At 41.2% G+C, this 912,500-nt stretch overlaps 6 protein-coding genes and 1 long non-coding RNA gene across 14 annotated transcripts in view; 4 read left to right on the forward strand and 3 right to left on the reverse strand.

The window, feature by feature from the left end:
* Positions 1 to 183,431, reverse strand: part of LOC139763309 (sodium/hydrogen exchanger 2-like) — a 378,447-nt gene extending 195,016 nt beyond the window's left edge. The window contains exons 1-11 of the mRNA XM_071689332.1: positions 183,080 to 183,431; positions 164,883 to 164,975; positions 164,506 to 164,703; positions 136,734 to 136,833; positions 135,772 to 135,858; positions 113,251 to 113,332; positions 82,800 to 82,827; positions 59,097 to 59,151; positions 50,038 to 50,168; positions 19,224 to 19,406; positions 16,535 to 16,781 (exon numbers count right to left, since the gene is read on the reverse strand). Of these exons, the coding sequence (XP_071545433.1) occupies positions 16,535 to 16,781; positions 19,224 to 19,406; positions 50,038 to 50,168; positions 59,097 to 59,151; positions 82,800 to 82,827; positions 113,251 to 113,332; positions 135,772 to 135,858; positions 136,734 to 136,833; positions 164,506 to 164,703; positions 164,883 to 164,964 (1,193 nt within the window). The 5' untranslated portion in view covers positions 164,965 to 164,975; positions 183,080 to 183,431. The remainder of the gene's footprint in view (positions 1 to 16,534; positions 16,782 to 19,223; positions 19,407 to 50,037; positions 50,169 to 59,096; positions 59,152 to 82,799; positions 82,828 to 113,250; positions 113,333 to 135,771; positions 135,859 to 136,733; positions 136,834 to 164,505; positions 164,704 to 164,882; positions 164,976 to 183,079) is intronic.
* Positions 183,432 to 207,549: 24,118 nt separating this feature from the next.
* On the forward strand, positions 207,550 to 694,020 carry LOC139763141 (uncharacterized). Of its 2 annotated transcripts, XM_071688843.1 has the most exons (14): positions 207,550 to 207,820; positions 223,430 to 223,581; positions 236,679 to 236,737; positions 294,636 to 294,779; positions 346,156 to 346,382; positions 410,533 to 410,655; positions 459,064 to 466,083; positions 481,445 to 481,568; positions 520,284 to 520,482; positions 541,569 to 541,767; positions 570,744 to 570,917; positions 611,262 to 611,495; positions 651,180 to 651,251; positions 693,560 to 694,020. In XM_071688843.1, the coding sequence occupies exons 2-14, from the start codon at positions 223,468 to 223,470 to the stop codon at positions 693,637 to 693,639; spliced, it is 8,769 nt and encodes a 2,922-aa protein (XP_071544944.1). In that variant the 5' UTR covers positions 207,550 to 207,820; positions 223,430 to 223,467; the 3' UTR covers positions 693,640 to 694,020. The 2 variants fall into 2 exon arrangements, with proteins under 2 accessions (XP_071544944.1, XP_071544945.1); XM_071688844.1 differs by lacking the exon at positions 651,180 to 651,251 and having other exon boundaries at positions 693,560 to 693,771.
* LOC139763140 (uncharacterized) lies at positions 379,831 to 410,046 on the reverse strand. 3 transcript variants are annotated; one of them, XR_011716040.1, is made up of 3 exons: positions 408,318 to 410,046; positions 392,981 to 393,236; positions 379,831 to 380,481 (listed from the first exon to the last, which is right to left on the reverse strand). XR_011716040.1 is itself a non-coding variant. In XM_071688842.1 (2 exons), exons 1-2 carry the CDS (start codon positions 409,791 to 409,793, stop codon positions 380,176 to 380,178), a joined length of 1,782 nt encoding a protein of 593 aa, XP_071544943.1. In that variant the 5' UTR covers positions 409,794 to 410,046; the 3' UTR covers positions 379,831 to 380,175. The 3 variants fall into 3 exon arrangements, 1 of the variants encoding a protein (XP_071544943.1); XR_011716041.1 differs by lacking the exon at positions 392,981 to 393,236 and adding an exon at positions 395,444 to 395,575 and having other exon boundaries at positions 380,351 to 380,481; XM_071688842.1 differs by lacking the exon at positions 392,981 to 393,236.
* Positions 694,021 to 723,868: 29,848 nt separating the features above from the next.
* On the reverse strand, positions 723,869 to 745,248 carry LOC139763355 (uncharacterized). 2 transcript variants are annotated; one of them, XR_011716100.1, is made up of 3 exons: positions 745,127 to 745,248; positions 726,173 to 726,423; positions 723,869 to 726,002 (listed from the first exon to the last, which is right to left on the reverse strand). It is a non-coding gene; the product is annotated as an uncharacterized lncRNA (long non-coding RNA). The 2 variants fall into 2 exon arrangements; XR_011716101.1 differs by lacking the exon at positions 745,127 to 745,248 and adding an exon at positions 726,939 to 727,030.
* Positions 745,249 to 759,425: 14,177 nt separating this feature from the next.
* On the forward strand, positions 759,426 to 830,254 carry LOC139763142 (uncharacterized). 2 transcript variants are annotated; one of them, XM_071688845.1, is made up of 6 exons: positions 759,426 to 759,551; positions 775,475 to 775,665; positions 777,234 to 777,344; positions 810,115 to 810,258; positions 810,631 to 810,743; positions 828,863 to 830,254. In XM_071688845.1, exons 2-6 carry the CDS (start codon positions 775,579 to 775,581, stop codon positions 829,650 to 829,652), a joined length of 1,245 nt encoding a protein of 414 aa, XP_071544946.1. In that variant the 5' UTR covers positions 759,426 to 759,551; positions 775,475 to 775,578; the 3' UTR covers positions 829,653 to 830,254. The 2 variants fall into 2 exon arrangements, with proteins under 2 accessions (XP_071544946.1, XP_071544947.1); XM_071688846.1 differs by lacking the exons at positions 759,426 to 759,551; positions 775,475 to 775,665 and adding an exon at positions 791,525 to 791,584.
* A 12,105-nt stretch (positions 830,255 to 842,359) lies between these two features.
* Positions 842,360 to 855,177, forward strand: Glyat (Glycine N-acyltransferase). 3 transcript variants are annotated; one of them, XM_071688847.1, is made up of 7 exons: positions 842,537 to 842,626; positions 845,458 to 845,501; positions 847,532 to 847,706; positions 850,152 to 850,262; positions 852,912 to 853,055; positions 853,499 to 853,611; positions 853,775 to 855,176. In XM_071688847.1, the coding sequence occupies exons 3-7, from the start codon at positions 847,614 to 847,616 to the stop codon at positions 854,382 to 854,384; spliced, it is 1,071 nt and encodes a 356-aa protein (XP_071544948.1). In that variant the 5' UTR covers positions 842,537 to 842,626; positions 845,458 to 845,501; positions 847,532 to 847,613; the 3' UTR covers positions 854,385 to 855,176. The 3 variants fall into 3 exon arrangements, with proteins under 3 accessions (XP_071544950.1, XP_071544949.1, XP_071544948.1); XM_071688849.1 differs by lacking the exon at positions 850,152 to 850,262 and having other exon boundaries at positions 842,360 to 842,626; positions 853,775 to 855,177; XM_071688848.1 differs by lacking the exon at positions 845,458 to 845,501 and having other exon boundaries at positions 842,533 to 842,626.
* Positions 855,178 to 870,423: 15,246 nt separating this feature from the next.
* LOC139763311 (probable glutamate receptor) overlaps positions 870,424 to 912,500 on the forward strand; it is a 152,854-nt gene continuing 110,777 nt past the window's right edge. The window contains exons 1-2 of the mRNA XM_071689333.1: positions 870,424 to 870,567; positions 871,537 to 871,616. Coding sequence (XP_071545434.1) covers positions 870,424 to 870,567; positions 871,537 to 871,616 — 224 coding nt within the window. The remainder of the gene's footprint in view (positions 870,568 to 871,536; positions 871,617 to 912,500) is intronic.

Raw genomic sequence — 912,500 nt, forward strand, 5'->3', positions numbered from 1 at the left:
ATGTTAAATCTACTTCTCTTCTGAACAGCTTTGTATAGCTTTGTATAGGATTACTGCTTTCACATCTTGAGTGGTTCTAGCTCTGCATCCTTAATTGACAGAGCTGAGTCAAAAGTGGTCTGACTTATAAATTGTCCCAGGAGGGTTGAGATATTAGAGCACAGCCTGAGTTGCTTTGGTGTTATGGAGTTTTGGAGTGAGGGGTGAGTATGCAGTCTGTGAGGAATGAGAGGGCCTGCAAAATGAATCAGTTGTTGTTTTCCGCTGATAGAGCATGTGGCTCATTCAAGTGAGAAACTGCAGAAGTTGGTGACTGAGTTTGGAAAAGTGTAAGATAGGAGAAAGTTGCGAGCAACTGTGAATAAAAGCAGGGTTATTTTGCTCAGCTGGGTTGAGGGATAAGTTAATTGGGATGTAGGTGTGAATGGAGAAAAATTGGAGGAAGTGAAGTGCTTTAGAGATCAGGGAGTGGACTTGGCAGCAAATGGAATCATTGAAGTGAAAGTGAGTCATGGGGTGGGGGAAAGGGCGAAGATTTTGGGAGCGATGAAGAATGTGTGGAAGAGCAAAAGTTATCTCAGAGTAAAAATGGGTATGTTTGAAGATTATTAGTTCCAATATCATATGGTTGCAAGGCATGAGCTATTGATAAGATTGTATGGTGGAGGGTGGAGGTGTTGGAAAGGAAATGTTTGAGGGCAATATTTGGTGAAGTGGTATAATAAAGCAAGTAATGAAAGGGTAAGAGAGATGTGTGGTAATAAGAAAGAGTGGTTGAAAGAGCAGAAGAGGGTGTTGAAATAGTTTGCACATAAGGAGAGACTGAGGAAAGGTTGACAAATAGGATATATGTCAGAGGTAGAAGGAACAAGTAGAAGTGGGAGACAAACTTGGAGGTGAAAGGATGGTGTGGAAAAGATTTCATGCGATCAGGACCTGAACATGCAGGAGGGAAAAAGGCATGCAAGGAATAGAGTGAATTGGAACGATGTGGAATATTGGGTTCGACATGCTGTCAATGGACTGACCAAGGGCATGTGAAACTTTAAGGCCACATTCGTTCACACTCAGTCTCTAGCTGTCATGTATAATGCACCGAATCCACAGCTCCCTTTCCACATCCAGGCCCAACAAAACTTTCCATGGTTTACCCCAGACGCTTAACATGCCCTGGTTCAATCCATTGACAGCATGTCAACCTCGGTATACCATATAGTTCCAATTCACTCTATTCTTTGCATGAAATTCACCCTCCTGCATGTTCAGGCCCCGATCATTCAAAATCTTTTTCACTCCATCTTTCCACCTCCAATTTCGTCTCCCACTTCTCCTCGTTCCCTCTACCTCTGACACATATATCCTCTATGTCAATCATTCCTCACTCATTCTCTCCATGTGACCAAACCACTTCAACACACCATCTTCTGCTCCCTCAACCACACTCTTTTTATTACCACACAGCTCTCTTACCCTTTCATTACTTGACCGATCAAACCACCTCACACCACATATTGTCCTCAAACATCTCATTTCCAGCACATCCACCCTCCTCCGCACAACTCTATCTATAGCCCATACCTCGCAAACATATAACATTGTTGGAACCACTATTCCTTCAAACATACCCATTTTTGCTTTCCGAGATAATGTTCTCGACTTCCACACATTCTTCAACGCTCCCAGAACTTTCGCCTCCTCCCCCACCCTATGATTCACTTCCACTTCCATGGTTCCATCCGCTCTCAAATCCACTCCCAGATATCTAAAACATTTTACTTCCTCCAGTTTTTCTCCAATCAAACTTACCTCCCAATTGACTTGTCCATCAATCCTACAGTACCTAATAACCTTGCTCTTATTCACATTTAATCTCAGCTTTCTTCTTTCACACACTTTACGAAACTCCATCACCAGCTTCTACAGTTTCTCACATGAATCAGCCACCAGCGCTGTATCATCACCGAACAACAACTGACTCATTTCCCAAGCTCTCTCATCCACAATAGACTGCATACTTGCCCCTTCTAACAAAACTCTTGCATTCACCTCCCTAACAACCCCATCCATAAACAAATTAAACAGCCATGGAGACATCACACACTCCTGCCACAAACCTACATTCACTGAGACCCAATCACTTTCCTCTCTTCCTACACGTACACATGCCTTACATCCTTGATAGAAACTTTTCACTACTTCTAGCAACTTGCCTCCCACACCATATATTCTTAATACCTTCCACAGAGCATCCCTATCAACTCTATCATATGCCTTCTCCAGATCCATAAATGCTACATACAAATCCATTTGCTTTTCTAAGTATTTCTCACATACATTCTTCAAAGCAAACACCTGATCCACACATCCTCTACCACTTCTGAAACCACACTGCTCTTCCCCAATCTGATGCTCTGTACATGCCTTCACCCTCTCAATCAATACCCTCCCATATAATTCACCAGGAATACTCAACAAACTTATACCTCTGTAATTTGAGCACTCACTTTTATCCCCTTTGCTTTAGTACATTCTGCTAATCCTCAAGCACCTCACCATGAGTCATACATACATTAAATAACCTTACCAACCAGTCAATAATACAGTCACTCCCCTTTTTAACAAATTCCACTGCAATACCATCCAAACCCGCTGCCTTGCCGCCTTTCATCTTCCGCAAAGCTTTTACTACCTCTTCTCTTTTTACCAAATAATCTTCCCTAACCCTCTCACTTTGCACACCACCTCGACCAAAACACCCTATATCTGCCACTCTATCATCAAACACATTCAACAAACCTTCAAAATACTCACTCCATCTCCTTCTCACATCACCGCTACGTGTTATCACCTCCCCACTTGCCCCCTTCACTGAAGTTCCCTTGTCTTACGCACTTTATTTACCTCCTTCCAAAACATCTTTTTATTCTCCCTAAAATTTGATGATACTCTCTAACCCCAACTCTCATTTGCCCTCTTTTTCACCTCTTGCACCTTTCTCTTGACCTCCTGCCTCTTTCTTTCATACATCTCCCACGCATTTCCATTATTTTCCTGCAAAAATCATCCAAATGCCTCTCTCTTCTCTTTCACTAATAATCTTACTTCTTCATCCCACCACTCACTACCCTTTCTAATCTGCCCACCTCCCACACTTCTCATGCCACAAGAATCTATTGCACAAGCCACCACTGCTTCCCTAAATATTTCCCATTCCTCCCCCACTCCCCTTACCTCCTTTGTTCTCACCTTTTTCCATTCTGTACTCAGTCTCTCCTGGTACTTCCACACACAAGTCTCCTACCCAAGTTCACTTACTCTCACCACTCTTTTCACCCCAACACTCTCTCTTCTTTTCTGAAAACCTCTACAAATCTTTGCCTTAGCCTCCACAAGATAATGATCAGACATCCCTCCAGTTGCACCTCTCAGCACATTAACATCCAAAAGTCTCTCTTTCGCACGCCTATCAATTAACACGTAATCCAATAACGCTCTCTGGCCATCTCTCCTACTTACATATGTATACTTACGAATATCTCTCTTTTTAAACCAGGTATTCCCAATCACCAGTCCTTTTTCAGCACATAAATCTACAAGCTCTTCACCATTTTCATTTACAACACTGAACACCCCATGTATACCAATTATTCCCTCAACTGCCACATTACTCACCTTTGCATTCAAATCACCCATCACTATAACCCGGTCTCGTGCATTAAAACTACTAACACACTCACTCAGGTGCTCCCAAAACACTTGCCTCTCATGATCATTCTTCTCATGCGCAGGTGCACAGGCACCAACAATCACCCATCTCTCTCCATCAACTTTCAGTTTTACCCATATCAATCGAGAGTTTACTTTCCTACACTCTATCACATACTCCCACCACTCCTGTTTCAGGAGTAATGCTACTCCTTCCCTTGCACTTGTCCTCTCACTAACTGCTGACTTTACTGACAAGACATTCCCAAACTACTCTTCCCCTTTACCCTTGAGCTTTGTTTCACTCAGAGCTAAAACATCTAAGTTCCTTTCCTCAAACTTACTACCTATCTCTCCTTTTTTCTCATCTTGGTTACATCCACAAACATTTAGACACCGCAATCTGAGCCTTCGAGGAATATGAGCACTCCCCGAGTGACTCCTTCTTCTGTTTCCCCTTTTAGAAAGTTAAAATATGGTTGAAATATATATTATTTATTCATTTATTTTGCTTTGTCGCTGTCTCCCGTGTTTGCGAGGTAGCACAAGGAAACAGACGAAAGAAATGGTCCAACCCACCACCATATACATGTATATACATACACGTCCACACACGCAAAATATACATACCTCTACATCTCAATGTACACATATATATACACACACAGACAAATACATATATACCCATGCACACAATTCACACTGTCTGCCTTTATTCATTCCCATCGCCACCTCGCCACACATGGAATACCATCCCCCTCCCCCCTCATGTGTGCGAGGTAGCACTAGGAAAAGACAACAAAGGCCTCATTCGCTCACACTCAGTCTCTAGCTGTCATGCAATAATGCCCAAAACCACAGCTCCCTTTTCACATCCAGGCCCCACACAACTTTCCATGGTTTACCCCAGATGCTTCACATGCCCTGATTCAATCCATTGACAGCACGTCAACCCCAGTATACCACATCGATCCAATTCACTCTATTCCTTGCCCTCCTTTCACCCTTCTGCATGTTCAGGCCCCGATCACACAAAATCTTTTTCACTCCATCTTTCCACCTCCAATTTGGTCTCCCACTTCTCCTCGTTCCCTCCACCTCCGACACATATATCCTCTTGGTCAATCTTTCCTCACTCATTCTCTCCATGTGCCCAAACCATTTCAAAACACCCTCTTCTCCTCTCTCAACCACGCTCTTTTTATTTCCACACATCTCTCTTACCCTTACATTACTTACTCGATCAAACCACCTCACACCACACATTGTCCTCAAACATCTCATTTCCAGCACATCCACCCTCCTGCGCACAACTCTATCCATAGCCCATGTCTCGCAACCATACAACATTGTTGGAACCACTATTCCTTCAAACATACCCATTTTTGCTTTCCGAGATAATGTTCTCGACTTCCACACATTCTTCAAGGCTCCCAGGATTTTCGCCCCCTCACCCACCCTATGATTCACTTCCGCTTCCATGGTTCCATCCGCTGACAGATCCACTCCCAGATATCTAAAACACTTTACTTCCTCCAGTTTTTCTCCATTCAAACTTACCTCCCAATTGACTTGACCCTCAACCCTACTGTACCTAATAACCTTGCTCTTATTCACATTTACTCTTAACTTTCTTTTTTCACACACTTTACCACACTCAGTCACCAGTTTCTGCAGTTTCTCACATGAATCAGCCACCAGCGCTGTATCATCAGCGAACAACAACTGACTCACTTCCCAAGCTCTCTCATCCACAACAGACTTCATACTTGCCCCTCTTTCCAAAATTCTTGCATTCACCTCCCTAAGAACCCCATCCATAAACAAATTAAACAACCATGGAGACATCACACACCCCTGCCGCAAACCTACATTCACTGAGAACCAATCACTTTCCTCTCTTCCTACACGTACACATGCCTTACATCCTCGATAAAAACTTTTCACTGCTTCTAACAACTTGCCTCCCACACCATATATTCTTAATACCTTCCACAGAGCATCTCTATCAACTCTATCATATGCCTTCTCCAGATCCATAAATGCTACATACAAATCCATTTGCTTTTCTAAGTATTTCTCACATACATTCTTCAAAGCAAACACCTGAGAAAAGAAGAGAACAAATGGGAGTGAAGGTGAGAGGAGTAGATAGTGGTATTGTTGACAGGCAAGGAAGAGGACACCACCCAACTCTTCAGTGTTACAAACATCGATTCGGTATATCTCAAGACCCCCTCATCGGCATGAAGCACTTTCCATCCTGAAGACCCTGAACTCATACTCCAAAAATTGTCCTGCACTCACCTCACACAGACATATACACAACATCAAAACACTCCACGACCCAATGGTTGTGCCTGAGGTGGACATGGCAGGTTTTCTTGGTGCTGTGGGAGCTTCATAGAAGTGGTTCCTGAGGCAGGTAGGCGAGTTAAAGAGTTTTTACCAAAACAAAGTTTGTGGGAGGAAGAGGGTGGAGGGTGAGTAGGTCCTGGTGAAGGTAGGTCTTTCAGGATATGTAGTTTTGTCATGGTTTTGGTTTCTATATAAACAGGGTGAGAAGGGAGATGAATACAAAAGTCTTAAGGTGAGGGTAAGTCTTTAGTACACGTGGAAGTAAGATGTACAAGGAAGGTGAATCATATATATATATTTTTTTTTTTTTTTTTTTATACTTTGTCGCTGTCTCCCGCGTTTGCGAGGTAGCGCAAGGAAACAGACGAAAGAAAATGGCCCAACCCCCCCCCCATACACATGTACATACACACGTCCACACACGCAAATATACATACCTACACAGCTTTCCATGGTTTACCCCAGACGCTTCACATGCCTTGATTCACTCCACTGACAGCACGTCAACCCCTGTATACCACATCGCTCCAATTCACTCTATTCCTTGCCCTCCTTACACCCTCCTGCATGTTCAGGCCCCGATCACACAAAATCTTTTTCACTTCATCTTTCCACCTCCAATTTGGTCTCCCTCTTCTCCTCGTTCCCTCCACCTCCGACACATATATCCTCTTGGTCAATCTTTCCTCACTCATTCTCTCCATGTGCCCAAACCATTTCAAAACACCCTCTTCTGCTCTCTCAACCACGCTCTTTTTATTTCCACACATCTCTCTTACCCTTACGTTACTTACTCGATCAAACCACCTCACACCACACATTGTCCTCAAACATCTCATTTCCAGCATATCCATCCTCCTGCGCACAACTCTATCCATAGCCCACGCCTCGCAACCATACAACATTGTTGGAACCACTATTCCTTCAAACATACCCATTTTTGCTTTCCGAGATAATGTTCTCGACTTCCACACATTTTTCAAGGCTCCCAAAATTTTCGCCCCCTCTCCCACCCTATGATCCACTTCCGCTTCCATGGTTCCATCCGCTGACAGATCCACTCCCAGATATCTAAAACACTTCACTTCCTCCAGTTTTTCTCCATTCAAACTCACCTCCCAATTGACTTGACCCTCAACCCTACTGTACCTAATAACCTTGCTCTTATTCACATTTACTCTTAACTTTCTTCTTCCACACACTTTACCAAACTCAGTCACCAGCTTCTGCAGTTTCTCACATGAATCAGCCACCAGCGCTGTATCATCAGCGAACAACAACTGACTCACTTCCCAAGCTCTCTCATCCCCAACAGACTTCATACTTGCCCCTCTTTCCAGGACTCTTGCATTTACCTCCCTAACCACACCATCCATAAACAAATTAAACAACCATGGAGACATCACACACCCCTGCCGCAAACCTACATTCACTGAGAACCAATCACTTTCCTCTCTTCCTACACGTACACATGCCTTACATCCTCGATAAAAACTTTTCACTGCTTCTAACAACTCGCCTCCCACACCATATATTCTTAATACCTTCCACAGAGCATCTCTATCAACTCTATCATATGCCTTCTCCAGATCCATAAATGCTACATACAAATCCATTTGCTTTTCTAAGTATTTCTCACATACATTCTTCAAAGCAAACACCTGATCCACACATCCTCTACCACTTCTGAAACCGCACTGCTCTTCCCCAATCTGATGCTCTGTACATGCCTTCACCCTCTCAATCAATACCCTCCCATATAATTTACCAGGAATACTCAACAAACTTATATATATATATATATATATATATATATATATATATATATATATATATATATATATATATATATATTTTTTTTTTGCTTTGTCGCTGTCTCCCGCATTTGCGAGGTAGCGCAAGGAAACAGACGAAAGAAATGGCCCAACCCACCCCCATACACATGTATATACATACGTCAACACACGCAAATATACACACCTACACAGCTTTCCATGGTTTACCCCAGACGCTTCACATGCCCTGATTCAATCCACTGACAGCACGTCAACCCCGGTATACCACATCGCTCCAATGTGGCAGTTGAGGGAATAATTGGTATACATGGAGCGTTCAGTGTTGTAAATGGAAATGGTGAAGAGCTTGTAGTTTTATGTGCTGAAAAAGGATTGGTGATTGGGAATACCTGGTTTAAAAAGCGAGATATACATAAGTATACGTATGAAAGTAGGAGAGATGGCTAGAGAGCATTACTGGATTACATGTTAATTGATAGACGCACGAAAGAGAGACTTTTGGATGTTAATGTGCTGAGAGGTGCAACTGGAGGGATGTCTGATCATTATCTTGTGGAGGCAAAGGTGAAGATTTCTAGAGGTTTTCAGAAAAGAAGAGAGAATGTTGGGGTGAAGAGAGTGGTGAGAGTAAGTGACCTTGGGAAGGAGACTTGTGTGAGGAAGTACCAGGAGAGACTGAGTACAGAATGGAAAAAGATGAGAACAAAGGAGGTAAGGGGAGTGCAGGAGGAATGGGATGTATTTAGGGAATCAGTGATGGATTGCGCAAAAGATGCTTGTGGCATGAGAAGCGTGGGAGGTGGGTTGATTAGAAAAGGTAGTGAGTGGTGGGATGAAGAAGTAAGATTATTAGTGAAAGAGAAGAGAGAGGCATTTGAACGATTTTTGCAGGGAAAAAATGCAAATGAGTGGGAGAGGTATAAAAGAAAGAGGCAGGAGGTCAAGAGAAAAGTGCAAGAGGTGAAAAAGAGGGCAAATGAGAGTTGGGGTGAGAGAGTATCATTAAATTTCAGGGAGAATAAAAAGATGTTTTGGAAGGAGGTAAATAAAGTGTGTAAGACAAGGGAGCAAATGGGAACTTCAGTGAAGGGCGCTAATGGGGAGGTGATAACAAGTAGTGGTGATGTGAGAAGGAGATGGAGTGAGTATTTTGAAGGTTTGTTGAATGTGTTTGATGATAGAGTGGCAGATATAAGGTGTTTTGGTCGAGGTGGTGTGCAAAGTGAGAGGGGTAGGGAAAATGATTTGGTAATTAGAGAAGAGGTAGTAAAAGCTTTATGGAAGATGAAAGCCGGCAAAGCAGCAGGTTTGGATGGTATTGCAGTGGAATCTATTAAAAAAGGGGGTGACTGTATTGTTGACTGGTTGGTAAGGTTATTTAATGTATGTATGATTCATGGTGAGGTGCCTGAGGATTGGCGGAATGCGTGCATAGTGCCATTGTACAAAGGCAAAGGGGATAAGAGTGAGTGCTCAAATTACAGAAGTATAAGTTTGTTGAGTATTCCTGGTAAATTATATGGGAGGGTATTGATTGAGAGGGTGAAGGCATGTACAGAGCATCAGATTGGGGAAGAGCAGTGTGGTTTCAGAAGTGGTAGAGGATGTGTGGATCAGGTGTTTGCTTTGAAGAATATATGTGAGAAATTCTTAGAAAAACAAATGGATTTGTATGTAGCATTTATGGATCTGGAGAAGGCATATGATAGAGTTGATAGAGATGCTCTGCGGAAGGTATTAAGAATATATGGTGTGGGAGGCAAGTTGTTAGAAGCAGTGAAAAGTTTTTATCGAGGATGTAAGGCATGTGTACGTGTAGGAAGAGAGGAAAGTGATTGGTTCTCAGTGAATGTAGGTTTGTGGCACGGGTGTGTGATGTCTCCATGGTTGTTTAATTTGTTTATGGATGGGGTTGTTAGGGAGGTGAATGCAAGAGTTTTGGAAAGAGGGGCAAGTATGAAGTCTGTTGGGGATGAGAGAGCTTGGGAAGTGAGTCAGTTGTTGTTCGCTGATGATACAGCACTGGTGGCTGATTCATGTGAGAAACTGCAGAAGCTGGTGACTGAGTTTGGTAAAGTGTGTGAAAGAAGAAAGTTAAGAGTAAATGTGAATAAGAGCAAGGTTATTAGGTACAGTAGGGTTGAGGGTCAAGTCAATTGGGAGGTAAGTTTGAATGGAGAAAAACTGGAGGAAGTAAAGTGTTTTAGATATCTGGGAGTGGATCTGGCAGCGGATGGAACCATGGAAGCGGAGGTGGATCATAGGGTGGGGGAGGGGGCGAAAATTCTGGGTGCCTTGAAGAATGTGTGGAAGTCGAGAACATTATCTCGGAAAGCAAAAATGGGTATGTTTGAAGGAATAGTGGTTCCAAGAATGTTGTATGGTTGTGAGGCGTGGGCTATGGATAGAGTTGTGTGCAGGAGGGTGGATGTGCTGGAAATGAGATGTTGGAGGACAATGTGTGGTGTGAGGTGGTTTGTTTGAGTAAGTAACGTAAGGGTAAGAGAGATGTGTGGAAATAAAAAGAGCGTGGTTGAGAGAGCAGAAGAGGGTGTTTTGAAATGGTTTGGGCACATGGAGAGAATGAGTGAGGAAAGATTGACCAAGAGGATATATGTGTTGGAGGTGGAGGGAACGAGGAGAAGTGGGAGACCAAATTGGAGGTGGAAAGATGGAGTGAAAAAGATTTTGTGTGATCAGGGCCTGAACATGCAGGAGGGTGAAAGGACGGCAAAGAATAGAGTGAATTGGGTCGATGTGGTATACCGGGGTTGACGTGCTGTCAGTGGATTGAATCAGGGCATGTGAAGCGTCTGGGGTAAACCATGGAAAGCTGTGTAGGTATGTATATACAAGTGTATGGGGGTGGGTTGGGCCATTTCTTTCGTCTGTTTCCTAGCCCTACCTCGCAAACGCGGGAGAGAGCGACAAAGAAATATATATATATATATATATATATATATATATATATATATATATATATATATTTTTTTTTTTTTTCATACTTTGTCGCTGTCTCCCGCGTTTGCGAGGTAGCGCAAGGAAACAGACGAAAGAAATGGCCCAACCCCCCCCCATACACATGTATATACATACGTCCACACACGCAACTATACATACCTACACAGCTTTCCATGGTTTACCCCAGACGCTTCACATGCCCTGGTTCAACCCACTGACAGCACGTCAACCTCGGTATACCACATCGATCCAATTCACTCTATTCCTTGCCATCCTTTCACCCTCCTCCATGTTCAGGCTCCGATCAATCAAAATCTTTTTCACTCCATCTTTCCACCTCCAATTTGGTCTCCCACTTCTCGTTCCCTCCACCTCCGACACATATATCCTCTTGGTCAATCTTCCCTCACTCTTTCTCTCCATGTGCCCAAACCATTTCAAAACACCCTCTTCTGCTCTCTCAACCACGCTCTTTTTATTTCCACACATCTCTCTTACCCTTATGTTACTTACTCGATCAAACCACCTCACACCACACATTGTCCTCAAACATCTCATTTCCAGCACATCCATCCTCCTGTGCACAACTCTATCCATAGCCCACGCCTCGCAACCATACAACATTGTTGGAACCACTATTCCTTCAAACATACCCATTTTTGCTTTCCGAGATAATGTTCTCGACTTCCACACATTCTTCAAGGCTCCCAGGATTTTCGCCCCCTCCCCCACCCTATGATCCACTTCCGCTTCCATGGTTCCATCCGCTGCCAGATCTACTCCCAGATATCTAAAACACTTTACTTCCTCCAGTTTTTGTCCATTCAAACTTACCTGTCAATTGACTTGACCCTCAACCCTACTGTACCTAATAACCTTGCTCTTATTCACATTTACTTTCAACTTTCTTCTTTCACACACTTTACCAAACTCAGTCACCAGCTTCTGCAGTTTCTTACATGAATCAGCCACCAGCGTTGTATCATCAGCGAACAACAACTGACTCACTTCCCAAGCTCTCTCATCCACAACAGACTTCATACTTGCCCCTCTTTCCAAAACTCTTGCATTTACCTCCCTAACAACCCCATCCATAAACAAATTAAACAACCATGGAGACATCACACACCCCTGCCGCAAATCTACATTCACTGAGAACCAATCACTTTCCTCTCTTCCTACACATACACATGCCTTACATCCTCGATAAAAACTTTTCACTGCTTCTAACAACTTGCCTCCCACACCATATATTCTTAATACCTTCCACAGAGCATCTCTATCAACTCTATCATAAGCCTTCTCCAGATCCATAAATGCTACATACAAATCCATTTGTTTTTCTAAGTATTTCTCACATACATTCTTCAAAGCAAACACCTGATCCACACATCCTCTACCACTTCTGAAACCACACTGCTCTTCCCCAATCTGATGCTCTGTACATGCCTTCACCCTCTCAATCAATACCCTCCCATATAATTTACCAGGAATACTCAACAAACTTATACCTCTGTAATTTGAGCACTCACTCTTATCCCCTTTGCCTTTGTACAATGGCACTATGCACGCATTCCGCCAATCCTCAGGCACCTCACCATGAGTCATACATACATTAAATAACCATACCAACCAGTCAATAATACAGTCACCCCCTTTTTAATAAATTCCACTGCAATACCATCCAAACCTGCTGCCTTGCCAGCTTTCATCTTCCGCAAAGCTTTTACTACCTCTTCTCTGTTTACCAAATCATTTTCCCTAACCCTCTCACTTTGCACACCACCTCGACCAAAACACCCTATATCTGCCACTCTATCATCAAACACATTCAACAAACCTTCAAAATACTCACTCCATCTCCTTCTCACATCACCACTACTTGTTATCACCTCCCCATTTGCGTCCTTCACTGAAGTTCCCATTTGCTCCCTTGTCTTACGCACTTTATTTACCTCCTTCCAGAACATCTTTTTATTCATATATATACATATATGAATATATATGTGTTTGTGAATGGATGTACCTTTTTTCATCTACATCCTAACACAGGGAACAGCAATCAAGTACTGAAAAAATTTCATACTTGATCTCCATTTCCCAAACCAACCAGGTAGCACCAGGAACGAAAAATGGCCACATCCACTCACTTGCATACTCTGTCATGTGTGATGCACAAAACCATAGGTCCTTATCCAGAACCAGACCCCGACATACCTTTCCAAGGTTTACCACAGATGCTTCACATGCTCTGGTTGAGTCCACTGACAGCACATCAACCCCAGTATACCTTGTTTCAATTCACTCTGTCCCATGCATGCCTTTCATCCTCCTGCATGTTGAGGTCCCAATTACTCAAGATCTTTTTCACTCCATCTTTCCATCTCTAATTTCGTTCCCCATTCTCCTTGTTCCCTCTATTTCATCACACATTCCCTCTATATCTCCAACACATTTCAGCACATCCTCTTCTGCTGTCTTAACCACACTCTTTTCATTACCACACATTCTCTTATCTTTTCATTACTTACTTCATCAAAACGACTTGCACCACAGACTGTCTTCAAACATTTCACTTCCAACATCTCCAACCTCCTCTGCAGCCTAATCTACAGTCTATGCCTTACATCCATACAATATTGTTGGGACTATTATTCCTTCAAACATACCCATTTCTGCACTCTCAGATAACGTTCTCTCTTTCCATTTATTCTTCAGCACTCCCAGGACCTTTGCATATTAGAGAAGCCCTTACCAAATGGGTTGAATAACAAGCAAAGTTCCACAGGGATTGGCTCTGAGTATATTACTCTTATTGATCTATATCAATGACTTGCCGGAAGGTATGGAATCCTACCTAAATGTATTTGCGGATGATGTTAAGGTCATGAGGAAAGTGATGAATTATGAGGATTACATCAGCTTACAAGGGAACCTAAACAAACTCCAAGGTTCGTCTGAAATGTGGTTGATGAAATTCAGCCTGAGGAAATGTAAAGTAATGAGGATGGGATATCACATAAGATGGCCTCAACATGATTATTACCCAGCAAGAAATTAGTTTTAGGATTCTGTGTATGAGAAGAAACTGGGAGTAAACATCATCCCTAACCTGTCACCAGAGTCCCATATTAGGAGAATAGTTACTGACACAAACTGGCAAATATCAGAATACTTATCAATCCAACCATATCTATGATGCCTTCAGGAACTCCTTTGAGGGACAGCCATGGCAAAAGAGTCTCCATAACTAAAGAATTACAATACTGCTTATTAGCCTTTAGTGCCTCAACCTTAACAGGCCACTGGCAGAGGAAAACTCTAGTGCAATGTTTTCAGAGACTCCTACCTAATGTTCCTACACACTTCTTCTACCTAATATGTCTACCTGATGTGCCAGCCTGCTATTTCTAGCTAATGCTCCTACCTCATGTTCCTACTTACTTCTATCTATTGTTCCTACCATTTTGCCAAAAGGCAGGACTAGTGCACATTGCTCACCACAGGAAAATCTAGTTACAAGAATAAACAAAGAGAGTTAAGCATTTTCAAGTGTTGTGTGCGACAGGAAGATATTATATGTTTGAGGACAGAATGCCAGAATTCCACATGCGGGTAAGGCAGAAGGAAAAGACACCTACCTGGGCCAGATGACTGCAATATGACAACCAGTGAAGGGCTAGCTCACTATGTAGCACTAGGCAGGTAGCCCCGGTAACACATCTCCCTGGTTGGAGGTTGCCTACCAACTAATGCCAACTAATATCAGAATAGCTTTCAAATACTGAGCAAGCTATTCATATCCTACTGAAGGCCAAATCTAGAATATGCTTCTCAGGTTTGGTCACCACACCTAGAGAAGCACAAAGAGCTTACAGCAATAGCCCAGAGAGAGGGGAAACAAATATGGCACCAGCATTAAGAGAATGAAGCTACAGAGAATGGCTGTAGGCTTTAAATTTACCTACCTTGGAAATACGCCCATTTTTGCCCTCCCAAATAACATTCTCTCTCTCTCTCTCTCTCTCCACACATACTTCAAAGCTCCCTCACCAACCATATGACTCGCACTGCCATGGTTCCATCTACTACCATGTCCACTCCTTGGTGTATAAAGCACTCCTATACATCCAAATTTCTCCATTCAAAGTCACACCCCAACTAACCTGTCCCCACACCCTGCTAAACCCAAAAACCTCAGTTTTGTTTACAATTACTCTCAATGTTCTCCATTTACATACTTCCCCAAACTTAGAAACCAACTTCTACAATTTCTCACTCAAATCTGCCATCAGTTTTGCATCATAATCAAACAACAAATGACTCATTCCCCAGATCCCCTTATCACCTACAAACTTAACCCTCTCTCCAAAACCTTTGCATTTACCTCCCTCACTGCCCCATCCAAAAGCACGTTAAACAACCATGCTGACATCACACATCCCTGCCACAAACAACCTTCACCTGGAATAGCTTGCCCTCCCTTCTAAACACTCGCATACATACCTTACACTGGTAATAAAAACTTTTCAATGCATCCATTTATTTGTAAAACCTTTCACAGGGCATCTCTATCAACCCCATCATAATCTTTTCCAGATCAATAAATGCTACATACAAATCTCTTTTGTTTCTCTAAGTATTTCTCATGTGTGTCTTTTGAAGTGAACACCTGATCCATACATCCTCTACCATCCCTGAAACCACACTGTCCCTGTCCCTCCCTAAGGTAATGCTCTGCACATGCCTTCATCCTCTCAATCACAATTCTTCCATACAACTTAGCAGGTATGCTTAAGAAACATATACCTTCATTGTTAAAAGAACTCCTTCATCCCCCTTGCCTTTATACAATGGCACTATACATATACTCTGCCAATCCTCAGGCACCTCACCATAATCCAAACATAAACTGAAAATCCAAGCTCACCAATCAGCAACACAGTGATTTCTGAGAGTCTTGGAGATAGGGGCAAGTGTGCAGTCTGTGTAGGATGGGAGGGCCTGGAAAGAGTCAGTTGTTTATTGACAAGACAGTACTGGTTGCAGATTTGAGTGAGAAACTGCAGAGGTTGCATGTGAAAAGAAGTTGAGAGTAAATGTGAATAAAAGTAAGGTTCTTAGGTTTAGTAGAATTGAAAGACAGTTAGTTGGGGTGTGACTTTGAAAGGAAAAAATTGTAGGAAGTGAGGTGTTTCTGATACCTGGGAGTGGGCATGGCAACAAATGGAACCATGGAAGCAGATGTGAGTCACAGGGTGGGTGAGAGGACAAGGGCTCTGGCAGTGCTGAAGAATGTGTGAAAAGAAAAAAAACAATACCTGGGAAGGCAAAAACGGTCATGTTTGAAGGTATAGGACTGCCAACAATATCAAATGAATGCAAGGAATGGGCTATAAATACAGGTGTCCAAAGGAGGGTGGATGTGTTGTAAATGAAATGTTCTAGGACAATATGGGGTGTGAAGTGATTTGACTAAGTATTAAAAAGGTAAGAGAGGAGTGGCATTAAAAAGTATAGTTGAAAAAGCTGAAGAGGGTGTGCTCAAATGGTCTGGATATATGGAGATAATGAGGGATGGGAGGTTGACAAAAAGGATATATGTGTAGTCCACCAATCTTTCCCTCTTGTTTTGGACTGACCCATTCTCATAGTACTCTATGAGGTTACCTACAGGACCACCTTTCCTTAAAATCATGCTGTCTCTCACTTACAAAATTTTACCAATGTAGAAAGTCATCCACTTGCTTTCAAATAATTCTTCCAGAACCTTACAAACAACTGAGAATGGTCTGTACTTCTGCACCTGTTCCCAATCTCCTTTCTTATCCAAAGGTATGAGATTTGCCCTTTTCCATACCATTAGCACTTTAACTCTCCCGAGTAATATCATGAACTGCAACTCAAGTGGTTCACCCAGCATATCTGCACACATCTTTAGCACATACAGTGAATTCTTTTCTGGACCATGAGCCTTGTATGGGTCATGTCCTTTTAATATTCTGTTAATTTCTTTTCTAGATATCTCTATAATTTTCAAAAATATTGGGGCTATAGTGTCTTTCTCTGGAAAAACACTTTTGAACTTGTTATTCATTTCATTGCATTTCCTTACATCATCCTCAATGGCTCTTCACTCTGAATCCCTTGGGCTAATTGGCTGCTCAGTAATCGACAACTGACTCCTGATGAATTTTTGAAAGTTTTGGATTTTCACCTGCCTTGTCCATAATATTCTCGTAAAGTTTTTTCTCTCTCTCCTCTCTTATCCTGCTATACTTGTTCCATACTCTCCAATACCTTGAAAATGCTGGCTGACTGGAGTGCTAATTACATCTTCATCCCTGCACATCTTGAAACTCCTTTGCTTTAAAACAAATTCTATCAAATAATTCCTTCTTTCTTACCTTTCCTTTTTTTATTTGAAGCTTGAAGTACCCATGCCTTTACTCTTCATCGTTAATTTCACTGAACCTATTACCACAATGCCTTGGTTTCCCTGCTACTAAATTCTGTTTCCCAATCAATGTTACCATTGAAATTATTGAGGTTTAAGTAGTTTCCATTTTTATCTCTTCCTTATTTCCTGCCATAACTCTATTTCAATGTTCTCTTTCACCACATAATCATACCTGAGCATTATATGATCACTTTCCTACTAGTGTATCATATCTAATATTTTCAATATCCATGCAGGTATGTGTGAAGATGAGATCTAGCAATAATCATGTAGCAGTCCCTCTCATCCTAGTATGCTCATTGACATGCTGGTACAGGGAATTTTCCTGAATACACTCTAAAAACTTTTTTACCCCTGACTCCCTATCACCAAAAAAATCCAAATTCCCCATCTAATTCTTTATAACTGAAATCCCCCATTATCAGTGTTTTACCTACTCTCAGAAGTGAAAGTTTTACTGCTTCATGTACCATGCTAATTGTTCTTTCATTGTCATCACTGTATATTTGTTCCAGATTGTTACTATCATTACTATTCCTATCATGAATTGTCCAAATAAGCCATCTTCCACTATTTCTTGAAACTTCAGGCTTTTTTCATTGACAGGGTTAAGTGACCAAAACTCATGCAACTCTTTTGGGACCACTTTACCTTCAAACTTACCCATCTTTGCCCAAACAGATAGATCTCTCCTGCCACACACTCCTCAATGCAACTAAGATCTTAGCCACCCATTCACTATTAAGTCCCTCCAAGATAACTAAAGCACTCCACTTCCTCCAGGTCCTCTCCATTCAAATTCACATTCAAACCATTCTGTCTTATCCTCCTTGTGCACTTCATCACCTCGCTTTTTTATATTCACTCTCAACTTCCTCTTTTAATACATTCTCCCATACTCTGTCACCAGATTCTGGTGTTTCTCCTTAGCATCTGCCACCATAGCCATGTCACCTAAAAAGAGTAACTGATTCACCTTCTATCATCCCCTCCTTAAGTCCAAATGCATTACAAATATATCAAGCAATCAGCTCAAAACTTACAAAAAGTCAAGTGTATTTAATAAACTGTTTATAAAGTATAACAGCTCCTAATTCACTCTAAGAAGACAAAGTAAGTCAGGAATAAGTCTGCATAGCTGTGTGAGGAAATGTGAAAATTTTTTCATCATTTATCATACTTGCTAACACAGCTATCTATCTGTCCATATACATCCCTAATGCTGGTTCCTTTTGGGAACTCCGTCAATGGGTGGCCTGGCAAATGAGTCTGTATAACTGGTAAACCCCAATGCCACTTCTTAGCCTTTAGTGCTTCATCCTCAGTAGGCTACCGGTAGAGGGCAACTCTAGCACAGTACTTTCAGACGCCCCCTACCTAATGTTCCTACTGACTCCTGGTATTTTATGCATTTAACTAATGTTTCTGCTTAATGTTCCAACCTTCTAATCCTACCTGATGCTCCCACCTAAAGTTCCAAACCTACTGCTTCTACCTAATGCTCCCATCTATTGTTCCAACCCAATACTTCTATCTTTTACTCTTACCATTTTGCCAAAAGTAGAGCAAGTGCATGGTGTTCAACACAGGAAAATCTAGTAATAAAGGAGTTGTGAGAATTAAGTGCTGCCAAGTGCTAATTGTAACAAGGATATACAGTATGTCTGTGGACAGAATGCCAACAGTCCACATGTGGATGAGGCTGAAAGAAAAGATAGTTACTTGGGTCAGAGGGGTACAACTTGACAGCCAACGAAGTGCTGGCTCACTATGCACCTGCCACTAACCCTCCCAATACTCAGGTGGCTACCTACCAAAAACTACCAACCAAAATACAATCATTTTGTTATAAGAGATATCTGTATTCACTATATACATAAGTATAAGACAATTAGTTACAGTAAAGAAAATATGAACTACAAAGTGAATCAAAAAACACTAACCTTTGACATATGATGTAAACTTAGTGATAAAAGCTGTGATACAGCCAAAGAAGATGCCAATTGTAATACCTCCAAGTACAACAACAACAAAGGCAGCAATAGCAAGAGCATAATGAACTACTTCAATATGCTTCATAGATATAAAAGCTTGCATTTTATTGTACACTACAACTGCCACACCATCTGCAAAGTGAATCACATAAGTTTTATATTTTCATCAAAGTCATACATTATGATTGATGGTAAACTAAAATCAATTATAGCAACTAAGGTAAAATTTTCACCTTAGATACCTAAACAAAAATAATCATATGAAAAAATAAGGTAACCCTCTCTGAAAACAGTTCTAATTTCTATTTCCCAAGTTTTCAAGTTTATTGATTTTTTTTTTTTTTTTTTTTTTTTGCTTTGTCGCTGTCCCCCGTGTTTGCGAGGTAGCGCAAGGAAACAGATGAAAGAAATGGCCCAATCCACCCCCATATACATGTATATACATACGTCTACACACGCAAATATACATACCTACACAGCTTTCCATGGTTTACCCCAGACGCTTCACATGCCCTGATTCAATCCACTGACAGCACGTCAACCCCGGTATACCACATCGATCCAATTCACTCTATTCCTTGCCCTCCTTTCACCCTCCTGCATGTTCAGGCCCCGATCACACAAAATATTTTTCACTCCATCTTTCCACCTCCAATTTGGTCTCCCACTTCTCCTCGTTCCCTCCACCTCCGACACATATATCCTCTTGGTTAATCTTTCCTCACTCATTCTCTCCATGTGCCCAAACCATTTCAAAACACCCTCTTCTGCTCTCTCAACCACGCTCTTTTTATTTCCACACATCTCTCTTACCCTTACGTTACTTACTCGATCAAACCACCTCACACCACACATTGTCCTCAAACATCTCATTTCCAGCACATCCATCCTCCTGCGCACAACTCTATCCATAGCCCACGCCTCGCAACCATACAACATTGTTGGAACCACTATTCCTTCAAACATACCCATTTTTGCTTTCCGAGATAATGTTCTCGACTTCCACACATTCTTCAAGGCTCCCAGAATTTTCGCCCCCTCCCCCACCCTATGATCCACTTCCGCTTCCATGGTTCCATCCTACATAAAACAAGAAAACTGAAATTTCCACATGTCCTTTATGAAAATTTAGAAAAACTTTTAAGAACCTAATAAGACTTCTGGGCAAGAATAATCTAGCTCAGATATCAACAGATACTCTTACATTCATTTCAGCTTTAAATGAACTTCTGGGGGAAAAAATGGAGCAAGTAATTTACCTATAATTGTTGGTCATCTACAGACAATATCTGGAAATGTCAGAATTCAATGACGAGGCAAGGCATGCTAATACATATATGCATAATCAATGATTAGACATGTATATGCCAACTGTGAGCACACCATCTAGCTTTAGTCACCTCTAAAGCAAATGGTGTCAGTTAGTCCGGCATTAATCATTAATGAGCAGTTGATCTTCCATGGGCAAACCACAACAAACAGCCTCCTAACTCTACCCTACAAGCCATCCTGTGTAATTTATTACACGAGTGTAAAATATTACACAGGATACAGAGTCATATGTTAATAAACACTCACTAATTGTGCCTATAAAGCTACCACTGAGATTTCTTGACAAATTTAATTTTAAGTTCTCCCTGTATGTTGTAAATACAAGTTTTCTCTTTTTATCCTACAGCCTAACTTACCAAATCAATTTGAAAAAGCAATGTAAAAAAAAGAAATGGTGAAACAACTATTTTTTCTATCACAGAAAAATCTGTTCATGCCAGGCAGAGTGCACAAACTAAAACCATGTGAGGGCTCACTACCTTACAGCGGTGGATTTTATCTCCTTATAGCTAAGAAACACAGGTTCAGTGACACTTTGGGGGTCCTCAGCAAGGATCTTAAAAGTGTAACTTGTGATCCTTTCTGGGACAAGAAAAACCAGGGGGACAGTTTGCATGATGGCGAACAACAATCACAAAATCTTCAGCAGTACTGTTACGTAAACTACAACCCTGCAGTTTACCCAAATACAAATTAAACCATACTGATAATCAGTACAAAGGCAAAGGGGATAAGAGTGAGTGCTCAAATTACAGAGGTATAAGTTTGTTGAGTATTCCTGGCAAATTATATGGGAGGGTATTGATTGAGAGGGTGAAGGCATGTACAGAGCATCAGATTGGGGAAGAGCAGTGTGGTTTCAGAGGTGGTAGAGGATGTGTGGATCAGGTCTTTGCTTTGAAGAATGTATGTGAGAAATACTTAGAAAAGCAAATGGATTTGTATGTAGCATTTATGGATCTGGAGAAGGCATATGATAGAGTTGATAGAGACGCTCTGTGGAAGGTATTAAGAATATATGGTGTGGGAGGAAAGTTGTTAGAAGCAGTGAAAAGTTTTTATCGAGGATGTAAGGCATGTGTACGTGTAGGAAGAGAGGAAAGTGATTGGTTCTCAGTGAATGTAGGTTTGCGGCAGGGGTGTGTGATGTCTCCATGGTTGTTTAATTTGTTTATGGATGGGGTTGTTAGGGAGGTGAATGCAAGAGTTTTGGAAAGAGGGGCAAGTATGAAGTCTGTTGGGGATGAGAGAGCTTGGGAAGTGAGTCAGTTGTTGTTCGCTGATGATACAGCACTGGTGGCTGATTCATGTGAGAAACTGCAGAAGCTGGTGACTGAGTTTGGTAAAGTGTGTGAAAGAAGAAAGTTAAGAGTAAATGTGAATAAGAGCAAGGTTATTAGGTACAGTAGGGTTGAGGGTCAATTCAATTGGGAGGTGAGTTTGAATGGAGAAAAACTGGAGGAAGTGAAGTGTTTTAGATATCTGGGAGTGGATCTGGCAGCGGATGGAACCATGGAAGCGGAAGTGGATCATAGGGTGGGGGAGGGGGCGAAAATTCTGGGAGCCTTGAAGAATGTGTGGAAGTCGAGAACATTATCTCGGAAAGCAAAAATGGGTATGTTTGAAGGAATAGTGGTTCCAACAATGTTGTATGGTTGCGAGGCGTGGACTATGGATAGAGTTGTGTGCAGGAGGATGGATGTGCTGGAAATGAGATGTTTGAGGACAATGTGTGGTGTGAGGTGGTTTGATCGAGTAAGTAACGTAAGGGTAAGAGAGATGTGTGGAAATAAAAAGAGCGTGGTTGAGAGAGCAGAAGAGGGTGTTTTGAAATGGTTTGGTCACATGGAGAGAATGAGTGAGGAAAGATTGACCAAGAGGATATATGTGTCGGAGGTGGAGGGAACGAGGAGAAGAGGGAGACCAAATTGGAGGTGGAAAGATGGAGTGAAAAAGATTTTGTGTGATCGGGGCCTGAACATGCAGGAGGGTGAAAGGAGGGCAAAGAATAGAGTGAATTGGAGCGATGTGGTATACCGGGGTTGACGTGCTGTCAGTGGATTGAATCAAGGCATGTGTATGGGGGTGGGTTGGGCCATTTCTTTCGTCTGTTTCCTTGCGCTACCTCGCAAACGCGGGAGACAGCGAAAAAAAAAAAAAAAAAAAAAGGGTCATATAAATGAAGCTAAGAGATTACTTAATGAAAGTGCTGTGTTGTGTGAGGTGGGTTGATTGTGTCAAGAATGACTATAAGAAAGAGATGTGGGACTAAACACAGTCTCACTTAGAGAGCTGATCAGGGTGTGCTGAACTGGTTTGGAAATATGGAAAGAATAAGCAAAGAAAGATAGAATAAGAGGATCCACAGGTCAGAATTGGATGGAGGAAGGGGAGGGGGAAGCTAGGAGATGGAAGGATGTAGTGAAGGGGGCTTGAACATTCAGAAGGGTGGAAGGATTGTGTGGGATAGAGTGAATTGGATATATTGGTATATTGGGGTGCAGCATGCCATCTGTGGGCTGAACTAGGGCATTTGAAGTGATCGAGGTGAACTAAGGATTGGTCTGTGGAGTTTTAATACATCAGACATGACAGCTAGAGAATGGATGTTTGCAAATGGAGCCATTGTTCCTTTGTTTGTTCTTGATTCTAGCTCACTAAGGTGGGAGAAGCAGTTAGATTTAGACAGAATACTGATCAGTATGAAATAAATTGAATCACAATTTCAAGTAGAAACCCTCCTGATTTTAGAATCAGCTTGTGTTTGAAATAAAAACTTGTCCCAACATAAAATTTACTACTTAAGTATACCTGCATCTCAGTACTGTCATTCCCTAACCATAGATCACACCCTCACTTTTTAAGTTTATTGATATCTATATTTATTATACTTTGTCACTGTCTCCCGTGTTAGTGAGGTAGCACAAGGAAACAGACGAAAAAAAGGACCAACCCACTCAAATACAAATGGACATACATATACATCCTCACACAGCTCATATACATACCTATACATCTCAACGTAAACATATATATACACACACACACATATACATATATACACATGACAGAAGGTCAAGAGAAAGGTGCAAGAGGTGAAAAAAAGGGCAAATGAGAGTTGGGGTGAGAGAGTATCATTAAATTTTAGGGAGAATAAAAAGATGTTCTGGAAGGAGGAAAATAAAGTGCGTAAGACAAGGGAGCAAATGGGAACTTCAGTGAAGGGCGCAAATGGGGAGGTGATAACAAGTAGTGGTGATGTGAGAAGGAGATGGAGTGAGTATTTTGAAGGTTTGTTGAATGTGTTTGATGATAGAGTGGCAGATATAGGGTGTTTTGGTCGAGGTGGTGTGCAAAGTGAGAGGGTTAGGGAAAATGATTTGGTAAACAGAGAAGAGGTAGTGAAAGCTTTGCGGAAGATGAAAGCCGGCAAGGCAGCAGGTTTGGATGGTATTGCAGTGGAATTTATAAAAAAAAGGGGGTGACTGTAATGTTGACTGGTTGGTAAGGTTATTTAATGTATGTATGACTCATGGTGAGGTGCCTGAGGATTGGCGGAATGCGTGCATAGTGCCATTGTACAAAGGCAAAGGGGATAAGAGTGAGTGCTCAAATTACAGAGGTATAAGTTTGTTGAGTATTCCTGGTAAATTATATGGGAGGGTATTGATTGAGAGGGTGAAGGCATGTACAGAGCATCAGATTGGGGAAGAGCAGTGTGGTTTCAGAAGTGGTAGAGGATGTGTGGATCAGGTGTTTGCTTTGAAGAATGTATGTGAGAAATACTTAGAAAAGCAAATGGATTTGTATGTAGCATTTATGGATCTGGAGAAGGCATATGATAGAGTTGATAGAGATGCTCTGTGGAAGGTATTAAGAATATATGGTGTGGGAGGCAAGTTGTTAGAAGCAGTGAAAAGTTTTTATCGAGGATGTAAGGCATGTGTACGTGTAGGAAGAGAGGAAAGTGATTGGTTCTCAGTGAATGTAGGTTTGCGGAAGGGGTGTGTGATGTCTCCATGGTTGTTTAATTTGTTTATGGATGGGGTTGTTAGGGAGGTAAATGCAAGAGTTTTGGAAAGAGGGGCAAGTATGAAGTCTGTTGGGGATGAGAGACCTTGGGAAGTGAGTCAGTTGTTGTTCGCTGATGATACAGCGCTGGTGGCTGATTCATGTGAGAAACTGCAGAAGCTGGTGACTGAGTTTGGTAAAGTGTGTGAAAGAAGAAAGTTAAGAGTAAATGTGAATAAGAGCAAGGTTATTAGGTACAGTAGGGTTGAGGGTCAAGTCAATTGGGAGGTGAGTTTGAATGGAGAAAAACTGGAGGAAGTGAAGTGTTTTAGATATCTGGGAGTGGATCTGGGAGCGGATGGAACCATGGAAGCGGAAGTGGATCATAGAGTGGGGGAGGGGGCGAAAATTCTGGGGGCCTTGAAGAATGTGTGGAAGTTGAGAACATTACCTCGGAAAGCAAAAATGGGTATGTTTGAAGGAATAGTGGTTCCAACAATGTTGTATGGTTGCGAGGCGTGGGCTATGGATAGAGTTGTGCGCAGGAGGATGGATGTGCTGGATATGAGATGTTTGAGGACAATGTGTGGTGTGAGGTGGTTCGATCGAGTGAGTAACGTAAGGGTAAGAGAGATGTGTGGAAAAAAAAAGAGCGTGGTTGAGAGAGCAGAAGAGGGTGTTTTGAAGTGGTTTGGGCACATGGAGAGGATGAGTGAGGAAAGATTGACCAAGAGGATATATGTGTCGGAGGTGGAGGGAGCAAGGAGAATAGGGAGACCAAATTGGAGGTGGAAAGATGGAGTGAAAAAGATTTTGTGTGATCGGGGCCTGAACATGCAGGAGGGTGAAAGGAGGGCAAGGAATAGAGTGAATTGGAGCGATGTGGTATACCGGGGTTGACGTGCTGTCAGTGGATTGAATCAAGGCATGTGAAGCGTCTGGGGTAAACTATGGAAAGCTGTGTAGGTATGTATATTTGCGTGTGTGGACGTATGTATATACATGTGTATGGGGGGGGGTTGGGCCATTTCTTTCGTCTGTTTCCTTGCGCTACCTCGCAAACGCGGGAGACAGCGACAAAGTAAAAAAAAAAAAAAAAAAAAAAAAAAAAAAAAAAAAAAAAAAAAACATAATTCAAAGTCTATCCTTATTCATTCCCGTCGTCACGAACCACACATGAAATAACATCCCCCTCCCCTGCATGTGCGCGAGATGGCGCTAGGAAAATACAACAAAGGCCCCATTCATTCACAGTCAGTCTCTAGCAGTTGTGTAATAATGCACTGAAACCACAGCTCCCTTTCCACATCCAGGCCCCACAGAACTTTCCATGGTTTACCACAGACGCTTCACTTGCCCTGGTTCAATCCATTGACAGCACGTTTACCCCAATATACCACATCGTTCCAATTCACTCTAATCCTTTCATGCCTTTCACCCTCCTGCATGTTCAGGCCCTGATCACTCAAAATCTTTTTCGCTCTATCTTTCCATCTCCAATTTTGTCTCCCACTTCTCCTCATTCCCTCTACCTCTGACACATATATCCTCTTGGTCAATCTTTCCTCACTCATTCTCTCCATGTGACCATACCACTTCAAAAAATCCTCTTCTGCTCTCTCTCAACCACGCTCTTTTTATTACCACACATCTCTCTTACCTTTTCATTACTTAATCGATCAAACCACCTCACACCATATATTGTCCTCAAACATCTCATTTCCAGCACATCCACCCTCCTCCGCACAACTCTATCTATAGCCCACACCTCACAACCATATAACATTGTTGGAACCACTATTCCTTCAAACATACCCATTTTTCCTTTCCAATATAACGTTCTCGACTTCCACACATTCTTCAAGGCTCCCAGAATTTTCGCCCCCTCCCCCACCCTATGATTCACTTCCACTTCCATGGATCCATCTGCTGCCAAATCCACTCCCAGATATCTAAAACACTTCACTTCCTCCAGTTTTTCTCCATTTAAACTTACCTTCCAATTGACTTGTCCCTCAACCCTACTGTACCTAATAACTTTGCTCTTATTCACATATACTCTCAGCTTTCTTCTTTCAAACACTTTACCAAACTCAGTCACCAGCTTCTGCAGTTTCTCACACGAATCAGCCACCAACACTGTATCATCAGAAAACAACAACTGACTCACTTTCCAAGCTCTCTCATCCATAACAGACTGTTTACCTGCCCCTCTTTCCAAAACTTTTGCATTTACCTCCCTAACAACCCCATCCATAAACAAATTAAATAACCATGGAGACATCACACACCCCTGCCACAAACCAACATTGACTGAAAACCAATCACTTTCCTCTCTTCCTACATGTACACATGCCTTACATCCTCGATAAAAACTTTTCACTGCTTCTAACAACTTGCCTCCCACACCATATATTCTTAATACCTTCCACAGAGCATCTCTATCAACTCTATCATATGCCTTCTCCAGATCCATAAATGCTACATACAAATCCATTTGCTTTTCTAAGTATTTCTCACATACATTCTTCAAAGCAAACACCTGATCCACACATCCTCTACCACTTCTGAAACCACACTGCTCTTCCCCATTCTAATGCTCTGTACATGACTTCACCCTCTCAATCAATACCCTCCCATATAATTTACCAGGAATACTCAACAAACTTATACCTCTGTAATTTGAGCACTCACTCTTATCCCCTTTGCCTTTATACAATAGCACTATGCAATTCTGCCAATCCTCAGGCACCTCACCATGAGTCATACATACATTAAATAATCTTACCAACCAGTCAACAATACAGTCACCCCATTTTTTAATAAATTCCACTGCAATACCATCCAAACTTGCTGCCTTGCCGGCTTTCATCTTCCGCAAAGCTTTTACTACCTCTTCTCTGTTTACCAAATCATTCTCACTAACCCTCTCACTTTGCACACCACCTCGACCAAAACAACCTATATCTGCCACTCTATCATCAAACACATTCAACAAACCTTGAAAATACTCACTCACTCCATCTCCTTCTCACATCACCACTACTTGTTATCACCTCCCCATTAGCCCCTTCACTGATGTTCCCATTTCTTCCCTTGTCTTACACACTTTATTTACCTCCTTCCAAAACATCCTTTCATTCTCCCTAAAATTTAATGATACTCTCTCACCCGAACTCTCAATTCCCCTCTTTTTCACCTCTTGCACCTTTCTCTTGACCTCCTGCCTCTTTCTTTTATACATCACCTTTCTCTTGACCTCCTGCCTCTTTCTTTTATACATCTCCCACTCATTTGCATTTTTCCCTGCAAAAATTGTCCAAATGCCTCTCTCTTCTCTTTCACTGATAATCTTACTTCTTCATCCCACCACTCACTACCCTTTCTAATCAACCCACCTCCCATGCCTCTCAGGCCACAAGCATCTTTTGCGGAAACCATCACTGCTTCCCTAAATACATCCCATTCCTCCTCCACTCCCCTTACCTCCTTTCTTCTCACGGTTTTCCATTCTGAACTCAGTCTCTCCTGGTACTTTCTCACACAAGTCTCCTTCCCAAACTCACTTACTCTCACCACTCTCTTCACCACAACATTCTCTCTTCCTTTCTGAAAACCACTACGAATCTTCACTTTCGCCTCCACAAGATAATGATCAGACATCCCTCCAGTTGCACCTCTCAGCACATTAACATCCAAAAGTCTCTCTTTCGCGCACCTGTCAATTAACACGTAATCCAATAACGCTCTCTGGCCATCTCTCCTACTTACATATGTATACTTATGTATATCTCGCCTTTTAAACCAGGTATTCCCAATCACCAGTTCCTTTTTCAGCACATAAATCTATAAGCTCTTCACCATTTCCATTTACAACACTGAACACTCCATGTATACCAATTATTCCCTCAACTGCTACATTACTCACCTTTGCATTCAAATCACCCATCACTATAACCCGGTCTTGTGCATCAAAACCACTAACACACTCATTCAGCTGCTCCCAAAACGCTTGCCTCTGGTTATCTTTCTTCTCATGTCCAGGTGCATATGCACCAATAATCACCCATCTCTCTCCATCAACTTTCAGTTTTACCCATATCAATCTAAAATTTACTTTCTTACACTCTATCATATAATCCCACAACTCCTGTTTCAGGAGTAGTGCTACTCCTTCCCTTGCTCTTGTCCTCTCACTAACCCCTGACTTTACTCCAGAGACATTCCCAAACAACTCTTCCCATTTACCCTTGAGCTTCGTTTCACTCAGAGCCAAAACATCGAGGTTCCTTTCCTCAAACATACTATCTATCTCTCCTTTTTTCTCATCTTGTTTAACTCCACACACATTTAGACACCCCATTCTGAGCCTTCGAGGAAGATGAGCACTCCCCGCATGACTCCTTCTTCTGTTTCCCCTTTTAGAAAATTAAAATACAAGGAGGGGAGGGTTTCTGGCGTCCCGCTCCTGTTCCCTTTAGTCGCCTTCTACGACAAGTGAGGAATGTGTGGGAAGTATTCTTTCTCCCCTATCCCCAGGATATATATACATTGAGAGGGTGAAGGCATGTACAGAGCATCAGATTGGGGAAGAGCAGTGTGGTTTCAGAAGTGGTAGAGGATGTGTGGATCAGGTGTTTGCTTTGAAGAATGTATGTGAGAAATACTTAGAAAAGCAAATGGATTTGTATGTAGCATTTATGGATCTGGAGAAGGCATATGATAGAGTTGATAGAGATGCTCTGTGGAAGGTATTAAGAATATATGGTGTGGGAGGCAAGTTGTTAGAAGCAGTGAAAAGTTTTTATCGAGGATGTAAGGCATGTGTACGTGTAGGAAGAGAGGAAAGTGATTGGTTCTCAGTGAATGTAGGTTTGCGGCAGGGGTGTGTGATGTCTCCATGGTTGTTTAATTTGTTTATGGGTGGGGTTGTTAGGGAGGTGAATGCAAGACTTTTGGAAAGAGGGGCAAGTATGAAGTCTGTTGTGGATGAGAGAGCTTGGGAAGTGAGTCAATTGTTGTTCGCTGAAGATACAGCGCTGGTGGCTGATTCATGTGAGAAACTGTAGAAGCTGGTGACTGAGTTTGGTAAAGTGTGTGAAAGAAGAAAATTAAGAGTAAATGTGAATAGGTGCAAGGTTATTAGGTACAGTAGGGTTGAGGGTCAAGTCAATTGGGAGGTAAGTTTGAATGGAGAAAAACTGGAGGAAGTAAAGTGTTTTAGATATCTGGGAGTGGATCTGGCAGCGGATGGAACCATGGAAGCGGAAGTGGATCATAGGGTGGGGGAGGGGGCGAAAAACCTGGGAGCCTTGAAGAATATGTGGAAGTTGAGAACATTATCTCGGAAAGCAAAAATGGGTATGTTTGAAGGAATAGTGGTTCCAACAATTTTTTATGGTTACGAGGCATGGGCTATGGATAGAGTTGTGCGCAGGAGGATGGATGTGCTGGAAATGAGATGTTTGAGGACAATGTGTGGTGTGAGGTGGTTTGATCGAGTAAGTAACGTAAGGGTAAGAGAGATGTGTAGAAATTAAAGGAGCGTGGTTGAGAGAGCAGAAGAGGGTGTTTTGAAATGGTTTGGGCACGTGGAGAGAATGAGTGAGGAAAGATTGACCAAGAGGATATATGTGTCGGAGGTGGAGGGAACGAGGAGAAGTGGGAGACCAAATTGGAGGTGGAAAGATGGAGTGAAAAAGATTTTGTGAGATCGGGGCCTGAACATGCAGGAGGGTGAAAGGAGGGCAAGGAATAGAGTGAATTGGATCGATGTGGTATACTGAGGATGACGTGCTGTCAGTGGATTGAATCAGGGCATGTGAAGCGTCTGGGGTAAACCATGGAAAGCTGTGTAGGTATGTATATTTGCGTGTGTGGACGTATGTATATACATGTGTATGGGGGTGGCTTGGGCCATTTCTTTCGTCTGTTTGTTTGCGCTACCTCGCAAACGCGGGAAACAGCGACAAAGCAAAAAAAATTATATATATATATATATATATATATATATATATATATATATATTTTTTCTTTTCTTTCATACTATTCGCCATTTACCGCATTAGCGAGGTAGCGTTAAGAACAGATGACTGGGCCTTAGAGGGAATATCCTCACCTGGCCCCCTTCTCTGTTCCTTCTTTGGAAAATTAAAAAAAAAGACGAGAGGGGAGGATTTCCAGCCACCCGCTCCCTCCCCTTTTAGTCGCCTTCTACGACACGCAGGGAATACGTGGGAAGTATTCTTTCTCCCCTATCCCCAGGGATATATATATATATATATATATATATATATATATATATATATATATATATATATATATATTTTTTTTTTTTTATACTTTGTCGCTGTCTCCCGCGTTTGCGAGGTAGCGCAAGGAAACAGACGAAAGAAATGGCCCAACCCCCCCCACCATACACATGTCTATACATACGTCCACACACGCAAATATACATACCTACACAGCTTTCCATGGTTTACCCTAGACGCTTCACATGCCTTGATTCAACCCACTGACAGCACGTCACCCCCGGTATACCACATCGCTCCAATTCACTCTATTCCTTGCCCTCCTTTCACCCTCCTGCATGTTCAGGCCCCGATCACACAAAATCTTTTTCACTCCATCTTTCCACCTCCAATTTGGTCTCCCTCTTCTCCTCGTTCCCTCCACCTCCAACATATATATCCTCTTGGCCAATCTTTCCTCACTCATTCTCTCCATGCGCCCAAACCATTTCAAAACACACTCTTCTGCTCTTTCAACCACGCTCTTTTTATTTCCACACATCTCTCTTACCCTTACGTTACTCACTCGATCAAACCACCTCACACCACACATTGTCCTCAAACATCTCATTTCCAGCACATCCATCCTCCTGCACACAACTCTATCCATAGCCCACGCCTCGCAACCATACAACATTGTTGGAACCACTATTCCTTCAAACATACCCATTTTTGCTTTCCGAGATAATGTTCTCGACTTCCACACATTCTTCAAGGCTCCCAGAATTTTCGCCCCCTCCCCCACCCTATGATCCACCTCCGCTTCCATGGTTCCATCCGCTGCCAGATCCACTCCCAGATATCTAAAACACTTCACTTCCCCCAGTTTTTCTCCATTCGAACTCACCTCCCAATTGACTTGACCCTCAACCCTACTGTACCTAATAACCTTGCTCTTATTCACATTTACTCTTAACTTTCTTCTTTCACACACTTTACCAAACTCAGTCACCAGCTTCTGCAGTTTCTCACATGAATCAGCCACCAGCGCTGTATCATCAGCGAACAACAACTGACTCACTTCCCAAGCTCTCTCATCCCCAACAGACTTCATACTTGCCCCTCTTTCCAAAACTCTTGCATTCACCTCCCTAACAACCCCATCCATAAACAAATTAAACAACCATGGAGACATCACACACCCCTGCCGCAAACCTACATTCACTGAGAACCAATCACTTTCCTCTCTTCCTACACGTACACATGGAAAGCTGTGTAAGTATGTATATTTGCAGGTGTGGACATATGTATATACATGTGTATGGCGGTGGGTTGGGCCATTTCTTTCATCTGTTTCCTTGCGCTACCTCGCAAACGTGGGAGACAGCGACAAAACAAAAAAAAAAAAAAAAAAAAATATATATATATATATTCTTTTTTTTTTTTTTTTATACTTTGTCGCTGTCTCCCGCGTTTGCGAGGTAGCGCAAGGAAACAGACGAAAGAAATGGCCCAACCCCCCCCCCATACACATGTACATACACACGTCCACACACGCAAATATACATACCTACACAGCTTTCCATGGTTTACCCCAGACGCTTCACATGCCTTGATTCACTCCACTGACAGCACGTCAACCCCTGTATACCACATCGCTCCAATTCACTCTATTCCTTGCCCTCCTTACACCCTCCTGCATGTTCAGGCCCCGATCACACAAAATATTTTTCACTCCATCTTTCCACCTCCAATTTGGTCTCCCTCTTCTCCTCGTTCCCTCCACCTCCGACACATATATCCTCTTGGTCAATCTTTCCTCACTCATTCTCTCCATGTGACCAAACCATTTCAAAACACCCTCTTCTGCTCTCTCAACCACGCTCTTTTTATTTCCACACATCTCTCTTACCCTTACGTTACTTACTCGATCAAACCACCTCACACCACACATTGTCCTCAAACATCTCATTTCCAGCACATCCATCCTCCTGCGCACAACTCTATCCATAGCCCACGCCTCGCAACCATACAACATTGTTGGAACCACTATTCCTTCAAACATACCCATTTTTGCTTTCCGAGATACTGTTCTCGACTTCCACACATTTTTCAAGGCTCCCAAAATTTTCGCCCCCTCCCCCACCCTATGATCCACTTCCGCTTCCATGGTTCCATCCGCTGACAGATCCACTCCCAGATATCTAAAACACTTCACTTCCTCCAGTTTTTCTCCATTCAAACTCACCTCCCAATTGACTTGACCCTCAACCCTACTGTACCTAATAACCTTGCTCTTATTCACATTTACTCTTAACTTTCTTCTTCCACACACTTTACCAAACTCAGTCACCAGCTTCTGCAGTTTCTCACATGAATCAGCCACCAGCGCTGTATCATCAGCGAACAACAACTGACTCACTTCCCAAGCTCTCTCATCCCCAACAGACTTCATACTTGCCCCTCTTTCCAAAACTCTTGCATTTACCTCCCTAACAACCCCATCCATAAACAAATTAAACAACCATGGAGACATCACACACCCCTGCCGCAAACCTACATTCACTGAGAACCAATCACTTTCCTCTCTTCCTACACGTACACATGCCTTACATCCTCGATAAAAACTTTTCACTGCTTCTAACAACTTGCCTCCCACACCATATATTCTTAATACCTTCCACAGAGCATCTCTATCAACTCTATCATATGCCTTCTCCAGATCCATAAATGCTACATACAAATCCATTTGCTTTTCTAAGTATTTCTCACATACATTCTTCAAAGCAAACACCTGATCCACACATCCTCTACCACTTCTGAAACCGCACTGCTCTTCCCCAATCTGATGCTCTGTACATGCCTTCACCCTCTCAATCAATACCCTCCCATATAATTTACCAGGAATACTCAACAAACTTATACCTCTGTAATTTGAGCACTCACTCTTATCCCCTTTGCCTTTGTACAATGGCACTATGCACGCATTCCGCCAATCCTCAGGCACCTCACCATGAGTCATACATACATTAAATAACCTTACCAACCAGTCAACAATACAGTCACCCCCTTTTTTAATAAATTCCACTGCAATACCATCCAAACCTGCTGCCTTGCCGGCTTTCATCTTCCGCAAAGCTTTTACTACCTCTTCTCTGTTTACCAAATCATTTTCCCTAACCCTCTCACTTTGCACACCACCTCGACCAAAACACCCTATATCTGCCACTCTGTCATCAGACACATTCAACAAACCTTCAAAATACTCATTCCATCTCCTTCTCACATCACCACTACTTGTTATCACCTCCCCATTTACGCCCTTCACTGAAGTTCCCATTTGCTCCCTTGTCTTACGCACCCTATTTACCTCCTTCCAGAACATCTTTTTATTCTCCCTAAAATTTACTGATAGTCTCTCACCCCAACTCTCATTTGCCCTTTTTTTCACCTCTTGCACCTTTCTCTTGACCTCCTGTCTCTTTCTTTTATACTTCTCCCACTCAATTGCATTTTTTCCCTGCAAAAATCGTCCAAATGCCTCTCTCTTCTCTTTCACTAATACTCTTACTTCTTCATCCCACCACTCACTACCCTTTCTAAACAGCCCACCTCCCACTCTTCTCATGCCACAAGCATCTTTTGCGCAATCCATCACTGATTCCCTAAATACATCCCATTCCTCCCCCACTCCCCTTACTTCCATTGTTCTCACCTTTTTCCATTCTGTACACAGTCTCTCCTGGTACTTCCCCACACAGGTCTCCTTCCCAAGCTCACTTACTCTCACCACCTTCTTCACCGCAACATTCACTCCTCTTTTCTGAAAACCCATACTAATCTTCACCTTAGCCTCCACAAGATAATGATCAGACATCCCTCCAGTTGCACCTCTCAGCACATTAACATCCAAAAGTCTCTCTTTCGCACGCCTGTCAAATAACACGTAATCCAATAACGCTCTCTGGCCATCTCTCCTACTTACATAAGTATACTTATGTATATCTCGCTTTTTAAACCAGGTATTCCCAATCATCAGTCCTTTTTCAGCACATAAATCTACAAGCTCTTCACCATTTCCATTTACAACACTGAACACCCCATGCATACCAATTATTCCCTCAACTGCCACATTACTCACCTTTGCATTCAAATCACCCATCACTATAACCCGGTCTCGTGCATCAAAACCGCTAACACACTCATTCAGCTGCTCCCAAAACACTTGCCTCTCATGATCTTTCTTCTCATGCCCAGGTGCATATGCACCAATAATCACCCACCTCTCTCCATCAACTTTCAATTTTACCCATATTAATCGAGAATTTACTTTCTTACATTCTATCACATACTCCCACAACTCCTGTTTCAGGAGTATTGCTACTCCTTCCCTTGCTCTTGTCCTCTCACTAACCCCTGACTTCACTCCCCAGACATTTCCAAACCACTCTTCCCCTTTACCCTTGAGCTTCGTTTCACTCAGAGCCAAAACATCCAGGTTCCTTTCCTCAAACATACTACCTATCTCTCCTTTTTTCACATCTTGGTTACATCCACACACATTTAGGCACCCCACTCTGAGCCTTCGAGGAGGATGATCACTCCCCGCGTGACTCCTTCTTCTGTTTCCCATTTTAGAAAGTTAATACAAGGAGGGGAGGATTTCCGGCCCCCCCGCTCCCGTCCCCTCTAGTCGCTTTCTACGACATATATATATATATATTTATATATATATATATATATATATATATATATATATATATATATATATATATATATATATATATATATATATATTATATTTATTTATTTATTATACTTTGTCGCTGTCTCCCGCGTTTGCGAGGTAGCGCAAGGAAACAGACGAAAGAAATGGCCCAACCCCCCCCCCATACACATGTATATACATACGTCCACACACGCAAATATACATTCCTACACATCTTTCCATGGTTTACCCCAGATGCTTCACATGCCTTGATTCAATCCACTGACAACACATCAACCCCGGTATACCACATCGCTCCAATTCACTCTATTCCTTGCCCTCCTTTCACCCTCCTGCATGTTCAGGCCCCGATCACACAAAATCTTTTTCACTCCATCTTTCCACCTCCAATTTGGTCTCCCTCTTCTCCTCGTTCCCTCCACCTCCGACACATATATCCTCTTGGTCAATCTTTCCTCACTCATTCTCTCCATGTGCCCAAACCACTTCAAAACACCCTCTTCTGCTCTCTCAACCATGCTCTTTTTATTTCCACACATCTCTCTTACCCTTACGTTACTCACTCGATCAAACCACCTCACACCACACATTGTCCTCAAACATCTCATTTCCAGCACATCCATCCTCCTACGCAAAACTCTATCCATAGCCCACGCCTCACAACCATACAACATTGTTGGAACCACTATTCCTTCAAACATACCCATTTTTGCTTTCCGAGATAATGTTCTCGACTTCCACACATTCTTCAAGGCCCCCAGAATTTTCGCCCCCTCCCCCACCCTATGATCCACTTCCGCTTCCATGGTTCCATCCGCTGCCAGATCCACTCCCAGATATCTAAAACACTTCACTTCCTCCAGTTTTTCTCCATTCAAACTCACCTCCCAATTGACTTGACCCTCAACCCTACTGTACCTAATAACCTTGCTCTTATTCACATTTACTCTTAACTTTCTTCTTCCACACACTTTACCAAACTCAGTCACCAGCTTCTGCAGTTTCTCACATGAATCAGCCACCAGCGCTGTATCATCAGCGAACAACAACTGACTCACTTCCCAAGCTCTCTCATCCCCAACAGACTTCATACTTGCCCCTCTTTCCAAAACTCTTGCATTTACCTCCCTAACAACCCCATCCATAAACAAATTAAACAACCATGGAGACATCACACACCCCTGCCGCAAACCTACATTCACTGAGAACCAATCACTTTCCTCTCTTCCTACACGTACACATGCCTTACATCCTCGATAAAAACTTTTCACTGCTTCTAACAACTTTCCTCCTACACCATATATTCTTAATACCTTCCACAGAGCATCTCTATCAACTCTATCATATGCCTTCTCAAGATCCATAAATGCTACATACAAATCCATTTCCTTTTCTATATATATATATATATATATATATATATATATATATATATATATATATATATATATATATATATATAAATATATATATATATATATATTGAGTATTCCTGGTAAATTATATGGGAGGGTATTGATTGAGAGGGTGAAGGCATGTACAGAGCATCAGATTGGGGAAGAGCAGTGTGGTTTCACAAGTGGTAGAGGATGTGTGGTGTTTGCTTTGAAGAATGAATGTGAGAAATACTTAGAAAAGCAAATGGATTTGTATGTCCCATTTATGGATCTGGAGAATGCATATGATAGAGCTGATAGAGATGCTTTGTGGAAGGTATTAAGAATATATGGTGTGGGAGGCAAGTTGTTAGAAGCAGTGAAAAGTTTTTATCGAGGATGTAAGGCATGTGTACGTGTAGGAAGAGAGGAAAGTGATTGGTTCTCAGTGAATGAAGGTTTGTGGCAGGGGTGTGTGATGTCTCCATGGTTGTTTAATTTGTTTATGGATGGGGTTGTTGGGGAGGTGAATGCAAGACTTTTGGAAAGAGGGGCATGTATGAAGTCTGTTGTGGATGAGAGAGCTTGGGAAGTGAGTCAGTTGTTGTTCGCTGATGATACAGCGCTGGTGGCTGATTCATGTGAGAAACTGCAGAAGCTGGTGACTGAGTTTGGTAAAGTGTGTGAAAGAAGAAAGTTAAGAGTAAATGTGAATAAGAGCAAGGTTATTAGGTACAGTAGGGTTGAGGTTCAAGTCAATTGGGAGGTGAGTTTGAATGGAGAAAAACTGGAGGAAGTGAAGTGTTTTAGATATCTGGGAGTGGATCTGGCAGCGGATGGAACCATGGAAGCGGAAGTGGATCATAGGGTGGGGGAGGGGGCAAAAATTTTGGGAGCCTTGAAGAATGTGTGGAAGTCAAGAACATTATCTCGGAAAGCAAAAATAGGTATGTTTGAAGGAATAGTGGTTCCAACAATGTTGTATGGTTGCGAGGCGTGGGCTATGGATAGAGTTGTGTGCATGAGGATGGATGTGCTGGAAATGAGATGTTTTGAGGACAATGTGTGGTGTGAGGTGGTTTGATCGAGTGAGTAACGTAAGGGTAAGAGAGATGTGTGGAAATAAAAAGAGCATGGTTGAGAGAGCAGAAGAGGGTATTTTGAAAGGGTTTGGGCACATGGAGAGAATGAGTGAGGAAAGATTGACCAAGAGGATATATGTGTCGGAGGTGGAGGGAACGAGGAGAAGTGGGAGACCAAATTGGAGGTGGAAAGATGGAGTGAAAAAGATTTTGTGTGATCGGGGCCTGAACATGCAGGAGGGTGAAAAGAGGGCAAGGAATAGAGTGAATTGGAGCGATGTGGTATACCGGGGTTGACATGCTGTCAGTGGATTGAATCAAGGCATGTGAAGAGTCTGGGGTAAACCATGGAAAGATGTGTAGGTATGTATATTTGCGTGTGTGGACGTATGTATATACATGTGTATGGGGGTGGGTTGGGCCATTTCTTTCGTCTGTTTCCTTGCGCTACCTCGCAAAAGCGGGAAACAGCGACAAAGCACAAAAAAAATATATATATATATATATATATATATATATATATATATATATATATTTGTTGAGTATTCCTGGTAAATTATATGGGAGGGTATTGATTGAGAGGGTGAAGGCATGTACAGAGCATCAGATTGGGGAAGAGCAGTGTGGTTTCAGAAGTGGTAGACGATGTGTGGATCAGGTGTTTGCTTTGAAGAATGTATGTGAGAAATACTTAGAAAAGCAAATGGATTTGTATGTAGCATTTATGGATCTAGAGAAGGCATATGATAGAGTTGATAGAGATGCTCTGTGGAAGGTATTAAGAATATATGGTGTGGGAGGAAAGTTGTTAGAAGCAGTGAAAAGTTTTTATCGAGGATGTAAGGCATGTGTACGTGTAGGAAGAGAGGAAAGTGATTGGTTCTCAGTAAATGTAGGTTTGCGGCAGGGGTGTGTGATGTCTCCATGGTTGTTTAATTTGTTTATGGATGGGGTTGTTAGGGAGGTAAATGCAAGAGTTTTGGAAAGAGGGGCAAGTATGAAGTCTGTTGGGGATGAGAGAGCTTGGGAAGTGAGTCAGTTGTTGTTCGCTGATGATACAGCGCTGGTGGCTGATTCATGTGAGAAACTGCAGAAGCTGGTGACTGAGTTTGGTAAAGTGTGTGAAAGAAGAAAGTTAAGAGTAAATGTGAATAAGAGCACGGTTATTAGGTACAGTAGGGTTGAGGGTCAAGTCAATTGGGAGGTGAGTTTGAATGGAGAAAAACTGGAGGAAGTGAAGTGTTTTAGATATCTGGGAGTGGATCTGTCAGCGGATGGAACCATGGAAGCGGAAGTGGATCATAGGGTGGGGGAGGGGGCGAAATTTCTGTGGGCCTTGAAGAATGTGTGGAAGTCGAGAACATTATCTCGGAAAGCAAAAATGGGTATGTTTGAAGGAATAGTGGTTCCAACAATGTTGTATGGTTGCGAGGCGTGGGCTATGGATAGAGTTGTGCGCAGGAGGATGGATGTGCTGGAAATGAGATGTTTGAGGACAATGTGTGGTGTGAGGTGGTTTGATCGAGTGAGTAACGTAAGGGTAAGAGAGATGTGTGGAAATAAAAAGAGCGTGGTTGAGAGAGCAGAGAGGGTGTTTTGAAATGGTTTGGGCACATGGAGAGAATGAGTGAGGAGAGATTGACCAAGAGGATATATGTGTCGGAGGTGGAGGGAACGAGGAGAAGAGGGAGACCAAATTGGAGGTGGAAAGATGGAGTGAAAAAGATTTTGTGTGATCGGGGCCTGAACATGCAGGAGGGTGAAAGGAGGGCAAGAAATAGAGTGAATTGGAGTCATGTGGTATACAGGGGTTGACGTGCTGTCAGTGGATTGAAGCAAGGCATGTGAAGCGTCTGGGGTAAACCATGGAAAGCTGTGTAGGTATGTATATTTGCGTGTGTGGACGTGTGTATGTACATGTGTATGGGGGGGGGTTGGGCCATTTCTTTCGTCTGTTTCCTTGCGCTACCTCGCAAACGCGGGAGACAGCGACAAAGTATAAAAAAAAAAAAAAAAAAAAAAAAAAAAAAAAAAAAAAAACCTTGTCCCCCATTTCTGTCAGAGGTAACGTCACACTTAACATTTTAGTACTCTGTCATCTCTCCTCTGACCTTGAATACCATATGCAGACATCTGGGCATAAAATTGGCAAGGTTCCTGAAGTATTCTAGCTCCACATTTTGGGTCCATAGGGTCTTGATCTGAATGATGCAAAGTACTGATGAGGTGTAAAGGAAGCAACTGTCTCATCATGCACTCTGATTGTCCAGTGCACCTAGAAATTTCATGTGTAACCACATTTCCTTGCCTTCAGGCAAGAATGTGGTCTTTCTCCTGCTTAGAAAGGTAAAAGCACAAGTAGAAGAAATAAGCTCCGAGAAAGAAATTTCAAGAATGAAGAGGCAACCATGAAGAGTAAGGAAAGAACATCCTTCCCTCGAGTTAGAGTGAGGCAGGTTGCTGGTGAACACGCGGTTAAAAACACTAGTTTCAGGGACTAAATGTAACTGATTTCACCATGAGAGTGTCATATGCTTGTACTCAATAATAAAACTTAGCCACATACTTTTGAAAATATAATTATGGTCAGACAATGCTTTTTTGCAGATGCTGTATTGATTTTTTTGTATTCGTTCTCAGTTTCAGTGATGTAGCACCAGGGACAGACAAAGAAAAGGCCTCATTCCATCATATGTACTACTAGTTGTCGTGTGCAATACACAGAAACCACGGATGTCTATCCACAACCAAGCCCCACAGACTTTTCCATCGTTTAACCTGGCTGCTTCATATACCTTAGTTTAATCCAATGACAGCATGTCTTACCCTCTATACAACATTATTTCAATTCACACTCTCCTGTGCATGCCTTTCACCATCCTGCATGTTCAGGGCCTGATCATTAGAAAAAAAAATTCACTCCATCCTTCCATTTCCAGTTTGGTCTACCCCTTCTTTTCCCCTTCATTTCTCCTCATTCATCCAGTCCATTTGTTCAAACCATTTCAGCATACCCTTTTTACCTCTTTCAACCATACTCTTCTCGTTATGACACCTCTCTCTTACACATATATTACCACTCAATCAAACCACCTCACACCACATACTGTCCTCAACCATTTCATTTCCAAGACATCCACCCTTCACAGCATATTCTCATCTGTAGCCTATACTTTCAAACATATCCACTTTTGCTCAACTAGACATCACTTGCTTTCCTCACATTCCTCAGTGCACCCACAACCTTTGCCCTCTCACCCAATCTATGACTCATCTCCACTGAGATGGTTCCATTCGCTGCCATGCCTACTTCCAAGTATCTTAAACCAATATCCCAAAATTTTCTCCATACTTGCACATCAACTAACCTCTCCCTTTGCACTGTTAAACCTAATAACCTTGCTTTTATTCAAATTTACACTCAACTTCCTCCTTTCACACACACTCCTAAAATCAGACACCAACTTCCGCAGTTTCTCACGTAAACCTACCAACAGTGCTGTGTCACCAGCAAGCAAAAACTGACTTACTTCCCAGGCCCCCACTAACCCCCTCCCCCCCCCAAACATACTCCATACTTGTCCCTGTTTTCAAGACCCTTTTACTGCAGCCAGACTGCAGATAATATACACAGGGACAAGATATGAGTATTGTAAAGTAAGGAGAAGAGGAGCAGCCTCTAGAGAGATCTTGAAAAAAGCACTGTATATAAAGCAAAAGACAATCCAAAACTTTTACACAAGTTCATCAGGAGCAAACTTTTTGTGCATCTACCTTTCTAACCACCCTATTCATACACAAATGTAAAGCCATGGTAAAATCACACAGCCCTGCTGTTCTTTCAAAGAATTTGTGTTTTTGTTCTCCCAATCTTCTTCCATGTGAATGATATCCCCAATTATCAGTACTTTACCATCTCATAGGAAGGGATGCTTTGTTGCTCCTTTCGCCACCCATATTGTTCCTTCATTATTTTCTATATACACCTGTTTCGAATTGTTACAATTCTTTGGATAATTGTATGTTCTAAGTATTATCATACACTTCCTACCAACAGTAATCTTTCCTATTATGCACTGCCTGATGGCACAAGATACTTATATTTCCAGGGAATTTAGTGCAATCCCTTATCATGAGGGATAATACCCCTCCATTACTTTCTCCATCTCTTCTTGCTATTATGCCCCCTCTGGACAAACTAGGTTAGAGCCAAGTCCATTTGTGAGTTTAGTCTCCACCACTCACAGTCTGGATTGCAATCTCATAAACAGCACCTAAATTCTAGCTCCTTTCCATTTGCCACCAGGCTGTCTGGTGTACAGAGCACTTCAGCCTAAGGCATATATACAATAAGACCACTAATAACCAAACATGATAAAGTAACTGATGATGACAAGGAAATGGCTTTCATACTACATAAGTTCTTCAATGCCATATATACAACTGAAGAGGAATCATGTATGCTGCACTCACCAAAATGTGTTTGAGGGTCTGAAGACAAAAAGTTAAAGGAAACAGAAATTAAGAGTTTTGAACTACTACAATACTCAGACCAATTAAACCTGAACAACTGACTGGCCTAAATAACCTAACTTGAAGATTTCTAGAGGACAGTCACTTTATATTTCCCATACCAAAAACATCAAACAAATTAACAGAAGGTAAGGTACCTGTTGACATGAAAAGGAGATCTTTCTTTTCTTTCATACATATTTGCCATTTCCCGCATTAGCGAGGAAGCGTTAAGAACAGAGGACTGAGCCTTAGAGGTAATATCCTCACTTAGCCCCCTTCTCTGTTCATTCTTTTAGAAAATTAAAAATGGGAGGGGAGGATTTCCAGCCCCCCACTCCCTCCCCTTTTAGTCACCTTCTGCAACACATAGGGAATACATGGGAAGTGTTCTTTCTCCTCTATCCCCAGGGATATGAAAAGGAGAAATGTGCCTTAAATTACAGCTCAATTAACCTCATTAGTTTTACACAAAACAATGGAAAAATATAATAAGAAAAAATGGTGCCATTTCTAAAAGATCACTGAACAATACCAGAATAACAGCATGGCTTCCACAACAAAATATTTTATCCAACAAATCTGCAAAAATTTTTCAATGTTATACATGGCAGCAAGGACCTAAAAGCACCATCTGATGTTAAAACTTTAACTTTTAAAAGGCATTCAAAGAAGTAATGCACAAGAGATGGCCATGTAATTGGAAATCATCTGGAGGGGACGACAAACATTAAGCATGGATTAGTAAAAGACTCATCGACAAAAAGCAATTATTTATCTATTTATTTATTTATCTATTTATTTATTTTCCTTTGTCGCTGTCTCCCACGTTAGCGAGGCAGCACAAGGAAACAGACGAAAGAATGGCCCAACCCACCCACATACACATGTATATACATACACGTCCACACACACAAATATACATACCTATACATCTCAATGTACACATATATATACACACACAGACATATACATATATACACATGTACATAATTCATAGTCTGCCTTTATTTGTTCCCATCGCCACCTCGCCACACATGGAATAACAACCCCCTCCCCCCTCATGTGTGCGGGGTAGCGCTAGGAAAAGACACCAAAGGCCCCATTCGTTCACACTCAGTCTCCAGCTGTCAGGCAATAATGCACCAAAACCACAGCTCCCTTTCCACATCCAGGCCCCACACAACTCTCCATGGTTTACCCCAGATGCTTCACATGCCCTGGTTCAATCCATTGACAGCACGTCAACCCCGGTATACCACATCGTTCCAATTCACTCTATTCCTTGCACGCCTTTCATCCTCCTGCATGTTCAGGCCCCAATCACTCAAAATCTTTTTCACTCCATCTTTCCACCTAAAATTTGGTCTCCCACTTCTCCTCGTTCCCTCCACCTCCGACACATATATCCTCTTTCTCAATCTTTCCTCACTCATTCTCTCCATGTGCCCAAACCATTTCAAAACACCCTCTTCTGCTCTCTCAACCACACTCTTTTTATTTCCACACATCTCTCTTACCCTTACATTACTTACTCGATCAAACCACCTCACACCACATATTGTCCTCAAACATCTCATTTCCAGCACATCCACCCTCCTGCGCACAACTCTATCCATAGCCCACGCCTCGCAACCATATAACATTGTTGGAATCACTATTCCTTCAAACATAGCCATTTTTGCTTTCCGAGATAATGTTCTCGACTTCCAAACATTCTTCAAGGCTCCCAGAATTTTCGCCCCCTCCCACACCCTATGATTCACTTCCGCTTCCATGGTTCCATCCGCTGCCAGATCCACTCCCAGATATCTAAAACACTTTACTTCCTCCAGTTTTTCTCCATTCAAACTTACCTCCCAATTGACTTGACCCTCAACCCTACTGTACCTCATAACCTTGCTCTTATTCACATTTACTCTTAACTTTCTTCTTTCACACACTTTACCAAACTCAGTCACCAGCTTCTGCAGTTTCTTACATGAATCAGCCACCAGTGCTGCATCATCAGCGAACAACAACTGACTCACTTCCCAAGCTCTCTCACCCACAACAGACTGCATACTTGCCCCTCTTTCCAAAACCCTTGCATTCACCTCCCTAGCAACCCTATCCATAAACAAATTAAACAACCACAGAGACATCGCACACCCCTGCCGCAACCCTACATTCACTGAGAACCAATCACTTTCCTCTCTTCCTACACTTACACATGCTTTACATCCTCGATAAAAACTTTTCACTGCTTCTAACAACTTGCCTCCCACACCATATATTCTTAATACCTTCCACAGAGTATCTCTATCAACTCTATCATATGCCTTCTCCAGATCCATAAATGCTACATACAAATCCATTTGTTTTTCTAAGTATTTCTCACATACATTCTTCAAAGCAAACACCTGATCCACACATCCTCTACCACTTCTGAAACCACACTGCTCTTCCCCAATCTCATGCTCTGTATATGCCTTCATCCTCTCAATCAATACCCTCCCATATAATTTACCAGGAATACTCAACAAACTTATACCTCTGTAATTTGAGCACTCACTCTTATCCCCTTTGCCTTTGTACAATGGCACTATGCAAGCATTCCGCCAATCCTCAGGCACCTCACCATGAATCATACATACATTAAATAACCTTACCAACCAGTCAACAATACAGTCACCCCCTTTTTTAATAAATTCCACTGCAATACCATCCAAACCTGCTGCCTTGCTGGCTTTCATCTTCCGTAAAGCTTTTACTACCTCTTCTCTATTTACCAAATCATTTTCCCTAACCCTCTCACTTTGCACACCACCTCAACCAAAACATCCTATATCTGCCACTTTATCATCAAACACATTCAACAAACCTCAAAATACTCACTCCATCTCCTTCTCACATCACCACTACTTGTTATCACCTCCCCATTCGCCCCCTTCACTGAAGTTCCCATTTGCTCCCTTGTCTTACGCACTTTATTTACCTCCTTCCAGAACATCTTTTTATTCTCCCTAAAATTTAATGATACTCTCTCACCCCAACTCTCATTTGCCCTCTTTTTCACCTCTTGCACCTTTCTCTTGACCTCCTGCCTCTTTCTTTTATACCTCTCCCACTCATTTGCATTTTTTCCCTGCAAAAATCGTCCAAATGCCTCTCTCTTCTCTTTCACTAATAATCTTACTTCTTCATCTCACCACTCACTACCTTTTCTAATCAACCCACCTCCCACGTTTCTCATGCCACAAGCATCTTTTGCGCAAGCCATCACTGCTTCCCTAAATACATCCCATTCCTCCCCCACTCCCCTTACCTCCTTTGTTCTCACCTTTTTCCATTCTGTACTCAGTCTCTCCTGGTACTTCCTCACACAAGTCTCCTTCCCAAGCTCACTTACTCTCACCACTCTCTTCACCCCAACATTCTCTCTTCTTTTCTGAAAACCCCCACAAATCTTCACCTTCGCCTCCACAAGATAACGATCAGACATCCCTCCAGTTGCACCTCTCAGCACATTAACATCCAAAAGTCTCTCTTTCGTGCGTCTATCAATTAACACATAATCCAATAACGCTCTCCGGCCATCTCTCCTACTTACATACGTATACTTATGTATATCTCGCTTTTTAAAGCAGGTATTCCCAATCACCAGTCCTTTTTCAGCACATAAATCTACAAGCTCTTCACCATTTCCATTTACAACACTGAACACTCCATGTATACCAATGATTCCCTCAACTGCCACATTACTCACCTTTGCATTCAAATCACCCTTCACTATAACCCGGTCTTGTGCATCAAAACCACTAACACACTCATTCAGCTGCTCCCAAAACACTTGCCTCTCATGATCTTTCTTCTCATGCCCAGGTGCATATGCACCAATAATCACCCATCTCTCTCCGTCAACTTTCAGTTTTACCCATATCAATCTAGAATTTACTTTCTTACACTCTATCACATACTCCCACAACTCCTGATTCAGGAGTAGTGCTACTCTTTTCCTTGCTCTTGTCCTCTCACTAACCCCTGACTTTACTTCCACGACATTCCCAAACCACTCTTCCCCTTTACCCTTAAGCTTCGTTTCACTCAGAGCCAAAACATCCAGGTTCCTTTCCTCAAACATACTACCTATCTCTCTTTTTTTCTCATCTTGGTTACATCCACACACATTCAGACACCCCAATCTGAGCCTTTGAGGAGGATGAGCACTCCTCGCGTGACTCCTCCTTCTGTTTCCCCTTTTAGAAAGTTAAAATACAAGGAGGGGAAGGTTTCTGGCCCCCCTCTCCCGTCCCCTTTAGTCGCCTTCTACGACACGTGAGGAATGCGTGGGAAGTATTCTTTCTCCCCTATCCCTAGGGATAAAGCAATATGTAGTTGAAAGTGGCCAGACCGGCTCAACATAACAGCACACTGGTCTTTGGCCCTAATCTTTTCATAACATACATTAGTGATCAAGAACTGGGTCTCACAGATGATGCAAAACTAGGAGGTAGAGCTGTGAACAGTGGTTAGACAAATGGCAGATGAAATGCAATGTAAACAAATGTAAATTATGCACTTTGGAAGTAAAAATGAGAAATATGACTATCTAATATTTGGAAACTTTCCAGAGTACATGAAATGAAAGATCTTAAGGGTTGTTATTAGTGACAATTTGAAGTATACTAAGCAGTCTTTAGCAGCAGGTAAAAAATAAAACCTAATGGTTCATTTCATTGATATGATTACCAACTACCAACCACCAGAAAGAATTATGACCCTTTTAATGTTCAAGTAAGACAACTACAATATGTAATCTAATTCTGTTCTCAAGATGTAAGAAAGATGATGAAAGCTGGAAAAAGTACAAAGACTGGTGACAACACTAATTCAATCTATTATCATCTTTTCTCTTAAGAAACACAAACTTCACAGTGACGTAATACACATCTTTAAAATTACGAATATGATGATGTAAATCACAAAGATCTATTCAAAATGCAAGAAAATACAGTTACCAGAATAAATGGAATAAAAGCACAGCTAAAAGAAGTGATAATGACATGAGAAAAAGTATATTTGATAAAGATGCGTTGAACACTTACAATCAAATGTTGTAAATGCCAACACTATCAATACATTCAAAATCCAGTTTGACAAATTGGGGAGGAAAATTGCAAACATACCCATAAATTCCTTTTTCCCATTCCACACTCTTAAAATATTCTGAAGTGTAGCAAGGGTGGGAAAGAGGATGAAGATTTTATTATTCTATGGTAGCATTTTCCATTTACTCTATCATTCTAAATTCCATGCAGGCTTAATTCATCAGTGCATGGTCCTTCTATTTTTTCCTGCCATTTGTTCCTAGTGGGTATGAAGAGATCCTTTTTAAAAGAACAGATAGGTATGGATTCAAGTCCAAACAGTTAACAGAGAAATGGGTTAACAAGCCCTCTGCTGTCTGCTTCTCTTACATACTCCTATTTAGCAAGGAGAAAACACTGAACACTTACCACTCATTTGCCCTACACTCTTCCAAAAGACTCACAAACAACATCACCTCCTTTTAAGGCCTTAGATCTGCCCCAGTGGACATGGCCAGCTTCAAGGGCACTATAGGAACCTCATAAAAATAGAAGGGACTCTTTAGACAGGAAGTAATTAAGTATACTGTGAGGAGGGTATACATCGCTGGTCATATACTGAGTATATATCACTGGTCATACACATTACTGTACTATGAAAAAGATTTATATCACAGGTCATATAATGTGAAGGTATTATTACTCATCATAGTAAAGAATGCATACATTACTAGTCATAATGAAGGTATATATCAATGGTCATAATGAATTCTTTTTATTAGTCACAGTGGAGAAGGCATATATCACTGGTCATAATGAAAGTATACATCACTGGTCACAGTGAAGAAAGTATATAACACTGGTCTTAATGAAAAGGGCATATGTTACTGGTCATGCATTAGGGTTGAGGGACAAGTTAATTGGGATGTAAGTTTGCGTGGAGAAAAATCGGAGGAAGTGAAGCGTTTCAGATATCTGGAATCGGAATTGGCAGCAAATGAAACCATGGAAGCAGAAGTAAGTCATGGTGCAGGGAAGGGGGTGAAGGTTTTGGGGTGATGAAGAATGTGTGGTAGGAGAGAATGCTCTCTCCGAGCAAAAAATGGGTATGTTTGAAGGAATAGTAGTTCCAACAATATTATATGGTTGCAAGGCATGGGCTATAGATAGGGTTGTACAGAGGAGGGTAGATGTGTTGGAAATGAAATGTTCGAGGACATGATGGGGTGTGAGGTGGTTTGATCAAGCAAGTAATGAAAGGGTAAGAGAGATGTGTGGAAATAAAGAGAGCGTGGTTGAGAGAGCAGAAGAGGGTGTGTTAAAATGGTTTGGACATATGGAGAGAACTGAAAGAGGAAAGATTGACAAAGAGGATATATGTGTCAGAGGTGGAGGGATCAAGAAGAAGCAGGAGACCAAATTGAAGGTGGAAGGATGGAGTGAAAAAGATTTTGAATGATTGGGGTCTGAACATACAGGAGGGTGAGAGGCATGCAAGAAATAAAGTGAATTGGAATGATGTGGTATATCGGGGTCGACATGCTGTCAATGGACTGAACCAGGGCATGTGAAACGTCTGGGGTCAACCATGGAAAGGTCTGTGGGGCCTAGATATGGAGAGGGAGCTTCAATTTCGGTGCATTACACATGACAGCTAGAGATTGAGTGTGAGCAAACATGGCCATTCTTGTCTGTTTTCCTGGCGCTGCCTTGCTGAAGCAGGGGGTAGCAATGCTGTTTCCTGTGGGACTGGGGTAGCACCAGGAATGGATGAAGGCAAGCAAGTATGAATATGTACATGCGTACATCAGTATATGTCTATGTATGTATAGACATATATGTTGATATGCATATGTGCGAGTATGGGCATTTATGTATATATATATATATTCTTTTTCTTTCATACTATTCGCCATTTCCCGCATTAGCGAGGTTGCGTTAAGAACAGAGGACTGGACCTTTGAGGGAATATCCTCACCTGGCCCCCTTCTCTGTCCCTTCTTTTGGAAAATTAAAAAAAAACGAGAGGGGAGGATTTCCAGCCCCCCGCTCCCTTCCCTTTTAGTCGCCTTCTACGACACGCAGGGAATACGTGGGAAGTATTCTTTCTCCCCTATCCCCAGGGATAATATATATATGTGTGTGTGTTTATGTGGGTGGTTGGGCCATTCTTTGTCGGTTTCCTGATGCTACCTCACTGACCTGGGAGGCAGCGACCAATAATTAAATATCAATAGCATTAGAACAAGATGAAATCCCTATCTCATCCTCCAGATCCAAATCTGGAAAGATAAGTAGAAATTTAACATAAAAAATACCTTACAAAAATTAGATATTTTTGTAACATCAGGTATCTTATTGTTTTAAAAATGAGGTCACTTAAGTCCATCATTATATACATAAAGCACAAACCAAACCTTACCATTGAAAAGTGACTCGCCACAAATGAGAAAGTAGAGGTCTTTATTGATATCAATGTCCTGAAAAATGGCCAACACTGCCACTGGGTCCACAGCAGAGATAAGGGAAGAGAAGACCAGACTTTCTGAAATTCTATGAGGTAAATCATATCAGCACACAGAGACAATATCAAAATATGAAAACACTGCAAATGTAACTGGAAAAAAAATCATCATATATATAATATGTCTCTCATGCATTGTGTAATTTATGAAACAAATAAATTACTCACTTATGGGAAAGATATCATATGTCTAGCATGATGGTAAAGTCTAAGAATTCTAATGATATGATCTATCACCTCAATTATCCTATCCTGTGATATACAGAGTGGAGATGTACAACTTTTGATTGCTGTTACTGTGTTTAATGAAATTTTCGCTTTGTCTATTTTGGGGATTTTTTCCTCAGCCAGTAAATAACCAAAGGGCCAAAGATGCTGTCTTAGGAATAAAATAGGCCTGCATGAGGAATGGGGGTATTTTGGGAATTGGTGCTTGCAAGTGTAAGAGATGAGTGTGGCACCCATAAGGTGGGACATAGGCAGAAGGGGTAGTGAGTGGAGGAATGACAAAATAACACTGTTAGTGAAAGAGAAAAGAGGTATATGGAAAGGGATACAAATGATTGGAAGGCGTGCAAGGGTTCAAAAAGAAGTGCAGCAGTTAGTGTTTTTGACCATGATACACTTAAGGGCCACCCAGGGGTGAGCATATTGGTTCAAATCTTGGTTGCTACAATCAGTTCACAGTCATACAGCTGGCCATACACCAACAGACGTTGGGGTATTATTTCATTATACTTAACTGCTGTTTCTTGCATCAGCAAGGTAGTGCAAGAAAACAGACGAAGAATGGCCCATCCACTCATTTTTTTTTTTTTTTTTTTTTTTTTTTTATACTTTGTCGCTGTCTCCCGCGTTTGCGAGGTAGCGCAAGGAAACAGACGAAAGAAATGGCCCAACCCCCCCCCCCATACACATGTACATACACACGTCCACACACGCAAATATACATACCTACACAGCTTTCCATGGTTTACCCCAGACGCTTCACATGCCTTGATTCAATCCACTGACAGCACGTCAACCCCTGTATACCACATCGCTCCAATTCACTCTATTCCTTGCCCTCCTTTCACCCTCCTGCATGTTCAGGCCCCGATCACACAAAATCTTTTTCACTCCATCTTTCCACCTCCAATTTGGTCTCCCTCTTCTCCTCGTTCCCTCCACCTCCGACACATATATCCTCTTGGTCAATCTTTCCTCACTCATTCTCTCCATGTGCCCAAACCATTTCAAAACACCCTCTTCTGCTCTCTCAACCACGCTCTTTTTATTTCCACACATCTCTCTTACCCTTACGTTACTTACTCGATCAAACCACCTCACACCACACATTTTCCTCAAACATCTCATTTCCAGCACATCCATCCTCCTGCGCACATCTCTATCCATAGCCCACGCCTCGCAACCATACAACATTGTTGGAACCACTATTCCTTCAAACATACCCATTTTTGCTTTCCGAGATAATGTTCTCGACTTCCACACATTTTTCAAGGCTCCCAAAATTTTCGCCCCCTCCCCCACCCTATGATCCACTTCCGCTTCCATGGTTCCATCCGCTGACAGATCCACTCCCAGATATCTAAAACACTTCACTTCCTCCAGTTTTTCTCCATTCAAACTCACCTCCCAATTAACTTGACCCTCACCCCTACTGTACCTAATAACCTTGCTCTTATTCACATTTACTCTAACTTTCTTCTTCCACACACTTTACCAAACTCAGTCACCAGCTTCTGCAGTTTCTCACATGAATCAGCCACCAGCGCTGTATCATCAGCGAACAACAACTGACTCACTTCCCAAGCTCTCTCATCCCCAACAGACTTCATACTTGCCCCTCTTTCCAAAACTCTTGCATTTACCTCCCTAACAACCCCATCCATAAACAAATTAAGCAACCATGGAGACATCACACACCCCTGCCGCAAACCTACATTCACTGAGAACCAATCACTTTCCTCTCTTCCTACAAAATAACACTGTTAGTGAAAGAGAAAAGAGGTATATGGAAAGGGATACAAATGATTGGAAGGCGTGCAAGGGTTCAAAAAGAGGTGCAGCAGTTAGTGTTTTTGACCATGATACACTTAAGGGCCACCCAGGGGTGAGCATATTGGTTCAAATCTTGGTTGCTACAATCAGTTCACAGTCATACAGCTGGCCATACACCAACAGACGGGGTATTATTTCATTATACTTAACTGCTGTTTCTTGCATCAGCAAGGTAGCGCAAGAAAACAGACGAAGAATGGCCCATCCACTCATATACACACATATATACATAAATGCAAATACACGCATATATACATATCAACATATATACATACACATATATATAAATATGCATATACAGACATGTATACATATGTACATTTCATGTATACATATATACATTTCATGTATACATGCATATACATACACAGACATATATACACATGTACATTTTCATACTTGCTTGCCTTCATCTACTCCCGTTGCCACCCCGCCACACAAGCCCCCCCCCTCAAGCAAGGCAGCACCAAGAAAAGACAAAAAGGCCATATTCGTTCACACTCAGTCTCTAGGTGTCAAGTGTATTCCACCGAAACCACAGCTCCCTTCAAACATCCAGGCCCCACAGACCTTTCCATGGTTTACCCCAGATGCTTCACATGCCCTGGTCCAATCCAATGACAGCACATCAACACCAGTATACCACATTGTTCCAATTCACACTATTCCTTGCACTCCTTTCATCCTCCTGTATGTTCAAGCCCGACCGCTCAAAACCTTCTTCACTCCATCCTTCCACCTCCAATTTGGTCTCCCACTTCTCCTTGTTCCCTCCACCTCTGACTCATATATCCTCTTTATCAACCTATCTTCACTCATTCTCTCGATATGTCCAAACATCTCAACACAACCTCTTCTGATCTCTCAACCCCACTCTATTTATTACCACACATCTCACTCACCCTTTCACTACTTACGCACTCAAACCACCACACACCACACAACCCTATCTTTTTTCTTTTTTTTTTTTTTTTTTTTTTATACTTTGTCGCTGTCTCCCTATCTATAGCCCACATATTCCCCCCATGTCGTAGAAAGCAACTAAAGGGGGCAGAAGCAGAGGGCTAGAAACCTCCCTTCCTTGTATTTAAATTTCTAAAAGGGGCTGTAAACAGAAGGAGTCATGCAGGGAGTGCTCATCCTTCTCAAAAGCTCACATTGGGGTGTCTAAATGTGTGTGGATGTAACCAAGGTGAGAAAAAAGGAGAGAGAGATACTATGCTTCAGGAAAGGAACCTGGATGTTTTGGTTCTGGGTGAAACGAAGCTCAAAGGTAAAGGGGAAGAGTGGTTTGAGAATGTCATGGGAGTAAAGTCAGAGGTTGGTGAGATGACAAGAGCAAAGGAAGGAGGAGCACTACTCCTGAAACAGGAGTTGTTGGAATATGTGTTAGAGTGTAAGAAAGTAAACTCTAGATTGATATGGGTAAAACTGAAAGTGGATGAAGAGAGATGGGTGATCATTGGTGCCAATGAACCTGGTCATGAAAAGAAAGATCATGAGAGGCAAGTGTTTTAGGAGCAGTTGAGTGAGTGTGTTAGCAGTTTTGATGCACAGACCAGGTTATAGTGAAGGGTGATTTGAATGCAAAGGTGAGTAATGAGGCAGCTGAGGGTATAATTGGTGTACATGGTCGTTCAGTGTTGTAAATGGATATGGTGAAAAGCTTATGGATTTGTGTGCTGAAAAACGTACTGGTGATTGGGCAATCCTGGTTTAAAAAGAGACATTTACGTAAGGATACATATGTGAGAAACAGAGATGGCCAGAAAGTATTATTGGATCACGTGTTAATTGATAGGCGCGTGAAAGAGAGACTTTTGAATGTTAATGTGTTGAGAAGGGAAGCTAGAGGGATGTCTGATCACTATCTTGTGAAAGCTAAAGAGAACTTCTGTACAGGTTTTCAGAAAAGAAGAGAGAATGTTGGGGAGAAGAGAGTAATGAGGGTAACGAAGCTCGAAAAGGAGACTTGAGTGAGGAAGCACCAGGAGAGATTAAGTGCAGAAAGGGAAAAGGTGAGAGCAAATGACATAAAGGGAGTGTGGAAGGAATGGGAAGCAGTGATGGCTTGCACAAAAGATGCCTATGGCATGAGAAAAGTGGGAGGTGGGCAGATTAGAAAGGGTAGTGAGTGGTGGGATGAAGAAGTAAGATTGTTAGTGAAAAAGAAGAAAGAGGCATTTGGACAATTTTTGCATGGAAGTAGTGCAGATAACTGGGAGATACATAAAAGAAAGGGGCAGGAGGACAAGAGAAAGGTACAACAGGTGAAAAAGAGGGCAAACGAGAGCTGGGGTGAGAGAATATCATTAAATTTTACGGAGAATAAAAACATGTTTTGGAAGGAGATAAATAAAGAGTGCAAGACAAGAGAAAAAATGAGAAAATCAGTGAAGGTGGCAAATGAGGAGGTAATAACAAACAGTGATGAAGAAAGAAGGAGACTGAGTGAGTACTTTGAAGATTTGCATAAGACAAGGGAATAAATGGGAACTTCAGTGAAAGGGGCTAATGGGGAGGTGATAACAAGTAGTGGTGATGTGAGAAGGAGATGGAGTGAGTATTTTGAAGGTTTGTTAAATGTGTTTGATGATAGAGTGGCAGATATAGGGTGTTTTGGTCGAGGTGGTGTGCAAAGTGAGAGGGTTAGGGAAAATGATTTGGTAAACAGAGAAGAGGTAGTAAAAGCATTGCTGAAGATGAAAGCCAGCAAGGCAGCGGGTTTGGATGGTATTGCAGTGGAATTTATTGAAAAAGGGGGTGACTGTATTGTTGACTGGTTGGTAAGGTTATTTAATGTATGTATGATTCATGGTGAGGTGCCTGAGGATTGGCGGAATGCTTGCATAGTGCCATTGTACAAAGGCAAAGGGGATAAGAGTGAGTGCTCAAATTACAGAGGTATAAGTTTGTTGAGTATTCCTGGTAAATTATATGGGAGGGTATTGATTGAGAGGGTGAAGGCATGTACAGAGCATCAGATTGTGGAAGAGCAGTGTGGTTTCAGAGGTGGTAGAGGATGTGTGGATCAGGTGTTTGCTTTGAAGAATGTATGTGAGAAATACTTAGAAAAGCAAAGGGATTTGTATGTAGCATTTATGGATCTGGAGAAGGCATATGATAGAGTTGATAGAGCTGCTCTGTGGAAGGTATTAAGAATATATGGTGTGGGAGGCAAGTTGTTAGAAGCAGTGAAAAGTTTATATCGAGAATGTAAGGCATGTGTACGTGTAGGAAGAGAGAAAAGTGATTGGTTCTCAGTAAATGTAGGTTTGCGGCAGGGGTGTGTGATGTCTCCATGGTTGTTTAATTTGTTTATGGATGGGGTTGTTAGGGAGGTGAATGCAAGAGTTTTGGAAAGAGGGGCAAGTATGCAGTCTGTTGTGCATGAGAGAGCTTGGGAAGTGAGTCAGTTGTTGTTCGCTGATGATACAGCGCTGGTGGCTGATTCATGTGAGAAACTGCCGAAGCTTGTGACTGAGTTTGGTAAAGTGTGTGAAAGAAGAAAGTTGAGAGTAAATGTGAATAAGAGCAAGGTTATTAGGTACAGTAGGGTTGAGGGTCAAGTCAATTGGGATGTAAGTTTAAATGGAGAAAAACTGGAGGAAGTGAAGTGTTTTAGATATCTGGGAGTGGATTTGGCAACGGATGGAACCATGGAAGCGGAAGTGAATCATAGGGTGGATGAGGGGGCGAAAATTCTGGGAGCCTTGAAGAATGTTTGGAAGTCGAGAACATTATCTCGGAAAGCAAAAATGGCTATGTTTGAAGGAATAATGGTTCCAACAATGTTGTATGGTTGTGAGGCATGGGCTATGGATAGAGTTGTGCACAGGAGGGTGGATGTGCTGGAAATGAGATGTTTGAGGACAATATGTGGTGTGAGGTGGTTTGATCGATTAAGTAATAATAGGGTAAGAGAGATGTGTGGTAAAAAAAAGAGTGTGGTTGAGAGAGCAGAAGAGGGTGTTTTGAAATGGTTTGGTCTCATGGAGAGAATGAGTGAGGAAAGACTGACCAAGAGGATATATGTATCAGAGGTGGAGGGAACGAGGAGAAGTGGGAGACCAAAATGGAGATGGAAAGATGGAGAGAAAAAGATTTTGAGTGATCGGGGTCTGAACATGCAGGAGGGTGAAAGGCGTGCAAGGAATAGAGTGAATTGGAACGATGTGGTATACCGGGGTCGACATGCTGTCAATGGATTGAACCAGGGCATGTGAAGCGTCTGGGGTAAACCATGGAAAGTTCTGTGGGGCCTGGATGTGGAAAGGGAGCTGTGGTTTCGGTGCATTATTACATGACAGCTAGAGACTGAGTGTGAACGAATGGGGCCTTTGTTGTCTTTCCTAGCGCTACCTCGCACACATGAGGGGGAGGGGGTTGTTACTCCATGTGTGGTGAGGTGGCGATGGGAATGAATAAAGGCAGACAGTATGAATTATGTACATGTGTATATATGTATATGTCTGTGTGTGTATATATATGTATATGTTGACATGTATAGGTATGTATATTTGTGTGTGGACGCGTATGTATATACATTTGCATATGGGTGGGTTGGGCCATTCTTTCGTCCGTTTCCTTGCGCTACCGCGCTAACACGGGAGACAGCAACAAAGCAAAATATGATAATATAATATAAGAATATATGATGTGGGAGGCAAGTTGTTAGAAGCAGTGAAAAGATTTTATCGAGGATGTACGGCATGTGTACGAGTAGGAAGAGAGGAAAATGATTGGTTCTAAGTGAATGTCGGGTTGCGGCAGGGTTGTGTGATGTCTCCATGGTTGTTTAATTTGTTTATGGATGGGGTTGTTAGGGAGGTGAATGCAAGAGTTTTAGAAAGAGGGGCACGTGTGCAGTCTGTTGTGGATGAGAGAGCTTGGGAAGTGAGTCAGTTGTTGTTCGTTGATGATACAGTGCTGGTGGCTGATTCATGTGAGAAACTGCAGAAACTGGTGATTGAGTTCGGTAAAGTGTGTGAAAGAAGAAAGCTGAGAGTAAATGTGAATAAGAGCAAGGTTATTAGGTACAGTAGGGTTGAGGGACAAGTCAATTGGGAGGTAAGTTTGAATGTAGAAAAACTGTAGGAAGTAAAGTGTTTTAGATATCTGGGAGTGGATTTGGCTGGGAGGTAAATTTGAATGGAGAAAAACTGGAGGAAGTAAAGTGTTTTAGATATCTGGGAGTGGATTTGGCAGTGGATGGAACCATGGAAGTGGAAGTGAGTCACAGGGTGGGGGAGGGGGCAAAAGTGCTGGGAGCGTTGAAAAATGTGTGGAAGGCGAAAACATTATCTCGGAAAGCAAAAATGGGTATGTTTGAAGGAATATTGGTTCTAACAATAGTATATGGTTGCGAGGCGTGGGCTATAGATAGAGTTGAGCAGAGGAGAGTGGATGTGTTGGAAATGAGATGATTGAGGACAATATGTGGTGTGACATGGTTTGATCAAGTAAGTAATAAAAGGGCAAGAGAGATGCGTGGTAATAAAAAGAGTGTGGTTGAGAGAGCAGAAGAGGGTGTTTTGAAATGGTTTGGTCACATGGAGAGAATGAGTGAGGAAAGATTGACCAAGAGGATATATGTGTCAGAGGTGGAGGGAACTAGGAGAAGTGGGAGACCAAACTGGAGGTGGAAAGATGGAGTGAAAATGATTTTGAGTGATTGGGGTCTGAACATGCAGGAGGGTGAAAGGCAGGCAATGAATAGAGTGAATTGGAAGGATGTGGTATACCGGAGTCGATGTGCTGTCAATGGATTGAACCAGGGCATGTGAAGCATCTGGGGTAAACCATGGAAAGTTTTGTGGGGACTGGATGTGGAAAGGAAGCTGTGGTTTCGGTGCATTATACATGACAGCTAGAGACTGTGAATGAATGTGGCCTTTGTTGTCTTTTCCTAGCGCTGCCTCGCATGCATGCGCGGGGGAGGGAGTTGTCATTTCATGTGTGGCGGGGTGGCGATGGGAATGAATAAAGGCAGCACGTATGAATTATGTACAGGTGTATATATGTCTGTGTATGTACATGTATATGTTGAAATGTATAGGTATGCATATGTGCGTGTGTGGATGTGTATGTATATACATGTGTTGGAAAGGATCACAATTTTGCACGTGATCAAGATATTCCTGAGTCCACGGGGGAAAATGAAACCCGATAAGTTCCAAAGTGCACTTTCGTGTAATAATCGCATCATCAGGGGAGACACAAGAGAGAAATATAAGTCAGTTGATATACATTGAAGAGACGAAGCTAGCTTCGTATCTTCGAAATATAACTGACTGTTATATTTCTCTCTTGTGTCTCCCCTGATGATGCGATTATTACACGAAAGTGCACTTGGGAACGTATCGTGTTTCATTTTCCCCATGGACTCATAGGAATATACATGTGTATATGGGTGGGTTGGGCCTTTCTTTTGTCTGTTTCCTTGCCCTACCTCACTAACGCAGGAGACAGCATCAAACGTATAATAGAATAGAACAATAAGAGGACATAAGAAAGTATTCCAGAGAATTATGAGAAAGTATCCAAGAGAATTATTAGGAAAGATAAGAAATATTATTTCATAATATTATAGTAGTAGATGAATAGAATAAGCTTCCTAATGAAATTCTTAATGATGACAGTACATATAAGTTTAAAATATTGTAATAAAATGTTCCACAGACGGGACACCCTTAAGTGTACATCTCCCTCCTCATACTGTACACATTATCTAAAATAGATAGGTACCATATACATGACTGTACCACAAACCTCTGTATTTCATATGTGTTTACACAAAATCACTGTTCATACACCCACATTTCCTGTATGAAACACACTGGTCTATCTAGAACTCTGATACAAACATACTCCTATACACTCAAGTTAAAACTCACGTGAAAGTAATGTTGCCCATAGCACCAGCAGTTGCTATGCCATACAGTGCAGGACCTGCAAATTGAACCTAAATTATTTTTTTAGTTAATAGTTACTTATGAAAACCAACTAACCATACTATTGTTAGTAAACATGCTATTCTTTGGTAACATGTTTTACTAAGCCTTGAAATCAAATAGACGTAATCTGATATTGTTTTTTTTTTGCCACTGTCTCCCGCGCTTGCGAGGTAGCGCAAGGAAACAGACGAAAGAAATGGCCCAACCCACCCCCATACACATGTATATACATACGTCCACACACGCAAATATACATACCTACACAGCTTTCCATGGTTTACCCCAGACGCTTCACATGCCCTGATTCAATCCACTGACAGCACGTCAACCCCGGTATACCACATCGCTCCAATTCACTCTATTCCTTGCCCTCCTTTCACCCTCCTGCATGTTCAGGCCCCGATCACACAAAATCTTCTTCACTCCATCTTTCCACCTCCAATTTGGTCTCCCTCTTCTCCTCGTTCCCTCCACCTCCGACACATATATCCTCTTGGTCAATCTTTCCTCACTCATTCTCTCCATGTGCCCAAACCATTTCAAAACACCCTCTTCTGCTCTCTCAACCACGCTCTTTTTATTTCCACACATCTCTCTTACCCTTACGTTACTTACTCGATCAAACCACCTCACACCACACATTGTCCTCAAACATCTCATTTCCAGCACATCCATCCTCCTGCGCACCACTCTATCCATAGCCCACGCCTCGCAACCATACAACATTGTTGGAACCACTATTCCTTCAAACATACCCATTTTTGCTTTCCGAGATAATGTTCTCGACTTCCACACATTCTTCAAGGCTCCCAGAATTTTCGCCCCCTCCCCCACCCTATGATCCACTTCCGCTTCCATGGTTCCATCCGCTGCCAGATCCACTCCCAGATATCTAAAACACTTCACTTCCTCCAGTTTTTCTCCATTCAAACTCACCTCCCAATTGACTTGACCCTCACCCCTACTGTACCTAATAACCTTGCTCTTATTCACATTTACTCTTAACTTTCTTCTTTCACACACTTTACCAAACTCAGTCACCAGCTTCTGCAGTTTCTCACATGAATCAGCCACCAGCGCTGTATCATCAGCGAACAACAACTGACTCACTTCCCAAGCTCTCTCCTCCCCAACAGATAATATGACACTAAATAATTCCAAAAAAAATATTTAAAACTCTTTTGCTGTGAAAAAAACATATTTTTTGTTCATACATGTTTGCCATAGCAAACACGTATCAAGGTGGGAGTCAGATTTAACATCCACTAAAGACAAATAAAGGACCTCAATTGCTCACATCCATTCTCAAGCTGTCATATATAATGAACTGAAATGACTCCTATCCACAACCTGGCTCCACAATCATTTCTGTAGTTTCTGTGGCTACTTCATATGTCTTGCTTAAATATTACGAAAAAAAATAATCATCACTAATAGATATATATTCAAACTCTTCACTCAACCTGCTCTGGAGTGCAAGGAAATACATATGGTTATACAAAGATAAGTTTCTATATGTTTGAAAGGACAGGACACATCAAATAAAGTAGTGCTCTAAAACCTAATATGAAGGTCTGTATGGTAAGCTTCCTTTCTACGGGCAAAAGAATATCTATCTATCTATTTTTTTTTTTTGCTTTGTCGCTGTCTCCCGCGTTTGCGAGGTAGTGCAAGGAAACAGACGAAAGAAATGGCCCAACCCACCCCCATACACATGTATATACATACGTCCACACACGCAAATATACATACCTATCTATCTATATACCTATATATTTGATGTCTGTTCCCTTTGGGAACTCCTATCAAGGCCACAGTAAAAGTCTCTCCCTATCCCTGTTCTTACATGCCTCCCTCGCATACATCATTCCATGCATTCTTCCACAATTTCTATCCCTCCAATATTCTTCCACTCTATTTGATGATGTCACAGATGGTTCTCCTCTCACTTCAACCCCCTTAATTGCACTATACAACCCCTTTAATTGCACTATCATAAACTCTCCTTGTAAACTCCCAGTTTTACATTCTTTCCAAATGCCCAAACCACCTTAAACTATTGCGTTTCACCCATTCTACCACTCCACAATTCCTTTCCTTTACATTCCTTGCCATACCAAATTGCTCATACACCCCTTCATTTCTTTCTTCATTCCAACTAATCATGCCATATGCTCCTCTCAAACAGCTCATTTCCACAGCCTTGAGTTCTTTACCTGTGACTCATTCCATGTCAATGTTTCAGCTGCATAGGTCAGGGTTGGGAGGACTATGTTGTCCCTTAATCCTCTCTTCACTTCCATACTTACACCTCTACCCTTCATCATTCTATTAAGGGACTCTTCTACCCTGTACTGCTCTGTCCCTTATCTCTCCTTCCATATCATCAAACTTACCCAAGATTGTTCCTAAATATTTAAATTCTCTCACCTCCTTCAAAGTTTCTACACCCATATCCAAAACACAATTTAGTACATTTCTTCTTTCACTATACAGGGTTTTGTAAAATCTATAATTTCACTCTGTTTCCTTTCAAACACCATTACTCTACTTTTACTTGCATTTACCTTCAATCTCTTCTGTTTACACAAATCATGAAAAACATTTTCAACCTTCTGCAACTCCTCTTAACTCTCAGCAAACAACACAGAATCATCCACAAACAGGATTGCTACTAGCCATCATATCTCATCACTACACTCCATCTCAGCACCCACTTTCCCTAGTTTTGCTTTCATCTCTCTTGTCTCTCCATCCACATATATATTAAAAAGGCATGGCAACATCACACAGCCCTGTCTAACACCTATCTGTATATCAAAATTTTTGCTCAACTCTCCATTTACTCTTACATTTTGCTCAACTCTTCATCTACTCTTACACATGCATTTGCTCCTCTATCAAAGGCTTTCACACCATCCAACAGCTGTCCCCCTACCCCATATATCCTTAACACGTATCCCATAAAGTATTCCACTTGACTCTGTCATGCGCTTTCTTCAGATCCATAAAAGCTACATACAACTTCTTACCTTTCGCTAAATACTTTTCCAGTCATCTTTACTACAAAAATTTGATCCATACATTCCTTGCCTTTCCTAGAACACCCTTGTTCCTCTTATTCTGCATGCAGTCACTTCCATCACCATCAATCAACATTCTTGCATACACTTTTCCTGGTATACTTAACAGATTTATTCCCTTATAATTTGGTAAACACAGAAGAGGTAGTGAAAGATTTGCGGAAGATGAAAGCTGGCAAGGCAGTGGGTTTGGATGGTATTGCAGTGGAATTTATTAAAAAAGGGGGTGACTGTATTGTTCACTGGTTGGTGAGGATATTCAATGTATGTATGGCTCATGGTGAAGTGCCTGAGGATTAGCAGAATGCATGCATAATGCTATTGTACAAAGGCAAAGGGGATAAAGGCGAGTGTTCAAATTCAGAGGTATAAATTTGTTGAGTATTCCTGGGAAACTATAGAGGAGGGTGTTTACTGACAGGGTGAAGGCATGTATAGAACATCAGATTGGGGAAAAGCAGCAAGAAATGCTAAGAAAAACAAATGGATTTGTATGTAGCATCTATGGATCTGAAGAAGGAATATGATAGAGTTGATAGAGATGCTCTGAGGAAGGTATTAAGAGTATATGGTGTGGTAGACAAGTTGCTAAAAGCAGTGAAAAGTTTTTATCGAGGATGTAAGGCATGTGTAAAAGTAGGAAGAGAGGAAATTGATTGGTTACCAATGAATGTCAGTTTGTGGCAGGGGTGTGTGATGTCTCCATGGTTGTTTAATTTGTTTATGGATGGGGTTGTTAGGGAGGTGAATGCAAGAGTTTCGGAAAGAGGGGCAAGTATGCAGTCTGATGTGGATGAGAGAGCTTGGGAAGTGAGTCAGTTGTTGTTCACTGATGATACAGTGCTGGTGGCTGATTCGAGTGAGAAACTACAGAAGCTGGTGACTGAGTTTGGTAAAGTGTGTGAAAGAAGAAAGCTGAGAGTAAATGTGAATAAGAGCAAGGTTATTAGGTACAGTAGGGTTGAGGGGCAAGTCAATTGGGTGGTAAGTTTGAATGGAGAAAAACTGGAGGAACTGCAGTGTTTTAGATATCTGGGAGTGGATTTGGCAACAGATGGAACCATGGAAGCGGAAGTGAGTCACAGGGTGGGGAGGGGGCGAAAATTCTGGAAGCATTGAAAAATGTGTGGAGGGCGAGAACATTATCTCAGAAAGCAAAAATAGGTATGTTTAAGGGAACAGTGGTTCCAACAATGTTATATGGTTTCGAGGCATGGGCTATAGATAGAGTTGTGCGGAGGAGGGTGGATGTGTTAGAAATGAGGTTTGAGGACAATATGTGGAGTGAGGTGGTTTGATCGAGAAAGTAATGAAAGGGTAAGAGAGATGTGTGGTAATAAAAAGAGTGGTTGAGAGAGCAGAAGAGGGTGTTTTGAAATGGTTTGGTCACATGGAGAGAAAGAGTGAGGAAAGATTGACAAAGAGAATATATGTGTCAGAGGTGGAGGGAACGAGGAGAAGTTGGAGACCAAATTGGAGGTGGGAAGATGGAGTGAAAAAGATTTTGAGTGACTGGGGCCTGAACATGCAGGAGGGTGAAAGGTGTGCAAGGAATAGAGTGAATTGGAATGATGTAGTATACTGGGATCGACATGCTGTCAATGGATTGAACCAGGGAATGTTAAGTGTCTGGGATAAACCATGGAATGTTTTGTGGAGCCTGGATGTGGAAAGGGAGATGTGGTTTCGGTGCATTATACATGACAGATAGAGACTGTGAATGAATGTGACCTTTGTTGTCTTTTCCTAGCGCTACCTCGCGCACGTGTGGGGGGAGGGGGTTGTCATTTCATGTGTGGTGGGGTGGCAACAGGAATGAATGAAGGTAGCAAGTATGAATATACATGTGTATGTGGGTGGGTTGGGCCAGTCTTTCATCTGTTTCCTTGCGCTACCTCACTAAGGCGGGAGACAGCGACAAAGTATAATGAATAAATAAATAACATAAATAATTGCTACATACATCCTTAGCATCTTTTCCAATGAATAAAATAATAATATCTTCCATTCAATCCTTAGGCACAACCTTCTGTTTCCATACTAAATCACACATAAGATGCATCCACTCTATCACACTTTCTCCTCCATACTTCAGCATTTCATCCATAATCCCATCCACTCGAGGTGACTTTCCTATCTTCAGCCTTATTACTGCCCTTCTTACCTCCCTCTGCTACAGGATGCTACTTTTGTATCCTCTTCCTTCCCTTCTCCATTCCCATGCATGTAACAACTGCTGCCTCCTCTTTTCCCACATTCATCAGTTCTTCAAAATACTCTTTCCATCCTCCTTTCAGTCCCTCCTTTTGATTTGGCAACACCCCTTCCTTACTTCTCATATTAATATTTCCAGTGTTTCATTCACCTCTTTCCTTTTTCATCTTCTTCCAGTATGATTTCTTATTTTCCCTAAACTTTTCACTGAAAATTTCTTCCAAAATCAGCATCTACTCTTTCTTTGCTTTCGTCTATCAGCTTCTTAGCATTCAGCTTACACATCTTACATTCTTCCCCACTCCTGTGCGAAACATCCACTGGTACATCCCCTTCAAGCAATCTACCATATGCCTTTTCCTTCTCTTCCAAAGCATTTCTAATCTCTTTCATCCACCATGCATTTCCCTTTTTATTCCTATATCTCACAATCTCATATCAAATTACTAATTCTAAAATCATTAATAGCTCACTGGTAAACAAAGATTTTGTTCCATGGAAAAAACATGTTTCTTGTGTATTTCTACAAAATGAATCCTGATATGTTTTCAGAATTCCTCTATCACCCATAGTTTTTTGTTCCACCATACTTGCATATCATTCCAGACAGTATATAGTACCAGTGCTCTACAAAGCATTTGAAACAAAAAGTTTAACACAGCTATTTTCATAGTTTGTGAAGTGCATGAGCTTTCTGAAAGCATAAGGCTAGATAAATGAGTCACCAGGGGCCTGCAGAAAAACAACTGGAAATGTTGTGACATTCAAACAGTGCCTACTTCTCAGTAGCATTTCTCTGTCAGTTGCAGGCTAGAACTCAATGTGTAAACAGTCTTTTCCACTCTGTTGACAGACTATGTTTTTGTGCATTCAAGTGTTGTGCTGATACCCCATCCACCATTACAATGCAGAGAAACTGTGTAAACAGTCCAAATTCTTTGTGCTAAATCTGCAGTGAAATGACATTCATATCACAAAGATGGAATTTCACACCCATCATTAAAAAATGCTATGAGCATTAATTCAGTTTAAAGTGGGTGACCAGGATAAAAGATGGCCCCCATATTTGTTGTGTCACAGGAAAAAGATTCATGACATATGCCTTCTGCCATTCCTATGGCTTGGAGAGAACCCAAAGATCATGCTTCTGATTGCTACTTCTGCCTGACAAATATAAATGGTATAACATCAAAATCCAAACATACTGTCAAATATCCTAATTTACCATCTGCTATGAGGCCAGTACCTCACAGACAGGAATTACTTGTGCCAAAGCCTCCAAGAAACAAGACACTGGGTGACGATGAGTCTGGTGATGAGAAAGTAGACCCAGTAAAGGACAATATGGATCCAACATTGGAAGCAAGCTGTTCTTCAAGCGAAACACATTTGTCAAGATCTTAATGATCTCATCCGCAATTCAAATTTGCCTAAGAAGCAAGTCAAACTTTTGGGTTCCAAGTTTAAGGCTGGAAACTTCTCCAGAATTAAATTAAAGTTTGTTTTTATGATGATAACCATGTCATTTTCAAAAAAAAAAATTCACCCTTAAAGATGGTCTGGTCTTTTGCAATGAAGTTTGTTCTGTTATGGAGGCACTTGGCCAAGAATATAGCACAGATGAGTGGTGCTTGTTCACTGACTCATCTAAAGTAAGCTTGAAAGCTGTTGTACTCCACAAATGAAATAAGTTCCCTTCTGTTCCTCTGGCTCACACAGCATGAAGGAATCATATTATAATGTGAAGCTTCTTTTGGAAAAAATTATGTATGGGACCTTTAAGTGAAATTCATGTGGTGACCTATAGGTTGTGGCACTTTAACTTGGAGTGCAACTTGGTTACAGAAAGTTCTGTAGTTTCCTCTGTGAGTGGGACAGCCAGGTCAAGAAAAATCATTATGAAAAGAAAGTGTGGCCAAAATGAACATCACTGACTCCACTGTAGAAAAATGTCATCAATCCTCCTCTTGCTGATCCTGAGAAAATTTATCTGCCTCCCTTGCATATTAAGCTCAGGTTGATGAAGAACTTCAAAGGTATGGGTAAAACTGCCATGGATTCACAGATTTGAGCATTATTGGATTACGTGTTAATTGACAGGCGTGCGAAAGAGAGACTTTTGGATGTTAATGTGCTGAGAGGTGTAACTGGAGGGATGTCTGATCATTATCTTGTGGAGGCGAAGGTGAAGATTTGTATGGGTTTTCAGAAAAGAAGAGAGAATGTTGGGGTGAAGAGGGTGGTGAGAGTAAGTGAGCTTGGGAAGGAGACTTGTGTCAGGAGTACCAGGAGAGACTGAGTATAGAATGGAAAAAGGTGAGAACAAAGGAGGTAAAGGGAGTGGAGGAGGAATGAGATGTATTTAGGGAAGCAGTGGTGGATTGCGCAAAAGATGCTTGTGGCATGAGAAGCATGGGAGGTGGGTTGATTAGAAAGGGTAGTGAGTGTTGGGATGAAGAAGTAAGATTATTAGTGAAAGAGAAGAGAGAGGCATTTGGATGATTTTTGCAGGGAAAAAATGCGACTGAGTGGGAGATGTATAAATGAAAGAGACAGGAGGTCAAGAGAAAGGTGCAAGAGGTGAAAAAGAGGGCAAATGAGAGTTGGGGTGAGAGAGTATCATTAAACTTTAGGGAGAATAAAAAGATGATCTGGAAGGAGGTAAATAAAAAGCGTACGACAAGGGAGCAAATGGGAACATCAGTGAAGGGCGCTAATGGGGAGGTGATAACAAGTAGTGGTGATGTGAGAAGGAGATGGAGTGAGTATTTTGAAGGTTTGTTGAATGTGTTTGATGATAGAGTGGCAGATGTAGGGTGTTTTGGTCGAGGTGGTGTGCAAAGTGAGAGGGTTAGGGAAAATGATTTGGTAAACAGAGAAGAGGTAGTAAAAGCCTTGCTGAAGATGAAAGCCGGCAAGGCAGCAGGTTTGGATGGTATTGCAGTGGAATTTATTAAAAAAGGGGGTGACTGTATTGTTGACTGGTTGGTAAGGTTATTTAAAGTATGTATGATTCATGGTGAGGTGCCTGAGGATTGGCGGAATGCTTGCATAGTGCCATTGTACAAAGGCAAAGGGGATAAAAGTGAGTGCTCAAATTACAGAGGTATAAGTTTGTTGAGTATTCCTGGTAAATTATATGGGAGGGTATTGATTGAGAGGGTGAAGGCATGTACAGAGCATCAGATTGGGGAAGAGCAGTGTGGTTTCAGAAGTGGTAGAGGATGTGTGGATCAGGTGTTTGCTTTGAAAAATGTATGTGAGAAATACTTAGAAAAGCAAATGGATTTGTCTGTAGCATTTATGGATCTGGAGAAGGCATATGATAGAGTTGATAGAGATGCTCTGTAGAAGGTACTAAGAATATATGGTGTGGGAGGCAAGTTGTTAGAAGCAGTGAAAAATTTTTATTAAGGATGTAAGGCATGTGTACATGTAGGAAGCGAAGAAAGTGATTGGTTCTCAGTGAATGTAGGTTTGCGGCAGGGGTGTGTGATGTCTCCATGGTTGCTTAATTTGTTTATGGATGGGGTTGTTAGGGAGGTGAATGCAAGAGTTTTGGAAAGAGGGGCAAGTATGCAGTCTGTTGGGGATGAGAGAGCTTGGGAAGTGAGTCAGTTGTTGTTCGCTGATGATACAGCGCTGGTGGCTGATTCATGTGAGAAACTGCAGAAGCTGGTGACTGAGTTTGGTAAAGTGTGTGAAAGAAGAAAGTTAAGAGTAAATGTGAATAAGAGCAAGGTTATTAGGTACAGTAGGGTTGAGGGTCAAGTCAATTAAGAGGTAAGTTTGAATGGAGAAAAACTGGAGGAAGTAAAGTGTTTTAGATATCTGAGAAGGGATCTGGCAGCGGATGGAACCATGGAAGCAGAAGTGAATCATAGGGTGGGGGAGGGGGCGAAAATCCTGGGAGCCTTGAGGAATGTGTGGAAGTCGAAAACATTATCTCCGAAACCAAAAATGGCTTTGCTTGAAGGAATAGTGGTTCCAACAATGTTGTATGGTTGCGAGGCGTGGGCTATGGATAGAGTTTTGTGCAGGAGGGTGGATGTAATGGAAATGAGATGTCTGAGGACAATGTGTGGTGTGAGGTGGTTTGATCGAGTAAGTAATGTAAGGGTAAGAGAGATGTGTGGAAATAAAAAGAGTGTGGTTGAGAGAGCAGAAGAGGGTGTTTTGAAATGGTTTGGGCACATGGAGAGAATGAGTGAGGAAAGATTGACCAAGAGGATATATGTGTCAGAGGTGGAGGGAACGAGGAGAAGTGGGAGACCAAATTGGAGGTGGAAAGATGGAGTGAAAAAGATTTTGAGTGATCGTGGCCTGAACATGCAGGAGGGTGAAAGGCGGGCAAGGAATAGAGTGAATTGGATCGATGTGGTATACCGGGGTCGACGTGCTGTCAATGGATTGAATCAGGGCATGTGAAGCGTCTGGGGTAAACCATGGAAAGTTCTGTGGGGCCTGGATGTGGAAAGGGAGCTGTGGTTTCGGGCATTATTGCATGACAGCTGGAGACTGAGTGTGAGCGAATGGGGCCTTTGTTGTCTTTTCCTGGCGCTGCCTCGCGCACATAAGGGGGAGAGGGGGATGTTATTCCATGAGTGGCGGGGTGGCGATGGGGGTGAGTAGGGGCAGACAGTGTGAATTGTGTGCATGTGTGTATATGTGTGTGTCTGTGTGTGTATATATGTGTGTATGTTGGGATGTGTGGGTGTGTATGTTTGCGTGTGTGGACGTGTGAGTGTGTGCATGTGTGTGGGGGTGGGTTGAGCCATTTCTTTCGTCTGTTTCCTTGCGCTACCTCACAGGCGTGGGAGACAGCGACAAAGAAAAATAAAAAAAAAATAATATAAATTTCCCAGAATCAGTGATGCAAAAATTGAGGGCATTTTTGTAGGATCACAGATCAGGGAATTGCTTTGAGATGAAAAGTTCAATGAAGAGCTGAATGAAGTTAAAAAGAAAACGGCATGGCTGTCATTTAAGAGAACTTGCAAAAATTTTGGGGGGAGTCCCAGATCAGAAAACTACTGTAATGTTGTAAAAGATCTACAGACTTCATATAAAGCACTGAATTGCAATGAGACCAAAAAATTCACTCTTTGGACTCGCACTTAAGACATCCTGAAAATCTTGGGGGCAGTCAGATGAGCATGGGGAAAGATTTCACCAGGAAGTTTTGGACATAAAAAAGCAGCACTACAAGCAGACTACTGCTAGATACTAAGGAGAGATGTTACTGAGGCTAAATATAGCCAAGAATTGTACATTTCTACAATCTAGAGGTAAGTTTTCAAGTGTAATACCTGCCTTATTTATGATTAATATACTTACTGTAAAATTCAATTGCTCTACCACTTAAAAACTATGCCAGATAGAAAAAAATCTAAAACAAGATTCAAATTCAGCGTAAAAAGCACTATAAGGTCCACCTATCTTGGTCTGCGAGACAAAAAAAAGTAAAATTTTGTCTATCATTGTAACTTGTAGTCTGGCAGATTGTAATCGCTAATCAGACTGTTGTTCTTCAAGTTCAAAAATGTTTGTTATAGCAATGATATCAACATGTTCACTGTTTACCAAACAATGAAATTCAGCTACTTTGTTTTAAATGGATCTTATACTCATATATAATAAGTCCATTCAATTTCTTCAAGTAATATCTGTGGGGGACTGGTGGCTGGTGATCTGATGACCAGCTATTATAAGATTGGGGTGTGACGAACCCCCATGGCCTGCACCCCTATTGTCACTGTCTGGTGGTGGGGAGGGGACTCTATCTGACCTCCCTTGTGTGACATGTAACATGACCCAACCAGACCTCAACTCCCCATTTGCTATGGTCAACACACCAACCTCTACCAGGCCTCAACAACCAGCGAATCTCCTATAATTATGGAGAATTCTTCTTTGCTCTTTTCATGTAGTTCACTGAGTCCTGCAAACTGATTGCTCATGAGTATGGCAGAAAGGAATGGGAAGGGGGAAGTGGTCCCATGAGGAAGGAGGAGGGTAACAGTTGGATGGATGATTAAGGTGTGATGTAAACTTGGAGGAGGTTATGGAATTTGGGTGGGTAAGGGCCTTAGTGGAGGGGCGGGACTCGGAGGTAGGGTGAGGGTGAGAGAGTTTAGGAGGGGGAGAGGGACGGTAGCAGGATGGGGAGGCTGGGGGGTAAGGTTAACATGATGAGGTATATGAGGGCATGTGGGACACAGGCTGTGAGGGGAGGGTACCAGCAGGGGTGGATTTACATGAGTTTACGTGAGAAAGACAGACAACAGGAGGCCTGATTGGTCCATGACTGGGAAGTCTGAAAAAAAAAAGAAAGAGAATAAGATATAACCTGAAAAACAAAAAAATAATTCTGCTCAGTGGTTTCTTGAGCTATCATTGACTCCCCGCTGCTGCACATTAGCCTTCTAGTGTCCCCATTACTGCTGTTGTGTATACGTTTATTTCTGGAATTTTTCTCACAGTATACCTGAATTTATACAATATTTGTCAAAACAACTTCTGAGTGTATTCATAGTTTTAGGATTCACTACATCTGACTAACTTATTCCAGTGCTCAACACACCCACAGGAAAAGAAGCTTTTTCCTATGAGCATACTACATCCTTTAGCTTTGAGTTTTACTCCATTTGTCCTAGTGACCACATTTTCTTGTATTTTGAGAAGATGCTTGTACTTTACTTTATTGCACCTGTTTAGAATTTTGAACAATACGATTAAGTCGCTATGAAGTCTATGTTTTTTAAGGGAGAAGAGATCCAATCATTTCAACCTCTCTTCATATGCCAGACTTCTATGGGATGGGATAAATTTTGTCACACATCTTTGTAGTTGCTCTAATTTTTCCTCATCTATTTTTATAGTTTGGATACCAAAACTGGACTCCATAATCAAGGTGTGGTCTTACTAGAAAATCATAAAGTGTGAGAACTGTTTCTAGTGTCTTGTAATCTATGTTCCTGGCTATAAAACCTAATATTTGGCTGTCTTTTTTTACTTGCTGCTTAACAATGTTCAGTGTATTTCAAATTATTGCTAATGACAACTCCAAGGTCCTTTTCTTCATTCACTCTAGTCAAGAGATTTTCCGAAGTTTATAGTTGTAATGTATATTCTTATCACCAAAGTGCATAACTTTACACTTGTCTACATTAAACTTCATTTGCCATCTGTCTGACCACTCTGCTAGTAAATTCAGATTTCTTTGAACCATTTTGCAGTCCCACCCATCTACAGCTCTACCTCCTAATTTAGTAATGTCAGCAAATTTGGATATCTTAGATATGAGATCGAGTTCTAAGTCAGTAATGTATATAATGAAAAGAATTCAGCCATTGACTGACCACTGTGGCACCAATGATTACATCTAGCCAATCTGAAGCTTTGCCATTTAATACTATACGCTGCGTTCTCCCAGAAAGCCAGACTCTCATCCATACACAGAGTTCTTCACTAATTCTGTTTGCTTTGAGTTTATGTAAAAGTCTTTTGAGAGGTACTTTATTGAAAGCCTTTTGGAAATCTGATAATAATCATTAAAAAATTCCAGCAAATTCGTAAGGCAGGCTCTTCTGTAGTGGAAATCAAGTTAGTTGCACAATATTATTTTGTGTTCTAGAAACATGACGATTCTATTTTTTTCCATCATTTTAACTAACACTGATGAAAGGCTAATTGGGCAGTAGTTCAAGGCACACTTTTTGTCTCCTTTTTTATATATGGGAGTAAGATTTGCTAGTTTCCAGCCATCTGGCACCTGACAAGCTGATAGAGATTTGTTGAATATTTTTGTCATGGGGTATATCAGCTCTCTCCTGACCTCCTCTAAAAATCTTGGAGCTGAGTTATCCAGGCTGTTGGATTTGTTAAGGTTTAATTGGTCCAGGAATTTAAGTATTTCAGAGCTCTTTATTTCTCTAACCTTCAACTGTTCTTCATCAGATCCTTGAAATGTTTTAATTCATTGCGGTATTCGAGATGTTTCTTCAATTGTGAATATGGAGTTGGGGCAGAAAGTGAGCACTGAACAGGTGTCAAATACTAGGTTGTGCAGGGAGGGTGCAAGTGAGGGAGGGGCAGAAGATGGCAGGGGGAAGGAGGTCCTGGGGTGGAGTGGTGAGGATAAGGTCATGGTGCACCATTTTCAAACGCTGTATCTTGTCATTTCAAATTAAATCTTATGCAGTCAAGGCCTGGAATGCTGCCTTAAGTTCACTTAAATCACTTTGTTTAAACTTCTCTTCCAGATTATAAGGAAGAGAGAGAGTTACATAAATCCAGAGACCACCCTCCACTCCCTCCGGCACATGCTGAAAGATCTTGTATGAAAGTCATAAAGTTGAATAAACATTAATATTTCATGTTTCCCTGCACTTTTTGTTATAAGGACAATAGTAAGGAAAAACTTGAACTCCAGCCTCTTGACTTACCAAGCCTATATTATTCCTGATATTGAAGAATGGTACAATAGTAGCTGACATGAATTATTCAATGTTGGTATGTTACTGCAGCATGGCCAGGGAGAGATCAGTGGTAGAGAAGGTATCATGATATACCACTGTGTTATGATGACTGATAAGATGAATTATTCAATAACAGAGAGAGAAAATCGATGATTAAGCTTAAAGATATTAATAGCATCGCTCTGAACATTTTCTGGGAGCTTATTCCAAACATCAATAATGTCGTTGGTAAAGAAATATTTTGTACAGTCCAAATTAACTCAGTTAAGTCCATTTCCTCTCATTGGCAATGCTGGCTCTACTGAAAAGAAATTTTCAATTTTGAGTTTGTTGAATCCTTTGAGTGATTTAAAATATTCTACCAACTGATCCCAAAGGTGCATCTTGCTTGGGAAGAGCAAGTTTAACTCTCATAGTCTCTCATATGGTTTGTTATGCAATGACAAAATCAATCCAGTTGCTCTTTGCTGCACTGCTTCCAATGCAAGTATATCCTTGCTTAAGTGGGGGACTCAAAACTGCACTGCATATTCAAAGTGTGGTCTAACTAGACTTGGGTACAGTTACAATATCACATCCTTGCTTTTGCACGTAAAGTTTCTGTTGATAAACCCTAACATCCCATATGCCTTCTTGGCAGCTTCATTACAATGCTGGAGGAATCTGAAGTTACTGGAGATAGTGACCCCTAGATCTCTAACGCTAGGGGTATCCTTTATCTTGTGGCCCATCAGTCCATAATGAAAATTTTTTATGTTTCCTACTTGTAACAGCTGACAATTACTGACAATGAATGGCATTTGCCCTTTCTAGACCATTCAACAATTTTATCTAGATCCTCTTGTACTGTTAGCCTGTCTTCTTCAGTAAATATGGCACTGCCACTCCCAATCTTTGCGTCATCTGCAACATTAAGTTATCAAGCCCTAAGTCAATATCATTAGTATAAATGATGAAACGTATAGGACTAAGTACAGACCCCTGGTGAATCCCACTAATAACAGGTGACCATGGTGATGATTCACCATTCACTACAACTCTATGCTTCCTATCATGTAACCAGGCTTTCATCCAATTTCCAATGCAATCTGTAATCCCCAAGGTCTGAACTTTATGTATCAATTTAATGAATAGGACTTTGTTGAATGCTTTCTGGGAATCCTGAAGTATATCTATTGCTTTCTGGAAGTCTAGAAATATAACTTCTATTGCTTTTGTCTTGTGGTGGGTAATGAATGATTCAAGATTAAATTCATGGAGGTCTGCAAAGCATGATCTGCACCTCTTACAACCATGCTGTGTATTACTGATCAGACTGTACTGTTCTAGGAAGGCTACGATTTTATATCCAATAATTGACTCCATAAGTTTACATATAATTGAAGTGAGGCTATTGGGATGGTAAATGCCTGACAATTTGCGGCTCCCCTTTTTGTATATGGGAGTAACATCCTGGAGAGATTTACCAAAAATATGAGTTCATGGTCTGGCAATTTCTTGTTTAATGTTCTTAATTACCTGTGGATAGAAACAATCAGGAACTGGGATTTTACTAGTCTTCAATTCATTTATCTGTATTAGTACTTCTCTAAATGTGACTGGTACTGTTTCCTGATGATGGCACTGGTGGAAGATTCAAGTGAGAAAATGCAGAAGATGGTGCCTGAGTTTGGGAGAGGAAGTGTGAAAGAAGAAAGATGAGAGTATACATGGCTAAAAGTAAAGTGATTAGGAAGAGCTGTGAAAAGAAACAGGTTCTTTGGAGTATGAATCTGAAAGGAGAGAACTTGGAGGAAGTGGTGTTTTTACATACCTAAGAGAGGGTAAGCCAATGAATGAAATTATGGGTGCTGAAGTGAGCCACAGGGTGAGAGAGAGCAAAGGTTTGGGTGCAATGAGGAATGTGTGGAGAGGTCACTGTCTTTAAGAGCAAAGAAATAAATGTTCAATGTTGTAATAGTCTTGAAAATACTGGACAGATATAACGTGTGGACCTTTCAGAAAAATGTAATGTTGGCAATCAAATGTTTATGGAAAATGCATTGTGCAAGAGGGGTTGATTGAATATGAAATCATAGGGTAAGAAAAAGGTGTGATAGTAAGAGAAGTATGTATGCAATAGCTGAAGAGAGTGTACTAAAATGGTTTGGATTTCTGGTGAAGATGACTGAGGAAATGATGACTAAGTGGGTATGTGCGTTAGACATGGAAGGATCATGGAAAGGGGGGGGGAACTAAAGAGGTGGAAGAATAGCATTAACGATGCTTTGAAGACTTGGAACTTGAACATGCACGAGGGTGCAAGGCATGTAAGGGAAAGAGTGAATTGAAGCAATGTGGCTTACAGGGGACAAGGTATCATTAATGGGTTGAACCACAGCATATGAAGTGGTTGGGGGAAATCACAGAAAGGTCCCTGGGGTGTGACTGTGGATAGGGGGAAATCTTGTTTTGGTGCAAATTGCTGCTGGAGAGTATATGTGAGCAAATGAGGCCATTTCTTAGTCTGTTCCTGGTGCTACCTCACCAACATGGGAAACTAAGAGAGTGCATCAAAATACTAATTTCCTACCCAAAAAGTCCCTTTTGTCTTTATGAAACACCCAAAGTGCACAGAAAACTAGCCACATTCATCAAACAGGTCCATAGGTCATAAAGCATAGTGATGTTGTGTCTCAATGTTGGGAAAATGTGGGGCATCTAAGCAATAAATTTAGTGTTTCCATTATGGTTGTTGCTTCACGGGCATAATGGGTCCTTGGATATGTTGAACAGGTGTTTGGGGTAATGAGGGAATGGCTGATGACCACAGTGTAATAGAAAAGTGTGATTCATATTTGTCTGGAGAGTGTGGTTTCAGATGGATGTATTTCTGGTGGGATGGAACTTATTAAGATTCTAAGGCTGAGTTGAAAGCGCAGTTGTTTACTAGCTGTTGGATAATTTCAGTGTGTGTGTTTGTTTGTGTTATGTACACTAAAGGTGGAGGGATCTGTGAGCAGAGAAGAATTGAAGTGTGATGCAGGGGTAGGCTTTTCTTTTCATATGGGCCATAAGTAGTTAGTTATGGAGTGGCTGATGTTGGATCATATTGGGATAATCTCTTTTTCATCGATAAGTATTTGTGGAAGTTAAGCAGTAAGTGATTGTTCAGACATATGAATGCTGAAATGATCCAACTACCAGCAAACAGCTGCCCTTCCAAATCATTTTTGATAAAAATTTAAAGGTAACAGTTGGTATGCAGCCAGTGACCAACGAGATATATTACCAGTACTACCTGCCAGGGTATCAGGAGGGTTAATGATGGCTGCACAGTGATCCAGCACTTCTGTGGTAGTGAAAGTGCACTCCTCTGACCCAGGTAGATGTCTTAACTTTCTGCCTCATCCACATGTGGACCACTGGCATTCCATCCACAAACACATAATCTTTACTTTTCACACATAACATTCCTTCAGTGAACACTATGTGCAAGCCCTACCTTTTGGCAAAATGGTAGGAGCAATAGGTAGTAGTGTTAGTGGTAAGCAGGAATACTGGATAGAAATAATTGGTAGAAACATTTTAGGAGTGAGCATTAGGCAGAAGAATTCATTATTATTTCATTATTATTTTGCTTTGTCGCTGTCTCCCACGTTTGCGAGGTAGCGCAAGGAAACAGACGAGAGAAATGGCCCAACCCACCCCCATACACAATGTATATACATACATGTCCACACACGCAAATATACATACCCATACATCTCAATGTATACATATATATACACACACAGACACATACATATATACACATGCACACACTTCACACTGCCTTTATTCATTCCCATCGCCACCTTGCCACACATGGAATAACATCCCCCTCCCTCCTCATGTGTGCGAGGTAGCGCTAGGAAAAGACAACAAAGGCCCCATTCGTTCACACTCAGTCTCTAGCTGTCATGTATAATGCCCGAAACCACAGCTCCCTTTCCACATTCAGGCCCCACACAACTTTCCATGGTTTACCCCAGACGCTTCACATGCCCTGATTCAATCCACTGACAGCAGGTCTACCCCGGTATACCACATCGATCCAATTCACTCTATTCCTTGCCCGCCTTTCACCCTCCTGCATGTTCAGGCCACGATCACTCAAAATCTTTTTCACTCCATCTTTCCACCTCCAATTTGGTCTCCCACTTCTCCTCGTTCCCTCCACCTCCGACACATATATCCTCTTGATCAATCTTTCCTTACTGATTCTCTCCATGTGCCCAAACCATTTCAAAACACCCTCTTCTTCTCTCTCAACCACGCTCTTTTTATTTCCACACATCTCTCTTACCCTTACATTACTTACTCAATCAAACCATCTCACACCACATATTGTCCTCAAACATCTCATTTCCAGCACATCCACCCTCATGCACACAACTCTATCCATAGCCCACGCCTCGCAACCATACAACATTGTTGGAACCACTATTCCTTCAAGCAAAGCCATTTATGCTTTCGGAGATAATGTTCTTGACTTCCACACATTCTTCAAGGCTCCCAGGATTTTCGCCCCCTCCCCCACCCTATGATTCACTTCCGCTTCCATGGTTCCAGCCGCTGCCAGATCCACTCCCAGATATCTAAAACACTTTACTTCCTCCAGTTTTTCTCCATTCAAACTTACCTCCCAATTGACTTGACCCTCAACCCTACTGTACCTAATAACCTTGCTCTTATTCACATTTACTCTTAACTTTCTTCTTTCACACACTTTACCAAACTCAGTCACCAGCTTCAGCAGTTTCTCACATGAATCAGCCACCAGCGCTGTATCATCAGCAAACAACAACTGACTCACTTCCCAAGCTCTCTCATCCACAACAGACTTCATACTTGCCCCTCTTTCCAAAACTCTTGCATTCATCTCCCTAACAACTCCATCCATAAACAAATTAAACAACCATGGAGACAGTGATTGGTTCACTGAAAACCAATCACTTTCCTCTCTTCCTACAAGTACACATGCCTTACATCCTTAATAAAAACTTTTGACTGCTTCTAACAACTTGCCTCCCACACCATATATTCTTAGTACCTTCCACAGAGCATCTCTATCAACTCTATCATATACCTTCTCCAGATCCATAAATGCTACATACAAATCCATTTGCTTTTCTAAGTATTTCTCACATACATTCTTCAAAGCAAACACCTGATCCACACATTCTCTACCACTTCTGAAACCACACTGCTCTTCCCCAATCTGATGTTCTGTACATGCCTTCACCCTCTCAATCAATACCCTCCCATATAATTTCCTAGGAATACTCAACAAACTTATACCTCTGTAATTTGAGCACTCACTCTTATCCCCTTTGCCTTTGTACAATGGCACTATGCATGCATTCTGCCAATCCTCAGGCACCTCACCATGAATCATACATACATTAAATAACCTTACCAACTAGTCAACAATACAGTCACCCCCTTTTTTAATAAATTCCACTGCAATACCATCCAAACCTGCTGCCTTGCCGGCTTTCATCTTAACAAACCACTGGCAGAGAGCAACTGTAGCTTAGAGTTTTCAGAGGCTCCACCAAATATTTGAACCTACTTCTTCTTAGGCAGAAGAAGTAGGTTCAAATATTTGGTGGAGCCTCTGGAAACTCTAAGCTACAGCTGCTCTCTGCCAGTGGTTTGTTAAGAGTGAGGAACTACAGGTAAAGATGTGGCACTGGAGTGCACCAGATATCGAGGCTCTTCTACCGTGGCCACCCACTTCCAGGAGTTCCCAAAGGGGACAGGCATCAGAGAAATAGATAGATAGATAGATAGATAGATAGATAGACAGACAGTATTTGTGACAGCTATGTAGCCTTTTCAGAGTGTTCTATTTTTTGTGGTTTGCATCTTTGTTACACTTGCTTTTTAGAGAGTGGAAGACCAGGTGGGTTAGGCATAGAGCGGAGCAACTGAATTGTTAGTGCAGGATGCTAAAGGGTACTTTTACTCAGCAAAACCTGGTGCCAGTCAGGGTTCTTTGGCATTTACCTTGTGTTTTGTTTTTGTGGTGATGATACTGATGCAAGGAGTGCATGTCATCTGTGTGTTGTATGTGATGCTTACAATGACTGGTATCTTGTTCAGTGAAGGATGTGAGCATTATCTGTGTCAGTCTGCATCAAAAAGGTGATTGAAGATTTCTCTGGAGATGATGACAGTCTAATCTGAGGAAGTCACTGTGCTGCATTGATTGTTGTTACTACTGTGGTATCAGGGTGTTGTTATGTGATTGTGAGGTCATCTGATAAAAGTACCCGGAGGTTGTGGAGGAAGAGATTGTAGAGGGTTGGAGAGAAAAACTCCTCTTTAAGGAATTCTATTGTGGAGTTTACAGGTTTTAAAGGTGGAGACATCTTGAGTGACTGGTGACTGGCAAACCACTTTCTGTTGTTGTCGAGTAGGGTGTTCAGTATCTTATGTGAAGGATGTATCAGGAGGATAGTCCTGATATCTCTGTTGATGTCTATTACCACAAGTACTATGCAGGTCAAGGGTTGTGGTTAGTTGAAGCCATCTAGGATATGTTGTGTGGGGTCAGTGAGTAGAGTGGTGTCGAAGTTGAATCTGGAGCCATGTTTTGTGGGGGAGAGTTGAACAGTTTGCTTGATTCTGTTGTGAATCAGTTTTTCACAGAGCTTGGGTGATAGGTAGTAGTGATACAGGACAGTAAGAGGAGGGGGATTTGGGTGGTTTGAAGGGCTTTAGAACTGGTTTTATGTGAGGAACTTTCCAGATTTTAGGGATATTGTTGTGGAACCAGGAGCAATTGAAGATTTCTGTAAATGTTTGGATTGCAATTGGGCCCAAAATATTTTGTGAAAATTCACTGTCAAAGCCTATTGCAAGAATGTTCTATATAAAGTTTTAACTGCATTTCTTTTACAAGAGGGAATGAAGAGTGGGTGGGCAAGTGTTTCTGGATGGATATAGCATAGGTTTTTAATGACTTTCCTGTCTATGGGTCAGGTTGATTTATGGCTGATTTTTCAGTAGTGTCTCAAGAGTATGTGTGTGCATGTGTGTTCTTTGGGAGAATGGTTGTCATTGGAATGGGTCAGAAATGCTTAAAGAGCAGGGCAAGTTTTTGCAGTAAGTGTGGATCTTCTTTACAATGCTGCGAGTCTTGTGGTTTACTGTGTTGAGAAAGGAGCGCCAGTCTGTAGCTTGCCTGTCAGTGATTAAACTGTAATGGTGTTATTCAGAGTTCAGATTTGTTCTCTGATTTCTAATGAAGGTAAGTGGTTCTTCCTGAACTGTCTTTTTTTTTTGTCTTATGAGGCATGTCACTTGGAGGGAGAAGTTTGGGTTATGTGGTATGTGGTAATTGGTGGCAGACAGGCACAAACCTGTGAGGTACAACATTACCATCTCCAAAACTTTATATCATAATGAATTGAGAAAAGAAAGAGGGGCAAGTATGAAGTCTGTTGGGGATGAGAGAGCTTGGGAAGTGAGTCAGTTGTTGTTCACTGATGATACAGCGCTGGTGGCTGATTCATGTGAGAAACTGCTGAAGCTGGTGACTGAGTTTGGAAAAGTGTGTGGAAGAAGAAAGTTAAGAGTAAATGTGAATAAGAGCAAGGTTATTAGGTACAGTAGGGTTGAGGGTCAAGTCAATTGGGAGGTGAGTTTGAATGGAGAAAAACTGGAGGAAGTGAAGTGTTTTAGATATCTGGGAGTGGATCTGGCAGCGGATGGAACCATGGAAGCGGAAGTAGATCATAGGGTGGGGGAGGGGGCGAAAATCCTGGGGGCCTTGAAGAATGTGTGGAAGTCGAGAACATTATCTCGCAAAGCAAAAATGGGTATGTTTGAAGGAATAGTGGTTCCAACAATGTTGTATGGTTGCGAGGTGTGGGCTATGGATAGAGTTGTGCGCAGGAGGATGTATGTGCTGGAAATGAGATGTTTGAGGAAAATGTGTGGTGTGAGGTGGTTTGATCGAGTGAGTAACGTAAGGGTAAGAGAGATGTGTGGAAATAAAAAGAGCGTGGTTGAGAGAGCAGAAGAGAGTGTTTTGAAGTGGTTTGGGCACATGGAGAGGATGAGTGAGGAAAGATTGACCAAGAGGATATATGTGTCGGAGGTGGAGGGAACAAGGAGAAGAGGGAGACCAAATTGGAGGTGGAAAGATGGAGTGAAAAAGATTTTGTGTGATCGGGGCCTGAACATGCAGGAGGGTGAAAGGAGGGCAAGGAATAGAGTGAATTGGAGCGATGTGGTATACCGGGGTTGACATGCTGTCGGTGGATTGAATCAGGGCATGTGAAGCGTCTGGGGTAAACCATGGAAAGCTGTGTAGGTATGTATATTTGCGTGTGTGGACCTATGTATATACATGTGTATGGGGGGGGGGGGGTTGGGCCATTTCTTTCGTCTGTTTCCTTGCGCTACCTCGCAAACGCGGGAGACAGCGACAAAGTATAATAAAAAAAAAAATATATATATATATATATATATATATATATATATATATATGATGATACAGCGCTGGTGGCTGATTCATGTGAGAAACTGCTGAAGCTGGTGACTGAGTTTGGTAAAGTGTGTGGAAGAAGAAAGTTAAGAGTAAATGTGAATAAGAGCAAGGTTATTAGGTACAGTAGGGTTGAGGGTCAAGTCAATTGGGAGGTGAGTTTGAATGGAGAAAAACTGGAGGAAGTGAAGTGTTTTAGATATCTGGGAGTGGATCTGGCAGCGGATGGAACCATGGAAGCGGAAGTGGATCATAGGGTGGGGGAGGGGGCGAAAATCCTGGGGGCCTTGAAGAATGTGTGGAAGTCGAGAACATTATCTCGGAAAGCAAAAATGGGTATGTTTGAAGGAATAGTGGTTCCAACAATGTTGTATGGTTGCGAGGCGTGGGCTATGGATAGAGTTGTGCGCAGGAGGATGGATGTGCTGGAAATGAAATGTTTGAGGACAATGTGTGGTGTGAGGTGGTTTGATCGAGTAAGTAACGTAAGGGTAAGAGAGATGTGTGGAAATAAAAAGAGCGTGGTTGAGAGAGCAGAAGAGGGTGTTTTGAAGTGGTTTGGGCACATGGAGAGGATGAGTGAGGAAAGATTGACCAAGAGGATATATGTGTCGGAGGTGGAGGGAGCAAGGAGAAGAGGGAGACCAAATTGGAGGTGGAAAGATGGAGTGAAAAAGATTTTGTGTGATCGGGGCCTGAACATGCAGGAGGGTGAAAGGAGGGCAAGGAATAGAGTGAATTGGAGCGATGTGGTATACCGGGGTTGACGTGCTGTCAGTGGATTGAATCAAGGCATGTGAAGCGTCTGGGGTAAACCATGGAAAGCTGTGTAGGTATGTATATTTGCGTGTGTGGACGTATGTATATACATGTGTATGGGGGGGGTTGGGCCATTTCTTTCATCTGTTTCCTTGCGCTACCTCGCAAACGCGGGAGACAGCGACAAAGTATAAAAAAAAAAAAAATATATATATATATATATATATATATATATATATATATATATATATATATATATATGTATGTGTGTATACATACATATATATATATATATATTATCCCTGGGGATAGGGGAGAAAGAATACTTCCCACGTATTCCCTGCGTGTCGTAGAAGGCGACTAAAAGGGGAGGGAGCGGGGGGCTGGAAATCCTCCCCTCACATTATTTTTTTTTTAATTTTCCAAAAGAAGGAACAGAGAAGGGGGCCAGGTGAGGATATTCCCTTAGGGGCCCAGTTCTCTGTTCTCAACGCTACCTCGCTAATGCGGGAAATGGCGAATAGTTTGAAAGAAAAAAGAATTGAGAAAACAGGAAAGATCAAATACTATTTCCAGAAACACTCACCTATTGTGAAGATGTTGAACAATGTCCCCTGTAAAGAAAAAAAAATTGAATAGTGTATGTAAGTGAACCTGAAGAAAAATGTCAACACACTATAATCAACTAAACATAAGTGTTTATATTACAAACCCCACTTTATGTGCCACAGTAAGCTGTGCTATTTAAAAGAGTGTCGGGATCCAGGCAGTGTAACCACATACCATGGTTAAGTAAGATGAATTTAAAATAAGCAGAGAAAATACAGTAAAACATCTGTCTACCTATCTTCATTATAAATTCCAGCCCTGTAAGAGCCTTCCTATTTATAATCATCATCAATTCCATTTAAGTGAAATAGGCAATATCAATTTCATATAAATTTCCAAAAATTACAAACAACAAGGTATACTTATGCTTCAGTGCTACCCAGCATAATGTCTAAACCTGTATCATAGAATACTACAGAAGCATGATGCATCAGTTTGTGTTATAGGGCACTACTGGAGCATGTTACATGAACCTGTATTATAAAATACCACTGAAGCATGATGCCTCAGTCTGTATCAGAGATTACTACTGAAGCATGATGCCTCAATCTGTATGAGAAAATACTATTGAAACATGATGCCTCAATCTGTATTAGAGAATACTAGTGAAGCTTGATGCTTCAATCTGCATTACAGGGCAGTACTGGAGCACGAGGCCTAAACCTGTCTAACAAAACATGACTGATGCATGATATCTAAACTGCTGTAGTATGATGTGTAAACCTGCGTTAGAATTTACTACAAGATGATGCATGGTGTAAACCTGTACGTCAGAGTGCTACTACAGGATGATGCACAAACCTATACGTTAAGGGTACTACTACAGCATAATGCTAACAACTACATGTTAAAGCACTTCTTGAGCATGATGCCTAAACTTGCATGTTAAAGTACTCCTGGGCTATGATGGCTTGACCTACATGTTGAGTACTACTGGAGGATGATGCCTAAACTTGTATGTTAGAGTGTTACTGGAGCATGATGTCTAAACTGTATGTTGGAGTACTACAGGAAAAAATGCCTTAACTTGTATGTTTGAGTACTACTGTAGCATGATGCCTTAATTTGTTTGCTTGAGTATTACCGGGGCATGATGCCAGAACCTGTATATATGTTACAACACTGCTACAGTATTCCTAAACTTGTATGTTTGAGTACTATTGGATCATGATGCTTAAACATGTATAATAGATAAGAGTGGAGCATGATGCCTTAACCAGTAAATCAGAGAATAACTGAGGACTGATACCTGAACCTCTACAAATCTTTACATTTGCCTCTACAAGATACTGATAAGACATCCCTCCAGTTCTCCCTCTCAGCACATCAACATCCAAAAGTCTCTCTCACGCGCTTATCAATTAACACATGATCCAATAAGACTCTCTGGCCATCTCTCCTACTTATATACATATACTTATGTACGTATATATCTCATTTTAAATCAGGTATTCCTCATCACCAGTACTTTTTCAGCACACAAATCTACAAGCTCTTCACCATTTCCATTTCCAACACTGAACACCCTTTGTCCACCAATTATACCCTCAACTGCCATATTACTCACCTTGGCATTCAAATCATCCATCACTATAACCCAGTCTCGTGCATCAAAGCTACTAACACACTCACTCAGCTGCTCCCAAAACACTTGCCTCTCAAGATCATTCTTTTCATGACCAGATACATAGGCACCAATAATCGCCCATCTCTCTCCATCCACTTTCAGTTTTACCCATATCAATCTAGAGTTTACTTTCTTACACTCTATCATATACTACCACAACTCCTGCTTCAGGAGTAGTGCTACTCCTTCCTTTCCTCTTGTCCTCTCACCAACCCCTGACTTTACTCCTAAGGTTTTAAGAAAGAGGACAGAATGTTAGGGTGAAGAGAGTTGTGAGAGTAAGTGAGCTTGGAAAGGAGACCTGTGTAAGGAAAAATCAGAAGAGATTGAGTGCAGAATGGAAAAAGATGAGAGCAAATGATGTAAGGGGAGTGGGGAAGGACTGGGATGTATTTAAGGAAACAGTGATGACTTGCGCAAAAAATGCTTGTGGCATGAGAAAGGTGGGAAGTGTGAGATAAGAAAGAGTAGTATGTGGTGGAATGAAGAACAAAGATTGTTTGTGAAAGAGAAGAGAGAGGCATTTGGATGATACTTGCAAGGATATAGTGTGAATGACTGGGAGATGTATAAAAGAAGGAGGCAGGAGGTCAAGAGAAATGTGCAAAAGGTGAAAAAGAGGGCAAATGAGAGATGGGGTGAGAGAGTATTATAAAATTTTAGGGAGAAAAAAAGATGTTTTGGAAGGAGGTAAATAAAGTGCATAAGACAAGAGAACAAATGGGAACATCGGTGAAGGGGGCTAATGGGGAGGTAATAACAAGTAGTGATGAAGTGAGAAGGAGATGGAGTGAGTATTTTGAAGGTTTGTTGAATGTGTTTGATAAGAGTGCCAGATATAGGGTGTTTTGGTCGAGGTGGTGTGCGAGGTGAGAGGGTTAGGGAGAATGGTTTGGTAAACAGAGAAGAGGTAATGAAAGCTTTATGAAAAATCAAAGCCAGCAAGGCAGCAGGTATGGATGGCATTGCAGTGGACTTTATAAAAATGGGGGTGACTGTGCTGTTGACTGGTTGGTAAGGACATTTAGCGTATGTATAGTTCATGGTGAAGTGCCCGAAGATTGGAAGAATCCATGCATAGTGCCACTGTACAAAGGCAAAGGAGATAGAGGTGAGTGTTCAAATTACAGAAGTATAAGTTTGTTGAGTATTCCTGGGAAATTATACGGGAGGGTATTGATTGAGAGGGTAAAGGCAGATTGGGGAAGAGCAGTGTGGTTTCAGAAGTGGTAAAGGATGTGTAGATCAGGTGTTTGCTTTGAAGAATGTTTATTATATTTATCATACTTTGTCGCTGACCCCTGCGTTAGCAAGGTAGCGCAAGGACACAGATGAAAGAAAGGCCCAACCCACCCAAATACACATGTATATGCATACACGTCCACACACGCACATATACATACCTATACATCTCAACGTATACATATATATACACACAGACATATAAATATATTCACATGTACATAATTCATACTTGTGGCCCTTATTCACAGCCATTGCCACCCTGCCACACATGAAATAACAACCCTCTCCCCCCATATGTGCACAAGGTAGCACTAGGAAAAGTCAACAAAGGCCACATTCGTTTACACTCAGTCTCTAGCTGTCATGTATAATGCACCGAAACCACAGTTCCTTTTCCACAACCAGGCCCCACAAAACTTTCCATCGTTTACCCCAGATGCGTCATATGCCCTGATTCAATCCATTGACAGCACGTCGACCCCGGTATACCACATCGTTCCAATTCACTCTATTCCTTGCACCCCTTTCACCCTCCTGCATGTTCAGGCCCACGTCACTCAGAATTTTTTTCACTCCATCTTTCCACCTCCAATTTGGTCTCCTACTTCTCCTCATTCCCTCCACCTATCACACATATACCCTCTTTGTCATCTTTCCACACTCATTCTCTCCATGTGACCAAACCTTTTCAAAACACCCTCTTCTGCTCTCTCAACTACACTTTTTATTACCACACATCTCTCTTACCCTTCCATTACTTAATCAAACCACCCCACACCTCATATTGTCCTCAAACATCTCATTTCCATAGGGGACAGGGGAGAAAGAATACTTCCCACGCATTCCTCACGTGTCGTAATAGGCGACTAAAGGGGACAGGAATGGGGGGCTAGAAACCCTCCCCTCCTTGTATTTTAATTTTCTAAAAGGGGAAACAGAAGAAGGAGTCACGCGGGGAGTGCCCATCCTCTTCGAAGGGTCAGATTGGGGTGTCTAAATGTGTGAGGATGTAACCAAGATGAGAAAAAAGGAGAGATAGGAAGTATTTTTGAGAAAAGGAACCTGGATGTTTTGGCTCTGAGTGAAACGAAGCTCAAGGGTAAAGGGGAAGAGTGGTTTGGGAATGTCTTGGAAGTAAAGTCAGGGGTTAGTGAGAGAACAAGAGCAAGGGAAGAAGTAGCACTACTCCTGAAACAGGAGTGGTGGGAGTATGTGATAGAGTGTAAGAAAGTAAACTCTAGATTGATATGGGTAAAACTGAAAGTGGATGGAGAGAGATGGGTGATTATTGGTGCATATGCACCTGGGAATGAGAAGAAAGATCATGAGAGGCAAGTGTTTTGGGAGCAGCTGAATGAGTGTGTTAGTAGTGTTGATGCACAAGACTGGGTTATAGTGATGGGTGATTTGAATGCAAAGTTAAGTAATGTGGCAGTTGAGGGAATAATTGGTGTGCATGGGGTGTTCAGTGTTGTAAATGGAAATGGTGAAGAGCTTGTAGAATTATGTGCTGAAAAAGGACTTGTGATTGGGAATACCTGGTTTAAAAAGAGAGGTATACACAAGTATACGTATGCAAGTAAGAGAGATGCCCAGAGAGCGTTATTAGATTGTGATAATTGATAGGCGCGCAAAAGAGAGACTTTTGGATGTTAATGTGCTGAGGTGCAACTGGAGGGATGTCTGATCATTATCTTGCAGAGGCGAAAGTGAAGATTTGTAGAGATTTACACAAAAGAAGAGAGTATGTTGGGGTGAAGAGAGTGGTGAGAGTAAGTGAGCTTTGGAAGGAGACTTGTGTGAGGAAGTAGCAGGTGAGACTGAGTACAGAATGGAAAAAGGTGAGAACAAAAGACATAAGGGGAGTGGGGGAGAAATGGAATGTGCGTGGGAGGTGGGGAGATTAGAAAGGGTAGTGTGTGGTGAGATGAAGAAGTAAGATTATTAGTGAAAGAGAAGAGAGAGGCATTTTGACAAGTTGGGAAATAGTGCAAATGACTGGGAGATGTATAAAAGAAAGAGGCAGGAGGTCAAGAGAAAGGTGCATGAGGTGAAAAAGAGGGCAAATGAGAGTTGGGGTGAGAGAGTATCATTAAATTTTAGGGAGAATAAAAAAGGGGGTGACTGTATTGTTGACTGGTTGGTAAGGTTATTTAATGTATGTATGATTCATGGTGAGGTGCCTGAGGACTGGCGGAATGCGTGCATAGTGCCATTGTACAAAGGCAAAGGGGATAAGAGTGAGTGCTCAAATTACAGAGGTATAAGTTTGTTCAGTATTCCTGGTAAATTATATGGGAGGGTATTGATTGAGAGGGTGAAGGCATGTACAGAGCATCAGATTGGGGAAGAGCAGTGTGGTTTCAGAAGTGGTAGAGGATGTGTGGATCAGGTCTTTGCTTTGAAGAATGTATGTGAGAAATACTTAGAAAAGCAAATGGATTTGTATGTAGCATTTATGGATCTGGAGAAGGCATGTGATAGAGTTGATAGAGATGCTCTGTGGAAGGCATTAAGAATATATGGTGTGGGAGGCAAGTTGTTAGAAGCAGTGAAAAGTTTTTATCGAGGATGTAAGGCATGTGTACATGTAGGAAGAGAGGAAAGTGATTGGTTCTCAGTGAATGTAGGTTTGCGGCAGGGTGTGTGATGTCTCCATGGTTGTTTAATTTGTTTATGGATGGGGTTGTTAGGGAGGTGAGTGCAAGAGTTTTGGAAAGAGGGGCAAGTATGAAGTCTGTTGTGGATGAGAGCTTGGGAAGTGAGTCAGTTGTTGTTCGCTGATGATACAGCTCTGATGGCTGATTCATGTGAGAAACTGCAGAAGCTGGTGACTGAGTTTGGTAAAGTGTGTGAAAGAAGAAAGTTAAGAGTAAATGTGAATAAGAGCAAGGTTATTAGGTACAGTAGGGTTGAGGGTCAAGTCAATTGGGAGGTAAGTTTGAATGGAGAAAAACTGGAGGAAGTAAAGTGTTTTAGATATCTGGGAGTGGATCTGGCAGCGGCTGGAACCATGGAAGTGGAAGTGAGTCAGAGGGTGGGGGAGGGGGTGATGGTTCTGGGAGCATTGAGGAATGTGTGGAAGGCTAGAACGTTATCTAGGAGAGCAAAATTGGGCATGTTTGAAGGAATAGTGGTTCCAACAATGTTATATGGTTGCAAGGCATGGGCTATAGATGTGGTTGTGTGGAGGAGGAAGGATGTGTTGGAAATGAAATGTCTGAGGACAATATGTGGTGTGAGGTGGTTTGATCGAGTTAGTAATGAAAGGGTAAGAGAGAGATGTGTTTTCTATAAAGAGTGTGGTTGAGAGAGCAGAAAAGGGTGTTTTGAAATGGTTTGGTCACATGGAGAGAATGAGTGAGGAAAGATTGGCAAAGAGGATATATGTGTCAGAGGTGGAGGGAACGAGGAGAAGTGGGAGACCAAATTGGAGGTAGAAGGATGGAGTGAAAAAGATTTTTGAGCGATCCGGGCCTGAACATACAGGGGGGTGAAAGACGTTTTAAGAATAAAGTGAATTGGAACAATGTGGTATACCAGGATCGACGTTCTGTCAATGGATTGAACCAAACCATGTGAAGCGTCTGGGGTAAACCATGATAAGTTTTGTGTGGCCTGGACGTGGAGAGGGAGCCGTGGTTTTGGTGCATTACACATGACAGCTAGAGAATGAGGGTGAACGAATGTGGCCTTTGTTGTCTTTTCCTAGTGCTACCTCGCATGCGTATGGGGGATTTGGGGGTGCCATTTCATGTGTGGCAGGGTGGCGACAGGAACAGATGATGGCAGCAAGTATGAATATGTAAATGTGTATATATGTATATGTCTGTGTATGTATATGTGCATGTGTGGATGTGTATTTATATACATGTGTATGTGGGTGGGTTGGGCCTTTCTTTCTTCTGTTTCCTTGCGCTACCTCACTAACGCAGGAGACAGCGACAGAGTATAAAAAATAAGTAAATAGTCTGTGTATGTATAAGTATGTATACATTGAAATGTTATTATACTTTGTCGCTGTCTCCTGCATTAGCAAGGTAGCACAAGGAAACAGACGAAAGAAAGGCCCAACCAACCCACACACATGTATATAAATACAAGTCCACACACGCACATACACATACCTATACATTTCAATAGGTACATATATATACACACACAGACATATACATATATGCACATGTACATAATACATACTTGCGGCCTTTATTCTTTCCCACTGCCACCCCGCCACACATGAAATGACAACCCCCTCCACATGCATGCATGCGAGGTAGCACTAGGAAAAGACAACAAAGGACACATTCGTTCACACACAGTCTCTAGCTGACATGTATAATGCACTGAAACCACAGCTCCCTTTCCACATCCAGGCCCCCACAAAACATTCCATGGGTTACCCCAGACGCTTCACATGCCCTGGTTCAATCCACTGACAGCACGTCAACCCCGGTATACCACATCGTTCCAATTCACACTATTCCTTGCACGCTTTTCACCCTCCTGCCTGTTCAGTCCCCAATCGCTCAAAATCTTTTTCACCCCATCTTTCCACCTCCAATATTGTCTCCCATACTTCTCCACGTTCCCTCTACCTCTGACACATATATCCTCTTTGTCAATCTTTCCTCACTCATTCTCTCCATGTAACCAAACCATTTCAAAACACCCTTTTCTGCTCTCTCAACCATACTCTTTTTATTACCACACATCTCTCTTACCTTTTGATTACTTACTCAATCAAACCACCTCACACCACCTTAAACATCCCATTTCCAACACATCCACTCTCCTCCACACAACTCTATCTAAAGCCCACACTTTGCAACCATATAACATTGTTGGAACCACTATTCCTTCAAACATACCCATTTTTGCTTTCTGACATAATGTTCTCGCCTTCCACACATTCTTCAACGCTCCCAGAACATTCGCCCCCTCCCTCACCCTGTGACTCACTTCTGCTTCCATGGTTCCATCTGCTGCCAAATCCACTCCAAGATATCTAAAACACTTCACTTCCTCCAGTTTTCTCCATTAAAACTTACCTCCCAATTGACTTGTCCCTCAACCCTGCTGTACCTAATAACCTTGCTCTTATTCACATTTACTCTCAGCTTTCTTCTTTCACACACTTTACCAAACTCAGTCACCGGCTTCTGCAGTTTCTCACATGAATCAGCCATCAGAGCCGTATCATCAGCAAACAACAACTGACTCACTTCCCAAGCTCTCTCATCCACAACAGACTGCATACTTGCACCTCTTTTTCCAAAACTCTTGCATTCACCTCCCTAACAACCCCCATCCATAAACTAATTAAACAACCATGGAGACATCACGCACCCCTGCTGAAAACCGACATTCACTGAGAACCAATCACTTTCCTCTCTTCCTACTTGTACACATGCCTTACATCCTCAATAAAAACTTTTCACTGCTTTTAACAACTTGCCTCCCACACCATATATTCTTAATACCTTCAACAGAGCATCTCTATCAACTCATTTGCCTTCTCCAGATCCATAAATGCTACATACAAATCCATTTGATTTTCTAAATATTTCTCAAATACATTCTTCAAAGCAAACACCTGATCCACACATCCTCTACCACTTCTGAATCCACACTGCTCTTCCCCAGTCTGATGCTCTGTACATGCCTTCACCCTCTCAATCCATACACTCCCATATAATTTACCAGGAAAACTCAACAAAGTTAAACCTCAATAATTTGAGCACTCACCTTTATCCCCTTTGCCTTTGAACAATGGCACTATGCATGCATTTTGCCAGTAATCAGGCATCTCACCATGAGTCATACATACATTAAATATCCTTACCAACCAGTCAACAGCACAGTCACCCCTTTTTTTTAATAAATTCCACTACAATACCATTCAAACCTGCTGCCTTGCCAGCTTTCATCTTCCACAAAGCTTTTACTACTTCTTCTCTGTTTACCAAATCATTCTCCCTAACCTGCTCACTTCGCACACCACCTCAACCAAAACACCCTATATCTGCCACTCTATCATCAAACACATTCAACAAACCTTCAAAAAAAGCACTCCATCTCCTTCTCACATCACCACTACTTGTTATCACCTCCCCATTAGCCCCTTCACCAATGTTCCCATTTGTTGTCTCGTCTTATACACTTTATTTACCTCCTTCCAAAACATATTTTTATTCTCTCCAAAATTTAATGATACTCTCTCACCCCAACTCTCATTTGCCCTCTTTTTCACCTCTTGCACCTTTCTCTTAACTTCCTGCCTTTTCTTTTATACATATCCCAGTCATTTGCACTATTTCCCTGCAAAACTTGTCAAAATGCCTCTCTCTTCTCTTTCACTAATAATCTTACTTCTTCATCCAACCACTCACAAACCTTTTTAATCTGCCCATCTCCTATGCTTCTCATGTCACAAGCACCTTTAGCGCAAGCCATCACTGCTTCCCTAAATACATACCATTCCTCCCCCACCCCCCTTACATTCTTTGCTCTCACCTTTTTCCATTCAGCACTCAATCTCTCCTGGTACTTCCTCACACAAGTCCCCTTCCCAAGCTCACTTACTCCCACCACTCTCTTCACACCAACATTCTCTCTTCTTTTCTGAAAACCTCTACAAATCTTCACCTTTGCCTCCTTAAGATAATGATCAGACATCCCTCCAGTTGTACCTCTCAGCACATTAATATCCAAAAGTCTCTCTTTCGCACGCCTATCAATTAACACATAATCCAATAATGTTCTCTGGCCACCTCTCCTACTTACATACATATACTTATGTATATCTCTCTTTTTAAGCCAGGTATTCCCAATCACCAGTCCTTTTTCAGCACATAAATGTACAAGCTCTTCACCATTTCCATTTACAACACCAATTATTCCCTCAACTGCCACATTACTTAGCTTTCCATTCAAATCACCCATCACTATAACCTGGTCTCGTGCATCAAAACTACCCACACACTCACTCAGCTGCTTCCAAAACATTTGCCTCTCATGATCTTTCTTCTCATGCCCAGGTGCATACGCACCAATAATCACCCATCTCTCTCCATCCACTTTCAGTTTTACCCATATCAATCCAGAGTTTACTTTCTTACACTATTATATACTCCTACCATTCCTGTTTCAGTAGTGCTACTCCTTCCCTTGCTCTTGTCCTCTCACCAACCCCTGACTTTACTCCCAAAACATTTCAAAACCACTCTTCCCCTTTACCCTTGAGCTTTCTTTCACTCAGAGCCAAAACATCCAGGTTCCTTTCCTCAAACATACTACCTATCTCTCCTTTTTTCTCATCTTGGTTACATCCACACACATTTGGACACCCCAATCTGAGCCTTTGAGGAGGATGAGCACTCCCTGCATGACTCCTGTTTCCCCTTTTAGAAAGTTTAAATACAAGGAGGGGAGGGTTTCTAGCCCCCCATTCCTGTCCCCTTTAGTTGCCTTCTACGACACGTGAGGAATGTGTGGGAAGGTTTCGGCATTTGAGGAAAGGAGCCTGGATAGTTTTCAGAAAAGAAGAGAGAATGTTGGTGTGAAGAGAGTGGTGGGAGTTAAGTGAGCTTGGGAAGGCGACTTGTGTGAGGAAGTACCAGGAGAGATTGAGTGCTGAATGGAAAAAAGTGAGAGCAAAGAATGTAAGGGGAGTGGGGGAGGAATGGGATGTATTTAGGGAAGCAGTGATGGCTTACGCTAAAGATGTTTGTGACATGAGAAGCATGGGAGATGGGCAGATTAAAAAGGTTTGTGAGTGGTGGGATGAAGAAGTAAGATTATTAGTGAAAGAGAAGAGAGAGGCATTTTGACAAGTTTTGCAGGGAAATAGTGCAAATGACTGGGATATGTATAAAAGAAAAGGCAGGAAGTCAAGAGAATGGTGCAAGAGGTGAAAAAGAGGGCAAATAAGAGTTGGGGTGAGAGAGTATCATTAAATTTTGGAGAGAATAAAAATATGTTTTGGAAGGAGGTAAATAAAGTGTATAAGACGAGACAACAAATGGGAACATTGGTGAAGGGGCTAATGGGGAGGTGATAACAAGTAGTGGTGATGTGAGAAGGAGATGGAGTGCTTATTTTGAAGGTTTGTTGAATGTGGTAGATGATAGAGTGGCAGATATAGGGTGTTTTGGTTGAGGTGGTGTGCGAAGTGAGAAGGTTAGGGAGAATGATTTGGTAAACAGAGAAGAGGTAGTAAAAGCTTTGTGGAAGATGAAAGCTGGCAAGGCAGCGGGTTTCAATGGTATTGCAGTGGAATTTATTAAAAAAAGGGGTGACTGTGCTGTTGACTGGTTGGTAAGGATATTTAATGTATGCATGACTCATGGTGAGATGCCTGATTATTGGCAAAATGCATGCATAGTGCCACTGTTCAAAGGCAAAGGGGATAAAGGTGAGAGCTCAAATTATTGAGGTATAAGTTTGCTGAGTATTCCTGGTAAATAATATGGGAGGGTATTGCTTGAGAGGGTGAAGGCATGTACAGAGCATCAGATTGGGGAAGAGCAGTGTGGATTCAGAAGTGGTAGAGGATGTGTGGATCAGGTGTTTGCTTTGAAGAATGTATTTGAGAAATATCTAGAAAAGCAAATGGATTTGTATGTAGCATTTATGGATCTGGAGAAGGCAAATGATAGAGTTGATAGAGATGCTCTGTGGAAGGTATTAAGAATATATGGTGTGAGAGGCAAGTTGTTAGAAGCAGTGAAAAGTTTTTATCGAGGACATAAGGCATGTGTACAAGTAGGAAGAGAGGAAAGTGATTGGTTCTCAGAGAATGTCGGTTTTCAGCAGGGGTGCGTGATGTCTCCATGGTTGTTTAATTAGTCTATGGATGGGGTTGTTAGGGAGGTGAATGCAAGAGTTTTGGAAAGAGGGGCAAGTATGCAGTCTGTTGTGGATGAGAGAGCTTGGGAAGTGAGTCAATTGTTGTTCGCTGATGATACAGCTCTGATGGCTGATTCATGTGAGAAACTGCAGAAGCAGGTGACTGAGTTTGGTAAAGTGTGTGAAAGAAGAAAGCTGAGAGTAAATGTGAATAAGAGCAAGGTTATTAGGTACAGCAGGGTTGAGGGACAAGTCAATTGGGAGGTAAGTTTTAATGGAGAAAACTGGAGGAAGTGAAGTGTTTTAGATATCTTGGAGTGGATTTGGCAGCAGATGGAACCATGGAAGCGGAAGTGAGTCACAGGGTGAGGGAGGGGGCGAATGTTCTGGGAGTGTTGAAGAATGTGTGGAGGGTGAGAACATTATATCAGAAAGCAAAAATGGGTATGTTTGAAGGAATAGTGGTCCCAACAATGTTATATGGTTGCAAAGCGTGGGCTATAGAGTTGTGTGGAGGAGAGAGGATGTGTTGGAAATGGGATGTTTGAGGTGGTGTGAGGTGGTTTGATCGAGTAAGTAATCAAAGGGTAAGAGAGATGTGTGGTAATAAAAAGAGTGTGGTTGAGAGAGCGGAAAAGGGTGTTTTGAAATGGTTTGGTCACATGGAGAGAATGAGTGAGGAAAGATTGACAAAGAGGATATATGTGTCAGAGGTAGAGGGAACGTGGAGAAGTGGGAGACCAAATTGGAGGTGGAAAGATGGGGTGAAAAAGATTTTGAGCGACTGGGGACTGAACATGCAGGAGGGTGAAAAGCGTGCAAGGAATAGTGTGAATTGGAACGATGTGGTATACCGGGGTTGACGTGCTGTCAATGGATTGAACCAGGGCATGTGAAGCGTCTGGGGTAACCCATGGAATGTTTTGTGGGGGGCCTGGATGTGGAAAGGGAGCTGTGGTTTCAGTGCATTATACATGACAGCTAGAGATTAAGTGTGAACGAATGTGTCCTTTGTTGTCTTTTCCTAGCGCTACCTCGCATGCATGCATGTGGAGGGGGTTGTCATTTCATGTGTGGCGAGGTGGCAATGGGAAAGAATAAAGGCTGCAAGTATGTATTATGTACATGTGTATATGTGTATATGTCTGAGTGTGTATATATATGTATCTATTGAAATGTATAGGTATGTATATGTGCGTGTGTGGACGTGTATGTATATACATGTGTATGTGGGTTGGTTGGGCCTTTCTTTCGTCTGTTTCCTTGTGCTACCTTGCTAACACAGGAGACAGCGATAAAGTATAATAACATTGATAATAATATAATAACATTTCAATGTATGCATACATATACATACACAGACTATTTACTTATTTTTTATACTCTGTCACTGTCTCTTGCGTCAGTGAGGTAGCGCAAGGAAACAGAAGAAAGAAAGGCCCAACCCACCCACATGCACATGTATATACATACACATCCACACATGCACATATACATACACAGACATATAAATATATACACATTTACATATTCATACTTGCTGCCATCATCCGTTCCTGTCGCCACCCTGCCACACATGAAATGGCACCCCCAAATCCCCCATACGCATGCGAGGTAGCACTAGGAAAAGACAACAAAGGCCACATTCATTCACCCTCATTCTCTAGCTGTCATGTGTAATGCACCAAAACCACGGCTCCCTCTCCACGTCCAGGCCACACAAAACTTATCATGGTTTACCCCAGACGCTTCACATGGTTTGGTTCAATCCATTGACAGAACGTCGATCCTGGTATACCACATTGTTCCAATTCACTTTATTCTTAAAACGTCTTTCACCCCCCTGTATGTTCAGGCCCCGATCGCTCAAAAATCTTTTTCACTCCATCCTTCCACCTCCAATTTGGTCTCCCACTTCTCCTCATTCCCTCCACCTCTGACACATATATCCTCTTTGCCAATCTTTCCTCACTCATTCTCTCTATGTGACCAAACCATTTCAATACACCCTTTCCTGCTCTCTCAACCACACTCTTTTTAGTAAAACACATCTCTCTCTTACCCTTTCATTACTAACTTGATCAAACCACCTTACACCACATATTGTCCTCAAACATTTCATTTCCAACACATCCACCCTCCTCCACACAACCACATGTATGGCCCATGCCTTGCAACCATATAACATTGTTGGAACCACTATTCCTTCAAACATGCCCAATTTTGCTCTCCTAGATAACATTCTAGCCTTCCACACATTCTTGAATGCTCCCAGAACCTTCACCCCCTCCCCCACCCTCTGACTCACTTCCACTTCCATGGTTCCATCTGCTGCCAAATCCACTCCCAGATATCTAAAACACTTCACTTCCCCCAGTTTTTCTCCATTCAAACTTATCTCCCAGTTGACTAGTCCCTCAACCTTACTGAACCTAATCACCTTGCTCTTATTCACTTTACCAAACTCAGTCACCAACTTCCGCGGTTTCTCACCCAAATCAGGCACCAGTGCTGTATCATCAGCGAACAACAACTGACTTATTTCCCAAGCCCTCTCATCCCCAACAGACTGCATACTTGTCCCTCTCTTCAAAACTCTTGCATTCACCTCCCTAACAACCCCATCCATATACAAATTAAACAACCATGGAGACATTACACACCCCTGCCGCAAACCGACATTCACTGGTAACCAATCACTTTTCTCTCTTCCTACTTATACACATGCCTTACATCCTTGATAAAACTTTTCCCTGCTTCTAGCAAATCGCCTTCCACACATATACTCTTAATACCTTCCACAGAGCATCTCTATCAACTCTATCATGTGCCTTCTCCAGATCCATAAATGCTGCATACAAATCCATCTGTTTTTCTAAGTATTTCTTACATACATTCTTCAAAGCAAACGCCTGAACCACACATCCTCTACCACTTCTGAAACCACACTGCTCTCCCCCAGTCTGATGCTCTGTACATGCCTTCATCCTCTCAATCAATACACTGCGGGTGTTGAGACACCTTGAAGTAATCGTTATCTCACTTATGAATACTGATCTTGCTAAGTAATGCAACAAGGTAGCAAACCCCTGAAACATTTGCCTATGCTGCTAATAATGATATAAAATTTAGTTTCAGACTCTGGAGTCGGGGACAATGTACATAAGGTAAAGCTCATCGGTGACCTTATAATCTGAGGTCAGGTGGAGGAATTTTGCATGAGGAACCCTTCACACCGTAAGTGATTTTGCTTTCCAGATGCCAGCACAGATGATATTGCCAATGCTGCAGAAGCCGTCTGGGGAGGTGTTAATGACAATACGCTTGTTATTTGTTATGCTGGCACTAATGAAGTACTGAAGGAGAGGAAGAGGAGTTGTTGAGAAAATATCACCAGTTTAAAAGGTATGGTATGGACAGGAAAGAGTAAAAATGATTGGGGAAGAGGAAAAGAGGGATGTGCAATTCTGCTATCACCAAGGGTAGAGGGATGGTGTTCTAGAACATGGATGGAACAGATCAAGAATAGTTTGGGTGAAAGAAAAGGTTAGGATAATAAAATATTCACGGGTATGTGTATACCCACCTGTGATATGAAGACTGTACAAGATAAGGATGAAGTGAAGCTTTTCTGGAGTAATTTGAATGACTGTATAAATAGTTTTGCGAATGAGAGAAACATGGTCATATTGAGTGATATGAATGCGAGTGGGATGTGTTGCAATTGGTGAGAGAGCTGTTAAATGGTAAGTACCACAAGTAAATGAGAATGGAAGCTATCTTGTGGATACTTGTGCTGAGAAGGGGTTTCTTCCACTCAAACACCTTTTTTTCAGAAAGAGATTGTCCACAGATATACATGGATGAGGAATGATGGAAGAGAAGAACAAAAGGCTTTGATTGACTATGTGGCAGTGGATGAAAGATCGGGAAAGGCTCTGCTGGATGCTAGAGTTATGAGAGGATTCTTTGGAGACTTTGACCATTTCACGGTTCTTGTAGGAATGAGGATCAGGAAGAAGTGGAGGTATGGCATAAAGAAAAAATGGAGAGGTAAAAGTGCTGGCAAGCAAGAAGATGAATCAGGAAAAATACAGGGAGGAGTATGAACGGGGGGTAACGGAAAGCTTAGATGGAAGTGCAGTGAGAGTAGGAATGCAGTCATGTGTGAATGAGGTGTTTAAAATGTTTACAGAAATACTAGTAAAGGTTGTAGAATCTGTAGTTGGATACAGGAAGTGAGATACATGAATAAAAAGGGTAATGCATGGTGGACAGAGGAGATTAGAAATGCTACGGAAGAGAAAAAAAAGGTATATGGTAGGATGCTCAATAGGAATGTACCAGTGGAAGTTCAGCAAAGGAGGAGGGAATACAAAATATGTTAACAGAATGTTACGAAACTGATAGAGGAAAGCAAAGAAAGAGTATATGAAGATTTTGGAAAATAGTTAAGTCAATGATGAAGCGACAGACTTTCAAATCAGGAAAAATGCATGGCCTCAAAATCAACTCCAGTGGTTACATATGTAATATAAAAGAATGTAGGCAAAAAGGAATAATGGCTCTCATCAAGCAGTAAAGGCCTTGAAATATGCCAATAAACATAAAAACGTATCTCGTCAAAGCCTTACTCCTGTACTGGAGTATCCATCTATACCTGCTCACACACTCAGCAATACACAACTTAAGTCTCTCCAGAAAATTCAAAACAAAACACTGAGATTTGCCACTAATCAAAGATACCCTTACACTCTAAACACAGAACAAATTCATGAAATAACTTGAACACAAACCTTCAACATTAAAATGTAAGACAAGGATTTTACAAGAAGAGAGTATGATAGTACAATTAAGAGGATTGGTGTGAGAGGAAGACCACTAGTGGCAAGGGAAAACTGAGTGGAAGAGCAGAGTACTAAAGGGAGAGCAATGGAGGAAGAATATGTGGAATGGTATATGTGAGGGATACTGTAAGGATAGGGGATAGGTGGAGACTCTTTTGCCATAGCAACCCCCTTGATGGGAGTTTCCAGGGGGAACGAGCATCAGATATACAGTAAACCACTGATTTAATAGACTAATCAGGGGGAAGGGGTGTCCATTAATGCTGAAATACCATTAAATCAAATGTAACCTGTTTTTGTGCCACATTTAAGATCACACATCTTTTCTGAACTCCTCTATGACAGTAGGGTTTATTGTGTGGTACAATAGTTGGGCAGCAGGCACCCAGCAACATGGGAACACTTGCTGACCTGTAGAAGGCAGGAGTCAGACTGAGATAGAGGTGATGCCACCCCTCTCCTATGAAAGGATACATCTTTATAATGAAGTGAGGATCGACTACCTGCTTTCATTGCTTCTCTTACTATTACTTGAAGCCTTGCACCTCTTACAATCACTTGAAGCCATTTAGAACTGTAAGGACTGCAAAACTATTCAAGAGAGACACAATTCTGAAATAACAGAAATACTCTGACCACAACCTGACTGATGATAGCTTGAGACAGACAGAAACAAAGAGCCTAGCCCATGCTAGCAAAAACAAGTGCAATATGAAATGCACATGGTGTGGCATATGGGATTTTTGAATTTTTGAAACAATTATTGATTAATGTAATGTATAATTATCATCTGTCCACTATTAAATCTGAAATCAGTTACATCGAGGGTTTACTGTATAAATAGATATTGATATTGCTTCATAATGAAGCTCAGGTAGTGGAGCAATGACAAAAGCAGGTCCTTGTTGTCTATAAAAGTGGCACATAAGTAAATCAGAGACAAATGACCAATATGAGAGATTTAATTACATAAACTTGTACACAGAAACTAAGAGTCTTACACATCAAAGCAATCTTCAGTCTGAAGCATATATTGCTGAAAATTGAAAAATAAATTCATAAGAAAAAGAAATTCACAAGAGTTTCATAGTTATGTTAAAAGCAAGAGAGTCATTACCCAATCAACTGGGCCATCAATTAAAAAATGGCAACCTGATTCAAGACATGAAGCCATGAAAAAAAAAGAAATATCGCAGCAGTATTTGCAACTGAAGATACAACTTGGGTCCAGAATCCAACACCAATGCTATGAGAGGGGAAAGTGTGCTGCAACATGCTGAAATAAAAGATGAAGATATACTATCAACATTAAATGGAATGAGAGTAAATAAAAAAGCATGTCCATAGGCAATGAAAGAGGCAAAAATGAGAGTTAACTCCTTGGCTACTCTTTTCAATAGGTTACTTGTTACAGGAAATGATCCAAAGGAATGGAAATTTGCCAGTGTAACCCTGATATTCATTACATAGGTAACATTGTCCAATCAGCTTAATGTCCATGGATGTAAATTAATGAAACCATCTTCAGGATAAGACTGTACACCATGTAGAGGACCACTACATATACGATTCTGTGTGGTTTTTGACAAAATCACTCATGTCTGACAAATTGGCTTGATTTATTTTGTGAAATTATCAACAAATATAAATATCCCTGGGGATAGGGGAGAAAGAATTCTTCCCACGTATTCCCTGCGTGTCGTAGAAGGCGACTAAAAGGGAAGGGAGCGGGGGGCTGGAAATCCTCCCCTCTCGTTTTTCATTTTCCAAAAGAAGGAAGAGAGAAGGCGACCAAGTGAGGATGTTCCCTCAAAGGCCCAGTCCTCTGTTCTTAACGCTACCTCGCTAATGCGGGAAATAGCGAATAGTATGAAAAAAAAAATAAATAAATAAATGACAAAAATAAAGCAGCTGATGTCCTCTATTTAGATTTTCAGAAAGCAATCAATAAAGTTCCACAACTAAGGTTACTAACAAAGGTTGAGTAGCATGCTATATATATGAAGATGTCCTTCGATGGTTAGGAAACTGGCTGACTGGCTATAAGCAAAGAGTAATGATAAATGGTCAAGCCTCTGAATGGTTAGATATAATAAATGTGTTGGAAATGAAATGTATGAGGAGAATATGTAGTGAGAGGTGATTTGATCAAGTATGTAATGAAAGAGTAAGAGAGATGTGTGGTAATAAAGTGTAGATTACATGAATTTACATGAGAAAGACAAACAACAGTATGTTATGTTGGTAATCACTGAGTTTGATGACATTTCCTTATAAACCATCAGAAAATTGACAGAGAGAGATGTTGTACTTGGTCAGTTGATAAATTGTCTAAAGTTTGGGTGGAATAATGATGTTAACCCACAGTTAGTAGAGTATGCATATGCGGAAGCTAATTTGAGCTTGCTAATGATGTTATTTTGTATCAGAATAAGGTGCTAGTCCCAGTTGACCTGTGTTGCAAGATACTTAAGCATTTACATGTTGGTCATAATGGCATTAATGTTTTGAAGAAGAGGCAAGGAAATGGGTGTGGTGATCAAAGATGGATCAAGATATTACAGAAATAACATAATGCTGTGATATTTATTTCAAAAATGTTAATGCACCAGGTCCTCTTGGAAATAAGTATTTTCTTGTGATTGTGGATTCATTTACAAAATTTTTGAATGTTTATATAACAATTCCATGATCTCTACTGTTACCATTGACTTACTAAAAAAATATTTCTATAAGTTTGGATTGCCAGATGTGATGGTGTACCAAGAGAGGCAGCAGTTTGTCAATAAGAATGTTATCTAACATGTAACCCTTCTTATAATGGACTGGCAGAAAGAGCAGTCTGAACCTCAAAAGAAGGGTTAAAGAAATTTTGTCATGGCAGTTTAAATACCAGAATCTGTAGGTTTTTGTATAATCAGAGGAAGACTGTCCACTCTATAAATGGTAAGACACAGGCTGAACTGATGTTTAACAGACTTTTGAGTCAGTCAAGCATGAGCCACAGAAAAAGAAAATATTAGCTTAGTTGAGTAATAGTGCTTTATGTGATGAAAGTAAACTCTACCAGGTAGGTGATGCAGTATTTCTGAAGAACTATGGAAAAGGACAATCTTGGGTTAAAAGGGATATCACTGAAGTGTTAGGACCAAGTAATTATAAGGTTTGTGTGTGAGATTTTCAAAATATAGCATGGAAGAGGCATGTAGATCAAATCATGTAAGGATTTCTACTTTCTCATGTCCAATATGCTTCCGAGGATGTGTATTCCAATAGTCTACCAAACAAAAGTTGCAGTTTTCCTGCAAAAGATGGTGATACAGGTTCAGGGGTAATCCTGAGGATGGTTAGTTCAGGCAATGAAGCTTGAGGAGAAAATGGTTTCCATTATAATGGCGAAGCAATGCATGTCAATGATGAAACCAAATCTCATGCAAATGTTTCTTTCCCTCAGGCAACAGTATCGAGACCATTCATTAAATTAGTTAAGCCCCCTGATAGACATAACATCTGAAATATGTCTTTGAGTCCTTTATTATTTGATGAACTGTCATTCATGTTTATAAGAATATTATCATTATTAGCACAAGGAAACAGACAAAAGAATGGCCCAATCCACCTACATACACAAGTACATACATACACGTCCACACACGCACATATACATACCGATACATCTCAACGTATACATATATATATATATATATATATATATATATATATATATATATATATACATATACACACACACACACATATACATATTTACACATGTACATAATTAACACCGTCTGCCATTATTCATTTCCATCTCCACCCGTCACACATGGAATAACAACCCCCTCCCCCCGCATGTGCGCCAGGTAGCGCTAGGAAAAGACAACAAAGGCCACATTCGTTCACACTCAGTCTCTAGCTGTCATATATAATGCACCGAAAACACAGCTCCCTTTCCACATCCAGGCCCCACAAAACTTTCCATGGTTTACCCCAGACGCTTCACATGCCCTGGTTCAATCCACTGACAGCACATCGACCCAGGTATACCACATCGTTCCAATTCACTCTATTCCTTGCACGCCTATCACCCTCCTGCATGTTCAGGCCCCAATCACTCAAAATCTTTTCCACTCCATCTTTCCACCTCCAATTTGGTCTCCCACTTCTCATTCCCTCCACCTCTGACACATATATCCTCTTGGTCAATCTTTACTCACTCATTCTCTCCATGTGACAAAACCATTTCAAAACACACTTTTCTGCTCTCTCAACCACACTCTTTTTATTACCACACAAGTCTCTTACCCTATTATTACTTACTTGATCAAACTACCTCACACCACATATTGTCCTCAAAAATCTCATTTCCAGCACATCCGCCCTCCTCCGCAAAACTCTATCCATAGCCCATGCCTCGCAACCATATAACTTTTGTTGGAACCACTATTCCTTCAAACATACCCATTTTTGCTTTCCGAGATGATGTTCTCGACTTCCACACATTCTTCAACACTCCCAGGACTTTCGCCCCCTCCCCCACCCTATGATTCACTTCCGCTTCCATGGTTCCATCCTCTGCCAAATCTACTCCAAGATATCTAAAACACTTCACTTCCTCCAGTTATTCTCCATTCAAACTTACCTCCCAATTGACTTGACCCTCAACCCTACTGTACCTAATAACCTTGCTCTTATTCACATTTACTCTCAGCTTTCTTCTTTCACACACTTTACCAAACTCAGTCGCCAGTTTCTACAGTTTCTCGCATAAATCAGCCACCAGCGCTGTATCATCAGCATACAACAACTGACTCACTTCCCAAGCTCTCTCATCCACAACAGACTGCATACTTGCCACTCTTTCCAAAACTCTTGCATTCACCTCCCTACCAACCACATCCATAAACAAATTAAACAACCATGGAGACATCACACACCCCTGCCGCAAACCTACATTCATTGAGAACCAATCACTTTCCTCTCTTCCTACATGTACACATGCCTTACATCCTCGATAAAAACTCTTCACTGCTTCTAACAACTTGCCTCCCACACCATATATTCTTAATACCTTCCACAGAGCATCTCTATCAACTCTATCATATGCTTTCTCCAGATCCATAAATGCTACATACAAATCCATTTGCTTTTCTAAGTATTTCTCACATACATTCTTCAAAGCAAACACCTGATCCACACATCCTCTACCACTTCTGAAGCCACACATGTGCGCAAGGTAGCACTAGGAAAAGACAACAAAGGCCACATTCGTTCACATTCAGTCTCTAGCTGTCATGTATAATGCACCAAAACCACAGATCCCTTTCCACATCCAGGCCCCACAGAACTTTCCATGGTTTACCCCAGATGCTTCACATGCCTTGGTTCAATCCACTGACAGCACATCAACCCCGGTATACCACATCGTCCCAATTCACTCTATTCCTTGCACGCCTTTCACCCTCCTGCATGTTTAGGCCCCGATCGCTCAAAATCTTTTTCACTCCATCTTTCCACCTCCAATTTGGTCTCCCACTTGTCGTGCCCTCCACCTCTGACACATATATATCCTCTTTGTCAATCTTTCCTCACTCATTCTCTCCATATGACAAAACCATTTCAAAACACCCCCTTCTGCTCTCTCAACCACACTCTTTTTACCACCACACATCTCTCTTACCCTTTCATTACTTAATCGATCAAACCACCTCACACCACATATTGTCCTCAAACATGTCATTTCCAGCACATCCACCCTCCTCCGCACAACACTATCTATAACCCACGCCTCACAACCATATATCATTGTTGGAGCTACTATTCCTTCAAACACCCATTTTTGCTTTCCAAGATAACGTTCTTGACTTCCACTCATTCTTCAACGCTCCCAAAACTTTCGCCCCCTCCCCCACCCTATGATTCACTTCCACTTCCATGGTACCACATATTGTCCTCAAACATCTCATTTCCAGCACATCCACCCTCCTCCGCAAAACTCTATCCATAGCCCACACCTTGCAACCATATAACATTGTTCAAACCACTATTCCTTCAAACATACCCATTTTTGCTTTCCGAGATAATGTTCTCGACTTCCACACATTCTTCAACACTCCCAGAACTTTCGCCCCCTCCCCCACACTATGATTCACTTCCGCTTCCATGGTTCCATCCGCTGCCAAATCAACTCCAAGATATCTAAAACACTTCACTTCCTCCAGTTTTTCTCCATTCAAACTTATCTCCCAATTGACTTGACCCTCAACACTACTGTACCTAATAACCTTGCTCTTATTCACATTTACTCTCAGCTTTCTTCTTTCACACACTTTACCAAACTCAGTCACCAGCTTCTGCAGTTTCTCACATGAATCAGCCAACAGCGCTGTATCATCAGCATACAACAACTGACTCACCTCCCAAGCTCTCTCATCAACAACAGACTGCATACTTGCCCCTCTTTCCAAAACTCTTGCATTCACCTCCCTAACAACCCCATCCATAAACATTTTAAACAACCATGGAGACATTACACACCTCTGCTGCAAACCTACATTCACTGAGAACCAATCACTTTCCTCTCTTCCTACATGTACACATGCCTTACATCCTCGATAAAAACTTTTCACTGCTTCTAACAACTTGCCTCCCACACCATATATTCTTAATACCTTCCACAGAGCATCTCTATCAACTCTATCATATGCCTTCTCCAGATCCATAAATGCTACATACAAATCCATTTGCTTTTCTAAGTACTTCTCACATACATTCTTCAAAGCAAACACCTGATCCACACATCCTCTACCACTTCTGAAACCACACATGTGCGTGAGGTAGCGCTAGGGAAAAAAACAAAGGCCACATTGGTTCACATTCAGTCTCTAGCTGTCATGTATAATGCACCGAAATCACAGATCCCTTTCCACATCCACATCCACATCCACACAACTTTCCATGGTTTACCCCAGACGCTTCACATGCCCTGGTTCAATCCATTAACATCACGTCAACCCCGGTATACCACATTGTTCCAATTCACACTATTCCTTGCACGCCTTTCACCCTCCTGCACGTTCAGGCCTCTATCACTCAAAATCTTTTTCACTCCATCTTTCCACCTAAAATTTGGTCTCCCACTTTTCCTCGTTTCCTCCACCTCTGACACACATATCCTCTTTGTCAATCTTTCCTCACTCATTCTCTCCATGTGACAAAACCATTTCAAAACACCCTTTTCTGCTCTCTCAACCACACCCTTTTTACCACCACACATCTCTCTTACCTTTCATTACTTACTCGATCAAACCACCTCACACCACATATTGTCCTCAAACATCTCATTTCCAGCACATCCATCCTCCTCCGCACAACACTATCTATAACCCACGCCTCACAACCATATATCATTGTTGGAGCCACTATTCCTTCAAACACCCATTTTTGCTTTTCAAGATAACGTTCACGACTTCCACACATTCTTCAACGCTCCCAAAACTTTCGCCCCCTCCCCCACCCTATGATTCACTTCCGCTTCCACGGTGCCACATATTGTCCTCAAACATCTCATTTCCAGCACATCCACCCTCCTGCACACAACTCTATCCATAGCCCACGCCTTGCAACCATATAACATTGTTCAAACTACTATTCCTTCAAACATACCCATTTTTGCTTTCCAAGATAATGTTCTAGGCTTCCACACATTCTTCAAAACCTTCCAGAACTTTCGCCCCCTCCCCCACTGTATGATTCACTTCCGCTTCCATGGTTCCATCCGCTGCCAAATCTACTCCCAGATATCTAAAACATTTCACTTACTCCAGTTTTTCTCCATTCAAACTTATCTCCCAATTGACTTGACCCTCAACCCTACTGTACCTAATAACCTTGCTCTTGTTCACATTTACTCTCAGCTTTCTTCTTTCACATGCTTTACCAAACTCAGTCACCAGCTTCTGCAGTTTCTCACATGAATCAGCCAACAGCACTGTATCATCAGTGAACAACAACTGACTCACTTCCCAAGCTCTCTCATCCACAACAGACTGCATACTTGCCCCTCTTTCCAAAACTCATGCATTCACCTCCCTAACAACCCCATCCATAAACAAATTAAACAACCATGGACACATCACACATCCCTACCGAAAACCTACATTCACTGAGAACCAATCACTTTCTTCTCTTCCTACACGTACACATGCCTTACATCCTCGATAAAAACTTTTCACTGCTTCTAACAACTTGCCTCCCCCACCATATATTCTTAATACCTTCCACAGAGCATCTCTATCAACTCTATCATATGCCTTCTCCAGATCCATAAATGCTACATACAAATCCATTTGCTTTTCTAAGTATTTCTCACATACATTCTTCATAGCAAACACCTGATCCACACATTCTCTACCACTTCTGAAACCACACTGCTCTTTCCCAATCTGATGCTCTGTACATGCCTTCACCCTCTCAATCAATACCCTCCCATATAATTTCCATGGAATACTCAACAAACCTATACCTCTGTAAGTTGAGCACTCACTCTTATCCCCTTTGCCTACGTACAATGGCACTATGCAAGCATTCCGCAAATCCTCAGGCACCTCACCATGAGTCATACATACATTAAATAACCTTACCAACCACTCAACAATACAGTCATCCCCTTTTTTAATAGATTCCACTGCAATACCATCCAAACCCGCTGCCTTGCCGGCTTTCATCTTTTGCAAAGCTTTTACTACCTCTTCTCTGTTTACCAAATCATTTTCCCTAATCCTCTCACTTTGCATACCACCTCAACCAAAACACCCTATATCTGCCACTCTATCATCAAACACATTCAACAAACCTTCAAAATACTCTCTCAATCTCCTCACATCACCGCTACTTGTTATCATCTCCCCATTAGCACACTTCACTGATGTTTCCATTTGTTCCCTAGTCTTACGCACTTTATTTACCTCCTTCCGAAACATCTTTTTATTCTTCCTAAAATTTAATGATACTCTCTCATCCCAACTCTCATTTGCCCTCTTTTTCACCTCATTAACCTTTCTCTTGACCTCCTGCCTCTTTCTTTTATACATCTCCCACTCATTTGCATTATTTCCCTGCAAAAATCATCCATGTGCCTTTCTCGTCTCTTTCACTAATAATCTTACTTCTTCATCCCACAACTCACTACCCTTTCTAATATGCCCACCTCCCACGCTTCTCATGCCACAAGCATCTTTGGCGCAAGCCATCACTGCCTCCCTAAATACATCCCATTCCTCCTCCACTCCCCTTACCTCCTTTGTTCTCACCTTTTTCCATTCTGTACTCAGTCTCTCCTGGTACTTCCTCACACAAGTCTCCTTCCCAAGCTCGCTTACTCTCACCACTCTTTTCACCCCAACATTCTTCTTTTCTGAAAACCTCTACAAATCTGGTGACTGAGTTTGATAAAGTGTGTGAAAGAAGAATGGTGACTGAGTTTGGTAAAGTGTGTGAAAGAAGAAAGCTGAGAGTAAATGTGAATGAGAGCAAACTTATTAGGTATGGTAGGGTTCAAGGACAAGTCAATTGGGAGCTAAGTTTGAATGGAGAAAAACTGGAGGAAGTGAAGTGTTTTAGATATCTGGGAGTGGATTTGGCAGCAGATGGAACCATGAAGTGGAAGTGAGTCACAGGATGAGGCAGGGGGTGAAAGTTCTGTGAGTGTTGAAAAATGTTTGGAAGGCAAAACATTATCTCGGAAAGCAAAAATGGGTATGTTTGAAGGAATAATGATTCCAACAATATTATATGGTTGCAAGGCCCGGGCTATGGATAGAATTGTGCAGAGGAGGGTGGATGTGTTGGAAATGAGATGTTTGAGGACAATATGTGGTGTGAGGTGGTTTGATCAAGTAAGTAATGAAAGAGTAAGAGAGATGTGCTGTAATAAAAAGAGTGTGGTTGAGATAGCAGAAGAGGGAGTTTTGATATGGTTTGGTCACATGGAGAGAATGAGTGAGGAAAGATTGACAAAGAGGATATATGTGTCAGAGGTGGAGGGCACGACAAGTGGGAGACCAAATTGGATGTGGAAAGATGGAGTGAAAATGATTTTGAGCGATCGGGGCCTAAACATGCAGGAGGGTGAAAGGCGTGCAAGAAATAGAGTGAATTGGAATGATGTGGTATACCGGGGTCAACATGCTGTCAATGGATTGAACCAGGGCATGTGAAGCATCTGGGGTAAACCATGGAAAGTTTTGTGGAGCCTGGATGTGGAAAGGGAGCTGTGGTTTCGGTGAATTATACACGACAGCTAGAGACTGAATTTGAATGAATATGGCCTTCTTTGTTGTCTTTTCCTATTGCAACCTTGCACACATGGGGGGGGGGGATCATTTCACATGTGGCGGGGTGGCGACAGGAATGAATAAAGGCAGCAAGTATGAATTATGTACATCCGTACATATGTGTATGTATTATTTTTTTATTTTTTATTATTTTGCTTTGTCACTGTCTCCCGCGTTTGCAAGGTAGCGCAAGGAAACAGACGAAAGAAATGGACCAACCCACCCCCATACACATGTATATCCACACACGTCCACACACGCAAATATACATGCCTATACATCTCAATGTACACATATATATTACACACACAGACACATACATATATACCCATGCACACAATTCACACTGTCTGCCTTTATTCATTCCCATCGCCACCTCACCACACAGGGAATACCATCCCCCTCCCCCCTCATGTGTGCGAGGTAGCGCTAGGAAAAGACAACAAAGGCCTCATTCGTTCACACTCAGTCCCTAGCTGTCATGCAATAATGCCCAAAACCACAGCTCCCTTTCCACATCCAGGCCCCACACAGCTTTCCATGGTTTCCCCAGACACTTCACATGCCCTGATTCAATCCACTGACAGCCCGTCAACCCCGGTATACCACATCGATCCAATTCACTCTATTCCTTGCCCGCCTTTCACCCTCCTGCATGTTCAGGCCCCAATCACTCAAAATCTTTTTCACTCCATCTTTCCACCTCCAATTTCGTCTCCCACTTCTCCTCGTTCCCTCCACCTCTGACACATATATCCTCTTGGTCAATCTTTCCTCACTCATTCTCTCCATGTGCCCAAACCATTTCAAAACACCCTCTTCTGCTCTCTCAACCACGCTCTTTTTATTTCCACACATCCCTCTTACCCTTACATTACTTCCTTGATCAAACCACCTCACACCACACATTGTCCTTAAACATCTCATTTCCAGCACATCCACCCTGCTACGCACAACTCTATCCATAGCCCACGCCTCGCAGCCATACAACATTGTTGGAACCACTATTCCTTCAAACATACCCATTTTTGCTTTCAAAGATAATGTTCTCGACTTCCACACATTCTTCAAGGCTCCCAGGATTTTCGCCCCCTCCCCCACCCTATGATTCACTTCCGCTTCCATGGTTCCAGCCGCTGCCAGATCCAATCCCAGATATCTAAAAGACTTTACTTCCTCCAGTTTTTCTCCATTCAAACTTACCTCCCAACTGACTTGACCCTCAACCCTACTGTACCTAATAACCTTGCTCTTATTCACATTTACTCTTAACTTTCTTCTTTCACACACTTTACCAAACTCAGTCACCAGCTTCTGCAGTTTCTCACCTGAATCAGCCACCAATGCTGTATCATCAGCGAACAACAACTGACTCACTTCCCAAGCTCTCTCATCCACAACAGACTTCATTTTTGCCCCTCTTTCCAAAACTCTTGCATTCACCTCCCTAACAACCCCATCCATAAACAAATTAAACAACCATTGAGACATCACACACCCCTGCCGCAAATCTACATTCACTGAGAACCAATCACTTTCCTCTCTTCCTACACGTACACATTCCTTACATCCTCGATAAAAACTTTTCACTGCTTCTAACAACTTGCCACCCACACCATATATTCTTAATACCTTCCACAGAGCATCTCTATCAACTCTATCATGTGCCTTCTCCAGATCCATAAATGCTACATACAAATCCATTTGCTTTTCTAAGTATTTCTCACATACATTCTTCAAAGCAAACACCTGATCCACACATCCTCTACCACTTCTGAAACCACACTGCTCTTCCCTAATCTGATGCTCTGTACATGCCTTCACCCTCTCAATCAATACCCTCCCATATAATTTACCAGGAATACTCAACAAACTTATACCTCTGTAATTTGAGCACTCACTCTTATCCCCTTTGCCTTTGTACAATAGCACTATGCACACATTCCTCCAATCCTCAGGCACCTCACCATGAGTCATACATACATTAAATAACCTTACCAACCAGTCAATAATACAGTCACCCCCTTTTTTAATAAATTCCACTGCAATACCATCCAAACCTGCTGCCTTGCCGGCTTTCATCTTCCGCAAAGCTTTTACTACCTCTTCTCTGTTTTCCAAATCATCTTCCCCAACCCTCTCACTTTGCACACCACCTCGACCAAGACACCCTATATCTGCCACTCTATCATCAAACACATTCAACAAATCTTCAAAATACTCACCCCAACTCCTTCTCACATCACCACTACTTGTTATCACCTCCCCATTAGCGCCCTTCACTGAAGTTCCCATTTACTCCCTTGTCTTACGCACTTTATTTACCTCCTTCCAGAACATCTTTTTATTCTCCCTAAAATTTAATGATACTCTCTCACCTCAACTCTCATTTGCCCTCTTTTTCACCTCTTGCACCTTTCTCTTGACCTCCTGTCTCTTCTTTTATACATCTCCCACTCAATTGCATTTTTTCCCAGCAGAAATCGTCCAAATGCCTCTCTCTTCTCTTTCACTACGTGTATGTATATATATATGTATACGTTGAAATGTATAGGTATGTATATGTGCGTGTGTGGATGTGTATGTATATACATGTGTATGTGGGTGGGTTGGGCCATTCTTTCATCTGTTTCCTTGCACTACCTTGCTAACGTGGGAGACAGCGACAAAGTATAATAAATAACGAATACATACACAGACATATACATATATACACAAGTACATATTCATACTTGCTGCCTTCATCCATTCACGTTGCCATCCCACCACAAATGAAACAGCACGCACACAAACACACACACACACACCCAAGACAGCGCAAGGAAAAGACAAAAAAAATGGGCCATATTCGTTCACACTCAGTCTCTAGCTGTCATGTGTAATGCACCAAAACCAAAGCTCCCTTTCTGCATCCAGGCCCTACAAAACTTTCCATGGTTTACCCCAGATGCTTCACATGCCCTTGTTCAATCTATTGACAGCACATCGAACCCAGTATACGACATCTCTCTCATTCACTCTATTCCTAGCATGTCTTTCACCCTACACAGACATATACATATATAAACATGTACATATTCATACTTGCCTGCCTTCATCCATTCCTGTCGCTAACCCGCCATACGGGAAACAGCATCCCTCCCTTCAGCAAGGGTATATACTCAATATAATATTATCATGAAACCCTGTTGAAGGATTGAATACTCCACTGTAATTATCTTTTGTCTACTGTTCCTGTACTTGAGTTATCTATGTTTTTGAAGAAGAATTTACACAAGCATAATGGTGGGTGGACCAGAATATGTATTCATTTATAACCTTGGAACACACCTAAGTTACAACAATCTCCTTCCTTATACTACCTTACTTGTTTCACATGTTATACCCTATTCCTACCAGAAGTAAATTTCTTTTTATACCCTGGAACTAAATATCTTCAAGAGATAATTTTTCTTTTACTCTAACACAAAAGCATACATTTAGAAGGAAATATTTCGAATATGTGAATCCAAAAGAAACACTTACAATGAAAGCGAAGGCTAATATTGTGCCCAGGTTGCAGCGGAAAATTCTGTCATGAAGCGAGTATGCTGACTCTAACACAATGCTGTGGAATAAACAAAGATAGAATAATGTACATCAAAATAAAAGCCCCTGAAGGAAAAGCTAAGGAAAGGAGAGAGGAAGGATTGAATATGAAGTGAGAGTACCTAACTACATGTATGTCTGAAGAGATTTTGCCATTAGGCAGAGAAAATGCATTATCCTCACCATGTTTTGTCTTTACTAACATTGTTATTCTCTACAGCCATGCACATTGCATAACTGTCTATCTCAGGTTCATTTGCTAATGTTTTCATACATATGCCTAACAATCTTTTAAAGGGTGCTGTAATCATACATTTGTTCATCAAAAAATGAGTTTATCAATTTTTCTTGCAGGAGTTTAGAACATGTAATTACTCTCGTGTTCTAAACTTTTAGGACCAACCATATTTTCTTCCCTTCCCTAACTCTGTTGCCATTTATGTATCTTTTAACTCTTCTTTCTATTGACTAATACATTCACCACTTGCTATATGGTGGATTAGGCACTATCTTAAATTTATATTTTTCATTACATATACTTCTATTTCATTTTTCAATGCTTGATCACTTTTCCCACATTAGTAAGATAGTGCCAGGAACAGAAGGCCACATGGGCTCACATCCATTTTCTAGCTGTTACGGGTAATGCACCGAAACCACTGCTTCTAATCCACAAACAGGCCCTTGGTTCAGTCTACTGACAGCATGTCGACCCAGTATACCAAAAGCATTTCAATTCATTCTATCCCGTGCACACCTCTCATCTTCTATATGTTCAGGCCCCGATCATTCAAAATCATTTTCACTCCATCTTTCCATCTCCAATCTGGTCTCCCCATTCTCCTTGTTCCCTTCACTTCTGACACATATATCTTCTTTGTCAACCTTTCCTCACTCATTCTCTCCATATGTCCAAACCATTTCAACACACCCTCTTCTGCTCTCTCAACCACATCCTTTTTATTACCACACATCTCTCTTACCCTTTCATTACTTACTCGCTAAAACCACATAATGTTCTCAAACATTTTATTTCCAAGACTTCCACCCTTCTCGACACAGCCTTATCTATAGCCCATGCATCACAACCATATAATATCACTGGGACTACTATACCTACAAAGATAGATAAAGAGATAGATGTTTGTCAACCTAAAATTACATTTGGGATTAAATGTTTAAATATTGAAACATGATCCATTCTAATACATTTACATAAGAACAGAACCATTCACAAAAAATCACTATAGGCATGCCTTAGTCACAATGACATCAATAAAAACATGAATAAATTATTAAACATATCTCTATCCCTAGAAATAAGGGAGAAAGAATAATTCCCACAAATTCCCAGCTTGTCATAACAAGTGACTAAAGGGGGCAGGAAACTCTCCCATTCTTGTATTTCAATTTCTAAAGGAGGAAACAGAAGGTGCCAAGCGGAGATTAGTCATCCTCCTCATAGGCTCAGACTTGGGTGTCTAAATGAGTGTGGATGTAAACAAGATGAGAAGAAAGGAGAGACAGGTAGTATGCTTGAGGAAAGAAACCTGGATGTTCTGGCTCTGAGTGAAATAAAGATCATGGGTAAATGGGAAGAATGCTTTGGAAATGTCTTGGGAGTAAATCTAGGGGTTGGTGAGAAGGCAAGAGCTGAGGAAGGAGTAGCACTACTCCTGAAGCAGGAGTCCTGGGAGTGTGTGATAGAATGTAAGGAAGTAAATTATAGATTGATCTTGGTAAAACTGAAAGTGGATAGAGAGAGATGGGTGATTATTGGTGCTTATCCACCATGTCATGAGAAGTAATAACTTGATAGGCAAATTTTTTCGGAGCAGATGAATGAGTGTCAAGAATGTTGATGCATGAGACCAGGTATTAGTGATGGGTGATTTAAATGTGAAGATGAGTAATATGGCAGCTTAGGGTATAACTGGTGTACATGGGGTATTCAGTGTTGTGAATGGAAATTATGAAGAGCTTCTGAATTTGTGTGCTGAAAAAAGACTTGTGACAGAGAAAAACTTGGTTTAAAAAGAGAGATATACATAAGTATGCATATGTGAATATTAGAAGACATGGTCAAAGGGCATTATTAAGTTATGTGTTAATTGACAGGTGGGTAAAAGAGAGTCTTTTGGATGTTAATGTGCTGAGAAGGACAGCTGGTGGGATGTCTGATCACTATCTTGTGGAGGGTAAAAGGTAAAGATTTGTAGATTTTAAGAAAAGAAGAGAGAATATCAGGGAGAAGAGAGTTGCGAAGTGAGCTTGGAAAGGCCACATGATTGAGGAAATGCAAGGAGATATTGAATGCAGAATGGCAAATGATGTGAGGGGAAAGGGTGAGGAATGGGATGAATTTAGGGAAGCAGTGATGGCATGTGCAAGAGATGCATGTGGCATGAAAAAGCTAGAGGTGGGCAAATTAGAAAGGGTAGTGAGTGGTGGGATGAAGAAGTAAAGTTGTTACTAAAAGAGAAGAGAGAGGCATTTGGATAATGCTGGCAAAGAAGGAGTGCAAATGATTGGGAGATGTATAAGAGAAAGACAGGAGGAAAAGAAGGTGCAAGGGTTGAAAAGGAGGGCAAATTTGAGTTGGGGTAAGAGAGTATCATTAGATTAAGGGAGGATAAAAAGATATTTTGGAAGGAGGTAAATAATGTGCAAAAGACAAGAGAACAAATAGAAACATCTGTGAAGGGGGCAAAAGGGAAAGCAATAACAGGTAGAGGAAATTAGGAGATAGAGTGAATATGTTGAAGTATTGTTGAATGTGTTTGATGATAAAGCAACAGCTGTTAGGAGTTTTGGTTGGGGTGGTGAGCAAAGTGAGAGAGTCAGGGAAAGTGGTTTAGTGAAGATAGAAGGCAGTGGCAGTGGTTGGTATTGCAGAGGAATTCATTAAGGAAGGGGGAGACAGTGTTGTTGATTAATTGGTAAGGATATTCAATGTATGTATGGATCATGATGAAGTACCAGAGGATTGGCAGAACGCATGTATAGGCTACTGTACAAAGGCAAAGGGACTAAAGGTGAGTGTTCAAACTACAGAGGCATATGTTTATTGAGTATTTCTGGAAAACTGTAAGGGAGGGTGGAAGACACATATAAAGCAACAGATTTGGAAGGAGCAGTGTGGTTTTAAAAGTGGTAGAGTATGTGTGGATCAGGTATTTACTTTGAAGAATATATTTGAAAAATAGTTGATGGGAAAAAAGAATACTTCCCACAAAATCCCTGTATATCACAGAGGCGACTAAAGGGAGAAAGTGGGGGGCTGGAAATCCTCCACTCCCATTTTAAACTTTTCCAAAGCAAAGGAACAAAGAAAGGAGCCAAGTGAGATATTCCCTCTAAGGCTAAGTCCTCTGTTCTCAACGCTGCCTTGCTAATGTGGGAAATCGTGGATATGTATGGAAAAAATCAGAAAAAGATGGATTTGTATGTAGCAATTATGAATCTAAAGAAAGCATATGAATGAGGTGGTTAGGGAGGAAAATGGAAGAGTTTTGGAGAAAGGGACAAATATGTACTCAGTTGGGGATGAGAGGCCTAGGACATGAGTCAATTGTTGCTTGTTGATGATACAACAATGGTGGCTGATTTAAGTAATAAACTGCAAAAGTTGGTGACAGAGTTAGGAAAAGTGTGTGAAAGTAGAATATTCAGAGTAAATCTGAATACAAGCAAGGTTATTAGGTTCAGTAGGATTAAAGGACAAGTTAGTTATGATGTAAGTTTGAATAGAGAAAAATTGGAGGAAGTGAAGTATTCTAGTTTTCTGGGAGTGGACTTGGTAGCAAATGGAACCATGAAAGTGGAAGAGACTCATAGGATGGGGGTGGTGAAAAAGACTCTGGGATTAAGGAAGAATATATGGAAAGAGAAAGTTATCTCAGAGCAAAAAATGGTGTTTCAAGGAATAGTAGTTCCATAAATATCATATGGTTGCGAGGTATGGGTTATAGATAGGGTTGTACAGGGAAGGGTGGATGTTTAGGATGAAGTGAAAAAGATATTGATCGATCGGGGCTCAAACATACAAAGGGGTGAAATTCTGCGCAAGAAATAGAGTGAACTGTAACGATGTGGTATACCAGGGTCGACATGCTGTCAATGGACTAAACCATACCATGTGAAACGTCTAAGGTAAACCATGGAAAGGCCTCTGGGGCCTGGATGTGATTAAATAGCTGTGGTTTCATTGCATTAAACATTACAGCTAGAGACTATGTTTGAAAAATGTGGCCTTTTTCGTCTGTTTTCCTGGCACTGCCTCACTGAAACAGGGGGTAGTGATGTTGTTTCACATGGGGCAGGATAGCGCTGGGAATGGATGAAAACAAGTATGAATACATGCATGTGTATATATGTATATATCTGTATGTGTGTGTGTGTGTGTGTGTGTGTGTGTGTGTGTGTGTGTGTGTGTGTGTGTGTGTATATTATTATTATTATACTTTGTCACTGTCTCCCGCGTTAGTGAGGTAGTGCAAGGAAACAGGTGAAAGAATGGACCATCCCACCCACATACATATGTATATACATAAACGCCTAAACATGCACATATACATACCTATACATTTCAACGTATAAATACATATACATACACAAACATATACATATATACACATGTACATATTCGCATAAGCTGCCTTCATCCATTCCCACCGCCACCTCGCCACACATGAAATGACACCCCACCCTTCCACCCACAAACATGCAAGGTAGCACTAGGAAAGAACAAAATCCACATTCATTCACACTCAGGCTCTAGCTGTCATGTGTAATGCATCGAAACCAAAGCTCCCTTTCCACATATAGGCCCCACAAAACTTTCCATGACTTACCCCAGACGCTTCACATGCCCTGGTTCAATCCATTGACAGCACATAGACCCCAGTATACCATATTGTTCCAATTCACTCTATTCCTTGCAGAACTTTCACCCTCCCATTCATTCAGGCCCCGATCGCTCAAAATCTTTTTCACTTCATCCTTCCATCTCCAAATTTGTTTCCCACTTCTTATTCCCCCAACCTCTGACACATATATCCTCTTTGTTAATCTTTCCTCACTCATTCTCTCCATGTGAACAAACCATTTCAATACACCCTCTTCTACTCTCTCAACCACACATATATCTCTTTTTCCAACATTCCTCCTTATTTCATTACTTACCGATAAACCATTTAAAACACTCTTCTGCTCCTCACACTCTTTTATTTCCACACATCTCTCTTACCCTTATCTACTTACTCTCAACAAACCACCTCACACCACAATTGTCCTCAACATCTCATTTCCACACATCCATCCTCCTCCACAACTCTATCCTATCCCATGCCTCGACAACCATACAACATTGTTAAACTACATTCCTTCAAACTTACCCATTTTGCTTTCGGATAATGTTCTCGACTTCTCACACATTTTCCCAAAGCTCCATCCACAAACTTTCCCCCACCATCCCCCCTCATCTAGTATCTCCACTTCTTCCTTCCATGTTCCTATCCGCTACAAATCCACTCCAGATATCTAAAACACTTCACTTCCTCCAAATTTTCTCACCATTCAAACTCACCTCCCAATTACTGCTCAGCCCTATACCAATAACCCTTATCACTTTACTCTAACTTCTTCTTCACCACTTCCAAATCCGTCCCAGCTTCTGCATTTTCCTGACGCCACACTGTATCACACAACCACGATCTTCCAAACTATCCAGACCCTCCTTATCCATATCCAATAAAAATGCTAACTACATTCATGAACCTCATTTCCTTTTATTAAGTATTTCCTCACTTTCCACCAAAATCTTCAAGCAAAACACCCTATGCTTCCCAACAAATCTCAATCATTCCAAGTTCTGAAACCAGCACACTACTACTTCCCCAATTTTGATGCTCTTACTGATGCCTATCCTCACCCTCTCAATCAATACCCTCCCATATAGTTTCCCAGGAATACTCATTAAACTTATACCTCTGTAATTTAAACACTCACCTTTATCCCCTTTGCCTTTGTACAATGGCAATATGCATGCATTTCACAAATCCTCAGGCACTTCACCATGAGCCATACATACACTGAATATCCTCACCAACCAGTCAACAACACAGTCACCCCCTTTTTTAATAAGTTCCACTGCAATACCATCCAAACCTGCTGCCTTGCCAACTTTCATCTTCTGCAAAGCTTTCCCTACCTCTTCTCTGTTTACCAAATCATTCTCCCTAACCCTCTCACTTCACACACCACCTCGACCAAAACACCCTATACCTGCCACTCTATCATCTAACACATTCAGCAAACCTTCATAGTACTCACTCCATCTTCTCACATCACCACTACTTCTTATTACCTCCCCATTAGCACCCTTCACTGATGTTCCCATTTGCTCTCTTGTCTTACGCACTTTATTTACCTCCTTCCAAAACATCTTTTTATCCTCCCTAAAATTTAATGATACTCTCTCAACCCAACTCTCATTTGCCCTCTTTTTCACCTCTTGCACCTTTTTCTTGACCTCCTGTCTCTTTCTTTTATACATCTCCCACTCATTTGCACTATTGCCCTCCAAAACTCGTCCAAATGCCTCTCTCTTCTCCTTCACTAATAATCTTATTTTTTCATCCCACCACTCACTACCCTTTCTAATCTGCCCACCTCCCAGCCTTCTCATGCCACAAGCATCTTTTGCGCAAGCCATCACTGCTTCCCTAAATACATCCCATTCCTCACCTACTCCCCTTACGTCCTTTCCTCTCACCTCTTTCCATTCTGCATTCAGTCTCTCCTGGTACTTCCTCACACCAGTCTCCTTCCCAAACTCACTCTCAGCACTCTCTTCACCCTAACATTCTCTCTTCTTTTCTAAAAACCTCTACAAATCTTCACCTTTGCCTCGACAAGATAATAATCAGACATCCCTCCAGTTGCACCTCTCAGCACATTAACATCCAAAAGTCTCTCTTTCACGTGCCTATCAACATGGAATTCAATAATGCTCTCTGGCCATCTCTTCTCCTTACAAACGAACACTTATGTATATCTCTCTTTTTAAACCCGGTATTCCCAATCACCAGTCCTTTTTCAGCACATAAATCTACAAGCTCTTCACCATTTCCATTTACAAAACTGAACACCCCGTATACATCAATTATTCCCACAACTGTCACATTACTCACCTTTGCATTCAAATCACCCATTACTATAACCCAGTCTTGTGCATCAAAGCTGCTAACACATTCACTCAGCTGCTCCCTTAAGCATTTACCTCTCATAATCTTTCTTCTCATGCCCAGGTGCATAGGCACCAATAATCACCCATCTCACTACATCCACTTTCAGTTTTATTCATATCAATCTAGAGTTTACTTTCTTACACTCTATCACATACTCCCATCACTACTGCTTCAGGAGTAGTGCTACTCCTTCCTTTGCTCTTGTCCTCTCACCAAACCCTGACCTTACTCTGAAAACTTTCCCAAACCACTCTTCCCCTTTACCCTTGAGCTTCATTTCATTCACAGCCAAAACATCCAGGTTCCTTTCCTCAAACATACTACCTATCTCTCCTTTTCTCTCATCTTGGTTACATCCAAACACATTTAGACACCCCAATCTGAGCCTTCGAGGAAGATGAGCACTCCTAGCAAGACTCCTTCTTCTGTTTCCCCTTTTAGAAAGTTAAAATACAAGGAGGGAGGTTTTCTAGCCCCCCGCTACTATCCCATTTAGTCGCCTTCTTCAACACGCAGGGAATGCGTGGGAAGTATTCTTTCTCCCCTATCCCCAGCGATAATATATATTTTATTTCTTATTTTCTTTTCATACTATTCGCTATTTCCCGCGATAGCGAGGTAGCGTTAAGAACAGAGGACTGGGCCTTTGAGGGAATATCCTCATCTGGACCTCTCCTCTGTTCCTTCTTTTGGAGAAAAAAAAAAAAAAAAAAAAAAAAAAAAAATGAGAGGGGAGGATTTCCAGCCCCCCGCTCCCATATTTTATTTATCTTTATCTATTTTACTTTGTCGCTGTCTCCGGCGTTAAAGAGGTAGCGCAAGGAAACAGACAAAAGAAAGGCCCAACCCACCCACATTACACATGTATATACATACACGTCCACACACGCACATATGCATACCTATACATTTCAATGTATACATATATATATACACATACACAGACATATACATATATACACATGTACATAATTCATACTTGCTACCATTATTCATTCCCGTTGCGACCCCGCCACACATGAATTGACATCCCCCTCCATCCCTGTGTGCAAAATAGCGCTAGGAAAAGACAACAAAGGTTACATTCGTTCACACTCTGTCTCTAGCTGTCGTGTATAATGCACCAAAACCACAGATCCCTCTACACATCCAAGCCCAACAAAACTTTCCATGGTTTACCCAAGAAGCTTTACATGCCCTGGTTCAACCCATTGACAGCACGTCAACCCTGGTATACCACATCGTTCCAATTCACTCTATTCCTTGCACACCTTTCACCCCCTGCATGTTCAGGCCCCGATCACTCAAAATCTTTTTCACTCCATTGTTCCATGTCCAATTTGGTCTCCCACTTCTCATCGTTCCCTCCACCTCTGACATATATATCTTCTTTGTCAATCATTCACCACTCATTCTCTCCATGTGACCAAACAATTTCAATTTACCCTCTTCAGATCTCTCAACCAAACTCTCTTACCCTTTCATTACTTACTTGATCAAACCACCTCACACCACATACTGTCCTCAAACATCTCATTTCAAACACATTAACCCTCCTCTGCAAAACCCTATCTATACCCCATGCCTTGCAACCATATAACATAGTTGGAACCATTATTCCTTCAAATATACCCATTTTTGCTTTCTGAGATAATGTTCTCACCTTCCACACATTCTTCAATGCTCCCAAAACTTTCGCCCCCTCCCCCACCCTATAACTCACTTCTGCTTCCATGGTTCCATCTGCTACCTAATCCACTCTCAAATATCTAAAACACTTCACATCCTCCAGTTTTTCTCCATTCATACTTAACCTCCCAACTGACTTGTCCCTCAGCCCTACTGTACCTAATAACCTTGCTCTTATTCACATTTACTCTCAGCATTCTGCTTTCACACACTTTACCAAATTCAGTCACCTGCTTCTGCAATTCTGAAGAATAAGATGTTTTGGAAGGAGGGACATAAAGTGCATATGACAAGAGAACAAATGAGAACATCAGTGAAAGGGTGTAATGGGGAGGTAATAACAAGTAGTGGTCATGTGAGGAGATGGAGTGAGTATTCTGAAGATTTCTTAACTGTGTTTGATGAGAGAGTGGCAAATATAGGGTGTTTTGGTCGAGGTGGTGTGCAAAGTGAGAGGGTTAAGGAGAATAATTTGGTAAACACAGAAGAAGTAGTGAAAGCTTTGCGGAAGATGAAAGCCAGTAAGGCAGCGGGTTTGGATGGTATTACAGTGGAATTTATTAAAAAATGGGGTGACTGGGTTGTTGACTGGTTGGTAAGGATATTTAATGTATGTATGGCTCAGGGCGAGGTGCCTGAGGATTGGCGGAATGTATCCATAGTGCCATTCTAAAAAAAGGCAAAGGGGATAAAGTTGAGTATTCAAATTACAAAGGTATAAGTTTGTTGAGTATTCTTGGGAAATTATTGAGGAGGTTATTGATTGACAGGGTGAAGGCATGTACAGAGCATCAGACAGGGGAAGAGCAGTGTTGTTAAAGGAAGAGATAAAGGATGTGTGGATCAGGTGTTTGCTCTGAAGAATGTGAGAAATACTTAGAAAAGCAAATGGTGTTATATGTAGCATTTATGGATCTGGAGAAGGCATATGATAGAGTTGATAGAGATGCTCTGTGGAAGGTGTTAAGAATAATGGTGTAGGTGGAAAGTTCCTAGAAGCACTGAAAAGTTTTTATTGAGGTTGTAAGGCATGTGTACGAGTAAGAAGAGAGTAGAGTGATTGGTCATCAGTAAATGTCGGCTTGCGGCAGGGGTGCGTGATGTCTCCTTGGCTGTTTAATTTGTTAATGGATGGGGTTGTTAGGAAGGCTAACGCATTGTCTCTCCTGGTACTTCCTCAAACAAGTCTCCTTCCCAAGCTCACTTACTCTCACCACTCTCTTCACCCCAACATTCTCTCTTCTTTTATGAAAACCTCTACAAATCTTCACCTTCACCTCCACAAGATAATGATCAGACATCCCTCCACTTGCACCTCTCAGCACATTAACATCCAAAAGTCCCTCTTTCACGTGCCTATCAATTAACACGTAATCCAATAACGCTCTCTGTCCATCTCTCCTACTTACATACATTTTTTTTTTTTTTTTTGTCGCTGTCTCCCGCGTTTGCGAGGTAGCGCAAGGAAACAGACGAAAGAAATGGCCCAACCCACCCCCATACACATGTATATACATACGTCCACACACGCAAATATACATACCTACACAGCTTTCCATGGTTTACCGCAGACGCTTCGCATGCCCTGATTCAATCCACTGAAAGCACGTCAACCCCGGTATACCACATCGATCCAATTCACTCTATTCCTTGCCCCCCTTTCACCCTCCTGCATGTTCAGGCCCCGATCACTCAAAATCTTTTTCACTCCATCTTTCCACCTCCAATTTGGTCTCCCACTTCTCCTCGTTCCTTCCACCTCCGACACATATATCCTCTTGGTCAATCTTTCCTCACTCATTCTCTCCATGTGCCCAAACCATTTCAAAACACCCTCTTCTGCTCTCTCAACCACGCTCTTTTTATTTCCACACATCTCTCTTACCCTTACGTTACTTACTCGATCAAACCACCTCACACCACACATTGTCCTCCAACATCTCATTTCCAGCACATCCATCCTCCTACGCACAACTCTATCCATAGCCCACGCCTCGCAACCATACAGCATTGTTGGAACCACTATTCCTTCAAACATACCCATTTTTGCTTTGCGAGATAATGTCCTCGACTTCCACACATTCTTACATACATATACCTATGTATATCTCTCTTTTTAAACCAGGTATTCCCAATCACCACTCCTTTTTCAGCACATGAATCTACAAGCTCTTCACCATTTCCATTTACAACACTGAACACCCCATGTATACCAAATTATTCCCTCAACTACCACATTACTCACCTTTGCATTCAAATCACCCATCACTATAACCCGGTCACGTGCATCAAAACCACTAACACACTCATTCATGTGCTCCCAAAACAATTGCCTCTCATAATCTTTCTTCTCATTCCCAGGTGCATATGCACCAATAATCACCCATCTCTCTCCATCAACTTTCAGTTTTACCCAAATCAATCTAGAGTTTACTTTCTTACACTCTATAACATACTCCCACCACTACTGTTTCAGGAGTAGTGCTACACCTTCATTTGCTCTTGTCCTCTCACTAAACCCTGACTTTACTCCCAGGACATTCCCAAACCACTATTCCCCTTTACCCTTGAGCTTCGTTTCATTCAGAGCCAAAACATCCAGGTTCCTTTCCTCAAACATACTACCTATCTCTCCTTTTTTCTCATCTTGGTTACATCCACACACATTTAGACACCCCAATCTGAGCCGTCGAGGAGGATGAGCACTCCCCACATGACTCCTTCTGTTTCCCCTTTAAGAAATTTAAAATACAAGGAGGGGAGTGTTTCTAGCCCCCTGCTCCCGTCCCCTTTAGTCGCCTTCTATGACATGTGAGGAATGCGTGGAAAGTATTCTTTCTCCCCTATCCCCTATATATATATATATATATATATATTTTTTTTTTTTGCTTTGTCGCTGTCTCCCGCGTTTGCGAGGTAGCGCAAGGAAACAGACGAAAGAAATGGCCCAACCCACCCCCATACACATGTATATACATACGTCCACACACGCAAATATACATACCTACACAGCTTTCCATGGTTTACCCCAGACGCTTCACATGCCCTGATTCAATCCACTGACAGCATGTCAACCCCGATATACCACATCGATCCAATTCACTCTATTCCTTGCCCTCCTTTCACCCTCCTGCATGTTCAGGCCCCTATATATATATATATATATATATATATATATATATATATATATATATATATATATATATATATATATATATTTTTTTTTTTTATACTTTGTCGCTGTCTCCCGCGTTTGCGAGGTAGCGCAAGGAAACAGACGAAAGAAATGGCCCAACCCCCCCCCATACACATGTATATACATACGTCCACACACGCAAATATACATACCTACACAGCTTTCCATGGTTTACCCCAGACGCTTCACATGCCTTGATTCAATCCACTGACAGCACGTCAACCCCAGTATACCACATTGCTCCAATTCACTCTATTCCTTGCCCTCCTTTCACCCTCCTGCATGTTCAGGCCCCGATCACACAAAATCTTTTTCACTCCATCTTTCCACCTCCAATTTGGTCTCCCTCTTCTCCTCGTTCCCTCCACCTCCGACACATATATCCTCTTGGTCAATCTTTCCTCACTCATTCTCTCCATGTGCCCAAACCACTTCAAAACACCCTCTTCTGCTCTCTCAACCACGCTCTTTTTATTTCCACACATCTCTCTTACCCTTACGTTACTCACTCGATCAAACCACCTCACACCACACATTGTCCTCAAACATCTCATTTCCAGCACATCCATCCTCCTGCGCACAACTCTATCCATAGCCCATGCCTCGCAACCATACAACATTGTTGGAGCCACTATTCCTTCAAACATACCCATTTTTGCTTTCCAAGATAATGTTCTCGACTTCCACACATTCTTCAAGGCCCCCAGAATTTTCGCCCCCTCCCCCACCCTATGATCCACTTCCGCTTCCATGGTTCCATCCGCTGCCAGATCCACTCGCAGATATCTAAAACACTTCACTTCCTCCAGTTTTTCTCCATTCAAACTCACCTCCCAATTGACTTGACCCTCAACCCTACTGTACCTAATAACCTTGCTCTTATTCACATTTACTCTTAACTTTCTTCTTCCACACACTTTACCAAACTCAGTCACCAGCTTCTGCAGTTTCTCACATGAATCAGCCACCAGCGCTGTATCATCAGCGAACAACAACTGACTCACTTCCCAAGCTCTCTCATCCCCAACAGACTTCATACTTGCCCCTCTTTCCAAAACTCTTGCATTTACCTCCCTAACAACCCCATCCATAAACAAATTAAACAACCATGGAGACATCACACACCCCTGCCGCAAACCTACATTCACTGAGAACCAATCACTTTCCTCTCTTCCTACACGTACACATGCCTTACATCCTCGATAAAAACTTTTCACTGCTTCTAACAACTTGCCTCCCACACCATATATTCTTAGTAACTTCCACAGAGCATCTCTATCAACTCTATCATATGCCTTCTCCAGATCCATAAATGCTACATACAAATCCATTTGCTTTTCTAAGTATTTCTCACATACATTCTTCAAAGAAAACACCTGATCCACACATCCTCTACCACTTCTGAAACCACACTGCTCTTCCCCAATCTGATGCTCTGTACATGCCTTCACCCTCTCAATCAATACCCTCCCATATAACTTACCAGGAATACTCAACAAACTTATACCTCTGTAATTTGAGCACTCACTCTTATCCCCTTTGCCTTTGTACAATGGCAATATGCAAGCATTCCGCCAATCCTCAGGCACCTCACCATGAATCATACATACATTAAATAACCTTACCAACCAGTCAACAATACAGTCACCCCCTTTTTTTATTTAATTCCATTGCAATACCATCTAAACCTGCTGCCTTGCCGGCTTTCATCTTCCGCAAAGCTTTTACTACCTCTTCTCTGTTTACCAAATCATTTTCCCTAACCCTCTCACTTTGCACACTACCTCGACCAAAACACCCTATATCTGCCACTCTATCATCAAACACATTCAACAAACCTTCAAAATACTCACTCCATCTCCTTCTCACATCACCACTACTTGTTATAACCTCCCCATTAGCCCCCTTCACTGAAGTTCCCATTTGCTCCCTTGTTTTACACACTTTATTTACCTCCTTCCAGAACATCTTTTTATTCTCCCTAAACTTTAGTGATACTCTCTCACCCCAACTCTCATTGGCCCTCTTTTTCACCTCTTGCACCTTTCTCTTGACCTCCTGTCTCTTTCTTTTAGATTTTTTTTTTCTTTTTGCTTTGTCGCTGTCTCCTGCGTTTGCGAGGTAGCGCAAGGAAACAGACGAAAGAAATGGCCCAACCCACCCCCATACACATGTATATACATACGTCCACACACGCAAATATACATACCTACACAGCTTTCCATGGTTTACCCCAGACGCTTCACATGCCTTGATTCAATCCACTGACAGCACATCAACCCCGGTATACCACATCGCTCCAATTCACTCTATTCCTTGCCCTCCTTTCACCCTCCTGCATGTTCAGGCCCCGATCACACAAAATCTTTTTCACTCCATCTTTCCACCTCCAATTTGGTCTCCCTCTTCTCCTCGTTCCCTCCACCTCCGACACATATATCCTCTTGGTCAATCTTTCCTCACTCATTCTCTCCATGTGACCAAACCATTTCAAAACACCCTCTTCTGCTCTCTCAACCACGCTCTTTTTATTTCCACACATCTCTCTTACCCTTACGTTACTTACTCGATCAAACCACCTCACACCACACATTGTCCTCAAACATCTCATTTCCAGCACATCCATCCTCCTGCGCACAACTCTATCCATAGTCCACGCCTCGCAACCATAAAACATTGTTGGAACCACTATTCCTTCAAACCTACCCATTTTTGCTTTCCGAGATAATGTTCTCGACTTCCACACATTCTTCAAGGCTCCCAGAATTTTCGCCCCCTCCCCCACCCTATGATCCACTTCCGCTTCCATGTTTCCATCCGCTGCCAGATCCACTCCCAGATATCTAAAACACTTCACTTCCTCCAGTTTTTCTCCATTCAAACTCACCTCCCAATTGAATTGACCCTCAACCCTACTGTACCTAATAACCTTGCTCTTATTCACATTTACTCTTAACTTTCTTCTTTCACACACTTTACCAAACTCAGTCACCAGCTTCTGCAGTTTCTCACATGAATCAGCCACCAGCGCTGTATCATCAGCGAACAACAACTGACTCACTTCCCAAGCTCTCTCATCCCCAACAGACTTCATACTTGCCCCTCTTTCCAAAACTCTTGCATTCACCTCCCTAACAACCCCATCCATAAACAAATTAAACAACCATGGAGACATCACACAACCCTGCCGCAAACCTACATTCACTGAGAACCAATCACTTTCCTCTCTTCCTACACGTACACATGCCTTACATCCTCGATAAAAACTTTTCACTGCTTCTAACAACTTGCCTCCCACACCATATATTCTTAATACCTTCCACAGAGCATCTCTATCAACTCTATCATATGCCTTCTCCAGATCCATAAACGCTACATACAAATCCATTTGCTTTTCTAAGTATTTCTCACATACATTCTTCAAAGCAAACACCTGATCCACACATCCTCTACCACTTCTGAAACCACACTGCTCTTCCCCAATCTGATGCTCTGTACATGCCTTCACCCTCTCAATCAATACCCTCCCATACAATTTGCCAGGAATACTCAACAAACTTATACCTCTGTAATTTGAGCACTCACTCTTATCCCCTTTGCCTTTGTACAATGGCACTATGCACGCATTCCGCCAATCCTCAGGCACCTCACCATGAGTCATACATACATTAAATAACCTTACCAACCAGTCAACTATACAGTCACCCCCTTTTTTAATAGATTCCACTGCAATACCATCCAAACCTGCTGCCTTGCCGGCTTTCATCTTTCGCAAAGCTTTTAACTACCTCTTCTCTGTTTACCAAATCATTTTCCCTAACCCTCGCACTTTCCACACCACATCGACCAAAACACCCTATATCTGCCACTCTATCATCAAACACATTCAACAAACCTTCAAAATACTCACTCCATCTCCTTCTCACATCACCACTACTTGTTATCACCTTCCCATTTGCGCCCTTCACTGAAGTTCCCATTTGCTCCCTTCTCTTACGCACTTTATTTACCTCCTTCCAGAACATCTTTTTATTCTCCCTAAAATTTAATGATACTCTCTCACCCCAACTCTCATTTGCCCTTTTTTTCACCTCTTGCACCTTTCTCTTGACCTCCTGTCTCTTTCTTTTATATGTCTCCCACTCAATTTCATTTTTTCCCTGCAAAAATCATCCAAATGCCTCTCTCTTCTCTTTCACTAATACTCTTACTTCTTCATCCCACCACTCACTACCCTTTCTAATCAACCCACCTCCCACTCTTCTCATGCCACAAGCATCTTTTGCGCAAGCCATCACTGATTCCCTAAATACATCCCATTCCTCCCCCACTCCCCTTACTTCCATTGTTCTCACCTTTTTCCATTCTGTACTCAGTCTCTCCTGGTACTTCCTCACACAAGTCTCCTTCCCAAGCTCACTTACTCTCACCACCCTCTTCACCCCAACATTCACTCTTCTTTTCTGGAAACCCATACAAATCTTCACCTTAGCCTCCACAAGATAATGATCAGACATCCCTCCAGTTGCACCTCTCAGCACATTAACATCCAAAAGTCTCTCTTTCGCGCGCCTGTCAATTAACACGTAATCCAATAACGCTCTCTGGCCATCTCTCTTACTTACATAAGTATACTTATGTATATCTCGCTTTTTAAACCAGGTATTCCCAATCATCAGTCCTTTTTCAGCACATAAATCTACAAGCTCTTCACCATTTCCATTTACAACACTGAACACCCCATGTATACCAATTATTCCCTCAACTGCCACATTACTCACCTCTGCATTCAAATCACCCATCACTATAACCCGGTCTCGTGCATCAAAACCACTAACACATTCATTCAGCTGCTCCCAAAACACTTGCCTCTCATGATCTTTCTTCTCATGCCCAGGTGCATATGCACCAATAATCACCCATCTCTCTCCATCAACTTTCAGTTTTACCCATATTAATCGAGAATTTACTTTCTTACATTCTATCACATACTTCCACAACTCCTGTTTCAGGAGTACTGCTACTCCTTCCCTTGCTCTTGTCCTCTCACTAACCCCTGACTTTACTCCCAAGACATTCCCAAACCACTCTTCTCCTTTACCCTTGAGCTTCGTTTCACTCAGAGCCAAAACATCCAGGTTCCTTTCCTCAAACATACTACCTATCTCTCCTTTTTTCACATCTTGGTTACATCCACACACATTTAGGCACCCCAATCTGAGCCTTCGAGGAGGATGAGCACTCCCCGCGTGACTCCTTCTTCTGTTTCCCATTTTAGAAAGTTAAAAAAATACAAGGAGGGGAGGATTTCTGGCCCCCCGCTCCCGTCCCCCTTTTATATATCTCCCACAAAATTGCATTTTTTCCCTGCAAAAATTGTCCGAATGCCTCTCTCTTCTCTTTCACTAATAATCTTACTTCTTCATCCCACCACTCACTACCCTTTCTAATCAGCCCACCTCCCACGCTTCTCATGCCACAAGCATCTTTTGCGCAAGCCATCACTGCTTCCCTAAATACATCCCATTCCTCTCCCAATCCCCTTACCTCCTTTGTTCTCACCTTTTTCCATTCTGTACTCAGTCTCTCCTGGTACTTCCTTAGACAAGTCTCCTTCCCAAGCTCACTTACTCTCACCACCCTCTTCACCCCAACATTCTCTCTTCTTTTCTGAAAACCCATAAAAATCTTCACTTTCACCTCCACAAGATAATGATCAGACATCCCTCCAGTTGCACCTCTCAGCACATTAACATCCAAAAGTCTCTCTTTCGCGCCCCTGTCAATTAACACATAATCCAATAACGCTCTCTGGCCACCTCTCCTACTTACATACATATATACATTTACATATATACATATATATATATTTATTTCTATTTTGCTTTGTTGCTGTCTCCCGCGTTTGCAAAGTAGCGCAAGGAAACAGACGAAAGAAATGGCCCAACCCACCACCATACACATGTATATACATACACATCCACACATGCAAATATACATACCTATATATCTCAATGTACACATATATATATACACACAGACACATACATATATACCCATGCACACAATTCACACTCTCTGCCTTTATTCATTCCCATCGCCACCTCGCCACACATGGAATACCATCCCCCTCCCCCCTCATCTGTGTGAGGTAGGGCTAGGAAAAGACAACAAAGGCCACATTCGTTCACACTCAGTCTCTAGCTGTCATGCAATAATGCCCGAAACCACAGCTCCCTTTCCACATCCAGGCCCCACACAACTTTCCATGGTTTACCCCAGACGCTTCACATGCCCTGATTCAATCCACTGACAGCATGTCAACCCCGGTATACCACATCAATCCAATTCACTCTATTCCTTGCCCGCCTTTCACCCTCCTGCATGTTCAGGCCCCGATCACCCAAAATCTTTTTCACTCCATCTTTCCACCTCTAATTTGGTCTCCCACTTCTCCTCGTTCCCTCCACCTCCGACACATACATCCTCTTGGTCAATCTTTCCTCACTCATTCTCTCCATGTGCCCAAACCATTTCAAAACACCCTCTTCTGCTCTCTCAACCACGCTCTTTTTATTTCCACACATCTCTCTTACCCTTACATTACTTACCCGATCAAGCCACCTCACACCACACACTGTCCTCAAACATCTCATTTCCAGCACATCCACCCTCCTGCGCACAACTCTATCCATAGCCCACGCCTCACAACCATACAACATTGTTGGAACCACTATTCCTTCAAACCTACCCATTTTTGCTTTCCGAGATACTGTTCTCGACTTCCACACATTCTTCAAGGCTCCCAGGATTTTCGCCCCCTCCCCCAACCTATGATTCACTTCCGCTTCCATGGTTCCATCCGCTGCCAGATCCACTCCCAGATATCTAAAACACTTTACTTCCTCCAGTTTTTCTCTATTCAAACTTACCTCCCAATTGACTTGACCCTCAACCCTACTGTACCTAATAACCTTGCTCTTATTCACAATTACTCTTAACTTTCTTCTTTCACACACTTTACCAAACTCAGTCACCAGCTTCTGTAGTTTCTCACATGAATCAGCCACCAGCGCTGTATCGTCAGCGAACAACAACTGACTCACTTCCCAAGCTCTCTCATCCCCAACAGACTTCATACTTGCCCCTCTTTCCAAAACTCTTGCATTCACCTCCCTAACAACACCATCCATAAACAAATTAAACAACCATGGAGACAACACACACCCCTGCCGCAAACCTACATTCACTGAGAATCAATCACTTTCCTCTCTTCCTACACGTACACATGCCTTACATCCTCAATAAAAACTTTTCACTACTTCTAACAACTTGCCTCCCACACCATATATTCTTAATACCTTCCACAGAGCATCTCTATCAACTCTATCATATGCCTTCTCCAGATCCATAAATGCTACATACAAATCCATTTGCTTTTCTAAGTATTTCTCACATACATTCTTCAAAGCAAACACCTGATCCACACATCCTCTACCACTTCTGAAACCACACTGCTCTTCCCCAATCTCATGCTCTGTACATGCCTTCACCCTCTCAATCAATACCCTCCCATATAATTTACCAGGAATACTCAACAAACTTATACCTCTGTAATTTGAGCACTCACTCTTATCCCCTTTGCCTTTGTACAATGGCTCTATGCACGCATTCCGCCAATCCTCAGGCACCTCACCATGAGTCATACATACATTAAATAACCTTACCAACCAGTAAACAATACAGTCACCCCCTTTTTTAATAGATTCCACTGCAATACCATCCAAACCTGCTGCCTTGCCGGCTTTCATCTTCCGCAAAGCTTTTACTACCTCTTCTCTGTTTACCAAATCATTTTCCCTAACCCTCTCACTTTGCACACCACCTCGACCAAAACACCCTATATCTGCCACTCTATCATCAAACACATTCGACAAACCTTCAAAATACTCACTCCATCTCCTTCTTACATCACCACTACTTGTTATCACCTCCCCATTTGCGCCCTTCACTGAAGTTCCCATTTGCTCCCTTGTCTTATGCACTTTTATTTACCTCCTTCCAGAACATCTTTTTATTCTCCCTAAAATTTAATGATACTCTCTCACCCCAACTCTCATTTGCCCTCTTTTTCACCTATTGCACCTTTCTCTTGACCTCCTGTCTCTTTCTTTTATACATCTCCCACTCATTTGCATTTTTCCCTGCAAAAATCATCCAACTGCCTCTCTCTTCTCTTTCACTAATAATCTTACTTCTTCATCCCACCACTCACTACCCTTTCTAATCAGCCCACCTCCCACGCTTCTCATGCCACAAGCATCTTTTGTGCAATCCATCATTGATTCCCTAAATACATCCCATTCCTCCCCCACTCCCCTTACTTCCATTGTTCTCACATTTTTCTATTCTGTACTCAGTCTCTCCTGGTACTTCCTCACACAAGTCTCCTTCCAAAGCTCACTTACTCTCACCACCCTCTTCACCCCAACATTCACTCTTCTTTTCTGAAAACCCATACAAATCTTCACCTTAGCCTCCACAAGATAATGATCAGACATCCCTCCAGTTGCACCTCTCAGCACATTAACATCCAAAAGTCTCTCTTTTGCGCGCCTGTCAGTTAACACGTAATCCAATAACGCTCTCTGGCCATCTCTCCTACTTACATACGTATACTTATGTATATCTCGCTTTTTAAACCAGGTATTCCCAATCACCAGTCCTTTTTCAGCACATAAATCTACAAGCTCTTCACCATTTCCATTTACAACACTGAACACCCCATGTATACCAATTATTCCCTCAACTGCCACATTACTCACCTTTGCATTCAAATCACCCATCACTATAACCCGGTCTCGTGCATCAAAACCACTAACATACTCATTCAGCTGCTCCCAAAACACTTGCCTCTCATGATCTTTCTTCTCATGCCCAGGTGCATATGCACCAATAATCACCCATCTCTCTCCATCAACTTTCAGTTTTACCCATATTAATCGAGAATTTACTTTCTTACATTCTATCACATACTCCCACAACTCCTGTTTCAGGAGTACTGCTACTCCTTCCCTTGCTCTTGTCCTCTCACTAACCCCTGACTTTACTCCCAAGACATTCCCAAACCACTCTTCTCCTTTCCCCTTGAGCTTTGTTTCACTCTGAGCCAAAACATCCAGGTTCCTTTCCTCAAACATACTACCTATCTCTCCTTTTTTCACATCTTGGTTACATCCACACACATTGTGTGTATGTTGGTGATGGGCCATTCTCATCGTATGGGGGGGGGGGGGGTTGGGCCATTTCTTTCGTCTGTTTCCTTGCGCTACCTCGCAAACGCGGGAGACAGCGACAAAGTATTAAAAAAAAAAAAAAAAAAAAAAAAAAAAAAAAAAAAAATCCTGAACTTAAATGTAAACTCATTTTTTCATACTTGGCAGCCATTTCCCGTGTTAATGAGGCAGCATCAGGAACAGGAACAGACAAAGAAAGGCTGCATCTGCTCACATCCATTCTCTTGCTGTCACTGAAACTACAACCCCCCTATCAACAAGCAGGCTCCAAACACCTTTTTTTCATGGTTTACAATGAATGCTTCACGTGCCCTAGTTTATCCCAGTGACAATAAATCATCTCCAGTAAACCGCATCGTTCCAATTCACGCCTTTCCTCCTTCAGCATGGTTCAAGCCTCTACCTCTCAAAATCTTGTACACTCTATCATTCCATGTCCAATTCATTCTCCACTTTCTCCTCACTCCCTCCACTTCTGCCTCATATATCCTCTTTGTCAACCTTTTACCACCCATTCCCTTCAAGCGTCCAAACCATTTCAGCACACCCTCTTCCGGTCTCTCAACTACACTCTTTTCCTTAACACATCTCCCTTTTACCCATACTTAATCAAACCACTTCACACCACAAATTGTCCAAAAGCATTTCATTTCCAACACATCCATCCTTCTCCACACAGCCATATCTAGAGCCCTTGCCTCATATCTATAAAATATTGTTGAGACTACTGTAACTTCAAACTCATCCATTACTGCCCTCCAAGATAACTATATTTCCACACATTCTTCAGGGCTCCCAAACCGTTCACCCCCCTTACCCAACCATGCCTCACTTCCCCTTCCATAGTTCCATTCACCAGGTTTCTTACATCAAAACTGCCAATACAATACTCCTACTTCAGGAGTAGTGCTAATCCTTCCTCAGCTTTATTCATAAGACATTTCCAAACTATAATTTAACTTTAACCTTTTAACATCAAAAGTTACAATTACATGGGGCAATCCTCTCAAAAGCATGAGTTACTTACGGAGGCAGAAGGACGAAAAAGAATGTAAATGAACTGAACTGTGGTAGTTTCACCGCATAATGGCATGGTGTTGATTCGTTCTTGTTACTGGCAAGGAAAAAATCTTAATGAATATCAATAGTTTCATATCATTTTCTTTCAATACTTTGTAGATACTTTTATTCTACTTAATATGTAATAAATACACTACAAAGATACACCTGTTAACTTGCCCCTCCTACTTAAGCTACCTGTATAATATACACCCTAACTGATATACTTCATTTAATCATTATTGGTGAATAAACGGGCTGACTACTTCCAAATAAAGATAATCCTGTATAATATTAAGCTGAGAGAAGATAAGGAAAGGGAAGCTACTTTATTTAGTGTAGATGAAGTAAAATGCCTAAATGTCATTATTTCTGATCAAGTATATGTACATGAAATCCATATGGATATCTACTATTCATAATCACATAGATAAATTTTTAAAGATCCTGTTTGTCCTAATAGGAATGCAGACTGCATAGTTAAAAGAGTAATGCCCACAACTACGTTTATTAAAGCTTTTTAATATCTAAATTAAGAAAGTTATAGTTATACTTCAACAAAGTTATGAGTAATCAAAAGTCTTGTTTATACAATATCAATTAAGATAAATCAGCATTTGTATAAGTCACACCCAGAATAGCAAACAGCAAGCTACCATGAATCATGTTAATCGCAGCCCATTCCCATATACCTACCTAAAAGCGAGAAATTCATAAACTGTCACTTTCACTTTATTCTATCTATTCTTATAGACCACTGGAATGGTTGCAATACTTTCATTCTAACATACATTAAAATCCTTCCCTCATATAAAGAATAAAAGAATATGAAAGCCTTTAACATCACTATCATGAAAGTATAGAAAAGATTGCAATCCCCTTTAGTTATAGGAAAGACTGCCATTTCCTTTAGGATATACTAATACTTACTGTGCAGTGAAATACATAATGACACCCAAAGCAGCCCCTAGGATGACTAGAACACACGATTCTGGCACCAACCTTGACAGCTTATCTTTGAAATGGAAGGCTGTAAAGAGAAGCAACTCAGTGAATGGCTTTCCTTTGCAAACAATCCTTAACTACTTACAAAACATTTGAGATTCTGAGTACTCAACACTGTTCTTACATTTTAGCAAATATTTTGTTCTTCCCACCAGCAAATACTCTGTTCTTTTCACTAAGAGATACAATGTTCCTTGGCCCTCAAGTGAATCAGAAACTGTTCAACCTTCAACACTTAACATTAACCTAATAGTCAGAAACAAAAGCATAATTCAGTCACATTATCCTAAATTGAAACTTTAAACAGGAGAAAATCATATAAAATTCATGATTATATTAGCCTACATTTGATATCTAAACAGGACACAAGAATAATTCATGATCATGATTTGGTAAACAAAGAAGAGGTAGTGAAAGCTTTACAGAAGATGAAAGCTGGCAAGACAGCGGGTTTGGATGGTATTGAAGTGGAATTTATTAAAAAAGGGGGTGACTGTTGTTGACTGGTTGGTGAGGATATTCAGTGTATGTATGGCTCATGGTGAAGTGCCTGAGGATTGGCAGAATGCTTGCATAGTGCCATTGTACAAAGGCAAAGGGGATAAGAGTGAGTGCTCAAATTACAGAGGTATAAGTTTGTTGAGTATTCCTGGTAAATCATATGGGAGGGTATTGATTGAGAGGGTGAAGGTATGTACAGAGCATCAGATTGGGGAAGAGCAGTGCGGTTTCAGAAGTGGTAGAGGATGTGTGGATCAGGTGTTTGCTTTGAAGAATGAATGTGAGAAATACTTGGAAAAGGAAAGGGATGTGTATGTAGCATTTATGGATCTGGAGAAGGCATATGATAGAGTTGATAGAGATGATCTGTGGAAGGTATTAAGAATATATGGTGTGGGAGGCAAGTTGTTAGAAGCAGTGAAAAGTTTTTATCGAGGATGTAAGGCATGTGTATGTGTAGGAAGAGAGGAAAGTGATTGGTTCTCAGTGAATGTAGGTATGCGGCAGGGGTGTGTGATGTGTCCATGGTTGTTTAATTTGTTTATGGATGAGGTTGTTAGGGAGGTGAATGCAAGAGTTTTGGAAAGAGGGGCAAGTATGCAGTCTGTTGGGGATGAGAGAGCTTGGGAAGTGAGTCAGTTGTTGTTCGCTGATGATACAGCACTGGTGGCTGATTCATGTGAGAAACTGCAGAAGCTGGTGACTGAGTTTGGTAAAGTGTGTGAAAGAAGAAAGTTGAGAGTAAATGTGAATAAGAGCATTAGGTACAGTAGGGTTGAGGGTCAAGTCAATTGGGAGGTAAGTTTGAATGGAGAAAACTGGAGGAAGTAAAGTGTTTTAGATATCTGGGAGTAGATCTGGCAGCGGATGGAACCATGGAAGCAGAAGTGAATCATAGGGTCGGGGAGGGGGTGAAAATTCTGGGAGCCTTGAAGAATGTGTGGAAGTCGAGAACATTATCTCGGAAAGCAAAAATGGGTACGTTTGAAGGAATAGTGGTTCCTACAATGTTGTATGGTTGTGAGGCATGGGCTATGGATAGAGTTGTGCGCAGGAGGGTGGACGTGCTGGAAATGAGATGTTTGAGGACAATATGTGGTGTGAGGTGGTTTGATCGAGTAAGTAATGTAAGGGTAAGAGAGATGTGTGGAAATAAAAAAAGTGGTTGAGAGAGCAGAAGAGGGTGTCAATTTGAGGCGGTTTGGTTACATGGAGAGAATAAGTGAGGAAAGATTGACCAAGAGGATATATGTGTCAGAGGTGGAGGAAACGAGGAGAAGTGGGAGACCAAATTGGAGGTGGAAAGATGGAGTGAAAAAGATTTTGAGTGATCGGGGCCTGAGCATGCACGAGGGTGAAAGGCATGCAAGGAATAGAGTGAATTGGAACAATGTGGTATACCGGGGTCGACGTGCTGTCAATGCAATGAACCAGGGCATGTGAAGCGTCTGGGGTAGACCATGGAATGTTGTGTGGGGCCTGGATGTGGAAAGGGAGCTGTGTTTCAGTGCATTATTACATGACAACTAGAGACTGAGTGTGAACGAATGGGGCCTTTGTTGTCTTTTCCTAGCGCTACTTCGCACACGAGGGGGAGGGGGTTGTTATTCCATGTGTGGCGAGGTAGCGATGGGAATAAATAAAGGCAGACAGTATGAATTATGTACATGTGTATATATGTATATGTCTGTGTGTGTATATATATATGTGTACATTGAGATGTATAGGTATGTATATTTGCATGTGTGGACGTGTATGTATATACATGTGTATGTGGGTGGGTTGGGCCATTCTTTCGTCTGTTTCCTTGCTAATGCGGGAGACAGCGACAAAGCAAAATAATAAAAAAAAAAAAATTAACCTATGTACATGCCTTGACCCTCGCAATCAATACCCTCCCATATAATTTCCCAGGAATACTCAACAAACTTATACCTCTGTAATCTGAACACTCACCTTTATCCCCTTTACCTTTGCTCAAAGGCAATATACATGCATTCCACCAATCCTCAGGCACTTCACCAAGAGCCATACATACACTGAATATCCCACCAACCAGTCAACAACACAGTCACCCCCTTTTTTAATAAATTCCACTGCAATACCATCCAAACCCGCTGTCTTGCCAGCTTTCATCTTCCGCAAAGCTTTCACTACCTCTTCTCTGTTTACCATATCATTCTCTCTGACCATCTCACTTCGCACACCACCTCGACCAAAATACCCTATATCTGCCACTCTATCATCACACACATTCTACAAACCTTCAAAATACTTACTCCATCTCCCTCTCACTTCACAACTACTTGTTATTCCCTCACCATTTGCCACCTTCACTGATGTTCCCATTGTTCTCTTGATTGAGGAGGAGCAGTGTGGTCTCAGAAGTGGTAAAGGATGTGTGAATCAGGTGTTTGCTTTGAAAAATGTATGTGAGAAGTACTTAGAAAAGCACATGGATTTCTATGTAGCGTTTATGGATCTGGAGATGGAATATGATAGAGTTGATAGAGATGCTCTGTGGAAGGTATTATGAGTATATGGTGTGGGAGGTAGATTGCTGAAAGCAGTTAAAAGTTTTTATCAAGGATGTAAGGCATATGTACGAGTAAGAAGAGAGGAAAGTGAGTGGTTACCAGTGAATGTTGGTTTGCAGCAGAGATGCTTGATGTCTCTATGGTTGTTTAATTTGTTTATGGATGGGGTTGTTAGGGAGGTGAATTCAAGTTTTGGAGAGAGGGGCAAGTATGCAGTCTGTTGGGGATGAGAGGGTTTGGGAAGTGAGTCAGCTATTGTTTACTGATGATACAGTGCTGGTGGCTGATTCAGGTGAGAAACTGCAGAAGTTGGTGACTGAGTTTGATAAAGTGTGTGAAAAAAGAAAGCTGAGAGTAAATGTGAATAACAGCAAAGTTATTAGGTTCAGTAGGGTTGAGGGACAGGTCAATTGGAAGGTAAGTTTGAATGGAGAAAACCTGGGGGAAGTGAAGTGTTTCAGATATCTGGGAGTGGATTTGGCAGCAGATGGAACCATGGAAGCAGAAGTAAGTCACAAGGTGGGGGAGGGGGCAAAGGTTCTGGGAGCATTGAAAAATGTGTGGAAGGCAAGAACATTATCTCGGAAAGCAAAAATGAGTATATTTGAAGGAATAGTGGTTCCAACAATATCATATGGTTGCGAGGCGTGGGCTACAGATAGCGTTGTGCGAAAGAGGGTGAGTGTGTTGGAAATGAGATGTTTGAGAACAATATGTGGTGTGAGGTGGTTTGATCAAGTAAGAAATGAAAGGGTGAGAGAGATGTCTGGTAACAAAAAGAGTGTGGTTGAGAGGGCAGAAGACGGTGTATTGAAATGGTTTGGTCACATGGAGAGAATGAGTGAGGAAAGATTGACAAAGAGGGTATATGTGTCAGAGGTGGAGGGAACGAGGAGAAGTGGGAGACCCAATTGGAGGTGGAAGGATGGAGTGAAAAAAATTTTTGAGCGATTGGGGCCCGAACATGCAGGAGGGTGAAAGGCGTGCAAGGAATAGAGTGAATTGGAACGATGTGGTTATATCAGGGTCGACATGCTGTCAATGGATTGAACCAGGGCATGAATATGTACATGTGTATATATGTACATGTCTGTGTATGTATATGTCTTTCTCCTCATGCCCAGGAGCATAGGCACCAATAATCACCCATCTCTCTCCATCAACTTTCAGCTTTACCCATATCAATCTAGAGTTTACTTTCTTACACTCTCTCACATACTCCCACCACTCCTGTTTCAGTAGTAGTGCTACTCCTTCCCTTGCTCTTGTCCTCTCACAAACCCCTGACTTTACTCCCAAGACATTCCCAAACCACTCATCCCCTATACCCTTGAGCTTCGTTTCACTCAGAGCCAAAACATCCAGGTTCCTTCCCTCAAACATACTACCTATCTCTCCTTATTTCTCATCTTGGCTACATCCACACACATTCAGACACCCCAATCTGAGCCTTCGAGGAGGATGAGCACTCCTTGCGTGACTCCTTCTTCTGTTTCCCCTTCTAGAAAGTTAAAATACAAGGAGGGGAGGGTTTCTAGCCCCCCACTCCTGGAAGTGTTTTGGGAGCAACTGAGTGAGTGTGTTAGTAGTTTTGATGCACGAGACCAGGTTATAGTGATCGGTGATTTGAATGCAAAGGTGAATAATGTGGCAGTTGAGGAAATAATTGGTGTATATGGGGTGTTCAGTGTTGTAAATGGAAATGGTGAGGAGATTGTAGATTTATGTGCTGAAAAAGGACTGGTGATTGGGAATACCTGGTTTAAAAACAGAGATATACATAAGTATATGTATATAAGTAGGAGAGGTAGCCAGAGAGCGTTATTGGATTACATGTTAATTGATAAGCGCGCGAAAGAGAGACTTTTGGATGTTAATGTGCTGAGAGGTGCAACTGGAGGGATGTCTGATCATTATCTTGTGGAGGCGAAAGTGAAGATTTGTAGAGGTTTTCAGAAAAGAAGAGAGAATGTTGGGGTGAAGAGAGTGGTGAGAGTAAGTGAGTTTGGGAAGGAGACTGGTGTGAGGAAGTACCAGGAGAGACTGAGTACAGAATGGAAAAAGGTGAGAACAAAGGACGTAAGAGGAATGGGGGAGGAATGGGATGTATTTAGGGAAGCAGTGATGGCTTGTGCATAAGATGGCTTGTGGCATGAGAAGCGTGGGAGGTGGGCAGATCTGAAAGGGTAGCGATAGGTGGGATGAAGAAGTAAGACTGTTAGTGAAAGAGAAGAGAGAGGTATTTGGACGATATTTGCTAGGAAATAATGCACATGACTGGGAGATGTATAAAAGAAAGAGTCAGGAGATCAAGAGAAAGGTGCAAGAGGTGAAAAAGAGGGCAAATGAGAGTTGGGGTGAGAGAGTATCATTAAATTTCAGGAAGAATAAATAGATGTTTTGGAAGGAGGTAAATAAAGTGCGTAAGACAAGGAACAAATGGGAACTTCAGTGAAGGGGGCAAATGGGGAGGTGATAACAAGTAGTGGTGATGTGAGAAGGAGATGGAGTGAGTATTTTGAAGGTCTGTTGAATGTGTTTGATGATAGAGTGGCAGATATAGGGTGTTTTGGTCGAGGTGGTGTGCAAAGTGAGAGGGTTAGGGACAATGATTTGGTAAACAGAGATGAGGTAGTAAAAGCTTTATGGATGATGAAAGCCAGCAAGGCAGCAGGTTTGGATGGTATTGCAGTGGAATTTATCAAAAAAGGGGGTGACTGTATTGTTGACCAGTTGGTTAGATTATTTAATGTATGTATGACTCATGGTGAGGTGCCTGAGGATTGGCGGAATGCTTGCATAGTGCCATTATACAAAGGCAAAGGGGATAAAAGTGAGTGCTCAAATCACAGAGTTATAAGTTTGAGTATTCCTAGGAAATTATATGGGAGGGTATTGATTGAGAGGGTGAATGCATGTACAGAGCATCAGGTTGGGGAAGAGCAGTGTGGTTTCAGAAGTGGTAGAGGATGTGTGGATCAGGTGTTTGCTTTGATGAATGTATGAAAGAAATACTTATAAAAGCAAATGGATTTGTATGTCGCCTTTTTGGACCTAGAGAAGGCATATGATAGAGTTGATAGAGATGCTCTGCGGAAGGTATTACGAATATATGGTGTGGGAGGCAAGTTGTTAGAAGCAGTGAAAAGTTTTTATCAAGGATGTAAGGCATGTGTACGTGTAGGAAGAGAGGAAAGTGATTGGTTCTCAGTGAATGTTGGTTTGCTGTAGGGGTGCGTGATGTCTCCATGGTTGCTTAATTTGTTTATGGATGGGGTTGTTAGGGAGGTGAATGCAAGAGTTCTGGAAAGAGGGGCAAGTATGATGCAGTCTGTTGTGCATGAGAGAGCTTGGGAAGTGAGTCAGTTGTTCACTGATGATACAGCACTGGTGGCTGATTCATGTGAGAAACTGCAGAAGCTGATGACTGAGTTTGGTAAAGTGTGTGAAAGAGGAAAGCTGAGAGTAAATGTGAATATAAGAGCAAGGTTATCAGGTACAGTTGGGTTGAGGGACAAGTCAATTGGGAGGTAAGTTTGAATGGAGAAAAACTGGGGGAAGTGAAGTTTTTTAGATATCTTGGAGTGGATTTGGCAGTGGATGGAACCAAGGAGGCGGAAGTGAATCACAGGGTGGGGGAGGGGGCGAAAGTTCTGGGAGCGTTGAAGAATGTGTAGAAGTTGAGAACATTATCTTGGAAAGCAAAAATGGGTATGTTTGAAGGAATAGTGGTTCCAACAATGATGTAAGGTTGCGAGGCATGGGCTATAGATAGAGTTGTGCAGAGGAGGGTGGATGTGCTGGAAACGAGATGTTTGAGGACAATATGTGGTGTGAGGTGGTTTGATCGAGTAAGTAATGAAAGGGTACGAGAGATAGGTGGTGGTAAAAAGAGTGTGGTTGAGCGAGCAGAAGAGGGTGTTTTGAAATGGTTTGGTCACATGGAGAGAATTAGTGAGGAAAGATTGAGAAAGAGGATATATGTGTCAGAGGTGGAGGGAACAAGGAGAAGTGGGGGACCAAATTGGAGGTGGAAAGATGCAGTGAAAAAGATTTTGAATGATCGGGGCCTGAACATGCAGGAGGGTGAAAGGCGTGCAAGGAATAGAGTGAATTTGAACGATTTGGCATACCAGGGTCGACATGCTGTCAATGGATTGATCCAGGGCATGTGAAGCATTTGGGGTAAACCATGGAAAGTTCTGTGGGACCCGGATGTGGAAAGGGAGCTGTGGTTTCGGTGCATTATACATGACAGCTAGAGACTCTGAGAACGAATGTGGCCTTTGTTGTATTTTCCTAGTGCTACCCAGCGCACATGCGGGGGGGAGGGGATTGGTATTTCATTATGTGACGGGGTGGCGACAGGAATGAATAAGGGCAGACAGTATGAATTATGTACATGTGTATATATGTATATGTCTGAGTGTGTATATATATATGTATACATTGAGATGTATAGGTACGTATATGTGTGTGTGTGGATGTGTATGCATATACATGTGTATGTGGGTGGGTTGGGCCATTCTTTCGTCTGATTCCTTGCACTACCTCACCGACACAGGAGATAGCGACAAAGTATAATAAATAAAAAACAATGTATATGCATCTTATGTTGAAATTTATAGGTATGTATATGCGTGTGTGGGCGTGTATGTATATACAAGTGTGTGGGTGGGTTGGGCCATTCTTTCGTCTGTTTCCTTGCGCTACCTCGCTAATGCGGGAGACAGCGACAAAGTATAATAAAGAAATAAATAAACTAACCTATATTGGATCTCTAAACAGGAGACAAAAGCATAATTCATGGTTCTGTTAACCTATATTTGAACTCTAAAAACAGTTTTTCAAAAATAGATTCCACTTCGATTACTCTTAAAAGGACCATTCTTTCCTTTCAATATAGATGTGTTTCTGAAACAAGCACTCCATCCTCTATGCATTCATAACCTTTTTCATTTAAAACTCTATAATATAAATTACTGGTATTCCATCTTATCCATCCCAGACATGAGCTTCAAAAAAAAAAGGTGTGTATGTGTGTGTGTGTGTGTGTGTGTGTGTGTGTGTGTGTGTGTGAGTGTGTGTGTGTGTGTGTGTGTGTGTGTGTGTGTGTGTGTGTGTGTGTGTGTGTGTGTGTGTGTGTGAACTGCCATGAAAATAACATGAAAATAGTGATAAAAATGTCAATGGCCTCGTAAAGCAAGCAGAACTCTATTCCACCTGCATCACACACTGAAAAGACTATTAGGTGACATATGACGTTTTGGTTAGTCTAGGTTTCTTGAACTTGAATTAATGTTTATTCTGGAAAAAAGAAGTTGCAGTAAAAAAAACATACTTCTTTCTCATTACTGTTTGCTGTTTCCTGCATTAGTGAGGTAGTGCCATGAGAGAAGAAATGGCCACATTTGCTCACATCCATTTTCTAAGTGTCATGTGTACTGTACCAAAACCATAACCCCAGAGGCCTTACTGTGGTTTTCACAGCTGCTTCACATGCCCAGGTGGTCTACTGACAGCACGTCATCTCTTGCAGAACACATCACTCTTGTTCACTCCATCCCATACAAGCCTTACAACCTTCTGCTTGCTTGGGCCCCAATCACTTAAAACCTTGTTCAATCCTTCCTCCCATCTCCAATTCAGTCTCCCCTTTCTCTTTGTCCCCTCCACTTCTTGTACATATATTCTCTTTGCCAACCTCATTCTCTCCTTAAGTCCAAAACATTCTATCTCATTCTCTTCAACCCTCTTAATATCCTTAATATCACACGTCTCTCCTACTCTATCATTTCTACCATGATCAACCCTTCTCACATCTCATGCCATATTCAAACATCTAATTTCCAAAATATTTACCCTCTTCTGAGCATTCTAATTTATAGACCATGCCTCAAGATCATACAACAAATTGGGACCACTATACCTAAAATGTCCCCATCTTCACCCTACCAATGATCTTCAGTGCTCCCAGGACCTTCAACACCACACTCAACTGATGACTGTCTTTAGCCCCCATGGTTCCATTTACCACCATGTCCACAATTAGGTACTTAAAACACCTATTTCCTCTAAGTTTTAATCATTCAATCTCTCATGCCAAATAACCTATTCCTTTGCTATGCTAAACTTAATAACCTTGCTTTTATTCACATCTACTTTCAAATTTCTCTTTTAACACACTTTCTCAAAATCAGACACCAGCTTATGCAGTTTTTTACTCAAATCTGCCACCAGTGCTGTCATTAAGAATCAACTTACTCACCTCCTCACCCCATCTCCCTCAACCCTAATAGACTGCATTCTCCACACTCACCATTCCATCTATTAACAGATTAGATAGCCATGGTCAAACCACACACCCCTGCTGTAGACCCAACTTCACCTGAAACCATTCACTTCTTTTCCTACTCACACATATGCCTTACTCTATAAATAAAACACACCATGTATTTGTAATGCCCAAAAAGAATCTCTGGTTAAATTGATGAGAACTGCTATTGACGTTTGTGTAAATAAATTATACATTTCCTTTTTTCCATAGCCAGAGGTTGAACCATTATGTGACATTCATTTTTTTCATTCATTTCAAGCTAGAAGTTACAGTTTTCTAAATTGTTTCTTACATTTTTCATATGTATATATGTGTGTGTTTGTGTGTGTGTATATGTGCATATGTGTGTGTATGTGTGTGTATGTGTGTATGTATATATATATGTATATTATCCCTGGGGATAGGGGTGAAAGAATACTTCCCACGTATTCCTCGCGTGTTGTAGAAAGCGACTAGAGGGGACGGAAGCGGGGGGCCAGAAATCCTCCCCTCCTTGTATTAACTTTCTAAAATGGGAAACAGAAGAAGGAGTCACGCGGGGAGTGCTCATCCTCCTCGAAGGCTCAGAGTGGGGTGCCTAAATGTGTGTGGATGTAACCAAGATGTGAAAAAAGGAGAGATAGGTAGTATGTTTGAGGAAAGGAACCTGGATGTTTTGGCTCTGAGTGAAACGAAGCTCAAGGGTAAAGGGGAAGAGTGGTTTGGGAATGTCTGGGGAGTAAAGTCAGGGGTTAGTGAGAGGACAAGAGCAAGGGAAGGAGAAGCAATACTCCTGAAACAGGAGTTGTGGGAGTATGTGAAGGAGTGTAAGAAAGTAAATTCTCGATTAATATGGGTAAAACTGAAAGTTGATGGAGAGAGGTGGGTGATTATTGGTGCTTATGCACCTGGGCATGAGAAGAAAGATCAAGAGAGGCAAGTGTTTTGGGAGCAGCTGAATGAGTGTGTTAGTGGTTTTGATGCACGAGACCGGGTTATAGTGATGGGTGATTTGAATGCAAAGGTGAGTAATGTGGCAGTTGAGGGAATAATTGGTATACATGGGGTGTTCAGTGTTGTAAATGGAAATGGTGAAGAGCTTGTAGATTTATGTGCTGAAAAAGGACTGATGATTGGGAATACCTGGTTTAAAAAGCGAGATATACATAAGTATACTTATGTAAGTAGGAGAGATGGCCAGAGAGCGTTATTGGATTACGTGTTAATTGACAGGCGTGCGAAAGAGAGACTTTTGGATGTTAATGTGCTGAGAGGTGCAACTGGAGGGATGTCTGATCATTATCTTGTGGAGGCTAAGGTGAAGATTTGTATGGGTTTTCAGAAAAGAAGAGTGAATGTTGGGGTGAAGAGGGTGGTGAGAGTAAGTGAGCTTGAGAAGGAGACCTGTGTGAGGAAGTACCAGGAGAGACTGAGTACAGAATGGAAAAAGGTGAGAACAATGGAAGTAAGGGGAGTGGGGGAGGAATGGGATGTATTTAGGGAATCAGTGATGGATTGCGCAAAAGATGCTTGTGGCATGAGAAGAGTGGGAGGTGGGTTGATTAGAAAGGGTAGTGAGTGGTGGGATGAAGAAGTAAGAGTATTAGTGAAAGAGAAGAGAGAGGCATTTGGACGATTTTTGCAGAGAAAAAATGCAATTGAGTGAGAGATGTATAAAAGAAAGAGACAGGAGGTCAAGAGAAAGGTGCAAGAGGTGAAAAAAAGGGCAAATGAGAGTTGAGGTGAGAGAGTATCATTAAATTTTAGGGAAAATAAAAAGATGTTCTGGAAGGAGGTAAATAAAGTGCATAAGACAAGGGAGCAAATGGGAACTTCAGTGAAGGGCGCAAATGGGGAGGTGATAACAAGTAGTGGTGATGTGAGGAGAGAGTATTTCGAAGGTTTGTTGAATGTGTTTGATGATAGAGTGGCAGATATAGGGTGTTTTGGTCGAGGTGGTGTGCAAAGTGAGAGTGTTAGGGAAAATGATTTGGTAAACAGAGAAGAGGTAGTGAAAGCTTTGCGGAAGATGAAAGCCGGCAAGGCAGCAGGTTTCGATGGTACTGCAGTGGAATTTATTAAAAAAGGGGGTGACTGTATTGTTGACTGGTTGGTAAGGTTATTTAATGTATGTATGACTCATGGTGAGGTGCCTGAGGATTGGCGGAATGCGTGCATAGTGCCATTGTACAAAGGCAAAGGGGATAAGAGTGAGTGCTCAAATTACAGAGGTATAAGTTTGTTGAGTATTCCTGGTAAATTATATGGGAGGGTATTGATTGAGAGGGTGAAGGCATGTACAGAGCATCAGATTGGGGAAGAGCAGTGTGGTTTCAGAAGTGGTAGAGGATGTGTGGATCAGGTGTTTGCTTTGAAGAATGTATGTGAGAAATACTTAGAAAAGCAAATGGATTTGTATGTAGCATTTATGGATCTGGAGAAGGCATATGATAGAGTTGATAGAGATGCTCTGTGGAAGGTATTAAGAATATACGGTGTGGGAGGAAAGTTGTTAGAAGCAGTGAAAAGTTTTTATCGAGGATGTAAGGCATGTGTACGTGTAGGAAGAGAGGAAAGTGATTGGTTCTCAGTGAATGTAGGTTTGCGGCAGGGGTGTGTGATGTCTCCATGGTTGTTTAATTTGTTTATGGATGGGGTTGTTAGGGAGGTAAATGCAAGAGTTTTGGAAAGAGGGGCAAGTATGAAGTCTGTTGGGGATGAGAGAGCTTGGGAAGTGAGTCAGTTGTTGTTCGCTGATGACACAGCGCTGGTGGCTGATTCATGTGAGAAACTGCAGAAGCTGGTGACTGAGTTTGGTAAAGTGTGTGGAAGAAGAAAGTTAAGAGTAAATGTGAATAAGAGCAAGGTTATTAGGTACAGTAGGATTGAGGGTCAAGTCAATTGGGAGGTGAGTTTGAATGGAGAAAAACTGGAGGAAGTGAAGTGTTTTAGATATCTGGGAGTGGATCTGGCAGCGGATGGAACCATGGAAGCGGAAGTGGATCATAGGGTGGGGGAGGGGGAGAAAATTCTGGGAGCCTTGAAGAATGTGTGGAAGTCGAGAACATTATCTCGGAAAGCAAAAATGGGTATGTTTGAAGGAATAGTGGTTCCAACAATGTTGTATGGTTGCGAGGCGTGGGCTATGGATAGAGTTGTGCGCAGGAGGATGGATGTGCTGGAAATGAGATGTTTGAGGACAATGTGTGGTGTGAGGTGGTTTGATCGAGTGAGTAACGTAAGGGTAAGAGAGATGTGTGGAAATAAAAAGAGTGTGGTTGAGAGAGCAGAAGATGGTGTTTTGAAATGGTTTGGGCACATGGAGAGAATGAGTGAGGAAAGATTGACCAAGAGGATATATGTGTCGGAGGTGGAGGGAACGAGGAGAAGAGGGAGACCAAATTGGAGGTGGAAAGATGGAGTGAAAAAGATTTTGTGTGATCGGGGCCTGAACATGCAGGAGGGTGAAAGGAGGGCAAGGAATAGAGTGAATTGGAGCGATGTGGTATACCGGGGTTGACGTGCTGTCAGTGGATTGAATCAAGGCATGTGAAGCGTCTGGGGTAAACCATGGAAAGCTGTGTAGGTATGTATATTTGCGTGTGTGGACGTATGTATATACATGTGTAGGGGAGGGGTTGGGCCATTTCTTTCGTCTGTTTCCTTGCGCTACCTCGCAAACGCGGGAGACAGCGATAAAGTATAATAAAATAAATAAATAAAAATAAAAAGAATCTCTATCAGATGTATCATATGCTTTCACCAGATTCATAAAAGCCACATATAAATCCTTCTTTCTCTAAGTACTTCTCACACATATTCTTCAAAGCAAACACCTGAGTGACTTATCTTCTTTTACTCCTAAAATCAACTGTTCCTCCCCAATCTGATGCTTTAAGTTTGCCATCATCCTCTCAATCAAGTCTCCCACACAACTTTGGTTCACACAATAAACTTATCCCTCTGTAATTCAAACACTGACCTTTGTTCCACTTGAATTTATACAAAGGCAATAAAATAGTGTCACAGTACAGCACAGTTCGATATAAAGATTTCAATAAAGCATGGGATGTGCACCTATATTACATCCATTTTTCAACTGTAACACAAGCTGTCACAATATAATGCAAGGCCAGCTGGTTGCATGCTACAGGGTGCAGATGTAGCACATGCCACACTACCCAACATATCAGTTCTTTGCTAGCATTCAAAGATTAAGAATGCATCATTTGCCAATTGCATATTTCTACAATTCTGACCTCTTCAACCAGTCATCACTATGCCTAAGCAACTAGTAAATACTCCCTCTATTAGTGAACCTGTTCGAGATACTAAATGAACTCAAGCCTGGGTCTTGCTCTTCATCAGCTGCTTGCTATTATGGTGTTCATGAGAGTAAATCTGCACCATAAAATAGAAATGCAGATCTATCAGGAAAGCCTTTTCTCAACTATTCATTTTGAAGATGGCAATGCATCTCAGGATGCTGACATATCAGAAGATGAAGGATCTTCTTCCACTTAATCCTTTAACTTCCACTAAAAGTTCTCCCTACCCCGCCAAATACCGGACATTTCAAGATTAACGAGAAGTATTTTTCTTCTTAAAATATGGAAGATTATTCTAACAGAATGCAGAAAACAAATATACAAGTAAGTTTGGCTCAGGTCCAAGTAATATTACAGGAATAATTATTACATACTCATCTAGTACATTATGCTACACAGCCACAACTGACACTGCTAGATATGCACTTGCCACAAAGTAAACATTACTTTTTAGCTGTTTTGTGTGACTTTACATGAAATTCGTTGCTAATTACACTTACTTATTGCACACTTAGTTTTTTGTATTATGAATCATACAAAACTATCTGGTGACTGAGTTTGGTAAAGTGTGTGGAAGAAGAAAGTTAAGAGTAAATGTGAATAAGAGCAAGGTTATTAGGCACAGTAGGGTTGAGGGTCAAGTCAATTGGGAGGTGAGTTTGAATGGAGAAAAACTGGAGGAAGTGAAGTGTTTTAGATATCTGGGAGTGGATCTGGCAGCGGATGGAACCATGGAAGCGGAAGTGGATCATAGGGTGGGGGAGGGGGCGAAAATTCTGGGAGCCTTGAAGAATGTGTGGAAGTCGAGAACATTATCTCGGAAAGCAAAAATGGGTATGTTTGAAGGAATAGTGGTTCCAACAATGTTGTATGGTTGCGAGGCGTGGGCTATGGATAGAGTTGTGTGCAGGAGGATAGATGTGCTGGAAATGAGATGTTTGAGGACAATGTGTGGTGTGAGGTGGTTTGATCGAGTAAGTAACGTAAGGGTAAGAGAGATGTGTGGAAATAAAAAGAGCGTGGTTGAGAGAGCAGAAGATGGTGTTTTGAAATGGTTTGGGCACATGGAGAGAATGAGTGAGGAAAGACTGACCAAGAGGATATATGTGTCGGAGGTGGAGGGAACGAGGAGAAGAGGGAGACCAAATTGGAGGTGGAAAGATGGAGTGAAAAAGATTTTGTGTGATCGGGGCCTGAACATGCAGGAGGGTGAAAGGAGGGCAAGGAATAGAGTGAATTGGAGCGATGTGGTATACCGGGGTTGACGTGCTGTCAGTGGATTGAATCAAGGCATGTGAAGCGTCTGGGGTAAACCATGGAAAGCTGTGTAGGTATGTATATTTGCGTGTGTGGACGTATGTATATACATGTGTATGGGGGTGGGTTGGGCCATTTCTTTCGTCTGTTTCCTTGCGCTACCTCGCAAACGCGGGAGACAGCGAAAAAAAAAAAAAAAAAACTATGTAATACTTTTTGAGAAGATTATGTGAATGTGGTTGGCATCAGCTAAGGAGGGTCAACAAGGGTATGTTGGCCTACCAACAGCCACAAAGGTGATTTTTTTTGTCTTTTCTATTTGTTTTGCCTCAAATCTTCTCCATTTTAGCTTATCATGCTTCCCAGAAAAAATCAATATTTTTTAGTCTGAAGAGGTAGCACTATTGCTGAAGCAGGAGTTGTGGAAATGTGAGAAAGAATGTAAGGAAATGAGTTCCACACTGATGTGGGTAAAAAGGAAAGTGGATTGTGAAAGAAAGGTGAGTATTAGAGGTTATACACCTGACCATGAGAAGGAAGATGACGAGAGGAAAGTGGTTTGGGAGCAGCGGAGTGTATGTATCAGCAAGAGATCATCAGGTATTAGCTATGGATGAGTTAAATGTGAGTGAGTATCATGGCAGTTAAGGGTATGACTGAGGGACACAGGCTTTTGAGGAGGTGAAGAGGAAAATGCATGCAAGAATGTTGACTGATAGCATGACGGAAGTGACTGAATGCAGAATAAGTGAGGAATAAGGGGGTTTAGAAAAAGCAGGGATGTAAAGAGCAGGTTTTTGTGGTGAGTGATTGTGGAAAAATGTCTGGCAAAAGGTAAGAAGCTGTATGTGGCTTTTATGGATCTGGAGAAAGTGTATGACTGAGTTGAGTGCAATGCTTTATGGGATGTGGTAAGGATATATGGGGTTGGAAGACAACTGCTAGATTTACAAAAGCCTTCCATAGAGAAGCAAATGCATGTGGAAGAGTGGGTAGAATTGAATGAAAGTTTTGGCATACATATGGGTGTGAGGCTGGGTTGTTAGATGTCACCATGGCTTTTCAACATCTATATGGATCGAGTGATAAGAAAAGTGAAAACAAAATTAAGGAAAGGAGACGCAGAGATAAAGTGTTGTGGTGAAGTATGGTGGCTAGTGAAGCATGTTTGTGGATGATCCTGTGTTGTTTGCTGAGAGTTAAGAGCAGTTGCAGAAGGCTGAAAGTGTGTTTCATGATGTGTGTAAGCATGTGCAATTGAAGGTAAATGCATGTAAAAGTAAAATTATAGTGTTTGAAAGGGTATGGAGTGAAAGTGTAGATGCTGCAAAACCCTATAGGGTGAAAAAAGTTTTCTACTGTGTTACAGATAAGGGGGAAGAAAGACTGAAAGAGGCAAGAGAATGTAAGTATTCAGGAGTTATCTTGGTTAAGTTTGGGGAAATGGGAGGAGAGATAAGGTGAGAGAGCAGTACAAAGTAGAAGAGTCACTGGATCCCTTAATATAATAATGAAGGGTAGAGATGTAAGTATGGAAGTGAAGAAAGGATTAAGGGTCAGCAAAGTCCTCCTAGCCCTGACCTGTGCAGCGAAAATATGAACAGAGGTCAAGAATCCAGACTTTAGAAATGAGCTATTTGAGAGGAGTATGTGGTATGAATAGCTGGAATGAAGAAAGAAATGAAGTGGTGTAAGAGAGATAACATATAGCAGGGAATGCAAAGGGAATGAACTGTGGACTGGTAAGGTGGGTGAAAAATAATAATTTGAGGTTGTTTAGTCACATGGAAAGAATACACGATGGAGAGTTCATAAAGAGAGTATATGAGAGAGCAATTAAGGGGTTGATGAGAGAAGACCATCTATGACATGGTGAAATATATAGGAAGAATACTGGAGGGAAAGAAATGATGGAAGAATGCATGGAATGGTGTATGCAAGGGAAGCACGTAAGGACAGTTATAAATGGAGATTCTTTTACCATGGCCACCCCCTTGATGGGAGTTCCCAAAGAGAATGGGCATCTGACATACTAAAAGAGAGATAGAGTGGGAAAGAGGTCTGATAATAACAGTGTGGTGAAGAGAGCTGAAGAGAAAGTGCTAAAATGGTTTGGACACACAAAGAAATTGAGTGAGATGTTGACAAAGAAGATATATGTCAGAAAAGGAGGGGAAAAGGAGATAGGGATACCAAACTGGAGATGGAAGGATAGGATGAAAGACTCTGAGTACTTAAGGTCTTAATATGCAAAAGGGTGAAAGACATGCACAGAACTAGGTGAAGTGGATCAATGTGGTATATAAGGGGAGACTTGCCATCAATGAACTGAACCAAGGAATATGATGCAGTTGGGGGATAACATGTAAAGATCTATGGGGCCTGGCTGAGGATAGGAGATTGTGGTTTCCTCGCAATATACACCACAGCTAGAGAATGGATGTGACTGACTGAGGCTTCTTTTTCATATGTTCCTCGTGACTGCTATTTGTTTGTTACTGGGACAGAGTTTTACACTCATGTTCTTCCATATCTTAACCTTGTGTATATATACCATGTCTTTATGCCAATGTATGTATGCACACACACACATGCTCACACCTTAGCTCATGCCAGGTACCCATTTTATCGACCAGCCCATAGGGAAAGAACATTGTGGAGCATGAACTGGCTGCTGCTACAAGGATTCAAACCTAAGTAAGTTTGATCCCATGCGGCCTATGCATGCACGACATTCAGTAATGCTAACTGTTATACAAAAATGTTCAAACCCCACTAACTACAAGACACAGGTCTGTACTTTACTGATGCAAGAAATGGTCAGTGAATATGAAACAAGTTCATTTTGAAAAGAAAAAAAATTAGCAGCAGTTAGCATTCCTGACCGTGAAGCATTCATGGGACACCCAGGGTTGAGTACACAGCTTCAAATCCTAGTTGCAGCAGTCAGTCCATGGCAAAAACAGCTGTTCATAAAACCTTAGGGGTTGTTCAATAAAATGGGTACCTGGCTCATGTTAGTGAAAGAGAAGACAGTGGCATTTGGATGGTTTTTCCTGGGAAGTAGTGCAAATGACTGGGAGATGTATAAAAGAAGGTGGCAGGAGGTCAACAGAAAGGTGCAAGAGGTGAAAAAGAGGGCAAATGACAGTTCAGGTGAGAGAGAATCATTAAATTCTAAGGAGAATAATAAGATGCTTTGGAAGGAGGTAAATAAAGTGTGCAAGACAAGAGAACAAATGGGAACATCAGTGATGGGGCAAATAGGGAGGTAATAACAAGTAGTGACAAAGTGAGAAGGAGATGCAGTGAGTATCTTGAAGGTTTGTTGAATGTGTTTGATGACAGAGTGGAAGATATAGAGCGTTTTGGTTGGGGTGGTGGGCGAAGTGAGAGGGTCAGGGAGAATGACTTGGTAAACAGAAAAGAGGTAGTAGAAGCTTTGCAGAAGATTAAAGCTGAAAAGGCAGTGGGTTTGGATGGTATTTCAGTGGAATTAATTATAAAAAGGTGGTGACTGTGTTGTTGACTGGTTGGTAAGGATATTCAAAGTATGTATGGATCATGGTGAAGTGCCTAAGGATTGGCGGAATGCATGCATAGTGCCATTGTACAAAGGCAAAGGGGATAAATTTGATTGTTCAAATTACAAAGGAATAAGTTCACTGAGTATTTCTGGGAAAATATATGGGAGGGTATTCATTAAGAGGGTAAAAGCATGTACAGAGCATCAGATTGGAGAAGAGCAGTGTGGTTTCAGAAGTGGTAGAGGATGTGTGGATCAGGTGTTTGCTTTGAGGAATGTATGTGAGAAATACTTAGAAAAACAGATGGATTTCTATGCAGCATTTATGGGTCTTGAGAGGGCATATATATGATAGGGTTGATACAGATACTTTGTGGAATGCTTTAAGAGTATATGGTGAGGGAGGTACGTTGCTGTAAGCAGTGAAAGGTTTTTACCACAAGATGTAAGGCATAAGTACGAGAAGGAAGAGAGGAAAGTGATAAGTTCCCAGTGAATGTCAGTTTGCAACAGGGGTGCATGATATCTCCAAGGTTGTTTAATTTGTTTATGGGTGGGGTGGCTAGGGAGGTACTGCAAGAGTTTTCAAGAGAGGGGCAAGTACACAGTCTGTTCTGGATGAGAGGGCTTCGGTAGTGAGTCAGTTGTTTTTCGTTGATGATACAGCGCTATTGGCTGATTAGGGTGAGAAACTACAGAAGTTGGTAACAGTTTGATAAAGTGTGTGAAAGAAGAAAGTTGAGAGTAAATGTGAATAACAGCAAGGTTATTAGTAGGGTTGAAGGACAAGTTAATTGGGAGGTAACTTTGAATGGAGAAAAATTGAAGGAAGTGAAGTGTTTTAGATATCTGGAAGTGGATTTAGCAGCAGGTGGAACCATGGAAGCGGAAGTGAATCAAAGGGTTCTGGGAGTATCGAAGAAAGTGTGGAAGGCGAGAACGTTATCTGGAAGAGCAAAAATGGGTATGTTTGAAGGAATAGTGATTAGAACAATGTTATAAGGCTGCGAGGCATGGGCTATGATATGCATGAAGACAATATGTGGTGGGAGGTGATTTGATCGAGTAAGTAATGAAAGGGTAAGAGCTATGTGTGGTAATAAAAAGAGTATGGTTGAGAGAGGAGAAGAGGGTGTGTTGAAATGGTTTGGACACAAGGAAAGAATGAGTGAGGAAAGATTAACAAAAAGGATATATGTGTCAGAGGTGGAGGGAACAAGGAGAAGTGGGAGACCAAATTGGAGGAGGAAGGACAGTGAAAAATAGTTTGAGCAATTGGGGCCTGAACATACAGGAGGGTGAAAGGCATGCAAGGAATAAAGTGAATTGGAACGATGTGGTATAACGGGGTGGACGTGCTGTCAATGGATTGAACCAGGGCATATGAAGCATCTGGGGTAAACCATGGAAAGGTGTGTGGATTTGGAAAGGGAGCAATGGTTTCAGTGCATTACACGATAGTTAGAGACTGAATGTGAACGAATGTGGCCTTTTTGTCTGTTCTTGGCGTTGCCTCGCTTGGGGGGGCTATTTTGTGTGTGGTGGGGTGGTGATAGGAATGGATGAAGGCAGCGAGTATGGATATGCACATGTGTGTATATACGTATATACATATTCATCTATTTATTCATTTATTATACTTTGTCACTGTCTCCCGCATTAGCGAGGTAGCGCAAGGAAACAGACAAAACAATGGACATACCCAACCACATACACATGTATATACATACACGTCCACACACGCACATATACATACCTATACATCTCAACGTATACATATATATATACACACACAGACATATACATATATACACATGTACATAATTCATACTGTCTGCCCTTATTCATTCCCGTCGCCACCCTGCCACACATGAAATGACAACCCCTCCCCCCTCATGTGTGCAAGGCAGAGCTAGTAAAAAGACAACAAAAGCCACATTCGTTCACACTCAGTCTCTAGCTGTCATATATAATGCACCGAAACCACAGCTCCCTTTCCACACCCAGGCACCACAAAACTTTCCATGGTTTACCCCAGACACTTCACATGCCCTCGTTCAATCCATTGACAGCACATCGACCCCGGTATACCAAATCATTCCAATTCACTCTATTCCTTGCACGCCTTTCACCCTCCTGCATGTTCAGGTCCCGATCACTCAAAATCTTTTTCACTCCATCTTTCCACATCCAATTTGGTCTCCCACATCTCCTCGTTCCCTCCAACTCTGACACATATATCCTCTATGTCAATTTTTCCTCACTCCTTCTCTCCATGTGACCAAACCATTTCAAAACACCCTCTTCTACTCTCTCAACCACACTCTTACCCTTTCATTACTTACTCGATCAAATCACCTCACACCACATATTGTCCTCAAACATCTCATTTCCAGCACATCCACCCTACTCTGCACAACAAATCTATAGCCCACGCCTCGCAACCATATAACATTGTTGGAACCATTATTCCTTCAAACATACCCATTTTTGCTTTCCTAGATAACGTTCTCGATTTCCACACATTTTTCAACACTCCTAGAAATTTCACCCCATCCCCCACCCTATGATTCACTTCCGCTTCCATGGTTCCATCCACTGCCAAATCCACTCCCAGATATCTAAAACACTCCACTTCCTCCAGTTTTTCTCCATTAAAACTTACCTCCTAATTGCCTTGTCCCTCAACCCTACTGTACCTAATAACCTTCTTCTTATTCACACTTACTCTCAGCTTACTTCTTTCACACACTTTACCAAACTCAGTCACCAGCTTCTGCAGTTTCTCACCCGAATCAGCCACTAGTGCTGTATTATCAGCGAACAACAAATGACTCACTTCCCAAGCTCTCTCATCCACAACAAACTGCATATTTGCCCCTCTTTCCAAAACTCTTGTATTCACCTCCCTAACTACCCCATCCATAAACAAATTAAACAACCATGGTGCCATCACGCACCCCTGCCGCAAACCAACATTCACTGAGAACCAATCATTTTCCTCTCTTCCTACACGTACGCATGCCCTCCATCCTCGATAAAAACTTTTCACTGCTTCTAACAACTTGCCTTCCACAACATATATTCTTAATACCTTCCACAGAGCATCTCTGTCAACTCTATCATATGCCTTCTCCAGATCCATAAATGCTACATATAAATCCATTTGCTTTTCTAAGTATTTCTCACATACATTCTTCAATGCAAACACCTGATCCACACATCCTCTACCACTTCTGAAACCACAATGCTCTTCCCCAATCTGATGCTCTGTACATGCCTTCCCCCTCTTCAGGAGTAGCATTACTCCTGAAACAGGAGTGATGGGAGTATGTGATAGAGTGTAAGAAAGTAAACTCTATATTGATATGGGTAAAACTGAAAAAGGATGGAGAGAGATGGGTGATTCCTGGTGCATATGCACCTGGGCATGAGAAGAAAGATCTTGAGAGGCAAGCGTTTTGGGAGCAGATGAGTGAGTGTGTTAGTAGTTTTGATGCACAAGACCGGGTTATAGTGATGGGTGATTTGAATGCAAAGGTGAGCAATGTGGCAGTTTAGGGAATAATTGGTGCACATGGGATGTTCAGTGTTGTAAATGGAAATGGTGAAGAGCTTGTAGATTCACTTGCTGAAAAAGGACTGGTGATTGGTAATTCCTGGTTTAAAAAGAGAGATATACATAAGTATACGTATGTAAGTAGGGGAGATTGCCAGAGAGCATTATTGGATTACGTGTTAGTTGATAGGCGCGCGAAAGAGAGACTTTTGGATGTTAATGTGCTGAGAGGTGCAACTGGAGGAATGTCTGATCATTATCTGGTGGAGGCAAACGTGAAGATTTGTAGAGGTTTTCAAAAAAGAAGAGAGAATGTTCGGGTGCAAAGAGTAGTGAGAGTAAATGAGATTGGGAAAGAGACTTGTGTGAGGAAGTACCAGGAGAGACTGAGTGCAGAATGGAAAAAGGTGAGAACTAAGGACATAAGGGGAGTGGGGGAGGAATGGGATGTATTTAGGGAAGCAGTGATGGCTTGTGCAAAAGATGCTTGTGGCATGAGAAGCATGAGAGGTGGGCAGATTAGAAAGGGGAGTGAGTGGTGGGATGAAGAAGTAAGATTATTAGTGAAAGAGAAGAGAGAGGCTTTTGGACGATTTTTTCAGGGAAATAATGCAAATGAGTGGGAGATGTATAAAAGAAAGAGGCAGGAGTTCAAGAGAAAGGTGAAAGGGGTGAAAAAGAGGGAAAATGAGAGTTGGAGTGAGAGAGTATCATCAAATTTTAGGGAGAATAAAAAGACGTTTTGGAAGGAGGTAAATAAAGTGCATAAGATAAGGGAACAAATGGGAACTTCAGCGAAGGAGGCTAATGGGGAGGCAATAACAAGTAGTGGTGATGTGAGGAGATGGAGTGAGTATTTTGAAGATTTGTTGAATGTGTTTGATGATAGAGTGGCTGATATAGGGTGTTTTGGTCGAGGTGGGGTGCAAAGTGAAAGGGTTAGGGAAAATGATTTGGTAAACAGAGAAGAGGTAGTAAAAGCTTTGTGGAAGATGAAAGCCGGCAAGGCAGCAGGTTTGGATGGTATTGCATTAGAATCTATTAAAAAAAGGGGGTGACTGTATTGTAGACTGGTTGGTAAGGTTACCTAATGTATGTATGTCTCATGGTGAGGTGCCAGAGGATTGGCAAAATGTTTGTATAATGCCATTATACAATGGCAAAGGGGATAAAAGTGAGTTCTCAAATTACAGAGGTATAAGTTTGTTGAGTATTCCTGGTAAATTATATGGGAGGGTACTGATTGAGAGGGTGAAGGCATGTACAGAGCATCAGATTGGGGAAGAGCAGTGTGGTTTCAGAAGTGGTAGAGGATGTGTGGATCAGGTGTTTGCTTTGAAAAAATGTATGTGAGAAATACTTAGAAAAGCAAATGGATTTGTATGTAGCATTTATGGATCTGGAGAAGGCATATGATAGAGTTGACAGAGATGCTCTGTGGAAGGTATTAAGAATGTATGGTGTGGGAGGCAAGTTGTTAGAAGCAGTGAAAAGTTTTTATCAAGGATGTATGGCATGTGTACATGTAGGAAGAGAGGAAAGTGATTGGTTCTCAGTGAATGTAGGTTTGCGGCAGGGGTGTGTGATGTCTCCATGGTTGTTCAATTTGTTTATGGATGGGGTTGTCTGGGAGGTGAATGCAAGAGTTTTGGAAAGAGGGGCAAGTATGCAGTCTGTTGTGGATGAGAGAGCTTGGGAAGTGAGTCAGTTGTTCTTCGCTGATGATACAGCGCTAGTGGCTGATTCGTGTGAGAAACTGCAGAAGCTGGTGACTGAGTTTAGTAAAGTGTGTGAAAGAAGTAAGCTGAGAGTAAATGTGAATAAGAGCAAGGTTATTAGGTACAGTAGGGTTAAGGGACAAGTCAAATGGGAGGTAAGTTTGAATGGAGAAAAACTGGAGAAAGTGAAGTGTTTTAGATATCCGGGAGTGGATTTGGCAGAGGATGGAACCATGGAAGCGGAAGTGAATCACAGGGTGGGGCAGGGGGCGAAAGTTCTGGGAGCATTGAAGAATGTGTGGAAGTCAAGAACTTTATCTCGGAAAGCAAAAATGGGTATGTTTGAAGGAATAGTAGTTCCAACAATGTTATATGGTTGCGAGGCTTGGGCTATGGATAGAGTTGTGCGCAGGAGGGTGGATGTGCTGGAAATGAGATGTTTGAGGACAATACGTGGTGTGAGATGGTTTGATCGAGTAATAATAAGGTAAGAAAGATGTGTAGTGATAAAAAGAGTGTGGTTGAGAGAGCAGAAGAGGGTGTTTTGAAATGGTTTGGTCACATGGAGAGAATGAGTGAGCAAAGATTGACAAAGAGGATATATGTGTCAGAGGTGGAGGGAACGAGGAGAAGTGGGAGACCAAATTGGAGGTGGAAAGATGGAGTGAAAAAGATTTTGAGCGATCGCAGCCTGAACATGCAGGAGGGTGAAAGGCATGCAAGGAATAGTGTGAATTGGAATGATGTGGTATACCAGGATCGATGTGCTGTCAATGGATTGAACCAGGGCATGTGAAGCAAATGGGGTAATCCATGGAAAGTTCTGTGGGGCCTGGATGTGGAAAAGAAGCTGTGGTTTTGGTGCATTATTACATGGCAGCTAGAAACTGAATGTGAATGAATGTGGCCTTTGTTGTCTTTTCCTAGCACTACCTCACGCACATGAGGGGGGAGGGGGTTGTTATTTCATGTGTGGCAGGGTGGCGATGGTAATCTATAAAGGCAGACAGTATGAATTATGTACATGTGTATATATGTATATGTCTGTGTGTATATATATGTATACGTTGAGATGTATAGGTATGTATATTTGCAGACAGTGTGAATTGTGTGCATGGGTATATATGTATGTGTCTGTGTGTGTTATATATATGTGTACATTGAGATGTATAGGCATGTATATTTGCGTGTGTGGACGTGTATGTATATACATGTGTATGTGGGTGGGTTGGGCCATTTCTTTCGTCTGTTTCCTTGCGCTACCTCGCTAACAGAAGACTGAGCCTTTGAGGGATTATCCTCCCTTGGCCCCCATCTCTTTCCCTTCTTTTAGAAAATTAAAAAACGAAAGAGGGGGATTTCCAGCCCCCCACTCCCTCCCCATTTAATCGCCTTCTACAACACACATGGGAAGTATTCTTTCTCCCCTATCTCTAGGGATAATATATAAATATATATATTTTTTCTATTATTATAATTTGTCGGTGTCTCCCACGTTAGTGAGGTAGCGCAAGGAAACAGACGAATGGCCCAACCCACCCACATACACATGTATATACATAAACGCCCACAAACGCACATATACATACCTATACATCTCAACGTATACATAGGCATATACATATATACACGTACATATTCATACATACTGCCCTCATACATTCCCACCGCCACCCTGCCATATATGAAATGGCACCCCCCTTCCCCCGCATGCATGCTAGGTAGCACTAGGAAAAGACAAGAAAGGCCACATTTGTTCACAGGTTTCTTTCTGTCATGCATAATGCACCAAAATTATAGCTCCTTCCAGGCCCCACAAAACTTTCCTGGTTTACCCCAGACGCTACCTGTGAAAAACCTTTCACCCTCTTGTACGTTCAGGCCCTGATCGCTCAAAGTCTTTTTCACTTCATCCTCCAGTTTCCAATTTGGTCTCCCGCTTCTCTTGTTTTACACATTATCTACTTCCTTCCAAAAACATCTTTTCATTCTCCCTAAAGTTTAATGACACTCCCTCACCCTAACTCTCATTGCCCTCTTTTTCACCTCTTGCAATTTTCTCTTGACTTCCTACCACTTTCTTTTATACATGTCCCAGTGATTTGCACTACTTCCCTGCAAGTATTGTCCAAATGCCTCTCTTTTCTGTTTCGCTAACAACTTTACTTCTTCATCCCACCACTCACTAACATATCTAATCTGCCCACCTCCCACCTTTCTCATGCCACATGCATCTTTTGCGCGAGTAGGGAGGTAATAGCAGATAGTGATGAAGTGAGAAGATGGAGTAAATATTTTGAAGGTTTACTGAATGTGTGTGATGAAAGAGTGGCAGATATAGGGTCTTCTGATCAGGATGGTGTGTGAAGTAAGAGGGTCAGGGAGAATGGTTTCGTATACAGAGAAGAGGTAGTGAAAGCTTTGCGGAAGATAAAATCTGGTAAGGTTCAGATTTGGATGGTATTGCAGTAAAATTTATTAAAAAAGGTAATGACTGTGTTGTTGATTAGTTGGTAAGGATAATCAATGTATGTATAGATCATGGTGAAGTGCCTGAGGACTGGGAGAATGTATGCATAGTGCCATTGTACAAAGGCAAAGGGGATAAAGGTGAATGTTCAAATTACAGAGGTATAAGCTTGTCAAGTATTCCTCGGAAATCATATTGGGGGGTACTGACTGAGAAGGGGAAGGCATGTACAGAGCATCAGATTTGGGAGGAGCAGTGTGGTTTCAGAAGTGGTAGAAGCTGTGTAGATCAGGTGTTTGCTTTGAAGAATGTATGCAAGAAATACTTTGAAAAACAGATGGATTTGTATGTAGCATTTATGGATCTGGAGAAGGCATATGACAGGGTTGATAGAGATGCTTTGTGGAAGGTCTTCAGAGTATGTGGTGTGGGAGGTAAGATGCTAAAAGCAGTGAAAAGTTATTACCAAGGATGTAAGGCATGTGTACGAGCAGGAAGAGAGGAGAGTGATTGGTTTCCAGTAAATGTTGATCTGTGGCAGGGGTGTGTGATGTCCCCATAGTTGTTTAATTCATTTATGGATGGGGTAGTTAGGGAGGTAAATGCAAGAGTTTTGGAGTGAGGGCCGAGTATGCAGTCTGTTGTGGATAAGAGGGTTTGGGAAGTGAGTCAGTTGTTGTTTGCCGATGATACAGCTCTAGTGGCTGATTTGAGCGAGAAACTGCAGAAGTTGGTGACTGAGTTTGGAAAAGTTGCGAGTAAATGTGAATAAGAGCAAGGTTAATAGGTGCAGTAGGGTTGAGAGACAAGTTAATTGGAATGTAAGTTTGAATGGAGAAAAATTGGAGGAAAAGAAGTGTTTTAGATATCCGGGAGTGGACTAAGCAGCGGATGGATCCATGGAAGCGGAAGTGAGTCATAGGGTGGAGGAGGGGACAAAGTTTCTGGGAGCAATGAAGAATGTGCAGAAGAATTTGCAGAAGGAGAGAACATTACCTCAAAGAGCAAAAATGGATATGTCTGAAGGAATAGTAGTTCCAACAATGTTATATGGTTGCAAGGCATGGGCTAAAGATAATGTTGTACAGAGAAGGGTGGATGTGTTGGAAATGAAATGTTTGAGGATAATATGAGGTGTGAGGTGGTTTGATCGAGTACATAATGAAAGGGTAAGGGTGATGTGAGGAAATAAAAAGTGTAGTTGAGAGAGCAGAAGAGGTTGTGTTGAAATGGTTTGGACATATGGAGAGAATGAGTGAGGAAACATTTACAAAGAGAATATATGTGTCAGAGATGAAGGGAACAGGAGAAGCGGGAGACCAAATTGGAGGTGGAAGGACAGAGTGAAAAAGATTTTGAGCGACTGGTTTCCTGAACTGCTGTGGCCATCCCCTTGAGGAAGTTCCAAACAGAATGGGCATAAGAGGGTAAACAAATTTCAGAATCATGATAAAATGTGTATTTTCACACTCTGCAGAGACTTACCGATTTTAGATAACATTGCAAAGATGACAAAAATAACTATGGTGAGGAAGATGCCCACTTCTTGCCACTTGAAAGCCACTAAATAGATCTCATCATCACTGTTAGAGTTGCATGAATCGTTGCCTATGGCTGAAGCTCTCTCTGATGCCATTTCTGTTTTGCCATCTACTGTCAAGGCTGCTGTTCTACTACTGCCTACTGAATATAGTAAACATCCAACAATAATGTATAATAATGTATAATAAGCTACCATAATCACCAGCATCTTAACAATATATTGCAAGACATTACTTCTGATTATGAAATGTCTGGAAAAAAAACTCTCTACAAAGTCAAATGCAAGTGGATACAATAAAGTAAAAGATTATAAGACTGACTCCTAGTGTTGATGTTAAGTGCTTCAGACCAGGAGCCTCCAAACACCCAGATGCCCACAACCACATACACCAATTCTTGCATTGCCTCAGCTCCTGAAATTTGTACAATATTGAAATAATTAACAGGTTGATCAATCTTCATTATCACTACAGTATACCTTAATACAGGGTTAAAATGGTTTTAAAACATTTGGTAAAATATGGAATGCATAGAATCATACTTGCAAAGGAACAAAAAATAATTAGGTTTAGTTTTTGTGTAACATGTGATAAGGAAGTACTTCTATTCCAGTACAAGACTGGTCGCACTGGGTATTCCTTAAGTAATTTTTTGAATACTGGTAGCCTCATTATCAGTATTCTTTCTATCTACACAAGCATTTTAGAAAATGATGAACTGTGTGGGCATTTTTTTATGAGTGTGTTTCACAGAAACCTGGTTAACACTGGAAAACACTAGATCATCTGGGCACACCTGATGGAATTTGTTATAAGAGGTAACAACCTGAATTAGGTAAAAAAATAACTGGGCAGTTTATGCTTGTTTGCATACTTACTCCCTTCCTTCCTACCCTGGGAGTCCCTTCTATGTTTATGAGGTTCCTGAAGCTGGCCTCATCCATTGGTCCCAACCATAGGTCACAAGGTGTTAAGATGTTGTGTGTGCAAAGCAATTCAGCAGTGAGTGCTCAGTGTCTCCGTTCTGGAAGCTGAATCAGGGCATGAAAGGTCTTGGCATATGTTGGAACAAAGTTGGTAGTGTACAGATGGAAGATGTGAAGAGCATTAACAGGACAGAATGACTTATTTTAGTCTCAGAAATACAGCTTCTGATGGGTATATGTCTGATGGGTTGAGATAAGAGTGAGCTGGGTGTGTGGCATTTTAGAGCTTGTCTAGTTATTTCAATGTGCATGTGTTTTTCAGTGTAGTGTTATATTTGCTGAGGGATCTGTAAGCAGAGGTGACAAGTGTGAGGCAGGGGTAAGTTCTTTATTTCCACTTAAAGATTGTTGGCTTGGATGGGAGGGCTCTAGTGCTGTTGCACAAGAATGCCAAACAAATCATGATGTGGGACTGGACTGAGAAACTATTTCATTATGTAAGTGTTGAGCATTTCTTGTTAAGCAGCCAGTGATTGTTCTAAATGCATTATTTGGTGTGGTTTGCATCTTTGTTATATTTGCTTTTAAGAGGGTGGAAACTAGGCAGGGGATGTATAGTTTAAAGTGCAGTGGATAAGTTGTTTCTAGAGAATTAAAGGAATCATTTTCTAGTCCAAATCTGGCTCCAGTTAGTGTTCTGTTGGTATTTACTTTGTGTGTGGCTTTTATGTTGATGTTATTGGTGTTGGGAGCAAATGTCATGCTTGTATCATACGTGACGCAAGGGTGTGAACTGAATTCATGTCTGCCTAGGGCTAAAAGAGTGGCTGAAGACTTCTATGGAGATGCAGACATTCTCTATTGGGTGAGACATTGTTCAACTGTATAATGTTACATGTCTGAAGTTCCTAATATGGTGTTAGGGTGTTGCTATGTGATTATGGGATTGTTTGTATAAAAAAAAAAGACTTTCAAGATAATGTTTGCTAATTGTAACGTGAGGTTGTGTAGAAAGAGGCTGAAGAGGATCAGAGAAAAAAGTGCTTCTTGGGAAACTCTACTGCAGAGTTTAAGCATTTTAGAAGTGAAGCCATTATGAGTGCTTTCCACCATAACAGCCAGCTATGAAACTGGTCAAAAGTCTTTTTGTCAATGTTGTGAAGGGTGGTGTTAAGTAACTTTTGCACATGTCGGGAAACAGTGTCAAATGCTTTAATGAAGTCTACTGCCACTAGTACTGTGCATTAGGAAGGATCTGGTTGGTTGAAGGCATCTATGGTGTGTCTGACGTCAATGTGTGGCATGGTGGTGAAGTGGTTGAGTCTGAAGTCATGTTGTGTGGGTGAAAGGTGGATGTTTACTTTTTGTTGTGATCCAATTTTTCACAAAGTTTGGTCACTGGATAGAAGTGATGTAGATCAGTAAGAGGAGGGAGAGTTGAGTGGTTTGGAGGGTTTTAGGATTGGTATCATATTGATAAGTTCCCAGCTTTGAGGGATTTCGCTGTATAGCCAGGAGTTGTTGAAGACAGTTTTAAGTACATGACCATAGTGTTTTATGTGAAAGTGTGATATGTAGCCAGGGCCTGTAGTAGATTTCTTCAGGGTTTTAACTGCACTGCTTACACCACTGGGTGTGAAGGGTGGGTGGTCAGCTGTTCACGGATGGATTTTGTGTGGTCAGCTGTTCATGGATGGCTTTTGTGTAAGTTTCTCATGAATTTCCTGTCTAAATGTTATGTTGGTTTGTGGCTGATTTTTCAGTAATGGCTGAAGGGTAGGTTTGTATGTTCTTTGACAGAAGCGATGTCATTGGATTAGGCCAGGAATGCTTCAGGATTGGAAGCTGGATTGGTGTGGCAAATGTGGATCTTTGCCATGCACCAAAGTTGGTTGCTGTTGGTCTTGTGTAGATACATATATTTAGGGTGTGCCATGTGTTTGTCACACAACCACAAATGTCACAAAATAATGATTCAATAATCATATCTATTCAAACAAATCTATACAATGTTTTATGTGCATTAACACATGCACATGGAGTTAATCTTATCTTTCGCATTTTACCATACAAAACCAGAGGAAGGGGATAAAGTGTGTACATATTGGCTGAAAGTCAAGCAGTGAATCCAGCATCACCCAACCAGCCCTTAACAGCTGTTAAACACCCTATGCATACTTTATTTCCAATGAATGTGAAGAGGTGTTTCTTGATCTGATTTGTTTTACATAAGAAACATCTGAAGACATTCATGGATTTTTAGACTTTCTTCAATATCGAACCTTCTTACACAATGGTAAATAAAGATGAAATACCAAGCATGCATTTTTCAAACCAAACCTACAAGGATCAGTTGAAAGTTGTGAAGGAAGGTAGGAATTACCCAGTTCTTACAAATTCATGTTCTATATACAGAAACAGAAACACTGGATATTCACAGCACTTTTCCATTTCACAATAAAAACAGTAAATGGATGTTGTCATTGTTTTCGAACTGTTTTGTACTCTCAACAGCACTAGAATGTTACAGGTTGATGGATAAGTGCTGAGTCCTCCTCCATGTCTTGTTGTGTGTACCCTTATGGTTGTGTAGCTTTAGAAGTATGGGAGAGTGGAATTAGGTGTGTCTGGTCACTTGACACATGGATGCTGTGTTCTCTGAGTTGACTGAATATTTCTAGTATGTTTGTTTCCGATGCCATTTTTACTGAGCTTCAGGGTGTTTCGACTGTGGCTGTAGCTCTCTGGAGATGTAAGATTTTGTATGCCAACAGCAGTACAGAGCATTTTGTGATGATTTATTGGTTGGTTGAGCTGGGGATAAAAGAATTTGTGAGGGGCTTTTGGTAGTTGCTGTCTAATTGGTTGTTGTATGTCAGTTCTCTGAGCAGACTATTATGGATGAGGAATGAACAGCTATGGAGATGGCATCAATGACTGAAGTTTACAAATCTCCTGTTGCAGTGCCTTTTCGGGATCTGCAGGAATAAGTATATACACTAGTGGTCCTGAGTAGGATTAATGTCAGTGGCTCAAATTAGTTGTTGGGAGGTCATGACCTGAAAGATTTCAGTCATGAAAAAATAAAAAATAAAATAAAAAATATATAAAAAATTTTTAAATGCAGAAAAACTGGAGGAAGTGAACACAGTGTTTTAGATATCTGGGAGTGAATTTGGCAGCAGATGGAACCATAGAAGCAGAAGTGAATCATAGGGTGGGGAGGGGGTGAAAATCCTGGGAGCCTTGAAGAATGTGTGGAAGTCAAGAACATCATGTCCAAAAGCAAAAATGGGTATGTTTGAAGGAATAGTGGTTCCAACAATGTTGTATGGTTGTGAGGCGTGGGCTATGGATAGAGTTGTGCGCAGGAGGGTGGATGTGCTGGAAATGAGATGTTTGAGGACAATATGTGGTGAGAGGTGGTTTGATCGAGTAAATAATGTAACGGTAAGAGAGATGTGTGGAAATAAAAAAAAAAGAGAGTGGTTGAGAGAGCAGAAGACCGTGTTTTGAAATGGTTTGGGCACAAGAAGAGAATGAGAGGAAAGATTGACAAAGAGGATATATGTGTCGGAGGTGGAGGGAATGAGGAGAAGTGGGAGACCAAATTGGAGGTGGAAAGATGGAGTGAAAAAGATTTTGAGTGATCGGGGCCTGAACATGCAGGAGGGTGAGAGGCGGGCAAGGAATAAAGTGAATTGGATCGATGTGGTATACCGGGGTCGACGTGCTGTCAATGGATTGAATCAGTGCATGTGAAGCGTCTGGGGTAAACCATGGAAAGTTCTGTGGGGCCTGGATGTGGAAAGGGAGCTGTGGTTTCGGGCATTATTGCATGACAGCTGGAGACTGAGTGTGAGCGAATGGAGCCTTTATCGTCTTTTCCTGGCGCTGCCTCGCGCACATGAGGGGGGAGGGGATGTTATTCCGTGTGTGGCAGGGTGGCGATGGGGGTGAGTAGGGGCAGACAGTGTGAATTGTGTGCATGTGTGTATATGTGTGTGTATTTGTGTGTGTACGTTGGGATGTGTGGGTGTGTATGTTTGCATGTGTGGACGTGTGTGTGTGTGCATGTGTGTGGGGGTGGGTTGGGCCATTTCTTTCGTCTGTTTCCTTGCACTACCTCGCAGGTGCGGGAGACAGCCACAAAGCAAAATAAAATAAATAAATATGTATATATATATATATATTTCTGGGAAATTATATGCAAAGGTATTGGTTGAGAGGGTAAAGGCATGTACAGATCATCAGATTGGGGAAGAGCAGTGTGGTTTCAGAAGTGGTAGAGGATGTGTGGATCAGGTGTTTGCTTTGAAGAATGTATGTGAGAAATACTTAGAAAAGCAGATGGGCTTGTATGTAGCATTTATGGATCTGGAGCAAGCATATGATACAGTGGATAGAGATGCTTTGTGGAAGGTATTAAGAGTATATGGTGTGGGAGGTAAGTTGCTAGAAGCAGTGAAAAGTGCTCATTAAGGATGTAAGGCATATGTACGAGTAGGAAGAAAGGAAAGTGATTGGTTCTCAGTGAATGTCGGTTTGCGGTAGGGGTGCATGATGTCCCTCTTGTTGTTTAATTTGTTTATGGATATGGTTGTTAGGGAGGTGAATGCAAGAGTTTTGGAGAGAGGGACAAGCATGCAGTCTGTTGTGGATGAGAGAGCTTGAGAAGTGAGTCAGTTGTTGTTCGCTGATGATACAGCGCTGGTGGCTGATTCGGGTGAGAAACTGTAGAAGCTGGTGACTGAGTATGGTAAAGTGTGTGAAAGAAGAGAGTTGAGAGTAAATGTAAGAGCAAGGTTATTAGGTTCATTAGGGTTGAGGAACAAGTACATTGAGAGGTAAGTTTGAATGGAGAAAAACTGGAGGAAGTGAAGCGTTTTAGATATCTAGGAGTTGATCTGGCAGCGGATGGAACCATGGAAGAGGAAGTGAGTCACAGGGTGGGGAAGGGGCAAAGGTTCTGGGAGCGTTGAAGAATGTGTGGAAGGCGAGAACGCTATCTCGGAGAGCAAAAATGAGTATGTTTGAAGGAATAGAGTTTCCAACAATGTTATATGGTTGCGAGGCATGGGCTATGGATAGGGTTGTGTGGAGGAGGATGGTTGTGTTGGAGATGAAATGTTTGAGGACAATATGTGGTGTGAGATGGTTTGATCGAGTAAGTAATGAAAGGGTAAGAGAGATGTGTGGTAATAAAAAGAGTGTGGTTGAGAGAGCAGAAGAGGGTGTATATGAGGCGGGTTGGCGACGGAAATGGATGAAGGTAACAAGTTTGAATATGTACATGTGTATATATGTATATGTCTGTGTATGTATATGTATGCATACGATGAAATGTATTGGTATGTATATGTGCGTGTGTGGGCATTTATTTATATACATGTGTATGTCGGTGGGTTGGGCCATTCTTTCGTCTGTTTCTTTGCGCTACCTCGCTAACCTAGAGACAGCGACTAAGTATAATAGATAATAAAATAGAATATATATATATATATATATATATATATATATATATATATATATATTGGGGAAGAGCAGTGCGGTTTCAGAAGTGGTAGAGGATGTGTGGATCAGGTGTTTGCTTTGAAGAATGTATGTGAGAAATACTTAGAAAAGCAAATGGATTTGTATGTAGCATTTATGGATCTGGAGAAGGCATATGATAGAGTTGATAGAGATGCTCTGTGGAAGGTATTAAGAATATATGGTGTGGGAGGCAAGTTGTTAGAAGCAGTGAAAAGTTTTTATCGAGGATGTAAGGCATGTGTATGTGTAGGAAGAGAGGAAAGTGATTGGTTCTCAGTGAATGTAGGTTTGCGGCAGGGGTGTGTGATGTCTCCATGGTTGTTTAATTTGTTTATGGATGGGGTTGTAAGGGAGGTAAATGCAAGAGTCCTGGAAAGAGGGGCAAGTATGAAGTCTGTTGGGGATGAGAGAGCTTGGGAAGTGAGTCAGTTGTTGTTCGCTGATGATACAGCGCTGGTGGCTGATTCATGTGAGAAACTGCAGAAGCTGGTGACTGAGTTTGGTAAAGTGTGTGGAAGAAGAAAGTTGAGAGTAAATGTGAATAAGAGCAAGGTTATTAGGTACAGTAGGGGTGAGGGTCAAGTCAATTGGGAGGTGAGTTTGAATGGAGAAAAACTGGAGGAAGTGAAGTGTTTTAGATATTTAGGAGTGGATCTGTCAGCGGATGGAACCATGGAAGCGGAAGTGGATCATAGGGTGGGGGAGGGGGCGAAAATTTTGGGAGCCTTGAAAAATGTGTGGAAGTCGAGAACATTATCTCGGAAAGCAAAAATGGGTATGTTTGAGGGAATAGTGGTTCCAACAATGTTGTATGGTTGCGAGGCGTGGGCTATGGATAGAGATGTGCGCAGGAGGATGGATGTGCTGGAAATGAGATGTTTGAGGACAATGTGTGGTGTGAGGTGGTTTGATCGAGTAAGTAACGTAAGGGTGAGAGAGATGTGTGGAAATAAAAAGAGCGTGGTTGAGAGAGCAGAAGAGGGTGTTTTGAAATGGTTTGGGCACATGGAGAGAATGAGTGAGGAGAGATTGACCAAGAGGATATATGTGTCGGAGGTGGAGGGAATGAGGAGAAGAGGGAGACCAAATTGGAGGTGGAAAGATGGAGTGAAAAAGATTTTGTGTGATCGGGGCCTGAACATGCAGGAGGGTGAAAGGAGGGCAAGAAATAGAGTGAATTGGAGTCATGTGGTATACAGGGGTTGACGTGCTGTCAGTGGATTGAAGCAAGGCATGTGAAGCGTCTGGGGTAAACCATGGAAAGCTGTGTAGGTATGTATATTTGCGTGTGTGGACGTGTGTATGTACATGTGTATGGGGGGGGGGGTTGGGCCATTTCTTTCGTCTGTTTCCTTGCGCTACCTCGCAAACGCGGGAGACAGCGACAAAGTATAAAAAAAAAAAAAAAAAAAAAAAATATATATATATATATATATATTTTTTTTTATACTTTGTCGCTGTCTCACGCGTTTGCGGGGTAGCGCAAGGAAACAGACGAAAGAAATGGCCCAACCCACCCCCATACACATGTATATACATACGTCCACACACGCAAATATACATACCTACACAGCTTTCCATGGTTTACCCCAGACGCTTCACATGCCTTGATTCAATCCACTGACAGCACGTCAACCCCGGTATACCACATCGCTCCAATTCACTCTATTCCTTGCCCTCCTTTCACCCTCCTGCATGTTCAGGCCCCGATCACACAAAATCTTTTTCACTCCATCTTTCCACCTCCAATTTGGTCTCCCTCTTCTCCTTGCTCCCTCCACCTCTGACACATATATCCTCTTGGTCAATCTTTCCTCACTCATCCTCTCCATGTGCCCAAACCACTTCAAAACACCCTCTTCTGCTCTCTCAACTACGCTCTTTTTATTTTCACACATCTCTCTTACCCTTACGTTACTCACTCGATCAAACCACCTCACACCACACATTGTCCTCAAACATCTCATTTCCAGCACATCCATCCTCCTGCGCACAACTCTATCCATAGCCCACGCCTCGCAACCATACAACATTGTTGGAACTACTATTCCTTCAAACATACCCATTTTTGCTTTCTGAGATAATGTTCTCGACTTCCACACATTCTTCAAGGCCCCCAGAATTTTCGCCCCCTCCCCCACCCTATGATCCTATATATATATATATATATATATATATATATATATTTTTTTTTATTATTATTATACTTTGTCGCTGTCTCCCGCGTTTGCGAGGTAGCGCAATATATATATATATATATATATATATATATATATATATATATATATAAATTTTAGGGAGAATAAAAAGATGTTCTGGAAGGAGGTAAATAAAGTGCGTAAGACAAGGGAGCAAATGGGAACTTCAGTGAAGGGCGCAAATGAGGAGGTGATAACAAGTAGTGGTGATGTGAGAAGGAGATGGAGTGAGTATTTTGAAGGTTTGTTGAATGTGGTTGATGATATAGTGGCAGATATAGGGTGTTTTGGTTGAGAAAAAAGTGCGAGGGATAGGGAAAATGAGTTGGTAAACAAGAAGAGGTAGTAAAAGCTTTGCGGAAGATGAAAGCCGGCAAGGCAGCAGGTTTGGATGGTATTGCAGTGGAATTTATTAAAAAAGGGGGTGACTGTATTGTTGACTGGTTGGTAAGGTTATTTAATGTATGTATGACTCATGGTGAGGTGCCTGAGGATTGGCGGAATGCGTGCATAGTGCCATTGTACAAAGGCAAAGGGGATAAGAGTGAGTGCTCAAATTACAGAGGTATAAGTTTGTTGAGTATTCCTGGTAAATCATATGGGAGGATATTGATTGAGAGGGTGAAGGCATGTACAGAGCATCAGATTGGGGAAGAGCAGTGTGGTTTCAGAAGTGGTAGAGGATGTGTGGATCAGGTGTTTGCTTTGAAGAACGTATGTGAGAAATACTTAGAAAAGCAAATGGATTTGTATGTAGCATTTATGGATCTGGAGAAGGCATATGATAGAGTTGATAGAGATGCTCTGTGGAAGGTATTAAGAATATATGGTGTGGGAGGCAAGTTGTTAGAAGCAGTGAAAAGTTTTTATCGAGGATGTAAGGCATGTGTATGTGTAGGAAGAGAGGAGAGTGATTGGTTCTCAGTGAATGTAGGTTTGCGGCAGGGGTGTGTGATGTCTCCATGGTTGTTTAATTTGTTTATGGATGGGGTTGTTAGGGAGGTGATGCAAGAGTTTTGGAAAGAGGGGCAAGTATGAAGTCTGTTGGGGATGAGAGAGCTTGGGAAGTGAGTCAGTTGTTGTTCGCTGATGATACAGCGCTGGTGGCTGATTCATGTGAGAAACTGCAGAAGCTGGTGACTGAGTTTGGTAAAGTGTGTGAAAGAAGAAAGTTAAGAGTAAATGTGAATAAGAGCAAGGTTATTAGGTACAGTGGGGTTGAGGGTCAAGTCAATTGGGAGGTGAGTTTGAATGGAGAAAAACTGGAGGAAGTGAAGTGTTTTAGATATCTGGGAGTGGATCTGGCAGCGGATGGAACCATGGAAGTGGAAGTGGATCATAGGGTGGGGGAGGGGGCAAAAAATCTGGGAGCCTTGAAGAATGTGTGGAAGTCGAGAACATTATCTCGGAAAGCAAAAATGGGTATGTTTGAAGAAATAGTGGTTCCAAAAATGTTGCATGGTTGCGATAGATAGAGTTGTGCGCAGGAGGATGGATGTGCTGGAAATGAGATGTTTGAGGACAATTTGTGGTGTGAGGTAGTTTGATCGAGTAAGTAACGTAAGGGTAAGAGAGATGTGTGGAATTAAAAAGAGCGTGGTTGAGAGAGCAGAAGAGGGTGTTTTGAAATGGTTTGGGCACATGGAGAGAATGAGTGAGGAAAGATTGACCAAGATGATATATGTGTCAGAGGTGGAGGGAACGAGGAGAAGTGGGAGACCACATTGGAGGTGGAAAGATGGAGTGAAAAAGATTTTGATTGATCGGGGCCTGAACATGCAGGAGGGTGAAAGGCGGGCAAGGAATAGAGTGCATTGGATCGATGTGGTATACCGGGTTGACGTGCTATCAGTGGATTGAATCAGGGCATGTGAAGTGACTGGGGTAAACCATGGAAAGCTGTGTAGGTATGTATATTTGCGTGTGTGGACGTATGTATATACATGTGTATGGGGGTGGGTTGGGCCATTTCTTTCGGCTGTTTCCTTGCGCTACCTCACAAACGTGGGAAACAGCGACAAAGCAAAAAAAAAATATATATATATATATATATATATATATATATATATATATATATATGTGTGTGTGTGTGTATGTGTGCGTGTGTGTGTGTGTGTGTGTGTGTGTATATGTATATGTATATGTGTATTATCCCTGGGGATAGGGGTGAAAGAATACTTTCCACGTATTCCTCGCGTGTCGTAGAAAGCGACTAGAGGGGACGGGAGCGGGGGGCCAGAAATCCTCCCCTCCTTGTATTAACTTTCTAAAATGGGAAACAGAAGAAGGAGTCACGCGGGGAGTGCTCATCCTCCTCGAAGGCTCAGAGTGGGGTGCCTAAATGTGTGTGGATGTAACCAAGATGTGAAAAAAGGAGAGATAGGTAGTATGTTTGAGGAAAGGAACCTGGATGTTTTGGCTCTGAGTCAAACAAAGCTCAAGGGTAAAGGGGAAGAGTGGTTTGGGAATGTCTGGGGAGTAAAGTCAGGGGTTAGTGAGAGGACAAGAGCAAGGGAAGGAGTAGCAATACTCCTGAAACAGGAGTTGTGGGAGTATGTGATAGAGTGTAAGAAAGTAAATTCTCGATTAATATGGGTAAAACTGAAAGTTGATGGAGAGAGGTGGGTGATTATTGGTGCATATGCACCTGGGCATGAGAAGAAAGATCAAGAGAGGCAAGTGTTTTGGGAGCAGCTGAATGAGTGTGTTAGTGGTTTTGATGCACGAGACCGGGTTATAGTGATGGGTGATTTGAATGCAAAGGTGAGTAATGTGGCAGTTGAGGGAATAATTGGTATACATGGGGTGTTCAGTGTTGTAAATGGAAATGGTGAAGAGCTTGTAGATTTATGTGCTGAAAAAGGACTGATGATTGGGAATACCTGGTTTAAAAAGCGAGATATACATAAGTATACTTATGTAAGTAGGAGAGATGGCCAGAGAGCGTTATTGGATTACGTGTTAATTGACAGGCGCGCGAAAGAGAGACTTTTGGATGTTAATGTGCTGAGAGGTACAACTGGAGGGATGTCTGATCATTATCTTGTGGAGGCTAAGGTGAAGATTTGTATGGGTTTTCAGATAAGAAGAGTGAATGTTGGGGTGAAGAGGGTGGTGAGAGTAAGTGAGCTTGAGAAGGAGACCTGTGTGAGGAAGTACCAGGAGAGACTGAGTACAGAATGGAAAAAGGTGAGAACAATGGAAGTAAAGGGAGTGGGGGAGGAATGGGATGTATTTAGGGAATCAGTGATGGATTGCGCAAAAGATGCTTGTGGCATGAGAAGAGTGGGAGGTGGGTTGATTAGAAAGGGTAGTGAGTGGTGGGATGAAGAAGTAAGAGTATTAGTGAAAGAGAAGAGAGAGGCATTTGGACGATTTTTGCAGGGAAAAAATGCAATTGAGTGGGAGATGTATAAAAGAAAGAGACAGGAGGTCAAGAGAAAGGTGCAAGAGGTGAAAAAGAGGGCAAATGAGAGTTGGGGTGAGAGTGTATCATTAAATTTTAGGGAGAATAAAAAGATGTTCTGGAAGGAGGTAAATAAAGTGCGTAAGACAAGGGAAGAAATGGGAACTTCGGTGAAGGGCGCAAGTGGGGAGGTGATAACAAGTAGTGGTGATGTGAGAAGGAGATGGAGTGAGTATTTTGAAGGTTTGTTGAATGTGTTTGATGATAGAGTGGCAGATATAGGGTGTTTTGGTCGAGGTGGTGTGCAAAGTGAGAGGGTTAGGGAAACTGATTTGGTAAACAGAGAAGAGGTAGTGAAAGCTTTGCGGAAGATGAAAGCCGGCAAGGCAGCAGGTTTGGATGGTATTGCAGTGGAATTTATTAAAAAAGGGAGTGACTGTATTGTTGACTGGTTGGTAAGGTTATTTAATGTATGTATGACTCATGGTGAGGTGCCTGAGGATTGGCGGAATGCGTGCATAGTGCCATTGTACAAAGGCAAGGGGGATAAGAGTGAGTGCTCAAATTACGGAGGTATAAGTTTGTTGAGTATTCCTGGTAAATTATATGGGAGGGTATTGATTGAGAGGGTGAAGGCATGTACAGAGCATCAGATTGGGGAAGAGCAGTGTGGTTTCAGAAGTGGTAGAGGATGTGTGGATCAGGTGTTTGCTTTGAAGAATGTATGTGAGAAATACTTAGAAAAGCAAATGGATTTGTATGTAGCATTTATGGATCTGGAGAAGGCATATGATAGAGTTGATAGAGATGCTCTGTGGAAGGTATTAAGAATATATGGTGTGGGAGGCAAGTTGTTAGAAGCAGTGAAAAGTTTTTATCGAGGATGTAAGGCATGTGTACGTGTAGGAAGAGAGGAAAGTGATTGGTTCTCAGTGAATGTAGGTTTGCGGCATGGGTGTGTGATGTCTCCATGGTTGTTTAATTTGTTTATGGATGGGGTTGTTAGGGAGGTGAATGCAAGAGTTTTGGAAAGATGGGCAAGTATGAAGTCTGTTGGGGATGAGAGAGCTTGGGAAGTGAGTCAGTTGTTGTTCGCTGATGATACAGCACTGGTGGCTGATTCATGTGAGAAAGTGCAGAAGCTGGTGACTGAGTTTGGTAAAGTGTGTGAAAGAAGAAAGTTAAGAGTAAATGTGAATAAGAGCAAGGTTATTAGGTACAGTGGGGTTGAGGGTCAAGTCAATTGGGAGGTGAGTTTGAATGGAGAAAAACTGGAGGAAGTGAAGTGTTTTAGATATCTGGGAGTGGATCTGGCAGCGGATGGAACCATGGAAGCGGAAGTGGATCATAGGGTGGGGGAGGGGGCGAAAATTCTGGGAGCCTTGAAGAATGTGTGGAAGTCGAGAACATTATCTCTGAAAGCAAAAATGGGTATGTTTGCAGGAATAGTGGTTCCAACAATGTTGTATGGTTGCGAGGCATGGGCTATGGATAGAGTTGTGCGCAGGAGGATGGATGTGCTGGAAATGAGATGTTTGAGGACAATGTGTGGTGTGAGGTGGTTTGATCGAGTAAGTAACGTAAGGGTAAGAGAGATGTGTGGAAATAAAAAGAGCGTGGTTGAGAGAGCAGAAGAGGGTGTTTTGAAATGGTTTGGGCACATGGCGAGAATGAGTGAGGAAAGATTGACCAAGAGGATATATGTGTCGGAGGTGGAGGGAACGAGGAGAAGAGGGAGGCCAAATTGGAGGTGGAAAGATGGACTGAAGAAGATTTTGTGTGATCGGGGCCTGAACATGCAGGAGGGTGAAAGGAGGGCAAGGAATAGAGTGAATTGGAGCGATGTTGTATACCGGGGTTGACGTGCTGTCAGTGGATTGAATCAGGGCATGTGAAGCGTCTCGGGTAAACCATGGAAAGCTGTGTAGGTATGTATATTTGCGTGTGTGGACGTATGTATATACATGTGTATGGGGGTGGGTTGGGCCATTTCTTTCGTCTGTTTCCTTGCGCTACCTCGCAAACGCGGGAGACAGCGACAAAGTATAAAAAAAAAAAAAAATATATATATATCTTTCAAACTATTCGCCATTTCACGCGTTAGCGAGGTAGCGTTAAGAACAAAGGACTGGGCCTTTGAGGGAGTATCCTCACCTGACCCCCTTCTCTGTTCCTTCTTTTGGAAAAAAAAAAAAAAAAAGAGAGGGGAGGATTTCCAGCCCCCCGCTCCCTTCCCTTTTAGTCGCCTTCTACGACACGCAGGGAATACGTGGGAAGTATTCTTTCTCCCCTATCCCCAGGGATAATATATATATATATATATATATTATATATATATATAATATATATATATATATATATATATATATATATATATATATATATATATATTTTCTTTTTTTTCTTTTTTTTGCTTTGTCGCTGTCTCCCGCGTTTGCGAGGTAGCGCAAGGAAACAGATGAAAGAAATGGCCCAACCCACCCCCATACACATGTATATACATACACGTCCACACACGCAAATATACATACCTACACAGCTTTCCATGGTTTACCCCAGACGCTTCACATGCCCTGATTCAATCCACTGACAGCGCGTCAACCCCGATATACCACATCGATCCAATTCACTCTATTCCTTGCCCTCCTTTCACCCTCCTGCATGTTCAGGCCCCGATCACACAAAATCTTTTTCACTCCATCCTTCCACCTCCAATTTGGTCTCCCACTTCTCCTCGTTCCCTCCACCTCCGACACATATATCCTCTTGGTCAATCTTTCCTCACTCATTCTCTCCAAGTGCCCAAATCATTACAAAACACCCTCTTCTGCTCTCTCAACCACGCTCTTTTTATTTCCACACATCTCTCTTACCCTTACGTTACTTACTCGATCAAACCACCTCACACCACACATTGTCCTCAAACATCTCATTTCCAGCACATCCACCCTCCTGCGCACAACTCTATCCATAGCCCATGCCTCGCAACCATACAAAATTGTTGGAACCACTATTCCTTCAAACATACCCATTTTTGCTTTCCGAGATAATGTTCTCGACTTCCACACGTTCTTCCAGGCTCCCAGGATTTTCGCCCCCTCCCCCACCCTATGATCCACTTCCGCTTCCATGGTTCCATCCGCTGCCAGATCCACTCCCAGATATCTAAAAGACTTTACTTCCTCCAGTTTTTCTCCATTCAAACTTACCTCCCAATTGACTTGACCCTCAACCCTCCTGTACCTAATAACCTTTCTCTTATTCACATTTACTCTTAACTTTCTTCTTTCACACACTTTACCAAACTCAGTCACCAGCTTCTGCACTTTCTCACATGAATCAGCCACCAGCGCTGTATCATAAGCGAACAACAACTGACTTACTTCCCAAGCTCTCTCATCCACAACAGACTTCATACTTGCCCCTCTTTCCAAAACTCTTGCATTCACCTCCCTAACAACCCCATCCATAAACAAATTAAACAACCATGGAGACATCACACACCCCTGCCGCAAACCTGCATTCACTGAGAACCAATCACTTTCCTCTCTTCCTACACGTACACATGCCTTACAACCTCAATAAAAACTTTTCACTGCTTCTAACAACTTGCCTCTCACACCATATATTCTTAATACCTTCCACAGAGCATCTCTATCAACTCTATCATATGCCTTCTCCAGATCCATAAATGCTACATACAAATCCATTTGCTTTTCTAAGTATTTCTCACATACATTCTTCAAAGCAAACACCTGATCCACACATCCTCTACCACTTCTGAAACCACACTGCTCTTCCCCAATCTGATGCTCTGTACATGCCTTCACCCTCTCAATCAATGCCCTCCCATATAATTTGCCAGGAATACTCACCAAACTTATACCTCTGTAATTTGAGCACTCACTCTTATCCCCTTTGCCTTTGTACAATGGCACTATGCACGCATTCCGCCAATCCTCAGGCACCTCCCCATGAGTCATACATACATTGAATAACCTTACCAACTAGTCAATAATACAGTCACCCCCTTTTTTAATAAATTCCACTGCAATACCATCCAAGCCTGCTACCTTGCCGGCTTTCATCTTCCGCAAAGCTTTTACTACCTCTTCTCTGTTTACCAAATCATTTTCCCTAACCCTCTCACTTTGCACACCACCTCGACCAAAAACCCCATATCTGCCACTCTATCATGAAACACATTCAACAAACCTTCAAAATACTCACTCCATCTCTTTCTCACATCACCACTACTTGTTATCACCTCCCCATTTGTGCCCTTCACTAAAGTTCCCATTTGCTCCCTTGTCTTACGCACTTTATTTACCTCCTTCCAGAACATCTTTTTATTTTCCCTAAAATTTAATGATACTCTCTCACCCCAACTCTCATTTGCCCTCTTTTTCACCTCTTGCTCCTTTCTCTTGACCTCCTGTCTCTTTCTTTTATACATCTCCCACTCAATTGCATTTTTTCCCTGCAAAAATCGTCCAAATGCCTCTGTCTTCTCTTTCACTAATACTCTTACTTCTTCATCTCACTCACTCACTACAATATATATATATATATATATATATATATATATACATATATATTTTTTATTTATTATACTTTGTCGCTGTCTCCCGCGTTTGCGAGGTAGCGCAAGGAAACAGACGAAAGAAATGGCCCAACCCCCCCCCATACACATGTATATACATACGTCCACACACGCAAATATACATACCTACACAGCTTTCCATAGCTTACCCCAGATGCTTCACATGCCTTGATTCAATCCACTAACAGCACGTCACCTCGACCAAAAACCCCATATTGTGATTTTCGAGGGGTCTAAGGATATGGAAGTTTAGGAGGGATTCAAAGACTTTGGAAACCATAGATATTAAAGCAATAGGACAATAGTTAGCACGATCAAAACATTCACCCTTCTTAGGGATAGAATGCATCAATGTATGCTTCCAAGGAGTAGGAAAAGTTTCGGTTTTTAAACAGAAACAGAACAGATGAGCAAGCACAGGCACAAGTTCAGAGCCACTCTCTTTCAGTACATGGGGATGATGCCAGCTGGACTATAACCCTTGCTTGCGTCTAGAGAAAGAAGCACTTTTCAGTCAGTCCAAAAAGAAATTACAGGTGGGGCATCCGATTAGTAAAAGAAACATCAAGGGATGAAGGAATGTTAGAGTCATCCAGGTGGAGTTACAGGAGAAATGGGAGCCAAAGACAGATGCTTTGTCAACAACAGGGACAGTTATAGTAATATTGTCAGAAGTTGTTAGAGATGCCCTTAGCTAATGAACTAAAGAGCTAAAGCAACACTTTGCCTCACAGACAATGTGCTTGCAGTGATTTTGGGCAGTGATGAAAGATGAATGGGAATCAGAGGAAGGAGAATTTTTCAAAGTCTGATATGCCTGATCCCTTGCCTGAATGGCCTTAAACAGAAAAGTTGAACTATGGATTGAATGAAGAGGACATATTGGAGGAAGAGGGGATAAATGCATCCATTCCCGCAAGGATAACCTCTGCTCTGCATCTGGTGATGACAAGCATCACCACATTAGGAGACTAATTTAACCAAGGAAAGTCAGAAAAGAAGTTATGCAAGCTATTCCAGTCAGCTCTGTTGAGGTGCCAGTGTTTACACTTAGAAGGGGCTGGTGGAGGGGGAGGTGCCATTAAAATAGATACATTTGTATTTGTGAGCGTGTGATCAGATGAACCAACTGGGGCGAGATCATGTACTTGCAGTAAAATGCACGAGAAGTGAAAAACAGAACCCAGAATATTGGGAGAGTGGTCACAGCAGTCAGGAATATGGATAGGGTGGGATATAATTTACTTTAAATAATTAAGAAGAGAACATGAGGGCTTCCATCCCTCAATCATCCATATAGGAAGAATTCAACCATTCCCAATGGTGAACATTGAAACCCCTGAGGTATAGGATCTCATCATGTGGGTGAAAAGATGTCAGTCTCATGACAGGAGTCCTGATAGCAGAAAAAAGATATAAAATTTGTAAAATTAGGAGAGCAATAGGGGTAACCAGCAAAAGTGTGGTGGTTGGGAGACAGACCTTGAGCCATATCACATCAAAGTTTGGGGACTCAATATCCTCTTAAGAGTGCAACAAGGTGTTGATGTTGGAATAAACACAAACACCAACTCTAACCGGAATTGTCACTGGAGACTACAGTCAGACATGAAAAAATGACAAGTGAGATCATCAGTAGACAACTGTCTCGGAGAGAAGTATGATATTAGGAGTGGTACTAGAAGGTATTGGAAGGAATCACAACCACAAAAGGTTCTACTTAGTACAAAACAGTAATGAACCCTAAATTTTTTCAAGGTTCAAAATGGTTTAATACCTATAATGGGGGTAATAAAGTTGTTTACACAGTTCTGACTAATAAAACAGGTATGGTTATTTTATAAACTTACGTGATAAGTATTGCTAGTCACAATGCAAACATACAGCAGTACGGTCGCAGCTGCTGAGCCACGCCCTACATGGGAAGAATAATATCCTCCCAACAGGATCCTCCACTGGGCATTTCAGAAGTCTTTATATTGATCTAATCTAACAGATCTGTTTGGCACGAATTGACTATACATTTTATGAGCAGCAATAGCAACACACAATGGCGATATGAAAACACACGAAAGTTTGCAGACAAAATTTTGAATAAGTTGAGACACGTGGAATTTACAAAGTTGGTGCATATTTGATAATTTTGTCCTCAGTATAATTAATAAATGATAGGGTTCCCTTCGTAGTCCCGCAATCACAAGTACCCCTTCAATTGGATATGACCAGATATCCAGCAATGAAAACTGCTGCCAGGCAACAGGAAAATCACTGGGCGGGAAAAAAAAGGTCACAACACATAAAATGTGATATGCTAATAAGCATATCAGAAGCAGGACATTGTCCTGCAGCACCACAGAAAAAACCAAGTTCGCCGGCAAAGACAGTTCCAAAGACCCGCTGTCCTAGTCAAAATGGCCTTTATTTTCTTCATTCATAACAAATATCAACTGTTGTATATATCGATTATCAAATCATAAATAAAGTGGCCTAAGACCAGCAATTAACAAACTGACAAAGCGTAGTTGATGGTCAAAATTGTGAATTTATCGGCCAGGCCAGAACGTCCTCTTCGTAGGTCGAACTTACGAAGAACATTAGAGAAGTATTACATAGAAAAGAATTATCTATCTATCTATCTGTCTATCTTCCGGGGACTCCCCTCAACGTGTGGCCAAGTCAGAAGTCTCTCAGTGCTGCTTCTTAGCCTTATGTTCCTCATCCTCTGGGGGAAGAGGCCAACTCTAGCGTAGTTTCCAGGGGCTCCTAACTACTGTTCCTATTGACTACTACCTAACGTATCTACCTAATGTTCCTATAGACTACTTCTACCTTAGGTATTTACCTAATGTTCCTCCTGACTACTTCTACCTAACGTATCTACCTACTGTTCCTACTGCCGACTTCTACCTAACGTATCTACCTACTGTTCCTACTGACTACTTCCTATCGTATCTACCTACTGTTCCTACTGACTACTTCTACCTAACGAATCTACCTACTGTTCTGACTAATTCTACCTAACGTATCTACCTACTGTTCTGACTAATTCTACCTAACGTATCTACCGAGTGTTCCTACCGACTACTTCTACCAAACGTATCTACCTACTGTTCCTAGACTACTTCTACCTAATGAATCTACCTAATGTACCTACTGACTACTTCTACCTAACGTATCTACCTACTGACTACTTCTACCTAATGTATCTACCTACTGTTCCGACTAATTCTACCTAACGTATTTACCGAGTGTTCCCACTGACTACTTCTACCTAACGTATCCACCTACTGTTCCTACTGACTACTTCTACCTAATGTATCTACCTAATGTTCCTAGTGACTACTACCTAATGTATCTACATAACGTTCCTACTGACTACTTCTACCTAATGTATCTACCTACTGTTCCTACTGACTTCTACCTAATGTATTTACCTAATGTTCCTAGTGACTACTACCTAATGTATCTGCCTAATGCTCCTACTGACTACTTCTACCTAACGTTCTACCTAATGTTCCTACTGACTACTTCTACCTTATGTATTTACCTAATGTTCCTAGTGACTACTACCTAATGTATATTCCTAATGTTCCTACTGACTATTTCTACCTAATGTTCCTACTGACTACTTCTACCTAATGTAGCTACATGTTTCTACCGATTACTTCAACCTAACGTTCCTACTGACTACTTCTACCTAATGTATCTACCTGTTTCTACCGAATACTTCTACCTAACGTATCTACCGACTGTTCCTACAGACTACTTCTACCTAATGTATCTTCCTGAAGTTCCTACTGACAACTACATGTGTCTACTTAATGTTGCTACTGACTACTACATAATGGCTACTTAATGTTGCTACTGACTACTACATAATGGCTACTTAATGTTGCTACTGACTACTACATAATGTCTACTTAATGTTGCTACTGACTACTACATAATGGCTACTTTAATGTTGCTACTGACTACTACATAATGTCTACTTAATGTTGCTACTGACTACTACATAATGGCTACTTAATGTTGCTACTGACTACTACATAATGGTTACTTTAATGTTGCTACTGACTACTACATAATGTCTACTTAATGTTGCTACTGACTACTACATAATGGCTACTTAATGTTGCTACTGAATACTACATAATGGCTACTTAATGTTCCTACTGAGTACTACATAATGGCTACTTAATGTTCCTACTGAGTACTACATAATGGCTACTTAATGTTGCTACTGAATACTACATAATGGCTACTTAATGTTGTACTGACTACTACATAAGGCTACTTAATGTTCCTACTGAGTACTACATAATGGCTACTTAATGTTGCTACTGAATACTACATAATGGCTACTTAATGTTGCTACTGAATACTACATAATGGCTACTTAATGTTGCTACTGAATACTACATAATGGCTACTTAATGTTGCTACTGAATACTACATAATGGCTACTTAATTTTCCAAACTAATGTTCCGACCTACCACTTCTACCTACTGTTTCCGCCTGATGTTCCTACATACTACGTCTACCTCATGTTGCTATCTACAGTTTCTATCTATTGCTGGTACCATTTTCCCCAGAGGCGAGGTCAGTCTACAGGACTCACTAGTAACACTGTAGTGACCAAGTGTTGTCACGTGTTACATGTAACATGTGGACATAATGAAAACAATCTGCTGGAAGTGGAGGAATAAAGCAAGACAGTTACGTGGATCAGAGGAGTAGAACTTGACCACTAACTCCTCCTGATACAAGGTAGATGGTAACGTGAGTTAGATGGTAACGTTAATCTACCTGCCTGGTGACTGGTCCATGTCTACCTTCCAAGTTACGACACAACCTAAGTATGTCAGTAAGTACGATGACTTTCTTTACATAAAGAATGTTACATGTTATCAAAATGTCTCTGATCATTTAAACTTAGCATGAACTAGAAACATCAGTAGATCTACTTACACTACAAGTAATAACAACTATTGTGATGATATTTGTAGTGTTGTTGGTAGTTTCGTGTAACACCTGCATCACACAGCTCACTACTCTAGCATTCATTGTTGTCACCAAAAATATTTCATATGTTCTGTATCTGGCCAGGACTCTCGCAATATATCCTGTAATTAGTATTCTGCTTTCGGAAAATCAAGTCAAAATTCGTGTGAACTTTTCAATATAATCCATTGTTGTAGATTGTTGGATTCAAGTGTGATCACCTCCTGACTGATGGCGTAAGTCATACAATACTTGACAAATAGCATAACAACAAGCAAAACTACATTATTCAATATATTGTTTTATTTCATCTTACGTGGCATTCGCGGACAAACGAGGCTGTTAATAGAACCTCCTTTTCATGGTACGTTGGAGACTGGCGCTAGAATTTACCAGGATTCAACGAAATTTTTGAATGACGTCTTACGGGTAACGAGGACTACCAGGTTGACCATGTGTCACCTGCACAAATGGCTAATTGTAGCCCTCGACCTCTACTGTCACAACTGTATATGAGTGGTACACTTCCTGCTAGTGGTGCTCTACAGTCATACAACATCTGCTCGACCATCTTGTGCTTGGCTAAGCGATTTTCAAAAATTTCCCCCGAGATATTTATTTCAGTGTTCATGATACATATATATATATATATATATATATATATATATATATATATATATATATATATATATATATATATATATATATATATATATATATTTTCTGATGATACAGCGCTGGTGGCTGATTCATGTGAGAAACTGCAGAAGCTGGTGACTGAGTTTGGTAAAGTGTGTGAAAGAAGAAAGTTAAGAGTAAATTTGAATAAGAGCAAGGTAATTAGGTACAGTAGGGTTGAGTGTCAAGTCAATTGGGAGGTAAGTTTGAATGGAGAAAAACTGGAGGAAGTAAAGTGTTTTAGATATCTGGGAGTGGATCTGGCAGCGGATGGAACCATGGAAGCGGAAGTGGATCATAGGGTGGGGGAGGGGGCGAAAATTCCGGGAGCCTTGAAGAATGTGTGGAAGTCGAGAACATTATCTCGGAAAGCAAAGATGGGTGTTTGAAGGAATAGTGGTTCAACAATGTTGTATGGTTGCGAGGCGTGGGCTATGGATAGAGTTGTGCGCAGGAGGGTGGATGTGCTGGAAATGAGATGTTTGAGGACAATGTGTGGTGTGAGGTGGTTTGATCGAGTAAGTAACGTAAGGGTAAGAGAGATGTGTGGAAATAAAAAGAGCGTGGTTGAGAGAGCATAAGAGGGTGTTTTGAAATGGTTTGGGCACATGGAGAGAATGAGTGAGGAAAGATTGACCAAGAGGATATATGTGTCGGAGGTGGAGGGAACGAGGAGAAGTGGGAGACCAAATTGGAGGTGGAAAGATGGAATGAAAAAGATTTTGAGTGATCGGGGCCTGAACATTCAGGAGGGTGAAAGGAGGGCAAGGAATAGAGTGAATTGGATCGATGTGGTATACCGAGGTTGACGTGCTGTCAGTGGATTGAATCAGGGCATGTGAAGCGTCTGGGGTAAACCATGGAAAGCTGTGTAGGTATGTATATTTGCGTGTGTGGACGTATGTATATACATGTGTATGGGGGTGGGTTGAGCCATTTCTTTCGTCTGTTTCATTGCGCTACCTCGCAAACGCGGGAGACAGCGACAAAGTATCATAAAAAAAAAAATATATATATATATATATATATATATATATATATATATATATATATATATATATATATATATATATATATATATATATATATACATATATATGTACTTTGTGTAATGAAGACAATTGAGAAACATCATAAGCCAATATTCCAGTTTCATGATAAGAGAAGTGGACCAGGCAGTATGATACAGTGGTTAAATTGATGAAAACTACTATTGACGTTTGTGTAAATAAATTATGCATTTCCCTTTTCCATAGCCAGAGGTTGAACCATTATGTGACATTTATTTTTCATTTCATTTCAAGCTAGAATTTTCAGTTTTCTAAATTATTTCTTACATTTTTCATATGTATATATATATATATATATATATATATATATATATATATATATATATATATATATATATATATATATATATATATGTGCGTGTATGTGTGTGTATGTGTGTATATGTATTGCTGGTGAATGTAGGTTTACGGCAGGGGCGTGTGATGTCTCCATGGTTGTTTAATTTGTTTATGGATGGGTTGTTAGGGAGGTGAATGCAAGAGTTTTGGAAAGAGGGGCAAGTATGAAGTCTGTTGGGGATGAGAGAGCTTGGGAAGTGAGTCAGTTGTTGTTCGCTGATGATACAGCGCTGGTGGCTGATTCATGTGAGAAACTGCAGAAGCTGGTGACTGAGTTTGGTAAAGTGTGTGAAAGAAGAAACAGTAAATGTGAATAAGAGCAAGGTTATTAGGTACAGTAGGGTTGAGGGTCAAGTCAATTGGGAGGTGAGTTTGAATGGAGAAAAACTGGAGGAAGTGAAGTGTTTTAGATATCTGGAAGTGGATCTGGCAGCGGATGGAACCATGGAAGCGGAGGTGGATCATAGGGTGGAGGAGGGGGCGAAAATTCTGGGAGCCTTGAAGAATGTGTGGAAGTCGAGAACATTATCTCGGAAAGCAAAAATGGGTATGTTTGAAGGAATAGTGGTTCCAACAATGTTGTATGGTTGCGAGGCGTGGGCTATGGATAGAGTTGTGCGCAGGAGGATGGATGTGCTGGAAATGAAATGTTTGAGGACAATGTGTGGTGTGAGGTGGTTTGATCGAGTAAGTAACGTAAGGGTAAGAGAGATGTGTGGAAATAAAAAGAGCGTGGTTGAGAGAGCAGAAGAGGGTGTTTTGAAATGGTTTGGGCACATGGAGAGAATGAGTGAGGAAAGATTGACCAAGAGGATATATGTGTCGGAGGTGGAGGGAACGAGGAGAAGAGGGAGACCAAATTGGAGGTGGAAAGATGGAGTGAAAAAGATTTTGTGTGATCGGGGCCTGAACATGCAGGAGGGTGAAAGGAGGGCAAGGAATAGAGTGAATTGGAGCGATGTGGTATACTGGGGTTGACGTGCTGTCAGTGGATTGAATCAGGGCATGTGAAGCGTCTGGGGTAAACCATGGAAAGCTGTGTAGGTATGTATATTTGCGTGTGTGGACGTATGTATATACATGTGTATGGGGGTGGGTTGGGCCATTTCTTTCGTCTGTTTCCTTGCGCTACCTCGCAAACGCGGGAGATAGCGACAAAGTATAAAAAAAAAAAAAAAAAAAAAAAAATATATATATATATACATATATATATATATATATATATATATATATATATATATATATATATATATATATATATATATATATATATATATATATATATATATATATACAACTGGAGGGATGTCTGATCATTATATTGTGGAGACTAAGGCGAAGATTTGTATGGGTTTTCAGAAAAGAAGAGTGGAGTGAATGTTGGGGTGAAGAGGGTGGTGAGAGTAAGTGAGCTTGGGAAGGAGACTTGTGTGAGGAAGTACCAGGAGAGACAGAGTACAGAATGGAAAAAGGTGAGAACAATGGAAGTAAGGGGAGTGCGGGAGGAATGGGATGTATTTAGGGAATCAGTGATGGAGTGCGCAAAAGATGCTTGTGGCATGAGAAGAGTGGGAGGTGGGTTGATTAAAAAGGGTAGTGAGTGGTGGGATGAAGAAGTAAGATTATTAGTGAAAGAGAAGAGAGAGGCATTTGGACGATTTTTGCAGGGAAAAAATGCAATTGAGTGGGAGATGTATAAAAGAAAGAGACAGGAGGTCAAGAGAAAGGTGCAAGAGGTGAAAAAAGGGCAAATGAAAGTTGCGGTGAGAGAGTATCATTAAATTTTAGGGAAAATAAAAAGATGTTCTGGAAGGAGGTAAATAAAGTGCGTAAGAGAAGGGAGCAAATGGGAACTTCAGTGAAGGGCGCAAATGGGGAGGTGATAACAAGTAGTTGTGATGTGAGAAAGAGATGGAGTGAGTATTTTAAAGGTTTGTTGAATGTGTTTGATGATAAAGTGGCAGATATAGGGTGTTTTGGTCGAGGTGGTGTGCAAAGTGAGAGGGTTAGGGAAAATGATTTGGTAAACAGAGAAGAGGTAGTAAAAGCTTTGCGGAAGATGAAAGCCGGCAAGGCAGCAGGTTTGGATGGTATTGCAGTGGAATTTATTAAAAAAGGGGGTGACTGTATTGTTGACTGGTTGGTAAGGTTATTTAATGCATGTATGACTCATGGTGAGGTGCCTGAGGATTGGCGGAATGCGTGCATAGTGCCATTGTACAAAGGCAAAGGGGATAAGAGTGAGTGCTCAAATTTCAGAGGTATAAGTTTGTTGAGTATTCCTGGTAAATTATATGGGAGGGTATTGATTGAGAGGGTGAAGGCATGTACAGAGCATGAGATTGGGGAAGAGCAGTGTGGTTTCAGAAGTGGTAGAGGATGTGTGGATCAGGTGTTTGCTTTGAAGAATGTATGTGAGAAATACTTAGAAAAGCAAATGGATTTGTATGTAGCATTTATGGATCTGGAGAAGGCATATGACAGAGTTGATAGAGATGCTCTGTGGAAGGTATTAAGAATATATGGTGAGGGTGGCAAGTTGTTAGAAGCAGTGAAAAGTTTTTATCGAGGATGTAAGGCATGTGTACGTGTAGGAAGAGAGGAAAGTGATTGGTTCTCAGTGAATGTAGGTTTGCGGCAGGGGTGTGTGATGTCTCCATTGTTGTTTAATTTGTTTATGGATGGGGTTGTTAGGGAGGTGAATGCAAGAGTTTTGGAAAGAGGGGCAAGTATGAAGTCTGTTGTGGGTGAGAGAGCTTGGGAAGTGAGTCAGTTGTTGTTCGCTGATGATACAGCGCTGGTGGCTGATTCATGTGAGAAACTGCAGAAGCTGATGACTGAGTTTGGTAAAGTGTGTGAAAGAAGAAAGTTAAGAGTAAATGTGAATAAGAGCAAGGTTATTAGGTACAGTAGGGTTGAGGGTCAAGTCAATTGGGAGGTAAGTTTGAATGGAGAAAAACTGGAGGAAGTAAAGTGTTTTAGATATCTGGGAGTGGATCTGGCAGCGGATGGAACCATGGAAGCGGAAGTGGATCATAGTGTGGGGGAGGGGGCGAAAATCCTGGGAGCCTTGAAGAATGTGTGGAAGTCGAGAACATTATCTCGGAAAGCAAAAATGGGTATGTTTGAAGGAATAGTGGTTCCAACAATTTTGTATTGTTGCGAGGCGTGGGCTACGGATAGAGTTGTGCGCAGGAGGGTGGATGTGCTGGAAATGAGATGTTTGAGGACAATGTGTGGTGTGAGGTGGTTTGATCGAGTAAGTAACGTAAGGGTAAGAGAGATGTGTGGAAATAAAAAGAGCGTGGTTGAGAGAGCAGAAGAGGTTGTTTTGAAATGGTTTGGGCACATGGAGAGAATGAGTGAGGAAAGATTGACCAAGAGGATATATGTTTCAGAGGTGGAGGGAACGAGGAGAAGTGGGAGACCAAATTGGAGGAGGAAAGATGGAGTGAAAAAGATTTTGTGTGATCGGGGCCTGAACATGCAGGAGGGTGAAAGGAGGGCAAGGAATAGAGTGAATTGGATCGATGTGGTATACCGGCGTTGACATGCTGTCAGTGGATTGAATCAAGGCATGTGAAGCGTCTGGGGTAAACCATGGAAAGCTGTGTAGGTATGTATATTTGCGTGTGTGGACGTGTATATATATACATGTGTATGGGGGTGGGTTGGGCCATTTCTTTCGTCTGTTTCCTTGCGCTACCTCGCAAACGCGGGAGACAGCGACAAAGCAAAAAAAGAAGAAAAAAAAATATATATATATATATATATATATATATATATATAAATATATATATATATATATATATATATATATATATATATATATATATATATATATATATATATATATATATATATATATATATATATATATATATATATATATATATATATAAATATATATATATATATATATATATATATATATATATATATATATATATATATATATATATATATATATATATATATTTATTCCCTGGGGATAGGGGAGAAAGAATACTTCCCACGTATTCCCTGCGTGTCGTAGAAAGCGACTAAAAGGGGAGGGAGCGGGGGGCTGGAAATCCTCCCCTCTCGTTTTTTTTAATTTTTCAAAAGAAGGAACAGAGAATTGGGCCAGGTGAGGGTATTCCCTCAAAGGCCCAGGCCTCTGTTCTTAACGCTACCTCGCTAATGCGGGAAATGGCGAATAGTTTCAAAGAAAAAAGATATATATATATATATATATATATATATATATATATATATATATATATATATATATATATATATATATGCATATATATATATATATATATATATATATATATATATATATATATATATATATATATATATATATATATATATATATATATATATATATATATATATATGCATATATATATATATATATATATATATATATATATATATATATATATATATATATATATATATATATATTTATTCCCTGGGGATAGGGGAGAAAGAATACTTCCCACGTATTCCCTGCGTGTCGTAGAAAGCGACTAAAAGGGGAGGGAGCGGGGGGCTGGAAATCCTCCCCTCTCGTTTTTTTTATTTTTTCAAAAGAAGGAACAGAGAATTGGGCCAGGTGAGGGTATTCCCTCAAAGGCCCAGGCCTCTGTTCTTAACGCTACCTCGCTAATGCGGGAAATGGCGAATAGTTTCAAAGAAAAAAGATATATATATATATATATATATATATATATATATATATATATATATATATATATATATATATATATGCATATATATATATATATATATATATATATATATATATATATATATATATATATATATATATATATATATATATATATATATATATATATATATATATATATATATATGCATATATATATATATATATATATATATATATATATATATATATATATATATATATATATTTATTCCCTGGGGATAGGGGAGAAAGAATACTTCCCACGTATTCCCTGCGTGTCGTAGAAAGCGACTAAAAGGGGAGGGAGCGGGGGGCTGGAAATCCTCCCCTCTCGTTTTTTTTAATTTTTCAAAAGAAGGAACAGAGAATTGGGCCAGGTGAGGGTATTCCCTCAAAGGCCCAGGCCTCTGTTCTTAACGCTACCTCGCTAATGCGGGAAATGGCGAATAGTTTCAAAGAAAAAAGATATATATATATATATATATATATATATATATATATATATATATATATATATATATATATGCATATATTTATATATATATATATATATATATATATATATATATATATATATATATATATATATATATATATATATATATATATATATATATATGCATATATATATATATATATATATATATATATATATATATATATATATATATGTATATATATATATATATATATATATATATATATATATATATATATATATATATATATATATATATATATATATATATATATATATATATTATCCCTGGGGATAGGGGTGAAAGAATACTTAACTTTCTAAAAATGGGAAACAGAAGGAGTCACGCGGGGAGTGCTCATCCTCCTCGTAGACTCAGATTGGGGTGTCTAAATGTGTGTGGATGTAACCAAGATGTGAAAAAAGGAGAGATAGGTAGTATGTTTGAGGAAAGGAATCTGGATGTTTAGGCTCTGAGTGAAACGAAGCTCAAGAGTAAAGGGGAAGAGTGGTTTGGGAATGTCTTGGGAGTAAAGTCAGGGGTTAGTGAGAGGACAAGAGCAAGGGAAGGAGTAGAGTACTCCTCAAACAGTTGTGGGAGTATGTGATAGAATGTAAGAAAGTAAATTCTCGATTAATATGGGTAAAACTGAAAGTTGATGGAAAGAGATGGGTGATTATTGGTGCATATGCCATGGGCATGAGAAGAAAGATCATGAGAGGCAAGTGTTTTGGGAGCAGCTGAATGAGTGTGTTAGTGGTTTTGATGCACGCGACCGGGTTATAGTGATGGGTGATTTGAATGCAAAGGTGAGTAATGTGTCAGTTAAGGGAATAATTGGTATACATGGGGGTGTTCAGTGTTGTAAATGGAAATGGTGAAGAGCTTGTAGATTCATGTGCTGAAAAAGGACTGGTGATTGGGAATACCTGCTTTAAAAAGCGAGATTTACATAAGTATACGTATGTAAGTAGGAGAGATGGCCAGAGAGAGTTATTGAATTACGTGTTAATTGACAGGCGCGCGAAAGAGAGACTTTTGGTTGTTAATGTGCTGAGAGGTGCAACTGGAGGGATGTCTGATCATTATCTTGTGGAGGCTAAGGTGAAGATTTGTATGGGTTTTCAGAAAAGAAGAGTGAATGTTGGAGTGAAGAGGGTGGTGAGAGTAAGTGAGCTTGGGAAGGAGACTTGTGTGAGGAAGTACCAGGAGAGACTGAGTACAGAATGGAGAAAGGTGAGAACAATGGAAGTTAGGGGAGTGGGGGAGGAATGGGATGTATTTAGGGAATCAGTGATGGAGTGCGCAAAAGATACTTGTGGCATGAGAAGCGTGGGAGGTGGGTTGATTAGAAAGGGTAGTGATTGGTGGGATGAAGAAGTAAGATTATTAGTGAAAGAGAAAAGAGAGGCATTTGGACCATTTTTGCAGGGAAAAAATGCAATTGAGTGGGAGATGTATAAAAGAAGGAGACAGGAGGTCAAGAGAAAAGTGCAAGAGGTGAAAAAGAATGCAAATGAGAGTTGGGGTGAGAGAGTATCATTAGATTTTAGGGAGAATAAAAAGATGTTTTGGGAGGAGGTAAATAAGGTGCGTAAGACAAGGGAGCAAATGGGAACTTCAGTGAAGGGCGCAAATGGGGAGGTGATAACAAGTAGTGGTGATGTGAGAAGGAGATGGAGTGAGATTTTTGAAGGTTTGTTGAATGTGTTTGATGATAGAGTGGCAGATATAGGGTGTTTTGGTCGAGGTGGTGTGCAAAGTGAAAGGGTTAGGGAAAATGATCTGGTAAACAGAGAAGAGGTAGTAAAAGCTTTGCGGAAGATGAAAGCCGGCAAGGCAGCAGGTTTGGATGGTATTGCAGTGGAATCTATTAAAAAAGGGGGTGACTGTATTGTTGACTTGTTGGTAAGGTTATTTGATTATGTATGACCCATGGTGAGGTGCCTGAGGATTCGTGGAATGCGTGCATAGTGCCATTGTACAAAGGCAAAGGGGATAAGAGTGAGTGCTCAAATTACAGAGGTATAAGTTTGTTGAGTATTCCTGGTAAATTATATGGGAGGGTATTAATTGAGAGGGTGAAATCATGTACAGAGCATGAGATTGGGGAAGAGCAGTGTGGTTTCAGAAGTGGTAGAGGATGTGTGGATCAGGTGTTTGCTTTGAAGAATGTATGTGAGAAATACTTAGAAAAGCTAATGGATTTGTATGTAGCATTTATGGATCTGGAGAAGGCATATGATAGAGTTGATAGAGATGCTCTGTGGAAGGTATTAAGAATATATGGTGTGGGAGGCAAGTTGTTAGAAGCAGTGAAAAGTTTTTATTGAGGATGTAAGGCATGTGAACGTGTAGGAAGAGAGGAAAGTGATTGGTTCTCAGTGAATGTAGGTTTGCGGCAAGGGTGTGTGATGTCTCCATGGTTGTTTAATTTGTTTATGGATGGGGTTGTGAGGGAGGTGAATGCAAGAGTTTTGGAAAGAGGGGCAAGTATGAAGTCTGTTGGGGATGAGAGAACTTGGGAAGTGAGTCAGTTGTTGTTCGCTGATGATACAGCGCTGGTGGCTGATTCATGTGAGAAACTGCAGAAGCTGGTGACTGAGTTTGGTAAAGTGTGTGAAAGAAGGAAGTTAAGAGTAAATGTGAATAAGAGCAAGGTTATTATGTACAGTAGGGATGAGGGTCAAGTCAATTGGGAGGTAAGTTTGAATGGAGAAAAACTGGAGGAAGTAAAGTGTTTTAGATATCTGGGAGTGGATCTGGCAGCGGATGGAACCATGGAAGCGAAAGTGGATCATAGGGTGGGGGAGGGGGCGAAAATTCCGGGAGCCTTGAAGAATGTGTGGAAGTCGAGAACATTAACTCGGAAAGCAAAAATGGATATGTTTGAAGGAATAGTGGTTCCAACAATGTTGTATGGTTGCGAGGCGTGGGCTATGGATAGAGTTGTGCGCAAGAGGATGGATGTGCTGGAAATGAGATGTTTGAGGACAATGTGTGATGTGAGGTGGTTTGATCGAGTAAGTAACGTAAGGGTAAGAGAGATGTTTGGATATATATATATATATATATATATATATATATATATATATATATATATATATATATATATATATATATATATATATATATATATATATATATATATATATATTCCTATGGATCCACGGGGAAAATGAAACACGATAAGTTCCCAAGTGCATGGCACTTTATAGATGCACCCTGGAGAATTTTCCGGTGAGTTCCTGATTAAGATATTCTTTATAGTATCATTGTTGCTGAAGGCAGCATTTACATGAAAGGATTTAAGCATCATGCTAAGTAAAGTAAAATTATTATTAAAAGGGAGAACTAAAAGATCTTGGTGTCAATGGGAGGTTTGGGCTCTACTCTATAAAATTATTTCTTTGCTAAGTTAGGGGATTTATCAATGAAAGATTTAGGGTACTTTAACTTAGATCCAATAGAATATATCCTCTCAAACTCATCATCAATAAACTTTGGACTGCAAATACGTAATGCTCTAAAATACATAGATTGAAGTGATGATGATTTAACTCTGTCATGTTGAGATGAGTGATAATGGATATATGAGCATACATTGGTAGGTTTTCTTTATATGCTAAACTTAAACTTGTTTCCTTGCTTATGGATCACGCAATCTAAAAATGGTAACATATCATTATTCTAATTTTCTATAGTAGATTTGCTGGAAAGTACTAAATTGTTAAGTAAAGGATGAAATGTTTGTGAATTTTCATTTTTTGGCTTAACACAAAGATCATCTACATACCTAAACCAAATTGCATTAGAAGGTAAGATATCTTTTAGTAATTTTGTTTCAAAGAATTCCATACAAAGATTACGCAGCACAGGTGAAAGAGGGTTACCCATTGCCATACCAAATTTTTTAGCATAATATTCAACCAGTCACCCACCTTTTTAAAAAATTCCACAGCAATGAAATCCAAACCCGCCGCCTTGCCAGCTTTCATCATCCACAAAGCTTTCACTACCTCTTCTATGCTTACTAAATCATTCTCCCCGACCCTGTCTTTTTGCACACTATTTCGACCAAAACACCCTGTATCTGCCACTCTATCATCAAACACATTCAACAAACCTTCAAAATACTCACTCCATCTCCCTATTGAATTGAAATACACAGTCTTTTATACGTAATTTTATCAGTTCAATGAAAACAGACTTTGGAGCAAGTAAATGAATATCATCTAAAACATCAAATAAATATTCTAAAATGTCATCAACTGGAAATTTAGTGAAAAGTGAGGAAACATCAAAGCTAACAAGTTTGAAGTCAAAATTAACATTGATATTGTTTAGCTTGTTAAATAAATCTACATTGTTCATGATATTAGAATTTGATATCTTACCCACTAAAGGGCTTAATAAAGAAACTAACCATTTTGACAATTATATGTGAGGGAGCCTACTGAACTCACTATAGGTCTTGCTGTATTTTTTTTTGTTTTGTTTTTGTTTTGATAAGTCCATACATATATGGCAATGAAGGAGACAAAGATGATAAACTTTTGATAAGAGAACCATTACGTTTCAACAACAACTTCAGTTCTTTATTGAAATGGGAATTAACTGCTCCTAGTTTCTCATCCGAATCAGCCACCAGCGCTGTATCATCAGCAAACAACAACTGACTCACTTCCCAAGCTCTTTCATCCACAACAGACTGTATACTTGCCCCTCTTTCCAAAACTCTTGCATTCACCTTCCTAAAAACCCCATCCATAAACAAATTAAACAACCATGGTGCACTCCTGCCGCAAACCGGTATTCACTGGGAACCACTCACTTTCCTCTCTTCATACTCGTACTCATGCCTTACATCCTGGGTAAAAACTTTTCATTGCTTCTAGCAACTTACCTCCCACACCATAAACTCTTAATACCTTCCACAGAGCATCTCTCTCAACTCTATCAGATGCCTTCTCCAGATCCACAAATGCTACATACAAATCCATCTACTTTTCTAAGTATTTCTCACATACGTTTTACAAAGCAAACACCTGATCCACATATCCTCTAACCCTTCTGAAACCACACAGCTCTTCCCCAGTCTGATGCTCTGTACATGCCTTCACCCTCTCGATCAATACCCTCCCATATAATTTCCCAGGAATACTCAAACTTCACCTTTATAATTTGAACACTCACCTTTATCCCCTTTGCCTTGTACAATGGCACTATACATGCATTCCGCCAATCCTCAGCCACTTCACTATGAACCATACATACATTAAATATCCTCACCAACCAGTCAACAACACAGTCACCCCCTTTTTTTTCATAAACTCCACAGCAATGCCATCCAAACCTGCCGCCTTGCCGGCTTTAATCTTCCGCAAAGCTTTCACTACCTCTTCTCTGTTTACTAAATCATTCTCCCTGATCCTCTCACTTCGCACACCACCTCGGCCAAGACACCCTATATCTGTCACTCTATCATCAAACACGTTCAACAAACCTTCAATATACTCACTCCATCTCCCTCTCACTTCACTACTACTTGTTATCACCTCCCCATTTACCTCCTTCACCGATGTTCCCATTTGTGCTCTTGTCTTATGCAATTTATTTACCTCCTTCCAAAACATCTTTTTATTCTCCCTAAAATCTAATGATACTCTCTCACCCCAACTCTCATTTACCCTCTTTTTCACCTCTTGCACCTTTCTCTTGACCTCCTGCCTCTTTCTTTTACACATCTCCCAGTCATTTGCATTATTTCCCTACAAAAATCGTCCAAATGCCTCTCTCTTCTCTTTTACTAACAATCTTGCTTCTTCATCCCACCACTCACCACCCTTTCTAATTTGCTCACCTCCCACCTTTCTCATGCCACAAGCAACTTTTGCGCAAGCCATCAATGCTTCCCTAAATACATCCCATTCCTCCTCCACTCCCCTTATGCCCTCTGCTCTCATCTTTTTCCATTCTGCACTCAATCTCCCCTGTTACTTCCTCACACACACACACACACACACACACACACACGCACACACACACACATACACTCAAAGAAGGAGTCACGCGAGGAGTGCTCATCCTCCTTGAAGGCTCAGACTGGGGTGTCTAAATGTGTGTGGATTTAACCAAGATGAGAAAAAAGGAGAGATAGGTAGCATGTTTGAGAAAAGGAACCTGGATGTTTTGGCTCTGAGTGAAACGAAGCTCAAGGGTAAAGGGGAAAAGTGGTTTGGGAATGTCTTGGGAGTAAAGTCAGGGGTAAGTGAGAGAACAAGAGCAAGGGAAGGAGTAGCACTACTCCTGAAACAAGAGTGGTGGGAGTATGTAATAGAGTGTAAGAAAGTAAATTGTAGATTGATGTGGGTAAAACTGAAAGTGGATGGAGAGAGATGGGTGATTATTGGTGCATATGCACCTGGGCATGAGAAGAAAGATCATGAGAGGCAAGTGTTTTGGGAGCAGCTGAGTGAGTGGGTTAGTAGTTTTGATGCACGAGACCCGGTTATAGTGATGGGTGATTTGAATGCAAAGGTGAGTAATGTGGCAGTTGAAGGAATAATTGGTGTACATGGGGTGTTCAGTGTTGTAAATGGAAATGGTGAAGAGCTTATAGATTTATGTGCCGAAAAAGGACTGGTGATTTGCAATACCTGGTTTAAAAAGCGAGATATACGTAAGTATACGTATGTAAGTAGGAGAGATGGCCAGAGAGCGTTATTGGATTACGTGTTAATTGATAGGCACGCGAAAGAGAGACTTTTGGATGTTAATGTGCTGAGAGGTGCAACTGGAGGGATGTCTGATTAATATCTTGTGGAGGCGAAGGTGAAGATTTGTAGAGGTTCTTAGAAAAGAAGAGAGAATGTTGGGGTGAAGAGAGTGGTGAGAGTAAGTGAGCTTGGGAAGGAGACTTGTGTGAGGAAGTACCAGGAGAGACTGAGTACAGAATGGAAAAAGGTGAGAACAAAGGACATAAGGGGAGTGGTGGAGGAATGGGATGTATTTAGGGAAGCAGTGATGGCTTGTGCAAAAGATGCTTGTGGTATGAGAAGTGTGGGAGGTGGGCAGATTAGAAAGGGTAGTGAGTGGTGGGATGAAGAAGTGGGATAATTAGTGAAAGAGAAGAGAGAGGCATTTGGACGATTTTTGCAGGGAAATAATGCAAATGACTGTGAAATGTATAAAAGAAAGAGGCAGAGGGTCAAGGGAAAGGTGCAAGAGGTGAAAAAGAGGGCAAATGAGAGTTGGAGTGAGTGAGTATCATTAAATTTCAGAAGGAGGTAAATAAAGTGCGTAAGACAAAGGAACAAATGGGAACTTCAGTGAAGGGGGCTGATGGGGTGGTGATGACAAGTAGTGGTGATGTGAGAAGGAGATGGAGTGAGTATTTTGAAGGTTTGTTGAATGTGTTTGGTGATATAGTGACAGGTATAGGGTGTTTTGGTCGAGGTGGTGTTCAAAGTGAGAGGGTTAGGGAGAATGATTTGGTAAACAGAGAAGAGGTAGTAAAAGCTTTGCGGAAGATGAAAGCCAGCAAGGCAGCGGGTTTGGATGGTATTGCAGTGGAATTTATTAAAAAAAAAAGGGGGTGACTGGTTGGTAAGGTTATAACAGGATAAAAGTGAATGTTCAAATTATAGAGATATAAGTTTGTTGAGTATCCCTGGGAAATTATATGGGAGGGTGTTGATTGAGAGGGTGAAGGCATGTACAGAGCATCAGATTGGGGAAGAGCAGTGTGGTTTCAGAAGTGGTAGAGGATGTGTGGATCAGGTGTTTGCTTTGAAAAATGTATGTGAGAAATAATTAGAAAAGCGAATGGATTTATATGTAGCATTTATGGATCTGGAGAAGGCATATGATAGAGTTGATAGAGATGCTCTGTGGAAGGTATTAAGAAAGTATGGTGTGGTGGCAAGGTGTTAGAAGCAGTGAAAAGTTTTTATCGATGATGTAAGGCATGTGTACGTGTAGGAAGAGAGGAAAGTGATTGGTTCTCAGTGAATGTTGGTTTGCGGCAGCGGTGCGTGATGTCTTCATGGTTGTTTAATTTGTTTATGGATGGGGTAGTTAAGGAGGTGAATGCAAGAGTTTTGAAAAGAGGGGCAAGTATGCAGTCTGTTGTGGATCAGAGAGCTTGGGAAGTGAGTCAGTTGTTGTTCGCTGATGATACAGAGCTGGTCTCTGATTCATGTGAGAAACTGCAGAAGCTGGTGACTGAGCTTGGTAAAGTGTGTGAGAGAAGAAAGCTGAGAGTAAATGTGGATAAGAGCAAGGTTATTAGTTACAGTAGGGTTGAGGGACAAGTCATTTGGGAGGTAAGTTTGAATGGAGAAAAACTGGAGGAAGTGAAGCGTTTTAGATATCTGTAAGTGGATTTGGCAGCGGATAGAACCATGGAAGCGGAAGTGAGTCACAGGGTGGGGTAGGGGGCGAAAGTTCTGGGAGCGTTGAAGAATGTGTGGAAGGCGAGAACGTTATCTCGGAAAGCAAAAATGGGTATGTTTGAAGGAATAGTGGTTCCAACAATGTTATGTGGTTGCGAGGCGTGGGCTATAGATAGAGTTGTGTGAAGGAGGGTGGATGTGCTGGAAATGAGATGTTTGAGGATAATATGTGGTGTGAGGTGGTTTGATCGAGTAAGTAATAATAGGGTAAGAGAGATGTGTGGTAATAAAAAGGGTGTGGTTGAGAGAGCAGAAGAGGGTGTTTTGAAATGTTTGGTCACATGGAGAGAATGAGTGAGGAAAGATTGACCAAGAGGATATGTGTGTCGGAGGTGGAGGGAACGATGAGAAGTGGGAGACCAAATTGGAGGTGAAAAGATGGAATGAAAAAGATTTTGAGTGATCGGGGCCTGAACATGCAGGAGGGTGAAAGGCGTGCAATAAATAGAGTGAATTTGAATGATGTGGTATACCTGGGTCGACGTGCTGTCAATGGATTGAACCAAGGCGTGTGAAGCGTCTGAGGTAAACCATGGAAAGTTGTGTGGGGCCTGGATGTGGAAAGGGAGCTGTGGTTTCAGTGCATTATACATGACAGCTAGAGACTGAGTGTGAACGAATGTGGCCTTTGTTGTCTTTTCCTAGTGCTACCACGCGCACCTGCCCCGGGGGGGGGGGTGTTATTTCATGTGTGGCGGGGTGGCGTTGGGAATGAATAAAGGCAGACAGTATGAATTATGTACATGTGTATATATGTATATGTCTGTGTGTGTATATATATATCTATATGTTGAGATGTACATGTATGTATGTTTGCGTGTGTGGACGTGTATGTATGTACATGTGTTTGTGGGTGGGTTTGGCCATTTTTTCGTCTGTTTCCTTGTGGGAGACAGCGACAAAGCAAAATGAATAAATCATATATATATATATATATATATATATATGATTTGGCGGATCGTGAATTTCTCTTGGTCAGATATGGTAATTGTACACTAGGATGGTCTATATTTTCTAATTGTCATCTTTGAAAGTTAACTCTACTGATATTTGCGAAATGAAAGTGTGTTTTGTTTGCTCTTGTGACACGTTAGGAGCGATGTCGACTCCCAGGTTCTCATTCATAGAATATTGAAACTTTTCTTGCTGGATTATAATCATATTGATGTCTTCTATCACTTTTCCCATCCTCATTACTTTACCTTTGCTCGGGTTAAATGCCACCACCTATATACAGATAAACCCTGAAGTCTGTTTAGGTCTCCATGTAAGCTGATGCAATCCTCCTTCTTTTTCACTTCCCTCACTACTTTTGCATCATCCGCATAGATATTCAGGTGAGCGTCCATCATACCCTGAGGCAAGTCACTCACAATGATCGTGACATGTAAAGTTCCCCAAACAGGAGGCTGGAGGACTCCGGTGGTCACCTTCAAACCCTTCTGGCATGTGTCCTATGTTCCCTTCCACGCAGATATTCCTCCATTCATCGTAGGAGTCTCCTCCTTAATCCTTCTAGGGTTTCGAACTTTTTGATTAGGCTTCCATACGTGACCCCGCCAAATGCTTTCTGGCAGTCAAGATATAAACAAAATACCCAGCCTTCCCTTTGGTGTAAGAGGTTCTTTACACCTGACCTCGTTTCCCTATAATGTTGTTGCCTCTCACTTAGGTAATCTCTCTTCTGTAGAAATTCATCTATTGGATCTCTGATCATCTTATTCAGTACCTTACACACGACGGGTATGATATTTGTTCTTTATAACTCCATTCGCACTTTGCCTTTCTCTAGCGACATCTTGATCAGTGTTTCAAGAAGTTGTTAGTGTAGCGGTTTGCATTATGACCCTCATGCATACCTGTCGCGGTAGTCGGTCCACACTCCACCCAGCTGGTCATCCTCCTCTAAGTGTGTGTGTGTGTGTGTGTGTGTGTGCACATACCTAGGAGGAAGGATGTGGTAGGCTACCTATACACATGGTTAGGAAATGAGGTAAAACACGAATGTAAAACTCTTTCTCCTCGTAACAGACAAGTAGTAACATCTTCAGCACATATAGAATTTCATCAGGAAATGTGTCAAAACTTTTTGATATCCTGTTGATGTCTTTTCTAGATATCTTTGTGTTTTCTAAAACCTACTTCTTCCCTATTAATGTCTTCAGTTCCTCACTTATCCTACATTATCCCCAATTTTTTTTTTTTTTTTTTGCCAAGGAATTCACTTGTCTTATCTATAATACTGTTTTCAAAATATTTATTTCATCTTTCTTATTCTGCTTAACTCATTCCTTGATCTCTTTAATAACTTGTAAAAGCTGTGTTTATCACTAATGTTTGTGTGTTACAGACAAAGGTTGTCCCATCTCAACCTTATATGAACCTGTAAAATGAAACATAGTTCGTATCCTATGTAAGTAGGAGAGATGGCCAGAGAGCGTTATTGGATTACGTGTTAATTGACAGGCGCGCGAAAGAGAGACTTTTGGATGTTAATGTGCTGAGAGGTGCAACTGGAGGGATGTCTGATCATTATCTTGTGGAGGCTAAGGTGAAGATTTGTATGGGTTTTCAGAAAAGAAGAGTGAATGTTGGGGTGAAGAGGGTGGTGAGAGTAAGTGAGCTTGAGAAGGAGACTTGTGTGAGGAAGTACCAGGAGAGACTGAGTACAGAATGGAAAAAGGTGAGAACAATGGAAGTAAGGGGAGTGGGGGAGGAATGGGATGTATTTAGGGAATCAGTGATGGATTGCGCAAAAGATGCTTGTGGCATGAGAAGAGTGGGAGGTGGGTTGATTAGAAAGGGTAGTGAGTGGTGGGATGAAGAAGTAAGAGTATTGGTGAAAGAGAAGAGAGAGGCATTTGGACGATTTTTGCAGGGAAAAAATGCAATTGAGTGGGAGATGTATAAAAGAAAGAGACAGGAGGTCAAGAGAAAGGTGCAAGAGGTGAAAAAAAGGGCAAATGAGAGTTGGGGTGAGAGAGTATCATTAAATTTTGGGGAGAATAAAAAGATGTTCTGGAAGGAGGTAAATAAAGTGCGTAAGACAAGGGAGCAAATGGGAACTTCAGTGAAGGGCGCAAATGGGGAGGTGATAACAAGTAGTGGTGATGTGAGAAGGAGATGGAGTGAGTATTTTGAAGGTTTGTTGAATGTGTTTGATGATAGAGTGGCAGATATAGGGTGTTTTGGTCGAGGTGGTGTGCAAAGTGAGAGGGTTAGGGAAAATGATTTGGTAAACAGAGAAGAGGTAGTAAAAGCTTTGCGGAAGATGAAAGCCGGCAAGGCAGCAGGTTTGGATGGTATTGCAGTGGAATTTATTAAAAAAAAGGGGATGACTGTATTGTTGACTGGTTGGTAAGGTTAATTAATGTATGTATGACTCATGTTGAGGTGCCTGAGGATTGGCGGAATGCGTGCATAGTGCCATTGTACAAAGGCAAAGGGGATAAGAGTGAGTGCTCAAATTACAGAGGTATAAGTTTGTTGAGTATTCCTGGTAAATTATATGGGAGGGTATTAACTGAGAGGGTGAAGGCATGTACAGAGCATCAGATTGGGGAAGAGCAGTGTGGTTTCAGAAGTGGTAGAGGATGTGTGGATCAGGTGTTTGCTTTGAAGAATGTATGTGAGAAATACTTAGAAAAGCAAATGGATTTGTATGTAGCATTTATGGATCTGGAGAAGGCATATGATAGAGTTGATAGAGATGCTGTGGAAGGTATTAAGAATATATGGTGTGGGAGGAAAGTTGTTAGAAGCAGTGAAAAGTTTTTATCGAGGATGTAAGGCATGTGTACGTGTAGGAAGAGAGGAAAGTGATTGGTTCTCAGTGAATGTAGGTTTGCGGCAGGGGTGTGTGATGTCTCCATGGTTGTTTAATTTGTTTATGGATGGGGTTGTTAGGGAGGTGAATGCAAGAGTTTTGGAAAGAGTGGCAAGTATGAAGTCTGTTGGGGATGAGAGAGCTTGGGAAGTGAGTCAGTTGTTGTTCGCTGATGATACAGCGCTGGTGGCTGATTCATGTGAGAAACTGCAGAAGCTGGTGACTGAGTTTGGTAAAGTGTGTGAAAGAAGAAAGTTAAGAGTAAATGTGAATAAGAGCAAGGTTATTAGGTACAGTAGGGTTGAGGGTCAAGTCAATTGGGAGGTGAGTTTGAATGGAGAAAAACTGGAGGAAGTGAAGTGTTTTAGATATCTGGGAGTGGATCTGGCAGCGGATGGAACCATGGAAGCGGAAGTGGATCATAGGGTGGGGGAGGGGGCGAAAATTCTGGGAGCCTTGAAGAATGTGTGGAAGTCGAGAACATTATATCGGAAAGCAAAAATGGGTATGTTTGAAGGAATAGTGGTTCCAACAATGTTGTATGGTTGCGAGGCGTGGGCTATGGATAGAGTTGTGCGCAGGAGGATGGATGTGCTGGAAATGAGATGTTTGAGGACAATGTGTGGTGTGAGGTGGTTTGATCGAGTAAGTAACGTAAGGGTAAGAGAGATGTGTGGAAATAAAAAGAGCGTGGTTGAGAGAGCAGAAGAGGGTGTTTTGAAATGGTTTGGGGACATGGAGAGAATGAGTGAGGAAAGATTGACCAAGAGGATATATGTGTCGGAGGTGGAGGGAACGAGGAGAAGAGGGAGACCAAATTGGAGGTGGAAAGATGGAGTGAAAAAGATTTTGAGTGATCGGGGCCTGAACATGCAGGAGGGTGAAAGGAGGGCAAAGAATAGGGTGAATTGGAGCGATGTGGTATACCGGGGTTGACGTGCTGTCAGTGGATTGAATCAAGGCATGTGAAGCGTCTGGGGTAAACCATGGAAAGCTGTGTAGGTATGTGTATTTGCGTGTGTGGACGTATGTATATACATATGTATGGGGGTGGGTTGGGCCATTTCTTTCGTCTGTTTCCTTGCGCTACCCCGCAAACGCGGGAGACACGACAAAGCAAAAAAAAAAAAAAAAAAAAGTTCGTATCATCTTTAACGTAGAGGAAATCATAAAGCTAAACCGACAATTCATAAATTTACCTGCGAGGATCCCAGGTTTGACAAGCACCAGAAGCCAGAGTCTTGGAGATCCCATTCTTTTTAGTTTTTCCTATGTATGAGTTTGATTATTCATATTAATATATTCTATACATTTGCATTTGAACCAGTCTTATGTCAATAGCCTATGATTTAATTGCGATTAAATCCATGAATCGAGTATATTTATGTGTGTTAACATAGAATACTATATTATTGTGAAACTATAATAGAATACTATATTATTGTGAAACTATAATAGAATACTATATTATTGTGAAACTATAATAGAATACTATATTATTGTGAAACTATAATAGAATACTATATTATTGCGAAACTATGATAGAATACTATATTATTGTGAGACTATAATAGAATACTATATTATTGTGAAACTATAATAGCATCTCAACTTGGAGTAGAATGTATTTTTATCATTATATTCCCTGTTGGGGTCCCTCAGTAAAGACATCGGAACGTTTTCAATAGAAATCCTGTAATAAACGGACCAATCAGAAAGCAATAGATTTTTAACAGGTATTTGTGATTGGTTGAAGTCGTGATCCTCTAGTTCTAGCTCAACTTTCAGCTGGTAGTGTTTTGGTTTGTCCTGCGTATACAGACCGTAACATTATAAAGTGACTAAAATCACCAAGATAACTTGTTGATGGTGAGAAGGTGGCCGAGAGGACAATCATGAACCTTGTTATCATCATGTAACCACACTGTTAACTGCTGTACTTTAAGTAAAAGAACTAGGGGGAAGAATGGTCCGTTGCCGTCATGTGTACCGACCCCAGTCCTGTACCGAGTATAAGCCTGTGAAGTCATTAATAAATAGTAAGTTGAATGGTTTTTGTTGTGTAGGAAGATGTATAAGTTGCAGTTTGTGAAATGTGTGGCGTAGGTAGGTTGTGTTGAGCCCAACAGGGGGAGGTTGTCAGCTCCAGCAGTCGTGTGCTATTGTTATATACATGTATTAACCACATGTAAAGTGGGCTCACGGCAGTATTACATAAGATGAACGCGTTTTCTGAGGTGAATATGTGTGTTATATCCATATGAAATTGTTCAATGAAGGATGACATAAGAAAGTGGCTCTTTTCTTTTTTTACCCTTAAAGCCCATCTTTCTGTGATAGATATCTTGTTAATGGTAGATCAGAAGGAAGTGGGGAAAATAGTGTTAAGAATTGATAACATTAAAAACCTGTAAATATAAAGATAGAAATAATCAGTCTTTTAATGCTTCATATGCACTCTGCCAAAGTGTGCCATGATTTGTTTGATATGGAAGATAAACAGAGTTCAGACGTGTATAAAGATATAGGGATCTATCTTTGTGTATGATAGATCTCATAGACATCTGGACTCCTCTTGCATATTTGCAAAACTTTGCTTCATTTGGATTCAAATGTTACAATGCAAGGTAGCATTCAGTGGAATACAGGAGAGATAAAATGAGCATTTTTTTTTTTTTTTTACTCAACAGGCAAAGTTTTTTAGCTTTAGTTTAGCGCCATTTGGTTTGTATTTTGATATATGAACTATATAAAACTTTATAGAATCTGAACAAGTGCCAGTTAAATGTTTTCTATCGGCTGTTCATAGGTCAGTCACTCTTCTAATGTTCTTGTGCTGTGTGCAAGGACATTAGAAAATGATATGGGAAGGCTGTAAGCTTCTCTCCTGTTCATTTACCATTGCATGATTTGAACAAGTGTTACAAATGTGTTACTTTGTTATCCTTGAGTGTTTTTACCCCTAAAATTTTGCTCTACTTCATAGCCCTGCCTACTTCATGAAAACTTGAAATTGAAGAGTTAAAGGTGCTGTACCTACAATTTCAAACTCTGTATCAATGTTACACATTGTGTTGAATCCAGTGGTACCATATTTATAAATTCTTTCACTTAGACTGCAACTGTCTTGTGAGACTTTACGAATACGATAACCACAGATAAAGTAGGCCTTGTTAACTTCACATAAAGGCTAAGTGGGCAGAGTCATCCCCACAGTAACCACAGGTAAAGTGGGCCACATTAAGCTTATGACAATCAAAGGTAAAGTGGGCTACAGCAATCCCTTAACAACCGCAGGTAAAGAGAGCTGTCAACCCCAAAATAACCACAGGTAAAATACACCGTGTTAACTTCAAAACAACCACAGGGTAAAGTGGGCCGTGTCAATCACAGATAGGCAGGGCTACATCAACCCCATGATAACTACAGGTAAATAGAGCCTCTTAATACCATGATAACCACAGGTAAAGTGGGCTACATTAGTCCCACAAAAACCACAGGTAGAATGGACCATGTTAACCCCATAACACCCACAGGTAAAATGGGCCATGACAACCACTGGTTATGTTTACCAATTCTTAACAAGTTACCCACACAGTGAATCCCGGGTGTAAACTGATTATGTTTTACTGTGGTGAATAATAGGTAAAAGTCAGTTTTAGTTGTAAATCGAAACAAGCTTTAGGAATTGGATACTTATAAAACATAGATGCTTTATGTAGTTGAGATAGAGAATACTTTCACAACACTAAACTGTTTTATCCCTTGTATTAAATAATATTTAGTAAGTCATTTGTGTAAAAGCTTTGCGGAAGATGAAAGCCGGCAAGGCAGTGGGTTTGGATGGTATTGCAGTGGGATTTATTTGAAAAAGGGGGTGACTGTGTTGTTGAGTGGTTGGTAAGGTTATTTAATGTATGTATGACTCATGTTGAGGTGCCTGAGGATTGGCAGAATGCTTGCATAGTGCCATTGTACAAAGTCAAAGGGGTTAAATGTGGGTGTTCAAATCACAGAGGTATAAGTTTGTTGAGTATTCCTGGGTAATTATATGGGAGGGTATTGATTGAGAGAGTGAAGGCATGTACAGAGCATCAGACTGGGGAAGAGCAGTGTGGTTTCAGAAGTGGTGGAGGATGTGTGGATCAGGTGTTTGCTTTGAAGAATGTATATGAGAAATACTTAGAAAAGCAAATGGATTTGTGTGTAGCATTTATGGATCTTGAGAAGGCATATGATAGAGTTGATAGAGATGCTCTGTGGAAGGTATTAAGAATATACGGTGTGGGAAGCAAGTTGTTAGAAGCAGTGAGAAGTTTTTATCAAGGATATAAGGCATGTGTACGTGTAGGAAGAGAGGAAAGTGATTGGTTCTCAGTGAATGTAGGTTTGCGGCAGGGGTGCGTGATGGCTCCATAGTTGTTTAATTTGTTTATGGATGGGGTTGTTAGGGAGATGAATGCAAGAGTTTTGGAGAGAGGGGCAAGTATGCAGTCTGTTGTGGATGAGAGAGCTTGGGAAGTGAGTCAATTGTTGTTCACTGATGATACAGGGCTGGTGGCTGATTCAGGTGAGAAACTGCAGAAGCTGGTGATTGAGTTTGGTAAAGTGTGTGAAAGAAGAAAGCTGATAGTAAATGTGAATAAGAGCAAGGTTATTAGGTACAGTAGGGTTGAGGGACAAGTCAATTGGGAGGTAAGTTTGAATGGAGGAAAACTGGAGGAAGTGAAGTGTTTTAGATATCTGGGAGTGGATTTGGCAGCGGATGGAACCATGGAAACGGAAGTGAGTCATAGGGTGGAGGAGGGGGGCGAAAGTTCTGGGAGTGTTGAAAAATGTGTGGAAGGCGAGAATGTTATCTCGGAAAGCAAAAATGGGTATGATTGAGGGAAAAGTGGTTCCAACAATGTTATATGGGTACGAGGCGTGGACTATAGATAGAGTTGTGTAGAGGAGGGTGGATGTGCTGGAAATGAGATGTTTGAGGACAATATGTGGTGTGAGGTGGTTTGATTGAGTGAGTAATGAAAGGGTAGGAGAGATGTGTGGTAATAGATAGAGTGTGGTTGAGAGAGCAGAAGAGGGTGTTTTGAAATTGTTTGGTCACATGGAGAGAATGAGTGAGGAAAGATTGACAAAGAGGATGCTTGTGTCAGAGGTGGAGGGAATGAGGAGAAGTGGGAGACCAAATTGGAGGTGGAAAGATGGAGTGAAAAAGATTTTGAGTGATCGGGGCCTGAACATGTAGGAGGGTGAAAGGCGTGCAAGGAATAGAGTGAATTGGAACGATGTGGTATACCGGGGTCGATGTGCTGTCAATGGATTAAACCAGGGCATGTGAAGTGTCTGGGGTAAACCATGGAAAGTTGTGTGGGGCCTGGATGTGGAAAGGGAGCTGTGGTTTTGGTGCATTATTACATGACAGCTAGAGACTGAATGTGAATGAAAGTGGCCTTTGTTGTCTTTTCCTAGTGCTACGTCGTGCACATTTGGGGGGAGGGGGTGGTTATTTTCATGTGTGGCAGGGTGGCGATGGGGATGAAGAAAGGCAGACAGTATGAATTATGTGCATGTGTATATATGTATATGTCTATGTGTGTATATATATGTATACGTTGAGATGTATAGGTATGTCTGCCGTTATTCATTCCCATTGCCACCCCGCCACACATGAAATAACAACCCCCGCATGTGTGCGAGGTAGCGCTAGGATACGACAACAAAGACCACATTCCTTCACACTCAGTCTCTAGCTGTCATGTATAATGCACTGAAACCACAGCTCCCTTTCCACATCCAGGCCCCACAGAACTTTCCATGGTTTACCCCAGACGCTTCACACGCCCTGGTTCAATCCATTGACAGCACATCGACCCTGGTATACCACGTCGTTCCAATTCACTCTATTCCTTGCACGCCTTTCACCCCCCTGCATGTTCAGGCCTTGATTACTCAAAATCTTTTTCACTCCATCTTTCCACCTCCAATTTGGTCTCTCACTTCTCATTCCCTCCACCTCTGACACATATATCCTCTTGGTCAATCTTTCCTCACTCATTCTCTCCATGTGACTAAACCATTTCAAAACACCCTCTTCTGCTCTCTCAATCACACTCTTTTTATTACCACACATCTCTCTTACCCTATTATTACTTACTCGATGAAACCACCTCAACCCCATATTGTCCTCAAACATCTCATTACCAGCACATCCACCCTCCTCTGCACAACTCTTTCTATAGCCCATGCCTCACAACCATATAACATTGTTGGAACCACTATTCCTTCAAACATAGCCATTTTTGCTTTCCGAGATAATGTTCTTGACTTCCACACATTCTTCAACACTCAGAACTTTCGCCCCCTCCCCCACCCTATGATTCACTTCTGCTTTCATGGTTCCATCTGCTGCCAATTCCACTCCCAGGTATCTAAAACACTTCACTTCCTCCAGTTTTTCTCCATTCAAACTTACCTCCCAATTGACTTGTCCCTCAACCCTACTGTACCTAATAACCTTGCTCTTATTTACATTTACTCTCAGCTTTCTTCTTTCACACACTTTACCAAACTCAGTCACCAGCTTCTGCAGTTTCTCACACGAATCAGCCACCAGTGCTGTATCATCAGGGAAGAACAACTGACTCACTTCCCAATCTCTCTCATCCACAACAGACTGCATACTTGCCCCTCTCTCCAAAACTCTTGCATTCACCTCCCTAACAACCCCATCCATAAACAAATTAAACAATCTTGGAGACATCACACACTCATGATCCACACATCCTCTACCACTTCTGAAACCACACTGCTCTTCCCTAATCTGATGTTTTGTACATGCCTTCACCCTCTCAATCAATACCCTCCCATATGATTTCTCAGGAATACTCAACAAACTTATACCTCTGTAATTTGAGCACTCACTCTTATCCCCTTTGCCTTTGTACACTGGCACTATGGAAGCATTCCGCCAGTCCTGAGGCACCTCACCATGAGTCATACATACTTTAAGTAACCTTACCAACCAGTCAACAATACAGTCGCCCCCTTTTTTAATAAACTGCACCGCAGTACCATCCAAACCCACTGCCTTGCCGGCTTTCATCATCTGCAAATCTTTTACTACCTCTTCTCTGTTTACCAAATCATTCTCCCTAACCCTCTCACTTTGCACACCACCTCAACCAAGACACCCTATGTATGCCACTCTATCATCAAACACATTCAACAAACCTTCAAAATACTCACTCCATCGTCTCACATCACCACTACTTGTTATCACCTCCCCATTATCCCCCTTCACTGAAGTTCCCTTTTGATCCCTTGTCTTACGCACTTTATTTACCTCCTTCCACAATATCTTTTTATTCTCCCTAAAATTTAATGATACTCTCTCACCCCAACTCTCATGTGCCCTCTTTTTTGGCTCTTGCACCTTTCTCTTGATCCCCTGCCTCTTTCTTTTATACTTCTCCCACTCATTTGCTTTATTTCCCTGCAAAAAGCATCCAAATGCCTCTCTTTCACTAATAATCTTACTTTTTCATCCCACCACTCACTACCCTTTCTAATCTGCCCACCTTTCACGTTTCTCATGCCACAAGCATCTTTTGCGCAAGCCATCACTGCTTCCCTAAATACATCCCATTCCTCCCTCACTCCCCTTACGTCCTTTGTTCTCACCTTTTTCCATTCTGTGCTCAGTCTCTCCTGGTACTTCTTCACACTAGTTTCCTTCCCAAGCTCACTTATTCTCACCTCTCTCTTCACCCCAACATTCTCTCTTCTTTTCTGAAAACGTCTACGAATCTTCACCTTCACCTCCACAAGATAATGATCAGACGTCCCTCCAGTTGCTCCTCTCAGCCCATTAATATCCAAAAGTCTCTCTTTTGTGCTCCTATCAATTAACACGTAATCCAATAAAACTTTTTGGCCATCTCTCCTACTTACATGCGTGTACTTATGTATATCTCTCTTTTTAAACCAGGTATTCCCAATCAACAGTCCTTTTTCAGCACATCAATCTACAAGCTCTTCACCATTTCCATTTACACCACTGAACACCCCATGTACACCAATTATTCCCTCAACTGCCGCATTACTCACCTTTGCATTCAAATCACCCATCACTATAACCTGGTCTTGTGCATCAAAACTACTAGCACACTCACTCAGCTGCTCCCAAAACACTTGCCTCCTGTGATCACGCCCATACACTTACATACATATATGTATCAACATATATACATATACATACATATACACAGCCATATACATATATACTTGTACATATTTATGATCGCTTGTCTTCAATTCCCAGAACCACCTCACCCCACAGGGAACAACATCACCACCCCCTATGTTAATGACGTAGCGGCAGGAAAACAGACAAAAAAGCCATATTCGTTTATGCTGAATGTCTGTCTTTCATGTGTAATGCACTGAAACTACAACTTATCCATATCTCGGCATCTAAACCTTTCCATGGTTTACCCTAGACGTTTCATACGCCCTGGTTCAGTCCATTGATAGCACATCAACCCCAGTATACTACATCGTTCCAATTCACTCTATTCCTTGCATGCCTCTCACCTTCCTGCATGTTCAGGTCCCGATCGTTCATAATCTTTTTGACTTCATTATTCCATCTTCAGTTTGATCTCCCGCTTCTTGTTCCCTCAACCTCTAACTTATATATCCTCTTTGTCAACCTTTCTTCACTCATTCTCTCCATATGTCCAAACCATTTTAACACACCCTCTTCTGCTCTCTCAACCACACTTTTTATTTCCAAACATCTCTCCTACTCTTTCATTACCTACTTGATCAAACCACCTCACACCTTATATTGTCCTCGAACATTTCATTTGCAACACATCCACCCTCCTCTGTACAACCCTGTCTATAGCCCATGCCTCGCAATCATACAATGTTGTTAGAACTACTATTCTTTCAAACATACCCATTTTTGCTCTCCAAGATTACGTTCTCTCCTTCCACACATTCTTCATCGCTCCCAAAACCTTCACCCCTTCCCCAACCCTATGACTCACTTCCACTTCTATGGTTCCATATCAGATATCTAAAACACTTTGCTAAAACACGTACATCCCAATTAACTTGTCCCTTAACCCTACTGAACCTAATAACCTTGCTCTTATTCACATTTACTCTCAACTTTCTTCTTTCACACACTTTTCCAAACTCAGTCACCAACTTCTGGAGTTTGTCACTCACTCATTTGCGAGCAACAACTGACTCATTTCCCTGGCCCTCTCATCCCCAATACACTGCATTCTCGCCCCTTTCTCCCAAACTCTTGCATTTACCTCACTAAACACCCAATCCATAAACAATTTGAACAACCATGGAGATATCACACACCCCTGCCGCAAACCGACATTCACTGGGAACCAATCACTCTCTTCTCTTCCTACTCGCACAATGCCTTACACCCTTGATAAAATCTTCTCACTGCTTCTAGCAGCTTGCCTCCTGCACCATATACTCTTAAGACCTTCCACAAAGCATCTCTCTGCCCTGTCATATGCCATCTCCAAATCCACAAATGCCACATACATATCCATATGTTTATCTAAGTATTTTTCACACATTCTTCAAAACAAATATCTACACATCCTCTACCCCTTCTGAAACTAAACTGATTCTTCCCAATCTGATGCTCTCATGCAATACCCTCCCTAACACTTTTCCAGGAATGCTCAACAAACTTATGCCTCTGTAGTTTGAACACTCACCTTTATCCTTTTTCCCTTTGTACAGTGGCACTTTACATGCGTTCCACCAATCCTGAGGCACTTCACCATGATCCATACATACACTGAATAACCTTACAAACCAATCAACAACACAATCACTTCATTTCTTCATAAATTCAACTGCAATACCATCCGAATGCATCGCCTTGCCTGATTTCATCTTCTGCAAGGCTTTCACCATCTCTTCTCCCTTCACGAATAAAAATCAAGATATCCCAAATGCAGTACCATGCGCATTTCATATTGCACTTGTTATTGGTAGCATGGAGTAATGCGTGTGAACTGGATGTTATATTAGAAAATGGCCTGTAGGTTACATTCAGTTTAATGGACTTTTGGCTTTAACAAACACTCCTTCCTCCCTATTAGTCCGTTAAATCAAGGGTTTACTGTACACTTATTCATGCTTTTCACTATTTATTCTGTTCTCTAAATTGTATACTACCATTATTAAACAGACCTTTCAGTATTGAAAGCTATTTTCTGTATACCAGCTAAATTGATGATTTGCAGTGATTTTGTTCTGCAAAGGTAGTTTTTGATTGTTGAATGCAGTAAAAGTCATAAGGAATGACTGGAGTGTTCTGGTTTATTTTACAATATAGATTAAGGTAATAATAGCAAGGGTATGAATATAAGGGAAAATATAATGTTAAGAAATACATTGGCTGAAGCGTAAACAATCAACATCTAGTATGAAAACTTTGCCTAACCTCTATGGCAGCCTTATTTACCTTATTTTGCCATTATTATATTTTAAGCTTTTGACACTGATATGTGGCTACTGATATGCCACTTAAGGTATCATATGGTGCCTTTGTCAGTTGACTGTAGGTGTGCTGTATACAGTCTAGGCATTTAAAAATCTTGGGAGTAGTAAATAGCAGTAGTGATTTAGGGAGATGCTACTAGCATCTGTGATGCCAGTAGTTTCCCGTCAAAGGTGATGTCTGTCCTGATTCCAAAGTCATCATACCTTTTGCATGTCTTGAGGACCTTAAGTCCCCAAATTTTTATGGTATCTGGCTCAAGGTCTGTCTCCCAATTTATACCTTTCTCTTCTGTTGTTTTGCTTACTGCCCTCCTAATTTTACAAATTTTATATCATTCTTTGACTACATAAACTCTTGCAGTGAGTCTGGGACTCCCACTCATCCATAAGATGAGCTCCTCTATGCATTGGACTTAACTGTTCACCATATGGAATGGTTGAATCCCACCCATATGGCTGATGGGAGAATTGAAACCCTCATGTTCTCATTTTCAATGATCTAGAGCAAATTATCAACCACCACACCCATATTCCTGACTATTATGATTATTCTTAATATTTTGGATCTGTTTTTTACCTCAAATCCTTCATTCTGTAGCGGTAATATCATACCCCAGTTGATTCATCAGACCACACTCTAATAAATGTATCTATTTTAATGGCCACTATTCCTTCAAACATAGCCATTTTTGCTTTCGGAGATAATGTTCTCGACTTCCACACATTCTTCAAGGCTCCCAGGATTTTCGCCCCCTCCCCCACCCTATGATTCACTTCCGCTTCCATGGTTCCATCCGCTGCCAGATCCACTCCCAGATATCTAAAACACTTTACTTCCTCCAGTTTTTCTCCATTCAAACTTACCTCCCAATTGACTTGACCCTCAACCCTACTGTACCTAATAACCTTGCTCTTATTCACATTTACTCTTAACTTTCTTCTTTCACACACTTTACCAAACTCAGTCACCAGCTTCTGCAGTTTCTCACATGAATCAGCCACCAGCGCTGTATCATCAGCGAACAACAACTGACTCACTTCCCAAGCTCTCTTATCCCCAACAGACTTCATACCTGCCCCACTTTCCAAAACTCTTGCATTCACCTCCCTAACAACCCCATCCATAAACAAATTAAACAACCACGGAGATATCACACACCCCTGCCGCAAACCTACATTCACTGAGAACCAATCACTTTCCTCTCTTCCTACACGTACACATGCCTTACATCCTCGATAAAAACTTTTCACTGCTTCTAACAACTCGCCTCCCACACCATATATTCTTAATACCTTCCACAGAGCATCTCTATCAACTCTATCATATGCCTTCTCCAGATCCATAAATGCTACATACAAATCCATTTGCTTTTCTAAGTATTTCTCGCATACATTCTTCAATGCAAACACCTGATCCACACATCCTCTACCACTTCAGAAACCACACTGCTCTTCCCCAATCTGATGCTCTGTACATGCCTTCACCCTCTCAATCAATACCCTCCCATATAATTTACCAGGAATACTCAGCAAACTTATACCTCTGTAATTTGAGCACTCACTCTTATCCCCTTTGCCTTTGTACAATGGCACTATGCACGCATTCTCAGGCACCTCACCATGAATTATACATACATTAAATAACCTTACCAACAATGTTGTATGGTTGCGAGGCGTGGGCTATGGATAGAGTTGTGCGCAGGAGGGTGGATGTGCTGGAAATGAGATGTTTGATGACAATGTGTGGTGTGAGGTGGTTTGATCGAGTAAGTAATGTAAGGGTAAGAGAGATGTGTGGAAATAAAAAGAGCGTGGTTGAGAGAACAGAAGAGGGTGTTTTGAAATGGTTTGGGCACATGGAGAGAAAGAGTGAGGAAAGATTGACCAAGAGGATATATGTGTCGGAGATAGAGGGAACGAGGAGAAGTGGGAGACCAAATTGGAGGTAGAAAGATGGAGTGAAAAAGATTTTGTGCTGATCGGGGCCTGAACATGCAGGAGGGTGAAAGGCGGGCAAGGAATAGAGTGAATTGGATCAATTTGGTATACTGGGGTCGACGTGCTGTCAGTGGATTGAATCAGGGCATGTGAAGCGTCTGGGGTAAACCATTGAAAGTTGTGTGGGGCCTGGATGTGGAAAGGGAGCTGTGGTTTCGGGCATTATTGCATGACAGCTAGAGACTGAGTGTGAACGAATGGGGCCTTTGTTGTCTTTTCCTAGCACTACCTCGCACACATGAGGGGGGAGGGGGATGTTATTCCATGTGTGGCGAGGTGGCAATGGTAATGAATAAAGGCAGACAGTGTGAATTGTGTGCATGTGTATATATGTATGTGTCTGTGTGTGTGTATATATATGTGTACATTGAGACGTATGGGTATGTATATTTGCGTGAGTGGACGTGTATGTATATACATGTGTATGGGGGTGGGTTCGGCCATTTCTTTCGTCTGTTTCCTTGTGCTACCTTGCAAACGGGGGAGACAGCGACAAAGCAAAATATATAATATATATTTAATGGCATCCACCCCCCAGCAGCCCCTTTTAAACATAGATATTGGCTCTTCAGCAAAGCTGACTGGAATAACTTGATAAGAATTTGTCTGCCTTGGGTGAATTTCTGTCTCTTATGTTTTGTTGCTTTTGTCTCTGCCAAATGCATAGCAGAGATTGTTGTTGTGTGTGGAAGCATTTATCCCCTTTTCCTCCAGTATGACCTCTTCTTCCATTCCTTATTTCAGCTTTTCCTGTCCTGAAGCTGTTCCGGCAAGAGATCTCGGAAATCAGATTTAAAGAACTCTCCTTCCTCTGACTCCCATTCCTTATTTATCATTGCTCATAATCAATGCAAATACGTTATCTGTGAGACAAAGTGTTCCTTTATTTAAAGAAGTGCTTTGACCTCTCCATTTCATGTACTGATGAGTCTTTCTGATCTTTAGCTAAGGGCATCAATAACAACTTCTGTCACTTTTCCATTCTGATGGTACTATAGCTGTCTCTCCTGTTGACAAAGCGTATCTCTTTGCTTCTTGTTTCTACTCTAATTATAAGTTCTGTGAGTCTTCTTAGGCTTGCAATCAAACCTACAATACAAAAATATATTTATTTAGAAGCTCTAAGTGAAATAAAGCTCAAGGGTAAAGGGGAAGAGTGGTTGGGAATGTTTTGGGAGTAAAGTCAGGGGTTGGTTAGAGGACAAGAGCAAGGGAAGGAGTAGCACTACTCCTGAAACAGGAGTGGTGGGAGTATGTGATATAGTGTAAGAAAATAAATTCTAGATTGATATGGGTAAAACTGAAAGTTGATGGAGGGAGATGGGTGATTATTGGTGCATATGCACCTGGGCATGAGAAGAAAGATCATGAGAGGCAAGTGTTTTGGGAGCAGCTGAATGAGTGTGTTAGTGGTTTTGATGCACAAGACCGGGTTATAGTGATGGGTGATTTGAATGCAAAGTTGAGTAGTGTGGCAGTTGAGGGAATAATTGGTATACATGGGGTGTTCAGTGTTGTAAATGGAAATGGTGAAGAGCTTGTAGATTTATGTGCTGAAAAAGGACTGATGATTGGGAATACCTGGTTTAAAAAGTGAGATATACATAAGTATACATATGTAAGTAGGAGAGATGGCCAGAGAGCGTTATTGGATTATGTGTTAATTGATAGGCGCGCGAAAGAGAGACTTTTGGATGTTAATGTGCTGAGAGGTGCAACTGGAGGGATGTCTGATCATTATCTTGTGGAGGCGAAGGTGAAGATTTGTAGGGGTTTTCAGAAAAGAAGAGAGAATGTTGGAGTGAAGAGGGTGGTGAGAGTAAGTGAGCTTGGGAAGGAGACTTGTGTGAGGAAGTACCAGGAGAGAGTGAGTACAGAATGGAAAAAGGTGGGAACAAAGGAGGTAAGGGGAGTGGGGGAGGAATGGGATGTATTTAGGGAATCAGTGATGGATTGCGCAAAAGATGCTTGTGGCATGAGAAGCGTGGGAGGTGGGTTGATTAGAAAGGGTAGTGAGTGGTGGGATGAAGAAGTAAGATTATTAGTGAAAGAGAAGAGAGAGGCATTTGGACGATTTTTGCAGGGAAAAAATGCAAATGAGTGGGAGATGTATAAAAGAAAGAGGCAGGAGGTCAAGAGAAAGGTGCAAGAGGTGAAGAAAAGGGCAAATGAGAGTTGCGGTGAGAGAGTATCATTAAATTTTAGGGAGAATAAAAAGATGTTCTGGAAGGAGGTAAATAAGGTGCGTAAGACAAGGGAACAAATGGGAACTTCAGTGAAGGGGGCTAATGGGGAGGTGATAACAAGTAGTGGTGATGTGAGAAGGAGATGGAGTGAGTATTTTGAAGGTTTGTTGAATGTGTTTCTTGATAGAGTGGCAGATATAGGGTGTTTTGTTTGAGGTGGTGTGCAAAGTGAGAGGGTTAGGGAAAATGATTTGGTAAACAGAGAAGAGGTAGTAAAAGCTTTGCAGAAGATGAAAGCCGGCAAGGCAGCAGGTTTGGATGGTATTTCAGTGGAATTTATTAAAAAAGGTGGTGACTGTATTGTTGACTGGTTGGTAAGGTTATTTAATGTATGTATGACTCATGGTGAGGTTCCTGAGGATTGGCGGAATGCTTGCATAGTGCCATTGTACAAAGGCAAAGGGGATAAGAGTGAGTGCTCAAATTACAGAGGTATAAGTTTGTTGAGTATTCCTGGTAAATTATATGGGAGGGTATTGATTGAGAGGGTGAAGGCATGTACAGAGCATCAGATTGGGGAAGAGCAGTGTGGTTTCAGAAATGATAAAGTATGTGTAGATCAGGTGTTTGCTTTGAAGAATGTATGTGAGAAATACTTAGAAAAGCAAATGGATTTGTATGTAGCGTTTATGGATCTGGAGAAGGCATATGATAGAGTTGATAGTGATGCTCTGTGGAAGGTATTAAGAATATATGGTGTGGGAGGCAAGTTGTTAGAAGCAGTGAAAAGTTTTTATCGAGGATGTAAGGCATGTGTACGTGTAGGAAAAGAGGAAAGTGATTGGTTCTCAGTGAATGTAGGTTTGCGGCAGGGGTGTGTGATGTCTCCATGGTTGTTTAATTTGTTTATGGATGGGGTTATTAGGGAGGTGAATGCAAGAGTTTTGGAAAGAGGGGCAAGTATGCAGTCTGTTGTGGATGAGAGAGCTTTTGAAGTGAGTCAATTGTTGTTCGCTGATGATACAGCGCTGGTGGCTGATTCATGTGAGAAACTGCAGAAGCTGGTGACTGCGTTTGGTAAAGTGTGTGAAAGAAGAAAGTTAAGAGTAAATGTGTATAAGAGCAAGGTTATTAGGTACAGTAGGGTTGAGGGTCAAGTCAATTGGGAGGTAAGTTTGAATGGAGAAAAACTGGAGGAAGTAAAGTGTTTTAGATATCTGGGAGTGGATTTGGCAGCAGATGGAACCATGGAAGTGGAAGTGAATCATAGGGTGGGGGAGGAGGCGAAAATCCTGGGAGCCTTGAAGAATGTGTGGAAGTCGAGAACATTATCTCGGAAAGCAAAAATGGGTATGTTTGAAGGAATAGTGGTTCCAACAATGTTGTATGGTTGCGAGGCGTGGGCTATGGATAGAGTTGTGCGCAGGAGGATGGATGTGCTGGAAATGAGATGTTTGAGGACAGTATGTGGTGTGAGGTGGTTTGATCGAGTAAGTAATGTAAGGGTAAGAGAGATGTGTGGAAATAAAAAGAGTGTGGTTGAGAGAGCAGAAGAGGGTGTTTTGAAATGGTTTGGTCACATAGAGAGAATGAGTGAGGAAAGATTGACCAAGAGGATATATGTGTCAGAGGTGGAGGGAACGAGGAGAAGTGGGAGACCAAATTGGAGGTGGAAAGATAGAGTGAAAAAGATTTTGACTGATCGGGGCTTGAACTTGCAGGAGGGTGAAAGGCGTGCAAGGAATAGAGTGAATTAGAACGATGTGGTATACCGGGGTCGACGTGCTGTCAATGGATTGAACCAGGGCATGTGAAGCGTCTGGGGTAAACCATGGAAAGTTTTGTGGGGCCTGGATGTGGAAAGGGAGCTGTGGTTTTGGTGCATTATTACATGACAGCTAGAGACTGAGTGTGAACGAATGTGGTCTTTGTTGTCTTTTCCTAGTGCTACCTTGCACACATGAGGGGGGAGGGGGTTGTTATTCCGTGAGTGGCAGGGTGGAAATGGGAATGAATAAAGGCAGACAGTATGAATTATGTACATGTGTATATATGTATATGTCTGTGTTTGTATATGTATGTGTACATTGAGATGTATAGGTATGTATGTTTGCGTGTGTGGACGTGTATGTATATACATGTGTATGTGGGTGGGTTGGGCCATTCTTTCGTCTGTTTCCTTGTGCTACCTCGCTAACGCGGGAGACAGCGACAAAGCAAAATAAATAAATATAAATAAATAATACGTATGTAAGTAGGAGAGATGGTCAGAGAGCGTTATTGGATTACGTGTTAATTGATAGGCGCACGAATGAGAGACTTTTGGATGTTAATGTGGTGAGAGGTACAACTGGAGGGATGTCTGATCATTATCTTGTGGAGGCGAATGTGAAGATTTGTAGAGGTTTTCAGAAAAGAAAAGAGAATGTTGGGGTGAAGTGAGTGGTGAGAGTAAGTGAGCTTGGGAAGTAGACTTGTGTGAGGAAGTACCAGGAGAGACTGAGTGCAGAATGGAAAAAGATGAGAGCAAAGGACTTAAGGGGAGTGGGGGATGAATGGGATGTATTTAGGAGATGCGTGGGAGGTGGGCAGATTAGAAAGCGTAGCAAGTGGTGGGATGAAGAAGCTATTTAATTCTCTTACATCTTGTTGACTTTCCCTCATCATGTAACCTTCCTTCCTTTAAAAGTCAGGTATGCAAACACTTACAGAGCCCTAATTGATATAATGTTTCTTTCTCTTTAATTATTTTCTTTCACCTGAGATGGCATTGATTGGGACATGCTATTTGCCCTTGCCTATTCAATCACTGTATAAGATAAAAGGTTTTGTTTTATTGCTTAACTCACAGATTATTGTATTTTATTGATAGTGATGTTTGTTAATTGAATTTTATTTGATTTCTTTCAGTATAAAGTAACTGGGATGAGCAACCTATATTGTCCACAATGTCAGCATCAGAAGTTTTTGAAGGTGAAGAGAATCCTCCTCCTCAGGATAATCCAGCAAGAGGATCAACTGATGATGAAGCTGGTTGTTGCACCTGCAAAATTCTAAGCAAGGTTAGTCTAAGCTACTTTCAATTGTTATTGAAAATATATGTTTTGAACTTTGTCACACCAGTGAATGCAAGAATTCAGTTGGAGACCAGAGTTGAGAATAACACTTTGTAGTCACATTAGTGAATGCAAGAACTCAGGTAGAGGTCAGAGCTGAGAATGACTTGATCATAATTATTGATTTCCTTACATATCTAACAACAGAGCCCCCATAGCATCTGAGAGAACACTTTTTCATTGAGGAGTTAAAGTCCTGTTTATCCTCCAGTGAAGACTGTTCCCAAGGGCTTGTCTTCTCTAACCTCTCCACTCATAAGCTTGATCTGTTTTGACATTTCCTCCAGTCTAAGTTGAAAAAAAATAATTTAGTTCATAATATTAGAAGAGGTTGACCATCTACCCCACCTTTTCCTCTGATGCTCGTACCCTTCAGGAACTCCTTCAACGAGTTGGCCATGGCAAAAGAATCTCCATAACTGGTAAACTCCATTGCCTCATTGTCTCACCCTTAGTAGACCACTGGTAGAAGGCAACTCATGTGCAGTCTTTCCAAAGTCTTCTACCTAATGTTCCTGCCAACTACTTTTACTTCATGTGTACCTGTTTTTGTCAACTACTACCTAATGTCTCTACCTAATGTTCCTGCTTAATATTCCAACCTACTTTTACTACCTAATGTTCCTGCCTACTATTTCTGACTTATGTTTCTACCTATGCTCCTGTCAAATGTTCCTAACTTCTGCTTCCATATGGTGTTCCTACCATTTTGCCAAAAGGCAGGACTAGCACATGGTGCTCACCATAAGAAAATCAAGAGTTACAAAGAATGAGATGTGTGAGATAAGTTTTAAGTGTGACGAAGAGAGATTGTGTTTCTGTTTAGAATGCCAGCAATCCATATCTGGGTTAAACAGAAAGAGAAGACATCTACCTAGGGCAGAGTGCAACTTGACAACCAATGAAGTTCTGGCATTGACCGTAACCCATGGGTGACTACTTGTATTGCAGTTGAATTTCTCGAGAAAGGGAGTAAATATTGTTGATGAGTTAGTTGGGATTTTAAATACATGTGTGGTGCCAATGTACAACTGAAAGAGGGACAAAAAGGTGAATCTTTGAACTGCTGAGGGGTAAGCTTGTTGACTGTACCTGGTAAGTTGTATGAGACAGTGGTGATTGAGTGGAGGGGAGGAAAAATTGAATTTCAAAAGTGGTAGAGGATGTGTAGATCAGATGTTTGCTTTAAAGAATGTGTGTGAGGAATATTTAGAGGAATGAAAGGATTTGTATGTGGCATTTATAGATCTGGAGAAAGCATATGATAGGGTTGATAAAGAATCTTTGTGAAAGGTCTTAAAATATATGATGTGGGAGGAGAGCTGTTGGAAGCAGAGAGAAATTTTTATTTAGAGTATAAGGTGTATGTTTTTGTAGGAAGAGAGAAGAGTGAGTGATTCCAAGTGAAAGTTGGTCTGTAGTAGGAGTGTGTAATGTCACTGTGGCTGTTCAGTTTGTTAATATATGGAGGTGGTAAGGGAGGTAAATGAAAAGTCCTGGAGAGAGGGCCAATTATGAAGTTTAGAGAGGGTGAGAGTTCTGGGAAGTGAGTCAGTTGTTATTTGTTGAGGACACAGCACATGTGGTAGATTTGAGTAAGAAACTGCAGAAGTTGGTGATCAAGTTTGAGTGTGTGAAAGGAGGTACAGGTACTATGTATACTCGTGTATAGTTTGAGTTTTTAAGGTACTAGTTTCTTTAGGTTGCAGTCTGTGCATAATGGGAGGGGGATTATGAACCTGTGAAATTCAATAACCCTTTCTTCAAGTTCTTTTAGAAGACGCGGTGATATTTTTGTCTCTGTATCAGTACAAAACCATTTCTTTTTCTAAATCTTGTGCACCAACCATGGCTCGCCTTAAAATCGGCGATGCCTAATTTCCTTGCTAGTTTCAAGGCAAAGATTTGAATTGATCCTCAGGAAACACCATGTTCATTCTGTCGGTTTTCACTGACATACTTTGCCACTTCGACTTCCAACTATGGCCACTTGTTACACTTTCCTCTGTTAGCACATTTGTTTTTTGGTATATGCTTAGGTTGTGCAGAGAGCTTTCTCCAGTGTTTAAAGAGCTTTTTAGATACCTTAAATTCCCTTGCTGGCACTCAGTTGTTTGTCTTTTCTGCATACTCAGCTATTCAGAGCTTGAGCTTTGCTGTGAACTTGTTTCTTCTTGAATCCATGCTGAAGAGAATATGGGTCAAGCACATCTACACTATAACAAGACACAATTTGAAATAGTCGTTACATGTAGGTCACTTGTGATGATGTGAGTCAGGTCATCTACCCACAGTTGCCAGTTTCTAGATTTTCTGTTTAGAATTTTGAGTCACCAAATATATCTTTTCCCAAATTGGTTTACAGTACTGTAGGTAAAACAGTTTACTATAGCAGGAAATATCATGCAAACCCCACAGAAAAAAAACAAACAGAAATGGAGACAACAAAAATGTCAAAAAAAAAATGCTATGTCGTGCTTGAAACACTGTTGGTAGGATAAGTTGGTTCCAATGGCATCTTGCCAGTAATCGTATTTATAACTGTCTTTAACCTCAGTTACTGTAGTTTATCTGATGTAGGCAGTATGAAGTTGAAAATAGCAGTAAATGTGAGAAATTGGAAGAGAATGAACAAGAAAGATGCTGTTGGGATATTTTTTGTGGGACTGAGGGAGAAAGTACCAGCTGTTTGGTCTTTTTTGGTGGGAGAGTCAACCAAATACCCATACTGGTATTTGTTTGGTGTCATGTATTTTTGAAAATGAATACTTGTAAATTAAAATTACTGTAACATTGTGTTATATACAATTATTATTAGTATACTTGATTGCTGTTTCCCGCATCAGCAAGGTAGTGCCAGGAAACAGACGAAGAATGACCCATCCACTCATATACACACATGAAAGTGCAGTCGCACTTCATTAGGAGTTCATACAATTTCATTTAACATGTAGTTGTTCAAATACATGTGACACGACATATTTCATGAAGACAATCCATCTCATAAGGTGCCAGTACTTCACAAAGTGATTTGAATCCCAACATCTCACTTGAGTACCACTGTCCAGCACCATTCAGTACAGACCAACCACTGTCCTGATTATTCTACGTTGATTGTGCTGGAAGGCAGTACTCAAATGTGATGTTGGGATGTAAATAACTTTGTTAAGTACTCGCAGCTGATGAGGTGGATTGTCTCCATGAAACATGTTGTGCCACTTGTATAGAAAAATTATGTTAAATGGAATTCTATGAACTCCTGCTGGTGTGACTTCCGCTTCATGATTTTCATCACAGACTAGTGTGATCATCGTATATACACACATATATACATAAATGCTCATACACGGACATATGTATACATATACATATCAACATATACACATGTACATACATATACATACACATACACAGCCATATGCATACATACACATGTACACATTCATACTTGCTTGCCTTCATCCATTGCTGGCACCACCTTGCCCTACAGGAAACAGCATCGCCACCCCCTGTGTCAGTGAGGTAGTGCCAGGAAGACAGACAAAAAAGGCCACTTTCGTTCACACTCAGTCTCTAGCTGTCATGTGTAATGCACCAAAACCACGACTCCCTATCCACATCTAGGCCCCATAGACCTTTCCATGGTTTACCCCAGATGTTTCACATACCTTTGGTTAGTCCATTGACAGTACATCGATCTTAGTGTACTATACCCTTCCAGTTCATTCTGTTCCTTGCACACCTCTCATCCTCTTGCATGATCAGGCCCCAATCACTCAAAATCATTTTCACTCCATCCTTCCACTTCCAACTTGGTCTCTTGTTTCTTCTTGTTCCCTCCACCTCTGACACATATATCCTTGTCAACCTTTCTGTACTCATTCTCCCCATTTCAACACACCCTCTTCTGCTCTCTTAACCACACTTTTTTTTTATTACCACATATCTCTCTGGAGAAGGCATATGATAGAGTTGATAGAGATGCTCTGTGGAAGGTATTAAGAATATATGGTGTGGGAGGAAAGTTGTTAGAAGCAGTGAAAAGTTTTTATCGAGGATGTAAGGCATGTGTACGTGTAGGAAGAGAGGAAAGTGATTGGTTCTCAGTGAATGTAGGTTTGCGGCAGGGGTGTGTGATGTCTCCATGGTTGTTTAATTTGTTTATGGATGGGGTTGTTAGGGAGGTAAATGCAAGAGTTTTGGAAAGAGGGGCAAGTATGAAGTCTGTTGGGGATGAGAGAGCTTGGGAAGTGAGTCAGTTGTTGTTCGCTGATGATACAGCGCTGGTGGCTGATTCATGTGAGAAACTGCAGAAGCTGGTGACTGAGTTTGGTAAAGTGTGTGGAAGAAGAAAGTTAAGAGTAAATGTGAATAAGAGCAAGGTTATTAGGTACAGTAGGGTTGAGGGTCAAGTCAATTGGAAGGTGAGTTTGAATGGAGAAAAACTGGAGGAAGTGAAGTGTTTTAGATATCTGGGAGTGGATCTGGCAGCGGATGGAACCATGGAAGCGGAAGTGGATCATAGGGTGGGGGAGGGGGCGAAAATTCTGGGGGCCCTGAAGAATGTGTGGAAGTCGAGAACATTATCTCGGAAAGCAAAAATGGGTATGTTTGAAGGAATAGTGGTTCCAACAATGTTGTATGGTTGCGAGGCATGGGCTATGGATAGAGTTGTGCGCAGGAGGATGGATGTGCTGGAAATGAGATGTTTGAGGACAATGTGTGGTGTGAGGTGGTTTGATCGAGTGAGTAACGTAAGGGTAAGAGAGATGTGTGGAAATAAAAAGAGCGTGGTTGAGAGAGCAGAAGAGGGTGTTTTGAAATGGTTTGGGCACATGGAGAGAATGAGTGAGGAAAGATTGACCAAGAGGATATATGTGTCGGAGGTGGAGGGAACGAGGAGAAGAGGGAGACCAAATTGGAGGTGGAAAGATGGAGTGAAAAAGATTTTGTGTGATCGGGGCCTGAACATGCAGGAGGGTGAAAGGAGGGCAAGGAATAGAGTGAATTGGAGCGATGTGGTATACCGGGGTTGACGTGCTGTCAGTGGATTGAATCAAGGCATGTGAAGCGTCTGGGGTAAACCATGGAAAGCTGTGTAGGTATGTATATTTGCGTGTGTGGACGTATGTATATACATGTGTATGGGGGGGGTTGGGCCATTTCTTTCGTCTGTTTCCTTGCGCTACCTCGCAAACGCGGGAGACAGCGACAAAGTATAAAAAAAAAAAAAATAAAAAAATAAATCTCTTACCCTTTTATTATTTACTCGATCAAACCACCTCACACCACATATTGTCCTCAAATTTATCATGTTTTTGCAGAATAAGAAGCAAGACAGCAAGAGTACACACAGTTTCAATGTACTGTAATAATAGAGGCGGCTTAGAAAGATTCAGTGCAAAGGCAAAACCTCCATGACCAGGGCTCTGCCATATCAGTTAGATGTTAAATTTTTTTTGCAGAAACAAGATGAATTTCAATGTAAAATAGAATAAAATGCATGACAAAAATTAAAGATTTTACCAAACCCCTTTGATGTTCAAGAGATATTACTTGTTTATAGCTTTCGGTTTAAATACTGGTGTTGTACAATGATATTCTGTTCATACTGTACTTGATATAATACATATACAATAATGTAATATTTTTGCTGAAATGACGTACATAGTACAGTGGAAAGCGGGACAAGATCATGAAAACAATTGACTTTTGCTTTCTATCATTGTCCAAAAGATGTTACCATAATCACTTTTTTGAATGATTTTCAGTTAGAAAACTATTGTATTACAATAATGTTCTTTCCTAATTAACTTAAGTAAATCCTTAAATGGAAATATACAAATATACAAACTGGAGGTGGAAGGATGGAGTGAAAAAGATTTTCAGCACTCAGCACTTGAAAATACAGAAGGCTGAGAGGCGAGCAAGGAATGATAAGGTATACCAGGTTGACGTGTTGTCAGTGGACTGAACCAGGGCATATGAAACATCTGTGGTAAACCATGGAAAGGTCTATGGAGCCTGGATGTGGATAGGGAGCTGTGGTTTCAGTGCATTACACATGACAGCTAGAGACTCAGTATGAACGAATGAGGCCTTTTTCATCTATGTTCTAGGCGCTACTTTGCTGAAGCAGGGGGTATACGTGCTATATCCTGTGGGGCAGGATAGCAACAGGAATGAATGGCAAGCAAGTATAAATATGTATATGTGTATGTATGTATTTTTTTTTTTTTTTTTTTTTTTTTTTTTTTTTTTTTTTTTTATACTTTGTCGCTGTCTCCCGCGTCTGCGAGGTAGCGCAAGGAAACAGACGAAAGAAATGGCCCAACCCCCCCCCCCCCATACACATGTACATACACATGTCCACACACGTGTATACATACCTACACAGCTTTCCATGGTCCACCCCAGACGCCTCACATGCCTTGATTCACTCCACTGACAGCACGTCCACCCCTGTATACCACATCGCTCCAATTCACTCTATTCCTTGCCCTCCTTACACCCTCCTGCATGTTCAGGCCCCGATCACACAAAATCTTTTTCACTCCATTTTTCCACCTCCAATTTGGTCTCCCTCTTCTCCTCGTTCCCTCCACCTCCGACACATATATCCTCTTGGTCAATCTTTCCTCACTCATTCTCTCCATGTGCCCAAACCATTTCAAAACACCCTCTTCTGCTCTCTCAACCACGCTCTTTTTATTTCCACACATCTCTCTTACCCTTACGTTACTTACTCGATCAAACCACCTCACACCACACATTGTCCTCAAACATCTCATTTCCAGCACATCCATCCTCCTGCGCACAACTCTATCCATAGCCCACGCCTCGCAACCATACAACATTGTTGGAACCACTATTCCTTCAAACATACCCATTTTTGCTTTCCGAGATAATGTTCTCGACTTCCACACATTTTTCAAGGCTCCCAAAATTTTCGCCCCCTCCCCCACCCTATGATCCACTTCCGCTTCCATGGTTCCATCCGCTGACAGATCCACTCCCAGATATCTAAAACACTTCACTTCCTCCAGTTTTTCTCCATTCAAACTTACCTCCCAATTGACTTGACCCTCAACCCTACTGTACCTAATAACCTTGCTCTTATTCACATTTACTCTTAACTTTCTTCTTCCACACACTTTACCAAACTCAGTCACCAGCTTCTGCAGTTTCTCACATGAATCAGCCACCAGCGCTGTATCATCAGCGAACAACAACTGACTCACTTCCCAGGCTCTCTCATCCCCAACAGACTTCATACTTGCCCCTCTTTCCAGGACTCTTGCATTCACCTCCCTAACAACCCCATCCATAAACAAATTAAACAACCATGGAGACATCACACACCCCTGCCGCAAACCTACATTCACTGAGAACCAATCACTTTCCTCTCTTCCTACACGTACACATGCCTTACATCCTCGATAAAAACTTTTCACTGCTTCTAACAACTTGCCTCCCACACCATATATTCTTAATACCTTCCATGTATTTATTTATTTATTTTATTTTGCTTTGTCGCTGTCTCCCGCGTTTGCGAGGTAGCGCAAGGAAACAGACGAAAGAAATGGCACAACCCACCCCCATACACAATGTACACACACACACGCCCACACACGCAAATATACGTACCTATACATCTCAATGTACACATATATATACACACACAGACACATACATATATACCCATGCACACAATTCACACTGTCTGCCCCTATTCATTCCCATCGCCACCTCGCCACACATGGAATACCATCCCCCTCCCCCCTCATGTGTGCAAGGTAGCACTAGGAAAAGACAACAAAGGCCCCATTTGTTCACACTCAGTCTCCAGCTGTCATGCAATAATGTCCGAAACCACAGCTTTCTTTCCACATCCAGGCCCCACACAACCTTCCATGGTTTACCCCAGACGCTTCACATGCCCTGATTCAATCCACTGACAGTACGTCAACCCCGGTACACCACATCGATCCAATTCACTCTATTCCTTGCCCTCCTTTCACCCTCTTGCATGTTCAGGCCCCGATCACACAGAATCTTTTTCACTCCATCTTTCCACCTCCAATTTGGTCTCCCACTTCTCCTCGTTCCCTCCACCTCCGACACATATATCCTCTTGGTCAATCTTTCCTCACTCATTCTCTCCATATGCCCAAACCATTTCAAAACACCCTCTTCTGCTCTCTCAACCACGCTCTTTTTATTTCCACACATCTCTCTTACCCTTACATTACTTACTCGATCAAACCACCTCACACCACACATTGTCCTCAGACATCACATTTCCAGCACATCCACCCTCCTGCACACAACTCTATCCATAGCCCACGCCTCGCAACCATACAACATTGTTGGAACCACTATTCCTTCAAACATACCCATTTTTGCTTTCCGAGATAATGTTCTCAACTTCCACACATTCTTCAAGGCTCCCATGATTTTCACCCCCTCCCCCACCCTATGACTCACTTCCGCTTCCATGGTTCCATCCGCTGCCAGATCCACTCCCAGATATCTAAAACACTTTACTTCCTCCAGTTTTTCTCCATTCAAACTTACCTCCCAATTGACTTGACCCTCAACCCTACTGTACCTTATAACCTTGCTCTTATTCACATTTACTCTTAACTTTCTTCTTTCACACACTTTACCAAACTCAGTCACCAGCTTCTGCAGTTTCTCACATGAATGAGCCACCAGCGCTGTATCATCAGCGAACAACAACTGACTCACTTCCCAAGCTCTCTCATCCCCAACAGACTTCATACTTGCCCCTCTTTCCAAAACTCTTGAATTCACCTCCCTAACAACCCCATCTATAAACAAATTAAATAACCATGGAGACATCACACACCCCTGCCGCAAACCTACATTCACTGAGAACCAATCACTTTCCTCTCTTCCTACACGTACACATGCCTTACATCCTCGATAAAAACTTTTCACTGCTTCTAACAACTTGCCTCCCACACCATATATTCTCAATACCTTCCACAGAGCATCTCTATCAACTCTATCATATGCCTTCTCCAGATCCATAAATGCTACATACAAATCCATTTGCTTTTCTAAGTATTTCTCACATACATTTTTTCAAAGCAAAGACCTGATCCACACATCCTCTACCACTTCTGAAACCACACTGCTCTTCCCCAATCTGATGCTCTGTACATGCCTTCACCCTCTCAATCAATACCCTCCCATATAATTTACCAGGAATACTCAACAAACTTATACCTCTGTAATTTGAGCACTCACTCTTATCCCCTTTGCCTTTGTACAATGGCACTATGCACGCATTCCGCCAATCCTCAGGCACCTCACCATGAGTCATACATACATTAAATAACCTTACCAACCAGTCAACAATACAGTCACCCCCTTTTTTAATAAATTCCACTGCAACACCATCCAAACCTGCTGCCTTGCCGGCAAAAAAAAAAAAAATTTATTATACTTTGTCGCTGTCTCTTGCGTCAGCAAGGTAGCGCAAGGAAACAGATGAAAGAATGGCCCAACCCACCCAAACACACATGTATATGCATACATGTCCACACACACACCTAAACACACCTATACATCTCAATATATATATATATATATATATATATATATATATATATATATATATATATATATATATATTTTTTTTTTTTTTTTTTTTTTTCTTTGTCGCTGTCTCCCGCGTTTGCGAGGTAGCGCAAGGAAACAGACAAAAGAAATGGCCCAACCCACCCCCATACACATGTATATACATACGTCCACACACGCAAATACACATACCTACACAGCTTTCCATGGTTTACCCCAGACGCTTCACATGCCCTGATTCAATCCACTGACAGCACATCAACCCCGGTATACCACATCGCTCCAATTCACTCTATTCCTTGCCCTCCTTTCACCCTCCTGCATGTTCAGGCCCCGATCACACAAAATCTTTTTCACTCCATCTTTCCACCTCCAATTTGGTCTCCCTCTTCTCCTCGTTCCCTCCACCTCCGACACATATATCCTCTTGGTCAATCTTTCCTCACTCATTCTCTCCATGTGCCCAAACCATTTCAAAACACCCTCTTCTGCTCTCTCAACCACGCTCTTTTTATTTCCACACATCTCTCTTACCCTTACGTTACTTACTCGATCAAACCACCTCACACCACACATTGTCCTCCAACATCTCATTTCCAGGACATCCATCCTCCTGCGCACCACTCTATCCATAGTCCACGCCTCGCAACCATACAACATTGTTGGAACCACTATTCCTTCAAACATACCCATTTTTGCTTTCCGAGATAATGTTCTCGACTTCCACACATTCTTCAAGGCTCCCAGAATTTTCGCCCCCTCCCCCACCCTATGATCCACTTCCGCTTCCATGGTTCCATCCGCTGCCAGATCCACTCCCAGATATCTAAAACACTTCACTTCCTCCAGTTTTTCTCCATTCAAACTCACCTCCCAATTGACTTGACCCTCAACCCTACTGTACCTAATAACCTTGCTCTTATTCACATTTACTCTTAACTTTCTTCTTTCACACACTTTACCAAACTCAGTCACCAGCTTCTGCAGTTTCTCACATGAATGAGCCACCAGCGCTGTATCATCAGCGAACAACAACTGACTCACTTCCCAAGCTCTCTCATCCCCAACAGACTTCATACTTGCCCCTCTTTCCAAAACTCTTGCATTCACCTCCCTAACAACCCCATCCATAAACAAATTAAACAACCATGGAGACATCACCCACCCCTGCCGCAAACCTACATTCACTGAGAACCAGTCACTTTCCTCTCTTCCTACACGTGCACATGCCTTACATCCTTGATAAAAACTTTTCACTGCTTCTAACAACTTTCCTCCCACACCATATATTCTTAATACCTTCCACAGAGCATCTCTATCAACTCTATCATATGCCTTCTCCAGATCCATAAATGCTACATACAAATCCATTTGCTTTTCTAAGTATTTCTCACATACATTCTTCAAAGCAAACACCTGATCCATACATCCTCTACCACTTCTGAAGCCACACTGCTCTTCCCCAATCTGATGCTCTATACATGCCTTCACCCTCTCAATCAATACCCTCCCATATAATTTACCAGGAATACTCAACAAACTTATACCTCTGTAATTTGAGCACTCACTCTTATCCCCTTTGCCTTTGTACAATGGCACTATGCACACATTCCGCCAATCCTCAGGCACCTCACCATGAGTCATACATACATTAAATAACCTTACCAACCAGTCAATAAATTCCACTGCAATACCATCCAAACCTGCTGCCTTGCCGGCTTTCATCTTCCGCAAAGCTTTCACTACCTCTTCTCTGTTTACCAAATCATTTTCCCTAACCCTCTCACTTTGCACACCACCTCGACCAAAACACCCTATATCTGCCACTCTATCATCAAACACATTCAACAAACCTTCAAAATACTCACTCCATCTCCTTCTCACATCACCACTACTTGTTATCACCTCCCCATTTGCGCCCTTCACTGAAGTTCCCATTTGCTCCCTTGTCTTACGCACTTTATTTACCTCCTTCCAGAACATCTTTTTATTCTCCCTAAAATTTAATGATACTCTCTCACCCCAACTCTCATTTGCCCTTTTTTTCACCTCTTGCACCTTTCTCTTGACTGTCTCTTTCTTTTATACATCTCCCACTCAATTGCATTTTTTTCCCTGCAAAAATCGTCCAAATGCCTCTCTCTTCTCTTTCACTCGTACTCTTACTTCTTCATCCCACCACTCACTACCTTTCCTAATCAACCCACCTCCCACTCTTCTCATGCCACAAGCATCTTTTGCGCAATCCATCACTGATTCCCTAAATACATCCCATTCCTCCCCCACTCCCCTTACTTCCATTGTTCTCACCTTTTTCCATTCTGTACTCAGTCTCTCCTGGTACTTCCTCACACAGGTCTCCTTCCCAAGCTCACTTACTCTCACCACCCTCTTCACCCCAACATTCACTCTTCTTTTCTGAAAACCCATAACGCTCTCTGGCCATCTCTCCTACTTACATAAGTATACTTATGTATATCTCGCTTTTTAAACCAGGTATTCCCAATCATCAATCCTTTTTCAGCACATAAATCTACAAGCTCCTCACCATTTCCATTTACAACACTGAACACCCCATGTATACCAATTATTCCCTCAACTGCCACATTACTCACCTTTGCATTCAAATCACCCATCACTATAACCCGGTCTCGTGCATCAAAACCACTAACACACTCATTCAGCTGCTCCCAAAACACTTGCCTCTCATGATCTTTCTTCTCATGCCCAGGTGCATATGCACCAATAATCACCCACCTCTCTCCATCAACTTTCAGTTTTACCCATATTAATCGAGAATTTACTTTCTTACACTCTATCACATACTCCCACAACTCCTGTTTTATGAGTCTTGCTACTCCTTCCCTTGCTCTTGTCCTCTCACTAAACCCTGACTTTACTCCCCAGACATTCCCAAACCACTCTTCCCCTTTACCCTTGAGCTTCGTTTCACTCAGAGCCAAAACATCCAGGTTCCTTTCCTCAAACATACTACCTATCTCTCCTTTTTTCACATCTTGGTTACATCCACACACATTTAGGCACCCCACTCTGAGCCTTCGAGGAGGATGAGCACTCCCCGCGTGACTCCTTCTTCTGTTTCCCATTTTTTTTTTTTTTGCTTAGTGTATATATATATACACATATCAACATATACACATATACTTACATACACACAGACATATACATATATGCACCTTTGACCCTCTTGTATATTCAGGCCCCGATCGCTCAAAATCTTTTTCCTTCCATCCTTCCATCTCCAATTTGGTCTCCCTCTTCTCCTTGTTCCCTCCACCTCTGACACATATATCTTCATTGTCTAGCTCTTAACAGCATATACTAACCTTAGAAACCAATGACTTTACTTAGATGACATGCACTTAACTTAGTTGATATATGTTTTATGTGTAATATAGATTTTTTTTTTTCAGAAACTCAAAGCCAGTCGTGAATGGAATCGATTCTATCAAATGAAACTTGAAAATACAGAGTAAGTTATAGTTTGGGATGTGAACTGTATCTCATTTATTTGCTCATTTGTATTCCATTCTTTTATTGGAAGAAGGTTGGGTCATTTGATTCTAAAAATGCCACATAAGATGCATATTTAGTTATAGTCATCCATACTTGCTGATTTAGCAAACTCTGCTCTCTTAGACTTATTTTTCGCTGATGCTCCAGTTCTCGTTCCCTCCCTCTCCTAATTGTCCTGTCAGAAAACTGGCTTCATGAAAAAATGAAAGCTAAGGCATACTTGGAACAATGTGAAATGTTCAGAGCATTTAGAATTAAATTCAAACATGGAGTTATATCAGTATATATGCATGATAAGGTACAAGAAGGTGCATGCATTCTGCCAATCCTCAAGCACTTCACCATGATCCATTCAAACACTGAATATCCTTACCAACCAATCAACAACACAGTCACCCCTTTTCTTTATAAATTCAACTACAATACTGGCTCGCTGGATTTCATTTTCCACAAGGCTTTCACCACCTCTTCTCTCTTCAACAAATCACTCTCCCTGACTCATTCACTTTGCACACCACCCTGACCAAAACACTCTACATATGCCACTCTTTTCATCAGACACATTCAACTCCATCACTACCTATTATCACATACCCCCTTGCCTCCTTCACCATTGTTCCCATTTGTTTTTTGTCTCGCAAATTATTTACCTCCTTCCAAAACATCTTTTTATTCTCCCTAAAGTTTAATGATATTCTTTCACCCCAACTCATATCTGTCCTCATTTTCTCCCCATGCACCTTCCTCTTTTGCTATGTCGCTGTCTCCCGCGTTTGCGAGGTAGCGCAAGGAAACAGACGAAAGAAATGGCCCAACCCACCCCCATACACATGTATATACATACACGTCCACACACGCAAATTTACATAACTATACATCTCAATGTACACATATATATACACACACAGACATAAACACATAAACACATGTACATAATTCATACTGTCTGCCTTTATTTATTCCCATTGCCACCTCGCCACACATGGAATAACATCCCCCTGCCCCCTCATGTGTGCGAGGTAGCGCTAGGAAAAGACAACAAAGGCCCCATTCGTTCACACTCCGTCTCTAGCTGTCATATGTAATGCACTGAAACCACAGTTCCCTTTCCACATCCAGGCCCCACAGAACTTTCCATGTTTTACCCCAGAAGCTTCACACGCCCTGGTTCAATCCATTGACAGCACGTTGACCCCGGTATACCACATCGTTCCAATTCACTCTATTCCTTGCAGGCATTTCATCCTCATGCATGTTAAGGCCCCGATCACTCAAAATCTCTTTCACTCCATCTTTCCACCTCCAATTTGGTCTCCCACTTCACCTTCCCTTCACCTCCGACATATATATCCTCTTGGTCAATCTTTCCTCACTCATTCTTTCCATGTGACTAAACCATTTCAAAACATGCCCTCTTCTGCTCTCTCAACCACACTCTTTTTATTACCACATATCTCTCTTACCCTATTATTACTTACTCGATCAAACCACCTCACGCCACATATTGTCCTCAAACATCTCACTTCCAGCACATCAGCCCTCCTCCACACAACTCTATCTATAGCCCATGCCTCGCAACCATATAACATTGTTGGAACCACTATTCCGATATCGACCAAAACACCCTATATCTGCCACTCTATCATCAAACACATTCAACAAACCTTTAAAATACTCTCTCCATCTCCTTTTCACATCACCACTACTTGTTATCACCTCTCCATTAGCCCCCTTCACTGATGTTCTCATTTGCTCCCTTATCTTACGCACTTTATTTACCCCCTTCCAAAACATCTTTTTATTCTCCCTAAGATATAATGATACTCTCTCACCCCAACTCTCTTTAACCCTCTTTTTCACCTCTTGCACCTTTCTCTTAACCTCCTGCCTCTTTTTTTTACACATCTCCCAGTCATTTGCATTATTTCCCTGCAAAACTCGTCCAAATGCCTCTCTCTTTTCTTTCACTAATAATCTTACTTCTTCATCCAACCACTCACTACCCTTCTCTAATCTGCCCACCTCCCATGCTTCTCATGCCACAAGCATCTTTTGTGCAAGCCATCATTGCTTCCCTAAATACATCCCATTCCTTCCCCACTCCCCTTACATCTTTTGTTCTCACCTTTTTCCATTCTGTACTCAGTCTCTCGTGGTACTTCCTCACAAGTCTCCTTCCTAAGCTCACTTACTCTCACCACTCTCTTCACCCCCAAGATTCTCTCTTCTTTTCTGAAAACCTCTACAAATCTTCACCTTCGCCTTCACAAAGGTGGTTTGCAAAGTGAGAGGGTTAGGGAGAATGAGTTGGTGAACAGAGAAGAGGTAGTAAAAGCTTTGCGGAAGATGAAAGCCGGCAAGGCAGTGGGTTTGGATGGTATTGCAGTGGAATTTGTTAAAAAAGGGGGGTGACTACATTGTTCACTGGTTGGTAAGGTTATTTAATGTATGCATGACTCATGGTGAGGTGCCTGAGGATTGGCAGAATGCTTGCATAGTGCCACTGTACAAAGGCAAAGGGGATAAAATTGAGTGCTAAAATTACAGAGGTATTAGTTTGTTGAGTATTCCTGGGAAATTATGTGGGAGGGTACTGAATGAGAGGGTGAAGGCATGTACAGAGCATCAGATTGGGGAAGAGCAGTGTGGTTTCAGAAGTGGTTGAGGATGTGTGGATCAGGTGTTTGCTTTGAAGAATGTATGTGAGAAATGCTTAGAAAAGCCAGTGGATTTGTATGTAGCATTTATGGATCTGGAGAAGGCATATGATAGAGTTGATAGAGATGCACTGTGGAAGGTATTAAGAATATATGGTGTGGGAGGCAAGTTGTTAGAAGCAGTGAAACGTTTTCATCGAAGATGTAAGGCATGTGTACGTGTAGGAAGAGAGGAAAATGATTGGCTCTCAGTGAATGTTGGTTTGCGGCAGGGGTGCGTGATGTCTCCATGGTTGTTTGATTTGTTTATGGATGGGGTTGTTAGGGAGGTGCATGCAAGAATTTTGGAGAGAGGGGCAAGTATGCAGTCTGTTGTGGATGAGAGAGCTTGGTAAGTGAGTCAGTTGTTGTTCGCTGATGATACAGCGCTAGTTTCTTATTCGGGTGAGAAACTGCAGAAGCTGGTGACTGAGTTTGGTAAAGTGTGTTAAAGAAGAAAGCTATGATTAAATGTGAATAAGAGCAAGGTTATTAGGTACAGTAGGGTTGAGGGACACGTCAGTTGGGAGGTAAGTTTGAATGGAGAAAAGCTAGAGGAAGCGAAGTGTTTTAGATATCTGGGAGTGTATTTGTCAGAGGATGGAAATATGGAAGCAAAAGTGAATCATAGGGTAGGGGAGGGGGTGAAAGTTCTGGGAGCATTGAAAGATGTGTGGAAGTCAAGAATGTTGTCTTGGAAAGCAAAAATGAGTATGTTTGAAGGAATAGTGGTTGCAACAATGTTATATGGTTGTGAGGCATGGGCTATAGATAGAGTTGTGCAGGGGAGGGTGGATGTGCTGGAAATGAGATGTTTGAGGACAATAAGTGGTGTGAGGTAGTTTGATCGAGTAAGTAATGAAAGGGTAAGAGAGAAATGTAGTAATAAAAAGAGTGTGGTTGAGAGAGCAGAAGAGGGTGTTTTGAAATGGTTTGGTCATATGGAGAGAATGAGTGAGGAAAGATTGACCAAGAGGATATATGTGTCGGAGGTGGAGGGAACGAGGAGAAGGTGGGAGACAAAATTGGTGGTGGAAGGATGGAGTGAAAAAGATTTTGAGTGATCGGGGCCTAAACATGCAGGAGGGTGAAAGGCGGGCAAGGAATAGAGTGAATAGGAACAATGTGGTATAGCGGGGTCGACGTGCTGTCAATGGATTGAATCAGGGCATGTGAAGCGTCTGGGGTAAACCATGGTAAGTTGTGTGGGGCCTGGATGTGGAAAGGGAGTTGTGGTTTCGGTGCATTATTACATGACAGCTGGAGACTGAGTGTCAGTGAACGTGGCCTTTGTTGTCTTTTCCTAGCGCTGCCTCGCACACATGAGGGGGGAGGGGGTTGTTATTTCATGTGTGGTGGGGTGGCGATGGGAATGAATAAAGGCAGACAGTATGAATTATGTACATGTGTATATATGTATATGACTGTGTATGTATGTATATGTATACGTTGAGATGTATAGGTATGTATATGTCCATGTGTGGACGTGTATGTATATGCATGTGTATGTGGGTGGGTCGGGCCATTCTTTCGTCTGTTTCCTTGCGCTACCTCGCTAACGCAGGAGACAGCGACAAAGCATAATAAATGAATAATAGATAATATATATATATATATATATATATATATATATATATATATATATATATATATATATATATATATATATCATACTATTCGCCATTTCCCGCATTAGCGAGATAGCATTAAGAACAGAGGACTGGGCCTTTGAGGGAATATCCTCACCTGGCCCCCCTTCTCTGTTCCTTCTTTTGGAGGTGATAACAAGTAGTGGTGATGTGAGAAGGAGATGGAGTGAGTATTTTGAAGGTTTGTTGAATGTGTTTGATGATAGAGTGGCAGATATAGGGTGTTTTGGTCGAGGTGGTGTGCAAAGTGCGAGGGTTAGGGAAAATGATTTGGTAAACAGAGAAGAGGTAGTAAAAGCTTTGCGGAAGATGAAAGCCAGCAAGGCAGCAGGTTTGGATGGTATTGCAGTGGAATCTATTAAAAAAGGGGGTGACTGTATTGTTGACTGGTTCGTAAGGTTATTTGATGTATGTATGACTCATGGTGAGGTGCCTGAGGATTGGCGGAATGCGTGCATAGTGCCATTGTACAAAGGCAAAGGGGATAAGAGTGAGTGTTCAAATTACAGAGGTATAAGTTTGTTGAGTATTCCTGGCAAATTATATGGGAGGGTATTGATTGAGAGGGTGAAGGCATGTACAGAGCATCAGATTGGGGAAGAGCAATGTGGTTTCAGAAGTGGTAGAGGATGTGTGGATCAGGTGTTTGCTTTGAAGAATGTATGTGAGAAATACTTAGAAAAGCAAATGGATTTGTATGTAGCATTTATGGATCTGGAGAAGGCATATGATAGAGTTGATAGAGATGCTCTGTGGAAGGTATTAAGAATATATGGTGTGGGAGGAAAGTTGTTAGAAGCAGTGAAAAGTTTTTATCGAGGATGTAAGGCATGTGTACATGTAGGAAGAGAGGAAAGTGATTGGTTCTCAGTGAATGTAGGTTTGCGGCAGGGGTGTGTGATGTCTCCATGGTTGTTTAATTTGTTTATGGATGGGGTTGTTAGGGAGGTGAATGCAAGAGTTTTGGAAAGAGGGGTAAGTATGAAGTCTGTTGGGGATGAGAGAGCTTGGGAAGTGAGTCAGTTGTTGTTCGCTGATGATACAGCGCTGGTGGCTGATTCATGTGAGAAACTACAGAAGCTGATGACTGAGTTGGTAAAGTGTGTGAAAGAAGAAAGTTAAGAGTGAATGTGAATAAGAGCAAGGTTATTAGGTACAGTAGGGTTGAGGGTCAAGTCAATTGGGAGGTGAGTTTGAATGGAGAAAAACTGGAGGAAGTGAAGTGTTTTAGATATCTGGGAGTGGATCTGGCAGAGGATGGAACCATGGAAGCGGAAGTGGATCATAGGGTGGGGGAGGGGGCGAAAATTCTGGGAGCCTTGAAGAATGTGTGGAAGTCGAGAATATTATCTCGGAAAGCAAAAATGGGTATGTTTGAAGGAATAGTGGTTCCAACAATGTTGTATGGTTGCGAGACGTGGACTATGGATAGAGTTGTGCGCAGGAGGATGGATGTGCTGGAAATGAGATGTTTGAGGACAATGTGTGGTGTGAGGTGGTTTGATCGAGTAAGTAACGTAAGGTTAAGAGAGATGTGTGGAAATAAAAAGAGCGTGGTTGAGAGAGCAGAAGAGGGTGTTTTGAAATGGTTTGGTCACATGGAGAGAATGAGTGAGGAAAGATTGACCAAGAGGATATATGTGTCAGAGGTGGAGGGAACGAGGAGAAGAGGGAGACCAAATTGGAGGTGGAAAGATGGAGTGAAAAAGATTTTGTGTGATAGGGGCCTGAACATGCAGGAGGGTGAAAGGAGGGCAAGGAATAGAGTGAATTGGATCGATGTGGTATACCGGGGTTGACGTGCTGTCAGTGGATTGAATCAAGGCAGGTGAAGCGTCTGGGGTAAACCATGGAAAGCTGTGTAGGTATGTATATTTCCGTTTGTGGACGTATGTATATACATGTGTATGGGGGTGGGTTGGGCCATTTCTTTCGTCTGTTTCCTTGCGCTACCTCGCAAACGCGGGAGACAGCGACAAAGCAAAAAAAAAAAAAAAAGAATACTTCCCACGTATTCCCTGCGTGTCGTAGAAGGCGACTAAAAGGGGAGGGAGCGGGGGGCTGGAAATACTCCCCTCTTGTTTTTTTTTTTTTTTTTTTCTTTTTTTTAATTTTCCAAAAGAAGGAACAGAGAATTGGGCCAGGTGAGGGTATTCCCTCAAAGGCCCAGTCCTCTGTTCTTAATGCTACCTCGCTAACGCGGGAAATGGCGAATAGTTTAAAAGAAAAAAGAAAATATATATATATGTGTGTGTGTGTGTGTGTATGTGTGTATATATATGTATATGGGAACTTCAGTGAAGGGCGCAAATGGGGAGGTGATAACAAGTAGTGGTGATGTGAGAAGGAGATGGAGTGAGTATTTTGAAGGTTTGTTGAATGTGTTTGATGATAGAGTGGCAGATATAGGGTGTTTTGGTCGAGGTGGTGTGCAAAGTGAGAGTGTTAGGGAAAATGATTTGGTAAACAGAGAAGAGGTAGTAAAAGCTTTGCGGAAGATGATAGCCGGCAAGGCAGCAGGTTTGGATGGTATTGCAGTGGAATTTATTAAAAAAGGGGATGACTGTATTATTGACTGGTTGGTAAGGTTATTTAATGTATGTATGACTCATGGTGAGGTGCCTGAGGATTGGCGGAATGCGTGCATAGTGCCTTTGTACAAAGGCAAAGGGGATAAGAGTGAGTGCTCAAATTACAGAGGTATAAGTTTGTTGAGTATTCCTGGTAAATTATATGGGAGGGTATTGATTGAGAGGGTGAAGGCATGTACAGAGCATCAGATTGGGGAAGAGCAGTGTGGTTTCAGAAGTGGTAGAGGATGTGTGGATCAGGTGTTTGCTTTGAATGTATGTGAGAAATACTTAGAAAAGCAAATGGATTTGTATGTAGCATTTATGGATCTGGAGAAGGCATATGATAGAGTTGATAGAGATGCTCTGTGGAAGGTATTAAGAATGTATGGTGTGGGAGGCAAGTTGTTAGAAGCAGTGAAAAGTTTTTATCGAGGATGTAAGGCATGTGTACGTGTAGGAAGAGAGGAAAGTGATTGGTTCTCAGTGAATATAGGTTTGCGGCAGGGGTGTGTGATGTCTCCATGGTTGTTTAATTTGTTTATGGATGGGGTTGTTAGGGAGGTGAATGCGAGAGTTTTGGAAAGAGGGGCAAGTATGAAGTCTGTTGGGGATGAGAGAGCTTGGGAAGTGAGTCAATTGTTGTTTGCTGATGATACAGCACTGGTGGCTGATTCATGTGAGAAACTGCAGAAGCTGATGACTGAGTTTGGTAAAGTGTGTGAAAGAAGAAAGTTAAGAGTAAATGTGAGTAAGAGCAAGGTAATTAGGTACAGTAGGGTTGAGGGTCAAGTCAATTGGGAGGTAAGTTTGAATGGAGAAAAACTGGAGGAAGTAAAGTGTTTTAGATATGTGGGAGTGGATCTGGCAGCGGATGGAAGCATGGAAGTCGAAGTGGATCATAGGGTGGGGAAGGGGGCGAAAATCCTGGGAGCCTTGAAGAATGTGTGGAAGTCGAGAACATTATCTCGGAAAGCAAAAATGGGTATGTTTGAAGGAATAGTGGTTCCAACAATGTTGTATGGTTGCGAGGCGTGGGCTATGGATAGAGTTGTGCGCAGGAGGATGGATGTGCTGGAAATGAGATGTTTGAGGACAATGTGTGGTGTGAGGTGGTTTGATCGAGTAAGTAACATAAGGGTAAGAGAGATGTGTGGAAATAAAAAGAGCGTGGTTGAGAGAGCAGAAGAGGGTGTTTTGAAATGGTTTGGGCACATGGAGAGAATGAGTGAGGAAAGATTGACCAAGAGGATATATGTGTCGGAGGTGGAGGGAACGAGGAGAAGTGGGAGACCAAATTGGAGGTAGAAAGATGGAATGAAAAAGATTTTGTGTGATCGGGGCCTGAACATGCAGGAGGGTGAAAGGAGGGCAAGGAATAGAGTGAATTGGATCGATGTGGTATACCGGGGTTGACGTGCTGTCAGTGGATTGAATCAGGGCATGTGAAGCGTCTGGGGTAAACCATGGAAAGCTGTGTAGGTATGTATATTTGCGTGTGTGGACGTATGTATATACATGTGTATGGGGGTGAGTTGGGCCATTTCTTTCGTCTGTTTCCTTGCGCTACCTCGCAAACGTGGGAGACAGCGACAAACCAAAAAAAAAATATATATATATATGTATATTATCCCTTTGGATAGGGGTGAAAGAATACTTCCCACACATTCCTCACATGTCATAGAAGGCGAGTAGAGGGGACCGGAGCGGGGGGGCCAGAAATCCTCCCCTCCTTGTATTTTAACTTTCTAAAAATGGGAAACAGAAGGAGTCACGCGGAGAGTGCTCATCCTCCTCGTAGACTCATGTTGGGGTGTCTAAATGTGTGTGGATATAACCAAGCTGTGAAAAAAGGAGAGATAGATAGTATGTTTGAGGAAAGGAACCTTGATGTTTTGGCTCTGAGTGAAAGAAAGCTCAAGGGTAAAGGGGAAGAGTGGTTTGGGAATGTCTTGGGAGTAAAGTCGGGGGTTAGTGAGAGGACAAGAGCAAGGGAAGGAGTAGCAGTACTCCTGAAACAGGAGTTGTGGGAGTATGTGATAGAATGTAAGAAAGTAAATTCTTGATTAATATGGGTAAAACTGAAAGTTGATGGAGAGAGATGGGTGATTATTGGTGCATATGCACCTGGGCATGAGAAGAAAGATCATGAGAGGCAAGTGTTTTGGGAGCAGCTGAATTAGTGTGTTAGTGGTTTTGATGCACAAGACTGGGTTATAGTGATGGGTTGTAGTGATGGGTGATTTGAATGCAAAGGTGAGTAATGTGGCAGTTGAGGGAATAATTGGTATACATGGGGTGTTTAGTGGTGTAAATGGAAATGGTGAAGAGCTTGTAGATTTATGTGCTGAAAAATGACTGGTGATTGGGAATACCTGGTTTAAAAAGCGATATATACATAAGTATACGTATGTAAGTAGGAGAGATGACCAGAGAGCGATATTGGATTATGTGTTAATTGACAGGCACGCGAAAGAGAGACTTTTGGATGTTAATGTGCTGAGAGGTGCAACTGGAGGGATGTCTGATCATTATCTTGTGGAGGCTAAGGTGAAGATTTGTATGGGTTTTCAGAAAAGAAGAGTGAATGTTAGGGTGAAGAGAGTGGTGAGAGTAAGTGAGCTTGGGAAGGAGACTTGTTTGAGGAAGTACCAGGAGAGACTGAGTACAGAATGGAAAAAGTTGAGAACAATGGAAGTAAGGGGAGTGGGGGAGGAATGGGATGTATTTAGGAAATCAGTGATGGATTGCGCAAAAGATGCTTGTGGCATGAGAAGCGTGGGAGGTGGGTTGATTAGAAAGGTTAGTGAGTGGTGGGATGAAGAAGTAAGATTATAAGTGAAAGAGAAGAGAGAGGCATTTGGACGATTTTGGAAGGGAAAAAATGCAATTGAGTGGGAGATGTATAAAAGAAAGAGACAGGAGGTCAAGAGAAAGGTGCAAGAGGTGAAAAAGAGGGCAAATGAGAGTTGGGGTGAGAGAGTATCATTAAACTTTAGGGAGAAAAAAAAGATGTTCTGGAAGGAGGTAAAGAAAGTGCGTATGACAAGGGAGCAAATGGGAACTTCAGTGAAGGGGGCTAATGGGGAGGTGATAACAAGTAGTGGTGATGTGAGAAGGAGATGGAGTGAGTATTTTGAAGGTTTGTTGAATGTGTTTGATGATAGAGTGGCAGATATAGGGTGTTTTGTTTGAGGTGGTGTGCAAAGTGAGAGGGTTAGGGAAAATGATTTGGTAGACAGAGAAGAGGTAGTAAAAGCTTTGCGGAAGATGAAAGCCGGCAAGGCAGCAGGTTTGGATGGTATTGCAGTGGAATCTATTAAAAAAGGGGGTGACTGTATTGTTGACTGGTTGGTAAGGTTATTTAATGTATGTATGATTCATGGTGAGGTGCCTGAGGATTGGCGGAATGCGTGCATAGTGCCATTGTACAAAGGCAAAGGGGATAAGAGTGAGTGCTCAAATTACAGAGGTATAAGTTTGTTGAGTATTCCTGGTAAATTATATGGGAGGGTATTGATTGAGAGGGTGAAGGCATGTACAGAGCATCAGATTGGGGAAAAGCAGTGTGGTTTCAGAAGTGGTAGAGGATGTGTGGATCAGGTGTTTGCTTTGAAGAATGTATGTGAGAAGTACTTAGAAAAGCAAATGGATTTGTATGTAGCGTTTATGGATCTGGAGAAGGCATATGATAGAGTTGATAGAGATACTCTGTGGAAGGTATTAAGAATATATGGTGTGAGAGGCAATTTGTTAGAAGCAGTGAAAAGTTTTTATCGAGGATGTAAGGCATGTGTACGTGTAGGAAGAGAGGAAAGTGATTGGTTCGCAGTGAATGTAAGTTTGCGGCAGGGGTGTGTGATGTCTCCATGGTTGTTTAATTTGTTTATGGATGGGGTTGTTAGGGAGGTGAATGCAAGAGTTTTGGAGAGAGGGGCAAGTATGAAGTCTGTTGTGGATGAGAGAGCTTGGGAAGTGAGTCAGTTGTTGTTCGCTGATGATACAGCGCTGGTGGCTGATTCATGTGAGAAACTGTAGAAGCTGGTGACTGAGTTTGGTAAAGTGTGTGAAAGAAGAAAGTTAAGAGTAAATGTGAGTAAGAGCAAGGTAATTAGGTACAGTAGGGTTGAGGGTCAAGTCAATTGGGAGGTAAGTTTGAATGGAGAAAAACTGGAGGAAGTAAAGTGTTTTAGATATCTGGGAGTGGATCTGGCAGTGGATGGAACCATGGAAGTGGAAGTGGATCATAGGGTGGGGGAGGGGGCGAAAATCCTGGGAGCCTTGAAGAATGTGTGGAAGTCGAGAGCATTATCTCGGAAAGCAAAAATGGGTATGTTTGAAGGAATAGTGGTTCCAACAATGTTGTATGGTTGCGAGGCGTGGGCTATGGATAGAGTTGTGCGCAGGAGGGTGGATGTGCTGGAAATGAGATGTTTGAGGACAATGTGTGGTGTGAGGTGGTTTGATCGAGTAAGTAACGTAAGGGTAAGAGAGATGTGTGGAAATAAAAAGAGCGTGGTTGAGAGAGCAGAAGAGGGTGTTTTGAAATGGTTTGGGCCACATGGAGAGAATGAGTGAGGAAAGATTGACCAAGAGGATATATGTGTCGGAGGTGATGGGAACGAGGAGAAGTGGGAGACCAAATTGGAGGTGGAAAGATGGAGTGAAAAAGATTTTGATTGATCGGGGCCTGAACATGCAGGAGGGTGAAAGGAGGGCAAGGAATAGAGTGAATTGGATCGATGTGGTATACCGGGGTTGACGTGCTGTCAGTGGATTGAATCAGGGAATGTGAAGTGTCTGGGGTAAACCATGGAAAGCTGTGTTGGTATGTATATTTGCGTGTGTGGACGTGTATGTATATACATGTGTATGGGGGTGGGTTGGGCCATTTCTTTCGTCTGTTTCCTTGCACTACCTCGCAAACGCGGGAGAGAGCGACAAAGCAAAAAAATATATATATATATATATATATATATATTTTTTTTTTTTTTTTTCATACTATTCGCTATTTCCCGCGATAGCGAGGTATATATATATATATATATATATATATATATATATATATATATATATATATATATATATATATGGGATGTATTTAGGGAATCAGTGATGGATTGCGCAAAAGATGCTTGTGGCATGAGAAGAGTGGGAGGTGGGTTGATTAGAAAGGGTAGTGAGTGGTGGGATGAAGAAGTAAGAGTATTAGTGAAAGAGAAGAGAGAGGCATTTGGATGATTTTTGCAGGGAAAAAATGCAATTGAGTGGGAGATGTATAAAAGAAAGAGACAGGAGGTCAAGAGAAAGGTGCAAGAGGTGAAAAAAAGGGCAAATGAGAGTTGGCGTGAGAGAGTATCATTAAATTTTAGGGAGAATAAAAAGATGTTCTGGAAGGAGGTAAATAAAGTGCGTAAGACAAGGGAGCAAATGGGAACTTCAGTGAAGGGCGCAAATGGGGAGGTGATAACAAGTAGTGGTGATGTGAGAAGGAGATGGAGTGAGTATTTTGAAGGTTTGTTGAATGTGTTTGATGATAGAGTGGCAGATATAGGGTGTTTTGGTCAAGGTGGTGTGCAAAGTGAGAGGGTTAGGGAAAATGATTTGGTAAACAGAGAAGAGGTAGTGAAAGCTTTGCGGAAGATGAAAGCCGGCAAAGCAGCAGGTTTGGATGGTATTGCAGTGGAATTTATTAAAAAAGGGGGTGACTGTATTGTTGACTGGTTGGTAAGGTTATTTAATGTATGTATGACTCATGGTGAGGTGCCTGAGGATTGGCGGAATGCGTGCATAGTGCCATTGTACAAAGGCAAAGGGGATAAGAGTGAGTGCTCAAATTACAGAGGTATAAGTTTGTTGAGTATTCCTGGTAAATTATATGGGAGGGTATTGATTGAGAGGGTGAAGGCATGTACAGAGCATCAGATTGGGGAAGAGCAGTGTGGTTTCAGAAGTGGTAGAGGATGTGTGGATCAGGTGTTTGCTTTGAAGAATGTATGTGAGAAATACTTAGAAAAGCAAATGGATTTGTATGTAGCATTTATGGATCTGGAGAAGGCATATGATAGAGTTGATAGAGATGCACTGTGGAAGGTATTAAGAATATATGGTGTGGGAGGAGAGTTGTTAGAAGCAGTGAAAAGTTTTTATCGAGGATGTAAGGCATGTGTACGTGTAGGAAGAGAGGAAAGTGATTGGTTCTCAGTGAATGTAGGTTTGCGGCAGGGGTGTGTGATGTCTCCATGGTTGTTTAATTTGTTTATGGATGGGGTTGTTAGGGAGGTAAATGCAAGAGTTTTGGAAAGAGGGGCAAGTATGAAGTCTGTTGGGGATGAGAGAGCTTGGGAAGTGAGTCAGTTGTTGTTCGCTGATGACACAGCACTGGTGGCTGATTCATGTGTGAAACTGCAGAAGCTGGTGACTGAGTTTGGTAAAGTGTGTGGAAGAAGAAAGTTAAGAGTAAATGTGAATAAGAGCAAGGTTATTAGGTACAGTAGGGTTGAGGGTCAAGTCAATTGGGAGGTGAGTTTGAATGGAGAAAAACTGGAGGAAGTGAAGTGTTTTAGATATCTGGGAGTGGATCTGGCAGCGGATGGAACCATGGAAGCGGAAGTGGATCATAGGGTGGGGGAGGGGGCGAAAATTCTGGGGGCCTTGAAGAATGTGTGAAAGTCGAGAACATTATCTCGGAAAGCAAAAATGGGTATGTTTGAAGGAATAGTGGTTCCAACAATGTTGTATGGTTGCGAGGCGTGGGCTATGGATAGAGTTGTGCGCAGGAGGATGGATGTGCTGGAAATGAGATGTTTGAGGACATTGTGTGGTGTGAGGTGGTTTGATCGAGTGAGTAACGTAAGAGTAAGAGAGATGTGTGGAGATAAAAAGAGCGTGGTTGAGAGAGCAGAAGAGGGTGTTTTGAAGTGGTTTGGGCACATGGAGAGGATGAGTGAGGAAAGATTGACCAAGAGGATATATGTGTCGGAGGTGGAGGGAACAAGGAGAAGAGGGAGACCAAATTGGAGGTGGAAAGATGGAATGAAAAAGATTTTGTGTGATCGGGGCCTGAACATGCAGGAGGGTGAAAGGAGGGCAAGGAATAGAGTGAATTGGAGCGATGTGGTATACCGGGGCTGACGTGCTGTCAGTGGATTGAATCAAGGCATGTAAAGCGTCTGGGGTAAACCATGGAAAGCTGTGTAGGTATGTATATTTGCGTGTGTGGACGTATGTATATACCTGTGTGTGGGGGGGGTTGGGCCATTTCTTTCATCTGTTTCCTTGCGCTACCTCGCAAACGCGGGAGACAGCGACAAAGTATAAAAAAAAAAAAATATATATATATATATATATCTTTCAAACTATTCGCCATTTCACGCGTTAGCGAGGTAGCGTTAAGAACAGAGGACTGGGCCTTTGAGGGAATATCCTCACCTGGCCCCCATCTCTGTTCCTTCTTTTGGAAAATTAAAAAAAAACGAGAGGGAAGGATTTCCAGCCCCCCGCTCCCTCCCCTTGTAGTCGCCTTCTATGACACGCAGGGAATACGTGGGAAGTATTCTTTCTCCCCTATCCCCAGGGATATATCTAGATATATATATATATATATATATATATATATATTTTTTTTTTTTTATTATACTTTGTCGCAGTCTCCCGCGTTTGCGAGGTAGCGCAAGGAAACAGACGAAAGAAATGGCCCAACCCCCCCCATACACATGTATATACATACGTCCACACACGCAAATATACATACCTACACAGCTTTCCGTGCCTTGATTCAATCCACTGACAGCACGTCAACCCCGGTATACCACATCGCTCCAATTCACTCTATTCCTTGCCCTCCTTTCACCCTCCTGCATGTTCAGGCCCCGATCACACAAAATCTTTTTCACTCCATCCTTCCACCTCCAATTTGGTCTCCCTCTTCTCCTTGTTCCCTCCACCTCCGACACATATATCCTCTTGGTCAATCTTTCCTCACTCATCCTCTCCATGTGCCCAAACCACTTCAAAACACCCTCTTCTGCTCTCTCAACCACGCTCTTTTTATTTCCACACATCTCTCTTACCCTTACGTTACTCACTCGATCAAACCACCTCACACCACACATTGTCCTCAAACATCTCATTTCCAGGACATCCATCCTCGTGCGCACAACTCTATCCATAGCCCATGCCTTGCAACCATACAACATTGTTGGAACCACTATTCCTTCAAACATACCCATTTTTGCTTTCCGAGATAATGTTCTCGACTTCCACACATTCTTCAAGGCCCCCAGAATTTTCGCCCCCTCCCCCACCCTATGATCCACTTCCGCTTCCATGGTTCCATCCGCTGCCAGATCCACTCCCAGATATCTAAAACACTTCACTTCCTCCAGTTTTTCTCCATTCAAACTCACCTCCCAATTGACTTGACCCTCAACCCTACTGTACCTAATAACCTTGCTCTTATTCACATTTACTCTTAACTTTCTTCTTCCACACACTTTACCAAACTCAGTCACCAGCTTCTGCAGTTTCTCACATGAATCAGCCACCAGCGCTGTATCATCAGCGAACAACAACTGACTCACTTCTCAAGCTCTCTCATCCCCAACAGACTTCATACTTGCCCCCCTTCCAAAACTCTTGCATATATATATATATATTCTACTGTACCTAATAACCTTGCTCTTATTCACATTTACTCTTAACTTTCTTCTGTCACACACTCTACCAAACTCAGTCACCAGCTTCTACAGTTTCTCACATGAATCAGCCACCAGCGCTGTATCATCAGCGAACAACTGACTCACTTCCCAAGCTCTTTCATCCACAACAGACTGCATACTTGCCCCTCTTTCCAAAACTCTAGCACTCCCCTCCCTAAGAACCCAATCCAGAAACAAATTAAACAACCATGGAAACATCACACACCCCCCCTGCCGCAAACCTACATTCACTGAGAACCAATTACTTTCCTCTCTTCCTACACTTACAACTGCCTCACAACCTCAATAAAAACTTTTCACTGCTTCTAACAACTTGCCTCCCACACCATATATTCGTAATACCTTCCACAGAGCATCTCTATCAACTCCAGATCCAGAAATGCTACATATAAATCCATTAGCTTTTCTAAGTATTTCTCACATACATTCTTCAGAGCAAACACCTGATCCACACATCCTCTACCACTTCTGAAACCACACTGCTCTTCCCCAATCTGATGCTCTGTACATGCCTTCACCCTCTCAATCAATACCCTCCCATATAATTTACCAGGAATACTCAACAAACTTATACCTCTGTAATTTGAGCACTCACTCTTATTCCCTTTGCCTTTGTACAATGGCACTATGCAAGCATTCCGCCAATCCTCAGGCACCTCACCATGAATCATACATACATTAAATAACCTTACCAACCAGTCAACAATACAGTCATCCCCCTTTTTAATAAATTCCACTGCAATACCATCCAAACCTGCTGCCTTGCCGGCTTTCATCTTCCACAGAGCTTTTACTACCTCAATTCTGTTTACAAAATCATTTTCCCTAACCCTCTCACTTTGCACATCATCTCAACAAAGACAGCCTATATCTGCCACTCTATCATCAAACACATTCAAGAAACCCTCAAAATACTCACTCCATCTCCTTCTCACATCACCACTACTTGTTATCACCTCCCCATTAGCCCCCTTCACTGAAGTTTCCATTTGCTCCCTTGTCTTACGCACTTTATTTACCTCCTTCCAAAACATCTTTTTATTCTCCCTAAAATTTAATGGTACTCTCTCACCTTAACTCTCATTTGCCCTCTTTTTCACCTCTTGCACCTTTCTCTTGACCTCCTGCCTCTTTCTTTTATACATCTCCCTCTCATTTGCATTATTTCCCTGCAAGAATCATCCAAATGCCTCTCTCTTCTCTTTCACTAATAATATTCTTCATCCCACCACTCACTACCTTTTCTAATCAACCCACCTCCCACGCTTCTCATGCCACAAGCATCTTTTGTGCAAGCCATTTTTGGTTCCCTAAATACATCCTATATATATATATATATATTATATATATATATATATATATATATATATATATATATATATATATATATATATATATATTATGCTTTGTTCCAGTCTCCTGCATTAGAGAGGTAATGCAAGGAAACAGACGAAAGAATGGCCCAACCCTCCCACATAAATGTATACATACACATACATACACAGACATATACATATATACACATGTACATAATTCATACTTGCTAAGTTTATCCAGTCAATTCACCACCCCGCCATACATGAAATGACAACACCCTCCCCCCTGCATGCGCGCAAAGTAGCGCTAGGAAAAGACAACAGAGGCCGCATTCATTCACAGTCAGTCTCTAGCTGTCATGCATAATGCACTGAAACCACAGCTTCCTTTCTACATTCAGGCCCCATAAAACTTTCCATGGTTCACCCCAGATGCTTCACATGCCCTGGTTCAATTCATTACAGCTACTGACAGCACATCAACCCCAGGATACCACATCGTTCTGATTCACTCTATTCCTTGCATGCCTTTCACCCTCCTACATGTTCAGGCCCCGATCGCTCAAAATCTTTTTCTTCATCCTTCCACCTCCAATTTGGTCTCCCACTTCTCGTTCCCTCCACCTCTGACACATCTATCCTCTTTGCCAATCTTTCCTCACTCATTCTTTCCATGTGACCAAACCCATTCAGAACACTCTCTGCTGCTCTCTCAACCACACTTTGTATTACCTCATATCTTTCTTACCCTTTCATTACTTACTTGATCAAACCACCTCGTACTACATATTGTCTTCAAACATCTCATTTCCAACACATCCATCCTCATCCGCACAATTCTATCTATAGGCCACTCCTTGCAACTATGTAACATTGTTGGAACCACTATTCCTTCAAACATACCCATTTTTCCTCTCTGAGATAATGTTCTCGCCTTCCACACATTTTTCAACGCTCCCAGAACTTTTGCTCCCTTCCCCACCCTGTGACTTACCTCCGCTTCCATGGTTCCATCCGCTGCCAAATCCACTCCCAGATATCTAAAACACTTCACTTCCTCCAGTTTTTCTCCATTCCAAGTTACCTCGCAATTGACTTGCCCCTCAACCCTACTGTACCTATTAAGCTTGCTTTTATTCACATTTACTCTCAGCTTTCTTCTTTCACACACTTTACCAAACTCAGTCACCAGCTTCTGCAGTTTCTTACCCGAATCAGCCACCAGCGCTGTATCATCAGTGAACAACAACTGACTCACTTCCCAAGCCCTCTCATCCACAACAGACTGCATACTTGCTGCTCTCTGCAGAACTCTTGCATTCACCTCCCTAACAACCCTATCCATAAAAAGATTAAACAAAATTGGAGACATCACGCACCCCTGCCGCAAACCGGCATTCACTGAGAACCAATCACTTTCCTTTCTTCCTACTAGTACATGTGCCTTACATCCTTGATAGAAAGTTTTCACTGATTCTAGCAACTTACTTCCTACACTATATGTTCTTAATACCTTCCACAGAGCATCTCTATCAACTCTGTCATATGCCTTCTCTAGATCCATAGATGCTCCATACAAATCCATCTGTTTTTCTAAGTATTTCTCACATACATTCTTCAAAGCAAACACCTGATCCACACATCCTCTACCACTTCTGAAACCACACTGCTCTTCCCCAATCTGATGCTCTGTACATGCCTTCACCCCTCTCAATCAATACCCTCTTATATAATTTCCCAGGAATAATCAACAACTTATACCTCTGTAATTTGAACAAACACCTGATCCACACATCCTTTACCACTTCTGAAACCACACTTGTCTTCTCCAATCTGATGCTCAGTACATGCCTTCACCCCTTCAGTCAGTACCTTCCCATATAATTTCCCAGGAATACTCAAGAAGCTCATACCTATGTAATTTGAGCACTCACCTTTATCCCCTTTACCTTTGTACAATGGCAGTATGCCTGCATTCTGCAAATCCTCAGGCACCTCACCATGAGCCATACATATATTAAATAACTTTACCAACCAGTCCATAACATAGTCACCCCGTTTTTTTGATAAATTCCACTGCAATACCATCCAAACTTGCCGCCTTGCCGGCTTTTATCTTCTATAAAGCTTTCACTACCTCTTCTCTGTTTACCAAATCATTCTCCCTATGCCTCTCACTTCGCACACCACCTTGAACAAAACACCCTTTTTCTGCCACTCTATCATCTAACACATTCAACAAACCTTGAAAATACTCCATCTCCTTTTCACACCACCACTACTTCTTATTACCTCCCCTTTAGCCCCCTTCACCGATGTTCCCATTTGTTCTCTTGTCTTATGCACTTGTTTTACTTCTCTCCAAAATATACTTTTATTCTCCGTAGATTTGATGATGCTGTCTCACCCCAACTCTCATTTGCCCTCTATTTCATCTATTGTACCTTTCTCTTGACCTCCTGCCTTTTCTTTTATACATCATTTGCACTATTTCCCTGCAAAAATCGTCCAAATGCCTCTCTCTCCTCTTTCACTAATAATCTTACTTCTTCATCCCACCACTCACTACCCTTTCTAATCTGCCCACCTCCCACCATGCTTCACATGCCGCAAGCATCTTTTGCACAACCCATGACTGCTTCCCTAAATACATCCCATTCCTCCCCCACTCCCCTTACGTCCTTTGTTCTCACCTTTTCCCATTCTGCACTCAGTCTCTCTTGGTACTTCCTCACACAAGTCTCCTTCCCAAGCTCACTTACTCTCACGTCTCTCTTCATCTCAACATTCTCTCTTCTTTTCTGAAAACCTCTACAAATCTTAACCTTCACCTCCACAAGATAATGATCAGACATCCCTCCAGTTGCACCTCTCAGCACATTAACATCCATAAGTCTCTCTTTCATGCGCCTATCAATTAACACGTGATCCAGTAACGCTCTCTGGCCATCTCTCCTACTTACATACATATTTTTTTTTTTTTTTTTGCTTTTTCGCTGTCTCTCGCATTTGCGAGGTAGCGCAAGGAAACAGACGAAAGAAATGGCCCAACCCACTCCCATACACATGTATATACATACGTCCACACACGCAAATATACATACCTACACAGCTTTCCATGGTTTACCCCAGACGCTTCACATGCCTTGATTCAATCCACTGACAGCACGTCAACCCCGGTATACCACATTGCTCCAATTTACTCTATTCCTTGCCCTCCTTTCACCCTCCTGCATGTTCAGGCCCCGATCACACAAAATACATATACTTATGTATATCTCTCTTTTTAAACCAGGTATTCCCAATCACCAGTTCTTTTTCAGCACACAAATCTACAACCTCTTCACCATTTTCATTTGCAACACTGAACACCCCATGTACACCAATTATTCCCTCAACTGCCACATTACTCACCTTTGTATTCAAATCACCCATCACTACAACTTGGTCTCGTGCATCAAAACTACTAACACACTCACTCAGCTTCTCCCAAAACACTTGCCTCATGATCTTTATTCTCATACCCAGGTGCATAGGCACCAATGATAACCTATCTCTCTCCATCCACTTTCAGTTCTATCCATATAAACCTAGAGTTTACTTTCTTACAGTCTATCACATACTCCCACCACTCCTGTTTCAGGAGTAATGCTACCCCTTCCCTTCCTCTTGTCCTCTCACCAACACCTGACTTTACTCCCAAAACATTCCTAAACCACTCTTCCCCTTTACCCTCGAGTTTCGTTTCACTAAGAGCCAAAACATCCAGGTTCCTTTCCTCAAACATACTACCTATTTCTCCTTTTTTCTCATCTTGGTTACATCCACACACATTTTTAGACACCCCAGTCTGAACCTTCAAGGAGAATGATCACTCCCCGTGTGACTCCTTCTTCTGTTTCCCCTTTTAGAAAGTTAAAATACAAGGAGGGGAGGGCTTCTAGCCCTCCGCTCCCATCCCCTTTAGTCGCCTTCTACGACACATGAGGAATGCGCGGGAAGTATTCTTTCTCCCATATCCCCAGGGGTAAAATATATATATATTTTCTGCCCTATCCCTGGGGATAGGGGAGAAAGAGTACTTCCCATGCATTACTCATGTGTTGAAGAAGGCGACTAAAGGGGACATGAGCGGGGGGCTAGAAACCCTCCCCTTCTTGTATTTTAACTTTCTCAATTTTAACTTTCTAAACGGGGAAACAAGAAGGAGTCACGTGGGGAGTGCTCATCCTCCTCGAAAGGCTCAGATTGGGGTGACTAAATGTGTGTGGATGTAATCAAGATGAGAAAAAAGGAGAGATAGGTAGTATGTTTGAGGAAAGAAACCTGGATGTTTGGCTGTGAGTGAAATGAAGTTCAAGGGTAAAGGGGAAGAGTGGTTTGGGAATGTCTTGGGAGTAAAGTCAGGGGTTGGTGAGAGGACAAGAGCAAGGGAAGGGTTAGCACTATTCCTGAAATAGGAGTAATGGGAGTATGTGATAGAGTGAGAAAGTAAATTCTAGACTGATATGGGTAAAACTGAAAGTGGATGGAGAGAGATGGGTGATTATTGGTGCATATGCACCTGGGCATGAGAAGAGAGATCATAAGAGGCAAGTGTTTTGGGGGCAGCTGAGTGAATAAGTTAGGAGTTTTGATGCACAAGACTGGGTTATAGTGATGGGTGATTTGAACTCAAAGGTGAGTAATGTGGCAGTTGAGGGAATAATTGGTGTACATGGGATGTTCAGTGTTGTAAATGGAAATGGTGAAGAGCTTGTCGATTTATGCGCTGAAAAAGGACTGGTGATTGAGAATACCTGGTTTAAAAAGATAGATATACATAAGTATATGTATGTAAGTAGGAGTGATGGCCAGAGAGTGTTATTAGATTATGTGTTGTTTGATAAGCTCGCGAAAGAGACTTTTGAATGGTACTTTGCTGAGAGGTGCAACTGGAGGGATGTCTGATCATTATCTTGTGGAGGCGAAGGTGAAGATTTATAAAGGTTTTCAGAAAAGAAGAATGTTGGGGTGAAGAGAGTGGTGAGAGTAAGTGAGCTTGGGAAGGAGACTTGTGTGAGGAAGTACCAAGAGAGACTGAGTGCAGAATGGAAAAAGGTGAGAACAAAGGAGGTAAGGGGAGTGGGGGAGGAATGGGATCTATTTAGGGAAGCAGTGATGGCTTGTGTAAAAGATGCTTGTGGCATGAGAAGCATGGGAGGTGGGCAGATTAGAAAGGGTAGTGAGTGGTGGGATGAAGAAGGAAGATTATCAGTGAAAGAGAAGAGAGGGGCATTTGGACAATTTTTGCAGGGAATAATGCAAATGAGTGGGAGAGGTATAAAAGAAAGAGACAGGAGTTCAAGAGAAAGATGCAAGAGGCAAAAAAGAGGGCAAATGAAAGTTGGGGTGAGAAAGTATCATTAAATCTTAGAGAGAATAAAAAGATGTTTTGGAAGGAGGTAAATATAGTGCATAAGACAAGGGAACAAATGGAACATCATTGAAGGGGCCTAATGGGGAGGTGATAACGAGTAGTGGTGATGTGAGAAGGAGATGTTAGTGAGTATTTTGAAGGTTTGTTCAATGTGTTTGGTGATAAGTGGCAGATATAGGGTGTTTTGTTTGAGGTGGTGTGCAAAGTGAGAGGGTTAGGGAGAATGATTTGGTAAACAGAGAAGAGGTAGTAAAAGCTTTGCGGAAGATGAAAGCCGGCAAGGCAGCGGGTTTAGATGGTATTGCAGCGGAATTTATTAAAAAAGGGGGTGACTGTATTGTTGACTGGTTGGTAAGATTTTTTAATGTATGTATGACTCATGGGGGAAGGGGAGGGGGCGAAAATCCTGGGAGCCTTGAAGAATGTGTGGAAGTCAAGAACATTATCTCAAAAAGCAAAAATGGGTATGTTTGAAGGAATAGTGGTTCCAACAATTTTGTATGGTTGCGAGGCGTGGGCTATGGATAGAGTTGTGCACAGAAGGGTGGATGTGCTGGAAATGAGATGTTTGAGGACAATGTGTGGTGTGAGGTGGTTTGATCGAGTAAGTAATGTAAGGGTAAGAGAGATGTGTGGAAATAAAAAGAGCGTGGTTGAGAGAGCAGAAGAGGGTGTTTTGAAATGGTTTGGGCACATGGAGAGAATGAGTGAGGAAAGATTGACCAAGAGGATATATGTGTCGGAGGTGGAGGGAACGAGAAGAAGTGGGAGACCAAATTGGAGGTGGAAAGATGGAGTGAAAAAGATTTTGTGTGATTGGGGCCTGAACATGCAGGAGGGTGAAAGGAGGGCAAGGAATAGAGTGAATTGGATCAATGTGGTATACCGGGGTTGACGTGCTGTCAGTGGATTGAATCAGGGCATGTGAAGCGTCTGGGGTAAACCATGGAAAGTTGTGTGGGGCCTAGATGTGGAAAGGGAGCTGTGGTTTCGGTCATTATTGCATGACAGCTAGAGACTGAGTGTGAACGAATAGGGCCTTTGTTGTCTTTTCCTAGTGCTACCTCGTACACATGACGGGGAGGGGGATGGTATTCCATGTGTGGCGAGGTGGCGATGGGAATGAATAAAGGCAGACAGTGTGAATTGTGTGCATGGGTATATATGTATGTGTCTGTGTGTGTATATATATGTGTACATTGAGATGTATAGGTATGTATATTTGCGTGTGTGGACGTGTATGTATATACATTGTGTATGGGGGTGGGTTGGGCCATTTCTTTCGTCTGTTTCCTTGCGCTACCTCGCAAACGCGGGAGACAGCGACAAAGCAAAATAAAAAAATATAAATAAAATATGACTCATGGTGAGGTGACTGAGGATTGGCGGAATGCTTGCATAGTGCCATTGTACAAAGGTAAAGGGGATAAAAGTGAGTGCTCAAATTACAGAGATAAGTTTGTTGAGTATTCCTGGTAAATTATATGGGAGGAAATTGATTGAGAGGTTGAAGGCATGTACAGAGCATCAGATTGGGGAAGAGCAGTGTGGTTTTAGAAGTGGTAGAGGATGTGTGTATCAGGTGTTTGCTTTGAAGAATGTATGTGAGAAATACTTAGAAAAGCAAATGGATTTGTATGTGGCATTTATGGATCTGGAGGAGGCATATGATAAAGTTGATAGAGATGCTCTGTGATAGGTATTGAGAATATATGGTGTGGGAGGTTAGTTGTTAGAAGCAGTGAAAAGATTTTGTCGAGGATGTAAGGCATGTGTTTGTGTAGGAAGGGAGAAAAATGACTGGTTCTCAGTGAATGTTGGTTTGCGGCAGGGGTGTGTTATGTCTCCATGGTTGTTTAATTTGTTTATGGATGGGGTTGTTAGGTAGGTGAATGGAAGTATTTTGGAAAAAGGGGCAAGTATGCAGTCTGTTGTGGATGAGAGAGCTTGGGAAGTGTGTCAGTTGTTCGCTGATGATACAGCACTGGTGGCTGATTCGGGTGAGAAAGTGTAGGTGTTGACTGAGTTTGGTAAAGTGTCTGAAAGAAGAAAGCTGTGATTAAATGTGAATAAGAGCAAGTAGGGTTGAGGAGCAAGTCAATTGGGAGATAAGTTTGAATGGAGAAAACTGGAGGAAGTGAAGTGTTTTAGATATCTTGGAGTGAATTTGGCAGCGGATGGAACTGTGGAAGCTGAAACAAATCATAGGGTGGGGGAAGGGGCGAAAGTTCTGGGAGCGTTGAAAAATGTGTGGAAGTCGAGAACGTTATCTTGGAAAGCAAAAATGGGTATGTTTGAAGGAATAGTGGTTCCAACAATGTTAAATGGTTGTGAGGCGTGGGTTATAGATAGAGTTGTGTGGAGGATGGATGTGCTGGAAATGAGATGTTTGAAGACAATATGTGGTGTGACGTGGTTTGATTGAGTAAGTAATGAAAGGGTAAGAGAGATGTGTGGTAATAAAAAAGAGTGTGGTTGAAAGAGCAGAAGAGGGTGTTTTGAAATGGTTTGGTCACATGGAGAGAATGAGTTTGGAAAAATGACAAAGAGGATATATGTGTCAGAGGTGGAGGTAACAAGAAGTGGGAGATGAAATTGGAGGTGGAAAGATGGAGTGAAAAAGATTTTGAGTGATCGGGGCTTGAACATGCAGGAGGGTGAAAGGTGTGCAACGAATAGAGATAATTTGAACAATGTCGTATACCGGGGTCGACACACTGTCAATGGATTAAACCAGGGCATGTGAAGCATCTTGGGTAAACATGGAAAGGTTTGTGGGGTCTGGATGTAGAAAGGGAGCTGTGGTTTCGGTGCATTTCACATGACAGCTAGAGACTGAGTGTGAACGAATATGGCCTTTTTTGTCTGTTCCTTGTGCTACCTTGCTGTTGGTGTTGGTGGTTTTGCGGAGGGGCATGCTATTTCATGTATGGCGGGACGGTGACAGGAATGGATGAAGGTAGTATGTATGAATTTCTATTTTCTTTTTTTAATATACTTTGTCGCTGTCTCCCGTATCAGTGAGGTAGTGCATGGAAACAGACAAACGAAGAGCCCAACCCACCCACATGAACATGTATATACATACACGTCCACACACGCACATATACGTACCTATATATCTCAACATATACATATATATACTCAGACATATACATATATACACATGTACATAATTCACACTGTCTGCCCTTATTCATTCCCGTCGCCACCCTGCCACACATGAAATAACAACACCCTCCCCCCACATGTGCGCGAAGTAGCGCTAGGAAAAGACAACAAAGGGCACATTTGTTCACACTCAGTCTCTAGCTATCATGTATGATAAACTGAAACCATAGCTCCCTTTCCACATCCAGGCCCCACAAAACTTTCCATGGTTTACTCCAGACGCTTCATATGCCCTGGTTTAATCCATTGACAGCATGTCGACCCCGGTATACCACATCGTTCCAATTCACTCTATTCCTTGCACATCTTTCACCCTCATGCATGTTCAGGCCACGATCACTCAAAATCTTTTTCACTCCATCTTTCCACCTCCAATTTGTTCTCCCACTTCTCCACGTTTCCTCCACCTCTGACACATATATCCTCTTTGTCAATCTTTCCTCACTCATTCTCTCCATGTGACCAAACCATTTCAAAACAACCCTCTTCTGTTCTCTCAACCACGATCTTTTTATTACCACACATCTCTCTTACCCTTTTATTACTTACTCAATCAAACCACCTCACACCACATATTGTCCTCAAACATCTCATAGCCAGCACATCCAACCTCCTCCGCACAACTCTATCTATAGCCCACGCCTCGCAACCATATAATATTGTTGGAACCACTATTCCTACAAACATACACATTTTTGCTTTCCAAGATAACGTTCTCGACTTCCACGCATTCTTCAGTGCTCCTAGAATTCTCGCCCCCTCCCCCACCCTATGATTCACTTCCGCTTCCATGGTTCCATCCGCTGCCAAATCCACTCCCAGATATCTAAAAACTTCACTTCCTCCAGTTTTTCCCCATTCAAATTTACCTCCCAATTGGCTTGTCCCACAACCCTGTTGTACCTACTAACCTTGCTCTTATTCACATTTACTCTCAGCTTTCTTCATTCACACACTGTACCAAACTCAGTCACCAGCTTATGCAGTTTCTCACCCAAATCAGCCACCAGCGCTGTATCATCAGCGAACAACAACTGACTCACTTCCCAAGCTCTCATCCACAACAGACTGCATACTTGCTGCTCTCTGCAAAACTCTTGCATTTACCTCCCTAAAAACCCCATCCATAAACAAATTAAACAACCGTGGAGACATCATACACCCCTGCCACAAACCAACATTCACTGAGAACCAATCACTTTCCTCTCTTCCTACTCATACACATGCCTTACATCCTTGATAAAAACTTTTCACTGCTTCTTACAACTTCCCTCCCACACCATATATTCTTAATACCTTCCACAGAGCATCTCTGTTAACGCTATCATATGCCTTCACCAGATCCATAAATGCTACTTAGAAATCCATTTGCTATTCTAAGTATTTCTCATACATTCTTCAAAGCAAACACATGATCCTTATATCCTCTACCACTTCTGACACCACAGTGCTCTTTATGAATTTGTGCATGTGTATATATGTATATGACTTTGTTTTTATTTATTTATTTTGCTTTGTCGCTGTCTCCCGCGTTAGCGAGGTAGCACAAGGAAACAGACGAAAGAATGGCCCAACCCGCCCACATACACATCCACACACGCAAATATACAGACATATACATCTCAATGTACACATATATATACACACACAGTCATACACATATATACACATGTACATGATTCATACTGTCTGCCTTTATTTGTTCCCATCGCCACCTCGCCACACATGGAATAACAACCCCCTCCCCCCTCATGTGTGCGAGGTAGCGCTAGGAAAAGACACCAAAGGCCCCATTCGTTCACACTCAGTCTCTAGCTGTCATGTAATAATGCACCGAAACCACAGCTCCCTTTCCACATCCAGGCCCCACACACTTTCCATGGTTTACCCCAGACGCTTCACATGCCCTGATTCAATCCATTGACAGCATGTCGACCCCGGTATACCACATTGATCCAATTCACTCTATTCCTTGCACGCCTTTCACCCTCCTGCATGTTCAGGCCCCGATCACTCAAAATCTTTTTCACTCCATCTTTCCACCTCCAATTTGGTCTCCCACTTCTCGTTCCCTCAACCTCTGACACATATATCCTCTTGGTCAATCTTTCCTCACTCATTCTCTCCATGTTACCAAACCATTTCAAAACACCCTCTTCTGCTCTCTCAACCACACTCTTTTTATTACCACACATCTCTCTTACCCTTACATTACTTACTCGATCAAACCATCTCACACCACATATTGTCCTCAGACATCTCATTTCCAGCACATCCACCCTCCTGCGCACAACTCTATCCATAGCCCACGCCTCGCAACCATACAACATTGTTGGAACCACTATTCCTTCAAACATAGCCATTTTTGCTTTCCAAGATAATGTTCTCGACTTCCAAACATTCTTCAAGGCTCCCAGAATTCTCGCCCCCTCCCCCACCCTATGATTCACTTCCGCTTCCATGGTTCCATCCGCTGCCAGATCCACTCCCAGATATCTAAAACACTTTACTTCCTCCAGTTTTTCTCCATTCAAACTTACCTCCCAATTGACTTGACCATTAACCCTACTGTACCTAATAACCTTGCTCTTATTCACATTTCTCTTAACTTTCTTCTTTCACACACTTTACCAAACTCAGTCACCAGCTTCTGCAGTTTCTTACATGAATTATCCACCAGCGCTGTATCATCAGCGAACAACAACTGACTCACTTCCCAAGCTCTCTCATCCACAACAGACTGCATACTTGCCCCTCTTTCCAAAACTCTTGCATTCACCTCCCTAACACTCCCATCCATAAACAAATTAAACAACCATGGAGACATCACACACCCCTGCCGCAAACCCACGTTCACTGAGAACCAATCACTTTCCTCTATTGCTACACGTACACATGCCATACTTCCTCTATAAAAACTTTTCACTGCTTCTAACAACTTGCCTCCCACACCATATATTCTTAAAACCTTCCACAGAGCATCTCTATCAACTCTATCATATGCCTTCTCCAGATCCATAAATGCTACATACAAATCCATTTGCTTTTCTAAGTATTTCTCACATACATTCTTCAAAGCAAACACCTGATCCACACATCCTCTACCACTTCTGAAACCACACTGCTCTTCCCCAATCTGATGCTCTGTACATGCCTTCACCCTCTCAATCAATACCCTTCCATATAATTTACCAGGAATACTCAACAAACTTATACCTCTGTAATTTGAGCACCCACTCTTATCCCCTTTGCCTTTGTACAATGGCACTATGCACGCATTCCGTCAATGCTCAGGCACCTCACCATGACTCATACATACATTGAATAACCTTACCAACCACTCAACAATACAGCCACCCCCTTTTTTAATAGATTCCACTGCAATACCATCCAAACCTGCTGCCTTGCCGGCTTTCATCTTCCATAAAGCTTTTACTACCTCTTCTCTATTTACCAAATCATTTTCCCTAACCCTCTCACTTTGCACACCACCTCGACCAAAACAACCTATATTTGCCACTCTATCATCAAACACATTCAACAAACCTTCAAAATACTCACTCCATCTTCTCACATCACCACTACTTGTTATCACCTCCCCATTAGCGCCCTTCACTGAAGTTCCCATTTGTTCCCTTGTCTTACACACTTTATTTACCTCCTTCCAAAACATCTTTTTATTTTCCCTAAAATTTAATGATACTCTCTCACCTCAACTCTCATTTGCCCTCTTTTTCACCTCTTGCACCTTTCTCTTGACCTCCTGCCTCTTTCTTTTATACCTTTCCCACTCATTTGCATTTTTTCCCTGCAAAAATCGTCCAAATGCCTCTCTCTTCTCTTTCACTAATAATCTTACTTCTTCATCCCACCACTCCCTACCTTTTCTAATCAACCCACCTCCCACACTTCTTATGCCACAAGCATCTTTTGCGCAATCCATCACTGCTTCCCTAAATACATCCCATTCCTCCCCCACTCCCCTTACCTCCTTTCTTCTCACCTTTTTCCATTCTGTACTCAGTCTCTCCTGGTACTTTCTCACACAAGTCTCCTTCCCAAGCTCACTTACTCTCACCACTCTCTTTACCCCAACATTCTCTCTTTTTTTCTGAAAACCCCCACAAATCTTCTTCACCTTAGCCTTCACAAGATAATGATCAGACATCCCTCCAGTTGCACCTCTCAGCACATTAACATCCAAAAGTCTCTCTTTCGTGCGTCTATCAATTACCACGTAATCCAATAACGCTCTCTGGCCATCTCTCCTACTTACATACGTATACTTATGTATATCTCTCTTTTTAAACCAGGTATTCCCAATCACCAATCCTTTTTCAGCACACAAATCTACAAGCTCTTCACCATTTCCATTTACAACAATGAACACTCCATGTATACCAATTATTCCCTCAACTGCTACATTACTCACCTTTGCATTCAAATGACCCATCACTATAACCCGGTCTTGTGCATCAAAACCACTAACACACTGATTCAGCTGCTCCCAAAACACTTGCCTCTCATGATCTATCTTCTCATGCCCAGGTGCAGAGGCACCAATAATCACCCATCTCTCTCCATCAACTTTCAGTTTTACCCATATCAATCTAGAATTTACTTTCTTACACTCTATCACATACTCCCACAACTCCTGATTCAGGAGTAGTGCTACTCCTTCCCTTGCTCTTGTCCTCTCACTAACCCCTGACTTTACTCCTAAGACATTCCCAAACCACTCTTCCCCTTTACCCTTGAGCTTCGTTTCACTCAGAGCCAAAACATCCAGGTTCCTTTCCTCATACATACTACCTATCTCTCCTTTTTTCTCATCTTGGTTACATCCACACATATTTAGACACCCCAATCTGAGTCTTCGAGGAGGATGAGCACTCCTCGCGTGACTCCTTCTGTTTCCCCTTTTAGAAAGTTAAAATACAAGGAGGGGAGGATTTCTGGCCCCCCCGCTCCCGTCCCCTTTAGTCGCCTTCTAAGACACGTGAGGAATGCGTGGGAAGTATTCTTTCTCCCCTATTCCCAGGGATGTCTTTGTATGTATATTAATGTATATTATACTCTTATTCACATTTACTCTCAACTTTCTTCTTTCAAACACTTTACCAAACTCAGTCACCAAGTTCTGCAGTTTCTCACCCGAATCAGCCACCAGTTCTGTATCATCAGCGAACAACAACTGACTTCCCAAGCCCTGTCATCCACAACAGACTGCTTACTTGCACCTCTCTCCAAAACTCTTGCACTAACCTCCCTAACCACCCCATCCATAAACAAAATTAAACAAACATGGATACATCACGCACCCCTTCCACTAACTGACATCCACTGGGAACCAATAACTTTGCTCTCTTCCTTCTCATACACTTGCCTTACTTGGTAAAAAACTTTTCACTGCTTCTAGCAACTTATCCCCTACATCATATACTCTTAAAACCTTCCACAATGCATCTCTATCAACCTTATCATATTCCTTCTCCAGATCCGTAAATGCTACATACAAATCCATCTGTTTTTCTAAGTATTTCTCACATACATAGCAGAGGTTGAACCATTATGTGACATTCATTTTTTTTTTCATTCATTTCAAGCTAAAAGTTTGTTTTCTAAATTGTTTCTTACATTTTTCATATGTATATATATGTATGTGTGTGTGTGTGTGTATGTGCATGTGTGTGTGTGTGTGTGTGTGTGAGTATATGTATATATATATGTATATTATCCCTGGGGATAGGGGTGAAAGAATACTTCCCACGTATTCCTCGCGTGTCGTAGAAAGCGACTAGAGGGGACGGGAGCGGGGGGCCGGAAATCCTCCCCTCCTTGTATTAACTTTCTAAAATGGGAAACAGAAGAAGGAGTCACGCGGGGAGTGATCATCCTCCTCGAAGGCTCAGAGTGGGGTGCCTAAATGTGTGTGGATGTAACCAAGATGTGAAAAAAGGAGAGATAGGTAGTATGTTTGAGGAAAGGAACCTGGATGTTTTGGCTCTGAGTGAAACGAAGCTCAAGGGTAAAGGGGAAGAGTGGTTTGGAAATGTCTGGGGAGTGAAGTCAGGGGTTAGTGAGAGGACAAGAGCAAGGGAAGGAGTAGCAATACTCATGAAACAGGAGTTGTGGGAGTATGTGATAGAATGTAAGAAAGTAAATTCTCGATTAATATGGGTAAAATTGAAAGTTGATGGAGAGAGGTGGGTGATTATTGGTGCATATGCACCTGGGCATGAGAAGAAAGATCATGAGAGGCAAGTGTTTTGGGAGCAGCTAAATGGGTGTGTTAGCGGTTTTGATGCACGAGACCGGGTTATAGTGATGGGTGATTTGAATGCGAAGGTGAGTAATGTGGCAGTTGAGGGAATAATTGGTATGCATGGGGTGTTCAGTGTTGTAAATGGAAATGGTGAAGAGCTTGTAGATTTATGTGCTGAAAAAGGACTGATGATTGGGAATACCTGGTTTAAAAAGCGAGATATACATAAGTATACTTATGTAAGTAGGAGAGATGGCCAGAGAGCGTTATTGGATTACGTGTTAATTGACAGGCGTGCGAAAGAGAGACTTTTGGATGTTAATGTGCTGAGAGGTGCAACTGGAGGGATGTCTGATCATTATCTTGTGGAGGCTAAGGTGAAGATTAGTATGGGTTTTCAGAAAAGAGGAGTGAATGTTGGGGTGAAGAAGGTGGTGAGAGTAAGTGAGCTTGGGAAGGAGACCTGTGTGGGGAAGTACCAGGAGAGACTGTGTACAGAATGGAAAAAGGTGAGAACAATGGAAGTAAGGGGAGTGGGGGATGAATGGGATGTATTTAGGGAATCAGTGATGGATTGCGCAAAAGATGCTTGTGGCATGAGAAGAGTGGGAGGTGGGCTGTTTAGAAAGGGTAGTGAGTGGTGGGATGAAGAAGTAAGAGTATTAGTGAAAGAGAAGAGAGAGGCATTTGGACGATTTTTGCAGGGAAAAAATGCATTTGAGTGGGAGAAGTATAAAAGAAAGAGACAGGAGGTCAAGAGAAAGGTGCAAGAGGTGAAAAAAAGGGCAAATGAGAGTTGGGGTGAGAGACTATCAGTAAATTTTAGGGAGAATAAAAAGATGTTCTGGAAGGAGGTAAATAGGGTGCGTAAGACAAGGGAGCAAATGGGAACTTCAGTGAAGGGCGTAAATGGGGAGGTGATAACAAGTAGCGGTGATGTGAGAAGGAGATGGAATGAGTATTTTGAAGGTTTGTTGAATGTGTCTGATGACAGAGTGGCAGATATAGGGTGTTTTGGTCGAGGTGGTGTGCAAAGTGAGAGGGTTAGGGAAAATGATTTGGTAAACAGAGAAGAGGTAGTAAAAGCTTTGCGGAAGATGAAAGCCGGCAAGGCAGCAGGTTTGGATGGCATTGCAGTGGAATTTATTAAGAAAGGGGGTGACTGTATTGTTGACTGGTTGGTAAGGTTATTTAATGTATGTATGACTCATGGTGAGGTGCCTGAGGATTGGCGGAATGCGTGCATAGTGCCATTGTACAAAGGCAAAGGGGATAAGAGTGAGTGCTCAAATTACAGAGGTATAAGTTTGTTGAGTATTCCTGGTAAATTATATGGGAGGGTATTGATTGAGAGGGTGAAGGCATGTACAGAGCATCAGATTGGGGAAGAGCAGTGCGGTTTCAGAAGTGGTAGAGGATGTGTGGATCAGGTGTTTGCTTTGAAGAATGTATGTGAGAAATACTTAGAAAAGCAAATGGATTTGTATGTAGCATTTATGGATCTGGAGAAGGCATATGATAGAGTTGATAGAGATGCTCTGTGGAAGGTATTAAGAATATATGGTGTGGGAGGCAAGTTGTTAGAAGCAGTGAAAAGTTTTTATCGAGGATGTAAGGCATGTGTACGTGTAGGAAGAGAGGAAAGTGATTGGTTCTCAGTGAATGTAGGTTTGCGGCAGGGGTGTGTGATGTCTCCATGGTTGTTTAATTTGTTTATGGATGGGGTTGTAAGGGAGGTAAATGCAAGAGTCCTGGAAAGAGGGGCAAGTATGAAGTCTGTTGGGGATGAGAGAGCTTGGGAAGTGAGTCAGTTGTTGTTCGCTGATGATACAGCGCTGGTGGCTGATTCATGTGAGAAACTGCAGAAGCTGGTGACTGAGTTTGGTAAAGTGTGTGGAAGAAGAAAGTTGAGAGTAAATGTGAATAAGAGCAAGGTTATTAGGTACAGTAGGGGTGAGGGTCAAGTCAATTGGGAGGTGAGTTTGAATGGAGAAAAACTGGAGGAAGTGAAGTGTTTTAGATATCTGGGAGTGGATCTGTCAGCGGATGGAACCATGGAAGCGGAAGTGGATCATAGGGTGGGGGAGGGGGCGAAAATTTTGGGAGCCTTGAAAAATGTGTGGAAGTCGAGAACATTATCTCGGAAAGCAAAAATGGGTATGTTTGAGGGAATAGTGGTTCCAACAATGTTGTATGGTTGCGAGGCGTGGGCTATGGATAGAGATGTGCGCAGGAGGATGGATGTGCTAGAAATGAGATGTTTGAGGACAATGTGTGGTGTGAGGTGGTTTGATCGAGTAAGTAACGTAAGGGTAAGAGAGAGGTGTGGAAATAAAAAGAGCGTGGTTGAGAGAGCAGAAGAGGGTGTTTTGAAATGGTTTGGGCACATGGAGAGAATGAGTGAGGAGAGATTGACCAAGAGGATATATGTGTCGGAGGTGGAGGGAACGAGGAGAAGAGGGAGACCAAATTGGAGGTGGAAAGATGGAGTGAAAAAGATTTTGTGTGATCGGGGCCTGAACATGCAGGAGGGTGAAAGGAGGGCAAGAAATAGAGTGAATTGGAGTCATGTGGTATACAGGGGTTGACGTGCTGTCAGTGGATTGAAGCAAGGCATGTGAAGCGTCTGGGGTAAACCATGGAAAGCTGTGTAGGTATGTATATTTGCGTGTGTGGACGTGTGTATGTACATGTGTATGGGGGGGGGGTTGGGCCATTTCTTTCGTCTGTTTCCTTGCGCTACCTCGCAAACGCGGGAGACAGCGACAAAGTATAAAAAAAAAAAAAAAAAAAAAATTAATCAAAGGAGACACCTGATCCACACATCCTTTACCACTTCTGAAACCACACTGCTTTTTCCCAATCTGATGTTCTGTACGTGCATTTACCCTCTCAGTCGATACCCTCCCATATAATTTCCCAGGAATACTCAGTAAATTTATGCCCCTGTAATTTGAACACTCACCTTTATCCCCTTTGCCTTTGTACAGTGGCACTATGCATGCATTCTGCCAGTCCTCAGGCACTTCACCATAGTCAATACATACACTGAATATCCATTCGAACCAATCAACAACACAGTCATCCCCTCTTTTGATAAATTCCACTGCAGTACCATCCAAACCTGCCACCCTGCCAGTTTTCATCTTCTGCAAAGCTTTCTCTACCTCTTCTCTTTTCTCTGAACCTTTCTCCCTAACCCTCTCACTTTGCACACCACCCCAACCACTCTTTGTCATTAAACACATTCAACAAACCATCAAAATATTCACTCCATCTCCTCATATTACTTGTTATTAACTCCCCATTAGCCCCCTTCACTGATGTTCCCATTTGTTCTCTTTTCTGATGCACTTTATTAACCTCCTTCCAAAACTTCTCTTCTCTTTCGCTAACAATCTTACTTCTTCACCTCACCATTCGTTACCCTCTCTAATCTGCTCACCTCCCACCTTTCTCATGCTACATGCATATTTTGCGCAAGCCATCACTGCTTCCCTGAGTACATCACATTCCTTCCCCACTCCCCTTACATCAGTTGCTCTCACCTTTTGCCATTCTGCACTCAGTGTCTCCTGGTACTTCCTCACACAAGTCTGTGAGTGGATGGGCCATTCTTCATGTGTTTCCTAGCACTTCCTTGATGTTAAGTATTATGATCATTGTATTGGCTAGAGGAATGCCATCTCAGTTATTAACTGTGACTCCTGTACCATGAGCAGTATCATTGAATCTTCTATTTTCCAATACACAAAGAATTGTAACATTAATATGAGTGAAGGTATAAACAAATTGGATAGCTGTATTGTTTATAAATTTGTAAACAGTCCCCTTTCTTATCCACATAATTTCATGATATGCTTGTTGCCAGACTTAAATGCTTCTGACCTCCATTTGGGTAGTCGATGTCTTTACCAAATGGCATCCTAGCTATGTCTCTTTGTTGTATATCAAATGACTGATATTTATTTTTTGTATCTCCCCTGATGATGTGATTATTACACAAAAGTGCACTTGGGAACTCGTGTTTCATTTTGCCATGGGCTCACAGGAATATACTTGATCACGCACACAGTTGTGATTTGTGTGAGAAACTGCAGAAGCTGGTGACTGAGTTTGGTGAAGTGTGTGAAAGAAGAAAGCTGAGAGTGAATGTGAATAAGAGCAAGGTTATTAGGTACAGTAGGGTTGTGGGACAAGTCAATTGGGAGGTAAGGTTGAATGGTGAAAAACTGAAGGAAGTGAAGTGTTTTAGATATCTGGGAGTGGATTTGGCAGTGGATGGAACCATGGAAGCGGAAGTGAGTCTCAGGGTGGGGGAGGGGGCGAAAGTTCTTGGAGCGTTGAAAAATGTGTGGAAGGTGAGAACATTATCTCTGAAAGCAAAAATGTGTATGTTTGAAGGAATAGTGGTTCCAACAATGTTATATGGTTGCGAGGTGTGGGCTGCAGATGGAGTTGTGCGGAGGAGGGTGGATGTGTTGGAAATGAGATGTTTGAGGACAATATGTGGTGTAAGGTGGTTTGATTGAGTAAGTAATGAAAGGGTAAGAGAGATGTGTGGTAATAAAAAGTGTGGTTGAGAGAACAGAAGAGGGTGTTTCGAAATGGTTTGGTCACATGGAGAGAATGAGTGAGGAAAGATTGACCAAGAGGATATATGTGTCAGAGGTGGAGGGAACGAGGAGAAGTGGGAGACCAAATTGGAGGTGGAAAGATGGAGTGAAAAAGATTTTGAGCAATTGGGGCCTGAACATGCAGGAGGGTGAAAGGCATGCAAGGAATAGAGTGAATTGAACGATTTGGTATACCAGGGTTGACGTGCTGTCATTGGATTGTATGAGGGCATGTGAAGCATCTGGGGTAAACCATGGAAAGTTGTGTGGGGCCTGGATGTGGAAAGGGAGCTGTGGTTTTGGTGCATTATACATGACAGCTAGAGTCTGATCGTGAACAAATGTGGCATTTGTTGTCTTTTCCTAGGGCTACTTCATGTGCATGCAGGGGGGGGGGGCCTCATTCCATGTGTGGCGGGGTGGCAACGGGAATGAATAAAGGCAGCAAGTATGAATTATATACATGTGTATATATGTATATGTCTGTGTATGTATGTATAAATATGTATACGTTGAAATGCATTGGTATGTATATGTGCGTGTGTGGACGTGTATGTATAGACGTGGGTGTGGTTGGGCTGGGCCATTCTGTCATCTGTTTCCTTGTGCTACTTTGCTAACATGGGAGACAAAGTATAATGAATGAATATCGAAACGGTTTTGAGAGTGAGAGAAAAGTGCTTGTAATGAGTGATATGAATGTGAATGTGGAATTTGATGAAATTGGTAAGGTAGTTGGTAAATAGGGAGTGCCTGGAGTATATGGGAATGGAAGTCATCTTGTGGATGTCTGTGCTGAGAGGGGTTTATTCCTTGCAAACACCTTTTTTAAGCACAGGATGATCCATAGGTATACTTAGATGAGGAATGGTGGAAGAGAATAGCCAAAGGCTTTGATTGGTTATTTGGTAGTGGATGAAAGATAAAGAAAGGCCCTGGTAGATGCTAGAGTTGTGAGAGGATTTTTTTGAGATACCATTTCTCAGTTCTTGTGGGGATGAAGATCAGGAAGAAGTGGACTTATGGCGTAAGGAATAAAGGAGAAGTAAAAGTGCTAGCAAGCAAGAAGGTGAATCAGAAAAAATGCTGGAAGTATGAAAGGAGGGTAACAGAAATTTTAGATGAAATTGCAGTGAATGTAGGGATGCAGTCTTGTGTGAATGATGTGTTCAAAATACTTAGAGAAATAAGAGAAATACTATTAAAGGTTGTAGAATTAGTGGTTACATACAAGGTCATGAGATATAGTAATAAAAAGGGCCATGCATGCTGTGGAAGAGAAGAAAAAGTCATGTAGTGGATTGACCGATAGGAATGTACCACTGGAAGTTCAGCAAAGGGGTAGGTAAGAATATAAAATGTGTGAGCATAATACTAAGAAGCTGATAGAGGAAAGCAAAGAAAGAGTAGATGAAGATTTTGGAATAAAGTTGAGTGAAAGGTTTTGGGAAAATGAGAACTTTTACTGGAAGGAGTTGAAAAAGGAAAGAGGTGGATGTAAGAGTGGAAATGTTAATGTGCAAAGTAAGGAAGGGGAGTTGCTGAATAAAAAGGAGGAAGTGAAAGGAAGATGGAAAGAGTATTTTGAAAAACTGATGATTGAGGGAGAGGGGGAGGCAGTAGTTGTTACATGCATGGGTATGGAAGATGGAAGGAAGAGGATACTATATAAGTGCAAGGGCCAATAGCAAATAGTGAGGTAAGAAGGGCGATGATAAGGCTGAAAGTAGGAGAGGCACCTGTAATGGATGAGATTACAGATGAAATGCTGAAGTTTGGAAGGGAAAGTGTAATAGAGTTGTTGCATCTGATATGTGATTTAGCATGGAAACAGAAGGTTGTGCTTGAGGATTGGGTGAAAGTTGTTATAGTTCCTTTATTCAAAGGAAAAGATGCTAAGGATTTATGGAGTAACTATAGGGGAATAAGTCTGTTAAGCACACCAGGAAATGTGTATGCAAGAATCTTAATTGATAGAACTATGGAAGTGACTGAATGCAGAGTAAGTGAGGAGCAAGGGGGTTTTAGGAAAGGTAAGGGATGTGTCGATCGGATGTTTGTGGTAAAGATGACTTTGGAAAAGGATTCAGCAAAAGGTAAGAAGTTGTATGCAGCTTTTATAGGTTTGGAGAAAACTTATTACAGATTTGAGTGTAATGCTTACTGGGATGTGTTAAGGATATATGGGATAGGAAGACAACTGTTGGATGGTGTGAAAGCTTTCTAAAGAGGAGCAGATGCATGTGTAGGAGTGGAGGGAGAGTTGAGTGAAGTTACAGTATAAATGTGGGTTTAAGGCAGGGCTGTGTGATGTCACCATGGCTTTTTGATATATTTATATGTGGATGGAGTGATATGAGAAATGAAAACTAAACTAGGGAAAGGAGTGTAGAGATGGAGTGTGGTTGCAAAATATGGTAGCTAATGGCAAGCCTGTTTGTAGATGATACTGTGTTGTTTGCTGAGATTGAAGAGCTGTAGAAGGTTGTAAGTGTTTTTATGATGTGTGTCAGCTTAGGTGATTGAAAATTAATGTAAGTAAAAGTAGATTCATGGTGTTTAAAAAGAAATAAGAGTAAAAGTATAGATTTTGTGAAACCATTTAGAGTGAAAGAAGAAAGTATACTGAACTGCACTTTGGATACTGGGAGAGAAGGACCGCAAGAAGTGAGAGAATTATTTAGGATCTGTCTTCGGTAAGTTTGGTGATACGGAAGGAGAAATAAGGGAGAAAGCAGTACAAGGTAGAAGAGTCATTGGGTCCCTTATAGAATTATGAGGGGCAGAGGTGTGACTATGGAAGTTAAGAGAGAATTAAGGGATAGCATAATCCTCCCAATCCTGGACTTTGCACCTGAAACATGGACATAGAATGAATCACAGAGGTCAGGAATCCAGGCTGTGGAATTGAGCTGTTTCAGAGGAGCATATGTTATGACTAAATGGAATGAAGAAAGAAATGAAGGTGTATGAGAGATGTGATGTGACTGGGATGCAATGGGAATGAATTTTGGAATGGAAGAGTAGGTGAAATGTAATAGTTTGGGGTGGTTTGGGCATATGGAAAGAATGAAAGACTGTGAGTTTATAAAAAGAGTGTATGGTAGTACAATAAAAGGGTTGGTGTGTAAGGAAGACCACCTGTGACATGGGGAAATAGAGCAGAAAACTACTGGAAGAGAGAAATGTTGGAAGAATGTGTGGAAAGATGTATGCAAGGGAAGCATTTAAGGACAAGGATAAGTAGAGACTCTTTTGCTTTGGCCACTCCCTAGGTAGGAGTTCCTGGAGGGAATGGGCATCAGAGATATAGATAGATTGGTTGAGAAAGCTGAAGAGGGTGTGCTCAATTGGTTTGGACATTTGGAGAGAATGAGTGAAGAGAGGTTAACAAAGAGGATATACATATCAAAAGAAGAACAGACAAGAATAAAAGGGAAAGGAAATTGGAGATGGAGGAATGGAGTGAAAGAGATTTTGAGTGACTGGGATCTGAACATGCAAGAGTATTGAAGGCATGCATGGGATAGATTGAACTGAAGTAATGTAATTACCTACTAGTAATTACCTATTTGTACTGTACGGGAAGGGAATTCTACACTTGCGGGGCCTCATATCTTGAACACTCTCCACTATCATACAACCGCTTATGCTTTCTGCATTAATCAAGTCCTCGGTCAATCTTCTCAATACATACCACTCTTTTACCATAGAATTATTTCTTTACGTCCTTATTTACAATTTTCTAATTCAATTTCATGTTCTGTCCTTGTTTGTTCTATTCTTACATATCTCAAAGTACTGTCTACTTTACCGATCTCTTTTGAAAAGTTAAAGTAAGTGATCAGGTCACCTAGCAGTCTTTTCTTTTCCAAAGTGGGTGAATTTTAAGCCTCTATCCTTTATCTGTAGCTTAGCTCTCTTAAGTCTGTTACCATCTTTGTTGCCCTCCTCGATACCTTCTTTATGAGTTCTTTGTGCTTTTTAGGTGTGTTGACCAAACCTGAGAAGCATATTCTTGTATTATCCTTATAATAGGATATGAATTTCTTTATCCATATACTTGAAAGATATTCTAATATTTGTGAGCAGACAGTTTCAGTAATATTACAATAAAAATATTTTTAAACTTTCAGAGATAGACGTAGGCTATATTTTGTCAACACTACCACATCCACTTCTTTCAACACATTAATCCTATATTACAGATGAATATACATCTATTTAACCAACAGATCACAACCTGTAATTGTAAACCATGCCCCCATGTTGAAAATCTTAGTCCTCCAGGAACTGTACTTTCACCCTTCTTATTCCTCATTCTTATATCTGATATTGACATCAACACAAGCCATAGTTTCATGTCATCCTTTGCAGATGATACAAAAATGTGTGTGAAAATTACATTAGCAGAGGATGCTGAAAGGCTACAAAGATATGTAGATAGAGTCTTTAACTTGGGAGCCAATAACACATACTTTTCAGTAAGGATAAGTTTTAACTTTTCTGGCTTGGGAAAAGTTAAAGAATCAGAGCTATATGGAATACCAAACAGTTAAATAATGTGAAAGACCTCAGAGTAACAAAGTCAAATAACCTAACCTTCAGCAAACACAACAAAGCCATAGTTACCTCACTTAGAAGGATGGCAGGGTGTCCTGCAGACCTTCAAGACATGGGAATAAAAACAATTCAAAGCGTAATTTCTTTCATGGATATATATATATGTGCTTTAACATCACTCAACAAGGAGGGCAAAATTGTGGAATTGGAGAGTGTACAGAGATCGTTCACAGCCCATATTGATGTGGTAAGCTATCTAGCTACCTATTCCTCCAATGGCTGCTCCTTCTGGGGACTCCCATCCAGGGGGTGGTCATGGCAAAAGAGTCTCCACTTATCCCTAACCTTACATTCCTCCCTTACTCACACCATCATTCTTCCACCATTTCTCTCTCTCCAGTACTCTTCCACTCTGTTTCCCCGTTTCCCCATGTCACAGTTAGTCTTCCTCTCACTCCAACGTCTTATACACTCACCTTGTAAACTCACATCTTGCATTCTTTCCACATGCCCAGATTAACTCAAAGTACAGTAAACCTCGATTTAATGGACTAATGGGTGGGGGTGTACATTAATGCCGAAAGTCCATTAAATCAGATGTACCCTAGTTGAAGTGCAGTTGAAGAACAAAAGTTTTTAGTGAAAGAGAAAAGAGGGGCATTTGGGTGGCACTTACAAGGAAGGAGTGCAAATGATTGGGAGATGTACAAGAGAAAGTGGCAGAAAATCAAGAGGAAGGTGCAGTGGTTGAAAAAGAGAGCCAATGAGATTTGGGGTAAGAGTGTATCATTAAACTTGAGGTAGAATATAAAGATGCTTTAGAAGGAGGTAAATAGTTTTTTGAAGTATTATTAATGTACTGTATTATTATTTGTCTGGACTGTTAAATCCAAAATGTGTTAAATGGAGGGCTTACGTTATTTCATTTTACCTGCTTTACCACTTATAATTCATTCCCTTTGCATTCTCTGCCATACCAAGTGTCTCCTACACCTTTTTTTTCATTCTATCTAGGCATGTCACATAATCCTCTCAAAATGCTCTCTTCTGTAGCTTTGATTCTTGCCCCTGTGACTCATTCCATGTCCATGTTTGAGTGGCATAGGTCAGGGTCTGGAAGACTGTGCTGTCCCGTAACCCTTTTTCACTTCCATACATACACCTTTACCCTTCATTATTCTGTTAAAGGACTGTATGACTCTTCTATCCTGTTCTGCTCTTTCCCTTATCTCTCCTTCCATATTGCCAAACTTTTCCGGGATAACTCCCAAATTCTTAAAGGGCTAAATTACTTGGGACAACTAAGATATCATAGGCTCCATTCCCTGAAGTGCAAGCAGGAGAGGTATATCATTAATCTATGATTGGAAAATCCTAGAAGGTACGGTTCCCAAATGATATTTGGAAATAATAACCTGCTGGCACGGCAGGCTTGGAAAACCTCATAAAATACTACCTCTGAAATCTAAAGGTACGATGTGCACAAAAAGAACACCTTAAACATCTAGGACCCAAGACTCTTCTGTACCTTTCCTGCTATTATCAGAGTGCACTGGAAAGTTACCTACTGTGTATAAGACCAGCCAGGATATTAGGGCTATGTGGGCCTGAGGGCTTCAGCTTCCAGCAGTAGACTAACAACCCAGTCCAGCAGCATGGGGCTAAACCTGGGCTGTGGGGAAAGAGGACCTCCCAAAAATTTAACCAGGTATACACCAGCTATACAGCACTTAATAACTCATGCATCAGTCATCACACACACTTCCTGTCTGTGGAGTGGTATGTGCCACTATTACTGCCTTCCAAGGAACATAGCTTACCCTAAGGAACATAGCTTCTCTCAGAGGTTCTCCCTCAGCCACACTACTGTTATTTTTCTGAGATCTAGTTCCTTGTCAGTAACTCAGATAAGCATTGTTTCAATAACAACATGGTAAAATTATATGGAAGCTTTCAAAGATAATCGTAAGTTATGCCTTATTGACGATACTGTAACCACTTCACTCAGCACATTATTCATACATCATGGTACATTTTAAGTCACACATCAGTCATCACACAATTGAATGTCTGCGAATTATGGAAGTTTGAATTTGTGTACATTTGTTAATGTGGTTCATATGGTATATCTATAAGGCTTTGGCCTTATATCATAAGCCATTTTATAACAAATCCCTCATTTGTGGTAACTCTATGGTGGCACCAACACCATTTGTTGGCAGAACACCTAAGTAGTAAGTAGTCCTTCTGAAGATTTAAGACAAAAGCACAACACTTCGATTTTGAATATATATCTGTGGGTGGAAGAAAGAATACAGCCCACGTATTCCCTGCTTGTCATATAATGCTACTAAAAGAGGTGGGAAGGGGTGCTGGAAATCCTCCCCTCTTGTTTTACTTTCCAAAAGAAGGAACAGAGAAAGGGGCCAAGTGAGGATTTCTCTCTCTAAGGCTTAGTCATCTGTTCTTAAAGCTACCTAGCTAATGCAGGAAATTTCAAATATATATGAAAAAAGATGTAAGTTTCCATGTTTCATTGTGTTTTCATGGAGGACTAGTAGTGAGGTCTTTGTAGGCTGGGTTAGGCCTTGGCTACAGTAATGATAGGACTGCAATTGGTAGTGGTTTTGTAATTAAGTTTCAGTAATTATCAAAATTCTTTGTTCTGTTCTTTATTGTTTTATGTTAGCTGGTTTTCGTCTTAATTTTTTTGTGGACTTGTACTGGCCATGCATTTCAACCTGCTGGAAATGATATTCATGAAACACACACACACACACACACACACACCACTGTAGTTAAAAAGTTTGTATAGAAAATACAATGATTACAAGGTTATATATATATTTATATATTTTTTTGTACTTTGTCGCAGTCTCCTGCATTAGCGATGTAGCGCAAGGAAACAGACGAAAGAATGGCTCAACCCACCCACATACACATGTATGTACACACACGTCCACACACACACACACATATACATACCTATACATCTCAATGTATACATATATATACACACACAGACATATACATATATACACATGTACATAATTCATACTATCTGCCCTTATTCATTCCAGTCGCCACCCTGCCACACATGAAATGACAACCCCCTCCCCCTGCATGTGCACGAAGTAGCATTAGGAAAAGACAACAAAGGCCACATTTGTTCACACTCAGTCTCTAGCTGTCATGTATAATGCACCAAAACCACTGCTCCCTTTCCACATCCAGGCCCCACAGAACTTTCCATGGTTTACCCCAGACGCTTCACATGCCCTGGTTCAATCCATTGACAGCACGTTGACCTCGGTATATCACATTGTTCCAATGCCCTCTATTCCTTGTATGCCTTTCACCCTCCTGCATGTTCAGGCCCCGATCACTCAAAATCTTTTTCACTCCATCTTTCCACCTCCAATTTCATCTCCCACTTCTCGTTCCCTCCACCTCTGACACATATATCCTCTTGGTCAATATTTCCACACTCATTCTTTCCATGTGACCAAACCATTTCAAAACACCATCTTCTGCTCTCTCAACCATACTCTTTTTATTTCCACACATCTCTCTTACCCTTTCATTACTTTCATTACAACCCCATCCATAAACAAATTAAACAACCATGGAGACATCACACACCCCTCCTGCAAACCTACATTCACTGAGAACCAATCACTTTCCTCTCTTCCTACACATACAAATGCCTTACATCCTCGATAAAAACTTTTCACTGCTTCTGATAACTTGCCTCCCACACCATATATTCTTAATACCTTCCAAAGAGCATCTCTATCAACTCTATCATATGCCTTCTCCAAATCAATAAATACTACATACAGATCCATTTGCTTTTCTAAGTATTTCTCACATACATTCTTCAAAGCAAACACCTGATACACACATCCTCTACCACTTCTGAAACCACACTGCTCTTCCCCAATCTGATGCTCTGTACATGCCTTCACCCTCTCAATCAATACCCTCCCATATAATTTACCAGGAATACTCAACAAACTTATACCTCTGTAATTTGAGCACTCACTTTTATCCCCTTTCTCTTTGTACAGTGGCACTATGCAAGCATTCCTCCAATCCTCAGGCACTTCACCATGAGTCATGTATATTTATTTATTTTGCTTTGTCGCTGTCTCCCGCGTTTGCTAGGTAGCGCAAGGAAACAGATGAAAGAAATGGCCCAACCCACCCCCATACACAGTGTACACACTACACACACACACGCCCACACACGCAAATATACATACCTATACATCTCAATGTGCACATATATATAAACACACACAGACACATACATATATACCCATGCACACAATTCACAGTGTCTGCCCTTATTCATTCCCATCGCCACCTCGCCACACATGGAATACCATCCCCCTTCCCCCTCATGTGTGCGAGGTAGCACTAGGAAAAGACAACAAAGGCCCCATTCGTTCACACTCAGTCTCCAGCTGTCACGCAATAATGCCTGAAACCACAGCTCCCTTTCCACATCTAGGCCCCACACAACTTTCCATGGTTTACCCCAGACGCTTCACATGCCCTGATTCAATCCACTGACAGCACGTCAACCCCGGTATACCACATCGATCCAATTCACTCTAATCCTTGCCTGCCTTTCACCCTCCTGCATGTTCAGGCCTCGATCACACAAAATCTTTTTCACTCCATCTTTCCACCTCCAATTTGGTCTCCCACTTCTCCTTGTTCCCTCCACCTCCGACACATATATCCTCTTGGTCAATCTTTCCTCACTCATTCTCTCCATGTGCCCAAACCATTTCAAAACACCCTCTTCTGCTCTCTCAACCACGCTCTTTTTATTACCACACATCTCTCTTACCCTTACATTACTTACTCGATCAAACCACCTCACACCACACATTGTCCTCAAACATCTCATTTCCAGCACATCCACCCTCCTGCGCACAACTCTATCCATAGCCCACGCCTCGCAACCATACAACATTGTTGGAACCACTATTCCTTCAAACATAGCCATTTTTGCTTTCCAAGATAATGTTCTCGACTTCCACACATTCTTCAAGGCTCCCAGGATTTTCACCCCCTCCCCCACCCTATGATTCACTTCCGCTTCCATGGTTCCATCCGCTGCCAGATCCACTCCCAGATATCTAAAACACTTCCTCCAGTTTTTCTCCATTCAAACTTACCTCCCAATTGACTTGACTCTCAACCCTACTGTACCTAATAACCTTGCTCTTATTCACATTTACTCTTAACTTTCTTCTTTCACACACTTTACCAAACTCAGTCACCAGCTTCAGCAGTTTCTCACATGAATTAGCCACCAGCGCTGTATCATCAGCGAACAACAACCATGAGTCATTTTTTTTTTTTTTTTTTTTTTGCTTTGTCGCTGTCTCCCGCGTTTGCGAGGTAGCGCAAGGAAACAGACGAAAGAAATGGCCCAACCCACCCCCATACACGTGTATATACATACGTCCACACACGCAAATATACATACCTACACAGCTTTCCATGGTTTACCCCAGACGCTTCACATGCCCTGATTCAATCCACTGACAGCACGTCAACCCCGGTATACCACATCGCTCCAATTCACTCTATTCCTTGCCCTCCTTTCACCATCCTGCATGTTCAGGCCCCGATCACACAAAATCTTTTTCACTCCATCTTTCTACCTCCAATTTGGTCTCCCTCTTCTCCTCGTTCCCTCCACCTCCGACACATATATCCTCTTGGTCAACCTTTCCTCACTCATTCTCTCCATGTGCCCAAACCATTTCAAAACACCCTCTTCTGCTCTCTCAACCACGCTCTTTTTATTTCCACACATCTCTCTTACCCTTACGTTACTTACTCGATCAAACCACCTCACACCACACATTGTCCTCAAACATCTCATTTCCAGCACATCCATCCTCCTGCGCACCACTCTATCCATAGCCCACGCCTCGCAACCATACAACATTGTTGGAACCACTATTCCTTCAAACATACCCATTTTTGCTTTCCGAGATAATGTTCTCGACTTCCACACATTCTTCAAGGCTCCCAGAATTTTCGCCCCCTCCCCCACCCTATGATCCACTTCCGCTTCCATGGTTCCATCCGCTGCCAGATCCACTCCCAGATATCTAAAACACTTTACTTCCTCCAGTTTTTCTCCATTCAAACTCACCTCCCAATTGACTTGACCCTCAACCCTACTGTACCTAACAACCTTGCTCTTATTCACATTTACTCTTAACTTTCTTCTTTCACACACTTTACCAAACTCAGTCACCAGCTTCTGCAGTTTCTCACATGAATCAGCCACCAGCGCTGTATCATCAGCGAACAACGACTGACTCACTTCCCAAGCTCTCTCATCCCCAACAGACTTCATACTTGCCCCTCTTTCCAAAACTCTTGCATTCACCTCTCTAACAACCCCATCCATAAACAAATTAAACAACCATGGAGACATCACACACCCCTGCCGCAAACCTACATTCACTGAGAACCAATCACTTTCCTCTCTTCCTACACGTACACATGCCTTACATCCTCGATAAAAACTTTTCACTGCTTCTAACAACTTACATGCATTAAATAACCTTACCAACCAGTCAACAATAGAGTCACCCCCTTTTTTTAATAAATTCCACTGCAATACCATCCAAACCTGCTGTCTTGCCGGCTTTCATCTTCCACAAAGCTTTTACTACCTCTTCTCTGTTTACCCAATCATTTTCCCTAACCCTCTCACTTTGCACACCACCTCAACCAAAACACCCTATATGTGCCACTCTATCATCAAACACATTCGACAAACCTTGAAAATTCTCACTCCATCTCCTTCTCACATCATCACACCTTGTTATCACCTCCCCATTTGCCCCCTTCACTGAAGTTCCCATTTGTTCCCTTGTCCTACGCACTTTATTTACCTCCTTCCAAAACATCTTTTTATTCTTCCTAAAATTTAATGATACTCTCTCACCCCAACTCTCATTTGCCCTCTTTTTCACCTCTTGCATCTTTCTCTTGACCTCCTGCCTCTTTCTTTTATACATCTCCCACTCATTTGCATTATTTCCCTGCAGAAATCATCCAAATGCCTCTCTCTTCTCTTTCACTAATAATCTTACTACTTCATCCCACCACTCACTACCCTTTCTAATCTGCCCACCTCCCATGCTTCTCATGCCACAAGCATCTTTTGCGCAATCCATCACTGCTTCCCTAAATACATCCCATTCCTCCCCCACTCCCCTTACCTCCTTTCTTCTCACCTTTTTCCATTCTGTACTCAGTCTCTCCTGGTACTTCCTCTCACAAGTCTTCTTCCCAAGCTCACTTACTCTCACCACTCTCTTCACCCCAACATTCTCTCTTCTTTTCTGAAAACCTCTACAAATCTTCACCTTCGCCTCCACAAGATAATGATCAGACATCCCTCCAGTTGCACCTCTCAGCACATTAACATCCAAAAGTCTCTCTTTCACGCGCCTATCAATTAACACGTAATCCAATAATGCTCTCTGGCCATCTCTCCTACTTACATACGTATACTTATGTATATCTCTCTGTTTTAAACCAGGTATTCCCAATCACCGGTCCTTTTTCAGCAAATAAATCTACAAGCTCTTCACCATTTCCATTTACAACACTGAACACCCCATGTACACTAATTATTCCTTCAACTGCCACATCACTCACCTTTGCATTCAAATCACCCATCACTATAACCCGGTCTTATGCATCAAAACTACGAACACACTCACTCAGCTGCTCCCAAAACACTTGCCTCACATGATCTTTCTTCTCATGCCCAGGTGCATATGCACCAATAATCACCCATCTCTCTCCATCCACTTTAAGTTTTACCCATATCAATCTAGAGTTTACTTTCTTACGCTCTATCACATACTCCCCCCACTCCTGTTTCAGGAGTATGTATAGTATGTATGTATGTATAGTAAACCTAAATGAGCAGGTAAAGGAATTGTATTGATGTTTTATTAAGGTTTGATGCTGGAGTTATACTTAGGTCCATTGCCTCCCTCCCTCTCCCTCCCTGCAAGTCCATTCCACTAACACCCACTGCCACAACTCCACAACTCAGTAGCATCTCTGGCAAGTATAGATTATGTAATTATGTGTATCTGGGGTAAACTGTGGAAAGTTTTGTGTGGCCTGGATGTGGAAAGGGAGCTGTGGTTTCGGCGCATTACGCATGACAGCTAGAGACTGAGTGTGAACGAATGTGGCCTTTTGTCCTTTCCAATGTTACCTCGCGGGGTGAGGGTAAGATGCTATTTCATGTGTGGTGGGGTGGCGACGGGAATGAATAAAGGCAGCAAGTATGAATTATGTACATGTGTATATATGTATTTGTGTGTATGTATATATATGTATACGTTAAAATGTATAGGTATGAATATATGCATATGAATGCTTGGGCCATTCTTTCTTCTGTTTCCTTGCACTACCTTGCTAATGCAGGAGACAGTGACAAAGTATGATAAATAAATAGATAAGATACTTTCATTTTTGGTGATTTTAAGACTACTTATATTGCATTTGATAAGTGTTTGAAAATGTATAACTCCATTTATGAATTTGTTTTTATTGCGTATATTGTCCAAAAAACTTTTCCATAGGAACGCATTTATAACTTTTCCATAGGAATGCATTTTATAACAAGGATATACATGTGAATAGGCTGAAAATTGGAGATAGTTTTCAAGTTTAAGTATCTCAAGGGAATATTTTAATATTTTAGAGTATCCAGGTCTCACTCTGCCCTCTTATGGTGACCTTTTTAATGCACCCCTTAGGGATGGAACTGAAGGGGGAGGTCTTGCCCAACCCCATCAAGGCAATCCTTTTTAATAGATAAACACCTGAGGTGAGCTGGGACCTTTTAGGTTTTTGGACAATTTTGGAACCTCACTGCCTCTGGAAACACTGCACTTGAATTGCTCTCTTCCATTGACCTGTCAAGGTTGAGGCACAAAGGCTAGGAAGCAGCACTTGAGTTTATGACAAGGAAGAAAAGAGACAAGCAATTGAGGGTGATGGCGCAGAATATAAATGGGATGACTAGTGAGAGGAAAAGGAGGGAACTTGTGAACAAGTTTAAAAGTTGTAGTTTGGATGTGTTTGTGATTGGGGAAACCCATATCCTTGGGCAGGGTGTGTGGAGTGAAAATGGAAATAATGAATACAGGTTATGGAAGTGTGTGGAAGGAGGAGTGGTATAGATAGGAATGAGAGAAAATGAACAGGGAAGAGGGAAAGAAGGATGTGCAATTCTGCTGTCATCAAGTGTGTGGGAGAATGGTACAGAGTGTGGATGGAATGGATCAAGAATAGTGTGGGTGAAAGGAAAGCTAAGAAGTTTGACATAGGCATGGGTCTGTGTATATGCACCAGTGAATATAAAGACTGTACAAGGTAAGGATGAAATGAATCTTTTCTCAAGAAATTTGAATGACTGTATAAATGGTTATGATAATGGGAGAAACATGGTTGATAACGCTGTCTCCTGCGTTAGCGAGGTAGCGCAAGGATACAGATGATAGAATAACCCAACCCACCCACATATACATGTATATACATACATGTCCACACACGCACATATGCATACCTATACATTTCAACATATGCATAAATATACATACACAGACATATACATATATGCATATGTACATAATTCATACCTGCTGCCTTTATTCATTCCCGTTGCCACCCCGCAACACATGAAATGACAACCCCCTCCCCCCGCCTGCATGTGAGGTAACGCTAAGAAAAGACAACAAAGGCCACATTCATTCACACACTCTCTAGCTGTCATGTATAATGCACCGAAACCACAGCTTCCTTTCCACATCCAGGCCCCACAAAACTTTCTATGATTTACCCCAGACGCTTCACATGCTCTGGTCCATTGACAGCACGTTGACTCTGGTATACCACATCGTTCCAATTCACTTTATTCCTTGCATGCCTTTCACCCTTCTACATGTTCAGGCCCTGATTGCTCAAAATCTTTTTCACTCCATCTTTCCTCCTCCAATTTGGCTGTCTCTCACTTCTCTTCGTTCCCTCCACCTTTGACTCATATATCCTCTTTGTCAGTCTTTCCTCACTCATTCTCTCCAAGTGACCAAACCATTTCAAAACACCCTTTTCTGCTCTCTCATCCACACTCTTTTTATTACCAGACATCTATCTCACCTTTTCATTACTTACTTGATCAAACCACCTCACACCACACATTGTCCTCAAACATCTCATTTCCAGCACATCCACCCTCCTCTGCACCACTCTATCTATAGCCCACGCCTCGCAACCATATACCATTGTTGGAACCACTATTCCTTCAAACACCCATTTTTGCTTTCTGAGATAATGTTCTCGCCTTCCACACATTTTTAAATGCTCCCAGAACTTTTGCCCCCTTCCCCACCCTGTGACCCACTTCTGCTTTCATCTTTCCATCCGCTGCCAAATCCACTCCCAGATATCTAAAACACTTCACTTCCTCCAGTTTTTCTCCATTCAAAAATTTATCTCCCAATTGACTTGTCCCTCAACCCTACTGTACCTAATAACCTTGCTCTTATTCACATTTACTCTCAACTTTCTTCTTTCACACACTTTACCAAACTCAGTCACCAGCTTCTGCAGTTTCTCACCCGAATCATCCACCAGCGCTGTATCATCAGCGAACAACAACTGATTCACTTCACAAGCTCTCTCATCCACAACAGACTGCATACTTGCCCCTCTCTCCAAAACTCTTTCATTCACCTCCCTAACAACCCCATCCATAAACAAATTAAACAACCATGGAGACATCATGCACTCCTGCCGCAAATCGACATTCACTGAGAACCAATCACTTTCCTCTCTTCTTACTCGTACACATACCATACATCTTCAATAAAAACTTTTCACTGCTTCTAACAGCTTGCCTCCCACACCATATATTCTTAATACCTTCCACAGAGCATCTTTATCAGCTCTATCATTTGCCTTCTCCAGATCCATAAATGCTACATACAAATCCATTTGCTTTTCTAAGTATTTCTCACATACATTCTTCAAAACAAACACCTAATCCACACATCCTATACCTCTTCTGAAACCACACTGCTTTTCCCCAATCTGATGCTCTGTACATGCCTTCACCCTCTCAATCAATACCCTCCCATATAATTTCCCAGGAATACTCAACAAACTTATACCTCTGTAATTTGAGCACTCACCTTTATCTCCTTTGCCTTTGTACAATGGCACTGTGCATGCATTCCTCCAATCCTCAGGCACCTCACCATGAGTCATACATGCATTAGATTTCCTTACCAACCAGTCAACAATACAGTCACCCCCTTTTTTAATAAATTCCACTGCAATACCATCCAAACCCACTGCCTTGCTAGCTTTCATCTTCTGCAAAGCTTTTACTAATGGTTGATATGAATGGAAAATTGGGATGTGATGAAATTGGCGAGGTAGTTGATAAATGGGGAGTGCCTGGTGTAAATGAGAATGGAAGTTATCCTGTGGATGTTTTTGCTGAGAAAAGTTTACTCTTTGCAATCACCTTTATTTAGCACAAGATGTTCCACAGATATCTATACATGGATAAGGGATGATGCAAGAGATGAGCAAAAGGCTTTGATTGACTCTGGCAGTAGATGAAATCTTGATAAAGGTTTTGCTAGATGCTAGGGGTGTGAGAGGATTCTTTGGAGACTGACTGTTTCACTGTTGTCGTGGGGATGAGGATTAGGGAGAAGTGGAGGCAATGGACATTATGTTACTATCTACAGTATCCACATATGTAAAAGACATTATAGTATTATGTACAGCATCCACACATGTAAAGGACATCACAGCTTCATCAACAGTATCCACAGATGTAAACAACATCACAACTATCTACACCACAGTAGACTGAAGAGATTAGAATTACTGTGGAAGAGAAGAAAAATAAAAAGGCATATGGCAGATTGCTCGATAGGAATGTACTAGTGGAGGCTCAGCAGATGAGGAAGGAAGAATATATGATATATAAGCAGAACATTATGAAGCTGATAAAGGAAAGCAAAGAAATTGTTGATGAAGATTTTGGGGAAAGTTGAGTGGAAGGTTTTGGGATGATAAGAAATAATACTGGATGGAGGTGAGAAAGGAGAGAGGTGGATGTAAGAGTGGAAATATTAATATGAGAAGCAAGGAAGGGGAGTTGCTGAATCAGAAGGAGGAAGTGAAAGGAAGGTTGAAAGAGTATTTCGAAGAATTGTGGGAGGCAGTGGTTGTTACATGCATGGGTATGGAGGATAGAAAGAAAAGGATACGGGTAGTGCAAGGGTCTTTAGCAAGGTAGGTAGGAAGGGCAATAATGAAAATGAAGGTAGGAAAGGCACCTGGAGTGGATGGGATTATGGCTGAAATGCTGAAGTATGGGGTGAAAGTGTGATAGAGTGAATTCATCTGATATGTAATATAGCATGGAAACTGAAGGTTGTGCTTGAGGATTGGGTGAAAGTTATTATAGTTCCTTTATTCAAAGGGAAAGTGCTAAGACTTTTTGTAGCAATTATAGGGGAATAAGTCTGTCAAGCATGCTAGGAAATGTGTATACAAGAATTTTGATTAATTGACTAATGGAAGTGACTGAATGCAGAATAAGTGATGAGCAAGGAGGTTTTGGAAAAGGTAATGCATGTGTGGATCAGATATTTGTGGTAAAGATGACCATGGAAAAGAATTCAACAAAAGGTAAGAAGTTGTTTATCGCTTTATGGATCTGGAGAAAGTGTATGACAGAGTTGAGTGGAATGCTTTATGGGGTTGTAAGGGTACATGAGGTAGGGGACAACTTTTGGATGGTGTGAAGGCCTTCTATAGAGGAACAAATGCGTTTGTAAGAGTGTTTTAAGAGTTTAGCGAAGTGATATCACTATGGCTTTTAGATTTATCTATGAATGGAGTGATAAGAGAAATGAAAGCAGAACTAGGGAAAGTGAGGGCAGAGATGGAGTGTGACAATTAGCTATGTTAGTTAGTGGCAAGCATGCTTGTAGATGATACTGTATTGTTTGCTGAGAGTCAAGAAGAGATAAGGAGGTTGAAAGTGTGTTTTATGGTGTGTAAGCATAGGCAATTGAAGGTAAATGCAAGTAAAAGTAAAGTAATGGTGTTAAAAAGGAAATAGAGTGAAAGTAGAGATTTTGTAAAACTGTATAGAGTTAAATAGGAAAGTGTACTAAATTGTGCTTTGGATATGAGGGGAGAAAGTCTAGAAGAGATGAGAGAATTTAAGTATTTAGGAGCTGTCTTGGATAAGTTTGGTGATATGGCAGGAGAGATAAGAGAGAGAGCAGTATAGGGTAGAAGAGTCATTAGGTCCTGTAATAGAATAATGAAGGGTAGAGGTGTAAGTATGGAAGTGAAGAGAGGATTAAGGAACAGCATAGTCCTCCCAACCCTGACCTATGCAGCTGAAACATGGACATAGAATAAGTCACAGAGGCTGTGAAAATGAGAAATTTTAGAAGAGCATGTGGTGTGACTTGGTGGAATGAAGAATGAAATGAAGGGGTGTATGAGAGATGTGATATGGCAGGTAATGCAAAGGGAATGAATTGTGGAGTGGTAGAGTTGGTGAAATGTAATGGTTTGAGGTTGTTTGGGCATGTGGAAAAATTGCAGGATTGGGAGTTTACAAGGAGAATTTGAGAGGAAGACCACCTGTGACATGGGGAAATAGATTGGAAGAATACTGGAAGGAGAGAAATGGTGGAAGAATGCTTGGAATGATGTATGCAAAGGAGGCATGTAAAGACAGGGATAAGTGGAGACTATTTTTGTTGTGGCCATTCCTTGATGGGAGTTCCTGGAAGGAATGGGCATCTGGGTTATAGATAGATAGATACACTGTTGATGACATGACTGTCATCCTTAGAAAGAACCATGGATGAACATTAAGTCCTGTATACTGTAGTCCACATGTTTTAACTTACTAACTGCTCTAAAGACACTGCAAATCTGTTTGATACTTCACTCAGTTCCTCATCTCAAAGGATCACTTGTCTTTTCAGCATTCAGTTCTGTACCCTATTAAGGAGTTGAAATCGACAGTCATGAGGATAACTAATGCCTTTGTACAGTTTTCCCCTACTCTGATGTTGCACTGCATTGCCTATTAGCATCTTGTGACTTAACAGCAATAATTTCCCATATGTACAGTTGAATGGTATGATACATTATCTATTCACTCTGATAATTCAAGAACTTACAGATCACTAACATACCATTTTATCCCTTTTTTCTTTTGCTATCATTTATTACTCAGCAGTCATGATTTACCACATGCAAATATTTGCATCAAATATTGTTGTGCACATACAGTAAGTTGCAATTACTGGAGGTGAATTCAAGCAGCTTCATCAGGTATAGCATTGCTACCTTTCTTTTGTCTGTTGCTGACATAATGCTGATTTTACTGATGTCAGACTACATATTCTCTTGAGTTTTTCTTCAGAAAAAATGTAATGGCTCTTAGCTAGATTTATAGTACCAGGCAGAAGTTTATCCTGAATTACAGTGCTTGATGATATCTTTTGGAGAGTGCTTTTATGGATGCTATTCTTCCATTATTAAAAGTTGACCAAGATAAGGCAGGAGATGTTTCTACCACAAGTAGAGGCAGTTTAGCTAGTGCATGTCTGACTTTGACTGATGTATTTGGTGATTTTATAAAATTTTATGATTTTGCTATTATGAAAATTTTTAATGAGTCACATCGATTATAAGAAGAAAAGACTTTCTATGCAAGATAGAACATAATGATATTATGTTTCAGTTTTTCAGCAAAAAGTATTTTGGTATAGGTATGATAAATGATGAAGCATGAGTAGTTGCTATCCACTTGACACTCAGGCACTTTTTAGTATGTTATGTTGACATATATACAAAACTCATACGCATTATCCATGATGTTGCTGAATGAAATATACTTATGAAGTGTTCTTTTTATCATTGTTTTATACTGTTATATGAATATATTCTGTTTCATGGTGCTACCTTGCTGATGTGGGAAACGGTGATCAAGTATAATGAATGAATAGATAGATATGATTATCTTTAAATTTGCAAGGTTAAAGAATATTCATGCTTCTTGAAAAGCTGAGATTTACTGAGGTGGAAAGGAAGTCCTTAAGAGTTGAGGGGTTATTTTAGCTCATGTTCACCAGAGGAAGTGAAGTGTTTTAGATATTTGGGAGTGGATTTGGCAGCGGATGGAACCATGGAAGTGGAAGTGAGTCACAGGGTGGGGGAGAGGGCGAAGGTTCTTGGAGCATTGAAGAATGTGTTTAAGGCAAGAATGTTATCTTGGAGAGCAAAAATGGGTATGTTTGAAGGAATAGTGGTTCCAACAATGTTATATGGTTATGAGGCAAGGGCTGTAGATAGGGTTGTGGGGAGGAGGGTGGATGTGTTGGAAAAGAGATGTTTGAGGACAATATGTGGTGTGAGGTGGTTTGATTGAGTAAGTAATGAAAGGGTAAGAGAGATGTGTGGTAATGAAAAGAGTGCAGATGAGAGAGCAGAAGAGGGTATATTGATATGGTTTGGCCACATGGTGAGAATGAGTGAGGAAAGATTGACCAAGAGGATATATGTGTCAGAGGTTGAGGGAATGAGGAGAGGTGGGAGACCAAATTGGAGGTGGAAGGATGGAGTGAAAATGATTATGAGCATTCAGGGTCTGAACATACAGGAGGGTGAAAGGCATGCAAGGAATAGAGGGCATTGGGATAAGGTGGCATACCAGGGTTGACGTGTTGTCAATGGATTGAACGAGGGCATGTGAAGTGTGTGGGGTAAACCATGGAAAGTTTTGTGGGGCCTGGATATGGAAAGGGAGCTGTGGTTTTGGTGCATTACACATGACAGCTAGAGACTGAGTGTTAACGAATGTGGCTTTTGTTTTTTACTAGTGCTACCTCGCTCATGGGTGTGTGTGTGTGTGTGTGTGTGTGTGTGTGTGTGTGTGTGCCATGTCATGTGTGGCTGGGTCGCGACAGGAATGGATGAAGGCAGCAAGTATGAATATGTACATGTGTATATATGTATATGTCTGTGTATGTATGTGTATGTATACGTTGAAATGTATAGGTATGTATATGTGTGTGTGTGTGGGTGTGTATGTATATACACGTGTGGCTGGGTGGCAACAGGAATGGATGAAGGCAGCAAGTATGAATATGTACATGTGTATATATGTATGTCTGTGTATGTATATGTATGTATACGTTGAAATGTATAGATATGTGTTTGGGCGTGTATGTATATACATGTGTGGCTGGGTGGCAACAGGAATGGATGAAGGCAGCAAGTATGAATATGTACATGTGTATATATGTATGTCTGTGTATGTATATGTATGTATACGTTGAAATGTATAGATATGTGTTTGGGCGTGTATGTATATACATGTGTGGCTGGGTGGCGACAGGAATGGATGAAGGCAGCAAGTATGAGTATGTACATGTGTATATATGTATATGTCTTTGTATGTGTATGTATGTATATGTTGAAATGTATAGGTATGTATATGTGCGTGCATGGGCGTGTATGTATGTACATGTGTATGTGGGTGGGTCAGGCCATTCTTTCATCTGTTTCCTTGCGTTACTTTGCTAATGTGGGAGACATCGACAAAGTATGATAAATAAATCTTGTCCTTTAGATCAGTTTTTCTTTTTTTTCTGCATTCCATCATGATGACACATAAAGAGGCAGAAAATTTAGATTTTACTCTATAGAGTGATTTTCAAGTGACACTTATTTCTCTTTCAGTAAATTACTACATATTGTTGCGGACTATGAGAGGGAGAAACAACACAATGTGGAGCTACAGTTGGCTTATGATCAGCGCACTCGAGAATCTTCTTACATTCGAGAACAGATGGCCAACCTGTTGTTGGAGGTGGAACCACTTAGGTAGGTCATCTGCAAGATCTTATTACACTTTATTCCTGAAAGCAGGATTAGGTATTCTGAAGTTGGCATATCATCCATGAATTCATCTGTAAATAGTAGGTGGCATCCACATCTGCTGCTATTGCAGAATAGCAGTAGTAAATTGTAGGCAACCACCGACGAGAGAGGTACTACTGCCTGGGTTTTGGAAGGGATAATGGCTGCTGTCCTGTGAGCCAGCACTGCAGCATTTGTTATGTACCCCCTTTTAGACCTGGATCATTGTCTTTTTTTTCCTTAGTTACATGTGGATTGCTGGCATCATACCCCAGGCTCTTACAGCTTACACTCTTTATCTCATACATGACACTTGACAACACAACTCAAACACATCTTTATCTCTTTTTCTGTTAGTTTTCCATTCCAGACTGTAATTTATGAGAGTATAACCAAAACATTCTTCTGTGGCACCGATTTGGGATCTTGCTACCGGTCAAGAAAGATTGGGCAGATCCTAGTGGCCACTTGACTGCCATCATGTGACTGGGGTCCATCCCACTTCTGCACTACAGCTGCTATACCTGACTCCTTCTATTCTGCAACATTCATGGTGTTATTTCTAACCTTCCCTCTTTTGAACACTATCTGATTACTTTGTCTTCTGATCATATCTTTTTATCTGAAATCCATCTCCAAGGCTGCTTCTCATGTGATCTTTCTAATCTCAAGCTATAATCTCTAGCATCATTTATGCTCCACAGGTGGAGTTTGTGCTTAATGCTTATTTAAAGACATTTGCAGTAGGGGGACAACTTTTGGGTACAGTGAGAATCTTCTATAGATTGAGAATTGAGCAAAGGTTTTGGTATACACGTAAGAGTGAGGAAGGGCCGTGTGATGTAAACATGGCTATGTGATATATATATACATGAGGAAAGATTGCCAAACAGGATATATTTGTCAGAGGTGGAGGGAAAGAGGAGGAGTGGGAGACCAAATTGGAGGTGGAAGGATGGAGTGAAAAAGATTTTGAGCAATCGGGGCTAGAACATACAGGAGGTTGAAAAGCGTGCAAGGAATAGAGTGAATTGGAATGATGTGGTATACTGGGGTCAACATGCTGCCAGTGGGCATGTGAAGCATCTGGGGTAAACTATGGAAAGTATTGTGGGGCCTGGATATGGAAAGGGAGCTGTGGTTTCAGTGCATTACACATGACAGCTAGAGATTGAGTGTGAATGAATGTGGTCTTTGTTGCCATTTCCTAGCGCTACCTCTACGACACGCAGGGAATACGTGGGAAGTATTCTTTCTCCCCTATCCCCAGGGATAATATATATATATATATATATATATATATATATATATATATATATATATATATATATATATATATATTTTTTTTTTCATACTATTCGCCATTTCCCGCGATAGCGAGGTAGCGTTAAGAGCAGAGGACTGGGCCTTTGAGGGAATATCCTCACCTGGCCCCCTTCTCTGTTCCTTCTTTTGGAAAATTAAAAAAAAAATAAAAAAAAAAATATATATATTATTTTTTTTTTTATTATTTTGCTTTGTTGCTGTCTCCCACGTTTGCGAGGCAGCGCAAGGAAACAGATGAAAGAAATGGCCAAACCCACCCCCATACACATGTATATACACACACGTCCACACACGCAAATATACATACCTATACATCTCAATGTACACATATATATACACACACAGACACATACATATATACCCATGCACACAATTTACACTGTCTGCCTTTATTCATTCCCATCGCCACTCGCCACACATGGAATACCATCCCCCTCTGCCCTCATGTGTGCGGGGTAGTGCTAGGAAAAGACAACAAAGGCCTCATTCGTTCACACCCAGACTCTAGCTGTCATGCAATAATGCCCGAAACCACAGCTCCCTTTCCACATCCAGGCCCCACACAACTTTCCATGGTTTACCCCAGACGCTTCACATGCCCTGATTCAATCCACTGACAGCACGTCAACCCCGGTATACCACATCGATCCAATTCACTCTATTCCTTGCCCACCTTTCACCCTCCTGCATGTTCAGGCCCTGATCACTCAAAATCTTTTTCACTCCATCTTTCCACCTCCAATTTGGTCTCCCACTTCTCCTCGTTCCCTCCACCTTCGACACATATATCCTCTTGGTCAATCTTTCCTCACTCATTCTCTCCATGTGCCCAAACCATTTCAAAACACCCTCTTCTGCTCTCTCACCCACGCTCTTTTTATTTCCACACATCTCTCTTACCCTTACATTACTTACTCGATCAAACCACCTCACACCACACATTGTCCTCAAACATCTCATTTCCAGCCCATCCACCCTCCTGTGCACAACTCTATCCATAGCCCACGCCTCGCAACCATACGACATTGTTGGAACCACTATTCCTTCAAACATAGCCATTTTTGCTTTCCGAGATAATGTTCTCGACTTCCACACATTCTTCAAGGCTCCGAGGATTTTCGCCCCCTCCCCCACCCTATGATTCACTTCTGCTTCCATGGTTCCATCCGCTGCCAGATCCACTCCCAGATATCTAAAACACTTTACTTCCTCCAGTTTTTCTCCATTCAAACTTACCTCCCAATTGACTTGACCTCCCAATTGACTTGACCCTCAACCCTGCTGTACTAATAACCTTGCTCTTATTCACATTTACTCTTAACTTTCTTCTTTCACACACTTTACCAAACTCAGTCACCAGCTTCTGCAGTCTCTCACATGAATCAGCCACCAGCACTGTATCATCAGCGAACAACAACTGACTCACTTCCCAAGCTCTCTCATCCACAACAGACTTTATTCTTGCCCCTCTTTCCAAAACTCTTGCATTCACCTCCCTAACAACCCCATCCATAAAGAAATTAAACAACCATGGAGACATCACACACCCCTGCCGCAAACCTACATTCACTGAGAACCAGTCACTTTCCTCTCTTCCTACACGTACACATGCCTTACATCCTCGATAAAAACTTTTCACTGCTTCTAACAACTTGCCACCCACACCATATATTCTTAATACCTTCCACAGAGCATCTCTATCAACTCTATCATATGCCTTCTCCAGATCCATAAATGCTACATACAAATCCATTTGCTTTTCTAAGTATTTCTCACATACATTCTTCCAAGCAAACACCTGATCCACACATCCTCTACCACTTCTGAAACCACACTGCTCTTCCCCAACCTGATGCTCTGTACATGCCTTTACCCTCTCAATCAATACCCTCCCATATAATGTACCAGGAATACTCAACAAACTTATACCTCTGTAATTTGAGCACTCACTCTTATCCCCTTTGCCTTTGTACAATGGCACTATGCACGCATTCCACCAATCCTCAGGCACCTCACCATGAGTCATACATACATTAAATAACCTTACCAAACAGTCAACAATACAGTCACCCCCTTTTTTAATAAATTCCACTGCAATACCATCCAAACCTGCTGCCTTGCCGGCTTTCATCTTCCGCAAAGCTTTTACTACCTCTTCTGTGTTTACCAAATCATTTTCCCCAACCCTCTCACTTTGCACACCACCTCGACCAAGACACCCTATATCTGCCACTCTATCATCAAACACATTGAAAAAACCTTGAAAATACTCACTCCATCTCCTCACATCACCACTACTTGTTATCACCTCCCCATTAGCGCCCTTCACTGAAGTTCCCATTTGCTCCCTTGTCTTACGCACGTTATTTACCTCCTTCCAGAACATCTTTTTATTCTCCCTAAAATTAAATGATACTCTCTCACGCCAACTCTCATTTGCCCTCTTTTTCACCTCTTGCACCTTTCTCTTGACCTCCTGTCTCTTTCTTTTATACATCTCCCACTCAATTGCTTTTTTTCCCTGCAAAAATCGTCCAAATGCCTCTCTCTTCTCTTTCACTAATAATCTTACTTCCTCATCCCACCACTCACTCCCCTTTCTAATCAACCCACCTCCCACTCTTCTCATGCCACAAGCATCTTTTGCACAATCCATCACTGCTTCCCTAAACACATCCCATTCCTCCCCCACTCCCCTTACTTCCATTGTTCTCACCTTCTTCCATTCTGTACTCAGTCTCTCCTGGTACTTCCTCACACAAGTCTCCTTCCCAAGCTCACTTACTCTCACCACCTTCTTCACCCCAACATTATATATATATATATATTTTTTTTTTTGCTTTGTCGCTGTCTCCCGCGTTTGCGAGGTAGCGCAAGGAAACAGACGAAAGAAATGGCCCAACCCACCCCCATACACATGTATATACATACGTCCATACACGCAAATATACATACCTACACAGCTTTCCATGGTTTACCCCAGACGCTTCACATGCCCTGATTCAATCCACTGACAGCACGTCAACCCCGATATACCACATCGATCCAATTCACTCTATTCTTGCCCTCCTTTCACCCTCCTGCATGTTCAGGCCCCAATCACACAAAATCTTTTTCACTCCATCTTTCCACCTCCAATTTGGTCTCCCACTTCTCCTCGTTCCCTCCACCTCTGACACATATATCCTCTTGGTCAATATTTCCTCACTCATTCTCTCCATGTGCCCAAACCATTTCAAAACACCCTCTTCTGCTCTCTCAACCACGCTCTTTTTATTTCCACACATCTCTCTTACCCTTACGTTACTTACTCGATCAAACCACCTCACACCACACATTGTCCTCAAACATCTCATTTCCAGCACATCCATCCTCCTGTGCACAACTCTATCCATAGCCCACGCCTCGCAACCATACAACATTGTTGGAACCTCTATTCCTTCAAACATACCCATTTTTGCTTTCCGAGATAATGTTCTCGACTTCCACACATTCTTCAAGGCTCCCAGGATTTTCGCCCCCTCCCCCACCCTATGATCCACTTCCGCTTCCATGGTTCCATCCGCTGCCAGATCCACTCCCAGATATCTAAAACACCTTACTTCCTCCAGTTTTTCTCCATTCAAACTTACCTCCCAATTGACTTGATCCTCAACCCTACTGTACCTAATAACCTTGCTCTTATTCATATTTACTCTTAACTTTCTTCTTTCACACACTTTACCAAACTCAGTCACCAGCGTCTGCAGTTATATATATATATATTTATTTATTTTTATTATACTTTGTAGCTGTCTCCCGCGTTTGCGAGGTAGCGCAAGGAAACAGACGAAAGAAATGGCCCAACCCCCCCATACACATGTATATACATACGTCCACACACGCAAATATACATACCTACACAGCTTTCCATGGCTTACCCCAGACGCTTCACATGCCTTGATTCAATCCACTGACAGCACGTCAACCCCGGTATACCACATCGCTCCAATTCACTCTATTCCTTGCCCTCCTTTCACCCTCCTGCATGTTCAGGCCCCGATCACACAAAATCTTTTTCACTCCATCTTTCCACCTCCAATTTGGTCTCCCTCTTCTCCTTGTTCCCTCCACCTCCGACACATATATCCTCTTGGTCAATCTTTCCTCACTCATCCTCTCCATGTGCCCAAACCACTTCAAAACACCCTCTTCTGCTCTCTCAACCACGCTCTTTTTATTTTCACACATCTCTCTTACCCTTACGTTACTCACTCGATCAAACCACCTCACACTACACATTGTCCTCAAACATCTCATTTCCAGCACATCCATCCTCCTGTGCACAACTCTATCCATAGCCCACGCCTCGCAACCATACAACATTGTTGGAACCACTATTCCTTCAAACATACCCATTTTTGCTTTCCGAGATAATGTTCTCGACTTCCACACATTCTTCAAGGCCCCCAGAATTTTCGCCCCCTCCCCCACCCTATGATCCACTTCCGCTTCCATGGTTCCATCTGCTGCCAGATCCACTCCCAGATATCTAAAACACTTCACTTCCTCCAGTTTTTCTCCATTCAAACTCACCTCCCAATTGACTTGACCCTCAACCCTACTGTACCTAATAACCTTGCTCTTATTCACATTTACTCTTAACTTTCTTCTTCCACACACTTTACCAAACTCAGTCACCAGCTTCTGCAGTTTCTCACATGAATCAGCCACCAGCGCTGTATCATCAGCGAACAACAACTGACTCACTTCCCAAGCTCTCTCATCCCCAACAGACTTCATACTTGCCCCTCTTTCCAAAACTCTTGCATATATATATATAAATATATATTTTTCTCGTTTTTTTTTTTCCAAAAGAAGGAACAGAGAAGGGGGCCAGGTGAGGATATTCCTTCCAAGGCCCAGTCCTCTGTTCTTAACGCTACCTTGCTATCGCGGGAAATGGCGAATAGTAGTATGATGATGATATATATATATATATATATATATATATATATATATATATATATATATATATATATCTTTTTTTTTCTTTTACACTATATATTTTACACTATATATTTACACTATATTTACACTATATATTTTACACTATATATTTACACTATATGGTGTGGGAGGCAAGTTGTTAGAAGCAGTGAAAAGTTTTTATCGAGGATGTAAGGCATGTGTACGTGTAGGAAGAGAGGAAAGTGATTGGTTCTCAGTGAATGTAGGTTTGCGGCAGGGGTGTGTGATGTCTCCATGGTTGTTTAATTTGTTTATGGATGGGGTTGTTAGGGAGGTAAATGCAAGAGTCTTGGAAAGAGGGGCAAGTATGAAGTCTGTTGGGGATGAGAGAGCTTGGGAAGTGAGTCAGTTGTTGTTCGCTGATGATACAGCGCTGGTGGCGGATTCATGTGAGAAACTGCAGAAGCTGGTGACGGAGTTTGGTAAAGTGTGTGGAAGAAGAAAGTTAAGAGTAAATGTGAATAAGAGCAAGGTTATTAGGTACAGTAGGGTTGAGGGTCAAGTCAATTGGGAGGTGAGTTTGAATGGTGAAAAACTGGAGGAAGTGAAGTGTTTTAGATATCTGGGAGTGGATCTGTCAGCGGATGGAACCATGGAAGCGGAAGTGGATCATAGGGTGGGGGAGGGGGCGAAAATTTTGGGAGCCTTGAAAAATGTGTGGAAGTCGAGAACATTATCCCGGAAAGCAAAAATGGGTATGTTTGAAGGAATAGTGGTTCCAACAATGTTGTATGGTTGCGAGGCGTGGGCTATGGATAGAGTTGTGCGCAGGAGGATGGATGTGCTGGAAATGAGATGTTTGAGGACAATGTGTGGTGTGAGGTGGTTTGATCGAGTAAGTAACGTAAGGGTAAGAGAGATGTGTGGAAATAAAAAGAGCGTGGGTGAGAGAGCAGAAGAGGGTGTTTTGAAATGGTTTGGGCACATGGAGAGAATGAGTGAGGAAAGATTGACCAAGAGGATATATGTGTCGGAGGTGAAGGGAACGAGGAGAAGAGGGAGACCAAATTGGAGGTGGAAAGATGGAGTGAAAAGGATTTTGTGTGATCGAGGCCTGAACATGCAGGAGGGTGAAAGGAGGGCAAGGAATAGAGTGAATTGGAGCGATGTGGTATACAGGCCCCGATCACACAAAATCTTTTTCACTCCATCTTTCCACCTCCAATTTGGTCTCCCTCTTCTCCTCGTTCCCTCCACCTCCGACACATGTATCCTCTTGGTCAATCTTTCCTCACTCATTCTCTCCATGTGACCAAACCATTTCAAAACACCCTCTTCTGCTCTCTCAACCACGCTCTTTTTATTTCCACACATCTCTCTTACCCTTACGTTACTTACTCGATCAAACCACCTCACACCACACATTGTCTTCAAACATCTCATTTCCAGCACATCCATCCTCCTGCGCACAACTCTATCCATAGTCCACGCCTCGCAACCATACAACATTCTTGGAACCACTATTCCTTCAAACATACCCATTTTTGCTTTCCGAGATAATGTTCTCGACTTCCACACATTCTTCAAGGCTCCCAGAATTTTCGCCCACTCCCCCACCCTATGACTCACTTCCGCTTCCATGGTTCCATCCGCTGCCAGATCCACTCCCAGATATCTAAAACACTTCACTTCCTCCAGTTTTTCTCCATTCAAACTCACCTCCCAATTGAATTGACCCTCAACCCTACTGTACCTAATAACCTTGCTCTTATTCACATTTACTCTTAACTTTCTTCTTTCACACACTTTACCAAACTCAGTCACCAGCTTCTGCAGTTTCTCACATGAATCACCCACCAGCGCTGTATCATCAGCGAACAACAACTGACTCACTTCCCAAGCTCTCTCATCCCCAACAGACTTCATACCTGCCCCTCTTTCCAAAACTCTTGCATTCACCTCCCTAACAACCCCATCCATAAACAAATTAAACAACCATGGAGACATCACACACCCCTGCCGCAAACCTACATTCACTGAGAACCAATCACTTTCCTCTCTTCCTACACGTACACATGCCTTACATCCTCGATAAAAACTTTTCACTGCTTCTAACAACTTGCCTCCCACACCATATATTCTTAATACCTTCCACAGAGCATCTCTATCAACTCTATCATATGCCTTCTCCAGATCCATAAATGCTACATACAAATCCATTTGCTTTTCTAAGTATTTCTCACATACATTCTTCAAAGCAAACACCTGATCCACACATCCTCTACCACTTCTGAAACCACACTGCTCTTCCCCAATCTGATGCTCTGTACATGCCTTCACCCTCTCAATCAATACCCTCCCATATAATTTGCCAGGAATACTCAACAAACTTATACCTCTGTAATTTGAGCACTCACTCTTATCCCCTTTGCCTTTGTACAATGGCACTATGCACGCATTCCGCCAATCCTCAGGCACCTCACCATGAGTCATACATACATTAAATAACCTTACCAACCAGTCAACAATACAGTCACCCCCTTTTTTAATAAATTCCACTACAATACCATCCAAACCTGCTGCCTTGCCGGCTTTCATCTTCCGCAAAGCTTTTACTACCTCTTCTCTGTTTACCAACTCATTTTCCCTAACCCTCGCACTTTGCACACCACCTCGACCAAAACACCCTATATCTGCCACTCTATCATCAAACACATTCAACAAACCTTCAAAATACTCACTCCATCTCCTTCTCACATCACCACTACTTGTTATCACCTCCCCATTAGCGCCCTTCACTGAAGTTCCCATTTGCTCCCTTGTCTTACGCACTTTATTTACCTCCTTCCAGAACATCTTTTTATTCTCCCTAAAATTTAATGATACTCTCTCACCCCAACTCTCATTTGCCCTTTTTTTCACCTCTTGCACCTTTCTCTTGACCCCCTGTCTCTTTCTTTTATACGTCTCCCACTCAATTTCATTTTTTCCCTGCAAAAATCATCCAAATGCCTCTCTCTTCTCTTTCACTAATACTCTTACTTCTTCATCCCACCACTCACTACCCTTTCTAATCAACCCACCTCCCACTCTTCTCATGCCACAAGCATCTTTTGCGCAATCCATCACTGATTCACTAAATACATCCCATTCCTCCCCCACTCCCCTTACTTCCATTGTTCTCACCTTTTTCCATTCTGTACTCAGTCTCTCCTGGTACTTCCTCACACAGGTCTCCTTCTCAAGCTCACTTACTCTCACCACCCTCTTCACCCCAACATTCACTCTTCTTTTCTGAAAACCCATACAAATCTTCACCTTAGCCTCCACAAGATGATGATCAGACATCATTCCAGTTGCACCTCTCAGCACATTAACATCCAAAAGTCTCTCTTTCGCGCGCCTGTCAATTAACACGTAATCCAATAACGCTCTCTGGCCATCTCTCCTACTTACATAAGTATACTTATGTATATCTCACTTTTTAAACCAGGTATTCCCAATCATCAGTCCTTTTTCAGCACATGAATCTACAAACTCTTCACCATTTCCATTTACAACACTGAACACCCCATGTATACCAATTATTCCCTCAACTGCCACATTACTCACCTTTGCATTCAAATCACCCAACACTATAACCCGGTCTCGTGCATCAAAACCACTAACACACTCATTCAGCTGCTCCCAAAACACTTGCCTCTCATGATCTTTCTTCTCATGCCCAGGTGCATATGCACCAATAATCACCCATCTCTCTCCATCAACTTTCAGTTTTACCCATATTAATCGAGAATTTACTTTCTTGCATTCTATCACATACTTCCACAACTCCTGTTTCAGGAGTACTGCTACTCCTTCCCTTGCTCTTGTCCTCTCACTAACCTCTGACTTTACTCCCAAGGCATTCCCAAACCACTCTTCCCCTTTACCCTTGAGCTTCGTTTAACTCAGAGCCAAAACATCCAGGTTCCTTTCCTCAAACATACTACCTATATCTCCTTTTTTCACATCTTGGTTACATCCACACACATTTAGGCACCCCAATCTGAGCCTTCGAGGAGGATGAGCACTCCCCGCGTGACTCCTTATTCTGTTTCCCATTTTTAGAAAGTTAAAAAATGCAAAATATGAAAATATAAAAATATAAAAAATATATATATATATATATTTATATATTTATATATTTATATATTTATATATTTATATATTTATATGTGTATATATGTGTATATATGTGTATATATGTATATATATGTATATATATGTATATATATGTATATATATGTATATATATGTATATATATGTATATATATGTATATATATGTATATATATGTATATATATGTATATATATGTATATATATGTATATATATATATATATATATATATATATATATATATATATATATATATATATATATATATGGATGATTTGAATGCAAAGGTGAGTAATGTGGCAGTTGAGGGAATAATTGGTATACATGGGGTGTTCAGTGTTGTAAATGGAAATGGTGAAGAGCTCATAGATTTTTGTGCTGAAAAAGACTGGTGATTGGGAATACCTGGTTTAAAAAGCAAGATATACATAAGTATACGTGTTTAAGTAGGAGAGATGGCCATAGAGCGTTATTGGATTGCGTGTTAATTGATAGGCGCGCAAAAGAGAGACTTTTGGATGTTAATGTACTGAGAGGTGCAACTGGAGGGATGTCTGATCATTATCTTGTGGAGGCAAAGGTGAAGATTTGTAGGGGTTTTCAGAAAAGAAGAGAGAATGTTGGGATGAAGAGAGTGGTGAGAATAAGTGAGCTTCGGAAGGAGACTTGTGTACGGAAGTACCAGGAGAGACTGAGTGCAAAATGGAAAAAGGTGAGAACAAATGAGGTAAGGGGAGTGTTGGAGGAATGGGATGTATTTAGGGAAGCAGTGATGGCTTGCGCAAAAGATGCTTGTGGCATGAGAAGCGTGGGAGGTGGGCAGATTAGAAAGGGTAGTGAGTGGTGGGATGAAGAAGTAAGATTATTAGTGAAAGAGAAGAGAGAGGCATTTGGACGATTTTTGCAGGGAAAAAATGCAAATGAGTGGGAGATGTGTAAAAGAAAGAGGCAGGAGGTCAAGAGAAAGGTGCAAGAGGTGAAAAAAAGGGCAAATGAGAGTTGGGGTGAGAGAGTATCATTAAATATTAGGGAAAATAAAAAGATGTTTTGGAAGGAGGTAAATAAAGTGAGTAAGACAAGGGAACAAATGGGAACTTCAGTGAAGGGGGCTAATGGGGAGGTGATAACTAGTAGTGGTGATGTGAGAAGATGGAGTGAGTATTTTGAAGGTTTGTTGAATGTGTTTGATGATATAGTGGCAGATATAGCGTGTTTTGGTCGAGGTGGTGTGCACAGTGAGAGGGTTAGGGAAAATGATTTGGTAAAAAGAGAAGAGGTAGTAAAAGCGTTGCGGAAGATGAAAGACGGCAAGGCAGCAGGTTTGGATGGTATTGCAGTGGAATTTATTAAAAAAGGGGGTGACTGTATTGTTGACTAGTTGGTAAGGTTATTTAATGTATGTATGACTCATGGTGAGGTGCCTGAGGATTGGTGGAATGCGTGCATAATGCCATTGTACAGAGGCAAAGGGGATAAGAGTGAGTGCTCAAATTACAGAGGTATAAGTTTGTTGAGTATTCCTGGTAAATTATATGGGAGGGTATTGATTGAGAGGGTGAAGGCATGTACAGAGCATCAGATTGGGGAAGAGTATTGTGGTTTCAGAAGTGGTAGAGGATGTGTGGATCAGGTGTTTGCTTTGAAGAATGTATGTGAGAAATACTTAGAAAACCAAATGGATTTGTATGTTGCATTTATGGATCTGGAGAAGGCATATGATAGAGTTGATAGAGATGCTCTGTGGAAGGTATTAAGAATATATGTTGTGGGAGGCAAGTTGTTAGAAGCAGTTAAAAGTTTTTATCGAGGATGTAAGGCATGTTTACGTGTAGGAAGAGAGGAAAGTGATTGGTTCTCAGTGAATGTAGGTTTGCGGCGGGGGTGTGTGATGTCTCCATGGTTGTTTAATTTGTTTATGGATGGGGTTTTTAGGGAGGTGAATGCAAGAGTTTTTGAAAGAGGGGCAAGTATGAAGTCTGTTGTAGATGAGAGAGCTTGGGAAGTGAGTCAGTTGTTGTTTGCTGATGATACAGCGCTGGTGGGTGATTCATGTGAGAAACTGCAGAAGCTGGTGACTGAGTTTGGTAAAGTGTGTGAAAGAAGAAAGTTAAGAGTAAATGTGAATAAGAGCAAGGTTATTAGGTACAGTAGGGTTGAGGGTCAAGTCAATTGGGAGGTAAGTTTGAATGGAAAAAAACTGGAGGAAGTAAAGTGTTTTAGATATCTGGGAGTGGATCTGGCAGTGGATGGAACCATGGAAGCGGAAGTGAATCATAGGGTGGGGGAGGGGGCGAACATCCTGGGAGCTTTGAAGAATGTGTAGAAGTCGAGAACATTATGTCGGAAAGCAAAAATGGGTATGTTTGAAGGAATAGTGGTTCCAAGAATGTTGTATGGTTGCGAGGCGTGGGCTATGGATAGAGTTGTGCGCAGGAGGGTGGATGTGCTGGAAATGAGATGTTTGAGGACAATGTGTGGTGTGAGGTGGTATGATCGAGTAAGTAATGTAAGGGTAAGCGAGATGTGTGGAAATAAAAAGAGCGTGGTTGAGAGAGCAGAAGAGGGTGTTTTGAAATGGTTTGGGCACATGGAGAGAATGAGTGAGGAAAGAGTGACCAAGAGGATATATGTGTCAGAGGTGGAGGGAACGAGGAGAAGTGGGAGACCAAATTGGAGGCGGAAAGATGGCGTGAAAAAGATTGTGAGTGATCAGGGCCTGAACATGCAGGAGGTTGAAAGGCGTGCAAGGAATAGAGTGAATTGGATCGATGTGGTATACTGGGGTCGACGTGCTGTCAATGGATTGAACCAGGGCATGTGAAGCATCTGGGGTAAACCATGGAAAGTTGTGTGGGGCCTGGATGTGGAAAGGGAGCTGTGGTTTCGGTGCATTATTACATGACAGATAGAGACTGAATGTGAACGAATGTGGCCTTTGTTGTCTTTTCTAGCGCTACCTCGCAAACATGAGGGGGGAGGGGGTGTTATTCCATGTGTGGCGAGGTGATGATGGGAATAAATAAAGGCAGAAAATATGGATTATGTACATGTGTATATATGTATATGTCTGTGTGTGTATATATATGTGTACATTGAGATGTATAGGTATGTATATGTGCGTGTGTGGACGTGTATGTATATACATGTGTATGTAGGTGGGTTGGGCCATTCTTTCGTCTGTTTCCTTGTGCTACCTCGCTAACGCGTGAGACAGCGTCAAAGCAAAATAAATAAATAATTTATTATTTATTTATTTATTTATTTATTTTTTTTTTTCAATTTATTATACTTTGTCAATGTCTCCTGCGTTAGCGAGGTAGTGCAAGGAAACAGACAAAAGAATGGCCCAACCCACCACCTATACATGTATATACATACACGTCCACACACACACATATACATACCTATACATCTCAACGTATACATATATATACACACACACAGACATATACATATATACACATGTACATAATTCATACTGTCTGCCCTTATTCATTCCCGTCGCCACCCCACCACACATGAAATGACAACCCCCTCCCCCCGCATGTGCACGAGGTAGTACTAGGAAAAGACAACAAAGGCCACATTCGTTCACATTCAGTCTCTAGCTGTCATGTATAATGCACCGAAACCACAGCTCCCTTTCCACATCCAGGCCCCTTAGAACTTTCCATGGTTTACCCCAGACACTGTACATGCCCTGGATCAATCCATTGATAGCAGGTCGACCCCGGTATACCACATCGTTCCAATTCACTCTATTCCTTGCATACCTTTCACCCTCCTGCATGTTCAGTCCCCAATCACTCTAAATCTTTTTCGCTCCATCTTTCCACCTCCAATTTGGTCTCCCACTTCTCCTCGTTCCCTCCACCTCTGATACATATATCTTCTTTGTCAATCTTTCCTCACTCATTCTCTCCATGTGACCAAACCATTTCAAAACACCCTCTTCTGCTCTCTCAACCACACTCTTTATATTACCACACATCTCTCTTACCCTTTCATTACTTACTCGATCAAACCACCTCACGCCACATATTGTCCTCAAACATCTCATTTCCAGCACATCCACCCTCCTCCACACAACTCTATTTGTAGCCCATGGCTCACAACCATATACCATTGTTGGAACCACTATTCCCTCAAACATACCCATTTTTGCTTTCCGAGATAGCGTTCTTGCCTTACACACATTTTTCAACGCTGCCAGAACTTTTGCCCCCTACCCCAGAAGTGGCAGAGGATGTGTGGATCAGGTGTTTGCTTTGAAGAATGTATATGAGAAATACTTAGAAAAGCCAATGGATTCGTATGTAGCATTTATGGATCTAGAGAAGGCATGTGATAGAGTTGACAGAGATGCTCTGTGGAAGGTATTAAGAATATATGGTTTTGGAGGCAAGTTGTTAGAAGCAGTGAAAAGTTTTTATTGAGGATGTAAGGCATGTGTATGTGTAGGAAGAGAAGAAAATGATTGGTTCTCAGTGAATGTCTGTTTGCGGCAGGGGTGTGTGATGTCTCCATGGTTGTTTAATTTTTTTATGGATGGGGTTGTTAGGGAGGTGAATGCACGAGTTTTGGAAAGAGGGGCAAGTATGCAGTCTGTTGTGGATGAGAGAGCGTGGGAACTACTACTCCTTCAAACATAACCAATTTTCCTTTCCGAGATAACATTGTCTCTTTCCATAAATTCTTCACGGCCCCCAAAATGTTTGCCCCCTCCCCCACCCTGTGACTCGCTTCTGCTTCCCTTATTCCTTTCACTGTTAAGTCCACTCATAGATATCTAAAACACTTCACTTCCTCCAATTTTTCTCCATTGAAACTTACATACCAATTAACTTGTCCCTCAACCCTAATGAACCTAATAACAGGGCTCTTATTCACATTTACTCTTAACTTTCTCCTCTCACACTTTTCCTGACTCAGTCTCCAACTTCTGCAGTTTCTTCCTCAGATCATCTAACAGAGCTGTATCATTGGCAAACAACAACTGACTCCCTTCCCAGGCCCTCTTACCCCAATAGACTGCATACTTGCCCCTCTCTCCAAAACTTTCATATCCCTCCGTAACCATCCCATCCCTACCTTCACTGAAAACCAATCACTCTCCTCTCTTCCTACTCATACACAAGTCGTACATCCTTCGTAAAAACTTTTCACTGCTTCAAGCAGCTTACGTCCCATGCCATATTCTCTTTTAAGACCTTCCATAGAATATCTCTATCAACCCCATCATATGCCTTTTCTAGATCCATAGATGCTACATGCAAATCCATCTGTTTTTCTTAGTATTTGCCACACATATTCTTCAAAGCAAACACCTGATCCACACATCCTCCACCACTTCTGAAGCCATATTTGCTCCTTCCCAATCTGATGCTCTGTACATGCCTTCACCCTCTCAATCAATACCATCTCATATAATTTCCCAGGAATTCTCAACATACTTATACCTCTTTGGTTTGAACACTCACCTTTATCTCCTTTTCCTTTGCATGCCAAGGAGGTATCTAAGGGGATGGGAGTGGGGGGCTGGAAACCCTCCTCTCCTTGTATTTCAATTTCTAAAAGGAAAAACAAAAGGATTCAAGACAAAAAAGGCCACATTCATTCACACTCAGTCTGTAGCTGTCATGTGTAATGCACCAAAACCACAGCTCCTTTCCCACATCCAGGCCCCACCGACCTTTTTATGGTTTATCTCAGACACTTCACATGCCCTGGTTCAATCCATTGACAGTATGTTGACCACAGTATACCACATCACTCCAGTTCACTCTATTCCTTGCATGCATTTCACCCTCCTGTATGTTCAGGCCCCGATCGCTCAAAATCTTTTTCACTCCATCCTTCCACCTCCAGTTTGGTCTCCCGTTTCTCCTTCTTCCCTCCACCTCTGACATATATATCCTCTTTCAATCTTTTCTCAATCATTCTCTCCATGTGTCCAAACCATTTTAACACACCCTCTTTTGTTCTCTCAACCACACTCTTTTTATCACCACACATCTCTCTTACCGTTTCATTACTTACTTGATCAAACCACCTCACACCACATAGTGTCCTCAAACATTTTCTTTCTTACACATCCACCCTCCTCTGCACAACCCTATCTATAGCACATGCTTTGCAACCATATAGAATTGTTGGAGCCACTTTTCCTTCAAACATATCCATTTTTGCTCCCTGAGATAACGTTCTTGCCTTCCACGCATTCTTAAAAGCTCCCAGAACCTTTTCCCCCTACCCCTCCCTGTGACTCACTTATGCTTTTATGGTTCCATCCACTGCTAAGTCCACTCCCAGATATCTAAAACTTCACTTCTTTCAGTTTTTCTTCATTCATACTTATTTATTTATTATACTTTGTCACTGTCTCCTGCGTTAGCGAGGTAGCGCAAGGAAACAGATAAAAGAATGGCCCAACCCACCCACATACACATGTATATACATACACATCCACACACGCACATATACATAGCTATACATCTCAACTTATATTTTTTTTTTTTTTTTTTTTTTTTTTTTTTTTTTTTTTTATACTTTGTCGCTGTCTCCCGCGTTTGCGAGGTAGCGCAAGGAAACAGACGAAAGAAATGGCCCAACCCCCCCCCCCCCATACACATGTACATACACACGTCCACACACGCAAATATACATACCTACACAGCTTTCCATGGTTTACCCCAGACGCTTCACATGCCTTGCTTCAATCCACTGACAGCACGTCAACCCCTGTATACCACATGACTCCAATTCACTCTATTTCTTGCCCTCCTTTCACCCTCCTGCATGTTCAGGCCCCGATCACACAAAATCTTTTTCACTCCATCTTTCCACCTCCAATTTGGTCTCCCTCTTCTCCTCGTTCCCTCCACCTCCGACACATATATCCTCTTGGTCAATCTCTCCTCACTCATTCTCTCCATGTGCCCAAACCATTTCAAAACACCCTCTTCTGCTCTCTCAACCACGCTCTTTTTATTTCCACACATCTCTCTTACCCTTACGTTACTTACTCGATCAAACCACCTCACACCACACATTGTCCTCAAACATCTCATTTCCAGCACATCCATCCTCCTGCGCACATCTCTATCCATAGCCCACGCCTCGCAACCATACAACATTGTTGGAACCACTATTCCCTCAAACATACCCATTTTTGCTTTCCGAGATAGTGTTCTCGACTTCCACACATTTTTCAAGGCTCCCAAAATTTTCGCCCCCTCCCCCACCCTATGATCCACTTCCGCTTCCATGGTTCCATCCGCTGACAGATCCACTCCCAGATATCTAAAACACTTCACTTCCTCCAGTTTTTCTCCATTCAAACTCACCTCCCAATTGACTTGACCCTCACCCCTACTGTACCTAATAACCTTGCTCTTATTCACATTTACTCTCAACTTTCTTCTTCCACACACTTTACCAAACTCAGTCACCAGCTTCTGCAGTTTCTCACATGAATCAGCCACCAGCGCTGTATCATCAACTTATATATATATATATATATATATATATATATACACACAGACATATACAAATATACACATGTACATAATTCTTAATCTCTGCCCTTATTCATTCAGATTGCCACCTCGCCACACATGAAATGAAAACGCCCTCCCCTTGCATGTGCGCGGGGTAGTGCAAGGAAAAGACAACGCAGGCCACATTTGTTCACACTCAGTCTCTAGCTGTCATGTATAATGCACTGAAACCACAGCTCCCTTTCCAGATCCAGGCCCCACAAAACTTTCCATGGTTTACCCCAGATGCTTCACATGCCCTGGTTCAGTCCAATGACAGCATGTTGACCCTGGTATACCACATCGTTCCAATTCACTCTATTCCTTGCACACCTTTCATCCTCCTGCATGTTCAGGCCCTGATCACTCAAAATCTTTTTTACTCCATCTTTCCACCTCCAATTTGGTCTCCCACTTCTCCTCGTTCCCTCCACCTCTGACACATATATCCTCTTGGTCAATCTTTCCTCACTCATTCTCTCCATGTGACCAAACCATTTCAAAACACCCTCTTCTGCTCTCTCAACCACACGCTTTTCATTACCACACATCTCTCTTACCCTATTATTACTTACTCGATCAAACCACCTCACACCACATATTGTCCTCAAACATCTCATTTCCAGCACATCCACCCTCCTCCACACAACTATATGTATCTATAGCCCACACCTTGCAACCATATAACATCGTTGGAATCACTATTCCTTCCAAGATACCTCTTTTTGCTTTCCAAGATAACGTTATCGACTTCCATGCATTTTTCATCCATGCATTTTTCATCGCTCCCAGAACTTTCGCCCCCTCCCCCACCCTATGATTCACTTCCGCTTCCATGGTTCCCTCCGCTGCCAGATCCACTCCCAGATATCTAAAACACTTCACTTCCTCCTGTTTTTCTCCATTCAAACTTACCTCCCAATTGACTTGTCCCTCAACCGTACTGTACCTAATAACCTTGCTCTTATTCACATTTACTCTCAGCTTTCTTCTTTCACACACTTCACCAAACTCAGTCACCAGCTTCTGCAGTTTCTTACCCGAATCAGCCACCAGCGCTGTATCATCAGCGAACAACAACTGACTCACTTCCCAAGCTCTCTCATCCCCAACAGACTTCATACTTGCCCCTCTTTCCAAAACTCTTGCATTTACCTCCCTAACAACCCCATCCATAAACAAATTAAACAACCATGGAGACATCACACACCCCTGCCGCAAACCTACATTCACTGAGAACCAATCACTTTCCTCTCTTCCTACACGTACACATGCCTTACATCCTCGATAAAAACTTTTCACTGCTTCTAACAACTTTTCTCCCACACCATATACTCTTAATACCTTCCACAGAGCATCTCTATCAACTCTATCATATGGGAAATTATATGGGAGGGTACTGATTGAGAGGGTAAAGGCATGCACAGAGCATCAGACTGGGGAAGAGCAGTGTGGTTTCAGAAGTGGTAGAGGATGTGTGGATCAGGTGTTTGCTTTGAAGAATGTATGTGAGAAATACTTAGAAAAGCAAGTGGATTTCTATGTAGCATTTATGGATCTGGAGAAGGCATATGATAGAGTTGATAGAGATGCTCTGTGGAAGGTATTAAGAACATATGGTGTGGGAGGCAAGTTCTTAGAAGCAGTGAAAAGTTTTTATCGAGGATATAAGGCATGTGTACATGTAGGAAGAAAGAAAAGTGATTGGTTCTCAGTGAATGTAGGTTTGTGGCAGGGGTGTGTGATATCTCCATGGTTGTTTAATTTGTTTATGGATGGGGTTGTTAGGGAGATGAATGCAAGAGTTTTGGAAAGAGGGGCAAGTATGCAGCCTGTTGTGGATGAGAGAGCTTGGGAAGTGAGTCAGTTGTTGTTCGCTGATGATACAGCGCTGGTGGCTGATTCATGTGTGAAACTGCAGAAGCTGGTGACTGAGTTTGGTAAAGTGTGTGGAAGAAGAAAGTTAAGAGTAAATGTGAATAAGAGCAAGGTTATTAGGTACAGTAGGGTTGAGGGTCAAGTCAATTGGGAGGTGAGTTTGAATGGAGAAAAACTGGAGGAAGTGAAGTGTTTCAGATATCTGGGAGTGGATCTGTCAGCGGATGGAACCATGGAAGCGGAAGTGGATCATAGGGTGGGGGAGGGGGCGAAAATTCTGGGGGCCTTGAAGAATGTGTGGAAGTCAAGAACATTATCTCAAAAAGCAAAAATGGGTATGTTTGAAGGAATAGTGGTTCCAACAATGTTGTATGGTTGCGAGGCGTGGGCTATGGATAGAGTTGTGCGCAGGAGGATGGATGTGCTGCAAATGAGATGTTTGAGGACAATGTGTGGTGTGAGGTGGTTTGATCGAGTGAGTAACGTAAGGGTAAGAGACATGTGTGGAAATAAAAAGAGCGTGGTTGAGAGAGCAGAAGAGGGTGTTTTGAAGTGGTTTGGGCACATGGAGAGAATGAGTGAGGAAAGATTGACCAAGAGGATATATGTGTCGGAGGTGGAGGGAACGAGGAGAAGAGGGAGACCAAATTGGAGGTGGAAAGATGGAGTGAAAAAGATTTTGTGTGATCGGGGCCTGAACATGCAGGAGGGTGAAAGGAGGGCAAGGAATAGAGTGAATTGGAGCGATGTGGTATACCGGGGTTGACGTGATGTCAGTGGATTGAATCAAGGCATGTGAAGCGTCTGGGGTAAACCATGGAAAGCTGTGTAGGTATGTATATTTGCGTGTGTGGACGTATGTATATACATGTGTATGGGGGGGGGTTGGGCCATTTCTTTCGTCTGTTTCCTTGCGCTACCTCGCAAACGCGGGAGACAGCGACAAAGTATAATAAAAAAAAAAAGTATAAAAAAATAATTTCCCGGGAATACTCAACAAACTTATACCTCTGTAATTTGAGCACTCACTCTCATCCCCTTTGCCTTTGTACAATGGCACTATGCAAGTATTCCGCAAGTCCTCAGGCACCTCACCATGAGTCATACATACATTGAATAACCTTACCAACCAGTCAACAATACAGTCACCCCTTTTTTTTTTACTAAATTCCACTGCAATACCATCCAAACTCGCTGCCTTGCTGGCTTTCATCTTCCGCAACGCTTTTACTACCTCTTCTCAGTTTACCAAATCATTCTCCCTAACCCTCTCACTTTGCACACCACCTCGACCAAAACACCCAATATCTGCCACTCTATTATCAAACACATTGAACAAACCTTCAAAGTACTCACTCCATCTCCTTCTCACATCACCACTACTTGTTATCACCTCCCCATTAGCACCCTTCACTGATGTTCCCATTTGTTCCCTTGTCTTACGCCTCCTTCCAAAACATCTTTTTATTTTCCCTAAAATTTAATGATACTCTCTCACCTCAACTCTCATTTGCACACTTTTTTGCCTCTTGCACCTTTCTCTTGACCTCTTGCCTCTTTTTTTTATACATATCTCAGTCATTTGCAATATTTCCCTGCTAAAATCATCCAAATGCCTCTTTCTTCTCCTTCAATAATAATCTTACTTCTTCATCCCACCACTCATCCCACTTTCTAATCTGCCCACCTCCCACGCTTCTCATGCCACAAGCATCTTTTGCACAAGCCATCACTGCTTCCCTAAATACATTCCATTCCTCCCACGCTCCCCTTACATCCTTTGTTCTCACCATTTTCCATTCTGTACTCAGTCTCTCTTGGTACTTCTTCACACAAGTCTCCTTCCCAAGCTTGCTCACTCTCACCACTTTCTACACCCCAACACTCTCTCTTCTTTTCTGAAAACCTCTACAAATCTTCTCCTTCACCTCCACAAGATAATGATCAGACATCCCTCCAGTTGCACCTCTCAGCACATTAACATTCAAAAGTCTCTCTTTTGCATGCCTATCAATTAATACGTAATCCAATTATGCTCTCTGGCCATCTCTCCTACCTACATACGTATACTTATGTATATCTCTCTTCTTAAACCAGGTATTCCCAATCACCAGTCCATTTTCACCACATAAATCTACAAACTCTTCACCGTTTCCATTTACATGTACACCAATTATTCCCTCAACTGCCACATTACTCACCTTTGCATTCAAATCACCCATCACTAGAACCCAGTCTTGTGCATCAAAACTACTAACACACTCACTCAGCTGCTCCCAAAACACTTGCCTCTCATGATCTTTCTTCTCATGCCCAGGTTCATATGTACCAAGAATCACCCATCTCTCTTCCTCCACTTTCAGTCTTTCCCATATCAATTTAGAGTTTACTGTCTTACACTCTATCATATACTCCTACCACTCCTGTTTCAGGAGTAGTGCTACTCCTTCCCTTGCTCTTGTCCTCTCACTAACCCCTGACTTTACTCCCAAGACATTCCCAAACCACTCTTCCCCTTTTTCCTTGAGCTTCATTTCACTCAGAGCCAAAACATCCAGGTTCCTCTTCTCAAACAAACTACCTACATCATACAACATACATCCGCACACATACTTACCTCTTAATTAAGTTGTCCCTCAGCCCTATTGAATATAATAACCTTGCTGTTATTCACATTTACTCTCAACTTCTTTTTTCACACACTTTACCAAACACATGTACATATTCATATTTGCTTGCCTTCATCCATTCTTGGCACCACCCTTCCCCACAGGAAACAGCATTGCTACCCGCTGCTTCAGTGAGATAGCACCAGGAAAACAGAAAAGTCCACATTTGCTCACACTCAATCTCAAGTTGTCATGTGTTGTAATGCGCTGAAACTACAGCTTCCTATCCTTATCTATGCCCCACAGACCTTTCAATGGTTTGTCCCAGACGTTTCACATGCCCTGGTTCAGTCCATTTACGGCTCGCCGATCCTGGTATACCACATCATTCCAACTCACTCTATTCCTTGCACACTTCTCACCCTCCTGTATGTTCATTTCCAACACATCCACCCTCCTCCATATAACCTTATCTGTTGCCATGCCTTGCTACCATATGATATTGTTGGAACTACTATTCCTTCAAACATACCCATTTTTGCTTTCCAAGATAACATTCTCTCCTTCCATACATTATTCATGGCTCCCAAAATGTTCACCCCCTCCCCTACCCTGTGTCTCACTTCTGCTTCCATGGCTCCATTCAGTGTTAAGTCCACTCCCAGATATCTAAAACAATTCACTCCCTCCAATTTTTCTCCATTCAAACTTACATCCCAGTTAACTTGTCCCTCAACCCTACTGAACTTAATAACCATGCTCTTATTCATATTTATTCTCAACATTCTCCTTGAACACACTTTTCCATACTCAGTCTCCAACTTCAGCAGTTTCTTCCTCAAACCAGCCAACCGAGCTGTATCATTGTTGAACAACAACTAACTCACTTCCTAGGCCCTCACATCCCTGATACACTGCATACTTGCCCCTCTCTCCAAAACTTGCGTATACCTCCCTAACCACCCCATCCCTAACCACCCCATCCCAACCTTCACTGGGAACCAATCGCTCTCCTCTCTTCCTACTCATACACAAGTCTTACATCCATGGTAAAAAGTTTTCCCTACTTTTAGCAGCTTACCTCCCTCACCATATACTCTTTTAAAACCTTTCATAAAGTATCTTTATCAACTCTGTCATATGCCATCTCCAGATTCATAAATGCTACATACAAATCCATCTGTTTTTCTAAGTATTTCTCACAGACATTTTTTAAAGCAAATGCCTGATCCACACATTCTCTACCACTTCTGAAATCACACTGCTTCTCCCCAATCTGATGCTCTGTACATGCCTTCGCCCTCTCAATCAATACCCTTCCATATGATTTCCCAAGAATACTCAACAAACTTATCCCTCTGGTTTGAACACTCACATATATCTCCTTTGACATTGTGTGTCGTGGAAGGCAATTAAGGGGACAGGAGTGAGGGGCTGGAAACCCTCTCCTTCTTGTACTTCAGTTTCTAAAAGGAGGAACAGGAGGAGTCAAGCAGGGAGTGCTTATCCTCCTTGAGGGCTGAGATTGGGGTGTCTGAATGTGTTTGGATGTAACCAAGATGAGAAGAAAGGTGAGATAGGTAGTATATTTGAGGAATGAAGCCTGGATGTTGTGACTCTGAGTGCAATGAAGCTCATCGGTAAAGTGGAAGAATGGTTTGGAAAAGTCTTGGGAATAAAGTCAGGGGTTGGTGAAAGGACAAGAGCTAAGGAAGGTGTAGCACTACTGAAGCAGGAGTTGTAGGAGTGTATGATTGAGTGTAAGAAAGTAAATTCTAGATTGATGTGAGTAAAATTGAAAGTGGATGGAGAGATATTGGTGATTATTGGTGCTTATGCACCTGATCATGAGAAGAATGATCATGAGAGGCAAGTGTTTTGGGATCAGTTGAGTGAGTGTCAGCAGCTTAGAGGCACGAGACTGGTTATTAGTGATGGGTGATTTAAATGCGAAGATGAGTAATGTGGCAGTTCAGGGTATAATTGGTGCACATGGGGTATTCATTGTTGTGGATGGAAATGATGAAGAATTTGTGGATTTGTGTGCTGAAAAAGGTTAGTGATTGGGAATAACTGATTTAAAAAGAATGGAGAAAAACTGGAGGAAGTGAAGTGTTTTAGATATCTGGGAGTGGATCTGGCAGCGGATGGAACCATGGAAGCGGAAGTGGATCATAGGGTGGGGGAGGGGGCGAAAATTCTGGGAGCCTTGAAGAATGTGTGAAAGTCAAGAACATTATCTCGGAAAGCAAAAATGGGTATGTTTGAAGGAATAGTGGTTCCAACAATGTTGTATGGTTGCGAGGCGTGGGCTATGGATAGAGTTGTGCGCAGGAGGATGGATGTGCTGGAAATGAGATGTTTGAGGACAATGTGTGGTGTGAGGTGGTTTGATCGAGTAAGTAATGTAAGGGTAAGAGAGATGTGTGGAAATAAAAAGAGCGTGGTTGAGAGAGCAGAAGAGGGTGTTTTGAAATGGTTTGGGCACATGGAGAGAATGAGTGAGGAAAGATTGACCAAGAGGATATATGTGCCAGAGGTGGAGGGAACGAGGAGAAGTGGGAGACCAAATTGGAGGTGGAAAGATTGAGTGAAAAAGATTTTGAGTGATCGGGGCCTGAACATGCAGGAGGGTGAAAGGCGTGCAAGGAATAGAGTGAATTGGAACGATGTGGTATACTGGGGTTGATGTGTTGTCAGTGGATTGAACCAGGGAATGTGAAGCGACTTGGGTAAACCATGGAAAGGTGTGTGGGGCCTGGATGTCGAAAGGGAGCTGTGGTTTTGGTGCATTATTACATGACAGCTAGAGACTGAGTGTGAACAAATGTGGCCTTTGTTGTCTTTTCCTAGCGCTACCTCGCACACATGAGGGTGGAGGGGGCTGTTATTCCATGTGTGGCGAGGTGGCGATGGGAGTGAATAAAGGCAGACTATGAATTATGTATGTGTATATATGTATGTCTGTGTGTGTATATATATATGTGTATATTGAGATGTATATGTCTGTATATTTGCGTGTGTGGGCGTGTATGTATATACATGTGTATGTGGGTGGGTTGGGCCGTTCTTTTGTCTGTTTCCTTGCGATACCTCGCTAACGCGGGAGACAGTGACAAAGCAAAATAGAAAATGAAATAATAGATACTCTCTTACCGTTTTATTACTCAGTCGATCAAACCACCTCACACCACATATTGTCCTGAAACATCTCATTTCCAATACCTCCACCCTCCTTTGCATAACCCTATCCATACCCCATGCCTCGCAACCATATAACATTGTTGGAACTACTATCCTTCAAGCATACCCATTTTTGCTTTCTGAGATAGTATTCTTGACTTCCACACATTTTTCAACGCTCCCAGAACTTTTGCCCCCTCCTCCACCCTGTGACTCACTTACGTTTCCTTAGTACAATCCGCTGCTAAATCCACTCCCAGATATCTAAAACACTTCACTTCCACCAGTTTTTCTCCATTGAAACTTACCTCCCAGTTGACTTATCCCTCAATCCTACTGTACCTAATAACCTCGCTCTCATTCACATTTACTCTCAGCTTTCTTTTTTCACACACTTTACCAAACTCAGTCACCAGCTTCTGCAGTTTCTCACCCGAATCAGCCACATCGCTGTATCATCAATGAACAACAACTGACTCACTTCCCAAGCCCTCTCATCCCCAACAGACTTCATACTTGCCCCTCTTTCCAAAACTCTTGCATTTACCTCCCTAACAACCCCATCCATAAACAAATTAAACAACCATGGAGACATCACACACCCCAACACAAACCGACATTCACTGAGAACCAATCACTTTCCTCTCTTCATACTCGTACACATGCCTTACATCCTCGGTAAAAACTTTTCACTGCTTCTAGCAACTTAACTCCCACACCATATACTCTTGATACCATCCACAGAGCATCTCTATCAACTTTATCATATTCCTTCTCCAGATAAATGCTACATACAAATTCATTTGTTTTTCTAAGTATTTCTCACATACATTCTTCAAAGCAAACTCCTGATCCACACATCCTCCACCACTTTTGAAACCACACTGCTCTTCCCCAATCTGATGCTCTGTACATGCCTTCACCCTCTCACTCAATACCCTTCTATATAATTTACCAGGAATACTCAATAAACCTATACCTCTGTAATTTAAACTATCACCTTTTTCCTCTTTGCCTTTGTACAATGGCACTATGCAAGCATTCCGCCAGTCCTGAGGCACCTCACCATGAGCCATGCATGCATTGAATATCCTCACCAACCAGCCAACAACACAGTCACTCCCTTTTTTAATAAATTCCACTGCAATACCATCCAAACCTGATGCCTTGCAAGCTTCCATCTTCCACAAAGCTTTCACTACGTCTGCTCTGTTTACCAAACCATTCTCCCTAACCATCTCACTTTGCACACCACCCCAACCAAAACACCCTACATCTGCCACTCTGTCATCTAACACATCCAGCAAGCCTTCAAATTACTCATGCCATCTCCTTCTCACATCACCACTACTTGTTATTACCTCCCCTTTAGCCCCCTTCATCAATGTTCCCACTTGTTCTCCTGTCTTTCGCACGTTATTTAACTCCTTCCAAAACATCTTTTTTTTCTCCCTAAAATTTAATGATCTCTCTCACCCCAACTCTCATTTACCCTCTTTTTCACCTCTTCCACCTTTCTCTTGATCTCCTGCCTCTTTCTTTTAGCCATCTCCCAGTCATTTGCACTATTTTCCTGCAAAAATCATCGAAATTTCTATCTTTTCTCTTTCACTAATGATTTTGCTTCTTCATCCCACCACTCAGTACCCTTTCTAATCTGCCCACCTCCCATTCTTCTCATGCCACAGGCATCTTTTGCGCAAGCCATCATTGCTCCCCTGAATACATCCCATTCCTCCCCCACTCCCCTTACGTCCTTTGCTATCACCATTTTCCATTCTGCACACAGCCTCTCTTGGTACTTCCCCACAATCTCATTTTCCAAAACCACTTTTCTCTCACCTCTCTTGACAGCACATTCCTTTTTTTTTCAGAATTTTCTTATGTATCTTACCTTCACTCACAAGATAATGACAGGGCATTCTTAGTTGCACCTCTCAGCACATTAATATCCAAAAAATTCTCTTTCAAAAGGGCCCATCATTTAAAAAGTAATCCAATAAACCTCTTTCCCATTGTCTTACTTACATGCATTTTACTTATTTATACTCTCTTTTTTAAAACCCCAATTCCCAATCATCCGGGGGGGGGTCTTGGAAAAATTTTTGGGCCAAATGTGGTGTGAGGTGGTTGATCGGTAAGTAATGAAAGGGTAAAAGAGATTTTTGGTAATAAAAAGAGTGTTGTTGAGTATCAGAAGCGGTGTTTTGAATGGTTGTTCTCAGGGAAAAATGAGTGAGGAAAGATTGTCAAAAGATATATATATGTCCGAGGGGAGGGATGAGAGAAGTGGAGCCCCAAATTGGGGGGGAAGTTGGAGTAAAAAAGGGTTTAGGCAATGGGGGCCTGAACGCGGGATTTTGAAAGGCGTGAAGAAGAGTGATATGATTGATGTGGTTAAGGGATTGATTTCTGTAAGGGATTGAACCAGGCCATTTAAAACTCGGGGAAAAAACCATGGAAAGTTTTGTGGGGCCTAGATGTGGAAGGGGGCTGTGGTTTTTGTGCTTAACATGACAGGTAAGACTGGGTTAAATAAATTCCTAGTTTCTTCATTGCGTTTCCCTCCGCAAAATTGGGGGGGGGGGGGCATTTTATTTGGCAGGGTGGCGCGTGAATGAATAAAGGCATTAAGAATAAATTTTATGTACTTGGTTTTTGTATAGTCTGTTGTGTATATAAAATTTTTATTTTTGTTTTGTCGCTGTTTACCGCGTTTGCGAGTAGGAAAGGGAAACAGACAAAAAAAGGGCCCCCAACCACCATACACGTATATACATACATACACGTCCACGCAGGCAAATTACATACTTTACACCCTCAATGTAAACATATATTTCACACACAGACACATACAATTTACCATGCACACAGTTCACACTGTCTGCCTTTTTTCATCCCATCGCACCTCGCCACAATGGAATACCATCCCTCCCCCCTTTTTGTGCGGGTAGCGTGGGAAAAAGGGACAACAAAGGCCCCTTTTGTTCACACTCAGTCTCAAAGGCTGCAGGGCCTAATGCCCGAAAACCAATCCTTTTTCCAAATCCGGGCCCCACGAATTTCCAGGGATTAACCAGCCCGCTTCCATGCCCTGATTCATCGCCTGACAGCCGTCCAACCGGTATACCACACACCCCAAATCACCTCTTTTCCCTTGCCTCCTTTCACCCTCCGCTTGTTCGGGGGCCCCGGCACTCAAAATCTTTTTCACTCACTTTCCACCCCCAAATTTTGGGTTCCCACTTCTCCTCGTTCCCCCACCTCCGACATATATCCTCTTGGTCACTCTTTCCTACTCATTTCTCCATTGCCCAAACTTTCAAACCCCTCTTCTGCCTCTCAACAACCCTCTTTTTTTCCACAAAAAATCTTCTTACCCTACATTACTTACTGATCAAACACATCACCCCCACACATTGTCCCAAACTTTCCATTTCAGCACTCCACCCTCTGCGCACAAAGCATCCATAGCCAGGGCTCAAAAACCATACACTTTGGGGGGGAAAACCACTACCTTCAAACATACAATTTTGTTTTCCCGGAGATAATTTCTCGACTTCCACACTTTTCCCAAGCTCCAATTTTCCCCCCTCCCCCCCCCCATGATTCACTTCCGCTTCCATTTTTCATCGCTGCCGATCCATCCCAGATCTAAAACACTTACTTCCCCCATTTTTTCTCCATTCAAACTTACCTCCAATTGACTTGGCCTCAACCTATTACTAATTTTCCTTTCTCTTTTCACTTTACTCTTAACTTTCTTTTTCACACACTTTACGAAATCAGTCACCAGCTTCTGCAGTTTCTCACATGAATCAGCCACCAGCGCTGTATCATCAGCGAACAACAACTGACTCACTTCCCAAGCTCTCTCATCCACAACAGACTTCATACTTGCCCCTCTCTCCAAAACTTTTGCATTCACCTCCCTAACAACCCCATCCATAAACAAATTAAACAACCATGGAGACATCACACACCCCTGCCGCAAACCTACATTCACTGAGAACCAATCACTTTCCTCTCTTCCTACACGTACACATGCCTTACATCCTCAATAAAAACTTTTCACTGCTTCTAACAACTTGCCTCCCACACTATATATTCTTAATACCTTCCACAGAGCATCTCTATCAACTCTATCATATGCCTGCTCCAGATCCATAAATGCTACATACAAATCCATTTGCTTTTGTAAGTATTTCTCACATACATTCTTCAAAGCAAAGACCTGATCCACACATCCTCTACCACTTCTGAAACCACACTGCTCTTCCCCAATCTGATGCTCTGTACATGCCTTCACCCTCTCAATCAATACCCTCCCATATAGTTTACCAGGAATACTCAACAAACTTATACCTCTGAAATTTGAGCACTCACTCTTATCCCCTTTGCCTTGTACAATGGCACTATGCACGCATTTCCGCCAATCCTCAGGCACCTCACCATGAGTCATACATACATTAAATAACCTTACCAACCAGTCAACAATACAGTCACCCCCTTTTTTAATAGATTCCACTGCAATACCATCCAAACCTGCTGCCTTGCTGGCTTTCATCTTCCGCAAAGCTTTTACTACCTCTTCTCTGTTTACCAAATCATTTTCCCTAACCCTCTCACTTTGCACACCACCTTGACCAAAACACTCTATATCTGCTACTCTATCATCAAACACATTCAACAAACCTTCAAAATACTCACTCCATCTCCTTTTCACATCACCAATACTTGTTATCACCTCCCCATTAGCGCCCTTCACTGAAGTTCCCATTTGCTCCCTTGTCTTACGCACTTTATTTACCTCCTTCCAAAACACCTTTTTATTTTCCCTAAAATTTAATGATACTCTCTCATCCCAAACTTTTCATTTGCCCTCTTTTTCACCTCTTTCACCTTTTTCTTGACCTTCCCGTCTCTTTCTTTTATACATCTCCACTCATTTGCATTTTTTCCTTCAAATATGCCAAAAGCCTCTCTCTCTCTTTCACTAATTTAAACTTACTTCTTCATCCCACCACTCACTACCCTTTTAATCAACCCACCTCCCACTTTCTCAGCCACAAGCAATTTTGCGCACTCCTCACTGATTCCTAAATAACCCATTCCTCCCCCACCTCTACTTTCCCTTGTTTTCACCTTTTTTTATTCTGTACTCATCTTTCCGGTACTTCCTCAACAAAATCTCCTTCCACTCATTACTCTCACCACCCTTTCACCCCAACTTCCTCTTCTTTTCGAAACCTATTTCAAATCCCTTTACCTTAGCCTCCACAAGATAATGACAGGGCATTTCCCCCATTGAAACCCCCAGCCATTTTAAAATCCAAAAGTCTCTCTTTCGCGGGGGCCGGGCAATTAAAACGTTATCCAATACGCTCTTGGCCACTTCCTTTTTTACATAGAACTTATGTATATCTTGCTTTTTAAACCAGGTTTCCCATTCACCATCCCTTTTTTAGACATAAATTAAAGCCTTCACCATTTCGTTTACAACAATGAACACCCCATTCTACCAATTTTTCCCTCAAAGCCACATTACTCACCTTTTCATTCAATCACCTTAATTTTAAAGGGGAAGTAAATGTTTATAGTTGTGTTAATGGAGTGATAGTTTTCATGCATGGTGTTTTTGACAAGAAAATAGTGAAGTGGAGAAAAATGTAGCTTGGACATTGAAGCTTATTGATACATTGGTGATAATTGATGAGAACTGCTATTGGCGTTTGTGTGAATAATTGTACATTTCCTTTTCCATAGCCGGGAGGTTGAACCATTATGTGACATTCATTTTTTTTCATTCTTTCAAGCTAAAAGTTTGTTTTATAAATTGTTTCTTACATTTTTCATATGTATATATATGTATGTGTGTGTGTGTGTGTATGTGCGTATGTGTGTGTATGTGTGTGTGTGTGTATATGTATATATATATGTATATTATCCCTGGGGATAGGGGTGAAAGAATACTTCCCACGTATTCCTCGCGTGTCGTAGAAAGCGACTAGAGGGGACGGGAGCGGGGGGCCGGAAATCCTCCCCTCCTTGTATTAACTTTCTAAAATGGGAAACAGAAGAAGGAGTCACGCGGGGAGTGATCATCCTCCTCGAAGGCTCAGAGTGGGATGCCTAAATGTGTGTGGATGTAACCAAGATGTGAAAAAAGGAGAGATAGGTAGTATGTTTGAGGAAAGGAACCTGGATGTTTTGGCTCTGAGTGAAACGAAGCTCAAGGGTAAAGGGGAAGAGTGGTTTGGAAATGTCTGGGGAGTGAAGTCAGGGGTTAGTGAGAGGACAAGAGCAAGGGAAGGAGTAGCAATACTCCTGAAACAGGAGTTGTGGGAGTATGTGATAGAATGTAAGAAAGTAAATTCTCGATTAATATGGGTAAAACTGAAAGTTGATGGAGAGAGGTGGGTGATTATTGGTGCATATGCACCTGGGCATGAGAAGAAAGATCATGAGAGGCAAGTGTTTTGGGAGCAGCTAAATGAGTGTGTTAGCGGTTTTGATGCACGAGACCGGGTTATAGTGATGGGTGATTTGAATGCAAAGGTGAGTAATGTGGCAGTTGAGGGAATAATTGGTATGCATGGGGTGTTCAGTGTTGTAAATGGAAATGGTGAAGAGCTTGTAGATTTATGTGCTGAAAAAGGACTGATGATTGGGAATACCTGGTTTAAAAAGCGAGATATACATAAGTATACTTATGTAAGTAGGAGAGATGGCCAGAGAGCGTTATTGGATTACGTGTTAATTGACAGGCGCTGCGAAAGAGAGACTTTTGGATGTTAATGTGCTGAGAGGTGCAACTGGAGGGATGTCTGATCATTATCTTGTGGAGGCTAAGGTGAAGATTAGTATGGGTTTTCAGAAAAGAGGAGTGAATGTTGGGGTGAAGAAGGTGGTGAGAGTAAGTGAGCTTGGGAAGGAGACCTGTGTGGGGAAGTACCAGGAGAGACTGTGTACAGAATGGAAAAAGGTGAGAACAATGGAAGTAAGGGGAGTGGGGGAGGAATGGGATGTATTTAGGGAATCAGTGATGGATTGCGCAAAAGATGCTTGTGGCATGAGAAGAGTGGGAGGTGGGCTGTTTAGAAAGGGTAGTGAGTGGTGGGATGAAGAAGTAAGAGTATTAGTGAAAGAGAAGAGAGAGGCATTTGGACGATTTTTGCAGGGAAAAAATGCAATTGAGTGGGAGAAGTATAAAAGAAAGAGACAGGAGGTCAAGAGAAAGGTGCAAGAGGTGAAAAAAAGGGCAAATGAGAGTTGGGGTGAGAGACTATCAGTAAATTTTAGGGAGAATAAAAAGATGTTCTGGAAGGAGGTAAATAGGGTGCGTAAGACAAGGGAGCAAATGGGAACTTCAGTGAAGGGCGCAAATGGGGAGGTGATAACAAGTAGCGGTGATGTGAGAAGGAGATGGAATGAGTATTTTGAAGGTTTGTTGAATGTGTCTGATGACAGAGTGGCAGATATAGGGTGTTTTGGTCGAGGTGGTGTGCAAAGTGAGAGGGTTAGGGAAAATGATTTGGTAAACAGAGAAGAGGTAGTAAAAGCTTTGCGGAAGATGAAAGCCGGCAAGGCAGCAGGTTTGGATGGTATTGCAGTGGAATTTATTAAAAAGGGGGTGACTGTATTGTTGACTGGTTGGTAAGGTTATTTAATGTATGTATGACTCATGGTGAGGTGCCTGAGGATTGGCGGAATGCGTGCATAGTGCCATTGTACAAAGGCAAAGGGGATAAGAGTGAGTGCTCAAATTACAGAGGTATAAGTTTGTTGAGTATTCCTGGTAAATTATATGGGAGGGTATTGATTGAGAGGGTGAAGGCATGTACAGAGCATCAGATTGGGGAAGAGCAGTGCGGTTTCAGAAGTGGTAGAGGATGTGTGGATCAGGTGTTTGCTTTGAAGAATGTATGTGAGAAATACTTAGAAAAGCAAATGGATTTGTATGTAGCATTTATGGATCTGGAGAAGGCATATGATAGAGTTGATAGAGATGCTCTGTGGAAGGTATTAAGAATATATGGTGTGGGAGGCAAGTTGTTAGAAGCAGTGAAAAGTTTTTATCGAGGATGTAAGGCATGTGTACGTGTAGGAAGAGAGGAAAGTGATTGGTTCTCAGTGAATGTAGGTTTGCGGCAGGGGTGTGTGATGTCTCCATGGTTGTTTAATTTGTTTATGGATGGGGTTGTAAGGGAGGTAAATGCAAGAGTCCTGGAAAGAGGGGCAAGTATGAAGTCTGTTGGGGATGAGAGAGCTTGGGAAGTGAGTCAGTTGTTGTTCGCTGATGATACAGCGCTGGTGGCTGATTCATGTGAGAAACTGCAGAAGCTGGTGACTGAGTTTGGTAAAGTGTGTGGAAGAAGAAAGTTGAGAGTAAATGTGAATAAGAGCAAGGTTATTAGGTACAGTAGGGGTGAGGGTCAAGTCAATTGGGAGGTGAGTTTGAATGGAGAAAAACTGGAGGAAGTGAAGTGTTTTAGATATCTGGGAGTGGATCTGTCAGCGGATGGAACCATGGAAGCGGAAGTGGATCATAGGGTGGGGGAGGGGGCGAAAATTCTGGGAGCCTTGAAAAATGTGTGGAAGTCGAGAACATTATCTCGGAAAGCAAAAATGGGTATGTTTGAGGGAATAGTGGTTCCAACAATGTTGTATGGTTGCGAGGCGTGGGCTATGGATAGAGATGTGCGCAGGAGGATGGATGTGCTGGAAATGAGATGTTTGAGGACAATGTGTGGTGTGAGGTGGTTTGATCGAGTAAGTAACGTAAGGGTAAGAGAGATGTGTGGAAATAAAAAGAGCGTGGTTGAGAGAGCAGAAGAGGGTGTTTTGAAGTGGTTTGGGCACATGGAGAGAATGAGTGAGGAGAGATTGACCAAGAGGATATATGTGTCGGAGGTGGAGGGAACGAGGAGAAGAGGGAGACCAAATTGGAGGTGGAAAGATGGAGTGAAAAAGATTTTGTGTGATCGGGGCCTGAACATGCAGGAGGGTGAAAGGAGGGCAAGGAATAGAGTGAATTGGAGTCATGTGGTATACAGGGGTTGACGTGCTGTCAGTGGATTGAGTCAAGGCATGTGAAGCGTCTGGGGTAAACCATGGAAAGCTGTGTAGGTATGTATATTTGCGTGTGTGGACGTGTGTATGTACATGTGTATGGGGGGGGGGGGGCATTTCTTTCGTCTGTTTCCTTGCGCTACCTCGCAAACGCGGGAGACAGCGACAAAGTATAAAAAAAAAAAAAAAAAAAAAAAAAAATATATATTTATATATATATATATATATATATATATATATATATATATATATATATATATATATATTTTATTTTCTTTTATTATACTTTGTCGCTGTCTCCCGCGTTTGCGAGGTAGCGCAAGGAAACAGACGAAAAGAAATGGCCCAACCCCCCCCATACACATGTATATACATACGTCCACACACGCAAATATACATACCTACACAGCTTTCCATGGTTTACCCCAGACGCTTCACATGCCTTGATTGAATCCACTGACAGCACGTCAACCCCGGTATACCACATCGCTCCAATTCACTCTATTCCTTGCCCTCCTTTCACCCTCCTGCATGTTCAGGCCCCGATCACACAAAATCTTTTTCACTCCATCTTTCCACCTCCAATTTGGTCTCCCTCTTCTCCTCGTTCCCTCCACCTTGGTCAATCTTTCCTCACTCATTCTCTCCATGTGCCCAAACCACTTCAAAACACCCTCTTCTGCTCTCTCAACCACGCTCTTTTTATTTTCACACATCTCTCTTACCCTTACGTTACTCACTCTATCAAACCTCCTCACACCACACATTGTCCTCAAACATCTCATTTCCAGCACATCCATCCTCCTGCACACAACTCTATCCATAGCCCACGCCTCGCAACCATACAACATTGTTGGAACCACTATTCCTTCAAACATACCCATTTTTGCTTTCCGAGATAATGTTCTCGACTTCCACACATTCTTCAAGGCCCCTAGAATTTTCGCCCCCTCCCCCACCCTATGATCCACTTCCGCTTCCATGGTTCCATCCGCTGCCAGTCCACTCCCAGATATCTAAAACACTTCATTTCCTCCAGTTTTTCTTCATTCAAACTCACCTCCCAATTGACTTGACCCTCAACCCTACTGTACCTAATAACCTTGCTCTTTTTCACATTTACTCTTAACTTTCTTCTTCCACACACTTTACCAAACTCAGTCACCAGCTTCTGCAGTTTCTCACATGAATCAGCCACCAGCGCTGTATCATCAGCGAACAACAACTGACTCACTTCCCAAGCTCTCTCATCCCCAACAGACTTCATACTTGCCCCTCTTTCCAAAACTCTTGCATTCACCTCCCTAACAACCCCATCCATAAACAAATTAAGCAACCATGGAGACATCACACACCCCTGCCGCAAACCTACATTCACTGAGAACCAATCACTTTCCTCTCTTCCTACACGTACACATGCCTTACACCCTCGATAAAAACTTTTCACTGCTTCTAACAACTTGCCTCCCACACCATATATTCTTAATACCTTCCACAGAGCATCTCTATCAACTCTATCATATGCCTTCTCCAGATCCATAAATGCTACATACAAATCCATTTGCTTTTCTAAGTAAGGTTATTTAATGTATGTATGACTCATGGTGAGGTGCCTGAGGATTGGCGGAATGCTTGCATAGTGCCATTGTACAAAGGCAAAGGGGATAAGAGTGAGTGCTCAAATTACAGAGGTATAAGTTTGTTGAGTATTCCTGGTAAATTATATGGGAGGGTATTGATTGAGAGGGTGAAGGCATGTACAGAGCATCAGATTGGGGAAGAGCAGTGTGGTTTCAGAAGTGGTAGAGGATGTGTGGATCAGGTGTTTGCTTTGAAGAATGTATGTGAGAAATACTTAGAAAAGCAAATGGATTTGTATGTAGCATTTATGGATCTGGAGAAGGCATATGATAGAGTTGATAGAGATGCTCTGTTGAAGGTATTAAGAATATATGGTGTGGGAGGCAAGTTGTTAGAAGCAGTGAAAAGTTTTTATCGAGGGTGTAAGGCATGTGTACGTGTAGGAAGAGAGGAAAGTGATTGGTTCTCAGTGAATGTAGGTTTGCGGCAGGGGTGTGTGATGTCTCCATGGTTGTTTAATTTGTTTATGGATGGGGTTGTTAGGGAGGTAAATGCAAGAGTTTTGGAAAGAGGGGCAAGTATGAAGTCTGTTGGGGATGAGAGAGCTTGAGAAGTGAGTCAGTTGTTGTTCGCTGATGATACAGCGCTGGTGGCTGATTCATGTGAGAAACTGCAGAAGCTGGTGACTGAGTTTGGTAAAGTGTGTGAAAGAAGAAAGTTAAGAGTAAATGTGAATAAGAGCAAGGTTATTAGGTACAGTAGGGTTGAGGGTCAAGTCAATTGGGAGGTAAGTTTGAATGGAGAAAAACTGGAGGAAGTGAAGTGTTTTAGATATCTGGGAGTGGATCTGGCAGCGGATGGAACCATGGATGCGGAGGTGGATCATAGGGTGGGGGAGGGGGCGAAAGTTCTGGGAGCCTTGAAGAATGTGTGGAAGTCGAGAACATTATCTCGGAAAGCAAAAATGGGTATGTTTGAAGGAATAGTGGTTCCAACAATGTTGTATGGTTGCGAGGCGTGGGCTATGGATAGAGTTGTGCGCAGGAGGATGGATGTGCTGGAAATGAGATGTTTGAGGACAATGTGTGGTGTGAGGTGGTTTGATCGAGTGAGTAACGTAAGGGTAAGAGAGATGTGTGGAAATAGAAAGAGCGTGGTTGAGAGAGCAGAAGAGGGTGTTTTGAAAGTGGTTTGGGCACATGGAGAGAATGAGTGAGGAAAGATTGACCAAGAGGATATATGTGTCGGAGGTGGAGGGAACGAGGAGAAGAGGGAGACCAAATTGGAGGTGGAAAGATGGAGTGAAAAAGATTTTGTGTGATCGGGGCCTGAACATGCAGGAGGGTGAAAGGAGGGCAAGGAATAGAGTGAATTGGAGCGATGTGGTATACCGGGGTTGACGTGCTGTCAGTGGATTGAATCAAGGCATGTGAAGCGTCTGGGGTAAACCCTGGAAAGCTGTGTAGGTATGTATATTTGCGTGTGTGGACGTATGTATATACATGTGTATGGGGGTGGGTTGGGCCATTTCTTTCGTCTGTTTCCTTACGCTACCTTGCAAACGCGGGAGACCGGTAGAAAAAAAAATATATATATATATATATATATATATATATATATATATATATATATATATATATATATTATCCCTGGGGATAGGGGAGAAAGAATACTTCCCACTTATTCGCTGCGTGTCGTAGAAAGCGACTAAAAGGGGAGGGAGCGGGGGGGCTGGAAATCCTCCCCTCTTTTTTTTTTTTTAATTTTCCAAAAAAAGGAACAGAGAAGGGGGCAAGGTGAGGATGTTCCCTCAGAGGCCCAGTCCTCTGTTCTTAACGCTACCTTGCTGATGTGGGAAATGGCGAATAGTTTGAAAAAAAAAAAAAAAAAATATATATATATATATATATATATATATATATATATATATATATATATATATATATATATATATATATATATATTGAAATGTATAGGTATGTATATGTGCATGTGTGGACATGTATGTATATACATGTGTATATGGGTGGGTTGGGCCATTCTTTCGTCTGTTTCCTTGACCTACCTTGCTAACGTGAGAGACAGTGACAAAGTATAGTAAATAAATAGATAAATTTATATATGTGTGTGTGTATTCTTTCTCCCCTATCCCTTGGGATAGGGCAGAAAGGATGCTTCCCGCGCAGCCCTCACATGTCGTAGAAGGCGACTGAAGGGGACGGGAGCGGGGGGCTAGAAACATTCCCCTCCTTGTATTTTTTCTTTCTAAAAGGGGAAACATAAGATGTCACGCGTGTAGTGCTCATCCTCCTCGAAGGCTCAGATTGGGGTGTCTAAAAGTGTGTGTATGTAACCAAGATGAGAAAAAAGGAGAGATAGGGAGTATGTTCGAGGAAAGGAACCTGGATGTTTTGGCTGTTCGTGAAACGAAGCTCAAGTGTAAAGGGGAAGAGTGGTTTGGGAATGGTTTGGGAGTCAAGTCAGGGGTTGGTGGGAGGACATGAGCAAAGGAAGGATTAGCACTACTCCTTAAACAGGAGTTGTGGGAGTATGTGATAGAGTGTAAGAAAGTAAACTCTAGATTGATATGGGTAAAATTGAAAGTGGATGGAGAGAGATGGGTGATTATTGGTGCCTATGCACCTGGGCATGAGAAAGATCATGAGGCAAGTGTTTTGGGAGAAGTTGATTGAGTGTGTTAGTAGTTTTGATGCACGAGACTGGGTTATAGTGATGGGTGATTTGAATGCAAAGGTGAGTAATGTGGTAGTTGAGGGAATAATTGGTGCACATGTGGTGTTCAGTGTTGTAAATGGAAATGGTGAAGAGCTTGTAGATTTGTGTGCTGAGAAAGGACTGGTGATTGGGAATGCCTGATTTAAAAAGAGAGATATACATGAATATATGTATGTAAGTAGGAGAGATGGCCGGAGAGCGTTATTGGATTATGTGTTAATTGATAGGTTCGTGAAAGAGAGACTTTTAGATGTTAATGTGCTGAGAGGTGAAACTAGAGGGATGTCTGATCATTATCTTGTGGAGGCGAAAGTGAAGATTTGTAGATTTGTGAAGTGAAGATTTGTAGGTTTTTCAGAAAAGAAGAGAGAATGTTAGTGTGAAGAGAGTGGTTAGAGTAAGTGAGCTTGGGAAGGAGACTTGTATGAGACTGAGTGCAGAATGGAAAAAGATGAGAGCAAATGATGTAATGGGAGTGGGGGAGGAATGGGATGTATTTAGGGAAGCAGTGATGACGTGCGCAAAAGATGCTTGTGGCTTCAGAAGTGTGGAAGGTGGACAGATTAGAAAGGGTAGTGAGTGGTGGGATGAAGAAGTAAGATTATTAGTGAAAGAGAAGAGAGAGGCATTTGGATGTTTTTTGCAAGGAAATAGTGCAAATGACTAGGAGATGTATAAAAGAAAGAGGGAGGAGGTGAAGAGAAAAGTGCAAGAGGTGAAAAAGAGGGCAAATGAGAGTTGGATGAGAGAGTATCATTAAATTTTAGGGAGAATAAAAAGATGTTTTGGAAGGAGGTAAATAAAGTGCATAAGACAAGAGAACAAATGAGAACATCAGTGAAAGGGGCTAATGTGGAGGTACTAAAGAGTAGTGGTGATGTGAGAAGGAGATGGAGTCAGTATCTTGAAGGTTTGTTGAATGTTAGACGATAGAGTGGCAGATATAGGGTGTTTTGGTTGAGGTGGTATGCTAAGTGAGAGGGTTAGGGAGAATGATTAGGTAAACAGAGAAGAGGGAGTGAAAGCTTTGCGGAAGATGAAAGCCGGCAAGGCAGCGGGTTTGGATGGTATTGCAGTGGAATTTATTAAAAAAGGGGTTGACTGTGTTGTTGACTGGTTGGTAAGGATATTTAATGTATGTATGACTCATGGTGAGGTGCCTGAGGATTGGCAAAATGCATGGATAGTGCCATTGTACAAAGGCAAAGGGGATAAAAGTGAGTGCTCAAATTACAGAGGTATAAGTTTGTTGAGTATTCCTGGGAAATTATATGGGTGGGTATTGATTGAGAGGGTGAAAGCATGTTCAGAGCATCAGATTGGGGAAGAGCAGTGTGGTTTCATAAGTGGTAGAGGATTTGTGGATCAGGTGTTTGCTTTGAAGAATGTATATGAGAAATTTTTAGAAAAGCAAATGGATTTGTATGTAGCATTTATGGATCTGGAGAAGGCATATGATTGAGTTGATAGAGATGCTCTGTGGAAGGTATTAAGAATATATGGCGTTGGAGGAAATTTGCTAGAAGCAGTGAGAAGGTTTTATCGAGGATGTAAGGCATGTGTACGAGTAGGAAGAGAGTAAAGGGATTGGTTCTCAGTGAATGTTGGTTTGTGGCAGGGGTGAGTGATGTCAATATGGTTGTTTAATTTGTTTATGGATGGGGTTGTTAGGGAGGTAAGTGCAAGAGTTTTGGAGAGAGGGGCAAGTATGTAGTCTCTTGGGGATGAGAGAGCTTGGGAAGTGAGTCAGTTTTTGTTCGCTGATGATATAGGGCTGGTGGCTGTTTTGGGTGAGAAACTGAAGCTGGTGCCTGAGTTTGGTAAAGTGTGTGAAAGAAGAAAGCTGAGAGTAAATGTGAATAAGAGCAAGGTTATTAGGTACAGTAGGGTGAGGGTCAAGTCAATTGGGAGGTAAGTTTGAATGGAGAAAAACTGGAGGAAGTGAAGTGTTTTAAATATCTAGGAGTGGTTCTGGCAGCGGATGGAACCATGGAAGCGGGAGTGAGTCACAGGGTGGGGAAGGGGACGAAAGTTGTGTGCTAATAAAAAGAGTTTGGTTACTAGAGCAGATGAGGGTGTTTTGAAATGGGTTGGTCACATGGAGAGAATAATTGAGGAAAGATTGACAAAGAGGATATATGTGTCAGAGGTGGAGAGAACGAGAAGTGAGAGACTAAATTGGAGGTGAAAAGATGCATGTGTATTTATGTGTGTGTTTGTACATATACATATAAGTTGAAATGCATAGGTATGTATATGTGCGTGTGTGAACGTATATGCATATATATGTGTATGTGGGTGGGTTGGGCCTTTCTTTCATCTGTTTCCTTGCGCTGCCTCGCTAACGCAGGAGACCGACAAAGTATAAAGATAAAAGAAATATATATTTGTGTGTATGTGTGTATGTGTGTGTTTGTGTGTGTGTATGAGAGGATGGGCAGTTCTTCATCTATTTCCTGGCACTAGCTTGCTGATGCGGGAAACCCATCACGCATCATAAATATATATATGTGAGAGCAAAATCGCAGACATTCATAGATTGGATGTTTTTTTTTTTTTTTATACTTTGTCGCTGTCTCCCGCGTTTGCGAGGTAGCACAAGGAAACAGACGAAAGAAATGGCCCAACCCCCCCCCCATACACATGTATATACATACGTCCACACACGCAAATATACATACCTACACAGCTTTCCATGGTTTACCCCAGACGCTTCACATGCCTTGATTCAATCCACTGACAGCACGTCAACCCCGGTATACCACATCGCTCCAATTCACTCTATTCCTTGCCCTCCTTTCACCCTCCTGCATGTTCAGGCCCCGATCACACAAAATCTTTTTCACTCCATCTTTCCACCTCCAATTTGGTCTCCCTCTTCTCCTCGTTCCCTCCACCTCCGACACATATATCCTCTTGGTCAATCTTTCCTCACTCATTCTCTCCATTTGCCCAAACCACTTCAAAACACCCTCTTCTGCTCTCTCAACCACGCTCTTTTTATTTCCACACATCTCTCTTACCCTTACGTTACTCACTCGATCAAACTACCTCACACCACACATTGTCCTCAAACATCTCATTTCCAGCACATCCATCCTCCTGCGCACAACTCTATCCATAGCCCACGCCTCGCAACCATACAACATTGTTGGAACCACTATTCCTTCAAACATACCCATTTTTGCTTTCCGAGATAATGTTCTCGACTTCCACACATTCTTCAAGGCTCCCAGAATTTTCGCCCCCTCCCCCACCCTATGATCCACTTCCGCTTCCATGGTTCCATCCGCTGCCAGATCCACTCCCAGATATCTAAAACACTTCACTTCCTCCAGTTTTTCTCCATTCAAACTCACCTCCCAATTGACTTGACCCTCAACCCTACTGTACTTAATAACCTTGCTCTTATTCACATTTACTCTTAACTTTCTTCTTCCACACACTTTACCAAACTCAGTCACCAGCTTCTGCAGCTTCTCACATGAATCAGCCACCAGCGCTGTATCATCAGCGAACAACAACTGACTCACTTCCCAAGCTCTCTCATCCACAACAGACTTCATCCTTGCCCCTCTTTCCAAAACTCTTGCATTTACCTCCCTAACAACCCCATCCATAAACAAATTAAACAACCATGGAGACATCACACACCCCTGCTGCAAACCTACATTCACTGAGAACCAATCACTTTCCTCTCTTCCTACACGTACACATGCCTTACATCCTCGATAAAAACTTTTCACTGCTTCTAACAACTTGCCTCCCACACCATATATTCTTAATACCTTCCACAGAGCATCTCTATCAACTCTATCATATGCCTTCTCCAGATCCATAAATGCTACATACAAATCCATTTGCTTTTCTAAGTATTTCTCACATACATTCTTCAAAGCAAACACCTGATCCACACATCCTCTACCACTTCTGAAACCACACTGCTCTTCCCCAATCTCATGCTCTGTACATGCCTTCACCCTCTCAATCAATACCCTCCCATATAATTTACCAGGAATACTCAACAAACTTATACCTCTGTAATTTGAGCACTCACTCTTATCCCCTTTGCCTTTGTACAATGGCACTATGCACGCATTCCGCCAATCCTCAGGCACCTCACCATGAGTCATACATACATTAAATAACCTTACCAACCAGTCAACAATACAGTCACCCCCTTTTTTAATAAATTCCACTGCAATACCATCCAAACCTGCTGCCTTGCCGGCTATCATCTTCCGCAAAGCTTTCACTACCTCTTCTCTGTTTACCAAATCATTTTCCCTAACCCTCTCACTTTGCACACCACCTCGACCAAAACACCCTATATCTGCCACTCTGTCATCAAACACATTCAACAAACCTTCAAAATACTCACTCCATCTCCTTCTCACATCACCACTACTTGTTATCACCTCCCCATTTGCGCCCTTCACTGAAGTTCCCATTTGCTCCCTTGTCTTATGCACTTTATTTACCTCCTTCCAGAACATCTTTTTATTCTCCCTAAAATTTAATGATACTCTCTCACCCCAACTCTCATTTGCCCTTTTTTTCACCTCTTGCACCTTTCTCTGGACCTCCTGCCTCTTTCTTTTATACATCTCCCACTCAATTGCATTTTTTCCCTGCAAAAATCGTCCAAATGCCTCTCTCTTCTCTTTCACTAATACTCTTACTTCTTCATCCCACCACTCACTACCCTTTCTAATCAACCCACCTCCCACTCTTCTCATGCCACAAGCATCTTTTGTGCAATCCATCACTGATTCCCTAAATACATCCCATTCCTCCCCCACTCCCCTTACTTCCATTGTTCTCACCTTTTTCCATTCTGTACACAGTCTCTCCTGGTACTTCCTCACACAGGTCTCCTTCCCAAGCTCACTTACTCTCACCACCCTCTTCACCCCAACATTCACTCTTCTTTTCTGAAAACCCATACAAATCTTCACCTTAGCCTCCACAAGATAATGATCAGACATCCCTCCAGTTGCACCTCTCAGCACATTAACATCCAAAAGTCTTTCTTTCGCACGCCTGTCAATTAACACGTAATCCAATAACGCTCTCTGGCCATCTCTCCTACTTACATAAGTATACTTATGTATATCTCGCTTTTTAAACCAGGTATTCCCAATCATCAGTCCTTTTTCAGCACATAAATCTACAAGCTCTTCACCATTTCCATTTACAACACTGAACACCCCATGTATACCAATTATTCCCTCAACTGCCACATTACTCACCTTTGCATTCAAATCACCCATCACTATAACCCGGTCTCGTGCATCAAAACCACTAACACACTCATTCAGCTGCCCCCAAAACACTTGCCTCTCATGATCTTTCTTCTCATGCCCAGGTGCATATGCACCAATAATCACCCACCTCTCTCCATCAACTTTCAGTTTTACCCATATTAATCGAGAATTTACTTTCTTACATTCTATCACATACTCCCACAACTCCTGTTTCAGGAGTATTGCTACTCCTTCCCTTGCTCTTGTCCTCTCACTAACCCCTGACTTTACTCCCCAGACATTCCCAAACCACTCTTCCCCTTTACCCTTGAGCTTCGTTTCACTCAGAGCCAAAACTTCCAGGTTCCTTTCCTCAAACATACTACCTATCTCTCCTTTTTTCACATCTTGGTTACATCCACACACATTTAGGCACCCCACTCTGAGCCTTCGAGGAGGATGAGCACTCCCCGCGTGACTCCTTCTTCTGTTTCCCATTTTAGAAAGTTAATACAAGGAGGGGAGGATTTCTGGCCCCCCGCTCCCGTCCCCTCTAATCGCTTTCTACGACACGCGAGGAATACGTGCGAAGTATTCTTTCACCCCTATCCCCAGGGATAATATACATATATACATACATATACACATACACACACATACACATACATACGCACATATACACACACACACACATACATATATATACATATGAAAAATGCAAGAAACAATTTAGAAAACTGAAACTTCTAGCTTGAAATGAATGAAAAAATGAATGTCACATAATGGTTCAATCTCTGGCTATGGAAAAAGGAAATGTATAATTTATTTACACAAACGTCAATAACAGTTCTCATCAATTTAACCACTGTATCAATAAGCTTCAATGTCTAAGCTACATTTTTCTCCAATTTCACTATTTTCTTATGTGTGTGTTTGTACATATACGTATAAGTTGAAATGCATAGGTATGTATATGTGCGTGTGTGAACGTATATGCATATATATGTGTATGTGGGTGGGTTGGGCCTTTCTTTCATCTGTTTCCTTGCGCTGCCTCGCTAACGCAGGAGACCGACAAAGTATAAAGATAAAAGAAATATATATTTGTGTGTTTGTGTGTATGTGTGTGTGTGTGTTTGTGTGTGTGTATGAGAGGATGGGCAGTTCTTCATCTATTTCCTGGCACTAGCTTGTTGATGCGGGAAACTCATCACGCATCATAAATATATATATGTGAGAGCAAAATCGCAGACATTCATAGATTGGATGTATGACACTGAAAAATAAAGGATAATCTAAGCTGATACCTAAACAATGCAAACCAGATAGCTTACTTGACATGTAATAAGATTTTATGAAAGTGATAAAAGGACATATCTGATCAAGAATAGTTACATAAACTAAGGCCGACATGGATTTACGCCAGGGAAAAGTATGGAAACTCAGTTATGAGCTCATTGCAACTGCTGTATATGAAAGTGTAATCTTTGGAAAAATCTTAACAAAAACATCTGATGAAGTAAAGTATAGGATTTTGCTTGAGAAAGTAGCTAAACAAAACATAAAGAGTAAGTTAGGAAGGTGGATTAGAGAGTTTTTGACAAGAACTTCAAACTGATATCAAACAGAACGATGAATAAGGAAAAAAGTGTCCAGTCATTTGTACCACAGTGAACAGTGTTATCCTCTGTACTCTTTATAATAATGATATGAGACATCATCATTGAAGTAAAGGCAAGCATAGTAAGGAGCTTTGCTGATGACACCAGAGTAAGCAAAATATTTTGATCTGAAACTGATGTGATGGGGATGATTAAAGACTTAACACAATTGACAAGTGGATAAAAGTGAACCTAATGGAACTTGAAGATTAATTTGAAAAAAAAAATTATTGGCCAAAGAAGGACTCATTAGTAATGTCATATAAAGGCATGATGGAAATTAATACAGAGTGAACCAAATGTAAAAGATTTGTGTGTCATCATGAATAAGAAAATAGATTTCACAGAACATATTGAGAAGATAGAACTATCAAATGAATTGATGAGTGGAATGATTTTGATAACTTTCTCTACAAGAAATAGAAACATTTTAATGAAAATATTTAATGTGTATATGAGAAGCAAAATTGAATGCCACTGTGTCCATTTTAATGAAAATATTTAATGTGTATATGAGAAGCATATCCCTGGGGATGGGGGAGAAAGAATACTTCCCACGTATTCCCTGCGTGTTGTAGAAGGCGACTAAAAGGGGAGGGAGCGGGTGGCTGGAAATCCTCCCCTCTCTTGTTTTTTTTTAATTTTCCAAAAGAAGGAACAGAGAAGGGGGTCAGGTGAGGATATTCCCTCTAAGGCCCAGTTCTCTGTTCTTAACGCTACCTCGCTAACGCGGGAAATGGCAAATAGTATGAAAAAAAAAAAAATGAGAAGCAAAATTGAATGCCACTGTGTCATATGTTCATCAAAAAAGAATTTGAAATAAACACAATATATATAGAGAAAAGAGAACTACTTCACATAGTTGAATTGAAAGCAGACTTATAAACTCAATCAAGTTAACCTCAGAACTTGACCTGCTTGCCTTACACTACAGTGTTGGTTCTTTTTCCCCTCTTCTCTAAGTATTACATTGGCTTTTGTTGCCAAGAGCTGGCTGCGTGTGTGCCGCCACCACTTGCTAGACCACACAATGCTCAGCAAGCTGCTGCATCACGTGATTACTGCGGGGCCATTAGTAACTCAAGGGAGGGCAGTTTTGATAACTGTTTCTTTCCTTGCACTTCAGGGCTTCAGATCTCTCTACCTCCTCATGTCTTTCCTGATAACTATGACCTGGCACTTTACAAAATAAAGAAGTTTTTCACTTCCTCCAAGATTAGTAAATACTTTACCATGTCTTTTGTTTTTGCATTTCATTATCCTTTTTAGATTTCAATTAAAGCTCAGCCTTGATATGGACTTTTTTCTGTGACTGAAGCCTCCAATGCAAAAAATAAAAAGGCAGAATTAAGGGGATGGAACATATGGACCTCCACGAAAAGCTGAAAGAACTGCAACTGTATAGCCGAGAAAGAAGTGAAAGTTGTATGATAATCTGTGTATGGCAACATATTGAAGATATAAAGGAAAATGTGCATAACCAGAGAGCTTCTTAGCAGAGAAGATACAGAGTTTTTAAGTCATCAAGAATGCCATGGAACATACAGAAAATGTCACACAAGCTAGAATGAGTATTTAGGGTACTGCATGGAGAAATAAGAAACATGAATAGATCAACTACAGAAACATAAGAGAAAACGTGGCATATGGTTGAAATCAGTCCCAGATGAATAAAGGAATGAAATTATGAAATGCAGGTGGCAGCTGAGAATAATAATCTTATGTATATAAATTTACCCTTGCCATTTTGCCTAAATCTTGTTATAGGTATTTTTAGGAACTTCATACAAATAATAGTCTACCAGGCTGGGCCACAAGCAGCCTGCTGCTGTATGACAGTTGCCCACTGCATGAATGAAAATATAGAGGTGCATGCTGTGGAAAACTGCGGATCCTTAGACTTGATGCTGTTGTTGGCGAAACAATGCCTATTTTTCCAAGTGTGTATGCACAGAACCATGGTATGCAAAGACCCAACAATAGACCCAATCCTTGGTATTCACAGTTTTAGCATTTACTCTTTCAGCTATTTGAAAAAATATTTTTAAGTGGCTATTTAACGATTATCACAGTAATGTTTTATGACTTCTTGGATCTACAATCAGCTTTTCACTTTTGCAGTTCATCAGTATGCTTCAGTCTATGTGCTTATCATGCACTTTGAACTTACCATAGTGTTTTATACTTGTGTCCTGAGTACTCTTTTTCTTATTCATTCCCCCAAAGTGAGAAGTATGTAGTGCAGTATTAAATGTAAATGTTATATGTAAATGCACGGAGCAGATGGCTGGAAATCCTCCATTCCTGTATTACTTTCTAAAAGAAGGAACAGAGTGAGGAATTAAGAAAAGAATTTTACCTGTAAGGCTCTGTCATCTGTTCTTGACACTACCTCTCATGGGAGAAATGGCGAGCATGTACTAAAAAGAGAGTGCACTCTATGAAGACAGAGCAAAAGCTGGCAAGAGAATTCACCAGGCTCTGATGGACATGGTGGGCAAGGGTTGTGGTGTTTTAATGTGAATTGAGAGAGTAATACAGAAGAGATTAGCATTGCTAATTGGTAGTGGTGACTTTTTATGAGGGATATTATCACTGCCATTAATTTTCAAAATTTTTAGTGAAACAGGTAGCAGTGGCAAATTCTTATATATGTCTTTCTTCATCTCAGATGCAAGTTTCCTTTGGATACTTCCACAAGGGGATGGCCATGGCAAAACTTTCCATAACTGTTGAACTCCAGTGCTGCTTCTTAGTCTTTAGTGCCTCATCCTAAACAGGCTACTGGCAAAGGGCAACTCTGATGCAGTGTTTTTAGAGGCTCCTACCTAATGTTCCTACCTGCTACTTCTACCTAAGATTTCTTCATAATGTTCCAACCTACTACTTCTAGTAGACATAATGCTTCCAGCTAATGCTGCTATCTGCTAGTTCTACCTAATGTTTCAACCTAATGTTCGAGTCTAACATTCCTACATGCTACTATTATGTATTGCTTGTCATTTTGCCTGAAGGCAGGGCTAGTGCATGGTGCTCGGTGCAGAAAATCTAATTATGAAGAATGAGTTATGTGAGCTAAGTGCTGTCAAGTGTTATATGTGAGGAGAGACTTTATGCTTGTGGACAGAATACCAGCAGTCCATGTATGGATGATGTTGAAAGAAAAGGCAGCTACCTGGGTCACAGGAGTGTTGCTTGACTACTATTAAAGTACGATCTCACTACACAGATGTCACTAACCCCCCCAATACCAACTTCTACCCGAGTTTTTAATGAAAGTATGTGGCTAGTTGCATTTCTTTAAAACCACATATACAAATATTTAGTCTGCCAACTGCAGGCTTCATTATTAAAGACAAAATTACTGCTAACTGTAACTGCATGTTGACCATTACATAAGTGTTGTAAGCTTAAGCTTATTGGACAAACTCTGCATATCAGCTGCTCTACATGTTGCAAAACATGTTGTCTATTACAGGCGGTATTTCTCTGTATATGTATGTTGTGTGTTTGTTTGCATAATTACCTATTTGTAGGGTACAATGAGGGGGGTTTCACACTTGTGGTGGCCCTGTGTGTGTGTTAATAATTACCATATTCTAATTACCTATTCTCTACAGTGCAGTGAAATAGTTTTACACTCTGCGGCATATTGATCATTACATAAGTGTTGTAAGCTTAAGCTTATTGGACAAACTCTGCATATCAGCTGCTCTACATGTTGCAAAACATGTTGTCTATTATAGGTGGTATTTCCCTGTGTATGTATGTTGTGTGTTTGTTGTAATTACCTATTTGTAGGGTACAATGAGGGGGGTTTCACACTTGTGGGGGCCCTGTGTGTGTGTGTTAATAATTACCACATTCTAATTACCTATTCTCTACAGTGCAGTGAGATAGTTTTACGCCCTGTGGCCCCATCTCTTGAACATTTTTTTTACAATCATGCAGTTTGAATTTGTTTATGCTGTCTGCATTAACCTTGCCATCAGTCATTTTGTTTCATTCATCCAACCTTCTTATGCTATGAAAGTACTTCTCTACATCTTTTTTGACAAGTTTCTCTCTGAATTTCGCATAACTTCTCTGGTTGCTCTATCCCTAAATCTCTTGACAAATGTTTTTCTGTCTGCATCATCAATCTGTTCAGAAACACTTTAAGGTTATGATTGGGTTACCCTTCACTTTTCACTCTTAAAAGGTGGGCAGATTTAAAGCTTTTAGCTTTGCCTTGTAACATAGCTCTCTTAATCCTGGTAGCACCTTTGTTGCCCACCTCTGCACAGTCTCTGTTAGCTCTTTGTGCTTTTTTGGATGTAGTGCCTGAACCTGAGAAGTCAGTTTGTCTCTTTTACTAATCTCTTAGCAGGTGACTCTGATAACAGGTTAGAGATGATGTCTGATGTCTCCTCATTCCCAAGTCCTTCTCACACTCAGAATTGTGAAACTTATTTCATGTTAGATGATGATCTTATTCAGGTCTTCCTTGAGTTTCATGTTAGATGATAATCTTATTCAGGTCTTCCTTGAATGTGGGAAGAGGTCACTGTCTATAAGGTCAAAGATGTGTATGTTTGATGGTAAAGTAGTCTTGTTAGTTTTATATGGATGCAAGGCATGGGTCTTGGACAAAAATGTAAAGAAGGTGGATGTTTTGGAAATAAAATGTTTGAGGGCAACATGTCTTGTGAGGAGGGTTGATTGAATAAAAAATGATGAGAGAGAGAGGGGTTGTTGGAGGAGTATTTATGAGAGACCTCATGAGGCTGTGCTGAAAATGTTTGGACATATTGATATGATGAGTAAGGAGAGAATGACTAAGAGGTTATGCATGTCAGAAGTAGAGGGAGCAAGGAAAAGGAGGAGGCCAAGAAGAAGGTGGAGAGATAGAGGGAAAAAATGCTTTGAAGATGCAGGAGGGTGTGAGGTGTGGAAGGAATAATGTAAATAGGAGTGATGTGGTATATGGGGGATGAAATGCTGTCAGTGGGCTGAACCAGGGCTTATAAAGGTGTTTGGTAAACTACAAAATGCTCTGTAGGGCCTGGTTTTGGATAGGCAGCTTTGGTTTTGGTGCATTCTTTATGACAGCTAGAGAGTGTATATGTTAGTGAATGAGGCCATTTCTTCATCTCTTCATGGTGTTAACATGGGAAATGGTGGAAATGTTTGAAAGAAAATATGAAAAAGACATCCTGGCTAGATAGATTGAGTGACTGGCAGTTATAGATGAGTCAGGGAAAGCTTGACTTTACTTTGCAAATTTTGACCAGAGACACTACACACAGTTAGAAATCATTTCATTTTGAAGATCTGAAATTGATTTGGTCATAGGAAGGGGAGCAAAATGAAGTATCCAGATTTAGAAAATTTCTCATTTTTCCTTTCATTATCAACAGGGAGAAATTACGTGTGCTAGAGAAACGTTTGGAGGAAGAAGTGAAACGAAGAGAGCGAGCAGAGAATCAGGAGCAGGGTCTTCTTTTTAGTATAGAACAGCAGAAACATCAGATTTCATCCATGCGGGAAAAGGTTGACACCAATTTGATTGAAATCCTTGAGAAGAAGATAACTGCTGCCCGAAGTGAAATAAAACGGCTTAAAAGCATTATTGATGACAAGTCATGTGAGTTATTTTTTTTAGTTTATCTTCATGCTCAGTTTGTCCTTTGAGACTTAAGAGATTATCTTGAACATCTGGGAGCTAGAAACCTTGTAACCTCTTTCATTCTGGATAGGCATACACTTTTCAGATTTCAGTAGTCATCTACTTGGTAGTTAAAGGTGTGGTTCAGGATAGATCTACCCTCTGACCAATCAACTACCCCCTACTTATCCAAGACATCATTGTTCCTGGGTTGTTGACCAAGAACTTATGAATGTGGGAGAAGGTGAGGCAGCAGTTGTTACATGCATGTTTATGGAGATTGGAAGGAAGAGGATACAAGTGCAAGGGCCTGTAGGAAAATGGGAGGTAATAAGGGTAATAATGAGGCTGAAGGTAGGAAAGTACCTTCAGTGGATGGGATTACAGCTGAAATACTGAAGTATGGAGGAGAAAATGTGATAGAGAGGATGCATCTGATATATAATTCAACATGGAAACAGAAGGTTGTGCCTGAGGGTTGGGCGAAAGCTATTTATGTTCCTTTTTTCAAAGGAAAAGGTGCTGAGGGTATATGTAGAAATCATAAGGAACAAGTCTTAAGTATGCCAGGAAAGTGTATGCAAGGTTATTGATTGATAGTGATGGATGTGAGTGGATGCAGAATAAGTGAGGGGCAAGAGTTTTAGGAAAGATTGGGATGTGTGGATATGATTTTTGAGGGAAAGAAGACTGAGGATAAGTATTTGGCAAAAGGTAAAAAATTGTATGAACTTTTATGGATTTGGAGAAAGCATATAACAAAGTCAAGTGGAATGCTTTATGAGACTTGTTAAGGATGTATGAGGTAGGGAGACAACTGTTGATTGGTGTGAAAGCCTTCTTCAGAGGAACAAATACATATGTAAGAGTAAATGGAGAGTTCAGTGGAAGTTTTGGTATCCGTGTGGGTGTGAGGTAGGGCTGTAGGATGTTACCTTGGCTTTTTGATATATTTTGTTAATTTATTTATTATACTTCGTCGCTGTCTCCCGCATTAGTGAGTTAGCACAAGGAAACAGACAAAGAATGGCCCAACCCACCCACATACACATGCATATACATACACACTCACACATACACATATACATACCTATACATTTCAACGTTTACATACATATACATACACAGACATATACACATATACATTTTCATACAATGCTGCCTTCATCCATTTCCACCGCCACCCCACCACACATGAAATGGCACCCCTCTCCCCCCATGCGTGCGTGAGGTAGTGCTAGGACAAGACAGCAAATGCCACACTTGTTCACACTCAGTCTCTAGCTGTCATGAGTAATGCACCACAGCTCGCTTTCCACATACAAGCCCCACAAACCTTTCCATGGTTTACCCCAGATGCTTCACATACCCTGGTTCAATCCATTGACAGCACGTTGACCCCATTATACCACATTGTTAAAATCCACTCCATTCCTTGCATGCCTTTCATCCTCCTGTATGTTGAGGCCTCGATCGCTCAAAATCTTTTTCACTCCATCCTTCCACCTCCAAAATGGTCTCCCACTTCTCCTTGTTCCCTCCACCTCTGACACATATATCCTCTTTGTCAATCTTTCCTCCCTCATTCTCTCCATGTTACCAAACCATTTCAAAACACCCTCTTCTGCTCTCTCAACCACACTCTTTTTATTACCACACATCTCTTTTACCCTTTCATTACTTAATCAAACTGCCTCACACAATCAAACTGCTTCACACCACATATTGTCCTCAAACATCTCTTTTCCAACACATCCATCCCCCTCAGCACAACCCTATCTATCACCCATGCCTCACAGCCATGTAACATTGATGGAACCACTATTCCTCCAAACATACCCATTTTTGCTCTCTGAGGTAATGTTTTTGCCTTCCACACATTCTTCAACGGTCTCAGAACCTTCGCCCCCTCCCCCACCCTGTGACTCACTTACACTTCCATGGTTCCATCCCCTGCTAAATCCTTTCTCAGATATCTAAAACACTTCACTTCCTCCATTTTTTCTCCATTCAAACTTCCCTCCCAATTTACTTGTCCCTCAACCCTACTGAACCTAATAACCTTGCTCTTATTCACATTTACTCTAAGCTTTCTACTTTCACACACTTTACCAAACTCAGTCACCAACGTCTGCAGTTTCTCACCCGAATCAGCTACCAGCGCTATATCATCAGCGAACAACAAGTGACTCACTTTCCAAGCCCTCTCATCCACAACAGACTGCATACTTGCCCCTCTCTCCAAAACTCTTGCATTCACCTCCCTCATGACCCCATCCATAAACAAATTAAACAGCCATGGAGACATCACGCGAACAGACATTCACTTGGAACTGATCACTTTCCTTTCTTCCTACCCGTATACATACCTTACATCCTCGATAAAAACTTACCACTGCTTCTAGCAACTTACCTCCCACACCATATACTCTTGATACCTTCCACAGAGCATCTCTGTCAACTCTATCATATGCCTTCTCCAGATCCATAAATGCTACATACAAATCCATCTGTTTTTCCAAGTATTTCTCACAAACATTCTTCAAAGCAAACACTTGATCCACACATCCTCTACCACTTCTGAAACCACACTACTCTTCCCCAATCTGATGCTCTGTACATGCCTGCACCCACTCAATCAGTACATTCCCATATGATTTCCTAGGAATACTCAACAAACTTTTACCTCTGTAATTTGAGCACTCACTTTTATCCCCTTTGCCTTTGTACAGTAGCACTATTGCTGCATTTTGCCAATCCTCAGGCACTTCACCATGAACCATACAGAAATTGAATATCCTCACCAACCAGTCAACAACACAGTCACCCCCTTTTTTTGATAAATTCCACAGCAATACCATCCAAGCCTGCAGACTTGCCAGCTTTCATCTTCCACAAAGCTTCCACTACCTCCCCTCTGTTTACCAAATCATTCTCCCAGATCCTCTCTTTTTGCACACCACCTAGATGAAAACACCTCATATCTCCCACTCTATCATCAAAGACATTCAACAAACCTTCAAAACACTCACTCCATCTCCCTCTCACTTCACCACTACTTGTTATTACCTCCCCATTTGCCCCCTTCACTGATGTTCCCATTTGCTCTCTTGTCTTACGCACTTTATTTACCTCCTTTTAGAACATATTTTGATTCTTCGTAGAATTTACTGATACTCTCTCACCCCAACTCTCATTTGCCCTCTTTTTCACCTCATGCACCTTTCTCTTGACCTCTTCCCTCTTTTTTTATTATACTTCTCCCAGTCATTTGCACTATTTCCATGCAAAAATCATCCAAATGCCTCTCTCTACTCTTTCACTAACAATCTTATCTCTTCATCCCACCACTCACTACCCTTTCTAATCTGCCTACCTTTCTCATGCCACAGGCATCTTTTGCGCAAGCCATCACTACTTCCCTAAATACATCCCATTCCTCCCCCACTCCCCTTACATCCTTTGCTCTCACCGCTTTCCATTCTGCACTCAATCTTTCCTGGTACTTCCTTGCACAAGTCTCCTTTCCAAGATCACTTACTCTCACCACTCTCTTCACCCCAACATTCTCTCTTCTTTTCTGAAATCCTCTACAAATCTTCACCTTCGCCTCCACAAGATGATAATCCAAAAGTCTTTCTTTCATGCAACTATCAATTACCAAGTAATCCACTAATGCTCTCTGGCCATCTCTCCTACTTATATATGTATACTTATGTATATCAATCTTTTTAAACCAGGTATTCCCAATCACCAGTCCTTTTTCAGCACACAAATCTACAAGCTTTTCACCATTTCCATTTACAACGCTGAACCCCTCGTTTACAACAATTATACCCTCAATTGCCACATTACTCACCTTTGCACTCACATCACCCATCACTATAACCCGGTCTCGTTCATCAAACCTGCTAACACACTCACTCAGCTGCTCCCAAGACACTCGCCTCTCTTGATCTTTCATCTCATGACCCGGTACATAAGCACCAGTAATCACTCATCTCTCCATCCACCTTCAGTTTTACCCATATCAATCTAGAGTTTACTTTCTTACACTCTATCACATACTACCACAACTCCTGCTTGAGGAGAAGTGCTACTCCTTCCTTTGCTCTTGTCCTCTCACCAACCCCTGACCTTTACTTCCAAGACATTCCCAAACCACTCTTCCCCTTTACCCTTGAGCTTCGTTTCACTCAGAACCAAAACATCCAGGTTCCTTTCATCAAACATACTACATATATCTCCTTTTTTCTCATGTTGGTTATATCCACGCATATTTAGACACCCCTGTGTGAGCCTTGAAGGAGGATGAGCACTCCCTGCATGACTTCTTCTGTTTCCCCTTTAAGAAAGTTAAAATAATGAATACAAAATACACACACACACACATATATATATGCATGCATATATATGCATATATATATATATATATATATATATATATATATATATATATATAAAAAAATATATATATATATATATATATTTTTTTTTTTTGCTTTGTCGCTGTCTCCCGCGTTTGCAAGGTAGCGCAAGGAAACAGACGAAGGAAATGGCCCAACCCAAGCACATACACATGTATATACATACGTCCACACACGCAAATATACAATGCCTACACAGCTTTCCATGGTTTACCCCAGACGCTTCACATGCCCTGATTCAATCCACTGACAGCACGTCAACCCCGGTATACCACATCGATCCAAGTCACTCTATTCCTTGCCCTCCTTTCACCCTCCTGCATGTTCAGGCCTCGATCACACAAAATCTTTTTCACTCCATCTTTCCACCTCCAATTTAGTCTCCCACTTCTCCTCGTTCCCTCCACCTCCGACACATATATCCTCTTGGTCAATCTTTCCTCACTCATTCTCTCCATGTGCCCAAACCATTTCAAAACACCCTCTTCTGCTCTCTCAACTATGCTCTTTTTATTTCCACACATCTCTCTTACATCTCTCTTACCCTATTATTACTTACTTGATCAAACCATCTCAAACCACATATTGCCCTCAAACATCTCATTTCCAGCACATCCACCCTCCTGCACACAACTCTATCCATAGCCCACGCCTCGCAACCATACAACATTGTTGGAACCTTTATTCCTTCAAACATAGCCATTTTTGCTTTCCGAGATAATGTTCTCGACTTCCAAACATTCTTCAAGGCTCCCAGAATTATCGTCTCCTCCCCCACCCTATAATTCACTTCCGCTTCCATGGTTCCATCCGCTGCCAGATCCACTCCCAGATATCTAAAACACTTTACTTCCTCCAGTTTTTCTCCATTGAAACTTACCTCCCAGTTGACTTGACCCTTTCCCTACTGTACCTAATAACCTTGCTCTTATTCACATTTACTCTCACTTACTTTCACACACTTTACCAAACTCAGTCACCAGCTTCTGCAGCTTCTCACATGAATCAGCCACCAGCGCTGTATCATCAGCGAACAAGAACTGACTCGCTTCCCAGGCTCTCTCATCTACAACAGACTGCATACTTGCCCCTATTTCCAAAACTCTTGCATTCACCTCCCTAACAACCCCATCCATAAACAAATTAAACAACCATGGAGACATCACACACCCCTGCCGCAAACCTAAGTTCACTGAGAACCAATCACTTTCCTCTCTTCCTACACGTACACATGCCTTACATCCTCGATAAAAACTTTTCACTACTTCTAACAACTTGCCTCCCACACCATATATTCTTAATACCTTCCACAGAGCATCTCTATCAACTCTTATCATATGCCTTCACCAGATCCATAAATGGCACATACAAATCCATTTGCTTTTCTAAGTATTTCTCACATACATTCTTCAAAGCAAAGACCTGATACACACATCCTCTACCACTTCTGAAACCACACTGCTCTTCCCCAATCTGATGCTCTGTATATCCCTTCACCTTCTCAGTCAATACCCTCCCATATAATTTACCAGGAATACTCAACAAACTTATACCTCTGTAATTTGAGCACTCACTCATATCCCCTTTGCCTTTGTACAATGGCACTATGCAAGCATTCCGCCAATGCTCAGGCACCTCACCATGAATCATACATACATTAAATAACCATACCAAGCAGTCAACAATACAGTCACCCCCTCTTTTAATAAATTCCACTGCAATACCATCCAAACCCGCTGCCTTTCCGGCTTTCATCTTCCGCAATGCTTTTACTATCTCTTCTCTGTTTACCAGATCATTTTCCCTAACCCTCTCTCTTTGCACACCACCTCGACCAATACACCCTATATCTGCCACTCTTATCATCAAACACATTCAAGAAATCTTCAAAGTACTCACTCCATCTCCTTCTCACATCACCACTACTTGTTATCACCTCCCTATTAGCCCCCTTCACTGAAGTTCCCATTTCTTCCATTGTCTTACGCACTTTATTTCCCTCCTTCCAAAACATCTTTTTATTCTCCCTAAAATTTAATGATACTCTCTCACCCCTTCTCTCATTTGCCCTCTTTTTCACATCTTGCACCTTTCTCTTGACCTCCTGCCTCTTTCTTTTATACATCTCTCACTCATTTGCATTTTTTCCCTGCAAAAATCGTCCAAATGCCTCTCTCTTTTCTTTCACTAATAATTTTACTTCTTCATCCCACCACTCACTACCCTTTCTAGTCTTCCCACCTCCCACTCTTCTCATGCCACAAGTATCTTTTGCGCAAGCCAACACTGCTTCCCTAAATACATCCCATTCCGCCCCCACTCCCCTTACCTCCTTTGTTCTCACCTTTTTCCATTCTGTACTCAGTCTCTCCCGGTATTTTGTCACACAAGTCTCCTTCCCAAGCTCACTTACTCTCACCACTCTCTTCACTCCAACATTCTGTCTTCTTTTCTGAAAATGTCTACAAATCTTCACCTTCGCCTCCACAAGATAATGATCAGACATCCCTCCAGTTGCACCTCTCAGCACATTGACATCCAAAGGTCTCTCTTTCGCACAACTATCAATTAACACGTAATCCAATAACGCTCTCTGGCCATCTCTCCTACTTACATACACATACTTATGTATATCTCTCTTTTTAAACCAGGTATTCCCAATCACCAGTCCTTTTTCAGCACATAAATCTACGAGCTCTTCACCATTTCCATTTACAACACTGAACACCCCATGTATACCAATTATTCCGTATCCCTGGGGATGTGGAGAAAGACTAATTCCCATGCATTCCCCACGTGTCGTAGAAGGACTAAAGGGGACGGGAACCGGGGGCTAGAAACCCTCCCCTCCTTGTATTTTAACTTTCTAAAAGGGGAAACAGAAGAAGAGTCACGCAGGGAGTGCTCATCCTCCTCGAAGGCTCAGATTGGAGTGTCTAAATGTGTGTGTATGTAACCAAGATGAGAAAAAAGGAGAGATAGGTAGTATGTTGAGGAAAGGAACCTGGATGTTCTGGCTCTGAGTGAAACGAAGCTCAAGGGGAAAGGGGAAGAGTGGTTTGGGAATGTCATGGGAGTAAAGTCAGGGGTTAGTGAGAGGACAAGAGCAAGGGAAGGAGTTGCACTACTCCTGAAACAGGAGTGGTGGGAGTATGTGATAGGTTGTAAGAAAGTAAACTCTAGATTGATATGGGTAAAACTGAAAGTGAATAGAGAGAGATTGGTGACTATTGGTGCATATGCACCTGGGCATGAGAAGAAAGATCATGAGAGGCAAGTGTTTTGGGAGCAGCTGAATGAGTGTGTTAGTGGTTTTGATGCACGAGACCGGGTTATAGTGATGGGTGATGTGAATGCAAAGGTGAGTAATGTGGCAGTTGAGGGAATAATTGGTATACATGGGGTGTTCAGTGTTGTAAATGGAAATGGTGAAGAGCTTGTAGATTTATGTGCTGAAAAAGGACTTGTGATTGGGAATACCTGGTTTAAAAAGTGAGATATAAGTATATGTATGTAAGTAGGAGAGATGGCCAGAGAGCGTTGTTGGGTTACATGTTAATTGATAGGCGCGCGAAAGAGAGACTTTTGGATGTAAATGTGCTGAGAGGTGCAACTGGAGGGATGTCTGATCATTATCTTGTGGAGGCGAAGGTGAAGATCTGTAGAAGTTTTCAGAAAAGAAGAGAGAGTGTTGGGGTGAAGAGAGTGGTGAGAGTAAGTGAGCTTGGGAAGGAAACTTGTGTGAGGAAGTACCAAGAGAGACTGAGTACAGAATGGAAAAAAGTGAGAGCAAAGGAGGTAAGGGGAGTGGGGGAGGAATGGGATGTATTTATGGAAGCAGTGATGGCTTGCGCAAAAAGATGCTTGTGGCATGAGAAGTGTGGGAAGATTAGAAAGAGTAGTGAGTGGTGGGATGAAGAAGTAAGATTACTAGTGAAAGAGAAGAGAGAGGCATTTGGATGATTTTTGCAGGGAAAAAATGCAAATGAGTGGGAGAGGTATAAAAGAAGGAGGCAGGAGGTCAAGAGAAAGGTGCAAGAGGTGAAAAAGAGGGCAAATGAGAGAAGGTGTGAGAGAGTATCATTAAATTTTAGGGAGAATAAAAAGATGTTTTGGAAGGAGGGAAATAAAGTGCGTAAGACAATGGAAGAAATGGGAACTTCAGTGAAGGGGGCTCATGGGGAGGTGATAACAATTAATGGTGATGTGAGAAGGAGATGGAGTGAGTATTTTGAAGGTTTGTTGAATGTGTTTGATGATAGAGTAGCAGATATAGGGTGTTTTGGTCGAGGTGGTGTGCAAAGTAAGAGGGTTAGGGAGGATGATTTGGTAAACAGAGAAGAGATAGTAAAAGCTTTGTGGAAGATGAAAGCTGCCAAGGCAGTGGGTTTGGATGGTATTGCAGTGGAATTTATTAAAAAAGGGGTGACTGTATTGTTGACAGGTTGGTAAGGTTATTTAATGTATGTATGATTCTTGGTGATAGAGTGGCAGATATAGGGTGTTTTGGTCGAGGTGGTGTGCAAAGTGCGAGGGTTAGGGAAAATGATTTGGTAAACAGAGAAGAGGTAGTAAAAGCTTTGCGGAAGATGAAAGCTGGCAAGGCAGCAGGTTTGGATGGTATTGCAGTGGAATTTATTAAAAAAGGGGGTGACTGTATTATTGACTGGTTGGTAAGGTTATTTGATGTATGTATGACTCATGGTGAGGTGCCTGAGGATTGGCGGAATGCGTGCATAGTGCCGTTGTACAAAGGCAAAGGGGATAAGAGTGAGTGCTCAAATTACAGAGGTATAAGTTTGTTGAGGACTGATGATTGGGAATACCTGGTTTAAAAAGCGAGATATACATAAGTATACTTATGTAAGTAGGAGAGATGGCCAGAGAGCGTTATTGGATTACGTGTTAATTGACAGGCGTGCGAAAGAGAGACTTTTGGATGTTAATGTGCTGAGAGGTGCAACTGGAGGGATGTCTGATCATTATCTTGTGGAGGCTAAGGTGAAGATTAGTATGGGTTTTCAGAAAAGAGGAGTGAATGTTGGGGTGAAGAAGGTGGTGAGAGTAAGTGAGCTTGGGAAGGAGACCTGTGTGGGGAAGTACCAGGAGAGACTGTGTACAGAATGGAAAAAGGTGAGAACAATGGAAGTAAGGGGAGTGGGGGAGGAATGGGATGTATTTAGGGAATCAGTGATGGATTGCGCAAAAGATGCTTGTGGCATGAGAAGAGTGGGAGGTGGGCTGTTTAGAAAGGGTAGTGAGTGGTGGGATGAAGAAGTAAGAGTATTAGTGAAAGAGAAGAGAGAGGCATTTGGACGATTTTTGCAGGGAAAAAATGCAATTGAGTGGGAGAAGTATAAAAGAAAGAGACAGGAGGTCAAGAGAAAGGTGCAAGAGGTGAAAAAAAGGGCAAATGAGAGTTGGGGTGAGAGACTATCAGTAAATTTTAGGGAAAATAAAAAGATGTTCTGGAAGGAGGTAAATAGGGTGCGTAAGACAAGGGAGCAAATGGGAACTTCAGTGAAGGGCGTAAATGGGGAGGTGATAACAAGTAGCGGTGATGTGAGAAGGAGATGGAATGAGTATTTTGAAGGTTTGTTGAATGTGTCTGATGACAGAGTGGCAGATATAGGGTGTTTTGGTCGAGGTGGTGTGCAAAGTGAGAGGGTTAGGGAAAATGATTTGGTAAACAGAGAAGAGGTAGTAAAAGCTTTGCGGAAGATGAAAGCCGGCAAGGCAGCAGGTTTGGATGGTATTGCAGTGGAATTTATTAAGAAAGGGGGGTGACTGTATTGTTGACTGGTTGGTAAGGTTATTTAATGTATGTATGACTCATGGTGAGGTGCCTGAGGATTGGCGGAATGCGTGCATAGTGCCATTGTACAAAGGCAAAGGGGATAAGAGTGAGTGCTCAAATTACAGAGGTATAAGTTTGTTGAGTATTCCTGGTAAATTATATGGGAGGGTATTGATTGAGAGGGTGAAGGCATGTACAGAGCATCAGATTGGGGAAGAGCAGTGCGGTTTCAGAAGTGGTAGAGGATGTGTGGATCAGGTGTTTGCTTTGAAGAATGTATGTGAGAAATACTTAGAAAAGCAAATGGATTTGTATGTAGCATTTATGGATCTGGAGAAGGCATATGATAGAGTTGATAGAGATGCTCTGTGGAAGGTATTAAGAATATATGGTGTGGGAGGCAAGTTGTTAGAAGCAGTGAAAAGTTTTTATCGAGGATGTAAGGCATGTGTACGTGTAGGAAGAGAGGAAAGTGATTGGTTCTCAGTGAATGTAGGTTTGCGGCAGGGGTGTGTGATGTCTCCATGGTTGTTTAATTTGTTTATGGATGGGGTTGTAAGGGAGGTAAATGCAAGAGTCCTGGAAAGAGGGGCAAGTATGAAGTCTGTTGGGGATGAGAGAGCTTGGGAAGTGAGTCAGTTGTTGTTCGCTGATGATACAGCGCTGGTGGCTGATTCATGTGAGAAACTGCAGAAGCTGGTGACTGAGTTTGGTAAAGTGTGTGGAAGAAGAAAGTTGAGAGTAAATGTGAATAAGAGCAAGGTTATTAGGTACAGTAGGGGTGAGGGTCAAGTCAATTGGGAGGTGAGTTTGAATGGAGAAAAACTGGAGGAAGTGAAGTGTTTTAGATATCTGGGAGTGGATCTGTCAGCGGATGGAACCATGGAAGCGGAAGTGGATCATAGGGTGGGGGAGGGGGCGAAAATTTTGGGAGCCTTGAAAAATGTGTGGAAGTCGAGAACACTGTCTCGGAAAGCAAAAATGGGTATGTTTGAGGGAATAGTGGTTCCAACAATGTTGTATGGTTGCGAGGCGTGGGCTATGGATGGAGATGTGCGCAGGAGGATGGATGTGCTGGAAATGAGATGTTTGAGGACAATGTGTGGTGTGAGGTGGTTTGATCGAGTAAGTAACGTAAGGGTAAGAGAGATGTGTGGAAATAAAAAGAGCGTGGTTGAGAGAGCGGAAGAGGGTGTTTTGAAATGGTTTGGGCACATGGAGAGAATGAGTGAGGAGAGATTGACCAAGAGGATATATGTGTCGGAGGTGGAGGGAACGAGGAGAAGAGGGAGACCAAATTGGAGGTGGAAAGATGGAGTGAAAAAGATTTTGTGTGATCGGGGCCTGAACATGCAGGAGGGTGAAAGGAGGGCAAGAAATAGAGTGAATTGGAGTCATGTGGTATACAGGGGTTGACGTGCTGTCAGTGGATTGAAGCAAGGCATGTGAAGCGTCTGGGGTAAACCATGGAAAGCTGTGTAGGTATGTATATTTGCGTGTGTGGACGTGTGTATGTACATGTGTATGGGGGGGGGGTTGGGCCATTTCTTTCGTCTGTTTCCTTGCGCTACCTCGCAAACGCGGGAGACAGCGAGAAAGTATAAAAAAAAAAAAAAAAAAAAAGTTTGTTGAGTATTCCTGGCAAATTATATGGGAGGGTATTGATTGAGAGGGTGAAGGCATGTACAGAGCATCAGATTGGGGAAGAGCAGTATGGTTTCAGAAGTGGTAGAGGATGTGTGGATCAGGTGTTTGCTTTGAAAAATGTATGTGAGAAATACTTAGAAAAGCAAATGGATTTGTATGTAGCATTTATGGATCTGGAGAAGGCATATGATAGAGTTGATAGAGATGCTCTGTGGAAGGTATTAAGAATATATGGTGTGGGAGGCAAGTTGTTAGAAGCAGTGAAAAGTTTTTATCGAGGATGTAAGGCATGTGTACGTGTAGGAAGAGAGGAAAGTGATTGGTTCTCAGTGAATGTAGGTTTGCGGCAGGTATGTGTGATGTCTCCATGGTTGTTTAATTTGTTTATGGATGGGGTTGTTAGGGAGGTGAATGCAAGAGTTTTGGAAAGAGGGGCAAGTATGAAGTCTGTTGGGGATGAGAGAGCTTGGGAAGTGAGTCAGTTGTTGTTCGCTGATGATACACCGCTGGTGGCTGATTCATGTGAGAAACTGCAGAAGCTGGTGCCTGAGTTTGGTAAAGTGTGTGAAAGAAGAAAGTTAAGGGTAAATGTGAATAAGAGCAAGGTTATTAGGTACAGTAGGGTTGAGGGTCAAGTCAGTTGGGAGGTGAGTTTGAATGGAGAAAAACTGGAGGAAGTGAAGTGTTTTAGATATCTGGGAGTGGATCTGGCAGCAGATGGAACCATGGAAGCGGAAGTGGATCATAGGGTGGGGGAGGGGGCGAAAATTCTGGGAGCCTTGAAGAATGTGTGGAAGTCGAGAACATTATCTCGGAAAGCAAAAATGGGTATGTTTGAAGGAATAGTGGTTCCAACAATGTTGTATGGTTGCGAGGCGTGGACTATGGATAGAGTTGTGCGCAGGAGGATGGATGTGCTGGAAATGAGATGTTTGAGGACAATGTGTGGTGTGAGGTGGTTTGATCGAGTAAGTAACGTAAGGGTAAGAGAGATGTGTGGAAATAAAAAGAGCGTGGTTGAGAGAGCAGAAGAGGGTGTTTTGAAATGGTTTGGTCATATGGAGAGAATGAGTGAGGAAAGATTGACCAAGAGGATATATGTGTCGGAGGTGGAGGGAACGAGGAGAAGAGGGAGACCAAATTGGAGGTGGAAAGATGGAGTGAAAAAGATTTTGTGTGATCGGGGCCTGAACATGCAGGAGGGTGAAAGGAGGGCAAGGAATAGAGTGAATTGGAGCGATGTGGTATACCGGGGTTGACGTGCTGTCAGTGGATTGAATCAAGGCATGTGAAGCGTCTGGGGTAAACCATGGAAAGCTGTGTAGGTATGTATATTTGCGTGTGTGTGGACGTATGTATATACATGTGTATGGGGTGGGTTGGGCCATTTCTTTCGTCTGTTTCCTTGCACTACCTCGCAAACGCGGGAGACAGCGACAAAGCAAAAAAAAAAAAAAAAAAAATGATTCTTGGTGAGGTGCCTGAGGATGGGCGGAATGCTTGCATTGTGCCATTGTACAAAAGCAAAGTGGACAAAGGTGAGTGCTCAAATTAGAGGTATAAGTTTGTTGAGTATTCCTGGTAAGTTATATAGGAGGGTATTGATTGAGAGGGTGAAGGCAAGTATGGAGCATCAGATTGGGGAAGAACAGTGTGGTTTAAGAAGTGGTAGGGGATGTGTGGATCAGGTGTTTGCTTTGAAGAATGTATGTGAGAAATACGTAGAAAAGCAAGTGGATTTGTATATAGCATTTATGGATCTGGAGAAGGCATATGATAGAGTTGATAGATATGCTCTGTGGATGGTATTAAGAATATATGGTGTGGGAGGCAAGTTGTTAGAAGCAGTGAAAAGTTTTTACCGAGGATGTAAGGGATGTGTACACATAGGAAGAGAGGAAAGTGATTGGTTCTCAGTGAATGTAGGTTTGCGGCAGGGGTGTGTGATGTCTCCATGGTTGTTTAATTTGTTTATGGATGGGGTTGTAAGGGAGGTGAATGCAAGGGTTTTGGAAAGAGGGGCAAGTGTGCAGTCTGTTGTGGATGAGATAGCTTGGGAAGTGAGTCGGTTGTTTTTCGCTGATGATACAGCGCTGGTGGCTGATTCATGTGAAAAACTGCAGAAGCTGGTGACTGAGTTTGGTAAAGTGTGTGAAAGAAGAAAGTTAAGAGTAAATGTGAATAAGAGCAAGGTTATTATGTACAGTAGGGATGAGGGTCAAGTCAATTGGGAGGTAAGTTTGAATAGAGAAAAACTGGAAGAAGTGAAGTGTTTTAGATATCTGGGAGTGGATCTGGCAGCGGATGGAACCATGGAAGCAGAAGTGAATCATAGGGTGGGGGAGGGGGCGAAAATCCTGGGAGCCTTGAAGAATGTGTGGAGGTCGAGAACATTATCTCGGAAAGCAAAAATGGGTATGTTTGAAGGAATAGTGGTTCCAACAATGTTGTATGGTTGCGAGGCGTGGGCTATGGATAGAGTTGTGTGCAGGAGGGTGGATGTGCTGGAAATGAGATGTTTGAGGACAATGTGTGGTGTGAGGTGGTTTGATCGAGTAAATAATGTAAGGGTAAGAGAGATGTGTGGAAATAAAAAGAGCGTGGTTGAGAGAGCAGAAGAGGGTGTTTTGAAATGGTTTGGGCACATGGAGAGAATGAGTGAGGAAAGATGACCAAGAGGATATATGTGTCGGAGGTGGAGGGAACGAGAAGTGGGAGACCAAATTGGAGGTGGAAAGATGGAGTGAAAAAGATTTTGAGTGATCGGGGCTTGAACATGCAGGAGGGTGAAAGGCGGGCAAGGAATAGAGTGAATTGGATCGATGTGGTATACCGGGGTTGACGTGCTGTCAGTGGATTGAATCAGGGCATGTGAAGCGTCTGGGGTAAACTATGGAAAGTTGTGTGTGGCCTTGATGTGGAAAAGGAGCTGTGGTTTTCGGGCATTATTGCATGACAGCTAGAGACTGAGTGTGAACGAATGTGGCCTTTGTTGTCTTTTCCTAGCGCTCCCTCGCACACATGAGGGGGGAGGGGAATGGTATTCCATGTGTGGCGAGGTGGCGATGGGAATGAATAAAGGCAGACAGTGTGAATTGTGTGCATGGGTATATATGTATGTGTCTGTGTGTGTATATATATGTGTACATTGAGATGTATAGGTATGTATATTTGCGTGTGTGGACGTGTATGTATATACAAGTGTATGGGGGTGGGTTGGGCCATTTCTTTCGTCTGTTTCCTTGCGCTACCTCGCAAACACGGGAGACAGCAACAAAGCAAAATAAATGAAATAAATATATATATATCCCTGGGGATAGGGGTGAAAGAATACCTCCCACGTATTCCCTGCGTATTGTAAAATGCGACTAAAAGGGTAGGGAGCAGGTGGCTGGAAATCCTCCTCTCTTGTTTTTTTTTAATTTTCCAAAAGAAGGAACAGAGAAGGAGGCCAGGTGAGGATGTTCCCTTAGAGGCCCATTCCTCTGTTCTTAATGCTACCTCGCTAATGTGGGAAATGGCGAATAGTATGAAAAAAAAACATATATATTCCTGGGGATAGGGGATAGGGGAGAAAGAATACTTCCCACGCATTCTCTGCATGTTGTAGAAGGCGACTATTTGGGATTGGAGGTGGATGCTAGAAACCCTCCCCTCCTTGTAATTTAACTTTCTAAAAGGAGAAACAGAAGAAGCAGTCATGCGGGGAGTACTCATCCTCCTCAAAGGCTCAGATTGGAGTTTCTAAAATGTGTGTGGATGTATCCAAGATGAGAAAAAAGGAAAGTTAGGTAGTATGTTTGAGGAAAGGAACCTGGATGTTCTGGCTCTGAGTGAAACGAAGCTCAAGGGTAAAGGGGAAGAGTGGTTTTGGAATGTTTTGAGAGTAAAGTCAGGGGTTGGTGAGATGACAAGAGCAAAGGAAGGAGTAGCACTACTCCTGAAACAGGAGTTGTGGGAGTATGTGATAGAGTGTAAGAAAGTAAACTTTAGATTGATATGGGTAAAACTGAAAGTGGATGGAGAGAGATTTGCGATTATTGGTGCTTTTCCACCTGGGCATGAGAAGAAAGATCATGAGAGGCAAGTGTTTTGAGAGCAGCTGAGTGAGTGTGTTAGCAGTTCTGATGAACGAGACCGGATTTTAGTGATGGGTGATTTGCATGGAAAGGTGAGTAATGTGGCAGTTGAGGGAAGAATTGGTGTACATGAGATGTTTAGTGTTGTAAATGGACATGGTGAAGAGCTTGTAGATTTGTGTGCCGAAAAGGGGCTGATGATTGAGAATTCCTGGTTTGAAAAGAGAGATATACATAAGTATACACATGTAAGTAGGAGAGATTGTCAGAGAGCATTATTGGATTACTTATTAATTGAAAGGCATATGAGAGACTTTTAGATGTTAATGTACTGAGAGGTGCAACTGGAGTGATGCCTGATCATTATCTTGTGGAGGCGAAGGTGAAGATTTGTAGATGTTTTCAGAAAAGAAGAGAGAATTTTGGGGTGAAGAGAGTGGTGAGAGTAAGTGAGCTTGGGAAGGAGACTTGTGTTAGGAAGTACCAAGAGAGACTGAGTGCAGAATGGAAATATTTGAGTGGAAAGGACGTAAATGGAAGGGGGAGGCATGGGCTGTATTTAGGGAAGCAGTGATGGCTTGCACAAAAGATTCTTATGGCATGAGAAGTGTGGGAGGTGGAGAGATTAGAAAGGGTAGTGAGTGGTGGGATGAAGCAGTAAGGTTATTAGTGAAAGAGAAGAGAGAGGCATTTGGTCGATTTTTGCAGGGAAATAATGCAAATGAGTGGGAGATGTATAAAAGAAAGAGGCAGGAGGTCAATAGAAAGGTGGAAGAGGTTAAAAAGAGGGCAAATGAGAGTTGGGGTGAGAGAGTATCATTATATTTTAGGATGAATAAAGAGATGTTTTGGAAGGAGGTAAATAAAGTGCATAAGACAGGAGAAGAATTGGGAACATCGGTGAAGGGGGCTAATGGGGAGATGATAGCAAGTAGTGGTGATGTGAGGAGATGGAGTGAGTATTTTTAAGGCTTGCTGAATGTGTTTGCTGATAGAGTGGGAGATGTAGGGTGTTTTGGTCGAGGTGGTGTGTGAAGTGAGAGGGTCAGGGAGAATGATTTGGTAAACAGGGAAGAGGTAGTGAAAGCTTTGCGGAAGATGAAAGCCGGCTTGGCTGCAGGTTTGGATGGTGTTGCAGTGGAATTTATTAAAAAAGGGGGTGACTGTGTTGTTGACTGGTTGTTGAGGATATTCAATGTATGTGTGGCTCATGGTGAAGTGCCTTAGGATTGGCGGAATGTATGCATAGTGCCATTGTAGAAAGGCAAAGGGGATAAAGGTGATTGTTCAAAGTAGAGAGGTATAAGTTTGTTGAGTATTCCTGGGAAATTATATGGGATGGTATTGATTGAGAGGGTAAAGACATGTACAGAGCATCAGATTAGGGAAGAGCAGTGTGATTTCAGAAGTGGTGGAGGATGTGTGGATCAGGGGTTTGCTTTGAAGAATGTATGTGAGAAACCCTTAGAAAAACAAATGGGTTTGTATTTAGCATTTATGGATCTGGAGAAGGCATATGATAGAGTTGATAGAGATACTATGTGGAAGGTATTAAGAGTATATGGAGTTGGAGGCAAGATGCTAGAAGCAGTGAAAAGTTTTTATTGAGGATGTAAGGCATGTGTACGAGTAGGAAGAGAGGAAAGTGATTAATTATCAGTGAATGTCAGTTTTTGGCAGGGGTGTGTGATGTCTCCATGGTTCTTTAATTCATTTATGGATGGGGTTGTTAGGGAGGTGAATGCAATAGTTTTGGAGAGAGGGGCAAGTATGCGGTCTGTTGTGGATGAGAGGGCTTAGGAAGTGAGTCAGTTGTTGTTCGATGATGATACAGCACTGGTGGCTGATTTGGGTGAGAAACTGCAAAGCTGGTGACTGAGTTTGGTAAAGAGCAAGGTTATTAGGTACAGTAGGGTTGAGGGACAAGTCAATATGGAGGTAAGTGTGAATGGAGAAAAACTGGAGGAAGTGAAGTGTTTTAGATACCTGGGGGTGGATTTTGGCAGCAGATGGAACCATGGAAGCGGAAGTGAGTCACAGGGTGGTGGAGGGGGTTAAGGTTCTAGGAGTGTTGAAGAATGTGTGGAAGGCAAGAACTTTATCTCAGAAAGCAAAAATGGGTGAGTGTGAAGGCATATGATAGTAGTCCCAACAATGTTATATGGATGCGAGGCGTGGGCTATAGATAGGGTTGTTTGGAGGAGGATGGATATGTTGGAAATGAGATGTTTTAGGACAATATTTGGTGTGAGGTGATTTGATCGAGTAAGTAATGAAAGGGTAAGAAAGTTGTGTGGTATTAAAAAGAGTGTGGTTGAGAGAGCAGAAGAGGGTGTTTTGAAATGGTTTGGTCACATGGAGAGAATGAGTGAGGAAAGATTGACAAAGAGTGTATATATATATATGTCAAAGGCGAGGGAATGAGGAGAAGTGGGAGACCAAATTGGAGGTGGAAGGATGGAATGAGAAAGATTTTGAGCAATCGGGGCCTGAACATGCAGGAGAGTGAAAGGTGTGCAAGGAATAGAGTGAATTTGAAAGTTGTGGTATACCAAGGTTGACATGCTGTCAATGGATTGAACAAGGGCATGGGAAGGCATGTGGAGTACACCATGGAAAGTTTTGTGGGGCCTGGATGTGGAAAGGGAGCTGTGGTTTCAGTGCATTATACATACCAGCTAGAGACTGAATGTGATTGAATGTGGCCCTTGTTATCTTTTCTTAGCACTACCTTGCACATGTGCGGGGGGAGTGGGGTGTCATTCCATGTGTGGTTGGGGTGGCCATGGGAATGAATAAAGACAGCAAGTATGAATTATATACATTTGTATATATATGTCTCTGTCTATGTATGTATATATATGTATACGTTGAAATGTATAGGTATGTATCTGTGCATGTGTGGACGTGTATGTATATACATGTGTATGTGGGTGGGTCAGGCCATTCTTTCATCTGTTTCCTTGCGCTGTCTCGCTAACACGGTAGATGGTGACAAAGTATAAAAAAATAAATAAGATAAATGTATATTGATAGGCGCATGAAAGAGAGACTTTTCTGTGTTAATATGCAGAGAGGTGCAACTGTAGGGATGTCTGATCATTATCTTGTGGAGGCAAAGGTGAAGATTATTAGAGGTTTTTAGCAAATAAAAGAATGTTGGGGTGAAGAGAGTGGTGAGAGTAAGTTAGCATGTGAAGGAGACTTTTGTGAGGAAGTACTAGGAGAAACTGAGTGCAGAATGGAGAAAGTTGAGTGAGACTGAGTGTAGAATGGAAAAAAGTGAGAGCGAAGGACGTAAGGGGAGTGGGGAAGGATTAGGATGTATTTAGGGAAGCAGTGATGGCTTGCGCAAAAGATGTTTTTGGCATGAGAAACGTGGGAGGTGGGCAAATTAGAAAGGGTAGTGAGTGGTGGGATGAAGCTGTAAGATTATTAGTGAAAGAGAAGAGAGAGGCATTTGCACAATTTTTTACAGGGAAATAGTGCAAATTGACTGTGAGTTGTATAAAAGAAAGACAGGAGGTCAAGAGAAAGGTGCAAGAGGCAAAAAAAGAGGGCTAATGAGAGGTGGGGTGAGAGAGTATCGTTAAAGTTTCTTGAGAATGAAAAAATTTTTTTGAAGGAGGTAAATAAAGTGCATAAGATTTAGTGGGAACATCGGTGAAGGGGGCTAATGGGGATGAAATAACAAGTAGTGGTGATATGAGAAGATGGGGTGAGTATTTTGAAGGTTTGTTAAATGCGTTAGATGATGGAGTGGCAGATATTTGGTGTTTCTGTTGAGGTGGTGTGTGAAATGAGAAGGTCAGGGAGAATGATTTGGTAAACAGAGAGGAGTGAGTGAAAGCTTTGTGGAAGCCGAAGGCTGGCACGCGGCGGGTTTGGATGGTATTGCAGTGGAATTTATTAAAAAAGGGGGTGAGTGTGTTATTGACTGGTTGGTGAGGATATTCAATGTATGTATGGCTCGTGGTGAAGTGCCTGAGGATTGGCGAAATGTATGTATAGTGCCATTGTACAAAGGCAAAGGGGATAAAGGTGAGTGTTCAAATTACAGAGGTATAAGTTTGTTGAGTATTCCAAGGAAATTATATGGGAGGGTATTTATTGAGAAGGTAAAGGCATGTGTAGAGTATCAGATTGGGGGGGAGCAGTGTGGTTTCAGAAGTGGTAGAGGATGTGTGGATCAGGTGTTTGCTTTGACGAATGTATGTGAGAAATACTTAGAGAGAAACAAATGGATTTGTATGTAGTATTTATGGATCTGGAGAAGGCATATGATAAACAAATGGATTTGTATGTAGAATTTATGGATCTGGAGAAGGCATATGATAGAGTTAATAGAGATGCTCTGTGGAAGGTATTGATTGTATATGGTGTGGGAGACAAGTTGCTAGAAGCAGTGAAAAGTTTTTATCGAGGATGTAAGGCATGTGTACAAGTAGGAAGAGAGGAAAGTGATTGAATCTCAGTGAAGTTCGTTTTGTGGTAAGGGTGTGTAATGTCTCCAAGGTTGTTTCTTTTGTTTGATGGGGTTGTTAGGGAGGTGAATGTAAGAGTTTTTGAGAGAGGGGCAAATATGCAGTCTGCTGAGGATGAAAGGGTGTGGGATGTGAGTCAGTTGTTGTTCACTGATGATACAGCACTGGTGGCTGAATTGGGTGAGAAACTGCAGAAGCTGGTGACTGAGTTTGGTAAAGTGTGTGTAAAAGAAGAAAGCTGAGGGTAAATGTGAATAAGAGCAAGGTTATTAGTTACAGTAGGGTAGAGGGACAAGTCAACAGGGAGGTAAGTTTGAATGGAGAAAAACTGGAGGAAGTGGCGTGTTTTAGATATCTGGGAGTGGATTTGGCAGCGGAAGGAACCATGGAAGTGGAAATGAGTCACAGGGTGGGGGAGGGGCGAAAGTTCTAGGAGCGTTGAAAAATGTTTGGAAGACGAAAACATTATCTCTGAAAGCAAAAATAGGTATATTTGAAGGAATAGGGGTTTTAACAGTGTTATATGGTTGCGAGGCTTGGGTTATTATAGATAGGGTTGTGCGAAGGAGGGTTGATCTGTTGAAAATGAAAGGGTAATAGAAATGTGTGGTAATAAAAAGAGTGTGCTTAAGAGAGCTGAGGAGGGTGTATTGAAATGGTTTAGTCACATGGAGAGAATGAATGAGGAAATATTGACAAAGAGGATATATGTGTTAGAGGTGGAGGGAACGAGGAGAAGTGGGAGACCACACACACACAAAACCAAATTGGAGGTGGAAATATGGAGTGAAAAAGATTTTGAGCAGTCGCATCCTGAACGTGTAGGAGGATGAAGGGCAAGCAAGGAATAGAGTGAATTGGAACGATGTGGTAAACCGGGGTTGACGTGCTGTCAATGGATTGAACCAGGGCATGTGAAGCGTCTGGGGTAAACCATGGAAAGCTTTGTGGGGTCTGGATGTGGAAAGGGAGCTGTGGTTTAGATGCATTATACATTGGAGCCAGAGAATGAGTTTGAACGAATACGGTCTTTTTTGTCCTTTCTTAGCGCTACCTTGCACACGTGCGGAGAAGGGGGATTTCATTTCATGTGTGGCGGGGTGGTGGTGGGCAATGAATAACAGCACAAGTATGAATTATGTATGTGTTTATATGTATATGTCTGTGTATGTATATGTGTGTTTAAGTTGAAATGCATAGGTATGTATATGTGCGTGTGTAGACGTGTATATACACATGTGTATATGGGTGGGTTGGGCCTTTCTTTCGTCTGTTTCTGTGTGCTGCCTCACTACAGCTATCATCTTCCGCAAAGCTTTCCCTACTTCTCTGTTTACCAAATCATTCTCCCTCACCCTCTCACTTCGCACACCACCCCAACCAAAACACCCTATCTCAGCCACTATATAATCAAACACATTCAAGAAACCTTCAAAATACTCTTTCCATCTCCCTCTTTCTTCACCACTACTTGTTATTACCTCCCCATTTTCCCACTTCACCGATGTTTCCCTTTGTTTTCTTGTCTTACGCACTTTATTTACCTCCTTTGAAAACATCTTTTTATTCTCCCTAAACTTTGATGATACTCTCTCACCCCAACTCTTATTTGCCCTCTTTTTCATCATGCCACAAGCATCTTTTGCGCAAGCCATCACTGCTTCCCTAAATACATTCCATTTCTACTCCACTCCCCTTACATTGGTGAGGATATTCAATATATGTATGGTTCATGGTGAAGAGCTTGAGGATTGGCGGAATGCATGTATAGTGCCATTGTATAAAGGCAAAGGGGATAAAGGTGAGTGTTCAAATTACAGAGGTATAAGTTTGTTGAGTATTCATGGGAAATTATATGGATGGGTATTGATTGAGAGGGTCAAGGCATGTACAGAGCATCTGATTTGGAAGGAGCATTATGATTTCAGAAGTGGTAGAGGATGTGTGGATCAGTTGTTTGCTTTGGAGAATGTATGTGAGAAATACACAGTAAAGTAGATGGATTTGTTTGTAGCATTTATGGATCTGGAGAAGGCATATGATAGAGTTGATAGAGATACTCTTTGGAAGGTATTAAGAGTATGTGGCGTGGGACGTAAGTTGCTAGAAGCTGCGAAAAGCTTTTATCGAGGATGTAAGGCATATGTATGAGTAGGAAGAGAGGAAAGTGATTGGTTTCCAGTGAATGTTGGCTTGTTGCAGGGGTGCATGATGTCTCCATGGTTGTTTAATTTGTTTGTGGATATGGTTGTTAGGGAGGTGAGTGCAAGTGTTTTGGAAAGAGGGGCAAGTATGCAGTGTTGTGGATGAGAGGGCTTGGGAAGTGAGTCAGTTGTTGTTGGCTGATGGTACAGCACTGGTGGCTGATTCGGGTGAGAAGCTACAGAAGCTGGTGACTGAGTGTGGTAAAGTTTTCTGAAAGAAGAAAGATGAGAGTAAATGTGAATAAGAGCAAGGTTATTAGGTTCAGTAGGGTTGAGGGATAAGTCAATTGGGAGGTAAGTGTGAATGGAGAAAAACTGGAGGTAGTGAAGTGTTTTAGAGTGGATTTAGCAGCAGATGGAACCATGGAAGTGGAAGTGAGTCACAGGGTTGATATGTTTGAAGGAATAGTGGTTCCAACAATGCTATATGGTTGTGAGGCATTGGCGATAAATAGGGTTGTGCGAAGGAGGGTGGATGTGTTGGAAATGAGATGTTTGAGGACAATATGTGTTGTGAGGTGATTTGATCAAGTAAATAATGAAAGGGTAAGAAAGATGTTTGGTAATGAAAAGAGTTTGGTTGAGAGAGCAGATGAGGGTGTATTGAAATGCTTTGGTCACATGGAGAGAATGAGTGAGGAAAGATTGACATAGAAGATATATGTGTCAGAGGTGGAGGGAATGAGGAAAAGTGGGAGACTAAATTAGAGGTGGAAGGATGGTGTGAAAAAGATTTTGAGCGATCGAGGCTTGAACATACAGGAGGGTGAAAGGCGTGCAAGGAATAGAGTGAATTGGAACGATGTGGTATACCGGGGTCTTGGTGCTGTCAATGGATTAAACCAGGTCATGTGAAGCATCTGGGGTAAACCATGGAAAGTTTTGTAGGGCCTGGATTTGGAAAGGGAGCTGTGGTTTTGGTGCATTACACATGGCAGCTAGAGTCTGAGTGTGAATGAATGTGGCCTTTGTTGTCCTTTCCTAGCACTGCCTTGTGCGAACGTGAGGTGAGGGTTCTGTCATTTCATGTGTGGCGGGGTGACGGCTGGAATGGATGAAGGCAGCATGTATGAATATGTGCATATGCATCCATGTGTATGTCTTTGTATGTATATGTATGTATACGTTGAAATGTATAGGTACGTATATGTGAGTGTGTGGGCGTTTATGCATATGCATGTGTGTGTGGGTGGGTTAGGCCATTCTTTCAGCTGTTTCATTGCACTACCTCGCTAACGCGGGAGACAGCGACAAAGTGTGATAAAGTAAATATAATACATATATACTTATTTATTTATTTATTTATTTATTATACTGTGTCGCTGTCTCCCACATTAGCAAGGTAGCGCAAGGAACCAGATGAAAAAATGGCCCAACCCACCCACATACACATGCATATACATACATGCCCACACATGTGCATATACATACATATACATACATTTCAATGTATACATACATATACATACACAGACATATGCATATATAGAAATGTACATATTCATACTTGCTGCTTTCATCCATTCCTGTCGCCACCTCACCACACCTGAAACTACACCCCCTCCACCCTTGCACTCATTACCCCAACCCTCAAGAAAGAGCATCGCTACTCTTGTTTCTCCAAGTTAGCACTAGGAAAACAGACAAAAATGGGCACATTGGTTCACACTCACTCTCCAGCTGTCATGCGTAATGCACCGAAACCCAAGCTCTCTATCCACATCCTGGCCCAACAGACCTTTCCATGATTTACTGCAGAATTTTCACATGCCCTCGTTTAGTCCATTGATAGGATGTTGACCCCCACATACCACATCGTTCCACTTCACTCCATTCCTTGCACTCCTCTCACTCTCATGTGTGTTCAAGTTTGATTGCTCAGAATCTTTTTCAGTCCATCCTTGCACCTTTAGTTTGGTCTCTTGCTTCTTGCTCCCTCCATCTTGTACACATATCCTCTTTGTTAACTTTTCCTCTTTCATTATCTCATTATGTCCAAACAATTTCAACACACCCTCTTCTGCTCCCTCAACCACACACTTTTATTTCTATACATATATTACTCTTTCATTTCTTACTTGATGAAACTGCTTCACCCCACATATTGTCCTCAAACATTTCATTTGCAACACATCCTCCCTCCGCCATTCAACCCATCTATAGCCCATGCCTCGCAACCATATGATATTGTTGGAACTACTATTCCTTCAAACATATCCATTTTTCCTCTCTAGGGATTATGTTCTCTCCTTCATTGCTCCAAAAATCTTCCATGATTCCATTCATTGCTTTGGCCACTCCCAGATATCTAAAACACTCCCCTTCCTCCAGTTTTTATCCATTCAAACTTACATTCCAATTAACCCATGCTTCAACCTGATTGAACCTAATGAACTTGCTCTAATTCACATTTGCTCTCAAATTTCTCCTTTCTCACACTTTTCCAGTCAGTCACTTACTTCTGCAGTTTCTCACTTGAATTAAACACCATAGGTGTGTAATCAGCGAACAACTATTGACTCGCTTCCCAGGCCCTCTGATCCCCAGGAGATTGAATACTCACCTGTCTTCAAAACTCTTGCATTTACTTCCCTAACCACCTCATCCATGAACAAATTAAACAACCATGGGGAGGTCATACACCCCTGCTACAGACCAACTTTGAATGGGAACCAGTCTCTCTTCTTTCTTCCTACTTCTACACATACCTTACATACTTTGTAAAAACTTTTCACTGCTTCTAGCAACTTAACTCCCGCACCATATACTTTTAAAACCTTCCACAAAGCATCTTTGTCAACCCTATCATATGCCTTAGAAGAATCAAGATCCATAAGTGCTACATACATATCCATCTGTTTTTGTAAATATTCCTCACACATTCTTCAAAGCATATACCTGATGCACACATCCTCTACCATTTCTGAAACCACACAGCTCTCCCCCAAACTGATGCTCTGTACATGTCTTCATCCTCTTAATCAATACTCTCCCATATAATTTCCCAGAAATACTCAACTAACTTATACCTCTGTAGTTTGAACACTCACCTTTATCCCCTTTGCCTTTTTACAGTGGCACTATGCATGCATTCTGCCAATCTTCAGGTATTTCACTATGATCCATACATACATTGAATATCCTTACCAACCAATCAACAAACACAGTCACCCCCTTTTTTAATAAATTCTCCTGCAATACCATCCAAACCTGCTGCCTTGCTGGATTTCATGTTCCAGAGAGCTTTCACTACCTCCATCATCAAACCCATTTAACAAACCTTCAAAATATTCACTCCATCTCCTAACTTCATCACTACCTGTTATCACTTCACCCCTTTCCCCCTTCACCAATGTTCCCATTTGTTCTCTTGTCTTATGAGAGTTATTTACCTCCTTCCAAAACATCTTTTTAGTCTCCCTTAAATTTAATGATACTTTCACCCAACTCTCATTTGCCCTCTTTTTCAACCCTTACAACTTCCTTTTGACCTCTTCCTGCTTTCTTTTATACATTTCCCTGTCATTGCACTCCTGTGTAAGTATCGTCTAAACACCTCTCTTTTCTCTTTCACTAACAACTTTTCTTCATTCCACTACTCACTACCCTTTTCTAATCTGCCGACCTACTACCTTTCTAATGCCACATACATCTTTTGCACATGCCATCACTGCTTCCCCAAATACGTCCCATTCCTCATCCATTCCCTCATGTCAGTTGCTCTCACCTTTTGCCATTCTATACTCAATCCCTACTTGTACTTCCTTACACAAGTGACCTATTCAAGCTCACTTACTCCCATCACTCTCTTCTCCCCAACATTCTCTTATTTTTTGAAAACCTCTTCAAATCTTCATCTTCTTTAAAAAAAGATAGTTATCAGACATCCCTCCAGCTGCCCCTCTCAGTGCATTAACATCCAAAAGTCTCTTTTTTACATGCCTATCAGTTAACATGTAATCCAGTAATGCCCTTTGACCATCTCTCTTACTCACATACGTATACTTATTATACTTCTCTTTTTAAGCCAGGTATTCCCAATCACCAGTCTTCTTCAGCAGAAAAATCCACAGGCTCCTCATTATTTCCATTCACAACACTTTGAATACCCCTTGGACACCAGTTTCACCCTCAGCTGCCACATTGCTCAGCTTTGCATTTAAATCTTCCATCACTAATACTCTGTCTCTTGCATGAAAGCTGCTGACACACTCCTGATCTTTCTTTTCATGACTAGGTGCATAAGCATCAGTAATCACCCATCTCTCTCCATCCACTTTCAGTTTCACCCACATTAATCTAGAATTTTCTTTCTTTCACTCCATCACACACTCCCACAACTCTTGCTTCAGATTAAGTGCTACTCCTTCCTTAGCTTTTATCCTCTCACCACCCTCTCTTCTCCTTTAGCCAGAACATCCAGGTTTTTTTCCTCAAACATTCTACCCATTTCTCCTTTCTTCTCATCTTGGTTACAGCTACACACATTCTCAGCCTTCAAGGAGGATATATATAAAGAAATTTCTGTTACAGTCTTCTAAGTTTTATCATAAATTCTAAAACATGAGGAAAGAAAACAAGATCTTAATCATTTTGATATGGGTATACATCATAGGAAAACTTTATTGTTGAATCCCATTATATGGCTCTTTGATAGATATATTACCATACAAGATTGGCTTCTATTAATGACAGTGAAATAAGGATGTGAGCCTGAGTTCTTTGTTATTCAGAGAATATTAAATATATATATATATATATATATATATATATATATATTTTAGGGAGAATAAAAAGATGTTCTGGAAGGAGGTAAATAAAGTGCGTAAGACAAGGGAGCAAATGGGAACTTCAGTGAAGGGCGCAAATGGGGAGGTGATAACAAGTAGTGGTGATGTGAGAAGGAGATGGAGTGAGTATTTTGAAGGTTTGTTGAATGTGTTTGATGATAGAGTGGCAGATATAGGGTGTTTTGGTCGAGGTGGTGTGCAAAGTGAGAGGGTTAGGGAAAATGATTTGTTAAACAGAGAAGAGGTAGTGAAAGCTTTGTGGAAGATGAAAGCCGGCAAGGCAGCAGGTTTGGATGGTATTGCAGTGGAATTTATTAAAAAAGGGGGTGACTGTATTGTTGACTGGTTGGTAAGGTTATTTAATGTATGTATGACTCATGGTGAGGTGCCTGAGGATTGGCGGAATGCGTGCATAGTGCCATTGTACAAAGGCAAAGGGGATAAGAGTGAGTGCTCAAATTACAGAGGTATAAGTTTGTTGAGTATTCCTGGTAAATTATATGGGAGGGTATTGATTGAGAGGGTGAAGGCATGTACAGAGCATCAGATTGGGGAAGAGCAGTGTGGTTTCAGAAGTGGTAGAGGATGTGTGGATCAGGTGTTTGCTTTGAAGAATGTATGTGAGAAATACTTAGAAAAGCAAATGGATTTGTATGTAGCATTTATGGATCTGGAGAAGGCATATGATAGAGTTGATAGAGATGCTCTGTGGAAGGTATTAAGAATATATGGTGTAGGAGGAAAGTTGTTAGAAGCAGTGAAAAGTTTTTATCGAGGATGTAAGGCATGTGTACGTGTAGGAAAAGAGGAAAGTGATTGGTTCTCAGTGAATGTAGGTTTGCGGCAGGGGTGTGTGATGTCTCCATGGTTGTTTAATTTGTTTATGGATGGGGTTGTTAGGGAGGTAAATGCAAGAGTTTTGGAAAGAGGGGCAAGTATGAAGTCTGTTGGGGATGAGAGAGCTTGGGAAGTGAGTCAGTTGTTGTTCGCTGATGATACAGCGCTGGTGGCTGATTCATGTGAGAAACTGCAGAAGCTGGTGACTGAGTTTGGTAAAGTGTGTGGAAGAAGAAAGTTAAGAGTAAATGTGAATAAGAGCAAGGTTATTAGGTACAGTAGGGTTGAGGGTCAAGTCAATTGGGAGGTGAGTTTGAATGGAGAAAAACTGGAGGAAGTGAAGTGTTTTAGATATCTGGGAGTGGATCTGGCAGCGGATGGAAACATGGAAGCGGAAGTGGATCATAGGGTGGGGGAGGGGGCGAAAATTCTGGGGGCCTTGAAGAATGTGTGGAAGTCGAGAACATTATCTCGGAAAGCAAAAATGGGTATGTTTGAAGGAATAGTGGTTCCAACAATGTTGTATGGTTGCGAGGCATGGGCTATGGATAGAGTTGTGCGCAGGAGGATGGATGTGCTGGAAATGAGATGTTTGAGGACAATGTGTGGTGTGAGGTGGTTTGATCGAGTGAGTAACGTAAGGGTAAGAGAGATGTGTGGAAATAAAAAGAGCGTGGTTGAGAGAGCAGAAGAGGGTGTTTTGAAGTGGTTTGGGCACATGGAGAGAATGAGTGAGGAAAGATTGACCAAGAGGATATATGTGTCGGAGGTGGAGGGAACGAGGAGAAGAGGGAGACCAAATTGGAGGTGGAAAGATGGAGTGAAAAAGATTTTGTGTGATCAGGGCCTGAACATGCAGGAGGGTGAAAGGAGGGCAAGGAATAGAGTGAATTGGAGCGATGTGGTATACTGGGGTTGACGTGCTGTCAGTGGATTGAATCAAGGCATGTGAAGCGTCTGGGGTAAACCATGGAAAGCTGTGTAGGTATGTATATTTGCGTGTGTGGACGTATGTATATACATGTGTATGGGGGGGGGTTGGGCCATTTCTTTCGTCTGTTTCCTTGCGCTACCTCGCAAACGCGGAAGACAGCGACAAAGTATAATAAAAAAAAAAAAATAATATATATATATATATATATATATATATATATATATATATATATATATATATATATATCCCCTGGGGATAGGGGAGAAAGAATACTTCCCACGTATTCCCTGCATGTCGTAGAAGGCGACTAAAAGGGGAGGGAGCGGGGGGCTGGAAATCCTCCCCTCTCGTTTTTTTTAATTTTCCAAAAGAAGGAACAGAGAATTGGGCCAGGTGAGGGTATTCCCTCAAAGGCCCACTCCTCTGTTCTTAACGCTACCTCGCTAATGCGGGAAATGGCAATATATATATATTATATATATATATATATATATATATATATATATATTTTTTTTTTTATACTTTGTCGCTGTCTCCCGCGTTTGCGAGGTAGCGCAAGGAAACAGACGAAAGAAATGGCCCAACCCCACCCCATACACATGTATATACATACGTCCACACACGCAAATATACATACCTACACAGCTTTCCATGGTTTACCCCAGACGCTTCACATGCCCTGATTCAATCCACTGACAGCACGTCAACCCCGGTATACCACATCGCTCCAATTCACTCTATTCCTTGCCCTCCTTTCACCCTCCTGCATGTTCAGGCCCCGATCACACAAAATCTTTTTCACTCCATCTTTCCACCTCCAATTCGGTCTCCCTCTTCTCCTCGTTCCCTCCGCCTCCGACACATATATCCTCTTGGTCAATCTTTCTTCACTCATTCTCTCCATGTGCCCAAACCACTTCAAAACACCCTCTTCTGCTCTCTCAACCACGCTCTTTTTATTTCCACACATCTCTCTTACCCTTAAGTTACTCACTCGATCAAACCACCTCACACCACACATTGTCCTCAAACATCTCATTTTCAGCACATCCATCCTCCTGCGCACAACTCTATCCATAGCCCACGCCTCGCAACCATTCAACATTGTTGGAACCACTATTCCTTCAAACATACCCATTTTTGCTTTCCGAGATAATGTTCTCGACTTCCACACATTCTTCAAGGCCCCCAGAATTTTCGCCCCCTCCCCCACCCTATGATTTACTTCCACTTCCATGGTTCCATCCGCTGCCAGATCCACTCCCAGATATCTAAAACACTTCACTTCCTCCAGTTTTTCTCCATTCAAACTCACCTCCCAATTGACTTGACCCTCAACCCTACTGTACCTAATAACCTTGCTCTTATTCACATTTACTCTTAACTTTCTTCTTCCACACACTTTACCAAACTCAGTCACCAGCTTCCACAGTTTCTCACATGAATCAGCCACCAGCGCTGTATCATCAGCGAACAACAACTGACTCACTTCCCAAGCTCTCTCATCCCCAACAGACTTCATACTTGCCCCTCTTTCCAAAACTCTTGCATTTACCTCCCTAACAACCCCATCCATAAACAAATTAAACAACCATGGAGACATCACACACCCCTGCCGCAAACCTACATTCACTGAGAACCAATCACTTTCCTCTCTTCCTACACGTACACATGCCTTACATCCTCGATAAAAACTTTTCACTGCTTCTAACAACTTTCCTCCCACACCATATATATATATATATATATATATATATATATATATATATATATATATATATATATATATATATATATATATATATATTTTTTTTGCTTTGTAGCTGTCTCCCGCGTTTGCGAGGTAGCGCAAGGAAACAGATGAAAGAAATGGCCCAACCCACCCCCATACACATGTATATACATACGTCCACACACGCAAATATACATACCTACACAGCTTTCCATGGTTTACCCCAGACACTTCACATGCCCTGATTCAATCCACTGACAGCACGTCAACCCCGGTATACCACATCGATCTAATTCACTCTATTCCTTGCCCTCCGTTCACCCTCCTGCATGTTCAGGCCCCGATCACACAAAATATTTTTCACTCCATCTTTCCACCTCCAGTTTGGTCTCCCACTTCTCCTCGTTCCCTCCACCTCCGACACATATATCCTCTTGGTCAATCTTTCCTCACTCATTCTCTCCATGTGCCCAAACCATTTCAAAACACTGCTCTCTCAACCACGCTCTATTTATTTCCACACATCTCTCTTACCCTTACATTACTTACTCGATCAAACCACCTCACACCACACATTGTCCTCAAACATCTCATTTCCAGCACATCCACCCTCCTGCGCACAATTCTATCCATAGCCCACGCCTCGCAACCATACAACATTGTTGGAACCACTATTCCTTCAAACATACCCATTTTTGCTTTCCGAGATAATGTTCTCGACTTCCACACATTCTTCAAGGCTCCCAGGATTTTCGCCCCCTCCCCCACCCTATGATTCACTTCTGCTTCCATGGTTCCATCCGCTGCCAGATCCACTCCCAGATATCTAAAACACTTTACTTCCTCCAGTTTTTATCCATTCAAACTTACCTCCCAATTGACTTGACCCTCAACCCTACTGTGTGAGGTGGTTTGATCGAGTAAGTAATGTAAGGGTAAGAGAGATGTGTGGAAAGAAAAAGAGTGTGGTTGAGAGGGCAGAAGAGGGTGTTTTGAAATTGTTTGGGCACATGGAGAGAGTGAGTGAGGAAAGATTGACCAAGAGGATATATGTGTCGGAGGTGGAGGGAACGAGAAGTGGGAGACCAAATTGGAGGTGTAAAGATGGAGTGAAAAAGATTTTGAGTGATGGTGCCTGAACATGCAGGAGGGTGAAAGACGGGCAAGGAATAGAGTGAATTGAATCGATGTGGTATACCGGGGTTGACGTGCTGTCAATGGATTGAATCAGGGCATGTGAAGCGTCTGGGGTAAACCGTGGAAAGTTTTGTGGGGCCTGGATGTGGAAAGGGAGCTGTGGTTTTGGGCATTATTGCATGACCTGGATGTGGAAAGGGAGCTGTGGTTTCGGGCATTATTGCATGACCTGGATGTGGAAAGGTAGCTTTGGTTTTGGGCATTATTGCATGACAGCTGGAGACTGAGTGTGAACGAATGGGGCCTTTGTTGTCTTTTCCTAGCGCTACCTCGCACACATGAGGGGGGAGGGGGATTGTATTCCATGTGTGGCGAGGTGGCGATGGGAATGAATAAAGGCAGACAGTGTGAATTGTGTGCATGGGTATATATGTATGTGTCTGTGTGTGTATATATATGTGTACATTGAGATGTATAGGTATGTATATTTGCGTGTGTGGACGTGTATGTATATACATGTGTATGGGGGTGGGTTGGGCCATTTCTTTCGTCTGTTTCCTTGCGCTACCTCACAAACGCAGGAGACAGCGACATAGCAAAAAAAAAAATATTTATATATATATCTCTGGGGATAGGGGACTAAGAATACCTCCCACGTATTCCCTGCGTGTCGTAGAAGGCGACTAAAAGGGAAGGGTGTGGGGGGGCTGGAAATCCTCCCCTCTCACTTTTTTTTTTTTTTCAATTTTCCAAAAGAGGGAACAGAGTAGGGGGCCAGGTGAGGATATTCCCTCAAAGGCCCAGTCCTCTGTTCTCAACGCTACCTCGCTAATGCGGGAAATGGCGAATAGTATGAAAGAAAGAAAGAAAGATATATATATATATATATATATATATATATATATATATATATATATATATATATATATATATATATATCTCCTGTTATAGCATGGCCTACTACTTCATAGGTAACTGATATATCTGAAATGTTAGACCTTCAAAAATAGTAAAGGAAGATTTTTGAAATATGAACAGGCTATACATTTGAGTTGTTTTATCATTTCATAAAAAAGACATTGATAATATGAGTGAAAGTTAAGTATAGTAACAAGTGTTTTGCAAAGTTTCATACATTGTTAATGTAAGAGAAGGGAATTTACCTTCAAGCTATTCAATATTTATATGTGCACATCTTTAGCCCAGTAAGCTTAGAAAGAGGCCTTTGCTTTATTGATTATGATCATGCATATTTTGGAATGTTATTAGAAATTAGTGTTTATTGTATTTTTTATAGTCTTAGAATTGTGACTACATTCTGTAAGATTCAGACTTCTCTTTGGAAAATTAAAGATGAAATATGTCACTTAAACTGATGTTTGCTTAAAGTTACAAACCATGAAATTTGCATTTTTAAACCTTATAAAACATTTGAAACATAAGGAAGAGGACATTTATTTGACTTAAAGTTAAGATGATATCACAATCATGGTTTACATAAAGCAGTTCTTTCAAAGACCTTAAAGTTAAGATGATATCACAATCATGGTTTACATAAAGCAATTCTCTCAAAGACCCAAGTATTGTTTTGGTATTGAACACATTGTTGTTATAATTGATTGAGATGAACTACACCCCCCCTATGTCACACTTTCTTTAAAACCAGAAGTTGTGATGCATGATTTATGGTTTCAGTCTTTTGCTCTAATCTTGTTCATCAAAGTTACTGTCAAAACTGTCATTATCTTGGTCATCTATTAATGGCATATGCAGCACAGTCAATTGCTTAATTTCATTTATCTGTTTTTCAATAGTGATATAGTCATCATCTCTCTGCTTATGTAGGTAAAAGCTCACTGCCACCATGATAAGTATTAGGCTTACAGCAACAGATCCAGCCATGGCTAGCTCATATGTATAGTTGGCTGTCCAGACCTTAATTGTGACATGGAAGATGCGCTCCTGACTCATGATATGCTCTTGACTGTTGGGACAACATGTCATTTGCACCTGTAGAAAATATGCATGGATTAATGGATATTTTGCATATTTTATTGTCTTAGTGAGTTATTAGAACCTAAACACATTGCAGCTAAGCAGTAGTGAGAATTAAGGAAGGCAAGAGGGTATTTACACCTAATAGTTGCACTGGCAGGTTGTGGTGAATAGTTAGTTATATCAAGAGAAAGAAATGTTATTCAGTCTGAAAACAGCATAACTTAGATTGTTCATAAAGATTATGGGGATATTTAATCATATGATATACATGAGAGATTTTTATTGTTTTTATGTATATAAATCCCTGGGGATTGGGGAGAAAGAATACTTCCCATGTATTCCCAGCATGTCATAGAAGACAACTAAAAGGGGTGGGAGCAGGGGGCTAGAAACCCTGCCCTCCTTGTATTTAACTTTGTAAATAAGGAAACAGAAGAAGAGTCATGCAGGAAGTGCTCATCCTCCTTGAAGGCTCAGATTTAGGTGTCTAAATGTGTGTGGATGTAACCAAGATGAGAAAAAAGGAGAGATAGGTAGTGTGTTTGAGGAAAGGAACCTGGATGTTTTGGCTCTGAGTGAAACAAAGCTAAAGGGTAAAGGTGAAGAATGGTTTGGGAATGTCTTGGGAATAAAGTCAGGGGTTAGTGCTAGGACAAGAGCAAAGGAAGGAGTAGCACTCCTCCTGAAGCAGGTGTTGTTGGAATATGTGATAGAGTGTAGGAAAGTAAACTTCAGATTGATATTGGTAAAACTGAAAGTGGATGGAGAGAGATGGGTGATTATTGGTGCCTATACACCTGGCCATGAGGAGAAAGATCATGAGAGGCAAGTGTTTTGGTAGTGGCTTTGATGCACGAGACTGGGTTTTAGTGATGGGTGATTTAAATGCAAAGGTGATTAATGTGGCAGTTGAGGGTATAGTTGGTGTACATGGGGTGTTCAGTGCTGTAAATGGAAATGGTGGAAAGCTTGCGGATTTTGTGCTGAAAAAAAGGACTGTTGATTGTGAATACCTATTTTAAAAAGAGAGATATACATAAGTATATGTTTGTGAGTAGGAGATGGCCAGAGAGTGTTATTGGATTATGTGTTAATTGATGGGCATGTAAAAGAGAGACTGTTGGATGCTAATGTGCAGAGAGGGGCACCTGGAGGGATGTCTGATGACTATCTTGTGGAGGCAAAGGTGAAGATTTATAGAGGTTTTCAGAAAAGAAGAGAAAATGTTGGGAGAAGAGAGTGGTGAGAGCAAATGAGCTTGGGAAGGAGAATTGTGTGAGGAAATACTGGGAGAGATTGAGTGCAGAATGGTAAAATATGACAGCAAATGAAGTAAGGGGAGTAGGGGAGAAATGGGATGTATTTAGGGAAGCAGTGATGGCTTGCACAAAAGATGCATGTGGCATGAGAAAGGTGGGAGGTGGGCAGATTAGAAAGGGTGGTGAATGGTGGGATGAAGTAAGATTGTTAGTGAAAGAGAAGAAAGAGGCATTTGGACAATTTTTACAAGGAAGAAATGCAAGTGACTGGGAAAGGTATAAAAGAAAGAGGCTGGAGGTCAAGAGAAAGGTGCAAGAGGTGAAAAAGAGGGCAAATGAGAGTTGGGATGAGAAAGTATTATTGAGTTTTAGGGAGAATTAAAAGATGTTTTGGAAGTAGGTAAATAAAGTGCGTAAGACAAGAAAAGAAATGAGAACATCAGTGAAGGGGGCAAATGGGGAGGCCATAACAAGTAGTGATGAAGTGAGAAGGAGATGGAGTGAGTATTTTGAAGGTTTGTTGAATGTGTTTGATGATAAGAGTTGCAGATATAGGGTACTTTGGTCGAGGTGGTATGGGAAGTGAGAGGGTCAGGGAGAATGGTTTGGTGAACAGAGAAGAGGTAGTGAAAGCAGCAGGCAGCAGGTTTGGATGGTATTGCAGTGGAATTTATTAAAAATAGGGGTGACTGTGTTGTTGATTGGTTTGTAAGGATATTCAGTGTATGTATGGATCATGGTGGAGTGCTTGAGGATTGGTGGAATGCATGCATAGTGCCATTGTACAAAGGCAAAGGGGATATAGGTGCTTGTTCATATTACAGAGGTGTGGTTTCAGAAGTGGTAGAGGATGTGTGGATCAAGTGTTTTCTTTGAAAAATGTTTGTGAGAAATAGTTGTGGTTTCAGAAGTGGTAGAGGATGTATGGATCAAGTGTTTTCTTTGAAAAATGTTTGTGAGAAATACTTAGAATGCTGATGATACAGCACTGGTGGCTGATTCAGGTGAGAAACTGTAGAAGCTGGTGACAGTTTGGTAAAGTATGTGAAAGAAGAAAGTTGAGAGTAAGTGTGAATAAGAGCAAGGTTAATAGGTTCAGTAGGGTTGAGGGGCAAGTTATTTGGGAGGTAAGTTTGAATGGAGAAAAACTGGAGGGAGTGAAGTGTTTTAGATATCTGGGAGTGGATTTGGCAGCAGTTGGAACCATGGAAGCAGAAGTGAGTCACAGGGTGGGGGAGGGGCAAAGGTTCTGGGGGCATTGAAAAATGTGTGGAAGGCAAGAACGTTATCTCAAAGAGCAAAAATGGGTATGTTTGAAGAAATAATGGTTCTATCGATGTTATATGGTTGTGAGGCATGGGCTGTAGATAGTGTGGTGCCGAGGAGGGTGGATGTGTTGGAAATTAGATGTTTGAGGACAGTATGTGGTGTAAAGTGGTTTGATCGAGTAAGTATTGAGAGGATAAGAGAGATATGTGGTAATAAAAAGCATGTGGTTGAGAGAGCAGAAGAGAGTGTGTTGAAATGGTTTGGACACATGGAGAGAATGAGTGAAGAAAGATTGACAAAGAGGATATATGTGTCAGAGGTGGAGGGAAGAAGGAGAAGCTGGAGACCAAATTAGTGGTGGAAGGATGGAGTGAAAAAGATTTTGAGCGATCAGAGCGTAAACATAAAAGAGGGTGAAAGGCATGCGAGGAATAGAGTGAATTGGAATGATGTAGTTGATGTGTTGTCTGTCAATTGAACCAGTGCATGTGAAGTTTCTGTGTTAAACTCTGGAAAGGTCTTTGAGGCCTGGATGTTAAAAGGGAGCTGTGGTTTCTGTGCATTACACATGACAGCTAGAGACAGTGTGAATGAATGTGGCCTTTTGTCTGTTTCTGGCGCTTACTATCTGGAGGGGGGGATGTTATTTCATATGTGGTGGGGTGGCGACAGGAATGGATGAAAGCAGCAAGATTGAATGTGTACATATGTATATATGGATATGTCTGTGTATGTATATGTATGTATGCAGTGAAATGTATGATATGAGCGTGTGTGGGCGTTTATGTATATATGTGTGTATGTGGGTGGGTTGGGCTACCTCGCTAATGCTGGAGATGGCGGTTGGCAAGTATGATAAATGAGTAAATAGTAATTTACCTACTTTAGCAGTTGAGGCTATAATTGGTGTACATAGGGTGTTCAGTGCTGTAAATGGAAATGGTGAAGAGCTTGTGGATTTTATGCTGAAAAAAGGACAGGTGATTGGGAATGCCTGGTTTAAAAAGAGAGATATACATAAGTATACGTATGTGAGTAGGATAGATGGTCAAAGGGCATTATTTGGACTATATGGTAATTGATAGGCATGTAAAAGAGAGACTTTTGGATGTTATTGTGAAGAGAGGGGCAGCTGGAGGAATGTCTGATCACTATTTTGTGGAGGTGAAGGTGAAGATTTGTAGAGGCTTTCAGAAAAGAAGAGAGAATGTTCGGAAGGAGAGAGTGGTGAGAGTAGGTGAGCTTGGAAAGGAGACTTATGCGAGGAAGTATCAAGAGAGATTAAGGGTAGAATGGGGTCTAAGGGTAGAATGGGAAAAGGTGAGAGCAAATGATGTGAAGGGAGTAGGTGAGCTCTCCAGTAAAGTTCTCCCTGGAACATTTCTTTCTCCAACCTTCATTCCCTTCCTGCATGTACATCTATTACTGGCAGGTCACAGTGTGAAAATCTTCTCATATATAGATGTCTCACAGTCACATCAGAGTACATTAACACTTCCTAAGTGTCAACGAACATTCAGTGTTTAATCATGCAACTAGAACAGTGGTTAATACAAAACAGAACATCAGCATCACCACAGAAATCTAATATCTGTCTTATGATCTCTCTGATAGACAAATCTAACCTGCACCATCTTGTCATCCGGAATGATTTACCACTCTCACTCAACATAAAGCATTATATATGACACAAGAAATTCACCCCTCATTACAAGATTGAAAGGGATCATAAACACCCCTAGAACACTTAGTGGTACAAGATTTGGACAAGAAAAGAATTTCATCTACTCTCCCCAAAACTATGTTTCACATGTATAGTCATCCACCTTTTCAAATCTTCACCTTCACTTCCACAAGATAATGATCATACATCCCTCCAGTTGCCCTTCTCAACACATTAACATCCAAAAGTCTCTCTTTCACCTGCCTATCAATTAGCGTGTAATCCAATAACGCTCTCTGGCCATCTCTCCTACTTACATACGTATACTTATGTATATCTCTCTTTTTAAACTAGGTATTCCCAATCACTAGTCCTTTTTCAGCACATAAATCCACAAGCTCTTCACCATTTCCATTTACAACACTGAACACCTAATGTACACCAATTATACCCTCAGCTGCTTCATTACTCACCTTTGCATTCAAATCACCTGTCTCTATAACCTGGTCTCGTGCATCAAAACTGCTAACACACTCACTCAGCTGCTCCCAAAACACTTGCCTCTCATGATCTTTCTTCTCATGACGAGGTGCATAGGCACCAATAATCACCCATCTCTCTCCATCCACTTTCAGTTTTACCCATATCAATCTAGAGTTTACTTTCTTACACTCTATCATATACTCCCACGACTCCTGCTTCAGGAGTAGTGCTACGCCTTCTTTTGCTCTTGTCCCCTCACTAACCTCTTACTTTACTCCCAAGACATTCCCAGACTGCTCTTCCCCTTTACCCTTGAGCTTCGTTTCACTCAGAGCTAAAACTTCCTATCTCTCCATTTTTCTCATCTTGGTGACATCCACACACTTTTAGACATCCCAATTTGATCCTTCGAGAAGGATGAGCACTCCCTGCATGACTCCTGTTTCCCTTTTTGAAAGTTAAAATACAAGGAGGGGAAGGTTTCTAGCCTTCCACCCCTGTCCCTTTCAGTCACCTTCTACGACATGTGGGGAATGCATGGGAAGTATTCTTTCTCCCCTATCTCCAGGGAAATGAAATATGAGGACAATATGTATTGTGAGGTGCTTTGATTGTGTATGTAATAAAAGCATAAGAGAGATGTATATTTTTATTTATTTTTGCTTTGTCACTGTCTCCCGCTTTAGCAAGGTAGCGCAAGGAAACAGACGAAAGAATGGCCCAACCCACTCACATACATATGTATATACATACATGTCCACACACGCAAATATACATACCTATACATCACAACGTATGCATATACATATACATATATACACATGTACATAATTCATACTGGCTGCTTTTATTCATTCCCATTGCCACCCCGCCACACATGAAATAAAAACCCCCTCCCCCCCCTCATGTGTGCGAGGTAGCGCTAGGAAAGACAACAAAGGCAACATTCATTCACACTCAGTCTCTAGCTGTCATGTAATAATGCACTGAAACTAAAGCTCCCTTTCCACATCCAGGCCCCACAGAACTTTGCATGGTGTACACCAGATTCTTCACATTCCCTGGTTCAATCCATTGACAGCATGTCGACCCCAGTAAACCACATCGTTCCAATTCATTCTATTCCTTGCACGCCTTTCACCCTCCTGCATGTTCAGGCCCCGATCACTCAAAATCTTTTTCACTCCATCTTTCCACCTCCAATTTGGTCTCCCACTTCTCCTCATTCCCTCCACCTCTGACACATATATCCTCCTGGTCAATCTTTTTTCACCCATTCTCTCCATGTGACCAAACCATTTCAAAACACCCTCTTCTGCTCTGTCAACCACACTCCTTTTATTACCACATATCTCTCTTACCCTATTATTACTTACTCGATCAAACCACCTCACACCACATATTGTCCTCAAACATCTCATTTCCAGCACATCCACCCTTCTCCGCACAACTCTATCTACAGCCCACCCCTCGCAACTATATAACATTGTTGGAACCACTATTCCTTCAAACATACCCATTTTTGCTTTCCAAGGTAATGTTCTCGACTTCCAAACATTCTTCAATGCTCCCAGAACTTTCGCCCCCTTCCCCACCCTATGATTCACCTCTGCTTCCATGGTTCCATCCGCTGCCAAATCCACGCCCAGATATCTAAAGCACTTTACTTCCTCCAGTTTTTCTCCATTCAAACTTGCCTCCCAGTTGACTTGTCCCTCAACCCTACTTGCTCTTATTCACATTTACTCTTAGCTTTCTTCTTTCACACACTTTACCAAACTCAGTCACCAGCTTCTGCAGTTTCTCACACGAATCAGCCACCAGTGCTGTATCATCAGCGAACAACAGCTGACTCACTTCCCAAGCTCTCTCATCCACAACAGACTGCATACCTGCCCTTCTTTCCAGAACTCTTGCATTCACCTCCCCAACAACCCCATCCATAAACAAATTAAACAACCACGGAGACATCACACAGCCCTGCCGCAAACCTACATTCACTGAGAACCAATCACTTTCCTCTCTTCCTACACTTACACATGCCTTACATCCTCGATAAAAACTTTTCTTTGCTTCTAACAACTTGCCTCCCACACCATATATTCTTAATACCTTCCACAGTGCATCTCTATCAACTCAATCATATGCCTTCTCCAGATCCATAAATGCTACATACAAATCCATTTGCTTTTCTAAGTATTTCTCACATACATTCATCAAAGCAAACACCTGATCCACACATCCTCTACCACTTCTGAAACCACACTGCTCTTCCCCAATCTGATGCTCTGTACATGCCTTCACCCTCTCAATCAATACCCTCCCATATAATTTACCAGGAATACTCAACAAACTTATACCTCTGTAATTTGAGCACTCACTTTTATCCCCTTTGCCTTTGTACAATGGCACTATGCAAGCATTCCGCCAATCCTCAGGCACCTCACCATGAGTCAAATACATTGAATAACCTTACCAACCAGTCAACAATACGGTCACCCCCTTTTTTAATAAACTCCACTGCAATGCCATCCAAACCCGTTGCCTTGCTGGCTTTCATCTTCCGCAAAGCTTTTACCACTTCTTTCTTTACCAAATCATTCTCCCTAACCCTCTCACATTGCACACCACCTTTACCAAAACACCCTATATCTGCCACTCTATCATCAAACACATTCAACAAACCTTCAAAATACTCACTCCATCTCCTTCTCACATCACCACTACTTGTTATCACCTTCCCATTAGCCCCCTTCACTGAAGTTCCCATTGATTCCCTTGTCTTACGCACTTTATTTACCTCCTTCCAAAACATCTTTTTATTCTCCCTAAAATTTAATGATACTCTATCCCCCCAACTCTCATTTGCCCTCTTTTTCACCTCTTGCACCTTTCTCTTGACCTCCTGCCTCTTTCTTTTATACATCTTCCATTCATTTGCATTACTTCCCTGCAGAAATTGTCCAAATGCCTCTCTCTTCTCTTTCACTAACAATCTTACTTCTTCATCCCACCACTCACTACCCTTTCTAATCTGCCCACCTCCCACGCTTTTCATGCCACAAGCATCTTTTGCGCAAGCCATCACTGCTTCCCTAAATATATCCCATTCCTCCCCCATTTCCCTTATGTCCTTTGTTCTCACCTTTTTCCATTCTTTACTCATTCTCTCCTGGTACTTCCTCACACAAGTCTCCTTCCCAAGCTCACTTACTCTTACCACTCTCTTCACCCCAACATTCTCTCTTCTTTTCTGAAAACCTCTACAAATCTTCACCTTCACCTCCACAAGATAATGATCAGACATCCCTCCAGTTGCACGTCTCAGCACATTAACATCCAAAAGTCTCTCTTTGATGTGCCTATCAATTAACACGTAATCTAATAACGCTCTCTGGCCATCTCTCCTGCTTACATGCGTATACTTATGTATATCTCTCTTTTCAAACCAGGTATTCCCAATCACCAGTCCTTTTTCAGCACATAAATCTACAAGCTCTTCACCATTCCCATTTACAACACTGAACACGCGATGTACACCAGTTATTCCCTCAACTTCCACATTACTCACCTTTGCATTCAAATCACCTATCAGTATAACCTGGTCTCGTGCAGCAAAACTACTAACACACTCACTCAGCTACTCCCAAAACACTTTCCTAGCGCTACCCCGCACACATGAGGGGGGAGGGGGATGGTATTCCATGTGTGGCGAGGTGGCGATGGAAATGAATAAAGGCAGACAGTGTGAATTGTTGTGCATGGGTATATATGTATGTGTCTGTGTGTGTATATATATGTGTACATTAAGATGTATAGGTATGTATATTTGCGTGTGTGGACGTGTGTGTATATACATTTGTATGGGGGTGGGTTGGGCCATTTCTTTCGTCTGTTTCCTTGCGCTACCTCGCAAACGCGGGAGACAGCGAGAAAGCAAAATGAATATAGATAAATAAATATATATATATTTTCTTTCTTTCTTTCAAACTGTTCGCCATTTCCCGCATTAGCGAGGTAGCGTTAAGAACAGAGGACTGGGCCTTTGAGGGAATACCCTCACCTCTCGTTTTTTTTTTTTTTTTTTTTTTTTTTAATTTTCCAAAAGAAGGAAGGATATATATATATATATATATATATATATATATATATATATATATATATATATATATATATATATATATATATATATATATATATATATATATAAGGGAGAAAGAATACTTCCCACATATTCCCTGCGTGTCATAGAAGGCGACTAAAAGGGGAGGGAGTGGGGGGCTGGAAATCCTCCCCTCTCGCTTTTTTTTTTTTTTCCCCAAAAGAGGGAATAGAGAAGGGGGCCAGGTGAGGATATTCCCTCAAAGGCCCAGTCCTCTGTTCTCAATGCTACTTCGCTAATGCAGGAAATGGCGAATAGTATGAAAGAAAAAGATATATATTTGAGTGGTTAGGTTGTTCTTCATCTGTTTCCTGGTGCTACCTCACTCATGCAGGATACGATGATCAAGGATAAGAAAATAAGCCAGTAGATGGTAACATCATTACATTTTACATGGTAATGAAACTAGCAGTGAGAGCAGTACAATATCCCAAGTGGAGTCAGAGTACATACAGTTAACAGAACCAGACCCTACTTCTTAAGTTACAATGGGCATGTTGGATCATCAATCTTCTTGCACAGTTCACTGTGAAATAAATATCAGATGATATTGTCTACACTGAATATTCCTATATTAACATTCATAGTGTTACCATCAGTCAGTTGTATAAGAGCATATTGAAATAGATTTCTATTTATAGAACTTCAACTTTTTACGATTGAAGAAGCTGTGGATCACGTGATTAAGTTGTGAGTTTTTGTTCATGTGAGCGAACAGAGCACTAAATCGTTGACCAGTGTGTACAGAGTATTTGTGTTGATCTACATTGATTTTAAGTCTCTACCTGTCTCTCCCAAGTAAAATGAACTACATGTTTTGCAAGGAATTCTGTACTCTATGACTGTCATTATTTGGGCTATTCTTAACATTTTCTTTATAGTGCTCTCAAAAGAGAAAACAAATTTTACATCAAATGGGTAAAACAGAATTTGATTGGAAGACCTTCTATCATTTGTCACATTATCATAATAAGCCTTTCAAGCCTTTGTTGTACATTTGTCCAGTACATGGGAAAGATGGCAAAGTTTCTGACCAATGATATCAATATTACTACATTCCTCGTCCAGAAATTCTGGGCAGGCAACATGTAAAGCTCTCAGATACATGGAAGAAAATATAATCTGTAATACTAAGTCTATGACCTGAGTGAAAGTGAACATACAACTTTGCATTAGTTGGCTTTCTGTAGATGCTATATTTGAAACAATACTCTTCCCTATCAATCAACACATCCAAGAATGGTGATTTTCCATTACCTTTAGGCTCCACAGCAAATTTGATAGACAGTACTAAATTATCTAATTTACTTAGGAAAACATTTATTTCCAAGTAAGGGGGCCATGTACTTAAAAATCATCAACATACCTATACCATGGTATTACAGTGCTCGTTATAGTTAATACAAATATCTTTTCAAAGAACTCCTCATGCAAATGCATATGCACTGTATTTCTGTTCATATACCTCCATGTTTGTACAGTTAGGTTCTGTAAAATGCGAGCTTCTAGTAATGTGAGCCTGATGGGATTTGTTCGGTGCAGACCTTGTAGCTTATGGGTGCGAGACGAAGGGTATTTGATTACTTGTAATCTAAGTCATTTTCCTGTTAGAGGCAATCATAGCTGAGAGTTTAGCATTCCCAACTAGTATGCAAAGGTCCTAGGTTTGAGTCCTTGATGTTGAAGGGCATTATGTGTTGTATGAAAGTGTGCATTCATATGCACTTTATTTGTCTATATATATATATATATATATGTAGGGATAGAAAAAGAAAAGGAAATTGTTGACAAGAGATACTACTGTTACGTTATTACCAGTTGTACTTACCAGAGAGTATTATTTGATGGTGCTGTTCAAGTGAGATTACCATGGGGGCTCATAGCCATTGTTTTAAGTAAAACCCCTTAATAGAGACATTGATGACCCAACTGGGCCAGTGGACTGCCAAGCATACTTTGACTACTCACTTTAGGCTAAGGAAAGCCCAATAACCTTCTTACATTTAATACCTAAAGGAAATGACATGAAGTGAGTCAGATGTTGTTCACTGATGGTACAGCATTGGTGGCTGATTCGGGTGAGAAACTGCAGAAGCTGGTGACTGAGTTTGGTAAAGTGTGTGAAAGAAGAAAGCTGAGAGTAAATGTGAATAAGAGCAAGGTTATTAGGTACAGTAGGGTTGAGGGACAAGTCAAGTGGGAGGTAAGTTTGAATGGAGAAAAACTGGAGGAAGTGAGGTGTTTTAGATATTTGGGAGTGAATTTGGCAGCAGATGGAACCATGGAAGTGAAAGTAAGTCACAGGGTGGAGGAGGGGGCGAAAGTTCCGGGAGTGTTGAAAAATATGTGGAAGATGAGAACATTATCTTGGAAAGCAAAAATGGGTATGTTTGAAGGAATAGTGGTTCCAACAATGTTATAAAGTTGCGAGGCATGGGCTATAGATAGGGTTGTGCGAAGGAGGGTGGATGTGTTGGAAATGAGATGTTTGAGGACAATATGTGGTGTAAGGTGGTTTGATCGAGTAAGTAATGAAGGGTAAGAGAGATGTTTGGTAATAAAAGAGTGTGGTTGAGAGAGCAGAAGAGGGTGTTTTGAAATGGTTTGGTCACATGGAGAGAATGAGTGAGGGAAGATTGACAAAGAGGATATATTTGTTAGAGATGGGGGGAACAAGAAGTGGGAGACCAAATTGGAGGTGGAAAGATGGAGTGAAAAAGGTTTTGAGCGATCGGGGCCTGGACATGCAGGAGGATGAAAGGCATGCAAGGAAAAGAGTGAATTGGAACAATGTGTTATACCGGGGTCAATGTGCTGTCAATGGATTGAACCAGGGTATGTGAAGCGTCTTGGGTAAACCATGGAAAGTTTTGTGGGGCCTGGATGTGGAAAGGGAGCTGTGGTTTCGGTGCATTATACATGACAGCTAGAGACTGAGTGTGAACGAATGTGGCCTTTGCTGTCTTTTCCTAGCGCTACCTCGCGCATGTGCAGGGGGAGGGGGTTGTCATTTCATGTGTGGTGTGATGGTGACAGGAATGAATAAAGGCAGCAAGTATGAATTATGTACATGTGTATATATATGTATATGTACGTGTATGTATATATATATATATATATATATATGTATACGTTGAAATGTATAAGTATGTATATTTGCGTGTGTGGACGTGTATGTATATACATGTGTATGTGGGTGGGTTGGGCCATTCTTTTGTCTGTTTCCTTGTGCTTCCTCGCAAACGCAGGAGACAGCGACAAAGTATAATAAAATAAAAATAATAGAAATGACACGAGTCCACATAATATGACAGTGACGTGTGTCTGTATGCAGTCACTTGGATATTTTAACATCTAACTGGTTGCAATACCACTAACATAATCAGTCATCATGCATGGGTCCACGGACATTATTTCTTTAAATATCTCAGGCTACTCACAGTATAAGAAATAATGTGGCATGCATCCCAACACAACTGCTTATAGTAACTGAACATCCTAATTCATAGTTGCATGGGACCTCTTGATAATGGCCTTAACCAACTGACAAGTCAAACAAACTATATACTATAGCTCCTGCCACACGGCATGATATTGACAAGTGACTCAGTTGATTCACTGGTGGCAAAAGTTCACTTTAGACATACATGTCCCTTTGGTCAGGTTGGTCTTTACCTGCATGGGGAATGGGGTTTTGGGTGTTGGAGGGCCAAAGTTCCCAAAGTTAGGTCTGCCTTTACGTGCAGTATTCACGTGCAACATGGTGTGCCCAGGGTACATCCTCAGTATGGCTCACTGTTTCCATCAACACATTCTCCTTAGTCCAAAACTGGTGCATGGCACGACCCCAGCTGGTGCACGACACAACTCTGACTGGTGCACAGCATGATCCTGACTTGTGCCCTTCAGGTTCTTGACCCAGACAGGTGCCCTGTTGGAATTGAAGTTATCATTGTCTCTTGTAAATTTATTTTTGGCTCATTACCCTCACAGGTGGACAAGCCTTGCACATTTTATAAAAACACCTTTTGTAACAGATTGAGGTGTAGCTTATCAGGATTCCTAGCAGATGTTGAATGGTATTCCCCCTGGGGTAAGCAACTGTCTCATCTGTGTACCGCATGACTTGGGCAACCAAGGTGATTATTTCATTTTCCTTGGTTAATCACTTCATTAAGTCACTTTGTCACTTTTCCACACTAGATACATTTTCTTGGTGTCATCATTATTTGAAACTGTCTCACTGTCTGCTCTTATTTGAGCACTGTAAACAGTAAATTTTGCTCTTGGCCTAATACTATATGGTACTTGCTATTAATGATCTCATGCACTCTGTGAGTTTTACAATTTAATGTCCGTAATTAACCTACAGCTATACTCGTGATACATGCCACAGATGATTTTATGCACTCATTCCTTATGTTATTCTTACAATATGATAATATGCTCCTTACTAGTTAAACAGTCTTACAAGAGTACCCATAATTGGCAACTTCCCCCCCTGTGGGAGGGATGTGATGACAGGTTTGAAGAGGGTGTTAGCCTCCCACATGACCTCACATCCCCTATCATTCGTGATCCTGTGGGGCTGCCATAATTAGTAGCCTTCCCCCTTATATAGCTTTAGTGATGATGTATACTTTTACTTGCAAGTTACAGCATTACCAATATATCAGCTATACATCATTAATACTAAGCTATCATACAAGTTAGACAAATATGACAACACTGTCTACCATCTGGTCCCTTGTTTATTCCATGGCACCTTATCTCTCTGCACGATAGAGGCATGGCTGTGCAATAACTTTATGCACACAGTCAGGTCTCTCCTCATCCAACCCTTTCACCCCATGAATATAACATATTTCTGTGCCACATCGAAGTTCACTTGCTTTCATTTAACTCCTCTTATCACTATAGGGTTTAGTACGTTATACAATTGTTGGACACTGGGCACCTGCCAGCATGGGAACGCTATCCTGGCAAGGATGGAGTGAAAAAGATTTTGAGTGATCGGGGCCTGAACGTACAGGAGGGTGAAAAGCGTGCTAGGAATAGAGTGAATTGGAACGATCTGGTATACCGGGTTGGAGGCAGGAGTCAGACTGAGATAGAGGTGATGCCACCCCTCTCCTTTGAAAGGATACTTCTTTATAATAAAGTGTGGACAGACTACATGCTTTCTTTGCACCTCTTACATGGTGCAGTGAGTACAGTTCAAACCTATGCACCAAAAAATCCTGTTATCACAAGGTTGCTCATCTTCTTCAGATGGGGCACACCCAAGGAAATCACCTCAGACTGGGGAACCAATTTTGACAACAAATAGATGGAAGCTTTCTACATATAATGGGGAATCATATCCCATAGCTCCTCACTTTCCCCAGTTCAATGGATGTGCTGAAGCAGCAGTAAAGCTAGCCAAACAGAGGTGTTAGAGGTATCCTGCACAACAGCAGAGTGACTAGGCTATGCTCCAGTATCTGAATACCCCCTAAGAGAGGGATATAAGTCACCCACACAGCTGGCAGCAGGAAGACAGTTGAGAGATGTTATCCCAGCGCCCCAGCAACATTATCTGATAAACCGGTGATGGAGAACTGTTCTGCGAAGCAGGGAGAAGGAATAGGAAAGAGCCAGGCTCTCGTGCAGGGTGGCCCACCAGGTGATGCTGCTACACTGCCCCAGCTGTCCGTGGGCACCCCTGTCTGCATGCAGAAGGTCACTTTGAAGGTGTGGGTCAGGTTAGGCATGATAGTGGAGGTAAAGTTGTGTAGAAAAATATTCTGTGAAGTTGGACCACACTGGCTGCCTATTTTTGGAAAACCAATGTCCTATGCCCCATTGGTTCAGTCAATCCCCATGACAATTGTGGGTCAAGAGGAGTACCCACCAGCAGCAGTTGTAGTGACACCCAGCTTCAGGCACCATGTGAGACACCTTGCACACTTGCAAGGTCATGTTTGTGGTGGCTCCTGTGAAGAGTGAACACACTAATTTGTAATGTCGTTTTTGTTCTGCATTGTATTGTTGCTGAACAGTGATTTGTGTGTAAATTTGCCTCATGCCTTGTCGAATTTTCATTTCATTCTCTTTTTTTTCCCCGTTTTAGTTTTTTTGTTACAAAATGTCACATACCAAAATCTGGTGAGGGGGTGTAGGGTTAAGTGTGTGGTACAGTAGTTGGGCGGTGGGCACCCGGCAGCATGGGAACGCTTGCCTGGGAGTTGGAGGCAGGAGTCAGATTGAGATAGTGATGACACTCCTCTCCTGTGAAAGGATACTTCTTATAATATAGTGAGGATGGACTACCTGCTTTCATTGCACCTCTTACAATCACTTGATTCCATTTTGAAGTGTAGGGATTGCAAAATTATTTACTAAATAAAATCTCAATTCTGAAATAACAGAGCTCTTTGTATACAACCTGACCGCACAATAGCTTGAGGCAGACTCTGACTGAAGCTAAGTGAGTCTACCCCACTCTACCAGAAACAAGTGCAATATGAAATGTGCATGTTGTGGCTCCCCATGGTTTACCCCAGATGTTTCACATGCCCTGGTTCAGTCCATTGACAGCACATTGACCCCAGTATACCACATTGTTCCAATTCACTCTATTCCTTGCATGCCTTTCACCCTCCTGTATGTTCAGGCCTCGATCACTCAAAATCCTTCACAATCCATCCTTCCACCTCCAATGTGGTCTCCTTCTTCTCCTTGTTCCCTCCACCTCTGACTTATCATCTTTGTCAATCTTTCCTCACTCATTCTCTCCATATGTCCAAACCATTTCAACACACCATCTTCAGGTCTTTCAACCACACTCTTTTTATTTCCAGACATCTCTCTTACCCTTTCATTACTTACTCAGTCAAACCACTTCACACCAGATGTTGTCCTCAAACATTAAACATTTCATTTCCAACATATCCACCCTCCTCCATATAACCTTATCTATAGCCCATGCCCCACAACCATATAACATTGTTGGAACTACTATTCCTTCAAACATACCCATTTTTGCTCTTTGAGATATTGTTCTCTCCTCCACACATTCTTCATTGTTCCCAGAACCTTTGCCCCTTTCCCCACCCTGTGATTCACTTCTGCTTCCAAGGTACCATTCGCTGCTAAGTCCACTCCTAGACATCTGAAACACTTCACTTCCTCCAACTTTTATCCATTCAAACTTGCATCCCAATTAACCTGACCCTCAACCCTACTGAATCTAATATATATAAACCATGGAATGGTCTTTGTTGCCTGGATGTGGATAAGGAGCTGTGGTTTTTGTGCATTACACATGACAGATAGAGACTAAGTGTGAACAAATGTGGCCTTTTTTGTCCATTTTCCTGGCATTACCTCACTGAAGTGGGGGGGTAACAATGTGGCTTTCTGTGGGATGAGGTAGTGACAGGAATGGTTGAAGGCAAGCAAGTATGAATATGTACATGTATATATATGGATATGTCTGTGTATGTGTATGTATATGTATATATGTTGACATTTATATGTTTTCCTATGAATCCACGGGTAAATGAAACACAATAAGTTCTCAGGTACACTTTTGTGTAATAATCACATCATCAGGTGAGAAAGAAATATAAGTCAGTTGATATTCAATGAAGATACGTAGTAGGACGCCATTTAGTAAACAAGCATATGTGTGTATGGACATTTATGTATATATATGTGTATATGAGTAGATGGGCCATTCTTTGTCTGTCTCCTGGTGCTAAATTCTTTTTATTTCCACACATTTCTCTTACTCGTTCATTACTTGCTTGATCAAACCACCTCACACCACATATTGTCCTCAAACATCTCATCTCCAACACATCCACTCTCCTCCATACAACCCTATCTATAGCCCATGCCTCGCAACCATACAACATTGTTGGAACTACTGTTCCTTCAAACATACCCATTTTTGCTCCGAGATAACGTTCTCTCCATCCCACATTCTTCATTGCTCCCAAAACCTTCGCCCCCTCCCTCACTCTGTGACTTACTTCCCCTTCCACAGTTCCATCTGCTGCTAAGTCCTCTCCCAGATATCTAAAACACTTCTTTCTCCAATTTTTCTCCATTCAAACTTACATCCCAATGAACTTGTCCCTCAACGCTATTCACATTTACTCTCTTCTTTCTCCTTTCTCCCTCTCAATCAATACCCTCCCGTATAATTTTTTAAGAATACAGAGCATCAGACTGGGGAGGAGCAGTGTGGTTTCCGAAGTGGTAGAGGATGTGTGGATCAGGTGTTTGCTTTGAAGAATGTATGGTAAAAATACTTAGAAAAATAAATGGATTTGTATGTTGCATTTATGGATCTGGAGAAGGCTTATGATAGGGTTGATAGAGATACTTTGTGGAAGGTTTGAAGAATATATGGTATGGGAGATAAGTTGTTTGAAACAGTGAGAAGTTTTTATCAAGGATGTAAGCATGTGTACTAGTAGGAAGAGAGGAGAGTGATTGGTTCTCCATGAATGCCAGCCTGCGGTAGGGATGTGTGATGTCCTCATGGTTGTTTAATTTGTTTATGGATGGGTTGGTTAGGGAGGTAAATGCAAGAGTTTTGGAGAGAGGGGTGAGTATGCAGTCTGTTGTTGATGAGAGGGCTTGGGAAGTGTCAGTTGTTGTTTGCTGATGATACAGCTCTAGTAGCTGATTCTTTTTAGAAACTGCAGAGGTTGGTGACCAAGTTTGGACGAGTGTGTGAAAGGAGAAAGTTAAGAATTAATGTGAATAAGAGCAAGGTTATTAGGTTCAGTAGGGTTGAGGAACATGTTGATTGGGATGTAAGTTTGAATGGAAAAAAATTGGAGGAAGTGAAGTGTTTTAAATATCTTAGAGTGGACTTAGCTGCAGATGGAACCATGGAAGCAGAAGTGAGTCACAGGGTGGGGAAGGGGTTGAAGGTTCTGGGGGCTATGAAGAATGTGTGGGAGAGAACATTATCTCGGAGAGCAAAAATGGGTGTGTTTGAAGGAATAGTAGTTCCAACAATGTTATATAGTTGCAAGGCATAAGCTATAGACAGGGTTGTATAGAGGAGGGTGGAAGTGTTGGAAATGAAATGTTTAATGTTTGAGGACAATATATGGTGTGAGGTGGTTTAATTGAGTTAGTAATGAAAGGGTATGAGAGATGTGTGGAAATAAAAAGAGTATGGTTGAAAGTGCAGAAGAGGGTGTATTGAAATGGTTTGGACATATGGAGAGAATCAGTGAGGAAAGATTGACAAAGGTGATATATATGTCAGAGGTGGAGGGAACAAGGAGAAGCAGGAAACCAAATTGGAGGTGGAAGAATGGATTGAGGAAGATTTTGAGTGATCAGGGCCTGAACTTGTAGGAAAGTGAGAGGCTTGCAAGGAATAGAGTGAATTGGAATAATGTGGTATACTAGGGTTGACATGCTGTTAATGGATTGAACCAGGGCATGTGAAGTATCTGGGGGTGAACCATGGATAGGTCTGTTGGGCCTGGATGTGGAGAGGGAGCTGTAGTTTTGGTGCATTACACATGACAGTTAGAGACCGAGTGTCAACAAATATGGCCTTTTTGTCTGTATTCCTTGCACTACCTCGCTGAAGCAGGGGATAGCGTTGCTGTTTTCCTGTGGGATGGGTTAGCGATAGGAATGGATGAAGGCAAGCAAGTATGATTATGTACATGTGTGTGTATGTAATGTTTGTGTATATGTATGTATATGTGCATATATGGGTGTCTATGTATGTATATGTGCATATGAGTGCATGGGCCATTCCTTTTCTGTTTCCTTGCACTACCTTGCTGACACGGGAAGCAGCAATTATATATAGTATATTAGGTGTATGATTAGAGGTGGAAGGATGGAGTGAAAAAGATTTTTAGGGATTGGGGCCTGAACATACAGGAGGGTGAAAGGCGGGCAAGGAATAGTGTGAATTGGAATGATATGGTATACCAGGGTGGATGTGCTGTCACTGGATTGAACCAGGGCATGTGAAGTGTTTGGGGTAAACCATGGAAAGTATTTTGGGGCCTGGATGTGGAAAGGGAGCTTTGGTTTCGGTGCATTACACATGAAAGGTAGAGACTGAGTGTGAATGAATGTGGCCCTTTTTTGTTCTGTTCTTGGTTCTTCCTTGCTAGTGGGGGGGATGCTTTTTCATGTGTGGTGGGATGGCGATGGGAATCAATGAAGGCAGCAAGTACACTTGTATATATGTATTTGTCTGTGTACGTATATGTATGTATACATTGAAATGTATATGTATGTATGTGTGCATGTCTGGGCGTTTATGTATACACGTGTGTATATGGGTGGGTTGGGTCATTCCTTGTCTGTTTCCTTGTGCTACCTTGCAGACACCGGGGAGGGGCTTGGGAAAATGAGTCAGTTGTTGTTCACTGATGCTACAGCTCTGGTGGCTGATTTGGGTGAGAAACTACAGAAGTTGGGGACTGAGTTTAGTAAAGTGTTTGAAAGAAAGTTGAATAAATGTGAATAAGAGCAAGGTTATTAGGTTCAGTAGGGTTGAGGGACAAGTTAAGTGGGAGGTAAATTTGAATGGAGAAAAACTGGAGGAAGTGAAGAGTTTTAGATATCTGGGAGTGGACTTAGTAGCGGATCAAACCATGGAAGCAGAAGTGAGTCACAGGGTGGACAAGGGGGCGAAGGTTCTGGAAGCGTTGAAGAATGTGTGGAAAGCGAGAAGATTATCTTGGAGAGCAAAAATGGGTATGTTTGAAGGAATAGTGGATCCAACACTGTTATATGGTTGCAAGGCATGGGCTATAGATAGGGTTGTGTGGAGGAGGGTGAATGTGTTTGAAATGAAATGTTTGAGGACAATATGTGGTGTGAGGTGGTTTGATTGAGTAAGTAATGAAAGAGTAAGAGAGATGTGTGGAAATAAAAAAAAAGTGTGGTTGAAAGAGCAGAAGAGGGTGTGTTGAAATGATTTGGAGACAGAGAGAATGAGTGAGGAAAGATTGACCTAGAGGATATATATGTCAGAGGTGAGGGGAAGAAGAAGAAGCGGGAGACCAAATTGGAGGTGGAAGGATGGAGTGAAAAAAGATTTTGAGTGTTTGGGGCCTGAACATGCAGGAGGGTGAAAGGCGTGCAAGGAATAGAGTGAATTGGAACGATGTGGTATACCATGGTCAACATGCTGTCAATGGATTGAACCAGGGCATGTGAAGCGTCTTGGGTAAACCATGGAAAGTTGTGTGGGGCCTGGATGTGGAAAGGGAAATGTGGTTTCGGTGCATTATATATGACAGCTAGAGACTGAGTGTGAACGAATGTGTCCTTTGTTTTCTTTTCCTAGTACTACCTCATGCGCTTGCAGGGGGAGGGGGGTGTCATTCCATGTGTGGCGGGGTGGCAACGGGAATGAATAAAGGCAGCAAACATGAATTATGTACATGTGTATATATGTATATATCTGTGTATGTATATATATTATCCCTGGGGATAGGGGAGAAAGAATACTTCCCACGTATTCCCTGCGTGTCGTAGAAGGCGACTAAAAGGGAAGGGAGCGGGGGGCTGGAAATCCTCCCCTCTCGTTTTTTTTTAATTTTCCAAAAGAAGGAACAGAGAAGGGGGCCAGGTAAGGATATTCCCTCAAAGGCCCAGTTCTCTGCTCTTAACGCTACCTCGCTATTGCAGGAAATGGTGAATAGTATGAAAAAAAAGATGTATATATATGTATACATTGAGATGTATAGGTATGTATATATACGTGTGTGGACGTGTATGTATATACATGTGTATGTGGGTGGATTGGGCCATTTTTCGTTTGTTTCCTTGTGCTACCTCACTAATGCGGGAGACAGCAACAAAGTATAATAAATGAATAAATAAATAAAAATGTATATGTTTGTGTACGTTGAAATGTATATGTATGTGTGTGGGCGTTTATGTATATACATGTGCATGTGGGTGGGTTGGGCCATTCCTTGTCTGTTTCCTTGCGCTACCTCGCTAACGCAGGAGACAGCGATTAAGTAAAAGTATATGTGTGTATGTGTGCGTGTGTGTGTGTGTGTGTGTGTGTGTGTGTGTGTGTGTGTGTGGCAATTTGCAGAAAGTGCTCTTTTTCTTGGTTGGTAGTTTCATTGTGGGCTTTAGGGTCCTTGGATATGCTGAAATGGTATTTGTAGTATTTTTGGGGTGGGGGATGTCCGGTGTTTAGATGGGAAAGTGTGACTCATGTTTGATGTTTGTCTGTGGAGTGTGTCTTCTGATGGGTATATGATTTGTCGGTTGGTGTGTATGACTGAGTTGGTTGGTAGTTGTTTAGTGCTTGTTGTTTCAGTGTGTATACATTTTGTAAATATTACATTTGTTTAGGGTGGGGGGATCTGTGAATAGAGGTTGCTGAAATGTGAGGTGGGGGTAAGCTTTTTGTTTCCATTTGGGGTTTGATGATTATATATAGAGTGGTTTATGTGGAAGGGGTCTAATGCTTTTACATAGAATTGAGTGGTGAGTATGTTGAAGAGATTGTATTGGGAGGATCTGTGTTTTGTTGTGAAAGTGTTGAGTGTTTTATGGTTGCAAGGCAGTCATTGATTATTCTGAGTGCATTGATTTCTGTGGTTTGCAGTTTTGGTGTCTGTTTTTGAGAGGGTGGAAGACTGCAGTTGAGACAGTTTAGAATGGAATGGGTTGTTTAAATAGGCTGTTATTATTGTTTATAATTACTTCAAGTCCACATACTAAAGCCTTCTGCACTCCAAGGCTGTGCTACATCTTGTAGCAGGGAAATGTAGACTTTTTTTGAGTGATCAGGTATTTGATGAGACTGTACTCCAGATGATACAGCCTTGCCAAATGTGACTGGACTGGCACTGTAGCTTCTTGTAGGCAGAGCTCAGTAACACCTACATATGCATATTTGTATACAGGTTGAGCATCCATAATCCGAAAATCTGAAATCTGAAATGCTCCAAAATCCAAAATTTTTTTGAGCAGTGACATGACGTTACAAGTGTTGGCACCAGTTTGTTACAAACCATCATCATTGCCAAACCTACATGCATTACTCTGTGTTTTTGCTAATTTTCTGCTCTTTGTGAATAAGTGTAAGAAAATGTTATCAGTAGCATCTAAATTCAGAGTCAGGAGTGAAGGTGATGCCAAGCAACCACATTGTCTACATGGGCAGCTGATGTTGAGACACCTTATCTTGCTAATGGTTCAGTGTTACACAAGCTTTTTTCATGTGCAAAAGTATAAGAATATTGTATACATTACCTTCAGGCTATGTGTATAAGTTGTGTATGAAACATAAATGGATTTTGTGTTTAGACTTGGGTCCCTTCCCTGAGATATCTCATTATCTATTATCCAACATGACAGATGTGAAAAACAGGTTGATATGGAAACAAATGGGTTAGAGCTGAGACATACCTAAGCATTTTGACCATTCACTGGTTTACCTCAGGAGATATTGATTCCAACATTTGGTGGGACTGTTTTCCCCAGCAAGTAGTGGTCACTTAGCAGATGCCATGGCATGTCGTTCTTTGACTAGATCACTTGTCCTGCTTCCTCTACCCATACATAGCGATCTTCACTGCTTTACATGACCAGCAGATGAACCCAAACCTTGTGTTTCTGTTGTTCTTAATCCCTTCCTCTAGGTAAGCTCTCACACTATCACTAAATGGTTTCAGTTGCCTATAGTTGCCTTGGTGTCGACTGTTTAGTGATAGTATGAGAGCTTACCTAGAGGAAGGATTAAGAACATTTACACAAGGTCTGGGTTCATCTCTGGTCATGTCAGGCAGCAAAGATCACTGTGAACGGGTGGAGGCAGCAGGACAAGCAATTGAATCAGAGAGCAACACGCCAAGATGTCCTACCGGATGACCATCACTTTCTGGGAATATGGTTGCTAAATGCTGGAATCAGTATCTCCTGAGGAAGACCATTGAATGGTCAAAACATTGAGGTATGTCTCAGCTCTAACCTGTTTGTGTCCATACCATCCAATTTTTCACATATCTCATTATATATATGCAAATATTATGAAATAAAAAAAAGATCCAAGATCCAGAACACTTCTGGTACCCCACCAGAGTTACTCTTGTCAAAAGCAACACTCCACAGACAAACATGAGTCACACTTTCCTGTCTTTGCTCTGGACATCACCTATCCCTACAACACTACAAACACTGTTTCATTGTATCCTAGACCCTTCGCACCCACAATGCAACTACTATTAAAGGTGCTGTGCACTTCCTGCTCAATTGCCCTAGACTTTCTGCATGTTGATGCACACACTTTATGACCTGTGGTTCCTGCTAGTGGATGTGGCCGAGTTCCTGGGGTAGGAAGTGAGTTCACATATATCATGTCGAAGTAGGACAGATAGAGTAAAGAATGTAGATGAGAAGGATGTGAGGTGTTAAGAAATCATATGAATGCACAGAGATGAGTTTTCTCAGGTGGCCTGGTCATTATAGATTGCAATGAATGATTGGTTCATGAAAAAGATGTATAGCACTGTAGTATAGTTGAAAGTACAAGGAAAAGAGGTGGACTGTGGAATAGATGGATTGATGCATTAAGAGAAATTATTTGGGTTAGCATTATTTCAGATAGAAATGCCAGAGAAATGATTTTGTGATTTGATGATGAAACTATTTTGTACATGAAGATGGTGTATGAATGAAGACTGTGGTCTCACATGATGAATGCACTTTTTGTACAAGGTGAAACTAGGAAATACATATTGTTGTAGAAGTTTACGTTTCACTTCTCTACATTGGACATAAGATAAGGATATGTATCACTGAGTTAGCTGTAGGTTCTCTGCATCTGATTTGCCCCATATTGATAATAATTGAGTTTTTGGTAAGATGGTAGAGAAAGAGAGTTTTAATTCTATGTGGTAATGTACACAATTTTATGGTAGAAGTTAGCACTTTGGAATCTGTCTTCTTGGATTGTAGTGATATTTAGTAAATGCTGAAAAATAATTTCAGCATTTTGTTTTTAGATATACCTTGCCAATATTTCTCAAGAAGAAATAATCCATATCCCAGAATTGAATGGTCACCCGAGACTTTACATTTATTCTATATGTTTGATTTATTGGTATCATAGAGAAACCCTCCCCTCCTTGTATTTTTAACTTTCTAAACTGGGAAACAGAAGAAGGAGTCATGCAGGGAGTGCTCATCCTCCTTGAAGGCTCAGACTGGGGTGTCTAAATGTGTGTGGATGTAACCAAGATGAGAAAAAAGGAGAGATAGGTAGTATGTTTGAGGAAAGGAACCTGGATGTTTTGGCTCTGAGTGAAATGAAGCTCAAGGGTAATGGGGGAGAGTGGTTTGGGAATGTCTTGGGAGTGAAGTCAGGGGTTAGTGAGAGGACAAGAGCAAGGGAAGGAGTTGCACTACTCCTGAAACATGAGTGGTGGGAGTATGTGATAGAGTGTAAGAAAGTAAACTCTAGATTGATATAGGTAAAACTGAAAGTGGATGGAGAGAGATGGGTGATTATTGGGGCATATGCACCTGGGCATGAGAAGGAAGATCATGAGAGGCAAGTGTTTTGGGAGCAGCTGAGTGAGTGTGTTAGTAGTTTTGATGCACGAGACCAGGTTATATTGATGGGTGATTTGAATGCAAAGGTGAATGATGTGGCAGTTGAGGGAATAATTGGTATACATGGGGTGTTCAGTGTTGTAAATGGTAATGGTGAAGAGCTTGTAGAGTTATGTGCTGAAAAAGGACTGGTGATTGGGAATACCTGGTTTAAAAAGAGAGATATACATAAGTATACATATGTAAGTAGGAGGGATGGCCAGAGAGCATTATTGGATTATGTGTTGATTGATATGCATGTGAAAGAGAGACTTTTGGATGTTAATGTGCTGAGAGGTGCAACTGGAGGGATGTGTGATCATTATCTTGTGGAGGTGAAGGTGAAGATTTGTAGAGGTTTTCAGAAGAGAGAATGTGGGGTGAAAAGAGTGGTGAGAGTAAGTGAGCTTGGGAAGAAGACTTGTGTGAGGAAGTACCAGGAGAGACTGAGTACAGAATGGAAAAAGGTGAGAACAAAGGAGGTAAGGTGAGTGGTGGGAGTATGTGATAGAGTGTAAGAAAGTAAACTCTAGATTGATATAGGTAAAACTGAAAGTGGATGGAGAGAGATGGGTGATTATTGGGGCATATGCACCTGGGCATGAGAAGGAAGATCATGAGAGGCAAGTGTTTTGGGAGCAGCTGAGTGAGTGTGTTAGTAGTTTTGATGCATGAGACCAGGTTATATTGATGGGTGATTTGAATGCAAAGGTGAATGATGTGGCAGTTGAGGGAATAATTGGTGTACATGGGGTGTTCAGTGTTGTAAATGGTAATGGTGAAGAGCTTGTAGATTTATGTGCTGAAAAAGGACTGGTGATTGGAAATACCTGGTTTAAAAAGAGAGATATACATAAGTATACATATGTAAGTAGGAGGGATGGCCAGAGAGCATTATTGGATTACGTGTTGATTGATAGGCACGCGAAAGAGAGACTTTTGGATGTTAATGTGCTGAGAGGTGCAACTGGAGGGATGTGTGATCATTATCTTGTGGAGGCGAAGGTGAAGATTTGTAGAGGTTTTCAGAAGAGAGAATGTGGGGTGAAAAGAGTGGTGAGAGTAAGTGAGCTTGGGAAGGAGACTTGTGTGAGGAAGTACCAGGAGAGACTGAGTACAGAATGGAAAAAGGTGAGAAGAAAGGAGGTAAGGGGAGTGGGGGAGGAATGGGATGTATTTACAGAGGCAGTGATGGCTTGTATGAAAGATACTTGTGGCATGAGCAGATTAGAAAGGGTAGTGAGTGGTGGGATGAAGAAGTAAGGTTATTAGTGAAAGAGAAGAGACACGCATTTGGACAATTTTTGCAGGGAAATAATGCAAATGACTAGGAGATGTATAAAAGAAAGAGGCAGGAGGTCAAGAGAAAGGTGCAAGAGGCAAAAATGAGGGCAAAAGAGTTGGGGTGAGAGTGTATCATTAAATTTTAGGGAGAATAAAGATATGTTTTGGAAAGAGGTAAATAAAGTGTATAAAACAAGTGAACAAATGGGAACATCAGTGAAGGGGGCTAATGGGTAGGTGATAACAAGTAGTGGTGATGTGAGAAGGAGATGGAGTGAGTATTTTGAAGGTTTGTTGAATGTGTTTGATGATAGAGTGGCAGATATAGGGTGTTTTGGTCGAGGTGGTGTGCAAGTTGAGAGGGTGAGGGAGAATGATTTGGTAAATAGAGAAGAGGTAGTAAAAGCTTTGCGGAAGATGAAAGCGGGCAAGGCAGCGGGTTTGGATGGTATTGCAGTGGAATTAATGAAAATAGGAGGTGACTGTATTGTTGACTGGTTGGTAAGGTTATTTGATGTATGTATGACTCATGATGAGGTGCCTGAGGACTGGCGGAATGCTTGCATAGTGCTATTGCACAAAGGCAAAGGGGATAAGAGTGAGTGCTCAAATTACAGAGGTATAAGTTTCTTGAGTATTCCTAGGGAATTATATGGGAGGTATTGATTGAGAGGGTGAAGGCATGTACAGATCATCAGGTTGGGGAAGAGCAGTGTGGTTTCAGAAGTGGTAGAGGATGTGTGGACCAGGTGTTTGCTTTGAAAAACGTATGAGAAATACTTAGAAAAGCAAATGGATTTGTATGTAGTATTTATGTATCTGGAGAAGGCATATGATAGAGATGCTCTAGAGTTGATAGAGATGCTCTGTGGAAGTTATTAAGAATATATGGTGTGGGAGGTAAGTTGTTAGAAGCAGTGAAAAATTTTGATCGAGGATGTAAGGCATGTGTACGTGTAGGAAGAGAGGAAAGTGATTGGTTCTCAGTGAATGTTGGTTTGTGGCATGGGTGAGTGATGTCTCCATGGTTGTATGATTTGTTTATGAATGGGGTTGTTAGGGAGGTGAATGCAAGAGTTTTGGAAAGAGGGGCAAGTATGCAGTGTGTTGTGGATGAGAAAACTTAGGAAGTGAGTCAGTTGTTGTTCACTGATGATACAGCACTGATGGCTGATTCGGGAGTGAAACTGCAGAAGCTGATGACTGAGTTTGGTAAAGTGTGTGAAAGAAGAAAGCTGAGAGTGAATGTGAATAAGAGTAAGGTTATTAGGTACAGTAGGGTTGAGGGACAAGTAAATTGGGAGGGGGCTGTTATTTCATGTGTGGCGGGGTAGCAAAGGGAATGAATAGAGGCAGGAAGTATGAATTATGTACATATGTATATGTCTGTGTGTGTATATATATGTATACGTTGAGATGAATAGGTATGTATATGTGCGTATGTAGACGTGTATGTATATACATGTGTATGTGGGTGGGTTAGGCCATTCTTTCATCTTTTTCCTTGCACTACCTCGCTACGTGGGAGACAGCAACAAAGTATACTAAAATAAGATAGATATAGTTTTAAACAGTAATTTTTAAAACATTAAAACCAATACTTTGTGAAAAGATAGTTACTGACATCATAAATCATGTCAATCTACTTAAAGCTAACAAAGTGCTTACAGTATAATACTAACAGATCATTTATTGTACTCATGACAAGTCACAGTAGGCTATTGTTTCCATTTTTACTTATTTTTAGTAAAAGATGTAAAGGAATAAGAAACATTAATGATAATATCAGTTTTGAATAACAGGTTCTGAAATGAATGAACTTTTGGTTGTAGTAAAGGCCTTCAAAATCAGTCAGTCTAAATTGTTGGTAGTTCAAATCAGTCAGTTTTTATTGAATGGATATTAGCTTAATGGTGTGGGAAGTTAAAGTGCTTATTGCTCTTGAGTGTTTACTGGTTTGTAGAAAGGAAACTTAACTTTGAACGGGGTTACATGATATGTTTGACTTATGGCTTTGTCACCACAACATAAAAATGTTAATGCTTATCTGGTGATGGAAGCATTTGAAGAGGGCTTAGGATATCTGTCTGTTTCATAAGGATTTGAATTTGAATTGACGTACCTGACACATGTAGCGACCTGTGTGATTTACCAAGATGTTACTCAGAGTAATTATTTCTCTGAGTAGGGTACTGTTACGGTCATCAGTATTCTTTATAGTCTGGAATCCTTGGCAGGAGGATATGAATTCTTGAGTAGTGAGGGAACATTGGCCATCAGGACTGTTGTCAGGATGAAAAAGCCAGACAAGGTTTACAAGGTAGAACTTTGTATTTAGTGGAAGTTCACAAATCAGGGTTAGGTCTGATCCCTGGCTCAGTGTTAAACTACTGTTTGAGTACATATGTGTTTCATTAAGGGCTTTTAGACATGACTGATGGCAGTAAGGAATTGGAGGGAGAACATTTGTTGAAGATTGGACAGGTAAGACTGTTGATGATTTTTGTTGGCTTGTAGGCTCTTCAGAGGGTGAAGTCTTATATAATGCTTCTGATGTTGTTTCTATACTGTTCATATTCACAGTTGTTTGGTTACTAGTGAGCCAATCTCTTATAAATCCAAGTGACTCTTCATTATCACCACTTGCATCACGAACAACTCTAGCATTGTCCCCATGCTTTGTTTTTCCTATATTAAGAAATGGATTAATTTTTTCTTGGAGTATAATAATGTTATCATTAGTAACCACAGAGAGTGTCTTTGTTGGCTGCTTATTTTGTGGATCTTCAATAATGTTTTGAGCTTTTTCCTGTATGGAATTTCCCTCTGTTGTGCTTTTGAAGTACACATTTCTGGCTTGCTGCACCATGTGTACTTCAGATAATGTCTCTGTATGAACTTTAGGTTTTTCACCTGTCTCATTTTCTGGAATGATATATACTCTCTCCTCCTTGTCTTTAGCCTTTGCTTCATTGTTCTTCAGCGGTATATAGGGATATATCTGAGACACAAATGTGGGAATGATCTTTCTAGCATTTATCTCTGTGGAATTTTCCTCTTTTGTATTTGTATTCATATCTTTTTCATTATTTACTTTGTACAGATTTATCTGAGGTAAGACCTGTGCTACTTGAAATTTATTATTGGATTTAGAAGTGCTGCCATTGACAGATATGTGGTTACGCTTTAAGGTTTTTACCAGTCTAGGTTTGCTTTTTTTTTCATGTGGAAGTTTAACACTCTCAATGTGATGGGTTCTATCTGTGTCAGTGCGCTGCAGTGATGTGTGTGATTTTTCCTGAAACTTGGCAAAATTTTCTTCAGTATTTTCCTGTTTGGATGTCTCTTCTTGTATGTGTTTGGCATGCTTATCACTGTCATGGTGTGCTACTTGTGGATTTATCTGAGATGAGGCTTCATCAACTGGCACTGTAATTTCATTTTGGGATACACTGTAATGACCAGATCCATGATCTTGCTTTACTGGTTGTACAAGGATGGATGGATTTGTTCCACCATTTATGGGTTTAAGAAATGCTTGTCCAGAATGACAGATTGCTTGTCCTATGAGAAGTAACATGATATACATACAATACATTTTAGTCTTGTGGTTGATTTCTTCTTTCCAAGAATGTTTGATTTTATATTTTTACACAACCCACTCTGTGTGAATTTCAAGAGTTTCAGAGTCACTGTGATTACTGTAAAATATTATTTGATGAAGCTGTTTTTCATTTGTAATCTTCACCAGGTTTTCTTTTCTTCTTTGCACAAAATTGAAAAAAGAATATCTGTTGAGGTGTGATTACATTTACTCTTTGTTCTAAAAGCAAACTGCTGTGTTAGTAAGATAACATACTATAGATAACAAGGAAGCATAGGGGCTTGTACTGATAAGGAAATTGATAAGCTGATACAAAGATAATCTGTAAACAAGATTTGATAATTAATTTGTAGAGCTTTTTTATTTATTATTCTTCCTTGTCTTATTTCATTCATTGTAATAGAGGAACATTATTGGTGATCCTTTGTTTATGTTTAAAATCATGTTACTATTAATGTTTATGCACATATATATGACCATTGTAGTCCTGCATCTTGTACTTTCAGATAGATATGTATACAGTTTTTGGTATGCATGTTTACCCAACTTAATTTGAATGTATGAGATTATGGTTGAGTTTTGTTATATTGATGTAGATGTTTGTGCATTTCTGGTAAAAGTTGGCTGTTGTAAATTCATACTGACTAGGATAAGTAATTGTAATCATTTGCATTGATTTAAATCAGGATTGAAATGATAGTCTGTCAAAGAGACTCCTTTTTTTGCACTGCAGGTGAAATAAGTGAGTTAAAAGACTTCAATGCAGATCGCCGGTTGCACTATGAACGAAACAACAAGAAAGCTTTATGGAGTCTGAAACTAGCCAGAGAATATGGACTTCTTCTTCATGAACAAGGTTAGTAGACATATTTGATTATCTGTTAGGATCCATGTACATTAATGGTAATGAAGTTTAAATTTTTTCAGGATGCTTTTTTTTGCTAATTTTTTCATACTTGATTGCTGTTTCCCATGTTAGCAAGTTAGCACCAAGAACAGACAAAGGAAGGCTGCATCTGCTTTCACATCCATTCTGTAGCTGTCATCTGTAATGCATCGAAACCACAATTCCTCATCCACAACCAGGCCCCACAGATGCTCTACTCTGTATGCTTCACATGCCCATGTTCAGTCCACTGACAGCACGTTGACCCCAGTGTATCACATCATTCCAATCTACTCTATCCCATGCACACCTTTCACCCTCCTTTATGTTCATGCCCCAGTTACTCAAAATCTTTTTTCACTCCTATCCTTCTATCTCCAGTTCTCCCTGTTCCCTCCACTTCTGACACATATATCATCTATGCCCACCCTTCCTCACTTATTCTCTCCATGTGTCCAAACTGTTTTAGCAAAGATTCTTCAGCTCTCTGAACCATACTCTTTTTATTACCACACCTTACTCTTGTCATCTCATTACATACAAGATCAAACCACTTCATAGCACATATTGTCCTCATACATTTCATGTCTTTATTACCTCCTTCCAGAACATCTTTTTATTCTCCCTAAAATTTAATGATACTCTCTCACCCCAACTCTCATTTGCCCTCTTTTTCACCTCTTGCACCTTTCTCTTGACCTCCTATCTCTTTCTTTTGTACATCTCCCACTCAATTGCATTTTTTCCCTGCAAAAATAATCCAAATGCCTCTCTCTTCTCTTTCACTAATAATATTACTTCTTCATCCCACTCACTACCCTTTCTAATCAACCCACCTCCCACTCTTCTCATGCCACAAGTATCTTTTGCGCAATCCATCACTGATTCCCTAAATACATCCCATTCCTCCCCCACTCCCCTTACTTCCATTGTTCTCACCTTTTTCCATTCTGTACTCAGTCTCTCCTGGTACTTCCTCACACAAGTCTCCTTCCCAAGCTCACTTACTCTCACCACCCTCTTCACCCCAACATTCACTCTTCTTTTCTGAAAACCCATACAAATCTTCACCTTAGCCTCCACAAGACAATGATCAGACATCCCTCCAGTTGCACCTCTCAGCACATTAACATCCAAAAGTGTCTCTTTCGCGCGCCTGTCAATTAACACGTAATCCAATAACGCTCTCTGGCCATCTCTCCTACTTGTATACGTATACTTATGTATATCTCGCTTTTTAAACCAGGTATTCCCAATCACCAGTCCTTTTTCAGCACATAAATCTACAAGCTCTTCACCATTTCCATTTACAACACTGAACACCCCATGTATACCAATTATTCCCTCAACTGCCACATTACTCACCTTTGCATTCAAATCACCCATCACTATAACCCATAAGTGCGTAAGACAAGGGAGCAAATGGGAACTTCAGTGAAGGGCGCAAATGGGGAGGTGATAACAAGTAGTGGGGATGTGAGAAGGAGATGGAGTGAGTATTTTGAAGGTTTATTGAATGTGTTTGATGATAGAGTGGCAGATATAGGGTGTCTTGGTCGAGGTGGTGTGCAAAGTGAGAGGGTTAGGGAAAATGATTTGGTAAACAGAGAAGAGGTAGTAAAAGCTTTGCGGAAGATGAAAGCGGCAAGGCAGCAGGTTTGGATGGTATTGCAGTGGAATTTATTAAAAAAGGGGGTGACTGTATTATTGACTGGTTGGTAAGGTTATTTAATGTATGTATGACTCATGGTGAGGTGCCTGAGGATTGGCGGAATGCTTGCATAGTGCCATTGTACAAAGGCAAAGGGGATAAGAGTGAGTGCTCAAATTACAGAGGTATAAGTTTGTTGAGTATTCCTGGTAAATTATATGGGAGGGTATTGATTGAGAGGGTGAAGGCATGTACAGAGCATCAGATTGGGGAAGAGCAGTGTGGTTTCAGAAGTGGTAGAGGATGTGTGGATCAGGTGTTTGCTTTGAAGAATGTATGTGAGAAATACTTACAAAAGCAAATGGATTTGTATGTAGCATTTATGGATCTGGAGAAGGCATATGATAGAGTTGATAGAGATGCTCTGTGGAAGGTATTAAGAATATATGGTGTGGGAGGCAAGTTGTTAGAAGCAGAGAAAAGTTTTTATCGAGGATGTAAGGCATGTGTACGTGTAGGAAGAGAGGAAAGTGATTGGTTCTCAGTGAATGTAGGTTTGCGGCAGGGGTGTGTGATGTCTCCATGGTTGTTTAATTTGTTTATGGATGGGGTTGTTAGGGAGGTAAATGCAAGAGTTTTGGAAAGAGGGGCAAGTATGAAGTCTGTTGTGGATGAGAGAGCTTGGGAAGTGAGTCAGTTGTTGTTCGCTGATGATACAGCGCTGGTGGCTGATTCATGTGAGAAACTGCAGAAGCTGGTGACTGAGTTTGGTAAAGTGTGTGAAAGAAGAAAGTTAGGAGTAAATGTGAATAAGAGCAAGGTTATTAGGTACACTAGGGTTGAGGGTCAAGTCAATTGGGAGGTAAGTTTGAATGGAGAAAAACTGGAGGAAGTAAAGTGTTTTAGATATCTGGGAGTGGATCTGGCAGCGGATGGAACCATGGAAGCAGAAGTGGATCATAGGGTGGGGGAGGGGGCGAAAATCCTGGGAGCCTTGAAGAATGTGTGGAAGTCAAGAACATTATCTTGGAAAGGAAAAATGGGTATGTTTGAAGGAATAGTGGTTCCAGCAATGTTGTATGGTTGCGAGGCGTGGGCTATGGATAGAGTTGTGCGCAGAAGGGTGGATGTGCTGGAAATGAGATGTTTGAGGACAATGTGTGGTGTGAGGTGGTTTGATCGAGTAAGTAACGTAAGGGTAAGAGAGATGTGTGGAAATAAAAAGAGCGTGGTTGAGAGAGCAGAAGAGGGTGTTTTGAAATGGTTTGGGCACATGGAGAGAATGAGTGAGGAAAGATTGACCAAGAGGATATATGTGTTGGAGGTGGAGGGAACGAGGAGAAGAGGGAGACCAAATTGGAGGTGGAAAGATGGAGTGAAAAAGATTTTGTGTGATCGGGGCCTGAACATGCAGGAGGGTGAAAGGAGGGCAAGGAATAGAGTGAATTGGAGCGATGTGGTATACCGGGGTTGACGTGCTGTCAGTGGATTGAATCAGGGCATGTGAAGCGTCTGGGGTAAACCATGGAAAGCTGTGTAGGTATGTATATTTGCGTGTGTGGATGTATGTATATTGATGTGTATGGGGGGTGGGTTGGGCCATTTCTTTCGTCTGTTTCCTTGCGCTGCCTCGCAAACCTGGGAGACAGCGAAAAAAAAAAAAAAAAATCATCTCCATCACATTCTCCCTCCTCTGTACAGCCTTATCTAAAACCCATGCCATGCATCCATGTAATATTGTTGGGACTGCTATACTTTCAAAGGTACCCATTTTTCCTCCCTTTTAATCTCTCTTTCACACATTTTTCAGTGCTCCTTGAACCCTTGCCCCTTCTCTTACCCTATGACTCACCTCTGTTTTCATGGTTCCATTTTCTACCATGTCCACTCCCAGGTTTAGATCTAAAACACTTCACTTCCTCCAAGTTTTCTTCATTCAGACTCACACCTCAAGTAACCTGTTCCTTAACCCTGGTATTCCTAATAGCCTTGCTTTTATTCACATGTACTCTCGACTTCCTTCTTTGACACACTCTCCCTTTTTCAGTCACCAACTTCTGCAGTTTTTCTCTGGAATTTGCTGCTAGTGCTGTATCATCAGCAAACAACAACTGACTCACTTCTCAGGTCCTGTCATCCCCCACAGACTGCACACTCTTCCCTCTCTCCAAGACTCATTCATTTATTTCCCTCACCATCCCATACATAAACAATTTGGAAAACTGTAGTGACATCACTCACCCTTGCTGCAGACCAGCCTTCACTTGAAACCAATCATTCTGCTCTCTTCCTACTTGTACAAATGCCTTGCATGCTTGGTGAAAACTTTTCACTGCTTCTAACAGAATTCTCCCCTCTGTATATTCTTAAGACCTCCCACAAGTCATCAACCCCATCTTATGTTTTCTCCAGATCTATAAATGCCTATACAAATCCCTCTGTTTCTCTTGATATTTCTTACACACTTTCTATAAGACAAACACCTGATCCATACATCTCTCCAACCTCTCAACCACACTACTCTTCCCCAGTCTGGTGCTCTGTACATACTTTTACCCTGTCAATCATTATCATCCCATATAACTTATGATTTATACTCAACAAGCTTACACCTCTGTAGTTTGAACACTCACCTTTATCCCCTTTGCCTTTATACAGTGGTGCACTATACATGCATTCTGCCAATCCTCAGGCAGCTCACCATGATCCATACATATATTGAAAATCTTTACCAATCACTTAACAACACAGTCAACCCTGTGTTAACTTATTCAACTGCAATAACATCTACTCCAGTTGCCTTGCCACATTTCATCTTACATCAGGCTTTCACCACCTCTACTCTCTTCACCAAACCACTTTTCATGACTCTCTTACTTTGCTTATCACCCCAACCCAAACACCCTACATCATCATCTGCCACCCTATCATCTAACACATTTAACAGTCCCACAAACTATTCATTCCCTTTCCTCCTCACATCATTGCTACCTGTTATGACTTCTCCTTTTGTCCCCTTCAGTGATGTTCCTTTTTTTTTCATGTTCAAGGCTCCAGTCATGGACAAAAGTCTACATCAAGGCCAGGCTTCAATGAAGATATAGGGAGAATTATTAAATGGAAAAAGAAAAGACAAGGGAAAATATTTAAGAATTTTTGAAAAAGTGAAAAAACCTGTCTTTTGAAATGTGCTTGTTCATAGTTATTGGGAAAGACATGAGAGGGAAGAGAGTTCCAGAGCTTTGATGTGTAGGGAAAGAAGCAGGCATCTTGTTTCTTGTACATATTTAACCTTCTTCCAAAACATCTTTTTTTTTTTTTTTATATACTTTGTCGCTGTCTCCCGCGTTTGCGAGGTAGCGCAAGGAAACAGACGAAAGAAATGCCCCCCCCCCATACACATGTATATACATACGTCCACACACGCAATTATACATACCTACACAGCTTTCCATGGTTTACCCCAGACGCTTCACATGCCTTGATTCAATCCACTGACAGCACGTCAACCCCGGTATACCACATCGCTCCAATTCACTCTATTCCTTGCCCTCCTTTCACCCTCCTGCATGTTCAGGCCCCGATCACACAAAATCTTTTTCACTCCATCTTTCCACCTCCAATTTGGTCTCCCTCTTCTCCTTGCTCCCTCCACCTCCGACACATATATCCTCTTGGTCAATCTTTCCTCACTCATCCTCTCCATGTGCCCAAACCACTTCAAAACACCCTCTTCTGCTCTCTCAACCACGCTCTTTTTATTTCCACACATCTCTCTTACCGTTACGTTACTCACTCGATCAAACCACCTCACACCACACATTGTCCTCAAACATCTCATTTCCAGCACATCCATCCTCCTGCGCACAACTCTATCCATAGCCCACGCCTCGCAACCATACAACATTGTTGGAACCACTATTCCTTCAAACATACCCATTTTTGCTTTCCGAGATAATGTTCTCGACTTCCACACATTCTTCAAAACATCTTATCCCCCCCTAAAGTTTACTAATATTGGCTCACCCCAACTCTCATTTGTCCCCTTTTTATTTTTATTTTAACTCCTACACCTTTGTCTCAGCCTTCTGCTGCTTTTTATTATGTGTGTCCCAATCATTTGCAGTCCCTTGTAAGTACCACCCAAATGCCTCTCTTTTATTTTCTCCAGGAACTTTACTTCATCCCACCATTCACTACCCTTTCTGATCTGCCCACTTCCCACCTTTCACATGTCACATGCATCTCTTGCACATTCCATCATATCTTCCCTACATACCTCCCTTTCCTAACCCACTCCCCTTACTTGCTCTCACCTATTTCAGTTCTATAGTCAATCTCCTATGATGTTTCTTTACACAAGTGTCTATTCCAAGCACAGTTACTCTCACCACTCTCTTCTCACCAGTATTGTTTCCTCTTTTTTGTAAACCTCAACGAATCTATAACCTCACCTCCACAAGATAGAGATTGACATTCTACCAGCTGCCACTCTCAGCACATTTCCAAAAGTCTCTCTTTTACATGCCTGTCAATTAGTGTGTAACCTAATAATGCCTGCTGAGCATCTCTCCTACTCACCTACATATACTTGTTTATATATCCCTTTTTGTAACACAGGTATTCCTAATCACCAGTCATTTTTCAGCACACACTTCCCTATGCTGTTTCCCATTTTATATGCTGTCTTTAGAAAGAACATCCCATCATGGTTATTATGATGTGTCATATGCAGGTTACAGCATCTCTTCTCTATTCTTTGATTTTTCCAAAGATAAACATGGAAAACTCTGTCAGGTGCTATATAGTGGGGTGCTGTGGTGCCAGTCTTGAGAGCAAAACTACAAAAGTAGGTGTCTCAGTTTGAGAGAGTGTGTGAAAGGCAGAAGTTGAGAGTTAATGTGAATAGAAGTAAGGTAATGAGATGTAGTGGGGAGAATGGTTACAGGATGATTTGATTGTGAGTTTGAATGGGGAGAACCTGAGGAAGTGTGGTGCTTTAGGTACCTGGGAATGAATATGGCAGTGGATGGAACCATAGGAACTGATGAACGCTATGGAGCAAAGGTCCTGAATGCATTCAGGAGAGTGTGGAAGGATGAAACATTGTTTGTTAGGTTGAATATGGATATTTTTGAAGGTGAGGTAGTCCTTATGGTGTTGTATGAATGTGAGTCTTGGGCCTTGAATGTGCAAGAATGAAGAGTGTGGATAAGAATGGAAGAGTGTGGATGAAGTGGAAATTAAATGCCTAAAGACAAAGTTTAGTGTGAAAATTGTTGATGGTGTAAGGAATGACATGTGTAATAGAGTTGAGGAAGTAAGCTCAGTCTAACTTTGAGAGCTGACTAGGATATGCTGAAATTGTTTGGACATATGGGAGGATGAACTCAGAAACACTGGCTGAGAGGATCTACATGTCAGAAGTGGAGAAAGCATGAGGGAAAGGAAGATCAAGATGATGGAAGGATGGAGTGGAAAAGGCATTGAGGTGCTGAGACCTAAACATTCATGAAGGTCAGAGGCTTGTGCAGGACAGAGTAAAGTGGAGCAATTTGGTTTAAGAGAAGGGATAACATGCTGTCATTGGGCTGAACAAGGGCATGTGAAGCAGGTAGGGAAACCATGGCATGATCTGTGGGATTTAGCTGTGGATTATAGGGTCTGGATTTAGTGCATTATACTTGACAGGTAGAGAATGGATGTAAATATGTGAGGCCATTGTTTATCTCTTCCTAGCACTACCTTGTGAAGGCAGGAAACAATAAACAAATACAAAAAAGAAGGTTAACGTAAATGCATAGATTACCCGTTACTTATGACTTGAATCGGCAGTATTTTAATCAAAACCGTTTGAATGGAGTTGTTGCACCTTTTCATGCGATTAGCTTTCAGAGTTAGTTGATTAGAATATGAATAAGCTGCTCTACCAGTTACAGCTGGAATCTGAATAAGCTAAGTTCTACCATTTACAGGCTGTTGTAAATAGTTAAAAAGGACCAATACTCTTGTCTCCTTATTACATAACACAAAAGGTCCCAGCTGTGGACAGAAGAGCCAGGCTTATAATGAAATGTATAAAACAGCAAAAAGGATGAAAAAGAAAGGATGCAAATAATTTTAGAGTATTGTAGAATTTTAGAGTATTGCTTTTAAAAAGTGGCAATGATAGTTATTAGAAAATTATGCAAACAATTTGACCCCCAAACTCTTACCACAGGATTATGTTATATAAAGGAATTATTGATATTTGTATGGAGTGCTCATTCACACTTGAGATTACTGTTTCAAAGTATTCATTCAGTAGAGTGATGTCTGAAATAGTTTGACTAACTTTCCTAGTGTGACCTCAGAACTTGATCTGCTTTCCTTGTACTACACTGTTTATTCCTATTCCCTGTTTTACAAATATTCATTAGGTTTTATTCTAAAAACTGGCTCCTTGCATGGTATTGCCATCAGCTAGATTGCCTAGTACAAAGCAGACAACTGTGTCACATAATTACTGAGTGGCTGAAGGCAGTTTGGATGGGCCATTAAGATAACTTCTTTTCTTGCACACTTAAGCTTTGAAACTCATTACTTATGTCTGTTTAGCAGCAAAGACCCACCCTCCCATGGGGGATTTTCTTTATAGACTAACCAGTGGATCACCATGTAGGCTGGTCTACTGTTCAATTCCACACCATAGACCACCCATGGTTTAACTGTTATTTTTTACTTTGACTTTCTAGAGAAAGACTGTGGATGTTTTGGTAAGGAATCTTATACAAAACTTGCATACATAACTCTGATCATGGGAATTAGTAATAAAGATAATTATGAAAGAGGGTAAGATTCACCTTGATCTGGTGGCTGAGGAAAACAGTAGATGAGGCAGTTCTGTTGGAGCTAAATATGATATAACTTAGGATTAAGAGAATACCCATGGAATTTTCTGTAACTCGGAATTAAGTTATATGCTTAATTGTCTCAAAGCCATCTTACCATCATTGAAAAACTAGTTTCTGCCTGACTATTGCCAATGAGAGGGAGGACTTTGGCTATAATAATACTGGTCCCTCCCATGACCTTTCCCTCTCTGTAAGACCATCTTTTTTTTCTGTTCACTATACCAACATTTATGGTCTCTCTTGTTACCTCTTCTCTGTTGAACACCATCTGTTTAGTACTTCTAATATCTTATTTCATTCTGAGACACAGTTGTCTAAAGATATTCTCACTAATTCCTTTTTCATATCTAACTATAACCTCCATTTATGATTCTTGTTCGAGGTGTTTGTGCTTATTCCAACATCATCACACCAGTTGCATGCCTCAAGGACCTTGAGTCCCCAAACTTTGATCTTACCTGGCTCAAGGTCTGTCTCCCTACTACTCTTTTTTCCTCTGTTTCACCTATTGCTCTCCTAATTCTACATATTTCATGTCCTTCTTTGACTATCTAAATTCCTGCCATAATACTGTGACATCCTGTCACCCACAAGCTGAGATCCTTTACCTCAATATTTCAACATTCACTGTAGGTAATGGTTGAATTCCTCCCTTTGCAGATGGTGGAGGAATTGAAGCCCTCACTTTCTACATGCTCAATGATTTATAGCATATTATCTCCCACCCTACCCATATTCCTAGTATTCTTGATTTGTTTTTCACCTCTAGTTCATCCTGCTGTAAATATAGAGTATCACCCCCAGTTGTTTCATTTGATCACACACTCATAAAAATATCAATTCTAATGGCACCTCCTTCTCCAGCAGCCTCTTCTAAGCGTAAATACTGGCACATCAACAAAGCTGATTGGCATGAATTATGTAACTTCTTTTATGACTTTCCTTGTGTAAATTACTTTCTCTTGTGTGGTGATGCTTCTGTCTCTACCAAATGCATAGCAGAGGAAATTCTTGTGGGAATGGAAGCATTTGTCCCCTCTTCCGCCAAGATGACCTCTTCATCCAATCCATGGTTCAACTATTCCTGTTCTGAGGGCATTCAGACAAGGGATCAGGTATATTTGGCTTGGAAAACTCTCCTTCCTCTGCCTGGAATTGCTGCAAGCACATTATCTGAGGCAATGCGTTCTTTTATTCAAAGGAAGCGCGATAACCTCTCCTCGTCATCCACTGATAGGTCTATCTGGTCGTTAGCTAAGGGCATCTATAACAGTTCCTGTCATTCTACCTTTCCTCCACTTTTCCATTCTGACATTTCTATATCTGCCTCTCCCATAAACAAAGCAACTCTCTCTGGTTCCCATTTCCTCTCTAACTCCACCTTGGATGACTCTAACATTCCTTCACCCCCTGATGCTCCTCTTACTAATCCTGTCCAAAAAGCACTTCTTTCTATGGACACAAACAAGGCTTATGGTCCTGATGGCATCCATCTCCATGCACTGAAAGAGTGTTCCTCCAAACTTGCACCAGTGCTTGTTCATCAGTTCTATTTCTGCTTACAAACGAGCACTTTATTTTTCTCCTTGGAAACATGCATTAATACATCCCATCCCAAAGAAGGGTGACCACTCTGACCTCTCTAACTATCATCTTATTGCTTTGACATTTACTATTTCCAAAGTCTGAATCCCTCCTCAACTTCCATATCCTTAAAGTAAACACGTGGAAAATCACAGTTGTCTATGATCACCCTTATGGCTTCCATAAGGCGAGATCCTCTGGTGATATTCTTTCCTATTTTACTAATATCTGGTCATCATCCTTGAAAGAGTTTGGGGAGCCATGTGCAGTTGCCCTTGGCATATCTAAGGCTTTTGGCAGTGTGTGGCATCTGGATCTCATCTCTAAACTCCTCTCTTTTGGCTTCTCTCCTCATTTTGCTCCTTTATATCTAGCTTCCCCTCTGCCCAGTCTATCGCTGTGGTTGTTGCTGGATCAGCCAACCCCATTTTCTCCATCAACAGCGGTATCCCTCAAGGGGTTGTCCTTTCCCCTGCACTTTTTCTCATTTTTTTTTCAAAGATTTCCTCTCCACAAATTATCCAATACACTCATACACTGATGACTCAACACTGCATTCATCCACATCCTTCAGTTCTCCTCCCTTTTCTTTCACTCACTCTGCATCTCATCTTGACACAGCTTCCTAAATAAACTCAGACTTGGATGGGATATATCAGTGGGGTAGACAAGATCTTGTTAAGTTAATGCCTCCAAGGCCCAATTTCTACCCATCTCTCTATCGAAGACTCCTCAACTCTTGTCTCTCCTTTGACAATTCTGTAATTCCACCTCTTGACTCAATGAACATACTTTGGAACATCACATTACAGGAATAGCTGAGGCTCTCTCTAAGAAACTGGGTGTCCTTTTTAGATATCGAAATTTCTTTTCTTCATACAGTTGCTTCATTTATACAAGGGATTGATTCGTTCTTGTATGGAGTACTGCTCTCACATTTGGGATGGTTCTATCTCTGTATGCTTACTTGACAGTGTTGAGTCAAAAGCGAATCTCTGTATGCTTACTTTACAGTATTGAGTCAAAAGCTATCCAACTTATAAACTTAACCAGGCTAACTTCCAGACTTGACCTCTTTGCCCTATGCCACAGTGTTGGTTTACTTTCCCTCTTCTATAGGTATTACTTTGGTTTTTGCCCCCAGCACTAGGTAGACCACACAATACTCGGCAAGCTGCTGCATCACATGATTATTGTGTGGCCTTGATGTGGACTTTTGTCGGTGACTGGAGCCTTCAACATTAAAAAGAAAATAGATAACTTGTCGGTGACTGGAGCCTTCAACATTAAAAAGAAAATAGATAACTTTACCTTTGACATTATTTCTTGCATTTTACTGCCAGATTCACACAGAATTAAAAGATTCCCCCTCCCCTTTTTCCTGACATGTTTGCCATTTTTCTGCATTGGTGAGGTTGTGCCAGGGAGAGACAATCAATTGGCCTCATTCACTCACAGTTGTACTCTAGCTGCTTGTATAATGCTCTAAAACCATTGCCACCTCACCGGAACCAGGCCCCACAGACTTTTCTGTAGTTTTGAGGTCTTAATTTGAAAGGCAAGGTATGTCTCCAGGAAAACACGAAGCAAGAAGTATCTTTTTTATTTTTAATGGAACACTGTCTTGTGTCTATGTAGAACTCTCTGCAAAGAGCCCTGAGCAACTTTAAGTTGGTTTTTCTAGCACACACAAGCATTCATCACTTAAGCAATGAAACAATGATCCTCACAATACAGTCCCCCTTCAACACTCTTAGCACTCAGTGATATGCAGTAGCACTAGACCCCTCTCAACCAAACCATTCCAAAACTAACCACCATCATCTAGGTAGATGTAAAGAGCCTGCTCCTACCCAACCTTACACTTTAGTAATAGTAACATTTCACCTCCTCCCACCTCCAAGAAATATATCACTGACAAAACACATATTCTCTGAAATAACCTGACAAGAACTAAACAGCCAATTTCCTAATTAATTTGTAAACTCCTACCCAGCAGATGCAAAATCATCGAAAACTGAGTTTCCCAGACAAACATGTGTCATATCATCTGTTTATGATCTGGGCATCACCCATCACTATAACACTACAAACGTAATTTTAACAGGTTCCAGGACCATCCATAAACACAATGCAGCCTGCCATAAAGAAGATACGGAGCATTTGCTTCTTAGTTGCCTTGCTTTTTTAGTCCATTCACACTGCTGAGGAGAGTAGAAACCAAGGAAAGCTAATGGCTGTCAATAGTGGCAACCTAAAGTTCTCCCAACCTTCTATAGGGCATGTGAACCTCATGGATCTCGCTCTGACCAAAGACCAGGAGGGCTTGTTGAACCTTGGACTTATTGCTGTATTATGTCCTCACTAGAGGACTTTAGAAGTTGAGATCCTTCTTGATGACATTCATTGGCTTGTGAAAGAAAGGTCATTGCAACCTTCCACCCTCCAGGCTGAACTCATTGTAGAGTCCCACAAGAAAAGGGGCCCATGCCATAATACCGTCTGTGAAAGATAACATGTTCAAGCAGCTAAACAGCTATGAGATGATTGCTGGATTACTGTCAGATGAGCTCATAAAGCCACTGCTTGTGAGTTGACCCCAACTGAAAAGTGCATTGAAAAGATGGACAGCATTCTTAGTAAGGCATTGAAGCTCGAAAGGATCACAAGAAACCCAGTCAAGAACCTCAAGAAGGTGAAGCAAGCCATGAATGCAGTATAGAAGAAAATTGGAAGAGTTAAGTTCACAAGGTTGTCTGGAGATTATGATTTAGGATATGTATATAGGAATGTGAAAACCCATAAAAGCTTTCAAACCCATAATCAACTAGATTCTGATACCAACCTACAAGGTAGTGTAGAGGCTTGATGAGTTATTGATGACCTTTGTTTCTAACTGTTACAGTTTGTTGTCTGCCACTGACTTCTTGAACTTAATTTTGACCTCTACTGCAGAAAGAATGATTGGCTCTCTAGTTCCTTTTCATGAACATACCCGTGAACCAGACTATTGACTATTCTGAAAAAAGGACGCTCCCACACAGAACATTCCAGGATGGCCCTCAAAACCCTCCTCTAGCATTTGTGTGTCCCTATGGATGGATACCCCTTCAGACTTTTATATGGGTTCTGTGGAGAAGATGGCTTTTCAAGAAATTTACTTCTGATATAAGGATGATACCTTCATTCAAATTCCAGACATGGAGGAGCTGCAGGAGTTGAGGAGTTTATGGAAATGTCAGGCTTCAACTTCATGATAGAGAACAGTACCAACGACATTCTTTCTTTCCTGGATTTATTATTAAAGAGATTAGACAACCAATTTGACTCCTTCATTTACATCAAAGCCACTATTCCTGGACACTCTTTGAAAGACAAGAGCGAGTGCCTCCTGTGGTATAAAGACTCCATCATGAATGTTTATGTGAGGAGAGCCCTATCCCACTGATCATCATGGAGTAGACTGGGTCAGTCAAGTCCTAGTTAATAATGGATACTCAAAAAGGGAAATTTGTGCCTATATTCACAAGAACACCACAGAATAAAACACACCAGACCAGGCTTCACCAAACCAGATGCCTTCTGACCCCATCCACCTGTAGTACAAGGCATTCATGTCCACTTCTTATAAGTTGGATGATTATATGAACAAGGGCATAACCAAATGAAATCTGAGGCCTACCAGCAGTGGACAGAAAATAGATTTCAGTATCAATTATCAAAGTAGGAAAATATCACATCTCCTTAAAAACAACCCAGCACCAAGACCTGTGACTCACCAGAGGAGTCATGTCACCTACAAATTACAGTGCCCTCACAATGACTGCAAGCCCCATTTGCCATACAAAGGCATGAGCACCCCTAACTTGACCTGACCTATGTCCAAAGACACAGCTGAGATCCTGCCACAACACCACCTTTATGAGAAAGATGTTGGGGAAAGGAACATCCATATTAGACTCTTCCCCTGATCCCAGACTCCTTCAGATACTTGAGGCCCTCTACATCGAAAAGAGATACCCAGTTATGAACCTGCAGACTGACAGTTTTATGTATTACCCAGCGCTTGACATTTGATCTGTCTCATTAAAAGCAGATGGAGAATTGATGACGTCAAACAGCAGTATGTCCTACAGACCTGATGCAGCAAACTCTTATTGATCATACAGGGAGTAGCCGCTTACTGCATTAATCTCTCTTCGGTCTCTATTTTCTCTCTTGGTCCTTGAATTTTGTATATATACCTGGGCCATGCTTTACTTTCCATATGCTTGAGAATGTGACACAAATCATGAAAAATTGCATCATTGAATACCAAATGAGTTAGGTTATACCCCTGCTCTGAACTTTGGCTAGCAGAGTGATATAAGAGAATCATAAGACAAGTTGAGAACATCAGTAAGAATATGATAAATGCTGAATTAACAGTCATATTCAATGAAATATACTTATGTATATAGTAGTGTGTATGGGATAGCCTTGAGTTGGTCATTCAGTTACCCATGTCATTTCTGCCAACATAGTGCATACATATCTATCTGTGTGTCTGTCTATATATCCGAAGCCAGTTTCCTGTGGGAACTCCCACGAGGGGGCGGCCATGGCAAAAGTGTCTCCATAGTTGGTAAACTCCAGTGTTGCTTCTAAGCCTTTTGTGCCTCTCCCTTAGTGGGCCACTGGCAGAGGGCAATTCTAGCACAATGTTTTTAGAGGCACTCCTACCCAGTGTTTTCACCAACTACTATTCCCTAATGTGTCTACCTAATGTGACAGAATACGACTTCTACCAAATGCTCTGAGTTAAATGATCCTACCTTCAACTTCTACGTAATATTTCTACTTAATGCACCTGTCTAATTTTCCTTCCTACAACTTCTATATACTATTGCCCATACAATTTTGCCAGAAGGCAGAGCTAGTGCACAGCACTCACATTGGCATGTCGCCCTCTGATTGGATCGCTTGTCCTGCTGCTTCTGCTCGTTTACAGCGATCTTCACTGCCTGACATGACCAGCAGATGAACCTAAAATTTGTGTTAACATTGTTCTTAATCCCTTCCTCTAGGTAAGTTCTCACACTATCACAAAACAGTTGACACCAAGGCAACTACAAGTAAGTGACAAACTGTTTAGTGATAATGTGAGAGCTTACATAGAGGAAGGGATTAAGAACAATGTTAACACAAGGCCATCTCATCCCCAGCAGACTACATACTCGTCCCTCTCTCCAAAACTCTTGCACCCTAACCACCCTATTCATAACCAAATTAAACAACCATAGGGATATCACACACCCCTTTCGCAGACCACCATTCACTGGGAACCAGTCAGTCTCCTCTTTTCCTACTCATACACATGCCTTACTTCCTTGGTAAATCATTTCACTGCTTCTAGCAACTTACCTCCCCCACCATATACTCTTGAAACATTCCACAAAGCTTCTCTATCAACCCTATCATATGCCTTCTCCAGATCCATAAATTCTTACTCACTCAACTTGTTTCACACCACATATTGTCCTCAAGTATTTCATTTCCCTGTCCACACTCTTGTTATCTCTTGCATTCAGGGCCCAAGAATTACATTCACAACACCCTCAGGATCTCTATTTCTTCAGGTGTCTCCATCGTTGCTTTAACAGACAGTGAAATCTTTCAAATCCATTTGTTTTTCTAAGTATGTCTCATACACATTCTTCAAAGCAAACACCTGATCCACACATCCTCTACCACTTCTGAAACCACACTGCTCTTGTCCAATCTGATGCTTTGTACATGCCTTCACCCTCTCAGTCGATATCCTCCCATATGATTTCCCAGGAATACCCAACAAACTTATGCCTATATAGTTTGAACATTCACCTTTATCCCCTTTGCTTTTGTACAATGGCACTATGCATATATTCCACTAATCCTCAGGCACTTCACCATGATTCATACATAGAATATCCTTCCCAACCAATCATCAACACATTCACACCCTTTTTTAATAAATCCGCTGCAATACCATCCAAACCTGCCACCCTGCTGGATTTCATCTTCCACAAAGCTTTCACTACCCCTTTTTTCTTTACCAAATCATTCTCTTTAACCCTCATACTTTGCACACCACCCAGAACAAAACACCCTATATCTGCCACTCTGTCATCAAACACATTCAACAGATCTTCAAAATATTCACTCCATCTCCTTACTTCATTATTACCTGTTATTACTTCCCCACTTGCCCCCTTCACCAATGTTCCCATTTGTAGTCTTGTCTTACGCACATTATTTACCTCTTTCCCACACATTATTTACCTCTTTCCCAAAAATCTTTTTATTATCTATTTTTTTTTTTTTTTTTTTTTGTCGCTGTCTCCCGCGTTTGCGAGGTAGCGCAAGGAAACAGACGAAAGAAATGGCCCAACCCACCCCCATACACATGTATATACATACACGTCCACACACACAAATATACATACCTACGCAGCTTTCCATGGTTTACCCCAGATGCTTCACATGCCCTGATTCAATCCACTGACAGCATGTCAACCCCGGTATACCACATCGCTCCAATTCACTCTATTCCTTGCCCTCCTTTCACCCTCCTGCATGTTCAGGCCCCGATCACACAAAATCTTTTTCACTCCATCTTTCCACCTCCAATTTGGTCTCCCTCTTCTCCTCGTTCCCTCCACCTCCGACACATATATCCTCTTGGTCAATCTTTCCTCACTCATTCTCTCCATGTGCCCAAACCATTTCAAAACACCCTCTTCTGCTCTCTCAACCACGCTCTTTTTATTTCCACACATCTCTCTTACCCTTACGTTACTTACCACCTCACACCACACATTGTCCTCAAACATCTCATTTCCAGCACATCCATCCTCCTGCGCACAACTCTATCCATAGCCCACGCCTTGCAACCATACAACATTGTTGGAACCACTATTCCTTCAAACATACCCATTTTTGCTTTCCGAGATAATGTTCTCGACTTCCACACATTCTTCAAGGCTCCCAGGATTTTTGCCCCCTCCCCCACCCTATGATCCACTTCCGCTTCCATGGTTCCATCCGCTGCCAGATCCACTCCCAGATATCTAAAACACTTTACTTCCTCCAGTTTTTCTCCATTCAAACTTACCTCCCAATTGACTTGACCCTCAACCCTACTGTACCTAATAACCTTGCTCTTATTCACATTTACTCTTAACTTTCTTCTTTCACACACTTTACCAAACTCAGTCTCCAGCTTCTGTAGTTTCTCACATGAATCAGCCACCAGCGCTGTATCATCAGTGAACAACAACTGACTCACTTCCCAAGCTCTCTCATCCACAACAGACTTCATACTTGCCCCTCTTTCCAAAACTCTTGCATTCACCTCCCTAACAACCCCATCCATAAACAAATTAAACAACCATGGAGACATCACACACCCCTGCCGCAAACCTACATTCACTGAGAACCAATAACTTTCCTCTCTTCCTACACGTACACATGCCTTACATCCTCGATAAAAACTTTTCACTGCTTCTAACAACTTGCCTCCCACACCATATATTCTTAATACCTTCCACAGAGCATTATTTCTATTTTTATATTTATTATACTTTGTTGCTGTCTCCCGCGTTAGTAAGGTAGCGCAAGGAAACAGACGAAAGATGGCCCAAGCCACCCACATATGCATGTATATACATACACGTCCACACACGCACATATACATACATATACATCTCAATGTATACATATATATACACACACAGACAAACATATATACACATGTACATAATTCATACTGTCTGCCCTTATTCATTCCCGTCGCCATCCCGCCTCACATGAAATAACAACCCCGTCCCCCCACATGTGCGTGAAGTAGCGCTAGGAAAAGACAACAAAGACCACATTCGTTCACACTCAGTCTCTAGCTGTCATGTATATTGCACCGAAACCACAGCTCCCTTTACACATCCAGGCCCCTTAGAACTTTCCATGGTTTACCCCAGATGCTTCACATGCCCTGGTTCAATCCATTGACAGCACGTCGACCCCGGTATACCACATCATTCCCATTCTCTCTATTCCTTGTACACCTTTCACCCTCCTGCATGTTCAGGCCCCGATCATGCAATATCTTTTTCACTCCATCTCTCCACCTCCAATTTGGTCTCCCACTTCTCCTCATTCCCTCCGCCTCTGACACATATATCCTCTTGGTCAATCTTTCCTCACTCATTCTCTCCATGTGACCAAACCATTTCAAAACACCCTCTTCTGCTCTCTCAACCACACTCTTTTTTTTACCACACATCTCTCTTACCCTTTCATTACTTACTCGATCAAACCACCTCACACCACATATTGTCCTCAAACATCTCATTTCCAAGACATCCACCCTCCTCCGCACAACTCTATCTATAGCCCATGCCTCGCAACCACATATCATTGTTGGAACCAGTATTCCTTCAAAGATACCCATTTTTGCTTTCCAAGGTAACGTTCTCGACTTCCACACTTTCTTCAACGCTCTCAGAACTTTCACCCCCTCCCCGACCCTATGATTCACTTCCGCTTCCATGGTTCCATCCGCTGCCTGCCTTTATTCCTTCCCATCGCCACCTTGCCATGATGAAATAGCAACCCCCTCCCCCCTCATGTGTGTGAGGTAGCGCTAGGAAAAGACAACAAAGGCCACATTCATTCACACTCAGTCTCTAGCTGTCATGTAATAATGCACCGAAACCACAGCTCCCTTTCCACATCCAGGCCCCACAGAACTTTCCATGGTTTACCCCAGACAGTTCACATGCCCTTGTTCAATCCATTGACAGCACGTCGGCCCCAGTATACCACATCGTTACAATTCACTCTATTCCTTGCATGCCTTTTACCCTCCTGCATGTTCACGGCCCGATCACTCAAAATCTTTCTCACTTCATCTTTCCACCTCCAATTTGGTCTCCCACTTCTCCTCGTTCCCTCCACCTCTGACACATATACACTCTTTGTCAATCTTTCCTCACTCATTCTCTCCATGTGACCAAACCACTTCAAAACACCCTTTTCTGCTCTGTCAACCACACTCTTTTTATTATAACACATCTCTCTTCCCCTATTATTACTTACTCAATCAAACCACCTCACATGGCATATGTCCTCAAACATCTCATTTCTAGCACATCCACCCTCCTCCGCACAACTCTATCCATAGCCCACACCCTGCAACCATAAAACATTGTTGGAACCACTCTTCCTTCAAACATACCCATTTTTGCTCTCCAAGATAATGTTCTCGACTTCCACACATTCTTCAACGCTCCCAGAATTTTTGCCGCCTCCCCCACCCTATGATTCACTTCCACTTCCATGGTTCCATCCGCTGCCAAGTCCACTCCCAGATATCTAAAACACTTCGCTTCCTCCAGTTTTTCTCCATTAAAACTTACCTCCCAGTTCACTTGACCCTCAACCCTACTGTACCTAGTAACCTTGCTCTTATTCACATTTACTCTCAACTTTCTTCTTTCAGACACTTTGCCAAACTCAGTCACCAGCTTCTGCAGTTTCTCACATAAATCAGCCACCAGCGCTGTATCATCGGCGAACAACAACCGACCCACTTCCCAAGCTCTCTTATCCAAAACAGACTGCATACTTGCCCCTCATTCCAAAACTCTTGCATTCATCTCCCTAACAACCCCATCCATAAACAAATTGAACAACCATGGAGACATCACACACCCCTGCCGCAAACATACATTCACTGAGAACCAATCACTTTCCTCTCTTCCTACACGTACACATGCCTTACATCCTCGATAAAAACTTTTCACTACTTCTAACAACTTGCCTCCTGCACCATATATTCTTAATACCTTCCACAGAGCATCTCTATCAACTCTACCATATTCCTTCCTGAGATCCATAAATGCTACATACAAATCCATTTGCTTTTCTAAGTATTTCTCACATACATTCTTCAAAGCAAACACCTGATCCACACATCCTTTACCACTTCTGAAACCACACTGCACTTCCCCAATCTGATGCTCTGCACATGACTTCACCCTCTCACTCAATACCCTCCCATATAATTTCCCAGGAATACTCAACAAACTTATACCTCTGTGATTTGAGCACTCAATTTTATCCCCTTTGCCTTTGTACAATGGCACTATGCAAGCATTCTGCCAATCCTCAGGCACCTCACCATGAGTTATACATACGTTAAATAACCTTACCAACCAGTCAATAATACAGTCACCCCCTTTTTTAATAGATTCCACTGCAATACCATCCAAACCTGCTACCTTGCCGGCTTTCATCTTCCACAAAGCTTTTACTACCTCTTCTCTGTTTACCAAATCATTCTCCCTAACCCTCTCACTTTGCACACCAAATCGACCAAAACACCCTATATCTGCCACTCTCTCATCAGACACATTCAACAAACCTTCAAAATACTCACTCCATCTCCCTCACACATCACGACTTGTTATCACCTCCCCATCAGCCCCCTTCACTGAAGTTCCCATTTGTTCCCTCATCTTGCGCACTTTATTTGCCTTGTTCCAAAACTTCTTTTTATTCTCTCACCCCAACTCTCATTTCCCCTCTTTTTCACCTCTTGCACCTTTCTCTTGGCCTCCTGCCTCTTTCTTTTATACATATCCCAGTCATTTGCATTATTTCCCTACAAAAATCGTCCAAATGCCCGTCTCTTCTCTTTCATTATTAATCTTACTTCTTCATCCCACTACTCACTGCCCTTTCTAATCTGCCCATCTCCCACGCTTCTCATGCTACAAGCATCTTTTGCGCAAGCCATCACTGCTTCCCTAAATACATCCCATTCCTCCCCCACTCCCCTTACGTCCTTTATTCTCACCTTTTTCCATTCTGTACTCAGTCTCTCCTGGTAGTTCCTCACACAAGTTTCCTTCCCGAGCTCACTTACTCTTACCACTCTTTTCACCCCACTCTTACCACTCTTTTCACCCCAACATTCTCTCTTCTTTTCTGAAAACCTCTACAAATCTTCACCTTCGCCTCCGCAAAATAATGATCAGACATTCCTCCAGTTGCACCTCTCAGCACATTTACATCAAAAAGTCTCTCTTTTGCATGCCTATCAATTAACACGTAATCCAATAACACTCTCTGGCCATCTCTCCTACTTACATTATATGTATTATTATATATTATATATATATATATATTTATATTGTATATTCATTTCAAGCTAGAAGTTTCAGTTTTCTAAATTGTTTCTTACATTTTTCATATGTATATATATGTATGTGTGTGTGTGTGTATATGTGCGTATGTATGTGTATGTGTGTGTATGTGTATATGTATATATATATGTATATTATCCCTGGGGATAGGGGTGAAAGAATACTTCCCACGTATTCCTCGCGTGTCGTAGAAAGCGACTAGAGGGGACGGGAGCGGGGGGCCAGAAATCCTCCCCTCCTTGTATTAACTTTCTAAAATGGGAAACAGAAGGAGTCACGCGGGGAGTGCTCATCCTCCTCGAAGGCTCAGAGTGGGGTGCCTAAATGTGTGTGGATGTAACCAAGATGTGAAAAAAGGAGAGATAGGTAGTATGTTTGAGGAAAGGAACGTGGATGTTTTGGCTCTGAGTGAAACGAAGCTCAAGGGTAAAGGGGAAGAGTGGTTTGGGAATGTCTGGGGAGTAAAGTCAGGGGTTAGTGAGAGGACAAGAGCAAGGGAAGGAGTAGCAATACTCCTGAAACAGGAGTTGTGTGAGTATGTGATAGAGTGTAAGAAAGTAAATTCTCGATTAATATGGGTAAAACTGAAAGTTGATGGAGAGAGGTGGGTGATTATTGGTGCATATGCACCCGGGCATGAGAAGAAAGATCAAGAGAGGCAAGTGTTTTGGGAGCAGCTGAATGAGTGTGTTAGTGGTTTTGATGCACGAGACCGGGTTATAGTGATGGGTGATTTGAATGCAAAGGTGAGTAATGTGGCAGTTGAGGGAATAATTGGTATACATGGGGTGTTCAGTGTTGTAAATGGAAATGGTGAAGAGCTTGTAGATTTATGTGCTGAAAAAGGACTGATGATTGGGAATACCTGGTTTAAAAAGCGAGATATACATAAGTATACTTATGTAAGTAGGAGAGATGGCCAGAGAGCGTTATTGGATTACGTGTTAATTGACAGGCGTGCGAAAGAGAGACTTTTGGATGTTAATGTGCATAGAGGTGCAACTGGAGGGATGTCTGATCATTATCTTGTGGAGGCTAAGGTGAAGATTTGTATGGGTTTTCAGAAAAGAAGAGTGAATGTTGGGGTGAAGAGGGTGGCGAGAGTAAGTGAGCTTGAGAAGGAGACCTGTGTGAGGAAGTACCAGGAGAGACTGAGTACAGAATGGAAAAAGGTGAGAACAATGGAAGTAAGGGGAGTGGGGGAGGAATGGGATGTATTTAGGGAATCAGTGATGGATTGTGCAAAAGATGCTTGTGGCATGAGAAGAGTGGGAGGTGGGTTGATTAGAAAGGGTAGTGAGTGGTGGGATGAAGAAGTAAGAGTATTAGTGAAAGAGAAGAGAGAGGCATTTGGACGATTTTTGCAGGGAAAAAATGCAATTGAGTGGGAGATGTATAAAAGAAAGAGACAGGAGGTCAAGAGAAAGGTGCAAGAAGTGAAAAAAAGGGCAAATGAGAGTTGGGGTGAGAGAGTATCATTAAATTTTAGGGAGAATAAAAAGATGTTCTGGAAGGAGGTAAATAAAGTGCGTAAGACAAGGGAGCAAATGGGAACTTCAGTGAAGGGCGCAAATGGGGAGGTGATAACAAGTAGTGGTGATGTGAGAAGGAGATGGAGTGAGTATTTTGAAGGTTTGTTGAATGTGTTTGATGATAGAGTGGCAGATATAGGGTGTTTTGGTCGAGGTGGTGTGCAAAGTGAGAGGGTTAGGGAAAATGATTTGGTAAACAGAGAAGAGGTAGTGAAAGCTTTGCGGAAGATGAAAGCCGGCAAGGCAGCAGGTTTGGATGGTATTGCAGTGGAATCTATTAAAAAAGGGGGTGACTGTATTGTTGACTGGTTGGTAAGGTTATTTAATGTATGTATGACTCATGGTGAGGTGCCTGAGGATTGGCGGAATGCGTGCATAGTGCCATTGTACAAAGGCAAAGGGGATAAGAGTGAGTGCTCAAATTACAGAGGTATAAGTTTGTTGAGTATTCCTGGTAAATTATATGGGAGGGTATTGATTGAGAGGGTGAAGGCATGTACAGAGCATCAGATTGGGGAAGAGCAGTGTGGTTTCAGAAGTGGTAGAGGATGTGTGGATCAGGTGTTTGCTTTGAAGAATGTATGTGAGAAATACTTAGAAAAGCAAATGGATTTGTATGTAGCATTTATGGATCTGGAGAAGGCATATGATAGAGTTGATAGAGATGCTCTGTGAAGGTATTAAGAATATATGGTGTGGGAGGCAAGTTGTTAGAAGCAGTGAAAAGTTTTTATCGAGGATGTAAGGCATGTGTACGTGTAGGAAGAGAGGAAAGTGATTGGTTCTCAGTGAATGTAGGTTTGCGGCAGGGGTGTGTGATGTCTCCATGGTTGTTTAATTTGTTTATGGATGGGGTTGTTAGGGAGGTAAATGCAAGAGTTTTGGAAAGAGGGGCAAGTATGAAGTCTGTTGGGGATGAGAGAGCTTGGGAAGTGAGTCAGTTGTTGTTCGCTGATGATACAGCGCTGGTGGCTGATTCATGTGAGAAACTGCAGAAGCTGGTGACTGAGTTTGGTAAAGTGTGTGGAAGAAGAAAGTTAAGAGTAAATGTGAATAAGAGCAAGGTTATTAGGTACAGTAGGGTTGAGGGTCAAGTCAATTGGGAGGTGAGTTTGAATGGAGAAAAACTGGAGGAAGTGAAGTGTTTTAGATATCTGGGAGTGGATCTGGCAGTGGATGGAACCATTGAAGCGGAAGTGGATCATAGGGTGGGGGAGGGGGCGAAAATTCTGGGGGCCTTGAAGAATGTGTGGAAGTCGAGAACATTATCTCGGAAAGCAAAAATGTGTATGTTTGAAGGAATAGTGGTTCCAACAATGTTGTATGGTTGCGAGGCGTGGGCTATGGATAGAGTTGTGCGCAGGAGGATGGATGTGCTGGAAATGAGATGTTTGAGGACAATGTGTGGTGTGAGGTGGTTTGATCGAGTAAGTAACGTAAGGGTAAGAGAGATGTGTGGAAATAAAAAGAGCGTGGTTGAGAGAGCAGAAGAGGGTGTTTTGAAGTGGTTTGGGCACATGGAGAGAATGAGTGAGGAAAGATTGACCAAGAGGATATATGTGTCGGAGGTGGAGGGAACGAGGAGAAGAGGGAGACCAAATTGGAGGTGGAAAGATGGAGTGAAAAAGATTTTGTGTGATCAGGGCCTGAACATGCAGGAGGGTGAAAGGAGGGCAAGGAATAGAGTGAATTGGAGCGATGTGGTATACCGGGGTTGACGTGCTGTCAGTGGATTGAATCAAGGCATGTGAAGCGTCTGGGGTAAACCTTGGAAAGCTGTGTAGGTATGTATATTTGCGTGTGTGGACGTATGTATATACATGTGTATGGGGGGGGTTGGGCCATTTCTTTCGTCTGTTTCCTTGCGCTACCTCGCAAATGCGGGAGACAGCGACAAAGTATGATAAAAAAAAAAATAAAAAATATTGTATATCATATATATTATATATTATTGTATATAATATATATACTGGTGACTGAGTTTGGTAAAGTGTGTGAAAGAAGAAAGTTAAGAGTAAATGTGACTAAGAGCAAGGTTATTAGGTATGGTAGGGTTGAGGATCAAGTCAATTGGGAGGTAAGTTTGAATGGAGAAAAATTGGAGGAAGTAAAGTGTGTTAGATATCTGGGAGTGGATTTGGCAGCGGATGGAACCATGGAAGTGGAAGTAAATCATAGGGTGGGGGAGGGGGCGAAAATCCTGGGAGCCTTGAAGAATGTGTGGAAGTCGAGAACATTATCTCGGAAAGCAAAAATGGGTATGTTTGAAGGAATAGTGGTTCCAACAATGTTGTATGGTTGCGAGGCGTGGGCTATGGATAGAGTTGTGCGCAGGAGGGTGGATATGCTGGAAATGAGATGTTTGAGGACAATGTGTGGTGTGAGGTGGTTTGATCGAGTAAGTAATGTAAGGGTAAGAGAGATGTGTGGAAATAAAAAGAGCGTGGTTGAGAGAGCGGAAGAGGGTGTTTTGAAATGGTTTGGGCCCATGGAGAGAATGAGTGAGGAAAGATTGACCAAGAGGATATATGTGTCGGAAGTGGAGGGAACAAGGAGAAGTGGGAGACCAAATTGGAGGTGGAAAGATGGAGTGAAAAAGATTTTGAGTGATCGGGGCCTGAACATGCAGGAGGGTGAATGGCGGGCAAGGAATAGAGTGAATTGGATCGATGTGGTATATATATATATATATATATATATATATATATATATATATATATATATTTTTTTTTTTTTTTTTTCTTTCAAAATATTCGCCATTTCCCGCATTAGCGAGGTAGCGTTAAGAACAGAGGACTGGGCCTTTGAGGGAATGACAAAGTTCAAAATGAAGTTAGGAGAGATGACAGCGTTCAAAATGAAGTTAGGGAAGAGAACAGCATTCAAGATGACTCCACTATTTGCATCTGTATGCTGAAGAATCACCACCTCATTACTAAAGGCACACCAGCCAAGCTAAGCCATCCTCACCACCACCAGAGCAGCACAACACTACTTGGCCACCTCCGTATCCCTCACTATCTTCATGTCGGTCTGAACCGCACGCCAAAGGGGATTGTGGTGCCAGCACCTCGGCCAATCAATTGAAACTGTCGATTATCACCTGATAAAATGATTCTGAAAAGTATTAATCTTTGGGGTAGATAGATAGATTGATAGAGAGAGAGAGAGTGAGAGAGAGAGAGAGAGAGAGAGAGAGAGAGAGAGAGAGAGAGAGAGAGAGGTTGTTATTTCATGTGTGGCAGGGTGGCGATGGGAATGAATGAAGGCAGACAGTATGAATTATGTACATGTGTATATATGTCTGTGTGTGTATATATATGTATACGTTGAGATGTATAGGTATGTATATTTGCATGTGTGGACGTGTAAGTATATACAGGTGTATGTGGGTGGGTTGGGCCATTCTTTTGTCTGTTTCTTTGCGCTACCTTGCAAATGCGGGAGACAGCGACAAAGCAAAATAAAAAAAAGAAAATATATATATATATATATATATATATATATATATATATATATATATATATATATATATATATTTTTTTTTATACTTTGTCGCTGTCTCCCGCGTTTGCGAGGTAGCGCAAGGAAACAGACGAAAGAAATGGCCCAACCCCCCCCCATACACATGTATATACATACGTCCACACACGCAAATATACATACCTACACAGCTTTCCATGGTTTACCCCAGACGCTTCACATGCCTTGATTCAATCCACTGACAGCACGTCAACCCCGGTACACCACATCGTTCCAATTCACTCTATTCCTTGCCCTCCTTTCACCCTCCTGCATGTTCAGGCCCCGATCACACAAAATCTTTTTCACTCCATCTTTCCACCTCCAATTTGGTCTCCCTCTTCTCCTTTGCTCCCTCCACCTCCGACACATATATCCTCTTGGTCAATCTTTCCTCACTCATCCTCTCCATGTGCCCAAACCACTTCAAAACACCCTCTTCTGCTCTCTCAACCACGCTCTTTTTATTTCCACACATCTCTCTTACCCTTACGTTACTCACTCGATCAAACCACCTCACACCACACATTGTCCTCAAACATCTCATTTCCAGCACATCCATCCTCCTGCGCACAACTCTATCCATAGCCCACGCCTCGCAACCATACAACATTGTTGGAACCACTATTCCTTCAAACATATATATATATATATATATATATATATATATATATATATATATATATATATATATATATATATATTTTTTTTTTTGCTTTGTCGCTGTCTCCCGCGTTTGCGAGGTAGCGCAAGGAAACAGACGAAAGAAATGGCCCAACCCACCCCCATACACATGTATATACATACGTCCACACATGCAAATATACATACCTACACAGCTTTCCATGGTTTACCCCAGACGCTTCACATGCCCTGATTCAATCCACTGACAGCACGTCAACCCCGGTATACCACATCGATCCAGTTCACTCTATTCCTTGCCCTCCTTTCACCCTCCTGCATGTTCAGGCCCCGATCACACAAAATCTTTTTCACTCCATCTTTCCACCTCCAATTTGGTCTCCCACTTCTCCTCGTTCCCTCCACCTCCGACACATATATCCTCTTGGTCAATCTTTCCTCACTCATTCTCTCCATGTGCCCAAACCATTTCAAAACACCCTCTTCTGCTCTCTCAACCACGCTCTTTTTATTTCCAGACATCTCTCTTACCCTTACATTACTTACTCGATCAATCCACCTCACACCACACATTGTCCTCAAACATCTCATTTCCAGCACATCTACCCTCCTCCGCACAACTCTATCCATAGCCCACGCCTTGCAACCATACAACATTGTTGGAACCACTATTCCTTCAAACATACCCATTTTTGATTTCCGAGATAATGTTCTCGACTTCCACACATTCTTCAAGGCTCCCAGGATTTTCGCCCCCTCCCCCACCCTATGATCCACTTCTGCTTCCATGGTTCCATCCGCTGCCAGATCCACTCCCAGATATCTAAAACACTTTACTTCCTCCAGTTTTGCTTCATTCAAACTTACCTCCCAATTGACTTGACCCTCAACCCTACTGTAACTAATAACCTTGCTCTTATTCACATTTACTCTTAACTTTCTTCTTTCACACACTTTACCAAACTCAGTCACCAGCTTCTGCAGTTTCTCACATGAATCAGCCACCAGCGCTGTATCATCAGCGAACAACAACTGACTCACTTCCCAAGCTCTCTCATCCCCAATAGACTTCATACTTGCCCCTCTTTCCAAAACTCTTGCATTCACCTCCCTAACAACCCCATCCATAAACAAATTAAACAACCATGGAGACATCACACACCCCTGCCGCAAACCTACATTCACTGAGAACCAATCACTTTCCTCTCTTCCTACATGTACACATGCCTTACATCCTCGATAAAAACTTTTCACTGCTTCTAACAACTTGCCTCCCACACCATATATTCTTAATACCTTCCACAGAGCATCTCTATCAACTCTATCATATGCCTTCTCCAGATCCATAAATGCTACATACAAATCCATTTGCTTTTCTAAGTATTTCTCACATACATTCTTCAAAGCAAACACCTGATCCACACATCCTCTACCACTTCTGAAACCACACTGCTCTTCCCCAATCTGATGCTCTGTACATGCCTTCACCCTCTCAATCAATACCCTCCCATATAATTTACCAGGAATACTCAACAAACTTATACCTCTGTAATTTGAGCACTCACTCTTATCCCCTTGCCTTTGTACAATGGCACTATGCATGCATTCCGCCAATCCTCAGGCACCTCACCATGAGTCATACATACATTAAATAACCTTACCCACCAGTCAATAATACAGTCACCCCCTTTTTTAATAAATTCCACTGCAATACCATCCAAACCTGCTGCCTTGCCGGCTTTCATCTTCCGCAAAGCTTTTACTACCTCTTCTCTGTTTACCAAATCATTTTCCCTAACCCTCTCACTTTGCACACCACCTCGACCAAAACACCCAATATCTGCCACTCTATCATCAAACACATTCAACAAACCTTCAAAATACTCACTCCATCTCCTTCTCACATCACCACTACTTGTTATCACCTCCATTTGCACCCTTCAGTGAAGTTCCCATTTGCTCCCTTGTCTTACGCACTTTATTTACCTCCTTCCAGAACATCTTTTTATTCTCCCTAAAATTTAATGATACTCTCTCATGCCAACTCTCATTTGCCCTCTTTTTCACCTCTTGTACCTTTCTCTTGACCTCCTGTCTCTTTCTTTTATACATCTCCCACTCAACTGCATTTTTCCCTGCAAAAATCGTCCAAATGCCTCTCTATTCTCTTTCACTAATAATCTTGCTTCATCCCACCACTCACTTCCCTTTCTAATCAACCCACCTCCCACTCTTCTCATGCCACAAGCATCTTTTGCACAATCCATCACTGATTCCCTAAATACATCCCATTCCTCCCCCACTCGCCTTACTTCCATTGTTCTCACCTTTTTCCATTCTGTACTCAGTCTCTCCTGGTACTTCCTCACACAAGTCTCCTTCCCAAGCTCACTTACTCTCACCACCCTCTTCACTCCAACATTCACTCTTCTTTTCTGAAAACCCATAAAAATCTTCACCTTAGCCTCCACAAGATAATGATCAGACATCCCTCCAGTTGCACCTCTCAGCACATTAACATCCAAAAGTCTCTCTTTCTCACGCCTGTCAATTAACATGTAATCCAATAACGCTCTCTGGCCATCTCTCTTACTTACATACGTATACTTATGTATATCTCGCTTTTTAAATCAGGTATTCCCAATCACCAGTCCTTTTTCAGGACATAAATCTACAAGCTCTTCACCATTTCCATTTACAACACTGAACACCCCATGTATACCAATTATTCCCTCAACTGCCACATTACTCACCTTTGCATTCAAATCAACCATCACTATAATCCGGTCTCGTGCATCAAAACCACTAACACATTGAAGCTTATTGATACAGTGGTTAAATTGATGAGAACTACTATTGACGTTTGTGTAAATAAATTATACATTTCCCTTTTCCATAGCCAGAGGTTGAACCATTATGTGACATTCATTTTTTCATTTCATTTCAAGCTAGAAGTTTCAGTTTTCTAAATTATTTCTTACATTTTTCATATGTATATATATGTATATGTGTGTGTGTGTGTATGTGTGTGTATGTATGTGTATGTATATATATATGTATATATATATATATATTATCCCTGGGGATAGGGGTGAAAGAATACTTCCCATGCATTCCTCACGTGTCGTAGAAGGCGACTAGAGGGGACGGGAGCGGGGGGCCAGAAATCCTTCCCTCCTTGTATTTTTTAACTTTCTAAAATGGGAAACAGAAGAAGGAGTCGCGGGGAGTGCTCATCCTCCTCGAAGGCTCAGACTGGGGTGTCTAAATGCGTGTGGATGTAACCAAGATGTAAAAAGAGTAGAGATAAGTAGTATGTTTGAGGAAAGGAACCTGGATGTTTTGGCTCTTAGTGAAACAAAGCTCAAGGGTAAAGGGGAAGAGTGGTGTGGGAATGTCTTTTGAGTAAAGTCAGGGGTTAGTGAGAGGACAAGAGCAAGGGAAGGAGTAGCAGTACTCCTGAAACAGGAGTTGTGGGAGTATGTGATAGAATGTAAGAAAGTAAATTCTCGATTAATATGGGTAAAACTGAAAGTTGATGGAGAGAGGTGGGTGATTATTGGTGCATATGCACCTGGGCATGAGAAGAAAGATCAAGAGAGGCAAGTGTTTTGGGAGCAGCTGAATGAGTGTGTTAGTGGTTTTGATGCACGAGACCGGGTTATAGTGATGGGTGATTTGAATGCAAAGGTGAGTAATGTGGCAGTTGAGGGAATAATTGGTATACATGGGGTGTTCAGTGTTGTAAATGGAAATGGTGAAGAGCTTGTAGATTTATGTGCTGAAAAAGGACTGATGATTGGGAATACCTGGTTTAAAAAGCGAGATATACATAAGTATACTTATGTAAGTAGGAGAGATGGCCAGAGAGCGTTATTGGATTACGTGTTAATTGACAGGCGTGCGAAAGAGAGACTTTTGGATGTTAATGTGCTGAGAGGTGCAACTGGAGGGATGTCTGATCATTATCTTGTGGAGGCTAAGGTGAAGATTTGTATGGGTTTTCAGAAAAGAAGAGTGAATGTTGGGGTGAAGAGGGTGGTGAGAGTAAGTGAGCTTGGGAAGGAGACCTGTGTGAGGAAGTACCAGGAGAGACTGAGTACAGAATGGAAAAAGGTGAGAACAATGGAAGTAAGGGGAGTGGGGGAGGAATGGGATGTATTTAGGGAATCAGTGATGGATTGCGCAAAAGATGCTTGTGGCATGAGAAGAGTGGGAGGTGGGTTGATTAGAAAGGGTAGTGAGTGGTGGGATGAAGAAGTAAGAGTATTAGTGAAAGAGAAGAGAGAGGCATTTGGACGATTTTTGCAGGGAAAAAATGCAATTGAGTGGGAGATGTATAAAAGAAAGAGACAGGAGGTCAAGAGAAAGGTGCAAGAGGTGAAAAAAAGGGCAAATGAGAGTTGGGGTGAGAGAGTATCATTAAATTTTAGGGAGAATAAAAAGATGTTCTGGAAGGAGGTAAATAAAGTGCGTAAGACAAGGGAGCAAATGGGAACTTCAGTGAAGGGCGCAAATGGGGAGGTGATAACAAGTAGTGGTGATGTGAGAAGGAGATGGAGTGAGTATTTTGAAGGTTTGTTGAATGTGTTTGATGATAGAGTGGCAGATATAGGGTGTTTTGGTCGAGGTGGTGTGCAAAGTGAGAGGGTTAGGGAAAATGATTTGGTAAACAGAGAAGAGGTAGTGAAAGCTTTGCGGAAGATGAAAGCCGGCAAGGCAGCAGGTTTGGATGGTATTGCAGTGGAATTTATTAAAAAAGGGGGTGACTGTATTGTTGACTGGTTGGTAAGGTTATTTAATGTATGTATGACTCATGGTGAGGTGCCTGAGGATTGGCGGAATGCGTGCATAGTGCCATTGTACAAAGGCAAAGGGGATAAGAGTGAGTGCTCAAATTACAGAGGTATAAGTTTGTTGAGTATTCCTGGTAAATTATATGGGAGGGTATTGATTGAGAGGGTGAAGGCATGTACAGAGCATCAGATTGGGGAAGAGCAGTGTGGTTTCAGAAGTGGTAGAGGATGTTGGATCAGGTGTTTGCTTTGAAGAAGTATGTGAGAAATACTAGAAAAGCAAATGGATTTGTATGTAGCATTTATGGAATCTGGGGAAGGCTATGATAGAGTTATAGAGATGCTCTGTGGAAGGTATAAGAATTAAAATGGTGTGGGGGAAAATTGTTAAAGCAGTGAAAAGTTTTTTATCGAGGATGTAAGGCATGTGTACGTGTAGGAAGAGAGGAAAGTGATTGGTTCTCAGTGAATGTAGGTTTGCGCAGGGTTGTGTGATGTCTCCATGGTTGTTTAATTGTTTAAAGGATGGGGTTTTAGGGAGGTAAATGCAAGAGTTTTGGAAAGAGGGGCAAGTATGAAGTCTGTTGGGGATGAGAGAGCTTGGGAAGTGAGTCAGTTGTTTGTTCGCTGATGATACAGCGCGGTGGCTGATTCATGGAGAAACTGCAGAAGCTGGTGACTGAGTTTGGAAAAGTGTGTGGAAGAAGAAAGTTAAAAAGTAAAGGGGAAAAAGAGAAAAGGTTTTAGGTAGAGTAGGGTTGAGGGCAAAACAATTGGGAGGTGAGGTTTTAAATGAAAAAAAAAATGGAGGAAAGTAATGTTTTGATTCTGGGAGGGCTCTGGCACCCGGAGGGAAAACTAGGAAGGGGGAAGGGGGATCAGGGGGGGGGGGGAGGGGGCAAAAAATTTCTGGGGCCCTTTGAAAAAAAAAATGTGTGGAAGTAGAAACTTTATCTGGAAAGAAAAAAGGGGGTTATGTTTAAAGGGAAAAATATTTGGTTCCAACAATGTTTTTAGGGTTTTGCGAGGCGTGGGTAGGATAGATTTTTCCCCGGAGGAGGATGGATGTGTGGAAATGAGATGTTTTGGGGACAATGTGTGGTGGGGAAGGTGGTTTGACCCGAGTGAGAAAACAAAGGGGGTTTAAAAGATGTGTGGAAATAAAAAGGCGTGTTGAGAGAGCAGAAGGGGGTTTGTTTTGAAGGGGTTTTGGGGCCCACATGGAGAAAATATAAAGGGGGAAAAAGGATTGCCCAAGAGGTATATGGGGGTCGGAGGTGGAGGGAACGAGGAGAAGAGGGAGCCCAAAAATTGGGGGGGGAAAAAGATGGATTTGAAAAAGATTTTTTGTTCGGGCCCCTAAACCTGCAGAGGGGTGAAAGGAGGGCAAGGAAAAAGAAATGAATTGGAGCATTTTGGATTTCCCCGGGGGTTTACATGCTGTCAGTGGATTGAATCAAGGCTGGGGAAGGTTTTGGGGTAAACCATGGAAAGTGTGTAAAGGGAGTATAAATTTTCGTGTGTGGACTTTTGTAAAAAACATTGTTAAAGGGGGGGGGGGGTTTGGGGCCCTTTTCTTTGGGGGCCCGTTTTTCCCTTTCCCCACCCCCGCAAATGCGGGGGGGACAGCGACAAAGTTTAATAAAAAAAAAAATAAAAAAAATTGTATAACAATTTTATTATTTTAAATTTTTGAATTTATTAAATATAATGGTGACCCGAGTTTGGGGGAAATGGGGTGAAAGAAGAAAGTTAAAGGAAAAGTGACTAAAGGGAAGGTTATTAAAGGGAAAGGAGGGTTGAGGGGGCAAGGGCAATTGGGGGGTAAAGTTTGAATGAAAAAAATTGGAGGGAAAATAAAGTGTTTTAGATATCTGGGGGTGGATTTTTTCAGCGGAAAGGAAAACCAAAGGGAAGCGGAATTTAAAACATTTTGGGTGGGGAGGGGGCGAAAATCCCGGGGGCCTTTTAAGAATGTGTGGGGGGGGAAAACGGGAACATTTTCGGGGGAAAAAAAAAAATTTCTGTGTTTTTAAGGGAAAAGGGTTTTCCCAAAAATGTTGTTTTGGTGCGAGGCGTGGGCTATGGTTTGAGTTGTGGCAGGAGGGGGTGGGCTGGAAAGAGATTTTTTTAGGGAAAAATGTGTGGTTGTGAGGGGGGTTTGATAGTAAGTAATGTAAGGGTTTTAAAAGAATGGGTGGAAATAAAAAGAGCGTGGGTTTTAGAAGAAGGGAAAAGGGTGTTTTGAAATGGTTTGGGGGGGATGGAGGAATGAGTGGGGGGGAAAGAATTTACCCCAAAAGGATATATGTGGCGGGAATGGGAAAAGGGGGCAAGGAGAAAATGGGAAAACCAAAATTGGGAGGTGGAAAGATGAGTGAAAAAAAAAAAATTTTTAGTTTATCGGGGGCCCCGAACATGAAAGGGGGGGAAATGGCGGGCAAAGGGAAAAGATAATTGGATCCCAGGGGGGTATATAAAATAATATATTTTATATAATATATATTTTAAAAATTATTTTATTTTTTTTTTTTTTTTTTCTTTCCAAAAAAAATTCGCCATTTCCCCCAATTTGCGAGGGGAGCCCTTAAAAAACGAGGACTGGGCCCTTTGGGGGGAATGACAAAGTTCCCCAAAAAGAAGTTAGGAAAAGAAAGACAAACGTTCAAAAAAGAAGTTTGGGAAAAAAGAAAGCATTTTAAGATGACTCCACTATTTTCAAACTGTATGTGAAGAATCACCCCCTCAAATTAAAGGCACAAACCCGCCAACTAAGCCCCTCCTCACCACCACAGGGCAGCACAACATACTTTGGGCCCCCCCCGTTTCCCCCACTATTTTTCATTCCCGGGTTTAACCGCACGGCCCCCCGGGGATTGTGGTGCCAGCACCTCGGGCCCAAACAATTAAACTGGCGATTATCACCTGATAAAATGATTCTTGAAAAGTAATTTAAACTTTGGGGGGGATAGATAGTAGATTGATGAGAAGAGAGGGGGTGGAGAGAGGGGGGAAAAGAGAGGGGGAGAGAGAAGGGGGAGAGGGGAAGAGGGGGAGAGGAGAGAGGTTTTTTTATTTTGTGTGGCAGGGTGGGATGGGAATGAATGAAAGGGGAAAACCCTATGAATTATGTACCCTGGTAAAATATGTTCCCGGTGTGTATAAATATGTAACCCCTTTAGAATTTTTAGGTATTAAAATTTGCATGTGTGGGGCTGTAAGTATAAAACAGGGGGTATGTGGGTGGGGTTTGGGGCCCTTCTTTTGTCTGGGTTTTTTTTTTTTTCGTACCTTGGGAAATGCGGGAGACCCGCGACAAAGCAAAATAAAAAAAAAAAAATAAATATATTTTATATATAAATATATTTTATATTTTAAAAATTATATTATATATATCTATTATTTTTTTTTTATACTTTGTCGGGGTGTCTCCCGGGTTTTCAGGTCGCAAGGGGAAAAAGACGAAAGAAATTTGGGCCCAAAAAACCCCCCCCAAAAACATGTAAAAAACTTTCTCCCAAAAGCAAAAAAATAAAATAACCCACACAGCTTTCCATGGTTACCCCCGACGCTTCACATGCCTTGATTTCCCAAACCATTGGGCAGCCCCGTCAACCCCCGGGAAAAACCACAACGTTCCAATTCACTCCCCCTTTTTTTCCTTTCCCCCCTTTACCCTCCCCCGCAAGTTTCAGGCCCCGATCACACAAAATCTTTTTCACTCCATCTTTCCACCTCCAATTTGGTCTCCCTCTTCTCCTCGTTCCCTCCACCTCCGACACATATATCCTCTTGGTCAATCTTTCCTCACTCATTCTCTCCATGTGCCCAAACCATTTCAAAACACCCTCTTCTGCTCTCTCAACCACGCTCTTTTTATTTCCACACATCTCTCTTACCCTTACGTTACTTACTCGATCAAACCACCTCACACCACACATTGTCCTCAAACATCTCATTTCCAGCACATCCATCCTCCTGCGCACAACTCTATCCATAGCCCACGCCTCGCAACCATACAACATTGTTGGAACCACTATTCCTTCAAACATACCCATTTTTGCTTTCCGAGATAATGTTCTTGACTTCCACACATTCTTCAAGGCTCCCAGGATTTTCGCCCCCTCCCCCACCCTATGATCCACTTCCACTTCCATGGTTCCATCTGCTGCCAGATCCACTCCCAGATATCTAAAACACTTTACTTCCTCCAGTTTTTCTCCATTCAAACTTACCTCCCAATTGACTTGACCCTCAACCCTACTGTACCTAATAACCTTGCTCTTATTCACATTTACTCTTAACTTTCTTCTTTCACACACTTTACCAAACTCAGTCACCAGTTTCTGCAGTTTATCACATGAATCAGCCACCAGCGCTGTATCATCAGCGAACAACTGACTCACTTCCCAAGCTCTCTCATCCCCAACAGACTTCATACGTGCCCCTCTTTCCAAAACTCTTGCATTCACCTCCCTAACAACCCCATCCATAAACAAATTAAACAACCATGGAGACATCACACTACCCCTGCCGCAAACCTACATTCACTGAGAACCAATCACTTTCCTCTCTTCCTACGCGTACACATGCCTTACATCTTCGATCAAAACTTTTCACTGCTTCTAACAACTTGCCTCCCACACCATATATTCTTAATACCTTCCACAGAGCATCTCTATCAACTCTATCATATGCCTTCTCCAGATCCATAAATGCTACATACAAATCCATTTGCTTTTCTAAGTATTTCTCACATACATTCTTCAAAGCAAACACCTGATCCACACATCCTCTACCACTTCTGAAACCACACTGCTCTTCCCCAATCTGATGCTCTGTACATGCCTTCACCCTCTCAATCAATACCCTCCCATATAATTTACCAGGAATACTCAACAAACTTATACCTCTGTAATTTGAGCACTCACTCTTATCCCCTTGCCTTTGTACAATGGCACTATGCATGCATTCCGCCAATCCTCAGGCACCTCACCATGAGTCATACATACATTAAATAACCTTACCCACCAGTCAATAATACAGTCACCCCCTTTTTTAATAAATTCCACTGCAATACCATCCAACCTGCTGCCTTGACGGGTTTCATCTTCCGCAAAGCTTTTACTACCTCTTCTCTGTTTACCAAATCATTTTCCCTAACCCTCTCACTTTGCACACCACCTCGACCAAAACACCCAATATCTGCCACTCTATCATCAAACACATTCAACAAACCTTCAAAATACTCACTCCATCTCCTTCTCACATCACCACTACTTGTTATCACCTCCATTTGCGCCCTTCAGTGAAGTTCCCATTTGCTCCTTTGTCTTACGCACTTTATTTACCTCCTTCCAGAACATCTTTTTATTCTCCCTAAAATTTAATGATACTCTCTCATGCCAACTCTCATTTGCCCTCTTTTTCACCTCTTGTACCTTTCTCTTGACCTCCTGTCTCTTTCTTTTATACCTCTCCCACTCAACTGCATTTTTCCCTGCAAAAATCGTCCAAATGCCTCTCTATTCTCTTTCACTAATAATCTTGCTTCATCCCACCACTCACTTCCCTTTCTAATCAACCCACCTCCCACTGTTCTCATGCCACAAGCATCTTTTGCGCAATCCATCACTGATTCCCTAAATACATCCCATTCCTCCCCCACTCCCCTTACTTCCATTGTTCTCACCTTTTTTCAGTCTTTCCTGGTACTTCCTCACACAAGTCTCCTTCCCAAGCTCACTTACTCTCACCACCCTCTTCACCCCAACATTCACTCTTCTTTTCTGAAAACCCATAAAAATCTTCACCTTAGCCTCCACAAGATAATGATCAGACATCCCTCCAGTTGCACCTCTCAGCACATTAACATCCAAAAGTCTCTCTTTCTCGCGCCTGTCAATTAACATGTAATCCAATAACGCTCTCTGGCCATCTCTCTTACTTACATACGTATACTTATGTATCTCTCGCTTTTTAAATCAGGTATTCCCAATCACCAGTCCTTTTTCAGCACATAAATCTACAAGCTCTTCACCATTTCCATTTACAACACTGAACACCCCATGTATACCAATTATTCCCTCAACTGCCACATTACTCACCTTTGCATTCAAATCAACCATCACTATAATCCAGTCTCGTGCATCAAAACCACTAACACATTGAAGCTTATTGATACAGTGGTTAAATTGATGAGAACTACTCTTGACGTTTGTGTAAATAAATTATACATTTCCCTTTTCCATAGCCAGAGGTTGAACCATTATGTGACATTCATTTTTTCATTTCATTTCAAGCTAGAAGTTTCAGTTTTCTAAATTATTTCTTACATTTTTCATATGTATATATATGTATATGTGTGTGTGTGTGTATGTGTGCGTATGTATGTGTATGTATATATATATGTATATATATATATATATATGTATATATATATATATATATATATATATATTATCCCTGGGGATAGGGGTGAAAGAATACTTCCCATGCATTCCTCACGTGTCGTAGAAGGCGACTAGAAGGGACGGGAGCGGGGGGCCAGAAATCCTTCCCTCCTTGTATTTTTTAACTTTCTAAAATGGGAAACAGAAGAAGGAGTCGCGGGGAGTGCTCATCCTCCTCGAAGGCTCAGACTGGGGTGTCTAAATGCATGTGGATGTAACCAAGATGTAAAAAAAGGAGAGATAAGTAGTATGTTTGAGGAAAGGAACCTGGATGTTTTGGCTCTTAGTGAAACAAAGCTCAAGGGTAAAGGGGAAGAGTGGTGTGGGAATGTCTTTTGAGTAAAGTCAGGGGTTAGTGAGAGGACAAGAGCAAGGGAAGGAGTAGCAGTACTCCTGAAACAGGAGTTGTGGGAGTATGTGATAGAATGTAAGAAAGTAAATTCTCGATTAATATGGGTAGAACTGAAAGTTGATGGAGAGAGATGGGTGATTATTGGTGCATATGCACCTGGGCATGAAAAGAAAGATCATATATATATATATATATATATATATATATATAAATGTGAATATATATATATATATATATATATATATATATATATATATATATATATAAATGTGAATATATATATATATATATATATATATATATATATATATATATATATATATATATATATATATATAAATATATAAATATATATATATATATATATATATATATATATATATATATATATATATATTTTTTTTTTGCTTTGTCGCTGTCTCCCACGTTTGCGAGGTAGCGCAAGGAAACAGACGAAAGAAATGTCCCAACCCACCCCCATACACATGTATATACATACGTCCACACACGCAAATATACATACCTACACAGCTTTCCATGGTTTACCCCAGACGCTTCACATGCCCTGATTCAATCCACTGACAGCACGTCAACACCGGTATACCACATCGATCCAATTCACTCTATTCCTTGCCCTCCTTTCACCCTCCTGCATGTTCAGTCTCCGATCACACAAAATCTTTTTCACTCCATCTTTCCACCTCCAATTTGGTCTCCCACTTCTCCTCATTCCCTCCACCTCTGACACATATATCCTCTTGGTCAATCTTTCCTCACTCATTCTCTCCATGTGCCCAAACTATTTCAAAACACCCTCTTCTGCTCTCTCAACCACGCTCTTTTTATTTCCAGACATCTCTCTTACCCTTACGTTACTTACTCGATCAAACCACCTCACACCACACATTGTCCTCAAACATCTCATTTCCAGCACATCCATCCTCCTGCGCACAACTCTATCCATAGCCCACGCCTCGCAACCATACAACATTGTTGGAACCACTATTCCTTCAAACATACCCATTTTTGCTTTCCGAGATAATGTTCTTGACTTCCACACATTCTTCAAGGCTCCCAGGATTTTCGCCCCCTCCCCCACCCTATGATCCACTTCCACTTCCATGGTTCCATCTGCTGCCAGATCCACTCCCAGATATCTAAAACACTTTACTTCCTCCAGTTTTTCTCCATTCAAACTTACCTCCCAATTGACTTGACCCTCAACCCTACTGTACCTAATAACCTTGCTCTTATTCACATTTACTCTTAACTTTCTTCTTTCACACACTTTACCAAACTCAGTCACCAGCTTTCTGCAGTTTATCACATGAATCAGCCACCAGCGCTGTATCATCAGCGAACACAACTGACTCACTTCCCAAGCTCTCTCATCCCCAACAGACTTCATACGTGCCCCTCTTTCCAAAACTCTTGCATTCACCTCCCTAACAACCCCATCCATAAACAAATTAAACAACCATGGAGACATCACACTACCCCTGCCGCAAACCTACATTCACTGAGAACCAATCACTTTCCTCTCTTCCTACGCGTACACATGCCTTACATCTTCGATCAAAACTTTTCACTGCTTCTAACAACTTGCCTCCCACACCATATATTCTTAATACCTTCCACAGAGCATCTCTATCAACTCTATCATATGCCTTCTCCACATCCATAAATGCTACATACAAATCCATTTGCTTTTCTAAGTATTTCTCACATACATTCTTCAAAGCAAACACCTGATCCACACATCCTCTACCACTTCTGAAACCACACTGCTCTTCCCCAATCTGATGCTCTGTACATGCCTTCACCCTCTCAATCAATACCCTCCCATATAATTTACCAGGAATACTCAACAAACTTATACCTCTTTAATTTGAGCACTCACTCTTATCCCCTTTGCCTTTGTACAATGGCACTATGCACGCATTCCGCCAATCCTCAGGCACCTCACCATGAGTCATACATATAGTAAAAGGTTTGCGGAAGATGAAAGCCGGCAAGGCAGCAGGTTTGGATGGTATTGCAGTGGAATCTATTAAAAAAGGGGGTGACTATATTGTTGACTGGTTGGTAAGGTTATTTAATGTATGTATGTATAGCGTGGGCTATGGATAGAAATGTGCGCAGGAGGGTGGATGTGCTGGAAATGAGATGTTTGAGGACAATGTGTGGTGTGAGGTGGTTTGATCGAGTAAGTAATGTATGGGTAAGAGAGATGTGTGGAAAAAAAAAGAGCGTGGCTGAGAGAGCAGAAGAGGGTGTTTTGAAATGGTTTGGGCACATGGAGAGAATGAGTGAGGAAAGATTGACCAAGAGGATATATGTGTCGGAGGTGGAGGGAACGAGGAGAAGCGGGAGACCAAATTGGAGGTGGAAAGATGGAGTGAAAAAGATTTTGTGTGATCGGGGCCTGAACATGCAGGAGGGTGAAAGGAGGGCAAGGAATAGAGTGAATTGGATCGATGCGGTATACCGGGGTTGACATGCTGTCAGTGGATTGAATCAGGGCATGTGAAGCGTGTGGGGTAAACCGTGGAAAGTTGTGTGGGGCCTGGATGTGGAAAGGGAGCTGTGGTTTCGGGCATTATTGCTTGACAGCTAGAGACTGAGTGTGAATGAATGTGGCCTTTGTTGTCTTTTCTTAGCGCTACCTCGCACTCATGAGGGGGGAGGGGGATGGTATTCCATGTGTGGCGAGGTGGCGATGGAAATGAATAAAGGCAGGCAGTGTGAATTGTGTGCATGTGTATATATGTATGTGTCTGTGTGTGTATATATTTGTGTACATTGAGATGTATAGGTATGTATATTTGCGTGTGTGGACGTGTATGTATGTACATGTGTATATATCTTTCTTTTTTTCAAACTATTCGCTATTTCCCGCATTAGCAAGGTAGCGTTAAGAACCCAGGACTGGTCCTCTGAGGGAATATCCTCACCTGGGCCCCTTCTCTGTTCCTTCTTTTGGAAAATTAAAAAAAAAAAACAAGAGTGGAGGATATATATACGGGAGGGGAGAAAGAATACTTCCCACGCATTCCTCACGTGCCGTAGAAGGAGACTAAAGGGGACCGGAGCGGGGGGGCTAGAAACCCTCCCCTCCTTGTATTTTAACTTTCTAAAAGGGGAAACACAAGAAGGAATCATGCAGGGGGTGCTCATCCTCCTCGAAGGCTCAGATTGGGGTGTCTAAATATGTGTGGATGTAACCAAGATGAGAAAAAAGGAGAGATAGGTAGTATGTTTGAGGAAAGGAACCTGGATGTTTTGGCTCTGAGTGAAACGAAGCTCAAGGGTAAAGGGGAAGAGTGGTTTGGGAATGTCTTGGGAGTAAAGTCAGGGGTTAGTGAGAGGACAAGAGCAAGGGAAGGAGTAGCACTACTCCTGAAACAAGAGTGGTGGGAGTATGTGATAGAGTGTAAGAAAGTAATCTCTAGATTGATATGGGTAAAACTGAAAGTTGATGGAGAGAGATGGGTGATTATTTGTGCATATGCACCTGGGCATGAGAAGAAAGATCATGAGTGGCAAGTGTTTTGGGAGCAGCTGAATGAGTGTGTTAGTGGTTTTGATGCACAAGACCGGGTTATAGTGATGGGTGATTTGAATGCAAAGGTGAGTAATGTGGCAGTTGAGGGGATAATATACATGGGGTGTTCAGTGTTGTAAATGGAAATGGTGAAGAGCTTGTGGATTTATGTGCTGAAAAAGGACTGGTGATTGGGAATACCTGGTTTAAAAAGCGAGATATACATAAGTATAGGTATGTAAGTAGGAGAGATGGCCAGAGAGCGTTATTGGATTACGTGTTAATTGAGAGGCACGCGAAAGAGAGACTTTTGGATGTAAATGTGCTGAGAGGTGCAACTGGAGGGCATTTTCAGAAAAGAAGAGAGAATGTTGGGGTGAAGAGAGTGGTGAGAGTAAGTGAGCTTGGGAAGGACTCTTGTGTGAGGAAGCACCAGGAGAGACTGAGTACAGAATGGAAAAAGGTGAGAACGAAGGAGGTAAAGGGAGTGGGGGAGGAAAGGGATGTATTTAGGGAATCAGTGATGGCTTGCACAAAAGATTCTTGTGGCATGAGAAGTGTGGGAGGTGGGTTGATTAGAAAGGGTAGTGAATGGTGGGATGAAGAAGTAAGTTTATTAGTGAAAGAGAAGAGAGAGGCATTTGGACAATTTTTGCAGGGAAAAAATGCAAATGAGTGGGAGATATATAAAAGAAAGAGATAGGAGGTCAAGAGAAAGGTGCAAGAGGTGAAAGAGAGGGCAAATGAGAGTTGGGGTAAGAGAGTATCATTAAAGTTTAGGGAGAATAAAAAGATGTTCTGGAAGGAGGTAATAAAGTGCATAAGACAAGGGAGCAAATGGGAACTTCAGTGAAGGGTGCAAATGGGGAGGTGATAACAAGTAGTGGTGATGTGAGAAGGAGATGGAGTGAGTATTTTGAAGGTTTGTTGAATGTCGTTTGATGATTGAGTGGCAGATTTAGGGTGTTTTGGTCGAGGTGATGTACAAAGTGAGAGGGTTAGGGAAAATGATTTGGTAAACAGAGAAGAGGTAGTAAAAGCTTTGCGGAAGATGAAACCCGTCAAGGCAGCAGGTTTGGTATTGCAGTGGAATTTATTAAAATAGGGGATGACTGTATTGTTGACTGGTTGATGAGTTTATTTACTGTATGTATGATTCATGGTGAGGTGCCTGAGGATTGGCGGAATGCTTGCACAGAGCCATTGCACAAAGGCAAAGGGGATAAGAGTGAGTGTTCAAATTACAGAGGTATAAGTTTGTTGAGTATTCCTGGTAAATTATATGGGAGGGTATTGATTGAGAGGGTGAAGGCATGTACAGAGCATCAGATTGGGGAAGAGCAGTGTGGTTTCAGAAGTGGTAGAGGATGTGTGGATCAGGTGTTTGCTTTGAAGAATGTACGTGAGAAGAACATAGAAAAGCGAATGGATTTGTATGTAGCATTTATGGATCTGGAGAAGGCATATGATAGAGTTGATGGAGATGCTCTGTGGAAGGTATTAAGAATATATGGTGTGAGAGGCAAGTTTTTAGAAGCAGTGAAAATTTTTATCGAGGATGTAAGGCATGTGTATGTGTAGGAAGAGAGGAAAGTGATTGGTTCTCAGTGAATGTAGGTTTGCGGCAGGGGTGTGTGATGTCTCCATGGTTGTTTAATTTGTTTATGGATGCGGTTCTTATGTAGGTGAATGCAAGAGTTTTGGAAAGGGGTAAGTATGCAGTCTGTTGTGGATGAGAGAGCTTGGGAAGTGAGTCAGTTGTTGTTCGCTGATGATACAGCGCTGGTGGCTGATTCATGTGAGAAACTGCAGAAACTGGTGACTGAGTTTGGTAAAGTGTGTGAAAGAAGAAAATTGAGAGTAAATGTGAATAAGAGCAAGGTTATTAGGTACAGTAGGGTTGAGGGTCAAGTCAATTGGGAGGTAAGTTTGAATGGAGAAAAACTGGAGGAAGTAAAGTGTTTTAGATATGTGGGAGTGGATCTGGCAGCGGATGGAACCATGGAAGCGGAAGTGAAACATAGGGTGGGGGAGGGGGTGAGAATTCTGGGAGCCTTGAAGAATGTGTGGAAGTCGAGAACATTATCTCGGAAAGCAAAAATGGGTATGTTTGAAGGAATAGCTGTTCCAACAATGTTGTATGGTTGTGAGGCGTGGGCTATAGATAGAGTTGTGCGCAGGAGGGTAGATGTGCTGGAAATGAGATGTTTGAGGACAGTATGTGGTGTGAGGTGGTTTGATCGAGTAAGTAATGTAAGGGTAAGAGAGATGTGTGGAAATAAAAAGAGTGTGGTTGAGAGAGCTGAAGAGGGTGTTTTGAAATGGTTTGGTCACTTGGAGAGAATGAGTGAGAAAAGATTGACCAAGAGGATATATGCGTCAGAGGTGGAGGGAACGAGAAGTGGGAGACCAAATTGGAGGTGGAAAGATGGAGTGACAAAGAATTTGAGTGATTGGGACCTGAACATGCAGGAGGGTGAAAGGTGTGCAAGGAATAGAGTGAATTGGAACAATGTGGTATACCGGGGTCTAAGTGCTGTCAATAGATTGAACCAGGGCATGTGAAGCATCTGAGGTAAAGCATGGAATGTTCTGTGGGGCCTGGATGTGGAAAGGGAGCTGTGGTTTCGGTGCATTATTACATGACAGCTAGAGACTGAGTGTGAACGAATATGGCCTTTGTTGTCTTTTCCTAACGCTGCCTCGTGCACATGCATGGTGAGGGGGTTTCCCATTTCATGTGTGGCATGGTGGCAACAGGAATGAATAAAGGAAGACAGTATGAATAATGTACATGTGTATATATGTGTATGTTTTTGTGTGTATATATATGTATACGTCGAGATGTATAGGTATGTATATGTGCGTGTGTGGACGTGTATGTATATACATGTGTATGCGGGTGGGTTGGGGCCATTCTTTCGTCTGTTTCCTTGCGCTACCTTGCTAGCGCGGGAGACAGCGACAAAGTATAATAAAAAAATATATTTTCTTTCAAACTTCGCCATTTCCCATGTTAGCGAGGTAGCGTTAAGAACAGAGGACTGGGCCTTTTGAGGGAATATCTTCACCTGGCTCCCTTCTCTGTTCCTTCTTTTGGAAAATTAAAAAAGAAGAAAAAAACGAGAGTGGAGGATTTACAGCCACCCGCTCCCTCCCCTTTTAGTTGCCTTCTACGACATGCAGGGAATACGTGGGAAGTATTCTTTCTCCCCTATCCCTAGGGATGATATGTATACATATATATATATTTATTCATTTATTTATTATACTTTGTTGCTGTCTTCTATGTTAGCGAGGTAGAGTAAGGAAACAGACATAAGAATGACCCAATCCACCCACATACACATGTATATACATACACATCCAGTAGCTTTGATCAATGAGACCAAGATATAGTGATGAGTGATTTGAATGCAAAGATGAGTAATGTGGCAGTTGAGGATATAATTGGTGTGCATAGGGTGTTCAGTGTTGGAATTGGAAATGGTGAAGAGCTTGTGGATTTTTGTGCTGAAAAAGAAATGGTGATTGGGAATACATGGTTGTAATACTTATATGTGATTAGGAGAGATGGCCAAAGTGCATTATTGAATTATGTGTTCATTGATAGGCATGCAAAAGAGAGACTTTGAATGTTACTTTGCTGAGAGGGGCAGCTGGAGGGATTTCTGATCACTATCTTGTGGAGGTGAAGGTGAAGATTTGTAGAGGTTTTCAGAGAAGAAGAGAGAATGTTGGGGAGAAGAGAGTGGATAGAGTAAGTGAGCTTGGAAAGGAGACTTGTATGAGGAAGTACTAGGAGAGATTGAGTGCAGAACAGGAAAAGGTGAGAGCAAATGATGTAAGGGGAATGAGGAGAATGGGTTGTATTTAGGGAAGCAATGATGGTTTGTGCAAAAGATGCATGTGGCATGAGAATGGTGGGAGGTGGGTAGATTAGAAAGGGTAGTGAATGGTGGGATGAAGAAGTAAGATTGCTAGTAAAAGAGAAGAGAGAGGCATTTGGATGATTTTTGCCAGGAAGTAGTGGAAATGACTGAGAAAGGTATAAAAGAAAGGATGTCAAGAGAAAGGTGCAGGAGATGAAAAAGAGGATAAATGAGTGGTGAGGTGAGAGAGTTTCACTTAATTTTAGGGATAATAAAAAGATGTTTTAGAAGTAGGTTTTTTTTTTTCTTTTTTTTTTTTGCTTTGTCGCTGTCTCCCGCGTTTGCGAGGTAAAAAAGTGTTTAAGACAAGAGAACAAATGGGAATATCGGTTAAGGGGGCAAATTGGGAGGTCGTAACAAGTAGGGAGGAAGTGAGGAGGAGATGGAGTGAATATTTTGAAGGTTTGTTGAATGTGTTTGATGATAAAGTGGCAGATATAGGTTTTAGTCAAGGTGGTGTGCGAAGTGAGAGGGTCAGGGAGAATGGTCTGGTGAACAAAGAGGTAGTGAAAGCTTTGCGGAAGATTAAAGCTTGCAAGGCGGTGGGTTTGAATGGTACTGTAGTGGAATTTGTGCAAAAAGAGGGTGACTTTGTTGTTGACTGGTTGGTAAGGATATTCACTGATTGTATGGATCATGGTGAAGTGCCTGAGGATTGGTAGAATGCGTGCATAGTGCCATTGTACAAAGGCAAAGGGGATAAAGTTGAGTGTTCCAATTACAGAGGCATAAGTTTGTTGATTATTCTTTGGGAAATATATGTAAGGGCATTGATTGAGAGGGTAAAGGCATGTAAAGAGCATCAGATTGGGGAAGAGCAGTGTGGTTTCAGAAGAGGTCAAGGATGTGTGGATGAGGTGTTTGCTTTGAAGAATTTTATTGAGAAATACCTTGAAAAACATGGATTTTTATGTAATTTTTATGGATCTGGAGAAGGCTTATAATAGGGTGGATAGAGATGCTTTGTGGAAGGTATTAAGAGTATATGGTGTTGGAGGTAAGTTGCTAGAAGCAGTGAAAAATTTTTACCAAGGATGTAAGGCATATTTACGAGTAGTAAGAGAGGAAAGTGATTGGTTCCCAGTGAATGTTGGTTTGTAGCAGGGAAGCATGATGTCTCCATGGTTGTTTAATTAGTTTATGGATGGTGAATGGAAGCGTTATAGAGAGAGGAGCAAGTATGCATTTTGTTCTGGATGAGAGGGAATGGAAGTGAGTCAGTTGTTGTTCGCTGATGGTACAGTGGAGGTGGCTGATTCGGGTGAGAAATTACAGAAGTTGGTGACCGAGTTTGGTAAAGTTTGTGAAAGAAGAAAGTTGAGAGTAAATGTGAATAAGTGCAAGGTTATTAGGTTTAGTAGAGTTGAGGGACGAAGTTAATTTGGAGGTAAGTTTGAATGGAGACTAACTGGAGGAAGTGAAGTGTTTTAGATATCTGGGAGTGGATATAGCAGTGAATGGAAGCAAGGAAGTGGAAGTGAGTCACAGGATGAAGGAGGGGGCAAAAGTTCTGGGAGTGTTGAAGAATGTGTGGAAGGCAAGAACATTATCTCGGAGAGCAAAAATAGGTATGTTTGAAGGAATAGTGGTTCCAACATTGTTATATGGTTGCGAGGTGTGAGCTATAGATGGGGTTGTGCAGAGGAGGGTGGATGTGTTGGAAATGAAATGTTTGTGGTGTGAGGTGGTTTGATTGAGTAAGTAATGAAAGGGTAAGAGAGATTGTAGTAATAAAACGAGTATGGTTGAGAGAGCAGAAGAGGGTGCGTTGAAATGGTTTGGACACATGGAGAGAATGAGTGAGGAAAGATTGACAAAGAGGATATATGTTTCAGAGATGGAGGGAAGAAGAAGTGGGAGACCAAATTGGAGGTGGAAGGATGTACTGAAAAAGATTTTGAACAATTGGGGCCTGAACATCCAGGAGGGTGAATGGCTCACAAAGAATAGAGTGAATTGGAGCGATGTGGTATACTGGGGTCAATGTGCTGTCAATGGATTGAACCAGGACATGTGAAGCGTCTAGGGTAAACCATGGTAAGGTCTGTGGAGTCTGGATGTGGAAAGGGAGCTATGGTTTTGGTGCATTACACATGACAGCTAGAGACAAATTCAAAAAGGGACTACTGCATGGTTGTAGCGTGTGACAGGCACTAGGCATCAGTAATGGGAAACATTTATTACAAACGTCTGCTCTTAGTTTCAGATATATTTACTTTTGTCAAACTTACACGTATCTTTCTTTCTCAATAGGTTGTTTACCGGGAGGTCTGACATCTGCTGTATGGTATCGACTGCAGTCACTATTGGAAGTGAGTGAAAGTATTCTGCAGTCTCAGTACCACGCATTCCAGAGGAAGCAGGAGAAAAGATGTAAGAAGAATTCTGTTGAAATGGCTGCTTTGCCATCTTTAGAAAGTTGGCTGGATGATTTTGATGTAGGATTAGGTGATGAACTATTTGAAGAGGAAGATGATAACTTGGTAAAGAATAGCAGAAAGAAGGTACTGGCTAAGGAAGCCAAACAGCTTGAAGAATTGATACAGGATATTTCTGATAATGAGATTGGAAGTAAAGGAAGAGATAAGGTGTGTGATCAGGATCAACAGAAAATGCAAGTAGAATCAGAAGGTTTGACCAAAACAAAGATATCTGACGTGAAACAAGAGCTAGAACAGAAACTGAATGAGTCTCTTAATTCTAAGACAACTAAAATTGTTAAGGCTCCCTCAGAGGTTGCAAAACATGATTGTTTTGATGAAAATGTACATCATGAATTTAAAAACAAACATTCTGTCAGACAAGGAAGAAGTACAAAAGAACAAAAGCAGTTGCCAGTAGTATCATCGGAATTGTATCTTGAAGATGATGAAAGTGATAGTAGTAATGATAATTCCAGAGCACAAAATGATTGTGCAGTCAAAAGAAAATCTTGTGGAAAGGAAAGGTATATTGCATGTGAAGCAAAGCTTGAAGACCACACGGATATACATAAAACTAGATATATCTCAGCTAGCCATGAAAATCTGTGTGAAGAGAAAATTATCAACTTAGATGTTGGAAATGCTAACAAAGACTCTTCTGATGAATTGACCCAAAATCAAGCAGGAGACAACACCATGACCCATACTGTGGAAGAGCTACAATTCGATAGCAAAAACGACAGTACCAACTTAACTGAAGAAGTTGATAATGGAGAGGATATCATCAGGCAGATTTTGAATGATATGAAGCCACATGATAAGTTAGATTGTTTAGATAGTTCATTTTGCTTGCAGGACTCAGAAGATTCACTCCTTTCTGAGGAGAAAAAAAGGGATAGAACAGGAAGGAATGTTGATAAAACTCAAGAGAGACACTTAGATATGTATGAGGATGATGATATTATTGGCCCAGTAAGTGATTCATCTGACGATGCAAGTCATGATGTACCTAAGACACTTGTATCTCAGGTATCTCAAGGCTTCTCAGTTGCAGACAGTAATGGAGAGAAAGTAGACAGTATGCTTGAGGATTTAGGCATAACAGATTCGGATGTCTCTGATGAAGAAGAAAAGTTGCCAACAGATAGAAGCACTCGGTTACTTCAAAGATTTAGAAATGATTTTAAGTCTTCTCAGAGTTTCTCTATTGATATCGATGACCAGATTAATACCCCTCCCAGTGATAGCATAAGTGCTGAAGACCCCATAAGAAAGGATGATAGTACTTTTAAAGATAGAGGATCAGGATCTGCAGAATATGTAATTGGAATTAAGAGAGAAAGATCAAGAGATCTTGCTAGCCATATTGATGGGATGAATTCATCAGCTGATGATCAAGGAATTCTTTCAAGTAGAGGTCAGTTTAGTGAACAGAATTATGAAGAATCAAATCTCACATCTAATGACAATTGCTCTATTAACAATATAATTAGTAATACTGAGAGTAGATGCAATAAGCACATTAGATCAAGTGATGATAATGATAGCCAGCAAGGTAGTCACTTAGCCACCAAAAGTGCAAGTGATAAGGATCACTTAGCAAAATATGATAATCTAACTAGAGACATAGGAAGCATAAATGAAAGCTCTCAGATGTCATTCAATCTTACAAAGGGGATATGTTTGTATGATAATACTCCATGTATTCTCTCTGAAAGAGATAAGTTTAAAGAACAGAATGATATGGAATCAGATCCTATTTCTAAAGATTGTGATTATAGTAATGATAATAGTATAGGTCAGGTAGTAGACCCTGGGAATGTCTGTAGTAAACCCAACAAACCTAGACTTCAAGAACTCAGACATATTCATAATGTTGTGAATGACTCAGCTGAAGTGGATGAGCATGAATTAGTATCATCCGTCAGTTTAACAAAAGATATATTGAAGAAGGAAGAATATCAGAAATTGAAGTCTTCAGGAGAGGATAATATGATAGAGAAAGAAAAGGTAAAACTTACAGAAACTTTCAAAGCTGAACATCTTATGATAGATATTAAGAGAAGTAGCGTTCTAGTTGGTTCCAAGGAAGACATAGAATTTATTGGTCAGAAACTGCTTAATCAGACCGAGGCAGAGTCAGAGAAAGATGTTGGGCCTTTGTCTGTGAAAGGGGACTGTGGAGCATGTGCTGGTGTTAGCATTGAAAATGAAGAACAATCAGGTCATACTAAGTTTATGTTTAGTAAGGAAAGTTGTAGAACTAGCACTGAAGGTGCAGGCACTCTTCGTGAAGATAAAGAAAATCTGATCATACCTATATCTAATAAAGGACACAGTGAAAGATGTTCTGAATATTCAGATGATGTTAATAAAGATCAGGTAGGCACTAAAGAAATAATGATTCCTAAAGTGGATAGTGACAGTAATGAAAACTCAGTTGTTGATGTAAACATACATAAGGGGAGCTCAACATGTCTTGATCAGGGGAGCAGACAAAATGTTAAGAAGCAACAGGAACAACAACTGTTCTTATCATCACCCTCGAAGAATGGTAGACACTCGCTTGAAGATCTTGGATTTGGTAGCCCTCAGAATTTTGATGATTTGGTTGTGATGGATAACAATGTTGGATCTGATTTGTATACTGGGGATAAGCTACAAAATATGACTGTGCCTAAAAATACAATAAGGTTAGATGTTCTGGATAAACTTGGAGGTGAACCTTCCTCTGTTGGCATTAAGGATAGGGATACTGAAGAAGAAAATGTAGATTGTCTGGGTAGTAATAGTAGTAGTCTTGCTTCAAAGGAAAAGATAAAGGTTGATCAAGATAAGAAAGAAAAAAAAAAGTCAGGAACAACAAGGATTTTGCTTGATTCTCCTTATTTTGATGGTGGAAGCAATGTAGAAGATAAAAGAGAAATGAATGGAGTGGATGTTCTTGAAAAGAGGATAATGAGTAGTGTAAACATGAAAGAGATGACAGTGATAGAAAGCATTAGACCAGAGAATGATGACAGTGACAAGGAGACACAAGACAAAAGTTTGCACATAGATAGAGCTTGTACAAAGTACAGAAATGAAGTTTCCAGTTTAAGGAAGGAAATAGATAAGGAAAATATTTCTAATACAAATGTAGAACTTTGTGAGTATGATTCTGAAAAGGATATTAATAACCAAATTTTGTCAAGTAGAAATGATGAATCATTATATACAAATGAAGAAGATTTCAGAGTTGCAGTTGGCTGTAACAGTTCCAAACTTGAAACAACTGACACAACTGATAATGAAATATCATTTGAGAAAATCAGTGATGAAGATCCTGAATATAAAAATAAGTTATTGCCAAAATGCATTGGTCACATAAGTACACATGATCCTGTGCAACTTTCCATTTCATCTGATAAGGAACAACAAAGTAGTTGTGCCTTACCACAGAAAAAGAAATTAAAAGCTGCACCTCTAGCCACTGATATCTTACTTACAGATGAATCTCTCAGATCTGATGACATAAACAAAGAAAAACCATGTGATGACAATAAGAGAACACCAGGAATATGTAAAATTAGTGTAAGTGAAGCTGCAGAAGATGAACCTGCACCTGTGGATTCCTTCAGTGTTGATACTTATGACACATATGGTTGTGGCAGTGAAACAGAAGATTCCTGTCAGATGAGAGTATGTCGAAGAAGTAGCAGGAGAATTGCTGCACTGGAGAAAAAAAAGTTGATTAACCAAGAAATTTTTTTACAAAAATTTCATGCCTGCAAAAAGAAAAGTGATCAGTTCCCAATAGAAAATCTTGAATCACAGAATAACAGAGACAATCTTCAGATAATGAATGATAAGGAAAAAGAGAATAAGCAGTCTTCAATATGCAAGGAATCACCCATTCAAGATATTAAAGATAAAACAGAAGCTGTAGCAGTTGGTACTGAGGAGGAGTTTCCTGAGATACCTTCGAAGGTTAGTAGAGTAATGAAACCTTTGAATGCTGTTAGCAATCAGCCAGGAAGGATATTATTTAACTGGGGACCAAAATTACAGGTACCTGCAAAAGTTCATGTTGAAAAGAACATTAAATTCTTCCAGAGGAGCAAACTCACAAGTGTGGTTGCAGATTTGTACAGTACTCAGACATATAATGTATTCTCGCTTGAAAACCGTAAACGAAGGGCACAAAAAAGAATGAGTGTATCAGTGGCAAAGGTAAATGAGCTTAGGCCCCAGAAATGTTACTTAGAAACCACTGATGATCACACATATAAGGTATTCTCGCTTGAAAATCATAAACGAAGGGCACAAAAAAGAATGAAAGTATCAGTAGCAGAGGTAAATGTACCTAGGCCCAAGGACTGTGTGTTGGAGACCACTGATGATCATCTATCTTCTGTGCTTAATCTAGCAGAGTATGATTATGGGGGCATGAATACAGGTATCACTGATTGTAGGAGCATGAAGAGAGAAAGTATTATGAGAAACCTTAAAAGCTTGAAAAGAGAAAGTAGGAAAAGGAATAATTCTCCTGATGAGAGACAAACATCAAAAAGGAAAGACTCAGATAGAAGGTCCTTGCCTCAAACTGATGAAATTAGGAAAAGAGTTGCTAGGAGCCAGAATGATGTTGAATCATGTACTTTTGAGAGAAAAGCCTCACAAAGGTCATTGTTTGGAAGTGAAAGTAGTAGTAATGTAAACTCTAGCAGTTGTCTAGAAGAGACATCTCCTGTACATAATGGACCGAAGCAGAGAAACAGAAGAAGGAAAGAGTTTCAAGATGATTCCAGAAACAGCAGAGGGAGATTAAAATTTAGCAAAATAAATGTTGAGTTCAGCAGAAGCAAAAGAAGGAAATCAGAAAGCAGTGGTGATAGGAGTAGTTCTCCAGATTTCTCTTCCAGTAGTCAAGACAGCTGTAGAAAAGAAAAGAATACCCAGTCCAAAACTGCTATTAATTATTATGTAAGAAAATCATCAGTTAGTACACGTGGGAGTTCTTTTCCTCAAAAGAGAACTTTAACTAAGCCATTATTAGCTGAAACTGATGCTTGCATTAAACGAAACTTCTTTGGGAAGAAGAATCACATAGATTCTTCAGATTCTGATATCTCCTCAGGTGCTCAGGAAAGGATTAAACGTTGCAAGGGAAAGCGTAGGTCATGCTTTGTAACAAGTGAAACTGATGATTCAGAAATTGAAACATCAAACATCTTAACCAAGACAGAAAAAAGGAATTTTCTTGTGAAAAAGAAAACGGAATTATTTAGAGCCTCAAAAAAATTGTCTTCAGGGACAGATCCCAAAGGTATGATGGAAAGAAAAACACAGCCTCTTATGTTAGATAGTGATATTAGTTTAAAGAGTGTCCAGTACAGAGTAGACCCTCAACATGATGTAAAGCAGTTAGATTCAAAGCAGTGTCAAGGTACAAATATGATTTCTGAAATTGCACCTGAACCTGAAACCTCCATTGTTAGTTGGGAAACATGTAGTGATGGGGAAGCAGTAAATAACAAAGATAGCATAAAAAGCAATAAAGCAAAACAAGTCAAAGGAATTAGTACTGATGGTAAAAGTGACTCTGTTGTCTGTAGAAAGAAGAGTGTATTTGAAATAGCTTCAAGATTAAGTGCAAATCATATAAAGATACAGGAGAATAAACGTACTGCAATACTTCTTGATACTGCCCCCCAAAGTGCATCCAAACGACAAAGGAAGAAGAGTTTTTCAAAAGCACTAGAAAAATACCATAGTCAAGCACTTGAAATATCTGAGGAACATCGTGAAAGTCAGGGACTTGAAACACCTGTGTATTCTCAGGAGAAAGGGAAGATAAGATGTTTGCTGCCAGAATTTGATTCTAGTGATACTGATGACAGTGAAAATGTACTTGAAGTAGAAAACCAATATGATAGCCAAAGTGAAAAAGTATTGACTCTGAATGAGAGGACAGTACAGAGCAGAGTTGTTAGCAATGATTCTGAGGAAATGAATGATGCACTTAAGGATGAATCTTCACTAAGCAAACATGAGACACAAATAGTATCACATCCAGGTCTAGTCAGCTCACTTGCAAGACTTGGAACTTTGGATAGACCAAGAGTTAAGCCAAAACCTGTGATGAAAAAAAGTATTCCCAAGGCCCATGTGCCAGCCTCCTCTGGCTTTGTTGAAAATCTTTTTTGTAGAAGGATTAAGGATGCTAAGTGGTATGTTTCAAATGAGAGTATATCAGAAGCCGTCAGGTCATCATACCAACCAATTAATTCAAGAAATACTTCCTTTGATCCACCACCAGGAAAATCTAATGATGCACTGGGGAACGTAGGGAAAAATAAAGATATAAACCAGCCAGGATGTAGCACACCACAGGTCACTCCTAGTTTGCCGCAATTTGAATATTCAACAGATGAAATTAATGTTTCAAGTGAAAATGGAGTTTCATTACCAAATCTGTACGGCACTGTAAAGAATATACGAGATACATTCCAGAGTGAACTAACAAATCTTTATGGAAGTCAGAAAGATGTACCATCTATCTCTTGTTCATTAAGCCAGAAAGAACTTAGTGAAGAGAGTAAAGTTCCTTCCACTCCACAGAAAGCTTCACACTCCTTGAGGAAACTTGAAGTGATAGAAACCTTATCTCAGAAGCAGGGCTTTTGTTGCCAGCCTTCACAACAATCAGAAAAAGACATCAGTGATGTTGCAGCATTTGAAATCAGATTGGAGAATGTACCAGAAGAAAGTATGGAGGATGAAAGACACTTTATCCCTCAACTTCATGTTTGGAGTTCAGACAAGGAGCAACTTGTTCTTGAGACTGCATCTGCTCAGAAAGGGGAAGGTTAGTAAAGAGATCATTTATGAATTTTTTGTTATGAATGGATTAGATGTTTTTGAATTGTAAATTGAAGTTCTTGTAATGAAAAGGTAAAATGCATTGGAAAGTTTTTGTATCAGTAATTCTTTGTAGAAACGTCAATTTAATTTTTTTTTCATTTCTTTATACTAACCCCAATGAATGAGTCCTGTTGTTTCCTAGAATCTTTCTAAATCTCCTGCAGCTTAAGACTGCACTACTTCTGGTATCAGGGATACTCACTGACCCTGGTCTCGGTTGTGTGAAATGTAGGATGCCATTTGTTGTATTACCAAGGCAATTATTTCGCTTTCCACTGATTCACTTTTCACTTTTCCACACAACATATTTTTATGGTCACTTTAATTGTCACTTTCTCTCTGTATTTACTCACTTGAACATCATGAATTTTGCAATTTAAAGCTTACTTCATCACATGGCAACCTGCTGTGGACGATTCTGGGTGTCATAAGTTTAACACTTCGACTCTTACGGCCAAGTTACTCTTACAAACTTGATACAAACTTTTGAAAAGTTTAAGCACAATGTCACTTCTGCTGTTCTTACAGTCAGAAGCTTTATGAACTAAGTAAAGAACTTTACAAGAATATCCTTAATGCATAAGTGAAGTGTGAGATGACCACATGTTATGATGATTCATAACTATGGAAACAAAGGCTGCACTAAGATCAGCCTAATGTTTATGCATTACACATACACAAGCTCCCTTTCTACCAAGCTGTTGCGTCTTGATGCTACCTCGTTAATGCGGGAAATGGCAAATATGTATGAAATATATATATATATATATATGCTGCCTTGCCGGAGTCTTGTATCTTGAATGGTTGTCCTCCGCAAAGGTTTTACTACCTCTTCTCTGTTTACCAAATCATTTTCCCTAACCCTCTCACTTTGCACACCAAATCGACCAAAACACCCTATATCTGCCACTCTATCATCAAACACATTCAACAAACCTTCAAAATACTCACTCCATCTCTTTCTCACATCACCACTACTTGTTATCACCTCCCCATTTGCGTCCTTCACTGAAGTTCCCATTTGCTCCCTTGTCTTACGCACTTTATTTACCTCCTTCCAGAACATGTTTTTATTTTCCCTAAAATAAATAAATTTTTTTATTTATTTTTTTTTGCTTTGTCGTTGTCTCCCGCGTTTGTGTGGTAGCGCAAGGAAACAGACGAAAGAAATGGCCCAACCCACCCCCATACACATGTATATACATATGTCCACACACGCAAATATACATACCTACACAGCTTTCCATGGTTTACCCCAGACGCTTCACATGCCCTGATTCAATCCACTGACAGCACGTCAACCCCGATATACCACATTGATCCAATTCACTCTATTCGTTGCCCTCCTTTCACCCTCCTGCATGTTCAGGCCCCGATCACACAAAATCTTTTTCACTCCATCTTTCCATCTCCAATTTGGTCTCCCACTTCTCCTCGTTCCTTCCACCTCCGACACATATATCCTCTTGGTCAATCTTTCCTCACATCGATCCAATTCACTCTGTTCCTTGCCCTCCTTTCACCCTCCTGCATGTTCAGGCCCCGATCACACAAAATCTTTTTCACTCCATCTTTCCACCTCCAATTTGGTCTCCCACTTCTCCTCGTTCCCTCCACCTCCGACACATATATCCTCTTGGTGAATCTTTCCTCACTCAATCTCTCCATGTGCCCAAACCATTTCAAAACACCCTCTTCTGCTCTCTCAACCACGCTCTTTTTATTTCCACACATCTCTCTTACCCTTACGTTACTTACTCGATCAAACCACCTCACACCACACATTGTCCTCAAACATCTCATTTCCAGCACATCCATCCTCCTGCGCACAACTCTATCCATAGTCCACGCCTCGCAACCATACAACATTGTTGGAACCACTATTCCTTCAAACATACCCATTTTTGCTTTCCGAGACAATGTTCTCGACTTCCACACATTCTTCAAGGCTCCCAGAATTTTCGCCCCCTCCCCCACCGTATGATCCACTTCCGCTTCCATGTTTCCATCCGCTGCCAGATCCACTCCCAGATATCTAAAACACTTCACTTCCTCCAGTTTTTCTCCATTCAAACTCACCACCCAATTGACTTGACCCTCAACTCTACTGTACCTAATAACCTTGCTCTTATTCACATTTACTCTTAACTTTCTTCTTTCATACACTTTACCAAACTCAGTCACCAGCTTCTGCAGTTTCTCACATGAATCAGCCACCAGCGCTGTATCATCAGCGAACAACAACTGACTCACTTCCCAAGCTCTCTCATCCCCAACAGACTTCATACTTGCCCCTCTTTCCAAAACTCTTGCATTCACCTCCCTAACAACCCCATCCATAAACAAATTAAACAACCATGGAGACATCACACACCCCTGCCGCAAACCTACATTCACTGAGAACCAATAAATAATTTTTTTTTTTTTTTTTTTTTTTTTTTTGCTTTGTCGCTGTCTCCCGCGTTTGCGAGGTAGCGCAAGGAAACAGACAAAAGAAATGGCCATACCCACCCCCATACACATGCGTTGATTCAATCGACTGACAGCACGTCAACCCCGGTATACCACATCGCTCCAATTCACTCTATTCTTTGCCCTCCTTTCACCTGCCTGCATGTTCAGGCCCCGATCACACAAAATCTTTTTCACTCCATCTTTCCACCTCCAATTTGGTCTCCCACTTCTCCTCGTTCCCTCCACCTCCGACACATATATCCTCTTGGTGAATCTTTCCTCACTCAATCTCTCCATGTGCCCAAACCATTTCAAAACACCCTCTTCTGCTCTCTCAACCACGCTCTTTTTATTTCCACACATCTCTCTTACCCTTACGTTACTTACACGATCAAACCACCTCACACCACACATTGTCCTCAAACATCTCATTTCCAGCACATCCATCCTCCTGCGCACAACTCTATCCATAGTCCACGCCTCGCAACCATACAACATTGTTGGAACCACTATTCCTTCAAACATACCCATTTTTGCTTTCCGAGACAATGTTCTCGACTTCCACACATTCTTCAAGGCTCCCAGAATTTTCGCCCCCTCCCCCACCCTATGATCCACTTCCGCTTCCATGTTTCCATCCGCTGCCAGATCCACTCCCAGATATCTAAAACACTTCACTTCCTCCAGTTTTTCTCCATTCAAACTCACCTCCCAATTGACTTGACCCTCAACCCTACTGTACCTAATAACCTTGCTCTTATTCACATTTACTCTTAACTTTCTTCTTTCATACACTTTACCAAACTCAGTCACCAGCTTCTGCAGTTTCTCACATGAAACAGCCACCAGCGCTGTATCATCAGCGAACAACAACTGACTCACTTCCCAAGCTCTCTCATCCCCAACAGACTTCATACTTGCCCCTCATTCCAAAACTCTTGCATTCACCTCCCTAACAACCCCATCCATAAACAAATTAAACAACCATGGAGACATCACACACCCCTGCCGCAAACCTACATTCACTGAGAACCAATCACTTTCCTCTCTTCCTACACGTACACATGCCTTACATCCTTGATAAAAACTTTTCACTGCTTCTAACAACTTGCCTCCCACACCATATATTCTTAATACCTTCCACAGAGCATCTCTATCAACTCTATCATATGCCTTCTCCAGATCCATAAATGCTACATACAAATCCATTTGCTTTTGTAAGTATTTCTCACATACATTCTTCAAAGCAAACACCTGATCCACACATCCTCTACCACTTCTGAAACCACACTGCTCTTCCCCAATCTGATGCTCTGTACATGCCTTCACCCTCTCAATCAATACCCTCCCATATAATTTACCAGGAATACTCAACAAACTTATACCTCTGTAATTTGAGCACTCACTCTTATCCCCTTTGCCTTTGTACAATGGCACTATGCAAGCATTCTGCCAATCCTCAGGCACCTCACCATGAGTCATACATACATTAAATAACCTTACCAACCAGTCAATAATACAGTCACCCCCTTTTTTAATAAATTCGACTGCAATACCATCCAAACCGGCTGCCTTGCCGGCTTTCATCTTCCGCAAAGCTTTTGCTACCTCTTCTCTGTTTACCAAATCATTTTCCCTAACCCTCTCACTTTGCACACCACCTCGACCAAAACACCCTATATCTGCCACTCTATCATCAAACACATTCAACAAACCTTCAAAATACTCACTCCATATCCTTCTCACATCACCACTACTTGTTATCACCTCCCCATTTGCGCCCTTCACTGAAGTTCCCATTTGCTCCCTTGTCTTACGCACTTTATTTACCTCCTTCCAGAACATCTTTTTTATTCTCCCTAAAATTTAATGATACTCTCTCACCGCAACTCTCACTTGCCCTCTTTTTCACCTGTTTCACCTTTCTCTTGACCTCCTGTCTCTTTCTTTTAGACATCTCCCACTCAATTGCATTTTTTCCCTGCAAAAATCGTCCAAATGCCTCTCTCTTCTCTTTCACTAATAATCTTACTTCTTCATCCCACCACTCACTACCCTTTCTAATCAACCCACCTCCCACTCTTCTCATGCCACAAGCATCTTTTGCGCAATCCATCACTGATTCCCTAAATACATCCCATTCCTCCCCCACTCCCCTTACTTCCATTGTTCTCACTTTTTTCCATTCTGTACTCAGTCTCTCCTAGTACTTCCTCACACAAGTCTCCTTCCCAAGCTCATTTACTCTCACCACCCTCTTCATCCCAACATTCACTCTTCTTTTCTGAAAACCCATACAAATCTTCACCTTAGCCTCCACAAGATAATGATCAGACATCCCTCCAGTTGCACCTCTCAGCACATTAACATCCAAAAGTCTCTCTTTCGCGCGCCTGTCAATTAACACGTAATCCAATAACGCTCTCTGGCCATCTCTCCTACTTACATATGTATACTTATGTATATCTCGCTTTTTAAACCAGGTATTCCCAATCACCAGTCCTTTTTAGCACATAAATCTACAAGCTCTTCACCATTTCCATTTACAACACTGAACACCCCATGTATACCAATTATTCCCTCAACTGCCACATTACTCACCTTTGCATTCAAATCACCCATCACTATAACCTGGTCTCGTGCATCAAAACCACTAACACACTCATTCAGCTGCTCCCAAAACACTTGCCTCTCATGATCTCATGCCCAGGTGCATATGCATCAATAATCACCCATCTCTCTCCATCAACTTTCAGTTTTACCCATATTTATCGAGAATTTACTTTCTTACATTCTATCACATACTCCCACAACTCCTGTTTCAGGAGTACTGCTACTCCTTCCCTTGCTCTTGTCCTCTCACTAACCCCTGACTTTACTCCCAAGATATTCCCAAACCACTCTTCCCCTTTACCCTTGAGCTTCGTTTCACTCAGAGCCAAAACATCCAGGTTCCTTTCCTCAAACATACTACCTATCTCTCCTTTTTTCACATCTTGGTTACATCCACACACATTTAGACACCCCAGTCTGAGCCTTCGAGGAGGATGAGCACTCCCTGCGTGACTCCTTCTTCTGTTTCCCATTTTAGAAACAGAATGTTTGGAAGTCGAGAACATTATCTCGGAAAGCAAAAATGGGTATGTTTGAAGGGATTGTGGTTCCAACAATGTTGTATGGTTGCGAGGCGTGGGCTATGGATAGAGTTGTGTGCAGGAGGGTGGATGTGCTGGAAATGAGATGTTTGAGGACGATGTATGGTGTGAGGTGGTTTGATCGAGTAAGTAACGTAAGGGTAAGAAAGATGTGTGGAAATAAAAAGAGCGTGGTTGAGAGAGCAGAAGAGGGTGTTTTGAAATGGTTTGGGCACACAGAGAGAATGAGTGAGGAAAGATTGACCAAGAGGATATATGTGTCAGAGGTGGAGGGAACGAGGAGAAGTGGGAGACCAAATTGGAGGTGGAAAGATGAAGTGAAAAAGATTTTGTGATCGGGGCCTGAACATGCAGGAGGGTGAAAGGAGGGCAAGGAATAGAGTGAATTGGATCGATGTGGTATACCGGGGTTGACGTGCTGTCAGTGGGTTGAATCAGGGCATGTGAAGCGTCTGGGGTAAACCATGGAAAGCTGTGTAGGTATGTATATTTGCTTGTGTGGACGTATGTATATACAAGTGTATGGGGGAGGGTTGGGCCATTTCTTTCGTCTGTTTCCTTGCGCTACCTCGCAAACGCGAGAGACAGCGACAAAGCAAAAAAAAAAAATATATATATATATATATATATATATATATATATATATATATATATATATATATATATATATATATATATACAGAGGTATAAGTTTGTTGAGTATTCCTGGTAAGTTATATGGGAGGGTATTGATTGAGAGGGTGAAGGCATGTACAGAGCATCAGATTGGGGAAGAGCAGTGCGGTTTCAGAAGTGGTAGAGGATGTGTGGATCAGGTGTTTGCTTTGAAGAATGTATGTGAGAAATACTTAGAAAAGCAAATGGATTTGTATGTAGCATTTATGGATCTGGAGAAGGCATATGATAGAGTTGATAGAGATGCTCTGTGGAAGGTATTAAGAATATATGGTGTGGGAGGCAAGTTGTTAGAAGCAGTGAAAAGTTTTTATCAAGGATGTAAGGCATGTGTACGTGTAGGAAGAGAGGAAAGTGATTGGTTCTCAGTGAATGTAGGTTTGCGGCAGGGGTGTGTGATGTCTCCATGGTTGTTTAATTTGTTTATGGATGGGGTTGTTAGGGAGGTAAATGCAAGAGTTTTGGAAAGAGGGGCAAGTATGAAGTCTGTTGGGGATGAGAGAGCTTGGGAAGTGAGTCAGTTGTTGTTCGCTGATGATACAGCGCTGGTGGCTGATTCATGTGAGAAACTGCAGAAGCTGGTGACTGAGTTTGGTAAAGTGTGTGGAAGAAGAAAGTTAAGAGTAAATGTGAATAAGAGCAAGGTTATTAGGTACAGTAGGGTTGAGGGTGAAGTCAATTGGGAGGTGAGTTTGAATGGAGAAAAACTGGAGGAAGTGAAGTGTTTTAGATATCTGGGAGTGGATCTGGCAGCGGATGGAACCATGGAAGCGGAAGTGGACCATAGGGTGGGGGAGGGGCGAAAATTCTGGGAGCCTTGAAGAATGTATGGATGTCGAGAACATTATCTCGGAAAGCAAAAATGGGTATGTATGAAGGAATAGTGGTTCCAACAATGTTGTATGGTTGCGAGGCGTGGGCTATGGATAGAGTTGTGCGCAGGAGGATGGATGTGCTGGAAATGAGATGTTTGAGGACAATGTGTGGTGTGAGGTGGTTTGATCGAGTAAGTAACGTAAGGGTAAGAGAGATGTGTGGAAATAAAAAGAGCGTGGTTGAGAGAGCAGAAGAGGGTGTTTTGAAGTGGTTTGGGCACATGGAGAGGATGAGTGAGGAAAGATTGACCAAGAGGATATATGTGTTGGAGGTGGAGGGAACAAGGAGAAGAGGGAGACCAAATTGGAGGTGGAAAGATGGAGTGAAAAAGATTTTGTGTGATCGGGCCCTGAACATGCAGGAGGGTGAAAGGAGGGCAAGGAATAGAGTGAATTGGAACGATGTGGTATACCGGGGTTGACGTGCTGTCAGTGGATTGAATCAAGGCATGTGAAGTGTCTGGGGTAAGCCATGGAAAGCTGTGTAGGTATGTATATTTGCGTGTGTGGACGTATGTATATACATGTGTATGGGGGGGGGTTGGGCCATTTCTTTCGTCTGTTTCCTTGCGCTACCTCTCAAACGCGGGAGACAGCGACAAAGTATAATAAAAAAAAAAATAAGATTATAAATCTTTACCACCCCAAGCCCATCTCTTGTGTCCACTTCTGATTCTTTAATGAGTTGAATGAAACATCATGAACTTTTGCAAAGCATTTTGATTCAACTTAGGAAAACAAAATGCACAATTAAGATAGTAACTGAGGTATTCGTTAGTAATAATACTAAGGGACATGTCTGAGTCTAAGGCCATCAACATCAGTCCGTTCTGTATCTTTTATGTTGTCACCTTTGTTTTTCTCCTCCCATTGGTCCTTGGAAAGATTTGGAGAAAACTTTTGAATGGTAAAAGGGATGCTAGCTCTTATTTCTTGTCAAAACATTGTAAATATCAGCATGTTTTTGTTTATGGATCATAATTATTCATTCACAGAATATTATGATGTTATTATGTCCATAACTTACCTGATATGTGGTGAATGACCATGTAGATCATTCTATTTATCGCAGGTATCTGGAGATGACAACACTTGGTTCTAGTTTTCTTTGCATAGTCCAGAGAAAGTGAAAGATTGCTGAGGTAAGGGGGAACATTTTTTGATAGAGGTAAACTATAGTCAGCTGCCACACACAATTGTGATGATACTTTTGTCAACTGCAGTCGACTGGTACACCCAAAGGGTTAAGTTTCAAAATCACCTGGATGATGTTGACACTAAATACTTCTTCATGAGGTACAGTGTCTACCTACTTGCAAGTCTGTGAGGAGATCTAGCCAAAATGGCTGGGTAGTGCAAAGTGCTCACCCCACATCTTGCTTGATTTATAAGACTGTTCTCAGCTGCCACCTACATTGCATTATTTTCAGTCCTTGGTCCTACTAGGATTGATTTTAATCATGTATCATTTCCTTTTAATTATCTTTATAGTTGTTCCTTGCACATCTCTTATTTCTCCTGAGCATACAGTACATTGAGTATTTGTGTGAGCTTCCTGGCTGGGCTGTCATATAGTTTTATTTTATTTATTTTCAGTATGTTTAATGGTATTCTTGAATACTTAACAAATCTGTATCTTCCCTGTTAAGTGGCCTTAAGGTTTAACATATTTTCTTTTATACCTTCAGTTTGTGCCATGCATAGATTATCATTGTTTAACAGATTTTTACTTTTTTATTCCTAGTTAATAAGTTTTATTTTCTGATTTTATGTAAAAAGTATAGAACATGGTTATTATTCCCTTGAGACTTTGCGTTTGTGATCAGAATAATGATATTTTGAAATTTATCTCTGTGGAAGGTATTAAGAATATATGGTGTGGGAGGCAAGTTGTTAGAAGCAGTGAAAAGTTTTTATTGAGGATGTAAGGCATGTGTACGTGTAGGAAGAGAGGAAAGTGATTGGTTCTCAGTGAATGTAGGTTTGCGGCAGGGGTGTGTGATGTCTCCATGGTTGTTTAATTTGTTTATGGATGGGGTTGTTAGGGAGGTGAATGCAAGAGTTTTGGAAAGAGGGGCAAGGATGAAGTCTGTTGGGGATGAGAGAGCTTGGGAAGTGAGTCAGTTGTTGTTCGCTGATGATACAGCGCTGGTGGCTGATTCATGTGAGAAACTGCAGAGGCTGGTGACTGAGTTTGGTAAAGTGTGTGAAAGAAGAAAGTTAAGAGTAAATGTGAATAAGAGCAAGGTTATTAGGTACAGTAGGGTTGAGGGTCAAGTCAATTGGGAGGTGAGTTTGAATGGAGAAAAACTGGAGGAAGTGAAGTGTTTTAGATATCTGGGAGTGGATCTGGCAGCGGATGGAAACATGGAAGCGGAAGTGGATCATAGGGTGGGGGAGGGGGCGAAAATTCTGGGAGCCTTGAAGAATGTGTGGAAGTCGAGAACATTATCTCGGAAAGCAAAAATGGGTATGTTTGAAGGAATAATGGTTCCAGCAATGTTGTATGGTTGCGAGGCGTGGACTATGGATAGACTTGTGCGCAGGAGGATGGATGTGCTGGAAATGAGATGTTTGAGGACAGTGTGTGGTGTGAGGTGGTTTGATCGAGTAAGTAACGTAAGGGTAAGAGAGATGTGTGGAAATAAAAAGAGCGTGGTTGAGAGAGCAGAAGAGGGTGTTTTGAAATGGTTTGGTCACATGGAGAGAATGAGTGAGGAAAGATTGACCAAGAGGATATATGTGTCGGAGGTGGAGGGAACGAGGAGAAGAGGGAGACCAAATTGGAGGTGGAAAGATGGAGTGAAAAAGATTTTGTGTGATCGGGGCCTGAACATGCAGGAGGGTGAAAGGAGGGCAAGGAATAGAGTGAATTGGAGCGATGTGGTATACTGGGGTTGACGTGCTGTCAGTGGATTGAATCAAGGCATGTGAAGCGTCTGGGGTAAACCATGGAAAGCTGTGTAGGTATGTATATTTGCGTGTGTGGACGTATGTATATACATGTGTATGGGGGTGGGTTGGGCCATTTCTTTCGTCTGTTTCCTTGTGCTACCTCGCAAACGCGGGAGACAGCGACAAAGCAAAAAAAAAAAAAAAAAAAAAAAATCTATTTTTCAGAACATTCCACATAGATTCAGTACTGAATAGCTGATATAGAATTTTCTAGAAGTTTCTAGTAATATAAATAGTGGAGAGGGAGGAAGACGTTCTAGATCCATATTACAAATTCAGAGTTGCAGCTGAGGAGAGATACCCATACTACCCCAATCAAAATGACCTCAGTGACTTGATCAGAGATCTTGGTCTTACAAAGTCCAATGCTGAGCCTTTGATGTCTTAGCTTAAGCAGTGGAACTTGTTGGATGAAAGTATGCAAATTGCAGATCAGAGGAAGCGTCACCTGGGTTTTTTCAGCCTCTTCACCCATCAAGATGGGATTTACTTCTGTCACATTGTAACCAGTCTGTTCGAGGCAATCAGAATCACCTGTAACCCGAATGAGTGATGCCTCTTTACTGACAGCTGGTCCAGGAGCCTCAAAGCCATGCTACTCCAGGTTGGGAACAAGTACCTGTCTCTTCCCCTGGCTCACTTGGTGCACCTCAAAGAAGAAAACAGCAATGTCATAACCTTGCCAGATGCCTTGAAGTATGATGAGTAGAGCTGGGAGGTCAATGGAGACTTCAAAATGGTAGCATTCCTGTTGGGTCTCCATGACAGTTTTACCAAGTTTCTGTGCTATCTTTGCTTTTAGGACAGCAGGGACACCATGGTGCACTACTATAGGCAGGATTGGCCACACCGGAATGAATTCTTTGTGGGGATGAACAGTGTCAAGTGGGAGCCACTGCTGGACATAAAATTAGGCCTCATGAGACAATTTGTCACAGCTCTAGATAATGAGTCTGCAGCCTTCACGTACCTTCAAGACTTCTTCCTTAAGCTGTCTAAGGCAAAGGTCAAAACTTGTGTCTTCATCTGACCATAGATAAAGATGGTAGGGTGCAAGGAATTCCTAAAGATGCTCACTAGGAAGGAGAAAGCAGCTTGGTACAGCTTTGTCAGAGTGGTTCAGGACTTCCTGGGCAATCACAAGGCCGAAAACTACGTGGAGCTGGATGAGACTATGGTGAAGAACTAAGGCAAAATGGGCTGCAGGATGTCCCTCAGAGTCCATTACTGTGATCTTCATCTTGATAAATTCAAGAAGAACATGGAAGTGTATTCGGAGGAGCAAGGCGAGGGCTTCCACCAGGATATGCTGGACTTTGAATGCCGCTACCAAGGAACATATAACAAGAACATGATGGAGGAATATAATTGGGGTCTGATTCATGAAAGTGATTTACAGTACAATTGTAAATCTCAAAAAATCGTTTGCTTTTGAATCTTTTTTGATCACTTTGTTCAACATTAGTGAAAATCCATGTTGATTGATTCATAGTTTGTGAATAAGAATGTGCAGATTTCATCTGTTGTCCAATTGGAAATAGGTGAATGTCAAAACATCAATGTCCTGTTCACAAAACAAAGTTTGAAGAGAATGATAGCATTTTTCTCTACTTTTTATGCATAAGCAATTAGGAAATGACACTTACTACCCTCAAAAAAAATTGTGTAACACAGAGAATTGTCATATATTGATCACCTCTTTTTCTAGGCTATATAGTTGCCTTTTAGCTTTTGGTGGTAGTCCATATATATCATCTAGTACCAGAGCTACCAGAGGTCATGATCAGAAGTTGAGGATAGGGATGTTTGAGAAGGATGCAAAAGTACTGATTAAGAGTAGGGTTAGCAGATGGTTGGAATATTTTGTGCAAGAGGACTGTGAATGTGGGCAACTTTAAAAGATTTAATAGTCGTTTAGATGGCTCAAAAAGTACAAGTGATGGGGCCCTGTGAATGTGAAACTCTCCCCATCCTGTACAGTCAGGTAATTACACTTAGTGTGTGATGCTGGGTAAGATTCTGGTGAATGAAAATGTAAAGAAGTACTCTTTCAGTTTAAGGATGATCTGTGGATGTAATAGAGTAAATAAGAGAACTGAATGCTGTATATTTACAAAGGATCACTGAATAGCATAGAAAGTTGGATTATCTATTTGTACAGCATAGATAGGTAACCTACACAGAACTTAACCATTTCTGTAGTAGCATAGATTAGGATATGGAGTCCAGTAACCAGGAGCCAGGGTATTGTATTGAATGGTTCTGTGAAATTTACATTGAAGAGGTAGGAACATGTATACTTTAAGCCTTAGATACATCAGGAATCTTAAGAAAGAGAAAGAATGGTTTAAAGAAAGATGCCAAAAACGTAAGAGAGCTTTGAGATGTGCTGTACTGGAGATGTACTGGCCAGTTAGCTTATGTAAGGCATAAGAGAATAAGGAACAAGTATAGCAGAATAAGAAAGGAGGAACAGAGAAATTTTGAAAAGAATGTTTTGGACAATGCATGTGAAAATTTAAGACTTTTCCACTCTGGCCAGTTAGCTTATGTAAGGCATAAGAGAATAAGGAACAAGTATAGCAGAATAAGAAAGGAGGAACAGAGAAATTTTGAAAAGAATGTTTTGGACAATGCATGTGAAAATTTAAGACTTTTCCATAGACTTGTTAGAAGTTGATTGCTATTTAAAGAGTAGCTAATTGAATTTAGGGATTCAGAGGGAAAAGTAGCTGAGGATGATAAGAGGATATGTGAGGAATTGAATTACAAATTCTTATGTTTTCACTGTGGAAAACACTGTAGTTTCCATCAGAAGGGAGATGGAATGGGGAGGAAACTTCAGAAAATGCTGAGATCTCTAGGAAAAACATTAAGAAAATTTTAGAAGAGACTAACAAAATACTGAAATGTCTTGACCTATACAAGGCTCTTGGTCCTGATGAAGTTTCACCGTTTGCTGCAAATGTGTACAGATACGCTAGACAGGCCTCTTGCTGGAGAAAGGCAAAGTGCCAAGGTGGAAAAGGGTAAATCTATAAGAGAGATCAGGGAGAGATGCTGAACTACAGACCAGTCATCTTAGAGAGTGTGATCTATAAGGTTCTGGAAAAGATAATCAGAAAGCAAATAGATGAAATTCTACAGAAGAGAAATTATCTATGTTAAAGGTGACATGATTTTAGAGAAAGGAGGTTAGTGTAATGAACCTCTTATATTTCTTTAAGTAAGATCTGTCGTAGACAAGAGGAAGGCTGGGTAGATTATATTTTGAATACCAGAAGCGTTTGATATAGTACTGCATTAGAGGTTGATCAGAAAGCTGGAATACCAGGCAGGGAAATGGGGAAAACTCCTTTAAGAGATTGAATATTATATTAGTGGAAGAGAATAAAGAGCATTTGTCAGAGGAGCCTTTTCCAAATGGTTGAAGGTACCCAACAGAGTGCCCCAGTGTTCTGTTTTGGGACCTTTACTCTTCATGATATATGTAAATGACTTGCCTAAAAGTTTAGACTCCTACATGAGTATGTTTGCATTCGAGATAAAGGTCATGAGGGAAGTGAAAAGAGACAAAGATTGCATCAGCTTACAAGGGAACCTGAGGAGACTCCAGAGTTGGTCTATTACATGTTTGATCAAATTCTCCCCAAAGTATTCAGGATGGGACAAATTGAAAGAGGGCCTCATTAAGATTATTTGCTGGGAGGAAATTAGTTTCAGGATTCTGTGTGAGAAGGACTAGGGAGTTATATCATCCCTAAACCTGTTGCTAGAGTCCCTAGGTATTGGGAAGTTTAGTGATGGCTGCATATTGAGCCAGCTCTTCAGTGGTTGTGAAGCAGCACTCCTTTGGCCCAGGTAGCTGTTTTTCCTTTCTGCCACATCCACATGTGGACTAATTGCATTCTGTCCAAAAAAATACAATTTCTCCTTGTCACACATAACACGTGACAACACTTAACCCACACAAATCATTCTGCATAAATAGATTTTCTTATGGTGAGCACTGTGTGCTAGCCATACGCTTTGGCAAAATTGTTGAAGGAATAGATAGAGTAGTAGGTAGGAAAATTAGGAGGGAGCATTAAGTAGAAATAGTAGTTTGTAATATTAGGTAGGAAACACTGGAAATGCTGTGCTAGAGTTGCCCTCTGCCCATGGCCTGTTAAGGGTGAGGCACCAAGGGCTAAGAAGCGGCATTAGAGTTCAGTTATGGATACTGTTTTGCCTTAGTCACCCCACTGAGGGAGTTCCTAGAGGGAATGGGCATCAGAAATATGGATAAACAAAGGAGGCAAACTAATTTCTGGCAAATGTCAGAATGGCTTTCAAGTATGTTTATGGATAAGGAGATAATTCGCAAGCAGTTCATATCTTACATTGAGCCAGAACTGGAACATGCTTCCTAGATTTGGTCACTGCATATAAAGAAGCACAAAGATTGAACTGAGAAGGTGTAGAGGAGGGCAGTAAAGATGTTATGAGAGTTATGAAAGCTAAGTTACAGGGAAAGGTGAAGGCTTTAAATTTGCTCACCTTGGAAGAGAGAAGAGTAAGGGGAGACATGAACAGTAAGCAGTTTTTCAGCTGATACAGGGACTGAGTGTGACCAAAGGACATAGCATGAAATTAAGAAACTTGTTAAAAATTATGTTAAGAATTTCTTTTTATAACATGGGAGTAATGGATGAATGCAGACACCGTACATAGATTTAAGGTGCATGATAATTAAGTATGTTTTAAGAAATGGGCCCCCACAAGTACAAAACTTTCTTCCTGTACAGTACAAGCAGGTAATTTTTTTCATACTTGGTAACTGTTTCCCATGTTAGTAAAGTAGCACCAGGAACAGGTGAAGAAAGGCTGCATTCGCTCACATCCATTCTCCAGTTGTCATGTGCAATGCACTTCAGCCCTTTCTCCACATCCAGCCCTCACAGGCCTTTTTGTGGTTTGCCCTGCTACTTCACTTACCATAATTCAGAAATCCAGGAAACAGATGATTACAAATAGATTATGCATACTAACCTGCCAAAGCAACTCGCCCATAAAATGGTATGGAGTGCTTGATACTTAACTACTTGGGTACTATTAGTCTGATGCATATGGTGCAAAGTCTTTAATCCCCAGCAAGTAGGAGAATCAGTGGTGTTTGAAGGGTTCTTTAGTATTTCATTTTTTATTTCAGACTGTAACTATTCTGAAGTTCTGGAAGAGCTCAGTACATCCAGGATTAAAAGCAGAATGTGGAACATATGTATTGGTAAACTGTGTAGCTCACTCACTGCTGCACAACCTTTACCTTTTATAAGGTGAGTGTTTATTTTCCATGTATGAGAGATGGTCAATCCTGCAACCATCTAGCAGTCCATAACTTGTGGCTTACTGAGTTGATTTAATCAATTTCGAAGAAATATGGTCGTATATATCTTAGTAGCAGAAAGGCTCACATTGCACTCACTTTCATCCAACAGATCATCACTGACACACCCAAATGTTCTCTGTAAGAAATGGTCACTTTTTTATGTATTAGGATAAACTATCATACATCTAACGGTCTCATTATTATAAGTGTCAAGGGTATATGTATGTTTTTTGTGAAGTGATCTAAAAAGTATGGAGACCTTTATAGAATATTTACTAATGACTGATAGGAAATTTATGGTGAGGGTACTGCGCAAAGTTTGGAAATGATTCCAACATGAACGAATGGGAATCATTGGTCATCTCTTTCTTCACTGTGTCCAGTGTAGTGGCTCAGCAAGTCATCCCTGTAACTTAATTTGTTTTTGTTTGTCTTTCACTGGCTTTTGTAATTTTCATTAATCTTTGTACATTGTATGATTCATTTCCATGTAAAGACAAATTTCATGAAAATGCAATAATTTATATAGTACTTAGAAAATAGTATGATAATTTTTGAGTATAGTAATATTTGATTGTTTGGCGACATTTATTTTTTTTTTATTATACTTTTTCGCTGTCTCCCTTATTAGCGAGGTAGCGCAAGGAAACAGACAAAAGAATGGCCCACATTCCCACATACACATGTATGTCCACACACGCACATATACATACCAATACATCTCAACGTATACATATATATATATACACACACATATATATACTCACATATATATACACACATATACATACACACACAGTGCAGCAGTGTATATATATGTATACGTTGAGATGTATAGGTATGTATATTTGTGTGTGTGGACGTGTATGTATATACATGTGTATGTGGGTGGGTTGGGCCATTCTCACATCTGTTTCCTTGCGCTACCTCGCTAACGCGGGAGACAGCTACAAAGTAAAATAAATGAATAAAATAAACACACACACAGACATATACATATATACACATGTACATAATTCATGCTTGCGGCCTGTATTCATTCCCATCACCACCGTGCCACACATGAAATGACAGCCCCTTCCCCCTGCGTGCGTGCAAGGTAGCGCTAGGAAAAGACAACAAAGGCCACATTCGTTCACACTCAGTCTCTAGCTGTCATGTATAATGCACCAAAACCACAGCTCCCTTTCCACATCCAGGCCCCACAAAACTTTCCATGGTTTACCCCAGACGCTTCACATGCTCTGGTTCAATCCATTGACAGCACGTCAACCCCAGTATACCACATCGTTCCAGTTCACTCTATTCCTTGCATGCCTTTCACCCTCCTGCATGTTCAGGCCCCGATCACTCAAAATCTTTCTCACTCCATCTTTCCACTTCCAATTTGGTCTCCCACTTCTCCTTGTTCCCTCCACCTCTGACACATATAACTTCTTGGTCAATCTTTCCTCACTCATTCTCTCCATGTGACCAAACCATTTCAAAACACCCTCTTCTGCTCTCTCAACCTAACCTAACCTAACCACACCTTTCTCTTACCCTTTCATTACTTACTCGATCAAACCACCTCACACCACATATTCTCCTCATACATCTAATTTCCAGCACATCCACCCTCCTCCGTACAACTCTATCTATAGCCCACGCCTTGCAACCATATAACATTGTTGGAACCACTATTCCTTCAAACATACCCATTTTTGCTTTCCGAGATAACGTTCTCGACTTCCACACATTTTTCAACACTCCCAGAACTTTTGCCCCTCCCCCATTCTATGAATCACTTCCGCTTCCATGGTTCCATCCGCTGCCAAATCCACTCCCAGATATCTAAAACACTTCACTTCCTCCAGTTTTTCTCCATTCAAACTTACCTCCCAGTTGATTTGTCCCTTGGTGACACGTGGTCTGATATGTTTTAAGTACAAAAGTATGTGTATTGTTTGTTAACATTTATGATTTGTTAATTATTTTCATATATGATTGCCATTTCCCGTGTTAGCAAGGTAGCATTAAGAACAGAGGACTGAGCCTTAGAGGGAAAATCCTCACTTGGCCCCATTCTCTGTTCCATCTTTTTGGAGAAGTAAAAACTGGAGGGGAGGATTTCCAGCCCTCTACTCCCACCCCTTTTAGTCGCTTTCTACAACATGCAGGGAATAAATGGGAATTATTCTTTCTCCCTTGTCCCCTATCTTTTATCAGTGTTATTTCTAATTCCACTAACATTCACTTTTGGTAGATCAAGGGCATTCATTGTTTAAGTTCACTTGCACAGTCCTCACCCAATGTCGAACAATGAAGCAGTGGCTTTTAAGCTAATTTTCTTTCGAGTCATTTTGTTCTGCAATCTGTAAGAGAACATATGGGATCCTAGTGACTAGGTACCACTTAACCCACTTCCATCTGGTGAGGTAAATTTCTCTCACCTCTTTTTAACTACCTGTGTACTATTAGTAGCCCACTGGCTCAGCTTGTGTCATTTGTTTTGGGTTGTATATTTATTCCTTTAATGTATAAACCCCCTACAGGTAGTAATATTTGAAAGGAAGGAGTAGAGTGGTATTGTCTCAGGGTGACAACACTGATTCATATTCTAAGGTTGCATCATCCAGGGTTTGATGTTAGCCCATCAAGTTTCTGCCATACTGATTCTCATATCTTCAACCATGTAATTTTATTGAAATAAACTGAAATGTCTTTCTGTATGTCTGATTGACCTTGACTGGCATTGTGCACGACTACAGACCATCCTAGGTCATTTCTAAGAGAAGTTGGTTTTGTTGTGCATTGAGACTGTTCCTCTCAGGGTTATAGATGTTGAGACTGGCTTATTAGGTTGTCTCTTGACAGTAGAGATCATATTGTTTTCCCTTGCATATTGATTCTGGAAGTTTTCAGATGAGAACAGAGTTAACAGTTTTTTCAGGCCCAGTCAGTTTGATAAAGTCATGGTTAGCTTCACATTTTTTGACACAAGTTTACATGAGACATATTGTTATTCTTGGGGATTTTCTTCAGTTTTTGAGCAACTACCAACTGGTTGCTAATGGTACACATATCTTAGAGCTCCTAGTATATTGTAAAGAACTGTTTTAAACAAGATCTCTTTTAATCCTACATTAATATTACCTGGGATTGATATTAGCCATCCATATTTCCAAAAAATCTCTTTTAAACAAGATCTCTTTTAATCCTACATTGATATTACCTGTATGTATATACATGTGTATGGGGGTGGGTTGGGCCATTTCTTTCGTCTGTTTCCTTGCGCTACCTCGCAAACGCGGGAGACAGCGACAAAGCAAAATAAATAAATATATTCATTTATTTATTTATTTTGCTTTGTCGCTGTCTCCCGCATTTGTGAGGTAGCGCAAGGAAACAGAAGAAAGAAATGGCCCAACCCACCCTCATACACATGTATATACACACACGTCCACACACGCAAATATACATACCTATACATCTCAATGTACACATATATATACACACACAGACACATACATATATACCCATGCACACAACTCACACTGTCTGCCTTTATTCATTCCCATTGCCACCTCGCCACACATGGAATACCATCCCCCTCCCCCCTCATGTGTGCGAGGTAGCGCTAGGAAAAGATAACAAAGGCCCCATTCGTTCACACTCAGTCTCCAGCTGTCATGCAATAATGCCTGAAACCACAGCTCCCTTTCCACATCCAGGCCCCACACAACTTTCCATGGTTTACCGTAGACGCTTCACATGCCCTGATTCAATCCACTGACAGCACGTCAACCCTGGTATACCACATCGATCCAATTCACTCTATTCCTTGCCCGCCTTTCACCCTCCTGCATGTTCAGGCCCTGATCACTCAAAATCTTCTTCACTCCATCTTTCCACCTCCAATTTGGTCTCCCACTTCTCCTCGTTCCCTCCACCTCCAACACATATATCCTCTTGGTCAGTCTTTCCTCACTCATTCTCTCCATGTGCCCAAACCATTTCAAAACACCCTCTTCTGCTCTCTCAACCACGCTCTTTTTATTTCCACACATCTCTCTTACCCTTACATTACTTACTCGATCAAAGCACGTCACACCACACATTGTCCTCAAACATCTCATTTCCAGCACATCCACCCTCCTGCGCACAACTCTATCCATAGCCCACGCCTCGCAACCATACAACATTGTTGGAACCACTATTCCTTCAAACATACCCATTTTTGCTTTCTGAGATAATGTTCTCGACTTCCACACATTCTTCAATGCCCCCTCCCCCACCCTATGATGCACTTCCGCTTCCATGGTTCCATCCGCTGCCAGATCCACTCCCAGATATCTAAAACACTTTACTTCCTCCAGTTTTTCTCCATTCAAACTTACCTCCCAATTGACTTGACCCTCAACCCTACTGTACCTAATAACCTTGCTCTTATTCACATTTACTCATAACTTTCTTCTTTCACACACTTTACCAAACTCAGTCACCAGCTTCTGCAGCTTCTCACATGAATCAGCCACCAGCGCTGTATCATCAGCAAACAACAACTGACTCACTTCCCAAGCTCTCTAATCCACAATAGACTTCTTACTTGCCCCTCTTTCCAAAACTCTTGCATTCACCTCCCTAACAACCCCATCCATAAACAAATTAAACAACCATGGAGACATCACACACCCCTGCAGCAAACCTACATTCACTGAGAACCAATCACTTTCCTCTCTTCCTACACGTACACATGCCTTACATCCTCGATAAAAACTTTTCACTGCTTCTAACAACTTGCCTCCCACACCATATATTCTTAATACCTTCCACAGAGCATCTCTATCAACTCTATCATATGCCTTCTCCAGATCCATAAATGCTACATACAAATCCATTTGCTTTTCTAAGTATTTCTCACATACATTCTTCAAAGCAAACACCTGATCCACACATCCTCTACCACTTCTGAAACCACACTGCTCTTCCCCAATCTGATGCTCTGTACATGCCTTCACCCTCTCAATCAATACCCTCCCATATAATTTACCAGGAATACTCAACAAACTTATACCTCTATTTAAATATCTATTTAAATATAAATAGATATTAGCCATCCATATTTCCAAAAAATCTCTACCCTAACCAGTATACTTCTGATATGCTGATTGATCTTTTCAGTAATAGCTGACCCATCCACACAGAGTTAAAGGCACTTCAGTATTATTTTACTGTGATGTCTGTTGTCTGTGGTGATAGCCATTAGCGCTAGAATAGAGGGAAGTGCATACTTGGGTCATGCCCTTTTTAGAATTGTTGGACAACATCAGTCTGTATGTCTGTCATCATAAGGAGATATGAATTTAAGGTGGTCTTGCTACAGTACCATGCCATGACTAACCTACCAGTAATGTAAGTGTGCATTAGGAAGAGGTTTATTAGCTTTTTTCTCCCTGTTTGGGTCCTGTAATCAAGTATCCTTAGTCCTTTACTGTAATTACCTAAGGAATGTGTCCCTTATAAAGAAGAAAAAAGATACGTATAGACATATGAAAGACAGAAAGTGGTTGGCCAGTTTCGTAGTTAGCCATTATGCCAGATTCACTTGATGGCTTCACCTCTTCTTTTTAATTTCTTTCATATTTGTTGACCAGTTCCTGCATTAGTAAGCTAGCACTAGGAGCAGATGAAGAAAAAGACCTTACTCACCCAAATCCATTCTCTACCCGTCTTGTGTAATGCATGGAAACCACAGCCACTTATCCACAGATCTTTCCATGGTTCCTGGCTCAGTCCCATTTATGCTCCATCACTGTGATTCATTCTGAATCAAGCATGCCTTTAAAGCTCTTACATGTTCAGTCCTGAGCACTCAAAATCATTTTAACATGATTCATCCATCTCCAATTTGGTCTCCACCTTCTTTTTCTCTCTAGTATTGGCATATATCCCCTTTGTTGACTTCTCCACACTCACTCTCTCCATATGTCTAGACCATTTCAGCACACCCTCTTCAACTTTCTCAACCATGTTCTTCTTATAATCACACCTCTCCCTCACCCTATCATTACGTACTCATTCAAACCCCCCCCCCTCTCTCTCTCTCTCTTGTATTGTCCTCAAACATTTCATTGTCAACACATTCTCTCTCCCTCTTATATGTTCACCTACAGTCCTTGCTTCACATCCATACAACACCACTGGGACTGCTATATCTTCAGCTCAGGTAGGGTGTCTGAATGTGTGTGGATGTAAGCAAGATGAAAAAAGGAGAGATAGGTAGTATGTTTGACGAAAGAAACCTGGATGTTCTAGCTCTGAGTGAAATGAAGCTCAAGGATAAAGGCAAAAAGTGGTTTGGGAAAGTCTTAGGAGTAAAGTCAGGGGTTGGTGAAAGGACAAAAGCTATGGAAGGAGTAGGACTAACTTCTGAATCAGGAGTTGTGGGAGTATGTGATAGAGTGTAAGAAAGTAAATTCTTGATTGATGTGGGTAAAACTGAAAGTGGATGGAGAGAGATGGGTGATTATTGGTGCTTATGCACCTTGTAACGAGAAGAAAGATCATGAGAAACAAGTGTTTCGGGAGCAGCTGAGTGAGTGTGTAAGCAGCTTTGGTGCATGAGACCGGGTTATAGTGATGGGTGATTTAAATGTGAAGGTGAGTAATGTGGCAGTTGATGGTATAATTGGTGTACATGGGGTATTCAGTGTTGTGAATGGAAATGGTGAAGACCTTGTAGATTTGTGTGCTGAAAAAGGACTGGTGATTGGGAATACCTGGTTTAAAAAGAGAGATATACATAAGTATACATATGTGAGTAGGAGAGATGGTCGAAGGGCATTATTGGATTATGTGTTAATTGATAAGCATCTAAAAGAATGACTTTTGGATGTTGATGTGCTAAGAGGGACAGCTGGTTGGATGTTCGATCACTATCTTGTGGAGGCGAAAGTGAAGATTTGTATAGATTTCCAGAAAGAAGAGAGAATGTTGGGGAGAAGAGAGTGGGAAGAGTAAGGGAGTTTGGATAGGAGACTTTTGTGAGGAAGTACCAAAAGAGATTGAGTGTAGAATGGCAAAAGGTGAGAGCAAATGACATGAAAGGAGTGGGTAAGGAATGGGATGTATTTAGGAAAGCAATGATTGCTTGTGCAAGAGATGCTTGTAGCATGAGAAAGGTGGGAGGTAGGCAGATTAGAAAGTGTGGTGAGTGATGGGATGAAGAAGTAAGGTTGTTAGTGAGAGAAAAGAGATGCGTTTTGATGTTACTTGCAGGGAATTAGTGCAAATGACTGGGAGATGTACAAAAGAAACTGGCAGGAGGTCAGCAGAAAGGTGCAAGAGGTGAAAAGACAAATTAGAGTTGGGGTGAGAGTGTCATTAAATTTTGGGGAGAATGAAAAGAAGTCTATTGATTGAGAGGGTGAAGGCATGTACAGAGCATCAGATTGGGGAAGAGCAGTGTGGTTTCAGAAGTGGTAGAGGATTGGATCAGGTGTTTGCTTTGAAGAATGTATGTGAGAAATACTTAGAAAAGCAAATGGATTTGTATGTAGCATTTATGGATCTGGAGAAGGCATATGATAAGAATTGATAGAGATGCTCTGTGGAAGGTATTAAGAATATATGGTGTGGGAGGCAAGTTGTTTGAAGCAGTGAAAAGTTTTTATCGAGGATGTAAGGTATGTGTACGAGTAGGAAGAGAGGAAAGTGATTGGTTCTCAGTAAATGTTGGTTTGCGACAGGGGTACATGATGTCTCCATGTTTGTTTAATTTGCTTATGGATGGGGTTGTTAGGGAGGTAAATGCAAGAGTTTTGGGGAGAGGGGCAAGTATGCAGTCTGTTATGGATGAGAGAGCTTGGGAAGTGAGTCAGTTTGTGTTCACTGATGATACAGCACTGGTGGCTGATTTGGGTGAGAAACTGCAGAAACTGGTGACTGAGTTTGGTAAAGTGTGTGAAAGAAGAAAGCTGAGAGTAAATGTGAAGAAGAGCAAGGTTATTAGGTACAGTAGGGTTGAGGGACAAGTCAATTGAGAGGTAAATTTAAATAGAGAAAAACTTTAGGAAGTGAAGTGTTTTAGATATCTGGGAGTGGATTTGGCAGCAGATGGAACCATGGAAGTGGAAGTTAGTCATAGGATGGGGGAGGGGGGCGAATGTTCTGGGAGTGTTGAAAAATGTGTGGAAATTGAGAACATTATCTTAGAAAGGAAAATGGGTATGTTTGAAGGAATAGTTGTTCTGACAGTGTTACATAGTTGTGAAGCGTGGGCTATAGAGTTGCGTGGAGGAGGGTGGATGTGTTGGAAATGAGATGTTTGAGGACAATATGTTGTGTGAGGTGGTTTGATCGAGTAAGTAATGAAAGGGTAAGAGAGATGTGTGGTAATAAAAAGAGTATGGGTGAGAGAGCAGAAAAGGGTTCTTAGAAATGGTTTGGTCACATGGAGAGAATGAGTGAGGAAATATTGACAAAGAGGATATGTGTGTCAGAGGTGGAGGGAATGAGGAGAAATGGGAGACCAAATTGGAGGTGGAAAGATGGAGTGAAAAAGATTGTGAGTGATCAGTGTCTTAACATACAGGAGGGTGAAAGGCGTGCAAGGAATAGAGTGAATTGGAACGATGTGGTATACCGGGGTTGACGTGCTGTCAATGGATTGAACCAGGGCATGTGAAGCGTCTGGGGTAAACCAAGGAAAGTTCTGTGGGACCTGGATATGGAAAGGGAGCTGTGGTTTCGGTGCATCATACATGACAGCTAGAGACTGAGTGTGAACGAATGTGGCCTTTGTTGTCTTTTCCTAGTGCTACCTCATGCATATGCGGGGGGAGGGGGTTGTCATTTCATGTGTGGCAGGGTGGCGATGGGAATGAGTAAGGGCAGACAATATGAATTATGTACATGTGTATATATGTATATGTCTGTGTGTGTACATATATGTATACATTGCGATGTATAGGTGTGTATATTTGCGTGTGTGGTTGTATATGTATATACATGTGTATGTGGGTGGGTTGGGCCATTCTTTTGTCTGTTTCCTTGTGCTACCTTGCTAACGTGGGAAACAACGACAAAGTATAATAAATAAACAAATAGATAAAAAGAAGTTTAGGAAAGAGGTAAATAATGTGGATAAGATAAGAGAACAAATGGGGACATTGGTGAACAGGGCAGGTGGGGAGGAAATAATAGGGAGTGATCAAATGATAGGATGGAGTGAGTATTTTGAAGGTTTGTAGAATGTGTTTGTTGACAGAGTGGCAGATATAGGTGTTTTGGTTGGGTTGGTGTGCAAAGTAAGAGGGTCAGTAAAGACAGAAGAGGTAGTGAAAGCTTTGCAGAAGATGAAATCCAGCAAGGCAGCGGGTTTGGATGGTATTGCAGTGGAATTTATCAAAAAAGGGGATGACTATGTTGTTGATTGGTTGGTAAGGATATTCATTGTATACATGGATCATGGTGAAGTGCCTGAGGATTGGCAGAATTTATGCATAGGCCCATTGGCCCATTGTACAAAGGCAAAGGGGATAAAGGTGAGTGTTCGAACTACAGAGGCATAAGTCTGTTGAGTATTCCTAGGAAATTATATGGGAGAGTATTGATTGAGAGGGTGAAGGCATGTACAGAACTTCAGATCGGGGAAGAGCAGTATGGTTTCAGAAGTGGTAGAGGATGTGTGGATCAGGTGTTTGCTTTGAAGAATGTATGTGAGATATACTTAGAAAAACAGATGGATATGTATGTAGCATTTATGGATCTGGAGAAGGCATATGATAGAGTGGATAGAGATCTTTGTGGAGGGTTTAAAGAGGAAATGATGAGGGAGATAAGTTCCTAGAAGTAGTGAAGAAGTTTTACCAGGATGCAAGGCATATGTACAAGTAGGAAGAGAGGAGAGGGAATGGTTTCCAGTGAATGTTGGTTTGCGGTAGGGGTTTTTGATGTCCCCATGGTTGTTTGATTTGTTTACAGGTGGGGTGGTCAGGGAGGTAAGTGGAAGAGGGCATGTGAAGTGAGTCAGTTGTTGTTCGCAGATGATACAGCTCTAGTTGTTGATTCGTGTGAGAAACTGCAGAAGTTGGTGACTGAGTTTGGAAAAGTTTGTCAAAGGAGAAAGTTGAGAGTAAATGTGAATAGGAGCAGGGTTATTAGGTTCAGTAGGGGTGAGGGATAAGTTAATTAGGATTTAAGTTTGAATGGAGAAAAATTGTTGGAAATGAAGTGTTTTAGGTATCTGGGAGTGGATTAAGCAGCGGATGGAACCATGGAAGCAGAAGTGAGTCTCAGGGTGGGGGAGGGGGCGAAGGTTCTGGGAGCAATGAAAAATGTGTGGAAGGAGAGAACATTATCTCAGAGTGCAAATTATCTCAGAGTGCAAAAATGGTTATGTTTGAAGGAATAGTGGTTCCAACAATGTTATATGGTTGTAAGGCATGAGGGATGGATAGGGTTGTACAGAGGAGGGTGGATGTGTTGGAAATGAAATGTTTGAGGACAATATGTGGTGTGAGATGGTTTGATCGAGTAAGTAATGAAAGGGTAAGGGAGATAAGTAGAACTAAAAAGAGTGTGGTTGAGAGAGCAGAAGAGGGTGTGTGAAAATGGTTTGGGAATATGGAGAGAATGAGTGAGGAAATATTGACAAAGAGGATAAATGTGTCAGAGGTGAAGGAAACAAGAAGCAGGACACCAGATTGGAGGTGAAAGGGTGGAGTGAAAAAGATTTTGAGCGATTGGGGCCTTAACATACAGGAGGGTGAGAGGCGTGCAAGGAATAGAGTGAATTGGAATGATGTAGTATACCAGGGTCGACGTGCTGTCAGTAGACTAAACCAGGGCCTGTGAAGCATCTGGGGTAAACCATGGAAAGGTGTGTGGGGCCTGGATGTGAATAGGGAGCTTTGGTTTCGGTGTATTACATATGACAGCTAGAGACTGAGTGTGAATGAATGTGGCCACTTTGCAGGGAAGTAGAGCAAATGACTGGGAGATGCATAAAAGAAAGCAGCAGGAGGTCAAGAGAAAGGTGCAAGAGGTGAAAAAGAGGGCAAATGAGCGTTGGGGTAAGAGTGTGTCCTTAGATTTTTGGAAGAATAAAACGATGTTGTGTAAGGAGGTAAATAAAGTGTGTAGAGAACAAATGGAAACATCGATGAAAGGGCGAATGGGGAGGTAATATCAAGTAATGATGAAGTGAGTAGATTGAGTATTTTGAAGGTTTGTTGGATGTGTTTGATGATAGAGTGGCAGATATGGGGTGTTTTGGTCAGGGTGGTGTACGAAGTGAAAGGGTCTTGGAGAATGGTTTGATAAACGGAGAAGAGGTAGTGAATGGCAGAATGCATGCATAGTGCAATTGTATAAAGGCAAAGGAGATAAAGGTGAGTGTTTAAGTTACAGAGGCATAAGTTTGATGAGTATTCCTGGTGGAAAATTATATGGGAGGGTATTCATTGACAAGATAAAAGCATGTACAGAGCATCAGATTGGGGAAGAGCAGTGTGGTTTCCAAAGTGGTAAAGGATGTGTGGATCAGGTGTGTTCTTTGAAGAATGTATGTGAGAAATACTTAGGAAAACAGATAGATTTTTATGTACCATTTATGGATCTGGAGAAGGCATATGATAGGGTTCATAAAGATGCTTAGTAGAAGGTTTTAAGAGTATATGGTATGGGAGATAAGTTGCTAGAAGCAGTGAAAGGTTTTTACCAAGGATACAAGGCATGTTCATGAGTCATACATACATTAAATAACCTTACCAACCAGTCAACAATACAGTCACCCCCTTTTTTAATAAATTCCACTGCAATACCATCCAAACCTGCTGCCTTGCCGGCTTTCATCTTCCGCAAAGCTTTTACTACCTCTTCTCTGTTTACCAAATCATTTTCCCTAACCCTCTCACTTTGCACACCACCTCGACCAAAACACCCTATATCTGCCACTCTATCATCAAACACATTCAACAAACCTTCAAAATACTCACTCCATCTCCTTCTCACATCACCACTACTTGTTATCACCTCCCCATTTGCGCCCTTCACTGAAGTTCCCATTTGCTCCCTTGTCTTACGCACTTTATTTACCTCCTTCCAGAACATCTTTTTATTCTCCCTAAAATTTAATGATACTCTCTCACCCCAACTCTCATTTGCCCTTTTTTTCACCTCTTGCACCTTTCTCTTGACCTCCTGTCTCTTTCTTTTATACATCTCCCACTCAATTGCATTTTTTCCCTGCAAAAATCGTCCAAATGCCTCTCTCTTCTCTTTCACTAATACTCTTACTTCTTCATCCCACCACTCACTACCCTTTCTAATCAACCCATCTCCCACTCTTCTCATGCCACAAGCATCTTTTGCGCAATCCATCACTGATTCCCTAAATACATCCCATTCCTCCCCCACTCCCCTTACTTCCATTGTTCTCACCTTTTTCCATTCTGTACTCAGTCTCTCCTGGTACTTCCTCACACAAGTCTCCTTCCCAAGCTCACTTACTCTCACCACCCTCTTCACCCCAACATTCACTCTTCTTTTCTGAAAACCCATACAAATCTTCACCTTAGCCTCCACAAGATAATGATCAGACATCCCTCCAGTTGCACCTCTCAGCACAGTAACATCCAAAAGTCTCTCTTTCGCGCGCCTTTCAGTTAACACGTAATCCAATAACGCTCTCTTGCCATCTCTCCTACTTACATAAGTATACTTATGTATATCTCGCTTTTTAAACCAGGTATTCCCAATCATCAGTCCTTTTCCAGCACATAAATCTACAAGCTCTTCACCATTTCCATTTACAACACTGAACACCCCATGTATACCAATTATTCCCTCAACTGCCACATTACTCACCTTTGCATTCAAATCACCCATCACTATAACCCGGTCTCGTGCATCAAAACCACTAACACACTCATTCAGCTGCTCCCAAAACACTTGCCTCTCATGATCTTTCTTCTCATGCCCAGGTGCATATGCACCAATAATCACCCATCTCTCTCCATCAACTTTCAGTTTTACCCATATTAATCGAGAATTTACTTTCTTACATTCTATCACATACTCCCACAACTCCTGTTTCAGGAGTATTGCTACTCCTTCCCTTGCTCTTGTCTTCTCACTAACCCCTGACTTTACTCCCAAGACCTTCCCAAACCACTCTTCCCCTTTACCCTTGAGCTTCGTTTCACTCAGAGCCAAAACATCCAGGTTCCTTTCTTCAAACATACTACCTATCTCTCCTTTTTTCACATCTTGGTTACATCCACACACATTTAGGCACTCCAATCTGAGCCTTCGCGGAGGATGAGCACTCCCCGCGTGACTCCTTCTGTTTCCCATTTTAGAAAGTTAAAAAAGTACAAGGAGGGGAGGATTTCTGGCCCCCCGCTCCCGTCTCCTCTAGTCGCTTTCTACGACACGCGAGGATTGGCCTGAGGATTGGCGGAATGCGTGCATAGTGCCATTGTACAAAGGCAAAGGGGATAAGAGTGAGTGCTCAAATTACAGAGGTATAAGTTTGTTGAGTATTCCTGGTAAATTATATGGGAGGGTATTGATTGAGAGGGTGAAGGCATGTACAGAGCATCAGATTGGGGAAGAGCAGTGTGGTTTCAGAAGTGGTAGAGGATGTGTGGATCAGGTGTTTGCTTTGAAGAATGTATGTGAGAAATACTTAGAAAAGCAAATGGATTTGTATGTAGCATTTATGGATCTGGAGAAGGCATATGATAGAGTTGATAGAGATGCTCTGTGGAAGGTATTAAGAATATATGGTGTGGGAGGCAAGTTGTTAGAAGCAATGAAAAGTTTTTATCGAGGATGTAAGGCATGTGTACGTGTAGGAAGAGAGGAAAGTGATTGGTTCTCAGTGAATGTAGGTTTGCGGCAGGGGTGTGTGATGTCTCCATGGTTGTTTAATTTGTTTATGGATGGGGTTGTTAGGGAGGTGAATGCAAGAGTTTTGGAAAGAGGGGCAAGTATGAAGTCTGTTGGGGATGAGAGAGCTTGGGAAGTGAGTCAGTTGTTGTTCGCTGATGATACAGCGCTGGTGGCTGATTCATGTGAGAAACTGCAGAAGCTGGTGACTGAGTTTGGTAAAGTGTGTGAAAGAAGAAAGTTATGAGTAAATGTGAATAAGAGCAAGGTTATTAGGTACAGTAGGGTTGAGGGTCAAGTCAATTGGGAGGTGAGTTTGAATGGAGAAAAACTGGAGGAAGTAAAGTGTTTTAGATATCTGGGAGTGGATCTGGCAGTGGATGGAACCATGGAAGCGGAAGTGGATCATAGGATGGGGGAGGGGGCGAAAATTCTGGGAGCCTTGAAGAATGTTTGGAAGTCGAGAACATTATCTCAGAAAGCAAAAATGGGTATGTTTGAAGGAATAGTGGTTCCAACAATGTTGTATGGTTGCGAGGCGTGGGCTATGGATAGAGTGGTGCGCAGGAGGATGGATGTGCTGGAAATGAGATGTTTGAGGACAATGTGTGGTGTGAGGTGGTTTGATCGAGTAAGTAACGTAAGGGTAAGAGAGATGTGTGGAAATAAAAAGAGCGTGGTTGAGAGAGCAGAAGAGGGTGTTTTGAAATGGTTTGGGCACATGGAGAGAATGAGTGAGGAAAGATTGACCAAGAGGATATATGTGTCAGAGGTGGAGGGAACGAGGAGAAGAGGGAGACCAAATTGGAAGTGGAAAGATGGAGTGAAAAAGATTTTATGTGATCGGGGCCTGAACATGCAGGAGGGTGAAAGGAGGGCAAGGAATAGAGTGAATTGGATCGATGTGGTATACCGGGGTTGACGTGCTGTCAGTGGATTGAATCAGGGCATGTGAAGCGTCTGGGGTAAACCATGGAAAGCTGTGTAGGTATGTATATTTGCGTGTGTGGACGTATGTATATACATGTGTATGGGGGTGGGTTGGGCCATTTCTTTTGTCTGTTTCCTTGCGCTACCTCGCAAACGCGGGAGACAGCGACAAAGCAAAAAAAAAAAAAAAAAAAAAAAACAAGGCATGTTTATGAGTACAAAGAGAGGAAAGTTTGCGGCAGAGGTGCGTGATGTCTCCATGGTTGTTTGATATGTTATGGATAGGGTGGTTAGGGAGGTGAAATCAAGAGTTTTGGGGAGAGGGGCAAGTAAGCAGTCTATTGTGGATGAGAGTGCTTGGGAAGTGAGTTAGTTGTTGTTCGCTGATGATACAGTGCTGGTGGCTGATTTGGGTGAGAAACTGCAGTGGTTGGTGATTGATTTGGTAAAGTGTGTGAAAGGAGAAAGTTGAGGGTAAATATGAATGGGAGTAGGGTTGAGGGAGTTAAATGGGAGATAAGTTTGAATGGAGAAAAACTGGAGGAAGTGAAGTGTTTTAGATATCTGGGAGTGCACTAAGCAGTGGATGGTACCTTGGAAGCAGAAGTGAGTCACGGGGTGGGGGAGGGGGCAAGGGTTCTTGGAGCATTGAAGAATGTGTGGAAAGAGAGAACGTTATCTTGGAGAGAAAAATGGATATGTTTGAAGGGATAGTTGCTCCAACAATGTTATATGGTTGCAAGGCATGGGCTATAGATAGGGCTGTGAGGAGGAGGGTGGATGTATTGGAAATGAAATGCTTGAGGACAGTATGTGGTGTGAGGTGGTTTGATCAAGTAAGTAATGAAAGGGTAAGAGAGATGTGTAGTAATGAAAAGAGTGTGGTTGAGAGAGCAGAAGAGGGTGTGTTGAAATGGTTTGGTCACATGGAGAGAATGAGTGAGGAAAGATTTACAAAGAAGATGTATGTGTCAGAGGGGTATGGTATAAGGAGAGGTGAGAGATGGAGTGAAAAAGTTTTCGAATGATTGGTGCCTGAACATACAGTAAGGTGAAAGGCGTACAAGGAATAGAGTGACATGGAATGATGTGGTATAAAGGGGTCAATGTGCTGCCAGTGGATTGAACCAGGGCATGTGAATTGTCTGGGGTAAGTTATGGAAAGGTCTGTTGGGCTTGTGGATGTGGAAAGGGAGCTGTGGTTATGGTGCATTACACATGACAGCTAGAGACTGAGTGTGAACAAATGTGGCCTTTTTGTCTTTTCCTGGCACAACCTCACGTAATATTGTTAAGCTTGTTAACTATATATCAATGTTAATTTTGATTTCAAACTTGTTAGCTTTGATGTTTCCTCACTGTTCACAAAAGTTCCAGTTGATGACCTTTTAGAATATTTATTTGATGTTTCGGATGATATTCGTTTACCTGTTTCAAAGTCTGTTTTCATTGAACTGATGAATTGTGTATAAAATTCTGTGTATTTCAATTCAATGGAGAATATTATGCTCAAAAAATTTGATATGTCAATGGGTAACCCTCTTTCACCTGTATTAAATAATCTTTATATGGAATGCTTTGAAACAGAATTACTAAAGGATATCTTACCTTCTAATGCAGCTTGGTTTAGTTATGTAGATGATGTTCTTTGTGTTTAGCCAACAAATGAAAATTTACAAACATTTCTCCCCTTACCTAATGATTTAGTACCTTCCATGAAATTTACTGTAGAAAATGAAAATAATGGTATGTTACCATTTTTAGATTGCATGATCCATTGGCAAGGAAACAAGTTTAAATTTAGTATATACAGAAAAGCTACCATTGTATGCTCATATATCTCTTATTACTCATCTCAACATGACAGAGTTAAATTATCATCATTTCATTCTGTGTTCCTTTGGGCATTACGTATTTGCAGTCCAGAGTATATTGATGAGTTTGAGAAGATATTTTCTATTGGATCAAAGTTAAAGTACCGTAAATCTTTCATTGATACATCCCTTAAGTTAGCAAAGAAATGATTTTATAGTGTTGAACTCAAACCTTCCTTAGACACCAAGAATCTTGTAGTTCTCCCTTTTGATACTAATTTACGTTACTTCCTATATTGTTTAATCTTTTAATGTAAATGTTGCCTTCAGCAACAATGATACTGTAAAGAATATCTTAATCAGGAACTGACCAGAAAATTCTCCTGGGTGCATCTATAAAGTGCCATGTAGTAAGCGTGATAAGTTTTACATAAATATAGTATAGGAACAGGACAAGAATCAAATCAAATGCCTTGTTTAATCATGTTAAAAACTATGATCATTGTATTGAGTGGAGTAATGCCATCTCAGTTATTAATTCTAACTCCAGTACCACGAAAAATATCATTGAATCTTGTATTATTGAATACATAAAGAATTATAACCTTAGTATTAGTGAAGGTCTATACAAATTGGTTAGCTTTGTTGTTGATGAAATTTATAAACGATTCCCCTTCTTGTCCACGTAATAAGTTTATGATACGCTCATTGTATGTCTTGGACAATCACTTGCTTACCAGATGGAATCCTAGCTATGTCTCTTTCTTGTATCTTCCCTGATGACGTGATTATTCCACGAAAGTGCACTTGTGAACTTAAAGGTTTCATTTTCCCCATGGACTCATAGGAACTCATAGGAACATCGGTAAAAGGGGCAAATAGGGAGGTAATAACAAGTAGTGGTGAAGTGAGAGGGAGATGAGTTAGTACTTTGAAGGTTTGTTGAATGTGTTTGGTGATAGAGTGGCAGACATAGGGTGTTTTGGTCAGGGTGGCATGTGAAGTGAGAGGGTGAGGAAAAATAATTTGGTAAACACAGAAGAGGTAGTGAAAGCTTTGCAGAAGATGAAGGAAGGCAAGGTGGCAGGTTTGGATGGTATTGCTGTGGACTTTATAAAAAATGATTGTGACTGTGTGGTTGACAGGTTTGTGAGGATATTCAATGCATGTATGGTTCATGGTGAAGTGCCTGAGGATTGGCAGAATGCATGCATAGTGCCATTGTACAAAGGCAAAGGAGATAAAGGTGAGTGTTCAAATTACAGAGGTATAAGTTTGTTGAGTGTTCCTGGGAAATTATATGCGAGGTTATATATTGAGAGTGTGAAGTTGTGTACAGAGCATCAGATTGGGGAAGAGCAGTGTGGTTTCTGAAATGGTAGAGGTGTTTGCTTTGAAGAATGTATGTGAGAAATTCTTAGAAAAGCAGATGGATTTGTATGTAGCCCTATATGGACCTGGAGAAGGCATATGAAAGAGTTAATAGAGATGCTTTATGGAAGGTATTAAGAGTATATTATGTGGGAGGTAAGTTGCTAGAAGCAGTGAAAAGTTTCTATCGATGATGTAAGGGATGAGTAGGAGTAGGAAGAGAGGAAAGTGATTGGTTCCCAGTGAATGTCGGTTTGCTGTAGGGGTGCATGGTGTCTCCATAGTTGTTTAATTTGTTTATGGATGGGGTTATTAGGGAGGTGAATGCAAGAGTTTTGGAGAGAGGGGCAAATATGCAGTCTGTTGTGGATGAGAGGGCTTGGGAAGTGAGTCAGTTGTTGTTCACTGATGATACAGTGCTGGTGGCTGATTCAGGTGAGAAACTGCAGTGGCTGGTGATTGATTTGGTAAAGTGTGTGAAAGGAGAAAGTTGAGGGTAAATATGAATAGGAGTAGGGTTGAGGTACAAGTTAATTGGGAGGTAAGTTTGAATGGAGAAAAACTGGAGGAAGTGAAGTGTTTTAGGTATCTGGGAGTGCACTTAGCAGTGGATGGTACCATGGAATCGGAAGTGAGTCACAGGGTGGGGGAGGGGGCGAGGGTTTCATGGAGCATTGAAGAATGTGTGGAAAGCAAGAATGTTATCTTGGAGAGAAAAATGGATATGTTTGAAGGAATAGATGTTCCAACAATGTTATATGGTTGCAAGGCATGGGGTATAGATAGGGCTGTGAGGGGGAGGGTGGATGTATTGGAAATGAAATGTTTGAGGACAGTATGTGGTGTGAGGTTTGTTTGATCAAGTAAGTAATGAAAGGGTAAGAGAGATTTGTAGTAATGAAAAGAGTGTAGTTGAGAGAGCAGAAGAGGGTGTGTTGAAATGGTTTGGTCACATGGAGAGAATGAGTGAGAAAAGATTGACAAAGAAGATGTATGTGTCAGAGGTGTATGGTATAAGGAGAAGCGAGAGATGGCGCGAAAAAGATTTTGAGTGATCAGTGCCTGAACATACAGGAGGGTGAATGGCATGCAAGGAAGAGTGAAATGGAATGATGTGGTATAATGGGGTCAATGTGCTGTCAGTGGAGTGAACCAGGGCATGTGAATTGTCTGGGGTAAGTTATGGAAAGGTCTGTTGGGCTTGGATGTGGAAAGGGAGCTGTGGTTATGGTGCATTACACATGACAGCTAGAGACTGAGTGTGAACAAATGTGGCCTTTTTGTCTTTTCCTGGCACTACCTCACATAATATTGTTAAGCTTGTTAACTATATATCAATGTTAATTTTGATTTCAAACTTGTTAGCTTTGATGTTTCCTCTCTGTTCACAAAACTTCTAGTTGATGACCTTTTAGAAAGTCTGTTTGATGTTTTGGATGATATTCATTTACCTGTTTCAAAGTCTGTTTTCATTGAACTGATAAAATTGTGTATAAAAGACAGTGTATTTCAATTCAATGGAGAATATTATGCTCAAAAAATTTGATATGTCAATGGGTAACCCTCTTTCACCTGTATTAAGTAATCTTTATATGGAAGGCTTTGAAACAGAATTACTAAAGGATATATTACCTTCTAATGCAACTTGGTTTAGGTATGTAGATGATGTTCTTTGTGTTTAGCCAACAAATGAAAATTTACAAACATTTCTCCCCTTACTTAATGATTTAGTACCTTCCATGAAATTTACTGTAGAAAATGAAAACAATGGTATGTTACCATTTTTAGATTGCATGATCCATTGGCAAGGAAACAAGTTTAAGTTTAGCATATACAGAAAAGCTACATTGTATGCTCATATATCTATTGTTACTCAACATGACAGAGTTAAATTATCATTTCATTCTGTGTTCCTTAGGGCATTACATATTTGCAGTCCAGAGTATATTGATAATGACTTTGAGAAGATATTTTCTATTGGATCAAAGTTAGAGTACCGTAAATCTTTCATTGATAAATCCCTTAAGTTAGCAAAGAAATGATTTTATAGTGTTGAACCCAAACCTTCCTTTGACACCAAGAATCTTGTAGCTCTCCCTTTTGATGCTAATGTTACACTACTTCCCATGTTGCTTAAATCCTTTAATGTAAATGTTGCCTTCAGCAACAATGTTACTGTAAAGAATATCTTAATCAGGAACTGACCAGAAAATTCTCCTGGGTGCATCTATAAAGTGCCATGTAAAAAGTGTGATAAATTTTATATGAATATAGTATAAGAACAGGACAAGAATCAAATGCCTTGTTTAATCATGTTAAAAACTATGATCACTGTATTGAGTGGAGTAATGCCACCTCAGTTATTAACTCTAACTCCAGTACCACGAAAAATATCATGGAATCTTGTATTATTAAAGGCACAACTTTGTCGCTGTCTCCTGCATTAGCAAGGTTGCACAAGGAAACAGACGAACGAATGACCCAACCCACCCACATACACATGTATATACATACAATCCACATGCACATATACATACTTATACATTTTAACGTATACATACATATACTTACACAGACATATACATATATACTCGTGTACATGTTCATACATACTGCCTTCATCCATTCCTCCCGCAACCCCACCACACACGAAATGGCACCACCCACCCCCGCATGCATGCGAGGTAGCGCTAGGAAAAGACAAGAAAGACCACATTTGTTCACACTCAGTCTCTAGCTGTCATGTGTAATGCACCGAAACCACAGCTCCCTTTCCACATTCAGACCCCACAAAACATTCCATTGTATACACCAGACACTTCACATGCCCTGATTCAATTAATTGACAGAATTGATTGACAGCATGTCGACCCCGGTATACCAGATCGTTCCAATTCACTCTATTCCTTGCACTCCCTTCACCCTCCTGTATGTTCAGGCCCTGATTGCTCAAATCTTTTCGCACTCTCTCCTTCCACCTTTAATTTGGTCTTCCACTTCTCCTTGTTCCCTCCACTTCTGACACATATATACTCTTTGTCAATCTTTCCTTACTCATTCTCTCCATGTGACCAAACCATTTCAATACACCCTCTTCTGCTTTCTCAACCACATTCTTTTTATTACCACACATCTCTCTTACCCTTTCATTACTTAATCAATCACACCACCTCACACCACATATTGTCCTCAAACATCTCATTTCCAACAAATCCACCCTGTTCCACACAACCCTATCTATATCCCATGCCTCACAACCATATAACATTGTTGGAACCACTATTCCTTCAAACATACCCATTTTTCCTCTCCGAGATTATGTTCTCGCCTTCCACACATTCTTCAACGCTCCCAGAACCTTTGCCCCCTCTCCCACCCTATGACTCACTTCCGCTTCCATGGTTCCATCCACTGCCAAATTCACTCCCAGATATCTAAAACGCTTCACTTCCTCAATTTCTCCATTCAAACTTACCTCCCAGTTTACTTGTCCCTCAACCGTATTGAACCTAATAACCTTGCTCTTCTTCACATTTACTCTTATCTTTCTTCTTTCACACACTTTACCAGACTTTGTCACCTGAATCAGCCACCAGCGCTGTATCATCAGCGAACAACAACTGACTCACTTCCCCAGCCCTCTCATCCATGACAGACTGCATACTTGACCCTCTCCAAAACTCTTCCATTCACCTCTTTAAAAACCCCATCCATAAACAAATTAAACAACCACAGAGACTTCACGCACCCCTGCCGCAAACCGACATTCACTGAGAACCAATTGCTTTCCTGTCTTCTTACTTGTACACATGCCTTACATCCTCGATAAAAACTTTTCACTGCTTCTAGGACGTTACCTCCTGCACCATATACTCTTAATGCCTTCTCCAGATTCATAAATGCTACATAGTAATCCATCTGTTTTTCTTAGTATTTCTCACATACATTCTTCAAAGCAAACACTTCGTCCACACATCCTCTACCACTTCTGAAACCACACTGCTCTTCCACAATCTGATTCTCTGTACATGCCCTTCACCCTCTCAATCAATACCTTCCCATATAATTTCCCAGGAATACTCAATAAACTTATACCTCTGTAATTTGAACACTCACCTTTATCCCCTTTACCTTTGTACAATGGCACTATGATTGCATTACGCCAATCCTCAAGCACTTCACCTTGAACCATACATACATTGATATCCTCACCAACCAGTCAACAACACAGTCACCCCCTTTTTTAATGAATTCCACAGCAGTACTATCTAAACCCACCGCCTTGTTCACTTTCATCTTCCACAAAGCTTTCACTGCCTCTTCTCTGTTTACCAAATCATTCTCCCTGACCCTCTAACTTCGCACACCACTTAGACCAAAACATCCAGTATCTGCCACACTATCATCAAACATTCAATAAGCCTTCAAAATTCTAACTCCATCTCCCTTCACTTCACCACTACTTTTTATTACTTCCCCATTTGCCCCCTTCACCGATGTTCCCATTTGTTTTCTTGTCTAACGGACTTTATTTACCTCTTCATTCTCTCTAAAATTTAATGATACTCTCCCTAACTTTCATTTGCTCTATTTTTCACCTCTTGCACCTTTCTCCTGACCTCGTGTCTCTTTCTTTTATACATCTCCCAGTCATTTGCACTATTTCCCTGCAAAAGTTGTCCTTTTTTTTTTTTTTTAAACTATTCACCATTTCCCACGTTAGGCAAGGTAGCATTAAGAACAGAAGACTGAGCCTTTGAGGGAACATCCTCACTTGGCCCCTTTCTCTGTTTCTTCCTTTGGAAAATTAAAAATGAGAGGGGATGATTTCCAGCCCCCCGCTCCCTTCGCTTTTAGTCGACTTCTACAACACACGGGGGATACCTGGGAAATATTCTTTCTCCCCTATCCCCTATTTTCCAAAAGAATGAAGAGAGAAGGGGGCCAGGTGAAGGTATTCCCTCAAAAGCCCAGTCCTCTGTTCTTAACGCTACCACTCTAACGTGGGAAATGGCGAATAGTATTAAAGAAAGAAAGAGATATATTTGCAGGGAAAAAATGCAATTGAGTGGGAGATGTATAAAAGAAAGAGACAGGAGGTCAAGAGAAAGGTGCAAGAGGTGAAAAAGAGGGCAAATGAGAGTTGGGGTGAGAGAGTATCATTAAATTTTAGGGAGAATAAAAAGATGTTCTGGAAGGAGGTAAATAAAGTGCGTAAGACAAGTGAGCAAATGGGAACTTCAGTGAAGGGCGCAAATGGGGAGGTGATGACAAGTAGTGGTGATGTGAGAAGGAGATGGAGTGAGTATTTTGAAGGTTTGTTGAATGTGTTTGATGATAGAATGGCAGATATAGGGTGTTTTGGTTGAGGTGGTGTGCAAAGTGAGAGGGTTAGGGAAAATGATTTGGTAAACAGAGAAGAGGTAGTAAAAGCTTTGTGGAAGATGAAAGCCGGCAAGGCAGCAGGTTTGGATGGTATTACAGTGGAATTTATTAAAAAAGGGGGTGACTGTATTATTGACTGGTTGGTAAGGTTATTTAATGTATATATGACTCATGGTGAGGTGCCTGAGGATTGGCGGAATGTGTGCATAGTGCCATTGTACAAAGGCAAAGGGGATAAGAGTGAGTGCTCAAATTACAGAGGTATATGTTTGTTGAGTATTCCTGGTAAATTATATGGGAGGGTATTGATTGAGAGGGTGAAGGCATGTACAGAGCATCAGATTGGGGAAGAGCAGTGTGGTTTCAGAAGTGGTAGAGGATGTGTGGATCAGGTGTTTGCTTTGAAGAATGTATGTGAGAAATACTTACAAAAGCAAATGGATTTGTATGTAGCATTTATGGATCTGGAGAAGGCATATGATAGAGTTAATAGAGATGCTCTGTGGAAGGTATTAAGAATATATGGTGTGGGAGGCAAGTTGTTAGAAGCAGTGAAAAGTTTTTATCGAGGATGTTAGGCATGTGTACGTGTAGGAAGAGAGGAAAGTGATTGGTTCTCAGTAAATGTAGGTTTGCGGCAGGGGTGTGTGATGTCTCCATGGTTGTTTAATTTGTTTATGGATGGGGTTGTTAGGGAGGTGAATGCAAGAGTTTTGGAAAGAGGGGCAAGTATGAAGTCTGTTGGGGATGAGAGAGCTTGGAAAGTGAGTCAGTTGTTGTTTGCTGATGATACAGCGCTGGTGGCTGATTCATGTGAGAAACTGCAGAAGCTGGTGACTGAGTTTGGTAAAGTGTGTGAAAGAAGAAAGTTAAGAGTAAATGTGAAAAAGAGCAAGGTAATTAGGTGCACTAGGGTTGAGGGTCAAGTCAATTGGGAGGTAAGTTTGAATGGAGAAAAACTGGAGGAAGTGAAGTGTTTTAGATATCTGGGAGTGGATCTGGCAGCGGATGGAACCATGGAAGCGGAAGTGGATCATAGGGTCATAGGATCATAGGATCCTGGGAGCCTTGAAGAATGTGTGGAAGTCGAGAACATTATCTCGGAAAGTAAAAATGGGTATGTTTGAAGGAATAGTGGTTCCAACAATGTTGTATGGTTGCGAGGCTTGGACTATGGATAGAGTTGTGCGCAGGAGGATGGATGTGCTGGAAATGAGATGTTTGAGGACAATGTGTGGTGTGAGGTGGTTTGATCAAGTAAGTAACGTAAGGGTAAGAGAGATGTGTGGAAATAAAAAGAGCGTGGTTGAGAGAGCAGAAGAGGGTGTTTTGAAATGGTTTGGGCACATGGAGAGAATGAGTGAGGAAAGATTGACCAAGAGGATGTATGTGTCGGAGGTGGAGGGAACGAGGAGAAGTGGGAGACCAAATTGGAGGTGGAAAGATGGAGTGAAAAAGATTTTGTGTGATTGGGGCCTGAACATGCAGGAGGGTGAAAGGAGGGCAAGGAATAGAGTGAATTGGATCGATGTGGTATACCGCGGTTGACGTGCTGTCAGTGGATTGAATCAGGGCATGTGAAGCGTCTGGGGTAAACCATGGAAAGCTGTGTAGGTATGTATATTTGCGTGTGTGGACGTATGTATATACATTTGTATGGGGGTGGGTTGGGCCATTTCTTTCGTCTGTTTCCTTGCGCTACCCCGCAAACGCGGGAGACCGCGACAAAGCAAAATAGATAAATATAAATACGCAAATATACATACCTATACATCTCAATGTACACATATATATATACACACACAGATATATACATATATACACATATACATACTTCAGGCTGTCTGCCTTTATTTATTCCCATCGCCACCTCACCACACATGGAATAACAACCCCCTTCCCCCTCATGTGTGCGAGGTAGCGCTAGGAAAAGACAACAAAGGCCCCATTCGTTCACACTCAGTATCTAGCTGTCATGTAATAATGCACCGAAACCACAGCTCCCTTTCCACATCCAGGCCCCAGATAACTTTCCATGGTTTACCCCAGACGCTTCACATGCCCTGGTTCAATCCACTGACAGCACGTCGTCCCCGCTATAACACATTGTTCCAATTCACTCTATTCCTTGCACGCCTTTCACCCTCCAGCATGTTCAGGCCCCGATCACTCAAAATCTTTTTCACCCCATCTTTCCACCTCCAATTTGGTCTCCCACTTCTTCTCGTTCCCTCCACCTATGACACATATATCCTCTTGGTCATTCTCTCCTCACTCATTCTTTTCACGTGACCAAACCATTTCAATACACCCTCATCTGCTCTCTCAACCACACTTTTTTTTATTTCCATACATCTCTCTAACCCTTACATTACTTATTCGATCAAACCACCTCACACAACATATTGTCCTCAAACATCTCTTTTCCAGCACATCCACCCTCCTGCGCACATCTCTATCCATATCCCACGCATCACAACCATACAACATTGTTGGAACCACTATTCCTTCAAACATACACATTTTTGCTTTCTGAGATAATGTTCTCAACTTCCAAACATTCTTCAAGGCTCCCAGAATTTTCGCCCCCTCCCCCACCCTATGATTCGCTTCCGCTTCCATGGTTCCATCTGCTGCCAGATCCACTCCCAGATATCTAAAACACTTTACTTCCTCTAGTTTTTCTCCATTCAAACTTACCTCCCAATTGACTTGACCCTCAACCCTACTGTACCTAATAACCTTGCTCTTATTCACATTTACTCTTAACTTTCTTCTTTCACACACTTTACCAAACTCAGTCACCAGCTTCTGCAGTTTCTCACATGAATCAGCCACCAGCGCTGTATCATCAGCGAACAACAACTGACTCACTTCCCAAGCTCTCTCATCCACAACAGACTGCATACTTGCCCCTCTTTCCAAAACTCTTGCATTCACCTCCCTAGCAACCCCATCCATAAACAAATTAAACAACCATGGAGACATCACACACCCCTGTCCCAAACCTACATTCACTGAGAAACAATCACTTTCCTCTCTTCCTACATGTACACATGCCTTACATCCTCGATAAAAACTTTTCACTGCTTCTAACAACCTGCCTCACACACCATATATTCTTAATACCTTCCACATAGCATCTCTATCAACTCTATCATATGCCTTCTCCAGATCCATAAATGCTACATACAAATCCATTTGCTTTTCTAAGTATTTCTCACATGCATTCTTCAAAAGCTGACACCTGATCCACACATCCACTACAACTTCTGAAACGACACTGCTCTTCCCAATCTGATGCTCTGTACATGCCTTCACCCTGTCAGTCAATATCCTCCCAAATAAGTTACCAGGAATACTCAACAAACTTATACCTCTGTAATTTGAGCATTCACTATTATCCCCTTTGCCTTTGTACAATTGCACTATGTAAGCATTCCGCCAATCCTCAGGCTCCTCACCATGAATCATACATACATTAAATAACCTTACCAACCAGTCAACAATACAGTCACCCCCTTTTTTAATAAATTCCACTGCAATACCATCGAAACCTGCTACCTTGCCGGCTTTCATCTTCCGCAAAGCTTTTACTATCTCTTCTCTGTTTACCAGATCATTTTTCCCTAACCCTCTCACTTTGCATAGCACCTCGACCAAAATACCCTATATCTGCCACTCTGTCATCAAACGCATTCAACAAACCTTCAAAATATTCACCCCATCTCCTTCTCACATCACCACTAATTGTTATCACCTCCCCATTAGCCCCCTTCACTGAAGTTCCCATTTGCTCCCTTGTCTTATGCACTCTATTTACCTCCTTCTGAAACATCGTTTTATTGCCCCTAAAATTTAATGATACTCTCTCACCCCAACTCTCATTTGCCCTCTTTTCACCTCTTGCACCTTTCTCTTGACCTCCTTCCTCTTTCTTTTATACATCTCCCACTGATTTGCATTTTCTCCCTGCAAAAATCGTCCAAATGCCTCTCTCTTCTCTTTCACTAATAATCTTACTTCTTCATCCCACTACTCACTACCCTTTCTAATCAACCCACCTCCCACGCTTCTCATGCCACAAGCATCTTTTGCGCAAGCCATCACTGCTTCCCTAAATACATCCCATTCCTCCCCCACTCCCCTTACCTCCTTTGTTCTCACCTTTTTCCATTCTGTACACAGTCTCTCCTGTTACTTCCTCACACAAGTCACCTTCCCAAGCTCACTTACTCTCACCACTCTCTTCACCCCAACATTCTCTCTACTTTTCTGAAAACCCCTACAAATCTTCAACTTCACCTCCACAAGATAATGATCAGACATCCCTCCAGTTGCACCTCTCAGCACATTAACATCCAAAAGTCTCTCTTTTGCGCGCCTATTAATTAACACGTAATCCAATAACGCTTTCTGGCCAATTCTCCTACTTACATACATATACTTATGTATATCTCGCTTTTTGAACCAGGTATTCCCAATCAACAGTCCTTTCTCAGCACAGAAATCCACAAGCTCTTCACCATTTCCATTTACAACACTGAACACCCCATGTATACCAATTATTCCCTCAACTGCCACATTACTCACCTTTGCATTCAAATCACCCATCACTATAACCCAGTCTTGTGCATCAAAACCACTAACACACTCATTCAGCTGCTCCCAAAACACTTGCCTCTCATGATCTTTCTTCTCATGCCCAGGTGCATATGCACCAATAATCACCCATCTCTCTCCATCAACTTTCAGTTTTACTTATATCAATCTAGAGTTTACTTTCTTACACTCTATCACATACTCCCACAACTCCTGTTTCAGGAGTACTGCTAATGCTTCCCTTGCTCTTGTCCTGTCACTCACCCCTGACTTTACTCCCAAGACATGCCCAAACCACTCTTCCCCTTTACCATTGAGCTTCGTTTCACTCAGAGCCAAAACATCCAATGGCTGCGAGGTGTGGGGTATGGATAGAGTTGTGCGCAGGAGGGTGGATGTGTTGGAAATGAGATGTTTGAGGACAATATGTGGTGTGAGGTGGTTTGATTGAGTAAATAATGTAAGTGTAAGAGAGATGTGTGGTAATAAAAAGAGTGTGGTTGAGAGAGCAGAAGAGGGTGTTTTGAAATGGTTTGGTCACATGGAGAGAAAGAGTGAGGAAAGATTGACCAAGAGGGTATATGTGTTGGAGGTGGAGGGAACGAGGAGAAGTGGGAGACCAAATTTTAGGTGGAAAGATGGAGTGGAAAAGATTTTGAGTGATCAGGGCCTGAACGTGCAGGAGGATGAAAGGCGTGCAAGGAATAGAGTGAATTGGAACGATGTGGTATACCGGGGTCGACGTGCTGTCAATGGATTGAACCAGGGCATGTGAAGCGTCTGGGGTATACCATGGAAAGTTCTGTGGGGCTGGATGTGGAAAGGGAGCTGTGGTTTCGGTGCATTATTACATGACAGCTAGATACTGAGTGTGAACGAATGGGGCCTTTGTTGTCTTTTCCTAGCGCTACCTCGCACACATGAGGGGGAAGGGGATTTTTATTCCATGTGTGGTGAGGTTGCGGTGGGAATAGATAAGGGCAGACAGTATGAATTATGTACATGTGTATATATTTATATGTCTGTGTGTGTATATATATATGTGTACATTGAGATGTATGGGTATGTATATTTGTGTGTGGAAATAAAAAGAGTGTGGTTGAGAGAGCAGAAGAGGGTGGTTTGAAATGGTTTGGTCACTTGGAGAGCAAGTCTATTGGGAGGTAAGTTTGAATGGAGAAAAACTGGAGGAATTGAAGTGTTTTAGATATCTGGGAATGGATTTGGCAGCGGATGGAACCATGGAAGCGGAAGTGAGTCACAGGTTGGGGGAGGGGGTGAAAGTTCTGGGAATGTTGGAAAATGTATGGAAGATGAGAACATTATCTCGGAAAGGAAAAATGGGTATGTTTGAAGGAATAGTGGTTCCAACAATGTTATATGGTTGCTAGGCATGGGCTACAGATAGAGGTGTGCAGAGGAGAGTGGATGTGCTGGAAATGAGATGTGTGAGGACAGTATGTGGTGTGAGATGGTTTGATCAAGTAAGTAATGAAAGAGTAAGAGAGATGTGTGGTAATAAGAATAGTGGTTGAGAGAGCAGAAGAGGGTTTTTTGAAATGGTTTTGTCACATGGAGAGAATGAGTGAGGAAAAATTGACCAAGAGGATATATGTGTCAGAGGTGGAGGGAATGAGGAGAAGTGGGAGACCAAATTGGAGGTGGAGAGATGGAGTGAAAAAGATTTTGAGTGATCGGGGCCTGAACATGCAGGAGGTTGAAAGATGTGCAAGGAATAGAGTGAATTGGAACGATGTGGTATACCAGGATCGATGTGCTGTCAATGGGTTGAATGAGGGCATGTGAAGTGTCAAGGGTAAACCATGGAAAGTTTTAAGGGGCTTGGATTTGGAAAGGTAGCTGTGGTATCAGTTCATTATATGTGACAGCTAGAGACTGAGTGTGAACAAATGCGGCCTTTATTGTCTTTTCCTAGTGGTACCTCGCACACATATGGGGGTAGGTGGTTGTCATTTCACGTGTGCGTGTGGTGGCGACGGCAATGAATAAAGGCAGCAACTATGAATTATGTACATGTGTATATATGTATATGTCTGTGTATGTATATATATATATGTACTTTGAGATGTATAGGTATGTGTATATGTGTGTTGGACATATATGTAAATACATGTGTGGGTGGGTTGGGCCATTCTTTCATGTGTTTCCTTACGCTACCTCGCTATCACGGGAGACAGCGACAAAGTATAATATTATACATAGATAGGGGATAGGGGAGAAAGAATACTTCCCACGCATTCCTCTTGTGTCGTAGAAGGCGACTAAAGGGGACGGGAGCGGGGGGCCAGAAACCCTCCCCTCCTTGTATTCTAACTTTCTAAAAGGGGAAACAGAAGAAGGAGTCACGCGAGGAGTGCTCATCCTCCTCGAAGGCTCAGATTGGGGTGTCTAAATGTGTGTGGATGTAACCAAGATGAGAAAAAAGGGAGAGATAGGTAGTATGTTTGAGGAAAGGAACCTGGATGTTTTGGCTCTGAGTGAAACAAAGCTCAAGGGTAAAGGGGAAGAGTGGTTTGGGAATGTCTTGGGAGTAAAGTCAGGGGTTAGTGAGAGGACAAGAGCAAGGGAAGGAGTAGCACTACTCCAGAATCAGGAGTTGTGGGAGTATGTGATAGAGTGTAAGAAAGTAAATTCTAGATTGATTTGGGTAAAACTGAAAGTTGATGGAGAGAGATGGGTGATTATTGGTGCATATGCACCTGGGCATGAGAAGAAAGATCATGAGAGGCAAGTGTTTTGGGAGCAGCTGAATGAGTGTGTTAGTGGTTTTGATGCACAAGACTGGGTTATAGTGATGGGTGTTTGAATGCAAAGGTGAGTAATGTGGCAGTTGAGGGAATAATTGGTATACATGGGGTGTTCAGTGTTGTGAATGGAAATGGTGAAGAGCTTGTAGATTTCTGTGCTGAAAAAGGACTGTTGATTGGGAATACCTGGTTTAAAAAGCGAGATATACATAAGTATACGTATGTAAGTAGGAGAGATGGCCAGAGAGCGTTATTGGATTACGTGTTAATTAATAGGCGCGCAAAAGAGAGACTTTTGGATGTTAATGTGCTGAGAGGTGCAACTGGAGGGATGTCTGATCATTATCTTGTGGAGGCGAAGGTGAAGATTTGTGGGGGTTTTCAGAAAAGAAGAGAGAATGTTGGGGTGAAGAGAGTGGTGAGAGTAAGTGAGCTTGGGAAGGAGACTTGTGTGAGGAAGTACCAGGAGAGACTGAGTACAGAATGGAAAAAGGTGAGAACAAAGGAGGTAAGGGGAGTGGGGGAGGAATGGGATGTATTTAGGAAAGCAGTGATGGCTTGCACAAAAGATGCTTGTGGCATGAGAAGTGTGGGATGTGGGTTGATTAGAAAAGGCAGTGAGTGGTGGGATGAAGTAGTAAGATTATCAGTAAAAGAGAAGAGAGAGGCATTTGGACGATTTTTGCAGGGAAAAAATGCAAATGAGTGGGAGATGTATTAAAGAAAGAGGCAGGAGGTCAAGAGAAAGGTGCAAGAGGTGAAAAAGAGGACAAATGAGAGTTGGGGTGAGAGAGTATCATTAAATTTCAGGGAGAATAAAAAGATGTTTTGGAAGGAGGTAAATAAAGTGCGTAAGACAAGGGAGCAAATGGGAACTTCAGTGAAGGGGGCAAATGGGGAGGTGATAACAAGTAGTGGTGATGTGAGAAGGAGATGGAGTGAGTATTTTGAAGGTTTGTTGAATGTGTTTGATGATAGAGTGGCAGATATGGGATGTTTTGGTCGAGGTGGTGTGCAAAGTGAGAGGGTTAGGGAAAATGATTAGATAAATAGAGAAGAGATAGTAAAAGCTTTGCAGAAGATGAAAGCTGGCAAGGCAGCAGAATTGGATGGTATTGCAGTAGAATTTATTAAAAAAGGGGGTGACTGTATTGTTGACTGGTTGGTAAGGTTATTTAATGTATGTATGATTCATAGTAAGGTGCCTGAGGATTGGCGGAATACTTTCATAGTGCCATTATTATAAATTATATGGGAAGGTATTGATTGAGAGGGTGAAGGCATGTACAGAGCATCAGATTGGGGAAGAGCAGTGTGGTTTCAGAAGTGGTAGAGGATGTGTGGATCATGTGTTTGCTTTGAAGAATGTATGTGAGAAATACTTACAAAAGCAAATGGATTTGTATGTAGCATTTATGGATCTGGAGAAGGCATATGATAGAGTTGATAGAGATGCTCTGTGGAAGGTATTAAGAATATATGGTGTGGGAAGCAATTTGTTAGAAGCAGTGAGAAGTTTTTATCGAGGATGTAAGGCATGTGTATGTGTAGGAAGAGAGGAAAGTGATTGGTTCTCAGTGAATGTAGGTGTGCGGCAGGGGTGTGTGATGTCTCCATGGTTGTTTAATTTGTTTATGGATGGGGTTGTTAGGGAGGTGAATGCAAGAGTTTTGGAAAGAGGGGCAAGTATGCAGTCTGTTGGGGATGAGAGAGCTTGGGAAGTGAGTCAGTTGTTGTTCGCTGATGATACAGCGCTGGTGGCTGATTCATGTAAGAAACTGCAGAAGCTGGTGACTTGAGTTTGGTAAAGTGTGTGAAAGAAGAAAGTTAAGAGTAAATGTGAATAAGAGCAAGGTTATTAGGTACAGTAGGGTTGAGGGTCAAGTCAATTTGGAGGTAAGTTTGAATGGAGAAAAACTAGAGGAAGTAAAGTGTTTTAGATATCTGGGAGTGGATCTGGCAGCAGATGGAACCATGGAAGTGGAAGTGAATCATAGGGTGGGGGAGGGTCGAAAATTCTGGGAGCGTTGAAAAATGTGTGGAAGTCGAGAACATTATCTCAGAAAGCAAAAATGTGTATGTTTGAAGGAATAGTGGTTCGAACAATGTTGTATGGTTGCGAGGCATGGGCTATGGATAGAGTTGAGCGCAGGAGGGTGGATATGCTGGAAATGAGATGTTTGAGGACAATATGTGGTGTGAGGTGGTTTGATCGAGTAAGTAACGTAAGGGCAAGAGAGATGTGTGGAAATAAAAAGAGTGTGGTTGAGAGAGCAGAAGAGGGTGTTTTGAAATGGTTTTGTCACATGGAGAGAATGAGTGAGGAAAGATTGACCAAGAGGGTATATGTGTTGGAGGTGGAGGGAACGAGGAGAAGTGGGAGACCAAATTTTAGGTGGAAAGATGGAGTGAAAAAGATTTTGTGTGATCGGGGCCTGAACATGCAGGAGGGTGAAAGGCGTGCAAGGAATAGAGTGAATTGGAACGATGTGGTATACCGGGGTCGACGTGCTGTCAATGGATTGAACCAGGGCATGTGAAGCGTCTGGGGTAAACCATGGAACGTTGTGTGGGGCGTGGATGTGGAAAGGAAGCTGTGGTTTCGGTGCATTATTACATGACAGCTGGAGACTGAGTGTGAACGAATGGGGCCTTTGGTGTATTTTCCTAGCGCTACCTCGCACACATGAGGGGGGAGGGGGATGTTATTCCATGTGTGGCGAGGTGGCAATGGGAATAAATAAAGGCAGACAGTATGAATTATGTACATGTGTATATATGTATATGTCTGTGTGTGTATATATGTATATATATATGTGTACATTGAGATGTATAGGTATGTATATTTGCGTGTGTGGACATGTATGTATATACATGTGTATGTGGGCGGGTTAGGCCATTCTTTCGTCTGTTTCCTTGCGCTACCTCGCTAACGCTGGAGACAGCGACAAAGCAAAATGAATAAATAAATTGATATTTTTTCACTGCTTCTAACAACTTGCCTCCTACACCTTATATTCTTAATACCTTCCACAGAGCATCTCTATCAACTCTATCATATGCCTTCTCCAGATCTATAAGTGCTACATACAAATCCATTTGCTTTTGTAATTATTTCTCACATACATTCTTCAAAGCAAACACCTGATCCACACATCCTCTACCACTTCTGAAACCACACTGCTCTTCCCCAATCTGATGCTCTGTACATGCCTTCACCCTCTCAATCAGTACCTTCCCATATAATTTACCAAGAATACTCAACAAACTTATGCCTTTGTAATTTGAGCACTCACTCTTATCCCCTTTGCCTTTGTACAATGGCACTATGAAAGCATTCCTCCAATCCTCAGGCACCTCACCATGAATCATACATACATTAGAATACATTACCAATCAGTCAATAGTACAGTCACCCCCTTTTTTGATAAATTCCAGTGCAATACCATCCAAATCCGCTGCCTTGCCGACTTTCATCTTCCGCAAAGCTTTTACTACCTCTTCTCTGTTTACCAAATCATTTTCCCTAACCCTCTCCCTTTTGCACACCACCTCAACCTAAACACCCTATATCTGCCACTCTATCATCAAACACATTCAACAAACCTTTAAGATACTCACTCCATCTCCTTCTCACATCACCACTACTTGTTATCACCTCCCCATTAGGCCCCTTCACTGAAGTTCCCATTTGTTCCCTTGTCTTACGCACATTATTTACCTCCTTTCAAAACATCTTTTTATTCTTCCTAAAATTTAATGATACTCTCTCACCCCATCTCTGATTTGCCCTCTTTTTCACCTCTTGCACCTTCCTCATGACCTCCTGCCTCTTTCTTTTATACCTCTTCCACTCATTTGCATTATTTCCCTGCAAAAATCGTCCAAATACCTCTCTCTTCTCTTTCCCTAATAATCTTACTTCTTCATCCCACCACTTATCTGTCTGAAGGCAAGAGTGAATCCATTGTCACTATTTCTTTATATGAGTGCCTTATAGTAGCCTTAGTTTATTTGAGTATTGTTTTTAGTGAAAAGTTTTTATCGAGGATGTAAGGCATGTGTACGTGTAGGAAGAGAGGAAAGTGATTGGTTCTCAGTGACTGTACGTTTGCAACAGGGGTGGGTGATGTCTCCATGGTTGTTTAATTTGTTTATGGATGGGGTTGTTAGGGAGGTGAATGCAAGAGTCTTGGAAAGAGGGGCAAGTATGCAGTCTGTTGTGGATGAGATGAGAGAGCTTGGGAAGTGAGTCAGTTGTTGTTCGCTGATGATACAGCACTGGTGGATGTTTCATGTGAGAAACTGCAGAAGCTGGTGACTGAGTTTGGTAAAGTGTGTGAAAGAAGAAAGTTGAGAGTAAATGTGAATAAGAGCAAGGTTATTAGGTACAGTAGGGTTGAGGGTCAAGTCAATTGGGAGGTAAGTTTGAATGGAGAAAAACTGGAGGAAGTGAAGAGTTTTAGATATCTGGGAGTGGATTTGGCAGCAGATGGAACCATGGAAGCGGAAGTGAATCATAGGGTGGGGGAGGGGGCGAAAATTCTGGGAGCGTTGAAGAATGTGTGGAAGTCGAGAAAATTATCTCAGAGAGCAAAAATGGGTATGTTTGAAGGAATAGTGGTTCCAACAATGTTGTATGGTTGCGAGGCGTGGGCTATGGATAGAGTTGTGCGCAGGAGAGTGGACGTGCTGGAAATGAGATGTTTGAGGACAATATGTGGTGTGACATGGTTTGATCGAGTAAGTAATGTAAGGGTAAGAGAGATGTGTGGTAATAAAGAGAGTGTGGTTGAGAGAGCAGAAGAGGGTGTTTTGAAATGGTTTGGTCACATGGAGAGAATGAGCGAGGAAAGATTGACCAAGAGGATATATGTGTCGGAGATGGAGGGAACGAGGAGAAGTGGGAGACCAAATTTTAGGTGGAAAGATGGAGTGAAAAAGATTTTGAGTGATCAGGGGCCTGAACATGCAGGAGGGTGAAAGGCATGCAAGGAATAGAGTGAATTGGAATGATGTGGTATACTGGGGTCGACGTGCTGTCAATGGATTGAACCAGGGCATGTGAAGCGTATGGGGTAAACCATGGAAATTTCTGTGGGGCCTGGATGTGGAAAGGGAGCTGTAGTTTTGGTGCATTATTACATGACAGCTAGAGACTTAGTGTGAACGAATGGGGCCTTTGTTGTCTTCCTAGCACTACCTCGCAGCACATGAGGGGGAGGGGGTTGTTATTACATGTGTGGCGGGGTGGTGATGGGAATGAATAAAGGCAGACTATGAATTATGTACATGTGTATATATGTATATGTCTGTGTGTGTATATATATGTATACATTGAGATGTATAGGTATGTATATTTGCGTGTGTGGACGTGTATGTATATACATGTGTATGTGGGTCGGTTGGGCCATTCTTTCGTCAGTTTCCTTGCGCTACCTCGCTAACGTGGGAGACAGCGATAAAGCAAAATGATAATAATAATAGTAGATATTTTTTGTTCAGAACTATATTGAAGTGAAAGTTTCGAGTGCATAATTTTGGCTCTTGCACTCAGATGTTTAAGAGATTCTAAGGAAGATACATTATTGAATGCCGTTATGACTAATCTTTTCACTCATCTGTCTGAAGGCAAGAGTGAATCCATTGTCACTATTTCTTTATATGAGTGCCTTATAGTAGCCTTAGTTTATCAGGGGATTGTTTTTAGGCATGTATAAAGTAGATTGTTAAGCTCCTTTTTAAGGAAGCTTTTATCTTTCATATGGCAGCCTGTATGATTGCTGTTGAAAGTCTTGGATCATATGCTATCTTTTTGTGTTATAGGCAATATGGCTTTAGAGTTCTTGCGAACTCTTGCTTAAAGTGTTACTGATAAATATAGGAAAATTTTTTTTCTAATTCTGATATGAAAAAAATGTTGTAAGGTACATTTTCTTGTGTGCAGTGGAGAATCTCAAAGATTTTTTTGTGCTTATTGAAGATCACATAAGAGCCATATTTTTTGTTCATTAAGGCTCCTTTAAGCTTTCATCAGTAAGAAATATTTCTTCTTGGATCAGGAAGTTCATTATCCATGCACAATCAGGGCTATTTACCAGACCCCATGATGAAATGATAGTGACTTCTAGATTTGTTGTCATAAAAAACTCTCATTGATTGTTATTAACCAAAGGGATGTTTGGATTTCAACAAGTATCTTTGGTGATTTCACTGTTTAGATTTAGTTGACTTTCATTTATGATTGTGATTGATTATGGTGCTGTAAGGAAAGGATCATCCATAACAGAGGTCACTTTTCATTAATAGTAGACCCTTTCTTTAATTTTCCAAGATTTCTCTTCTTAGTGTCTACCCCATTTGGATAAATGGGTTTCTCGGCAGCTACAGGGGTTATATTTCTGAAAAACTTCATGGTTGGCAAAACAGCAGTTGGCAAGGGAAATGTGGCTTAGGGTGAGTTACTCTTCAGAGATATGTACCTAAGTCCTTTAGTGAACACTTTCAAGGTTGAAAATTAGCTTGCAATACTTAAGAAACATTACATGTATTTTACTGAGTACTACAGTGAAGTAATTAAGAAAAAAATATAGTGCATTGTGATGGTAGTTCATCATTCCTGATTAGGTGCACTTAATCTTCATGCTCCCACAAAGCAGTCAGCCAATCATGCCACACAAAAGGTGCCTTATTTATCTATGATTTTCACTGTTTACTGATTAACACCAAAATTTTCTCCAACAAAGGATTCACTTTCAGTATGTGCAAAGGCATCATTTTCCTTACCATTTTTGGGGTAGTGCCAATTATATCGTGAGCATTATGCTTAGAGGCCATATCTAAGGGTGCAAAGCAGCAAAAAAAGGTAAAGTTATCAATAGTGTGTACTGTGTTGAGATCACTTATGTAGTTCCTCACTAGGCAAGGTTCATAGTAAGATAGAATGACATGGGCAGAGTATGAGTGACAAAGTTTGAGTGATGCAGTTATCTCTGTCATGCTACGACCAGGCTTTTCTAGAACCCTCTGGCTGCCATGACAACACTGGTTGGAAAAATACCGCTGTTCATAAAATTATGTACATTATTTTAAGCATGTGTACTGTAAACCCATGGTTGGTAATGATATGGCAACCAAGATACCACTGCATGCCTTCAGATGCTTGTATGGCTCTGTTTGTTGGTGAGAAATATAAGTTTTGAAGGATGAGAGATGATTGCTGCAGGCAGAACCCTGTGAACATGAGTTTTTACTGTCTTTTCTGTCTCCCTTCCTTTTCAAGAGCCATTTGTTGAATTTGAACAGTAACAATCCTGAGATGCAGTTAGCAGTGGTCATTGAATGAATGTGGTTGAGAGGTCATCAGGACCTGCCTCACCTCTTTACTGTGAAGTCATAGTCATAGACAAGTTGTTTTGTGGTCATTAAATTTCATGAATGAACATCTGCTGGCCTCAGCGATAATTTGATGATCAAAGGGATCCTAATGGATTCACCTCATTTTCTTTGGTGAAACAGTGTTTTAGCTCTCTCTATTAAAAAAGAAAAAAGGCAAATGCTAAGATGCACATGAGTTTTACCAACAGTAGGGAAATGGTTTTTATCCAGACTTTCAGTTTCTCTGTTCATGTTTATGTGCAAGCAAAGGAGAGAATGGAATGAGTTAAAGGAGACCTGTCACATGAAAGAGAAATAGTTAAATGTTTATATGGAGATAAAGGAGACATGTCTTATAAAAGAGAAATGGTTAATTGTCTGTATGGAGATACATAGGGAAATATATTTGTTAAGCACAAAGCCATAAGAATAGAAAAAAATAATGACAAGAATGTTTTTGGAGATTTAGAATGAAAAGGAATTAGCTGCTGAATATAAGATTTTTCTTAAAGTATAACCAGGTGCCTTTATTTTCAGGAACTGCATAGAGTTTATTCTTCGAGCTGATCCTAATGAGCAAAAAGAAATGACGACAGGTCTGCCTCCATCTTTGTACAAGTTGTTTCAGATCATCTGTGTTTTGGAACTACGACTAGAACTTCCACCATTATACCTCAGAAACTTGATTTTGAGAGTCATACATGACCTCATCTGTAAGCCATATGTTAACTTGCAGGTAAGTTTTACTCAGTTAGAACCTTCTTTCTTATGTCTTTGTCTACTTATGTACTAGCTAGGATACCTGGCAATACATAGGCAGCAATGGTTTTATTTGAATAAACACACAGTTACTGAATGAACAGTGCATTGATGCTAATTAACATTAGTGTGGTTTCTAACGGTACATGAGAAATAATGGCTTTTTAAAACATTTTATATCAGATTGAAAAACAAAAATGTATTTTTTAACCCTTTAACTTCACACTCAGGTTTCCTTTCCAACCCTGTGGATCTCAGGTTTTCAGATTTGTAGGAATAGTATTATAACCATTCAATTTGAAAGATATTCATATAACAATGAAAAGAAAAATAGCTTGTGGAGTACATTTCATTTGCTACCATTACTCTCATAATGCACAAAAGTTTTTTAGATGTCTCAGCACAACATGCTAAAAATTGCATGAGTAAGGGCCGTGTCAAGTGAGTTGCCAGTGTGCATGTTTTATTATTTCTTTTACCTACACGAAAAAATCTGATTACTGATTATTATGCTTTATTTTATGTACTACATCTTTTCTTGTTGTAATCAGTTTGATTCATAGATAACTTTTTCTTAACAGAAAGATTATAAAAGTGTAAAATTCCCAGCTGAACAAGTCAGGCACATTATTGTCAGAATTAGGTGGGCACTGGTATCAGCCTCTCATTTTGTTAGAGCACCTTTTTCTACCTTATATTGGTCAGTTTACGATGCTTTAATAGTCAGGGTCCATAAAATCAATCTCCAAACACTCTAAAGACATATCATCCTCCTCATGAAATGATGCAGAATCATCAGCCTTGTCCTCTAGATCTATCTATGAATTAGCTTACATTGGCATCACTAAAGGATAACTGACTGTGGGGTAATTTTGTTGCACACTAGCACCAACCAGGCTTTGAGGGTTGCCTTGAAATCAAGGTTTGATACTTTATGCATAGATTATGTCTAGAGGAGTTTTCCAGCTCACATGAATATCCACCAAGAGGAGTTAAAGGGGTTAAACTTTATCATTGAATGAAAATTGAATTGATGTTAATGATACTTTTATCATTATTATTATTCATTCATTTATCTATTATACTTTGTCGCTGTATCCTGTATTAGTGAGTTAGCGCAAGGAAACACGAAAGAATGGCCCAACCCATCCACAGACACATGTATATACATACATGTCCACGGACGAACATTTATATTTTATATATTTATATTATTTTGCTTTGTCGCTGTCTCCTGCATTTGCGAGGTAGCGCAAGGAAACTGACGAAAGAAATGGCCCAATCCACCTCCATACACATGTATATACATACACGTCCACACACGCAAATATACATACCCATACATCTCAATGTACACGTATATATACACACACAGACATATACATATATACACATGTACATAATTCATACTGTCTGCCTTTATTTATTCCCATCACCACCTCGCCACACATGGAATAACATCCCCCTCCCCCCTCGTGTGCGAGGTAGCGCTCGGAAAAGACAACAAAGGCCCCATTCGTTCACACTCAGTCTCTAGCTGTCATGTAATAATGCCTGAAACCACAGCTCCCTTTCCACATCCTGGCCCCACACAACTTTCCATGGTTTACCCCAGACGCTTCACATGCCCTGATTCAATCCATTGACAGCATGTCAACCCTGGTATACCACATCGATCCAATTCACTCTATTCCTTGCCTGCCTTTCACCCTCCTGCATGTTCAGGCCCCGATCACTCAAAATCTTTTTCACTCCATCTTTCCACCTCCAATTTAGTCTCCCACTTCTCCTCGGTCCCTCCACCTCCGACACATATATCCTCTTGGTCAATCTTTCCTCACTCATTCTCTCCATGTGCCCAAACCATTTCAAAACACCCTTTTCTGCTCTCTCAACCACGCCCTTTTTATTTCCACACATCTCTCTTACCCTTACATTACTTACTCGATTAAACCACCTCACCACATATTGTCCTCAAACATCTCATTTCCAGCACATCCACCCTCCTGCACACAACTCTATCCATAGCCCACACCTCACAACTATACAACATTGTTGGAACCACTATTCCTTCAAACATACCCATTTTTGCTTTTGGAGATAATGTTCTCGACTTCCAAACATTCTTCAAGGCTCCCAGGATTTTCGCCCCCTCCCCCACCCTATGATTCACTTCCACTTCCATGGTTCCATCCGCTGCCAGATCCACTCCCAGATATCTAAAACACTTTACTTCCTCCAGTTTTTCTCCATTCAAACTTTCCTCCCAATTGACTTGACCCTCAACCCTACTGTACCTAATAACCTTGCTCTTATTCACATTTACTCTTAACTCTCTTCTTTCACACACTTTACCAAACTCAGTCACCAGCTTCTGCAGTTTCTCACATGAATGAGCCACCAGCGCTGTATCATCAGCGAACAACAACTGACTCACTTCCCAAGCTCTCTCATCCCCAACAGACTTCATACTTGCCCCTCTTTCCAAAACTCTTGCATTCACCTCCCTAACAACCCCATCCATAAACAAATTAAACAACCATGGAGACATCACACACCCCTGCCGCTAACCTACATTCACTGAGAACCAATCACTTTCCTCTCTTCCTACACGTACACATGCCTTACATCCTCGATAAAAACTTTTCACTGCTTCTAACAACTTGCCACCCACACCATGTATTCTTAGTACCTTCAACAGAGCATCTCTATCAACTCTATCATATGCCTTCTCCAGATCCATAAATGCTACCTACAAATCCATTTACTTTTCTAAGTATTTCTCACATACATTCTTCAAAGCAAACACCTGATCCACACATCCTCTACCACTTCTGAAACCACACTGCTCTTCCCCAATCAGATGCTCTGTACATGCCTTCACCCTCTCAATCAATACCCTCCCATATAACTTACCAGGAATACTCAATAAACTTATACCTCTGTAATTTGAGCACTCACTCTTATCCCCTTTGCCTTTGTACAATGGCACGATGCAAGCATTCCGCCAATCCTCAGGCACCTCACCATGAATCATACATACATTAAATAACCTTACCAAGCAGTCAACAATACAGTCACCCCCTTTTGTAATAAATTCCACTGCAATACCATCCAAACCTGCTGCCTTGCCGGCTTTCATCTTCCGCAAAGCTTTTACTACCTCTTCTCTGTTTACCAAATCATTTTCCCTAACCCTCTCACAAACATATAAATACCTATACATTTCAACATTTACATATGTATACATAAACAGACATATACATATTTACACATTTTGGAAAGGATCGCAATTTATGTGCGATCAATATATTCCTACAAGTTCATGGGGAAAATGGAACACGATAAGTTCCCAAGTGCACTTTTGTGTAATAATCACATCATCAGGGGAGACACAAGAGAGAAATATAACAGTCGGTTGATATACATCGAAGAGACGAAGCTAAGACGCCATTTGGTAAACATGTGATTGTCCAAGACAGAAAACGATCGTTCATAAACTTATCATTTTACAAATCTTATCAACAATAAAGTTATCTAATTTGTATAGACCATCACTGATATTGAGATTATGATTCTTTGTGTATTTAATAATGGATGATTCAATGATATTTCTCATGGTAATAGAGTTAATAACTGAGATGGCATTATTCCAGTCAGTACAATGGTCATAGTTTTTAACGTGATTAAACAAGGCATTTTGAAACAAAATTACTAAAGGATATCTAACCCTCTAATGCAATTTGGTTCAGGTATGTAGACGATGTTCTTTGTGGTTGGCCAACAAATGAAAATTTACAGATATTTCTCCCCTTACTTAACAATTTAGTACCTTCCATCAAATTTACTGTAGAAAATTAAAATAATGGTATGTTACCATTTTTAGATTGCATGATCCATAGGCAAGGAAACAAGTTTAAGTTTAGCATATACAGAGAACCTACCAATGTATGCTCATATATTCATTATTACTTATCTCAACATGACAGAGTTGAATTGTCATCATTTCAATCTATGTTCCTTAGGGCATTATGTATTTGCAGTCCAGAGTTTATTGATGATGAGTTTGAGAAGATATATTCTATTGGATCTAAGTAAAAAGTACCCTAGATCTTTCATTGATAAGTTTAAGTTTAGCATATACAGAAAATCTACCAATGTATGCTCATATATCCATTATTACTCATCTCAACATGACAGAGTTAAATTATCATCATTTCAATCTATGTTCCTTAGGGCATTATGTATTTGCAGTCCAGAGTTTATTGATGAGTTTGAGAAGATATATTGGATCTAAGAAGATATATTGGATCTAAGTTAAAGTACCCTAGATCTTTCATTGATGAATCCCTTAAGTTAGCAAAGAAATCATTTTATAGAGTTGAGCCCAGATATCCCATTGACACCAAGAATCTTTTAGTTCTCCCTTTTAATAATAATTTTACTTCCCACGTTGCTTAAATCCTTTAATGTAAATGTTGCCTTTAGCAACAATAATACTATAAAGAATATCTTAATCAGGAATTCACCAGAAAATTCTCCTGGATGCATCTATAAAGTGCTGTGTAGAAATTGTGATAAGTTTTATGTAGGGCAGACTGGTAAGGATCTTTCTGTTAGACTTAAACGACATAAATATAGTATAAGACGGGACAAGAATCAAATGCCTTGTTTAATCACGTTAAAAACTATGATCATTGTATTGACAGGAGTAATGCCATCTCAGTTATTAACTCTAACTCGATTACCACGAGAAATATCATTGAATCTAATATTATTAAATACACAGATAATTATCATCTTGATATTAGTGATGGTCTATACAAATTAGATAACTTTAGTTTTGATAAGATTTGTAAAATGATAAGTTTATGAAAGTTGTCTGTTGTCTGTCTGGAACAATTGCATGTTTACCAAATGGCGTCCTAGCTTTGTCTCTTAAATGTATATCAACCAACTGTTATATTTCTCTCTTGTGTCTCCCCTGATGATGTGATTATTACATGAAAGTGCACTTGGAACTTATCGTTTCATTTTCCCCGTGGACTCAGGAATATATACAAATATACATAATTCAAACTTGCTGCCTTTATTCATTCCCATCATCACCCCGCCACACATGAAATGACACCACCTCTCCCCCCCCGCACGTGAGTGCGAGGTAGCGCTAGGAAAAGACAACAAAGGCCACATTTGTTCACACTCATTCTCTAACTGTCATGTATAATGCACTGAAACCAACAGCTCCCTTTCTACATCCAGGCCCCACAAAAATTTCCATGGTTTGATTCAGATGCTTCACATGCCCTGGTCCAATACATTGACAGCATGTCGACCCTGTTATACCACATCGTTCCAATTCACAGTGTTCTTTGCACGCCTTTCACCCTCCTGCATGTTCAGGCCCCCATCGCTCAAAACCTTTTTCCCTCCATCCTTCCACCTCCAATTTGGTCTCCCACTTTTCCTCGTTCCCTCCACCTCTGACACATATATCCGCTTTGTCAATCATTCCTCACTCATTCTCTCTATGTGACCAAACCATTTCTACACACCCTCTTCTGCTCTCTCAACCACACTCTTTTTATTACTACACATCTCTCTTACCCTTTCATAACTTACTCAATCAAACCACCTCAGCCCCACATATTGTCCTCAGACATCTCATTTCCAACACATCCACCCTCCTCCGAACAACTCTATCTGTAGCCCACACCTTGCAACCTTATAACATTGTTGGAACCACTATTCCTTCAAACATACCCATTTTTGCCTTCCAAGATAATGTTCTTGCCTTCCACACATTCTTCAATGCCCCCAGAACTTTTGCCCCCTCCCTTACCCTGTCATTCAGTTCTGCTTCCATGCTGCCATCCACTGCCAAATCCAGTCCCCCAAATCCAATCCCAGATATCTAAAACACTTCACTTCCTCCTGTTTTTCTCCATTCATACTTACCTCCCTGTTAACTTGTCCCTCAGCCCTACTGTACCTAATAACCTTGATCTTATTCACATTTACTTTCAGCATTCTTCTTTCACACACTTTACTAAACTCAGTCACCAACTTCTGCAGTTTCTCATCTGAATCAGCCACCAGCGCTGTATCATCTGTGAACATCAACTGACTCACTACCCAAGCACTCTCATCCACAACAGACTGCATTCTTGCCCCTCTCTCCAAATCTCTTGCATTCACCTCCCTAACAACCCCATCCATAAATGAATTAAACAACCGTGGAGATATCTCGCACCCTGCCGCAAACTGACATTCATTGAGAACCAATCACTTTCCACTCTTCCTACTTGTACACATGCCTTACATCCTCGATAAAAACTTTTCACTGCTTCTAACAACTTGACTCCCACTCCATATACACTTAATATCTTCCACAGAGCATCTCTATCAACTCTTATCATATAACTTCTCCAGATCCATAAATGCTACATACAAATCCATTTGCTTTTCTAAGTATTTCTCACATGCATTCTTCAAAGCGAACACCTGATCCTTACATCCTCTACCACTTCTGAAACCACACTGCTCTTCCCCAATCTGATGCTCTGTACATGCCTTCACCCTCTCAATCAATACCCTCCCATACAATTTCCCAGGAATACTCACCAAACTTATACCTTTGTAATTTGAACACTCAGCTTTATCCCCTTTGCCTTTATACAATGGCACTATGCATGCATTCTGCCAATCCTCAGGCACCTCACCATGAGCCATACATACGGTGAATATCCTCACCAACCAGTCAACAACACAGTCACCCCCTTTTTTAATAAATTCCACTGCAATTGCATCCAAACCTGCTGCCTTGCTGGCTTTCTTCTTCCGCAAAGCTTTCAGTACCTCTTCTCTGTTTGCCAAACTATTCTCCCTGACTCTCTCACTTCACGCACCACCTCGACAAAAGTACCCAGTATCTGCCAGTCTATCATCTAACACATTCAACAAACCCTCATGTTACTCACTCCATCTTCTCACAACACCACTACTTGTTATTACTTCCCCATTAACCCCCCCCCCCCCCCCCCCACACACACACACACACACACACACACACACACACACACACACACACACACACACACACACACACACACACACACACCCCACCGATGTTCCCATTTATTGTCTTGTCTTACACACTTTACCTCCTTCCAAAGCATCATTTTATTCTCCAAAAAATTTAATGATACTCTCACCCCAACTATCATTTGCCCTCTTTTTCACCTCTTGCACCTTTCTCTTGACCTCTTCCTCCTTTTATTTCATGGATTTCCCAGTCATTTACACTATTTCCATGCAAAAATCATCCAAATGCCTCTCTCTTCTCTTTCACTAATAATCTTACTTCATCATCCTATCACTCACTACCCTTTCTAATCTGCCCACCTTGCAGCTTTCTCATACCACAAGCTTCCTTTGTGCAAGCCACACTGCTTCCCTAAATACATCCCATTCCTCCCCCTTTCCCCTTACATCCTTTGCTCTCACCTTTTTCCCAATCTGCATTCGGTCTCTCCTGGTACTTCCTCACACAAGTCTCCTTCCCAAGCTCACATACTCTCACCACTCTCTTCACCCCAACATTCTCTCTTCTTTTCTGAAAACCTCAACAAATCTTCACCTTCGCCTCTACAAGATAAAATGATCAGACGTCCCTCCAGTTGCACCTTTCAGCACATTAACAGCCAAAAGTGTCCCTTTCAATCACTTACCAATTAACGCGTAATCCAATAATGCTCTGTGGCCATCTCTCGTACTCACATACATTTACTTATTTATATCTCTCTTTTTGAACCAGGTATTCCCAATCACTAGTCCTTTTTCAGCACACAAATGTACAAGCTCTTCACCATTTCCATTTACAACACTGAACACCCTATGTACACCAATTATTCCCTCAACTGCCACATTACTCACCTTTGCATTCAAATTACCCATCACTATAACCCGGTCACTGAGCTGCTCTCAAAAGACTTCCCTCTCATGATTTTTCTACTCATTCCCAGGTGCATAGGCAACAATAATCACCCATCTCTCTTCATCCATTTTCAGGTTTACCCATATCAGTCTAGAGTTTACTTTCTTACACTCTATCACATACTTCCACAACTCCTGTTTCAGGAGTAGTGCTATTCCTTCCTTTGCTCTTGTCCTCTCACCAACCCCTTACTTTACTCCCAAAACATTTCCAAACCACTCTTCCCCTTTGCCCTTGAGCTTTGTTTCTCTCAGAGCCAAAACATCCAGGTTCCTTTCCTCAAACTTACTACCTATCTCTCCTATTTTATCATCTTGGTTACATCCACACACATTTAGACACCCCAATCTGAACCTTCGAGGAGGATGAGCACTCCCCGTGTGACTCCTTCTTCTGTTTCACATTTTAGAAAGTTGATATACGAAGGGAGGTTTTCTTGCTCCCTGCTCCCGTCCCAACTAGTCGCCTTCTACAATGCACGTGGAATGTGTGGGAAGTATTCTTTCTCCCCTATTGCCAGGGATAGGAATTATTATCATTGTTATTATTATTATTATTATTATTATTATTATTATTATTTCTATTATTATTATTATTACTATTTTCTTTGCACACCACCTTGACCAAAACACCCTATATCTGCCACTCTATCATGAAACACATTCAACAAACCTTCAAAATACTCACTCCATCTCCTTCTCACATCACTACTGCTTGTTATCACCTCCCCATTAGCCCCCTTCACTGAAGTTCCCATTTGCTCCCTTGTCTTACGCACTTTATTTACCTCCTTCCAGAACATCTTTTTATTCTCCCTAAAATTTGATGATACTCTCTCACCGCAACTCTCATTTGCCCTCTTTTTCACCTCTTGCACCTTTCTCTTGACCCCCTTGCTCTTTCTTTTATACATCTCCCACTCATTTGCATTTTTTCCATGCAAAAATCATCCAAATGCCTCTCTCTTCTCTTTCACTTATAATCTTACTTCTTCATCCCACCACTCACTACCCTTTCTAATCAACCCACCTCCCACGCTTCTCATACCACAAGCATCTTTTGCGCAAGCCATCACTGCTTCCCTGAATACGTCCCATTCCTCCCCAACTCCCCTTACCTCCTTTGTTCTCACCTTTTTCCATTCTGTACTCAGTCTCTCCTGGTACTTCCTCACACAAGTCTCCTTCCCAAGCTCACTTACTCTCACCACCCTCTTCACCCCAACATTCTCTCTTCTTTTCTGAAAACCCCTACAAATCTTCACCTTCGCCTCCACAAGATAATGATCAGACATCCCTCCAGTTGCACCTCTCAGCGCATTAACATCCAAAAGTCTCTCGTTACCTCGCCACGCATGGAGTAACAACCTCCTCCCCCCTCATGTGTGTGAGGTAGCGCTAGGAAAAGACAACAAAGGCACCATTCGTTCCCACTGAGTCTCTAGCTGTCATGTAATAATGCACCGAAACTACAGCTCCCTTTCCACATCCAGGCCCCACAGAACTTTCCATGGTTTACCCCAGATGCTTCACATGCCCTGGTTCAATCCATTGACAGCACATCAACCCGGTATACCACATCGTTCTAATTCACTCTATTCCTTGCACGCCTTTCACCCTCCTGCATGTTCAGGCCCCAATCGCTCAAAATCTCTTTCACTCCATTGCTCCACCTCCAATTTGGTCTCCCACTTCTCCTTGTTCCCTCCATCTCTGACACATACATCCTCTTTGTCAATCTTTCCTCACTCATTCCCTCCATGTAGCCAAACCATTTCAAAACACCCTCTTCTGCTCTCTCAACCACACTTTTTATTATCACACATCCCTCTTGCCCTATTATTACTTACTCGATCAAACCACCTCACACCACTTATTGTCCTCAAACATCTCATTTCCAGCACATCCACCCTCCTCCGTACAACTCTATCCATAGCCCACGCCTCGCAACCATACAACATTGTTGGAACCACTATTCCTTCAAACATACCCATTTTTGCTTTCCGAGATAATGTTCTCGACTTCCACACATTCTTCAAGGCTCCCAGAATTTTCGCCCCCTCCCCCACCCTATGATCCACTTCCGCTTTCATGGTTCCATCCGCTGCCAGATCCACTCCCAGATATCTAAAACACTTCACTTCCTCCAGTTTTTCTCCATTCAAACTCACCTCCCAATTGACTTGACCCTCAACCCAACTGTACCTAATAACCTTGCTCTTATTCACATTTACTCTTAACTTTCTTCTTTCACACACTTTACCAAATTCAGTCACCAGCTTCTGCAGTTTCTCACATGAATCAGCCACCAGCGCTGTATCATCAGCGAACAGCAACTGACTCACTTTCCAAACTCTCTCATCCCCAACAGACTTCATACTTGCCCCTCTTTCCAAAACTCTTGCATTCACCTCCCTAACAACCCCATCCATAAACAAATTAAACAACCATGGAGACATCACACACCCCTGCCGCAAACCTACATTCACTGAGAACCAATCACTTTCCTCTCTTCCTACACGTACACATGCCTTACATCCTCGATAAAAACTTTTCACTGCTTCTAACAACTTGCCTCCCACACCATATATTCTTAATACCTTCCACAGAGCATCTCTATCAACTCTATCATATGCCTTCTCCAGATCCATAAATGCTACATACAAATCCATTTGCTTTTGTAAGTATTTCTCACATACATTCTTCAAAGCAAACACCTGATCCACACATCCTCTACCACTTCTGAAACCACACTGCTCTTCCCCAATCTGATGCTCTGTACATGCCTTCACCCTCTCAATCAATACCCTCCCATATAATTTACCAGGAATACTCAACAAACTTATACCTCTGTAATTTGAGCACTCACTCTTATCCCCTTTGCCTTTGTACAATGGCACTATGCTCAACAAACTTATACCTCTGTAATTTGAGCACTCACCTTTATCCCCTTTGCCTTTGTACAATGGCACTATGCATGGATTCCTCCAATCCTCTGTCACCTCACCATGAGTCATACATACATTGAATATCCTTACCAGCCAGTCCACAACACAGTCACCCCCTTTTTTGATAAATTCCACTGCATTACCATCCAAACCGGCTGCCTTTCCGACTTTCATCTTATGCAAAGCTTTTACTACCTCTTCTAAGTTTACCAAATCATTCTCCCTAAGCCTCTCACTTCGCACACCACCTCGTCCAAAACACCCTATATCTGCCACTCTATCATATAACATTCTCAATAAACCTTCAAAATACTCTCTCCATCTCCTTCTCACATCATCTAACACATTCAACAAACCATCAAAATACTCACTCCATCTCCTTCTCACATCACCACTACTTGTTATTACCCCCATTAGCCCCCTTCACTGAAGTTTCCATTTGTTCCCTTGTCTTATGCACTTTATTTACCTCTTTCTAAAACATCTTTTTTATTTTTATTTAATTTATTTTGCTTTGTCGCCATCTCCCGCGTTAGCAAGGTAGCGCAAGGAAACAGATGAAAGAATGGCCCATCCCACCCACATACACATGTTTATACATACAAATCCACACATACAATATATACATACCTATACATCTCATCGTATACATATATATACACTCACACATACACATACAGGTATACACATGCATATAATTCATACTGTCTGCCTTTATTCATTCCCATCGCCACCCCGCCACACATGAAATAACCACCCCCTCCCCCCAAATGTGCGTGAGATAGTGCTAGGAAAAGACAACAAAGGCCACTTTCGTTCACATTCAATCTCTAGCTATCATGTAATAATATACCAGAACCATAGCTCCCTTTCCACATCCAGGCCGCAGAGAACTTTCCATGGTTTACCCCAGATGCTTCACATGCCCTTATTCAATCCATTGACAGCACGTCGACCCTGGTATACCAAATTGTTCCAATTCACTCTATTCCTTACATGCCTTTCACCTTTCTGTATGTTTAGGCCCCAATCACTCAAAATCTTTTTCACTCTATCTTTCACCTCCAATTGGGTCTCCCACTTCTTGTCGTTCCCTCCACCTCTGACAGATATATCCTCTAGGTCAACCTTTTCTCAGTCATTCTCTCCATGTAACCAAACCATTTCAACACACCCTCTTATGATTCACTTCCTCTTCCATGGTTCCATCCGCTGCCAAATCCACTCCCAGATATCTAAAACACTTCACTTCCTGCAGGTTTTTCCATTCACACTTACCTCCCAATTGACTTGTCCCTCAACCCTACTGTACCTAATACCTTGCTCTTATTCACATTTACTCTCAGCTTTTGTCTTTCACACACTTTACCAAACTCAGTCACCAGCTTCTGCAGTTTCTCACCCGAATCAGGCCACATTCGTTCACACTAAGTCTCTAGCTCTCATTATAATGCACTGAAACACAGCTCCCTTTCCACATCCAGGCCCCACAGAACATTCCACGGTTTATCCCAGACGCTTCACATGTCCTGGTTCAATCCATTGACAGCACATCGACCCCGGTATACCACATCGTTCCAAATCACTCTATTCCTTGCACGCCTTTCATTCTCCTGCATGTTCAGTCCCCGATCACTCAAAATCTTTTTCACTCCATCTTTCCACCTCCAGTTTGGTCTCCCACTTCTCGTCATTCCCTCCACCTCTGACACATATATCCTCTTTGTCAATCTTTGCTCACTCATTCTCTCCATGTGACCAAACCATTTCAAAACACCCTCTTCTGCTCTGACAACTACACTCTTTTTATTACCACACATCTCTCTTACCCTTTCATTACTTACTTGATCAAACCACCTCACGCCACATATTGTCCTCAAACATCTCATTTCCAGCACATCCACACTCCTCCACACAACTCTATCTATAGCCCACGCCTCGCAACCATACAACATTGTTGGAACCACTATTCCTTCAAACATACCCATTTTTGCTTTCCAGGATAACATTCTCGACTTCCACACCTTCTTCAATGCTCCCAGAGCTTTCGACACCTCCCCCACCCTATGATTCACCTCCACTTCCGTAATTCCATCCGCTGCCAAATCCACTCCCAGATATCTAAAACACTTCACTTCCTCCATTTTTTCTCAATTCAAACTTACCTCCCAGTTGACTTGTCCCTCAACCCTACTGTACCTAATACCCTTCCTCTTATTCACATTTACTCTCAGCTTTTGTCTTTCACACACTTTACCAAACTCAGTCACCAGCTTCTGTAGTTTCTCACCTGAATCAGCCACTAGTGCTGTATCATCAGAGAACAACAACTGACTCACTTCCCAAGCTCTCTCATCCACAACAAACTGCATACTTGCCCCTCTCCAAAACTCTTACATTGACCTCCCTAACAACCCCATCCATAAACAAATTAAACAACCATGGAGACATCACGCACCCTTGCTGCAAACTAACATTCACTGAGAACCAATCACTTTCCTCTCTTCCTACACGTACACATGCCTTACCTCCTTCGATAAAAACTTTTCACTGCTTCTAACAACTTGCCTCCCACACCATATATTCTTAATACCTTCCACAGAGCATCTCTATCAAATCTATCATATGCCTTCTTCAGATCCATAAATGCTACATACAAATCCATTTATTTATTTATTTATTATACTTTGTTGCTCTTTCCCACGTTAGCGCAAGGAAACAGATGAAAGAATGTCCCAACCCCATCCACATACACATGTATATACCTACATGTCCACACACGCACATATACATACCTGTAAATCTCAACGTTTACATATATATACACATAGACATATACATATATACACATGTACATAATTCATACATTCTGCCCTTATTCATTCCGGTTGCCACCCCGCCACACATGAAATGACAACCCCCTTCCCCTGCATGTGCACGAGGTTGCACTAGGAAAAGAGAACAAAGGCCACTCTCGTTCTCACTCAGTCTATAGCTGTCATGTATAATGCACTGAAACTACAGCTCCCTTTCCATATCCAGGCCCCACAAAATTTCCATGGATTACCCCAGATGCTTCACATGTCCTGGTTCAATCCATTGACAGCACGTCGACCCCGGTATACCACATTGTTCCAGTTCACTCTATTCCTTGCATGCCTTTCACCCTCCTGCATGTTCAGGCCCTGAACACTCAAAAGCTTTTTCATTCCATCCTTCCACCTCCAATTTGGTCTTCCACTTCTCCTCGTTCCCTCCACCTCTGACACATATATCCTCTTTGTCAATCTTTCCTCTCTCATTCTCTCTGTGTGACCAAACCATTTCAAAACACCCTCTTCTGCTCTCTTAACCACACTCTTTTTATTACCACTTATCTCTCTTACCTTTTCATTACTTATTTGATCAAGCCACCTCACACCACATATTTTCCTCAACATCTCATCTCCAGCACATCCACCCTCCCTGCACAACTCTATCTATAGCCTTGTTGTGGATGAGAGGGCTTTGGAAGTGAGTCAGTTGTTCGCTGATGATACATCGTTGGTGGCTGATTCAGGTGAGAAACTGTAGAAGTTGGTGATTGAGTTTGGTCAAGTGTGTGAAAGAAGAGAGTTGACAGTAAATGTGAATAAGAGCAAGATTATTAGGCTCAATAGGGTTGAGGGACAAGTTGATTGGGAGGTAAGTTTGAATGGAGAAAACCTGAAGGAAGTGTTGTGTTTTATATATCTGGGAGTGAACTTAGCAGCAGATAGAACCATGGAAGCAGAAATGAGTCACAGGGTGGGGGAGGGGGTGAAGGTTTTGAGAGCATTGGAGAATGTGTGGAAGGCGAGAACGTTATCTTGGAGAGCATTTATGGGTATGTTTGAAGGAATAGTGGTTCCATCAATGTTATATGGTTGCAAGGCATGGGTTATAGGATAGGGTTGTGTGGATGTGGGTGGATGTGTTGCAAATAGAATGTATGAGAACAGTATGTGGTGTGAGGTGGTTTGATTGAGTAGGTATTGAAAGGGTAAGAGAGATGCATAGAAATAAAAAGAGTATCTTTGAGAGAGGAGAAGTGGATGCGTTGAAATACTTTGGACACATGAGTGAGGAAAGATTGACGAAGAGGATATATGTGTCAGAGGTGAAGGGAAGAAGGAGAAGCTTGACACCAAATTGGCGGTGGAAGGATGGAGTGAAAAAGATTTTTAGCAATCGGGGTCTGAAGGTACAGGAGGGTGAAAGCTTTGCAAGGAATAGAGTGCATGTATATGTATGTATATATGTGTGTGTATGTGGTTTGGTTGAGCCATTCTTCATATTTTTCCTTGCACTACCTTGCTCATGCAGGAAACGGTGATTAAGTACAATAAATAGATAAATAGATATTATTATTATTATCATTATTATGATTATCATTATTTTTATTATACTTTGTCACTGTCTCTCGCATTAGCGAGGTAGCACAAGGAAACAGACGAAAGAATGGCCCAACCCGCCCACGTACACATGTATATACATACACGTTCACACACACACACATACATACCTATACATTTAAATGTATACATATATATATACATACACAGACATATACATATATACACATGTACATAATCCATACTTGCTGCCTCCATTCATTCCCATCGCCACCCTGCCACACTTGGAATTACAACCCCCCTCCCCGAACGGGCACGAGGTAGTGCCAGGAAAAGACAACGGCCACATTCGTTCACACTCAGTCTCTAGCTTTCATGTATAATGCACTGAAACCACAGCTCCCTTTCCACATCCAGGCCCCACAGAACTTTCCATGGTTTACCCCAGATGCTTCACATTCCCTGGTTCAATTCATTGACAGCACATCGACCCTGGTATACCACATCGTTCCAATTCACTCTATTCCTTGCATGCCTTTCACCCTCCTGCATGTTCAGGCCTCGATCACTCAAAATCTTTTTCACTCCATCTTTCCACCTCCAGTTTGGTCTCCCACTTCTCCTCGCTCCCTCCACCTCTGACACATAATCCTCTTGGTCAACCTTTCCTCACTCATTCTCTCCATGTGACCAAACCATTTCAGAACACCCTCTTCTGCTCTCTCAACCACACTCTTTTTATTCCCGCACATCTCTCCTACCCTATTATTACCTTATTATTTCCCTATTAAACTTCTTTTTATTCTCCCTAAAATTTAATGATACTCTCACCCCAACTCTCATTTGCCCTTTTTTCACCTCTTGCACCTTTCTCTTGACCTACTGCCAGTTTCTTTTATACGTCTTTCAGTCATTTGCATTATTCCCCTGCAAAAATCATCCAAATGCCTCTCTCTTCTCTTTCACTAATGATCTTACTTCTTCATCCCACCACTCACTACCCTTTCTAATCTGCCTACCTCCCACACTTCTCATGCCCCAAGCATCTTTTGCACAAGCCATCACTGCTTCCAAAAATACATCCCATTCCTTCCCCACTCCCCTTACGTCCTTCGTTCTCACCTTTTTCTATTCTGTACTCAGTCTCTCCTGGTACTTCCTCACACAAGTCTCCTTCCCAAGCTCACTTACTCCCATCACTCTCTTCACCCCAACATTCTCTCTTCTTTTCTGAAAACCTCTACAAATCTTCACTTTCACCTCTACAAGATAATGATCAGACATCCCTCCAGTTGCACCTCTCAGCACATTAACATTCAAAAGTCTCTCTTTCACGTGCCTATCAATTAACACATAATCCAATAACACTCTCTTGCCATCTCTCCTGCTTACATACGTATACTTATGTATATCTCTCCTTTTAAACCAGTCATTCCCAATCACCAGTCCTTTTTCAGCACATAAATCTACAGGCTCTTCACCGTTTCCATTTACAACACTGAACACTCCATGTACACCAATTATTCCCTCAACTGCCACATTACTCACCTTTGCATTCAAATCACTCATCACTCTAACCCGGTCTCGTGCATCAAAACTACTAACACACTCACTCAGCTGTTCCCAAAACACTTGCCTCTTATGATCTCTCTTCTCATGCCCAGGTACATATGCACCAATAATCACCCATCTCTCTCTCCATCTGCTTTCAGTTTTACCCATATCAATCTAGAGTTTACTTTCTTACACTCCATCACATACTCCCACCACTCCTGTTTCAGGAGTAGTGCTACTCCTTCCCTTGCTCTTGTCGTCTCACTAACCCCTGACTTTACTCCCAAGACATTCCCAAACCACTCTTCCCCTTTACCCTTGAGCTTCATTTCACTCAGAGCCAAAACATCCAGGTTCCTTTTCTCAAACATATTACCTATCTCTCCTTTTTTCTCATCTTGGTTACATCCACACACATTTAGACACCCCAATCTGAGCCTTCGAGGAGGATGAGCACTCCCTGCATGACTCCTTCTGTTTCCACTTTTAGAAAGTTAAAATACAAGGAGGGGAGGGTTTCTAGTTCTCCGCTCCCAACCTCTTTAGTCGCCTTTTATGACATGTGAGGAATGTAGGGGAAGTTTTCTTTCTCCCCTATCCCCAGGGATAAATATGTACATGTATATATATATGTATATGTCTGTGTTTGTATATGTATGTATAGATTTACACATAACATGACAGCATTCTGTAATCTTTGGTCCCAATTGATGGCCTGCTTCCTTAGTGGTGCAGGTGCCTCATAAAGATAGAAGGGATTCCCGTGACTGGGGACAAGTTCTTTACATTTTTTTTTTATGTTGAAGGCTCCAGTCACAGATGTAATGCCACATCAGAGAGAACTAGGAAACAGAAAAAGAAAAGGCAAGGGAAAGTATTTACAAATTTTGGAGGAAGTGAAAACCTATCTTTTGAAATTTGCCAGGTCATATTTATTGGGAAAAACATGAGAAGGCAGATAGTTGTAAAGGTCTGATGTGTAGGGAAAGAAGCAGGTATCAAAATGGCCCACCCTTGACTTGCTGATGGCCACACGATAATCATGTGATGTAGCAGCTTGCCGAGTATTGTGTGATGTGGGCACACAAGCAGCCAACTCTTGGGAGCAAAATTCAAAGTAATACCTATAGAATAGGGAAAGTGAACCAACATTGCAGCTTAGGACAAGGGGGTCAAGTTTGGAAATTAGCCTGAACAGTTCATAAGTTGGATCACTTTTGACTCAACTCTGTCATGTAAGTATACAGAAGTAGAACCATCCCAAATGTGAGAGCAGTACTCCATACAAGGGGCAAATGTACAGAAGAGAAGTTTTAACATATGAAAAGGACACCCAGTTTCTTAGAGGCAGACTTAGCTCTTCCTGTAACGTGGGGTTTCCAAGAGAGATTGGAAGTTACAGTAGTATCAAGTCTGTTTATTGAGTGAAGAGGTGGCTTTACAGAACTGTCAAAGGAGAGACGAGAGCTGTGAGGAGTTTTCAATAGAGAGATGGGTAGAAATTGGGTCTTGGAGGCATTAAACCTCAAGATTTTTGTACCCCACTGAGATGTCCTTTCCATGTCTGAGTTTCATGAGGAAGCTGTGTCAAGATGAGATGCAGATCAAGTAAGAGATGTGGGATCAGAATTAGATTATATAGATGAATGCAGTGTTGAGTTGTCAGTATATGAGTGCATTGGATTATTTATGGAGGAGAGGAAATTGTTGCAGAAAAAGGTGAAAAATTGTACGGGACAGGACAGAACCTTAAGGGGACACTGCTGTTGATGGAGAAAAGGGGGAGGCTGATTCATCAACAGTCACAGAGGTAGATCAGCCAGAGAGAAAGGAGCAAAGTGAGAGAGAGAAGCCAAAAGAGGAGAGTGTAGAGATGAGATCCTGATGCCACACCCATGGTAAAGCCTTAGATATGTCAAAGGCAACTACACATGACTCCAAAATTTTTCAGGGATGATGACGAGACATTAGAAAGATAGGAAAGATTATAACCAGTGGATCCTGCCTTACGGAAGCCATATTTGTGATCAGAGAGAAGACTGTGATTTTTGAGGTGTCTAAGGATATGGGAGTTTAGGAAGGATTCAATAACTTCAGGAATGGTAGCTGTCAAAGCAAAAGGACAATGGTTAGTGGTGTCAGAAGTGTCACCCTTCTTGGGGATGGGATGTATCAATGCATGTTTCCAATGAGAAGGAAAAGTTTTGGTTTCTAAACAGAAGCAGAACATATGAGCAAACACAGGTGCAAATTCAGAGACACATTCTTTCAGTACACTTAGGTGGATGTCATCAGGACGATAAGCCTTTCTTGTGTCCAGAGAAAGAAGTGCTTTTTAGACAGTGCAAAAAGAGATTATGGGAAGAGGCATAGATTGCCAAGAGGAGCATCAGGGGGTGAAGGAATATTAGAGTCATCCAAGGTGGAGTTAGAGAAGAAATTGGAACCAGAGTTGCTTTCCTGTGGGAGAGACAGCTATAGTACCATCAGAACAGAAAAATGAAGGAAAGGTAGAGTGACTGAAGTTGTTAGATATGCCCTTAAGTAAAGACCAGAGAGACCTATCAGTGGATGATGAGGAGAGGTTATTGCACTTCCTCTGAATAAAGGAATGCTTCGCCTCATGGATGAGGTTCTTGCTGTGATTATTGGCAGTGATAAAAGCTGAATGGAAGCCAGAGGAAGGAGTTTTTAAGCCCCAATATCCCTGATTCCTTGTCGGAATGGCCTCAGAAGAGGAACAGTTGAACCATGGATTGGATGAACAGATCTTCTTGGAGGAATAGCCTCTGCTATGCATTTGGTAGACAGAAGCATCACCACATAAGAGACAGTAATTTATGCAAGGAATGTTAGAAAAGAAGTTGCATATATTAAACATATTCCAGTCAGCTTTGTTGAGGTGCCAATATTATGCTTAGAAGGGGCTGCTAGAGGGAAAGGTACCATTAGAATGAATTCATTTATGAAAGTGTGATGAAATGAACCAATTGGGGCGTGATATTATGTATTTGCAGGGTGGTATTTAACAGTAAGCTTCATTACATTAGACAGTAACTGTATGTAGATTTTTTTTGTAGAAATTAAATAACAGTTGGAGATAGTATTTATGGAGGATCTGATTTTGTATGCTTGATAAGTTGTGTGCACCTTAAGTGCCAATTGCCATCTGTTATATAGTTTTGGGCAGGTGGCATATGTGTGTAGGTTTGACATGTGGTTCTTTAATAGTATTGGCAATATATGAAAATCATACACAACAACTGTAACATGATAGTAGTAATAGTGTTGCTTCATAATTAGCTTAACAGAGTTGATGAAACTAGACTATACTGGGTGGTAAACGGAACAGTGTTAACTGGTGCAGAACTCATACAGTGATAATCAGTGTGGTTCTGTTCACTCTCCCTTAGTATCCTGAATGGAGGATTTGAGAGCTGGTATGCTTTGATAATCTTTTATTGGTAACATATGATACTGTTATACTTTGAATTATGCTTTCTTTTAAATATCATACTGCAGTTGCCAGACATCCTACTGAAATTGATATTTTTATTCTCTAATACAAAAGAGCTTTTACCTCAAATAACCAATTTACATTACATAAAAAGATGTTTGTATATACAAGAAGGCATCATTTTTATGTATGTACATCATGAAAATAACAATTGTAAACACTGTAGTGGAGGAACACAATATAGGATATAGAATAAAATCACCTGTATGAAGTATGAAGTATAACGGATAGATTTGTATTCAGGCTACACAGTTGCCAAATTCATACCATAAATGAAAGTCTTTCTTGCCTTTGAAGGGGCCCTAACAATAGAAAATCTCATCAGATGGATGATGTCCAAAGAGAATTATACAAAAGGACAGTAGATAAAGAGGATCTCATCAGAAGATCTGTAGGCCACTCATTATGGTTTATTCCATAATCCAGACTAGTTTTATTCTCATTGAATGTTTATACTGTATATAATTTAATCTGTTTATACAGCTGGATCTTTTTCCTTGTGTTTCAGGCATCCTTTATCGTTTGAACACATTTCTGTCTGTCATCTTTTTGTATCTTTTTTACCTTTTCAATAGTATGCAGTATGATAAATTGCAGAATATCAAACACAATAGATTTTGTACATTTCTGTATAATTTTTCTTGTACTTTTAATAGAAGAGTCATTTTTTTAACAGCCACATAGCTTAGCATGCCTGACTGCTTGGTACACTGCAAGTGTGTCAATACCTGATGAACATGGTGTGCAGCAGTGGGAGCTGGCAAGGACTTTCATAATTGACATGCTACTGCACTATCCTGGAACAATCCATCTTGCACTTCTCTCAGCCGTGTCAACCAGCAAAAAGATATTTCTTCGTATAGTTAAATACCGAGGTAAGATTTGAGATATTGTTATCATTATTATAATCATTTTTGTTTTTATGCTTGTTTGCCATTTCCTGCATTTAGCAGTAAGGTATTGCCAGAAACATATGAAGAAAGGTCTCATTTATTCACATTCATTCTCATGTTCTTGTGTAATGCCCTGAAATTGCAGCCGACCTATTTACTATCAGGCCCCACAGACCTCTCCCTGGTTTTAGTAGTCCCACTTATGATACATAGATACAAGGCATGGGCTGCAGATGAGAATGTGCAGAGGAGGTTTGAATGTGTTGGAAATGATATGTCAGTGCCTGAAACTGACTCCCATTGCAAATTGGTCCCTTAAAACTATAGACTGATAACATTAATATTGCACAGCATTAATATCTTCAAAAGAGTCTTAAGATGCAAGCTGACTAAATATATGGAAGAGTTTAATTAACTTAACCCTGGACAGCATGATTTCAAGATAAGAAGATCTTGCCTGTCTCAGTTGCTTGATCACTGTGATACCTGCCATATACCACAGTACTCCAGTTCACTCTTTCCCATGCACAGCTGTTACCCTCCAACATGTTCAGGCCCCGAACTCAAAGTTGTTTTCACTTCATCCTTCCATCTTCAATTTGGTTACCTGTTTTCCTTGTCCCCTCCACTTTTGATGCATATATCCTTTTCATCAACATTTCATCTCTCATTTTCAATGTATGTCCACACCACTTGAGCTCACCCTCTACAGCTCTCAACCATGTTCTTCTTATTGCCACATCTCTCTCTTACCCATTTATTACATACTTGATCAAACCACCTCACACCACATATTGTTCTCAGACATATTATTTCCAACACATCCAAGCCTCCTCTGCAGATTCTCATCTGCAGCCCATGCTTTGCATAAGTGGGACTACTAAAACCAAAGCTCTTTCCTCTCATGCTTCATTGCTCTTAGAACCTTTGCCATTGCATCATCTGTATGGCTTATTTCTGCATTCATGGTTTCATTTACTCTGATGTCCACTCCCAGCTATGTAAAAACACTCCATTTCCTCCAAATTTTCTCCATCTAAACTCACATCCCAACAAACCTGTACCTCTGCACTGCTTAACTTTAAGATTCCTTTATTAACATTTGTTCTCAACTTCTTCCTTTCACACACTCTCCCAAAGTCTGTAATTTCTCACTTGAATCTACCACCAGTGCTGTGGTGTCAGCAAACAACATTTGTCTCACTTCCCATTCCCTCACATGAGACTCATGTATGATGAGACATATCCCCACATGCCATTTGAATACATGTCTTTTTTTAGTGACTGACACGGGGCCACACAGAGACATGGAATAACTACCAGAGAAGGATAGAACACGAGCATCCTATCTCAGAATGTTGAGGGAACTGAAAGTACTTTGCCAAATTGTGCAGAACGGAGCATACCCCTCAAAACAACACAGAGACAATCTCTCTAAGGCTCAGTCCTTTGTTCTTAATGCTTCCTCACTAATGTGGGAAATGGCATATATGTATAAAAATCTTCTATTATTAAATACAAAGAATTATAATTATCCAATTTGTATAGACCATCACTAATATTAAGATTATAATTCTTTGTGTATGTAATAGTAGAAGATTCAATGATATTTCTCGTGGTACTGGAGTTAGAGTTAATAACTGAGATGGCATTACTCCAGTCAATACAATGATCATAGTTTTTAACATGATTAAACAAGGCACTTGATTCTTGTCCCGTTCTTATACTATATTTATGTTGCTTAAGTCTAACAGAAAGATCCTTACCAATCTACCCAACATAAAACTTAAAATTTCTACATGGCACTTCATAGATGCACCCAGGGGAATTTTCTGGTGAGTTCCTGATTAAGATGTTCTTTATAGTATTATTGTTGTTGAAGGCGACATTTACATTAAAGGATTTAAGCAACATGGGAAGTAAAGTAAAATTATTATTAAAAGGGAGAACTAAAAGATTTGTGGTGTCAGTGGGAGGTTTGGGCTCAACTCAATAAAATGATTTCTTTGCTAACTTAAGGGATTTATCAATGAAAGTTCTAGGGTACTTTAACTTGAATCCAATAGAATATATCTTCTCACACTCATCATCAATATACTCTGGACTGCAAATATGTAATGCCCTAAGGAGCATAGATTGAAATGATGCTAATTTAACTCTGTCATGTTGAGATGAGTAATAATGGATATATGAGCATACGTTGGTAGGTTTTCTGTATATGCTAAACTTAATCTTGTTTCCTGCCTATGGATCATGCAATCTAGAAATGGTAACATACCATTATTTTTATTTTCTACAGTAAATTTCATGGAAGGTACTAAATTGTTAAGTTAGGGGAGAAATGCTTGTCAATTTTCATGTGTTGGCCAAACACAAAGAACATCATCTACATACCTAAACTAAATTGCATTAGAAGGTAAGATATCGTTTAGTAATTTTGTTTCAAAATATTCCACATAAAGATTACTTAGTACAGGTGAAAGAGGGTTACCCATTGCCATACCAAATTTTTGAGCTGAATAATCTTCATTGAATTGAAATAGTCTTTTATACACAATTTTATCTGTTCAGTTAAAACGGACTTTGAAACAGGTGAATGAATATCATCCAAAACATCAAATAGATATTCTGAAATATACATAAGTATACTTATGTAAGTAGGAGAGATGGCCAGAGAGCGTTATTGGATTATGTGTTAATTGACAGGCGCGCGAAAGAGAGACTTTTGGATGTTAATGTGCTGAGAGGTGCAACTGGAGGGATGTCTGATCATTATCTTGTGGAGGCTAAGGTGAAGATTTGTATGGGTTTTCAGAAAAGAAGAGTGAATGTTGGGGTGAAGAGGGTGGTGAGAGTAAGTGAGCTTGGGAAGGAGACTTGTGTGAGGAAGTACCAGGAGAGACTGAGTACAGAATGGAAAAAGGTGAGAACAATGGAAGTAAGGGGAGTGGGGGAGGAATGGGATGTATTTAGGGAATCAGTGATGGATTGCACAAAAGATGCTTGTGGCATGAGAAGAGTGGGAGGTGGGTTGATTAGAAAGGGTAGTGAGTGGTGGGATGAAGAAGTAAGAGTATTAGTGAAAGAGAAGAGAGAGGCATTTGGACGATTTTTGCAGGGAAAAAATGCAATTGAGTGGGAGATGTATAAAAGAAAGAGACAGGAGGTCAAGAGAAAGGTGCAAGAGGTGAAAAAGAGGGCAAATGAGAGTTGGGGTGAGAGAGTATCATTAAATTTTAGGGAGAATAAAAAGATGTTCTGGAAGGAGGTAAAGTGCGTAAGACAAGGGAGCAAATGGGAACTTCAGTGAAGGGCGCAAATGGGGAGGTTATAACAAGTAGTGGTGATGTGAGAAGGAGATGGAGTGAGTATTTTGAAGGTTTGCTGAATGTGTTTGATGACAGAGTGGCAGATATAGGGTGTCTTGGTCGAGGTGGTGTGCAAAGTGAGAGGGTTAGGGAAAATGATTTGGTAAACAGAGAAGAGGTAGTAAAAGCTTTGCGGAAGATGAAAGCCGGCAAGGCAGCAGGTTTGGATGGTATTGCAGTGGAATTTATTAAAAAAAGGGGTGACTGTATTGTTGACTGGTTGGTAAGGTTATTTAATGTATGTATGACTCATGGTGAGGTGCCTGAGGATTGGCGGAATGCGTGCATAGTGCCATTGTACAAAGGCAAAGGGGATAAGAGTGAGTGCTCAAATTACAGAGGTATAAGTTTGTTGAGTATTCCTTGTAAATTATATGGGAGGATATTGATTGAGAGGGTGAAGGCATGTACAGAGCATCAGATTGGGGAAGAGCAGTGTGGTTCTCAGAAGTGGTAGAGGATGTGTGGATCAGGTGTTTGCTTTGAAGAATGTATGTGAGAAATACTTAGAAAAGCAAATGGATTTGTATGTAGCATTTATGGATCTGGAGAAGGCATATGATAGAGTTGATAGAGATGCTCTGTGGAAGGTATTAAGAATATATGGTGTGGGAGGCAAGTTGTTAGAAGCAGTGAAAAGTTTTTATTGAGGATGTAAGGCATGTGTACGTGTAGGAAGAGAGGAAAGTGATTGGTTCTCAGTGAATGTAGGTTTGCGGCAGGGGTGTGTGATGTGTCCATGGTTGTTTAATTTGTTTATGGATGGGGCTGTTAGGGAGGTGAATGCAAGAGTTTTGGAAAGAGGGGCAAGTATGAAGTCTGTTGGGGATGAGAGAGCTTGGGAAGTGAGTCATTTGTTGTTCGCTGATGATACAGCGCTGGTGGCTGATTCATGTGAGAAACTGCAGAAGCTGGTGACTGAGTTTGGTAAAGTGTGTGAAAGAAGAAAGTTAAGAGTAAATATGAATAAGAGCAAGGTTATTAGGTACAGTAGGGTTGAGGGTCAAGTCAATTGGGAGGTGAGTTTGAATGGAGAAAAACTGGAGGAAGTGAAGTGTTTTAGATATCTGGGAGTGGATCTGGCAGCGGATGGAACCATGTAAGCGGAAGTGGATCATAGGGTGGGGGACGGGGGCGAAAATTCTGGGAGCCTTGAAGAATGTGTGGAAGTCGAGAACATTATCTCGGAAAGCGAGATAATGTTTGAAGGAATAGTGGTTCCAACAATGTTGTATGGTTGCGAGGCGTGGGCTATGGATAGAGTTGTGCACAGGAGGTTGGATGTGCTGGAAATGAGATGTATGAGGACAATATGTGGTGTGAGGTGGTTTGATCGAGTAAGTAACGTAAGGGTAAGAGAGATGTGTGGAAATAAAAAGAGCGTGGTTGAGAGAGCAGAAGAGGGTGTTTTGAAATGGTTTGGGCACATGGAGAGAATGAGTGAGGAAAGATTGACCAAGAGGATATATGTGTCGGAGGTGGAGGGAACGAGGAGAAGAGGGAGACCAAATTGGAGGTGGAAAGATGGAGTGAAAAAGATTTTGTGTGATCGGGGCCTGAACATGCAGGAGGGTGAAAGGAGGGCAAGGAACAGAGTGAATTGGAGCGATGTGGTATACCGGGGTTGACGTGCTGTCAACGGATTGAATCAGGGCATGTGAGGCGTCTGGGGTAGACCATGGAAAGCTGTGTAGGTATGTATATTTGCGTGTGTGGACGTATGTATATACATGTGTATGGGGGTGGGTTGGGACATTTCTTTCGTCTGTTTTCTTGCGCTACCTCGCAAACGCGGGAGACAGCGACAAAGCAAAAAAAAAAAAAAATATGTATATATTCATTGGAAAGAATCACAATTTTGTGTGTAATCAAGTATCTTCCTATGATTCCACAGGGAAAAATGAAACATGATAAGTTCCCAAGTGCACTTTCATGTAATAATCACATCATAAGGTGAGACACAAGAGAGAAATATAACAGTCAGTTGATATACAGCGAAGAGACATAGCTAGGATGCCATTTGGTAAACATGTGATTGTCCAAGATAAACACTCACTCTTTGTGAAGAGTGAGGAAACATCAAAGCAAACAAATTTGAAAACAGTGACTGTACTAAGAACACGAACCCTTCTTTTGTCATAAACCTGTCCAATAAACAACTAGATAAGGATTCTTTGTGTGCTTTAGGCTATGGATTAAGTTTTGTGTGCTCTAACAGGGAAGCCAGCTGTGTTGATGTCACAGTCTTGCTGCAATTTAGAGAAATATAGTAGTTTAACTAATGATGAAATTGATATTTGTAAGGGTTTAGTGTATGCCAGTTAGTCATAACCAGTGAAACCTAATTGCCCTAAAAGATTTATAAGAGCTATTAACACCTTAAAAAAAGACAGATATACATATTACTAAAGCAGATAAGGCTGACACATGTTTTAAACTCAGTAAGAATCCCCTAGAAGCAGTTAATTCCTATTTCAATAAAGAACTGAAGTTGTTGTTGAAAGGTAATGGTTCGCTAATCAAAAGTTTGTCATCTTTGTCCCCTTCACTGCCATATATGAATGGACTTATCAAAACACATAAACAAAATTTTCCAGCAAGACCTATAATGAGTTCAGTAGGTTCCATCAAATATAGATTGTCAAAATGGTTAGTTTCTTTATTTAGCTTTTTAGTGGGTAAAATATCAAATTTTAATATCATGAACAATGAAGATTTAGTTAACAATATCAATGTTGATTTTGATTTCAAACTTGTTAGCTTTGATGTTTCCTCACTTTTCACAAAAGTTCCAGTTGATGACCTTTTAGAATATTTATTTGATGTTTTGGATGATATTCATTTACCTGTTTCAAAGTCTGTTTTCATTGAACTGATGAAATTGTGTATAAAAGACTATGTATTTCAATTCAATGGAGATTATTATGCTCAAAAATTTGGTATGGCAATGGGTAACCCTCTTTCACCTGTACTAAGTAATCTTTATATGGAATTTTTTGAAACAAAATTACTAAACAATATCTTACCTTCTAATGTAATTTGGTTTAGGTATGTAGATGATGTTCTTTGAGTTTGGCCAACAAATGAAAATTTACAAATATTTCTCCCCTTAACAATTTAGTACCTTCCATCAAGTTTAGTGTAGAAAACGAAATTATGGTATGTTGCCATTTTTATATTGCATGATCTGTAGGCAAGGAAACAAGTTTAAGTTTAGCATATACAGTAAACCCACCAATGTATGCTCATTTTATTTAGAATTTATTATACTTTGTCGATGTCTCCCGCGTTAGCGAGGTAGCGCAAGTAAACAGACAAAAAGATGACCCAACCCACCCACATCCACATGTATATACATACACATCCACACACGCACATATACATACCCATACATTTCAGCGTATACATTTATATACATACACAGACATATACATATATATACATGTACATAATTCATGGTTGTACTTTGTGTAGTGAAGACAATTGTGAAACATCAGAAGCCAATATTCCAGTTTCATGATAAGAGAAGAAGTGGACCAGGCAGTATGATACACAGTGGTTAAATTGATGAAAACCACTATTGACGTTTGTGTAAATAAATTATACATTTCCCTTTTCCATAGCCAGAGGTTGAACCATCATGTGACATTCATTTTTCATTTCATTTCCAGCTAGACGTTTCAGCTTTTTAAATTATTTCTTACATTTTTCATATAATAAAGTGCGTAAGACAAGGGAGCAAATGGGAACTTCAGTGAAGGGCGCAAATGGGGAGGTGATAACAAGTAGTGGTGATGTGAGAAGGAGATGGAGTGAGTATTTTGAAGGTTTGTTGAATGTGTTTGATGATAGAGTGGCAGATATAGGGTGTTTTGGTCGAGGTGGTGTGCAAAGTGAGAGGGTTAGGGAAAATGATTTGGTAAACAGAGAAGAGGTAGTAAAAGCTTTGCGGAAGATGAAAGCCGGCAAGGCAGCGGGTTTGGATGGTATTGCAGTGGAATTTATTAAAAAAGGGGGTGACTGTATTGTTGACTGGTTGGTAAGGTTATTTAATGTATGTATGACTCATGGTGAGGTGCCTGAGGATTGGCAGAATGCTTGCATAGTGCCACTGTACAAAGGCAAAGGGGATAAGATTGAGTGCTCAAATTACAGAGGTATTAGTTTGTTGAGTATTCCTGGGAAATTATGTGGGAGGGTACTGAATGAGAGGGTGAAGGCATGCACAGAGCATCAGATTGGGGAAGAGCAGTTTGGTTTCAGAAGTGGTAGAGGAAGTGTGGATCAGGTGTTTGCTTTGAAGAATGTATGTGAGAAATACTTAGAAAAGCAAATGGATTTGTATGTAGCATTTATGGATCTGGAGAAGGCATATGATAGAGTTGATAGAGATGCTCTGTGGAAGGTATTTAGAATATATGGTGTGGGAGGCAAGTTGTTAGAAGCAGTGAAAAGTTTTTATCGAGGATGTAAGGCATGTGTACGTGTAGGAAGAGAGGAAAGTGATTGGTTCTCAGTGAATGTAGGTTTGCGGCAGGGGTGTGTGATGTGTCCATGGTTGTTTAATTTGTTTATGGATGGGGTTGTTAGGGAGGTGAATGCAAGAGTTTTGGAAAGAGGGGCAAGTATGAAGTCTGTTGTGGATGAGAGAGCTTGGGAAGTGAGTCAGTTGTTGTTCGCTGATGATACAGTGCTGGTGGCTGATTCATGTGAGAAACTGCAGAAGCTGGTGACTGAGTTTGGTAAAGTGTGTGAAAGAAGAAAGTTAAGAGTAAATGTGAATAAGAGCAAGGTTATTAGGTACAGTTGGGTTGAGGGTCAAGTCAATTGGGAGGTAAGTTTGAATGGAGAAAAACTGGAGGAAGTGAAGTGTTTTAGATATCTGGGAGTGGATCTGGCAGCGGATGGAACCATGGAACCGGAAGTGAATCATAGGGTGGGGGAGGGGGCGAAAATCCTGGGAGCCTTGAAGAATGTGTGGAAGTCGAGAACATTATCTCGGAAAGCAAAAATGGGTATGTTTGAAGGATTAGTGGTTCCAACAATGTTGTATGGTTGCGAGGCGTGGGCTATGGATAGAGTTGTGTGCAGGAGGATGGATGTGCTGGAAATGAGATGTTTGAGGACAATGTATGGTGTGAGGTGGTTTGATCGAGTAAGTAACGTAAGGGTAAGAGAGATGTGTGGAAATAAAAAGAACGTGGTTGAGAGAGCAGAAGAGGGTGTTTTGAAATGGTTTAGGCACATGGAGAGAATGAGTGAGGAAAGATTGACCAAGAGGATATATGTGTCAGAGGTGGAGGGAACGAGAAGTGGGAGACCAAATTGGAGGTGGAAAGATGGAGTGAAAAAGATTTTGTGTGATTGGGGCATGAACATGCAGGAGGGTGAAAGGAGGGCGAGGAATAGAGTGAAATGGATCGATGTGGTATACCGGGGTTGATGTGCTGTCAGTGGATTGAATCAGGGCATGTGAAGCGTCTGGGGTGAACCATGGAAAGCTGTGTAGGTATGTACATTTGCGTGTGTGGACGTGTGTGTGTGTACATGTGTGTGGGGGTGGGTTGGGCCATTTCTTTCGTCTGTTTCCTTGCGCTACCTCGCAAACGCGGGAGACAGCGACAAAGCAAAAAAATATATATATATATATATATATATATATATATATATATATATATATATATATATATATATATATATATATATATATATATATATATATTATCCCTGGGGATAGGGGAGAAAGAATACTTCCCACGCATTCCTCGCGTGTTGTAGAAGGAACTAGAGGGGATGGGAGCGGGGGGCCAGAAATCCTCCCCTCCTTGTATTTTAACTTTCTAAAATGGGAAACAGAAGAAGGAGTCATGTGGGGAGTGCTCATCCTCCTCATAGGCTCAGATTGGGGTGTCTAAATGTGTGTGGATGTAACCAAGATGTGAAGAAAGGAGAGGTAGGTAGTATGTTTGAGGAAAGGAACCTGGATGTTTTGGCTCTGAGAGAAACGAAGTTTAAGGGTAAAGAGTGGTTTGGGAATGTCTTGGGAGTAAAGTCTAGGGTTAGTGAGAGGATAAGAGCAAGGGAAGGAGTAGCACTACTCCTGTAACAAGAGTTGTGGGAGTATGTGATAGAATGTAAGAAAGTAAATTCTAGATTAATATGGGTAAAACTGAAAGTTGAGGAGTGTGTGGAAGTCGAGAACATTATCTTGGAAAGCAAAAATGGCTATGTTTGAAGGAATAGTGGTTCCACCAATGTTGTATGGTTGTGAGGCGTGGGCTATGGATAGAGTTGTGTGCAGGAGGGTGGATGTGCTGGAAATGAGATGTTTGAGGACAATATGTGGTGTGAGGTGGTTTGATCGAGTAAGTAATGTAAGGGTAAGAGAGATGAGGAAATAAAAAGAGCGTGGTTGAGAGAGCAGAAGAGGGTGTTTTGAAATGGTTTGGGCACATGGAGAGAATGAGTGAGGAAAGTTTGACCAAGAGGATATATGTGTCGGAGGTGGAGGGAACGAGAAGAAGTGGGAGACCAAATTGGAGGTGGAAAGATGGAGTGAAAAAGATTTTGAGTGATCGAGGCCTGAACATGCAGGAGGGTGAAAGGCGGGCAAGGAATAGAGTGAATTGGATCGATGTTGTATACTGGGGGTCGACGTGCTGTCAATGGATTGAATCAGGGCAGGTGAAGCGTCTGGGGTAAACCATGGAAAGTTGTGTGTGGCCTGGATGCGGAAGGGGAGCTGTGGTTTTGGGCATTATTGCATGACAGCTAGAGACTGAGTGTGAACAAATGGGGCCTTTGTTGTCTTTTCCTAGTGCTACCTCACACACATGAGGGGGGAGGGGGATGTTATTCCATGTGTGGCGAGGTGGCGATGGGAATGAATAAAGTCAGACAGTGTGAATTGTGTGCATGTGTATATATGTAGGTGTCTTTGTGTGTATATATATATGTACATTGAGATGTATGGGTATGTATATTTGCGTGAGTGGACGTGTATGTATATACATGTGTTTCGTCTGTTTCCTTGCGCTACCTTGCAAACGCGGGAGACAGTGACAAAGCAAATAAATATAAATAAATAATTCATGCTTGCTGCCTTTTTCATTACTATCGCCACCCTGCCGCACTTGAAATGACAACCCCCTCACCGTGCATGGGCGTGAGGTAGCGCTATGAAAAGACAACAAAGGCCACATTCGTTCACACTTGGTCTGTAGCTGTCATGTATGATGCACCGAAACCTACAGCCCTCTTTCCACATCCAGGCCCCACAAAACTTTTCATGATTTACCCCAGACGCTTCACATACCCCATTTATATCATTGACAGCACGTCGACCCCGGTACACCACATCATTCCAATTCACTGTATTCCTTGTATGCCTTTCACTCTCCTGCATGTTCAGGCCCTGATCGTGTAAAATCTTTTTCACTCCATCTTTCCACCTCCAGTTTTGCCTCCAACATTTTGTTCCCTCCACCTCTGACACATATATCCTATTTGTCAATCTTTCCTCACTCATTCTCTCCATGTGACCAAACCATTTCAAAACACTCTCTTCTGCTCTCTCAACCACACTCTTTTTATTACCACACATCTCTCTTATCCTTTCATTACTTACTCGATCAAACCACCCCACACCACACATTGTCCTCAAACATCTCATTTCCAACACATCCACCCTCCTCTGCACAACTCTATCTATAGCCCACGCCTCGCAACCATATAACATTGTTGGAACCACTATTCCTTCAAACATACCCATTTTTGCTTTCCGAGATATTGTTCTCGCCTTCCACACTTTTTCAACGCCCCCTCCCCCACCCTGTGACTCACTTCTCCTTCCATGGTTCCATTTGCTGTCAAATCCACTCCCAGATATTTAAAACACCTCACTTCCTCCAGTTTTTCTCCATTCAAACTTACCTCCCAATAGACTTGTCCCTCAACCCTTCTCTACCGAATAACCTTGCTCTTATTCACATTTACTCTCAGCTTTCTTCTTTCACACACTTTACCAACTCAGTCACCAGCTTCTGCAGTTTTTCACCCAAATCAGCCACCAGCAATGTATCATCAGCGAACAACAACTGACTCTCTTTCCAAACCCTCTCATCCACAACAGACAGCATACTTGCCCCTCTCTCCAAAACTCTTGTATTCACCTCCCTAACAACACCTTCCATAAACAAATTAAACAACCATGGAGACATTACGCACACCTGCCGCAAACCAACATTCACTGAGAAACAATCACTTTCCTCTCTTCCCACTCATACACATGCCTTATATCCTTGATAAAACTTTTCACTGCTTCTAGCATCTTACCTCCCACACCATATATTCTTAATAACTTCCACAGAGCATCTTTGTCAACTCAATCATATGCCTTCACCAGATCCATAAATGCAACATACAAATCCATTTGCTTTTCTAATTATTTCTCACATACACTCTTCAAAGCAAACACCTAATCCACACATCCTCTACCACTTCTGAAACCACACTGCTCTTCCCCAATCTGACGCTTTGTACATACTTTCATCTGCTCATTCAATACCCTCCTATATAATTTGCCAGGAATGCTCAACAAACTTATACCTCTGTAATTAGAGCAATCACCTTTATCCCATTTGCCTTTTACAGTGGCACTATACATGCATTCCGCCAATCCTCAGGCACCTCAGCATGAGTCATACATACATTGAATATCCTTACCAACCAGTCAACAACACATTCACCCCCTTTTTTAATAAATTCAACAGCAATACCATTGAAACCCGCTGCCTTTCTGGCTTTCATCTTCTGCAAAGCTTTTACTACCTCTTCTCTGTTTACCAAATCATTCTCCCTAACCCTCTCACTTTGCACACCACTTCGACCAAAACACCCTATATCTGCCACTCTATCATCTATCACATTCCACAGACCTTCAAAATACTCACTCTATCTCCTCATATCACCACTACTTGTTATTACCTTCCCATTAGCCCCCTTCACTGATGTTCCCATTTGTTCTCTTGTCTTACGCATTTTATTTACCTCCTTCCAAAACATCTTTTTATTCTCCCTAAAATTTAATGATACTCTCTCACCCCAACTCTCATTTGCCCTCTTTTTCACTTTTTGCATCTTTCTCTTGACCTCCTCCCTCTTTCTTTTATACATATCCCAGTCATTTGCACTATTTCCCTGCAAAACTCATCCAAATGCCTCTCTCTTCTCTTTCACTAATAATCTTACTTCTTCATCCCACCACTCTACCCTTTCTAATCTGCCCTCTCCCACGCTTCTCGTGCCACAAGCATCTTTTGCGCAGGCCATCACTGCTTCCCTAAATACATCCCATTCCTCCCCCACTCTCCTAACATCATTAGCTCTCATCTTTTTCAATTCTGCACTCAGTCTCTCCTGGTACTTCCTCACACAAGTCTCCTTCCCAAGCTCACTTACTCTCACTACTCTTTTCACCCCAACATTCTCTCTTCTTTTCTGAAAACCTCTACAACTCTTCACCTTCGCCTCCACAAGATGATGATCAAACATCCCTCCAGTTACACCTCTCAGCACATTAACATCTAAAAGTCTGTGTTTCGCATACCTATCCATTATCACATAATCCAATAATGGTCTCTGGCCACCTCTCCTACTTACATACGTATACTTATGTATATCTCTCTTTTTAAATCAGGTATTCCTAATCACCAGTCCTTTTTCAGCACACAAATCTACAAGCTCTTCACCATTTCCATGTACAACACTGAACACTCTTGTGCAGCAATTATTCCCTCAACTGCCACATTACTCACCTTTGCATTCAAATCACCCATCACTATAACCCAGTCTCGTGCTTCAAAATTCTACAATCACACTCACTCAGCTGCTCCCAAAACACTTGCCTCTCATGATCTTTCTTCTCATGCCCAGGTGCATAGGCACCAGTAGTCACCCATCTCTCTCCATCCACTTTCAGTTTTACCCATATCAATCTAGTTTACTTTTTTACACTCTATCACATACTCCCACCACTCCTGTTTCAGGAGTAGTTCTACTCCTTCCCTTGCACTTGTCCTGTCACCAATCCCTGACTTTACTCCCAAAACATTCCCAAACCACTCTTCCCCTTTAACCTTGATATTTGTTTCACTCAAGAGCCAAAAGATTCAGGTTCCTTTCCTCAAACATACTACCTATCTCTCCTTTTTTCTCATCTTGGTTATATTCACACACATTTAGACACCCCAATCTGAGCCTTCAAGGAGGATGAGCACTCCCCGCATGACTACTTCTGTTTACCCTTTTAGAAAGTTAAAATACAAGGAGGGGAGGGTTTCTAGTCCCCCGCTCCTGTCCTCTTTAGTTGCCTTCTACAACACGTAAGGAATGTGTGGGAAGTATTCTTTCTCCCCGATCCCCAGGGATAATGTATGCTCATATATCCATTATTACTCATATCAACATGAAAGAATTAAGTTACCATCTCTTAAATCTATGTTCCTTGGGGCATTACGTATTTGCAGTACAGAGTATATTGATGATGAGTTTGAGAAGATTTATTATATTGGATCTAACTTATAGTACCTTAGATCTTTCATTGATAAATCCCTTAATATAGCAAAGTAATCATTTTGTAGAGTTGAGTCCAAGGCTCCCATTGACACCAAGAATCTTTTAGTTCTTTCTTTTAATAATAATTTTACTCTACTTCCCATGTTGCTTAATTCCTTTAATATAAATGTTGCCTTCAGCAACAATAATACTATAAAGAATATCTTTAATCAGGAACTCACCAGAATATTCTCCTGGGTGCTTCTGTATAGTGCCATGTAGAAATTGTGATAAGTTTTATGTTGGGCAGACTGGTAAGGATCTTTCTGTTAGACTTAAGCATCATAAATATTGTATAGGAATGGGACAAGAATCAAATGTCTTGTTTTATCACGTTAAAACTGTGATCATTGTACTGAGTGGAGTAATGCCATGTCAGTTATTAACTCTAACTCCGGTACCACGAGCAATATCAATGAATCTTCTATTATTGAATACACAAAGAATTATAATCTTGATGTTACTGATATTGGATAACTTTAATGTTGATAAGATTTGTAAACAATTCACCTTCTTGTCTACATAGTAAGTTTATGATATACTCGTTGTTTGTTTTGGGCAGTTGCATGTTTACCAAATGGTGTCCTAGCTACGTCTCTTTGTTGTGGACAGCCTCTAGCTGTCATGTATAATGCACCGAAACCACAGCTCCCTTTCCACATGCAGGCCCTACAGAACTTTCCATGGTTTACCCCAGACGCTTCACATGCCCTAGTTCAAACCATTGACAGCGCGTCGACCCCGGTATACCACATCGTTTCAATTCACTCTACTCCTTGCACGCCTTTCACCCTGCGGCATGTTCAGGCCCCAATCTTTCAAAATCTCTTTCACTCCATCTCTCCACCTCCAATTTGGTCTCCCACTTCTCCTCGTTCCCTCCACCTCTGACACATATATCCTCTTTGTCAGTCTTTCCTTACTCATTCTCTCCATTTGACCAGACCATTTTAAAACACCCTCTTCTGCTCTCTCAACCACACTCTTTTTATTACCACACATCTCTCTTACCCTATTATTACTTACTCGATCAAACCACCTCACACAACATATTGTCCTCAAACATCTCATTTCCAGCACATCCACCCTTCTGCGCACAACTCTATCCATAGCCCATGCCTCGCAACCATACAACATTGTTGGAACCACTATTCCTTCAAACATAGCATTTTTGCTTTCCGAGATAATGTTCTTCACTTCCAAACATTCTTCAAGGCTCCCAGAATTTTCGCCCCCTCCCCCACCCTATGATTCACTTCCGCTTCCATGGTTCCATCCGCTGCCAGATCTACTCCCAGATATCTAAAACACTTTACTTCCTCCAGTTTTTCTCCATTCAAACTTACCTCCTAATTGACTTGACCCTCAACCCTACTGTACCTAATAACCTTACTCTTATTCTTATTTACTCTCAGCTTTCTTCTTTCACACACTTTACCAAACTCAGTCACCAGCTTCTGCAATTTCTCACATGAATCAGCCACCAGCGCTGTATCATCAGCGAACAACAACTGACTCACTTCCCAAGCTCTCTCATCCACAACAGACTGCATACTTGCCCCTCTTTCCAAAACTCTTGCATTCACCTCCCTAACAACCCCATCCATAAACAAATTAAACAACCATGGAGGCATCACACACCCCTGTCACAAACCTACATTCACTGAGAACCAATCACTTTCCTCTCTTCCTACACGTATACATGCCTTACATCCTCGATAAAAACTTTTCACTGCTTCTAACAACTTGCCTCCCACACCATATATTCTTAATGCCTTCCACAGAGCATCTCTATCAACTCGATCATATTCCTTCTCCAGATCTGTAAATGCTACATACAAATCCATTTGCTTTTCTAAGGATTTCTAACATACATTATTCAAAGCAAACACCTGATCCACACATCCTCCACCACTTCTGAAACCACACTGCTCTTCCCCAATCTGATGCTCTGTACATGCCTTCATCCTCTCAGTCAATACCGTCCCATATAATTTACCAGGAATACTCAACAAACTTATACCTCTGTAATTTGAGCATTCACTCTTATCCCCTTTGCCTTTGTACAATGGCACTATGCAAGCATTCCGCCAATCTTCAGGCACCTCACCATGAATCATACATGCATTAAATAATGTTACCAACCAGTCAACAATACAGTCACCCCCTTTTTTAATAAATTCCACTGCAATACCCTCCAAACCCGCTGCCTTGCCGGCTTTCATCTTCCTTAAAGCTTTTACTACCTCTTCTCTGTTTACCAAATTATTTTCCCTAACCCTCTCACTTTGCACACCACCTCGACCAAAACACCCTATATCTGCCACTCTTATCATCAAACACATTTAACAAACCTTCAAAATACTCACTCCATCTCCTTCTCACATCACCACTACTTGTTATCACCTCCCCATTTGCGCCCTTCACTGAAGTTCCCATTTGCTCCCTTGTCTTACGCACTTTATTTACCTCCTTCCAAAACATCTTTTTATTCTCCCTAAAATTTAATGATACTCTTTCACCCCAACTCTCATTTGCCCTCTTTTTCACCTCTTGCACCTTTCTCTTGACCTCCTGCCTCTTTCTTTAATACATCTCCCACTCAATTGCATTTTTTCCCTGCAAAATCCGTCCAAATGCCTCTCTCTTCTCTTTCATTAAAATCTTACTTCTTCATCCCACCACTCCCTACCCTTTCTAATCAACCCACTTCCCACACTTCTCATGCCACAAGCATCTTTTGCGCAAGCCATCACTGATTCCCTAAATACATCCCATTCCAACCCCACTCCCCTTACTTCCATTGTTCTCACCTTTTTCCATTCTGTACTCAGTCTCTCCTGGTACTTCCTCACATAAGTCTCCTTCCCAAGCTCACTTACTCTCACCACTCTCTTCACCCCAACATTCTCTTTTCTTTTCTGAAAACCCCTACAAATCTTCACCTTCGCCTCCACAAGATAATAATCAGACATCCCTCCAGTTGCACCTCCCAGCACATTAACATCCAAAAGTCTCTCTTTTGCGCGCCTATCAAATAACACGTAATCCAATAACACTCTCTGGCCATCTCTCCTACTTACATATGTATACATATGTATATCTCGCTTTTTAAACCAGGTATTCCCAATCACCAGTCCTTTTTCAGCACATAAATCTACAGGCTCTTCACCATTTCCATTTACAACACTGAACACCCCATGTATACCAATTATTCCCTCAACTGCCATATTACTCTCCTTTGCAATCAAATCACCCATCACTATAACCCGGTCTCGTGCATCAAAACCACTAACACACTCATTCAGCTGCTCCCAAAACACTTGCCTCGTGATCTTTCTTCTCATGCCCATGAACAATATGGTATACCAGGGTTGACATGCTGTCAATGGATTGAACCAGGGCATGTGAAGCATCTGGGGTAAACCATGGAATGTTTTTTGGGGCCTGGATGTGGTTTCGGTGCATCATACATGACAGCTAGAGACTGTATGTGAATGAATGTTGCCTTTGTTGTCTCTTCCTAGCACAGTGTCTCTTCCTAGCACTACCTCGTGCACTTGCGGGGGGAGGGGGTTGTTATTTCATGTGTGGTGGGGTGGCAATGAATAAAGGCAGACAGTATGAATTATGTACATGTTTATATATATGTATATGTCTGTGTGTGTATATATATGTATACGTTGAGATGTATAGGTATGTATATTTGCGTGTGTGGACGTGTATTTATATACATGTGTATGTCGGTGGATTGGGCCATTCTTTTGTCTGTTTCCTTGCGCTACCTGGCTAACCCAGGAGACAGTGACAAAGTATAATAAATAAGTAAATATATGAATAATATATCATATGAAACAAGATCACATGCATGAGTTGCATTTAATGTAGTAAATAGTATTGTAAACCTTAATTTCCAAACCCCTCCACTGATGTAGTAGAGGCACTCATTGCCAAGGTTGAAAACCCAGATTTGGTGATCACATTAATCTATAGAGCGCTGTATGCCATGCCTGAAAAAATTATGAAACAAAAATGAATTATAGAATCGTGACCTCTTTTGAACATAGTCCCAAATGAACTTGTTTTCTGAGATTTCAACTTACCTCACTTTAAATGTAGACTGGCGGGAAATAACATCATAGCTGAAGATGATGAATCTGGAAGAGGCTTGGATGAACAGCTGCAAACAGATTTATTCAATATGAAAAGTTCTTCCTCACCTAACAAAGAACAAAGCCAACCAAAGGAATGAACACCTTGGACTTAATCTTTACAAATAATGTGGACTTAATATGTGACATTACCATCTCAAACACCCAATGCTCTTGTCACAACATGAATAAAGTAAAAGCAAGTTTCGGTGCTAAAATGCTGAAGACATGTAACACTGGAGGTGCTTTCAGTAATTTGAATTTTCATTGTAAATTGATAGATTGGGAGGATATGATCAGTGAATTGGCTGCAGCACTTTGCGAAAACTTGCTCATGACTGAAACAAGGTGGAAAATATGAAAATGTTGTGATCACTTTGGTTCTCCAAACTTACAACAAACATATATCTTTGAGAAGAGAGCACAAGAGGTCTAGATTAGAATAAGAAAGATGAGCATTTTACTGGTGAAAAAGAATTGCAGATCTTCTGAAGAACCCACTGCTCACCCAGCAAAGGAAAGAAAACCTATCAAGTGAATTATTTTTTGACCTAGACCACAAACTAAAAATGTCAAATGAAACTGGAAAAAAGAAGAAAAAGCCATTGATGAAATAACCTAAAATACTCTTACTCATGTGCAATACACAAATAATCCTGGGCCACAGACCCCATTAGTCCTCCTGAAAATTATATTTATAGTCAACTTCCAGGAGATGAGTGAGATTCTAAAAAAGGGAATGTGTATTGGTGTATGTTGAGCCAAAAACAACATTAGCGTTTAATGATCCAACAGATTTCTTTCTAAACACTGATCTCTCAAGTGCATGCATAGCAGGTATCACCACCTCAAACACAAGGTTTCGAGAGTGCCATTGAAAGTGTGCTCATGAACTCAGCTCTAGGCCAGGACTCGTGGAACTCATTCTTCATAAAGAAATGCAAGACACTGCAAGCACATGCACTAAAGAACTTTTGGAGAAAAATCTTTCCTGAGAGTCTGAAACTGACTCCCATTGCCCCACTCCACAAAGGTGGAAGCAAATTGGTCCTCCAAAACTGTAGACTGATAGCATTAACATTGAAAGAGTTTTAAGATGCAAGCTGACTAGATTTATGGAAGTGGTTATTCAACTCATCCCAGGACAGTATGATTTCAGGATGGACAAATATTGCCTTTCTCAGTTGCTTGATCACTATGATAGGACAGTTGAAGCTCTGGAAAAGAAAGAAAATGCTGATCTGATTTACACAGACTTTACAAAAGTATTTGGCAAGTGTGACCTTGGTATTATAGCACATAAAATGGAAGAGATAGAAATAACTGGGAAAAATTGTGAAATGGATATACAACTTTATAACTAATGGATCTCAACATGTAGTTGGAAACCATCCCATCTCCTATGCCTCCATGATAAAAAATTAGTTCCCTAAAGAACTGTACTTACACCCCCCTATTCCTCATTCTTCAGTCTTAAATTGATGAAACCATGAGTCATAGTTTCATATCATCCTTTGTAGATAACACAAGAATAAATATGAAAATCACATCTATAGGAGTTGCTAGAAGCCTGCATGGAAACATAGATGAAGCCCATTACTTGGCAACTGAGAATAACATGCTTTTCAATTGAGATAAGTTCAACTCTTCCAGTATAGGGAAGATGAAGAAATCGAAAACAGCACAGAATACCGGACAGACACAGACACTATCATAGAACAGATGAGTAATGTGAAAGACCTTGGAGTAATATTATCTAATGACCTAACCTCCTGCAAATACAACAAATTGTTGGTTGTCTCATGCAGAAGGATGGCAGGCTGGATCTTGCATGCCAATAAGACATGAGAAGAATAACCAGTGACATTATTTGAGGTGCTATCCTTTCATGAACTGAATATTGTTTCATTCTAGCATCACCCTATAAGTCAGACAAAATTGCAGAATTATAAAGTGTTCAAAGATCTTTCACACCATATATTAATGTGGTAAAAGAAGTACATTTCTGGGAATGGCTTCAATCTCTCAAGGTATACTCCCTGAGGTATGGACGGGAGAGGTATATCATCTTCTGTACCGGGAAAATCCAAGAAGATATGGTTTCCAACTTACATTTGGAAGTAACATCCTACTGGCAAGACATGCTTGGAAGACAGTAAAATATTACATCTGAAATCCAGAGTTGTGATATACACAAAAAGAGAGAATACCGTAAACATTTAGGGCCCAAGACTCGGCTGCAGCACTTTGCTAGCCACAGTCAGAAACAGAATGTGATGCACAGTAGAAAAGTTTAAGAGTGCACTAGACAAGTCCCTAAGAAGTGAACCAATCTAGATAGACTATAGGGGCTATGTAGGCCTGAGGGCTGTGTTTTCCAACAGTTTGGTCAATCAATGACTCAATCCTGCAGCCTAGGGCCAGCCTAGGTGTTAGGGTGTAGAACCCTGAAGACTTCACCAGGAATTCACTTGGTTTGATTACAGGCAGTGATAAATGCTGAATTGAAGTCAGAGTAAGGAGAGTTTTTCCATTCTTGATATGCCTCATTCTATGCCTGAATGATCTCAGAACAGGAATGGTTGAACCATGGATTGGAAGAAGTGTTAGTCTCAAGAGAGGATATGTGCTTCTATTCTTTCAACAAGAGCTTCTGCTGTACGTTTGGCAGTGACAGAAGCATCACCACATGAGAAACAGCAATCTACCAAAGGAAAGTCAGAAAAGAAGTTTTGTAAGTTATTCCAGTCATCTATTTTGAGGTGCCAATATTTATATTTAGAAGGGGCATGGGCAGATGAACCAGTTAGGGACAAGGCTTTATAGTAAGAGTGCGAAGTGATTAGAGGTGTAAAACAGATCCAGAATATTAGGAGAGTGGTTACAGTGGTTTGGAATGTGAATGGAGTGGGTGAAAATTCGTTGTAGATCCTTGAGAATGGAGAATATATGGGCTCTGTTGTCAAGAAAAGGGAAGGTTGAGCTTCCTGGACTGTCAGAAAGAATTTGTAAGCATTTGACAACATCAGCATGGGAGGCTGATGTACAAGCTGGATCACCAGGGAGGAATAAGGGGAAACTCCATCAAGGAATAGAGGATTATTTTTGGGAGGGGATAAATTACCTATGTCAGAGGAGCCTTTGTGAATGTCTTGCCCAAAGGTATGGACTCCTACTTGAATATGTTTAAAGATTTTGCAGAGGTCACAAGGGAAGTGTGCATCAACTTACAAGGGAATGTGAACAGACTCTAAAGTTTGTCTAATATATGGTTGATAGAAATTAGCCTGAGCAAATGCAAAGTAATGAAGATGAAATATAGTGAAAGAAGGTATCAGTATGATCATCACCTAGCAGGAAATATGTTTTAGGATTGTGTTGATGAGAAGGACTTAGTTGACATCATCCTTGACTTGTTGTCTGAGTCCTGCATGGGAGAATAGTTAAGGAGGCAAATCATCTGTTGGCAAATATTAGAATAGTATTCAAGAATATGGATAGAGAAATATATAGCAAGCTCTTCATATCATATATAAGGCAGAACTAGAATATGCTTCTCAAGTGTGGTCACTGCACCTAAAGAAGCACAAAAATCTAGGAAAGAAGATACAGAGAAGGGCAACAAAGATGGTACCAGAATTGAGAGAGCTGAGTTGGAGAGACTAGATGGTGTAGATTTGCCTACCTTGGAAGAGAGAATTGTGAGGGGTGACCAGATCACAGCTTTTAGATTTTTAGAATACTTTGATGTGGACAGTGAACATATCTTTAAGAGATGTTTGGACACAGCAACCAGAGGAAACAACTTGAAGTGAAGGAGGAAACTTGTCAAAAAAGATGTACAAAAGTATTCTTATTGAACAAGAGTGGTGGATGAATAGAATGAGATGACTGAGGGCATGGTTAATGCAACCAGTATATGGCTTTGAGGCATGGGCTATAGGTAGGGTTGTGTGGAGGAGGGTGGATGTGTTGGAAATGAAATGTTTGAGGTAGTTTGACTGAGTAGGTAATGTAAGGGTAAGATAGATGTTTAGAAATAAAAAGAGTATGGTTTAGAGAGCAGAAGAGGGTATGTTGAAATGGTTTAGACACATGGAGAGAATGAGTGAGGAAAGATTGACAAAGAGGATATATGTGTCAGAGGTGGAGGGTTCAAGGAGAGGCAGGAGACTAAACTGGAGGGGGAAGGATGGAGTGAAAAAGATTTTGAGCGATCGGGGCCTGAACACACAGGAGGGTGAGAGGCGTGCAAGGAATAGAATGAATTAGAACGCTGTGGTATACTGGGGTTGATGTGCTGTCAATGAACTGAACCAGGGCATGTGAAATGTCTTGGGTAGACCATGGAAAGGTGTATGGGGCCTGGATGTGGATAGGGAACTGTGGTATAAGTGCATTACACATGACAGCTAGAGACTGGGTTTGAACAAATGTGACCTTTTTGTCTGCAATCCTGGTGCTACCTCGCTGAAGCAAGGGATAGCGATACTGTTTTCCTGTTAGGTGGGGCAGCAACAGGAATGAATGAAAGCAAGCAAGTATGAATATGGACATGTGTATGTATTTAATGTCTGCATATATGTATGTATATGTATTCCTATGAGTCCATGGGGAAAATGAAACACAGTAAGTTCCCAAGTGCACTTTCGTGTAATAATCACATCATCAGGGGAGACACAAGAGAGAAATATAAGGCAGTTGTTATACAACTAAGAAATGTAGCTAGGACGTCCTAGCTACATCTCTTCGTTGTATATCAACTGACTGTTATATTTCTGTCTTGTGTCTCCCCTGATGATGTGATTATTACAGGAAAGTGCACTTCGGAACTTATCGTGTTTCATTTTCCCCGTGGACTCATAGGAATATCTTGATCACGTGCAAAATTGTGATCCTTTCCAACATGTATATGTATGTATATATTGATATGTATGTGTATGTACATGTTGATATGTGCATGTATATATATGTCTGTATGTTGGCGTTTATGTATACATATGTGTATATGAGTGGATGGTCCATTCTTCATCTGTTTCCTGATGCTACCTCGCTGATGTAGGAAACAGCAATTATGTGTGATAAGTAAGTAGATAAATAAATATAAGTATTTTTATGAAAGAGAATGAGCATACACCACTTCTGGGAAATTGCTCTCACTCACACACACACACACACACACACACACACACACACACACACGAACATGCAGATGCAGACAAACACATGTACATGCGCACATGCACACAGAAGTTGTATGATAGTGCCCCAGAAATGTAAGACTCTCTCCCCATGCAGTACAGATTGGTAATTAACACCCTTTTTTATTTGTACTTATTTGCCATTTCCTACATAGTGTCAGGAAGTGTTTTAAGAACAGTAGGTCTCACTACTTTGTTGATTTCCTTCATTTCTTTCTTTTTCTTAGTTTGAGTATTGTGGATTATGTTTAGAAAATGAAGTTGTGATTGAAAGGTTGTAATGTGTTTAGTATTCATTTTTGTTATATATTTACCATTCAGTTTCATAAGGGAAAGGATGTCCTAGCATCTTTTGTTTGCTAAGAACCCTAGTTTTGGAAAATTAATTCTAAGTATAGGTGCCTGTATGAATTTGATCCATATTATGTAAATAGAAATAGTGTTTGAAGATAGTAGATTAAGAGTATTGAGAGCACCATGCATATTGATGGTTGTGGCTCCATCAGTGCATTTGAAACTGATTTGTATAGTTAGTATGATTATGAGAGTACCATTGCATACTGATGGTTATGGCTCCATCAGTGCATTTGAAACTGATTTGTATAGTTAGTATAATTATGAGAGTCATATTGCATGTTGATGGTTGTGGCTCCTTCAGTGCATGTGAAACTGATTTGTATTGTTAGTATGATTATTATCCCTGAGCATAGGGGAGAAAGAATACTTCCCATGCTGGGGAAACAAAAGGAGTCATGCGGGAAGTGCTCATCCTCTTCAAGGGCTCAGATTGGGGTGTTTAAATGTATGTGGATGTAACCAAGATGAGAAAAAAAGGAGAGATAGGTAGTATAATTGAGGAAAGGAACCTGGATGTTTTGGCTCTAAGTGAAACGAAGCTCAAGGGTAAAGGTGAAGAGTGGTTTGGAAATGTCTTGGGAGTAAAGTCAGGGGTTGGTGAGAGGACAAGAGTAAAGGAAGAAGTAGCACTACTTCTGAAACAGTAGTTATCGGAGTATGTGATAGAGTGTAAAAAAGTAAACTGCAGATTGATATTGATAAAACTGGAAGTGGATGGATAGAGATGGATGATTATTGGTGCCTATGCACCTGGTCATGAGAGGAAAGATCATGAGGCAAGTATTTTGGGAGCAGCTGAGTGAGTGTGTTAGCATTTTTGATGCATGAGACTGGATTATAGGATTTGAATGCAAAGGTGAGTAATGTGGCAGTTGAGGGAATAATTGGTGTACATGGGGTGTTCAGTGTTGTAAATGGAAATGGTGAAGAGCTTGTATATTTGTGTGCTGAAAAAGGACTGGTGATTGGGAATACCTGGTTTAAAAAACGAGATATACATAAGCATACATATGTAAGTAGGAGAGATTGCCAGAGAGCTTTATTGGTTTACATGTTAATTGATGGTTGTGTGAAGAGAGACTTTTGGATATTAATGTGTTGAGAGGGGCAACTGGAGGGATGTCTGATCATTATGTTGTGGAGGCGAAGGTGAAGATTTGTAGATGTTTTCAGAAAAGAAGAGAGATTGTTGGGTTGAAGAGAGTGGTGAGAGTAAGTGAGCTTGAAAGGAGACTTGTGTGAGAAAGTACTAGGAGAGATTGAGTGCAGAATGGAAAAAGGTGAGAGCAAAAGATGTAAGGGGAGTGGGTAAGGAATGGGATGTATCTAGGAAAGCAGTAATGTCATCCGCAAAAGATGCTTTTGGTATGAGAAAGGTGGGAGATGGACAGATTACAAAAGGGGAGTGAGTGGTGGGGTGAAGAAGTAAGATTGTTAGTGAAAAAGAAGAGAGATGCATTTAGATGGTTTTTTGCAGGGAAGTAGTGCAAATGACTGGGATGATATAAAAGAAAGAGGCAGGAGGTCAAGGAGGTGCAAGAGGCGAAAAAGAGGGCAAATGAGATTTAGGGTGAGAGAGTATCATTAATTTTTAGGGAGAATAAAAAGATGTTTTGGAAGAAGGTAAATGAAGTGCATAAGACGAGAACAAATAGGAACATGGGTGAAGGGGACTAATGGGAAGGTAATAACAAGCAGTGGTGACTTGAGGAGATGGAGTGAGTATTTTGAAGGTATGTTGAATGTGTTTGATGATAGAGTGGCAGATATAGGGTGTTTTGGGCAAGGTGGTGTGCGAAGTGAGAGGGTCAGGGAGAATGCTTTGGTAAACAGAGAAGAGGTAGTGAAAGCTTTGCGGAAGATGAAAGCTGGCAAGGCAGCGGGTTTGGATGGTACTGCAGTGGAATTCATTAAAAAAGGGGGTGATTTTGATGTTGATTGGTGGGTAAGGATATTCTGTGTATGTATGGCTCATGGTGAAGTGCCTGAGGATTGGCAGATTGCATGCATATTGCCATTGTATGAAGGCAAAGGGGATAAAGGTGAGTGTTCAAATTACAGAGGTATAAGTTTGTTGAGTATTCCTATGAAATTATGTGGGTTATTGATTGAGAGGGTAAAGGCATGTACAGAGCATCAGATTGGGGAAGAGCAGTGTGGTTTCAGAAGTGGTAGAGGATGTGTGCATCAGGTGTTTGCTTAGAAGAATGTATGCGAGAAATTCTTAGAAAACAGATGGATTTGTATGTGGCATTTATGGATCTAGAGAGGGCATATGATAAGAGTGGATAGAGATGCTTTGTGGAAGGTATTAAGAATATATGTTGTGTGAGGTAAGTTGCTAGAAGCAGTGAAAATTTTTTGTCAAGGATGTAAGGCATATGTATGAGTAGGAAGAGAGGAAAGGGATTGGTTCTCAGTGAATGTATGTTTGCGGCAGGGGTGCGTGATGTCTTCATGGTTGTTTAATTTGTTTATGGATGGGGTTGTTAGGGAGATGAATGCAAGAGTTTTGGAGAGAGGGGCAAGTATGCAGTTTTTTGTTTATGAGAGGGCTTGGGAAGTGAGTCACTTGTTGTTTGCTGATGATACAGCACTGGTAACTGATTCATGTGAGAAACTGAAGTTGGTGACTGAGTTTGGTAAAGTGTTTAAAAGAAGCAGGTTGAGAGTAAATGTGAATAAGAGCAAGGTTATTAGGTTCAGTAGGGTTGAGGGACAAGTTAATTGGGTGGTAAGTTTGAATGGAGAAGAACTGGAGGAAGTGAAGTGTTTTAGATATCTGGGAGTGGATTTAGCAGCGGATGGAATCATAGAAGCAGAGGTGAGTCACAGGGTGGTGTGTGTGTGTGTGTGTGTGTGTGTGTGTGTGTGTGTGTGTGTGTGTGTGTGTGGGGGGGGGGGGGGGGGGGGGGTTGTTCTGGGAGTGTTGAAAAATGTGTGGAAGGTGAGAATGTTATCTCAGAGAGGAAAAATGGTTATGTTTGAAGGAATATTGATTCCAACAATGTTGTATGGTTGTGAGTCATGGGCTATAGATAGGGTTGTGCAGAGGAGGATGGGTGTGTTGGAAATGAAATGTTTGAGGATAATATGTCATGTGAGTTGGTTTGATTAAGTAATGAAAGGGTAAGAGAGATGTGTGGTAATAATAAGAGTGTGGTTGAGAGAGCAGAAGAGGGTGTATTGAAATGGTTTGGTCTCATGGAGAGAATGAGTGGGGAAAGATTGACAAAGGTGTCAGAGGTGGAGGGAACGAGGAGAAGTGGGAGACCAAATTGGAGGTGGAAGGATGGAGTGAAAAAGATTTTGAGCCATCAGGGCCTGAACATACAGGAGAGTGAAAAGCGTGCAAGAAATAAAGTGAATTGGAACGATGTGGTATACCGGGAACCATGTGCTGTCAGTGGATTGAACCAGGGCATGTGAAACATTTAGGGTAAACCATGGAAAGTTCTGTGGGGCCTGGATGTGGAAAGGGAGCTATGGTTTCTGTGCATTACACATGACAGCTAGAGACTGAGTGTGAACAAATTTGGCCTTTGTTGTCTTTTCCTAGTGCTGCCTCATGCATGCGCGGGGGAGAGGGGTGCCACTTCATGTGTGGTGGAGTGGCGGTGGGAATGGATGAAGGCAGCAAGTATGGATATGTACATGTGTATACATGTATATGTCTGTGTATGTATACGTTGAAATGTATATGAATGTATATGTGCGTGTGTGGGCGTTTATGTATATACATGTGTATGTAGGTGGGTTGGGCCATTTCTTTCATCTATTTTCTTTTGCTGCCTCATTATAGCAGGTGACAGTGACTATGTATAATGAAAAAGAAAAAAAGAAAAATTATATGATTATGAGAGTTATTAGACTGTGCTTACTTGAGATTACACTATGAGTGAAAAGTTACCTGTGGCTGGATTGTATAATTGGGACTATAGTCTCATCAAAGAACTTTTCACACCAAAGGAGTCTACATTTTCCTACTGCCAGAAGTAATATATCCTTAGGCTGCAGGGGCTTATAGAAAGATCCTGGGTAACACCAGGACTCTGTCATAGATATTGGTCCAGGGTTTTCTGTCTATCTATCTAGCTATTTATCTATCTATCTATATCAGTGATGCCCATTCCCTCCAGGAACTCCCATCAAGGGATGGCCATGGGAAAGGTCTTCCCTTATCCCTGTCCTTACATGCCTCCCTCACATACACCATTCCATGCTCTCTTCCTCTGTTTCTCTCCCTCTAGTATTCCTCTACCATATTTGCCATGTCCCAGGTGGTCTTCCACTCACACCAATCCCTTTGATTGTACTGTCATACACTCCATGAGTAAACTCCTAGCCTTGCGTTCTTTCCACGTGCCCAAACCACCTTAAAGTATTACATTTCACTCATTCTTCCACTCCACAATTCATTCCTTTTGATTTCTTTGCCATACCTCACCTCTCATACATGTTTTCATTTCTTTCTTCATTCCATCTAGCCACACCACATGCTCTTCTCAAATAGCTCATTTCCACAGCCTGGATTCTTGACCTCTATGCCTCATTCCATGTCCATGTTTTGGCTGCATAGGTCATAGTTGGGAGAACTATGCTGTCCCTTAATCCTCTCTTCACATCCATACTTACACCTCTACCCTTCATTATTCTATTAAGGGACCCAATGACTCTTCTACCCTGTACTACTCTCCATATCATCACACTTACCCAAGACAGCTCCCAGATACTTAAATTCCCTCACTCCCAGTCTTTTTATGAATAAGTAAATTATTTTAGACATATCCCATCATTTTATTGTCAGGCATAGAGTTAGATATGAATTTTATAAAGGCCTTTTTTTCATGTATTCATACTGATCATGCCATATATTGTAATACATGTTTGCCATTCCATGCATGTTGGGTTCCTTTGCTTTTTAAGTAAACACTTCTAAGTAAAGAGGTGGTTGGTCTGCTGCCTGCCTTTAAGGTGATTGGTCTATTGCCCGTTGAAAGGCAAGACACATTTACAGTTGTTTTAACTTCTAGTTTGTCAAGGTAATGTGGACTTTGAAGAATTCTGATCAACTCATCCCATGATGAAAGAGCTCTTAGTGGCTTTCAGTTTAACCTTTAATGAGTGTCTTTTTTGCCTTCTCTTAACGTGTCTTAGGCATATTTCTCTGCTACTCTGATATTTATTTTAATACAAAAAGAAATCTTTCATAACTAAAAACAAATTTTTGGAATTAGATGGTTTTCTGTTTCCTGTACATTCACCAGATGGGACTGGCCTAGAGAGGGTACTGCTCTGGGTTGCTTACTATGGAGCATGGACGGGTTGTGTTAGTGTGCGTGAGAAACTTATGGATTGGTTGAAGAAATATGTCGCTCTTCAAAAGCCACCTCCTGAAGACCCAACTACTCTAGCTCATGATCTCCTCACACAATTAACAGGTATGTTTTTATTATTATTATTATTATTATTATTTTGCTTTGTCACTGTCTCCCACGTTAGAGAGGTAGCGCAAGGAAACACGAAAGAATGGCCCAACCCACCCACATACGCATGTATATACATACATGTCTACACATGCAAATATACATACCTATACATCTCAATGCATACATAAATATATACACACACAGACATATACATATATACACATGTACATAATTCATACTGTCTGCCTTTATTCATTCCCATCGTATAGCCTTTTCATGTGAGCTCTGTTGACCTTAAGCGATGAACCTTATTGGTTTGATATTCCAAGACACTATTTGTTTAGAAAATTTGTTAAGGACCAGAAGTCAAACTAAGATATGTTACACTTTTTTTTTTAACCCATTGGGTTAGGGTGTATCTCTGTTAATGTAAGCTGGTGATGTGGAAAAATGTTAGGTATGTCTCCATGTAGAGATAAAGTGGAACAATTAGCTGAAAACTTCAAAAATACTGACAGAAAACAAGAAAGAATATATGAGTAGAAAGTAGTTCAAAGCATGGATCTAAATCTGAAAATTTCCAGATGCTTACATGAACAGAGTAAAGAACAATAATGTCTGAGAATGGATCTTTTAAAGTAGGTAGCAATTATGTAAATTCCCCTGAAAGAATCTGCCAAATGCAGATAAGACAAAATATACAAAGAATACAAAGGAATTCAAACTGCAACAGACCACTGGGTGCATTGAAGGCTGTTTGTATGAAGGAAAGATATCTGTAACTGACACATTAGTGTGGTAAAAGTTAAAAGCATGCTGCTGATAATAGAATGAGAATAACTGGAAATTGTCAGTGTGACTAGAGGCACTATTTTTTCTAAGGCTCCAGTCGGACAAAATTCCACATTAAGGCCAGGCCTCAATTGAAGTATAGAGAGGATCATGAAAGGGAAAAAGAAGAGACAAGGGAAAGTATTTATGACTTTTGGAGGAAGTGAAAAACCTGCCTTTTGATATGTGCCATGTCAAAGTTATAGGGAAAGACATGAGAAGGTAGAGAGTTCCAAGTCTTTGAGGTATAGGTAAAGAAACAGTGGACTTGAAGTGAAATATTTATCAAGCATATTCTTAAATACGCCACAGCTCTCCACCACTCTAATTGGCAAATCATTTCATATGCTAACAATCCTGTTGAAGAAAAAGTATTTATTTATTCTATTATATATTATTTTTTTTATTATACTACAGAGGTATAAGTTTGTTGAGTATTCCTGGCAAATTATATGGGAGGGTATTGATTGAGAGGGTGAAGGCATGTACAGAGCATCAGATTGGGGAAGAGCAGTGTGGTTTCAGAAGTGGTAGAGGATGTGTGGATCAGGTGTTTGCTTTGAAGAATGTATGTGAGAAATACTTAGAAAAGCAAATGGATTTGTATGTAGCATTTATGGATCTGGAGAAGGCATAGGATAGAGTTGATAGAGATGCTCTGTGGAAGGTATTAAGAATATATGGTGTGGGAGGCAAGTTGTTAGAAGCAGTGAAAAGTTTTTATTGAGGATGTAAGGCATGTGTACGTGTAGGAAGAGAGGAAAGTGATTGGTTCTCAGTGAATGTAGGTTTGCGGCAGGGGTGTGTGATGTCTCCATGGTTGTTTAATTTGTTTATGGATGGGGTTGTTAGGGAGGTGAATGCAAGAGTTTTGGAAAGAGGGGCAAGTATGAAGTCTGTTGGGGATGAGAGAGCTTGGGAAGTGAGTCAGTTGTTGTTCGCTGATGATACAGCGCTGGTGGCTGATTCATGTGAGAAACTGCAGAAGCTGGTGACTGAGTTTGGTAAAGTGTGTGGAAGAAGAAAGTTGAGAGTAAATGTGAATAAGAGCAAGGTTATTAGGTACAGTAGGGTTGAGGGTCAATTCAATTGGGAGGTGAGTTTGAATGGAGAAAAACTGGAGGAAGTGAAGTGTTTTAGATATCTGGGAGTGGATCTGGCAGCGGATGGACATGGAAGCGGAAGTGGATCATAGGGTGGGGGAGGGGGCGAAAATTCTGGGAGCCTTGAAGAATGTGTGGAAGTCGAGAACATTATCTCGGAAAGCAAAAATGGGTATGTTTAAAGGAATAGTGGTTCCAACAATGTTGTATGGTTGCGAGGCGTGGACTATGGATAGAGTTGTGCGCAGGAGGATGGATGTGCTGGAAATGAGATGTTTGAGGACAATGTGTGGTGTGAGGTGGTTTGATCGAGTAAGTAACGTAAGGGTAAGAGAGATGTGTGGAAATAAAAAGAGCGTGGTTGAGAGAGCAGAAGAGGGTGTTTTGAAATGGTTTGGTCACATGGAGAGAATGAGTGAGGAAAGATTGACCAAGAGGATATATGCGTCGGAGGTGGAGGGAACGAGGAGAAGAGGGAGACCAAATTGGAGGTGGAAAGATGGAGTGAAAAAGATTTTGTGTGATCTGGGCCTGAACATGCAGGAGGGTGAAAGGAGGGCAAAGAATAGAGTGAATTGGAGCGATGTGGTATACCGGGGTTGACGTGCTGTCAGTGGATTGAATCAAGGCATGTGTATGGGGGTGGGTTGGGCCATTTCTTTCGTCTGTTTCCTTGCGCTACCTCGCAAACGTGGGAGACAGCGGAAAAAAAAAAAAAAAAAAAAAAACTTTGTCGCTGTCTCCCACGTTAGTGAGGAAGCGCAAGAAAACAGACGAAAGAATGGTCCAACCCACCCACATACACATGTATATACATACACGTCCACACACGCACATATACATACCTATACAACTCAACGTTTACATATATATACACACACAGACATATACATGTATACACATGTACATAGTTCATACTGTCTGCCCTTATCAATTCTCGTTGCCACCCCGCCACACATGAAATGACAACCCCCTCCCCCCACATGTGCGCAAGGTAGCACTAGGAAAAGACTATAAAGGTGACATTTGTTCACACTCAGTCTCTAGCTGTCATGTATAATATGCACCGAAATCACAACTCCCTTTCCACATCCAGGTCCCACAGAACTTTCCATGGTTTATCCCAGATGCTTCATATGCCCAGGTTCAATCCATTGACAGCAAGTCGACCCCAGTATACCACATCGTTCCAATTCACTCTATTCCTTGCACGCTTTTCACCCTCCTGCATGTTCAGGCCACAATCACTCAAAATCTTTTTCACTCCATCTTTCCACCTCCACTTTGGTCTCCCACTTCTCCTCGTTCCCTACACCTCTGACAAATGTATCCCCTTTGTCAATCTTTCCTCACTCATTCTCTCCATGTGACCAAACCATTTCAAAACACCCTCTTCTGCTCTATCAACCTCACTCTTTTTATTACCACACATCTCTCTTGCCCTTTCGTTACTTACATGATCAAACCACCTCACACCACATATTGTCCTCAAACATCTCATTTCCAGCACATCCACCCTCCTCTGCACAACTTTATCTATAGCCCACGCCTCACAACCACATAACATTGTCGGTACCACTGTTCCTTCAAACATACCCATTTTTCTTTCCAAGATAACGTTCTCGCCTTCCACACATTTATCAACGCTCCCAGAACTTTCACCTCCTCCCTCACCCTATGACTCACTTCCACTTCCTTGGTTCCATCCGCTGCCAAATACACTCCCAGATATCTAAAACACTTCACTTCCTCGAGTTTTTCTCCAGGAATACTCAACAAACTTATACCTCTGTAATTTGAGCACTTACCATTATCCACTATGCAAGCATTCTGCCAATCCTCAGGCACCTCACCATGAGTCATGCATACATTAAATAACCTTACCAACCAGTCAACAACACAGTCACCCCCTTTTTTAATAATTTCCACTGCAATACCATCCAAACACGCTGCCTTGCCGGCTTTCATCTTCCACAAAACTTTTACTACCTCTTCTCTGTGTACCAAATTACCAAATCATTCTCCCTAACCTCTCATTTTGCACACCACCTCAACCAAAACACTCTATATCTGCCACTCTATCATCAAACACATTCAACAAACCTTCAAAATACTCACTCCATCTCCTCACATCACCACTACTTGTTATCACTTCCCCATTAGCCCCCTTCACTGATGTTCCCATTTGTTCCCTTGTCTTAATGTTTTTATTTACTTCCTTCCAAAACATCTATTTATTCTCCTTAAACTTTAATGATGCTCTCTCACCTCAACTCTCATTTGCCCTCTTTGTCACCTCTTGCACCTTTCTCTTGACCTCCTGCCTCTTTCTTTTATACATCTCCCACTCATTTGCATTATTTCCCTGCAAAAATTGTCCAAATGCCTCTCTCTTCTCTTTCACTAATTATCTTACTTCTTCATCCCACCACTGACTACCCTTTCTAATCTACCCACCTCCCATGCTCCTCATGTCACAAGCATCTTTTGCACAAGCCATCACTACTTCCCTAAATACATCCCATTCCTCCCCCACTCCCCTTACATCCTTTGTTCTCACCTTTTTACATTCTGTACCCAGTCGCTCCTGGTACTTCCTCACACAAGTCTCCTTCCCAAGCTCATTTACTCTTACCACTCTCTTTACCCCAACATTCTCTCTTCTTTTCTGAAAACCTCTAAAAATCTTCACCTTCGCCTCCACAAGATAATGATCAGACATCTCTCCAGTTGCACCTCTCAGCACATTAACATCCAAAAGTCCCTCTTTCATGCGCCTATCAATTAATGCGTAATCCAATAACGCTCTCTGGCCATCTCTCTTAATTACATACATATACTTATGTATATCTCTCTTTTTAAATCAGGTATTCCCAATCACCAGTCCTTTTTCAGCACACAGATCTACAAGCTCTTCACCATTTCCATTTGCAACACTGAATACCCCATGTACACCAATTATTCCCTCAACTGCCACATTACACACCTTTGCACTCAAATCACCCATCACTATAACCCGGTCTCATGCATCAAAACTACTAACACACTCACTCAGCTGCTCCCAAAACACTTGCCTCTCATGATCTTTCTTCTCATGCCCAGGTGCATATGCACCAATAATCACCCATCTCTTTCCATCCACTTTCAGTTTTATCCATGTCAATCTAGTGTTTACTTTCTTACACTACCACATACTCCCACCGCTATTGTTTCAGGAGTAGTGCTACTCCTTCCCTTGCTCTTGTCCTCTCACCAACCCCAGACTTTACTCCCAAGTCATTCCCAAACCACTCTTCCCCCTTTACCTTTGAGCTTTGTTTCACTCAGAGCCAGAACATCCAGGTTCCTTTTCTCAAACATACTACCTATCTCTCCTTTTTTCTCATCTTGGTTACATCCACACACATTTAGACACCCCAATCTGAGCCTTCGAGGAGGATGAGCACTCCACGCATGACTCCCTCTTCTGTTTCCTCTTTTAGAAAGTAAAAATACAAGGAGGGGAGGGTTTCTACCCCCCCTGCTCCCGTCCCCTTTATTCATTATTATATATTATACTTTGTCACTGTCTCCCGAGTCAGCGAGGTAGCGCATGGAAACAAATGGAAGAATGGCCCAACCAACCCACATACACATGTATATACATACACGTCCACACACGTACATATACAGTACCTATACATTTCAACGTTTATATATATATATACATACACAGACTTCCACTGGACCTCTATCATCACCTCGTTAAGATCATCGTGTGTCAAGACATCATATAAAGTGCCTCTTCGCAAACGGAACTACCTTAGCCCACCAGTGATGCTACTACGTTTGTGAATCAAGAACCATTGCAACACAAACCTCGACAGGTGGTAGAGTTTCCCGCAGTGTATCGAGACAGACTTCCCCAGAACTTTTTTTAAAGGGGAAGTAAATGTTTATAGTTGTGTTACTGGAGTGATAGTTTTCATACATGGTGTTTTGACAAGAAAATAGTGAAATTGGAGAAAAATGTAGCTTAGACATTGAAGCTTATTGATACAGTGGTTAAATTGATGAGAACTGCTATTGACGTTTGTGTAAATAAATTATACATTTCCTTTTTCCATAGCCAGAGGTTGAACCATTATGTGACATTCATTTTTTCATTCATTTCAAGCTAGAAGTTTCAGTTTTCTAAATTGTTTCTTACATTTTTCATATGTATATATATGTATGTGTGTGTGTGTGTATATGTGCGTATGAATGTGTATGTGTGTGTATGTGTATATGTATATATTTATGTATATTATCCCTGGGGATAGGGGTGAAAGAATACTTCCCACATATTCCTCGCGTGTCGTAGAAAGCGACTAGAGGGGACGGGAGCGGGGGGCCAGAAATCCTCCCCTCCTTGTATTAACTTTCTAAAATGGGAAACAGAAGAAGGAGTCACGCGGGGAGTGCTCATCCTCCTCGAAGGCTCAGAGTGGGGTGCCTAAATGTGTGTAGATGTAACCAAGATGTGAAAAAAGGAGAGATAGGTAGTATGTTTGAGGAAAGGAACCTGGATGTTTTGGCTCTGAGTGAAACGAAGCTCAAGGGTAAAGGGGAAGAATGGTTTGGGAATGTCTGGGGAGTAAAGTCAGGGGTTAGTGAGAGGACAAGAGCAAGGGAAGGAGTAGCAATACTCCTGAAACAGGAGTTGTGGGAGTATGTGATAGAATGTAAGAAAGTAAATTCTCGATTAATATGAGTAAAACTGAAAGTTGATGGAGAGAGGTGGGTGATTATTGGTGCATATGCACCTGGGCATGAGAAGAAAGATCATGAGAGGCAAGTGTTTTGGGAGCAGCTGAGTGAGTGTGTTAGTGGTTTTGATGCACGAGACTGGGTTATAGTGATGGGTGATTTGAATGCAAAGGTGAGTAATGTGGCAGTTGAGGGAATAATTGGTATACATGGGGTGTTCAGTGTTGTAAATGGAAATGGTGAAGAGCTTGTAGATTTATGTGCTGAAAAAGGACTGATGATTGGGAATACCTGGTTTAAAAAGCGAGATATACATAAGTATACTTATGTAAGTAGGAGAGATGGCCAGAGAGCGTTATTGGATTACGTGTTAATTGACAGGCGTGCGAAAGAGAGACTTTTGGATGTTAATGTGCTGAGAGGTGCAACTGGAGGGATGTCTGATCATTATCTTGTGGAGGCTAAGGTGAATATTTGTATGGGTTTTCAGAAAAGAAGAGTGAATGTAGGGGTGAAGAGGGTGGTGAGAGTAAGTGAGCTTGGGAAGGAGACCTGTGTGAGGAAGTACCAGGAGAGACTGAGTACAGAATGGAAAAAGGTGAGAACAATGGAAGTAAGGGGAGTGGGGGAGGAATGGGATGTATTTAGGGAATCAGTGATGATTTGCGCAAAAGATGCTTGTGGCATGAGAAGAGTGGGAGGTGGGTTGATTAGAAAGGGTAGTGAGTGGTGGGATGAAGAAGTAAGAGTATTAGTGAAAGAGAAGAGAGAAGCATTTGGACGATTTTTGCAGGGAAAAAATGCAATTGAGTGGGAGATGTATAAAAGAAAGAGACAGGAGGTCAAGAGAAAGGTGCAAGAGGTGAAAAAAAGGGCAAATGAGAGTTGGGGTGAGAGAGTATCATTAAATTTTAGGGAGAATAAAAAGATGTTCTGGAAGGAGGTAAATAAAGTGCGTAAGACAAGGGAGCAAATGGGAACTTCAGTGAAGGGCGCAAATGGGGAGGTGATAACAAGTAGTGGTGATGTGAGAAGGAGATGGAGTGAGTATTTTGAAAGTTTGTTGAATGTGTTTGATGATAGAGTGGCAGATATAGGGTGTTTTGGTCGAGGTGGTGTGCAAAGTGAGAGGGTTAGGGAAAATGATTTGGTAAACAGAGAAGAGGTAGTGAAAGCTTTGCGGAAGATGAAAGCCGGCAAGGCAGCAGGTTTGGATGGTATTGCAGTGGAACTTATTAAAAAAGGGGGTGACTGTATTGTTGACTGGTTGGTAAGGTTATTTAATGTATGTATGACTCATGGTGAGGTGCCTGAGGATTGGCGGAATGCATGCATAGTGCCATTGTACAAAGGCAAAGGGGATAAGAGTGAGTGTTCAAATTACAGAGGTATAAGTTTGTTGAGTATTCCTGGCAAATTATATGGGAGGGTATTGATTGAGAGGGTGAAAGCATGTACAGAGCATCAGATTGGGGAAGAGCAATGTGGTTTCAGAAGTGGTAGAGGATGTGTGGATCAGGTGTTTGCTTTGAAGAATGTATGTGAGAAATACTTAGAAAAGCAAATGGATTTGTATGTAGCATTTATGGATCTGGAGAAGGCATATGATAGAGTTGATAGAGATGCTCTGTGGAAGGTATTAAGAATATATGGTGTGGGAGGCAAGTTGTTAGAAGCAGTGAAAAGTTTTTATCGAGGATGTAAGGCATGTGTACGTGTAGGAAGAGAGGAAAGTGATTGGTTCTCAGTGAATGTAGGTTTGCGGCAGGGGTGTGTGATGTCTCCATGGTTGTTTAATTTGTTTATGGATGGGGTTGTTAGGGAGGTAATGCAAGAGTTTTGGAAAGAGGGGCAAGTATGAAGTCTGTTGGGGATGAGAGAGCTTGGGAAGTGAGTCAGTTGTTGTTCGCCGATGATACAGCGCTGGTGGCTGATTCATGTGAGAAACTGCAGAAGCTGGTGACTGAGTTTGGTAAAGTGTGTGGAAGAAGAAAGTTAAGAGTAAATGTGAATAAGAGCAAGGTTATTAGGTACAGTAGGGTTGAGGGTCAAGTCAATTGGGAGGAGAGTTTGAATGGAGAAAAACTGGAGGAAGTGAAGTGTTTTAGATATCTGGGAGTGGATCTGGCAGCGGATGGAACCATGAAAGCGGAAGTGGATCATAGGGTGGGGGAGGGGGCGAAAATGCTTGGGGCCTTGAAGAATGTGTGGAAGTCGAGAACATTATCTCGGAAAGCAAAAATGGGTATGTTTGAAGGAATAGTGGTTCCAACAATGTTGTATGGTTGCGAGGCGTGGGCTATGGATAGAGTTGTGCGCAGGAGGATGGATGTGCTGGAAATGAGATGTTTGAGGACAATGTGTGGTGTGAGGTGGTTTGATCGAGTGAGTAACGTAAGGGTAAGAGAGATGTGTGGAAATAAAAAGAGCGTGGTTGAGAGAGCAGAAGAGGGTGTTTTGAAATGGTTTGGGCACATGGAGAGAATGAGTGAGGAAAGATTGACCAAGAGGATATATGTGTCGGAGGTGGAGGGAACGAGGAGAAGAGGGAGACCAAATTGGAGGTGGAAAGATGGAGTGAAAAAGATTTTGTGTGATCGGGGCCTGAACATGCAGGAGGGTGAAAGGAGGGCAAGGAATAGAGTGAATTGGAGCGATGTGGTATACCGGGGTTGATGTGCTGTCAGTGGATTGAATCAAGGCATGTGTATGGGGGTGGGTTGGGCCATTTCTTTCGTCTGTTTCCTTGCGCTACCTCGCAAACGAGGGAGACAGCGGAAAAAAAAAAAAAAAAAAAAAACTTTGTCGCTGTCTCCCACGTTAGTGAGGAAGCGCAAGAAAACAGACGAAAGAATGGTCCAACCCACCCACATACACATGTATATACATACACGTCCCACACACGCACATATACATACCTATACAACTCAACGTTTACATATATATACACACACAGACATATACATGTATACACATGTACATAGTTCATACTGTCTGCCCTTATCAATTCTCGTTGCCACCCCGCCACACATGAAATGACAACCCCCTCCCCCCACATGTGCGCAAGGTAGCACTAGGAAAAGACTATAAAGGTGACATTTGTTCACACTCAGTCTCTAGCTGTCATGTATAATATGCACCGAAATCACAACTCCCTTTCCACATCCAGGTCCCACAGAACTTTCCATGGTTTATCCCAGATGCTTCATATGCCCAGGTTCAATCCATTGACAGCAAGTCGACCCCAGTATACCACATCGTTCCAATTCACTCTATTCCTTGCACGCTTTTCACCCTCCTGCATGTTCAGGCCACAATCACTCAAAATCTTTTTCACTCCATCTTTCCACCTCCACTTTGGTCTCCCACTTCTCCTCGTTCCCTACACCTCTGACAAATGTATCCCCTTTGTCAATCTTTCCTCACTCATTCTCTCCATGTGACCAAACCATTTCAAAACACCCTCTTCTGCTCTATCAACCTCACTCTTTTTATTACCACACATCTCTCTTGCCCTTTCGTTACTTACATGATCAAACCACCTCACACCACATATTGTCCTCAAACATCTCATTTCCAGCACATCCACCCTCCTCTGCACAACTTTATCTATAGCCCACGCCTCACAACCACATAACATTGTCGGTACCACTGTTCCTTCAAACATACCCATTTTTCTTTCCAAGATAACGTTCTCGCCTTCCACACATTTATCAACGCTCCCAGAACTTTCACCTCCTCCCTCACCCTATGACTCACTTCCACTTCCTTGGTTCCATCCGCTGCCAAATACACTCCCAGATATCTAAAACACTTCACTTCCTCGAGTTTTTCTCCAGGAATACTCAACAAACTTATACCTCTGTAATTTGAGCACTTACCATTATCCACTATGCAAGCATTCTGCCAATCCTCAGGCACCTCACCATGAGTCATGCATACATTAAATAACCTTACCAACCAGTCAACAACACAGTCACCCCCTTTTTTAATAATTTCCACTGCAATACCATCCAAACACGCTGCCTTGCCGGCTTTCATCTTCCACAAAACTTTTACTACCTCTTCTCTGTGTACCAAATTACCAAATCATTCTCCCTAACCTCTCATTTTGCACACCACCTCAACCAAAACACTCTATATCTGCCACTCTATCATCAAACACATTCAACAAACCTTCAAAATACTCACTCCATCTCCTCACATCACCACTACTTGTTATCACTTCCCCATTAGCCCCCTTCACTGATGTTCCCATTTGTTCCCTTGTCTTAATGTTTTTATTTACTTCCTTCCAAAACATCTATTTATTCTCCTTAAACTTTAATGATGCTCTCTCACCTCAACTCTCATTTGCCCTCTTTGTCACCTCTTGCACCTTTCTCTTGACCTCCTGCCTCTTTCTTTTATACATCTCCCACTCATTTGCATTATTTCCCTGCAAAAATTGTCCAAATGCCTCTCTCTTCTCTTTCACTAATTATCTTACTTCTTCATCCCACCACTGACTACCCTTTCTAATCTACCCACCTCCCATGCTCCTCATGTCACAAGCATCTTTTGCACAAGCCATCACTACTTCCCTAAATACATCCCATTCCTCCCCCACTCCCCTTACATCCTTTGTTCTCACCTTTTTACATTCTGTACCCAGTCTCTCCTGGTACTTCCTCACACAAGTCTCCTTCCCAAGCTCATTTACTCTTACCACTCTCTTTACCCCAACATTCTCTCTTCTTTTCTGAAAACCTCTAAAAATCTTCACCTTCGCCTCCACAAGATAATGATCAGACATCTCTCCAGTTGCACCTCTCAGCACATTAACATCCAAAAGTCCCTCTTTCATGCGCCTATCAATTAATGCGTAATCCAATAATGCTCTCTGGCCATCTCTCTTAATTACATACATATACTTATGTATATCTCTCTTTTTAAATCAGGTATTCCCAATCACCAGTCCTTTTTCAGCACACAGATCTACAAGCTCTTCACCATTTCCATTTGCAACACTGAATACCCCATGTACACCAATTATTCCCTCAACTGCCACATTACACACCTTTGCACTCAAATCACCCATCACTATAACCCGGTCTCATGCATCAAAACTACTAACACACTCACTCAGCTGCTCCCAAAACACTTGCCTCTCATGATCTTTCTTCTCATGCCTAGGTGCATATGCACCAATAATCACCCATCTCTTTCCATCCACTTTCAGTTTTATCCATGTCAATCTAGTGTTTACTTTCTTACACTACCACATACTCCCACCGCTCCTGTTTCAGGAGTAGTGCTACTCCTTCCCTTGCTCTTGTCCTCTCACCAACCCCAGACTTTACTCCCAAGTCATTCCCAAACCACTCTTCCCCTTTACCTTTGAGCTTTGTTTCACTCAGAGCCAGAACATCCAGGTTCCTTTTCTCAAACATACTACCTATCTCTCCTTTTTTCTCATCTTGGTTACATCCACACACATTTAGACACCCCAATCTGAGCCTTCGAGGAGGATGAGCACTCCACGCATGACTCCCTCTTCTGTTTCCTCTTTTAGAAAGTAAAAATACAAGGAGGGGAGGGTTTCTACCCCCCCTGCTCCCGTCCCCTTTATTCATTATTATATATTATACTTTGTCACTGTCTCCCGAGTCAGCGAGGTAGCGCATGGAAACAAATGGAAGAATGGCCCAACCAACCCACATACACATGTATATACATACACGTCCACACACGTACATATACAGTACCTATACATTTCAACGTTTATATATATATATACATACACAGACTTCCACTGGACCTCTATCATCACCTCGTTAAGATCATCGTGTGTCAAGACATCATATAAAGTGCCTCTTCGCAAACGGAACTACCCTGGCCCACCAGTGATGCTACTACGTTTGTGAATCAAGAACCATTGCAACACAAACCTCGACAGGTGGTAGAGTTTCCCGCAGTGTATCGAGACAGACTTCCCCAGAACTTTTTTTAAAGGGGAAGTAAATGTTTATAGTTGTGTTACTGGAGTGATAGTTTTCATACATGGTGTTTTGACAAGAAAATAGTGAAATTGGAGAAAAATGTAGCTTAGACATTGAAGCTTATTGATACAGTGGTTAAATTGATGAGAACTGCTATTGACGTTTGTGTAAATAAATTATACATTTCCTTTTTCCATAGCCAGAGGTTGAACCATTATGTGACATTCATTTTTTCATTCATTTCAAGCTAGAAGTTTCAGTTTTCTAAATTGTTTCTTACATTTTTCATATGTATATATATGTATGTGTGTGTGTGTATATGTGCGTATGTATGTGTATGTGTGTGTATGTGTATATGTATATATATATGTATATTATCCCTGGGGATAGGGGTGAAAGAATACTTCCCACATATTCCTCGCGTGTCGTAGAAAGCGACTAGAGGGGACGGGAGCGGGGGGCCAGAAATCCTCCCCTCCTTGTATTAACTTTCTAAAATGGGAAACAGAAGAAGGAGTCACGCGGGGAGTGCTCATCCTCCTCGAAGGCTCAGAGTGGGGTGCCTAAATGTGTGTAGATGTAACCAAGATGTGAAAAAAGGAGAGATAGGTAGTATGTTTGAGGAAAGGAACCTGGATGTTTTGGCTCTGAGTGAAACGAAGCTCAAGGGTAAAGGGGAAGAATGGTTTGGGAATGTCTGGGGAGTAAAGTCAGGGGTTAGTGAGAGGACAAGAGCAAGGGAAGGAGTAGCAATACTCCTGAAACAGGAGTTGTGGGAGTATGTGATAGAATGTAAGAAAGTAAATTCTCGATTAATATGAGTAAAACTGAAAGTTGATGGAGAGAGGTGGGTGATTATTGGTGCATATGCACCTGGGCATGAGAAGAAAGATCATGAGAGGCAAGTGTTTTGGGAGCAGCTGAGTGAGTGTGTTAGTGGTTTTGATGCACGAGACTGGGTTATAGTGATGGGTGATTTGAATGCAAAGGTGAGTAATGTGGCAGTTGAGGGAATAATTGGTATACATGGGGTGTTCAGTGTTGTAAATGGAAATGGTGAAGAGCTTGTAGATTTATGTGCTGAAAAAGGACTGATGATTGGGAATACCTGGTTTAAAAAGCGAGATATACATAAGTATACTTATGTAAGTAGGAGAGATGGCCAGAGAGCGTTATTGGATTACGTGTTAATTGACAGGCGTGCGAAAGAGAGACTTTTGGATGTTAATGTGCTGAGAGGTGCAACTGGAGGGATGTCTGATCATTATCTTGTGGAGGCTAAGGTGAATATTTGTATGGGTTTTCAGAAAAGAAGAGTGAATGTAGGGGTGAAGAGGGTGGTGAGAGTAAGTGAGCTTGGGAAGGAGACCTGTGTGAGGAAGTACCAGGAGAGACTGAGTACAGAATGGAAAAAGGTGAGAACAATGGAAGTAAGGGGAGTGGGGGAGGAATGGGATGTATTTAGGGAATCAGTGATGATTTGCGCAAAAGATGCTTGTGGCATGAGAAGAGTGGGAGGTGGGTTGATTAGAAAGGGTAGTGAGTGGTGGGATGAAGAAGTAAGAGTATTAGTGAAAGAGAAGAGAGAAGCATTTGGACGATTTTTGCAGGGAAAAAATGCAATTGAGTGGGAGATGTATAAAAGAAAGAGACAGGAGGTCAAGAGAAAGGTGCAAGAGGTGAAAAAAAGGGCAAATGAGAGTTGGGGTGAGAGAGTATCATTAAATTTTAGGGAGAATAAAAAGATGTTCTGGAAGGAGGTAAATAAAGTGCGTAAGACAAGGGAGCAAATGGGAACTTCAGTGAAGGGCGCAAATGGGGAGGTGATAACAAGTAGTGGTGATGTGAGAAGGAGATGGAGTGAGTATTTTGAAAGTTTGTTGAATGTGTTTGATGATAGAGTGGCAGATATAGGGTGTTTTGGTCGAGGTGGTGTGCAAAGTGAGAGGGTTAGGGAAAATGATTTGGTAAACAGAGAAGAGGTAGTGAAAGCTTTGCGGAAGATGAAAGCCGGCAAGGCAGCAGGTTTGGATGGTATTGCAGTGGAACTTATTAAAAAAGGGGGTGACTGTATTGTTGACTGGTTGGTAAGGTTATTTAATGTATGTATGACTCATGGTGAGGTGCCTGAGGATTGGCGGAATGCATGCATAGTGCCATTGTACAAAGGCAAAGGGGATAAGAGTGAGTGTTCAAATTACAGAGGTATAAGTTTGTTGATTATTCCTGGCAAATTATATGGGAGGGTATTGATTGAGAGGGTGAAAGCATGTACAGAGCATCAGATTGGGGAAGAGCAATGTGGTTTCAGAAGTGGTAGAGGATGTGTGGATCAGGTGTTTGCTTTGAAGAATGTATGTGAGAAATACTTAGAAAAGCAAATGGATTTGTATGTAGCATTTATGGATCTGGAGAAGGCATATGATAGAGTTGATAGAGATGCTCTGTGGAAGGTATTAAGAATATATGGTGTGGGAGGAAAGTTGTTAGAAGCAGTGAAAAGTTTTTATCGAGGATGTAAGGCATGTGTACGTGTAGGAAGAGAGGAAAGTGATTGGTTCTCAGTGAATGTAGGTTTGCGGCAGGGGTGTGTGATGTCTCCATGGTTGTTTAATTTGTTTATGGATGGGGTTGTTAGGGAGGTAAATGCAAGAGTTTGGAAAGAGGGGCAAGTATGAAGTCTGTTGTGGATGAGAGAGCTTGGGAAGTGAGTCAGTTGTTGTTCGCCGATGATACAGCGCTGGTGGCTGATTCATGTGAGAAACTGCAGAAGCTGGTGACTGAGTTTGGTAAAGTGTGTGGAAGAAGAAAGTTAAGAGTAAATGTGAATAAGAGCAAGGTTATTAGGTACAGTAGGGTTGAGGGTCAAGTCAATTGGGAGGAGAGTTTGAATGGAGAAAAACTGGAGGAAGTGAAGTGTTTTAGATATCTGGGAGTGGATCTGGCAGCGGATGGAACCATGAAAGCGGAAGTGGATCATAGGGTGGGGGAGGGGGCGAAAATGCTGGGGGCCTTGAAGAATGTGTGGAAGTCGAGAACATTATCTTGGAAAGCAAAAATGGGTATGTTTGAAGGAATAGTGGTTCCAACAATGTTGTATGGTTGCGAGGCGTGGGCTATGGATAGAGTTGTGCGCAGGAGGATGGATGTGCTGGAAATGAGATGTTTGAGGACAATGTGTGGTGTGAGGTGGTTTGATCGAGTGAGTAACGTGAGGGTAAGAGAGATGTGTGGAAATAAAAAGAGCGTGGTTGAGAGAGCAGAAGAGGGTGTTTTGAAATGGTTTGGGCACATGGAGAGAATGAGTGAGGAAAGATTGACCAAGAGGATATATGTGTCGGAGGTGGAGGGAACGAGGAGAAGAGGGAGACCAAATTGGAGGTGGAAAGATGGAGTGAAAAAGATTTTGAGTGATCGGGGCCTGAACATGCAGGAGGGTGAAAGGAGGGCAAGGAATAGAGTGAATTGGAGCGATGTGGTATACAGGGGTTGATGTGCTGTCAGTGGATTGAATCAAGGCATGTGAAGCGTCTGGGGTAAACCATGGAAAGCTGTTTAGGTATGTATATTTGTGTGTGTGGACGTATGTATATACATGTGTATGGGGGGGCGTTGGGCCATTTCTTTCGTCTGTTTCCTTGCGCTACCTCGCAAACGCGGGAGACAGCGACAAAGTATAATAATAAAAAAAAAAAACACAGACATAATACATATATACTTTTTTTTTTTTTTAACTATTTGCCATTTCCCGCTTTAGCGAGGTAGCGTTTAGAACAGAGGACTGGGCCTTTTTTGGAACATATATACATATGTACATAATTCATTCTTGCTGCCTTTATTAATTCCTGTCGCCACCCCACCACACATGAAATGACAATCCATGCATGTGCGTGAGGTAGTGCTAGGAAAGACAACAAAAGCCACATTCGTTCACACTCATTCTGTAGCTGTCATGTATAATGCACTGAAACCACAGCTCCCTTTCCAAATCCAGGCCCCAAAAAACTTTCCATGGTCTACACCAGACGCTTCACATGCCTTGGTTCACTCCATTGACAGTATGTTGACCCTGGTATACCGCATCATACCAATTCACTGTATTCCTTGCACGCCTTTCACCCTCCTGCATGTTCAGGCCCCAATCGCTCAAAATCTTTTTCACTCCATCCTTCCACCTACAATTTGGTCTCCCACTTCTCCTTATTCCCTCCACCTCTGACACACATATTCTCTTTGTCAATCTTTCGTCACTCATTCTCTCCATGTGACCAAATCATTTCAAAACACCCTCCTCTGCTCTCTCAACCACACTCTTTTTATTACCACACATCTCTCTTACCCTTTCATTACTTAATCAAACCAAACCACCTCACACCACATATTGTCCTCAAACGTCTCATTTCCGACACATCCACTTTCCTCTGCACAACCCTATCTATAGCCCACACTTTGCAACCATGTAACACTGTTGGAACTACTATTCCATAAAACATACCATTTTTGCTTTCTGAGATAATGTTCTCACCTTCCACACATTTCTAAACGCTCCCAGAACTTTCGCCCCCTCCCCCACTGTGTGACTCACTTCCACTTCCATGGTTCCATCCGTTGCCAAATCCACTCCCAGATATCTAAAACACTTCGCTTCCTCCATTTTTTCTTCATGTAAACATACCTCCCAATTGACTTGTCCCTCAACCCTACTGTACGTAATAACCTTGCTCTTCTTCACATTTACTCTTAGCTTTCTTCTTTCACACACTTTACCAAACTCAGTCACCAGCTTCTGCAGTTTCTCACCCGAATCAGCCACCAGCGCTGTATCATCAGTGAACAACAACAGACTCACTTCCCAAGCCTTCTCATCCACAATAGACTGCATACTTGCCCCTCTCTCCAAAACTCTTGCATTCACCTCCCTAACAACTAACAACCCTATCCATAAACAAATTAAACAACCATGGAGACATCATGCACCCCTACCGCAAACTGACATTCACTGAGAACCAATCACTTTCCTCACTTCCTTCTCATATACATGCCTTACACCCTCGATAAAAACTTTTCACTGCTTCTAGCAACTTGCTTCCCACACCAAATATTATAAATACCTTCCACAGAGCATCTCTATCAACTCTATCATATGCCTTTTCCAGATCCGTAAATGCTACATACAAATCCATTTGTTTTTCTAAGTATTTCTCACATACATTCTTCAAATCGAACACCTGATCCACACATCCTCTACCACTTCTAAAACCACACTTCTCTTCCCCAATTTGATGCTCTGTGTATGCCTTCACCCTCTCTATCAATACCCTCCCATATAATTTTCCAGGAATACTTAACAAACTTATACCTTTGTAATTTGAGCACTTACCTTCATCCCCTTTGCCTTTGTACAGTGGCACTATGCATGCATTTCGCCAATCCTCAGGCACTTCACCATGAGCCATACATATATTAGATATCCGTACCAACCAGTCAACAATACAGTCACCCCCTTTTTTAATAAATTCCACTGCAATACCATCCAAACCTGCCGCCTTTCTGGCTTTCATCTTCCGCAAAGCTCTCACTACCTCCTCTCTGTACCAAATCATTCTCCCTAACCCTCTCATTTTGCACACCACCTCAACCAAAACACCCTATATCTGCCACTCTTATCATTTAACACATTCAACAAACTTTCAAAATACTCACTCTATCTCCTTCTCACATCACCACTACTTGCTATCACCTCCCCATTAGCCCCCCTTCACCAATGTTCCCATCTGTTCTCTTGTCTTATGCACTTTATTTACCTCCTTCCATAACATCTTTTTATTCTCCCTAGAATTTAATGATACTCTCTTCCCCAAACTCTCATTTGCCCTCTTTTTCACCTCTTGCACCTTTCTCTTGACCTCCTGCCTCTTTCTTTTATACATCTCCCAGTCATTTGTACTATTTCCCTGCAAAAATTGTCCAAATGCCTCTCTCTTCTCTTTCACTAATAATCTTACTTCTTCATCCCACCTTTCACTACGCTTTCTAATCTGCCCACCTCCCACGCTTCTCATGCCACAAGCATTTGCGCAAGCCATCACTGCTTCCCTAAATACATCCCATTCCTCCCCCACTCCCCTTACGTCCTTTGCTGTTACCTTTTTCCATTCTGCACTCAGTCTCTCATGGTACTTCCTCACATAAGTCTCCTTCCCAAGCTCACTTACTCTCACCACTCTCTTCACCCCAACATTCTCTCTTCTTTTCTGAAAACCTCTACAAATCTTTATCTTTGCCTCCAGAAGATAATGATCAGACATCCCTTAGGTTGCACCTCTCAGCACATTAGCATCTAAAAGTTTCTCTTTCATGCACCTATCAATTATAATGTAATCCAATAATGCTCTCTGGCCATCTCTCCTACTTACATACATATACTTATGTATATCTCTCTTTTTAAACCAGGTATTCCCAATCACTAGTCCTTTTTCAGCACACAAATATACAAGCTCTTCACCATTTCCATTTACAACACTGTGTCTTATTCAAGGTATAACATCTGCCCACTAATTCTGTACATTAATATGATTGAAATCAGATGAAGTCATAAATAAAAGTCATAAGTTGCTTGATAGAGGAAGGTTATAAAAGCCTTTGATAATTTTGAATACTTGTATTAGATCCCTTCTTTACCTCATTTTTCATCTAAGTAGAATCAGGTCATTTTATCAGTTCCCATAGGATTTGCTTCTTAGCTTGGTCATCATCTTGGTAGCTTGATGCTGCACTCTCTCTATTTTGTATATGTCTTTTTTAGGTATGGTGTCCACAACTGAACCGAATATTCTATATAGGATGAACCAATGAATTGTAAAGAGTAAAGTTATGTACATAAAATTATATACATAAAGTGGCATGCTTAACATTGGTACATAAAGGGGAACTGTGTTGCTGCATTAATGTAAACCACACAGCCTAACCGCATAACATTAATTTTTTTTCCTGTGTTAGTGAGGTAGTGCCAGCAGCAGATGAAGATGGGCCAGATTCTATCACATCCATTCTATATCTGTCATGTGTATTGCAATGAAGCCACAGCTCCCTATCCACAGCCAGGCCTGACAGACCTCTCTGTGGTTTACTTTGGATGCTTCACATGCCCTGGTTCAGTCCATTGGCAGTATGTCAACCTCAGTTTGTCACATTGTTCGTATTCACTCTAGCCTATCCATGCTCTTCACCCTCCTGCATGTTCAGGCCCTGATCTTTCACAATCTTTTTCATTCTATCCTTCCATCTTCAATTTGGTGTCCCTGGTTCCCTCCGCTTCTGACACATGTATCCTTTTTGCCAACCTTTCCTCTCTCATTTTTTCCATATTTACAAACTATTTCAGCACACCTTCAGCTCTCTCAACCACACCTTTTTTTATTACAACACATCTCTCTTACTTACCCTTTCATTACTTACTTGATCAAACCTCCTCACACCACATATTGTTCCAAGACATTTCATTTCCAACACATCCACCCTCCTCCACACAGCCTCATCTATAGCCCATTCCTTGCATCCACATAATATTCTTAAGACTACTATTCCTTCAAACATACCCATTTTTGCTCTCCCAGATAATGTTCTATCTTTCCACACATTCTTCAGTGCTCCCAGTACCTACCCCCTCTACCCATCCCTATGACTTACTTCTGCTTCTCTGTTTCCATTCACTGCAAAGTCCACTCTCAGATATCTAAAACACTTCACTTTCTCCAGTTTTTCTTCATTCAAATTATACCTGAACTAACCTGGCCCTCAACCCTGTGATACCTAATAATGTTGCTTTGGTCACATTCACTCTCAAATTTCTCCTTTCACACTCTTCCAAACTCAGTTACCAACCTCTGCAGTTTCTCACTCAAGTCTGCCACCAGTGCTGTATTAACAGCAAACAAAAACTGACTCACTTTTAGGTCCTCTTACCCCCCTCCACAGACTGCAGATACACCCCTCTCTCCAAGGCTCTTACCTTTACCTCCCTCACCACCCCATCCATAAACAAATTGAACAATCATGTGACATCATACATCCCAGCCACTGACCAACCTTTACTTGGAACTACTTACTTTCCTGTGTTTCTACTCGTTCACAAGCTTTACACCCTTGAAAAAAAGCTTTCCACTGCTTCTAGCAGCTTTCCTCCCATACTGTATATTATTAAAACCTTCCACAAAGCATCTTTATTAGCCCTGTCATATGTTTTCTCCAGACCCACAAATGCCACATACTTTAAAACAAACACCTCATCCACACATCCTCAGCCACTTCAGAAACCACACTGCTCCTCTCTAATCTGATGCTCTGTACATGCCTTCACCCTCTCATTCAATACTCCCCCATACAACTTAACAGTAATACTAAACAAATTTATACCTCTGTAGTTTGAACACTCACCTTTATCTCCTTTGCCTTTATACATTGGCACTGAACATGCATTCTGCCAGTCCTCAGGTACCTCACTGTGATCCATGCATACATTGAAAATCCTTACCAACCAATCAACAACACAATCATTGATTCATTTAGAAATTGATAAAAAAAAAAAGATTTTTGGAATATCTTTTAATACCAGGTTCTTCGATGAAGGCCAGTATGGATTTTTATCAGGGAAAAGTATGCAAACACAACAACTATCTCACTATAATGACTTAAATCATAGTATAATGATAGGAAAGAGGTATGGTCACTGTTTTTCCAGGTTTGCAAAATCTTTTCACAAAATAAAGCATAGAATGTTATCATGGAAATTGATAAGACAAAGTATTTAAGAAAAAATAAAAAGATGGATCAGAGAGCTTTTAGCCAACAAAAATTTCAAAGATGGTTGCAAGTCCTTAAGAATAATTGTAAATGAAAATCTTGCATTTACAGTGATAAGGTAACACACATAAGCCAGATCATAATTGATATGATATTAAGAGCTTTCATAAAAGACAAAAAAATCAGCGATGAAAATGTTTAATGTATTTATGACGTCTCCTTCCAGAGACTTTTTTTTCCATAAGTCATCGCCATTTCCCGGGCTTGCAAGTTAATGCCAGGAACAGATGAAGAATGGCCACATATCTTCACATCACTTCTTTAGCTGACATGAGCAATACTCAAAAACCACAGCCACCTATCTACAACCAGGCCCCACAGACTTTCTATGGTTTCCCTTTGTTGTTTTACATTCCCTAGTTCAGTTCATTGATAACATTTTGATGCCTATATACCACATTGTTTCAGTTCACGCTGTCTCTTGCATACCATTCCCCCATTGCATCTTCAGGCCCTGATCACTCAAAATCTTTTTCCTATCATCCTTCCATCTCCAGTTTGGTCTACCCCTTCTTGTTGCATCCACTCATTTTCTCCATGTTCAAACCATTTCAGCACCCCCTCCTCAGTACCATCTGATGTGATATATTTAGATTTCCAAAAGGTTTACGATAAAGAGACTTTTACATAAGCTCAAAGCACATGGAATCAGTGAAGAACTCTGTACACGGATTCGAGACTGGCTTACCAGAAGAAAGCAGCATGGCAGGAGTATTAAACGATGAAGCTTCAGATTGGCAAAACATAACCTCTCTTATCGCTCCATCCATCTATATGTCAAAAAGCTGTGGTGACTTCACACAGCCCTGTTTCACACTCACATGTATACTGACACTCAACTCAATTCTACATCCACTCTTATGTATGGATTTTATACTCTATAGAAGGTTTTCACACCATCCAACTGTTGTTTTCTAACCATCATATCCATGACACAACTCATAAAGCATTTCATATGACTCTGTTTTATGCTTTCTTCATATACATAAAATATGCACACAGCTTCTTACTTATTTGCTAGGCTAGATACTTTTCCACAGTCATTTTCACTAAACGATCTGGTCATACATCCCAACCATTCCCCTTATTGCATCTTCAGGCCCTGATCACTCAAAATCTTTTTCCTATCACCCTTTCATCTCCAGTTTGGTCTACCTCATCTCCTTGTTCCAACCACTTTTGACACATATATTCTCTATGTTAACCTCTCCTCACTCACTTTCTCCATATTCAAACCATTTCAGCACCCCCTCCTCAGTACCATCTGATGTATTATATTTAGATTTCCAAAAGGCTTACGATAAAGTACCCCACAAGAGACTTTTACATAATCTCAAAGCACATGGAATCAGTGAAGAACTATGTACATGGATTAGAGACTGGCTTACTGGAAGAAAGCAGCATGGAGTATTAAATGACGAAGCCTCAGATAAGCTAAACATAACCTTTCTTATACTCCTTCCATATATATGTTAAAAAACCATGGTGACTTCACAGAGCCCTGTTTCACACTCACATGTATACTGAAACTTTCACTTAATTCTACATCCACTCTTATGCTGGATTTTCTACTCTAGAAGGCTTTCACACCCTCCAACTGTTGTTTTCCAACCATTATATCCTTAACACAACTCATAAAGCATTTCATTTGACTCTGTTATATGCTTTCTCTATATACATAAAATCTGCACACAGTTTCTTACTTTTTGCTAGATACTTCTCCAAAGTCACTTTCACTAACGATCTGCTCCTTACATCCCCTTCCTTTCATAAAATCCATTTGCTCCTCACTTATTCTGCAATCATTCACTTCCACTACTCTGCTAGTCAACACTCTTGGATACATCTTTCCTGGCATACTTAACAGATTTATTCCCCAATAATTGCTACATGCATCCTTAGCACTTTTTCCCTTGAGTAAATGTTTGGAACAATGATAGCTTTTATTCATTCCTCAGGAACAATCTTCTGTTTCCAAGCTAATTACATTTCAGATGCAAGCACTTTCTCCTCCAGACTGCTGGATTTCATCCATAATCTTATATTTTCCATTTGTCTTTCATAACGTCAGCCTCATTATTACCCTTCTTACCTCCCTTTTTGCTATTGGCTCCTGCACTTGTATCCTTTCCCTTCCATCCTTCACACCCATGCATGTAACAACTGTTGCCTTACCTTCTCCCACATTCATCAGTTCTTCAAAATAGTCTTTCCATCTTTCTTTCACTTCCTCCTTTTGATTCAGCTACTCCCCTTCCCTACTTCTCACATTAACATTTCCATTCTTATATCCGCTACTTTCTCATTTAACCTCCATCCGTTACGATTTCTTATTACCCCTAAACTTTTCATTCGAGTTTCTTCCACTGTCTTCATCTACTCTGCTTTTTTGCTTTCCTCTGTCAGTTTCTTAACATTCTGCTTACATATCTTGTATTCTTCCCTCCTCCTTTGTTGAGCATCCACAGGTACATTCCATTGGAGGAATCTACTGTATGTCTTTTTCTTCTCTTCCACAGCGTTTCCAGTCTTATCTGTTCACCATGCAATTTGCTTTTTACTCCTGTATCCCACACCTTTGTGTCCAACTACTAATTCAGCAGACTTTGACTTTTTTGCTCTAAACATTTTAGATGCCTCATTCACACATTTATTGCACTTCCATCTAAACTTTTGGTCACCCACTTTATGTAATCATTCTTGGATTCTTTCTGATTAATCTATCTTCTCCGATGCCAACACTTTTACCCCTCCATTCCTCCATACACTATATCAGAATTTTCCCCTGATCCTCACCTGTACAAGAACCATAAAATTGTCAGTCTCCGAAGAATCATCCCTCAACTTTAGCACCTAGTGCACCCTCTTTCTACCTTTCATCCACTACCACATAGACAAACTCTTTTGCTCTTCACCTCCATCATCTCTCATTCATGTATACCTATGAATCATCTTCGGCTGAAAAAATGTTTGCAAGGAATGAACACCTTTCAGCACAGATATCCACAAGATAACTTCTATTTTCATTTACTCTAGGCATTTCCATATACCAGCTGTTTCATCAGTTTCATCACATCCCACCTTTGCATACATTACAACCACCTTTCTTTCCTTCCCAGAATCATTTATACAGTGTTACAAATCCTGGCAGGATGCCAATTTATTTGTTGCTATCCTAGCAGGATTGTCAGTTTATGTGTTATGCACACTGGATAATGCTATCTTAACATTATGGGATGAAAGCAAACACCAGGATTAAATCTATATATAATACAAGAAATAAAGAGTACAAGATAACAAAAGCACATTAATCAGGCACAAATGGGAACTTCAGTGAAGGGCGCTAATTGGGAGGTTATAACAAGTAGTGGTGATGTGAGAAGGAGATGGAGTGAGTATTTTGAAGGTTTGTTGAATGTGTTTGATGATAGAGTGGCAGATATAGGGTGTCTTGGTCGAGGTGGTGTGCAAAGTGAGAGGGTTGGGGAAAATGATTTGGTAAACAGAGAAGAGGTAGTAAAAGCTTTGCGGAAGATGAAAGCTGGCAAGGCAGCAGGTTTAGATGGTATTGCAGTGGAATTTATTAAAAAAGGGGGGGACTGTATTATTGACTGGTTGGTAAGGTTATTTAATGTGTGTATGACTCATGGTGAGGTGCCTGAGGATTGGAGGAATGCGTGCATAGTGCCATTGTACAAAGGCAAAGGGGATAAGAGTGAGTGCTCAAATTACAGAGGTATAAGTTTGTTGAGTATTCCTTGTAAATTATATGGGAGGGTATTGATTGAGAGGGTGAAGGCATGTACAGAGCATCAGATTGGGGAAGAGCAGTGTGGTTTCAGAAGTGGTAGAGGATGTGTGGATCAGGTGTTTGCTTTGAAGAATGTATGTGAGAAATACTTAGAAAAGCAAATGGATTTGTATGTAGCATTTATGGATCTGGAGAAGGCATATGATAGAGTTGATAGAGATGCTCTGTGGAAGGTATTAAGAATATATGGTGTGGGAGGCAAGTTGTTAGAAGCAGTGAAAAGTTTTTATCGAGGATGTAAGGCATGTGTACGTGTAGGAAGAGAGGAAAGTGATTGGTTCTCAGTGAATGTAGGTTTGCGGCAGGGGTGTGTGATGTCTCCATGGTTGTTTAATTTGTTTATGAATGGGGTTGTTAGGGAGGTGAATGCAAGAGTTTTGGAAAGAGGGGCAAGTATGAAGTCTGTTGTGGATGAGAGAGCTTGGGAAGTGAGTCAGTTGTTGTTCGCTGATGATACAGCGCTGGTGGCTGATTCATGTGAGAAACTGCAGAAGCTGGTGACTGAGTTTGGTAAAGAGTGTGAAAGAAGAAAGTTAAGAGTAAATGTGAATAAGAGCAAGGTTATTAGGTACAGTAGGGTTGAGGGTCAAGTCAATTGGGAGGTAAGTTTGAATGGAGAAAAACTGGAGGAAGTAAAGTGTTTTAGATATCTGGGAGTGGATCTGGCAGCGGATGGAACCATGGAAGCGGAAGTGAATCATAGGTTGGGGGAGGGGGCGAAAATCCTGGGAGCCTTGAAGAATGTTTGGAAGTCGAGAACATTATCTCGGAAAGCAAAAATGGGTATGTTTGAAGGAATAGTGGTTCCAGCAATGTTGTATGGTTGCAAGGCATGGGCTATGGATAGAGTTGTGCGCAGGAGGGTGGATGTGCTGGAAATGAGATGTTTGAGGACAATGTGTGGTGTAATGTGGTTTGATCAAGTAAGTAATGTAAGGGTAAGAGAGATGTGTGGAAATAAAAAGAGTGTGGTTGAGAGAGCAGAAGAGGGTGTTTTGAAATGGTTTGGGCACATGGAGAGAATGAGTGAGGAAAGATTGACCAAGAGGATATATGTGTCGGAGGTGGAGGGAACGAGGAGAAGTGGGAGACCAAATTGGAGGTGGAAAGATGGAGTGAAAAAGATTTTGAGTGATCGGGGCCTGAACATGCAGGAGGGTGAAAGGCGGGCAAGGAATAGAGTGAATTGGATCGATGTGGTATACCGGGGTTGACGGGCTGTCAGTGGATTGAATCAGGGCATGTGAAGCGTCTGGGGTAAACTATGGAAAGCTGTGTGGGGCCTGGATGTGGAAAGGGAGCTGTGGTTTCGGGCATTATTGCATGACAGCTAGGGACTGAGTGTGAACAAATGAGGCCTTTGTTGTCTTTTCCTAGCGCTACCCCGCACACATGAGGGGGGGAGGGGGATGGTATTCCATGTGTGGCGAGGTGGCGATGGGAATGAATAAAGGCAGACAGTGTGAATTGTGTGCATGGGTATATATGTATGTGTCTGTGTGTGTAATATATATGTGTACATTGAGATGTATAGGCATGTATATTTGTGTGTGTGGACGTGTGTGTACATACATGTTTATTGGGGTGGGTTGGGCCATTTTTTTCGTCTGTTTCCTTGCGCTACCTCGCGAACGCTGGAGACAGCGACAAAGCAAAATAAATAGATAATAATAAATAAAATATTTTCGTTAACCCTTAACATTCAACATTCCCCATTCCAGGTAAGATTTCAAACCAGGAGATCTCTTTCCATTATGACAATTTGACTATAGAAACATGATACCAGATACACTTATTCGTTGGGCAGTTCTATGACAAGTTATAATACATCATTACACTCACACCCTACTCGACACAGTCTGACATCGTACAATCTAGGGCAGGGGTGGCTATGGGGATTGAGACAAGGAAAACCTATATTACCCTTTGTGCATGTGATGCTGAAGGAAGTTACAGCCAGGCTAATGGAAGTTACAGCCAGGCTGACGTCAGGGGCTTTATATGGAGGGGCTGCCAGCCGGGAGTGGCCAGCCCTGCCCTGACTTGCCACTTTTGGCTATGATAGGGCAAGAATGATCGCAATTACTATTGATTGGTCAAAAGACTGATTGTCTTGCCCTCATCCCGACGTGATTGGCTAGAGGCATAAGGTTCGGCACTCATACTGTCTAAAGGCCCAGCCATGCATCTCTGACGACTCATCCAGGATGGGTGGGCGACTTTCCCCAAGCACCTCATGGGTGACCCGAGTCACTTGACAACATTACCTGAGGAATAATTAATGGCCAGTTGGGATATGCACAGCTAGTTGGCCATCTGGCATGGGTGTGCGAGATCCCAGTTAGACATGGGAGTGGCCGAGGAGTCTCTTGAGACATCCCAGATCACCACTTGGCTTACCTATAACATACAACTTTCTATAACATAGACACTACGAACATGCAGGTGTGTAACAGCAGTCATTCAAGTTCCTCTAGAGTTGCTTCATTTCATCCTCACCTGGAACAATCATCATATTCGTAGGCCCATATACATATATGAATACATATTTCAATGTTCCAATCTTTATTTCCACTCACACTATTCTTAATCCATTCCATCAGTGCTCTTTGACACCTTCCCATACTCTTGTTGATAACACAATTGCATTCAGCCTTTCCATTTTTACTCACACACCCTGCCAGAGGATATGGGTTTCCCCAATCCGCAGTGTTATATATTGCAAATAATTGTATAAGGAATAATTCATAATCAATATTACTTTAGCAACAGTATTTATTTATTTTCAGTGTCTATTGTTTATACGTACACCCACTGTAGGGAGGCTTGTTTATATTCATACTGTCTGTGTGGAGAGGGAAAATAAACTTGGGCACTAGATGATGCTTTAATCTCTCCAGCATAGATAACCTTCAGAGATGATATAGCACAGAATTGTGGAAATGAGGATGGAATGGCTTGGTACAGTAAGACTTACAGTACTGTCTGAGTCACTTTCAAATGTTGAATTAGAGTAGAAAGGTGACTTAGAAGAATCAGGTGGTTCAGGGCTTGCTTGGCCATATTGTGCTTTTGATCATTCCACAAAGGATTTCAATAATTACTATGAGAGATTAGAGCAATATTTCTGTGCAAATGGGATTGGCACTTATCCAGCTGAAGTCTATGATGCCACTATTCAAACTGTTAATAAAAGAAAAGTTGCTGTCCTGATAACTGCCTCAGGTAAGAGTACACATAAGTTAATGCAAGATATATGCAGTCCAAAGTTACCCAAGTAACAGACTTTTGATGAACTAATCAAGTTACTTACAGACCATTATGGGCCCAAGAGACTTGATATTGCTGAAACTTTTCAATTCCACAAATGCATTCAGGAAGTCAAGTCCATTGCAGACCACAGGGTTAGGGTAAGACACATGGCTGCAACATTCAGTTTTTGCTTGTTTGTCTCAAGAGCATTGAAAGATCAGTTTCTAAGTGGGGTCGACAATGCTGAGACCCAAAAGGAGGTGATTATCACTAAAAGATCATTTGAAGAATGTCTGCAAATAGCCCAGGCTCATGAAGCCCCTGGTATTGAGATGCAGCAGTTCCAGAATAGAACTGTGCCTGCTCACCAAGTTCAAGTTCAGATAGTGAAGAAACTTTGGCACATCAAGTCCAGCATTTAAGAAAGTCACCACAGGCAATGTGCAGTGCAGGATTCATGCCCAAGCATTATCGCTCCACTGTGAGGGAAGAAAAATGTTCAGGTCAAGCCTTCAAGACATACAAGTGCTTTTCTTGTACAAAACTTGGACATCAGAGAGGACAGTGCCATTTCAGCAACTATATGTGCTACAAATGCAAACATCAAGAGAAACATTGCTGCCACATGTAACAAAAAGAATATTCACAACAGAAGGGTTGAAGACAATGAAATACAAGATGTTCTGCAACTTCAAGAGCCAATAAAACTGAATTTTGTTTATGCTGGTATTACTGTAAATGCTCCCATTAATATTCCTTTGAGGCTTTAAAAGAATGTTATATTGCAGTCAGATACACATAGTTCCAGTACTATTGCCCCTAAGGATTGGTATAAGAAATATTGTTCTAGTTTACCATGAAAGCCATCCAAATTATGTCTTCCCACTTATACTAGTAAAAACCTTAAACCATTAGGTGAAATAGAAATGGAAATCTATTGTAAAGAGAAACAACTCAAACTTCCCCTAGTGATTACCCGAAAAGGTAAACATGCTTTGTTAGGAAGAAACTGGGTGTTCAAAGTGGTACCTGATGGAAAGATTTGTTCTGTGTAAATCATCTTCACACCACTAAAGATATTCCAGATGTTTTCACTATCTTCGAAAATTCCAGTGAATTGTTTAAAGATGATCTAGGATGTTATAATGGCCCAGAAGTTGAACTCATTGTTTCAGAAAATTTACAGTTTCATGAAGCTTGATCAGTTCTGTATGCTTTTCAGTCCAGAGTATAAAAAGGAGTTACTGAAAATAGTAAGTAATGGAGTAGTTGAGAGTTTCATGTGCCCCAGTTGGTGCTGCTTCCATTGTGTCTGTGAATAAAAAAGATTCAGGTATAGTCAGAGTGTGTGGTGATTCTGGTGGAATTTAGAACAAATGTGAAGATGCAGTAAGGTACTCTATTCTAGAGGTTGAAGATTTTCTCTCAGCTTTAAGAGGTTGTTCTGTATTTAGTGTGTTGGACATGTCACAGGCATAATATCAAATTCCTATTGTGACTGAATCTCGCAAATACCTCACTATCAACACTCATCGTACTTTTTGTTTTTAAGAGATTGCCCAATGGTATTCATTCTGGCCTCACTATTTCTTAGGGAATAATGGATTCTCTACTTTCTTACATTTCAAAGGTTATATGCTACTTAAATGATATCCTCATTGCAGGAAAAGATAAGAAGGATCATGTGAATACTCTGTATAAAGTTCTGCAAAGGTTGCAAAAGTCAGGTTTCAGTTTAGATAAGAACAGATGCAAATTTGAACAAGATTCTGTCACATATCTTGGTCACAGAGTAGATGCTGAGGGCCTTCATCCTACAGACGTTAAACTCCTTGCCATAGGTCATGCTCCACCCCTTAGAGATGGAACAGCCTCAACATTCTTCTCAGGCCTGATGATATTCTATTTCATATAGCGTGGGCTATGGATAGAGTTGTGCGGAGGAGGGTGGATGCGTTGGAAATGAGATCTTTGAGGACAATATGTGGTGTGAGGTGGTTTGATCGGGTAAGTAATGATAGGGTAAGAGAGATGTATGGTAATAAAAGAGTGTGGTTGAGAGAGCAGAAGAAGATGTTTTGAAATGGTTTGGTCACATGGAGAGAATGAGTGAGGAAAGATTGACAAAGAGAATATATGTGTCAGAGGTGGAGGGAACAAGGAGAAGTGGGAGACCAAATGTATGGATAGGTTTCCAGATATGTATCCAATTATGAAGGAAGTAGAGCCTCAAGTAAGGGAAGGTGAAAATGCAAGTCCTGCAGTTTCAAAATTTTGGGGCTGCCTCACAGTTCTATCAATAAAGCAGTAATTTCTCCTAGTGAGCAACTAGTTACTTTTAGGAGATGTCCAGACAGGCAAAGTAAACCTCTTAGAGATCTAGATTACTGTACAGTTTGAAAACTCTGTGACTGTTTTAATTTTGATGTGTTTTACCTATACTGGACTATATTGAACTAGTTACTCTAGTTCCTCAGAATTTGCTTTAATTTGTTTAACATTCCTTTTTAGCTGATACAGTTTAGTTTATATTTTCATATTATTATTACTGTAACAATTGTATTTCTTTACTTTCACTGTCTATTATTTATTTGGATACTCACTGTAGGGAGGTTCATTTATATTCATACTCTCTGTGAGGAGGGAGAAAAAACTTTGGAACTAGAAGATGGTTCTATAACCTCTCCAGCATAAATGGTCTTCAGAAACTGATAAGGCACACACAGCACATGTAAACTATAACTTTTAGATTTCTCCACAAGCTCTCTCCTGTTATTCTCATGTAGCATGAGATGAGACTTGGATACTCCAGATGGGATGAGACTTGGATACTCCAGAAAACTGGACTATCCCCTTGAGGCACTGAAATTCATAACTTTTCCTAACTCTTGAGTGCATACCACAGTAGCAGCACTTCCTAACCTCATTAGTTATGGTATTGCCACCATGCTTTTACTTTAAAAGTATTTCTTTATGCCTTTATTAACAGGTTTCTTGCATAATTGCATGTTATATCCTCTGGTTGCTGTATCCATACATAATCGATCTGTTTTAAAAACTTAAAAGGTGTGATCAGGCCACCCCTGACTCTTCTCTTTTCTAAGTTTGGTAAACTTATAGCCTTTAGCCTTTCCCTGTAACTTAGTTCTTTTAATTCTGGTACTCTCTTTGTTGTCCTCCTCTGGACTTTCTCTATTAGTTGTTTGCTTCTTTAGGTGAGATGAGGTGTGTGATGTGTATTTGTCTATGTCTTTGTAAAAGACAAGACACACAGTAGACAACAAGCTGGGTTCTCCCATAAACTGGAAATAAAGCTACCCAAAGAGGATATTAACCTGTTTCCATCCTAATGCCTGTAGCAGGAGGTCAAAATTTCTTTTGTAACATCAGTATTGGGTGCAACTTGAATAGCACAGACTGTATGTTGTTTGATTTTCTTCATTCTATATGAGAAAGTCTCCATCTCTTTATGAGGAATCTAGAACCATGATTGGCTGTTCATTTTAACATTATACAGCCATTTTGGATTGATAATTAAATTTTAATGGCTGAAGGATTGAGGTGTGGCATTTTGTCTGTTTGGCATTTGTTATTGCATGTGTAAGATAACCATGCAGTGTCAAGAAATAAGAATGCTGTAAAAATGTGTTATAAAAAATTACAGTGGTCAACAAAATTTTAACTTTTTTGTCCCAAAAACTAAAGTAGGTAGACCTTATAGTACTTTTTATGCTGAATTTGAATCTGTTTTTAGAATTTTTATGTTAGGCATGGTTTTTAAGAGACAGCAATTAGATTTTACAGTAAGTGTATATTACTCATTTATAGATAAGGCTGGTACTACACTTAAAGACTTACCTGTAAATTGTGGGTGTACGATTTTTGGCTATATTAGTGTCCAGCAGTCATCTACCAACATAGAGGGTCTCCACTTTCCTTGGTACCACTTTTCCATGTCCAAAATGTCCTGGTAAAATCTTTTGCTATGCTCATCACTGACTGCTCCAAGATTTTCTGGGAAAGTCTAAGTGCAAGTCCAAAAGGTGAATTTTTAGACTCACATTGTACCCAAGAGCTTTATATGAAGTCAGTAGATATTTTACAACATCACAGTAGTTTTTTGATCTGTGATTCCCCCAAAATCTTTGCAAACTCTCTTAAATGATGGCCATGCAGTTTTTTCAGCTCCATTTAGCTCTTCATTGAACTTTTCATCTTGGAGCAATTCCTTGATTTGTGGTCCTACAAAATACCCTCCTTGATTTTAGCATCAATGATTCTGTGGATTTTATTCCTCAAATACGTTAATCCTCAGCCAGGTTTATCCATACCTTTGGTGAAGTTCGTCATCAACCTGAGCTTAATGTGCAAAAGAGGCATATAAGTTTTTTCAGGATCAACAAGAGGAGGATTGATGACATTCTTCTTCAGCAGAGTCAGTGACGTTCATTTTGGCCACACTTTCTTTACAAAATGATTTTTCTTGTCCTGACTGTCCCACTCACAAAGGAAACAACAGAACCTGATGTAAGCAAAGTGCATTCTGAGTAAAAGTGCACAACCTTTAGGTCACCACTTACTTTTCTCTTAAAGTCCCCATACTTACTTTTTTCAAAATGAAGCTTCATGTTATTATACGATTCCTTCATGTTTTCTGTGTGTGCCAGAGGAACAGAGGGGAACTCATTTCTGTTGTGGAGTAGAAACGCTTTCAAGCTTACTTTTGATGAGTCGGTAAACAAGCACCACTCATCTCTATTATATTTGTGGCCAGGTGCCCCCATAACAGAACAAACATCATTGCAAAACACCAGACCATCTTCAGGGGAGAAAAAAGTCTTTGAAAGTGCTATGGCAATCATGATAAAAACAAACTTTAGTTTTATTCTGGAGAAGATTCCAGCCTTGCTTCCTAGACAAATTTAAATTGCGGACAAGATCATTAAGATCTCCTTGACTCGTCAAATGTGGTTCACTTGAAGAACAGCTTGCTTCAAATGTTGGATCTATATTGTCCTCTGCTTGGTCTACTTTCTCATCACCAGACTAATCACCACTCAGTATGATGTTTCTTGGAGGCTCTATCACAGGTAATTCCTGACTGTGAGGTACTGGCTTCATAGATATTAAATTAGCAGGTTTGGATGGTATTGCAGTGGAATTTATTAAAAAAGGGGGTGACTGTATTGTTGACTGGTTGGTAAGGTTATTTAATGTATGTATGACTCACGGTGAGGTGCCTGAGGATTGGCGGAATGCGTGCATAGTGCCATTGTACAAAGGCAAAGGGGATAAGAGTGAGTGCTCAAATTACAGAGGTATAAGTTTGTTGAGTATTCCTGGTAAATTATATGGGAGGGTATTGATTGAGAGGGTGAAAGCATGTACAGAGCATCAGATTGGGGAAGAGCAGTGTGGTTTCAGAAGTGGTAGAGGATGTGTGGATCAGGTGTTTGCTTTGAAGAATGTATGTGAGAAATACTTAGAAAAGCAAATGGATTTGTATGTAGCATTTATGGATCTGGAGAAGGCATATGATAGAGTTGATAGAGATGCTTTGTGGAAGGTATTAAGAATATATGGTGTGGGAGGCAAGTTGTTAGAAGCAGTGAAAAGTTTTTATCGAGGATGTAAGGCATGTGTACGTGTAGGAAGAGAGGAAAGTGATTGGTTCTCAGTGAATGTAGGTTTGCGGCAGGGTGTGTGATGTCTCCATGGTTGTTTAATTTGTTTATGGATGGGGTTGTTAGGGAGGTGAATGCAAGAGTTTTGGAAAGAGGAGCAAGTATGAAGTCTGTTGGGGATGAGAGAGCTTGGGAAGTGAGTCAGTTGTTGTTCGCTGATGATACAGCGCTGGTGGCTGATTCATGTGAGAAACTGCAGAAGCTGGTGACTGAGTTTGGTAAAGTGTGTGAAAGAAGAAAGTTAAGAGTAAATGTGAATAAGAGCAAGGTTATTAGGTACAGTAGGGTTGAGGGTAAGTCAATTGGGAGGTGAGTTTGAATGGAGAAAAACTGGAGGAAGTAAAGTGTTTTAGATATCTGGGAGTGGATCTGGCAGCGGATGGAACCATGGAAGCGGAAGTGGATCATAGGGTGGGGGAGGGGGCGAAAATTCTGGGAGCCTTGAAGAATGTGTGGAAGTCGAGAACATTATCTCAGAAAGCAAAAATGGGTATGTTTGAAGGAATAGTGGTTCCAACAATGTTGTATGGTTGCGAGGCGTGGGCTATGGATAGAGTTGTGCGCAGGAGGATGGATGTGCTGGAAATGAGATGTTTGAGGACAGTGTGTGGTGTGAGGTGGTTTGATCGAGTAAGTAACGTAAGGGTAAGAGAGATGTGTGGAAATAAAAAGAGCGTGGTTGAGAGAGCAGAAGAGGGTGTTTTGAAATGGTTTGGTCACATGGAGAGAATGAGTGAGGAAAGATTGACCAAGAGGATATATGTGTCGGAGGTGGAGGGAACGAGGAGAAGAGGGAGACCAAATTGGAGGTGGAAAGATGGAGTGAAAAAGATTTTGTGTAATCGGGGCCTGAACATGCAGGAGGGTGAAAGGAGGGCAAGGAATAGAGTGAATTGGAGCGATGTGGTATACCGGGGTTGACGTGCTGTCAGTGGATTGAATCGGGGCATGTGAAGCGTCTGGGGTAAACCATGGAAAGCTGTGTAGGTATGTGTATTTTGCGTGTGTGGACGTATGTATATACATGTGTATGGGGGTGGGTTGGGCCATTTCTTTCGTCTGTTTCCTTGCGCTACCTCGCAAACGCGGGAGACAGCGACAAAAAAAAAAAAAAAAAAAAAATTAACAGTATACTTGGATTTTGATGTTATACCATTTGTGTGTGTCAGGCAGAACTAGCAATCCGAAGCATGATCTTTGGGTTCTTTCCAAACCATAGGAATGGCAAAAAGCATATGATGTGAACCTTTTGCCCATGCTGTGAGAAACCTGATACATGTGACGCAACAGATATGGGGGGCCCAGTTTTTATCTTGGTCACCCACTTTACAACCAAAGTAATGCTCATAGCATTCTTTAATGAAGGTTGTGAAAGAATGTTTTTTTGACATGAATTTCAATTCACCAAAGATATAGCAGAAAGAATTCGTCATTATAATGGTGGATGGGGTATCAGCATAACTCTTGAATACACATAAGCTCAGTCTGTCAACAGAGTGGAAAAGACACTGTTTACAAATTGAGTTCTTGCCTGTAACTGACAGAGAACTTGTTTCACATTGAGTTCTTACCTGCAACTGACACAGAACTGCTAACCAGGAGTGGGCACTGTTTGAATGCCTCAACATTTCCAGTTGTGTTTCTGCAGTCCCCTGGTGACTCATTTATCTAGCCTTGTGTTTTCAAAAAGAAGTGCTTTGTAGATAATATGCGAATATGCTGGAACAAAAAAAACTATGGGTGATAGTGAAATTCTGAAAAGATATTTGGATTCAGCATACAAAAATACACATAAAACAAATTCTTTACCTTGTTACAAAATCTTTGTTGACCAGCGTTATCATTATTAATGTAAATACCAATTTGTAAGTGGTCAAAAATGATAAGGAAAAATTATCATTAATTTCTTCAAAGCCTAAGATATTTTAGATGTAGAAGGATAACCTTTTAAGATGTTTGGTGTAATAATTTACTTTAAAAGATTATTGCATGAGAAAGGATTTTTTTTTTAATTTTGATATTTTCATGCTGATTAGAGGCAAAAAAATGATATCAAAACACTTATTATACCCAACTATAATCTTCACTCACATTTTCAGTTCAAAGGTGGTGTCTGTGCTTATTCCAACATTAACACACTGGTTGCATGCCTGGAAGACCTTGAATCTCCAGACCTCGATGTTATTTGGCTCAAGGTCTGTCCCTAAACTAGCATGGTTTTCCTCTGTTTTGTCTTCTGCTCTCCTAAATTTACAGATTCTATATTTTTCTTTGATTATCCAAACTCCTGCCATGATGCTGTGGCATCTTCTCACGCACAAGCCGAGATCCTCTACTTAGGAGATTTAAATATTCACTGTATGGAATGGTTTGATTCCTCCCATATGGATAGTGGGAGATTGAAGCCCCTCATGTTCTTCATTTTCAGTGATCTTGAGCAAATTATCTCCCACCCTACCCATATTCCTGACTGCTGTGACTACTCTCCTGACATTTTGGGTCAGTTTTCATCTCTAATCCCTTGCATTGCAACTACACAATCTTGCCCACAATAATTTTATCTGATCACTATCTTATGAATATATCTGTTTTAACAACACTTCCTCCTCCAGCTGCTTCTTTAAATGTCAGTATTGGCATGCATGTTAATGAATTGACTGGAATAACTTACGAAAATTCTTTTCTTACTATTCTTCAATAAATTTCTATCTCTTATGTGGTGGTGCTTCTGTCTCTGCCAAATGCATAGCAGAGGATATTGTTGCAGGAATGGAAGCATTTATCCCCTCTTCCATCAAGATGAACTCTTCTTCCAATGCATGGCTCATCTGTTCCTGTTGTAAGGCTGATTGGCCTCAGAAGAGGAACAGGCAAGGGATCAAGCATGGGCTTGGATAAGCTTTCCTTCCTCCAATTCCCATTTAGCATTTATCAGTGCTGTAATCATTGCAAGTATGTTTGTTATCCATGAAGCAAAGTGTTTCCATATTCAAACGAAGTGTGATAGCCTTTCCTCTTCATCCACTGTGTCTTTTCCTTTCCTTCCTTTTTCCATTCTTAAGGTACTATGACTGTCCCTCCTATTGACAAAGCAAGTACCTTTGGTTCCCATTTCTCTTTTAACTCTGCCCTATAGGACTAACATTCCTTCACCCTCTGATTCTCCTTTTAGTAATCTTTTGCTCCTTTCTGTAATCTCTTTTCAAACTCTCTGAAAAGTGCTTCTTTTTCTGGACACAAGCAAGGCTTATGGTCCTGATGGCATCTACCTTGTTTCCTGAAAGAGTGTATTACTGAACTTGCACCTGTGCTTGCTAAACTGTTCCATTTTAAAAAGCAGAACTTTACCTTTTTCTTAGAAGCATGCATTGTTACATCCCATCCCTAATTATTGTCCTGTTGTGTTAACATCTACCATTTCCAGTCTTTGAATCCTTCCTCAACTCCCATATTCTCAGACATTTTGAATCTTACAGTCTTGTCTCTGATCATCAGTATGGTTGTTATAAGGCAAGATCCACTAGTGATATTCTTTCTTATCTTTCTAATGTCTGGTCATCATCCCAGAAAGATTTTAGGAATTCTATATGGTTGCTCTAAAGCTTCCTTCTTTTGGCTTCCTTCCCTCTCTTTGCTCCCTCATGTCTAGCTTCCTCTCTGGCTGATCTATCTCTGTGGTTGTTGATTGATTAGCCTTTCCCCCTTTCCTCATCAACAGCAGTGTCTTTCAAGGTTCTGTCCTGTCTTCTATGCTTTTTTTTTCCTTTTTTTAATCAATGATTTCCTTTCTTCCATAAGTAAGCAAATGCACTCATGCACTGATGGCTGAACACTTCATTCCTCCACATCCTTCAATTCTGCTCTTTCCTCTCTCATTCATTCTGCATCTTGTCTCGACACAGCTTCCTCAATAAACTCAGACTTGGACAAGATATCTCAGTAGGATTGATGAAATCTGGTTGAGTTTAATGTATCCAAGATTCAGTTATTGCCACTTTGTCAAAAATTCCTCAGAACTTTCCTCTCTCCTTTGACAGTTCTTTGATTCCACCTCGTGACTCATTTAACGTACTTGGTATTACTATAACATCCACTCTATCTTGGAAAGCTAACATTAGGGAAATAGCTAAGTATGCCTATAAGAAAGGGAGTTCTGTTTAAATTTGAAATTTCTTTCTTCTGGTCAGTTGCTCCATCTATACAAAGGATTGATCTGTCCTTGTATGGAATACTGCTTTCACATCTAGGGTGGCTCTAGTTCTGCATCCTTACTTGACATCAAACATCTCATTTCCAACACATCCACCCTCCTCCGAACAACCCTATCTATAGCCCATGCCTTGCAACCATATAACATTGTTGAAACCACTATTCCTTCAAACATACCCATTATATTTGCCCTTATTATTGTCATCTGCCCTTGATTACTTGTTATGTTGAAGTATAAGAGTATAGTCATTATTCATAGAAGGAAATAGAGCAGTTTATGAGTAGATGTAAATTCCAGAGTTAATTAGAATGATTATTTCAGTGGCTAGTCCACCATAGCATCCATCTTGTATTCAGATGATTATTTGTATTTTATTATTTGCAATACATTGTTTTGTTGATTGTTTCAAGTGTATTAGTGATCCTGACCTATTTATTTATTGAAATGTGATAAGTATAGATTTGGGTTTGGTGTTTAGAGATGTCACTCGACTTTTACTGAAAGGTTGCAGCATCTACATAGAGGTAGCGGCATCTATATAGTCTAGTATATCAACTGAAACAGTTATATCAGGACATAAGCTATGGCTAGTGTGTTAAAAAGTCAAGACCCACTGTAGTTGAAGGCAGTTGGGACTGACAAACTCCAGTGGTGATCTTGAACCATTTGTGGAAGGCTCCTCTGACATGCCTCCTTTGTTCCTTTCAAGAAACTAAGATAATCTATCCACTGCAGGAGTCTTCCTTGTATTCCTCCCTTTTTAATTACCCCCATGTGGTACTGTATCTAATGCTTTCTGGCAGTCTAGATACAGGCAATTTACCTAGTCTTCCCTTATGTCTAAGACAGAGCTCACTCTCTCAAAGAGGTTTGTTACATATGATCTTTCCCTGAAACTGGTTCTTCTTACGTAGGTAATTTTTCCTTTGTAGAAGGTCATCCACTTGCTTTCTAACTAACTCTTCCAGTACCTCACAAATGTCACTAGTCAAAGAAACTGGTTTGCAGTTCAACACCTCTTCCAAGTCTCCTTTCCTCTTGCTGGGTATGTCATTTGCCCCTGTTCCACTCCCTTGGCACTTTACTCTTCCTCAGTGACATCTTGAACAGCATTTCAAGAGGGCTGTCAGATGTATCTGCACACATCTTCAGCACTTAAGGTGAAGCTGTATGCAGATACATTAGACAGACCTCTTGAGATACTTGTGTTATTGCAACCAATGTTAGTGGATTATTTATGAAAACCTTTTGGGATTTACTTGTTAGTGCTCTCCATCCTATTTATTCATGGTATTGTTCTCTCTCTTTTGCTCCATATGGCTTCTGCAAATAAAATGAATCATGGTTATTACCAAAGAATCTGAGAAGAACTTTTATTATCAGGAATCTTAAAACCTATTTTGATAGGTAAAGAGTTTTTCTTATCTGAGATATTACATTTTTCATAATTTTTTTTCCTTGGTAAACACATTGTGGTCCTTATTACAGTACAGGTATAGGGGATATTTATTTGTTTTTGTAGTATATGTGATGTACTTTCTGCAACTTTGATAAGTAAATACTTTTGGGGCAAAACTGCTTTTTCTCCTAAAGATATTAAATTTGATTTTTGCTGAATGTGATCAGTTGTGAATCCTGTAGGTTCCCAGTTTTATAAGTAATCAGCAGATGACTTAATTTTTTTTTTTTTATCACTCTTGCCCTATGAATTCTCTTTGTTCCATTTTCTTGTGTATAATCTCCCAACCATCTTGATTGATGTATTATATATAATGAATACTCTATAAGGATGATTATATAATTTGATTAGAGAAAATGATTACTTGATAGACTTTTTTATTGGAATCCTTAATAACCCATTCTGTAAAAGTACATCATCATATGTCTTTTGCAGGTACCTCCGATACCTCTCATTTATTTAATTTGATGACCAGCATTGTTGTCTTGGCGTGTTGGTTGGGTAAGTTATGGATACGGAAGCATCTCCTACCGACCATAATAGAGGTCACTACCAAATATGCGGAAGATAATAGAAGATGTGTTACTGAAGATGAGGATGAAACTTCATGCATGGAAGAATCTGAAAGACAATCTAGAGAGTTGATCTCCTGTGTTACTCCCTTATTAGGTAACATCTAATTTCAAATGTTTTTAAATATTATGAAAATGAAAGTATTGTGGGAATAAATATTTAGATTCTTGAAGTAAAGTAAAATTAGAATTGGAGATTTAAGTAGTTTCAAGGCTGTTGTAGTTATAGTCAGATAAAACACATTTGGAACTGTAGGCCCTTAGTACTTTGATTAAAGTTATAATGAGAAGTAATAGCAGATATGTGCATAAGAAGAATTGAAGTTTACAATAATGAAATATGAAAGCATGTTTATTGCTGTGTAATAGTTCCATCAATTAACTTACTGTATTCAGCCACCTATTCTGTTTCTTTATAATTATTTCCTGATATAACTTCTATCTGTTGTGTACTTAGTATCTTGCTGTGTCCTCTTTTAAAGTTGTTTAGTCACATATCTCTCACTGTAATTCAGCTTCCTTATTTTTTAAGGACAATTTCTGTTGCAATTCGTTGAACCTTCTCTGTCACATTTGTGTTCCTTGGATTAAGGATAAACAAACTGGTAATGCATACTCTGATTAGGATGAATATATGTTTTAGATTTTTTTTTCATCTCCTGATTTGTCCCACAAAAAAATCTTGGATATTTTAGGAAGTTAGAACCCTATTTTGCTATTGGGCTAGCACTAGCATTCCCCTCTGTTATAATTCAAAAACCTGTGATAATGGCAGCTCAGTTGTTGCAGACAAGTGTTCAGTCAATCAGAGTCTGCCGTAGTGATAACATCACCATTTCACTTCCTCCAGGTGATAGATCTGCTCAGCAGCTGAGAATTCCCTAGATCACATGTAGACTTGGTGTTTTCTCCAACCTACTTTTTTTTTGTGCAATCTTTTCCCACCCTGTTATGGATTGATACCTTTTTGATGTTGTTTAAGGATGTGTCTGTTTTGTGATATTTACTTTTATCAAGGATGAAAGGCATGTGTATGAGTAGGAAGAGAAGAGAGTGAATGGTCCCCAATGAAGGTTGGTATGTGGCAGGGGTGTGTGATGTCACCATGGTTGTTAAATTTGTTAGATTGGAGGAAGTGAAGTGTTTTAGGTATCTGGGAGTGGATGTGGCAGCAAATGGAACCATGGAAGTGAGTCACAGGATGGGGGAGAGTGTGAAGGTTCTGGGAGCGATGAAGAATATGTGGAAGGAGTAGTAGTAGCAACAATATTATCTGGTTGTGAGGAATGGGTTGTAGATAGGGTTGTGCGGAGGAGGGTGGATGTTTTGGAAATAAAATATTTGAGGACAACATGTGGTATGAGGTAGTTTGATCTAGTAAGTAATGTAAGAGTAAGAGAGATGTGTGAAAATAAAAATTGTGGTTGAGAGAGAGCAGAAGAGGGTGTGTTCAAATGGTTTGGACATACGGAGAGAATAAGTGAGGAAAGGTTGACAAAGAGGATATATGTGTCAGAAGTTGAGGGAACAAGGAGAACCAGGAAATCAAATTGGAAATGGAGTGATGGAATGAAAAAGATTTTGAGTGATTGGGGCCAGAGCATGCAGGAGGGTGAGAGTCATGCACGGAGTAGATTGAATTGGAACAATGTGGTATACTGGGGTCATTGTGCCTCTGTGGATTGAACCAGGGCCTGTGAAATGTCTGTGGTAAACCATGGTATTGGAGCTACCTCGTTGACTTTGGGCGACGACCGGGTGTGGGGGGGAAAGAAGAGAATGTATATGTTGTCTTTTCTCTTTTCCATCTTGCATTTGTGCTGTTTCCCTTGGGGCAGGGTGGCATAGGAACTGGGTGATGGCGAGCAGGTATGAATATGTACATGTTTATATATGTATGTATATGTGTATGTGTTGGTCTGAATGTATGTTTTTCAGCATTTGTGAATGCAAATATGAATGCAAATGGGAATATTCTGTTTGATGACAAAAACATGAGTTATTCATATTTTTTTTGTACAAATTAGTTTGAATTATAAGAGTTTCAGCCATAGAAAATTGAATGAACGAAATGTATGAGTATGTATATGTGCGTGTGTGGGCAATTTATGTATATACGTGTGTTTGTGGGTGGGTTGGGCCATTCTTTCGTCTGTATCCTTGCGCTACCTCGCTAGTGTGGGAGACGGCAATTAAGTATAATAAAAAATGAATAGTGCTATGAAATTTTGACTATAGTTTATATTTATACTTTGTAGCTGGAATGATATCATTAACAAGTGAAAAATATATTTACATAAGGACTTACTATTAGTAGTTGAATTTGATTATTGGGAGGATATATTTAAGAAATATTAGCTTCTCAGATCTCTCAACAGAAAGCCTGTTCTTCTTTTCATCATATATCAGACTGGCCCTACTGAAGAGTTGTTCGCTGGCAGCACTTGATGGAGGGCAAGCCAAAAATGTCCGGGCTAAGTGAGAGAGAATAGGATACGTTTCTTTATGCATTCTCCGCCAAGTCAAGGGTATTTCTTGATGTTTTTTGACATCTGCTGACTCTGCTGTGAAAGCTGGTTATCATCCTTATCATCATTGCTCGATGAAAGGATTGCATTAAGCATTGAAGCAAGATCTTTAGAAATAGAAATCTTTAGAAACCCGAGATGCATCTGATAGTTTTTTGTTTTATTTCTTCTTGAGCACTCAACCATTGTTCTTCAAGGAAACAGACGATGCTGTTCTTCACTCTGTCTCTAACAAATTGGGCTTAAAAAATTTTGCCTCACATCTTGGGTCCAAAAATGTGGCCACTGTGTATGTATCATTACTTTCTAGTGTATCAAAGCTCTTCAACGATTCTTTCATTACTTTTTCTCTCAAGTTCTTCATGGCAGGGTGAGTGACTTGATCACCATTTTTAGTGAGGTTGCAAGAGGTATTATGTCAAATACTGATGATGAGGTGCTGCTGATTTTCTTGATAATATCCTGAAATGGCTGGAGAACAGTGATACAGTTTGTCAGAAGGGACTCATCTTCAGCAGTAATTGATGTGATTTTAGAGTTTTATCTCATATACAAGCAAAGTGACTACATAAGTTCTTTATTCTAACTGTCATCTGCAGTATGCTGTTCCACTGAGTGTATCACTGATAACTGAGGAGCATTTATTCTGAGCTGAGTGATTGAAGTGAGTTGCTATAGACCTTCATTTAAAGAGGTCTGTAACTGGTTTTTGTGAAGATTTGCCATGCTTGACCATGAGATGCAGTTGATGGGAAGTGAAATTTTGTTGTTGATAGCAGAAAGAATAGTACTTTTTTGATATTAGCACCAGTATCCCTCATGACACAGTGAACATTGTTTGAGGAAATGCTCTATTTTTCAAGCAATGAGTTGAATAGTTCACTCAAACATTCTCCGGTGTAGCGTTCAGAGAGTGGCTGTACACATAACATGTAATTTTGATCTTTAAACTCCATGTCACTGCGATGACTTGTCAATGAGAAAAGACAAACACCGGATTCAGTATCTAACCACTTAGTTGTGAATGTTAATTTGGTAGACTCTATCAATGTTTTGATGGAATCATAAACTTAATTTTCATCAAGATTATATATATCCTCACAAATGAGGTCACCATAGTACTTGCGATGTCTCAGTGGATATAGTGGATATAGTGCATTAAACGTATGAAACCAATGACTTCTATATGTGAAAATGGTGAATTGTCCATGACTATCATCTCAGCAGCATGATGATCTGTACCTTGTGTTTTTGGGTTCTTAGAATCCCTTACTCTTTTCTTCTCAGAGCAGCTTTCTAAAGTTTGCTGTTTTATTGTCACCAACAGCATGGATGTTTTTCTCTTCTTGCTTTTCTTAATCTCATCCTTTTTGCTCACTATAGCTTTATAAGTTTCTGGATGTTTACTGCTCGGATGATTTCTGAGACTGGATTTTGTTCTTCCTTTGTGGAATGGTTTTGCTTACACAGTTTACACTTTGCAATATCTTTGGACAAATTTTCAAAGTACTGGCACACCTCACTTGACAGCATTGTAATGTTACTATTGCTAACTTCCTTACTTCTCAGTCAGACTCTGTAATAGCTGCTCTATAATTGTATCAATATCAATGACCAGGAGAGTATGAGACACAGCAACACTGGACACACGTGTGCAACACACACTTCACAGGATCGGTGCAGTCGGAAGTAACTCAGTGACTGAACTCACTCATTGAAGTAGCAGTGGTAGTCCCAGGGATATCAGGCATGTCTTGGACAAACCTCGAATGGACCCAGAACAGTTCATATCAGACAGGCGTCTCTCTCTCTCTCTCTCTCTCTCTCTCTCTCTCTATCTGTCTGTCTCTCTGTCTCTCTCTCTGTCTCTCTCTGTCTCTCTCTCTGTCTCTTTCTCTCTCTGTCCTCTCTCTCTCTCTCTCTCTCTCTCTCTCTCTCTCTCTCTCTCTCTCTCTCTCTCTCTCTCTCTCTCTCTCTCTCTCTCTCTCAGAAATTCTTTAAATCTAGAGTACTTTTTTCCAGTTTTGAGCTAAGAATCTATAGATTACCCACTTTTTAATGAAAAATTCTGAAAATCTGCCATCGGGCAAAAAAATATGGAGAAATCTAGACTTTTCCGGGAATCTAGCAACACTGCTTTGAGGGACATGATACAGCAAGCAGCCCTATAACTAGCTTGGCACAGCTGCTTGGTTGGCAGAACAAGCCTAGAACACCTGTTCAGCTCATGCTTTTGACTTATTTGATTTTCTTTAAACTTTATGGATAAAGTTACATTATTAATATTTGCAAAATAATCGCATGACAACATGCAAATGCAAATACGAACATAAATATTGAAAAAATATTTGAATGTATGTGAATGCGAATGTTCAGACTATCATTAGCATGTATGTATATATATGTATATGTATGTGTATGTGTGTATATGTATCTTTATGTGTGTATGTGAGTGGATGTATCTTTCTTCGTCTATTTCCTGGTGCTGCCTTGCTGATGTGAGAAGCAGCGATCAAGTATGAAAAGAGAAAAAAAATTATTTGCCTACAATCAGTTGTGGTTGTGTTGTGAAGTACCCAGCAACATCTACTCCAGAACAAATAGTTATATGGAAGAGAACCTCTCTGACCTTAGAATAAATGCTAGAAATTTCACAAGGCACTGATGATAGTGAGGAAGCATCTGCAAGGTAGAACATGCCAAAACTTATTTGAGGGTAAGCGTGTGGAGTGAGAGTGGGTCATGGGTGGAGCATGCCATGTTCTTGCTAGCTCATCATTCTCACAGTCTCCATAGTTGTGTGCTACATGTGTAGTTTGGGCATATTTACTAATTTGATTTTCCAGTAATCCATTGTGTTTGTTTTTGTTAATGACATCCAAATGTCCAACATCATCTCCTATCCCAATACCAGCAGTTAAGCAGAAGAGAACCTGTCTAACCTTAGAAATGGAACTTGAAATCTTATGATACTCTACTGCTGGTGAGGGAGTGTCAGTACTGGGTGTGCTTACAGCCATGGTGAGTTTGCAATCAATAACACAAAGAAAAGTTGAAGTGCAATGATCCGCTGTACTCCACACTTTGCCAAGGTAATTACAAGGGTTAGAAGTCCACTTATGGAGAAGATAGAGAAAATGCTCTCGGTATACATACTGCACTAGACAAAGAAGAAAAGCAGCCTTAGTAACCTTCAGCTCAGGTGTAAAGCTCTGAAGATTTATAAGTGTTTGTGTATCAAAGCCAAAGTAGCTGAACCAGAGCCATTTCAAACAAGTAAAGGATGGCCCAATAAGTTTATTGATGTCAAAAGTTACATAACGTGGCAAACATCCCATTTTTCTCTGTACTTTTATTGGTTTGCTTAATGCAATATATGTTTTTGTAAGGTTTCCGCAGAACATAACCCCCGCATAAAGGGAGAGACAGGAAAAAGCCTCATTTATTTCATATATTAAACAACTTGAATAACCAGAATTTGTGTTATCCATATTGGCTGATCCCCAAGCATTTTAGGTAACACAGATTGTACTGTTAGTAGGGATGTAAGTTTGAATGGAAAATAATTGAAGGAAGTGAGGTGTTTTAGATATCTGGGAGTGGACTAAGCAGCAAATGAAATCATGAAAGTGGAAGTGAGTTGTAGGGTGGGGGAGGGGGTGAAGGTTCTGGGCTTGATGAAGAATGTGGATAGAGAGAATGTTATTTTGGAGAGCAAAGAGCAGGAATGGTTATGTTTGAAGGAATAGTAGTTCCAACAATATTATTTGATTGCAAGGCATGGGCTATAGATTGGGTTATACGGTGGAGGTTGGATGTGTTGGAAATTAAATGTTTGAGGAAAATATGTGGTGTGAGGTGGTTTGATTAAGTAATGAATGGGTAAGAGGGATGTAGGGGAATGAAAAGAGTGGAAGAAGTTGTGTTGAAATGGTTTGGATATTTGGAGAGAATGAGTGGGTAAAGGTTAACAAAGAGGATAAATGTGTCAGAGGTGGGGGAACAAGGAGAAGCAGTAGACCAAATTGGAGGTGGAAGGATGGAGTGAAAAAGATTTTGAGCGATCAGGGCCTGAACATGCAGGAGGGTGAGAGGTGTGGAGGGAATAGAGTGAATTGGAATGATGTGGTATACCGGGGTCGACGTGCTGTTATTGGACTGAACTAGACCATTTGAAATGTCTGGGGTAAACCATGGAAAGGTCTGTGGAGCCTGGATGTGGATCCAGTGCATTACTCGTGGCAGCTAGAGACTGAGTGTGAATGAATGTGGCCTTTTTTTGTCTATTTTCCTGGTACTACCTCACTTATGCAGGGGGTGGCAATGCTGTTTCCTGTGGGGTGGGATGGCACCAGGAATGGATGAAGGCAAGCAAATATGAATATGTATAATTGATAGGCACGTGAAAGAGAGACTTTTGGATGTTAATGTGCTGAGAGGTGCAACTGGAGGGATGTCTGATCATTATCTTGTCGAGGCGAAGGTGAAGATTTGTAGAGGTTTTCAGAAAAGAATGTTGGGGTGAAGAGAGTGGTGAGAGTAAGTGAGCTTGGGAAGGAGACTTGTGTAAGGAAGTACCAGGAGAGACTGAGTGCAGAATGGAAAAAGGTGAGAGCAAAGGACATAAGGGGAGTAGGGGAGGAATGGGATGTATTTAGGAAAGCAGTGATGGCTTGCACAAAAGATGCTTGTGGCATGAGAAGATAGGGAGATGGACAGATTAGAAAGGGTAGTGAGTGGTGGGATGAAGTAAGATTATTAGTAAAAGAGAAGAGAGAGGCATTTGGGTGATTTTTGCAGGGAAATAGTGCAAATGATTGGGAGATGTATAAAAGAAAGAGGCAGGAGGTCCAGAGAAGGGTGCAATAGGTGAAAAAGAGGGCAAATAAGAGTCGGGGGTGAGAGAGTATCATTAAATTTTGGGAGAATAAAAAGATATTTTGGAAGGAGGTAAATAAAGTGCATAAGACAAGAGAACAAATGGGAACATCGGTGAAGGGGGCTAATGGGGAGGTAATTACAAGTAGTGGTGATGAGAGAAGGAGCTGGAGTGAGTATTTTGAAGGTTTGTTGAATGTGTTAGATGACAGAGTGGCAGATATAGGGTGTTTTCGTCAAGGTGGTGTGAGAAGTGAGAGGGTTAGGGACAATAATTTGATAAACAGAGAAGAGGTAGTAAAAGCTTTGCGAAAGATGAAAGCCGGCAAGGCAGCAGATTTGGATGGTATTGTAGTGGAATTTGTTAAAAGAGGGGGTGACTGTGTTGTTGACTGGTTGGTAAGGATGTTCAATGTATGTATGGTTTATGGTGAAGTACCTGAGGATTGGCGGAATGCATGCATAGTGCCATAGTACAAAGGCAAAGAGGATAAAGGTGAGTACTCAAATTACAGAGGTATAAGTTTGTTGAGTATTTCTGGTAAATCATATGGGAGGGTATTGACTCAGAGGGTGAAGGCATGTACAGAGCATCAGATTGGGGAAGGGCATTGTGGTTTCAGAAGTGGTAGAGGATGTGTGGATCAGGTGTTTGCTTTGAAGAATGTATGTGAAAAATACTCAGAAAAGCAAATGGATTTGTATGTAGCATTTATGGATCTGGAGAAGGCATATGATAGAGTTGATAGAGATGCTCTGTGGAAGGTATTAAGAATATATGGTGTGGGAGGCAAGCTGCTAGAAGCAGTGAAAGTTTTTATCGAGGATGTAAGGCATGTGTAGGAGTAGGAAGAGAGGAAAGTGATTGGTTCTCAGTGAATGTCAGTTTGTGGCAGGTGTGCATGATGTCTCCATGGTTGTTTAATTTGTTTATGGATGGGGTTGTTAGGGAGGTGAATGCAAGAGTTTTGGAAAGAGGGGTAAGTATCCAGTCTGTTATGGAAGAGGGGGCTTGGGAAGTGAGTCAGTTGTTGTTCGCTGATGATACAGCGCTGGTGGCTGATTCGTGTGAGAAACTGCAGAAACTTGTGACTGAGTTTGGTAAAGTGTGTGAAAGACGAAAGCTGAGAGTAAATGTGAATAAGAGCAAGGTTATTAGGTACAGTAGGGTTGAGGGACAAGTCAATTGGGAGGTAAGTTTGATTGGAGAAAAACTGGAAAAAATGAAGTGTTTTAGATATCTGGGAGTGGATTTGGCAGCAGATGGAACCATGGAAGCAGAAGTGAGTCACAGGGTAGTGGAGGGGGTGAAAGTTCTGGGGGCTTTGAAAAATGTGTGGAACGCAAGAACATTATCTTGGAAAGCAAAAATGGGTATGTTTGAAGGTATAGTGGTTCCTACAATGTTATGTGGCTGCGAGGCAGGGGCTGTAGATAGAGTTGTGCGGAAGAGGGTGGATGTGCTGGAAATGAGATGTTTGAGGACAATGTGTGGTGTAAGGGGGTTTGATCGAGTAAGAAATGCAAGGGTAAGAGAGATGTTTGGTAACAAAAAGTGTGGTTGAGAGAGCAGAAGAGGGTGTTTTAAGGGTGTGGTCACATGGAGAGAATGAATGAGGAAAGATTGACAAAGAGGATATACATATCAGAGGTGGTGGGAACGAGAAGTAGGAGACCAAATTGGAGGTGGAAGGATGGAGTGAAAAAGATTTTGAGTGATTGGGGCCTGAACATGCAGGAGGGTGAAGGGTGTGCAAGGAATAGAGTGAATTGGAACGATGTGGTATACCAGGATCGACGTGCCATCAATTGATTGAACCAGGGCATGTGAAGCATCTGGGGTAAACCATGGAAAGTTTCGTGGGGCCTGGATATGGAAAGGGAGCTGGGGTTTGGTGCATTATACATGACAGCTAGAGACTGAGTGTGGACGAATGTGTTCTTTGTTGTCTTTTCTTAGTGCTACCTCGCGCACATGCGGGGGGAGTGTGTTGTCATTTCATGTGTGGCGGGGTGGTGACGGGAATGAATAAAGGCAGCAAGTATGAATTATGTGCAGGTATGTATATCTTTGTATCTATATATATATAGAAGGCGACTAAAGGGGACGGGAGCGGGGGACTAGAAACCCTCCCTTCCTTGTATTTTAACTTTCTAAAAGGGGAAACAGAAGAAGGAGTCACGTGGAGAGTTCTCATCCTCCTTGAAGGCTCAGATTGGGGTGTCTAAATGTGTGTGGATGTAACCAAGATGAGAAAAAAGGAGAGATAGGTAGTCTGTTTGAGGAAAGGAACCTGGATGTTTTGGCTCTGAGTGAAACGAAGCTCGAGGGTAAAGGGGAAGAGTGGTTTGGGAATGTCTTGGGAGTAAAGTCAGGGGTTAGTGAGAGGACAAGAGCAAGGGAAGGAGTAGCAGTACTCCTGAAACAGGAGTTGTGGGAGTATGTGATAGAGTGTAAGAAAGTAAACTCTAGATTGATATGGGTAAAACTGAAAGTGGATGGAGAGAGATGGGTGATTGTTGGTGCATATGCACCTGGGCATGAGAAGAAAGATCATGAGAGGCAAGTGTTTTGGGAGCAGCTGAATGAATGTGTTAGTGGTTTTGATGCACGAGACCGGGTTACAGTGATGGGTGATTTGAATGCAAAGGTGAGTAATGTGGCAGTTGAGGGAATAATTGGTATACATGGGGTGTTCAGTGTTGTAAATGGAAATGGTGAAGAGCTTGTAGATTTATGTGCTGAAAAAGGACTGGTGATTGGGAATACCTGGTTTAAAAAGAGAGTTATACATAAATATATGTATGTAAGTAGGAGTGATGGCCAGAGAGCGTTATTGGATTACGTGTTAATTGATAGGCGCACGAAAGAGAGACTTTTTGGATGTAAATGTGCTGAGAGGTGCAACTGTAGGGATGTCTGATCATTATCTTGTGGAGGCGAAGGTGAAGATTTGTAGAGGCTTTCAGAAAAGAAGAGAGAATGTTGGGGTGAAGAGAGTGGTGAGAGTAAGTGAGCATGGGAAGGAGATTTGTGTGAGGAAGTACCAGGAGAGACTGAGTACAGAATGGAAAAAGGTGAGAAGAAAGGAGGTAAGGGGAGTGGGGGAGGAATGGGATGTATTTAGGGAAGCAGTGATGGCTTGCACAAAAGATGCTTTTGGCATGAGAAGCGTGGTAGGTGGGCAGATTAGAAAGGGTGGTGAATGGTGGGATGAAGAAGTAAGATTATTAGTGAAAGAGAAGAGAGAGGCATTTGGACGATTTTTGCAGGAAAATAATGCAAATGAGTGGGAGATGTGTAAAAGTAAGAGGCAGGAGGTCAAGAGAAAGGTGCAAGAGGTGAAAAAGAGGGCAAATGAGAGTTGGGGTGAGAGAGTATCATTAAATTGTAGGGAGAATAAAAAGATGTTTTAGAAGGAGGTAAATAAAGTGCGTAAGACAAGGGAACAAATGGGAACTTCAGTGAAGGGGGCTAATGGGGAGGTGGTAACAAGTAGTGGTGATGTGAGAATGAGATGGAGTGAGTATTTTGAAGGTTTGTTGAATGTGTTTGATGATAGAGTGGCAGATATAGGGTGTTTTGGTTGAGTTGGTGTGCAAAGTGAGAGGGTTAGGGAAAATGATTTGGTAAAGAGAGAAGAGGTGGTAAAAGCTTTGCGGAAGATGAAAGCCGGAAAGGCAGCGGGGTTGGATGGTATTGCAGTGGAATTTATAAAAAAGGGGGGTTACTATTGTTCACTGGTTGGTAAGGTTGTTTAATGTATGTATGACTCATGGTGAGGTGCTTGAGGAGTGGCAGAATGCTTGCATAGTGCCATTGTACAAAGGCAAAGGGGACAAAGGTTAGTGCTCAAATTACAGAGGTATAAGTTTGTTGAGTATTCCTGGTAAATTATATGGTAAGGTATTGATTGAGAGGATGAAGGCATGTACAGAGCATCAGATTGGGGAAGAGCAGTGTGGTTTCAGAAGTGGTAGAGGATGTGTGGATCAGGTGTTTGCTTTGAAGAATGTATGTGAGAAATATTTAGAAAAGCAAATGGATTTGTATGTAGCATTTATGGATCTGGAGAAGGCACATGATAGAGCTGATAGAGATGCTCTGTGGAAGGTATTAAGAATATATGGTGTGGAAGGCAAGTTGTTGGAAGCAGTGAATAGTTTTTATCGAGGATGTAAGGCATGTGTATGTGTAGGAAGAGAGGAAAGTGATTGGTTAGTTCTTAGTGAATGTAGGTTTGCAGCAGGGGTGTGTGATGTCTCCATGGTTGTTTAATTTATTTATGGATGGGGTTGTTAGGGAGGTGAATGCAAGAGTTTTGGAAAGAGGGGCAAGTATGCAGTCTTTTGTGGATGAGATGAGAGAGCTTGGGAAGTAAGTCAGTTGTTGTTTGCTGATGATACAGCACTGATGGTTGATTCATGTGAGAAACTGCAGAAGCTGGTGATTGAGTTTGGTAAAGTGTGAGAAAGAAATAAGTTAAGAGTAAATGTGAATAAGAGCAAGGTCATTAGGTACAGCAGGGTTGAGGGTTAAGTCATTTGGGAGGTAAGTTTGAATGGAGAAAAACTGGAGGAAGTGAAGTGTTTTAGATATCTGGAAGTGGATCTAGCAGCGAATGGAACCATGGAAGCGGAAGAGAATCATAGGGTAGGGGAGGTGGCGAAAATTCTGGGAGCGTTGAAGAGTGTGTGGAAATCGAGAACATTATCTTGGAAAGAAAAATGGGTATGTTTGAAGGAATAGTGGTTCCAACAATGTTGTATGGTTGCGAGGCGTGGGCTATAGATAGAGTTGTGCGCAGGAGGGTGGATGTGCTGGAAATGAGATGTTTGAGGACAATATGTGGTGTGAGGTGGTTTGATCGAGTAAGTAATGTAAGGGTAAGAGAGATGTGTGGTAATAAAAAGAGTGAGGTTGAGAGAGCAGAAGAGGATGTTTTGAATTGGTTCGGTCACATGGAGAGAGTGAGTGAGGAAAGATTGACCAAGAGGATATATGTGTCAGAGGTGGAGGGAATGAGGAGAAGTGGGAGATCAAATTGGAGGTGGAAAGATGGAGTGAAAAAGATTTTGAGTGATCGGGGCGTGAACATGCAGGAGGGTGAAAGGTGTGCAAGGAATAGAGTGAATTGGAACGATGTGGTATACCTGGGGCCGACATGCTGTTAATGGATTGAACCAGGGCATGTGAAGCGTCTGGGGTAAACCATGGAAAGTTGTGTGGGTCCTGGATGTGGAAAGGGAGCTGTGGTATCGTTGCATTATTACATGACAGCTAGAGACTGAGTGTGAACGAATGGGGCCTCTGTTGTCTTTTCCCAGCGCTACCTTGCACACATGAAGGAGGAGGGGGTTGTTATTACACATGTGGCGAGGTGGCGATGGGAAATGAATAAAGGCAGACAGTATGAATTAGGTACATGTGTATATATGTATATGTCTGTGTGTGTGTATATATATGTATATGTTGAGATGTATAAGTATGTACATTTATGTGTGTGGACGTGTATGTATATACATGTGTATGTGAGTGGGTTGGGCCATTCTTTCGTCTGTTTCCTTGCCCTACCTCGCTAACGCGGGAGACAGCAACAAAGCCAAATAAATAAATAATATCATATATATTTATATTATTATTATTATTATTATTATTATTTTGCTTTGTCGCTGTCTCCCGCGCCTGCGAGGTAGCACCAGGAAACAGACGAAAGAAATGGCCCAACCCACCCCCACACACATGCACACGCACACACACATCCACACACGCAAACATACACACCCACACATCCCAACATACACACATATATACACACACAGACACACACATATACACACATGCACTCAGTTCACACTGTCTGCCCCTACTCACCCCCATCTCCACCCCGCCACAGACAGAATAACATCCCCCTCCCCCCTCATGTGCGCGAGGCAGTGCCAGGAAAAGACAACAAAGGCCCCATTCCCTCACACTCAGTCTCCAGCTGTCATGCAATAATGCCCGAAACCACAGCTCCCTTTCCACATCCAGGCCCCACACAACTTTCCAAGGTTTACCCCAGACGCTTCACATGCCCTGATTCAATCCACTGACAGCCCGTCAACCCCGGTATACCACGTTGATCCAATTCACTCTATTCCTTGCCCTCCTTTCATCCTCCTGCATGTTCAGGCCCCGATCACACAAAATCTTTTTCACTCCATCTTTCCACCTCCAATTTGGTCTCCCACTTCTCCTCGTTCCCTCCACCTCCGACACATATATCCTCTTGGTCAATCTTTCCTCACTCATTCTCTCCATGTGCCCAAACCATTTCAAAACACCCTCTTCTGCTCTCTCAACCACGCTCTTTTTATTTCCACACATCTCTCTTACCCTTACGTTACTTACTCGATCAAACCACCTCACACCACACATTGTCCTCAAGCATCTCATTTCCAGCACATCCATCCTCCTGTGCACAACTCTATCCATAGCCCACGCCTCGCAACCATACAACATTGTTGGAACCACTATTCCTTCAAACATACCCATTTTTGCTTTCCGAGATAATGTTCTCGACTTCCACACATTCTTCAAGGCTCCCAGAATTTTCGCCCCCTCCCCCACCCTATGATCCACTTCCGCTTCCATGGTTCCATCCGCTGCCAGGTCCACTCCCAGATATCTAAAACACTTTACTTCCAGTTTTTCTCCATTCAAACTTACCTCCCAATTGACTTGACCCTCAACCCTACTGTACCTAATAACCTTGCTCTTATTCACATTTACTCTTAACTTTCTTCTTGCACACACTTTACCAAACTCAGTCACCAGCTTCTGCAGTTTCTCACATGAATCAGCCACCAGTGCTGTATCATCAGCGAACAACAACTGACTCACTTCCCAAGCTCTCTCATCCCCAACAGACTTCATACTTGCCCCTCTTTCCAAAACTCTTGCATTTACCTCCCTAACAACCCCATTCATAAACAAATTAAACGACCATGGAGACATCACACACCCTGCCGCAAACCTACATTCACTGAGAACCAATCACTTTCCTCTCTTCCTACGCATACACATGCCTTACATCCTCGATAAAAACTTTTCACTGCTTCTAACAACTTGCCTCCTACACCATATATTCTTAATACCTTCCACAGAGCATCTCTATCAACTCTATCATATGCCTTCTCCAGATCCATAAATGCTACATACAAATCCATTTGCTTTTCTAAGTATTTCTCACATACATTCTTCAAAGCAAACACCTGATCCACACATCCTCTACCACTTCTGAAACCACACTGCTCTTCCCCAATCTGATGCTCTGTACATGCCTTCACCCTCTCAATCAATACCCTCCCATATAATTTACCAGGAATACTCAACAAACTTATGCCTCTGTAATTTGAGCACTCACTCTTATCCCCTTTATATATATATATATATATATATATATATATATATATATATATATATATATATATATATATATATATTTTTTTGCTTTGTCGCTGTCTCCCGCGTTTGCGAGGTAGCGCAAGGAAACAGACGAAAGAAATGGCCCACCCCACCCCCATACACATGTATATACATACGTCCACACACGCAAATATACATACCTACACAGCTTTCCATGGTTTACCCCAGACGCTTCACATGCCTTGATTCAATCCACTGACAGCACGTCAACCCCGGTATACCACATCGCTCCAATTCACAATATTCCTTGCCCTCCTTTCACCCTCCTGCATGCTCAGGCCCCGATCACACAAAATCTTTTTCACTCCATCTTTCCACCTCCAATTTGGTCTCCCTCTTCTCGTTCCCTCCACCTCCGACATATATTCTCTTGGTCAATCTTTCCTTACTCATTCTCTCCATGTGCCCGAACCATTTCAAAACACCCTCTTCTGCTCTCTCAACCACTCTCTTTTTATTTCCACACATCTCTCTTACCCTTACGTTACTTACTCGATCAAACCACCTCACACCACACATTGTCCTCAAACATCTCATTTCCAGCACATCCATCCTCCTGCGCACAACTCTATCCATAGCCCACGCCTCGCAACCATACAACATTGTTGGAACCACTATTCCTTCAAACATACCCATTTTTGCTTTCTGAGATAATGTTCTCGACTTCCACACATTCTTCAAGGCTCCCAGAATTTTCGCCCCCTCCCCCACCCTATGATCCACTTCCGCTTCCATGGTTCCATCCGCTGCCAGATCCACTCTCAGATATCTAAAACACTTCACTTCCTCCAGTTTTTCTCCATTCAAACTCACCTCCCAATTGACTTGACCCTCAACCCTACTGTACCCAATAACCTTGCTCTTATTCACATTTACTCTTAACTTTCTTCTTTCACACACTTTACCAAACTCAGTCACCAGCTTCTGCAGTTTCCTCACATGAATCAGCCACCAGCGCTGTATCATCAGCGAACAACAACTGACTCACTTCCCAAGCTCTCTCATCCCCAACAGACTTCATACTTGCCCCTCTTTCCAAAACTCTTGCATTCACCTCCCTAACAACCCCATCCATAAACAAATTAAACAACCATGGAGACATCACACACCCCTGCCGCAAACCTACATTCACTGAGAACCAATCACTTTCCTCTCTTCCTACACGTACACATGCCTTACATCCTCGATAAAAACTTTTCACTGCTTCTAACAACTTTCCTCCCACACCATATATTCTTAATACCTTCCACAGAGCATCTCTATCAACTCTATCATATGCCTTCTCCAGATCCATAAATGCTACATACAAATCCATTTGCTTTTCTAAGTATTTCTCACATACATTCTTCAAAGCAAACACCTGATCCACACATCCTCTACCACTTCTGAAACCACACTGCTCTTCCCCAATCTGATGCTCTGTACATGCCTTCACCCTCTCAATCAATATCCTCCCATATAATTTACCAGGAATACTCAACAAACTTATACCTCTGTAATTTGAGCACTCACTCTTATCCCCTTTGCCTTTGTACAATGGCACTATGCACGCATTCTGCCAATCCTCAGGCACCTCACCATGAGTCATACATACATTAAATAACCTTACCAACCAGTCAACAATACAGTCACCCCCTTTTTTAATAAATTCCACTGCAATACCAAAAGAAGGAACAGAGAATTGGGCCAGGTGAGGGTATTCCCTCAAGGCCCAGTCCTCTGTTCTTAACGCTACCTCGCTAATGCGGGAAATGGCGAATAGTTTGAAAGAAAAAGAAGATATATATATATATATATATATGGAAGTAAGGGGAGTGGGGGAGGAATGGGATGTATTTAGGGAATCAGTGATGGATTGCGCAAAAGATGCTTGTGGCATGAGAAGAGTGGGAGGTGGGTTGATTAGAAAGGGTAGTGAGTGGTGGGATGAAAAAGTAAGATTATTAGTGAAAGAGAAGAGAGAGGCATTTGGATGATTTTTGCAGGGAAAAAATGCAATTGAGTGGGAGATGTATAAAAGAAAGAGACAGGAGGTCAAGTGAAAGGTGCAAGAGGTGAAAAAGAGGGCAAATGAGAGTTGGGGTGAGAGAGTATCATTAAATTTTAGGGAGAATAAAAAGATGTTCTGGAAGGAGGTAAATAAAGTGCATAAGACAAGGGAGCAAATGGGAACTTCAGTGAAGGGCACAAATGGGGAGGTGATAACAAGTAGTGGTGATGTGAGAAGGAGATGGATTGAGTATTTTGAAGGTTTGTTGAATGTGTTTGATGATAGAGTGGCAGATATAGGGTGTTTTTTTCGAGGTGGTGTGCAAAGTGAGAGGGTTAGGGAAAATGATTTGGTAAACAGAGAAGAGGTAGTAAAAGCTTTGCGGAAGATGAAAGCCGGCAAGGCAGCAGGTTTGGATGGTATTGTAGTGGAATCTATTAAAAAAGGGGTTGACTGTATTGTTGACTGGTTGGTAAGGTTATTTAATGTATGTATGACTCATGGTGAGGTGCCTGAGGATTGGCGGAATGCGTGCATAGTGCCATTGTACAAAGGGAAAGGGGATAAGAGTGAGTGCTCAAATTACAGAGGTATAAGTTTGTTGAGTATTCCTTGGAAATTATATGGGAGGGTATTGATTGAGAGGGTGAAGGCATGTACAGAGCATCAGATTGGGGAAGAGCAGTGTGGTTTCAGAAGTGGTAGAGGATGTGTGGATCAGGTGTTTGCTTTGAAGAATGTATGTGAGAAATACTTAGAAATGCAAATGGATTTGTATGTAGCATTTATGGATCTGGAGAAGGCATATGATAGAGTTGATAGAGATGCTCTGTGGAAGGTATTAAGAATATATGGTGTGGGAGGCAGGTTGTTAGAAGCAGTGAAAAGTTTTTATCGAGGATGTAAGGCATATGTATGTGTAGGAAGAGAGGAAAGTGATTGGTTCTCAGTGAATGTAGGTTTGCGGCAGGGATGTGTGATGTCTCCATGGTTGTTTAATTTGTTTATGGATGGGGTTGTTAGGGAGGTGAATGCAAGAGTTTTGGAAAGAGGGGTAAGTATTAAGTCTGTTGTGGATGAGAGAGCTTGGGAAGTGAGTCAGTTGTTGTTCGCTGATGATACAGCACTGGTGGCTGATTCATGTGAGAAACTGCAGAAGCTGGTGACTGAGTTTGGTAAAGTGTGTGAAAGAAGAAAGTTAAGAGTAAATGTGAATAAGAGCAAGGTTATTAGGTACAGTAGGGTTGAGGGTCAAGTCAATTGGGAGGTAAGTTTGAATGGAGAAAAACTGGAGGAAGTAAAGTGTTTTAGAAATCTGGGAGTGGATCTGGCAGCGGATAGAACCATGGAAGCGGAAGTGGATCATAGGGCTGGGGAGGGGGCAAAAATCCTGGGAGCCTTGAAGAATATGTGGAAGTCGAGAACATTATCTCGGAAAGCAAAAATGGGTATGTTTGAATGAATAGTGGTTCCAACAATTTTGTATGGTTGCGAGGCGTGGGCTATGGATAGAGTTGTGCGCAGGAGGATGGATGTGCTGGAAATGAGATGTTTGAGGACAGTGTGTGGTGTGAGGTGGTTTGATCGAGTAAGTAATGTAAGGGTAAGAGAGATGTGTGGAAATAAAAAGAGCGTGGTTGAGAGAGCAGAAGAGGGCGTTTTGAAATGGTTTAGGCACATGGAGAGCATGAGTGAGGAAAGATTGACCAAGAGGATATATGTGTCGGAGATGGAGGGAACAAGGAAAAGTGGGAGACCAAATTGGAGGTGGAAAGATGGAGTGAAAAAGTTTTTGTGTGATCGGGGCCTGAACATGCAGGAGGGTGAAAGGAGGGCAAGGAATAGAATGAATTGGATCGATGTGGTATACCGGGGTTGACGTGCTGTCAGTGGATTGAATTAGGGCATGTGAAGCGTCTGGGGTAAAGCATGGAAAGCTGTGTAGGTATGTATATTTGCGTGTGTGGACGTGTATGTATATACATGTGTATGGGGGTGGGTTGGGCCATTTCTTTCGTCTGTTTCCTTGCGCTACCTCGCAAACGCGGGAGACAGCGACAAAAAAAAAAGATATATATATATATATATATATATATATTTTTTTTTTTCCATACTATTTGCCATTTCCCGCGATAGCGAGGTAGCGTTAAGAACAGAGGACTTGGCCTTTGAGGGAATATCCTCACCTGGCCCTCTTCTCTGTTCCTTCTTTTGGAAAATTAAAAAAAAAACGAGAGGGGAGGATTTCCAGCCCCCCACTCCCTTCCCTTTTAGTCGCCTTCTATGACACGCAGGGAATACATGGGAAGTATTCTTTCTCCCCTATCCCCAGGGAATATATATATATATATATATATATGTTTTTTTTTTTTATACCTCGTCGCTGTCTCCCGCGGTTGCGAGGTAGCGCAAGGAAACAGACGAAAGAAATGGCCCAACCCCCCCCCCCATACACATGTACATACACACGTCCACACACGCAAATATACATACCTACACAGCTTTCCATGGTTTACCCCGGACGCTTCACATGCCTTGATTCAATCCACTGACAGCACGTCAACCCCTGTATACCACATCGCTCCAATTCACTCTATTCCTTGCCCTCCTTTCACCCTCCTGCATGTTCAGGCCCCGATCACACAAAATCCTTTTCACTCCATCTTTCCACCTCCAATTTGGTCTCCCTCTTCTCCTCGTTCCCTCCACCTCCGACACATATATCCTCTTGGTCAATCTTTCCTCACTCATTCTCTCCATGTGCCCAAACCATTTCAAAACACCCTCTTCTGCTCTCTCAACCACGCTCTTTTTATTTCCACACATCTCTCTTACCCTTACGTTACTTACTCGATCAAACCACCTCACACCACACATTGTCCTCAAACATCTCATTTCCAGCACATCCATCCTCCTGCGCACAACTCTATCCATAGCCCACGCCTCGCAACCATACAACATTGTTGGAACCACTATTCCTTCAAACATACCCATTTTTGCTTTCCGAGATAATGTTCTCGACTTCCACACATTTTTCAAGGCTCCCAAAATTTTCGCCCCCTCCCCCACCCTATGATCCACTTCCGCTTTCATGGTTCCATCCGCTGACAGATCCACTCCCAGATATCTAAAACACTTCACTTCCTCCAGTTTTTCTCCATTCAAACTCACCTCCCAATTGACTTGACCCTCAACCCTACTGTACCTTATAACCTTGCTCTTATTCACATTTACTCTTAACTTTCTTCTTCCACACACTTTACCAAACTCAGTCACCAGCTTCTGCAGTTTCTCACATGAATCCGCCACCAGCGCTGTATCATCAGCGAACAACAACTGACTCACTTCCCAAGCTCTCTCATCCCCAACAGACTTCATACTTGCCCCTCTTTCCAAGACTCTTGCATTTACCTCCCTAACAACCCCATCCATAAACAAATTAAACAACCATGGAGACATCACACACCCCTGCCGCTAACCTACATTCACTGAGAACCAATCACTTTCCTCTCTTCCTACACGTACACATGCCTTACATCCTCGATAAAAACTTTTCACTGCTTCTAACAACTTGCCTCCCACACCATATATTCTTAATACCTTCCACAGAGCATCTCTATCACCTCTATCATATGCCTTCTCCAGATCCATAAATGCTACATACAAATCCATTTGCTTTTCTAAGTATTTCTCACATACATTCTTCAAAGCAAACACCTGATCCACACATCCTCTACCACTTCTGAAACCACACTGCTCTTCCCCAATCTGATGCTCTGTACCTGCCTTCACCCTCTCAATCAATACCCTCCCATATAATTTACCAGGAATACTCAACAAACTTATACCTCTGTAATTTGAGCACTCACTCTTATCCCCTTTGCCTTTGTACAATGGCACTATGCACGCATTCCGCCAATCCTCAGGCACCTCACCATGAGTATGTGTATGTATATATATGTATATATATATATATTCCTTGCTCTGTTCCTTATTTTGGAAAGTAATACAGAAGGGGAAGATTTCCAGTCCCCCAGTTCCTCCCCTTTTAGTCACCTTTTATAACATGGAGGGGACATGTGGGCAGTATTCTTTATCCCCTATCCCCAGGTAAACCATGGAAAGGTCAGTGGGGCCTGGATGTGGATAGGGAGCTGTGATTTTGGTGCTTACACATGACAGCTTGAGAATGGATGTGAGAGAATGTGGCCTTTCTTCGTCTGTTTCTGGCGCTACCTTGCTGATGCAAATAGCAGCAATCAAGTGTGAAAGGGAAAGTGAATATATATTCATGCTTTTGGTAGTTTTAAATGTATGTATTTATATATTATGGTGAGGTCCTTATGAGAAAACCTGTCAAATGTTTAGTGTTTGATATGGTGATGTTTTGATGCTCTCTGTTTTTATATGTTGTATCTTTAAGTATTCCCTACGTGTCATAGAAGGCGACTAAAAGGGAAGGAAGCGGGTGGCTGGAAATCGTCCCCTCTCGTTTTTTTTTTTTTTTTTTATTTTCCAAAAGAAGGAACAGAGAAGGAGGCCAGGTGAGGATATTCCTTCAAAGGCCCAGTCCTCTGTTCTCAACGCTACCTCGCTAACGCGGGAGAGAGCGAATAGTTTGAAAGAAAAAAGAAAATATATATATATATATATATATATATATATATATATATATATATATATATATATATATATATATATATATATTCCCTGGGGATAGGGGAGAAAGAATACTTCCCATGTATTTCCTGCGTGTCGTAGAAGGCGACTTAAAGGGAAGGGAGCGGGGGGGCTGGAAATCCTCCACGCTCGTGTTTTTTTAATTTTCCAAAAGAAGGAACAGAGAAGGGGGCAGGTGAGGATATTCCCTCAAAGGCCTAGTCCTCTGTTCTTAACGCTACGTCGCTATCGCGGGAAATGGCGAAAAGTATGAAAAAAAAAAAATATATATACATATATATATATATATATATATATGCTGGGAGTGGATCTGGCAGCGGATGGAACCATGGAAGCGGAAGTGGATCATAGGGTGGGGGAGGGGGCGAAAATTCTGGGAGCCTTGAAAAATGTGTGGAAGTCGAGAACATTATCTCGGAAAGCAAAAATGGGTATGTTTGAAGGAATAGTGGTTCCAACAATGTTGTATGGTTACGAGGCGTGGGCTATGGATAGAGTTGTGCGCAGGAGGATGGATGTGCTGGAAATGAGATGTTTGAGGACAATGTGTGGTGTGAGGTGGTTTGATCGAGTAAGTAACGTAAGGGTAAGAGAGATGTGTGGAAATAAAAAGAGCGTGGTTGAGAGAGCAGAAGAGGGTGTTTTGAAATGGTTTGGGCACATGGAGAGAATGAGTGAGGAAAGATTGACCAAGAGGATATATGTGTCGGAGGTGGAGGGAACAAGGAGAAGTGGGAGACCAAATTGGAGGTGGAAAGATGGAGTGAAAAAGATTTTGTGTGATCGGGGCCTGAACATGCAGGAGGGTGAAAGGAGGGCAAGGAATAGAGTGAATTGGATCGATGTGGTATACCGGGGTTGACGTGCTGTCAGTGGATTGAATCAGGGCATGTGAAGCGTTTGGGGTAAACCATGGAAAGCTGTGAAGGTATGTATATTTGCGTGTGTGGACGTATGTATATACATGTGTATGGGGGTGGGTTGGGCCATTTTTTTCGTCTGTTTCCTTGCGCTACCTCGCAAACGCGGGAGACAGCGACAAAGCAAAAAAAAAAGAAAAAAATGTATATATATATATATATATATATATATATATATATATATATATATATATATATATATATATATATAGACATTGAAGCTTATTGATACAGTGGTTAAATTGATGAGAACTACTATTGACTTTTGTGTAAATAAATTAAACATTTCCTTTTTCCATAGCCAGAGGTTGAACCATTATGTGACATTCATTTTTTTCTTTTCATTTCAAGCTAGAAGTTTCAGTTTTCTAAATTGTTTCTTACATTTTTCATATGTATATATATGTATGTGTGTGTGTGTGTGTATATGTGCATGTGTGTGTGTATGTGTGTGTATGTGTATATATATATATGTATATTATCCCTGGGGATAGGGGTGAAAGAATACTTCCCACGCATTCCTCGCGTGTCGTAGAAAGCGACTAGAGGGGATGGGAGCGGGGGGCCAGAAATCCTCCCCTCCTTGTATTGTTTTAACTTTCTAAAATGGGAAACAGAAGAAGGAGTCACGTGGGGAGTGCTCATACTCCTCGAAGGCTCAGATTGGGGTGCCTAAATGTGTGTGGATGTAACCAAGATGTGAAAAAAGGAGAGATAGGTAGTATGTTTGAGGAAAGGAACCTGGATGTTTTTGCTCTGAGTGAAACGAAGCTCAAGGGTGAAGGGGAAGAGTGGTTTGGGAATGTCTTGGGAGTAAAGTCAGGGGTTAGTGAGAAGACAAGAGCAAGGGAAGGAGTAGCAGTACTCCTGAAACAGGAGTTGTGGGAGTACGTGATAGAATGTAAGAAAGTAAATTCTCGATTAATATGGGTAAAACTAAAAGTTGATGGAGAGAGATGGGTGATTATTGGTGCATATGCACCTGGGCATGAGAAGAAAGATCATGAGAGGCAAGTGTTTTGGGAGCAGCTGAATGAGTGTGTTAGTGGTTTTGATGCACGAGACCGGGTTATAGTGATGGGTGATTTGAATGCAAAGGTGAGTAATGTGGCGGTTGAGGGAATAATTGGTATACATGGGGTGTTCAGTGTTGTAAATGGAAATGGTGAAGAGCTTGTAGATTTATGTGCTGAAAAAGGACTGATGATTGGGAATACCTGGTTTAAAAAGCGAGATATACATAAGTATACTTATGTAAGTAGGAGAGATGGCCAGAGAGCGTTATTGGATTACGTGTTAATTGACAGGCGTGCGAAAGAGAGACTTTTGGATGTTAATGAGCTGAGAGGTGCAACTGGAGGGATGTCTGATCATTATCTTGTGGAGGCTAAGGTGAAGATTTGTATGAGTTTTCAGAAAAAAAGAGTGAATGTTGGGGTGAAGAGGGTGGTGAGAGTAAGTGAGCTTGGGAAGGAGACTTGTGTGAGGAAGTACCAGGAGAGACTGAGTACAGAAAGGAAAAAGGTGAGAACAATGGAAGTAAGGGGAGTGGGGGAGGAATGGGATGTATTTAGGGAATCAGTGATGGATTGCGCAAAAGATGCTTGTGGCATGAGAAGAGTGGGAGGTGGGTTGATTAGAAAGGGTAGTGAGTGGTGGGATGAAGAAGTAAGAGTATTAGTGAAAGAGAAGAGAGAGGCATTTGGACGATTTTTGCAGGGAAAAAAAGCAGTTGAGTGGGAGACATATAAAAGAAAGAGACAGGTCAAGAGAAAGGTGCAAGAGGTGAAAAAAAGGGCAAATGAGAGTTGGGGTGAGAGAGTATCATTAAATTTTAGGGAGAATAAAAAGATGTTCTGGAAGGAGGTAAATAAAGTGCGTAAGACAAGGGAGCAAATGGGAACTTCAGTGAAGGGCACAAATGGGGAGGTGATAACAAGTAGTGGTGATGTGAGAAGGAGATGGAGTGAGTATTTTGAAGGTTTGTTGAATGTGTTTGATGATAGAGATGCAGATATAGGGTGTTTTGGTCGAGGTGGTGTGCAAAGTGAGAGGGTTAGGGAAAATGATTTGGTAAACAGAGAAGAGGTAGTAAAAGCTTTGCGGAAGATGAAAGCCGGCAAGGCAGTAGGTTTGGATGGTATTGCAGTGGAATTTATTAAAAAAGGGGGTGACTCTATTGTTGACTGGTTGGTAAGGTTATTTAATGTATGTATGACTCATGGTGAGGTGCCTGAGGATTGGCGGAATGCGTGCATAGTGCCATTGTACAAAGGCAAAGGGGATAAGAGTGAGTGCTCAAATTACAGAGGTATAAGTTTGTTGAGTATTCCTGGTAAATTATATGGGAGGGTATTGATTGAGAGGGTGAAAGCATGTACAGAGCATCAGATTGGGGAAGAGCAGTGTGGTTTCAGAAGTGGTAGAGGATGTGTGGATCAGGTGTTTGCTTTGAAGAATGTATGTGAGAAATACTTAGAAAAGCAAATGGATTTGTATGTAGCATTTATGGATCTGGAGAAGGCATATGATAGAGTTGATAGAGATGCTCTGTGGAAGGTATTAAGAATATATGGTGTGGGAGGCAAGTTGTTAGAAGCAGTGAAAAGTTTTTATCGAGGATGTAAGGCATGTGTACGTGTAGGAAGAGAGGAAAGTGATTGGTTCTCAGTGAATGTAGGTTTGCGGTAGGGGTGTGTGATGTCTCCATGGTTGTTTAATTTGTTTATGGATGGGGTTGTTAGGGAGGTGAATGCAAGAGTTTTGGAAAGAGGGGCAAGTATGAAGTCTGTTGGGGATGAGAGAGCTTGGGAAGTGAGTCAGTTGTTGTTCGCTGATGATACAGCACTGGTGGCTGATTCATGTGAGAAACTGCAGAAGCTGGTGACTAAGTTTGGTAAAGTGTGTGAAAGAAGAAAGTTAAGAGTAAATGTGAATAAGAGCAAGGTTATTAGGTACAGTAGGGTTGAGGGTCAAGTCAATTGGGAGGTGAGTTTGAATGGAGAAAAACTGGAGGAAGTGAAGTGTTTTAGATATCTGGGAGTGGATCTGGCAGCAGATGGAACCATGGAAGCGGAAGTGGATCATAGGGTGGGGGAGGGGGCGAAAATTCTGGGAGCCTTGAAGAATGTGTGGAAGTCGAGAACATTATCTCGGAAAGCAAAAGTGGGTATGTTTGAAGGAATAGTGGTTCCAACAATGTTGTATGGTTGCGAGGCGTGGACTATGGATAGAGTTGTGCGCAGGAGGATGGATGTGCTGGAAATGAGATGTTTGAGGACAATGTGTGGTGTGAGGTGGTTTGATCGAGTAAGTAACGTAAGGGTAAGAGAGATGTGTGGAAATAAAAAGAGCGTGGTTGAGAGAGCAGAAGAGGGTGTTTTGAAATGGTTTGGGCACATGGAGAGAATGAGTGAGGAAAGATTGACCAAGAGGATATATGTGTCGGAGGTGGAGGGAACGAGGAGAAGTGGGAGACCAAATTGGAGGTGGAAAGATGGAGTGAAAAAGATTTTGTGTGATCGGGGCCTGAACATGCAGGAGGGTGAAAGGAGGGCAAGGAATAGAGTGAATTGGATCGATGTGGTATTCCGGGGTTGACGTGCTGTCAATGGATTGAATCAGGGCATGTGAAGCGTCTGGGGTAAACCATGGAAAGCTGTGTAGGTATGTATATTTGCGTGTGTGGACGTATGTATATACATGTGTATGGGGGTGGGTTGGGCCATTTCTTTCGTCTGTTTCCTTGCGCTACTTTGCAAATGGGGGAGACAGCGACAAAGCAAAAAAAAAAAAAAAGAAAAATATATGTATATATTTTTTTTTTTTCATACTATTTGCCATTTCACGCGTTAGCGAGGTAGCGTTAAGAACAGAGAACTGGGTCTTAGAGGGAATATCCTCACCTGACCCCCTTCTCTGTTCCTTCTTTTGGAAAATTAAAAAAAAAACAAGAGAGGGGAGGATTTCCAGCCACCCGCTCCCTCCCCTTTTAGTCGCCTTCTACGACATGCAGGGAATACGTGGGAAGTATTCTTTCTCCCCTATCCCCAGGGATATATATATATATATATATATATATATATATATATATATATATATATATATATATATATATATATATATATATTTTAAACTATTCGCTATTTCCCGCGTTAGCGAGGTAGCGTTAAGAACAGAGGACCGGGCCTTTGTGGAATATCCTCACCTGGCCTCTCTCTGTTCCTTCTTTTGGAAAATTAAAAAAAGCAAAAAACCAGATGGGAGGATTTCCAGCCTTCCGCTCCCTCCCCTTTTAGTCGCCTTGTACGACACGCAGGGAATACGTGGGAAGTATTCTTAATCCCCTATCCCCAGAGATAATATATATTATATTATTATATTTTATTATACTTTGTCGCTGTCTCCCGCGTTTGCGAGGTAGCGCAAGGAAACAGACGAAAGAAATGGCCCAACCCCCCCCCATACACATGTATATACATACGTCCACACACGCAAATATACATACCTACACAGCTTTCCATGGTTTACCCCAGACGCTTCACATGCCTTGCTTCAATCCACTGACAGCACGTCAACCCCGGTATACCACATCGCTCCAATTCACTCTATTCCTTGCCCTCCTTTCACCCTCCTGCATGTTCAGGCCCCGATCACACAAAATCTTTTTCACTCCATCTTTCCACCTCCAATTTGGTCTCCCACTTCTCCTCGTTCCCTCCACCTCCGACACATATATCCTCTTTGTCAATCTTTCCTCACTCATTCTCTCCATGTGCCCAAACCATTTCAAAACACCCTCTTCTGCTCTCTCAACCACGCTCTTTTTATTTCCACACATCTCTCTTACCCTTACGTTACTTACTCGATCAAACCACCTCACACCACACATTGTCCTTAAACATCTCATTTCCAGCACATCCACCCTCCTGCGCACAACTCTATCCATAGCCCACGCCTCGCAACCATACAACATTGTTGGAACCACTATTCCTTCAAACATACCCATTTTTGCTTTCCGAGATAATGTTCTCGACTTCCACACATTCTTCAAGGCTCCCAGGATTTTCGCCCCCTCCCCCACCCTATGATCCACTTCCGCTTCCATGGTTCCATCCGCTGCCAGATCCACTCCCAGATATCTAAAATACTCTACTTCCTCCAGTTTTGCTCCATTCAAACTTACCTCCCAATTGACTTGACCCTCAACCCTACTGTAACTAATAACCTTGCTCTTATTTACATTTACTCTTAACTTTCTTCTTTCACACACTTTACCAAACTCAGTCACCAGCTTCTGCAGTTTCTCACATGAATCAGCCACCAGCGCTGTATCATCAGCGAACAACAACTGACTCACTTCCCAAGCTCTCTCATCCCCAACAGACTTCATACTTGCCCCTCTTTCCAAAACTCTTGCATTCACCTCGCGAACAACCACATCCATAAACAAATTAAACAACTATGGAGACATCACACACCCGTGCCGCAAACTTACGTTCACTGAGAACCAATCACTTTCCTCTCTTCCTACACGTATACATGCCTTACATCCTCGATAAAAACTTTTCACTGCTTCTAACAACTTGCCTCCCACACCATATATTCTTAATACCTTCCACAGAGCATCTCTATCAACTCTATCATATGCCTTCTCCAGATCCATAAATGCTACATACAAATCCATTTGCTTTTCTAAGTATTTCTCACATACATTCTTCAAAGCAAACACCTGATCCACACATCCTTTACCACTGTATATATATATATATATATATATATATATATATATATATATATATATATATATATATATATATATGCATATTCATACTTGTTTGCCTTCATCCATGTATGTATGTATATGTGCGTGTATGCATATATGTGTGTATGTGAGTGGATGGGTCTTTCTTTGTCTGTTTCCTGGTGCTACCTTGCTGACATGGGAAATAGCAATCAAGTATGATAAATAAAAAAAGTATATTTTTATCCAGGTGCTATGCTTAGTAATAGCTGATCTCCCACCTTTGTTGTTAGTGCTTCTCCTCCTTCATTTGTGATTTTTACTTCCTTGTATTTAAGTTGTCTTTCTGGTTCTTTTGAAGGCTATAGATGTATTCATCCCAGGAATGGCAAATTATGCTTGAGATAGGTACTTGAATGTGGATTGCATGCTTGGGAACAAACTTTCATTGATTAAGTCTCTCTTTCCTTTGGTCCTGTCCTGTTAACATTGATTGGTATTTGTGTAGACACGTAACTCCAAGGTTTCTAACCTCAGGAAGGAGAATGTCTCATTTATGGAAACACTGTTTTCACTGAAGTAGGCTGTTGTTATTAACCTGTTGATGATCATTCCCTAATTACAGCTGGCAGTTTGAGTCATTGGCCCATGATATTTGGCAAACCCCATATTTTGATAATGCACCATGATGCATTTTGGGATGTAACACCCGAAGGTTTAAAGTTTGCTAATGCCTTGTAGGACCAAAGTTCTTTCAAATAGGGATTTAAAGAGGGGAATATTGTTTTCTAGGGCATGTTTGGTCCCCTTGTGGTGCTTCTCTTTGGGCAATCAGTATAGTCTCAGTTCCCCTTGTCTTTGTTTTTATATCTAGCTTCCTCTATGGCTGATCTTCATATCTCCCAAGCTAATTTCAAAACTTAACCCCCTTGCCCTATGCTGCAATTTTGGTTCTCTTTCCCCTCTTCTGTTGGTATTACTATGGTTTTTTGCTCCTGAGAGCTGGCTGTTTGTGTGCTCCCACCACTAGCTAGACCACGCAATACTTGGCAAGCTGCTGCATTACATGATTACTGCATGGCTGTTGGCGAATAAAGGGTGGGTGACTTTGATAACTGTTTCTTTCCCTACACCTCGAATCTTTGGAACTCTTTACCTTCTCATGTCTTTCCTAATGACTATGACCTGGCACATTTTAAAAGACAGGTTTTTTACTTCCTCCAAAAATTGGTAATACTTTCCCTTGTCTTTTCTTTTCCTCTTTCATAGTCTTTTTTATATTTGAATTAAGGCCTGGACTTAATGTGGACTTTTGCTCATGACTGGATCCTCCAACATAAACAAAGAAAAAAAAGAAAAGTTTTTGAAGGCCCACCCAGTGCTTCTTTTTTTTTTTTTTGAACAGTAGTAAACTTTTTGATCCTAGCTAAATCATAGGAGTTTGTTTAACTCTCCCATAGTATGGCTCTTATCTTGAGCCACTGCTTTGTCTGGTAACTCTTGGTACACATAACTTGAGGCTCCAAGTGTCCTGTAAGGATCTTGCAGAAGCAAGTATCTCAGTCCCTTGGTCGTCAATAGAGAGATTGTAGATAAGCCATACTTATGCTGGAAATTCCCGTTGCCCTGGCTAGTATACCAGTGTTAGAGTACAGACACCTCTTGATTTATGCAATAATTGCATTCTTGAAAATAGTTGGGTAAATCAATATGTAAATCAAACAGTGGTGAAATTGAAGATTATGCAGTTTTGTTATTGTCAAGACAATACCAAATATTATATTAGTACAAAATACTAATGTGTTTGATGATAGAGTGGCAGATATAGGGTGTTTTGGTCGAGGTGGTGTGCAAAGTGCGAGGGTTAGGGAAAATGATTTGGTAAACAGAGAAGAGGTAGTAAAAGCTTTGCGGAAGATGAAAGCCGGCAAGGCAGCAGGTTTGGATGGTATTGCAGTGGAATTTATTAAAAAAGGGGGTGACTGTATTGTTGACTGGTTGGTAAGGTTATTTAATGTATGTATGACTCATGGTGAGGTGCCTGAGGATTGGCGGAATGCGTGCATAGTGCTGTTGTACAAAGGCAAAGGGGATAAGAGTGAGTGCTCAAATTACAGAGGTATAAGTTTGTTGAGTATTCTGGCAAATTATATGGGAGGGTATTGATTGAGAGGGTGAAGGCATGTACAGAGCATCAGATTGGGGAAGAGCAGTGTGGTTTCAGAAGTGGTAGAGGATGTGTGGATCAGGTGTTTGCTTTGAAAAATGTATGTGAGAAATACTTAGAAAAGCAAATGGATTTGTATGTAGCATTTATGGATCTGGAGAAGGCATATGATAGAGTTGATAGAGATGCTCTGTGGAAGGTATTAAGAATATATGGTGTGGGAGGCAAGTTGTTAGAAGCAGTGAAAAGTTTTTATCGAGGATGTAAGGCATGTGTACGTGTAGGAAGAGAGGAAAGTGATTGGTTCTCAGTGAATGTAGGTTTGCGGCAGGGGTGTGTGATGTCTCCATGGTTGTTTGATTTGTTTATGGATGGGGTTGTTAGGGAGGTGAATGCAAGAGTTTTGGAAAGAGGGGCAAGTATGAAGTCTGTTGGGGATGAGAGAGCTTGGGAAGTGAGTCAGTTGTTGTTCGCTGTATATACAGCGCTGGTGGCTGATTCATGTGAGAAACTGCAGAAGCTGGTGACTGAGTTTGGTAAAGTGTGTGAAAGAAGAAAGTTAAGAGTAAATGTGAATAAGAGCAAGGTTATTAGGTACAGTAGGGTTGAGGGTCAAGTCAATTGGGAGGTGAGTTTGAATGGAGAAAAACTAGAGGAAGTGAAGTGTTATAGATATCTGGGAGTGGATCTGGCAGCGGATGGAACCATGGAAGCGGAAGTGGATCATAGGGTGGGGGAGGGGGCAAAAATTCTGGGAGCCTTGAAGAATGTGTGGAAGTCGAGAACATTATCTCGGAAAGCAAAAATGGGTATGTTTGAAGGAATAGTGGTCCCAACAATGTTGTATGGTTGCGAGGCGTGGGCTATGGATAGAGTTGTGTGCAGGAGGATGGATGTGCTGGAAATGAGATGTTTGAGGACAATGTGTGGTGTGAGGTGGTTTGATCAAGTAAGTAACGTAAGGGTAAGAGAGATGTGTGGAAATAAAAAGAGCGTGGTTGAGAGAGCAGAAGAGGGTGTTTTGAAATGGTTTGGTCACATGGAGAGAATGAGTGAGGAAAGATTGACCAAGAGGATATATGTGTCGGAGGTGGAGGGAACGAGGGGAAGAGGGAGACCATATTGGAGGTGAAAAGATGGAGTGAAAAAGATTTTGTGTGATCGGGGCCTGAACATGCAGGAGGGTGAAAGGAGGGCAAGGAATAGAGTGAATTGGAGTGATGTGGTATACCGGGGTTGACGTGCTGTCAGTGGATGGAATTAAGGCATGTGAAGCGTCTGGGGTAAACCATGGAAAGCTGTGTAGGTATGTATATTTGCGTGTGTGTGGACGTATGTATATACATGTGTATGGGGTGGGTTGGGCCATTTCTTTCGTCTGTTTCCTTGCGCTACCTCGCAAACGCGGGAGACAGCGACAAAGCAAAAAAAAAAAAAAAAAAATGTATATATATATATATATCTTTCTTTCTTTCGTACTATTCGCCATTTCCCGCATTAGCGAGGTAGTGCTATGAACAGAGGACTGGGCCTTAGAGGGAATATCCTCACCTGGCCCCCTTCTCTGTTCCTTCTTTTGGAAAATTAAAAAAAAAAAGAGAGGGGAGGCTTTCCAGCCACCCGCTCCCTCCCCTTTTAGTTGCCTTCTACGACATGCAGGGAATACGTGGGAAGTATTCTTTCACCCTATCCCCAGGGATAATATATACATATACACATATATAAGTGTTTTAGATATCTGGGAGTGGATCTGGCAGCGGATGGAACCATGGAAGCGGAAGTGGATCATAGGGTGGGGGAGGGGGCGAAAATTCTGGGGGCCTTGAAGAATGTGTGGAAGTCGAGAACATTATCTCGGAAAGCAAAAATGGGTATGTTTGAAGGAATAGTGGTTCCAACAATGTTGTATGGTTGCGAGGCGTGGGCTATGGATAGAGTTGTGCGCAGGAGGATGGATGTGCTGGAAATGAGATGTTTGAGGACAATGTGTGGTGTGAGGTGGTTTGATCGAGTGAGTAACGTAAGAGTAAGAGAGATGTGTGGAAATAAAAAGAGCGTGGTTGAGAGAGCAGAAGAGGGTGTTTTGAAGTGGTTTGGGCACATGGAGAGGATGCGTGAGGAAAGATTGACCAAGAGGATATATGTGTCGGAGGTGGAGGGAGCAAGGAGAAGAGGGAGACCAAATTGGAGGTGGAAAGATGGAGTGAAAAAGATTTTGTGTGATCGGGGCCTGAACATGCAGGAGGGTGAAAGGAGGGCAAGGAATAGAGTGAATTGGAGCGATGTGGTATACCGGGGTTGACGTGCTGTCAGTGGATTGAATCAAGTCATGTGAAGCGTCTGGGGTAAACCATGGAAAGCTGTGTAGGTATGTATATTTGCGTGTGTGGACGTATGTATATACATGTGTATGGGGGGGGGGTTGGGCCATTTCTTTCGTCTGTTTCCTTGCGCTACCTCGCAAACGCGGGAGACAGCGACAAAGTATAAAAAAAAAAAAAAAAAAAAATATATATATATATATATATATATATATATATATATATATATATTATCCCTGGGGATAGGGGAGAAAGAATGCTTCCCACGTATTCCCTGCGTGTCGTAGAAGGCGACTAAAAGGGAAGGGAGCGGGGGGCTGGAAATCCTCCCCTCTCTTTTTTAGTTTTCCTAATGAAGGAACAGAGGAGGGGGCCAAGTGAGGATATTCCCTAAAAGGCTCAGTCCTCTGGTCTTAACGCTACCTTGCTAACGCGGGAGATGGCGAATAGTATGAAAAAAAAAAAAAAAAAAAATATATATATATATATATATATATATATATATATATATATATATATATATATATATATATATATATATATATATATATATAAAATATATATATATATATATATATATATATATATATATATATATATATATATATATATATATATATATATATATATATATATATATATATTCTTTTTCTTTTCTTTCAAACTATTCGCCATTTCCCGCATTAGCGAGGTAGCGTTAAGAACAGAGGAGACTGGGCCTTTGAGGGAATACCCTCACCTGGCCCAATTCTCTGTTCCTTCTTTTGGAAAATTAAAAAAAAAACGAGAGGGGAGGATTTCCAGCCACCCGCTCCCTCCCCTTTTAGTCGCCTTCTACGACACGCAGGGAATACGTGGGAAGTATTCTTTCTCCCCTATCCCCAGGGATAGCATATATATATATATATATATATATATATATATATATATATATATATATATATATATATATATATATATATATATATATATATCTTTTTTTTTTTTTCAAACTATTCGCCATTTCCCGCTTTAGCGAGGTAGCGTTAAGAACAGAGGACTGGGCCTTTGAGGGAATACCCTCACCTGGCCCAATTCTCTGTTCCTTCTTTTGGAAAATTAAAAAAAAAAAACCGAGAGGGGAGGATTTCCAGCCCCCCGCTCCCTCCCCTTTTAGTCGCCTTCTACGACACGCAGGGAATACGTGGGAAGTACTCTTAATCCCCTATCCCCAGGGATAATATCCCCAGGGATAATATATATATATATATATATATATATATATATATATATATATATATATATATATATATATATATATATATTTTTTTTTTTTTTTTTTTTTATACCTCGTCGCTGTCTCCCGCGGTTGCGAGGTAGCGCAAGGAAACAGACAAAAGAAATGGCCCAACCCCCCCCCATACACATGTACATACACACGTCCACACACGCAAATATACATACCTACACAGCTTCCATGGTTTACCCCGGACGCTTCACATGCCTTGATTCAATCCACTGACAGCACGTCAACCCCTGTATACCACATCGCTCCAATTCACTCTATTCCTTGCCCTCCTTTCACCCTCCTGCATGTTCAGGCCCTGATCACACAAAATCCTTTTCACTCCATCTTTCCACCTCCAATTTGGTCTCCCTCTTCTCCTCGTTCCCTCCACCTCCGACACATATATCCTCTTGGTCAATCTTTCTTCACTCATTCTCTCCATGTGCCCAAACCATTTCAAAACACCCTCTTCTGCTCTCTCAACCACGCTCTTTTTATTTCCACACATCTCTCTTACCCTTACGTTACTTACTCGATCAAACCACCTCACACCACACATTGTCCTCAAACATCTCATTTCCAGCACATCCATCCTCCTGCGCACAACTCTATCCATAGCCCACGCCTCGCAACCATACAACATTGTTGGAACCACTATTCCTTCAAACATACCCATTTTTGCTTTCCGAGATAATGTTTTCGACTTCCACACATTTTTCAAGGCTCCCAAAATTTTCGCCCCCTCCCCCACCCTATGATCCACTTCCGCTTCCATGGTTCCATCCGCTGACAGATCCACTCCCAGATATCTAAAACACTTCACTTCCTCCAGTTTTTCTCCATTCAAACTCACCTCCCAATTGACTTGACCCTCAACCCTACTGTACCTAATAACCTTGCTCTTATTCACATTTACTCTTAACTTTCTTCTTCCACACACTTTACCAAACTCCGTCACCAGCTTCTGCAGTTTCTCACATGAATCCGCCACCAGCGCTGTATCATCAGCGAACAACAACTGACTCACTTCCCAAGCTCTCTCATCCCCAACAGACTTCATACTTGCCCCTCTTTCCAAGACTCTTGCATTTACCTCCCTAACAACCCCATCCATAAACAAATTAAACAACCATGGAGACATCACACACCCCTGCCGCAAACCTACATTCACTGAGAACCAATCACTTTCCTCTCTTCCTACACGTACACATGCCTTACATCCTCGATAAAAACTTTTCACTGCTTCTAACAACTTGCCTCCCACACCATATATTCTTAATACCTTCCACAGAGCATCTCTATCAACTCTATCATATGCCTTCTCCAGATCCATAAATGCTACATACAAATCCATTTGCTTTTCTAAGTATTTCTCACATACATTCTTCAAAGCAAACACCTGATCCACACATCCTCTACCACTTCTGAAACCACACTGCTCTTCCCCAATCTGATGCTCTGTACCTGCCTTCACCCTCTCAATCAATACCCTCCCATATAATTTACCAGGAATACTCAACAAACTTATACCTCTGTAATTTGAGCACTCACTCTTATCCCCTTTGCCTTTGTACAATGGCACTATGCACGCATTCCGCCAATCCTCAGGCACCTCACCATGAGTCATACATACATTAAATAACCTTACCAACCAGTCAACAATACAGTCACCCCATTTTTTAATAAATTCCACTGCAATACCATCCAAACCTGCTGCCTTGCCGGCTTTCATCTTCCGCAAAGCTTTTACTACCTCTTCTCTGTTTACCAAATCATTTTCCCTAACCCTCTCACTTTGCACACCACCTCGACCCAAACACCCTATATCTGCCACTCTGTCATCAGACACATTCAACAAACCTTCAAAATACTCATTCCATCTCCTTCTCACATCACCACTACTTGTTATCACCTCCCCATTTACGCTCTTCACTGAAGTTCCCATTTGCTTCCTTGTCTTACGCACCCTATTTACCTCCTTCCAGAACATCTTTTTATTCTCCCTAAAATTTACTGATAGTCTCTCACCCCAACTCTCATTTGCCCTTTTTTTCACCTCTTGCACCTTTCTCTTGACCTCCTGTCTCTTTCTTTTATACTTCTCCCACTCAATTGCATTTTTTCCCTGCAAAAATCGTCCAAATGCCTCTCTCTTCTCTTTCACTAATACTCTTACTTCTTCATCCCACCACTCACTACCCTTTCTAAACAGCCCACCTCCCACTCTTCTCATGCCACAAGCATCTTTTGCGCAATCCATCACTGATTCCCTAAATACATCCCATTCCTCCCCCACTCCCCTTACTTCCATTGTTCTCACCTTTTTCCATTCTGTACACAGTCTCTCCTGATACTTCCTCACACAGGTCTCCTTCCCAAGCTCACTTACTCTCACCACCTTCTTCACCCCAACATTCACTCTTCTTTTCTGAAAACCCATACTAATCTTCACCTTAGCCTCCACAAGATAATGATCAGACATCCCTCCAGTTGCACCTCTCAGCACATTGACATCCAAAAGTCTCTCTTTCGCACGCCTGTCAATTAACACGTAATCCAATAACGCTCTCTGGCCCTCTCTCCTACTTACATAAGTATACTTATGTATATCTCGCTTTTTAAACCAGGTATTCCCAATCATCAGTCCTTTTTCAGCACATAAATCTACAAGCTCCTCACCATTTCCATTTACAACACTGAACACCCCATGCACACCAATTATTCCCTCAACTACCACATTACTCACCTTTGCATTCAAATCACCCATCACTATAACCCGGTCTCGTGCATCAAAACCGCTAACACACTCATTTAGCTGCTCCCAAAACACTTGCCTCTCATGATCTTTCTTCTCATGCCCAGGTGCATATGCACCAATAATCACCCACCTCTCTCCATCAACTTTCAATTTTACCCATATTAATCGAGAATTTACTTTCTTACATTCTATCACATACTCCCACAACTCCTGTTTCAGGAGTATTGCTACTCCTTCCCTTGCTCTTGTCCTCTCACTAACCCCTGACTTCACTCCCCAGACATTTCCAAACCACTCTTCCCCTTTACCCTTGAGCTTCGTTTCACTCAGAGCCAAAACATCCAGGTTCCTTTCCTCAAACATACTACCTATCTCTCCTTTTTTCACATCTTGGTTACATCCACACACATTTAGGCACCCCACTCTGAGCCTTCGAGGAGGATGAGCACTCACCGCGTGACTCCTTCTTTTGTTTCCCATTTTAGAAAGTTAATACAAGGAGGGGAGGATTTCCGGCCCCCCGCTCCCGTCCCCTCTAGTCGCTTTCTACGACACGCGAGGAATACGTGGGAAGTATTCTTTCACCCCTATCCCCAGGGATAATATACATATATATATATACACACACACACACACATACACACACATACGCACATACACACACACACACACACACATACATATATATACATATGAAAAAATGTAAGAAACAATTTAGAAAAATATATATATATATATATATATATATATATATATATATATATATATATATATATATATATTTTTTTTTTTTTTGCTTTGTCGCTGTCTCCTGCATTTGCGAGGTAGCGCAAGGAAACAGACGAAAGAAATGGCCCAACCCACCCCCATACACATGTATATACATACGTCCACACACGCAAATATACATACCTACACAGCTTTCCATGAGTTACCACTGACGCTTCACATGCCCTGATTCAATCCACTGACAGCACGTCAACTCTGGTATACCACATCGATCCAATTCACTCTATTCCTTGCCCTCCTTCCACCCTCCTGCATGTTCAGGCCCTGATCACACAAAATCTTTTTCACTCCATCTTTCCACCTCCAATTTGGTCTCCCACTTCTCCTCGTTCCCTCCACCTCCGACACATATATCCTCTTGGTCAATCTTTCCTCACTCATTCTCTCCATGTGCCCAAACCATTTCAAAACACCCGCTTCTGCTCTCTCAACCACGCTCTTTTTATTTCCACACATCTCTCTTACCCTTACGTTACTTACTCGATCAAACCACCTCACACCACACATTGTCCTCAAACATCTCATTTCCAGCACTTCCATCCTCCTGCGCACAACTCTATCCATAGCCCACGCCTCGCAACCATACAACATTGTTGGAACCACTATTCCTTCAAACATACCCATTTTTGCTTTCCGAGATAATGTTCTCGACTTCCACACATTCTTCAAGGCTCCCAGGATTTTCGCCCCCTCCCCCACCCTATGATTCACTTCCGCTTCCATGGTTCCATCCGCTGCCAGATCCACTCCCAGATATCTAAATCACTTTACTTCCTCCAGTTTTTCTCCATTCAAACTTACCTCCCAATTGACTTGACCCTCAACCCTACTGTACCTAATAACCTTGCTCTTATTCACATTTACTCTTAACTTTCTTCTTTCACACACTTTACCAAACTCAGTCACCAGCTTCTGCAGTTTCTCACATGAATCAGCCACCAGCGCTGTATATACAGCGAACAACAACTGACTCACTTCCCAAGCTCTCTCATCCCCAACAGACTTCATACTTGCCCCTCTTTCCAAAACTCTTGCATTCACCTCCCTAACAACCCCATCCATAAACAAATTAAACAACCATGGAGACATCACACACCCCTGCCGCAAACCTACATTCACTGAGAACCAATCACTTTCCTCTCTTCCTACACGTACACATGCCTTACATCCTCGATAAAAACTTTTCACTGCTTCTAACAACTTGCCTCCCACACCATATATTCTTAATACCTTCCACAGAGCATCTCTATCAACTCTATCATATGCCTTCTCCAGATCCATAAATGCTACATACAAATCCATTTGCTTTTCTAAGTATTTCTCACATACATTCTTCAAAGCAAACACCTGATCCACACATCCTCTACCACTTCTGAAACCACACTGCTCTTCCCCAGTCTGATGCTCTGTACATGCCTTCACCCTCTCAATCAATACCCTCCCATATAATTTACCAGGAATACTCAACAAACTTATACCTCTGTAATTTGAGCACTCACTCTTATCCCCTTTGCCTTTGTACAATGGCACTATGCACGCATTCCGCCAATCCTCAGGCACCTCACCATGAATCATACATACATTAAATAACCTTACCAACCAGTCAACAATACAGTCACCCCTTTTTTAATAAATTCCACTGCAATACCATCCAAACCTGCTGCCTTGCTGGCTTTCATCTTCCACAAAGCTTTTACTACCTCTTCTCTGTTTACCAAATCATATTCCCTAACCCTCTCACTTTGCACACCACCTCGACCAAAACACCCTATATCTGCCACTCTATCATCAAACACATTCAACAAACCTTCAAAATACTCACTCCATCTCCTTCTCACATCACCACTACTTGTTATCACCTCCCCATTAGCCCCCTTCACTGAAGTTCCCATTTTCTCTCTTGTCTTACGCACTTTATTTACCTCCTTCCAGAACATCTTTTTATTCACCCTAAAATTTAATGATACTCTCTCACCCCAACTCTCATTTGCCCTCTTTTTCATCTCTTGCTCCTTTATCTTGACCTCCTGTCTCTTTCTTTTATACATCTCCCACTCATTTGCATTTTTTCCTTGCAAAAATGTTTTTAATATTTTTGTATGATAAATTCGTCTGTTAAGACTTCCATCTTCAGTAAGATGTAATGAGTGATTTGATAAGATATGAATGAAGATGTAGATGGAATTAAGTATGTTAGTACAGTTAATTATGTTAGCACAGTATCAGTTTAGAAGAATCATCATCACATGTACCAAATCCTCTATTTCAGGTCAGTTAAGTAAGATTTTGAGGACAAGAAATGAAACTAAGCCACATGATGGAGAAACTGAAACAAAACAAGGCAAGTTGCAGTGTTTTATTTGGGTTGTAAAGGAGTAGGGACATAACTAGCTAAGCTTTGAGTCAGCTGAGCTCTCTTTTCTGATAAGTATATTGTGTATCTTTTATATAGTTGTATTATTAGTAGCTATCTATAATATTTTATCATGTTTTGGCACTTGTTATTTTTTTATACTTACCTTTTACTGCTTTAGCAAGATATCATTCAGAAGGGAACTAAGTATTGGAGAAAAAGTTTTTGCTTGACTTCTTTTCATTTATTTGGAATATGATAGGACAGGAATAGATTTTCAGTTCCATCTTTATCCTCTTGTAGTCATCTTGGTCTTTTCAGTCTTGAAACTCCATTGTACCAAAGCATAATATTACCTATATCTCTTTCTCAGTGGTGCTGGTTCCCCTCGTTCAATTTCAGAACAACACAGTTTAACCCTGTAGTGACATTATACATGTTTTGGACATAACCATATAGAATATGATAGAACAGGAAGAGATTTTCAGCCCCATCTTTATCCTCTTGTAGTCACCTAGGTCTTTCCAGTCTTGAAACTCCGTTGTACCAAAGCTTGATATTACCTATATTTCTATCTAAATGGTGCTGGTTCCCCTCGTTCAGTTTCAGAACAACACAGTTTACCTCTGTAGTAACATTATACATGTTTTGGACATAACCATATTTTCTCTGTCCAGAAAACCCCACATAATTTGCACCCAAAAGTCTGTTCGCCAAAAGCTGGCGATGTTGTATAGGTGCCTTGATTATTTTTCTTGTGGGCAGCTGTTTCATGTGCACATGGGTTTTATTCACCCCAAGTCTGGAATACTGCTCTCATGTCATGTCTCTTTTTTAGGCAGAGTAGCATCTAATGTCATGTCTCATTATTCTTCAGGCATTACCTCTCTCTGACCATCCGTCTCTGTTGGATGTTATATAGGTGACCTCTCTATGTTGTCCAAGTACTATATTGACCACTGCTTTCATAAACTGTCTCCATGCATACCTACCACTATAGCTTGGACCTGTGGCATGTTTTTGTAAGGAGACATGAGGATTAAGTAGTATAATACCTCCTTTCCTTGAAAAACAAAATGTTTCTCGTAGGAGACTTTGGCCACATGAGGATTGAGCAGTATGATTCCTCCTTTCCTTGAAGAACAAAATGCATCTCTTAGGAGACTTTGATCACACGAGGATTAAACGTTATGATACCTCCTTTCCTTGAAGATCAAAGCTGTGGACTTTTTTCCATCTATACATATTTCAGTAATTGTTTCACCATTAAGAGTCTGGTTGGCATACACCTGAGGACATCTGATTATCTGTTTCATTCTGTCTTTCCGCAGGAGTTTGTTCTGCTATCATTAGAGATTCTCTAGGATATTCTCCAGAAAAATCAGTGTTCTTCTAACAAGGTAGTGGCAGCTTGCTTTTTGCAAGCCTTCCATTGGTCAGTCAGAGACCTCTGCTGGATGCACAGCTACCCAGAATTTCTGTAGGTCTTGCACAGTTAGAATATGTTATCAGACAGGCTTTTTTCTTCTCATGATTATTATATATTTTATTTTTTGTATGTTATTACTTAGTTTGGAATGGTATGTTGTATGTTTGCTTTGGTCAGTATTTTGGGATTCTTGTATGTATGTTTGTTTATTTGATTTGTACATCTTTGATTCTCCAATACTCCTGTCTAAGAAAGGGGCCTGATGTTAACTAGCAGCTCTTTTTTGGAGTGGTGTGACCTCAAGGAGGTCTAGATGTTTTTACCTATTTGTTTTGTATGGGAAGGGAGTTTTACTTTCATAGGGACCCATCTGTAGAACATTCATTATTCAGCTTTGGTGAGGCTGTAACATCTCTATCAACCCTATCATATGCCTTCTATAGATCCATAAATGCTACAAACATACCCATATGTTTTTCTAAGTATTTGTTACATACGTTCTTCCTCGAAGGCTCAGATTGGAGGGTCTAAATGTGTGTGGATGTAACCAAGATGAGAAAAAAGAAGAGATAGGTAGTATGTTTGAGGAAAGGAACCTGGATGTTTTGGCTCTGAGTGAAATAAAGCTCAAGGGTAAAGGGGAAGAGTGGTTTGGGAATGTCTTGGGAATAAAGTCAGGGGTTAGTGAGAGGAAAAGAGCAAGGGAAGGAGTAGCACTACTCCTGAAACAGGAGTGGTGGGAGTATGTGATAAAGTGTAAGAAAGTAAACTTTAGATTGATATGGGTAAAACTGAAAGTGGATGGAGAGGATGGGTAATTATTGGTGCTTATGCACCTGGGCATGAGAAGAAAGATCCTAAGAGGCAAGTTTTTTGGAAGCAGCTGAGTGAGTGCATTGGTAGTTTTGATGCATGAGACCAGGTTATAGTGATGGGTGATTTGAATGCAAAGGTGAGTAATGTGGCAGTTGAGGGAATTATTGGTGTACTTGGGCTGTTCAGTGTTGTAAATGGAAATGGTGAAGGGCTTGTAGATTTATGTGCTGAAAATGGACTGGTGATTGGGAATACCTGGTTTAAAAAGAGAGATATACATAAGTACACATATGTAAGTAGAAGAGATGGCCAGAGAGCGTTTTTGTATTACATGTCAATTGATAGGCGCGCGAAAGAGAGACTTTTGGATGTTAATGTGCTGAGAGGTGCAACTGGAGGGATGTCTGACCATTATCTCGTGGAGGCGAAGGTGAAGATTTGTAGAGGTTTTCAGAAAAGAAGAGAGAATGTTGGGGTGAAGAGATTGGTAAGAGTAAGTGAGCTTGAGAAGGAGACTTGTATGAGGAAGTACCAGGAGAGACTGAGCACAGAATGGAAAAAGGTGAGAACAAAGGATGTAAGGGGAATGGGGGAGGAATGGGATGTATTTCAGGAAGCAGTGATGACTTGTACAAAGATGCTTGTGACATGAGAAGCGTGGGAGGTAGGTAGATTAGAAAGGGTAGTGAGTGGTGGGATGAAGAAGTAAGATTATTAGTGAAAGAGAAGAGAGAGGCATTTGGATGATTTTTGCAGAGAAATAATGCAAATGACTGGGAGAAGTATAATAGAAAGAGGCAGGAGGTCACGAGAAAGGTGTGAGAGGTGAAAAAGAGGGCAAATGAGTTGCGGTGAGAGAGTATCATTAAATTTTAGGGAGAATAAAGAGATGTTTTGGAAGGAGGTAAATAAAGTGCGTAAGACAAGGGAACAAATGGGAACATCAGTGAAGGGGGCTAATGGGGAGGTGATAACAAGTAGTGGGGATGTGAGAAGGAGATGGAGTGAGTATTTTGAAGGTTTGTTGAATGTATTTGATGATAAAGTGACAGATATAGGGTGTTTTGGTTGAGGTGTGCAAAGTGAGAGGGTTTGGGAAAATGATTGGCAAACAGAGAGGAGGTAGCAAAAGCTTTGCATAAGATGAAAGCCGGCAAGGCAGTGGGTTTAGATGGTATTGCAGTGGAATTTATTAAAAAAGGAGGTGACTGTATTGTTGACTGGTTGGTAAGGTTATTTGATGTATGTATGACTCATGGTGAGGTGCCTGAGGATTGTCGGAATGCTTGCATAGTGCCATTGTACAAAGGCAAAGGGGATAAGAGTGAGTGCTCAAATTACAGAGGTAAAAGTTTGTTGAGTATTCCTTGGAAATTATATGGGAGGGTATTGATTGAGAGGGTGAAGGCATGTACAGAGCATCAGATTGAGGAAGAGCAGTGTGGTTTCAGAAGTGGTAGAGGATGTGTGGATCAGGTGTTTGCTTTGAAAAATGTATGTGAGAAATACTTAGAAAAGCAAATGGATTTGTATGTAGCATTTATGGATCTGGAGAAGGCATATGATAGAGTTGATAGAGATGCTCTGTGGAAGGTATCAAGAATATATGGTGTGGGAGGCAAATTGTTAGAAGCAGTGAAAAGTTTTTATCAAGGATGTAAGGCATGTGTATGTGTAGGAAGAGAGGAAAGTGATTGGTTCTCAGTGAATGTAGGTTTGCGGCAGGGGTGCATGATGTCTCCATAGTTGTTTGATTTGTTTGTGGATGGGGTTGTTAGGGTGGTGAATGGAAGGGTTTTGGAGAGAGGGGCAAGTATGGATATTGTTGTGGATGAGAGAGCTTGGGAAGTGAGTCAATTGTTGTTCGCTGATGATACATCACTGGTGGCTGATTCGGGTGAGAAACTGCAGAAGCTGGTGACTGAGTATGGTAAAGTTTGTGAAAGAAGAAGGTTGAGAGTAAATGTGAATATGAGCAAGGTTATGTTTGAAGGAATAGTGGTTCCAACAATGTTATATGGTTGTGAGGCATGGGCTATAAATAGAGTTGTGCGGAGGAGGGTGGACGTGTTGAAAATGAGATGTTTGAGGAAAATATGTGGTGTGAGGCGGTTTGATCGAGTAAGTAATGATAGGGTAAGAGAGATGTGTGGTAATAAAAAGAGTGTGGTTGAGAGAGCAGGAGAGGGTCTTTTGAAATGGTTTGGTCACATGGAGAGAATGAGTGAGGAAAGATTGACAAAGAGGATATAGGTGTCAGAGTTGGAGGGATCGAGAAGAAGTGGGAGACCAAATTGGAGGTGGAAAGATGGGGTGAAAAAGATTTTGAGTGATCGGGGTTTGAATATGCAGGAGGGTGAGAGGCGGGTAAGGAATAGAGTGAATTGGAATGATGTAGTATACCGGGGTTGACGTGCTGTCAATGGAATGAATCAGGGCATGTGAATTGTCATGGGTAAACCATACAAAATATTGCAGGGCCTGGATGTAAAAGGAGCTGTGGTTTCGGTGCATTTTACATGACAGCTAGAGACTGAGTGTGAACAAATTTGGCCTTTGTTGTCTTTTCTTAGCGCTACCTCACGCACATGCGGGGGGAGAGGGTTGTCATTTGATGTGTGGTGGGGTGGCGACGGGAATCAATAAAAGCAGCAGGTATGTATTGTGTACATGTGTATATTTGTATATGTCTGTGTTTGTATGTATGTGTATACGTTGAAATGTATTGGTATGTATATGTGTGTGTGTGGACGTGTATGTATATACATGTGTATGTGGGTGGGTTGGGCCATTCTTTCGTTTTTTTTCTTATGCTGCCTCGCTAACGCAGGAGACAGCGACAAAGTAAAGTATAATATAATAATGATATACACATATGTATATATGGCATGAGAAGCGTGGAAGGTGGGCAGATTAGAAAGGGTAGTGAGTGGTGGGATGAAGAAGTAAGATTATTAGTGAAAGAGAAGAGAGAGGCATTTGGACGATTTTTGCAGGGAAATAATGCAAATGACTGGGAGATGTATAATAGAAAGAGGCAGGAGGTCAAGAGAAAGGTGTGAGAGGTGAAAAAGAGGGCAAATGAGAGTTGTGGTGAGAGAGTATCATTAAATTTTCGGGAGAATAAAGAGATGATGTTTTGGAAGGAGGTAAATAAAGTGCGTAAGACAAGGGAACAAATGGGAACATCAGTGAAGGGGGCTAATGGGGAGGTGATAATAGGTAGTGGTGATGTGAGAAGGAGATGGAGTGAGTATTTTGAAGGTTTGTTGAATGTATTTGATGATAGAGTGACAGATATAGGGTGTTTTGGTTGAGGTGGTGTGCAAAGTGAGAGGGTTAGGGAGAATGATTGGTAAACAGAGAGGAGGTAGCAAAAGTTTTGTATAAGATGAAGGCCGGCAAGGCAGTGGGTTTGGATGGTATTGCAGTGGAATTAATTAAAAAAGGAGGTGACTGTATTGTTGACTGGTTGGTAAGGTTATTTGATGTATGTATGACTCATGGTGAGGTGCCTGAGGATTGGCGGAATGCTTGCATAGTGCCATTGTACAAAGGCAAAGGGGATAAGAGTGAGTGCTCAAATTATAAAGGTAAAAGTTTGTTGAGTATTCCTTGGAAATTATATGGGAGGGTATTGATTGAGAGGGTGAAGGCATGTACAGAGCATCAGATTGAGGAAGAGGAGTGTGGTTTCAGAAGTGGTAGAGGATGTGTGGATCAGGTGTTTGCTTTGAAAAATGTATGTGAGAAATACTTAGAAAAGCAAATGGATTTGTATGTAGCATTTATGGATCTGGAGAAGGCATATGATAGAGTTCATAGAGATGCTCTGTGGAAGGTATTAAGAATATATGGTGTGGGAGGTAAGTTGTTAGAAGCAGTGAAAAGTTTTTATCAAGGATGTAAGGCATGTGTACATGTAGGAAGAGAGGAAAGTGATTGGTTCTCAGTGAATGTAGGTTTGCGACAGGGGTGTGTGATGTCTTCATGGTTGTGTAATGTGTTTGTGGATGGGGTTGTTAGGGTGGTGAATGGAAGGGTTTTGGAAAGAGGGGCAAGTATGGATATTGTTGTGGATGAGAGAGCTTGGGAAGTGAGTCAGTGAGTCCGTGAGTCAGCACTGCTGGCTGATTCGGGTGAGAAACTGCAGAAGCTGGTGACTGAGTTTGGTAAAGTGTGTGAAATAAGAAAGCTGAGAGTAAATGTGAATAAGAGCAAGGTTATTAGGTGCAGTAGGGTTGAGGGACAAGTCAATTAGGAGGTAAGTTTGAATGGAGAAAAACTGGAGGAAGTGAAGTGTTTTAGATATCTTGGAGTGGATTTGGCAGCTGATGGAACCATGGACGCGGAAGTGAATTATAGGGTTGGGGAAGGGGCGAAAGTTCTGGGAGCATTGAAAAATGTGTGGAAGTTGAGAACATTGTCTCAGAAAGCAAAAATGGGTATGTTTGAAGGAATAGTGGTTCCAACGATGTTATATGGTGCGAGGCGTGGGCTATAGAGTTGTGCGGAGGAAGATGGATGTGCTGGAAACGAGATGTTTGAGGACAATATGTGATGTGAGGTGATTTGATTGAGTAAGTAATGAAAGGGTAAGAGAGATGTGTGGTAATAAAAAGAGTGTGGTTGAGAGAGCAGGAGAGGGTGTTTTGAAATGGTTTGGTCACCTGGAGAGAATGAGTGAGGAAAGATTGACAAAGAGGATATATATGTCAGAGGTGGAGGGAACAAGGATAAGTGGGAGACCAAATTGGAGATGGAAAGATGGAGTGAAAAAGATTTTGAGTGATCGGGGCCTGAACATTCAGGGGGGTGAAAGGCGTGCAAGGAATAGAGTGAATTGGAACGATGTGGTATACCGGGGTCGACGTGCTATCAATGGATTGAACCAGGGCATGTGAAGCATCTGGGGTAAAGCATGGAAAGTTCTGTAGGGTCTGGATGTGGAAAGTGAGCTGTGGTTTTGGTGCATTATTACATGACAGCTAGAGACTGAGTGTGAACGAATGTGGCCTTTGTTGTCGTTTCCTAGCGCTACTTCACACACATGAGGGGGGAGGGGGATGTTATTCCATGTGTGGTGGGGTGGTGATGGGAATGAATAAAGGTAGACAGTATGAATTTTGTACATGTGTATATATGTATATGTCTGTGTGTGTATATGTATGTATACATTGAGATGTATAGGTATGTATATTTGCGTGTGTGGACGTGTATATATATACATGTGTATGTGAGTGGGTTGGGCCATTCTTTCATCTGTTTCCTTGCGCTACCTCGCTAACGCCTGAGACAGCGACAAAGCAAAAATATAAATATATATATATATATATATATATATATATATATATATATATATATATATATATATATATATATATATATATATTTATATTTTTTTTTTACCAGGAATACTCAACAAACTTATACCTCTGTAATTTGAGCACTCACTCTTATCCCCTTTGCCTTTGTACAATGGCACTATGCACGCATTCCGCCAATCCTCAGGCACCTCACCATGACTCATACATACATTAAATAACCTTACCAACCAGTCAACAATACAGTCACCCCGTTTTTTAATAAATTCCACTGCAGTACCATCCAAACCTGCTGCCTTGCTGGCTTCCATCTTCCGCAAAGCTTTTACTACCTCTTCTCTGTTTACCAAATCATTTTCCCTAACACTCTCACTATGCACACCACCTCAACCAAAACACCCTATATCTGCCACTCTATCATCAAACACGTTCAACAAACCTTCAAAATACTCACTCCATCTCTTTCTCACATCACCACTACTTGTTATCACCTCCCCATTTGTGCCCTTCACTGAAGTTCCCATTTGCTCCCATGTCTTATGCACTTTATTTACCTCCTTCCAGAACATCTTTGTATTCTCACTAAAATTTAATGATACTCTCTCACCCCAACTCTCATTTGCCCTCTTTTTCACCTCTTGCACTTTTCTCTTGACCTCCTGTCTCTTTCTTTTATACATCTCCCACTCAATTGCATTTTTTCCCTGCAAAAATCGTCCAAAAGCCTCTCTCTTCTCTTTCACTAATAATCTTACTACTTCATCCCACCACTCACTACCCTTTCTAATCAACCCACCTCCCACGCTTCTCATGCCACAAGCATCTTTTGCACAATCCATCACTGATTCCCTAAATACATCCCATTCCTCCCCCACTCCCCTTACTTCCATTGTTCTCACCTTTTTCCATTCTGTACTCAGTCTCTCCTGGTACTTCCTCATACAAGTCTCCTTCCCAAGCTCACTTACTCTCACCACCCTCTTCACCCCAACATTCAGTCTTCTTTTCTGAAAACCCATACAAATCTTCACCTTAGCCTCCACAAGATAATGATCAGACATCCCTCCAGTTGCACCTCTCAGCACATTAACATCCATAAGTCTCTCTTTCGCGCGCCTGTCAATTAACACATAATCCAATAATGCTCTCTGGCCATCTCTCCTACTTACATACGTATACTTATGTATATCTCGCTTTTTAAACCAGGTATTCCCAATCACCAGTCCTTTTTCAGCACATAAATCTACAAGCTCTTCACCATTTCCATTTACAACACTGAACACCCCATGTATACCAATTATTCCCTCAACTGCCACATTACTCACCTTTGCATTCAAATCACCCATCACTATAACCCGGTCTCGTGCATCAAAACCACTAACACACTCATTCAGCTGCTCCCAAAACACTTGCCTCTCATGATCTTTCTTATCATGCCCAGGTGCATATGCACCAATAATCACCCATCTCTCTCCATCAGCTTTCAGTTTTACCCATATATATATATATTTTTTTTTTTTTTTTTTTTTTTTGGTATTCGCCATTTCCCGCATTAGCGAGGTAGCGTTAAGAACAGAGGACTGGGCCTTTTTTTGGAATATCCTCACCTGGCCCCCTCTGTTCCTTCTTTTGGAAAATTAAAAAAAAAACGAGAGGGGAGGATTTCCAGCCCCCCGCTCCCTCCCCTTTTAGTCGCGTTTTATGACACGCAGGGAATATATAGGTAGTATTCTTTTTCCCTATCCCCATAGATTATATATATATATATATATATATATATATATATATATATATATATATATATATATATATATATATATATATATATATACATATATATATATATATATTCTTCAAGGCTCCCAGGATTTTCGCCCCCTCCCCCACCCTATGATCCACTATGTGGAAGTCGAGAACATTATCTCGGAAAGCAAAAATGGGTATGTTTGAAGGAATAGTGGTTCCAACAATGTTGTATGGTTGCGAGGCGTGGGCTATGGATAGAGTTGTGCGCAGGAGGATGGATGTGCTGGAAATGAGATGTTTGAGGACAGTGTGTGGTGTGAGGTGGTTTGATCGAGTAAGTAATGTAAGGGTAAGAGAGATGTGTGGAAATAAAAAGAGCGTGGTTGAGAGAGCAGAAGAGGGTGTTTTGAAATGGTTTGGGCACATGGAGAGAATGAGTGAGGAAAGATTGACTAAGAGGATATATGTGTCGGAGGTGGAGGGAACGAGGAGAAGTGGGAGACCAAATTGGAGGTGGAAAGATGGAGTGAAAAAGATTTTGTGTGATCGGGGCCTGAACATGCAGGAGGGTGAAAGGAGGGCAAGTAATAGAGTGAATTGGATCGATGTGGTATACCGGGGTTGACGTGCTGTCAGTGGATTGAATCAGGGCATGTGAAGCGTCTGGGGTAAACCATGGAAAGCTGTGTAGGTATGTATATTTGCGTGTGTGGACGTATGTATATACATGTGTATGGGGGTGGGTTGGGCCATTTCTTTCGTCTGTTTCCTTGCGCTACCTCCCAAACGTGGGAGACAGCGACAAAGCAAAAAAAGAAATATATATATATATATATATATTTTTTTTTTTTTTTTTTTTTTTTTTTTTTTTACTTTGTCGCTGTCTCCCGCGTTTGCGAGGTAGCGCAAGGAAACAGATGAAAGAAATGGCCCAACCCTCCCCATACACATGTACATACATACGTCCACATGGGTTGATTAGAAACGGTAGTGAGTGGTGGGATGAAGAAGTAAGATTATTAGTGAAAGAGAAGAGAGAGGCATTTGGACGATTTTTGCAGGGAAAAAATGCAATTGAGTGAGAGATGTATAAAAGAAAGAGACAGGAGGTCAAGAGAAAGGTGCAAGAGGTGAAAAAGAGGGCAACTGAGAGTTGGGGTGAGAGAATATCATTAAATTTTAGGGAGAATAAAAAGATGTTCTGGAAGGAGGTAAATAAAGTGCGTAAGTCAAGGGAGCAAATGGGAACTTCAGTGAAGGGCACAAATGGGGAGGTGATAACAAGTAGTGGTGATGTGAGAAGGAGATGGAGTGAGTATTTTGAAGGTTTGTTGAATGTGTTTGATGATAGAGTGGCAGATATAGGGTGTTTTGGTCGAGGTGGTGTGAAAAGTGAGAGGGTTAGGGAAAATGATTTGGTAAACAGAGAAGAGGTAGTAAAAGCTTTGCGGAAGATGAAAGCCGGCAAGGCAGCAGGTTTGGATGGTATTGCAGTGGAATTTATTAAAAGAGGGGGTGACTGTATTGTTGACTGGTTGGTAAGGTTATTTAATGTATGTATGACTCATGGTGAGGTGCCTGAGGATTGGCGGAATGTGTGCATAGTGCCATTGTACAAAGGTAAAGGGGATAAGTGTGAGTGCTCAAATTACAGAGGTATAAGTTTGTTGAGTATTCCTGGTAAATTATATGGGAGGGTATTGATTGAGAGGGTGAAGGCATGTACAGAGCATCAGACTGGGGAAGAGGAGTGTGGTTTCAGAAGTGGTAGAGGATGTGTGGATCAGGTGTTTGCTTTGAAGAATGTATGTGAGAAATACTTAGAAAAGCAAATGGATTTGTATGTAGCATTTATGGATCTAGAGAAAGCATATGATAGAGTTGATAGAGATGCTCTGTGGAAGGTATTAAGAATATATGGTGTGGGAGGCAAGTTGTTAGAAGCAGTGAAAAGTTTTTATCGCGGATGTAAGGCATGTGTATGTGTAGGAAGAGAGGAAAGTGATTGGTTCTCAGTGAATGTAGGTTTGCGGCAGGGGTGTGTAATGTCTCCATGGTTGTTTAATTTGTTTATGGATGGGGTTGTTAGGGAGGTGAATGCAAGAGTTTTGGAAAGAGGGGCAAGTATGAAGTCTGTTGTGGATAAGGGAGCTTGGGAAGTGAGTCAGTTGTTGTTCGCTGATGATGCAGCGCTGGTGGCTGATTCATGTGAGAAACTGCAGAAGCTGGTGACTGAGTTTGGTAAAATGTGTGAAAGAAGAAAGTTAAGAGTAAATGTGAATAAGAGCAAGGCTATTAGGTACAGTAGGGTTGAGGGTCAAGTCAATTGGAAGGTAAGCTTGAATGGAGAAAAACTGGAGGAAGTAAAGTGTTTTAGATATCTGGGAGTGGATCTGGCAGTGGATGAAACCATGGAAGCGGAAGTGAATCATAGGGTGGGGGAGGGGGCGAAAATCCTGGGAGCTTTGAAGAATGTGTGGAAGTCGAGAACATTATCTCGGAAAGCAAAAATGGGTATGTTTGAAGGAGTAGTGGTTCCAACAATGTTGTATGGTTGCAAGGCTTGGGCTATGGATAGAGTTGTGCGCAGGAGGGTGTATGTGCTGGAAATGATATGTTTGAGGACAATGTGTGGTGTGAGGTGGTTTGATCGAGTAAGTAATGTAAGGGTAAGAGAGATGTGTGGAAATAAAAAGAGCGTGGTTGAGAGAGCAGAAGAGGGTGTTTTGAAATGGTTTGGGCACATGGAGAAAATGAGTGAGGAAAGATTGACCAAGAGGTTATATGTGTCAGAGGTGGAGGGAACGAGGAGAAGTGGGAGACCAAATTGGAGGTGGAAAGATGGAGTGAAAAAGATTTTGTGTGATCGGGGCCTGAACATGCAGGAGGGTGAAAGGAGGGCAAGGAATAGAGTGAATTGGATCGATGTAGTATACCGGGGTTGACGTGCTGTCAGTGGATTGAATCAGGGCATGTGAAGCGTCTGGGGTAAACCATGGAAAGTTGTGTGGGGCTGCGATTTCGGGCATTATTGCATGACAGCTAGAGACTGAGTGTGAACGAATGGGGCCTTTGTTGTCTTTTCCTAGTGCTACCTCGCACATATGAGGGGGGATGGTATTCCATGTGTGGCGAGGTGGCGATGGGAATGAATAAAGGCAGACAGTGTAAATTGTGTGCATGGGTATATATGTATGTGTGTGTATGTGTATATATATGTGTACATTAAGATATATAGGTATGTATATTTGCGTGTGTGGACGTGTATGTATATACATTGTGTATGGGGGTGGGTTGGGCCATTTCTTTCGTCTGTTTCCCTGTGCTACCTCGCAAACGCGGGAGACAGCGACAAAGGAAAATAAAAAAATATAATAATATATATATATATATATATTCTTTTTCTTTCTTTCAAACTATTCGCCATTTCCCGCGTTAGCGAGGTAGCGTTAAGAACAGAGGACTGGGCCTTGGAGGGAATATCCTCACCTGGCCCCCTTCTCTGTTCCTTGTTTTGGAAAAAAAAAAAAAAAAAAAAAAAAAAAAACGAGAGGGGAAGATTTCCAGCCCCCCGCTCCCTCCCCTTTTTAGTCGCCTTCTACGACACGCAGGGAATACGTGGGAAGTATTCTTTCTCCCCTATCCCCAGGGATATATATATATATATATTTTTTTTTTTTTGCTTTGTCACTGTCTCCCGCGTTTGCGAGGTAGCGCAAGGAAACAGACGAAAGAAATGGCCCAACCCACCCCCATACACATGTATATACATACGTCCACACACGCAAATATACATACCTACACAGCTTTCCATGGTTTACCCCAGACGCTTCACATGCCCTGATTCAATCCACTGACAGCACATCAACCCCGGTATACCACATCGCTCCAATTCACTCTATTCCTTGCCCTCCTTTCACCCTCCTGCATGTTCAGGCCCCGATCACACAAAATCTTTTTCACTCCATCTTTCCACCTCCAATTTGGTCTCCCTCTTCTCCTCATTCCCTCCACCTCCGATACATATATCCTCTTGGTCAATCTTTCCTCACTCATTCTCTCCATGTCCCCAAACCATTTCAAAACACCCTCTTCTGCTCTCTCAACCACGCTCTTTTTATTTCCACACATCTCTCTTACCCTTACGTTACTTACTCGATCAAACCACCTCACACCACACATTGTCCTCAAACATCTCATTTCCAGCACATCCATCCTCCTGCGCACAACTCTATCCATAGCCCACGCCTCGCAACCATACAACATTGTTGGAACCACTATTCCTTCAAACATACCCATTTTTGCTTTCCGAGATAATATTCTCGACTTCCACACATTCTTCAAGGCTCCCAGATTTTTTGCCCCCTCCCCCACCCTATGATCCACTTCCGCTTCCATGGTTCCATCCGCTGCCAGATCCACTCCCAGATATCTAAAACACTTCACTTCCTCCAGTTTTTCTCCATTCAAACTCACCTCCCAATTGACTTGACCCTCAACTCTAGTGTACCTAATAACCTTGCTCTTATTCACATTTACTCTTAACTTTCTTCTTTCACACACTTTACCTAACTCAGTCACCAGCTTCTGCAGTTTCTCACATGAATCAGCCACCAGCGCTGTGTCATCAGCAAACAACAACTGACTAACTTCCCAAGCTCTCTCATCCCCAACAGACTTCATACTTGCCCCTCTTTCCAAAACTCTTGCATTCACCTCCCTAACAACCCCATCCATGAACAAATTAAACAACCATGGAGACATCACACACCCCAGCCGCAAACCTACATTCACTGAGAACCAATCACTTTCCTTTCTTGCTACACGTACACATGCCTTACATCCTCGATAAAAACTTTTCACTGCTTCTAACAACTTGCCTCCCACACCATATATTCTTAATACCTTCCACAGAGCATCTCTATCAACTCTATCATATGCCTTCTCCAGATCCATAAATGCTACATACAAATCCATTTGCTTTTCTAAGTATTTCTCACATATTCATCAAAGCAAACACCTGATCCACACATCCTCTACCACTTCTGAAACCACACTGCTCTTCCCCAATCTGATGCTCTGTACATGCCTTCACCCTCTCAATCAATACCCTCCCATAAAATTTACCAGGAATACTCAACAAACTTATACTTCTGTAATTTGAGCACTTACTCGTATCCCCTTTGCCTTTGTACAATGGCACTATGCACGCATTCCGCCAATCCTCAGGCACCTCACCATGAGTCATACATACATTAAATAACCTTACCAACCAGTCATTAATAAAGTCACCCCCTTTTTTAATAAATTCCACTGCAATACCATCCAAACCTGCTGCCTTGCCGGCTTTCATCTTCCGCAAAGCTTTTACTACCTCTTCTCTGTTTACCAAATCATTTTCCCTAACCCTCTCACTTTGCACACCACCTCGACCAAAACACCCTATATCTGCCACTCTATCATCAAACACATTCAACAAACCTTCAAAATACTCACTCCATCTCCTTCTCACATCACCACTACTTGTTATCACCTCCCCATTTGCGCCCTTCACTGAAGTTCCCATTTCTTCCCTTGTCTTCCGCACTTTATTTACCTCCTTCCAGAACATCTTTTTATTCTCCCTAAAATTTAATGATACTCTCTCACCCCAACTCTCATTTGCCCTCTTTTTCACCTCTTGCAACTTTCTCTTGACCTCCTGTCTCTTTCGTTTATACATCTCCCACTCAGTTGCATTTTTTCCCTGCAAAAATCATCCAAATGCCTCTCTCTTCTCTTTCATTAATAATCTTACTTCTTCATCCCACCACTCACTAACCTTTCTAATGTAGTAGGTAGTATGTTTGAGGAAAGGAACCTGGATGTTGTGGCTCTGAGTGAAACGAAGCTCAAGGGTAAAGGGGAAGAGTGGTTTGGGAATGTCTTGGGAGTAAAGTCAGGGGTTAGTGAGAGGACAAGAGCAAGGGAAGGAGTAGCATTACTCCTGAAACAGGAGTTGTGGGAGTATGTGATAGAATGTAAGAAAGTAAATTCTCGATTAATATGGGTAAAACTGAAAGTTGATGGAGAGAGATGGGTGATTATTGGTGCATATGCACCTGGGCATGAGAAGAAAGATCACGAGAGGCAAGTGTTTTGGGAGCAGCTGAATGAGTGTGTTAGTGGTTTTGATGCACGAGACAGGTTATAGTGATGGGTGATTTGAATGCAAAGGTGAGTAATGTGGCAGTTGAGGGAATAATTGGTATACATGGGGTGTTCAGTGTTGTAAATGGAAATGGTGAAGAGCTTGTAGATTTATGTCCTGAAAAAGGACTGGTGATTGGGAATACCTGGTTTAAAAAGCGAGATATACATAAGTATACGTATGTAAGTAGGAGAGATGGCCAGAGAGCATTATTGGATTACGTGTTAATTGACAGGCACGCGAAAGAGAGACTTTTGGATGCTAATGTGCTGAGAGGTGCAACTGGAGGGATGTCTGATCATTATCTTGTGGAGGCTAAGGTGAAGATTTGTATGGGTTTTCAGAAAAGAAGAGTGAATGTTGGGATGAAGAAGGTGGTGAGAGTAAATGAGCTTGGGAAGGAGACTTGTGTGAGGAAGTACCAGGAGAGACTGAGTACAGAATGGAAAAAGGTGAGAACAATGGAAGTAAGGGGAGTGGGGGAGGAATGGGATGTATTTAGGGAATCAGTGATGGATTGCGCAAAAGATGCATGTGGCATGAGAAGAGTGGGAGGTGGGTTGATTAGAGATATATATATATATATATATATATATATATATATATATATATATATATATATATATATATATATATATATATATATGTATATATATATATATGTATATATATCCCTGGGGATAGGGGAGAAAGAATACTTCCCACGTATTCCCTGTGTGTCGTAGAAGGTGACTAAAAGGGGAGGGAACAGGGGTTGGAAATCCTCCCGTCTTGTTTTTTAATTTTCCAAAAGAAGGAACAGAGAAGGGGCCCAGGTGAGGATATTCCTTCAGAGGCCCAGTCCTCTGTTCTTAACGCTACCTTGCTAATGTGGGAAATGGCGAATAGTTTGAAAGAATGATATATATACACATGCACATGCCTTACATCATTGATAAAAACTTTTCACTGCTTTTAACAACTTGTGTCCTGCTCTTAATACCTTCCACAGAGCATCTCTATGAACTCTATGATATGCCATCTCCAGATCCATAAATGCTACATACAAATCCATTTGCTTTTCTAAGTATTTCTCATATACATTCTTCAAACACCTGATCCACACATCTGCTACCACTTCTGAAACCACATTGCTCTTCCCCAATCTGATGCTCTGTTCATGCCTTCACCCCCTGAATCAATATCCTCCCATATGATTTCCCAGGAATACTCAACAAACTTATACCTCTGTAATTTGAGCACTCACTTTTTTCCCCTTTGCCTTTGTAGAATGGCACTATGAAGGCATTCTGCCAATCCTCAGACACCTCACCATAAGTTATATCTACATCAGATAACCTTACCAACCAGTCAACAATACAGTCACCCCCTTTTTAACAAATTCCTGCAATACCATCCAAACCCGCTGCCTTGGCGGCTTTCATCTTCTGCAAAGCTTTTACTACCTCTTCTCTGTTTACCAAATCATTTTACCTAACCCTCTCACTTTGAACTCCACCTCGAACAAAACACCCTATATCTGCCACTCTATCATCAAACACATTCAGCAAACCTTCAAAATACTCACTCCATCTCCTTCTCACATCACCACTACTTGTTATCACCTCCCCAGTTGACCCCTTCACTGAAGTTCCCATTTGTTCCCTTGTGTTAGGCAATTTATTTACCTCCTTCCAAAACATCTTTTCATTCTCCCTAAAATTTAATGATATTCTCTCACCCCAACTTTCATTTGTCCCCTTTTTCACCTCTTCCACCTTTCTCTTGACCTCCTGCCTCTTTCTTCTATACATCTCCCAGTCATTTACATTATTTCTCTGCAAAAATCATCCAAATGCCTCTCTCTTTTCTTTCACTAATAATCTTACCTCTTCATCCCACCACTCACTACCCTTTCTAATCTACCCACCTCCCATGCTTCTCATGCCATGAGCATCTTTTCCGCCAGCCATCACTGCTTCCCTAAATACATCCCATTCCTCCCCCACTCCCGTTACGTCCTTTGTTCTCATCTTTCCGTTCTGTACTCAATCTCTCCTGGTACTTCCTCATACAATTCTCCTTCCCAAGCTCACTTACTCTCACCAATCTCTTCACCCCAACATTCTCTCTCCTTTTCTGAAAACCTTTACAAATCGTCACCTTCACCTCCACAAGATAATGATCAGACATCACTCCAGTTGCGCTTCTCAGCACATTAACATCCAAAAGTCTCTCTGCTACGCGCCTATTAACATGTAATCCAATAACGCTTTCTGGCCATCTCTCCTACTTATATACGTATAGTTATGTATATCTCTCTTTTTAATCCAGGTGTTCCCAATCAACAGTCCTTTTTCGGCACATAAATATACAAGCTCTTCACCATTTCCATTTACAACACTGAACACCCCACGTACACCAATTATTCCCTCAACTGCCACATTGATTACCTTTGCATTCAAATCACCCATTACTATAACCCGGTCTCTTGCATCAAAACTACTAACACACTCATTCAGCTGCTCCCAAAACACTTGCCTCTCATGATCTTTCTTCTCATGCCCAGGTGCATATGCACCAATAATCACCACTCTCTCTCCATCCACTTTCAGTTTTACCCATATCAATCTAGAGTTTACTTTCTTACACTCTATCACATACTCCCACCACTCCTGTATCAGGAGTAGTGCTACTCCTTCCCTTGCTCTATTCCTCTCACTTACCTCTGACTTTATTCCCTAGACATTCCCAAACCACTCTTCTCCTTTACCCTTGAGCTTCGTTTCACTCAGAGCCAAAACATCCAGGTTCCTTTCCTCAAACATTCTACCTATCTCCTTTTTTCTTATCTTGGTTACATCCACCTGCATTTAGACACCCAAATCTGAGCCTTGAAGGAGGATGAGCACTCCCCGCATGACTCCTTCTTCTGTTTCCCCTCCTGTTGCTCCTTGTGGAGGGAGCAAAAAGAAGTGGGAGACCGGATTGGAGATGGAAGGATGGAGTGAAAAAGATTTTAAGTGATCGGGGCCTGAACATGCAGGAGGGTGGGGGTGGGCAAGGAATAGAGTGAGTTGGATCGATGTGGTGTACCGGGGTCGACGTGCTGTCAGTGGATTGAATCAGGGCATGTGAAGCGTCTGGGGTAAACCACGGAAGGTTCTGTGAGGCCTGGATGTGGAAAGGGAGCTGTGGTTTCGGGCATTATTGCATGACAGCTAGAGACTGAGTGTGAACGAATTGGGCCTTTGTTGTCTTTTCCTAGCGCTACCTCGCACACAAGAGGGGGGAGGGGGATGTTATTTCATGTGTGGCGAGGTGGCGATGGGAATGAATAAAGGCAGACAGTGTGAATTGTGTGCATGTGTATATATATATATGTGTCTGTGTGTGTGTATATATATGTGTACATTCAGATGTATGGGTATGTATATTGCGTGTGTGGACGTGTATGTATATACATGTGTATGGGGGTGGGTTGGGCCATTTTTTTCGTGTGTTTCCTTGTGCTACCTCGCAAATGCGGGAGACAGCGACAAAGCAAAATCAATAAATAAATATATATATAAATGTATATATATATGTATATATATATATATATATATATATATATATATATATATATATATATATATATATATATATATTATTTTTTTGCTTTGTCGCTGTCTCCCGCGTTTGCGAGGTAGCGCAAGGAAACAGACGAAAGAAATGGCCCAACCCATCCCCATACACATGTATATACATACGTCCACACACGCAAATATACATACCTACACATCTTTCCATGGTTTTCCCCAGACGCTTCACATGCCCTGATTCAATCCACTGACAGCACGTCAACCCTGGTATACCACATCGATCCAATTCACTCTATTCCTTGCCCTCCTTTCACCCTCCTGCATGTTCAGGTCCCGATCACACAAAATCTTTCTCACTCCATCTTTCCACCTCCAATTTGGTCTCCCACTTCTCCTCGTTCCCTCCACCTCCGACACATATATCCTCTTGGTCAATGTTTCCTCACTCATTCTCTCCATGTGCCCAAACCATTTCAAAACACCCTCTTCTGCTCTCTCAACCACGCTCTTTTTATTTCCACACATCTCTCTTACCCTTACGTTACTTACTCGATCAAACCACCTCACACCACATGTTGTCCTCAAACATCTCATTTCCAGCACATCCATCCTTCTGCGCACAACTCTATCCATAGCCCACGCCTCGCAACCATACAACATTGTTGGAACCACTATTCCTTCAAATATACCCATTTTTGCTTTCCGAGATAATGTTCTCGACTTCCACACATTCTTCAAGGCTCCCAGGATTTTCGCCACCTTCCCCACCCTATGATCCACTTTTGCTTCCATGGTTGCATCTGCTGCCAGATTCACTCCCAGATATCTAAAACACTTTACTTCCTCCAGTTTTTCTCCATTCAAACTTACCTCCCAATTGACTTGACCCTCAACCCTACTGTACCTAATAACCTTGCTCTTATTCACATTTACTCTCAGCTTTCTTCTTTCACACACTTTACCAAACTCAGTCACCAGCTTTTGCAGTTTCTCACCCGAATCAACCACCAGCGATGTATCATCAGCGAACAACAACTGACTCACTTCTCAAGCTCTTTCATCCACAACAGACTGCATACTTGCCCCTCTTTCCAAAACTCTTGCATTTACCTCCCTAACAACCCCATCCATTAACAAATTAAACAACCATGGAGACATCACACACCCGTGCCGTAAACCTACATTCACTGAGAACCAATCACTTTCCTCTCATCCTACATGTACACATGCCTTACCTCCTCGATAAAAACTTTTCACTGCTTCTAACAACTTGCCTCCCACACCATATATTCTTAATACCTTCCACAGAGCATCTCTATCAACTCTATCACATGCCTTCTCCAGATCCATGAATGCCACATACAAATCCATTTCCCTTTGTAAGTATTTCTCACGTACATTCTTCAAAGCAAACACCTGATCCACACATCCTCTACCACTTCTGAAACCACACTGCTCTTCCCCAATCTGATGCTCTGTACATGCCTTCACCCTCTAAATCAATACCCTCCCATATAATTTCCCAGGAATACTCAACATACTTATACCTCTGTAATTTGAGCACTCACTTTTATCCCCTTTGCCTTTGTACAGTGGCACTATGCAAGCATTCTGCCAATCCTCAGGCACCTCACCATGAGACATACATTATATAACCTTACCAACTAGTCAACAATACAGTCACCTCCATTTTTAATAAAGTCCACTACAGTATCACCCAAACCTGCTGCCTTGCCAGGTTTCATCTTCCGCAAAGCTTTTACTACCTCTTCTCTGTTTACCAAATCATTTTCCCTAATTCTCTCACTTTGCACACCACCTCAACCAAAACACCCTATATCTGCCACTCTATCATCAAACACATTCAACAAACCTTCAAAATACTCACTCCATCTTCTTCTCACTTCACCATTACTTGTTATCACCTCCCCATTTGCCCCCTTCACTGAAGTTCCCATTTGCCCCCTTGTCTTACGCACTTTATTTACCTCCTCCCAAAACATCTTTTTATTCTCCCTAGAATTTAATGATACTGTCTCACCCCAACTCTTATTTGCCCTCTTTTTCACCTCTTGCACCTTTCTCTTGACCTCCTGTCTCTTTCTTTTATACATCTCCCACTCATTTGCATTATTTCCCTGTAAAAATCATCCAAATGCCTCTTTCTTCTCTTTCACTAATAATCTTACTTCTTCATCCCACTACTCACTACCTTTTCTAATCTGCCCACCTCCCATGCTTTTCATGCCACAAGCATCCCTTGTGCAATCCATCACTGCTTCCCTAAATACATCCCATTCTTCCTCCACTCCCCTTACCTCCTTAGTTCTCACCTTTTTCCATTCTGTACTCAGTCTCTCCTGGTACTTCCTCACACGTCTCCTTCCCAAGCTCACTTACTCTCACCACTCTTCTCACCCCAACATTCTCTCTTATCTTCTGAAAACCTCTACAAATCTTCACCTTCACCTGCACAAGATAATGATCAGACATCCCTCGAGTTGCACCTCTCAGCACATTTACATCCAAAAGTCTCTCTTTTGCGCGCATATTATTTAACACGTAATCCAAAAATGCTCTCTAGCCATCTCTCCTACTTACATAAGTATACTTATGTATATCTCTCTTTTTAAACCAGGTATTCCCAATCAAGTCCTTTTTCAGCACATAAATCTGCAAGCTCTTCACCATTTCCATTTACAACACTGAACACCCCATGTACACCAATTATTCCCTCAACTACCACATTACTCACCTTTGAATTCAAACCACCCATCACTGTAACCCAGTCTCTTGTATCAAAACTAGTAACACACTCACTCAGCTGCTCCCAAAACACTTGCCTCTCAAGATCTTTCTTCTCATGCCCAGGTGCATATGCACCAATAATCACTCATCTCTCTCTTTTAACTTTCATTTTACCTATGTCAATCTAGAGTTTACTTTCTTACATTCTATCACATACTTCCACCCCTCCTGTTTCAGGAGTAGTGCTACTCCTTCCCTTGCTCTTGTCCTCTCACTAACCTCTGACTTTACTCCCAAGACATTCCCAAACTACTCTTCGTTTCACTCAGAGCCAAAACATCCAGGTTCCTTTCCTCAAACATACTACCTAACCCTCCTTTTTTCTCATCTTGGTTACATCCACACACATTTAGACACCCCAATCTGAGCCTTTGAGGAGGATGAGCACTCCCTGCGTGAGTCCTTCTTCTGTTTCCCCTTTTAGAAAGTTAAAATATAAGGAGGGGAGGCTTTTTGGCCCCCCGCTCCCATCCCCTTTAGTCGCCTCCTACGACACGTGAGGAAAGCGTGGGAAGTATTCTTTCTCACCTATCCCCAGGGATATATATATATATATATATATATATATATATATATATATATATATATATATATATATATATATATATTTTTTTTTTTATACTTTGTCGCTGTCTCCCGCGTTTGCGAGGTAGCGCAAGGAAACAGACGAAAGAAATGGCCCAACCCCCCCCCCCATACACATGTATATACATACGTTCACACACGCAAATATACATACCTACACAGCTTTCCATGGTTTACCCCAGACGCTTCACATGCCTTGATTCAATCCACTGACAGCACGTCAGCCCCGGTATACCACATCGCTCCAATTCATTCTATTCCTTGCCCTCCTTTCACCCTCCTGCATGTTCAGGCCCCGATCACACAAAATCTTTTTCACTCCATCTTTCCACCTCCAATTTGGTCTCCCTCTTCTCCTTGTTCCCTCCACCTCCGACACATATATCCTCTTGGTCAATCTTTCCTCACTCATCCTCTCCATGTGCCCAAACCACTTCAAAACACCCTCTTCTGCTCTCTCAACCACGCTCTTTTTATTTCCACACATCTCTCTTACCCTTACGTTACTCACTCGATCAAACCACCTCACACCACACATTGTCCTCAAACATCTCATTTCCAGCACATCCATCCTCCTGCGCACAACTCTATCCATAGCCCACGCCTCGCAACCATACAACATTGTTGGAACCACTATTCCTTCAAACATACCCATTTTTGCTTTCCGAGATAATGTTCTCGACTTCCACACATTCTTCAAGGCCCCCAGAATTTTCGCCCCCTCCCCCACCCTATGATCCACTTCCGCTTCCATGGTTCCATCCGCTGCCAGATCCACTCCCAGATATCTAAAACATTTCACTTCCTCCAGTTTTTCTCCATTCAAACTCACCTCCCAATTGACTTGACCCTCAACCCTACTGTACCTAATAACCTTGCTCTTATTCACATTTACTCTTAACTTTCTTCTTCCACACACTTTACCAAACTCAGTCACTAGCTTCTGCAGTTTCACACATGAATCAGCCACCAGCGCTGTGTCATCAGCGAAAACAACTGACTCACTTCCCAAGCTCTCTCATCCACAACAGACTTCATACTTGCCCCTCTTTCCAAAACTCTTGCATTTACCTCCCTAACAACCCCATCCATAAACAAATTAAACAACCATGGAGACATCACACACCCCTGCCGCAAACCTACATTCACTGAGAACCAATCACTTTCCTCTCTTCCTACACGTACACATGCCTTACATCCTCGATAAAAACTTTTCACTGCTTCTAACAACTTTCCTCCCACACCATATATTCTTAATACCTTCCACAGAGCATCTCTATCAACTCTATCATATGCCTTCTCCAGATCCATAAATGCTACATACAAATCCATTTGCTTTTCTAAGTATTTCTCACATACATTCTTCAAAGCAAACACCTGATCCACACATCCTCTACCACTTCTGAAACCACACTGCTCTTCCCCAATCTGATGCTCTGTACATGCCTTCACCCTCTCAATTAATACCCTCCCATATAATTTACCAGGAATACTCAACAAACTTATACCTCTGTAATTTGAGCACTCACTCTTATCCCCTTTGCCTTTGTACAATGGCACTATGCACGCATTCCGCCAATCCTCAGGCACCTCACCATGAGTCATACATACATTAAATAACCTTACCAACCAGTCAACAATACAGTCAAAAAAAAAAAAAAAAATATGGATTTGTATGTAGCATTTATGGATCTGGAGAAGGCATATGATAGAGTTGATAGAGATGCTCTGTGGAAGGTATTAAGAATATATGGTGTGGGAGGAAAGTTGTTAGAAGCAGTGAAAAGTTTTTATCGAGGATGTAAGGCATGTGTACGTGTAGGAAGAGAGGAAAGTGATTGGTTCTCAGTGAATGTAGGTTTGCGGCAGGGGTGTGTGATGTCTCCATGTTGTTTAATTTGTTTATGGATGGGGTTGTTAGGGAGGTAAATGCAAGAGTTTTGGAAAGAGGGGCAAGTATGAAGTCTTTTGGGGATGAGAGAGCTTGGGAAGTGAGTCAGTTGTTGTTCGCTGATGATACAGCGCTGGTGGCTGATTCATGTGAGAAACTGCAGAAGCTGGTGACTGAGTTTGGTAAAGTGTGTGGAAGAAGAAAGTTAAGAGTAAATGTGAATAAGAGCAAGGTTATTAGGTACAGTAGGGTTGAGGGTCAAGTCAATTGGGAGGTGAGTTTGAATGGAGAAAAACTGGAGGAAGTGAAGTGTTTTAGATATCTTGGAGTGGATCTGGCAGCGGATGGAACCATGGAAGCGGAAGTGGATCATAGAGTGGGGGAGGGGGCGAAAATTTTGGGGGCCTTGAAGAATGTGTGGAAGTCGAGAACATTATCTCGAAAAGCAAAAATGGGTATGTTTGAAGGAATAGTGGTTCCAACAATGTTGTATGGTTGCGAGGCGTGGGCTATGGATAGAGTTGTGCGCAGGAGGATGGATGTGCTGGAAATGAGATGTTTGAGGACAATGTGTGGTGTGAGGTGGTTTGATCGAGTAAGTAACGTAAGGGTAAGAGAGATGTGTGGAAATAAAAAGAGCATGGTTGAGAGAGCAGAGGAGGGTGTTTTGAAATGGTTTGGTCACATGGAGAGAATGAGTGAGGAAAGATTGACCAAGAGGATATATGTGTCGGAGGTGGAGGGAACGAGGAGAAGAGGGAGACCAAATTGGAGGTGGAAAGATGGAGTGAAAAAGATTTTGTGTGATCGGGGCCTGAACATGCAGGAGGGTGAAAGGAGGGCAAGGAATAGAGTGAATTGGAGCGATGTGGTATACCGGGGTTGACGTGCTGTCAGTGGATTGAATCAAGGCATGTGAAGCGTCTGGGGTAAACCATGGAAAGCTGTGTAGGTATGTATATTTGCGTGTGTGGACGTATGTATATACATGTGTTTGGGGGGGGGGTTGGGCCATTTCTTTCGTCTGTTTCCTTGCGCTACCTCGCAGACGCGGGAGACAGCGACAAAGTATAATAAAAAATATAAATAATTTATTTATTTATTTTGCTTTGTCGCTGTCCCCCGTGTTAGCGAGGTAGCGCAAGGAAACAGATGAAAGAATGGCCCAACCCACCCATATACACATGTATTTACATACACTTCCACACACGTAAATATACATACCTATACATCTCAATGTACACATATATATACACACATAGACATATACACATGTACATAATTCATACTGTCTGCCATTATTTATTCCCATCGCCACCTCACCACACAGGGAATAACAACCCCCTCCACTCTCGTGTGCGAGGTAGCGCTAGGAAAAGACAACAAAGGCCCCATTTGTTCACACTCAGTGTCTAGCTGTCATGTAATAATGCACTGAAACCACAGCTCCCTTTCCACATACGGGCCCCACAGAACTTTCCATGGTTTACCCCATATGCTTCACATGCCCTTGTTCAATTCATTGACAGTACGTCGACCCCGGAATACCACATTGTTCCAATTCACCCTATTCCTTGCACGCCTTTCACCCTCCTGCATGTTCAGGCCCCGATCACTCAAAATCTTTTTAACTCCATTTTTCCACCTCCAATTTGGTCTCCCACTTCTCCTAGTTCCCTCCACCTCTGACACATATATCCTCTTGGTCAATCTTTCCTCACTCATTCTCTACATGTGACCAAACCATTTCAAAACACCCTCCTCTGCTCTCTCAACCACGCTCTTTTTATTTCCACACATCTCTCTTACCCTTACGTTACTTACTCGATCAAACCACCTCACACCACACATTGTCCTCAAACATCTCATTTCCAGCACATCCACCCTCCTGCGCACAACTCTATCCATAGCCCACGCCTCGCAACCATACAACATTGTTGGAACCACTATTCCTTCAAACATACCCATTTTTGCTTTCGGAGATAATGTTCTCGACTTCTAAACATTCTTCAAGGCTCCAAGAATTTTCGCCCCCTCCCCCACCGTATGATTCACTTCCGCTTCCATGGTTCCATCTGCTGCCAGATCCACTTCCAGATATCTAAAACACTTTACTTCCTCCAGTTTTTCTCCATTCAAACTTACCTCCCAATTGACTTGACCCTCAACCCTTCTGTACCTAATAACCTTGCTCTTATTCACATTTACTCTTAACTTTCTTCTTTCACACACTTTACCAAACTCAGTCACCAGCTTCTGCAGTTTCTCACATGAATCAGCCACCAGCGCTGTTTCATCAGCGAACAATAACTGACTCACCTCCCAAGCTCTCTCATCCACAACAGACTGCATACTTGCCCCTCTTTCAAAAATTCTTGCATTCACCTCCCTAACAACCCCATCCATAAACAAATTAAAGACCCATGAGACATCACACACCCTTGCCGTAAACCTACATTCACTGAGGACCAATCACTTTCCTCTCTTCCTACATGTATGCAAGCCTTACATCCTCGATAAAAATTTTCACTGCTTCTGACAACTTGCCTCCCACACCATATATTCTTAATACCTTCCACAGAGCATCTCTATCAGCTCTATCGTATGCCTTCTCCAGATCCATAAATGCTACATACAAATCCATTTGCTTTTCTAAGTATTTCTCACATACATTCTTTAAAGCAAACACCTGATCCACACATCCTCTACCACTTCTGAAACCACACTGCTCTTCCCCAATCTGACGCTCTGTACATGCCTACACCCTCTCAAGGGAAGAAAGAAAACTTCCCACGCATTCCTCGCGTGTCGTAGAGGGCGACTAAAGGGGACGGGAGTGGGGTGGGGGGGGTGGCAGAAACCCTCCCCTTCTTTGTATTTAAACTTTCTAAAAGGGGAAAGAGAAGGAGTCATGTGGGGAGTGCTCATCCTCCTCGAAGGCTCAGATTGGGGTGTCTAAATGTAGGTGGATGTAACCAAGATGAGAAAAAAGGAGAGATAGGTAGTATGTTTGAGGACAGGAACCTCATGTTTTGGCTCTAAGTGAAACGAAGCTCAAGGGTAAAGGGGAAGAGTGGTTTGGGGATGTCTTGAGAGTAAAGTCAGGGGTTAGTGAGAGGACAAGAGCAAGGGAAGGAGTAGCACTACTCCTGTAACAGGAGTTGTGAGAGTATTTGATAGTGTAAGAAAGTAAATTCTAGGTTGATATGGGTAAAAATGAAAGTTGATGGAGAGAGATTGGTGTTTATTGGTGCATATGCACCTGGGCATGATAAGAAAGATCATGAGAGGCAAGTGTTTTGGGAGCAGCTGAATGAGTGTGCTAGTGGTTTTGATGCACAAGACTGGGTTATAGTGATGGGTGATTTGAATGCAAAGGTGAGTTATGTGGCAGTTGAGGGAATAATTGGTATACATGGGGTGTTCAGTGTTGTAAATGGAAATGTTGAAGAGCTTGTAGATTTATGTGCTGAAAAAGGACTGGTGATTTGGAATACCTGGTTTAAAAAGCGAGATATACATAAGTATACGTATGTAAGTAAGAGAGATGGCCAGAGAGCATTATTGGATTACGTGTTAATTGATAGGCGCGTGAAAGAGAGACTTTTGGACGTTAATGTGCTGAGAGGTGCAACTGGAGGGATGTCTGATCATTATCTTGTGGAGGCGAAGTTGAAGATTTGTAGGGGTTTTCAGAAAAGAAGAGAGAATGTTGGGGTGAAGAGAGTGGTGAGAGTAAGCGAGCTTGGGAAGGAGACTTGTGTGAGGAAGTACCAGGAGGAGAGACTGAGTACAGAATGGAAAAAGGTGAGAAGAAAGGAGGTAAGGGGAGTGGGGAAGGAATGGGATGTATTTAGGGAAGCAGTGATGGCTTGCGCAAAAGATGCTTGTGGCATGAGAAGCGTGGGAGGTGGGTTGATTAGAAAGGGTAGTGAGTGGTGGGATGAAGAAGTAAGATTATTAGTGAAAGAGAAGAGAGAGGCATTTGGATGATTTTTGCAGGGAAAAAATGCAAATGAGTGGGAGATGTATAAAAGAAAGAGGCAGGAGGTCAAGAGAAAGGTGGAAGAGGCGAAAAAGAGGGCAAAAGAGAGTTGGGGTGAGAGAGTATCATTACCTTCTAGGGAGAATAAAAAGATGTTTTGGAAGGAGGTAAATAAAGAGCATAAGACAAGGGAACAAATGGGAACTTCAGTGAAGGGCACAAATGGGGAGGTGATAACAAGTAGTGGTGATGTGAGAAAGAGATGGAGTGAGTATTTTGAAGGTTTGTTGAATGTGTTTGATGATAGAGTGGCAGATATAGGGTGTTTTGGTCGAGGTGGTGTGCAAAGTGAGAGGGTTAGGGAAAATGATTTGGTAAACAGAGAAGAGGTAGTAAAAGCTTTGCGGAAGATGAAAGCTGGCAAGGCAGCAGGTTTGGATGGTATTGCAGTGGAATTTATTAAATAAGGGGGTGACTGTATTATTGACTGGTTGGTAAGGTTATTTAATGTATGTATGACTCATGGTAAGGTGCCTGAGGATTGGCGGAATGCATGCATAGTGCCATTGTACAAAGGCAAAGGGGATAAGAGTGAGTGCTCAAATTTCAGAGGTATAAGTTTGTTGAGTATTCCTGGTAAATTATATGGGAGGGTATTGATTGAGAGGGTGAAGGCATGTACAGAGCATCAGATTGGGGAAGAGCAGTGTGGTTTCAGAAGTGGTAGAGGATGTGTGGATCAGGTGTTTGCTTTGAAGAATGTATGTGAGAAATACTTAGAAGAAGAAATGGATTTGTATGTAGCATTTATGGATCTGGAGAAGGCATATGATAGAGTTGATAGAGATGCTCTGTGGAAGGTATTAAGAATATATGGTGTGGGAGGCAAGTTGTTAGAAGCAGTGAAAAGTTTTTATCGAGGATGTAAGGCATGTGTACGTGTAGGAAGAGAGGAAAGTGATTGGTTCTCAGTGAATGTAGGTTTGCGGCAGGGGTGTGTGATGTCTCCATGGTTGTTTAATTTGTTTATGGATGGGGTTGTTAGGGAGGTGAATGCAAGAGTTTTGGAAAGAGGGGCAAGTATGAAATCTGTTGTGGATGAGAGATCTTGGGAAGTGAGTCAGTTGTTGTTCGCTGATGATACAGCGATGGTGGCTGATTCATGTGAGAAACTGCAGAAGCTGGTGAGTGAGTTTGGTAAAGTGTGTGAAAGAAGAAAGTTAAGAGTAAATGTGAATAAGAGCAAGGTTATTAGGTACAGTAGGGTTGATGGTCAAGTCAATTGGGAGGTAAGTTTGAATGGAGAAAAACTGGAGGAAGTAAAGTGTTTTAGATATCTGGGAGTGGATCTGGCAGCGGATGGAACCATGGAAGCGGAAGTGGATCATAGGGTGGGGGAGGGGGCGAAAATCCTGGGAGCCTTGAAGAATGTGTGGAAGTCGAGAACATTATCTCGGAAAGCAAAAATGGGTATGTTTGAAGGAATAGTGGTTCCAACAATTTTGTATGGTTGCGAGGCGTGGGCTATGGATAGAGTTGTGCGCAGGAGGGTGGATGTGCTGGAAATGAGATGTTTGAGGACAATGTGTGGTGTGAGGTGGTTTGATCGAGTAAGTAACGTAAGGGTAAGAGAGATGTGTGGAAATAAAAAGAGCGTGGTTGAGAGAGCAGAAGAGGGTGTTTTGAAATGGTTTGGGCACATGGAGAGAATGAGTGAGGAAAGATTGACCAAGAGGATATATGTGTCAGAGGTGGAGGGAACGAGAAGAAGTGGGAGACCAAATTGGAGGTGGAAAGATGGAGTGAGAAAGATTTTGTGTGATCGGGGCCTGAACATGCAGGAGGGTGAAAGGAGGGCAAGGAATAGAGTGAATTGGATCGATGTGGTATACTGGGGTTGACGTGCTGTCAATGGATTGAATCAGGGCATATGAAGCGTCTGGGGTAAACCATGGAAAGCTGTTTAGGTATGTATATTTGCGTATGTGGACGTGTATGTATATACATGTGTTATGGGGTGGGTTGGGCCATTTCTTTCGTCTGTTTCCTTGCACTACCTCTCAAACGCGGGAGACAGTGACAAAGCAAAAAAAATATATATATATATATTTGGAAAGAGGGGCAAGTATGAAGTCTGTTGGGGATGAGAGAGCTTGGGAAGTGAGTCAGTTGTTGTTCGCTGATGATACAGCGCTGGTGGCTGATTCATGTGAGAAACTACAGAAGCTGGTGAGTGAGTTTGGTAAAGTGTGTGAAAGAAGAAAGTTAAGAGTAAATGTGAATAAGAGCAAGGTTATTAGGTACAGTAGGGTTGAGGGTCAAGTCAACTGGGAGGTGAGTTTGAATGGAGAAAAACTGGAGGAAGTGAAGTGTTTTAGATATCTGGGAGTGGATCTGGCAGCGGATGGAACCATGGAAGCGGAAGTGGATCATAGGGTAGGGGGAGGGGGCGAAAATTCTGGGAGCCTTGAAGAATGTGTGGAAGTCGAGAACATTATCTCGGAGAGCAAAAATGGGTATGTTTGAAGGAATAGTGGTTCCAATAATGTTGTATGGTTGCGAGGCGTGGATTATGGATAGAGTTGTGCGCAGGAGGATGGATGTGCTGGAAATGAGATGTTTGAGGACAATATGTGGTGTGAGGTGGTTTGATCAAGTAAGTAACGTAAGGGTAAGAGAGATGTGTGGAAATAAAAAGAGCGTGGTTGAGAGAGCAGAGGAGGGTGTTTTGAAATGGTTTGGTCACATGGAGAGAATGAGTGAGGAAAGATTGACCAAGAGGATATATGTGTCGGAGGTGGAGGGAACGAGGAGAAGAGGGAGACCAAATTGGAGGGGGAAAGATGGAGTGAAAAAGATTTTGTGTGATCGGGGCCTGAACATGCAGGAGGGTGAAAGGAGGGCAAGGAATAGAGTGAGTTGGAGCGATGTGGTATACCGGGGTTGACGTGCTGTCAGTGGATGGAATCAGGGCATGTGAAGCGTCTGGGATAAACCATGGAAAGCTGTGTAGGTATGTATATTTGCGTGTGTGGACGTGTATGTATATACATGTGTATGGTGGTGGGTTGGGCCATTTCTTTCATCTGTTTCCTTGCGCTACCTCGCAAACACGGGAGACAGCGAAAAAAAAAAAATATATATATATATATATATATATATATATATATTTTGTTTTTTCTTTCTTTCAAACTATTCGCCGTTTCCCGTGTTAGTGAGGTAGCGTTAAGAACAGAGAACTGGGCCTTTGAGGGAATATCCTCACCTGGCCCCCTTCTCTTTTCCTTCTTTTGGAAAATTAAAAAAAAAAATAATGAGAGGGGAGGATTTCCAGCCCCCCGCTTCCTCCCCTTTCAGTCGCCTTCTACGACACACAGGGAATACGTGGGATGTATTCTTTCTCCCTTATCCCCAGGGATATATATTTATTTTTTTATATTCTGCTTTGTCGCTGTCTCCCACGTTTGCGAGGTAGCGCAAGGAAACAGATGAGAAAAATGGCCCAACCCACCCCCATACACATGTATATACATACTTTTCCACACACGCAAATATACATACCCATACATCTCAATGTACACATATATATACACACACAGACACATACATATATACACATGCACACAATTCACACTGTCTGCCTTCATTCATTCCCATCGCCACCTCGCCACACATGGAATAACATCCCCCTACCCCCTCATGTGTGCGAGGTAATGCAAGGAAAAGACAACAAAGGCCCCATTCGTTCACACTCAGTCTCTAGCTGTCATGCAATAATGCCCGAAACCACAGCTCCCTTTCCACATCCAGTCCCCACAGAACTTTCCATGGTTTACCCCAGACGCTTCACATGCCCTGATTCACTCCATTGACAGCACGTCGACCCCAGTATACCACATCGATCCGATTCACTCTATTCCTTGCACGCCTTTCACCCTCCTGAATGTTCATATTTTTCATAATATTCGCCATTTCCCGCATTAGCGAGGTAGCTTTAAGAACAGAGGACTGGCCATTTTAGGGAATATCCTCACCTGGCCCCCTTCTCTGTTCTTTCTTTTGAACCCCCCCCCCCCAAATTTTTTTTTTCTTTTTTGCCGCTGTCTCCCGCGTTTGCGAGGTAGCGCAAAGAAACAGATGAAAGAAATGGCCCAACCCACCCCATACACATGTATATACATACACGTCCACACACGCAAGTATACATACCTACACAGCTTTCCATGGTTTACCCCAGACGCTTCACATGCCCTGATTCAATCCACTGACAGCACGTCAACCCTGGTATACCACATCAATCAAATTCACTCTGTTCCTTGCCCTCCTTTCACCCTCCTGCATGTTCAGGCCCCGATCACACAAAATCTTTTTCACTCCATCTTTCCACCTCCAATTTGGTCTCCCACTTCTCCTCGTTCCCTCCACCTCTGACAAATATATCCTCTTGGTCAATCTTTCCTCACCCATTCTCTCCATGTGCCCAAACCATTTTAAAACACCCTCTTCTGCTCTCTCAACCACGCTCTTTTTATTTCCTCACATCTCTCTTACCCTTACGTTACTTACTCGATCAAACCACCTCACACCACACATTGTCCTCAAACATCTCATTTCCAGCACATCCACCCTCCTGCGCACAACTCTATCCATAGCCCACGCCTCGCAACCATACAACATTGTTGGAACCACTATTCCTTCAAACATACCCATTTTTGCTTTCCGAGATAATGTTCTCGACTTCCACACATTCTTCAAGGCTCCCAGGATTTTCGCCCCCTCCTCCACCCTATGATCCACTTCCGCTTCCATGGTTCCATCCGCTGCCAGATCCACTACCAGATATCTAAAACACCTTACTTCCTCCAGTTTTTCTAAATTCAAACTTACCTCTCAATTGACTTGACCCTCAACCCTACTGTACCTAATAACCTTGCTCTTATTCACATTTACTCTTAACTTTCTTCTTTCGCACGCTTTACCAAACTCAGTCACCAGCTTCTGCAGTTTCTCACATGAATCAGCCACCAGCGCTGTATCATCAGCGAACAACAACTGACTCACTTCCCAAGCTCTCTCATCCACAACAGACGTCATACTTGCCCCTCTTTCCAAAACTCTTGCATTCACCTCCCTAACAACCCCATCCATAAACAAATTAAACAACCATGGAGACATCACACACCCCTGTCATAAACCTACATTCACTGAGAACCAATCACTTTCCTCTCTTCCTTCACGTACACATGCCTTACATCCTCGATCAAAACTTTTCACTGCTTCTAACAACTTGCCTCCCACACCATATATTCTTAATACCTTCCACAGAGCATCTCTATCAACTCTATCATATGCCTTCTCCAGATCCATAAATGCTACAATATATATATATATATATATATATATATATATATATATATATATATATATATATATATGAAGTTATATTATTATTATTATTATTATTTTTTTTTTTTTTTTTTTTTTTTTTTCATACTATTCACTATTTCCCGCGATAGCGAGGTAGCGTTAAGAACAGAGGACTGGGCCTTTGAGGGAATATCCTCACCTGGACCTCTTCTCTGTTCCTTCTTTTGGGAAAAAAAAAAAAAAAAAAAAAAAAAAAAAAAAAAAAAAAAAGAGAGGGGAGGATTTCCAGCCCCCCGCTCCCTTCCCTTTTAGTCGCCTTCTACGACACGCAGGGAATACGTGGGAAGTATTCTTTCTCCCCTATCCCCTATCCCCTATTATTATTATTATTATTATTATTAGGTTATGTATTAATTGGTAGGCATGTAAAAGAGAGACTTTTGGATGTTAATGTGCTGATAGGTGCAACTGGAGGAATGTCTGATCACTATCTTGTGGAGGCAAAGATGAAGATTTGTTAAGGTCTTCAGAAAAGAAGAGAGAATGTTGGGAAGAAGAGAGTGGTGAGAGTAAGTGAGCTTGGAAAGGAGGCTTGTGTGAGGAAGTACCAGGAGAGACTGAGTGTAGAATGGCAAAAGGTGAGAGCAAATGACGCAAGGGAAGTGAGTGAGGAATGGGATTTATTTAGGGAAGCAGTGATGGCATGTGCAAAAGATGCATGTGGCATGAGAAAGGTGGGAGGTGGGCAGATTAGAAAGGGTAGTGAGTGGTGGGATGAAGAAGTAAGATTATTAGTAAAAGAGAAAAGAGGCTTTTGGATGATACTTACAAGGAAGGAGTGCAAATGACTGGGAGATGTATAAAAGAAAGTTGCAGGAGGGCAAGAGAAAGGTGCAAGGATTGATAAAGAGGGCAAATGAGGGTTGGGGTGAGAGTTTTATTAAACTTTATGGTAAATAGCGTGTGTAAGACAAGAGAACAAATGGGTAAGGGGGGAAGTGATAACAGGTAGTGATCAAGTGAGAGATGGAGTGAGTATTTGGAAGGTTTGCTGAATGTATTTGATGATAGAGTGGCAGATATAGGGTGTTTTGGTTGGGATGGTATGCAAAGTTAGAGGGTCAAGGAGAATGGTTTGGTTAAAGGAAAAGTGGTCGTGAAAGCCCTGCGGAAGATTAAATCTTGCAATGTGGTGGGCTTACATGGCATTGCATTTAAATTTATTAAGAAAGGGGGTGACTATGTTGTTGATTGTATGGATTGTGGTTCAGTGCCTGAGGATTGTTGGAATGCATGTAGAGTGCCTTTGTACAAGTGGAAAGGAGATAAAGGTGGGTGTTTTAAACTATAGAGGCATAAGTTTGTTGAGTATTCCTGGAAAATTGCATGGGAAGGTATTTATAGGGTGAAGGCATGTACAGAGCATCAGATTGGGGAGGGGCAGTGTGGTTTCAGAAGTTTTTGAGGATGTGTGGATCAGGTGTTTGCTTTGAAGAAGTTGTGTGAGAGATATTTAAAAAAACAAATGGATTTATATGTAGCATTTATGGATCTTGAGAAGGCATATGGTAGGGTTGATAGAGATGCTTTGTTGAAGGTCTTTAGAGTATATGGTGTGGGAGGTAAGTTGCTAGAAGCAGTGAAAAGTTTTTATCAAGGATGCAAGGCATGTGTATGAGAAGGAAAAAAGAATGATTGGTTTTCTGTGAAGGCCGGTCTGTGGTAGGGGTGTGTGATTTCCCCATGGTTGTTTAATTTGTTTATGGATGGGGTAGTTAGGGTAGGAAAATGCAAGAGTTTTGGAGTGAGGGGTGAGTATGTAGTGTGTTTGCCGATGTTACAGCAATGGCGGCTGATTCGAGTAAGAAACTGCAGTAGTTGTTGACTGAATTTAGAAAAATATGAGAAAGGAAAAAGTTGAGAGTAAATGTGAACAAAACCAAGGTTAGTAGGTTCAGTAGGATTGAGGTAAAAGTTAGTTGGGGTGTAAGTTCTGGTGGCCTCGATGGATTACGGAACATGATGTAAACAGTTGTGGTCTTTCTTCGTCTGTTCCTAGTCCGACATCGCTAATGTGGGAAAGTGTGATAAAGTGTGGGGAAGTAGAAAAGGATGTATATGTGTTTTTTTTTTCTTTCATGCATTTATGCTGTTTTCCGTAGGCTGGGGTGGTGTCAAAAATGGATGATGTGAAAACTTTTAACTCTTTCAAAGGGGAAACGAGGAGTCATGTGGGGAATGCTCATCCTGCTCGAAGGCTCAGATTGGGGTGTCTATATGTGTGTGGATGTAACCAAGATGAGAAAAAAGGAGAGATAGGTAGTATATTTTAGGAAAGGAACCTGGATGTTTTGGCTCTTGAGTGAAATGAAGTTCAAGGGTAAAGGGGAAGAGTGGTTTAGAAATGTCTTGGGAGTAAAGTCAGGGGTTGGTGAGAGGACAAGAGCAAAGGAGTTGTGGGAGTATGTGATAGAGTGTAAAAAGGGAAACTCCATCTACTGAAAGTAGATGGAGAGAGATGGGTGATTATTGTTGCCTATGCACTTGGTCATGAGAAGAAAGATCTTGAGAGGCAAGTGTTTTGGGAGCAGCTTTGATGCGTGAGACCGGGTTATAGTAATGGGTATATGAATGCAAAGGTGAGTAATGAGGCAGTAAAGAGAATAATTGGTATACATGGGGTGTTCAGTATTGTAAATGGAAATGGTGAAGAGCTTGTAGATTTGTTTGCTGAAAAGGAACTGGTGATTGGGAATACCTAGTTTGAAAAGAGAGATATACATATGTGTACGTATGTAAGTAGAAGAGATAGAATTGATAGGCATGTGAAAGAGACGTTTGGATGGTAATGTGTTGAGAGGCGAAGGTGAAGATTTGTAGAGGTTTTCAGAAAAGAAGAGAGACTGTTAGGGAGAAGAGAGTGGTGAGAGTAGGTGAGCTTGGAAAGGAGACTTGTGTGAGGAAGTACCAGGAGAGATTGAGTGGAGAATGGCAAAATGTGAGAGCGAATGGCTTGCGCAGAAGATGCATGTAGCATGAGAAAGGAGGGAGGTGGGCAGATTATAAAGGGTAGCGAGTAGCGGGATGAAAAAGTGAGATTGTTATTGCAAGTGAAGAGGGAGGTGTTTGGACGATATTTGCAGGGAAGTAGTGCAAGTGACTGGCAGATGTATAAAAGAAAGTGGCAGGAGGTTAAGAGAAAGGTGCAAGATGTGAAAAAGAGGGCAAATGAGAGTTGGGAAAATAAAACAATGTTTTGGAAAGAGGTAAATAAAGTGTATAAGACAAGGAGAACAAATGGGAACATCGGTGAAGGGGGCTAATGGGGAGGTAATAACAACTAGTGGTGAAGTGAGAAGATGGAATATTTTGAAGGGTTGTTAAATGTGTTTGATGATTGAGAGGCAGATATAGGGTGTTTTGGTCAAGGTGGTGTGTGAGGTGAGGGGGGGTATGCTATTCCACGTGTGGCAGGATGGTGACGGGATTTAATGAAGGTAACAAGTACATGTACATGTGTATGAATGTATATGTCTGTGTATGTATATGTATGTATACGTTGAAATGTATATGGTTGTGTATGTGCGTGTGTGGGCGTTCATGTGTATGTTGGTGGGTTGGGCTATCCCTTGTCTGTTTGTTTGCGCTTTCTCGTTAATGCGGGAGACGGCGATTGATGACAATAATAATAATAATAATAATAATAATAATGATAATGATGATAATAATGATAATGATTTATGTATATTTATGTGTATATGTATATGCACATGTATGTGCATATATGTAGTGCCACACCTCCCAATCCACAACCAGGTCCCACAGACGTTTGTATTGTTTACCCCTGACGTTTCACAGACCCTTGACTGTATGTCGACCACAGTATAGTACATTTTCCTAATTTACTCTATCCCATGCACACCTTTCACCCTCCTGTATGATCAGGCTCAGATCACTCAAAATCTTTTCACTCCATCCTTCTATCTCCAATTTAGTCTTCCCATTTTCCTTGTTTCCTCCACTTTTGACATATGTCCACTCCCAGATAAACACTCCATTTCCTTCAAGTTTTTCCTTTCAAACTCACCCCAACTTACCATTTTCTCAACCCGGCTAAACCTAATAGCCTTTCTTTTATTCGCATTTATTCTCAGCTTCCTTCCAGTCACACCTCACAGCTCCGTCACTTGATTATGCCACCAGTGCTGTATCATCAGTTAACAGCAACTAACTTTTTCAGCAAGTTTTTCCTTTCAAACTCACCCCAACTAACCATTTTCTCAACTTGGCTAAACCTAATAGCCTTTCTTTTATCCACATTTATTCTCAGCTTCCTTCCAGTCACACCTCACAACCCAGTCACTTGATTATGCCACCGGTGCTGTATCATCAGTTAACAGCAACTAACTTTTCCCAAGCCATCTCATCCCTTTCTCCAGGACTCTCATATTTGAAAAAAAAAAAAGGACAAACTAACCTTCACTTGGAATAATTCACTTTCTTATCTACCTACTTGTACACATGCCTTACACTCATGATAAAAACTTCTTACTTTCCTCTTACACCATATATTCTTATAACTTTCCTCTTGTACTGTATATCTTAAGACCTTCTACAAGGCATTTGTATCAACCCAGTCATATGCTTTCTGCAGATCTATGAATGCCACATACAAATCCATGTGTTTCTCTATATCTTACACATCCTTTAATGCAAACACCTGATTTACACATCTACCGCTCTCAGTCAAGATGATATATGAAGTTGGTCATAGAGATCTAAGATGGTAAAGATGATTAGAGGAGTTTATTATGATGATCTAAGAAGTTAGGAAAGATGACCCAAGAACTTCGTGATGACTATTAACGAATATGTTGAAGGCAATCTGAGAACCTTGCATTTATACAGTGGCTCTATGCATGCACTCCACCAATCCTCAGGGTACCTTGCCATAATCCATACGTACAGTGAAAATCCTAACCAACATAACAGTCACCCCCTTCTTAATAAATTCTCATGGCTTTTACTTCCTCTTTTCTCTTCACCAAACCACTCTCCATGAAACACTCCATTTGCATACCACCTTGAACCGAACACCTTACATCTGCTACTCTGTCATCAAACACTTTCAGCATTCTTTCAAAAAACCTACCTCATCTCTTCCACACTATTTGTCATCAAACACATTCAACAGTCCTTTGAAATACTCACTTCATCTCTTTCTCACTGCATCACTACCTGTTATCACTTCCCCTTCACTGATGTTCCCATTTGTTCTCTTGTTTTTTGCATGTTCTTTTCCTCCGTCCAAAACATCTTTTTCTCTCCAAAGTTTAATGATACTCTCCCACCATAACTCTCATTTGTCCTCTTTTTTTAACCCCTGCACCTTCTTTTGGGCTTCCTGCCACTTTCTTTTATACATTCCCCAAACATTTGCACTCCTTCCCTGTAAGTACCACCCAAAAGCCATTCTTTTCACATGCACTGTCAACTTTACTTCTTCATCCCATCAGTTGCTACCTTTTCTAATCTGCCCACTTCCCACCCTTTGCATGCCACACCCATCTCTTGCACACACTAGCAGTGTTTCTGTAGATACCTCCCATTCCTCACCCCCCACTTGCTTCATTATTCTCACCTTTTGCAATTCTACACCTAGTCTTTCCAGATATTTCTTTACACAAGTGTCCTTTCTATGTTCACTTACTCTCACAGCTCACTTCTCCCTGACTTTGATTCCTCTTTTCCAAATACCTCAACAGATGCTTAACCTCGATTCCACAAGATAGTGATCATATCTGCATCCCACCAGCTGCCCATCTCAGCACATCTACATTCAAAAGTCTGTCTTTTACACACCTATCAATTGATGTGTAATCCAGTAAAGCCTGGTCACCACCTTTCTAACTCGTATACGTATACTTGTCTATGTTGCCCTTTTTAAATCAGGTATTCCCAATCACCAGTCCTTCTTTAGCATGTAGCTCTATAAGTTCTTCACCATTTCCATTCATAATACTGAATGCTCCATACCCCCTATTTATACCCTCAACTGCTACATTACTTACCTTATGTAAATCACCCATCACGTGAACCTGGTCTCTTACATCTAAACTGTTGACACACTCACTCAGCTGCTTCCAAAACGCTTGCCTCTTATGGTCTTTCTTCTCACGAGCAGGTGCATAAGCATTAATAATCGCCCATCTCTTTCCATCCACTTTCATTTGTACCCACATCAATGTAGAATATGCTTCCTTACACTATGTTACACACTCACACTTCAGGAGTAGTGCTATTTCTTCCTTAGCTCTTGTCCTTTCACCATCCCCTGACTTTACTCCCAAGACATTCCCAAATCATTCATCCCATTTACCCATGAGGTTCATTTCACTCAGAGCCAGAAAATCTAGGTTTCTTTCATTAAACATACTATATGATTCTCATCTCTTCTCATCTTGTTTTCATCCACACATATTTAGAAACCTCGGCCTGAGCCTAAGCACCCCCTGCTTAGCTCTTTCTGCTGTTCCCCCTTTTCTAAATTGAGGTACAATTATGGCATCTTGTATACTTGTCTGCCACTTCCCTCTTCAGAAAGAGGTCATGTTCACTTATTTCCATTATGTAGCCATCACATGCAGTGATGGCTACAGAATGGAAATCACAGCCCCCTGTCCACAGCCAGGCTCGACAGACCTTTAAATGGTTTCCTCCGGTCACTTCATTTGCCCTGGTTCAGTCCATTGATAGCATGTCACCTCCTGTATACCACAGTGTTCCTGTTCACTTTATCCTGTGCATGTCTTTCACCCTCCTGTATGTTCAGAAAATGTTCAACCCCTGCCCCTTCCTCTGTTGCTTTCTGTTATACTTCCCAATCATTTGCATTCCTTCTTAGTAAGTACTTCCCTTTACCTGTCTTTTCTTTTTCACTAGCAACTTTACTTTATCATCTCTCCACTCACTGCCATTTCTCACCTGTCCACCTCCCTCCTTCTGCATGCCACACACATCTGTTGCATATGCCAGCACTGCTTTCCTGACCCACTCCCCTTGCTTCATTTACTCTCACCTTTTGCCATTCTGCACCCAGTGTATTCAGTTATTTCTTCACACAAGTCTCTTCCAAGCTTGCTCACTCTCACCATCCTCTTCTAACTTTCATCATTCCTCCATCTCGAAAACTTTTCCAAGTCTTGACTTGTCTCTACCAGGTAACGATCAGACATCCCACCAGCTACCCCTCTCTGGACATTCAAGAGTATGTGTTTTGAATGCCTATTAGTGTGTAATCCATTAATGCCTTTGACCATCTTACCTATTGACATACCTGTAATTGTATATGTCCCTTTCGTTAAAAGTATTCCTATTCACCAGCCCTTTTTCAGCACAAAGCTCGAAAAGCTGTTCATTATTATTCACTTTACTGAATACCTCATGCCCCCTTTTATATCCACAACTGTCACATTTCTCACTTTTACAGGTAGATGACCCATCATTAATATACCAATGTCTTGCATCAAAAGGCCTTAGACACTTACTCAACTGCTCCCTCTCATCATCTTTCTTAAGCCATAATAATCACCTATTTATTGTAACCCACTTCCATTTTACCCACATTATTCTGGAGCTCCATTTCTCATTGACCAATTGACCTGAAAGACAGTGTGGTTCTCTCTCTCTCCCCTCATTGACCAATTGACCAGAAAGATAGTGTGGTTTTCTCATCTCCCTTCCTTACTGACTTCTTGAACTGAAAGATAGTGGGGTCCTCTCATCTCCCTTCCCCACTGACTTCTTGATCTGAAAGATAGTGGGGTCCTCTCGTCTCCCTTCCTTACTGACTTCTTGATCTGAAAGATAGTGGGGTTCTCTCATCTCCCTTCCTTGCTGACTTCTTGATCTGAAAGATAGTGGGGTCCTCTCATCTCCCTTCCTTACTGACTTCTTGATCTGAAAGATAGTGGGGTCCTCTCATCTCCCTTCCTTACTGACTTCTTGATCTGAAAGATAGTGGGGTTCTCTCATCTCCTTTCCTTTCTGACTTTTTGATCTGAAAGATAGTGGGGTTCTCTCATCTCTCTTCCTCACTGACTTCTTGATCTGAAAGATAGTGGGGTCCTCTCATCTCCCTTCCTTACTGACTTCTTGATCTGAAAGATAGTGGGGTCCTCTCATCTCCCTTCCTTACTGACTTCTTGATCTGAAAGATAGTGGGGTTCTCTCATCTCCTTTCCTTTCTGACTTCTTGATCTGAAAGATAGTGGGGTTCTCTCATCTCTCTTCCTCACTGACTTCTTGATCTGAAAGATATTGGGGTCCTCTCATCTCCCTTCCTTTCTGACTTTTTGATCTGAAAGATAGTGGGGTTCTCTCATCTCCTTTCCTTTCTGACTTTTTGATCTGAAAGATAGTGGGGATCTCTTATCTCCCTCCCTCACTGACTTCTTTGGGAAAAACAGTTTTCCAAAAGCCTCAAATTGGTTTTATAATTATGCAGTAGATGTCCACAAAATAAGACTCTTTTTTAATTTTCAGTTGATATTCATATATTTCTTTACAATAATTTTTTTCCTTTTCCAACAGATGACGTTGGTGTTGAGTTGAAGGAAGCTTTAATGAAACTCCTTAGACTTCCGCCCAACACCTTGGAATCTACACAGTAGAATTTCTCTCAGGAACAGATTTTTATAATTTGGGGATTAAGATATTTCTGCAATTATGGTGCTGTTGTAGATGATAAATGCTGTGTAATCTGTAAAATATGTTGATGTTAATATTAGTAGGGAAAGACGATTCTCTAAATGTAAAGAATGTTGGACTTTGAGTCTTTGAAAGTAATAAATTTCGAATTGTACTAAGCTAATCTGTAGATATTTAAAGTGGTTTCAGGTAAATAATGAAGTTTGAAGAACTAAGAAGAATCAGACTGTACAGGGAATGAATCTGACTATAGTTAAGGAGGGTGTGCTAGAGAAAAGTGATATGAATATGTGACTGCTGTCCTTATGATTGATGTATATCATCAAATAAAAGTTTTAAAGATTTTGTTGTAATTGCTTACCAATTGTATCACAGAGCAAATCTTTTGAGGTTTGCTCTTTGCTTGTAATTGCTCACAAACGAAAATATTTAACAAATAGATTCGTATTATCTTGAGAAGCCATTCATTGGATGGTTGAAAGAATAACTCATTTACAAGGAAGGTTAGAGCATTTTTTAATGTCATGGCATAGAACATACAAGAAAATTCAAGAATTTTCAATGAAAAACAAAGTTGATTTAGCACTAGTGTTTCCTCGCCATTCATATCTGTGTAATTAGAATTACCTATTTATACTGTGCAGGTAGGGTTTTGCTCTGAAGAGGTCTCATATCCTGAACATTTTCCTTAAGTGTTCAAATTACAGAGACATAAGTTTGAGTATTCCTGTGAAATTATATGGGAGGGTACTGATTGAGAGGATAAAGGCATGTACAGAACATCAGACTGGGGAAGAGCAGCGTAGTTTCAAAAGTGGTAGAGGATGTGTGGATCAGGTGTTTGCTTTGAAGAATGTATGTGAGAAATACTTAGAAAAACAGATGGATTTGTATGTAGCATTTATGGATCTGGAGAAGGCATATGATAGGGTTGATGGAGATGCTTTGTGGAGGGTATTAAGAATATATGGTGTGGGAAGTAAGTTGCTGGAAGTATGATTGTTTAATTTGTTTATGGAGGGGGTGGTTAGGGAGGTGAATGCAAGAGTTTTCGAGAGAGGGGCAAGTATGCAGTCTCTTGTGAATGAGAGGGCTTGGGAAGTGAGTCAGTTGTTGTTCGCTGATGATACAACGCTGGTGGCTGATTCGGGTGAGAAACTGCAAAAGTTGGTGAGGGGCAAGTTAATTGGGAGGTAAGTTTGAATGGAGAAAAACTGGAGGAAGTGAAGTGTTTTAGGTATCTGGGAGTTGACTTAGCAGCAGATGGAACCATGGAAGTCGAAGTGAGTCACAGGTTGGGGAAGGGGGGAAAGTTTTTGGGAACGATGAAGAATATGTGGAAGGCGAGAACGTTATCTCGGAGAGCAAAAATGGGTATGTTTGAAGGAATAGTTGTTCCAACAATGTTATATGGCTGCAAGGCATGGGCTATAGATTGGCTTGTGTGGATGAGGGTTGATGTATTGGAAATGAAATGTTTCAGGACAAAATGTGGTGTGAGGTGGTTTGATCGAGTAAGTAATGAAAGGGTAAGAGAGATATGTGGTAATAAAAAGAGTGTGGTTGAGAGAGCAGAAGAGGGTGTGTTGAAATGGTTTGGTTGCATGGAGAGGATGAGTGAGGAAAGATAGGCAAAGAGAGGTAGAAGGAATGAGAAGTGGGAAACCAAATTGGAGGTGGAAGGATGGAGTGAAAAAGATTTTGAGTGATTGGGGTCTGAACATGCAGGAGGGTGAAAGGCGTGCAAGGAAGAGAGTGAATTGGAATGATGTGGTATACTGGGATCGACGTGCTGTCAGTGGATTGAATGAGGTCATGTGAAGCATTTTGGAAAGTTTTGTGGGGCCTGGAGCTTTGGTTTCGGTGCATTATACATGACAGTTAGAGACTGAGTGTGAACGAGTGTGTCTTTCCCTCGCGCTACCTCTCTGACGGGCAGGCAGGTGGGCAAGGGGAGTGGGGATGCTATTTCATGTGTGGCGATGCGGCGACGGGAATGCATGAAGGCAGCAAGTATGAATATGTACATGTGTATATATGTATATGTCCATTTATTTATACACTGAAATGTGTGTGTGGATGTTTATGTATGTACATGTATATGTGGGTGGGTTGGGCCATTCTTTCATCTGTTTCCTTGCGCAACCTTGCTGACGTGGGAGATGGCGATTAAGTGTAATAAAATAAATATCCCTGAGGATAGGGGATTAAGAATATTTCCCACGCATTCCTCACTTGTCGTAGAAAGTGACTAAAGGGAACGAGAGTGGGGGGCTAGAAACCCTCCCCTCCTTGTATTTTAACTTTCTAAAAGGAGAAACAGAAGAAGCAGCCACGCGGGGAGTGCTCATCCTCCTCGAAGGCTCAGATTGGGGTGTCTAAATGTGTGTGGATAAAACCAAGAGGAGAGACAGGTAGTATGGTTGAGGAAAGGAACCTGGATGTTTTGGCTCTGAGTGAAACGAGGGTCAAGGGTAAAGGGGAAGAGTGGTTTGGGAATGTTTTAGGAGTAAATCAGGGGTTGGTGAGAGGTCAAGAGCAAGGGAAGGAGTAGCACTACTCCTGAAACAGGAGTGGTGGGAGTATGTGACAGAGTGTAAGAAAGTGAACTCTACATTGATATGGGTAAAACTGAAAGTGGATGGAGAGAGATGGGTGATTATTGGTGCCTATGCACCTGGGCATGAGAAGAAAGATCATGAGAGGCAAGTGTTTTGGGAGCAGCTGAGACCAGGTTATAGTGATGGGTGATTTGAATGCAAAGGTGAGTAATGTGGCAGTTGAGGGAATAATTGGTGTACATGGGGTGTTCAGTGCTATAAATGGAAATGGTGAAGAGCTTGTATATTTGTGTGCTGAAAAAGGACGGGTGATTGGGAATACCTGGTTTAAAAAGTATACATATGTAAGTAGGAGAGATGGCCAGAGAGCATTACTGGATTACTTGATAAGTGATATGCACATGCAAGGAAGACTTTTGGATGTTAATGTGCTGAGAGGTGCAACTGGTGGCGAAGGTGAAGATTTGTAGAGGTTTTTAGAAAAGAAGAAAGAATGTTGGGGTGAAGAGAGTGGTGAGAGTAAGTACCAGGAGAGACTGAGTGCAGAATAAGAAAGAATGAGAGCAAAGGACGTAAGGGGAGTGGGGGAGGAATGGGATGTATTTAGGGAAGCAGTGATGGCTTGCGCAAAAGTTGCTTGTGGCATGAGAAGCGTGGGAGGTGGGCAGATTAGAAAAGGTAGTGAGTGGTGGAATGAAGAAGTAAGATTATTAGTGAAAGAGAAGAGAGAGGCATTTGGACAAGTTTTGCAGGGAAATAGTGCAAATGACTGTGAAATGTATAAAAGAAAGAGGCAGAAGGTCAAGAGAAAGGTATAAGAGGTGAAAAAGAGGGCAAATGAGAGTTGGGGTGAGAGTATCTTTAAATTTTAGGGAGAATAAAAAGATGTTCTGGAAGGAGGTAAATAAAGAGCTTAAGACAAGAGACCAAATGGGAACATCGGTGAAGGGGGCTAATGGGGAGGTGATAACAAGTAGTGGTGATGTGAGAAGGAGATGGAGTGAGTATTTTGAAGGTTTGTTGAATGTGTTAGAAGAGAGTGGCAGATATAGGGTGTTTTGGTCGAGGTGTGCGAAGTGAGAGGGTTAAGGAGAATGATTTGGTAAACAGAGAAGAGGCAGTAAAAGATTTGCGGAAGATGAAAGCTGGCACGGCAGTGGAATTTATTTAAAAAGGGGGTGACTGTGTTGCTGACTGGTTGGTGAGGATATTTAATGTATGTATGACTCATGGTGAGGTGCCTGAGGATTGGCAGAATGCATGCATAGTACCATTGTACAAATTGTACAAATTACAGAGGTATAAGTTTGTTGAGTATTCTTGGGAAATTATATGGGAGTGTATTAATTGAGAAGGTGAAGGGAAATTATATGGGAGTGTATTAATTGAGAGGGTGAAAGTATGTACACAGCATCAGACTGGGGAAGAGCATTGTGGTTTCTGAAGTGGTAGAGGATGTGTGGATCAGGTGTTTGCTTTGAAGAATGTATGTGAGAAATACTTAGAAAAGCAAATGGATTTGTATGTAGCAATTATGGATCTAGAGAAGGCATATGATAGAGTTGATAGAGATGCTTTGCCCCATTCAAACTTACCTCCTAATTGACATGTCCCTCAACCCTACTGTACCTAATAACCTTGCTCTTATTTACATTTACCAAACTCAGTCACCAGCTTCTGCAGTTTCTCACCGGAATCAGCCACCAGCGCTGTATCATCAGCGAACAACAACTGACTCACTTCCCAAGCTCTTTTATCCACAACAGACTGCATACTTGCCCCTCTCTCCAAAACTCTTGCATTTACCTCCCTAACAACCCCATCCATAAACAAATTAGACAACCATGGAGACATCACACACCCCTGCCACAAACCGACATTCACTGAGAACCAATCACTTTCCTCTCTTCCTACTCGCACACATGCCTTACCTCCTCGATAAAAACTTTTCACTGCTTCTAACAACTTGCCTCCCACACCATATATATATATATACACACACAGACATATACATATATACACATGTACAAAGTTCATACTGTCTGCCTTTATTCATTTCCGTTGCCTCCCTACCACACATGAAATGACAACCCCCTCCCCCTGCATGTGCGCGAGGTAGTCTCTAGCTGTCATGTATAATGCACTGAAACCACAGCTCCCTTTCCACATCCAGGGCTTACAGGCCCTACAGGCCCAGGCACTTCACATGCCCTGGTTCAATCCATTGACAGCATGTCGACCCCGGTATGCCACGTCATTTGAATTCACTCTATTCCTTGCACGCCTTTTACCCTCCTGCATGTTCAGGCCTCGCCTCGATCATTCAAATTCTTTTTCACTCCATCTCTCCACCTCCAATTTGGTCTCCCACTTCTCCTCGTCCCCTCCACCTCTGACACTTTATCCTCTTTGTCAATCTTTCCTCACTCATTCTCTCCATGTGACCAAACCATTTCAAAACACCCTCTTCTGCTCTCTCAACCACAGTCTTTTTATTACCACACATCTCTCTTACCCTTTCATTACTTACTCAATCAAACCACCTCACACCACATATTGTCCTCAAACATCTCATTTCCAGCACATTCACCCTCCTCCGCACAACTTTATCTATAGCCTATGCCTCGCTACCACATAACATTGTCAGAACCACTATTCCTTCAAACATACCCATTTTTGCTTTTTGAGATAACATTCTCGCCTTCCACACATTTTTCAACGCTCCCAGAACTTTCAACCCCTCCCCCACTCTATGATTCACTTCCACTTCCATGGTTCCATCCGCTGCCAAATCCACTCCCAGATATCTAAAACACTTCACTTCCTCCAGTTTTTCTCCATTCAAACTTACCTCCCAATTGACTTGTCCCTCAACCCTACTGTACTTATTTACATTTGAACTCTCAGCTTTCTTCTTTCACACACTTTACCAAACTCAGTCACCAGCTTTTGCAGTTTCTCACCCGAATCAGCCACCAGCGCTGTATCATCAGCGAACAACAACTGACTCACTTCCCAAGCTCTCTCATCCACAACAGACTGCCCCTCTCTCCAAAACTCTTGCATTCACCTCCCTAACAACCCCATCCATAAACAAATTAAACAACCAGGGAGACATCATGCACCCCTGCCGCAAACCGACAATTCCTCTTTTCCTACTCGTACACATGCCTTACATCCTCGATAAAAACTTTTCACTGCTTCTAACAACTTGCCTCCCACACCATATATTCTTAATACCTTCCACAGAGCATCTCTATCAACTCTTATCATATACCTTCTCCAGATCCATAAATGCTAAATACAAATCCATTTGCTTTTCTAAGTATTTCTCACATACATTTTTCAAAGCAAACACCTGATCCACATATCCTCTACCACTTCTGAAACCACACTGCTCTTCCCCAATCTGATGCTCTGTACATGCCTTCACCTTCTCAATACCCTCCGATATAATTTCCCAGGAATACTCAACAAAATTATACCTCTGTAATTTGAGCACTCACCGTTATGTCCTTTGCCTTTGTACAATGGCACTATGCAAGCATTCCGCCAATCCTCAGGTGCCTCACCAACCAGTCAACAATAGAGTCACCCCCTTTTTTAATAAATTCCACTGCAATACCATCGAAACCTGCCACTTTGCTGGCTTTCATCTTCTGCAAAGCTTTTACTACCTCTTTTCTGTTTACTAAATCATCATCCCTAATCCTCTCACTTTGCACACCACCTCAACCAAAACACCCTATATCTGCCACTCTGTAATCAAACACATTCAACAAACCTTCAAAATACTCACTCCATCCTCTCACATCACCACTACTTGTTATCACCTCCCCATTAACCCCCTTCACTGATGTTCCCATTTGTTCCCTTGTCTTGCGCACTTTATTTTCCTCCTTCCAAAGATGAAATCTTTGAAATCTGGCATGGCAGCGGGTTTGAATGGCATTGTAATGAAATTTATTAGAAAAAAGGAATGTGTTGTTGATTGGTTGTTAAGGATATTCAATGTATGTATGGATCATAAAGTGCTTGAGGATTGGCGAAATGCATGTGTATTGCCATTGTGAATGTTCAAATTACAGAGCATGAGTTTATTGGGTATTCCTGGGAAATTATATAATTGAGAGGGTAAAGGCTTGTACAGAGCATCAGATTGGAGAAGAGCAGTGTGGTTTCAGAAGTGGTACAGGATGTGTTAATCGGGTGTTTGCTTTGAAGAATGTATGTGAGAAATACATCTTGCATCCTCCCCAGCATCATCCTATGTCCTCCCCAGCTTCATCTTAACTCCTCCCCAGCATCATCCTATATCCTCCTCAGCATCATCCTACATCCTCCGCAACATCATCATGCAACCTTTCCCACATCATGTTATATCCTCTCCAGCATCATCCTACCTCCTCCCCAGCAATCCTACATTCTCCCAGCATTATCTAACGTCCTTCCCTGCATCATCCTTTATCCTCCTCAGCACCATCATCCCCAACATTGTCCTACCTCCTCTGCAACATTGTAATACATCCTCTGCATCATCATCTTACATCCTCCCTAGCATCATCCTACATTCTCCGCAGCATCATTATACAACCTTCCCTGCATCATCTTAGATCCTCTCCAGCATGATTCTTCATCATCCCAGCTTCATCTTACATCTTCCTATATCCTCCTATATCCTTCCCAGCATCATCTTACATCCTGCCTAGGATCATCCTAAGTTCTCCCCAGCATGATCCTATGTCATCTCCAACTTCATCTTAACTCCTCCCTAGCGTCATCCTACATTCTTCCTCAACATTATCCTACCTCCTTACCAGCATCGTCATTCCTCCTAAGCATCATCATACATCCTCCCTGCATCATCCTACATCCTCCACAGCATCATATTTCATCCTCTCCATCATCATCTTACATCCACCACAGCTTTTCAATATGTCCTACCCAGCATCATCCTACATCCTCCCCATCATTATACGAATTCATCCACCAGCATCATCTTACATACTTCCCAGCATCATAGTACATCCTTAGTAGCTTCTTGTATCCTCCATAGGAAAATCCTACATCCTCCCCAGCATTATCTTACATACTCCCAGCTTTATCCTACATCTTCACTAGATTTGTTACTTCCTTCCAAGCATCATCCTTCATCCTCCTCAGCATCATCTTACATCCTACCCAGCATCATCCTAACTCTTCCCCTGCATCATCTTACATCCTCTGCAGAATCATCTTATATCCTCCCAGCATCATCCTACATTCTCTTCAGCATCATCCTACATCCTCCCAGCATCATCTTACATCCTCCCCAGCATAATCTTACATCCTTCTCTTCATCATCATAGGTCCATCAAAGCATCCTCTTACATCCTCCCCAGCATAATCTCACATCCGCCTCAGAATCATCATACATACTCCCCATCATCATAGTATGTCATCTGTAGCTTCATTTTATGTCCTCCCAGCATCATCCTACATCCTCTGCAGCTTTATCTTACATCAGACCCAGCTTCATCCTACGTCCCACGAAGCATCGTCCTTTATCCTCAGCATCGTCTTACATCATCCCTGCATTATCCCTCTCCTCCACAGCATCATCCTTTCCAGCATCATCTTCCCTCTGCCCAAGCATCATCCTACATCTTTCCCAGGGTCATCTTACATCCTCCGAGCATCACCCTTCGTCCTCCCCAGCTTCATCTTAACTTCTCCCCAGCATCATCATACATCCTCCCAGCATCAGTTTATATCCTTCCCAGCATCATCCAACATTCTCTCCAGCTTTATCCTACATTTTCTCCAGCGTCATCCTCCTCAGCAACATCCTAGATCCTTTTCAGTATCATTTTTCATCCTCCCTACCATCATCCTTCGTCCTTTCCAGCATCATCCTACATTCTCTCCAGCATTATCCTACATCCTCCCCAGCATCATATTAGGTCCTGCCCAGCTTTATCTCAACTCCTCCCCAGCATTATCCTACATCCTCCCAGCATCAGTCTACATTCTCCCCAGCATAATCTTACGCCCTGCCCAGCATTATCTTACATCCCCAGATTCATTTCACATCCTCCAGAGCATCGTCCTGCATCCTCACCAGCATCATTTTACATACTTTCCTATGATCATCCTATGTCCATCCCAGCATCATCCTACCGTTCACTCCAGCATTATCCTACATCCTCTCCAGCATCCTACATTCTCCTTAGCATCATAATACGTCCTGCCCAGCTTCATCTTAACTCCCCAGCATTATCCTACATCCTTCTCAGCATCATCCCACATTCTCTTCAGCATTATCTTACATCCTCTCCCGCCCTCAAGCATCATCGTACATCCTCCCCAGCATCATCTTACATCCTCCCCGGATCAACCTTTGCCCTTCCCAGCATCATCTAACATCATCCTCAGCATCATCCTACCTCCTCCCTAGCATCACACTACATTCTCCCCAGCATGATCTTAAATATCCCCGAGCATCATCCTACGCCCTCCCCAGCATTATCCTGTAAAGTATAATGCTACATTCTACCCAGCTTCTTTATATGTCCTCCCCATCATCATCCTAAGTCTTCACCATCATCTTACAACCGCCCTGAATCATCCTACGTCCTTCCAAACATCATCATACGTCCTCAACAGCATCATCTTACATTCTCATCAAAATCATCCTACATCCTCCCCGGCATCATATTCCATCCTCAACAGCATCATCCTACCTCCTTCCAGTATCATCCTACATCCATTCCAGCATCATCCTACTTCGTCCCTAGAGTATCATCCTACTTCATTCATAGCATCAACCTAAGTTCTCAGTATCATCCATCTCATCGTACCCGGCATCATCATACCACCTTCCCTGTATCATCTTACATTCTCACCAGCATCATACATCATGATACATCATCCCCAGCATCATCCAAAATCCTCCCTAGTATCATCCTACGTCTTTCACAGCATCATCCCACGTTCTCCAGCATATTCCTTTATCATACTCAGCATCATCCTACATCCTCCCGAGCATCATCTTACAATCTTCTCGGTATCATCCTACATAATCCCAGCATCCTACATCGTCGTACTTCCTCTAACATTATCCTAGCATCATCTAACATTATATCAGCATCATCCTACAACCTTCCAGCAATATCTTACATCTTCCTGAGCATCATCCTATGTCCTCCCAGCATCACCTCACATCGTCCACAGCATCTTACCCAGCTTCTTTATATGTCTTCCCAGCATAATCCTTCGTCCTCAACATCATCATCTTACATACTCCCCAGCATCACGGTACGTTCTTACTCACTTCATCTTAATATCCTCCCAGCATCATCCCACGTCTTCCCCAGCATCATCCTCCCAGCATCATCCCACGTCTTCCCCAGCATCATCCTCCCAGCATCAACCCACGTCTTCCCCAGCATCAACCTCCCAGCATCATCCCACGTCTTCCCTAGCATCATCATAGATCCTTGCCAGCATTATCCTTTATTCTCCTCCTCAGCATCATTTTACGTCCACACTGGCATCATCTTACATCATCCTACCTCCTCCTCAGCATCATATACAATATTACCTTCCCAGCATCATCTCACAACCTCCAGCACCTTCCTACATCAGCCTCACCATCATCCTACATCCTCCCCAGCATCATCCTACATTTCAGCATCATCGTTCATCCTCCCGAGGATCATCCTAAGTTCTCTCCAGCATCATCCTACATCCGCCCCAGCTTTATCCTGCGTCTTCTCCAACAACATCCAAGAACCTACCCATCCTTACATCCTATAGCATCATCCTACGCCCTCCTCAGCATCACTGTACATCCTTCCCAGCATCATCTTACATCCTCCCAGCATCATCTTTCTTACATCATCTCACTTCCTCCCCAGCATCATCTTTCATTCCCCCCGGCATCATCTTACATCTTCCTGAGCATCATCCTACGTCGTTTACAGCATCGTCTTACAACCTTCAGAGTATCATCCTACATCGTTCCCAGCTTCTTTATATGTCTTCCCCAGCATCATCCTACAAACTCCCCAGGAATCATCTTACGTCCTCCCCAGCATCATTCTACGTCAACAGTATCCTCTTACATCCTTCCCTGCATTATTTTACATCTTCCCCTTCTACCTAGCATCGTCATGCCTTCTACCTAGCCTCATCCTACATCCTCCCCGGCATCATATTCCATCCTCAACAGCATCATCCTACCTCCTCCCCATCTTACATCCTTTCTAGCATCATCCTACTTACGTCCTCCCCAGCATCATTGTATGTTCTCAACAGTATCATCTTACATCGTCCCTTGCATCATCCTACATCCTCCCTAGCATTATCCTACATCATCCCCACCATCATCTTACATCCTCCCACAGCATCATCCTATAACCTAAATCATCCTACGTCCTCCTCTGCACCCTACATCATCCTCAGCATCGTCCTACCTCCTCCCCATCATTTTATATCCTCGCCAGCATTCTTCTGCATCTTCCCCAGTATCATCCTACATCTGCTCCAGCATCATCTTACGTCATCCCCAGCATTCTATCCACCATCATCTTACATCTTATTTACTATCATCCTACGTCCTCTCCAGCATCATGTTATATCCTCACCAGCATCCACCTACATCCTCCCAAATGCTATTTTGAATCCTCCATAGTATCATCCTATATCCTCCCAGCATAAATTTACATCCTCTTCAGCATCATCCTACATCATCCTAAGTATCATCCTACCTCATCAGCATCTTACATCCTCCCCAGCATCATCGTGCATCTTGCCAGCATTTTCCTACATCCTATGATAATCCTATAGCATCATCCTACGTCCTCCCTGGCATCTCAGTACCTCCTCCACATCATCTTCCTACGTCATGCACATCATCTTATATCCTCCCCAGCACCAACGTACGTCCTCCCAAATATCTTAACTCCTCCCCATCATCTTCCATCCTCCTCAGCTTCATCCTACATGATTGTATTATGTTATATCCTCCTCCTCATCATCATACATCCTCCCCTCTACGTACATTATTCTAATTCCTCCTTAGCATTATAGGACGTCCTACAGCATCATCCTTCACCCTACTCAGCATCTCACTTCGATCAAATTTGATCCTCCTCAGTATCATCCTATGCCCTCCGAGCATCATCCTTCATCCTCTCCATGTATTTTGACATCAATGAAACATCAATAAAACACAACAGCAATCAAAGTGTGTTTTACACACTTTTTGATATGAAAACGACAGCTAAAGAAATTGGAAAACATGAACTTGTGTTTTGACATTAACAAACTATACAAGATACATGGTTTTGGTAGCATAACGATAACCTCTTTGCAACAGAAACAAAATATATCTTCATATTGTTGAAACAACAAAAGCTCATCTACGTTGGCATCATGATAAAAGCCAAAGAACATGTGCCTTCTGTATACACAAACAACAACCAGATAATTAGTGTTAATCTTATTGCAACTACAAAAAAAAGTTTTAACGTCAAGAAAGCATATGATAACATTAATAGAATTAAGAAAAAATGGTGCATCATTAAAAAAGTCAAATCCCCACATGTTGATATCACAAAATCCAAAGAACATGCGCGTACAAGATATCAAAATACCAGCCAAAGAAGTTTTGTTAGCCTCATTGTAACAAAAAGAGATTATAGGTTTTCACATCAATAAAACATCCAAGAAACCTATAACGATTATGTTAACTCAAGAATTTTTGTTAACCGCATCGCAACCAAAACAGAACATAGAAGAAACATGTGGTGACGCCAATGAAACATCCAAACAAAATGTTTGATATCAAAACGATAGCCGATGAAGTTGTGGTAATGTTATTGCAACAAAAAAATATATGTGCTTTTAAAACGAAACATACAAAAGTGATGACCAATAAAACGTCCAAACAACATGTGTTTACATCATTACAAAAGCCAAAGTACATGTGCGTACAGGGGGGGGGGGGGACACCCCTTTTTTTTGGTATCAAAATATCAGCTAATGAAGTTACAACAAAAACAGAACGTGTTTGACATCAATAAACCGTCCAAGAAAGTTGTGTTGACATCAATAAAACAAAAAAAAAATTATTAAAACAGCTAAAAACCATTCTCCATTTGACACATTACAAAAGGCAAATAATAAGAGCTAAAACACCCTTTTTGATGTGAAAACCACAGCCAAGAAAGTTGCGCTAACGTCATGAGAACAAAAACAGAACATGAAAAATGTGGTGATCAATAAAACAACCAAAAATTGGGTTATTATTAAAACCCAAAGAACGTCTTGCATTAGCTGACACAATTTTTGATATTAGAACAACAGCCGAAAAGAATATGTGTTTTGACATAATAAAACAAGAAATATGTCTAGATATCAATAAAACATCCAGACAGCATGTGTTGACACCATTACGCCGTTCGCCATTGACAAATATGGTGATGAACCTGACAGTGATAACGTCCTCGTTTGGTAGTTCCTTCACAGTGTCGTCCTCTGACATAACCATGACATCAGTACAGTAGATGACTCCCTCCCCTGCATGAATTCATGGCAATGGATATCGAGACCACAACGTCAACATGAATATGGAACTTCGTCAACTTAAGTAGTTTCGCCACCTGTTTCGTCGACTTATCAGCAAATCACCACTAACCAGTTTCCTGACCATTTAAACATGCCCAAAATCCCCTGTTTAACCTAACTTCGGAAAAGCTCGGTTACCGGACAATATCTCTATTTGTTACATGCCATGTAAAGTTCATCCCAACATACCGAATCCCTTACGTTGTTTTAAATGCCAGAAATTAGGCCACTCCTTTAAGTCTTGCACTCTTTCTGCTAAATGGGGGAGGGAAGTGTACTGCGGAGGGTCATACCGCTGAGGTTTGTACGGGTAATAGCATGGTCCGTGTTAACTCCGATGGCAGCCACCCAAGCTCGGACCGGACCAGTCCCCGGGTCCAGTTTGAGAAGCAAGTCTGTGCAGTCAAGACACAAAATAACATCTAATATAGCGATGCAAGGAGGTGGGTGAGGGAGTCTCATGAGATCCCTAAACCTAATGAATCCTACGCGTCGCCTTTGAAATGTAAGCCAGTTATGCGAACCATCTGGACACAGCCTCCTTATGACACGCCAACCCTCACTTCCAAACAGCCAGCTCCATCTAACCCTACACCTAATCCTTCAACCACAGACCATAACAAATCTTATGCCAATACCACATCCTCTGTCCGACCTGTAGAAAAGAAAGAGAACAAAACTAATGTATCTTTACACTTGATTAAACTTGAAAAAATGACGTCGCACTTCATTGTTCCGGTACGTCCGACAAGGAGGCCTGAGGTTTACAGGTCCTCTACGTTAGAGAACATAGAACTGATGGCTGCCAGACAATGCACATCCAGGGACCGTTCATGTTCCCCATGGGGACTCTCCCAAGTCACGATATAAACGTGATGGAAAGTTGATCGGTTAAATAACTCTTAAACCAGCTCGATCAATATCATTCAGAGGAATTGTAGAGGACATAGGCATAAGCAAGCACGACCAATGTTGCTTCCACTGTATCGGCCAGCCGAGATCTGTTTACAAGAGAGCCTTCTATATGGCACAGTGGAAGACTGTTCCGTTTTAGATAACTATCACTCGTATAGAAGAGACGAGAATCGTCAAGTAGCTAGCTATGTGCACCAAAGTATACCTCACACACTAGTGACTAAATTCTAATCTAGACGCTGTCGCACGTAGAGTCTAATTTAATATCGCATACCTGACCATCTGTTCGATGTAATGCTCCTTTTCCAATGCGCTTGAAAATGAGTTCAATCTGTTTGTTGATTATCTCACGTAAAATACTTTTGGGGAGACTTCAATGCTCATCAGTATCAGTTGAGAAGTATCCGGGCAGACGCCAGAGGGGAACAAATGGTTAATATTATGATCAATGCTAACCTCACTCTTCTGAACGATGGTAGTGGAAGTCGTGTAGATGACCAGACTGGCAATATCTCGGTAACTGATTTATCCTTGTCATCGCCGGATATACTTAATAGAGTATTACAAGAAAAACATATGTTTTAATGTTGTCAATGTACTCTGGGACAACTCGAGTACTATTGACAAATTGATGGTCTTCCTCAGAGAAAGTTAATGATGTAATGTGGTTCGTGGGTTGTTCTCTGTGGAGGGGTTGGCTTCGGTGTGAGGCTCCTCCCTCTTGGGCTAGTCGCATGGTGGGTGGATATGTTCACTCATTAGTCGGTTGGCCTTGAAGGGAGGTGGTGATCATCCGGGGCAGCTGAGGTTGAGCCGGTGGACTTCCGAATGAATTATCATCTATGTGCATGACGTGGAGGAGGACTATCTCTAGTCTGTCTTATCTTCTCGCAATCTTGGGTAAACGCCAACTGTGGCTGCTGTACTGACTGGACGGTGTTTTCCGCCCCGGTGGCTCAATATCCACAAAATGTTTTCTTTCCTTTGTTTTTGAATGATAATTTATATCTATTATGGCAGAATTCTACCTTTTCTATTGTTTCTATGTTTTCTATCTTTTTATTGAAATAGGTATTTAGCGATGATTTCGATCACATTAAATCTAAATTGATGGATGCTAATAGAAAAATATGCCTCACTGTATTCAAATTGAAATAGAAATTAAACGCCGTTCATCTATACAATTCCTGTCCAACAACGAGTTGGATATCATGACCTTACGTCCACCATCGAGGACCACCTCACCCTCAGTCGTCTGCTGACGTCAGAAGAGGGAGGGAGGAGGCCGTTAAGAGAACACTCAAGTGTCTTGCGTCAAGGAGGGTGGTAACTCCTTCACGTTTAAGTTTGATAAGTGATAAACCTTTGTCGCGTCAAGGAGGGTCCCACCATGTTTGATAGGGGAGGGGGGGCAAACCTTGGTTGAGTCATGGAGGGTACTTGCTCCATGTGTATGTTTCTTGCGGGGGATGTGGGAAAACCTTCGTGGAGTCCAGGCGTGAACCACCGACATAAGGAAGTGACTCACATGACGGTATGTGGCAGACTGGGACCCTCTTTCCGTCTTGTGTCAGTGTATTGAGCGTTGGTTCCTCACGGAGCGCTATGCTCTCAGGGCATTACCCGCTAGGCTATAGTTTCTCGTCAGGAAGAGAGTTACCGTAGTATTTTCTTTTGATTATTCTTGATGTTTTCCGGATTTTCAGGTATTTTTTGTTTTCTCTTGGCATTTTCTGGATTCTCATGTATGTTTTTTGGTTTTCTCTTGGTATTTTCTGGATTATGTTATTTTCTTTTGTTTTCGCTTTGTATTTTCTGAATTCTAAGGTTTTTTCTTTTGTTTTCTCTAGGTATTTTCTGGATTCTCAGGTATTTTCTTTTGTTTTCTCGTTATTTTCATGATTGTCAGTATTTTGTTTAGTTTTCTCTTGGTGTTTACTGTATTTTCAGGTATTTTCTTTTGTTTTCTTTGTATTTTCTGGATTCTCAGGTATATTCTTTTGTTTTCTCTTGGCATTTTCTGGATTATCAGTTATTTTCTTTTGTCTTCTCTTGGTATTACCTGGATTCTCGGGTATTTTCTTTGTTTTCTCTTTGTATTTTCTGGATTATCAGTTAATTTTTAGTTTCTCTTGTTATTTTTCTGGATTTTTTGGTATTATCTGGATTCTCAGGTATTTTCTTTTCTCTTGGTATTTTCTGGATTCTCAGGTATTTTCTTTTGTTTCTCTTGGTATTTTCTGGAGTCTCAGGAATTTTCCTTTGTTTTCTCTTGATATTTTCTGGATTCTCAGGTATTTTCTTTTTTTTTGGTATTTTCTGGATTTTGTTTTCTTTTGTTTTCTCTTGGTATTTTCCAGATTATCAGTTATTTCCTTTTGTTTTCTCTTGGTATTTTCTGGATTCTAAGGAATTTTATTTTGTTTTCTCTTAGTATTTTCTGGATTTTCAGGTTTTTTCTTTTGTTTTCTCTTGGTATTTTCTGGATTATCATTAATTTTCTTTTGTTTTTCTCTTGGTATTCTCTGAAGTATCAAGTATTTTCTTTTGTTTTCTGTTGGCATTTTCTGGATTCTCAGGTATTTTCTTTTGATTTTTCTTGGTGTTTTGTGGATTTTCAGGTATTTTCTTTTGTTTTCTCTTGGTATTTTCCGGATTCTCAGGTATATTCTTTTGCTTTCTCTTGGTATTTTCTGGATTATCAGTTATTTTCTTTTGTTTTCTCTTGGTATTATCTGAATTCCAAGGTTTTTTCTTGTGCCTTCTTTTGGTATTTCCTGGATTATCATTTACTTTCTTTTGTCTTCTCTTGGTATTTTCTGGATACCTAGGCATTTTTCTTTTGTATTTTCTTGATTCTCAGGGATTTTCTTTTGTTTTCCCTCGGTAATTTCTGGATTTTTAGGTATTTTCTTTTGTTTTCTCTTGTTTTTTCTGGATTTTCTAGTATTTTCTTTTGTTTCCTCCTGGCTATTTTCTGGATTCTCAGGCATTTTCTTTTCTTTTCCCTTGGAATTTACTGGATTTTCAGGTATTTTTTGTTTTCTCTTGGTATTATCTGGATTCTAAGATATTTTCTTTTGTTTTCTCTTGGTATTTTCTGCAATCTCAGGCATTTTCTTTTGTTTTCCCTTGGTAATTTCTGGATTTTCAGGTATTTTCTGTTGTTTTTTCTTGTTATCTTCTGTATTACTAGATGTTTTCTTTGTTTTCTCTTGGTATTTTCTGGATTCTCAGACATTTTCTTTTGTTTTCCCTCGGTATTTTCTGGAGTTTCAGTTATCTTCTTTTGTTTTCTTTTGGTATTTTCTGGATTCTCAAGTATATTCTTTTGTTTTCTCTTGGTATTTTCTGGATTCTCATGTATTTTCTTTTGTTTTCTCTTGATATTTTCTGGACTCTCAGTAATTTCTTTAGTTTTCTCTTGATATTTTCTAGGTTACCAGGTATTTTCTTTTCTTTTCTCTCGCTATTTTCTGGATTGTCAGGTATTTACTTTCGTTTTCTCTTGGAATTTTCTGAATTCTCAGGTATTTTATTCTTTTCCCTAAGTATTTACTGGATTCTCAGGTTTTTTCTTTTGTTTTCTCTTGGTATTGTCAGGATTCTCAGGTATTTTCTTTTGTTTTATCTTGGTATTTCTTGGATTCTTAGGTATTTTATTTTGAATTTTCTTGCTATTTTCTGGATTCTCATGTGTTTTTCTGTTTTCTTTTGGTATTTTCTGGATTATCATTTATTTTCTTTTGTTTTCTCTTGATATTTTCTGGATACCTTGGTATTTTCTTCTGTTTTCTCTTGGTATGTTCCGGATTATCAGATATTTCCTTCTGTTTTCTCAGTATTTTTTGGGTTATAACTTTTTTTTTTTTCTTGGTATTTTCTGGATTATCAGGTATTTTCTTTTGTTTTTTCTTGGTACTTTCTAGATTATCAGGTATTTTTCTTTGTTTTCTCTTAGTATTCTCTGGATTATGAGGTATTTTCTTTTGTTTTATCTTGATAGTATCTGGTGTTTTGTTTTCTCTTGATATTTTCTAAATTCTCAGGTAATTTTTTGTTTTCTCTTGATATTTTCTAAATTCTCAGGTAATTTTCTGTTTTCTCTTGGTATTTTATGGATTCTCAGGTTCTTTCTTTTGTTTTCTCTTGGTATTTTCTGGTTTCTCAGGTATTTGCTTTTGTTTTGTCTTGGTATTGTCTGAATTATGAGGTATTTTCCTTTTATTTTCTCTTGGTATTTTCTGGATTATCAGGTCTTCTCTTTTGTTTTCTCTTGGTATTTTCTGGATGATCAGTTATTTTCTTTTGTTTTCTCTTGGTATTTTCTGGATTATCAGGTCTTCTCTTTTGTTTTCTCTTGGTATTTTCTGGATTATCAGGTATTTTCTTTTGTTTTCTCTTGGTATTTTCTGGACTATGAAGTATTTTCTTTGGTCTTATCTTGGTTTTATCTGGATTATCAGGTCTTCTCTTTTGTTTTCTTTTGGTATTTTCTGGATGATCACTTATTTTCTTTTGTTTTCTCTGGGTATTTTCTCGATTCTTATGTATTTTCTTTTGTTTTCTATTGCTAATTTCTGGACTCTCAGATATTTACTTTTGTTTTCTCTTGGCATTTTCTGGATTCTCAGGGTTTTTTTTTTTGCTTTCTCTTGGTTTTTCTGGATTCTCAGATAGTTTTTTGTTTTCTCTTGGTATTTTCTGGAGATAATACCAAGAGAAAATACCAAGAGAAAGCAAAGGAAAATAACTGATAATCTAGAAAATACCAAGAGAAAACAAAAGAAATCCTGAAAATACCATCAGAAAACAAAAGAAAATACCTGAGAATTGAGAAAACACCAAGAGAAAACAAAAAATAACTGATAATCCAGAAAATAACAAGAGAAAACAAAAGAAAATACCTAATAATCTAGAAAATACCAACAGAAAACAAAAGAAAATACTTGCTAATCCAGAGAATACCAAGAGAAAACTAAAGAAAACTAATAATACTAAAAATATCAAGGAAAAAACAAAAGAAAACACCTGAAAATCCAGAAAATACCAAGAGAAAACAAAAGAAAATACCTGATAATCCAGAAAATACCAACAGGAAACAAAAGAAAATATCTGATAATCCAGAAAATACCAAGAGAAAACAAAAGAGAATACCTGAGAATCCAGAAAAAAGCAAGAGAAAACAAAAGACAACACTTGATAATCCAGAAAAAAATCAAAATAAGAAAAAGAAAATACCTCATAATCCAGAAAAGACCAAGAAAAACAAAAGAAAATACCTGATAATCCAGAAAATACCAAGAGAAAATAAAAGGAAAATACCTCACAACCCAGAAAATACCATGAGAAAACAAAAGAAATACTTGACAATCCAGAAAATACCAAGAGAAAACAAAAGAAAATCACTAATAATCCAAAAATTACCAAGAGAAATAATTAAAAAATACCTGAGAATCCATAAAATACCAAGAGGACACAAAAGAAAGTACTTAAGAATCCAGAAAATATCAAGAGAAAATAAAAGAAAATACCTGAAAATCCAGAAAATATCAAGAGAAAACAAAAGCAAATACCTGAGAATCCAGAAAATATCAAGAGAAAACAAAGGAAAGAACCTGAGAATCCAGAAAATACCAAGAAAACACAAAAGAAAATTCCAGAGAATCCAGAAAGTAATAAGAGAAAACAAAAGAAACTACCTGATAATCCAGAAAATACCAAGAGAAAACAAAGAAAATACTTTATAATCCAGAAAATATCAAGAGAAAACAAAAAAAAAAAAATACCTGACAATCCAAAAAATACCAAGAGGAGTCAAAAGAAAATACCTGCGAATCCAGAAAATACCAAGAGAAACCAAAAGAAAATACTTGATATTCCAGAAAATACCAAGAGAAAACAAAAGAAAATACCTGAGAATCAGTAAAACCAAGAGAAAAGAAAAAAATACCTGAGAATCCAGAAAATACCAAGAGAAAACAAAAGAAAATACCTGAGAGTCCAGAAAATACCAAGAGAAAACAAAAGAAAATACCAGAGAATCCAGAAAGTAATAAGAGAAAACGAAAGAAATTACATGATAATTCAGAAAATACCAAGAAAAAAGAAAAGAAAATACCTGATAACCTAGAAAATATCGAGAAAACAAAAGAAAATACCTTACAATCCAGGTAATACCAAAAGAAAACAAAAAAATACCCGAGAATCCAGAGAACATCAAGAAAAAATCAAAGAAAATACCTGAGAATCCAAGAAACCAAGAGAAAACAAAAAAAAAATACCTGAGAAACCATAAAGATATCAAGAAAAAAAAAGGAAAACTGAGAATCCAGAAAATACCAAGAGAACATCAAAGAAAGTACCTGAGAATCCAGAAAATACCAAGAGAATACAAAACGAAAAATTCCTGAGAATCCAGAAAATACCAAGAGAAAAGAAATACCTGAGAATCCAAAAAATACCAAGAGAAAACAAAACACTCGATAATCCAGGTAATACCAAGATAAGACGAAAGAAAATACCTCATAATCTGGAAGATAAAAACAAAAAACAAAAGAAAATACCTGATAATCCAGAAAATACCAAGAGAAAACAAAAGAAAATTCCTGATACTCCAGAATATACCGAGAGAAAACAAAAAAATATATGATATTAAAGAACATACCAAGAGAAAACAAAAGAAAACTGATAATCCAAAAAATACTAAGAGAAAAAAAGAAAATACCTAGGTATCCAGAAAATATCGAGAAAAAAAAGAAAATGATACTCCATATAAAACCAAATGAAAACAAAAGAAAATGAGAATCCAGAAAAAGAAAAAACAAAAGAAAATACTTGAGAATCCAAAAAATACCAAGGGAAAACAAAAAAAATACCTAAATTCAGAAAACACCGGGAGAAAACAAAAGAAAATACCTGGTAATCCAGGAAATATCAAGAGAAAACCAAAGAAATTACCTGAGAGTCCAGAAAATACCAAGAAAAAAAAGAAAATTCCTCAGGATCCAGAAAATACCGAGAGAAAACAAAAGAAAATACCCGAGAATCCACAAAATACCAAGAGAAAACAAAAGAAAGTACCTGAAACTCCAGAAAATACCAAGGGAAAAATGAAAATGTCGGAGAATCCAGAAAATACCAAGAAAAACAAAAAAAACTTAACCCCAAAAATACCAAGAGAAAATAAAATATCTGATAATCCAGAAAATACCGAGAGAAAACAAAAGAAAATACCTGAGAATCCAGAATATACCTAGAGAAAACAAACGAAAATACCTGATAATCTAGAACATACCAAGAGAAAACAAAAGAAAATACCTGAAAATCCAGAAAATACCAAGTAAAACAAAAGAAAATGCCTGAGAATCCAGAAAATACCAGGATAAAGCAAAAGAAAATAACTTAGAATCCAGATAATACCAAGAAAAACAAAAAAATACCAAAAAATCCAGTAAATTCCAAGGGAAAACAAAAGAAAATGCCTGAGAATCCAAAAATACCAAGAGAAAACAAAAGAAAGTACCTAAAAATCCAGAAACTACCAAGGGAAAAAAAAAGAAAATGCCTGAGATTCCAGAAAATACCAGGGAGAAAACAAAAGAAAATACCTTAGAATCCAGATAATACCAAGACAAAACAAAAGATACCTGAAAATCCAGTAAATTCCAAGTTAAAACAAAAGAAAATGCCTGAGAATCCAGAAAATACCAGGAGTAAACAAAAGAAAATACTTGAAAATCCTGAAAAAACAAGAGAAAACAAAAAATACCTAAAAATCCACAAAATACCAAAAGAAAACAAAAGAAAATCCCTGAGAATCACGAAAATACCAAGAAACTACAAAAGAAAAGGCCTAGGTATCCAGAAAATACCAAGAAAAGAAAAAAGAAAGTAAAAGATAATCCAGAAAATACCAAAAGAGAACAAAGAAAATACCTGAGAGTCCAGAAAATACCAAGAAAAACAAATGAAAATACCTGAGAATCCAAAAAAATACCGAGAAAAAAGAAAATACCTGAGAATCCAGGAATTACCAAGAGAAATCAAAAGAAAATGCCTGAGACCAGAGAATACCATGAGAAAGCAAAAGAAAATACCTGGAAATCCAGAAAATACCAAAAAGACAAAAGAAAATACCTGAAGATCCACAAAAAACAAGAGAGAACAAAAGAAAATACCTGAAAATCCAGAAAATAAGAGAAATCAAAAGAAAATACCTGAGAATCTAGATAATACCAAGAGAAAACAAAAGACAATACCTAAGTATCCAGAAAATACCAAGAGAAAACAAAAGAAAATACCTGAGAATCCAGAAAATACCAAGAGAAAAGTAACGAAAAAAACTGAGAATCCAGAAAATACCAAGAGAAAACAAAAGAAAATACCTGAGAAATCTGAAAATATCAAGAGAAAACAAAAGAAAAAACCTGAGAATCCAGAAGATACTAAGAGAAAAAAAAATACATGAGAATTCAGAAAATACTCAGAGAAAACAGAAGGAAATACCTGAGAATCCTGAAAATACCAAGAGAAAACAGAAAAAAATAACTGATAATCCAGCAAATACCAAAAGAAAACAAAAGAAAAAACCTTAGAATTCAGATAATACCAAGAGAAAACAAAATAAAATGACTGACAATCCAGAAAATACTAAGTGAAAGCAAAAGAACATACCAGAGAATCCAGAAAATACCAAGAGAAAACAAAAGAAAATACCTGAAAATCCACAAAACACCAAGAAAAATCAAAAGAAAATACCTGAGAATCCAGAAAATGGCTAGAGAAAATAAAAAAAATCCCTGAGAATCCAGAAAATACCAAGAGAAAACAAAAGAAAATACTTGATAATTCAGAGAATACCAAGAGAAAACAAAAGAAAATAAATGATAATCCAGAAAATACCAAGAGAAAACAAAAGAATATTCCTTAGAATCCAGAAAATACCAAGAGAAAACAAAAGAAAATAACTGATAATCTAGAAAATACCAAGAGAAAACAAAAGGAAATACCTGAGAATCCAAAAAATATCAAGAGAAACAAAGGAAAATTCCTGAGAATCCAGAAAATACCAAAACAAAAGAAAATACCTGAGACTCCAGAAAATACCAAGAGAAAACAAGAGAAAATACCTGAGAATCCAGAAAATACCAAAAAATCCAGAAAAATAACAAGAGAAAATAAAAATTAACTGATAATCCAGAAAATACAAAGAGAAAACAAAGAAAATACCTGAGAATCCAGATAATACCAAGAGAAAACAAAAGAAAATAAATGATAATCCAGAAAATGCCAAGGGAAAACAAAAGAATATTCCTGAGAATCCAGAAAATACAAAGAAAACAAAAGAAAATACCTGAAAATACAGTAAATACCAAGAGAAAACTAAACAAAATACCTGACAATCATGAAAATAACGAGAAAACAAAAGAAAATACCTGAGAATCCAGAAAATACCTAGAGAAAAAAGAAAAAACCTTAGAATTCAGAAAATACAAAGCGAAAACAAAAGAAAATAACATAATCCAGAAAATACCAAGAGAAAACCAAAAAACATACATGAGAATCCAGAAAATGCCAAGAGAAAACAAAACAAAATACCTGAAAATCCGGAAAACATCAAGAATAATCAAAAGAAAATACTACGGTAACTCTCTTCCTGACGAGAAACTATAGCCTAGCGAGTAATGCCCTGAGAGCATAGCGCTCCGTGAGGAACCAACGCTCCATACACTGACACAAGACGGAAAGAGGGTCCCAGTCTGCCACATACCGTCATGTGAGTCACTTCCTTATGTCGGTGGTTCACGCCTGGACTCCACGAAGGTTTTCCCACATCCCCCGCAAGAAACATACACATGGAGCAAGTACCCTCCATGACTCAACCAAGGTTTGCCCCCCCTCCCCTATCAAACATGGTGGGACCCTCCTTGACGCGACAAAGGTTTATCACTTATCAAACTTAAACGTGAAGGAGTTACCACCCTCCTTGACGCAAGACACTTGAGTGTTCTCTTAACGGCCTCCTCCCTCCCTCTTCTGACGTCAGCAGACGACTGAGGGTGAGGTGGTCCTCGATGGTGGACGTAAGGTCATGATATCCAACTCGTTGTTGGACTGGAATTGTATAGATGAACGGCGTTTAATTTCTACTTCAATTTGAATACAGTGAGGCATATTTTTCTATTAGCATACATCAAGTTACATTTAATGTGATCGAAATCATCCCTAAATACCTATTTCAATAAAAAGATAGAAAACATAGAAACAATAGAAAAGGTAGAATTCTGCCATAATAGATATAAATTATCATTCAAAAACAATGGAAAGAAAACATTTTGTGGATATTGAGCCACCGGGGCGGAAAACACCGTCCAGTCAGTACAGCAGCCACAGTTGGCGTTTACCCAAGATTGCGAGAAGATAAGACAGACTAGAGATAGTCCTCCTCCACGTCATGCACATAGATGATAATTCATTCGGAAGTCCACCGGCTCAACCTCAGCTGCCCCGGATGATCACCACCTCCCTTCAAGGCCAACCGACCAATGAGTGAACATATCCACCCACCATGCAACTAGCCCAAGTAGGAGGAGCCTCACACCGAAGCCAACCCTTCCACAGAGAACAACCCACGAACCACATTACATCATTAACTTTCTCTGAGGAAGACCATCAATTTGTCAATAGTACTCGAGTTGTCCCAGAGTACATTGACAACATTAAAACATATGTTTTTCTTGTAATACTCTATTAAGTATATCCGGCGATGACAAGGATAAATCAATTACCGAGATATTGCCAGTCTGGTCATCTACACGACTTCCACTACCATCGTTCAGAAGAGTGAGGTTAGCATTGATCATAATATTAACCATTTGTTCCCCTCTGGCGTCTGCCCGGATACTTCTCAACTGATACTGATGAGCATTGAAGTCTCCTAAAAGTATTTTACGTGAGATAATCAACAAACAGATTTAAATCATTATCAAGTGCATTGGAACCAGGGCATTACATCGAACAGATGGTCAGGTATGCGATATTAAATTAGACTCTACGTGCGACAGCGTCTAGATTAGAATTTAGTCACTAGTGTGTGAGGTATACTTTGGTGCACATAGCTAGCAACTTGACGATTCTCGTCTCTTCTGTACGAGTGATAGTTATCTAAAACGGAACAGTCTTCCACTGTGTCACATAGAAGGATCTCTTGTAAACAGATCTCGGCTGGCCGATACAGTGGAAGCAACATTGGTCGTGCTTGATTATGCCTATGTCCTCTACAATTCCTCTGAATGATATTGAACGAGCTGGTTTAAGAGTTATTTAACCGATCAACTTTCTTATCACGTTTATGTCGTGACTTGGGAGAGTCCCCATGGGGAACATGAACGGTCCCTGGATGTGCATTGTCTGGCAGCCATCAGTTCTATGTTCTCTAACGTAGAGGACCTGTAAACCTCAGGCCTCCTTGTCGGAGGTACCGGAACAATGAAGTGCGACGTCATTTTTTCAAGTTTAATCAAGTGTAAAGATACATTAGTTTTGTTCTCTTTCTTTTCTACAGGTCGGACAGAGGATGTGGTATTGGCATAAGATTTGTTATGGTCTGTGGTTGAAGGATTAGGTGTAGGGTTAGATGGAGCTGGCTGTTTGGAAGTGAGGGTTGGCGTGTCATAAGGAGGCTGTGTCCAGATGGTTCGCATAACTGGCTTACATTTCAAAGGCGACGCGTAGGATTCATTAGGTTTAGGGATCTCATGAGACTCCCTCACCCTCCTCCTTGCATCGCTATATGAGATGTTATTTTGTGTCTTGACTGCACAGACTTGCTTCTCAAACTGGACCCGGGGACTGGTCCGGTCCGAGCTTGGGTGGCTGCCATCGGAGTTAACACGGACCATGCTATTACCCGTACAAACCTCAGCGGTATGACCCTCCGCAGTACACTTCCCTCCCCCATTTAGCAGAAAGAGTGCAAGACTTAAAGGAGTGGCCTAATTTCTGGCATTTAAAACAACGTAAGGGATTCGGTATGTTGGGATGAACTTTACATGGCATGTAACAAATAGAGATATTGTCCGGTAACCGAGCTTTTCCGAAGGTTAGGTTAAACATGGGAGTTCTACGCCGTTCACCATTGACAAATATGGTGATGAACCTGACAGTGATAACGTCCTCGTTTGGTAGTTCCTTCACAATGTCGTCCTGTGATATATCCATGACATCAGTACAGTAGATGACTCCCTCCCCTGCATGAATTCATGGCAATGGATATCGAGACCACAACGTCAACATGAATATGGAACTTCGTCAACTGAAGTAGTTTCGCCACCTGTTTCGTCGACTTATCAGCAAATCACCACTAACCAGTTTCCTGACCATTTGAACATGCTCAAACCAACCATCATTGATCTTCCTGATTAGGAAGGGATTGAGGGAGGCAAGAGTCGTTGCTCTGGTCGCATGAGCCAAAACAAAATCTTTTTTTATGGAGGGTCCATCACCACTACCCTCTACGGGAGCAGTGGATGGCTTACCTGGGTCCATCCTAAAGGGGCCTAACCTCAAAATCTGGAATGGCAAACGACCTTAGATAGTGGGAAAACAAAACTAGCTACCCCGAAAAAAAAAGATGTCAATTGTTTTACGCAGAAAAGTTTCAAGGCGGAGCCGGTCGCACAAAGGCCAGGCGGAGTTCTCCAGCGGACATCCATCAATGAAAGATCGATTTTGCATAGAACAACCTTATGAAAGATATTAATGGACAATAACTTTCAAAAACCACACTGCTCTTCCCCAATCTGATGCTCTGTACATGCCTTCACCCTCTCAATCAATACCCTCCCATATAATTTACCAGGGATACTCAACAAACTTATACCTCTGTAATTTGAGCACTCACTCTTATCCCCTTTGCCTTTGTACAATGGCACTATGCACGCATTCCGCCAATCCTCAGGCACCTCACCATGAGTCATACATACATTAAATAACCTTACCAACCAGTCAACAATACAGTCACCCCCTTTTTTAATAAATTCCACTGCAATACCATCCAAACCTGCTGCCTTGCCGGCTTTCATCTTCCGCAAAGCTTTCACTACCTCTTCTCTGTTTACCAAATCATTTTCCCTAACCCTCTCACTTTGCACACCACCTCGACCAAAACACCCTATATCTGCCATTCTATTATCAAACACATTCAACAAACCTTCAAAATACTCACTCCATCTCCTTCTCACATTACCACTACTTGTTATCACCTCCCCATTTGCGCCCTTCACTGAAGTTCCCATTTGCTCCCTTGTCTTACGCACTTTATTCACCTCCTTCCAGAACATCTTATATGGGAGGGTATTGATTGAGAGGGTGAAGGCATGTACAGAGCATCAGATTGGGGAAAAGCAGTGTGGTTTCAGAAGTGGTAGAGGATGTGTGGATCAGGTGTTTGCTTTGAAGAATGTATGTGAGAAATACTTAGAAAAGCAAATGGATTTGTATGTAGCATTTATGGATCTGGAGAAGGCATATGATAGAGTTGATAGAGATGCTCTGTGGAAGGTATTAAGAATATATGGTGTGGGAGGAAAGTTGTTAGAAGCAGTGAAAAGTTTTTATCGAGGATGTAAGGCATGTGTACGTGTAGGAAGAGAGGAAAGTGATTGGTTCTCAGTGAATGTAGGTTTGCGGCTGGGGTGTGTGATGTCTCCATGGTTGTTTAATTTGTTTATGGATGGGGTTGTTAGGGAGGTAAATGCAAGAGTTTTGGAAAGAGGGGCAAGTATGAAGTCTTTTGGGGATGACAGAGCTTGGGAAGTGAGTCAGTTGTTGTTCGCTGATGATACAGCGCTGGTGGCTGATTCATGTGAGAAACTGCAGAAGCTGGTGACTGAGTTTGGTAAAGTGTGTGGAAGAAGAAAGTTAAGAGTAAATGTGAATAAGAGCAAGGTTATTAGGTACAGTAGGGTTGAGGGTCAAGTCAATTGGGAGGTGAGTTTGAATGGAGAAAAACTGGAGGAAGTGAAGGGAGTGGATCTGGCAGCGGATGGAACCATGGAAGCGGAAGTGGATCATAGGGTGGGGGAGGGGGCGAAAATTCTGGGAGCCTTGAAGAATGTGTGGAAGTCGAGAACATTATCTCGGAAAGCAAAAATGGGTATGTTTGAAGGAATAGTGGTTCCAACAATGTTGTATGGTTGCGAGGCGTGGGCTATGGATAGAGTTGTGCGCAGGAGGATGGATGTGCTGGAAATGAGATGTTTGAGGACAATGTGTGGTGTGAGGTGGTTTGATCGAGTGAGTAACGTAAGGGTAAGAGAGATGTGTGGAAATAAAAAGAGCGTGGTTGAGAGAGCAGAAGAGGGTGTTTTGAAGTGGTTTGGGCACATGGAGAGAATGAGTGAGGAAAGATTGACCAAGAGGATATATGTGTCGGAGGTGGAGGGAACGAGAGAAGAGGGAGACCAAATTGGAGGTGGAAAGATGGAGTGAAAAAGATTTTGCGTGATCGGGGCCTGAACATGCAGGAGGGTGAAAGGAGGGCAAGGAATAGAGTGAATTGGAGCGATGTGGTATACCGGGGTTGACGTGCTGTCAGTGGATTGAATCAAGGCATGTGAAGCGTCTGGGGTAAACCATGGAAAGCTGTGTAGGTATGTATATTTGCGTGTGTGGACGTATGTATATACATGTGTATGGGGGGGGGGGGGTTGGGCCATTTCTTTCGTCTGTTTCCTTGCGCTACCTCGCAAACGCGGGAGACAGCGACAAAGTATAATATAATATAATAACTTTCAAAAAACCTTCAAAACTAAGCAAGAGTAGGAACAACGCAGGGAGGAATAGCTACAACCTAGCTCTGAAAGAATGGCAACAGCTCCGTACAGGTCAGTAGCTGGTATGAGATTGTGGTCGGAACAGCTACGACTTTACATTGCCCTGCGCAATGTCACTGCGCATGTAGTTATGGCTTCCGCCGCTAGGCAGCAGTGGTGGCTTGCCTGACTGGCGTTTCTCAGTATGTTTATCCTGATCCCAGCCCTGAGCATACGGACAAATAGCAAAATATTGCATTCATTTTTAAAAAACACTTCCTTTGTAAACACTACACCAAGTGAAAAACACCCTTATAAACACTAGTTAAAAAACGAGCGTACAAGGCTACCATAAGCAGCACAACATATATTTAACACTAATAAACGTACGTCAAATTTAGATATATGTAAATAATCCGAAGAAAGCTGTGAAGGGTAACTGAAGATAGAAAAGCTGAAAGTAGAGAGTTGATCATGGCATTCTAAACGAAACCAAAATGGCATCCTAGCCAGGAGGTGTGTAATCCTTCCTACGTATTGATACGCGGAATAAAAGCTCATGGAAGCCCCACTTGTCAGGAAAAATGCACAGAAACATTGCCATAGTGCTCAGCAAAGCCTGACTTGCCGAAAAGACGAGTAGACACAACGACATCAGGCAACACAGACTTGAAATACAGAGCGTAAGAACACATCCGTCTTGGGAGACGAGACAAATAAGACTGCAAATGGCGGTCGAGCTCAGCGAGAAAGACATACAAAGAAGCGCAACTTAAAAACTTTGACATACTGATTTTTGTGATGCTGGCAGTAGCGCCATCTGGAGGTCGATTAAGAACTATTAGAAAACGGGAAATATACAACTTAACTACAAAAGAAAACGAGAAACTTAAAGGGAATTCTAAGCTATTCAAATCTGCCATTATTTCTGCAGGGAATAAAGTCGTTTGTTCTACTTTGTGTGTTATAAATGTTATGTTTTGCTTTAGCAATGGGAAAAACTTAATATAAACTTGACATTTTGTTGAATGACACAATTTTTTTCACGGCTCAAGAACCACATATCTTTTTTGCTTTCGTTTTCCTATCTTCGATTTGTGCTGGTAATTTATCGCAATGGAGATTTCCCTAATACTCTTCACCTCATTCTTAAATATTGATAAAATGGAAACAACTGATCGTGTGACATTTATTTAGTGCAATACAGTATTGATAAATATATATCAGAACATATTTTGTTTTCACCTTATGATAGTCTGTATGTACATGCATACACACATGCATGCAGTAATACAAAATACGACATCAAAGCATAACAGTCTAACATGGATGCATATCGATATTCACATGCAAACACAAGAAGTCGTGAATCTGCTAGAATATAAACACAGACACTAACATATCATAGTCTTTAAAAGCTTCAGTAGTGTATAGCACATGGATGTAAAATAATGAGCAAGTCTTACATAGGAAAATAATTCTTTCAAAGCTTAACAACCAGATATGCAGGAGTATTTCTATCTTCATGGTAATACATTAAGTCATAACCGTTGAAAATGAAAACACAGAGTCAGTTGATATCTTATAAGCATTTTATTTACTGAAGTATAGGACTATACATACAAACACGCAGTCAACGATGAAATAAGAGATCACATGTAATTAATAGTATAAATCACAAATTGAGGTAAACATAGATTAGTCTTATCCCGTTTGCCTGACAGTTAAGTGAATGAATAATATGATTTCCAAATACAACACCTGTTAACAACATCTGAAACGGTGCCAAAATTGACATTGAAACAACTGAAATAAAACCCACGTACTATTGCTTGTAAACATAACTTACAATTTTGAATTGCTGAAAACGTATGGAAAACTTCTTGTATGAGAAATACATACTGTTTATATAATGAGATGTAGTAAAGTATTTAGTCATCTTTGTATATTTCCTATAAAATATTCTTTTGTATTTCTGAAAAATGTTCAAGATTCTGCATTTCTTTTCTATGTTATTATCCTTATTTACTGAGAATCTATATGCTTCACACTGTTGGGAACACATAGATCTATCATTGTATCTACTTTTTTCTCAGCAAAATTTCATAAACATTGGCACACAGTATCCCTCTTATAACCACCACTGGCTCAACATTATACTGAAATATTTGCTTCGAATTCCTTCATAAAACTTTTGTGTTGTTGGTACGGTAAGAGCAATGTTTATCTATAGATTTTTCTTGTAAATGTGTACACTGTACATAGTGTCATTATCATCTGTGGATGAAAGTAGAACTTATCTCTAAACAATCAACTTCTACAATGGTCTAGTGACATTCAGACATTTCAGAGAGGGGGTGTAATATCTATAAAACTGGAGGTAGGAGAAGGCTGCAAGAGGTTAATGCAAACCACTGAACCAAGTGCTGCTGTATCTGAGCAGAAAGGTGTATACTTAACTGAACACTGCTGATATGGAAATAGGTTACAATTATGCCACACGATTTCCCCATTATGATATTCGCTTGGATACTCCTATCACTATGGATTTTTCCTTCTCTTAAGCAGGACATTGATACACTCCATCATTCGTCAGCAGTAAAGTTGGCCGATACTCAAATCACTGATTTCTTTCTCTTCACTGACGACTCTTCGTTCGTATCACACTGGTGCGTTGCCATGTGTTGGTGGGAGGTTCTGTGTTTAATACAGCATAAAAACAATGACATAAAATCAAACAATTAAAAGATCAAATATGTTATTGTAATCGTTATCACTCGATCATAATTTCATACAGTTGGAGACAAAAAAAAAAAAAAAAGTGGCCGCCATTTAATTCACAACAGGGCATGAACAACCCTCCATAAGAACGTGAATAAATCATATACATATCGTATAAGTTAACATTTCCCTTTGCTTATTATTGACACTAATGTATACTAAGCAATAATAGACATCAATTTCTAGAGACAAATAAAACCTAACTTTTAGGTACAATTCAATACCCTGTCCAGCCTGCAGAGTTCCCGGAGTTCGTGGACGTGGTTCAGTAGTGATGGCTACACTTCTCGTCTCCCGGTGGCCAGGTGTACGTCATTTCTGCCCAAATATGTTCAATGACAATCAGGTCCACTCCTTTGCTGGCCTAGTCCAGGAGCTGTAGGGTGTCTTGTTCCTAGGGAACAGCGTTCAACAACACGAGCAGTGTGGACGAGGCACCTCTCGCTCATAGAAATGACAGGCCCAGCAGGGAGAGGTAAACCCCTCACGTTCCTCCAGTAGTTACTGCTACAGTGGTTGCAGTAAAGCGACCTCCAGTGTTGAAAACGTCACCCAGGCCATGTAATGTCACTTTCTTCTAGATGCAGCAGGTAAAGTGACATGAACTGGCCTCCTCTCTCATGTTGGCTCAGTCATTTGTGCCTGTGGAGCATTGTATTATTTTAACGTTTATTGTACTGGTTCGGCAGGATTTGTATCATTTGTGGTGTATAAACAGTATATCATTAACATTTGGGTATCAGCATGAATTACTTATTACATAAACACGGCGTTCCAAGTCTTTGAACAGCAAGAAATCATTAACTTCCTACCTGGTACAGTTCCTCCTCCAGCAGTGAACCTTGCCATGAGAGTTGGAGACACACATCACCTCCGTGAACACTGCTTCAGACCAGAATCTGTTTCGCTCGGGATGTGTGCTGTTCCCTCAGGCGATCATTCCTCTCGGGAGTTCTGTTGTGTGTTCCTTTGTCGTGCGATATTCGCCTGTCGCTCAACAGGGAGACGTCTTATGCCCATCACGTTCGCTGGAGAGGGGTTACCTTTGCAGCTCCTGTTCTCTCTGCCAACAATAAAACACAACCATGTTCACATGGAATGGATGCAATCGGTTGCCTAAATTGAAAATTTCAATTTCAATTATCAAGTTTAGATAGTTATAAGCCTAATTTCATAACTTTGACATAATCTACATAATATCTTTAGTATGAAATTGTGGTTACAATAATGATTATAATATTTCCAGATATATTGTCTACTTCATTGTTATCAAAGCTTAGCCATACCCAAGTATAGTCACCCGAAGTATTTGGCTGCTAATAAACTCTGATGCAGGTGCTTCATTCTCTATGCAGCCTTCATTATTGCTGCCATGTCCCACTCCTTTTCACAGACAGTCATAACTTACATTAAGTTGTGAAGGTTACTGCTCTCCACCACCCGTATGGACAAAACATTATCAAGGATCATGCGACCTCTGAGCACCAACCTCTCGTCACTCCGATTCACCCTAGCCTACCTCAGCGAGCGATCCAGTAGACGAGATGACCGCTCCCCGGCCAGCTGACCCTAACATACCTCAACACGATCCAGCAGACGAGCTGCACCTTCCCAGCCGGCCGACCGTAGCCTACCTCAGTGCGATCCAGTAGACAAGCTGCCGCTCCCTGGCCAGCCGACCCTAGCCTAGACTAGACACAAGATGCCAAATTTTAATACACGCTTATCCATTGACATATGTATGGCTCCATGCATGTGCAAATGCAAAGAAAATTCCCTTAATTTCTCTCTGACAAACAAACATACACACTGGAAGTAGATGGGCTTGAACGGGTCTCCTACGCTTATGCAAGCCTGCTACCTAACCAATTATTCATTAATCCTCCAAGACGAACCTACACTCCTACAGTTTTAGAATATACTTATCCATTGACATATGTATGGCTCCAAGCATGTGCAAATGCAAAGAAAATTCCCAAAATTTCTCTCTGACAAACAAATATACACTCAGCAACTAGTTGGGATTCAACGGGTCTCTCCTACGTTTGTAGAAGCCTGCTACCCAACCATCTATCCATTAATCCACCAACAGGCAAGTATCCTACACTCCTACAACTTTAGCATATACTTATCCATTGACATATATATATGGCCCCATGCATATATAAATGCAAAGAAAATTGAATTTCTCTCTGACAAACAAACATACACTCTTCAAATAGATGGGTTTGGACGGGTCTCTCCCACGGTTGTCCAAGCCTGCTACCCAACCATCTATCCATTAATCCACCAACACGCACCTAACCTACACTCCTATAATTTTAGCATATACTTATCCATTGACATATGTATTGCACCAAGCCTGTACAAATATAAAGAAAATTCCCTTAATTTCTCTCTGAGAAACAAACATACACTCTGTCCCTCAACTGCCACATTACTCACCTTTGCATTCAAATCACCCATCACTATAACCCGGTCTTGTGCATCAAAGCCACTAACACACTCATTCAGCTGCTCCCAAAACACTTGCCTCTCATGATCTTTCTTCTCATGCCCAGGTGCATATGCACCAATAATCACCTATCTCTCTCCATCAACTTTCAGTTTTACCCATATCAATCTAGAATTTACTTTCTTACACTCTATCACATACTCCCACCACTTCTGTTTCAGTAGTGCTAGTCCTTCCCTTGCTCTTGTCCTCTCACTAACCCCTGACTTTACTCCCAAGACATTCCCAAACCACTTTTCCCCTTTACCCTTGAGCTTCGTTTCACTCAGAGCCAAAACATCCAGGTTCCTTTTCTCAAACATACTACCTATCTCTCCTTTTTTCTCATCTTGGTTAAATCCACACACATTTAGACACCCCAATCTGAGCCTTCGAGGAGGATGAGCACTCCTCGCGTGACTCCTTCTTCTGTTTCCCCTTTTAGAAAGTTAAAATACAAGGAGGGGAGGGTTTCTGGCCCCCCGCTCCCGTCCCCTTTAGTCACCTTCTACGACACGTGAGGAATGCGTGGGAAGTATCCTTTCTCCCCTATCCCCAGGAAATAATATATATATATTTTTTTTTTTTTTATATTTTGTCGCTGTCTCCCGCGTTTGCGAGGTAGCGCAAGGAAACAGACGAAAGAAATGGCCTAACACCCCCCCATACACATGTATATACATACATATATATATATATATATATATATATATATATATATATATATATATATATATATATATTTTTTTTTTTCTTTTTATTATACTTTGTCGCTGTCTCCCGCGTGTGCGAGGGAGCGCAAGGAAACAGACGAAAGAAATGGCCCAACCCCCCCCATACACATGTATATACATACGTCCACACACGCAAATATACATACCTACACAGCTTTCCATGGTTTACCCCAGACGCTTCACATGCCTTGATTCAATCCACTGACAGCACGTCAACCCCGGTATACCACATCGCTCCAATTCACTCTATTCCTTGCCCTCCTTTCACCCTCCTGCATGTTCAAGCCCCGATCACACAAAATCTTTTTCACTCCATCTTTCCACCTCCAATTTGGTCTCCCTCTTCTCCTCGTTCCCTCCACCTCCGACACATATATCCTCTTGGTCAATCTTTCCTCACTCATTCTCTCCATGTGCCCAAACCACTTCAAAACACCCTCTTCTGCTCTCTCAACCACGCTCTTTTTATTTCCACACATCTCTCTTACCCTTACGTTACTCACTCGATCAAACCACCTCACACCACACATTGTCCTCAAACATCTCATTTCCAGCACATCCATCCTCCTGCGCACAACTCTATCCATAGCCCACGCCTCGCAACCATACAACATTGTTGGAACCACTATTCCTTCAAACATACCCATTTTTGCTTTCCGAGATAATGTTCTCGACCTCCACACATTCTTCAAGGCCCCCAGAATTTTCGCCCCCTCCCCCACCCTATGATCCACTTCCGCTTCCATGGTTCCATCCGCTGCCAGATCCACTCCCAGATATCTAAAACACTTCACTTCCTCCAGTTTTTCTCCATTCAAACTCACCTCCCAATTGACTTGACCCTCAACCCTACTGTACCTAATAACCTTGCTCTTATTCACATTTACTCTTAACTTTCTTCTTTCACACACTTTACCAAACTCAGTCACCAGCTTCTGCAGCTTCTCACATGAATCAGCCACCAGCGCTGTATCATCAGCGAACAACAACTGACTCACTTCCCAAGCTCTCTCATCCCCAACAGACTTCATACTTGCCCCTCTTTCCAAAACTCTTGCATTTACCTCCCTAACAACCCCATCCATAAACAAATTAAACAACCATGGAGACATCACACACCCCTGCCGCAAACCTACATTCACTGAGAACCAATCACTTTCCTCTCTTCCTACACGTACACATGCCTTACATCCTCGATAAAAACTTTTCACTGCTTCTAACAACTTGCCTCCCACACCATATATTCTTAATACCTTCCACAGAGCATCTCTATGAACTCTATCATATGCCTTCTCCAGATCCATAAATGCTACATACAAATCCATTTGCTTTTCTAAGTATTTCTCACATACATTCTTCAAAGCAAACACCTGATCCACACATCCTCTACCACTTCTGAAACCACACTGCTCTTCCCCAATCTGATGCTCTGTACATGCCTTCACCCTCTCAATCAATACCCTCCCATATAATTTACCAGGAATACTCAACAAACTTATACCTCTGTAATTTGAGCACTCACTCTTATCCCCTTTGCCTTTGTATATATATATATATATATATATATATATATATATATATATATATATATATATATATATATATATTATCCCTGGGGATAGGGGATTAAGAATACTTCCCACGTATTCCCTGCGTGTCGTAGAAGGCGACTAAGAGGGGAGGGAGCGGGGGGCTGGAAATCCTCCCCTCTCGTTTTTTTTTTTTATTTCCAAAAGAAGGAACAGAGGGGGCCAGGTGAGGATATTCCAAAAAAGGCCCAGTCCTCTGTTCTTAGCGCTATCTCGCTGACGCGGGAAATGGCGAGTAGTTTAATATATATATATATATATATATATATATATATATATATATATATATATATATATATATATATATATATATAAAATATATATATATATAAAATATATATATATATATATATATATATATATATATATATATATATATATATATATATATATATATATATATATATATATACATGGATAGTGCAAGTGTGGCATATACATATATGTATATATATACATATATATAAATAAATATATAAATATATTTTTTTTTTTTTTTATACTTTGTCGCTGTCTCCCGCGTTTGCGAGGTAGCGCAAGGAAACAGACGAAAGAAATGCCCCCCCCCCCCATACACATGTACATACACACGTCCACACACGCAAATATACATACCTACACAGCTTTCCATGGTTTACCCCAGACGCTTCACATGCCTTGCTTCAATCCACTGACAGCACGTCAACCCCTGTATACCACATGACTCCAATTCACTCTATTTCTTGCCCTCCTTTCACCCTCCTGCATGTTCAGGCCCCGATCACACAAAATCTTTTTCACTCCATCTTTCCACCTCCAATTTGGTCTCCCTCTTCTCCTCGTTCCCTCCACCTCCGACACATATATCCTCTTGGTCAATCTCTCCTCACTCATTCTCTCCATGTGCCCAAACCATTTCAAAACACCCTCTTCTGCTCTCTCAACCACGCTCTTTTTATTTCCACACATCTCTCTTACCCTTACGTTACTTACTCGATCAAACCACCTCACACCACACATTGTCCTCAAACATCTCATTTCCAGCACATCCATCCTCCTGCGCACATCTCTATCCATAGCCCACGCCTCGCAACCATACAACATTGTTGGAACCACTATTCCCTCAAACATACCCATTTTTGCTTTCCGAGATAGTGTTCTCGACTTCCACACATTTTTCAAGGCTCCCAAAATTTTCGCCCCCTCCCCCACCCTATGATCCACTTCCGCTTCCATGGTTCCATCCGCTGACAGATCCACTCCCAGATATCTAAAACACTTCACTTCCTCCAGTTTTTCTCCATTCAAACTCACCTCCCAATTGACTTGACCCTCACCCCTACTGTACCTAATAACCTTGCTCTTATTCACATTTACTCTCAACTTTCTTCTTCCACACACTTTACCAAACTCAGTCACCAGCTTCTGCAGTTTCTCACATGAATCAGCCACCAGCGCTGTATCATCAGCGAACAACAACTGACTCACTTCCCAAGCTCTCTCATCCCCAACAGACTTCATACTTGCCCCTCTTTCCAGGACTCTTGCATTTACCTCCCTTACAACCCCATCCATAAACAAATTAAACAACCATGGAGACATCACACACCCCTGCCGCAAACCTACATTCACTGAGAACCAATCACTTTCCTCTCTTCCTACACGTACACATGCCTTACATCCTCGATAAAAACTTTTCACTGCTTCTAACAACTTGCCTCCCACACCATATATTCCCAATACCTTCCACAGAGCATCTCTATCAACTCTATCATATGCCTTCTCCAGATCCATAAATGCTACATACAAATCCTCCCCTCCTTGTATTAACTTTCTAAAATGGGAAACAGATATAAATATATATATATATATATATATATATATATATATATATATATATATATATATATATATATATATATACATATATATATATATATATATATATATATATATATATATATATATATATATATATATATATATATATATATATATATATATATATATATATATATATATATAGCAAATATAAAGCAAATGGATTTGTATGTAGCATTTATGGATCTGGAGAAGGCATATGATAGAGTTCATAGAGATGCTCTGTGGAAGGTATTAAGAATATATGGTGTGGGAGGCAAGTTGTTAGAAGCAGTGAAAAGTTTTTATCGAGGATGTAAGGCATGTGTACGTGTAGGAAGAGAGGAAAGTGATTGGTTCTCAGTGAATGTAGGTTTGCGGCAGGGGTGTGTGATGTCTCCATGGTTGTTTAATTTGTTTATGGATGGGGTTGTTAGGGAGGTGAATGCAAGAGTTTTGGAAAGAGGGGCAAGTATGAAGTCTGTTGGGGATGAGAGAGCTTGGGAAGTGAGTCAGTTGTTGTTCGCTGATGATACAGCGCCGGTGGCTGATTCATGTGAGAAACTGCAGAAGCTGGTGACTGAGTTTGGTAAAGTGTGTGAAAGAAGAAAGTTAAGAGTAAATGTGAATAAGAGCAAGGTTATTAGGTACAGTAGGGTTGAGGGTCAAGTCAATTGGGAGGTGAGTTTGAATGGAGAAAAACTGGAGGAAGTGAAGTGTTTTAGATATCTGGGAGTGGATCTGGCAGCGGATGGAACCATGGAAGCGGAAGTGGATCATAGGGTGGGGGAGGGGGCGAAAATTCTGGGGGCCTTGAAGAATGTGTGGAAGTCGAGAACATTATCTCGGAAAGCAAAAATGGGTATGTTTGAAGGAATAGTGGTTCCAACAATGTTGTATGGTTGCGAGACGTGGGCTATGGATAGAGTTGTGCGCAGGTGGATGGATGTGCTGGAAATGAGATGTTTGAGGACAATATGTGGTGTGAGGTGGTTTGATCGAGTAAGTAACGTAAGGGTAAGAGAGATGTGTGGAAATAAAAAGAGCGTGGTTGAGAGAGCAGAAGAGGGTGTTTTGAAATGGTTCGGGCACATGGAGAGAATGAGTGAGGAAAGATTGACCAAGAGAATATATGTGTCGGAGGTGGAGGGAACGAGGAGAAGAGGGAGACCAAATTGGAGGTGGAAAGATGGAGTGAAAAAGATTTTGTGTGATCGGGGCCTGAACATGCAGGAGGGTGAAAGGAGGGCAAGGAATAGAGTGAATTGGAGCGATGTGGTATACCGGGGTTGACGTGCTGTCAGTGGATTGAATCAGGGCATGTGAAGCGTCTGGGGTAAACCATGGAAAGCTGTGTAGGTATGTATATTTGCGTGTGTGGACGTATGTATATACATGTGTATGGGGGTGGGTTGGGCAATTTCTTTCGTCTGTTTCCTTGCGCTACCTCGCAAATGCGGGAGACAGCGACAAAGCAAAAAAGAAAAAAAAAAAAATATATATATATATATATGTATATATACATGGATAGTGCAAGTGTGGCAAATGAAATGAGAATTCTATTTTCAGCTAATTTCATGATAGATTTATATTGGATGATTTATTACCTTACCATATTATATGACCACATCCAGACAGTAATCTGCCTTCCATTTCCTCGACATTCTAATGTCTGACTATGTCATGCAAGTTTCGACCCATCCCTAAGAAGTACCGTTACAGCCTTCACAAGTGTTATTATCTAATCATGCAGTATCTCAAGAAAAAGAAAGCGGCATAGCTGAGACTCTTATATGAGAAACTAAAAACTAAGAGCAAACCTAGGCAAGAAATTCAAATAAAAGAAGTAGCTAAGGAAGAGGCATTACTACAACCATAGATATTTGACTAGATTTGTTAAGAGCAGGAGAGATGCTGGGGGTTATGTAAGACTTGAAAGATAACATAAGATTTAAGATATAGATCAGTTGGAACAATGTGGCTTGGGAAATTGTGATATGAAGGCAGTACTCGGTGAGCCAAGGACAGTGTCTAGATGTGTATTGTTGTTCAGCAAAGATTGTAATGGGGTTATGTTTCTGTTAGAGTTAAGGTTGTTGTGCAACTGAAGTTGTAGTAGAATCAGGGTTGTGGTGGGGTTAGGCCTATGGTGAAGAATGGGCTGTTGTGGTATAAGGACTTTGTTGGTCACGTTATGGTGAGGTCAGAAATATGGTACATGATACACAAGAGTGCAGTGCGTAGACGAACAAAATAACAATAGGCGTTAACTGACAAATAATATCATAATGTTAACTACATTTCTGTTTTGGAAGCATGATGTTAGGGTGTGAAAGGAAAAAGTCTCTAAACATCATTCACTACGTTAGGCAAAAACAGCCAGAATGGTATAGACTACGAACAAAATAGTATTATCTATTCTTGAAGGAAAATAATCATGGACTTTTGAAAGAAAGAGGAAATAGAGTTATGTTTTCTACTTTCTATGTTAATTTCTGCTAATTCTCGTTCTAGTGACAGAATCATACATGTGGTCCGTGTTCCTAAAGTAGATATTAAAGAAACCTGATTGCATTCACATATTTGTCATTTTCACTAATCTAAAACGGGGCCTGATCAAGTATTTCCCCAATTGATTTTTGAAGACATATCGTTACTTAGCGTTACATCTTTTTCCTATGAAATTCATTCCATTATTACTATGCCTGTATTACATTCGATTTATACCAGCTCTACGTGATTTCCAGTTTCAGGTTTATTGAGTTTTCAAAACGTGTATCAAGGCTTTCGAAAGGAAAAAAGATTCAACCGAATTTAAATCTTTTCATAACACAAGATTTTCAAACCTAAAATTAGTTTTATAGCACTTCTTGGTAGTGTTGAGGATTTTCTTTGCCTTTTATTTAGAAAGAGACGATAACTAAACAATATGATCATAATGAGTCCTTGCTTATGCGTGAAAACTGCCGGAAATGTTTCATATGGTCAAGATTTTAGACTCTGTAGATCTTACTATTTGGATTACTTCATCTCTTTCTCCTCAAAAAAGTTAAGTTTTCTTTTTCATGTGATTGGTCAGAACTCAAAGGTGTTTTTCTTCATTTACAATGGACAGGGGATTATCAAATATTTCACAGTAATGTTTGGTGTTCTTACCTCCAAAGTGTATACCTTTATCAGTCAAAGTTGAATTCTATTTTTTCAGTTTTCCTGATCACTGTGTTGGATTCTCATGACCAGTTTAATTTTTTTCAAAGTCGTGTTCTTTTATAGTTCTACTCCTTACTTTTATATCATCCGCATATCATGATAGCTTAACTTTGCAGCTCATCATTAGATTGTTTATGTTGGATATGGAGATGATAGAACAGATCCCTGTGGCACACAATTTGTCAGAACCAGCCAACCAGGGGATGTAAACTTAGAACCTTACATTCCGTCCTCTCGGTAAATGTCACTAAGCCACACACATGATAATTATTCCATGCTATGTAGCCTAGCCTGCAAACACTCTCTCATATGGTACATGATCACAATCACCTGAGTATATATACGACAAAGGATTGTGCTTTAGAATCCCATTTGTTTTATACAAGTAAGAAAATTGTTTTTCACGAAAGTAGGTAGATGTATATAACCTTTTATAGTCAAACAAAGATGAAACCCATCGATTATTATATAAATTATAAATCCCCGATCATATTAGCATTAAAAGGCTATATAGACGATTTTCTGATTGGTGATTGCACCGTAACGTTAATAGCCTTAATGACCCTGGCATTCAATATCCCTGAAGCCCTTCAAAACAGGCAACCTCTATCAAAAATCATTAGATGGAAAAGTTTGTTACGATAGCTTTGAAAACAGACTTTTAGGAACTTGTAGATTTTTGTACTTTAACATAAGAAAGTTTATTAAGTGGTCATGCTTTTGCAATGAGTCTGCATGCTCTGTAAACGACTAATAGCCTTTCATGATATATGCAAGAGTCACTCATTCAAATGAAGATAATCTATTTGTACGTAATTAAACTTTCCTAGATGAAAGCGAAGCTATCTATTTATCTACTTGCAGAAGAACAACCAAATTCGAGGACAGCCAGTTTAGTAGAAGTCAAATGTCAAGGTGTCGGGGAGAGAGATGGGTGGATATAGCTGTGAACAGCTCTACCACACTGCCTGATGCGCATATGACGGAGGTCTTAGGTGCAAAGCTGATCATATAAAGAAGAAAGGTAATATGTATGAGGAAAAATATCATGAGTGATTTGATAGCAGGTCAACAAGCTTTCATTGGTCTTTATGACTTTTAGACAAACATGAAATATTTCAAATGTCTATCGTTATTATTCATATATTTTTTCTTTACATCAGGACTATGTAGTATACCTTATTTTTCCCCTGATTATCATTATGACATTTGGAGACAAAATACAGAAACAATCTTAAACAAAGACAGTATGAAACTGTTTTGAATATTGTACTCTTTTCTAAGAGATAAAACCTGTAGAACCTACTGACTATTATTGAATTGTCGATAATGCTTCTGCTCAATTACGTTTATACTCATTGAAGCTAAGCAGTTCGTACTTTATAAAGGTCAGTTCCATTTCATATTCCAGAAATCGCTACCCACTTCTGTCATGCCTCCACCTACCTCTTCCCTGCAACAGACCTTCCCTTCGGCCTGCTTGGTAAGAAGCCGCTGTGAGGCCTCACTACCTATATATACTATGCCTACCTTTCTCCGTTCCCTCCACCAGTTTCTCTCCTGCCTACCTCATCGGAAGTGGGTCTGAGACCCTATCACTTACCCATCCATTAATTCCCTACGTCCGTTACGAACTCCCTCATCCTACCTTCCCGACTGGACGCGGCTATAAGATGCTCCCCCCCCCCCCATTACTTATATACAAAAAAGTGAATATAGTTTCCAACTCATATCTGAAGCTGTGGAGTTCTTCCTCTTAACACTAGTGTGCATCTTCACTTGAGGAGGACGAAAGGGCAATTCACCCTCACTAACCAATCGTGATCATACACCTCACTCATAGACTGTTTAAGTAATATGAATCATAAGAAAAATTCACCAAGCATTTAAGGTTATAATGGATAAGGATACGAGTAATCTATACAGAACAGAACATAATATCTCAGGAAATAAGACGATGGAGAAGGTAATGGGAAGACCTATGGTCATTCTGTTGAACTACGTCAATATCATTCACTGCCATGATCGATCTTGATTCATTCACAGAATCTGTGGAGCACCTACATACTACCCGGACAAATGAATGTTGTCTAACTGGCCTTTCCTCAAATTCACTGATTACAAACACAGATCACATTTACATTTCCTAGTGTTTTACTAATACAAACTGCTAGTTGAGACCTGAGAATTAACAAACATGTGGTTATGACATGACAGTCGCCTGGGCAAGGTTTTCTGGCAAATGAAAGCTCTTTAAAGGCCTTTAGTCAAATCTAATGACTACAAACGCAGATCAAATTCACATTCTTTAGTGTTTTACTAATAAAAGAATTTAGTTGAGACCTAAGAGTTAATCCAAGTGTGTTTATGCGAAGCAAGTACTAACAAAATGTGTCACTCGACATTTTTGTTGTTCCATTATTAATTCATTGAACTGTGTAACAAATTTTCACTTTTTTGTGTGTTCCTGGATACAAAGTTTTATTCTTTTCAATTGATTATATTTACAAAGTATAGAAAATGGCTATCATTCCCTTGAAACTTTGTTTTTTTGTGAACAGGACAGAGATATTTGGAAATTTACCTATTTTTGAGAATATTCTAAATATAATCAGTGCAGAGAAACTGATATAGAACTTACTAGAATTTTTGAGTAATGTGAATGGCAGGCAGAGGAGTGGGGGGGGGGGGAGACGTTTTAGACCCAGATCACAATTTCAGAGTTGCAGCTGAGGAGAGAAACTCATACCACCCCAATGAAAAAGACAACGACTCGATCATTGATCTTGGTCTCACAAAGTTCAGTACCGAGCTTTTGACATCCAGGCCCAAGCAGTGGAACTTGTTGCATGAAGATGTGCAAATCGCATATCAAAGGAAGCGTCACCTAGGTTTCTCCAGCCTCTTCACCCGTCAAGATGGGCTCTGCTTCTGCCACAATGTAAACCGTCTGTTCGAGGAAATCGGAATCGCTTGTTACTCGAAGGAGTGACGTCTCTTTATTGACACTTCATCCAGAGGCCTCAAGTCCCTGCTGCTCCATACCGGGAACAAGCATCCGTCTCTTCCCCTGGCTCACTTGGTCCACCTCAAACAATGTAACGTGTAAAGATATTTTTAGTCGCCTTGAAGTATGACGAGTTATCGGAGACTTCAAAATGGTGGTATTCCCTAATTGGCCTCCAAGACAGTTTTACCAAGTTTTCCTGCTCTCTTTGCCTTTGGGATAACAGGGGCACTCCGGCGCACTACCACAGCCGGGACTAGCCATTTCTGACGGAATTCTCTGTAGAAATGATTAACGTTACGTTGGAGCCACTGGTGGACCCCAGGAATGTGGTAATACCACCACTGCACATAATATTAGGCCTTATGGATCAAATTGTCCATTTCTAGATGAGGAGTCTGCAGCCCTCAAGTACCTTCAAGACTTCTTCCCTAAGCTCTCTGAGGCAAAGGTCAAAGCCGGTGTCTTCGCCGGGCCGCAGTTAAAGAAGATCCTGGAGTACAAGGAATTCCGCAAGAAACTCACTAGAAAGGAGAAAGCACTTGGTTGAGCATTGCCGCAGTGATTCATGGCGTCCTGGGCAATTAAAAGCCCGTAAACTATGTGGAACTGGTTGAGACTTCGGTTGAGAACCACGGCAAAATGGGCCGCAGGATGTCCCTCAAAGTCCGTATCCTTGATGCTCATCTTGATAAAGTCAAGAACTTTGGAGTGCACATGTTTACCAAATGGCGTCCTAGCTACGTCTCCTCGTTGTATATCAACTGACTGCTATATTTCTGTCTTGTGTCTCTCCTGATGATGTGATTATTATACAAAGTGCACTTGGAAACTTATCGTGCTTCATTTTCCCCGTGGACTCATAGGAATATATATATATATATATATATATATATATATATATATATATATATATATATATATATATATATATTTTTTTTTTTTTTTTTTTTTTTTTTATACTTTGTCGCTGTCTCCCGCGTTTGCGAGGTAGCGCAAGGAAACAGACGAAAGAAATGGCCCAACCCTCCCCATACACATGTACATACACACGTCCACACACGCAAATATACATACCTACACAGCTTTCCATGGTTTACCCCGGACGCTTCACATGCCTTGATTCAATCCACTGACAGCACGTCAACCCCTGTATACCACATCGCTCCAATTCACTCTATTCCTTGCCCTCCTTTCACCCTCCTGCATGTTCAGGCCCCGATCACACAAAATCCTTTTCACTCCATCTTTCCACCTCCAATTTGGTCTCCCTCTTCTCCTCGTTCCCTCCACCTCCGACACATATATCCTCTTGGTCAATCTTTCCTCACTCATTCTCTCCATGTGCCCAAACCATTTCAAAACACCCTCTTCTGCTCTCTCAACCACGCTCTTTTTATTTCCGCACATCTCTCTTACCCTTACGTTACTTACTCGATCAAACCACCTCACACCACACATTGTCCTCAAACATCTCATTTCCAGCACATCCATCCTCCTGCGCACAACTCTATCCATAGCCCACGCCTCGCAACCATACAACATTGTTGGAACTACTATTCCTTCGAACATACCCATTTTTGCTTTCCGGGATAATGTTCTCGACTTCCACACATTTTTCAAGGCTCCCAAAATTTTCGCCCCCTCCCCCACCCTATGATCCACTTCCGCTTCCATGGTTCCATCCGCTGACAGATCCACTCCCAGATATCTAAAACACTTCACTTCCTCCAGTTTTTCTCCATTCAAACTCACCTCCCAATTGACTTGACCCTCAACCCTACTGTACCTAATAACCTTGCTCTTATTCACATTTACTCTTAACTTTCTTCTTCCACACACTTTACCAAACTCCGTCACCAGCTTCTGCAGTTTCTCACATGAATCCGCCACCAGCGCTGTATCATCAGCGAACAACAACTGACTCACTTCCCAAGCTCTCTCATCCCCAACAGACTTCATACTTGCCCCTCTTTCCAAGACTCTTGCATTTACCTCCCTAACAACCCCATCCATAAACAAATTAAACAACCATGGAGACATCACACACCCCTGCCGCAAACCTACATTCACTGAGAACCAATCACTTTCCTCTCTTCCTACACGTACACATGCCTTACATCCTCGATATAAACTTTTCACTGCTTCTAACAACTTGCCTCCCACACCATATATTCTTAATACCTTCCACAGAGCATCTCTATCAACTCTATCATATGCCTTCTCCAGATCCATAAATGCTACATACAAATCCATTTGCTTTTCTAAGTATTTCTCACATACATTCTTCAAAGCAAACACCTGATCCACACATCCTCTACCACTTCTGAAACCACACTGCTCTTCCCCAATCTGATGCTCTGTACATGCCTTCACCCTCTCAATCAATACCCTCCCATATAATTTACCAGGAATACTCAACAAACTTATACCTCTGTAATTTGAGCACTCACTCTTATCCCCTTTGCCTTTGTACAATGGCACTATGCACGCATTCCGCCAATCCTCAGGCACCTCACCATGAGTCATACATACATTAAATAACCTTACCAACCAGTCAACAATACAGTCACCCCCTTTTTTAATAAATTCCACTGCAATACCATCCAAACCTGCTGCCTTGCCGGCTTTCATCTTCCGCAAAGCTTTTACTACCTCTTCTCTGTTTACCAAATCATTTTCCCTAACCCTCTCACTTTGCACACCACCTCGACCCAAACACCCTATATCTGCCACTCTGTCATCAGACACATTCAACAAACCTTCAAAATACTCATTCCATCTCCTTCTCACATCACCACTACTTGTTATCACCTCCCCATTTACGCCCTTCACTGAAGTTCCCATTTGCTCCCTTGTCTTACGCACCCTATTTACCTCCTTCCAGAACATCTTTTTATTCTCCCTAAAATTTACTGATAGTCTCTCACCCCAACTCTCATTTGCCCTTTTTTTCACCTCTTGCACCTCTCTCTTGACCTCCTGTCTCTTTCTTTTATACTTTTCCCACTCAATTGCATTTTTTCCCTGCAAAAATCGTCCAAATGCCTCTCTCTTCTCTTTCACTAATACTCTTACTTCTTCATCCCACCACTCACTACCCTTTCTAAACAGCCCACCTCCCACTCTTCTCATGCCACAAGCATCTTTTGCGCAATCCATCACTGATTCCCTAAATACATCCCATTCCTCCCCCACTCCCCTTACTTCCATTGTTCTCACCTTTTTCCATTCTGTACACAGTCTCTCCTGATACTTCTTCATACAGGTCTCCTTCCCAAGCTCACTTACTCTCACCACCTTCTTCACCCCAACATTCACTCTTCTTTTCTGAAAACCCATACTAATCTTCACCTTAGCCTCCACAAGATAATGATCAGACATCCCTCCAGTTGCACCTCTCAGCACATTGACATCCAAAAGTCTCTCTTTCGCACGCCTGTCAATTAACACGTAATCCAATAACGCTCTCTGGCCATCTCTCCTACTTACATAAGTATACTTATGTATATCTCGCTTTTTAAACCAGGTATTCCCAATCATCAGTCCTTTTTCAGCACATAAATCTACAATCTAAATATATATATATATATATATATATATATATATATATATATATATATATATATATATATATATATATATATATATATATATATATATATATATATATATATATTCCTATGAGTCCACGGGGAAAATGAAACACGAAAAGTTCCCAAGTGCACTTTCGTGTAATAATCACATCATCAGGGGAGACACAAGAGAGAAATATAACAGTCAGTTGATATACATCGAAGAGACGAAGCTACGACGCCATTTGGTAAACATGTGATTGTCCAAAACACACAACGAGCGTTCATAAACTTATCATTTTACAAATCTTATCAACAATAAAGTTATCTAATTTGTATAGACCATCACTAATATTAAGATTATAATTCTTTGTGTATCTAATAATAGAAGATTCAATGATATTTCTCTTGGTAATAGCGTTAACAACTGAGATGGCGTTACTCCAGTCAACACAATGATCATAGTTTTTAACATGGTTAAACAAGGCATTTGATTCTTGTCTCGGTCTTATACTATATTTATGTTGCTTAAGTCTAACAGAAAGATCCTTACCAGTCTGACCAACATAGAATTTATCACAGTTTCCACAAGGAACTTTATAGATGCAACCAAGAGAATTTTCTGGTGAATTCCTGATTAAGATATTCTTTGTAGTATTATTGTTGCTAAAGGCAACATTTGCATTAAAGGATTTAAGCAACATGGGAAGCAAAGTGAAATTATTATTAAAGGAGAGAACTAAAAGATTCTTGATGTCAATGGGAGGTTTGGGCTCAACTCTATAAAATGATTTCTTTGCTAACTTAAGGGATTTATCAATGAAAGATCTAGGGTACTTTAACTTAGATCCAATAGAATATATCTTCTCAAACTCATCATCAATAAACTCTACACTGCAAATACGTAATGCCCTAAGGAACATAGATTGAAATGATGATAATTCAACTCTGTCATGTTGAGATGAATAATAATGGATATATAAGCATACATTGGTGGGTTTTCTGTATATGCTAAACTTAAACTTGTTTCCTTGTCTATGGATAATGCAATCTAAAAATGGTAACATACCATTATTTTCATTTTCTACAGTAGATTTGATGGAAGGTACTAAATTGTTAAGTAAGGGGAGAAATATCTGTAAATTTTCATTTGTTGGCCAAACACAAAGAACATCATCTACATACCTAAACCAAATTGCATTAGAAGGTAACATATCCTTTAGTAATTTTGTTTCAAAAATTCCATATAAAGATTACTTAGTACAGGTGAAAGAGGGTTACCCATTGCCATACCAAATTTTTGAGCATAATAATCTCCATTAAATTGAAATACACAGTCTTTTATACACAACTTTATCAGTTCAATGAAATTAGACTTTGAAACAGGTAAATGAATATCATCCAAGACATCAAATGAATATTCTAAAAGGTCATCAACTGGAACTTTAGTGAAAAGTGAGGAAACATCAAAGGTAACTAGTTTGAAATCAAAATTAATATTGATATTGTCCCTCACTTTTCACTAAAGTTCCAGTTGATGACCTTTTAGAATATTCATTTGATACAAACCTCCAACAGCAAAGATCGAACCCGGAACCCCTGTGCAAGAGACGGGAATGTAACCGCTAGGCTAGCATTCCCGTCTCTTGCACAGAGGTTCCGGGTTCGATCCTGGTTGTTGGGGGTTTGTATGTTCTATGATATATATATATATATATATATATATATATATATATATATATATATATATATATATATATATATATATATATTGATGTAAATTGTACCTCAACAATTGAACCCAGTCTTGGTACCAAACCAACTAATCCATGGAAATTCCGCCATAGCGTTAGCCAAACATAATACAATAATCCCACTATTGTAATATATCAATCAGAGCGAATGTACCTCACCGTGGCAAATGAACTCCACCGTTGTATCAATCTAATATGGTATTATGCCGATCAGGGCAAGCGAACCCCACGGCCAATCATCTCCTACAAGTTACTAAACCAACGTATGATATTAAGCCAACCTGGTACACAAGTGAAGCCCTTCAAAGTACAAACCCAGCCATTGCGAGTGACCTCTTCTATGGCACTAAACTAACCATGGAAATGAACCCCACCATGGTACTAAGCTGGCCATAGCAAATAAACTCTACTATGTTACTAGAACAACCATAGCAAGTGAACGCTACTATGGTACCCTCCAGCCGTCGTACTAACCAAACCACGGCCAATCATCATCACCTTCAAGTTCCTTATCCAACTATGGCAAGTGAACTCCACCATAATACTAACTTAATCATGGCAAGTGAACTCCACCATAATACTAACTTAATCATGGCAAGTGAACTCCACCATAATACTAACTTAATCATGGCAAGTGAACTCCACCATAATACTAACTTAATCATGGCAAGTGAACTCCACCATAATACTAACTTAATCATGGCAAGTGAATTCCATCATGGTACAATCCCAACAATGGCGAGTGACTCCATCATGGCATTAAAGTAACTATGGCAAGTGAATCCCAGCATGGTACTAACCCTACCATGCCAAGTGAACCTCACCAAACTTGCAACACTACCATAGAAAGTGAACCCCATCATGATATTTACTCAACAAGATTCAATGAACTTCATCGCGGTATTAAGCCAACTATGGTATTAACCTAACGATATGAAGTGCACTCCATCGTGATTCTAACCCAGCCATGGTAAAAACACAACCATTGTAAGTGACACCGCCATGGCGTAAACCCAACCATAGCAAGTGAACTAGAATATTATAGTAACCAAACCATGGTAAGTGAACCCCACAATGGTACTGTACCAACAATGGCAAGTTAATTCCACTATAGTACAGAGCCAACCATGACAGATAAACCTAAACATGGCACTAAACTAACCATAGCAAGTGAACCCCACGATGGTACGAAGCCAACCATAGCAATGGAACCAAAGCATGGTATTAAGACAGCCATAACAAGTGAACCCACCATAGTACTAAGCCAGCCTTATAAGTGAACCCCACCATGGTGCTAAGCCAGCCATAGCAAGTGAACCCCATCATGGTATCATGCCAACCATAGCAAGTGAACTCCACCATGATACTAAGCCAACTATAGCATTTGAACCCCACCATGGTACAAAGCCAGCCATAGCAAGTGAACCCCACCATGATAGCCAACCATAGCATGTGAACCCCACCATGATACTGAGCCAACCATAGATAGTAATCTCCCACAAGGCAGGAAGACGTGGTAAATATAGTTTTTGTAAACAACTGCTTTGGTTCTACCCTCCATTACCTTCAGTTTAGGAAATGCTGTCTAGCGATGACGTCTTTCACTTCTGGAGTGATATGAACTGGTTCACGGAGGTTCCAAGCGACTTTCAATAAACTTCAGAAAGTTTACGTCTTATACCTTCAGTTTTCAACCCTCTGCCTGACGTACGAAGTTATTACTAAACACCATCGCGATAAACCATCAAGTATTGAAAAATGACATGGTACCTTTTTTCCATACATTATCGAGTAGTTTACACGTAATACATGATGGGAAGAATGAATGAAAACTTTACTTTTGGTACCGCAGTGTACGATTTGTGGATGAAAATGCGCTGAGCCATGGTGACGGCAACGTGACTATTCTTATCTTGGTTGTTGGGTTTTACGGCCAGCAACCTATGGTCATCAGACCTGCAACCCTGTTTAATATGGGATTGAAATCATTCGTAAAAATCCATCTGAAATATATAAATGTAAAAACTAGAATAAATAGAAGAAGTATGATTTTGATATATGATAAAGACAAAAGACAATTAAGGTAAACAATGGAAAGAAAAAGATCTTGTGGGTATTGATGCCTCAATACCCACAAGATCTTTTTCTTTCCATTGTTTACCGCCCAGTCGTCAGTTTCATTTTAGCGAAGAATGCGAGGAGATAGGACAAGATAGTGCTCCACCACGTCATGCACATAGAATGTGAAGATTTATGCTGAGGTCCGCTGGCTCAACACCATGGCGCCGCTGCCCGGTGGATAATGCTTGCCCTCAAGACCGACCGTGTAATGTGTAGGTAGGTCGACGTGTCCAGCCAGCCATACCCGACCGGCCCAAGACGGTGGAGCCTCACACACAAGCCAACCCCGCCACAGAGAACTCAACCCACAAACCACCTTACAATATCTTGATTAATTCCGTTTCTCTGATGAAGACCATCAATTACTCTATAGTATTCGAGTTGTCACCCGAGTACATTGATAATGTTATTAAAACAGATGTTTTCCCTGTTTCAATACTCTATTATATTTCTTGTGTTGATTGAAGCTATGGGATGGCAAAAATAAACGTTCTATTGTTAAGGTTTCTTGGCGTTGGTGGCAAGTTGGTGGAAAACATGTGTTGATATGCGACATCATGTGAGTGATCAATATAGTTCATTGTGAGGCGGACCAGCACGACCTTCTGTTCTTTCTACTCTTACATTAATGCTGGCTACTGTGACCCAAGTCACAAATGCCTCATCATGTTATGCAACATTCTTTCCCTAATACTCAAGTATCCTCACAGCCATAACAAGTGAAGTGGCCTAAACGTTGAGCTTATATATCTTTGACCATAAAATCCCTTCTACTAGAACTTTGTATGTGCTCTTATCATGCCCACACTATCTAATGATAAATGATAAAGCACACACACACACACACACACACACACACACACACACACACATACACACACTAAGGCCTTTCTAAGTAATATACTTTCAGGGCTTTATGTGTACAACATCAGGCATCACTAAGGTCAACAGGCAGATGTAGTTAAAAGAACCTAAAAAAAAAAAGTATTACAGATAAGCTTGTCAACAGACCAAATAATATCCCTAGATACATCTGAGGATGTTAATGGTACATGAATGGGTATTTGTGATGACAGTGGCGATCTTCTACCTGGGGCCGCTCCACCTTCTTCAAAGTATTTCTTTCTAGTACTACTGAAGGCAATCTTATCTTTTCATTACTTATGCTGCTACATTGTTCACTTTCTCTTGAAAACAAGTTTAATAATCTAAGATTTTCTTACTTAAATTCACCGCCTGTTGACTGATATTGCATACAAATTACGATTATATCTTTAAAGATCCTTCTATCATAATACATGAGAGAAGGCATCCTATGGTAAACATCACATTTCATTACACTAGCCATCCCAAACCCACATGGCAGCAGAACAAGTAATTATGCCTTCACACCCAGACTGGACAACAGGAGTGTAAAACTCTCTCCCCGTAACACACAAGTTAATCATAATGGAACATAGTGAAGGAAGGCTTCAGCCAGATTATTATCCACAGGAAAACTAAGCCACAAGAATAAGTGACGAAAATGGTATCTGAATTTAGAATGCTGAACCACGATAAGAGGAAGTAATTGAGTTATGCGACTAAAGGAACGTCAATATGAAGCACATATCGCTCAAAACAGCAAAGAAACCCTTAAAGAGTTTTACAGAAATGTTAGAAGAAAGTCATTACCCAGCCAATACGTCCACTAGCAAAATATCCTCGACTTCTTTTGAATAGTTTTCCTGACAAAGCAAATATTATTCAACGCATTAAGGATTTTCCATTGAAAGGACAGTGTAGAATATCAAGAATGGAAGCAAACATAGTAGAAGAACTAACAAAGGTTACTGGATCATGTAGGTTCCATTCTCTTGTCTTGAGGAGACCATTAATGTTGTGTTATCAACTTAGCTCTCCATTATTTTTGATTTTGTAGCGTGATAAAATACACAAAGAATTGGTTAACTTGGTAACTTTATCTAAATTGGAGCTAGAATATGTAAGGAAGCTGTAAATGAACTTACAGACAGCTTAACCTGTCAGAAATAGTTTTCGCGACAAAAAGATGGTTGGAATTGAAGCAATTTTTGCAAATGTGTTTATAAAATATGTTGGGTATCCATTGGTAAGCTTTATGTACAAAAGCTGACTTTAAGAAACTTCGAGATGTAAAGAAATTTGTTACAAAACTAGTTATATCCATTTCTGCGCGTGCTAAGAAAAAAAAAATATTGAAATATACTAAGCAAGATGAACTCAGTGTACAAAGAATGACTTATGTACAGTAATCAATCTTCCTTTGGTCAGTCGAGGTTGTGTTATGAAACGATTTGTAGAGAGTCTAGAAGAAATATATATGCTTATGACAAATGAAAACTAGTTATTTGAAGAATTATATGACGGTGAGTTGATTTGTACACTGATGTTTTTTTCTTACGAATTCTCCTCGCATTAAATGATTTGGACACTAGGTTACAGGGGTTTGGCAAAACATTTGACGTTTTGTTTCATAACAAAAAAATCTTTTAAAAAGAATTTTTTTTTTTTTTTTTACCGTGATATTGATGATGGCACATAGATAATTCTCACCTACAAAAACACCAAAATAATCTTATAACCTATGGAAAAAAACACCCAGCATTGAAAGCCTTCAAATGCAATTTTGGGTCATCCCTGATTCAACAATCTAGCAATTCACTTCAAGAATAACGAAGTTCTGGTCATTTAAAGAAAATGCAAATTTCATAAAATGTGCAGACAATGTGATATTAGAGAAATTGAATTTAAAAATGTTACAATGACTTAAAAAATTCTAGGATACAATCGTTTTATTTACAAAGTAGCTTAATTTGAAGTTATAAAAGCTGTAGACTTAAGAGCTGAACTAGAAAATATTGAGAGAGGTAGGTTTGTGACCGGATTACCACCAAGTGTCTCAAAACTGTAAGAATAGGAGTATCATCAATATGATAATCTACTTATTAATGTGGTTCATTACTTTCAGCGATGAATTTTGTGGAGAGAATATATATATATATATATATATATATATATATATATATATATATATATATATATATATATATATATATATATATATATATATATAGGGTGGAGGAGGGGGCAAAAGTTCTGGGAGCGTTGAAAAATGGGTGGTGGAAGTCGAGAACGTTATCTTGAAAAGCAAAAATTGGTATGTTTGAACGAATAGTGGTTCCAACAATGTTACATGGTTGCGAGGCGTGGGCTATAGATAGAGTTGTGCGGAGGGGGGTGGATGTGCTGGAAATTTGATGTTTGATGTTTGAGGACGATATGTGGTGTGAGGTGGTTTGATCGAGTTAGTAATGAAAGGGTAAGAGAAATGTGTGGTAATAAAAAGAGTGTGGTTGAGAGAGCAGAAGAGGGTGTTTTGAAATGGTTTGGTCACATGGAGAGAATGAGTGAGGAAAGATTGACCAAGAGGATAAATGTGTCGGAGGTGGAGGGAACGAGGAGAAGTGGGAGACCAAATTGGAGGAGGAAAGATGGAGTGAAAAAGATTTTGAGTGATCGGGGCCTAAACATGCAGAAGGGTGAAAGGAGGGCAAGGAATAGAGTGAATTGGAACGATGTGGTATACCGGGGTCGACGTGCTGTCAATGGATTAAACCAGGGCATGTGAAGCGTCTGGGGTAAACCATGGAAAGTTCTGTGGGGCCTGGGTGTGGAAAGGGAGCTGTGGTTTCAGAGCATTATACATGACAGCTAGAGACTGAGTGTGAGCGAATGTGGCCTTTGTTGTCTTTTTCCAGGCGCTACCTCGCGCGCGTGCGGTGGGATGGGGATGTCGTTTCATGTGTGATGGGGTGGGAATGGGAATGAATAAAGGTAGCAAGTATGAATTATGTATATATATATATATATATATATATATATATATATATATATATATATATATATATATATATATATATATATAAGTATAATTACTCTTAACAAAATTCCGTACTGAAAGCATTGATTCACATAAGTAAATCATAATGATAATACTACCATTCTCACAGTTTTGAGACACGGTGTTAATCCGGTCACAAACCTATCTCTCAATATTTTCTAGTTCAGATCTTAAGGTTATAATTTTTTGGTTACAAATTAAGCTTTTCTTTTCTTTTTTTTTTTTTTCTATAAATCATACGATTTTATCTTAAAAATTTTCAAGTCATTTCAACATTCAATTGTCTAATATGACATTGTCTGCACATTTTATGAATTTTGCATTTTTTCTAAATGACCAGAACTTCGTTAATCTTGAAGTAAATTGCTCAGTAGTTGCATCAGGGATAACCCAAAATTGCATTTGAAGGGTCTGAATATCTTTCTTTTTTTTTTTTTCATAGATTATAAGATTATTCTGCTGTTTTTGTAGGTGAGAAATATTTATATGTGCCATTATCTCTATCAAGGTAAAAAAAGATATTTTTTTTCAAAGGCTTTTATGGTATCTAACAGAACGTTAAATGTTTATAAACAAGGCCTGCTTTTTTTCCGTAGTCTTCAATTTCTACAACAATGAGGTCGACATTCTCAACGGTTAAAACAGTTTTTATTACAAGATTTAACTGATCTTTAACAAAGAGGAGGACACCAACGCTTACTTGGTTTGTCCTATCCCTATCAGAGTGCACCCTGATACTGTGTATTCGGCGAGGATGTCTATTGCTGATATCTAACCAAGACTCACATATGGCAATCATTTCCTCTTAACGTTGTTGCCGCTAACCCTGATGTCTTATTTCGTGTACTTCGAGCGTCAACAAAGAATATTTTTAGACGAAACTGAGACCTATTTGGAAAGGTACTCACAAAGGGGTGTGGGTGTGCCCCACACATGATACGTTCTTTTACCAAAACACACGTGTAGACTCACTAAGGAACCTACCAAAACATACGTGTACACTCACTAAGGAACCTACCAAAACACACGTGTACACTCACTAAGGAACCTACCAAAACACACGTGTAGACTCACTAAGGAACCTACCAAAACACACGTGTACACTCACTAAGGAACCTACCAAAACACACGTGTACACTCACTAAGGAACCTACCAAAACACACGTGTAGACTCACTAAGGAACCTACCAAAACACACGTGTACACTCACTAAGGAACCTACCAAAACACACGTGTAGACTCACTAAGGAACCTACCAAAACACACGTGTAGACTCACTAAGGAACCTACCAAAACACACGTGTAGACTCACTAAGGAACCTACCAAAACACACGTGTACACTCACTAAGGAACCTACCAAAACACACGTGTACACTCACTAAGGAACCTACCAAAACACACGTGTAGACTCACTAAGGAACCTACCAAAACACACGTGTAGACTCACTAAGGAACCTACCAAAACAAACGTGTAGACTCACTAAGGAACCTACCAAAACACACGTGTACACTCACTAAGGAACCTACCAAAACACTCGTGTAGACTCACTAAGGAACCTACCAAAACACACGTGTAGACTCACTAAGGAACCTACCAAAACACACGTGTAGACTCACTAAGGAACCTACCAAAACAAACGTGTACACTCACTAAGGAACCTACCAAAACACACGTGTACTCTCACTAAGGAACCTACCAAAACACACGTGTAGACTCACTAAGGAACCTACCAAAACACTCGTGTAGACTCACTAAGGAACCTACCAAAACACACGTGTAGACTCACTAAGGAACCTACCAAAACACACGTGTAGACTCACTAAGGAACCTACCAAAACACACGTGTAGACTCACTAAGGAACCTACCAAAACACACGGTGTAGACTCACTAAGGAACCTACCAAAACAAACGTGTAGACTCACTAAGGAACCTACCAAAACACACGTGTACACTCACTAAGGAACCTACCAAAACACTCGTGTAGACTCACTAAGGAACCTACCAAAACACACGTGTAGACTCACTAAGGAACCTACCAAAACACACGTGTAGACTCACTAAGGAACCTACCAAAACACACGTGTACACTCACTAAGGAACCTACCAAAACACACGTGTACACTCACTAAGGAACCTACCAAAACACACGTGTAGACTCACTAAGGAACCTACCAAAACACACGTGTACACTCACTAAGGAACCTACCAAAACACACGTGTAGACTCACTAAGGAACCTACCAAAACACACGTGTAGACTCACTAAGGAACCTACCAAAACACACGTGTACACTCACTAAGGAACCTACCAAAACACACGTGTAGACTCACTAAGGAACCTACCAAAACACACGTGTACACGCACTAAGGAACCTACCAAAACACACGTGTAGACTTTATTCAGGTGTAGTCTGTCTGTCCTTCATAAATTTACCAGACAGCACGTAGCAATGCAGCCAAAAGATCACATCTAAACCTTTTCTTTTCTAAGCTAAATAGATTCGCGTCGTTTAGTCGGTTTTCATAGGATCTTTCTCTCAGTCCGGGAATCTTTTGGTAGCTTGACCGTATCCATACATTAATTCAAGATGGATGACCAAAAGTGAACACAGTGTTCTAGATACGGGACGCATGAATGAATAACAAAGCGTAAGGATGATTTTTCTAGATTCATATCAGAAACTCTACTCATGAAACGAAGAATCTTGTTTGTTCTTTTTATTTCTTATACTCCTTACCTGGTTCTGTGTCACCAGAGATTATTACGCCCAAGTATATTTCATCATTTACCTTTTGCAGTTCAAAAGAATTCACATCGGAGTTTACGGTTTCGGTTTTACTAGCGGTATGTAACGCTTTGCTCTTATCGATACTTAAATTCATTTACTGCCTGTGAGTCCAGTCCATCAACTTTTCTACTTTAGGTTGAAGCAGCAGACGTGGGCCCTTTATTACCTCCAAGTGCTTCTTTATGTGCGGTAACTAGACTAGGGAAGCGTATGTGTGTGTGTGTGTGTGTGGGTGTGTGTAGTAACATATGTATACAGTACGAAGAGAAAGGTCTTAGCTCGTAGGGCAGCATCTGTTGAAGTATCCTTACCATCAAGTAACTTACTGAACATTTGGAATGTGTTAGCATTCACAGGGTCATAACTGAGTTTATTCCTACCATTCACCGGAGTTATGATAACAGTGCTTCTTCTAGCCCATTATGATAACAGTGCTTCTTCTAGCCCATTATGATAACAGTGCTTCTTCTGGCCCATTATGATAACAGTGCTTCTTCTGGCCCATTATGATAACAGTGCTTCTTCTGGCCCATTATGATAACAGCGCTTCTTCTGGCCCATTATGATAACAGTGCTTCTTCTGGCCCATTATGATAACAGCGCTTCTTCTGGCCCATTATGATAACAGTACTTCTTCTGGCCCATTATGATAACAGTGCTTCTTCTGGCCCATTATGATAACAGCGCTTCTTCTGGCCCATTATGATAACAGTACTTCTTCTGGCCCATTATGATAACAGTGCTTCTTCTGGCCCATTATGATAACAGTGCTTCTTCTGGCCCATTATGATAACAGTGCTTCTTCTGGCCCATTATGATAACAGCGCTTCTTCTGGCCCATTATGATAACAGTGCTTCTTCTGGCCCATTATGATAACAGCGCTTCTTCTGGCCCATTATGATAACAGTACTTCTTCTGGCCCATTATGATAACAGTGCTTCTTCTGGCCCATTATGATAACAGCGCTTCTTCTGGCCCATTATGATAACAGTACTTCTTCTGGCCCATTATGATAACAGTACTTCTTCTGGCCCATTATGATAACAGTGCTTCTTCTGGCCCATTATGATAACAGTGCTTCTTCTGGCCCATTATGATAACAGTGCTTCTTCTGGCCCATTATGATAACAGTGCTTCTTCTGGCCCATTATGATAACAGTACTTCTTCTGGCCCATTATGATAACAGTGCTTCTTCTGGCCCATTATGATAAACTTCTTGTTTTTGTGACCTCTGATTACTCTCTCATTGCATATTGGAAAGATTTGCTCGCTCAGAATTTCACTTAACTCATTTAGATGCTTGGTGGGTGCAGTTAGGGCAATTTTACATTTTGCATCCTCCTTAATTGGCATATCTGTAGCCTTCAGCCTCTTAGCGTGGTCCAGCATTCTAAATTCAGATACCATTTTCGTCACTTATTATTGTGGCTTAGTTTTCCTCTGGATAATAATCGGGCTGAAGCCTTCCTTCACTATGTTCCAAAAATTCTCTACCCGTACAGTACAAAAAGATAATTACATATACCTAAGCTTGCACAAAAGATGCTTGTGGCATGAGAAGCGTGGCAGGTGGGCAGATTAGAAAGGGTAGTGAGTGGTGGGATGAAGAAATAAGATTATTAGTGAATGAGAAGATATAGGCATTTGGACGATTTTTGCAGGGAAATAATGGAAATGACTGGGAGATGTACAAAAGAAAGAGATAGGAAGTCAAGAGAAGGGTGCAAGAGGTGAAAAGGAGGGAAATGAGAGTTGGGGTGAGGGAGTATCATTAAATTTTAGGGAGAAGAAAATATGTTTTGGAAGGAGGTAAATAAAGTGCGTAAGACAAGGGAACAAATGGGAACATCAGTGAAGGGGCTACTGGAGAGGTGATAAGTTGTGTTGATGTTAGAAGGAGATGGAGAGATTATTTTGAAGGTTTGTTGAATGTGTTTGATGATAGACTGGCAGATATAGGGTGTTTTGGTCGAGCTGATGTGCAAAGTGAGAGGGTTAGGGAGAATAATTTGTTAAACATAGAAGAGGTAGTAAAAGCTCTGCGGAAGATGAAAGCCGGCAAGGCAGCGTGTTTGGATGGTATAGCAGTGGATTTTATTAAAAAAGGAGGTGACTGTATTGTTGACTGGTTGTTAAGGTTACCTAATGTATGTATGACTCATGGTGAGGTGCCTGAGGATTGGCGGAATGCTTACATAATGCTACTCTACAAATGCAAAAGGGATGCAAGTGAGTGCTCAAATTACAGAGGTATAAGTTTGTTGAGTATTCCTGGGAAATTATATGGGAGGGTATTGATTGAGAGGGTGAAGGCATGTACAGAGCATCAGATTGGGGAAGAGCAGTGTGGCTTCAAAAGTGGTAGAGGATGTGTGGATCAGGTGTTTGCTTTGAGGAATGCATGTGAGAAATACTTAGAAAAGCAAATAGATTTGTATGTAGCATTTATGGATCTGGAGAAGGCATATGATAGAGTTGATAGAGATGTTCTGTGGAAAGTACTAAGAATATATGGTGTGAGAGGCAAGTTGTTAGAAGCAGTGAAAAGTTTTTATCGAGGATGTAAGGCATGTGTACGAGTAGGAAGAGAGGAAAGTGATTGGTTCTCAGTGAATGTTGGATTGCGGCAGGGGTGCATGATGTCTCCATGACTGTTTAATTTGTTTTTGGATGGGGTTGTTAGGGAGGTGAATGCAAGAGTTTTGGAAAGAGGGGCAAGTATGCAGTCTGTTGTGGATGAGAGAGCTTGGGAAGTGAGTCAGTTGTTGTTCGCTGATGATACATCGCTGGTGGCTGATTTGGGTGAGAAACTGCTGAAGCTGGTGACTGAGTTTGGTAAAGTGTGTGAAAGAAGAAAGTTAAGAGCAAATGTGAATAAGAGCAAGATTATTAGGTACAGTAGGGTTGAGGGTTAAGTCAATTGGGAGGTAAGTTTGAATGGAGAAAAACTGGGGTAAGTGAAGTGTTTTAGATATCTGGGAGTGGATCTGGCAGCAGATGGAGCCATGGAAGCGGAAGTGAATCATAGGGTGGGGGAGGGGCGAAAATCCTTAGAGCCTTGAAGAATGTGTGGAAGTCGAGAACATTATCTCGGAAAGCGGGAACGGGTATGTTTGAAGGAATAGTGGTTCCAACAATGTTGTATGGTTGCGAGGCGTGGGCTATGGATAGAGTTGTGCGCAGGAGGGTGGATGTGCTGGAAATGAGATGTTTGAGGACTATATGTGGTGTGAGGTGGTTTGATCGAGTAAGTAATGTAAGGGTAAGAGAGATGTGTCGAAATAAAAAGAATGTGGTTGAGAGAGCAGAAGAGGGTGTTTTGAAATGGTTTAGGCACATGGAGAGAATGAGTGAGGAAAGATTGACCAAGAGGATATATGTGTCGGAGGTGGAGGGAACGAGGAGAAGTGGGAGACCAAATTGGAGGTGGAAAGATGGAGTAAAAAAGATTTTGAGTGATCGGGGCCTGAACATGCAGGAGGGTGAAAGGCGGGCAAGGAAGAGTGAATTGGATCGATGTGGTATATCGGGGTCGACGTGCTGTCAATGGATTGAATCAGGGCATGTGAAGGGTCTGGGGTAAACCATGGAAAGTTCTGTGGGGCTTGGATGTGGAAAGGGAGCTGTGGTTTCGAGTATTATTACATGACAGCTGGAGACTGAGTGTGAACGAATGGGGCCTTTGTTGTCCTTTCCTAGCGCTATCTCACACACGTGAGGGGGAAGGGGGATGTTATTCCATGTGTGGCGAGGTGGCGATGGGAATAAATAAAGGCAGACAATATGAATTATGTACATGTGTATATATGTATATGTCTGTGTGTGTATATATATGTGTACATTGAGATGTATAGGTATGTATATTTGCGTGTGTGTACGTGTATGTATATACATGTGTATGTGGGTTGGTTGGGCCATTTCTTTTTTTTTTTTTTTCCAAAAGAAGGAACAGAGAAGAGGTCCAGGTGAGGATATTCCCTCAAAGGCCCAGTCCTCTGTTCTTAACGCTACCTCGCTATCGCGGGAAATAGCGAATAGTATGAATATATATATATATATATATATATATATATATATATATATATATATATATATATATATATATATATATATATATATAAGTATACTTATGTAAGTAGGAGAGATGGCCAGAGAGCGTTATTGGATTACGTGTTAATTGACAGGCGTGCGAAAGAGAGACTTTTGGATGTTAATGTGCTGAGAGGTGCAACTGGAGGGATGTCTGATCATTATCTTGTGGAGGCTAAGGTGAAGATTAGTATGGGTTTTCAGAAAAGAGGAGTGAATGTTGGGGTGAAGAAGCTGGTGAGAGTAAGTGAGCTTGGGAAGGAGACCTGTGTGGGGAAGTACCAGGAGAGACTGTGTACAGAATGGAAAAAGGTGAGAACAATGGAAGTAAGGGGAGTGGGGGAGGAATGGGATGTATTTAGGGAATCAGTGATGGATTGCGCAAAAGATGCTTGTGGCATGAGAAGAGTGGGAGGTGGGCTGTTTAGAAAGGGTAGTGAGTGGTGGGATGAAGAAGTAAGAGTATTAGTGAAAGAGAAGAGAGAGGCATTTGGACGATTTTTGCAGGGAAAAAATGCAATTGAGTGGGAGAAGTATAAAAGAAAGAGACAGGAGGTCAAGAGAAAGGTGCAAGAGGTGAAAAAAAGGGCAAATGAGAGTTGGGGTGAGAGACTATCAGTAAATTTTAGGGAGAATAAAAAGATGTTCTGGAAGGAGGTAAATAGGGTGCGTAAGACAAGGGAGCAAATGGGAACTTCAGTGAAGGGCGTAAATGGGGAGGTGATAACAAGTAGTGGTGATGTGAGAAGGAGATGGAATGAGTATTTTGAAGGTTTGTTGAATGTGTCTGATGACAGAGTGGCAGATATAGGGTGTTTTGGTCGAGGTGGTGTGCAAAGTGAGAGGGTTAGGGAAAATGATTTGGTAAACAGAGAAGAGGTAGTAAAAGCTTTGCGGAAGATGAAAGCCGGCAAGGCAGCAGGTTTGGATGGTATTGCAGTGGAATTTATTAAAAAAGGGGGTGACTGTATTGTTGACTGGTTGGTAAGGTTATTTGATGTATGTATGACTCATGGTGAGGTGCCTGAGGATTGGCGGAATGCGTGCATAGTGCCATTGTATAAAGGCAAAGGGGATAAGAGTGAGTGCTCAAATTACAGAGGTATAAGTTTGTTGAGTATTCCTGGTAAATTATATGGGAGGGTATTGATTGAGAGGGTGAAGGCATGTACAGAGCATCAGATTGGGGAAGAGCAGTGCGGTTTCAGAAGTGGTAGAGGATGTGTGGATCAGGTGTTTGCTTTGAAGAATGTATGTGAGAAATACTTAGAAAAGCAAATGGATTTGTATGTAGCATTTATGGATCTGGAGAAGGCATATGATAGAGTTGATAGAGATGCTCTGTGGAAGGTATTAAGAATATATGGTGTGGGAGGCAAGTTGTTAGAAGCAGTGAAAAGTTTTTATCTAGGATGTAAGGCATGTGTACGTGTAGGAAGAGAGGAAAGTGATTGGTTCTCAGTGAATGTAGGTTTGCGGCAGGGGTGTGTGATGTCTCCATGGTTGTTTAATTTGTTTATGGATGGGGTTGTTAGGGAGGTAAATGCAAGAGTCCTGGAAAGAGGGGCAAGTATGAAGTCTGTTGGGGATGAGAGAGCTTGGGAAGTGAGTCAGTTGTTGTTCGCTGATGATACAGCGCTGGTAGCTGATTCATGTGAGAAACTGCAGAAGCTGGTGACTGAGTTTGGTAAAGTGTGTGGAAGAAGAAAGTTAAGAGTAAATGTGAATAAGAGCAAGGTTATTAGGTACAGTAGGGCTGAGGGTCAAGTCAATTGGGAGGTGAGTTTGAATGGAGAAAAACTGGAGGAAGTGAAGTGTTTTAGATATCTGGGAGTGGATCTGTCAGCGGATGGAACCATGGAAGCGGAAGTGGATCATAGGGTGGGGGAGGGGGCGAAAATTTTGGGAGCCTTGAAAAATGTGTGGAAGTCGAGAACATTATCTCGGAAAGCAAAAATGGGTATGTTTGAAGGAATAGTGGTTCCAACAATATTGTATGGTTGCGAGGCGTGGGCTATGGATAGAGTTGTGCGCAGGAGGATGGATGTGCTGGAAATGAGATGTTTGAGGACAATGTGTGGTGTGAGGTGGTTTGATCGAGTAAGTAACGTAAGGGTAAGAGAGATGTGTGGAAATAAAAAGAGCGTGGTTGAGAGAGCAGAAGAGGGTGTTTTGAAATGGTTTGGGCACATGGAGAGAATGAGTGAGGAAAGATTGACCAAGAGGATATATGTGTCGGAGGTGGAGGGAACGAGGAGAAGAGGGAGACCAAATTGGAGGTGGAAAGATGGAGTGAAAAAGATTTTGTGTGATCGGGGCCTGAACATGCAGGAGGGTGAAAGGAGGGCAAGGAATAGAGTGAATTGGAGCGATGTGGTATACAGGGGTTGACGTGCTGTCAGTGGAGTGAATCAAGGCATGTGAAGCGTCCGGGGTAAACCATGGAAAGCTGTGTAGGTATGTATATTTGCGTGTGTGGACGTGTGTATGTACATGTGTATGGTGGGGGAAGGTTGGGCCATTTCTTTCGTCTGTTTCCTTGCGCTACCTCGCAAACGCGGGAGACAGCGACAAAGTATAAAAAAAAAAAAAAAAAAATATATATATATATATATATATATATATATATATATATATATATATATATATATATATATATTTAGATAGATATTTAGGGATGATTTCAAATCCCATATTAAACAGGGTTGCAGGTCTGATGACCATAGGTTGCTGGCCGTAAAACCCAACAACCAAGATAAGAATAGTCACGTTGCCGTCACCATGGCTCAGCGCATTTTCATCTACAAATCGTACACTGCGCTACCATAAGTAAAGTTTTCATCCATTCTGCCCATCATGTATTAGGTATAAACTACTCGATAATGTATGGAAAAGGGTACCATGTCATTTTTCAATACTTGATGGTTTATCGCGATGGTGTTTAGTAATAACTTCGTACGTCAGGCAGAGGGTTGAAAACCAAAGGCATAAGACGCAAACTTACTGCAGTTTAGTGAAGGCCGCCTGGGACTACCGTGAGCAAACACATATTCCTCAACTGAAGGTAATAGGCGGTAGAGCCAAAGCAGTTGTTTACAAACACTATGTATACCATGTCTGACAGGCTTGTGGGAGATTACTATCTATGGTTGGCTTAGTGCATGGTGGGGTTCACATGCTATGGTTGGCTTAGTGCATGGTGGGGTTCACATGCTATGGTTGGCTTAGTGCCATGGTGGGGTTCACATGCTATGGGTGGCTTAGTATCATGTTGGGGTTCACTTGCTATGATTGGCTTAATAACATGGTGGGGTTTACTTACCATTGTTGGCCTAGTACCATAGTGACGTTCACTTGCTATGGTTGGCTTAGCATCATGGTGGGGATCACCTTCTATGGTTGGCTTAGTATTATGGTGTGGTTCACTTGCCATGGTTTGTTAGTGTAATGGTGGGTTTCACTCACTATGGTTGGCTTAGAACCAAGTGGGGTTCACTTGCTATGGTTGTCTTAATACCTTGGAGGGGTTCACTTGCTATGGTTGTCTTAATACCTTGGAGGGGTTCACTTGCTATGGTTGGCTTAGTGCAATAGTGGAGTTCACTTGTTATGGTTGTCTTAACATCATGACGGGGTTCATTTGCTATGGCTGGCTTAGCACCATGGCTGGATTCACTTGCTATGGCTGCCGTAATGCCATGGTGGGGTTTACGTGCTTTGGTTGGCTTAAGATCATGGTGGGTTCACTTGCTATGGCTGACTTAGCACCATAGTGGAGTTCACTGACCATGCGTGACTTAGTACCATGATGGGGTTCGATTGCTATGGTTGCCTTAGTAATATGATGAGGTTCCTTCGCTATGGCTGGCGTCTTACCATGGTGAGGTTCGCTTACTATGGCTAGCTTAGTACTATGGTGGAGATCACTTACCATGGCTGGCTTTGTAACATGGTGGGGATCACTTCTTATCGCTTGTTTAGTACCATGGTGGGGTTCACTTGCTATAGCAGGCTTAGTACTATGGTGGAGTTTACTTGCTATGGCTGGCTTATTACCATGGTGAGGTTCACCTGCTATAGTTGGCTTAGTATTATGGTGAGGTTCACTTGCTATGGTTGGCTTACTACTGAGGTTTACTTGCTATGGATGGCTTAATGCTATGGTGGGTTCACTTGTTACGGCTAGCTTAGTACAATAGTGGGGTTCACTTGCTATGGCTGGCTTAGTACAATAGTGGGGTTCACTTGCTATGGCTGGCTTAGTACAATAGTGGGGTTCACTTGCTATGGTTGGCTTCGTACCATCGTGGGGTTCACTTGCTATGGTTGGCTTCGTACCATCGTGGGGTTCACTTGCTATGGTTAGTGCCATGTTTAGGCTTATTTGTCTTGGTTGGCTCAGTACTATGGCGGATTAACTTGCAACTGTTGGTATAGCACCATTATGGGGTTCACTTACCATGGTTTGTATACTATGATATTCTAGTTCATTTACTACGGTTGAGTTTATGCCATAGCGGTGTCACTCACAATAGTTGGGTTTTTAGTATAGCTGGCTTGAAATACCATGGTTGGGTTAGAATCACGATTGAGTGCACTTCATTTCGTTACGTTATTACTATAGTGGAATTCGCTCACCATAGTGGGCTTAAAACCGCGACGAAGTTCATCATATCTTGTTGCGTATACATCGTGATGGGGTTCACTTACTACGGTAGTGTTACAAATTTGGTGAGGTTCACTTGCCATGGTAGGGTTACTACTATGCTGGGATTCAGTTGCCATAGTTACTTAGTACCATGATGGAGTCACTCGCCATTGTTGGGATAGTACCATGATGGTATGTGCTTAACATGATTAAGTTAGTATTATGGTGGAGTGCTCTTCCCATAGGTAGATAAGGAACTTGAAGGTGATGATGAGTGGCCGTGGTTGGGTCAGTACGACGGTTGGAGGGTACCATGGGAGCGTTCACTTGCTACGGTAGTTGTAGTAGCATCGTGGAGTTTGTTTGCTATGCTCTCTCTCTCTCTCTCTCTCTCTCTCTCTCTCTCTCTCTCTCTCTCTCTCTCTCTCTCTCTCTTTCTCTCAATATATATATATATATATATATATATATATATATATATATATATATATATATATATATATATATATATATATATATATATATATATATATATATATATTGAGCCTAGCGGTTAGCATGCCTGCCTCTTGCACAGGGGTCCCGGGTTCGATCCTGGCTGTTGGAGGTTTGTATGTTCTATGAAGGTGCGCGTTCATATGCACTTTATTCGTATTCATGTACCTCCGCGTTGTACAGTTAGGTTCGGTAAAACGCTATCAGCTGGCTATGTGCGTCTGTTCGGAAACAACCAGTATAGACCCCGTTGCTCACCATTGTGAGACGAAGGGTATTCGAGTACTTAATATTTCGAATAGTTGTTTCCTATTATACAGTCCCATAGCCTAGCGGTTAGCATGCCTGCCTCTTGCACAGGGGACCCGGGTTCGATCCTGGCTGTTGGAGGTTTGTATGATATATATATATATATATATAGGGAGGTGAATGCAAGAGTTTTGAAGAGAGGGGCGACTATGCAGTCTGTTGGGGATGAGAGGGCCTAGGAAGTGAATCAGTTGTTGTTCGCTGATGATACATCGCTGGTCGCTGATTCGGGTGAGAAACTGCAGAAGCTGGTGACTGAGTTTGGTAAAGTGTATGAAAGAAGAAAGCTGAGAGTAAATGTGAATAAGAGCAAGGTTATTAGGTACAGTAGGGTTGAGAGACAAGTCAATTGGGAAGTAAGTTTGAATGGAGAAAACTGGAGTAAGTGAAGTGTTTTAGATATCTGGGAGTGGATTTGGCAGTGGAAGGAACCATGGAAAGAGACGTGAGTCACAGGGTGCGGGAGGGGGCGAAGGTTCTGGGAGCGTTGAAAAATGTGTGGAAGGCGAGAACATTATCTCGGGAAGCGGGAACGGGTTGTTGAGGAAGTGGTTCCAACAATGTTTTTATGGTTGCGAGCGTGGGCTATGGATAGAGTTGTGCGCAGGAGGGTGGTGTGCTGGAAAGGGAGATGTTTGTGAGGACAATGTTGGATGTGAGGTGGTTTGATCGAGTAAGTAACGAAAGGGGTTTAAGAGAAGATGTTTTGGAAATAAAAAGAGGTGGTTTGAGAGAGCAGAAGAGGGTGTTTTGAAATGGTTTGGGACATGGAGAGAATGAGTGAGAAAGATTGACCAAGAGGATATTGTGTCGGAGGTGGAGGGAAAACGAGGAGAAAAGGGAGACCAAATTGGAGGTGGAAAGATTGGAGTGAAAAAATTTGGGGTGATCGGGGCCTGAACATGCAGGAGGGTGAAAGGGGGCAAGGAATAGAGTGAATTGGAGCGATGTGGTATACAGGGGGGGCGTGCTTGTAAATGGAGTGAATCAAGGATGTGAAGCGTCCGGGGGAAACCATGGAAAGCTGTGTAGGTATGTATATTTGCGTGTGTGGACGTGTGGATGTTCATGTGTATGGTGGGGAAAAGGTTGGGCCATTTCTTTCGTCTGTTTCCTTGCGCTTTCCTCGCAAACGCGGGAGACAGGAAAAAAAAGTTTAAAAAAAAAAAAAAAAAATATATATATATATATATTTTATATGGTATATTATATTTATTATATATATATAATATATATTTAGATAGATATTTAGGGATGATTTCAAAAACCCATATTAAACAGGGTTGCAGGGTTGATGACCAATAGGTTGCTGGCCGAAAAAACCCAACAACCAAGATAAAAAATAGTCACGTTGGGCCCTCCCCCATGGCTCACGCATTTCATCAACAAAACGTTACCCCTGCGCTTCCATAAGTAAAATTTTCATTCCTTCTGCCCAATCATGTATTAGGTATAAACTACTGATAATGTATGGAAAAGGGTACCATGTTTTTTTCAATACTTGATGGTTTATCGCGATGGGGTTTATAATACTTCGTACGTCAGGCAGAGGGTTGAAAACCCCAAAGGCTAAACGCAAATTTATGCATTTTAGTGAAGGCCGCCTGGGGCCACCGTGGCAAACACCCTTTTCCTCAAACTGAAGGGAAAAGGCGGTAGAGCCAAAGCAGTTGTTTACAAACCTATGTTATACCATGTTGGGCAGGCTTGTGGGAGATTACTATCTATGGTTGGCTTAGTGCATGGTGGGGTTCACATGCTATGGTTTTGGTTATTTCCCCTGGTGGGTTCACATGCTTTGGTTGGCTTAGTGCCATGGGGGGTTCACAGCTATGGTGGTTGGCTTTGTATCTTGGGTTTGGGGTTTTCAAGTGTTTTTTTGTTGGTTTTAAAAACATGGTGGGGTTTACTTTCCATTTTTTGGGCCCAAGGGAACCATTTGTACCATTTTTTAGGTTTGGCTTTTCATGCTTTGGTGGGTTAGTTTTGGTGGGGGTCACCGCCCTGGTTTGTTGGGTTTGTGGTTTTTTTTGGTTATTGTTTTTGGGGGTTCACTTGCCATGGTTTTGTTAAAATTTTTGGGGGTTAGTTGGGATTTGGGGGGTTTTACTTCCTATGGTTGGCTTAGCCAAGAGTGGGTTCACTTGTTTTGGTTGTCTTAAATCCTTGGGGGGGGGGTTCACTTCCCTAGGTTGGTTTTTTAATCCTTGGTGGGGTCATTTTTTGGGGGGCCCCAAGTCATTGGTTCCTGGGGCGTTGGTTTTTCGGTGGGTTAAATTTTTATTTTTTTGTGTCTTTGGGGGAGTACTTAAGGTTATTTTTTTTTTTTTTGGTTTTTTGGTTCTTAATATAGTTGGGTTAAATTTGCCTTGTTTAGGATGGGGGGTTTTACCCCAGCTGGTTCCCCTTTTGTTCTTTTCCCGAAATTGTTATATGGGGTTCCTTTTTGGTTGGTTCCTTAAATATTTGGGGGTTCACTTGCATTGGTGCTTAGGGGCATTTTAGCCCCCCCTTGGGTAAGGTGGGTTCTACCATGCGGGTTATCCTAGGGGGTTTGTTTGTTTTTGGGTTGTTTTGAAATTTTATGGGTTTTCCGGGCTTGTTTCCGGGGAGGTTTTTTCCCCCTTCATTGGCAGTTTTGACATTTTTTTTTAGGGGCGGGTACTTAAACATATGGTTTTGGTTTGGAAAATTGCTTGGGGGATAGTTTTTCGCTTGTTGTTTGTTACTTTGGTGGGGTTCCTTCTTTGCGGGCTTATTTTATTTTAGGGTTTTTGGTTTTTTTAAAGGGGGGGTGGTTTACTGGGGTACTTTTCCTTTTTTAATTTCCCTTGGTGGGGTTTTCACCCCTGCTTGCAGTTTTTAGTCCTTTGTTTAGTTTATTTTGGGGATTTTTGTTTTTAGGGTTTTGGTCCTGATATGGAGGTTTTATTGGGGGAGGTCCAATGTTTTGGGGGGGGTTCAAGGGTTACCTTGTAGGGGTTATTGGGGGGGGGGGGGGGGACTGGGGGGTAGGCATTTTTTCTTGGGGGGGTTTGGTTTGGGGGGGGGGATAGGGGTGGGGGGGGAGGGTTTGCTTGGGGGGGTCCCTGGGGGGGTCTTTCCTGGGGGGGTTTTCGGGGTTTTTAAAAGGGGGGTTTCACTTGCATTTAATTTGCCTTGTTTAGGCTTATTTGTCTTTGGGGGTTTGGGTTCTAGTACTATGGCGGATTAAAATTTGCAACTGTTGGTATAGCAACCCATAAAGGGTTCACTTACAAAGGTTTGTTACTATGATTTCTAAATTTCCCCTTTTACTACGGTTGGGTTTATGCCATAGGGGGGTTTTGTTTTTAAATCAAAATAGGGTTTGGGGTTTTTTTTGGGATATTTCTTGGGCTTTTTAAATACCATGGTTTTTGGGTTTTTAAATCACGGGTTGGGTGCTTCTCATTTCGTTTTTTCGTTAATACTTTTGTTGGAATTCGCTTCACCATAGTGGGCTTTTTTTTAAAAAACCGCGACGGAAAATTCATCATATCTTGTTTTCGGTTTTAAAATCGTTTATGGGGTTCACTTACTACGGTAGTGTTACAAAATTTTGGTGATGTTCAAATTGCCATGGTAGGGTGTTACTACTATGTGGGATTCAGTTTTTTCCATAGCTTATGTACCATGATGGTTGTTGCACTCCGCCATTGTTGGGATATAACCCTTTTATGGTATGTTTTTAATTTTATTAAGTTTTGGGTTTTTTTGGTGGGGGGTGCTCTTTTCCCCTAGGTTTAAAAAGGAACTTGAAGGTGATATGAGTGGCCTGGTTGGGGGTTTGGGGCATGTTTCGACGGTTGGAGGGTTTTCCAATTGGGGGAGCGTTTTTTACTTGCTTTCGGTAGTTGTAAATGAATGTGGAGTAGTTTGTTTTTTCTATTGTCTCTCTCTCTCTCTCTCTCCTCTCTCTCTCTCTCTCTCTCTCTCTCTCTCTCTCTCTCTTCTCTTCTTTCTTCAATATATATAATATTTATATATTTATTTATATATTTTATATATATATATATATATTATATATATATATATATTATATATATATATATATATATATATTGAGCTTGCGGTTAGCATGCCTGCCTCTTTCACAGGGGTCCCGGGTTGGGGTTTGATCCGGCTTTGGAGGTTTGTTATGTTCTATGAAGGTGCGCTTTCATATGCACTTTATTCGTATTCATGTACCTCCTCGCGGTTGGTACCCGTTAGGTTCGGGTTTTTTAAACCATCAGCTGGCTATGTGCCGTCTGTTCGGAAACAACCAGTTAGACCCGTTTTCTCACCATTGTGAGACGAAGGGTATTCGAGTACTTAATATTTCGAATAGTTGTTTCCTATTATACAGTCCCATAGCCTAGCGGTTAGCATGCCTGCCTCTTGCACAGGGGTCCCGGGTTCGATCCTGGCTGTTGGAGGTTTGTATGATATATATATATATATATATATATATATATATATAGGGAGGTGAATGCAAGAGTTTTGGAGAGAGGGGCGACTATGCAGTCTGTTGGGGATGAGAGGGCTTAGGAAGTGAATCAGTTGTTGTTCGCTGATGATACATCGCTGGTCGCTGATTCGGGTGAGAAACTGCAGAAGCTGGTGACTGAGTTTGGTAAAGTGTATAAAAGAAGAAAGCTAAGAGTAAATGTGAATGAGAGCAAGGTTGTTAGGTACAGTAGGGTTGAGAGACAAGTCAATTGGGAAGTAAGTTTGAATGGAGAAAAACTGGAGTAAGTGAAGTGTTTTAGATATCTGGGAGTGGATTTGGCAGTGGAAGGAACCATGGAAAGAGACGTGAGTCACAGGGTGCGGGAGGGGGCGAAGGTTCTGGGAGCGTTGAAAAATGTGTGGAAGGCGAGAACATTATCTCGGGAAGCAAAAATGTGTACATTTGAAGGAATAGTGGTTCCAACAATGTTATATAGTTGCGAGGCGTGGGCTATAGATAGGGTTGTGCGGAGAAGGGTGGATGTGTTGGAGATGAGATGTTTGAAGACGATATATAGTGTGAGGTGGTTTGATTGAGTAAGTAATGAAAGGGTAAGAGAGATGTGTGGTAAAAAAAAAAGAGTGTGGTTGAGATAGCAGAAGAGTATGCATTGAAATGGTTTGGTCACATTTAGAGAATAAGTGAGGTAAGATTGACAAAAAGGATATATGTGTCAGAGGTGGAGGGAACGAGGAGAAGTGGGAGACCAAATTGGAGGTGGAAAGATGGAGTGAAGAAGATTTTGAGTAATCGGGGCTTGAACATGCATGAGGGTGAAAGGCATGCAAGGAACAGAGTGAATTGGAACGATGTGGTATACCCGGATCGACGTGCTGTCAGTGGATTGATCCAGGGCATGTGAAGCGTCTGGGGTAAACCATGGAAAGTTCTGTGGGGCCTGGATGTGGAAAGGGAGCTGTGGTTTCGGTGCATTATTACATGACAGCTAGAGACTGAGTGTGAATGAATGTGGCCTTTGTTGTCCTTTCCTAGCGCTACCTCGCACACATGAGGGGGGAGGGGGTTGTTATTTCATGTGTGGCGAGGTGGCGATGGGAGTGAATAAAGGCAGACAGTATGAATTGTGTACTTGTGTATATATGTATACGACTATGTGTGTATATATGTATATGACTATGTGTATATATATATATATATATATATATATATATATATATATATATATATATATATATATATATATATATATATATATATATATATATATATATATACGTTGAGATGTATAGGTATGTATATTTGCGTGTGTGGACGTGTATGTATATACATGTGTATGTGAGTGGGTTGGGCCATTCTTTCGTCTGTTTCCTTGCGCTACCCCGCTAACACGGGAGAGAGCGACAAAGCAAAATAAATGAATAAATAAAATATATATATATCTGCGTTGTAAGTTAGGTTTGGTAAAATGCTGTCTGCTGCCTACGTGAGCCTGTTGGGAAATGACCGGTGTAGACCCCGTTGCTCACCAATGTGAGACGAAGGTTATTCGAGTACATAGAATTCGAATATTTATTTCCTATTAGCCAGGCCCATAGCCTAGCGGTAGAATTCCCGCCTGTTACACAGGGGTTCCTGGGTTCGATCCTGACTGTTGGAGGGTCGTATGTTTTATGAAGGTGCGCGTTCCTATGCACTTTGTTCGTATTATATACCTCCGCGTTGTACAGTTAGGTTCGGTAAAATGCTATCTGCTGGCTATGTGCACCTGTTGGGAAATGACCGGTGTAGACCCCGTTGCAAATGACATGGGAGATGTATAAATGAAAGAGGCAGGAGGTCAAGAGAAAGGTGCATTGGTGATAAAGAGGGCAAATGAGAGTTGGGGTGAGAGAGTATCATAAAATTTTAGGGAGAATGAAAAGATGTTTTGTAAGGAGGTAAATAAAGTGCGTGAGACAAGAGAACAAATGGGAATAACGGTGAAAGGCGCTAACGGGGAGGTGGTAACAAGTAGTGGTGATGTGAGAGAGATGGAGTGAATGTTTTGTAGGTTTGTTGAATGTGTTAGATGATACAGTGGCAGATATAGGGTGATTTGGTCGAGATGGTGTGCGAAGTGAGAGGGTTAGGGAGAAAGATTTGGTAAACAGAGGAAATGTAGTAAAAGCTTTGCGGAAGATGAAAGCCGGCAAGACAAACAGGTTTGGATGGTATTGCAGTGGAATATATTGAAAAAGGGGGTGACTATGTTGTTGACTGGTTGGTAAGGTTATTCAATATATGTATGACTCATGGTGAGGTGCCTGAGGATTGGCAAATTGTACAAAGACAAAGGCAAAGGGGATAAAGGTGAGTGCTCAAATTACAGACGTATAAGTTTGTTGAGTATTCCTGGTAAATTATATGGGAGGGTATTGATTGAGAGGGTGAAGGCATGTACAGAGCATCAGATTGGGGAAGAGCAGTGTGGTTTCAGAAGTGGTAGAGGATGTGTGGATCAGGTGTTTGCTTTGAGGAATGTATTTGGGAAATACTTAGAAAAGTAAATGGATTTGTATGTAGCATTTATGGATCTGGAAAAGGCATATGATAGAGTTGATATAGATGCTCTGTGGAAGGTATTAAGAATATATGGTGTGGGAGGCAAATTGTTAGAAGCAGTGAAAAGTTTTTATCGAGGATGTAAGGCATGTGAATGTCGGTTTGCGGCAGGGGTGTATGATGTCTCCATGGTTGTTTGATTTTTTATGGTTGGGGTTGTTAGAGAGGTGAATGCAAGAGTTTTGGAGAGAGGGGCAAGTATGTAGTCTGTCGAGAGAGAGCTTGGGAAGTGAGTCAGTTGTTGTTCGCTGATGATACATCGCTGGTGGTTGATTCATGTGAGAAACTGCAGAAGCTGGTGAATGAGTTTGGTAAAGTGTGTGAAAGAAAAAAGCTGAGAGTAAATGTGAATAAGAGCAAGGTTATTAGGTAGAGTAGGGTTGAAGGACAAGTCAATTAGGAGGTAAGGTTGAATGGAGAAAAACGGGAAGAATTGAAGTGTTTTAGATATCTGGGAAGGGATTTGGCAGCGGATGGAACCATGAAAGCGGACGTGAGTCCTAGGGTGGGGGAGGGGACGAAAGTTCTAGGAGCGTTGAATAATGTATGGAAGGCGAGAACGTTATCTTGGAAAGCAAAAATGGGTATGTTTGAAGGAACAGTGGTTCCAACAATATCATATGGTTGCGAGGCGTGGGCTATAGATAGAGTTGTGCGGAGTAGGGTGGATGTGTTGGAATGTGATGTTTGGGGTCAATATGAGGTGTGAGGTGGTTTGATCTAGTAATTAATGAAAAGGGTAAGAGAGGTGTGTGGTAATAAAAAGAGTGTGGTTGAGAGAGCAGAAGAGGGTGTTTTGAAATGGTTTGGTCACATGGAGAGAATGAGTGAGGAAAGATTGACAAAGAGGATATATGTCTCAGAGGTGGAGGGAACGAGGAGAAGTGGGAGATCAAATTGGATATGGAATGGTGGAGTGAAGAAGATTTTGAGCGATCGGAGCCTGAACATGCAGGAGGGTGAAAGTCATGTTTGATATATAAAAAGAATGTGAGAAAATGTAAAAGACATAATTTCAGAGGTTTACCGAAGATATATCTCGGTGGGTAAATCTTGTAATAGTTTTGAGTGAGACAGAGGTAACATAGAGCAACAAAGATACGCAGACCACACAGTCCTAAGATCCAAGAGCAGAAGAGGCTGCGCTGAAATGGTTTGGACACATGAAGGGAATGAGCGAGGAAAGATTGACAAAGTGGATATATGTGTCAGAAGTGGAGGGAACAAGGAGAAGCGAGGTCATCTAACCTTAACATACACACACACACACACACACACACACACACACACACACACACACACACACACACAAGAATGCAGTCCTCTTAAAAGCAATAGACGAAACATATAGCAAAGTAAAGGCTCTTCCCCTACCCTCCACTCCCTCGGCAACACGAAGGACGGAAAACAGGTAGAAAAAAAAATACGTTGCAGGATTGATATGCCTGAAGGAAATTTTTATAGAAAAGTCATAAGGTAGAATGAACATGGATACATAATATACCCCATCACGAACGACGTGCATCCCTTCATTGTTTGTTATGAAGACAATAGTAAAGATAAAGTTGAGCTGCCAGCCTCTCTACTTATCAAGTGTATATTATTTGTATATTATTCCTGATGTTGAATAATACAATAATTTTTTCTTACTCTCTCAAATCAGGCGACACGGGTTAAGCAATAATGGTATGTTACCAGAGCATGGCCAGGGAGAGATCGGTGGTTGAGAAGGTAGCATGATATACCCCTTCGTTATGATGGTTATTATGAATGATTAAATGAATCAAAACTAGAGAGGGACAGATAATGATCGACCATAATTTTGAGGATCATTTCTCTGAACAACATGTTTTGGGAAAATGTTCCACGCACTAGTAATGTGGAGAAGTGTTTTGCACAGTCCAGATTAATTCAGTGACCTCGAACTTTTATTCAGTTTTCTCTCGTTGGTAGTGCTGGCGCTAATGTAAACAAAGAAAATCGTCACGGACTTTGTTGAATCATTTGAGTATTCTAAAACATTGTCAACATACCTCAGAGACGCCCCTTGCTCAGACACAAGTTTAATTTTCGCAATCTATCCTTCTATGATTTGTTACTCGAGGAAGAAATCAATTTATTTGCTCTTCGCTACACTGCCTCGAATTCAAGATTATCTTTGCTTAAGTGGAAGGCTCAGAACTGCACAGTATATCGAGGTGGAGTCTAGCTAAGCTTAGGTATAGTAGCAATATCACATCCTTGCTTTTGTATAAAAAAAGTTTCTGTTAATCATTCTAACATCCCATTTGCTTTCTTGGCAGCTTCATTACAACGCTGGGAGAATTTGATGTTCATTTGGAGACAGTGACCCCTAGATCCTTCACCAAAGTGGATGTCATTTATCTTATGGCCCATCAATTCTTAACCGAAATCGTTAAGGTTTCCTACTTTTAACAGGTGACATTCGTTGATGTTAGATATCGTTTGCCATTTTCTATACCATCAGGGAATTTATCTAGATCATCTTGTAATCTTAGCCTATTCTCTTTAATCACCACGGCATCGCCAACCTCTAATCTGCAAATTCGAACTCTGATTTATTCAACCCTATATCAATATAGTTAATATGAATGATGAAAAGTATAGTAACGGGTAATGATCATCTTTCACCATTCATTACGACTGTCTGCCTCTATCACGTAACCAGGTTTCTATCCATTTTCCTATTTAACCAGTAATCCCCAGGGCCTGGACTTTATACATCAATTCAACGTGGGGTAGTTTATCCAATGCTCTCTGGAAGTCCAGGAATATAATATTCATTGACTTTGGTTTGAGGATATTGAAGTATTTATGATAATGTTCAAGGAGGTTTCTAAGGTATGATGTGTGTCTTCTAAAATCATACCGTGTCTTAGTGATCAGACTGTGTTGTTCCAAGTAGGCTTCGATTTCATCTATGATGATTATCATCGACCTCAGAAGTTTACATATAATTGACTGTAGGACTAATAGGACGGTATTTGCTATGCAATTTACGGCTTATCTTTTTGATTATAGGCATGACGTCTACCAGCCTCCAGTCCTGGGAACTATTCCATGCTGGAGAGATCTATTGAAAATGTAGGTTAACAGTTTGGCAATTTTGTGTTTGGCGTTTCTAAGTGTTCGTGGATAGAAAAAACCACGACCTGGACTTTTATATAATAGTGTTCAACTTTATCTGTTATAGTACTTCTCTATCTGTTATAGTACTTCTCTATCTGTTATAGTACTTCTCTATCTGCGACGGTAATATCTGTTATCCTGTGAGTGCTTTTTATCACAGCTTCAGAATTCGTGTCGCTGCTTTCTAGTTTAAAACAACAACAAAAAACATCGAGGTTGTTGATATACTCTTATCATCCACAATGGGTTCCCAAGCTTCGTTTACTAAGAGTTCTATCCCGTTCCTTATACATTTCTTGTAATTGTATATTTATAAAATCTTCCAGGATGTATACATATAACACTGGCTCTTGCAGTACTCACTTCGTACTTTCTCTCGTCTTGCTTTATAAGTGTATGCACGTCTTTCCTAACAATGTTATAGTATGCTGCAATATTGGAGTCACTTTCTTAAGTTTGTAGGGTTTATTTCTGCGCCGTATAGGTCTTGCGATTTCTGAGGAGTACAATTAAGGCTTGGTGTTGCCTTCATTGTTACTGTCGTGCATGGAAACGAAGGTGTCTTGTTGGTGCATAAACTGACGCTACAAACTGACCCAGAATTCCTCTCATCATGAACCAACAAGGGAGATACTTTAATTCGTCGCACAACCCATTAAAATCCGAACTTTTAGAATTGGGCTTGAAAATTAAAGTATAAAATTAAAGTTGAGTGTAACAGATTCACTTTCTGCACCGAGATAGTTTGCCAGTTGGTTTCTGGAAGTTTAAAATCCCCAAGAATGATCTAGTCTTTATCCCTTATTGCTCGTTGTAAACTCTCGTGCATGAATGTCAATATCTTCTGACTGACTAGGAAGTCTATAAACAACGTTTATATAAAGGTGGGAAATTTCCGTGTTAATCTGAACACCAAAGTGTTCAACAGTGGCAAATGTCTGAATTTCGGTGGGATTGAGGTAAGATTTCACATATAGTGCAGTTCCGCCCCCTCGACCGTCTCCGTCTCTTACAAATAATTTGCAGTCTGGCAAATTGTATCTCGTTAATCAGACAGATGTTCGTGTTCAAAATGTTTCTGTTAAACCAACGATATCAACGTTGTTAATGTTTACCACTAAATGGAATTCAACCATTTCTTTCGGGTGGATTTTATATTCCTGTAAAGTCTATTTTAATTTCATCGTGCGTTATCTTTGCGAGACTGATGGTATGATTTAATGACCTGCTGTTTCTAGACCAAGGGATGACGAGCCCCCATAACCCGTCCCCTGTCTTCGCTGGCAGAAAATAAAAGATGGACGTAGCGATGGGTAAAATTCCGGGTGAAGGTAAACTCTCAGAATTGACAAAATCTCAGACAACACTAATACAATAAACTTTAAAACAAGAATAAATAAAAACACTAGAATATTAATATGATCTATGAATCTAATCAGGCCATTTTTTCAAATGATAAATCTTAACAAAAGCAAGTCCAGCGTAATTGAACCAAAAAGTGGAAACCATCCAAAATACTTAAGATTGCGTACTGACTTTAATCGAATTTTAATGTCTAAGAAATGATTTGAAAAAGTTAAGTAAAGAGTCCAACATCCTACCTATGAAACTTGTAGACAATTTCCATGGTAAATATATCTTACCGAAACTAAGATTGGAAGAACAGGAGGTATTTGGAGCCCTCAAGAGTAAGACTAGAAGGCTTATCTCTGTGAGTTTATGATACTTTCATGATTAGGAGGTCTCGCTTACATGCACTCCTGCTTAGTACTGAAAGCATGGACGTAGGGTGATCATATACCACGAGTGGTTCCGAACAGCCGAGAAAGATTGATTAGGGATTTAAAACACCCATTAGCATCTAACGAATCTAAGTGTTCAGGTATCCGAATTATCACAGAACTATTTGATGTCTCTTAGTTTCACTAACATATGATGCCTCGAAGTTATCCGGCGTTTATTCATATATGAGAGATTCCTATAATTCTTTAGGAATAACATCTGTAAATCTACATCAATTTCTTATACAATCCATGGCCTCATATACTATTCATATTGAAATCTGTCGATAAAGTTCATTGATCTACTTTCAAAGTCTATTTCGCAAACTGGAACTATGTTGGCCAGTCCATGCAATTGGAAAGTGAACCACTGCTTTCGGAAGGGTTTCGACTTGAGGTCTAGTTTGAGTTAGTAGTTTGGTAACAGCCTTTCCTACATGCGCGTTTTCCATTGTATTGGCAGCCTTAGGAGAGGACAAGACTGATGTTTGTTTTTCTTAATATTTATATCCGATGAACTCAATACATTTTCTTTATTTGCATATTATATGAATAACTGTGCCATAACTGTAATGTACCATTTACATAGCATTATGTTGGGAGTTATGAACTAATCCATCACGAGATACTGAAGCTGGACATACAAGTAACTGTTATTAGTGTTTAGATTCAGAACAAATACATCTACAACATTGTTTTATGTAGGGGCCTTTCCCGTCTCAGATGAAAAAAAAAAATCAACCACAATTAGGGAATACAACAACATGCAATAAACAGCTTTATCCTTTCCCTATTAGTTTCTCGCTTTTAAATATCCTTGCGACGTTTGGAACAGTTAAATACCTTTGTTTAAATTTCTCTCCCACGTCGTGTTTAAATGGGCAATGAATTCATCTCCCAAACTCGAAATTTTAAAGGGATTTTATTTCTTCGGTGACATCTCTGTTGGTTAACACAAAGGTATAAAGGTTAAAGTATAGAGTATCACTGTCATTCGTGTGTAAAATTGTACAAAAACGAAAAAAAAAATAAAGAATTAAACCCAAAGAAAGAAAAACTTAAAAAACCCAAAAGAAACCTCAGAAAACCAGAACGTACGCCCGGAAATGTTAGCAAGGCACAAACAGACACCTTAGAAGATGACAACAATTCTGAGCCTCTGGTTTGTCGTAAAATGTTTTTAGTATTGAAAAGTGTGGGTGAATGGGATTTTGTGGCGTCCATGTGTCACTATCTGTGTTGTCTATCTTGCCTTCAGGTTTTGTTATTATGGACGGGAATCAAGGTGGATGTAGGAGCAAGTCTGGCTTCTTGGATGAGGTCTTTGTATATACTGTGTTCTTCACATAGACTGTGTAGTTATGCATTTTTCATGTCAAGCTGGATACCACGTATTATGGGATTAGAAGTCTGAGGGGTAACAGTATTTGTGGTGAATGGTGTATGTTTTTGTACCTTTAAGAGCATATGGTATATTTTCTGTGAAAAGTGTTAATCAAAATTTTGGTTTTGTCATATTTTTCACCCAGTCATAAAGCATCGCAAGGGCTGTGGCTACGTGGGTACTGACGTAGGTCATGCCGTGGAGGGATTGTGACAAGGGTACTCAGGCTCGAGGGACCGACCGTTGGTGATGATGGCAGGGTTGCGGGAGGCCGCTAGTGAGGACCTGCCGGACTTGCTGAAGAGACTGACCAACTGCCTCCCATACTCTAACAGTGTAAGTCATCCTTGCTTTGTTTCTATTTCTACATCTTTGAATATGCACAAAGAGTTATCTGCACGGCTATGACATTATCTCTAAGGCCAGTCTCTATAGGCTGGAATTGAATTTTGACCAATCGACACCGCTATTGTATAGGAACTAATAACAATTGAATTATCCTTGAAACGAGTCATGTTAATTTGTTTGCGTAATGCTATGTAGTGCTCTCATTTCGTTTCCACTAATAAGTCTTTAAGAATGGACGGAGGTTTGGGAAGGTGTTCACTCGTTTTTCATGTGTTATAAGGAGTCTTCTGCTTTAAGATACCATCGCGGATCAATACGACTTATAATGAAAAGTTTATACTTTTACTGTGATACATAAGTAATGTGTGTGATGACATTAAGCTTCTGTATTCCCTGGTTTACCGTGCCACTTATGTGTGAGATCTGTGGCATCACTGGATGTAATCTTGGCTGAGAATGAGCTGTACTGATTCACCAAGCTTTCACTTTATGAGTATTACTCTCGGGTGAACGAAGAACAGAGAAAGAATTATGAGTTACTGCACGATATGATTGCGAATCTGCATCCCACAATATGAAGCTCATAATACCACCATAACATTCGTGTTGAACCATTTAGGTGTAAACCATAAATCTTACATAAAGAGTTTCAGTGGTAATATATGAATCCCTTTTCTATCGATTTCTTCCTAACGAACTCACTGAAAACGAAGGAAATGTGTACAGATATGAAAATGTTATTGGAACAGTCGAACGGAAAACATTTTGATCTCACTGGATCCAGCGGAGGTTCTCGGGAAGAAAGATTTTAACATCTTCCTCATGAAGAAAAATGGATTAAGACATGATAAATGTATAAACTTATGCATATCGTTATATTCTAAATTGATTGCTAATCTTTGCATTAACAATATGTCATAGAAGTTTATACAGGGTTTTATCATTCTTATTGCTAGGGAAAGTCTGTTCACATTTGTATTTCATTAACTGTGACTTCAGTGGCTCTCTATCAATACGTGAGACAACAATAGAATTATGTTATCGAAATCATTCAGTTTTTTGAAAACTTATGTGAGACTTCCTTGAAGTGTTTTTCTTTTTTTTTTTTCTTTATGACTGTCCTATCTTGTCTCCATCTTTGTTTAATGGACGGTAGCCGGAACTGAACAGCTCACGTAAATGTACGCTGGCTTGGGCATCGTAGATTATTCTATTTTGCTCTTACGGTTTGTATTTCTTGCTATGAAACATACTTCCTCGGCTGCATTGGGTGTAGTTAGGAATGTTTAATGTTTAGCTCGTTATCAGTTATAACTTCAAAGACTTTCTCATTTTCTTTTTATTCAGTAATAACTTATCAGGCATTATATATTTTTCTTTAGTATTATATCACCAGTATGCTTTAAAATGAAAGAAAATAAATCACCATTTAGGATAAAGAAGGATATTTCTATAGTAAGATAGAGACATTAAGATGAATGATATAAATGAAATGTTTTCCCTGATTAAAGTAAAAGATGCCATTCCTCTAAGACCTGGTGTGCTTGGTGTTGCAGGTACACGGCGTGATAAAGATACGACTCAAGTACAACCTAGGCCATGGCAGGCGGGTCCTGATGGCTCCAGCGCCGTCCTCTCTCGTCCTCATCACACCCATGTGCTGCGGGGTGAGTACTGGATAAGCTCACTTCACTCATGTCCGCTGTTGTATGCAGTAGACTCGTCATCACCACAAACATGTTTCCTTGGTGAACTTTAATCTTACTCCGTACATGATAAGTTCCCTTACTCCGTACATGATAAGTTCCCTTACTCCGTACATGATAAGTTCCCTTACTCCGTACATGATAAGTTCCCTTACTCCGTACATGATAAGTTCCCTTACTCCGTACATGATAAGTTCCCTTACTCCGTACATGATAAGTTCCCTTACTCCGTACATGATAAGTTCCCTTACTCCGTACATGATAAGTTCCCTTACTCCGTACATGATAAGTTCCCTTTACAAGTGATATACAATATAATGTGTACTGAACTCCGTGGTGTTGCTGTTAGCATTCCTAGCACTGATGTATCTATTGAGCATCTGAGGTCGTGCCAGCAGAAGTTCGAATCCTGTTCCAGTGATCGGTGCACAGTCAACATAGTTGTTCATCTTCCCCTCGAGCCTGGTCGATAGATAAGTCACCTAGCTTCGTCTAAGAAGTTATATATATATATATATATATATATATATATATATATATATATATATATATATATATATATATATATATATATATATATATATATATATTTTTTTTTTTCATTCTTTTTTCATTATTTTGCTTTGTCGCTGTCTCCCGCGTTAGCGAGGTAACGCAAGGAAACACGAAAAAATGGCCCAACACACCCACATACACATGTATATACATACATGTCCACACACGCAAAAATACATACCTATACATCTCAACGTATACATATATATACACACACACACACACACACACACACACACACACACACACACACACACACACATATATATATATATATATATATATATATATATATATATATATATATATATATATATATATATATATATATATATATATTTTTTTTTTTTTTTTTTTTTATACCTCGTCGCTGTCTCCCGCGGTTGCGAGGTAGCGCAAGGAAACAGACGAAAGAAATGGCCCAACCCCCCCCATACACATGTACATACACACGTCCACACACGCAAATATACATACCTACACAGCTTTCCATGGTTTACCCCGGACGCTTCACATGCCTTGATACAATCCACTGACAGCACGTCAACCCCTGTATACCACATCGCTCCAATTCACTCTATTCCTTGCCCTCCTTTCACCCTCCTGCATGTTCAGGCCCCGATCACACAAAATCTTCTTCACTCCATCTTTCCACCTCCAATTTGGTCTCCCTCTTCTCCTCGTTCCCTCCACCTCCGACACATATATCCTCTTGGTCAATCTTTCCTCACTCATTCTCTCCATGTGACCATACCATTTCAAAACACCCTCTTCTCCTCTCAACCACACTCTTTTTATTACCGCACATCTCTCTTACCCTATTATAACTTACTCGATCAAACCACCTCAAACCACGTATTGTCCTCAAACATCTCATTTCCATCACATCCACCCTCCTGCGCACAACTCTATCCATAGCCCACGCCTCTCAACCATATAACAATGTTGGAACCTCTATTCCTTCAAACATACCCATTTTTGCTTTCCGAGATAATGTTCTCGACCTAGAACTTTCGCCCCCTCCCCCACCCTATGATTCACTTCCGCTTCCATGGTTCCATCCGCTGCCAAATCCACTCCCAGATATCTAAAACACTTCACTTCCTCCAGTTTTTCTCCATTCAAACTTACCTCCTAATTGAGTTGTCCCTCAACCCTATTTTACCTAATAACCTAGCTCTTATTCACATTTACTCTTAGCTTTCTTCTTTCACACACTTTACCAAACTCAGTCACCAGCTTCTGCAGTTTCTCACATGAATCAGCCACCAGCGCTGTATCATCAGCGAACAACAACTGACTCACTTCCTAAGCTCTCTCATCCACAACAGACTGCATACCTGCCCCTCTTTCCAAAACTCTTGCATTCACCTCCCTAACAACCCCATCCATAAACAAATTAAACAACCATGGAGACATCAAATACCCCTGCCACATACCTACATTCACTGAGAAACAATCACTTTCTTCTCTTCCTACACGTACAAATGCTTTACATCCTCGATAAAAACTTTGCACTGCTTCTAACAACTTGCCTCCCACACCATATATTATTAATACCTTCCACAGAACATATCTGTCAAGTCTTTCATATGCCTTCTCCAGGTCCATAAATGCTCCACACAAATCCATTTACTTTTCTAAGCATTTCTCACATACATTCTTCAAAGCAAACACCTGATCCACACATCCTCTACCACTTCTGAAACCACACTGCTCTTCCCCAATCTGATTCTCTGTACATGCCTTCACCCTTTCAATCCATACCCTATCATATAATTTCCCAGGAATACATAACAAACTTATACCTCTGTAATTTGAACACTCACTTTTATCCCCTTTGCCTTTATACAATGTCACTATGCAAGCATTCCGCCAGTCCTCAGGCACCTCACCATGAGTCATACATGCATTAAATAACCTTACCAACCAGTCAACAATACAGTCACCCCCTCTTTTAATACATTCCACTGCAATACCATCCAAACCCGCTGCGTTGCCGGCTTTCATCTTCTGCAAAGCTTTTACTGCCTCTTCTCTGTTTACCAAATCATTTTCCCTAACCCTCTCACTTTGCACACCACCTCGACCAAAACACCCTATATCTACCACTCTATCATCAAACACATTCAACAAACCTTCAAAATACTCACTCCTTCTTCTCACATCACCACTACTTGTTATCACCTCCCCATTAGCCCCCTTCATTTTCCCTCTTTTTCACTTCTTGCACCATTCCCTTGACCTCCTGCCTCTTTCTTTTATACATCTCCCACTCATTTGTATTATTTCCTTGCAAAAATCGTTCAGATGCCTCTCTCTCTTCTCTTTCATTAATAATCTTACTTCTTCATCCCACCACTGCCTACTCTTTCTAATCTGCCCACCTCCCACGCTTCTCATGCCACAAGCATCTTTTGCGCAAGCCATCACTGCTTCCCTAAATACATCCCATTCCTCCCCCCCTCCCCTTATCTCCTTTGTTCTCACCTTTTTCCATTTTGTACTCAGTCTCTCCTGGTACTTCCTCATACAAGTCTCCTTCCCAAGCTCAATTACTCTCACCACTCTCTTCACCCCAACATTCTCTCTTCTTTTCTGAAAACCTCTACAAATCTTCATCTTCGCCTCCACAAGATAATGATCAGATATCCCTCCAGTTGCACCTCTCAGCACATTAAGATCCAAAAGTCTCTCTTTCGCGCACCTATCAATTAACACGTAATCCAATAACACTTTGGCCATCTCTCCTACTTACCTACGTATACTTATGTATATCTCTCTTTTTAAACCAGGTATTACCAATCAACAGTATTTTTTCAGCACATAAATCTAAAAGCTCTTAAGCATTTTCATTAACAACACTGAACACCCAATGTACACCAATTATTCCCTCAACTGCCACATTACTCACCTTTTCATTCAAATCAACCATCACTATAACCTGGTCTCTTGCATCAAAACTACGAACATATTCATTCAGCTGCTCCCAAAACACTTGCCTCTCATGATCTTTCTTCTCATGCCCAGGCTTATATGCATCAATAATCACCTAATCTCTCTCCATCAACTTTCAATTACCCATATCAATCTAGTGTTTACTTTCTTACACTCTATCACATACTCCCACCACTCCTGTTTCAGGAGTAGTGCTACTCCTTCCTTTGCTTTTGTCCTCTCACTAACCTCTGACTTTACTCCTAAGACATTCCCATACCACTCTTCCCGTTTACCTTTGAGCTTCGTTTCATTCAGAGCCAAAACATCCATGTTCTTTTCCTCAGACATACTACCTATCTCTCCTTTTTTCTCATTTTGGTTAAATCCACACACATTTAGACACCCTAATCTGAGCCGTCGAGGAGAATGAGGATTGTTCTTTTAGAAAGTTAAAATTCAAGAAGGGGAGGGTTTCCAGCGATCCCGCTCCCGTTCCCTTTATCTGCCTTTTACGACACTTGAGGAATGCGTGGGAAGTATTCTTTCTCCCCTATCCCAAGGATGATATATATATATATATATATCTTTCTTTTTTCTTTCAAACTATTCGCCATTTCCCGCATTAGCGAGGTAGCGTTAAGAACAGAGGACTGGGCCTTTGAGGGAATACCCTCACCTGGCCCAATTCTCCGTTCCTTCTTTTGGAAAATTGAAAAAAAAAAAAAAAAAAAAAAAAAAAAAAAAAAAAACGAGAGGGGAGGATTTCCAGCCCCCCGCTCCCTCCCCTTTTAGTCGCCTTCTACGACACGCAGGGAATACGTGGGAAGTATTCTTAATCCCCTATCCCCAGGGATAATATATATATATATATATATATATATATCTATATATATATATATATATATATATATATATATATATATATATATATATATATATATATATATATATATATACATATATATATATATATTGGTTCATGTTCATACTACTTGCCATTTCCCGCGTCAGCGAGGTAGCGTTAAGGAGAGAGGACTGAGCCTTTGAGGGAATATCCTCACTTGGCCCCCTTCTCTGTTCCTTCTTTTGGAAAATTAAAAAAGAGAGGGGAGGATTTCCAGCCTCCCGCTCCCTTCCCTTTTAGTCGCCTTCTACGACACGCAGGGAATACGTGGGAAATATTCTTTCTCCCCTATCCCCAGGGATAATATATATATGTATATATATATATATATATATATATATATATATATATATATATATATATATATATATATATATATATATATATATATATATATATATATATATATTGTCCTCTCACTAACCCCTGATTTTACTCCCAAGACATTCCCAAACCACTCTTCCCCTTTACCCTTGAACTTCGTTTCACTCAGAGCCAAAACATCCAGGTTACTTTCCTCAAGCATACTACCTATCTCTCCTTTTTTCTCATCTTGGTTACATCCACACACATTTAGACACCCCAGTCTGAGCCTTCGAGGAGAATGAGCACTCCCCGCATGACTGCTTCTTATGTTTCCCCTTTTAGAAAGTTGAAATACAAGGAGGGGAGGGTTTCCAGCCCTCCGCTCCCGTCCCCTTTAGTCGCCTTCTACGACACGTGAGGAATGCTTGGGAAGTATTCTTTCTACCTTATCTCCAGGGATATATATATATATATATATATATATATATATATATATATATATATATATATATATATATATATATATATATATGATGGATTGCGCAAAAGATGATTGTGGCATGAGAAGAGTGGGAGGTGAGTTGATTAGAAAGGGTAGTGAGTGGTGGGATGAAGAAGTAAGAGTATTAGTGAAAGAGAAGAGAGAGGCATTTGGACGATTTTTGCAGGGAAAAAATGAAATTGAGTGGGAGATGTATAAAAGAAAGAGACAGGAGGTCAAGAGAAAGGTGCAAGAGGTGAAAAAAAGGGCAAATGAGAGCTGGGGTGAGAGAATATCATTAAATTTTAGGGAGAATGAAAAGATGTTCTGGAAGGAGGTAAATAAAGTGCGTAAGACAAGGGAGCAAATGGGAACTTCAGTGAAGGGCGAAAATGGGGAGGTGATAACAAGTAGTGGTGATGTGAGGAGATGGAGTGAGTATTTTGAAGGTTTGTTGAATGTGTTTGATGATAGAGTGGCAGATATATTGTGTTTTGGTCGATGTGGTGTGCAAAGTGCGAGGGTTAGGGAAAATGAGTTGGTAAACAGAGAAGAGGTAGTAAAAGCTTTGCGGAAGATGAAAGCCGGCAAGGCAGCAGGTTTGGATGGTATTGCAGTGGAATTTATTAAAAAAGGGGGTGACTGTATTGTTGACTGGTTGATAAGGATATTTTATGTGTGTATGACTCATGGTGAGGTGCCTGAGGATTGGCGGAATGCGTGCATAGTGCCATTGTACAAAGGCAAAGGGGATAAGAGTGAGTGCTCAAATTACAGAGGTATAAGTTTGTTGAGTATTCCTGGCAAATTATATGGGATGGTATTGATTGAGAGGGTGAAGGCATGTACAGAGCATCAGATTGGGGAAGAGCAGTGTGGTTTCAGAAGTGGTAGAGGATGTGTGGATCAGGTGTTTGCTTTGACGAATGTATGTGAGAAATACTTAGAAAAGCAAATGGATTTGTATGTAGCATTTATGGATCTGGAGAAGGCATATGATAGAGTTGATAGAGATGCTCTGTGGAAGGTATTAAGAATATATGGTGTGGGAGGCAAGTTGTTAGAAGCAGTGAAAAGTTTTTATCGAGGATGTAAGGCATGTGTACCTGTAGGAAGAGAGGAAAGTGATTGGTTCTCAGTGAATGTAGGTTTGCGGCAGGAGTGTGTGATGTCTCCATGGTTGTTTAATTTGTTTATGGATGGGGTTGTTAGGGAGATGAATGCAAGAGTTTTGGAAAGAGGGGCAAGTATGAAGTCTGTTGGGGATGAGAGAGCTTGGGAAGTGAGTCAGTTGTTGTTCGCTGATGATACAGCGCTGGTGGCTGATTCATGTGAGAAACTGCAGAAGCTGGTGACTGAGTTTGGTAAAGTGTGTGAAAGAAGAAAGTTAAGAGTAAATGTGAATAAGAGCAAGGTTATTAGGTACAGTAGGGTTGAGGGTCAATTCAATTGGGAGGTGAGTTTGAATGGAGAAAAACTGGAGGAAGTGAAGTGTTTTAGATATCTGAGAGTGGATCTGGCAGCGGATGGAACCATGGAAGCGGAAGTGGATCATAGGGTGGGGGAGGGGGCGAAAATTGTGGGAGCCTTGAAGAATGTGTGGAAGTCGAGAACATTATCTCGGAAAGCAAAAATGGGTATGTTTGAAGGAATAGTGGTTCCAACAATGTTGTATGGTTGCGAGGCGTGGACTATGGATAGAGTTGTGCGCAGGAGGATGGATGTGCTGGAAATGAGATGTTTGAGGACAATGTGTGGTGTGAGGTGGTTTGATCGAGTAAGTAACGTAAGGGTAAGAGAGATGTGTGGAAATAAAAAGAGCGTGGTTGAGAGAGCAGAAGAGGGTGTTTTGAAATGGTTTGGTCACATGGAGAGAATGAGTGAGGAAAGATTGACCAAGAGGATATATGTGTCGGAGGTGGAGGGAACGAGGAGAAGAGGGAGACCAAATTGGAGGTGGAAAGATGGAGTGAAAAAGATTTTGTGTGATCGGGGCCTGAACATGCAGGAGGGTGAAAGGAGGGCAAAGAATAGAGTGAATTGGAGCGATGTGGTATACCGGGGTTGACGTGCTGTCAGTGGATTGAATCAAGGCATGTGAAGCGTCTGGGGTAAACCATGGAAAGCTGTGTAGGTATGTATATTTGCGTGTGTGGACGAATGTATATACATGTGTATGGGGTGGGTTGGGCCATTTCTTTCGTCTGTTTCCTTGCGCTACCTCGCAAACGCGGGAGACAGCGGCAAAAAAAAAAAAAAGAAAAAAGAAAATAATACATATATATATATATATATATATATATATATATATATATATATATATATATATATATATATATATATATATATATATGTATATATATATATATATATATATATATATATATATATATATATATATATATATATATATATATATATATATATATATATATATATATGTATATATATATATATATATATATATATATATATATATATATATATATACATATATATATATATATATATATATATATATATGTATATATATATATATATATATATATATATATATACATATATATATATATATATATATATATATATATATATATATATATATATATATATATATATATATATATATATATATATATATATTTATATATATATATATATATATATATATATATATCCCTGGGGATAGGGGTGAAAGAATACTTCCCACGTATTCCTCGCGTGTCGTAGAAAGCGACTAGAGGGGACGGGAGCGGGGGGCCGGAAATCCTCCCCTCCTTGTATTAACTTTCTAAAATGGGAAACAGAAGAAGGAGTCACGCGGGGAGTGCTCATCCTCCTCGAAGTCTCAGAGTGGGATGCCTAAATGTGTGTGGATGTAACCAAGATGTGAAAAAAGGAGAGATAAGTAGTATGTTTGAGGAAAGGAACCTGGATGTTTTGGCTCTGAGTGAAACGAAGCCCAAGGGTAAAGGGGAAGAGTGGTTTGGAAATGTCTGGGGAGTGAAGTCAGGGGTTAGTGAGAGGACAAGAGCAAGGGAAGGAGTAGCAATACTCCTGAAACAGGAGTTGTGGGAGTATGTGATAGAATGTAAGAAAGTAAATTCTCGATTAATATGGGTAAAATTGAAAGTTGATGGAGAGAGATGGGTGATTATTGGTGCATATGCACCTGGGCATGAGAAGAAAGATCATGAGAGGCAAGTGTTTTGGGAGCAGCTAAATGAGTGTGTTAGCGGTTTTGATGCACGAGACCGGGTTATAGTGATGGGTGATTTGAATGCAAAGGTGAGTAATGTGGCAGTTGAGGGAATAATTGGTATGCATGGGTGTTCAGTGTTGTAAATGGAAATGGTGAAGAGCTTGTAGATTTATGTGCTGAAAAAGGACTGATGATTGGGAATACCTGGTTTAAAAAGCGAGATATACATAAGTATACTTATGTAAGTAGGAGAGATGGCCAGAGAGCGTTATGGGATTACGTGTTAATTGACAGGCGTGCGAAAGAGAGACTTTTGGATGTCAATGTACTGAGAGGTGCAACTGGAGGGATGTCTGATCATTATCTTGTGGAGGCTAAGGTGAAGATTAGTATGGGTTTTCAGAAAAGAAGAGTGAATGTTGGGGTGAAGAAGGTGGTGAGAGTAAGTGAGCTAGGGAAGGAGACCTGTGTGAAGAAGTATCAGGAGAGACTGTGTACAGAATGGAAAAAGGTGAGAACAATGGAAGTAAGGGGAGTGGGGGAGGAATGGGATGTATTTAGGGAATCAGTGATGGATTGCGCAAAAGATGCTTGTGGCATGAGAAGAGTGGGAGGTGGGCTGTTTAGAAAGGGTAGTGAGTGGTGGGATGAAGAAGTAAGAGTATTAGTGAAAGAGAAGAGAGAGGCATTTGGACGATTTTTGCAGGGAAAAAATGCAATTGAGTGGGAGAAGTATAAAAGAAAGAGACAGGAGGTCAAGAGAAAGGTGCACGAGGTGAAAAAAAGGGCAAATGAGAGTTGGGGTGAGAGACTATCAGTAAATTTTAGGGAGAATAAAAAGATGTTCTGGAAGGAGGTAAATAGGGTGCGTAAGACAAGGGAGCAAATGGGAACTTCAGTGAAGGGCGTAAATGGGGAGGTGATAACAAGTAGTGGTGATGTGAGAAGGAGATGGAATGAGTATTTTGAAGGTTTGTTGAATGTGTCTGATGACAGAGTGGCAGATATAGGGTGTTTGGGTCGAGGTGGTGTGCAAAGTGAGAGGGTTAGGGAAAATGATTTGGTAAACAGAGAAGAGGTAGTAAAAGCTTTGCGGAAGATGAAAGCCGGCAAGGCAGCAGGTTTGGATGGTATTGCAGTGGAATTTATTAAAAAAGGGGGTGACTGTATTGTTGACTGGTTGGTAAGGTTATTTAATGTATGTATGACTCATGGTGAGGTGCCTGAGGATTGGCGGAATGCGTGCATAGTGCCATTGTACAAAGGCAAAGGGGATAAGAGTGAGTGCTCAAATTACAGAGGTATAAGTTTGTTGAGTATTCCTGGTAAATTATATGGGAGAGTATTGATTGAGAGGGTGAAGGCATGTACAGAGCATCAGATTGGGGAAGAGCAGTGTGGTTTCAGAAGTGGTAGAGGATGTGTGGATCAGGTGTTTGCTTTGAAGAATGTATGTGAGAAATACTTAGAAAAGCAAATGGATTTGTATGTAGCATTTATGGATCTGGAGAAGGCATATGATAGAGTTGATAGAGATGCTCTGTGGAAGGTATTAAGAATATATGGTGTGGGAGGCAAGTTGTTAGAAGCAGTGAAAAGTTTTTATCGAGGATGTAAGGCATGTGTACGTGTAGGAAGAGAGGAAAGTGATTGGTTCTCAGTGAATGTAGGTTTGCGGCAGGGTGTGTGATGTCTCCATGGTTGTTTAATTTGTTTATGGATGGGGTTGTTAGGGAGGTAAATGCAAGAGTCTTGGAAAGAGGGGCTAGTATGAAGTCTGTTGGGGATGAGAGAGCTTGGGAAGTGAGTCAGTTGTTGTTCGCTGATGATACAGCGCTGGTGGCGGATTCATGTGAGAAACTGCAGAAGCTGGTGACGGAGTTTGGTAAAGTGTGTGGAAGAAGAAAGTTAAGAGTAAATGTGAATAAGAGCAAGGTTATTAGGTACAGTAGGGTTGAGGGTCAAGTCAATTGGGAGGTGAGTTTGAATGGAGAAAAACTAGAGGAAGTGAAGTGTTTTAGATATCTGGGAGTGGATCTGGCAGCGGATGGAACCATGGAAGCGGAAGTGAATCATAGGGTGGGGGAGGGGGCGAAAATTCTGGGAGCCTTGAAGAATGTGTGGAAGTCGAGAACATTATCCCGGAAAGCAAAAATGGGTATGTTTGAAGGAATAGTAGGTTCCAACAATGTTGTATGGTTGCGAGGCGTGGGACTATGGATAGAGTTGTGCGCAGGAGGATGGATGTGCTGGAAATGAGATGTTTGAGGACAATGTGTGGTGTGAGGTGGTTTGATCGAGTAAGTAACGTAAGGGTAAGAGAGATGTGTGGAAATAAAAAGAGCGTGGTTGAGAGAGCAGAAGAGGGTGTTTTGAAATGGTTTGGTCACATGGAGAGAATGAGTGAGGAAAGATTGACCAAGAGGATATATGTGTCGGAGGTGGAGGGAACGAGGAGAAGAGGGAGACCAAATTGGAGGTGGAAAGATGGAGAGAAAAAGATTTTGTGTGATCGGGGCCTGAACATGCAGGAGGGTGAAAGGAGGGCAAAGAATAGAGTGAATTGGAGCGATGTGGTATACCGGGGTTGACGTGCTGTCAGTGGATTGAATCAAGGCATGTGAAGCGTCTGGGGTAAACCATTGAAAGCTGTGTAGGTATGTATATTTGCGTGTGTGGACGTATGTATATACATGTGTATGGGGTGGGTTGGGCCATTTCTTTCGTCTGTTTCCTTGCGCTACCTCGCAAACGCGGGAGACAGCGGCAAAAAAAAAAAAAAAAAAAAAAAAAATAATATATATATATATATATATATATATATATATATATATATATATATATATATATATATATATATATATATATATATATATATATATATATATATATATATATATATATATATATATATATATATATATATATATATATATATATATATATATATATTGAAGATAGTTCTAATTTTTTTTTTTTATGGAACAAGGAAGAATACATTAATGATACTGTATAAAGGCTCAACAGAGAAAGTAATAGAAAATGGAACATAAACTCAAGATTTAGATGTCATCATTAATGAGGAACTAAATTTCATAGAGTATGTTGAGAAGGTATCACCTTGAATTCTTTCTGTGTGGTATTAGTGAAAGAGAAGAGAGGCATTTGGACAATTTTTGCAGGGAAATAATGCAAATGACCGGGAGATATATAAAAGAAAGAGGGAGGAGGTCAAGAGAAAGGTGCAGGAGGTGAAAAAGAGGGCAAATGAGAGTTGGTGTGAGAGATCATGAAAATTTTAAGAATAAAAAGATGTTTTGGAAGGAGGTAAATAAAGTGCATAAGACAAGGGAACAAGTGGGAACATCAGTGAAGGTGGCTAATGAGGAGGTGATAATGAGTAGTGGTGATGTGAGAAGATGGAGTGAGTATTTTGAAGCTTTGTTGAATGTATTTGATGATAGATTGGCAGATATAGGGTGGTGTGCAGGGTGACAGGGTTAGTGAGAATGATTTGGTATACAGAGAATAGGTAGTTAAAGCTTTGCAGAAGATGAAAGCAAGCAAGGCAGCGGTTTGGATGGTATTGCAGTGGAATTTATTAGAAAAATGGGTGACTTTATTGTTGACTGGTTGTAAGGTTATTTAATGTACGTATGACTCATGGTGAGGTGCCTGAGGATTGGCAGAATGCTTGCATAGTGCCATTGTACAAAGGCAAAGGGGATAAAAGTGAGTGCTCAAAGTACAGAGGTATAAGTTTGTTGAGTATTCCTGGAAATTATATGGGAGGGTGAAGGCATGTACAGAGCATCAGACTGGGGAAGAGTAGTATGATTTCAAAAGTGGTAGAGGATGTGTGGATCAGGTGTTTGCTTTGACGAATGTATGTGAGAAATACTTAGAAAAGCAAATGGATTTGTATGTGGCATTTATGGATCTGGAGAAGGCATATGAAGAGTTGATAGAGATGCTCTGTGGAAGGTATTAAGAATATATGGTGTGGGAGGCAAGTTCATAGGAGCAGTGAAAAGTTTTTATCGAGGATGTAAGGCATGTGTACGTGTAGAGAGAGAGGAAAGTGATTGGTTCTCAGTGAATGTTGGTTTGCAGCAGGGGTGCATGATGTCACCATGGTTGTTTAATTTGTTTATGGATGGGGTTGTTAGGGAGGTGAATGCAAGAGTTTTGGAAATAGGGGCAAGTATGCAGTCTGTTGTGGATGAGAGAGCTTGGGAAGTGAGTCACTTGTTGTTTGCTGATGATACAGCGATGGTGGCTGATTCGTGTGAGAAACTGCAGAAACTGGTAACTGAGTTTGGTAAAGTTTGTGAAAGAAGAAAGCTGAGAGTAAATGTGAATAAGAGCAAGGTTATTAGATACAGTAGGGTTGAGGGACAAGTCAATTGGGAGGTAAGTTTGAATGGAGAAAAACTGGAGGAAGTGAAGTGTTTTAGATATCTGAGAGTGGATTTGGCAGCGGATGGAACCATGGAAGCGGAAGTGAATCATAGGGTGGGGGAGGGGGCTAAAATTTTGAGAGCATTGAAAAATGTGTGAAAGTCGAGAATGTTATCTCAGAAAGCAAAAATGGGTATGTTTAAAGGAATAGTGGTTCCAACAATGTTTTATGGTTGCGAGGCGTGGGCTATAGATAGAGTTATGTGGAGGAGGGTGGATGTGCTGGAAAAGAGATGGTGGAGGACAATATGTGGTGTGAGGTGGTTTGATCGAGTAAGTAATGGAAGGGTAAGAGAGATGTGTGGTAATAAAAAGAGTGTGGTTGAGAGAGCAGAAGAGGATGTTTTGAAATGGTTTGGTCACATGGAGAGAATGAGTGAGGAAAGATTGACAAAGAAGATATATGTGTCAGAGGTAGAGGGAACAAGGAGAAGTGGGAGACGAAATTGGAGGTGGAAAGATGGAGTGGAAAAGATTTTGAGTGTCGGGGCCTGAACATGCAGGAGGGTGAAAAGCGTGCAAGGAATAAAGTGAATTGGAACGATGTAGTATACCGGGGTCGATGTGCTGTAAATGGATTGAACCAGGGCATGTGAAGCGTCTGGGGTAAACCATGGAAAGTTTTGTGGGGCCTGGATGTGTAAAGGGAGCTGTGGTTTCGGTGCATTATACATGACAGCTAGAGACTGAGTGTGAACGAATGTGGCCTTTGTTTTTTCGTAGCGCTACCTCACGCACATGCGGGGAGATGGGGCTGTCATTTCATGTGTGGCGGGGTGGTGACGGGAATGAATAAGGGCAGACAGTATGAATTATGTACATGTGTATATATGTATATGTCTGTGTGTGTATATGTATGTATACGTTGAGATATATAGGTATGTATATTTGCGTGTGTGGACGTGAATTTATATACATGTGTATGTGGGTGGGTTGGGCCATCCTCTCGTCTGTTTCCTTGCGCTACCTCGCTAACGCGGGAGACAGTGACAAAGTATAATAAATATATATATATATATATATATACATATATATATATATATATATATATATATATATATATATATATATATATATATATATATATATATATATATATATATATATATATATATATATATATATATATGATATGATATAATATAATATAATGTAATGTAATATATATGTATATACTAAAGTTTATCATTTACTGAATCACATAAACATATATATGTATTTAAAATTTCCTTTCAAAAGGTAATTTTTTTTTTTTTTTTTTTTTTTTTTTTTTGATACGTTGGGGGATGCAGTCTCCTTTCCATCGGTACATCTCGTATTGAAAGCAACATAAAATGTCATCTTCAAAACAGGTAAGTCTCGTTGTCCAAGTCCAATATGATCCTCGGAGAGGGATCTCCTGATCCCTTAACGTTATTGTCCTCTGAAGAAACTCTCGAGTCTGAGAGAAGCTGAGACGTCTCGCAACCGATGCTTTCCTCTGATTTCGTTGGAGTCTCCTCCTCTGACAAGGAGGCTCAACATAAGCTTGAGTGAGACAGAGATAACAAAACCACCACCATTATCATTTGGAACGAACTTGCAAGGGGAGAGATATCCCATTTCCTCTTCTTCACAGAGATCACCATTGACTGGAGACAAATAGTTTTCTTCTTCCCCTGATCTCTCAGTCTCTTGTCTCCACCTCTGCATCAGAGAAAATCAAAAGGAACTCAACATATTTTCTCCTGCTGGTTTCTCTCTCTAGGAACACTTTTAAGTGCTTTAGGCCGGGTAGGGTTTCTCTTGCACACTCTCTCATATTCCAAATTTTCTTGTGAAACACGAGGTATTCTCCACTTCCTCTTCTCGCGCTCAGTCTTAACCTGAGCCAACCGTTTGGCGTAACGATGCAGCTGGAAGATGGAGATGTAATGGTGGAAGGGGAGGGAGGAAGATGGCCCTGCATCGACGTCGACCTCATCAAGGGAGGGGGATGCTTCGGGAGATGAGCTATCAATCTCAGAGTCTATGTCGCTGAAGGAGACATCGAGACTCAATGGCAGAGCAATGTCGATTTCTTCAGGTTTGAAGCCACTCTCGATGACTGGTTTGGTGACGAAAGCCATCTCGGTGATTCATGCTTTTGTGTGTGTGTGTGAGCAACGAATACACCACAATATCCCAGATGCAAATTTAGGCAAGGTCCGTCAAGAGTAGTGGAGTTATCTTAGGAGAATAGGAGTAGTGGAGTTATGTAAGGAGAATAGGTGTAGTGAAGATATGCCACAAACCTCTGAATCAGCACCCACTAGCTTATAATGAGAATTGAGTGTACCTGACCTACCCGAAAAGGGCGTAAGTGAAGGTGAGGGTGTAGTGAAGATAGTAAATGACCTAATCTTTTATAACTGACCTAAACTTCAAGGGCTTTAAGGTAAGGGTGTAGTGAAGTCAGCGACTGACCTAATCTTCTGCACCTGACCTACCTGGCAAGGGCATAAGTGAAGGTGAGAGTGTAGTGAAGATAGTAAATGCTGGCAAGGGCGTAAGTGAATTATGGGTGTAGTGAAGATTGTAAATGCTGGCAAGAGCGTTAGTGAATTATGGGTGTAGTGAAGCTAGTAAATGCTGGCAAGGGCGTTAGTGAATTATGGGTGTAGTGAAGATAGCAAATGCTGGCAAGGGCGTTAGTGAATTATGGGTGTAGTGAAGATAGCAAATGCTGGCAAGGGCGTTAGTGAATTATGGGTGTAGTAAAGACAATAAATGCTGGCAAGGGCGTAAGTGAATTATGGGTGTAGTGAAGATAGCAGATGCTGGCAAGGGCATTAGTGAATTATGGGTGTAGTGAAGATAGTAAATGCTGACAAGGGCGTTAGTGAATCATGGATGTAGTGAAGATAGTAAATGCTGGCAAGGGCGTAAGTGAATTATGGGTGTAGTGAAGACAATAAATGCTGGCAAGGGCGTTAGTGAATTATGGGTGTAGTGAAGATAGTAAATGCTGCCAAGGGCGTTAATGAATTATTGGTGTAGTGAAGATAGCAAATGCTGGCAAGGGCGTTAGTGAATTATGGGTGTAGTGAAGATAGTAAATGACCTAATCTTTTGTAACTGACCTAGACTTCAAGGGCTTTAAGGTAAGGGTGTAGTGAAGTTAGCGACTGGCCTAATCTTTCGTACCTGACCTACCTGGCAAGGGCGTAAGTGAAGATAAGGGTGTAGTGAAGTTAGTAAATGACCTAATATTTTCTACCTGATCTACCTGGCAAGGGCGTAAGTGAAGGTAAGGGTGTAGTGAAGTTAGCAAAAGAACTGTCTTACCGGGGGGGGGGGGGGGGGGAGGAGGAGGAGGGGAGGGTGTAGTGAATTTAGTAAATGACCTAATGTTTTGTCCCTGATCTACCCGGCAAGGGCGTAAGTGAAAGTAAGGGTGAAGTGACGTTAACAAATGACCTAATCTTTTGTACCTGACCTACCCGGCAAGGGCGTAAGTGAAAGTAAGGGTGAAGTGACGTTAACAAATGACCTAATGTTTTCTCCCTGATCTACCCGGAAAGGGCGTAAGTGAAAGTAAGGGTGAAGTGACGTTAACAAATGACCTACTCTTTTGTACCTGACCTAACCTTCAAATGCGTTAGGGTAAGGGTGTAGTGCAGTTAGCAAATGACCTAATCTTCCGCACCTGACCTACCCGGCAAGGGCGCAAGTGAAGCTAAGCGTGTAGTGAAGTTAGCAATTGACCTAATCTTCTGTACTTGACCTACCTGGCAATTTGGTCTCCCACTTCTCGTTCCCTCCACATCTGACACATATATCCTCTTTGTCAATCTTTCCTTTCAACAAATGAATGCTTTGCCTAATGAATAACGTCCTTCCAGTAACTACGTGCAGTGATAAATGCTTAATGGGAGTTGAAGGAAGGAGAGTATTTCCCAAGTCTGATATGCCTGATCCTTTGTCTGAATGGTCCCCAGAGCAGGAATGGTTGAACCATAGATTCGATGAAGAGGTCGTCCTGGAGGAGAGTGGATAAATGCTTCCATTCCCGCAAGAATAACCTCTGCTATGCCTATGAAACAATGAAGATTAGGGTTAAAGTAATACAAAGTGAACCAAGATTGATTCAAAGCTGGTCAATGTTGGGCCTTCCCTGGTTCTACTTTAGCTAATGCAGGAAGCAGTGAAGACATGGGCTTTGTAAACATGAACATCCATCATTAAGCAATGACAATTATAAAGAATGTAAGGAATGTGCTGAAGATGAAAGTGTAATAAGAAAAATGTTGTAATGATTTTTTTTAAACAAAATTATTCAGTTTAAAAGTCAAGACGATGGTTAGCCAAGAAAAGCAAAATAATAATGATAATAAAACAGAATAAAATAATAATAATAATAATGATAATAATAATAATAATAATAATAATAATAATAAATAATAATAATACCCCAGGTTGGGTGTCAGGGTCTGAACCTTATCAAATACAACCCCAGCTTCTTCCTCAAGGTCCAAGCCTCATCAACTACCACCCCAAGTTGTTCCTCAACATCTGAACCTTCTCAAAAGGTGAGAGTGGCGGAGGGAGCGGGCGAACTCCACCAGGTCTGCCACCCTGTTATGGGGAGTTTCCATAATACGCTGCAGCCGCAAAACCCGGATAAACCATTTCAGATGTGGTCCTCCTGCCCCACAACGCTTCTGACCATCACCTTTTTCCTCTTTCTGTCCATCTCCATCCTCAACTTCCTAATCATCCAAAGGGATTTTAACAAACTCTCTCCCATCAACCTGTGGCAAGCCTTCCTCGCGCCTCACTTCCCCCACAATGTCACTCACCTTCAGGTCCATTACCACATCCATATCAACATATACGTCTCTCCTGAGGTCGCGCACATCTCTGACATCATCGTGCACAACGCTGACATCGTCAACCACGACGCTCACATCCTCTGATGCCACCCTGGATCCTCGCCATGCCTCAATCCACCACCAGCAAGTGAAGCTCCACAATGTCACACGAGCAAACCACCACCAGTATCCTCCGCTGGACAGTTCCTCTTCACACCATTCAAACTCGCTCCGCTCAACTACTCCCATCTCCTCAAGAGGCCACTGCACTTGCATGTAATACAAGACCGAGATCAACCTGGATGCGGTGTTGTCGCCGTAAGTGATGGCGTATCCGTACCAGAAGGTAAGGATGGTATATGCTGCTTTCCGTGAGAATACTCCTGCCACGCACACCACCACGGGAGCTACTATCAGCAAACCACACACCCACAGTGACACGAATGCTTCATCCTGGTCCTGCTGGGTAAGTGGCTTACCAAATAGGCTTCCAGATGGAATGAGTTCTACTCCAGTGTAGATCAGGCAGCCACAGTCCAGCACAATTATTATCAGAGAAACCAACTGGAATACCCAGAAGAGCAGAGTGTCACACACGAAGGCCATTATCGATTTTTGATATGTGCATCGCACTACTCACCCACAACACTCTATATCCCACTTAGCCAAAAAATATTTAGCTGACATGAGATGCCAGACATAACATTTTTCAGATGATTATTTTGACAAGATATATCGCACTTATGCAGAAAAAATATAAAGGTAAAAAAACAAGAACACATATATATGGTGTTATGGATGTTCACATAAGCATAAAGTAGTGGAAATGAGATTGTAATAAAGTTTTTAGCTAATACGAAAGAATAGTGAGGATAATGTTATAGTGAAGATAACCTTACCCACTCAGACAGAATATATGAGGATAATGTTATAGTGAAGATAACCTTACACACTCAGACAGAATATATGAGGATAATGTTATAGTGAAGATAACCTTACCCACTCAGACAGAATACATTAGTGAGGATAATGTTATAGTGAAGATAACCTTACCCACTCAGACAGAATACATTAGTGAGGATAATGTTATAGTGAAGATAACCTTACCCACTCAGACAGAATGCATTAGTGAGGATAATGTTATAGTGAAGATAACCTTACCCACTCAGACAGAATATAAAAGTGAGGATAATGTAATTGTGAAGATAACCTTACCCATTCAGACAGGATATATGAAGATAATGTTATAGTGAAGATAACCTTACCCACTCAGACAGAATATATAAGTGAGGATAATGTTATAGTGAAGATAACCTTACCCACTCAGACAGAATATATAACGAAGGTGAACAACTGGACAATGATATGCAGTGTCATGGGAAGAGATGTGTAGTTGTGTAGTTCAATGAGTTGTGAAAAACCATAATGTTAGGAGGTTGTTAGCCAATACGATGGCGTAGTGGAGATACACTTTTGTGATGAGAGCTTGTAGTGAAGATCAACGTTTTCATTTCTTATCCCACTTAGGCAAAAAATACATTAAAGTTCAGATTGTTGTGAAGATACATTTTATGATCTCATCCCACTTACGCAAAAAATACAGTAAAAATTGCATTGATAATAACCCTTTTTGATATCTTATCAGGCAAAAATACAGTAAAGATCAAATTGTAGAAGGTTGATGTCAGGCGGTGAAAATATTATTTTCTTTTATCCTCCGCTTCTCGTTTCTAGCACAAATGCGGCTTACGACACATGGAACGCGACGGTATGATGGCTCACCCTTTAAATCTAGCATGAAGGGTGAGGTCAAATAGGCTAGGCAAAACAAAAAAAAAATCTCACTCGTGCTAAAGGGTCGTGTTGTCGTGTTCAAAGTTGAAGAAAAAATCGATGGAAAGTGTTGCTGTCCTCCCCTGGTCATACCCCATCAGTAATAATGTTATAACCTGGTCATACCCCATCAGTAATAATGTTATAACCTGGTCATACCCCATCAGTAATAATGTTATAACCTGGTCACACCCCATCAGTAGTCATGTTATAACCTGGTCATACCCCATCAGTAGTCATGTTATAACCTGGTCATACCCCATCAGTAGCCATATAATAACCTGGCCATACCCCATCAGTAGCCATATCATAACCTGGCCATACCCCATCAGTAGCCATATTATAACCTGGTCATAACCCATCAGTGGCCATGTTATAACCTGGTCATATCCCATCAGTAGCCATATTATAACCTGGTCATAACCCATCAGTAGTCATGTTATAACCTGGTCATACCCCATCAGTAGCCATATAATAACCTGGCCATACCCCATCAGTAGCCATATCATAACCTGGCCATACCCCATCAGTAGCCATATTATAACCTGGTCATAACCCATCAGTGGCCATGTTATAACCTGGCCATATCCCATCAGTAGCCATATTATAACCTGGTCATTACCCATCAGTGGCCATGTTATAACCTGGTCATAACCCATCAGTGGCCATGTTATAACCTGGCCATATCCCATCAGTAGCCATATTATAACCTGGTCATAACCCATCAGTAGTCATGTTATAACCTGATCATACCCCATCAGTCGCCACATAATAACCTGGCCATACCCCATCAGTAGCCATATCATAACCTGGCCATACCCCATCAGTAGCCATATCATAACCTGGTCATAACCCATCAGTGGCCATGTTATAACCTGGCCATATCCCATCAGTAGCCATATTATAACCTGGTCATAACCCATCAGTGGCCATGTTATAACCTGGTCATAACCCATCAGTGGCCATGTTATAACCTGGTCATAGATCGTCTGTAATCATGTTATCTCATTCCCATTCGTCAGATGGAGGAAAAAAATCAATAAATACAGGAAGCCGGTAAATAATACTGCTAAAATAAACCCAACTGACAACTTATCACGCATACCAACAGATGCTCGACGTGGGAATACTGCTTTCCTCTTTCACAATACACTCACGTTAACACACACACAGACACAGTAACCGGGCTCCGCCTGCACCTGGCTACACTGCAAAAGGGGGGGGGGGGGTCGTTTTCGGGCGAGGCTGCACACAGCTGATGGTGAGAAGGGAGAGCAAACGCCCACCCGAAAACCTTTCACAGTCACAAGGGAGTTCATTTCCCTGCTCCTGCGTGGAACGCAGCCCAAAGATGCAGGAGCTTTATATAAAGGATCCTACACACACACACACACACACATATATATATCTTTCTTCTTTTAAACTATTTGCCATTTCCCGCGTTGGCGAGGTAGCGTTAAGAACAGAGGACTGGGCCTTTTTTGGAATATCCTCACCTGGCCCCCTCTGTTCCTTCTTTTGGAAAATTAAAAAAAAAAAACGAGAGGGGAGGATTTCCAGCCCCCCGCTCCCTCCCCTTTTAGTCGCCTTCTACGACACGCAGGGAATACGTGGGAAGTATTCTTAATCCCCTATCCCCAGGGATAACATATATATATATATATATATATATATATATATATATATATATATATATATATATATATATATATATATATATATATTGCACGCTCATAGTATCGCTCAAACTCAACACCTGGTGAGATAACCTTCATCAACTGATACACAGACACACACACGCACACACACACACACACACACATACACACATTGTCCTGCAACAAGCCAGAGTCGTAAACACGGTTCACTTCGCCATTATTCCTACCAACATCATACATTACCTTATCATATGAAAACGTAGAAGCAGATGGGTGATGCTATACCCTGTCTGCCGAGGAGGGAGCTGTCGAGATGAAACAGCATCCCTGACTGAGGAGGTACGTACTGCCCCAGTGTATAACTGATGACCCCCGAAGGATTATGGTTTATGTGATAAAAGACCATGTGTACAGAGGAACAGAGGAACAGAGAAGGGGGCCAAGTGAGGATATTCCCTCAAAGGCCCAGTCCTCTGTTCTTTACGCTACCTCGCTAACGCGGGAAGTGGCGAATAGTATGAAATATATATATATATATATATATATATATATATATATATATATATATATATATATATATATATATGAGAAACTTGCCGTCGCTGGCATGTCAAGGAGCAAGCAAAATGACAAACGATCTCACGATCTAACTCCAGGGGGCCGCCAGCCAGACTTTTAAAAGCTACACGCACTCCGATTCTGGTCAGCGGGTAACAAAACAATCGTTTGGGGACCAAATATGGTTCCCAGGTATACCAAAACTAACCTACCACTCCCTCAAAACGAACACTGCTGACAGCTTCCCTATCACCAATGCGAAAACAAAATGACGGGTGTTAGCCATTCGTAGTGTACCGTCAGTCCCTCGTGTTTACAATGGAGGAGTGGTGCCAGATCAGAGAAGAACTATCGTACCCAAATCCTAAAAGTATTGTATTCTTAAAAATGTACACTCGAATCGAACCAGGTACAGGAGACATTTGCTTACAAAGCTATGCGGGTACAGTTACTGCAGGAGAGCTTGTGAATTTCATGATTAAAGAATTCTCCAGACTGACGACCAGAGAAAGAAAAATGTACTCACGTGAGTTCGTTGCCTGGACGCCTTCGCTATGCGAATTCTCACAGACATGATGATGGAGCTACGCAGCGCAACGTAACGCTGACTGTAAACATATATTCATACATCAAGGAGTCTGGACTGTACCCTAAGAACCATTTTGTTTATAAACTGCTTCTGTAGCATTCAGGTTGGCGGGGACGCCTGGGGAACTGGGCTGGAGCCGAGGGCTTTTGTATTGCTGGGTTGTCCTCGTGCCCAGCCCACACTTGTAACGTGTCTGATGCTCGCCTATATTCATGTAGTCTTTCCCACGAGACGGTAAATGAAGTTATTTAACTACCTACCCTCCTAGGACTCCCGGCGTTATCAATCACCTAATCCACTGTAAACCTCTCTCGTATCCTCATACGACACAAACCTCAACAAATTTTCAGATTCACCTACTAAGACCAGAGTGGCACTTAAAGGAACATATCTATGAAACATAACTCAAATCTCGAATCCTCCTTAATTTAATATTACTATAAGAGGTGTGAGGCACCTGCTGAGTTTTAACCTCTTAACCACACCTTCGCGGATCCGATGCATCAGTTAGCAGGAGACACTTTAAATAGTCCATCTCCCTGGCTTACAGTGTGGAACAAAGTCTTAATGAGGCATTGAAGTCCCTCGGTTCAAGATATGCCAATGAGGTGGCGCACGTCAGGCCAGGTATCACTTCGTCTCTTCCCTTTCACTGCCATGTACGTAACCAAGGCCTGCAGGTAACCAGCCCTGTACCCTAAGCAATGAATCAAGACAATGATCTTCCCTATTTGGGTTACTCCCTATTAGGTTGAGGCTTGTGTACGGGAAGTGTGTGTGGGCGACCACGGGGGCTCCGCACTGACCACTACTTGTGTTGGTGTCTGGGGATCTTTGTCCACCACATCTGGTACCGCCGGTGCTGGCGAACTGTTGCAGTAAATATCATAGGTCTGGGTGAGCGGTGACCAGCAGAAGGGGGTGAGTTCATCTCTACATATGATGGCGGAGGGGTGTCGGGTGACGTGTGGGTGGCCACAACCTGACAGCAGCAGCGGTGGCAAGCAACTGACACCCACCCACCCACCCTCCTGGTCTACCCGGCCCTATCAAACCACTTGACACTTTACTCCTCCACAAAAAAAAGAAAAAAAATCATCCAGGAAAATACTGTCAGCTTTACATTCAGCTATGAAGCTATCGAAGCTTTTTCTTCGACCAATCCACACTAAGCCTCATCCCCATCATAAGCTATGTAAAACAAAACTCGTGTGTAGTTCCTTCTAGCTTCACCACACGAGTAAATATGTCACTTGGCTTTGCAGATGTATATACCTTACGTGATTTTCCCAGAGTGGAAATATCCAGCATTACCTTGATATTGAGCTTTATTTCAGAGGTAAACTAACTACTATTATCACTCCTCAGTTTTGTAATACCTGTAAAACTTCAGCTGTGTATTTTCAGCCGAATGGCAGCCTAACGTCAATAAACCGTTCTATATCTATTTGACGCACTATGCGCAGTTCTGTCAACATGTGTGTAAGGTTAACACCTGCAGCGTATGTCCGGCAGCGCCGCATGGGAGAACGCTGCCAAACGATAGACAACGTCGTACATATATAAAACTCCGAGTTAATCCATTATTTCCCCCTCGCCGACGACAACACACAACCTCTATTTCCTCTTTCTAACTCAAATATACCTGAGACTTTGAGGCTCTGACGTGTGGGGTGATAACCAAAAGTCCAAGAAGGACAAGGAGAAACATTATGTTCATGCTACGAGCGGGGAATTTACTGGTTTAAATGGATATGGTGATCCCGTACAGCTGGCAGCAGTCGCTACTGTGTTTGACATTTACAAAATACCAAAGTTCAGGGGTGAGTGACTTCCTTATCACATCATCCGTTTCATAATTAATTACCCAAATTCTCACAGCAAATTGGATAACAAGTCTCATGAATGTCTGTCATCTTCCCCCCATTAGTTCTCTGTTGAATTCTAACTTTTCATAACTTCATGAAGCGTGTTACTAGACGGGAAAAGTCCATGTCACCCGTAAGCCTGATGCAGTAGACCATACATGTCCAAAGGGATGGTGTAGGATAGCAACCCTTTACACGTATACGTGAGAGCGTCACATTTGCCCCCAAAAGCCCCACCCATAACACAATTTACACCAAATGTCATAATATTTACCACACATTTCCCTCCATAATATACATTCAACTGAATGAGTTGCCTTGTCTGCATATACATTCTAGCGAAGCAGTTGCCTGGCGTCTGCACTTAAATATGGCGAAAAGAAAATGGTGCGAGAAATTTAATGATCAGAACATGAAAACATGATTCACATCCAATGCCCAGGCAATTTGCATTATCACATAAACCCCAATATTTCCCTCACTTTTAGCGGGACGACTTCCCGAGATCAGAATGATATAAACAAATGCAAAATTGTATGAAAGTCTGGGATGCCTGGACGAAAGTGCACACGGCCGAGGATTTGTGTATAGCTCCCAGGGTCTGGTCATGCGCTAACATGGCCCCTCATACTCCCAGACGTACGCCTCATCCAACAGATGCCACACACCGTCTCATCCACTGTGTTCGGCTCAACTTTCGCAAGGGAAGGCGAGGCTGTGTGAGAGAGTCGGATGGTAGTCTACTTATTCAGGCGTTCACGGCTTCTGCAGGTGAAGATAATAGGACCACTGGAGAGAGGCAAGCCCACTTGCCGTGGCTGCTACCGTACGATGACAACTCAGCCAGATGCCACAGCATTACTGTTGAGTACCGAGGCAGAGAGAGATCCCCTATTGTGCGACTGAAATCAAAATAAAACGCCGTCTCGTCCCTCCGTCAGCCTATGTACCAAGTGACCCACCAAGAGCCTTCCTACCCCCCCAGAGACCACAACAAAGACGACCCCTAAAATCAGCAGTAGTACATCCACAGATAACCTTTTCTGGTGGGTTATTTCTCTTACACAATGTCCTTAATATAATCCCAAGTGAAATCAGTAAATCAGTGGCCGTCCAGTTCCAAGAAGTTGGTGAGTCTTGGGGCTTCAATTATCAAACGGACGTCTCGAGGCCAACCGTTAATTTCACAAGACAATAACAGTGTTTAGTTTCTTCTGCTCGCTTTTTCTCCCTGTGCGCCTGATTCAAGCACTCGTCTTCAGTTGCAGATGTACTGGATAATATATTCTCTCTTAGAATATGCACATTTTAAGCTGTTGTGCGGCTGGGGACAGCCATAGAAAGTGACTTGCTAAGGACAGTCGTGGGTTCAGCATTAACTCTGCAAGTCCTAACTGGCAAGAGTAAGACGCTGGCTGGCGGGGGGGGGGACATTAAAGTGGGTATTGTAACCACCAAAACCGACCACTGGCAACACCCATTGCAAGTCTATATATCAGCACCACTCCTTAAAATGTACATGTCTGACAGTGGAATAGAGAGTATCCGGTACAACTGCAAGTCAGATCCCGAAGTCCACTGGCCTGTTTACTCCTCCCTGTAGCCTCTTTGGCTCACCTACAACCCACGTAAAACACTCGTGACGTCTCACGGATATACGTGAGAACTGCCGGTGATGTAAACACTAAATGGCAACTCCACCAACACCTTCAGCCAGACATTTCAACCTCCATCCTCAACATCACTTCCCTGCATAACCAGAGAAAAATCCTCCCAGGGACACATCCCAGCCCAATATGCTTAGCAGTTTAAGTTCTTTACAGTAGCACTAAAACCTTCGCAACCAAACCACTCGATGATGCACATGCAGCTCAAAAATACATAAGAAATATGTAAAACAAGCAAGATTTTAAGGTACACATCTGTTGGTGCACTACCAGGCCATCGTGATACACAGGGTACAATGACGGGACTGGTGGCAGAAGTGGGAACAGCATACAGCTTCTGGTGGCTCTCCATCATAGTGAGGAGCCTGGTGTTTGACTTGCCAGCAACATGATGGTGTCCCATCTCTGTCCACCCAACACTCAGTCCACCTTCACTTTTGTACAACTCTTTTAATATTCAGTAATAAAGCAAAATACAAAAAAAAAAAAAAACCCAGTAAAACTATCTCAGAACGATGTATATATGTGGCAAACATGCTGACAGAAGCAAACTCGTGTTCTGTGATCAGGTTCCAACCACCGAAAGCTGTTTGCCAGGCCTGTGTGGTAATGTGCCAAACACTGAGCCCTTCACCACACCGTGGCTGATCAGCCCGGCGTCTTCTGATCAGGTTGGGCAAACGCTGCGCTGCCCGCTCTTCATTCAGCTCTTCCCGGCCGTCAACATTCCACCACAACACACGAACGTTATCACATATTCCAATACATAACTCTTGAGTGACCCACAGCCAGACACATACAGCCCCATTCAACTCGTGAATATGATCCACGCGTCTGGTCCGCTCATCATCACTTTTTCTTTTCTTTAAACAAAACCAGTTTTCAAGATTTTACGAGCGGAAGTTTTCCGCTGAAAGACTTCGAGACTTAAGGAAGTCATATGGACTGTTTTGAGTGAATGGCATCACCAGATTTCGGAATGTCTGTCTTTGAGGAAGTAAACCTGGCAATCATAGGCTTCCATAACAGTTGGTTTCTCAAGGAGACAAGTAATGGCTGACATTCGGACTGAAGATCGTAAAAGCAGACTTCAAACCTTCATGGTAGCAGATTCAAGACTTTATAGTAACAGACTGAGTGAGGACCTTTAGGATGTCAGATTTAAGACCGAGGACTTTTACGGCGGCGAACCGAAGAAGACGTTCGTAGTGGTGAGAGCGGCGAACCGAAGAAGACGTTCGTGGTGGTGGCAGATCAGAGAACTTCATGGTGGCATACTACAGTCCTTCACGGTGACAAACTGAAGATCATGGCCATGTGTCAAGAACCAAGGATATCCTTACAGCAGGATTTACAATTACAGTTTTTTTTTTTGGGGTGGGTGGGTGGTTGGCATACAATGTGTCCTCTCCGGTGATGTATCTAATAAGCAACAGTCGTTACGTCAGCTTCTGCGAGTGGATGTAGTCAGTTGGGTTCAGTTTGGGCAAAGTCTCTCACGAAAAAAAAAGAAAAAAAGACTCAAGTCTGGCAGCTCATATTTATAATTTCACGCACTTCTCAAGTTCAAAAACTACATACAACCTTTGCTAAATGTTACACTGCAATTCTTAGATGACTGCGGGGAAAAAAGAAAAATGTGGTATAAGAAAGCGGTGGCCAACTTTAGACTAAGTAAACAAGTGCGCCATCCTGACACAACAAGACACAAGCTGCCCAGTGAAGGTTTGGTGATACCAAGTACCGTGACGGTGAAGGGCTGGATCACTGTGGAATGCTAGCATCAAGGCCAAGCACTACATCTGGTACCAGGGTACATCTTCGAAAGCCCTGTGATAAAACGGTGGCAGTTTGGGGTACGGTTTCCTACACGGCAGCCGTCGGCAAAAAAGGTACCGGCAACGCGATTAGGATATCTTGCCGTAAACCTGCCTATACTAACCCAAACCTCGTATAAGCTGCATCGCTTTATAGAAGATGCCATATGCATTTTACGGAACCACAACCACTTCGAGAAAAAAAAAAAATTTGCTACTGGAAGGCTTAAGAATATACAACGATACCAGAAGAATAAAACACCTCAGTGACCAGTGAACTTCGCACTGACAGAGGTTACAAAACAACTTGGTATCTGGCTTTATGAAAGAGATCTTAATGACAGCAGACCACAGCTCCCAAGCTTGTGTGTCCATAATGCTGTACGGTGAGGAGAGGTAATTTCAAAGGTTGGGAACGAAATGACACCAGGTTTCATCACGGGGTGTTTGTGGGTCTTCATATGTCCAGGGTGAGACGTCAGGCTGGGTTTAACTAGCCTTTATGATGGTAGTGTGTCCCATACCTCAAAAAGGGAACCAGGATTGACTAGAACCCCCTCCCTGAAGAATGCGAACTCGAGCTAAAAATCTCGCAACTTGAAACGTCCGACGCCCACCCGTTTCCATGCCAGCAACTGGATTGGAAATTCGCTCAACAACTGTTTCTCTGCATGTATGCATCCCTCTGATACATGAAATCAGTGATGTGTAAGTTGTAAGTGAATCACCGGGCCTTATCCTCACTTCGCTCCTGTATACGTGCAATATAATCAAGCCAACTCTCGCACCCCTCTCTCTCTCTCTCTCTCTCTCTCTCTCTCTCTCTCTCTCTCTCTCTCTCTCTCTCTCTCTCTCTCTCTCTCTCTCTCTCTCTCTCTCTCTCTCTCTTCTCTCTCTCTCTCTCTCTCTCTCTCTCTCTCTCTCTCTCTCTCTCTCTCTCTCTCTCTCTCTCTCTCTCTCTCTCTGTATATATATATATATATATATATATATATATATATATATATATATATATATATATATATTCATTCATTTTATTTATTTTGCTTTGTCGCTGTCCCCCGCGTTAGCGAGGTAGCGCAAGGAAACAGACGAAAGAATGGCCCAACCCATCCACATACACATGTATATACATGCACGTCCACACCCGTAAATATACATACCTATACATCTCAATGTATACATATATATATCCACACAGACATATACATATATACCCATCTACATTATTCATACTGTCTGCCTTTATTCATTCCAATCGCCACCCCGCCACACACGGATTAACGACACCCTCCCCCCTCATGTGCGCGAGGTAGCGCTAGGAAAAGACAACAAAGGCTCCATTCGTTCACACTCAGTCTCTAGCTGTCATGTAATAATGCACTGAAACCACAGCTCCCTTTCCACATCCAGACCCCACAGAACATTCCATGGTTTACCCCAGACGCTTCACATGCCCTGTTTCAATCCATTGACAGCACGTCGACCCCGGTATACCATATCGTTCCCATTCACTCTATTCCTTGCCCGCCTTTCACCCTCCTGCATGTTTAGGCCCCGATCACTCAAAATCTTTTTCACTCCATCTTTCCACCTCCAATTTGGTCTCCCACTTCTCCTCATTCCCTCCACCTCCGACACATATATCCTCTTGGTCAATCTTTCCTCACTCATTCTCTCCATGTGCCCAAACCATTTCAAAACACCCTCTTCTGCTCTCTCAACCATGCTCTTTTTACTTCCACACATCTCTCTTACCCTTACATTACTTACTCGATCAAACCACCTCACACCACATATTGTCCTCAAACATCTCATTTCCAGCACATCCACCCTCCTGTGCACAACTCTATCCATAGCCCACGCCTCGCAACCATACAAAATTGTTGGAACCACTATTCCTTCAAACATAGCCATTTTTGCCTTCGGAGATAATGTTCTTGACTTCCACACATTCTTCAAGGCTCCCAGGATTTTCGCCCCCCTCCCCCACCCTATGATTCATTCCGCTTCCATGGTTCCATCCGCTGCCAGATCCACTCCCAGATATCTAAAACACTTTACTTCCTCCAGTTTTTCTCCATTCAAACTTACCTCCCAATTGACTTGACCCTCAACCCTACTGTACCTAATAACCTTGCTCTTATTCACATTTACTCTTAACTTTCTTCTTTCACACATGTGATATGTGATATATATATATATATATATATATATATATATATATATATATATATATATATATATATATATATATATATATATATATATATATATATATATATATATATATATATATATATATATATATCACATACATTCTTCAAAGCAAGCACCTGATCAACACATCCTCTGCCACTTCTGAAACCACACTGCTCTTCCCCGATCTGATGCTCTGTACATGCCTTCACCCTCTCAATCAATACCCTCCCATATAATTTCCCAGGAATACTCAACAAACTTATACCTTTGTAATTTGAACACTCATCTTTTACCCCTTTGCCTTTGTGCAATGGCTCTATGCATGCATTCCGCCAGTCCTCAGGCACTTCACCATGAACCATACTTACATTCAACATCCTCACCAACCAGTCAACAGTACACTCACCCCGTTTTTTGATAAATTCCACAGGAATACCATCCAAACCCGCCGCCTTGCCGACTTTCATCTTCCTCAAAGCTCTCACTACCTCATCTCTGTTTACCAAATACAGTTGATAGAGATGCTGTGTGGAATATCTAGGAGTATATGGTGTGGGAGGTAAGTTGCTGGAAGCGGTAAAAAGTTTTATCGAGTATGTAAGGCATGCGCACGAGTAGGAAGAGAGGAAAGTGATTGGCTCCCAGTGAATGTCTGTTTGCGGCAGGAGTGCGTGATGTCTCCATGGTTGTTTAATTTGCTTATGGTTGGGGTTGTTAGGGAGGTGAAAGCAAGAGTTTTGAAGAGAGGGGCAAGTATGCAGCCTATTGTGGATAAGAGGGCTTCTGAAGTGAGAATTCAGCGCTGGTGGTTGATTCGGGTGAAAAACTCTAGAAGCTGGTGACTGAGTTTGGTAAAGCGTGTGAAAGAAGAAAGCTGAGAGTAAATGTGAATAAGAGCAAGGTTATTATGTTCAGTAGGGTTGAGGGACAAGTAAATTGGAAGGTAAGTTTGAGCGGAGAAAACCTGGAGGAAGTGAAGTGTTTTAGATATCTGGTAGTGGATTTGGCAGCGGATGGAACCATGGAAGCGGAAGTGGGTATGTTTGAAGGATACTAGTTCCAACAATGTTATATGGTTTTGAGGCATGGGCTATAGATAGGGTTTTGTAGAAGAGGGTGGATGTGCTGGATATGAGATGTTTGAGAACAATATGTGGTGTGAGGTGGTTTGATCGAGTGAGTAATGAAAGGGTAAGAGAGATGTGTGATAATAAAAAGAGTGTGGTTGAGAGAGCAGAAAAGGGTGTATTGAAATGGTTTGGTCACAAGGAAAGAATGAGTGAGGAAAGATTGACAAAGATATATGAGTCAGAGGCGGAGGGAACGAGAAGTGGGAGACCAAATTGGAGGTGGAAGGATGGAGTGAAAAAGATTTTGAGCGATCGGGGCCTGAGCATACAAGAGAGTGAAAGGCATGCAAGGAATAGAGTGAATTGGAACGAAGTGATATACTGGGCTGGACGTGCTGTCAATGGAATGAACCAGGGCATATGAAGCGTCTAGGGTAAACCATGGAAAGTTGTGTGGGGCCTGGATGTGGATAGGGAGCTGTGGTTTCAGTGAATAACACATAACAGCGATAGACTGAGTGTGAACGGATGTGACCTTTGTTGTCTTTATCTAGCGCTACCTCGCGCGCACACGGGCGGAGGGGGTGGCCATATCATGTGTGGCGGAGTGGCGGCAGGAATGGATGAAGACAGCATGTATGAATTTATACATATGTATATATGTATATGTCTGTGTATGTATATGTATGTTTACGTTCAAATGTATAGGTATGTATATGTACGTGTGCGGGTTCTTATGTATATACATATATACATATGGGTGGGTTGGGCCATTTTTTCGTCTGTGTCTTGCGCTACCTGGCTAACGCGGGAGACAGCAACAAAGCATATGAAAAAAATTATATATATATATATATATATATATATATATATATATATATATATATATATATATATCATCCCTGGGAGAAAGAAGACTTCCCACGTATTCCCTGGGTGTGGTAGAATGCGACTAAAAAGGGAGGGAGCGGGGGGCTGGAAATCCTCCCCTCTCTTTCATTTTTTCATTTTCCAAAAGAAGGAACAGAGAAGTGGTCCAGGAGAGGATATTCCCTCAAAGGCCCAGTCCTTTGTTCTAACGCTACCTCGCTAACGCGGGAAATGGCGAATAGTGTGAAAGAAAATAGAATATATATATATATATATATATATATATATATATATATATATATATATATATATATATATATATATATATATATATATATCTCCCGCGTTAGCGAGGTAGCGTTAAGAACAGAGGACTGGACCTTTGAGGGAATATCCTCACCTGGCCCCCTTCTCTGTTCCTTCTTTTGGAAAATGATAAAAAAAAAAAACGAGAATGGAGGATCTCCAGCCCCCCGCTCCCTTCCCTTTTAGTCGCCTTCTACGACACGCAGGGAATACGTGGGAAGTATTCTTTCTCCCCTATCCCCAGGGAGTATATATATATATATATATATATATATATATATATATATATATATATATATATATATATATATATATGATTGAGAAGAGTTGTGAATATCTTTTCCTATACATCAAGTTATGCTTGATTATTTTTGACATTAATGGAGAACATTGTTCGACAGCTTTCCGTAGTATGTCTGATGGCGTAAAATACATAACGATTTCACAGTATAGATTCAGTGTGTCCATTGTATGAGACAGTATTGATGACTTGTTTATAAGGTGCTCTGTATGACTTGTGTTAACATGTGTTATGGGAAAAAACCTTCACGTTTCTCTTGTGGTCATTGTAGCTGGCAGGAGCTTCACAATATCAGGATGCCATTCTTTCAGTTCGAGACCCAGAGTCTGACACTGTTCTGGGACGTCGACCAAGATGATGACCGGACTGTGGCCGAGCTCCTTGGCTCCACGCCATACCTAGACTGGACTAAACCTGTCTTCCTCTACGCTGTTCCCATACATCTGCTGCAGAAGGCAAGTGTCCCTCTTAAAGCAGGTCTTCCTTTATTTCTGTAATTCTTCCTCTGTTATGGCTTTTCTTTTATCCGGTGATCAGGATTGATTTCCTTTGATTTAGGTTTTGGATATAATGGTTTTTAGATACAATTAGGTTATTATGTTCTTGCTGAACATAAAAAGATACTTCTTAGACATTATGTTTTACTTTATGACACCTTTTCTCAAGGTCTTCTGTCACTGTACACTTTCCATTTTAGAATAAAAATAGTGCATTTACATAGATATATGTTTCGTACATTACGTTTTCTCTATATCAATCATTAACCTTGGCTGAGGGATGAGACAAATGAATATCAATAATGAAGATTTTTCCCATAAACATGACAGGCGGAACAGATGGTGAGAAGTGGACTGCTGGCGAACGAGAGGCTGGTGGTCCAGCCTGTCTCTTTGGGTCACCTCTACACCATCACGGCCTCAAGACTCCCCGTCATATCCAGGTATTACTTTCTGAGTTGGTTAAGGAAGGAGAGTAACGTAGTTTGCTAAATTAATTTAGTATCCTGCAAACGGTAACACCACGAGCGAGAAGGCAACTTCACCGTCAGCTGATGTAAAGAGTACAGCATCGTCTAGGACCTTCCCTTCCTAACCTGAAACTGTTCACCGAATGTTCTACAAGAACCAAATGGTTCCTGCCAGTTGAACTGACGAACGTATCCTGAAGGAGGTAATAGATAGGAACATCACCACAAAAAAAAAGTAGACTTCTTTTTAAGAAACAACTTAACACAAAACAATAACCTACTGTCACCCAGTGCAGTTTACAAGTACTTCTGTCCAGTTGAAGGTGATAAGCTTCAAAACAACGCAAACTACGTTGGTATAAATATTACATCACTCAAACATTTCATCTTCAAAACGGAGGCTCTAAACTATATATGCAACAGCAACCTAACATGAATCCCGCTCGTCAGCATGTTACTGAAAACACGATCTTACAAGACTTCTAATAACAGAAGCCATGTATTTCCGTATATAAGAGAATATAATCCATTCATAGATCGTCAGTGTACAGGGCAAGCTGGAACTCTACAATAATTCTTTATCGCAACCCAAATGACCTCCACCGAATGTGGCCTTTGTTGTCTTTTTCTGGCGCTGCCTCACGCACATGCGGGGGGAGGGGGTTGTTATTTCATGTGTGGCGGGGTGACGACGGAAATGAATAAGGACAGACAGTATCAATTATGTACATGGGTATATATGTACATGTCTGGGTGTGTATATATATGTATACGTTGAGATGTATAGGTATGTATATGTGAGTGTGTGGACGTGTATGTATATACATGTGTATGTGGGTGGGTTGGGCCATTCTTTCGTCTTTTTCCTCTAGCTACTTCGCTAACGCGGCAGACAGCGACAAAGTATAATAAAGAAATATAATATGATATATATATATATATATATATATATATATATATATATATATATATATATATATATATATATTTATATATATATATATATATATATATATATATATATATATATAAATATATATATATATATATATATATATATATATATATATATATATATATATATATATATATATATATATATATATATATATATATATATATATATATATATATATATATATATATATATATATATATATATATATATATATATATATATATATATATATATTCCCATGAGTCCACGGGGAAAATGAAACACGAAAAGTTCCCAAGTGCACTTTCGTATAATAATCACATCATCAGGGGAGACACAAGAGAGAAATATAACAGTCAGTTGATATACATCGAAGAGACGAAGCTAGGACGCCATTTGGTAAAAACTATGATCATTGTATTGACTGGAGTAACGCCATCTCAGGTATTAACTCTAACTCTATTACCAAGAGAAATATCATTGAATCTTCTATTATTAAATACACCAAGAATTATAATCTTAATATTAGTGATGGTCTGTACAAATTAGATAACTTTACTGTTGATAAGATTTGTAAAATGATAAGTTTATGAACGCTCGTTGTATGTTTTGGACAATCACATGTTTACCAAATGGCGTCCTAGCTTCGTCTCTTCGATGTATATCAACTGACTGTTATATTTCTCTCTTGTGTCTCCCTTGATGATGTGATTATTACACGAAAGTGCACTTGGGAACTTTTCGTGTTTCATTTTCCCCGTGAACTCACAGGAATATCTTGATCACGCGCAAAATTGTGATCCTTTCCCATATATATATATATATATATATATATATATATATATATATATATATATATATATATATATATATTTTTTATTATACTTTGTCGCTGTCTCCCGCGTTTGCGAGGTAGCGCAAGGAAACAGACGAAAGAAATGGCCCAACCCACCCCCATACACATGTATATACATACGTCCACACACGCAAATATACATACCTACACAGCTTTCCATGGTTTACCCCAGACGCTTCACAAGCCTTGATTCAATCCACTGACAGCACGTCAACCCCGGTATACCACATCGCTCCAATTCACTCTATTCCTTGCCCTCCTTTCACCCTCCTGCATGTTCAGGCCCCGATCACACAAAATCCTTTTCACTCCATCTTTCCACCTCCAATTTGGTCTCCCTCTTCTCCTCGTTCCCTCCACCTCCGACACATATATCCTCTTGGTCAATCTTTCCTCACTCATTCTCTCCATGTGCCCAAACCACTTCAAAACACCCTCTTCTGCTCTCTCAACCACGCTCTTTTTATTTCCACACATCTCTCTTACCCTTACGTTACTTACTCGATCAAACCACCTCACACCACACATTGTCCTCAAACATCTCATTTCCAGCACATCCATCCTCCTGCGCACAACTCTATCCATAGCCCACGCCTCGCAACCATACAACATTGTTGGAACCACTATTCCTTCAAACATACCCATTTTTGCTTTCCGAGATAATGTTCTCGACTTCCACACATTCTTCAAGGCCCCCAGAATTTTCGCCCCCTCCCCCACCCTATGATCCACTTCCGCTTCCATGGTTCCATCCGCTGCCAGATCCACTCCCAGATATCTAAAACACTTCACTTCCTCCAGTTTTTCTCCATTCAAACTCACCTCCCAATTGACTTGACCCTCAACCCTACTGTACCTAATAACCTTGCTCTTATTCACATTTACTCTTAACTTTCTTCTTCCACACACTTTACCAAACTCAGTCACCAGCTTCTGCAGTTTCTAACATGAATCAGCCACCAGCGCTGTATCATCAGCGAACAACAACTGACTCACTTCCCAAGCTCTCTCATCCCCAACAGACTTCATACTTGCCTCTCTTTCCAAAACTCTTGCATTTACCTCCCGAACAACCCCATCCATAAACAAATTAAACAACCATGGAGACATCACACACCCCTGCCGCAAACCTACATTCACTGAGAACCAATCACTTTCCTCTCTTCCTACACGTACACATGCCTTACATCTTCGATAAAAACTTTTCACTGCTTCTAACAACTTTCCTCCCACACCATATATTCTTAATACCTTCCACAGAGCATCTCTATCAACTCTATCATACGCCTTCTCCAGATCCATAAATGCTACATACAAATCCATTTGCTTTTCTAAGTATTTCTCACATACATTCTTCAAAGCAAACACCTGATCCACACATCCTCTACCACTTCTGAAACCACACTGCTCTTCCCCAATCTGATGCTCTGTACATGCCTTCACCCTCTCAATCAATACCCTCCCATATAATTTACCAGGAATACTCAACAAACTTATACCTCTGTAATTTGAGCACTCACTCTTATCCCCTTTGCCTTTGTACAATGGCACTATGCACGCATTCCGCCAATCCTCAGGCACCTCACCATGAGTCATACATACATTAAATAACCTTACCAACCAGTCAACAATACAGTCACCCCCTTTTTTAATAAATTCCACTGCAATACCATCCAAACCTGCTGCCTTGCCGGCTTTCATCTTCCGCAAAGCTTTCACTACCTCTTCTGTTTCCCATTTTAGAAAGTTAATACAAGGAGGGGAGGATTTCTGGCCCCCCGCTCCCGTCCCCTCTAGTCGCTTTCTACGACACGATATGTATATATATACTATCCCTGGGGATAGGGGAGAAAGAATACTGCCCACGTATTCCCTGCGTGTCGTAGAAGGCGACTAAAAGGGGAGGGAGCGGGGAGCTGGAAATCCTCCCCTCTTGTTTTTTTTTTTTTTGATTTTCCAAAAGAAGGAACAGAGAATTGGGCCAGGTGAGGATATTCCCCCAGAGGCCCAGTCCTCTGTTCTTAACGCTACCTTGCTAATGCGGGAAATGGCGAATAGTTTGAAAGAAAGATATATATATATATATATATATATATATATATATATATATATATATATATATATATATATATATATATATATATATATATATATATATATATATATATATATATATATATATAAGTGAGCTTGGAAAGGAGACTTGTGTGAGGAAGTACCAGGAGAGATTGAGTCTAGAATGGCAAAAGGTGAGAGAAAATGATGTGAGGGGAGTGAGGGTGGAATAGGATGTATTTAGGGAAGCATTGATAGCTGGCGCAAAAGATGCTTGTGGCATGAGAAAGTTGGGAGGTGGGCAGATTAGAAAGGGTATTGAGTGGTGGGATGAAGAAATAACGTTGTTAGTGAAAGAGAAGAGAGAGGCGTTTGGACGACTTTTGCAGGGTAGTAGTGCAAATGACTGGGAGATTTATAAAAGAAAGAGGCAGGAGGTCAAGAGGAAGATGCAAGAGTTGAAAAAGAGCGACAAATGGGGAGGTGATAACAAGTAGTGATGAAGTGAGGAGATGGAGTAATTATTTTGAGGGTTTGTTGAATTTGTTTGATGATAGAGTGGCAAATACAGCGTGTTTTGGTCGGGGTGGTGTGCGAAGTGAAACGGTCTGGGAGAATGGTTTGGTGAACAGAGAAAAGGTACTGAACGTTTGCAGAAGATGAAAGCCGGCAATTCGGCGAATTTAGACGGCATTGCAGTGAAATATATTTGAAAAGGGGGTAACTGTGTTATTGATTGGTTGCTAAGGGTATTTCGTGTATGTGTGGATCATGGTGAAGTGCGTGAGGATAGGCGGAGTGCATACATAGTGCCATTGTACAAAGGCATAAGAGATAAAGATGAGTGTTCAAGTTACAGCGGCATAGGTTGTTGAGTATTCTTGGGAAATTACATGAAATGGTATTGATTGAGAGGGTGAAGGCATGTACAGAGAACCAGATAGGGGAAGAGCAGTGTGGATTCAGAAGTTATAGAGGATGTGTGGATCAGGTGTTTGCTTTGAAGAATGTATGTGAGAAATACTTCGAAAAACAAATGGATTTTTATGTAACATTCATGGATCTGGAGAAGGCATATGATAGGGTTGATAGAGATGGTTTGTGAAAGGTTTTAAGAGTATATGGCGTGGGAAGCAAGCTGCTAGAAGCAGTGGAGTTTTTTTACCAAGGATGTAAGGCATGTGTACGAGTAGGAAAAGAGGAAAATGATTGGTTCCCAGTGAATGTCGTTTTGCGTTAAGGGTGCGTGATATCTCCATGGGTGTTTAATTTGTTTATGGATGGGGTTGTTAGGGAAGTGAATGCAATAAGTTTTGGAGAGAAGGGCAAAGATGCAGTCTGTTGTCGATAAGAGGGCTTGGGAAGTGAGTCACTTGTTGTTCGCTGATGATACAACGCTGATGGCTGATTCTGGTGAGAAACTGCAGTGGTTTGTGACTGAGTTCGGTAGAGTGTGTGAAAGGAAAACTTAAGAGTAAATGTGAATAAGAGCAAGGTTATTAGGTTTTGTAGGTTTGAAAGGCAAGTTAATTGCGCAGGAAGTTTGAATGTAAAAAAAACACGTGGAAGTGAAGTGTTTTGAATATCTAGGAGTGGACTTAGCAGCGGATGGAACCATGGAAGCGGAATTGAGTCACAGCGTAGGGGAGGGGGCGAAAAGTCTGGCAGTATTGGAGAATGTGTGGAAAGCTAGAACGTTATCTCTGGAAGCAAAAATGGGTATGTTTGAAGGAATAGTAGTTTCAAGAACGTTATATGGTTGCGCGTAGGTGGGTAGATGTGTTGGAAATGATATTTTGTGGACCATATGTGGTGTTAGGTGGTTTGATCGAGCAAGTAATGGAAGGGCAAGAAGTATGTGTGGTAATAAAACGAGTGTGGTTGAGAGAGAAGAAGACGGTGTGTTGAAATGCTTTGGACACATGGAGAGAATGTGTGTGGAGACATTGACAAAGAGTATATATGTGCCAGACCTGGAGGGAAGGAGAAGGGAGAGGCCAAACTGAAGGTGGAAGGATGGTGTGAAAAAGATTTTGACCGATGGGGGCCTGAATATACAGGTAAAAACTTTTTACTGCTTCTAGCAACTTACCTCCCACACCATATACTCTTAATACTTTCCACAGAGCATCTCTATCAACCCAATCATATTCCTTATCCAGATCCATAAATGCTACATACAAATCCATCTGTTTTTCTAAGTATCTCTCACATACATTCTTCAAAGTAAAGACCTGATCCAAACATCATATACCACTTCTGAAACCAATCTGATGCTCTGTACATGGCTTCACCCTCTCAGTCAATACCCTCCCATATAATTTCCCAGGAATACTCAACAAACTTATACCTTTGTAATCTGAGCAATCACTCTTATCCCCTTTGCCTTTGTACAATGGCACTATGCAAGCATTCTGCCCATCTTCGAGCACTTCACCATGATTCTTACATACATTAGATATCCTTATCAACCAATCAACAACACAGTCACCTCATATCTTGGTAAATTCCACTGCAATACCATCTTAACCCGCCGCCTTGCCAGCTTACATCATCTGCAAAGCTTTCACTACCTTTTCTCTGTTTGCCAAACCATTCTCCCTGACCCTCTCACTTCGCACACCACCCCGACAAAAACACCCTATATCTGCCATTCTATCATAAAACACGTCCAACAAACCTTCAAAACACTCACTCTCCTTCATCAAAATTCTCGCTTTATCGCTACTTGTTATTCCCTTCCCATTTGCCCCATTTACCGATGTTCCCATTTGTTCTCTAGTTTTACGCACTATATTTACCTCCTTGCAAAACATCTTTAAATTCTTCCTAAAATTCATTGATTACTCTCTCACCCCTACTCTCATTTGTCCGATTTTTCAACACTTGCACATTGCTCTTGACCTCCTGCCTGTTTCTTTTATACATCTCCCAGTCATTTGCTCTCTCCTCTCATTCAATAACAAACTTCTTCATACTTCTTCATATCACCACTCACTACCCTTTTCAATCTGCCCATATCCCACCTTTCTCATGCCGCAAGCATCTTTTGCGCAAGTCATCATTGCTTCCCTAAATACATCCCATTCCTCCCCCTCTCCCCTTACGTCATTTGCTCTCACCTTTTCTTATTGTGCAGCCAATCTCTCCTGGTACTTACTCACACTAGACTCCCTTCCAAGCTCACTCTATCCATTCTCTTCTCCCAACATTCTGTCTTCTTTTCTGAAAACCTCTACAAATCTTCACCTTCGCCTGCACAAGATAGTAAAGAGACATCCCTCCAGCTGCCCATCTCAGCTCATTAACAAACAAAAGTGTCTATTTTACATGCTTATTAATTAACACGTAATCCAATAACGCTCTCTGGCCATCTCTCTTACTCACATACGTATACTTATGTATATCTCTTTAATCCAGGTATTCCCAATCACTAGTCCTTTTTCAGCACAAAAATCCACAAGCTCTTCACCATTTCCATTTTACAACACTGAACACCCCATGTATACCAATTATTCCCTCAACTGCCACATTATTCAACTTTGCATTCAAATCACCCATCTCTATAACCCGGTCTCGTGCATCAAAACCACTAACACACTCATTCAGCTGCTCCCAAAACACTTGCCTCTCATGATCATTCTTCTCATGACCAGGTGTGCAGGTACCAATAATCACCCATCTCTCTCCATCCATTTTCAGTTTTACCTATATCAATCTAGAGTTTACTGTCTCACACTCTAACACATAATCCCACAACTCCTGCTTCAGGAGGGCTACTCCTTCATTTGCTCTTGTCCTCTCACCAACCCCTGACTTTACTCCCAAGACATTCCCAAACCGCTCTTCCCCTATAACCTTGAGCTTCGATTCACTCAAAGAGGCAAAATATCCAGGTTCCTTTCGTCAAACATACTAACTATCTCTTTTTTCTCATTTTGGTTACACCCAAACACATTTAGACACTCTAATCTGAGTCTTGGAGGAGAATGAGCAATTCCCACATGACTCCTTCTTCAGTTTCCCCATTTAGAAATAAAAAAACATGGAGGGGAATTTCAGCCCCCTCTCCCGCCCCCTTTTGTCGCCTTCTACGACACGCAGGGAATACGTGGGAAGTATTCTTTCTCCCCTATCCCCAGGGATATATATATCTATACCGGGGCCTGTGGGGTCTGGACGCGGAAAGGGAGCTGTGGTTTCCGTGCACTATACATGACAGCTAAACGAGTGTGAACGAACGTGACCATTTTTGTCTTTATATATGTATATGCCTGTGTATATATATGTATGCATACGGTGAAATGGATATATATGTATATGTGCGTATATGGGCATTTATGTATGTAAATGTGTATGTGGCTAGGTTCGGCCATACCTTGTCTGTTCCTTTGCGCCACCTCGCTGACGCGGGAGACGGCGATTAAGTATAATAAATATACATATAAATCTAAATCTATATATATATATATATATATATATATATATATATATATATATATATATATATATATATATATTTCTTTCAAACTATTCGCCATTTCCCGCGTTAGCGAGGTAGCGTTAAGAACAGAGGACTGGGCCTTTGAGGGAATACCCTCACCTGGCCCAATTCTTTGTTCCTTCTTTTGGAAAATTAAAAAAAAAATCGAGAGGGGAGGATTTCCAGCCCCCCGCTCCCTCACCTCTTAGTCGCCTTCTACGACACGCAGGGAATACGTGGGAAGTATTCTTAATCCCCTATCCCCAGGGATAATATATATATATATATATATATATATATATATATATATATATATATATATATATATATATATATATATATATATATATATATATATATATATGTATATATATATATATATATATATATATATATATATATATATATATATATATATATATATATATATATATATATATATTCATATTTATTATACTTTGAAGTTGTCTACCGCGTTAGCGAGGTAGCGCAAGGAAACGGAAGAATGGACCAACCCATCCACATACACGTGCATATACATAAACCCAACCACACGCACATATACATACCTATGCATTTCAACGTATACATACATATATATACATAGACATATGCATATATACACATGTACATTTTCATACATGCTGCCTTCATCCATTCTTGCTGCCACTCCAGCCACACATGAAATGACACCCCCTCCTCTCGCGTGCGCTCGAGGTAGCGCCAGAAAAAGATAACAAAGGCCACATTCGTTCACACTCAGTCTCTACTTGTTATGTGTAATGCACCGAAACCACAGCTCCCTTTCCACATCCAGGCCTCACAAAACTTTCTATGGTTTACTCCAGACGCTTCACATGCCGTGGTTCAATCTATTGACAGCACATCGACCCCGGTATACCACATCGTTCCAATTCGCTCTATTCTTTGCACGCCTTTCACCCTCCTGTATGTTCAAGCCTCGATCGCTCAAAATCTTTTTTACTCTATCCTTCCACCTCCAATTTGGTCACCCACTTTTTCTCGTTCCTTACACCTCTGACACACATAGATCCTCTTTGTCAGTCTTTCATTACTCATTCTCTCCATGTGACCAATCCATTTCAATACATCCTTTTCTGCTCTCTCAACCACACGCTTTTTATTACCACACATCTCTCTTACCCTTTCATTACTTATTCGATCAAACCACCTCACACCACAAACTGTCCTCGAACATCTCATCTCCAACACATCCACCCTCCTCTGCACAACCTTATCTATCGCCCATGTCCTCACAACCATATAGCATTGTTGGAACCACTATTCCTTCAAACATACCCATTTTTGCTTTCCGAGATAACGTTCTCACCTTCCACACATTCTTCAACGCTCCCAAAACCTTTGCCCCCTCCCTCATCCTGTGACTCACCTCCGCTTCCATAGATCCTAGATATCTAAGACACTTCACTTCCTCGAGTTTTTCTCCATTCAAACTTACCTCCCAATTGATTTGTCCATTATCCCTACTGAACCTAATAACCTTGCTCTTATTCACATTTACTCTCAGCTTTCTTCTTTCACACACTTTACCAAACTCAGTGACCAACTTCTGCAGTTTCTCACCCGAATCAGCCACTAGCTTCCCTAACCCTCTCATCCACAACAGACTGCATACTTGCCCCTCATTCCAAAACTCTTGCATTCACCTCCCTAACAATCCCATCCATAAACAAATTAAACAACTATAGAGACATCGCACACCCCTGCCGCAAACCTACATTCACTGGGAACTAATCACTTTCCTCTGTACCTACTCGTACACATGCCTTACATCCTCGATAAAATCTTTTCACTGCCTCTAGCAACTTACCTCCCACACCATATACTCTTAATACCTTCCACAGAGCATCTCTATCAGCTCGATCATGTGACTTCTCAGGATCCATAAATGGTACATACAAATCCATTTGCTTTTCTAAGTATTTCTCGCTTACATTCTTCAAAGCAAACACATGATCCACACATGAAACCACACTGCTCCTCCCCAGTCTGATGCCCTGTACATGCCTTCACCCTCTCGATCAATACCCTCCCATATAATTTCCCATGAATACTCAGCAAAGTTATACCGCTGTAATTTGAACACACACCTTTATCCCATTTGCCTTTGTACAATTGCACTCTATATGCATTCTGCCAATCCTCAAGCACTTCACTATGAACCATACATGCATGGAATATCTTCACCAACTAGTCAACGACACAGTCACCAACTTTTTTAATAAATTCCATTTATATATATTTATGTTAGCGAGTTAGCGCAAGGAAACAGACGAAAGAATGGCCCAACCCATCCACATACACATGTATATCCATACATGTTCACACACGCACATATTCATACCTATACATCTCAACATATACATATACATACAAACACAGACATATACATATATACACATGTACATAATTCACACTGTCTACCCTCATTCATTTCCGTCGCCACCCCGCCACACATGAAATGAAAGCCCCCTCCCCCCGCATGTGCGCGAGGTAGTGCTAGGAAAAGACAACAAAGGCCATATTCGTTCACACTCAGTCTCTAGCTCTCATGTATAATGCACCGAGACCATAGCTCCCTTCCACATCCAGGCCCCACAAAACTTTCCATGGTTTACCCTAGACGCTTCACATGCTCTGGTTTAATCCTTTGAGCAGCACTTCGATCCCGGTATACCACATCATTCCAATTCACTCTATTCCTTGCACGCCTTTCACCCTCCTGCATGTTCAAGCCTCGATCACTCAAAATCTTTTTCACTCCATCTTTCCACCTCTAATTTGGTCTCCCGCTTCTCCTCGTTCCCTCCATCTCTGACACATATATCCTCTTGGTCAATCTTTCCTCACTCATTCTCTCCATGTGACCAAACCATTTCAAAACACCCTCTTCTGCTCTCTCAACCACACTCTTTTTATTACCACACATCTCTCTTACCCTTACGTTACTTACTCGATCAAACCACCTCACACCACACATTGTCCTCAAACATCTCATTTCCAGCACATCCACCCTCCCTCGCACAATTCTATCTATAGCCCACGACTTGCAATCATATAACATTGTTGGAACCATTATTCTTTCAAACATACCCATTTTTGCTTTCCAAGATAACGTTCTCGACTTGCACACATTTTTCATCGCACAGAACTTTCGCCCCCTCCCCCACCCTATGACTCACTTCCGCTTCCATGGTTCCATTCGCTGCCAAATCCACTCCCAGATATCTGAAACACATCAATTCCTCCAGTTTTGCTCCATTCAAACTTACCTCCCAGTTGACTTGTCCCGCAACCCTACTGTACCTAGTAACCTTGCTTTTATTCACATTTACTCTCAGCTTTCTTCTTTCCCACACTTTACCAAACTCAGTCACCAGCTGCTGCAGTTTCTCACCCGAATCAGCCGCCAGCGCTGTATCACCAGCGAACAAAAACTGACTCACTTCCCAAGCTCTCTCATCCCCAACAGACTTCATACTTGCCCCTCCTTCCAAAACTCTTGCATTCACCTCCCTAACAACCTCATCCATAGAAAATTAAACAATCATGGAGACATCACGCACCCCTGCCGCAAACCAACATTCACTGAGAACCAATCACTTTCCTCTCTTCTTACACGTACACATTCCTTACATCATCGATAAAAACTTTTCACTGCTTCTAACAACTTACCTCCCACACCACATATTCTTAAAACCTTCAACAGAGCATCTCTATCAACTCTGTTATATGCCTTCTCCAGATCCATAAATGCTACATATAAATCCATTTGTTTTTCTAAGTATTTCTCACACACACACACACACACACACACACACACATACATATATATATATATATATATATATATATATATATATATATATATATATATATATATATATATCTTTCTTTTTCTTTCATACTATTCGCCATTTCCCGCGTCAGCGAGGTAGCGTTAAGAACAGAGGACTGGGCCTCTGAGGAAACATCCTCATCCAGCCCCCTTCTCTGTTCCTTCCTTTGGAAATATATATATATATATATATATATATATATATATATATATATATATATATATATATATCATACAAAACTCCAACAGCCAGGATCGAACCCGGGACCCCTGTGCAAGAGGCAGGAATGTTAACCGCTAAGCTATGGGCCTGGCTAATAGGAAATAACTATTCGAATACTAAGTACTCGAATACCCTTCGTCTCACAATGGTGAGCAACGGGGTCTATACTGGTTATTTCCGAACAGACGCACATAGCCAGCTGATAGCATTTTACCGAACCTATCTGTACAACTCGGAGGTATATGAATACGAATAAAGTGCATAGAAACGCGCACCTTCATAGAACATACAAACCTCCCACAGCCAGAATCGAACCCGGGACCCCTGTGCAAGAGGCAGAAATGCTAACCGCTAGGCTATGGGCCTGGCTAATAAGAAATAACTATTCGAAATCTAAATACTCGAATATCCTTCGCCTCACATTGGTGAGCAACGGGGTCTATACCGGTTATTTCACGACAGGCGCACATAGCCAGCTGATAGCGTTTTACCGAACCTATCTGTACAACTCGGAGGTATATGAATACGAATAAAGTGCATACAAGCACGCACCTTCATAGAACATACAAACCTCCAACAGCCAGGATCGAACCCGGGACCCCTGTTAATGTGGTGAGAGGTGCAACTAGAGGGATGTCTGATCATTATCTTCTGGAGGCGAAGGTGAAGATTTGTAGAGGTTTTCAGAAAAGAAGAAAGAATGTTGGGGTGTAGAGATTGGTGAGAGTAAGTGAGCTTGGGAAAGAGACGTGTGAGGAAGTACCAGGAGTGACTGAGTAAAGAATGGAAAAAGGTGAGAACAAAGGACGTAAGGGGAGTAGGGGAGGAATGGGATGTATTTAGGGAAGCAGTGATGGCATGTGCAAAAGATGCTCGTGGTATGAGAAGAGTGGGAGGTGGGCAGATTAGAGAAGGTAGTGAGTGGTGGGATGAAGAAGTAAGATTATTGGTGAAAGAGAAGAGAGAGGCATTTGGATGATTTTTGCAGCAAAATAATGCAAATGAGTGGGAGATGTACAAAAGAAAGAGGCAGGAGGTCAAGAGAAAGGTGCAAGAGGCGAAAAAGAGGGTAAATGAGAGTTGTGGTGAGAGAGTATCATTTAATTTTAGGGAGAATAAAAACATATTTTGGAAAGAGGTTAATATAGTGCGGAAGACAAAGGAACAAATGGGAACAGCAGTGAAGGGGGCTAATGGGGAGGTGATAACAAGTAGTGGTGATATGAGGAGATGGAATGAGTATTTTGAAGTTTTTTAATGTGTTTGATGATGTAGTGGCAGATATAGGGTGTTTTGGTCGAGGTGGTGTGCAAAGTGAGAGGGTTAGGGAGAATGATTGGGTTAACAGAGAAGAGGTGGTAAAAGCTTTGAGGAAGGTGAAAGCCGACTACGCAGCGGGTTTGGATGGTATATTGCAGTGGAATTTATCAAAAAAAGGGGGTGACTGTATTGTTGACTGGTTGGTAAGGTTATTTAATGTATGTATGAATCATGGTGAGGTGCCTGAGGATTGGCGGAATGCGTGCATAGTGCCATTGTACAAAGGCAAAGGGAAAAAGATGAGTGCTCAAATCACAGAGCTAAAAGTTTGTTGAGTATTCCTGGGAAATCATATGCGAGGGTATTGATTGAGAGGGTGAAGGCATGTACAGAGCATCAGATTGGGGAAGAGCAGTGTGGTTTCAGAAGTGGTAGAGGATGTGTCGATCAGGTGTTTTCTTTGAAAAATGTATGTGAGAAATACTTAGAAAAGCAAATGGATTTGTATGTAGCATTCATGGATCTTGAGAAGGCATATGATAGAGTTGATAGAGATGCTCTGTGGAAGGCATTAAGAATATATGGCGTGGGAGGCAAGTTGTTGGAAGCAGTGAAATTTTTTTATCGTGGATGTAAGGCATATGTGCGAGTAGGTAGAGTGGAAAGTGATTGGTTCTCACTGAATGTCGGTTTGCGGCACGGGTGCGTGATGTTCTATGGTTGTTTAATCTGTTTATGGATGGAGTTGATAGGGAGGTGAATGCAAGAGTTTTGGAGAGAGGGGCAAGTATTCAGTCTGTTATGATGAGAGGGTTAGGGTGAGAAACTGCAGAAACCTGTGACTCAGTTTGGCAAAGTGTGCGAAAGAAGAAATGTGAGAGTAAATGTGAATAAGAGCAAGGTAATCAGGTATAGTAAGGGTTGAGGGACAAGTCAACAGGGAGGTAAGTTTGAATGGAGAAAAACCGGAGGAAGTGAGGTATTTTAGATATCTGGGAGTGGATTTGGCAGCGGATGGAACCATGGAAGCGGATGTGAATCATAGGGTGGGGGAGAGGGCGAAAGTTCTGGAAGCGTTGAAAAATGTGTGGAAGGCGAGATCGTTATCTTGGAAAGCAAAAATGGGTATGTTTGAAGGAATAGTGGTTCCGACAATGTTATATGGTTGCGAGGCGTAGGCTATAGATAGAGTTGTGCGGGGGAGGGTGGATGTGCTCGAAATGAGATGTTTGAGGACAATATGTGGTGTGAGGTGGTTCGATCGAGTAAGTAATGAAAGGGTAAGAGAGATGTCTGGTAATAAAAAGAGTGTGGTTGAGATAGCAGAAGAGGGTGTTTTGAAATGGTTTGGTCACATGGAGAAAATGAGTGAGCAAAGATTGACAAAGAGAATATGTGTCAAAGGTGGAGGGAACGAGGAGAAGTGGGAGACCAAACTGGAGGTCGAAAGATGGAGTGAAAAAGATTTTGAGTGATCGGGGCCTGAACATGCAGGAGGGTGAAAGGCGTGCAAGGAATAGAGTGAATTGGAACGATGTGGTATACCGGGGTCGACGTGCTGTCAGTGGATTGAACCAGGGCATGTGAAGCGTCTGGGGTAAACCATGGAATGCTCTGTGGGGCCTGGATGTGGAAAGGGAGCTGTGGTTTCGGTGCATTATACATGGCAGGCAAGAGACTGACTGTGAACGAATATAGCCTCTGTTGTCTTTTGATAGTGCTACCTCTAGCAGCTGAGGTGGGAGGGGATAGTCATATTCATGTGTGGCGGGGTGGCGACGAGAACGAAGGAAGACAGACAGTATGAATCATGTACATGTGTATATATGTCTATGTCTGTGTGTGTATATATATATGTATACGTTGAGATGTATAGGTATGTATATGTGCGTGTGTGGACATGTATTTATATGCATGTGTACGTGGGTGGGTTGGGCCTTCTTTCGTCTGTTTCCTTGCGCTACCTCGCTAACGCGGGAGACAGCGAAAAAGTATAATGAAATAAAAACTATATATGCAAGAGTTTTGGAAAGAGGGGCAAGTATGCAGTCTGTTGTGGATAAGAGAGCTTGGGAAGTGGGTCAGTTGTTGTTCGATGATGATACACCGCTGGTGGTTGATTTGGGTGAGAAACTGCAGAAGCTGGTGACTAAGTTTGGTAAAGTGTGTGAAAGAAGAAAGCTGAGAGTAAATGTGAATAAGAACAAGGTTATTAGATACAGTAGGGTTGAGGGATTAGTCAATTGGGAAGTAAGTTTGAATGGAGAAAGACCGGAGGAAGTGAAGTGTTTTAGATATCTGAAAGTGGATTTGGCAGCGGATGGAACCATGGAAGCGGAAGTGAATCATAGGGTGGGGAAGGGGCGAAAGTTCTGGGAGCTTTGAAAAATGTATGGAAGTCGAGAACGTTATCTTGGAAGCAAAAATGGGTATGTTTGAAGGAATAGTGGTTCCAACAATGTTATATGGTTGCGAGGCGTGGGCTATAGACAGAGTTGTGTGGAGGAGTGTGGATGTGCTGGAAATGAGATGTTTGAGGACAATATGTGGTGTAAGGTGGTTTGATCGAGTAAGTAATGAAAGGGTAAGAGAGATGTCTGGTAATAAAAAGAGTGTGGTTGAGATAGCAGAAGAGGGCGTTTTGAACTGGTTTTGTCACATGGACAGAGTGAGTGAGGAAAGACTGAGAGAGGATATATGTCAGAGGTGGAGGGAACGAGGAGAAGTGGGAGACCAAATTGGAGGTGGAAAGATGGAGTGAAAAAGATCTTGAGTGATCGGGGCCTGCAGAGGTTGGTGACTGAGTTTGGTAAAGTGGTTGAAAGGAGAAAGTTGAGAGTAAATGTGAATAAAGGCAAGGTTATTAGGCTCAGTACGGTTAAGGGGCAGGTTAACTGGGAGGTAAGTTTGAATGGAGAAAAACTGGAGGAAGTGAAGTGTTTTAGATATCTGGGAGTGGTCGTAGCACCGGATGAAACCATGGAAGCTGAAGAGAGTCTCAGGATGGGGGAGGGTCGAATGTTATGGGAGCGTTGAAGAATGTGTGGAAGGCGAGAACGATATATCGGAGAGCAAAAATCGGTATGTTTGAAGGAATAGTGTTCCAACAATGATATATGGTTGGAAGGCATGGGCTATAGATAGTCCTGCCATGTAGAATATTAATATTTGTAGCTGACAATGAGCCGGAAAATAAAGGTACAATAGAAATTGAACGTCCCCAGATTCAAACTGACATAGAAAAAGTAAATGGACTAAGCTCACAGGTTGGGAATATTTCTTAATTTCGAGAAGTGCAAGGTTTTACATATGAGGAGTAATAACGAGACGGCAAGCTACATAATGAATAATGATGAGCAACAAAAGATAAATGAGGAAGAAAGTTAGAGTAATGATTTTTTATGAATTATAGCCAAGGAAATTGTGCATAAAAGCAATCAGAAATCGAACAAATTTTTTGAATTCGTTGAAAGAGATTTCAAAGTTAAGTCCGATGATATAATCCTCAATCTTTACAGGTCACTCTTACTGAGAAAAGACATAGACGGGTTAGAGGAAGTACAGTTGCAGACAAGCAAGATGACGACCAAACTCAGAAACAAATTCTGCTAAAGGCTCTTATGATGTCGATCTAAGCAGCTATTCAGACATAGATTTGTCTTGTGTCGCTCATAGTACAAACCTGTGGGCAAGAGTTTTACTTCAGTAAGGCGAAAGCTGGTTTATTTGGAGTGTTAGCATATAGAATCGCTTACCAGTAGAATGGCTAAAAGAAGCCCCATAGATACGTTTGGAATAGACTTGAGAAATGCTTCGCTTAAAATTCACAATTAACTTTATTTGAGCTTCTTTCATTACGTCTAAGTTTTACAGGAATTTTTTCATTTCGGAGTACTTGTGATTTTGTCTTTTTCCTGCAATAACCTCTGAGTTTCTAATCTCTTCCACTAAGATAAAGTCTCGTAAGAACCCATTGGTATGCTACTTTTTGAATTTCTTTGTGTACTTTTGTATCTCTTCAGATATCCAAAACTTCGCGTGCCAATCGCTACTTTCGTCATACAGTGTTGGATTTTAATCGTCATGGTGACATTTCTTTATACCAAAATCATCAGACCAAGTTAGGAAGTGGAGACAGATCCCCCTTAGAGAAGACCATACATAATGAGCTTTATTTTCTGTTAGTTAGCTTTGCAGAAATATTCTAAAACAATAAGACTTCCTAAGATTTTTCTTCATAGGACGTCGATGGGAGTATATACAAGACTTTTACAGCACCGTCGTTAGCGAATATTATGCCAATGTACATAACACTATTGGTGATTTAGTAACCAGTGCCAGATATTGTAAAGTACGTCAGGGAAATAAAAGATGTTGACATGTTGTTCCATTTTACAGATTACCCAAAGAGTTCCGGTTGGGACCCATAGAGGAGCATCACATGGACCATTTGTACAAACACTGGCAGTACAACGAGGATGAGACGTTGGAGTCATATAAGAATATGTTGCGTGTCCTCCCCAGTGTGGGTGTGTACAACGCATATGTGGCTGGAGCCACGACCATTGGACATGAGACGCTAAAAGAAAACACTAAAAAGACTGTCAGTGTAAGCCAGACGCTGGAAGACACGCCAGCGAGAACAGTCAAGGGTAAGAAGATACAAAGAAACACACTGGAGGAAACTGTCACCGATGATAACGCATTGGAAAAGACGTTGAATAACTGTGGAGACGAGGCAGGCTGGTCCAGAATCAATGAGATGCCTGTGGCTTGGACAGCCCTCTCCCATAACAACATCATCTGTAATACCTACACGCTAAAGGAATATCGGTGTCGGGGGCTGGGTCGGGCGGTAACCGCGGCCCTGGCTGCTCGTGTGCTGCAGGATGATGACAGAGTCTCAGGTTACGCAGACCACCATAACGGCGCCGCCATCAAGATTCTCGAACAGCTGGGCTTCACCAGGGAATGTGACGTCGGCTGGCAAACTTATTCTATATTGAAGAACCAGAGACGTAAACCTTCACGTTTTTACAGTAAAGTGATTCTGAAGACAGTAAAATGTCTACGAATTAATCTTCACGTGCACAAACTTTCCTATACCAAACAGTACAAATACATATCTCTAGGAACACTTACTAAGCCATTTCAAAGAATAGTCTTCAAATCAAGAAAGTTGGTCTGAGAGTATTCAGCTGTAAAAATGTTGAAAAGATTAATGACAATATTGTATAAGCTGAGGATGAAAGAAGTAGGAAGGACATAATCGCAAAGTAAAGCCTATCATTATAGTGTTTAAGACTATACCCTTCCTTATTGCGAGGCACTAACCCATAGGCCTCCTCTTTCCAAGGTGTTAACCCATAGCCTACATTCTTACTAGGTGTTAGCCACTATCCCTCACTATTACAAGATATCAGGCCATACCTTTCTTTGTTACAGGGCAGAGTAACTTTCTTAGTGACACGGTATGAGGCCAGAGTTTTGTTATAAATTCCTAGCTCACAACACCCTAGATGTAAGCTATTATTCCATAGTCACTTTTTTTTCGTAAGGTGTTTAAACATAATCAAACTTGATGAAATATGTTATCCTATAGTTTACTTTGTTACAAGATGCTAGCTCAGAGTGAAATAGGTGCAAGGGATTATCCCAAAGTTGATTTTGTTGCAAAGTGTTCGCCCAATGTCAAATTTGTTGTAAGGTGTTAGCCTATAGCCAACCTTGTTACAAGGTCCTAGGCCATAGTGAAACACTGTAAGATGTTAGCCCATCATAAATTTTTCTGCAAGAGATGGAAACGTTTAAGTTTAGCATATACTGAAAACCTACCAATATATGTTCATATATCCATTACTACTCAGCTCAACAAGACAGAGTTAAATTATTCTCATTCCATTCTATATTCCTTAGGGCATTACGTATATGCAATCCAAAGTGTAGTGATGATGAGTTAGAGAAAATCTATTCTATTGGATCCAAGTTAAAGTATCCTAGATCTTTCATTGATAAATCCCTTAGATTGGCAAAGAAATTATTTTACAGAGTTAAACCCAAACCTCCCCTTGACACCAACTACCTTTTAGTTCTCCCTTTTAGTAATAACTTTACTTCCCAAGTTGCTTAGATTCTTTAATGTAAGTGTTGCCTTCAGCAACAACAATACTATAAAGAATATCTTAATCAGAAACTCACTAGAAAGTTCTGCAGAATGTTTCTTTAGAGTACTAAGTCAAAATTTTGATAAGTTTTATTTGGGCAGACTGGTAAGGATCTTTCCGTTAGACTTAAGCAAAATAAATATAGTATAAGAAGAGGACAAAAATCAAATGCCTTGTTTAATCATGTTAAAAATTAACTCTAACTCCTGTACCACGAGACATATCATTGAATCTTCTATCATTAGATACACAAAGAATTGTAACAATACCAATGAAGTTTTATACAAATTGGAGTGCTTTATTGTCAATAAAATTCATAAACGATTCCCTTTCTTGTCCACATGATAGATTTTATGATAATCATGTTACCAGACTTGAACACAACCGACCCCCATTTGGGTAGTTATTTGTTTACCAAATGGCGTCCTAGCTACGTCTCCTCTTGTATATCAACTGCATGTTATACTTACGTATATATATATATATATATATATATATATATATATATATATATATATATATATATATATATAATCTTCGTCTCACGTTGGTGAGTTTCCGGTGTAGACCCCGTTGCTCACCAACGTGAGACGAAGGATTTTCGAGTACATAGTATTCGAATAGTCACTTCCCTATTAGGAGCGATCATACCCTAGCGGTAGCGCTCCCGCCTGTTGCACAGGGGTCCCGGGTTCGATCCTGGCTGTTGGAGGTTTGTATGGTATATATATATATATATATATTTATTTATATTTATCTTGCTTTGTCGCTGTCTCCCGCCGTTACCGAGGAAGCGCAAGGAAACAGACGAAAGAATAGCCGAACCCACCCACATACACATGTATATACATACACGTCCACACACGCAAATATACATACCTATACATCTCAACGTATATATACTTATACGCATACAGACACATACATATGTACACATGTACATAATTCATACTGTCTGCCTTTATTCATTCCCATCGCCACCCTGCCAAACATGAAATAACAACCCCCTACCCCCTCATGTGCGCGAGGTAGCGCTAGGAAGACAACAAAGGCCCCATTCGTTCACACTCAGTCTCTAGCTGTCATGTAATAATGCACCGAAACCACAGCTCCCTTTCCACATCCAGGCCCCACAGAACTTTCCATGGTTTACCCCAGACTCTCCACATGCCCTGGTTCAATCCATGGACAGCACGTCGACCCCGGTATACTACATCGTTCCAATTCACTCTATACCTTGCACGCCTTTCACCCTCCTGCATGTTCAGGCCCCGATCACTCAAAATCTTTTTCACTCCATCTTTCGACCTCCAATTTGGTCTCCCACTTCTCTTCGTTCCCTCCAACTCCGACACATATATCCTCTTGGTCAATCTTTCCTCACTCATTCTCTCCATGTGACCAAACCATTTCAAAACACCCTCTTCTGGTCTCTCAACCACACTCTTTTTATTACCACACATCTCTCTTACCCTTACATTACTTACTCGATCAAACCACCTCACACCACATATTGTCCTCAAACATCTCATTTCAAGAACATCCACCCTCCTGCACACAACTCTATCCATAGCCCACGCCTCGCAACCATAGAACATTGCTGGAACCACTATTCCTTCAAACATACCCATTTTTGCTTTCCGAGATAATGTTCTCGACTTCCACACATTCTTCAAGGCTCCCAGAATTTTCGCCCCCTCCCCCTCCCTATGATTCACTTCCGCTTCCATGGTTCCATTCGCTGCCAAATCCACTCCCAGATATCTAGAACATTTCACTTCCTCCAGTTTTTCTCCATTCAAACTTACCTCCCAACTGACTTGGCTCTCAACCCAACTGTACCTAATAACCGTGCTCTTATTCACATTTACTCTCAACTTTCTTCTTTCACACACTTTACCAAACTCAGTCACTAGCTTCTGCAGTTTCTCACATGAATCAGCCACCAGCGCTATATCATCAGCGAACAACAACTGACTCACTTCCCAAGCTCTCTCATCCACACAGACTGCATACTTGCCCCTCTTTCCAAAGCCCTTGTATTCACCTCCCTAACAACCCCATCCATAAGCAAATTAAACAACCATGGAGACATCACACATCCCTGCCGCACACCTACATTCACTGAGAACCAATCACTTTCCTCTCTTCCTGCACGTACACATGCCTTACATCCTCGATAAAAACTTTTCACTACTTCTAACAACTTGCCTCCCACACCATATATTCTTAATACCATCCACAGAGCATCTCTATCAACTCTATCATATCCCTTCTCCAGATCCATAAATGCTACATACAAATCCATTTGCTTTTCTAAGTATTTTTCACATACATTCTTCAAAGCAAACACCTGATCCACACATCCTCTACCACTTCTGAAACCACACTGCTCTTCCCCAATCTGATGCTTTGTACATGCCTTCACCCTCTCAATCAGTACCCTTCCATATAATTTCCCAGGAATACTCAACAAACTTATACCTCTGTAATTTGAGTACTCACCTTTGTCCCCTTTGCCTTTGTACAATGGTACTATGTAAGCATTCCGCCAGTCCTCAGGCACCTCACCATGAATCAGATATACATTAAATAACCTTACCAACCAGTCAATAATACAGTCTTCCCCTTTTTTGATAAATTCCACTGCAATGCCATCCAAACCCGCTGTCTTACCGGCTTTCATCTTCCACAATGCTTTTACTACCTCTGCTCTGTTTACCAAGTCATCCTCCCTAACCCTCTCACTTTGCATACCACCTCGACCAAAACACCCTATATCTGCCACTCTATCATCAAACACATTCAACAAACCTTCAAAATACTCACTCCATCTCCTTCTCACATTATCACTACTTGTTATCACCTCCCAACTAGCCCCCTTCACAGAAGTTCCCATTTGTTCCCTTGTCTTACGCACTTTATTTACCTCCTTCCAGAACATCTTTTTATTCTCCCTAAAATTTAATGATACTGTCTCACCCCAGCTCTCATTTGCCCTCTTTTTCACCTCTTGCACCTTTCTCTTGACCTCCTGCCTCTTTCTTTTATACATCTCCCACTCATTTGCATTTTTTTCTTGCAAAAATCGTCTAAATGCCTCTCTCTCCTCTTTTACTAATAATCTTACTTCGTCATACCACCACTCACTACCCTTTCTAATCAACCCACCTCCCACGCTTCTCATGCTACAAGCATCTTTTGCGCAAGCCATCACTGCTTCCCTAAATACATCCCATTCCTCCCCCACTCCCCTTACCTCCTTTGTTCTCACCTTTTTCCATTCTGTACTCAGTCTCTCCTGGTACTTCCTCACACAAGTCTCCTTCCCAAGCTCACTTACTCTCACCACCCTCTTCACCCCAACATTCACTCTTCTTTTCTGAAAACCCATACAAATCTTCACCTTAGCCTCCACAAGATAATGATCAGACATCCCTCCAGTTGCACCTCTCAGTACATTAACATCCAAAAGTCTCTCTTTCGCGCGCCTGTCAATTAACACGTAATCCAATAACGCTCTCTGGCCATCTCTGCTACTTACATACGTATACTTATGTATATCTCGCTTTTTAAACCAGGTATTCCCAATCACCAGTCCTTTTTCAGCACATAAATCTACAAGCTCTTCACCATTTCCATTTACAACGCTGAACACCCCATGTATACAAATTATTCCCTCAACTGCCACATTACTCACCTTTGCATTCAAATCACCCATCTCTATAACCCGGTCTCGTGCATCAAAACCACTAACACACTCATTCAGCTGCTCCCAGAACACTTGCCTCTCATGATCTTTCTTCTCATGCCCAGGTGCATATGCACCAATAATCACCCATCTCTCTCGATCAACTTTCAGTTTTACCCATATTAATCGAGAATTTACTTTCTTACATTCTATCACATACTCCCAGAACTCCTGTTTCAGGAGTAGTGCTACTCCTTCCCTTGCTCTTGTCCTCTCACTAACCCCTGACTTTACTCCCAAGACATTCCCAAACCACTCTTCCCCTTTCCCCTTGAGCTTCGTTTCACTCAGAGCCAAAACATCCAGGTTCCTTTCTACAAACATACTACCTATCTCTCCTTTTTTCACATCTTGGTTACATCCACACACATTTAGACACCCCAGTCTGAGCCTTCGAGGAGGATGAGCACTCCCCGCGTGACTCCTTCTCTTTCCCATTTTAGAAAGTTGAAAAATACAAGGAGGGGAGGATTTCTGGCCCCCCGCTCCCGTCCCTTTTAGTCGCCTTCTACGACACGCGAGGAATGCGTGGGAACTATTGTTTCACCCCATTTCAAAACATATATATATATATATATATATATATATATATATATATATATATATATATATATATATATATATATATATATATATATATATTTTTTTTTTTTTTATTTATTTTGCTTTGTCGCTGTCTCCCGCGTTAGCGAGGTAGCGCAAGGAAACAGACGAAAGAATGGCCCAACCCGCCCACATACACATGTGTATACATACACCTCCACACACGCAAATATACATACCTATGCATCTCAATGTACACATATATATACACACACAGACATATACATATATACACATGTACATAACTCATACTGTCTGCCTTTATTTGTTCCCATCGCCAACTCGCCACACATGGAATAACAACCCCCTCCCCGCTCATGTGTGCGAGGTAGCGCTAGGAAAAGACACCAAAGGCCCCATTCGTTCACACTCAGTCTTTAGCTGTCATGTAATAATGCACCGAAACCATCGCTCCCTTTCCACATCCAGGCCCCACAAAACTTTCCATGGTTTACCCCAGACGCTTCACATGCCCTGGTTCAATCCATTGATAGCACGTCGACCCCGGTATACCACATCGTTCCAATTCACTCTATTCCTTGCACGCCTTTCACCCTCCTGCATGTTCAGGCCCCGATCACTCAAAATCTTTTTCACTCCATCCTTCCACCTCCAATTTGGTCTCCCACTTCTCCTCGTTCCCTCTACCTCTGACACATATAATCTTAGTCAATCTTTCCTCACTCATTCTCTCCATGTGACCAAACCATTTCAAAACACCCTCTTCTGCTTTCTCAACCACACTCTTTTTATTTCCACATATCTCTCTTGCCCTTACATTACTTACTCGATCAAACCACCTCACACCACATATTGTCCTCAAACATCTCATTTCGAGCACATCCACTCTCCTGCGCACAACTCTATCCATAGCCCACGCCTCGAAACCATACAACATTGTTGGAACCACTATTCCTTCAAACATACCCATTTTTGCTTTCCGAGATAATGTTCTCGACTTACAAACGTTCTTCAAGGCTCCCAGAATTTTCGCCCCCTCCCCCACCCTATGATTCACTTCCGCTTCCATGGTTCCATCCGCTGCCAGATCCACTCCCAGATATCTAAAACACTTTACTTCCTCCAGTTTTTCTCCATTCAAACTTACCTCCCAATTGACTTGACCCTCAACCCTACTGTACCTAATAACCTTGCCCTTATTCACATTTACTCTTAACTTTCTTCTTTCACACACTTTACCAAACTCAGTCACCAGCTTCTGCAGTTTCTCACATGAATCAGCCACCAGCGCTGTATCATCAGCGAACAACAAGTGACTCACTTCCCAAGCTCTCTCATCCACAACAGACTGCATACTTGCCCCTCTTTCCAAAACTCTTGCATTCACCTCCCCAACAACCCCATCCATAAACAAATTAAACAATCATGGAGACATCACACACCCCTGCCGCAAACCTACATTCACTGAGAACCAATCACTTTCCTCTCTTCCTACACGTACACATGCCTTACATCCTCGATAAAAACTTTTCACTGCTTCTAACAACTTACCTCCCACACCACATATTCTTAATACCTTCCACAGAGCATCTCTATCAACTCTATCATATGCCTTCTCCAGATCCATGAATGCTACATACAAATCCATTTGCTTTTCGAAGTATTTCTCATATAGATTCTTCAAAGCAAACACCTGATCCACACATCCTCCACCACTTCTGAAACCACACTGCTCTTCCCCAATCTGATGCTCTGTACATGCCTTCACCCTCTCAATCAATACCCTCCCATATAATTTCCCAGGAATACTCAACAAACTTATACCCCTGTAATTTGAGCACTCATTCTTATCCCCTTTGCCTTTGTACAATGGCACTATGCACGCATTCCGCCAATCCTCAGGCACCTCACCATGAATCATACATACATTAAATAACCTTACCAACCAGTCAACAATACAGTCACCCCCTTTTTTAATAAATTCCACTGCAATACCATCTAAACCTGCTGCCTTGCCGGCTTACATCTTCCGCAAAGCTTTTACTACCTCTTCTCTGTTTACCAAATCATTTTCCCTAACCCTCTCACTTTGCACACCACCTCGACCAAAATACCCTATATCTGCCACTCTATCATCAAACTCATTCAGCAAACCTTCAAAATACTCACTCCATCTCCTTCTCACATCACCACTACTTATCACATCCCCATTAGCCCCCTTCACTGAAGCTCCCTTGTCTTACGCACTTTATTTACCTCCTTCCAGCACATCTTTTTATTCTCCCTAAAGTTTAATGATACTCTCTCACCCCAACTCTCATTTGCCCTCTTTTTCACCTCTTGCACCCTTCTCTTGACCTCCTGTCTCTTTCTTTTATACACCTCCCACTCAATTGCATTTTTTCCCTGCAAAAATCGTCCAAATGCCTCTCTCTTCTCTTTCACTAATACTCTTACTTCTTCATCCCACCATTCACTACCCTTTCTAATCAACCCACCTCCCACGCTTCTCATGCCACAAGCATCTTTTGCGCACTCCATCACTGATTCCCTAAATACACCCCATTCCTCCCCCTCTCCCCTTACTTCCATTGTTCTCACGTTTTTCCATTCTGTACTCAGTCTCTCCCGGTACTTCCTCACACAAGTCTCCTTCCCAAGCTCACTTACTCTCACCACCCTCTTCACCCCAACATTCACTCTTCTTTTCTGAAACCCCCACAAATCTTCACCTTAGCCTCCACAAGATAATGATCAGACATCCCTCGAGTTGCACCTCTCAGCACATTAACATCTAAAAGTCTCTCTTTCGCGCGCCTATCAACTAACACGTAATCCAGTAACGCTCTCTGGCCATCTCTCCTACTTACATACATATACTTATGTATATCTCGCTTTTTAAACCAGGTATTCCCAATCACCAGTCCTTTTTCAGCACATAAATCTACAAGCTCTTCACCATTTCCATTTACAACACTGAACACCCCATGTATACAAATTATTCCCTCAACTGCCACATTACTCACCTTTGCATTCAAATCACCCATCTCTATAACCCGGTCTCGTGCATCAAAACCACTAACACACTCATTCAGCTGCTCCCAGAACACTTGCCTCTCATGATCTTTCTTCTCATGCCCAGGTGCATATGCACCAATAATCACCCATCTCTCTCGATCAACTTTCAGTTTTACCCATATTAATCGAGAATTTACTTTCTTACATTCTATCACATACTCCCAGAACTCCTGTTTCAGGAGTAGTGCTACTCCTTCCCTTGCTCTTGTCCTCTCACTAACCCCTGACTTTACTCCCAAGACATTCCCAAACCACTCTTCCCCTTTCCCCTTGAGCTTCGTTTCACTCAGAGCCAAAACATCCAGGTTCCTTTCTACAAACATACTACCTATCTCTCCTTTTTTCACATCTTGGTTACATCCACACACATTTAGACACCCCAGTCTGAGCCTTCGAGGAGGATGAGCACTCCCCGCGTGACTCCTTCTCTTTCCCATTTTAGAAAGTTGAAAAATACAAGGAGGGGAGGATTTCTGGCCCCCCGCTCCCGTCCCTTTTAGTCGCCTTCTACGACACGCGAGGAATGCGTGGGAACTATTGTTTCACCCCATTTCAAAACATATATATATATATATATATATATATATATATATATATATATATATATATATATATATATATATATATATATATATATATATTTTTTTTTTTTTTTATTTATTTTGCTTTGTCGCTGTCTCCCGCGTTAGCGAGGTAGCGCAAGGAAACAGACGAAAGAATGGCCCAACCCGCCCACATACACATGTGTATACATACACCTCCACACACGCAAATATACATACCTATGCATCTCAATGTACACATATATATACACACACAGACATATACATATATACACATGTACATAACTCATACTGTCTGCCTTTATTTGTTCCCATCGCCAACTCGCCACACATGGAATAACAACCCCCTCCCCGCTCATGTGTGCGAGGTAGCGCTAGGAAAAGACACCAAAGGCCCCATTCGTTCACACTCAGTCTTTAGCTGTCATGTAATAATGCACCGAAACCATCGCTCCCTTTCCACATCCAGGCCCCACAAAACTTTCCATGGTTTACCCCAGACGCTTCACATGCCCTGGTTCAATCCATTGATAGCACGTCGACCCCGGTATACCACATCGTTCCAATTCACTCTATTCCTTGCACGCCTTTCACCCTCCTGCATGTTCAGGCCCCGATCACACAAAATCTTTTTCACTCCATCCTTCCACCTCCAATTTGGTCTCCCACTTCTCCTCGTTCCCTCTACCTCTGACACATATATAATCTTAGTCAATCTTTCCTCACTCATTCTCTCCATGTGACCAAACCATTTCAAAACACCCTCTTCTGCTTTCTCAACCACACTCTTTTTATTTCCACATATCTCTCTTGCCCTTACATTACTTACTCGATCAAACCACCTCACACCACATATTGTCCTCAAACATCTCATTTCGAGCACATCCACTCTCCTGCGCACAACTCTATCCATAGCCCACGCCTCGAAACCATACAACATTGTTGGAACCACTATTCCTTCAAACATACCCATTTTTGCTTTCCGAGATAATGTTCTCGACTTACAAACGTTCTTTAAGGCTCCCAGAATTTTCGCCCCCTCCCCCACCCTATGATTCACTTCCGCTTCCATGGTTCCATCCGCTGCCAGATCCACTCCCAGATATCTAAAACACTTTACTTCCTCCAGTTTTTCTCCATTCAAACTTACCTCCCAATTGACTTGACCCTCAACCCTACTGTACCTAATAACCTTGCCCTTATTCACATTTACTCTTAACTTTCTTCTTTCACACACTTTACCAAACTCAGTCACCAGCTTCTGCAGTTTCTCACATGAATCAGCCACCAGCGCTGTATCATCAGCGAACAACAACTGACTCACTTCCCAAGCTCTCTCATCCACAACAGACTGCATACTTGCCCCTCTTTCCAAAACTCTTGCATTCACCTCCCTAACAACCCCATCCATAAACAAATTAAACAATCATGGAGACATCACACACCCCTGCCGCAAACCTACATTCACTGAGAACCAATCACTTTCCTCTCTTCCTACACGTACACATGCCTTACATCCTCGATAAAAACTTTTCACTGCTTCTAACAACTTACCTCCCACACCACATATTCTTAATACCTTCCACAGAGCATCTCTATCAACTCTATCATATGCCTTCTCCAGATCCATGAATGCTACATACAAATCCATTTGCTTTTCGAAGTATTTCTCATATAGATTCTTCAAAGCAAACACCTGATCCACACATCCTCCACCACTTCTGAAACCACACTGCTCTTCCCCAATCTGATGCTCTGTACATGCCTTCACCCTCTCAATCAATACCCTCCCATATAATTTCCCAGGAATACTCAACAAACTTATACCCCTGTAATTTGAGCACTCATTCTTATCCCCTTTGCCTTTGTACAATGGCACTATGCACGCATTCCGCCAATCCTCAGGCACCTCACCATGAATCATACATACATTAAATAGCCTTACCAACCAGTCAACAATACAGTCACCCCCTTTTTTAATAAATTCCACTGCAATACCATCTAAACCTGCTGCCTTGCCGGCTTACATCTTCTGCAAAGCTTTTACTACCTCTTCTCTGTTTACCAAATCATTTCCCCTAACCCTCTCACTTTGCACACCACCTCGACCAAAATACCCTATATCTGCCACTCTATCATCAAACTCATTCAGCAAACCTTCAAAATACTCACTCCATCTCCTTCTCACATCACCACTACTTATCACATCCCCATTAGCCCCCTTCACTGAAGCTCCCTTGTCTTACGCACTTTATTTACCTCCTTCCAGCACATCTTTTTATTCTCCCTAAAGTTTAATGATACTCTCTCACCCCAACTCTCATTTGCCCTCTTTTTCACCTCTTGCACCCTTCTCTTGACCTCCTGTCTCTTTCTTTTATACACCTCCCACTCAATTGCATTTTTTCCCTGCAAAAATCGTCCAAATGCCTCTCTCTTCTCTTTCACTAATACTCTTACTTCTTCATCCCACCATTCACTACCCTTTCTAATCAACCCACCTCCCACGCTTCTCATGCCACAAGCATCTTTTGCGCACTCCATCACTGATTCCCTAAATACACCCCATTCCTCCCCCTCTCCCCTTACTTCCATTGTTCTCACGTTTTTCCATTCTGTACTCAGTCTCTCCCGGTACTTCCTCACACAAGTCTCCTTCCCAAGCTCACTTACTCTCACCACCCTCTTCACCCCAACATTCACTCTTCTTTTCTGAAACCCCCCACAAATCTTCACCTTAGCCTCCACAAGATAATGATCAGACATCCCTCGAGTTGCACCTCTGAGCACATTAACATCTAAAAGTCTCTCTTTCGCGCGCCTATCAACTAACACGTAATCCAGTAACGCTCTCTGGCCATCTCTCCTACTTACATACATATACTTATGTATATCTAGCTTTTTAAACCAGGTATTCCCAATCACCAGTCCTTTTTCAGCACATAAATCTACAAGCTCTTCACCATTTCCATTTACAACACTGAACACCCCATGTATACCATGTATACCATATGCACATGGGCATGAGAAGAAAGATCATGAGAGGCAAGTGTTTTGGGAGCAGCTGAATGAGTGTGTTAGTGGTTTTGATGCACAAGACCGGGTTATAGTTATGGGTGATTTGAATGCAAAGGTGAATAATATGGCAGTTGAATGAATAATTGATATATATATATATATATATATATATATATATATATATATATATATATATATATATATATATATATATATATATATTTTTATTTTTTTTTTTTTTTTTTTTTTTTTGCTTCGTCGATGTCTCCCCGCGTTTGCGAGGTAGCGCAAGGAAACAGACGAAAGAAATGGCCCAACCTACCCCCATACACATGTATATACATACACGTCCACACACGCAAATATATATACCTACACAGCTTTCCATGGTTTACCCCAGACGCTTCACATGCCCTGATTCAATCCACTGACAGCACGTCAACCCCGGTATACCACATCGATCCAATTTACTCTATTCCTTGCCCTCCTTTCATCCTCCAGCATGTTCAGGCCCCGATCACACAAAATCTTTTTCACTCCATCTTTCCACCTCCAATTTGGTCTCCCACTTCTCCTCGTTCCCTCCACCTCCGACACATATATCCTCTTGGTCAATCTTTTTTCACTCATTCTCTCCATGTGCCCAAACCATTTCAAAACACCCTCTTCTGCTCTCTTAACCACGCTCTTTCTATTTCCACACATCTCTCTTACCCTTACGTTACTTGATCAAACCACCTCACACCACAGATTGTCCTCAAACATCTCATTTCCAGCACATCCATCCTCCTGCGCACAACTCTATCCATTTATATATATATGAATATGGAAAGATATGAAATATGTTCTTACGATTATCAGTTTATAGTTACATTGTTTAGCAGGTGCTTTGTACGTCAGGCAGCGGGGTTGAAGACACTCGTAAGCTAATCTTATCAAGTTTAAGTTTAGTGCAGTGTACCTCTGATGTGTAACACACATTTTCTTAGGTCTCTCTCAACCAGCTGCTTTTACACTAAAGGTGGTGAGTTGAATCATTGGCTAATGATTATTTTTTGTTGGGGAAGTGTAGATTTATGAATGGTGTTCAAATTAGTTATGAAATAGATATGAATAAGGTTGTGTTACAGTTATCTCCCCTATTTACCCATAGATGTTATAATTACCCATTATATCTTACTCAGTTTTGTTTGAGAAATTGCATAGAGATTATAAGATGGCCTATCTCTCTCAGGAATGGTTATATGAGGAGGGATGTGGTAAAAAGCTATTGGTAAATGTGTAATGTAATCTGTACAGATCTCAGTCATTTCAAACTCTTATGATATATGATTGAGGCCAGTGAATTTGCCAGAGTGATTTTAAGTATATTAGAATATAGAGAGATCTATGTATCAAGATGAATTGTATTACTTATTTCACGAGAGAGCCATGTATATTTTGTTATTATAAATGTATTTCTATAGATTTTATTTGTGTGTTTGGTACTTGACCAACTTGAGAAGAAGGGAAAAATCAGGTATATCATTACGGCCCTCACCTGTCAGGAGATATTAGCCAGATTGTAAGGGATTCTACGTCTAGCCCAAATCTCTCTGTTAACAGAATCCATTATTTCAGAGTTATCTGCCTTAATGGGCCTATGAGCTGATTATACACCCTTTATGTGTCAGGGGTGGAGGCAACAAGGGGTCTGTCCGGGAGTGTTGATGAAAATATTAAAGTGGTTACATATTGCACATAAGATGTCAAGCGCTTATCATCCACAGAGCCAAGGAATTGCGTAGAGATTTCAGCAGACATTGAACAATACTTTGAGAATCTATTGTGAGGGATTATCAGTAGACTGGGATGAGGGCCTTGCCTTTAGCATTGTTTGCCATTAGATTCAGTACACGAGTCTACAGGTTTTAGTCCATTTTAGTTAGTGTATGGACATGAAATAAGAGGTCCAATGAGTATGTTGAAAATGAAGTGGTTACAGAAGAGTGACTCTCCTGGAATATTGAAGTATATATCAGATTTTGAAAGTAGATTGTGTAACGCTAGAGAGATTGCTGCAGAAAATTTGAAAAAGTGTCAAGAAGATATGAAGGTATGGTATGACAAAAAATCTAATAAAAAGAGAAGAAATTTATGGTCCCTGGATTATTTAGAAAAGAGTGGATGATTTGAACTACATGGTGAATACATCCAGAAAGACGCAAGCTAAGCCAATTGTGTTACATAATCATGATAAAACATCATGATAGAAATTATGCAAAAGTTGATGAGGTTACAAATGTGCATTGTGCATGTGTTATGTCTGATGATACAGACGATGTGGATGGAAGTGAGAATGTAAAGTTGGAGAGATGTGAAGGCAAATTATTAAAAAATTCAGATATGTTAAATAATTTGAAAAAGAAGCTTAATTATTTAGAAACTGAGAGAAAGGATGAGGTCATACAAATAATGAATGAGTTTAGGTGTTTGTTTTCTGATGTTTCTAGGAGAACTAATGCATTACTGCATGACGTCGAAATTGACGATGCAACATCTATCAAACAGCGCCCTTATAAAGTGAATTTTGAAATGAGAGAGATAATGAGAAAAGAAGTACAGTATATACTTGACAATGGTCTGATTGGAAAAAGTAATAGTCCTGGAGTTCACCATGTGTGTTAATGATTAAACCTGATGATATTACCTACAGATTTTGTACTGATTGCGGAAAGGTAAACAAGATGACTAAAGCTGACTCGAATCGTATTTCAGGATAATATATTTGTATTGTTCAGATAGGCAATGCTAAATTTGTAGCTAAGTTGGACTTACTGAAAGGGTATTGGAAAGTATCTTTGGCTGAAAGAGCAAAAGAAATTTCTGCTTTTGTAACTATGGATGTTTTGTATTAGTATAAAGTGATGACCTTTGGTGTGAAAAACAGTGGTAACTTTCCAAATGATAGTAAGTCCAGTATTGTGTGATGTTAAAGACTGTTCTGTATATATAGATGATATAGTATTTATGAAAAAAACTTGGGAAGAACATTTGTATTTAGTGAGAGAAGTGTTTGATTAGACAAAGCAAATTTCACCTTAAAACTTGTAAATAGTGAATTTGCTAGAGCAACTGTAGAATATCTAGGTATTGTTGTTGGTGAGGGATAAGTTGTTGGTGAAGGAAAGATATTCAGAAAGACGATGAATAGAGATAAATGGACATATTATTCCTACGACAGATAGTAGCATGGTTACTTGCAGGCCACTGAGACCCAGGAATTTTGTTAAGTTATTATAAAGGTTGGTGAATCACATGTCGAAATCAATAGAAATTACCAAAATCAACTGGCATCATTTACGAGACAAAAGTCATTATATCTTTTCTTATCTTCGAGATATCTGACTGTTGTGTTTTGCTCCCTTTTCCCAGTTACTGTGAATTTGTAGATTGTGTGTACACAAAAGTGTTCCGTCTAGCAAACCATTGCTTGCAATTACTCACTATCATGAGAATGAACACCATTATCATTGTTTTATCCAGATTCTAACATGGAAGATAAGTGTATATATCGGTTGTTAGTGGAATCTAGGTTACGTTTTCATAATTTCTGATGACTTCTTGAAGTATTCCATGAATCTTTACCCTGATGAATGCCATATTCTATCTGATATCCATTACCATTAGATTCTTTATTAAGATTCTGTATATCTCAATAGTGGTCCTCTCTCTCACTTCTAGTTGGTGTAAGGAACCCACTGATATGCTTCTCTTGCTGGTCCATAAATGATTTTTGTACCCAAACTACATCTGTATTATCATTGCATCTCCTGTCTGCAACTGGAGTCGTACTAATTCATCATATCATTACAGTTTATACGAATACTGAATTCCATACACGGCAGCCGTTTTAAGAGGTATGTATACTACAATTGTAAATAAAATTACACTGTACAGTAGACTATATTCATATGTATTAAAATGGATTCACATTGAAATATAACACTTTATTACAAATGTTATTCTAATTTGATAATAAGTGTCACAATTTCTCATTCATATTTTATCTGTCATTCGTAAAATATTTTAGGTCTTTTGAGATACACTTATACGAAGTAGAGTCCATTTGAACGTCTGGCCTCCTGACAAGCTAGTACTTAGATAGGCACAATTGATACGGTTAGTTCTTTTCAAAATCTATGGTCTGAGAAATAATTTACAGATGGAAAAATAAAGAATGCTATATGAAACACGAACTCTATTACATATTTAGGTCCTGATATCCATTGAATGGTAACCTACAAACATTAGATTTGGTGATATATTTGGCCCTTAAGATGTGTCATTTTGTGGAGGTATATTACTTCAAGCGTTTTTTTCTTATTAAGCCAAGATGGTAGGTGAGTCCAGAACGAGAAACGCCATCAAGATGTAAATAGAATGATTCATGAAATGCACGTTGATATAGATATGTTCTTAAATACATTACCTTTTACTGAAAGAATGACCATCACTTGAACAATGAGAGATTCATAATTACTTTTACTTACATTTCCAAACAGTAATGGGAAATATGCATATCATTACCACTTTACACTAATGTACAAGTTCTCGTGTGACATCTGCCATCAGGTACACCAAAAGGAACTTACAATGAACAAGACCCTCATGCTAAGAAATTAGGAAAGGAGGCTTAGAACAGATTTGTTAAAGAATTACTGATAAAACAAAATGTTACATTGCACCAATCACAAGGCTCACTATCAAGGCAGAGATTACACTGATATTGTAGAAGTCTCGGTGAGTCACCACTGAAACAATATTGTTTGGTCAACTTATCCTTCACATGTAGGAACATCATGCTAGTATGTAGAGGTTCTGTTATTAGGACTCGTGTATGGCGTTTCATTTTTTGTGAAGTTCGTTAAGGAGGAAAAGAGAAAGAGTCTTGGATCCGTCAAGACCGTACGGGTTGGATTCTTGCTAATAGATTCGGTGTGAATTAAAATTTACTGCATGGAGAAGTTCAGCACGTGAATCTGAGGAAGGGAACGCTTTGTGGCAGGATGTCAAATAGTCGAATAATTTTGCTACGTTTTACGAATTATTGTTGTCGGGTTGGGGTGTTGGTGTGTTTGGGGGACGGGGGCAGATAGTCACCAAAGTTTGTCAAAGAAGACAGAGAAATTTTGAGCCGGGTGGCTTCAAAGTCCTGAGACTCAGGACCCAAGAGGCGTACTCGAGTTTTTATTGTCTATTTTATTCAAAGACACAAAAACTACTGTGAGAACGGATGAGAAACCTTGGATGGCTGTGTTTCAAAACGATGAGCAGATTCGTGTTCTCCTTGACCTAGTTTGCTCACCACCAGCTCTTCCTTATCACTATCACGCCTTTTTCTCCTTGTTAAAGCATATCTTAGGGACAATCTAACGCATCTTTATTTGACTTTTAGATGCAATCATAAGAGGGGATCATATGCTTGAGAATGTTAAACAGGTATTGTGAGGACTAAAACGTGAATAGCAACTGGAAATGAGATCATATGATTCAGAATATTAGGTAAATTATATGCAAAAGTCATTGATTATACAAAAATGACGTGTAGTTTGTTTTGCATGTTGAAGTGTGTTAGTGAATGGGATGTCGTGTTGGACAGGTGTCCTTGTTGTGTTTATCATTCGACTTATTTTCGGGTAGGGTTGTACTGGAAGGGAAAGAGGATGTATGTAGATGTAATTATTCTTTTATGAATGAGGGCCATATGTATAATTCCATTCTTGAAGTAAGTTGGGTGTTTGTGTGTCTTTAATTTATGCATGATTAGAATTCTGAGGGGCAGCATTTTTTATTTTTGTAGACAAAAGTTTGTGTGTTGTGTGTTATTTTCATTTGTTTTTGAAGCCTGTAATATATGACTTTGAATTTGATATTTTCTTTCGTATAGTAGAGGACAGTGTATACCTGGATGCTGACCTAGAGTAGTGTGTGGAGGATCTGTATCCAGTCGAGTGAAGCTCCAAGGACCGATGGCGATGATGAAGGGGTTGCGGGAGGCCACCACTGAGGACCTGCCGGGCTTGTTGCAGCGTCTGGCCAACTGCCTCCCATACTCCTCTGCTGTAAGTCATCCGTTTTCTCTGTTACTAGATATTTCCACGTCTTTCATCGCATCCGTTGCGTTATGTACCCACTCTGATGTTATAGGTATGATTGATCTACATCTGTGAATATGAAATCTGAGCCGACTGACTCGGTCATACCTGTGGATTGTAGTGGATTTACTTGAATCTATTATTCCCCGCAGAAAGTCAAAGGCCGGTTGAATGCCTAGATCAACCGTCAGCACACCTAAGAACACCGTATCTAGATCAACTGGCACCATACCTAGATCAACTATTACCATATGCAAAACAATAGATAACTTACCCAGAATATCCGGCACGGTAGCTAGATAAACGATGTATCGAAAACTAATGGCAACATAAAACAAAAGTTACGATATCTAAGATAGTTGTTACCGTATTTAGGACATTTTCATCGTATCTAAAGAAGTCGTCTCCGTAACCAGAACAGAAGACACCGTGCCTTGAAGAACCAGCACCGTATCATTAAGATAAGCATTATACTGCACAAAACAACTGGTACCACACCTAAATCAATTGGTACCATGTTTAAGATTACAAACATCATCTACAGAAAAACTGGCAATATGCCAAGAACAGCCGGTATCGTGCATAAGATAACTGACACTATGTCAAAAACGATCGGACCCACACCTATAAGAACCGGCACTGTACCTAGATATCCAGCACATAATCTTTAACTGATAATTCAACCTTCAAAGGATAAGATAGGAGTAGGCTAAGCGGGAAACGTCAGTAGAATTAATAACGACAGAAGACATTTTTGAATTGGTCGTTGAACACATTTGACCAAAGTTTAGGTAACTTACATCTAAGAAAGGTACGCCTTGTGCGGGTATGTGTGAGGTACTAGTGATGCTGTCTTCTATAATTCATGAACATTACTGACGTATATATTGAGGAATAAATTTGTACATATAGAGCCCATACATGAACTTGTAGACTTTTGAATTTCCCAGCGCTCTCAACAGCTGTTATTTCTTCAACTTGGTTTTTTCTTTACGATTCTAATCAAGAAAGTGCATTCTGATGTTTTCCTTGATAATATCATTCATATCCTGCTATGCACCTATGGTTAAAACTTGTCTCTTTACTTCTAAGAACTCGGTTAAAAAAATGGGTATCCCTTTAGACTTGAGGATCTCCTCATTAATGTCTTTACCTTGATTTTCATCTTCTCATATACTAAACATTCTCATCTACTTCTTTGCTTAATGTCATCCTGATTCTTGGTGTCATCTTGGCTGAATATGGGCTTTACCGATTCACTAGGCTTTCAGTTTAGTCATCTCACTTCTTGATTTTTTTTTTTTTCATAGAGCAGAATGAAAAGTGAATTAGCGAGTGATCAACCGGACAATCTATTACTCATTATGATCCCCATAAAAAGCCACTTACGTTGCTCGTTATATTTGTGCTTGGCGAAATATGTGTGAACGACATCTCGTCCATTGTAAAGTACTGAATGGGAAATGAGAATAAGTTTCTGGTGAACTGCTTTGAAATAAGGGAACGTGTACTGACATGTATTATTATAGGAACGAGTAAATGGAAAACATTTTACTTTATTTAAATACGCCGGATTATATTGCAAAGAAGGACTTTAGCTTCTTTGTGAAGAATATACGTGCATACTGTCTTTCATGAACGTTGTTATTTTAGACATTATATCTCCACCTATGATTTAATTAAGGTACACGTCCAGTTGCGTTTTAGATTCATTGTTAGTGTTTGCTGCAACAGTAACTGACGTGTTTATTCCAGTGCTCTCTAACTGCTGTTGTAGGGAAAGTGTGATTACGCTGATATTAATTGCATCAACTGAATTTTTATACTTAAAAAACTCTTAGCCGGCGTATTTCTATGAAACGTGACATAATCTTATCGTCGATATAATAAATATTTTGAAAAATCATGAGATTATGATTTTTCCTAGATATTAGTGAAAATGATTGATTAACCTGTCTTCCTTCATAAAGTTCTTTCCAAGTTATCTTATTAGTTTTGTTGATCTATTTCTTAAAGGATAAGATAGAGTTGATGACCAGAACCCAGCAACACATATAAATGTGGTCTAACTAGCGCTTCACGTACCGAAGGCACTATGTTTCGTTTGGCATGGTTTATATTTCTTATTACAAATATGTTTTATTTTCTGATGTGTAAGTCATTACTAATTACAGTTTTAGGGAACTTTTTTATCTTTATCCATCTAATGATGGCTCAGCGGACATTATATATTTGTGTTTTTTCTTTTATTATTACCAATGTGCATTATGGTAAATACAGGCAGGAAATCTTAGACATTTGATAAAGGAACAATATTTACGTGAGAGACAGACATTAAAGTGATTATGGAAACGTTTTTCCAAACTGATTGAAGGAAGGAACGCTATTCCCTTTAGAGTACTGGTGTTACAGGTTCACGGTGTGGTAAAGGTACAAATGCAGTACAACCCTGACACTGGCATGCAGATCCTGGTGGGTCCTGCGTCCTCATCTCTTGTTCTCATCATGTCTGTGTTCCCCGGGGTGAGTACCAGACGTTTTCAAGTCACCCATGTACTTTGTGGGAAGCAGTAGACTTATCGTCACCACGACCACCTTCTCCTTGGTGAACTTAGATCTCAGTTCTTGAGTAGTGTGTTCATTCTATAAGTATTAAGTTTTGTAATGTATTCTGCTGTGTCACTAGAAGTGAGAATATCCAGAGGTATGGCGTCGTTAGAGAGACAGTTGGTGGTCATATTGGTGAATGTTATTTACATCTCCACTGTTGCTTCTCTCACTAGAGGTGTGAACTTTGAGAGCTGTAGTGCTGGTAGATGGCCAAAGATATTGGTTATATTCGTAAATGTTCCTCACACCTACACTGATAGCTCTTAACACAGTCGTGAAGTTTGAGAGTTATACTGCTGGGTAGATGTCCTTAAGTAGTGGCTATCTTCGTGAATCTTCCTCACAGCTGTAATGATGACTAGTCAGTGTGAATTCTGAGAGACATTGTGCCGGTAAATGGACACACTGCGGTTAGAATTATGGTCTCCTTGGACGTAGACCAATAACAGAATCAGGTTTCCATTATTCTTCATTAGGTGAATTATGTAATATTTGATATTGCTTTTATGTAATTCTTTGAAGTGACATCATGACAGTACGTTTATATTGTGCAGTTGGTGTGCTGAGTCAATGTCTGGAGTGTAAATAGGTAATAAGAGTCTCAACAAACATATGCGATATTTCTTCCACAAAAATACTTTTCATATTCCGTGAACATATAGGTGATTCTAATGGTAACTTTTTTTTTTATTTGTTACTGCAATTATGGTATGTGTGCAGAGTTTCATCTCCATGTGTGTCAATGAATAATAATAGTCTATAGCGGTAGAATAGTGGCACAATTAGATGAAGAATCTCTAAGGATCCAGCAGTCTCGATAATGTGCCGAGAAATAACACAGATTGAGAAACACTAGGGAAGTAGACACGGGGTCAGTATAAAGAGTTATTAGGAAATTGTATGCACATAGTATTCATGTTTTGATCAGTGTAAGACAATGTAGAACATTCGGATACAGATTAATATAAAAACGCAAGGGACCAAGGACATAATTGTCTGCATGTCTGACCTGTCTTTATGTTATCAGATAAAGTTTATCAGTACCTGTCATTTCACCGACATTCACTCCATTTAGGTTTGACAAATCTTGAATGTGAATGTAACTAGGTTACAAATGTCCTGTTCTGTTACCAGTGAGACTTGATCTGGAATACACTGTATGTCTCTAATGGTAAATAGGTATGAAACATTACATTTAAGGGTCTTGTCATTGTTCTATTTTCTTTACTGGACTCGTTATTATTTGACAGTAACGGATGAAGTGACTGATTTTCTTGCTTACAAAACTAAGATTCTGTAGGGTTTCTTTAGGTTTAGATTGTCTTTGCGCTGATTTACAATTTTTTCCGCTACAAATCAACAAAATGTATTTAATTCTTTTGGTTATGTCTCTTCTTGACCTTTTTGTGTGACATTTTCTTGCCTATCCTTGTTTATCATTACAGTGATCCACCGTTTTGGTATAAATCTAAAAAAGAATATCATAGCTATGACTTGGCATATATGTTCTCACTGCAAGTCCTGAACGTCTGAATAAAACTTTTTCATTTCCAATAACATCCCAGTTCATCTTGTCAAGAGCAATGGGGAAGATCATTAGAATCTAAGCCTGTGATTTAGTAGAGTTCACGACTCTTGTGCTGATCAATATCAAAATCAATACTAGAAGCTACCTCAAAAGTAGTTGGTCAATTATCACTTGCGCCAAACATCTCTTTAGCCACTTGGTATGCAACTGTATCTTGTTTCGTAGATAAGACTAGTTCTAATCAATTGAGACTGCGACTAAATTTCACAATGACTTAGCATTATCAGCCAAATATGGGTAGAGACCCTCAGCTACTGGTAAGTGGTCCCAGCCTCTTAGGTATTGGTATGTTAATATGTATCATTATCATAACGTGTTCATTACTTACTTTTAGTTACTGGTCATGTTGGCTTTTGTTAAATTCTGGTGTCTAGACAGATGATCCGAAACCTAGTCTTATTTACTTTTAGCTTATCTTATCTTATATATTTCTACGGATAATGATGAGTCGCTTGAATTTTCCTTAATTGCATGGCAACACCGAACTACACTGTTACAGCTCTCTATCTTTATTAAAATCTGCCTTGGTATTACACAATTGTAAAAAAAACTGTAAAAACTAACCAACATGCAGGTACTTTAATGGCACTTCCACTTCTCGTGCAGATGTCTTTAGCTTGAAAATATCTGTTTCATGTGATTTTGTATACGAGATATTCCAATAAGTAACTGATAACTGAAAAGAAAGTACCTCCCGTGAATCAGTTACTGTGTACCCAGTATATTTTATGTTATCAGTGTAGGACAATTAGTATGGCGGTATTGATACAGAATATCTGGTATGATCGGTATTGGAGAGATTTATATATTCATGATAAATACTAAGTGTCAAATGTAAGAGGCTGTATAACTGACTGTTCCATGAAATGCTATATATCATTAGTGTAACATTTAGATTGACAGATCTCTTCACATCTCTGGTGTGATCCGCGTAAGTAAAAGTAGTTTCGAGTATATGGATGCCATAATTCCAGATGGAGACCCAGAGTGTGTCAGTATTCTGGGACGTGGACCAAGATGATGACCAGACTGTGGCCGAGCTGCTTGGCTCCACACCACGCCTAGACTGGAGTGAACCTGTCATCCTCTTTGCTGTCCCAATACATCTACTACATAAGGCGAGTGTGTTTGTTTCAACTGTCGGTTTTTATCTTGCTTCTCTCTCTCTCTCTCTCTCTCTCTCTCTCTCTCTCTCTCTCTCTCTCTCTCTCTCTCTCTCTCTCTCTCTCTCTCTCTCTCTCTCTCTCTCTATTATGGGTAAGTTTTGGCACGATAATATGACAGAGTCACTATATTTTAAAGAAATCACGATTTCGTATGGGTATTATAGTTTTGTTGAACATCCATAATATATCTTTCCACATCTCATACCTCATGTTGCCTCTGGTATATCTAATTATTTTCCAGAGCCCTAACTCCTGTGTCCAATTTAGATTTTAGGTATGAAAACAATGAATCTGCCATAAAGATATACATTTTGCGATGTATCAACCATTAACCCAGAAAGTGGAGTCTGACAGAAATATAGAGTAAACCATAAGTTATCTTGTGGACTTCACAGGTGGAACAAATGGTGAGGTGCGGAGAGCTGGGCAACGGGAGGCTGGTTGCTGATCCACTCTTGACAGCTCACCTGTACGCCATCACAGCCTCCAGGCTTCCCATCACACCAAGGTAATACTTGCTGAGTTGGTGATGACAATAGGAGCGACGTGGTCTAATAGGTCAATGAGGTATTCCAGTAATCCAGGTGTACGTGGTAACTCACTTTCGTATGTGTCACGTACAGAGTAATGGAAAAAGGTAAAAGATGTTTTTTTCTTTTTTTCATTTCCAGATTAGCCAGAGAATTCCGGCTGGGAGCCATAGAGGAACACCACACAGAACATTTGTATAAACACTGGAAGTTCAGCGAGACGATGACGTTGGAGTCCTATAGGCGTATGTTGCGTACTCTCCCGTCAGTAGGAGTCTTCACCACAGATACAGCCCCAGCCAACACCACTGCAGATGAGACGCTACAAGACAAAACTTTAAAGAACATCAATTTAGGTAAGACAACGCAAGAGTCCTTGGAGTGCACGGTTAATGGTAAGAATGGAATTCAAAACACACTGGAGACAACTGTGACTGAAGATGATGCATCAAGGGAGACGATGATTTCTGGTGGAGACGTCACTGGCCAGTCTCATACCAGTGATCTGCCTGTGGCATGGACCAGCCTCTCGTATATGAACTACATCAACAACACCTTCACATTAAAGGAATATCGGCGTCGGGGGCTGGGTCGGGCGGTTACACTGGCCCTGGCTGCTCGTGTGCTGGAAGATGATGACAGAGTCTTAGCTTACGTTGTCACAGATAACGACACCTCCATCAAATTTCATGAAGAACTGGGCTTTACCTGTGAATGTGACTTCGGCTGGCAAAGATATTCAGTATTGTAAGAAGGTGACACTGGAAGCTTTATGTGGAAAGATGATTGTTACTTAGTGCCTTGTGTTTCCAAAAGAACTCTCATATATTACTTTCCAGATCCACAGAAACTTTATCCATAAGATAAGATATGTTATACATCCAGAGCCTCTGTACAGGCCATGATAGTCATTTCCATTATGGGGTATAGAGGTTTAAGGGTGTCTACATATAAGTCAAAAGTATTTGTCTTGCGGATAAAGAAGTCTGGCAAAATCAGTATCACAAAAGGTTTCTTTTTTAAGACTGTAATATAGTATTCTCTTAGAACGTGTCAGCCATTAGCCTCGCTTCTTCTATTGTTTTATGCTGTACCTAAACAGACAGTAACGAGAGACTGTTTTCCAATGGATTACGCGAGACAGCCACATTATTCTGCAGTTAGTGGTATTTCAAGATCTTGCTAGAATTTTGCACAATGGATATATGGAAGTATGGCAGAGGTCAGCAGTTACTTTATAAAGAAGTATTTAGATTTCGTAAAGGAAAAATCTTAATATTGTCCTTGAGATACATATTCTTCCAATGAACTGTATGTGTATATCTTTATGTATTCAAGAACGTCTGAACCTTATGGAATGAAGTGCCTGGTAAGTTAGATTTTGGTGTAGAAGGAAAATAGGTTTATTTTGAGGCTAAGATAGGTTTTTACATGGACTTTATGACTATATTAGTTATCTTTTAATCTTTAGTTTCCACCGTTATGACTTGATATATTTGTATTGTATTCATAAACTTATCATATATTGCTTGTTTACTTTCTTTACAGTCCATGGTTTAATTCAAAATGGTTATTCAACCTGTATAGCATAATTTTTTGCTGGTTAGTAAGCGCCATTTCCTAATTGCTTTCTCGTAAAACGTAGAAAAAAAGAGGGTATTATTCCTTTAGAAGTTCGCTTTCGTGACGAGGACAGTGATGTTTTGAAATTTGCCTATTTCCAATTGGACAACGGGCCAATTTGCAAATATCTATTCACATGAAATTAGAAAAACATTTTACTCAAAATCAATGCGTATTTACACTGTTGAACAATAGTAATCACAAAAGATGTAGATGTGAGTGGGTTTTCGAGACATACTATTGTGCTGTAAATCACTTTTACAAACGAACCCCCAAATATAAACTCCATAATGTCCTCATTATGCTTCTTGATGGTGGGGTTCAAAATCCGATATATCCTGGTGGAAGCTGTCGCCTTACTCCTCCAAACACACTCCAAAGTTCTTCTTGACTTTATCAAGATGAGCATCAAGGATGCGGACTTTGAGGGACATCCTGCGGCCCATTTTGCCATAGTTCACCGGTCTCAACCAGTTCCACATAATTTCGGCCCTTTTAATTGCCCAGGACGCCATGAATCACTGCGATAATGCTCAACCAAGTGCTTTCTTTTTTCGAATGAGCTTCTTGTGGAATTCCTTGTACTCCAGGATCTTCATTAACTGCGGTCCGACGAAGACGTCGGCTTTGACTTTTGCCTGTATAAAATTTTGTATTTCAATTCACTGGAGATTATTATACTCAGCTATTTGGTATGGCAATGGGGAACCCTCTTTCACTTGTACTAAGTAATCTTTATATGGAATTTTTTGAAACAAAATTACTAAAGGATATCTAACCTGGTTGGTAAGGTTATTTAATGTATGTATGACTCATGGTGAGGTGCCTGAGGATTGGCGGAATGCGTGCATAGTGCCATTGTACAAAGGCAAAGGAGATAAGAGTGAGTGCTCAAATTACAGAGGTATAAGTTTGTTGAGTATTCCTGGTAAATTTTATGGGAGGGTATTGATTGAGAGGGTGAAGGCATGTTCAGAGCATCAGATTGGGGAAGAGCAGTGTGGTTTCAGAAGTGGTAGAGGATGTGTGGATCAGGTGTTTGCTTTGAAGAATGTATGTGAGAAATACTTAGAAAAGCAAATGGATTTGTATGTAGCATTTATGGATCTGGAGAAGGCATATGATAGAGTTGATAGAGATGCTCTGTGGAAGGTATTAAGAATGTATGGTGTGGGAGGAAAGTTGTTAGAAGCAGTGAAAAGTTTTTATCGAGGATGTAAGGCATGTGTACGTGTAGGAAGAGAGGAAAGTGATTGGTTCTCAGTGAATGTAGGTTTGCGGCAGGGGTGTGTGATGTCTCCATGGTTGTTTAATTTGTTTATGGATGGGGTTGTTAGGGAGGTAAATGCAAGAGTTTTGGAAAGAGGGGCAAGTATGAAGTCTGTTGGGGATGAGAGAGCTTGGGAAGTGAGTCAGTTGTTGTTCGCTGATGATACAGCGCTGGTGGCTGATTCATGTGAGAAACTGCAGAAGCTGGTGACTGAGTTTGGTAAAGTGTGTGGAAGAAGAAAGTTAAGAGTAAATGTGAATAAGAGCAAGGTTATTAGGTACAGTAGGGTTGAGGGTCAAGTCAATTGGGAGGTGAGTTTGAATGGAGAAAAACTGGAGGAAGTGAAGTGTTTTAGATATCTGGGAGTGGATCTGGCAGCGGATGGAACCATGGAAGCGGAAGTGGATCATAGGGTGGGGGAGGGGGCGAAAATTCTGGGGGCCTTGAAGAATGTGTGGAAGTCGAGAACATTATCTCGGAAAGCAAAAATGGGTATGTTTGAAGGAATAGTGGTTCCAACAATGTTGTATGGTTGCGAGGCGTGGGCTATGGATAGAGTTGTGCGCAGGAGGATGGATGTGCTGGAAATGAGATGTTTGAGGACAATGTGTGGTGTGAGGTGGTTTGATCGAGTGAGTAACGTAAGGGTAAGAGAGATGTGGGGAAATAAAAAGAGCGTGGTTGAGAGAGCAGAGGAGGGTGTTTTGAAGTGGTTTGGGCACATGGAGAGAATGAGTGAGGAAAGATTGACCAAGAGGATATATGTGTCGGAGGTGGAGGGAACGAGGAGAAGAGGGAGACCAAATTGGAGGTGGAAAGATGGAGTGAAAAAGATTTTGTGTGATCGGGGCCTGAACATGCAGGAGGGTGAAAGGAGGCAAGGAATAGAGTGAATTGGATCGATGTGGTATACCGGGGTTGACGTGCTGTCAGTGGATTGAATCAGGGCATGTGAAGCGTCTGGGGTAAACCATGGAAAGCTGTGTAGGTATGTATATTTGCATGTGTGGACGTATGTATATACATGTGTATGGGGGTGGGTTAGGCCATTTCTTTCGTTTGTTTCCTTGCGCTAACTCGCAAACGCGGGAGACAGCGACAAAGCAAAAAAAAAAAAAAGAAAATATATATATATATATATATATATATATATATATATATATATATATATATATATATATATATATATATATCAACAAAACCCTACGACCCCCTTTACAAGACAAACACGAAATTCAGAATTTTGCCTACATTGAATTTCATAATTTCGAATATTTTGATGAGAGAGAGAGAGAGAGAGAGAGAGAGAGAGAGAGAGAGAGAGAGAGAGAGAGAGAGAGAGAGAGAGAGAGAGAGAGAGAGAGAGAGAGAGGAAGGTCATATATTCACAGCACAGGAAAGCTGCTCAGTCGTGGTTATCTCACATGTTTTCACTAACATCGAGAGTTAAGTAGGAAAAATGCAATTTCAAAATGCTTGGGACACTTCAATTTGTTCTTGTATGAAAACATACAACTGAACCAAGTCAGTCTTCTATAAGGTTAAAACTACCATTGATATTAAAATAACATACAAATTCATGATGGACGACTGAAAATGGGACTTAATGGCTAGGCTAAGACCATTTATCGTTGTCCATAATGGTTAGGGTAAATCATTTATCGTTGTCCATGATAGCTAGTCTAAGATCATTTATCGTTTTCCATGATAGTAAGGCTAAGATCATTCATCATTTATTATTTACCATGATGGCTAGGCTAAGATCATTTATCGCTGTCCATGATGGATAGTCTTAGATCATTTATCGTTGTCCATAATGGTTAGGCTAAATCATTTATCGCTTACCAAGATAGCTAGTTTAAGATCATTTATCGTTTTCCATGATAGTAAGGCTAAGATCATTTATCGTTTTCCATGATAGTAAGGCTAAGATCATTTATCATTTACAATGATGGCTTGAATAAGATAATTTAGCGTTGTCCATGATGGCTAGGCTAAGATCACTCATCGTTGTCCATGATAGCTAGTCTACGATCATTTATCGTTGTCCATGATATAGTCTGGGCCCAGCCCGAGTTGTAGGGGATAGAAGACCTCCAAGATAACACTAGCCAGACTCTAAGAACATTTAAGTTCATAAGAACATTATCCAGTTGTCTTTAACTTATCAGGAAATACGTTTGTATGCAACTCTTAGCTGATAAGAGATGTTTGATCTCTTATCACCCAGAACTCACCACGAGGAGGTGGTTGCATGTCGAGTTCCATAATATTTTTCCGTTTTAAATAAATATTTTAATTTCCTCTTAAATAAAGGTCTTTCCCGTTTGAAGATATATAAAGATATTAATTACCTCTAAAAGAAAGTTCTTTCCCATTATATTAAAAGTTAAATTTCCTCTAAAACCAAGTTATTATTGTGGGGTAAACAGTTGAGGAAGGGCACCTCATTTCCTGCCCTTCCTCTTCTTCCTTTGGTTCCGTTGGCCCTCTCCTCTGGTAGGCCTCCGGACTGACCCCAACACCTTCTTCAGCTCACCAATGATAACTGGCAGAGCTGGTCTCTCTGAGGGGTCGCTGTGGATCGCTCTTTGGTGAAGATCCTGGAGGCCTTCCCGCACACCCTGCTCCCTGACCAGGATGGACACGTGCCTCATTAGATGCCCAAAAGAGAAGACGTCACTGGCTGGGGAGACCGGCTTGCGGTCCCTCAGCTCAGGGGCCATCCAGAAGTTAGCAACATTGTACTCAACGCAGCTTCCCTTCTTGACGCTCAAGCCGAAGTCGATGATGTGAAACTCTGGCTTCTCACCGATCGACACGGTCACATTGTCCACCTTGACGTCATTATGGACAATGTTTTTCTTATGGACTTCCATCAGCCGACGAGCGATCATGATGAGGGAGTCGACCAGTTCCTCGTCCGACCGACATGTTCTCATGTACTTATCAAACGGCTGGCCAGTGTGGGTTAAGATGATCCGTGGAGGGTTGCGGCACACTCCACGAAGGAGAGGGGCTCCTCCAGCCCCAGCCAGTCTCCTGTGAATGTCGGCTTCATCCATAAGACATTTCGAACTCACTCCGTCGTGAAGGCTTTTGATGACGCAACACGATCCACGGAACATTACCATTTCAACCTTGCCGTTGCCTCCCCGACCCGCCTCTCCCATGACCATCAGGTCATTTACATCCTTCTGGGTCAACTTTACAACTGGAACGCTCATTTTAATTCCGGCCTGAGGTGCACTTACCAAATCTTTTTCTTGCCGGAGTGTCTGAGAGGACATGTTCTCGGTACGGAACCCCATCCTCAAATGATTACACCTCTCTCGCCGCCGGCCTTATATACCCCTGGGTCATGTGACGTCACATAACCAGATCTATCCAGATTAAATCCTATACAAATCCGGATATGTAGACGGATTTATTTAGTTTTGCTGCCATCATTATTTGATGAAATCTAAAGGTGTCGAAGAAATATTCAAGATGGCCAATGGTATTGAGAGTGTAGTGAAGATGGCTAGAGATGTAAAGGATCTAAATAGTTTTGAAATACCAATACTTTTTGAATCAATAAATCATGATAAACACTAATAAGACAAAAAAAAACCAAAAAACTTTGACAAAAAATTAGCCATTTTCTAGCATCGAAATAAAAGGATATGAGGTAAAGGGCTTTTGGGAAATCATTGTTGAATAGTACACAGTTACTTTCTGAGAACACACACACACACACACACACACACCTAGAGAACATAGCATGAAATGAGGACAATAACTGTTCAAATATATTCAGAGAAGTAATTTTAAAGTTTATATAAGAGTGTTTGATGACTGGCATAAATCTTACAAGTTGTCTAATAGTACAGAAGGTTCTAGATATTTGTGCTCGCGAGTGTAGAACTCTCTCCTCACACAGTAAAAATAGGTCATTACACACTCACAGATTCAGAGGTTATCATGTTGAAGGAGAGGTGAAAACTGAGGATTGAAATCAAAGAACAATAAGAAGCGTCATGATGAGATGGGAGAGGAAATTGGTTAATTGACAAATATAGTTTAATCTAAAGCATGAATAGTGAATCACTTCGACTGAAGAGTCAAGTGGAAAACATAGAAAATGAAAGACCAAAGAGAAGAATTTTGGACATCTGGAATAACATTTAATATGAGGAAACACTACTTCACCAAATGAGCTTAGTTAACGCTTCCGGTACATTGTAATGTATATATATATATATATATATATATATATATATATATATATATATATATATATATATATATATATATATATAATCTTGAATACCTTTTTCTATGTATTCAAGATAGTCATGAGGGTAAAATATTGACGTTCTCAATGTTTATGTGGCTCTTTGCTTGTACAATAAAGCTCACTGTATGAAAAATGGAAGCGAAAATTATAATATGTAGATTGTGATATGTGGAGGTTCTACATATACCACCAAGGTATATTGAAGAGGACATATAAGTATATTAAGTGAAAACCAATGTGTACGGGAGATGAATTAAGTATGTGCTTATTAGTGGCTTATTTATATTAAAGAAAATGATCTTAATCACAATATCTTATTATGATTGTATCATCACACAATCCCTATGTAATATAAGACCATAATTGGACAATAAGGAATCATAAAGAACTGCAAATCCAACTTGAATTACTGTACTTCTCCATCTGTAGCTGTCCATGTGCAACTAGGCTGTGGAGAATATCAGCAATGTGTCTATGGTAAAGTTAATAGGATAGGCAGATATAGGTCTAACCTCTGCTCCTATACTGACACGTCCAGGGTCAACCTAGTTCTCATAATTATAATCTAGTCACATAAATGCCTTTAAGACGATAAACAGAAACAATATTCTGTTCGTAGGTTCAGTAACTCGTCTGATAGTAAATGTAAATTACGTTTGATTTCGTATAATGGATTTGAAGATTTTGATCCCATGAATATATGATACTGATGCATATATTAGATATTTGCAGACATGATGTGCAAAATGTGAAGTGTTTATCAATGAAGCTAAATACAGATAGGCTACCATTATGAGTCGATTCAAATTATCACGGACAACTCTCTCATTTACTGTACGCTTCTGAAAGGATGATTAACCAGGTTAGCCTAGTTTGTACTTGATAACTAAGCTGTTAAAGACAACATTAAGTTGGTTATTACAAAACTCAATATTCTTATGGCTCGAACCTGGAGTTTCGTCGGAGTCTCAATGTCCTTTACGTTCTGAATGAAACAGAAATATATATCTTTATGTTCTACCAAGATCCCGAAAAGCTTATCTAAATATTCTTGTAAATAATCACTGTTCTCGTAAATAATCACTTACAATAAACAGATATTTCTAAATGGAATCACGGCGTGAATAAATAATCTTAATGTTTACATAGGAAAAAATATAGTTTCTACGTTGTCAATAAAACACATACGTCTTCAGTTAAAGTCAACAAATTTCATTAGAATTACGGAATAAATTAAGACATGAGGGTGAATCAGAGACAAAATAACCACTTAACTTGGGTCCTGAGTGTCGAAGTCTGGTTCGGTGTTCCACCTGTCGCGCCAAACATGGCGAGAACACTTCCAACCTTCAAGACATCAACAAATAAATATTTTCCACTATTGGAGAGACTATATACGGTCGATATAGTACTATTGTGTTATCAAACATTGTTTTCATATCCACTCGTACGTAAAGAGTTTTCCACGAGGTTGCACAGACTCAAAATTAGGTCACAAACGCGATAAAAACAGAAATGCAAACACAGACACACTGGTTACATCCAAAACGCGCCAGACGTCTCGGTCGACCGAAACCAACTGAGATGGGCAAGACGTATGATAAGTCCAGCCACAACGCGGCCCATATTTAATAATGCAATAAAACTGAATTAGGACTTGCGTACAATACTTCACACGCACGTTCGTGTAAAAAAAAGATGAAAAAAAAAGGCGGTCAGCAAGGAAGTAAAGTAATATGTGTCTGGAGGAAGGTACAAGATTAGTAAACCACAAGACGTCATCATTTCTTTAATTATGGCTAGGCTATGAATAACTATTACTGTCTTGGCCAAAGAGCTTAGAGCAAAGAAAGGGAAGCTTGGCGTTCTCTAGGAGAAGCTAGTGTGTGCTGTGATGAGTGTCAAAGTATCCTTTATCAACAAGATTTTTAATTCGGGCACAGAACACCTATTATTATGGTAGCGTAGTGCTAAAACTTTGAGAATTCCTTTCTAGCTCGTGACACTACGTTGCCTAGAGCTCTGAATATAGTCAACACATTTTCTGATATTTTAATGCTTCGTTAACGGTATCCAATTGTTGAAGTTACTCGTTATAGTATATATTTCATATGGGATAAAGTTTATCTGCAGACCTTTCTTCCCTTAGAAATTTCCATGGTAATTCACTTAATGCTACCAAACCATGTCTCACTGACTCTTTACTCTATCAAAAATTAGATTCCAATGTGTACCACAGCATATGTTATGCAGGGACTTAATACACATAACTGTGACTTGTTTACATAATATTACATATTCATGGGGCCCAGATTTCGTATGTGACCTCTTTGTGTTCATAATCATTAAATGTACATAAACTGAAAAGTTTCATGTTTGTGTAGTTATCTGCAATAAAATTTGTGTTTACGTGCACTACAAGACTGAAAAAAAAAATATGTAACAAGGGAATATAGAAAAAAATGTAAAATATAATTAGTAATATGTATTTATTTTCATTAAGAAATTCTAAGACAAAATATGTATACATGAAGATTTATTCGTGTGTGTGTGTGTATATATATATATATATATATATATATATATATATATATATATATATATATATATATATATATATATATATATTATCACTGGGGATAGGGGAGAAAATACTTTCCACGTATTCCGTGTGTGTCGTAGAAGGTGACTAAAAGGGAAGGGAGCGGGGGGCTGGAAATCCTCCCCTCTCGTTTTTTTTTTTAATTTTCCAAACGAAGGGACAGAGAAGTGGGCCAGGAGAGGATATTCCCTCAAAGGTCCAGTCCTTTGTTCTTAACGCAACCTCGCTAATGCGGGAAATGCCGAATAGTATGAAAGAAAAGATATATATATATATATATATATATATATATATATATATATATATATATATATATATATATATCCCTGGGGATAGGGGAGCAAGAATACTTCCCACGTATTCCCTGCGTGTCGTAGAAGGCGACTAAAAGGGGAGGGAGCGGGGGGCTGGAAATCCTCCCCTCTCGTTCCAAAAGAAGGAACAGAGAATTGGGCCAGGTGAGGGTAGTCCCTCAAAGGCCCAGTCCTCTGTTCTTAACGCTACCTCGCTAATGCGGGAAATGGCGAATAGTTTGAAAGAAAGAAAGGATATATATATATATATATATATATATATATATATATATATATATATATATATATATATATATATATATATATATATATATTGCTTTGTCGCTGTCTCCCGCGTTAGCGAAGTAGCGCAAGGAGACAGACGAAAGAATGGCCCAACCCACGCACATACACATGTATATACATACACGTCCACACGCGCAAATATACATACCTATAAATCTCAACGTATACATATATATACACACACAGACATATACCTATATACATATGTACATAATTCATACTGACTGCCTTTATTCATTCCCATCGCCACCCCGCCACACATGAAATAACAACCCCCTCCCCCCTCATGTGCGCGACGTACCGCTAAGAAAAGACAACAAAGACCACATTCGTTCACACTCATTCTCTAGCTGTCATGTAACAATGCACCGAAATCACAACTCCCTTACCACATCCAGGCCCCACACAACTTTCCATGGTTTACCCCAGACGCTTGACATGCCCTGGTTCAATCCATTGACAGCACGTTGGCCCCGGTATACCACATCGTTCAAATTCACTCTATTCCTTGCACGCCTTTCACCCTCCTGCATGTTTAGGCCCCGATCACTCAAAATCTTTTTCACTCCATCTTTCCACCTCCAATTTGGTCTCCCATTTCTCGCCCCTTCCACCTCTGACACATATATCCTCTTGGTCAATCTTTCCTCACTCATTCTCTCCATGTGACCAAACCATTTCAAAACACCCTCTTCTGCTCTCTCAACCACACTCTCTTTATTACCACACAACTCTCTTACCCTATTATTACTTACTCGATCAAACCACCTCACACCACATATTGTCCTCAAACATCTCATTTCCAGCACATCCACCCTCCTCCGCACAACTCTACCCATAGCCCACGTCTCGCAACCACATAACATTGTTGGAACCACTATTCCTTCAAACTCTATCATATGCCTTCTCCAGATCCATAAATGCTACATACAAATCCATTTGCTTTTCTAAGTATTTCTCACATACATTCTTCAAAGCAAACACCTGATCCACACATCCTCTACCACTTCTGAAACCACACTGCTCTTCCCTATTCTAATGCTCTGTACATGCCTTCACCCTCTCAATCAATACCCTCCCATATGATTTCCCAGGAATACTCAACAAACTTATACCTCTGTAATTCGAGCACTCACTTTTATCCCCTTTGCCTTTGTACATACCACTATGCAAGCATTTCGCCAATCCTCGGGCACCTCTCCATGAGTCATACATACATTGAATATTCTCACCAACCAGTCAACAATACAGTCACCCCCTTTTTAATAAATTTCACTTCAGTACCGTCCAACCCGTTGTCTTGCCGGCTTTCATCTTTCGCAAAGCTTTTACTACCTCTTCTTTGTTTACCAAATCATTCTCCCTAACCCTCTCACTTTGCACACCATCTCGACCAAAACACCCTATATCTGCCACTCTGTCATCAAACACATTCAACAAACCTTCAAAATACTCACTCCATCTCTTTCTCACATCACCACTACTTGTTATCACATCCCCATTAGCCCTCTTCACTGAAGTTCCCATTTGTTCCCTTGTCTTACGCACTTTATTTACATCCTTCTAAAACATCTTTTTATTGTCCCTAAAATTTAATGATACTCTCTCACCTCAACTCTCATTTGCCCTCTTTTCGCCTCTTGCACCTTTCTCTTGACCTCCTGCCTCTTTCTTTTATACAATTCCCACTCATTTGCATTATTTCCCTGCATAAATCGTCCAAATGCCTCTCTCTTCTCTTTCACTAATAATCTTACCTCATCATCCCACCACTCACTACCCTTTCTAATCTGCCCACCTCCCACGCTTCTCATGCCACAAGCATCCTTTGCGCAAGCCATCATTTCTTCCCTAAATACATCCCATTCCTCCCCCACTCCCCTTACCTCCTTTGTTCTCACCTTTTTCCATTCCGTACTCAGTCTCTCCTGGTACTTCCTCACACAAGTCTCCTTCCCAAGCTCACTTACTCTCACCACTCTCTACACCCCACCATTCTCTCTTCTTTTCTGAAATACTCAAATCTTCACCTTCGCCTCCACACGTTAATGATCAGACATCCCTCCAGTTGCACCTCTCAGCACATTAACATCTAAAAGTCTCTCTTTCGCGCGCTTATCAATTAACACGTAATCCAATAACGCTCTTTGGCCATCTCTCCTACGTATACTTATGTATATCTCTCTCTTTAAACCACATATTCCCAATCACCAGTCCTTTTTCAGCGCATAAACCTACAAGCTCTTCACCATTTTCATTTACAACACTGAACACCCCATGTATACCAATTATTCCCTCAACTGCCACATTACTCACCTTTGCATTCAAATCACCCATCACTATAACCCGGTCTCGTGCATCAAAACTACTAACACACTCACTCAGCTGCTCCCAAAATACTTGCCTCTCATAATCTTTCTTCTCGTGCCCAGGTGCATATGCACCAATAATCATCAATCTCTCTCCATCCACTTTCAGTTTCACCTTTATCAATCTAGAGTTTACTTTCTTACACTCTATCACATATTCCCACCACTCCTGTTTCAGAGGTAGTGCTACTCTTTTCCTTGCTCTTGTCCTCTCACTAACCCCTGACTTTACTCCCAAGACATTCCCAAACCAATCCTCCCCTATACCCTTGAGCTTCGTTTCACTCAGAGCCAAAACATCCAGGTTCTTTTCCTCAAACATACTACCTATCTCTCCTTTTTTCTCATTTTGGTTACATCCACACACATTTAGACACCCCAATCTGAGCCTTCGAGGAGGATGAGCACTCCCCGCGTGACTCCTTCTGTTCCCCTTTAGAAAGTTGATATATATATATATATATATATATATATATATATATATATATATTTCTATGAGTCCACGGGGTATAGGGAAGAAAAGATACTTCCCACGCATTCCCTGCGTGTCGTAGAAGGCGCCTAAAGGGGACGGGAACTGGGCACTAGAAACCCTGCCCTCCTTGTGTCTTAACTTTGTGAAAGGAGAAACAGAAGAAGGATTCACGCGGGGAGTGCTCATCCTCCTCGAAGGCTCAGATTGGAGTGTCTAAATGTGTGTGGATATAACGAAACTGAGAAAAAAGGAGAGATAGGTAGTATGCTTTAGGAAAGGAACCTGGATGTTTTGGTAGAGTCCATTCACCTTCACTTTATTTTGTCAGGGAGAGAACGGCTCTTAGGTGTCAGATGGGCTAAATTTATTACTCTCCTCGTCCTAATGTATAGTCCATGTATCTCCATATATAAACAGAAGCTGTGATGCCGTTCTTGTCTCGACACATAGACCATTTGTCCCTTCTCCCTCATTCGGAGTCCATTTGTCTCTCTCCTTCCAGAAGGAGTCCATTGTCTCGTCCTCTTGTGCAGGAGTCCATTCGTCAGGTTCTCTTCACTTGGATTCCATTCGTCTTATTTCTTGACACAAAGTCCATTCGTCTCGTTCTCTTGCCACAGAGAACATTTCTCTCGTTCTCTTAACACGGAGTCCATCTGTCTCCTTCTCTTGACACTTGTCTTGGTGATTCTCTTGTCTGGAGAAGGTGCCCATTATCCTCCTTGTCTGGAGATCGACTCAGTTGGACTCTTTGGATTCTGAGTCCATTGGCCTCCTGCTCTGGAGTTGGAGTACCTTGACCTCCTCGTCTTAAGATGGAGCTCATTGGCTTCCTTGTCTGGATCTGCAAGCCACTGGCCTCGGTATGTAGGCACTTAGAAATTACCGTCAGCGTAAGTTATTTTACGAAATACCACATTAAAAGTTGAATGAGAAACTGGTACACTGGTCACGTTTACCGGTTTGGTCTCTTAACACCTTTCTGTTGATCCAGTGTTTGCTTATCACTAGACATTAGGGACCTGCAATAAGAATATATAGGTTTGCAGAAAACCCTTGCTATAACCCCATTTTCTGTGATGGTGTATTGCTATAGCCGCCCTCAGAGATGTTAAACTTAATCATTTACCAAGAACATAGAAGTAATTGTACTGTCAAGGACGGAATATGTTGTTATGATCAAATTTTCTAAGTTTTTGTTTTTCTAGAAAAATATACTGGTACAACAGAATTTAGAAGTTGACTGACGTTGGAAGGGTAAGAAATATTTTGAAACGTGGACCATGTCCGACTCTGAACCGTTACTATGACTGTGAATTGGACTGACTCACCTTAACATGAACGAAAAGTCATTTTCCCATATACCACTCATAACACACACCAATGTGGCAGAAATACAGGGAACATTAGTCAATAAAGAGTCCAAAACGAACGTTACAAAAACAGGTATGCAACTCATTTCACTGAATTGGGACAACTCTTTGGAGGACAGCGAAACCCCGCTTCTGCTTCGAGATGGTTGACGAGCGGGTTCATTTCGGAGTTCAGAGTCGATGATGATTAAGCCTGTGGTTTCTGCGTTCATTTCCTGGGTTATAGTGGCCAGAGACAATGCCGCAACAAGGGTTCCGGGAAGTGTGGTGGCGGAGCCTTCATGATATTTAGACACTGGTCACTGAGATACTTGGGTTACAACTCAGGTCACTGACACACGGGAGGGTTAAAAAGTTAGCGTGTGTGACCACTGGTTAGTGTTAGCCAGCCAGTTACATAGCAGCAAGAAACGTCGAGTGACGAAAACCATCATAGTTATTCACGCAATGTTCCCAGTGTTTGAAGGAACAGGAGATCTGCATAAAGTAAATAAGTACATTTCCTATGCTAAAGCAAGGAGGTAATAGGTTGGCGTCCTAGATACACCATAGCCTTTGCCGAGGCATTGAAAAAGAAACCCCCAGATGTGTGATCAAGAATGCCAGACCGATCTTATCTCTGTTGCAGATACCACAGACACACCTGATGGTCATGATGATGATGATGAAAATGTCAACAACTCCTTGCCCGACCTTGAACTATCACCACGACCAAATGTCAACACGGCATTGAAGAAAAAAAAAAAGGAAGAAAGGAGAAAGTTGGTCAAATTCAACCAAATTGGAAAAAAGAGTAACAAAAATAACAGGCAAAATAACAATAAAGGCCATAGTTAATCGCATGTCGTGGTGCCTCCAACTCCATCATACCATATAGAAAGGAGCACTAAAATGGAATCGAAAGCATCCACCAATGGCGTCACTGACAGTGTACGGGGAAGGATTACTTGATGACCTCGTAAGAACAAACTTCCTCAGGCACCCAGGCTACACCAGTACCCCTTAAACCAGCACATCCAGTGTGATACAGTGGAACACCTGAGGTTTTAGGTATAAACGTGCTAAACTGTCTGTGACTTTCATGTAATACAGATCACCAGTTATCAGTCTACAGTAAACGAAGTGGGTAATACTAGAAGACAAAGGATCATGATGTAGCCATTCATAATAATTCAACCTAAACAGAACTGACTTTGATGAATGCTACTCTAGAAGCAGTCGCATGTATAACAAAACTCAAATACAGAAATCTGTCCATTTGCTCTGTCTAATTGTCATGGCGCCAGTGCACAAGATGGTGATGAAATCAAATCACGTTTCGATTAATTACTCCATAAAAAGTTCATTTCAGGAGACTTCAATGCTCAATATCATCAGTAAGGAAGTCTATAGATCGATGAAAGAGGAGATCAAATGGTAAATGGTAAATCTCTCTCTCCTGAACTATGGAAGTGCGACTTGTGTAGACGATCGAGCAGGCATTATCCTCGGCGATAGATTTGTCAGTATGTTCTCCTCATATACTAAGTGATATCGATTAGGGTACATTCAACGATACCTTGGGAAGGGACCACTTACCATATCACATTTCTTAATAATCCCACAGCATTATGAACACTTCTCCACCAACGTTCAACTGTAAGAAAGTAGATTGGGCGTCATTCGCAAGGGACGCCAATCTAAACATGTCTCGAGATATTAATAGTAAATTTCAGAATATAGAAAAGTTTTAACGGCGCCGACGCATCTGTTCCAAAAACCTTCGCAATCATCGCAGAGCGCTGAGTGGACGCAATAGAAGATATAGGATTCTTGATAAAAAGTCTATCAAGGCAACTTTATTGCGTACAAAGAAACGAAAACTCTGGCAAGAAGTTCTGTAAGCAAAACAAAAAGAGAATCTGGCAAAGCTATGCATCCCCATCAATAAATCCACGCCAGTATCCCAGGTTTGCTCAATAGTCAAGAAAATTAACAAAGAAATATAAACCAAGACATATTCTTAATCACAGATATTACCGTCGCCCAACTTTCTCTAATGTCAGCAGTTCGGCCAATCATAACCATCGCCTTTTACACGATAAACCTTTGGCCGAACAAAATAACATTACCTTTACCATAGAAAAACAGTGATACATACAGCATAGAACTTCTAGTCCTAAATTCCTGAAGATGCGCGCGCATCCCCCGACCATCTAAGATGCGCATCCCCCGACCATCTAAGATGCGCATCCCCCGACCATCTAAGATAACCTATTCCATGATCCAACACCTCACAAAAGACGAGTTATTCAAATTACTGCAAGTTTTTAATGACATCTGGACTGATCAAAATTTCCCAAAGGTATGGCGCTTCGCGCATGGATAGTTGCCTAAGCAAAGTCATGTAGAGAACAGTAAACAGAAGGTTTCTATTCTTATCGAGTCAGGAAATTTACCAAATGCTCGGCATTGTGGTGGCTTCCTTAAACACAGAAGCACACTAGACCATTTAGTAAATTCAAAAAATAATATCTTAGTCATCTACAATCATTTTCAAAAGAAGGAAGATGTAATTGAAGTGGTTCTTGATCAAAAAAAAAAAAAAATACCCATGAGATGACTTTGCGAAGTAGGTTCCTAATCAAAGTGGATGCCTCGGGTTTAAGAGGTAATCTGCCAACTTTTATCCAAAATTCATCAGAAGTGTTGGCGGCAACCTTCTCATCCCAACACGTTATATCCGGCACTTTTGTACGGGAAGATGGAGTGACACAAGGAAGTGTGCTGAGTCCCACTCTTCTCGCGATCACGTTCAATGATAATGTGTCCCTGACATCGGTCCTTAAATACTCACTGTTTTGTGACTCATCCAAAACTGGGCCTTACACCTGGGCTTTAGGTTTTCACGTGCTAAGAGTATCGGTGTAACTCAAAAATGAATAAAGAAACAAAAATCCCAATTGTACAAATAACTTCAGATAGCCATACGATACCTTTTGAAAAATCAGTAAAATTTTTGGGTTTGCACTTTGATAAAAGAGTTAATTGGAAAACTCATATTGACCACTTGTGAAAACTGTTCAAGAAAACTAAATATCCGAAAATACTTAAATAATAGCAAGTGGGTTACTGACAGCAAATCTTTATTATTGGTGTACAAGTCCCTGACGAAGTCAAATTTTGACTATGGCTCGCACACTTCGGCAAACGACCATAATCACTATACCTTATGATGGCTCGATGTAATTCAGTATGTCGTGATGACGTAACATGCACGCTAGTTGCTAGAATGGAGGTTGAAGCACATTTACATTGCCTCCGACTTCGCTAGTATTGCTACGGCCAGGAGAAGGTTCAGACTCTGCTTGGTGCTCAACCTTCCACCGTAGGACTGGGAGAGGCGCAGGCCAGGTTGATAATGCTGCCAGCGCCGACCATAACCTACTAGTTATTAGGGACGCTGCACCCATGGTCGTCAGAGTTCATTTTCAAGTGTACCGGTTGGTATGGGTATAATGTGTACCGGTAGGCATGGGTAGAATGTATACCGGTAGGCATGGGTATACTGTGTACCGGTTGGCATGGGTATAATGTGTACCGGTTGGTATGGGTATAATGTGTGCTGGTAGGCATGGGTATAATGTGTACCGGTAGGCATGGGTATAATGTGTACCGGTAGGCATGGGTATAATGTGTACCGGTAGGCATGGGTATAATGTGTACCGGTTGGCATGGGTATAATGTGTACCGGTAGGCATGGGTATAATGTATACCGGTAGGCATGGGTATAATGTATACCGGTAGGCATGGGTAGAATGTATACCGGTAGGCATGGGTAGAATGTATACCGGTAGGCATGGGTATAATGTGTACCGGTAGGCATGGGTATAATGTGTACCGGTAGGCATGGGTATAATGTGTACCGGTAGGCATGGGTATAATGTGTACCGGTTGGCATGGGTATAATGTGTACCGGTAGGCATGGGTATACTGTGTACCGGTTGGCATGGGTATAATGTGTACCGGTTGGCATGGGTATAATGTGTACCGGTAGGCATGGGTATAATGTGTACCGGTTGGCATGGGTATACTGTGTACCGGTTGGCATGGGTATAATGTGTACCGGTTGGCATGGGTATAATGTGTACCGGTAGGCATGTAAGGTTGAGTTGTCTGGAATGAATACAGGTCTTCTTCGTGGATGGTAGTCAATGAAGATCAGGCGGCCTTTGTAGATTTATTACAAAAGAATATGTACGTCCATCTGTAGTACTCTGGGCTATAGTCTTATGACACACTACGACACACTCTAGTGAACAGTGTGACGATGCTGGCCAGTGTGTCCCCTCAGGTCACACTGACACGAGTTATATGGGAGTCCGTCAACACCCATTCAACAACGTGTTCAAATAACAGGTCAGCTCTTACGTGTTCAAATAACAGATCAGCTCTTACGTGTTCAAATAACAGGTCAGGTCTTACGTGTTCAAATAACAGGTCAGCTCTTACGTGTTCAAATAACAGGTCAGCTCTTACGTGTTCAAATAACAGGTCAGCTCTTACGTGTTCAAATAATAGGTCAGCTCTTACGTGTTCAAATAACAGGTCAGCTCTTACGTGTTCAAATAACAGATCAGCTCTTACGTGTTCAAATAACAGGTCAGGTCTTACGTGTTCAAATAACAGGTCAGCTCTTACGTGTTCAAATAACAGGTCAGCTCTTACGTGTTCAAATAACAGGTCAGCTCTTACGTGTTCAAATAATAGGTCAGCTCTTACGTGTTCAAATAACAGGTCAGCTCTTACGTGTTCAAATAATAGGTCAGCTCTTACGTGTTCAAATAACAGGTCAGCTCTTACGTGTTCAAATAACAGATCAGCTCTTACGTGTTCAAATAACAGGTCAGCTCTTACCTGTTCAAACATCCTGATTAACAGTAGCCCATGGGAACAGTGGGCCCGTGGAAACATGCATCTAACTCTATGTAACTCACAGTAAAATGATGATAACAAATAGTTAATGAAAAATTAATGGTAGTGTGCGTGAGTCTTACATGAGACCCTTATCTCAAGATGACCATCTGTACCTGAGACCTTCACCTACAGATGACCATGAGTACCAGAGACCCTCAACTCATGATGACTATCTGTACCTGAAACCCTCACCTTATGATGACCATCTGCACATGAGACCCCTCATCTCATGATGACCATCTGTGCCTGAGACCCTTCCCTCATGATGACCATCTGCACATGAGACCCTTCCCTCATGATGACCATCTGCACATGAGACCCCTCACCTCATGATAACTATCTGCACCTGAGACCCTCGCCTCATAATGACCATCTGTACCTGAGACTCTTACCTCATGATGATCATCTGTACCTGAGACCATCACCACATGATGACCATCTGTACCTTAGACCGGTCATCAAGAGGTGAGGGTCTCAGGCACAGATGGTCATTATGAGGCGAGGGTCTCAGGTACAGATGGTCATCATGTGGTGAGGATCTCAGGTGCAGATGGTCATCATGAGGTGAGGATCTCAGGTGCAGATGGTCATCATGAGGTGAGGATCTCAGGTGCAGATGGTCATCATGAGGTGAGGATCTCAGGTGCAGATGGTCATCATGAGGTGAGGATCTCAGGTGCAGATGGTCATCATGAGGTGAGGATCTCAGGTGCAGATGGTCATCATGAGGTGAGGATCTCAGGTGCAGATGGTCATCATGAGGTGAGGATCTCAGGTGCAGATGGTCATCATGAGGTGAGGATCTCAGGTGCAGATGGTCATCATGAGGTGAGGATCTCAGGTGCAGATGGTCATCATGAGGTGAGGATCTCAGGTGCAGATGGTCATCATGAGGTGAGGATCTCAGGTGCAGATGGTCATCATGAGGTGAGGATCTCAGGTGCAGATGGTCATCATGAGGTGAGGATCTCAGGTGCAGATGGTCATCATGAGGTGAGGGTCTCAGGTACAGATGGTCATCATGAGGTGAGGGTCTCAGGTACAGATGGTCATCATGAGGTGAGGGTCTCAGGTACATATGGTCATCATGAGGTGAGGGTCTCAGGTACATATGGTCATCATGAGGTGAGGGTCTCAGGTACATATGGTCATCATGAGGTGAGGGTCTCAGGTACATATGGTCATCATGAGGTGAGGGTCTCAGGTACATATGGTCATCATGAGGTGAGGGTCTCAGGTACATATGGTCATCATGAGGTGAGGGTCTCAGGTACAGATGGTCATCATGAGGTGAGGGTCTCAGGTACAGATGGTCATCATGAGGTGAGGGTCTCAGGTACAGATGGTCATCATGAGGTGAGGGTCTCAGGTACAGATGGTCATCATGAGGTGAGGGTCTCAGGTACAGATGGTTATCATGAGGTGAGGGTCTCAGGTACAGATGGTCATCATGAGGTGAGGGTCTCAGGTACAGATGGTCATCATGAGGTGAGGGTCTCAGGTACAGATGGTCATCATGAGGTGAGGATCTCAGGTGCAGATGGTCATCATGAGGTGAGGATCTCAGGTGCAGATGGTCATCATGAGGTGAGGATCTCAGGTGCAGATGGTCATCATGAGGTGAGGATCTCAGGTGCAGATGGTCATCATGAGGTGAGGATCTCAGGTGCAGATGGTCATCATGAGGTGAGGATCTCAGGTGCAGATGGTCATCATGAGGTGAGGATCTCAGGTGCAGATGGTCATCATGAGGTGAGGATCTCAGGTGCAGATGGTCATCATGAGGTGAGGATCTCAGGTGCAGATGGTCATCATGAGGTGAGGATCTCAGGTGCAGATGGTCATCATGAGGTGAGGATCTCAGGTGCAGATGGTCATCATGAGGTGAGGATCTCAGGTGCAGATGGTCATCATGAGGTGAGGATCTCAGGTGCAGATGGTCATCATGAGGTGAGGATCTCAGGTGCAGATGGTCATCATGAGGTGAGGATCTCAGGTGCAGATGGTCATCATGAGGTGAGGATCTCAGGTGCAGATGGTCATCATGAGGTGAGGATCTCAGGTGCAGATGGTCATCATGAGGTGAGGATCTCAGGTGCAGATGGTCATCATGAGGTGAGGATCTCAGGTGCAGATGGTCATCATGAGGTGAGGATCTCAGGTGCAGATGGTCATCATGAGGTGAGGATCTCAGGTGCAGATGGTCATCATGAGGTGAGGATCTCAGGTGCAGATGGTCATCATGAGGTGAGGATCTCAGGTGCAGATGGTCATCATGAGGTGAGGATCTCAGGTGCAGATGGTCATCATGAGGTGAGGATCTCAGGTGCAGATGGTCATCATGAGGTGAGGATCTCAGGTGCAGATGGTCATCATGAGGTGAGGATCTCAGGTGCAGATGGTCATCATGAGGTGAGGATCTCAGGTGCAGATGGTCATCATGAGGTGAGGATCTCAGGTGCAGATGGTCATCATGAGGTGAGGATCTCAGGTGCAGATGGTCATCATGAGGTGAGGATCTCAGGTGCAGATGGTCATCATGAGGTGAGGATCTCAGGTGCAGATGGTCATCATGAGGTGAGGATCTCAGGTGCAGATGGTCATCATGAGGTGAGGATCTCAGGTGCAGATGGTCATCATGAGGTGAGGATCTCAGGTGCAGATGGTCATCATGAGGTGAGGATCTCAGGTGCAGATGGTCATCATGAGGTGAGGATCTCAGGTGCAGATGGTCATCATGAGGTGAGGATCTCAGGTGCAGATGGTCATCATGAGGTGAGGATCTCAGGTGCAGATGGTCATCATGAGGTGAGGATCTCAGGTGCAGATGGTCATCATGAGGTGAGGATCTCAGGTGCAGATGGTCATCATGAGGTGAGGATCTCAGGTGCAGATGGTCATCATGAGGTGAGGATCTCAGGTGCAGATGGTCATCATGAGGTGAGGATCTCAGGTGCAGATGGTCATCATGAGGTGAGGATCTCAGGTGCAGATGGTCATCATGAGGTGAGGATCTCAGGTGCAGATGGTCATCATGAGGTGAGGATCTCAGGTGCAGATGGTCATCATGAGGTGAGGATCTCAGGTGCAGATGGTCATCATGAGGTGAGGATCTCAGGTGCAGATGGTCATCATGAGGTGAGGATCTCAGGTGCAGATGGTCATCATGAGGTGAGGATCTCAGGTGCAGATGGTCATCATGAGGTGAGGATCTCAGGTGCAGATGGTCATCATGAGGTGAGGATCTCAGGTGCAGATGGTCATCATGAGGTGAGGATCTCAGGTGCAGATGGTCATCATGAGGTGAGGATCTCAGGTGCAGATGGTCATCATGAGGTGAGGATCTCAGGTGCAGATGGTCATCATGAGGTGAGGATCTCAGGTGCAGATGGTCATCATGAGGTGAGGATCTCAGGTGCAGATGGTCATCATGAGGTGAGGATCTCAGGTGCAGATGGTCATCATGAGGTGAGGATCTCAGGTGCAGATGGTCATCATGAGGTGAGGATCTCAGGTGCAGATGGTCATCATGAGGTGAGGATCTCAGGTGCAGATGGTCATCATGAGGTGAGGATCTCAGGTGCAGATGGTCATCATGAGGTGAGGATCTCAGGTGCAGATGGTCATCATGAGGTGAGGATCTCAGGTGCAGATGGTCATCATGAGGTGAGGATCTCAGGTGCAGATGGTCATCATGAGGTGAGCATCTCCAGTGTTACTCTAACAATCTGAAATGTTCCGTCTATGACCTTAACAAAACTGTAAATACATCCCTCTGTGCCAATCACATGCTCACAGTGACCCCACTACCTGAGTCGCCAATCAGCTGTCGTCTCTGGCAAGACGTAATCGTCATCAATGGACAGAACTAACCAATGACGCTTCAGTATTGATCATCAGTGTTGTTCATCCTTCCATAAAACCGTCGCGCGAGAGGGTGGGTCTCTGGTCTTCACTACGTATTGTGTCATCATCACTAACACTCACTCTCCTGGGATCTGCAGTCGGGGAAGACTGATTGTAAGACGCTCTTCATATTCCTCTACATTCATTTATGACCTTATAAACGAGTGGATAATTCTAAATAACTCTACTGTAATGTTTAGAACAGGACAATCATTATCAAACGTAAGAGATGATCACATTTGTTGTTTTAGATATTCAGTATAACAAAGTTTAATAATAACGTAGGTACACTGTGTGTTTACAACATTTGAATACAAAGAAATGCAAACTGCGACAGACAACTGAATCCCTTCGAAGATGTTTGTGATAGCGGAAGATGCCAGCAACTCACAGATTAATGGGATACAAGAAGGAAATACAAATGGTTTAAAGACAAGAACCTAGAAAATGTTAGTGTGACTAAGTAGGAGGCACATAATGTTAGTCGTGGAACTGAAACAAAATTTTTCTCCAGTCTCTTCTTATCTATACATACAGTACACCGTTTAACTACATCAAGTGGCAAATTATTCCATATGTTTACAGTTCTGTTAAGGATAGAATACTTCGTCTCATTCCAGGTATAATGTTTGTCCACGAGTTTGTATCCATCAGTGCGAGGGAAATCAGACGATCAACGTCTTAACTAACTTCTTAGATAAAGATCATCAAAGCTTCCGATGATCTTGTGTAGCAGTGTTAGATCATCTCTTACTCTTCTCTTTTCTAGGCCGAATACATTCAAGTCGTTTAGTGTGCTGTAATAGGAGTGATTTTTCTGTTTCTTTCTATTTCTTTTTCAAGTATTATCTGATCACGGTCTTCAAGATGGGCTGCAACAGTGTATTGTAAAACGAAGGAATGATTTCCTGAGACTTTAAATTCGAATGCGCTTCTTATGAATTCCAGAACTTTGTTCGCTCTTTTTACTGCGTTTGTTTATTTCTTATATGACCTTAGGTCATCAAATGTTATCACACCAAAGCCTTTTTCCTCATTCAACTTTTGCAGTTCAATAGAATTTCTGCCGCAGTTTATCTTTCAGTTTATACTCTCGAAATGTAAAACTTTGCACACTTACCGACACTGGAATATATGTTCCACATACAGGCCCACACCATCAGTTTGAGTGAGCTTGAAGCTGCAGACGTGTACGTTCATTTGTAGGTATTGTTATCAGTTTTGTATCATCAGCGAATCTTAATATCTTACAACACGGCCCATTATCAATATGATGAATATATATGAGAAAGACAATTGGTCCCAAGTTTGATCTCTGTGGCACACTACTAGTACAAGTATCATATGAAGTGTCCCCATAAAGGTGTTCTCTATCCTAACCTGATACCTTATATCCGTACGTTATATCCGTACCTTATATCCGTACCTTATATCCGTACCTTATATCCAGACGAAGTCGATTTTGGATTGATTTGAGCGATAGAGATACAACATGAATTAGTATATGTCTGATAACCTGACCATGATTTATACGTGCTTAAGTAATACCTTCATTCTGACTGACATTTTAGAAGTGAATATTGAATTGAAAGATGATAATAATGTGTGAATGAGTAGGTAAATTTACCAGCACCATATTGATCATGGGCAGCCAATATCATATTTATATGAACTCTGTCACCTAAATCGTTACGGATATTTTTGCATCATCATAAAGCGAAAGAAGATATGTTGTTGTTTCAGAATAATTATGATTAGTGTCCGGAATAAAAACTTCAATTGATGTCTAATGCAAGAGAAGGACAACAATCAGGACGCGTTAGAATGCATATACGAATGAAACATCAAATGTATCATCACAGACATCTATTTTGGCGTAAAAAAGATATGAAATATCGTATGATGAACATATCTGATATACAGACATAAAAAGATCATTATAGAATGGGAAATCCCAACTAATCAGATTATAAGAACAAATAATCATACATAGTTATTTCCTCTCAATATATTCATGCATAATTTTTCATACATATTCATTTCCAGCATAAGAAGGCAGCGTTAAGAACAGAAAACTGAGCTTTAGAAGGTAAATCCTCACTTGGCTCCCTTCTCTGTTCTTGTATATACATGTGTGTGTGGGTGGGTTTGGCCATTCTTTCGTCTGTTTCCTTGCGCTACCTAACGCGGGAAACATATATATATATATATATATATATATATATATATATATATATATATATATATATATATATATATATATATATATAGGTGAGAACAATGGAAGTAAGGGGAGTGGGGGAGGAATGGGATGTATTTAGGGAATCAGTGATGGAGTGCGCAAAAGATGCTTGTGGCATGAGAAGAGTGGGAGGTGGGTTGATTAGAAAGGGTAGTGAGTGGTGGGATGAAGAAGTAAGATTATTAGTGAAAGAGAAGAGAGAGGCATTTGGACGATTTTTGCAGGGAAAAAATGCAATTGAGTGGGAGATGTATAAAAGAAAGAGACAGGAGGTCAAGAGAAAGGTGCAAGAGGTAAAAAAGAGGGCAAATGAGAGTTGGGGTGAGAGAGTATCATTAAATTTTAGGGAGAATAAAAAGATATTCTGGAAGGAGGTAAATAAAGTGCGTAAGATAAGGGAGCAAATGGGAACTTCAGTGAAGGGCGCAAATGGGGAGGTGATAACAAGTAGTGGTGATGTGAGAAGGAGATGGAGTGAGTATTTTGAAGGTTTGTTAAATGTGTTTGATGATAGAGTGGCAGATATAGGGTGTTTTGGTCGAGGTTGTGTGCAGAGTGAGAGGGTTAGGGAAAATGATTTGGTAAACAGAGAAGAGGTAGTAAAAGCTTTGCGGAAGATGAAAGCCGGCAAGGCAGCAGGTTTGGATGGTATTGCAGTGGAATTTATTAAAAAAGGGGGTGACTGTATTATTGACTGGTTGGTAAGGTTATTTAATGTATGTATGACTCATGGTGAGGTGCCTGAGGATTGGCGGAATGCGTGCATAGTGCCATTGTACAAAGGCAAAGGGGATAAGAGTGGGTGCTCAAATTACAGAGGTATAAGTTTGTTGAGTATTCCTGGTAAATCATATGGGAAGGTATTGATTGAGAGGGTGAAGGCATGTACAGAGCATCAGATTGGGGAAGAGCAGTGTGGTTTCAGAAGTGGTAGAGGATGTGTGGATCAGGTGTTTGCTTTGAAGAATGTATGTGAGAAATACTTAGAAAAGCAAATGGATTTTTTAAGTAGCATTTATGGATCTGGAAAAGGCATATGATAGAGTTGATAGAGATGCTCTGTGGAAGGTATTAAGAATATATGGTGTGGGAGGCAAGTTGTTAGAAGCAGTGAAAAGTTTTTATCGAGGATGTAAGGCATGTGTACGTGTAGGAAGAGAGGAAAGTGATTGGTTCTCAATGAGTGTAGGTTTGCGGCAGGGGTGTGTGATGTCTCCATGGTTGTTTAATTTGTTTATGGATGGGGTTGTTAGGGAGGTGAATGCAAGAGTTTTGGAAAGAGGGGCAAGTATGAAGTCTGTTGTGGATGAGAGAGCTTGGGAAGTGAGTCAGTTGTTGTTCGCTGATGATACAGCGCTGGTGGCTGATTCATGTGAGAAACTACAGAAGCTGGTGACTGAGTTTGGTAAAGTGTGTGAAAGAAGAAAGTTAAGAGTAAATGTGAATAAGAGCAAGGTTATTAGGTACAGTAGGGTTGAGGGTCAAGTCAATTGGGAGGTAAGTTTGAATGGAGAAACACTGGAGGAAGTAAAGTGTTTTAGATATCTGGGAGTGGATCTGGCAGCGGATGGAACCATGGAAGCGGAAGTGGATCATAGGCGTGGGGGAGGGGGCGAGAATTCTGGGAGCCTTGAAGAATGTGTGGAAGTCGAGAACATTATCTCGGAAAGCAAAAATGGGTATGTTTGAAGGAATAGTGGTTCCAGCAATGTTGTATGGTTGCGAGGCGTGGGCTATGGATAGAGTTGAGCGCAGGAGGATGGATGTGCTGGAAATGAGATGTTTGAGGACAATGTGTGGTGTGAGGTGGTTTGATCGAGTAAGTAACGTAAGGGTAAGAGAGATGTGTGGAAATAAAAAAAAGCGTGGTTGAGAGAGCAGAAGAGGGTGTTTTGAAATGGTTTGGGCACATGGAGAGAATGAGTGAGGAAAGATTGACCAAAAGGATATATGTGTCGGAGGTGGAGGGAACGAGGAGAAGTGGGAGACCAAATTGGAGGTGGAAAGATGGAGTGAAAAATATTTTGTGTGATCGGGGCCTGAACATGCAGGAGGGTGAAAGGAGGGCAAGGAATAGAGTGAATTGGATCGATGTGGTATACCGGGGTTGACGTGCTGTCAGTGGATTGAATCAGGGCATGTGAAGCGTTTGGGGTAAACCATGGAAAGCTGTGTAGGTATGTATATTTGCGTGTGTGGACGTATGTATATACATGTGTATGGGGGTGGGTTGGGCCATTTTCTTTCGTCTGTTTCCTTGCGCTACCTCGCAAGCGCGGGAGACAGCGACAAAGCAGGAAAAAAAAAAAAATATATATATATATATATATATATATATATATATATATATATATATATATATATATATATATATATATATATATATATATATATATATATATATATATATATATATATATATATATATATATATATATATATATATATGTATATATATATATATATATATATATATATATATATATATATATATATATATATATATATATATATATATATATATATATATATATATATATATATATATATATATATATATATTTGGGAAGGGTGATATGGGGAGGTGATAACAAGTAGTGGTGATGTGAGAAGGAGATGGAGTGAGTATTTTGAAGATTTGTTGAATGTGTTTGATGATACAGTGGCAGATATAGGGTGTTTTGGTCGAGGTGGTGTGCAAAGTACGAGGGTTAGGGAAAATGATTTGGTAAACAGAGAAGAGGTAGTAAAAGCTTTGCGGAAGATGAAAGCCGGCAAGGCAGCAGGTTTGGATGGTATTGCAGTGGAATTTATTAAAAAAGGGGGTGACTGTATTGTTGACTGGTTGGTAAGGTTATTTAATGTATGTATGACTCATGGTGAGGTGCCTGAGGATTGGCGGAATGCGTGCATAGTGCCATTGTACAAAGGCAAAGGGGATAAGAGTGAGTGCTCAAATTACAGAGGTATAAGTTTGTTGAGTATTCCTGGTAAATTATATGGGAGGGTATTGATTGAGAGGGTGAAGGCATGTACAGAGCATCAGATTGGGGAAGAGCAGTGTGGTTTCAGAAGTGGTAGAGGATGTGTGGATCAGGTGTTTGCTTTGAAGAATGTATGTGAGAAATACTTAGAAAAGCAAATGGATTTGTATGTAGCATTTATGGATCTGGAGAAGGCATATGATAGAGTTGATAGAGATGCTCTGTGGAAGGTATTAAGAATATATGGTGTGGGAGGCAAGTTGTTAGAAGCAGTGAAAAGTTTTTATCGAGGATGTAAGGCATGTGTACGTGTAGGAAGAGAGGAAAGTGATTGGTTCTCAGTGAATGTAGGTTTGCGGCAGGGGTGTGTGATGTCTCCATGGTTGTTTAATTTGTTTATGGATGGGGTTGTTAGGGAGGTGAATGCAAGAGTTTTGGAAAGAGGGGCAAGTATGAAGTCTGTTGGGGATGAGAGAGCTTGGGAAGTGAGTCAGTTGTTGTTCGCTGATGATACAGCGCTGGTGGCTGATTCATGTGAGAAACTACAGAAGCTGGTGACTGAGTTTGGTAAAGTGTGTGAAAGAAAAAAGTTAAGAGTAAATGTGAATAAGAGCAAGGTTATTAGGTACAGTAGGGTTGAGGGTCAAGTCACTTGGGAGGTGAGTTTGAATGGAGAAAAACTGGAGGAAGTGAAGTGTTTTAGATATCTGGGAGTGGATCTGGCAGCGGATGGAACCATGGAAGCGGAAGTGGATCATAGGGTGGGGGAGGGGGCGAAAATCCTGGGAGCCTTGAAGAATGTGTGGAAGTCGAGAACATTATCTCGGGAAGAAAAAATGGGTATGTTTGAAGGAATAGTGGTTCCAGCAATGTTGTATGGTTGCGAGGCGTGGACTATGGATAGAGTTATGCGCAGGAGGATGGATGTGCTGGAAATGAGATGTTTGACTGCAATTTGTGGTGTGAGGTGGTTTGATCGAGTAAGTAACGAAAGGGTAAGAGAGATGTGTGGAAATAAAAAGAGCGTGGTTGAGAGAGCAGAAGAGGGTGTTTTGAAATGGTTTGGTCACATGGAGAGAATGAGTGAGGAAAGATTGACCAAGAGGATATATGTGTCGGAGGTGGAGGGAACGAGGAGAAGAGGGAGACCAAATTGGAGGTAGAAAGATGGAGTGAAAAAGATTTTGTGTTATCGGGGCCCTGAACATGCAGGAGGGTGAAAGGAGGGCAAGGAATAGAGTGAATTGGAGCGATGTGGTATACCGGGGTTGACGTGCTGTCAGTGGATTGAATCAAGGCAGGTGAAGCGTCTGGGGTAAACCATGGAAAGCTGTGTAGGTATGTATAGTTGCGTGTGTGGACGTATGTATATACATGTGTATGGGGGTGGGTTGGGCCATTTCTTTCGTCTGTTTCCTTGCGCTACCTCGCAAACACGGGAGACAGCGACAAAAATTTGTATGTAGCATTTATGGATCTGGAGAAGGCATATGATAGAGTTGATAGAGATGCTCTGTGGAAGGTATTAAGAATATATGGTGTGGGAGGCAAGTTGTTAGAAGCAGTGAAAAGTTTTTATCGAGGATGTAAGGCATGTGTACGTGTAGGAAGAGAGGAAAGTGATTGGTTCTCAGTGAATGTAGGTTTGCGGCAGGGGTGTGTGATGTCTCCATGGTTGTTTAATTTGTTTATGGATGGGGTTGTTAGGGAGGTAAATGCAAGAGTCCTGGAAAGAGGGGCAAGTATGAAGTCTGTTGGGGATGAGAGAGCTTGGGAAGTGAGTCAGTTGTTGTTCGCTGATGATACAGCGCTGGTGGCTGATTCATGTGAGAAACTGCAGAAGCTGGTGACTGAGTTTGGTAAAGTGTGTGGAAGAAGAAAGTTAAGAGTAAATGTGAATAAGAGCAAGGTTATTAGGTACAGTAGGGGTGAGGGTCAAGTCAATTGGGAGGTGAGTTTGAATGGAGAAAAACTGGAGGAAGTGAAGTGTTTTAGATATCTGGGAGTGGATCTGTCAGCGGATGGAACCATGGAAGCGGAAGTGGATCATAGGGTGGGGGAGGGGGCGAAAATTTTGGGAGCCTTGAAAAATGTGTGGAAGTCGAGAACATTATCTCGGAAAGCAAAAATGGGTATGTTTGAAGGAATAGTGGTACCAACAATGTTGTATGGTTGCGAGGCGTGGGCTATGGATAGAGATGTGCGCAGGAGGATGGATGTGCTGGAAATGAGATGTTTGAGGAAAATGTGTGGTGTGAGGTGGTTTGATCGAGTAAGTAACGTAAGGGTAAGAGAGATGTGTGGAAATAAAAAGAGCGTGGTTGAGAGAGCAGAAGAGGGTGTTTTGAAATGGTTTGGGCACATGGAGAGAATGAGTGAGGAAAGATTGACCAAGAGGATATATGTGTCGGAGGTGGAGGGAACAAGGAGAAGAGGGAGACCAAATTGGAGGTGGAAAGATGGAGTGAAAAAGATTTTGTGTGATCGGGGCCTGAACATGCAGGAGGGTGAAAGGAGGGCAAGGAATAGAGTGAATTGGAGCGATGTGGTATACAGGGGTTGACGTGCTGTCAGTGGATTGAATCAAGGCATGTGAAGCGTCTGGGGTAAACCATGGAAAGCTGTGTAGGTATGTATATTTGCGTGTGTGGACGTGTGTATGTACATGTGTATGGGGGGGGGGGGGGGGTTGGGCCATTTCTTTCGTCTGTTTCCTTGCGCTACCTCGCAAACGCGGGAGACAGCGAAAAAGTATAAAAAAAAAAAAAAAAAAATATATATATATATATATATATATATATATATATATTCATAGGTAATAAATATAAATATATATATATATATATATATATATATATATATATATATATATATATATATATATATTTCTTTTTTTTTTTTTTTTTTTATACTTTGTCGCTGTCTCCCGCGTTTGCGAGGTAGCGCAAGGAAACAGACGAAAGAAATGGCCCAACCCTCCCCATACACATGTACATACACACGTCCACACACGCAAATATACATACCTACACAGCTTATATATATATATATATATATATATATATATATATATATATATATATATATATATATATATATATATATATATATATATATATATATATATATATATACATATATATATATATATATATATATATATATATATATATATATATATATATATATATATATATATATATACATATATATTTATAGGCAATAGATATAAATATATATATCTATATATATATATATATATATATATATATATATATATATATATATATATATATATATATATATATATATATATATATATATATTGGGAAACAGAAGAAGGAGTCACGCGGGGAGTGATCATCCTCCTCGAAGGCTCAGAGTGGGGTGCCTAAATGTGTGTGGATGTAACCAAGATGTGAAAAAAGGAGAGATAGGTAGTATGTTTGAGGAAAGGAACCTGGATGTTTTGGCTCTGAGTGAAACGAAGCTCAAGGGTAAAGGGGAAGAGTGGTTTGGAAATGTCTGGGGAGTGAAGTCAGGGGTTAGTGAGAGGACAAGAGCAAGGGAAGGAGTAGCAATACTCCTGAAACAGGAGTTGTGGGAGTATGTGATAGAATGTAAGAAAGTAAATTCTCGATTAATATGGGTAAAATTGAAAGTTGATGGAGAGAGGTGGGTGATTATTGGTGCATATGCACCTGGGCATGAGAAGAAAGATCATGAGAGGCAAGTGTTTTGGGAGCAGCTGAATGAGTGTGTTAGCGGTTTTGATGCACGAGACCGGGTTATAGTGATGGGTGATTTGAATGCAAAGGTGAGTAATGTGGCAGTTGAGGGAATAATTGGTATGCATGGGGTGTTCAGTGTTGTAAATGGAAATGGTGAAGAGCTTGTAGATTTATGTGCTGAAAAAGGACTGATGATTGGGAATACCTGGTTTAAAAAGCGAGATATACATAAGTATACTTATGTAAGTAGGAGAGATGGCCAGAGAGCGTTATTGGATTACGTGTTAATTGACAGGCGTGCGAAAGAGAGACTTTTGGATGTTAATGTGCTGAGAGGTGCAACTGGAGGGATGTCTGATCATTATCTTGTGGAGGCTAAGGTGAAGATTAGTATGGGTTTTCAGAAAAGAGGAGTGAATGTTGGGGTGAAGAAGGTGGTGAGAGTAAGTGAGCTTGGGAAGGAGACCTGTGTGGGGAAGTACCAGGAGAGACTGTGTACAGAATGGAAAAAGGTGAGAACAATGGAAGTAAGGGGAGTGGGGGAGGAATGGGATGTATTTAGGGAATCAGTGATGGATTGCGCAAAAGATGCTTGTGGCATGAGAAGAGTGGGAGGTGGGCTGTTTAGAAAGGGTAGTGAGTGGTGGGATGAAGAAGTAAGAGTATTAGTGAAAGAGAAGAGAGAGGCATTTGGACGATTTTTGCAGGGAAAAAATGCAATTGAGTGGGAGAAGTATAAAAGAAAGAGACAGGAGGTCAAGAGAAAGGTGCAAGAGGTGAAAAAAAGGGCAAATGAGAGTTGGGGTGAGAGACTATCAGTAAATTTTAGGGAGAATAAAAAGATGTTCTGGAAGGAGGTAAATAGGGTGCGTAAGACAAGGGAGCAAATGGGAACTTCAGTGAAGGGCGTAAATGGGGAGGTGATAACAAGTAGTGGTGATGTGAGAAGGAGATGGAATGAGTATTTTGAAGGTTTGTTGAATGTGTCTGATGACAGAGTGGCAGATATAGGGTGTTTTGGTCGAGGTGGTGTGCAAAGTGAGAGGGTTAGGGAAAATGATTTGGTAAACAGAGAAGAGGTAGTAAAAGCTTTGCGGAAGATGAAAGCCGGCAAGGCAGCAGGTTTGGATGGTATTGCAGTGGAATTTATTAAAAAAGGGGGTGACTGTATTGTTGACTGGTTGGTAAGGTTATTTAATGTATGTATGACTCATGGTGAGGTGCCTGAGGATTGGCGGAATGCGTGCATAGTGCCATTGTACAAAGGCAAAGGGGATAAGAGTGAGTGCTCAAATTACAGAGGTATAAGTTTGTTGAGTATTCCTGGTAAATTATATGGGAGGGTATTGATTGAGAGGGTGAAGGCATGTACAGAGCATCAGATTGGGGAAGAGCAGTGCGGTTTCAGAAGTGGTAGAGGATGTGTGGATCAGGTGTTTGCTTTGAAGAATGTATGTGAGAAATACTTAGAAAAGCAAATGGATTTGTATGTAGCATTTATGGATCTGGAGAAGGCATATGATAGAGTTGATAGAGATGCTCTGTGGAAGGTATTAAGAATATATGGTGTGGGAGGCAAGTTGTTAGAAGCAGTGAAAAGTTTTTATCGAGGATGTAAGGCATGTGTACGTGTAGGAAGAGAGGAAAGTGATTGGTTCTCAGTGAATGTAGGTTTGCGGCAGGGGTGTGTGATGTCTCCATGGTTGTTTAATTTGTTTATGGATGGGGTTGTTAGGGAGGTAAATGCAAGAGTCCTGGAAAGAGGGGCAAGTATGAAGTCTGTTGGGGATGAGAGAGCTTGGGAAGTGAGTCAGTTGTTGTTCGCTGATGATACAGCGCTGGTGGCTGATTCATGTGAGAAACTGCAGAAGCTGGTGACTGAGTTTGGTAAAGTGTGTGGAAGAAGAAAGTTAAGAGTAAATGTGAATAAGAGCAAGGTTATTAGGTACAGTAGGGTTGAGGGTCAAGTCAATTGGGAGGTGAGTTTGAATGGAGAAAAACTGGAGGAAGTGAAGTGTTTTAGATATCTGGGAGTGGATCTGTCAGCGGATGGAACCATGGAAGCGGAAGTGGATCATAGGGTGGGGGAGGGGGCGAAAATTTTGGGAGCCTTGAAAAATGTGTGGAAGTCGAGAACATTATCTCGGAAAGCAAAAATGGGTATGTTTGAAGGAATAGTGGTTCCAACAATGTTGTATGGTTGCGAGGCGTGGGCTATGGATAGAGTTGTGCGCAGGAGGATGGATGTGCTGGAAATGAGATGTTTGAGGACAATGTGTGGTGTGAGGTGGTTTGATCGAGTAAGTAACGTAAGGGTAAGAGAGATGTGTGGAAATAAAAAGAGCGTGGTTGAGAGAGCAGAAGAGGGTGTTTTGAAATGGTTTGGGCACATGGAGAGAATGAGTGAGGAAAGATTGACCAAGAGGATATATGTGTCGGAGGTGGAGGGAACGAGGAGAAGAGGGAGACCAAATTGGAGGTGGAAAGATGGAGTGAAAAAGATTTTGTGTGATCGGGGCCTGAACATGCAGGAGGGTGAAAGGAGGGCAAGGAATAGAGTGAATTGGAGCGATGTGGTATACAGGGGTTGACGTGCTGTCAGTGGATTGAATCAAGGCATGTGAAGCGTCTGGGGTAAACCATGGAAAGCTGTGTAGGTATGTATATTTGCGTGTGTGGACGTGTGTATGTACATGTGTATGGGGGGGGGTTGGGCCATTTCTTTCGTCTGTTTCCTTGCGCTACCTCGCAAACGCGGGAGACAGCGACAAAGTATAAAAAAAAAAAAAAAAAAAAAAAAAATATATATATATATATATATATATATATATATATATATATATATATATATATATATATATATATATATATATATATATATATATATATATATATTTTCTTTTTTTTTTTTTTTCTCTTTTTTTTTGCTTTGTCGCTGTCTCCCGCGTTTGCGAGGTAGCGCAAGGAAACAGAAGAAAGAAATGTCCCAACCCACCCCCATACACATGCCTTGATTCAATCCACTGACAACACGTCAACCCCGGTATACCACATCGCTCCAATTCACTCTATTCTTTGCCCTCCTTTCACCCTGCTGCATGTTCAGGCCCCGATCACACAAAATATTTTTCACTCCATCTTTCCACCTCCAATTTGGTCTCCCTCTTCTCCTCGTTCCCTCCTACGACACATATATCCTCTTGGTCAATCTTTCCTCACTCATTCTCTCCATGTGACCAAACCATTTCAAAACACCCTCTTCTGCTCTCTCAACCACGCTCTTTTTATTTCCACACATCTCTCTTACCCTTACGTTACTTACTCGATCAAACCACCTCACACCACACACTGTCCTCAAACATCTCATTTCCAGCACATCCATCCTCCTGCGCACAACTCTATCCATAGTCCACGCCTCGCAACCATACAACATTGTTGGAACGACTATTCCTTCAAACATACCCATTTTTGCTTTCCGAGATAATGTTCTCGACTTCCACACATTCTTCAAGGCTCCCAGAATTTTCGCCCCCTCCCCCACCCTATGATCCACTTCCGCTTCCATGGTTCCATCCGCTGCCAGATCCACTCCCAGATATCTAAAACACTTCACTTCCTCCAGTTTTTCTCCATTCAAACTCACCTCCCAATTGAATTGACACTCAACCCTACTGTACCTAATAACCTTGCCCTTATTCACATTTACTCTTAACTTTCTTCTTTCACACACTTTACCAAACTCAGTCACCAGCTTCTGCAGTTTCTCACATGAATCAGCCACCAGCGCTGTATCATCAGCGAACAACAACTGACTCACTTCCCAAGCTCTCTCATCCCCAACAGACTTCATACTTGCCCCTCTTTCCAAAACTCTTGCATTCACCTCCCTAACAACCCCATCCATAAACAAATTAAACAACCATGGAGACATCACACACCCCTGCCGCAAACCTACATTCACTGAGAACCAATCACTTTCCTCTCTTCCTACACGTACACATACCTTACATCCTCGATAAAAACTTTTCACTGCTTCTAACAACTTGCCTCCCACACCATATATTCTTAATACCTTCCACAGAGCATCTCTATCAACTCTATCATATGCCTTCTCCAGATCCATAAATGCTACATACAAATCCATTTGCTTTTCTAAGTATTTCTCACATACATTCTTCAAAGCAAACACCTGATCCACACATCCTCTACCACTTCTGAAACCACACTGCTCTTCCCCAATCTGATGCTCTGTACATGCCTTCACCCTCTCAATCAATACCCTCCCATATAATTTACCAGGAATACTCAACAAACTTATACCTCTGTAATTTGAGCACTCACTCTTATCCCCTTTGCCTTTGTACAATGGCACTATGCACCCATTCCGCCAATCCTCAGGCACCTCACCATGAGTCATACATACATTAAATAACCTTACCAACCAGTCAACAATACAGTCACCCCCTTTTTTAATAAATTCCACTGCAATACCATCCAAACCTGCTGCCTTGCCGGCTTTCATCTTCCGCAAAGCTTTTACTACCTCTTCTCTGTTTACCAAATCATTTTCCCTAACCCTCTCACTTTGCACACCACCTCGACCAAAACACCCTATATCTGCCACTCTGTCATCAGACACATTCAACAAACCTTCAAAATACTCATTCCATCTCCTTCTCACATCACCGCTACTTGTTATCACCTCCCCATTTGCGCCCTTCACTGAAGTTCCCATTTGCTCCCTTGTCTTACGCACCCTATTTACCTCCTTCCAGAACATCTTTTTATTCTCCCTAAAATTTACTGATAGTCTCTCACCCCAACTCTCATTTGCCCTTTTTTTCACCTCTTGCACCTTTCTCTTGACCTCCTGTCTCTTTCTTTTATACTTCTCCCACTCAATTGCATTTTTTCCCTGCAAAAATCGTCCAAAGTGTGGAAGAGTGGTTTGGAAATGTCTGGGGAGTGAAGTCAGGGGTTAGTGAGAGGACATGAGCAAGGGAAGGAGTAGCAATACTCCTGAAACAGGAGTTGTGGGAGTATGTGATAGAATGTAAGAAAGTAAATTCTCGATTAATATGGGTAAAACTGAAAGTTGATGGAGAGAGGTGGGTGATTATTGGTGCATATGCACCTGGGCATGAGAAGAAAGATCATGAGAGGCAAGTGTTTTGGGAGCAGCTAAATGAGTGTGTTAGCGGTTTTGATGCACGAGACCGGGTTATAGTGATGGGTGATTTGAATGCAAAGGTGAGTAATGTGGCAGTTGAGGGAATAATTGGTATGCATGGGGTGTTCAGTGTTGTAAATGGAAATGGTGAAGAGCTTGTAGATTTATGTGCTGAAAAAGGACTGATGATTGGGAATACCTGGTTTAAAAAGCGAGATATACATAAGTATACTTATGTAAGTAGGAGAGATGGCCAGAGAGCGTTATTGGATTACGTGTTAATTGACAGGCGCGCGAAAGAGAGACTTTTGGATGTTAATGTGCTGAGAGGTGCAACTGGAGGGATGTCTGATCATTATCTTGTGGAGGCTAAGGTGAAGATTAGTATGGGTTTTCAGAAAAGAGGAGTGAATGTTGGGGTGAAGAAGGTGGTGAGAGTAAGTGAGCTTGGGAAGGAGACCTGTGTGGGGAAGTACCAGGAGAGACTGTGTACAGAATGGAAAAAGGTGAGAACAATGGAAGTAAGGGGAGTGGGGGAGGAATGGGATGTATTTAGGGAATCAGTGATGGATTGCGCAAAAGATGCTTGTGGCATGAGAAGAGTGGGAGGTGGGCTGTTTAGAAAGGGTAGTGAGTGGTGGGATGAAGAAGTAAGAGTATTAGTGAAAGAGAAGAGAGAGGCATTTGGACGATATATATATATATATATATATATATATATATATATATATATATATATATATACATATATATTTATAGGCAATAGATATATATATATATATATATATATATATATATATATATATATATATATATATATATATATATATATATATATATTTATATATATATATATATATATATATATATATATATATATATATATATATATATATATATATATATATATATATATATATATATATGTATATATATATATATATATATATATATATATATATATATATATATATATATATATATATATATATATATATATATATATATATATATATATATATATATATTTTCTTTTTTTTTTTTCTCTTTTTTTTTGCTTTGTCGCTGTCTCCCGCGTTTGCGAGGTAGCGCAAGGAAACAGAAGAAAGAAATGGCCCAACCCACCCCCATACACATGCCTTGATTCAATCCACTGACAACACGTCAACCCCGGTATACCACATCGCTCCAATTCACTCTATTCTTTGCCCTCCTTTCACCCTGCTGCATGTTCAGGCCCCGATCACACAAAATATTTTTCACTCCATCTTTCCACCTCCAATTTGGTCTCCCTCTTCTCCTCGTTCCCTCCTACGACACATATATCCTCTTGGTCAATCTTTCCTCACTCATTCTCTCCATGTGACCAAACCATTTCAAAACACCCTCTTCTGCTCTCTCAACCACGCTCTTTTTATTTCCACACATCTCTCTTACCCTTACGTTACTTACTCGATCAAACCACCTCACACCACACACTGTCCTCAAACATCTCATTTCCAGCACATCCATCCTCCTGCGCACAACTCTATCCATAGTCCACGCCTCGCAACCATACAACATTGTAGGAACGACTATTCCTTCAAACATACCCATTTTTGCTTTCCGAGATAATGTTCTCGACTTCCACACATTCTTCAAGGCTCCCAGAATTTTCGCCCCCTCCCCCACCCTATGATCCACTTCCGCTTCCATGGTTCCATCCGCTGCCAGATCCACTCCCAGATATCTAAAACACTTCACTTCCTCCAGTTTTTCTCCATTCAAACTCACCTCCCAATTGAATTGACACTCAACCCTACTGTACCTAATAACCTTGCTCTTATTCACATTTACTCTTAACTTTCTTCTTTCACACACTTTACCAAACTCAGTCACCAGCTTCTGCAGTTTCTCACATGAATCAGCCACCAGCGCTGTATCATCAGCGAACAACAACTGACTCACTTCCCAAGCTCTCTCATCCCCAACAGACTTCATACTTGCCCCTCTTTCCAAAACTCTTGCATTCACCTCCCTAACAACCCCATCCATAAACAAATTAAACAACCATGGAGACATCACACACCCCTGCCGCAAACCTACATTCACTGAGAACCAGTCATATGCATATATATATATAAAAAAAAAAAAAAAATATATATATATATATATATATATATATATATATATATATATATATATATATATATATATATATATATATATATATATATATATATGCATAGTGCCATTGTACAAAGGCAGAGGGGATAAGAGTGAGTGCTCAAATTACAGAGGTATAAGTTTGTTGAGTCATCCTGGTAAATTATATGGGAGGGTATTGATTGAGAGGGTGAAGGCATGTACAGAGCACCAGATTGGGGAAGAGCAGTGTGGTTTCAGAAGTGGTAGAGGATGTGTGGATCAGGTGTTTGCTTTGAAGAATGTATGTGAGAAATACTTAGAAAAGCAAATGGATTTGTATGTAGCATTTATGGATCTGGAGAAGGCATATGATAGAGTTGATAGAGATGCTCTGTGGAAGGTATTAAGAATATATGGTGTGGGAGGCAAGTTGTCAGAAGCAGTGAAAAGTTTTATCGAGGATGTAAGGCATGTGTACGTGTAGGAAGAGAGGAAATTGATTGGTTCTCAGTGAATGTAGGTTTGCGGCAGGGGTGTGTGATGTCTCCATGGTTGTTTAATTTGTTTATGGATGGGGTTGTTAGGGAGGTGAATGCAAGAGTTTTGGAAAGAGGGGCAAGTATGAAGTACATCTCAATGTACACATATATATACACACACAGACATATACATATATACACATGTACATAATTCACACTGCCTGCCTTTATTTATTCCCATCGCCACCTCGCCACACATGGAATAGCAACCCCCTCCCCCCTCATGTGTGCGAGGTAGAGCTAGGAAAAGACAACAAAGGCTCCATTCGTTCACACTCAGTCTCTAGCTGTTATGTAATAATGCACCGAAACCACAGCTCCCTTTCCACATCCAGGGCCCACAGAACTTTCCATGGTTTACCCCAGACGCTTCACATGCCCTAGTTCAATCCATTGACAGCACTTCGACCACGGTATACCACATCGTTCCAATTCACTCCATTCCTTGCACACCTTTCACCCTCCTGCATGTTTAGGCTCCGATCACTCAAAATCTTTTTCACTCCATCTTTCCACCTCCAATTTGGTCTCCCACTTCTCCTCGTTCCCTCCACCTCCGACACATATATCTTCTTGGTCAATCTTTCCTCACTCATTCTCTCCATGTGACCAAACCATTTCAAAACACCCTCTTCTGCTCTCTCAACCACACTCTTATTATTTCCACATATTTCTCTTACCCTTACATTACTTACTCGATCAAACCACCTCACACCACATATTGTCCTCAAACATCTCATTTCCAGCACATCCACCCTTCTGCGCACAACTCTATCCATAGCCCACGCCTCGCAGCCATACAACATTGTTGGAACCACTATTCCTTCAAACATACCCATTTTTGCTTTCCGAGATAATGTTCTCGACTTCCAAACATTTTTCAAGGCTCCCAGGATTTTCGCCCCCTCCCTCACCCTATGATTCACTTCCGCTTCCATGGTTCCATCCGCTGCCAGATCCACTCCCAGATATCTAAAACACCTTACTTCCTCCAGTTTTTCTCCATTCAAACTTACCTCCCAATTGACCTGACCCTCAACCCTACTGTACCTAATAACCTTGCTCTTATTCACATTTACTCTTAACTTTCTTCTTTCACACACTTTACCAAACTCAGTCACAAGCTTCTGTAGTTTCTCACATGAATCAGCCACCAGCGCTGTATCATCAGCGAACAACAACTGACTCACTTCCCCAGCTCTCTTATCCACAACAGACCGCATACTTGCCCCTCTTTCTAAAACTCTTGCATTTTCCTCCCTAACAACCCCATCCATAAACAAATTGAACAACCATAGAGATATCACACACCCCTGCCGCAAACCTACATTCACTGAGAGCCAATGACTTTCCTCAATAAAAACTTTTCAATGCTTCTAACAACTTGCCTCCCACACCATATGTTCTTAATACCTTCCACAGAGCATCTCTATCAACTCTATCATATGCCTTCTGCAGATCCATAAATGCTACATACAAATCCATTTGCTTTTCTAAGTATAATTTATAATTTATGATTTATAATTTATAATTTCACACTGAGTTCTCTATGAGTATCGCTTGAAAGTTTTTTTTTTCTTATGTGCTTTGGTTTGTCAATACATATAAGGCAATGAAGGGGACAACGATAAGAAAACTTTTGATTGGAGAGCCTTTGCCTTTCAACAATTTCTATTCTTTATCAAAATGAGAATTAACTGCTTCTAGGGGAATCTTACTGAGTTTAAAGTATGTTGGTGTCATTACTGAAAAGATCATACATTTTTGATGAATTACCTCTTTTGTCCATAATCAGAACTGTTAGCCTTAACTGCTTTAGTAATATGTATATCTTACCCTCTAATGCAGTTTGGTTTACGTATACAGATGATGCTTTTTGTGTGGCTAACAAATGAAAATTTACAAACATTTCTCTCTTTACATAGCACTTTAGTTCCTTCCATCAACTTCACTGTAGAAATTGAAAATAATGGTTTGTTACCATTTTTAGATTGTATGATTCATAGGGATGGAAATATGTTTAAGTTTAGCATATACAGAAAACATACCAATGTATGCTCATATATACATTATTACTCAGCTCAACATGAGAGAGTTAGATTATCATCTTTCCAGTCTATGTTCTTTATGGCATTACGTACTTGCAGTCTATCAGTTATGAGTTTGAGAAGATATATTCCATTAGATCCAAGTTAAAGTGTCCTAGATCTTTCATTCATTATACTCTACTTCCCATGTTGCTTAGGGATATGTTAATCGGAAAAAATTATTAATCAGAAACTCACCAGAAACTTCCACAAGATGCTTTTATAGAATACCATGTAAAAATTGTGATAAGTTATACGTTGGGCAGACTGGTAAGATCTTTCTTTTAAACTTAAGCAACATCAATATAGTATATGAATAGGACAAGAATCAAATGCATTGTTTGATCCTGTAAAAAATTTTGGTCATGGTATTGACTGCAGTAATGCTATCTCAGTTATTAACTCTAACTCTTATACCAAGAGAAATATCATTGACTCTTTTATTATCAAATACACAAAAGAATTGTAACATTAATGCTCGTGAAATTCTATAGAAATTGGACAGCGTTTTCTTGATAAAATTTGCAAACAGTTTTCTTTCTTGTCCGCGACATGTTATCTTATGATACGCAAGTTGCCAGACTTGAACGCATCCGACCTCCATTAGTCACATGTCTACCAAATGGCGTCCTAGCTACGTCTCTTCGCTGTATATCAACTGACTGTTATATTTCTTTCTTTTATATCCCCTAATGATGAGATCATTATACGAAAGTACATTTGAAAATTTGTCGTGCTTTATTTTTCATACCATGCAATTTGCTTCTTCAGATAAAGATGAATGTAGATAGGCGGTTATTTTGCGCCCAAAACGTCATTTCTATTTCATTGAATAAATAAAAATGTTAATCATTATCTTTAAAGGTTCTAATGAAGCTGTTTTTATTTGTCTTTGATAACTGAAACGCATAAATCAGTTAGGTAAAAGTAGAGACAAATCTTTTATATTTAAAGATAAAAACTCTAAGTTTGCTAATGAGACACAAATGATATCACTCATGGATTTGAAGAGAAATATTGATCAAAATTACGTTTAAAAGTAAAACCTCTAGTAATGCTTTCAACAACTTTAATCAGTATATGATTCCACGTGTCACGAATCAAGTTGAAAATATAGCACTTGTCTACAAGTCTTCATCCATAACTGTGAGTGAATAGAAACGTCTCTATCCTTAATACTGTATTCAATCGAGTCTATCTAAACCTTTGATAATTTTGAATACCTGTATTAGATCACCTCTTAACCTTCTCTTTTCTAAATCAAATAGATTCGAATCGTTTGGTCGTCTCTCATAGAATTTCATTCTTATTCCTGCAATCATGTTGGTAGCTTGCCTCATTGCTCTCTCCATTATGTGTGTCTTTCCTCAAGTAAAGGGACGGAAAGTGAACACAATATTCAAGATGGAGACGCACCAGTGACTTTTAATGAGCAAAATCACTAACTAGAAAAGGATGGTAAATTTCTCTCCAGCCGTATAGTACCTGACGTTTCACCTACATATACTTGATATCTACACAGGATTATGGATCGACGATGTAGGCTATATCCTGTAACGTACGCTGAACGTATTTGGTTCGTACTGATGTGGTTGGACGGCGTCCCTATCCGCATTATAGCTCGAGAGATGGGCACTAGTGTGACTACCGTCTGCAGGTGGATAAGGCGATGGCGGCAAGAAGGACATGTGAACACGAAATATAGACAACGCAGGAAACTCATAAAGTTTCATAGTAATACAGCTGATGTTTCCACCGTGTGTTATCAGTTACCACGTAAACCTATGGATAATTCCCATATTTCTCAGATCTTGTCATAAACCAGAACATTAAAGGAGATGAGATGGCGTAAGTTGAATATCTGTAAGTTATGAGGAGGTTTGGCCATTTTCATATAATACACATGTGATGTAAGTCTTTTGTTTTCTGGAGTTTTTCATAGACTTGTTTGGAAATGAAATTAACATACTGAAGCCAGTCAGCTGTTTTCTTAGAATTCCTTAAAGTGTAAACTGTTTAATACTTCCTGACTTTGCCGCGTTATCATTCTATTTTCTTTTGATATATTGCTATGATTGATTACGACGGGATGTAAAGGAAAACTACCAGACCACGATCTACCCACGAGGTTGTTGTGGCAGCAGAAGAGAGCAGAAACTTCCACATTAGTGTGGCAAGACCAGAAAGGCATATATACATTGCATGAAGATAAACCGGCAAGGATTTCATATAATTAAGACGTAAATAATGGATTTGAAGCGAAATATTCATCAAGTATATTCTTGAATATTCATCAAGTATATTCTTAGATATTCATCAAATATATTCCTAAATATTCATCTAGTATATTCTTAGATATTCATTAAGTATATTCTCGAATATTCATTAAGTATATTCTTGAATATTCAACAAGTATATTCTTGAATATTCATCAAGTATATTCTTGAATATTCATCAAGCATATTCTTAAATATTAATCAAGTATATTTTTGAATATTCAAGTATATTCTTGAATATTCAAGTATATTTTTGAATATTCAAGTATATTCTTAAATATGCATCAAGTATATTCTTGAATATTCGTCAAGTATATTCTCAGATATCCATCAAGTATATTACTGAATATTCATCAAGTGTATTCTTAAATATCTATCAATTATATTCTTAAATTTTCATCAAGTATATTCTTGAATATTCGTCAAGTATATTCTCAGATATTCATCAAGTATATTATTGAATATTCATCAAGTGTATTCTTAAATATCTATCAATTATATTCTTAAATTTTCATCAAGTATATTCTTGAATATTCGTCAAGTATATTCTCAGATATTCATCAAGTATATTATTGAATATTCATCAAGTGTATTCTTAAATATCTATCAAGTATATTCTTAAATTTTCATCAAGTATATTCTTGAATATTCGTCAAGTATATTCTCAGATATTCATCAAGTATATTATTGAATATTCATCAAGTGTATTCTTAGATATCTATCAATTATATTCTTAAATTTTCATCAAGTATATTCTTGAATATTCATCAAATATATTCTCAAATATTCATCAAGTGTATTCTTGAATATTCATCAAGTGTATTCTTGAATATTCATCAAGTATATTATTGAATATTCATCAAGTGTATTCTTAAATATCTATCAATTACATTCTTAAATTTTCATCAAGTATATTCTTGAATATTCATCAAATATACTCTCAAATATTCATCAAGTATATTCTTGAATATTCATCAAATATATTCTCAAATATTCATCAAGTGTATTCTTGAATATTCATCAAGTGTATTCTTGAATATTCATCAAGTATATTATTGAATATTCATCAAGTGTATTCTTAAATATCTATCAATTACATTCTTAAATTTTCATCAAGTATATTCTTGAATATTCATCAAATATACTCTCATATATTCATCAAGTATATTCTTGAATATTCATCAAGTATATTCTTGAATATGTGTTAGAAACTGCTTCCGGCTACCGTCAGTAGAAGAGCATGACTGTGTAATCAGTTCTGCAGAACAGTCTTCAGTTCACTTGTGGTATAATGTTTTCTCATGGTCTGAATCCGTTATCATGATTGAAATCAGAAGAAACTCACCTCAAATATCTTGCTAAACCGAGATTATCGAAGATTTTGATCATTTTGAATACTTGCATGACATCACACTTAACCTTCCCATTTCTAAGTCAATAATTCAATATGATTTTTCTGACTCTTACGAGTTATCTTCGTCCAAGAGTTATGTTAATAGATCAACTTTGTTCTCATTTTGCCATGTCTTCTCAGGTAGAATGATCAAAACTGTATACAAATCTCAAGAGTGAGGAGAGTTTCTCTAGACTTGATTTCGATAACTCAACCTTTCAATCCTAAGATTCTTCTCGCTATTTCTAGTTTTCCGTGCAGTAGTTACATGATCCCACATTTACCTTTTGTCCTCAACAAAATTCATTCATTATCTTACCTTCTCGGTTTTGCTCCCGATGTTTAAAACTTTACACTTATCAATTTCAAATTATATATGCCACTTACGAAGCCAGTCCATCAAATGTGTGCGTCAGTTTGAAGTTGCACACATTCAATTTAAGGTCATTATTTCCTAACTTAACATCGTCTGGGATTTGTGATATCTTACAGGGCAGCGGATTATCAATATTTCTAGTATACGTGAGAAAGAGAAATGGTCCCAAGAATGACCCCTGTGACACCTCACTTGTGTCTGAGCATCCTGATGCTGGACCGTTAACCACTACTCATTATCAATGGTCAGTCAACAAGTTTTCTAAACACCGAAGAACAACTTAATCTATACAGTGACTTTACATCTCTCAGTAACCTTTCATATGAAAGTTTATCGGATACTTTTTGAAAATTTCAATATACATCATCAACTGCTTTACTTTCATTATACATGTTGATTATATCATAAAAGAAATAGAGCTAATTTGTCAGATATGAGCGATTTCGTCGAATACCTCACTAAGAATTGTATATTAAGTAATTGTTCGCTAAATGATCTATTATTCTGTCGAGTTTACCAAATACACACGTGAAGATGATTGTACGATAAATCCAAAGCAGTGGTTCTTGATCTCTCCCGAATATTGGATATCCAAAGGGAAATCTCTATTCCTTTTTTAACTTTATTCAGGATAAATGACTTCTTGAAAAGAACAGACTCAGCAAGTTGACTATATTATTTTTAATTTGTTTTATTGTCCTCGAATAAATCTTTTCTGTCCCGACGTTATCATTTCATTTAGCGTTGATGGCACATCTATGTTCTTCATGTCAATATGTTGCACAACGTTCTCCTCTCGCAGCAGTGATCTGGAGAAGTAAGTGGTGAGGAAGGTGAGGGTAAGAGTGTGGTGAGGAAGGTGAGGGTAAGAATGTGGTGAGGAAGGTGAGGGTAAGAGTGTGGTGAGGAAGGTGAGGGTAAGAGTGTGTGAGGAAGGTGAAGTTAAGAGTGTGGTGAGGAAGGTGAGGGTAAGAGTGTGGTGAGGAAGGTGAGGGTAAGAGTGTGGTGAGGAAGGTGAGGGTAAGAGTGTGGTGAGGAAGGTGAGGGTAAGAGTGTGGTGAGGAAGGTGAAGGTAAGAGTGTGGTGAGGGAAGTGAGGGTAAGAGTGTGTGGAGGAAGGTGAGGGTAATGAGTGTGGTGAGGAAGGTGAAGGGTAGAGTGTGTAGGGAAGGTGAGAGGTAAGAGTGTGGTGAGGAAGGTGAGGGTAAAGAGTGTGGTGAGGAAGGTGAGGTAAGAGTGTGGTGAGGAAGGTGAGGGTAAGAGTGTGGTGAGGAAGGTGAGGGTAAGAGTGTGGTGAGGAAGGTGAGGGTAAGAGTGTGGTGAGGAAGGTGAGGGTAAGAGTGTGGTGAGGAAGGTGAGGGTAAGAGTGTGGGTGAGGAAGGTGAGGGTAAGAGTGTGGTGAGGAAGGTGAGGGTAAGAGTGTGGTGAGGAAGGTGAGGGTAAGAGTGTGGTGAGGAAGGTGAAGGTAAGAGTGTGGTGAGGAAGGTGAGGGTAAGAGTGTGGTGAGGAAGGTGAGGGTAAGAGTGTGGTGAGGAAGGTGAGGGTAAGAGTGTGGTGAGGAAGGTGAGGGTAAGAGTGTGGTGAGGAAGGTGAGGGTAAGAGTGTGGTGAGGAAGGTGAGGGTAAGAGTGTGGTGAGGAAGGTGAGGGTAAGAGTGTGGCGCAGAGTAGATGTGGGAGAATATGGGAAAGACAGATAAGTGATGACTCAGCACTAAGTTATCTCTTAATGATAAGTGGTTTTATTTTAGATTCTTAATGTATAGAGACATCATTCCCTCCAGCACAGTAGCCGGCAGGAAAATAAAGCAATAGTTAAAAAGTAACACAACGTAGGTGGTATACAGCTACAGATATTTTATGGGAAAATATCTGGTGAGGAGACCTGAATCAAAAATAATAAGATCACAAAATTCGTATATAAACACGAATTTTAATAATTTGTTTTCTTTATTGAACAAGTTGATTACTGAACATTTGATATCAATGATGCATTTGTTTATCCGTGGTACAGGCAATGATGGTCATAATGTTGGCAACGTCTGGTGGTGATTCTTACAGTGTTTTTGAAGTGCAGCTGAGAAAAGTTGCCCATATAGACATCACATCACCTTCCTGTGATTGCCATACCGTTATTGCTGGTCACTGAGTCTCCATATATTGAAAGATAATCCATACGTGTTATGCATTCGAACACCCTGTTCTGAATACCTAAGATGGTGTCGTGGACTCGACCTGAAGCTCATGGTACAATGACGCCACAAGCGAAGAGTCACATCCGACGAGGCTGCATCATCGGCATATAATCCCGTCCACCACTTCCATGCGTCTGATTTTAGCACATTCTTTAAGCTGCAGGCGTCCCTAGAGATGGGATCCTAAGTTAATACGATAAATAATGATAGTAATCAATTAGATATTCTCAAGATCCATCCATTTTGCAGAGAGTCATGTTAGGTTTCTATGGTCCTCGTTAAAAAAAAATGACCAAAGTGTGACTCTGGCGCTCTCATGTAATTATTTATCGGTTTGACAAAAATTGATAATTCCGAAGTGGCATTACGAAGAGGCTTAAAACCTGTTTGATATGTTGGTTGTGACTAAAGTGCACAAACCTAGCCTTCACCTGCTCGGTACTTCCTCCCAGACAACTATAACTTACTTCCCATCGAACAACAATATATATATATATATATATATATATATATATATATATATATATATATATATATATATATATATATATATATATATATATATATATATATATATATATATATATATATATATATATATATATATATATATATATATATATATATATATATATATATATGCATATATATATATATATATATATATATATATATATATATATATATATATATATATATATATATATATATATATATATATATATATATATATATATATATATATATATTCCTATGAGTTCACGGGGGAAATGAAACACGAAAAGTTCCCAAGTTCACTTTCGTGTAATAATCACATCATCAGGGGAGACATAAGAGAGAAATATAACAGTCGTTTGATATACATCGAAGAGACAAAGCTAGGACGCCAATTGGAAAACATGTTTACCAAATGGAGTCCTAGCTTCGTCTCTTCGATGTATATCAACTGAATGTTATATTTCTCTCTTCTGTCTCTCCTGATGATGTGATTATTACACGAAAGTGCACCTGGGAACTTTCGTGTTTCATTTCCCCCGTGAACTCATAGGAATATCTTGATAACGGTTAAAATTGTGATCCTTTCCAATATATATATATATATATATATATATATATATATATATATATATATATATATATATATATATATATATTTTTTTTTTTTTTTTTTTTATACTTTGTCGCTGTCTCCCGCGTTTGCGAGGTAGCGCAAGGAAACAGACGAAAGAAATGGCCCAACCCCACCCCCCCCATACACATGTATATACATACGTCCACACACGCAAATATACATACCTACACAGCTTTCCATGGTTTACCCCAGACGCTTCACATGCCTTGATTCAATCCACTGACAGCACGTCAACCCCGGTATACCACATCGCTCCAATTCACTCTATTCCTTGCCCTCCTTTCACCCTCCTGCATGTTCAGGCCCCGATCACACAAAATCTTTTTCACTCCATCTTTCCACCTCCAATTTGGTCTCCCTCTTCTCCTTGCTCCCTCCACCTCCGACACATATATCCTCTTGGTCAATCTTTCCTCACTCATCCTCTCCATGTGCCCAAACCACTTCAAAACACCCTCTTCTGCTCTCTCAACCACGCTCTTTTTATTTCCACACATCTCTCTTACCCTAACGTTACTCACTCGATCAAACCACCTCACACCACACATTGTCCTCAAACATCTCATTTCCAGCACATCCATCCTCCTGCGCACAACTCTATCCATAGCCCACGCCTCGCAACCATACAACATTGTTGGAACCACTATTCCTTCAAACATACCCATTTTTGCTTTCCGAGATAATGTTCTCGACTTCCACACATTCTTCAAGGCCCCCAGAATTTTCACCCCCTCCCCCACCCTATGATCCACTTCCGCTTCCATGGTTCCATCCGCTGCCAGATCCACTCCCAGATATCTAAAACACTTCACTTCCTCCAGTTTTTCTCCATTCAAACTCACCTCCCAATTGACTTGACCCTAAACCCTACTGTACCTAATAACCTTGCTCTTATTCACATTTACTCTTAACTTTCTTCTTCCACACACTTTATATATATATATATATATATATATATATATATATATATATATATATATATTTTTTTTTTTTTTTTTTTTCAAACTATTCGCCATTTCCCGCGTTAGCGAGGTAGCGTTAAGAACAGAGAACTGGGCCATTGAGGGAATATCCTCACCTGGCCCCCTTCTCTGTTCCTCCTTTTGGAAAATTAAAAAAAATTGAGAGGGGAGGATTTCCAGCCCCCCGCTCCCTCCCCTTTTAGTCGCCTTCTACGACACGCAGGGAATATGTGGGAAGTATTCTTTCTCCCCTATCCCCAGGGATAATATATATATATATATATATATATATATATATATATATATATATATATATATATATATATATATATGGATATATATATATATATATATATATATATATATATATATATATATATATATATATATATATATATATATATATATATATATATATATATATATATATATATATATATATATATATATATATATATATATATATATATATATATATATATATATATATATATATATATATATATATATATATATATATATATATATATATATATATATATATATATATATGGATGGGGTTGTTAGGGAGGTGAATGCAAGAGTTTTGGAAAGAGGGGCAAGTGTGAAGTCTGTTGGGGATGAGAGAGCTTGGGAAGTGAGTCAGTTGTTGTTCGCTGATGATACAGCGCTGGTGGCTGATTCATGTGAGAAACTGCAGAAGCTGGTGACTGAGTTTGGTAAAGTGTGTGAAAGAAGAAAGTTAAGAGTAAATGTGAATAAGAGCAAGGTTATTAGGTACAGTAAGGTTGAGGGTCAAGTCAATTGGGAGGTGAGTTTGAATGGAGAAAAACTGGAGGAAGTGAAGTGTTTTAGACATCTGGGAGTGGATCTGGCAGCGGATGGAACCATGGAAGCGGAAGTGGATCATAGGGAGGGGGAGGGGGCGAAAATTCTGGGAGCCTTGAAGAATGTGTGGAAGTCGAGAACATTATCTCGGAAAGCAAAGATGGGTATGTTTTAAGGGAAATTGGTTCCAACAATGTTGTATGGTTGCGAGGCGTGGGCTATGGATAGAGTTGTGCGCAGGAGGATGGATGTGCTGGAAATGAGATGTTTGAGGACAATGTGTGGTGTGAGGTGGTTTGATCGAGTAAGTAACGTAAGGGTAAGAGAGATGTGTGGAAATAAAAAGAGCGTGGTTGAGAGAGCAGAAGAGGGTGTTTTGAAATGGTTTGGGCACATGGAGAGAATGAGTGAGGAAAGATTGACCAAGAGGATATATGTGTCGGAGGTGGAGGGAACGAGGAGAAGAGGGAGACCAAATTGGAGGTGGAAGGATGGAGAGAAAAAGATTTTGTGTGATCGGGGCCTGAACATGCAGGAGGGTGAAAGGAGGGCAAGGAATAGAGTGAATTGGAGCGATGTGGTATACCGGGGTTGACGTGCTGTCAGTGGATTGAATCAAGGCATGTGAAGCGTCTGGGGTAAACCATGGAAAGCTGTGTAGGTATGTATATTTGCGTGTGTGGACGTATGTATATACATGTGTATGGGGGGGGGGGGTTGGGCCATTTCTTTCGTCTGTTTCCTTGCGCTACCTCGCAAACGCGGGAGACAGCGACAAAGTATAATGATAATATATAAATATAAATATATATATATATATATATATATATATATATATATATATTTTTTTTTTTTTTTTTTTCATACTATTTGCCATTTCCCGCGTTAGCGAGGTAGCGTTAAGAACAGAGAACTGGGCCTTAGAGGGAATATCCTCACCTGACCCCCTTCTCTGTTCCTTCTTTTGGAAAATTAAAAAAAAAAAAAGAAAGGGGAGGATTTCCAGCCACCCGCTCCCTCCCCTTTTAGTCACCTTCTACGACACGCAGGAAATACGTGGGAAGTATTCTTTCTCCTCTATCCCCAGGGATAACATACATACATATATATATATATATATATATATATATATATATATATATATATATATATATATATATATATATATATATATATATATACATATACACACATATTTTTCTTTTCTTTTTTTTTTTGCTTTGTCGCTGTCTCCCGCGTTTGCGAGGTAGCGCAAGGAAACAGACGAAAGAAATGGCCCAACCCACCCCCATACACATGTATATACATACGTCCACATATGCAAATATACATATCTACACAGCTTTCGATGGTTTACCCCAGACGCTTCACAAGCCCTGATTCAATCTACTGACAGCACATCGATCCAATTCACTCTATTCCTTGCCCTCCTTTCACCCTCCTGCATGTTCAGGCCCTGATCACACAAATCTTTTTCACTCCATCTTTCCACCTCCAATTTGGTCTCCCACTTCTCGTTCCCTCCACCTCCGACACATATATCCTCTTGGTCAATCTTTCCTCACTCACTCTCTCCATGTGCCCAAACCACTTCAAAACACCCTCTTTTGCTCTCTCAACCACGCTCTTTTTATTTCCACACATCTCTCTTACCCTTACGTTACTCACTCGATCAAACCACCTCACACCACACATTGTCCTCAAATATCTCATTTCCAGCACATCCATCCTCCTGCGCACAACTCTATCCATAGCCCACGCCTCGCAACCATACAACATTGTTGGAACCACTATTCCTTCAAACATACCCATTTTTGCTTTCCGAGATAATGTTCTCGACTTCCACACATTCTTCAAGGCTCCCAGGATTTTCGCCCCCTCCCCCACCCTATGATCCACTTCCGCTTCCATGGTTCCATCCGCTGCCAGATCCACTCCCAGATATCTAAAACACTTTACTTCCTCCAGTTTTTCTCCATTCAAACTTACCTCCCAATTTACTTGACCCTCAACCCTACTGTACCTAATAACCTTGCTCTTATTCACATTTACTCTTAACTTTCTTCTTTCACACACTTCACCAAACTCAGTCACCAGCTTCTGCAGTTTCTCACATGAATCAGCCACCAGCGCTGTATCATCAGTGAACAACAACTGACTCACTTCCCAAGCTCTCTCATCCACAACAGACTTCATACTTGCCCCTCTTTCCAAAACTCTTGCATTCACCTCCCTAACAACCCCATCCATAAACAAATTAAACAACCATGGAGACATCACACACCCCTGCCGCAAACCTACATTCACTGAGAACCAATCACTTACCTCTCTTCCTACACGTACACATGCCTAACATCCTCGATAAAAACTTTTCACTGCTTCTAACAACTTGCCTACCACACCATATATTCTTAATACCTTCCACAGAGCATCTCTATCAACTCTATCATATGCCTTCTCCAGATCCATAAATGCTACATATAAATCCATTTGCTTTTCTAAGTATTTCTCACATACATTCTTCAAAGCAAACACCTGATCCACACATCCTCTACCACTTCTGAAACCACACTGCTCTTCCCCAATCTGATGCTCTGTACATGCCTTCCCCCTCTCAATCAATATCCTCCCATATAATTTACCAGGAATACTCAACAAACTTATACCTCTGTAATTTGAGCACTCACTCTTATCCCCTTTGCCTTTGTACAATGGCACTATGCACGCATTCCGCCAATCCTCAGGCACCTCACCATGAGACATACATACACATTAAATAACCTTACCAACCAGTCAGTAATACAGTCAACCCCTTTTTCAATAAATTCCACTGCAATACCATCCAAACCTGCTGCCTTGCCGGCTTTCATCTTCCGCAAAGCTTTTACTACCTCTTCTCTGTTTACCAAATCATTTTCCCTAACCCTCTCACTTTGCACACCACCTCGACCCAAACACCCTATATCTGCCACTCTATCATCAAACACATTCAACAAACCTTCAAAATACTCACTCCATCTCCTTCTCACATCACCACTACTTGTTATCACCTCCACATTTGCGCCCTTCACTGAAGTTCGCATTTGCTCCCTTGTCTTACGCACTTTATTTACCTCCTTCCAGAACATCTTTTTATTCTCCCTAAAATTTAATGATACTCTCTCACCCCAACTCTCATTTGCCCTCTTTTTCACCTCTTGCACCTTTTTCTTGACCTCCTGTCTCCTTCTTTTATACATCTCCCACTCAATTGCATTTTTTCCCTGCAAAAATCGTCCAAATGCCTCTCTCTTCTCTTTCACTAATAATCTTACTTCTTCATCCCACCACTCACTACCCTTTCTAATCAACCCACCTCCCACTCTTCTCATGCCACAAGCATCTTTTGCGCAATCCATCACTGATTCCCTAAATACATCCCATTCCTCCCCCACTCCTCTTACTTCCATTGTTCTCACCTTTTTCCATTCTGTGTATATATATATATATATATATATATATATATATATATATATATATATATATATATATATATATATATATATATATATATATATATATATATATATATATATATATATATATATATATATATATATATATATATATATATATATATAGGTATCATGAGGATTAGTGATAACTGCATACTGAGCACATGAGCAAGAGTATACATGTGAGGGACTGAGCATTAACATGCATAATTGGCCTGTTGCAATTCACTGGCTTGCACAGAAAAGGTTCTTATATGCAAGTATGTTAAAGGGAGTGGCAGGTGGAATGCCATTTTTGGTGAAGTAATATGCGAAAGTCTGTAATGAACAAATGAAGAAAAAACAGTCTAAAATAAAGTAGCAAGAGAAAGAGGGTTTAGAAAAGTGGCTTGTTGTGCTGCAATACCTAGAGAAATTAAAAAATGGCACACACATAAGCTAAATAAAACCAGGGCATTGAAAGGTTTAAATACTTACATAGACAAATGATGTGTATGGCATGTGAAAGATGGGATAAAGAAGTGATACTCCTGATCCTACCCACCTAGGTATCATAAGTGATAACTGCATACTGAGCCAGCACTTCAGTGGTTGTCAAGCTGCACTCCTCCGATCCAGACAGCCGTCTTTCTTTCTGTCTCAGCCATATGTAAACTGTTGGTATTCTGTCCACAAGCATACAATCTCTCCTTGTTACACACAAAACTTTACTCATGCTACTCATTCATCAAACCCGAGATTTTCCTATGGTGAGAGCTATGCGGTAGCCCACCCTTTCGGCAAAATGGTAGGAGCAACAGACAGGAACATCAGGCAGTAGGTTAGGTTAGGTTAGGTTAGGTTAGGTTAGTTTAGGTTAGGTTAGGTTAGGTTAGGTTAGTTTAGGTTAGGTTAGGTTAGGTTAGGTTAGGTTGTTAGGTTAGGTTGTTAGGTTAGGTTAGGTTAGGTTAGGCTAGGATAGGCTAGGTTAGGTCAGGTTAGGTTAGGTCAGGTCAAGGTTCCTTTTCCCATTCGTATGCCCAACTACATCAAAACAAGACCATTATGTAGCAGAAAACCTACATGTATATATATATATATATATATATATATATATATATATATATATATATATATATATATATATATATATATATATATATTTATATATATATATATTTTTATTTTATCTATTATACTTTGTCGCTGTCTCCCGCGTTTGCGAGGTAGCGCAAGGAAACAGACGAAAGAAATGGCCCCCCCCCCCCCATACACATGTATATACATACGTCCACACACGCAAATATACATACCTACACAGCTTTCCATGGTTTACCCCAGACGCTTCACATGCCTTGATTCAATCCACTGACAGCACGTCAACCCCGGTATACCACATCGTTCCAATTCACTCTATTCCTTGCCCTCCTTTCACCCTCCTGCATGTTCAGGCCCCGATCACACAAAATCTTTTTCACTCCATCTTTCCACCTCCAATTTGGTCTCCCTCTTCTCCTCGTTCCCTCCACCTCCGACACATATATCCTCTTGGTTAATCTTTCCTCACTCATTCTCTCCATGTGCCCAAACCACTTCAAAACACCCTCTTCTGCTCTCTCAACCACGCTCTTTTTATTTCCACACATCTCTCTTACCCTTCCGTTACTCACTCGATCAAACCACCTCACACCACACATTGTCCTCAAACATCTCATTTCCAGCACATCCACCCTCCTCCGTACAACTCTATCTATAGCCCACGCCTCGCAACCATATAACATTGTTGGAACCACTATTCCTTCAAACATACCCATACATTCTTCAAAGCTCCCAGAACTTTTGCCCCCTCCCCCACCCTATTATTCTCTTCCACTTCCGTGGTTCCATCCGCTGCTAAATCCACTCCCAGATATCTAAAACACTTCACTTCCTCCAGTTTTTCTCCATTCAAACATAACTCCCAATTGACTTGTCCCTCAACCCTACTGTACCTAATAACCTTGCTCTTATTCACATTTACTCTCAGCTTTCTTCTTTCACACACTTTACCGAACTCAGTCACCAGCTTCTGCAGCTTCTCACACGAATTAGCCACCAGGGCTGTATCATCAGCAAACAACAACTGACTAACTTTCCAAGCTCTCTCATCCACAACAGACTGCATACTTGCCCCTCTTTCCAAAACCTTGCATTCACCTCCCTAATAACCCCATCCATAAACAAATTAAACGACCATAGAGACATCACACATCTCTTCCGCAAACCTACATTCACTGAGAACCAATCACTTTCCTCTCTTCCTACACGTACACATGCCTTACATTCTAGATGAAAACTTTTCACTGCTTCTAATAACTTACCTCCCACACCATATATTCTTAATACCTTCCACAGAGAATCTCTATCAACTCTCTCATATGCCTTCTCCAGATCCATAAATGCTACATACAAATCCATTTGTTTTTCTAAGTATGTCTCACATACATTCTTCAAAGCAAACACCTGATCCCCACATCCTCTGCCACTTCTGAAACCATACTGCTCTTTCCCAATCTGATGCTCTGTGCATGCCTTCAACCTCTCAGTCACTACCCTCCCATATAATCTACCAGGAATACTCAATACACTTATACCTGTGTAATTTGAGCAGTCACTTTTATCCCCTTTGCCTTTGTACAATGGCACTATGCAAGAATTCCGCCAATCCTCAGGCCCCTCACCATGAGTAATAAATACATCAAATAACCTTACCAACCAGTCAACAATACAGCCATCCCCTTATTCAATAATTTTCACTGCAATACCATCCAAACCAGATGCTTTGCCGGCATTCATCTTCCCCAAAGCTTTTGCTACCTCTTCTCTGTTTACCAAATCATCCATCCTAGCCCTCTCACTTTTCACAACACCCTATATCCGCCACTCTGTCATCAAACACATTCAACAAATCTTCAAAATACTCATTCTATCTCCTTCTCACATCACCACTACTTGTTATCATCTCCTATTAACCCCCTTCACTGAAGTTCCCATTTGTTCCTTTGTCTTACGCACTTTGTTTACCTCCTTCCAAAACATCATATTATTCTCCCTAAAATTCAATGATACTCTCACACTCCAACTCTATTTGCCCTCGTTTTTACCTCTTGCATCTTTCTCTTGACCTCCTGCCTCTTTCTTTTATACATCTCCCAGTCATTTACATTATTTCTCTGGAAAAATCGTCCAAATTCCTCTCTCTTCTCTTTCACTAATAATCTTACTTCTTCATCCCACCACTCACTACCCTTTCTAATCTGCCCACCTCCCACGCTTCTCATGCCACAAGCATCTTTTGCATGATCCATCACTGCTTCCCTAAATACATCCAAATCCTCCCCCACTCCCCTTACGTCCTTTGTTCTCACCTTTTTCCATTCTGTACTCAGTCTCTCCTGGTACTTCCTCACACAAGTCTCCTTCCCAAGCTCACTTACTCTCATCACTCTCTTCAACCCAACATTTTCTCTTCTTTTCTTAAAACCTATATAAATCTTCGCCTTCGCCTCCGCAAGATAATGATCAGGCATCCTTCTAGTTGTACCTCTCAGCATATTAACATCAAAAGGTCTCTTTTTCGTACGCCTATCAATTAACACGTAATCCAATAACGCTCTCTGGCCATCTCTCCTATTTACATACGTATGCTTTTGTATATCTCTCTTTTTAAACCAGGTATTTCCAATCACCAGTCCTTTTTCAGACACATAAATCTACAAGCTCTTCATCATTTCCATTTACAACACTGAACACACCATGTATGCGAATTATTCCCACAACTACCACATTACTCACCATTGTATTCACACATCACTATAAACCGGTCTCGCGCAAGAAAACTACTAACACACTCACTCAGCTTCT

This window comes from Panulirus ornatus, chromosome 46, assembly GCF_036320965.1.
Source record: "Panulirus ornatus isolate Po-2019 chromosome 46, ASM3632096v1, whole genome shotgun sequence".
Taxonomy (NCBI): domain Eukaryota; kingdom Metazoa; phylum Arthropoda; class Malacostraca; order Decapoda; family Palinuridae; genus Panulirus; species Panulirus ornatus.

What these genes read in the sequence shown, in the direction of transcription:
- LOC139763141 (XM_071688843.1), top strand. Translation starts at nt 223,468, where the DNA reads ATGTCAGCATCAGAAGTTTTTGAAGGTGAAGAGAATCCTCCTCCTCAG. An exon ending in CCTGCAAAATTCTAAGCAAG is followed by an intron (nt 223,582 to 236,678) that starts GTTAGTCTAAGC and finishes TTTTTTTTTCAG; the next exon opens with AAACTCAAAGCCAGTCGTGA. An exon ending in AGCCATATGTTAACTTGCAG is followed by an intron (nt 520,483 to 541,568) that starts GTAAGTTTTACT and finishes TTTTTTTAACAG; the next exon opens with CCACATAGCTTAGCATGCCT.
- LOC139763142 (XM_071688845.1), top strand. Translation starts at nt 775,579, where the DNA reads ATGATGGCAGGGTTGCGGGAGGCCGCTAGTGAGGACCTGCCGGACTTG. An exon ending in GCCTCCCATACTCTAACAGT is followed by an intron (nt 775,666 to 777,233) that starts GTAAGTCATCCT and finishes TTGGTGTTGCAG; the next exon opens with GTACACGGCGTGATAAAGAT. An exon ending in CCATACATCTGCTGCAGAAG is followed by an intron (nt 810,259 to 810,630) that starts GCAAGTGTCCCT and finishes TAAACATGACAG; the next exon opens with GCGGAACAGATGGTGAGAAG.
- Glyat (XM_071688848.1), top strand. Translation starts at nt 847,614, where the DNA reads ATGGCGATGATGAAGGGGTTGCGGGAGGCCACCACTGAGGACCTGCCG. An exon ending in GCCTCCCATACTCCTCTGCT is followed by an intron (nt 847,707 to 850,151) that starts GTAAGTCATCCG and finishes CTGGTGTTACAG; the next exon opens with GTTCACGGTGTGGTAAAGGT. An exon ending in AGGCTTCCCATCACACCAAG is followed by an intron (nt 853,612 to 853,774) that starts GTAATACTTGCT and finishes TTTCATTTCCAG; the next exon opens with ATTAGCCAGAGAATTCCGGC.
- LOC139763140 (XM_071688842.1), bottom strand. Translation starts at nt 409,793, where the DNA reads ATGTATTGTATGTATATCATGTTACTTCTCATAGGACAAGCAATCTGT. An exon ending in CAGGTCGCTACATGTGTCAG is followed by an intron (nt 380,482 to 408,317) that starts GTACGTCAATTC and finishes TATTTTCTACAG; the next exon opens with GTGCAAATGACATGTTGTCC.